Source organism: Mustela nivalis, assembly GCF_964662115.1.
Source record: "Mustela nivalis genome assembly, chromosome: 2".
NCBI lineage: Eukaryota > Metazoa > Chordata > Mammalia > Carnivora > Mustelidae > Mustela > Mustela nivalis.
In genome coordinates this window covers 181,567,962-182,721,394 of record NC_139021.1, presented here as the reverse complement: position 1 = coordinate 182,721,394, position 1,153,433 = coordinate 181,567,962, and the positions used below count along the sequence as shown (strand labels likewise).

At 46.9% G+C, this 1,153,433-nt stretch overlaps 5 protein-coding genes, 1 long non-coding RNA gene and 1 pseudogene across 13 annotated transcripts; 3 read left to right on the top strand and 4 right to left on the bottom strand.

Moving 5' to 3' along the window:
* Positions 1-63,319: 63,319 nt before the first annotated feature.
* FOXI2 (forkhead box I2) lies at positions 63,320-65,409 on the bottom strand (the record flags this gene model as incomplete). The annotated part of the gene is made up of 2 exons (XM_082720243.1): positions 63,320-64,119; positions 64,851-65,409. 2 exons carry the CDS (start codon positions 65,407-65,409, stop codon positions 63,677-63,679), a joined length of 1,002 nt encoding a protein of 333 aa, XP_082576369.1. The 3' UTR covers positions 63,320-63,676.
* A 49,652-nt stretch (positions 65,410-115,061) lies between these two features.
* On the top strand, positions 115,062-116,265 carry LOC309860041 (SLA class II histocompatibility antigen, DQ haplotype D alpha chain pseudogene; annotated as a pseudogene). Its single transcript has one exon. The product of its transcript is annotated as an SLA class II histocompatibility antigen, DQ haplotype D alpha chain pseudogene (transcript).
* Positions 116,266-136,400: 20,135 nt separating this feature from the next.
* LOC309858805 lies at positions 136,401-138,731 on the bottom strand. Its single transcript, XR_014308343.1, has 3 exons — positions 138,424-138,731; positions 137,446-137,525; positions 136,401-136,760 (listed from the first exon to the last, which is right to left on the bottom strand). It is a non-coding gene; the product is annotated as an uncharacterized lncRNA (long non-coding RNA).
* A 62,901-nt stretch (positions 138,732-201,632) lies between these two features.
* On the bottom strand, positions 201,633-205,269 carry NPS (neuropeptide S; the record flags this gene model as incomplete). The annotated part of the gene is made up of 3 exons (XM_082720009.1): positions 201,633-201,812; positions 204,949-205,030; positions 205,142-205,269. 3 exons carry the CDS (start codon positions 205,267-205,269, stop codon positions 201,633-201,635), a joined length of 390 nt encoding a protein of 129 aa, XP_082576135.1.
* Positions 205,270-284,780: 79,511 nt separating this feature from the next.
* DOCK1 (dedicator of cytokinesis 1) lies at positions 284,781-774,410 on the bottom strand. Of its 4 annotated transcripts, none has more exons than XM_082721511.1 (52): positions 774,090-774,410; positions 719,282-719,365; positions 712,398-712,438; positions 709,598-709,653; positions 705,904-706,000; positions 703,414-703,562; positions 699,436-699,571; positions 698,382-698,539; positions 696,851-696,932; positions 696,304-696,439; positions 692,992-693,064; positions 689,710-689,789; positions 682,876-683,001; positions 678,067-678,191; positions 676,796-676,894; positions 675,767-675,839; positions 671,094-671,197; positions 670,546-670,729; positions 666,076-666,173; positions 661,505-661,594; positions 661,101-661,201; positions 656,479-656,613; positions 647,505-647,613; positions 608,969-609,039; positions 605,180-605,286; positions 587,195-587,322; positions 585,376-585,471; positions 470,306-470,407; positions 463,287-463,381; positions 383,483-383,561; positions 378,267-378,367; positions 369,137-369,195; positions 358,480-358,628; positions 347,859-347,944; positions 347,516-347,672; positions 340,643-340,683; positions 339,380-339,470; positions 336,240-336,359; positions 321,772-321,861; positions 320,896-321,000; positions 316,754-316,895; positions 316,541-316,619; positions 314,554-314,638; positions 311,556-311,642; positions 308,481-308,657; positions 307,399-307,482; positions 302,733-302,870; positions 296,604-296,749; positions 293,810-294,008; positions 291,551-291,704; positions 288,807-288,967; positions 284,781-285,914 (listed from the first exon to the last, which is right to left on the bottom strand). In XM_082721511.1, the coding sequence occupies exons 1-52, from the start codon at positions 774,133-774,135 to the stop codon at positions 285,819-285,821; spliced, it is 5,607 nt and encodes a 1,868-aa protein (XP_082577637.1). In that variant the 5' UTR covers positions 774,136-774,410; the 3' UTR covers positions 284,781-285,818. The 4 variants fall into 4 exon arrangements, with proteins under 4 accessions (XP_082577637.1, XP_082577636.1, XP_082577638.1 ...); XM_082721510.1 differs by having other exon boundaries at positions 689,710-689,852; positions 774,090-774,398; XM_082721512.1 differs by lacking the exons at positions 709,598-709,653; positions 712,398-712,438 and having other exon boundaries at positions 689,710-689,852; positions 774,090-774,282.
* INSYN2A (inhibitory synaptic factor 2A) lies at positions 520,699-578,670 on the top strand. 3 transcript variants are annotated; one of them, XM_082721514.1, is made up of 4 exons: positions 520,701-521,402; positions 539,362-540,553; positions 560,742-560,813; positions 576,085-578,670. In XM_082721514.1, the coding sequence occupies exons 2-4, from the start codon at positions 539,367-539,369 to the stop codon at positions 576,266-576,268; spliced, it is 1,443 nt and encodes a 480-aa protein (XP_082577640.1). In that variant the 5' UTR covers positions 520,701-521,402; positions 539,362-539,366; the 3' UTR covers positions 576,269-578,670. The 3 variants fall into 3 exon arrangements, with proteins under 3 accessions (XP_082577641.1, XP_082577640.1, XP_082577642.1); XM_082721515.1 differs by lacking the exon at positions 560,742-560,813 and having other exon boundaries at positions 520,699-521,402; XM_082721516.1 differs by lacking the exons at positions 560,742-560,813; positions 576,085-578,670 and adding an exon at positions 551,183-551,219.
* Positions 774,411-947,340: 172,930 nt separating the features above from the next.
* On the top strand, positions 947,341-1,150,160 carry LOC309859955 ((E2-independent) E3 ubiquitin-conjugating enzyme FATS). 2 transcript variants are annotated; one of them, XM_082721261.1, is made up of 10 exons: positions 947,341-948,118; positions 967,421-967,493; positions 1,081,369-1,081,460; positions 1,088,664-1,089,783; positions 1,127,047-1,127,337; positions 1,130,363-1,130,562; positions 1,132,647-1,132,824; positions 1,145,953-1,146,016; positions 1,149,028-1,149,127; positions 1,149,217-1,150,160. In XM_082721261.1, exons 1-10 carry the CDS (start codon positions 947,879-947,881, stop codon positions 1,149,253-1,149,255), a joined length of 2,397 nt encoding a protein of 798 aa, XP_082577387.1. In that variant the 5' UTR covers positions 947,341-947,878; the 3' UTR covers positions 1,149,256-1,150,160. The 2 variants fall into 2 exon arrangements, with proteins under 2 accessions (XP_082577387.1, XP_082577388.1); XM_082721262.1 differs by lacking the exon at positions 1,127,047-1,127,337 and having other exon boundaries at positions 947,344-948,118.
* The last annotated feature ends 3,273 nt before the right edge of the window (positions 1,150,161-1,153,433 follow it).

Sequence of the window (1,153,433 nt, the reverse complement as noted above, 5' to 3'; positions counted from 1 at the left end):
ATCCAGCTAGGCTATCATTGAAAATAGAAGGAGAGATTAAAAGCTTCCAGGACAAACAACAACTGAAAGAATTTGCAAATACCAAACCAGCTCTACAGGAAATATTGAAAGGGGTCCTCTAAGCAAAGAGAGAGCCTACAAGTGGTAGATCAGAAAGGAACAGAGACCATATACAATAACAGTCACCTTACAGGCAATACAATGGCACTAAATTCATATCTCTCAATAGTTACCCTGAATGTGAATGGGCTAAATGCCCCTGTCAAAAGACACAGGGTATCAGAATGGATAAAAAAACAAAACCCATCTATATGTTGCCTCCAAGAAACTCATTTTAAGCCCGAAGACACCTCCAGATTTAAAGTGAGGGGGTGGAAAAGAATTTACCATGCTAATGGACATCAGAAGAAAGCAGGAGTGGCAATCCTTATATCAGATCAATTAGATTTTAAGCCAAAGACTATAATAAGAGATGAGGAAGGACACTATATCATACTCAAAGGGTCTGTCCAACAAGAAGATTTAACAATTTTAAATATCTATGCCCCCAATGTGGGAGCAGCCAACTATATAAACCAATTAATAACAAAATCAAAGAAACACATCAACAACAATACAATAATAGTAGGGGACTTTAACACTCCCCTCACTGAAATGGACAGGTCATCCAAGCAAAAGATCAGCAAGGAAATAAAGGCCTTAAACGACACACTGGACCAGATGGACATCACAGATATATTCAGAACATTTCATCCCAAAGCAACAGAATACACATTCTTCTCTAGTGCACATGGAACATTCTCCAGAATAGATCACATCCTCGGTCCTAAATCAGGAATCAACCGGTATCAAAAGATTGGGATCATTCCCTGCATATTTTCAGACCACAATGCTCTAAAGCTAGAACTCAACCACAAAAGGAAGTTTGGAAAGAACCCAAATACATGGAGACTAAACAGCATCCTTCTAAAGAATGAATGGGTCAACTGGGAAATTAAAGAAGAATTGAAAAAAATCATGGAAACAAATGATAATGAAAATACAACGGTTCAAAATCTGTGGGACACAATAAAGGCAGTCCTGAGAGGAAAATATATAGCGGTACAAGCCTTTCTCAAGAAACAAGAAAGGTCTCAGGTACACAACCTAACCCTACACCTAAAGGAGCTGGAGAAAGAACAAGAAAGAAACCCTAAGCCCAGCAGGAGAAGAGAAATCATAAAGATCAGAGCAGAAATCAATGAAATAGAAACCAAAAAAACAATAGAAAAAATCAACGAAAGTAGGAGCTGGTTCTTTGAAAGAATTAATAAAATTGATAAACCCCTGGCCCGACTTATCAAAAAGAAAAGAGAAAGGACCCAAATAAATAAAATCATGAATGAAAGAGGAGAGATCACAACTAACACCAAAGAAATACAAACTATTATAAGAACATACTATGAGCAACTCTACGGCAATAAATTTGACAATCGGGAAAAAATGGATGCATTCCTAGAAACATATAAACTACCACAACTGAACCAGGAAGAAATAGAAAGCCTGAACAGACCCATAACCAGTAAGGAGATTGAAACAGTTATTAAAAATCTCCAAACAAACAAAAGCCCAGGGCCAGACGGCTTCCCGGGGGAATTCTACCAAACATTTAAAGAAGAACTAATTCCTATTTTCCTGAAACTGTTCCAAAAAATAGAAATGGAAGGAAAACTTCCAAACTCATTTTATGAGGCCAGCATCACCTTGATCCCAAAACCAGACAAGGATCCCACCAAAAAAGAGAGCTATAGACCGATATCCTTGATGAACACAGATGCGAAAATACTCAACAAAATACTAGCCAATAGGATTCAACAGTACATTAAAAAGATTATTCACCACGACCAAGTGGGATTTATTCCAGGGCTGCAAGGTTGGTTCAACATCCGCAAATCAGTCAATGTGATACAACACATCAATAAAAGAAAGAACAAGAACCATATGATACTTTCAATAGATGCTGAAAAAGCATTTGACAAAGTACAGCATCCCTTCCTGATCAAAACTCTTCAAAGTGTAGGGATAGAGGGCACATACCTCAATATCATCAAAGCCATCTATGAAAAACCCACCGCAAATATCATTTTCAATGGAGAAAAACTTAAAGCTTTTCCACTAAGGTCAGGAACACGGCAGGGATGTCCATTATCACCACTGCTATTCAACATAGTACTAGAGGTCCTAGCCTCAGCAATCAGACAACAAAAGGAAATTAAAGGCATCCAAATCGGCAAAGAAGAAGTCAAATTATCACTCTTCGCAGATGATATGATACTATATGTGGAAAACCCAAAAGACTCCACTCCAAAACTGCTAGAACTTATACAGGAATTCAGTAAAGTGTCAGGATATAAAATCAATGCACAGAAATCAGTTGCATTTCTCTACACCAACAGCAAGACAGAAGAAAGAGATATTAAGGAGTCAATCCCATTTACAATTGCATCCAAAACCATAAGATACCTAGGAATAAACCTAACCAAAGAGACACAGAATCTATACTCAGAAAACTATAAAGTACTCATGAAAGAAATTGAGGAAGACACAAAGAAATGGAAAAATGTTCCATGCTCCTGGATTGGAAGAATAAATATTGTGAAAATGTCTATGCTACCTAAAGCAATCTACACATTTAATGCAATTCCTATCAAAGTACCATCCATCTTTTTCAAAGAAATGGAACAAATAATGCTAAAATTTATATGGAACCAGAAAAGACCTCGAATAGCCAAAGGGATATTGAAAAAGAAAGCCAACGTTGGTGGCATCACAATTCCGGACTTCAAGCTCTATTACAAAGCTGTCATCATCAAGACAGCATGGTACTGGCACAAAAACAGACACATAGATCAATGGAACAGAATAGAGAGCCCAGAAATAGACCCTCAAATCTATGGTCAACTCATCTTCGACAAAGCAGGAAAGAATGTCCAATGGAAAAAAGACAGCCTCTTCAATAAATGGTGCTGGGAAAATTGGACAGCCACATGTAGAAAAATGAAATTGGACCATTTCCTTACACCACACACAAAAATAGACTCAAAATGGATGAAGGACCTCAATGTGCGAAAGGAATCCATCAAAATCCTTGAGGAGAACACAGGCAGCAACCTCTTCGACCTCTGCCGCAGCAACATCTTCCTAGGAACAACGCAAAAGGCAAGGGAAGCAAGGGCAAAAATGAACTATTGGGATTTCATCAAGATCAAAAGCTTTTGCACAGCAAAGGAAACAGTTAACAAAATCAAAAGACAACTGACAGAATGGGAGAAGATATTTGCAAACGACAGATCAGATAAAGGACTAGTGTCCAGAATCTATAAAGAACTTAGCAAACTCAACACCCAAAGAACAAATAATCCAATCAAGAAATGGGCAGAGGACATGAACAGACATTTCTGCAAAGAAGACATCCAGATGGCCAACAGACACATGAAAAAGTGCTCCATATCACTCGGCATCAGGGAAATACAAATCAAAACCACAATGAGATATCACCTCACACCAGTCAGAATGGCTAAAATCAACAAGTCAGGAAATGACAGATGCTGGCGAGGATGTGGAGAAAGGGGAACCCTCCTACACTGTTGGTGGGAATGCAAGCTGGTGCAGCCACTCTGGAAAACAGCATGGAGGTTCCTCAGAATGTTGAAAATAGAACTGCCCTATGACCCAGCAATTGCACTATTGGGTATTTACCCTAAAGATTCAAATGTAGTGATCCAAAGGGGCACATGCACCCGAATGTTTATAGCAGCAATGTCCACAATAGCCAAACTATGGAAAGAACCTAGATGTCCATCCACAGATGAATGGATCAAGAAGATGTGGTATATATACACAATGGAATACTATGCAGCCATCAAAAGAAATGAAATCTTGCCATTTGCGACAACATGGATGGAACTAGAGCGTATCATGCTTAGCGAAATAAGTCAAGCAGAGAAAGACAACTATCATATGATCTCCCTGATATGAGGAAGTGGTGATGCAACATGGAGGCTTAAGTGGGTAGGAGAAGAATAAATGAAACAAGATGGGATTGGGAGGGAGACAAACCATAAGTGACTCTTAATCTCACAAAACAAACTGAGGGTTGCTGGGGGGAGGGGGTTGGGAGAAGGGGGTAGGATTATGGACATTGGGGAGGGTATGTGCTTTGGTGAGTGCTGTGAAGTGTGTAAACCTGGTGATTCACAGACCTGTACCCCTGGGGATAAAAATATATGTTTATAAAAAATAAAAAGTTAAAAAAAAAAAAAAAAGAATATCATAGTTAAGCTATCCTAAGAGAAAGGTCTACGAAGCGAACATTTACAACTCCATGCTCTCCTGAGTAAAGACCGCTTTGCTGAGACGGGATGTTAATAAGACCATTGAGCAGAACCCAGTGACAGCTTTTTTTTTTTCCCCCCAGACCAAGGCCCGGTTGTTAGCGCTGTGAAATTGATACGAACACTTTGGGGCTGAGAACCTGTGGAATGGGTTTTTAAAATGTTATAAAACAAGAGCAGACGCTACCCAGAGTAGCTGCTGCTGCCCAGACTGCGGTGCTGTGAGGGGAGCTGGGGGGGGGGGGTGGCCCCCGCGAGGGCGGAAGGCGGCGCGCTGGCCCACACTCCGCTGTGTAACAGGGCGGACGGGTTTTACACGGTGTCAACTTTTGACAACCCCGGTGGTCCCTTGAGTCCTCTGTTTTCCTCAACACACACCCAGACAACTGCCTCACGGGACGCTCAGCTCCGGGGACTGGAGTGCACTTCTCTCATCGCACGAAGCCGTCCTGTCCACCGTCTGGGTGCGTCCTGCTCTCCCCGCCCCGATGGCTGCTGTGTCGCTCGCCAGCACGGAGGGCACGAAAACGCCCTCCTCAGACGCCCCCCGTGGGGGGCCTGTGCTCCAGGGAAAAAGGTCCAGCGAAAGAGACATGTCTTTCCTTAAAAGGGAGACCACAGGCCGGCGTCCGAGGACCTACGGGCTGCGTAATTCCAGCAGGACAACTTCCTCAGCCTTTCCCCACTGCTGTCTTGAGGAGTTGACAAGCTTGTTAGCAAAGGAAAAGTAGACAAATGAGACCGTTTCCGGCTCCTTCGTGGCGCGTCTCCTTCATCAGAAGCCCGTCACCAGCAGCCTGCCTCCGGTCCGCCGTGCCTCTGTCCCCGGCCGGAACCCGCCCCGCCAGCCTGCAGAAGCGAGGAGGAATGGGCCGTCTCGTCCAGGTTTCTCCCAATTAAATGCACGTCCATGATCTGTAAACTGTGTCGCACGTCCGGGAAGGAAATCGTCGCCGCTGCATCTCGGCCTTTCCCTAGGCCCCCAGACGAGGCGCGGAGGGAGGTCCGCCAGCTAAGGAGGCAGAATATTTCCCTGTGCACAGAACTGCTTGGTGTCCTTCTGGGGCACTAACAGCCAGGGGAGCCCGGCGAGAGTCCCCAGGAGCGTGGAGTGCAATGGTGGTGAAAAATTAGCCTAAATTACTGAAAAGACACATTTTTGTCATCTGTCAGGTGACACTTCAAATGGATTTACTTTATTATCTGTCTCTTAAAGTTCGGTGCTTTAAAACGGAGACGAGGTGTTGAACACCGGAGAGAAAAAGGGCTCCAGGGTCCTGTCTCCAGTCTGCGTGAGGGCCGACGCCACGACGTCTTCACACACGTGTCCCTCCTGCCTGTTTCTGGTCTCCTAGGGTAGTGGCAGCTTTGAGCATTCTGAAGGTGCCTCTGCTGTCACTCTCTGCACAGCCAGCGGGACGTGCGTGCATGCGTGTGCATGTGTGTGTGTGTGTGTGTGTGTGTGTGTCTCTGCAGAATCTTTACTGGTGGAGGAGCTGAGACCTGGAGGGCGGCTTCATCAAAAGCAGCAGCTTTTGTGAGCATCTGCATCGCCTGACCCCAACGGCAGGCGGACGGTGGACAGAGCCTTGGAGCCGTCCAGCCAGCAAAACCGACAGGAAATCCTGAGGTTGTTTCTAGCAGAAGTTTGTGGGTGCGTTCATTGTTTTAGAGCAGGATTTCTTTTTTTTTTTTTTAAGATTTTATTTATTTATTTGACAGACAGAGATCACAAGTAGGCAAAGCAGCAGGCAGAGAGAGGGGGGAAGCAGGCTCCCCGCTGAGCAGAGATCCCAATGTGGGGCTCGATCCCAGGACCCTGAGATCATGACCTGAGCCAAAGGCAGAGGCTTTAACCCATTGAGCCACCCAGGCGCCCTGTAGAGCAGAATTTCTAAGCCTGAGCACAGCTGACGTTTTGGGTCTGAGGATTCTTTGCAGGCGCGACTGTCCTGTGTCACAGGTTGTTTCCGTGCATCCCTGAGCGGATACTCACTCGGTGCCAGGAGCGTTCCCTTGCCACCTAAGTCATGGTGACCAAAGACATGTCTAGTTATTGCCCCATGTCCCTGAAGGACAAACTCACCCCGAGTGCAGTCCACGTGTGGAGATCTGTGTGTGTGCGTGTGCGTGTGCGCATGTGTGCATGGGCTACCTGTGACGGGAGTTACACAGCCGCACGCATACCCCAGACACTCCTCCGTGGGGTCGGTTCCAAGCCACTTGGTACTTGTCCAAGGGACAGTGGTTCTCAGGACAGTTTCTCCTTTCCTGTTTACCTGACAAAACAGGTGGACAGCTGGTGTCTTGAGAAAGATTAATCAGCTCCATCTTGAGGAAGCTCCGTTCACTTTGCCTTCAGGGTTCTGCCTTCTGCCCTTTCAGTCCCTCTCCTGGACCCCCACCTGGTCCAGGAACCTCTGGGACAATGGCGACAGGAGCGCTGACTTCGGAAGATACATGAGCTCAAGGGGCTCCGTGGGCTGTTCCCAGGACTCCGCACCTGGGCCCCCCGCCTCGGCCCTAACCCACCTGGCCAGTTTCCCGTAGCCCCTGACACCGCTTTCCTGATTGATGAGGGAGAGTTTGCCTCAGGGCACAGCTGCCGCCTTCACATCCTGCATTCCTCGGGGACGAGGCCAGTGGCCTTCTCTGCAGACCCAACGAGGAAGGCTCCAGGCCACCATTTTTCAGGCTCCTGGCCCCAAGAGCCACGTGCACTCTGACTCCTGAGGGCTGTTACCACGAGTTATAAAGCTGTGAAAGGTCAGCCCTGGACAGGGAAACTGAGCCCAGGATTCAGTCAGGACTGGACCGCGCCGGGAGCGCAGGCAGCCTCGCCGTGGTAGGTGGCCTGTTCCGTCTCCCTGTGACCTCCACACAGCCCGAGACCGGCGCTGTCTACAGGTGAAAAAAGGCACATGGAGGGTTCCCCTTGGCCTTCCCTCCCTGCCGTGTCTTCTTTGAGGATCAGACCCCAGAACAGAGCGGAGTGAGCCGTCTGTCCGGGCCTTGAAGATGGAACTTCACATCGTGCAGACGGGGGGCGGGTGTGAGGGAAGGCGTGAGAGGGCCCAGAGGCATCTCCACAGGCTTTTCTCGTCGGTCCATGCAGCGCTGAGCGGCGAGTCATAGACTTCTTGTCTACCAGGCATTGTGCCAGGCACCAGGATGCGGGGCCGCAGGGATCAGGAGCTTGGGGTGCGTGGGTAGACCATCAGCTCCGCGGCTGCCCGACGCTGGGCCCCTTGTGGAGGTGGGAAGACAGAGAGCACCGGCCCCTCTCTCAGGAGCCCTCCCACAGGGAGACCGGGCCTCCCACACACAGCCTGGAAGGTAACTCAGAGCCATAACCCTGGCAACGTCAGCCCCCTGGCCCTTCCTGGACGAGCTCGGCGGGGGCTCTGGGCCCGGTGGGTAGAGACCCAGGTCTCTCTGTGCTCCCCGGGGGAGGGCCCTGCAGGGCAGCTCTGGCCTTGCTGAGGAATGCAAGTAGCTGTTTAAAGAAAGAATTACTAGTCTAAGTACCAGCGGGAGTATGCATGGGTACAGGTGCTGTAAATCTATAAATCATGAAGATTTTCTCCTTATCCCTGCTCCCCGGCGGCGGCTGATGTCTGGGTCTCATCTAAGGCAGTGCCTTGGTCAGGGGACAGAGGACAGTGGGAATGGGACATCTTAAGCAGCTCACATGGAAAGTCTTTTGCCTCTGAAGGCCTTGGCCAGCCCAAAGCTTGGGCAGCAGTGTTGCCCAACTGAGCAAAAAAAGGTACAGCAGACCAAATTAAATTTGCATTTCAGATAAGTAATAGGTAAGACATATTTAGACTAAAAATCCTTTGTTTTTATAAAACATTCAAATTTAACCAGGCAGCCTGCCTTTCATGTGCACCCTCACCAGGAACCTGGCCTCAGCTCAGAGGGAAGCCCCCAATTTCACCCTGGGGGGATAGTTGAGGGCCCCGGCTACAGCCTGGGAGACGGGGGTCCAGCTCAGCCTCATTGTAACCTGCTGCCAGGAGCTAGAATGGGCCACTTCACCTCTTGGTTTCTGCTTTTGGACAAGGAGCACTTGCTTGAGCCATCTCCAAAATTATCTGCCCACAATTTAATTTCCCTTTGCTTTTTGATGAATCATCCATTTTATTAAAGCCTATACAGCTCGATATAAAGCAAGACCTTCAATGAAGCTGCCAAGTGTTTGGATCCAACATCATTTTTCCCCCAAACTGTGTTCTTTAGGACAACAGCAAGTTAAACAAAATGAAATCTATTTTCTTCCCAAACACTGCATTAAGAATTTACCAAGAGGAAACTGAAACTGTTCTATAACACTTTTTCCAAGGAAAACTGCTTGTCGACAGTAAGGATGCTGGCAAACCTCACATGCATATGCCACCCAGAGTAGACATGTAGTGAATTGCTGTTATTAACGGTATTATTTGTAAGATATCACTGTACTCTGGAATACAGTTGGGTGACCCTGGCCTGCCGTCCTGCCTCTAAGAAAGGTCATTTCTTTCTTTCTTACCTGAATCAGCCAGTGTTTTGACCAACGTGGAGCTGGTCAATATGTTTACTATGTTTAATAGATGAGATTTCGGTCTGTAAAATGTGGCAACCTTGGTCGTTGTCATTTAGGGAAAGGAGCGTCCAGGCTTCTTGCAGCCCCAAATAAGAAGAAAGAACCTATGGACACAGAGCGGGATTTCCCAGGAGCCAGATTCATCCAAACCAACACTTTCTTGGCCTGTGTGTTGAGCTCAGTAATTGTCAAGCTTAAAACCCAAGGCATTTGTTGGGACCCCTGGGTGACTCAGTGGGTTAAGCCTCAGCTCCGGTCCTGGTCTCAGGTCATGGTCTCAGGGTCCTGGAATCTGCTCAGCAAGGAGCCTGCTCCCCCCGCCCCACCCCTGCCCCTCGCTGCCTGCCTCTCTGCCTGCTTGCGATCTGTCAAATGAATAGATAAAATCTTAAAAAAAAAAAAAAGGATTTGTGAGGACAACAGCAACAAAAACCTAAGACATTTGTGTATGTTTCTAAGATTATCTCAATTATGCTAATATCAACATTTATATTCATTTATAGCTGAACTATACATTACAAAACCAGAAAGGCCCTATTCCCTCTCTAATGGGTTCAAACAAGCAAATGAATCACAAATGGGCCTTTTATACAGGGAGTTGCCTTGGAGAAAGCACTAGGCATGCCGCGTCCCTCATTCCACAGGTGGAAACCAAACCTGACTTCTCACCCCTCCCCGTCGCCCTCGCCCCCCAACCTGGGCCTCACCCCTCTCCCACATTTGCCTTCTCTTGCCTCTTCTCCGTGCAGCAGCCACAGGGAGACAGACCTCTCACGTGCAAGCGGATCCTGCCTGTCCTCTTTCCTCACGACACCGGACACTCTCACACTTCTTAGGAGAAGTTTCTTTACTAATGCCCTTGGGCCCCATCACAGAGTCGGGCCCATCACTTCTCCCTGCCAGCTTGTGCTGTAGCCTTCCTTGCACTTTGAGCCCCCGTTACGGTGCTCTTTGAATCCTTGTATCCTCCCTCGGTCCTCTACCCCAGGACCTTAGCAGATGCTGTGTAATGACCAAGAAGCTCTTCTCTTCCTCCTTCCTTATGTGTATCAGTTTCCTTGGACAGCGTAACACAGTATCAGTGACTGAGCAGCTTAAACAACAGAAATCTATCTCTCCATCGTTCGGAAGGTTAGAAGTCCGAGAGTAAGTTGTCAGTAGGATTGGCTTTTTCCGAAGCCTCTCTCAGTTTGTAGATGGCTGCCTTCTCCCTGTGTCTTCCTACGGTCACCCCTCTGTATGTGTCTGTGTCCTGAACTCCTCTTCTTTAAAGACACCGTCCATGATGGGCTCAAGTCCATCCCCATGACCTAATTTTAACTTAATTACCTCATTCGATGTGAGATCGAAATACAGTCACATTTCTCAGGAAGTGAGGGTTAGGACTTGAAGATACGGATTTGGATTTGATGGGGAGGGGAAAAATCCAGTCCATCATATGTCAGAGCGTCATGTAAACTGCACTGAGCTTCAGACCTCAGTGCACCCCAAGGAGGGCAGATGCCCACTTGGAGGCACCCAGAGCACCAAGCTTCTGTCCTTCAAGGCACTTCGCAGGTGCGATATTTGTGGAGTGGGATTATGTGACCGGGGGCTCTCCCCTTAGACTGTATCCCCTCATGGGAAGACATCACATGAGTTTCCCTGTTTGATCAATCTTTTGGTGACAGTTGCCTGCACACGGTAGGCATCTAATAAACTGTTGAATGATTTCCTGAATTTCTTCCCAGCAGGAAGGGCAGACCGGACCTGACTCCTGATCTTCTCCCGGGACACAGGCTGCTCCCTGGCTTTATCCTACAAAAGAAAATTAGTGTGCCCATTTGTTTGTCATGACCCAAGACCTGGAGCAGATCAAGACTCGTTCAGTGCATGTGGGCTCTGACAGAGCTGGGATGTTCGTCCACACATTTATTCAACCATGGTTTAGTGGGGGCCCATTTTGCTCCCAAGGATTTTCCTGATAGATCAGTGACTGTCAAACTTGAAGGAAGCCGAAACAACAAAGCTTGCTCACTTAAAAAAAGAAAAAAGAAAAGAAAAGAAAACAAACAAAAAAACAAAAAGAAAAAAAAAAAGAAAGAGTATTTGTCATGGGTTGAACTGTATCCCCTGAGGAAAAGATGTTGAAGTCCCCGCTCCGGACCTCAAAATGTTACCGTATTTGGAAATGGTTATTACAGGTGTGATTAGTGGAGATGACATCCTGCTGGAGTAGGGTAGACCCCCTACCCCAGTATGACCAGTGTCCTTCTAGGATGGCTACGTGAAGACAGGACGCACACAGGGAGGATGCTGTGCGATCGTGCAGGCAGAATCTGGCATTCACCCTGGCAACCCCCAGAATGCCGGCCTTTGCCAGCGCCAGAAGCTAGGAAGAGGCAAGGAAGGATTCCCCTACAGACTCCAGAGGGAGCACAGCCCTGCCTGCACCTTGATTTCAGACTTTTAGCAGCCAGAGCTGTGAGGCCAGCCATATCTGTTATTTTAAGCCATCCAGTTTGTTGTCCTTTTTCGTAGGCCTTAGGAAATGAATATGGTCTTTAATGAGAATGCATTTATTTATTTATTCTTAAAGATTTTATTTTTGTTTCTTAGAGAGGAAGAGAAAGCATGAGTGTAGAGGGGTCGAGAGGGAGGGTGAGAGGCAGGAGGGAGAGAGTTCTCAGCAACCCCACGCCGAAAGTTAGCCCAATGCGGGGCTCCATCCCATAACCCTGCAATCACGACCTGAGATCAAGAGTCGGACACTCAGCCGACTGAGCCAACCAGGCCCCTTGACATTTATTTATTACAAAGTCAAATAATTAGAAAAAAATTGATATTTTGGTAAACACCAACGGGTTAAAATTTGGTGTTGATAAAGGAGTATGCACTTTGTGAACATCACAGTATTTAAAGTGTCAAAATGTACTTTCAAGATATTTGACTACAGTTGCATAGTATCTAACAGGCACTTAATCTAGGCAAGTTATATGGACCGTAACTACATGGGTTCAGTCAAAAACCATTTTAGGAGAGAAGGATAGTGCGAGTAATGCCTCTTGCCAAGGCTCTTCCCATATGTGTCCTCCAGAGTGTGGGCAGTGAGACAGCCGAGGGACCTGCAGGGCTCTCACTGGGACAGAGCTGTAGGATTCTGGTCTCTGAACCTGCGGATGCACTGTTGTTTGATGTGGCACAATGAACATAAGGCACTGCTCAGGCATCCATCCAGCCCTCTGTCCCCCTTCTAGGGGAATTTAAAAATGCCAAATTACTTCAGAAATATGGTATATTAGTATCCAGTGTGGCAACTCCTCAAGGGATGTTGAGAGGAATGTTTTAGGCTAACCTTGTCCAGAATTTTCTTTTAACTTGGTACATATCAATTATTGACCTCATATTTAGCAACTTAAATCTCAATAAATACTTATTACTTCACACTGTGTCTATGGGGCAGGAATTTGCCCATTGTTTGCTGGATGGCTCCAGCCTGGGGTCTCTCCTGAGGCTGCAGTCAAGATTTGTAGAGACTGACAGAGATCTCATGGATTGACAGGGGCCTGTAGTCACCTTTCTAGGTTTGGAGGAGCTGCTTCCAAGATGGCGCCCTCACATGGCTGTTGGCACAAAACCTCAGGTCCTCACCTCCTGAAATTCTCCATAGGGCTGCTTGAGTGTCCTCACAATATGGCAGTTGTCTTTCCCGGTGTGAGTGATACAACAGAGAGTACAAAGAAAGTCCGTTGGACCCACAACTATATGGTCAACTAACCCCCAACAAGAATATCCAATGGAAAGGGGCACCTTGGTGGCTCAGTGGGTTAAAGCCTCTGCCTTCAGCTCAGGTCATGATCCCAGTGTCCTGGGAACGAGCCCCACATCAGGCTCTCTGCTCAGCGGGGAGCCAGCTTCCTCCTCTCTCTGCCTGCTTCTCTGCCTACTTGTGATCTCTGTCTGTCAAATAAATAAATAAAAATCTTAAAAAAAAAAAAAAAAGAATACCAGTGGAAAAAAGACAGTCTCTTCAAAAAATGATACTGGGAAAACTGGACAGCAACATGCAGAAGAATGAACCTGGACCACTTTCTTACACCATTCACAAAAATACATTTGAAATGGATAAAGACCTCAATTTGAGACAGGAAACCATCCAAAATCCTGTGGAAAACACAGGCAGCAACCTCTGTAACTCTGGCCACAGCAACATCTTACTAGACACATCTTCAGAGGCAAGGGAAACAAAAGCAAAAATGAACAACAGGAGCTTCATCAAGATAAAAAACATCTGCACAGCAAAGGAAATGATCAACAAAACTAAAAGGCAGCCTGTGGAATAAGAGAAGATATTTGCAAATAACATACATGATAAAGGGTTAGTATCCAAAATCTATAAAGAACTTAACAAAGTCAACACCCAAAAACCAAATAACCCATTTAAGCAATGGGCAGAAGACACGAATAGACATTTTTCCAAAGAAGGCAAACAGATGGCTAACAGACACATGAAAATATGGTCAATATCATTCATCATCAAGGAAATTCAAATCAAAACCAAGATGAGATACCACCTCACATCTGTCAGAATGGTTAAAATTAACAACACAAGAAACAGCTGATGTTGGTGAAGATGTAGAGAAAGGGGAACTATTGGTGGGAATGCAAACTAGTGTAGCCACTCTGGGAAACTGTATGGAGGTTCCTCAGAAAGTTAAAAATAGAGCTACCCTGTGGTCTAGCCATTGTACTACTAGGTATTTATCCAGAGGATACAAAAATAGAGATTCAGAAGGGTTTGTGCACCCTGATATTTACAGCAGCATTATCAACTCTAGCCAAATATGGAAGGAGCCTAAATGTCCATGTACTGATGAATGGATAAAGAAGATGTGGAATAGATAGATAGATAGATATGCATACAATGGAATATTACTCAGCCATCAAAAGGAATGAAATCTTGCCATTTGCAGTGAGGTAGATGGAGCTAGAGAGTATTACGTTAAGTGAAATAAATCAGAGAAAGACAAACATCATTATGATTTCACTCATATGTAGAATGTAAAAAACAAAATGGATGAACATGTGGGAAGGGAAAAAGGGAAGAGAGAGAGGGAAGAAAACCCTAAAAGACTCTTAACAATAGAGAACAAACGGAGGGTTTGATGGAGGAAGATGGGTGGGGAGTGGACTGGAGGGGGCTGGGTCCTCAGGAGGCATCTATGATGAGCCCTGGGTGTTGTATGTAAGTGATGAATCACTGAATTCTACTTCTGAAACCAATATGGCACTGTATATTAGCTAACTAGAATTTAAATAAAAATCTGAAACAAAAACAACAAAAAAAGAAAGTTCGTCATGACTTTCATAACCTAGTCACATCCACTGGTCCATTCATTAGAAGCCAGTCACTGGGTCCAGCCCACACTCAAGAAAAGTGTTAGTCTCCAATCCTTGAGGAGGGAAATGTTACCAACCTTGTGGGCATAGTTTAAAACCATCACAGGGGTAAAAAGATTCTTAAGCTAAAGAAATAAAGCTCAAACTAATGGGGTTTTGGTCTTCACCCAGAGAGAGGATGCAATGGTTTTCAGGTGGGCTTCCCAGCCTCTTTGGGAGACAAGGTGCTTTGGGGGTCCTGGAGGGGTGTCTCTGGAAACCCTGGAGTCCTCCACATCTTGGCTTGGGTGCCTGGGATGTAAGCTGACCCCCCGCTGAGGACACTCAACAGCAGCCACAGGGCTCAAGGCAGTGGTACTGACGGGAAGGACCAGGCTGTAAACACCTGGAATCCCCTCCCTTCAGGCTCTGAAGAGCACGTGACAGGGGAAGGGGTCCCCAGATTCCTCGATGTATGTGGGAAACGAAATTTTGAGGGCAGCTAGTGCTTGAGAGAGAGAGAAAGGGAACAGGACATTACCGAGCCCAGGCCTGCGGACGAAGTCACGAGAGGCCAAGGGAGGACGGTGGAGATGAAGCTGGGGTTCAGGGCCCTCAGACACTCCTGAGGAGAGCCCAGTCTGAAGCGGATGTGCTCAGGGTGGGTGGGAGAGGGAAGGTGGGAGAAGGTGTCTCAAAGGGCCTGAGGAAGATGGTATGAAGTTCTGATCCTGCATTCTTTTTATTTTTTTAAGATTGTATTAGTTTATTTGATAAATGAGAGAGTGAACACAAGCGGGAGTGGGAGAGGGAGAAGCAGGCTTCCCACTGGGCAAGGAGCCCAATGCAGAGCTCGATCCCGGGACCCCGGGATCATGACCGGAGCTGAAGGCAGACGTCCAATGATGGAGCCACCCAGGTGGCCCCTGATCCTGCATTCTTTCCCAAGCCTCAGCAATTCTGTGTCCACCAGGCCTAAGTTGGTCTGCAAAGCCCCCCCCCCCAGCGGAAGTTCTGGGGGCCCCTTCCAGGTGCCACTGCGGGGATTATTATATCACCGTTTTACAGACAAGGAAACAAAGGCACCAAAAGCCATGTAGCTCAACTCAAAGATCAATTTCTCAATCTGACCACCTTCGATTAGGAGTGGCGTCCCAGTCAGGGCGCGCCTGGGCAGCTCAGTCGGTTAAGTGTCCAACTCTTGGTTTGGGTTCAGGCCATGATCTCAGGGTTGTGAGATCAAGCTCTGCATCGGGCTGCACACTCAGGGCAGATTCTGCTTCAGAGTCTCTCTCCGTCTCCCTTTCCTCCCACTGGTGCTCTATCTCTCTCTCTTTCTCTCTCTAAAATAAATAAATAAACTTTAAAAAAGTTCCTGTCTCCTGCCGTGTGACAGGCTCTCCTATGCCCAGGCAGAGGGAAATACCTAGACGGGGCTGTGTGACCTCTGTGCTATGAGACGGGCCTTGTGGTTCTGAGCCCCACTGCTGCCCCAGCCACGTGGCTCTGGGGGGTGATGGATAGTATTAAGGAAATGGATGAACAAACAAATGAATGAATGAATGATGCACTGAGCCAGGCTTAGATGTTGCATTTCTGCACAGCAGACAATGAGCCCTGGGGACACACCTCCACATCCCTCCCCGCAGTGGAAGACAGCCCTGGCCTCCGCCATCTGGATGTGCCGGCTGGGCCACCATCAAAGCAGAGATGGATGTTGCTTTGGAGAACTGGGGGTCTTGGGTGAGAGAAGCTCTCAGACTGAAAAGAAACAGGTTAATTCCTATCAAACCCTTCCTGTCGAGTGGGGCAGTGTGGACATTCCAGCCTGAGACAGCCGGAGGGGTCAGCGTTGTCCCCCACCTCTCTGCTCGCCTCTCCTCCTGCCCCATCCTCAGCTCTCCCGGGCCTCACACAGCAGGCACCCCCACGTCTGCTGCCTGGACACACGACCACAGCTTTGCCAAAACCACGCTGGCTACGGGGTGCCATTCAAAGGTCATGAATCGCATGTCACGCATCTGTCCACGATGGAACATTTCGATAAAACACACATCTTGGTATTGCTCATGAGACAGCAAAATTGCTTCATGTGATTGCTTCATTCCTTAATGATGTACGTGGTAAATCTAACATATTTTGAGTTATTTTTTTCTGTAATAATCATTTATCGTAGAAGACCCCATCATAAATTGTTGAGTGTGTGTGTGTAAAATTCACGATTCACTTGTGAATTTAAGTAATGCTTACATTTTTACTGCCAATTCCAATTGCTTCTGCCTCAGCAGGGCAAGTGTCCTTGAATTTGAACTTAAGCCACAACCGGGAATGACAGCAGCTCCAGGAGTGTTGTCCGTTTTGGCCTCACTGTCAATAGAACACAAATGATGGAAAAGTCTTGAAGTAAAATACAATCTTTGCTTTTCCCGAAAAGAAGGTATTTCCATACAAGTGTAATACACTTGTGGATTACATATATATTAAAGTCATTTTGCCGCTCATCGAAATATTGCTAACCCCTCAACAGAGTACCCAGAGATGGATAACTAAATTCAGTTATGACCCGTAGTTTGTTGGTTTTCAGCCATAAACAACTATAACTCCCCATGTATTTTTCTATTTCATCATCATGAAGATAAATTTATCATAACAGGAGGATAGAACACGTTTTATTTAACAACTTGTTATCTTGACATATCCCTTTAAAGGCGAGCAGGCCTTCACCTGTATTCTTGCCCTGGGCCCCAGGGCTCTCACTTCCACTACAAGCCTCTCTGGCCCTGCTGATTCCATTACCCTCTCCACCCCTATAGGCTCTGGAAAGTTCTGGCTCCCCACTCCTGCTCGTTGCTGGATCCTCAGCCTCCTTGGTGGTCCCTTCAGCCCACCGACACCTCCGAACCCCTTCCTTCCTTCCTTAAATCTGTTTGCGGGCTCTACCTGCTTCTTTCCAGAACCTTGAGGGATACTCCTGATGTGTTCACTCCCTCCTCAGGTGTTGTTTTGGTCTTTCCAACACGCTTCGTTTTCTTCGTAACACGGACTCCCTCTTGACAGCAAAGGATCCACACTGTTATGCTTGTTTCTTGCCCTGGACTGGGAGGTCTCTAAGGTTAGAGGCTTTGATTTGTTCTCTGCTAGAGCCCCAGGGCTAAACACAGTGCTAGGCACACAGTAGGTGCTCAGGGAATATTTGTTAAGATTGAATGACCTTCATTGGAAGTAACATCTACAAGAACGGGGTGACTCTACAAGACTCCAAACACTGGCCCAGGGCATGCTTCTGTACAGTAGTCAGTGAGGGGTGAGAGACGAGGACATATTTCCAAAGGACCTAGACTCCCACCAGAAGCCATTGACAAGGCTGAGATGACATCCAAGATGGCGTCCAAGGTGCCACTCAATGCCCGGCTCATGGCGGGCATTCAATCTCCGTGAGCTCCCTGGGCATCCCTTAGTTAAGAAACAGGTGGGACTTCTGAAGACTCCTTCCCACCCGAATTAGTCTCTGTTAGATCCACTACTTTAAGATGAGGGGCAGAACGTCAAAATTGGCAAGGTTATAAATAGGCTAAGAGGAAGATTATAACCTTAAATGGTGAGAAATACTTTGTGGACCACGAGTGCTCAATGTGACAATTAAAATGAGAATTGCCTGATGTTAGACTCACCCAGATCCTGAGGCTTGTTTCCTTTTTTTTTTTTTTCCCTCCTTCTCATAATGAGCTGCCACGGGCTGTGATATACAATCACACAGCAATTATTGGGAAGCCGCAGCCCCGTAAGCACAGTGTTCATTAGCTGAAGGGATTCTGCAAAAGAATGGATTAGGTTGTGTGAGGGTCGGGCTGGGTGCGCGAGGAACCCCCTGATCTCTGTCATTCAAAGGAGAGTGAGGTTGGCAGCCCCAACGGGGGAAATCGCTCCTTGGCCAAGTCGGGTGACAGGGACACACTTCACGGCTGTCAGGGCCGGCATGGAGAATGAATGAGTGTTGTCAAAAGGTGTCAGGAGGTAATTAGTAGCCCCTCGGCTGTCTGTAAACAAACATTTTTGATGCATGCCAGGAAGAGAGGAAGTTATTTTGGTGATCAATTTTGCACTCTCAGGAAGCGGAATGTAATTACGGGGTCTGATCTACAGTCCTCATCCTGCCAGCCCAGAGTGCGGGCGGAACGGGCTCCCTCCCGAGCTGGCGGCTCTCCGCGGGTGGGGGCTTGCTGCTGCCTCTCCCTCCATCTCCCACGGCCAGTCGCCCCCTCCCTTTGTACTGTTTTAAGGACCATTTTATTTTTGTTTCTGAAGTTTGAAAAGTGGCTGCCAAGATGCATATCTGAGTTGATCAACCTTTATGGAGCACCTACTATAGCCCATCATCCACAGCCACGCAGGGGCTGCAAAGACAGAGCAGGATGGAGGCTCGGCGGCCAACCTCTTGGAGCTTCCGGGGGAGTAGGGAAGGTGGCTTAGACTCAGCAAGAGACACAAAGGTTAATGGCAACAAAACAAAAATGGTTTACATTGATTTAGTGGCAGGCACTAGATCAGCAAATAACAAATACAAAATCAAAGTAATGATGAGATCTCATTAGTACCCACAGAACACTACAAAGTAGATACTGTGATTGTCACCACTTGAGAAAAGGGGAAACTGGGTCTGGGCAGTAGGCCACTTGCTCCCTGTTCCTCTCTCTCTGTTCAGTCTGTTTCCTAGGCCCTGAGTCCACACGGCCTTCTAAACCTGACACAAAGCGAAAGCATGTGTGGGTGCAAACCATTCACAGGAGGGGAGAACACCAGTGTGGCCAGGGTGTGACCGTCCTGACCCATGGGCTCCAGTTATGGGATTGGGCCCCCCCTTCTGGTTGCCTGTGTCTGTTCTGCTCACCTCAGGGACCGGAGTCTGTCAGAGGAAAGATACACCCGAGCCACACGGGGATCTGAGAAATTGTTTCAGCAATAAGGCTTTAACCTTCCCAGCTTATGCTCACCTAAAGTTTGGGGGGCATTTAACCTTCTGGCTAGTGCCTCTTTCCTCCCCTCGTCTTAGCAGTCCAATATGTCCCAGTGGCATCCAGCTTCCAGATCGGAGGTATTCTGTTTGCAAAAGCTTCCACAATCCTACGCCCGTCCACATTCAAACGGCCCACAGCAACAGCTCTCCTATTTCCTGTGTCCACTTTGCCTGTCGGACTGGGGCTCTAATGCAAGCCCACCGTGATATGCATGGAACTGCAAACAGAGGGGACAGCTCTCTAGACGCAGAGGACCCAGAAGACTTGCAAGGTCTGTGTGGGAACAAAGGGTTGCAAGGGAACCCAAAGGATTTTCTTTTCCGAAGATACTTGCGGGCACCTTCCTGGGGCTATTGTCTTTGCACCAGAAGGTGGAACTGAACCCAAGACTCGGCGGGCCCCTGGCTGATGGACACCTGAGAAGTCCTGCCGTCTCAGTGATCAAGGAAGTGAGGTGTGTCTGAGAGCCTAGGGTCTGGAATGCTCCTAGCGTTTATGTGAACTGACCACTTATCATGCGGGAACATGTGGGAAGGGCTCTTTATGAAGATTGAATTTCTCAAAGGAAAACAGCTGCTTCGCACCCCCTGTCCCAGGAGGTTTGGTGACAAGAAACTTCAAAAAGTTAGCGTTATTTTCAGCACATAAAGGCTGTGTTTCCTGACCGTATGCCAGCCGCCCTCCCCCCCACCAAATTCAGTAATAAAATGGTTTGCCCCAAAACCTTATTTGAAAAAAAAAAAAAAAAAGTCTTTTAAATGGTCAGTAGGGAACGGTTAGGATTCGCTTACAGAAACTCTGCTTCCTGGGGGTGACTGAAAGCTGGTTTCGCCTCTGGGAGGCATGCCGGGGCGCCGGGAAAGCAGAAACACAGGCCAGGGGCCAGAGGTCAACCAGACAGGCTTGTCAGCCTGGCGTTTCACATGGAAAGGACTCTGGGCTGGAGTCCGGGGCCCCCCTTCCTCCTTCCCCTGTCCCTGCCTTCTCTTCTTCCTCTCCGCTTCTCTTCTTTTCCCTCTTTCCCTCCTTCCTTCCTGCCTAATAATGGTCAGGCTCAAGAATCTTCCAGCAGAGGTCACACTTGCCTTTGTGATGATGGAAGGTTTTTTGTTTTTTTAAATCTTAGCGAACAGAACTGATTGTTCTGGGCTTTACATTTCATCAGTGTTTGCAGAGATGCCACAATGGCAAGCAGCCATGGAGAGGTGCGGGAGACACCCTCGGAGCCACCAAGCTGCCCGTCAGCTGAGCATCACATATCATGACAGAGAAAATGGAAGCCAAACTGCCACTGTCCTCGTGCCTGGCACGGGTCCCTCACGCTGCCATTTGTATCTGTGACTCGTGATGGTGGCCCCTGAATATTAGCCCTTCCCTTATCATGGACCATGAGGATCATGGGGGTTTCCTTATCAAAACCTCACCTGTCCACAGACCGCAGGGGGTTTGTGAACCCCCCAGGATAATTGCTGCCTGGTTGTGGCAGAATTCTGCAGAAGGGTCTAGACTCAGCAGCAGCGACCCAGGCGCTTCTAGTGGGTGGGATCGTGCAAGCACCGTGCGTATGGTGAGAGGGGCTTCAGGGAGGAAGGACAAGGTCCCGGCAGGGCTTGGGGAGGTGGGTAGGAATCGGACTGGCAGAGGGGGAGAGGAAAAATATTATTCAGGAAGAATCTAAGCAGTTTGTTGGAGAAATCAAGTAGGATGTCTTCTCTGGGAAATAGTCCACTGGCTTCCAACACTAAATACAGCCTAGAGAGCTAAGATTCACTGAGTGCCTCCTAAATCCACCTCTCTGAGCTAAGTGTTTTCCCCCACATGTCTCATGTTGGTTCTATAGTTAGGGAAAACAAGGTTAAAATAGTCGGCCCAAGACTGTGTGGCTTCTAAGAAGTAGAGCCTACCCTCAAACCCAGATGTCCGACTGACCAGACTGAACTTGTAGCTGTTGCCCTATGGAATCTCCCTCATGACACAACCAGGCTCACAACCCAGTCTCTAACTTCACTGTAGGTGGTAGGCATGGCCCGTGTCTTATGTGCATAAGACAGGGCAACGTTACTTCATGGTCAGCTCCATTAACACCTAGTTCCTTTCATGTCTCACGCAATGCACACACACAACTACCAACATTAACCATTTAAAATGAGCTAGAGATGAGCTTTCTAGAGTTAGGTCCTTGTGCACTTGGCTGGCAAAGATGTGACGTCACATGTCTACAAACTGAAGGTCCCGGGGCCTGGGGCACCAATAACCGCTCTGCTCTGTGCTCCTTCCCCATTTCTTCGTTCCGCAAAAGGTCCAGCAGCTCCCGATGGGATTTTCCATCCCATCGCACCAAGGAGACATGGGATGATAAAGAAGGAATGGCCCATTTTGAGTTTATCGTTGTGTACGTTGTGTACGGTCGAGTTTCATTCTTCTACATATAGCTATCCAGTTTTTCCAGCACCATTTATTGAAGAGACTGTCTTTTTTCCACTGTATATTTTTTTCCTGTTTTGTTGAAGATTATTTGACCATAGAGTTGAAGGTCTATATCTGGGCTCTCTACTCTGTTCCACTGGTCTATGTGTCTGTTTTTATGCCAGTATCATGCTGTCTTGGTGATCACAGCTTTGTAGTAAAGCTTGAAATCAGGTAACGTGATGCCCCCAGTTTTGTTTTTGTTTTTCAACATTTCCTTAGTGATTCAGGGCCTCTTCTGATTCCATGATTCCATACAAATTATAGGATTATTTGCTCCAGCTCTTTGAAAAATACCAGTGGAATTTTGATCAGAATGGCATTAAAAGTATAGATTATTCTAGGCAGTAGAGACATTTTAACAATGTTTATTCTTCCAATCCAAGAGCATGGAATGGTCTTCCATCTTTTTGTGTCTTCTTCAATCTCTTTCATGAGTGTTCTGTAGTTCCTCGAGTACAGATCCTTTATCTCTTTGGTTAGGTTTATTTTGGTATAAATCATAAATCATTATGGTATAATGGTATAAATATAATGGTATAATGGTATAAATGGTATAAATCATGAGTGTTCTGTAGTTCCTCGAGTACAGATCCTTGTACAGAACAGGTAGTACAGAACCTACCTCTTTGGTTAGGTTTATTATGGTATAAATCATAAATCATTATGGTATAAATCATTATGGTATAAACCATTATGGTATAAATCATAAATCAATCACCAGGTATCTTATGGTTCTTGGTGCTATAGTAAATGGAATCGATTCTCTAATTTCCCTTTCTGTATTTTCATTGTTAGTGTATAAGAAAGCCACTGATATCTATACATTGACTTTGTATCCTGCCACGTTACTGAATTGCTGTATGAGTTCTAGTAGTTTGAGGGAGGAGTCTTTTGGGTTTTCCATATAAAGAATCATGTCATCTGCAAAGAGAGAAAGTTTGACTTCTTCATTGCCAACTTGGATACCTTTTATTTCTCTTTGTTGTCTGATCACTGTTGCTAAGACTTCTAATACTATCTTGAAAAAGAGTGGTGAGAGTGGATAAAAGACCTCAATGTGAGACAGGAATCCATCAGAATCCTAGAGGAGAACATAAGCAGTAATCTCTTCGATATCAGCCACAGCAACTTCTTTCAGGATATGTCTCCAAAGGCAAAGAAAACAAAAGTGAAAATGAACTTTTAGGACTTCATCAAGATCAAAAGCTTCTGCACAGCAAAGGAAACAGCAAAACAAAGAGGCAACCCACGGAATGGGAGAAGATATTTGCAAATGACAGTACAGACAAAAGGTTGATATCCAGGATCTATAAAGAACTCCTCAAACTCAACACACACAAAACAATCATATCAAAAAATGGGCAGAAGATATGAACAGACACGTCTCCAATGAAGACATACAAATGGCTATCAGACACATGAAAAAATGTTCATCATCACTAGCCATCAGGTAGATTCAAATTAAAACCACATTGAGATACCACCTTACACCAGTGAGAATGGCCAAAATTAGCAAGACAGGAAACAACATGTGTTGGAGAGGATGTGAAGAAAGGGGAACCCTCTTACACTGTTGGTGGGAATGCAAGTTGGTGCAGCCACTTTGGAGAACAGGGTATTTACCCCAAAGATACAGATGTAGTGAAAAGAAGGACCATATGTACCCCAATGTTTATAGCAGCAATGGCTACGGTCACCAAACTGTGGAAAGAACCAAGACGCCCTTCAACAGACGAATGGATAAGGAAGATGTGGTCCATATACACTATGGAGTATTATGCCTCCATCAGAAAGGATGAATCCCCAACTTTTGTAGCAACATGGATGGGACTGGAAGAGATTATGCTGAGTGAAATAAGTCAAGCAGAGAGAGTCAAGTATATGGTTTCACTTATTTGTGGAGCATAACAAATAACATGGAGGACAAGGGGCGATGGAAAGGAGAAGGGAGTTGGGGGAAAATGGAAGGGGAGGTGAACCATGAGAGACTATGGACTCTGAAAAACAATCTGAGGGTTTTAAAGGGGCGGGGGTGGGAGGTTGGGGGAACCAGGTGGTGGGTATTATAGAGGGCACGGATTGCATGGAGTACTGGTTGTGGTGCAAAAACAATGAATAGTGTTATGCTGAAAAGAAATAAAAAATTCTAAAAAAAAAAAAAAAAGGAAGGAATGGCCCTTAGCTATTCGTTGGCAGGATGGGAGGAGAGTGTAGTGGCGACACAGAAAATTCTACGAGCTGCCTAAGTTGTGAAGCCCAGGGCCCGGTTTCCACCAGGACCCCACAGAGATTTCTGAGGCAACTCACAGTGTCTCCCCTGTTACCACAGCACATGGAATCAGGCTCACAGCAGATCTGAGAGAGGGCTCATCCCAGAGAGCTGCTGTGACAGAAGCATGCACGTCACCGTAAGTGAAGATACAGACGTGGTGCCTTGAGAGGCCCTTGCAATGTGCCTACAAGTCAAGAGGCCCAGACAGAGTACACAGCAACGAGCCCTCTGCCGCTGGGGTGAGGCTTAGCCCTGGTCCTCTGAGAAAAAAACAGATTTTCCCTCAGAACCTGCTGTCACCTTCACACCACCCCACATAAAGGGACTCTGAGTGAAACACGCAGGGTTCTCAGTGAGAGCTGCCTGGAGCCTTATTAGTAAATACAGATCCTTCTGTCCTCACCCCTGAATCCTTAAATAAGAACTTCGGAAGTATTTCTATTTTTACCTAGGGAATCTCCATTTAACTATAAAAATCAAGATTCTGGTGCCCATAATGGGCAAAGAGGAAAAAATAAATAAATAAAAATAAAACAAAATTCTTCTGCTGTGAGTCTGTCCTAATGGGGCCCATGTGTGTCTGAGAAACCAGACAGACCCTGCGGACATGATTGAATGGATATGTCTAATCTGTGGGTTTTATGCCTTGTGCACATTTTATGGAACAAATCGCTGTCTGGTCTCGGGAAAGAGCAAAGATGAGGAAGGTGGTTGAAAAGAGGATGTGAACATTTTTTCATGTGTCTGTTGGCCATTTGGATGTCTTCTTTGGAGAGGTGTCTGTTTATGTCTTCTGCCCACTTTTTGACTGGATTATTTGTTTTTTTGGGTGTTGAGTTTGAGGAGTTCTTTATAGATCTTGGATACTAACCCTTTGTCTATAGTGTCATTTCCAAATATCTTCTCCCATTCCGTGGGTTGCTTCTTAGTTTTGCTGACTGTTTCCTTTGCTGTGCAGAAGTTTTTACCTTGATGGGGTCCCAAAACTTCATTTTTGCTTTTGTTTCCCTTGACTTTAGAGATGGGTCTTGAAAGAATTTGCTGTGACTGATGTCAAAGAGGCTACTGCTTATGTTCTCCTCTAGGATTTTGATGATTCCTGTCTCACATTGAGGTACATTGAGGTTTTTTATCCCTTCTGAGTTGATCTTTGTGTATGGTGTAAAAGAATGGTCCAGTTTCATTCTTCTGCATGTGGCTGTCCAATTTTCCCAGCACCATCTGTTGAAGAGAATGTCTTTTTTTCATTGGACATTCTTTCTTGCTTTGTTGAAGATTAGTTGACCATAGAGTTGAGAATCAATTTCTGGGATCTCTATGCTGTTCCACTGATGTTGGTGGGAATGCAAACTGGTACAGCCATTCTGGAAAACAGTATCCTGTTTCCTCAAGACATTAAAAACAGGGCTACCCTATGACCCAGCAATTGCACTTCTAGGTATTTACCCTAAAGATATAGATGTAGTGAAAAGAAGGGGCATGTGCACCCCAACGTTCATAGCAACATTGTCTACAATAGCCAAACTGTGGAAGGAGCCGAGATGTCCTTCAACAGAGAGATGGATAAAAAAGATGTGGTCCACACATACAATGGAATATTACTCAGCCATCAGAAAGGAGAAATAACCACCATTTGCATCAACATGGATGGAACTGGAGGGGATGATGCTGAGTGAAATAAGTCAAGCAGAGGAAGACAATTCTCAAGTGGTTTCACTCATATGTGGAACATAAGGAATAACACAGAGGACCAGAGGGGAGGGGAGGGAAAACTGAATGGGAGACAAACCATGAGAGACTCTGGATTCTGGAAAACAAACTGAGAGTTACAGAAGGGAAAGGATGCGAGGGTGAGGGAGCCGGGCGTCGGGGATTAAGAAGAACACGTACCGTGATGAGCACTGGCTGTTACACACAACTAACCAAACACTGGACACTACATCAGAAACTAATGATGTGCTATATGTTGGTTAACCAAACATAGTAAAAAAAAAAAAAAAGGAAAAAAGAATTTTAAAAAAGTATTCAGTGATTCATAAAGTAAGATAAAGGATTTTTTGCATATGTGAAAAAAAAAAAAAGAAAGGAGAGTGTGAGTAGACGTGTTTGGAAAATTATTATCTTGGCCAGTCATGATCAGCGGGAAGTAGAACTCAAGCAAAGATGTCAACTCTACAAAGTTCCCGCCTGTGACGGACATTTAGCTAACGTTTGCTGAATAAATGAATAAGTGAATGAATGAGTAAATGAATGAACAAAAATTAGACTTTAATCCTACATTTAAGGATCTAGTAGCTAATGCCTACCCTCCATTATAGACCCTATGTAAACAGACCCTATACATACGGGTTGGCTAGTAAATACGGCAATCCTGAGCAAAGTCTGAAATACGGAATAGAAGGAGAGACGGGTTGGTACCCTGAACACGGAGCTCCCATGCAGCCCCTTTGTGCGGAGCGTGTCCAGTGAACCAAACCTCAGACTCAAAGTGCCCAGACCCTTTGGAATCCTTCATTTAAATCGCTGTGAAGTGGGCGCGGCAGTTCTTCTGGAACAGTCGAGAACCCCTCTTCACCAGGAGCGGCTTGAGGAGGCTAAGTCTTCCGTGTTAATCTCCGTGGGATGCCAGGTCACTTTCCAGGGACGTCATCTGTGCTGGAGTCCCTGACCAAATGTGTGAACACTCCCTAAAACCTCATGGCGTCCCCCAACCTCTCTCCCTAAATCCTGGGAACCACACTGCGTTCCCAGCCGGTCATCTCTCCCGGGATTGTTTCATTTTATTGTGATGAACACATCCAAGACCTTTTTGTTAAATGAGAGTTTGTTGACTTCCTGAGCTTCCGTTCATGGTTTTTCAGAGTAAAGTTTAGGGAACGTTGAGACTCAGTTCTTTTGCACAGAAACCCTGCTCCTGCTAGATCACCCTTGGTCTCAGGGCTCAGATCTCATCGCCCCTGCGTCCTGCTAAGACATTTGAGAGCTGAGGGCCTGGGGCATAAGAAGCGAGACAGGAGAAGGCTGGGGTTTAAACTTAGATTTTATGTCACTCTGCTGTCGGGAGGTCACGGCTACACCTTCCTGAGCTTTTCGGTCCCCACAGCCGGGTGCATATGATGCAGAAAGTGTTAAAGGATTTCTGCTGTGTGCTTACAGAGTCATTACACGGATCTTGGGAGAACCAAGAAATTGACTTTTATCTTCTTTCTTATCCTTCTTCCATCAGTGAAAACCTGGGATGACGGTGTAGGCAGGTAGAACTAGCCCCAGGAAGAGCAAAGACACAGGACAAAGATCTGGATGTGCTCGTTCTGAATTAGCTTTATCCACCGACGCTTCCAGAAAAAGACCAGGGCAGAAAAGGGCTCCTTTCCCAGTCATTTGTAAGAGTCCAGTCACACACTAACTTACTCTATACCTTCTTCCTCCTTTGTATGGACTATTTCAGACTTCTCCAGATTGCATGGGGAGTAACGGCCACACCACACTGTTTGCTCCACAATTTAACCCTTGAAGGTTTTGCTCAGTAACTGATGCCATTGAGGTAAAAAACTATTTTTTTTCCTCATCATTTGCTCCTGAGATAATACAGTCTTTTCAGAGCAGAGGGGCATTTCTTCACTTCACAGAAAATCTGCTTCTCCTTCTCCCTCTGGCTCTCGCACGGCTCTTGCTCTCTCTCTCTCTAAAGAGAGAGCAAGAGAGAGAGGGAGAGGGAAAGAGAAGCACCTTCCCTCATGCAGTGAGCTCGTACACTGACGGTAGTAACTGGAACAGTGACCATAAGCTAGGATACTGGTCCAGTCATCTTAATGCCATACCCGTCTTAGACACTAGCACAGAAGGCACAAGGAAGTCCAAGATAAAACAAGACCCTCATCCTCTGTGGGGCTGGCAGTCAGTGCGGTGGGCAGGGGGCTCGGGTCTCAGAATCAATAACTATAGGGCAGCCTGGGAACTATTTTAACTGTGACAAGACACAGACTCCTCTAGGGATACAGAGGAGAGGGGACCAGCCCTGCTAGGCTCGGGGTCAGGGAAGGCTTTCAGAGGTGATGAAACTGAAGCTGGTCGTGAGGGATGGGCGGGCACTCATCAGCGGAGAAGGCCGTCCAGGCAGCGGGAACATCAAACAGGAAGGCATAGGGTTGTGCAAGAGCAGGGCTGGCATCAGAACCACAAGTCATCGCACAAGGTCAGTGTCAAGTCCGGATGGGAAGGTGCTTTGGACAAAGCCACAAGCTGACAGGGCCCGTGGGAATGACTTGCATGCCCTGAGGAGCCTTGGGGAGCTGGGGTTGACACCCACACCCATCCCCCTCCTCCAGAGTGAAGGTTGTCTCACTCAGGCTGCCTGTGGCTCAGTGCAGGGACCTGGAAGTCTGCGCTGCATGCGTACCGATGGCCGGACATACCTCGTCTTCCCTAGGATCCTGGTCTTGGTTCCCCACATCAGAGAACCAGACTCGCAGCTGCTCTGGAATCAGGTCCCTTTGTCCAAAGAAGAGCGCTGCACACCAGCTCTTCAGGGCATCAAGCAGCCTGCTGGGCTCCTGGCTAATTGCTGTGGTATTTATCATCACAATAGAGGGATGGGCTCCATCTGAAGATCAGACTGGGCTCTGCAGCTGGGGAAGTGTGCTCAGCTCCTGCCCAGGTCGGCACATCATTGTCCGCTGTGTCACTGGCAGACGGAGCTAATTGGGAGCTGGCAGCCGGGTCAGCTTTGCTGGCCCCGAGAAACCACCGGGTCCCTGCAGTAATTTCACATGAGCGCAAAAGGGCAGTGTGGGGTGGTTTTCATCTTCTCTGCAAAACAACAGAGCTCTTTGAATTTGTCTTGGGCAAGAGCAGAGGGTGTGCAAAGAAGCTGCCATAAATGTGACAGGCAGACCTCCCTGTGGCGTCCTTCCTGTGCTCCCGGCTGTGCCTGGACGGGGACGGTTAGGTACAGAAACACATTCTCTCCTTCCCTCTGCTCCTGCCTCCCTTTGTGATTGCACCATCCCCCGAGGCGAGGCGCTCAGTTAGACACAGCAGGGAAGCACCCCAGCACCCCTGGGCTCCTCTCTTTCTAGAAAAACCAAAGGTACCTTTACAGTCCCTTAGCACAAGCCTAACTACAAGTAACTAAGCTAGTTGGGGCGGGGGGACGCGGGGAGGCTTGTTTACACTATTTGGAGAGCACAGGTTTCATGGTTATACTTTTAAAAAAATGAATCTTTGTAAAAGCTTAGAGAGTTGGGGCCTCTGGGTGGCACAGTCAATTAGGTGTCTGACTCTTGGTTTCAGCTCAGGTCATGATCTCAGGGTTGTGAGATCGAGGACCAAGTGGGGCACCGCGCTCTCTGCAAGGTGTGCTTAAGATTCTCTCCCTACCTCACCCTCTGCGCCATCCTCCTCTTCTAAAATAAACAAACAAACAAACAAATAAATAAATCAATCTTAAAAAAAAAAACCCGAGAGTTTATTAAAAAGCACACGGAGGATTAACAAGTCCACAAACACTGGCTCAAAAAGGCAGAGCTGCTTAGCAGGGAGCGTGTGTGAAAGGGGCAGGTGGCATTTTTAACCTGTGCGTGGAGAATTGCCAATGCGGGTAGTGGTACCGATGTCCCAAATCAGCCAACCATCTCTAGACCATTTGCTGAGGGCAGAATGTGGCATCATGGCTTAGGATTAAAATGAAAAGAAAGGAAGTATCCCTACTCAGTACCAGTAGGAGAATAAGCCTTTCTACAGCTGCATGTTCAAGTCCAAACAATTAATACTAAGCGAATAACAGAGAGCAGTGTGGGTCATGCCGTGGGCAGTGTCTAGAAGGGAGTTCTGACCGGGACTGGCCCCTGGAGACCCAGGATTCTCTGGTTACCGCGAGACAAGTAGACCCTGCAGGTAAGAAAGGCTCAGAGTCTGCGGGGGAAGGTTCCAGGGTCCTGCTAAGGAGTTTGCTGAGGGCAAGCGGAGTCTGGCCAAGCAGGGGCCACATGGCCAGTGATGAGAAGAGCTCATCCCAGAGGGACAGCAACAAGTCCACAGCCTCACATCGAACCCGGGCTCTGACAAGGCTGTCCATTCCTGCATGTTCTTCCTATCGGCTGGAATTTAGAATAACGGATTCCCAGCTCTGTCTCTCTCAAACAACCATAAGACAGCAACAGTGAGGACCTCATCTCATTAACTGTGGTCCCCTTGCTGCCCCCAGCCTCAGTCTACTACTGCATTTGGTCCCCTAGGTATCTGGGAAGGAAGCCATCGGAGTTTCTACAATGAAAATCTCTTTCTGACTCTTTGACTAACCCAGTGTTTCGAGCTCAATCTCTGGAAAATGAGGTCCTACCTACACCCACCTGCGGTGACCTTGGGAAGCACCCTCTTGTTTCTCTTGTTTTTGTCCTACAGTATTGACAGTCAACAGTGAGGAGAGTTGTCCCAGCTGTTTAGAATGTCAGTGAAGGCAGGTGTCTCAGTGTTATTTTGGCCAGTGTAAAAACAATATTTACTGTAAATCATTCGGGTTGCTTCATATCTTCTAAACCCATTTGAAAAGGAAATCGGGATCTCTGCCGGATTGCAAGAATTATGTCCCAGAAAAGCGACTGTGTGGGCCCAGCTCTTCTTTGTCCCAAGAGCTCCTGGCATACAGTTGGAAGAAAAGTAAGTCTATAGAGATCCCGACTCCAATGTCATTACAGGGAATCCCAGGGGCTGCGTAGCCCCACACTCTAGTTTCCAGACAAACACTCCAACGAAGAAGGGAAAGCATGTGGACCTGCCTCTTCATCATATTAGAGTTCCCACCGAGGGAGGGAACGGGACGGATTTCAGAAGAGCTGTTTTGTTTCTGCCCTGGCAACGAGACAATGCATTGGTGTTTACCAGACTGCAGGCTGTGTCAGAAACTCACGTGGTGTTACCATGGCAACCAGAGGCCGCAGGCATCTCTCTGCAACACCACCTTGGCTTTGCCTGAACCATTTCCCAAAGTGTCTGGGGAGTCCTTTCCCAGCGGACATTTCAACCTGACACTGAACCTACAGAGCACCTGCTGGAGAACTCATGCAGAGTATGCACGAGATTCAAGAATACTCAGACTAGGGAATTTTGCCCAAATGAACCTCCCCAACTCCCCCCACGGCCCCCCACAAAAACACCCACACGTGTGCACACACACACAAAATAATGGTCAGTCAACTGAAAGTTGACTGGAAGTCTGACTTAGCAGCTGGCAAGAAAAAAAAAAAAAAAGGTCAGGGAGTTCTCCACTGAGAAGCCATGAGTTTGGCCCAGGAAAACAAGGACTCATTTGTCATACATCCTACGATGAAGTAAATTTTTTAAAAGATTTTATTTATTTGAGAGAGAGAGAATGAGAGAGAGAGAGAGCATGCACAAGGCATGATAGGGGCAGAGGGAGAGGAAGAAGCTGAGCAGAGAGCCTGACCCGGGGCTTGCTTCCCAAGACCCCGAGATCATGACCTGAGCCAAAGACAGACGTTTAACCAAATGAGCCAACCAGGTGCCCCTAGATGAAGTCAATCTTAAGAAAAGTCCAAGACCAAGCACAAGTCCTGAAGCCTCTGCCACAGCATGCCAAAACCCCTGAGGAAAAACAGGAGCAGCTAGAAGACAAAAGAAAGAGTTTCTAGGCAAATTGTGCACAGATGATAGGTTAATTCTTCATGGAAGTGCTGGTCGTTAAGAAGACATGGCGTAAAGAAACAACAAATGTTGGAGAGGTTGTGGAGCAAGAGGAACCCTCTCAAACTATCGGTGGGAATGCAAGGTGATACAATCACTTTTGGAGGTTCCTGCAAAAGTTAAAAATAGAGCTACCCTATGACCCTGCAATTGTACTAGTGGGTATCTACCACAAAGATACAGATGTCGTGAAAAGAAGGGCCACATGTACCCCAATGTTCATATCAGCAATGGCCACAATCGCCAAACCATGGAAAAGGCCCAGATGTCCGTCAACAGATGAATGGGTAAAGAAGATGTGGTCCATATACACAATGGAATATGACGCCGCCATCAGAAAGGATGAACACCCAACTTCTGCATCAACATGGATGGAAGTGGAGATGACGCTGAGTGAAATAAGTCAAGAGAAAGACAATTATCATACGGTTTCACTTATTTGTGGAACATAAGGAACAGCACGGAGGACATTAGGAAAAGGAAAGGAAAAATGGGGGGGTGGTGATCAGAGGGGGAGTGAACCATGAGAGACTATGGACTCTGGGAAACAAACTGAGGGTTTCAGAGGGGAGGGGGCGGGGGGTGGATTGACCCGGTGATGGGTATTAAGGGGGCCATGGATTGCAAGGAGCACTGGGTATTATACGCAGACAATGAGTCATGGAACACTGCATCGAAATCTAATGATGTACTTGCTGTACGGTGATTAACATTTAAAAAAATAAAAAGAAAGACATGGCCTAGGCTACATACAGCGTGTGTGAAGTATTAATTCTGTGACTTGGTAGAAGTTACATGACCTCTCTGAGCCTCAGGTATTTTATTGGAAAACTGTGGTTTATAATTTTAACCCCTGCAGACATCTGGGAGGATTGAGTGCCGTGGCATGTGTGATCACTGTGTTCCTGGCCCTGACACAGGCCAAGTGCTCAGTGACCTCCCCGGCTTTCTCGTGCACCGCTTACTGGGCATTGCTGAGTGATGTGGACACTCTGCTGCATGTGCTTCAGGTCGTACCTCAAGGAGGTGGGAACCCAGTGGGGAAGGGCGGTGAAGAGGTATTCATCTAGCGGGGATGTGGTATGACCAGTGTGAAAGCAGAGCATAGACAAGAAGAGACAAGAGACAGAGAATAGACACGCTGGACACGCCTGCCGGAAGAGCTGGGTGAGGCTCCAGAGAAGGTGGCCCCCACACGATGTCCTGCAAAGCGTACAGGGGTTTACCAGAAGGAGGCACGACTGGAAGGACATCCCTAGTCAGAACGGCGCCGGAGCAGAGGGCGGGGCTTCTCGGTGCACGAGGGGTGCTGCAGGTGGCGGGACAGGTTCCCACCCCGGGCCATCCCCCCAAAGCCTCCTGGACAGCCCCCTGGTCACTGTGTGGGTTGCGGGTAGGGAGGGGTGGAGGGTGGTCAGGGACCACAGGCTGTCCTGAGACTATGAGTGCGGTTTGTCCAAAAAAAAATCAACATACACCAACCACTTGCTTCTTTTTAAAATAATAGTTTGGGTAAGATAGAATCCACATACCATACAATACACTCATTTAAAGCATGCAGTTCCATGGCTTGTCGAAGCCTCACAGAGTTGTCCAAGCATCACCATTGTCAAGTTTAGGACATCTAGTCTCCTCAAAAGGAAACTCCTGTTCTCATTGGCAGTGACTTCCCGTGACCTTCCAACCTCCAGCTGTAGGCGGCCACTAACCTACTTTCCTTCTTCATGAATCTGCCTCGTCTAGATAGTTCACGTACATGGAATCATACAATAAGTGGTCTTTTGTGCTGGGCTTTTGTCACTCCCACCATGTAACTGCTGGAGCGCGTATCACTATGTTATTCCTGTGTATGGCTGGGTTAGATTCTATCGTATGGACATACCACATTTATGCATCCGTTAGTCAGCTGGTGAATACTGGGTTATTTGGACCTTTTGGTTATTCTGAATAACATTGTTGTAGGTATTCATGTACACGTTTTTATGTGAACACATGTTTTCGTGTCTCCTGGTTGTGGAACTAGGATAGAGTTTCTGGGTCATAGAGTAACTCTGTTTCACCATTTCAGGATCTGTCATGCTGTTTCCCAAACTGGATGTTCCATGGTACATCCCCACTCCCAGCATGCAGGTTCTGTTTTTTACCCCATCCTTCCCCATCCGTACGAGGATTCTTTTTATATTTTAGCTCGCCGGGGGGATGGGGGGGCTAAATGGCATCTCCTTGTGGTTCTGATTTACTTTTTCCTGATAGCTAACGACTCCAAGCATCTTTTCATGTGTTTACTGGACATTTGTACATCTTCCACAAAGACATGTTTATTCAGATCCTTTGCCCATTTTTCACTGGGCTGTCTTTTTAGCGTTGAGCCTCAAGTGTTCTTTATATAACCCAGACACAAGTTCCTTATCAGATATATGGTTTGCAAAACTCTTCTCCCGTTCTGCGGGTTCCTTTCATCCTTTAATGGTGTCCTTTGAAGCAAAAAAGTCTTTTGTTTTGATGACGTCTAATTTATCTATTTGTTCTTTTGTTGCTTGCTTGTGTTTTTGAAATCTAATTATAAACGGCTTTGAAATTTCAGATTATTCAGCCCTCTGCATACTTCTGATGTACATGGGTAACTGACCATATTGTCTGGGAGAGAAAAAAGTGCTCAGAGAATGTTAGCTATAGTAATGGACATGATAGGGCCGCCTGGGTGGCTCAGTGGGTAAATAAGCCTCTGCCTTTGGCTCAGGTCATGGTCTCAGGGTCCTGGGATCGAGCCCCACATTGGGCTCTCTGCTCAGCAGGGAGCCTGCTTCCTCCTCTCTCTCTGCCTGCTGCTCTGCCTACTTGTGATCTCTGTCTGTCAAATAAATAGATAAAATATTTTAAAAGTAATGGACATGATAATAATATAATAATGGAGCCAACAGTATTCATTAATGACAATTATAATTACTATACAGTATTAAACAAATTACTCAACTTTCAGGACTGTAGTTTTTCTATCTAGAAACAAATAAGTAAAGAGAAAGGACCTTCCAGTTTGAGTGTGGGTTATGTGTTAGGCACTGTCCCAGGTACTTAAAAGATAGATGAGAATCATGAGGCTCAGAGACATTAAGCAACCTGCTCAAGGTCACACAGTAAATTGTGGAACTGGAATAAATTTGAATCCAAAGGGATTGGCTCCAATATCTGTGCTTTTCCTGCCATCAGTGTGATGCATCATCATACAGCAAAAAATGTCATAAGGACAATTTCATTATAATATAAATTACTATACCAACAACACAGAGGATCAAGTGGTTTGGTTAAAAACTGAGAACAAAACAGTCAAACACAGAGCCTGAAAATGGGAGGTTATGGAGTTTTCTTCTTGGTCTTTGCAAGCTGAGACTTGACGGGATGCTATTTGATTAATGATATGAGATTCACTTATAAATTTAAATCCCAGAAACAGGCAGTCTAGAGGGGCAGCCAGCCAAGGTGGTAGGGAGGATGCAGGGAGGTTCAGATGCGAATTGCACGACATCAGGGGTGGAAATACCCCCAAAGTGTCCAAGTCTTCTGGTACCCCATTTTGCAGAAGACCTGGCTGGGGGGCAGACAAGGGGGACTCTCCTGGACCCCTCTGTCTCTGACATCAACTTGGCAATCTCTCCACAAGGAATTTATTCTGAGAAGCCATTGCAGTAGTCCCCAGAATAAAAAAAAAAATACATTATTTTGAAGCACTGATTGAAATTGCATATTGGCAGGAATCGAGTGCTGGAGGACCGTGAGTTTGATTGATTATGAGAGATAGTCTCTTTTTGAGATGACGCAATCACCATTTATTTTGCTGCTGATGCCGCTCTGTCAGCGGGGTTGGAAAGTGTGAAGTACTTGCACAGCTTGAACAGTAAGAACATTCATATGAAGTGATTGATTCCCTCTCCATCTTGGGGCACTTTGTGTTCTGAGTGATAAGGAAATATTGAAGGCCCCACAGCCTCCTCCAAAGGCTCTTTGTCAGGGCGACACAGGCAATCCCTCCATGGCCTTGAGTTCCAGCCTTGCTGCTCTGTCACTGTCCAGGGTGCCTGCCTGTCCTCCCCTGCCAAGCCAGAGGGGGAGAAAGAGTGTAGACTCCTGGGACTGCCAGACAGATAACGCCACCAGGGGCTGGCGTTCCTGTACTAGAGGGTGGAGGTCTGTTGGGCTGGGCTGGGGCAACCTTCCCAGGCGAACCCTCCATGGAGGGATGCACCAAGTTCCCTGAGCCTCCTGCACCATCTCCCGGCTTCACTGAGGCGTGAGCCAACAGCAGAGTTTTGCTTTTCACGTTTCGTTTCTTGTTGAGTTCATAAACTTCCCTGTGCTTCTGGGGAAGCTGCCAACTTCTCTAGCGGAACAACCTGCCTCAGCGATTTTGAGTGTGATTTTAGCCTTTGGACAGAATCCCCAAGAAGAAAAAGTTCCCAGGGCTGCCTTTTCCTTCTGAGAAACAGCAGCAGTTTCTCTGCAAAATCCACTTCAGGTAAAACAAAACGAAACAAAGCAAAAACAAAACAAAAATAACCACAGAAGCCTGAAAGACCAATGAATGCCTGTCCCAAGTCCCCAGCTTTCCAGAAGCCACATCCAGGGCATTTACGGAAGGGCACTGGGTGGTTTCCTGATGTGCTGAAACAGCCTTGGGCCTAGAGGTCCAACATGGGGTGGGTGGAAGGCACGGCCTCCTGCCCGCTTGCAGGCAAGGATGTCCTAACCCAAGCCCTCCTTCCACCGGGCAAAGGGAACAGCAGGAGTGTGTCATCCTTGGGCACTTTCCAGTGGGAAGGCTCTGCACTGCCCCCTGGATGACGTGGTTCCCCCAGTCCCTGATGGGGGCCCACTATCATCCCACTCCTTCCATTTCTTCATAGCACTATGTTTAAAGCAGACATATCTGGTGCCATAATTCAAGACACTTCTTAATCATTGATTATTTTATCAAACAGTTGACATCTTTCAGAGATGAAGGAAACTCATAAATAATACTGTCTGGTTCTCTCCGTTTTAGTTTAAGACCCAGAGAAGTCGACTTTGGGTCTGGCTATACAGCTAGTGGGTGGCAGCTATCTCCTGAGCCCCACGCAGGGCCTGCTAAACCAAGACAGACTGTCTCCATGTTAGATTTTAGTGACTGGTGGAAGTGTGTTTGGGGAGTGGAACGACACATGGTTTGGTCAGAGTGGAGTGCTATCAAAGAGGTCGAAAATTCAGGGCCAGAAGAGAGAAGGCCCTATCATGTCCATTACTATAGCTAACATTTCTAGAATGAGTCTTCTAGAAACTTCTTCACTCCCAGACCTAGAGGTAGAGCATCTACAGCTTCAGTTATGATTAAAGGAAAATATAAGCAAGGAAGACTTAGCTTACGTTGAAGAGATGCATGGCTTAGCTGACCTAGGTGTGTTTCCCCCTTCCTCATGACCTTGAGTCACACAATCACTAAAATGATCAAAGACCCTTCCTGGGTAGGATTTGTGAATCTTAAATCATAAAATGAGTGTGTGGCTTTAAGGTCTGAGGCATTGCCACTGCTTTGGCCTTTTTTAGGGGCACACGAGTCATAGTTTGTGTCTAATTCTCCTCCCGCTCTGACATTTTCTAGAGCAAGGATGTAGATGAGGAGCGTCCCTCACCTTATGTCACCTTTTCGCACTGTGGATTCGGTATGAAAGTTTAAGAAAGAGCAAATATCCACAGCAAAGTATGGAAATGTTCTCGGGAGGAAGGATGTCCAATATCTTTGACTTATAGAGAACATTGGCTGTGACAGCAAGAAACTTTACCTCTTTGTCCTGCAGGTGCCCTAAAACAGGCTCAGCCAGGGGAGAAAGCCAATAAATGCCATCAAAAAGTGAAAGCTCGAAGTCCTTCAAAGACAAAAGTACTCCTCATTCTTGGCATAAGTGCCTATGGGCATCAAGTTTCAGTTGAAAAGTATCAGTAAATAGCATTTTCTTTGTAGGTAAATACTGGCTCAGATGGTTGACAACAACAGCTGGCTTACTCTGGCTGTATGCAAATTGCTAATGGAAGAGCAAGCCCAGGGCTCTGCATGGTCAAACAGGGCTAGCATCCCTAGGCAGAGCTAGCCCAGAGGGGGCGCTCACGCTGTGTGTGTGTGTGTGTGTGTGTGTGTGTGTGTGTGTGTGTGTTTAGTTGGGAAGGGGAAGTAGAGTTCAAGTTATTGTTTCCCTGGAAGATGAGGAGGGCCTTCCTCCCCTGCCCCTTCTGTGCCTCTCCTTTCTTCCTCCCCACATCCCTTCATCAAGCACTACGCAGTATCTCTCCGGGCCAGGCATAAAATGAGAACTGCACCATCTTCTCTTTGCCAGAACAAGTTGGATCCAACCCTGAGTGGTATAACAGCAGGATTTGCATGTCACTGCTTGCCACCAACGCTCTAGACACCAAGCAGAGTGCTTCATGGGTTAGACACTCACCAAACATTTGAGGAAGGACGTGAATTTTTGAGCCCATCATTTGCTTGAAGATACAATGGAGGGTAGAATAAGCACTTTTGTTGTGACCCCGCATCACAGAGGAAGTAAGGCAGAGTTTGGGTGTAAACGGACAATGTCTTCATCACTTGTCTCCCCTCTCTGCTTCCCAGGCAGAAAAAAGATGAGGAAGACAAGAAACAAAAGCAAAAAGATAGCACACAATCTGAATGGATGCCTTTTACCTCAATTTTAAGATTTTCTAGATCTTTACCAAACTACTTCTGATCATATTTCATTGCTGGGAACTTAGTTATAGGGCTACCACGTTTCCATGGGATGATGGGAAATTTAGGTTTCTTTTTTCTCTTTAACCAGGTATATTGCCAGTACCCTCTCACAGAATAATATCGAGACCTTGTAGATAAAGAAAGAAGAGAGACTATTTATTATGAAGGCAATTAACTATCTCCTTTTCAAAATAAAACATTTAATTGATGAACATAGGAGAATGAAGCTCTATCACCACTATACTCAAAGTATATAACCCACTGAAATAGAACTTTGGGGATTTTCGTTTTAATTCAAATATACATGCAAACAAGGTTTCCAACCAGTTGAGTAGTATTGCTGGCATTTTTAAAAGGAGATCTTGACTTTAAAAACAAGTTAGAATTTTAGAAGTTCTTCAAATGCACGATGCACGTGCTTTATGTCTAAGATTTATTACATTCCATGTGACCTCTTGTTAGAAAATTATTAAAGAAAAGAAATCTGTAGCAGAATACTGTCGGTTAAAATAGTCCCTAAAGTTTTAAATCCAAAACTTCAGCCCAAAGGTGGAGTGTTGTGGCAATGAGTATATGTAACTATTGGAAGAGAAGTTCTCTTCCTGTTTGTGTCTTGGCTGCATAATTTTTATTTTAAAATTTGTGCTTACAGGGATTTGTATGTATCATATAAAAGCCCTGACATAAATTCTCCATTTAGCCATCAGCTATTATTTAGACTTGGAAATTACAAAATAGCATAAAAGACTATAATACGATGTTTTAAACAACTCATATTTGCTTTTCTTTCAGCTATCCTGAGTAATTGGTTTTCTTGTGCAGTAAACTCATTCTGATGACACGCTGTGTTTAAAACTCAACTAGCATGCACTGTAGGCCTGTTCTGGGATGGGCACATGCTGGGTTCTGGGAATATGAAGGTGACCAAAGGAATACCCTGCTTTGGAAGAGCCGGTCGTGATGTAGGCAGTAATGCAATGGCAGGAAGGCTCTGATAGTGGGTGGTGTGGCATTGCGCAGAAAGTCTCCATAGGATTCCAGGAGCATCCAGAAAGATGCTAGTAACTCTGCCTTCTTCCCAGGAAGATTGTCCCCAGTGATCCTTCATAGCCTGCCTTGCTATGCTTAATCATCATGTGTGGGTTCTTTCCTGGCTCTTTGGCTAAAGCTAATCACACCAGAAATTGGTGCATGAGCAGGAGGAAACCATCCATGGAGGTTTCCTACAGTGCTCAAAGCTTTCCTTTGAGAAGTCGCATGAGAGGGAGGAGGGTAGATGGTGGTTAACATAGAGGTAGGTAGAGGAGTAAGGTGGTCTGAAGTTAGAAGTCTTATTCATCTGGCTGTGACCCTTATGAATGTATGCATGGCCTAACTGGCAAATAACCTTGAAAATGCTTATACCCTTGGGCAAGTCAATCTCTAACTCTCAGTATCTTCATCTGTACCACGGGTGAGGGTAATGCTTTTCTCAGAGAGTTGTTGCAAGGATTCAGTAATGTCATAGCATTACAGTGTGTATCACAGCTTCTGGCTTGTAGAAAGGGCCAAGTAAAGGATAACCTGCCTTCAACAGGGATGCTCATGGGATAGGAGAAGATGGGCCATATGAGCTCCTGTGATGTCCAGTGATGCCAAGTGACTCACTGGTTGGGATATGTGCTGAGCCTGATGTACATTTTTGTCCTGGATATGAAAGAATTTGGAAGGGATGAATAGCTGAAAAGGACGTAGAATATTTTCCACCTTGTCCGTGTTCCTATAATATATTGCAACAAAATTCTATTTAGTGTTATTTTTGAATCAGGAAAGGAATGCACAGATTAGTTTTAAACAACTAAAATCATGTCAAATGGGAAGAATATGTAACACAATAAAAAATTTATGATTGAAAAGAATTACTTAGAAGTCTTTTACAACAATAAAGGTACATTGTATAATAAGGCTATAACTGCCATAATTCTTTATATACCACATAATATTATTAGCATCACTGTGCATAAAATATATAATAATAAGAGCACCACTATGCATAAAATGTAAACTCCAAGAAATAAAAGAAAAAAGTGGACAGAAACATAATAGCAGTGGGAGTTTACTCTAATTTCTAACAGCCTAACACAGACCTAGAAGACAAAAAACAATAGGTGATATGGACAACATTAAAAACATAATGGATACCATTACCTAATACATATATCAAACTTTATTCCATTCTACCCATGAATACATCTGTTTTGTCCAGTGCTTATGGTACCCCGTAAACAAGTATTGACTATATCTTAAGCTACAAATAACATCTCAATAAACTCCTTCCAAAATGTAAAATGGATTTAGACTCTCTGAGATAATGAAATATACCTGTAATCTTTTAACAGGAAGCTTTAAAACTTTAGGAAGCAATAATAAATAATAATAAAATAACTAAAACTTCAGGAAAATTTCTCAGTTTCCATTACTGGCAGAGAAATAAAGTGGTCATGTGAATCTCTGCAGATAACAACATAAAAAATGGGTGAAATAAAATAACCAACTATTTAAAGATGCTGGAAAGCATCCAAAAGCAAACTGAAGCTAGAGAAGTTTAATTTCAAAAGACTGCAAATAGAAGAGATAAACATTGTAGCTCACTGGAACAAGGGTGCTCCTCCACCCCAAGGCTATGGCTGCAAGAAATGGTGGTTAGATAAAATATGATCTTACTTCCAGGGATCAGAGTTCAGAGCTGGCTGGGAAAGCAGCTGAAAATTGAAAGTGGAAATTATGGCAATATGAGAACTCCGATAGTGTAGACCCAAACCCTGGCTCACAGTTGAACACACAGATGTAGGGCAAAGGTCCTTGAAGGAAAATAAGGGGACAAAGGAAAATAGATTTTTGAGAGATTTGCTATTCAAAACAGTTCAGTGAGTTTGGTGCTTTTTTTTTTTTTTTTTTTTTTTTTAAACAGCGTGCCTTCTCCAACCATGAGAATATTGAATGGCAGAAAACTGGAGCTCAAAGAGCTTAAGGTGTCAGACTATAGAACTCAAATCCAGGAGAGTCGCTGAAAATTAGAGAATTTCTAAAAGCAAAGAAAACACAGAGAGGTTGGCCCTCCCAGGTTCTTGGCTGACCACATTTCAGAGGCACAGGGGAGAACTATAGGGAACCAACCTGTGAAAGGAGCAGAGAGCACCGTAAGAACAGATACCAGAAGTCTCCCGATAGTAGGAGATAAGATTTGCAGCTTGAATCCAGACAAAAGGCCAATAATCCTCAGAAGAATATGACAGAATTCAGAGCCATTACCACACATCATTTACATGGCCCAGTTTTTTAAGCAAAAATTACTAGACGTGCAAAGAAACAGGAAAGTGTGACCCATACTCTGGAAGAAAAACAGTCAATACAAATAAACGGCAAGCAGAATCATTTGTTAGATTTAGCAGAAAAGACTTTAAAGCAGCTATTATAAGTATGCTCAAAGAATTAGAAGAAAAATGTTCAAATACGGGGGGAAAATATGTTACCAATGAATGGATCTAGAATCTCGATACAAAAATGAAAGTAACAGGAAATATAGGAGGGGCACCTGTGTAGTTCAGTCGGTTAAGTGTCCAGTCTTCAGCCCAGGTCTTGATCCCAGGGTCCTGGCACTGCACTCCAAGATGGTCTTCAGAACAGGGAGCCTGCTTCTCTCTCTCCTTCCTTTCTTCCCTGTTCATGCTCTTTCTCTCTCTCCCTTGCTCTCTCTCTCTCTGTGTCTCTCTCTCAATAAATAAATAAAATCTTTTAAAAAAGAGAAAATATTTGATCTAAAAAGTTTGATACTGAAATAAAACTTTCCTAGCTGACTGCATTATCCCTTTGGAGATAGCAGAAGAATTAGTAAACTGGGCAATGAATCAGTTAAAATGATGTAATCTGACCAGAAGAGAAAATAATAAGTAGAGATATTGACAGAACCATAGAGACCTGTGTGAAATATTTAGGGGCCTAACATATGTATAATTGGAATCACAGGAAAGGAGAGAGAGAAAGGGGGCAGGAAAAAGAAAATCTTTTTGAAGAAAGAATGGTCTGATCTTGGAACAAAATAATATTTTACAAATTCAAGGGTCTAATAGACCCCAGGAAGGATAAACCCAAAGAAATTGCTCTTAACCATGGCATGGACAAATTGCCAAAAGACAAAGATAGAGGGACAATCTTGAAAGCATCCAGAAATTAAGAAACACATCATGTGCAGAAAGACAATGGCTGACTTCTCATTCAAAGTCATGGAAACTAAAGATCAGAATAGCCTATTCAAAGTATTAATAATAATAATAATAATAATAAAACACTGTCAATTAAGAATTTGATATCCATTGAAGTTATCCTTCAAAAAAGAAGGCAAGATTAAAAAATTTTCAGTTAAACAAGAACAGCAAATCCATCAAAAATAGACATGTTAACAACAAAAACAACAACAAATGCCAAAGAATGTTTTTCAGGGTGAAGGAAAAGAGCACAGACAACTTGGATTTACTAGAGGAATAGAAAGTACCAGAAATGTTAAATATACGGGCATATATAAATATTATTCATGTGCTTTTTTTCTTAACTTTCTTAACAGATATGTGACTTCTTAAAGTAAGCGTGATAATACTGCATTGAGGGGTTTTTCACATGTTTAGATGGACTCTGTAACAGTCTCACTGAGAATGTATGTGGAGATGAACAAAAATATACAGTTTCCAGTTTCCTATATTTTACCTGAACTAAGTCAATAGTAATTGTAAATAGCTTGATATAAGTTTAAGATGTATGTGGTAATCCTTAGAGCAACCAATAAAACATAATGCAAAGAGATAGTTATAAAGCCACAAGAGGAATAAAAACAGATTATTAAAATATCAGATTAACACACATCCACACACGTACTCACACACATCCACACCTACCAGGGAGGGGGAACAAAGAAGAGATGGAAAATAAAGAGAGGAAACTAAAAAATAGATCAGAAAATGGAGATCTTAAAATATTATCAGTAATTAAATTCAAATGGATTAAACACTCCTCAAAATGCAGGTTAACAATTCAAGAACCAACTGTATAACATACGTATTACAAGATATATACTGTGAGAAAAACCATGAGAGACTCTTAACCCTAGGAAACAAACGGAGGGCTGTTGGAGGGCTGGCAGCAGCGAGCGGATAGGGTAATTGTGTGATGGACATTAAGAAGGGCATGTGCTGTGATGAGCACTGAGTGTTAAAAGCAACTGATCAATTATTGAACACTACATCTGAAACTAGGGATGTCCTACATGTTGGCTCACTGAATTTAAATAATTTTTTTTTAAGATTTATTTATTTATTTATTTGACAGAAGGAAAGAGACATCACAAGTAGGCAGAGAAGCAGGCAGCGGTGGGGGGGAACTCAGGCCCCCTGCCGAGCAGAGAGTCTGATGCGGGGCTCAATCCCAGGACCCTGAGATCAAGACCTGAGCCAAAGGCAGAGGCTTCACCCACTTGAGCCACCCAGGTACCCCTTGAATGACTTTTTATAAAAGGTATATGCTTTGAGTACATTCAGTACAGACTAAGAGTTAAACACTAAATAGAGATGTTCTATAAAAACTTTCAGCAGAAGTGTCTACATTAATATCACACAAAACAGATTTGAAGACAAATAGTACTCTGAAGGAGGATATTTTGTACATCAAGACAATATAAGCTTATTATTTTGGATCTTGCAAAAACTTCCCTTTGTGACATTAAACTTTTTCCATACTGATTCTGGATTTTGAGTTTTTCCCACTTAACCTGTACCTAACTGTGTAGACAAAAATCACTCATTTATTTTGTCTCGTACATATAAGGTTTCATTTTTTACATGTACATCTCTTATTCATTTTCACAAACATTTAAACACATCCAGTACTCGTGAGATATTATTGCCTCAGATGTACCAAAGGTCTTAGATCTGTGTAACTGAATCAAACTGATACTTGACAGTTAAGAATGACTATATATTCAGTTGATTCTCTTGTGCATTTAACTGGTCAATAATCAGCATGAAATTTTGAGGGCATAAAAGGAAAATTCTGCAAACACGTTCTCTTTTCACCATCAAAAGGGTGGGAAATTTCACAAGCATGAAATACCCCGGGCCCCTCACAGCTTTCTGCTTGGGTTACTTTCAAGTCAGCGGGAAGCCGCAGGGGCATGGTTTGGACATGGATCACTTCTGGAAGAGACAGAGCTGTGGCTCTGGTTCCCAGCATGACCACGGTCATCGTATCCCTCCTTGTTATTAGGAGCTCTTAGAGGGTCTCTGGTAACTCTCTCGCCAGGTGATGAGTGGCTCCATGCTAAGCGCAGCCCGAAAGCATGAAGACGGGTCAGGCTATAGGCTGGTAATAAGCCGGGCAGACACACCAGTAGGGGGTGAGGAAGCTCTACGGGCTTCCCATGCCTGCCTTTGCGCTGCTCTAATTTATTGATGGCATTAGCCAGATCCTGGTTAAGTTTCTCATTTTCTCGAGTTCGTATTTTTGTCTTTTCAGAGAACACTTTTTCCAGGATTAGAATACTGGCATATATGTGACACATACCTCTTTGATCTGTCTTTGGCCTTTCTCGTCTCGCAAGTCAAGATTGACGGCTGTGTTGTGTCTTTTGATAACTAGGAGGAATTCGATATTTGCTGTTATTGTCGAGCACTATGTATAGGTAGTACATATAAGCCTGTTTGTAATGCACATGCAAATACTAATACATGTGTAATCGTACATATGAGCCACAGCTCCTGGGCTTTGCAAGCGCTGGGGCATGGGAGGAGCTTGAGGTGTGGTTGGTGCGGGGCTAAGAGAAAGCATATCCTCCCGTTACTACAGGGCTTTAGCAGACCAGCACACAGACGTCTACTCTAGTGATTAAACTGGAAGCTGACGGTGGTTCGTCTTCGGGAAGTGGACCTCCCAAGCGGTGAGAAGGGCCCAGGAGTTGTCCTCCGGCTTAGATCAAAGACCTTGTGTGGTCTCATCACTGCTAAAGGGTCAGGTAGGGACAAGCCAGGGAGACCGTCAGCCTCGACTTCCCCACATGAAAATTAGTGATAAAAATAATCTGTCTCCCCTAGAGGTTGGTGGGGCTCCGATGGGTCATTGATGAGCCAGAGGCAACCGGGTTAGTGCTCGTGGGAAGACTCAAGCCAGACTATTTGGGGTCCGAGCCCAGCTCTACACTTAGGGCTTGTGTTATTTTGGGCAAGTTATTTAACTCTCTTTGTGCCTCAGTATCATCATCTGTAAAGAATCAATAACCCTTGCTGCATAAGGTGTGAGGATTCCACGAATTAGTAAAAAACGCAAAGACGGATAGATAGACAGACAGACAGGTAGATAGATACAGAGAACAAGGTACGGCACCTAGTATGTTAGTTACAACAATTACAAATGGAGGAATTTTCAGACATGGTTGGGAATCACAGGATGATGTCCCTACACTGTGTCTCTGCCAGGTGCCATGCACTTTCCAGGCCCTTTGTGCACAATTCCCCATTCAGTCCCCACAGAAAGCCTGCCAGGTAGCAGGTCCTTTACCATGGGGGAGCGAGAAGCCAGGAAGCTCATGAACTGAACAATTGCCCAAAGTCATCCTGATGGCAAACATAGAGCCAATATTAGAAGTGTCCACTCTACCATGATTGTCTCCAAAAGCAAGGAAGCACCTGCTTCCACACAGTCCCCTCCTCACCACATCAGTCCCTCTCATTACCATAAGCAACCACTCCTTTGCTAGTTAGCCTTCCGGTCGAGTCCCAGCTCTGCTGAGGTTGTGGCCCCTGCCTACTCTTCTAGCCTCTTCATGCTGCCCCAAGCTTGGTGCTGTGTCAAACAGGCTTTTGACTTCCCTAAAACAGGCCAACTTCTTTCTTGCCTCCAAGCCTGTGTTTGCCCCCGCTGCCTGAACTACTCATATTCTTGCTCCACCTTCAGCTGTTTGTTTGTTTGTTTGTTTGAAGTAGGCCCCACACCCAGTGTGGATCCCTCCTCACCACATCAGTCCCTCTCATTACCATAAGCAACCACTCCTTTGCTAGTTAGCCTTCTGGTCGAGTCCCAGCTCTGCTGAGGTTGTGGCCCCTGCCTACTCTTCTAGCCTCTTCATGCTGCCCCAAGCTTGGTGCTGTGTCAAACAGGCCTTTGACTTCCCTGAAACAGGCCAACTTCTTTCTTGCCTCCAAGCCTGTGTTTGCCCCCGCTGCCTGAACTACTCATATTCTTGCTCCACCTTCAGCTGTTTGTTTGTTTGTTTGTTTGTTTGAAGTAGGCCCCACACCCAGTGTGGATCCCAACACAGGGCTTGAACTCACGACCCCAAGATCAAGACCTGAGCTGGGATCACGAGTCGGACGTGCAGCGGACTGAGCCACCCAGGTCCCCCCCCCCCACTGCTTTTTATTTAAACAAAATGATGAGTCACAATGAAACACAGTCAAAAGGCCTGGAAAACCACCTCAAGGACCCAAACTGATTCTGTGTGTTAGGGGGCTGTGCTGAAAAGTATCCCTCCTTCTGCAAGAGAAAACTAGAAAAGGAGACAGAATTGCCATCACTCAGCGGGCTGAACTCGGAAAGTGTTTATCTGACTAATCAGGTTGGAGCAATCGACATGAGGGTAACCGTGGCTGTTCGGTGTTCATTATCATTAATTAGAGATCCTCTTCTGTGTTTCTTGACATTCAGCGCATGGCAGAAATGGGTCCCTGAAATGTCAAATTATTTTACTGCAGACTCTGCTTTAATTTCTCAGGAATAGAACCTTCCAAGCAAAGGCTTATGTTAACTCTAAAGTTGAAAACTCTGAACTAGAAAACAGGAGATTCTGGATGAGCAGACAGTGTCCTTGGCCAAGATTAGCACACTTTTCCTAAAAAGAGCCGAGTCGTCAATATTTGAGGCTTTTCCAGCCAGAGTCTCTGCCCCACATTCTTCTTCATTTTTGTTCGCTTGCTTGTTTGTTTGCTAGGATTTGTGTCCAACCATCTAGAAACTTGAACGTCACTCTTAGCTCAGGGCTATACAGAAGAAGGCCACAGCTCCGGTTGGGCTCCTGTGGTATCCCCAGGTTACACTCTGATGGAAAATGCAAGCATGTCCCCACCTTCAAGGAGCAGTGAGGACTGTGTTGAGTCATCTGCAAGAGGAAGTCAGGGCTGTGAAGATAAAGAACAGGTTAAACCCGGGAGGGCTTCCTGGAGGATGTGAATGCTTATGGAGTGAGTGGTGTTGTGAGGATGACCACAGCAGGCACACTAGCAAGAGAGTTCAGGCAGAAAAAGCTGTGTGTGCAAAGGGGGTGAGGCAGGAGAGAAATGGACAGAGCAGGCCCAGCACAGCTGCATGGCTGGACCCTATACGCTGAGGCGTGTGTGTGTGTGGCCTGAGGAAAGATAGAGAACTGTAGGAGATGTCAGCAAACTGGGTTTAAAAGGAAGAAGAAGCTGCTGAAAGGGTCCAGCCAGGTGCCAGGAGTCATGAGCCTGGGACTGCACACGTGGGTGGCTGGAGGGAGGCAGGGGAAGGCCACAGAGGACAGAGGGTGAGCCTTGCACTTTCTACTGACCTTGAAGTTTACCAGCCCCTCTTAGGAAAATTAGAGACCAGTCAGGATGTCTGGGAGGTGGTGCCGTCCCAAGCCCTCTCCTTGTAAGAGGACTGTTTGGGGAGGGGGGACCTTCCAAAGAGGAATCAGGCACCCTCTCTTCCCTCTCGACTTACAGATGGAAAGCAAGTTTCTGTTAATACAAAGGGAGTGACCAGGGCATCCTCTGGGGTCCAGGTGCTCTTAGCAGGAACACTTCACAGTGAGACACTCTCTCTACCAAGGCTCCTTTGTCCTGCACCATACCTGGGTCTTGAGAATGAGAAGATGAATCGGCCAACTTTGTCTCCAGGGGGTTGACAATCCCGTTCGGGAGACCCGTAGGCAATGTTGTCAACCCACAAGAAAAAATAAAATAAGGTTAAGAGCTGGGATGAGGCAGAGAGCCCTTGGGAAGAAGAGAAAGATGGGTTGATGGGAAAGCAACTTCCCAAAGGCCTTGGTGCTTGAAGCCAGAAAGGCTTTATTGCTTATTCTAGTGGAACTTGAGTTCTGGGCAGTTTCTGTTTTCTGGTGCCCCCAGGGTATTTCCAGAGGTGAATGAGGTGACCTGTTTTGGGAACCCAAACTTGGCCGCAGCGTGCATCATGAGTTGGTAAGAAAAGTGGCTGCTGGGGCAGCGAATCCACCAAACGTGAGTTGGTATCTTAGTCACCTTGATTCATTCCGTTACCTGGCCATCTGCTTGCACCTGAAACGCGAGGTGGCTGAGTGACCGAGTCTTCCCTTTCTTGCTCTACTCCATGCCACACAGCCTCTGTCCTGAGTGCTGCGGTCATTAGCCAGGCCCGGGCTTCAGAGACGAGAGTAGTTCAGTGATAATGACTCACATTCATTACTGAGAGATAGTAATGATTCAAGGGAAAATAATGACAAATTTCGCTTTCCCTCGAACAAGGAACTTTGTGCCAAAGTGGTGTTTGATGGTGCTTGAAAGAAAGCCGGAGGTCATTAAGAATCTTCTCCCAGTTTTGTGTTCTCAGGATAGAACTTTTAAAGGATCCGTTAGATTTATAATGAATGAAATGCACAGCTTCTGGATCTTACATGAAATGTGTGGGAATGAGCTTGATTCAGCTGAACCTTCCTCTGATGATGCTTTTCGGAAATGTGTCCTCTCCAAAGCTGTAGGGTTGTCAGTAGGAGGCCGACCGAACGGGATACAGGAGCAGGGCAGAGTCAATGGCTTCACAGTCTGTACTCCCTAGAGGGCCATCGGCACCCTTTCTGGGAGAACAAAGACCCCGGAGAGAGGTAAATTTTATGGAAGACTATATGGCTGGATAAACTAGGGCCTCCCTGTCACTTCACCCAATAGTCCCTACAGGTGGTGGGCCCGGGCTCTTATAGGAAACACTGTTTTCAGTCCCATTGTTAGAATGAAATAGCCCTATTTGTAAACTCCAGTGAGGTTGAAAACAGTGCGGCCTTGACCCACAGAGCCTTCAGCTGGGAAGGGAAAAGAAATCAAACTTTCTGACTCCAACTTTCTGGGGCCTCGTCTGGTGGAGGGAAATTGGGCTGGGGACAAGAGAGGAGCCCCCTCCCACCCGAGCTGGACCCCATCATACCCTGTCCCCAGCACACGGCAGCCCCATCGGACCGCTCCTCTGGGTACGTGTCATCACTGTTTAGAAAGGCAAGGAGATGCGGAAGGCTGATTTTCAGCCAGTGCAGCAGAAGAACGCTATCCTAAGTATTTCATATAAATTCAGCTTAAAAGAGGTTTTTGTAGTTACGGGCTCTTTATTTCCACTGTTTATCAGACTATCTATAAGTAAGAGCTGAGGCCATTCTTCAGAGAGATGACATTGGGAGAGGGAGTTTCTGAAAGTATTTTCATTTTTACTACTTTTTATCCCTTCCAATTTCAAGAGAACAATAAAGCTTGGTCATATAGGTAATCCAATCAGGTCTTTCACTTTAAACCTGTACAAGCTTGAAGTTCAACATTATGATGATTTTCAGAAAATATCTGGAACCAGTAGGATGCATTTAGGAAAGAGATTTTGCCTAGAAAATATCCCTTCAGAAGCTGTGTTGCCTGTCAGCTCTGAATTACTTCTTCTAATATTCAGTGCTTTAAGGGGGCTTCAATCTGGGTCATGGTGAAGCCACCCAAGGCCCAAGTGGGGAGATGTAACAAAAAAGCAAACAAAAAACCACAATGGAACTGTATTTACCCAGCATCTGCCTGTTGACCCATTATTTATGCAAAACCATGGGCCGAATAAACACACCTGTGAATATTGTCTAGACCCGGTTGAAATTGAAGTAAAATTTTTTAAAAAATGAGTGACATTGGACTGAAAATATTAATTCTCCAGAGAGGTTGTCATGTTGCCAGTAACAGGCTTCTTTGGTGAAGAAAGAATTCTAGCTCTGGACCCGGAATGAAAAGATCCAAGCCGTTTGACAGGGACAGAGAACATACAGTGATGAGTCAGAAACATCGCAGCCTAAGAATAAAAAGTGGGCAGGGGATGGCAGGTAAGGTAAATACAAAATAAACCCTTCTAGCATCTTCTGGACGCCAGGGACAAAGCCGCATGCTGGCTGGCAGAGAAACACAAGTTCTAGGATTTTTTTTTTTTTCCAAGAAGGAGAAGACCAAGTGGGGATACAAATCTGTTCACAATGAAGTCTCAGTACAGTGAGACAGGTACATGAGAGACGAAGGGAGTCCCTAGGAAGTGAGTGCGTCCCACTGATGGCAGAAGGGGGCCCAGACAAGGCGACCTGTGATGAGTCACTAGGAAGTGAGTGCGTCCCACTGATGGCAGAAGGGGGCCCAGACAAGGTGACCTGTGCTGTGAACATACTGCCACCATAAGACTTTGGGGGATATTCATTACCTTTTGTGCATGTCACATATCACAGAGATGCTCTTCAGCTAGACTCACATGCTTCAAGCTTCTGGCTGTCTTCCCAGAGACCACAGTGTAGACATTAGAGAGCTTTCCATTAGATAAATATTTTCATGGAAGAGGTGTTTTGTTTTGTTTTGTTTTGTTTTGTTTTGTTTTTTGGAAGCCACAGAAAGTGTCTGTGTGAAAATGCAGAAAAACAGAACCACTGATTGAAATCTGAACTGAGTGACTCCTTCACCAAGGATCTAGAATAAGTAGGATTCTTGTCATCTCGGTTAAAAAGACCAGGCACAGCATATTTCCAGAGACCGCAACCAGAGCTTAGACCCCAGAGTGTGGTCTCCTTGGAGTCACAGCAAAGACATGAGACCCAAGATTCACATAGAATAAAATTCTAGGGGCACCTGGGTGGCTCAGTGGGTTAAGCCTCTGCCTTCAGCTCAGGTCATGAACTCAGGGTCCTGGGATCAAACCCCGCATCAGGCTCTCTGCTCAACAGGGAGCCTGCTTCCCTCTTTGCCTACTTGTGATCTCTGTCTAATAAATAAAATCTTAAAAAAAAAAAATCTGAGGGTTTTGAAGGGGTGGGAGGTTGGGGGAACCAGGTGGTGGGTGTTAGAGAGGGCACGGATTGCATGGAGCACTGGGTATGGTGCAAAAACAATGAATACTGTTATGCTGAAAAGAAAAAAATAATAATAAAATTCTAGCTCCATTAAGCCCTTTCCTTGAGAAGTTCTCCAGAGTGGTTAACCTGGCTTCTTCTCCCACTGGGTCTAGTATCAGTGCCATCTGAAACTTGATTTCTGGTGGTGGTGGTGGTGGTGGTGGTTTTTTAATCAAAACTATGACTGGGGCGCCTGGGTGGCTCAGTGGGTTAAGCCGCTGCCTTCGGCTCAGGTCATGATCTCAGGGTCATGGGATCGAGTCCCGCATCGGGCTCTCTGCTCGGCAGGGAGCCTGCTTCCCTCTCTCTCTCTCTGCCTGCCTCTCCGACTACTTGTGATTTCTCTCTGTCAAATAAATAAATAAAATCTTAAAAAAAAAAGAAAGAAAGAAAGAAAAGAAAACTATGACTAATGCCACGTCCTATTTCAGTCCCCTGCTACACTCCTCTGTTCACCTAATGGAATGTCAGTGATAGAGGTCATACCTTCATCCTCGCACTCTCTACATCTGTTTGCTGTTTCCATACTCCCAGGACCTTGCTCACCTAGTTTCTGCTACCAGAGGTGCTTCCCACTCAGCTCACGTGGAGACTCTATTCAACCGTCCAGCGCCCTCATAATGAAGCTTCCTCATAATGAAGCTTTCTTGGGCCATGCATAGCCATGGAGTTGGATATCACCCCATCTCCCAAGTTAGGACCCTCCTTGATTTACTGACTCCCTTTCCCAACTCACCTACAAGCTGCCTTCATAGCATTTATGCTGAGCACCCAGTCATTGTTTGCTGAGAGAAGAAATACACAGACCTGTTCACAATTTTGATAAACTTTATTCAAGCTCCTCCAGTACAATAACATCAATTCAGTCAGAAAGTCATTAATCTGCCTGGTCCCCCCGCCCCACACAACTACTTAAAAAATAACGTGACTCCAGCTTAATTAACCAGAAGCTGCTGTCTATTGTTTTATGAGGCGTGTCTGACTCAATCTGAAAACACATTAATGGAGAGTTTGTTTATCCCACTATTTTCTTCCTCAACGAATACTCAGGGCTCCTTCAAGTTGAATCTTAAACATTTAAGTCAAATAATTTACTCAAGAAATGAAAACAAGCAAAATGAGCCAAGCAAACATTGAAAGATGCATGGGATTCTGTTTACTTCTCCTAAAACTACATGATGGGTTAGCACAACATTTGACTGTTTACCTAGCGTGTGTCCAGTGAGGCTATGATGAGAATGACAAGTGAGAAGTGGACAAGTGTCCTGGAAATCTGCCAGGACACCTCCAGGCCTGCATGAAGAAAAAGTCCGTGAGAAGGGCAGATTCTTCCATTCTATAGTAGCAGCATCTGTGCAATAAAAATCTTAAATCAAACATTCCAATTTTCATAGAGGTGCTTGGTGCTGAAACTACTATTCACTCCTTATTGTGCATTGCAAGCTTGTAAGACAGTAAGAGGTAGATGAGGGATAAATGCTCTTTAAAAAAAAAAAAGCCACATCCTTTCCAGGGGAAGAGAGAAAAATATTTGAAAATATGAATAACTATCCCTTAGGGTGGGTAGGCTACCTTTTCCACGGTACCTTAGCGTAACAAAATGGCGGACTGAGTTGAGAAACTGGGCATCTAGGCATAGCACTGCATGAACCACAACTCCCACTTTGAACAAACCACGGCTGGAAGCACACTGAACTCCGTGGGTGAATGCTGGAAGACAGAAAACGGCTTCTGGAAGGACAACGGTGAGAAAGATTCTGAAGATGAGTCAAGACGGAGAAGATAAGAGCCCCACGATTACCGATGTCTGCTGTAGAAGGAAGGAAAGGAGCAACAGGTACAATGTATTAGCCATCCCCGGGAGAATGACCTCAAGGGTCTTTCAGGCTCTAAAATGCTTGCATTTGTAACACTACTTTAAACCAATGTCACTTTAAGGTTTTCATTGGAAAAAATTTGTTGAAGATCCTTGACATAGGGTTTTAGGTTTTAGGTGGGGCCTCAATGTTTTTGCCCCCACTACTCGATGCCAGGATTCAGATCTGAGTAAGGAACCTGTTTCTGCCTTCATCTGGAATCCTGTTGATAGTCCTCAAAACTTTTAGGAACACTTGCTCATCTCCTTTTGTTATTGCTCCTATAGTCTCCAGCACCTTCCCTTTTAAGACCATTTCCTCCTTAACTTCTTCACTCCCTCTTTATTTTTGACCTCTCAACAGGTTGACTTCCCCTTTTGCTTCTCAGAGAAAATAGAGACTCCCATGGGAACTGCACCCTCTCCCCCACCCCCAGCCCCTTCCCTGGGGCCTCAAAGGAGAACATGGCCTTTGTCCCCTCTGGTTCAACCCTTCCCCACTTCTAAGCAGCCTCCTGCTTCCTCTCTCTGCTCTCCCCTCTCTGGCCTCTAATTTTCCCTTTGCTCTGCCTAGTGACCCTTTATCTTATGCATCTGAACAGACTCCCTCTAAACGCCAAGCAAAATTAAAACCAATTTGACCTCCTGCTGCCCTCTCCTCTTTGGGGTCAGTACTTGAAGTGGCTGTCCACACCCTCTGACCTCTCACTGCTGCCTCGCTTTCCAGTCCTCCCAAAGTGTCTGGTACCTGTCTCAGGGCTGAAACTCTTGTCTCTAAAATGATTTCTGCTTGGAACACCCTGGACTTGAGGTGCGTGGAGGTCATCTACATGCAGATGTCCATGAGGCAGATGGACATGCTTGGAGTTCAGGAATGATGTCTAGTGTGAAGAAGCCGACTCAGGCACCACGTGACCTGTCAGGAGTCAGTGATGCCATAATCATCGGCCAGGGAGGTCTCAGGGAGCAGCTGGCATGAAGGCCTGTAGGACCAGTCCTCCCAGTGCAATCAGAACTTCTGGGTAATGCGGTAGAAGGGACTGGAGCACCCAAATTTCCCAGGACCGCTTAGTGAGCACTTCCTTTTCCTTTTCTTCTTGATCTGCCTTGCTAAAATTTGGCCAATTTATTTACTTTTGTGAAGAACCCACCTGTGGGGCACCTGGGTGGCTCAGTCAGTTAAGCATTTGCCTTCAGCTCAGGTCATGATCCTGGGGTCCTGGGATCAAGCCCAGCATTAGCCGCCCTGCTCAGCGGGGAGCCTGCTTCTCCCTCTGCCTGCCACTCTCCCTGCTTATGCTCTCTCTTTGGGTCAAATAAATAAATAAATAAAATCTTTATTAAATAAGTACATAAAATAACCTAAGAATAAAGAACCCACACTTGGGTTTGCTGATTATCTCTATTGTTTTGTTATCCTTTTCATTAATCCGTGCTTACCTTTTGAGTTTCTTCCTTCTTGCTTGTTTCTTTAACATACTTCCTCTTTGCCAGTTACTTTCTTTTATTGGACATGTAACCCAATCATTTTTTCTAAAGATTTTATTTATTTATTCGACAGGGAAAGAGTGAGAGTGCACAAGCATAGGGAGTGGCAGAGGGAGGGGAGAAGCTGGCTCCCCACTGAGCAGGAGCTCTGGATCCCAGGACCCCAGGATCAGGAGCTGAGCTGAAGGCAAATACTTAACTGACTGAGTAACCCATAACTTAATTATTTTTATAGCCCTTGTTTTTCTAAATAAATTCATCAAAAATATATAATGCTAAATATTTACCTTAGCAACCATCTCTCAAGCATTTTTATAATTGTTCATTTCAATTTCCTTTTTAACCCATGAACATTTTTAAGAATTTTAAGAATTTATTTTAATATCCAGACATTTTCTTAATGATCTTTTATTGTTGGTTTCTAATTTAATTGCCTCATGGCCAGAGAACATGGTCTATGTCACGAACTTCTTCCATCATTGTTCAAATTCCCCCTGAGATCTAGCTTGTGGTTAATTTACAAAATAACACTTGCGTAAAATGCATACCATCATTTTTAGCATATGGTTCTAATTATCTCTGTTATATCAGGTTGAGTAATTTCAATGTTCTAGTCCACAATGTTGCTAACCTGTGTGTGTATGTGTCTGCTTGAGCTAGGTAGAAGTGGATTCAGATCGCTTACTCTGAATTTGTCAAATGTGTCTTTTTCTGTCAGTTTTTCTTTACTAAATTATGAGAAAATATTGTATGTTGTTTATATTCCTTGTATATTCTTGATGTGAATTTATTACTATGTAGACTTGTTCTTTACCCATATCAATATGTTTTTACCTAAATTCTATTTTGTATTAATATTACTATTCCAGTTTTTCTTGGTTAGAATGGGACGGCTGTGTCTCTCTTTCTTCACTTTTAATTTTCCTTGAGGTTTATTCTAGATATATTTCTAATCAGCATCAGTAAAAATAAACTCAGTCCTCTGTCCCTATTAGAGTAGTTTAGCCATTTGCATTTCTTATAATTGATCACGATTTGGGCTTATTTCTACATTTTATTTTGTGCTCACACTTGATTCTTACTAATCTCCTTTCCTATTATCTAATAAATTAGGTGTCAACAACTCTCTTCTGGAAAGGATATATTTTTGATACTTCTATAATAGGAGAGAAAACCAATTTCTACAAATTTTTTATGATATTCAAATTATAAAACATAATTATACTAGAACAAAATTAAAGATGTATGCTAATAGTCTTAAGTGAGTTTATTTTTTGTCTGGATATTTCCTGGGCACATTTTTCAGCAGCTGCACCAGATACAGTTTAATTATTTTATCATGAATTAATGGCTTTCCTTACCTATCTGACAAATGAGATACTCAGAAACTTACCATGACAGCAGCCTCGTGTTCATCTTATTTTTGTGAGGAAATTTTGCTGTGCCAATATGCCTGTTGGCAATTGTCTGATTCTTCTGAGCATCGCTGTCCTGAATAAGGAAGTGCTTAGTCTGATAATTCTGATGCAGCGTTGTGTGTCCTTAGCACGGGTATGTTGTTACTGTGTAAGACACACAATGCCTCGCCATAAAACTCAATACCAAATAATCCACACTACCGTGTCTTCAAATTACAACATTTTTTTGTATTACAACACAAATTACAACACTCTTTTTTTCTTTTGATATAATGGGTATGCCACTGGTGATGGGGAAAAAAAGTCTAGGAATGTCAACGTATGTAATTCTCAAGAGGCAGCACGGGGGCTGTCACCAGGACTGACAGTGTGAGGCCGTGTTGGTGGTGATCACGTCCAATGCAGCTGGGGTCTGCGAGGAGTGTCAGTGCAGCGCCAACACTGCGTGGGCAGCACGTAAACAAATGGGCATGTTGTGTTCAGTACATCTGTATTTATGGGCACTGAAATTGTAATTTCATGTAATTTTCACATGTCATGAAATAGCCTTCCTTTGTGTTTTTCTTTAACCAATGGGGAAAAAATGCTCTTAGCCTCTGGGCCACACAAAAACAGGTGGTAGGTCATATATGATAAATAATTTGGAATTTCTTACTGTAATTCATTTTTCCTTTCCATCCTATCTGGAAGCTATAGATCATATCTCTATTCATTTAGTGATTTCCCTTAATTTTAAAAATCACATCTAATAAATTATATTTTATAATACAGAGGAGTAAGTCCTACTTAGTTATTTAAAAGCGCATGCCTACTGAGTTGTGTTTCTTACAAGAAATTCAAAAGTTGGTCATGTTTCTGTTTTTTAAAATCATTTTCACTGAATTTTATATATATACACATATTAATTAATTAATTTATTTATAATAAAGTCTATAGTTGTCATATTTCTGTCCTGTGCCTGATCTCTCACAGGAATGGGACACAATGGATTCAGTTCTCAAGAGCTGAGCTTGAGAACCAAAGACACCGAGTTTCTCTGCCCCATCTGTCTGTTATAGGAAAGGCTATGTAGGTTATGGGAAGGTGGACTAGGGGGGTCACACATGTGTGGCTTTCAACTTTGGTCTCTGGCCCACTTTAGACAAATCACTGTACCTCTCCAACCCTAAGTTCTCTCATTTGTAAAGCGTAGTTAACAGTAACTCCCCTGCGAATGAGCTTTTAGTAGACATGGTGTCCGTGAAGCCCCTGCTCACGAAGGCCCATTCGCACGTCACCACCATGACCTTCACTGGTGCCCCAGCCGGTGCACCTCAGCTGGGTTCATTTCAACTGCAGGACTCTGCACTTCTACATTCAAAAGCCCATCTCTGTGCACTCTTATGGAGAGTTCACTTAGTCTCTAAGTGTGGTATCATTTATAATGGTCAGCTCTAGACTTAATGTGTCTATTTCACAATGGCCACCGCACCGTGTCTGCTTTGGTGAAAGCCTGGTCCAGCAGGTGGGGAGCTCGACAATCTGTCTCAGCAGAGGCTCATCTTTCTACACTTGCTTATGCTGACAGTCCTTTCGACTAAGGATGCCCCATTAAGCCATCAAGGGAGCTTTGAGGTTGCTGTATGAATGAGCCCATGCGAAATCTGAGCCAAAGAGTGGGGTCCCTCCTGAGAGGTCAGAAGAATGTGGTAACATCCATCTTGTAGTTGCTTGAAAATGGATGGCCTTTTCCTGTTATAAATCTCATTTTAATTTTGTGCCTGAGATAAATGCATCAATATGGTTATGTGTACCAACAGACTCCTACACTCACACCCTGGAAATAAATATTCCTGACAATGATGAATAAGAAACCTTGTTAATAAAAAAGTGTTATTGATGTGGATTCTTATATTTTGTAGGTCTCTTATACATCTTTCATTCATTATAGATACCAACCAGGGTGCAGCAGAAAAAATGAAAGGAGTAGTAATTGACTCCCCCAAATGTTGGGGGGCAATAAATCTCTGAAGAATTGCATAAAGGTGTTAAAAAGTCCAAACTTCTTGCTCATAGAATATGCTGTGGGGATGTAGCATACACCATCGTGACTGTAGTTGATAATACTGTCCTGTGTATTAGAAACTTGCTGAGAGAATAGATCCTTAAAGGTCTCATCACAAGAGAAAAATGTTAATCATGTGAGTTGATGGATGGAACCAGACTTACTGTGTTGATCATTTCTCAAGATACACAAATATTGAATTATCACATTGCACACCTGAAACTAATATAATTGTATGTCAGTTATATCTCAAGAAAAGAATTGAATAACAAATGATCATTTAAAGTTTTTCTTTCCTTCCTCTTTGTACAATTTCTTTCTTATGCTGTTCTGTGGAATGTGACCAAATGTTTGGAATAATCCCCAATTAAAATATATGATGGGATTTATTATTTTTAGCGGGAATTTAAAAATTTAAAAAAAAATCAGAGGAAGGGCTGTAAATGGAGCAATGAAGCAGTCGTGTCCCACTCAGGATTCCAAAAACAGCATAGAGAATCCAGCACCATACTTTTCAAGAATCCTGAAACAGAAACCTTTCATGAAAGTATTAATTCTACTCACTCCTGAAGTCCATCTCCCCCTACACTGACCTGCCCTCAGGCTTCCCGGAGTAAAATGGACCCAGCAAAGCAAAGTCCAGTCAAAGGAGCAGGTGGTTTGGTTCAGGTGCAGAAGTTAATGTATGCCTTAGGCAGAGCCAAACCGCTGGTGCGTGCACGTGTGGGGGCCAGTCACAGTGATGGATTGTTGCAATGGATTGGTGGGGGGAGGCAGGCAGACTCCTGAACACTTGCAGAAGTAGACAGTGAAAATTATCTATTGCACACACAGGCTTTACCTCGCCCTGTCTTTCAGTCTTGTTAAACCCAGACCCTGGGGAAAGAACCCAGAAATATGACACAATTCCTGTACCCAGATTCTTCCTGCCACCTTGAGGGCTAAGCCTAATTCTGGACAAGGGGACTTTGCTCTAGGGAGAGCAGAGGTGGAAGGGAAGAGTGGCCTGGAAAATGCCCGGGCATCACTGGCATTTATGGAGTCAACCTTCTGGTAAAGGACTAGGTGGTGAACCTCTCATCAAGGTGTGGCCACTGAGTGTCGGCTTCATTGTCTGGAACAACATTGGGGTGTTCTGATGGCTTTTGTGATCCAAGTGTGGAGCTCACGTGGGCTCACCAGACCTTACTGGTGTCTGAATTCCCCTACCCACTGTCCCCCTGCTCCACGCCTCCAGTGTAAGTCATTCTGCATAAGGACAGTTATCCCCAGGGTTCTGTGCCAGTCATTTGTGTATCTGGAGGGTTCAGAAAAAGACCTGACCTTACGTATGGCAGAATCTGGCCCGTCATAGGGGACAGTGATGGTGGGGATGGGGGTTCTTCTGTTGAGATGGAGTGCATGGAAAGCTTAAGGTACAACTACACCCACTCACATACTCATTTGCTCATTCCTTCATTCATTTATTCATTTAACCGCTACCACCTGGGTGTCTACTCTAGGGATATGACTGTAGATTAAAGCAGGAAGGATGCCCCCCCCCACACACAAAGGACTACAGCCAGGAGCAAGGACTGGTGGAGATGCAGACCATCCAGCAGCTGCAAAAACAGAACAGAGGGACACCTAACTTTGACTTTGAATGCCAGGGAAAGACTCTTGAAAAGTGAGATCTTTCTGGAACCTGAAGGATGGGGTGGGAAGCGGAGAAGTCAGGGGCAGCAGGCATGGCTTTTCTCTTGAGGATCCTAGCCATGGCGTGGCACTATGATGTGTGTGTGTGTGTGTGTGTGTGTGTGTGCGCGCGCGTGCATGGACGCGTGCAGTTCTTTGGGTATGAAAATGTACTTCTGAGTGCGGGCCATAGGAAGACTGCATGTCCATCCAGAATCCTTTCTAGCTCTCATTACATCAGCTTCTGGAGAACACAGACCACTGGCTCAGCTTTTCTATCAGCACAATGGCAATGAACTTCAGTTTCCCGCTTCACTGAAGAGTTATAATAATTACTGTAATGTTATTTCCTCCAATGAAAAACGCTGCTTGGATGGAAGTGGATACACTTAGGAAATTAAAGACTGAAAGTTGAACATTTATATCCCAGGGCAACATGACTAAAATATAAAACTTCTGTCCATCATAAATAAACGTACTCAATGTTTAATCAATATGTGAACCTTAAACCCGTATCTTGAAATCCAGTGCTCACCTTTTAGAATACTAGTTACTCCACTTTGAAAAAATACTTTTAACATATTTTAGGGTTTTCATCATGGATTATTCTTTGCCTGGGGATTCCTCTTCACCCATGACTAACATGTTTCTAGAGGAGATTACAATTTATTTTATTATCATGTTCTTGGGTTTTCAATGACCTGAAAATTTCCACTACTGTTCAGCAATGGAAAGAATTCTAATAACCTGCTATCCTGGCAATTTCAGTTGTCTTTCCCTTCTGAAATTGAAGACACATTGTTTCTATATTTGCAACTACTTAGCACCAAAATGTTTACTCAGAGGAAGAGCAGAATATTCCAATGGCATACCATCCTTTCCTATCACATCACACAGAAACACTTGTTTCATCAAGGCTTACAGTTTTGGAATTTTCCATAGGCTTCCTTAAAGACTGAAGGGGCGGAGAGTCAGAGAAGATGGGGCCTGAGAGCTGTGATAGGACTCCAAGTCCCCAGGAAAGGGGGTTCTCCCGGCCTCCTGGCAGCAGTTCCCCATCTGAGGAAGAGGCGTTGGCCCTTCAGTGCCTCATGGACAGCTTGCTTTAGAACCATGGTCAAGTTCATTGACTCCTGACCAAAGAAAGGATTTAATTATAAACTGACTACAAGCATTTTTGTTTGGTTTATTTATTGTGATTTCAGTACACACTTTCCTTTTTTGGAGAAAGCATCTCTTTGGGGATTAAATAAGTGGCTCCCAAGCTGACAGGCCAGGGCCCAGACAGGGCATTTGGGCTGCCCCTCCTCACCCCCCACTCCTGCTGTGAAAAGACATCCAGATGCCTGGACTGTCACCAAGGAGAGGAGAGATGGATTCTGATTTCTGAATGCCCCACAGGACTAGAACTATTTGTAATGATGCATTTTTCATGAAGCTTCCATCGATTTGGTTCTGACCTATTAATCGTATAAAGCTTGAATACAGATGAACAATTTCAAACACAAAAAACTGATTTAGAGTCAAAAACACCAAAAACTGGAAAATGTTTTTGAAAAGTTTTTTTTTCTCATTTTTAACAGAAAACTCTTGTTGGAAGGAAAAGGCCAGCTCTGCACCAATGTCTAGCAGTCACGCCACTAGGTAAGATACACAGTGCTTGCCTACGGATTTGTCAGCCGACTTTCTGGAAGTTCCATTGATTGTCAAATTACACATTGTATTTTCCCAAAGCTGTCAAAGTTTTTTTCTTTTTAATTCCCTCTAAGTTTCCGGCAGACTCAGAGTCTCTGGTGGGGAGGCAGAGACTATGGCCGGGACTCTTCTCGTGTATAAAATAACACACACATTCCAGTTCCATATACTGCTGTTTCTTTTCATCATTATAGTTTATTAAAATAGGCTCAAGATAAAATTCTTTTACTTATAGGGTAAGGATTCTCTTTCTCTTTTCTGGCCTTCTTTAATCATATTACATTTGGGGAGTGTTTCTCCAAAAAAGATTTGCCCTTGGCTGTCAGTCAGCCTGGGCCTGGGCAGCACGGTAAGCGCCGACAGAACCAGCCGCTGCTTACCTTCTTCCAGCGGGCCGGCGGCAGCCAGATGTCCTGAGATGCTGAGAAGTGAGCAGGATTGTGGCTGCGGCCAGGAAGGCTCAGTGACATAAGCCCCAGGATCCAAACTGGTTTGTCCTATTCTTGGACAACTCTTGGTTGTCCTATTCATGTCCCCAGTCTCTGACCTCTTCTCTCCCTACCCACCTCACACACACACACACACACACACACACACCACTATTCATCAGGACCACTGGGGGTCAGCTCTGAGGACCAGATGCAAGGGCAGCCTCCTTCCCAGCACAGCAACAATGCTGGTATTCTGAATTAGGCATGGAGAACTGCAGTGAGTGGAGGCAGGGGTGCTTGCTCATCATCACTGCTCCACTCCAGGAGTTAACCCCTTTGGCCCTGCGCTGCTCCAGGGAAGGCACCTCTCCGGAGTCCTTGGGTGCAGGGAAAGAGGGTGAGCCCACCAAGCACCCTGAAATGACTGGTACCCCTAAGCCACCAGAGTCATGGAGAGGGCCTAAGTTTTTTGTGCCAGGGCCAAACTTCCTCCTCCTAGTGGCTGTGGGTGCCAAAGAGAACCTTCTGGGTAAATACAAACTAGGAGAGTGCGCTTCACTGAGGCAGGAGGCTGCGGTTCCCCTCTGTGTACAGGGGCAGCCCGGGCCCAAACTGGGGGATAAGGAGCGAGAGCACACTGGGTATGAGTGTGAGTGGGGTGGGAAGCAAACCGGAGCCCATCCTGTGACTCTGGGGTGCCAGGCAGTGCTCCTGTGGTCCCAGGTCCAGGCACCCGGTCCTAGGGCAAAGTCAGAAAGAGCCAGGCACCAGTAGAGAAAGGAGCTGCTATCCCCTGGCCTCTGACAGCCCTACGCAGCAGGTGCAGCCACAAGGGAGCCCCTCCTTCACCATCCCAGTCCCAGGAGTCCCAGATCCCCCTCAAAGCTACACTGCCCATGAGGGTGAAGAGAAGCTACCTGCCCCCCCACACACACCCCCGCTCGGGCTTCCCTAGAGCCCTAAGGGAAGACCCCAAGCCTCCAGGTGAACCAGGCTGGGCTGGAGGAGGAAATGGACCCCTGATAGCACCCAGGCGGCGCTCCCACAACACCTAGAAGTCTCTTTACAGTGGCCCAGGCTCCTCTCCAAAAAGCAGGAGCTGGGTGCCAGCCTGTTGCCCCTTGAAGGTGGATCCGGCCAGAGCACGGGTGGAGGCTCAGAGGAAGTAGAAGCCTTGGCACAGGGAGCAGCCACAGTCTCCATCTGAATGGTCGCTGGGATGAGGCATGACGCGCCGGCCCCTGGGAGGCTAAGATGCGCTCAGCTGTCTGCGCTCCTTCTGCGACACCCACTCTGCAGCGGCGGGAATCCGGGCTTGAGCTCAGCACCGCGGCGCAGCACTTGGGACAATCCCCGCCTCCCCCTTAGACTTCGGTCCCCTCCCGACTGTAGACGAAGTGGCCCACGCGGAAGCCGGTGGCCGCTGTCTGATGGCCGGTGCTGAAGCCGGGCGCGGGGCCTGGGGCTTGCGACCCGTGGGCGGCGACGGGCGTCGGTCTCCCGAAAGGAAAGTCTCCCGCCAGGCCCGCGGGGAAGGTACCGAGGCCGCCAGCCAGGGCCCCCATGGCCGAGGCGAAACTGGAGAAGCAGGCGGCAGCGTCGGGCCCGGGCGGGGACGGCGGGGCCTGCAGGTCCGGGGAGGCCGCGCCGAGGGGCTCCAGCTCCGGTGCCGCGGCTCCTCCCGGGCTCCCGGCTCCCGAGGGAGCAGCGGCGCTCGGCTCTCCTCTCCGCCTCCTCTTCCGTCGGAAGTTCCCGTTGTCGAACATCTTCTCGCAGTTTGGGTCCAGGGTCCAGTAATTGCCTTTACCTGAGCAGGAAGAGAGGACTCAGTTCAGAAAGTCTGACCGACCATGGTGGGAACGTGACGAACCCAGGTCAACTTCAGGATTTCCCCACCAGCCCCACGAGTCCTCACCCCCACCCTGAACCTTGAGTTTTGTGCAGGGCAGGGCCTCCACAGGCCGACTGGGAAGAATGTGGGCATCCCAGAAAGGCCGGGGAAGGGCAACAACCAAGAATACCGAGCCCCTCTAAGCGCAAGGCCAGGGAGAAAGCGTATGGGGTGCACGGCCCCCTGGACTGTGGCAGTCCCTCTGCCGATGGAGCGGCGCGGACCAGCCTTGGGCTCTGTGTTGTCTCCCGCGCTTCACGAAGCGGCATCTCACTGGCTTTACCAATTCCTTGGCGAGGCACTGTCCTCCCTGTTTTACAGCAAGACACTGAAGCCCAGAGAAGGAGCCCCAAAGTCGCCCAGTTGACCAACTCTCCTGGTTCTTCCTCCCCAGGAGCGCACAGAGATTTCGAGACTCACAGAGTCACAGACTTGAAGTCAGGGTCTGCGGGTCCCGGGGTCTTCTCTGGCCCTGGCTGCTGCCAAGCACGACTCTCCTCCTCCCCGTCCTCCCGCCTCAGTACCCCTAGCTGTGCCGTGTCTGAGGGACTGAGTTGTCCCAGGCCGCCCCAGTCCTAGAGTGCCAGCAGCGGGGCTGAGGGAAGAAGCGGAGTCCTGGACGGGGCATCCGCGCGCGCCCTTTTCACCTGGGTCATCCTCCTCGCGGGGCACCTTCTTGAAGCAGTCATTGAGCGACAGGTTGTGGCGGATGGAGTTCTGCCAGCCCGCTTTGCTGCGCTTGTAGAAGGGGAAGTTGCCGGCCACGTACTGGTAGATCTGGCTGAGCGTCAGCTTCCGCAGCGGCGCGCTCTGGATGGCCATGGCGATGAGCGCCGAGTACGAGTAAGGCGGCCGCACCAGCCGCAGCAGCTCCTGCTGGCCCGACAGGCTCAGCCACGCCAGGTCGGCGCCCGCCAGGCTGCCCGGGGCGCCGAGGAGGGGGCCGGGGGCCGCGTAGCCAGAGGCCGCGTAGGGCTGCGCGGACCCAGGGCAGGGCGCATAGGGCGCGGGGCTGAGAGCCGGCGCGTTCAGCCACAGGCGCTGGCCGGCGCCCGCGGCGCCCAGATCCCCGCGCCCGTAGCCCACCGGGTGCGCGGCTGCCCGGGCCTGGCTGTGCGGGGCCCGGCAGACACCCGAGCCGTCGCAGTACGAGGCCATGTTCAGTCGTTCCCGGGCCTGGCCGGGAGGCTGGGGGCCGAAGCTCATGGGAGCCCCATCAATCGTGGCCGCCAGCAGCTCCCGGGTGCCGCCCGCCGGGCCCCGCCCTGCGCCCTTTAAATGCCGTCGGGGCCCTCGCCCGGGTGAGTGTGGGTTACCAGCCCCCTCCCCGACAGCGTCGTTAGAGTGCTGTCTGGGTCCCCGCCCCGACGTCAGCTTTCCGCCCCGCCCCGGTCCGGACTAGATCCTGACACGCAGCCCCGGTGACTCCCCTACTCTGTGCCGCCTGTGCCAGAGACCAGAATCCCCGGGAATCTCACCTATCCCGGCCTCATCTGGCCTCTAGGGCCCCGAAGTCCTGGCTGTCATGGACCCTCGCGCAGGTACCAGGTCTCCCGCAGGCCCCAGTGAAGGCACAACACCCAAGTTCGCCCATGGGGGACCCTGCCCTTGCGGAATCTCTCATCACCCCGGGGCCGGGGCCGCTGTGTGGTTGGGGCCACTGGGAGGGGAGCAGAGGGCCGCTGCGCTGGGCAAGGAGTCTCCCTGAAGCTCACGGATGTCGATGGGCTGGGGCCACTCGGTGAAGGATGCGAGCGCCCGCCAGGCCTGACTGGGCCAAGACAGTGGCACTGGAGTCATACGGAGTCCCCGCGCAATTAATGCGCTAAGGTGGGCCACACCCCTGAGAAAGCCGAGATGCTGGAAGCTCGGGACACCTCAGCTGTCCAGGGAAGCCTCTTTTTTCCCCAAACCCTGTCTGGCATGTTCGGGCAGTGGCCTCCTACACGGAGTGCAGGATTAGCAAAACCCTCCACTGCCTTTACTGAACTCCCAAAACACTGGGCTTCTTTGTGCCCCTGATTCCCTGCTCTGGAGCCATTCTCCTGGCTCCCCCAAGCTCGCTGATCTCCTGGGCTGCATCTCCCCCTACCTCCAGGTCCCCCTGTCTCCAGGCTTCCTGCCTCCCTAATCCCCACCAGCTCTGCGGGGGCTCCCCCCCCCCCATCCAGCGCCCCGACCCCATGTGCCTGGCTCCCCAACCTGGGTGCCTGGGAAGAACGCCAGCCCCCAGGACTCAGGGTTCTTGCCACCTGCCAGCGCGCACACGGAGAAGTGAAAATTCTCTGGTGATCAGGTTTCCCAGATAGTAGAAGGGGCCCATCACTCTGAAATGCAGCGCCTGCTGAAATAGAGCCAGTCTCACTGAAATTGGTTTCGCCCTGGGTCTGTGGATCCTCAAAGCAAATACATTTAAATGCATTTAACAAACCAAAGTTTCAATCCCACTGCCAGCCTCCTTCTCCACTTAAGGAGGAGGGCGGTGGATCTGGGCTAAGGATGGGGCAGAGGGAAAGGTTTGGACTTTGGAATTAAGGGTCCCGGCTTGTGTCAGCCGTTTACTGTCGGGATGGGCTTAAGGCCTCTCAAATCCTAATTTCAAATTTTCTGTACAACTGATTTGTGGAACAATTTAACAAAGAGCAGAAGACAGAGTCCCTCCATTGCAACACAGGGTTCTCCTTAGAAGTAACTGCCCTTACCCCTGGGGATAAAAAATATATGTTTATAATAAATAGCAATGTGAAATCTGGACTGTGAAATCTGGACATTAGCAAAAAAAAAAAAAAAAGTTCTCACACAAGGAAACAAATTTGTAACTATGTATGGAGATGGATGTTAACTAGATTTTTTTATGGTAATCATTCTGCAAAATATACAAATATAAAATTATTATATTTTACACCTAAAAAAAAAAAAGTAACTGCCTTTAAGAAGTAGGGGGTGATCTCAAGGTGACTCAGGGTGTTCTAGACTTCTAGAGGGTAGAAGCCAGCCCCTCAGCTGTTCTGTACCCACCTGTCCTCTCCCGCTCCCCCAGAGATTTCTGACTGTTGTCAGAGGAGTACAGGTAGTGAGGATCTCAGGTGCCTTCCAGAAGCTTCCCAGGCTTGTTGCTGCAGGGACAGCTGGGGGCGGCGGGATGGGTGTTCTCAGTGTGGAAAACACTACCTGCTTCCTCTTGCTCGCATCACAAACAGCAGCCAGACCCATCTGCCCACTGGCAATTCTCAGTGCTTCCTCACAATTTTAAACATGTGCATTCTGGGTGGCTGTGAAAAGCTTTTTGGTAACAGCATCTTTATTTATTTTTTTTTAAGATTTTATTTATTTATTTGACACAGAGAGAGAGATCACGAGTAGGGGGTGAGGCAGGCAGAGAGAGAGGGGGAAGCAGACTCCTTGCTGAGCAGAGAGCCCGATGCGGAGCTTGATCTCAGTACCCTGAGATCATGACCTGAGCCGAAAGCAGAGGCTTAACCCACTGAGCCACCCAGGCGCCCCAGTAACAGCATCTTTTTTTTTTTTTTTTAAGATTTTATTTATTTATTTGACAGACAGAGATCACAAGTAGGCAGCGAGGCAGGCAGAGAGAGAGAGAGAGAGAGAGAGAGGAGAAAGCAGGCTCCCCGCTGAGCAGAAAGCCTGATGCGGGGCTCGATCCCAGGACCCTGGGATCGTGACCTGAGCTGAAGGCAGAGGCTTTAACCCACTGAGCCACCCAGGAGCCCCCGGTAACAGCATCTTTAAAGAGAAAACGTCTTCCCATCTGCGAATATGGTTGCAAGCATGACTCAGATGTGTTCCTGATAAAGCAAACTGTCTTGGCTCATGTCCGCGCCGCTTCCCCTCCGCAACAATACTTAGTTTGGTGAGAGTCTAAGTAGGTTTCCACATGGACATTTTGAAAAGACTGCCAGTTAGGAGACAGCTTTCCAGAAACCAGGCTTTGCGAGGCTAGGACAGTGCAGAAGCCACCCAGCTTGGTCTTGACCTGAACCATAGGAGTCATGGAGAAAAAGCATCAGACTCAGCAGCACAGCCATGTGCGTGGGGCAGGGGGGTGGTTTCCAGCGCAGCCTGTATCCAGAGGACCTCTAGCCCTTCTTCCCTTTGTTCTAGCAGTACGTGTGGATGTGTAGTTTCTGCAGAGTCCAGAAGCTTCTGCTCCTCCCTAGGGAGGGGTGCTGGGAGGGGGGTAGATTGCCCAAGGCACTGCGTGTAGGAGACACTTGTCTTGGTGGAGTAACATTGCGATTAAGGAGGAAGCATTAAGGTTATCACGGTGAGCTGTGTGGCTGTGATAATAAAATCAGAGACACTGAATTTTAAAGAACATCTTGGCTCATCTCTTACAATGAAAAGGAATAAAAAAAAGATGATCATTCTTTCCAAATCCCCTTTAATTTTAATAGCCTTTCTTTCTGTTAATATTGTAATTCTTTAACACTTGTGAGTTTCAGGACTTCTAAGAAAATCAGATGAAGCTTCATGTAATTTCTTTCAATTTTGCTTTTATAAAAAGCATTACGGTTTGCGCAGGAAGGCCCATATTTTAATCATTGTTCCTGGCTTTCTGAGCCCAGTGTCCATCTTCCTTCCCTACTGTAATAGTTTCCCATCTTTCAACAGATTGGACCCATAAAATGAGTATCTAGTAGATGGAGTACAGTCATTTGCGGGAAGAAATGCTTTAACATTTGAGTCAGAGTTGGATGGAACTCTGATGAGAATTTTTCGAAAAGGGGAAAAAAAAAACCCAAAAAACTCATGGGGATGAAATAACACGGAAAAAGACTCCATCTTCAGAGTACCTGGCTCCCCTTGCGCCCTCAGCCCTTCCCCAGGTTTCCCAACAGAGCTGCACCCCTTCCTCAAACCCTTGCCCCTTCCCCTTTATTCTCAAAAATGACCCCACTGCCTGCTGTGAGGATGGGTCTCCCCAACCTTTTCCACCAAACGTCTGAGCTTCCCCACAGCTGCACCCGCACCTTGTTTTCCTTCCTCTGGTCATCATGGGAGAGGAGTCCCTCTTTGTCACACTGGTCTCTGGGTGAGGGAGGTAGGACTGGGACCAGGTGGGGCACAAGGGCCACCCGATGTGCACCATTTAAGGAGGCACCCCCTGGCAGGGCCCCGAGTGAGAGGTGCAGTGCTCCCAGTTCTTGTGCCCACACTTCTCCCAAGGGCCTCCCTCTGTGGCCCTCCCCCTCCCCCGCCGCCCTGCTGATTACAGGTCTTGAAGTCTCCCCCCCCCCCCCGGGGTCCCTCTCCAGACGCTGCTCCCTCTGTTTCCTTCCCTCCTGCCTCTGCTGGCGCTTGCTCTGTCTTCCCCTTGGAAAACACAGTCAGCCCAAAGCCCAAGCCCTGCTCTGGGATGTCTCTGGTGTCTGCTGTCTCCAAGGACATCACTGGATGGTGATGACTCTCTCTCCTCCTCGCCTGACCCTCAACAGCCCTTGATGCCTTCCAGATCCACACCCCTTCCTTTCCGTATTTTTCAGCTCTGTTTTCTGATTTATCTCCCCTTTCCTGGGTTCTTCTCAAGCTCTAGGTTGGCCTGCCCCCCCCCCCAGGGCTCTGTTTCAGGACCCCTTTCTCCATGCCCTGTGGGTTTAAGTATCAGCCAGTAACTCATGGTTTCTTAGACTCAGCGTGATTGACGCTGGGCTGGATAAGTCTTCGTCGCCCTGTGTCTTGTAGGATGATTAGCGGTGTCCCGATGTCTGGCTCCTAGGTGCTGGCCGTACCCCTCTGGTGTGACAACTAAATGCCTCCTAAGCATTGCCAACGGTTCCCTGTCAGGCCAAACCACTTCCAGTAGAGAACTCCTGAATTCCCTAAAGAGTCTGTCATTTTTGTCAGCCGTTTGGATGTCCTCTTCTCTAACTCAACATGCCCCAACTGAATTCGTCATCCTTCACACAAGAACAATGACAGCAACCTCTAGCAGCTGAGAGTGGCCCCAGGCTGACAGCCGTCAAGGAAGCAGGAACCCCAGTCCTCTAACCATCAGGAACTGAGTCCTGTCAGTAACAGCCGTTACCTTAGAAGAGGGCAGGGCGCCAGAGACAGTAGCCAACACTTTGATTTAACCTCAACAGAATACCCAGCTATGCTTTCCAGACACCTGGCCTACAGAATCATGAGCCAGTGAAGGGGCATTGCTTTAAGCTGCTAAGGGGTGGTAATTTGTCACACAGCAACAGCCGGCTTAAAACAAAGGCCGACAGGGTCACGTCATTCCAGTTCAGTGACCCCCACTCTTTGCAGTGAGAAGGAGGTTCCCACGTCTCACGGAGTCTGGCCCTGCCCCTGTGCCCTTACTGCTCATTATCTCTTGTGTAGGACTCTAAGAAAGGCACATCCACTGATTTTCAAGGCTGATCGGCAGGACCCACCCAGGGTGAAAATGTCTACCTAACTTTTTTTAAACATTTGAAAGTGGAGGGAACTCAAGCTTTCGGTCCTTGAATGGACCACGTACGGCATCCACAACAACTGTCCTTGACTTTTGCAGCTCTCACGTTGCAAAGAAGGTCCCATGTTCTAGAATGACATATGGACTTCCAGTTTCTCACTCTAGAAAAGGTCAGGCCAGGGGCCACTGTGGCCAAGAGCTCTGGCGGCGCTGAACCCAACCTTGGCCTCACGCCACAGACCTTAGGTCAGTGATTCCACCTCTGACTTCCATGTTTCCCCCACCTGTGAGGTGCTTTGACATATTAGGTTTCTTGATTAATACGAGAACTGAAATTTGCTTTAAACCTTTTTTACTGAGAAAAGAGACTAGAACATCATCAGGGTTCAGCAGATGCCAAAACATTTTTTTGGAGAACGTAGAGGGTGAGAGATTACCTACAGATACATCTGAATCCAGATGTGGGCTTTAGTCCCAAACACACTGTCTGTTAGCCTCCTCCAAGCCTCGGTTTCTCCATCTGCAAAATGAAACCAATCATGCCCATCTCATAGTTATGACAAAGACTCCCTGAGTTGATACATGTAGAATATGCATGAGTGAGTGATTGCTATCGAACCTCTGTTGGCATTCTCTCTTTCAATTAATCAATCATCCACTGGTCTAGAGAATGAATCTTACATGTAGCATTTGTCTCCCGCTATAAGTTAAATACTCACATAATGTTCTTTCTATTCCTGACAGATAACTGAGGAAAGGCTTTATTTACTAGATGTTTTTCTCCTCCTTTTTTTCTTTTACTAAGGAAAAACCTGACCATACTTAAATATAATATTTAAATAGATGACATCTCACTGATTTTTCAACTCTTAAATTTTGTATATATTTTTTAAAGATTTTATTTATTTATTTGACAGAGAGAGATCACAAGTAGGCAGAGAGGCAGGCAGAGAGAGAGGAGGAAGCAGGCTCCCTGCTGAGCAGAGAGCCGGATGCGGGACTCGATCCCAGGACCCTGAGATCATGACCTGAGCCGAAGGCAGCGGCTTGACCCACTGAGCCACCCAGGCGCTCCAAATTTTGTATATTTTAACTTTCATTCTCACCCAGATCAAATGTTGAGTTCTAGTCTGTAAGTTCTGGCTGCATGTGCTTCATCTCTGTGCATGTGAGTATTTTGTCATTGAAGCCTTTAAATATAAATTGTAAACCTTTTGATTCTCTGCTCTTAAATGTGTTAGCATCCATCTTTTAAAAAAAGACATCATCTTAGGCACCATCTCATAATCACAACAAACAAACTGGCAGTAATTCTATAATGTTATCTAATATACACTTCATATCAGAATTTCTCCAATTTTTCCTAAATAACTTTTTAGCCTTTTTCTTTCCAAATCAGAATCCAATGTATCTATGAGAGCTTTCCTGTATTGGTCATGTCCCTTTAGTTTATTTTATTCTAGAACATTCCCTACCTTCTGCTTCCTGCCCCAAAGTTTTATTTAAGGCACTGACTTGTGGGAGGTCCCACAATCTGGATTCATCTGCTTGTCTCCTCTGGTAATGGTAACCTTGTTAACGTATCCCCCACACTTCTTTTATGCTGGAAGTTAGGTTTCAAGATTGATATGGATTCTGGTTAAGTTGTTTCACCCCATCGTATTGGCAGGCACACGACACCAGGTTGGTCCCCTCCCACTAAGTGTGGTCACTGGGTTAAGGGAGTGAGAGCTAGATCTCCCCATTGTAAAGGCAATTAGGAATTAATCCATGGTATGATGCTTGAATACAATTAAAAAAAAACCCACACAGCAATTGTGCTAATAGGTATCCATCCAAAAGATACAATCATAGTGACTCAAAGGGGCACTTGTATGCTGATAGTCATAGCAATGTCCACTATAGCCCAAATATAGAAAGAGTCCAGATGGCTGTTGACTGATGAATGGATAAAGAAGATGTGGTGTATATATACACGGGAATATTACTCGGCCATCAAAAAGAATGAAATCTTGCCATTTGCAGTGATGTGGATGGAACTGGGGGTATTATGCTAAATGAAATAAGTCAGAGAAAGACAACTACCTTTTGATTTTACTCGTATGTGACATTTAAAAAACAAAACAGAGGAACACAGGGGAAGGGAAGGAAAAATAAAATAAAAACAGAGAGGGAGACAAACCGTAAGAAACTCTTAATTATGGGAAATAAACTGAAGGTTGCTGGAGGGGAGGTGGGTGGGAGGGGGTAATTGGGTGAGGAGTATTAAGAAGGGCATGTGACATAATGAGCACTGGCTCTTATATGCGACTGATGAACCACTAAATTCTACCCCTGAAACGAATAATGCAGTATGTGTTAACTAAATTGAGTTTAAGTAAAAAATTAAAAACAGAAACAAAAATTCAGTCCCCCAAGGAAAAGGATCCCTAGGTAGGAATATCCATTGATCTTATTTTCTGTTGGTGGTGTCTGCCTGAATCAGTCTCCTGAGGGTTACAACCTGGAAATTTCCTAATTCCATCACTCCATTAACATTCATTAATAGCTTCCATCTTTCTGTAAAATAGACCTGTCATCAATTGAACTGTAATTCCTATTAAAAAGACATCCATCCCCATGATTCTTTCCCCTTTCGGATCCATTTTAAGAGTAAGGTGTTGGTAAAACAGTCATCCTAATTGGAAACAATAAGTTTAATAAGAGAAGGTTTTTTTGAGTATCACTATGGAGTCAGGAATTTTTCATGTACTTAATGTTTTAATAAATTCTCATTATTTTTGTGATGTCTTATCTTGCACATCACCTGGCACAAAACACGTCTATTTGTGTCGTTAGGGAGGTAGATAATGGTGCTTTTTTTTCCTGTATTAGGATTTTTTTCCTAATAACTTTTTTAAAAATAATGAGTGCACCTTGTCTTCATTGTCACCCATAAACAGACCACAAACTCCAGGAAGCTGAGTTAAGAGACTGCAGTCACCCTCTTTGTGACTATGTGATGGCTTTGTGTGTCCATCATCCCTCTTGGGAGTGTCTCCGTCCCTAATTATGTGACTGTAATGCCATCTAGTGGGAAGTTAGAATCTACTTCCTCAAGTAGACCTGTTTGATGAGAAAAATCCCACACGTGTGTCACATACCAGGTAGCTTGAGTTCCATTACTTCCAAGGAACTTAAGCTTAAGCAGTGAAACAGATAAGAGGAAAATAATATTCATAGTTTTTTGAGGATATAATCTTTCTTCAGGAAAGATACTCTGCAAAGTGGACAAGTTGTTCTTATCATGAAGTTTTCTTTGATATGTAAATTTTTTAGAAATCAACTCATTTGACCCTTTTTGACTAGTTTCAGAGGTAGAATTGGATGGTTCATCAGTTGCCTATAGCACCCAGGGCTCAGTCCATCACGTCCCTCCTCAGCCCCCTCACGGTCCCTCCCTGCCCGTCACCCAGTTACCCCAACCCTCCACCTCCCCTCCAGCAACCCTCAGTTTGTCTCCTAGAGTCCAGCCTTTCTCAGGGTTTGACTCCCTTTCAATTTTCATCTTATGTTTCCTTCCTTGTATTTTTAAAATTTGAATTAAAAATTATAATGCCAATTTTCATGATAATTCCATTGATTTTTTTTTCAACAAAATGCTATTAAATACACAGGACTTAGTAATAGGTGTAGAAATTTTATTTCAGAGAAAGATCTCCTGAAGTTAAACACCGGGAATATCCCCTTGATTTAGAAAGAAAAAAAAGAAGAAGAAGAATGTATTTGAAATGAATTTAAAGTTTCACTGATTATTCGAGAAAGTGCACCCAGTTCCTAGTTGGAGGCAGGAAGTGTTTGGGGGCCAGTAGACCCGAGTGTCCACCCATGACAGGTGATCTCAGCTGGGCAGAGCCTCCACCCAAGCTTTGCATGTGAATGATCAAGTCTGTAAAAGCGAGATCTGCTTTTTACAGCTCTTAACTCGCCAACTGTATGAGCATCTAAATCCTATTTTTATTAGGAAATGTGTACGGTAATATGCATGTAATAGACCAGGATAGAGGTTAGGATGCTCTTGACCCCTTGCTTGCTGCTGCCCAGATGCGATTCTGGCTACATCCTATAATGACAAAACGTCCAAAATCGTTTTATTTTTCAATTTCTTATCATTTGTTTTCCTCAAGTTTAAGTGATGTCCCCTGATTCCTGACCACTTTGGTTCAGTCTTGAATTGGGCCAGCGCAGGCAGACAGAAGGGGTCGGGCTCCTGGCCCCTTCTCACCAGGGAGGCAGGTGGAGATGATGCGGAGCGCGCAGGGGATGGGCAGGTATCTCCAGCCGTCTGGTCTGCGTAGGTGCCACAGAGAGAAGGTTGCTGCCGCTCCAGAAGTAGAAGAGGTGGTTTTCCAGATCTTACTGCGGCCCAGACTGCCTCTAACTGTTCTGTCCTGACACAGAGCACGGGCCAGGAATGCTCGAGCCAGGAACCAGACGGCCACGGGAGCCCACACCTTGCCTAAGTGGCAAGGAAATTAGCACTTAGGAGCATGGACCCTGGAGGTAGGCAGTCCTGGCTTACAATCCACTTCTTTGCTCTGTCCCTTTGCCTAAGTTAGCAAACCTCTCTGAGTCTCATTATCCCAGTGGATAACCTATGTAGTAATACGATCTGCTTCTCTGGGTCATGGAGGGTAAGCGAGGTAATGCATACAAAACACCTGTTTATTGCTCAATACATCATTATTAAAGAGTAACAGTTATAAATATCAAGATAATTGTATATTAATATATTAATAATGTAGCAATCACATTTTATGTTTTATCTTATATGTTGATACATGTTATAGAACAAAATTATATTAATACTTTATATAACATAAAATATATATTACTTAGATATTTAATAACATATTAAATTAGATTAAAATATTGAATTAAAAGTTCAGTATATCGTTTAATGCTAACCTGTTAAATTTTATGTATTGGTTTACTTATTTACTTAATTGGTTTTCTGGGAAAGCTGGCTGAAGGAAATGATGTTCCTATTTCTACATGATGATTGCCTCTAAATTGGTTCTTAGCTTTTGCCAACTCCACACGTCAGTTAGATGAGTCTGACTTCTTCCTCTTGCTGCATTTTCCAGGGATTTTTCAGGGGTTACCCCCTTGGAGTTTGCTTGTTTATAGTATTTTTTAAAAATTTTTGGATTGTGGACAGCACTGAATATGGGCATATCTACCAAGACGGTCTGGTCCTTTGACCCACAAAGCCTACAGATTCCAGAATGCCTATGAGGAGAAAACTTGTCTTAAGAACATTAAGATACTGCTTGGTCTTTTCTACTATTCTCAAGTAAACTGTGTTTTCAAACTACATAACTGAATGGAGAACAGAAGCCTATCAGGTCCTAAGTGTGTCTTAGGTCTGTTTATAATGTATCTATGAATTAAAATAAAGATGACTGCATATTAAAAAAAAAACTTTTGGATTCCTGCGATTTTGTTAATTTTGTATGTTTGGGGGATGCTTGCTGGAGCAGATCAGGACCCTCAGATCATACCCTCTGATCTCCGTGGACTTCACCTGAAGGTTCCCTTTGTGCCCACATTGGCTCAAGCATTGTCTATGATGGTCTGAAATTGATGGAAAGGGCACTGCATTCAAAGGAAATGAACTCTTTGCCATGCCAGGCACTGTCTTCTTCCCAGCCGATGGCTAAGCATTTGCTCAGTTTCCGTCAGATTCTCCCAGGGCCTGATGGAAAAGAAGTAATTTTCTCAGCATTTGATGACTATCCCCTGTGTCTTCAGTTACCTTTGGAAAGCTACCCACAGAACAGCAGCTCTGCAGACATGGAGGCAAATACCCAACATCTGTTTAGTTTGGTTACACATCTGTAGAGAATTGCATTAAGGAAAAATGAAACCCATCTAATTACAAGATGATAATTAGCTGTGGGTCTCTGCAGGCCCAGTGGAGCAGGGCACCAGTTCAAGGTTGGCCCATGCACCTTGAGGCATCACTGGGTTGGTGGCCTCCATGCACCTCCACAGTTCGCAAAGGATGGGTCAAGGAGCCGGACTTCGCCCACCCAGTCTAGCGGCTTCTGTCTACTTCAGTGGCGTTTCTGAGGGAAGACCCCGGGCCAGGGAAGCAGACAGATCACCAGCCCTGCGCCCTGGACATGTTCCTCAAACTTCCCCAAACCTTAGATTGCTCTATCCATAAAACATGCCTTATCTCAGAGAGGTTTTATGAGGGATTTAAAAAAATGTTGTAGAAGTATTTGCAATGTGCTATGCAAGATTACAGTGGTCTTTTTTTTTTTTTTCTCTGCAGAAAACACTTTGTCGAGAACCAAATAGATACACTTTTTAAGAAGAGGTTATGTTCAATGAAGACTTTACAAGCCAGAAATATCTTCTTACCACTTATTTTTGAAAGAATTATTTTTAAAATGAATTCTAACCCATTGGTCTAGTTATCCTTACCTATCAGTGTGGTTATAATGATTGGGGCTGGATTTAAAAATAACACGTATTGAACACAGTGCGGGGTGTCGAGATATCGTCTGCTGCAGCTCCTCATGCTTCTGTCTTTCCAGACGTCTCTGTGCCCTTTGGTTCCGCTAGGACAGACGCCTTCGGAAGCAGCGCTCCCAGCAGACACGGGCTTCCCATGGACTTCTGGCAACGTAAGGTTGTATCTGGCAGGTGCACAAAGGAGCCGCTCTGTTCCAGACAGTGCCTCCAGCCGAGACGCAGCCATAGGTCAAGGGTGGGAATGGGAAACTATGGGAAGCCGCCAGCTTTGGCAGGTGAGCTGATTTCATTCCACAGAGGTGACCGCCCACAGACGGTGGCTCCTGGAGTCCTGCTCAGGAGGGCAGAGATGGTGGACTGCAGGCTGAAGCAGTGGCTCACCATTGGCTCCAGCAGGAAGTGGCAACTTTCTGTGTCACTTTCACAATACCTTTATCCCATAGTTTCATCACCAGATTCCCTGCGTGAAATCTTCCCTGCTTGTAATACCCAAAGTAACGTCTGTTTTCTTAATTGGGCACTGATACGCCACAGGTGAATTCGGAGCTATTTATTGGATTATTGGGATCCTTTTAATGGTATGATTCAGAATCTGTGCTATCAGCAAAAAAATTATAACTTGTCATATCTACATGTGCTTTGGATCACGCCGAACACCCTTACAGAAGTGATGTCCTTTGAAATTTTCCAGGGATCCAAGAGGTAGGAAAAGTAGATCACCGTTATGCAAGTGAGAGCACAAAAATCAGGCAGAGGTGGTTCAGGAAAGTATGACCGTAAATCTCCTGACTGAAGGTTGACTCATCTGTCAGAGGCAGATGTGCAAACGCCCAGCACGGGTACAGACATTGCTCCTGGAGAAAGCTCTCCTGGAAGGAGAAAGTGACTTCCCCAGGTTCAAATTTACCTCTCTCCTCCACCTTTGATTGCACAATACCCTTCTGGATCATTTCTTCTTCCTCAAGGCGTGTCCACGATTATCCTTTCAACACGGCGTCACCCGCATGAACATGTGTGGGGCAAGGTTATGCCAGTTCCTGTGATTTTTTTTCCCTTGGCCACACTTCATAGTTTCCTAAATTCCCAGAAGAACGTGTATTAATGCTTCGTCAACCAGGATTTAATCAACACCTAAACTGTATGCCAGGATCTGTGTTAATTTGTGCAGGCATGACACTGTCTAGAGGGATGAACACCAGTAAGGAAGGACCGAGGCAAGCATCTAAGTGCAGAGCAGGACACAGAAGGAGAGAATATTGCAAAGAGGCCATATTGGTTCCCTGTGGAGACATGCCTTTGGCAGGGTTGGGAAGGCAAGAAAGTGTGTGCTAGGAAGGAGGCATGGAAGGAGCAAAGGCTCAAAGACAGAGCAAGCTGGAACAAAACTTTAGAGCAGGTAAGGGCAGCTAAGCTTTTTAAAATGATATGTGTATGCAGTATTTCCTCCACTAAACCAGGAAATTTTTTAAAATTTTTTTAAATTTACTTTTATTTCTTCAGTGTTCCAAGATTCATTGTTTATGCACCACATCCAGTGCTCCACGCAATACGTGCCCTCCTGAATACCCACCACCAGGCTCATACGTCCCCCCCTCCCCCTCCCTTCCAAAACCCTCAGTTTGTTTTTCAGCGTCCACAGTGTCTCATGGCTCGTCTCCCCCTCCAATTTGCCCCAATTCACTTTTCCTTTCCTTCTCCTAATGTCCTCCTTGTTATTCCTTTGCCCCACAAGTAAGTGAAGCCATATGATGATTGACTTTCTCTGCTTGACTTATTTCACCCAGCAGAATGTCCTCCAGTCCTATCCATGTTGATACAAATGTTTGGTATTCATCCTTTCTGATGGCTCAGTAATATTCCATTGTACAAGTGGACCACAGCTTCATTATCCATCTGTCTGTTGAAGGGCATCTTGGCTCTTTCCACAGTTTGGCAATTGTGGCCACTGCTGCTATGAACATTGGGGTACAGATGGCCCTTCTTTTCAGTACATCTGTATCTTCTGGGTAAATACCCAGTAGTGCAGTTGCACGGTCATGGGGTAGCTCTATTTTTAATTTCTTAAGGAATCTCTAAACTGTTTTCCAAGGTGGCCAGGAATTTTAGAATGTACCCGAATTTAACAGAGGGTACACATGCCTCTTAATGGATCAAATATATCAAGACTTCTTCTCTAGTTCAATTTTGTGTGTGTATGTGCGAATGTTATTGATTATTTCTACAGAAAGTAAGCCAAGTGTACAAATTGACAAATTTTCATAGTGAATTAGGTTACAGCCCATTAGAGAACTGCAGGCGGCCTCTGTCCTCCTAACCATGGGAGGATTTCTATGCTGATTTCTATGGTGGTTTCTAACATGGATGAGTTGTGCCTGGTTTTGAACTATACACGAGTACAATCATTACTATGTGCTGTTTCTTGTCTAGATCTTTCATTCAACATTTCTTTTGGTGAAATTCAGCTATATTGTTGCAAGCACTTACAGTGCCTTTTTTTTTTCTGTAATACATTCTGTTGTGTGATCATTTTATCCATCATATAGGATCATCTTGAATCTTCTTCCACTATGGTTTGTAAGTAATCAAGTTATTAACCCTGCTAAGCATTAACTTTTCCAGGCATTAAATTTGGGGTAAGTTGACTGTGACTACCTCATAGCACTTTAACACCAAACATGTTAACTCATATATGTTAACTATAAGCGGATATTTGTACTGTCTCTAGTATTGTGGTTATTAGATATAGTGCTGCTATGAATATCCCACACACATCTTTTGTTCAAGATACATATGACTTTCTGGGAGTAGAAATACCTACTCATAGTGTATGTATACATTTAGATTTATTACACACAGATAATTTTCTAAAGAGGTTACACCATTCTCCACGCCACACCTGCATCATTGTTCTGCTCTGGTCCTCACTAACCTTTTAGGTGTCCAACTTATTCATCTTATGGACTCAGTACACTTTGAGTGGGTGGTAAGTGTAAGGTTTTGGTCTTCTGGATTTGTAATAGATAGGTCCATAAACAAAGTATCTTGCCCTGAGCCCTAATAGGATTAGCAGTGGGCTTTGTTTTGTGAGATGCCACTGAATTTTCAAATCGCTGACATGTTCTTCACTGAGAGCTCATATTTCCGAAACCAGAGCTTCTTTTTATAGCCTAACACAGCTCTATACTCTGACACAGACCCAAAATCCAAGTTCTAAGGGGGAAAATGTTTCAACATAAATGAGAGAACAAGAACTTGAGCGAAAGTGAAATGTAAGACCTGAAAGTCTAGCCGTCCATGTCTTCCAGACATGACTCACTGCGGATGCCATTTTGACATGAAGAAAAGAAAGGTTTGAGCACATTTTGGAGACTTCAGATTGCACAGGGATAATGCAATATGGTGGTTACAAACCAGACTGAGTTTGGAATTCATTAGTCTTGAATCTTCTTCCACTATGGTTTGTAAGTAATCAAGTTATTAACCTTGCTAAGCATTAACTTTTCCAGGCATTAAATTTGGGGTAAGTTGACTGTGACTACCTCATAGCACTTTAAACACCAAACATGTTAACTCATATAAAAGCATTTAACTCAGTAAATGGGCACTCAGTAAGCTTTCAGTGTTTGTTAGCTTAAGGACATTTTCCTTTTGTTGGATTACTAAGATATTTCGATATCTATTTTTTAAATTCTGATACTGTACTTAAATATGTCACTTTTTATCCTGTATTTTGTTTTTGCTATTAAAGCAATGGTCATGATGCTAAATGGGTGAAAGCAAAAGAGAGAGACCTCCTTTCCCGCCCCCCTTCCCTACTCCACAGAGGTGACCACTTTTGGTGCTCATTCTGAAGTTTCCTCCGTAATTCGAAAGTACATGCTAGTGCTCATTTTCTTTTTTTAATTAATATTTTAATCAAAGTAATTCAAAGAACTTATAGCAAGAACTTATTTACTTTCCTATCTCCCTACCTATTCTGCTCCATAGAAGTAATAATTTTTAAACTCTATTGGCTGGTTTTTAAATTTTTACAAGCACATTTAAATAATATGCAGATATTGTTATGGCCCGACGCATCAATTTTTAGCTTTACCAATTGGTTTCATTTGAAAAGAGATGAGATTTTGGTTCACTTATACCTAATCCTCCCACACAGTCTCTGAGTTTAGCATCTTAACTTTTATTTAAATTCATTCTCAGTATTTTATCTATTTTACTTCTGTAACTATCATTCACTGCTGATCGAGCGGAATGGTGTGATTACGTTTTCCTTTACATAAAATGTTATTTTTCCAGGAGTTAATGATTGCCTCAGTTTTTAAAATTTGCACTGTTTTCCTTGAACTTCCAAGTCTTTCCTTACCTTTAATATGTTCTACAAGGCATATAAGTACAATTCTTTACAAAGTCTAACTTGTCTGATGATAAATTACCTAGTTTTGTATATATGTCTGAGAAATCATCTTTCTGAAGTTGGTTTTTTTTTTCATTAAAAAAAAAAGTTTTATTGAGGTATAATCAACATGCAAGAAACTGCCCAGAAAATCAATCATTCGTATTTTTGACATACGAATGTCTATACGTTTTGACTTACACGTACACTTGTGAATCCATCACTGCCATCAAGATAATGAACGTAACACTTACCCCTTCTCCGGAATGAAGTTCTTCTTTTAATTAGTTTCTCTAGACCAGACTTCCTGCTCTCTGTTTTCCTGTGGACTTTCCTTTGCAATTATCCAAGGGAATTTCTTTTCCCTCTTTCTTTCCTTCTTGGGCCTCCTGCTTTCTGGGTCTCATATATATCTTTTTCTTGGACGACATACCTCTTTTAAGGTAGAGCACTTCTTATTGTTTCACAAGAAAGGGTGATTGGGAAGTGCATGTTTTTGAGAATTTTATACATTGAAATTTCTACCTTCACTTTAGTTAGCGGTCTATCAGGGTATAGATACATAGGTTGGAAAATTTTTTTACACAGAATTTTGAATAATTTTTCCATTATACCCCAGCTTCAAAAGCTGCTGAGAAGTACAAAGTTATTTAAATTCTTGATTCCTGGGTTACGGTCTATTTTTTCCTCCTCAGAAGTGTTTCAGGTCTTCCCCTGCACATCCTAGAGTGCTCCATTATTTTCTTATCTTCTCTGTCCTATGAATCCTCTGTTCTTATTCTACTTTCTGAGATAAATCCTTGGCTTTATGTTCCAATTGTTCTATATTTGCTTTGTTTTAGTTTTCATGGATATTTTCAACAATTTTTTAACCAGAATACTTCCTTATTTTTTGCCTTTTCCTTGTTACAGCTTCTTTTTGTTTCATGGTTGCAAAATTCTCTCTTACATCTTTTAGGATATTAGCTATAATTATTTTGAAATTATCTGTTGTCTCTCTTTCCTTTGAGCTCATTTACACTTTTTTATGTTTTAATAATTTAGAGCTTTATCTTCATGTTGGATCCTATCATTAAAGGTTCGGTGATTCTTGGCTAATAATTCATATTGAGAAGTGAGGCAATAAAACCGTTTGTAGCTCATGTCTGTGTGCACGGATGCACACACGTGCAAAACCAAGGCAACTTTGGAGTTGACTGCTGAATGCCAAATCAGAAAATAGCACAGAGGCAAATTTCTTAGAGAGATGCCCGTGCACTCTGCCTGAATACAGAGCCTGTTTGTGGTATTGTGGGCCTGGGAGATGGAAGGACTCCTGCCTCACTGTTCATCTTGTAGAATTTCACTCAATCTCCCTGTTTGGGTAAGACATTTTACTTCCATCTCCCTCTGTGCTTGATGCTCTGGAGTCTGAGACCCTCTGGTTTAGTTGCTTGAAAAATCAAATGTTCTTTCTTTTACGGGCATAGGGTCTCAGAAAAACTGGATAGGACCAGGAGGTGCAATTACTCTTTTATGTGGATTTTCAAGCCATTCCTCTATCTTTAGTCCTCTGCGGCAACCCTGCCTTCCTCAGTAATTGGTACTTTCAGTACTCAGGATGTACTGACTGGCTCCTGATAACATGATGAGTCTGATATTTTGTAAGGATCAGCGAAGTTCGCTAATTACCATGAAACCAAAAGTCCTTAATGCCTTTGGGGACTCCATTCTCAGCAGTTACTCTACCCCATCCTTGACTTAATCACCTGCCCCTCCATCCCTGTCTATCTAAGCTTTAAACCCTATGAGAAGTTACAGTATTGACCAAGCAACTGCTGAAACCAGATCTTCTGGCCTGTTCCTGTACAATCGTGGCTCTAACATTAGATCAAGACCCACCTGAGTTAGGACCCAAAGATCATTTTACCACACAATGATTTTGTGTGGGAACCGACAGATGTATAGACCTGAGTGTCTGTAACCTTCTGTGGGGGGTGGTATAGCTCCCAGACACTTGGGGTCACCGAGGAGGAAGTGGGTGGAAAAAGAATCCCTCTTGTGCTTTAAAGAAAGAGTCTCTGTCTAATTCTGTGGCAGGATACAGCAGTGTGTAGGTACCAGAACACGTCCTTATTTCAAATAAGCAGCTGACACAGCCTTCCCAGCACTTAATAGCCCAGTTGGACACTTTTGTGAAGTTATTACAGCATTTGTCCCTCTCGGGGAGCCCTATCCCCCAACCCCCAGCACAGGCGAGCCAGCCTCCAGTAACTTAATCTGTAAGACACCTTAATTGACAATACAGAAGACAGGAGAACGGAAGGCTTGAACACAGACACCGTTAAATCACTCACACTAAGAATCTCTTTGTTGGTGAGCTGACGTCCCAGATGGCAGGACTCTTCAACAATTAATCACACAAGGGGGAAAAATCATTAGGACCTTATTAAGGCAAAGCAAGATGGATACAAAAATTCTTTCAAGAAGTTACCTGGGGTCCAGAATCTGCCTTGAAGGAATCATGGTTTTATTTTCCAAGTCCCTTCCTATAAAAGCAGAAGTACTCAAGTTACTAAACACGAAAGACAGCCCCAGCCTGGAATGAACAACCCAAACCACCTTTGAACTTCGGCAGTATTAACTTCCTACCCCGGGCATGACTAATTCTGCCAGTAGCTTCAGCAGCCGGAACCTCCCCAACAGACCTCCATCCTCTGAAGAAGGCAGCAGCAACAATGGTTTAGTTGACACCAGCGCCTTTTCTCAGACAAAGGTCATGGGCTTAGTCTTTGCCGAAGCAAGGTGAGTGTACCTTATTTGGCTCTTTAGAAAACAGGGGCTTCCTGGAAAAAGCGAACAGCCGTATCATGTGTCCTATCCAGTGACTGATTGAAGAGCTGTCAAAAACCAGACTGAATCCTTCTGGTTCTGATTTTATCTGAGGCATGATTGAAAAGCGCTTATGTTACCAGATGGAGGGTAGCAGCCCTGAAATTCTGGGTAGTATCCCATCCCTTGAGAGTGGGACAGATCCTACCTGTCCTCCACTGCCTTGTGGATGTGCGAAACCAAGGTAATTTTTTTTTTAACCAACAAGCTCTTTATTTATTTATGGACTGTTGTTTCTGCCCACTGTGTTTCAAAGAAGGGTCCATAAATATCGTAAAATTCTTTTAAATAATGAGTTACATTTTTAAGCAGAAAGAAAAGATATAAAAAATTGTCTCATAGTAATTTTCCTGGTGACTAAATGTATGGGGAATTACAGTGCATGATGTAGTCAGAATGCATTTTGTGGGTTTAAAGACGTGTTAAAATATGTTTGCTCGTGGACTAGTCACATTGGATAAAATGATTTTTAAAGACACCTATGATAATTCTCAGTGTAAGAGGTTGTTGCTATTTCTTCTTGGATAAGTCATCGGAGAGCAATTTAAATCGAGCTGGTAGAAATTTACTCTTTCCCAAAACTGTGGTTTTAATAATGTCTTGTATGTGTTTCTAAAGTGGAATGGCTTTTCATTCTTGATTGATTTACATGCTGTTAGTGGCTCCTTTGGAAAAGAAATAAAACGTCTCAAACTGTGGGCGCTCTACCCTCCTCCATGGAAGGTTCAGAGAAAAACAGCAAGTAGAGACATCTATATTAATGTGTACATTCAAAATGAACAGACAAGTCTAATTTTAGGCCTATCAACCTTGATAGGTCCTTTTAATCATTTGGATTTGAACAGATATGCAAATACGGGAATCAGAGGTAAAGAACTCACAATTTAGAAGTCACATCAGTGCTAAAATTGCTTGAGAGGTACATAGATTTGTAATTCGTTCATTACACTCTGATTCCAGAAATCTGCAGTTCTATTAAGAACGGAAGCCAGAAATCATCTATAATGTGCAAATCCATATGAATGGCATGCTTATCGGTAATTGTCACATCTGAGAAGCCACAGATGTCCCCTACGCAGCTTCCTAGACTCGCCTGTGAATAGAGTGGCCCCCACTTTTAGGCACAGGGAAAACGAGAGCTGATCAATGCGTGAAGCCCCATAGCATCCTTCTACAAAAGTATTTGGTACACGAGGTGGGTCTTTTAGAAAACGCAGTAACAGGGATCTTAAAGTTTGAACTTCTATCTATCATTTTTCTCATTTCCAGGTCAGAATCAGTCGGATAGTTTATACCAGTTCGGGAATAATCGAGTTCAACGATGATGCCGACAGAGGCGGGGGAAGACCAACATGCACATTCTGCAGGAAGCCAAAGAAGCTCCGGTTCACCAGGCGTGTGGAACATTAAGGTCAGGACAACAAAGCGTGGAGCCAGGTGAGCCCTACTTTATTTTCTGGTTGAAGCAGGACACTGTGTGGCTGTCTAGAGTCCAGACGCATTTTCTTGCATCACGGCCTCTCTCGGAGCTCCTCATGCCCAGGATAGGGCGTCCTACAACTCATCTGTCTTCCTGGCCCGTGAGCCACTGTGCGATCAATTTCTCTGCGAAGGAGGCTCGTGAAATTTTTCAGAGGTAAGTCTCACTCCGTGAAACATCACGTGGTGAGGCGTTGTGATCAATGTTCAGTCGAAGACAGGAATTAAAATATACAACCAAGGCCCGTCGTGGCGGGAGAGACGCTTCTGGAATGTTGGTGCAAGGCAGACACAAAGCAGGCCCAGCGGGGCTGCTAATGGTCCTGGCCATCCTCGTCCTGTGGCTTCTATGAAATGACTTCAGGCTTCATTTGACACATCCTGCCCCTCACTCCTCCCACCCCACTGCACCCAGCCGGCCCTGCTGCTGTGAACACTCCCCATTAGCGCAGACTTCTAGCTGGGCTCGAATTCTCCGGCAATCGGGCTTGAGCTCACCGGGCAGGAAGGCTCAACCACCCACACAGGAGCAGAGCAGACGGCTGCCCAGGAGCATGTTCTGTGTTGGCTCCAAGTTCCAGGACAAAGAGGTGCTTCCTCCCCCCACCCCGCAGGACCTTTAAAAATAGGAGAGCTGTAGGAGGGGCTGGCGGGCGCTTGGAACACACCTTCAGATTCCGGGGGGTCTCCCCAGTTCGTCCTCTGCCTAGTCACAGAGAACCGTGGACAGTCCTCCAGTGTTTCAGTACTCGCCCCGGCCCGCCGCAGGGGCACGCCTATCCGTTTGGGGTCCGTTTTTCCTCGTGTTTTATAAATAATGCTGTGATATGGGGCAAGATGGAAACAGGAGAGCAGCAAAGCACTCTTTGAAGGGAATACAGAGGCACAGAGGTCTTGCTTTAAAAGCCAGAACCTGAAAGTACCCAAGGGACAGATCAACACCGTCTGTTCTAGAGTTTCTCCGGCGCCCTCTGCATGGTTTCCCAGGAAGCCCTGGGTGCGGGCTCTTGCTGCCCCTCCAAGTGGCCACGGTTGGGGCGTTCCTGTGGCACGGACCGGCTTTCTCTGCCCCCGGTTTACAGCATTCGCCCGTGGAAGCTAGAATGGGGTCATTTCTGGCAAGTCCTCTCATTCACGGCCGGCTGACACTTGCTTTCTCTCTTCCTTGTCCTCACTTTCCTGTTCCCTCCCGGGGCGCACGCACACGGAGTTGTGCTTTCCACGGCGGGCGTCTGGCGCTAGTACTCGTTTCTGCGTACAACCCAACGGTCTAATCTGATGTGCCCTCAACAGGTGCCTCTCACCGTTTGGAAGGGTGGGCAGGCTGCCCTGTTCCCAGTGGACACCCTTCAGACTGTTGAATACTTTCTGTGACGTGCAGGTGAATAGGTGTATGGACGGTGGCCTAAACCATCATTTATGGGACTCTTGTAGTCTACCGTTTTAGGAAATAATGAAAAGTATTCTATATATTAGTATTATATTAGTATTTCAAATTTGATGGGTCAATAATTTGCATTCCATTTTGGAGATAAGCTTTTTTTTAAAAGATAAGGAGATCTATGTGCAAGTAGTAGCTACCACCATCACTTGTCTTCTGAGCCTCTACCTTGTACTTCAGTAATATTGGCATGTTGGTAAGTTAGGGTTCAGTTGTATTTTTAAAAAGCTAAGTAACATACTTCTTAGTGAAAAAATCAAAAGAAATCATGAAGTGCCAATTTTAAAAGCAGTAGTAAGATAAAACTAAAAATATGTGCACATCTATTTATAAAGACACATACATGTGTATAAAACATGCATATGCATAGACATACATTTGCATATACATAAATATATTTGTGCACATATAGCTTTTATTTTTTTATTTTTTTAAAGATTTATTTACTTATTTGACAGACAGAGATCACAAGTAGGCAGAGAGGCAGGCAGAGAGAGAGAGGGGGAAGCAAGTTCCTTGCTGAGCAGAGAGCCCGATGCGGGCTTGATCCCAGGACCCTGAGATCATGACCTGAGGTGAAGGCAGAGGCTTTAACCCACTGAGCCATCCAGGCACCCCTGAGCACATATTGTTTTTAACAAAATATTTCTATTACTTGACATTTCGGTTTCCTGATTTCATAGGGTTTCAGTCATCAGTCGCCTTTGCAAGAGTGGATTGGTTTCTTACTATACTCCTATGGGTTTATTACGTTTTATTTACTGCTACTGAAACCCAGACTTATTTTTCTCTTGGGGCTGAGTTTGAATATAAACTGAAAATATTAACTATCGACAGGAAAAATGGTGCTCAACCCCCTCAGATTTCGTATATACTTTTATTTATTTTGTTTGATCTTGAATTCCTTTTAACTCTCATGTTTTCACTCATCCTATCAAGAAGTAGATTTCACTTAAAAATAAAATTTCTCTGAATGTTTCTAGCTAATTTAGCTGTGTCATTCCCAGCCTCCGGGTTATGCTGTCTAGTGGGAATGCTTCTGCATCTGACTAAATGTCAGCAAACAAACTAACATCTTACGCTGGAATGAAATACAGCCTCCTAAAATGTGTTCAAAGCTCAATATTACCTTTAAGTCTGTAATCTCTTAAAAATGCTTTTACTCTATGTTTCTAATTTCTAGCACATTTTCATTTGATTTATAAGTTTTAGAGCCTTTGTCGTATTCACTTACTTAGCGAATGAATTTATTATGGCTACATTGAATTGTTTTCAATTGAACTTTGACAATGATCATTTATTATGACTGAAATATACTCAGATCTGTACTTTTATAATATTAGAATTATTTTTGTTACACCTAAAAAATAGGCTTGAGAAACTTAATCCATGTTATTTATAAGGGAAGGCAATTGGCTGAAGACTCCAAAATAGTGCTCTTCTCTCCAAAAGGGTCATCATCATCTTTCCCTGGCAGAAAGTTCTGAGAGGAGTATCTGTAGCCCACGGGAGTGGGGTGTGGGGTAGGGGAGAGAGGATGGGGACGTGCGTTGCCCCACGAGCATGGTCAGCAGAAAGCAGTCACATGATGCAACCAGACAACCTTAGTGGCCATAATTAAACTGAGGAAGTGAGAATAATGTTCAGAGAAGTGCACTATTAAAGTATAACACACTTAAAGTAATTACTCCTCAAGAGTAGCCTTAATAGAGGTTAACGTGTTAAGTGAGGTCCCGAAAAGGAACATACTTTGATGATGAAAAGGAGAAGAATGCACAAGGGAGCAGTAGACTAACAGAAGGATTGCACTCAAAAGGTAACTCATTATCCGAAAGTCCCCGCTCATAATGGCTCTGCTTTCCCACATTTCAGATATCCGGGGTCAGCTACAGTTTGGAACCAGATGACCCTCCTTCTGAAATATCAGCAGAAGGTCAGTAGAAGCCTCACCCTGTCCCACAGTGCCAGCGTCATTCACCCTCTTCATCTCATCATGTAGACATTTTATCATCTCATATCATCACAAGAAAAAGGTAAGTACAGTATAATAAGATATTCTGGAAGATAGAGAGACCACCTTCACATAACTTATTATATGTATTGTTATAATTTTTTTGTAAACATCTTACTTCCCTTAAATAATAAGTTAGATTATATCATAGGTATGTATGCGTAGGAAAGAACTTAGCATATATAGGGCTTGGTACCATACAGTTTCAAACATCCACTGGGGATCTTGGAACACCTCCCCAGTGGATAAGGGAGGACTACTGTATAATATAGGTAAACACTTCAAATAAATGGGGAAAAGGAAGAATATTTACTAAAAAGTATAACTAAACGGTAGACTGGAATTTAGAAAGAAAACAAAATAAGGAGTTAAGAGAGAAGGGGAGAGAGATTTCTGTTTACTTCTTACATCGTGATCACCTCTAAACAGATTGAAGAGTAAGCTAAATAAAATAAAATAAAGCCATAAAAGACAAAAAAAACTTACACATGAATTTATTTATAATCTCATAATGCAGAAATCCTTTTAAAATGGCACAGAACTCAAAAGCCATAAACGAAAATTGAGAGATTTTCTTACTTATAAAATTAAAATTTCAGTATAAATAAAATATCTTAAGCAAAGTCAAAAGACAAGTGACAAACTAGGAAGAAACATTTGTGACCCATATGGCAAATCATAGGCTAATTTCCTTAATTTACGAAAGGTCATAAAACCAATGAAAGAAAGACAGAAAACCCAACAGAAAATCAAGCAAAGGGAATAAACATGGAGTTCATGGCAAAGAAAGTCTACCGACTAATTAACTTAAGAATATCTTATGCATAACTAAAGAAATGTAAGTAAAATTAATATACAATATTTTAAAATCTGTGTGTTAAAAATTTTACAGTATCCAGTACTAGTCTAAGTGTGAAACCTAAAACCCCAGTTACTTATGGTCAGAACATAGAATATAAAATATAAAATATAAAAACATCAACACTCTTCAAAGAAAACAAAGAGCTCTCTTTGACTATTTTGAAATTTAAAATTTAAAATTTAACATTTTTTAAAATTTAAAAATATGAACCAGAATTTCTGCTTGGGGTAAGAAATTCTGGTAGGATAGCTGGTTTTAGACCCAATCCACATAAAATAATTATAAAATATTTTTAAGTAACTATTTGAGTATATTAGAAAGTGTTCAAAAGAAGTCAGAAAATGGAGGGGGTTGAATGTGAAAGTGAAAGAAATGCATTGAATGAGATTTACTTTTATGCAGCCTTTTGCTTGAGGGCACTCATCTTCTTCACCATGTGAGGTAGCTAGACATGAAACAAAACCCCACAGATTCACTGCCTGAATGTTCAAAACATAGAGTTTGGGCTTACAAGGGTCGCTGAAAATGTAAGAGAGGATCTCCAGAAATAGAGAGGGGCACAGAGGGAAGAGACGCAAAATCTGAACATAAAATCTACTCAAATGCTTGACGGATTCCTGAACTACATATACTTGGGGGAAGACACCAAGAGACCTGACAGCAACAAATGAAAGACTGAAAGAAATGAGTGGGAATTTTAGCTTCTGCCCACCCCAGGACAGGGTCCGGAGTTTAATCTATCCAAGTTTATTGCATGCTGGGAAAACCATCAACGATTTCAAAGAAACATAACAAAATCCAAGGTTTCCACATTGTTCAACATAAATTAAAGAATCACTGTAGAGAGGAAGGAACAGGAAAATGTTACAATCAAGAGGAAAGAAAGACAATAGAAATTGATCCTCTTGTGTGACTTAAGTGTTGAAATTAGTTTATAGGAATCTAAAAGCAGTTACTATAGATATGTTCAAGGACTCAAAGGAAAATGAAACATTGTGACTATACAGATAGGGAATCTTGGGAGAGAGATGGCAACTTAAAAAAGGACAAAGTTGTAATTTTGGAACTGAAAATAATACTACCCCAAATATAAAATTCACAGAAAAGACTTCACAGCAAATTAGAGACAGCAGAAAAAGAATCACTAAACCTGAAGATAAATGAAGAGAAATTATCAAAGCTAAAGAATAAAAAGAAAAAAAAAAGATTAGAAAAACAATTAACCTGGGGGGCACAGTTGGTTGAACATTTGACTCTTGGTTTCAGCTCAAGTTGTGATGTCAGAGTGATGAGACTGAGCCCCAACTCAGGCTCCACACTCAGCATGGAGTCTGCTTGAGATTCTCTCTCCCTCTCCTTCTGTCCCTCCCATTCATCCTCTCTCTCTCTAAAATACATAAATAAATCTTGAAAAAGAAAAAGAGAGAAATTTTAAAAATTAACAGACTCTCAGTGACCTTTGGGACTATCAAATAATCTAATCGACCTGTAATTGAAGTTCCAAAGAAGAGAGAAAATAAAGCAAAAAGTATTTGAAGAAATAAAGGCTAGTATTTCTTAAATTGGTAAAATCTTAAGCCTATAGATCCAAGAAGATCAACAAATGCCCAGAAGGATACATACAAAGAAAAAATTGTCTAAGTACATCATAGTTAAATTGAAGAAAACCAATATAAAGGGAAAATATTGAAAGCAAAGGAAAAAATGTTTTTGCAAGAGAACAATAATATAAAAACCAGCTAACTTTTTATCAGTATCAATAGAGGCAAAGAGATAATCGGATATTTTTAAGTATCAAAAATTATCAGTCCAGAATTCTGTGAAAATATTCTTCAAAAGGAAAACAAAATAAAGATGTATTTAGATACATGAAAATTGGAAGAATTTTTCACCTTCCAAACAGCAATATAAGAAATATTAAAAGAAATTCTTCAGGTTGAAGGAAATATGAAAAGGAATGAAAAGCACTGGAAATGGTGAATATGGGGGTAATTTTTTTTTAATTATTTGAGAGAGAGAGAAAGGTAACAAGAGGGAGCATAAGCAGGCAGGAGAGGGAGAACCAGGCTCTCTGCTGAGCATGGAGTGCCATGTGGGGCTCAATGCCAAGACCCCAAGGTGACGACATGAGCACACAACCTTCTGAGCTGTCCAGGTGCCCCTCTTCTTAACTTCTTTAACTTCTTTAAAACACATGATGGATTAAAATATTAATTACAACACTGTGTTGTGTAGTTTCTAGTAGAGTTGGATGCAATATTATATATATATATATATATATATATATATATATATATATATATATATATAATGACAATAGCACAAGGGATGAGAGATCCTGGGCAGGCTGTCTCTGAATACACATCATTACAAATAATAGGGCTTAAAGGAAAGAAGTCCCCTTCTCATGCCAGGCCATCAAAGCTTGGTAAACAGGGTTTGGGAAGAAACCTAGCCTCCATTGGGCTCCTTATTCCGACAAAATTGTCCCCTGTACAAGCTGCCCAACCGTACACAGAGATCCTGGAGGAACTTATAGAAGCCTAGAAGATGGAAATGACTCTGATCAAGAATTTTTTTTTATTTTGGGGAGTTTATTTTTTATTATTTATTTTTATTTATTTTTAATTTTTTTTTTTAGCTCTGATTTGTACCTGCCCCCTCAGTCACTTGGTAGTTATGGGATTTGAAGCAAAATACTTAAAAGCTCCTTCTTAACTAAAAGAAGAGAAAGTCTAAATATGACTTGTGTGGAGTTAGGATCACTGGGTTTCCTGTTGCTTTTCTCTTCTGGTGAAAATGCCTGTAAGCATTTACCCCTTCATGTCTTTTTTTTTTTTTTTTTTTTTAGTAACAATTTTATTGAGATATTATTCATGTATAATTCACCCATTTTAAGTGTGCAATTCAGTGGTTTTTAGTAAATGCAGGATTGCACAACCATTGTCATCATTGATTCAAGAACATCCTCACCACCCCCAAAAGAAACCCTGTACCCTTTAGCAATCACTTCATAAGTTCTCAGCCCGACCCCTAGCCCTGAATAACCACTAGTTTACTCTAGATCTCTATTTGCTTATTCTGGATGATGCCTAATATAAAGAAAATCATAAAATATGTGGGCTTTTCTGACTGGCTTCTTACACTTAACATACCATTTTCAAGGTTGGTCCCTGTTGTGACAGGAATCAGTACTTCATCCCTTTTTATTGTCAGTTAATAGTCCATTGAATGGATATACCACAATTATTTATCCATCCATAAGTTGATGGGCATTTGGTTCCTTTCCACATTTTGCATCACTTAAATAATGTGGCTATACATATTCATGTACAAGGACTTTGTGTGGACATGCTTTATTTCTCTTGTTTAACTATCGGGGGATCTCCAGACTGTTCTTCAAAGAGGCTGCACCATTTTACACTCCCAGTCCAGTGTACACGGGTTCCAATTTCTCCACATCCTTGCCAATACTTGTCTTATCTGTTTTTTTTTATTCTAGCCATCCTAGGGGGTATGTGGTTTTGATTTGTATCTCCCAAATAACTAATGATGTTGACCATAGTCTTATGTGCTGATTGGTCACCTATCTTCTTTGGAGAAATATCTATTCTGATCCTTTGGCTGTTTTTAAAAAGGATTCTCTTTTTGTTGAGTTGTGAGAGTTCTTTATATACTCTACCTATTTAAAGACCTCTTGCAGGCAGGTGTATTTACTAGATAGTATAATAAGGAAAAGTAACATTTTTTTGAATTCTATCATCTATCAATCAATCATTTATTTAGTCTATATACCTATGTGAAAATGTAGGTATGAATGCACATGCATATATCTCAACAAAACAATGAGCAATATTTAAAAATTGGAACTTAGGGATTACATTTTGTCAAATGATCGCCTGGGATATTGCCAGCAATTGAGTTCTTGGTTCCCAGCCAGAGACACCTTTTTTTCTCTTTTGTGTGATCTAGGGCTAGGACTCTGCAGATTTGTCTAGCCTGCTAGTCCCTGTTGGGAATTTCTCCCATGTGGTACTAGAGGGAGGCAGCAAACCTACAGGATACAGAAGAGACTGTTCCCTCTGACCATCTGCATTGTTTTGTTCTAGGAAGAGTTGATTCCTGTCTTCAGTTTTCCCAACATCTAGACACTCAGCCTCATCATGCTTCAATCAGGGACACCTGCCCTGCCAAAAAAGCAGTGACTTCCTCTCAAAGGTCCCAGCTCCAAAAGGACCCTCCTCCAAACTTCTAAGCCTTGACAATTCCAACAGCTTCCATTTGTTCCCCAAGCCCTAGATTTCAGTATTTATTTTCTTCCCTTTTCATTTCTATAATACTTAACAATCCTTGTGTTAAATTCTCTTGCTAATATACCTGGGATGTTTCCTGCCTCCTGACCAGACCCTAGCTGATAGGTAGGCCATCTGAATAGTGGGCTGAATTTTCTGTTTTCATTTCAGTCCTCAGTCTGTTTCTCCTGTTTTTGTGGACACCAAGGAGACAAGGTGTCTTCCTACTCCTCTTGATTTAGTGAACAAGCGAGGAAGGAGTGAATCAATGTGAACTAGGGAGTTAGGAACAGAACAGCCACCCCTGAACGACTCTGTGGATGGTCCCTGACTTTCAAGGATTTGGAATTCAGAAACCTCCCAGTCCAGAAGTGGTGTGAAGGGACTCTTTGGGACCTGATTAGAATGAGATGTGTGGCCCTCTGCAACAGTGGGCCATCTTGATGCATGGGGGTTGGACTAAAAATAAAAAATAGAAACAGATGATCTGATTCTGTTGCACATTCCCACCTCCTGGATTCCTCTCCCATCTGACCCCCCACCTTTACTTGCCATGAGCCCCCTTTGAATTAGCTTTCAGACTGCCACTGGCGGTCTTCTAAACTGCAGTTCTGATCATGTTATTCTCCTCCTTGGGACTTGTAAGTTGCTTCTGTTGACATTTAAGACAAAACCACAAAGCGTGCTGTATCCTCAAGGCTCTGCTGGTTGGCTCCTAACAGCCACTGTGACTGTGATTTTGTCTCCAGCTCTTCTTGCTCCCTTCCCAAGCCCCAAATATATTGGCAACCTCCAGCTCCTTAAAGAAAGTCAGCAGTCTTTCCACCTGTGAAGGCCATTTGCCCAGGATGTTCCTGCTCCAAGATTTACCTACTCAGTCCTACTCTTTCTTCAGTTCTGTTTAAAAGTCACTCCTTAGGGAGCCTGGGTGGCTCAGTCAGTTAAGCAGATGACTCTTGATTTCAGCTCAGGTCGTGATCTCAGGGTCCTGGGATTGAACCCGTCGTCGGTTCTGCACTCTGCAGGGAGTCTTTAGATTTGTGTATTTATTTATTTACTCTTTAAGATTTGTGTATTTATTTATTTGACAGAGATCACAAGTAGGCAGAGAGGCAGGCAGAGAGTGAGAGAGGAAGGGAAGCAGGCTCCCCCCTGAGCAGAGAGCCCGATGTGGGACTCAATCCCAGGGCTCTGGGATCATGACCTGAGCCAAGAGCAGAGGCTTTTGGTGCCTCCCTGAGCCCTCCAGGCACCCCTACACAAATCTTCTTAAAAAATCACTCCTCAGAGCAGTCTTCGCTGATCGTCTTCAGAAAACAGTCCCCCTGCTATCCTCATAGCACCTGTCCTTCTCCTGGATAATCTTTATTATAATTTATAACCAGGTATTTATCTGGGTGATCATCATTCGTGTAGTTTCAGTCTCCCAAAGGAAGTCTATCCTCCTGCGGTGGGAGGCATGGTAGATATTGAATGAGTGAATGAACAAATGAATGTATGCATGAACAGATGAGTGCACGAGGTAGATTTAGACCCCTTGGAAAAATCTAGAAGCGGCCCATCTGCCCAGCACTGCCAGGTTTTAGGAACTGATCAAGTCTCAATGGTTTGAGTGTGGACAGAAATGGGTCTATAGGCTTCACTCTCCCTGTGGCTCTGAACATTCCGCCCCATTGTCAGTCTGGTGGCTTCTGGTGCTTGATTTCTCCAAGCAAAGTGATGAATTCATGTCATGGCCTTGATGTGTCCTTTCTGAGAAAACTAGCAATCAGTTTGTTTCCTGATTACCTTTATCCCCCATGAATAATTATCAATGCTATTATTAGATCTAAAAAGTGACTAATAAACAACTCTCTTGAAAAACCTCTTATGTTACATAGAAAGATCCTCAAGGCCCTGTTGACATTAGGTTGGCAAGCCTAGGAGCACTTCATTGATCTTCTTTCAGGATTGGAGAAGGAACTGGGTCTTTAAAAGGGGTTTCTAAGACGTTGGTCCTACAAGGTTTGTTAGTGATAAATTCTGATATCTGAAATAGGGGGCATTGGACACATGCTAGACAAGGGGCCCAACACTTTGCAGGTGATTCCTCCTTTAATCTGTATAATAACCTAACAGGCTGTCAATGACACCATCATTGCCTCTTTGTAGGTGAGGACATATGCTGAGTGGAGCTAGACAGTTTGCTGCAGGGTGTGCGGAAAATAAATGGTTGAGCTAGCCAGGTCAAGCATAATCCAGACCACCCTCTCAAAAGCAATCTTAGTTGTTGGCCTTGAGATAGAGTTCCATTCCCTGATAATATGGAAACCCATAAAAAATCCAGACATGATCTTAAGGCTCAATAAGGCGATGTCCATGACCTCCCTTCGATCACATTTCAAAATGTGGGCTGTTGAAGAAGAGTCTGGACCACACCTGCATCTCCTGCAGTAAAGACCCCCACATGTTCTCATGAGATGTGCACACAAGACCCTTACTTTTGGCTCAATAGGGGAAATAATCATTTTCATCAGCATTACTCCTTACAAAGTGTTTAAATGACATAACATTAAAAATGCAATTCTTTTCTTAGATTTTTGTGTTTTATAATCTATTGCTACAGGAGACCATGAAACCTTAATCAAATTAGGTCACTGCTTACAAAGGGGGGAAATGTGAAAATCAAGTAGACTTCTGTATTTAGAGAGGCATGAATTTTGGTGATGGTACAATTAATGAAATGCTCTGGAAACTAATTTCAGCATCAGGGAAGGCAGATTAATTCTTTTCAGCATTGTGAGGACATTAGGGAGTCAAGGAGCCTCAGAGCTTAAAGCGACATTAGAGATAATGTTGCCCAATATGCTCATTTTGCTGATGAAGAACCAAGCGGGGTGATTCACACTCGCACACCTGATTGTCTCTTTGACACATAGCTCTTCTGCAGATGGCCAATTCTAATTTTTATCAAGTAACAATGGAATAAAAATGGCCGAACAGGAGAAAATTGTCTTGAATTAAATTTCACTTAGCTCATAGCCTGTGTTCAATACAGCTTTCCCTTAAAGTGAAAGGATCCTGGGTTAGTGCTTTTATTATGACTAAAGCATCTGGCAAGATTTTTATACTGTTTTTGGAAGCATTTTTTTCAGAAGCAACCATGTACCCCTTATCCCGACCATCCAGCAATGCGTTGAAGGCAGATATATATCAGAGAAGCCAAAGCAAGCGGATCTGAAAAGGCACAAGAGAAATAAATCATTTTTTGCCCAAATGCTACTGATAACTTCAGTAGATAAAATTTATACAACAGCATTTTTATTTGCAAGAGAGCCACAAAGTCATTTATATGTTTTTTTCAAGAAAAAAGAATCTTCAGAAAAAAGCTGATTGAATATATTACATACGTTGAAGTTAATATTTAGAAACTTGTTATTTTCTGTATTTAAAAATAATCGCCTCCCCTACCATCGTTTAGAATGACTCATGGGCACAGATAAACACATTAAGTTGTGGGGTGTGGGGGTTTTTGTTTGTTTGTTTTACTGTATATCATACTGATCAGCACTCTAAATGCAAAACTAGGTATACAGAAGTTCCAAAGCTGAATTCCACTCCTCTCATTAGAGTTTTTAGTGCTGAAAAAAAAAAAAATGTTCTCATTTGATGTCACATTTAATTTGAAGCATTTTTCGGCTTCATTTTCAATTCCTTGTCAGAGCTATGCATTACAGAGTCATTTAAAACAGACCTGAGCTGGGCAGTGACCAAATAAATTCATTCCAAGGAAAGAAGATCTATTGTGCTGTGTATTTTGGAATTTATACCTTTTAGCCCATATTTTACCACACGCTGCCTAACTAGTAACAAGCCCCAAGATGTATTGTACTCTTGGGCATTTTTTGAAGGGAAAAAAGTCAAGGACATTACTTGCCAGAAAAATGTTTTTACATGAGGCAGAATACATTGGTGCGGTTCCCTGGAACCTTCCTCTTCATTAACAGCCTCCCCTAAAAGCACTTGGCAAGAGTGGTGCCCCCTACCTTCTTGCTGCCTCTCTCAGCGCCCGGGATGAATGCCAGGGCTGTGGGTCGTATGTAATAGCTCCGGGGACACGAGCTACCTTCATGAAGAACTGAAATGCTGGATAGAGGAACTCGCACAGAAGGGCTTTCAGGCTCCATTTCTCCCATATCAAGCTGCCTCAAACCTGCATACAGCAAATGAATTCTAGGAGAGAAAAAACTCAATTTTCAGGCCCATTGAATCTCTGGCCTCTTTGTGAGACCCAATGGTCCTGCCAGAGAGCTTCTTGACAGGCTGGGGGAGTTTGGGTGCATATGGGGGTCTCTTGTACAGTGGATAGTCATTAGGTTCAGGAAGGGTTCCTGGTCGTCTTCATGAGCAGTGTTCTGTCACTGACAACTTGGGGAGCTTTCAAAATGATTAAGACATCTCAACAAATGCCAAACAGAGAGAGGAAGAGAAACCCAAATTTAATACATTTGAATTTTAGCAAGCTGATGGATAAGAACAAGTGGAACTGAGCGGTGGTTTAGGCCATAGAGTGTTGGATCAGGAGGAGCTCTGGAAAGTACCGAAGGCTTCTACCCTATTTCATGAGAGAGCAAATGGGTTCCTGCGTAGGGAAATGATGAAGGTTACATAGCAAGCTTGCCTTTTTTATTATATACTAACTTTGTTCAACACTGAGTATAAAGGCTTGGACCTTTTCCGAGTGGTAGGGACACGATGTATTACATCCAGTCCTGGAGGCACAAGGATAGGAGTCACACTCTTGAGCCTGGCACAGAAAACGAAGGAATGAGTTGGGCCGATAGAGGTATACCTCGGAGATACTGTGGGTTAAGTTCCAGAATACCATGATGTCACAATAAAGCAAGCTGAATGACTGTTGGCTTCCCGGTGAATGTAAAAGTTATATTTACAATTGATTATAGTCTACCCTGTGGCATAGGGTTATGTCTAAAAAAACAATATACATCCGTGAATTTGAAAATACCTTATTATTTAAAAATGCCAACTACTAGGGCACCTAGGTGGCTCAGTGGGTTAAGCATCTGACTCTGGATTTTAGCTCAGATCATGAGCTCACGGTCCCGAGATCCAGCCCAGATTCGGCCCCCACGCTCGACGGGGAGTCGGCTTGGGATTCTCTCGCCCTTCCTCGCCGTCGGCCTCTCCCTACCACTGCCATGCTCTCGCTCGCTCTCTCTCTCAAATAAATATATAAAACTTTGAAAAATGCTAACCATCATCTGAGCTTTCAATCATAATCATGGACCAATCACAGGTCACTATAACAACTAAAATAATCATGAAAAAGTTTCAAAATGAAAAAATGTTGAAAATTGCTGAAATGCGACACGCACGTGAGAGAAGATGGGCTGACAGACTTGCCCAGCGCGGGGATGCCACACGCCTTCGACTGATAAAGAATGCAGGACTCGCGAAGCGCTGCGAGGCCAGGCGACTCTTGATCTCATGTCACCAAGGAGCAGAGAGGGTGGTGAGGGTTTGAGCAAAAGGAGGTGCTCACACTTTCTCCGAGAAGGGCAGCTGCCCCCAGGCCCAGGCGTCAGGGCCCCGTCGGAGAGCGGGGCCAGCGTGTGCGCTTCCTCCTGCACAAAAGAAGCCAGAAGACCAGAGGCATGTGTCAGAGTCTAAATTTTAAAGATGTCAGTAACTAATTTGATTTTGGAATTTGGTGAAAGTCGACCGAAAGGCATCCGCAGGCTAAGTTCCGCTCATGAGCTATAGCTTAAGACTCTGGTGGAGAGGCTGATTGGAACTTCAGTTCCAGAAGCAGCCGGCCTGTGGACCGAGGAACTTCTCAGGCACAGAGATCTTCATCTTCTTGGTTTACCAGCGGCTGCAAGTCAAGTGTCGAGACATGAGTCACAGCTTCTTGGCACCAAGAAGAGCTTTGCTCTGCTGTTCTTGAAGCCAAGGGAGTCTGAGCTGAGGCCTCTAAGGAAACGTCCCTACCACGCGGGCATCGCTTAGCCCAGAGGGTCTCCATTCACCCGTGCTGGGTGATCTGGGCAGACCTCCATCCCCAGGGCTGGATGCAGAGTTGGGGTCTAGTGGGGACCAGCGCTCCGGGCTAGTGCTCTGCTGGTTGCCTCCTCGCTTCCAGTGTCCCTGGGGATCCTTATGCTTTCACATTAAAATGTTTCTGCATTCTACTGACAAAAAACATAGTGGGTTAGCCTGCTTCCAAGGAGAAAGGGAACATTCTGTCTGTTTCCTTTGACTCCCAAATAAGAAGATGCCACAGGGTTTTTAAATTATCAAAGATACTTTCACGTTGTACAGATTCGCAATTATTTTTCCCACCCTCCAGACAAAAATAAACAAAACAATAAATGCCAAATCAGTCGCATTCAGTTATCGAGGCGCGAACTCCACTGTTCATCATCTTTGCCCGCTTCTCCTGTGCTTTTCCCTTTCTCTCCCCTACATGGGTTTTACCTTGTAAGCCGCTTCATTTTCCAGTCATTCTGCCTTGCGTGGCTTGACATGATGTTCAATAGCCCTTGCCATTGGGAACTTTCCTCGGTTTCGAACCCGAGAGCGCTCTTCAATGGTGCCATAAGCCCTTGCTCACTTCTGCAGAGGGGCGGAAGCGGTGTTGAGAGCCCCGGGATTTAGTTCCTCCTGTGCTGCCAGCCAACCCCACGCCTCTAGGAAATTCCTCAGCCTCTCTGGGACCCGTCTGCTCTGCATAAGAGGTGGGAAGGAATGTGTCTGGTGATGAGCTGATCCCAGCCAGGAGGCAGGAAATACAACTGCGAGAGCGAACCGTACGAGGCCCTCGGATTCGTGCCTGGAGCAGATATTTTCTCATGAAAAGCCGCTGGAAAAGCAAGTCAGGAGACACACGTGGTGAGAGCCCAGAAGCACAATTTAATCTAGGAGATGCAGAATATGATATTAAATGTTTTATAAATATGCCTTTTCAACTCAATTCCAGCCTGGCCGCTCTGGTTAATTTTCCCGTCCTCATCCGTTCGACTTCCGTGGGGAGCCGGCCGCACGTTCCATTTCTCGTGTTACTTTTACCAGAACAGTTTACGTCGTCCTTAAAGGAAACTTCAAATGGATAAAAATTTCCCCAATTCAAGTAACATACCATAACTCCAAAGCAATTATCTTATTTCTGTCTTTACTAAGAAGATTTATCCATGTATAAAACTCAATGTAGAGAGGTGAAATCATGATAAAAATTTTATGTTTGATTTATTGGGTCACCACTCCCCAAACAAAATACCTTTTATTCTTTCTCTACAGTTTTATGAATTTTCATGTCTGCAAAATATCTCCTCAGTTATTTCCTTAGAGTTAATACACCGTTAACTCCTGAGACCTTCCCCCGCGGGTGTGCCCATGCCTGGCTACAAACTCTGAGAGAGTGAAACCAAGTCCGATTTACTGTTTGTGACTCGGGGCTCAGTGCAGGAGACAAAAAACACTGGGGATAGTTTAAGCAGAGGGAGATTTAGTACAGGGAAGCAGGCGTTTTCACACCTGACACAAAGGCTCACAGAGGAGGAATTAGAGAATGCCACAGGAACTCCTGCTTTCAAGACACTGAGCTCGGACGGTGACTGCCGCCCCCACGTCTTAAGCTCCATGTCTCCATGGCCTGACATGACGAGGGGAACAGCCCCAGAGCAGAATCAAGCATGGCTTCGGCCTTCCTTCTCTTTTCCATGTCTCACCTGAGTGCATCGCGCGTTGAACTGCTGGGTCCTCGTCGGCATGCCCAGCCCTGGCTGCCAGGCAGTCTGGGAGAGGAAAGCTCTTCCCCCCGCGGGGCCTGCAGTGAAGAGAGGCAGGCTGGGAAGAAGTGGCCCCAGCTTCCCCTCAGACCCTGTTGCACCCCTAGCCGGCACGTTCCCAGTACCAAGACTCGTGCCTGGCACGGGCAAGGGCTCTTACTCGGTTCTGAATGGATGTATTAGTAGCTAGACCTCCTCTTGGAAGGTGTGTGTGGCTTTCCTAGGAGACAGGTGTGAAACAATCTACAATAAGAATAAAAAGCCAAACGAAATAATCTCTCAAGGCTGTACAGCAGAAGTAGCAATTCTCCAACCAGAAAGGCTGAGAAGGACTTTATTAATCATTTATTATTAATCAATTATTATTAATCATACGGAATATGAAAAGATACTTAGAAGTGACCTCGACAGACGTATTTATTGGTGGGGCTGCTTTCCTCTCCCCAAAGTGGCATAAAAGCAAAATGCAAACAGCAGACCAGACAGTTGCTGATATGTTTTGTTCTCTCTTGCCCCCACGGATGTCTTCTGGGAAACCACTGTGCATTCCAGTTCCTTCTGGGGGGATTCAGTCCCACCGATGTGAACTATGAGGTGACTTAGGATGACCAAAGCATTGCCTAGGCTTTGCTGCTGTGACACGCATGGGACACAGGACTATTAGGCGATCTTGGGCCAGGAAACTTCCCTTCTGTTCCTTTGTTATGGGGGGGGGGGGTGGCTGCCAAGGTGAAGGAGGCTGCTGGATTTAGGGAAAGCTGAGAGAAATGTCTTAACCTCCCAGCTTACAGAATCTTTGGGGATGGACACCTCTCTAACATTGACCTCCGGTGGGACATTGCTGGGGAGACACCAATGTAAGTGACCAATTCTAGCAGTCTTCCAGTGAAAGGCTGTGATGGGTTACTCGAGTCTGTCATCAGTGGAGGAAGCAATATTGGTTAGGGACTTAGCACACCCAGCGGAACTGAGCAGCTGGAGCAACATAAGAAAATGTCTCGTGGCAAGAAATCTCAATTTATCTGTGGAGGTACTTGGTTCAATAGGGTTTTTAATTGGGCTAAAAAGAACACTGTGTAAAATTCACCACTTTACCAATTTTTAAGTGTACTTACAGCAGTGTTAACCATGTGTGCATTGGTAAGCCACAAATCTCTAGAACTTCATCTTGTAAAACAAACTCCACACCCATTGAAGACCAACTCCTTACTTCTCCCTCAACCCAGCTCCTGGGAACCGTATTTCAGTTTCCGCTTCTGGGAGTTTGACCTCTTTTAACATGAGTAGCTAAATTGCTTTCCAAAAAGACTGTACCAGTTTATAATGCCATTGCACGGGTAGATCTCTTCCTTTTTGGTTTTTACAATCTATTTGTGTTCCAGGCTTTGAACCATCCTTGATTTCCTGGAATAAATCTTGCTTCATCAAGAAGAATTATTCTTTGAATGCATGCTTTAATGTCCTTAATCAGAACTACACAGTGGCTCACTTCCTTTGTCATTATTTTTGCCATGATCGCCTTTAGCATCCGCAACCATTAACACTCTATTGTGTTAGCAGAAGAGCGGGGGTTCTCCAAGTCTTCGGGGTCGTGTTGCAGGGGAGGGTCCGAATCCATGGATCCTTGTGTATCCGTTCCCTGATTTTCTCAATCTCTGCTTTATTCAGAAACTGCATGTGACCTGGAGCAGGACCAGCCATGGGAAAAATTGGAGTGAGATTGGTTGACAGCTGAGAAGAGAGGGACAGGAGGTTGAGGCTGCTGGGGTTCGAGGGGAGGTAAGGAAGCTGGGGTTCAAGGGGAGGTAAGGAAGCTGGAAGGGAAGCAGTAGTTTCTACGAACAACACCAGAGCACCATCTCACAGTCTGTAGGATTAGAGTGTCTCTGTCAGATAAACCAAAGCATCAAAGAGTAGCTCCATGTTTATCCTGAGTAAACTCACATAGAGCATTCTCTGTGGCCACTAACCCAAAGCACCCTCCGAGAGGTCAGCCATTCTGGCTTCTTTTCCTTAGAACCCTTAACAACTTGATCCTCTGGGCTCACATGCAGGAAGGGGTCTGTTTTGTGTGTGCTTGGAAGTAGAGATGGAGGCCTGCAGAGAAACCACACAGACCAGCTCCACCCACAGAAGCACTCAGAACTGTTAGACCATATGCTTCCTTCTTTACTACTGAACCTTATGTGCAATGCTTCCTTCATGGCCAGTATACGCCTAATTCAGGGCCAAATGGAGATGAATGTCTCTACCCTCGTAGATGTCACCTAAAGAACTCACCTTCACCACCAGAGCAATTATGTCCCTGGAGGACAATTTGTAGGGTGGACTTTTCACTTACCTGATGTGATGCTTCTACTATTCTTCCACTAACTGCACTGAGGATGAAATGTTATGTTTTAATTAGTTCTTATATATACGTGAATCCAATTAGCAACATTTCCACATGAGCACGATGCGTGGATTTCTGCTAATGAGGTACACATGAGCACACAGAGCGAGTCGAGATGATCGATGGCCCCACCCATGTGGCAAATAAAACATTTGATGAGCAATCTTCTGTTTTTAATAACATGAAACATTTTGAAGGAAGAGAAACAGAGAGGAGAGTAAATCTATTTTTATAGAGCAGGAGGAGCAGTGAAGTACCCTGTGAGAAGGCCAAGTATGTGTTCAATAAGATGATCATTATAGGTGATTTCAATTATTCCAGAGTCATTGGAAAATCTCTAAGGTATCCTGCACCACAGCTTTCCTAAGACAGACATGCAGAAAAGAGCTTGGCCATGGTGTGATTCAGAAACTCCCCAGAGCAAAATTCCACATTCCTCACCACCAACCAAGATGGTGCCTACAAATTAGAATTAGCCAAGACACCAAGGTCAAAGAGGGCTGCAGATTTGTTACAAAGATGACAGGAGGTTTAATTTAAAACTGGCATTGCTCTCTGCTCCTGGGAAAGTGCCTTGCTGGCTGATTTTAGACTTGGTGGAAGCCTTCCAATCGCCTTCCACGTTATCCAGGCTCTTCCTGGAGCCTGGCTTGCATAAGTGGGGCCATCTTGAGTAATACATCACCGGTGTGTCCTGTGTAGGTTATTACACTAATATATCATTAAAGCAACAATTTGCTTTCGTGATGGATGGCATAATAGGCCCTGGGAGGCACAATTCACTCAATGATGAACTGCCCTCTTTCTGATATATACTCACAAAACTGTTCACTGGGTCCTTTTTGAAGGCGAAAGGACAGACTTCAGAGTGGGTTTTGTTTCAAGAAGGGCGACCGACGCTCTTTACAGTGGAGTGGTCCTTGTAGATCTACCCAGAAGATGATTTGTGCTTTAATTGTCAGGTGGATAAAAGGACACAAGCCCATAAATCTAGCATGTCACTAGATGCTAAAAAGCCAAGGTCTTGGGGAAGTTGAAGTTTTAAAGGGAGGAACCTCTTCAGGACATGTGTGTCTCAACCATTGGGGCAGCAGTGGATTATCTTTCATTGTCAATGAGTGCGTTGCTCTTGGTATCCTATAGGTTGTTCTGAGGGCTATAGCTGCCCTGTTTTCTAATAGATTAGGTCCACTCTTGGGTAAGTAGGATATCCCTAATAGTGAGACTCTCCCAATCCTAAGTAGAAGTTGATTTCTGCCTTTCGATCTGAGGATTACAGGCAGATCCAGCTGAGTGCAGGAAGAGGGGCCCCATAGCCTACATGAGCATCCTTCACATCTGGTAAATGTTTGCTATTCATTAACAAATGAACTAGTGGGATTTAACATACCAGCTAATGAGATTTCCTCAAATCTATGCATGATTTTTTTTTAAGCTAGTAGTGTAAGACCAACCCCGGGGGGCATCTTTTTAACTGCCTTTGAATATTGCTCTAGTTTAAAAGTATTTCAGGGAATAGCTATAATGAAATGTATTAATATGTTGACCTGTACATTTCGAATCATCACTAAAATGATTAAGAACGGTGGTGGCCTCGTATTATTAGAGTGTTTTAGATTCTGAAAAATATTCACATGACTGTTCAGGCCTTCAGGAGCTCCTCACATCGACGTGTCACATAGGTGGGCAAGTGTTAGGATTCCCCCTTTACAAAAAAGGGAACAGATATGTAAGGGGTTAAGGACTTTGTCCTTAAGGTCAGAGCCAAGGTTGGACACATACCTGTGAGGCAGAACGTCCTACCTACCTCTGTCATGGTCTGTGTCTTCACGCCATGAATCACTTCCATGTCCCTGCAACCCAGAACATTCCTTTGAAGGACGGTTCCCGGGAAGCCCGGAGCAGCACTGTCAGTCATGTGTAGAGGTATTTAGCTGGAGCTACTTGAGTTATTTCAGCTGAAACTGACATTTCTGAAGTGAAGTAACCGGTAACCTCAACGGACCTAGAGAACCTCCACGTTGCCAAACGCACCATCAGAGCGAAACACCTGTCGATCTAAAATCCATGTTGAATCCAACTGGAAAAATACTCTTTTTCACTTAGAAATATCCTTGATATTCCTGGAGCCTGGGTGACTCTGTTGGTTAAGCGTCTGCCTTCGGCTCAGGTCCTGATGCCAGGGTCTTGGGAGCGCGCCCCGCGTCGGGCTCCCGGCTCATTCTCCCCTCCCTCTGCTGCTCCCCCTGCTTGTGTTCTCTCTTGCTCTCTCTCTCTCTGTGTCAAATGAGCAAAATCTTTCTTAAAAAATTGTTTTTAAAGAAATGTTCTTGAAACTCGACAGGCTAACCCAGTCTCATTCTCAGCCCCTTATGGAGAAATAAGGCCCAACTCTCACCCTGTGGTTCTGCTTCTGTTTAAAGAAGGGTGTGTTCCAGGTGGACTGTCCTCCCCTTGCTCTGTGTCTCTGCCTGGGGCTGTGGGCCCTTGCTGGGCATTGCCGCCCAGGTACGCTGTTCCTGCTGGCCCACCGCTCCAGCATCTCAGCACATCTGGGAATCTACCCACCGGAGGTGAGACAGTCCCCCTACAACACGACAGTCTAATGTCACCCCAGCTACGTCCTGAGTCCCATGTTGACCAGGGTGAGCTGACTGGCAGGCCCCACATCTGCTTGTGCCTCCTTGTCTCCTGTCTCGGGCACACTGGCTCTTTGGAATGGGAGGTTCAAAGTCAAGGCCCACAAAGGCCTTGGAAGCCCCACAGCCTGGAACACGTGACTTTCTCAGGAATGACTGTGGACACCAAAGTTTGGTGCAGGTGGTCATTTAACTGACGGCCCAACTCCAGTTCTTTAACATGCGATATCAAAGTATCACATGTCCGTAGCCCAAAGGTACAGAATGTTCATGAACTGGAGGGCGAAAGGCCCCTGCCTCTCCACCTCCTCCAGCCCAGTCCCATTTCCCAGAGATGAGCTCTTGTAATAGTTTCTGTTCTGGTTCTTTCCAGAGTTACCCTCATCACCTTAGATAACACGCGTATACCTCTGCTTCCTGATACATCGACTTCAAATATTTTGTCTATTAGATTTCTGTAAGTTCTTTGGTTATTCTATAATGGTTATACCAGAGATCATACGTCAGTTATTCATTTGTTACAATCCGCCCACGTTTGGCGCTTTTAACACTTTGTGGACAGTGCAGTAGCCCTGGGGCTTTCGAGCTCGCTCCTTCTTACCCCACCCCTTGTGTTTGTCGTCATCTGCTCTCCTTCTGCGTATGCTCTAAATGCCATGTGACGTCGAAAGCTGCTTTACGCAGGCAATATTATTTTAATTTACCCCGTGCTTACCTTTCCAAAGCTCCCCTTACATTCCCCGGTGCTTTGGCTCCAACAGCGTCATTTTCCCTCAGCCTGGAGAATTGTCTAGTGTCACCGGTAGTGTAGTTCTGTGAGTGATGGTTTTTATTGGTCCAAAAATGTCTTTATTTTGCCCTCATTTCCCCTTTAATTCATTAAACTTCTTCTTTTGTCTTTTAAAAAATTGTTACTTATATACATTTATGTGCATACATCTTAACTGTATAGCTTGGCATATTTTTTAATATATGAGCCTGATCCAAAATAAAATATAGAATATTTATAGTACTCCAAATTGTTTCCTCAATGGTCCTCCAGGTTGCTAGTTCACCAAAAGACACCAAGACAAGTGTTTGGTTTTGAACCTCCTGGAAAGGAGTCCCATGTCCTTTTATGTCTGACTTTCTCCTCTCATAATTATCAACGTGGATTCTCTCCCCGTTGTTGCCTGGACCTATAGGTCCTTCTTTCTCATGACTATGTGGAATTCTATTGTGTGGATATTTATTTATTTATCCATTTACTCTTGATGAACATTTAGCCAATTTCCAGTTTTTAGCTATGATGAATGCTGTGGCTGTACACGTTTCTTTAAGTCTTTTCCCCATTTTTTTAATTGGGATTTTTTTGTTTGCTTGTTTGTTTGTAAGAGCTCTTTGTATATTCAGAATGAAAATTCAGTGTCAGAGATCTGAACTGAAAATATCGTCTCTCAAGGTATGCGTTCTGCTCTTCTAATAGCACCCTTTGATGAATAATATTTCTTAATTCTCATGTTAGTACTTTTGCATTCTGTTTAAGAAATCTTTACCATATTCCTCTATGTGTTCTTCTAGAAGCTTAATTGCTTTACCTCTCGTATTAAGTTTATGATACATCTTGCATTAATTTTACATATGGCGCATGCCTTTCTACATGGCTATCCAACTGGCATTTTTTCCCTGCCTTTCCATAACAGATGTATGTGGATTTGGATATGGACACAAATCTGCTTCTGGACTCTGCTCTCTCCCATCATATGGGACAGAACTTTGTCTGCCTTGCACTGGTATTGTAGTTGTAATGTTTATTAGGTTTTGTATCTGTGCTATACTAAAAAAATTTTTTTTTTAATTTATTTATTGACAGAGAGAAATCACAAGTAGATGGAGAGGCAGGCAGAGAGAGAGAGAGAGAGAGGGAAGCAGGCTCCCTGCTGAGCAGAGAGCCCGATGCGGGACTCGATCCCAGGACCCCGAGATCATGACCTGAGCCGAAGGCAGCGGCTTAACCCACTGAGCCACCCAGGCGCCCCAATACTAAAAAAATTTTTGAGTAAAGTTAATATTTTCTCTTCTATAAATACTTGGAATTGTTCACCAGTAAAGCCATCTAGACCTGAAGTTTTCTTTTCAGAAAGTTTTTTAAATTAGGAATCCAATGTACTTGTTATACGTAAGATTGTTTGGTTTTCTGTGTTTTCTTTTGTGAGTTTTGGTAAGTGTTATTTCATGAAATCCATACACTTCATCAAAGTTTTCAAACTTATTGGTATAAATTTTTTATATTTTAAACATCCATAGCATCCTTTATGACATCTTTTTTTATTTTTGTTTCTGATACTGAAAACTTGTTTTCTCTCTTTTTTCCTCAGATGAAACTCACTTGAGATTTGCAAACTTGTTAAAAGAAACAGCTTTTGACTTTGTCGATGTTCTGTGTTGTGCATTTGATTTCTATTTTATTAATTTTCATGCTGATTTTTATTATTTTTTCCCTCTATTTTCTTTGGGCTTAATTTACTGCATTTCTAGCTTCTTGAGAAGACAGTTTATGTTATTTATCATTGTCCTCTTTCTTTTCTGTCGTGTACCTTTGTAGCTAAAACTTTTTCTCTGAACAGTTTTAACTATATTCTACACATTTTGATAGATTATATTTTCATTGCAATTTAGTTCAAAATATTTTCCAGTTTCCATTGGAACTTCTCTTTGACCAATGGACAACCCAGAATTAGAGTGCTTTGTTTTCAACTCTTTGGAGATTTTTGTAGTTATCTTTCAGTTACAAATTTGATAATATCAGCTTAGTAGAGCTCTAGATCTTCCAGATTCCCGCCAAGCTTTTGTATTCTTAGTCATTTCTATTTCCAGCTACTCTAGTGGATGTCCATAATATCTTATTGAGGCTTTTATTTTAATTTCTCCACTGACTACGAATGTTGAGCATCTTTTTATGTGCTTACTGACCATTTATATATCTTCTGTGAGACGTGTCTATTTAAATGTTTTGCCCATATTTTAATTGAGTTGTTTTTTAATTATTAAATTGTAAGAGTCATTTTTATATTATATAATATATATATTATACAGTCACTTTACCAGATGTGTGTTTTGCAAATATTTTCTTATTCTGTGACTTGTCTTTTCATTTTCCTAATATCATATTTTGAAGAATGGAATCTTTTCATTTTTTTTTTATTTTGAGACAGAAAGAATGAGAGGGGGTGAGGCAGAGGGAGAAGCAGATTCCCCGCTGAGCAGGGAGCCAGATGTGGGGCCCGATCCCAGGACCCTGGGATCATGACCTGAACAGAAGACAGACACTTAACTGACTGAGCCACCCAGGCGCTCCTCTTTTCATTTTCATGACACCCAATTTACCTAAATTTTTTTTAATGATTGTTGCATTTTGATGTATTTACTCCCTGGTCACAAATTTTATAGTTGTAGCTGCTATGTTTAGATCTGTGATGCAATTCAAGTTAATATTGTGAATGTGTGAAGAAAGAATGGAGGTTCATATTTTTGCATGTGGATATACCCAATTGTTTCAGTGCTGTTTAAAAAAAATTATCCTTTTCACATTGAATTTCTTGGGAACTTGTATCAAAAATTAATTGGATATATACCCATGGGTCTATTTATAGACCCTACATTCTTCCATGCTGGTCTCATCCCATAGTGATTTCAGTTTGTTTTGATTACTGTAGCTTTATAGTAAATCTTAGGATAAGATTCTCCAATTTTGTCCTTTTACAAAATTATCTTAGCTATTCTAGGTCCCCTACATTTTGATATAAATTCTAAAATCAGTTGTTCATGTGGCATCACATTTCATAGATTGTTGAATTCAAATTATGAATATTTTATTTAGCATTTACCAATCTCCACAAATGAGTTATATTGATCTGATTTTTTTCTAAAATCAGGGTTTAGTATTAAAAAGTTATGCTGGCTGCATAATAAAGGAATTGATCTATCCTCCTTATTTCTGATAGAATTTGTGTAATACTAGCATAATATTTTTATTAAATGTTTAATGTAATTCATCAGTGAATTCATCTCAGCTTAATATTCAACAAGACCAAAGCTTGAAAAGATCCTTCTACCTGGAAATTAAGAGGCCATCTATAAAACAATTATTGAGTGGAAATGCAATACAATCAGAAAGTTCAGAATGTGAAAAATAATGAAAACACTGTGTATCAGTTTATATGGAACACATCTGAAGTGGTGATAAGTGAGGGACAGGCGACGCTAAGTAGGGAGAGACAGGTAGGGGGTTTTGTAACCAGGCTCTCGGGAACCCCAGATGTGGAGAAATATTATAGACGAGATATTAACCAGAGAGAAGGGAACATAACAAATCCACCCTGTTTGTTCTAAATGCAGGTGAGATATTTTCCTAATATTTACAAATCCACTTTGTCTTAAACGTTATAGACAAAATATTAACAAGTTCCATAGTCAGTTTTCTATAAAAGACCAACCATAAAAATCCCTCAGTCACAACTCCGTTGGGACCCATCTCACTCTAGTTCCCTGATTTTTCTTAACTTAAGTATTTCTTCTCCAATTGTTGTTTTTTGTAGTATCATTTGCCTCCCACATAGCACTGACATGATTCAAAATGAGCTTATTCTATTTTCTCCTTCACCCTTCCCTTTGTCCTCACTTTTAGTTACATTATTTTTATTTCATCCAAACATATAACATGTGGATATTATCTGCCCACCTTTGTTTTGGTCTTACATCTATGGTTGAATATTCCCAGTTAGTGCTCCTGCTGCTTCTCCCCTGTCTTCTCGTGGTAGGAGAAAACCCATTCTCTAGTACATTTCTCAGGAAAGACCAATGGGTACAGAATTCCCCCCATTCTTGCCTGTTTGAAATTGGGGTTTTCTTTTCTGGGCTTTTCTTCAGCATTTGAAGGACATACTCAAATTCCTGGCTCATAATTTCTTTCCTCATGTTTCTTAAAAATGCTGCTCAATTTTGCTTGGCTTTACACACTTTCTGGAAGTCCTGTGCTACTTGAATTCTTTTGCCCTCATAAATAATTTGATCTTTCTGTTTGAAGACTCTTTGAATGTTTTTCTTTACCTTTAAAATATCTAATCATTTCCCTTAGCTATGGATCAGAGTCCACCATTCTGGGTGAGTTCTCACAGGTGCCCAGGGAGCTCTTTCATTATGTAGACTCGGGCTTTTTCTCCTTTCAGAGAGTTGAACTGAATTATAGTTTTAAATATTAGTTCTGGTTCCTTATCTGCTGTCTAACTTTAGGGGCACCAATTATACATATATGAGATCGTTTTTACCTAGCTTCCGTTTGAACCACTTTTCCTCCTAACATTTCTCCTCCTCCTCTTCCTCTTTTATTCTCATTTTCTCCCTCTGTTATACTTCAGTTTTCCTCTATGCTTGTCATCACATTTTTATTCAACTATTTTCTCTCTTGGGTACCACAGAATGGAGCTGTCATTTCTGACTGATTTATCTGTGTCTTGAATTTTTTTTCTAAGTTTACTCCATTCTTGTTTTACATCCTTTTTAATTAAATTTTTAAAAAATTCTGTTTCATGGTGGTTTTCCATATTCCCCAAATGCTTATTTAATAAAATTTAATTCAGTTTAGGGCCTTTTCTTACATTTTTTTCTCTGTTTTATTGTTGTTTGGGATAGAGAGGAATATTATTACCAGCTGAAATCCTGTGATTTTTAAAAATTTTTTTGTTTTCTTCTTGTGAGAGTTTTCAGAGGAAGGTTTCCTATGTTTCAGTCCTTTTTGCACACAGAAGTTTGGAAGGATTACAAGAGCAGGTTTCTTTTCTTTCTTTCTTTCTTTTTTTAATATGTTCTACAGCGTCTTCAATGGCTGGCTTCTTTTTGGAAGGAGGGTGTGCACACTTGGATTTTATTTTTATTTTATTCCGTCATGCAGAACCCCAAATTTCCTCCCTTGTTCCCTGTCTTCCATTATCACCCAGTCTCCAGAGTCTCTTTCTTGTCATCATTTTCCTTCAGAAACATTACTTTTCAAACTGGCCATACAAATCTAGGCAGTGTTCTTATCTACAAGGATTCTTTTCCAGGATATTCACACTTACTGTGAACTTGCTACTTCTGAGGATAATTTATCTCAGCCCCTTTGTTCTTTCCTGTGCAGCTTTTTTTTTTCTTTCTTTCCCCAGAACCTTTGCCTATTCTCTGGCAAAGGTTTGTAGTAAACGTTTGAAAAATCAGTCTGCTGGATCTTGATGTTTCTTTTTCTCACTAATTAGAAGTATTCAGTGTTCTGCATTTTTTTTTGTTTTTTTTTTGTTTTTTTTGTTTTTTTTTTTTTTTTTTGTGGGGGAGTTTCCAGACAGCATGGGATTTATGTGATTTAATTTGGTTTTCTTTTTTTTTTTTTTTAAGATTTTATTTATTTATTTGACAGAGAGAAATCACAAGTAGACTGAGAGGCAGGCAGAGAGAGAGAGAGGGAAACAGGCTCCCTGCTGAGCAGAGAGCCCGATGCAGGACTCGATCCCAGGACCCTGAGATCATGACCTGAGCCGAAGGCAGCGGCTTAACCCACTGAGCCACCCAGGCGCCCTAATTTGGTTTTCTTGAGGACTGGTAAAGTTTGTGGTGAATGTGTGGAGATCTCATATTTAAGTATGGCTTAAATATGGCTGCCTTGGTACCTGGGTACCAGGAAATCCCCTCAATGCTGTTTTAATTCATATTTGTCCCTTTTTCATCTTTGTCTCTTCATGCATGCTCATTAAATAAGGGAAAATTATATTTATAGAATAAGTAGAAAAACATTTCTTCAAAATTTGATTTGTTGTTTTTGTTAAGACTAAATTAACATGTAGTATATGTTCAATTGTCAATAAAATTGAAATAGCCATCCATATTGTGTATGCTTCTATTGAAAAACTCAAAATCACAAATTTAGTTAAAATTTATTTCCTGACCTTTGAAAAACTGGACAATGTATGAATCCTGTCTGAAATAGCTAAACCACATCTCAACATGGGATTCTTAAATAGAGAATTCATCATGCTTTCTAGAGATAGGGAGCAGCAAGGGAACCAAAGAGGATTAAAGAGGTTTAAACTATACAATCTGCAGGATTTAACCTTGTTGAGATTTCTTTAGTGTTACATGTTCATAAATAATTTCATAACAGTGATTAGAAGTTTGTTTATACAAAATAATTATATTGCATAATGAGTTTTCCTGTTAGGCAGATAATAAAAACAATGGGGATGTGTTTTGGAGAAAATGCTGAAGTTTATTAAAGATATAAATTATGGATTCAACAATTGCAAAATAATAAGTTTGAACCATATTGTTTATGTACTCAAGTAATTATTCTCCTATTTTCTTCTAATATCCTGTTGTTATTAGAAATTTTTCACCCTATTAATCTTCCTTGACTTTTTCCCAGAGTGTAATATTACTATTAAACACACACATATTTTTACATCCACACAGACATTCACACACAAACACGCACCTTATGAGAATAATTATGAGCATGGGTCGTAATGGTAGTAAAACGAAACACAGTAGAGATAACAAGCATATCTTCCTAACAGTGTCTTAACCTATGTTTTAGCTTTACCATTAAAACACTGTGAATAAGGAAAATTTAATGTGGAAGGAAGTCCTTGTCCATGTAAAATATATGACTAGAAGTCGGAGTGATAGTGATAGTGTGAGACTTTGAGCCTGGCATGAATTCATGGTAAAGAGATTTTGGTTCTTACCACTGCTCTGCAACTCAGAAGGGCCACTGAGGAGACCACATTGAGAAAAGGATTACCCTAAGCAGAGTTCTGATTCTGGGGACTCTTGCCCTGACCACCATGATGAGCCCTGGTGGCAGTGAAGACATTGTGGCTGACCATGTCGATTCCTATAACATAGACGTCTACCAGTCCTATGGTCCCTCTGGCCAGTCCACTCAAGAATTTGATGGAGATGAGGAATTCTATGTGGACTTGGAGAAGAAGGAAACTGTCTGGCGGCTGCCTGTGTTTAGTACATTTGCAAGTTTTGACCCACAAGGTGCACTGAGAAACTTGGCAATAGCAAAACAAAACTTGAACATCCTGACTAAACGCTCCAACTATACCACTGCTACCAATGAGGTTCCTGAGGTGACAGTGTTTCCCAAGTCTCCTGTGAGTCTGGGTCAGCCCAACACCCTCATCTGTCTTGTGGACAACATCTTTCCTCCTGTGATCAATGTCACGTGGTTGAAGAACAGGCACTCAGTCACAGAAGGTGTTTCTGAAACCAGATTCCTTGCCAGGAAGGATCATTCCTTCCTAAAGTTCAGTTACCTCACCTTCCTCTCTTCTGCTGATGATATTTATGATTGCAAGGTGGAGCACTGAGGCCTGGATGAACCACTTCTGAAACACTGGGAACCTGAAATTCCAGCCCCTATGTCAGAGCTGACAGAAACCATGGTCTGTGCCCTGGGGTTGTCTGTGGGCCTTGTGGGCATTGTGGTGGGCACCGTCTTCATTATCCAAGGCCTGCGCTCAAGTGGTGCTTCCAGACATCAAGGACCCTTGTGAGCCGCACCCTAGAAAGGAAGGAGCAGCGCATGCTCACTGACCAGAGCAGGAGAGTGAACTTGATAGGTGACCTAGCACTATTGCCTGGCTGAGTTCGTCATATTCCTTCTCTGTCCAACGTTGCCCCTCTCACCTCTTCTCTAGGATTTAAGGTCCAGCTACATCCTCTGAGAGCTCACATATCCTTTGGAATTCTGTGCCTTGAATGTCTGATTTTTTTTTTTTCTTTTCTCAGTTTTTACTTACTGTGAGATCTCTGGGATATTCCACCCAGTTACCTGATTCTTTGTAACCCTGATCCAGAACTCCCATGGAAATAATAAATTTCCCTTTATGAAGTCTTCTAATAAAATTTTCCTTTCTTTCATCTCAGAAAAAAAAAAAAGATTTTGAACAACATCTGGCAACAGGAAGGTTTATGTCACAACCATGAAGAAATCTTGATTAAATGGATCTTCCTTATGGACCTTCGTAATTCCTTCTGACAGGTCTGATTCAAATTACTTTAATGTCACCCATGGAAGAAGGTTAAGCTTATTGACAAAAAGTCACTATCGGTGTGTGACATTTATTCTCTAACCATGAATAATCAAGTGTTGACTACAGATCAGTTCACTTTCCATTAAATCACACTTTCTTCTGAAATATTGAGACTATGTGTGACAAAAGTGGATAGAAAGAGAATGTTTAATTGCAAAAACTTTCTGTGATGCTTTAATGTCATAAAGATGCATTTATGTGCAGTCTAAACGAGCCACCTACAACCTGTTAATTACACAACACAAGTATTATCATCTCCCCTTCAATATATGGGGAACCTAAGCTAGCATGACTTTCTAAAATCAGCTGCCCTGCAAAGATAACTAGGACTAGAACAGAAGTCTTCTGTCTCTCCTCATTCAGTGTCCTCTCAACCACAGATGGTCTTCAACTTGCCATGGTTTGACTTAGGGATTTTCCATGTTATAATGGTATGAAAATGATGCATATCAGTAGAAACTACAGTTCAAATTTTGAATCTGGATCTTTTCCCAGACTAGCGCAATGCAGAGAGTCCTCCCTACAGTGCTGGCCTGAGCAGCTATGGCCTTCAGTCTGCCAGTGATCACGAGGGTCAGCAACCTTTGAAAAGTGTTGTTTTCACTTTCCATACACCATCCAATAGTTATTATTCAACACTTTAATATACATAGGCTTTGTGAATGATTTTTCCCAACTGTAGGCTAGTGCACATGTTCTGAGTACCTTCAAAGTAGGCGAGGTTGAGCTATGACGTTTGGCAGGTGAGGTGTACTCTGTGCATTTTCAACTTAAGGTGGGTTTATTGGTTTGTGACCTTATCGTATAATGAGGAAGATCTGTATACTCTTCCACTTAATTGCTTGCAAATTGATTCAACATTCTCTATTAGATTGTATTTAGGAAGCTAGGATTAAAGCTTTACTCTCAACCGAGGCATCTTTATTGACTTAGACTTTAAATTGTTTCTACTTCATAGAAAGTTTTGGGAAATGGATGAAGATAAGGAAAAAAAGAATGAAGGAATGGAATCAATTATTGATCACGCAGTTATGGATGAGACATTTAATACACAAACCCAGCATGGCTGTCTGGGTCTTCCCCTGCCTTTTCTGATGAAGATGTTTCCATGCTTCATCAATAGAGCAGAAGCCCTTGTTACCCTGGGTCTCTAAAACCATGCATGCCTAATCATTTTTCAGTCCACAGAGGGATGGCAATTTCCTAGGAAGCCTTCGATGTCTGAAGTCATTGGGTGCATTTCTTTCCAAACTGTTTTTTGAGCCAAATTCCACCTCTGCTCATAAGTCTTAATCAGATCAATATGAACCCAATGCTCACACTTTCTGACACATTCATCTAAATCATTTTTTCCTTTTTTCTAGTATGGAAAATCCATCCTAAGACATGGGTAAAGTATATCTTTCCACGTCAAAATAGGGCACACAGCAAGTTATATTATTTTTTTTTGTCATGTGTAATAGACACTTATTATTTTCACCCAGGGAAGAGTCAGATTTGATTCCCGTAAAGGAAGGGTCAGTAATAAGAACTTTATGAGTTTCAAATCCCTAGTCAGACTTCTTTAAGTAAGGTCAATGCTTAAAGATCTGGTCCTGAGGGCTGAAACCCAGCATGTGGGAGCACATGTGCGTGCACACTCCCACCCAGTACATGACCGAATGAGGACGAAAAGATTCTCATACCATTAGACAAATTCGGTGTTACTCAGCATTTTTGTACTTACTTACACAATTATTTGGGCTGTAAAGTCACCATTTCAAAGAAATTATTCAGAGAGGTAAAGTTATAGGATGCTCTTCTTCTTTTTTTTTTTTTTTTTTACTGTACTGGGAACTGTGAAGTGGAAGTTAAGACCCAATTTTTGATTCATAGCTTACCCACAGGAATATATTTCAGACAGATATGTGACACATGGTGTAACCTCTGATTTATTAGAATCCGCTTTATGCATTTTTCAGAGATAGTAATTTGGTATCTGAAAGTCCCAGGCCAAATACTCTAGGTCACATTATTGCTTGCTGTGTGATAATGACAGCCACAATTAATATTTTTAAAAATTGGTCTCTTTGGGACGTTTTTAAATAATATTTTGATCTAAGTTTATAAATATAAAAATTCTGTTTTTTCTACTAGTCTGGCAATGAGAATAAATCAGGTGCAGAAACATTTCTTTGATGCTTGCTGCATGCTTATCTTGCAAAAGATATATATGCTTCTTGATAAACATTAAGTTTACTTTTCTGGAATGGTAGAGCTTTCCATCTGTTCTTAGATCATAAAATAGCTTTGTCAACATTCTAAGTAGTTACCCAGGCTAAAACTGAATCACCAAAATTCCAGAATTTTGGCTGAAATTCTTCTAATCAGAGAAATTCATTTCCTGGGGGTTGGACATAGGCATTATGATATATGTAAGAAGTGAAAACTGGTTAGAAAACAGTAAGCAGTAGACCTTTGTGCTCCAACGGTTTGGAAGATCTGGACACTTCCTGAGGCCCTTTGCTACCCTTTTCTGATTTTAATTTTAATCATTTTAATTTTCATAATCCTTTATCTTAATTCACTTTCTTGAATGTAAGGTCTAGCCATGCTTTTTTTTTTTCCTTTGGCCTCTCTTATAGACGGTTATACATTTGGTTGGAATACATCCGACCTCAACATCTTCCACTTGCCATCACTAGACTTAGATCATGCTCCTGAAGTTAGGGACTTCAAACCTTGGTTTTTCCGAGGTCAGTTTTAGTTTTCATCTTCCCTGAATTCGGAGTCCTGGCTTCCAGTGTAAGGACATCTCTCAAGCTGTGCAAACCTACCTTCAGGTGTCCTGAGGAAGCCTCACATCTCCCCCTCCTGCTCCTGGCCTCCTACCCTGGGGACTCAGTGTTGGCCCAGCAGTCCAAGGGTCACAGGCTGGGAGCTGTGGCCCTAACTTCTGAGGTGTTTGGCTCATTTGTTCTGAAATAGGAAATTTGAAAACTAGCCAACCTCCTAAAATACTTTTAATTCAACACCTTTTGGCTTTCATCATATGTATGCCAGCTGCAAATAGGTGAAATTTCCAGAATTTTGTTTTACACTGAGAATCAAAGTAGTCTATCATTCTATGTAACGCGTTTGATGGACTGTGAGGCTACAGGGATTTGATACCCACCATCAACTATTTACAAAATACACAACCTAACCTTTAACAGTCAGAAATTTTACATTTTCTTTCTTTTTTTTTTCCTATTTGAACTTGCATTTCTATGACCCTTCTGATACAGAATTTTCTCTAAGCCTTTACATTCATTCTATGACTGAAAGTCTGTTATTGATCAATTTAGTGCTTCTTAGAGAAAAACAAAAATGTATATATACTTATATCTAAATTTTTAAAATCCTTTTTATGGTCCTAAAACTGTGTTTAAAAATTTATCCTGTCTGAAGCTACTATTAAAAGTACTATTAATATGAATTGATCAACACAGCATAACAGTATGTCATCTCGTAAGTCAGAGTTAAACACATATAAAAGGTTATGGGAAACAAGTCTTTTGGTAAGATGGGTAGGGAGTTTTACAGTTGGTTTAAATATACATAAATGAATATGGTTGAGGATGAGGTTTTAGAAGTGAGGCAGAGCTCAACATCTATTTAAAAATGGATGTGAATACTGAGCGAGCTTGTTGACTTAAGTAAACAGGTAAGGGGGGTCATGACAGTAATGTATTGGAATGTTTCTGAGTTATATGCCAAACATCTTCGTGACCTGAAGTTTAAAAGAATCTCTTAGCTGCCAACTCTGTTAGTTTCTCCTTCAGCTTTGTTAAAAAGCAACGGTGTCAGAAACACCTGAATTGAACAAGGACTTTATACCTACTCCTTAGCCTTGTTCCTGTTCCCACAGCGACCCAGATATTTTCCGTTGCCCCTTTGTGTAGAGCTGGCTTTGAGCACCAGAGCAATACACCATGGTAAGTGATATGACTTTTTTTTTTTTTCTGTGAAAGAGAGTAGGTGGTTCCACACGGCCAGTTTTAGGAAAAGGTAAGTATGACATCGCTGTTGGCTGCTCAGTCCAAAGTCCCTGTCAGAAGATGGAGGAGACAAAGCAATATGGCGGGTGTCAGGAGAAACCAGGGTGTCAGCAGAAGTCCTGGGTTTGGGGTGAGGAGAGGCTAGTGACACAAACCTGTGGTCCAAACTTTGTGCTCTCACCCTACAAATACGGGGAGTTAACACTCATGGGGGACAGAATGCTCCCACATTTGACCCCAGCTGGGTGGTTGTGGAACACTTTCCTAGGGCTCCCCAGGAGAATGGAACACTGTCATTCACTGCAGTGGCCAGCACAGTAAGTCACCCTTATTCCCTGGCCCCCCTCAGTCCTTTACTCTTGCTTCTTGGGATTGCTTTCCAAGTAAGCCGCCTGCATGAAAGCCTTTGTCTCAGGCTCTGTTTCTGGGAAATTCTAGGCCAAGCTAGAACTCTGCTGAAAAGAGGGAACATTTGGATTTGACCATGAATCGCCCAACTTTATAGCCTGTATGTTTCACCACAGCAAGAGTAAAGGTGAGAATACCTGGCAGACCCTCATGAGGACCCACATCAAGGAGATGGATGGAGGGTCCCAGAGGCAAGAGATAAGAGTGATATATACTCACTAACTGTCCCTCCACTCGACATCTTAGTACACAGATGGTCTAGGTAGGAGACTTGTCATTTTTTAAAGCACCTTAGTGTTCTCTTTTTAAGAATAGTATCTGTTCCCATCTTGACTTTCAGTTCCCTGTGATAAATTTTCATTCTACTCCCTTCGATCAGAATCTCTCCTTAGAAGACAAAGAGGAGCTACCTGGGACCTAGATCCCCATCACACCACCAGCACTAAAAGGCTGACCGGTTTTCTTCATGCTCATCTTTTTGCTCTCTTTGTCATTCTAAAAGCTCTTAGTTGACCTTAACGTTGAGTAGGACCCAGGCTTTCCTTCAATTCTTTGCCGTTCCTTCTATCTTAGCCCAAGTGTCACCTTATTGAAACAACTCTGACCACCCCATTTAAAATTACAACCCACACCCTCCCTCTGTTCCCAGTTCTTCTTCAAAAAATATATTTATAGCACTTATCACCTTCTAACACACTAAAACTTGTTTACCATGTCTGTGGTTTATTTCAGTTTCCACAGGACAAGGGACTTTCACTCTTGGTTCACTAGTGTCTGTCCAGCAACTAGAACAGAGCCTGACACGCGGTAAGTGCTCAATAAACACTGATTGAATAAGTTGTAAACAGCGCAGCATATTCCTTGGTAAATGAAAGAAGGTTTAACTTTCAGCGTGCGTGTCGGAATAGTCTCTGGACTGAAGCTCAGTCAAAGCACTCACTCCAATCAAGGAAAAGGCCCTGATTGAATTAATCACTTACCTTGAGAATAAAACCTTGAAGAGGTGCACAGGTAATATTATTTTATAACTGCTCACTATCAGGAAGTGTGGGCTGTTGGCCCCCTTCCCAGTCCAAAATTAAAGGTGCCAAAAAAGAAAGAGGAAACTATATGGTTTCAGAAAAGGAAAATAAAGCCCCTGAGGCCTCCTGGGGACTCAGATGGAGGTGGGACCTGGTTGGGGAGAAAATACTGGGGAAGCTGAGCGGAAGCAGATGGTGGGCGGGGCTAGGGGAGGGACCATGCTGTCCATGGCCTCTCATCCCGTTGCTGTGTCACACTCCCCTTCACAAACAAATATATTATATATATAAAAGATATATATATGATTATATGTAGTATATGATTATATATTATATAGCATATATAAAAGATGTCCCAGGAAAAAAAGTCAAGGAGAAAATACATGCAAAAATAATGAGTAAAAATTTCCTAGAAATAGTGATCTCAGATCACAAAGGCTCATCAAAAGCCAACTGTAAATAAGGAAAAACCGCACACACATGTAATTTAAGACCATCTGAGATGAACATAAAATTCCAAAGGCTTTTAGGTAGGAAGCGCTGATCTCCCACAGGATACTTTGACTCTGGATTCCCCAACGGTAGTCCTGGAAGCAGGAACATATTTCCTATTCAGCTAAATTATAATTTCTGTGTGAGGGCATCGCAAATATATTCTGAGGCACATAAGGGTCAGAAAGCTTATCTATCCAAGATTTTCTTTGAACTTTCTTGAAGGAGGTACTCCAGTAAGAAGACAAGTAAATCCAGAAGCATGCCATGGTAGATAAGGGTGAATAAATAACCAGCTAAAAGAAAAAGAAATAACTAGATAAAAACGATTGGGGTTTTAAAATCGAGAGAAAACTAGGAAGGAAGGAAGGAAGGAAGGACGGACGGACGGAAGGAAACCCTTCGTAAACAAAAATCTGGAAGACATTAAATTTCAAAAATGCTTTCATTGAGTTGATTTCAGATATTAGAGATGATGAACTTCATTGAAATTTCTGATTTCTTTAAAAGCATCTACAGAAGGCAATTTCTCTGCGCTCTCGACCTAAGTTTAATGTTTTAGCCTGAACACTCAGGCAGAGCTCTTGGGTGTCAGTCAAGGACGTGGAAACTCGCTGGTACCCAGTGAACGCTCACGTCTTGGTTCCTGCAGAGGTGATGGGAAGGGGAGTGTTAAACGGATTAGAGCAGGGGAAGGGTCTATCAAAATCTGAATGTGTGTTCACGGTGATAAGTCGGGGCACGGCTGGCTATGGGCAGGCTGGTCTGACAGTGCAGCTTCCTCAACTCATTTCATTTCCACCATTAGCACCACCTGGGAACTTGTGCATGGATTTGGTTCAAACACCTCTGTGGAAAAGGGGTTCCTGTGGGTGCTCGGTGGAGATGGTTTATGGGAGTAATTAACAGGCTCTTTGTCAAAGCTAATGAAGTCTCTTCAGTCATAGAAAATGTGACTGCCACATCGGTCTAGAACTTGACAGGCTAGCACACCAGGCTCTCAGCAATCTGGGGCTTAGTCTGGACTGGCCGGGTAGACTGGGGGCAAGCTGTTTGCCAGTCCAGGTCTAAGCTTACACACCTGCTTAATGAGGGCATTGAATGGTAGAACTCTCTGACCCCTTCTAGCCCAGATCTTCTGGGGCTCCTCAAATTGTGGATGAGATTTGGGGTTAGACTGCATTGAATAGGAGCATATTGAATTTGGCTGAGGTGACAGAAATAAGATTTCCCACCCCTGAGGTACCCTATGAACTCAACTAATAATAGCTCTCGGTCATTAAACACCTGCTAAGGACTCTGTCTTGCCATTCATCGTTCCATTTAATGTCAGCCACAGCTTTGCAAAGCACATGGGCTGCCTTCCCACTTCTCGAAGGGGAATTCTAAGGTTTTGAATAGGACTACAGGTGCCGAGAGTCAGAAAAGGATGTCAACCCAAGGCAATGAAAAAGGCCTTGCTTTTCCTCTTCCAAGTAGCTTGTCTTTTCCCCCTACCTGGCAGAGGCTACCTACTGCTGTGTAGAAAATCACCTAAAAACTCAATAGCTTATCTTTCTGTATAATTCAAGAGTAGGTCAGTGGATTGTTTTGGCTTGGGGTCCCTCACGTGGTTCAACTGGATGTTGGCCAGGTCTGCAGTCACCAAAAGGCTTGACTGGGCTGGGGGATCTGCGTCCAAGAAGGTACATCCCCATGGCCAGCAAGATGGCGCTGGACTGGTAGATCTCAGCCCCTCTGTACATGGACCCCTCCAAGGGCTGCTGAGGGCTTTCGCTGCATGACCTTCCACTCCCCTCAAAATAAAAAGAAATATAAAAAGAAAAGAAAAATAAAAGAGCAGGCAGATGGTGGGCTATTTTAATGACTTACCTTTGGAAAAGACATAGTACCACTCCCCACCATATTCTACTCCTTAGATGGGAGGTACTAGGTCTGGTCCACATTCAAGGGAAGAGAAATCAGACTCCAGCATTTGAAGGGAGGAGTAGCAAAGCCTTTTAGAAATTATTCAATATGTTTTTCTAATATTTTTTAAACTGTGGTTTAAAAGACTATACAATTTGCCACTTTAGTCATTTTTAAGTGTGAACCTCAGTAAGTGTTAAATATATTCATATTATCAGGCAACAGATCTCCAGAACTGTTTCAACTTGCAAAACCGAAACTCTATACTGTGTACACATTTTGAAAGCAGCATGGGTGAACCAGGCTAACGAAAACTAAAAGGCAGAAGGCAGCCTTCTGGTTCATTCACCTAGATAACTCCAGGGCCACCACAGCACACGGTCATGGGAAGAACTCAGAAAACATTTGCTAAATGATTAATGAGAACCAGACAGAAGGGGTGAGACGCAGCAGCTGTGTCCTGTGTGAAATGCACATTGTGCTCCCTGCTTCTCTGCCCCAGGGTCCCGCAAGGTGCCTGCATAGTATTTTGTAGACATTTGCAGCATTAAAATAGAGAACTAGGACCGGGAGGGATTCCTGACCACTTGAATGGTTTGGTCTTGAATTTTTTTTCAAAAAACAGTTATGGGGGCACCTGGATGGCTGTCCATTAAGCATCTGCCTTTCACCCAGATCAGGCTCCCAGGGGCCTGGGATGGAGCCTCCAACCAGACTCCTTGTTCAGCAGGGAGCCTGCATCTCCCTCCCCTGCTTGTGCCTGTGCTCGCTCTCTTTCCCTCTCAGACAAATAAATAAAATCTTAAAAGAACAGTTGTAAACAATATTTTAAAATGTCTGGGAAAAAAAAGGGCAAATCTTGCTTCAAACATAAGTTCAAATTGTAAGATGTTACAGTTTCCGACTTGACATCTAGGGCTTTAGGGCACATGATAATGTTGGTTTGTTTCTTTTCTTTTCTTTTCTTTTTTGCCACATTCTATATATCTACCTCTAAACAAAATTTAGATTCAAAGCTGCAGTTTTAGACAATAGCTATATTTTTCAGATAATCAAAACAGGAACCAGAGATCAGTGAATATAACTGGCATAAAATGGATAGCCTCTCATAAGTGAATTTCACAGAAATATTTTGTATATATTCTGTCTTTGTGATTCAGATTTATTTCTGTGTCTTATTCGATCACATTTTGAAGGTAATCTTTCTATCTACTATAAGGCAGATTTATATCTGAAGAAGTGGGACATTTTTTCACAAGGTCCACTTACTAGATTGTAATTTCTCTCTATCTATAGAAAGAAAAATTTTAAAGGAATTTTCTTTAAAGATTTTATTTATATATTTGGCAGAAAGAGGGAGAGAGGGAACAGAACCAGGGGGAGAGGCGGGTGGAAGGAAAGGGAGAAGCAGATCTCCGTGGACCAGGAAGCCCGATGCAGGATCGGTCCCCGCACCCTGAGATTATGACCTGAGCCGCAGGCAGGCGCTTAACAAACTAAGCCACCCAGGCACCTCCCCAAAGAAATTTTTTAGTCGTTTTCAAGTACTTATCAAAACCTCTCTCTCTCTCTCACTGACTTATCTATCTATTTATATATTGAAAATATTTTCAGTTTATAGGTATAACTTCATAATCTGGGTATTTTTTTTTAAATTTGCAGCTGACTGTTGGGTCTGTAACCAAAGGAACAAGACTGATACAAAGCGAAGGTCAAGCAAAGCTTTATTTCACGCCAAGCATTGAGAATCAAACTGACCATCAAACCCACTGGCTGGGGCCACCTCTTACAGAGAGGCGACCCCTCCCTGCCTCACAGACTAACTTTTATAGAGCAAAGGCCCTGTGGTTAGGCCTGGCCACACACAGGTGGCCAATGAGATTGTAACACACAGAGAAAGCTACACAGTCATGCTAGGTCACACGCGGGGGGGGGGGGGCTAATTGAATTACAGTTTACCCTATAGTAGATATTTGAACAAGCCTATCCCCTTGGTCAGAACTGGCGCCCAAAAGGCGGGACCCACACTCCTTGGTAGCGAGGGAGACAGTATGCGCCCCACTGATTGGATGTCTCCACCTGGCCTGCCCCGCCCTTGTATTTGGGCTTTGTTACCTGGGACTAGTTTCCTGGACTTGCTTTTAAGTAAGTTCCCTGGGGTTGGGGGGGGGGGGTCAGTTTAAGTTTTATTGCATAAACAACAAAACCACTGTTTAACTGGATGGAATCGCTCTGGCTAAATAGGCCCTCACACTGACCATAAATTAAATTTTACTTAAATCATTTCAAACCTGCCTATTTCATATACTTGTAATTGGTAAGTCTTATCAGTGAGAATCACTGTCTTTAACAAAAATAAGTGGACCAAACATTCTTTATAAGCACATTTGAATAAACTCTCAGCATCAGCTCCACAATATTCATAAGTAGTCACATGCACGAACATTCACATCATGAAAAATAAAGCACAGCCTCCAGATCTTAAAGTTCCTGATGAGTTGAGCATTTCAGAGCATCTCACAATAGCGGTGCCCAGTATGTTAACAATTCCAGGGAAAATGACAGGTTCTGGATTTAGGAATACCAGCAGACTGCTGAGGCCTGCTTCTGCCCTGGAATAAGTGGTATCGTAATTATTTCTCATGCACAAAGTCCCCAACCTCGTATTTCAAAACACGTTCTAAAGAGCATTCAACAAGAAAAGCAAATAAACTAGGGGATTACTAAAAACTCTGTAAGTGGTACTAAAATAGAGTCCCATAAGCATTCAACACAGCAAGCCGGTTGTTGTGTAATAAATAGAAAATCCTGAACAAGAAGTGGGGTGTGTTTTGACAGGGCGAGCATGGTGATGCACCAAAGAAAAGTAACATAAAAGAGAAGGTTCTAAAAATGTGAAGCACCAGCAGTTCCCCAGGGATATACTTCCTCCTGACATTGTCCTTAAGTTTTTAAAAAATTAGAGAAAATGGTGGGTTCGGGTTTGCTTTAGGTCAGCTTTTTTTTTTTTTTTTCTCTTTCCCATTCTCTATTTCTTTCCTGAAAAACAAAACAAAACAAATATATATATATATATATATTTATATAGTAATATAAATCTCTATCTTTATTACAAGTATAATCACTTTGAATTGAAAGTTGAAAATAGAGAAAACCATCCAAGGTCCTAGGATTCTAACAAAATAATCTAATCCCACTTTGATATATTTTTATCACTTCTCTTTGTTGCCTAGACTGAAACACACACACACACACACACACACACACACGCACACATGCAGACTCACACACATAGAGTTAACTATAAATTTTCAAGGCTGCGTGTTTATCCACTCTTCCCACATTGTCCAACACAAGTTATTTTTAGTTCTCTTAAATTCTAAGTAATGCTGTGTTATATATCTTTATGAATACATCCCCCCATGTTTAAAATTGCTACCTTCAAAGAGCAGAATTACTGGATTAAAGATTTAATACCCATTACCAAACTGCTTCCAAAGGAGTTGCACCATTTCACACTGTCACCTACAAAGTGTGAGTCTTCCTGTGTCACCTCGCCCTTGCCAGCCGAGTGATATTAAGATTTCCCCTTATTCTAATGAATTGAAATGGAGCCCATTCATCTAGCCAACTTTTTAATTACCTCCTGGGGAGAGTGATGCCAGAGAAGCAGTCCCTGTCCTGGAGGGACTTCTTATCTAGTGGCAAGATGGCTGCAGGGGAATTCAGATGCAAGGCTCCCTTCACGCCAAGGGCAGTCTTCCTGAGCCTTCCGGGCGAGGCACGATGCTCTGCCTTGTTGTCTCCCTCAAGGCTGCCTTTCTGCTGAAAGGTCGATCAGCTTGTAGGATTTTTCCACTGTTCCCACATCTCTGGGGGAGGAAGGGAGAAGGAGCACCAGGCCCTGCGGTTAAGCGTGGACATGGATTTTCCTGGTCTTGTTCTTTGGCAAAGTTCTGACCAGTGCAGCTTCCTAGGGATGCTGCATCCTTAGGGGAGACCAGACAAAGAGCATGCCCGGCCCTCTCCAAACTACGCATTCACTTTTTGAGAATAATATTTGATGAGGTGCCTGCTTCTTTTTCCAGGTGCCAGAGTGTTTCTTTCCTGCTTCTCCAGAATTCTTCTGGATCAAAGGTGAAGGGCAGTGTTGCATAAGCATTAAGATCATGGCCTTGGGTTTCTCATCTGTAATGTGGATGCAGCGATCCTGTCCACCTGACAGGTGTGTGATGAGGGATCCAGGTCAGACACATGTGACTTGTAGCCTAGCATTGTCCCTTCCTTCCGCCCACTCCCCTCCGAGGATTTTGATTTATTTGAGCTCAGCGATGTTGAGGATGGCAGTCTTAGAGAGGCACGGCGGCAGTGGGTCTCTCCTGCAGTATTGGCAGAGACCAGGTCCCCGAGCTTGGACAGCTAACTAGCAGTTCTATAAGCTGGTGCTTTCCACTGAGAAACTTCACATCATGAGCAGGAGCACACAACCCTAGGAACCGGCAGCAGATCAAACAAAGAAACCAGAAGGCTTGGTGAAGAATTTTTTTTTTTTTTTTGCTTTTTAAGGCTTGGTGAAGAATTTGATCAAAGAGAAGCAGAAGTAAAGAACCATGTCCTCAATTAAGAAAAATCTAATTATATGCAGGTTGACAATAGCCACCATGTTCTAGACAAAATTAATTAGAAAATTATCACATTTTTGAAGAAGATAATCAAAGGAAACATCCTAGAAGCATCTTGGATAAATAAGGCATGTTGCTCCTAGGGACAGAAAACTCAGTTGGTCTGAGACTTCCCTGAAAAACCACAGACCAGAAAACAAAGGATCACTGTCCATAGGGGGCAAGTATTGTTAAGGTCAAATTTTATACCCAGTCAGCTGCACATTTTGATCATGTGCAGAAATAATACAAGGATGTCCTCACCTGGGCAGGGTCTGAGACATGGTCTTTAAAAAACTCATGTTGACATACACACTCCTTCTAATGAAGAGATATGTCCTCATTAAATGTTCCATGTTGGGTATGTCATTAGAAAACAGACAGCAAGAGGTAAGCCAATTAGACAGCCACATGTGATACCTGAGACCATGGTTCTAAAAAGACCACAAATATAAATAAATATTCTGAAACCAGAGAGTTATACTGTACACTAATGCATACACTAATAATAATAATTATGGCCTCAAACCAAGAATATGCATAGTTCTCCCTTTTACCTAGGGCAAGGAGAAATGAAAAGAAATCAATTAATTCTTGACATTGTACCTAGAGAAATGCAGGTTTAAATATTTTGGAGAATGCATAAAGGCACATGTTATTTAGTTTAAAACAACAACAACAAATGGAGAAAATTTAACCAAATATAGTTGGCCCAGGCTGAAAAATAAAATGAAGTAAAAAAGCATAAAATGAAACCATGTATAAAACGGGGTGAGAGAAGCCAGTGGAAGTGCTCAGTTGTGGCAAGAGGCAGAGCTCTTTAATTCATGATTACTGAACAGTGTTCTGTTGATTGGCTGTTTCAGAAACTGGTATTCTCTGCTAAAATGCAGACTCCTAGGCCCCACATGGTCTGTGCTGAAGTAGGGTCTGCAGCAGAGAGAATAAGATTTTGTAGTTGAGTGAATTCCTCATGAATTTCCAAGAGTTGGGCTTGGATTTAAGAAAATCCAGAAGCACACTGGCCAAAGACACATCTGAGGTAACAATACAGTGGAACGTTAGAAATGAACAGATGAGTAAAGAATTAGGAAAGTATAATCATAGAAAGGAACAGCCACATCAATCTCAAACATAGCAGAATTTTCTCTATTAAAGTATAATCAACATATGATGTTCTATTGATTTCAGGTGTAGACCATACCGACTCAACATTTCCATATATTACTCAGTGCTCACCACTCATAATGTAGTCACCATAAAACATTATTACATGATTGACTATACTCCCTCCCTATGCTACAAACACAGTAGAGTTAAGGCCAAAATGATTAAGTAAGAAAAAAGGAATTTGATATTGATAAAAGGTATCATTCCCAAAGAATAAAATAATTAATGAACTATGTTGAATTAACCATATATGCACATAAAACAAGATATTGAGAAATTATGAGGGCCCTTAGATTTTCCCTTTTTCTCTCCTCCTTTCCAGCATTCTTTCTATCCTTAAACTAATAAGCAATCACAAAAATTAGGAGCATATAATATATAATAAAAATAAACAAATCATCAATTCAGTAATACCCAGAAAGCAAAAATTATTATTACTTTTAAATTTTTATTTACTTATTTTAGAGAGAGAGAATGTGTGAGGGTGAATGAGGGTGGGGGCACATCAGGAGAGGGAGAGAGAATCTCAAGCAGACTCCTCTATGAGCAAGAAGCCCCAAGCAGGGCTCCGTCCCACGACCCTGAGATCACGACCTAGAGTGAAACCAGGAATCAGATGCTTAACATATTGAGCCACTCAGGGGTCCCAAAGCAAAAATTATTGTCCGCAGCATCTAACCATGTTATAATTAAAATAGAAAATACTAGAAGATAATTTTAGCTAGCATCTTTACATTTTTTTCATTGTAATTTTTTTAGTCTAGTTGACACAGTGTCACCTTAGTTTCAGGTATACAACCTAGTGATGCAACATTTCTACACATTAGTCTATGCTCACCACAAGTGTCGCTACCTTCTGTCACTGTACAGTACTATTACAATATCATTGACTATATTCTCTGTGCTGTACCTTTTATTCCTGTGCATTATTCACTCCATAACTGGAAAGTTGGATCTCCTACCATCCCCTTCAACAATTTTTCCATCTCCCCTTCCCTCACCCTTCTGACAAGCACCAGTTTGTTCTCTGTATTTCTGGGTCTGATTCTTTAACTAGTATCTGTTAAATGTCTATAATATAGCCAGGTAGTAGGTTATCTCTATCATACTTCTCATTTCCATCCTGTCTCTAAGTTTACCAGGAAACAAATATTATATTTACTTAATAGATTAAGAAATTGTCAATCAGAAATCTTACAGAATGTGTCCAAGATCCCTAAGAATAAGAGTGAGAACTTAAAGCTGGGTTGGCCTGAGTTCTTTCTCTCATCACTACAGCTCATCCATCCATTAATTCAACACATATTTCTTGAGCAACTACAGTGCCAGCCATACTTCTCCATGCTGGAGTCTAGGTAAACAAAACTCATGTGAACTTGCCTCATGGCTTTTACAAGACAGTAAGGAAGACAAACAAAAAATATATATAATTAAAATTTGTGATACAGGCTAAGAGCAAAAATAACTAGAGGAATACATTTTTAGACCCAGTGAGCAAGGAAGACCTCTCTGTTGAGGTGACTTCAAAAGGAAAGCTGGAAGGACAAGAAGTCAGCCGTGCAGACAGCTGGGCAAAGAGCATTCTTACATGGGGCACAGTGTATGGAAGTGCTCTGGCATTGAGAGGGAGTTTGTTGTTGCAGCTGAAAGACCAGCGCTGAGTTGTGAGCAAGAGAGGGAGGGATGGCCACTGAGCTTTGAGAGTGGACAGGATCTCAGTCTGCAGAGATCTGCTGCTCTGTTAAGGTGTTGGATTTCATTTCAATAAATTTGGGAGACTTTGGGGGATCTTAAGCAGGGGTATAACATCCAGTTGTGGTCCTAGCTGCCAACTGGAGAATTGTTAGGAGGAGAGGTGGGGATAATAATTAGAAATTTATTAAAGTAGTCCAGATGGGAAGGAATGGTTCTGTGGATGGGATAATAGGAGTAGAAACAGAGGAAAAAATCAATGCAGCCAAGATATATGTTGGGGGTGGAATTCAAAAGAATTGATGTTCCATTGAATGTGAAGAGGGATGAAGAAGGTGCCAAAAGGCTCTCAGGTTCCTGCCTGAGCAATCAGATGAATGGTGGTACCATATTCTGAAATAAGAATGTACTATTGTTTTCTAGATATATGTATATGTGTCTGTCCCAGTCCAAAGAAACTTGGGCTTTTAAAAATAGTACAGATACCCAGTAGTGCAACTGCTGGGTCATAGGGTAGCTCCATTTTTATCTTTTTCAGGAAACTCCACTCTGTTTTCCAAAGTAGCTGTACCACCTTGCTTTCCCACCAACACTGTAGAAGGGTTCCCCTTTCTCCACAACCTCTCCAACATTCACTGTTTCTTGTCTTGTCAGTTTTTGCCATTCTAACTGATGTAAGGTGGTATCTCAACGTGGCTTTGATTTGAATTTCCCTGACGGCTAGTGATGATGAACATTTTTTTTTATGTGTCTCTTGGTCATTTGTATCTCTTCTATAGCGAAGTGTCTCTTCATGTCTTCTGCGTATTTTTTGACATGAATTATTGATTTTGGGGTGTTGAGTTTGAGAAGTTCTTTATAGATCTGGGATACCAGCCCTTTATCTGTAGTGTCATTTCCCAATACATTCTTCCATTCCATGGACTGTCTCCTTGTTTTGTTGACTGTTTCCTTTGCTATGCAGAAGATTTTTATCTTAAAGTCCTAGAAGTTAATTTTTGCTTTTGTTTCCTTTATCTTTGGAGATGCATTTTGAAAGAAGTTGCTGTGCCTGATGCTGAAGATGTTACTGCCTATGTTGTCCTCTAAGATTTTGATGGATTTCTGGCTCACATTGAGGTCTTTCATCCTTTCAGAGTTTATCTTTGTGTATGGTAAAAGAGAAGAGTTTAATTCTTCTGTATATAGCAGTCCAATTTCCAAGCACCATTTATTAAAAAGACTGTCCTTTTTTCCATTGGATATTTTTTTTCCTGCTTTGTCGAAGATTAGTTGACTGTAGAGTTTATGGTCCATATCTCAGCCCTCTATTCTGTTCTATTGATCCATGTGTTTATGTGCCAGTACCATGCTGTCTTGGTGATCAAAGCTCTGTAATATAGCTTGAAATCAGGCAACATGACCCCAAAGATATAGATGTAGTGAAAAGAATCACATGTGCCCCAATGTTCATAGCAGCAATGTTCACAATAACCAAAGTATGGAAGGAGCCAAGATGCCCTTCAACAGATGAATGGATAAAGAAGATATGGTCCATATATACAGTGGAATATTACTCAGCCATCAGAAAGGATGAATACCAAACATTTGTATCAACATGGATGGAACTGGAGGAGATTATGCTAAGTGAAATAAGTCAAACAGAGAAGACAATAAACGTGTTTTCACTTATTTGCAGAACATAGGGAATAGCATGGAGGTCATTAGGAGAAGAAGGGGGAAATGAAGAGGGAGAAATCAGAGGGGGGTGAACCATGAGAGAATATGGACTCCAGGAATCAAACTGAGTGTTTTGGTGGGGAGGGAGTGGGGGGATGGGTGAGCCTGGTGAAGGGTGTTGAGGAGGGCACGGATTGCATGGAGCATTGGGTGTTATACACAATGCATCATGGAACACTGCATCAAAAACCTAATGATGCATGGTATGGTGACAAACATAATTAAAATTACTAAACAGTGATGGCAAATAATATGCTATATGTATTTTACCACAATAAAAACTTTAATACAATAAAATATAGTACAGAGCAATAAGAAGAAATAAGTTAATAAGCCACAAAAAGGTGTGAATGAATCCTAAGTTCATTTTGCTTAGTGAAGGAAGTTAGTCTGAAAAGGCTACACACTATATGATACCAATTATATGACATTCCGGAAAAGGCAAAACTGGGACATAGTACTGAGATCAGGAATTGCTAGGAGTTTAGGGGGTAGAGGGGGAAGGTTGGGTGGATGAAGCACCACAGGGTGGTGAAGTGATTCTGCATGACACTGTAAAGCATTTGTCATGTTATTATATATTTGTCAAAACCCGTAGAACTTTATAGAATATGAATGCCAAATTTTCATTTAAAAAATAAACCACTTAGGATATCAGAGAATCCCAGGATGGAATGTAGAATGTGATAAATGAATCTAATTATACACAAATATATGAAACAATCTCACTGAAGGGGACCAAAGTTGGAAATGTTACTGTAAGAGTACAAGACAAAAGAAATTGTACGCAAGTCTTGCATGCTGGTTGATTAGGTTGCTACCCAGGAAAGTACATGTTAACAATGCTGACTGCAGACAGTGGGAGCAGGTTTCTCGCTGTGGCTTTCAAGTTCAGGGATCTTTTCTTCTCTAGTCTAACCCCTTGACGATCTCTTCCAGTGCATTTCTCATTTCAGGTAATGTTTTCTATCTCTGACGTTTGATCTGGGTCTTTTGATATTTTCCACCCTCCGTGTTGTGTTCATGTTTCCTCCACCTTCTGGAACCAAGAGGGAATGTTTACAACAGCTGTTTTAACATCAATGTTTACTAATTCTATCATCTTTGTCATTTTGCATCTGTTACTGCTCACCAATTTTTGTTCTGGTTATGACTGCATTTTCTTGCTTCTTTGCATGCATGGTGATTTTTAGCTGGATGCCCATTCAGCTAAATTTTATGTTGTTAGGTGCTGATTTTTGTTTTATTTCTATATGCATATTTTGGCTTTGTTCTGGGATACAGTTAAGTGACATGAAATCAATCTGATACTTTTGAGACTTGCTTTAAAAAGAAGCATGTCATAATGATAAAGGGTTAACTCATCAAGACGACATAATGGGAGCAATATACCATGTTCATGGGCCAAAAGATTCAATATTAATATGTGAGTTTCCTTCAAACTTATCTCTAATGCAAGGCAGTACTAATTTTTTTTAAAGAAATGGACAAGCGAATTCCAAAATTAACCAAAAAAAATTTATAAAGCAAAACCAAATTGAGGAACATACTACACCTGATATCAAAATTTGCTCTAAAGTTATAGTAAATAAGACAGTGTGGCATTAGCAAAAGATAGACATTTAGATCAGTGGAACAGAAGAGAGAGTTCAGAAAATAAACACATAAAAATTTGCCAAGGCAATTCAACAAGGGAAAAGATAATCCTTTTGATGTATAATACCAGAACAATTAGATTGCCATAAGCAAAGAGACAAAGTTCTTTTATATCATATAATAAAAAGTAACAAAAATAGATATAATTGTACCTTGAGTAATAAAGCTTCTGGAATAAAATATTTTAAAGAATTCTCAGTGATCTTTGCTTAGGGAACATTTCTTCACTAGGACACAAAAACCACCAACTTTTAAAAGATGTGTGATTTAGATTTTACTGGAATTTAAAATGTTTGGTCTTGAAAAGACACTTAAGAAAATGAAAACAGAAGTTTTAGGTTGGGAGAAACTATTTGCAAAACATGAATCAGAATATATAAAGAATTTTTTTTAAAGATTCTATTTATTTATTTGACTGACAAAGATCACAAGTAGGCAGAGAAGCAGGCAGAGAGAGAGGGAGAAGCAGGCTCCCCACTGAGCAGAGAGCCCCATACGGGGCTTGATCCCAGGACCCTGAGATCATGACCTGAGCCAAAGGCAGAGGCTTAACCACTGAACCACCCAGGCACCCCATGTATAAAGAATTCTTATGATACAGTGATTAGAAAATAAACAATCCAAATAAAAAAAAAAAAAGAATTGGACACTTTACCAAAGAAGATATTTGAAAGGCATATTAGTACACAAAAGGATGCTCAATCACATTAGTATTAGGGAACTGCAAACTAAAACTATGATGAAATATGACTATATACCTACAAGAATAGATAAAATGTAAAAAGCCTGAAATTACAGTGTTTGTGAGGATGTGGAGAAATGTAGCTCTTGCATATTGCTGGTAGAAATGCAAAATGGTACAAACACTTCTGGAAGGGGCTGGACAATTCTTTATATGGTGAACATGTACAAAGTGTATGATCCTGCCATTCTTCCACTCTTACTTATTTACCTAAAAGAAATTAAAACATATGTCCACACAAATATATATGCATAAGAGCCAAGAACTATAGAAAACCCAAATGTCCATCAACTGTTTAATAAAACTGACCTAAAAACAAGAACCAAAGCATGTCTATACAAAATGTCTAAAAAAAAAAAAAATGAAAACATTAAAGAGGAAATATTAGAGGTGATTTGAGTTTCTTGCCTAAACACCAAACTTCATGGATTTACACCAAAGTCGTTATTTTAAGAAACATAAAATTAACTTATTTTCAAGTAAATTTATTTTATCAGGCTAATGTACAGTAGGTGACTTCATTAATTAGAAGACATTTTAATTAGCCCATCAAGTTGGTATGTAAATGAATTCATGAAAACACGGTTCTCTTGAGTGGTTTAAATGATGCCTCTAATCTTATTTATATTCTTAGTTTGCCTTGCAAGCTCTTCATTACAGAGGTAAAATTCAAGTGATCACACATTGAGAATGGAAACATCTGAGTTAATGAGGTTTTCTTAGATCTCACTTTTAGATTATGTTCTTCGTGGCTTCTTAAAAGAGGAATTTGTTGCAAAGTTGCCCCTGGAGCCTGGCAGATCCACTGGGCCCCATTCTTAGTTCTGGAATCACATGCCTTTTTTCTGTTTCAAGTAAAACCATTTTTTAAATTTAAAAACAATTAGTTAACATTAGTGTATTCTTAGCTTCCGGGGTAGAGTTCAGTGACTCGTTAGTTATATACAACACCCCGTGTCGGTACACCGCACGCCGTCCTTCACGCCCATCTGCCAGTTACCCCACCGCCCACCTCCCCAACAATTCCATTTATTTCCTAGAGTTCATCTCCCTCTCTGATTTCATCTTACTTTATTCCTCCTTCCCTTTCCCTACGTTCATCTGCTTTGTTTCTTAAATTCCAATATGAGTGAAATCATAGGACATTTGCCTTTATAGGACTGGCTCATTTCACTTAGCATAATACCCTTTAATTCCACCCACATCATTGCAAATGGCAAGGTTTCATTCATTTTGATGGCCAAGTCATAGTCCACTGCATATACCTACACCACATCTTCTTTATCCGCTCATCAGTCAGTGGTTGTCTGGACTCTTCCCACAGTTTGGCTATGGTGGACATGGCTGTCATAAACATTGGGGTGTATGTGCCCCTTCGAATCACTGTTTGTGTCCTTTGGATAAATACCCAGTAGTGCAGTTGCTGCATCATAGGGTAGCTTGACTTTTAACCTTCTGAGGACCCTCCAGACTGTTTCCCAGAGTGGCCACTCCAGTTCACATTCTCACCAACAGTGAGAGAAGACTGACCTTTCTCATGTTCCTTTGCCAGGTGTATGATCAAGGCTTCACCTGCAGAAAACATCAATTTGCTTGTTTTCTTTTTAGAGCTAAAAATTGTATGGTATAAAGAATAAAACATAAAACCACATTTGGGTAATTTTTCACCACTAAAGTAGGCTAAGTCATTTGCCCACGGTTAGAGCACTAGTCAGTGGAGCAGCCAGAATTGAAACCACTATGATTGGCCTCCTGTACTGAGAGGCCCCATCACTGGTCTCCTCTGTCCTGCAACTCTGTCACCAACCCGTGCTCTCTGGCCCACTGAGAACAGAAAAGGGAAGGCAGAGATGAAACTTCCTCTGTTTTCAGGGGAAGAAAAATGTCATTTGTGGTTAGACATGGACGTTGCCCAGAATTCCTTGGATCACCTTTTCACTCTGCCTCCTGGGATGCTCACACCAGGGCTGGGGAGGACAGACATTTGCTGACACCCTGCTCTGTGTCAAGTGTCTGTATACTTCTAGAGCTAGGAGGCAGCTAGCTGGGTCTAGACCCACTCTCCCCCCACCCGCCAGCAGCTGGTCTCCCAACACACACCCACACCTTCCTCTGCGCTTTGTTTTTTTTTTTTTTTAAGGTTTTATTTATTTATTTGACAGAGATGACAAGCAGGCAGAGAGGCAGGCAGAGAGAGAGGAGGAAGCAGGCTCCCTGCTGAGCAGAGAGCCCGATGCGGGGCTCGATCCCAGGACCCTGGGATCATGACCTGAGCCGAAGGCAGCGGCTTAACCCACTGAGCCACCCAGGCGCCCCTTCCTCTGCGCTTTGATGCCTCCCACCAGACCACCAGCTCAACCCATTCAACGGTGGGCACAAGTGAGTGACCCCGACTCCACTAGCCATCCTGTGGACTTAGGGGCAGAAGGCAGCTGTGAACTCTGAGCCTGGGAAGACAGGTGTAAGTCCTGGACATTCTCATCCCCTTGGGGTCCCCAGGGGTCTCACTGCACATTTGATGGCTGGGTCTGCATACTTCCTCCCTGTTTGCCTGCTGATTTCCTTCTGTGCTGCAAGCTGGGCAATCCACGGTCCTCCAGGCCCTTCTTGTTCATCCCTGGTAGACTGAAAGATGACCTCCCAAAGATATCCACATCGTATCCCCACAATCTGTGACTGTCCCTTAAAAGGCAAAAGATGTGATTAAATGAAGCATGGCGAGATGCGGAATTGATCCTGGGTTATCTGCAGTGAGCTCTAAACGCCGCCGTATGTACCCCTGGGAGGCAGAGGGAGTTTCCACACACTAGGAAGTGGGGAAGAGCAGTGAGATCACAGAAGCAGAATTTGGAATGTTGCAGCCACCAGCTGAGAAGGACGAGAAACTGGAAGAGGCAAGGAATGAATTCCCTCCTAGAGCTTTAGGAGGGAGCAGTCTTGCTAACATCTTGATTCTGGACTTCTGGCTTCCAGAACCATGAGGGAGCAAGATTCTGTTGTTTTCAGTCACCGACATCATAGTTCTTGGCGACTGCTGCCCCACAACCCAAATTCAAGGCCCGAGGAGTTTGGGTTATGACGATCCCTCTGACTGGACAGGGAGCATCTCTGCTTCTCAGACTAGTGCGGGGCCTGACGGTTCTGGGCTCCTCAGACATGCACCATCACCATAATCAAAGGCTCAAGACCTCCAGGCTGCTCTTCTGAGAATAAGTCTTCCCCGTCTCAGTCCTGGCTGAAGGGCCCCGCACCTGCACTGCAGACAGCCCAGCTCCCTATCGGGCTCAGAGGCGAGCAGGAGCGCTGTGGCTGGCTTCCCCTTTGCAGCTATCTTAACTCACACCTTAGGTCCAAAACTCGCAATATGAGCCCTAGGAGTGCCATACCCCCAGCTCTCCTTTGAGGTTAGTTTCTCTCCCAAAGGCAGTGAGCACCTGCACTGTGTGTAAGAAATATCCTAGAAGCCGTGAAAAACCTTGAGTACGGCAAAGTCCCTGATTTCGAGGAACTCCCACCCTAGAAGAGGGCACAGACTAGGTAGCAAATAATTAAACAACAGAAGCCCAGTTCAGTCACACTGAAGCTGCAAATTATTTGGGTCATGTCCTTGGAAAATCCAAGGGCTAAATGCTCTTTAGGCGTTAGGAAAACAAAGTCATGGAGCCTCGCCTTTTTCTTTTTGATGCAGCCTGGCCTGCTTGGCTCCTTTCCAGCTGTCCCCAGGGCTCTGGAGTGACCTACTGCTGGCCAAGCCTACCTGCCCCTGCAGCCTTTGCCCACACAAAAGAGAACGGGCCTCTCCAGGAGGGCTCTGGCCGGCCTGCTCTGGTCATGTGCCCATCTCCCGACCAGTCACCGTGGCTCAGAGGGCTCTGGGTGCCAGTCTGGGTGAGATGCTCAGTCCTGGGACCAAGGAGGGGGCCCAGCCTGTCGCCAGGCAAAGGGGTTGAACTGACTTCAAAGAACCCCGGGGGCCGGGGGGCGGGGGGCGGCAGGGTGTCACGCCCCACGGAGGGGACGCTGAGCGGAACCACCTGTCTACCACGTGGTTCTTCCTTGCACTACCCTGCGTCGTTGTCCTGGGGGACAACGCAGGAGGGAACGAAGGACAAAAGGCCTGGCCGCATGGGCCACTCAGGGCGGTTCACCGTCCCTTTGGGGACGGCCACGCGTCTGGGCGTGCGGAGAGGGCGCCATCGCGGGCTCGGAGCTCATTCCGCGCGGACTCTCGCGTGTGTCCCGGTCCGGGGAGGGATGGCGGCTCCCGGGGCTTCTCCCACCCCGCCCCAGGCCCTGACCCTCGGCCCCGTTGGAGGGTGAATTCTAAGGGCCGGGGCAACAGCAAGGTGCTGGGTCTTTCAGGTCGCCTATGCGGTTGCTCAAGGCCCTTCCGACCTGGCCCTAGTTGAGGGGGACCCGACGGTGGACGTGTTTCAGGAACAGAAGCGCGGCCGCCCAGCCACGCAGCACGGGTCATGTGGGCCGGCTGGCTCCGCGGGGCCTGGGCCGCTCCCGCAGCTCGTCCGCGAAGTCGCCGCGTCCGCGCGCCCTGACCTGAAGTCCCCAGGCGGCAGCTGCGCGGTGCACAGCTGGCGGCGCCCGTGCTGCGGAGCCGGAGCATCCTTGACGCGCGCACCAGCAGCCTCTGCCAGGGCTCCCGAGAGCAGATTGGACCCCGCGAAGGGGGGCAGACTCCAAAGCTATAATTTGAGCCAGGATCTCGTTACACTTACATGCAGCTGTTGCTTTCAGAAATACAATGTATTTCCCCCCTTCTAAATAGGCTCTGTTCATCTCAACTGCTTCATTTACTGCCTTTTTCTGCAAAACTTTGGCAGTGGGGTATAATAATGTCACTGTTGAACTCTCTGCGGTTAACAAGCTCCTTTTTGCGGCAGTCTTTTGAGGCTCCACGCACTTTTGAAGAAAGCCATGTTTCCCCTTTCTGTGGTTTTGTCAATCACAATTTCCTTTCTAATAGCATTTCATCTTTCTTTGCGTGGTGTAAGATCCCCGGTGTAAACAGGATAGAACGACCTGCTGCGTAGTCGCTGGATGACTCTGTAACGGGGCCAGCTCTGTTCATTAGCATGGTGTTGAGAAGAAGCGAAAGCACTTCCAAGCTTAAGTGCTGCCATCTGAGAGAGGGAGACCACTCTAGTTTTGCTCTGGGTTTTCTTGTGTTGGTTACTGTGAATTAATTCAAATAATTATCTCTTGTACGAAAAAAGGAACATTTCTAGTGTCTGACCTCTGAAGTGGTTGCAATGTGTTGTTTTTCTTTAGCAAATAGATCCATCCTATTCCGTGAGTGCTTGTCCAGCACCTACCCTGTACAAGTCTCCATGTCCCACTGTTGGGGGATTCAAAGATGACTTGATCCCCCCATGGCTTGCAAGGAGCTTGCTGCCCAGTGAGAAAGGCAGGAAGACAGCTACCCCAAAGCAAAGCCAAGCACTCGGAGGGTTATCGACTACAGACAGCTGCTGCTGCCCCACAGACTGGGGCATTAGGGGACGTGCCATGGCGAGGGATGGTGTTATCTGGGCCTCAAAGAGGGAGCAGGATTTAGAGGGGCAGAGAAGGGAATGCTGGTTCAGCAGCATCAAGTTGCTGGTGTTTTCGAACAAAGGTAAGTGGTCAGCTGCACACAGGGAATAATGGTAGGACACGGATGTGATTATTCAAACTGGGTTGGGAGAACCTGACACAGCAGTTCAGGAGACCAGACATTTTCCAAAAGACAGTGGGATGCTGCCATGCTCATTTCGGCTTCATTATCCCTTTTGGAAGAATTGATCCACTGTGTCCTTTACTGGAGGTCCTCATTTTTAGGAGATGATGTTGATAAATTTTGGAGTGAAGTCTGATGATGTCTGAAATTTATTCCCAAGTAGTCCAACAAAAACTGTTACACGCCGAGAGAGAGACACACACACAACGAGACAAGGCATCAACAAATGTCAAATCCAGGGACAAACCCAGGGGAAGGGTATGTGGGTGTTCATTTTACTGTTTTCGCTTTTCTAGAAGTTTGCTAGTTCTAGAGACTAGTTGGTAATACCTGCCCAGCTCTGCAGCTATCCTGGGTCTTGGGATTTAGCTCTCCTAGCAAACACTCTGCTCTAACTAATGATCCCCACTCTACTACCTACGAGCCAAGGGGCCCCAGCAAGGCACTGAAGCCACCTGCCCACGGGTTTCAGCATCTGTTTAACAAATGCAATGGGAGGGTCTGCTGGCCCACGTGGCGCTGTGGAAGATTAAGGAGAGAGCCAGCATCTGAGGCATTTGATGTGGAGCCTGACCCATGTAATGGCTCAGAAAATGACTTGATTATCATAACCACTGATACTATGTTAAGCTTTCTGCTTAAACCTTGCCGAGTCCTATTTCTGCCTAGCGCAAGTGATCACTCCTCCAGGCTCAGGGGGCTTGCTGACAGCTCTGCAGATGCCCTGTTCTCCCAGAGGGCTGAATGGTCACACAGCATCCTGCAGTAGAAAATAACAGCATTATCAACAATAGCCAAACTATCGGGAGAGTTCAGTTGTCCAACGACAGACAAATGGATAAAGACAATGTGGTTGGTATATGTACACCATGGGGTCTCACTCCGCCATCAAAAAGAGTGAAATCTTGCCTTTTGCAACAACATGGATGGAACTAGAGAGTATTGTGCTAGGTGAAATAAGTTGGAGCAAGACAAATACCCTATGATCTGGCTTATACGTGGGATTTAAGAAAACAGATGAACATACGGGAAAAGAAAAAAGGAAAAGAGATGGAAAGAAGCCATGGGAGACTGTTAGTGACGGAGAACAAACTGAGGGTCGCCGGACAGAGGTGGACGGGGGAGGGCCTGGATGGGTGGCGCGCGTTAAGGAGGCACTTGTTACGATAGGCGCCGGGTGTTGTATGTGAGTGAGAAATCACTGGATTCTACTCCAGAAACCAAAACTGCACTGTATGTCAACTACCTAAAATGTAAATTGGAAAAAAAAAAAAAAAAACACTCTGTAGGACCCAATTTGTATATCGTAAGGACCTCTCAAATTATACTGGGAGCAGAGTTTGAATATTCAGATTAAATGTTACTATCTTCAACGGGATAATCATTTGATTAAAAAATTTTTTTAATTCAAGGAAGAGATGGAACAGTACTGTTCTCTCAGCTGTACCAACAACACCACTGTCCTTCTCAGGTTTTATGCTCTATACAAATGAAACATTTTGGTGTGACAATAAATTTTCACCAACGGGACATAAGTGATTTGAAGACAGCGAGAAAAGCTTAAACATCACTTTTCCCTGGAGTATTCTGGTCTTCTCTCTGCACTTGTCCCAGTAAAAATGGCTTTACACAGAAACAAGAGGCCTCCTGCCCTTTACAGAGCAAATTCAAGAGCGCTCGCTCAACTAATTACGAGCAAACTTAAAAATTTGGCAAATATGAATAATTGAACTTGAATGTTGGTGACTGTGAATGCCCATACACGTGTACATATGCCTGAGGGACTGAGCAAAATAAAACGAGAGTGACTTAGTGCCTACGTTAGCATTTGCGTGGCTGCATTGCCCCATGAGAACGGAGCTCATGCTCTGCAGGTACTGCGTGATGGCAGTAGCCAACCAACATGCTTCGGTGCAGCTGCACATGGGGTCTGGACCTCCACAGGCTCTTACTCATTTTCTCTAGGTCAAATAAATTTTAGTCTTAGGACAGTTTTAGATTTATAGAAAAACTGGGAAGACGGGACAGGCAGTTACCATATACCTCGGATCCGTGTCCCTGATGAGTAACGTCTCACAGAATTCTGGTCCATTTGTTATGGTTAACCAACCAATATTGATATATTACTATTAACTTATTTCCCTACCTTATTCAGATTTCCTTTGGTTTCACCTAACGTCTTTTTTCCATTCCAGGCTCCCACAGGATGTTTAATTGTCTTGTCTCCTCGGGCTTGTCTTGAGTGCAGCAGCTCCCTCAGATGTCCCTTGTTTTTGATGACCTTGACAGTTTTGAGAACTCCACGTCTTGTTATGGCTTCACTTTTCAGACTTCCTATAAGCAGTAGCCTTCAACATCGCTAAACATTGTTAAAAGTGCTTTAATAGCCTTTGCAAAGGACATGTAATATCATGTCAGAGCAACTGCGATAGTTACACTTTGAAAATGTGCTTGTGGTTAATAATAGATTAGAACGTTTTATGCAAACTGCTTCTTGGTAATTAGATATTTGAGATGTTTTGTAGAACCCCAATTTTTATTTTATTTAAAATTACAATTTACTCCAATTACAAACATAATCCAGTTATATAGGATCGGTTGGGTAGCTATTATACATTGTGGGCATAATTACAACTATCCTGTATGTATGCCCCCCTCATTCTGTAAAAATATAACAATTGCCAGAAAGCCATAGTTGGAGGGAAATTCTCCGAGGCAAGAGCTGATCTGTCTCTTTGCTTCCAAGTCACAAAACCCCAAACCCCAATGCCTATGTCAAAGGCTTTTTGCCCTAAACCCAGATCTTAGGTCTTTGGCAATCAATCCACAGGTCTGATTCTTCCAATTATTTAAAAATATATTCTGAGCAGTTTCCTGGACCAAGCACTTGGCACGGGTAGGACAAATACCTGTCTATGCCCTCACAAGTCAGTCTGGCCAAGGAAGTGGACTTGCAGCAGATAAATCACTCAGGACTTGGCCCCCCATATGTTGGGGGAGTCTCCAATCTTTCTTTTTCCTTCTCTGGTATTTCTGATGCTAACCTGTCACTCACGGGTTGGTCTGTCTGAGTACATGCTGCATTGCTCAGATCCCTGCCCATGGCTCTCCTCGGCCCACCTGGTCATGGATCAGCCGCATTTATGTCCATCTTGCTGCTCAGTTTTGCAAGCAGTTTTCCCACCTGCCCACCTTGTTGACCAAGCCCCACTGCCTGGCCTGCGATGAGCCACCAGATTGCATTAGTGGCAGATTAGACACTGCAGAAGAAAGAGTGGGGGAAGACATGGTGATCAAAACTATCCAAAATAAAACAGAGCAAAGAAGTCTGCAAAATTCAATAATCAGTGAGCTACTGGAAATTTTCAAGTGCCATATTATATATGTGTAATTGGAGTCTGCAAAGAAGAATAGAAAGAGGGGGAGACAGAAAAAAACATTTGAAGAAATAATGGCCAATCTTTAAAAAATTTCCAACAAAGTAGATTGCAGAGCAAAGAACATTATTAGAAATAAAGTTATTTCATAATGATATAGGGATTACTTCATCAAGAGTATATAAGTCTTAAACATTTATGTACCTAATAAGAGAGTTTCAAAATATATGAAGCAAAAACTGACAGAACTAGGAAGAGAAGTAGAAAAAATCAAACTTGTCAGAGATTTCAACTTTCCTTTCCAATCACTACAAGAACAAAGAGAGAGAAAATCAGTAAGGAAATCTAAAATTAATTTTGATATCAATATAGCCAATTCAGCTTTCTTTTAATCAGTATAAATAAATATACCTTTTACTACCCTAAGCCTTTTAACCTATTCCTGTCTTTATATTTAAAGTAGATATGCAGCAGAGTTGAAGAAAGTATATTATCATAGAGACTGTTATCAACCAAATTGACATAATCAAAAATTTTAGAATACTGCACCCAACATTAACAGAACACACATCCTTTACAAGGACACACAGAAAGTTTACCAACATTAAGCAAATTCTGAGATATTAAAAAAAAAAAAGTCTTAATACATGTTAAGGGATTCAGTTTATGCAAACTATATTATTTTACTACAGTGGTATTAAATATATTCTAAATATTTGGAAACTAAATAACATTTCCTCAAATAACCAATGGATTCAAGAAGAAATTTAAAAAATAGAAAGTATTTTAAAATAGTATTTTAAAAATAAAAACATAGTATTTTGAAACTATCTGGAAATACAACATGCAAAGATTTGTGGAATGCAGCCAATGCCACAATTTGAGGGAAACTTGTAGTCCTGAATGTCTACATTAGAAGAGAGCAGAAGAAAATAAATAATGCAGATCAGAGTGGAAGCCAATGAAATATAAAATAGGAAATCGAAAGAGGAAATCAATGAACCCAAAAGCTGGTTATTCACGAAAATTAATAAAATTGATAAATGCCTAGCCATGTTGATCAGGGAAAAAAAAAAAAAAGCTGACAAAAATTACCAACAGCAGGCTTGAAATAAATGGCACCACAACATATTTTACAGATATTAAAAAAAAAAAGGGAAACAGTATAAACAACTTTATGCCAGTACATTTAACAAATGAGATGAAATGGATAAATTTCTTGAAAGGTATAAAAATTATCAAAGCCCACTAAGAAAGAAGTCATATTTGTAGTTATTTGTAGTTAAAAATCTGCCAGAGAAATACCATATATTTCACTTACATATGGAATCTAAAAAACCAAAACAAATAAACAAACATATTTAAAAAGGAGAAATAGACACCATAAATACAGAGTATAAACTGGTTGCCAGAGGGAAAATGGGTGGAGGTTGGAAAAAGTGGGTGAAGGAGGTGGGGGATACAGGCTTTCAGTTATGGAGTAAGTCATGGGAATTATGGTATAGTGTCAATGGAATCGCAGTAGTGTCGTATAGCGATGGTGATAATTGTGGAGAGCATAGTACAACTTAGAGAGTGGTGAATCACTCTGTTGTACGCCCAAAACTAATGCAACATTATGTGTCGACTATGCTTCAATTAAACATTTTTTAAAAAATAAAGGACCAAATGACATCAGTGATGATCAACAAATCATTTCAGGAAAATATAATACGAATTTTATAAAACTGTTCCAGAAAATTATGTAGGAAATACTAATCCCTAATTTGTTCTATGAATTTAGCTTTTCCATGCAGCCAAAACTATACTACGAAAAGAAAATGATACACTAATACCTCTAATGAACACATATGCAAAAAAATAAAGTATATTGAGAAGGTGGAGTTTTTATCCCAGAAATGCAATATTGAGTTAACAATGAAAAATCAACTAATGTAATTCAATACATTATCATACTATTAAAAAAAAACCACCATATGATTATCTCAGTAGATGCAGAAACAGTATGTGACAAAAATCTAACACGTATTCCTTTTTTAAAAAATTCTCAATAGTCTAGGAAAAGAAGGAACTTCCTCAATCTGATAAACGATACTTAATAGTGGAAGAAAGAACTCACCACTTTTATTCAACATTGTTCTGGAAGTTCTAGTCAGTGCAAGAATAAATGGATGTGATCTAAATTGGAAACAAAGATGTAAAAATTATCCTTAATTATGAACAACATGATCATCTATGTACATAATGCTATAGAATACTGTAATTGGCAAGTGAGTTTTGTAAGATTACAGGATACAATTAGTCTACAAAATGCACATTGTATAAAATGTATATTAAATAATTAATATATGGGGTACAGATTAATCTTAAAAATTGATTGTAATGTTAATAAGAAACCATGATAAATAGACATTTTAAAATAGTATTTTAAAAACAAAAACATAGTATTTTGAAACCATCTGGAAATACAACATGCTAAGATTTGTGGAATGCAACATTTTTCCCTCGTTCTAGTCTTCTTTGCAGACTCTAATTACACATATATAATAGGGCACTTGAAAATTACCAGGATAGGTAACCAACAACAGCATCAAAGGCATGAAATACCGAGGAATAAATCTGACACAAGAGTTCAAGACCCTCACACTGAAAGCCGTAAAAGTGGAGGACATTAGAGACCCACATAGCAGAGAGATGCACCTCAACCATGGCTGGAGAACTCAGTATCATCAAGTTGTAACTCCTCCAAACCAATCTGTAGATTCAACACGATCCCCGCTGAAATTCTAGCAGGCATTTTTGGGGGGGTAGAAATTGAAAAGTTTATTCTAAAATTATATGGAAATTGCAAAAGCCCTAGCATAGACAAAACCACAACTGGATGATTAGCATTCACAGCTGCTTTATTTGTAACATCCCCAAACCTGAACTCAGCGTTCGGAAGATGGATGGGGAGACAGACAACAGCTTAACCACACAGTGGAATACTACTGAGCAATATAGAAGGATGGTCTACGGGTACATACAGCAAAGTGGATGAATCTCAAAGGAATTATGCTGAGTGACAGAGGCCACATACCAAAGAGTGAATACTGTATGATGCCATTCGTGTAAAATTCTAGAAAATGAACACATTTTGTCGTGACAGGAAGTAGATCAGAGTTGTCTGAAGACAGGAGGGAGACACTAAGGACAAAGAAGGCGGATGGGATTACAGGAAAACCCAAGGAAACTTTTGAGGGTCAGGACATGTTCTACTTTGTGTTGATGGTCTCATGGGTGTCGTGTAGGAAGATCAAGCCGTATCAGGTTGTAAATTTGAGTAGGTGCAATTGACGGTATATAAGTTATACTCCACCAAAGACATAAAAAATGCCACCTGCGTTTATGCTGTGCCCAGTAGTGCCTATGCTTTAAAAATTACATCACCTCTAGGTACAAATCATGTAAAGAGATGCTTTTGCAATGTTTATCCTGGTGCTTATTAATAAATGGGCAATTAAGTAAGTTCTGGTCCATATTTGTCTTGAAATATTATGCAGCTTTTTTAAAAGATTGAGCTGAATCTCCAGCAGCTGGTAGCTAATGTACCAAGTGTGTTGCTAAGTGAGAAAACCAAAATGCAGATGTGTGCATGCAAATTTGTTCTCCTTTTGTGAAATAATGACCAAGCTCATGTCACATGACTCTGTGTGTTGCAGGGGCAGGCGTATTGCTAATATCGGTTTCAAGTTCCAGAAAGAGGGAGAGGAGGGAAAAGCAAAGATAAACAAAAATAAAGTCTACAATTTTTTAAAAGAGGCTCAACTTAGTTTGAATACTAACCCACATAAATTTTAAAATATGAAGTAATCGGGAAAATTTGCATGACAATACTTGAAGATATTAGGGCACGATGCGCGGGGATTTTTAGCTGTGGAAATAGTCTCAGATTTTTTTCAGTATTCCTTATAGCTTAGAGACACATAATGACATTTCTGAAATGGTGCAATCCTGGAATATAATTCAAGGATTTGGAAAGGGGTTGGGAGAGACAGAGCAGGCTTGGGAACACATTGATAATTACTGAAGCTGGGTGATGGGGTTAGGGAGCTTCTCGAATACTATATTGGTTCATTTGTTTCACAATAAAATGATTAAAAGCTGCCATTTCTGGTCTGACACATAAGGAGCCTGGAAGTTGTTACATCTATTCTCACCACAAGAAGGAAGCTGAACAAAGTATTCCTGAATCCATCAGAGACCCAAGGTCACGGGACAAACTGCTGCCCCCGAAACTGGAGAGAAAGACAGGCGGACGCTGAGAATCACAGCTTCCTGGCACTGACGCTCAGGAGGGGACACATGGCTGGAACCAGGCGGAGTAAGAAAACCTACATTGTGATGGTCAAATCACAGGCCACGGAGGCTCCAGGGACACAGACTTCAAGATTAAAAATTCCTGCGGGACCCAATTGTAGGGGAGTCCTGCACTTGTAGGAATTTTACCTCTAGGAACCCTACCATGTTCTCAGGGTGTACATCAGAGAATAAAACAAACAAACAAACAAAAACAAAAAACCCACTGCTGGCTGGGGTAAGGGAAAAGCAATCATCCTGAAAATGAACTTTGAGAGCATTCTACTGCCCTCAAGCAGAGCCTGAAGACCTTGGGGTTCACCCCAGCTTCACCGGCCTAGGGGAAGGGAAATACCGGACTCTGGCCCCTTGTAGTCTTCCTGCTCCCGCAGAAGAGGGGAGAGCAGAACGAAACCGAGCAGCACTTGTGGGGACAGGGACTCGCAAAAGACCGAGACCCACGCACGGACCGCGGGACTTCCTGCCCCATACCTCACCACCGCACCCCGGGCTGCTCCCAAGCACGGGGCCTCCCAGCGGGAAGAACCGCGCATCTCAGCCCTCCCTGGAGAAGAGATCTCTAGAGAATCCCGAAGACCCAGGGGGACAAGAACGGACACCAAAGGGAAGTAGCCGGTGACACCTGCCGCAAAGGCCGGCTGCGAGGCCCAACACCTGACAAGATCCACGGGAGCCTCACGCCAGAGGGCCCCTGCCTCGCCTCCTCGCCCCCAGGACAGTCTGTCTGCCTTTCAACAAAAAGACTGAAAGCGACCTAAACGGCACAGAAGCGAGAGGAGGCACACTAAAAGCGTACACGGGCATGGACGGGCATGGACGCAGAGCCCCATGCGTCTCCCGGGTTCGCAGCTCCCACCCGGTGCCAGCCTCCTTCCCGTCCTGACGCCAGCCCTCCTCTGCTGCAAACGCAGCCTCTCTCCTTCCCTCCCCGGGCCCCGTAGGTCCGGAAATCCGAGCACGACTCCTCCCCTGGACACCCTCCCCGAAATCTGGCTGTACTCGCCAGCCGCAAAGGCTCGGCGCACACGACTCCTTCTTGGGGGTCCCCTCTTATCCACCTCAGCCCGCCCGACCCAGCCAGAAGGGTCTGCTTCAGCCGAGACCCTCGGTCCTTTCCTGCCTCTCCCATCCGCATCCCACGCTCCAAGTGTGCTTCAGGCGAGGGTGCCCGAGGGAGGGCCACACTCTCACCTGAGGTGACCTTGGACACACCACTTACTTGCCCTAAGTCGCACTCACTTCAAAATGGAAAAAAAAAAAAAAACTCTCCTAGTTATCATTACCTCAGGATTGCTGGGTCAGGTCCTCTGTGAAGAACGTACCAACCCATACACAGATGTATTCACAGCGAGTGTGCTCCTGGAGAAATCTTGAATCTTTAATTCCTTTTCCATGCATTTGTCTTTGTCCTCAAGCTCTTTCCAGGGAGAGCCCCGCTGTTGCTTTCTTTGTGGGCACCGAGCAACTTGTCCTGTAAGGTGGGCTTCACCAGGGCCCAGTGAATGCCTCCCAGGACCAAGCACAGGTACCACTTCTGCAGCTGGGGACCACGGGCGTGCGATCCTGTCCCTGTCTGAGCAGCGACGTTTGTCATCACGTACTGTGGGTGGAAGTCTCTGCGAACAAAATCCATCGCGGTCACTGACGTACCATCTCGTTGTTTCCTCCAGTGTTTCGTGTTGCTTTCCAAGCAAAGCAGTATGAAGGGGCTTTTCTATTTTTTAAATCCACGTATGAAGTGAAAATCTTATCTGTAATTGCACCACGTTTTGCTGATTTATCCGGTTCTTCCAGGTCGGTTGCTGGTGGTGCGCCTGGGGCGAATCCTGAGAGTATGAACAGAGAAGCCCAAGCTCTCAACGCATCAGAATTTCAAAAGGTGCTGCTATCCAGGGACGCCTAATAGAATTTCCTAAATTTACTGTATTTGAGCAAAGTAAGCGGCACGTTTCATATTCGCCTGCTTCAAAGTGTGAGAAAGAACTCTGATTTTTCTTTGTAATCTTTACCTTTGTAACCTGAGTGCCATCGGCCTTGTCAGCCCGAATTTTACTTCCAGCCCTTCAGCTTGCCGGCACTGAATGGCCCTTTAAGACAAACTTTAAAAGGGATGGATCAGCTGAGGCGTATTTTGCTAACCGCTACTCAGCAGTAAAAAGGAATGCGCTTTTGATATGGGGAGCAGCATGGGTGCATCTCGAAACTGCTGTGTGGCAGAAAAGAAGCCACCGGCAACGATGTCTATGATTCCACTTATGTGAATTTTTAAAAAGGGCAAGACTAATCTATAGGAGTAAAGTTCCGACTAGCGGCTGGCTAGGAGGTGGTGGTTCCTCACTGTGAAGGCACAAGAGAACTTTCTGGAGTGATGGACTGGGAATTAGTGATGGTTACGATGGGGCGTATACACATCTGAAATATTAACCAGCAACACGCTTAAAATTTAAGAATTTGTCTGTATGCAAACTATAACTTAACCAAGTGCTACTAAGCAAGCCCTGTGGGACGACCTCTGCTTCTGGAAAGATGAGGTAGACATACGTTCTCTCCTGCTCCCACTACGTACAACTGGACGTCCCTTGTATGAAGCAAACATAAGGAAATTCTAAAACATGGGACAAAGAAAGCAGACTAGTCAAGGACCGTGGGACCCTGAAACAACAGAGTGGGCCCTTCCTTGGGTGTAGGCCTGAGGGTGTCCTAGGCCTGGAGCCGAAGAAAGGGACAACTTGGACCTCGCGTTTGTCGCTGGCAGGAACGCAAAGTGCTACGATTGTTCTAGGAAACAGCTTGGCAGCTTCTTAAAAAAAAGAAAAATAAATATTTAAATGCTACACAGCCCAGCGAGGTGCTCCGGTGCGTTAATCTCAGAGAAATGAGGATGATTGTTCACACAGATCCACATGTTTATGACGGCTCCATTCACAGTAACCAAAATGGAAGCCCGTCCACGCGTTCTTCAACAGGTGAATTGTTGAATAATCCGTGGCCCATGCACGGACCCACAGACCCACGTGGGCCCTGGACGAGTACTCAGCAGTTCTAAGAGCCTAACTATTGGCATATGCAGCAATCTGGTTAACATCCAGAGAATTATGCTGTGGGGGGTGAAAAGCCCATCCAAAACGCTTACGTACTGTATGATTTCATTTATAGAACAGTCTTGAGATGACAAAATTCTAGAAATGGAGACAAGGTAAGTGTTTGCCAGGGGTTAGGGAGGCCATGGCTATAAAGAGAAGGCGAGTGAGGAGAAGGGTCCTTGCCAATATGGACGCATTTTTCATCTGGCTCCATCAATGTCGACGTCCTGGTTGTGACACTGGATCTCATGATACTGTTTTAAAAGATTCCACCACTGGAGGAAACTGTGTAAAAGATCTGGAGTATCTTTCTGTGTTATTTCTCAAAACCACGTGCAGGGGCGCCTGGGTGGCTCAGTGGGTTAAAGCCTCTACCTTCGGCTCAAGGTCATGATCTCAGGATCCAGGGATGGAGACCTGCATCAGGCTCTCTGCTCTGCAGGGAGCCTGCTTCCTCCTCTCTCTCTCTGCCTGTCTCTCTGCCTACTTGTGATATGTCTGTCAAATAAATAAATAAAAATCTTTAAAAAAAGAAACCACATGTGAATCCATAGTTATCTCAAGATAAAGATTTTAGTTAAATGCTCAAAACTCAAGGCAGAGCAGGGTTTGATTGGGAAAGGGCCCGAGGGAGCTCCATGGGGTGGTGGCCCTGGGGACATGCATCATTGGTAGGGATCTGTGCTAGACAGGTTTCTGCATGTTCAAGACACAGCAAATGGTCACTTAGGATCTCTGCGTGTCATTGTATGTCAATTTCACATTAAAAAAAGAATTACGTGGAAGTGCCTAACCTACCGTCCCTGCAGGCTGCAGATGGGCGGGAAAGCCGGCATCCTTCTGGGGAAGCCTATGGAAGGGCAGGGGCTCCGCTGGTCTTGGCTGCAATGTAGCCGCTGCATTCTCAGTCCTCAGTGCTAACTCCTTCTCTCACATCTTCGTCTTGCTGGCTCCCTCCCCACACCGAAGTGCTTGGCTCCAACCTCTCCCCTTCCACTCAGCTCTGCGTGACTGACTTCCAGCCAATCAACTGAAAGTTGGATGCTAGGCTTCCTTAGCCTTAAAAGTCTCTGAACCACGTCTGACCCTTCCCACCCCCAACCTCCACTGGTGGCTTCTCTTCTGGCTCCTGGGAGCTGCCAAGGCAGCACTGGGAGAACCTCCACCCCTCCTCTCCCCTGCCACCCCAGGCCTGCTGAGAACGTAGAACCAGGAGGTACAAGCGCCCGGGGAGGACCACCCTGATGAGCTCTTTCCAGAGCCTCAGGCCTCCAGCCGCTGGTGGTAGGAGGAGGATGCAGCTCGCAAGGGCATAGGTTATCTTTGAAACAAAACAAAGAAACAAGAGCATAATCTCCTCCAGTTCCATCCAAGCAGACAAAGTCAATTATCATATGGTTTCAATCATTTGTAGAGCATAAAGATGAGCATGGAGGACATTAGGAGAAGGAAGGGGACAATGAAGGGAGGGAATCACAGGGGGAGACGACCATGAGAGACTCTGGATTCCGAGAAACAAACTGAGGGTTTTAGAGGGGAGAAGGTGGGGGGATGGGTGAGCCTGGTGGTGGGTATTAAGGAGGTCAGGGATTGCATGGAGCACTGGGTGTTATGTGCAAACAATGAATCATAGAACACTGCATCAAAAACTAATGATCTGTATGGTGACAAACGTAACAATAATAAAAAAAATAATAAAATAAAAAATAAAAATAAATTTAAAAAAACACAAAATTCACCTTCTGCAAAATTGTGTGCTGTGGTAGGTGTTGTGATGGTCCCCAGAGATGACCGCACCTCAACCCCCCAGAACCTAAGGAATATGTTAGGTTACTCAGCGTGACCATGAGGGATTAAGGCTGCAGTTGGAATTAAGGTTCCTAATCAGCTGACCTGGAGATGGAGAAATTTCCCTGAATTCTCCAGGAAGGCCCCCTGTAATCAGAAGGCTTCTTACATGTGGCAGAAGGAGACAGAAATCGGTAGTAAGGGGCCGTGGGGTAGTAAGAAAGCGGGAGCTGGGACAGACACCGGGGCGGCTTTGAAGATGGAAGAAGCAGCCCCAAGCCATGGAACATGGATGTCTCTAGAAGCCAGAAAAGCAAGGGAATGGGTTCTCGGCTAGACCTTCCAGAAGGAACACAGCCGGGCAGACCCCTTCCTGTTGGCCTAGTGAGATGCTGTCCCAGATCGATCCTACAGGAGACAGGCGGGAAGATGCGTGAGTGCCTACAGCGGCTGCGCAGGAGGTATACAGGGTTGACTACTGTTTGCGTGAGGCCTGAGCGGGAGGGAGCACAGAGAAGAAAGGATGTCCAAACCTTTGCAATAGAGTGGTTTGCTTTAACATTCTTGTCGTAACTTTTAACAGTCTTCTCTATCTGTGAAGCAGATCAGCCTCAACAGGGTTTTAATGACCTTTTTCTTAAGAGACTTACTACAGTCCAGCAAGGTCTGTTTTTCTCTGACCAGCCATTTCTCTCCGAGAGAGGAAGAGAAAGAATGAGGGACAGAGGGAAAAAAACACTGAAACTTTGTAGCTCCTGTATTTCGGCTGTATTGGGTTAAATGAAACATTCAGTTCAAATTACCCTCATGTCCTCCGTTTTTACCTTTTTAAATGTGACCATTAGAAAACTGAAAAGTATACATGTGCCTCCCCTTTAGGTTTCCATTGGACATCATTGCTTTACAGAAACGATTGCTAAGTTGTTTTTGTATGAAAGGTACTCAGAGAATGCAGCCAGATATGCAGGAGAATATATTGTCTTCTGTAGATTTTGTAATGTTTGCAGATTTTCAGCTTCTTAAAATTTGTAATTTGTTGCAATATATATCATTTTAAATAAACGTTTACTTGCATACCTACTTATGTATTTATGAGACTACATTCTTCTCGAAGAAGTACCCCAAATTGTATACATTTCTTGTCCTATCAAACCTGGATCTGCCCCGGAAACCAGGCACCATTCTTCACAGAAGGCGTGGGGAGCCTTCGGGAGCCCAGGGCTCAGTTCTGGGAAGTGAAAAGATCTTTCAAGGTATTGTTTTCAATTTGCTCTCTGGAGGTTCAAAGTAAGTGGAGGGTGGGGGCGCTGAGAGGGGTGGAGGGATGCTGGGGAGGGGCAGCCTGGCAAGGAGGGGGAGGGGTGCGCTACGTTCCTGAGGCCAACAGAGAGCCACACCTGCGCTTCCTTCGCAGGTCACCCCTGCAGCCTCCAGTCCTTCCTCTTCATCAGCGGTGATGTTGAAGAATAGGAAAGTATGGGTTAAGAAAATTCAGTTTATGCAAATGGAGCGAGAACAGAGCCCCTCTGGAAAGAAAGGAAAATGTTATCATAGAAAGGGCTGAGCAAATCTGTGGGCAGTAGTCGTGAGGAGGCCAGTCAGACACACCTCATTTGTGAATCTAAGTTTATTCTGCAGGACGCAATTGGAAATTTTCCAGTAACTGAATTTAAAGACCATGCAGAGCTAGAATTAAGAGAGCCAGGAGACACCAAATCAGAGCTTTTCTCAGACTTGAAGCCGAAACACCCCAGGTTTGGGGCTGTGCCTCGGCCCACTGAGGGTAGGAAGTGAGATACTACAAAAACTGACAGGAAAAGTGAGCTCAGGCATTCCTGGCCTGTTAATTCATCCAGCGGCAGAGTGTAGAGTACACTACTGTGTGTCGTAAGTGTAGGGAGCACAGCGTGTCGTGTGTGTACATAATACACTGTGTAGTAAGCATATTAGTTATATGTATGTAGCACAGTGTGTGGCATGTATAGCTGACACAGCATGTAGTGTGTATGTGGCACCGTGTGTTATGTGTGCATGTAGCACAATACATAGTATGTATCTATAGTACAGCGTGTAGTAAGTGTATATACAGCACAGGGTGTAGTAAGTGAATATACAGGACCGTGTGCAGTTAGTGTATATAGCATAGAGTGTAGTAAGTGTATACAGCACAGGGTGTAGTATGTGTATATAGAACAGCATGTAGTAAGTGTATATACAGCACAGTGCATGGTATGCATACACAGCACAGCATGTAGGAAGTATATAGCATAATGCACTGTATGTATATATAGTACTGCATGTAGTAAGTGTGTACGTAGCACCATGTATAGTGTGTGCACATTGCACACTGCATTGTATATGCATATAACATGGTGCATACTCTGCGTGTACGGCACAGTGTGGGCTAAGTGTAGAAGACATAGTCCGCAGTAATGTATACACCACAGCGTACAGTATTCTTTCCAAAGCCTGGAGGAATGGAAGGAGAAGGGATGGGCAGCTTTATGACAGATCAGTGATGTCTCCAGTTTGTGGAGAGAGGGCTCGGAACACTCGGTCACCGGCGTTGATATAGGGCTCAGTCCACAGGAGCGTCCAGTTAGTGACACGTCATCGGCACCCAGCTGCAGTCACCGCCCTTGACCCCTGGTAATGACCTCTCAGTCACTGAACACTACCTGGCTCCAAACGCGAGTGTGCTTTAAAAATGGTTAATGACTGGGGTGCCTGGGTGGCTCAGTGGGTTAAGCCTCCACCTTTGGCTCAGGTCATGATCTCAGGGTCCTGGGATCGAGCGCCGCATTGGGCTCTTTGCTCAGCGGGGAGCCTGCTTCCCTCTCTCTCTCTCTGCCTGCTGCTTTGCCTACTTGTGATCTGTCTGTCAAATAAATAAATAAAATCTTTTAAAAAGATGGTTAATGACGACCGACAAACAGCAGCACAGATGAAGTTATCCGGTGGTCGTGTATAAACAGGGCTTTATTGCCTTTAAGGTGACGAGAGCGTGACGAATGAACACTGGATTCACAAGTCACTGTGGAGGAGAGCCGACGTTCGAGGCAGTTTCCTAACTGTAGGGAATTCACCCACAGTCTGCAGTGACACACAGCGGTGGTGGGTAGTTTTACTGACCAGTGGTCCTGAGGGCATTCGAGCGGGCACGCCAGACCGTTATATCTGGTATATTAGAAGGAAGATTCAGGACCCAGAGGGGCTCATTACAGGGTAGACAAAGAGAAGTAAGTTCACTCTACTTGACGTGAGTCAGGAGATTGATAAGCAATATGCATTTGGGGATTAGGCTGAATGATTGATTTTATCTTTCTAAAAGTCATGTTTTTAGAGAACATCTGCATTGGAAATGTCCTTGGTTGCAGTATTTCATATCTCCAGTAAAGAAATGGCACACCTGGGCTTGGGTGATCAGGCTGGGCGGGATGAGGGTCTGAGGCATGCAGAGAGCAGGATGGAATCAAGGTGCGGACCCGAGAGGACTGCAGAAGCCCCTCCACCTTGGGTGCCTCTGGGCTGTCACATCCCCTCCAATCTGCCCTCATGGGTCCCATTCTCAAGAATAGGGGGTCTTTTGAAACCCCAAGAGCTTGTAATTATTTGAGTTTTTTGGTAAGCATATTACTTTTAAAATGTATTTTACATGTTGAACATTTCGCTTTTAATCATATTATTGACTTTACCCAAATTAATTGCAATACAATTGAATGTTATTTATAACACATCTGACGTTTTTCCATTTAGCACGAAGTGAACACTCTTTAGTTTACTTTCAATTAATTTTATAAGAAAAGCATGATGTGGTCAAGATAAATTTTGAAATTGCATATAGTGTCATGTTTGGGTTTGGGACTGAAAGTCTCCATTGAAACATGGGCTGATTGTTAACTCCGTGTGATGAATGAGCTGTTCTGACCTTCCCACCTGAACATGGAGTGGAGAAATTGGGAGCCCCTCCCCCCATCTGCGGCAGTGGAAATTCCGGCCACCCAGCCCTGGCCTTCAACCCTACCAAATCCTTTATTTATTTATTTATTTATAAGATTTTATTTATTTATTTCAGAGAGAGAGAGAGCACAAGCCGGGGCAGAGGCAGAGGGCGAAAAAGAAGCACACTCCCCACTGAGCAGGGAGCCCAATGCGGGGCTTGATCCCAGCACCTGGAGACCATGACCTGAGCTGAAGGCAGATGTTCAATCATCTGAGCCACCCAAGTGCCCCCACCAAATCCTTTATATATATCCTTTATGTCAATCCTGCAGTATTGAAATTCTGGCCTGATTACTTCTTTATTGTGTGGAGCTAACCGTGCATTACAGAATGTTCTAGAGTCTCTCTGGTCTCCACCCACAAGAGGCCAATAACACTTCCCACACCTAGGTTGTTACCACCGGAAATGTCTCCAGGCATTGCCAACACTCCATGGGGGCCAAATGTCCCTGGTTGAAGACCACTGTCTTATCTCATCACCACATGTGCTCTCCAGTTGTCCCCCAAATTGTGACCCATTGAGACCCCTAATGTGGGAGAGAAGTCATTTTCAGAAGTTATCTAAGTACAAACATGTGAAAATTTTAAAAATCATTCATTTGAAAGTTTCCCCAAAATATTTTCAAATCTAATGAACAGGTGTTTACTTAACCCTTACCTTTTGCAAAGCAGTCACTGACCTAGTCTAGTTTTCTCTTCCGACAGAGTTTTCAAGCTCTCCCCATGTGCCTTAATCAAACAAACAATTTCTGAGGCCACAGACAGCCTTTGAGAAGAGTATCTCGTTTTGTCTCCAAATACCTCAAGTCTTACTTTGTAAAATCATTCTTTCTACAAGGAGGGAAGGAATCAGAGCTACCAAGACAGTCTAACTCCACTTTGTATTCAAACCGACATTATAAACATCGGATTTTGCAAAGTTTGGAGAGATTTTGCCACACAAATTTCCAATGAAGTTGCATGGCTATAAATCTCAGAGAAGTGTGACATATACAGGAATCGCTCACACATCCTTCCTTTGTGCCCTGTGAGTATCACCCCAGACAGTGAGTAAAGGGCATGTGGCTAACGATGCAGTAAGCATTCTCAAACAGCCCTTAGACTGAATTGTCACACACAGATGGGACACTAGAGGCATCATCTAACTAACAAGACCAAGAAAGAAAATGTCACTTGCTTTAAAATAACCTACAAATTCAGCTGGCCTTCCTTTATGTAATCATAAGTATTAAAATAAAAGCCTTTGTTAACAATTTTTTCTGAAAACAAGTCAGGAATTTTGGAAGTTATAACTTCCGGGATGCCTAAGTAGTTCAGTCCATTAAGCGTCTGACTCTTGGTTTTTGGCTCAGGTCATGATCTCATGGGTTGTGAGATCAAGCCCCGCATCAGGCTCCACGCTCAATAGCGAGTCTGCTCAAAGATGCTCTCCCTCTGCCCCTCCCTGACTCTCTCTCTTTCTCTCTCCCTCTCTTCCTCCCTCTCTAAAATAAATACATAATTCTTTAAATTTTTTTAAAAATAGGAAAGCACATGTTCATCATTAAATCTGCAGAATCAGGAACGGACCAGTTCATGGAAACACTTAGTGCACGAATACCTTCAAACTTGAGCTTTCCCCATAAGCAAATAGTTCTGGAAATGTCTTCTTTTAAGTGGTTGCTTAGCTGGATCTTTTTTTCTGACCATGTTTTCCAAGCCTGCTTCAGAGCGAGGTTTTCCTTGGGCTATTTAAAACCAACTTAGCCATGCCATGAAGACTAATTTTGTTTCTCGCCGCTTCTGCCTATCCTTCCATCCACCCACCGCCCCCCACCGCCCACCTACCCACTTTATCCCTCCACTCATTGATCTATCTCGTTACTCATGAGGAATTAGTTGAGTGGCTTCTCTATGCCTTCGTGTGATTTCTCTATGCCAGGCACTAATCTATTTCCCTAGAGATTCAGGGATGGGAGAGATCTGGTCCTATGCTCACAGACCTTGCAGACTTAGTGAAGGACTGGGTGTGCCTACATGGACTTCTTAAGACCACTCGTGCTGTCTCTTCTAGTAGAATTAGATAAATGCATCCAGTGAGTGTGGTTTCTGTGGAACCGGGTAATTTAAGATCTCCTCTGATGTTACATTTGGAAGGGGCTATCTACACTCAACCATAATTAGACCCCCACCATCCTCTTAGCTTAAGTTAGCAGCAGTGGTAATAATAGGAAGTGATTTCTTCTAGACTCAACCCCTAAACCTCATTGGCTGCTGTGCCACTTGCCATGTCCTCTTGACCCACTCAATGTGGTTCAAGAATCTGCCATTTCAGGATTGCCACTTACTTTCGCTGAGTTCCAATGGCTTACTCAAGAGGAATCAAATTTGGCAAAGGGAAGAAAGTATTAGTATTTATTTTCAAAATCCAATTTAACTTTCTAGTCTAGAAGTAGCTCAAACCAAACAATGCAACCAATTAAAAGAAGATCTTTATTCTCAAAAAGCTCATCAGAGTTTATAGGACTTGAAAACCTAAATCAATGTGAAGACAATTTATCTCGGGCAATTTAGTGATTTAACTAGTTCCCAAAGCATTTTCTGACTTTCTAGCAATTAGCATCTCCTTAAACAGTTGGTGAAGTTGCCCAGGTAACCACATCCTTACCAGGACTTGATTATTAATATTATTACGATGATTATTACTATTTTGTAACTTGGCAAATTAGATTGGAAAAGAAATACATGCTCATTAATGTTTTATATACATTTTTTCTTATAAGAAGTCTTTTTTTTCCCATTGGTTTATTGCCTATTTATATTTCTTTATCAATTAGTTGCCTATTCGAGTTCTTTTCCTATTTTTATTTTGGGCTCTTTGATATTTCTTGTAATGTGGAGTTTGGTTGTTGTGGCTGTTGTTGTTACACACTTTTGAGAGTTTCCCTCACTGAATTCCTACCCTCCTGACTCTGGCCCCCATACCTCCTTCACCCACACTCTTCCCCACCCCAGGGAGGACAGCCCCGTCTTTCCAATGGCTCAGTGAAAGTAACCCAGTGTTTTGTCATCTGTAATGTTACCAGTACCCTTTCTACGTTTATCTTAATGAAAACCCATACTTATTATAAATAAATTTAAAAAGACACGCACTGCAGACCATCCTCCACCCACTCGAGAGGATACCCCAGCCATCACCACTGCCCCCCTCCTAATCATCAGATCTCTGAGCCGTTCTGGAAACACAGACACCAATACCCCAGACTTTCTCTCAGAAAACAAAGGAACAGGAACACCTGGGTGGCTCAGTCTGTTAATCGTCTAACTCCTGGTTTCAGTTTAGGTCATGATCTCAGGGTCCTGAGATGGAGCCCCAGGTTGAGCTCCCCGCTTGGCATGGACCCTGCTTGGGATTCTCCCTTCCTCTGCCCCTCCCCGCACCCTCCGCCTCATGCACTCTCTCTCTTTCTCTCAATAAATAAACAAATACATAAAAATTATAAGAATTTAAAAAAGAAAACAAACAAAAGAGCCCAAGCAGCAACAAGAACAATAATAATAATAAACCTTTCTCTTCTGTAACACCATCTGATGCATTCCCTGGGCTTTGGGGAACGCTGCCAGTCTTTAGGATGCCGAGATCCCTGGAGGATAAGAAGGACAAGGCACAGGCCATCTTGAGACCAACCTCAGTAAGAGAGGCTAAGGCACAAGAATGTTTTTGTCTTTATATTTTTCATAGTTTCAGCAACAGGAATTTTAAGTCCCCTTCACACGAAAAGATGGCACTAAAAAGGCATGGCTGTTTTGCAGTCTGTGTCTGTCCAGAGATACCCAAACTCCTCTCAGGGGCCCCCTGGGCCAGGAATCAAGGGGACTGGGAGTTGAGTCTCAGTGGGTGGGAAATGCACTGACCACCCCCACAAGGCTCTCAGGGAGCAGCTCAGAGCATCCAGGGTATCAGCGTGTGACCAATTCCTCATGTTAAAAATCAATTAAAGGGGCTTCTAAAGGTATAATTAATCGTAAGTTCTTGGTTAATCATTATTCATGTCATGGGATGATTTCAGTTGCCTCAAAACAGATGGGCAGAGCACAAACTTCTGTTTTAAGACTCAGTTTTCTAAAGTGAGTTGAGCTTTCTGAACTCTGCTGACTGGCGTGAACCCATCACCCTTTGCTGCATACAAATCTGGACAGAGAACTTCTTGGCGCATTGACAGTCATTAAAAAGGTACCCGACAGATGGCCCGATTGGTTCGCGTTAGAAATAGATGGTGTTTGGAAAGGTTCTCACTGTGCGTCAGTGACTTACCAATCTGAACTCCAGGAGGGGAGACGGAGGCTTCTAGATGCTGAATGTGCTTTGCCTGCTCTGCAGGGAGCATAGGAAGGAGGAGCCCAGCAGTCAGCTTGTTCCACCTGCTGGGGCTTAACACATGCCTGACACACCGTAGATGCTGCATACCTGTTTAGAACCGGGCTTCTCCCCAGCCGGTGATTGCTTCGTTAAGGTGGGGAGTCTCAGTCTTGTACTTGCACTTGAGTGCATGACGCAGCTCACAGAGAAGTGGGATCAAGCTCGTGCCCAGAGAATCCCAAACTGCCCTTGGGTCCAGATCCTTCCACCGCTGACCTCTGTGCTGTCTACTGCACGACGCGCTGCTCCTTGATTCCAGCTCCCTCACTGCGTGTTCTATAGTGGCGTTGGTCCTTCTGAAGTTCACAGACGTCTTTGACCCACTATTTCTTAGGAGAGGAGCGTGTCCCTGCTTGTTCCCCTTCCCATGGGCTTAGTGTGTTTCCTACTGGCAAAGGGAAATGTGTGGCTCAGGGACCATCTGGAACTGAAAGCTGAGGTGTGGGGAGCAGTGAGATCCCTGGTGAGCTGAAGATGAGCTGCTGTTGAATTCAATACATGCCCTTGGCCCTGTGGATCCTGTGGGCCTCCCTGTAAACATTGTTTACAAAACAAAACAAAAAACAACCACCAGCAAAAAAAGTCACTTAAGTAAGGGTCAGCCACAGAGAGTTTCCCTGATGACATAAATGTACTAAAAAACGATGGATTTTATGAGCTCCTGTCATTCCTCATTTGGCATTTTAAGATGTAATAATTTTTTTTTACAAATTTCTTCCCTTTTATAGGTTTTTTTTTTCTTTTACTGTCGCTGGAGGTTTGTTCTGGGGAGTAAAGACATGTCCTTGGTGCAAAATCTTGAATTGAAAGCCATTTTTCAAGTGAATGTGTCCCTTCCTGAACCAGTGTTTGATTACAGAAAATAAAATCGGCCCACACAAGCCACTTTCACTGCCTGCCATTGTTGTGTTGATTCAAGCGTTTTGTTTATCAAAATGCAACTTTGCCTGGTTCAAGCTGCAGTGAATTCTCTGACAACAAGGACTGCAAACTGGCTTTTGCTGCAGTGGTGCCATTCTTCATTTGCTCGCTTAAAACATGATAATTTAAAAATTATATTTTCAATCGGGAACTTGAAACATTTTGTTTTCAAAATAGGAAGTTAGAAGCCTCAGCTTGAAATGAGTGAACACATGCTAGATAATGGAGACATTCAGAGTCCTCTGGCCTCGCTGAAGATTGAAACAAACATCCCTTTGTCTCTGGTGATTCCGATCTTGAACTTGACATGGCAGAAGCTGCTCCCAGCCCAGCCAGCCATCAGAAGTCAGTGGCACCAGCTGACATAGAAGGCACTGTACTCTTAGAAAGTTATTCCAGAGATGAATTTTATGATGGTGGCAAACAAGCATGCTTACCTCTAATCGTCTCCTGTTTGGGAGAACAGAACAATTAATTACTTGAGGTCAGGATCATGACAGGGTATTTGAGAACAAACCTGCGAGCTTTGAGGAAAATCTAAGGTCATTTTGCATCTAGAAAGAGCCTGACCAGAAACAATGAAAGCAAAGTACAAGTACCTAAAACTTACAAAAAAAAGTTGCTTGGCTCTTCCACCAAGCTTGGTCTCAGAAATCCCTTGAATGTGGCATTCACATACCAGGAGAAAAGTCGGTGAAGCCCTAAAAGATTAGTCTGATGAATTCTAGTCTGGAACCAATACAAGCAATTTTGTTGGAAAACCTGCCCTTTTCAAATGGCATGACAAGAATGCATTTTATTCCCATTAAAAGTCACCCTTTGCTCAAATAAATGGTTAAGAGACTGAGCTTCCTTCAATTTGCTACCTTGCTGTTGATTGGTCGCCGGATACCTACCTGGATTTCCTATGCTTGTGATGGCGATACCTGTTAACAAGAGCCAGGTCCCACAAAGCAGCTGATGGTTGAATCTCGTACAGAAATTTTCAACGTGTGAATATCTTTTTAGTAATTGCTGGATAGACTAAGGAAAAAAACTGTACCTTTGGATGCACCAATGGGGCTAAAACGAAGGCTGATGTTATAGTTTGGGTTCCCGAAGCCCCCACCGAGGTGCAGATATCTGGGAAAGGGGTTTATTAAGAAGGAGTCCCAGAAAATCTGACAAAGGAGGAGGAGGAGGGGGAGGTGGGACCAGGAAGGCAAAGAGTCAAGTGAAGCTGGGCAGCAGGCAGAGTTTCCGGAAGTGCACCTTTGCACCCCTCCCCGCCCCAGGGGGAGCAGGGGACCGGGTAGGTCACATCTCTTCGTGGAAAGACAGCTGAGCTCTAATGTGCAAGGATGCAGATCCCCATGCCCTGTTCTTCCCTTCCTGTGCATGGGCCATTTCCAGCTCCAGCCGCCGGCGACAGCCATCCAACAAAGTGATGTAGGCGCTGCCAGTGAAGAGTGGGAACAAGCGCGCAGGAGAACAGCAGACGATCAAGCTGTGCCCATTGCTGGTGCACACCTGTAGTGCATCAAGCACACATCCCTTCAGAGAGCCTGTCCTTTCTTTTTTGCATGTTTATGGCAGGCTCCAAGTTGTCCAGCCAGTATCTACAGCCCCGTGCTCCCCACTGATGGAACTCTTTGAGGTCCAGCACATGGTGTCTGACTCAATGCACACATTTCTAGACTCCTTGCAGCAGCAAGTGGCTGATGTGATGCTCCTTCGATGCTTCCCCTTGTTTTCTTCCTTCTGCTCGATGCCAGGCTGCAGGGACCATCTTGGGACCAGAGATGGCAAGTGTGATGAAGAGGACGCCGTGAGTGCAGTGGAGCGCAAGCATGGAGATGGCAATGGCCTGCACCTCGGGGACACCTGAGCCAGCCCTAGGTGGCCACCTCCTAACTTCCTATGCTGAGGCTGAACGATAGCCCAAGCTAAGTCTTCCTGGTCAGAGGGTTATTTGCAGCCGAAACTGTTCCTAGTGAATGAAGCATTAAATGCAGGGGAAAAGATACACCAGTTGAAGCAGACAGTGGTTTATTGTTTGTTTCTAGTCAGATTTTAATAAAAATAGGAAGTGCCTCTGAATGTTTGTCCTCCTGCCCCAGGGACACAGCTGAGTCAGAGGGAAGCAGGCCCTGGTCAGGGTTCCCAACTCAAGGTCAAACAGGTTTTTTCCTTCCACAGAGGAAGAGCAATAGACATCACGTGCATAAGGGGAATGAATTCATTGTTCATCCAAACGATAAAGAGTGGCTCACAGATCTGGTATATTTCAGCAGATGTTTAACATTCTTAATCAACAATTGCAAGGCAAAATGGAATCTGTTTATTGCACATGACAAGATTGTTGAAATGAAGAGAAGCTCGGGACGGATGAAGACAATTGATCATGAGGATGATTAATCATTGGGAGCTGACGGCTCATTTACATGTGAGGAGATTTACTGCATTTGCAGCAAAATAAAGTACATCATTAACCCTCTTTCCTCACTGAGAAATAGTCGTGGTGACCATGCAAAGGACCGACCAGGGTGCATTCCGTGTGTTCAGTCCCCAGAGCTCCCCAACGTCGACGTCGTGATGGCAGCAGGCACGATTGCCAGCTTTCTCCATCAAGTTCTGAGCTCCAGAAGGGAGGAGACATCTCAGTTCTTTGTCTTATCCCTTTCCTTGGCCACACAATGAACTTGCAAATATCACGGATGCGTAATCCCAGAGAGGGCCAGCGGCTCCTTCAGTCTGCCACCTGCACAAAGAGTTAGCCTCCCAGTCGGCGCTCCCGGAGAGTCCCACGGAGAGATCTTGGGGCGAGTCCACGGAGAGTCCCACAGAGAGTTCTCAGGGGGAGTCCACGGAGAGTCCCACGGAGAGTTCTCGGGGACAGTTCCCGGACAGCCCCACCAACGAGAGCCGGCACTGCCTATGACGACTTCCTGCGTGGCGTTGAGAGCATCTTTCGTCAGAATGAGTCTCCCAGTGGTGATGGAAAATGATCAACACTGACAGCATTCGTATTCACGCATTAGGTCAGCCTGGGTCCTTGAAATATCGCCCTAATGAGTCAGGAGATAAAAGATGCTGGATACAGAATCTGATGGGCAGGGACAGCTTTTTGCAATTCAGTCCAGTTTGGGGAAATTGGCAGACACGCTACACCAACATGTCATCTTCTGCTAAAGAACGAAGCTGGAAGGAAATCTTTGGTTCCTTCACGGTATATTTAAACTATTATTTTTCATGTTAAATAAACACTGAATCAGAACATAGGATTAACTTGTGATTGAATGGAAACACGAAATTTCTAAGGGTGGAGAACAACTGGGAAGGACAAAAAAATCAAAAGGAGTTTATGTTTTTTCCCATCTAATAAGCCCTATGGTAGAGAGAATGAACTAGTATCCCCAAGGGTGTATGGTAAAGTGCAAAGAGGTCTTACAGGCATAAAGTTGTCCTTCAAGTCTAATAGTTCTGAAAAACTTGCATTTTCCAAAAAAAAAAAAATCACATTTTCTATTTATTAACCTTCTTTTAGTCTATGAAAGGGAAAATATTAACATAAATATTCTGAAGAAACAGGAGTTAGATAAAGTCTCATTAAAATTTGTTATATGGCATTAAATTCTAGTACTGAGGAGTGGCAACTAAATGCCCTATTTATCCAAAAGTCTCCTCAAACAAATGAACCCCTAGAAGAATGGACCCTTGGCTCTTCATCTTAAGTCCGTAGACTTCATCAGTTAAAATTCCAAGTGCTTGGTCATTTCCCATGTGTGTACCACGGAGTCTAACATTTCTGAGTAGCATCTACTCTTCACATAATCTTTACTCTTGTGTACTTTTGTTTATAAGGCAGAGAAGCTCAGTGCAGAAATAATACTCTTCAAAAGACTGTGCTGAGTAACTGGACATCTACCTCCTGAGCAGTAAACACTGATTCATACCTCGTACTATAGACAAAAAATTAACTATGTGAGTAGTTCTAAACATAAAAATCTAAAATTTTAAAACTGTTAGAAGAGGGGTGCCTGGGTGGCTCAGTGGGTTAGGCATCTGCCTTTGGCTTGGGTCATGATCCCAGGGTCCTGGGATGGAGCCCCATGTCGGACTCCCTGCTCGGTAGGGAGTCGGCTTCTCCCTGCTTATGTTTGCTCTCTCTCTGTCTCAAATAAATAAATAAAATCTTTTAAAAATAAACCAAAAAATAAAAACCGTCAGAAGAAATATCAGCAGAGAATCTTTGTGACCTTGATCACACTTTATTTCATTTTCTCACATCATCACAAGGGGAGGGCTGAGTAGGAGAATGAGGGATTTGGGGAGAGAGATACCACAGTCACATCACTTTCATTACAGTATAGTTGGTCATTCTGTTAGTTATTGTTGCTTCATTTATAAATTAAATTGTATGAAGTGTGCATGTATAAGAAAACATCATATGTTTCAGGTTTGGTACTATCTGCAGGAAATGCATCCCCTGAGGATGAGAGGGGCTACAGTACTAAAAAATATAATAATAATAAGAAGAAGAAGGCAAGACACACACTGGGAAGACATGTTTGCAAAACACATACTGGATGAAGTACCTGTACCCAGACTATCTAAAGAACACTCAACATTCAATATTAAGAAAACAACCCCATCGACAAAAGTTTTGAAGAGACACTCAGGCACCTAACCAAAGAAGATGGATGATAGTAAGAATTTGAAAAGAGGGCCAGCACCATCAATGATTAAGAAAATGACAATTAAAATTATAGGATCTATATCATACCTGTTAGGACAGCCTTAAAAAAAGGACAAAACCAAACACTGAATAGAGTACATAGCAACTGAAACTCTCATACAACTCAGGGGAACAGACACCAGTGCAAACGCTTGGAAAAGCAGTTTGGTAGCTTTTAATAAAGTCAAACACACTCTTACTCTTCGACCCAGCAATCCCGCTTCAGTATATCTACCTAAAAGAAATTTAGTGGACAAAAACCTATACCCAACTCTTTATAGCAGCTTAATTCATCATTGTCCCAAACTGGAAACAGCTCAAACATCCATCAGCTGGTAAATGGATGAAAAAAACTGCTCATCCACATGATGGAAAGCTGCTCGGTGACCCGCAGGAGCACACTGCTGACCCTTGCAAGGGGAAGCGTCACTCCCAGGAGCATAGTGTTAATTGAAAAAAGTCAAACTCAACAGGCAATGTACCATGTGAGTCCATCTATATGAAATTCTGGAAAAGGCAAATCCTTGGGAACAGAAATTAGATCAGTGGTTTCCAGGGAGAAGTGGACGGAGGTCATGATGGAAATCCTCTGTATCTTGAAACTACCACCAAAGTAGCTTCCTTACTATAGAAGTTTGCTACAATCTATAGAACTATACACCTAGAAAGAGTGAATTTTACTCAATGTCAATTCTGCCACAGAAAGTCTGTGGGGTGAGGGAAGAATGAGACATGATAACCAAGTGTGATGTGTGATCTCAACAGGAAGCTGATCCAAAGTATAAACAAACAAGCCCACCACATTTTCAAGACCCATGACATTATTGGAAGAGTTGGGGGGAAAAAATCAGTGAACAGCATATTGGTTAATGTTATTGTGTAAGTGGTAAATTTCTCGGACATGGCAAAGGCAGCATTACTGTGTAAGAGAAAGTCCTCTCTATGGAGACACAGGCTGAAGTGTTTATGAGTGAGTGAAATATCGTGACTTCTGCAAGTCACTTTCCAAAGCTCCAGACTATTCAGAGGAAAGCTTCTGTGGGGGGAGGGGAGGTGGTGAGAGGGGGAAATGAACAAAATGTTCACAACCAGTGAATCTAAGAGAAATGGCAGTTTTATCATTCTATTTTTCTGTAGATTTGCAATTTTTCAAACAAAAAGTTGGCCCAGAAAGCGTTAATTCCTTTTTTATACAATGGTGAACTTTGAAGAAGTTTATTCAAATAAAATAATTGAAACTATACACAAAGTTGTAAGGAAAATATACTCCACACTCTAAAGTTCATAAAACTGAAACGTTACAAAGTGCGGAGATGTCCAGCACCGCAAGACCCGACTCAGACCGACGCTCAATACATTTTTATTTTCAAAAATGATCATTGGTATCAAAGGTCAATGGGTAAATAAATTACAGGATAACGTAATGCAGTGCTATGCAAACATTAAATGTGTTTTCTAAATATATAATGAAATGGAAAATGCTTATGCTGTGTTAAATTAAAAAATCAAGTTACAAAACCTATATATATATGAAGCTATTTTCTAAAAACATATTTAAAAAAAAAAAAACATGGAGAGAAACCCTGGAAGGAAATAAACTACAAAGTTAAAGGAGGTTGTCTTTGGCAATGGGATTTATTTTTGTTTATATTTTGTCCTTTTTTCCGATTTTCTACACTGAGCATATTCTTTTTTTTTCCCTCTGGAACATCTGAAAATGTGTTTGAGTTTAACATTGCAGTGCATTGGAAAGGAAACAAAGTGTATCCAGGAAAATCTCTCAAAACAAGTATCCATAGGTTATTTGACAATAGCGGTGAGACAATAGTAACACTGAATGAGTTCAGAACATGCTAGATGGACTGACTGATTCACAAGCGATGACCTAATCATGGCAAACTCTCTGGATTTAAAGTGAGTTGTTCACTAAGAAATCATTTTAAAATATGCCTTAATAACATTATAGTACTTTCTAATTGTGCATTACTCTTACAACATCAAAATAGAATGAAATAAAACCTTGCATCAGATGAAGTAGGAGAAATCCAGTTGTTCTGTCTTCCAGAGTTTGCATGTCAACTCCCTTGACCCCCACCCATCAAGTTCTACTCTCAGCTGACGAAGGGGCATCCAAGAAGAGCCCCTTTCCAATTGACTTCCACCACTAGATTCATCTTTGCCAGTTGAGTAACGTTCAAATCGTGATGAGAACGTTCTTCTTAAAATCGTATGGTTTGGGGCACCTGGGTGGCTCAGTCATTAAGTGTTTGCCTTCGGCTCAGGTCATGATCTCAGGGTCCTGGGATTGAGCCCCACATCAGGCTCTCTGCTCAGCTGGAAGCCTGCTTCCCCCTCTCCCTCTGCCTGCCTCTCTGCCTACTTGTGATTTCTCTCTGTTAAATAAATGAATGAAATCTTCTTAAAAGAAGAAAAAAGAAGAAGGAGGAAAAAGAAGACATCATTGGGATACCCGGTGGCTCAGTCATTAAGTGTTTGCCTTCGGCTCAGGTCATGATCTCAGGGTCCTGGGATTGAGCCCCACATCGGGCTCCTTGCTCAGTGGGAAGCCTGCTTCTCCCTCTCCCACTTCCCCCTGCTTGTGTTCTCTCTCCCACTGTCTCTCTCTGTCAAATAAATAAACAAAATCTTAAAAAAAGAACAAAGAAAAAAGAAATCATATGGCTTGAGGGAGTGAGCACAAAACAGGAGAAAAACTGTGAAAAGGCCAGGTGGGAAAATGTGTGAGAATGTAGAGCTGTTTGTCAAAATCTTCCAGCCAGAGGCGGCCCTGGTACCAGGATCCTGTCCCTCCTGATCAAGTCTGAGTCATCAGGTAGACGACCGTAGGCCTTGGATTTCTGGAAAAAGTCCCATTTGTGCAGCTGAGGTTAGCACACCTCCTGGAGGGGGAGCTTGGCAGAAGCACCTAAGGCAGTGTGAGGTGAGTAAGCCCGGTAAGATGCTGCTTCTGATTTCCTCAACCTCTGAGGTTGTGTGAAGAGGGTAATGAAATGGAGGCCGAGAGCACCCATTCGGGGGAAATTGCTCTTTGGGGAATTAGTGGGGGATGTATGCGTTGGGGCTTCCTCTAGGTGAAGGATTTGATTCCTGGACTGGAAAAAGAGCCCCAGCAGCCCAGACTCAGTCCCAGCAGAGTCAGGACCGTCAAGTGTGTCCTTCTGCATATGGGACAGTGTGCGAGGAGAGCCTGAGTCTTGTGGCAGAAAGGACCCGGGATACATGTGGAAGACCTGGGACATTTAATAACTGAGCACCAGTTCTTGCTAAAATCAGGACCATGAATTCCTTTGGGCCTTGAAATCATTAAAACATCAGGTTGATCGGGTATTAAAAGATAAGGTAGACTGTAGTTCAGCAAGAATTTTTCAAACATAAGAATTTTTTTTTTTAATTTTCTCCTAAAACTCCCAAGCCGCATTTTCTGAATAAAAATGTTCAAATAAACATTTTTGAATAAAAATTATTTTTCTCTGCCTTATTTCTGGGGACCACTATGAGGGCCAGAGGGCACTAAAAGTATTTGCCTTGCACCTTTTTTTACATTAACTCTACCACGGAATGCACGTGCCATCAGGCATTTATAATATCCTGAAATGGGCACTTGTCCCTCTGTTACATAAGAGTGTTGCATAAATACTTTCATGCCTGTGAACTCAATTGAGTTAAGTATTAAGTATAAAGAGTTCTACAAAACCACGCAGTTAATAAATGATGTTGCAGCTTAATGCCGGTGCTTAGGAACCTTTGAGAGCTTTTATCTTCATATTTTAAATTCTTAATGATTCCTCCCCCTTTCTTAGTAAAGCCTGTTGGAGAAATGAATCTTTTTGTCCTGGAAATCCTTAACATTTTCCTCATTAGCTGGAAGGAAAGGGACCCCAGTGAATGCCAGCTCCTCCCTCTCTCTCTCTCTCTCTCTCTCTCTCTTTCTCTCTCTCTCTCTGGCTTCTGACTTTTCAATTGAAAAAACTGGAATTAAATGTCAGTGTGAAAATTCAGTTGATATGATCATGTTGTAAAGGTGGGGCATCGAGGGCGCCTGGGTGGCTCAGTGGGTTAAGCCGCTGCCTTCGGCTCAGGTCATGATCTCAGGGTCCTGGGATCGAGGCCCGCATCGGGCTCTCTGCTCAGCAGGGAGCCTGCTTCCCTCTCTCTCTCTCTGCCTGCATCTCCGTCTACTTGTGATTTCTCTCTGTCAAATAAATAAATAAAATCTTTAAAAAAAAAAAAAAAGTGGGGCATCGACATGTTCTCCCCTACTTAGCTCTTACTATAGTGAGCACACACGCACATGTGCGCACACACACACACACACACAATTGTAGTTGTGGGAAACCTCAGAACTTAAAAAAAGCTGAAGTCCCCTAGATAGCATTCCGTCCAACAACTTCATTCTACATGTCAGAAAACTGAAGTCCAAAGAGGGCAAGTAAACCATTCAAGGTTACCATCAGGTTCTAGGTAGCCTTGAGGTCACTGCCTAGGCTTCTTGTCCTCTGTCCTGCCATGTGGTATGCAGGAAGCAGGAACTCGTGAGTTTGAATATCAGCCTGCTGCTTGCCCACTGTGTAAACTTTCACAGATCACTTTCCTTCTTTTTCAAGCCCATTTCCTGTCCTCAAAGCAGGGCTGGTATCACCCACCCCACCAGTGGAGAGGTGTTAGAAGGGGTGATGTACTTTCGAGCTCTTACAGTGCCCCACTGGAAGCAGATCCTAGAAATATTAGAGTTATTACCTAGCTCTTGTCTTTTGGGTCCCATGATGGTGATGCCACCCTGAGTGTGGAGGCCATGCAGCCAACACTTCCAGGCATCCAGTGTGTCTTCCTTGGGCACATTTCCTGCCCCACACTTAGTAAAAAGGGATTTTGTAATGCAACGAGTTTGTGTAACACTACACATATTGCAACTCCAGTTAATTCTGCAGATCCTGAAATGATTGGACTTCATCCACCACCATCTTGGTGAATGAGGGCAGATAGGAAAACCCCAGAGGTTGTTGTAACAGTTAAAATCAAACCAAACCCAAGAAACAGAGCAAAAACCACTTCCATGGCTGACATTCTCCAACATGGGCACCTCAGATCACCCCCACCCCATTCTATAGTCACTGTGGCTGAGGAGTTCCTGCCTCCTCTTCACACACTCCCTCTGTTCCCAGCCCCCGTGGGTGAATCCTATCACCCTCCAGTGATCCTGGCTAAAATGGGAGCACTACATCAGAGGGGGCTCCCAACGTGATGTTCTTCACTCCCTTTCCCGGAGCACTTCCTGACCTTGAAAATCCAACTCTACCCTCTCTGAAGAAGAGCCTGAAATGGGCCTGGCACATGGAACATGTTCATTACGTGCTCTGTGATCTGTGTCAAAGGCTCCCAGCTCTCCTTGGTAGAGGATGTTTTCAAACAAAGTAACGGGCACAGCCCCTGATCCTGGTGCCACATTTGACTTCAACAAATGCATGTAAGTACTGAAGGGATCCCTCCGATTTTATAAAATTCGATCAGGTCTTGAGTTCTGTTTCACGCTTACCAGATGTATCTGTTCTGGATTTTTCTCTTCTCTCCCTGTTTTGTGTCCTAACATTTAAAGAAATTGTAGGTCACTAAAAGATGTCCTACTGTCCAAATAAGTTCTTCAGAGCATATCATGCACAAATGCAGAGATAAAGCTGGACTACTGTTCTGGAGAATGAAGGACCACCCACCAAGCTTTGAGGTGTTTTGAGGCTACTGGAGGACATTAGCTGTGATGGTCAGGACCCTAACCCAGGTTCTCCCTGCTTCTATGGAAGTGAGGACAACTGTCCCGTGAACTAGATGAAATGCATTGTGTGATCCACCCTCCAGAAATCACGAGATGCGACAATCCTGTCTGCAAACTGTCAGTGCCCTATAGAATGATTCCCACTGTTGCTGGGGGAACAGGCCTTTTCAGAGCAGTTTACCCTGGAATTGATTGAAGAATGACAGGCATTATGAGATGCTACTAATTTTTATGAAAAGAAGAAAAATTACCTTTACTAGAAATTGTGATCCTGTTTTAAATGAAGGGAACATGACTTGCTTATTTCACTCAATAAAAAGAGTAGACAAAACCATTTATTAACCAGATGGTGGCAGTGTTTTCATTAAGAAAAGATGAAGTGTTATTATGCACACTTCTGATCCATTTTATCAAACGATTAAGAGGACAGATTTTTGGGTCCTTCTTACTAAAATGCTTAAAATTCCAACCAAACAATGAGAAGCAGAGTCTCAGGGGGTTCCTGATAATTATTGGTAGTTTCTACCACTAGGAAATTACATAGATTATACGAGGCAAAATTAAAATGTTTGGCACTTTTTCTGTTGCTACCCCTTTGTTAAGGTTTATAGAAATGGACTACAGTACTGCTTGGCTGGGGTAACCAGATTGACTGGTTTACCAGTTGACTTGAGTTACATGGCTAAGATGCATTTTTGACAACTTTAAACATTTCTCTTTTTCATGTTCTATCAAAGAGGAGGAGAGAGTTGTGTTCTGCTTTCTTCTCTAAAATTACCCAATGAATCCTTTGCTCCTCCACTCCCTGCAGACAGCACCACTGAGTCATACGTCACAGACAAGCAAGAGCACCCGAGTTTTATTTCTGTAACACAACCAGGTGACAAACAAGCCAGCATCCTTGCCAACATTTAAATTCCATTATGCCAAAAAGGATTGCCAATCAGGTCTGGGAATAACGTTGTCCTCCTACGGAAAGGCACCAAAAATATCCGCAACCTTGACCTCTCCATCTGGGAATATGATGTTTCTCCTCCAAGGGACTAAATCCTCCCACCCGTACGTGCTGCCGGCACCATCTGCACCGTCTCCATCTGGGAATCAGATCCTAAACCCACACAGATGTACTCAAAGCCAGTGCCTATACCCAGCAGACTCCCTGACCCCTGGGCCCAGTAGGAAATATTGAGCAGCAGAGAACAATTTGTCAATCTCTATTGTGCTTCCTCATCTAGGATCCTTGCTCCTGTGCTTTCTTACTCTCCCTGGGACCAGAACTGAGTTATTTTGTGTTGAGAGTTTTATTTCCAAAGGTCTATTTTTCTAATTGGCATTGTATTTAGGATGATCTTTGCTAATGGGTATTCTAAAGCTCCTGTGCTCTCCCCTGTAGCCATAAAATGCAAAGGCCTCCATACTGATGGAGGATTGGGGTCACCTGCCGAGTTGCAGAGCAGATTATAGGAAGATGAACTTGGCAGCCTTGGATGTACAGTTTTCAGTCCGTGAAAAAGATTGTGTGTAAGTGAAATGCACTTTGCTGATTTAAATAAAAAGGAGTGCGGAGCCCACTCCAATAATAAAGATGCCATGGCCAAGAGCAAATGGGCCTTGAACAACTTTCTCTCGGGTGGTTACTCCAATCTTCGCACTGTTCAATCTGGCATAAGCTTGCAAAGATGACTAAATAAGTCTAATGTTTATAACAAAGGCTGTCACAAAGAGCTTTGGGGTAAGACCATCTGAAGATCTGAGAACCCAGTATCGTGCAGGATTCACAAAATGGTCACCAGGGAGGAGAAACTTTCCAAATGTCCTTGAAGGCAACCTTGGTTTTCCTCATTGAGAATGATATTCGCTGTGGGCTTTTCGTAGATGGCTTTTATGCTATTGAGGTATGTTCCTTCTATCTCTACACTGTGGAGAGTTTTAATCAGGAAAGGATGCTGTATATTGTCAAATACTTTTTCTGCACCAATTGAGAGGATCATATGGTTCTTGTCCTTCCTTTTATTAATGTGATATATCACATTGATTGACTTGCAAATGTTGAGCCACCCTTGCAGCCCCAGAATAAATCCCACTTGGGTGTGGTTAATAATCCTTTTAATATACTGTTGGATCCTATTGGCTAGTATCTTGGTGAGAATTTTGGCATCCATGTTCATCGAAGATATCAGTCTGTAATTCTTCTTTTTGATGCGGTCTTTGAGCTTTTCCTCTAAGGTCAGGAACATGACAAGGATGCCCACTCTCACCACTGTTGTTCAACATAGTACTAGAAGTCCTAGCCTCAGCAATCAGATGACAAAAAGAAATGAAAGGCATTCAAATTGGCAAAGAAGAAGTCAAATTCTCACTCTTCACATATGACATGATACTTTACATGGAAAACCCAAAAGACTCCACCCCAAAATTGCTAGAACTCATATAGCAATTCAGCAACATGGCAGGATACAAAATCAATTCACAGAAATCAATTGTATCTCTATACACTAGCAATGAAACAGAAGAAAGAGAAATTAAGGAGTCAATCCCATCTACAATTGTACCCAAAACTGTAAGATACCTAGGAATAAACCTAACCAAATGGGTAAAGGATCTGTACTCTAAAAACTACAGAACACTTATGAAAGAAACTGAGGAAGACACAAAGAAATGGAAAAACAGTCCGTGCTTATGGATTAGAAGAATAGATATTGTTAAAATATATATGCTACCGAGAGCAATCTATACACTCAAAGCAATCTCTATCAAAATACCTTTGACATTTTTCACAGAGCTGGAACAAATAATCCCAAAATTTTTATGGAACCAGAAAAGACCCCAAAGAGCCAGGAAAAGAAAGCCAAAGCTGGTGGCATCACAATGCCAGACTTCAAGCTCTATTACAAAGCTGTAATCATCAAGACAGTATGGAACTGGCACACAAAAAAGACACATAGATTAATGGTACAGAATAGAGAGCGCAGAAATGGACCCTCAACTCTGTGGTCAACTAATCTTTGACAAAGCAGAAAAAAATATCCAATGGAAAAAAGACAGTCTCTTCAATAAATGGTGCTGGGGAAATTGGACAGCCACATGTAGAAGAATGAAACTGGACCGTTTTCTTACACCATACAAAAAGATAAACTAAAATGGATGAAAGACCCAAATGTGAGACAGGAATCCATCAAACTCCTAGAGGAAAACAGATGCAGCAACCTCTTTGACCACAGCTGCAGCAACTTCTTGATAGACACGTCTCCAAAGGCATGTGAAACAAAAGCAAAAATGAACTATTGGGACTTCATCAAGATGAAAATCTACTGCACAGCAAAGAAAACAGTCAACAAAACTAAAAGGCAACCTAGGAAATGGGAGAATAAATTTGCAAATCACATATCAGATAAAGGGCTAGTATCCATGATCTCTAAAAAACTTCTCAAACTCAACACCCACCCCTCAAAAAAATCCAGTCAAGAAATGGGCAGAAGACACAAACAGACATGTCTCCAAAAAGACATACAAATGGCCAATGAACACATGAAAGAATGCTTCATATCACTTGGCATCAGGGAAATACAAATTAAAACCACAATGAGATACCACCTCATGCCAGTCAGAATGGCTAAAATTAACAAAACAGGAAACAACAAATGTTGAGAAGGATGTGGACAAAGGGGAGCCCTCTTACACTGTTGGTGAGAATGCAAGCTGGTGCAGCCACTCTGGAAAAATATGGAGGTTCCTGAAGAAGTTAAAAATAGAGCTGCCCTATGACCCAGCAACTGCGCTACTTGATATTTACCCCAAAGATACAAATGCAGTGATCCAAAGGGGCACCTGCACCCCAATGTTCATAGCAGAAAAGTACATAATAGACAGGCTGTGGAAAGAGCTGAGATGTCCATCGACAGATGAATGGATAAAGAAGATGTGAGGTTATATATACATATATATATGCCATCAGAAAAGGTGAATACTTACCATTTAAATCGACACAAATGGAACTGGCGGGTATTATGCTGAGTGAAGTAAGTCAACCAGAGAAAGACAATTATCATATGGTTTCACTCATATGTGGAATATAAGAAACAGCACAGAGGGGGGAAAAGAAACAGCACAGAGAATCATAGGGGAAGGGAGGGAAAACTGAATGGGAGGTCATCAGAGAGGGAGAAAAACCATGAGATACTTTTAATTATAGGAAACAAGCTGAGGGTTGCTGGAGGGGAGGTGGGTGGGGTGTGGCAAGTGGGTGGTGGGCATTAAGAAGGGCATGTGATGTGATGAGCACTGGGTGTTAAATGCAACTGAAAAATTATTGAACACTACATCTGAAACCAATGATCTACTCTATGTTGGCTAATTGAATTACATGACCAAAAAGGAAAAAAAAAAAAAAAAGAAACTGACCTTGGCCAATGATCCAAAATGCTCATGTCCTCATGGATGCTCGTGCCTGAAGGACATTTAGCATCTTTCCTAGAAATGGTGGTAATTGAGTCTTAGCTTCCAACCATTGACTGGGAGGTCTGGAAGCCTGAAGAGCAGATTAGCTGTTTTCAAATGCTTTAAGGGTCATCAGATCCAAAAAAGGAGCTGATGTCAAACGGTGATTGATTCTACCTCAGTGCAAGGAAGAGCTGTCTAATAATTCACTCTGCTCCCCAGAAATTACACTAGTGAGAACACTCCTACTTGTGGAGTTCAAATGATTCAGAGTCCTAGATTCAACTCAGCTTACCTACTTACCAGTTGGATGACCAGTTGGAGGTTTTTTAACTCCTCTGGTCCTGCTCATCCTTCTTCTTCTTCTTCGTCTTTGTCTTCGTCTTCTTTTTTTAAGGAATTATTTATTTATTTGACAGAGAAAGGGAGCACAAGCAAGGGGGAGCAGGAAAGGGAGAATTGCCCGATGCAGGGCTCAATCTCAGGACCTTGAGATCTTGGCCCGAAGTCAAAGGCGGACACTTAACTAACTAAGCCTCCCAGGTGCCCCTGCTCATCCTACTTCTTAGAGTTGTTCTTCTGGCCACATAAAAGAATGCGTGTGTTGGGTCCCCAGTGGAACTATAGATGATACTGCTTGAAGGGGTCATCTTTTTTCAGATGAAGTAGAGCCAGTGGCTACCAAGATTGATGATGAAGCAATTCTTAGGGTAATAAAAGTTGCATTTGTTGAACACCTGGTACACCAGATCTGCACTGCTTTTTTACAGGACCTCAGATAATCCTTTAGGAACCTTTGAAAGAACATTGTAATCCTTATCTCATAGGTAAGGAAATTGCGGCTTGGAGATGTGATGTAAATTGCCCAAATGAATGACAGAGCTGAAATTTGAAACCAAGTCCAAGGGGCCTTTTCACTGCCCTTCCACTTAGCTGCCCCTAGTCTCTCAAATGCCCCTTTTAGTCAAGCAAGAGGGTTGATACCCAGTGATTCTGACAGCATGTCTTGCAATGCAAAATGGGAGGCTGGTACAAAGTGTGCCTTGTTACAAATCTCCTCCCATGGAGGTCAAATGACATCCAGGAGGTCAGCATCGGTTTCAAGGTTGTTTGCCTTTTGTTATTCTACAGAAGTGCCTTGCTCCTCTGTTCCACACAGCAGCCAAACCTGCAAGTGCATAAAGCGAGAGAAGATCAAAGGGTTATCTTCACAAATCTGTTCTAAATAGCTGTAAAGTTCTCCTTCAATCTGGACTGTAAATTCAACAAACATAGCTGTGATCTCCCGAGCGTACCATGGAAGTGTGAACAGCTGGGCAAAGGCAACATTGGTGTTAATTGACTCACCTCAGACATGTCTATCTTAGCCCAGCCTATATTGGGAGAATTTTCCTGTGATAGTCATTTGGTTTGTTAATGAATGGTTATAGTCAGTTCAAGCGTGCGCTAAAACCTACAACTAATGTTGTGAAGAAAGGAGAGCAAATGAGCCAACACAAGGTAGACCAATTTTGGCATTCTGAAAACTCTGCCACCTGAGGTCCAGAGCCCTGCATACCAACAAGTTCATATATGAACCAAAGTGTCGTCTCTCCAGAGAAAAGAATCCACAAGGCTCTTCTCCTTTATTCCTTGCCCTTTTCTTCATTCTTTTTCCTTCCCGCCCTCCCTTCCTTCCTTCCTTCCTTCTTTCTCTTCTTCCTCTTCTTCCTTCCTCCCTCTATCTCTCTCTTCCTTTCTTTTTTTCTTTCCATTAGTGTTTAGTTTTGCCAAACTCAAACAGGTGTATACATAAAAGAGTCACTAGTCAACACATGTCCTTATAAAAGCAGTAACCCCCTGTGTCACTGCTATTTCCCCCTTTCCAGAGGCAACCCCTTTCAACACCTTCCGCTTATTATTTTGATGTTCATCTCCATATCTCTAAATACAATCTTGTATTCTTCATTTCTCAGTTTTAGGTATTATGAAGTTAAGTCACAATTTTGGTGAGATCAATCTTTGTTGTTTTCATCTTAGGACTGTGTAGCACCGTTCCCAGGTAAGTCGTGTAGTTACCCAAGCTTGGATTTGCTTTCTTGCACAATTTTTGTTTTCCCGGAGTTCACATTTCATCTCCCCAATGTGCCTGATTTTCTATACACTTTTCATTAATCCCACCAAGAAAGCTTCATAGTGATATAATCTCTCAAGACATTCAGACACATCGGGATTGTTGTCATTTTAAACTTCCAGATGAAGCCTCTCCCAGAGACTTCTGACTTTTTCCATCTGGAGGAGCTGCCCTGTATGCCTACACACAGCTGTCTCCCGGCTCTCCCTTCCCTGTCCCTATCAGGGCTCCCTTCATTTATCTTCTTTCTTTATCACCGTCTTTTATCCTGTGTTCCACTTCCTTGGTCTATACTCTCTTCCAGTGAGAAGTACATCTTACTCTAGTGTCCTGAGACTGAACATATAAGGAGTACATTTCTGAGACCTACTCCTCTCAAAATACCTTTCTTTTCCTCTCATAATTTTTTGCTATATTAGTTAGGTATAGAATTGTCTGTAGGAAACCATTTTCTTTTAGAATTATAAAAATCGTACTTCTTTGGCTTTTAGCAATTGGCTAGTGTCCTTGAGTAGCCTGAAGCCTTTCTGATTCTGGATCCTTCACAGTGACCTTTTGTTCTCTCTCTTGTTCATCGAATCATAGGATCTTTTTTGTCCTGAATGTTCCAAAATGTCATCATGTGTGCTTTGGTGAGGTTTCTTTATAACTCTTGTACTCCATGCTTGATGTGTTTTTTTTTTTTTTTTTCCAAGCCTTAAAATTGAGTCCTTCTATTATGGGAAATTTTCTTGAATTATTTCATTTATCATTTCTTTTTCTTTGTTCTTTCTTTTGGGGACAATCAGTATTTAATATTGACTCTACTGGAGTGCTCCTCTAATTCCTTTCTCTTATGTTACATTTCCTCCTCATTTGGTTCCGCATTCTCAAATTCTTTCTCAACTTCTTTTCAAACCTTTCCATTGACTTGTGATCTCCACAGCTGTGGTATTGTTCCTGATAATTTTTTCTTCTACTGTTGCTCCTTGAATGTTCCTTTCTATACCATCCTGTTCTTGTTTTGTGGTTTCATTATACCCCCTTATCTATGTAATAATATCACTGGCAGTTTGGTTGTTGTTTTGGTTTGCTTTGGTTTTTGATATTGTTGTTTTCTATACTTGTATAGTTTTACTTCCTTTTTTCCAATCTAGAAACCCTCTTTTTTAAAATTTATTTATTTTTTTAAGCGTAACAGTATTCATTGTTTTTGCACCACACCCAGTGCTCCATGCAATCTGTGCCTTCTCTAATACCCACCACCTGGTTCCCCCAAACTCCCACCCCACACCCCTTCAAAACCCTCCAATTGTTTTTCAGAGTCCATAGTCTCTCATGGTTCACCTCCCCTTCCAACTTCCCTTAATTCCCTTCTCCTCTCCATCTCCCCTTGTCCTCCATGCTATTTGTTATGCTCCACAAATAAGTGAAACCATATGATAATTGACTCTCTCTGCTTGACTTATTTCACTCAGCATAATCTCTTCCAGTCCTGTCCATGTTGCTACAAAAGTTGGATATTCATCCTTTCTGATGGAAGCATAATACTCCCTAGTGTATATGGACCACATCTTCTTCATCCCTTCGTCCGTTGAAGGGCATCTTGGTTCTTTCCACAGTTTGGCGACCGTGGCCATTGCTGCTATAAACATTGGGGTACATATGGTCCTTCTTTTCACTACATCTGTATCTTTGGGGTAAATACCCAGTAGTGCAATTGCAGGGTCATAGGGAAGCTCTATTTTTAATTTCTTGAGCAATCTCCACACTGTAGAAACTCTCTTTTTTATCACTGTCAGAGAATAAATTTCCAGTCTTGGACCATGCAGGATGCAGATGAGAAGTGGCCACCTAAAATGAAAGAGAAAATCTTGATCTGGAGGTCTGATTGTTTCTTCAACAGACTTCTGGAAATCCTCTTACTCTAACCTACTTTCAGAGATATCCAGTGCTACCAATCATTAGGCCTTTTGAGATTTATGTAGTGTAAGTCAGCTTAATTCTAAATTTTTCCCACTGCCATACTAAAATTAATTTTTCTGGGGTCTACTAGGTTATTTTTCCTTTTCTGTATTCTTTCTATCTTCCCAAATTTGGTTGTTATTGTTTTCTTTCTCATTCTCCTTAGTCTTATGGGTTTATGCCTATTTTTAAAACCCTTTGTTGTGATTTCAGTGCAGATGCTGGAGGATATAAACATAGACATATGTGTTCCATCTTCCATGTTTAACTGGAATGTCAATGAACATTTCTCTGCTAAAGATTTTGAAAATCAATGTCACCAGAAATCCCTTTCTTATGTCTACCTCAAATATCACATACTAATGTCTAACTCATTTTCTCTTGTCTGATTTTCCATGAAGATAAAAGACAGCTAATCAATGTCTTCCTTGCTTACACTGTCAAGTACTCTATTAAGCGACTATCAAACATAAATGGAAGTGACTCTTCCTTTTCATTAAGAATCATCTTAGTTTCTGGGGCACCTGGGTGGCTTAGTTGGTTGAACATCTGACTTTTGATTTCAGCTCAGGTGATGGTCTTAGGGTTGTGAGATGGAGCCCTATGTCAGGGTCCATGCTGGACACGGAGCCTGCTTAGGATTCTCTCTCTCCCTCCGACTCTCCCCTGCACCCCCACCAAAAAAAAAAAAAAAAAAAAGAGTCATCTTAATTTTTAATTTGCACTTAAGTGCACTTTATGATGCATTGTGATTCCTCAGCTCTTTTTTTTTTTTAGCTCTCTTTATTCTAGCTAGTCATTTCTTAAAATAAAGCAAAGTATAGGTAAGTAAATAATTTATTCATTAACTTAACAAGTGGAGTGAGTGTGATTTTTCCAGTCACTGTGATTAGTGCAAGGATTGCAACAGGAAATAAGAAAAATGTATCTTGTCCCAAGGGTGTCACATCCCATTGCATAAACCCTGGTGGTCATTTTCTAAACTGATAATTGAAATCTGACATCCTAATGTTCTCCTGACTGACTATTTCTCAAATGTGTTCATGGTAACTTGGAATTCTTTTCTGAGGTTTTCTTCTTCAGTGTAACAATCCCAGTAATATCTCAAAAAAATCAAACACACAGACACAAAACTAAATAATCATTTTAGATGACATTTTGCCCGGGAGATGGGATTAGATTTCAGTTCCCTTCGACTCATAATGGGAACATCGCTGGTCTTCTGAGCAAGATGGTTATCTGTTATATGTGACACAGAAATGCCACTTAACTAATCTTATCTTTTTTCCCAGATCCTAATGGGGGCATCATGGAAAAGTAAGGACTCCATTTCCTTCTATTCTTTTATGATACGCAATTTTTTAACTTGAACATTTTATATTTCAGTATATTTAGATTTGCCTATCATTAAAAACTATGCTAAAACATTTACATATTTATAAGAACCATGTTTGGGACATGATTATTATAAGGACATAAAATAAACTTCAAGAATATGGTGTATGAAACAACTGCTGCATTTTGGTATCAGGCTGGAACACTGGCATAAAACTTGCACCTCACCAGATATAAGAGAACCATACCAAAACTTAGAAATAAATGTGCACCTCTGAAGGCTTTGTGGACATATTTAGTTTAAAAAAGTTACCTGGGCATTTCCTAATCACCCCCACAGAAGTGGCTACCCATGCCAAATGGGCTCATTGTTGTACATGGCCAGGAATCCAGGAAAAACCATATTCTCTGAGGCAAGCAACACTGAGTGCTTCCTCTTCTGTCTGAAGCACTCTGAGTTCTCCAGAAAAACAGATCCAATAAGATATATGTATGGAAATTTATTATAGGAATTGGCTTACACAGTTATAGAAGCTGAAAAGTTCCACAATCTCCCAGGAAAGCCAGTGGTATGATGCAGTCCGATTCAAAAAGCCTGAGAACCAGGACCTCTGATGTCTGAAGCCAGGAAACATGGACATCCTAGTTCAAGAAGAGAGAGAGTTCACCTTTCCATCACTTTTTTTTTTTTTTTCCTATTTGGACACTCAGCATTTGGATGATCCCTGCCCATATTGATGAGGACAGACTGCTCCACTGGGGCTACTGATTCAAATGCTAATTTCTTCCAAAAATACCCGTACAGACACACCCAGAAATAATGTTTTACCAGCTATCTGTGCATGGCTGAACTTGTCGAGATAATATAACATTAACTGTCACACATTCTTTTTCCAGGGAAGGGTGGAATGTCTGTGTCCAAGGAAGAGCTACGAAAGCCAGCTGATCTAAGGGGATGGTGGAGGTGGCATTGTCACATCTTATCACTCAGCTCACCTGTCCTATTCCAAAAAGCTGAGGGGAGGTGCTTATACATCAAGAATGACCAATCTTGATGACCAAGTTTAGTCTACATAGTATCAAAGCAACTGGTTGATTTAATTTTTTTTTCCTACTGATTTGTCCTGACATTTTTGATGTTTTATAGACCTGATGGAAGACTCAGAGAAATGCTGTCTTGGAATGAAAGGCCAATAGACAGTCTACCTTCTGGTGCACTCCCATGGGATTGTCTTCCCTGAATGGCTCCCTTCTAAGAAGGGCGCTCCACATCATTGCTTCATGGTTGTGACTCATCAATGAGGTTCATACAAGCGGTTCACACCTGAAGTTCAACATGATATCACATACCACAGTCATACAAAGGGGTTTAACTCTTGGTTGTAGTCAGTGGGTCCAGGAGGGGACCTCTCAGGCTGAAGCTGTTAGATGAGCTCAAGGTAACCCCACGTCCAATTCTGTGAGGAACGCATTTCCACAGAGTGAGAGAAGATTGAAGCCTGCATGGAGAATGAGGACAGCTGCCCAGACAGGCACCTTCACTGAGGCTCCAGCCACATTCCTTCCTCCGTATCCTGACACACTCCTTTATTCCTGAAGCTCATTTGGGTTGGGTTCTTGTTCAAAAAGGCTCTCAACCAACCCTCCCCCTGCAGCCCACCAAATGCCATTTGGTGCTCCTCAGAAGCAGGTGTTACTGATTTCCTGTGGTTCTTCCTGCCTCCCGTACATGAAGCCAAAACTCTGGAGAGGCCCGTGCGCCTCTTCCATTGGTGTTGCTCTTTCTAAACACTCACTTAACACAGTGTTTCAACTTAGAGTGAAAAATGGGAGAAGAAAAGGAAAAAGAGAGTCTGCTGGGATCAAAGTTGCTTTGAAATGCACAGAACACATCTCTCTGAGCCAGCCACAGTGAAGAAATCCAACTGCCATGAGGGGTCACTCCACGCTCAGAGGGGAAGCCTCTTCCTCTGTTTGCAAGAAAATCTCTATTTGAAGCAAGGAGCCAACTGAGGCTGATTTGTCACATTTCTTTCTCCACTGGTTTACTTGCTTACTTACTTGGCTACTGTAATATTTCAGGAAGCCTCCTACTTAGTGGCAGCTGCTTGGAGACAGGGAATGCCTCTTCTTCTCCTGCTCTCCCTCCTTCTTTGATTTCTATGTAGTGGAAGAGGTACACAGCAGACCCTTGTATATTAATAGATTACCAAGTGCCTTCCTTCACCAAGGATCTGATTACCTTGCAATAAGCCAAATGTTTTTCCTGGTGCCCAGTAATGTGAAAAATTTCTTATATGATTATGTCTATATCCCAAGACACCAGAATTATTATGTTTCCGTGTGTTTTGTAGTAGTGGCTTTTCCTGTGCCCCAAACCAATTAAGTTACAGCCAAAACATAACAAAAACAAAAAACCCAAACCCACAAAAAATACCTAACACACAGCTCAGAGGGCTGGGCCTATAGTTTCACAAGGGCTAGAATTTTGGATTTGATACTGACAAAGAAATGCTGTAAGTGTCAGCAGGATTGGAGTTAATAATAGTACAATATAAGCTTAGTTTTCTTTGTGTAAATATTTTCTCAAACTTGAGTGCCATCCTAAAATTAAATGTGGAAAGCAAAACTTATGCACATAACTTAAGCAAAGAAAATTTAGCTGAAAGTAAATAGACATCCCACACAGCCACTCTACCATAAGAATTCAAAACCCTTATGGCTTTTTACAATATGCAGTCTAAATGTTATAATTACTTTTCTTTTCAGAAACTGGATACCTTACTATGGAGGAGAGGAGGGAGGGGAGAGCAAAATTAACTTTTCAAACCTGTTTTTCTTAATTCTTGGTGTATTCTATTCCATCTGTCCCAGATTCTTCACCAAGCAGGAGATTTTCTTTTCTTTCATTACATCAAATTATATCCTGGAGACTCAAGAGCTTTTAGCAACATTTTTTCAGCATAGTAAACATAGCCAGATGAAGGGGTTTTCTAACAGTAAATGATTCTCCAAGCCATAGATTTAAAATATATATATTATTTATTATATTATTATTTATAATTGTATGTTATAATTGTTAATATATTCTATAATTATAATTAATGTATTGATATAATTATATATTATTTATTCTTTTTAAATCATATTTATATACCTATAGCTTTATAAAAACAAATACGGTTTATATATAGATATGTATATAGTTATTACAAGGTAACATTAATCAGCAAGATCGTGGCAAATGAAGTCTTATGACTTAGACCTAGAAGGAGCTCCAAGTAAAACGTGCCCCTTACCGTGCAGGGGCCTACTGTGGATCCCGGAGTGTCCTCTTGGGCTGTGCTTATGTGGGAAGCAGAGGGAAGGAAAAGCAGAGTAGTGACTACAGACAGCAAGGGAGGGCGGTTGCAAGACACTTAGCATCACAGCTGTGCAGCAGACCCACATGACCCTCTAATTTGTTGGTGCAGTGTTTGTAGAGTGACTGAGCCGTTTGGCTTGAATGACATAAAACACAATGTGTGTGTAAGAAATTGCATGTCTTGTTGTAGTTTATCCTGACCCTTGGGTGTGATGCTTGAAGTGTGCTATGCAGAACACATCTCTCCATCATGGGCAGACAGGCAAGGTCATGGACTCTGGTATCAGGGGGATAAACTGCAGTATATCACAAGAAGATGGATAGCTAGGTCCCCCGAAAGACAGACCTAACTGAGTTTTGATGTCAATGATGACAACAGTGGTGGCGCTGATGGCAGTGGTGCCATGTTGAGTATGATGCTGGGACTAAAGGCATTTTCTGAGTACTTGCTGAACATCAGGTATGGTACTGGGCATTTATAGGTATTACCTCATTTAATCTTCATAAAACCCTATAAAATTGTTACTGTTACCAAGGATGTTTTGCAGATTAGGGAACTAAATCATAGAGAAATAAGTAATGTGGCGCCTACCAGTTAGTCAATGCCAAGGCAGGATTGCCAACTGGGGTCTTGAAGCAGAGCCCATGACCCTGACAGGGAGTGGATGGAATCCAGTACATTCTAATCCCACCCAATGGTGCCCATTGATCTGAGGCCAGGAGCCCAGGGAGAGCTGCCTGTCCACACTCGACTTGGAACGATATGGCTGTTTCTATCCCATAACTGAGGTACGGTGTACTTTAACCATCATCTTGCAAATGTCTGTCCCTCCTACCAGGTACTACGTTCTGCTCCTGAAATGGTCACCTTCGAGACATTACAAATGAAATAATGATTTAACCTTCGAAAGTTCTTCTAAAATATTGGATGTACCTTTAAAATTAATTAGTTTTACAAGTTACTAATGGAAGTATAACATCGGTTGGAATGCTGGCCCATTGCAAAGTCCTTCTGTGAACTGGACACTTCCAGGGCATCTGACCAACCCACTCCATGTGCTTAGCAGTAAGCTCATGGAACCTGCCCTCAAAATCTAACATGCTAATATCCTCTGTAAATCGGAAAACAAGACAGTGCTAAGCATGAGAACCCCAGAGTTAGAATACTCAAAAAGTACAGATTGGTAATGAGCTGTTTATCCTGGGCTTATTCCTATGGGTCTCAGTTTCATCAACCATAAAATGGAAATTCCGGTATCTTTCCTACTATGTCAATTCAGATATTGATGTGAACTCTCTCTGTGGAAAAAAAGGGAAAAAAAGAGAAAAAAAGAAAAACTCATCCAAAAGGAAGTCATTGGATTTTATGGTTCCAACCACGTGAAACCAAAGACATTTTAAAATCTCTACCTCCTCTTCCCGCTCCTCCTTCATGTCACCCTTTCTCATTTCGTTGGCAGGAATTTATAACAGAAGATGCCCCTGCCTTCACTGTTCCTCACTGCTCCCAATTTGCACACGGCAGACAGTAAGTGCACACGCGAGATGGGGCGTCATTCAGAGCTTTCTCATATCCACCGTGGCCCTGGGAGTGTTTTAGCCGTTCACTCTGAAGCTGAGGGAAGGGAGTCTCCTACCTAAGAAGAAGATAACTTTATATTAATTTTGCTTGTTGAAAGCTTTCTGTAATACTTCTAGTGAAACGGCACCCTGAGGCAGGTTCCTCGGGCAAATGAAATGCTGTGACCAAGTTATTAGAGAACATCAAAGTTTTTTAGTAGAAACCAAGACCTGAGAGGAAGGGCTGACATCTTACGTCAGCAGAAACGAAGAACGACTTCCTTCAGTGACGTCCAAGCCACAGAGGTGTACACCGTGGGACAGAAGTGCTGGTTGGCAAGCTGCAGAAAACTCAGCTCAAAGCTGTTTAAATAAAAGGCGATTTTATTGGTTCACATCAAGGGAAGGGTTAGGGTGGATATGTCTTCAGGCTTGACAGACTCCAGGGCCCCAGCCCTTGCCTTCAGAGCCAGGCCTTTCCCCACATCCCCATATCACTTAGCGTCATGTCATCATGGAAAGATGGCTGCAAACAGCACAGCTCTAAGGCCATGGAGGAAAGAGAACTGTCCCTCCAGGCAGGTTCAACAAAGTGTGATGCTTCATCTGCTGATTCCTGCGGTCATTCCTGAAGAGGAGCTAAGTGGCCTGACTGGTCACCCCACTGGGACTACAGGGTCCAACGTAAGTGAGTGTGAGGCCCCAAAACACAACCTTCCATTACCGATATCAGAAGGGGAAATGGATACTCAGGTGGCAACCAACCAGTGTCCACACACGCACGTGGAGAAAGCTTAAGGACCTCATGGCCACGTCACTGCATGACACGTCCTTGACTTTGGAAGTGAAGTCCAAATGCTGCTCTTTGTGGTTAAAACTCAGGCATTCTCCTGTCCCTATGGAAAAGTCCATTTTACCAGCTCTGTCTCTACCCATATTCCCAGCATTCTCAAATGTCAACTCTTGAAAACCGAAGAAGTTACCAATAGAGAGAAGTTAATCTTTTTCTTTTTTTCTCTGCAGAGATGTATGCTCCCTCCACAGGACAGCATTTATGTTATCATGACCCTGGTCTGAAGAGTTTGGGTGGGGATTCACATTAAGCCAGGGCCTGGAGCTGTGCTGAGTAACTGTTTAAACCGCACGTGGTGGTCAAGGGGGCATCCTGGAACAACCTTTCTGAGCACAAAGAAAAGATCTACCCCAAAGATGTTTTCCAACTTTTGAGCTCTGAGAAGCAAAATTCTAGTTCTTTTCCTATTTCCAGTAATCAATGATCCATTGCACTCTGCTACCCAATCAAGAAAATGTTGCAGGGAGAATGCCTGGCATTTGCGTCTGGTTTTTATAACTTCTTTTTAGCAGACAAGGAGCTAAGATTGAAGCCTCACTGCTTCCATCTTGGACAAATAGTGGCCCATGTTGAAAATCTGGGTTAGCTCTCCAAAAACCAGTGCAGTGCAGAGTACAGAGAAAATAGAGCCAAGACGCTCAGAGCCAGAAAGAACACAATTTAAACTATGTCACAGATGAGGAAACTGATGTGGTGCAACTGCCTGGTCAAGGATCTGCAGCTAATTTGATGAATAAACAAGGTTAAAAAGGCAATCCTCAACCTATCTGGGAGGACACCGGAGCACTCACACGTAAAGCACCCAGTCAATGGAAACAGGGCTTGGAGTCAAGCACAGCTGGCTGAACCCTTGGCTCCTCTGTGTTCTCGCTGGTGACCTTGGGGAATTCAATGAATCACTCTATGCCTCACTGAGATAATACTACTGATGCCCTCGTTCTGTTGTGAGCATTAAGAGATAACTTAGGCTACATGACTAACAACATATTTGCCATCATAAGCCCTCAAAATGCATGATTAGTCTGAAATTTTATTTTTTTAAAAAAGGAAAAGAGAGTGGAAATAAATATCCCAAAACAGCCATTTTTGGAAATCAAAGAAGCCAGGGAATTTTCTTCACATTCTTAGAGGGTAGGAAGGACAAAAGATACAAAGTAGAGAAAGATAGTAGAATGAGATTAAAATAGATTGGGTCGGCCTAAATAAAAATAGAGAAAGAAACGGTATTATTGCAGAAATTGAAAATGTTTTAGGCGCTCCCACGATCAGAATCAATCCTTCAGAAACCTGCTTAACAGTTGGGACAGAATGTGGCTTAGCATTCGGGACAGAATCCACCTCCACCGCTGCTCCCAGTGCCGCGGGGTGTGCATCTGCATGCAGCCCACCAGGATGAGACCCTCCCGCTCCTCCCACCACTTCCAGGCTCAGAGGAAGCCTCACATGATGGGACAGGGAATGCAGTCTCCTTGGCAGCTGCCTGGGGCTTCAGGGCAAAACAGATGAGGAGGACGGAGGAGTGAGCACCCTGCTGGACAAACTTCAGTGAAAAGGAGCAAGCAGACAAATTTGACCGAAGCCTTGGTAGACCCATGACTTGCACCTCCCCCTCCTCTCCAATGACCTGTTCCAAGACCCAATGGCTCCTGTCACCGCAGATACCAGCCATGTTTTCTGATGCATTAGGAGCAGCTCGTGGTGCACAACTTTGTGTTTGCTTTTCCTCCTTCTTTCCCTCACCTCTGTTTGGCTTTCATCCTTATTGTCCTGAGGTTGCTCTCCAAACAAGGGGTTGCCATGAAGTTTTGCCCATTTTCTGTGTCCTGGGGAATTCAGACTAAAACAGTGATCAAAATGTGATTGGCATTGGAGACGATGTGGGTACTGGGTTCTACAAGCTGGAGAATAAACAAGTGGAATTGAACAATATAAAAATGTAAGAAAAGAGAACTTTCAAAGAAACACCATAACCCAGAAAGTTAATAGAGAATATAAATATGGAGATTTATCCTGGTAACACTTCTGAACTTTGAAGAAACTGGAAGACTTATAAATGTTCAATAAGAAATAGGTAATTTACCAGTAAAAAAATTAAAGACTGGCTAGGACTTACCAACAACATAGGACTCCAGGAGAAAATGGAGCTATCAAATGTTTACAAAATCTTGACAGAAAAAAAAAAATGCTAACCTCAAAACGCTATACCCAAAACACTGTTCCTTGTACAAGAAGTCAGCAGAAGGACATTCTTGATATGCAAAGAGGATTGAAATGCCTTTATGAAAATACACCTGAGTATATAATCTGACTCAGCAAGAGACAAGGTCCTGGATCAAAGATTTAAATAAAACCTTAAAACCTTTTATTGTCTTGGAATGAGAACATTTTCTTTCCTGTGACCTAATAGCCAGAAACTGTGAAGGAGAAAAATGAAAGATATTTGGAAGCTAAAAAAATAAAATAAAATAAAACAAAAATGTAATTATGAAATATGACAAAAATGCTTAATATCCTATTACATAAGGAAGTTTTAACATCAGTAAGAAAAGAAATCCAACTGAAAATGGACCAAGTACCTGATAAGGCAATTTATAAAAGATATTCCACAAAGCATGTGTGTAGAGATGCAGACAGACAGACACGTAAATGTTTATCCTTACCAGTAATGGAAAAATGAGCAGTGCAATTTTAAATAGCGTATCATTGCTCTTTACCTATCATGCCAGCAAAATTAAAGAAGACAATGTCCAGTGTTGCCGCAATGATATAAGTGTTCTGGAGGACAATCTATCCATATATGTGTAAATTTCAAATGTGTATATCTCTTGCATGGCTTTCCCGCTTCTAGCAATTTGTCATTATAAAGCAATTGGCCAATTGTGTAGAAGCATAAATTGTAGCATTTTTCCCCATTAGCACAATATTGAATGATCTAAATGTCCATTAATAAGAAATGAGATGGTTTATCTAATTGTGATATATACACACAATTGAATACTATAGAGACATTAAACGCAATGGTATATTTTATCATTCACAGACATGGAAAACTGTTCGTGCATACTCTGGAATTGGAAAAACAGATTTCGGACCTGGAATTGCATGATTACATTTATGTAAAACTGCGTGTGCACATTTTCATCCACATCACTTAAGCATCTGAAAACGCTGAGGGGTTATGAGATTAGGATTATATTTTTAGCTTCTTTGTCCTTTTTTCTTACAATTTCTGAATGCCCAATTTTTTAGTTTATAGTAAGATAAATTAAAATGTCTTTACTCAAAAGAAACACTTAAAGGGTACCTGGGTGGCTCAGTGGATTAAGGATCCAAGTCTTAGTTTCGGCTCAGGTCATGATCTCAGGGTCCTGAGATGGAGCCCTGCATCAGGCTCCAGGCTCAGTGTGGAGTCTACTTGTCCCTCTCCCTCTGCTCTTCCCTGCCCTCCTAACAAATAAGTCAGAAATCTTAAAAAAAAAAAAAAAAGTTCATGCCAATAGATTTTTACTTTTAATCAATAGTGTGGAATTCCTGTGAAGTTTCCGCCTTGGTTGCATCAATGTTGTAGAAATGAATAGAACATCCAAATTAGAACAAGCAGGCTACTGGTTCAGAGCTTGCTATAGAAAGGGATTCAGCCACCACCATTTGCATTTGACAGAGACTCACAAGGAGGCAAAGGAGGAGGAAAGCTTTAGTGTGGGGAAAGGGATGGCTTCGGTGTGCTGGAGGCTGGGGAAGCTGGAGGCACCTAACCAGAAATGGGGCGTCCTATGTAATTGGTTTGGGAGTATATTTGCCTTTCTCTGCTGGCTTGGAGTTGGAAGTTGGGAGAGGGGGAATAGAGAAACTGGAGGTTGTTGATCAAGTCCTGAGTATTTTGGAGCAACTGCTGCAAGGTTGGCTTTCTAGGCTGGTTGCTGCTGAGGTTGCCTTGTTATATACGGTCTGGCCATTGTTGTCTGTGTATTCGTTCTCTCAGTGTACTTCCATAAATATACATTATTTCGCCACACTATTTCTAAAGAATATAGGAAATTTTCCCTGTACTCAGTCATACAAACATCTGTATTAGCTTAGCAGTATATTTGGAATGACAGCCAACCTATTGTTCCATCACTGACAAACAATAGCTGCTTCCAATTCTTTGTAAAGTGAGTTTTACACCCACTTTTTAAGAAAGATTTACTTATTTGCAGGGCAGAGGCAGAGGGAGAGAGTCTTAAGCAGACTCTGTGCACTGAGTGCAGAGCCAGATGCAAGGCTTGATCTCACAAGCCTGAGATCATAACCTGAGCTGAAACCAAGAGTTGGACGCTCGACCGACTGAGCCACCCAAGTGCCCCCACACTCAATTTTCTAAGCACTGTTAAACTGGAATGTTCATCCTTCTGCTGCAGCTGGCTACTATTTATGGACCATTCACCAGGTTGAGCACTGTGTTAGGTCATCACATGTACTGTTTCACTTATCTTTTACTACCACTCTACTGGGATACCACTATGAGTTCCATTTTACAGATAAGGAAACTGAGGTTTGGGGAAGTCCAGGATCCTGGCCACAGTCACAGCTTCTTAAGTGGCATGCTTTGGGGCTCACATGTGTCTAAATCCAAAGCCTGTTCTTATACATCTCAAGCATCATGAGACACTTGGAACTGACTGGCCACATGTCTGGGTCATCAAAGCCCCGAGGAATTCAGAAAGAGGATGCAGGGCACCAATATTGAGTTGCAGCTCTTGTTCCTTAAAGGCTATATAAAAAAAAAACCTAAACTCATAATTCTTTTATGTACCTGGAGGACTTCCATCATGGTGGCAGGAAGCAGGATTCTCACTAACGTCACCATTTGGCAGTGACTATAATTCAGTTTGATAATTACTAACCTGCTTGCTCAAGGATCCGAGAAGTCCCATCACGGATAGGAGGACAAGAGTGACAAACCTCCTTTAAGCTGTCCTCTCCAGTAAAACCTTTAACACTTTTGCTGTTGTAGATGGAGAAACATGGTCTCTCCGTCATTTGCAGCGAGGTTCCTTTACGATGTTCTGTCCTTGTTTACCAAGTGCATAGGCAGCACCTTTGTAATTTAAAAATTTTCTACTTGAACTGGATCCAGTCATTTTCTAATAGCTTCTTGGTTCTCTCCTTTGGGAAAACATTTCTCCATGGCAAACATGTCTTGGAAATTTCAGATATATCTTCATTTTCACTCACCGAGTCTTTCTTCCTTGTTTATTTACTTACTCAACGTAATATCCTTCCCATAGTCCTGCTGCGGCCAGGTTTTCTTGACCCAGCTGTGCCATTCAAAATGCCTGAAATCCCCCAGGAAATGGCATCTTTCTTAAGTCTAACTGGTCAGATTCTGAAGTGGGCAGGTGCTCCATCTCAGGAGGAAGGCCACCCAGGTTTGTATCTTGGCTCTATTGCTCACAAGTCATGTGACCTTGGACAGGTTACTTAGCCTCTCTCCACCTAAAGCCTTATCTGGAAAATGGGATTAAGAAGAGCACCTACATCAGAGGCATTTTACTGTATTTTTAAATTTGTTATAAGAATCAAATGAGATCATACATGCAAACCCTTTAGCCAATGCCCGGCATATAGTAGGACACCAATAGTGTAATCTTCACTATGTGTTTAAGCCTTAAAATAAATCCAAATTATCCAAATTATTCCAAGATTGTTTCATAGGACATGAATGTGCAGGTCAATCACACGGGGGAGAGAAGAAGCTCGGCTGAGGTGCACAAACTTGAGGATGCAGTACCTCACAGACATTTCCTTCCAGAGGTTGCCCACATTGAGTGAGTCACATTTGATATGGTTCCTCCTCCTTCTTAGGGCTCTAATCTAGAGATAGATGCTTATCTCCCATAGCCAGGGTAGTCACCCATAACTTCTATGGTAGACATACTCTGAAGTAGCCCCATGATTCCCACTTCCTGGTGTTCACACTCCTGTGTCAACCCAACCCCATGAGTGTAGACAGGACATATGGCTTACTTCAGGCCAATAGAATACAACAAAGATAATGGGATGTCAATTTCATCATTATATTACACAAAACTCCAATGCGAATTTTCTGGAAGATTCTCCCCATGGCCAGCTTTGATGAAGCTAGAAGCCATGGTGGGGAAGCCACCTGGCAAAGAATTGTTAGCAGTCTCTATGAACCGAGGGTCTTCTCCCTCCAACAACCAGCAAGAATTTGAGGTACTCAGGTCTTCAGCCACAAAGACCAGAATTCTGCCAACAATTTTATAAACATGGAAGTAGATCCTTCCCTGTTTGAGCCTTGAGACTTGGCCACAGCCCCAGGTGACCCATGAATTGCACTCTTGTAAGACCCTGAATTAGGGGACTCGGTTAAGTTGTATCTGCACTCCTGTCTCTAGAACATAACAAATGTGTGTTGTTTTCAGTCACTACATTTCTGATAATTTGTTATGTAGCAATAGAAAACAAATACACTGTATTACTCAGTGTTCTTCAGAGAAACAGAACCAATAGGGTATACATGGAGAAGGAGGGAAAGAAGAGAGAGACAGAGAGTGATTATGAGAGATTATTATAAGCAACTGGCTCATGCAATTATGAAGGCTGCAAAGTCAGGATTCAGGAAAGCCAATAATACAGTCCCAGCCTGAGTCTGAACACCTAAGAAGCAGGAGAGCTCATGGTGCAAGTTCTAGTCTGATCTGAGTCTGAGAGCAGAAGACTCAGATGTCCCAGCTCAAAGACAGTGAGGCAGACAGAGAGAGAGAGAATTCTTTTCTTACTCAGCTTTATATTCTAATCAGGGTTTCAACAGATTAGATGAAGTCCATCTACTGTGGGGAGAGCAACCTGCTTTACTTAGTGTGAGGATTCAAATGCTAATCTCATCCAGAAACACTCTCACAGACACTCCCAGAAGTAATGTTTAGCCAAGTGTCTAGGCACCCCACCGCCCAGTGAAGTTGGCTCATAAAATTAACAATTACATATACCTTCTCTGATTTCTCTTTTCCTTTTCTCCCATTCAGTGTCTAACATTACTCTCTGGGCAATGCAAACCTGCCACGTAGCAGGTATTTGACCTTGATCCTCCATGAGAAAGATCACAGTCAGTCTAAGCATCAGTTTCCTTGTCTGTATATGGGGATAACATCCCAGTGTCTTCCCACAGGGCTATGGAGGGTGTAAATGGGACAGTATAGGGAAATTTTTTGGCACAAAGCCCCAAACCTGGTTAGTGGGAGTTGAGTGTAACTGCAGTGGAGTCTGTGTGTAACCACACATTGAGTCCCACTTAGTAAAGATCTTGTTCGATGTGATTTTTTGCGAGTTTGTTTGAACTAGCGCTTTCACAGTTGATGGGCAGAGGTCCGCCAGGAAGGTAAAAAGCCAAAAGGTCCAGGCTCAATGTCAACAGCACACCGTGGAAGGCAGCGCTCAGAAACAGAAGGCTCGGCAGCTGGGCAGTGCCTGCCGGACCTGGTGTGGGTCTCTGTCATCCCACGCAGAGACATCCTGCACCTGCATGGCTGCGTCCACCACGGTTTGTGCTCCAGGAGAGAGAGCCTGCCAGCTGTCTCACCTTTTGTAGGGCAAGCAGGAGAATGGATTTGTTAGCCAGGGAGAAACAGACTGAACTGGAGTGTCAGCTGCTCAGGAAAGCTTCACACCCTGGAAGGGGGGGGGGGTCACTGAAAGCGGGCCCAGCATCATAAAAAAGAGGCGTCATGGGCCACACAGTTAATCGCAGGCAGCTCAGAAGAGCTGTCAGGCCACCCAGAAAACAATCTTTCCTCCACAGAGAGGAACTAAAGCAATAATTTTCCATTGACAGTGAAACCCACCTCTACCTTAACACGGGAGTCCACATGAATATTAGCAGAGAGAAATGAGTCCAGAGGGGAGGGGCAGAGAGCAGCCACCTGGATATTCGTTTTTTGCTGTTATTGTCTGACAGGCAAAAAACAGTTGAGAGTATTGAGTGTAGAAATGGGACTTTAAGTCAAAATGCTATATTCTGGGTCTTACTATATGTGGGAAATGAAATCTAATTGTTTTCAGATTTTCCTTCCCTAAAATATTGCTCCTTCCTGGGAATGCTCAAAAATGAATGAGTGTTCGGAGTGGAAATTTTGTAACAAACATCCTTGTTTGGTTTTTAATGCTTCTGCATTAGAAATAAATTGCCAGGAGAAAGAAAAAGAGGTGAGGGTCCCAAACTTCATGTGTGTGAGTTGAAATCTCTATTCTTGTATTTCTTTGCTTGGGTTTTCTACCCACAGATTCACACACCCATGCGTCACTCCCTCAAAATTTGGGATGCTTCTATGGAATTCTCGGTCAGTGTTTCTAAGAACAATATGCTCCTCGCTCTTAAATAGGGACTCCCGTGGAATTTCTCCTTCAAGCCAAGTTTTGGTCGATGGAATGAGAATCAGATCTCTCACCAAGATTCTTTCAGCACCTTGGAGAGTGACAACCCTCCCTTCCCAGGGTCCTTACCCAGCCACAGGCTCCAGTCCACAGTGTGATTATTTCCCAGGGTAGGGTTGTGGAACAGGCAGGAAAGGAAGAGAATCTGAGTTCCTGGGTGTCAATCACAGAAGGAATTACTGCTGCTGTTACTGAGACTTACTAGGCATGCATTTTATTTCTCATGCTTACAAATTAATGATGGCTAAAGGATATATTTGATAATGTCATTTCTCTGCTCAAAACTCTTGAGTGGCTTCCCACACCATTCAGAGGAATGCAAGAATTCGGATTAGACTCTGTATAAATCCCCTACCCGTCTGGTTCCATCCTTTCCACCCTCTCCCTGATCACTCCACTGTAGAAATTTTGGAATTCTTGCTACTCATTTTCAGCAACACCTTCCCTGACAACACTATCTAAAATTATACCAAGATTCTTACCCCTTCACCTCCCTTTCCCCATTCCTGCTCTTTCTCCTTATCATTTATCATGATCTAACAAAACTATCATCTTTTCTCCAACTCCCCTCCCACTTTAATAAAAAATCAATAAGAGCAGGAATTTGGTTTGTTTCCTTAATGATTGCCTTCCTATTGCCTACAGCACTCTCCCTGGAATATACAAGGTGCTCAGTAAATATTGCTCAAGTGACTAAATCAACAAATGATTAAGTAAATAGACAATCCTATAAGGGCAAGGATACTAGCCCTATTTCATAGGTGCTGAAACTTGGGCTCAGAAAGATTCTAGAAGCTCAGGCAAGGTCATGCAACTGAGCAAATGCTGTTCTGGAATCCAAACAGGTCCATGTGGCCTAGGGGTCTGTGGCACCATGCCTTCCCAGTCCTGCTTTGTATGCACCTTCTCCATATCAGCCTCTTCCCCTCAGGTGCCCATGGACATCTTGAGTTCTTTTCCTTCCCCTTCAAAAAAAAATCTCTCCAGATAAGAAATGAAACTTAAACGAGTTAAGGTACTGTTGACAGAAACTAACTCACACCATTCCTTTTCCCTGGAGATGTGTGCATTCTGAGGGCTTCCAAAGCCTTGCCAGAGGCAGTTGGCTCCAAAGGTGAAATTCAGCCCTCCATCAACAGCCCTTGGGGACAAGGGAAGGGCAGCCAGTCATTAATATCTGGTGACCAGTCCATCTCCACCTCCTGTCATTTAAGGTCGTTCTCATGTAAACTGGGGAGCAGGTGGGCTCAGGGCCCTGCTAAGTGTCGGGTGTCCTAGTATCAAGGATTGAATGGTTGATGGGATCCGATGATTGAACTGGTGTGGAGGATTGAATACAGCCCCCTGGCTCCTTCATTTCTACACTGGCTTAGGGTTCCCTTTCCCCAGCTTGACATGGGGTATAGCTTTTGGTCACCTCTCCAATGACAACTATCCAAACACGACTTGTAAGTACTTCTCACCTTAAACACTTTATTCCTAAAATTTTAGCAAGAGGTACAATTTCTCATCAGAAAGTAAATTTCCCTACTTCCAGCTTTTCCTTTGATACAGTTTTTAGAATGCTACTACTTTTCCATGGGCCTTTTTCCCCCTTAGGTTAGAATGGTATTTTAGATCCAGAAGGAGGAAAAGAATTTTTCCAATTATGTTTTTAGTGTTTTATTACTCCAACCAATCCATATAAATGCAAATAGAAAATCAGGAAGACTCTTTTGCAACAATTATCTCTTCCCTACACAAGATGCACAATCGACATCGCACTTACCATGAGCATATCAATGCAGTAACTATTTTTCAACTATGCAGGAGTAAATAACACCTATTGGGCTAGCTAATTAGCCTCCCTGCCAATAACGCTAGGCAGATTAAAAAAAAAAAAAAAAAGACACTAGATTCCTTGACAGTCTGCTGTCAGACTTTCCAGCTTAATGGGAGTCCTTTGCATCTCATCCATTAGGCCTCATGGTGCCGCAGATCCAGTGAGCAGACAGGACACAACTAACAGATAAATTCCTTTGCCACATTTCCAGATGTTCCTAAAGAAGTTTGGTCATCGAGGCTAGGGAGAGTGGAGCTATGGCTGGCCTCCTGGTTAGACTTCTAAAGATGTCCCCATAGGAACAAAGGCCTGGACCACAGGGAGAGAAAGAGAAAGGACATGAGGGTCCCTAGTCCATTTTAAAGTGTGTGAGGGGGCGCCTGGGTGGCTCAGTGGGTTAAGCCGCTGCCTTCGGCTCAGGTCGTGATCTCAGGGTCCTGGGATCGAGTCCCGCATCGGGCTCTCTGCTCAGCAGGGAGCCTGCTTCCCTCTCTCTCTCTGCCTGCCTCTCCGACTACTTGTGATTTCTCTCTGTCAAATAAATAAATAAAATCTTTAAAAAAAAATAAATAAAGTGTGTGAGGACTTTTTCACCCCATCTGCGTCTATACACATAGAGCGTAGTAGAAAATAATGATTTTCTCGGTCAGAATGTCCTTACTGTGTTGCAGAATCAGACATGCACATACACATTTATTGAAGTTAGGCCTTTGGAGAAATAACCCATCAACCAGGGTTGCATTATCTTTTAAAAGGAGTAATGTCAGGGGACAAGTGGGTGGCTCAGTTGGTGAAGCATCCTACTCTTGATCTCAGCACTGATCTTGATCTTGGGGACACGGGTTCAAGCCCCATGTTGGGCTCCATGCTGGGCGTGGAGCTTACTTTAAAAAAAGAAGAAAAGTAATGCCAGGGGTTTCTGTGGAAGGAAAGTCCAGGTGTTTTGTGGAGAGGAAAGGAGTGGGGCATTAATCAGCACAATTTGGGCAAACCGGCTTCCAAAGCTCTCCCCCACACCATAGGGCAACCAGCAGTCCCTTTGTTGTCATTATTGTTACTGGCGGTGTTTCTGTGTTTTAAGATAAAAGGAATCAACAAACTTCCAAGACAAAACAAAAATCCATGTGCAAGTATATTTGTTGGAAAGAACAAGAGTTTACTCCCAGAGGGCACAGGTGATGTTTGTTTCTCTATCAATCAACTGGTGGAGGAAAATACAGTGGTGGCATGAATTTTAACTTTGGCTAATCTCACAAGACTCTCTTAGAAACTGAAATAGCACATCCCAAAAGAATTGGCCCTGCTGAGTCATTTCAGAGCACTGTACTTAAAAGAAAGAGAAATCAGTACTGTGAGAGTACGTATTACAGGCAAGAAAGAAATCATACCATTGTCATTACAGTAAAAAATGTTCATACTTTCTGGCCAATTTAAGATCAAAGCAAATGTGTCCATCCTTAGCCAGGGAAGTTGCTAACTAATAACATAAATAGTTTATTCTCTTGCAGGGGAAGTTTGAGGCAGGTTTACATTTTGTTTAAAAAAGCTCAATTTACTCTGTACCAGCTCAGAGTGAAATGATATTTAAGCATTGAGAGCACACCAATACTTAATGATAAAGATATAACTGACTTTTGGCACATTAGTCACACTCTACAAATTCCCAGAGTCCTTTGCACACTTATTCATGAGTTTGCTCTTCGAAAGGAAGTTTTTTTCATCCCTGTGCCAACTCCATTGCGAAAGGACCTTTTCATAAACGTCTTCTCTAAAATGGGCTTTAGAAAATCTAGTCGCTCTCTCCTGTCCATCCTGGTTGGGCAGCTGTTCAACAGGATGAGAAAGTAATCAGATTTTCCAGACACCTGGCAATTCAGTTGGGGGAGGAAGGAGAAAAAACAGGTTTAAGGTGAAAAGTTATTTCGGTTGTAACAATTTTTTAAAAATCTTAAGGGCTATAAATACAATGTCTCCAAACTTTGTGAGGGAGGAATTACGCTAGAACACAACATATACTTTATGTAAACATAAAGTGTTATTCAGAGCTATCTACTCTCTTGTCTAATCTTTATACCACTTATGTAATTGTCATCCTTTGGGATTTGCATCATACACCATACATAGTTCTCTTGTTGCTTTTACTTTATAAAGAATCTTTCAAGTGGCACTAATCAGTCCTGAGAGGTCTTCAAAAATTCACTAAGAAAAACAGCCCATGATAACCAGATTTTCGGTTCCATTTGGAAACACCTTCCCTCTGAGATCTGTCTGCAGCCATTTACCCAGCTTCTCCAGAAGGCTGTCTTGCTACTTGAAAAATATCATCTTCATCTTTTGACTTTGATTCAGTTCTTTATCAGTGATGTGAAGGTCTGGATGGTATAGGGGTACTTAGTCTTGAAAGAAGCGCATGTCTGGAATCAGAGCTCAAAATGACCATCAAGTATATTTTCCATATGAAGAAACCAAGTAGAGAGCAAAGGGCCTTGTCCCAAGAAACTGGGCTGGCTGTTCCAAGAAGTGGGCCCAACCCAGAGATCAAGTAAGAATTTTCAACACTTGTCCTATGTCCCCTCCTTTGTGGTTTCAGAGGAAGTACATGCTGATGAGTTACAACTGCAAGTTCCGGCGATAAAAGAACAAAGATTTATCAATGATCTTCTTTGTGGTAAATCCTTTATGGGCATCATCTCATTTTACTCCCTAGAAAGTTCTCTGTATGAAGTGGTATTATCATTTCCTCAGTTTTAAGAGAGGAAATTAAATGGCTCCCAGGTGGGGCGCCTGGATGGCTCAGTTGGTCATAATTCCAGGGTCCTGGGATCGAGCACTCCCTCCCACTGCCCCCGCCCAGGATCCCTGCTCAGCGGGGGGGGGCTGCTTGTCCTTTGTCCTCTGCCCCTCCTCCTGCCTGTGCTCTGTCTCTTGCTTTCTCTCTCTCTCTCTCTTTCAAATGAATAAATAAAATATTTTTTAAAAATGGCTTGTAGGTGAAGCACGGGTTTGAGTGGAATCACACGACTCCAAGCCCATTTCTCAACCACATGAGAGCAATAAAAGAAAAAGGGGCTGAATGGTTTCATTATAAGGAAAGAAACATACTCCAGAGTAAAAATTACACATTTTCCTTTCCTGGTGCAGGGACACAAGTGTGGCTTCAGGTTACTTTGGAAGTTGAAATAGGGACAGAGTGAAAAAAAAATGTTCTCTGAGATGCTTCACCCCATGTCTGGGTAGGTTACTGAAGGTTCCAGCAGTCAGAGTGCCCAAGCAAATCACTCTTACTGGCCTCTGGGAAAAAAAAGATGGGCAACTTTCTTTTTTTCTTTTTTTTGGACCTGGAAACAGTCAAACAGAGTTTCAGAAATATTGGTCATGGGAAACCAATAAAAAAACTCTTATTTGAACGCCCACTATGTGTTTCTCCCTGTGTTAATGGAGGAAATCTAAGCATGATATAATGCCATCTATTTTAAATCCCCAACAAGGAGGACCCTATGAGTCATTCAGGAAGGGAAGCATTCCAGTTCTTTCCAGAAATACTCATGATACCACCTTTGTATTGCAAAAGAAATGCATCATTTCTGGTTATAAGATGCTGAAAACATCCCTAAAAAGATTCTGATGTATTTTGCTGATCATTGAAGGGAGTCCTTGCCAGAGCTGAGTTGTTAACAGAATAATATGGTATACGTGCCTCCTTGATGTACTTTGTGAAGTACAACAAATATTTCAAGAACCAATAGATCTTTTGTTTGTAATTACTCACCTTGAACAGTCAAATTGATACCATTGCTACATGAAGTAATTGTAATGAGAATGAAATTACCACATGCTAAAATAGAAGTATGGAAAATGCATGGAGAAAGGAAGCATTTCATTTATGGACAAGCAGATTTGTAAGTACATTTTGAAAGTACATTCTTAATTTTTAAAAAAAAGTTGCTCACAAATGCCTCTTGTTCAACAGAAATGTCATGAACAAACCTTCAGGAAAAGAATAGAAAGTAATTACGAAGACACTTGAGAAAATATACCAATTTATGGGTTGTGACTCATCGACTTGATCAATATGGTTTGTGTCTTATAGAATCAATGACTCAATTAGTGTTGAATGCTCATAGGACTAAATCAGGAAAAAAAGAAACTAACTTAAGTAAACAAAAGTAGAAAGATGACAGATGCAAAGATTAGTAAAAAGACCAATTATATGAACAGCTAGATCATTATGTTTAGACATATATCTGTTATTTAGGATATATGTAACATCTCATTATCCTAAAAGTAGTTCCATGAATTACATTGTCTCAGTAATTATAGTATGCCAGGTTAAGTTTCAGTGAATACTGACAGTATTATTATCATATTATCAGTGACAAAAAAATTTTTTAATTTTAAACAAAGTATTGACATTAAAACAACTGAAATATCATGTAGAAATAGTATTAAAAATTCCAGAGAAAGACGCTCATTTTCTGAATCTTTTGAACAGCTGAGTGATTAATGTTAGACAATCAATATTTTTGAATAAACATATGAATTAGTATTGTATGTGGTATTTCACTGATATGACATTTTATCTATAGTCTGTATCTGAAAAAGTTACCATTTTTATAAAATTGGTAAACTCACTATTTTAAAAAACTGATCCATTGTATTTGTAATTTGGCTCCAATGGCTAAATGTTCACTTTGATCATGAGTGAACACATGGAATAAATAATTTTTCATGGACAAAACTACATTTTACATTGAAATGAATGCTTTTTTATGTAGGAGCCAACTTCCAAATAATTCGAAACAAATTTTAATAAGTCTGGCATTATTTTTGTCACATAAATGCTTCTTTTTACTAATTTCATGACTCTACTTATTTTTTTTCATTGCAAGCTCTAATAATAAGAGAAATTACTCTTCTGTCACATATTCCTTGCAATTACTTTGAACTTAAACACTTATAAGCCATTGAGTCAAACATGAAAAACGGAGGCAAAACTCTTACCTTAGAAGGTGTAACAGGATAACACCAAAACATATGCATTGTAGAAATCAATAGAAGTAGAGTAAAGCTGAATTTTAATGAGCTATATGGTAGGGAGAGAAAAACCCCTAAGATCAGTATCTTTTAGGCAAGTATAAGTAAAAAAGCATATATGAACTCAACAGTTTTCTTTGTGGAAAAAAGGCAGTCTTACCTAATCATTTTGGATTTTCCAAAATTTCTGCAGGCCAGTGGTTTTATTGCCAAATTCCTCACACTTACTGTCAGATCCTCCGTGGGTGACCCTTTTATACCAGAAAAGTTCAGGAGTAAAAATGTCATCACGTCTCATCATATGTGACTAATTGGTTCTTTTTTTGTTCTCGTTAAGTTTGAAAAGGACAATAACGCACAGGCATTGTCAGTGAACTACCAAGGATCGACTTCATTTAAAGTTTGCCATTTAAAATGTCCTTCAAAAGCATTGTCTTCTAAACTGTGTCACTGTGACACACATAGCTAGAGGTCTCAAAAGAAACCACAAGTTTGTTTTGCTTAGAGTTTAAAACTTGAGAGGGACGACTTTATTTCTTTGAAGGTCCCAGCATCATGTTCCAGAGACTAACACAAAATACTTACAAGAATAAAGAATATCTACCCTCACAATGCTCAGAGATTATTTAAGTTTTCCACAATGAATTTCCCTTCTTTAGGACTTCTGAGGTGAAAGAAGGGAAAAAAGTATCATGTCCCTTTGTCACTGGTCACTCAGATAAAGGAAGGGTACTGCATCTACCCCTTTCTATGTGCAGACCCAGAGTTCCAGCCCCAGCGTTCTGAAAAAGCTTCCTGCCATGGCCTCCTTTTTCTCTCCAGGGCATAGAGTTTCTCTAGGAAGCCTTTGCTGTCCTTGCAAACCAATGGGCATCCACATTAATAAATTGATTCAGGAGCACTAAGTGTGAACAGATGTTGCTGAAGCTTACAATGGAGAAAAACATCAAGGGAGGTGCCTTCTGCTTGGATAACTAGTGTTTCTGAGATGGAGCCAGCATTTTTTGAATACAAAGCAACCAAGGGAAATCCTTGCTTCCTCAAGATCAGCACCTTTTGGAGGACAAAGCTGCCCTGTGTCTGGGACATTTGTTACCTATTTGTCAGTGCTACATCCCTTTCTTTAGGGAACTGCTGCTCGGTATGATTCTCATGTAGTTGTCAATCAGATAGTCACCCTTTGTCTACCACGAGGAAAAGCAGGTGACCCAGATTCTCAAGAGAATAAAGATCACAGGGATTAATGCTGAGTTGGGACCCAGGGTATGTGATCCAACATATATATCAAAGTCTTTTGTGGGATATCACATGGAGGTTGCAAGATATAAAGTTTTAAGAACACCAAAAACTGAACAGACATATTTCCTTTTGGTGTCTCTTTAAAACCAGCTAAAATAAACACATAAGAACAAAAAGAATGGGAGAGAAGATGACAGCAAGTGTTGTTTTGACTGATGAGCAATTGACCAAGTAGATCCTGAGAAAGTTTCTTATTAGAATAGTTTAGTAATACACCATCAACAGTCTTAAGTCTTCGTGGGACCAGTTACTTTTGGATGTGGTGAAGGTGGCGCTAAAAAGAAGAGGACCAGCTGGAAGTTTAAGACATGACTCAAATCAATCCCACATCCCCTCTCCACTTCCCATGTCCAAACAACTTCTGCTCCAGCAGAGGACTATAGGTCCACGCTATGGAAACACTTAAGCAGAATATCCCCGACTCAGGCAACCAGGTGTAGTGCTACTAAAAGGTTACATTTCTGAAAACAAAGGTTGAACAAGTATTATACTCAGTGCTGAGACCGATGGGTCTCCTCCTTGGCACAGCTCCCACACACTGCTAGACGGGTCTTTATCCTCAAGACAAGTGATTGGAACACCTTCTCTGAGGAATCTACCCAGCCCAAGGTGATAAACCTAGAGATACAGACATTTTTGCATAAAAACAGACCAGGCAAGTGAAACCCACTAAAGTTCAGGGCTGATAGTACCCACTAAAACACAAACAAAATTTATGGATATTTTTAATTGTTTTGTATTCCTAATGTAAACAAAACAACTCATAGATGCAACTGAAAGGAGTGCAGTATATTTATAAAGGCAGAATTGGTTAAAGTGAAGAAAATGGGAGGGAAGTCCATAGCAGCAGTGTTTCATCCTGTAAGACAGAAACCAACCAACAGGAAGTGAAAGTAACTTGAAAGAGAAAGGAGAGAATGCAAGAGAAGAAAACTTAAAAAAAAAAAAAACTAATATTCTCCCAGAGAGAAGAGAAGATATTGTGTCTATAAAATAAGAAAAGAAAGCTATGTAAGGCAAATCATTTAGGGACAAATAGGAGTTCATGAAAATTAAAACTATAAAAAAAACTCAGTGGAAGTATTGAAAGATAGGGTTGCATAAATCTCTCTCAGACATTACAGAATAAAGGTTAAGGAGAAAATTTAAGATAATTAAAGAATAGTATCCATCCAGTAGTTCCAACATATAAATAGTAGGAATTCTAGAAAAGAAAATGAAAAAAAAATGAGAGGAGAGAGAATCATCAATAAAGAAATTCAAGAACGTTTTCTGTAACAGAAGATACTGACTTAGGGGAAGGAAGGGACTATCAAGTGACTTGTGCTACAGATACATTTGACCCATACTAAGCCACATAATCATACAATTTCAGCAAATTGCATCCTGCAAACTTCTAAATTATCTACAAAGATTCGGACACCAGAAATATTTCGTAATTCTCAAAAATAACATTGAGAGCTTGGAGGAGAATAGAGCAATGCCTTCAAAATTCTGAAGTGAAATGATACCCAATCTAGAATTTATTCCCAACAAAACTATCCCTTCAGTGAAAGGCTATAATAAACATTTTCAGATATATAAGATCTCCAAATTATATTTCCCCCACATCCTTTGTCAGGAAGCATTTCAGAATATGCTCCACAAAAAATAAGCAGATGTACCTATAAAGAAGAGAATGTGAGAGATACATGTAACAGGACATCAACACAGAAAACAAAGCAAGAAAATTCACAGAATGACAGTAAGAAGAGATCCCCAGTGAGATCTGCACACCAGGCTTGAAGGGCAAAAAGTCCGGATTGGTGTGTTCTAAATGATTCTGGAAGAGATTTCTGTAAGAAAATGAAAGCCATCAAATATCTGCATATCTTGAGAGGAGAATTAAACAACCAGAGAATTTGGGGTTGACTTAATGACAAATCTACATAAAAGTAAAGAAAAAGAAAAAGAAAAAGAAAAGCAAAAGTACAGAAAAAGCCATTTGTTCCAATTAAACAAAGTTGTGTAAGAAACAAAAGTCATCACAGCTAACTACTTGACTCAGCAGAGAGTATCATTTGCATACTTATAGTAATGTAATTATTGAACAATGATCTAACCAATGGGTAATTTCACTAAATTGGGAGCTAGATGTTGGAAAGGGTGTATTTCTGTAGTATGGTGAATTGTCTAATTTGTACAGACAAAATTCATACTATACTACTGGAAAATAAAAAATCAAAAAAGATCATGTTATTGAGAGATAAATAGAAAGACAATCAGCCAAAAAGTTTGAAAGTGATGACTCTGAGATCAGGAATGGAACAGGAGGCAGAAAGTGTTGTTTTCACAGAAGTGCCCCTTAGAGCTAGTTGATCCTTTAAATCAGGTGCATGTGATAAAACTGGGACGAAGGTAAGTTTAAAAAATTATGTGGTTATAGGCCAGATATATCTGGAGATGCCATAGAACATATTTACTGGGATGTATAAAAAGCTTGGCTGATAAGGAGACCTATGCCAGAAGTCAGAGGAAACAAAGAGGGAGAAAGGACAGACATTGAGAGAGACAGATGTAGAGAGAGGAAAAAACAGAGATAGAGACTGACTGGTATTGTTAAACTTCCGGATCCATGCTTGAAACTAATTTCTCTCCTCTGACACCCCATTCATATAAGCTAAATCCCCCTTTTCCACAGACTATTTCACAAAAAAAGTTTAACCACCACACCTGAGGATGTGTTTGCTTACTAAGCACTGACTGTGCTCTGAAGAGTGCACCACTCTTCCCCTGGGTCCGTTCAGGAAGTCTCCATCACTATTCTAAGAAAGCACTGTTACTGTTCGAGCCTCAGTTGAAGAGACTGAGTCTCGTGGTGGTTAAACATAACCCTGTTTGTGAAGGGAACAGTTCAGTTTTCATTCCAGTCCTGTGTGACTTTAGAGACCACACTTCAAACAGTATGCCAGAGTCCCCTCTCATGGACCTAGAACATAGATCATCTACTCAGATCTGTAGGAGACAGCATTTACAATGTTCAAAAACCCCTCCCTCATCAACCAGCACACACACACACAAACACACACACACACATGCATGCACATGCCCTTGAAGTTTAATCTTCTGTGTCTTTGAAGCAAGATGTTAATGGGACTGTCTTGATACTACTTCCCCATCCCACCACTTGACAATTCTTAATGCTTTCATGCCCATCCCCAACCCCAGCTCATGACCTGGTTCTTCCTCTAGACATGGCAGCCGTTAGCTGGTTGTCTCTTGTTACCCTACTTTTCCAGAGCAGAGAAACCCTCCATAATTTTAAGGTCCACATTCCCCTTTGCATCCTCAGAGATCCTTGAAGACCACCATCTGAGATTTTGCACTCACCTCAATGGCATCATTTGGACGCTTAAACATATACTGCCTTAAATGGCTTTAAAATGTTTCTCTTTTTTCCAGTGTTTGCTTGGTCTCCTGGGAACTCCTTCTTGGGAGCTTCACATTTCTAAAGATATTGCTGAGTGTATTGCTGGTTGAAATGATTCTTTTTTTGTTGTTGAAATAATTTTTTCTTTGTTGAAATAATTCCATATCACTTGGAATTAGTTCAGTATAGGAGATCCAGAGACATAAGCAAATCTGAAAATCTTGGAGTCCCTCAAGGTCTAGTTCTCAGGTAGAACAGACTCCCCAGGGAGTTTAATATCAACATGCTCTCCAGAAGTCCAGCTCAAAAGATCACCCGGCAATACTGCCTGGCACCATGATTGGGGGAGGGAACTCTCTTCCCACACAGGTAGCCGGCCAAAGAGCAGTCACCTCTCATACATGGTAACCAAAATTATAGAGCAGGGAGCTTTTAAATTGGTGTTCAACTGGGGCCTATATCCCCAGGAAAAACTTCTGCCTTCAAAAGTGGCTTGCACAACAGGAACCATCCCAGCAAACAGTGTTTCACTGGAGAACTGTTCCATCCACCATCTCCTCATTGGATATCTGTATTCTGGTCACCTGCTCTGCCCTAGGACCAGGAGACACAGAGTGAAGAAGACAGCTCCAGCTCTTGTCTTTGTCGAACTGTCAGCTAAAGCTCCATCAGCAGGATTCTCATTTGCATTTCAAGCTTATTAAAAATAAGATCTAGGCGGCAAGCAGGTGGACAAAACCTAGGACGGGACACGACTGAGGCTCAGATCATGTAAACAGCTCTGACTTCTTTGTTTTTTTAAAAAAGATTGTATTTATTTATTTGAGAGAGAGAAAGAGAGCATGAGCGGAGGTGGGAGGAGGAGGGAGAGAGAAAATCTCAAGCAGACTCCACGCCAAACATGGAGCTGGATGTGGGGCTCGATCTCACTACCCTGAGACCATGACACTTAACCGACTGAGCCACCCAGGCACTCTAGAACGGCTCTGACTTCTGAGGAAGGGCCAAAGCTCTACCTTCTCAGTTTCCTTTCCAAACTATTGGTCAAGGCATGACTTCCTGTGAACCAGAAGCAGAGCCTTTTGCACTTAATTTGAGTTTAGGAACAAAATGTTAGAATCCACAGCATTATCACCAATGTCTGTAAATGTCTAGTGCAAAACTCTTATTTCAACTGGGTTCTGATTATAGAGAGCAGGTAGAATGCCAAGTACAGGCAACCTGAGTATGTTCGGTGGCTTCTGGGCACAGAATGGAGTGAGAAATGGGAATGGAGTCAGATTTCTGCCTGGCATTGGCTTACCAGAGTTTTTGCCTGGAACTGGACCGTCTCGGTGGCCAGGCCTGTAGTCAGATGTCTATGACAAATACTTATGGTGCAGTTAGAACATTTGAAGACCTATTGTCAATCCCTAAAGGGCGGGTTAGCACTCGACTCGGCCTTGGAATTTAATGGACTTCCCAGTGAAAGTTTACCTCTCATTTGTCACAAGGTAACTGTCTTAGAGACTCCCATGCCCTTCTCACAAATGTCTTCTTGACATCAGCGTAAAAGCCAGAGAGAGAGGGAACAAATTCTTTTTGACTTTTGCTTCTCCTTGGTCACCCCTAACGTTGGGTGACACTTTCTGAATCATGCTTCAGAAGTTCAAGCACATCAAGTCAGATAGAACTTGGACTGAAAAGATCAAAGAAGGCCTCTTTTTTTTTTACAATTTTCAGAGCTTCCTGTTACAACGCAGGGAAACTTCCCACAAACACGAACTTTTTTGCTATTGGGTTTAGCTCCTTGCTAAGCCTGCGATGTGGAACTGTGTTCAAATGATGTTAAGGAGACACATCACCAGTTGGAAACAACTATTAGCTCAGTAATGTAAGATTCTGGTGTCTTCAAAAAAATTCTGCAGTTGATTCCATTGCTTGTGCATTATGACACACATTAAGGCCTCCATCTTTCAGAGTATATGAAAAAATCAGTTTCAGTTTACTGCTTCTTAATTCATAGAATAGTTATACCCTCTGAAAGCATAATTATACTCTGAAAGTAGAATGTGGCTGAGTGAATTTTCTGGTATTATATTAGAGTAGGAGAAATAAAGGCTTGTGCAGGGCTTAGGTTAACTTATTGAAATAAATCATTGCTCTCATTCATGGTTCCTCCTAAAATGCTTCTATAGTTTTTATATGTGAATTTAGAGAGGGCCTAGTGCTTAAAATTTTGTTTTCATTTATTTGACAGAGATTACAAGTAGGCAGAAAGGCAGGCAGAGAGAGTGGGGGAAGCAGGCTCCCTGCTGAGTGGAGAGCCTAATGCAGGGCTTGATCCCAAAACCCTGAGATCATGACCTGACCCAAAGGCAGAGGCTTAACCCACTGAGCCACCCAGGTGCCCCTAGAGTGGGCCTAGTTCTTAAGATCCAGGTTCTATGGAAAGAAAAGAAAATCCAGAAGGTGATGGTGGACTGTAAAAAAAACACAAGCAACTCGCCTTGACTGTTCAGAGCCTGGTTTTGCAGCACTGGCAATATTGGCATTTGGGGCTGACGATCCTTGGTTGTTGGAAGCTGCCCTGGACCTTGCAGGATGGTTAGCAGGATCCCTGGCCTCTACTCAGTAGATAACAGTAATACCACCACCCTACCTGTGACCACCAAAAATGTCTGTGGATAGGACCAAATGTCCTGGGGTAGGGAAACAAAATCACTCCCTGTTGAGAACCACTGTTAAGAAATAAAGAAGGTCTAAGCTCTTTCTTTGTTCTGCTGGCGGCAGACATTTGGGGCAGGAATACGCTTTACAATAAAGGTATCACAGATAATTGGCGGCATATTCTTCTTTCTTGGTGATGCATAAAATAGCAGTGTATCTTCTAATTGACAGGGTCTTCAACTTAATGAGATAGAGTTATTTTTAGAAACTGTCAAAAACAGTATTTGAGGTAAATGACATATTTTACATGTTGATTTAGATAATTAGTAATAAAATATGCTACTCGTTTTTTTCCCACTAACATATGTTCTTAATCACAAACTTCTGCACATGGTTCTATTTTTCTTACACTTTGTTTTCATTTTAATAATTCTGTGAATTTTTTAAGGAGGCAGCTGTTATATTAGACATAGTTTCCCCATATCATGAATGGCATTTTATTTGGCAAGCCCATTAATCACTGATGTGCTCTTTACAGGATACTACATAGGTACCCAATGAGTAGCAGTTGGAAATAGCCTTTCTAAGGAACGACCAAGAGAGAGGGAAAACCTGTTATAAAGCACTGAGCTCTGCCAGAGGCTGGGCAGCCTCCTGAAAGCATTTTCGGGAATGTTCTTTGCAGCCAGTCAATGTTTCATTGATAGATTCATCAAAGAATCCGTAGAGTGCACTATATGCCGGGGACCGTGTGAGGCTCTGGGGTGCAGTAATTAGAAAAAGTCACAGAGGAGTCAGCGAAGAGAGAAATGGGAACTCCAAAGTCGGGATGGGGTGGTAAAAGCATGCAGAGCTCTGTCTTGATGGCGAGGAAGGGACAGAAAGGCAGGTGTCCCGGTAGGACAGGGAAGGAGCCACAGTCACTAGAGGAAAACACGACCCACCAGTGACTCAGTCCAGGTACTGCAGAAACCCCTTTCCGAACATAGAGCAGGATCCCTGCTGCATAGGGCGTGCCCTGGACTTGATCCATAGAGGCCAGTAGAGGCCTGGAAGCAGGAGTGATGGCCCAATCCTATCTGCGCTTGAGAAGAATGGCCTGGCTGCCAGAAGCAAGCAGAAAAGGAGGGTCTGCCCCCTTCCGTGGGCTGTGGTTGGAGTCCAGAAGAGAAGACGGGCCCAGGGGGGTGGCAGTGGAGGTGGAGCTGACCTGGCTTCTAGCTGGACGAGCGGAGTGGGGAGCTATCACCAGCTTTCGCACCAGCTCAAATGGCCACACAGAAATACAGCACCTCCAGAATGCCGCTCCCCTCGAGCCCGGCTGCTGCCTCCCGCCTTCCCGCTCCAGAGAACCTCCCCAACCATGTGAGGTTTCCAGTCTGTGTTCTTGCCACATCCTCACTTGGGGTCCTCCTCCCCACCAATCAGCTCAGAGTCCACCATCGTCAGAATCACACCCCTAAAAGTGCTTCTCTCTCCCTCCAACAAACACGACTGGCAAAACTTCAAACTTGGGCAAACCTATCTGTGATCTTCCTTCAGATTAAAGGAAAACTTGACAATCATGTCTCCTGGTCTTGTGCAAAAATTCGTGACCACAAATCCCTAGTGATTTCCGCTCTCCCCGGTAAGCATACAGTCCCTCATAAGTAGGCCCATCCTCTCGGGAGATGAAAGGGGGGTTTCATACCCTCTCATCTAACCCTCCTATGGTCCCACTGTACACCAGCCCCCACTCCCCACCAACCCGGACACGCAAATCTGAGCTCACAGCTTTGCCTCTTACATTGTTGAGAAAGCTGAAGCCATGAGTCACATGCTTTGTCATCTTCTCACCACGAAACGTATCAACCCACTCATTTCTGTTCCCCACACAGCCTCTGCCGGGTTGTTGTGGATGAGAGTCCCTGCCCCCAGGAGGGGTCAAGTCCCCCAGGTCCCCCAAGGACTTTGTGACGATGGTTATCTCCCCAACCCTTGTGTTCTCTCTCTCTCTCTCTCTCTCAGTCTCTCAGAGATTCCTGCCACCAGCTCACAGACATGTCATTAGAATTTTATAATAAAACATCTGGATGTTTATTTTTAAATAGCCCACAGGCTGATACTTCCACCACGACCCTCTCTGTGAAGATCACCAAAGATCTTTTCAAACATGTGGTCACCTCTCTGCCCCTGTGTCCTCTGTTCTCTGTCAGCAGCACTGGACGCAGATTACTAGCCCCTTCCCCTCCTGAAGCCCTTTCTCCTCTCACCAGCCATGACATCCCACTCCCCTGGTTTTCCCCTCTCTCGCTGATAATTCCTTTGCCACCTCTTTCCAGCTCTCCCTCCTCCCATCAGACTGTGACTGTTCCGAGTGCCCAGGCTCCATCCTGCTCCCCTTCTCATCTCTCCCTCCACACCCTTGTAGAGTCCGGACGTTTGCCCCCAGTCCCCAGTTTGTGTCTCCTTCTCTGACACTCCCTCGGGTGCCGTATGGACGAAGCCAACGTTGGACGCAGCCTGCGATGAGCCTGCAGCCTGCTCTCACCATTCACTATTTGCTCCCACAATCTTTGCCATACAATTGCCAGAGTGACCAGTGACAACCTCGGCACGGCACTGTCTCCCATTGCACAGAGAATGAGTCCACGCTATTGTTCCTCGCCTAAAAGCCCTACTCAGCAGGTGCTGGCCTCCCAGGGGGCGGGAGATGAAAGGTGTCGACTTCCGGGTATCACAATGACTTTCAAGTGTTATCTGCACTTAGTGCTCAAAACCCGGACTCAGTCCTCCACAGTGAGGATCCGACCTGGCCGAAGTGTCAGCGTGTCTTACCCCGAGAAATGATGCACACCATCTGAACTCAGCCCACCTCCCAGATTCATTCACCCTCTCCTCCCAACCGCGCCGGCCTGCTCTCTCCCCCTTGAACCTGGAACACCTCTGTCTACCTGGGATGTAATCCCCTCTGAGTCCAGGCGCTTGGCTCCACCTGCATTAGACTTGGTTTAATGTCCCTTCTGCAGCGAGACTTCGCTGAGCCCCCACCAAAGCACCCGGGAAGCCTCCACTTTGTTCCTTTTGTTTGCCTTTGGTACCCTGTCCCAACCCCCCAGCAACAGGATGTATACTGCCGTGTTTCCTGCTCCACCATCCCCACAAAGAACAGGAAGGACTCGGTAATTATTTGTGGAATGGCTGAGCAAGTGAATGAATGAGGAAATAAAGAAAATGAGCTGCTACGCTGCAAAAGGATTATGGTGAGAGAGAAGCCCAGTTGGCTCAATTGGTAAAGCATCTGACTCTTGATCCCAAGGTCTTGAGTTTAAATCCCACATTGGGTGTAGAACCACTTAAAAAAAAAAAAAAAGTGAGGATTATGGAAAAGGTTATTTTACAAGGAAAATAACCTGTTTTATTCTGGGAAAAGGCTGTGTTTATTCAACAAAGACTTTATAACCCCCTCCCCGGGCCATGTCCTGTTCTCATCAATCACAGGGTGGGCTGTGGGGGAAATGAACTATATGTGCACCAAGGGTGTCTTCTTCCTGCTTTTCCTGCCTGATGTCCCACCAGTCCCCCAACCCCCACACTCCCTCCCAGACTGGGGTGGGCGGGGTTGCGGGCAAACGCAAGATTGATGGCACTGCCTGTCAGTGGGGAAAGCCTGGGAGATAGCAGTGTACACTAAGGTGTGGCAGACCCCGTCCCCTCATCACCTGTGCAGGAGAAAGGACAGACACTGGGAGCTGCACCAAGGATGCCAAGAGTGCTTGGCTTCCTCACTTGGAAATTAGCAATGGCTGCCTAAGAGTCTTGAGAGATGTCCGAGGGTCCCCATAAAGATGGTCCTAGCATGGCTGACCGGACGTCACACAGCAGGGTGTCATGGCCAAGTGGAGCCAGGAGAAGCTGATGGATTGAGTGCAGCTCTGGCTTTGACGAAGAGAAGACAGAACCAATTGGAAGAGCAGAAATGAGGAGGCAGAGGAGGAAGGGCAGGAGAAAAGTCAGAGGAGGAAACCGCCGTCGCCTTGCTCAGTGGCGGTGGCAACTGCAGGGAAGCCAACTGGAGAGGAAACTCTGGAAGCTGGGAAGATACTGCCACTACAACAAATGGCCATCTCTTCCTTCCAACTCTCTCCCTTCCCCACCCCCTCCCAGAGGAGACCAGGCTAAGGTGATCTCCGGGAAAGAGAACAAGGTGCCCCATGGGCCTTCACACTGCCACCCTCTGCACCGGCTGCATTCGTAGAGGGGACCCAGAGACTCTGTATGGGCTCTGCTGTGGTCATCTTGGGTCCCTCTCATGATGCTCCAACCAAGGTGTGACACCCGCACAATGGTGCCCAGAGGAGATTAGAGTCTTCAAAGAGATGACCACCAGCCTGGGACCCAGCCCTGCCTCTTCTTCCCACTCCCCTCCTTCACCCGGCAGAGGTCACTTCCCAGACAGTCTCACCAAGTATCATCAAGAGGAAAGCAAATTCAAAGAAAAAGAACAGCCTTTGCCCAGCTGCTGAGGTCCCACCTGCTCCCATCGTGGGGCTGGAGCAGGGACTCACACTCCCCATAGAACTTTGGAAGGGCTCCCCAATAAGGTCTTAAAGGGGAAAAATCCTCAGACCCTCCAGGCTCTGAGGGGAGAACTTGCTGGATTTGCCTAGAGCAGGCTTTTCCCTGTAGGCAGCCCTCTAGGACCCAGACATTCCCATAAACCTTATCTCTTGGATGAAGCCGCTGAATATGTTCTTAATCTTGACCCTCCCTGCATCTGCTCCCCCAGAAGGTTCAGACCTCTCATCCATGGATTCTGATTCTGCTCTCTAGCTTTTATGAGCACCATAGTTATTGTCCAACTATGTACCCATTTAAACTTTACAGTCTTTTATTAGGGTTGTATTCATTGGCAAATAAATACGAGGCCCTTGAAAGTTTATCCACGGGAAGCTTCCACGCTGGCCTACAAAACGATCGCCGTCTCCCAGCTCAACGGATTCCGCACCATCATCTCTAAAAGACGGAGCCTTTTGAGCCACAGATGCCTAAAAAGGGTGAAGATAAATTTCCACCTAACCAAAATGCTTGTTGTTTCTGGCATTTTTTTTTTTTACCATATTTTATTTAGAAATCAGAAGCTATCAATGAATATTAAGTATGCTTCGATTTTCTGCAAAAAGGAATGCTAACCTGGTTATAAATATGAAACCCACACTACACACAGTGTGAGTGCGGGGCGGGGGGCTTCTCGCCCACATGCCCCTGCTGCTGTGGTGTCGCTCCCTCGCCTGTTCAGGCTAATTATTTAACTACGGTTGCCTGTGAACATTTCAAAGGCTTCCAACTCATATTCTTGCCGTACAGTTAGTCATAGACAGTACAATTCCCTCCTGAACTAATGAAAGGTTCTGAGCCCGCTGAAAGCATCTCACCTACTCTATGTGTCATTTGTCCTTCTCTTGTCAGAAGTTTAGTGGAGAAACCTTTGTAATCGGGGTCAGATGCTGGCCAGAAGGAAAAATGTAACACCTGAGTAGTGGGGGTGTGTGGGAGGAAGGAAGGGAGACGAGGAAGATTCAGGCAAGGATCTACTTCATCAGAAAAATCTAATCAAGCCGGACAGCCAAGCCGGAGCACATGACCTCCCAACGTGAGGCCAGGAGAAGCACCTCAGCTCCCGGGGCACCGGGAAAAGTCTTATGTGCCTGGCATGGGGGTGGTGGGGGTACCTGCTCATCTTCATCCCCTGCCCCCTCCTTCTGCGGGCTGAGGAGCTGTCACTGTGATCTGCACATTCACTTTTCCAGGACCATTCCATCCTTAGGACAACTTTGTAGATACAGATGGGGCAGGCGAGCCACCGAGTGGCGGGTGAGGATAACCCCAGCCTCCGATTTTCTCTGCCTGGTGGTTTCGGTCCTTTCAGGGCCACACCCAGATCTGTAAGGTAGGAGGAGGGTCTGGAAATGTGTGAAACTTTTCATTTCAACATACCTGCTCCATAAGGATCTCCTTCTGTTTAAAGGGCCACCTTCAGGCGGGCTGCTGGGCTGAGGACTCCGTGTCTGGGATTTCTCCCGCTGCCTCCTGCCCTGTCACGGAAGCATCTGGGTAAGGTGGGAACCACCTGGTGGCAGCTGGGACGGAGGGTCCCGCAGGCGACTGAGACTACAAGGGCTGACTGCTCTCCGGGTCCTCCCCTGGAGCAGCAGAAACTTCTAGATCTCTCCATCTCCACCCGATGACCTGGAGGAATTGTCTCAGGCTCTCTTTCTGGCTTGGAAAACAGAGCAGCACTTCCTGTGCTCCCAGCGTCTTCCCCAACAAAGTCCTTCCAGAAACTAAGCAGAGAGGTCGGACTTCTCTGCCTGTTTTTCACTCTCTCTCCCAGAGCTCTTGTGACTGACCTGCCCTCACCCAGTTCGCACGGGGGAGAGGGTGAGGGGAGAGCTGACATCTTCCTCTCGCCTGCTTCCTTTCCTGGAGGAACAGAAAATGGTTTCTTTTACCTCTACTTTCTGAATTGCAAGCAACGCCCCCAAACGTGACCATGTTCCTTCTCCGGTGGACACGGGGTTCCCCTGCCCAGCAGAAGAGCACAAAGGAAGTGGATCTGACAGCTGGCGCAGGGCGTCCTTTGGTTTCCTTTATTTAACTTTCATAAGATAAATACCAGTAGCTCTAGGTTGAAGAGACGAGGGAAAGCCCTCTAACGGGGAGCCTGCGGCCCTTCCTGTGCACGGGAGGAACCAATGAGTGGGGCAAGGGGCCCTGAAAGGGGGTCACATCGCCAAGGTCCTTTAGAGCCTGCGTCCGTGGCCAGCGAGTAGTTTATGTGCAAAGAACACATGAGGAAGTATTAAGGCTCTTTGCTGTTGGCAAGGATAGATTTTGGACTTCATCTTGATCGAGTTGGCCTCAAGATGGGAAGAGTAAAAGAAAGCCCCTGTGGTCAGAGGATTTGATGTAGAATTGCTGGGCCTTGAAGGACTTAAAGTCATCAGACCCAAAGTCGTTTTAGTATTTGCCTATTGCATCCTCTCGTAAATGTCTGGGTGGATCGTCCAGAACCGGCAGGATGGAGAAAGGGCGGACTACATTCTGGGGATTTCTAAGTGGGACCCTGAGTGCCAGAGGCGAGCCCGGTGGATCCTGCTACGACGGTCCCTGGCCCCCAGGGACAGCCCCTGCTGAGCAACGGGAGCTAGGGGGACCTTCCTGCTGTCAACGTCAACCCCAGATTTGAATAGCACAAAAAAATCTGGTCTTGTAAGCATTATGAGGACTTATGAACTCTACTTCTTTGGGCATTATTTTACTTATCTTCAACCAGAGCCTATTAAAGATTTGCCCAGTTCCGCCTAGAGCATGACCGTGTCTCCACGGCAGACCACTCATTTCCCTTACATTCACACATGATGCTCTGAAGGAGGGTGGGGGGTCTGCAGGCAGAAAATAGGACAATCGTGCAGTGTTTCGAATGTGACATACGAGGCCTCTTCTCGGCAGCCGCCAGAGAAGCGGAAGGACTGTCTCTGCCAACACGGATCACCACTCACCAGCCGCTCGCCGGGATTCGAAAGGAAGCAGCTACTTGAGAAAGATGTCAGCGTTACGAAAAAGACACCTGTCAAAGATGAAACCTCATTTCACTTTAGAATAAAGAGCTCCTTTGGATTCTCAGCTGAGCGTATGATAAACACGTAATTTCTCCTCGCAGCCGCAAGAACGAATTCCCAGTAATACTGTGAAAACGCGAAGTTGCAAGAACCGGAGGAACATATTTCTTAACTTCCAGCTCGAACGGCTACTACCACACCTTTCTCTGGGTACCTACTGTGTGTCACGTCTGTGCCAGGCAGTCATCACAGCCCGGGAGGCAGGTGTGGTCCCCGTGCCGCAAGGGAGCGCCTGAGGTCCTGCCCCGTTGGGGCTCTATGGTTGTGAGACACTGATGGGGGCTCAGGGTAATTCAGAGCCCGAGGGAGATGCATGGAATTCAAGGAGGAGCTGAACGAGGGTGCCTGGGGCAGGGCCGAGGCAGACCCAGCATCCAGCTCGCAGGAACTCGTGGTCTGCTACGGGACGGGGGAGACTGCTTGATGACGTTGCCCTGGAGCAAGACCCCCACAAGAGGAGGTTGGAATAATCCGGCTGGGTCAGAAAACCTCCCTCTACTGGGCTCAGGGTACGGGAGAATTTGTGCACCAGAACCATCTGGAAAGCAAGCAGGGCCCTTCTCCAGAAGTGGAGCCCTGGAATGTCTGGTCCCCAGCGACACAGAGACAGACTCAGGGGAGGCTGGGCAGTCCCCGGATATAGGGCCCTGAGAACAGACGGGATGGATCCCAGGCCTCCCACATCCTAGCTCTGTGACCTTACACAAGTGGCCTAACCTCTCTGCACCTCTGATTTCTCCCCCGCAGCATGGAGCTAACAATAAATCCCAATCACTGCCTCAATCCCAGTCTCACTCAGGGTGAGATGTGTCGATGTACGCGAGCTTAGAACAGGGCCTGGTACTGCCATGGAGTTTGTTCCTGCTCTTATGACCTGGCCCAAGATCCAGGACCCAGCACATGGCTGCAGAGCCCAGAGCAAGGTGAAATTTTGGGGATCTTTTTTCAAAGAGCAGTAGGTGTTGCCAGGCAGCAGCAGAACAGCAGGGCAGCCAGCACGGGCCCTCCTGAGCCCCGGGCCCCGCGGGACTGAGCAGATGCACTGCGTGGACCACACGGGGGCCCACCATGGCACTCCGAGGCTGCTGCACCGTCACCCCGGCTCACCTCTCCAGTCGCTCTATCTTCTCATGCTTAAGATCTGTCTCTGGGAAATAGCTGGGTTTTCTTAGGAGCTCAGGAATTAGCAAATGTCAGAGAGGCAGAGCAGGAAGATGACATTTTCCCTCTCTTTGGCAGGAGGTGAACTGGCCAATCAGAACAATGGAGAACAGACGGCAGTGAGGGTCTTGGAACTGGAACTAGCCACCTCGCATCTCAGAGGTCTGCGGCTCTGGGGAGATAGCTATGGTGGCAGAGTCAGACCTCGATAATGGAAAGAAGGCAGGTGCGAAGAAGAAAGGCCAGAAGGAGCTCAGAACCATGCCATCTCCAGGTGACATGGTTAAGAAGTGACTGGCTGGGGAGAGCTGCCGGTGATGCTGTGAATGCCAGCCGGGGTCCGGGAGCCCGGGAGCCGAGGCCCTGCATCCTATCACCGTCCACAGAGCCTCCTCCCAGAGAAAGCAGCTGCCCGTGTTGAGGAGCCTTGTCTGGGTCTGAGCCCCTGGCCCGTGTGCTCTCTTGTTGGAGGCTGTTAGACAGTTGCTGGGAGGGGAAGGTGTTTCACATCTCAGCCTCCTTTGACTCTGCTTTGCCAGCATCTTCCTCTTGACCCTGGATAGCCACATTTTGTCTGCCTTCCTGATTTGGGACAACACGTTGGAAGGCAGGGGAGAACCCACGCATGTCTTTCTCTCTCCCACAGCCCGAATCCACCGTTTTCCAAGAAAGAAAAATCAAAGCAGCTCTCTTCTGATGCTCGGTTCTGGTTCTCATCGGCTAAGCTCCCTGGTGGCCACAGCACCCTCTTTTCCCTGCTGTCTTCCCTGATCCCCACCTGATATGTGGAGGCTTTGCAAACCAGGAGTCAGTTCTCGGCTCAGCAGCTCTCCTGTCCTACTTCGCTGATTCTGCACCCGAAGCTTCCAACGAGCTTTTGAAGGCCAGCACCGCGTGAGCAAAGGGTGACGTGCCAGGACCTGACACTGCAGACATCAGCCAGGAGCTGTCCCTGCACAAGGGTGCAAACCTGGCTGTGCTACCGCATATGGGCAACACTTAAGAGAATCCGTCTGAAGCAGGACCCCATTGCGCCTTTCTGGGGCCCGAGGCACTTTTGCCTTCATGAACCCCTTCATCTAAAAAGAAATATAATGATTCCTTTTAAAGAAATATTAAAAGTTACATTTTATGGCTGTATTTGTATATAGACAAATAGAATCCAGACTGGCTTACATTCTTCTGATTTTTAAAAGAAATTAAAACATTTTAGGGGGACCCTGAAGTTATTGTGGGCTGCCCAGCCACTGGCCTTGCTGGGCCTCTTGGATGAAGTGTCCGGTCGTAGTTGGTTCCCGAGGGAGAGGTTGGTCAGCGCTCACACCCTTGCTGGTCTTTCTCTTTTCCCTGGCGCTGCTTCCCCACAGGTCTCGGTGGGAGTCTCGGTGGGAGCCATCCCAGCCCACACTTGCTGCCGCTGACCGAGATGTCCCAAGCGCATGACCCACATTGCTTGCCCGCATGCGGGTCTATCTTCCCATCCGTCTGAGAACCCCGTGAGACCAACAGCCACTGCTTATCCAGTGACCCGTCCCAATACCTACCTGGCCCGGTAATAAAGGACATAAAACAAACACTGAATGCTTGTCAGTTTCATCCATTCATTCGTTCACAAATAACCCATCATGATCATTGACGTCTGCAGGCATGTTTGTAACCCCAAAGCAACTACTTGAAAAAAAAAAAAAAAAAAAAAAACCCTAAACCTTACTTCCAAATTCGGGAGGATAAGAAAAATGATTCCTTTGCACTTCCGTGCTGTTCTCACCCATTTTGCCTTGGATGGTGATGACTTTCAAAAAGAGGAAAAGTCATTCAGAACCGGGCCTGTGAATTCAGTAGGGGACCAAAACAAGCACTACTATTAGGGTAAAAAAGAAGTGAAGCATGGCTGGGAAGCCACAGAATGATTTTCTGGAGTTTCAATACTGTGGCTCTGAACACCAAATCAAACAATTGTTTGAGCAATCACAGAATCCCTGGAAGACATGAGCAGACTCACAAAACAATGATTTTGAGAAGGGATGGCATGCTCTTGAACGCTTCCATTTGGGGTTATATTAAAAACCACACTCTCATCCCATTGTAATCATGCCTCGTTACAGCTCTGAAATGTGGCACGTGCAGGGGATGGGCTAGCTCTTCAAAAGCCGGACGTGCTTCTCAGAGTTAACTGAATCAACCAAATTGCAGTTTATGCAAACACAGCGGCAATCACCAATAAGGACCTGAGACCTCTCTGACTTCTTATTTCTGTAGTAAAGTGGGAACTGATCACTCGCACACACACAAACACACACGCACTTCACAAGGCTTCGGTATCACAAGCTCTGGCGCCTGGCGGGCAGGAGGTCTTCCCGGGGGCGCGGCAGTCCGGCCGCTGTTGGTCCCGCAATGACTGTGTCTTTACTCCAGGTCAGCAACTGGCTGTAACTGAGACTTTCCGCTCTTTCCTCCGCGATAGCTATTTGACATGCTCAAGTCTTATTTCCACGTTGGAGTGCTAATTCATGACTTCACAGAACTGCCGTATTACTTTCTTCTGTGCGTGACCCCATTTTCCAAGGACCAGCCTGAGGTGCGAGGTGCATACAGTCGGGCTACCTGAAAACCACCCTGGGCTCCGGTCTCCGGAAAGCCTGGCTGCCTGGGAATACCGTGGCTCCTACCAACTCCCTCTCCCCCAAACGTTGGCAACGTGCAACAGGAAGCAGCAACCCCCAAAAGATGCAAGGAACCTTCTCGGGCATTTCACTTGGCTTCTTCCTGGCGGGGCCGATTCTCCTGCTGTCATTTCATCTGCCCTGGGTGAACAGTGAGAAAATACTGAGAGCGCTTGTCTTCTCAGGGGGACCCTGTGCTTGATGGGGGAAACCATTGATGGGGAAACCATTGATGGGGGAAACCATTGATGAGCGAAACCATTGATGGGGGAAACCATTGATGGGGGAAACCATTGATGGGGAAAACCATTGATGGGGGAAACCACTGATGGGGGAAACCAGCCGCCCACCGCCCCTCCAGCCAGCCTCCTCTGTTCTACCCAGAGGACATATGAGCCTTGGTGCTCTGCTGCTCGCTTGGTGGGATGGTGTCACTCATTCCTCGATTCTGGTTTATGCGCTCAATCTCCTTCCTCTCCCGGAGGAACGTTCTGCGCCGCCAACCAGTGTTTTAGGTGTTTGTGTTGCGCTGCAGAGTAGGAAAGCAGTGAGACAGGGACAGGGAGAGGTAGTGGAGAAGCATGTGCGGGGAGAGATGCCAGGGCCTGGGGCGGGTGAGGCAAGTGGCTGAACGAAGGAGGCACTGGAGAAATGTCTCCACATGCCGTCCGTCACCATTCACAGGAGTGGAAAGTACAAGCAAGGAATCTGGGTGAACTCGAAATTGCTTTCTGAGCTGATGCTTGATCCTCTGCAATCAGGCTCTGGGGATTATGGCTTCAAGAGTGCACCCTATTTCCATGCTCAGGTGTCTTTGTCTCCTTGGGTCTTAACCCCAAGCCTTGCTGAACCCAAGTTCTGCCAAATGTCTGCACCTGTCTTAGCCTCATTGTCTTCCTTTGACACAGCTGCCCTGCACATGCCCATGACCTTCCATCTGGACCCTGAGATCTGCTGCTACACTCGCCCTTTCTTTTCTTTTTTTTTTTTAAAGATTTTATTTATTTATTTGAGAGAGAGACAGTGAGAGAGAACATGAGCGAGGAGAAGGTCAGAGGGAGAAGCAGACTCCCCATGGAGCTGGGAGCCCGATGTGGGACTCGATCCCGGGACTCCAAGATCATGACCTGAGCCGAAGGCAGTCGTCGAACCAACTGAGCCACCCAGGCGCCCCTACACTCGCCCTTTCTTGATGTAGGTGATCTTCCAGGGTGATCTCCCAAAGTCATGGAGTAAGCCACTCACGTCCATGTTTTAAGACTACTTTCTCCTCACTGGCTTGAGGGTCATGTGAAAATCCTTCCCATGGCCAATAGGTTCCTTCACCCTGGGCTCACCCACTTTCCAACCTCATCCTATGACCCTCCTGCACACCCCCACCCCCTTCCCAGCCACCCCTTTCTCCGGGTGTCCTGCTGCCATCCTTTCCTGTCCTGAGAGGGGCACAAGTTGTCCTTTACTGAAAATCACAGCTTTGTCTTGGTTGAAAATTTGTTGTCCAGATGGCCCTCTATTTCTCCGTCACCTCTGCTGACTCCATGCCTGCGTGTCCTCAAGATGTTTGCTCCTCTGGCTCGTCCTGGCCTTTCTTGGTCCCAGCTGTAGCTTCCCACCAGGGGACCGTGTGCCTTCCCAAAGCTGGACCTGGGACCCACACACTGATGGCCTCAGAAGTGTACCCAAAGCCCACACTCCCTTCGGAGTCACAGGCTTATGTTTCAAACTATGTTTTTGGCATATTTACAAGAATATCTCTGGGACACCTTAATTTACTGTGTTCAAAACTGAACTTTGGCTTTCTTCCCGCTCTGTGGTCTCTCTCTCATTGTAAACAAACCACCCAGTTGTTCATGCTTAAAATGTGAAAGTTATTCTCTTCCCATCCAACTCAATTCACCAACAAGTCCTGGTCATTGAACGCCAGGATAGAGCTGATGCTTGTCTCTGACCAAGACTCTACTGGATCGCTGTAAAGTGCTCTGACCTAGAATGTCTGTAGCACTCACCATCGTCCTGTCTCTGCCTCGGTGTCCTCCTCGAAAACCCTCCAACCTTTCCACCCCTGAGCCTTTACACATACACTTGTCTCCCTCAGAAACACCTTTACTTCCCTCTCCATAAGCCTGGTTTCTCCCATCCTTTAGAGAAGCATAAGTATGATTTCTTTGAACATGCTTTCCCTGAATTCCCCCTCTGAAGGGCTCTCAGACACCCCCTCCATTCCTTTATAGATCTTACAGCAGTTTCTAATTTTTTTTTCATTGACCTGAGTTTCACCTGACTGCCCCCATGTAACTCATAAGTCCACAGTGACAGAAATTATATCCTCTTTATATGCCTGGGTATCCCCAGAACAATCAAAATAGTATTCAACAAACATCTATTAAACAAATGCATTGGGGTACCACTCACGTCTATAAAATGATGGGTGTATTCATCAGCTTGGGCTAGGCTGCGGTAACAAATAGACCTAAATATGGGCCTCGGATCAAACACAACAGAGTTTGCTAATGCCGTCCCCCATGGAGGGGTTCCTGGTCAGTGGGTAGCTCTTCTCCATGGGGTGGTAAAGGGGTCAAGTCTCTTTCCATCCCAGAACTCCAAAGTCCTCTAGAGCCTCATCATTGTATTCAGCGGGCAAAAGAGGAAACATGACCAGAGGAGCCATTCGCCACTTGGAAGTCGGGGTCCTGAACTGGATTCATCGTGCACTCTTATAGTGCAGTCAGGAGGCTGCAGGTGGGCTGGGAGAGGAAGTGGGTTTGCATGAAGAACAGCCATCTCTGCCCCAGGGTGAGTTGTAGGTTTTTACTTCAAGAGATGATGTCTAGGCTCGAAGAAACCAAGGCGAATGTTGGGTACAACTCAGAACCACCCGGAATGGCTTGGGACAGTGCTTCTTTAAAGTTGGCCTTTTGACTATTGTCCCGAAATTCCTCTCTCTTGTTGTATCTTAAAAAAAAAAAAAAAAAAAAATCTGTGGTTGAACAGTTAATGAGTAGCATTAGTTCTAAAGTTCTTCTCTGCCCCTAGAAACTTCAGCTCTGCTTGCTTTCTGCTTCCCCTTATTTTTATACTCCTCCAACCGTTCCCAATTGGAATTTTAAATACAGGTAATTGAAACTATATCTTGTAGCTGGGAAATACGAGGAAGGCTGTCCATCTGTTGGCCAAGAAGGTAGGTACTATTTACCTCTCCATTGAATCTGCCTCCTATAATTTGGGTTGCAGATGGCACCATCTGTTCCCAAAGTCCAGGTATCTACAGCAGCTGACCAAGACGGTAATACCCTTCCCCGGGCTGGGTTCCAGCCACCCCACCCTCTGCCCAGCCGCCAGCCTCTCCGTCCCATCTGCGAGAAAGGTGGAGGAGAGACGTCTGTGACCCCGGGTCAGCTCTGCCGGGACAGCCCCTAGCACCCGCCGCAAAGAGGACGGATCCTGCCCCTGACCAAATCCACAAGTCCAGGAGGGAGGAGGCTGAGCGATCGCCCTGAACCTGGTGAGCTTGGAGATATTTCTGTTGCCCAGGAAACAGCTCCCTTTGTGTCCTGGGATCGGCAAAGACATATTCTATACATTTTCCTCTCAATGATATTCTCAGCTTGCCGACGTGCAGCATATTGAGCAAACCCTGACATTTGATAAAACTTGGATGGCAATCCGCTAAATCTGATTAACCCTTTTTAGAGTTAACTGTCATTTCCTGACACCCACAGCAGTGCTAAAAAGCTTTAGGCACGAGCGCAACTCATTTCAAGAGCTGATACAACATCTTGGTTATGGACCCGCCTCTCTCACTCTCCGGCTTGAATTGGGTGGGGGTGGGGTGGCGGGAAGAGGGTTTTAAACCATCTGGTGTATCCTTAGTAGACCAGAAAGAACCTATGAAATAAGACAGCTGGTTAGTAGTCACTCCAAAGAAAGGTTGGGGGGAATTAAACTCCATCGATTCATTTAGCTGAGTCATCTGTGAATGATGGTTAAATATGGAAGGATCATTAAGAAGAGAATTTCCTCATTGAAATTTGTATGATAGTCGATTCATTCTTAACCACAACATGGTTAAGAAGTTGGGATCATTATTTCAGCTAAATCCAGAATCACAATTGCCATTTTATCAGCATCCCGGTTCCACATACTCAACTCAAAAGTATGTAATAAAAAACTCTATTAGTATGTACATAAATTTTCAGTGGTTGTTTCCCCAAATTACTAACTGCTAGTGCCTCTGCCTAATTTAGAGACGTTATCCTAGAAAATTAACCTGTTCACAACTACTTCAACGCCAGACTTAGAGAACAGCTATTTGCGCATGTCTTAAACCCCGAGAGGAGAGGCTTCTAACTTGTGGAGGGCAGAATAAAAGGAACCCAAGTAGGATGGGGAGGAATCAGCAAGAGGACACAAGCAACAGTGATCAAGGTGGGTTCACTTATGTGCCTGGGGCGCTCTGCAGGGAAGGGGAAAGAGACAGCAGACAAGGCTGCTCTCCTAGGGGCTTAATAACATAGAGTAAGAAATCCTGGCTCTATTTAAGTGAGTATTTCGATATTCTGAGAGCGATGAAGCACTTGTCTACAAAAGCCCCACTATATGCCAAGCACTACTGCATGGTGCTAGGGACTCAAAGAAGTCTGTATCCTAATTTCTGTCCTCAAATGTTTCTAATACAGTTAGAGGGAGGCATACACAAAGAAAATGCGTGGTTCGAGTTGCATAGACACGCTAGCAGGATGGCATAGGAATGGGACATGGACAATGCCACTGCTCCCTTCCCTACTGTCCCCGGCAGGCGTCACTAATTGATCATAGTACTCCTTTTGTCTGAACTGAGATGGAGCCTCAGTTTTTCCCGGCATGGACCTCTAGGCAACCATTGATCAGTGCCAGGGGCCCTATATAAGGACACCCATGTGTCCTCCCTGGTACAGATGGCCTGTGCTGGGGAGGAGAAGGAGGTGCCTCCATGGATGGGTTCATATCTGCTGACACTGCGGATACCAGTCTGCCCACCTTGTCAGAGATGAGCCAGAAATTACAGACAACGGTCGACGTCCTTAGGAATAAAATATTTGAGTACGGAAGATTTACCATGACTCTTCTGGATAAGCTCAGATTCTCTGACATTAAGCTGGGGAGGTCTCAGGTGTGTTTCCCTCTTGGGGAGAGATGAGGTCACCTGTTCTAAGCCATTTAGTGGGGGCTAAAATGTGGGGGTCCTACCTGAGTCCCCATAAATAATTCCCAAGATGGGCAGAAAGTATAGTCTTGCCTGGAAGGGCCATCTTCATTGCCATGTCAAGCACCCCAGTCTTACCACTTGGCTGAGATAAAGCATGTTTGGGACAGAAACTAAACCTGCAAGGTAAGACGGACATGGGGGTGCTTGACCCTGAAAAGCAGATGACGTAGCAGGAATAACTTACTGTTACTCTTATGATGCGGAGACCAGAGCCCAAGAATTGCTGGGTAATGGGTCCTTGAGATGGACAGATGGTTGTCTTCAGAGCAGAGTTTTGAAGAAAGGAAATAATTTATTCATTCATTTGTTCAACAAATATCTCCTGTGTGTCTGCCACAGACAGACCACAATCGCAGGAAAATAGATTGGGGTTCACTCGTGGGGTTTATGGCGCACTCAAAAGAGATGGCATTCCTCATCCTACCCCACAAACGCTGACAGACTGGGTAATATCTTGACACATTACTGTACTGGTTTCTTATTTCTGCTGTAACAAATCATCACAAAAGTAGTGGTTTAAGACAAATCAAATTTATTAGCTTCAAGTTCTGGAGGCCACAGGTCCAAAATGAGTCTTACTGGGCTAAAATTAAGGCATCAGCAGAATGGGAAAGAAGGGAATGCTGTCATTTGACACAATATGGGCGGACCTTGACTGCATTATGCCAAGTGCTGTAAGTCAGAGAAAGACAAACACTGTACGGTATCGCTTCTATGGAGAATCTAAAAAAGCCAAACTCAGAAAGACACAGTAGTACCAAGGCGGGGGGGGGGCGGGGGGAGGAGCGTTGTTTAAGGTACAAATTTGTGAGGCCCCTGGGTGGTTCAGTCCGTAAGCATCTGCCTTCCTCTCAGGTCTTGATCCCTGGGTCCTGGGACTCAAGCCCCGTGTTGGGCCCCCTGCTCAGCGGGAAGTCTGCTTCTCCCTCTCCTACTCCCTGTGCTTACGTTCCCTCTTTTGCTGTGTATCTCTCTGTCAAATAAATAAATAAGTAATAAATTCTTTTTTTTAAAAAAAATAAAAGGATACATACTTATCACCAGTAGATAAGTAAGTGCTGGACAGCAAGTCCACAGCACAGTGATGAGAGTCAACACTGCTCTATTCTAAACCTGGGAGCTCTGAATTGCCATCTCCATGAAAAAGAAATGATATTTATGGGATGTGATAGAGGTGTTAGCAAACACTATAGGGGTAATTATATTGCAGTAAGTAAATAGATCAAAACAACACATCATGTATCTTAAGCTTACACAATGTTTTACGTCAGTTGTATCTCAATAAACACAAATACATAAAGAATAAAGCACACTTCATTGCCTTTCAAAGGGTTGTGCTCCTTCTGGAGTCTAGAGAGGATCTATTTCCCTGCCTTGTCCTCTTCCAAAGCCACCTGAATTCCTTAGATCCTGGCCCTTTCTTCCACTGGCAAGGTTCATTACTCCCAACTACTGTTTCTTTTGTCACATCTTTTCCTGAGTCTGACCCTCCTGTCTCTCCTTTACAAGGACCCTGTGGTTACATTGGGCCCACCCAGATAGACCAAGATAATATTCCCATCTCAAGATACCTAGCTTAATCACATCTGCCCTGTCCCTTTTGCCATCCAGGGTGACATCCCTGTCTCAGAGAGAAGGTTGTGCTCATCTTTGGTGGCCATTATTCAGCCTAATATAATAGTCATCTGTTTTTCCTCTGAATTCCTTTTACTCCTTCCGTCCCCTTCAACATTCTAGCAGCAAGAAGGGCTTTCTCCAGGAACTCCCTGCCCCCACTCGGAGCAGCCATGGGATGATGACCTCAAAAGCTCTGGTGTTCATTGCAAGGGCCAGGCTCCTGGGAGAGAAAAGCTGATTTGAATTCTAAAAACCTCCATGTGGAAAATCAAAGCTGAAGTCTGAAGGATGAGGGCAAAAATGAATCCGTATAAAATAGATTAGAAAGAAGACTCACTGGTTTCTGTCCAGAAGGTGGAGAAAGCTTTGTCCACCTGATCACGAGAGAGACTAGAGTCAACTGGTGTGAATTTAGGAACCATGGGTCCCTAAGTGGTCTGCAGCCCTGACTTCCCACTAAGATCAAAACTCCAGAAGGGGGAGCGGTGTGACCATTGGGTCTCCAGGGCACTGGGGGCGGCCCTCAGGCTCCTGCAGGCTCAGGGCAGCCAGCTGTGCCCGTGGGCTCTCCCAGCTCTCCTGTCCTCCCCGGCTCTGCAGGTCTGTGTACCCTTCAGTGGGGTAGGAAGGCATCTGAGACATCCTTGTTTTCTTCCAGATGGGAGCAGAAGGCCCTGAAAAGGAACTAATGGGTCCCAAGTTTAGGGACAAGAAGAGGGTGAGCCTTTAAGAGCAGCCACTGATACCAAGGACTGGACAAGAGCAAAGATGAAGGCAGCCCAGGTCCCAGGTGCCACCTCTGGTTCCAAGTGACACAAGAGCTCCTTCCTCCATGCCCATGGCATCTGGGTTGCAAGCCGAGAGAGTGGGGCATGGAGAAGGAAGGAGACAATCCTGAGTTGCTTAGGCATCAGCCCCATTTTGGCCATATCTCAAGCAAGAGGCAACCAGTTACCTTTACTGGGGCTAAGGGAAAGTGAGGGAGGCAGGTGGCTGGGTTACAGAAAACACCTAAACCACAGGTGCGAAAACCACAATTCTTATAAATTGCACTGAGTGTTCAGGAGAGATCCTGGTCTACACGGGTCCACAGAGGGTCCCCCGAGAGGAGGGATGTGGGATCCGAGACTGGAGTCTTCCATGTGGTTTTGTAATCACAGTTCTTTACATAGCTCTGAAGAGAACAGCTGGCCAGGACCACGTTGGGGAGCCCGGGAAGAGGGGGATGGACCCAGAGTTGGGGATTCAGGTTTAATTTCCCTCAGTCCTGGTGATGGGAAGCCCCACCTAGACCTCAGCAAGCCACCATCTATTCCCTGCTTCGGACATCACTGCGCCAGCTTTGGGGCGAAGGGCCGGTTCCGAAAGTTTCCACATAAACCTTGTACATCTTCCTCAGCATCAATCTGCCTCCAAGATGGGCTCGACAACAACGAAGTATTTAGTTAGAAAATAATCTCAGTGTTTTCTTAAGAATAAAATCAAGCATACAACAAGTTTGAACAAAAGCAAGAAATGGAAAAGTGAAATGTCCAAATGAATAACCACCGTCTAACGCAAGAACTGTCTATAGTTACTTGTCCAGAAAGGAGTTTGTGGAACCATGAAAAATTATGTCTTGGGGCACCTGGGTGGCTCAGTCAGTTAAGCACCTGACCCTTGATTTTGGCTCAGGTCATGATCTCAGGTGTGGAGTCCCATATCCAGCCTGGCGTCCAGCTTCCTGCTCAGTGAGGAGCTTGCTTCCTTCTCTTCTTCTCCCTCTGCCCCTCCCCCCCCCCCAAAACTCACTCTCTCTCTCTCAAATAAATAAATAAAATATTAAAAAATAAATAAATAAAAAGTATGTCACACACTTCCTGACATTTTATTATTAAGTAATTCAACTTGTATCTCTTAAAAATATGAATTATCACAGATGAGAGTATGACTGATAATTTCCTGACCTTGTCCAATGTTCAGTTTATGTTCGTATTTAATCTATGGTCTCCAAATACCTTTTACAGCCAGTCTGTTTTCTAACTTAATCCCATCAAGTTGCATGTACTGCATGTAGCTGTTATGTCTCCAAATTAAAAGTCTTGTTTCCAATGACGTTGACTCTGAAAAAACAAGCCCAATTGTCTTGAAGAATGCCCCATGTTCCGGATTTATTTGTTTTCTTGAATTGTGGCTTAATTTGTTCCTTATCTATGGTTTATCAAGCTTTCATAATTCACATTTTTAAAAGGGGGATATTTTTAAAAATCTACAGAATTAATATAGGATTGTGATAAGACGGATAAGAAGTCACGCTGAGCCAGAGAATCGTGTTAAGCGCATCGCACGTGCTGTCTTATGGAGTCCTCGAAGCAACCTACAACAAAGACATCCTGACACTCTCATTATATCCATTTTGCAAATGAAGACACTAGCTTTTGAAGAGGTTAGTCATTTTCTCAAGGCTGCAGATAGGTGGTTGCACCTGAATTTTTACTCTTTCTATCTCCAAAGTCCAAGGAGCTCTCAAGCCAGTGTGCCCCACCAGACCCCAGGCTTTTGCAGGATGAGGTCATGTTTCGTCCTCTCTAGACTCCCCGCTTATGGAACGGTACTTTTGCGCCAGCACAGACCCAGAAACGTGAATACTGGGTGGAGCAAGCCCTCTGTCATAGTCTGTAACGATGACTGGCGCATGCGACACATATTTCTTGAATGAATGAATGAATGAATGACCGACCATCTTTGGAGCATTAACTCAGCCTTTGTGCTTTATGAAAACACCAGATTTAGGACCAGTTTTAACACCTGGTCATTGCAGATTGTCCTTCAGGAGGTCTTGTCTATCCTATGAGCTGCAGCATGGAGCTGGTTCTAATCTTGTGATCCTTTTGCAAACATCACAAGACTCTCAAACAATGTATCACAAAGAAGAGAGTAGCTTTGATGCTTAAACCTGTCACAGATTCCCACTTACTAAAACATTTTCTCAGTAAGATTTGCCTCCCACTGTCCCTTACAATCTTGGCACTTTAGAAGCTGACTAGGAAGAATGAGGACAAGTCGATCCTCCTGCAGCTGGAGCATTTGTAAAAGGAGTGTTGACAAGAAAATAATTCTCCCCTAAGTCTCAGAGGACAGAGGTAGAGGGCACCCACGCAGCAATCATGAACCTCTCTCTGCCTTCCTGATTGGATGATAGGAAGCGGGTGCTTTGGAATTCAGCAGGATGGAGACTCTAAGCTCACGGTGACTTACAGCAATGAGTCGACGCTGCTCATAATTAGAGATGCACATAGACATCAAACAGTGTGTATTTTCAAGACATAGTAAAACATTTCATGTACTTTTTTTTCCTCCTGAGGATACCAGAAAGGAAAGAAATGCACAGATACTCTTAAGGTTCCTGGATCACTATTTCTCCACCAGGATGCTATACGGAGAAGTTGATGTCTGATTTATCGGTGCTTCCCAGTAAAGACTCACAAGTTGTCTGCTTGGTGTGGGCTTTCAGGTGCTTGATAAAGGTTCTTGGGAGAAATCAAGGTATAAAGACTGATTTAGCAAGGACTCACGTAGACCACTCGATTTCATCTACTGTGTTTGGTTTTTCAAAGGAGAAATCTAGATCCATGCTCATTTTTTTTATCCTGAAGGCAATCTCTCCATGGGTAACAAAGCAAGCCCTGTTAACATTCAGAAAATTATTTAGAGTTGTGGAACTTATAAAAAAAAAAAAAAAAAAAAAGCTCTCCTTTCTGGTCTTCTCTCCTAGACATTCTGACTCAGCAAATCTGGAACTTTGCTCAGAAATCTCCACTTTCATTTTATTTTTCTAAAAGATGATTTATTATTTATTTATTTACTTATTTGAGAACGAGCGAGTGAGCAGGGGGGAGAGGCAGAGGGAGAGGGAGAAACACACTCCCTGTTGAGCCGGGAGCCCAACTTGTGACTCAATCCCAGGACCCTGAGATTATGACCTGAGCCAAAAGCAGATGCTTAACCAGCTGAGCCACCCAGGTGCCCCATAGAAATCTCCACCTTTAAATATCTTTTGGGATGGTTCTGAGCAAGCCCATTCTGGGAACCACAAATTTGTGACTATTCAAAGCCAGCAGCAAAGCCTACTTTGAAGGAGGAGTAAATCATTGCAAGATAATAGATCATCTCAGAGGGGGAGTCAAGCAGTTCAAGGCTTTTGGTCTTGGCTGCACAGTCCAGTCCCTTGGGAGAGCTTTTTAAAAACATGATGCTTTGCCTTCTTTCCAGACCACTTAAGTCAGAATCCCTGCGGTGGGACTTAGGCATCATTATTTTTTGAGGGCTTCCCTGGAAGATTCTAGAGCAGCCCAGGTTGAGGATGACTGAGTTAAATAAAACTCTGTTCAAATTCATGTCAGTTGGCCCCACTTGCTTGTCAGTTACCTTAATAAGAGTCTATACTTTGCTAAGTACACAGTCACACTCTGAATTTTGCAGGGCTGATTTTACAAACTCTATCTTTCAGGTGAAGAGAGTGATGCTCAGAAAGGTGGTGCATGAGTTAGCAGAGCTGCACACTATGGGACCAGCTGGCGGGCTTACAGCCCCAAGTCCGTGGTCTTTCCATTGCACCACGTGGTCTGCACCATGTTTAAAACTTTACCGCTGAGTTTGACCTCTTTCGGGTTAGAGGTTATTTGATGATGGTCTTTTAAAGACGATGTGAGTCTCTCAGCTTGACTTTGAGTGGCAGATAATTGTCCAGGGACAGGGGGGAGAACACACCCTCCTAGAAGACAGCCAGCCAAGGATGGACTGATTCTCTGTGATGCTCAAAATTTACATCTTATTAAACTATGATATAAAAAGAAAAAAAAACTTCAAAGACAAGCAGTTAAGGGAATCAAAAGTTTTCAAGGAAAAGACTAAATGACTCAGGGAAAGAGAGAACGAAAACAAGATAATATATATATTTAGGATCAGGCTTTCTAATTTACTGCAATCTGTAGTACTCTGAATCTGACTACATTGGGTATAATTATTTCTGTCTAAATAATTTTGCAGACTTGCAGCATAATAACTCAAGATCACAAATAAGAATCAACTGTGCTGTGCTCACCACACAGCAATAATTATGCTCTTGAGTTGGTACAGCTCCTTACAGCTTGGTGCAAAGTAATTATGTTTTTTCTTGGTGCAAAGCATATTAACCTGTGGAAATTACAAACCATGAAGTCTAAGAAAGGTCTGTGTTTCTAGTGGGAAAATACCAAATTTGTCCTACTAAATATTCCAGTCTAAGTGAATTAGCTGGTGCTGTGAAGCCTCCCTCAAGGAAAGTACTGGTCAGTTCGTCAGCTTCCCACATGGCTAGAGAGCACTGTCATTGGAGAAAATATGAAAACAGCTGTTCCCATGCCCAACAAAGATAGAAATGTGAATTTATTGTGGAAATGGCACCAGAGTACTTGAGACCTATCTTGGGTGATACGATGGTCCAGTCATTCATTTGCATGGCTGTATATTCTAGTCTATGAATGTAGAATAATTAATCAGTTGGTGGCTACCTCTGGGGAGTGGTGAACACTGCTATGGGTTTGTGCCATGTGTTTGAAGGGGAATACCCAGTGGGCTTCTACTGTGTTTGTGATACTTTACTTCTTAACCTGGATGGTGACTATATGATGATATGTGTTATATCATTCTCCATGTTTTTGTTCATCTGAAATAATTTGTAATTACTGTGATGGCTAATTTTATGTGTCAATTTGACTGGGCTAAGGGATGTCCAGATAGCTAGTAAAACACTATTTCTGGGGTGTTTGTAGAAGATATTAGCATTTGAATTGGTGAACTGAGTAAAGCAGATGGCTCCCCCCAATGTGGGTGGACCCCGTCCAATCTGTTGAGGCCCCAAATAGAACAAATAGGCGGAGGAAGGGTGAGTGTGCACTCTCTCTGCATGAGCTGAGATATCCATCTTCTCCTGCCCTTGATGCTTCTGGTTCTCGGGCTTTCAGGCTGACACTGAGACAACAGCAACCTCCTGTTCTCAGGCCTTTGGACCCAGATGGAATTCCAGCACTGGCTTTCTTGGGTCCCTGGCTTGCAGATGGCAGATAGTGGGACTTCTCAGCTTCCATAACCATGTGAGCCAATTCCTACAATAAATCTCTTCATAGACATGTGTGTGCCTATGTGTGTATGAATCTCCTAATGGTTCTGTTTCTCTGAAGAACCTTAATACTATTTCTTTTATAAAAAGAACAAACACAATTCAGGGAAGATGGCAGAAGGTATATTTTTTGGATTTTCCAGAATCTGTATGGAGATAAAGATAGAACAACTACATTGCAGGTCAAAATTCAAGGACAAAATACATAATAAAACTAGACAGTAAGATATTCCTGCAAACCCCAAAGTGTAAGCAAGAAAAGAAAAATCTCCTAAAGCCATCAGACTTTTGGTGCTAGTGTAAAAGAAAGCAGAAGAACAAGAAGCGCTCAAAATAGTTAACATATTTATTGAGAAGCAACACATGTCCATCCAAGAACAGCAGCTAGAAGATGGAGGGATTTTGACTGTTCTAGTAATGAGTGAGACCCAGACTGAAGTGAAGAAGATTTAAAGGGTCTGACAATGTCCAGGCCCCATGAACTCTTAAAACTGACCCTTGGTGCTTCCACCTAGGACAGGGCTCCAAGTTAAGAAGATCCTATTAGAATTGTCATCAAAACTGAGGAGGAAAGGAGTCCCAGAACATTAGAAATAGAAAGTAAGATAAAGTGTAGGTGGAGGGGGCACCTGCTTAGTCTTTAAGTGGCTGCCTTTGGCTCAGGTCATGATCTCAGGGTCCTGGGATCAAGCCCCACATCAGGGTCCCTGCTCAACAGGAAGCCTGCTTCTCCCTCTCCCACTCCCCCTGCTTGTGTTCCCCCTCTATGTATCTCTCTGTGTCAAATAAATAAATAAAATCTTTTTTAAAAAAAAGTGTAGGTGGAGGAAACAGAGCCAGAAAAGTATTAGAAGGCGAGCAACCCTATTTTGAACGTCATATCTAAACAGCAGAAGGAGTTCTGTGAAGCTCAAAAGGCTATATTTAAACCAATCTTCTTTCTAAAAGTTCAGGAAAACTAATGTCATATGTGTACATAAAACTACAAATGAGGCACCTGGGTGGCTCAGTGGATTAAGCCTCTGCCTTCAGCTCAGGTCATGATGTCAGGGTCTTGGGATCAAGCCCTGCATTGGGCTCTCTGCTTGGCAGGGAGCCTGCTTCCCCCCTCTCTCTGCCTGCTGCTCTTCCTGCTTGTAATCTCTCTCTCTCTTTGTCAAATAAATAAATAAAATCTTTAAACACACACAAAAGACAATCATGATCAAACCCCATATGAAGTTACAATAAGGAAAAATAGATTATGGAGCAGAATAACATCCCAACCAACAATGAAAACACTCCCAAAATTTGTATTAAGAGCGAAGAAAAACTATTTCAAAAGTAAATAAAAGATATTTTTAAAAACAACACAAGACACAAAAGAACAATATAAATCAGAATTAGATAAACTCAGAATGAGGTTAACAGGGCTTGAAAACAATGAAAAATAAGAATTTAAAAATATCTTGGAGAGGAGGATTAAATTGGAAAGAATGCAAGCATAAATGAGCATAAGTAATGTCTTAATAAAAAAAGTAAGTGCAAATAAACAAGATATGAAAAAAAGAGATTTTTAAAAGATGCAAGAGAGCACAAAAAGTATTGAAGATGGGCAAAGAAGGTCCAACATGCAGATCATGGCAATATCTGAAGGAAAATGCTACATGAAGAATGAAGAATAAATAAGACAAACTTGAATGCAAGGAAGGCTTCGTGAAATAAAGAAAAAGATATGAAACTACATATTGAAGCAAGACAACATTAACATAGAACAACCAGTAAAAAAGACACATCCTAGCAAATTACTATATTTATTAAAATAAAAAGTGTGAAAAAAATTAAAAGTGTGAAAAAATACACTTTGGCAAAAAGAAAATGGCTTTATATGGAAAATAAAATTGAGCTATTATCAGAAATTTTCCAGCACTGTTTTTGTGGCAGAAAATGAAGCACATTTAAGACATTTAAGGAAATATTAATTTGAGCCAGGATTTCATAACCAGCAAAGCTTATTTTCAAGAATCAAAAGCATGGACAAATGGTTATCAAGATAAAAGAACTCAGATAATAATGTTCACATGAGATCTTCCTAAGGAGTCTAGTAGAAAACAAACTTTATACTGTCAAAATGATCAGAGAAGCATGAGCATGAGAACTGGCAGTGAGCGTTACACACATAGTCACTTGTAGAAACATGAATAAATGAGCTAAAAGGGAATGTAATTGATAAATGACCGGAAGAAATGGCTAGAGTAAAAGCATAATGAAAGAATTAAGATGTTTGCAATAATCATAGTTGGTGGTGGTAGCATTAGAACTGTCATCAAGAGATGCTAGTGTGTCTACATGGGCTGAACAAATCAATAATTATGGAGTAGTCTATTTTTATTATCCCTTGCATTCTGTGGAACCAAGATTTTTAGTGCAAAAAAAAAGATAGAGAGAGAGAGAGAGAGATTCAGATACAATATATCTGAGGGCAAATTAAACCTCCATAGCCTTGAAGATAATTTGGAAATGTAAGTATGAATTTATGTGTTGTTGTTTCTTTATTTTGGGGGAGAAATACATAGATCTCCTAACTCTGTCCTTTCTGACATCCAACAGCAATGATCATTCCAAGAACACAGATTGTGGTCTTGAAATTTTTCTCAGTGAAAGAAACCATGGTTAGAGAAATGACTGGTTTCGGGCCTGGACTAGAATATGTATAAGATGAATCTAGGACATGTTGTAATACCAGATAGCAAGGAAGCCCCTAAGACTACTTTCTACTACTGACCACATATGAGACAATTAGAGTGAACTTCAATAAGAATAAGAATGGTAGTGTTTACAAACATGTTTAAATCCAGGAACCAATGACAGGGACTAATTCATTGTCTTGGATAGGAAAAACAGGTAAAAGAATCAAGCATTTCCTCTCCTTTTCCTGTAAGAATTATGCCACTGACTGATCAAATAGCAGGTGAAAGAAGTATATCCTTATTAAATTATTCCAGAGAATACATGCAATGAAATGATAGAGTCAGGACAACCTCCACGGAATGAATGGATCAATGGATTGAGAATCGTGGTTGCTCATAAACCAGACCCTCCTAATGAAAGAATAAAACCTGTGATCTTGCAAAGACATCCAACCTGAGTCTGAACCACCGCTGGGATCTGGGTGCCAAATTCCAGGAGATACAGAAGTTGACAATGTTAAACCACATTGTCAACAGGCACCCAGCAAAGCCCAACCTATGGGAAACTATAGGACAAAGGGTCACATAAATTAGAAGGAAAAAAAAAGATGTTGATTACCTAAAACTTTAAAAATAGATATTATTTTCAAATATGGGCAAGATTAAACTGTAATAGCAAAACAACACTTGAGTGATAAAAACACAGAAACCTCCAAGGATGTGGCTGTTCCAGAAGTAAGAGGGTCTATGATCGGACTGGGGCATGTGGAAAGATTTCTAAGGTGGCTGGCCAAGTTCTATTTCCTGACTGAGGCAATGGTTGAAGACTATTTGCATTAAAATAATACACTAAGCTATTCAATCAATCAATAAATGCTAAGAAGAAAGAAAGTTTGCCAGGTTCCTGATTAAAACCCTCAGGATTGAAATCACACCCCCGGCCCTCATTAGCTATTTTGCTTGGGCAAGTCACTTAGCCTTGCTGAGACTTACTTTTTCTCATCATCAAAATGGAGTTGAACTTGCAGTGTAGCAATTAAAAAAAAAAAAAACTGCTCCTACCTCCATATTTTTGTCAAGATGGAATAAAATATGATAACATAAGTAAATTTCACTCAGCCTCGCTGACTAGCACTAAGATCTTGGGAAATGATCTTGAAATATGAATATGGATCTCGAACATCTAGAGGCAGCTTTACTTTGGAAATAGTTCTGGATTTGCCAGTCATCCCCTTCATAACCCAGAGGAGAAAAATCCCTTGTAAGATGGGAATCATAATACCTGAGCCCAGGTGACTCTGACACCTGAGAGAAAGGGTGGGCGTGGACACCTGGTGAATGGTCATTTCCACCACAGAAAGCCAGCTGCTTGTCATCGAGGCATGTCCTCAAGGCATGTGCTGACTAATGGCAGGTGGGAGGAGCAGCTCCATCCCAGGGCCCTTTAGTCTATGCAACATTTAAAAAGTCATGCTTTTGTTTAATAGGAGCCTCCCTGAGTGATTGCTATGATTCAGGTAACAGTTCTAGGCCATTTCCATGGATCATTGCATAAGCAACAGCACAGTTACCCTTCTTGTAAACACAGAGAGGTTGGGTCACAAGCTGGAGATGGGGGAGGGGGTGGAAGCAGGACTCACAACCCAGGCTGGCTGGCCACACAACTCAGCGTTCCCTACTCCAAGGCCTCACTGAAGAGTGTAGATGAAAGAGAAAAGCATCAAAATCATCATCCTGCCTGCCCTCCCACCCCAAGAGTCTTGTTGACTCTTCCGGCCTTCTGCTCCCTTTTGAATCTTCATGTGGGTCGTCACCAACTCTTGTGGGCACCTTCCCCCATGGTGTTTCAACATCATGGGCTGCAATGTAAACCCAGATGGACTATTCACGACATTTTTATTGGAAAATGGCCACTCACATCTACTATTTCTCTTTAAAAGTAGAAGGAAATAGCCCGAGGGTAAAGGTTTAGATTTGGGGGGTTAATTAACTGGAGGTTAACATCCTGTCTCCATTGGCCCTCCTGGTGGCTCACTTGGTTAAGCATCCAGCTCTTGATTTCTGCTCAGGTCATGATCTCAAGATCATGGGATTGAGAACCCCCATAAGATTCCATGCCTGTGCTTGGAGTCTGCTCTAGATTATATCTCTCCTTCTCTCTTTGCCCCTACTTCTGCTTGAATGCACTCTCTCTCTCTCCCTCTCTAATGAAATAAATAGGATGTGAAGGTGATCTGGCTGTGACACCTGTCATCCCATTGACCACCAGCATTGTTTTGGCTGATCTAGCTGGATGGGCGGGTGTCCCCTACCTTGCTCATGTCTTCATGTACATCCATCTAGAAGCTGCGGGCCTAGTGGAAGAGGACAATCTTCCCTGATAGAGGAGGACCGTTCTTCAGTCAAGGGCATAGAAGCAGCTGTTCTCCTTGCTAAAACTTCCAAACAAGCTCCCAAATGAAATAAATAAGATCTTTAAAATCCCATCTGCATCCAGTGCTAGCTAGATGGCCTTGGGCATGTCCCCTAGCCTCTCTCCTTGTGCCTCAATTCCCCCACTAGCAACAATGGAATAGCATGGACTACTTACAAAGTCTCTGGGAGGATGAAAATAAGGTGTTTAACACAGCCACAGGCTCATAGTGCTTAGTAATAAAAGGTACATACTAAGTTACCATTTTGTTATTGGAATGAGGTCCAGGTTGGGAAATATGACCTGCCTTGCCTTTCAAACCCCTGTCCAAAATGTTGTAAAGAGAGGTCTGTTCTTTAGCATGTAAGCTTCATATTTTATTTTATATTTAAAACTCATATGATTTTTATTTATTTATTTTTCATACAATTTCTTAAAATCACCTTTATCCTGGTTTTATTGGAAAAGTTTCCAGTGTTCACACTAGCTGGATACTAGCTTTTGGCCTTATATTGTAGACTGTGGACACTGAAAAGCAATCTGAGGGTTTTGGAGGGGCAGGGGGTTGGAGGTTGGGTGAAGCTGGTGGTGGTATTATGGAGGACACTTATTGCATGGAGCACTGGGTGTGGTGCATAAACAATAAATTCTGAAACACTGAAATGAAATTTAAAAAATAAATAAAAATTAAAAAAAAAAGAAAGACCTGCTATCAACTCAGTTCATTAAGATTTTTTTATCTTGACAAGACTTAATGTGAATTTTCTTAATATATATATTTTATCACCCATCAAAGTCATTTGATCATTCTTCTTTGATCAATGAGTATCGTGAATTATATTAACAGATGTCCTGATGTCAAACTATCCATGCATTCCTTGGGGGAACACATTTGGTAGTAGTATATTTAAGCTTTTATAATATGTTGCTGTGATCTATTGCTACTATTTGGTTTTAAACTTACTGCATCGGGGGGACCTGGGTGGCTCAGTGGGTTAAGCCGCTGCCTTCGGCTCAGGTCATGATCTCAGAGTCCTGGGATTGAGTCCCGCATCAGGCTCTCTGCTCAGCATGGAGCCTGCTTCCTCCTCTCTCTCTCTCTGCCTGCCTCTCTGCCTACTTGTGATCTCTCTCTGTCAAATAAATAAATAAAATCTTTAAATTTACTGCATCGGTATTCATACATACAATTGCCATGAGTCTTTGTGGTAATGCTATATGTGTCAAGTTCTATCATCTATGTTATTCTGGTTTCAATAAATAATTAAGATTATGTGTACTTGGAAGTTTTTACAGAATTTGTCTCTGAAACTTATTGACAATCTTGTTTCTTTTATGGAAATCTGTCTTCTTTGATGTTTTGTGTCTTTGTATGTGTTCCTTATTGCAGCATTGTGCTGAAATGAGCACCAATGTAGCATCTTAAAACAACATCCATCCACTATCTCACAGTTCTGTCCACCAAAAGTCCACACGGGCTCTACCTGGTCTTTTGTTAGGGCTGCACAAAGCTGCGACCAAGGTGTCACCCGGCCTGGGCTCTTAACTGGAAACTCTAGGGAAGAAACTTCTTCCAAGAATATTCAGGTTGTCAGAAGAATTCAGCCCTTTGTGGTTGTAGGACTGTTGTCCACATTTCCTCACTGGCTGTCAGTGGACGTCAGCTGCATTCCTTATCATGTGGCCCTTCCATCTCCAAATCAGCAACAGTATGCTGTGTCCTTCTCACGCTTCAAATCTTTATGAGTTTCTCTCCCACCACCAGCTGGAGGAAGTTTTCGGTTTTAAGGGTTCAGGTGACCAGATAAAGTCCACCCACATGATCTCCTAGTGTAGGGTTAGCTATGGTGTATAACAAGCATGGCAGTGAGACTTCAACATAGTCACAGATTCCAAGTATTAGAATAGAACATCTTTGGGAGGCCATTCTAGATATTCTACCACAATCTCCTAGAGATTAATTATCAAGTTTGGCAATTAATGTTTTCCCAAACAAGTCATCCATTATTCCATCGAGGCATTTAATTATATTTTCTGCCCTAATTTTTTTCCATTTCTTTTTTGATTTTTTTTTATTTATGTCTTGTGTCCTTTTCTATTACTTATGTTAGCTATAATCTCTCCCACTGCAAAGAACCATCTCTTGAAGTAATTTATTAGTTCTACACTCTTCTATTTATAATACATTAATTTCTACATTTATCTTTATTAACATTTTAATTTCCTTTTGTCTTACTGTTTGTTTTTACACTTCACTAGTTATATAATAATTTATTTTCAGCCTTTCCTGTTCATAACGTGTATTTAAAGCTATAAATTTGTTCATCCTTTAACTACTTGTAAGTTTTGGTATATAATTCTTTACCTGCTATAATGTCCCAGGTCATTTTGGTTATAATTGCCTCTTACACTTGGGTTTAAGAGAGTTTTTAAATACTGAAGTGAGAAATGTTGCTCTCTTAATACTTAGTTTTACTTAATTTGCATCAGCATTTGCATTATGTATAATTTCTACTTTCTTGTAAATTTCTTTTGTTACATTGCTGTTTAATTCTTTCAGAAGTTACCTATAATGTTAATATGTCTAAACCTTGACTTCCTTATCACATTTGCTTGATTTATCATCTTTCCAAGAGTCTATGGAACAATGAAGAACCCACATGATTTACACCTCTCCCACCTCCTCTACACCCTCGACCTTCTGATGCTTGGATTGTTCTACATTTCAAGATTTACAATATTTACTTTGTTTTCTACACATAATTACCACATTGACATAGATTCAATGCTCACCACAATTTTTTTCATTTTGCTGGATTTTGTCATGTCACATTTTAAATAAAGGCTCAAATATTCCCTATGTCCTTGTGAACTTGATTTTTATTCCCTTTTGTCTGACACTCACACAATTTATCATTAAATTTCTGGGCATCTGTCTCAAGTTTTCATTCTGTATCCATTCTTCTGTATCTGTTCTCCTTCTTCTGCACCTGTTTCATTCTGTACCTGTTCTTTCCAGGTTCATATGCAGGAATCCCATCATCACAGGGAAGTTTTCTTCTGTTGTATCTTTGGATGTGTTTTCAGTTCCATTTCATTGTTTCCCCTTCTCAAAGGATGCCATTTTTATAGTGTGCATCTCCTCTCATCTCCTCTATCTTCCATTTGTGATATGTTCTATATGACTTTTAAACTCTGTTCTTTTCCATTTTATTGCCTCAATTTTCTCCTTCAAGCCAATCTCAATTTTCTCTATATTCATTCTAATTTGGCATGGATTTCTGCAATTGATTTTTCTTCTCCATTTCTTTCCCAAGCTTTTCCAGGTCAGTCTTCATCTCCTTTTGTTTTATCATCTGCTTTTGAGTTTTTGTAGCTCATTTAGGTGTGTTTGTTTCAGAGTGATTGTACCATCTTTTGTTTGTTATCGTAGAGAAGTGTTTGCCCACAAATATCTGCCATCCCATGGTGTAATTCTTCAGTTGTGTATTTCGGACCTACATTTGCTTTAATATGTTCTTTGTATCATTTTATTTTGCACTTTTACTTCTGAGATCCATGCCTATTCCTTTGTGGTTGCTATTCATCTCTAAGTGAGTCCATTCAAGACCAGCCACGTGCTCAAATACAGCGTGGAGGGTGGGCCAGGAGAGTGAATAGGACAAACTGAAGAACACTGTCCTCTCCACTGGGTAATCTGCCCTCAAGACCCATGTTTCCCCAGATGAGCAGGAGATTTGCCTGGCTCACAGAGAAGCCAGGGTAGAGCAGGTCTTTCTGGTGGTGACTTAATGGTTATGTCTTTTCTGCCAATGAAATCAACAGCTGCAGAGCTGATCAGCACCAACTGTCTTTCTTAATACCTTATACTTAACACAATCAATTTTCTTGCAGAGATGCTGTGTCTGCATGAGTCCTGCTTCAGTACTTCCTCCCCTGGAACTGTATAATGTCACAACATTCTCAGGGATGCTCCGCCAGAACCCATGATTCCACAGTTTGGCCACTTGGTCCTGCAGAACCTGATTCACGGTGCAACATCTGCAGAGCCTCTGCACTTTCTTGGCACCTACACAGCATTCTCCTGCGGCTCAACTAGCAGGCACACAGGTGTGTGCTTCCAGAAGCAACGCTTGCATCCTGGCAAAAAGAAAGCCTTCTCACTGGAAATCCACTCATTTTACAAAGAATGAAGGCAACACTTCCAAAAACATTGTTTCAAAGCCTAGAATTAACAGGTGAGGCTCTGAGTACTGAAACACAAAATGACATCTGGACGTTTGCCGGTGTTTGTCATTGATGATAAACTGAGTAGGAGTATTAGCACTTTATGTTCTTCCTGAGGGTTTCCACTTCTATTATTTCCTGTGAGCCAAGGAAATTGGACCATACTATCTAATAAAAATTCTGCTGCCCGCATAGCTTCCCATGCAGTTACACGGAAACAGGAGAGTCCTGATAAGACAACTCGGCTGTGATGACAATATGTCTGATTTCAACTTTCCTTGTGTTAATTGGAGAACTTTCCTGACACATGGCATAATGAAGGTGGATGTGATGGATGCAGTCAATGATTACATGTCAGAGGCATTATCAGGAATGCTTAATGTCTAGATCTATTTCCAACTAATGACCAAGATGGTCTTAGGAAATTAGTGAGAGCTAGACACGGGGTCAGGCTACTGCACAGTGATGAAATTGATGTAGTGTGGAAATAAAAAAAAATCTATTGGCAAAAATTAAAAAGTGTGACTCCAGCAGACAGGAAGGATGCTGGCGGAACGCATGGGAGTCAGAAGAGTTCAGCTCTTGTGAACCACTTTCATCGACAGAAATAGAACAAACAGAGAAGCAAGGGCTTCTCAGAAAGGCTGTGATTTGTTTACCCAAATAGCAATACAAACACAGTCATGAAAACAAGGGCTCATTATAGAGAGGATTTTGCAAGAAATCAAACAAGTATGGAACAACATTAAGAAATGGTCGCATTCTCTCTGAAATGGGCTTCAGTTCTGGAATTTGATTGAGGAAGATTGGAGCATTGACCCCTCTCTTCCACTCTGTCATGGGATTATATGCAGACACAGTCAGAGCCATTTCAGTCAGTCCCCTCTGGCTATCAGAAAAATATTCTTCCCCTGTGCATTCTTTTGGCCTTAGCCATGTGAGTTGGACTGATGGAGCCGATGGACTGTTGGCTGGTTTGACATGAGTAGAAGCCACGACTGTGCAGCACAGTTGGCCCTGGTCCCTTGTACTCCTGCCATTTCCATGCAATGTCATGCCCCAGGTAGCTGCTGGTTCAAGGACAAACCCTCTAAGAAGACCTGAACCTGACCCCTAGCTGGGAGCCATGGCCAGTCAACCCACCAGTGAGAGAGCTGACCAGCCAGGCCTCGAGTAGATTCACCCCACTGCTCATGTCAAAGCTTGTTTTTTCAATTGAAACTGAGTAAAACTTAAATCTCTGACACACAATCTAATGTGGTTTGCCTTTCCCAGTGGCTTTACGTTTTGTAAAAATTCAAAATTCCAATTTTATAAAAAGATTTAGAACTTTGAATGATTTATATCTATATTCATATCACTCTTCTTAAATTGTGATAAAATACACATCGCATAAAATTTACCATTTTAATCACTTCTCGGTGTGCACCTCGGGGGCAGGAAGTGTAGTCTCACTGTTGTGCATCGATCACTAACCATCTCTAGAACTCTTCATGTGGCAGAACTGGAAGTCTGCGTCCATGAAACCACGCCCCCTTCTCCCCTCCCCCAGCTCCCGACAGCCACCACTGCTTGCTGTCTCTGTGAATCGACCAGTAGAAACATCTCATATACGTAGAATCACACAGTATCTGATTTTGTGATGGGTTTATTTTCCTTTGTATCATGTCCTTGAGGTCCACCCAGGCCGCAACCGGCATCAGAACTTCCTTCCTTTCCAAGGCTGAGTAAGAGTCCAATGTCGGGATCTGCCGTCTTGTGTTTATCCATTTGTCTGGATGGACACTTGGGCTCCATCCACCTCTCGGCTCTTGTGAATGACACTGCGAACGTGGTCATGCACACACCCACATATCTCTTCACAACCCTTCTTTCGATTCCTGTGCGTATATACCAAGAAGTGGAAAGCGGCGATCATATGGTAATTCTCCTTAAATATTTTGAGGAACAACCATACTGTTTTCTGTACTTCAAAGACTCTTAGAACAGTTGACTATTGGAGGCAGAAATGCCCGTGTGGAGCCAGGGCAGGCCCCGCGCATTTTAAATGAGGAAACTGAGTCTTCAGAGGGTGGGACACGTGCACACGCTGACCCAGCAAACATCTGTGTTACCGGCAGGCAGCCTTGTTAATGCCAGGTTTGCTAGAAATCTGGAACATTCAGCTCAGCAGATGCTCCTCTCGTTCCCCAGAGGGAGCTGCCTTCCTCAGTGCCGCGGCCGCGCTGTTCCCTGTGAGCTGGCCTCTCCTTGTTTTGATGTCTGTCTTTTTGGATGTGACAAGGGCCACCATGCATTTATCATCTCCTTTGACTCTGCAGTGATTTACGTAATTCCTAAATGCTTGCTTGACACTCACTGGAGAGTCACACAAAATGTCACCTCTGAATCCCAGTCCGCCATCCCCAGCCCTGAGTCCACCAGCATTCGGACCCCGCCGCAGGCTGCCACAGGGCTCTCTGTAGCCCCTCATGCGCCTGACCTCCCGAGCCACAGACAGGACATACCGGAGCCTTCCCTCTTCCCAACCTCCCTGCCTAGCCTCTCCTCTGACTCCGTCCCTGCTCTCTGGTCATTGTTCCCCCTTCCTGGAGGCCTTCTGTTACTCTGTGTCCTTGTCCATCAGCTTTGCCTGTTTCTCTACAACCACTGACGGTCCCGTGCCCATCCCCCCAGTTTCAACCGTGAACTCCATTCCTCTCTCTGACACCCACAGGCCCTGCCCCTGACATGTCTTCTGAGCTCCAGGGCCACCCTTCTGTGGCCTCACCCGGATTCCCACAGGGAGAGCCTTCGGTCCTTCACCCTCACTATCTTCTGTCCCCCCCCCCCCCATCCTGAGCTCCGTATTTCGGCAATGGCCTTGCCATCTTCCTCATCAGATCGCCTGTCTCCGTAACACCTGCGAGTGCACTAGGACAGTCGGTCGGTGGCTCCCAAGGCCGCGCCTTCCTTCCCCTGCAGCTGCCCTGCATTTGCTCAGGCATCTGCTGTCTTCCTGCGTCTGACTCCTCCTGCACACGCCCACCCGGTGAAATCTCCGGAACACCGTGTAGACTATGCCAACCCTCTGCTCAAATAAACCAGCCGGTATTTGAGTCTTATGACCCAGGCAGACCCCTGAGGAAGGCCCCACACTCTCCCTCACCAGGTCTGCCCTCACCCAGCTGCTGGCAGGAAGGGGACGACCGGGAGCCCTGGGTTCAGCCGTCACTTGGAGCGCCCCTGAAGGAAGCGCACACACACCCCGAATCCTTTCCCTGTCATAAAAAAGGTGCCGGTGTTTTCTGGTTTAAAAAAGAGATCTTAGAACGTCTTCCATCTCGGCTCAGACACCTGCCCTGCTTCCCTCCTCTGACGGTCCCGCGGTGAGCGCCTCTTGCCCCCCCCACCCCAGCTCCCTAACAAGATGCTTCTGTCCTGCTTTTGACCCGAAATTTCACGCGAGGAGCGAGGAGACGGCAAATGTCCCCACCCCTGAATTCCCTCTTTCCTTGCTGCGGACACGTCTGCCGACCCTGCAGCCCAGACACCGGCCGGCACGGGGCTCTTCGCTGTGCTGCCTGTCCCCTTGCCCGCTGTACCCGCTGTTCAGGCCCCACGGGGTGCTCCGGCGGGGTCACGGGAAGAGGCTGCTGCAGCCGCCTCGCGGCTTAGCCGAGAGCCAGACGGTGTCCTCTCTGGAAATGTCGCCTCGGTGCTCAGCGAGCGTGAAAAGGTGAAGTGCGGGCTCAGCCGCAGCACCGAGGGTCCCACCAGCCCAAGCTCACAGAGGACAGAAGGAGGGTCTCCTCAAAACCACCATGACCCTGCTGTGCGCCTGGGGACCCCAAGCCACTCGCCGAGATTCTGCAGCCCGCAGGCGCCACAGGTCTGGGCAGCCAACGAGCCTCTCCAAGCAGACAAGACGGATCTTCGAGAGGGGAAGCCCGTTGGGGAGAGAAGGACACATTCCAGAGGCTGCGGGTGATCACGGGGCACCGGCTGTGCCCGTGCCGGACCCAGCTCTGGATCCCCGGAGCCCCGGGCCACAGCAGAACAGTCAGACCCCCACAGCTGGGACTCTGCGGCGGAGAGGGGAGCCACCTCCGGCCACGGCCCCCGTGTGTGCTTCTGGGACACATGCAGGCCCGGCCCCTGACTCGCCTGCGCCATGAAAAAACAAGTGAGCTCCTGGGTCTGCTGCAGAGAGCAGGCGGGGGTGCAGGACGTCCGCCTGCCGGGAAGGGCGCAGGCAGCTCGGGTCGCCCGGCTCATGTCCCGGGGCTCCAGAGTGGGCTCGGAGCACAGCCGTGACCGTGCATCCGGAAGCAGCTATTGACAGAGGTGACCCGGCCAGACCGTTCCTCGTGGCAGGCTCCCGCGGTAGGAGAGGAGCCCGCGAGGCACAAACAGGGACAGCAGAGTCGAGGAAGGGTCGGGTCACTCCACGGAGCACATGTTACCCACTCACCGGGGAGCCAAACGGAGCTTGGCCCGGACAGGAATCGGGGCCATCAGGCTGCCAGGGCCACGGCGAGCGCAAGCCGCCCCGGGGACACGGGCTGGGGAGGGCAGAGCGGCCCGGCGGGGGCCCAAGTAGTCAAGGTCGAGCCAGGGAAGGAGAGCGAGCCTCTGGATCATGTGGGGGTCTGCTCGAAACCCGAGAGCGGCGTGCAAGGACCAAAGGATGGGGACAGAAGCAGCAGCAGTGGGGTCCTGGCGGATCAAAGGCCCTAGATGGACAGTCGCCACCACAAACACAAAACAAGGAGGGACGCCTGCCACTGGGACCCTAAAGAGGGCACCCCCCACAGAGGATCTTTAGGGCAGTGAAGGTATCCCCAGGGACCCTGTAAGGGCTGATACGTGATGAATGGATCTGTCGAAACCCACAGGGCGCACCACACACAGAAGGACCTAGAGCCAACGACGGCTGTGAGTGGCTGAGAACAGGCCGCGCGGTTCGCCCGCCGTGAGCAACGCTCCAGACCCGAGCAAGGTGGCGGTTACAGGGACAACTTCGGGGAGGGGAGGAAATTCTCTATACTGTTGGCTTAAATTTAAAGTAAACCCCAAACTGCTCCGAGGAATAAAGTCTAGGGGTGCCAGGCTGGCTCAGTTCCTTGTGTCTGCCTGCAGCTCAGTTCTCATGATCTTAGGGTCCTGGGATCGGGGTTCCCCGCTCAGCGGGGAATCTGCTTCTTCCTCTGCCCCTCCCCATCATGTTCTCTTTCTCTCTCTCTCAAATAAATAAATAAAATCTTTTTTTTTTTAAAAGGAAAGAAAGTCTATTAATTAAGGAAGAGGACCTAATTGATCTCCCGCATACAGCTGTTAAATGTGACAGGCGATGAGGACATAGAAGCCATGTCCCCACCCAGTGACCCCGGGTCATCCCACAGTTCTAGGGGAGCCTCACGCACCACATCGTACTAGGAAACCTGCCCCATGTTTGACACGAGCTTACCTCGGCTTCCTCCTTTGTGGCTTCTGCAAAGATTTCGCGTTTGCATGTCCCTGCATGCAAACAGGCCTTGGTGAAGGCCTCCGTTCACCTGGCGTTCATATTGTTGTGGGTTAGACGACACACAAACAAGGAGGTCTTTCTCAAAATAGTGGCGCCAGCTTTTCCATCTGCTGGAGCTCTTCCCCCAAATCACGCGCAGTTCCTCCCACCGAGTGTCTTGGGAAAACAGCACCTTACCGTGGAACTTTTCGTTTGGAATCATGAACAAGACTAAATAGCAATTTAGCAACATTCTAGAACTTTCATGATGTTAGATCTGTAGTCAGCTCAGAAACACATGCAGAGAAGACCTGGCATGCTCCGAATTTGCTGCAAACCACTGAGGAGAATGAAAAGCCTGTCTTCCGTCACTGACGACTTCTTTTCAGTGGCTGTCTCCAAGAAGCAGTTTTATTTCTGGTAACCCACGGGTGTGGTTAAATTCACGGCTTTGGTTTTGTGCGTCTGAGCTTAGACTGCTCTGCAGTTTTTCTTTGTCCTTCACCTTGGACCCGCTGGGGGTTGTGGTGCTGATGAGACACAGCTCTGGCAGAGGGAACATGGTCGGAGCCTGACAGTAAGATGCTCCACTTCCCTCAGAGCCCTGGGGAGGAGACAAGGTTCTTCAGTGATGTGCTAAGATACACTTGGAGCTGCCCAGGACCCCCCCACCCCGCCCCCCGCCGGGAAATCAGAGAACCACAGCCTCTGCGCACAGGTTCAGGGTTGGAAGGGACAGAAGTAGGACATTAACATCCCACACACGCGCCCACCACCCACAGAGGGTGTCAGCGGTCACGTTGGGTCTTGGACCCTCCCGTTGGCTTCCTCTTGAGTGGGATGGGTTAGGGCTCTGGGTGGAGGGCTGTCAAAACAGCTCTAACTTCCCAGTGCTGGATCAGCACAAAAGAAATCAGAGCCTAAGCAAATGCTGAGACTTGCAATGAGTATGGTTATGACGGATATAATGGTAGAGATGGTTCCCGAGGGAACGGTGGTGAGAACAGGGCGTGTCTGTGCGTGCAGAGAAGCGCACAAATACGTGACCTCTATGGCCGGACGTGGCCCTGGGGTCCTGGTGACAGTCGTTAGAACGGCATCTGTGTATATGTATCTATATCCATTGACTCCTGCGAATGGCAAGGATGTTGATTCAAATACATGAGAACCCTGAGAAGCTCCTGAGGGGCTCGGGGGACGACAGGAGACGGCGTCGGAGTCAGGGATGAGGACGGCAAAGCTGGGGGAATGCAAAGAAGCAGAATCGTCTCTTGAAAACTTGCTAAAGAAAACGGCTGCTCCCGAAGGCCACGGGGCGGGCACAGGGACCAGGCCCTCTGGAAAAGAGGTGGAGAGGACAGAAGACCCTGGAGGCCAGAGGCCAGCTTTTCCGGGAATAGTGTCAGAAACGTGATGCATATGTGGATAAAGATGAGAAGCAAAAAGCATACATATCTAGCAAAAGAGAAGAGCAAGAGAGTACACGTAGCCCATCAAAAGGGCAAGCGTGAGGCCCCCAAACATTAAAGTGAGCAAAGGATGGTCCATACATGAGCTGACTTGCATTCATTTAACACATAAGAACAATCCTTACAAAATACTTAGCAAGTGCCAGATGCTAGAGTCCTGAGAGCTTTTCATGCGATCCTTGCGATGGGAGCTGTGACCGTCACCCCATTCTATAAATTGGGAAACAGAGGCATAAAGGGAGTCAATAAATCGTTCGAACTGGACAGGGGGTGACCGTGGGCGCTGCGATTCCAGCCCCGGGTCTCGGCCCGCCCTGCATCCTCACGCTCGGCCACCACAGGGTGAATCATAGCCCTATGCCAGGAGCTCAGCGCAACGTCATTCTCACCATAATTATTACGCCCTTTTTTATTATTTTGTTCGAGCAATTATAGAAATAGTTATGCAGTACGGAGATAAAGAAGAGTGCCCACCACCAATATGCCCTGCCCTGGTCTGGGGGACCTGTGACTATGTGAGGTTAATGACATGGGGTACGCAGGCTGCAGGGGAATTAAGACTGCTCATCAGCTGACCTTAAAATAGGGAAATTAGGGGCGCCTGGGGGGCTCAGTTGGGTAAGTGACAGCCTTCAGCTCAGGTCATGATCCTGGAGTCCCAGGATCAAGTTGCCCGTCGTGAAACCTGCTCCGCCGGGGGTCTGCTTCTCCCTTTGACTCTACCCCATCTCATGCTCGTTCTCTCTCTCTCAAATAAATAAATAAAGTCTTTTTAAAAATCGAGAAATCAGCTTGGATTATTTGGGAGTACTGGATGTGATCACAACAGTCCTTAAAAGGGGAGACAGCGTCAGAAAAACCTTCACTCCTCCTCCCGTAGCTCCCCGTCACTGTCCCACACCTACCGCACTCCACCCTTCTGACCTCAGACGGGGGTGGGGAGTCTCCCCTCACCAAGCAATTCTCTGCAACAACACCTGAGGGGCTGCAGTTCAACTCAATTCTGACGCAACTGGAGTTAGCCCAGGCCGCACAGGTGAAGGGCTCGGTCCCCCAGGGCGGCCCCACTGAAGACACCAACGGGAGGTCCATGTCCTCTGCTTACCCACAGCTGCTGGCAGACATGGCGACGGATCAGACGTCCTCATGACCCGCCCTCAAGTTCAATTAATTTGCTAAATTGGCTCCCAGAACTCGAAGGAATGGTTTATTAATTGCCGGTTTATTATAAAACGGAGAGGACCCAGGAGCAGCCGGATGGAGGAGTTGCAGAGACTGTGGGAACTCTCTGCATGGGGGGGGGGGGCACTGGGCTGGGGGAGGGTGTGGAGCGCCCATGCCCCCTCTGGGCCTCTCCCAGGGCCTCCGTGTGTGCATCAGTCCAGAAACTCTGCATCCTGCGCTCCGGTGAGTTTTGTTTGTTTTTACTGAAGGCTTCCTCACCTAAGCATGAGCGGTCAGTGACTCACTCTCCGCTTCTTCCCTTCCCGGAGGATGGGGGTAGGGCTGAAGGCTCCGAGCTTCTCATCAAGATGCGGTCTTTCTGGTGTCCAGCCCCCAACCCGAGGCTATCCACCAAGAGTCACTGGGATAGAGCAAAAGACACTCTCGTCATCCAGAAAATTCCAAGGGACTTAGGAGCTCTGTGTCAGGAACCCGGTCAAAGACCAAACACTAGAACAAAAGATGCTCCTCGTGCTCTTAGCACTAGGAAATTATGAAGATGCCCAGCATCTCTGCCAGAAATGGGGGAGGGGAAGCACAGAGACCAATACATGTATTTTCTATTCTTTCATAGAAGCAGCAGAGGAGATCAGAGAAATTCTTTGAGAAAAACTTGGCCTGTGTTTCTGGCTTGGAAGATGGAGGAAAGGGCCCAAGGAGCGCAGGAAACCTCCATGAGCCGGAGCCACCCAGGATGCAGATTGTCCCCAGCACCCCTGCTGACTCCTTGATTTTGGCCTGGTGGGGCTTCGAGCCTACAGGTCCATCAGATAATAAATGTGTTTTATTGAATTTTTTGTTTTTATGCCTCTAGGTTGGTGGCACCTTGTTACTGCCTCGGTCAAAAACGAGTAGACGAGACGTGACATTGACCCAACACACATTCACGAGCACTCGGCCTGCGGCCGGCGCGCGCGGACCTTCTTACCCCAGCCCTACAGCAACCCGAGGGGCGGGCACCTTTCCTCACCCTATCTTCAAGGTGCAGGAATTGAGTCATAAGCAGGTTATCATTGAAAGTAAAGAGGTGTCAGGACCAGAATCTGAAGGTGGCTTTAGAGAGCCTACCTGTTTCCCACCAGGGGTTTGCAGTTAGAGAGAAGGAAAAGCTGGGAAGGCCTACAGCCATCTCGGAGGCTCCGACATTTCCTGGCAGTGAGACTCGTGGACAAGAGGAAGAGAGTGTGTGGACAAGCCCAGCACCCCATCAGGTGAGCCCTGGACCCTGGTTCCTGGTTCCCAAGGCCCTTCTCTTACCTGGCATCTTGTCTTGCTGCCTGATATTTGCAGAGGCCCACAGGCTTACAGCACATCGTCCGTCCTCCAAATCAGTCTTCGACCTGCATCTCTTAGCTCAGCAGGATTTCACTAGGTCACCTCCAATGGCGTGCTGCTGTGGAATCAGGATACCGGGGTTCCAGCTCTTGGTCTGCGCATGTGACCATAGTCAGCGTGCACACCCCTTCCTGGGCCTCAGCTGTTACTCCAGGTCCGGGACTGGTCTGTGCAGCCCGCGGAGCTGCATGAAGTCCTAGGCCTGCATCTTTCCAGAAAGCTTTGCCTCTGTCGTTGCAGTGATACGCAATGATGAAATAATATTCTCTTCTTCTAGTGAAGTCACAACAGTGATTCCACGTGAGAGAGAGTTTAAAATTGGATTATTTTGCCCCAATTCTTTTCCTATGAAAATTTTGAAACTAGTGAGATCATAAGCATGCAGTTAAAACATGGAACCGAATTCCCGTTGGAATCCACCCAGAGGCTCCTTCTCTGTGAATGTGGCTCTACGCGAGAGAATGACTTGTTATCCGAAACTAGTAGGGGAAATCATGCACCTGCAGGGGGGAGAGCAGCCATCGTAAAAATAAGTCATCCGCTTTCTCGTTTCTGTAGACGCCGCAGTCACTGGACAATGATGAAGAAGCGTAGTTCCGAGGGGGCAGGACAGTGGAGTACTGCAGTGGGAAGGGGGACAGAAGCAGGGGGGTGGGCGAGGAAGGAAGAACTGCAGCAGCCCTCACGACCCTCACGAGATGTCCAGGAATCTGCTGTGGGAACGGTGGGGAAGGAAATGCCACCTCCAGCCCCTGTTTGATCTAACGAATAGAACATGCCTGGAATTTAGATGATTATCAATAGCACTTACTTCAACAGACATTAATTGTGAGTCTACTGTGTGCCAGAACATAGATACAGAGATGGCCATGCCCTCGAAGAGCTCCCTTCTCAGTGGAGAGATAAAATAAACTGTGTACAGACAAGAGCAGAACATTAGGAATCCCATCACTGCCATTTCTTTTATTAAGAGGTCAAATGGGAAAACCATATGGTCATCTATGGGATGCCAAGAAGACATTTAATAAAATTGCACATCTGCTTCTAATAAAAATTCTAAGTAGTTGGAGAGCAGACATAAATTTTTTTAATTAAGAGTATCTACTAGAAACATGGACCAGGATATCATACTAATAATAAATCATTGGACATTCCCATTAAAGTCAGAGCGGTAGATGGTTGTAATGGCCACACATTTGCCCCACCCCTGTGTGCACACTCCTTTGTGGTGTTGCTTTGCCTCTTGTCCCATAAGTGGTGGAGTCTCTGGCCCAACCTCTTGATATGGGCTGGCCTTATGATGTGTTTTGACAAAGGAACGTGCTGGAAGTGACTTGAAGTGAGTCCAGACCTAGGACCTTGGAGACCTTGTAGTTCCTGCTCATGCCCCCTGGGGGGTGCTGCTCTGAGAACACCATGTGTTCTGTAGGTGAGAACACCAGTCTCACCTACAGGAGCTTGTGAGGCTATATGGAGCGGAGTTGAGCTGTCTCAGCCGACGGCTAGCACAACCATTCGATATGTGAATGGACCATCTTAGGCTACTCTGTCTCGATAGAGCTACAAATGACCACAGCCCCATCAAGGATCCTGGGTGAGACTAGCAAGGGATAGTCCAGTTAAGCCAGACCAACTGACTGACCCACAGCACAGCAAACAAATAAAAACAGGAACTAGTCTAAGCCACCAGGTATTGGGATAATTTGCTCTGTGTATTACTTTGCTAGAGCTGCCATTAAAAAAAAAAAAAAAAGAGGACCCATACTTTGGCTTAAACATAAACAACTGAAGTATATTGTCTCTCAGTTCTGGAAACCAGAAGTCTGAAGTCAAAGTGTCAATAGGGTTGATTCTCACTGAGGACTGGGAGGGAAGGGTCTATCTCAGGCTTTTCTGCTTGGCTTATGGTGGCCGTCTTCATGTTCACATCCCTTTCTCCATGTATGTCTACTTCTAAATTTCCCCTTTTCATAAGGACATTAGTCATATTAGATTAGTGTTCACTCTAATGACCTCATTTTAATTCAATGATCTCTGTAAAGACCCTATTTCCAGTAAAGGCCACATTCTGAAGGACTGGGAGTTAGGACATCAACATATGAATGGGGGACACACTGTTCAAATTGTAACATTACACAACAATAAATGACTTCTATAATTGGGAGCAAGAACAGTGCTATCATTCAGCTTTTGTTCTGAAGGCTCTAACCATGTCTAAGTCAAGACAAAGAAGCAAAATCTTTAAATATTGGAAAGTAAAAGACAAGATTATTCTCTGAAATAAAAATTTCAAAGACAAAAATATTGTCACTGGAACATTATCTCATTTTCTACATAGAAAATCAAAGAGCATTAACTGAAACACCATCAAAACCAAAAAGGGCACTCCTTTAGATTCCTGCATACACATTAATATATTTTCCAAAACAGCTTCCCTTGATATCAGTAATAACCAATTTGAATATATAATTTTAAAGACTGCATATGCAGGAAGACTCACATATGCTTTATTAACAATAGCCTCTAAATAGAAACAACTCAATTGTCCATCCACTATTGAATGTCTAAAGAGTGGCGCTGTGATACAATGGTGAACATGTGTGGCAAACATTTATATATAAAAATATATACATTAAGAACATAAAACTCATAAACCTATACTTAATACAGAAGCATTCATTTTATTGTTTTTAAATTATTTAAATACAATTATTATCACATTATAATTATTACAAAATTATAATTATATTTTATATTATTTATTATAATTATACTACACTATAATTAATACAAAATTTAATTTAAATTTAAATTACTTAAATAAAATCACTTAAAAATCCTAATTTTATTCAAGGGACAAACCTAAAATAAAAGAGGACATTAAAATGTCAAAAGAAAATTTAGGAGAATATTCTTATAACCTTATGGTAAAAAATAATTTAAATTTCATGACAGTTAAGCAAAGGCATAATTAAAAGATTAAAAGTTTATGTTCTATAAAACATTTCAAGCAATTTTTATATCCAAAGGTGTCATCAAAGAGAGTTTAAAAATAAGCAACAAACCTGGAAAGATTGCAACATAGTTGGGTGGTGACCTGGTTTATCAGTGAATGTGATGTGATCAGTGGTCTATGAGATTACTGTCTTCCCTTCCTCAGATAAGGCTGCGGAATGAGGAGAAAGATGTATATGCTATCAGTTCTCAAACCTTTTAGTCTCAGAAGCTCTTTACACTCTAAAAATCTATTGAGGAACAAATAGCTTTTGTAAAAAATGAGTTATATCTACCCGTATTTACTATATTAGAAACCAAAACTAAGAATGCTTCTAAGTGTTGATAATACATTTTAAAAGAAGAATAATAAAGCCATTATCTGTTAACATAAACAAATTACTTTATAAAAACTAGCCATGTTTTTCAAAACAAGAGGGTAATGAGAAGAGTACATTTCCCTGGATCTCTTTACTGTCTGACTTCCCAGAAGACAGCTGGATTGCTTCTACAGGAGCTGTGTGGTCATATGTTGGTTGACCTCCCAAAGACTTGCAATCCAAGGAAAGAACAATAGTGAACAGTGTTTTCACATAATGGTGGATATTCTTGCACATGACACTAAAACTCAAAAGAGTTATAGGTGCTTAAAGTTAGTAACCATGAAGAAGCAGAAACCCATCAATGCACCAATGACCTTTTTCTACCCCCACTAAATTAAACACTTTGGTTCATTTGTTACTTTCAATGGGTTTTTTAAAACCCACGTGTGATTTTGTATCATCAAGCATTGATCATCTGCGAAAATGTTGGTTCACTGGGTTATGCAGATCTTCCAAATGCTGGAACATTTAAACAATATTAAAAAATTATATTTGTCAAAAATCACCACCAGCCTCGTCAGTGAAGTCCTTAAGCCCCGGGAAGCTGTCAAGCCCATGGTGGCTGCTGTGAGTGTTCCAAAATTCCGATATTCACTTGAAAGTTAGAATTTTATCACTGGTAAAAAAAGAAAAAAAAAAAAAAACACTGTCAGTCGCTTTTGTCAAAATGACAGGCTCACTTTGTTCATTTTTGAGAAAATGTCTAGCAAATACCCCAGTCTGAATTGCCGCAGCATGTCTGTCCGTCATCCTTTGAAGTCAAAGAACACCGCTCATTCGGCTCAAAACAGAAAGCATCACAGACGTGCTGTTCTTCCAGTCAGAGCAGATACCAGGGGAGGGGGCCGAAGTGATGGTGCTCATTCCCCAGAATGTGAAAGAGACACACATCGGGTCGAGCTGTAATCAAATTAATAGTTTTTGTTGTTTCATCAAGGGCATTCTTTGGTGAATCCAGCTTTTCTTCTGTTAGTTGGGCGTGCACAGAAGGACCGCGAGCGAGGCCCCCTGCTGCCCTTTGCTTGCATTCCCCCCCCCGCCGAGGCTCGAGCTGCTTACCCACCACCACCTCCAGCACCATTCGGCCGTGCCAGCGCGGTGAAAGAGAGAAAGGAAATCTTTGCATAATTCTGAAAACAGTTCTGACCTCACGGATCACCAGTAGGAGTGTCAGGGACCCTAGAGGTCTATACTCGAAGAGCCTGTGCTGGGCTACTCCACGGAAATAAGCAGAAGTTTCTTCCAAGATGGACGGTCAGGAATGTCAATCTCAACATCTTTGAGACAGTGGAAAATTGAAATCATCTGCATGTTCCTAAGGAGGACACCGTTTACATGTTGGTGCACCTGTGCAATCAAACAGAACAGAGGTCGGGCGTCGGGGGAACCAGACAAGAGACAGAGATCTGCCCCCTGGAGGGTTGCTGGGAAGTGGGTTCTGGAACATCTGTAAGAACATGGAGGAAGCAAGACTAAGCAGATGCTCTTGCAAAAGAGGTATCCGTTCATCTTCCCTTCCAGAGGCACCGAAGGGCCTGGGCAACCAGGTCTTCCCGCCCTGTCATCTCGGGGCTCAGTCTCCGGAGTGGGCGGGACCAGGACAGCGGAGTCCCTCAAGCCAAGGCAGTGCTTAGTCAGGCCCTGCAGGGCTGGGAGCCGAGGGCCCGCAGCTCTCCAGGCAGCCGGGGAACGAGCGTCCTGTTTCTGAAGGAGGTTTTGGGCCACGCAGCCCGGCAGGAACTGGAGGCTCTCACAAGAGACGTGGCCTTCCTGTAAGGTCTAACGTGAAAAGCTGGTTTTGATGCAAGGAAAAGTTCTAAACTAAACCCACTTTTTGGTGCTAAAAAATAAAAAGAGAGTTTTGGGGCACCCAGGTGGCTCAGTGGGTTAAGCGTGTGCCTTCAGCTCAGGTCATGATCCCGGGGTCCCTGGCTGGAGCCCCACATGGGTTTCCTGCTCAGTGGGGGGCCTGCTTCTCCCTCTGTCTCTTACCCTGCTCTTGTGCGCTCGCTCGCTCTCTCTCTCTCTCTGAAATAAATTTAAAAAAAATTTTTTAAATAAAAGTAAATCAAAGGAGAGTTTATATAGAAAGCCCTAGAAACTATTTCCAGTAATTACCTGTGATGCTGGCATTTAAGGGGAATTTCTTCTTTAGAAACTCCTGGAACGTTCTAATGTTTAAATGAATATACACTATTTTTAGAACCACACGAAACAAGACAACCTAAGGAGAGGAGCTCTCCATCGGCCACAGTCTCTTGAACCAGATGGAGCACTGCACGTGAACGGCCCAGCCAAGACTTCATACAGACGAAAACCTCACCCCGGGCGGCTGAGGGACTCATCCAGGTCCTGCAGAAGGATTCTGGGTCCCCCGGGTCTGGAACCCTGTCCTCCTGATTCCCTCACCCTGAAAGCGATACAAACCAAGAGCTGAAGCTCGCCCCCGGAGGAAGCCTGGGAACAAGAGGAGGCGGCCCGGGGAGGACACGTGGTTCAGCGGAGGGGATGTGGCCAGAGATGTGGACAGGACCTTCTCCGCAGGGGAAGAGCCCAGGCAGAGGCTCAGAGGCCAGCAGCGGGAGGAGGGGCTCCAGGGAATGAGGCGCAGATCCAATGGGCAGTAGAAATGAGGAAGGAGCAGGTGGGCGAAGGCTGGCGTGGTGGCCCAGGCAAGCCCGTGCTGCCTCAAAGGCTTGTGCCGTGGAGCAGGACAAGCAGGGGGGCCGCCAGCAGCTTGAGGGAGCGATCCTTTCCTTCCGGGAGGGAAGCTGCACTCCAGGAAGATCAATCTGGCAGCTTAGTTTATCCAAGGAGACAGACGAGAAGCACAAATACGGAGACAGGAAATAAGTGAAAATATTCATTAATGGGTTTCAAGAACAAAAATAGAGTCCTTAAAAATGAAGGGTCCTAGAACCGCTTAGTGAGACGGACGTGCCCCACGCAGCTGGGGACGCTCAACCCTGGGTGCCATCATGGCGGTGGCGTTCCGGACCCTCCACAGAAAGTATCTGGTCATGAACTGATTCCCTCCTTCACTGCACCCTACTTCCCGAGGATTGACTAGGTACCAGGCTGGTGTTTGGTTGTGTACAAGGTCTGATTAAACCTCACCCCTGAAGCACATCTGTGCTGCCCACAGAGGCAATCTGAGAATCGGGCAGCATGGGACAACGCTGAAAAGTGCTGTCATGAATTTTGAGAAGCCTCCGGAATTGTGTGACGGCCATCCTGGGAACACAAAGAAGTCACCTTCATGAAATTATTTTGCCAAGAGATTCGTGCCAGAAAGTTTAGGACCTAAATCTTATGTATGCTTCAGCAGTGGGAGTGACAGAGCTGTGTGGAGGCCACGGGCTCGGGTGATGTCCCTGGCGTGGCTCAGCACCCAGGACAGCCGGGGCGGGGGGGGGGGGGACAGGCCAGAAGACCTGTGCAAGGACACAGATGCTGGGCACGGGGCATTGCCAGCTGCTCCAAGGAGGTGACACGGGGCAGACTTCGAGTCAGCCCTCGGCTGGTAGCACCAACCATAAGCTCTCTGTCCAATGACACATCTTATCCCTTTCTAGAAAACGCACTCAAGTCCATCGCTATGCACAGACCCCTACCCTGGGCTGGGCCAGGCACAGGGGACTCGCAGAGAACAGTCCCCATTCTCAAGGAGCTCAGACCGACATATCCAGAAGCCCCACATCGAACAAGCCCCAGCCCAAGCCCGGAGCTGACAGGTGTGTGACGGGGGCTAAGACAGAGAAAGACGATGAGTCCGAAGGTGACCGTGGGCCTCCAGAGACTCCGGGCATTCCAGCTGAGCCCTTGGTCGCTAAGGGTGATTGCAAGTGAGGGGAGGTGTTGAGGGAGGCTTTCTGAAATAGGAGATGATTTTCCCTTTTCTCGAGCATGAAATTGTTTTAACACCGCTCCCTAAGAATGTGTGACCTTGCATTTCGATAGCCCCTCTGCCTCTCTGTGCGGTGAGCAGTGCGTCTTGAATGCCTGCGCCGGTGGAAGAGTTTTCCGAAAACACTGTTTTTATCATGTCACTCCTAGTTCAAAATCCTGCAGTGACTCTGCATTTACATTTTTTTCAAATCCATGGAACAGAGAGACATTCTCAGTAAAATGTGGGGGAGTCCTGCTTTCGGAGGAGCTCCCCTAAGAGCGTTCTGGGAATTACAGAGAGAGACGGACGCCGTTAGAACCCGGAGGCGCCCCTGGGAGCGCTCCGGCAAGGAGCTCGTCCACTGGAGGAGGCAGGGCCACCTCCCGGGTTGGGTGGTCTAGGCCAAGGTGTCCCCAGAATCTGGAGGGGCCGATGATCAGAGAAAGAGAGTGAGTTAGTTTCATTTAAGGGGTCTTTGTCAAAGAGGGGACCCGGAGGTGCAGAGAGGGTGAAGGGGAGTCTGGCCGCCGTGGGGACGGAGACCAACAGCAACAGGAGAAGGTCTCCCATCAGAGAAGACTTTGCACTTCCTAAGAGCCGGGGGAGGACTGACGAGGAAGAGTCCCGTGGGGTCCTATGGACCTGAGCTCAGGAAAGTGGGGCTCTCTTGGGGGGCAACGGCATGCTGAGCAGGGAAACCAGCTTCCCCGGGAATCACAAACACCTCGTTCTTCCTCATTCCTTGTCCCACCCCAGGTGCCATCTTGGAGGCAGCAGCAAAGTACCATCACGTGTGGATCTCCATGCTGGGGACACGGTGGGGCAAGTGCAGACACGGTCGCTGTCTTCACAGGTTGTATCGTCTCTAGCGAGGCTCAGCAAACAGCCACCCACCCACCTCCTGTCCTTGTAAACAGTGCTCTTGGCACATGGCCATGTGTCTTTATTTCTGCATGGTCTGTGGCTGCTGCAGGTGGCAGGTGGCAGAACTTGTGACAGAGGACACATGGCCCACAGAGCCTGGGGTGATGACACTCAGGGGATGTTTGCCAATCCAGCCCCTGTCTGAGCAAATGTCTGGTACAATACGGCCTACAGGTGCCCCAGGGCCTCTCGGGGAGTCTGTCCGTGTTCTAGGAGGTAGGTGACACGGAGCGCCTAGCACGGTTCTTGTCATGGAGTCAGAGTCCGGTAAACCACAGCTACTGATGATGACGACGAGGAGGAGGGCAGGTGTGCAGGAAGCTGAAGGAGCGCTGGGATGGCAGCTGTGGGCGACCTCAGGGAAGGCTTCCTGGAAGAAGGGGTGTGGAAGATGTTATCTGACGAGTCAGCTGCTGTTACCAGGCGAGGTGCGCCCCGGGCTGTCACACGTATCCCCGGCATGTGTGAAACCAACGCAGCACGGCTGCAGAGGTGCGTGTGAGACACGATGCTGGGAGGGTCGGCCAGACCCGGGAGACATGTGACTTGTGGGGTCGTCCTGAGACCCCTAGGAACTCAACAAGGGTTTCCTGGAGGAGGCGCCATAAGCAGGCTAGTGTTTAAGAAATAATTGCTCTGGTTGCAGCGTAAAGAATGCGTCAAAAAGAGGAGTGCGGAGAGTGGGGACCAGACAGCAGGCCCTGGGGGTCCCCAGCGGGGAGAGGGGTGGTGCGGCCAAGGCCAGCGGCAGCGGGGGCGGAGCTCCGAGGGGTGCGGGCTCCAGAGGAGCTTGGATGGAGCGACTTGGGCTTGAGGGAGAGGGACACGTCAAGGACGAGCCCCCGGGGCCTGGCCCGGCTTCTGGGTGGTGTTTTGCCCTCGGGGTTTCTGGGCAGGAGGCAAGGCAGGCAAGGAGACGTAGAGTCCACGGGGAGAGCCCCGTCGGCCGCCAGGGAGCAGGAGACACAGGCACCAGGAACGGAGGGGACAGCCGCAGAGGCGCCCGGAGGAGGAGCGGGCAGGCTTTCAGGGGCAAGAAGCGACGGGGAAGGGGCAGGACGTGGGGGCGGGAGGCCAGACCCCCCTTCAACGCCAGAAGGTAAAGAGGAGCATCAGTTACTGAGTCAGAGATTGGCTGCGTGGAAGGAGGGGGACACCGGGTCAATCCCTTGCCCCCGGGAAGGGGACTGGCGAGAAAACCCCCACCTCAACCTCCGGAAACCCGACAGCCTCCTAAGGGGCCGGAGGGCGACGGAGCGAGCCCTCCCCGCGCGGCCCGCGCCAGCCAGGACCCGGGGGGAGGACGGAGACGCAGCCCCGGCCGCGCAGCACAGCGCGGGGCACTCCCGTCCGACGTCCGACGGGGCGCGCAGGTGGCGCCGGCCTGGGCGGCAGGACGCGGGCGCCGGGAGCTCGGGAGCACGTCTGAGCCACAGACACACGTGCGAGGAGCCACGAGCCTGGACCTGGGACGGGCAGGGGAAGACCCCACAAAGGACCCCAAGAGGGGCCGTCAGGGCGGTGGGGAGACAGTCAGGAGACCAAGGAGAAGATGCTTCTGAGAGGGAAAAGTACTGTGCCGGGCGGTGGTAAGAGAAGAAACCAGCAGAGACTCGCCACAGCCCCCCAGCACGGCAGAGCACCCCCGGGGACCTCAGCCCTGGGACTGTCCCTGGCCGGGGAGGGAAAAACGCACCAGCGCTGGGTGGCAGGGGGAGGTAAGGGAGAACAGGTGTCAGGGCGGTTCGGTCTCGAAGGGGGAAGAAGCAGAACCGCATGGCAGTGGGAGGGGCTTTCTGGTGCGGGAGCCTGGGGCTCCCAGGGCCGGTGCAGAGTCAGAACAGGCTCCCGGATTCGCTGGGGAGCGGGGCAAGTCAGGGCAGCCCTAATGGACCCCCATTTCCCTGGCCCAGCGAACTCTGTGGGTTTCCGTCCCAATAAAGCCCTGGAACCTCACATAAAGGATATTTGAACATTTTTTGGTCCAGCTCCTTTTTTCTGTGCTGAGGGGAGCGGGGGGAACAAGGGGCTTCCCTGCTTGCGCCACGGAGGAAGTGGAAGCGAAGAGGGAGCTGGTGTGCACAGCCTCGCAGAGAGCGGGAGGTCACGGGCTATGAAACACAGGAGACTTCCCAGGGATGCCAGTCGCTTGTGCGTAATACGGCCTCAGGAAAATTCTTTGGCCCCTTCAGGTTCTGACCTGACTTCATTCACTAACTGAAGATCGCCATATCCCTCCATAATGTCACGGTGACCGTTCCACGGGATGGTGAAGGTCAAACGCCAAGACACGACGGGCACATAGTCGGTGCACAATACGTTAGTGCTTCTCCCCACTCCCGTATGTTTCTCTGACCTCTCCCATCAACAAAGAAGACTTGAAACCTGCAAGGTCAAAGGGGATGACCTGAGTATCGTGGTAGGGGAAAAGGTAGAGAAGAGTTCACCTTCCTTCTAAGGCCACAGGGCACCCAAGTGTCCCCGAGGAGGGGTGTTCTAACCCGCAGCCAGCCGAGCCGGTGGGTGGAAATCTTTAATGATGTAGGGGAACTAAAGAAAAGTGCTTTACCAGATAGTGTTTCAGCTGGTATTTAAAATAAAAACAGAATAAACCTTTTTGACAGGTCATTCAACCCTTATTTAATGTTGGTTTTAATTAGTTCAGGCTCTAGCTCCCTAAATTTTCAGAGGAAAAAATGAAACCATGCCAGCTAAAAAAAAACATCTAGCTACTAGCAAGCAATTGAAGAGGGTAGGGGAGAGGACATTCTATTTTTTTTTTTTTTTCCAGCATCTCTTAACTGTTCTTTTTCCACAGGAATTATGTAATTGTCAACAGATTTGTTACAAATTTATGAACCATTTTAACCTCTTTCAGTTGCATGGGGAACACTTCCTGGTGTAAGAATTTGAAGACATTGTTCAAAGCAGATTCTCACGTAGCTGCCCCCCCCCCCCGCCGCCGGCCTCCCTGCGGGGACCCCACGGAACTTCGGAACTTCGAAAGAACCATCATTCGTATCTGTAAGTGGGAGCATAGTATGTAGGACGTTTGTAAGTCATCTTCCTAATACATTAAGTAGAATGAAGCACCATGAGATTAGTCATACCTATTGACCCATGAAAGTGAAAGAAATGATGTGACCACATTAGGGAAAAAAAGGAGAGTAAATAAAGTTCTCTTGATGGATACATTTTTTTAAACACTTTACAGTCTATCATTGGTCAAAACACTCCCCAATTACTATTGGTTCATCTCCTGTGCTTAACCACAATTCACCTCTGCATTCAGTAGAGGGCATCGCTACAACCATTATGAACTACTAGAAGACAGAATACGTGTCCAATAAGCCGATGACACTGTCCCCTTCGGACAGTGATCCCCGTGAGAGGGCTCGAAAACAGAAGACGAGGATTATATACCCCACAATGGCTTTATTACACAATAAGGTAAGTTGAAACATTTCCTGTCCCTCATAAATGTCATCATCTCTCATAGGAGCATCGAGGATGGGAAATAGAATGTGATCATTTAGCCAAAGCGTTGCCCTTTTTCTTCTGCAGGACGAAAGCTCTCAGGTCAAGTTCCTAAGCAATGGTCAGCTACTTTCCGAGTACAGCGCCCCTGATTAGGCTTTCGGTCCCTGGCAGAGTTGATCCCAGCATTCAGGGAGTCAACAAGGTATCAGCAGCCTTTCAGCACCTTGGTCGTGGGCTGTTTTGCAAATTAAAGCTGTCTCCAGGGCCATCTGGGTGGCTCGGTGGGTTAAGTGTCCGATTCTTGATTTCGGCGTCTGTCCGCCTCCCAGGACTGTGAAGATCGAACCCCATGTCGAGCTCCGTACTTAACGGGAGTCTGCTTGAGATTTTCTCTCTCCGTCTCCCTCTGCCCCCTTCTCTAAATTAATTAATTAACTGACTAATTAAATAAATCTTTAAAAAATAATCTCAGAAGGAAACTCTGAATTTTAAAAATCCTAAATGATGAGGAGTGTAAAGAAGGCAGATTACAACCTCAGCTGTTCCTAATAAAAGTAAAATGTAACATAAAAAGAATCACCCTCATGTAACATTTGGGAATACGGTAAATATTCTTTCTTAGAAAATGTCTTGCCTATGCCATATGGTACCCGCATATAACACGTGGAATGACAATTAGTGCCAGTAGGTAAGCATTGGGTAAATAGTTGCAAACGGAATGCTCTGAGGATTTTAAATCTCCTGTGTACCCTAGACCTTCTCAGGGAGAGCCGCTCACCGGCACTGCCACCTGTAGGGCCGGGTAGTTTGCACGGGCCACGGGTGTCTTCTTAACCTCCAACTGTCAGACTGGATTGAGAATAATGAAGCTTGACAAGACTGAAGTTGGAAAAAGGTTCATAACAACGTGTCTGGGACAAGGGCTGAATTTTAACACAAAAGATAATACTGTGCATTGATTGAAAAGGTAGCTGATCTGTGTTCTTCTAGAAAACAGGACACTGCGCAGAGAAAATGCGTACCCAACTGACACTAGAGTAGCTGGCTTTGGAAATGATATGATTCAATAAATGCTTACTGCTGTATGTATGAGAATAATACATTGTTCAAAAGATGCTTACCCCTCTGTGCTGAGCACAGTGTTGATGCCGGGGAGGGCAGGGAGAGCCGCCTGCATGGTGACAGGGACGGGGTCGACAGGGGATCCGGGAGAGCCGTCTCGGGCCGCCGCACCAGGAAAAGCTTTGTAGAGGAGATTACTTATGGTTCTGTCTCTGGAAAACTGAGACTACGATTAAATATATAAATTATATATATAATATACACTGTATATATATATAATATATATACATATGTGTATATATACATACATAGATGTATACACTATTAACCTTGTTACTGGTTTTATATACTTAAATTTATATACATGTATGTATATCTAAATATATAAAACAATATGCAAATATAGAAAACTTGGTACACGCTAGATAATATACACTATTTCAAAATATCCATGGGGCAGCTCCGTGATGGTATTTTGATCGGGATGGCATTGGATATGTAGACTGCTTTGGGTAGCATAGACATTGTACCTCATGGAATTTAAGAAGCAAAACAAATGAACATAGCAGAAAGGAAGGAAAAATAAAATAAGATGAAAATTGAGAGGGACGCCAACCCCAAGAGATGCTGAACTCCAGGAAACAAGCAGACTGCGGGTTGCTGGATGGGAGAGGGGTGGCGGGATGTGGTGAGCACTGGGTGGTGCACACAACGCATGAATCACTGGCCTCTACCTATGAAACAAATAAAAAAAAATCTGTGGGCCATGTACAAAAATGAAAATATTCTAAGAAGTAAAGAATGCTTAGGTCACCTTCTCAGATCACAGTGTAATAAATTACAAATGTGTAATAAAAAAATCAACCATTTAAAAGCAAAATCTATCAGTCCTTTAGCTAATACTTGAGACAACAGGATATCAGAATTGCAATTACTGGATGTTTATGTAATAATGACAATGGGAACTCTAAAGGTAAAAACCTTAGTCATATGCTCATCAGCTTACTATTATTAAGTCACAAAACTTTAAATACACTTAGCATTCAACTAAAGAACTGAACGGGGAGGCCTGAGGAAAACATAGTGGAGAAATGGAATAAGATAAAAGCCAAAGAACAGAGCTGGAATATATTAAAAAAAAAAAAGAAAAAAAGACATTGATGGGTTTAAGCAATGTTTCTCTAAAAAACAGTAAAACAGGCAAACCTCTAAAAAAATGTAGCCAGGGGAAATGATTGACAACAGAAGCACATCATTCTGAATGACAAAGGGATATACAGTGAGTCTAATAGATTTTAAGGTAAAATATAACTCTAAGATAAGACATTTTATTTTTTTTTAAAGATTTTTATTTATTTATTTGATAGACAGAGACCACAAGTAGGCAGAGAGGCAGGCAGAGAGGGGGGGGGGGAAGCAGGCTCCCCGCTGAGCAGAGAGCCCGATGTGGGGCTCGATCCCAGGACGCTGAGATCCTGACCTGAGCTGAAGGCAGAGGCTTAACCCACTGAGCCACCAAGGTGCCCCTAAGATAAGACATTTTAAAACTTAAATTAAATGGTTGATGTTTTAGGAAAACACAAATAAACACAAACCGTTTTTAAAGGAAGTTGAAATAATTTTTAAATCTATCAAGGAACCACTAAAAAGTCAAAAATCCAAATAAGCCGAAGGGGACATCTAAAATCTATCAACGATCTACTTACAAAATTTAAAAAACAGAGCAATAAAGCCTCTTGCAACAAATGGATTTTTGAGGGACTTCTATTGAATTCCCAAGAAACAGATAATTTTGATGTGCTTTTCACCATCCAGAGGGCTGGAAAGTGTTCCAATTTAATTTTCCAGCATAACAGAGCTACATTAGTTACCCACTACTGCTTCATCAATTAGCCCAAGACTTAGGGGCTTTATACAACAAACACTTCTTATCTCACAGTTTCTGCGCGTCAGGAATTCAAAAGCAACTTGGGTGGGTGGTTCTGGGGCTTGGTCCCTCTGAGGCTGCAGCCAAGACGCTGGGGGGGCTCCAGCCTCTGAAGCCTTCCCAGGTGCCCGGAGCCCCCCGCCCCCCCCCCATTCAAGATGGTCTTTGCTTTTCTGCCTCTTTTTTGGTGGCCTAGCTCACCACGTAGGGCTCTCCAGAGAGCTTCTTGAGTGTGTTCATGACAGGGCCGATGGTTTCCAGAAAGAGTGATGTCAGAGAATAAGGAGGCGGTCGCAGTGACTTGTCTGATGTAGGCTCAGAAGCCACAACCTGTCCATCCCGCCTCACCGCAGTCCTTCAACGGGAGTCCCTGCCCACGTTCGGGGGAAAGGGAACGAAGTCTTACAGCTCGAAGGAAGGTGCATCAAAGGGTTCATGGACGTACTGTAAAACCAACATCGTCTGTCTTCCAGCCCCAAGTTATTTACATTCCCCCTACGTGCAAATACCCTCACCCCATCCCTAAATGCTTCCCCGAAGCCCATTTCCCTCGGGCATTAGCTCTCAGTCCAGACTGTTGTCTTCTGAGTTGGGTTCAGACCCCATAAGTCTCCTCTCATGCAGCTCCTTAGGACAGCTCCTCCAGGACCCTTCCTGTTCTTGGACACTTGTGAACTTGGGACCTGGACAGAGAAGAGCTATCTGGCCCTCACACGCCCAACATCTAGAAATGCGATGGCAACACTGCTATGGACACTTGTTCAAAAGGGGGACAGGGAAGGCTCAGAGAAGTCAGCACACCCATTCTGAAATCCAGCCAGGAAAATGCTGGGAGTTTTTTAAATTAGGACTCAGTCCTACTACTGTCTGGGCTCTTGGCTCTATCCTCTGGGCTCTTGGCTCTGCTTTCTGACTCATCCTTTCTTTTTCTATAAAAGGCAACCATGTTTGCCATCACAAACTTTTCTCAGCTTGCTTTGTGCCCGTGGAACGTCGGGGGTCCCACCGCCTCTTTGTCTTTTGTATTGTCCCCACCCCTTCCAGTCCCAGTTGGTGTTATTCTGGCCAATCGCCTCCCCTCCTTTTTTTTCCCCTGAAGTTTGTAGTTCTCTTACAAATCTTATCGTAGATTTAGTCCATTAAACAAAAGCTGTCGTCATAAATACCTTGGAGATAAACCTGGCTCTCCTTGAGCTTCTGCTAAGGGAAAACTCCCTTAAGATTCTTGTTTATTAAGATTCTGTTTCTTAATTGACTAAATAATTCTCTGAGCCACCACATTCCACCCTTCCAAGGTCGACCCAAGGACACTCGGCAATACCCTCGGCTTCATCTTGAGGCCGTGCTTTCCCGTGAGCGCTCTGAATTTGACCTTTACTTGGCAACCATTTCTTAATTCCAGCATCATCTGCCATCTGGAGAGACTAAGAAGTTTTGAAAACATGAAATCTTAGCTCCTTTCACGTTTATGATCTTTCTTTAGGTTATTTTCCCTCGCTCCTACTTGAGTATGAACAGCAGGAAGAAACCGGACCGCGTCTGTCATCACTTGGCACCACTGGCTGCCTCCTCCAGTTCAGTATTCTGCTTCCGACGTGAGCTCAGGCGGCAGCGCCCCGGCACAGCACTCTCTGGGGCGCTCACAGTTCTATGATCTTCTACTGCCCCGTAACAGGGATCCCTGCTCCTCTGGCGTCCATGACATTGGCCTCACTTTCCGCGAGGCGCTCCCCCATCGGCGGCCACCACGCTTCCACAAGCAGCCCCGCCAAGGCTTTCGCAGCTCTCGCTAAACTCTCCTCAGAACCTTTCAGCTTCTGCCCGCTGTCTAGTTCCGAAGCCGCGCTGACCTTCTCAGCGTTCCTTATGACAGTCCTCTACCCTTGGAACCAAATTCTGGATCAGCAGTGTTTCAGTCAGAGAAGGGACCACTAGAACGTACATAAAGCGACTTGACTCTACTGGTTGGGAAGCCTGGTCCAACGGTCCCAGTAAGACCCTGCTTCCCCGGCTGCTGGTGGAGCCTGAGGTCCGCCGTGGGGGTGGTTGGGAAGAGCAAATGGGTATAAAGTGGAGAACAGCAAAGAGGAACTTGAGTCCGTGACAGACTAGTGCCCTCGTCAGGCTTCCTGCCTCGTCTCTTCCTTTGGGGGAAGCTGGGACCCTGCATCACAAACGTAACCCACCACACGGCTGACCCGGGAGTCACAGGAGCTGAGGAGGGTTCCAGGGACGGTAGAGAAGCTGTGGGTCCGGCCGCTGCCCCGTGCCAAGGAGGTGAGTCAGCAGATACGTAACGATGTGTGTGAGCCACGCATGGAAGCCCCTGCCTGACCTTCCAAGTGAGCGCGCGTGCACACACACACACACACACACACACACGGGTGCTGTGTCATTGCCACCTTCCAAATCTTCATTGCCATCTTCCAAAAATATCTCGTGGCTTATCTTAGCTCAAAGCATACAAGGAAAAGACTTTTGGGAAGCCTACTTCAACCTAGCCAAGTTGTACTCTAAAGTACAACCAAGCCACCAAGCCCTAACACCAACGAAGTGTGAAACCAACAGGACACAGTTCTCCAGCACAAGACGGTAAACAAACCTCGCTTATAAAGACAAAATTAAAAATTCCTGCTACAATATTGCCACACGGAATCTGCAAGGGCATTAAATGAATATTGATGCTACTCCATGACCGAGGAAGGTGTACGCAGGAGCGAAACGGTGATTCAATATTAGAAAACTAATGAACATCTTTTTCCCCAACAAATTGACTCCATTATCTCAAAATTGATTTTGAAAAATAAATGAGTGAGAATACATTCGGAAGGCTAAGTTAGCAGTAAGAGCCAAGAAAAGAGGTTAAGAGAATTGCAGTGAGAGGGCCCCCACTGTAAGATCTCTAAAAAGATGGATCTTTTTTTCTTCATTCAGCAGCCATCAGGCATGCCTTGGGCAATACTGAAACTGAGCTACAACATCATTCTGGAACCGAGGTGGAGAGAGTAGCGAGACGTTTGATGCTTTCTGGAACCCAAGGTAGAGACTTGGAAGCCATCAAGCTCTGGCGCTATGGAACGGGCTGTCCATCGTGTTTCATTCCATCCGTGTCTACCACGAGCAATGGCTCCTGCGGACGCAGCTGCTCCCCCTCTCGCCCCTCCCCGCCCCCTCCCCTCCCCCTCGCCCTGCTTCCCCCTCCCCCTTCTCCATCCCAGCATCTCCACCGGCCTTCCCAGGGCCCTTCCGGCGGGCAGGCCCCCTCACAGCCCTGCGCGTCCAGCCCCACACCCCTCAACCAGCGAGTGCCGTGTGTGCGTCTTCATTTCTTACCTTCTAGAAATGAGTCTATGTTCTTTTTCAGAATTCCGTTCTTGGTTCATTTTACAATGAACGAATCACCGTATCGGAACGAGCCAGGGAGCTGCGCGCAGCCGCGCCGCGGGCGTGAGGGGTCCCCACGGCCTCCCCTCACCGGTCCTGCCACGACCAGACTGGCTTTGCTTGATCCAGACTCACGGCGCGTGCCGACGTCCAGGAGCGCATCGGCAGCCCGAATCTGCTGCTCTTTAAGACCAGTTGATGAGCGCAGAAGGATGTCGGGAATTATCGAACCACTGTATTTTACCCTAAAATAAACACGACACTGTAGATCACTTATTCCTGAATTTAAAAAAGGGGAGGAACCCCCCTGGTTCTGTAAGTGCCCTGGGCTCAGGGAGGGGGAGGGGGTTAGAAAGAAGCACCACTGGCATCTCGCCGGCCCCAGACCGGGGTATGGGGGTCCTGGCGGCAAGGCGCCCCCTGGGTCGTTTGTCGATGGGGAACGAGCAGGACAGTTTTGAGTCCCGGTTGTATTAACGCAGAGCAGAGAGGAGAGCAGGAGGTTCTTCCCCAGCGGCCTTTCATGTGGTCCTTTGACTGGAGCCTGCGTTTCTCCTCTGCTCATGATCTCTGTTTCGGGGGAAGCCGTCCTCCTCTCCGACGTCTTCCACCGGGAAGGATGAAGGATCCGTCCAGCCACCTGTGCATCACTCGGACCAGGTACCCATTCCGGGCGGGCCGCCAGGCGCCGGGGAGCTATAAAGACAGACCAGCCCCTGGCCCGCCCTGCGAAGTGCAGCCCACCCTGGGAAGCCAAACCCAGGCAACTTTGTGCCCCCCCCCCCCCCGCCCCCGTGCCCTCATCACAGAGCGACACTCACTCTGGAGCAACCAAACCTGTTTTCACTGACAAGAGCTACCCAGGGCTTAGGCCCCTACCAGCATCCCTGGAGATTAGGTCTAATAATGCCATCTGAGGACACACTTGCAGACTTCCTAAGATCCCTGCTTTTGTGTTGGACCGACGGTGCCTGAATGACCAGGCAAATCTCGGGGGCGGTGAGGGAAGGCTGGTTTGGGTTCGGAGACCATGGGAGGTTGGGAAGACTTTGCCGCTTGTGGAGCTGGGCTGGTGCCTCCGTGCCAGGATCTCCAGTCTGCGGGGGCCGTTCTCTGGGCGGAGTCCTCCCGGGGCGGGGCTTTCCATGCAGGTTTCCAAACCACCGCCGAGGAGCTTTCTGACTCGGGGCCCGGCCTCCTGAAGGCCTGCTCTATGCCCAGACTACGATGGATCTGCCCGGGGCCCCGCAGGAGACCTTCAAAGGGAAACAGGGGTCAGTGCACACAAGCCCAAACAACGGGGATGTGATGCCTCCCGACTGGCCATGGCCAGGATGGCTGTCACCGGGACCGTCAGGGACACACTCCCCCAGCGGCTCTCTCCTGCCTGCTCTGAGCCTCCGGCTCTCCTCTCATCTGCTCAGGCCTGAAGCAAGATCCCCTCCAGCCAGCATGTTCTAGGATGGGCAGAGACAGAACCAGAGCTGGACCTTAACTCCGTTTGTTACATGAAAAGTCTCGAGACCGTGAAGGCCAGAGTATTTCCCTGGACACATGGATTGGAAAATGAATTTCTGCAAGACCCAAAACAGAAGAGCGGACTCTCGGGCCAGTCTGTCCCTCCCGCTTGGTAAGACTCACATAAACTGTTACAGCAGGGCAGGGCTCCATACAGACATATTTTAGGTTCTAGAATTCATTACTAAGGAGCTTAACAGTTTATTATAGGAAGTTCAGCAAGATAGGCTTGCTGGAGGTTTCCAAAGTCGATATGCTCAGGAGAGAGGTCTATATTAAAGATTATGTGTTCTAGAGGTTTTTTTTTTTTTTTTCCTGTTATTACTCCTGACTCAGATTTCTGCTGGCTTCTTTTTTTTTTTTTTTTTTTTTTTTCTAGAAACCTAGTGCAGTGGCTTAACTCATTCAGCGGTTACTAGCTGTGCGCTTACTGTATAAAGGGCTGGGAACGAAGAGCTACAGGGAGCCCAAGAAAGCTGAAGGAATGGAAAGCCAGAGGAAGCTCAGGCAGACTTTAAACAAGAGTGCAGCAGGGGCGAGACGGGCATCCAGGTGCAGGGTGGGCCGGGGACCAGGCTCCGTCTGAATCGCATTTGAAAGGGAGTCAGGGGTGTGGAGTGACGGGCACAGGATAGGAAGGCATGCTGGGTAGGGAGGGACGGCCTGAACCGGGGTGGGAGGAGGCTGTGTAGACATGCAGGGGTGGGGGGACACGCATGAGCCCAAGCCCTGAGCCGGGATCCTCATCTTCCATCCGGAACACAACAGCCGTGCCACTTGGGGCCCTGCTCTGTGCTCTGGGGCTATCCAGCTCTGTGACCACCTGCCGGTTTCAGAAGGGAGGCTGACTCAGTCCCTGGGAAAACCGAAGGCCTGACAGCTAGCTGGCCCCGCAGACAGGTGCAGGAGCTCCAAAGCCGCTTCAGGTTGCCGGCTGGCACGCCGCTCCGTGCTGGTCGCGGGCCGCGCCTGCCCCTCATCTGGCTTGGCTGGCCTCCATCCTCTGTACTTTCCCCTGTCTTGGTGGGTCGGGGCCCCAGCCAGTGACTGTCCTCTGCCCGGGGGGTCGGGGCCCCAGCCAGTGACTGTCCTCTGCCCGGGGGGTCGGGGCCCCAGCCAGTGACTGTCCTCTGCCCGGGGGGTCGGGGCCCCAGCCAGTGACTGTCCTCTGCCCGGGGGGTCGGGGCCCCAGCCAGTGACTGTCCTCTGCCCGGGGGGTCGGGGCCCCAGCCAGTGACTGTCCTCTGCCCGGGGGGTCGGGGCCCCAGCCAGTGACTGTCCTCTGCCCGGGGGGTCGGGGCCCCAGCCAGTGACTGTCCTCTGCCCGGTGGGTCGGGGCCCCAGCCAGTGACTGTCCTCTGCCCGGTGGGTCGGGGCCCCAGCCAGTGACTGTCCTCTGCCCGGTGGGTCGGGGCCCCAGCCAGTGACTGTCCTCTGCCCGGGGGGTCGGGGCCCCAGCCAGTGACTGTCCTCTGCCCGGTGGGTCGGGGCCCCAGCCAGTGACTGTCCTCTGCCCGGTGGGTCGGGGCCCCAGCCAGTGACTGTCCTCTGCCCGGTGGGTCGGGGCCCCAGCCAGTGACTGTCCTCTGCCTGGGGGGTCGGGGCCCCAGCCAGTGACTGTCCTCTGCCTGGGGGGTCGGGGCCCCAGCCAGTGACTGTCCTCTGCCTGGGGGGTCGGGGCCCCAGCCAGTGACTGTCCTCTGCATTTACTCCCTCATTCAGCGGGTGCACCGCCTCTGTTTTAATCCAGGTCCCTCCCTCTGCCCCCCAGAAGCCGAGCCCGAGAGAGCGAGTTTGTTCCGGGAAGCGGTCTGTGCGCACAGGGGACGTGGAGGCGCCGACCCTCACCTGCCCAGCCTCGGCCGCAAGCGAGCGGAAGCCGGCGGGTCACCCCTGCCGCGTCGGGCACCGGGAGCGGGCTGCTCTCCTCCCGTCGGAACGGCGGACGATACAAGGCCTCCTTCTGTGACGCCGCTGGAGGGGCCCAGCCCTGGAAGCAGCAGGGAGCACGGCTGAACTCCCCCCCCACTGGGTCCTACTTGGGTTTAGAACATCAGTGTCACCTCCTGAAAACAACGTGGGGTGGGGGATACACTGGGGGGTGGGCAGAGCGCAGGGTCCAGCGTGAAGCTGGTGAGCTCTGGATCGGAATGCCGGGCCTGCACCTCCCTTCCTCTCCCGTGACATGGATACAATCTTGTCTGATAATGTAGACAAAGTGTCTAATGTGCCAAGAAACGTACAGTAGGCGCTCCACAGACGGCCTTTCTACCCTAATAACTATCTGTGATCAGGGATTCCTAAAGCATCCTGGGCACATGCGGGAACACACACACACACACACATACACACACTCCCAAATGCCCCAGGTCCCAGTACAGGAGCGGACGCAGCGTTTCCCAGGAGCGAAGCCGGGAGAGCCGTGATCTACTGGGTCTTCAGCTATTACCCAAAGCCCCTGCGTCTCCCCGTCGTCTTCATTTACAAAGGAAGTGGAGTGGAGACGGAGGAACATTCCAGAAACATTCTGTCTACTCTGTGCAGGGGGCACAAGCCCCCCACCGGCCACACCCCTGGGCGGAGGCGTAACGGGAGCTGCTGGGGCAGGTGTCGCTCTGGAGTCGAGGGACACTAACTCGAGGCAAACTTCTGGTCTCTTGATGCATCGTGGGGGACGTGTGTGCCCCGAGCTGAACACTACCAGCACGCTGGCACATAAATGGGAACCGTAGCCACATCCCAGTGAAAAATAGGATTAAATGAGAGGGAAGACCCCAGTGGTTTCCCACTATTCTATGAACGCACAGATGCCAACGATGCTGTGCTGGAGTCACCAAGATGATTTGGGGAAAATCATGGATATAAGACTCAGTGCCTTCAGGACGAGGGGTCTGGGCTGCCCCAGACCCAGAGACACCTTGTCTACCAGCCTGTGCAAGTGTGGGCTGGCAGCGTCCCCGTGAGAGCCTTGCTTCATCTCAGACGACAGAAGACCTGCAGCCGAGCCCCTCTTCCTGCGAAGGCAGGTGCACTCCCTGCCTCCCGGCGTCCGAGAACGGACCCCTGGCCGCACAGCTGCGTGGTGACCAGTCACTTTCAATCATGTGGCCCCGTCACTTAACGCTCTTTGTCAGGCAGAAATCAGAGCAGTGGAGGCAAGGCAATTCTAAGAGGAAAATTGTTTCTTTAGTGCGACTGTTTCTTTAGTGTGCGTGTTGGGGGGCACCGCTGAGTTGGGTTGGGTTGAGGAGAGAGAGTGACAGGGCTGGGGACAGAGTATTCTCAAACTGTGTTGTGGGGGCTTTCAAAAAACTTACCTGTTGCTCCCCCTTCCCTTAAATTCAGTGGTTTTCTGCAAGTCTGCTGGTTTCGGTTCTGTTTTTCTATCCAAATCTTATCTCTTTGAATCCACTTTCCCCAAAGACTGGCTCACCGAGGCCCTTGGCCACAGATGAAGACCAGTCCAGGATGTGCCCCCTTCCGCCCGCAAAGGGAAGCCACGTGGGCAAGACCTACACCCACACTCAAGTCTTCTCGGTGTCAACAGGGTTATCCACGAGAGGTGATGTGAGATGACTGCTTTCCAAATTATCAGCAGGTAATAGCTTGGAGTAATTACTATGTACACAGTTTGCTAAGGTACCGTAGCATGAACAATCCTGCGATGCCAGTTCCTGATGGCACCGTTGTGGGAAAAGCCCCCGCAGCTCCGCGGGCCATTCCGTCACACTCTGTGCAGAGAAAACTATAGCGGCCCAAGAAAGCAGCACGACTGGCTCCCGAGTCTGGGGACTGAGTCGTGCTCAACATCTGTTTGGGAAGGTTTGGAGCCTTACTAAGAATGTAAGATGTGCCTCCTGCACTGTCCATTTCTAATCCAAAGTGAGTTTTTTAAAAATGTTCCCAGACAGCGAGCCCGCCGTGTGAGGTTGGTCCACCGCCTGACCGTCCTGTGCTCCTGCCCAGGGCTCCGCACCTGCCAGGCTCGCAGAAAGTGTCCCAACAAGTGAAGAATCTCAAAACTAGGTTTTGAGTCCTGGGAGCTCTAAGGGTCCTTACTGAGCCCCAATTCTAGGATTCACTTTCTACTTTTGCAAAGTTTGAGTCTGTGCCACTTGTAGGGCCCCCAGTTCCTTTTCACCTGACAGTAGTGCTCCCCAGGCGCGGGGGCAGGACCACAAGCAGGCGTCATAGAGGCGGTCCTCCCCGGCACTGCACGTTCGAAGGTTCCAGGCTGCCTTGCAGTGGAAGGGGCTCTGGATGTCCCGTTCCAGCTCTGCTGGCCCGTCTCTAACCCTGAGCTGCCGTGCGCGGGCCTGGGATGGTCCCCAGACCACTCCAGGTCCTCCATCGTTCCAGGCGAGCTGTCTCTTGTCCCAGAAAGGAGGCGAGAACCATCCACGCCTCCCGTCTCCACGGTTTCTCCTGGGACATCCTCCCCTGAGGTGGCGTTATCCAAAGGGTGTTCAGAGGAGGAAAAGCTGCAGCCACCAGCCTCTTCTACCCACGGAGCCTTCTCTGGGGCTCGTGAAACACAGGAGGCAGCAGCCTCTTCAGGAGAATGTGGTTTTCCTTTGTACAGGAGAATATTCATTTCCCTACCGATTCTGCAAAGCTGAGGGAAGGTTCCAATGCTGCTTTTCCATTATAATTGCTTCACTTTCCAAAATCCACTTTTCATGTGAAAGAGCTTTTGGAGGCAGTGAAAGCCCATGGAGGTCGTCTGTGCTCCCTGCGGAGAAACCCCAAATATGCAGGAGCTTAAAAATAACCGTGCCTTCTGCAGGTAGCTCCTTTTTCGATAGTCAGTGCCCTCCACTCCAACGCAAGTGTTCCTAATGCTAAATTAACTGTTAACAAGGATTTTTAAATAGGTATAATTTATGCTAATTCAGAAATATTCCTTTCCCAAACTGCTTATTTTTACCCCCAATTACTGCACTTCTGCATTAGGAGCCGAGGACTCGGGCTTTCAGAGCGGCTTCTAGACGTCTGGCCATTTCCACGTGGTGGTTTCCGCACAGCCTGCTGCCGTGTCCTGCGGATATGCCCCGTCACGATCTCGGTGGGACAAGGGACGCCACCAGCCCTGGCCGACGTTAAGGTCATCTCTCAAGGTCAGGGCAGCTCGGGAGAAAGCTGTCTGCTCCTGCCTGATCTGGCTTCACGGGGAGGGAGTGGCTCAGGTTTGCTTGTGGACACCCCTCCTCGGAGCCTCTCTCTCTCCCTGTTCACCCCCAGTGAAAGCATCACGGACTCTGCCGCTGCGGCAAACCCAAAGCCCACCGCCACGGTGAGGTGTGGCCAACTGCTTCACCTAAGGGAGTACATTTCGGGAGAGCCCGCAGCCACACCTTCCAGCTGCCGTCAGTCCTTCGCAGGGACGGTGCCCCCCTTGGCCCTCACCCTGGGGAAAGCAGGTCACGGGTCCCTCCTGCTGCATTTGGGTCCAGGACTCGCCAGCCCCTCCCCCAGCTCTGGCCCCAGCACAGATGCCTGCCTTAGGGCTCAACTGTTCCGGAAGGAAGGGAAGGGGAACGAAGAGAAAGGAGCGGAGCGTTACTTTTGGAGCCACGGCATTTATGGAAGATCCGAAGGACTCCGCCCCCACATAGTCTGTGACGAGGAGCGCGTCTACTTGGTAAGACAAGATGACAGGAGGGTACCAGGACGCAAGACGGTCCTGCTGCTTCTTGTGGCTTGCGACGCTGCCTGAAGCCAACAAGGGCAAGCGGCGCCACGGCCCCAAGACCCTTTCCTGGAAGAGCAGCTGAGGGCTGTTCGGACACCACCGACCAGGAGAGGTCTGATGAGGGGCCCCTTCACAGGCCGGTCCCCCGGGGATATGGGATCCAAGTGTCCTGGAGCACTCACAGCCCAGGCCACCGCAGTCCAGGATGTGCTCTGGAGTGGCTGGCAAGTCCACGTAAACACACCGCAGCCCTGCTCACACCGCCCACATCAGCTTCCGTCAGCCATGCTCCGCCCCACTCCCCGCCCCACTCTCCGTGCTCCCCCACGCTCCCCGTGCTCCCTGTGCTCCCTACGCCATCACGCTCCCCGTGTTCTTCATGCTCCATCACCAGGCACCACTGCGCCTGACAAAGAACAGGGCCTGTCGCTGTGAACACCATCTAAATGGATACAAAGTGGCACGCCCAGTTAAGAGAAGTAAGAGAAGGGAAAACAGTAAAGGAAATCCAGCACTTTCCAATACTGAAAATAAACACGAGTAGCAACAGCTAGAGGGGTGGCCACAGGTGGGCAGAACTACAGGACACCGGGGGATGCAGGAACGCTGGCCCGGGGCCGGGGAGAAGGATGGGGCTCCTGCCGGGGCCGGAGAGGCAGCGAGGCCGCCGCAGGACTACAGGACGCGCCGGGGAGACGTCAGACGCTGCGAAGGTAGTGCAGAGACCGTGCGGCGGAAGCAGGGCTGCTGTCGGAGGCCGTTTCCAGCACCAGCTCCGAAGCCGACCTGCGAAGGGTTGGGCAGCGCTGGCCCCCGGGAGCCCAGGAGAGGCTGGGACTCACTGGGACAGGCTGGGATTCGGAGGGAGAAGGCAGAACTCCACTGCATGGCCTAGAACGGGCACCCGGCCCTGCTGCTGGGCCACAGGGAAGGTCACGCCACAGCCTCACAGTGGCTTCACAGAGAAGGTACGTTCTGTGCAGAGTTCAAACAGGGAGAAACTTGGCTTTCCAAAGTCACCTCCTACAGATAAAATGGCCCTAGAAGATGAAAGACAGTGGGGTGGGGTGGAGAGGGGAACCAGAGAGACAGACACCGAGAAAGAGAGTTAGAGAGAGGGCCCTCAGGCAGCCTCAGTGCCAGACCCGTGGAGGAAGCCATTGGGACACGCCAGCCCCAGGACACAAAGGACAATGTGAGCAGTCGTCGTTGTTATCGTGAACTGCAGAGGCCGAGTGCTTCTCTGCGATCTCTACCCTGGGCATCTGTCCGGGTATTTCCCCTCTCCCGCTACCGCTGTCAGTTCGAACACCGCTTGTCTAGAGGACGTTTGCCGTGCTCCACCTCTTGTCTCTTGTGCGACCATTTTTGCTCTGAATAGGTCCCAATACTCTTGTATCATGGCTCCTCATGGAAACTGAGCCAACAGGAGAAACGGACACACAGAGCCGGAGGGATTCAGTTAAAGGAATTGGTTCGCGTGACTCTAGAGACCGGCAAATCCAGCATTCCTAGCCCAGTCTGGAAACTCAGGCCAGGTTTCCACACTGCAGTCTGGAGGCTGAATTTCTTCTCCAGGAAACCTCAGTTCTTGCCCTTAAGGATTTCAACTGATTGGGCGAGGCCCACCCACATTACTGAGAGTGATTCCCTTTACTTCAAGTCAACTATAGATGTGAACCACATTCACCAAGTATCTCCAACACAACAGCTAGATTAGCATCTGACTCACAGATGCTATAGCTCGGTCAAGTTGACATGTAATAGTAATGTCACAAGCCTTTTGGTGGGGGCTGAAATGAACCCACCAGCGTTAGCAAAAAGAGCTTTGCTGTGCATCACACAGCACACAGTCCCTGCTCTCCTCTCGGGCCCCGGCTGCTGGGTTTAGGCCATCGCAGGACGTGGATGGAGCATGGGTTTCTCTGTACTGGTGGAAGACAAAAGCCTCATTTGGCTTTATCGGGTGCAAAGGGTTATTGACCCATCAGGTTCCCTGTTGGGTTTTTCGGAGGCATCACCAACTAAACATTAGATGTTTAATTCAGAGGGGGCAGATTAAAAAAAAAAATAACAAAATGTAAAGTCCTAAAAAAGACCTTAAAAAGTACACAAAATGCTAAAAAGTAATCAGAGATAGAAGGAAAACATGAGAGCTAAAATCCATGACGTCAGCCAAAACTTCGGGGACGCGGACCAGAGCACCCGACCGCGCAGAAGAATCGGAGTGAAGAAACCTGTGAGACGTGAAACGATCAGATCTTTGGCAGAAAGAATGATCTTAACATTGATTAAAAATGAATTTCTTTAAATACTAGCGAGCACTCTTCAAGCACCACGGGTGGCTTTTAAAAAGGAAAAAAGACTTGTATACTTGTAAAATACAGCTCATGCGCTATCTTCTTTTAATAAAGATTTGAGAAAAAAATGTATTAAACTGGGTAGTTAAAAATAAAATGAAGTTAAGTAAGGTGAAATCAAGATGGATTTGTAATAGACTAGAGAGCATTTTGGAAGGCTGGCGAGTAAAACCAAAATGTAGCTTGATGTGTGAGAGCTAAATTTGGCTTTGAGCTTCCTGGCACCCAAAGCAAAAACAGAACCTAAGATCCCCACCATTCCTGTGTTAGAGCATGCATTCTCAATGAGGCCATATTACCTCTAAGGGGGTGGAAACCAGTGCTTAAGGGACCAAAAAACTTGTTTGGCTCATGTAAAAAGCAGAGATACACACAAAGTACGTAAATACACACACAGCACATCTGTATGGTCAAAATTTCTTAATGGGGAAATGATTAGGAAGAAAATGTCTAAAAATGCTCCTTGGAAGTTAATGAGGAAAGAAAGGTTGAAAAGCATCATCCAGGAAGACTTTCAGGAGGAGGCCGCATGGGGAGACAACTGGAACCAGAGACCATTCTCAAAGAAAAAGAACCATTTTTTTTTTTTTTTTTTTTTTGGTAGGGCCAGGAACTACTTTTACAATTTGGGGCAACAGCTTCTGCAGTGTGCGATGCTGGCTACTGCACAAGGACCCACCGCCAGGGGCTGGACTCTCTCCTCCTCTTGTCTCCCAGGTCAGGACGCCTAATGCACTTCTTTTAGGATCTCCGATGGTGTGTGGTTTCCAGTACACTCAAGGGAGGAGGAATATTTATCTCAGTTGAAGAGTAAGAATTCACAAAGGAAAAAATTCTATATTCACTTGAGTCTCACACTTCCTCGGGGTTGATGGGATATTTACAGCAAAGACGAATAAACTGGGTTGGGCGAGGGAGAGATCGAGTAGGAGAGAAGAATCCTGAGTCTCCTGGGTTCTGCGGCAGGTTCCCTGGAGGTCTGGTTAACGGGGCCGGGGAGCGCATTCTTGTGGTGGCAACAGGGACACATCTGGAAGGAACAGGCAAGTGAGCTTTACACGGAAAAGAGCACCCCGTCGCCTTGTTTCTCACCACTGAAGATCCAGAGAGCTCTGGAGTCTGATGCCGAATGACGCATCGCATCAAACAAAACCTGCTCTCAGGTCAGCCGCTGAAAGGCTGTAAGGGGCAGAAATGATGTGCAGCCGGAGCTGGGTCGGGCTCAGGGGGGGAAGCGTCAGCAAGCTGGGCTCCGCTCCGCTCCCTCTGTAGGGACACACAGACACAGGAGGGACAGACGGGGTGCTGTCAGTCAGGGTGGGGCCACAAGTGAGCGACAACAGAGGCAGTTAAGAAACATGCACACATCTGTAAAGGTGAGCTCTTTAAATCACAAATCTAATTTAAATTAAATTAAGTTTAAATCACAAAGCTCTTTAAGAAAGAAAAACACAACAATGCCATTTGGAGATACATTGTATCACACCAAGGGATAAAAACATAGTGTTCAGACACTGCTTCTTTTTAACTGGCTTTTTATTTTTTGCTGTCAATGAATAACATCTGAGCCTACTAGGAGAGTAGCATGATTATAGTGGATAAAAAAATATAGATGACAGAATAAAAATATTAGGTCATACAAAGTTAGTTGTTTTGTTTTTTTAAATCATTGTCCACCAACACTGTCAGGACTTCAGCGCTTAGGGGGAAAAAAATCAACAAAACTTAATTTGTGTTTTTTTACACTTCCAGCAGTTAAAAATTAAGAACACGTAGGGAGAATCACGTGTGGAAGCCTATCACAATGGCCGGAACTAAGAACCACCATATATACAAACTTCTGTACAGACTGAGAACAGGAAGAACTCATCAATTAAAGCCACCTGTGTGCTATGGACCTTTTCTTTTTAAAAAGAAAGAAAATGGACTTCCTATACTTGTATTCCCTCTTCCTCTTGATCCGGTATTTCTACTGGTGTTTCCACTCCATAAATTAGTAACTGTTCAGTAGCTGAGAAATAATCCTATTTTAAATTATACCAAAGGAAATCAGGAAACTGTCCCCCTCCTCCAAAGGGCTGACCTTAAACGCCCCATAACAGGTTGAAGATACACTTGACCACAAAATCCCACCCGCAGGACCAGGGCTGAGTCAACACCCTCCGGGGACCAGCCTGGGGGCGGCCCTGGGAGAAATGAGCACTCACTCACTACATGGTCTCACAGGGGACCGCCTCGCCCCTCGTACTGCGCCAAACCCGGGTCAACCGTGTTCCCTGCTCGTGTCACGTGGCACAGACAGAGGGCTTCGGGCAAGACTTGGGCTCTCTCCAGACAGACACGGTCAGAAGCCGCCAGTTTCGATAAGCGCAACAGGACGGTCCAGACCTACATCCACGCCGCTCCCCGATGCAGAAGGCCGCTCACGCCACAGCGGGAAAGAGGCTCCTCTGCAGGACGAGCGACCCCACCACGTGTCCGACACCACGGGCCCCACGAGGTAAAGAGCAGACGCGGGAGAAGACGCGGAGGGAGAGGAGGGCGGGCCCGAGGCCTTCACTGCACGATGCCCGAGTCCACCGACGTCTGCTTGCGCGTCGTCTTTGGCGGGGGCGGCGGCGGGGTTTTGCTGGGCAGCGGAGGGGGCAGGTGCTGGAAGACAGACAGACGGCAGGGGCGGCGTTAGTGAGGCGCTCTGGGTGGGGCCCAGCGGCGGAGTCAGGGCGGCCACGGAAAGTTACTCCGCACCCTCGGGGGGCTGAGGGGACGGCCCTCTCCGTGGGCCCTGCGGCCGGACAGCTGGTGGGGACAGGCCTTTCTGGCATCTCCAATCAGCTGCTTTTTGCAAAGCGCATCAGCCGTCTGTCTGCATGGACCTGAGAAGGGACACCGCTGCTCTTTGCCTGGCGGCTTTTATTCCAGGGCCTTTCAGTCCCCGGCGCCCCTGGAAACGGACTGGTTTCAGAACTGGGCAGTTTAAATGGTGAAGAGACAGGGGATCCCAGGATCAGAGCTACCCAGCCCCCCCCCCCCCCCCGTGGCCTGGCGCTGTCCCAGCCAAGTGCCCTTTCATGAGGATCCATGGGCCTTGGCTCGTGCCCCCCGACGATGTTCCTCAACTGTACAGGGAAAAGCGGTCCGGGACAGGCTCTCCAGGGGTGGGTGAGAAGCCCTCCCTTTGCTCTTGGAACTGGATAAGCTTCCCGAGAGAGTTCCAGCTGGGTACCTGTGGCCACTAGCCAGGAGACCCCTTTAAAGGCACTTTTCCATCCAGTCTCTTCCCAAACTGCAAACTGAGGGGAAGAGCAGCGTAGGGGGTGGCTGAACTATTCAAGGGGGAAACACACCCTCTACAGAGCGCACACAGCTGGGTCTCACTGGGACTATTTACCAAAAAAAGGTAGCTCGTCAGGACACCTGGTAGCTCAGTCAGTTAGGGGTCTGACTCTTGATTTCAGCTCAGATCATGAACTCAGGGTGGTGAGATCGAGCCCTGCATCAGGCTCTGTGCTCCGTGGGGAGTCTGCCTGGGATTCTCCCTCTCCCTCTGCACCCCCCCCCCCAACTCTCTGTCTCTCTGGAAAAGAAAAAAGAAAAGGCAGTGGCTGTGCTTGGTCCACGGGCCACCATTTGCCCTTGGAGTCCTGCAAAGGATTCGACAGTTGCCAAGGTGATGGGAAGACCTCCTGCTTCATGGACCTGTCCGGGCGTCAGTGACTGAGGGCAGCCAGCCGCACCCTCCCCCAGTCAGGCTCCTGCCCCGTGGGAGATGCTCTGTAAATACACGTGGGCCGAACACGTAAGCGAGTGAGTCAACGTGGGGAGAAAATGAAGCCTTGAATGAGCGGACGAAGAAAACATGACAGATGGGACACAGGCAGAGTGAACCAGAGGGAGATTGCAGAACACTGTCACCTAAGCGAGGGGGGTCTTGTGGCAGCGTCTCTCGGCGGAGGCTCATGTGTAATGCAACGTGAGGGACGAAGTCTCAAGGACAGAATGGCGACACCGCAGTTTCTCTGCTAGTGACCGAATTTCCTCCCAATTCCCAGACAGGGAACTACTGAGATGACCCCATGCCTAACACACAGAAGAGAATAAATAGGGACATGCACAGCTGAGGCACGGACATTGAAACGTGATAAAAAATGAAGTAGCAAACAGACTCTTGAGTTTTCTCAAGGTCGGTCAGAACGGTTAAAAACAGAAGCAAACACCTATTTCGAGATGTGATGAAATGGTCGCTTCTGTACGCGTGCAAGCCACCACGGGGGTCGGAGCGAGTCGGGTGAACCCAGCCAGACGCGGGCACAATGCTGGAGATGCCCCTGTGCCAGGCAGGAGGACAGCGGATTTGTTGCAATGAAGCAAAGTGACAGGTCAGATTGTTGCTTGTAAGAGTCACTGGGAAAGAAATGACAGCTTAAAGTGGCGACAACCAGAGACAGGGTTGACCACAAGCCCGAGGCCGATCAATGACAGCGACAGGAGGTATCGATCATCCCCCGAAGGCAGATGAGCGATCGTTCCCCTACAACAGCCCGCAAGGCCTGCTCAGAGGGGGACGCCCTGGAAACACCACCGCCCCCAACGGATTAAGACCCACGAATCCACAGGCGTGTCACTGGAACTCACTCTCGTGCTGCAGGGGAATCAAGACACACACAGCAACGAGACTTGGGTAATTAATCTAATTGAAATCACAACCATTTCTAAGGGGAGCCAAGGCTCGCACATGTTCCTTCCTGACCCAGCAGCACGTGGCATCAGTCCCTTCGAATGATGGAGAGAAGGCACTGGAGATGAGAACACGTTGCCCCTGCACTGATCTGTAACAAAATAGATCGGGTCATATTTCCAAGTTCAGAATTTTCAGTTCAGTGGTGTAGAGAGACCCAGGAGACAGTCCTGCTTTTCCAATTAAATAAAGGTATGAAAACAAAGGTGTGATCGGTTAACTAAGCTGTTAGGAAAACAACACCCCAAACAATCAATGTTCTCACTCGACTCCCTGGGCCTCTCTCCTTCTAACTTAGAGTTAAAAGTCAGCGGGAAAGGCCAGACTCCTGTTTTCTGTGGTTGATCGAACCATCGCAGCCTCCTGCAGAGCCATCAGGGAGGAACGTGGCCCCATCTCCAGGGCCAGTTCCCCATCATGGCATCTCTGAGGACAGAGGGCTGATCTGAAAGGTCTCAGAAGGTCAGCATCCCTTCAGCATCCAAGATGAAGCCCCCTGCTGGTGTGTGTCTTTATATAAGAGGAAGAATGAAATACATGTACCGTCAGCAAATCCCCGCTCTCTCCTGCCCCACTCGCAAGAGCAGATAATAAACTTGCAGAACACCCCATGAAAAGTACCCATAGGAAGAAAGAAAGAAGAGTCCATAGGATTTATATTGGTATTTAGGTTTTTGACCTCTTTTGTCAAAATCAAACGTGGGCCGGCCCAACGCAAGCACGCTAACATCGGGAAGGAGGGATTCCTATTGGGTGGAGGAGGGAACAGTTTTAAAACCCACATTTCGGGTTCCCAGCTGACTTACCCTCTGGTGAGGAGGAGGGGGCGGGGGTGTGGGTGAGCCGATCAAATCCTGGTTTTCCACCAAGTTCCCATAATCTGCCATGCTGCCTTTGAGAGGAAGGGGCGGTGGGACCTCGGCCGTGTCCATCCCGGTCATGCTGCTCACGCCGTTCAACTCCAAACCTGGAAAACCGGACGGATTTAGAATCAAACTGGGCCACTAGGCCCGAGTGCCCACACGGCTGCTTCACCTTCTCTCAGGAGAGGCAGGGGAGGCTGATGGAGAAGGTGAGCTGGGAGGGGTAGAGCAGGGGAAGGGTCGGATCCTTTCCTAAAGGAATGTTCTAGAATGAGAATACTAAGCGCCATGAAGACATGTAAAACCCGAGTTTAAAGGAGGCATCAATCCATTGTAAACCCAGCCATGTCAAGCCAGGGCCCCTCCTGACCCCTCCTTAAGCCTCTGTGCCGTGGTGGCATCTAAACAGCAGGGGGTCACAAGGACTGTCTACACTGGCGGTTTCAGAGCCGAACCAGTGTCCTGTGGCTGTTACTGGGAGGGCTGCAGGAAGGGAAAGCTAGCGACGCAGCAGCTGGCCAGTCATCCAGCCTTCAAGTCTCTCCCGACACGGAAACCCACAACGGTCTGGAAGACCGTTATAGCGGTCACGGGCACGGCGGCTATTACTTTTCCAGAAGCTGAGGGGGACGTACAATTGATTTTTAAAGCCAACTGAAAAAACAGCCGGTTTCAAATGGAAGTAAAATCATTAAGATAGGATACTCTCAACCTTTGTGGAGACTTGGAAAAACAAATGTGTTTTTCTTTTATATTAGAGGTAAATGGACATTTTTACTGATGGGTCTCTTGAAGGTTTTCCCACCCACCCACTGGATGAAAAATCCTTCTTTAGGGGAAAGAATTTCCGGGGGAGCTGTGGGCTTCTGAGGGAGGCTCGCCGGTGAAGCCAAGGCAGCGAGCCAGAACACATCCAATGGGACGACCGCCCTCACCACTTCTCGCTTGCGTATTTGTGAAACTTCACAGAACCTACAGTTTGCCATTTTAGCCGTAATTCATTATATAAATTGGAGGCATTGATTACATTCAGTGTTGGGCAACCATCACCCATTTCTAAACTTTCTTATCACCCCGAATGCACAGTCTGTCCCCAGAGAGCAACACCCCTCCCAGCCTGATACCTCTAATCTACCATCTCTACGAATTTGCCTGATTTAGATATTTCACATAAGTGGAATCCTAGCAAACTTGTCCTTTTGCTTCTGGTGTATTTCACTGAACGTAATGTGTTTGGGCTCGCTCATGATGGAGGTCTGTTCCTTTTTATGCCTGAGTACTACTCCACCGTGTGGCTAACTGTCTTTGGATGCACGTCTCGTTTATTCATCCATTGGGTGATGAACACTCGGGATGTTTCCACCTTCTGTTTCTGTGAAGAACGCAGCTGTGAACGTTCATATACAATGAGTCCTTGTTTTTAATTCTTTGGGGTATAGACTTGGAGTGGCTTTGCTGGGGCCTGTGGTGATCCTAGGTCTAATGTCAAGACACCGCCAACTGTTTCCCAGCTGCAGTGCAGCTTGTTTTTTAATTATTAAAGGAGATAATAAAATATTTTCAGAAGCAGCTTCTGGGGCAATAGTGTAAGGATATGAGGATAGAACACACAGAGCCTATCTGCTTCCCAGCGGCCGGGAAGCTGTCCCTCAGTTGGGCTTGTCCGCAGCTGCAGTGCCGGCCCCCACCTGACGGTCTCCAGAACGGCCACCGCTCCCTTCAGCAAGAAGAAAACCAGGTGCAAAGGACAATAGTCCCTGCCTTCCAGACCCTCTGCACAGGGCAGAGGAAGGAAGGCAGGTTCTCCCGAGGAGGAAGGTGGCCCGCACTCCTGCACACCTTCCCCTTGCCAAGACCTCTCCTCTCTGGCAGGCCTGGATTTAGCGGTGAAAAGCTGATTACCACTGGTAGTAGGTTGAACTGTGTCCCTCCAAAATTCATGTCCACCCAGAACCCCAGAATGTGACCTGATTTGAATATAGGCTCTTTGCAGATGAAATGAATTAAGGATCCCAAGATGAAATCATCTTTGACTTATGGTGGGTCCTAAAGCCAAGGTCTGGTGTCCTTGTATGAAGAGCCGAGCACCGGGGAGAGCAGGCCACACGAAGGGAGGCAGAGACTGGAAGCTGAGGAACGCTGAGGACTGTCAGAAGCTACCAACAGCAAGAAAGGCATGAAACAGAGTCTTTCTTTGAGCCTCTGGAAGCAACCCTATTATTTTGATTTCTGATTTCTGGCCCCCACAAGGGTGAGGGAATAAATCTCTGTCACTTTAACCAACAAGTATAGGGTAATAAGTCACGGCAACCCTAGAAATTGGGAGAAACTAGAAAAATTAGTTATGTGCTTAGCTCTTCAGAATAGCCTGGAAATGCTTTTCACTTCACGTTCCACCTCAACGCAGGAATGCCCAAGACCCTCCTGCGGCTCGTACCCCATGATACAAAGAGGGAGGCCGTCCGTGCACCGCTCGTGCCCACAGGGAGGTTCTGAGAGCTCACTTCTCCACCCCGGGAACGTGGGAAGACTGGTCTGCCGAAGCCCGAGGGGACTCCCTGGACCCAGGTGCCTGTGCAAACTCCCTCTGTATGACCGGGAGGAGGCGAGCCTAACTGGAAGCCTATGGGCAGGGAGGGGTCCCAGAGCAAAGTCGCGAATTCCAAGGTGGAGAATGTTCCACTCACTCGACTGCAAACTGAAGCTGAGCTTGGCCCTTGGCGTGACCGGAGGGGGCACCGGCTGTGGGGATGGTGACGACGGGGAGACTGAGAAACGTCGTTCGCTTCCAGTGACGCTGATCACCTGGCTCTTCGGTCTCTGGGGCCGCAGGGGGCTTATCTACGGCGGAGGAAAGAGCACAGTCAGGGTCTGCCATGGCTTTGTTTCCCCCCACGACTCACGGGTTGAAGTCCTCACCCTCAGCAGCTGTGACTGTGACCTTACCTGGAAACAGGTCCTCTGCAGATGCGGCCATTAGGGTGGGCCCCTAACCCAACAGGACTGGTGTCCTTATGAAAAGGGGGAATTTGGACACAGACACATGCACTCAGGGAGAACGCCAGGTGAGTGTGAAGGCAGCGATCAGGGTGATGCCTCCATGAGCCAAGGTATACCGGATATTGCTGGACCTGGGCGGGGCAGGGCGGCCTGGACAGGACGAATGTGCACGAGGACTGGTGACAGTCCTATCCCCCGAGGCACATTCTGATGACTCAGTACATCAAAGGATGCTTTCTCGGTGTGAAGCAAACTGCCCCGGAGCCCCCCCCCCCGCCCCCCGTGTCCTGCCGCAGGCTCTGAGTCTGAGCAGAAGGTCACAAGACTGGTGATGAGGCCAATCAAGCAGGAAACTGAGCCCAGCCCCCCGAGTGACAGAGGTATAGCTTCGAGGGCCAGTGTGGGGCAGAAAGCCAAGGCCACCCTGGCGGGCCCAGGGAGCGCTAGTCGGTGCTGGCTTTGCCCCTGGGAATGGGGCTGCTGCTTCCACTCCAGCAAACCTGCCTCTGATCTGCCCACCTGCTCTGTCCTGCGGCCCCTGGCTGGTCCCAGGCACGAGGAGGCTGGCCTAGGAAACTCCAGGTCCTACCCCCAGTGCTACAGACCTCGCTGACCCCTGTCTTCCAGAGGACAAGTCCCTCTGGAGAGAGAGAGGTAGCTGGGCTGGACCGAGCACAGTGAGTCTGCCCCCAGCCAGAGGTCGGGCTTCCTGTCCCCGGGGCCACCATGGCTGTGGTTATTCTGAGAGTCATGAGAGGCTGACAGGGGACCGGGTTCAGTGCGCTGACCCTCGGCCGTTTCTATGCACTTGCCGAGGACACGGCAGGCTTACTTTGGCTGAACTCACCCCATTTCTGCTAGTGTCCCTGCAAGCCAACAGGGCCAAAGAGGGAGGGACAGACCCTGTGTGGAATGGCCAAGTGCCTGGCCTGACCTTTGACCCCTTTTCACACAATTTAACTATGACCAGCTCTCCCATGAGGCTCAACTTCCCTCAGGCCCTTGGTCTTAGCAGCTTAAAAGGCAGCTTAACTGAAGAACCATGAGAGGACATGTGGCGTGTCCCGCCCCCGGTAAATATCCTGAGCTGCTGTTAACTCCCCCACCCAGTTCTGATGTTCTACACTTGAGATCTCTATCCTGAGCTCCAGAGATGGCAACCTCGGCTAGTGTCAGCAAGGTCACCGGCACCCCAGCTTTCCAGACTAGTGGACAGAGAACACTGGGGGGTTCACCAGGAACCATCTGGCTCTCCATCCGGCTGCCGGAGGCCCAGCGCCTGGGCATGAACACTGGCCTCTGGCCAGTCCCCTCCCCATGCTCTGACGCCCTCGGCCACACTCACACAGCAGTCCGAGCTGTGTCTGAAGGCCTCAGAAGGGCATTTGCCTTCTTGAAGGCCATGTTGTGGCACCCGAATCGGCCTTCTGCCCTCAGACAGCCAAGCAGCATGTGCCTGCCGGTCTGACTGGCACGCAGTCTAGAGAGCCTAGAACCAGCGGAGCCCCTTTGGGATGGGGATGATTGCTAAGGCAGAACCTTCCAGAGAAGCTCAGCTCCTCTCTGAGCCTCTGGGGCCCCACAGCATTGTGTGATACAAGGGGAGGGTCGAGGGAGACCTCAGCTTTGCAAAGTGACTGGTTGACAGAAAATTCAGTGAAATCCAATTGACAGCCTCATTGGCTAAATGTGGAGCAGAGGTAGGTCCCAGAAGCCACCGCGGAATGGGGACAAATTACTGTCTCGGGGGCGCCTGGGTGGCTCGGTGGGTTAAAGCCTCTGCCTTCGGCTCAGGTCATGATCTCAGGGTCCTGGGATTGAGCCCCGCATCGGGCTCTCTGCTCAGCAGGGAGTCTGCTTCCTCCTCTCTCTGACTACCTCTCTGCCTAACTGTGATCTCTGTCTGTCAAATAAATAAATAAAATCTTTAAAAAAAAAAAAATTACCGTCTCAGAAAGAATCACGGCCTCAGACTGCTGCACGGCAACATCGGTGGGTTTAAATTCCTTATCGAACATCTCCTGATGTTTGCTGTTCCTTTTCTCCTTCTTCTTGTCCTTCTTCTCCTTCTCTGGGTCGTCCTTGTCCAGCTTGTCCTGGGACCTACAGTGCATTTTCTTTGGCAGGAGAGGCTCCAGAGCAAACCTAGAAGAAACGGTTCCTTCAACCACTCAGGACTTCGGAGGAGGAGAACAGTAGCTTCTCACCTGCAGAGGAATGTGAGCGCGCTCCCCGGGACGCGAAGCGCTGACTGGGAACGTCGCTACAGGAAAGGAATGATTTATAAAGAGAGGCCAAGGGGGAATTAAGATACATATTAACCAGCTGTAACAGAGAGACTGTGCAACCCGACAAGATCGAACTGGAAAGAAACAGAGACAAAGTGGAAAGAAGCAGAACATGTACAGGAGGACCGGGGAGATGTGAAGTCTGAGGAGCAGACAGGACACAATGACATAAAGAGATGATCGCAGATGTCTGATGGGAGGAAGGCATTTGGGGTATGTTTCAAAAGGGGCGCCCTCGCTTACAGAGATTCATACTAAAATATCCCAACTGCAGTAAGAATAGGCAGATGCTAATGCAAAGAAATTTCTGGTATCTCGATTCTGACCAAGTTCCCACAGCCGGCTCAAGATTATAGGTACGTCAGCTGCTTCAATTTGAAAGCCCTTTGGATGACTCGGGGAGAAGCTAGCAGATTCCTGCTCACAGGTACATGAGAGGCCCTCAGTTTTTCAGCTGAGCACCAAGCTAGAAGACCTGGGGTTTGGCTCTGCCACCTACTGGGGAGTCTCGCCATGCCCTAAGCCCTGTGGGCTGGACGTCCCCAGTCTCAAGACAAAGAAAAGACACCACTGCCCTTGGGCCTACTAATGCCAACTGGCTGGTCTAAAACCATGTTAATGGTTCTACTGAGTAGGCGGGCCTTGGACTAGCTTCTAGGGCATGTGTCAAAGCTGACCACGCACACACTTCCACATGCAATTGTGGTTTGCTATTTTAACACAAGACTGGGGCAGCCAGGGATGAGGGGAGGTCCATCCTATTTCTGTCCTAGTAAGCCACCAGGAGAGAGAAGAAATGACAGTCTGAGGTTGAAGTTACAGCTTCTGCTGCAGGAAGGAGTTAGGAGAGAGGGTCAACATGGATAATGGTATGAAAATATCTCAGAAACTTCATAAACTTCCAGTTATACAATAAACAAGGCACAGGAAGGAGGAGCAGAACATATAGGATATAGTCAATAAAAACAGAATAATCCTCAAGATTTTATTCTAGGTTTCGTATAACTTGAGACAATTAACATGGTGGGGGATAAGATCAGTGGACATCTTTCATCTCGGGCGGAACAGCTGTAAACATCCTGATGGGTGCGCAAAGAGCCAAGAGAAAGGCAGGTTACGTTTAAAATTTTTCACATTATGAGAAGCACCTGTGGACAGGATGAACCTTTATTCTGCATGTAACCTGTGCCATTTGGGACCGAAGTCTCATTTTCTCCACATTAATTACACAGCTAAGGGTGGTAACCCTAGAACGAACAAAAATCTGGAGTCTAATAAAGATGCCTTCCAGTTCAAGGTTAAACAACGCCTCCTGGGAGAAGGAGGCGCGTATTCAGTTCACACGTGAGATGCACCACACCTCTATCTACAAGCGCTAGATCCATTTCCACCGTCACCCCTACGTTCCTGGAAATGTAAAAACCTTTTCATAACTAGCTTGGGGATTTTCTTGGGGAAAAGTTGAATTAAATTTCTTTAGCAATCTTGCTCTAAGTGACAAGCACACATGATTTAAATACTTCTAAATTGAGAATTTCCATATGGATTTGGCTTTGTAAGTAGCAGACACTGATAAAAATTACTATTCAGAAAAAAAAAGTGGGTTTAGTTTTCAATCCTCCGCTGGGCACACCGGTCATCGGCAAAAAAGGGCACATAGATTTGAGCTGTTCCTTGGGGCGCTCTGGAAGTGTGTGTCTGCGTGTGGCCAAGACCGGGAGCCTGCAGGTTTGGTAAGGCAGTGGACGGAAACCCAAATGGGGCTGTACACACACACCACTGTGCAAATTCACCAGTAAAATAATAAGCAGTTGTTCTCTGGGGTTTAAACGGCAGGACACATTTTTCCTTTTTATTTAATAAAAATAAACAACATGTTTGTTACTCAAAACCCCCCAAAAATTATTGATGTTTTTTAACACTCAAAGTTAATACAAGAGACACAGTGGGAGCTCAACCAAAATTAACTAGTCTATTAGCTTCTTGTTTCGCTCTGAGGTCACTTTGTGCTGTTGGGGGCTCAGCAGCAAAACCGGGGTCTCCAGAGAAGTCTTGGGGAAGGAAGGCAGCCTTGCCGGCCCTCGATGCTGACAGTGTGAGACAGTTCTGCGCTGCCCTGACACCAGGGAAATGAGCAGGAGAGGAAAAGTACAAGTACACAGCCAGCAAGGAATGTAGACACTCCTTCTAGAACTTCCAGAACAGAACTAAATCAACACTCACTGCAGTGTTTTAAAATCTGATGGAAACCTTACCCAAAGAGTATTTTCTCAAAAACTCACAAGACCCTGAAAGTCATCGTGGGCACGAGTTGCCACGTCTTGGAGGGTTTTCGTTTCAAAGATGGTTTCGATTTTAAGAAAAATCCTCCGCTGTGATCAGACAAACCCACAGTCCCGGAGGCTGCTCACGGGACCCTCTATGCCCCCTCCCTGCTGCTGGGAGGACTCACCCATCAGAGCCCGGCCTGGAAGGGGTGCTGTCCGACGACAGGGAAGACACGGAGGCCACCGACAGAGGCCGGGATGAAGAAGGCATTGTGAAGGATCGGACCATGGACCGGGGACGGCTGCCTCTTCTGTCATCCAGACTTGAGGGCTGACAGTGAGAGAGAGAGTGAGTGAGTGAGAGAGAGAGAGAGGCTTGTTTGATGCTCTTTGCCAAAAGACTTCTGGCCCCTGTGGTCAGACCCTTGGGACCAAGTGGTCTTAGCAACCGAGCTTCTAGACCAAAACCGTCCACACCTGGATGAGCAGTGCATACTCTCATCCAGAGTGAAAGATGAAAATGACGATTATTTCAGGGTTTTCTGAAATCTTACCTGATATTGTGAAAAATATAGTAACCTCCCTATTTTTCTAAAATTTTAAATGCACCTTTTTTTTAACCAACACTACAATCCATCAACCCGTCTGAGAGCCATCGTAGAATGTACTGACCAGAAAATGTACAGAGTCGCATCTGGAGGAAAGAAATCTGTGGAGTAGCATCTATATTAAAGAGACTGTTAGGACCCTTAGATGAACCCTGCGCCTCTCTGCACGTTGACAAACCACACAGATCACCGAGTCACGCGTCTGACTCTAGTACAAAGTAAGATACTCCTGCCGCTTATTTAAAGGCAGATTTGCTCCCCTGCCAGTACAGCGGGGCCGAGGAAGCCACGGCTGGGCCCACTCAAGCTCCTCCTCCCAGCCAGGCCGTGAACTAGAGATGCATTCTGGAGAAAAATGGCCTCTGGATGGAATTTTCCATCCTCTCTTTGAAGTAGGATTTCTATCACCCAAACACGACTCACTGCGCTATAGCTCATGTCACTATTTAATTACCTGGAAAACGCTAGCGTCCCTGTGCCCCAAGGCCAGCTGCTGCAGAGGCTCCTTCCTTTGACCTGAGGAAGGAGGGCCCTTCCTCTCTATGCGGCTTTGACCTCCCCACCGCCCTGCCCCACAGCTCCGAAGCCAGTTCCTCGGGCCGTCACTGGTAGAAGACGGGCTTAGGACCGCAGCTGATGATACACTGAACACAACTTCCGCATCTGAAAAGTGGGCCCGTTTCTTCAAGAGGTGTTTCGCATGTGAACTACAACTTGATCTGTTCGCTCTCTTGTTAGGAGTAGAAGGGTCACCACCACAAAAGAACAGTTTAAAGCAGGAGCTGGTAAACTCGTTCTGTGAATGGCCAGACGGGTTTTAGGCTCTCCACCCCCCGACCCCGCTCATCCATCAGAGCACGAAAGCAGCCAGAGACGACACAGAGAGGAGCGAGCAGGGCTGCGTTCGGATCAAACCTGAGCTACAAAAAGGGCAGCGGGCCCCGGTTTGCCAAGCCCCAGTGCAGAGCCACGTGTCGCTGGAGTCTGCCCGCGCAGAGGGGAGGTCTTGGGTTTGGCACCAGGGACGGCGCCATCGCACCCCTTCAAGGCGACGTCCATTGTCACTAACTGGCCTTGTGAGGAAACCAGAAAGGAAATGAAGTACAACTTAGTCCGAATCGGGGACACGTTTCTTGTACAAAATCTAGCAACTCAAGGTCCACAGGAGGCTCTTCTCAGGCTGAGACACATGACGAGTCATGGAGAAGGCCTGGTTCTCGGACACGTGGCTCCCCGCCACCACCCCTGCACCCCGGGACGGTCCGTGTCCCACTGCTCCCAACACGGTCAGGCCAGAGGCCTGCCTGCTGCTCTAGGCCCGGCTGACCGCCGCATCCCCCGGGGCCCCGCCTGGCCACCGCTCTTTTCTGCATCTCGGTGCGATTTGACCCTCTTCATGGTTTGACTGAGACCCGCGGGCAGCCTCTGCCTCTCGAAGCCCACACTGTCCCCTACGATTTCCTCCACAGCAGCAGCGTCTGAGGGCGGCTCACGGGGAGGGGGCGGAATCCGAGCAGCCGCCTGCCAACCCTGGGGGGCCGCCTTCCCGCCCCTCCCCTGCAACAGCCTTGGGTTTCATTTCCACGGAGCCCCCCTGGACTGGAGGCAGGGGTGGGGGGCGGCGGCAGGAGGGGAGCAGAAGGGCAGAAAGCCAGCGGAGTCAGGCTCAGGTGATTTCTGCGGCTGGGAGGATGCTGCCTCCACAGCCCGTGGTCTGTCGGCCACAGGGAGCCTCGCATTCAAGGAAATGCAGCTGAGCGTACAGAGAAGAAGCGTGACTGTCCGCCATCCGGGTGCCGTGAGCCCCGCTCCGGGCCTGATGGTTTCTGTCTTTCTGGTGAAATGCCGCTCCCAGCTATGTAGGTGCGCAGGGCAGAGGAGGGAGCCAGCCATGGACCAGGAGGGGGCGACGGCCAGGAAGAACCACCTCAGTCCAGGAAGAGCCTTGAACATCCTCCCTCTGACCACAAAGGGCTGGTGATGTCTCTGGAGAAGCAAACTGCAGTTCTGGCGGATCTATCTGTAGAACAAGGGGGGGTGGTGGCAGGAGCAGGGTTCTGGCCAAAAGGGACAGAAGCCGCTGTTGGGTCCCGCACTTCCAGGGCGCCCACTGGGCCATTTGTCTCACAATTCCGTCTTGACTGAGTAGAGCCTCTAAACATTGAAGAACTGGGACTTTTTCCCCCTTCTGAAGCAATCGGAGTTTCTCCCAGCCCTGACAGGTGTAGCCCCAGCGTCATGACAGGAGTCATCTGGTGGCCCCGTATCCCGGCACCAGGTCTGGCAGGGGTGGGGGTGGGGCAGTGACAACTAGGCTAGAATTTGAGCTCTGGGACCGACGATGTGACCTGGCACCACGCGTGGAAGGAACGAACCACTCTGGGCCGCGGCTTTCTCCAGAGCACGCAGGGGTGAATCCTCCCGCCTCGAGAGGACGGTGTGAGGGCGAGATGGGAGGAAGCAGCCGGAACCCCGGGGCCTTGGCACACTCCTCGGGTAGCTTGTCCCTGCTGTTGCCATTATCACGGCCTGAAGCAAACACTCATTTTGCTTTTTACAAGAAGCGAGCCCCACCCTGCCCAAAAGGCTCTGAGGTGTTTTGTGTCCTTTTCTTCCAACTGTGCCCAAATGCCCCCCCCCCTGGCCCCCACACCTGCCTACTGCCCAGAGACAGGGGCGGGTGGGCAGGGCTGAATTTCGTTGAGGCGACCAGTGTTTTACTGGGTAGGGTAAGAAGCAGGCACGTTGCTTTTCTGGAAGACACAGGCGCTGGTGCTGAATGCAGGAGGTGCTCATGGCCCTTTCCTCAGGGACCTCGGGGTCTGCACTCTTCACTCCCTATGCATCTGGAAAAGCTGGGCTGTGCGTGAGCTTTTGTCCAGGGAGCTGTGGCCCCCTAGAGCCCCAGCACAGGCAGGGAGAAGGCCAGCGGGGAGGGAGCCGGGCTATGGTGAAGCCGGCTATGGATTAAGAAGTCAGAGGGTGTCCAAGTCTTCTGTTTCTATCTATGGCTTTGGCTGGATCAGAAAAATTGACAAAATGGTTTATGTCTTTTCTATGGGGTTTTTATTTTTAAATCCATTTTTTTTTTTTAAAAACAGGATGGTACTACATTGCTTTTCCAAGTATTCTGAGATGCTTGCAAGTTTTCAGAGTAGATAAGACAGGAAAGGCTCATACCAGACTGCTTTTTATTTGCCGCATTTCTCAGAACCTGACAAGGGCATCTGTCTGTCTCTATCTGCTCGAGGGAAGCGGGCTCCCAGGACGGAGGACCCAGGAAGGCAGCTCCAACCAACAAAGCATCCAAGGGGAGGAAATACACCCTTAATTCTACTCCTCAATCCCAGTAAGCCTGACCAGCCCCTAGCTGGGCAGGGGTGCGGGGCTGTGCTGGCTGCCCCCACAGAGAGGCGGGCAGTTTGGGGGACATGACCAAGTCCCACAATGTGGAGGACACTGCTCACCTCCGGCCAAAGATGGCTGCATAGGAACAGGGGAAACCTGTCCATGAGGAGGGGGACACCCCAACACCCTGCCTCCTGGCCTGGCCTTCCGTCTCCCCTGGGCCCAGCAGCAAGCCCGCACAGACGTGACGCATCCCGGCAGAGAACAGAACAGGAAGGACATGTGGTGAGCCAGACAGGTGTCTGTCACTTTGAAATATAAATTACATGAGCGGTAAAAGGGAAGACTTTCACTTAGGAGGCAAACTCTGAGATCTCACAAGTGTTTGTTTCTTAGAAGACTTAAGAGCTGTGTTAGACTTGGGAAGAGATGCAGGATGAGGAGCTACGAAATTCTGGCCCCTCGACTCCGACCGCGATGAGTCACAAGCCCTGAGGCCATAAAGCCCTACTTAAGGGTTCTGGCCGGCATGAGGGCACCCAGTCCGAAGCCTGTTCAGCTCCTGCTGGGCTGGCTGCCCTGGGTCCCCATGCACTGAGTTTTCAGACCAGAGCCCGAAGGTTGCACTCTCTTGGCTTTGTCAGGTTCACACTCTGCTGGGGACACACGGGCGTGGGCGGGTAGGCTGCGCCAGCATGGAGTGGGCTCAGAGCCCAATAGCCCCGCTCTGGGGGCTTCTCAGCCTCTTACCAGCCTCCAACCACATGAGCAAGAAAAAGGAAACCTCTGCCGTGTCACTTGAGTGGTGGCTAGAAGCAAAGACTTGGAGTCAGACCAGCAGGCTTCAAACTCCATCAGTGGCCGCAGTGGCCACTGTTACTGTGTGACCGCATGCCCCCCTTCTCCCCATCTGTCAAATGACAATGACCGCGGTGCCTCATTCATAGTGTTAAGTGGATGAAGCCAGTTCGTACTTGTGAAGCACATGGAAAGGTCCCTGGCACATGGTGAGTCTGAACGAGTGTCTGCTGAGTGAGCCACGTGTGTGGGGAAAAGAAGTGAGTTCAACAGGAAGAGCAACAGAGAGCTGCTGGCAGACGGATGGAATTGGGCCGAAAAAGAACCCAAAATGGTGCCCTACATTGGACACCTGGTCCTTTCGGAAGGAGAGAAGAGTGCCGTGCGATGTGAGCAGCGGAGTGCCTTCGACAGCACGCCTTTCGTTGGCAGGGAGGTGGAGACCACGTGCGCCCTCACCCCCTTCATGCCAAGGGCTGGGCTTCTAGATCGGAAGCCTTGCTGCCTCTTTGTGTCACACTGTTGCTTCCCTCTGAATATCACGGAAAGCAGGCCTTGCACCATCTGCTGTGCCGGACATCTCCAGAGTCCAGGGATGGCCAAGTTCGGACCCACCAAGGCCCCCAGAGACCACTGTGTGGCGTTCTGGTTTCCGGGGCTCGGCCTCGCCCCCAGGTGGCTTTGACGCGTGGCTCGCAACAGCATCTCAAGCCTGCCACAGGCTCTCACTGCCGGCCAGTCTGCATCACTGCCTATCACAAGCCACTCTAATCATGAGCTTGAACCCAGCTGCAAACTTGAAACTTCTACAAACTCCTAGCAAAAGCCCAGTTCTGCCCTTCATCCAGAGCAAAGCTTCCTGCCCCACACTGCCATTCCAGGCTCTTGGAGGCTGGGCACCTTTCCAGCTTCTCCTGTGAATTCTCTTCCATCCAAGGCACGGCTATGTCTGCACGGTGTCGGGCCTGCCATTCGATTTCCAGTCTCCAGGCCTTTCTCCTCACCTCCTCCCCTGACTGTGTCCAGCTTACCTTTCTTGGCTCAGACCCGTAACCACACCTTTAAGACTTAAAGTCTTTGATGACAATTTCAGTAATCCCAGCAACTCTCTCCAACGACTTTGACTTTGGACTGGACAAAGGCCCCAGCTCTGCCTCAGGACATGAGTACTGTTGCATGTGTGTTCCCTACCCCTCTGTGTGTGGGGTATGGCTGTAGGAGTGGCCTCCACGACCAGCCAAAGTTGAGGCCCATGGGCCTCTGGGCAGTTTTGCTGTGGCCCCACCACACTGAGGACAGACTGTGTCCGAGGCAGGCGAGCAGGGCGCTTGGTGATCAGGAACACTCATGAAGGCTTACTCACCCTGACATTTCCAGTTATTGAAAGGAGGTTGCTGGCTTACTGGCAGACAGACTTCCGAGGGGGCCGAGGTCCTTCGAATCCTACTTCCCCAGCAGGCATCACGTATACCTCTTACTCACCCTGCCTGTGAGCCCGACACAGTTGGACAATGTGACGCAAAGACGCCCACCTGCCCTTCTGCAGGGCTCCCCACTTACCATGGTGCGGACGCCATATTGCTTTTCCACTTTCTCCTTCAGCTGTTTGAAACAGGCTTCCATTCTCTCATGAAATGGCCTCAGTGCTTCAGTGACTTTGTCTCCATGAATCCTGATCCCTTCAGCCAAAAACGGAATCTGAAAAACGTAGCAGTCAACACTCCTTATTTCCTGGTTAATGGCCTAGAGAGAGGCGTGCACACCAGGCAGAAAGTGGCGCTGTGTGCAAAATGCAACTGTTTTGTTTCCAAATCAAACCGTGAATCAAAGTCATCAGCAGGCACATTACCCCCAAAGACCAAAATGCTCAAATTAAAATCCTTTGTGTTTTAAATTGGACACGTTCAGCGCAGTGCTGGGCACACAATGGCCACTCGGTGACTATGCCTGACTCCCATTGGCCGACCAACCCCAGAATAAACTCATCTGTGCCTTCCACGTGAATCTGGAAAGAACTGCAGTTTGAATCTGTTTAGCTGTAACTTGGTCTATTAGCAAAGGGTCATGGCACAGCGCAAAGATTTTTTTAGTTCAGAATATCACCTTTGTAGGCAATTGAGAACCCTATTCTAAAACTTAAAAAAAATCTAATTATATGTGATCTATAGTCCTGAAGGATCTTCTTATTTGGAAAGGAAAACCAAATCTATTCTTCCTTAAAACTAAAAATAATCGCTTCCCTGCCAACACTGCTGTCACAAATATCTGTGCCAACACTTCACTCCCAAGCGCAGAGATGTAGCTGACCTTTAAAAGCGTCGCAGGGAGACATTTTCATTCCCCAGCCCCGGAGGCCCTCTAGAATCACTGCTGTTGGGGGGTGGGGAGGGCTCTCAGGAGGGCTTCTCTCCCCAGGCTCTGCTTTCCCCCAATGCGTGGACCAGGAGTTAGACATTCCTCAATGCAATCAAGCTAAGAGGCTTCCTCTTAATAATTTATAATTAAATCAACATCCTGATTAAAAACAGATTTCCCTAATATGACAGAACACCTACCTAAATAAGCAGATTTATTAGGAAGCAGGATAATAGTACACAATTGAATTTCATGTGAACAAATCTGAGAACTCTTATCAAGATGAATCAATGCATAAAATGTATTTGGTTGCCGTGTGGAGCAGGTGCTATTTATTGCCTGTTGTGGTCTCCGGGGAAAGACAGAAGAAGTCAGAGCCCCCATGTCACAGCCCGCCCGGCAGCCCACCCAGCCTGCCCTGGGGCTGCACGGGCTCAAAGCTTGTTTCGCTGACAGTCGGGCCTCCCCACCAGGGTTCGGGCCAGGCGTCCCCTTCTGGCCGGTGACCGCCAAGAGCACGGTGGGCGTACAGGTGAGCTTTCACGATGGAGAAGACGTTCTGACATTCCACGTGAATTACTCCTACAGATGGCAGCTTCCCCGGAGCTCGCCGCAGTGTGGTCAGGTTCCACACTAGAAAATGCTCACAGTAATCCTTATGCTTCCCGAGTTCCGCCTCGGGGCATGGCACAGGCAGGCGGGAGACAACTTTTGGTGGGATGGCAGATGTGTTGGATCTCTCTGGGTGCGGAGTCGAGGATGGGGGTGCTGTCTCAAGGTGAAAGCCCAGCCACTTGAGTTCCTACAAGCATTTTTGTGTAGAATCAACCAAATACGTAAAATGCAGTCTAAATGTCTCTGCATTTTGTTGTTGTTTTCTTGTTGGTTTGATTAAAAGCCTTAATGGGCCAGGCGCGCTGACCTACCAGAAGCTACCGGCTGGACTAAAGTGAAGACCGTTTGGTTTCGGTCCCTGGGGCTGTGTGAGCGGCAGCCTGGCAGGCAACATCTAGAGGGAACGAGCACTGACCACTTCCGCAGGTCCCTGACGCTGTCAGATACAACCTTCTTCTGGCCTCTGTTCTGTGTCCGACTGGGGCTAAGCCCCGGCTCTGCGTAAAAACATGCTCTGCGCAAATACTCTAACATACTGGGTGCTTAACATACAAACATGGGGCATGGAATGAGGCCTGAAGCGATCTCCGGGGACCCTGTAATTTGGTGGGTTCCAAGCTGGATGAGCATCAGCATCTCCTGGGCTGGTTCCCGAACCCCACCTCTGGAGTCCTGGTTTGCTCTGGAGTAGATCCCAGGAATCTCCATTTCTTAAAAGTCTCCCAGAGCCCAGAGTGGGGAGAGGAGAAAAGACATCCCCAAAGTAACACCTTGGGTTGTTCAAAATGAGCACACAGCCTGCTCTCCTGAGACGCCCTTCTGAACAGCAGTGCTGCATGTGAAGTCTGCCCCTGTGTGTCCCCTGCACTCACTCACAGCCCACCAGCGCACGGCACATCAGGGAGCAGAGCTCAGTGCTCCAAGAGCACCACCCCTGCAGGGCAATGGCTGAGCCCCTTATCAGTTGGGGATGCGGCGTGAGTCCGGTCTTTTGTCTTTGTCGTCTCGAAAGAGATGTAGGTGCACAACACAGCGGTGGTGTATGGTCTGTATGGACTCATCTTCGGGCCTTGGCAGGGATGCTCAGTAAAACGGCTGCATCTGGGGAAGGGCAGAGCTGTGCCTTTGAGGAAGGGGCTGGAGCCCACTCTGACCTGGCATCAGCTGTAAACATAGAGGAAGGCCCCACACGCCTGCAGCCACTGGCTCCCAGCTGGGAGAAGCGGGTCAGCATCGTCCTGGTTTAGGGATGTCAAGAGCAGAGCCAAGAGCTGCCTGGGATTTAACAACCTGCCTTCACAACCAGTTTCAGTACCAAGATGTGCTTATTGCTTATCAGTGATGGAAACTCTGCCAGTGAGTCTTTGGGATTCCCCAGAGAAAGACTCACTCTGCCCTGATGGAGCTTCCAGAAAAAAACCAAACCAAACAAACTCACAAACGAAAACATTAAGACAGCATCCTGATAACCCCAAACTTCTTATTTTTAATGACTGCATGACTCAATCAGTGATACTAAAATATGGGTTTCCAAACATTTGCAAATGAAAGCGAAATCACAGGTAATGTTTTGAATATGCATTTTCCATCACCCTTTGATTTAATGAAGTTGCTAGAAAATGAATTCTTTTTTTCAGCTTTCCTGTGAGCTGCTTTAAAATTCATCCTTTAATATAGTTATTAGGGGTGATGACATAGTGCTGACATAAAGTTCTCTCTGGGGAACAAATTATTTTCCTCTGTAGGACTTGAAACTCTTAAAATCCAATTTGCTGTAAAAGCTTACAAGAAAAAAAAAAAATCAATACAACTTTTGCAGACCAAACTAGTTTTTGTGTGGCAATGATGTTATAGCCTTCAATGCAGTTTGAATTTTGTACCTTTTGGTTTCTACATCTAAAATGGAATCACTCGGACTTTTAAACTCTCTTTTTGGAAACAGAGGGAGACCGTCCACATGAGGCTTATATTCCACGCAGAGAACCGTCCTTGGCCGGTCAGGTCGCCGGAGCCAGCCCCACCCCTGGGTTCGTTATCACAGGGTAATTCTACTGCAAACAAATGTCTAGTGATTTGTGGCCAAGTCACACCCATGAGGACAGCCATTGTGAAAAACAAAACAAAAAGAAACTAGAAACTGACAAGTGCTGACAAGGGGGTGAGAGGAACGTGGCTCCTCGAAAGATTGACAAGTAGAATCATGGTTTGATCCAGAAATGCCACTTCTGGGAATACACCCCAAAGAACAGAAAGCAGGAAAATGAACAGACTCGTGTGTGGCCATGTTCACGGCCAAACAGCAGAAGGAGCCCGAGTGTCCACAGGCGGATGAACGGAAGAACCGAATGTGGCCTGTCCACGCAAGGGAGTGTTATTCAGCCCCACAAGGACGGAGATTCTGACTCAGGCTACAACACGGATGAACCCCGAAGACTGTACTCAGTGAAACAAGCCAGTCCCCAGAGCCGTATGACTTTACCGTAAGAGTCCGCAAACGTGAAGCACCTGGAACCATCAAGTTCATGGAGACAGACAGAGGAAGAGTGGTTTGCAGGGGCGGAGAATGGAGAATCAGTGCAGAGGGTTTTGGCGAGGTGGGAAAGTTCAGGAGACGGACAGAGGGGATGGTCGCACAACAGTGTGAATGTGCTTAATGTCGCCCGACTGTACTGCAAACTGGTCAAGGTGTTACCTTGTATGTTCTGTTTATTACCGTGACGTCGTCCTAACAGCAGGCCCCTCTAAGGTGAGACTCAGCGACCTCAGGAGCACGAGCACAGAAGCACCATTATATGCAGAATTACAGCTGGGAAAACACGATGTGGACGCCCCCAGCCCCGGCTACCACCAGGGAGAACGTGAGCGGCGGGCGCTCTACAGTGGCCCGCTGTCACCTCCCACATGGGCAGCACCGGCCCGAGTGCCCTTCCCGGGACAGGCAGGAGCCAAGCTCTCGAACACATCACAGCTCTCAGCTTCCCTCTGAAGTTCTGTCCATACCAGACAGAGTCTTCCAGTAGAGACAGACCAGGCTCACTGGTAAGTGAGGATGCTCTGTGTGTTCAACCTCATGATGTAGCCTAGGAGTCTAGTTAATATATCTGGGGGTGGGTTATCTGGGGACACATGTGGCTCCGCGCACTGTGGCGCATGTCCCAGGCCTCTGTGCTGGCTGGCGTGTGTGCTGAGGCGGCCCAGGAGGACGTGGGTCTGGCCTCTGCGCTCCAGCCCTGCAGGGCGGCCGCCCCACACTTACCTGCCATGCGATGAGGTCCTTGAGCTTCTCGATCTTCTCATGGGCCTCTGGGTGCTCCTGCAGGTACCGCTCTGTGAAGAAGGCCTGGTGGGGACAGGAAGGGCCACTCGGTACACCGCTTCCCGGTCCCAACTCTGCACCCTGGCTGTGCACCAGAGCCGGGGAGAGAGCCAGGCCCACCCTGTGTGTGTCAAACAGACGCACCGCCGGGGACGGACCCTCCCCAGCACTCCGGGCTAAACGTCTGCTTGGGCCCAACACCACAGATGTTGAGACATTGAACGGGCAGCCAGGAGGGGCATTTCGGGTGGCATCTCTGTCCTCGGAACCCAAGCTGACCTGGATGCTCAGCCGGCTGGGAGGCAGCTCCCCAGCGCCCTGACTCCTGCCCTGCCCCCCACCCCGGGCTGGTCCTCCACCTCCGGCTGCTTACAACCAAGAGCCGTCTCTAGGTCCAGGGCAATGACTCCTCGCGGCCTGCTCTCTGCCTCAGTTCTTACTCTGTCTGGACAAGGGCTCAGCAAACTTTTCTGAGAAGGGCCTCAATGCCGCCCCTTTCCATCAGGAAAACAGTCACAGACACTAAGTAGTGAATGGCCGCGGCCAAGTCCGAACTTGATGTCAAACACAGAGAGCAGACTGTAGTGCCGACCGCTGGTCTAGACCACACTCCACATCCTTCAACTTCTGCCCATTCCCACTGAGAGGCTTTCCAGGGAGCCCAGCCGGCCTTCTGCCGTGTACCCGCCATGCCTACCTATCCCACACATTCTAAGCCTTTCGTCTCTCACTAAAACCGTGTCTCTTGGCCTTTCGTGATCCTAGGACTCTTGAGAGCCCCCCGAGGGCAGCCCCGCAGAGCTCCGTCAGCCCAGCCTGGGAGGACAACACCCAGGGGAGTCATGCCCGGGGTCGGGCCTTGACCTTCCGCAGCCAGCAGGGGTCACCTCTAGGGGGTCCCCAGCCTTGGCTCAGTCACGGCTGAGATTGGCCAGAGAGACCAGCACAGCTTCTGGGCTGGGAGGTATATTTCTGGAGACATCTGTCCCGGGACAGGGCTGGACTTCACGCATGTCACATGCCTTCTCATAATTCGCGAAGCCTCCCATGACGGCAGGGTCCACGATGCCATTCAGGAGCATGGAGAGGGGGTTGATCGGGAGGCTGGGGTCATCGAGGTGCTGCTGCACCATGCTGTTCATCTTGTCATTGGTCAGCTGCATGGTCTCGATGGCGTTCTCCAGGGGGCTGATCTCCACCTGCGGGGAAGGAAGAGGATGGGACCCCAGGCCGGCTGCTGCGTCCACCCCGCCAGGGTCTCCTGCTGTGTCTCTGGCCCGTGAGGTCCTGCCAGAGGACGAGCACTCCCAAGGGGGGCCAGGCTGCCTATTCCTCCATCACACCTTTCTTCCCGGGGTGGGGGCGGTTTTGGGGTTGTCTGTTATCACCCAACAAGAGCAGCTGGGTATCTCTGCATCACTGTGCATTGCCAGTAGGCAGGGGCCTCGCACACAAATTCCGAAACGATAATACAAGGCGGGCTGGCTCTGAGGGTGTGTGTGTGTGTGTGTGTGTGTGTTGTGTGCCTGTACACACGTGCACATGTGTAAGTATGTGCGCATACACATGTGGTCTGCTTCTTTTAAAATGGGTAAGATTTTGGGCACCTGGGAGGCTCAGTCGGTGAACCATCTGCCTTCGGTTCGGGTGAGGATCCCAGGGCGCTGGGATCGAGTCCCGCATCAGGCTCCCTTGCTCGGTGGGGAGTCTGCTTCTCCCTCCCTCGGCCATTCCCCTCACCTCCACCCTGCTTGTGTTTGCTAGCTCCGTCAAATAAATAAAATCTTACAAAAAGAAGGGTAAGATTTTAAGGAATTCTGAGCCATCTGTCACTGTCCCTGAGGCAGGAGGCCTTGGCACTTTGTAATCCTCTGGTACCTGTTTGGTCAGGGAAGGGGGTTGGGCCCTGCCCTGATCTCCAGAGTAGACCATGTACTCTCTTAGGAAGGAAGAGCTCCGCTGCCCCAGGGGGAGCACGTCACCATTTCCAATGGTACCTCACAGGCCTCATCAGAACACCGGCCACCGGTCAGCGGGACACTTCGTGCAGGAGGCAGGGGACCACTGTCCATCCTGCAACTGCCCTCCTGTGTCTGGGGGCCCAACAGCTCCCTGCAAGGCCCAGCAGAGCATGTCTCTCTGGCTCAGCCCTAAGGTGCCACGAAAACATGGCTGGATTTAAAACAACAGCAGTCCCTGCCCCCCAGGCCTCCTCTAAGAGATGCTCAGCTGGCCACAAAGCCACATCCAGGGGTCACCTCAACACAGGAGCATTTTGGTCCTCCTGAAGGAGGTAGGAGGCATCCCTACCCGTGCCTGGAAGCCCAGGGTATCTGTAGCAAGGGACAAAGAGAGCACGGGGAACAGGGACCTGAGAACAGACAGCTCTGCTCACGGCAGGTCCCACATTGCAGAGCGACACTTGGAAGTCACAGAGGAGGAAAACACCCACTGCACTTGTCCCGTGCAGCCTGGGAGCTGAGGGACAGGCCGTCCCGTACAGAAAGGTGGCTTCCGGTCGGCCCCGCGTCCTCACTGCGTGTAGTCCAAGCAGGACTGTGGCTCCCAGGTGGGCCCACGTGGGCCCTGGCGGGCTCAGAGCCTGGAACGCAGCATCCCAGGCACAGGCCTTCGCCAATCGCACACCCCAGGGCAGGACTCCGTTCTGACTGACCCTGACCCTAACCCTGACCCCGTTTGCCTCAAGCAAGAATAGTTTCCTCTATTCATTCAGCGGGACGGCTGGCGCCACCCCCTGGACATCCCCAGCGGATTGTCCTGGGGGCATGCACAAGGCAAGGGCGGTGGGATGGGTATCAAGAGCAGCTCTTCGTTATGTGCTCTGGGATTACTCAGCTTCCGGCCTCTTAGTTTGTTAAAAATGGCAAACAGCGCAGGTGGCAGAACCACATCTTTACAGAAGTCAGGACTCACCCTCTCCACCTTGAGCTCTTAAGCTCCTTCCTCTCGAAATCTGGCTGGCTCACAAAATCCCGGATTACTGAGGGCTTTGGGAAGAGGCTCATTAGGAAGCTTAGTGCCTATTTACGCCAAGTGTCCCCTACTCCGCCCTCTCACGTGCTACATCACCAGCTCTAAATGGTGCCAGCAAAAACTTGCCACCGCCACATACCTTCTGAGCCCTCCAGGCATCTGGGCTGCCTGGGTGTTGGGGGGGGGGCACAGAGTGGGCACTCCCTGAGCACAAAATCCAAGTGCCCAGGGCAGGGACAGGTAGAGAGACCCAGGGCTTCAGAGAAGCAGGAGGGGGCACCTGGGATGGGGGGGGGGCGGATGTGGCCTTGAGCTCAGATGGGCATGGATGACAGAAAAAGAGAGGAAACAGAAACAGGGCTGGGAAGAGAGGTTCCAGCCAGGTTGAACTGAGCAGGGAGTTTTGAGGAGACTCACTATAAACTCCAGGGGGGGCCACCAGCCCTCTGGATAAGATCCTGCTGGCTGAACACAAAAGGCATTGAGATACGTGAATTCAAATACATATTTCAATCAGATCTCTTTATCCCACTCTCTGATACTTCTGTGTATTCAGTAAGAATCTGCCGCCCAACTCTGGTTCACGGAGATGGAACTGTCCCAGGGCTCACCACTGAGGCAAAGCAAAGTTTAGCTAATGAGATGCGAGTCATTATTTCTTTAAAAAAGTGCCAGTGAGGGGTATATTCTCAAGTTATTTTTACTTGAAATAAGCAATTGCTATTAATCAAGTCGTTTGTCATGTAAATGGCAATAAAACCATCAGGAAGAAAGATCTTAAAAAGTGTATGTAAATTGGAACTTGTCTTAAACTTTTCATTTAGTTAACAGAAAGAGCTGTCAAAACAGCACAGCAATGACTAGATTTAAATATTTTGTAAGAAGAAAGAAAATCTTAATGCTGGTTTTCTCGTCAGCTAGCACTGGTCGTGATTACACAGCATTTCTACAACAATGTTTGTGGACCTGCACAGTCGATGGCCCGGGGAACGTGCAGGGTGACGACGGGCTCAGCCTCATCTGGCCTGGGGTCTCCATGTGCCCACCGCACCCTGTAACAGAGGGCAACGCACAATCCCTCCTGGGAGGGGGGGTATCCTTACCATGAAGACAGATTTGACCTCAAACCACCTTAAAATTCCAGGTAACTTGTACGCCGTGGTGTATATGGTTCTCTCGATCCACATGTTCTGCAAAGGAAACACACACGGTACTGGTCAGAAGGACCTCAGCAGGTGGACAGTGTTGGCCCTCATGGGGACTGACCACTCTTTGTGAGGCATGTCCTCCCAAGGGACGGGTCTCCCTGCAAGGAATCGCACGTGGCCCTTTTGCGTGCCTTTTCGCCTGTGAGTCGGACAGTCACACGAGGCACAGCAATGTCCCCTGCTTTGGCTGGCCGGTGGCGCCGGCCTCCCTGGCATTTGGCAAGAAACCCCAGCTGGAGAGCCAGGGAGGACTCTGTACGCCAGAACAAGGGACGTTCCCTCTGAGCAAAGGAATTTTTTGAAGAGGCTCCCATGTTGGCCTGACTTCGGGTTCAACAGAAACCCACAGGAAGGGTGCTAAGGAAATCCGGGTTTCATGTAAGTGACCGCTCACGCCAGATACCGACCAGTCAGTACGCTGGGCTTCAGTGGGTTTCCTGCACAACTGATCTCTATTCACATCAGAAAATAAAGATGTGGACAAATCACCCACCCCCTGGAGACGGTAACTTAAACCTTTCAGTAACTGTTGTTCAAGACTTCTGACTAAGCACTAGAAAGGCACGTAGATGCGTATTTTCCATAAGATACCATTTTATAATCCAGAGTCTTCATAGAACAGTACATTATGTGTGGCAGGAAACTGCTGCAAGCCAACGAGCATCACCCCCCTGTGCCTCTTCCAGGCTGCAGAAACCCGCAGTGAGCTAACCAGCGGGAACCTTTCGCCCACCTGGGAGCCCATGGTCTGCTTCCGGCCACCCTCTCCCTGTCCTGGGTCATAACTGGGCCATGCAGGTGTGTTGGGAGGGGTCCAGCCACAGTGGGCTGACATCAGCCAGTCCAGGGGGCTGCACTGGATCTTAGAGAAGCATCGTTCCCCCACCTGTGAGGCTCTAGAGGGGAGAAGGAAGGGGACCTAGGAGAAGGCTCCCCTGGGCGCTTGCCCGAGGCAACAGCAGTGTGACATTTCAGAGCACCTGCAGGGTCTCCCCAGAGGCTGACACAGCCCAGCTGGGGCCCTGGGCTCCACCAAGGGCTTTCTGGACAACTGGCATGGGCTAACCCAGAGCTCTCTGTCTCCCACCTCCTCGGCCACTCTTGGGGCCCAGGGTTTCATCCCCTGCTGCGCAGCCACGGAGAGCGCTCAGCCTGGCAGGGGGCCTGCCCAGCGTCCCGCCCGCAGAGCCAGGCCTCCCGCAACAGGGCCGAGCCCCGCTTCTCACTGCTGCAAAAAGCCCCACGCTTATCTGGAAGCTTTAGGCTTTGTCAGGCGTGTGAAGGACTAAATCCCGTGGCTTCAGAAAGCCTCATCCAAGTGCGAGGGCCTAATAGGGCCATTAGGGGATTTCAGGGCCATTTGGAAGAAGCACGAGGCTTAGTGAAACCCCAGATGTCAGGGGTCTCGGTTATTCTTGGCTCTCCCCCAACTGGCTGCACCCCGTCAGCAATTTGCCTGACCTCCGTGCGTCTCTTTCTCTACGGTATGACCGTATACAGCGCAGCCGCTGGAGGCGAGACGTGTGGGGGAAATTCAGGAACTGCCTGTAAGTCCCACAGTCCAGAGATGTACATAAACGGTCATGTTGTGGCCACAAGGGCCCCACCAGAGATTGCTCAGAAAGCTGCCCCCTTGGGGCTGATGTCTTGTCCCCTCCCTCACTATTAGTGACAACAGCGCAGTGACCAGTTACTGAGTGCAGGATCCTGGGACGCTGGCATCAACCAAGAAATTGGGTCTTCGTTTTGAGATCAGCAGTGTGGGAAGCGGGAATGACTGGGGTTCTCGGAATACGAGCTCGTCGTAGACACCAGGCCACGGCTCGGGCAGGAAGGGCCTGTGACTGGAGCTTCTCAGGCCTCACCCTGAGGATGGGAAGACTGCAGGAAAGGGAGGGCTTTAGGGGGAGGCTGGATAGAAGCATCGCGGCTGGCAGTGCCCCAAACTTCACTCTGGGTCAGGTCACCTTTGACCTTCTGCGCCCCTAGACACCTCCGAATGACAGGCAAGGGGACGCAGTCCCCAGCAGAGCTGCTGGCCCTCCTTGGAAGTCCCTGCAGCGAATGGGTCATGGAAATAAGGGCCCACCTAGCGATTCCCGAGGAGGAATCGCAGGCCAGAAGGAGGGGAAATGTTGACGTGTTAAAGAACTCCGCTTTATTGCAAAGAATATTCTTTGCAAATGGAAACCATTAAACCAAGTGTATGCGTATTTTTTTAAAAGCTGCAAAAATTTCTGTTACTATTTCTATGACTAATGCAGGGGACAAGATGTGATGACCTTTTTGGTTGGTTGGCACAGCTGGGGAGGTACTACGTTATCTAATGGGCAGAGGGACAGGGAAACCGCTCGATGTCTTCTGAGGCACAGGGTGGCTCCGTCACAGAGAATGACTGGGCCCACGACTCTGTGGCACCCAGGAGCCCCTGGGCCTCAAGACTCAGGAAAACTCAGGTGCTGAATAGGAGTGTCTGTCCGGGTCTCTGCTCCGCTCACCTCCAACTGCTTGCCATCAGCAAAAGCCAGAGTGCTCAGGCCCCTTTGCCTATTCGTATTAGAGATACCAGCAGGGTGCTCGGGGGGTCCAGGGCCCAGAGGGAGACAACTCAGAGAAGCCGAGGAGGGAAGCGAGGATGCAGGAGCATAAGCAGCAGACTCCAAGCACTCGTCCCCTCTGCTAGCAATGTACGTAAGGCCTTAACGACATCGTCCGTGAGACGGTCATCCTTTCGCTACAGTTGAAGGGCTTAGGATTTGGAATTCGGATTTCTGCACACAAAGCACAAAGGCATCTAATACTGCCCTGTGGTGGCCTCTGAGGCCATTTTCCACAGGCAGGGGCGGTGGTGGTGGAGGGAGCCCTTTAGGGGTTTTTTGGTTGTTTTCTTTACCGCGAATTCATTGTCTGGGTTTTTCTCTCCCTTGCGTATCGGCCGAGAATATTCAAACCGCTGGACTTCATTCACCCTGTAAAAACTGTACAGAGACAGATAAAGTGTTAGACATTTAATAACCCCCAAAGCAGCCGATATGCTTTTAAGACGTGGGGTCTGGCCTCCTTATAGGTCCCTGCATCCCTGAGAGCGTCCCCAACCCTGACCCTGAGCAGTCGCTGTGGCTTTCTCTCCCCGCCAGCCTCGGAAGAGAGATGTTGGCAGGTGGAAAAATTGCCTTGAGTTTTTGCCTCTTCCCTGTCCCTGCAAACCCTCAGGGGAGAGGAGATGCTGAGTAGGAGGGAGGCGGGCACACACGGAGAAAAGGTGAAGCGAAGCAGAGCGGAAACGGGCCTGGGTCCCCCACGCCTGTGTTTCCTCCTTCAAAATCCCATTTACTCTATTAGTTTAACTGAGTGATTCAATGATTAAATAAGTTATTAAAATAATTTAATAATTTTTATTAATTTTTTAAAAAATTATGTTTCTATTTTTTTTTACTGTAAAGAATCCAGCTTTACTTATAATACTTTTCCTAAGAATTATTTTTCATTCTATAACACTTCCCATGGATTAAATGAGCTACTAACTGATACATTTATTTTTTTAATTTTTTTAAATTTCTTTCCAGTGTACCAGAATTCATTGTTTATGCATCACACCCAGTGTTCCATGTAATCTGTGCCCTCCATAATACCCACCACCAGGCTCCCCGATCCCCCCACCCCCCTCCCCTCCAAAACCCTCAGATTGTTTCTCAGAGTCCACAGTCTCTCATGGTTCATCTCCCCCTCCAGTTTCCCCCAACTCCCTTCTCCTCTGCATCTCTCCATGTCCTCTGTGTTATTTCTTATGCTCCACAAACATGTTTCTTATTTTTAAAAAGACCTTATATACCTTCGTTTCAGCTCTACCAAAGGTAGAGTCTGCAACCAAAAGGACAGCACGCATGACAAGTGTGTCCTTTCTTTCCCTGGGGAAGGGCTGGGTGGCACACGTGTGCCAGAGGCAGACATCCCTCGTCAGCACTGAGACGTCGGCCACCTCCCCACGTCCCAGCGAACAGCCGAGCATCAGCTACGATTCGCTATTGGCTTTAATGTCTCTCTCCGAAATACACTGCTGCAAAACTTGTGGCAGCCATCGTTCATCCATAAACAGATAAACATCGGTAAACAGAGTCCTGGCTGACCTGCCGCCACGGCTGAGATACAAGGTTAAAGAAAGGAGAGGGAATGTGCAGGAAGAACACAGCCCCCCACACTTCAGGATACGAACTGAGCAGATTCTGAGCATTATCAGGCCACCAAAGAGGTTAATTTCTTAACCAGAACATGGATCGCATAGAAAGAAAAGTCGGAACATCAACGGAACATCTCAAGCAGGGGGTCTCTACAGCACTGCTAGGTCAGGGGCAACTCACCAGAGAGGCATAAACCCTCAAATTCAGACAGCCAGCGAGTGGGTCTAACCATCAGCCCCATCACCCCACATTACATAATTGTGGGGTTGCAGGGATCTGGGGCTTCTCCACCCAGAAAAGCAAATGCCCCAATCCCTTGTCCTGCCTTACAGCACGCAAACACTCTGGCCCTCCCCAGGCGTGTGGACTCGGAAGTGCTGGGTTGGGACTGGGCTGGAGCCCCACTAAGCTCTGCGGGGACCACCGCCCCCACCCCCGGCCCCCTGGCAGGGCATAAGGAGACCAGAGTTTCCCTTTGGTCCTCCCGAGTTTTCCTTGTCTCCCCACGTCAGGAAAGGAACGTCTTGTACCCACCGGCAACACACACTAACCTCTTCCCTCACTGTTCGGATGCTAGAAAGAATTTGCTTCCCTTGCATCTGGAAAGCAAATCAAAGGCTACAATCCACGTCTGGAGGGTGAAATTCTTAGCGCCCAGCCCTTCTCCGGCCTCCCGGCGGGTGGCAGACACAGGGTGCTTACCTTACAATCTGCTCTGACACAGGCCTGTGAAATTTCGGGGGCAGATCGAGTTTGGGCTTTACGGTGAAGCACTGGATATCTGAGGGCAAAGGGGGTTAAGGACCAGCGGGCGGGGTGCGCGTCGGCCGCGACGGGGCCCCCAGGCCCACCCAGCCACCCAGGCGCACGGCGCGGTGGCCGCGTCCCATTCCGCAGGCTTGTCGGAAAGGATACACTGGCCAGGAGAGTTCTTAATGTCGTCGCCTGGTGGGGACGTGGTCTTCATTTTCTCGGCGTTGGGGAACTGGGTTAACAGCCGCGCTTCGAAATCTTCCCGGCGCTCGTACTCCTTCCCTCGGTAAATGAAAACTTTCCCCTGGAAACAATGACATTCATCAAATACCAGCGGGGAAGGCCAGGACCCACGCACGCGCCAACGCACTGATCTTCGAAATATGCTTTCTTTTTCCTTTTTTTAAGCCGCTGATTGAAGAACAGCTTGTAAGTGCACCAGCCTTGTTAATCAGCACCGCGCCGGCCGCGCACAGCAGTCGCCGGTGTCGAAGCAGCACCGAAGGCCACACGCCCGACGGCCGCGGCTGCGCTTCCGTGCGACAGCGGCGCTCGGCTAGAACCACGGGGGACCGAGGGGGCCATCGGGGCCCGCCTTCGGGGGGGCATGAGGCGGGCGGAAAGGGTCAAGGCACGAGGGCAAGTGGGTCTTTGCGGGTAGGCCCCGATGCGCTAGCCTTCGTCTCCCGAGAGGAAGTGAGACTCCGTGAGTCCGAGGTGGGGCTCACCGCTCAGAGCCCGAGCACGACCTTCTGCGGCGTCTCAGAGGACGCAGCCAAGGGCAGAGCCGAACCAGGGAATGGGGTTGAGAGCAGAGGAGAGAGGGGTGAGGACCGGCGGCCTCCCTGGTGGTGAGAAACCAGAGGGCGATGGCAGCACTTCCCTCGCCGCACGGCCGCCTCGTGTGAAGAATTACCCACTGATGAGTGGGGGGCAGAGTGTCAGAGATCTCCTTCGAACGGCTGGCTTTAGTCCATCTCCCATGAAACTCTGTCACCTCCATAAATTCCGAGCTGGAGAGCCCAAGTGGGGGTGCTTTTTGAGGGCAAGGTGTCCCTGGGGTGGGTGTTAGGCAGGCGAGTGTTCTTCCTCACACAGGCTGCCCTGTCGAGGCCATTTCTGTCTGGGTGTGACACGGTCCCTCAGGAAATGTAGCTCTAGGGAATTTTCTGCTTCTAGGACGTAGCAGGTCTCTGTACCTTCAGAGAGTCTACGGTGTGTCCTGAGTTGTCGACTGAGTCACGGAAAGGTGGCAATGGGTAGTGTGACGCCCCCCGAGCCTATACCTCCTGTCTCCCAACGCCCTGCCCGGCCCACCTGTCTGATCCTGAAGGAAAACTGTAACAAGGAAAAGATGCCACAGGACCCGAGAAATGGAAGGCTGGGGCTGACGCTTTTCCTCACAGGATCTGTTATTTCAACCAGGGGACCCTGAGCCGGAGCGCCTAGGCTGGCTGGCTGCGAGTCAGGTGCGGCCTTATCCTCTGTCATGACCCCGGCCGGACGCCCGAGAGGAGAGACAGACAGCCAGACAGGAGAGCATTCTGCTGCACGTTCTTTCCCTCGTCTCCTGGAGACGACGTGCAAAGTCACATTAAAGTTTGTCTAATTAATGAACTTTTAAAAGCTAAAGAGAGATCCTACGGCACTCAGTTTATTTCCTTCCTTAGCCCTGACTTATCTGAGTCCTTATAAATCACTAAAGAAGGAACAGTTTAAGAATTGAATATTTTTTTTCACTTTGTGTTCAGGTATGTCTTAAAGTACCCATTATGGAAGAAAAATGTTCTCTGTCCCGAAAAAATAATGTCAAGCAGAAACCAAAGTAATACGTAGTCTTAATTAGATATACAAACACAGTGTGGGCATCTTTTAAGGCCATATAAAGCCAAACATTTCAGAAATCCAGAAAGATTTAATGTATAACAGGCTACTACGAACTTGCATGCATCTATTACTCCCTACACTGGAAGAAAGACACAATAATAAAATGTATATAAAGGCTTTAACAGAAAAACACTAGTGAGTTACAGATGAAAACAGCACTAACATTTTCTAGAAATGTCAATTATTGTGCATTCTGAAGCAGTCCCTTCAAACATGAAAATAAGGGAGAAAGGTACATACAGTCAGATATTTATTGCTTGTAAGAGCCATAAATATTAACATGAAGGAAAAAAAAAACCCAAAAAACAAAACCAAAGAAACAACCTAATGAGACCAACTCTCAAAGAAAAACAAAGCAAAAGGGACAGCCAATTCTCAGAGGCATTAAACAGCCAAACATTTCACCTGCTTTTTTGTAACTGCTAATGTCATTGTCAGACTGACCCCTGACCGGTGATCTGTGAAGCATCGTAAATATATTGCTATAGTCCCATGCAATTATTCAGGTGCAGCAGGGAACTGGGTAATCAGTTCAATATTAATCAAGCCCGTTAAACTCTTCATTCGCACTTCGCATTTTGTCCTTTGGACGGGGGAGGTGACCCAGTGCGGTCCCTGGAGCACACATCGTGTGTGCCCGCCCCGCACACACCAGGCGTCTCTTTGCTCGGGGACTGCAAAGTGCCCACCCCACCCCCAGCAAGTCAAGAAGCCAAGGCAGAGCCAGTCAATGGCCTTAAGCCACAGCGCTATCCCTGGAGGGCCACATACGTGCTGGAACGCCTCGGCACAGCAGAGGTCAGCTGTGGTTTAGGGTCGGTCCCTCTGTTTCTTACAGACACAAATGGGAATGCACCCACAGATGCATACACATTAATTAAAGGCTTTAACAACATCGACTCCAAGCTCCTACTATAGCTGGGTTTTTTATATAAAATAGAATTGATTTCAAAAATCTTCCCTGATTTGGGGAACATTTATAACTTAATTTATAATGCAATGTCTTTTAGTTATTCTTTGGTAAGAAGACTGCTCCAGAATCTGGGCTTCTGACCGACCGCTGTCTTAGGTGTGTCCTGGCTCAAGGAGAGAGGGCTGACCAGCAGCGACAGGGCGGGGCCCATGCCCCAGTCACGCAGGACCCCGAGAGAGTGCACAAACCAACAGGTCACTTTTCGGAGCAGACCAGGCCTGCAAGGCTCACTGGTTGTCTGATAAACAACATCAGGCCCTCAGCAAGGAAGTCCTTCCTGTTTGTGGCACCACGGAGGATCTTACCCTATCGGGGACTTCCATGTGATCAGAGCCACTAGAGCCAAAGGGACACACTCTGGGACGAGAAAAACCTCCTGACCAGATCTAACTGCCCCAGACAGCCGTGTTCCAGGCAAGAGACCGCCTTCCCGGAAACCAGAGGAATCACGCATGGTCTCCCAGCATGAGAGAAAACCATGTGTCTTAAAAAAAATATCGTAAGGAGTGATAAGAAATCATGACCCACTGGTCAATGGCACCACGAGAAACAATTCTATTAGTAGGTCAAGAAGTATTTATTTACACAACTTCTCCTCCGGCCTCGTGAGTGCCAGGGAAGGGGCATCCGGCGGACAGTCACAGTGTGTCTTCAATCGTGTGTCAAATGACACACACCTGTCCAAGGGAGGGAGCCTGACCCAGAGTCCCCAGCAACGCGGCCATGGAAATCCACTTGCAATTGCTCATATAATTAAAAATATACATGTTCATGGCAATATCATTCACAGTAGCCAAAACAACCCAAGCGTTCACTGAAGGACAGACGGACAAGTAAAATATGGTAAAACTGTGCGGTGGAATATTACTCAGCCATAAAAAGGAGGGGGAAAGCGACACGTGCTCCAACACGGATAACCTGAAAACACCAAGCCGAGGGAGACGGACCAGACACAAAAGGACGAGCACTGTATGATTTCACTTTATGAGCTACTGATAACAGGCCAATTCCTAGAGACATAAAGGAGCAGGGTGTTGCCAGGGGCTGGAAAGTGGGGTAATGCAGACTTACTGTTTAACTCGCTATGGAATTTCCCTTTGGAGAGATGAAAAAGTTTGCAGACGGATGACCGCACAGCAGTGTACGGAACCATCACTTCAAACTGGTAAGATGGTAAATTTTATGTTATCTGTACTTTATCACAATTAAGAAAAAAACACACATAAATCCCCAGTTATGTTTAGGAGAAATCAGATGGAAGGTTTATATGCAAAGAAAATATTATCAGACCTTCTTTCACCCCCTAAGCCCAGCACAGAGCTGTTAAGAGCACGGATTCAGGCTCTGACCCACAAATGCAAAGTCCAAATCGTTTCTCAGACTGGGAAGGGGCTCTCGAGCCGGGGAGCAACCCTGGCTCAGATTCAACAGAATCAACATTTACCCGAAGGAATGTGGGGAATCCTTGTCCATAGTAGCCGACAGCAAAGTAGTCTGGTTTCGGTCTTATCACTTTCACGATGTTTTCATAAAACTGAGCCTGCTTTTTCTGAAAGGAAGAAAGAAAACGCAGGTTTTAACAGCATTCAGTTTCTTCTAGAATCTTCCAGTGGGCCGTTCAAGCTTTGGCAATTCCAGTTGGGTGGGAGGGTGAAGATGTGGGAGGCTCAGCCCGGGACACAGGCATCTGGTCACCTTGCCATGTGGCCTTGACAGAATCTGTCACTCACCCCCAGTGTTTAGCAGAGAAATCTGACCAGAAGAGCCGAATTCAGTAACCGGTAGGATCTATCTATGTTTCTGATAACCAAAGAGGTGCCACAGAAATGTTCTTTTCTTATAATTAAATGGCTAGTCTTCAGGATTTAAAAAACTGGTATCAATTAAATACTGGGATACATTAAAGAAGAATTTAAAAGGGCAGAATTCTGGTCTAAATTAATGGCAGAAGGGTCTAGGCTCCTCTCCCACCCCCACCAGCCTCATGGACGGGGTCAGTTTTAACCCAGCAGCAACTCTCAGCGTCTCTCGGGCCGCCAAGAGCAGTGCACGCATGGAGCCGGCAGTTGCTGACATAGAAAAGCTCAGAAAAATCGTGGAGTCTGGCTTCCAAAGCACTGCTGGGAATATAAGTGAGTACTTGTGGGCCAGAATCAGCCAGCAAATACATCAAGACCATCCTCCTAGACAAAATGGAGGACCGTGGCCACAGCTGCAGAAGACCTGGAGAGAATCTCTGAGTTAGAATGGAAAGGGAAATCCCAAAAAAACAAGCACAGATCACCCGTGTTCGTTTAACTATAAAGAAAAGTGGGCTTACCAGCAACTCACTGAGCTGTTCGTAATCAAACATCTCGTTTTCATACTGTTCGGCAAGTTCCTTACCAAGAGCAATGGCCTCCTCCCACATCTGTGAGGAAAAAGAAAGAAAAAGGAGAAAGAGAAACCCAACGCGGAATCATGCAGTCAAAGAATGAAAGACTAAAATACAACTGTTCGTCATTTAACAATCTGGAAACACGCTGGCCGAATCTGAAACCACCACAGGAATAATGTCACAAAAATACAAGCATTTTCTAGAGCCTACAGTCCTTTGGCTCATGACCAGACGTCAGTGACTAAACGGGTCCACTACTGGCTGGTCAGTCATGCTGGCCTCTGCCCAGGGTCCGAGCAGTCTGCCCACCAGGTCTGGCCCACTCTGTCCTCTCTCCGGCTGCCAGGCACGGCTGCTGAAGCCCGCTGGTCAGAGCAGCAGGGGAGCCAGCGGAAGGAGCCACCGTACAGGAGAAGCTACAAGGAGCCTGGTTTTGCTCCTTTCCCCAGTTGTCCCATTAAACAAATGCTGGACTGTCAGAAAGAAGAGGATGTATTTCAGCTCTAAATGGAAGCTCACAAGGAGTTGCTTTGTGTTAACTCTGAAAGAGGGAACTTTCTGGGGTATTAGTTTGAAAGAGGATTTCCAATCAGGTAACTGACTTATTAGAAAGCTGATAAATTTTGACATACAGAATACTTTGCTGATGCATACAGTTAAGACCTGAATTTCCCTTATTTTTCTTGGGGAAAATTAAGTGGTTTACTCAAGAAGAATAGGTCACATATGGAGGAACCATCTCCTCCAGGAAGGCTTTCTGGGTGCCAACTCTCATGCCCTCTCGATGACCCAGCATCCCCTGACTTCCAACCTTCTGGTTATGTAGAGAAACTGAAGTGCTTCTCTGTCATTCCTTCTCAGAGACCGCAACCCCCTTGAGGAGCTGAGCGTTAGTGGAAACCACTGGACCACAGCCGAGGGTCTGCTCAAGAATGTTTATCAAAAGAACTGAAGCTTGCTGACTTCGAACCAGGAAAGCATGGCACCATCCCCCACATGTCCCCCACATGTCCCCCACATGACCCCCACATGTCCGCAGCCAGGAACCATCCGTTTCCCTACGGCCACTATTCCCACAAGATGGCAGTGCTCAAGTCAGGACAAGTGACTCCGAACTTGCTCTCTGTCCAGCAAGTCCCCTGCCTTGTCAGGTGGGACTTCATTATACCCATTTTGCAGATAAGGAGGTTGGGGATCAGACAGATCAGTAAGTTGCCCAAGGGCACAGAGAGGTATACCTGGCCCAACCGGATCTTCTTCCAAAGTTCTTGCTTTTGATGGCTGTCATAGTTTGGGCTGCTATATATAATAAAGCACTGTAGATGGGGCGGCTTAAACAGCAGACATTTATTTCTCACAGTTCTAGAAGCTGGAACGTCCAAGATCAAGGTGCAGGCAGATTCGGTTCTTGGTGTGGGCTCTCGTCTTGACTTGTGGGCCAGCACCTTCTCACCGTGTGCTCCAAGGGCCTTAAGCGAGCTCTCTTCTTCTTCGTAGAAGAGCAGGCACCCCATCATGGCGCCAAGCCTACTCATGACCCAATATGAACATAATCACGTCCCAAAGTTCCATCTCCGAATACTATTAGGTGGTAGATCAACAGGTGAATTTGGTGGTTCGGCGTGGGGAGGGAGGAACACAAACATTCAGCCTGTAACGACGATGATGTCAGAGTATTTCCAGCTTCTCCCACCCCCTCCTACTGGGATGGGTTTGAGAGGATACTAGGCTAACCATGAACCCCAGGCTCCTGCTGAGAAACAAGCTGCTGGGCCCCTTCCTGGCACATCCTTGTTGCTAAGGACTCCTCTGCTGGTTGGTCTTTGCTTCTTAGGAGAATGACCATTGTGGGCCTTACCTATTAATAAACAGCCCAATAGATTTAAAATACTCTTTAGAGCCACTACTTAAATAAACCATCTGCTATTTTTTAGGAGGAAAAAAGCTATTCTGGAATAAGAGTTACACTTTAATACTCTGCAAGACAAAATAAAAATAAGCCCAGGGTAGAGAAAGATTTCTGAGATGGGACCAGTGCCCAGGGAAGAGAAAGTGGCCAAGGTGCCCTTCCTGGGTCCGTGCACCTGTTCCCCTCCCTAAAGTCATCAAGTCTCCATCCCGCTGGAGCGTTCAGAGCTGCCCTGCATTCTCTGTTTTAATCTGCAGCCTCAGATCCTCCTGGGTCCTCTGCCGGAGCCCAAACTCACATTTCTAGGAAGGAGAAGCCTCTCGCACTTTGTATTTCTTTAAAGCTCCAGTGACCAATTCCTCCCTTAGAGTCTTTCCATTTCAAAGAAAACATTACCTTTACTTGTGATTCTCTGTCAAGAGAATTTTGTTTAAGTTTTGTGCAAGCAAACACATACTCTATTAGCTGCCTAGAATGTTTGGGCATCTAATTTATTACCGAGTAAAAGCTTAATCTGTTTTTATTCTAAAAGACAGATGAGATGCTTTAGATACATATCAAAAGTAATTGTTTTTAAAAGAAATGTTAGTCTTGAGTAAATATCTTATCCGACTCACCCTAAGGTGACACGATTGTGCTTTCTATCAGATTCTCTATAAATACACCTTCTCTCCACTCCCTCCCCCGCCCAGGGCCTTAAAGGATTCTGCATTAGGGAGATTTTAATTGGATAGGGCTCGAAGGAGCGGGGGCAATTCCTATTTCCGATATGAACACCCTGAAAGATGCTTCAGTGCCAGGGAGAAGACAGATTCCATGCGATCAAGACCGAGATGACCTCCAGGAAAGAATTGCTTTGACCTGTGGGTTTGAACGTCCTGCCTCAGCTTCTGGGCTAGGCAATGAGGTTTACCATAGCCCTGAATGAAATAGCACCAGATCCTCACAGGGGCCTGTTTTCTGATTAAAATCCTTAACCCACTTCACCGCGTCTTGACATCGCGGGTTACTCGCAGCGCAGAGCACTGTCCCACCAGCTCTTGCCGTCAGAGGGTCTTGGCTTCTTCAGGCTTGAGAGAACCATCTTGTCCCCACCATTCTGAACCTCCCAGTTTCTGGAAGTCCCATTTCTTCACGTTTCATGAATATAATTTTTTTTCCTTTCTTTTTTTTAAAAAAGATTTATTTGAGAGAGAGAGAGAGAGAGAGCGCGCACAAGTGGGAGGGGCAGGGAGAGAGAATCTCAAGCAGACACCAGGCTCCTTGCGGGCCTTGATCTCATGACCCTGAGATCATGACCTGAGCCAAAACCAAGAGGTGGATGTTCAACCAAATGAGCTACCTGGCGCCCGAAACTCTTTTTTTTTTCTTCCTCTGATGAAACTCTTCCCTTAATTCCCAGACAGCAGTGGCTGTAGAGAACAGAACAGCTACAGATTTCCTATGGAGAACGACTCAGTTGATGGTGAGCCACTCGGGCAGAACAACACTGACCTCCCTGGACCAAGGAGCTGCGGCAGACGAGAGAGAAGACGCCGGCCGGGACAACCGTCCATTTCTGAGAATTCGGGCTGGTGCTGCCTCGCTGGACCGCGCGGACAACGCTACTTTAATTCACTTACTAGTCTAAGTGACTCACTGGTGAAGACGCTTTTTGTTTTGTTTTGTTTTCAGATTTTATTTGTTTATTTATTTATTTGAGAAAGAGAAAAAGCACATGAGCAGAGGCAGAGGGAGGGAGAAGCAGACTCCTTGATAAGCACGGAGCCGACGTGGGCCTTGATTCTGGGACCGTGGGCGTGGGATCATGACCCGGGCCAAAGGCAGATGCTTAACCAACTGAGCCCCCTAGGAGTCCCCAGTGAAGACGTGTTATGGGATGCCAGGTTTCAGCCGTTCCTCTGCAAGTCAGCTGTTTCTCCAGGCAATTGTTGGGGGAAGACTCCTATTCAGCAACCTCTGGATTTCCCATCCCATGTAGGTCTCTCATGTCTGAATGGATGAAGGTGCTATGGCCTGGAAGAATCCAGAACTCCAGCTGAGGTCCCGCAGCACAGAGGGAAGCGAGGCGGCCCAGAAACAGATTTAGGTCTTGTCCAGTAAGCAGGTCCAGGAGCCTGTGCGTCAGTCTCTTTCCAGTCCCTCTAGCAGGAGGGGAGGGAGTCCCCAGAGAAAATGTGTCATGAGAAGGGTCACGTGACTCCAAGGGCTGCGGCTCAGCTGAAAAAACAGAGACCCTACAGGCCTCACCCTCTCTCTAGGCCCCTTGCTTTCTTGAGCCAAGCCCTATCCTGGGTCCTGGTGTTTTTACCTGGTGTCGGCTGATCAAATCAAGGGAGCCACATTTTTCCTAAGACATTTCTCAGGGACAGGGTCAGGCTCCCCCTTCCCAGTCCAGCAGGTGCACTGTCTCTGTGGTCTGCAGCTCAGAGCTGCCCGATCGGGCAGTCATAATATTGTCCTCCTCTTGAGGGGGCAGAGGCAGAGTTAGCACCTGAGAAAGCTGGTCAGATGGGGCAGGAAGCCAGGGGGACTGGGACTTGGGCTGGGCTCAGGGAGCCTTGAGGACAAGGTTCTCAAACCACATCAACAATAAACCCTGCCCCTCTGAGCAGTCAGGTACTCAAGGAATCACTGCCCATCTAAGCCACGGTCATGAACCTGGCCTGTTTCTCCCCGAAGGGGAGACCTGTCGGAACAGGAAACTATCTGCTCAGCTTTTAATGCCCTGAAAGGAAAAGCGAGGAAGGAAAGATATCTTTATAACATAGAGGTTTTGCGGTTTTTCTTCTGGCCAGGACATCTGCAGTCCTGCAAGAGAAAAGCCTACGTCAGGCAGCAAAGAAGGGACGCTGCTTCGTTCCGCGGGGAGTTACTGGGCATCTATGATGGGAGCAGGCTCCAGAGAACAGGGAGAGGGACAGAAGTGAGGACAGAGAGCTCTTCGAGGAACAGTGCGGGAAGGAGGAGACGAACAGTGGCTGGAGAGAGGAGTCAGAAAGAGAGAGAACTTCTTAAGTTGGGAGAAACAAGGGCACGGATGTAGGCAAATATGTATTATTAGCCTACAGAGAGCAAAACATGGACAGACAGGCTGGCCTGACGTCCAGGGACAGGCGAGGGGCTCCGGGGCACAGGGTAGGGGCGTGGAGAGCCCATCCCTCCAAAAGGACGGAAGCAGAGCATGCAGGGACAGAGACCAGTGGGGGAAGCCACACCAGGGATGTGTGGACGGTGACGGGGCATCACAGAGCCGGGGAACTGCTTGCTGGAGAGTCAACTACTTGGAAAAGAGAGTGAACATGTGCCAGGAATGGAGCCTTGTCCCTCCGAATGGCTTTAACTGCCTCGTGGGAAGTCAAACCTCACTGGGCTTAGCTGGAGCGCCCCTTCCGACTGCGTAGCCACGTGAGGATACCGACCCTCGCTCTGCCTCAGGCTGCTGGGCTGTGCCGGGCGCCCTGGCTCCTCCAGCATTTGCTCTTCTGACATCGGCCCATTTAAGAGGCACTCCGTGATCAGCTGACTTCAAGTCTCTGGAGACGTCACCTCCCTTTTGTGATCCCTGCTGCCGGCCACTTTGCCTGGGGCCCCCGCATCCCAGGCCTGCACAGCTGCTCTGGCCTCCCCGCAGGTCTCCACCCCCCACGCCCCCAGCAACACCGCCCTCCTCTGCTGGGCAAGAGGAAAAGGAAGTCACGGCTGCGTCTTCTCATGTGATCTCAAGGGCTCCTTGTGCCTGATGCAGTAAATCCAATCCTCAGGAGACGTACGAGGCCAAGGGCTAAGTGGCTCTCAAGTCTCCCACATCCGTGTGTCTTGGGACCCCTCACCCCCCCAGCCTGTAGACACATTCCTTGGCATCCCCAGAAAAGCAAGATGGCCCGGGAGCCCTCCGTGAGCTAGCACGACTCCCACTCCTTACCATTTCTGCTTCTCCCAGCCATCGCCAGGCAAACTTTATCTCCTTCCTCAGGAGCCAATCTGTGTGTCACCTCCTCCAGGAAGGCTTTCCTTTCTCCCTAAAAGAAGCAGTCACTCCCACACCTGTTAGACTGGTACACCCAGAACCCACCAGCATGACGGACCAGAGGAAGGTTTTACGTATCTGCTTGCACACAAGCCCGGGGGTGGACTAGCCCCCCTGGAGGCAGGCCTCCGTCATTCCAGCCCTGGCCATGGAACACCTGTTAGGGACCCTGAAGACCGTGGGGAGTAGTGTGGTTACAGACTCTAAGCACTGATTTTGCTCATGCTTTGATAAAAAGACAAATTTATTCCTTTTTTATAGGAGCAAATAAGTATCAATGTGATCTCTGGGAACACATTAGCAGGTCAGATTCTCCCTAACTGAACAGATGCTGGCAAATACCCAGACGCCCAAACATCTGGGGATGCTGAGAGCAACCCAGGAAGACGGTGTCTCTGCCTGTGCCTGAATTCCCGCAATCGCCGCCGCGCTTTAAATGGGAAACTCATAGGATGGGAAAACTTCACCCCAAAGACTTAGAGAAGAAATGGAATCATTTCACCAAATGCAGACACTGGCTCCCCAAATCCCTATTTTTAGTTCACAGGAAGACGCGCGATGCCTCATTTTTGACTTGGGCACAAGGCAAAGTGCGAACTTTGTCGAGGCGAGGTTATTTTAAGGGAAAAGGAAACGGAGCTGCGGCTGGAAGCCGAGTCGGAGCCTCGCCCCGCACGCCGGCCAGCAGTCCTGCTCCCTCTCCGGGCGCCGTCGGGCTGCTTCCCAGTTTCCGAGGCTTAACGCGGCTTACTGCGGACTCCCGCACTCCGACGCGCTCTCCTGATAGCGCGGCTGCTATTTTTGCCTCATCCTCCATAGAGAAGCCTGGTAATTTTCAGCAAAGCACTTGGATTAAGGGCTTTATTGAAAATTACTAGGCCTCAACCAAACACAATAAGGCAGACAATGCAGCGCGTGTTCGGGAAAGAACACCCGTCTGCCAGGATGAAACCCGACAGCAGGCTTTCAGGGGGACGCTCAAACGGGTGGTAAGAACAGAATGGAGAAGGAGCGAGGAGTGGTTATTAGCCCAGGAAGGAAGAACTGTAAGAGAATGAAAGGGGCAACAGATGGAAATGACGTTTTCTGGAGACAGAGAAAAAGATGAAAAGCCCAAGAGCTTGGCTGAAAGACAGTCAAAACTTTTTAAAACGATAGAAAGGCAAAAATAGAAGAATGACTTCGTGTGGAAGAAACACGGAAAGATAACAGGACATAATTCAAAAGCCGGAGTGTCCGGTATTAAGCAGCAGAAAATCCATTCAGCGTTCCAGTGTTCAGAGCACAAAGGCAGAGAAAGTTTTAATATACTCCAAGCCTGGTCCCTTGTCCTCCGCTGTCCCTGCAGCCCCTGGGACGCCTTCCACGGGCGCCCACTCCTTCACTGCCCGCCAAGGTGTTTGAGGAACGTCCCTGCCTTGGATTCTGTCCCTGTGTCCCTTGGGAAGATGAATAAATTTAACAGTGCAAATGAGCTCTGGAATGCGTAAAGTTTCCATACATTAAGGACATAATGAAGACTTTCTTAATTACACACGGATCCGGCCACATGGTGACAGCCTGCATCGATGAAGCTTTAACTGAGTCATACTTTTGCCAGACTTAGGCCCTACTGAGTTTCCATTTTAGAATTTCGTGATCCCCAGCCTTTAAATCCAACGATGCCGTGAGGTCCCCTTACCCGGATATATGTTTTTAAATCAGAGCTGTAATGTTTTCTCCTTAAGATGAAATAAATGTGAGATCACACCAAATGCTTGTGATTTAAATGATCCTGCATCCCGCGATCGCGCAGATCACGGCGTTGGGGATGGAACCTGGGTCAGCAATGAAATCCGAGGGCGTGGCCCACCCCGGACGCCCTCCCGGTCCTGCTCACTCACTGAGGAGCCCCCGCAGCCATCCTGACCGAGAACTGCCATTTCTAGAAGATGCACAGAATCCAGGAAGGAAAAGCGGCTCAGGTTTTGCAAGATTATCTTTGTCTGATCTGTAGGCTCTGCAGTGAACGTGGTGCTGGAGAACCAGCAAGCACCAGGCTTGGGAAAGGGGGCTGGGGAAGCGTTCCCAGCCCCCCCCCCCCCCCGAGCTCACACACTGCAGAAGTGAGCTCAGGGATCTGCCCCCTTAGATCTCTCAGGGACTCAAGAGTCTGGGCCAGGAAGCAAGACCACACAGAGGAGACAAACATGCCCCACAGAAGGCACTTTGTGGTAGGTCTGAGTGACGGTGCCCTCCCGAGTCTTTGCTCAAGTGCTGGCTGGAAGGTGCTCCACTCAGTAAAGGACGAGCCAGAATGGCAGCGCTGATGCTGGTGGAGCTGCGCCTGTGTCAGGGTAGGGGTGGGGGGAGGGGGAGGGGAACTCCCTGCACTTCCCATTCAATTCTGTTGTGAACCCGAAACTGCTCTCAAAAGTAAAGCTTACTAAAAACGTTTTTCACCCGAGTGTCCAGTTTCTATGAAGACCCGGTCTCCCTGAGAGGGACACAGAAGCTCAAGGAGCTTCAGCCAAAGCAGGGCCTGGTGACTGAGGTGGTCCCTGGACCTGCTCCCTTGTCATTACCAGGAGCTGCTTAGAAATATGCAGCCTCGGGCCCCACCCAAGACCTACTGAATCCCAGTCTGCACTTTACCAAGATCCCCAGGCGCTCAGGGGGCTGAAAAGAATGAGATATTCAAAGCATGGAGACAGGAGACATAGAAATAGTTCTAAGGCCAGGGCAAAGGGTGCCTAGGAGACATCTTCATGGATGATGGGGGCAGGGAGGGTCCAACATGGAGAGAGCGTGGGAACACAACAGCAGGTGACAAGGGACCTTCCACACCCAGGGAAGACCATGGCAAGTCCAGGCGGTTGGGAATCAAAGAGCATCTGACCTTTTCTCGACAAAGGCCAGATGTTGTGGGTAGAGAGAGGCTTGAAGGAGGAGGTGGGGGACCCCAGGGGCATGGGAATCTTTGAAGTGCTTCAAGCCATGCTAGATACTGTGGCCACACACTTTACTGTATGTTTCATGAAGTGTGGTGGCCCCTGGGGAAGAGTGGCAGGGAGAGGGGGGCAGGCCCCTGGGACTAGACGCCGGGAAGAGAGAGCTCATGCAAAGAGGACTGTGGATGAGCTGGCTCTAGAAGGACCTTCTCTGTCCAAAGACTGGAAGTGCTCAGCGGGGCCTCAGGTAGGATCCTGGCCCAGCCAGTGCAGGTATCAGAGTGCTTCGGTCAGGGGCTGTCATTCCCAAAGGCACTTAAATATGCAAATCACAATGAGAGAACGTGACTCCTCCTTCAGAGCTTGGAACCTGAGAATGAGATTATAACTGATTTTGGCCAAAGCAGGAAAGAGAACAACATACCTGAGGGGCATAATGCTCCATTTTAAAAATAAAATAAAATGAGCACCAGAAAGCTGCCTCTTGCTCCAACAAAGCTATGTTGGTTTTTCTTGGTTTCTCATGGTTTATCTTCATTCACAGCTCTGTTTCTGCCTCTTTCCTTTCCTAACATTTGCCCCGTGTTTTCCCTTCCAAGAATCCTCTGCCATAAAGGAGTCTCTGACTCACGCATCCCCTCAAATTTCCTGACGTGAATAACTCCCAGACTCCTGACAGGTTTTTTTCCCCCCAAATTGTAGAAAAGACATTGGGTCACAAGAAAAAAAAAATCTAATTTTGATGCTAGTTATCATGCTTTCCCTTTCCGTTCTGACATAAGTTCTATTATTTCTTGGCTTTGGTCCCCATGTTCTAATTCTCTTAGATACTGTCTAGTTTTTCAAATATCCACTCAGCACGAGTGCCAACAGGCAGAGAAGCAGTCCCAGCTGCCTGAGACGGCCCCGGAGGGTGAAGGACGAACCCTCCCTTCACACCAGCACGTGGACGGATGTGCCAGCAGGACCAGGGTCTAGACACTCAGAGTCTTTGGCTCAGATCAGCACCATCCGATAGAAACATGATGCACAGGAAGTATGTCATGTCCATTACTAGTAGCCACATTTTAAAAAGTGGAATTCATTTTAGTAAAATTTACCTACAACATTACCATTCTGGCACATAATCAGAACACAGAAATTAGTGAGATACTTGATGCTAGCATGAGTCGCTCTAGTGGCCGCAAGAACGTACATGGACTGGATATCTGCCCTTCCCTTATCCCCTCAGAGTTCTGGAGGCTGCATGCCCAAGACCAAGCCCGCGGCTGGATGGTTTCTTGGGAGGCCTCTGTCCTTGGCGTGTACAGGCACCTCTTCTCACTCTGCCCTCACAGGGTCCTTACGGTGTGTCTGTGTCCTAATCTCTTCTTAGAAGTGCACGGGTCTGATTGGATCAGGGCCCATCCCAGTGACCTCACTTTGCTTTGTCAACTCTTTCATAGACAGAGGTCCTCGAGATTAGGACTTGACCATGTGAATTGCTGGCACAAACAGCTCAGCTCTGAACAATGTTCTCTATTTTACACTCAGTCTTAAAAATCCCGTGTGTATTAGATGCTGACAGCCCGTCTTGGTTTGGACTGGCCACACTTCAGATGCCAATGACTATGTTCAGGTGCCAATGACCACATGCCCCTTGTGACTCTAGGATCAGAATGCTCAGGTTACAGTCCCACAGCACTACCTAAGCACCAGCTTCCGCAGGGCACCTGCTCAGGGGTCCCCCGCATTAACTGAGGCCCTTCTCAAGTTCCCATTGCCGAGAACACTTGCCATCCATCACCCAAGAGCCACTGTGAGATAGGCTCCCCCCAAGATGACTGCAATCTGGAAACAGAGACGTGTACATCGAGGCTCTCCCAAAATCAGCTTTGGTGATCTGCAGCAATGAGCACAGCCACTTGTCTTACTCCACTGTGTTCCGAAAAGGCACAGAGGACGTTCTTTGTCTCAAGTCCTGCACAGACCTGCACCTGGCAGGGACACCCATGTCCACATGAAAGTGATCTGGCACAAAATGCCCAAATCAGATCCCCTCTGTGACCTCCTACCTCCCTCCCTCCCCGGCTGGGCAGTTTCCAGGGTCCAAGGCACAGGGAACAGGAGCCCACTTTCTCCTGCTGTGCATGCCATGCCCAGCCCTGCCCTGATGGAAGAAGGAAATTGACCTATGGAGAAATGGCGATCAAAGCCCAACACCAGGTTCTGTGAGATCTCTCCATTTTCACAAGTCCGGTTGTGCGGAGCTGTACTATATATCTGTGTGTATATCACCTTTTCTAAAACATACACCTACTGGGGTAATCTCCATGGGCCCTGAAAGGCCCCCGTTAGAAGCCCGACTCACATGTCTACTTCTACGTCCTCAGAGGGGGAGGTGCTTCACGTCTGCCCCTCCTTCTGGGAACTTCCATCCCCGGGGCCCACTGTGGTCCTGTGACTTGCTTTAGCCAATGGCATGAGCAGAAACACATGGGTCATTTCTGGACAAGGGTGTGCAAGGCCCGGACTTGCAACTCACCGTCCCTTCATGGCTGTGTTTCTTTGTAGTGAAACCTGTGCCCTTCTGGGCTCTGGGACAGCAGGACAGACATGTGGCATGAGTGAGAAACACCCCTGGGTGGCCCAGAGCCACTGAGACTTTGGGTGGCTGAAACTCTAGCATATTCCTACCCACCGGGACTGACGGAGGCGATGAGTAATTGCTTCCTTCTGTTCTCTTCTTCCCAGGAAATGTCATGCTTGTTGACGTCAGACTAAGTTTTTGTGCCTTGAAGCTAATCACTCGGGTACTTCAGATCTCATCTGATGAACTTTCTCCCTCACCTGTGCTCACTCTCCAAGTGAGCTTCCGACAAATGAGAGGGCTTTGGTTCTCTGACACTCTGGTGGAAAAGTAACAAATCCTCAGAAAGTGCTTTTCAATCTGTTTTGCCAAGACAAGTCTAAAAGCTACTGTGGAGACAACCCTCGTACACTGTGATTAACAAGCACTGTCTTCCGGACTCCAGGAAAGCCAACTGGTCACTTTCCCATAACCATCTCCGTGTCTCCTTCGAAAACAGGACCACACGAGAGCGCTCCCTCTGCCTGCTTCTCTTTCTGCATCTAATCTTTTGTCCCTTGAGCTTTTTCAAAACCAGGATGTCTCAACCTTGGTAATACTGACATTTTGGGCTGGAGAATTCTTTGTCGTACGACTGTCTGTACGTCCCAGGATGCTCAGCAGTTCCCTGACCTTCATCCACCAGGGCGAGGGCTGTCTTCTCTCCCAGTCACGCCAACCTCAAATGTCTCCGGGAGGGTCCCGGTTGAGAACCACTCTACTCTAAACTGAGCATATTCTTTTCTTTCCCCTTTCCATACGAGCCTGCCTTTGCTAAAAATGAAAAGGACTCTGTTCTTTGATTTATTATTTATTGCAGGCCACGGACCTGCGATAAATGAGCATTTCCCACTGTCAGGAGTCACTCTTAACTGCTGAGTATCCATTCACTTTTACTGGTTTCTCCAACAAAAGCCCACCGGGTTACATGCCAATCATTTTGAGAATTAGACACACGGTGGGAAGAAAATGTGCGGCTATGTTCTTGGCACGGACGGCCTACTGATAGAGCTGCTGACAACCTACACGCACAAACTTACCGCTGCAAACTGTAGAGTGCTGTGGAGGAGGAGAGACACCGTGGGGTCAGAGGAGAGATGACATTCAAGCTGAGATGAGAAGAAAACAGCCAAGAGCAGGAGAGGCAGAAGCCACCGGGCAGAGGCAGGCCGGGCTGGTGTGTGTGAGCCCCCCCACATTTGGGTGACGTGGCCAGAATACAGGGTGTGAGGGAGGGAATAGGGGTGACAGGAGGAAGTCTCAGGGCCGACGCTGTCAGAGGAGGCATCGAAACTGTGAGAGCCCAGAATGGTCATGAGCAAAGGCACACATTCCTTCAGCCCCGATGACATTCGGCTCCCCCAGGTCCCTCTCCTGCTCTGCCCACTCCAAGGCAAGGCCAGGAGACAGGAAGCCAGGACGTCATCAGGGTAAGGAATGGCTGAATCAGCCTCATTTCTTCTAGGACTTTGCTGAGAAACAGGGTTCCCCCAGCTGAACTAATACAATTTTAGTAATCAGCCTTAATTACGAAAGCATCTCGTTGCCACGAAGAAATATATTCCGTTCCACTGCAGGACTAGGCGTAATCCAACAGAACATTTCCAAGTGGCCTCTGGGCGATCTCCATGCTATTCCGAATAGTTTGATTTTTGTCTATGTGAAGGACAGTAGGGAATGAATACAACACACATTATCTTTTCAGCAGGGTTTGGTCTATATCGACAGCCACGAAAAGAGGTGGCCATCATCCTTTTGTGCTCTAAGTGCTGTTGTGGGTAGAACTGTATGTGTCCTGCCTCCCCCCGCTCCCTCCCTCCAAACATAGGTTGAAGTCTTAATCCCTGGTTTCTGTGAATGTGACCTTATTTGGAAATAGGGCCCTTGGATGTGATCAGTGAAGAGGAGGTCACACTGGACTGGGTGGTAAATCCAAAGACTAGTGGGCCTGGAAGAGGGTAATCTGGACACGGCGACACATACAGGGTGGGTGCCATGTGCTGTCGGAGGCGGAGCTTGGGACGCTGAGGGTGGCTAGCAGCCCCAGGAACTAAGAGGAAGTCACGGAACAGATTCTCCCTTATGTCATCCTCACACAGAGAGCACGGCCCTGCCAACACATTTGCGTCAGACTGAGAGCCTCCAGGACGGTGACAGAACCCACTGCTGTCATTTAAGGCCACTCAGTTGGTAGTGTTTTCCTATAGGAGCCCTAGGAGACACACATGGTACCTCCATGGAGTCTCTGGTTACCTTCCCCCGAGTGAGGAAAGAAAAGCAGGTAACCAAGAGGAGTTCAGAATCCTAAGGAAGTCCCAGAATGAGCTCCAAAGTCCCTTTGGTGGCAGATTTTCAAAACTTCCAAAGTTCAGGTACCTTTTTCTCTCCCCCAAATAGTTACGGCTTATGTGAATCACAAACTACGCTAATGAGATCTGTTACTGGCTGGAAAAAATGATGGCATGTTTCCTTTTCACAGAAGTCCAAGAAATAAATAATTTGTGGGAGCCACTTAATCTAGAATCCACCAAAACGGAGCACTATGGGTCTTACCACAGGATTCATTTTTCAGCGCTCACAGAAAAACACAAACTGTGAAAGGAATCCATTCGTTCTACGTGCCCAGAAGCTTTTCCAAATCAAGGTTCCAGACACAGTGCTCTCCGGCAGGACAAGCAAAACACTTGTGCTTTTTAGTCCTTACTTGCAGAGCCCCTGCAAAGGGAAGAACTGCAGGGTTTTGGGCTAGGATTTCTACTTAGAAGTCCCAGCAGGTGGACCATGCATAAAACCTTCCAATGCACAGTCTGTGACAAGTGTCCGATTCCACAAACATCCTATGTTACAAGACATGTGCTGTAGGAAGGTACACATAAAAAGGAAAGCAGAGGGAAAAAAAAAAGTCTTTTTTTTTTTTTTTTTTTTTTTTTTTACCTTGCCTTTGTCGAAGTAGTGGATGATTTCCTGGTAGAGCTGTTCCTTCAGCTGGCCCTGTGTCGTCGCCTGGTACCCGTCCCGCTGGGTGAGGTGGGCCGCACACACGTCCTCCGACCACTGAGGCCAAAGCAAAGCACAAGACAGGTCAGGCGAGGGTGTGTCCAGTGCCACCCCTGGCCCACTGTTGGTCAGAATGCACCACGGCGAGGCCCCCATGCCCTGCACGTACACAGGCCATGGTCCCAGGGACACTCGGGGCTGCTGGGACCTGGAAATGAGTGCAGAACCTCTGTGCAGAAGCCCACGAGGAAGGAAAGACAAGAGGGAGGCAAAGCTGGGCCTCGATTCATACAGAAGAGAAACCCAGCAGTTTCTGGAAATCACAGAACCGTCCTCTTGCTGATAGCGCCTTGTAACTCCTGAGGTGAATCACGAGCTGGGCGATTTAGGGCTGTCTCGGGTGAGGCATCCCGGGGGGCTGCCCTCCATCTGGAGATGCTCAACATTTTAGTCAACAGCAGAGAAGACACTCGGATCTCACATAGCAGTCGTACCTTTAGGCTTCGCCTTAAAAATCAGACTCGTGTATCCTGACTACAACCAGTCGCTACAAATCATTAATTATGGGATTCTCGCGGCCTAGCTAGAGTCCTGCCTTCGTGGGGGATAAACGTAAAATTTTAGGGGAGTCTACTGTGTAACTACAATAAAATAAATAAGGTTCTGATGTCGAATAACTTCCTTGCATTTTAAAATCACTTAAAAAATATTGAGCAGGGAAGTAAAAATCCCTCTCCCCCTCCCACTTATACACTCACATGATTTCACTTGATTACTAGGGCTCAAGGCTAACGGTTTTACTGCTCTTGTTTTTTTTTTTTTTTTTTTTTTTTTTTTTAAAGATTATATTTATTTATTTGACAGAGAGAAATCACAAGTAGGCAGAGAGGCAGGCAGAGAGAGAGAGAGGAGGAAGCAGGCTCCCTGCTGAGCAGAGCGCCCGATGCAGGACTCGATCCCAGGACCCTGAGATCATGACCTGAGCGAAGGCAGCGGCTTAACCCACTGAGCCACCCAGGCGCCCATTACTGCTCTTGTTTTTGACAAAATAACCAAAAAAGATTATATTTGAGAATGTTTTGTTAATGAACAAGAATATATCTGTCACGCTGAAGAACACTTTTCATAGCAATACAAATAATGCCTTTCGTAAGTTGATTAACCAGCATGAGTTCACGCTGACTGAAATTATCAAAACGTATTTAGGGAACACTGTGAAACGTCATGGTGTAAAAGATATGGAGAGAAATTACAGAGCATCCGCCACTTATCTGGAAAATCCAGAGTCCCAGTAGAAAAGATAATGCATCTGGGCCTGTAGTTTGGGATGTGAAATGCCCTCGTGTGATCTATGACAAACCCATGTGTGCTCAACAGACGTTTATGTACTATGAGAGAGGAGGCTGAGTGAGCATTTTGTCAATCCCATTTCAATCCTGGTAAAAAGAAATACCTTCGTCTTTGCAAAAATGCCTTGTTATTGAAATTTGGGGTCCTCAGAAATGAAAACCATTAGAATTCCTAGTGGTACGGCTGGTGTCAGGTATGCCAAGGGAAATCTTTATCGTCCTAATCGCATTCCTTGTGAGAGCTTTATGTGTTGTGAAGCCAAAGGGGGTCTATTGATGCCTACTGATGAAGACCCCAGATGGAGCCTTCTCCTCTTTTCTTTGTCATGGACCCTTTTGTTTTCAAGCAAAGGTAAATGCCCACACTCCAGTGTCTCCATAGCAGCCTGTGTAGATTTGTAGCATCAAGAGATGCTGGAGATTTTGGGGTTGGTCCAAAGGCTGGAAGATTCTTGGGAGTTTCACTCCCAATACAGTATCCTCCTGATGGCTTCTCATCATTCACAGACATTGCTTAATGCCCGTTTTAAAGTAATCTTTCCTGGTTTTCTTTCATTCCGTTTTTGGTGCTCAAAGGCTGTCCTGATTTTGAAAACAGGATTCCTTGAACGAGCGGTCTTTCTGTTGGGTCACTCAACTAAATTCTAATTCTCCTAATTGTTCTTGTCTATCTACTTTATAATTTTTCATTTTTTTCCAAGGATGTGATAGGAAGGATGATCTAATGATCACCTGAAGTTTTAAAATGTAAAACTCGAGGTTGTATAGCATTTCCTTCATCCATTCACTCGTCCATCCATCTTCCCACCTTCCCACCTACCTAGACATTTGGATAAATCTATTTACCCACCCACTCATCTGTCCATCGATGTTTGTCCATCCATCTACCCACCCATACTTCCATCCGTCCACCCATCCACCTACCCACCCACCTTCTCATTCTTAGCCAACCAATCAACCATCCAACCAGTCATCTATCTATCCACCCACCCACCCACCCACCCACACTTTCATTCTTCAATCCAACCAACTAGTCAACCATCCATGCATCATCCATCCATTCATCATCCACCCATCCCATTATTTACTGAGGGTCTACTCTATGATTAGCTGGGCGAGAAGGATATGAGGGAAGAGCATGAATATATTATTGAAAACCAACCAACCAACCAACCAACGACCAATGTCAAAAGATATGTGCATAACAAAAGAATCACTGGAACTGAAAGTTGTCATGCCAGACCTGTGCTCAGGAGCAACACTCCAGGAGAATCAGGCGGGAGGTCTCACGTGAACTGATGGACCAATACAGTATCTCAGTGTGAACTCTTCTCTAAGGTAATCAGGGATACATTTCATCTTATCTCTTAACTGTCCACCTCAGAAATTCCTTCTTACTGACAGCACCCTTCTCTACTACTGTGTCCTGCTGGCATGAAGAAGGACCTACAGAATCTCTAACTCAATGACAGCAAACACCCCAACGATGGGTGTTTATGATGCTTAGTGATAATTCGTTCTAACATCTTGTTAAATCTGCATTCAGTAGGGCCAAGTCTGTCATCAAAGTGCCTTCTAAATATCTTTGTTTATGTCACTGCATTTAGCCAAAATCCATAAGAACTTAAATTATAGGTTTATTAAAATTTATCATGGAAAAATAAAATTTTAAATCATCTCAGAATTTATAATAACAGAATCATGAAAGTATGTAGCAATTTCTGTTACCTTCAGAAGTTTTGCGTGGAGAAGCAAGGTGTAGGCCGCCTCCGTGTAGTTGTCACACTCTCTGTGTAGGTCACACAGCTTATACAGGTATCTGAGATGACAAAACAGAGTGATCGTCTAAGATGTCAACAAATCATTTGTGTTGAAGATTGCAAGAGTTAAACTCTACCTTCAACAGTAAACTGTATCTACATTTTCTCTTCACAGAGTTCACAATTCCCAATGCCCTGAACACTTTTGGTGCAGAAAGCACTAAGGAAAACCAGTAAGAGTAATATACAATAGCATTTTGTAAAAAAATTTTAAGTGCTCCTTTTTCAGGTTGAAAATGAAGACAGCCCAAGAATGCAGAATTGTACTTCAAGGGTCTCTCTTTCCTTTTCATCTTACATGTGAAATGAGATCACGAAGTCTGATTGTAATTTCTTACGTTTCTATTGACTACAAAGGCACCCCCTCCCGAAATCCATAAAAACACAAATCCATAAAAATAAAGAGCTCCAATGATCACACTGAATGTGATCAAAAAATTTCTCTGCCATAAAGTTATAAAATTGCTTTTTAATATAGAGTAAACTACATTTTAGATAAAAGAATCTGGCTGCTTTTGCAGAAGTTTATTAAGTTTATTTGGTATATTTTAATAAAGGAGAAACTAAAAACATTCTTAGAAATCAAGTTAGAAGAGCATGCTTGATATAGTAAACACATCATTAAACATTAAGCCACATGAACATAATCTTATTCTCTTCTAAGTTATCATCTTGCTAAATATTGACACTGGCCCCTCGAAATGACCAAGAGAGGGGATCCATCCCAGCCAACCCCCTCTAGAGAAAAAGGCAAACGAAGGAGGGAAATCCAGCAGGAAATATAAAACATCAGAGTATACCATCAGTTAAAAGAATAGACTGAAAAAATATACTATTGTCTATTTATGATATAATTAAAACTGATTTCTCATTTGATCATATGGTTTACTGTAAAACGTGAAAATTGTGCTCTTATCTCTTTTTAAAAGGGCCACATGAGTCAGTCAAGAGATACCAAAACCCTGTGAAATAGTATTTAGCTAAATATGACCCCCGAAATGTCAGCACTGGCATCTGCACAGGAGTCAGGATACACCAAATTCAACCTCCAGGATTCATGACTCCTACAAGATAAACCCCTGTAATCATACAACAGTTGTTAGCACGCACTTGACAAACAGCAATTATCATAAACCTGCAGAGGGTACGGACAAGCGGGATGCCGACATACCTTATGTACATTTCTTCTCTTTCAATTTCTTTGTAGAAATTCTGAAAAATCAAACCACAACACTGTTTTAAGAAACCTGTTCTACAAAAGGTGTCACATAAGCACTAAACACTCAAGGTTCTTCCACTGGTGTCAAGCACAGCCAAAGGGACCGGGCTCTTTGGTTTAGAACCATAAATTCACATAAAGTACAAAGATGTCTTACATTGGTCTTCAATTTTTGGGGGGCGGGGGGTGATGCTTATGATTCCACTTCCTACACTGAAAGGACTGAAACCTAGTCTTTAGCTAAATAAAGGTATTACCCCAAAGATATGATGCCTTAGACATTAGAAAGTCATTAGAAAATGAAAAATACATGAAAGATCCCATATCTGGGAGTATCACTAACAAGACTTAAACCATGCTGGGCCCAGACTTGGCTAGAGCCACGAGAGGGCAATGTGGTATTCTAGACCCGAGGTGGCCAATACAGTAGCCATGCTACCTGTATGCGATGTAAAGTAAATTTAATTAAAATTAAATAGAGTTAGGGCTGGCTGGGTGGCTCAGTTGGTTAAGCATCTGACTCTTGGGCTCAGGTCATGATTTCAGGGTCAGGGGATCAAGCCCCGAGTCAGGCTCCTTCCTTGGCAGGGCATCTACATCTACCTGAGATTCTCTGATTTTCTCTCTCCCTGTGCCCCTCCCCACTGCTCTCTTTCTTTCTCTCTTAAATAAATAAATAAATAAATAAATCTTTTAAAAAAAATTAAATAAAGTTAAACATTTGCTTCCCCTGGGAAGCCCTCTGGCCCTGGACTCTTGTTTATTGGGAGATTTTTTATTACTCCTTCAATTTCTTTGCTAGTTATGGGTCTGTTCAGATTTTCTATTTCTTTTCGTTTCAGTCATGGTAGTTTATATATTTCTAGGAAGTTATCTGTTTCTTCCAGGTTGTCTAATTTGTTGGCATACGACTGCTCATAGTATTCTCTTTTCATTGTTTGCATTTCTGCAGTGTTGATTGTGATCTCTCCTCTTTCTTTCATGACTTATTTACTCTGTCCTTTATCTTTTCTTTTTGATAAGTCTGGCTAGGGCTTTATTAATCTGTTAATTCTTTCAAAGAAGCAGCTCCCAGTTTCGTTGATCTGTTCTACTGGATATTTTTTTTTTAATTTCTACATAATTGATTTCTGCTTTAATCTTTATTATTTCCCTTCTTCTGCTGGACTTAGGCTTTGTTTGCTGTTCTTTTTCCAGCTCCTTTAGTTATAAGGTTAGGCTGTGTATTTGAGACTTTTCTTCCTTCCTAAGGAAGGCCTGTATTGCTATATACTTCCCTCTTAGGGCTGCCTTTGCTGCATCCCAAAGGTTTTGGACTGTCGTGTTTTCATTTTAAGGTGCTTCCATGCTCCCTCTGTTATGTTTGCCAAACCCTGAGGACTCAGTAACCCTGTGGGGCTACTGTTACTGTACCAAATGGTACAGAGAGAGAACATTTCCATCATCACAGAAATTTCTATTGGACACTGCTGTTCCAGACAGACCAACCTTGCAAGCCACAGTAAAGAAACCAGTTGGCCTTGGAAGCACATTCTGTATTTCAATGCTTATTGATGAAAAATATTAATTAGCAGGTTATAAGCAATGGGCTATTTCCACATACTGTAAAATATCTTCTGGGTGACCAAGAAAATTTCTTTCTACCTTTTATTCTTGGGGCACCTGGGTGGCTCAGTCAGTTAAGTGTATGCCTTCAGCTCAGGTCATGATCTCAGGGTCCTGGAATCGAGCCCCACATTGGGTTCCCTGCTCAGCAGGAAGTTTGCTTCTCCTACCCTCTCAGCCCCTCCTGCTGGTTGTGCTCTCTCTCTCAAATAAATAAATTAAATATATTTTTTAAAAAGAAAAAAAAATTCTATCTCTTAATGTAAACATCTCCATAAACATTTTAAAATTTTTTTAAAGGTTTAAATCTTTTTTAAGATTTGGGGCCCCAAAAAGGCGCAGAACACTCACCTAACCAGGCCCAAGGGAGGGCAGGCACCATCACAGCCACTGTCAGTGTGAAATTTAGCACCTGAATACAATGTGAGGACTCTAGGATTAGGCCCCAAGATCATAGTCCATATCACCATTATAAAGGACTCCAATTAATCCTTAAGATGGAATAAGTTGTTTAATTTCATGAGCAAAAAAAGAGACCCTGTTTCTGAAATTAATCTCTCTGAAAAAAAGTGATAAATAAATATAGAAAGTAAGAGGGGGCACCTTTAGAAAAATGCTCCAAGATTTTCCTATTTTGCTGCATCTGAGATTTCAATGTCCTCTGGTTCATATGCTATGGCTCAGTAATGAGGATATTTTCAGCCGACAACTCAGAGGGACGTAACAAAGAGAATCCGCATCAAAGGGAGAGGATGAGCCCTTCACTTCCAGCTCTAACTCACCAGTATTTACAAGCTACGATTTTATACTATCCTATTTTGCACTGGTATTTTTAATCTTTCCCCAAGCTTTTGATCATTCTCCTTTACAATTTCACAATGGGCATATCAGGTGACCTTTATTCCTCTCTCACGGATATGGAAATGTCTTCTATTTCCTGCCTGTGCTTAGTTCTGTTCCCTTCCTAGGACTTCAAAACCTCTCTACAACTGAAGGACGCTCATCTCAAACCCCAGTTTCTATATAAAACTGTGGGTTTCTTACGTAAAAGGTCACATTGCTCCGGCGCTCCACTTCTGGGCCCTGCAGCAGCACCCCCTCCCCCCTCCCCTCTCCCCATCATTCCCGCTTCTCAGGTCCCCTCTGCACTGGTGCTGGGTCTGGGCCAGGTTCCAGCTCTGTGGATCATTGTGGATCTCTGCAACCCTTTCAGGACTAGACCTCCAGTGCTAATGCACCATGACACACCCATCTTCCAGAACTTACACATTTGCTTTATACTCCAGTTCTGTGTTCCTTCATGAGGACAACAAATGCTGAGATTTTTAGAATTCTCGTGACAGCCAGCTTAATTACCTTTCTAAAGGGGCCACGAGAAAAGTAACTTATATCTAAAAAATAACAAGGAGTCTATCGTGTCTGAGAGAGGGCTGTCTTGATGACTGTGTAGAATAGTGGTGACACACAACGGAATTACCAACCAGTCATGAAAGACTGCACGACTCTAAGGGGACAACAAAACTCTACTTCATTACAAATGCACATTCTGTCCAGGGGCAACCGTGATCTAGTGTAATACAGATGTGCTTCAGGGATGGGTACGGGTAGCGGACTCCGGTCCCTGCACAGAGTGACTGCTCATCAATTATTTTTAAAAAATTTTGTTTAAATGCAAGGAACAGTAACACATTAATGAACCCACACAAGTTAGAATGTTCCATTGATTCCATTAAAAAAAAAAAAAGCACTGGTTCTAAAGGAAATTTGGCAATGGGCTTAAAGAGCATCAATAAATCCTATGTTCTTGATTCTATTTATTATTTTTTTATTCTATTTTTTAACTTTAGGATTTCCAGGTTAGTAATAAACAGAGTGCATTTTATATATCACTAATGTATGCTTAGACATCTATTTTCATCTAGAGATGGATATACATATTCATAATTTGTTTCATAAGGAAAGTACCAAGAGAAAAGGTGAAAATGGACTAGGAGATAAAAATATATTTATGTTTCTACTTATGTGACTAAACATGAGCTGGGTAGTGACTATTAAGAGACAGAACATTGGTCTGTAAAAACCCGGGAAGGCCTTGTGATAGGTTGGGACCCATCTTATGATCCCTAGGAAAAGGCTAAGAATAGAACACCTGACTCTTCCTTGAATGATTCAGGGTGTTACAAGTTCAGAGAGGTTAATGATGTCAGGTGTGCTTCTTGGTTAGAGCCTGGCTAGTGCTGACTGCAGCAACAGGTAGGTACTGCGTGAGGCTCCGTATGGCAGAGGAACACAGGTTAACATCAGAAACTGTGACTGCAGGTGGCATTTCGAGAGCTGATTTTCTGCCCCTGGGTTCTGATGATAAAAGGCCACATTCCGAGTACATCTCCACTAGGTTTCACATCCTGGTGAGCATGAGAGATCTTGCTTAAAATTAAAAAAAAAAAATAGTATTCTCAATCATCAAAGTTGGAAAGTGAAGAAACGTACTAATAATTCTTCCCTCTGGACACAAATCAGCTTCTTCGATCCCCTTAAAAATCCTAGTGAGCACTAGAAAAGTATGTCCATAGTAGGAAATTATTTTTAAAAGGTTTCCATTTCTCTCAAACAGGAAAATATTGATTTCTATTTCATGTTAATCATTTTGTCATTATAAAAGCAAATTTCTCTGAACAGCTGTTAGAATGCAGGAAGACAATGAAGCAAGGGTCAGGGCATTCCTGAGCAAAAGACTGGGGCCCTCACCCAACTAGCCTCCAGGTGACTATAAAAGCAAACTTAGCAGTAGGCCAGATCTCAGGGACAGAAGCCAGAAGCACATAATACTCACAGTTGCCTAAGACCCTTATGACATCCACGTACTTATTTAGATCTTTCAAGCTCACTGATTCCTTCCTTGGCTCTGGCCAGTCTATCAATGAGACCAAAGAAAGGGGCACCTGGGTGGCTCAGGCATTAAGCATTCTGCCTTCAGCTCAGGTCATGATCCGAGGTCCTGGGATCGAGCCCTCTGTCGGACTCCCTTCTTGGTGGGAGGCCTGTTTCTCCCTCTCCCACTCCCCCTGTTTGTATTCCCTCTCTCCCTGTCTTGCCTCTCTATCAACAAACAAACAAACAAATAAATAAATAAGGTCTTTAAAAAACAAGAAGAGACCAGAGACATTCTTTATTCCATTACTGTGTTCTGGATTTCTAGCATTTCTTTTTGGTTCTTTCTTAGAGTTTCCATCTTTTTGCTTGCATTACTTCAACATTTTTGCATAAGGTCCACTTTTTCCATTAGAGCTCTTCACATACTAATCATAGTTCTTTTAAATTCCCAGGCTTAAAATTCCAAAACTTGGGCCATATCCGAGCCTAGCTCTGATGATTGCTCTCTCTTTTCAAACTGTGTTTTCTGCCTTTAGTATGCCTTGTAATTTCAGGTTGCCAGCAGACACAGTGCACTAGGTAAGAGGCATCTAAGCTAGTCCTGGCCCTAGGGATGGTTTCTGTTCCACTAAGCTGTCATTCACTGGATTCTCTTGCCTCTCCAGTCTGGGGGGCAGCAGTTTTCCCTGCAGATCTGAAAGACAGAACTAAGAAGATTTGTTGATTTTTGGTTTTTCAGCTTTTTTCTTATGGTGAAGAGTCCAAGCTCCTTTTAAACCGGAAACCAGAAGTCCTCCATATTTGGATGTTTAGGGAAAAGAAAACTTGCTACAGATGGTATTTATCATTAGTGAGAACTGGCTGCCTATCCACAGAAGGCAGGGGCTGAGGTGGCCGATGAGCCTTCAGTTTCCAGTTTCTCACGCAAAGTACAAATTCAGTATTGACAATAAACTGGATGGAAGGTGGAAATATGTTTTTAAACCTATCACATCTCTGGTGGTTTTCTAAAGAATGAAGGATGGGTCATATTCTTCTTGGCACAAAAGTCCACTTCCACAAGCTCAAAGTGCCTACAAGTCCATTCCAATGGAGGTGGACAGTATGAAGTGAGGGCAGAACATCCACATGTCATCTAACGACCAGATGGTGATATACAAGCTCCTGAGAAGTGAAGTAGGCAGCCCGAAGCAGGAATATGCTTTCTCACATTCTTGCCTGGGGACAGGCAGGGGCAATAAAAACAAACCCTCTCAGGGCCAAGAGTCTGCTTTTCTGGCTCCTTCTGGGAGTGACAGAGGAGGATGAGGCAGAGAGGGGCAGAGAGCTCTGGAGGGAGATATAGGAGTCACGTGGTTCCTGACAGTGACGAGGCTGGCCAACCGCTCCCTGCCGCTGAGCTTGTCATCAAGCTTCCTGAAAGTGCACTGCCCCGAGCTCTGCACCACCGCTAAGCCAGGAAGGGGGTGTCTGTAGGACCTGGCCATGTCACAGTGATAGCAGGTGTACAAGAGGACTGTGGATGGCAGCGGCCACACTTACCCGAGCCCCCGCTCTTCAAGAGGCCATGAGTTAGTTCCTCGAGGCTGCTGTAGCAAATCATCATAATCCTGGTGGCTTAAAATGATATATATTCTCTCACAGTTCTGGAGGCCAGAGTTGGAAATCCAGGCATCACCAGGGCCATGCTCCCTCTAAAGGCTCCAGGCAAGAATCCCACCAGCCACTCCTCACTTTTGGGGACTCCAAGAGCCCCTTGGCTGGTAATTATATCACTGCAGTCTCTACCTGTACCTTCATGTGGTCTTCTGTGCATCTCCTTTTGTCTCTTATAAGGATGCTTGTTATTGGATTTAGGGTCCCAACTGGACAGTAATTCAGGACAATCTCATCTTGTGACCCTTAACTAAATCACATCTGTAAGGAGGCTTTTGGCCCAAGTACGGTCACAGGTTCTGAGGATTGGGAGCTGGACCCATCTCATGGGGGCCACCACTCAACCCACAACAGGACATGTTTGCAATCTCCTAATGACGAAGCCCTAGACACCTGTCATCAACGAGGGTGCTACCTGGCAACAAAACAGTTTGGCTGATCATTCTCAGCCCCAGGAAGAACCACCTGGAAACCCCCAGGGGTGATGATTCTGCAGACTTGTTTACAGTGGAGCAGCAGGACTCATCTTCATTTGCCTTTCCCCACAGCAGACGAGGAAATGAGCGAAGGAGGCGGAGTTCCCCCCACAAAACGCTCCGAGGCCAGCTGCCATGAGGCCTTTGAACTTTCTGGTCCAGTTTCTGGCTCCCTGTGAAGACTGGAAATTTAATGAACTCGCATTTCACTCACCAGCACGTTGACAGTGCAGCTCATGCGATTTTCTTTGTTCTCATCATGCATGATGGTTCTGTAATCCAGGAGTCTTTCCATCAGGCGCACAACGAGTTTGACGAAAGTTTCTCCTGTTTTGGCGAGGTATTTGTGCTTCCTGCAGTGCTCCAAGAGGCTGAAAAATAATTATGCACACCTTGTTAATCACGCTCAGAAAAGGAAAGTTGACTGAGGTGCAATTTAAAATATTTTCCATTATTAACACATTTTAATTATTTCTGGGCTACAAAGTTCATTGTAGTCTAATTACAGTCTCTCTGTCTCTGTTCTGACATAAATCCTACTGTTAATCAACACTTACATTTTATCAAATAACACTTTGTACTGTTCATCTCCTCGGCCTCCTTCCACTTCATGATCCAGCTTGGTGATGATCTCATTTTCAAACTATAATTAAACACAGGAAGTGTAAATAATTAGCATGGTGGATATTTCCTTTTAAAACTGAGCATCAGTAGTACGTGAATCGGTGAGAGATCGTCATCAGATAGTTAGTTACCCTAAGCCTTTGAAGCCTGACTTCATTGAAGAGTTGCCATCCTGGAGCCCTGGAGATGTCTGACGATCCCCTGTCACGGGGGGACCCTTTCATTTCCTCCCCTGGTTAACTGAGTTAATAAACATGCATATTCTGATAGCAGGAGCAAGAACTAAAGAAAGACAGACGAGGGAACCACAGGAAAAACAACCAAGGAGCAGTAGGAAACAGCGTCTCAAACTTCATCTCTGCGAACAAGTAACATTGAAAATAGCTCAGTGGTTCCTGGAAAGGAACAGATGGCATTTCACTTGCCAGCAGAGTTCCCTGCAATCGCAAAACATCCAAGAGGCCACTTCACTGCCATTCCTTGATGGATCTAAGGAAACAGCTCACTTTGGTTGAAAAAAAAAGGTCACAAAACACAGGAGGGACAAAGTCTCTAAAAGACCAGCAGACGTCTCAAGAAGGTCCATCTGCAGGCCTTCTTGAACACCCCAAAGCTTCTGATCAAAATTCCAGAGCACAGCTGTGGGCAAGGATCCCCAGAACTGTCTCTTGGACCCAAACTCTGTCTCTTGGAGTTTTTAGGAAAACTCTAAATTCTGGAGAGGTACAAATCTCCAGGCTGTTTTCACAGGGGTCATGAACCTTGGGCTGACCAGGCCAGAAGTAACTACCTCACTAATGACAGATCTGAGCCCATCCTTGCTGCTCAGTCCCCTACCCTTGGCAGAGTTCAGGCCCACTCCTATGGGATTCTCCACAGTTTATCTCCATGTTGCAGGGGCCCCGAAATTACCCACTGACTTGGGTCAGGGAGGAAGGAAGCCTAGGAGAAAGTTAGTTCCCACAGAGTGGGAAAATCCACACCAAACTCAAAGAAGGCAAGTTTAGGAGGAATTGAGGGAAACAGCTAAATTCAGGATTCAGAAAGCAAGAACACTCTGTATGTAGGCAGGGGTCTCTAGAAGCCCCTTAGTTTTATTTTTTAAAGATTTTAGGTGGGTATTGTGGAGGGCACGTATTACACAGAGCTGGGTGTGGTGCATAAACAATGAATTCTGGAACACTGAAAAGAAATTTTAAAAGAATAAAAATTTTTACAAAATGATTTGAGGTGTTTATTTGAGAGAGAGCATGCACGAGCAGGGGGAAGTGGGGAAGGGCCAAGGAAAAGGAAGCAGCAGACTCGCCGCCAAGCAGGGAGCCCAACATGGGGCTCAGTCCCAGGACCCTAGGATCATGACCTGAGCTGACGGGAGACACTTAACCCACTGAGCCACCTATGTGCCCCTAGGATCCCCTTAAAATACATGCTCAGGCAATGCCTTCCCAGGGAAGAATCTCCAAGTCTCCCATGGATACTAGGATCCTGTAGTTATTTAAGCTGTGCAACAGAAAGAATTTCCATCTCTCTGGGTCTCTTCTAGAACAGTCTGTGGTGGTGTTTAACGGCATGAAGGTGTGATGTGCACAAGGACCTTTGGGGGATCCGTAATGCATTGGAGCCGGGGAGGGCTTCACAGGTCAGCAGGGGCACAGTGCCGCAGGTTGCTAAGACACAGCCTGGGCTCTTGGCCACGCAAGCCAAGGGCTGGACACACTCATATGACGATGGCTGGCAACAGGGGCTGCAGGCATCTGGTCTGCGCTGGGCACTCGGGGTGCTGTTGCCACTCTGGGGGGCAGCTGACTGTGGCCTTTGTGAGGCAGAAGGCAAGGGGTCTGGGGAGACTCACATAGGCACAGGGCTGCCTGACCTTGATCGGGACTTGCTGCCTGCAGCTACAATTTTATCACAGTGCAGATGAAGTGGAGGCTTAAACGGGACTCAAGAGGTGTATTGATTCCTGCTTGACATCAAGGACTCGGCCACATCACGGAGCCCAGACCTCGGTGCATATCCTGCGGTTCTCTCCTTGATCTTCCCTGCTGTCTCCTCCCCAAGTAAACACCCTCTGTTTGATTCTGTTTGGCCTGAAAGGTTCAGGGATTTTAGGAACATTAGATAAAAAGGCAGCTCTAGTGAAGAAGAAAAAAGCTTGTTTTATTGTTTTTACCTGAAGCCTCATGATAACGACTCTCCTGTAAAATAACCACCTTTTGATACTAACCCACTAGTACACTGTTCTATTCAGCCAAGAGTTCTGCAAAAGGTGGGCCTTTTGGGAATCAACTATGAGGCAGATCAGCTGCCATTAGCCCAAACACCGATGCTTCAGGCCAGTCCCATTTCCCGGAGGGGACCATGATGGGACACCACAGAGATTTTGGAGAATGCTGGTTCTTCAAGACAAATAATTGAGGTACAAAATAAGGCTCAACTTCATTAAAACACACGACTGCAGGGACGCCTGGGTGGCTCAGTTGGTTAAGCAGCTGCCTTAGGCTCAGGTCATGATCCCAGCGTCCTGGGATCGAGTCCCACATCGGGCTCCTTGCTCCGCAGGGAGCCTGCTTCTCCCTCTAACTCTGCCTTCCACTCTGTCTGCCTGTGCTCACTCTCGCTCGCTCTCTCTCTGACAAATAAAATCTTAAAAAAAAAAAAAAAAAAAAAACACGACTGCATGCCGCACATGTTTAATGAGCATACAATGAGGAAGGCACAGAGAATGCAGAAAAACGGGCTTTATCCTAACGTGGACCAACACATGCAGGCATTTCCACTCTTCATCCCTAGTTAAACGGGTGTATTGGAACTTGGAGTCTACTTTATGGAAATGGCATGTCTTCTCTGCTTCCATGTAAACGTAGCTGTCACAAACCAAGGCACTAAGGAAACACCAGCTCTTTAAGTGTGCTGCTTATCAGATTTGACTGATGAATTTAATGTTTCCTAAAATGAGCGGATGAATGATAAGTAAATCAGAAGAACACAGCTGATTCTAATTTTACTAACCTCTAAACCAAGTAATTTGCACAAACACCTGGCAACCCTATTCTGTTTATCAGCAAGGATTCAATACCCCAGGATCTGCAGCCAGCCTCTCATTCCAGGGTCTGCATTGTTTTTTACAGAATATACCGGAATCAATTTGTGAGTGTGCTGCGAACCGTGATCATCATCAGAACTCAACGATCCTGTCCAAATAAACGAGAGAAAGTCCATTTGCTGATTGAGCAGAGCTGGTTTTATTAAAAAGTTTGTTGATTATAGGACTCAAATGCACACTGTCTAACGTGCAGCAGGGTTCTCGACGTTTAGGTTAAAATTAGCAAGGGTTTACTGCGTTGCTTAAAAGGTGGCAGAGGCTCACTCACGTGATAAGCAAAATCATTACAGTTCTTCTCTTTTCAGAAATCACCAGTAGCACTACAAAAATGTCCACAGGTGTCCAACTTAAAATACCAACCAGAGCATCCCTAAGCATCTGATACCATTGGCCTTCCAAGAATATGGAACAGAGTCCACGTGTAAGTGGAGGGCTTTCTGGAAGGCTGCTGTGAAGCCAAATGTGGCAGAGCAGGGGGCTACGCTCACAGGGGTATTGACAGCGTTGTTAATTCAATTAACTTTGAAAGTGATGACTGCTTTCGATGCTCAACGCTCCAGTTATCCACAGGTTATTGGCTCCGATTTGAGGGATCATAGGGTGAAAGAGCTCAGTAGTGGATAATCCAAAAGCCAAGTCTACTTGATTGAGAATGTTTCATTTTTCTTGGGAGCCAGACTGACCATTCGCGGCCTAATGCGCTTATAAATGTTTAGAACCAGGCCTGCATTTTCCAGGCATCCAGGAACACATTTATAAAAGAGATCAGAGCTTACGTCAGAGCAAGGAAGGGAGCGGGATGGACCCAGATGGAAGGGTTTGCACAGATGGCTCACCACATCGATAGAGTGCTCGGAGGTTATCAAGAATGGGGTGAAATCGAACATCTAGGCACAGGGTCTTCTACATGCATTCGCAGAAGTGCTTCTTGACTTTCATACAAATAAGCTTTAGTGAAAGTGCTCTTCATCCAACTCTGCTCTGCCTTCTCCTGTTGTTCACGAAAACGTGCTCACAGGTGCCGCGGGGGAAGGTTATGATTCGTGAGCACGCCCTGGTCTCAGAGAGCTCCAACAAATCAGATTCTCAATTTCTGACCTTCCAGAAGGAACCGGGCCAATCCATTAGGGCTGCAGAGCCATGTCCCTTCTCATTAGTGTGGGCAGGAGGGGCGGGCAGGAGAACATCACTGAATCGTACCTGTGGGGAAAGCAGGGCCGAGGGACAAAGGAGCCAGCATGCTGGGCAGGGAGCAGCCTGGCATGCCCACACTCTCAGGGCTCTGTGTTCATGTGACATCTTAGAAGCCACTGAGTCCCCCCAGCCTGTCACAGCCTTTAATCCCTGCGCTCAGACACACGAATATTTTTATGTATATTGCATTCCTCTTGCTTAACCGCTCTGTAAACTTAATTACACAGTTAATCTCCCACACGCCATATCTCACATTCTAAAATCCCCACATCCTTCCAAATCCAACAAGAAGGCTATTCACTGACCTTGAAGCTTCTGCCTAGAGCCCAAGAGCCCCAAGGCTGGGGAACTGTCCACTGCCTGGTTGGCTGGGAATGGCTCAGACAGGTACAGCCGCTCCCCATGTCCACACCCTACACACACACTGACAAGTGACTTTTGGGCGGTATTCAACGACCCTGGACTCCAGGAACATGCTCTTAGAGTGCGTCCTGTTTGATTTGGCTAAAAGACATACAGAAGTGTGGGCATCTCTCTGCTGGAGGGCTTGTAAGAACAGAATTCAAGGTAATCAGAACTCTTAAACTCAAGGGCTTTCATTTCCATGATCTCTCAAAGACTCTTAGGTCTGGGATTCAATGAAATAAAAGCCTAGTTCTTGTGCTGTACGTTCCCTTTCAGGGTCCAAAACAATAAAATCAAGTAGTATTTTGAAATCGAAAGCAAAAATAAGCCAACAAACAAAATCCCAAAGAATTAAAGAATAAGCAGGATAAAATCACCACCAAAATCACATCCACAGGCTAGTACAAACTATCCTGCTCGCCCTCCAAGTGGCAGAAGCTGCCAACATCCTCTTAGGTCACTCAAGAGTTCCCAGCATGGGCCGTAGAAAGAGATTATTGAAACAGCACCTCAAAAACATCGAAGATGCCAAGATTACTCATGTTCTAATAGTGTTACAACGAAACAGGAATTTCCGGAAGTTGTGGAGCATTTTACTGACCGTCACAAAGATGACAGAAAATAGCTCCATGATTGAAAATATGATTTTGCTGTAGGGACTTTTCCATTCCATTTTTATTAATGGTATACAGCCCGGACGGTCACTGGCCACATTTCCCAGCTGTTAGTTCTGTTTTTCCCAAAGACATAACAAATGGAATTCTTTAAAAAGGTGCCAGGAGGGAACTTAAAAGTATGTTTTGTTTTGTTTTTTATGAAGCAAAATCCAGTGAGGCTGAGACTTGGAGCATTGCTGGTCTTGAAGGGGGATGTTGGTGAGCCAGGGGAGAGGTCAGTTTCAGGCCCGTGAAGGTTGGTCTCGCAGTAATGTGGTCCAGCGGGTGCACACGGACGATGCAAGGGACCCAAAGATGGCGCTGCCTCCAGACCTTGACACATTAGCAGAGCAGATCCTGAAGTCGTCCCATGTCGGAGCTTTTCTTTGAAAAAAGTCAAATCCAGGACTGGGGTCAGCCAGGGGGCGGGTGGGCATGGGGGACAGGGAACCCCCTGTCGGGATGACTTGAGAAGGGGGCAAGTGGCAAGGAGAGAGACCAGAAAATGCATCCTCCAGGGCTAATGGGCAGAGGAGGAGCAGGAGAGGGGGACCACGGAGGAGAACGGATGTGGCATCCATAGCATAAAAGATTCTTAGGAAGGGCGAGAAGAGCCAGGAACTGCTGTGAGCTGGCCTTCGCAGGGCTTCTTCAGCACCTGTGAAGGTCTGCCCAGCACAAACAGTATCAAGGAGACAAAAGGCACTGCCCGAGGCCCTGGAAAGCATGTCCCAGACCAGCAGGAGGATAAAGCACCTGAAAGGTAACTCCATGCGTCCCCATCCCACAGCCAGGTGAACCCATCCAGTGGCTGGACCCGGGAGAGGCAGGGACAACGACAGGGACACGTCTCTTTTGGATGAAGAGTCATGCTCTTTCTTGGAGAAGTAGAGGAAAGAAGTAGACTTTTGGGGAAATGTATGTGTAAGAACATTCTAATGCAAGTCCTCCACTGCAGCAGAAGACCACAGGAGCTGCAGCTCTGGGGAACTGGAGAAAAGCGCATCTGGAACGCAGGCTTTGGCCGGATGCAGTCTTATCTTGAGTAAAACGGCAGGTCCTTCTGCGTCCAGAGGGTTCACTGTCGACTCCAGCGGGAAGAGCACACTACCCCCGCAGACAGAATGCACACCTCACCGAGGACAGCCCATTAACAGACCCACTCAGAAAGACACAGCACACTTAAAAAAAATAAATAAATAAGCAACAAAACAGGTTCAAAACACGTATGTTCTGTAAAAACGAAAAACCCTAATGTCTTCCCACACTTCATTAGGTTTGCGCATCTGCTCTAAAAGTGAAGCCAATTTAAGCCCTTGTTGATGTGACTAATAAGGTTAGGTAATTGGATTGGTGGCGGATTAGTGACACAGCCGCCAGCCAGCCCCAACCGGGAAGCTCCTGGGATGGAGGCGGGGCTGCCTGTGCTCCGCTGTTCTGTGCACGCGCCCCCTTGTGGCAAGAGCCCGACACCCCCAGCAAGGCCAGAGGGCACACCTAGTGCCTCAGGAAGAGGAGGCGCCCCAAGGAGATGAGGGATGACCTGAGACTGGGAAAGAGTTTGACAAGATAGAAGAAGTCAAGAGACAGATGCTGGGGTCCGGAACAGGCCTGGGCGAGGGCCCAAGAGAAGCTGCTGCCGTGCTGGAGATGAGACAGAGGAAGGACGCACGAGTCACCGCAACCCACCCGGAGGCCAGAAGACCAAACAAAGACAAGACGACTGTAACCTGCACCCTCAAACCAAATGAGGAGGAGCCTGACAAAAATGGGGATGACAGGGGAGCAGGTCTAGGAAGGATGATACTGTGTGTGACACCGGGCCCGGGAGGCCGAGAGAGATCAAGAGAAAAAATAAATGGAGGCATCACAAGAGAAAAGGAGACTGGTCTTTCCCCAGTTCCTAAGATGGGGTTAATAGAGCAGAGAGATTTTATTGATTTTTTTTTTCCTCTCACAAGTTTGTTTTTCTGCTTTTAAAAACCTTTGGCCTTGGGGCGCCTGGGTGGCTCAGTGGGTTAAATGTCTGCCTTCGGCTCAGGTCATGATCCCAGGTCCTGGGATCGAGCCCAGCATCAGGCTTTCTGCTCAGCGGGGAGCCTGCTTCTCCCTCTGCCTCTTCCTCTCTCTCTCTTTCTCTCTCTCTATTGCTCATGAATAAAACAAATAAATAAAATGTTAAAAAACAAAACAAAACAAAATGTTGGCATGTCCTACCCTTTGTCTTTGAATGTACGAGTAGATGACAACACAGATGAATGAATAGTCGATGACCACTGACCAAAAAAATCCAAGAAGCGGACCACCCTCAGCCTGGTGGCAGGATCTGGGGACCTGTGTCTTCAGGTTGATGCTTTTATTCACATATATCCTAGCGGTACATGTTTTAGGGACGTGAAACTGTTTGTGGAATAGAATTAAATGTGCAGAACTACTTCTTGGTATCACACAGACAGTTCGGCTTTCTGGAATGAGGTCTCCTGATACGAGACCGTTTTTGAACCCACCACTGGGGGCAGCGTTGAGAACAGAGGGAGAAACACCAGGACTCTCCTTCATCAACTTCCTGCCCTTTAGGGAGGAGCCAGAGACCTGCGAGTTGGAGAAAATGAATCCCTGCCACCTGCGACTATGTGAGATGTTTTAAAGCTGCAGCAATAAGAACCACAAGAATGGAAGGGAGAAGAGGAACAACTCAGAAGCCAAATTCTCCTTCATGCCCTGGTCCTTGTTCCAACTGCTCCTGACCTTAGTTTGGCCCCAAAGTTGGCTTTGAAGAATTACAAATGACGCAGTGTTTTAAAGGCCTTTGATCTTAGTTTTCTGGGCTCATAACACTTACCATATAAACACAGTTTTCTCCTTTATCTGATTCTTTTTTTTTTAAAGATTTATTTCTTTATTTGAGAGAGTGAGAGCACAAGAGAGCGTGGGCGTGCAAGCACAGGTGGGGGTTGGGAAGGGGGCAGAGGGACAGGGACAGGGAGAGACTCCTTGACAGACTCCTCACTCAGTGTGGAGCCCAGCGCAGGGCTCAGTTTCACAATCCTGACAGCACGACCTAAGCGGAAATCCAGAGTTGGATGCTTAATAGACTGAGCCATCTGGGTGCTCCTACCTGATTCTTTAATAGCATTTTTTCATAAGGTCCTTCTTTGGGGCTTAATTCATATAAAATTCAAAAAGTCAGATGTATTTTCAGACTAGGAAAAGGCGTTTTAAACTCCAAATCCTACTTCTGGTAGGTTGGCAATGAGCTGGACCATGACGTAGGGCCAGTGGCAGTGGAGATGGGTCAAATCTTACGGCAACAACGCCCACAAAAAAACTGGCGATGTCAAAACTTACAAAAATATTTTGAATTGGCAATTCCATTTCTGAGAATGCATACGAGGAAAACTTTCCAAAGAAAGTCAAGCTATATACATGCACGTGTTCACTGCACATTTACTCACAGTAGTGAGACGTGCAAGCCACCTAAATGCTCAGCAAGAGGGATGGGTACGAGAAGATTACCCATTTCATTTTATGAAATGTTATGCCATCATAAAAATCATGGTTACCACATTGTAATCAAGAAAGATGTCTGTGATAGATTGCCAAACAAAGAGAACCCCCAAAATTTGGACAATGTTTACAACATTACATTACATGTGTACAAAGACTGATTGCAGAGGAATAAAAATAGCTGTTCTTTTAAAACAATCTCTTTAATTTTTATAGATAAATAAGTGCAAGGAAGCCCTCTTCCCTTACGCAAATAAAGAGAGAGAGAACCAAAGAAAGGGGGTAAGAAGCAAAGGGAGGGAGGGAAGGAGGTGGCGGGTGGGCGGGGGGTTCTCACGGGTCTGCTTTATTCCCTTTTCACACAACATCCCTTTGGAGTTGGTTCCATTCTGTACCAACGTTACGGCCTGAATCGAAGACCAAGGACGTCTGGTCATCTGCTGGAGAACCAGGTGGTCCCGGGAGTCACGGTTTCCTGACCTCGGTGGGGGCAAACCCAACTGTTTCTCACAGAGCAGAGGTTCTTTTAGCTTTGATCTGTTTCTGGCTCTAGAAAATACCAAAATTATTCTTCCTGGCTACCACCTTCATGCCACAATAATGAGGACCGACCAGTGGAAATCTATAAACAATGCACAATCGAAGAACCAAACAGCATTAAGGGGAGAAGGAACATCTACTCTTTAAATAAGAGATCCAGGTGGCTCAGTGGGTTAAGCCGCTGCCTTCGGCTCGGGTCATGATCTCAGGGTCCTGGGATCGAGCCCCGCGTCAGGCTCTCTGCTCAGCGGGGAGTCTGCTTCCCCTCCTCTCTCTCTCTCTCTGCCTGCCTCTCTGCCTACTTGTGATCTCTGCCAAATAAATAAAATCTTAAAAATAAATAAATAAATAAATAAATAAGAGATCCCACAACAATCATGCTATTCTAGGGCAGTTTTGGTTTCCTTCCAATATAGGAGTTTTTTCCTTAATATTTCTCAAAAATCCATGTGAAATGGATACTCACGTACTTGAATTATTATAATACTTAAGCAAAGGTTGCTTTCAGTAGGGAGGACCCACTACCACTTGGCTCTTCTCGTGCATGTGAGTGTGTTACCCGACAGCGAATATGTAAACACATACTTCTCTTCATGGAATCCAGGGAAGATTTATTTAATCTTCCAACATAAATATTCAGATTTTGTCTTTCCTATTGATACCATATGTTCTGAGCACGGCACACGGACTTTCTTCGAGGAACTCTTATCAGTTCTGCTGCACAGGTAAAGACCAAGACCCAGGTGAGAGAGGAAAAGCAAAGACTTTTTTGACTTGAAAATAACACACGTTGGCAAGAAGCAGCCAGTCTGACAGAGTGTGGTAACATCTGGTTAAACATCTGGAGGGTACGTACCAAGGGGGAAGAGACTTTTATCCAGGGTTGAATGTGTAGTAAATCTAGTTAAAATAAGTAAAAGCTAATAATAATTGGAAATATTTCTCCCTAAAGAAGAGGACAAAGGATGATAGGCTTCTTCAAAAAGGGAAGGCCTAGGGTTTTTCTCTTTTAAACTGTAGGGAATTGGGTTTTCATGTTCAACATCTTTATCTCCAGAGCCACTTAAAAAGCCTTTTTCAAGGTTTTCAGCCTTGTGTGACTTCTCCCCAAGTCCCTTACCGCACACCTACTATGTATGCCCTTACCATCTGGAAGCTTCGCGTCGAATGGAATTCACACTGCATCATGTCGAAGAAGATAGGGATGGTGGCTTTGCGCAGTTCTGTCTCAGGAATTAGCGTCATTTCTAATATCGGGCCGACCATTTCTGGAATGAACTTTATCTTGTGTTGACCTTAAATACAGAAAGGCATTATTCAGAATTTTTTCTTTTTAAAGGATTTTCAATGAGCTTTGATGGACCAAACTGAACACAGATCAGTTGGACTTTGAAAGCTGAGACATTAGAACATGCAACCATTCCTCATCCAGAAGACTTTTCAATGTGTTCAGCTTTGACTTTGAAAGCTGAGACATTAGAACATGCAACCATTTTGCATCCAGAAGACTTTTCAATGTGTTCAGCTTTTAGCATAGGAAGTGGACTGCAGTAGCTCCTTGGTGGCTCAGTCAGTTAAGTGTCTGACTCTTGATTTCAGCTCAGGTCGTGATCTCAGGGTCCTGGGACGGAGTCCCACATCAGGCTCGGTCCTCAGCATGGAGTCTGCTTGTCCTTCTTCCCCGACTCCTCCCCCGCTCACTTTCTCTCTTTCTCTCTCTCAAATAAACAAATAAAATCTTAAAATAGAAAAAACAAGTGGACTGTGTTTGAAATGTTGTAAAGGAAGCTATTAAAATATCCATCCAGTGTAAGATCTGTAGTCGTGACTTACGTGTTACATAAGATAAATGCTATTTCACAATCAGACAACTTTATCACAAAAATCAAGGACATCAGTGGGGACTCTACAGCAGGGCTGGGAGACAGCATACCTGGGATCTCAGTGGTGCCATTTTGTTATTAACAGTCACAACTTATCCAGAGTTAATCTATCTTACTCATCTTTCTGCACAATCAGAAAAGAGAATGGATCCTCTAAAGAATTTAGTTTAGTTTTTTTTTAGTTACTCAGCTAATAAGGATTCCTGTAAAGGAAGCCATAAAATAAATCTGGCTATAATAAATAGCCACACTTAACAAAGTTCATAACCCTCCTAATAAACTTAAATTAATAGATTTCTAAAATTTACATTAAGTGGACACATATATAAAATGTAACCTCCAATAAGGAATCTGAATAAAATGAAAATCTTATTTTCAACTTTTACTAAATATGTGGTATTTGGACTAAGGCTATAAAAACGGGATTCTCATCACTTCCTCAAATGCTTAATGTCTCTGATAGGCATGTAACTGTGGCAAAGCATTCTCTTAAAAATGCTATTATACTCAGTCTCTCAGGTGACACTTGTCTTGTATTATGCCGAAAAGATGTCAGAGCCAGTGTTTCAGAAAACAGATGATAGTGACACCAAGTCGTTCATCAATACAATTTGAGTGTCATGGAGTACTCGGTCTGTCGCTGACAGCTTTTACTGTTCCAAGCTGGCAGTGACATTTAGAAATGGCAGGAGCAAGTGGTCGTAGATGCAAGGATTGGAAAAATAGGCTCTAAGAATGACAGTTTTCTAATTTTCAATTATTGACTTTCCTGCCCTTTAGTACGGGAACCCGGCCAGGGGTCAGTGCTGAGCTCTACCTATAGTGATAACCCCGGGGATTTAACCTCTGCGAACAAATGGTCCTCACGGTGAGCAAGGCTTGGGTGTTCTCCAGGAATCATCTTTACTTTCTTGTTTTTCCTCTCTCTCTCTCTCTCTCTCTCTTTTTTTTTTTGCATTTGCATTATGGATTTCCCCTGGAGCATATCTTGCTCAAATTTAATGATGAACTCAGGTTTGAAATCAATGAGGATCAAGGTGACTCTTGCAGTGTAGACTTCAAGAAAAAGAGGATTCACTTTTTTTTCCCCCTTTGAGCCAAAGGAAGAACAAGGTAATTATCAGATCACTGTAGGAACGCTTTACCTCGGGTCACCTTGCCAATCCCCTAGTTACAACTCCCAGATTCTTTAAAACCCACCAAGCGTCTCTCTCTGCTAGTTACAAAACATGGCGCCGACCCTTTCCGTCTGGACACCGGGCCATGCTCTCTCTGGTGGGGGAAGGTCTCACCCAGCAGCCTCTCCCTGGGTGAGAGATGATCTCAGCAAACACGGGGGTCCAAAAATCCGGGACACTAAACCCAGTCTTACCCCAGGAAAATCTCCAGGTACACACAGGTAGACTGAGCAAAAATGTCCACTATCCAGGCAAACTGAGGACCATCGATGCAGGCTTTAAGGAAAGCACCTATTTGTCCAGTCCCCAGCATCAACCATGAAGGGAACCCCCAGTTGAAAACTATTCCAGACAAACCCAGCCAATCGGGATCTTGCCGCAGGCACGCTGGCTCTGGGGGCACCGGCCCCGCCGGCTGGCCCACCGTGTGTAATAAACAAATCGGAAGTGGAGGCGGCGTGGGCCGAGGGGAAAGCAGGTGCTCCGGCACTGCTTCCCAGAGCAGCTTTGATAAATAACTGAAAAGCTCGGGAAGGAGGCACATCCCTCCTTCCCCCTCCTTTCTCTGGGAGAGAGTGTACTTTTGATTTCTCCTTTCAGACTCAACATGTGACAGGTTTGGGAGGGGAGAAACACACGCTCTGTCCCACGGGGCAACGCCATGTTTGCAGTCCTTGCTATGAAGCTCTGCTCGGAGGGGAGATCCGAGACGTTCATCTCAATGTACCACACATATGACTGCAAGGACTCAGGGAAGAAACAGTCTCATGGAGCATTCGGCTTGTTAAAATCAAAAACAAATGGAGACCAGCGTCAAACATTCTCCGAGCGGACAAAACCAGTTCAGTCCTACAAGCAAAACTTCGTTTAGCTGATTTTGCAAGGCTAACTTGACCTGAGGTGTTTCGTGCTTCTGCCTCTGGAAATCATAGACATATACATACACAAACACAAACAAAAACAAAACATTTTCCAATGACTGACATGAGATAACCACGAACCAATTCCCCCTCATTTAAGAGAATTCTAAAATTATAACTGATCACTAATATTATAACCAATAAACAGTCCATGTTTTCTCACGACAAAAGCTGCTTCCTAACATATACCTCTGAGCCTCCCCCCACGTACTGGTCTGAGGGCTCTCGGCCTGCTAACTGTCTCCTTGGTGTGTGCACAATAAACCTTTACTGATACTACTTCGGTGACTCCCTCATTTTGCTTCTGTGATTGGTGACCTTTTCAAAGGCTCAAGGCCCCATCGTGCGATAGGTGACTAATTTTAAGATGATAAATATACCTGACTTCCATTTTTATTTTGTTGGCAGAGCTGGCTAGATCAAGCTGCCAATATGTTCCCAAACCTGAGCCCATTAGAAAAAAAAGGCTGTGTAGAAAATAGGTTGTGTACATTCTGGGGAACTGAGACGTGCTGTCATAAACTTCTAGAGCGGGGGCCTTGGCAGTGACACTTGGGGCAGGCTCCAACACCTGAGTTCGCAGTAGGAAAGAGCCAGGCAGCCTGACGTGACCCCATGGAACCGTTCTTAGCTCTTCTGATGGGCTGCTCGGGGCAGATCCTTTGGGCAACTGATACTTTTGATTATGTTTTTAATTTTCCCAAAATAATGCAATTATTTTACAAGCAAGGAAAGCAATCATGTTGGTTGATGGTTATTTCTTGCTGTTACCAGATTCCTACCCTTCACTGACCAAGGCCATGATACATTTGACCTTTTGGCAGCCTCTCAGGCCAGAGTCAAGGTTCCTGGCTGAAAAGCGGCAGAACGCAGATCTTCCGCTTTCATCACCGTATTCAAATCAGCCACCGCCAGGATGCAACGGGACATTTGCTCTCCTAACTGCATCCTTTACCTTGCAAATCAGAAGATCTCCTGCTTGACTCAGCCTGTTTGGAGCATAATGACAGATAATGTCAAGGGAACCAACTGCTCTAAAACAGCTTTAAAGACCCGATTTCCACCTAAGGGGGCGTCCTCAGAAGGTCGAACCTTTCTCAGAGCCTGAAAGTGGTGTCACAAAGCAGCTCACACTACCCTGGGCCCTTTATACCTTCCTTCACGACAACCCTGGAGATGGGGCCAGTTGCAAATGGTGGCCAGTCTCAGGGACCCGAGAGATGACTAGGAACAAAATTTTTATAAGAAGAAAGAAAAGTCAGAAAGGCAGCTGCATCCATCAGTCAGGCCAGTCATGGCTTGAGCTGAGTTCTGGAGCCTTCCATTGCCAGGCAGTGACCCTTCGGTGACCCTCACAAAAGGGAAGGTCCTGGGGAGCACTAAAGGGCCAGGGTGGGTGGAGTTGGGGAAAAAATTATTTATCAAGCAAGAAAAAAGCAGTTTATTTATCTTTTTCCTTTCTTTTTCTTTTCTTTTCTATTTTTTTTAAGATTTTTTTAATTTATTTTTGTTTGAGCAGGGGGAGGGGCAGAGGGAAAGCAGACTCCCCGCTGAGCAGGGAGCTGGATGCCTGACTCAATCCGAGGACCCTGGGATCATGACCTGAGCTGAAGGCAGATGCTTCACCTTTCTGGGTGGATGTCTCTAGTTATCCTAAATGATGCACCAGGTATCAAGCCATTTCCTTAAGTACTGTCATTGGAAATCATACCTAAAATTCTCTTTTGGGGGGAAACACACAACTTACAGTGTGTAGTTGGGAAATGAAACTGAACAATTCACAAGAGGGTGATGCCCCTCTCTTGGGAAGGGTGAGTGTGTTGAGAGACGGCCCGGAGGCTCACATGCAGGGGCGGGGAGGCAGGTAAGCCTCCAGCACCTGCCAGGTGGTTGCTGGCAGCTAGGAGAGCCCTGGATTCCCTCTCGGCCAGCAGACAGCGATTCCTTCCATGCCACTCTCTAAACGTCCCTTGTTCTGTGCTCTCTACTGGGGCTGCGCCTGGTCCCTTGCTTACATTGAGTTCCGCAGGGCAAATGACAAATGCATCTGTCAGAACATGATCAATTAAAATGAATCATGGATGGCCCTCCTCCCTGTTCTAGAAGCCTTGGCATTTCATTATTGAGATCATCATACATATCTAAGGAATTATGGAGCGTCAGGATTGGAAGGCTCTTGAAAACTTCGGTCCAACCTCTCTATCTTACAGCTTAGAAAACAGATGGAAGCCCAGAAAGACTGGGTCATGGGGGAGGCCACACGGCCAGGTAGAGGCAAGGCAGGAAGAAATCTGTGGTAGGATTCAAGTCTTCACTTGGAGCCAGGGCTCCTCCTCTCTTCCCGGGGAAGGGGGGTGGGGTGAAGGGGGGGCGGTTGGCAGGAAGATCCAGGACAGGACAAGGCCTGGGAAGGCACAGTTTGGGAGATGCAGGAAGCCCTTGGACAGCCTGGAGCTGTAACTCAGCTTCTGGGCATTGAAGCTGCTGCAGGAAAGTCCCTTCCAATGACCCAGCAAAGAGTTTCCTTAAGGGGTGCTCAAGTGCCCGAGGCCCGAACAGCTTGCCGGCTGCAGGTTCCAAGCAGATGGAGCCATTCCGACGGGCTCATCAGCAGCTCCTGAGAGCTTTTGTGCTGGAATCTGATCCCTGGGAACTCACTTTAAACCAGGCTTCTTAATTTCTATGTTATTAGCATTATCCATAGGATATCGTATAGCTTTTTCCCCAAGGCCTTTTGCATTTATTTTTCGTGTAACACCCATTTGATAAAGACTCCATCCTTCATATAGACAGGTGGACAAAGGATATTTGGAAATTCTAACTTTTCCTACAGAAGTGAGAGGGCCTGCCTTTACACATGTTTGCTGACATCCGGGGACTCAAGAAGGATGAGCCAGCAACCCCCTGTGAGGAAATCTGGCTCAGGCTGAAAACAAGGGGCCATGAACTTGCTGACTGCAAAGCTGGACTACAGGCGAGGTCCCCAAACCCTGACCCCGTCTGCTCGGAAAGACCTCGGGAGAGCGATGGAGTCCAGGTCCCCACCTTCAGGGAAAAAACCATCATGTTCCATGTTTATCATCCTGCTGCATTCTTCCCAAGGAACAGAGATATGTCAGGGGATCTTTCTGGCTAAGGTCTCTAGCCACGGCACAGATAGCGGGAGTCGATTCAAGAACGGAGCAATGTGGGATGCAACTGAGCTGCTCCAGGCTTGGAGGAACAAATTTAACCCGGGCGCTATGGGGAAACTAGAGGGAGAGGTGCACAGACACCTGCCTCCTTGGAGAGGAGAAGAGAGTCACTGGGGAGAGCAGGGAGGGGTGGCCTCTGCAGCCGTTTCCGGCTTCATGGGCCAAAGTAAACAAAACGAACATTTCATATGGGAAATACCATGGAAGTGACAGGACCCTCCACGGGACCCTCCGTGAGGCTGAAGAAAGGCACCTGGATGCCTCGGCACCAAGCCAGCTGACAGTGGAGAACAGGTGCTGGGAAGAGTTTCATCTCCCAGCAACTGGAAATAGAACCACCACATGATCCAAACTAGAAAACTCCTAGAGTTTTCATCTAGGAGAGAGGCGGGTCCATTGAGGACCCATTCAAGATGGTGATAGGATGCCCAATTAGCAGTTCTTTATTCCTTACCTAACTGAATTACATGGCATAGTGACTAACATTTTAACAGCGAATCCCATGTTATTTTCATTAATAAAATTTTACTGGGGCTCCTCCGTGGGTCAGTTGGTTAAGCGTCTGCCTTTAGCTCAGGTCATGATCCTGGGGTCCTGGGATCGAGCTCCGCATCAGGCTCCCTACTCGGCGGGGAGTATCTTTCTCCCTCTCTGACACCCCCACCCCGTTCATGCTCTCGCTCACTCTTTCCCTCTCAAATGAGTAAATTTAAAAAATCTTTGAAAACTGTTTTATTATATTCTTTTTTCTTTTTATTGTTTACCCTCAGAAGAACACTTAAGATGAGATCTACCCTCTTAACAAATTTTTAAATGCAGGACACAGTATTGTTAACTCTGGGTGTTATGTTGTATAGCAGATCTCTAGAATGTTTTCATCTTGCATAACTGACAGTTTGTACCTTTGACCAAAACCTCCCCGTTGCGTCCGGCTCCCCTCAGCCCTGCCTCTGGCCACCATCATTCTACTCACGGCTTCTGAGAGGATAACTCTTCAGAAACTCATGTAAGTGGAATGTTTTTGCATTTGGCAAGATTTCGTTTTTACTAAAAAAATAAAGCTGAATAAAATTCCATTGAAGATGCACATGCCACATTTTCTTTATCCATTCAGCCGTCGCTGGGCACTTAGGTTATTTCCATTTCTCGGCTATTGTGAATAATGCTGCCATGAACACGAGTGTGCAAATACCTCATCAAGATCCTGATTTCAATCCATTTGGATGTACCCCCAGAAGGGAGACGGCTGGACCATATGGTAGTTCTATTTTTAACTTTTGAGAAACCTCCATGCTGTTTGCCACACTCCCACCAACCCTGTGCAAGTGTTCAAACTTCTGTAAATCCTGGCTGACACTTGTTATCTTCGGCTTTTTTCATAATAGCCATCCTAACAGGTGTGAGGGGACATCTCATTGGGGTTTTGATTTGCATTTCCTTGATGGTCAGTGATGTTGTGTACCTTTTCATACCTACTGGTCATTTGCATTTTTCCCTTGGAGAAATGTCAGTTCAAGTCCTTGGTCCGTTTTTAAATTGGTGGTTTTTTTTTTTTTGCTATTAAGTTGTAAGTTTTCCCAATACATTTTGGAAACTAACCCTTTAGCAGAACTATGGTTTGCAACTGTTCTCTCTCATTCCACAGAGAGTCTTTCATTTTGCTGATCGCTGCTTTTACTGTGCAGGAGCTTTTGAGTTTGACGTAGTCCTGCTTGTCTATTTTTGCTTTTGCTGTCATTTCCGAGAAATCATCACCAAGACCAGTATCAAGAAGCTTTTCTCCTACGGTTTCTTTTAGAGTTTTAAGGTTTGGAGTCTGTGTTTAAGTTTTTAGTCCACTATGAGTTGGTTTTGGGGTATGATGTTAGCCAACGGTCCAGCTTCTTCCCTTTGCATGTGGACACCCAGTTTTCCCAACACCATTTACCAAAGTGGTGACCCTTTCCCCACTGTGTATTCTCAGGTCTCTTGTCTAAGGTCAGGGGACTGCTTACGTGCGGGTTTAGGTCTGGGCTCTCTTTCCTGTCCTGTTGGTCTCTGTGTCTGCCTAGAATACTAGAGTATTCTGACTCCTGCAGCTTCGTCACATATTCTGAAGTCAGGAGGTATGATGCCTCCACTTTTGTTCTTTGTCAGGACTGCTTTGGTGACTTAGGGTCTTTTGTGGTTCCATATGAGTTTAGGAATCTTATTTTTTAATGTCTGTGAAAAACACCATTGGAATTTTGATGGAGATAGCATTGAGTCTACAGACTGCTTGGGGTAATATGGACATTTTAACACTATCAAGTCTTACAATCTACAAAGATGAGGTGTCTTTAGATTTATTTGTTTCTTCCTTCATTTCTGTCATTGACTTTTTGTTTGTACTTTTCACTGTTTAGGTCTTTCACCTCCTTGTTTTAAGTTTACTTTTAGTATTTTGTTCATTTTGACACTACTGGAAATGGGATTATTTTCTTAATTTCCTTTCCAGATAGTTGTTAGTACATAGAAATGCAACTGGTTTTCCTATGCTCATTTTGTATCCTGCAAGTTTTCTTAATCTGTTAGTTCTAATAGCATTTTTGATAGAGGCTTTAGAGTTTTCTATATAAACGATTATGCCTTCTATAAACAGATAATTTCACTTCTTCCTTTGTGATCTCGATGGATTTTATTGCTTTTTCTTGCCTAATAGCTTTGGCTGGGACTTCCCGTACTATGCTGAATAGGAACAAGAGAGTGGGCCCCCTTGTGTTCCAGATCTAACAGGAAAAGCTTTCAGTTCTTCACTCCTGAGTATCTTAGGTGTGGGGTTGTCCTATGTGGCCTTTGTCATGTTAAGGTACATTACTTCCACACCCAGTTTGTTGAGTTTCTAACATGAAAGGGTATTAAATTTCATCAAATGCTTTTTCTGTGTCTATTGAAATAATCATAAGACTTTTATACTCCAATCTGTAAATGCAGTGTATCACTTTTGTTAGCGTGTGTATGCAGAACCATCCTCGTATCCCAAGGAAAAATCCCACTTGATCATGGGGTATGATCCCATTGATGTGCTGCAGAACTTAGTTTGCTAGTATTTTCTGGTGGATTTTTACATCTATGTTCATGACAGACAGTGGCCTATAGTTTCCTTTTCTTGTAGTGTCTTTATCTGGCTTCATTATCAGGGTAAAGCTTGCCTCATAAAATGCGTTGGGAAGTGTTCCCTTCTCTTCGATGTTCTGAAAGAGTCTGAGAAGGACTGGCATTAGTTCTTTAAATGTTGGGTAGAATTCATCACTGAAGCTATCCGGTCCTAGGCTTTTCTTTGTTGATAAGTTTTCGATTGCTGATTACAAGTCATCCCTCTGTTCAGATTTTCTGTCTCTTCATAATCCAGTCTTGGTAGGCTGCATGTTTCTAGGAATTTGTCCATTTCCTCAAGGTTGACTGATGAATAATCATTCATAGTAGCCTCTTTTGACCCTTTTTATTCTGTGGTATTGATTGTAATGGTTCTGCTTCCATTTCTGATTTTATTTACTTATGTCTCCTCTATTCTTAGTTAATCTAGCTAAAGGTTGGTCAATTTTGTTTATCTTTTCAAAAAACGAACTCTAGTTGTGTTGAATTTTCTATTGATTTTTTTCATTCTCGATTTCATTTATTTCTGCTTTAAACTTTATTATTTTCCTCCCTTTGCTGACTTTAGGCTTTGTGCTTTTTATAGTTCCTGGAGGTGTAAGGTTAGATTGTTTATATTTACTGATCAAGGCAACATTATAGACCAAATGGACCTAACAGACACCTAGAACATTCCACTTAGAAGCAAAAGAATCACGGTTTTCTCAAGGGCACACGAAGTGTCCCTCAGATATGTCACATCTTAGGTCATAAAACATTTCTTAACAAATTTAAGGAGACTGAAGTCATACCAACAACCATGGAATAAAATCAGAAATCAAAAACAAAAGGAAAACTAGAAAATTCACAAACAGAGGAAATTAAAAAGCCTGTTCCTGAATAACCAATGGGTCAAAGACATCAAATGGGAAATCAGAAAATACCTTGAGACAAATGAAAATGAAAACAAAATCTACGAAAATTCCCGAGATGCAGCAAAAGCAGTAGTAAGAGGGAAGTTTGTAGTGACACACACCTACATTAATTTCTCATCTGAGCACAAGGAGCCCCTAGTGTGTTCTCAGTGTGCGAGCATGTCCTACTGTCACCACCGGGTGGCAGTGTACCTACACACCGCATCCGGTTTGGAGCAGGCCAAAAAAAAAACCCCTTTGAGGGTAAAATGTGATCAACTGAATTCAGTAAGCAGTGGGATGAGCCACCCGGTCACCTGCTCTGATGCCTGGACGCGGGGTGAATGTTAGTGAGGCCCGGAAGCAAGAAATTTCAAGGCAGAGCCATGTTCACCTGACAGAGGGACACTCTTACTGATTTTTCCATTTGCCCCACGGTTCAGAGTTTCTTCCTATGTCTTACTTACCGAAAACAACTACTGCAAAGGTAGCAATTGCCCTCTGAGATAGAGACGCAATCCAGACTTTCAAGACTCCCCGGCACTGACAGCCAGGGCCGATGTCTTTCCTCACCAGTTTCGGGAGAGTCACCGCGGTTCCCCAGAAATCCCAGCTACTCACCGAGGTTGTACCACATGTCTCTGATTTCGAAGCCGATCTGCCTCCTCATATCTCCATACCTGGGAACCGAGGACAAGGGAAATGCTGAGTCACTCTTTTGAGCATTTGGAAATCAGACTTCGATTATTTTTAAGTGAAACGAAAGTCTCCCAGCACGGAGACAAACAAAGAGAGGATCAAAGCTTCTCTTGCCACCAAAGGGAAATGAAGGAGGAAGAATCCAGCCAAGGGAGTCTCACCTACCCATCCCCACCCCCCACCCCCCACCCTGCAGGGAACTTGGGCGAAGTCGTGGAGGGTAAGGAAGGCATTTTCCTTCTTCAGTCTCTAATGGCAAGAGGACGACCTGGGTCCCTAGCCTGAGGGGAAGCTTGTTTTCAGAGCCTGCTCTCAGCATCTGAACCCTGCAGACACCAAAAGACATCCTCCAGCCCCGCTCACAAAACCAGCTCTCACAGGTTACAATTAAGCCCCAGAGTGGACAATCAGAGCAGGGAAGGCCTCTTTCAAATACCTCCCACCCTTCCTTAGCACTTTCCGTGTAAGGAAGTGCTCTGCACCAAAAGATGTCAACAAACATTCCTGTTTTTGTTTATCAGGGAAAAGAAATGTTAATTTTCCTCCCACCGGGTCAGCAGAGGAGGTGTGCCTTTCGTGAGTAAACACAATTTGATGCTTCAGAAGATAAACGTTTATTAGTTTGTGAGCAATTTCACTTTTCCTTTATTGCCTAAGGAAGGAACTGATTATATTAAAAATAATAATTTGCGCAATTATCGTACAGGATTACAGTTTAGCAGCTGCTAGGTCATCAAGCTGCTCTGTTCGTCCTCACGTCAGCTCACATGGAAAGGGAAGCGGCTGTTCACAGATGACCTGGTTGGGGCTCTCGAGGCAAAACGCCTCCTGGTCAACCCACAGCCGTCCAGGGCTGCCACCGTAGAGGAGTCTCCAGGGCCCTACGCACCCAGCTGTCACTTTCGGCAGGAGAGGTCTGCGGACCTCCTGCTCTCCATCCGAGGAGTGCCGACGTGGGTGACAGAGGGAGGGTCTGGGGAATGCAGCCATCGCAGCGCCCCAGGGAGGAGATGCCTGTCCACTGTCAGCAAAGCTACTGGACCCAGCCAAGGGGTGACAGGAGAGCAGGCTCCACTGTCCAACTGGCACCCCACATGGCCCACAGTCCATACGATCGAAGCCCCCTTCAGTTGTACACCCTTCCTGGCCCTGGGGGTCCAGTTTCCCGACTCCCATGTGGCTCATGCATAAATGACAGAGGCCCCCAGCGGCCGCTACAGCCCGGGGCCGGGAGAGGATACAGCCCACAGGCTCCTGGCAACCACCAGGGAGACACACGGCGCAGCACAGAGCCACGCTCACACCCAGTGCTGGTGCTCGCCATGTAGGTGGGCGAGTCGTGCCTCGGCGGAGTGGGCATGTGCTGAGCCAGGGGAGCTCCAGGTCACAGGCCTGACCCCCAGGGCCTGCCAGCACATGTTCAGACCCCAGCCTACGGAGCCGGAGCCGGAGCAGAGCCAACCTGAGCACCGCCCCTACCCCGCCCCCGGCCAATGGAGGTGGTGCGAGCTGGTCACAGCAGCTGGCCTGCCACAGACTGACTCAAGCTTTAAATACTCTTCCAACGGCTGAGTGATTCCTTCTGGTTCTGGAATAATCTCTCACAAAAAAGAAGGATGGCTAAAATGCTAGGTGGTTTGGGTCACTGCGGAGTGACCCAATGTCTGGTGTCCTGCAGTGATGTGTCATCTCCCCGGAGCTGGGGTGGACACCTGGAGACCAGGAGGCCCACGTGGAGAGGGAAGCCTCAGCACTCCTGCCTCTCCCTGGACACCCTCTCTCCTTGTGGGGTTGGCAGAGGAGGACATGCTCGTGGATGTCCGATGCACATTTCCCAGTGACACTATTCTGTCCTGGATGTGGACAATGACACGTCCTCACAGGATTGGAGGACGGGGGATGGGCGATCAACAAAGACCTGACAGCACAGCCCTCGCTAGGTCCAGGCCTGCTGTAGCAAGGGGCTAAAATGCTGTTTTCATACTCAAATAAGACAAAGGTACTCAGAGCCAGAACAAAGGTAACAAGGGGAACAAGGCGCTGGAAGGTGAGGGGCAGGGCTGACTCTCTGGCAGAGAGACTGATCTTTTCTTTAGTTTTTATAAGAAGGCAGCTTTGATGAATCTATACGCATCTCGGCGTAATCCCCCAATCCAGTTATGGCTGCCACCAGACCTCAAGAGGGACTCCCGAACCGTTCATACCTTCCTCCTGGGGAGGAGAAAGCAGCCGTGATGCGGAGTGCGGGGACCCGGGCTCCTTACACAGCCACGGGCTCCCAGGGCTGGTGGCAGCCTTACGGAGCACAGCCAAGTTCAACTCTGACAACTGACATTTGAGGAGGGAATGGAAGCGGTTCCAGAGGGAGAAGCCCAAGGACCTGGCCGAGTTACAGGCAAGGAGAGAAGAAAGAGAACCCGATCTTCAGACCTCAAGGTCCGTGCTCAGCCCCATGGCACACATCTCGAAGCCTGGCAAGTCCGGACCTCCATGACGCCACGGCACAGCGCTGTGTCACATCTCTCAAAGGGCCCTGGTCTCATCTGACTCAGGTAACAAGACTACCGGGTGAGCAGAGAGAAGCTGCTGAGGCCCTCTTTCCACTGAGGAAGCAGATTCCCAGAGCTGAACCACTGCGCCTGACCCCACAAGGCTACAGCAGCAGAAGCAGAGTCACCTGGCGCGTCCCATCACGCCCCACCCACCACACACACAAGTCAGAGCGCGCCTGAAGGCTGCCAAGGGGGCCGCTGAGGAGGCAAGCTTCCCACAGCCAAAGCTGTAGTCCACATCCAGCCCCGGAACTCTGGGCTAAAATAGCATATGAATCTGGTCTCTGGGGCCTTATCTCAGCTCCTGGTTTTATGAATCTTCATCCCAAAAAGCAGAAAACCCATGTCCACCACAGATAGCTCAGGCCTGGGGATAAGCCTTGACCTGCGCCTAAATCTAAGCACTCTGGGCCAGTGACCTGGCCGCTCTGACCTTCAGTCTCCTCATCTGTAGTACTGGAATAATGATGTATGATGTTCCATCTCCCCAAGTTTCTGAGAATGAGAGACATGACGTCCTTGTATGTTCTAGAGAGCACTCAAGCCAGGCTAGCTGCTTCCTTTAAAAGCCCAGACGAGACTTCATCACAGGAACCCCCTCGTGGTTACAATGGTCATTTACATTGATTCATTCAGGGAACATAACTCACTGATGCACTGATTACTGAATACTCACTGGAGGCCAGGCTCAGAGCTATTATGGGAAAAGTAATATAACATGGAGAACAAAGTCCACAGACCTTCGGGCTCTAGTAGCATGGTAGCAGACATTAAACAAATAATCGCACTAGAACAACACACACAAATGTACATACAGTAGTCCTTCGAAGTCTGTGATCATGGCCCTTTAGGAAAAATAGGAGTGAGAGTGTAACAGTGGGCCCAGACTTCCGTGCAGTTCCCTGGGACAACTGACCCTCAGATATGAAGAAGGAAAGACAGAATCCAGGCATTCTGGGCAGATGGACCAGCAGGTGCAAAGGCCCTGTGGCAGGGACAGGTTAGGTAAGTATATGGACCAAAGGACGATGTATGGCTAGAAGACAGAGAGCCTGCTCCTTCCCTTTAAGAGACCAAGGGTGATACAGTGTGACCAAAGGCCACAGAGGCAGCTTTTTAAAGATTCATTTTCCAACTATTTTTGAAATAAGAAGTAGGTTTTACTTCACTAAGTAGTGCACATATAAATATCTGTGTAGGACTGTTTTATGAAATAACACTTAACCGTACTATCTTCAGTAAATTTGGATGCTTTCTTACATTTTATTTCACTGAAAAAAAAAAATCTGTTGGGCATGACTGTTGTGGGTTGAACTATGTCCTCCACAATATCATGTTCAAGTCTGAAACCCTGGGACCTGTGAAGGGGACCTCATCTGGAAATAGGAACTTTGCAGGTGTTACCAGGTTAAGGTGACATCATACTGGACTGCAGATGTCAGAGGGGAGTTAAGTCCAAGGACTGGCGTCCTCATAAGGGGAGAGATATTTGGAGACATGGGAAGAAGGCCACGAGAAGACGGAGGTCGAGTGTGGAGCCAAGGAGTGCCAAGGCCTGGGCACAACCACCAGCAGTGAGAGGCACAGAGCATGTTCTCTCTCTGAGCCTCCAGAAGGAACCACCTCTGCCCACACCTTGATTTGGACTCCTGGCCCCTGACCCGGGAGACAATAAACTTCCGTAGGTCTTAGCTGTCCAGGCTCTGTTAACTTTGAGGGCAGATGACTTAGGGAACAAATACAAACACCCATTAAGCTGCCATCATGGCCCAAGGAAGGGTCGAGGGGCAGAGCTGAAGCGCGCCATCTGACGGAGGGAGGATGGAATGAGAAGCCCGAAGACCAAGGCGTGAGGGGCTCCCCCACTGCAAGGTCTAACGGAGGGTCAGGAACCTGACGAGGGAACAGAGACACCAGAAAGGAGGAGGAAAATCTCCATGGGGTTCTGCAGAGAAAGGAAAGAGGAAGATCGTGTGGGGAGTAGGTGGAGGCTGAAGAAGGCGGACAGACACAGAGGTTGCTGGAGGGACATGGTGAGGCAAGATGTGCTGGGTTGAATGGCAAGTCCCTGGGGGGAGGTGAGAGGAGGTGGGACCCCATCTGTGACCCAGGGAATCAAGTTTACTACACACAGGGCTTGGATGTGCCACGGTGCCCTGCACCGTCCAAGGTTTACCATGTGGACAGAGCACATGGGACACCTCCCTTGGCCAGGGACTTGGCACAGGTCACTGTTCATTAAATCTGTCTCCCTGGGCCCCCTGCTAATTCTGGTTTAGAGTGGAGTTATTGTGAATAATTGGAGACTCTTAACCAATGAGCATAAACACAAACTCTACTTTCTAAACCCTTCCTTATTATAATCTGGGGTCCCCAATCCCAGCTTCAGATCAGCCCACACTGCAAGGTGGGGCTTTTTGCAGCTTTGTTTGGGTTTCCCTAAAAGCAATGTCTTTAGTTTGACCTAACACACGACCATCTCAGAACCCCGTGCTCAGGAAGATGGAGATCTTGGTGTATATGGAATTTCAACCTGGTCGCAAAACCTGTCCTCTCAGAGGGTGTGACTCCTGCACGAAAAAACACATAGAAATAAGTAAATAAAGATGAGATACAGCGTGGAGACCAACCGAGGAGACGGTCTTTGTGGAGAGCGCTCTCCGCACACAGCTTCAAATGCATGGACCTGGGGTTGGCCTTCAAACTTGACTCTCGGGCTGAAAATTTTAAGTGAGCCTTTTATGCTGAGATATGTCGGATGCCCGGTGCCTGAACCCCTTTCTCTTCCAGAACGAAGTCTGGTCCTGAACACAGAAGGCTGTTTGCAGTCACGGGTCACATTGTCCCACACGAGGACACACATGTCCTGCATACTAACGTGGTCAAGCTGGCTGCTGATGAACAGCCAACTTTTTTCTATCTGAATCATATTCCCTAAGTCCCCGTAATGTCAGAGGCTGGGGGTGGGGTGGGGGTGGGGGATGGGGTGAGGAGAAATAATGATCAGTTTTCTCATGCCTGTGACACCTCTATCCTTTGCTGGGAGTCACTAGCACCAAGGGTGTCTGAAGGCTGAGTCAGTTACATTTTCTTATTATAGACTTTGATTCCTGGTGGTTATTTATTTTGTGGTTCATTGGAAAATCTCATACTCAGTTTGGGTTTGATATAACCAGTTCTCTGCATGGTCTGGCCCATTATTTTATGCTACTCGCATACACATTGGGGAAAGTCTCTGGAATGAATATCCTAATTATCTCCCCAACTAGGTCATCAGGAGGGCAGAGAGCTTCACGTGAGGGAAGGAGCAGGTAGATCTTCTGACCCTGGGATTTCCTGTTGTCTGGGGCCCCATGCCGTCAGCCAGGCAGACAGGAGCAGACGGTAGCTTGGCGGAGGGGAAGAGAAGGCAGGCTTGAGTGTGAAGGGTGTGAGGGCAGCGGAGCTCCTCACTGAAGCCCTCACTCAGAGATGCATTTAGTTGACTTCAGGAACCCTAGAGCAGCAGACTGGCCCAAAGGGAGGCAGCCAGAGGCTCCTGAAGGGGGGTGGCATCCTTCTGCCTTCAGAGCTCACGGGTTTCCCCTCTAGAAAGAGAGAGCCAGGTGAATTACCGGGTGTGCCCTGGGTCAGCACCGGGCCCTTTGCTGAGACCCGTGAGGTCGATTCCCAGATCGCTGGGCCTCCCACTCTGCCCCAAGCCAGCAGGGTCTAGCCACTCACTCACACTTCAACAATCCAGCGCATCACTCTGCTCGTGAAGCAGGCCATGGCCTTGGGGGCTTGACGTCCCCTTTGAGGATTGGCTGTCCGTGGGCCCGTGGCTCAGCCAGCCAACCTGGTAACCTCCCTGTTCCTACCCCACCCAGTCTGGAAGCCTCTCTCACCAGAGGCCTTGGGGCACCCCCGTCCACTCCCAAACGTGCATGTGCAGGCTGTCAAGGCGCCCGCTGGGCCCTGACACTCCACATGATCACCAACTGCCCGAGACTGTGAACTTCTCGCCTTGGCGTCCCGAGCACCAGGACCCCGAGCACGGACGGGACAGGCACACGATCCGAGACTGTGAACCTCTCGCCTTGGCGTCCCGAGCACCAGGACCCCGAGCACGGACGGGACAGGTACACGATCCCTTTTCACTAGAACCACTGGAAGCAGATTAAAACCTTTCTAGGCACTGGGGAAATTGAACCATGTGGGTAGGATGACTTCAAATATGTCTTATGTAGCTTTTGGTATTTAGAACTAAAACGGCACATTGATTATAAAGTGTTTAAGGTAGAGACAGAGGCATGATGAGTACAAGAAGCACAGGTGAACCGGCCACATGTGAGGCACACGGCCTCCCAGCCCACAGGCGCTTGTCTCCGACAGAGAACACTTCTGCCTGGTGGCCCATCACGGCCACACACCGAGCCTAGGTCCCTGGGAGAGGGCCCCTCAGGGTGTATAAGGGGCTGAGGCCGTCCTGCCAGAGTCTTGCAAAGACAATTTCTAAAACGCTTGGGTTCCCCACTCCCCCTTGGGGAAATCCAAGAGAAAATTTCAAAGGGAAAATCCGCAGTCTCTCCTTGCCACGGTTATGAGGAAGAGAAGACTCAAAGCTCCATTTGGAAGCCCTGCATCTCTGGAAGGGAGACACCAGCTGGCCGTGTTTCATTTTCCTTGGCTTTGAACCCTTTGAAGGCACAGGGCTATGTGGGAAGCAAGTGTTTTCTTTGGCAGTTGAGGACCCTGTGTGGACAATGCATGTATGACGTGGCTTTAGCTTAGGCTGTTAACATCCGCAGGCCAAAAGGAGGCCCAGCACAGAGACACCCGGCCCTGGCCTGAAGAAAGCTCGGAATCAATGGTTTTACTCTAAAAACCTCACAGGAGATGCAGCTCTTTTAAGACAGATTTCTGGTTTAAATTCTCTTGTCCTACAGGCATCTTGAAGGGTTGGCCACGCTGTGCGCTTGGCAGAGAATGGGTTGTGCTGCCGGCTGGAGCTGGGTCTGGATTCCAACCTCACCGCACAGCGACCCCCGCACACACGAAATCCACCTGCCACGTCCTAGCTGTCATTCCACGGGACTGGATAACAAGGCGTCCCCGGTGCCCGGGGCTGGCTGTGAGTAAGCTGTTTGGTGCTCAGAGCGTGTGAGTTATCTCTGCCTCTACTATGGAAATTTCCACCATGAGCACATCGAAACAAGGGCAGAGACAGCCACCAGGTACCATCCCTAACTTCACATGAGCCCTGAGAAGATGTAAATCTGGCAAAGTGGAAGCTTCCCGACGGAGCCAGTCCCCAGAAGGTGCCACCTGGCGTCTGTCTCTAGAGCCAGGGCTGGCAGTCAGACCCCACGTGGTCTGCGTGTAGGCAGAGCCCGCCTTCCCAGCAGTGACCAGTGGGTGAACATCTTGGTTCAGAACTGCCTGGGTTAGAATGACTGGGCGTGTAGCACCGGCCATGTGACTTATTCAAACATGTTTCACCTTCCTTTCTGGAAAGTTAAAGATGAAAAGGGAATCCAATGAACAACTTCTGTTCTGGTTTTAATGATGATATATGAAAACTGCACTCGGAGCGCTTAGAAAGTCACTGGCGTACAAGTTCAATAAATATTTGCTGACATAATTCTCACTTTGAAGGGATGACGTGCTATTGGTGAGGCCAGCAAGTGAGAGACGTGCTCAAAGAGCAGGAGGGGCGCTGAGCCGTGCTTTTGCCATCTTCTGAGACTCCCTCTGGAGTCTCCAATGTCAGGGAGGGACAAAGTCTTAGAAAAGTCAATGTAAGGCAGAGGAATTATGAAACAACACATAGGATCCGGTGACACGGAGACATGGGAGCAGCAAGAGAACTCTGTCAAGTATTTATGAAAGGGGTGCTCAGAGAGAGAAGTTAGGGAAACTGAGGCAGAGAGGTGGCAAGACCCTCCAGGGCACCCAAGGCCAGAAAGCATGGCAGGATTCAGAACTGAAGGACCAAGGCAGCGACGCAGGGCTCCTGAGAGGTGAGGATCACCCAAGAACTAGTTTAGCCGTTTGGATCTCCCACCTCGAGCAGGACCTGGGTAACCTCAAAGGAGGAGACCCTGGGCAGCTCTCACTCTAACGGCGTTCTTCAACAATCTCAACTGTGCCAACCGCTTGCACGAGATGCTTCCTTTCTCGAAGGATCATTGCACAGCAGACAATAAAGAAAAGCACATGGGGAAAGACATCAGGACGGTGCAGAGCAGAAGTGATTATCTCCTGAAACTCCCATTCTGGGTGGTGCTAGCGGTGGTGAGTGACAATGACTAGAACTCACCAGAATGAACCCTGCAGTTTTAGATCTTGATCTGTGGGCTAGAAAAGGCAGCACCAGAGTCGGGATTTGGAACCGACCTTTCAGGACACGAGGATTACATCTCCAGGTGCACACCCAGCTGGTTTAGACCTGACCCAGAAATGATGCTAACAGACTGGCAGGCTCCTACCCGCGATTTCAGGGCTGGACGCAGACTTACTTGTTAAGGATTTTGGCTCTCTTCGCACTTGAAAAATTCTCCAGTTGCAAGGACTCCTGAGTGAGGAAAGCAACAGCCAGGTGGAAGTAATTGTTCCAAAGCTGAAAACCAGAAAAGGGGAAATGCTGAGTGCCGGATAGCTTACTAGCGGGTCTCAGAATGCTCGGAGGCGTTCCTCATCTTCCTGCACACTCTTCTGAAATGTTTAGAAATCCACACCCACTCTAGGCAGGTGGTGAGCCAGCCGGCCACGGTGTGGTTCACGGCCATGTGTGGGCACCGAGGTCCCAGTGCGCGTGCTCAAATCCTAGCTCTGCCACCTCCTCGGGCAACTAATCTAATCTCCTGGGGCCTTGGTTTCCTGAGAGGTAAAAGGGGAGTCTCACAGGGTCCGTCTCCTGGGGTTGCCAGAGGGTCACAGGTGTGAACAGGGGAGAGGCTTCGGCGGGGGGCATGGGAGGCTGCGGAGCAAGCAGTAAGGACAAGATAATGTTGTTTCCTGTTACCGGGGCATCGTGGAGCCCCTTTCTTACTAGTATATAGATTTCTATAATTTACGACTTTTTCGGGTACCAAAAATGTCCATAAACACTAGATAACTAAGAAAGTGAGTTGGAAAAACTTTGAACATTTTATATTTCAAAGACTTACAGGTGATACATGGCTTAACAGATGATTTACTATGAAATGATTTTTTTAAAAAGATTTTATTTATTTATTTGACACAGATCACAAGTAGGAAATCACCAAATAGGCAGAGAGGCAGGCAGAGAGAAAGGAAGGGAAGTATGCTCCCTGCCAAGCAGAGAGCCCGATGCGGGGCTCGATCCCAGGACCCTGGGATCATGACTGAGTTGAAGGCAGCGGCTTTAACCCACTGAGCCACCCAGAAGCCCCTGAAATAATTTTGTTATAAAGCTCTGACCTGTGGAAGCTCAGTCTACTTGAACACAGTAACCTAGATTTACTGTCTTAACAGTGTCATTATGGGGGCGCCTGGGTGGCTCAGTCAGTTGACTCTTGTTAAGGGCTCAGGTCGTGATCTCAGGGAACTGAGATCGAGCCCTGCGTCGGGCTCCCTGCTCACAGGGAGTCTGCTTGAGATTCTCCCCTTAGCTCTCTGCCCCTCCCCGCTAAAATTAATTAATAGCATCATCATGTGTGGATTCTTAAAGTCATGGAACTAATAGCCCTGGTTGGATCAGTGCTTAAGACCAGGTCAAGAACATCATGACTCAGGAAGAATTCTCGGATCACAAACAGTGATGATTTGGACATACTCCTGGCCTTTACACGTAATTCCTACACCCACCAAGCTTGTTCCAGACGACAGTCTGGGGCGGGGTGGGGGGGCTTCCACCTGCTCCCAGGAGGGAAAGAGCCTGGACAGAGCTCCCATCACACGTCCAAGCTCGAAAGGCTTCCACAATCTTTAGAAGAAACCTGGGGGTGTGGGTTTTCTCGTTTACCAAAGAGGAAAAATATTTATTATATCAAATGAGACAGTTGCAAAAGGCTATGTAAAAATAAACAGTAGCGACTCTATTTTTGGTCACCTGTGAAGTAAGTGGGATTTTAGAGCCTAGTTGTAAGAATGTGTGGTCTTCCATTTACCTAACACTTTTCATGCACGGGGCACTTTCTTCAGTAGCACAGCAGCTCGTTTGATTGCTGCAGAATTATCCAAGTAAGTGCGGGGCCCCTGCTTCCTGGATGCGGTGCAGAGACTCGCACAAAGCCATGGGTTAAACGTGACGGACAGTCTCGAGTGGGGTGTCCCGGGATGGAGCCCATGTGGGGCTTCCTGCTCAGCAGGGAGTCTGCTTCTTTCTCTCTCTCCCTCTCCCCTTCCCCTGCTCGTGCTGTCTTGTGAACTTTCTCTCTTAAAAAATTAAAAATCTTTAAAAAACAAAAAGGTCGTAAAAAAATCACATAAAAATACAAGCCAAAAAACAGCATGTCCTGCGTAATTTGAGGTATGCCAAGCTGTGACTGGGGTGTCCGACCTTGAACAGGGTCTGAGCACTGGGCGGTAGTAATAATGTGAGCTTGGTGTGGGTCCTTTTACAGTAGTTATGCAGGAGAAAGTTCCTGTTTGTAGGAAATACGCATTATAACACTGGGGGGTATTGGATGAGGGTCCTTTGTGCTGTATTGCCAGGAACGGGAGGCAGGCTGGGCTGGAGCTCGGGGACACCGAAGGGGAAGCAGGTGGCAGCCCTCAGGGTTGATGAGTTCAGGGAGAAGGAGGCGTCAGTGGACAGAACTGTGCGGTGAACACAACGGTGTAAGAACATAGCAGCGTGCCCGTCGGAGCCCGTCGGAGCCCCAGCTCCCCGGAGCTCACACTGAAGGCCGCTGCCGCCGTACGACACCCAAGCCCTCCACCTGAGGGTGGGCAGGGGCGGCTGCTGCTGGCTGGAATGGCAGGCCCAATGTACTTCACGCTCCCCAATGGCCAAGGTGCTATGTTGGCCCATAGAACACTGGGCCACCAAGGTGTGTACGCGTGAGGGAAGCAGCCTCGGGTCCTTCCTCAGGAAACCGTGCACAAGAGCAGCGACAACAGACACGCTGGGGAAAAGGAGCCCAGACTCACAGCAGCCACTCTTCCGAAGCACGACAATCTACCCAGCGAGGACGGCGTGAGGCTCATAGGGGTAAAATGGAAAACCCTAATGAAGGACACAAAAAGACGACCTAAATACTCCTGTATGGGATGGGAAAAAAGGAATACTGCGAAGTACTCCCCCTCATCCTGGGTCAGTTCCCCTTCATTCATTTGTAAACTCAATGGCTTCCCAATAAGTAAATGCAGCGTTTTGAAAAAGTAAGGATAACAAGCTGCTCTTGCATTTCGTATGGAAAAACGAAATACAAAAGGGGTGCCTGGGTGGTTCAGTTGGTTAAGGGTCTGTCTTCAGCTCAGGTCATGATCTCAGGGTCCTGGGATCGAGCCCCATGTTGGGCTCCGGGGAGCCTGGTGCTCTCTCTGCCTCTGCCAGCCACGCCCCCTGCTTGTGCACTCTCTCTGTCAAATAAACAAATAAAATCTTAAAAAAAAAAAAAAAGGAAAGGATAGGAAATACAAAAGAGAAACCAAGATGGTTTTGCAATGGCAAACTAATGGGGAAGTCCTGGCTCTACTAACAGGGTATGTAAAACCAGAAGGTAATAACGCAGGGAATTGAATGGATGCACACGCGCACACACACACACACACACACGCAATTGTGTTTTTTACGGTGGTGTTTTAAATCACCGTTTTTACAGTGGCGTTTTAAATCTATTCATGAAATGATATGGGGAAAAGTGAAGTTTAAACTCTTAGCTCTAACACTAACAAAAAAATTCCAGGTAAATTAATCGTCAGGAAGTTTTTTTAAAAAAGGCAGAATTATAAAGTATAGTTAGCACATACTAACTATGTAAAAAAAGTTACCTTTATAACGCTGAGGCAAAGAAGGATTTCCCAAGCAAAACATAAAACCAAAGCGGCATTAAAAGAAATAACAGAATCGACTGCAGAAAAATTAAAAATTTCTATATGATAAGCCTAAACCCATGACTAGGCTGTATTACAAATTTCAACTTAGAAAAAAGAAAGACAAATAGCCCAATAGAAAAATGAGTATAGGGAAAGATCAGTCAGTTCACAGTAGAAATCACACAGACAGTAAGTATTCTCAGCCTAAGTAGCAATCAGAGAAATTCCAACAAAAATAAGAAACAACAATTTTAAAGAAATTGGTCCTGGAGATGGTTTTAGAGAGTGGCTGCTCTCAAAGAAGGTTGATGGGATTGTAAATTGCTACAGAGGATAATGTATCAGTGTCCATTCACGTACACTTTCTTACCACTCCACCTGGCAGCTACCCTTCCAGGAGCCCGTTCACAGCAATGCAGCACAGAGAGGCATTGCCTGCAGCAGGGACAACCCGGCACGGTGTGGAGGTCCTCCGTGCAGGAGGGCCTGCGCAAACACTTGTACATATCCATCGCTAAGTGTGACGGAACAGAGCAAAAAGTACAGAATATAATCCGATTAGCGTTAAAAGCCAAAAGAAAGCACGCACAGGTCTGGATGAATGCTTAACTAGGTATCAGGAAGCGCCCACAGTTAGTTAAAAGTCACTCCGCAGAGGGGAAAAGGGCGAGGAGGGGTCTTTCATATTTCACCTGATGTGCTGGTTTTCAGTGCCTGAATATTTTACAATGAGCATAGACCTGTATTTTAGGATGTGGGAAAATAAGCATTAAGCAGAGAAAATGATACAATCCTTAATATTGTAAAAAATAAAAATAGTAACACTTTAGATCTACAGTTCTTGATACATTAATATACACTTATATTCCACAGTGTAGATAGAACAGACATTTACCATTTAAAAATTATTAAGGAAATACAGGCATGGGTTCCATCTCAATGAAGAGTCCTGCCCAGGGAAACTAGTACCATTTACATCTGGATTTTTTTTTTTTTTTAATTAACAAACTTTAGTAGACTGCGTAATTAAAAAAAAATCATTATTAGCAGATAGATCATTATTATACACCCAGAGTGCAATGAAACTGAAAGTCACAAACTCCAGATGTGGTAAATCATGCCAGGCAACATCAATCCTTATCATTCACACACACACACACACACACACACACACACACAACACAGCCTCCCTCTCCCTCCCCCGCCTCTCCCGGCAAGCACTGAAGAAACAGGGCCCAAACCCATAGATGGGCTGACGCAACCCAGAGCCACGTGGGAGAGGGTCTGGGGGAGGGTCTGTTCAAGGAAAGGCCACTGCAGGTAGCACCCACAGAGAACCCAGTTCTCAAAGCCAGTAGACCTCAGGGATGCAAACCCGCTTGGCCCTGTCTGCAGAGCACCCCCTCCCGACGTGTGGACAGTATGGGTCTGAGTCAGCCTCTCTGCTACAACACACGTGGGTGGCCTGTCTGCTCACTCCCTACATGTCACTCTGATTCCTACTTTTGCTCTGAAACCGCTCCATCTCCCTCCTTGCTAATCGAGCAAATACTCCAAAGGCATAATTTTCAGTCCTCGGGTTCCAATAGTACATCTTGTAAATTCCATTTCCATACCTTGCATGGGAAACCAATTAAGTTCGGGGATTAGAAATCCAAGATATTGGCTCCGACCAGCAATTTGTTTTAGCATATTTCCCAACAAAGGGCACGTCTACCTCTTCTCTTACCTGTAGCTCAAAGTTGGCTTGATCCAGAAATTTTTTGTTCAGCATATCTGCATACTGATTAATCGCTCGCAGGAAGACTCTGAAAAGATCAAGAGAAAATTACATAATTACACACTTAGGCTCGGCACCTCTGTCAGCTTGGCATTTCAATGAGACACAGCCCGCGTCTGTCTGGAAAGTGAGCGCTCGAAGTCCTGTGAAAAGCTATGAGGTTGTGCCAATAAAAAGCCCAGAGAATTATACGCATATGTGCTCCAAATTGATCAAGGAAATCAGCACATGCAGAATAAAAGAAACAGACCAAAATGCTAGCATCTGAAAGTAACATATGAAAAATAGCACTAAAAAAAAAAAAAACCCAATTTTTTTTTTTAAAAGAAAGGAAAAGGTGATAATTAAAGCCTCCTGTCAAGTCACCATGTCTTCATGGAACATTATTAAACTGGTCTTTGCTTTGCAGGCTTTTTACAGGTAAGCATTTGAAAGTGCTGTGATACACCATCTATCAGGTGTGGCATGGTCTGGTGACTACCTGGAGGTACAGCTTACTTCGGTGTTATTCATCCTCTGATCCACATGTTGATTTTGGTAACTAACGACTTGTTAAAAAAAAATAAAAAAGCTATGGTAGATGCATAAGCGATTTGACAAGAAGGTTAGCAGGAATTTCAATGCATTGATCCACTGATAACGGACAATTTTAAGCACCCAGAGCAAACTATTACATCCTTTAATACCTGGACTTTTGCTTGTCTGTGTTGACGGGTTACAGATGACCCCGGAGGTCTAAGCCTTCCCCCAGCTTGTGCGACCTGCAGATTACTTTTATTGTCCCTGAGTGCTCACAATAATATAGCTCCGTCCAGATACTCCTTTTTAAAGGACCCTTCTCCCTCTGCACAAAGGCAGGATGCATGGAGAATTAGCATTAGGTCACAGATAATAAACTTAATTACACTTCCTCTGTTTAGGCAGCAGGAAGCAGCCAGAGAGTGGAAGAAAAATCTAGGTTACTTCCCAGGAACCAGCGCTCTCCGAAAGCACGTTTTCTTTAGCTATGCATGCCTGGAGAAGCTCCCCGTGCCAGACTGTCCCTGAGTCCCTTGAAGGCCAGGCACCTGGGAGGAGGAAGAAAGGGGCTTTCTGCCTGGGGCTTTAAGGAGGTCTCTATCCCCCACCTCCTGCCCAGCACTTCAGCGTCTCACATACTCAGACAACTCCAAGAAAGGAGGTTTACAGACAGCATCTCATTAACGGACTGATCGGTTGGATCCAGGGCCCAAACAGGTGTGACAAAAGGGCCGGGACGGAGTCTGCCATTGCAGCTGCTGAAGAAAACTGTGGTCAGACTTACCAGAATTCTTCCCTGGGGACATTAAATAGAACCGAAAAGGAGGCATCCGTGTTTTAAGTGACTCTGAGTGGAGGGGTGTGGGGATCCTGGCCTTGTCCATTAGTCAGGGGCACAGAAGGGACAGCAGCATCTCACAGCCAGAGGGTTGCCAGAAAATATGACTACAGGTGGCCTAGTTAAATTGAAAAGCAGCTCTTACAGCTGAAATTTGGGATTTATTGGGAAAAACTGAACACAGGGCACTAAGGGTGTCTTGATGAATTAACAGAGGACCAGGATAAAAATCACTCAAGTTAGGATGGGTCTTGTATCTAGAGTATACCCAGCAAGCCTCATCAGCCCTCCAGGCCTGGGCTGGGGTCTCCTGGGCCAGGGTTAGCCCTCAGAAGCACAAGATGCAAGCCTGAAGAGAAAATGGTCTGCCTTGTCCATCTGACTCCCAGCAATTATGCTCTGAGAGCATCTGGGGGTGACTCGCACAGGCATTAACCCCAGCAGCCAGTGTCAGTGGAGTGGGACCACTCCCTGTCGTTAGAGAGGGGCTCTCACGCAGCACAAAACCCTGGGCTACTGACCACCTTGTAATTTTTCCTTCAGTTTTAGAACTCAGCTGTTGACTAGAGTCCCCCGGGGTCCTTCCAAGCTTGAAGGAAGACCCTCCCGCCAGCCCTCTGGGACAATAAAGGTAAGTTCACTAGAACATGCGTAATTATTACATGGCAATGATTCTGCCTCAAGACAGCACCCAGACAACTGCAATGTGCTCCTTCTAATTAAGCTCTGGAACAATTTCAGTCAGTTAAATAAAGGTATTTCTCAAAATGACTTTAAAAAAAAATAAGCCGTGCTGAAATAATACGAAGGCCAAATAAAAACTTTGTAATGAACCGACAGCTGAGAAAGTACGGGGCTGAGAGATTCTGTAACTTAGATTCACTCTAAGTTTTTTAAAGGGCAAGGACAAGAAGCAACTAACACAGAGTGAGAGTTGTAGCAGGACAACTAAAGGGAAGACCAAATGAAAACAGTCATTAGCGCCATCAACAAGGGCGAGCTGCTCAGGCTCTGCCTCGAGGCCCACAGAACCAGGCGGGACCCATAAATTATGTACACCCCAGAGCCCAGACATGATGGGATCAAAAGCTGAGCCACGCCAAGGCCCTCTGACGATGAACCATTGACCCAACTAGGGAAAAAGAAACATGAACAGGGGTTAACTTTTACATAAGAACATCTATTATCTGCTGCAATTCATAGGTTATTTCTCATAAATGTCAAACTAGAGAGAAGAAATAAGAAAATCACATGAGAAGCTTATGCATAAAAATCTGCTGTCAGTCACACAGAGGAAGATGGAGAGGATTGCGAGCTAAGCTGAGCGACTGGACAGCGGGACACCTTCCCAGTCTGCAAGAGGAGCTCAGGCGGGTTCCACATGGCTCAAGATCAAATCCTTTAGTCAAGAGGCAATGAGAGGGGGCAATGTGAATGGGCTGGCTCTGCGGTCCTGGTGACGGCTAGAGCTGGGCTCAGGGACAGGGAGGCCCTCCAAATGGTTCCCAAATAGTCCTGTCTGCTTATTCATTCCTGTGCCTGTGATGCTAAGTCAGAATCCACCACGGTTTCATAAGTCCCCGAGGTGTCTGTCATAGGAAAGGATGGATGGATGGATGGATGCATGGATGGACAGACGGACAGATAGATGGTGGATGGATGGACAGACGGATGGATGGATGGATGGACAGATGAATGATGGATGGACAGACAGATTGATGGATAGATGGATGTGTGGTTCAGAAGATCAGACTCTAACCCAAATCAGAGGGCACAGAGAGGTTAGAATAGTCAGTAGCCCCTGATATCCATGAGTAGATTGTCCACTGTGGGGTTCTGCTGTTTTGAGTTTCTCATTAACCAAATTTCTCATTAGACACTTGGCATTTATCAGTGGGCACTGCTCCCTCTTCTCCTCTCCACCTCCCAAGCTAGTCCCCTCATCTTCCTCTCCACCTCCCAGAGCAGGTCCTGATTCTCTTCTCCACTTCTCAAGCTAGTCCTACATTTCATCTTTCTCTCCACCTCCAGAGCTGGTCCTCTCTTTCTTCTCTGCACACCTAGAACTGGTCCTCCCTTCGCCTCTCCACCACTGGAACTTGTTCCTGACGACAGGAACCTTGTCATTTATATATCAGGATCCCCTAGAGCATTTTAAAGGACCCCTTCAGCACCATGAATATTCTCAAGTGTTCTGATCTAAGAAACCTTTGGTCTCTACCCACACTAACAGATCTCTCAGAGCCTGTGGCGTTTCCAGGACTGGCACCAGCCAAATACAACAAAACAAAAACAAATAAGCACGCCTGAGCCCGCCCTAGTGCAGAGAGAATCCACCCTCCCCACTCAATATTACTGTACACAAGCACAGGACACAAGGAGGAGAGGCCATGCATAATGTTCCTCATGTCCGAGCTTCCAAGAACACGGCCGTGAGACGCTGCAGGGGGTAGAGACTGCGGGCAATGGAAGGCGGAAAAGGTACAGACCGGCATTGCTTCTACTCTGCCAGAAAAGTGAGGTGCTCGGGGGAAGAAGATTCATAAGTCCGTGTGCCAAACAAGTTATGTCTATTCCCAGCCGGGAGGATTAAGTAATTTCTGAAAACAAAGCTAATGGTGTGAGAATGAAATGCTTCCATGGAGGCTGTCCCATGTGGTCAAATGATTAAGAAAAAGTGTGAGCCTGTACTTAATAGAGTTATTTTCAATCATTTTTAATCTTTGAATGGCTTTATTTATAACCTAAAATCTTGGAAGATGAAACCAAACCTACAAATAAATAATGTAGAGCGAAACACAGGCAAATTATGTCATCTCGAAAAGACTTAAAGAGCCATAAGGTCTAGATGCACTTTTCTCTAAGACACTCAAATTACTCAAAGCAAATGACTGCAAATTTTATTTTTAATGGCCGCAAGGAAAGGACTTGATCTCACGCTTCTTGGTAACTGATTCCCGTCTCCCCAAAGTCAGAGTCATCCCCTTTACCGATCTTGTTACAATGTTCCCATTTTCAATCATTTAGGGGTCAGTGTGAGATGGAGTTTGTTCCCAAACCTCATACAACTAAAACAAACAGGAAGTTTTCCTGACTTCCTTCTCTTCTATGTGGACACTTAAACACAGTGAGCTCCCACTAGAAATAAAATGCCTACTGTAATTCCTAACGGTGTCAGATATGAGCTGGATTCTTGTCCACACACACAACCAATTACAGTCTGGATTCACTTCTTTCTATCCATTATCTATCATCTATCTGTTATCTCTTGCTCACTCTTTTTCCCTCCCTATCAATCAATCTACCCATCTCTTCACATCCGTGTAAACATTTAGCTATGAGACCTTCAGAAAAGTCTTTCTAGCCATCTCTCATCTACCTGTCAATCATCTATCTATCTACTGATCTATCTTCTTCATGTCCATGTAAACATTTTGCTCCAAGACCCTCAGAAAGTGACTCATGTCCTTGAGATTCTCCTATTTTCAACCAGCAAAGGAAGTACTAACTGAGATACCTCTGAACTGTGAACTTTGAATGTAAGGGTTTTGTTGGTTTTTTTTTTTTTTTTTAAACGTAGAGATTAAAGGTAACACAGAGCTATCACCACATAGTCTAAAGTCATTTTAACACCATGACCTCCACCAACACTTTACAGAATGTTAAGTGGCATTTGGCAGACTGGAGAAGACATGCCATGGAGCTCTACACTTCGATACCCATCTTGGGAGACCAGCTGGGTGTGTGGAGCTCAGTGGCAGGAGGCACCTGCGGGGATCCAAGCCCCTCAAACATGAGCATTTCACCAGAAAAGTCCTGCAGTCCTTGCGTCTGGGGCCACATCCTGCTCTGTCCTTGCACCGAAAGGGCCTCGGAAGCCGCGTGGGCTCCAATGGGGGCCCTGCCCGATAAGCTGCCTATTGGAAAGCAGTGTGTGCCGAGCAATAAAAGTATCAGAGTCCTAAATAATTATGTGTTAATTGAGTGGAGAGGGCTTAGCAAGTGGAACATAATCAGGAACCAATTTAACTATTACAAGTTCCTGGCACAATTACAGTCGCTAAAATGACTTCATCATGATGGAGCCTCGGGCTTCTCGAGCATCACTGTTACCCGGTGTTTGCTGCCAATAAAACTGGAAGATGAGGTGCCTCGTTACGACACCGGGAAAAACAGCAAGAAAGCAAGCCAGTGAACTTCCAGTGGAACCCAAAACCCTGCTCTCAGGCAGTGAACCTGCGGGGTATTTCATTCCTTTCCTAAACTCACTTTAAGTTCCGTAATTAGATCGTACAGTTCACCATGAGGGCATTTAAACACCTCTGGCATTAAGACAAGAGATGCTCTGGGGGCGGGGGGGGAAGCACCTTTTAACAAAATGTTTTCCCGAAACAAATGGAAGAAAGGAAAAAAATTTAAAGTGACTAAATATGCCTTTAAATGATTTCCACAGAATTCAGGAATGCTGGGAAGGAGGGAGGACTTGGGGGCATGTGATAAGCAGATGCAGAGAACATCACTTCAGCCGGCCGGCACAGCGAGAGAAGGACCGGGTCATCGCCACTGACCGGCCCGTGAGCACAGCCACACACCGCAGAGGCTTCGGTCTAGGCCGGGACCAAATGGGATCAGCCGCTTCCTCCATCGGGAGCCAGACGGGCAGTGAAGACCACACGTGCACAAGAAGTGGCGTCCTAGCAAGACCCTGGGATCGCACGTGAGCCGCGGAACATGGAAGGCGGCCTGGCTGGGACCTCGGCTCACATGTGTGATCTGGGAGATGGTGGGAAGACCAATGTCAAGAGAGCCTCCAGGGAAGAGGCTGGAAGGATCGGCGGGGGTCGGACTGCGGGAGGCTGGGAAGGTTGGGGTGCAGCCCACGGCAGTGACTTCAAGCAGGGAAAGAGCAGTAAAGTCCAAAGAGGCAGGTGCCATGGTCTCCCCAACACACTGGAGGTGTTTCCTTTTGTCGAGATGGCCTGATTCGTTTTTCCTTTCAGGCTTTAGCATCCGTCAAACTCTGAACTAAAGTCCAAAGTGCTATGAACCATCACGCTGGCCAGCCCTGGTGGAAGCAGGCTCAGCTCGCGGGATGCAGGGGCTCCCAGGGAGTGGCCGCTCAGGGCTGAGGCCACATCACCCCTGCTGTGTGGGTTCCCAGGGCAGACATCCGTGGCACGGGGTCCCCGTCCCACCACTCTGGGGACATACTCTGTGTCCAGGTCCCACCAAAACAGGACTATGGCTAAGGAGCTACTACCACAGTGGGCTGCAGGTGAGAAGCCCTGATGGTGGCGGAGACCCACCCAGCTCGGTCATGCCCGGCCACCCATCACCTCTGCGGCTTTGCTGGTGAGCACCCACCGAGTGCCTTGTATATTCCTAGTGACTTCTGTCACTTCGTAAAAACTGTGCCAGTTAATGCACCCAAGTCCGGCGGGGTATGAATTACCTCGTATTTTACCCAAAAGGCTCCAAGAGGCAAAAGCACATGGCCCCAGAAGGGCATGGCAGGCTCAGCCAAGCCCAGGACCGGCGCCCACACTGCACAGCCTTCCTCAGGAAGCCCAGCCGGCGTGGTCAGCAGAATACAAATAAATCCAGAAATTATTTTGCTTTTACAATATATTCCAGAAAATTCCAGGCACGTACAACAGTAGACCCCATAAGGAACTCACGTCCCCCTCCCTGGGCTTCAATGATTATCACCTTCTGAGCATTTCGTCTTTCTCCCATCCAAACCCTTTCATGTTATTGTTATTATTAGTGTTTCCTTAAGGGCCTAAAACGTTAGAGAGTGGCTGTAGATTCACAGCAAAATGGAGCGTAGAGGTCAGAGGTTCCCGGATGTCCCCTGCCTGCCCTGGTCAGCGTCCTGCACTGCACTGGGGCTACACAGCCTTCTCTGGACGAATGCACATGGTCACAGTTACGCCCCAAGTCCGTGGTCGGTGGGAGGGCACACTCCTGTGAAGAACCTGCGGGTTTGGAGACACATGTGACAACGGAAACGCAGGATCCCGGTGCCCTGCTGAGGGCTACACCGCCCGGGACACCCTCGGAGCCGCGCTCTCCCACCCTTCCTCCCACTGAGCCTCTGACCACCGCGCGTCCTTCTGCTGTCTCCACCGCTCTGCCTTTTCCAGGATATTCTATAGTTGGCGTGATACAGTATGTAGCCTTTTCAGATTGCTTATGTGATCATGATAGTATTTCCTAAGTCCCCTCTTGCCAGGTTTCAGACCTCCGATGCTTAAGGCACTTTACAGTAAGGGTGTGCGACACTCTCTCTCATGAGGCTCCCTTCTTACACACCATGGCCGCGGAGAGGGCTGGCCTTCCGAAGGGTTTCGGGGCCATTCCCAGCATCAGGGCACACGGTGCCCCATGCTGCTACCTAGAGCTCAGACACATCCCTGCCACTAATGAGCTGCGTGGTTTTGAGCAGGTCACTCTGCCCCTAGAGCCTCAGTCTTCACCTATGTAAAATGGGCTGTTGACAGCAAGGACACGAGGCTTTCACAGAGTCCTGTGTCCGCAGCCCAGCAGGTGTCCCGTGATTGGCACCAAAGCCCTCGTAACTCGTACAGTGCGGCTCTCTCTACATCGAGACCGGCTGGATGCACATCGCACTTGAGCTAATTCTCACCGAGCTCACTGGCTGGAATTCTGTTTCTTACACTGCCTACAATCCCCACCCTGTCCCAGGCTTCAGAGCAGCAAACTAAGCCCCACAGCCTGTTTTTGCACATAAGGTTCTTTTAATAAAAGAAAATTTTTAAAAACCCTGGTAAAATGCGTATGACATAAATTTACCATCTTAACCATTTGTAAGTGGACACTTCATTGCCATCGAGCCCATTCACACTGCCGTGGAACCATCACGTCCAGAACCTTCCTCCTCCCCAACAGAAGCTCTGAACCCAAGAAGCAACAACTCCCCGCGCTCCCCTCCCTCAGCCCTGGCAACCGCCGTTCTACTTCCTTTGTCCAGAGTCAGAATGATCTAGGCACCGCAAACAGGACTTGTCCTGTTGTCACCGGCTTATTTCAGTGAGCACAGGGTCTTCTGGGTGCATCCGTGCTGCCGCATGTCCGAATGTCCTTCCTTTAAAGACTGAAGAACATTCCATGCTACGAATGGCCCACATTTCATTTCTCTGCTCAACCGCAGACGGACACTTGGGTGGCGTCCCTCTCTCGGCTACCGTGAATCATGCTGTGGAGAGCACGGGTGCACAGGTGTGTTCACGTCCCTGCTTTCCGTTCTCTGGGGTGTATTCCCACAAGTGGACTTGCCAGACCCTGTGGGAATTCTATTATCGACGTTCTGAGGAGCCATGACACGGTCTTCCCCAGCGGCCGCACGACCTGCTGTTTCACCTACAACCCCCAAGGATGCCGATGTTTCCACATCCTCAGCCACGCTTGTCAGCTTTTGCTTCTGGTCATGGTAGCCACCCTCCTAAGTGTTTGGTGCTATAAAAAAAGTATTATTAGAACACAGCCACACCCACTCATTTAGGGATTTTCTGTGGCTATTTCCTACAGGAGCAGTGTTGAGCAGCAGTGCCTGCCACGTTACCTGGCTCTTGAGGGAACATTCTGCCATCCCTTGGAAGCTGTGATTCTATTCTGATCATCCTTTACAGGGTTTTGGAGAATTTTTTGCCTGTAGACGGTTGGGAATGGGGCTCACACCTGGTTCTCGGTCATCAGAAAAGACGACGTGTTGATCAAAAAGGCCCCAGACAACCCCCTTGAATGTTTACTTGGGAGGAGGTTGCTTCAAGCTCCAAAGCAGTTTGGGATACAAGGGATTTAGAATCCAAAGCAGGCAGGGCCTTGCCACTTACATCTCTAGGGCACCAAGCATGTCTCAACCAGCAGTCTTAGCTCAGGGGCAAGTTTTAAAAATTCAGAAAGCCATCCTTTCCCTCTGCTCTCTCACTTCCTCCTCCTTTTTACCATCCTCTTCCTCCCAACCCTCCTGGCTTCCCTTTGTCCACATCACAAGATAAAGTGTTGATGGATTTAGGAACACCATGGGCACAGGAAAAATTTCCCAAGACCATGGGAACCACGGGTGGACCTGCCGCACGGGCGAGAGGCGGGCAAGAGCACAGAGCAAGCAGAGCACGGGGTCACCGCTGCCCCGTCCTTTGGGCCGAGGCCCACGCAGTCTACGTAAGGCTGTGCGGAAGAGCACCTGTCACCGCAGTATTTTCTGAGTTCCAAATATGGGATTGGGAAGGGGAGGGCAGGCGTGGGGCATTGAAGTTTCTGTTTGGTGATGAAACATTCTGGAAATAAGCCCTGGTGATGGTTGCACAACATTGTGAATGTAATTAATGCCAATGAACTATACCTGTATAAACGGTTAAAATGGGGAATTTTAAGTCACATATATTTTACCACAGAAAAGAAAGAAAACATGAGAAGGAAAGGAACGAGACATTTCCAGAAACTGCAGCAGTGGGGACCATGATTTCTCCGTCTATAACTCTACCATCAGTGTGATTCGGCTCCACAATTTCACATACACATAAACACACACACACCCGCACACACGCATGCACGCACGTGTTTTTAGAAACAAGAAACTCTGGCCTCTGCTTCTCAAAGAATAAGATTGTTCAGATCTGTTCTGGGAGCAGATGGGCCGTTAATAAATAAGCATAAACATAAGTAAACAGAAATAATAATGGCAATAACCATCCACCCAAAGTCCTTTATGGCCCCGTATGTCACTTCTCACTTGACTCCACACACGACAGTGGTCACAGACATGGTGTGTCCCAGATCTACTGTGAGCCCACTGATGGCCCATCTGTGCTGAATCTTTATTCCCTGTAGCACCAAGCAATGTATCTTGTATAAAATAAAATACAGTATAACTGAATCCATCTAGCGAGCCCAGGGAAAAATTAAGTGGTCGGAGGCCTTGAGCCAACTATAGGGTTCAAGGCAGAAATTCTAAAGAGAATCTAGGATAATTACAAAGGGGAATGCTTTCCAGTTATTTCATGCTTGGAATATCCCAGCCATGCTGAGGAATTTATTCTGGTTCGTTTTCGAGACTTGCTAAAGGGCACTGCCATCATTTAGCAAATGAATGTAATTTGCTTTAGGCTCGCGTATTACAGGCTAAAAACTGGGTCACCATTTTTTGCCCTGTTGGGGGCCTAGGTGCTCACGAATGTTCTGAAAGTGACTACCTGGCAGTGGGTGAGGTTTTACACGTTTCCCCATCTTTGCTGGTGTTTGGCTACTTTGTACTTCTACTCACTCCTGGTTTAGTTTCCTTCTCAAGAGGCCAGCTAGGCCTCTCCCTGTGGTGTATCCCCATGGAGAAAAGCACGAGGTGGGCAGTGGAGAGAAGCAGGAGTCTTGAGATCTGTGCCCAAGTCATGTTTCCCACGTACAGTCTGTGCAACCTTGGGCAAGTAAACAAAGGACTCTGAACTTGCTTTTCCTGGTGGGTAGGAGAGACTAGAGGGAGACCGTGTTTGTCAAGGGCCTGGGCCGCACTAGCTGTTTAGTGACTGATCGGCAGCTACTCTGGGGAATATGAGAATGATACTAGAGATGAAGGCCTCGACTTCTCCTCTCTTATTGGTTTCAGAAGAGGCATCCAAAGGAAGGTACAGGAAAAATTAGGAGACCAATGTTCATGAATGTTCAGCTGTTGACAAGATGTTAGAAAAAGAGAAAATGTTACAACTGAGAGATTCTAGTTCTTTGATTCTATTGTGGCTCAGAATTCTCACCACTCAGCTGTTGAGTGTATGGTGATTTCCTCAACCATCTTTGTCGACGGAGAGCAGCTCCGAGACTTTGATGGAAGGGGTTAACTTCCCCAGATGGATGGAGATGGGTGACCTGGTGAAGTCTGTGCTCAGATCCTGAGACCGTTTTCTAAACGGTACCAGAGACAGGTGTCACCGCTGGACTGTAGCTCACCCCTGGCTCCCAGCGCAATAGGAGTCTCTATGGGGAAGGCCACCATCTTAGAAGGTTTTCCTCTATGCGTAACAAATGGCCACAAACCTGGTGGCTTAACACAATGCCCAGTAATTATCTCACTGTTCTGTGGGTCAGAATTCCCTGGAAGGTCAGCAGGGTTTTCTGCTAAAGCTCACAGAGGGCCCAGGTGAAGGTGTGGACCAGGCTGCGTTCTGATCCACGGCTCCTGTCTCCCCAGCTCATCCAGGTTGCAGGCAGAAGCCATCCTTGTGGTCTGAGGTCCCTGTGCGTGCGAGCTCCTTGTCTCCTCGCTGACTCTCAGCTGCGATCCACTGTCTGCTCTTGAGGGGCTGCCTGCATTCCTTCTCCCACGGTCCCTCCATCTTCAAATCAGCAAAGGCATGTGGTGTGCTTCTCCTGCTTCAAATTCCTTGCTTCTTTCTTTTACTGCAAGCCAGAGAAACTCTTTCTTTTCAAAGAGCTCTCATGATTACACAAGGCCCTCCTGGATAACTCCTATCTAAGGCTAATTATTACTGTTCGTGATACCTGCAGGACCCTTTGTCCATAACAAAACCATAGGACGGACAAGGTGTGCTATTCATGGCTCCACCCACACCGACATCCTCGAAGGAGGAGGGCCCTGGAGACCCTCACTGATCCCGTAGGGCCACAAACCTCAGAATCAGACTGGTTTTCCTGGGCCCTACTCCTACTTTCTTGCAGCCTGAGACTAAGCCCAGAAGGACAGGCTGTCATCACGTAATTCTTGCCTTCGGTGGCCCCTGTGCTGTTCTGAGTATTTGTGACAAGGTGAAAGACTTATAGGGAAGGGGAGGGTAGAAGACAGAGCTAGAAATACAAACCTGAACCAGGTCTTGTGAGAATGAAGTGCAGTTTCAGGAGGCCACTTGTCTGCAATCCACTGAGTGACACTTTCTATTAACAGGTATAACCTTATTCGAAGCTCGTGATGTCATCTGATGCCAAGCTCATCTGTTCACTGGATTCAGTGTAGCAACTCAGATTGCGAAGGGCTCAAGAACCGAATAATGATTTTCTTCCCCATACAGTCCCTAATATGCACCTAAATAGTCCCTCACATTTACATAATTCCTCTGATCCACATGAAAGAGACGAGGCTGTCTCTTTACTGAGCGGAGTATGGTCCTGCACACTAAATAATGAAACCACATCTTCCATACCTGTGCTATAACCCCCAACAGGGACATATAAAATTGAACAGTATCCTACCCAACGTTCAACAGCACTCTATCTCGGAGATGGGCAAATTATAGCCTCTGGGCCAAGTCTGGCCTGCTGCCTGTTTCTGCAAATAAAGTTTTATTAGTACACAGCCACACGCATTTGTTTATATGCTGCAACACAGAAGGCATAGCCCACCAAGACGAGAATGTGGTCCATTACTCAGTCAAATAATATTCAAGGAGAACAGGTATTACTACCTAGTCCTACCTCTAACAACAGTTTCTCTAATTAACCCTTCCCTACTTTTTAAATTAAAATCAATTCCTTTCACTACTAAGGCCATTTGATCTGGTTTATTCTTTCCTGGATTGAAAAGTCAGCATTTCCAAGACCTTGGCCGAAATTACTTCCCCACAACAGAAGCCCCAGAGTGACAACTGGGCCTCGTTCGGTGTTGGGGGCAGCTGAGCACGCACAGCCAGCAGGGGCAAGGGAATGAAGAGCCTGAGAAGAAATCTAGGCTCTACCACTGACCAGCTCTGGAGACCTTGAGCGGGTTTCTGCATTTCCCGCTTCTGTGAAATGGGTATTAAGAGTTCATTTACTGGTTTGGTGGTAAAGACTCAGTGAGATGAAATGTGTGCAGCATCTAGAACAGCTCCTGCAAATGGTGAGCACCAAGGGTTAGGAGGCCTGCGAATCACTCTCAAGTACTTCTACAGCGAGCACAAGCTTTAGGGATACAGTGTAGTCATCAGCTGGCCTAGCCCTCCATAGGAAAACCACTTTCCACAGGAGTGCTTTGGCTCTCCTTATTTGATCAAAAGCAGAAACACAAGAATATTAATGGTTAGAAATTACTCTTTTTGAAATTTGGGCCTTTTTTTTTTTTTCAAAGATTTGATTTACTTGACACAGAGAGAGAAAGACCACAAGTAGGCAGAGAGAGGAGGAAGCAAGCAGCCCGCTGAGCAGAGTCCGATGAGGGGCTCGATCCCAGGACCCTGAGATCATGATCTGAGCTGAAGGCAGAGGCTTTAGCCCACTGAGCCACCCAGGTGCCCCAAATTTGGGCCTTCTTAATGAGTGTAATGGGTAACAGAAATGGGCTCTCCCACTTGAAACCAATGCCATGTAAGGTATGTGGACAAACTGAAATATGTTAGAGCCTCTCCCCTACGGTTCTAAGAAGCCTGGACTCAAGGGACAGGGCCTAAAGCTGGAGCCTGTGCTCTAGTTCCTGTCACTGGTTTGAGGACACTAGTGGCCGGATGATGACTACAAGCTTCAGTGAATTTTGCTTCCAGAATACTTGCTCAGCACTGAAAATTACAGGGAACTGGGGCTTCATGATTGTACCAGCTGGTGAAGAACTGTCTTTTAACTGTCTGTGTGGCTGCCTTTGGCCTGAGACTTGCCTTCATTTTAAGCTGGTAGCAAAGAGAACAGGTAACTTTCCCATTTTTAATGAGGAATGACTAAGAATATCGAAAGAAAAAGAAAAAGTAAAAACCCAAAACAGCACTAAGGCTCGCCTTGGGTCAGTTCCTAACAGTGTGGCTTGGCCCCTTGCAGAGGTATGTCTTGGGGCTGGACTGGACTTGAGCTGCCACATCTGTAAAATGGGCTATGCACGGGACAAGAGGCGCACACATCACCTCAGCTGGGGGCCAGACAGGTGCATCTTCTCAAGCTGCCCCTTAGGAAATCAACCTTCCGGGCACTTCTGAATTCTAATATTGGCGTGCTGCTTAGTGAATGCCCAATTAAGGGCAATATGAGATGACAGGCAGATGACAGGGCCGCCTCCCGTTTCCCAGGAGATGCGGCTGGTGCTAGCTTGTCAACTGAATCTGAGATGGGTTATTTCTGCTCAGCCCGTCCCGTTGTCATTTCAGAGTCATGGGCTGAAGGCATCAGAAGGCGAATTCCCTTCCCACAAGGGTCTACTCTCAGCCTCTACATTACACTTCTCGATGGCCTTGAGGGCCTTTCTTTTCGGCTGTTTCCAGATCCCGTGACAACACAGGATGAAGCTCTGGACCCCTCCCGCCTCCTCAAGAACCAAGAAGCAGCTTCATGCGAGCAGCTCCCTTCACCTCTGCTGCAACACCTAGCCTTGGAGGGACTGCTAGGAAGTCAGACGTGCAGTGGCTGACTTCACAATTGACCTTGACACCACCGAGCAGCAAGGGAAACAGTGGACATGGGCTGAGGGCTGAAGTGCACAGGAGGGGAAGAACAGGCTCCTGCTCACCCGGCACAAGGACGAAAGTGGACGCATCAAGCAACGCTGGCAGGGGCCTGGCAGGTGAGGGGCACCCCCGCGCCCCCGTTTGCTCTCTGCGTCGGACAGGTGGCATTCGAAGGGTGCAGGAGGCTGGCTCTGGCTGCCCAGCGGGAAGGCACAGAGCAGCCGGCAAAAACCAAGTTGCTGCCCGTCCTTGTCCCCAGGCAAGGCACGCCGGCTACAAGGTGTGAGGGTGGCGGCAGGTGTCCAGATCCAGGGACCCTCACCCAGAAGCCCCCTGAAATCTGACTGAGCTGCCTGGGGTCACCACAGGAGCACCTTCTATAGATCACAAAGTGGGTGAGGGAAGATACGTCAGGAAAACCAGTGCACGCAGCTGCCTTCGCGTGTGCATATTGGGCTGAAAGGAACTACGGGCACATCGCTCCAGCCCCAAGCACCCGTGGACAGGAAACCCCCACTGCAGGGGACCTTGTGGGGAGGCCAGGGAAGCGGGTGAGGGGCAAGAGCGCTCATGGCAGCGGACACCTCGGGCATCGTCACACTCATTTGGCAGAGTGGCTTCAGACCAAGGCCATGCCTCTAGTCTTCCCAGGACGCAGGAGTGGCCCATCACATGAAGCAGCAGCACACGGCCTAGCCCTGGGTGCAGCCGCTGCTGTCCAGGTGAGCTGTATGTGGGGTGCGCTGCCCAGCTCCAGAAGGCTATCAGGAAAGCCTGCGTGGACACCATGTTACCCCCACCCCCCATACCGTTTACGCCCACAGGCTTGGAGCAAAGGGACTTAGGAAAGTGGGATCTTCTACCTATGGAAGTGCCTGCTGTTCACCCTGTAAGTTTAGTGTTCCATTGGATTAGTCTCTGGGGTTCCTGGGGCTGTGACATGGGGTGACCCGGTGACATGTGGAGCACCCAGAATATGAGACGTGGGCTGTGAGCGCACCACGGAAGCCCTCATCAAGGGCTGGAGCATGGGCTCTAACAGACCCTTCCCTGGGGCCATGGGCAGGACACTGCCAATGGGAACAGAGGGCCCCAGGGGGCCAGGGAGCTCCACAGAGAGGAGCAGAGCCTTTTCCAGAACTGGGGGGACAGCAGAATAAACACCGAGTGGTCCCACCTGCCCAAGGTGTTAAGAACCATTAGAACTGCAACGAGCCTAATGACTTTTTACACTGAGGTAAAGAAAATCTTTATGAACTGCCACTTACAACAAAGTTCACCAATGTCAAGTTACAACAAGGGGACTCTGCAGCCCTCCAGCTTTGTGCTGATTTTCTTCTCGGGGTCACAGATAGCCAGCACCTGGAATCCCAGACCCCTGCCTGACCCAGCTTGGAAAGAGGGAAGGCCAAGGACAGGGAGAGCCAAGCCGACGGGTGACCGACAGAAGGAGACCAGAAGGAGTCCCGGCACTTCGTGTGTTTTTAAGTAGGAAATTCAAATATAATATTGCCGAGTGTCCACATTACTATCAGCGGCTTCAAACAACCCAAATGCACGATCTTACAGCTCTGGTGGCTGGACATCCAGAACGGGTCTCCCTGGGCTAAAGTTCAAGGGTGAGAAGAGAGGCACGCTTTCTGGAGGCTCTAGAGAAGGCTCCAGAGGCTTCCATCTTTTTGCCTTTCCTGGCTTCTCACATCCATCTGCATCTGTAATGAACAGCCCCTCGCCAAGTAGCACGACGCAGTCCCAGGATCCAGGGGTGAGGATCCGGGCACCTCCAGGGAACTTATATTCTGCCTCCCGCACTGATAATCAAAGGACCTGGCAACCACAACACCTGCATTGATCCAGTGTATCAATACGGCGTATCGCTCCTGCTGCCGCCACCTGCATTACTTCCCAAGGCTGGTATTTTTCACTCTCCCTTCCATGGGAACGGTCCTATCTCCCAGAAGCCAGAATCCACATGGAAGCCACTTTCTGGGCCCTTCATCCCACCTCCTACATAATAGGTCCCCGGTTAATATCAGAATTATTGATTGATTATTGATTTTTTTAAAGATTAATCATTGTTGACAGCATGTAAATAACTGTGTCTGTTATTGACACGGTGTGTTACACGCTAAACGGTTCAGACCAGGGATCAGCAACCTTGTTCAGTTGAGAGCAAACAGTAAATAAGTTAGGCTTTGTGGGCCATATGGTCTCGACTGCAATTATCTGAATCTGCTGTTTTAGCAAAAAGAACCAAAGGCAAAAATCAAATGAGCAGGGAAATGGCTAGGTGCCAATAAAACTTTATTTATGGACACTGAAATCTGACCTCCATATAATTTGTGTGTGTCATGAAATAGCATTCTTCCTTTGACTTTTTGTTTTCAACCATTTGAAAATGTAACAACTAAGCTTGAGAGTCGCAAACAACCACCACCACCGGGGGCAGGACCACTCTGGCCCAGAGATGATGCTTTGCCAACCCATGGCTTAGAAAATGATGTTTGGGCCCACTGCCCGCTGTCCCGCTCTCACCCACTCATTCCTTATCAGGACTGAGCGCCCACACTGTGCCGGGCCGGAGCGGGTCCAGAAGGGGTGATGGGCTGGATGTGGGGTCGGGGAGCACGATGACACGGGGCACCAAGACAAAGGTGGGCGCCATGTCCGCGGTGTTTAGGGAGGTGCGCACTGCTCTCAGAGGGCCCCTGCAGGAGTGAGACCCTGGCTTCAGGCTTTGGTCCCCCAAATGTCAGCAAGGCCTGAGATCAGAGAAAAGGTCAAAGGGGGGATGTATATTTGGAACAGGATATGAGCCCACATATAAACCAATCCTGGAGGACAGATGAGCGTCCAAGGAAGAGAGATGTGAGAATAAGCAGAAAAGAAAGAAAGAAAGAAAGGCAGGCAGGCCAAGCATAGAGACTTGGGGAACCCCAGCAGTTGTTCTGGGCAGAAGAGGAAGAACTTGTGAGGGAGGCGCATGTGTGAGGCATGTGAGGAGGCGAGAGAGGACCGAAGAGGCTGGGCGGGCAGGGAGAGGAGGGAGGGAGGGACGAGGAGAGGCGAGAGGGGAGGGGAGAGCAGGGGAGACAGGTGACAAGGGGAAGGGCTGGGCGGGAGGGGACAGAGGGAGAGGAAAAGAGGGGAGAGGTTCCTACTGGCGGGGCCTGGGGCTGACTCACTTGCACCCCAGCAGGGGCAGCTCCACGAACAGTCCCAGAACTACTGAATGCCCAAAGGCACTGGGGAGGCCAGAGTTTGCACCTGGCACCTGACATCTTTGTTCTCCTCCCTTTGGCTGAGCAGCCCGTGTACGTCCTGATGTCGGACTCCTCACCCCTGCTGCTCACACCCTCCACCTTGAGCAACGTCCTCATTTGGCCTCTGGGTCAGGCCCCGAGCCCCACTCACGGCTCTGACCTTGTTTCCCGTCCTTCATCCGGCTCCATGGTGTCCGGTTTGATGCTATCAAACCCCATGGGATCGCAGCCACGTGGCCGCGCAGGAGGGAGCCTTGAGCATCTCGCACACTTACACAACCGTGCTCTGGCTGCACCAGCCCCTGTGTGTCCACAGCCCCAGCCTTCCCAGCCAGCCTTCTGGAAAGGCCCGAAATAGATTTAAAAAAAAAAAAAAAAACAAACAAAAAACCCACGAACTCCACATCTGCCTCTGCTCTTCCTGCCAGATTCCCTCCCTCTCTCTCTCTCTCTCTCCCTCTCTCTCTCTGTTTAAATGACCCCTTTATTTCTTCCCTGCACTTCTCCTAATCCTATGTCTCTGTGCTAAAGAGGGGAGGAGGTCCGTCAAAGTGCGGGTCTGCAGGGGCAGGAACCCTCTGGCTCAGCAGATGGCTACCGGGAGGCAGAAGCAGACGGGAGCGGACGAGGAACTGGGCGCACGGGCAAGGCGCGGAAGGATGCTGGCTGTTGGCTCGTCGACTCTTGAACAAAAGGCCCGACTCCACCGCCTGTAAAACAGGAATGACGGTGGCTCCACCTCGTGGGTTTGACTTCAGATTAAATGAGACCCGAGACAAGGGGACAGGCTGGTACCCTCACTTCCCCTTCGCTGAGGAGCCCCCAGAGCTGGGAGGAGAGGAGCAACACCAAGGGCGGAGAGGAAGCAAGCAAGCCATGGTGCCAAGATGAAAGTCTGTCTGCTCCCAAGTCCATGTTCCTTAGACATAATTAATAAAGCTGTGCAGACCCAAGGCTCTGCTCCGGAGAGCCTGGTGGTGGTGATCTGAAGGCCGCCTGCCACCCGACCAGGATTACAGGGACCCAAGCATTGCTGGGGCTGAAGGGGACGGGAGGGAGGATCCCTTCGTTCTGCCGAGCCGTGTCACATTCAGCAACACGACAGTTTCATTTTCCACGCCACTCCACTTTTTACCACCGAACTGCGGCCTGGCGACGGTACGCATTGACTCTGCTATTAGTGGAAGCAACTGGGTGATCATGGGCTAATGATCGTCTACCTTCTTAACGCTGAGTGACTTATTCCCCATAAACACACACACAAAGTGCTCCGGGAAGCTCCTGCCGGCCGAACACACACAAGTTGCGCTTCTTAATTGAAAATATAATCTGTATTGCGGAGATTAAAATATATTGGATTCATTTTGGCTCTATTCTTCCCTATTGTCCCACATACATTTTCTTTATGCTACACAATCAAATTAGTTCCCCTACTACGGAAATTATTTCCACACAATAAATCAATTTTATGGTGAAGCTATGACTGAATGTCCTATTTAAAGGAAAAGCAAATCAGGGATGGAAACAATTTTCTTACTGATGTGATCAGCGTTCGCGCCACATGCTGTTGGCGATCTCTGGCAGTTTTATCCCTTTTCGTTTCTTAGTTCCCCTTCCCTCCCCTCCGTCGTCCTTGGGGAAGCTTCAGTTCTGTGGGTGGAGAGGAGGCAGGTGGGCGCAAGCCCGAGAGGGGAACCCCTGGCAAGGCCGCACAGCACCCCAGTCCCTGGTGGAGGAGGGTCCGTTCCCTCCCTCCCGCGAAGCAATTCCCGACCTCCCTGCGGGAGCCCCACAGCCACCAAGCGCTCAGCCCCGGCCGTGTCTGCTTCCCTGTCATCGACACTGCGCGGTCTCGTCGTCCGCTTGCTAGGGGATCGTCTGAGCCCTTGCCCAACAGCAGGCCACCTCCACGAAGGGAACATTCAGCATTAGATGCCCATGTCTACAAAGGGCCAGGCACAAACATAGGTATGTAGTCACACCTTCTCAACTGTGACGAGGCCACCATCTTGAGTCCAAAGCTCGGTAAGTTTCATCCCAGCTGGAAGGTGTAGGGAGGGAAGGTGTTTATGGAAGGCGGCCTTGGGGCTTGCTCTGTGACCTCAACTCGTAGGCTGAACACAGTGCTAGGCCCCACTGACCTTTATTCAGTGCTTCCCATTTGCAGGGACTTCGCAAATGCTGTTCCCTCTCCCTGCAGGGCTTCCGCTTCCTGCCTTGAAACTCCTGGCCAGCAGCTTCCAGGCTTCCGTTTCGAGCCTTCACAGACCCACTCGTCCCTCATGACACACTGCACAGATCCATGTGCCTCCCAGTGGAGTGCGAGGGTCGCGTCTGCCAGTCTAGGTTTTCTCCTTTGGCAGTCTGAGCAATGTCCCGCAACTCCCCTGGGATTCTCGGCTCCCTGACAGCAGACTCCACATCTGCTTTCGCTCACATTTACCCCCCAGCAGCTAGCACACCGCATGGCCCTTAGCAGGCATGCAGTGAACCCTCGAACGGAACAAGAATAAACATGCATTGCCATGAAAATGATCCCTAAGCTCGTTCACTTGATCCGAAAGTGGTTGCACGGAGCACGTCACTTTCCAGTTGTGTCCTTATATACATTTCTACATTAAGGTGGGAAAAGGGAAGGCAAGTAACCGTTGAGCAGGGTCTGTGGCCCAGTCATGCGGCACACAAGACACTCTGTTGCCTTCAGTCTACTGGCTCCAAGTCCACTTGAGCACAGCCGAGGCCGAGCGGAGTGGGGCTGGAATAGCAGCATGTTCCCCTCAAAGTGACCGCTGAGCCCATCCCAGCAAGGTGGACACTTTGGGGTGTCGACGGAAGAACTCTCAGGGTCCTCCGGTAACACACAAAGCAGGAAAGGTGCCCCCAGTTGCATGTGAGCCCCGAATATGCAGGCAAGTTCCAAAGTTTGCAAGGCTCAGTGCAAGATTTCCAAGGCCCGCCAAATTCATTCCCTCCACTGACCGAACCCCGAACCCTGTGAGATGGCTCCAGGAAGCCGCAGCACGAGGAGACGCTCGAGAATGACCTTCCTGGAAGGACCAATGAGGGGATCAGATCTAGAACCCACAGCGCCTGCTCCGGCCACATGTGCGCTCAGGATGGCTCCGTCCATTCCTTAATCATTCGTCACGGCAGGTGATCAGAGGAGCTGTGCCCTGTGTGTGCAGCAGGACACCTGGGTCCGGGGTTGGATGTTTGAGAACATCTCTGTGAACACGGCAAGCAACTCACGAGTGGGAAGTCTGCATGACTTCAACAAATCAAAAGATGCCACGTTATATGAAATTTTCGAGGAAAAAAAAACCAACACCGTTTTAATGCTTCTGTTTTTGTAAAAGGCTGTAGTGGATGAAGCCTTTCTCTCCTGGCCAAAACGCGGACACACAGAGAGCTCAGAAAAAGAGCAGGGTTGTTTTTAACTTGGGATTCTTGACTAAGAACTCGGCGCGTGTTACTGCACCCGTACCCACAGGCTTATACAAAAATACACATTTAATGAGGTCACAGAGTTAAGACTGAAATGGCTGAAACACATAGTGTGGGCCCAGAAAAACTGTCAGCAAAGTCTCAAAATAGCTTTACTAAGGTCTGTCAAATGTTGGGAAATCATCCAGGAAAGGATACAAGAATGTACACAGAAGCATCGGCTCATTTTAGCTAATGACAGCAGTGAACAAGATGGAAGTGCAACGCTTCCTTATCTAAGGGGAATTTCTATGCTCCATGCTGATGTGTTTCTCATGGCCTAGCTGGGGGTGGGCAGGGTCTTTGCTCTTGGTCAGGGGGCCGTGCAGCTGGAGGGGAGCTATTCCCAAGTCCTTCCGCCCGTGAGCCGCACAGGTGCACGGGAGCAGGGCTGGGGCAGGGGTGAGCTGCGGGCGGAGAGCAGCTCCCCACTTCTGCTTTGGCTTCTCTGAAGGATGATGCTATGTCCCAGGCTCACCCTCAGTTATCTTGTTACCATTGTCCTTTGAAGCTAAAAGTCATCCTTCTCCGTTCAAATCACCCATAGTCCAAAAAAAAAGGCCCGAGGTGTCACAAAAATAATAACACAGACACAGTACTTCCAAATATGAAAAAGAGATAAGAAAGGAAGCAAAGCTTTTTGGTTTTAATGCTCTATTCAAAATGAACCAAAGAACAAAACCAAACAGAACACAAATGGTTTTTCCTTTCTCTCAACATGATGCGGAGTTCCAAACCAAGAATCCCATAGTGCCTCCCACCTTCTAACCAGTATCGTGGGGTCCTACCGTGGCATCAGCAGAGTCTGTCATTCGCCTCTCCCCCGAATTCTTAGTAAGAGGGTTCATTCTAATGATCTCGTTCTAACTTCAATTATCATTATAAAGGCCTTATGTCCAAATACTGTCACATTCTGGAGGTACTGGGGATGAGGATTTCAACCAAGGAATTCAGGAGGAGAGTACATAATTCATCCCATAACAGGTTCATTCCCGAGGACCCTTCCACATCTATTTTTAGAGACTATGGACAGGTTTCCCCTGCTATACCTATGTGTATGTTATTTTTCCTTGCCAACATTCCACACCAACTTACTCCATTCCTCTCATGGAGGGGAGGGCAGCTCTCTGCTGTGCCATCCGGATAACCCCAGGAGGTGTATGGGAAAAGGAGCTGGCCCAGGACCAGCCAGGGGGGACCAGGGGACTTGCATCTTGGCTGGCACCGCTCACATCCTATGTTGTCACTGTTTCACAACCACAACTGTCTACACTGTTTACCTATGTTCATCTGCCCATCTGAACAGCAAGTGTTTTGAAGGTAGAGCCCAACTAGGCCATCTCTGAATCCCCAGCACACAAAGCAGAGACACAACACATGTTTTGTAAACACCACACAGCCCTACAGTGTGTGTGCTCGTAAATGCCGGTGCTGAGCCCGGTGGCCAGTCCTAGGAGGGGGAGCTGGGCTGGGGCTCACACATAAAGGAGCTTCCACATGAGACAGACAGACAGACAAGATTCCTGCCCCCACAGCCATTCCTAAAAGGAACTTGGGGAGACTGTGAATACCAGCCTCTCTCATGCTTCTGTGGCCCAGGTGGGCTCTTCTCAGTTTGAGAGCAAGGGCATTTAGTCACATCGTGATTCCTAGTTTTCAACAGAAACCTAACAGAGACCACAACACGGATTCAAAATTCCTTACAGAGATGGCAGCTTTGGAGCCAGAGAACATTCAAAATAAGTCACAACTGAACGAAACCCATTTAGAACGGAAGTTGCTAAAGTAATTTTGGACTTTCCCCAAGACCAATGTGATGCTCATCTCCCAAATTACCAGGTAATGGGCACCTGGGGGGCTCAGTCAGTTGAGCGACTGCCTTCGGCTCAGGTCATGATACTGGAGTCCTGGGATCTGGTCCTGCATCGGGCTCCCTGCTCAGCAAGGGCTCTGCTTCTCCCTCAGACCCTTCTCCACCTCGCTGTCCTCTCTCATTCTCTCCCTCAAATGAATAAACAAAATCTTGAAGGAAGGAAGGAAGGAAGGAAGGAAGGAAAGAAGAAAGAAAGAAAGAAAGAAAGAAAGAAAGAAAGAAAGAAAGAAAGAAAGAAAGAAAGAAAGAAAGAAAGAAATTAGAAGGTAGGGACACCTGGGAAGCTTAGTCAGTTGAACATCTGCCTGCAGCTCAGTCATGAACCCAGGGTCCTGAGACTGAGTCCCGCCTTGGGCTCTCTGCTCGGCAGCGGGCCTGCTTCTCCTCCTGCCTGCCACCCCCCTTGCTTGTGCTCTCTCTCTGACAGATAAATAAATAAAATAAAATTTTTTAAAAAAGAAAGAAATTAGCAAGTAAAGCTTACCCACAGCTCGCCCAGAACCCACTCCAAGGAAGCATCGTTTATTTCCAAGTGGCTGTTGGCTTTGGCCCTTTGTTATTCTTTTTTTCCCTTTCTTTACCTCAACATGAGAAAAATGGTGAATCAAAGCAAACACACACACGTCCCCACAATCTCACCAACTCTACACCCTCCCACTCCAAAGGAAAGAATTTCTGTGGCCTGCCCTGTCTTGTTTTTAGGTTCCGCTAAATAGTAGAACAGTACATCAGTACAATAGCCCAGGTCCCTGAAGGAGTCTCGGGTCACAAGCAGACTCATCAGCCACAGAATAAAACAGGTGCATGCAAGATGCTCTCAAGTCAAGAAAAATGTTTCCAGTTTCAGTATCTGTGGGCATGAAAAGTTGTTCCTTAAAGGGTGCAAGGCTCCAAAAACTACCACATAAAATCTGTTGCACACAGAAAGTCTTCACCAAACAAATCAACTGCATACATCACAGGGAGCTGCTATACAAAAATCACACACACACACACACACACACACACACACACACACACCCGGATCGAGCGCAAGCATGTGCAAAGTCAGAACTGCACAGTGGGAGCCCCTGGGAGCTGAGTCCCTGGAGTGGCCAGGCAGGCCATTCCAGTCTAGATTGGGTCCCTCTGCCCGCAGGTGAATGGTCTCAAGAAGGAGCGCCGGCCGGCATCTCCGGAGGGAAGCTAGAGCGCAGCGGGGTCCAGAGAGCTGGGTGCGGAGGGGGAAGGGAGGCGAGAGACGGAGCAGTGGAGGCTGGACAGGACGGAGGCGGGGCGTGCATCGAGACCTCTGGAGGGGTATGACTAGGTCCTAAGCAAACTCACAACAATATCAGACAAGGAGAAATGAGCTCATTGACTCAAGGAGGAGATACTCCATTTGACAACGTCTCTGGACACGTATCAGGGATTTCGGAAACATCGTTGGTCACTATCTCAACTCCAAAAAAAAAATCAGACATGAGCAGTCAATAGATGACTGTCCTGTTCGGCCGTTTGGGGTGTGGTGGCCTTCTGGGGCTAGCACTGCCAGCAAGCTCCACGGGGAGAAGGACAGGGACCCGCGGGGCAGCTCCGTCCCCACCCATCCCTGCGTCTGACCCTGGGACACACTCCTTAGCACCCCAGAGAGTCCTGATCTGTAAAAAGAACACAGCCTGAGGCGTTGCATGAGGATTATAATGGGAAGCCAATATATTTAAATAAAAAAACAAAACAAAACACGCCTCATGCCATAAGGATGTCTACTATAAAAATGGGGGACAGGGAATTAAACAAGCATTGGTGAGCACTTGTAGAAAAACTGCAATCTCTTTGCACCACTGGTGGGGATGTAAATGTCACAGGTGCTACGAAAAACACAGGGGCTGTTCCTCAAAAACTTAAAAACAGAATGACCATTCCACTTTTCAGCAATCTCCCTTCTGGGGATACACCTTCTGGGGAAGGTGTATCTTATATACCTTATAAAGCGTATCTGGGGATAAACTTCTGGGGATATATATACCTCTCAAAATTAAACAGCAGGCTCACAAACGGTATTGGCACACTCCTGTTCACAGCGGCATTATTCACGACAGACCAAATACGCAAGCAACCCAAGGGTCCATCCACGGCGGTCTGGTTAGACAGAACAGGGTCTATCCGCACAATGGACTATGATTCAGGCTCCAAGAGGAAGGAAATGCCGAACCCTGCTCCAATATGCTTCAAGCTGGGGACAGTACAACACTCCGCCAAACGAGCCGGCCACAGGACAGACGCTGCAGGATTCCACTTACATGAGATTCCAAGAGTAGCTGAATTCATAGAAAATGAAAGTAGGATGGTGGATACCAGGGGCTCGGGAGTTCAGAAGAAAATGGGGAATTAGTGTTTAATGGAGAAAAAGTTTCAGTTTTATAAGATAAAAAAAGCTTCGGCACAACAATGCTAATATTCTTCACACGAGTGAACTGTACACTTAAAAATGTTTCAGATGGGGCATGTTGTGTTCTAGGTACTATATCACAATTAAAAATTTATTTTTTTTAATTAAAAAACACACAGTTGGGGGCACCTGGGTGGCTCAGTCAGTTAAGCGTCTGACTCTTGATTTTGGCTCAGGTCGTGATCTTGGGGTCGTGAGATCCAACCCTGGGTCGCCCCACGCTGGGCACGGAGCCTGCTTGGGATTCACTCTCCCCCTCCCTCTTGTTTCCTCTCTCTCTTAAACAGCAAAAACAAAAAACACGGAGTCAACGTGCTTAGGATACAGGAAAGGCTCAGCACCTTCCTTTGTTCTTCTCAGCCATGGATTTTGGGGTAGAACCAAAAGGCCGGTGACGGCCGACCTCCACTGGCTCTCTCTCTAGGCGAGTGAACAGCAGGTGAACTGGCGTCTTTTTCTGCACTGTGAAATTAGGAAAGCGTTGTCTGCTGCGGGTACCAGAGGCACCAGGCAAGATTAAACAAGATTGCGCACTTATCACAAATGCAAAACGGCAAGACCCGTCCAGAGATCCAGAGAAAACCAAGACCATCTCATCTAGAGGGACTAAAATGAGGCCCGGGGACCCCAAGGACAGGAGCAAGGCTGACTCAGGCCTGAGGGAGATTGGAAGGCGATACTTTAAATCCCTCAAGTAAATTCTGGGCTGCTCTGTGATAGGCAGGGAACCCTGTTTCCCTTCACTGGGGAGGACACAGGACGGAACGGACCTCACTGGAGGGGCGCAGGAAGCCTGTCTCCGGGAGGAAGGGCAAACCCGCTGGACAGTGTGCCGACCGCAGGAGGAGGGTGCTCCCTGCTGCCCACATGTGCACAGGGAGGGTGCCCTGAACAGGATGACAGCAGCTGGCTTGCCATCAGCACAGGAAGGTTAGGAGCGCACCGTTCCCACTGTGGCCTCGAGCAGCGTGGCCTTCAAAGCACCTGGGAACCTGCTGGAAAGGCAGGAGTGCAAGGCCCCTTCCTAGATCTTCTTGATTTGAATCTGCACTTTAGTAAGATCTCCAGGGGAGTGCTGTGCACAAGAAATTCTGGGAAGAGCGGGGGAGAGGGCTTCCTGGTTCACTCTTATGCCCATTCCGCTGTATCTGTGACCACAAGAAATAAAACGTACTCTAGGAGCACTATGTCCAAGCTTGACTCGAACAGCGTGTTGTTCTGAATCACGCTCGTTTCAGATTAATTTTCTGCCATTGGCTCTGCTTGTCCCTTTATTTCTCTTCGTCCGATTGCCATCTAATAAGACAGAACAGGAGATAAATCAGCCTCCTAGTTTGGGGCATTAAGAGATTGTAGTGATGTGTTCTAGCAGCCCACTGGAGTTTATTTTCTTCTATTTCATGACAACTGAGGCATTAAATAGTCTTAAATCATCACGCTGTCCCTTGCCTGCTCTGTGACCACTCCTGCGGCTTTAGAAATCCAATATGAGAAACCATTCTTTACAGCAGCGCCCATAGCTGCAAGCAAAGCAATTTAGAGAACACTTTTATGAGAACAGTTTCTACATACTCTGCTTCTGTTACAAATTACTCCCTCGCTTTGACAACACTTACAAAATATGCAGTTTAAGTAATACAAATAGGTTATCAAATTTCCGGGATGTAAACAGTCGGAAAAGTTGCTCCTTACCAAACCAACTAGCTCGACTATTTAGCAACGAGCTCAACTATTTACTTGCCATCCAGCTGTTCAGCTAATTTAGCACTCGGTTACCGAGGACAGCGTCATACCCATTTTCTTCGTTTCCCAGGGCGCCTGCTTAACGCAGCGAGGGCTGCTCCAATCTTCTGGACGTTAGCCAGAAGGTTAGTTAGTGGGGGCGTGTGGGATGCGAGGTGCAATGGGCTCCCATTCATAGAACGTCCCAAAACCTAGTCCTCGATTTTAATTATCACCAGGAATGCAATCAGAAATACAAAACACGGAATTCCTTTGATCTAGAACATAAGATGTGAAAGGAGTTTTTCTACGTTGTGAGCTATCTTGGTGATTAAAAAGTGCTAACACGGAGAATTAAGGAAGTTCTCCATGAGATTGGTCCCAACAAGCCTAAGAAATGCTCAGAGAACCAGAGAAACATGGTTGCAGCTGCATCCTTATTAAGATGATGCAAATAATCCCAAACTGAGATCAAAGAGAGAGTGGGCTCAGTACCCCAGGTCACCTCCACCGAGCCCAAAGAAGCAAGAGGCAGGATCCCACGGCACAGAGGTGGCTGGCTAGCTGCCAGGCACACAGCCGGGTCCCAGTCTGGGACCGAAATACTCTCGAGGATTAACAAAAGTAAATGTAAGCTCACAGTGCTGTCAGGCCAGGACAGAGTCAAGTGCGGTTTTAATTTCCACAAACCACAAAGCCAATAGGACTGGATCAAGAAACACGATCTGAGCCTCCTCCCGTGGGACAGCTAGAAACACAGCCATCTCATCTACCACGTCGACGGGACAACTCCAGCCACTTCCCCCACGGATTTCTTCCTGCTTCAAAAGGCAGTCCTAAATGGAACCAGCCCAGCAGGAGGGTGTCCCGTCACCACACAGGGGCCATTACCGAGACAACCAGAGGGCTACCTGCCCAGCCCCGGCCCCTCACCACAGAGCCTCACCTGGGCTGTGACAACTCTGGGGAGAACAGGTGGCAGAAGAGGAAAGAGCTCCTGGGAAGAGCAGCTCCCAAGCAAAGACAAAGCTGGCAGGAGACAAAGAGACAGAGAGGTCTGGACAGCAGGATGTCCCAGGGACGGTGGCATTTGTATCACCAGGTGCTCGATACTCAAGGGTGGGGAGGGCATGCATCACTGAAGCGGGTGACAACCGAGATGGGCCAGCAACTTGATAGTGGAAGTGATCCGAACAGTACCAGGCTCCGAGTACAGCCTTGCCCAGGAGAAGATGCCCCCCCGCCAGGAGGGCAGGATGCCCCTGCCAGGAGCCTCAGAGGTGTCAGGCTTCCGCTTCTGTCCCAGGCCAGGGCTGGGGAAGGGCCACCCGATGCCCACCACCCACCGAGGCTCTGGGAAGGGCACGGCAGCCTGCGACAGCAAGGCACATCTGTCTCCCGACGAGACAACTGGTAGCCAGGACACTGTGCGCTGAACACCAGAATATCCTTTGGGGACTTGGTTTCTAGTTTTAGAGACGAAATGAAGATCTAAGTCCTCTCACAGAGAGGAGGGTGGGAGGCGAGAGTGGACAGTCCCGCTGAGGAAGAACAGACCCTGAAAAGGTACAATGGAGAACGGCAACACTGCCACTGGTGCCAAGGACCTCGCGGCCCGATGTGTGTGTCCAAGGGAGGAGCTTCGTCTGCCTTTCATCAAATGATGGAACAGTCAACACGAGGCTGAAATGTTTCAATAAAGTAAGGCAGGGCCAGAGGCACCTTCAAACCGATGCGCATGGTACAGTGGGCCCTCACCCTCCTCACCCACTTTCAAAGCAATATACCGAACTTACCAAATTACCACTACAAAAACCAAATGAAAACATTTTCTTATAAATGGATCCTACTTTTAATCCTAAAACAGTTCCAAATTATTGTCAGCGTATTACATCTTTTCAATTATGGCTAATTTAACTGTTATACTTTGCATATAATACATGTAAATATTTTTCTTAATTCTTATCCAGAGAGAGATTACAGCAAAATTCCTTTTAAGAAATCAAGACATTCAGATTCTGAAACTTCAATTTTAATGCCCCCCACTGCTTCACTTTTGGTTTAATTTCATAATAACTAAAAATCCAGTACATAGAGATAAATTTTAAAGCCCCCCAAACAGTTATCCACACTTCCCATAATATAGTCAGTATAAACAAAACACATTTCCCTGATAAATTCCTAAGACCATAAAATGTCAAAGTCAGAGAAAGTAGGCCCTATACTGAATGTGGGAAAAATCTCTACAAGAAAGAAAAAAGTCCTCATTCCCATCAACACAAAATGTTTTCCAACACTCCAAAGAGCCCCTATGATACAACATTTCGCTTCTATAGGCAGTTATAAAGCAGGGTTCTATTATTATTATTATTATTAATTATTCATTGTGAAGTACAGTTGACATACCATGTTAGCTTAATTTTGGGTGTACAATACACTGGTTCGACACTCCCGTACATTACTCAGTGCCCTCCCATCCCCGCCGCAAGCGTAGTCACCGTCTGTCCTCAGACAACATTATTACAATATCACCGACAATATTCCCTCTGCTGTGCTTTTCCTCCCCATGAGTTATTTATTTTATAATAAATATCGATTTTGCCCACCCTGCACCCTCCTCCCCTCTGGCAACCACCGGTTTGCTCTCTGTACTTCAGAGACCGTTTGTTTGTTTCTCATACGCTTGTTCACTTGTTTGTGAACCAGGTTGTAGATGAACATCTTCAGATGATTTGCTGCTCCCGAATGTGCGGACCAGAGACGCTGCTGCAGAACCAAACACCGAGAGTCTGCTGAGATGAGTGAGTGAACATGGAGACATGTCCCTAAGAAGTTCCCGTGTTTCTCACAAGCACTTTTGAGGTTTTTCAAATTCATACACCAACTCGAAATCAAACAGATGGCTAAAATACACTTGAGCTAAACACAAAAATCATTCAACCTCCAATTACCTTGATTTCCATACACAGACCAGGGTTGAAGCCATCTGGTCAGCCGGGTCCTGTGAAGGTCACGCGCCTGCTCTAGGATGCCCGTGAACAGATGAAATGAACATGGTCTGGGAAAACCCACCTCTGAAACTGACTAGCAAACTTGCACCTTCATACAGAGGTGCCACAGCGAACCCACATCTCAATTTTGGTCATAAACGTCCTCCCTCCAGATTCTTTCTGATAGCAAACAGACTGTCAATCTCATGGAAGATTGTGTTCCTGAGGACCACTGCTGAGGCTTACACAGGGTCACCGCTACTCCCTGTTTGTCCCCAGGAGCTCCTTGACTTGTCTCCCTGAGGGCACATCTCATTCTCTGCACTGTGGGACCAGATGGCCATCCTGCCTCCTAAACTGTATGTCTCAAGGGCCCTGGTCATACAGATAGATTGTGGGTGCTCGCCTCAGGACCTCACACAAGGAAACGCATGTATTGGACACTTAAGTCCAGTAGAAATCCTCCAGAACTATTTTCAGGGAAACAAGTTCCCGAGTTCACGGATGCTTTGTGGAGCCTCGGTAAAATATGCTGATCAGTCTCCATGGCACCCTAACCACTGAAGCCAGAGCCTCCTTTCTAGACATCCGGGCTCTTCTGTCTGCACGCACCCACCGAGGCTCACAGTCCCAAGGTGAGACGGGCAATTAAATACAATAGGAAGTGATGTAGTAAGAGAGCCCACAAGAAGAACCAATGTGGAAAACAAAACTGAATCTTTTAGAAAGATTATCAAGGTAAACAGCTTTACAAATTTGGCAAATTTAGGTGGGGGTGGGGAGGAGACAAGTGGAAAAACGAGAAAATGTGAAAATCTACTAACTCCACGTGAAAGGAATCTTACATGAAAGTTAATCAGCGGAACGACATTAAAAGCAGGCATTAGCCCTACATAACAAAATTAGCCAAAAAAAAAAAAGAGAAAAGTGAAAACGTTTTTTTCTAAGATGTATTTAATCATTTATTTGAGATAGAACACAGGAGAGATGGAGCAGGGAACCCCTAAGCAGGGCCCGATCCCAAAGATCCTGAGGTCAGGGCCTGAGCTGAAGTCAAATGCTTAAGAGACTGAGCTGTTCAGGTGCCCACAAAATCCTCCACTTTCTCAATGAATCACCTAACTTCTTGTTTAACCACACTGCAGAAGACCCCCTCCTAGTCTGGAAGGCTTTAAAATTTAACTGAAGGTCACGAGTGGGCATAAGAAACTTCAGGAAAAGGCACGATGCTTTTCTCTCTGGTATAAATGCAAAAATACAGTAGAATGTTCCCCATCACAAAAGAGGAGATTTATTTTCTGAAGTCCCACTGAGATGGTCTCAGGTCACCAGCCTATGAGAAACAAGTTGCTGGGGCAGAAAACCTCATAGAACAGCACGGCTGGGATTCATTCACGAACGTGGAAAAACCTTCCCTCTGCCTAGTCTCTAGTCTCTATTCCTAATTCTCTAGAGCCCCTTGGGCCCATCTGGGCCTCTGCATCCAGAGAGGCTGGGAGACACATGTGATCCTCTCCACTTTGCAAATGCTGTTCCTTTACCCTATGCCCTTCCCATTCTCAAATACTCCGAGCCTCAACAAACTGTTAAAAAATCTTATAAGGACAATCCCCAAAATAGCCTCCTCGTTGAACTCCTGGCAATGGCAGCCTGGGCCGGAGTGAACACTTCTAATGAGGAAGGCACACTGCACTTTTCAATGCCTTGAGATTGTCTGACACTCTCTTTCTCATCCTCCATTAAAAATTGTTTAAGCCCCAGCCAAACCCAGAAAACGTCAGTAACCGTTTGTTGAGTAGTAAGACTTTTAAATCAAGTGCCAACAGACAGACTCTCTCATTGACCAAACTTTAGGCAGGCTCTCCCGGGCCCCCTTCTCAATAAGGCCTTGACTTTCACCCCCGACCTTACTTATTGAGACTAGAGACCTGATGCTCCTCCCCAAGGAGGATGTAGGAGCACCTGGCTCCTTCAGCAGGATTCGTGTTAAGGTGCAACATGCCCAACTCTTAGTAATTTTCCATCCACGGACCCCCACACCAGCTCCCTGACCACACCTCCCGCTGTTCATGTCCTATTCAGAGCTGAGCCGGATCCCCCTGACGCCCATCACAATAGCCCTGAATAAAGTCAGTCATACTCACCCTCTTAACAAGGGTCGGGATAATTTTTTTTTTAAACAATGTAGAGTGTTTTTGTTTATTCCAAACTTAAACACGGGATTTAATCATGCTACATTTTGGTTAAAAAAAAAAAAAAATTACAATGGTGTTCAAAGGAGCTAGAAATTTAAAGAACAATGCAGCTTTTCTAGTGACCTCGAACCTGCCTTTTCACCCGCACACAAAGCTGGCACCAGAGGGACAGTATCCTATCAAATCTCCCATCCTCAAATTAACTTGAACTCTGGAGAGCAGGCACAGCCTTCCTGCAGGGGCAGGCAGAGCTAACAGAGAATGACAGGACAGGCCCACAGTTCCCTCAGAGAGGGGCTCCGGCCTTCTGGGAACCGCCTCCGGGCGCCCACCCTTCAGCTCAGTGCCAGGCGTCTCTTCAGTGACCCCTGAGCCGTGCCTCCACCCAGCCGCCGTCCCTCCTCCCTCGCAGGCGGGTGCAGAAAGGGCAAGTGCCCTGGGGCCCCGGTGAGCAAGCAGAGGTCAAGGCTCATCTGAAATGCTCCAGGGCAGCCTGAGAGAAGGACACACAGACAGTGGACAACAGCTGGGCAAGAACGGGGTCTGGGTCGGCATTCGAGGCTCTGCCCTGCGGCAAAGGGACAGGGATTCTGAAGCCTGGCACTGAAAACAGCCCAGAAGGAAAGAGGCCCAAGAGACCATCACCAACCAGAAACAGAGAGGTCAGGTGGCGGTGGGCTCCTGGTGTTCCTTCAGGTCCAAGGATCCTCGAGTCACTGACTCGGTATAAAACCCTGCTCGGGACACATTCAGGTTTTTTCTGTTTTTTGGCCAATACCGAAACCTGACATGCATATTCATGGGTGACCTCAGAGCCTTAAGAAATAATCATCCAGCACTGATGAAAATTATTATTCCAGACTACAAAAGTGTGGCTGTTTTGCAAACAGCCGTCTTTCTCTTAGCCCTGCAAAAGAAAAAGCTGTTAATACTCATTAAAGTTAGTTTTACAAACTCTTATTTGTTAAATCAACCAAACATTTGGGTCATTTTGCTAGAATCAATACATGTGGCTAGAAGCTCAAACAAAGAAAGCAAAATTTACTTTTCAAAGCTTTTGTTGAATCACGCCAGTGTGTGAAACCACCTAGGAGAAACTCAGTCATTAACCCTCTGATCTAGAACAAAGCCTGCACACCGCAGAGCAGGAACCGAGGCCCTGGGCATGCCCGCAAGTGGACTTCAGCTTCTCACCATAAAGGGAGAAAGAATCAAGCCCCACCCTCCCCTCCTTGATCTTGGCTTATTTTACAGAGACTCCCCGGCTCAGATGGGTATTGTCGAGGCTAAGACAGAAACGTCGGCTCCTCTTCCCAGGGGAGGTATGATTCCGACATCTCTCCGACAGTTTGAGGATTTGAGCGAGGCTGGGAGATAAGGGAAAGCTGGATCTGCTGGCAGACTGCCATCAGTGGGTGCGCCCAGCCTGGCTTCGTGGGCAGGGGCCGAAAGCGGCTGTCAGAGCCTTCCACGCCACCAGGAAGAAGGAATGAACACATTTAATCACAAACACAAAGTAAAGGAAGCCAGGTGGTCCCCAGGGAGGACAGGCAGGCCAGCCTGGAGAAGAAAAGGGAGAAATTCCAGAGCAGTCATGACAAGTGTGCAGACCGAAGGCCCCCCAAAATGAGCATTCACAAAAAACTCAAAGCAGATAGATAAGGAATCGCAGGGCCTGTGAAGGAAAAGGGAAAACACACGGGAATATCATCCCTGGCCCCAGCGAGGTGGGTAAAATGCACAGCATGAAGGCAGGGGGCATCCCTTCTCTGTTCTGAGGCCGAATGACCAGCCTCCCCACCACCCCCCAGCATGCGGTCCCTAATGCTCTACACATCTCCCCAGGTCCTGATCACCTTGCCTGGGGCCCTACATTCTAGAACATACTAATCTTTACTACTTGGGCTCAGTGGCTCATTTCCTATTTGGTTTTCTCCAGGTAGTTCGGGAAAGAGAATTATCTGGAAAGCACAGGCCAGTGGGGTCAGGTGCGGAAAGGAGCAGGAGGAGTGAGAGGCCTTCTGGTGTCATCTCTCAACGGGTTCGCCCCTGTCACCTCTATCCTGCCATTCCCAAAGCTGAGGTGGAGCAGGTCTCCCCAGCTGGTGGCTGAGGTGGAGCAGGTCTCCCCCGCTGGTGGCTGCCACTGAAGGAGGGTACCAGCTCCCTCCCGGGGCTGCTGGCAGCCTGTGGGGTGTTCCTGGAGGGAAGCAGAGCTTACTGTGCCTCTGGAGGCCGCCAACCACCCTTCCCTTCCATGGTTCCCACAGTCTTCTCTGGGCACATGATTAATATGGGGGAACCAGAGTCAGCTCCCAAAGACCAGGATGCGCCAAGAAAGGACACAGAGTTGGGGTGCCTGGGTGGCTCAGTGGGTTAAGCCTCTGCCTTCAGCTCAGGTCATGATGTCAGGGCTCTGGGACCGAGCCCCATGTCTGGCCCTCCACTCAGCAGGGAGCCTGCTTCCTCTTCTCTTTCTGCCTGCCTCTCTGCCTACTTGCGATTTCTCTCTCTGTCAAATAAATAAATAAAATCTTCAAAAATTTAAAAAAAAAAAGGACATAGAGTCTGGGATACAGCACACCACAAAGACACTTTTCTTTTCTTTTTTTAAGATTTTATTTATTTATTTGACAGAGATCACAAGTAGGCAGAGAGACAGGCAGAGAGAGAGGGAAGCAGGCTCCCCGCTCAGCAGAGAGCCCGATGCAGGGCTCGATCCCAGGACCCTGGGATCATGACCTGAGCTGAAGGCAGAGGCTTTAACCCACTGAGCCACCCAGGCGCCCTGACACTTTTCTTTTCTTAAAACCCTATCTCCAGGGGCACCTGGGTGGCTCAGTGTGATCTGTCTGTCAAATAAATAAATAAAATCTTAAAACAAAAAAACAAAACCCCTATCTCCAGAAAGGCAGAGGAAAAGAGCCAGGAGGTTAAGCCTGAGGTGAGGATGGGGAGTGAGAGCTGAGCCAAACTGACCAAGTCCTCCCTTCCAGAGGGGCCAGAAAGGTTCAGTTAGGCGAGACTAGGACTCAACCAGACGTGCCAACAGTGACGTTCTCAGGTCCCAGGACTGCAGCAGCAAAGGACTACACACGGGTGGCAAAAGACGAGGAACTTTCCCCTCACACGGGCAAGAATCGAGGTGTCCGCTGCAACAGGCTCCCTCTGTAGCCTGTGTGCGAGACTCTGTTCCTTGCCTTTCCCTTAGTTTCTCTCTGGTATAGCTGACATTCCTTGTGGATACGTCACTCGGACCTCTGTCCTCACTGTCATGTTGAGTCACAATGTGTGTCTGTGTCTGGCCCTGCTTTCTCTTCTTATAAGGACACCAATCATTGGATTTGGGTTCACCCTACTTCACCATGACCTCATCTTGATGTGACTACGACTGCAAAGACTCTAGTTCCATATAATCTCATTTCCACGGGCACCCGGGTTTAGGAACTCTACCTGTCTTCTGAGGGACATACTTCACCATAAAACAGGCACCCCGGCCGGCGGTTTCACACCTCCTCTGAACACCTCCGAATCACATGAGGCAGGTAGATTTTCTCTTATCTCACCAGTGGGGCCTTCACGTCCCTTCCGCAATCAAAATGCAGGAAAGGTCGTACAAATGTGCCCAGTGGATTTTCAAAAGTGATGCTCTTCTGACTGTAGCCTTGGGCCTCGTGATATAAACCCAGATAAGTTTGCAAGGTGTTTCTCTTGAAATCAACCAATAGCCGTTTTTATGCGCCTTATTAGGTGTGACAAGCAGCAGCTCGGAGCAGACCGTCAGCCTCCACACTCTGCGGAAGCAGACAGCAATCTCAGCTGTGAGACAATTTATGGCCCAGTTGGGGAAGAGAGAATGCTGAGGGGAAATGCTTTCTGGTTGACAATGGTCAAAGCAATTGCATGGTTCACTCAAGGAGAACTGAAGGATACTCCAGTAAATTTGAAAAGAAAGGAAAACTCCCTATTAACTCAACCATGAGAGGTAATTTAATGAAAAGATTTCATTTCAGTTAATGAATGATTTATTGAAAATGCAAACAAACTCACCCTCTGCTACAATTATCACTCGAATTTAAAAACAGAGGATCACCATCTAATTAGTCACAGTTCTAAATTAACCCTAAACAAAGGAATTCATCTGTGAAACATTTGATTGGCTTACCTGTGATTGTTGACATTAATTGCCATATAGATATTATTTGTGTGGTATTAGGTTTTAGGGTCATAGAACATGGTATCACAAAGTACGCACGAGCAATCACGGATTAAAGTGCTCGTACCTAGGATCCAATCTGATCTTAATCACAAGTTTTCAAATTCACATTGATTCACAATTAATGGATTATTTTCACTACAGATGGATTATTACCCATGGTAGGAATAATATTGTTTTTACAATAGGAGGTTTGGTGGGGTTAATTAAGTAGTGTCAGCTTCCCCTCCAGAAAATATCAACAAAACCTTAAAAGGAGCCCTGTCCTGCCCAGGCAGTGGAGAAGAAGGTACCTGACGGGCTATGAGTGGTGAACTTCAGCACGATGCCCGTGGCCATCAGCGCTTTCCTAGAGAACAAACTCCCTCACTTCCTTCCTCACGAAGCTGTCATAGTAAGGGACTCCCAAGCCAAAGGCATGAGAGAGTCTGGCTTACGTTTCCAACATTCCAAGATTCTCAAATGTAACTGCAAGAGTTACTAAAATTTGAAACTGCTGATCAGGGAGGGACATAGAGTCAGAGGCACGCTGCCTCTCTGAGGAATATCATTCTGCTGCCTAATTGCAAAACCTGGAGAAGAACAGGCCCATCAAATGCTTCCTTCCCTGGGGTACGCTGCACAATGCCAGGAGGGTCCTCCTTCCGTTCTCCACACCCATCTGTCCTTGCTGTCCCATTCCGTGAAGATGGCCCCCATGACCGTGTCCTAAGTCTCCTAACCCTCTGACCGCAGCACGAGGTCTCATTGTTCTCGTGACCCTTCACCTCTCTACTGCCCATGGGGACAAGGTCCTCTGGACACCACTTGCTTTGAGCCTCAGACCTGTGCTTCTGTGTCCTCCTGGCCAGCCCATCCTACCAGAGGCTTCGCAAACCAAGCAAACCCCACATCAAACCTGCGATGGCCTTCTGCCCTTGGAGCCCACTTAGCTCTGGTCGTAGCTCCAACCTTGCGTTCCATCAGCCCTTCCTTGCCTTCCACATCTGGGCAGCTGCTGACACAACAGACTCCCAGCCCTTGTGTACACTCCCCAGCCACTGGTGTCCTGCAAGCTGTGACGAGCTGCTGCGTCCTCTCCACTGGTCGCCGTGTCCCCATGGACACCCTCACCTGATGTCACAGCAAGTGTGCCAGAGGCCCTGCCCCAGTCCTTCTCCGGGTGAAAAACAGGGACGACTCCACCTCAAGCCACTGACGGGACACAGCTCGTTCCCACACCACAAGGCAGACACATTTCTCCAGGGCACTTTTCCGGAAGGCTCTCTCTCCCTCACCGTGCCCCCAAGAGTCAAGCCTTGAGGGCCGGCTCCTTTGCACATATCAATCCCGACCCAGAGCGGAGTATCTCATCTTCTCCGTGTATGAGCGCCACACAAAGGCCACCTCGGCTGCCCTCACTCTTCCTGCCCTCAGCACTCTGTCCTGCAGTGGGCTGTGCACAGGCCTGGGCCTTCCGAGGGACCTGGGTTTTTAGGTGCTCAGCACTGAGGCAGAGGAGCCGAGACTCATCAGTACAGCAACCACTTTGTCGAATCAGAGTGGAGGGTGAGTGTACACAGGGCGAGGACAACCTCAGCTCCTGCAAACGGACCTCAGCGGCAACGACACAGAGAACAGCAGGTTTCTCATCCGCCTGCTGTGACAGCCGGGCAAAGAGACAAAAGCACACTCAACTGCTGGATCATTTATTTTGTAAATCAGAGCACACTTGACCTGTGTCAGGGCCGCAGGGCACCAACGTGCCCAGAACAGGCCTGTGTGCTCAGGTGCTAGGAGGAGCGTGGGAACCTAACGGGAACCCGCAGGTGTGGCTGCCTGGCTCAGGGAAGGTTCTCGCTGCGGGCCCCACATCTCCCTCTTCTTCGGCTTTCCCTTGTAAGTAACCCTTGCAAGCAAGAAACCTGCAAACTTTCAGCGGTTTGCAAAGGTCCGTGTGAAAAGTGATCGGCTAGTCTGTTCCTCTAAGGGAACCGGGGCTGCACGGCCATCGTGAGCCAGGGAATAGGGAGGAGATCCACTTCTCTGACGCAGAGTCAGGATTCTCGAGTGAGAAGGGCCCTCAGACGTGTACAGCTGTACATCTGCTCATTTCAGAGATGAGCAAGAAAGCTAGAACGCTCGGGAAGGTTGCTCAGAGACGCACCTCCATGGGCCAAAGAGCAGAGCGGCAGGATCTGCCGGGTTTGGAGATTCCAAAGGGGCCGCGCGCAAGAGGCAGAGACACAGGTCACAAGCTGGGTGAGCTTGGAGCGCGGCCGGAGGCCAGGGAGACGGGAGTGCCTTTCTCTGGGGGCACACTGAGGAGGAGGCCCTGCTCTCTCGGCTCCTCCGGGAAGAGACTGGGAGGCCGCTATTTCCATTCGAGTTCTCCAGAGCACTACGGAAAGCGCTCAGGGAACAAAAACTCCAAGAGGGAACCCCAGCAGATTGCTTAGCAGGGGACCTGGCAAGGGCAGTGCAATTCCGCCGCAGGCAAAGACACTTGAGAATCACAACAGGCCAGAAGATCAGCAAAAACATCCAGCCAAGACCAAGCTCACTGACCAAGAAGAGCAAAATTCAAGAGGAGGGGAAAGCAAAGCATGGAATTCATGGCTTTCTCCCCACGATTCCCTAGTCGTGCAAAGTTAAATTTTTCTAATTTTATTTTTTTCTTATTCTCATTTATTAAACTTTTCCTCTTTCCTCGTTTAACGTTTTTAAACTAGTTTATCATAACAATGCCTTTCTTAAAGAAAAACATTTTTTTTAAAGATTTTATTTATTTATTTGACAGACAGAGTTCAAAGTAGGCAGAGAGGCAGGCAGAGAGAGAGGAGGAAGCAGGCTCCCCACTGAGCAGAGAGCCCGATGTGGGACTCGATCCCAGAACGTTGGGATCATGACCTGAGCCAAAGGCAGAGGCCTTAACCCACTGAGCCACCCAGGTGCCCCAAGAAAAACATTTTTAAAACTTCAACATTATAGTCATACTTTATCCTTCATTGTATCTAACCTTATTTTTTGCATACATACAGGGTTTTTTCTTCTAAAAACTTTTTGGAATATAGTGTTTTTTTTTTTTTTTTTAAGATTTTATTTATTTATTTGTCAGAGAGAGAGACAGCAAGCACAGGCAGACAGAGTGGCAGGCAGAGTCAGAGGGAGAAGCAGGCTCCCCGCAGAGCAAGGATCCCGATGTGGGACTCGATCCCAGGACGCTGGGATCATGACCTGAGCCGAAGGCAGCCGCTTAACCAACTGAGCCACCCAGGCGTCCCGAATATAGTGTTTTTAATAGAACAAAATATACCATAAATCTAGCACAAGCTTTCTTCTAGTCTCCCGCCTGAGCAAATTCTCTCCATTGATAATATGTCAGATCTAGAGTTCAGAATAACGATTCTCAAGGTGATAGCTGGCCTTAAAAAAGGCATGGAAGATATTAGGGAAACCCTATCTGGAGAAATGAAAGCCCTTTCTGGAGAAATAAAAGAATTAAAATCTAACCAAACTAAAATAAAAAAACTATTAATGAGGAGCAATTAAAAATGGAGGCTCTTACTGCCAGAATAAATGAGGCAGAAGAGAGAATTAGTGATATAGAAGACCAAATGATGGAGAATACAGAAGCTGAGCAAAAGAAGGACAAACAACCACTGGAACACGAAGGGAGAATTCGAGAGGTAAGTGATACCATAAGACGAACAATATTAGAATACTTGGGATTCCAGAAGGGGAAGAAAGAGAGAGGGGGGCAGAAGGTATATTAGAGCAAATTATAGCAGAGAATTTCCCTAACATGGCAAAGGGAACAAGCATCAAAATCTAGGAGGCACAGAGAACCCCCATCAAAATCAATAAAAACAGGTTCATAGCCTATCATCTAATAATAAAACTTGTAAGTCCTAGTGACAAAGAGAAAATCCTAAAAGCAGCTGAGGACAAGAAGTCTGTAACATACAATGGTAAAAATATTAGATTGGCAGCAGACGTATTCACAGAGACCTGGCAGGCCAGAAAAAACAGGCATGATATATTCAGAGCACTAAATGAGAAATACATGCAGCCAAGAATACTATATCCAGCTAAGCTACCATTGAAAATAAAAGGAGAGATAAAAAGCTTCCAGGACAAACAAAAAGTAAAAGAATTTGTAAACACCAAACCAGCCCTACAGGAAATACTGAAAGGGGACTTCTAAGCAAAGAGAGAACCTAAAAGTAGTAGACCAGAAAGGAACAGAGACAATACAATGGCAATACAATGGCACTAAATTATTCTCTTTCAATAGTTACCCTGAATGTAAGTGGGCTAAATGCCCCAATCGAAAGATACAGGGTATCTGAATGGATAAAAAAACAAAACCCATCAATATGCTGTCTACAAGAAACTCATTTTGGACCAAAAGACACCTCCAGATTTGAGGGGGTAGAAAACAACTTGCCAAGCTAATGGACATGAAAAGAAAGTTGAGGTGGCAATCCTTATATCAGATCAATTAGATTTTAAGCCAAAAAATATAATAAGAGATGAGGAAGGACACTATATCATACTCAAAGGGTCTGTCTAACAAGAAGATCTAACCATTTTAAATATCTATGTCCCTAACGTGGGAGCAGCCAACTATATAAACCAATTAATAACAAAATCAAAGAAACATACTGACAATAATACAATAATAGTAGGGGACTTGAACAACCCCTCACTGAAGTGGACAGCTCATCCAAGCAAAAGATCAACAGGGAAATAAAGGCCTTAAATGACACTACTGGACCAGATGGACATCACAGATATATTCAGAATATTCATTCAGAACATTCCATCCCAAAGCAACAGAAGATATATTCAGAACATTCATTCAGAACATTCCATCCCAAAGCAACAGAATACACATTCTTCTCTAGTGCACGTGGATCTATTCTCCAGAATAGATCACATCCTGGGCCACAAATCAGGTCTCAACCGGTACCAAAATATTGGGATCATTCCCTGCATATTTTCAGACCACACTGCTCTGAATCTACAACTCAATCACAAGAGGAAAGTTGGAAAGAACCCAAATACATGGAGACTAAAGAGCATCCTACTAAAGAATGAATGGGTCAACCAGGAAATTAAAGAAGAGTTTAAAAAATTTATGGAAACAAATGATAATGAAAACACAATGGTTCAAACTCTGTGGGACACAGGAAAGGCAGTCCTGAGAGGAAACTATATAGCAATACAAGCCTTTCTCAAGAAACAAAAAAGGTCTCAAATACACAACCTAACCCTACACCTAAAAGAGCTGGAGAAAGAACAGCAAAGAAAGCCTAAACCCAACAGGAGAAGAGAAATAATAAAGATCAGAGCAAAAATCAATGAAATAGAAACCAAAAAAAAAAAAAAAAAAAAGTAGAACAAATCAATGAAACTAGGAGCTGGTTCTTTGAAAGAATTAGTAAGATTGATAAACCCCTGGCCAGACATATCAAAAAGAAAAAGACAAAGGACCCAAATAAATAAAATCATAAATGAAAGAGGAGAGATCATAACCAACACCAAAGAAATACAAACAACTATAAGAACATATTATGAGCAACTATATGCCAGCAAATTTGACAATCTGGAAGAAATGGATGCATTCCTAGAAACTTATAAACTATCAAAACTGAACCAGGAAGAATCATAAAATGTGAAAAGACCCATATCTAGTAAGGAGATTGAAGCAGTCATCAAAAATCTCCCAACAAACAAGAGCCCGGGCCGAACAGCTTCCCAGGGGAATTCTATCAAACATTTAAAGAAGAATTAATACCTATTCTCCTGAAACTGTTCCAAAAAATAGAAATGGAAGGAAAACTTCCAAACTCATTTTATGAGGCCAGCATCACCTTGATCCCAAAACCAGACAAGGATCCCATCAAAAAAGGGAATTACAGACCAATATCCTTGATGAACACAGATGCAAAAATTCTCACCATAATACTAGCTAATAAGATCCAACAGTACATTAAAAGGATTATTCACCACGACCAAGGGGGATTTATTCCAGGGCTGCAAGGTTGGTTAAAATATGCAAATCAATCCATATGATATAACACATTAATAAAAGAAAGAATAAGAGCCATATGATACTCTCAATAGATGCTGAAAAAGCATTTGACAACGTACAGCATCCCTTCCCGATCAAAACTCTTCAAAGTGTAGGGACAGAAGGTACATACCTCAATATCATCAAAGCCATCTATGAAAAACCCACAGTGAATATCATTCTCAATGGAGAAAAACTGAGAGCTTTTCCACTAAGGTCAGGAACATGGCAGGGATGTCCATTATCATCACTGCTATTCAACATAGTACTAGAACACCTAGCCTTAGAAATCAAACAACAAATTAAAGGCATCTAAACGGCAAAGAAGAAGTCAAACTATCACTCTTTGCAGATGATATGATACTTTATGTGAAAAACCCAAAAGACTCCACTCCAAAATTGCTAGAACTTGTACAGGAATTCAGTAAAGTGTCAGGATATAAAATCAATTCACAGAAATCAGTTGCACTTCTATACACTAACAAGACAGAAGAAAGAGAAACTAAGGTGTCAATCCCATTTACAATTGCACCTGAAACCATAAGATACCTAGGAATAAACCTGAAACAAGAGGTAAAGAATCTGTACTCAGAAAACAATAAAGAATTCATGAAAGAAATTGAGGAAGACACAAAGAAATGGAAAAACGTTCCATGCTCATGGACTGGAAGAATAAATACTGTGAAAATGTCTATGCTATCTAAAGCAATCTACAAGTTTAATGCAATCCCTATCAAAATACCATCTTTTTTTTTTTCCCCCAAAGAAATGGAACAAATAATCCTAAAACTTATATGGAACCAGAAAAGACCCCGAATAGCCAGAGGAATGTTGAAAAAGAAAGCCAAAGTTGGTGGAATCAGAACTCCAGACTTCAAGCTCTATTACAAAGTTGTTATCATCAAGACAGTATGGTAATGGCACAAAGACAGACCCAGAGATCAATGAAACAGAACAGAGAGCCCAGAAACAGACCCTCAATTCTACAGTCAACTGATCTTTGACAAAGCAGGAAAGAATGTCCAATGGAAAAAAAAGAGTCTCTTCAACAAATGGCATTGGGAAAATTGGACAGCCACATGCAGAAGAATGGAACTAGACAATTCCCTTACACCACACACAAAAATAGACTCAAAATGGATGAAAGACCTCAATGTGAGAAAGGAATCCATTAAAATCCTTGTGGAAAACACAGGCAGCAACCTCTTTGACCTCAGCTGCAGCAACCTCTTCCTAGGAATATCGCCAACGGCAAGGGAAGCAAGGGCAAAAATGAACTATTGGGACTTCATCAAGATCAAAAGCTTTGCACAGCAAAGGAAACAGTCAACAAAACCAAAAGACAAGTGACAGAATGGGAGAAGATATTTGCAAATGACATATCAGATAAAGGGCTAGTATCCAAAATATATAAAGAGCTTATCAAACCCAACACCCAAACAAATAAGCCAATCAAGAAACGGGCAGAGGACATGAACAGACATGTCTGCAACGAAGACATCCAGATGGCCAAAAGACACATGAAAAAGTGTTCCACATCACTCGGCATCAGGGAAATACAAATCAAAACCACAATGAGATACCACCTCACACCAGAATGGCTAAAATTAGCAAGTCAGGAATTGACAGATGCTGGGGAAGATGCGGAGAAAGGGGAACCCTCCTACACTGTTGGTGGGAATGCAAGCTGGTGCAGCCACTCTAAAGAACAGCATGGAGGTTCCTCAAAATGTTGAAAACAGAGCTACCCTATGACCCAGCAATTGCACTACTGGGTATTTACCCTAAAGTTATAAATGTAATGATCCGAAAAGGCACATGCACCTAAATGTTTATAGCAGCAATGTCCACAAGAGCCAAACTATGGAAAGAATCTAGATGTCCATCAACAGATGAATGGATGAAGAAGATGTGGTGTGTACACACACACACACACACACACACACACACACACACACAGGAATAGTATGCAGCCATCAAAAGAAATGAAATCTTGCCATTTGCAACGACATGGATGGAACTAGAGGGTATTATGCTGAGCTAAATAAGTCTACCAGAGAAAGACAATTATCATATGATCTCCCTGATATGAGGAATTTGAGAGGCAAAGTGGGGGGGGTTTGGGGGGGAAAAATGAAACAAGATAGAATTGGGAGGGAGACAAACCATAAGAGACTCTTAATCTTACAAAACAAATTGAGGGTTGCCAGGGGGAGGGGGATAGGGAGATGTTGGTAGGGTTATGGACATTGGGGAGGGTATGTGCTGTGGTGAGTGCTGTGAATTGTGTAAGCCTGATGGTTCACAGACCTATACCCCTGAGGTTAATAATACATTATATGTTTAAAAAAAAAATGGAAGAAAGTAAAAGAAATTTGCCCAGAACCATAGGGCATGCTGTAAGGAAGCCAGAACCTGTCCCTTCTAATCAGGACCCCTGTATTTAACTTAAAAGACCAATTATCAATATCCAATGGAGAAGGGGTAAGTATTGTTCACAAACCTGGTTTAGGTTTCTTATATTGTCAAGACCTTAGTTACACCTATAACTGTTTTTAGGAACAAAAAGAATATATTATAACCATCTGATTTTGGAATTAGGAACCCTGAGCCTCCATTAGCACACACCTGTGGGCTGCGTTTGTTAAAAAGGCTCCTCTCCCCAGCCCAGCCCCAAATTCCCCCTATCATAGTTCTGTCATCCTTATTCAATAACAGGACAATTCACATAGGCTACAAACCTTGGGAGGTGAAAGACCTGTACTCTGAAAACTGTGAAACACTGATGAAAGAAACTGAAGGTGACATGAATAAGTAGAAAGGGATTCCATGCTCATGGATCGGAAGAATCAGTATTGTTCAAATACCCGAAAGCAATGTACAGGTTTAATCCAGACCTTATCAAAGTACCAACATTTGACAGAGAACTAGAACAAACAATCCTAAAATTTGCATGGAACCAAAGAAGACCCAGAATAGCCAAAACAGTCTTGAAAAAGAAAAACAAAGCTGGAGGCCTCACAACTCCAGGTTTCAAGTTATACTATAAAGTTGCAGTAATCAAATCAGTACGGTATTGGCACAAAAACAGACCCACAGATCAAGGGAACAAAAGAGACAACCCAGAAATAAACCCATGTTTATATGGTCAATTCATTTGAACAATACTGGTTCTTCCTGTGTTGGGAAAACTGGACAGCTATATGAGAAAGAAGGAGACTGGACTGTTGGCTTACACCACACAAAAAGATATATTCAAAATGGATTAAGGACCTATACGTGAGACTTAAAACTATAAAAATCCTAGATGACAGCACAGGCAGCAATTTCTCCAACATTGGCCATAGCAACTTTTTTCCCAAGTATTTCTCCTGAGGCAAGGGAAACAAAAGCAAAAATAAATTCTTGAGACTTCATCAAAACAAAAAGCTTCTTCAAAGCAGAAGAAACAACAAAACTAAAAGACAACCTATGGAATGGGAGAAGAAACTTACAAATGATGTATCTGATAAAGGATTAATATCCAAAATATGTAAAGAACTTATACTACTCAACACCCAAAAACAAATAATCCAATTAAAAATGGGCAGAAGACATGAACAGACGTTTCTCCAAAGAAGACATACCGATGGCCAAGAGACACATGAAAAGATGCTCAACATCACCGATCCCCTGAGAAACACAAATCAAAACAATGAGATATCACTTCACACCTGTCAAAATGGCTAAAATCAGGACACAAGAAACAAGAGGTGTTGGCAAAGATGTAGAGACAAAGGCACCCTCGTGCACTGCTGGTGGGAATGGAAACTGATGCGCCACTGTAGCCTCCCTGAGAACTGAGGCGGCTCGGTGTTTGAATGCTTGAGGTAGACCAGGTGACCACAAAGTTCTAGGGGCAAGTCAGAGGTTAAGAGTCTGGCAGAGGAGGGGATCTTCTCACTGGGTTATTTTAGTAAACAAAGAACCCTCCTATTTCTGCTGGTTTCCTTTACTTCATGTAGTCATTCCACAAGTATATCCTGGGTGCCACCTCCGTGCCAGGTCTTATGCAGTATTTAAGGGCAATCTGGTCACAGAATCTGTGCCAGGTTCAGAGGAGCTGAGCACCTGTCTCATTAGGCAGGCTAATAACCTTCCCCTCTCCCACCTTCCCGCCCTGGACTCAACCCTCCCAGCACTGTCAGCAGGTTGAAGAAGACAACCTGCCCATCATGAGGGTGGAGAGGGTGAGAAGTGCGCCTTGGTGAAGGACCTATGTCCACATCAGCAACCAAGCCACTGCTCCCCCCACTGACACTGGCCCACACACTGGGTCTGGGCTGGGTGCACGGAAGGAGGAAGGGAGCGACACATGAAACTCGGCCCTGGCCCTTCAGTATCCAGACACAGGACCTACCCCATAGGTCTGGGAGAGCCACAGCCACCAGCGGGCCAGCAGCATCCTCTCTTCAGAGGGAGGCATTCTTTCCCTCTCGCCTGTACTAATGTCTCCTTGCAACGGCCCCTCCCACCAAGTCTACGCTTCCCTAGAGTCTCCTGACCCAGGCAGCCGTCAGCCCTTCTCATGGTGCTGTGGGGAAGGTCTCCGGGCATCCCACAGGGGTCTCTCTGGCACTGTCCTGCTGCACACCCCCTCTCGTGGTCCTGCCGAGTTCCTGGTCAGCGGGTTTGGCGGGGCACTGCCGGGGACCTTGTTTGGTTTCTCCCCAGAGGCTTTCACAGTACAAACTGCAGGCTGGGACTTCCCACCCGGTAGTCAGTGTCCCCGACGATGAGGCGGCACAGGAGCAGCCAAGACAGGCTCTGAGGTCTGTCCGCCAGCGTCAGTGCACGGCTGGTCGGCTGTCACCTCGCATCAGCGGCAGGTTTTCCTTGGGGAGGGCAAAACCTAATGCCCACTGCTGTGGGTAAGCAACGTGAAGCACAAGGTTCCCTCTCAAATCAAGGTGGCCAACAGTACTCCCGACGGGCAGGAAACGGAGGCACATACACCTTTAATCCAGTGACGGGTGCGAGCGCACAGGAAGCTGACCCGACAGAGCCTCCGAAAACAAGTAAGGCCCTAATGTCACCCCCTGGATCGTCCATTACCAACTTCCTTTTTTGGCCAACGTTGTCCCACTGTTAACTTGAAGGCCTGTGACACACACTGGTCGCCCTTCTTTCTTGTGAAGACACTAAGAGACCAAAAACACAGTTTCACACTTCCAGGTCCCATGAAGCAACGCGGAAGGGCTCTGCAGCAGAGGCAGCCAGTGACCCACCTGCAGCAGTGAGGGTCCCCCCTCAACACCCTGGAAAAGTCCCCTGAGTCCCCGAGGTCACAGAGCCAGGGAGGACTCACAGCTGCCTTCCTAGGGGCTGGCATTAGGGGTACAGAGAGCCCACAGGGTCTGGAAATATCCCATCTCGGGTGACACAGGTTCCCCAGCAAACATTTTACAGAGGCTTTAAAAAGAAAGAGAGAGAGAAACGGACCTGGAATTGTCATATTGAAAATGCACATAGTGAAAACTGTCCAAAATCAGAGTGGTCTATAAGAAATGCTGTCAGAGGCCAACCGTGACAGCTCAGGCAAATCGATGAAATGTATCTGGAGGCACTTGGGACACAAAGACTTTCCAAGAATCCGCGGGAGCTCGTGTCCTTGTGAAGCCACAGATCCTTGCTCCGGAGAGGTACCCAGGGGCAGAGCCTAACAGCTCAGGTCCATGAGGACACTGAGGGGACAGTGGGAGCCCGCAGAGAGTCCAGGCCCACCAACTTCCTCACACAGACACTCCTGCTGCCAGCGACCCCTTATTTCATTATTTATGGCCTGCATTTCACTCCACTTGTCTTGTGATTGGAAGTATCGTCTGTCCCTGGGTTCTACTGAGCCAGGCTTTTCCTAAACCATATACACCCAGCACAACAGCAGAGCAGGGAGGCTGAGCCCTGCCTCTTGAAAAAGGAGAAGAACAGATACCAGGCAACTGTGGCTCGGCTGCCGAGCCCTGTCTGACCTAGACTAAGCCCGCACCCCTCGGTTCTCCTAGGAATCAACTGCGAGTCCTTCTGGCTTACAACGATCCCCCCATCTCCAGCACCTGGCTGATTCCTGGGCTGTGAAGGAGGCATCTGACCCTCCCAGGGGATTCGGAGTTCCACTCGGGATTTCTAGAACTGAAACAACGGTCACGTATGACCTCTGAGCACAGGAGCTGTGGGGGCAGGGCTGAGCACGGCCAGTGGCCATACCGCCTGCCCACCATGAGGACGACAGGACAAGGCAAGAAGGAACGCGGCTGACGAGCACTCGGGGAGAGAAAGACAACATCCAAGCTGCTGGTTCTGATTAGCTCTAGATGCCCCTCTACATGCCGCCTACGTCTGCCTCAGCAATCCTTCCAGTAAATCCCTGTCATACCTAAGCTGCTCTGAGCCTGCGTCCTGATCCTTGTAACCAAGAGTCTTGAGTAGCACCAAACATTCCAAGGAGAAGACACCTGTTAGCTTCGCAATCTCTTCCCTAAACCAGCAGCCACCAGGTCCTGGGTATGTGCCCATGGTTGAAGCAGAAGGAGAGACAAAGTCTCAGTTGGGCCCTCCATCCCCAAGGCTCAGCAACCTTAGAATCCTGACTTCCAGGTTCTTACAAACCAAGCACGCAATTGCCATATGACTCAGCTACCCTTCAGGCACTGACCCCACTTCACAAATGGCCATAGCAGCTTTATCATTATAGCCCCGAGGCTGACCATGACCCAGATATACCTTGCAGGTTACAAGTGCGTTACAGCCATGACATGCAAGAGTGCTTAGCAATCAAAGGAAAATATAACAATACATCCAACAATCCGGATGGCTCTCAAGGGAATCAGGCCAAGTGAGAGTGTCCACTCTTGGAGGGTATGCACTGTATGACCCCATCTACAGAACACTGTCAGGTGGAAACCGTAGGGAGGAGGAAGAGACTGGAGTTTGCCGGGCGGAGGGCACCTGTACGTGAGGCGGAACGGCAGAGAACTAAATACACACTCACACACACACAAACCGAGGAGCTCCGGCAAAACTGTCAAAATCTCAACAAAGCCCATGAACTGCATCAACATCCAGTTTCTTGGTTGTGACACAGCCTCATCCTGTAAGATGTTACCAAGGGGAGAAATCGGGCGAAGGTAAGTGCATCTCTTTGCAGTATTTCTTAATGCTGCAGGGAAATCTGTAATTATCTGAGAGTAACAAGCTAAAGAAATGCAGTCAAAACTCTTTCTACTCCGGAGTACTCTGACCCTCATCGTGTATATCACAGGAAGGGGGTTTGATCATACTCTCTAAATAAACACACTATGAAAACCACAGGAAATGACCAAAAAAAAGTAAGTCCTATCTGAAGTAACGTCATTCAGATCCAATTAATTCTATATATTTTTCACATGTGATCTCTGGCATTAATTTATAAAATCCAGGCATGCAAGAAATCAAGATGCAACCACAGACCAAGACCCCTTTCCCCACAAAAAAAGGCAATAGAAACAGACCCACCAACAGTATTTAAGTGATTAAAAGAATGGATGAACCATTTTGTTTTTCATCAGCTAAAATAACAAAATGGAAATTCCGTAACAGAAATTTGGGACATAATACATAGGTTTCCCAGCATAACACAAGGCAGAAATGAAAGTAATCTAAACATGTCTTGTTAGTATATTTGATACACATAATTATAAAACATAGTAAAGGGGTAACCAATAAAAAAAGATCAAAATAAAGTGAAATTATCCTAAGTAGTATCAAAGTTATCAAATTGATGACTTTAGCCACATAGGGTAATCACTTCAAGTATGTGCAAAACGAAATAATTCAACTGTTTATTTCTTGTGGGACACATCTCCTCCAAGAAACTAATCACAATGTTAGCAATAATATTGACATTTCTATTCTGAAACTATTTTACAAACTTATATGTGTGTGTGATAAATAAATGTTATATGCTATTATTTTATATGATACACTATGTGTTGTAAATTGTATATTATTCACACATACACCTATAAATACACAAAGATATGGACAAAGGAAAAAGTAATTACGCTAGCATAATTAGGAACAAAGATTTTCAGTGGAAGAAAAAGAAATGTACAAATAAACACTCAAAAAGAAAAGCAGGAATTTCATAATCCTAAAATGGAATAGGAAATATCAGTCGGAATTCATGGTGTTGCTTTTTCTATTGGAAATGCATTTCCCAGTCCTGCCAACTGAAAGGCTTGGAAGCAATGACAAACGAGTCACACTGAGTACCCTTGTGGCCCATCTTCTGATCTCTAAACACCACGTCCCAGGAAAAGCACCTACAGTCTGCTGGCTGATTCCAGATATGAGGCAAGTAACGTACCATATCAGCCGGGGAAATTCTATCCTATCAGAGAGCCAAGCCAGCACCTAGGAGGATAAGTTCAGCCATGGTTTGGGATGTTACAGTTGAGTGACGGGCTGTAACGGGGCGTCCTTATACTATTCTCATTTTGCATACATGCAGAAGCTTCCGTAATATAAAGTTCAAAATGAACAAGCAAACACACTGGGACGAAAACCCCACTGGAGGAAGAGACACATCCCCTTCCAAGCAGCGACAAGACTCAACAGAAACAACAAAAGCCAAAGGACCGCAGAATTATCTTCAAGTCACTGAAAAAAAGGAACAGGCAGTCGAACATTCTTTACCTAGAATAATCTTCAGAAATAAAGTCAAACTGAAGACATGTTTAGACAAATAATTAAGGAATGCAAAATCAGCAGATTAAAGTGTTCTTTGAGCAAGGGGGAAAAAGTTCCAGAGGGGAAGTAAGGGGTTATGTGAAGGGACCATTTAATTACCACGGCAAGGGAGTCAGGTGGAGCTCTACACTAGAAGCTATCTGAAGGAAGGCAGGAAAAGGAGAACGAGAGAAAGGTGAGTGGACAGCTGAGTCCAGGGAGGCACGCTGATGTCTGAGTGGCCTGGGATGCCCACCAGAAAAGGCACATGCCAGGACACCGCACAGGGACCATCAGAGGACACCTGCCCTGGCACATGACAGATGACGTGAGAGGGAGGGCCGCCTTGAGGCTCCCGGAGCCCCAGCCCATCAAATCAGCTCAGTGAGTCATCTGCTCAGACAGCTCCACTGAGGCCAGAGGAAGGACTTTCAGGTAACCTCTGGCTACAAAGCCACGTTTTCCCCAGGCTGGAAAGCACTGTGGTGGGGTTGTAGAAGCATGTGGAAGAGCATCCTCAGAGGTCCACACCCTCCAGCCTGTCCCAGCAGCAGTTTATAAAGACCAAGATCCCAAGGACAGCTTGACCTTGTAGTCTAACTGTACCCTCACCAAGTGAGCATGCCTGCCTCACCCCCAGAGCCCAGCCCCCTGCAGATGGGACAGATGGCATCTGGGGTCCTCGCCATGGAGTCCCTGTCTCGCCTCCACACTGACAGGGCGCAGGGTGGGGAACCCCCACCACCAAAGCCAGGAAAGAGGAAACAAATTAATAAACCAGAAAGTTCTGTGTAAAATGGTCAGCAAGGTCATTAGTGAGTGACGAGCCATTTTACTTTTTATCTTCCAAGACTTTCCATGATAAACATGGATCTCCTTGACAAAATAAAATACACAAAGCAGGAAATTCAGCGCCATAAAATGTGCCTGTTTCACACTCAGCTCGAATACAAATCCAATCAGAACTTGAAAATAGTTACTTTTGAGAGGCGATTAGACAACATCATTTTATTTTACTTTACCTGTTTTTAGACAATGTGACTTTAAATCTCATTTGGTAGAACAATAGTTAAGAATAATAAAGAAGAAACAGAGAAAGAAGGGTAAGAGAGCTTCTAAAGATGCCGGATATTAAAAAATGCCTTTACAGTAATAATCAAAATAATGTGGTCCTAAGCCAAGAATAGAAGATGGTATCGCTGAAGCAACAGATCGCCCAAAAATGACCAATAATGTTACCTAAAAAATTTAATAGAGGGCACCTGAGTGGCTCAGTGGGTTAAGCCATTGCCTTTGGCTCAGGTCATGATCCAGAGTCCTGGGAACAAGTCCCGTGTTGGGCTTCCCCTGCTCTGCAAGAAGCCTGCTTCTCCCTCTCCCTTGGCCTGCTGCTCCCACTGCTTGTGCTCTCTCTCTCTCTGTCAAATAAATAAATAAAATCTTAAAAAAAAATTAATTGAAAGATCATTTTTAAACTATAGAAGATTATTTAATAAATGGTGTGGTAATCACTATTTGCAACTTCAAAATCAATTCATATACATTTAGCACAGAGCCAAATTCGAGATTAAACTAAAAATGTAAATATAAAATAATAAACCCTAGAATTGAATATCCAAATTTGCGGACGGAGGGTGCCAAAGTAGAGAAATGATAAAGAGACAGATGGAAAGATGTGAAAAGTTAGTATCTGTATGTACAGTCATATAAACATATTATGCATTAACATATATATATACACATATATTATACACACACACACAACCAAATGAGATGGCAAACAACATAGAATGAAGCATTCATGAAAAATTAAATGGGTTCATATGAGCACGGTCTAAAAATGCTAATAAAAATTCTTATGTAAAACACACTGAAACCCGATACATAAATATGCAAAAGATGAACAGTTTATAGAACAGAAATTACAGTTAGAAAGAAAATGGATAGAAACTATTATCCTGCAAAAAAGGGAAAAATACACTTCTAAACAAAATGAGGCAACTATTTACCTGTTAAATTAACAAAAGTTTCATTTTGAAGATAACACTGAATTCTGGCAAGGGCACAATAAAATCGTAAAAATCCTCTTGGAAAGCAACTTGACAAAATGCATCAGGCCCCAGTAATCCCATTTCTGGGAATGCATCCTAGGAAATAATCCAAAATACAGAAACCATATGCATGGAGACACTCACCACAATGTTCTCTGTAACAGATACAACTTGAGAGCAGCCTGAAAGTACACAACATGAGAGAATATGCTGGCAAATCACTGGCCTGATTTGCATGCAGCCAGTAAGAAAGTTGCTGACGACGGGTCTGTGGCGAGATGGGAAATCCTTGTGATAGACTGGTGCGTAACAAAATGCAGGGCACAGATGATATTTATACTACGACTGCAAGAGAGTAAAATAAACATGCATAAAGATCCACAGGAATCCAAACCGGGAGGAGCTGCGGTGGTCACGGGAGTCTCACTCCTTTCCAGGTGGGCAGAGGATGGCTTTTTCCCTTCCGTAATCGAACGAATACAATGATGGGAAAGGAGCACTCTTCCATGCTCCTTGCCCTAGGAGATTGCCCTGGGAGACAGCATGCCTTCTGGAGCCTTCTGTGAAGTCCATGCTGAGAAATCAGGTCAAGGCTACACAGCAGGGCTAGGTGCATGCTAAGGGCTTTGTCCCCATCTTGCCAGCTTGCTTGGCTATGAAGTTGACTTCCCTCCCTCGCCTGCCCTGGTACTCGAAGTGATTACCTCCTGTGACCCAGGAGCCAGCGGTTCCCTGCAGGAGTGTGGCCTTGAGAACACAGCTGGCGGAGGCAAACTGCTGAGTCACTACTCCGTGCAGCCACGCTCCAGGGGCACAGCTCTGCAAGTGGCCTTCAAGGTCCACTTCTGCAGAGGACAGAGGACAGCAGAGGACACCGCGGGCCACTGCAGACCCAGTGACACTCGGTCCCCCCCAGATCCCCCACAACGCCCTGCTCACCTACTACCCTTGGAGCTCATGGGCCACATCGTCTGTTAGGAGAACTCCACTCCTGTCTTTAATCTCATGTGGCAGGAGGAAAGCAAACAGAGAAGTCACAGACAACCCACAGGCTGCGTGGGTTTGCCTCTTTCACGGGGATACAGTATCCCTCTGCAGAGACCGCCTTTCCTTGCTGTTTCTTTTATAAAAGTCGGCTACGAAGAAATGACCACTGTATGTTACCAAAAGAGAGTCTGCTCTCAGGACTCAGCGTAAGCCCAGAACCACCTGAGTAAAGACAGCACAGAGCCAGTCACAGATGAGCTGCTGCTGAAGGAGCCCGGGGAAAATGGCCAAGAGCAGAGAGGAGAGGGAAACTCTGGTGGGACAGTGTGGTACGGAAATCAAAAGGTCGAGGGCCACCGCCTTGTGGGCTTACCCTGGCTTCTTTAAATTCATCTCGGCAACAGAATCCTGACCGCTGTCCACTCTGGGCAGACCCCATCAGGTGGCTGAAGGCTCAAGGATTCTAGGCCCAACTCAGTTAGAGGCCGGCTGCTCACGGATCTCCTGCACAGCACAAGGGGGCTGGCTCTGCTCTTGCAGCCACTCTCTGGGATGGAACCACCTGCCAGAAGGCCCCGCCTGTCCCTCAGCTGCATAGACACCACCAGCTCCATGGAGGGACCAGGGAGCGCTGGGCAAGTCACATCAGTCTGCACCTTCGGCTTCTCTCCCATAAAGAGGACACAACGAAGTAGGAAGAGGAAAGAGGCCCTGAGAGTTTCCATGTTTAACACAAAGGCCCAGAAACTTTGAGCCTTCTGGAAGATTCTGTGACCCTGTACGCTTAAAGCCCTGAAGAATGGGACATCACTGAAAGATGAAACAACGGCTGTATTTTCAGGCATATGTGATGTAGCTGATTCAAGGAATCAGAATCATGGCTAATAAAGGCCGTCCCAGGACCACGATCATGAACTACCAACCTTTTCCCAAAGCTGTGCAAAAGGGTAGCAGCCATTCAACCTCATTCTCCCAACAGGATCTCGGAATCAGGTAGGTTTTGAAAAATAATCTGTACACTTAAAATGGGCCAACTGCCCTAAGCGTAGACTAAAGCTCCATAACCCTGATGAAAGAAAACAGTCCGTCAAAGAGAACCAGCTCAGATTCATTTGCTATAATGATGGTGCAGTGAGCACTGACCGACGACTTTCCCCTTCAGAAGTGGGGATACCTGCCTCTTCCCCCTAGGTTTTCCTCCCAGAAACGTGCAATCTGCCCCCATAAAAAAGAAAGAAAGAAGATCAAAAACCACCAAATCATTAATTATCCTTTTTATGTACATAAAATTTCACATACTGTAACCATCTCTGAAGATAATACTGTCTTTTTGCTGGATAAAAGTCTTACAATAGCCAAAGCCATTGAGTCTTTCCTAATTTGGGAGTGCTTTTTGGAGGGGGGATTGCTTTTTGTTTTTTGTGGGGTTTTTTTTTGCCGATGTGATGATGTGTAAGATGTAACAGGTACGGGAAAGTCTACAGCTGATTAAAATTTAGTTGATTAGAAAGTGACTCAGCAAGCCAGAGGAGACAGCTCTTTCCCTGAGTGCAACACCCACTGAGGATCCAATTGTCTATGATTTGTACAGAAGGACAAAATTCAGTCGGTGCCCCCATAAATCTTGTAGAGAACTTCGTCCAGCACAAAACATACACATCTCCCTACGCACACTTTGTGGTGGGAAGGAGAAAAGAGGAAAGGACACTGTGTGGAAACCAACTGTGCTTTCCAGGAGAACGCCGAGTACCTAGCCGGTGTCAAGCCCTATTCTAAGATTCACATATCAGGACAAACAAGAAAAACTGTGCCCCTTTCGGCAGGCAAAATAATAGCTCCCACCCCGCAAGGTCTGCCACACTCTGCAGAAGCTGGGAACACGGGTTATGTGACATGTGCGGGGATCGGAAGGTTGCAGGTGGAATGAAGGAGCTGTTCCTCTGACCCTGAGATGGTCGATCCACGCGGGCCCAGTAGAATCACAACAGTCTTCCCAAGTGGGAGAGGGAGGCAGGGGGTCAATGTCAGACTGCCACAGCGTGAGCAGATCAACTGGCCATGGCTGTCTTTGATGAGGCAAGGGGACCATGCACCACGAAAGGCGAGCAGGCCCCCAAAACTGAAAAAGGCAAGAAAACAGACTCTCCCTAGGAGCTTCCAGAAAAGACTACAGCCCTGCTGACAAGTGATTTTAGCACAGGAGACCATTTCGGACTCCTGAGCCCCAGAACTGCGAGATCATGGCAGTGCTGTGAGCCACTCTGCTTGCGGTCACTTGCTGCAGCAGCCATGGGCCGCCAGGACACAGGCCCTCCCACGTGAGAAACCTCTCAGTGGCTCCTGTGGAAACGTTCATCCTGAGATGGCCATTCAGGAATCCTGTGATCTGGCCTGAGAGCCTCTCTCCATGGCCCTGGCCTGCTAAATCCCATGGCCTCTCTGCTCCGCCATCCTGGGTGACCAGGTGATCCCCTAACAAAGGCCCTGGCGTAGCCCTCTGTCTGTGCACACTCTGTGCCCTCAAGGTACACGGATCCCACCCACCCACCCCCGCCCCCACACACTTTCTGCCAAGCAAATCCTACTTTCCCTTTAAAATAGACACCCAGCTCTTTGTGATGAGAATGTGTGAGGGCTGGACGAGGCTGGGGTGACTCTGCTAGACTCTGACCGCCACAGGCTCTCTGGTCCCCTCTCAGCGATGCCAGCGGAGCTGAGTCACGAGGCAAGGAGGAGCCGGGACCCGAACGTGTGCCTCCCAGGGGCCCCACGAGCAAGATGAGCACTGGCTATACCGATTCCCAAGGACCAGCACGATTCCTGGCAAATGACGAAAGAAGACTCCTAATCCTTTCTGGAATGATGTGTCCTCGTATGTTCCTCCAGGAGGGGTGAGAACCATCCTATTACAAATTCTTCCAGCGAAGGTGGGCTTTATGTCAAAGCCTGGGTGCTTACGCACGCTAAACCATGTATCATTCTCTCAACAAGCCACAGAATTACTCGAGACGGTTACAATTTGCTGTACCATGGCTCAATGAGCTGATCCCTCTCTCTTGCTAACTTTCTACCAATTATGACTTTGGCAAAGCATTTTAGGAATGCCGCAGCTTTATGAATTTGCTTCTTGAAGGACATTAAACAAATCGGCTTTTCAATTTAAAAATAAAACTGGATCAGTGTGGCAAAACCCTTGGGCCCCCCTTCCCAGCCACACTGGAAACAGAGAGACAAAGTCTCCAGCACAAACCAAACAAGGAAGCCAGGGCAGTTATTGAAAACAAATACTCACTAAATGGAAATATATTAAATAAGGCTGCACTGTAAATTCCAGCAGAGTAACTTCCTAAACTAAACAGTGTCGGTGATTCGCTAACTCAAGGAATAAAATGAGGACCGTGACCCTGATCTGATCTTTGTCTCCTCTGCACCATTTTGCAACTGGAAAAGTTGCAAATAGTCTGGATTTTCCCATCGAGGAGCGAAGAAACCAGGAAGGCAACCTTGACTCGACACGAACAGGGTCACCTCTCAGCAGGTGTTGGAGAAGCCCGGCGCTCTGGATTCCGGCTCTGGGCCCCAGCTTCCCTGGCCGTCATGTGTTCTCGCAGTTCCCGATCTACACCCTGAATGCCTCTATGTCCGAGCGCTTGGGAGAATACTGAACAAATTGCCAGACTCGTCCGCAGCAGTTGTCAAGGCTGAGTGGGTCCCCTGCATTTTGGCCTTCCATTTCCCAAGGGCCCGAAAGCCGTCTCAATGGCGGGTGAGGATGTGCTCGGTGAAGTGTGTGGTGTTTTTGTCCGTGTGCTCAACATAAAGAGAGATATTCACTATTAGGGCATTTTATTCAAATAATGAAGGTTTCTCCCTTTTTAAAAAATAAAACACAATACGTGTAATTCATTTTGAAACTACCAAAATTTCTAAACCAATGAATGTGTTCTCCAAGCAGGACATCTGACCCAACTGTGAGGTCACTTTTCTACAATTTGGTGATGGGCAGTATTCCGTGGGGAAAGCCCCTGCTGTGATAAATGACAAACGGTGAGTCAAACAGACCCTCCCTCAGTCCCAAGCTCTGCGCAGGCCCGAGGAAAGATCCTCTCCTAGGCCAGCTCAGGCTCTCCTGAACTCTGCCCTCCACGGACCCTGTCTTTCCAGCTTCTGTGTTCATCTCCACATTGATCTCCAGCGAGAACCCTGCTAGGTCGGTTTAGCCCGCATCACCCATCCTTGACATGGGATGGGGCGTCTCTCCCCGTCATCCCCCACCTGAGGTCTGACCACGCTGGCCGCCCTCCCTGGGAAACCCCTTAGGTCAGTTTAGCTAGGATCTCCCCTTACCCACGATGTTTCTTCGGTGGTCTTCCATCCACGGACCCCCAGGCTCTGTGGCTCTAAACCCCACTTGCCCGGGCTGCGTTCAGAGTGGAGCCCCGTCTCTCTCCTCCTCTGTAAAACCTGCTGGACCGATCTTTGACGAGTCTCACAAAGAATTTCTTTACTTTAGGGTCCCAAACCTGTGCTTACTAGCTGACAGAGGACATTCGTGGAGTAGGTTCTCCGTCCAAACAACCGTGGGAAGTCTCGTCCAACAATCCTGGACAATCGCACGCATTTACAACCCGGTTTACCCCCAATAAGAGAAAAGAAGGTACAAGAGAGGTGAAAAGTCACGAGACTAAAAAATTAAGAGCTTTGGGGCCAGGCAAACCTGGGTCTGAATTTGGTCTTCTCTGACTGTTCAGCCCAGAGACCTCGTGTGAACCCCTAAATCAGTATCAAACTCCCTTGCAAAACAAGGACCATATGACCGGCCTTCTGCAACTGAGAGGATTAAACACAATGATGTACATATGGCGTGTAGCTCAGACGAAGGCTTGATAAAGATTAGAGATAATGATTTTCGTCATCCTTGATAATAATTCCTGTGAAATACACCTGGAATTCTAAGAAACAATCTGGGCCTTTCCAAGCTGTCTCAAATATCATGAAAGCTACTTTATTGTGAAATAAGTACATGCATACAGATTTATACCCTTCTGCAGGAGACACTACATGGGAAAAGTATTAATTAAATATGACCCAGGAACAACAGATTCATCAATTCATCAAATACTGCCTGGGAACCCAGATGTTCCCTCCAGCAGGTGGCGGGCCCCATGCTGGGGTTTCTAGCGGCTCATCCCTCAAGAGTCCATCTCGGAACTCATTTCTTAGTGAGGGACTTATTTCTGCCCCCATCATCTTAGAAACAGCAAACATTCTGTTTGTCTTACAGAAGGAAACTTCCTCTTTTGGTAAAAAAATGCCAAGAGCATTTCATGAGTTTGCTGAGTGATTCCCTTTCGACAAGTTAGAGCACACGCCCTCTGCTCTCTCCACGGCCCCCCACCCAAACCCTCCCCTGCCAGCTCACAGCCTGGGCGGTGCTTTCTCCACGCGACCCCAGTCACCCTGTCCTCAGGCACCGCGCTCTCCCACCCATGACCACGTGATCAGCTCGTGTTTCCACGAATGCTGAGGTTCAATACTCAGGGCCAGGGAAGAACATAAACCTTTAAAGTTAAATCAACCTTCCTTTATAACTTTCTGAACTCAGTTTGCTCGATCTCTGTCACCCTCACGTAATTCTCCCCAGGACGGGATGAGGGCTATTCAGGAGATAAATAAGAACAAAACCCACCGGTCCCCTGACTTCTGGTTCTGCTTCCTTTAATACTTTTCTCTCAGCTCTTCATAAAACTGGGTCTCGCTTCCCAAGGATCCAACCCGCCACATCAGAGCTCAGTGAACGGCTGGCGAGTGAGAGCGAACACCACCGGCCGTGTCGCCGGCAGGACTTCGACTAATGCCAGTTTATGTATGTTGTGTCTCTGCGTGGAGCGGTCCAGCACGGTCTAGAGAGCAAGCCTCTGTTTTCACGTCCTGGACTGCAGAGACACCCGTAAACAAAAATGCCCACACACGGCACTCACCAAGGAGGATCTAACTTCTTTAACAGAGTTGTTGGGCTTTTTTTAAAAAATCCGTACAACAACCACACCACGGGTTCCGTTCAGGAGCTCCCCAGGGATGGCACCAGGTACGGTCGGCAGCTAAGAGGAAAGCACACGTAGCACGTCTCCACCCGCTTGGATATGATCTTCACCTGGCTTCTGCCCATTAAACCCATCAGAATAACCGCCTGGTTTATGTTATATAAAATGATAAAATAGGGCTATGAAAGGAAAGTTGACTTTTATGTGAAAATGAAGTTGAAGCTTTGAAAAGAGTAGAAAGATGACTCATTATAAAAATCGCTGCCCCATCAGGTGGGCACGACACACCTGGGGAAGCCCGGGCAAGCCGAAAACGGCGCGGCTGCGGTCCAAGCAGGCTTCCCTTCCGCAGTCTGAAGGCAGGAGAACCTCTCACCAGGGGAGCTCTCTGCGGGAAGAGGACGCGAGAGGCTCCTGAGGAGACCCTCCTTCCTTGACCAGAGTAAAGCCCCACGAGGAGCACAGCCGGTCACAGGAATGCGGGCCGACCGCCGCTAAGCTGAGTGCAGGGCTCTATGCGTCTTGTTTTCAATGCCTCACTACCCGACCCCATTTCTCCATCAACCACCAACTATGCTATGATGGAATTGGCTAAGCTGCAGGACTGAAACTACAACTGGGGTCGAGTTCAGAGGCCATCAGATCACTGGTGCTCACGAGTTGTGTCTACAGTGCCATCTTTTCTACCACGGAAACCGACTGGGATCCCAGGGCGCTGGCTCCCACCCAGCATCATGGCAGCTGTGACAGGATTCCCTCCGTCATGGCCGCCCAGCCGGCATCAGGCTTCAGCTGGGCCAAGAGAGCGGACGCCTCTGTAGAAACATCCTTGGTAAAACACATCTAGGCCATCAGCCTTCCAAACTTGGCACACGTCGACCGGCTGCCCATGGGCACCAGGGACCTTGGTCTCCTGTTGGGGAGGAACCAGGAAGGTGAAGGCAGAGCCAGGAAATGGCCCAGAACACTTACCGTGTGATTTCTATAGTCCCTTCAAGCCTTTTGCCATGGAGATGCAGGGACAGCAGGGGCCTCATGGAGACCAAAGAGTAATTGGGGTCACAGAGGAAGAATTTGATTCTCAAAATGTTTGCGGCATCCAAGCCTTCCCCTGCACAGAGCTGTATACTCTATAACAAACAAAGGACTGAAGGACAGCACGGCTGGGACCTGCAATGTCAGGCCAGAGTAGGTCCTGCTTTTGTTGTCCTTACGGAGTGGAGGTGAGGAAGACGGGGGCCTGGGACGCAAGCAGAGGAACAAAGCAGCAGCAGAGGGAAGCGGTCACGGAAGGCTCCTGACTGAGCATCGCAGAACTCACTGCCAAGGGAGCGGAAGGCGGTGGGAGGGTCAAGGCACCTGCAAACACTGTTTTAAGGCTGCCCCATTCCCAGAGACTGAAGTCCTCAGCTGAGCCCAAAAGAGGAGACACACACAGGCTCAGAGAGTCCACACTCCAGACGCCAGGAGGCCCCCGAGAATGGGACCGCTACAGAATGGCGGTGGCCCAGTGCCGCTTCCCAGGGGCTCCGGGCCAGCATCCCACTCCAGCCTCGCCGGTGGCCACGCAGCCATGGTGCAGGTGTGTGGGGAGAAGCTGGAGGAGGGCTATTTTGGGAGACTGGACGGTTTGGATGGCTAATAGGGTTCGCTGAAGCTTAAAAGACAAGATCCATCTAGAAATGTTCACAGAAGGATGATTTCATAGGAGTTATTTAAAGCAGTGTATCCTTTTAGACGCGTCTGCTTATGAGGCCTCTCCTGGGCTTACATAAGAGGGCGGCACGAGCTACAGGGACCTCACTCATGCTCAGTGCCCAGGAGTGTGCCCCAGCAGGACCAGGATGCGGATGGTGGATTTGCGCGGTCACGATGCAGGGCATTTAACTTTTGTTCCCTAAACACTGTCTTGTTCATGCTTTAGGGAGAAAACAGGAAGCAACTACACAGAGTTTTCCTCATCACCCATCCCCCACATCTAACCCCATGCTGACATCTCTACCCACAGGGCCCTGGCTCCTGTCCCAGCGGACCAGCTGTCCTTGTTCCCATCAACGGCCAGCCCTGCCCTTCCAGACCTTCCACTCTGGACCTCACGGCTCCCGCTAGCCTCCTCGGGGACCCTGACTGTGTCTCTCCAACACGCCCCAAATCCACAGCCACAAGAGGAACGTCCCATCCCCTCCAGGCACCACGCCTCTGAGCCAGGCATGTCAAAACCCCGGATGGGGTGCCCGCTTCTTCACACCCCACTCTCAGTATGACCCCTGCAGGCTGCTGAGCCCCTTGCCAGGCCAAGGGTGCTGCTCTGGCCCACACTGCCAGGGACCCGGGGGGCAGAAACCAGGGGCAGCTTCCCTGTAACACCATTTCCCATCCCTGACGTTTCTCCTGATGCCAGCAATTGCTTTGCTGACTTATCTGCAACTGGTAGGCCCCTAAAAATGAGGGTGACCCTGAACTTCACCTGGTCCGCTTCTCTTCTCCAATCTCTGTCCCTCTCCAGCTGGCCTCACAGTCACCATCTAGATGCCAGTGGTACCCCACACCAGACCTTCTAACATTACTTTTCTTCTCAACTTTGGGCTGACATTTCCACTTGCTCCCTAACCTGTCCCACCCGCCACCCCCCAGATACCTCATAACTCACAGGGCCACGCATTTCCCATGGGGGCAGCATCTCCCCCAAGGGGGTGGAAACTGGTTCTCGGAGCAGAAGCAGGAGGAGCAGAACGCTGTAGGCATTATATTGGCCTGCGCCCCTCCAAAGCATACCCTCCCCTACTAACGCTTATTTCTTAGCATTTAATGCCCCTTAATTAAATGTAAATCTAATCTAATCCTTCTCCTTAGAAGAGTGATAATGAAAAACAGGCTGAGAACTACGGAGCTGCCGGGACAGAGCAAGTGCGCCCACCCGCAATCCCGAGTCTCTCACTGGAACGCCACCAATCCGTGGCTCCAGCCAAAAACCCGGGACTTTTCCCCGATTCTTCCTTTTTCTTCCCTCCCTGCATATAACCTGTAATAGTCCGCTTGACCTGCCTCCGAAATAGGCCCCAAATCTTCCATTTCTTTCTTTCCCCAAACACCGCCTGAGCCCTGGCCAAACCTCTCCCGCTCCATTACTCCACGGGCTCTCACCCGGCTCTCCAGTTCAGTTTCCGCCTGTGCTCTGTGCTCTCAACGGCAGACCGAATAGTTATGTGGAAACACAGGTCAGTGATGTCACTTTTCTGTTTTAAAGTGGCCAACACTGGGGCACCTGGGTGAGGCGGTCAGTTAAATGTCAGACTCTTGATTTCCGCTCAGGCCATGATCTCGGGGTCCTGGGTTGGAGCCCCGTGCCAGGCTCCACGCCCAGCAGGGAATCTGCTGGAGACCCTCTCTTCCTCTCCCTCTCTCCAAAAGCCCACCCACCTCTCCCTCAAATAAATAAAAATAAAGTGTTCACCAACTTTCCACCTCAAAATAAACCCCTGCTATGACAGTAAACTGGCCTTCCTTCTGCTCCTTTGACCCAAGAGCTTTGTGGTGCCTGCTCTCCCTGGAACATTCTGCCATCTACTTATCATTCAGAGCCAAGCTTGGCTGCCATTCCCCTGGGAGCCCTTCCCCGAGGGCCAGATCTCAGGCATCCTCCCCACCCCCACCCCCCCACCCCCAGTCTGTCATAGCCGTGGACTCCAATCCTCAAGCAATCCTCACCACCTGAGACGTGCCAACTTGCTGCTTTTCTTTTTTCTTTAATTCGAAATAAATGTCATTCTAGAATAGCTGTAGCTTTATAGAAACGGTGTGCAGAGTTCTGGGATACGCTCCTCACTCAGTTTTCCTGGTTGCTGTGGTACATTGGTCTCCGTCAAGAAGCAACACTGCCTCATTGCCTTTTTTTTTTTTTTTTTAAGATTTATTTATTTATTTATTTGCGAGAGAGAGCGAGCATGCATGCATGGTGGGGAAGGGGGAGAGAGAGAGAATCTCAAGCAGACTCCCTGCTGAGCACAGAGCCCAATTCAGGGCTCGATCTCATGACCCTGAGATCATGACCTGAGCTGAAATCAAGGGTTGCATGCTCCCCTGCCTTACTAAGCTATTAATCAAAACCTCACGCCTTACTCAGATTTCACAGGTTTCCTCCTAATGTCCTTCTCCGGTCCCAGGATCTCCCCTAGGACACTATGTCATTTGTAATCTTCATGTCTTCTCAGGCTCCTTTGTCTGTGACAGTTTCTTAGACTTTTCTCTGTCTTTGATGACCTTGATAGTTTTGAGAAGCTGGTCAGGTACCCTGTAGAAGGTCCCTCAATCTGGGTTTGTCTTAAGTTTTTCTCATGGTTAGACTCAGGCTTACTAATTCTCTTGTCAGTTTCTTTCTGGTCCGTCCTTCCCAAATACCCTGAACTCTGAAATGCCCGGAGCTACTGGAGGCTGGGTCTGCTCTGCCGTGTTCCTTCTATGTTCCTGGAGCCAGAACCATACCTTTCCCCCAATAAACTATCAATCAATAGGCATTGACCCAGGAGCAAGAATATATGCACCTATCACAATCCATGCGGCATGAAAGTGAAGTGAAATTGTCTCTCGTTACAGAGCACCACACAAAACTGTACATCCACCTGTGGCTGAGGACGTCATACTGCGTTAAAGATGTTCGAACGTAGTTAAGACAAAAGCTTCATCTCTTGTTTATTTGTAACATCTTTCTGTCTTCTCTTACAGCGAGGACCAGTGTGCTTTCGGAGAAGTCTTTATTCTTACAGACATCAAATTCTTTGCTTTGTCCCTTATGATACAGTGTGTCTGTTGCAGGCCAGTTTTCGGGTTTATAACATCTGAAATGCTCATTGCAAAACATTATTTTCTCTACTTCAGGAATAAGGAAGCTGAAACTCCAGAATTAATGGGAGTCACCTGAGAGTCAACATGCCTTCTCTGCGAGCCTAGACCACAAGCCTGGGGCTGATCCCGCCACGTGTTCCGAGTCCGCTCACTACTTCTGGGCTTCCCCACCCCCAGCAGCCCTGCCGCGGAGGAGGTGCACTGTTCTCTGAAACATGATATGTATCAAGCATCGCGGATGGAGGAAAGGTGCACAAAACCCAAGGGAAAAACACCAGGTGAGAGTCCAGGGAAGGTATGAAAACAACGAAGTCTGGTATGGAGAGGTCCCAGCAACTGGAGAGCACGAGCAACAGGAGGACAACAGGGAGGAGCCGGAGGAAGAGCGGTGAGCTGTGGCTGGGCGGAGAGAATACAGCGGAGGAGGCGGCCATCCAACGGCCGATGTTCATGGAAAGAAAACAAAGGTCACCCCAAGCCATTTATGGAAAGTATAATTTCAAGAAGTAGCTTGCCAATTATAAGGGCCGAGGATTGGCAAACTGGAAAGTTTCATGCTATTTTCATCCCTTATTTGTTCTGTCTGTGGAGGATTTCCAGAGACACCTTTAGGTCCCCCTTTACCCCCTACACCCATTCGATAACAAGTGTGTGTGTGTGTGTGTGTGTGTGTGTGTGTGTGTGTAGCTCTGTGTTAGGGAGAAGACCTGTCCTTGAATAGCTCCACGCAAAGCAGAAACTGCTTTCCAAGAAGATGAATCGAGAAATCCAAAGGGAATTACTTGAAAGAAACAACGACCCAAGAAAAGTGAAAATCAGCAATGAGGCAGCGCAGGATCTGTCTGTGTGAGAGAGATGTCAGGAATTCAACACCCTCACCATAGGACCTCAAGATGTTCTCTTGCTACCTAGGGGGCTCGATGCCACATCACCACAAGCTTCCTACAGCACCCTAACACAATCAAAAATCGAATAACTAAATTTAGCAAATATTTTCTTTTTATGAGCAGCAGAAATATCAAGACGACTAACAGAGAGAAAAGGAAGCAAATCCCTGCCACGGCCGGGCTACAGGACAGTGTAACACCCTGCTGTTTCATTTCCCCTTTGTCACAACAATACAATGTGACCAAGGGTACAGAGTTCTGTCCCAAACCTTCTGGCCTCAGACACGCCCTCACTCTGGGAGTCTGGGACCCTGATTTGCCCCTCACAGAACAAATCAGAACCGGTCCCCCCCAAACACAAGGAGTTCTCCTTAAGTCTAAACTCAAGACTTGTGACTGGTCTCAAAGCAACCACTGCAAAATCTGCCTTGAACTTCACCATCGGGGGGTCCTACCCAGTCATCCTACATAGCTGGTCTCCCAAGTAGCTGAAGGAACCAGACCTTTCTTCCTCTTTGTCACACCCAGAACCCCGAAATGCTCCAGCCCTGTGGCCTCACTGGCCCAGTCTTGGGCACACTTGCCATCGTGTGTTCAGAGGGCATGTTACACAGCAGACCCTAGCACACCAACGTGAAGATTGCAGCTCCCCAACTACAGGAGCATTGTACAGCCACAGGGGACCCTATCCCGCGCCCTCCAGAAAAGGGTTTTGGCTCTGACTCCCCGCAGCTCTGTAAATGCAACAGGAGCAGCTAGGAGGGGCATTCTCTGGGCAAAGCTACCCGGGCTGGGCAGGGAGACAGGTGCTGCCCCATGAGGACCCCACAGCCTGAAGCACAGAAAGCCAGCTCTCCCCTGGGGACCCCTATCAGCAGGAGTCTGGCTTCCTTGGAACAGCATTGTCTAGGGAGGAGAGAACTCAGGTTCAAGGTCACCAACACTGCAGGCAAGAGGAGGCTGGGGCAATTAGAGAACGTATTCACCCTGGGAAATGTGCCACAAGGATTGCAGAGAGCTGTCTCCTGTGCCCACCACCAGGACCAGACTCAAGGCCAAAGTGAAGGCCGATACCCTCTCTGGTCAGTGGCACTGACTGTGCACAGGACTTAAAATACAAAGTGGTTCCAGTCCCCACAGGCACGGTGGGGTCGGGCTCTGCCAGGGCAGGAACACACTGAACCACAGAAGTTTACCGCTTGCAGTTCCCACGTTGGGCTGATCTCCGTCCACTAACTGGGATCACCGGCTCTGCAGAGCTGGAGGCAGACCGCTCCGCATGCAGCCCCTCCTGCAAGGGCAGCTCAACTGACAATGGGAAGGAAGAGCCCAGGGCCTCAGGAGACACTTGCTGTCCAGGTTCCCAAAGCTGGACCTCGGCACTCCCCGCATGAGGAAATAATACAGTAGTGAAAATCCTGGGCATGGGGAGGTCACTCCCTCCAGCACGTGGGAAATGGTAGTCTTTGCTGGACACTTGGCATCCACCAGCATGAATCTGCATCTTCCCGAATGTTCTTCACGCAAAGGCGTCCCCGGGAACTCTTTCCCGAGGCCACCCAACTTGCAGGGTGTGCTGAAAACAACACACACCCCGTGCTAAGGCAGGCACGCTTCCCCATCTACAAAGTGAGCTCCTTGTATGGTTGGTCCTGACTGACCAGGTGACCACAGGGAAGAACACATGAAGAAGGTCTGTACCACTTCTTCACATCTGCTGTGGAGCACGTCTTCTGTCATGTAAAACAAAACCAAACAACTCCTGCTCGGCCTCCGAGGATGACATTAAGAAATTTCCTGAGCAATTTGTGTCTAGGATTTGGCTCAGGTCATGATCTCGGGGTCCTGGGATCGAGCCCCACATTGGGCTCCCTGCTCAGTGTGGAGCCAGCTTCTCCTTGTGCCACTGTGCCCCCCACTTGTGCTCTTTCTTTCTTGCAAAAGTAAATAAATAAAATCTTTAAAAAAAAAAAAAAAGAAATTAGTATCAGGGAAAAGTGGGAGAAAGTCTGACCCTTTCTGATCAGGCCGCATGAATGATGGCATCACACCAGCCCTCACTGGGCTCACCTGGCGAGGCCTGGGGGCAGAGCAGGTGCCTCACAGCGTGCTGAGTTCCCATGGGGTTGCCTCCGGTCCACTTTTCAGTGATGCCCATCTTACCATATAGTTACTTTTAGGCGTCATGCTGTATGTTTGGTTTCCTTAAACTGGAAAACCACCCCAAATACATATATATAGGCAAAATATAAATAACAAGTGGGGAACTCCCTTTCTCTCGCATTTTTCTCAGTATTAGAAACTCACTTCATAAGGCACCACACATTTGGAGACCTCAGGGTCCAACAGAGAACACCCAACTGTCTGGACAAACACCACTCGGAAAAGCCGGGCCCCCCTTAAGTGACATACAGACTGTGTTTACCTCCAGGGTGTCATGAAACGAAAACACACCATTCTTTTTAAATCAAGCTTACGTCTTAGGTTTAATATCAAAAATAAAGAAATCTGTCCAATATTCAGCTTGACTCCGATTTCCCATGTCCCAATCATCTGTAGGTAAATGGCTAATTGAAAATACTGTCCCCACAGTAAGTTATAGAGTCAGACGGGAACTGAGATGGTCATTTACTTTAGTTGAGCAACAACACTCTGTCTGAAGAATCAAATCAGATTTCTGACCACTTAATCCCTCGAGGCTGGGGGAAGTAGCACAGGGACCACTTCCACATGGCAGGGACCAGAGCTGGGTGGGGAGGACCCTCCCAGGCTGCCACCGGTCCAATGCCTCCGCTATCCATAGCACTGCAGGTACTGGAAGTTTAAGCAAACCGAACTGGGGACTATTTATAATTCAGCCTCGATCAAAGGAGCACAGCGTAACAAAACACTCACCCATCTTTCCAAAACACATCGCATCCCAGTCCATTACAGGGGAGGCACTCACTCTGACCATTTAGGGTTTTCTAGTTCTTGCAGGAAACCTCAGTGATTTTCCCCTGAACGCGATGCATCAGGAGAGAAGACAGGCTGTCAAGAATAATCACAGAAAAGGAGAGACAGAGGGGCTTCCTCTAACCGACTCTCCCCAACCTCTGCTCCCAAGCAGCCCCGTGTTCCTGCTGTAAGGAAAACGTATCAGGCAGAATGGGGGGAAAATCGTTCCTGCTATGAAAAATAGATTGCATGCTAAGAAAAATGTCAAGTGCTAAAAAGCTGCCCAGACTGCCAGACAGCTAACGCACCCCTTCCTCTGCTGGGCACGGTTAATATTTATATTCTCAAATAGTCACCCTTAGCACTGCCTTTCCCTTCCCCGGGTCCTCTGTATCCGTGACATGGAGTTGCGGGGCACTGGGTCTTGAGCGCAGAGAAAGAATCGGAGCATCTCTGATGTGGCAACGTGGGAAAAGGCTTTCAGTCCAGGCTTTTGTTTTTGAACCATTAGAATCCAGTGAACTGAAAAGACCAAGCTGTCAGCGTTCATTTTCTTCCTAAATCAACCAAACTGTAGAATAACACGAAATATTTCACTTTACAATATAATTTGTATCTTCAATTTACTTGCAGCTCTGGGTATTTGACAGGTACAGTGTTAAGTTAAAAGCCCTCCTGCGAAGTCTCGGTGGAAAGGGCAACAGGAAACAGCAGACAGCACGCTCCTGGTGGATACCAGATGCTGGCAAGTCAGGACAAATGCGCATCCACCACCTCCCCACCCCCACCCCGCCCCACCTCTGTGGTCAGTGTCAGATGACCTTCAATTAAGGCAATTCATTAAGAGATCGTCAAGATAGTAAGAAGCATTCTTTTGTTCACTGGATACCTCTACCTGTAATTATTTCTTTGTGGACCCGAATATAAAACAGGTAACTGCATTTTATTCCAGGGAAAGCAAGGCTACAAAAATATGTCATGTACTTTATCGGTTGACTTCGTAATTAAAAAACGAAAAAAACCCAGAACACATTTCCCACTGACATTCTTTCAGTCGGGTAGTTACTGTCTGTTGAGCACCTGCTCTGTACCAGGCAGGATCACTGGGCACAGACCAGCCACCAGAATGACAAGAAGGGATTTTCCCCCACACGGCATCAAAGGCCATGAATTCCATGAAGACAGAGAAGGGACATGGAAAACCCTCTTCTATGAGCAGACACGTATAGAAGATGCCACAATCCTGCTGACGTCGCTCATCATCAGGGAAACACACATCAGGTGACAGTGAAGTATCCCCTTCCACCGGTTAGGATGGTTATTGTCAAAAATAGAAGAGAGCAACGTTGGTGAGATTTTGGAGAAAAGGACACTTGAGTACTATGGCTGGAGCAGCCATTGTGGAAAAGAGTACAGAGCCTCCTCCGAAAAATTAAAAATAGCATCAGCATCCAATGCAGACAGTCTCCTTCCAAGTGTATTTCCACAGGAAACAAAAGCACTATCTTGAAATGCTATCTGCACCCCCACATCTGTTGCCGGGTTATTGACAAAGACTAAGGCACAGAAACAACCTAAGCACTCGTCCATCAGTGGGTAAATAAAGAGTATGTGACGCAGACAGAGAAAACGGAATACAATTCAGCCAGAAGGAAGAACGAAATCTTGCCATTTGTGTCAACACGGAGGGTCCTTGAGGATGTTAAGCTGAGTGGGACAAGTCAGACAGAGAAAGACAAATAGTTAAGTGATCTCACAGATCTATGAGCTCTTATATATTTATCTAGAATTTATACATGAATATATTTTATATATCATATATTATTAATTAATATAATTATGTATGATATGTAATGTTTTCTAAAACGCACACACACAAACTCGCCCAGAAGAGATACTGGCTAATATTTCGTGCACGTGTCCTCTGTACCAGGTCCGAGTAGGCGCAGCCTGGGATCTGCATTCGGGTCAGTGTGACTCTAATCTCCACCCCTCCGCACTCCCACCCGCAGGTGAGCCCGGGCCACGCCCACAGGTCTTCACTGTGAAGCTGGGGCACCTGCCTGGGCATCTCAGAGAAAACTACCTCCGGTTCACAGGCGCATCCTTGGCAGGTGAAAGGTCAGTCCTGGCCTCTTCAGGCAATGGCCTCTAGTGTTTACTGTAAGGGACACTGTCATGGCTGGGGTCAGGCAACAGGGAGGGGGTGCTGAGAGACGTGGAAATAAAGAGAAGAAGATCACGGAAACAAATCACGGATGATTGCATTAATTACTTCCTGTCACTGAAATACTGTTTCCTTCCATCCAGAAAAGAGGGTTATCACGGGCATTTCTGAGTCGAATGATTCTTTGAAGGGGGCCGTCCTATACAGGGAAGGACGTTTAGCGGCATGTCTGGGGTCCATGCACGAGATGCCAGCAGCCTGCCTTCCCCCAGCTGTGACAACAAAAACGTGCCTGGACGTGGCCATGTTCCATGGCGGGGGCTGGGGGAGAATAACAAAATCCCCCTGGTTGAGACCCACGAGAAAGGGACCAAGACCACACCAGCAACCCAGCAGGCATTCAACTCGCCTTGGCCGTCTCCTCCTCCTCCCATCCGAGCCTAAAAATGAAAGCACCCCAGCCCAGGGTCTTACAGGGCACACGATTTCTTCCAAGTCCCAGGAGCGCTGGAGGTAAACATTTAGGACGGAAGAATCTGGAGAATGACCTTAATAAAGTGTATTTCCTCCTTTTTGATTTGTGCATGGAGGGAAGTTTCATGCATCAAACAGAGAGCTCACTTGGCTTCATTTCTCATAAACTGAAGTACGTCCTCCAGGATTAAGAGCCCGCAGACGGCCTCATCAACACCAGCCACGAGCTCACAGCAAGGTGTGCGTCCGCTCTGAGAATTCTTAAACAGACTTTGCCCTTTCAAAACTTTCCTCTGAAGCAAGTTTCCCTAAGTAAGAGTCCTGGCTGAGAGCTCTTCATCACTGCGTTCCCCTGAGAGTAGCATGAGTTCTCATGTCTGAATTAAATAAAGAGGCGATCTGAATAAAATCCAACTGGATGAAAGATCCAAGTTCCGTGCAATAAATTGGTTACACAGACTGGGGAAGATCTGAAATTATTTGTTTTAATTTCAGGCCCAGTTTAATTATTAAGCACAGAGCAAAAGCATGCATGTCACAGAAAAAATATACGGAAAACATTAAAATAATTTATGAAAAGACCACAAAAAACAAAGGGAACTCCCAACGGTAGCCACGTACCATGCAGATAGGGTCCTTTTCCCGCTGGGGGACCCGGGGTGCCATTACTAGATGTGATTTGGTATCTGTCTTGAAATCCCAGTGCTTAAAGTGGCCAACCCAGTCCCAGAGAAATGCCTCGTGTGTTTCTCCAGGAGACTTGCCTCTAGCTCAGCTCTAGCCTGGTTTGGTCCAACCCGCAGGCGTGTGCCTCAGTGTCTGCAGACTGATGTCTGAGCAGCAAAACATCTCAGGTTAGGCCAATTTCTTTGGAGAGCAAAAAGGTTCAAAGACGGATATTATTAAGTGTGTGAGCCGGGTAAAACGTGGGCATGCTGAGCTCTGGGGAAATTTTCATTCCAGAATGCTTTCATTATACTGACTTTGAATTCCTAGTTCTTTCCTGAGAAACAATATTTATTTTTTTTTTCCTGTGGTCCTAAGTAAGTCGTGTTGTGACAATGTTTATGTCAACAGCCACTGTACACAGTTTCAAAGGGAAAAATGATTCTTAGGTGTGCTTAAAATCTTCAAGCCACTGGATATGCAAAACCTCAGTAGGAAGCCAGTAAGTTGAAAAAATAAATTAAATTAAAAGTAACAACATCAACTAAGACCCCAGGCTTCAAGGGAAAGATTTGAAATAATCCAAGAGTCTCTGGAGCCCCAAACGTTTTCTGTCCGTGCTTTCAACCTGCACAAAGATTTTAGCCACATGCCCTTCCATGGGTGAGGTGTTTCCTGAGGAGGAGGTCCAACAGGAAAACACGGTCCTCCCAAATGCTACCATTATCGGCTGCCTGATGGCAGAGCCCCTGCAGCAGCTTCCCAGCGAGTGGGGACCCCCCACCTCTCTTTCTTTCATCCCTGGGCAAATGGCACATTTTCTGTGCTCTGAGCCCAAGGTATATGCTAGCAAGGACAAAAATTCTTCCACAACACTGGAACCAAATGGCGATGTCCCTGCAAACAGCCTTCCCGGCAAATTTGCTTTCTGACCATTATCATGATTTACCCTTAAGAAGCCTGGCATCTTAAAGGTAGAATACCTTTCTAAGGCTTAAGGCCCTTTCTTGTCCTGACTACACGCCAAATTAATCTTGGCAGAAACATCCAGGAGCTTGCCATCTTGGACTCCGACACATCTGATGGATACTGCTGCTGAGTGGGGGAAATGTGCTCTATTTAAAAGGAGAGAAATGGCTCCTTTATAAAACTATGCATGGGAGATTTACTGCACACGAGGAGCCACAGGTGATTAGGATGATGTGAATACGCACTGTGCACGTTAGGTTGGTGGAAACACAATGTGCTGTGTTAATGGACTGAGGCAAACACATTCTGGTCCTAAGATGCCTGACTCACCGGGGAGAGAAGGAGGAACAGAAGGGGGCACATCCAAACGCACTAACACTATAGCCAAAAGAAAGGGGATCAAAAAGGCAGACGGGACAAACATCAGCCCGCACTGTCCTGGGACAGTCTGCACGTGGCCGTGCTCAAAAACCCTGACCTAGACCCATGGGCTCAATGGCAATGGTGATCTCACAAATTTCAAATAGAGACACAATTTCAAGGTTTCTAAGGACAAAAGTAAGATTAACTTGATTCTAGATAAAATAAAACCAGACCATCGTGTCTGACTGATGGTCTTCAATGTTGAAGTGGTCAACAACGAGACAAGACTGTATTTGGCAAGTCAGCAAAATGCACTGAATTTGATAAGGCAGTGTTCCAGGTAGGTCCAATTATGATCGGACTCTGTCATGGCCAATATATGCCACGTGGCAAGATTCTAAGCATTTTAAAATTGAAACGATGATCTCTCCCGTCTTCCACGGGCAGAATTCTGAGTTCTCGTCTGATTCCTTAACTGCGATGTCCTCTTGCTCCACGTGTCACTGAAGGATCTACACCACCCATTGTCAGTCTCTGCTGACAAACTACAAGGAACTTTTTTTATCATCCAGTGAGAATTCTGAAACCTGTTCTATTTTCCTTTTTGCTTTGTCTTCCAGGCAGCTTTGAGTCTCTTGGCTTCTAGAGAGTTTCGTGTTTTCTCTATGGTTTTCCATGTTCTATTTTATATTCAGGATCTATGAATCATTACTTGTAAAACAGACCAAGCCCTATATGAAAGTGTGTAGGATATAAACCACAAATCATAAATGGGCCCCAGCTTAACGTGTACAAAAGCAGAAAGTACCAGACCCCAAATGTGTGCTAATATAGAGGGACACTCAAAAATTATTGATAATCACCATTGCAAGCTTTGAGTGATCTGAGGAAGTAAAACTGGTGGTTTCATTTATTTTTTTTTTTTATCCTGAGAGAGGGACACATGCAACAAAGCCTACTGAGAATCCAATTCAGGGTAGCTGAATTTTTTAAAAAATTCTGTTGCAAAACAAAATGGTTGACAAATGCAGAAAGGGTTTGGGTCCATGTCACACACACAGCATGAGTTAGGAAGTCTAATGTTAAAAATCTGAAAATTAAACTCTGTATTGCCCCTTTCTTCCCCCAATGTACACTGTAGAAGTGCCTTTCTCAGGTGAAATTATGGCAGTTAACAAGAAAAGCTTTCTTCAAGGTGAAAAAGGAATTCAGTCAAACTAGCGAGTAGACTCATTGACTCCCTGATCACTCCTACGCCTCACAATTCTAGTCTGGGATTTTTAGTGTACAGACACACTACTGGGATGAATTCAAGTCCTAAGAATAAAAGAAAGACACAGAAACTCAACCAAGTGGCCACGCTTGTACCAAGAACCAGAGAGAACTGCAGGAGACCCACAGCACGAGTCTTCAGTATTAGACTCCACGCGCACACCGTGAAGCATAAATCTGGGAAAGTTGGCTACTAGGAGTTCAAGGATGGATATTAGCACTTAAAGGCTAACACAGAAGGTCTCTGCTTCTAGTACAGCATCAGATCTTACAAGGAGACTTAGCCTTTGCTTCCCTCGGGAAAGATTATGAAGCATTTCTGGGAGATAACACGCAAGCACACTTCTACGAGACGTGAACTGTGCTCATCTTAAATGTCATCTTACCATCTGGCACTGCTGTATCCAAGAGCAGAGCTATGATGTCAGGCCATCATCACTCGGTTGTTACCCTGAACATAGCAACCAAGTAACCTCTGTCCTTGGGACAGTCACTGGATCCTCTAACTTTGGTTCCTGATTTACGAGTGATTGCTCCAGAACTGATGGGCGCCATCTTCAATGACACTGGGCGAGCCCCCGGTATTGAGGGATGATGGAACACTTGCAGACACAGAGCTGAACAAGCAGCAAACACGGAAGAGACCACGGAGGCGGAATCTGTCAATTTCTAAGCTGCGGATGGTAAAACTGCATGTCCAGCTGTGCCATTAAACTTAAATACAGGCTTGTGGAAGCTTCTGGGAATTACTGCTTATCCTGCGGAAGCAAGGAGGTCTCTGACCCATGCCGGGAAGAGGAAGAGCACAGCAGTCTGGTGACATGGAAGGTATCAAGCTATGAAGTTATAGATAAAAAAAAAAAAAAACAAATAGGTAATAGCACAGAGACAATGCCATATGGCATCTATATAATTTCTAGGAAATTACTTCATTACAATAGTCGTGAGCTTCTGTTCTAGAAGTTTACAGCAGGACTCCCTCCATTGCGGCGATCAGTGATATCCTCTTCAACAAGCACCGTTTCACGGCGAAGAAAGCCGAGCACAGAACATTTTGACTTCTGTGCTTCACAGTCACTCAGGTAAGCAGGAGTCTCCCAGGAAAGGTGCACTCGAAGGACACCGGGGTTAAAAACGACACTCTCTCTGAGGCACGGGAGACATATCCCAGGTAGCAAGGTGGTTTAGAGGGAGGGCTCTGGATGTAAAGTCTGGCCCTATCCCTTCCCAGCAGTGTGTCTTCTGGCAAGTTACCAAACCTTCAGGCTCCAACCTCCCCATCTGTAGGATGGGCATAAAGCCCCAGCTGTCTCAGAGTGCTGCTGCGGCCATGTGGGCATGAATCCTGGGCTATCCCCACGGCAGCGCCTGGCACACGGAAAGCCTGTCAAATGCTCATGTGCAACCCTCGGATGCAAACACAGGACACATCGCAAGGAATGACCGCCTCCCATGAAAAACGAAATAAGCTCTTCATTCGGAAGCGGACATGTAAGCAAGAACGTTCAAGAGAACTGAAGGGCCACACACCCAGGTGTCTTCCCAAACCCAACCGATTCAGCTTCTAAAAACCAGTACTGTTCACTCAACAGAGCGGGCCACAGTGGGATTCCCGAACGAAGCCTACACTCACTGCTGCACAAACACTGACCTACATGCATCCTTTGTGGCTCACTCCTCTGCACTCCATGTTGGCGTGGGAACCTGTTACTATAGCATGTGTTGACTGTGACAGGAACCTGCGTGGCTCAGAGCCTTGCACAGCCAGAATCTCTGCAAACCCAAGACCTCTCGCTTGGTACCAGCACTCGCCCAGGCACACAGACACAGGGACACACGTACACGCACAAACACTGCTCAGCCTTAGAAAGTTCTACCAGAGGAAGCACTCTCAGCTGGATGGCTCAGCCCCAGAGTGCTAGGATTTTAGATGAGACAGTTCTGTACCACATTTTATGTGTGACATAAACCACAGGGAGTTTAAATTCACAGTGTGTCCCTCATCAAGATGTCCCTTGGTGCTGCAGCCTCTGGGCACCCCAAACAAGAGGAGAGCATGCACGCCCGGCTCCAGACTTGAATTCCATTATCACCTACACCAGACTTCATCCTCAAAGTGGCCGTCACAGCCTTTGCAATGAGGAAACAGCAGACATGGCTTCTCCTTCGTAGAGGTTCCCTGCCCCCAGACAAGAACGCTCCTCCCTGCAATGAGATGCAAAGGCTTGGCTCCCAGATGCCACCGCACACCGGGTGTCTCTGTCCCGCAGCTGGGCCCCGCAGACGTGCGCCAGTGAGCTGGGACACAGGGACAGGAGTGGCTTGATGTGCAGGTAACACGTGATTCTGGAGACCACAGGTTAAGCCATCTTCTCACCGCAGAAACAACAGAACACGTCGGGAGCAGCTGGACAGAATATCCAGGGAAGGAGGCTCTGAGCACAGAGCTCCACACTTTGAACTAGAGGCCGCGTGGCTTTCAGCCACACTGCGGTTCTGGGGTGATGGGAAGACGCTCAGACACGTCAGGGTGGCAGCAGAAGGCCAAGGATGAACTAGAAGGGAGAGGGAATGAGGCGATCATCGTGGTAAAAATGAAAACAGACTCTCGCTCGTCATCAAATAGCACCACTCCATAGAGTGCGGCTGTACCATCCGGACAGTTTACCCCGTGGGAGCCTGGGATTAGAGGCGCCAAGTCAAACTTAGAGGTGTGAATCGCATCTGACCTTTGAGGGAGCAGCGCCCCCTCAAGCCCCATGCCAGGGTGCGGAACGGATGGGCTGGGCACCAGGCCGCAGCGGCCACTCTGTCTGAGAGATGCAGGTGCCATTCTCGTTCGCGGTCACCAGGAAGAGAAGAGAGACCACACTCTGCACCAGGGCCTGCCTTCAGTTCTGGTCAGCACGAAGACCAGGTCAACAGTCTCTTGAATGATGCCATTGTTTGTCGCATCGGGAAAAATGCGAATCCAGACCACAATGAAACACACGGTACATCTCTCCCCAGGGCTAAAATGAGAAACAGTGACCCTGGCAGATGTTGGCGGGGATGCAGAAAAGCAGGCTGATTATCACCCGGCCGGCGAGACCGAAACACGGCACAGCCGCACTCAGGCAGTTTTTATAGACCTAAACGAGGAGCGGGCACAGAACCCTGCAGACCTACCCCAGGGGGTATATGCCAAGGAAATGAACTTATGCTCACATAAAACTCCATATGCCAATGTTCGTGGAGGCTTTATTCGTCATAGCCCCAAACTGGAAAGAGCCCAACTGTCCTTCGGCAGGTGAATGGTTAAACAATCCATACCACGGAACGGTGCCCCGCAATCCAAAGGAACAAACGACCCTGTGCCCGGCAACCTGAATGCATCTCTAGGGGATGAAGGAGAATGAAAAAAGCCAATCCTGGAATGTTACATTTGGTATAATTCCATTTACACATCACAGTTGAGATGCCAAAATTTTAGGAGTGGAAAAAAAATTAGTGGGTACCCGGTTTTCGAGAGGGTAGAGCTGGAGGGGCGAGGTGGACGTGTGTGACATGGACAGCGAGAAGGACCCACGTGTCAGCAGATTCAAGAAAAGGCGCCATGGCCAAGCATAAGCACAGCAGGAAGATCTGTGGGACCCCCATGAAATCTCTCATCGCTGAGCCCCTCGCTGCAGCAAGGAGTTCTAGTTTTGCAAAATGTTATCACTAAGGGAACCTGGGTGAAGTATACACAGATCTCTCTGTATTTCTTTTTATAACCGCAATGCCTACGAATCTACAATTATCTCCATGAAAAATGCAATAAGGAAGGAGGGGAAGAAAGGAGGTCAATGGTCATTTCTTCCAGGAATCACATGTGACTGAGAACCCAAGGACTGTTACTGGTGCTTAGAGAAATTATAGAACACAAGCACTGGAAAGTTAACCAACAGCCTTCACAGGGAAATGATAAACAAGGCATGAGATTAATATTTAATAAGTACAAAGAAAATGCTCACTTTTTAAAGCTGAAATAGGAGAAATGCAAACACCTTTCAAAAACATAGACAGAGGAGAATCACCTGGGCTAATAAACACGTGGTTAAAGTAAGATGGCAAACTGTACCCTGGCCAGAGGCTGCTGCAAACTGTACCCTGGCCAGAGGCTGCTGCACACCAAGGCTAAGGGGGCTAGGGCTCGGCTCTGTGTTTCCCCAGAAGGCAGAGCCCCGAGTTGGCTTAAGGAAATCACCCACTCTCCAGGTCTGCTTCTCCAAACAACTGTTTGCATCACAGAACGGGGAGGATGTGTTCCTCACAGGAGAGCCCCCGTGGTATCCAGGCAACACCACTGCTCCCAGCAGACGTGAATCAGACACCTTGGAAGAGGTGGGAGCTTTCCCCTCCATACTCACTTATTCTGCATCATGTTCATTATCACCCAGTCAAAAGGGTAGACGTTCTTCCCAATGAGGTTCTTAAACATGATGAATGTTTCCATCAGGAAATCCTGAAATAAAAAAAAAAAAAAAAAAAAAAATAGAACATTGCAACAGCCCACCAAGAGAAAGGAGAAAACCAATCCCCTCTTGAATAATTACAGTATAAATGACCTCATTTTTTTTAGCGGAATGAAAACATTCTAAAAAGTAATGAAGATGTATTTCACAGGAGCTTTTTGCTTTCTGTTTGCCGGGGTACCTCCTGCCTGCGATAACTTTCGCAGGGATATTTTCAGAAACGGGACCTGGGCGGCTCTCTGTCATAGTCATAAAGAGGAGCTCTCCAGGTTACAAATACTGCATTCTTTCTGCTTATAGGAAACGTGCATTTTGCAAACATCACATGCAGGATTTACTCAAAACATATTTTTCATTATGAACAGGGCCCAGCAGGTTTAATACGGGGTAGTTATACCATTCCTTTTTCTTATGTAATTTACAAGCCAAAGGCTCAGGTGGGAACTCCTGACCATCTGCAGCAGCTCAGTTCATCATAACCATCGGAGCACGTGGTCATGTGGCCACTTTCAGATGGCAGCTGCAACCCCACAGCCTACTCAGTGACGCTGATGCCAACCTTGGGCACGATCCTCTCTACCATACGGGTCATTCCCTGCCGTGCTGTGCTGTTCGTGGCGTCCCAAAGGGGTATCCGTGTCGGAGGGGCTCCAGCCTGGGCCTGTCAGAATCTGGAGAATTTCTTGAACCTGCAGGCCGGCCCTTGTTCTGAGCTGACCAGCACAGAACTAGCACGTATCCTGAAAAGCACACCTCTCCAGGAGTCTGCAAGCTCCCTCCAGTGCAGCGTGGACGGTGGGGAAAGCCACAGAGAATTCACTTAGAAAAATGAGGCCATGGTCAGAGATTACCAAATGAGTGGCTATTTCTCATTTATTTAATCTATGGAATCATAATTAGGTGCACTGGCTGTGAAGCCCACGGTGGTGTACAGAATTTAAGCAGCCAAGAAAGCAACTCTCAGCAAAGTCGTAAACAAGTGCTTCTCGCAAAAAGGCACCAGCTAAATTTGATAGCATCGGTGAGCTGCTGGGCCAAGTCAAATCCTTTCTTTGCAACCGAACTAGCCATGCCGGATTCTGGCAAGTGATGCCTACTGTGTGCACCCTACCATGAATAAAATAGTGAGCAACCGTGATCCCCTTTTGACAGTAGAGGCCCCCAGTCAAGGAGAAGATGAGCACCTGGGCCTCTTCGAGAGAGAGAGAAGTCACCCCCGTCCTCCAGACTCTGCTTGCACGAGCTCTGACCACAAAGCCCTGAGTTCACGCTGGGCAGGTTGCTCCGGGGGCCCTGGACACAACGAATGGGGCGTCTCTCCCAAGGCTAATAACAGCAATTTATATTTCCCCACTTAAGTTTCCCCACTTTGTCAAGAGTTTCACATTTTAATGACCAGGTTGCATATTTGGCCGGCTGAGTGCCACCATTTAGCCACATCTCTATTTGCATAAAATTGCTTTCTTGCTGATCACTCCTCAAAGCCCAATAATTGAGATACAGGGTCTGGGTTTTATTATTCTGGAAGAGAAGCACATTTTCCCCAACTCCCTTATTTTTTTTTTCCTAGGAAACACAGTCCCATACTTCATTAGTATGGCTCAGCTGTTAAATTTTGGTACTTTGCTGATCAGGCAAAATGCTGCATATTGTGGAGGATGAGGTTTTGCAAGGCGTCCTTGTCCGTCTGCAGAATTTACTAGCCATGGTGATGGTCCTCTCCATGGCCGATGAGGCTTAGCAGACGATTACACTGCTATCTCAAGTCAACAAGGGGACACAGAGGACTAAAATAAGATCTTTGGTGAAAATTTCCTCTTTCAGTGCCAATCCATTCCCGCTGCCTTTTTCAGTTTGATTATTCACAGGATGCCCCATATAATAAGTGGGCAGCTCTAACAACAGCCGTCAGTCCACAGCCACAATCTTCTTGTCACGAATCTATCTGCTTCTGACCATTCCCATCCGCACCCACTGAACAAATGGTCATCTTCTCTCACCCAGACTGTTGAGGGGAATCCTGGCCTCCCTACCCAAGTCCACTCTTGTCCCTCATGATCCCTCCCCTTGACCCAGAGTGGCCTTTTCAAATTACAAATCTGGCCACGGCACCAACACTTCCCAACCTTCCACTTCACCCACATGCCCGGAGGCTTCCCAATGTTCTTAAAGACAAAGCATCTTGATACTCGAAGGAAATCCTGCTATGCCAAAGGAGAACGTGTTTCAGACAAGGACCCTCAGTAGAGGATCATTAGATGAAGAACGGGCAGGAGACTGGTCACTGGCCAACGCTGTGGGGATGCTGAAGCATAAGCTAAAGATCACGTGACAGTTGTGAAGGGCTAGGAGTCTTCACAATGGGGAGGTCAGGCTGGTGCCCACTCTCAACCAAGTGATCAAACTCACGGTCAGGTCATGGAGAGTTCGGCATCCCCACCCTCCCAGTGGGCAAAACGGGGAGCACATCCCCCCAGCTCTGAAGCTCTCCTGCCGAAAGGATGAATCTGAACTTCAGGCCAAGCTTCCAGTGTGCAGGACGTATGGAGGGACCATACCACGGGACATACGGTCCCACGGAGGGACCATATTTCAGCATACCATACGTATGCCGAAAACCATACAAAGCAGCATGAAGAAAGACAAGACAGGGTGAGGGAACTGTTCTAGAAAAAAGAGATGAAGGAGGCACAAGCAAATGCAATGAGGGAATCTGTATGGGATCCTGGACTGAGGAAGCCCCTCATGAAAGACAAGAAAGACTGGGAAGAATGGAGAAAATCTGAGTATGCATGCTTCTGTGTGTGACATTCTGGAACGGCAGTGAGGCTGTTGGGGGAGGTCCTCATTCGTGAGAGAGGCTCGCGGACCCACTATGGCAGAGGCACCATCCTCACACACTTACGGGAACCAAAGTGCTCGTGCCTGGTGCATTTGGGAGGCAAGAATCATAGCGTTCATGGTGCTATTCTTTCAGGCTCTCTGCACAGTTGAAGTTTTGCGTGACCAACAGGGGAGAGAGTACAGCTAGAATTGCAGGAATGCTCCTGAGATCCGGGGACCACAGCAACGTCGCCCTTCAGTCTGGATCCCGGGCTATAGATCTGTAAGACGTTAGCACTGGGGAAAGCAGGTAGAATTTTACTTTGTACAGCCACATGTGATGCCACAATTATCTCAAAAAGGTTACTCAAAAAAGACAAAGGCCTGGAAAAATAATTATAAAACAAAGAGGAACAAATAAATGGTGTAGGAAGTTGAAAACAAGCGAAGAACACAGCGTTTCTCAGCATGGTGTACAGGGTCCTGTGTGGTCGGACGGCCCTGTGGAGGCTCACCTCAGCCCTGGTCCTCTCACTGCCCCTTCGCCCCACCCCCACGCCCCGCCCCCGCACAGCCTCCTGAGCAAGACAGCGGCCCTCCCGCTCCCCGACCTGCAGGGCTCAGCCTTCTACTCCTCAGTGCTCCACGATTCTCCTTCGCAAAGCCTTCCTGCCCAGCGGACTCCGTCCAGTCCGGCTACTTCAGGAGGTCACTGTGCTGCAGCACGGCCAGCGGGGGTGGGGCGGGAGGACGCCCCGATTAGAGGGGATGTTGCCGCAGACTACAGGGCCCCGAGAGCAGGCCTGTCTGCTTTGCCTGCTTCGTCCACTGTGCGACCATCAGGTTGACGCTCAACAGGTCACGGGGGGAATTCACTGAGAAAGGCTTCTGCGCTCCCCAGACTCACCATCTAGTGAAGAGTTCCTCCACTATAGCTTCGTTTTACAAGGAAAAGGTCCCAAGAAATAAACATTCCGCACAAGGCTCCCCGGCCACTGAGGACGCTCAGGTCGCCGTGTGGTCGCCCTCCATGTGGAGCTCAAGGCTCAGTCATAAGCGGAGGGTCTCGCAGACACATGGACAGCTGCCTGCCAACATCCTGGATTTCCTAAGCCCCACGAGCATCCTCACTCACCGCGGCCCCGGTGGGAGATGTCAGGACCACCTCAGGACAGGCTGATGGCTGAGTGGGACACACAGGGTAAGGAACAATGAGCAAAGGGTGTGTGTCTACCTGGCGAGACGGGAACAGCTGTCAGGTCATGGTCCTGGGAACGGGTGGGACTGACACTGAATGAAGGCACAGGGCATTCCAGAGACAGAAACCTGCTGGCTCACCGGCCTACTCCCTAGGCTTCCCTAGGTAAGAACCCAGAAGTGGAGAGGCCACGGGACAGGCGGGGCTGCTTGGGGACACACAGTCACTGTGAGTCCATGGCGGAAGCCAGAAGGCCATGGCCCTCGAGTTTTGCATTCACACAACATTTATTTTTTTTATTTTTATTATTTATTTATTTATTTATTTGGCACAGAGAGAGAGAGAGAGAGACACACACACTGCGAGAGAGGGAGCACAAGCAGAGGGAGTGGGAGAGGGAGAAGCAGACTTCCCACTGAGCAGAGAGCCAGAGAGCCCGGCGCAGGGCTCAATCCCAGGACCCTGAGTTCATCACCTGAGCTGAAGGCAGATGCTTAACAACTGAGCCACCCAGGCACCCCTTCACTTGACATTTAACCGGCAAGCATTACTTCTACCTGCACTGTCCTCAGTTAGGGCACTGTTCATTCGGTCACTCAACAGACATTTCTGAAGGGCCACCCAGTGGCAATCTGGGACATGTGGCAAGGCAGCCGTCTTCCCTGGAAGGTCCAGGGTGCTCCTCATCACCTCTGATCTTACAACGGACACAGAGCAAGTTCTCTACTTGTGTTCCTGATGGTGCAGCTGGACAGGTAAGAGCCAGCCGCCCATCCTTCCACTCAACATCTCCACTGCACAGGAACAGAATAGTCCCATGAGGCACACCACACTGGAAATCAGTCTGTCCCAAGAATATGGACCCGTACATGTCCATTGTTTTTCTTTTCTAGATCATTCTGCCTCACACCGTGCTCCCTCCACTCACTGGCCTGGAGTCCCAGGGCCATTTGAGAGACCGTAAAAGTAACAGCGCTGACCCCGTGACTTAGGCATTGACAGTGACTGCAGTTTTGTATGGGGATCACTCATCCAACCAAACAAGGGCTCAATTTGAAAACCTGAAGCAGCACCAGTTACGAGGACGTGGTCCCAAGAATATGGTCTAGGCTGTTTTCAGATCGCAGTACTAACTTTCAATTACTGAACACAAAATGATCTCTCCTTTTTGTGGGCAGTTGTCAAAGTTGAAAAACGAATACTTTCTATGTACAGTTAACAGATAGGAACACACTTCACAAAGGTTCTGACAGATCAACAACAATAAACATGTCTACAGTCCTTGCAATAGGAATTTATGATATCCAAACCACAAATGCCATTTTATACTGGAAATCAAATCGTCTGCACATAATTGATTTTCTGAACTGCTGTGTCTAAAGGAAAAAAAAAAAAAATCCCTCGGGAAATCAGGACCACAACATGTAGTAAATATCTGGTCATCTTCTCTGAGCAAGGAGAGAGGGCACCACTCGGAATTCAGCAAATTATAGTCATTTTTAAAAACCACTCTGTAGAATCACGTTTCTCGAGGCACTAGAGCTTCCCTACCAACGACACCTCTTAATGGTTCAGATGAAATATTTTTCACGGTTTGCATGTGTGGATTTGGATCATAGGACTATTCTGATAAAGGACAAATGATTAATCGCAGCCCTAAGTATCCAGGACGGGTAATGCTTCTCATTCTGAAAACTGTATTCTTCAGCATGGAATGCCATCTAGGAAACTAGATGTAGGTTTGGCTGTAACTCCCTTTGACTGACCCAAACGGGGATGAAGGATACCGTTCAGATTCAGTGATGGCACGGAACGTCCCCGTATCACATGATTTCACTATACCATGACAGCCGAGGAGGGACAGGACCAAAGGTAATGCAGATCACATACCTGAGCAATCCGTCCTTTAAGCTAAAGAACTAAACACCAAGAGACACAAACACATGTATATTCTTTCTCCTTCACTTTCATTTAAGGAAAATTGCTATGATTTTAAGGTGCAGACCCATTTTTGTCTCCTTAGAAATTTAAAAACATGCATGCAACACACTCAGAGTGGCAACAATTAATAAGGCTGTTTTTCATTAGAAATAATCCTTTGGAAAATAATCATCACATGCATTCTTCTTCTCCTCCCTTAGTAAAGTAGATATAATGATGTAAAGTGTCACCAACCTTGTTCTAGAAACACTAGTGGCATTTGCTAGATCCACTAGGAATCTAGGGGTCTCAGAAATGAAATCTGTGTTACCAGAGTTTAGGTCACCATCTAGCCGAGAATTCTGCCAACGAGTGTGGTGGCAGCTTCACGGAAGACATCTACCGTCCGGCCACAGGATTTCAGGTCGTTAGGGAGGTGCTTCTGAAGCAAGAACTTCCCCTCTATTATGCTTGTCCTAATTAAGCCGTATCATAGTTGCATTGAGGAAGACTGAAGAATTATTTGGAGAAATGCTGATGAGCTCCCATGATTAGAGCTAATTAATACAAGAGTATGATTTACAGCTGAAAAGACTCTCTGCCTTCTGCTATTGAGAAGCCAATCAATACGTGAACAGGAGTTACTAGAACACTCTCCATGGGTAGGGTCTCCACATCTCCAGTGACCCCAGAGCATAAGGAAGCCCTTTCTGGGCTGACATGCTGAGTTACTCCCAAATTCAGTGTTAAGAATAAGCCTGTGTGTTGGAACCCTCGTCTTCTTAAAAACGCAGCTTCCTTTTTGCCAGGTGGCTTCTCAAACCAACTGGAGCCAAGTCCCCACACAAATTTATACTTAAATCAGTCCCCATACGCAAAGTCATACTTAAAATGGAAACACCGACAACAGTGTCTTGCCTATAACCCTGGCCCCCAAACATACTCCTATGAAAAGGGCCAAATTCACACTCACCACAACGTCAGTCCTCATTTTTCCAAAAGTCTTGATCAAATGGGCATAATGGTAATCTTCCATTTGCCGTAAAATCGCTGTCATACAAGCCACGAAGTTTCCCTGTAAAGGAATGAGAAGAATCAGTTAGATGGGGAGAGAACACCACTCCCAGGAAACATCGGTATCCACTAAGATTCTGTCGTGGAAAGGGTCAGGGGCGTGGGCAGGGGGTCCCCAAGCTCCAGCCCCCTGGCTGGATGGCTGGCATTACGAGGACCAGGCCCTCCGACTTCACCATCTTGGGCTTTGCTACACCTCCTTCTCTCGAACTGCATTAAATGCTTCCTGAGGCTGGAAAGACAAGCTCTAAATATGTTTTGCATTAAATATGCAAAAATTAGAGACAAGATTGAAAGCACCGCCGCTCCTGTTTGTTGCTCCACGGAAAGTCGCTGCTCTTGTTACTGGGCGGACCGCGTGTGCAGCCCTTCCTCTCGGGCCGTGGCAAAGAGAGTACTTTTATTTCTCAAACTCTGCCTGTGTCCCCCTTGGCCAATTTGGAGGCAATCACCACCGATTCCACAATGACTTATGGTCCAATTCTCGTCCACAAGAAGAATGTGAAGAGGCAGGCAGGCTCATCAGAATGCAAAGTGGGCGAGAGAAGGGTTTCTCCTGCAGAAAAGGAAGAGGAAGAGGGAACACAGAAACCAACCAACAGAATCAAGACTTCGAGAAAACAGCAAGACCAAAGCAGCTAATGAAGAGGCAGCCGGTATGTGTGCAATCGTGGGTATACACGGGTCTGTGCACACAGGCAGGTATGTGTGTGTGCATGTGTGTGTACGTACATGTGCATGTGTGTGCACTGAAGGGGACTGAGCTTGTGGGTCGGTGGGACACGGGACACACGGGACATATATTTTCTCCCACTAAACCAATACAAGTATGGTCCAGTTGTAGAATGAGACACACGTTCAGGCCTATCCCCAGTTTTGCCCTCTTTAATGAGATCCCAGACCGCATTCCTTTAGGAACCCCCACTCCTACAAGCAGCACAACCGATACCCCCAGGTCTACTACATGTACCAAAACACACACTTGACAGTGAACGGGACAGCCCACTCTATGCCCCAATCCCCTGTATTCCTCTAACACACAGGTATGCTTCCAAATGAGTCCCCAAATTGTACATGACACAAATTGAACAAATACAAGTATGAACTAGGGGACATTCTGTTTGCCCAGAAATGTAAAATTACTTGTGAATGATGACAATTGCCTAGACTCAGATTCCGAGACAGAGTTCAAAAGAAGAGATAAAGGGCGCCTGGGTTGAGGCCTCTGCCTGCGGCTCAGGTCATGGTCCCGGGGTCCTGGGATTGAGTCCCGCATCGGGCTCTCTGCTTGGCTCTCTGCTTCCCCACCCCCCCTGCCTGCCTCTCTGCCTACTTGTGATCTCTGTGAAATAAATAAGTAAAATCTTCAAAAACAGCAACAAGAAAAAACAAAAGAAAAGATGAAGAATGCTTCTCTTCTGCTGGAGGAAGGATTTGTAAAATGGCACGATGTCTTTGAAGATGAACTTTTGAAATATGTAAATATTTGGCATTCCCAAGAGCTCAGGAGAACCTGCCTTTGTCTCTCTACTCTTAACAAGATGCTAGCTACTCTTGGATAAGGGTCTTCATGATATTATGTGTCAATCAACCACCATGTGTCAAGGGCTGTGCTGAGGCCTCATTCAAACCCACCACTGACTTTCTTCTTGACCCATTTTACAGGCAGTAAGACTGAGGCTGAGCGCCACGCACCCCCCTGCCATGAGTTAGCGGCAAAGGTGGGCACGGCCCTAGTGTTGCCGTTGGCAAGGTGGGAGCCTAGCAGCAGAGCTCAAGTCTTTCCTCTTGTCCAGATATACATTTTAATGCTTTTTCTAAGAAATATGAGGCCACTGCTAATGGCCAACGTGAGATGGAGACTCACGTTCTGCAGGCATCAGAGAAAGCTGTAGGAGGATGAGAAGAGGGTGTCACCAGGCACCCCCAGTTTCCTCCTGAAGCAGCCTTCTATGGCTGGGCTCCTCCTCCAGAGACCAGAGCTTTTCCGGAGCAAGAAGGGGCCTGAACCAGCCGAGATGCACCTGGCAGGGGCTCAAGTTATCTCACTGTAGGTCAGAACAGTTGAAAAATGGGGGCTTCCACATTAGAATCACTAAAATCCCAAAGCCAGCTTTGGGTAATTCAATGCAGAATACCCCAGTACTTAATGTTAATATCAAGTCGGAAGAAGGAAAGCGAGGCCCCAGAGCAGGTTTGAGAACGCCAAGAGCAGGAGCGCGAGCAGCACCAGGGAGCAAAAGCGGCGCATCGGGGGCCCGGGCAGGTCCTCGAGCCGGTAGTACAGAGATACTCGATGGAGAAAGCAGACTGCCCCAGAATGCTGCGAACTTCCTGCAAGGCCAAGGCTGGGCTAGCTGGCACAATGCATAAAATGAATAAGTCAGGAGAACGCAGCACTCTCAAGGCCAGCCAACGGCCTCTTTATAGTGATGAGGACCAATCGGGAGGCCGCCAAGGGAGGGAGACAGAGGCAGGGCGATACCATGAGTTAGAGGTCAAAAGGCCAGGAAGCCCAAAGGTGCTATTTTACTTCACCTACAGAAGTATTCCAGAACATGTGTACTATTCAGACTTTCTTCCTTAGAGGAAGCAAATCTTGCTATTTTGTTCTCTGTACTAGGCTGAAGCTTTGGACCCCAGCAGGAACAGGGTAACATGCCTGTTGAAATTCATAGCAATGCTCCCCCTTACCTTTGGAATGGAGGCCCACACACGGGGTGCCCATATTTCCAGAGGGAAGGGATGTGGGGACCATGAGGCTTTACGCTCTCATGAACCTAGCAGAACTCGTCTGTAGAGCGGACATGGGTGGGGAAGGAGGGTTTGGTTCTGGGGACGGACCCAGGGGGTGCTTACCGAAGCTGTATTTGAACCCAGTCCATGCCCAAGAAGCAGCAATGAAGGAGAACTGTGAAAAAACTTTCATGCTGCAGGCTCAAAAGAAAACTACTCTCCTATGCTTTTTAATTGATTTATTTGAAATGCATTTAGAAGTCTTAGGAAGCTTTTGCTTTTGAACAATGGGGGGTTGGCAGGTAGGCTGGTGAGGACTGTACAGAACTCGTCCTGAAATCTGAGCATGGGGACCAGGGTCCCGCCCCAGCGGCGGAGTAAACACAAGGAAATAAATAAGGATCAGACATATTCCTTACAGTTCAAAGCAATGCAAAGCAGGAGCAGAGAAGTCAGGATTCAGTTGCAGAAAATTTAAAAATCAGGACACAGAATGCTAATAAAAAAAAAAAAATGTGAACTTCATTAGTAATCACAGATGAAAATGATTTATCATTATTTGCCTGCCAAAAGAGCAAAGGAGTATTTAAGTGAGGATCCTGTTAGCAAGGGGGCAGGGCACAAGCACTCTTACACACTGCTGGTGGGAGCATAAATTGCTATAACCTTTTTAAAAAGCGATTTGGCAACAGCTTTGAAAAGTCTTAGAAAAAAAATACTCATTTCCTTGGTAATTCTACTGCTAACAATCCACCTAAGGAAGTTAATTCAAAATATGAAATTTTATGCCTAAAGATGTCTGTCGCATTGCTGAAAATATGTGCATCATGTTGAAAAACAAGCAACTGTGTTGAACAATATGATGTTTTGTAGGATGGCGGGATAAGCCATAGGGTGCCCAGTTCATTCGGAATCTCAGGTGGACAACAGAAAAATAGGTATGTCCCAAATACCGTGCTGGAAAATACTGCATGGAATACCTTACACAAAGCCAGCCCTGTATCATTTAGCGGAAGCTCAGGTTGAACCGGGTCCCCTGTATTGCTATTGGCTAAATCAGGCAACCCTCCCCCAGAGCGTGATCAAGGAACGTGGTGCAACCATGAAAACATTAAACGTTAACATGCAAATCTGAAATATTTTAATAAAATGAGAAAATGCTCGAGGAGCAAGCACAGAGATCACTACATAAGCCATATTTCAGCGGGATAAAGGATACAGCACAAGAAAGAAAAGAGATAAAGGAACAACAAGGAAGAGAACGAAGGGAAAGAAATAGGCACCAGGGGTTGGAGGGAAAAACTAAATTATTTTTTTAAACTGGAAATGTTAGTATTTTAGAAGATGGTCCTGAGAGAAAAAGATGTCATCTGGTAGCAGGAACCAACTGTCCCTGTTCCCGAGTTCCGTGTTTCCGGCTCCCCTAGCCTCAAAAATCTCAGCTGCGGGCCACCTTGTCCATGTGTCGGTGCTCCTGTGTCAAAGCTGCTTGGGCTCCCAGGGCACCAGGCAGACAGACAGGCAGGAGTGGGAACAGGAAAACTACCAACAGGCAGAAGCAAACCCTTCCCTTGGAGGTGGGGACATTTTGCAAATCAATCTATGACGTCACCGCGGGTTACAGAAGCAAAAGATTTTTGAAAAGGACACATTTGGGAGAACGGGAATCAAGGGCGAGACCTACCCTAGAAACAGTATCTTTGTCTGCTTTGCCTCGTGTAAGGGCTAAGGGTGAGTGCGTGAATGGGAAGGAGAAACCGCAAGGATTCGAACGCCTGGCCCGGAGCAGTCCTGCAAGTGTACGCCTCCTCTCTGTACTAAGACGCAGGGTAGCCACGCGACGTGAAGGTGCCGTACGAAACTGCCCTTGGTGGTTCCATCGACGAGACAAAAATGGTACTCGTGACCCTGGAGCTCACACTTGGCACACAGCCCGCCTCTTCTCCTTGGGCACATGGTACAGGCAGAAATTTTAACTCTCTTCAAAGTGCTCCAAATGGCAAGCAGCCCCAAGTGCAGGGGGAGGGGGGAATCCAGGTCTGAAGGACCAGAGAATCCCACTGAAGTCTGGGATTATGCTTCTTGACTTCTAGGGATGGCTTATTAAAAGATTTTGAACACATTTTCACCGAGGTAAGCACTCTAAAGAGAAACTCTCATTTAGATGTTGAAGTTTCAGGTGTGGTGATGGAAACAGACCTCATGATCATCACTAGAGACGAAAGAAAAAGGAACCCTCGACAGGTGGGAACAGCGCTCAGTGGCACCAGGCAAGGATCGTGGTCCAGGTGCGAAGATGGAAGCCTTGGCAAAATGATTTTCATTTGGGGGGGGGCATTCAAACCAAAGAACCAATACTGTAAAGCTACATTATGAGCACGGAAAGTAGAGAAAGGGAAGGAACGGAGAGCAGGGTCTGTCATTCCAAAGCCAGGCAAGACTTGGATGGATGAGTTCTTGTTACAGCGAAGGGGAAGCTCTAGGGCTCCTGAAGGCTTTCTGTATTCAGAAAGGGAAAGCCACAAGGGAAATGTATAAGGGTGCTATTTTGCTAGGAGGAAATTTAAAATAGAATAGGGAGTCCAAAATGTTAACAACAAAACATTTTGAGGAATACCTCAAAATGTTCCCTGGCCCAAAGATTCCTCCAAAGTCTCTGTAGAGATGTTTATGAGAATATACCTCAGGGCTTCTGCATGAAGAATTAAAAATAATCCAAACACACCTCACCTTTGTTTCCTCACATTAAGCAGACAACAGAGAACACCGTTTACTTCACAAACCCACAAGGATGAAGAGACTGAGGAAAGACACAACTAAAGACAAGAGAATTCTGGAAGCTGACAAGGGAAGCATGAATGGTTATCAAGCACCCCAGATGCAGGAAGGGGATAATCCTCTAACAGGAAACTGCTGATTCCAGGCACAGAACCCTAGGAAGACTCAGAAAGCGAAGGCTACATTATGAGGTGGAAATCAACGGTGCCAATGTGCCCACTCCCAGCACGTCCGCGGAGGGGATGCTCCCACTCACCCCCAGGCAGGCGACCACATGTTGATTCCCGGCAAGGTGGGGGGGGTGCCTGACAAAGTCAGAGAGAAATGGCGGCAGGAGCCACCTGGCTGAAAGTACTAGTTACAGGCAACCAAACACTGTATGTCCCCCACTCTCATTCCGCCCAGCTCCCGGCAAAGCAGCAAGGACAGAAGAACCCCTTCCACCGGTCTCAGACCCACATCAAACTGGAACAAGGGACGAGAAGAATCCTCTTTGGAGAAACTGAACAGCCCAAGGGAGCATATGCACTGTCTGCCCACAGAGGTTCAGCCCACCCAGGCTCACTGCCCCTCCAACCTCCATGCACATGTGAGAAACAGAAAGTCTGATCGAGACCACGTGGCCTCATGAGTGAAGTTAAACAAGCATGAGTAAGAGAAACCCAAACGAATGAGCAAAAACAGACCCAGAGGAAAGAAAAAAACTGGGGATATATAAGAGAATTCAAAGATCTATACTAATTACTATAAATAGATTAGATAGATTATATCCATAAAACAAGAACATAATGTTATAAAAAATAGGAACAAAGACCAAGAACAGATTCTGGAATATTCAAACTACAATAGCAGAAATAAACAGTTTAACCAAACATGGGGAGGTAAAACAAAATCCTCCAAAGAGTGAAACAAAACGACGCACCCACATACAGACTAAGAACATCAGAGAATCCATTCAAGAGATTCAGTATCAGGTAGCTTGATCGCTTGGGTGTCCAACTCTTGATTTGGGCTCTGCTCCTGCGATCTTGGGGTCATGGGGTCGAGGCCTGCCTGGGGCTCCGAACTTAGCACACAGAGTCTGGTGTCCCTCTCCCTGTTCCTCCCCCCACTTTCGTTCATTCTTTCTCTTTCTCTCAAATAAATAACATCTAAAAACAACAACAAATGCTCAGTATCTGATAGGCAAGGATTCCAGAAAGAAAAAACACAGAAAATGGAGAGACAAAAGCTGTTTTTAAAAAATGATAGGATATCCACATAAAAACTATTTGAATAAACGAGTTCAGCTGATTGCAGGATACAGGATCAAAATATAAAAAACAACGGCCTTTCTATCCACTAGCAATGAACAACCCAAGAATGAAATTCAGAAAATAACTCTATTTATAATAAGATCAAAAAAAATACTTAATGGAAGTATACCCCATGTTCATGGATTGAAAGACTTAATATTGCTATGATAGCGGCATCCCCCAAATTAGCGTAGAGATTCCATGCACTCCCTATCCAAATCCCGGCCAGCAGCGCTGTAGAAACAGACCAGCCAATCACTGAGGACAACCACAGACTGCATGATTCCATTGCTAGAAAACATCCAGAATAGGTAAACCTATAAAGGCAGAAAGGAATTAGTGATGGGCAAGAGTTCAAGGTTGGGGGTAAATGGGAAGTGACTGCTCATGGGTTCTTATTTCTTTTGGGGATGATGACAATAATCTAAAGTTGATTATGGTAATAAACAACTCTGTGATTACACTAAACACTTAAACTGTTCACCTGAAATAGATGAATTTTAGAGTATGTGAATTATATCTCGATAAAGCTGTCAAAAACTTAAAGACAGAAAATAATTCAATGAGATAATTATTCTCAAATAGCATGCACTGAGCATCAAGGATGACCAAGACTCTTCCTTATGAAAGTTCACAATACTAGGGATAAAACAATGATTCTAAAACATTAAAGAGAAAAGGAAAGGGAAGAATTGCCCTGATCAACCACGGAAATGTACTACTCAGATGTAAAATAATAGTAAATACTTCGAAAAATATTTCCAAATTCTATGATCCTTGTGAAGTTGTTCTTTCTCCTTAGATTTTTTGAAATACACAGATGACAGTTCTTCCCTGTTGCTTTAAATTTTCTCACTTATGTGTTTCCATGTCATATGAAACATCTTAACCCTTTCAGGACTGGAGGGGAACTACAGAGAAGAAATTAACATTGAAAATGCAGAGGTGGAACATGCTGCAAAATGAAAGGAAAAGCAGGCCATGAAAAATACATCAGAAGCACAAGTCACTGCTGTACTTGTATAAAGGTATTTCATACGTTGTTAATTAAATATTTGATGAAACATAAGATATAACTGAAAGACCCAATCAGGTTCTATTGTTAAAATGAAGGTCCTCAGAAAAATGAGTATTCATTCACAACATTTGAACTTAGTGCACTTTCCCAGAAAGACAATCCATAGTAAAACGGAGGACTGTGCTACGTTTCTTTTCTCATTTCAAGAGCAATTCAGTCTCACGAAGTCTTTATCCAATGTATGGGCATCTTTTTATTAATTTAGTTTCCAAAACATTGTAATTTCTTATTTTATGAAGGACCATAAAGTGAGGAATGTTGGTAAAAAGAAACTACACGAAATTAAAAATGGAATGGTTGAGAGACTACACTAATGTCATCCATTAGCTTTCTTCAACTCCTAGTAACAAAATTACACCTGTATCTTAAATTTAAATTGAGTGCCTGGTTGAGTTCATAGAGTACTGGTATTTCATATTATCACAGACACTGTAAGGAAAGAAATCTAATTTTAAAAAACAAAATCAATTTCAATTTTACAATGGCAGTAATTGTAGGAAGATGTTTATAGGCCAAACATTCCAAAAGGAACTATCTGGATCTTAAGTTACCCGTACAATTATCTGCTACTTATTCAATGCAATAAATTAAACACATATTCACATTTGTTACAGAGGACAAAAATAAATCACAATAAAATTCTACATATACAATTATACTTTAGGATTCAATGAGGAATATATACTTTGTATACAACTTCTTAATATAACCCATTTGTTGCTAACACAAGTCAGGGAGTAAAGCAGAAAATTTTGTATTTATTTTCATAAACTCGGCAATCAGATAATATTAAAGTCTTACAAAGCGTAGGATTTTCCAAATCTTCTCCCATGAAATACAGCATCTTTAAACACACTGTAGTAGAAATAAGGATAATTCAGACATAATAAAATTTTACCACTGAAGGATCAATATGCCTACATATTTCCTTTAATTGACTTCTGTCCATAAATGAGACTATCATCATCCTACTTACAGATTACAGTTGAAACTTCCTGGAATAAGATGAAATTCCTCTTCATGAATCACAAAGGATATTATCCTCAATATTATTTAAATTGGTTGGATGTGTGGATTTCCTCTTTAGCAAACTATGTGCCATACCAAGTGTTATAAAAATTAAGTTCATGAATCATAAGGAGAGAAGATATATTTTGAAATATGAGATTATATAATAGAAAAATCTCAGTTATAACATTATTTCTAATATCTATTACGCATAAATACACACACACACACATATATATACACATAATGAGCAGATATGTGCTCAAACACTACACATCCCAACACAGCACTCACAGTTTGTCTGCTTATGACTCTATGCCCCCAAAGGTATATATGGAAGCTAAATGCCCCTGATACTTATTTTAAAAGTTTCCTGCTGTGGGGAAGTGTGACTCAAGTCGGGTGTATCCAAGAGGAATTCTGCAGAGCAATGTACCTGTCTAGCAGATGTATAAAGGAAAACACACCCCACCGGCGCTACATCCTGACCTGTCTTCACCTCACCACAGTCCTGAGGAAATCAAAGTTTCCTGAGATTCTCAGGAAATGGGGTCACTTGGAATGCACCAGGAGAAACTGAGGGAATAAGGCCAAAATGATGAGAAGATTCCAAATGGAGCAGAGTAATAACAAGTGCAACACTCAATGACCATTAAAGCGTGAGTGTGTGTTGGCAGATGGGGTTCCTGGGGGGAAGGTCAGAGGGGACTAGAAAGAGCCCCGCCCAGACCAGCACACATGGGGCCAGAGACAAAACCTTCTTCCACACCAGGGTAACCAAGTCTTCAAGAGGACACAGAAGGATGATTGACGAGGCTCCCTTGGCCACAGGTGGGGCAATCGGGACACTGCGTTTCAAAAAGAAGAGTAGGAGAGAAGGGTTATAAACACTAAATTTTGAAAACATGAATCTAAACTGATAACCTGATAAAGAAGTAAGGGGAGTGGGAGATGAGAAGGAGGGGCAAAGCTCTTCTTTAGAGAATAAGAAAAAACACAGATGGATAAAAGATTTCAGACAGAAGAATAGAAGAATTCGAAGACTGCCACTTTCTACCCCAAAAGGACTGGTTGATTCCAGCCAAGGTGTGCTTTGGGCACTGAAACTCACAGGTTGAGGTTACAGAAAAGGAAGACAGCTGCTCACTTGGAAAGTACTGTATCCTGCCCACAGGTTCTTCTGTGTCTCCTAGTATGTTGGCACATGAAGGACACATGATCACCCGGGTAGTGTTTTGTGCCAAAAACATTTGCTCATGAGGAAATGCAGACACCTGGCAAGACAACTGACCTAGGACTTCAAAAGAATCAATGAGGAAATTTCAATTGGGTCACGTATTACATTTTAATAAGGGATCATGGTTAATTTTAATAGATGTCATAATCTTAGATTATGTAGCAGAATCATCCTTAGGAAATACATGAAACAAGGGTGACCAGTCATGACGTCTGTGTCGAACTCTTGGTCTAGTAAATAACAAGTTTACAAGACACACATACACAACTCCACCAAGGAAGAAGGGCAGAGATAATGCATTTGGGTAAAATGTCCATAAAGGGTGAATCTAGTTGATGAGACTACTGGTTTTAATTATCATTTTTCCCCCAATTTCTTTATCTAAGAAAAACTTTCAAAATAAAAAACTGAGGGAATACAGAGTCTACCCACAGTCTAGTAGAGAAGACACACATGACAATTAATTAAGACACAATGTCACAAATACGAGAAAAGGGAGTTATTACAGACTGACAAGGGAATTCTAAGGAGGAAGTGTTTCTTTTCCAATCCCAGGAACTATTACTCAATATAATAACAGGAACACAAGCAATGATTTAGCTATTTTAAGATATGCTTGGGGAGGGGAGACCGGAGAAGTGAAGAGCTTTAAGTAACCCAAATTCAGGAATATTCACTTGGGAAAATGTTTGAGGAGCTGAAGTATAACCAAATAGGGGTGTACGGTTTTTGCATATAAAGAGCCACCACATGCGTTCTTCGTGAATGCCGGGATGGCTACACATGTGTGTTCTTGCCCTACAGCGAAAGCACAAAGGGAAGAGCAGAAACATCCTGTTTCCCCACCAAATAGGGATCTTCGTACCACTCAGACTCCTTCTGACGTTTCACAGTCTCATTCTCTTTATGGTAAGAGTCACACAGCTGTGTCACAGAAGAGTAGTTCAGCAGTCAAATTTCCAGAGGCATTTTACAATCACCACCGGACCGAGACCAAGAATACCATGCAAAGCAGAACAGACTTTTTCATGTCTCCGAGCCTCAGTTTACTCATCTGCACAATGGCAACAATGATTTAAAATCCAGGCTTCCTGAAAGGTTTAACTCGATCACATACGAAAGGATATTAGCATAGTCGTTGGCTACGTAATGAGTGACGGCTCTCATGGTGGCGGAGACAGTGATGACGAAGAATAAAATACAAAAAAACACACAGAAGATTATTTTAAAGCCACTAAGTTTATATACGAAAACTCACAACATATTCAAGACAGAACCAAAGAGGACCTTAGAAAAAAGGGAAGAGATATATTCGTGATCTGGAAGAATCAGCCTAGTAGAGATGCCACCAACGATCTACTGTTACAAAACACCAGCAGGTGTTTACCGTAGGAATCAAAGATCTAATTCCAAACTTTACACAGAAAAACCAGGGACAGGAAACTGCCAAAGACAGACTGAACCAAGTCTACCAGATTTTAAGATTTATTATAGAACTACCAGCATCAAAGGAGCAGTTGCGCTGGTAAAACAGGCCGTCCATAAAATGAACTGACCACGCGCCGGGCTCATGGATTCGCAAAACAAGTGCCCAAAGAACTCCATGAGAAAGTACAGCATTTTCAACAAGTGGTACTTCCAAAAGGTACAATGAGACAGGAAGGGAGGGAAGGAAGGCTGATGCGTACCCTACACCACACACAAAAATCCACTCAGAATAGATCATAGTCGGAAATGCTAAAGTTACGACAACAAAACTACAGGAAAACACAGGAGAAAACCTTCATGAGCTTGGGTTAGGCGAGTTTTTCTCAGGATGCAAAGAGCTTAAAACAAAAGGGAAAAACAGGGTAAATTGGACTTCTTCAAATTAAAAACACTGGTTTTATGAATGACTTTGCAAAGAGAATAAAAAGGCAAACAGTGGAACTGGATAGTTGCAAACTGCATATCCGACAGAAGGCTCATACCCAGTGGATATAAAAACTCTGAAAACTCAATAATAAAAGCAACCCATCAAAAACTAGGCAAAAAAGAAAACATTTATAAAGATACTTCACCAAAAAAGAGAAACAAATGGCAAAGACACACAAGAAAACACAATCGGTGTCACTCGTCAATAGGGTAATGCAAATTAAAGCCACAAGGAAATGCCAGGACACAACTATTAGAATGGCTAAAGTCTAAGGGAAAAAAAAAAAAAAACAAAAGGCAGAAAGATGCAGGGCAAGTGAAATTCTCCTGAATTGCTGGTCTGAAGGCAAAATGATACAGCTATTCTAGAAAACGCTGCAGCAGTTTCCTACACGGTTAATCATATACTTCCTTGATGAGAAGATAAATCCATCCTGCTTCTAAGTATTTACCTGAGAGAAATGAAAATACAGGTCCCTACAAAGACCTCTACACAAATTTTATAGACAGTTCTATTCCTAACTCCCCTCAGGGAGACACCCAACCCACCCCCTGTCAGTAGATGGGTGAACAAATTGTGCTACGTACATAGGATAGAACAGCGCTGAGCATGACAGTGACAGAGGGGGAAAAGGGCTCCAGATGGGCACTAGGGACTGTTGGAGGTGAACGGGAATCCTCCAACCCGTGCAATGGGTCCTGCAGATGCCAAATGTAGATACTGTGAAAATGCAGAACTGAAAAGTAGGGATGTTACTGTATGACCCTGAAGACGCACATAAAGAAGAAAATTTGAGCGTCATAAAATTCCCTGTACAGGAAATGTAACTAATCCTGATATTATAAAGGATTCTTTCTTGCTCTTACACATAGGGAAACAGGCTAGGTTTAATAAAAGCAGGACCACACTTTAATTATTGTCACTTCCAAATGGCTTTGTTATGCGGTGGTGCTAGCCCAATCATTACCCGCGTCTTTCCTATTGTTCCGGAGTAGCCGTGCCAATTTATTCTTGCCCATGAACATTACAGCCACGTGACTTGATCTGAAACGGGTCCCAGTGGGATTTAACTTGAGATTCCACAGAATTTTTTAATTAATCGAGGAGGCTCAGGATATCAGCCTTCTCATTTCCACAAACACAATGTGTATCCATTTGTTCGAGTCTATTTTTAGGCCATTCAAGCATATTTTGCGGTTTCGTCACACGGATCGTAAACAGCCCTTGTCACTGCTGTTCCTACTGGGAGGGGCGCCTTCTTTAAAACCTCTTGAATTTTCTATCTTTATTTGTATATTTGGGAAATGACTGAATTTAACGTGTATAGTTTGTGATTGAACTTAACAGAATTTAGTTACTACCCCAATAGTTTTGGTTATTAGGAGGGTGGGGGAAGGATGGGCTCTAAAGAAATAAAATCTGTCAATAACTGTGTACTACTGCCAGTGCTGCGCTTCTGTTTCTTTTTTTTTTTTTTTTTTTTTTTTTTTAGATTATTTATTTACTTATTTGACAGAGAGAGATGACAAGCAGGCAGAGAGGCAGGCAGAGAGAGAGAGAGGGAAGCAGGCTCCCTGCTGAGCAGAGAGCCCGATGCGGGGCTCGATCCCAGGACCCTGGGATCATGACCTGAGCTGAAGGCAGCGGCTTAACCCACTGAGCCACCCAGGTGCCCCTGCGCTTCTGTTTCTTATTCCTGTGTCTAGATTCATGACGCAGTGCATCACCACCAAGGCAACGTCAGGTTGTACTAATGACTCCTGACGTCTTTGTTTTCTTAGAGATTTTGGCCGGCATGCTCAAAGGGTCTGATTTTTTATTTCTACATTTCTGCTGAGGGAGGTGTAACGGGCCATAACACGGTAGAAGCTGGAGGTGCGCGATGAGTTGATCTGACACACTTTACACTCTTGCAGTACGATTATGACTGTACCATGAGGAGCACCTCTACCAGGCCACAAAGTCACCACTTCTTGTATGCAGTGGGACCGTTTAAGATCTCGTCTCTTGAATATTAGCTGAGGACAGAACTTGTGTATCATGTTAAGGAAGTCTTCCTAACTTAGAGATCACTACAACAAGACGGAGGAGGCTAAACAAATGTGGTTCCGGGCATTACTGCGAGAGGCTTATCATTGAGGAGCGAACAGATCAGTAACAAACTGAGCACAGGGAAGGGAGGGAAAATAAAACAAAGTGATAAGAGAGGGACACAAACCGTAAGAGATTCTTATCACAGGAAACAAACTGAGGGTTGCTGGACAGGAGTGGGGTAGGAGGATGGGGGAGTGAGTGATGGGCATTAAGGAGGGCCCGCGATGCAATGCGCACTGGGTGTTACGTAAGACTGATGAACCACCGACTTCTACCTCTGAAACTCACAATATACTACAGCTTAATTCATTGAATTTCAATTAAAAAATAAATTAAAACAATGTTAAAAAATTAAGCATCCAAAAAAGCACATAGGTATGCTTGTAACTTCTTACTAATGGGTAAAAATAGGACTGCCTAGGAAACATAAATATGTAAGACAAGCTATAATAAAACAAAACTTAGAACAGTAACACTTTTAACAAATCTCATTTCCTAGGAGGGGAACGGAGCCACATTATTAATTCATTCATTTAGCAGGCACTCCCAGAGGCCTGCTGTATGTGCGGCGCACTCTGGAGCTCGCCCAAAGCTCACACTCTGCTGGACAGAGTTCGCTGACAGGGAGCCTAGCAGCAGCGCAACAGAAACTTCACTGATCAGAGTCGGGGTGAACGAGCATGTTAACAACGGAGACCCTGGAGCCTGGAGTAAGGTGACGTCACACACTGGACAAGCACACACTGCTTGTCCAGCAAATTTTGTAAAAACAAAATAAAAAACCCTTCTTGGAGGGCACCTGGATGGCTCCGTGGGTTAAGCCTCTCCTCAGGTCATGATCTGAGGGTCCTGGGATTGAGCCCCGCATCAGGCTCTTTGCTCCCCAGGGAGCCTCTTCACCCTCTCTCTGCCTGCCTCTCTGCCTACTTCTTTAACAGTGATCTCTCTCTGTTGAATAAATAAAATCTTTAAACAACAAAAAACAAAAAAAGTCTTAAAAAAAAAAAAAAAGAGCCCTCTTGGATGTCTGCTCGGTGAAAACAGTCAAGGAAATATCAATTAAAATATGTAGCAATTACCCAGAGTTAAGTAAATGGTTTTCATATTTCCTATTTATTTCTACATAGACATAATGAGAATACTAGAAGAAGTCACTGCACTAATCTGATTAAAATTTAGAGTCGCATTTTATAATTACTAAATTACTTAGCTTTGATCATAACAGTGACCATCATGATTTTAAATTAGAGAGTACAAAACATTGGTTTACCGAGATTAATCCCCTTAAACAAAATTCATATATTTTTAAGATTGATGGTTTTTTTAAAAGATTTCATTTATTTATTTATTTAACAGAGAGCGAGAAATCACAAGTAGGCAGAGAGAGAGGGGGAAGGAGGCTCCCCGCTGAGCCAAGAGCCTGATGTGGGACTCGATCCCAGGATCCTGAGATCATGACCTGAGCCGAAGGCAGAGGCTTAACCCACTGAGCCACCCAGGTGCCCCCAGATTAATGTTTTACCTTATGACAATCATGGGACATCACTGTTACTCGCCAAGCACATAAAATTAAAAAAGAAACCATCACAAATCAAATTGGTTTCCCATTACCTGAACCCAAAACTTGAACCACAAGTCACATAGAGAAGATGCAAATTGGAAGTCACTTTCCAACAGATGCTCCATCAAGATTTCTTTATTTTTTTATTAATCTTGCGTAGGCAAGATCTTAACAGCATGTAGTGGAAGGTAAACCCACAAAGTGGTACTATAGTGACTAATTTTAATTATTTTCCAGAATCATTACTGGTTTGCGAAATTCAGTATGTTTTTCAGAAGCTAATTATCTGGCTACACAGTTAAAAGTTTGCGAAATGGAATGCTCCGAGTTCCTGTCTAAACAAAAAGCAGCCAGGATAATGAAGCCACTTGTTTTGAATTTAAGTCAACGGTTGAGGCGTCAGGAAGAGGGAAAAGCGGGAATCTAGGCGGATCAATTAAAAAGAAGCACAGCCAACAGGAGGCATTCGTTGGAGAGAATCACAAACCTCAAGCAGGACTACATGCAAATTCTGGTAAGGCAATCACCATTATTTGGGATAAAACCGTTACCAGACTTAAAAAGCAAAACGGCACTATTAATGCGGAGGAAGGTTCCGGCCTCCCAGACCACCCCTGAGTTGCTCCAACCCTCAACAACTCCAGCTCTATTGCAGGCGGAAGTGTGGCCCCCCAAATCCGTATGTCGAAGTCCCAATCCTCACCACCCTCGGAACACGACTATTTGGAAAGAGGGCCTTAAAGGAGGTAATGAAGGCTACATGAGGTCACGGAGATGGACGGGGAATCCAGTCATTATGAGAAGAGAAGATGCAGGCAGAGCCACGCAGAGGGGGAGATGTGTAAGGAAGCCAGAAGGCAAGGATGCAGTCCTTAGAAGAGGCATCAAAGCCTCGATCCAAGATTTCTGGATTTCCCCCAGAAAGGTGGGAAAATGAGTTTCTGTAGGGTAGGCCACTCACTGGATGGTATTGGATAGGGCAGCACTAGCAACCTCCCTCATTACTGAAGCCGCACTTCCCTGGGGTCCTAGAACCTTTACCAGCTCCCTCCCCCTGCAGACACTGCCTGCCCCTGCCCTTGGCAAAAGGCTCCTCAGCTAGAAGAACACCTGACTCCCTCCGTCCCCTTCCTCCTGCTCAGCTTCAAGGCCTCCTTTCCGAAGAGCTAAGCCTACAGCATCCCACTTCAAGCATCAGCCTCACTGTGCACACTGTCGCACCTGACTCCCATATCCTGCCCATCTCAGGAACATTGTAAGATGCCACCGGCTTATCATCATTGTCTAGCCACTCTCCTCCTTAGGACGTAAACTCTGCAAGGACAGGGATCGTTGTCTGGCCACCAACAGACCTCTCTCGTTTCTAGAAAAGAACAACGAATCCATGTATGCATTCGGTTGTCATTTTCTTAAGAATTAATGTCTAAAGTCTGAGAAAAGAACAAGGCCTAATACAAATGCTAGAAGGGAAAACTGTACCGTCTGGCAAAAGTTATGACTTGAAATAAGAAGGGACCGATTCTAGCAGTGGACAGAAGAATGGACTTTTCATGACGTTACCCACTGTTTTCTAATCCTTTTAAAGATCCCTAAACTGGGCACTTGGGTGGCTTAGTAGGTTAAGTGTCTGCCTTCGGCTCGTGTCATGATCCCAGGGTCCTGGGATCGAGTCCCATGTAGTGAGGCTCCCTGCTCAGCAGGGAGTCTGCTTCTCCCTCTGCCTTCTGCTCCCCCTGCTTGTGCTCTCCCTCTCTGTCAAATAAATGAAGTCTTAAAAAAAATTCCTAAACTGATAGCTAACAGGTACCAATAGAAAGAAACTCATGTACAAAAGCAATTTTTACAATAACCTCAAAATGCATAAACTGAGACAAGGGTGCTTCTAGAATTGCACTGAATGCATGTTTTCCACACATCTCCATGCTAGGGTTTGCCAAGAGGGCACCTGAATGCTAGAATCTACCTTCATAGATTCCCAGGTATTCCCAGGTGTTCTCCTTCCTCTCAAGTGTGCACTCCTGCCATTTTATCGTTTTCAAAGCAAATTAAAGCCTGCTCAGGAAAAAGGAATCACCGGATGAGTCTTAAAGAAAACTGCTCGCTCACTGAATGGAAATTGCATTAATAATGACAATCCGATATGCTGGTGAATTTGTGCAATTTTGTATGTACGGCAAAAGCACAGGGCTCTGTAGTAAGACAAAAGTATGGTCTGCGAGTATATTTACTAGACACTAACGAGGTTCTGCTCCAGCATCCAAGTGAAGCCGGTGGCTTCTCTCCCAGGCAAAGCTTCCCCTCGGGGCTCAGCCACATCGGATCATGATAAGCCTCCATCAAAACACACGGCAAAGACTAAGACCAGAAGGCAGGCGCTGGTGCCCACCCAGCCATCACAGTGCAGCCCTGTAACCCAGGAAAAGTGAGGAAGCAGAAAGCCTCATTTTGCTGAAGGGCTTCTCTTGCCTTTCAGAGAACCTCAAGCCCAGTGCCCTGTGCTGGTTGCTGCCCGGCAGTTGAGAAACAAAGGGAGTCTTTCCCTGGCCCCCACGGGACTCGGACAGAGCGAACGGGACCCAGACACAACTTTCTGGAGGGTTTCCTCGGCACACTGCATCTGGATGGATCAGGACACAGGGAGGTCGTGCAGCCAAATGACTCAATCCCCCTCACTCTACCACCTGAGAGCATCATCTTCCCCTAAGGAAAGTAGGCAAGGGCAAATGTGGCTTGTTTCAAAATATCAAAATTATCTCCATATTGCTAACACTTTTGTGATTTTGCCAGATGGACAATCTACTTGATTACTAACATCAGTGATGAGTCAGGCCGTAAAATTTCAAGCTAAGGGTTATGAAGGTAATGGGGAAGAAACAGCCAGAGCTCAGAAAAATTTAATATGGCCGGCTTTAGAAAAGGCTCAAAAAGTCCTCCCTAATCACATCGCCATGGGTGGGATCACTGAGAATCCATTCTCAGACCAGCCTGAGAGTCGCTCTGAGATGTGGCTTCCACAGCTGACTCGGTCTGAGCCACAATGAAAACCCGCGTCCATGCCCCAATATTAGGGGCCGGAGTCGAAGGCAGTGTCGTTCTGACTCCCGCCAGCCTTGGTGTGACCACGAGGTCCTTCCCACCTGGAGCGGAGAGGCCCCGGGCAGAGCGGAACAGCACTGTGGCTTCAGCTCTCTCTCCGCACTACCTTCCGCTTACAACTAGCATGATCTCAGCTTTTTGCAAACAGAGGGCAACATTTCGGGTCCAGGAAGAACAGGGTCCTTTGCATAGAATCCGTGCAAAGTGTTCAGACCGTCCTCTGCAGCCAGACATTTTGGTCAAGGGCTGCTAGCAGGTGGCTCAGAATGAAGACAGCAGGGGACCTGAGAGGCCAGCTCACACCCATTTCGTGTCCCTCTCCTGCAAGTCGGACGGGTGCTCAGGACACACAGAGGACACAGAGCACAGGCATTAGGAGCACTGCTTACAAAATGTGTTGCCCAGAAATGGTGCCAACTATGCCCAGAGCTCCGGGAGCCACCGCCGCCAGAGGCTCCCAAGTCCAGCCTCGCCTCCCCCTGCCCCAGGGCTCTCACTGACGGCCAGCTCTCTCCATCTGTCTCACGCTGCCCTGTCCCTGACGCAGGGTGTCCAGACCAGAAGCTCTGGAGCAGAAGGACCAAGGACGAGAAGAGGCCGAGCCAAAGCTGGCGAACGAAGAGGAACGGTGGGAGATCAGTCCAGGCGTGTCCTTCAGGGCCTGCTGCCGAGCCCCAGCGTGGGTCGACAGCACCGGGGACGGCCACCTGGGGAGCTTGCTGGAACCGGGTCCTCAGGATGGTCTGCCCGCTGCTGCCAGCAAGCCCGCGTGTCATCTTTGCTGCAGGCCAGGACCTGTGCTGGGGCTTGGATCATGAGTGACAATAAACCAATGAAGTATCTGCCCATGTCCAGTGAGAAACGACCAGTGGAGGAGCCACGTCTGCAGGGCGACATGAGTGCTGCAGGGGAACGGAACAGGGGCCACCTAGCCGGGAGGAGGCACGGATAGGGGCGGACAAATTCAGTCTGGGAAGAGGTGCTGCGCAACTGCAGTGGGGAAGGCCGCAGGATCCCGAAATCTGGGAGCCCAACAGGACTCCTTATGGTAGGTGGTCAGAGAGGCAGAAAGAGGGGGCGAAGAAAAGCCCATGGACACCAGGAACGCGATGCAGTGCGCTATGCAGAGCTAGAAGGCCAATGCGCCGGGCTGGCAGCATTTACCAGTCCTGTTCTTATATGCAAGGCTTCATTAGAAGCCAGGAAATAATGGGGGGAGGAGCACTGCTTCTTTTTATTTGCCTTTCAAGCCTCCTATGTCTACAGAGTAGTGTCCAGTGGACACTAGTCCAGCCCACAAACACAACCAACACGATAGGGAAAGAAAGTTGCCTATTATGGAAACTTTGAAACACCAACAACTTGGATGTTCACTGGGAAATGAGCATATTCCATTAACTATTTTGTATGTGGCTTGGTGTTTACACGCTCTTCCACACAAATGCCATTCCCCTTCTGACAAAGACAGAGTGAAAAGGGGGTTCTGGACGATGTAGCCAACAGTTAGAACTCATAAGGCCGATGCCATGAAAAGGCACAAGTGATTAAGCCCTGCCTTTGGTGGTTGCAGTGTGGAAGGACACGAGGCAGAGAAGACTGTCAACAAGAGAAGGCTTAGGGGCACTCTGTGGTCATTTCTCTTGATTCTAAAAGGAAAAAACAATGATCAGAGACAATGTCAAGATGAGAAGGCAGAGGGCACACGAGCTGCTCCCTGTGTCCCCTGGGGATGCACCTGTAGGTGCCCTTCCTCGCCTACAGCTTGGATGGAGCAAGGCGGAGGGCGCTGTGCTTGACTGAGTACAACTTCCTCCTTGCCTGTCATTGCCAATAAAACATTCAATTATAAAAAAAAAAAAATGTCAGTTTAGTACTTAGAAAATTCAATTACAAGGGACCTGCTAACAAATCACAATTCATGTTCTCCTTCCCAGTAATTATTTTTTATATTTTGACGTATAATAACATATGGGTTCCAAATCTCTCTAATTCAGATTTTCTGGCAAAGAGAGAATGATTATTAGTGAGAAATGTGAATTTCAGCATATATTTTGTAAACATAATTTTACGTGTGTAGTAACCTACTCAACATTCGATTGCCAAAGTAGACGGTGATTTTTCTGATACCTACTTCCAGTCCAATGGTTATGTACAGCTTTTTCCTTCTTTCTCCTATTAACATATTTGGATTCATTAAAACATATATAAACTATCTACTACTTTGAGTTTAAAAGAATGTTTATTATATATACTCCTCCCTGCCCTTCTTGAGACTCCTGCTTCAAATCTTCATTTTTATATGAAATTATTTATTTCAAATAATATAAGGCAAGGTAAAAAGTATATATATATGTCTTTAAATATATATATAATATATATAATAAAGTACATAATATAATAAATATATAATAAAATAAATAATATATACTAGATTTATAATTATATATAATAAAATACATATGTAATATATATAATATATATCCCCTCTTTCTGCTTCTCTGACCACCTACCATACATTACTATTGCTTAATCGTCTTTCTCCTCCTGAAAAGCATGATCCAAAGTTATCTTTGTATGTAATAAAACAGGGAATCTTTTCTTAATAAATAATTGATGGCTTGTAGAAACAAAACAAAAATGAACAAAAACTTGATTTTTCTAGGGACAGAAAGTAAATACATGAATTTTTAAGAAGGAGCATATAAGCCCAAAGCCCAAACCATGGTTATATACACATACCCCAAAAAACATCAATATCTTACTGTTGTTGTGAGTCTCCAACTCCTTTTGATAAGCAAAGTAGCGGAAAACAACCCACAGCAAGGACCCTCTCCACGGTCACACTAACTCATTCCCCCTTCTATAGCTGCTCCACACTGTCTCACTGGCCCCTGCACCACTGGGGGGACCACGAAGCAGAGCTCCCCTGACCTTCACCTCCAGGGAGGTGTCCGGGGCTCCTTGCAACACGGAGCGGGGAGCGAACGAGGATGGACCGATGCTTTAGAGACACAGACATCACTCCCAACGGAGCGAAGCACTCATTAGAGCTCGATTCAGACGCTCATCCTCCATCGGTTCCTCGGTGGAGAATATTATTAGTATTCTACTCAAGAAGTAGGAATTGAAGGTATATTAGCAAAATAAAATAAGTAGGCTCAAAAAATGGTGAGTTAAGTAACATTTTATTAAACTAAAGGGCATTTCAAAACAATAAGTGCACAAAATTTTATAGTTCACTTGTTTCTGTACATATTTCTAAGCTATTTTTATTCAAAATCTCCTCAAAAGGTACTGATTTGTGTTGTTTATAAAATAAAAACAATGAAACATCGACTTGAACTCAGAGTGGATGGGAGGGTTGACTGCTGAGTTGGGACATGGATCCGACAGTGACAGGAGATGCCAACGCCAGGCAAGGGATACCAGTGAACACTCTGTAGGATCTTGGCAACTCATCCATAAATCTAACTATTCCAAATTATAAAGCTATTAAAAAATCAAACAAACAAAACAAACAAACAAAAAAAAAAAAAAAAACACACAGGAGAAATGCTATATCCCCGAAAGGGGGGGGATCTGTCTTTCTAGAAAAACTGTAAAATTCATCTAATGAGGACAACTGTTTGTGATATAAAGATTTTTTTTGTACTTATGTAAAGCTGTCTAATCAAAGAGCCTGAACAAAAAGAACCCTGCATGAGTCAGCTACTGCCGCCCAGTGAGGTCCATCCTGCTCATAATGTGACACGCTCTGATTTGAGCTTTTTTTAATACTTGGACACAACAAAGGAATTGAGGCTTCAAGAGAGGCATCTGAATCTCACCAAGCCCAGATTTGTGGGTGTGCTACATGCTTCTTGCTAGGAGCTGATCATAAAAGAAGGTAACCTACGTTGATGGATGGGGTGTCTCGAAGACGGGGTGTATTTTTCAGAGGTAGGGGGACGCTAATGACAAAAAGGTGATTTAGTAAGCCAATTATGCAATTACTTCCCAGCCGGCTATTTGTAAGCACAAATCCTGATTAAAAATGAATGCTGGCAATCTCAGCATGTAGAGAGTTGGAGGTCTGGACCCTCCGTGTGGTTCCAGGAAGCTCAGATACAGCAAACACCCCTCTCCATGCCCAGGTCCAAGACTACAGAGACAACACCACCAGATGATGCTACTGAAACCGCATCCTGACGGAATGTCACGGAACTAAAGAGCCTCAGCCAGATGCTCACGTGTTAAGACCGCGCACCCAACAGGCCCATCTACACCCGGCATGGCACTTCAGTCTTCTCCGAGAGAGGACGATGCCTCTGCTGCGCTTCAGAACGGAAAATGCTGAATGAATGCCCAAGATGCAGAATGTCCTCCCAAATGTTTAACTTCCATGTTTTTTCATTAAAATAGCACTAAGCTCTATATATTAAATTAAGGAAATGACTGAAGGAGACCGAGTAATGGAAAGATAAGCCATAATGCTTCACGTTCCACACTCTAGATCACCATTTTGAGACACATTCTGACTCGAGGCACTGCCCAAGGTGCCACTTCCTAAGACGGACTGACGAATGTGCCAGGAAGCCCTCTGGAAGCGACCACGTGCCACAGAGGCCACGTTCACTCAGTCCTTCCATGTCACACTGGCTCCTCAAAGAAGGGGGCATGTGAGCTCAAGGGTGGACAGCCTTGCTGGGCATCTCCATTTTCAACCATGTACCTGGTGGGAGCACTGAAGCAGAGTCCAAGAATGGGAACAGTCCTGCAGAGAAGCTAAGAGGGTGCTGGCTGGTCATGCAAGGCACAAGGGAGAACCTCTACGCGGCTCTGATCTGACAACCACATGGCAGCTCAAAGCAGGGAGGAACCAAACACAATACAAATGTGCCTTTCATGGGAACTTACCTATGCGTTATCAGTATGTTTGCCTGAACCTGGCCACTAAGGGCTGCCATTACCAAATGCCACACGGTGGGAGCTTAGAGAGCAGAAATTTACTTTGTCAGTTCAAAAGGCTGGATCCAAGATCAAGGGCTCAGCAGAGCTCTTCTCTCCTGAGGCTTCCATCCTGGGCTGGCCAGGGTCACCCCTGCGGCCTCTTCACACAGTTCCTGGAGCCCCTGCTCCCCTTCTTCTGTGTCCTCCAGACACCAGTCAGATTAGATTACAACCCAAATGAATGGCTTAACTTAATTACCTCTTTAAAGACCTGCTCTCCAAATCAGGTTGCCTCCTGAGGAGCTGAGGTTTGACACTTGACATGTGCATTTCGGGGAAGACACAGACAGGCCTTTTTCCTGCATGTGGGTCCAGGGCATGAAACACCGGCTCATCTCTGTCTCTTAAATCCTAACCCCGATACATTTTCTACAGTTTTCAGTTCCATGACAAAACTTGATGACATATGAAAAACAAGCTGAATATCAAATTTTCCTTGGTTCTTAAAATTTTCCCCAACCTCTGACAGTGGTCTCACTGCACCCAACTCAACAACTGTTCAGCAACGGACTTTTCTTGGCCTTTCCGTAGCTTGTGGAAAAGAAAATATCTTCCGATGACAGGTAACAAAGCTAAGTAATTTTAACAGGGAAGGCGCTATCACAACAGGTTTGGAGACAAACACCGGTGACACTTGACAAACATGCACGTCAAAGCAGGGAGCTCAGCTCACCTCACAGTGGTGGCAGCCTACTGCTCTGAGTCCACGGGCAGCACCAAGCAAGGCATGGCGCGCACTCACCGCACCAAGGACAGGGCATGTAAGAGAGGATGTTTGGGGACTGGGTTTACGAATATCCAAAAGAAAATAGCTCAAAACAGACATAAAGACAAAAGGGGGGAAAAAAGCAAATTCCTAAAAGGTGGAGGACAGAGTGCCACATCCCCATCTCCCTTGTGCTTCTCCGAATCCCCACCCCCACAGGCCCCTGTGGCTGTGCTAGGGGGCTCCTCTGCTCAGCTGTCCCCACCCCCAGACTCCTCCCTCTGCTGCTAAGGCTGCCAAAGAAAATGCAGGAATGCAGGACACCCTGCTGGATGTTAATTTCAGATAAAGAGCAAATTACTTTTAATGTATACTTCATGCAATATGCGAGACATATTTATACTTTAAAAATTCGTTGCTTATCTGAAATTCAAATTTAACAGCATGTCCTGTATTTTCATTTGCTGAATGTGGCAGCCGCACCTGTGACTTGCTGTTGCCCAGTCGAGTCAAAGCTGCTCTGATGCACACTTCCCTGAGCCTCTCTGTTCTCCACTGTCTCCCCACTACCTCCTCCTGTCTGCTCAGTCTGGGTGTTCCCCAAGGCCCCTTTCTGAGCTTCTGCTCATTCTCTCCGGGCAAACTGTAAACTTTTGTACATTCAAGTATGATGTCTATGGAGAAAGACAACTGCTCATTGCCCAGGAAGATATAAGGAAGGCCATTCGAGGACCCAAGAGAGGGAAGATCTTTAACCAGATGAAATCTTTGAACTGTTTTTCCTACAATTTATCCCTACTACTCTTGGTATTTATTCTGTGCCCAAGGCTGAGCGAGAGGCTAAGGATCCTGAAACATGAGGGCCCAGTCTCAGTATGTGGGAATCTCAATCCATAAGGGAGAAGACAGCGTGACCACTGGACGGTGCTGCACGAGGGCAGGTCAGAATGGAAAGGGCCAGCCTACACCTGCCATGGGTGGGGGCTAGGGCGCGGTGAGCATCACAGAGCATGTGGGCTGGGGACAGAGGTGCCACAACCTGTAGGGCTGGGCTTTGCACACTGCACTTGTCACTGAATGGGATTTCACGTCCAGAAAAGCTGTCAAAATCAGCTTCATTATCCAGAGTGGTCAAATCCACAGAGACAGAGGGAAGAATGGTGCCAGGAGGGGAGAAGGGAGACCTATTAATTAATAGGTAGTAAGAGTTTCAGTTTGGGAGGATAAAATGAAGTCTGCAGATGGACAGAAGTGAAGGTTGCACAAACATGTGCATGTACTCAATGCCATTGAGCAGTGCACTTAAAAAAGGTTAAGGGGCGGGGCGCCTGGGTTGCTCAGTCAGTTAAGTGAGTGACCGACTCTGTATTTCAGCTCAGATCACGAACTCAGGGTCCGAGATCAAGCCTCACGCCACACTCTGCGACGATGGGCATGGACGCTATTTAAGATTCTCTGAATCCCTCTCCTTCTGCCCTTACCCACTCACCACCACCATGCTCTTGCTCAAAACAAACAAACAAACAAACAAACAAAAAGGTGGGTGGTGGTAAAATTTTGTTATGTATATTTGACCACAATTAATATTTTCTTAATTTTTAAAAAATCAGCCTTGGGGCGCCTGGGTGGCTCAGTGGGTTATGCCTCTGCCTCTGGCTCAGGTCATAATCTCAGGGTCCTGGGATCGACCCCCGCATCAGGGTCTCTGCTCAGCAGGAGCCTGCTTCCCTTCCTCTCTCTCTGCCTGCTTGTGATCTCTCTCTCCGCCAAATAAATAAATTAAATCTTTAAGAAAAAAAAAATCAACCTTGACATGATCTAGCACTCCACTGACTTGACCTCGCACCCCTATAAGGACCAAATGGCCCAGGAGGGGAACAACTAACATGACGGAGGTAGAAGTCAGCAAAAAGCTAAGTAAGTGGCCGTGAAACAGCAGTCAGCTTCACCAAAATCTTTGCTTCCTTAGGGCTGGTCTGAACGGAAAATGCATCTTCATGTTCAAGCTTGTTAGGGCCTGCGGAGTGTTCCCGCAAGTCTAGTACAACCACAGTGAATGAATGCTTTCTGCTTTCCCCCTTGATCTGTTTTCACCTAAAATAAAAACTCCAGGACAAATCCATAGGCCCGGTTCTGAATTTGCAGAATTAAGCAAACAACATCCTGTAAGTTGGACCATAATAACACAGTTGTCGTTCACCTGGAAAATAACAGCAGGACATCAGAAGGGAAATTTTAATATGGCACAGACTACGCTTACCAGCGGTACAGACGACAGAAACGTGTGAACTTTGGCAAAACACAGCTTTACCTCAGTGCAAACTGCAGGAGGTCATGCCACGAGAGCGCCGCTGGCTGGAGAATGGGGAGAAGCGTGAGCAGCACAAGTCTGGGCAGGAGACTGAACCACAGAGGGCCCCGATACCGTCTGTCCTAGTCACACGCCGGCAAGCTATGCCAGGCACCTATTTTTCTCGTTTAAAGAAGATTCTCGTACCTTCTACCTCCAGCCAAAACACAAAAATAAAAACAAAAATAGACTCCTAAATACTGAGAACTAACTGGTGGGGGTGTGTGTGTGTGTAGGGGGGTGTGAAACAGCTGAAGGGGATTCAGAGATAGAAACTTGCAGTTATAAAATAAGTAAGTCATGAGGACGAAAAGCAGAGCATAGGGAATAGAGTCAATGATACCACAGTAGCGTCGGATGGACAGGTGGTGGCCAGACTTCTGTGCCGAGTACTGCGCGACGTACAGAAGTGTCCCCTCGCTGCGAATGCCCCGGAAATCAATGTAACACCATACATCAACGGGACTTCGATTAAACTAAGGCAGGACAAATAAAGAGAGTCCTCCAGCTCAAAATGTTATGACTCGATGAGTCCACTGTGAACCGATGTTATGCGCCGGGCTCTACCATTAGCGATGCCTGAAGAACAGAAGCAGATTGTCCTTGGACACGACGAGATTGTCAGTCCTGCGGTCTTATGCACGCAACGGCATGTGACGTCAAATGATGCCTCTTAAATTTCTCAAAAGGAAAACCCCAAGTATCTTGATGGAGATTCTCTCAGATTAATGAAAGTATTTCTATTCCACGGCTTTTAACTCTCATAAAAATCTTCCCCATAGGGCATTTTCTCCTCAGATCAAGGCCACCAGAGTGCAAGAGAACTTCACTCTTCAATATGCAAAAGCCTATCTGAGCTGCCCAGACTGCCTGTGTGTCGACATTCCACGTCCGAAGCGTGACCTTGCCATTATTTCCTTGAAGATCTCCAAACAGACAAGAAACTATTAGGTGAACTTAAAACGTATTAAGTAGAAATATTTTTAAATTTAATTTTTTCAGTGCTCCAAGAGTCATTGTTTATGCACCACAACCAGTAAAAATACGTCTTTGCTTTTTCTTTTTCTTTTTTTTTTTTTTTTGAGAAGACGACAAGAACTCTGCCGGAGCTCAGAATCCCCCTAGAAGGACAATACACCCCAGACGGTATATACACACAGTAGGCGTCTCATCATTTTGGCTTCTGGCAAATCAGCATATTATCACTTTATGAGAATTATAATCCACACATGGTGTAACTAATGAAATAAAACCCAGCAGGAAACGGCCTAGACCGCTTACACTATGCAGTTTCACAGAAGTAATGTGCAGAATCCAATTAAAAAACCAGTTTTCATCTCTTAAAGCTGGAAATCAAGGACAAAGTTGAGGCCCCGCAAAAGAAGAAGGTGTTAGCAGGGATCCCATTAGCAGACGCTCATTCTAGGAGCATGTCCCTGAGATGCAGGTCTCTGGAAGTTTTCTCGCTTTAACTGCCCGTGCCCCTTCCCTCACTTGGTTATACACGACGTCCACAAGGGCAGGAACAGGGTTACAGTGCAGGACTGAAGGCTCAGAACGGAGAATGTAGGCACTTGGCAGCACCTTATAAATATGGTGGACGAGTGGATGAACAAATCTCACCTCTAACCATCCCCGCCTCTACAGCACCTGGCAAGCGGACAGACGGAGCGAAGAGCAGAAACAATGGTCAGTGTCCAACCTTCCTTGGACCTCACCAGACCAGAGCTATAGGACCAACCACGCCAGAACACCAAACCCTTCCCCTTGCACAGACTCAATGATGGAAAGGCTACAACGCTGCCAGCTAGGGGGAGCCCACTGCCCTGGGAGAAGACGGTTTTCCCTCCCAATGACTACAAGGCTTTCCTCCTTCCAGAGCAGTTCAAATCCCCACCCCACCCCACCCCCATTCCTGGGAGAGCTCTTCCAGGGACAACAGCAGGCTTCTGGCCTCTGTCTGACTGCAGCTATGAAAACATTGCTCTGAAGGCCAGAACTCTTGCAAAGGCAGGGAAGAATTAATTTATGAAATTAACGAACCAGAATCCCACTACCAGTAAAACCCTGCTTTCGTGTAAGGCCCAATCTGGGTGCCCACGGTGGTATTTGGGACCTCGACGGTTGGCAGAATGGAATGTGGATGGTTACCACAAGGACAGGTGATGGAGTCAAACATGTGTGTAGAAACGCCAGCCCCTGCCCGTTTACAGAGATCTGTAAGCAGCTTACAGCCAGCGCAACACACGGTTCATGACCATGATCAACAATAATATTTGATCTACAAATAAGCACTTAAATGCTTTCGATTTACAGATCCCATCTCATTGTTAGCTTTTAAGCTTTGCACTCTCGACTTGTTTTCCTGTTTCACTCGTCCGATCTCTCACGTTGACATCTTTAAGTATTCCTTTCAACTGCTTTTGACTCAGCAAACTGCTTGTGGGAGCAGGTCCTAAGGAAACAAACGTAAACGGAGAAATGTTTGAGGTAGAAAGAAGGTCAAGGCAGCATTCCTTATCCCTGGTAATAACTGAAATCTTTCAGAGTTATAAAATAGTGAAGAAAAATAAGGAACTCTCTTTTAGGCTGATAAAATTTACAAAGCGATGTTTGGAAGGCAAAGCAATCACAGGGAACCAAGAGCCAGCGGTAGGATGTTCCGTGTGAACACAGCGAGGGCCTCCAGCAGAGGCGGGGAAGAAGGATGCAGAACGTGGCAGTCTGCATGGAAGGCCAAGGTTCATGCAGTGAGAGAGGGATAAGAAATGAGAGAAACTGAAAGAGAACATTAACAGAGTGACCAGGATGGTGGCAGGCACACCGCACAATGCCATAAAAAAGACAGGGAGCGAAAGCGCTCAGAGAGGTGGAAGAACTAAGGACTGAAGGTCGTCAGTAAGGGACTGTGGTGTATTTAACACACACAGGCACACATTTTGGTAGCATAATTCCAGTAACTGCATAAATCACGTAACATAAGCACATTATTTAATCTCTTTGAGTTATCAACGTGTTCATGTATATAAATCTAGGGTGACTGTACTACCCACTAGTGTTGTCTTAAAAATGTCTGATACCTAATAAATTGTCAAACGTGTGCATCGGCAACAAGGAAAAGGTAACCCAGTGTCCACGAGAGACTCCGAGAAGGACGACTGTGCTCAGGGCAGCAGATGCGGCTGTAAGGATTCTGTCAGCGTCCCCAAGGCAGAATCGTTCCCCACGCGAGAGGGGAGAAGGCTGCAGGTGTGGCTAGAAATGGAGGCAGCAGCTGGACGTTCTCTAGGAGCCACTGAAGGCTGATGGGCCAGGAACGAACAGGCCAGGCTGACCTGGGCTAAGGGAAGCACGCTGGCAGTGTGAGGGCAGGAGAGTTCGCAGCTCGAGCAAGACAGGGGAGAGGACGCGAGAGACGTGGGGATCGGGAAGGCGGCAAGTGCCGAAAACGTCAGGGAATAGAAGCAAGGATCAAGCGTGACTGGCTTTGAATGGGAGAGGACGCTCTTGTCTCCGATTCAGGAGAGACCTGTGGACGGGACTGCAGTGACAGGCATGCCATTCTCAAATGACAAGAGCAAGGAAAGGAGCCCGCGGCCACTCCCGTCGGACGGCTCGGACGCAGTGTGTGGCGGAAGGACGACCTCTGGGCGGGGGCTCGAGGCGGCTGGCCATGGCATCTGCGAGGCAGCTGGTGGCAGACACGGCCAGCTGCCGGAACAGCAAACAGAACTGACCGAAGTCCTGTATCACAAACCTCTGTACCCTGCAGTGCCACGAGCAGAGCAGAGCTCACGGACTGACGGGCGTGGGCCGACCTCCCAAACGCAAGGGTCGTGGGCCCGGTTCCCAAGGCAGGATCGTGAGGCTGTGCTCTTTTTTGTTTTTTTTAAATTTATTTATTTATTTGACAGGCAGAGATCACAAGTAGGCAGAGAGGCAGGCAGAGAGAGAGGAGAAAGCAGGCTCCCCGTGGAGCAGAGAGCCCGATGTGGGGCTCCATCCCAGAACCCTGGGATCATGACCTAAGCCAAAGGCCAAGGCTTTAAACCACCCAGGCACCCCGGAGGCTGTGCTCTTAACTGAAGAGAAAGCATGCCAGTTCCAAGAGCACGTCTCCACCGCAGGGGACATGCACCTGCTCCAGGGGGAGCACAAAGTCACAGCCTCACCCAAGCCCTATGTTACATTAGCAAGTTGACTTTTTTTTCCTTAATGTTTCAAAGCTTCACTAATTTTGAAAAGTAAGGAGAAAAGACGAGCCTTCTGCCCCCAGAGGAGCGTACGGGGCGACACGCCCCCGTTCCCCAGCTGCGAGGCGCTGCGGCAGACAGGGGGGAGGCATGTGATTAGGAAGGCATCGAGAAATTCTCAACGATCAACAGCAGCCATTTGCTCAGGCATAAGCATGAATTTTAGCCTCTTCATTCTCCAAAAGGCGGAACAGGGAGGCTGCCCAGCCCAGACACTGCCACACATGGTCATAAAGACTAACTCTAGGGTGGTGGCTCCTGGGACACACTGACTTAGAAAGAACAACAGATTCCCACTAAGTTGCAGGTGATTTTCCCTTTCAAAGCTGTCAATGCTTCTGAAGACAACTGACCTCTCTTGTGTTCGTCTCTGCACAGCGAGTATCTGTGCCATTGCAATGCCTTGTTTCTTTCCTTCTGGACCAGGCATTCATTCCATGTGAAGTTTGACAGAAAAACTCACAGAAGGTACTTCCAAACTTGAGGACTTCAGAGACCACATAATGAATGACACCTTCCCGTACAGGTTCCGATAAGTGACTCACCAGTGACACTACAGGGGAGCTTATGTTCCTAGTTTTCCCTCATGCAGCCCAAGGACCTGGCAGATGACACAGCTTCTAGAAAACTGTTCATTCGTGACTCTCACAACCAGTCCCTTCCCTGACTCCCAGGTGCCAAGGATTCTGTGATGTCAATTCCTGTGAGTGAACCTTTCTGGGACAGTTCAGATACACTGACTGAGAAACGACAGCCCTAAGAGCTTCCACATCAGATGGAAAGGGGCAATCGCCAATTCAACGCAGAAACACAGCCGACCATGCAGAGCCACAATGGGACAGACAGTGGTTCCTTCAGGCCAAAGGGACAGGGCAATACAGGCCAATACATGGGCTCTCACTGCCCATGGCATGTAGATGTTTCTAGGGATTTGTATGTTTGTTTGTTTGAATCTGCAACAGATAACCAAAAGAGTTGGCTTTGACAAGTTCGAAAATGTCTGTAAGTTATCTCCTGTGTGGGTAGGGTTTTTCTGCCTTTTCTTCTTTAGCTCTGCATAATTTATCCCAAAATCAACCTTGTGGAAGCATATTTTAAGACCCTGAATGTGCCTGAGTTACAAAAAGTGCCCATCAGCCAAAGAGCATTACCAAAGCCATCCTGTCTATTTTAGGGTCTAAAAAAACAAGGCAGAGTCATTTGTCCACAATCCATCATTGTTCATCCCTGCGAGCAGGAACTCAAGACCAATAGGGCACAGATGTGCACGGAGGCTTCTGTGCTACACGGTCTGCGTCAGGGGCCCTGAGCTTCTGGGGGGGCCGTGAGCTAGAGACAGCAGGAGGGGGCTCAGGTTCAGGCCATTAATATGTCCTCGTGACACAGAACGGCACAGGCACACACTTAATACATATAATTCTGGATTGGAAAAAGAGAATGAGGAGTGGCAGAATCCCAGAGGCAGAGAGTAAATGCCACCGTTACGGCACAGATTAGATCTGGGAGCCCAAGAAACACCGGGACTCCTTGACTATGTATGCATTTGCCTTAAAGAGAAACTGAGCCCCTTTCCACTCTGGGGTCTGTAACCTAGAGGAACGCTGGCACAGCAATGCCAGGACACGGCCAGAGGGATGGTCTTCACAACACGGTTCCAAGGACACACACGGACACCACCCACATGTCCGTGCGGTAGGAAGGATAACCCGGCCGTGATGTCATCCTCCGCCTGGAACTGTAATCTGTAAAGAAAAGGAAGGAACCACAGCCGAACCCGCCGACGTGGACAGATCCCAAAACCATATCGTCATGGGAAAATGTGTGTTCTATGGAAAATGTGTCGATGGAAAGCTCATAGAGGCAAAAGAGAAGAAAATACTGTGAAGGACTATGTAAATACGTGAGGAGACAATGCAGAAGAACAAGGAGGCGAGTAACCCAGAAGCTGACGAAAGACGACACCAGAAAAAAAGGAGGCATTTGGTTGAGGGACAAGAACATCTTAGGATCTTGAGCTTGAGGCGATACACGGCCCATTTTATTACGTTTTAACCTGTACACACTCGTACGGCAGTGCTGAATCACGACGTAGTACACCGGAATGAATATAACACCGTACGTTAACTAACAGAATCAAATAAACAAACCGTACACACTTGTATTTATTCTCTCGTGTGCACAACAAATATCGATTTAGAAGGAAGGAAGAATGCTGTTGAGCACTGACAGTGAGGCGGGAAAAGGCAGAGTGCTCTGCAGTAGGAAAGCTCCAGGATCTACATGCAGTGTGCAAAAATGGAGCATCGTTCCCCAAAGTGTATCCCCTGGAACATGCCCTGGCATGCTTCACCAAAATACGTAAAGAAAGAGCTCCTGGGGAAGGAGAGTCAGGAAAACGTTGCAATGCTGAGCTCTAGCTCAGCCTTTATAAATTCACAACATACGTTCAGCTATGAAAGTTTCTGCAAATGCTGCTGTCAGGAAACATTTTTATTTGGTTCAGCTTGGTATTACACAATCTTATTGACCAGTCCATTAAGTGGAACTGATCACGATCGCTCAGAAAATGTTTGACAACACCCCCACATAAGATTCCAAATCATATACGTTGTACCCTAGCCTAGAGTAGACAAGAGTACCTTATGAAGCATACATCGGATCGTTCCTAGGAATGCTCTAGATCTATCACCTTTTGAAGCACTAGAAAATATCATGTGATTGCTTTGAATAAAAAGAAAAATTATCTGTTGTTTTCTTTATCTAGGATCCTACTGCTGCTGGGGAGGCTACCCCAAAACAACTTATCTTGTAAGCAGTATGTTAAAATCACTAATTCCACCAGGAAGAACAAACATGAATGTATTTGCAGCAAAGGTAATTAGTACTAATACATTTGTTCTGAAAAATTAGGGAAGGAATGATAGCCTTCAGTTCATTACAGATGAGAAATGTTTAAAGAATATCCTGGTGGAATAAACAGAACACTCAGGCCCCTATCTACAGACTGCAGGAACGTGCATGTTTATTGTCAAATGTAAAAAAGCAACTTGACAAATCTTAACACACTCTTACCACTAGATCCAGCAATTGTGGTCCTTGGTATTTACCCAAAGTGGATGAAAACTTATACCCAAACAGAAGCCTGTACATAGATGTTTACAAGAGTTTTGCTCATTGTGGCCAAAACTTAGAAGCAACCAAGACGTCCTTCAGTAGAAGGATGTATAAATAGTTACACCCAGACAATGGAGTGTTACTCAGCACGAAATAGAAATGAGCTATCACACCAAATGAAGTAGAAACCCTAAATTCATATTACTAAGTGAAAGAAGACAATCTGAAAAGGTCACGTACATGACATTTTGGAAAAGGCAAAACTCTGGAGACCATGAAAAGATCAGTAGTTGCCAGGGACTGTTGGGGACAGATGAGCAGGGGAGGACACATAGGACTTTTAGGGCAATGACACTATTCTGTATGATTTTACAATGGTGGATGTGCGTGATTATACATTCGTTCAAACCCACAGAATTTCCAACACCAAGAGCGGACCCTCAACTGTGACCTTCGGGTGATGACGCCACGTCAGTGTGGGCTCATCAGCGTTAACAGATGGACCGCTCTGGAGGGGGTGCTGACTGTCGGGGAGGCTGGGCATGTGTGGGGACAGGACATCCATGGAAATCTCTGTGCTTCCCCCCGTTTTGCTGTGAGCCTAAAACTGTTCTAAAAAACTCCTCAAAAAATGCAGAGTAATGGGAATATGTTGATTCCACTTTATAAACACAAAACAAAGAAAACACCACTCTCCCACTCTCGGTAATAATCTGAGATTATATATATGTAAATAAAAATGTTGTCTAAGTACTCATGAACAAGAAGACAGGTGTGGAAAGATAATACGCCAGGCTGTCTGGATGGGATGGGGGAGTGGGCAGAGAATCTGATTTCATGCATCCTTTCATTGTGTGGTTATCACACATTATAAAATGCACATACTACAGCTAAAAGTAAATATATATATTTGAGAGAGAGATTTCTAAGTGAAAACACTTCTCCAAAGTTAAATTTAAGAAGTAGACATCAGGGGTACCTGGGTGGCTCAGTGGGTTAAGCCTCTGCCTTCAGCTTGGGTCATGATCTCGGGGTCCTGGGATGGAGCCCCACATCAGGCTCTCTGCTCAGCTGGAAGCCTGCTTCCCCCTCTCCCTCTGCCTGCCTCTCTGCCTACTTGTGATTTCTCTCTGTTAAATAAATGAATGAAATCTTCTTAAAAGAAGAAAAAAGAAGAAGGAGGAAAAAGAAGACATCATTGGGATACCCGGTGGCTCAGTCAGTTAAGGGGCTGCCTTTGGCTCAGGTCATGATCCCACCGTGCTTGGGATGGAGTCCCACATCGGGCTCCTTGCTCAGCAGGGAACCTGCTTCTTTCTCTGCCTCTGCCTGCCACTCTGCCTGCCTGTACTCTCGCTCACTCGCTCTCTCTCTCTCTCTGACAAATACATAAATAAAATCTTTATAAAGCAGTAGACATCATCATTTTGTTTCAGAAATTCCACATATGAATAAAATCATATGGTATTTCTCTTCCTCTGAGTTATTTCACTTAGCCTAATACATAAGAGACTATTAACTCTAGGGAACAAGCTGGGGCCGCCGGAGGGGAGGCGGTCGGAGGATGGAGGAGCCGGGTGATGGCATTCAGGAGCCTTTGACACAGGCAGCACTGGGCGTTATTTGCAACTGATGAATCACTACATTCTACCCCCGAAACTAATACTATACCATATGTGAAGTGACTTGAATTTAAATAAAATCTTGAAAGGGAAAAAGAAAAACAAAGAAGCAGAACATCCTCATGGAACAGAGATGGCAGGGACTCAGCCTGGAAGTGAACGTGATCCTCTCTGTCGTTCTGGGGACAGCACAGGGGGGAGGGAACGAAGAATAGCTGGCAGGACAGCTCACCGATGAGGTCGTCCGTCCTTAGCAGGGGCGCTGCCATTGCGGTCAGGCACCTTACAGACTCGATAAACTCCTCCTTCGGCAAGAAAAAAAAGTCTGCACAAATTCATACAGGACACGAGAGCTTCTGAGTGACTGTGCTTCAGGGAAGCCCCACAGGGAACGGCTTAACTCAGCCAGGTGATCAGAAAGCACAAAGGGGTGACCGGTCTAGGACGTGAGGGTTCTTGGAAGCAAGGGGCCTGGTCCTCCTTAGTCAGCTCGGGCCTGAATCGAAAGTTTCTAACAGTCAAGTCTTTCTACGTTTTAACAGAATTCCATCTGGATTTCTAACACATGCTTTCATAGCCCCTCAAGCACACACTTTTCTTGAAAAGTGACCAGGGTCATCACATAGCAGCCCTGCATATGTCTGCCTGTAAAGAAACTGTTCATGTGAGTTCAAAGACCAAACTGAGTGTGGCGGCGCCGGGTGGCTCAAGCATTAAGTGTCTGCCTTCAGCTCACGTCCTGATCCCAGGGGCCTGGGATCGAGCCCCATGGGTGTCCCTGCTCCGTGGGTGGCCTGCTTCTCCTCCTGCTCCCCTGCTGTGCTCCTGCTCTCACTATCTCTCTGCCAAATAAATAAATAAAATCAAGAAAGGAAGGAAGGAAGGAAGGAAACAAAGAAAGAAACAAAGAAAGAGTGGGGGGGAAAGGAGAGGAGAAGGACCCGAGTGAGGAAAGGGTGAGTCTCCCGGCCACTGTGTGCGTCTCAGGGCACATCCCAGGGAGGACTCAGGGCCCCATGCAGGGGTGGCTGGCAAGTAGAGCCCCCCAACGCCCTGTGACACCACTTTCCTGGGCCACCAGCTACCTGCATTACTTTTGAATATGTTTTAACAGAAATCATGGTGTTGGAACTTCTCTTATTTGACCCAGATGTAATTCCCACTAGGAAACTACATCTACTAGGAAAAAAAAAAAAAAATCCATGTATTAAAAATTCAATAATAAAAGTTGTAAAATGTCAGAAACAAATAAGATAATAATAAAAGTGTCCTCTAAGGAGGACCAGACGCTGGTCAGAGCGTATCTCGAGACCCCGAATTCACAAGGAAGGGGAGGCAGTCCCTCTGCCCGCCTCTGTAAAGACAGCACATGGGAGACTCAGATGATGGTTTCCTAAGGTCAGCAAATGAGGCTTCGGAGCCCCCTGCCAGGAGCGTGTCTCCTCTTAAAGCAAGCGATACCACCTGCCTGTAACCCTAGACTATTAACCCACTGAGTAAATGAAGAGAAATGCCCCACCCAACCGAGGAGACACACAAACCCCTTCCGTCCAGCAAGGCGCACTTGGCCTTCCCCTGCTGCCCTTCCTGCAAAGGGTGTGCAGGGCTCAGCAGCCTAGCCCTGAGGAGAGACGCCGAGAGGGGCCGACTGGCACGAATCTAAGTCATAAAGCCCTCCTCACACTCAGAAATCAGCCACAAGAGTCATCAGAGCTTTTAGTCCACTCTATAAAAAAATAAAAAATAGTAATGCCTAGGACAATGAGGCAGAGGGAGAGAATTTGCATTAGCATTTCAACTTCATGTACCCAGGAATCCTTGGGGAAGAAAACAAAGAGAGAGACCAGCAGAGGTCATCCTGCTTCCAAGCTCAACCAGCTCAGCTCCTGCGGGGACGGGCAGAGCCAAGAGCTCGCTGGGCCCCACAGATTCCAGATTTCGGGGCCTGCGCCATTAGCTTCTCGAGGTGCCCAGTGACAGACAGCAGAAAGAGGAGGAGGGAAAAGCAGCAGCCTAACTTGGCTCCTGGTAGTTTGCTCGTCTGGATTCCGGGGCTCAACCGGAGAGTTATTTGGCTGTAATCACAGAAACCCCTCCTGACTGTATTATCATCCAGTTACACAGGGTCTCAGGCACGGTCCCTTTACAGCAGCGCTAAGGCCTCCCGTGTCACCTCCCTGGAGCTCCACGGCAACCGTGGGAGCCATTTGCAGAGCCGAGCAGGGGCCGTTCTTCCTGGGACGAGCACTGGGGCCCTGTTCCGGGCCCTGACGGGGCCCACAGCACGTGCTGATGGCAGCAGAGCAGAGTCTTTATGCTAGCTTCTACAGGTAATGGGACGGTAACCACCAAATTTAAGACTTCATAAAAAATTTCATTCTCGCTGTGAGGGAACCAAGAAACAGAGATAGAAATCTTCTCTCTTTTTTTTCCCCCCGATTGAAAACCTAACAGTAAGACTGGCATAGCAGGATGATGTGTCCAAGGGGCGCCGGGGAGGGACTGAGGACGGCCACCGGCCCATGCAGTGGCCAAGCTTGCAGTTCCCAAGCCAAGTCCTCTTGTCCTTGGAAAACAGCAGGGCAGATGTGGAAACTACTAGGGCGAACTCCAATCAAAATGACATGTCTCAGGTGAAGTCAGGTGCTCAGGGGCTGTGCTGCCTGGGAGTACACGGGGACCCAAGTCGGCGGACACGCCCACTCCCGAGGCTTGCTATGACCCTGGGGTCTCGGCAAAGTTCCCTCAGGAAATTCTACGTGTAAGACTTAATCACCCAGTTTGGGGACATATTTGTTTGGACGACTCATCTGACGGAGCACTCACTGGCAGGAATCACTTTCTTGCATTTATACTTCTTCCAGTTTCCAGATCCATCATTTAAAAATGCAAGGCAGCTCTGACCAAGGGAAGAAGGAAGGATGGGTTTGGTGAGCCCGCGAAGCCCTCCAGCTCCACTAGGGCACTGCAGGACGTGCCTGGTCATGCTGTCAGTTCTGACAAGGGGATGACACGTGCCTTCGACCTCGCGTCCAGAAGCCACCAGGGAAGCGAAGGCCATGCAGAGGCCACCCGATCCCCAGTTCCGCTCTCCTCAAAGCTTCAACCTTCCCTTGCTCTTTTCTCCAACCTACAGAAAATCCTAAGTGAGATCTTCCCATGCAAAGTGACCTCTGATTTTTTTCTTTTATAAAATCCAAACCAAGCCCTAAAACACACGCATCCACACACACATACACACCTATTTGTCCCCAAATCGAAAGACAACTTCACCCTTCTCCTACCTTCTGTGAGTTCAACATCCTGACGCGTTGGTTCTCAAAGCCACTATGCATTGTCGGCTGGCGCAGAGTATAAAACCAAAGATTGCCTCTGGATATTCAAGGGAATTTCAGTGCTTCCGAGAGTTATGCAGTGAGAAGATAAATTTTCAAATACTTCCTTCAGTTAAACACACTTGAGAGAAAAGAAGGTAGGCCAGGCTTCTCGTTGCTAGGTAAGCACGTGGCGCCACCAAAGAGAAACTGTACTAAAGACCAGGAGGCAGATTCTAGCACCGCGCACAAGGAACTAATTTTAATCAACACAGGAGCCCCACAGTCCCCATGACAGGCTACACAAAAACACTGTACATGAAAGTCAGAAGTTTGATCTTATGTCTCTGGAGAATTTGCAAAGCCCTAACAGATACAGAATTAACAAAAATGAAAGTCGGGAGGAACATATAACAAAGTTTATGGAATTAAACGATCACCATGTCACATCTTTGGCAAGTTGAGAGACATATAGGCCATGGGATCATTGCTCCCTAATGATACTCAAATCTGAAGAATTAAATACAACATTAATAAATGATATCTGACTGATGATTGATCCTTCCTTTGGTGAGAAAATTCACATTAAGCTAGTAAGCATTCTTCAAATGGGTACCAAAGAACAATTATAGAAACTTAACTATTTATCTCAATTGCTTGGAAGTTCTCAAAACAAAAACAAAACAAAACAAAACAAAACAAAAATACATCAGTCAGCATAAAAGCTCTAGTATGAAAAGCCTACAGCAAAGATATTTCATTTGGTCTCATGAAGCACTTAAATAAATCAGCCAGAGATGAAAATCCAATATTAACTGTCCAGCATTGTCTCGTCTTGACTTACACAATGTTCTCTCAGGGGGAGTATGGGAAGGAAAAAAGCCCCCAGCATACATGGCTTCCCATTGAAGAGACAACTGCATTCAAGTTCCAGTAACTAGAGTTATGTCAAACCCAGAAAAGCAAAATTCTTCTAGCACACAATGACAAAGATGTTGCCATCCCCAGTTTTAGTTTTTTTCTGTTTTTCCAAAAAGGTGCATCTCAAATACACACGAATAGTTCCATCACCATACTCTTCACCAAAAGTAATCCTTCATAGAATATACTGATCTAATTCTGCTCAGATCTCAAATAAGGCAGGTTTCTAAGAATCCAGCATATACAAGAAGCAAAAGGGAATAAACAGTTTCCTGTGATGAATCAAATGCTTTATAAATTCATCCTTAAAAACTGGGGTCTAGGGACGCCTGGGTGACTCAGTGGGTTAGAGCCTCTGCCTTCGGCTCAGGTCATGGTCCCAGGGTCCTGGGATCAAGCCCCGCGTCGGGCTCTCTGCTCCTCGGGGAGCCTGCTTCCTCCTCTCTCTGCCTGCCTCTCTGCCTACCTGTGATCTCTGTCTGTCAAAGAAATAAATAGAATCTTTAAAAAAAAACAAACCAAAAACAAAAAACTGGGGTCTATGCATGGAATCAAAATTCTTACAAAGGTGACTTATGGTATAAATCAGGGAAAAGCAAACTACAGCATGGGGCAAATCTGGCCCACTCCCTGGTTTTACAAATAAAGTTTTATTGGAACTCACCCGTATTCACAGTTTACATATTTTCTATGGCTACTTCCTGCTTCAATAGCAGAGATGAGTTTTCACAAGAGATAGTATGACTCACAAAGCTGAAAACACTTATTATGTAACTCTCCAAGAAAAAGTTGATAACCACTGCTATAAACTATTCTTCCCATCAACAATTAGGCAGTAAAGTCAGTTGTCTATGAAGGCAATCCCAAAATAAGATACTCATCCACGTTCTCAACGTGTCCAAGAACAAATGCTAATCTGTTGTCCTGCGAAAAGGGAGACAGTAATTCCAGGCCTCCCAAAAGGGACACTGGCTCATGCAGGTGTAAGTAAAAAACGAACTAGGCCAAAATATGGTTTTTGCCTCAGTGGAAGTTGAATTGTTATCTGATACTTCTAGAGACTACTTTTAATTCTCCACAACTTCTGGTGATTTCTAAGGAAGATTCCTGGCTTACTTCATCACATTTGTTGACCTCCCTGTGCTTCTTTCTTCATCTGACAAATGGTGCTGATAACAGTACTTAGGTTTACAGAGATTTTAGGATGATTAAGGTGCTGATTCATGTAAAGCTCTACAATCATGAGCAGCAGAGAAGAACCAATTGGCATAAACTCAAGTTAGCTCAATGAAGACTGGAGAATGAGAGTAGTAGTGTTTTTCTATTTCCACATGAAGGTCCCGAGTGTAATAACAGTTATGGAGGAAAGAGTGTACCTAAAACCAGCCTGCACTTCATGGAGAATAAGACCTGAGATGCCAAGGCTTGCCTTTTACCCAGAAAAAATTAGCATACATTCTGAAGAAAGTATTTAATAAGCAAGGAGTCGGCAGTTGAACCTTGAACAATGTGGGGATGGGGGGCAGTGATGTCCATGCAGAGGGAAGTCTGCGTGGAACTTCCGACCTCCAGAAAACTCACTTACCAAGGACCTGCCATTGACTGGAAGCCTGACCAAAAACAAGAAACAACCAATTAACACATATTTTATATGTTGTATATATTAAATGATGTATTCTTACAGTAAAATAAATTAGAGGAAAGAAAGTGTTAAAAGAAATCAGAAGAGAAAATTAGAGTATGGTATTTATATAAAAGACATTCACATCTAAGTGGACCCATGCAGCTCAAACCCGTGTCGTCCAAGGGTCTGCTATAGTTAGATTAGGGAAAGCAGAGCGTTGGCAATCATAAAAATGAAGAGACAGCGTCAAACTGGACGAGATCTGTAGAAGAACTAAGAAGAGCACGTCAGTAAGTTCCAATTTACTGCAACTTTGACAAGAGGTATCGGCAAGGAATCTTCCACGATTCCTTCACACAGCTATACAACCAGCCCTCCAGTTTACATAGCACATGAACGGATCATGTGTTAGAGCTTCCTAACACTGCTGGGGGGGGGGGGGGGCTGAACACAAGAGAAAAATGTCTAAAGCTCCAAGCATGGAGCCTGGCCCTGTGGCAGACACGTTGGCTTCTTTGTTGTTTGAGCTCTGGTTCTTACTGAGGAAATGCCGCCCAGACTTAGAAGGGGACTTTAGGGAAATTAGCCCATGTCCTGCTTTGCCCTAGTCACGCCCAGACCATCCTCCTCATGGAACACGTGCAGGAACCCAGCACAAGCAATGTCAGATACTGCCTAGCATACACGAGCCTTGCTACATGCGTATATGCAAGAAAACACCAAAGATCACACTTGCTGAAAGAGATGCAATGCTACACAGTCACGAAGCAAATAATTTTCAGAAGACAGAAACCCTGTAAGCGCATAACAGGCAGTGGGTCTTTGCAAGGAGCATTATACAAAATGAGCACTTGTAAAAGGGCAACCTCACAGTGCACCTGTGGCCAAGCCCTTCTCTCATACGAGGGGTTTATTTAAAGTGAGCTGCACCCATGAATGAATAACTTCAAAAATACTGGATCTTTCTGTATATAAGTGTAGAGATTATGCAAACTTGTCAAGAAATAAAGAACAGGCAAGTCTACAGGAGATCCTTGCGTTTTACATGGTATAGAAATATTATTTCTGCTTTAGCAGGGGTTGTTTAAATTTCACGGCGAAGACCAGCCACGTTTCAACGCTTGTCATACGCCTCACACCTTAAGCTGATTTCACTTCGGCAACGTTTTAAAATGTCCTTTCAGTACTAACAAGGTATGTACTCCCATCAAGAAAGCAAGAAGTCAAAAAAGAACTCTGTATGAACCTAAAGTACGAGAGGAAATCATTTCTTTGGCAAGCCACATGCTCTAAGGCGTGGGCACTGGGCTCAGACCACTTCCACAACCAGGAGGGGGTACCCTATTTTCTTATGAGAAGCTGTCCAGAATGTCGGATGGAATCCCTTCCCTTTGCCCACAGCGGTGGAGCCTGCACATGGAATCCCCGGGGCTGAGCCCCAGAGCCTGAACCAGAGAGCCAGAGCCCTTATTCCTTGTCCTTGCAGGAGTTGGAAGCAGAGAAAGCTCCAGAAGTGAAAATGTTCATTAACACCCAGGGACCAAAAAGGAAAGAGCCAGTAACTTATGAACCCACAGGTGAAGCTGTTGGCTCTTTACTATTTTCATGGTGTGAATGAATCACAAGTCTTATTTTAAGGGACTCGGAAGTATCATCAGCAAATTCATGTGACAATATTTACTCTGCTGGGAAGGGGGGGGAAGGCACCATTAAAATGAATTTCTTCACTTACATACTTGGATTCAGGGAGCAAAATAAATCATCAATAAATTTTACCTTCTACTGGAACTTGAGGGCACAAAGCTCACAGCCCAAGACATCCTAATAAAAGGGTAATTTTACATTTGCTTATGCTGCTCAAATGGAGCAGAGCAACCCACATTGGAACAGGCACAGAGATCTCACGCGCAAGATGGGCCGAGGGAAGACAGATCCTATGGAAGGACAGCGTGCTGAACTGTGGCCAAAAGTGGCCTCTTTGGTCCTCACCTATCCCGGCTTCTGGAACCCTCACTTATGGCTTAACTGTCTTACCCCAGGTGAACTTTTCAATATTCACCAAATTCAGGTTCAGGCTCAGGCTGAGAATACACATAAAGTGAATTGAGATTTCCTTTAAATTTTATACTAACTGATTTTTCTGCTGATGCTGTTTCATCTCACTGGTGACAATCTTCAAATTCACATCTCAAACTTATTCTTTAAAGAAACACTTATTTTCAAGTTTCTTCTTTTAATCCACCAAAACAACCAAACAATGAGCACAAGTGGGAAAAAGTTTTCCGTGATTTGCCTCCTTCACTTGAAAGCAACACGTGCTCTGGGACATCGAGATGCTTCCACCTTCTGACTCTGGGAGGCCTGGGGACCGCTCGGAGTTCTCCTTCCAGGGCAGGGAAAGAACCTGTCTTGGAGCGGTGTTCGCTGGGACACCAAGATCGGGGAGAACCATGACATCTTCACCTCTGACCACAGAACACTGACCAATGCGCACTAGGTTTGTGTTTAAGAAAGACTGCTGAGCAACATTTAAAACCAAAACGTCTTCCTTTTCTTGAAATCCCAGAGACAGTTATGACTGGGCAAGAACTGTGTTAAAATGTGTTTTTGATGCGTGCTTTAACATTGGTTAAAGGAACACTAGGGTTCAGGAATGGCAACCTAGAAGTGAGTATGTAAGGCACCACGCGCATTTAGAGCCCCCCAAAGTTCCAGAATGTGCCAAACCACAAATTAGGCAAATAGGAAACAGGAGATCTGCAACTCTACAGTGCAGCGGAATTAAAGTAGCGACTTATTTAATCCTTTGAGAACCCAATGATACAAGGAAAAGAACTATTTTTTTAAAAGAACATATAGAATTGAAAAGCCATACACGACCTTAGAAGTCATCAAACGTAACTGGAGATTTTTAAACAATTCTGTACTCTTCTCATTTGGAATGTGGCATTTAAAAGCAAAATGCCTGCTTTCCAATAGATGGTAGCTTGCTACCATGTCATCCATGATCCACAGCCCTGAGCAATACACCTGAAGTCAGGTGCTGAGACCACCAATGGGTTGGGCAAAGTCCACAAAGACCACAGTAAGACTATGTCACCATCACTGGTGCCCAAAGAACCTGAAATGGTCTTTGGGGTAAATATGGGACAGACACATACAGCGATGGACAGCTGTTGTCATTCAATGAAGAAAATGCGTCATGATCTCGAGATTCTACTGGACGAGCATACAGTGCTATCCAAACGTGCCACGGTGATGGCACACCGCTGCTCCAAGGACAGCTTTGACTTCGAAGTGTGACTGATACAGGGATAAGAGGAGGTAGAGCTAGTAAAGTTAAAAGATGACCGGCTCAAAGACACTCTTTAGTCAGCCTGGGCGTGTTATCTGCTTGAGGGGACAGTGGTCTTGGCAGTTAACATTTCGAGCCAGTATCTCACCCATGAGAAAGCCCCACTAATACCACAAGAGCCCAGAAGGGAGGGTTCCAGTGTGGACACGCCATGACATCTGAGGAGCAGGCGGTCCTTTCGAGTAACACTAAATGGTAACGTGTGCTCTTGAACGCTACTCAAGTTCGCATCACAACGATGAGCCCGAGCAGGCAGCTGCATTGCGGCACCCAGCAGAACTGAACTGGGATCTAGGCCTCCTCACTTCCGAACTGCGTGACCTTGGAGAAATCACCTAACGTCTCTGGTCTTCATCTATGAGAACAATTTAACACTATCCAGTTCAGGGTGTTCCGGTGAGGAGAAAAGGAGGTGCCGAGCAGAATCCGGGCACCTCCCGTTCTGTACGCACAAAACCAAAGTGGCCGGCCACCTTCAGACAGGCTCTGTGGCAGGACAGGAGTGGAACAGGAGAGGTTCGTTTTCTATTCCCTCCCCTCTCTCCCTCCTGCCTTCAGATCTAGGAAAGCTTGGGGGTCAATGGAAGGCATTCAGAAACCCCCAGGGTACACAGCCCACAGGGGGCGCTGTGCAAAACCTCAGGCCTCCCCTCGGAGCTCTCCTCCACCAGCATAGGCCTTGCAAGCACCGGGCAGAGGGCCGTGGAAGGGCTGTCCACGGTTGACACCAGCAGAGTAGATTAGCAGAGCAGACACTGAAATCTGAAAGCAATTTTTATCCCTTCTTGACCTAATTCTGGTCCAAGGTATGGTTCTCCGGCCTGGCACACAACCTGCTGTGCGGCAGGCTCAGAGAGACACGGGTGTTACCAAGAAGGGACTCAGAAAAGCCCCTTAGTCTTCTCCTCCTGCGGGGGAGGTCCGCTCCCCAACAGGTCAGACTTGGACAATGGAAAAGCCCCCACTCACAAGACGAAGGTCAGCAAAACAGTCTCCCTGCTTCTCTCTCAACGTAGCCACCTGAAGGCAGGGAGGGACAGTTACTGACTTAGTGGGGGGCCAAAGCCTTTGAAAGCCTTTGGGTTCCATCAGAGCCCTACTCAAAAGGGGCTGAAGGGTAGAAAGGGGCCAGCCAGAAGCGCAGGGTCCCTCTTCAACTGTCTCCTCATGTTGCTGTCCCTGTGGTAGGATGTAGTAAAGGAAACCTAGAGCCACCTTTGTTCTCTTGAAAAAGAAAACCATTGCACTGCCCACAGATACATCAGATTCACAATGATGCATAATAGAAAACGAGGGATTTCAACTATTCTGTGCGATGTTCAGTTTTTCCAAACCAAATTGTATTCCAGGCCAATAAACCATCTCTGGTCGCTTATCAGGAAGGAAAAGAAATTCGGGGTGGGGAGCGTCCCAGGAGCACAGGCCAGCATTTCAGAAACATAGCTCTGCTTCCCACCAGGAGGAAACACAGCTTTGTTGCCAGGACAAAGGCAGAGCCACAGGCATGGGGTTACACACAGAGGGAGACTCTTTTGCTCAGAAAGTCAGTCCAGAAAGGGGAGCATCAATGCTTGAGCAGAACAGGACAAAGGAAATGATTCAGAAGGCCTCCTCTCAGGTCTTCCAGGCAAAAGATGAGGTCTGGCTAAAGCCCCTTTGCAGGATGTCTTGTTCTTGAAAGAGAAAACAGAAGCATTTGGGTTTTACTGATGTCTCCCCTCCAGGTTCAGGCTAGTCGAGTTGCCTCTCCTTTTGCAGCGGTGGCGTACAGCTGATCTGCGACCACCACTTCGGGGCTGGAGGACAGAACCTGCCATCACAGACACCGGCTCACCTGACAGTCACTCAGGACAATAAAGCACAAGGTTGGAACATCCTTTCCAGAGGGAACCCCACCACGGCTGTGCGCAACAGTCGAGCAGATGATGCTCGCGGCAGCCTCTCAAAGACGGAGGTCCCAGTACTTAGCTAGACAAGGCCCTGACATCAGCAGGGCCTGTGCAGGCGACCTGTTTTCTCTTACCTTGGGATGTGGAGAGAAAGCAGCTTTGACGATTCTATGAATTAGCAATATAGCAAGCCAACTTCACTGACCATAAGCCGGTCCCATCAAAGGGAAGATTACTAGGGGGCACGTGTGTCGATGCTGCAAAGACAGCGCGTCTGCCCAGAGAGAAAGGACGCGTACTCGAAGTCTCAGTGAATTGATCCGTATGAATATGGTGTGTGACCACCTAGTTCAAGACACAGATAATCCACACCACAAGAGGCAGTGTGGCCCAGGCCAAAGACAACCCCCACCTGACATTGGACTTTTTTGCATTCTTGCAACGTCACTGAAATGAAATCCTAGGACTACGACGTGTACTTGGGTGCCTGGCTGCTTCTGCATAACGTTTGTGAAGTTATTCGCCTTGACCCGGTCCTTTCCCCTGCTGGGTGGGACCCTGCTGCAGGAGTAAACCCAGAAAAACGGTATCCCTTCTACAACTGATAAATCCTGGAGTTCTTTCCAGTTTGGAACTCAGGTGGTCAGAACTGTTATGAACATCCTTGTCTGTCTCTGACTGGTACATTCTCGTCTTTTTAAAGGTGGAAACTGGGACTTCATAACTTAACTCAACAAGAGGGTGGGCATCCAGCAAATCTCTGTGAGACACCTGCACGCCAAGAAGAAGGCAAGAGAGGAGAGCTTTGGCTATTTTCTTAGTCATCTCTCTCGTACTTTCTCATCTCTTTAATTCTTAGGGCCTTCTGCTTTCAGGAAATCCCACTTTAAAAGTAGCTATTTCTCCTTTTGGAAGTCCATCTTTTTCAGCAAAAATCTGAATCAAAACCAATTTTACCTAATTGACTCCTACAATGAATCAACTCTCTACCAACTGTAACTCTTTTTCTGCGGAAACTGAACATAATGATTCATCCTAGCCCCTAAAAACATGCATGTGTCTCATCTGTAAAAGACACTAATTATAATGCAGGGGGGAGTGTGCAGGCAGGAAGACGGCATTCATGAGTCCCCGGTCTCCCAGGCCAGCCCCTCGCAGTGTCTGCTTTCAAGGTGAGAACAGGATGGACACAAGGACTCATCAGCCTCACGCATGTGGAACCTCCCTCCATAGGCAAAGTTACAGTGAAACATGTTTTCAACAGTATTTACACTTGTGATGTGAAGACCTGCAAGGTAAACATGGTAGACAAAAGATGACTTACTTCAAAACAGAGGGAGGATACCAGTGACGTGGATAACTGAAAAACAACCAGGAGTCTAGGAGACAACCAGACCCCTAGAGATAGTCTTGACCATACTAAGAAGTTCATTAAGTTCTCGTCTTCCTGTAAGTGGGTTTTCTAACCTGCCACTTACAGTTTTTCTTCCTACAATCACACATCATGGGGATCTCAATAACACTGTCCCTGAAGCCATTTTCTTGGCAGCTCACACGGCCCCCCAGGGCTCTGCTCCGTCCTGCGGTGCATGGTTTTATGTTTATCTGTTTTTACTCAGGGCCCCTAGAAATGTGGCTGTCCATTACCACCGGCACAATTTCAGTATTTCCTGGCAGTCTTATTTACAGTGACATGTTTAAGGGATGGAAGGCAGATTTCGATTTTATGGATTAGCAATAAAGCAAGATTTACAGAAAGCTGGAGAAATACTGGGCATGCAGTGGCAATGGCACATCCCCAGGGGAATTGTCTTGGAGCGATCCATGACGGTGATCCCTTCCACGTGGCATCAAATGTCCCCAAGTCCGACACATTCCCAACATCAGGTCGCTTCCAGGCAGAACAGGGAGTTGTAGGTCTTCAGGCTACGCACGCATCTGCTGCTACATGTCTCCAGCCAGCTCTCACCAGCACCGTGGGCCAGCCAGAGAAGAAAACAGGCTAAAAACTACACTCCAGAATCTGGAGTAAGAAAAGGAGTGAGTAGACAGAGTTTGGAGACCCAGGTTCAGGACTCCCTTCCTGGGCATATCTGGATGCCAGAGGACTGCAGACTTGTATCCATAAGGAGGCTAAGAGGTCAAAGGGGAAGGAGGCGGTTTCAGGAACATTTGGACACGATGCCCCAAGTACCACATAAAGACAAATAAAGCATTACATATAACGAAATTTATAAAGAACAGACACTGTATTACGCACCCTGCTAGACTGAGTTGAGCCCAGTGAACAAGGAACTAGAAATGGCTGGGTCCTGGGCACGGGGCTGGTGCTGCCGCAGGGACTGGGGGGGTGGGTGTGGAGATGGGTGCAGGTGTGTGCATCTGCCGCTCTGCCTGAAGATGTGGTAATGGTACTTTTCCTCTTGTCCTCCCATTTCATCCCCCAAAGCCACTGCCCTTGGATCTACCATTCCTCTGCCCTTTCTTGGGAATTATTCACACTACCAAGTGAGGTCACTTCCAAGAATGTTCAAGAAGAGTGAACTTCAAGCTACAATCCTGAGAAAACTTGGGGAGCTGGGAGACCTGTGGCCAGCTGGCTGCTTGGTCCCAGGCGCAGGCACCAGGGTCTGCCAGAATCAGGGAGGCCAGTGGCCCAGTCGCTTTGAGCTCAGAAGACACACTACCCATTGGTGGACTGGGTGGATTTGCCGAGTGGGTGGGGAAGAGCTCCTTGGGCATCCTAGATCTGTTCCTCCCCAAGTGAGCTCAACTCTGCTCTGTGACAAAAAGGACATACCCTGTGGCGGCTGCAGGCAGGTGGTATGTGTAACAGGGAGGGAGGGGGCGTCTTGATGAGGAGCAGTGGCAGCGTCAGCTCTGGAGTGTTCCTAATGGCCTTGGGCCACCGACCCAGGAGGTGGGGGAGGAAACTCCCACCTCTATCCTCACTACACACAGCGGGCGGGCCTGTCAGTCTCCACTTAGAAATGCTGACCCTGGCTGGACTCCACAGGAAAACACGACCCTGACCCTGGCCTCCCCTAGGCAGCAATCCGCAGGTGAGGGGACAGACGTCTACGGCCCCCCGAGCTCCAGGATTTCAGAGCTACGCCGGGCTAGGCCCACGGGCAAGCAGGCAGCCATCACTCGGCGACCCCGGCGACCCCTCCCTAGAGAAAAACGCCAGGTCCCCCGCCCTCCAGCTGCTCCAGAGGCGGCTGGAGGGCAGACTCAACAAGTTCCCGGGCCGCGCAGCGCCGCCTGCAGCCCAGAAACCCTGAGGACGCGCCGCGGTGGAGCCCCGCGCGCAGGCGGCAGCCGCCGGCGGCTCCTTCCACCTCCTCCTCCAGCTCGGGCTCGGACGTCGGCGGGCGGGGGCTCCCCGCTCCCTCCCGCTCCACTCCCTCCAGATCGCCCACCCCGCGCACGCGGCCCGCGGGGCCCCGCGCCGCCCCCGCCCCCGCCCCGCGGGGCCCGGGGCTCCGCCCGCCTCGGTGCCAGCCGGGCGCACAGGCGGCGGGCGCGCGGCTCCGGCGCCCTCTCCTCCGGCCGCCCGGCTCCGCGGAGTAGCGGGGACCCGGGGGCGGCTGCAAGGACTTCCCTCCCGCTCCCTCCCCCACTCCGCCCCCGCCTCCCGGCCCCGGCTCCGAGATCTCGCCGAAGACAATTGCAGTAAATGAGGACATCGGAGGAGCACGGAGCCGGGTGGCTGTGGCTGGCTCCGCCGCGCCGCCAGCGAGCGAACGCGCGGGCGTCCCCGGAGCCGGCCGAGCCGCTGCCTCCCCGTGCGCGTCGCTGAGCCGGGCCGGACGCGAGCTGCGGCGCGGGGGCCGGCCGGGCCGGGCGGGCCGGGCCGGCGGCGGTGGAGGGGGCGGGCGGCGGGCGCGCAGCCGGCCAAGTCCCCGGAGCCGAGCCTTCCTCCGCGCGAGCCCGGCGAGCCTCGCCGCGGATGCCCTGCCCGGAGTGCTCCGTGCCGCGCCAGGCTTGCCCAGGTCCGCGGCGAGACATGCCCGAGCCAGGCGCTGCACCGACCTCGACTTATCTGTAAGCAGCCGAAGGTAAGCGTAGCCCCGCGTGCCCTCCTCCCGCGCCCGGGCGCCCGCTGCACTTGGCCGCAGGCAGAGCACCGCTCGGACGGGCGCCGACCCCGGTCGGGCGCTCCCGCTCGCCCCCAAAGAGGCTTCGTCCGGGACTCGGCGGCTCCCGGGGCCAGGACGCGCCGGTGCAGCCAGGAGCGGACCGGGCGGCGAGCGAGGTTATGCAACTGCATCTGGCGCGGCCGGGTCGCCGAGGGGCGTCTGGCAACTTTGGCGACGACGGCCTGGGAGCGGTGGGGCTGCATGTCTACGCTGTCGGTTCTAGACAAACGCCACAGCCTCGTGAGCGCCCGAGAACCCTAGCCAGGCAGAACTGGGGGATCGCGGGCGGCCGAGTCTCTGGAACGTTTCGAGGTGTTTAAGTATTTTACAAACTAGAGCGAACTGGCAAGCGCGGCTGATTAACTTCGGGGGGGGGGATATGTCCGAGCAGAGGGGCCCTGACGCCTGCCGCGAAGGAGAGGCGCGAGCAGGAGCGAAGGCAGATGCCCACGTGAAATACCCATTTCCTCCCGTGGCGCCGGGCTCTCTTGGGTCGGCACTTTCCCGGGGCTGCGGGCCGGGGTCGGCGTCCGCGGGGCTTCGGGGCGCATGGCGTCCCGTTCCCGTGTCAGCCCGGGACAGGCGTGGGAAACCAACCAGCGCTGCAGAGGGAGCAAGCGAGCTTGCTGGAGGGCGAGGGCAGGAGGGAGGAGGATGCCCCGGGCCCGGCCCGTGGCCGGGGCGGCGCCTGGAGCCCAAAGTCAAGAGCAAGAGTCTGCATCTTGCTGGTTCATGCTCAGGGTTCCAGCATCGCTGGGATAAAGAACCTGTCCCTGTGACCTCAGCATTCTAATCCCCAGAAACAAGCCACAGGGAGATGGAGCTAGTGATAAGGGGATGCCAGGAGTGGGGGAGGAGAGGCGCCTCTGGAGTCAACGGGGGAGAGAATCAGTGCATTTGGCTCATCTACAGAGCAGGACTTCCACGCTGACCCCTTTCCCTGCAGGTCTGTGCCTGGGGGCTGCAAGGCCGGTTGGGCCCCAGAGCCAGAGGCGGCAATGAGGCAGTTTCATTTGACCTTGTCTGCTTAGGCGCTTACGTTCTGCAGAAGCATGTCGAGGTGCACTGGCCAGCGTGGGAACTTCGGGGTGGCCCTGCCTTGGCTCAGAAGCCACGCTGTCATTCCCCAGGACTACAGCTCAGACTGGCAGAGGGTCGGGGTCCGTGCACTTGGATGTCTTCCCTTGGACGGACTTGCTAGGGGTTACCTTTCCATTTGCCAGTGGGGGCCTGTCAAGGTTACAGCGATGGGGACTTGATTGAAAAATACCACCCGAATCACCTGACCTGGGCCATTCCCAGCCAGCTGTACACATGTGAAAACGCTCTTCCGTGATTAAGGTTATGCTAGAGATGAAGCAGAAAGTAGCCACCATTTCACTTTGCGGAGGTGGAAAGCGCGGTCTGTACTATTCACTGTGCTATTTATTGCATTCATATCCTGTTGAATGTTACTTTCCAAAGAAAAGTTCATATTTATCTTTGCCATTTTTTTTTACAAGAAGGATTAGCAAATGGGCACAAGCAGCTCAAAGGGAAAATGGAAGCCCTGCCATCGGCATGCCTCACCAGATATTAATAATTTACTACCCATGTTTACTACTTACATTAGATGGCACTGCTCCTCGTGATGGTTTTATTAGAGGCGCATTTGGATAAAAAATGTCTAGCACAGCTATCACTAATTGCATGATTTTGCATAAATTAGGTTAGCACAGAGAGTTTGTGCTTTTCTTCACTAAATTCATCGTTTCCTTAAAGAGAGAAGGATGCTGTTTAATTTCTTTAGCTAAAGGAAAGACCTCTACTTTGAGACAGGATGCCCTTGAAACTCAAATTATATGCCTTTCAACTTACTACAGTTGTCAGGACTTCATCTTTTTTTCTTGTGATGGAGACCTGGAGCTTTTACTTATATCAGGCCCATTACCCTATTGAGAAGCACAACTGCTGGTTAAGAAACCGGCTAATAAGGGAAAAGCTGGAAAGCTCCATGTTTGCACAAAGAGCTGTCAAGAAGCCCAATGGAAAGTTGGATATTATCATCGCCCCCCCCCCCGTTTACTTGGGGGCTTCTCTGTTTCACCACAATTATTTTCTCCATGGCAGCATAGAGAATTTTTGTCATGTTTCTCCCTCTATAGAGAAAAAAAGAAAAAAAAATTTAAATAAGCACATAAGTGAAAGGCTTGTGCACGAAAGGCACCAGTCGAGCAGGAAGACTCCTACACACTGAAATAAGCAGTCAGAAAATACAAATGATTCTCAGAACTAACACAGCTGATCACAGCCGAGCAGCTGGACAGATGTGCTCACTTAGCTAGACATTTGTATTCTCCTGGCTGTCCTAACCCGTGGCTGTCTCACTTAGAGCAACAGCTACGAACTCTCTTGTATGAGGAGCAGATTAGTTACTGTTGGGGACAGGCTGCTTCTCGGGGACTAATGATAAAGAAATCACAGCTACACCACAGAGCGAGTCTGCGGACCAGCATCCAGGTAGGAAGGCAGAGGCAGGGTCAGTGGGATGTTTTATTCTGAGTCTCTGGACCAGCCCATCAGACAGCCGGGCAGGTGGCGTCCAGTCTGCTGCTTAACCAGTCAGGGCCTCACCAGAAACAGCACTCCTGCTTGAGGTAAACCACAGCCATCTGGGGAAAGTCAGGTTATTAGGGCCTCCCCAGACAAAACCAGCAGCTGTATTTTAAACAATTCCTTCATAAACGTGAAGAACCCTTCCCCACCGTGATTCCACCGAGACCTTCGTTTCCAGCCCAAAATTAGCTGACATAATTTATGAGGCAGATCCTTTTCAGTCTCCTCACATATTTGATTTTAATATTTCATAACATTATGGAGTGACTTCAATATTTTAAAGGAAAATTTAATATGATTGATATTACATGACAACACTTTTATTACCATGAAATTCACATACAAACATTTGGATAAGTCTTTCTCCAATATGTGAGCTAACCTAGAATGTGGAGGTAGCAAAACGTCATAATTTTTAAGCCACTTATGTTAGAAGTTAATATATCTTCTATATGAAGGGCAGGCTAGAGGATTGGTACCAAGTTGTGGGGCCCTTGCCAGGATTCCTACAATCAAGTTGTGGAGAGAGCATCTCATGACAAACAGTAAGCCACAGGAAGCATAGGTCCAAACCTCAGGACCACGTACAATAATGTATCCACCTCAGATCCAGAAGCGCTGAGGTGTCTTCAAGCAACCAAGAACCCTACCTCTCCAAGCACAAGAAACCATAACTTCAGAGACAGCTCCTGGTTGCAAATACAATTCCTGATAGAAATCCGTAGTAGCTTCCTCTACCTTAAGTCATCAGTGTGGGTGTGAGTCAGACGCACTTCAGCGATCATTCAGAACACAATGGATAAGTCAAGGGGCTTGGGAGGTATACAAACATATTATCAAGAGACAAACCACTGGTCTAAATAAAAACAAAACACATTAACCTGAAGGCTCTATGTCTCTCTGCTAAGTGTATACTTCCCTCTCTCATTGGGACACTGAAAAAAATTAACTTGAATACAGAAAAGCAGGTATTAGGGAAAGAAGGAAGCATGTTTCCCAAGTATAAACCGTTTTTGCCAATACCGTATTTCAGAGGGATTTGGAAAGAACTATCTCCCAGGCATTACTCATCAATGTTGCTTTTATAGAGCATGGATCAGATTATCCAAAGTACATATATCCCCAGGACTCTCTCTACCACGTCATCTTGCTGTTAGGGAAGTTTGAGCACGGAAAGATCAGAGAGGGATCACGTGGGCACAGCGTATGTTCCCCTGAGTTACGCTAATAGAGCCATAACAGGGGCAAGGAAATTTTTTAGAAATCATCACACCATGGCAAAATGCTAATCAAAGTTTATGTTGCAGTTATTATGGAAAATTCCAATTCAATCCTTAATAATCTAGCCTTGGGCATAAGATGAAATGCAGTAAACCACAGCCTACAAGAGACATGAGGAGGGGGCTGTGGGCTACCACAAATGAAAGTGGCTCTCTCCTCAGAAGTCCGGAGGGAAAGACGAGGGAGGGGAGGCTCGTGGTCTGGGGCCTCCTGCCAGCGGCCCTGCTGAGGAATCACCATGGAGATATATCACAGTCACCTTCAACCTTCATGGAACTGACCAGTCTTTCTTCATGTTTCTAGGTCATTCCAGTGGTGATGTGGGTCCCTCCACCCTGGTTTTCCCAGGAAGTATCCTCGTGTGACAATTTCTCATTTCTCTGTCCTTTGCACATGTCCTTTGTGGTTAGACTAAAGTCCTCAAATCATCCATAATTCACTTTCATAGTAAGTGACTTTCATGTCCTGGGAAATGTAGTGGAACTATAAAATCTGGGTTCTGAACGTGGGCAAACACGGGAAAGACAGACTGACATGAAGATGATTTTGTCGACAAAGGACTGCCGGTTCATGGAAATGTACTGAACACAAGCAGCAGTGGCCAAGGCAGCGTGTGAGTGTCTGAAACCAAGTGACAAGTCCTCAAGAACCTCCAGGCCAGGAGGACGAGATGGGAAGTAGAATCAGGGGAGGAGACAGTACTCTTGGAGGTTCCCAAGAGAAAGCAATGCCCTGCCTGGGATGAAGGCTAAGACCGGACTCCTGAGCCCAGTACAGGCAAATCCTAGAGCTAACACCCAGTCACCGGGCACTGAGAGCAAGAGATTGGTATGGGGAGAATGAGAAGTGACGCTGGGAAAAGGTGGAGGAACAGGGATCAGAGAGTGAAGAACCAGTCTGAGGAAGAACCAGCAGGACAAGAGGGGCCTCTGTTCACTGACTGTGGGCGACCACTGAGTACTTGGAACAATAACATACATGTCCAGAAGACGGAGTCTTGCTAGCTCAAGATGAACCAGAGAGCTGGAACTGGAGACCAGTTGAGAGGGTTTAACAGGTGACAATTAATTGGTATCATGGGTGACTGGTGGCACTAGAGATGGGAGCAGCTGTGAGAGAAACATCCCACGTGGCCAATCTTTGTAACATGGCAATATGAAGAAGGGATTAAAGATGGCGGCGACATGGTGGTGGGTGATCCAGATGGAAAGAGAGAAGTCAGGGAACCAAGCAGGTTTTGGGGAAAAAATAGGCTTACCATTAGAAAGTTGAGTTTGAGTTTCCAACAAGAAATACTATTTTAAAAAATACTATAATAGTAAAATTATTAAAAATTTTTCATCATCTTTTACTTCTTAGAACATGAGGAATACTTTCAAAGAAGAGAACAATGGACCAAAGGATTCAATACGGAAAGACATTCTTACAGAACTAAGAGTAGTAGTGTCTAATAACAGATGCTTAATAAATATTTAACAAAGCTATCAGATAGTCAACAATTTTGTTAGAAATTTGGGGACTCCATATTGGACAACAATTTTTTTCTTCCACTTCAACTTGTAACTTTCTTGTAGTCGTAATTAAGAGGAAACACCTAAGAAGGTGGTTAAAGGAAGCCTGCTTCTAGAAATGGACAATCCTTACGTGTGGCCACATGGTGGTGATTAAAGAAAAAGGTATCAAAGATTTGGGTTCTTCTACCACCAAACTCAGCCTTAGAGTTTTCCTTGGTAAAAACTCACTTGGGTAGAAGTTGAGTCTCTAAGGAAAGAATGTGTTTAAGTTCAATGGCCTAGTATTTGAGTAAAAGAAACAAATGAGAAATGAGAGAGTCTAACTTGCCTCAATCAGACAGATCCAATGCTCTTATACCCCAAATGCTGACATTTTTGGTTAGAAGGAATTTTCAGTAGAGCTTTTACCAAAATACTGGAGGGCCCAATGGGTCAAGCCCAGATGGCCAGACAACGTCCGTCTGCTTCTCAGCATTGACCTCCCAACTCAGTCTGACATCATGACATCAACTTCATTGATCTCCGGGGCAGGTTCCTCGATTTATCACTTCTGTTCATCAGAACGGCACTGGTGCATAAAGACTTGCTCTTTGTCTTTTTCCCTTGTGGGAATCACATGACACCAACGACCAGTGTCCTGTTAATTGTGCTGATGAGACTCTCACGGCTCAGAGCAGCATGGACAAGAATCACTCCCCAGAACAGGGCATGCCACATGCAACGGTAGAGAATTTGAAATTTAAAAAATGCTGAAAAGGACAAGTTCCTCAAATTTCCAACCATATTTTTCACCTGCCTTCTCTGGTCATTGAAGAGCCCAACGGTAACTGCATTTCTTCCTCCCTCCCTCACTGGGTGTGTTTGCTTTAATGGTAGGCGTCAGCGCCGTGGCTTCACAGAACTGGTTTCCAGCCTGAAGGTGCTTGGTTCTGGTGATTTATGTTTGTCTCCATAAATGACATTCACTCTGCTTCAAGTGTATCACCCTTTTCTTTATCGTGTCTGTGAGATTTGCTAATGTTCCAAAGATACCCAGGGAGAGGCTGAATGGTGGAATTCACCACGTGTTGGGGATGCTGGACCGCTGAAAAGATCACCGGGTCTTACGGGGCAGGAGGGTGGCGCACGCGGCCCCACGGCGCAGGGTCAGCAGCTGATTAGTGCGGGATGGACTGTCGTCCAGGGCTCCACACCTAACGATCATTATCTTCTACATCAAGGCACCAGTTCTAAATCTAGACTTGAAGACCCAGTGAGAATGACCAAGGGCATGCCCAGCTTTAAGTAAAAGCCTAGGATGACTGTCTTCTCTTCATTGGCCATTCAAGGTTGAAACTACCAGCTGGTTTTCAAGCATGTTTCTGTCTGGGAACAAATGGTATCTAGTGACATGCACACACAGGATGTGCTTCCATGTAAGCGTGCTTGTCCCTGTCGGCATCCCCTCCCTCTGCAGCAGCAGCACCACCAGGACCACACACAGAGGGTTTCAAGGCAGCCACCTGCTGCGCCCTGGTCACAGAGGGGAGTGGGAGAGCAGCGTCCAAGCGAAGCTGCCTGCAGGTGCACTCCCCGCTCAGCCAGGCGCTGTCTGTGTGTCTGTGTGTCTATGTGGTCCTGGGCACAGATTCACCTGTCGGTGGCTCGAATTCCACTCCTTTATCAAAAATGGCACCATCTCCTCGACAGGGTATTTGGAAAATCCGATGCGAAAACACACATGGAGTGGGAGGTGGCACCGAAGCTAAGCCGAGCACCACAGAAGGATCAGCTCTTTACCTTCCTTCCCCCAGACTGTATAATGAGGTCTGGACTCTGGGCTAAGTCCAGGGACGGCTAGAACCAAAAATCAGACAGTCGGTGTCTACACTGCCGTTCCCAAGGATCATGAGCCTGCACAGCCGGGAACTGCTATGTTCAGAGAAGCCTACAGAGTGTGACAGTGCCCAACTGGTCATCTTGCGTGTCCACCCACCCCCACTCACCATCTGATAAAATCCGACATGGAAAACCCAAAAGTAAATCATCCTCTGAAAAGAACGGCAATATACTAGTAACTGATCTCAAACCCCCGGTCGATGGTTCGGAAGAGCTGCCAGCAGGAAGGGACAGAACTCGAGATATTTTGCATCCCAAAGCAGAAACATGCAAAGAACAAAGGTGAGAAGATGCCGTACTGTTCCTGCTCTTCCTGCGGTTAACCTGCCAGGGGACAATGTATTTGGACTCTGCCATCCAATAATTGGTCCACATGGCAAAAAACATAAAGAAACAAAACACCTGTATTTTGTACCCTGACAATGGTCACTAACTGTCCCTCTGTAGAATGAGAATCCATCCCCACTGCTGCCCCAGTGGCAGCGTGGCACACTGTGGGCCACGGCCCGGCCAGTGGGGGCGATCAGCCCAACACCTGGCTAAGCTGCAGGTTCGCTGCAGACCACATGGAAGGGGCGGCGCTCCTTGCTCCCCTGGGACATCACTGGGTTTTTTTCCCTTCATTTGGTAAAGGCTTGTGGGAACCTTCACGTCCCACATGTTGCTCTGTGCTCTAGCCACACAGCAGGAAAGAGAAGAGAATAACGGGTGCCTAGTGGTTCTTCACAGATGAATTAATACATTGACCTCTGCCATCCTGTTTGCAGGCCTCCATCCCCAGAAATTCTGACTGACCTGGACTGGGGTGGGGCCTCATCTATGTTTTCTGGAAAGCCAGGCTCAGGAGTAGAGTCCTTCAGGAAGATCCTATCTCCTTGTTCATGTGGGAACAGTCTCCCTCCAGAGCCTCTTCTACATAACTGGAAATGCTTTGAAAAAAACAACAAAACAAAGAAACCAAAACTTGTAAACGGTTCCACTTCTTTAACACCTGTGCTCCCGCCTACAGCTTCAAGGAGGCCAAAGCCTAGAGGGGTCACTTCAGGTTTTGGAAAACTTAGGTTTTCCTTTTGAAAAGTACTCTGAGGGTGCTGATGTGCGCAGAGACTTGCTTCCTGATCAGCAGTCCTGCTCACTTGCCACGCTGCCAACTTCTCTTATGAACCTGCACAGTCCATTCCGTCGGCCTTTCACTCCCTTTTCCACATCCCTTGTGAAGGAAGAGGCCATCTGATCCAAAGAGGTACTGGACAGATGAAAAAGTAGAAGGAGAATACAGAAAGATAAACTGAAGATGGGGTTATTCATGAAATAACTTGCCCTTACCGAGTCGGGGGGTTCCTAGGGCAGGAGGCCATGTGATGTGCTGCCTCAGAGGCCTGGGCAAGCCTGAGGAGCTGTCCGGCTCTGATCTGGCTGGGACGAGAAGGGGCAGCTCCAAGAGCCCTTAGAGAATCCAAAAGCTGACAGCAGAGGCTCTCAGTAAACAGCAAGCAGACGTGATGCGGTGTATTGCAACTCACTTGCCCGAGGACCACGCTTCCTCCCCCATGTCTGTCTGTCTCCACGGTTATCACCTGCCCTGCCCGTTCCCCTGCTGCCCTCTAGCTCTTCCTACTTCTCCCTTCCCCTTCCCCTTCCTCTCGATGTTCATTGCGAACAAGACATAATGGAGAATTCTACATATTGATCTTATTTATTGAGTATAATTTTAGATAGGAGGTACTCAATTCCAAGTAAGGAGAAATGAAAGTTACTGATTTTGTTCAAAGGCGCTGAGCCTAACACCCCCTCGAAAGTAGCTGGACTCCCTGGGGTGCTCAGGACCCTCCATGCACCCCCTCCCCCACACTTCTCTCCTCCCCACAACCCTGCCCATCAATGGCTCCTTCTCGACAGCCAACACCAGAGTCCAGTGAGAAGGCGAGATGAGCGAAGACTCCAGACTTTAAACTGTTTTTGTCATCCCAAGCACTGAAGTTTTTCAGTTAAGTTCTTCATGAGATTTGCCCCACCTCATCCCACTCTGGAGCACAGAGCTAGATAACATAAGACCTGAAAGACTGTACTCCCCAGCAAGTCCTGTTTGCTAGAACACAGAGGTAATCGAAAGGCCCCGCAGCACCACATGATTAAACATACAGATGGCCTTGAGCAACGTGGGCCTGAACTGTGCGAGTGGGTTTTTATAGGCAAGTGGGTTTTTTCAGTCCAGTACTGTAAATGTATTTTTTCTTCCTTATAATTTTCTTAATACCATTTTCTTTACTCCAGCCTGCATTATTTTAAGAATATAGTATATAATATATATAACATACAAAATGTGTTCATCGACAATATCAGTAAGGCTTCTGGTCAACAGAAGGCAATGAATAGTTAAGTTCTGAGGCAGTTAAAAGTTAAAAAATTTTTTAAAAAGTTACAAGTCAAAAAACACCTTTTTGACTATGCAGGGTTTAGCGTCCTTAAGCCTCATGGTGTTCATGGGTCAACGGTATATAGCATTTCTGAACCATACATTCAATTTTGTGAATGTCTGGGTCATCTCTATCTCTTCCATGAGCATAGAAGAAAAGTTTAAGGTAATCCCATACAACACTCAAACTCAAATAGTTATGCAAAGATTCACAAGATCAGAATCTCTGCGCATGGTTTTACTTACTAACCTCAGAAAACCATAGCCTTCTCCCTTCCATTCATCTAATTCCCACCCAGATTTCACAAAACAGCCACATTCCCCCTGATCTGAAGATCCAGCTTACACAGAAAGAATCCTTAGAAGCCACCAATACATCTCAAGCCTTCTATAAAACAATGGGTAAGGCCCTGCCTGTGAGGACACTGTGATGTAGATCATTATATTCTTTCATCAATTAGCAAGTTTCAAAGCTGACCCAGTTCAGGAGAAAGGAGGTGCATCAAGGGACCTCAACTACAATCACTTACATTTGTGTATGGAGAGAACTGACGCACATCAAAGAAGACTGATTCATGCATTAGGCCTGCTCTTCCAAGTCCCCCAGGGAGGTACCCTGCGCTCTGCCTTTCAGAGATGCATGTCTTTCCCCAGCACCTGATATGGTCCCGGGTCACCCCAGACACGCACGTGCTCTTCTTCATGTCAGTGAAGGCAGCAGGAGGACTGAAGCAGAGAAGATAGAAGTAGAACTGAACGATCACAGAGGCCACCCAGGGAGAGGAGGCTAGGGCCACAGTCCTAGAACATGGACCATGGGAATTGAAGACCCAAAGCAGGGACAGGCCATGGCATGTTCTAGAGACTGAAACCTGGATGAGCAGGACCTGGAGGATGGGGGGTGTAAGAATGCCAAGGTCAGGGTAGGAGCAGTAGGAACAGAAAGGAAGAAGCCAAGAGGTAAATCAATAATGAGGAAAAACAAAAATCAGTAAGACCTTCAGAAGACTGGCTTTGATGAGTTAAACTAGAGAATGAATCAGAAAGAGCACTGCCAGCACCCACTAGGGAGCCCTCACAATAGAAAGCGAGGAACTCTCCACCATCCTAAATTGGGGCATGGGTCTTTGGACCCCACTGCAAGCCAAGTTCAGTCCTGCATGTAACACTGAGTGCCCTTGCTCCATGCATCCAACGGGAGCATAGAAGCTATGTTTCTGGGTTAAGTATAGTCCACCTCAGGGTCGTAGGTCATGGCCCAAGGCCTCTTGTTAGGATTCTGTACCTAGGCTCCTGGGGCCATAATTTTTCTACGTTTTGCTGTCTACTTATAAATAGAAGCTGATTATAAGAAATGTTCATTTCTCCCCATCTTTCTTGGCTTAGCTACCTCTGTAGTAAACTCAAGACCTTGTAAGCCCTATAGTTTGGCTAGACCAAGGAAACACGGGAGATGCACTATAGTGAAAAATACAAGGGGGGGGGGTCTGTTCTGATTGTAATGGATGGGCACTCACATAGTCTTGCCAGAAAGACAGAACTGCATCTTCAACTCGAAGTCACTGCAACTGCAGCGACTGGTTGATTCCACGCAGAAATCCTGCCCTGGGTACCCTGAGATTCGACTTCAAGAAACATCAGGAAAAACACATACTTTTCTGACATAGTTATTTTTTTGGAAAAATCAACACTGTAAATTTAGCTCAAGGATATAGCATGAGTGAAAACATGCTGTTTAGTAAAAAACATATGGATTTGTTACAATCAGTAAAACAAAACAATCCCAAAGTTCATTTTGCAATGTGCATGTTTTCACTCAAGATTCCCATAAATTCTAAGAAAGGGGGGCCACCTCTTCCACATCATACCAACTCCAGTTTCCTAGCATTGGGCTCCAAACTACCAGCCAGTTGTTTTAATTACCTAGAGCCATCCAGGCAATAGAGCAGGAGGGACATCCGGCTACAGTAATCTCTACCCATCTATGAGCTACATTCAAACGAGAGCTCTTACATTGAACATCTTTTCGAGCTGTCCTGCCTCCTGGGGAGAAGAGAGGAGCAGGGAAATTAGCATGTATAGCATGGATGGTTGACGGCCCCTCGTTAGATGGTTCCCCACTCATCGGAGACAGGCCAGTGTGAGTGTGGGACAACAGTGATTTACGCGGTGTGGCTGGAGTCCTCGGCGACAGGTTTTCTCTCGGTGACAGTGTGTTTTCTGAATTCGTGGGCATGGACGGGGGACCTCCCGCCTAGAGTGGTTTTCCTTCGGCCTCAAGCCTGCATACAAACTCTGCGAGTTCCCCTTTTCCCTCCTTCTGACCGGATGCCCATCCGGTCCTAATGACAGAGGCCTGTGTGCGATCTTCCACAAGGGACCGGGCTGCGACCCGGCCGTTTCCTCACACACAGCCTCCTTCCTCCGTGACCCCTCCCGCAGGGATGTGTGTTTTCACTTCATGACCCCATTCCAGCCCTCCTGAATCAGTGACCTTTGAAGAAGTGAACAAACGTCTGGAAAAATATCATTTCAGTGTATTAAAGAAAATTAAATGGGATAATGAATCTAACTAAAGCACCGTCCAAAATCTATAGCAGTTAGCTGTGCCCCGAGGAAGGGAGGCCTTCCACTTTGGAAGAATCAATCAGTGCCTATAAAATAGGACTAGAGTTAACTATTTCACAACACAACGGAGTTCAGTTAACGGCCGAAACACTGTCTTCCCTTCCTTTCCCTCCAGGAAGTTGAGTGTTAAAAGAAGGGGAGGTTCTCGGTCCCCCTCCCCCCGTCCTGACCAGCCTAATGCTCAGGCATTCCCTCAGCATATGGAATAAAATGCTGACCCAATTAATCTTGAATTCCAGCCAGCATCTGTGACTCCAAGGTGTCTCAACAGCGGGAAAGCCACTAGAAAAACCAGTAGTAACACACAGTCCCCTTCCAGAGTCATCGGATTGCTTGGCCAGCTCTTTTGCTCTCTGCCCAGAAGGATGGGACACCAGGGCGTCTTGGCGAGACCAGTGCACTCACCAGCCCTCACGGTCAAGTCGGCTGCCCCGTGCCCGGCATCATCACCTCACCGGGGCCAAACCAGAAACCTCGCAATTTAGGAACAGAGCTCATCGAGTGGAGAGTCTCCTGTCAGCTCTGGGGATCCCAGTTTAGTTCAGAAACTAAACGCGGAGGATACGCCAAATCCATTTTCCATCTAATTAAAACAGAGGGCAGACCTCCTCCCAGCCGCAAGTTCGCTCATGTACTGACATATCTTCAGCGGAACACCCCTTCTCCTAGGCAGTCCGTGCACACATATGTACACACATGTACACGCAGACACCATCTACGTACATACCACACACGCAAACACCGTCAATGCTCCGAAATTCATTTTCTTTCTTTATTCAAAACATCCTCAAAACAATAAAAGATGACCTTTGGGAGATGGCATGTACCCAAATCTAATCATTTCTGGGTTTTTCTTCTTTTGATCCGAGTGTTTATACTTTTGAGCGGCCCGATCCTGTCATCCTGCTTCAGGAGTGGCCTGACATTGCCCTGCCTTTTTTTTTTTTTTGAATTGGCAAACAGTAATACTGCAGCGCCCCCAACCAAAACTGGAAAACAGAAGGGAAGACGGATCTCCCAGAACGCATGATCTTAATACCACAATGATGACCGTGTTGGTTCATTTTCCAGAACGCTCGATCTTAATACCACAATGATGACCGTGTTGGTTCATTTTCTTCCAGTACAATTTGGGAGAACACTTTCTTTCACTTAACATGAGTTCATAAGTGTTTTTCTACGATCCTAAATAATCTTTATAATTATCACTTTAATGGCCACACTGAGTGGATGTACGTCATTATTTACTTAACCGTTTACCTATTGTTAGGCTTTTAGTAGCTCCCGCTTTTCACTCCTTTAAGCTGGAAAGAACATTTTTATATAAGCTGTTAATTTAAAGCAGCATGCAGAGAGGACTCTCCATCACTAATCTAAAAATACAGGGTTTATATACTTACAACTCACATTTGATTATGCACTTTAATTGGAGGGTAATTAAGACATTTGCATTCCGAACAGCTCCTCGACACCAGCTCTCCCTGAGCCAGACGGGCTCCACCGTGACTCGCCAGAGTCACCTCAAGATGGCACAGTCCGATGAATTCCAAAACACAATTCTCATATGAAAAATAAACTTTATGAACTCCTGCTGCTTCAGAGCCAAGAGATTAACTCCAAGAACCAGAGCCCATGGTCCTCGGAGGTGACAGGGCCAAGGCAAGCCGTCACTGAAAATGCCACTGTGGCTTCCTGAGGGGTCCAGCACTCCCGACAGACCTCACCACATCTGTGCCCAAGGCCAGGTGTGTTCCTGGGACCAACCTGGAGGGGCTGTGCACAACCTGGACCCAGAAACCTCGAGAGAAACAGGCCAAGGAGATTGCTCAGATGATTCCCAAACATCGGATGCTTTGAGAAATTCAATGCAGGGCACTGCGTCCGGGCTACAGGTTTCCTTGGGCAGGGCAGGGGCTTGGTGCAGGCAGGGGTCCTCCTCCAGCTGCTTGACTCCCAACAAATTACAAAAAAAAAAGACCTGCAGCCTCCATTCCTCGATCTGCAGCTTGAGGGTGGTAAGAGCGTCTCCTCGTGAGGCTATTCTGAGGGTCAAGGAGGAAATCCAAGTGCAGCGCCAAGGATGCTGACATTTGGGGAGGAAAAGAAGTACATACGACTGCACGCCGACATCACGCTGTGGCGTACGCACACTCATTTGCTGAATGAATGTGTAAAGGGATGAGGGATGACTAGCCCCTCCCCACCCCAATAAACAGTAAATGAACACGCTGGACAGGTATAGCCCCATAACATGACAGGAGTTCTTAATGTCCAGGAAAAAGCCACTCTGAAGCTTTAGAAAATGACACCCAGCCATCAAAGGAGCACCGATCTCCATCTGAAGTCCAAGTAAACCAACTACAAGGACCCTGTGACAACCTTCTTATCCGTGGCATGAGGACAATTCCATTTCTACTACTTGCAAAACAAATACATCAGCAAACCACCCTGAGAAAAAAAATCCTCTAAGTATCACCATCATTTTTACTAATAAGAAAATGATTTTTATAAACTTAGTAACTCCATGTAAAATAGAGAAGAGCTTAGAATTGGCTTTATTATTATTATTTTGCCACTGGCAATTAATTTTTTTGATTTGTTTTATTAGTTTGATGGTTGGGTCCAAGATTCAGAATATCTTTCCAAACCAGCAGACTGATGTAAGAAAATTATTTCAGTGCAGTTCCTGGCAAATCGCAATGATGAATAGCATGGTAGGACAAACTTATTCAGACACACATTTTTCAGGAATGGCAGGGAAAAGGCTGAAAAATTACTAGTAAATTGCTTTTTGTAAAAATGCTCTCCCTTTCAAATTTTCCCTGGTAGGAAGGTCTTCTGCAGAATGATGGCACAATATAGTCTGGCACAGCTGGACAACAAAGGCAGTTCAAGAATGACATTGAGAGAGGAGGGTTAGGATTTAATTCTCTCATTATACCCCCACGGCCCCCAGACCTACCCCACACCAGGTCGTTTTGTGTGCATCATTTTAACCCGTTGGGATAAATGTCTGTAAAAGATACGTACTATCCGTTCTTACCGGCGTGCTGGATCCCACCCACTCTGCAGAGTCTCGCCCTCCCAGCACGGAGCCAGGAGATGCTATGGCTCTGGTCTGTTCGTTTTCTTCTCCAGTCTCTCCAAAGCTGCCCAGTAGTTCTGCTTCCAACTTACAAAGGCCTGCAGCTATCCTCAGCACCCAGTAAAGCTCTAAAAGTCAAAGAAGACTTATTCTCTGTCTTCCCCAGACGACCTACAAGAGCGACCACTCGGGTAATTCTTCTGTCCGAGGCCACACAGAGGCAACAGTGGCATGAGGACGTGGCTTCCTCCGGGCTCAGCACAGAGCTGGGGTGGCTCTGGAGGAGCCCTTCAAAGCAGCCACCTTCCAGACCAGCCATGCATGTCCCCAGGTGCCCGGACAGTGCCATCTGTTCCCAGACGTTTGCTCTGCTCTCCCAGGCCTTCCCTTTCAGGGACACACTCCAGCCACCCAAGATGAAAGGTCTAGTTTGGTGGTTCTTCCCCGGGGATGGCTGTGCCCCCTCACCCCCCACGGCCATCTGGCAATGTCTAGAGACTTTTCTAGCTGGCACACTGGGAGGGCGCTCCTTAGGTCTAATGGGTAGAAACTGGGATGCTGCTAAACATTTCTACATGCACAGGAGGGTAAGCGGTCAACCGGCCTAAAATGCCAGAAGTGGCCAGGCTCTCTGACCGAAACCAAACTCCACAGAGCTGATTTCTGTGGCCCTCCAGCAGAGTTGCCAGTTCATTGTCAGGGCATAAGTGATGAAATAATTCCATCTTCTCTAAGTCTTTTGTTCAAGAGCTCAGGTGGGGACCTGTAAAGTGCCAGCGCCATGCTGGCCCGTGATGAGAGACCAGGCTCATGGGGTCCCCAGACTGCACAGAGAGGAAGTTCTAGAATGCACTCTCACATGGGGGCTTGGGGCTTCTCCCCACTTTTTTCCTTCATCGGACCACCACGCCCAATGGCCTGCAGTTCTAACGCAGTAAGAACTAAGGCCATGGGGACGTGTCCTGCCTGTCTGTTAGACAACGGACACTGAGACAGCAGGAACTCCGAGATCAGGGACAGCAGGATGCAGCTCCTGCCTGTACGTCCTACTTGCTGTAGGACGTTAATAAGTAACATCACCTCTCTGAACCCCACTTCGCTCCTTCAGATGGGCGGTATGGCCCTGAAGGTGGTAGGCACAGCCCTCACATAGCAGTGAAGCTCCCGATGGCCTACACGCTCACTGCCTTCTGGAGCGGCCGCCACCAGCCACCCAGTTCCTTGTGGGATTTCTGGAGAAGCGCTCCTGGGGGTCTCTGTGCTGGCCCACAGCTCCTCCCCGGACAACCCGAAGGGACTGGGCAGTGCAGCCTGGGCCTGTTCTTTTCCACTAGCTTATGTCTGTGACCTTGCCTCTGGACATGGTGCTCCAACGCCAGGTTCCTGCATACCCCAGTCCATCCCATCGGACTACTTTCTTCTCAAACGCTAACTCACAAGCAACGTAACTCTATTTTCTTCCTTTAAGTTCAGCCCGCAAGAAAATTCTTCCACGTGCAATGAGCAGCTGTGAATCTGCCTGATAAAGTAAAGGCATTTACCCCACTGGTATTCCCCAGAGGGATCATCGGCCACCTGCACCTTTTTAGATGCATTTAATAATTCAGCCCAAGATGAATTTGCATGATTAACATAAAGCCTTGTGATTTTATTTTCTTTCAGGATTTAAATACTCAAACCACCACCATTGTTTTCACAGAGGTTGTGATCAAAACACAAAACTTGATCTAGAATGAGTAATTTCTTTTTTCTTTTTTTTAAGTATTTTCAAATACCACTCTCCACAGAACGCAAAGAAAAGAGGTATAGATGCAGGGAAACCCATGTTCTTTCTAGGGCTAGCGTTAACCCAGTAGAAGTAAGCCGCATCACAAGATTAACCCCTTCAGGTCGTCCCATGGAGCAGGAGGCCCCGCTGTCCCATGACCTCCACAACGGCTAAGACAAATACATTTATGTCAGTCCTTCATGAAGGGCTCTCCACATTTATCTGATCAGGACCTAGAGTCTCCAATAAGAAAACAGCAATTCTCTTGGATTCCAATAATAGATTAATCACGTCACCCAAAAACTAGTAAGAACCCAAACCGAGTAAGATGCATTTGGAAAACCATCTGCCTCTGAAGTGAGGAAGTGTATGTGAAATGATAATCTGCAAAGCGGAAGAGGCAGCGTCGCTGGGCTTCTTGATGAAGATAGTGGAACAGGTTTGTCTAACGGGGAAACATGCATCACTCTCAAAAGAAATGAATATATCCCACATGGAAAAGCAAGTAGGCTTTAATATCAGAGAAGCATTTCAAGCTATGCCTGCCAGCAATTCTCCGCCTGTCTGATTTTCCTTAACATAAAGGCCAACCTCACCTGTTTAAAAATAATTAGGAAGCAGGCAGTAATAGTGTTTGCTCAGTCTGTGCTGCCCGTGTATTCATGTGTGTGTTTCTATTGCACTGACGCCTGTGTTGGTGTTTCTGAACGCAGGAATCATGGTCAGTAAGGAAAGCGGCAAATGCGTACTCACGACATCGGAGAGTGACGTGGAGCCTGCCGCCTGCCTGGCCCTGGAGATGAAGTACGCGCTGGACCCCAACCGGCAGATCAAGAAACGGAATAAAGCCCTCCAGGTGCGGTTTAAGGACATCTGCGAGGCACAGAACGAGCAGAGGGACCCGCAGCTCTCGGCGGGGCAGCCGGGCGAGAAGCGCGAGGCCAAGCCCGTGTCCTACAGGGCCGCCTACCGCAAATACATGACTGTGCCCGCCCGGAGGTCCATCCCCAATGTCACCAAGAGCACAGGCGTGCAGACCTCGCCGGACCTAAAGAAGTGTTACCAGACCTTCCCGCTGGACCGCAAAAAAGGGAACCTCAAAAGCATTCCTGCTGCAGATGCTTTTAAGAATCAAAACAATGGGTTTCCGTCGGACACGAAGGAGAAGCGCGAGGAAGGCCTGGAGGAGGAGGCCCGGCCGTGGGGTGCCGGCCGGGTACACAAGACGGCAGCCTTGGTTTTCCACTCCGACGAACACGTGAACGCCCTGGACCAGCCTGCCGGGGTCAACTGTGCAGAGCCGTGCAGAAACCCTGATGTGCACAGCTGCCGAGATGAGCCACTCCAGAACTCCGCCCGGCCTCCCTCCCAGGAGCCCGATTACCAGCTGCACGGGAGAGCAAAGCACGACAGGGCAACACCAGACCCCGAGGCAGCTGCTCTGTCGGCCCACGGGACAGTGTTTAAAACCGAGGTGGCCACCGTTTACGCACCTGCCCCCAGCGCGAAGGCCCCCGAGGCTGCCTTGTCAAACTCTGCCGCCACGAGCGAACAGCCCCTCTGCCCGGCAGCCGACCAGGAGCGGAGGAGAGCCCCGCGTCTCAACGGGCTCCAGGGCCCCCAGGGCCCCGCGGCGGCCTGCTCACCCCCGATGCAGTGCCTGTCCCCCGAATGTAGCAAGCAGCCCCCCCAGACTCGAGCCCCGCCGGGGGAGGAGAACCAGCCTTGCCCCTCGGCCGCCGCGGTGGGCGAGGAATGCCGACAGATCGTGCCCCGCACGGAAGTTGTCGATCTGAAAGCACAGCTGCAAGTGATGGAGGACCTGATCAGCTCCAGCCAGGAAACCATCAAAGTGCTCCTGGGGGTCATTCAGGAGCTGGAGAAAGGAGAGGCCCATCGGGAAGGGTATGTATGCCCATGTTTCTCATGAAGCTCTGTGGGCTCACCACCCCCAGGGTCCCTCTGTAGCCTGTAATGCCCCAGATCCCTCTCGAGACTGGTGCCAGCATTTCTGGGAGCAGGTGACAATCTGAGGGCAGGCCAAGTTCAAAGGGGTCCCGGGTTGCTTTATGAGGGCTGGGCGTCACTGCATGCTCACCATAAAGACTCACGTGATGCTTAGTATTCATCTGTCTGGCCTGAAATTCAAACCCTATACCTCTGCTTTGAATGCATGAATTGACGGCTCTTAACTCTGTATGTCTTAGAACGAAAAGTTCATGCTAGGGAGGCAGTGCAACAGGTGCGCCAGCCCAAAATATCCAAGAAACTACTCGCCTCTTAGGAGTCGTATTAGGGAAGAAAAAAGAAAGAATTGAAATGACATTGTGCAAAGCAGATGCTGACTTGGTTTTATTAAATCATTAGAATAACATTGATATTCAGGACTATACAAGGCTTCACACAATAGAGGATATGTTTCTGGGTCCCGCTATGGAGCTCCTAGAAGCAATGCCTGCCCTCAGGCAAGGCCTCTCCGTGTGTGATTAGGAGACATGCCTTTCCTCCTGAGTGTCTCGTGTGCAGCTGGGCTACAGAAGGAATCATACCCAGTAGGCAGCCAGAACCATCCAGCCTTGATAACAGAGCGCTAAACTTTGTTTCCCATCTTTTGAACTTGAAATTGTGCAGTGGCAAATTTAAAAGTAAATGACCTAACGGAGGGATGCTAGCCTAGAGCCCCTCAGCTAGGAAGGCTCATGGGGGCCTGGCAGTGTGCTTCGCTGAAAACAAAGTGCCAGCACTGCTCTAGTTCCAAGCTTCTCAAAACCGTGCCCACAGCTGACTGGCCCTCGTCTCGACTGCCAGGTTTTCTGCTTCCCATTTCTCCTTGACACTGTCTGGATTCCCTGCCACCCCTGATCCAGAGGTGGGATCTGAGGGAGGGCCTTGCTGCCTCATGGGGTCAGTTCCCCATCCTGGGGGCCCTACCCCTTGTTAAGTGAGCTAGCAGCCAGTGTGAACGGAAGCCAAGAAATGCATCATCAGGGCAGCAAATCACCAGGAACCAGCAGTTTTCTCAAGAGGATTTCTGTGGTTCAGTTATACAGTGTTTGTGTATTGCAAACAAGGGAGAGGAGACAGTTTCTACTGCCCAAGGCAGCAGGTGAGGCTTACGTGGGCCGTGGCTCCAGAGGCAAAGTGCCTGGTGCAGGCTCTGGCCCTGGTTTCTGTTTCTCCAGCACAGTGTAGGTGGCCCATCTACAAGGGAGATGATCCCTAATGCCTCCAGCCCCCCGGACAGAGCACAGTTTCCACTCGATGGTATTCAGCTGCTGGCCAATGAGGGGTAACCTAACATTACAGAATGTTTTCAAAAGGCCTCTTTCAGTCTTGGGTGTCCATTTCCATTTTCATCCCATTTCAATCATTTATTAGACTTGAATATGTACACATCCCAAAGCAACATACTCAGGTGGGTGTACACAGGATTGGCAGATCAGGAGACCACACCACACAGAATTCTAAGGCCAAATAGGGACCTGATTGCTGACTTCAGTACAGCTCGTAGTGACTGAAATCAGACAGCAACATAGAAAGATATCAACATTACTTGCTGGGGAAAAAAGTGACCAAATGGGATAAAGCCAAATGCATATGCTAGAGGACTGTGTGTGCTCACCGGGCCGGTGCCAAACGAAAACCCTGCCGAGGCGGCTGAACACCCGCGAACACCCAGGAAAGGAGAACCAGGGTGAGCTGTAGGCTCCGTACGCTATTCGAGCGAGTGTAGAGATCTGTTTTCAATGGGAGCTTCTAGGTTCTCTGCGGCCCTGCCAGGGGACACACTGCTTCTGCACTTTCTGAGACACCTTGAGGTGGAAATTCTGACTCTGAGGACACGGGACAAGGGCTACACCCCTCTGTGCCCCACTGCTTCATCTCTAAGTTGGAGATCATCACTCAGCCTGCAGATGGAGGGGGATGATGATGTGGGGTGACTTTCCAATGCAGTGCCAGGTGCATCTGAATGGGTTAAGATCTGTGGTGGCATGAGTATTAATTAGTCGGGTTGGTCAAAGACGGTGGGGTTTGGGGAACACTTAGCAGCCCACATCTGAGTCCAGTGTGATGAATGTACCCTCCACACTCCCAGCACACAGGCTGCCATCAGTATTCTTCCTACAACCCCGGAGCTTCTCGGTCCAGTGCAGTACCCACCAGCCACAAAGGGCTACTGAAATTCAGATTCAGATGAATTACAATTGTAATTTCAGTTCTTCAGCCATACAGGGGGTATAGCTCAGTGGTAGAGCATTTGACTGCAGTTCTTCAGCCATACAGACAACATCTCAGGTGCCTGAGAGCCATATGTAATGACTGGTTACTGCACAGAACACAGAGCACTGCCATCCTCACAAGAAGGCCTTCAGCCTGGTCTTCCCAAAACAGGGCACAGTGCCTGGCTACTAACTGTGTGAGGACTGAGCAGCACTGATCAAGGCAAGAGATGACTTTAAAATCAATCCCTAGCTCAGCTGCTGCCTGCGCAGTACAAGCTCGCGGCAGAAAGGTCCATATTCCACAGCCGTTCCAGAACCTTCCTTCCCACCTGTCTCTGAGCCCTCTGGACTCAGATCACAGTGAGTCAAGCGGTTTCAAATCCCAAGGCCACCCTGAAGGTCGCCCCTCTTGCCAGTGCCTAAGGCCATTAATTTTGCCAAAACTCCTATTTCCACCACTCTTGTCTATGTCAGAATGTGAGGGGACAGCAGCCTCGCAGCTGCACACAGAAGGGCTAAGCTCTTTCTCCGTCCTTCTCCTGGGTGCCTGACGCCATCACAGAGCAGAGGGTGAAAGACAGGTGTGCTGGTACCTCTTTATCAAGGGGGGATGGGGATGAATAGCATTTGCTGATTTCCATGGTGTAAATATTGCTACCCTGGCCACCTTCATCCAGCTCACAAAACCCTGAAACTTTACCATTTTGCTCCTCCGAGCACCAGACCGTGCCCCTGATGGGCATGACCCAGGAGGGTCACTCTAGAGGAAGGCTTACTTCATGTACCTTATGTGAGCCAGGGAATGAGGTGTTTGTTCTCTTTGCATCTCACAGTAAAAGAACAGGAAAACCCACTCTACTTTTACAGATTATTATACAGTCATTATGTAACATGACAAAGAATTTCATGACCAAGTTAAAAAGATCAGCAGAGCTTTCCTTGGAAAATATTCTAGAGTTTAAAAAGCCATCAACAGTAGAGAATGTGCAGGCGCTGGATAAAAATTTATGGCCTCACCTTCCACCCTCCATTAAGCACAGAGATCCTGCTCTGTCAAGAATTCACCTGCGCTTGGGGTGGGGGTGGGGGTTTCCCAGTGGGGACAGGCATCTCATGTGCATTGTGGAGCCCACGACTTCGAATCGCAGTGACAGATGCTGCCTCTACACCCACATCGCACAGTGAGGCCACGGGCTTGCTACGGTGTGGGAGAGGAGGACAGAGCCAGGGAAGGCAACACTCCTGGACCGTGGCGAGGCTCCATGGGCCAACTTACGTTTCTTGAACTACACTGAAGGTATAAACTTTTTTGTGGGACTTCCCTTCACTAGTGAGTTTGTACAAACTGCATATCGCGTCTGTCAGACGAGCCCGCTGAAGTCGTTCCTCTGTGCACAGGAATTCCTGGGTCACCAACCCTAACCCCGTGCAGGAGCTTCCCAGTTATTTTTCACGTGATTCATTCATCTCACTTATATCGATTTCCAAAAAGCCTCAGCAGAGTGTTCTCAGCGTAGGGAAGTTACTGGATCTCAGAGAGCCCCAATTTCATCTTGTACCAGACAAGGCTACCAAAAGCTTAAAGACAATGTCTGCAAAACTACTAGCAGAAAACAGCACACAGCGGGCACCGAGGAAAGGCCATGTCCTAGTATGAGCATTTCAGAGGACGCATTCCGTAAAGGAGGTAGCTGTGCAAAAAGTATTCAAAATCACGCCTTTCAGTCCCTTATAAAAACATTCAGGCAGTTCACAAACATCGCTCGCTTTATGCAGGGAGGGCAGCATTTGGTCACTGCTGGTATGAACACCTGCTTACTTCAGAGCTCTCAGCATTATGCTTGTCTCTTTCCGGGAAGTTCAGGGTCACACAGGCTGCCTCACTAGGCCACTAATGTAGTCGCTGACGGCTGGGAACCAGGCGAACAGGGAACTGCATTAAAAAACCCCACTGCTTCGTGTAACAGCCGTAATTCCCCAGAGCAGCCAGGGGTGGCCGGGCAGGAGACCCTCTGACGCACTGGCTGCAGGTTCTAAGTGTGCACTCGCCAGCGACTGCGACGGGCGCTGCACGAGGAGATGGTTATTTACTTCCAGGACTGCACTCCAACACTCTGAGTGTCTTCGTGCGTTTGGGGGTCAAGTGACAGCCTAATGAGAATCGGCAATGCAGAGAAGACCCGAAAACTACATGAGCAGCTTTCCATGAGCTATCGTGCGTGACGGCAGGATCTGCTGTTGCCCGGAGTCAAGTAGCCTCTTTGGCCGGTCACATCTCTCCCCGTGTCAAAGGGGTGTTACCTGCCGGCGTGGCTGCTGGGAGAGGCAGGGAGAGAGGAGGACCTGGGCCATTCTGGGCTGTCAAATGTGATGGATGGGCAGAGATGAAACCTGGAAGCCAGAGGCTTTGCAGCTGTACTGACTGAGAGCAAATGTGAGACCATCAGTTAAAAGCAGCGAAGCCTCAACAGCCCAAGGACCCCAGCAGCTTGCAGGCAGGCTATGAACCCGGTGATCTGGTCTCCCGCTCCTCCCTGCTATGGCTCCCGGGGTCCTGTCCAGCTGGTTCAACCTCCCCAAGAAAGAGTATTTCTCCGCGATGTGAGGTCCAGGGCACATGGGACTAGCAAAGAAAAATAAGCCAAGGGAATCCCCCCTCGATCAGGGGCCCTTTGAGGACAGTGCTCACAGTGACTTTGAAGACAAAAGAGGTAGGAATAAAGAGCTGAGGGCAGCAACAAGTCCATGCAAACCCAGCAAGGAGTCCTGTGTTGTTGGCCCAGCTTTGCTTTCCTTTTAATCACTAAAGCAAGGGGGCTGGGCACACAGCAGGTGAAGGTATGTGCAGACACTCACATCTAGGGGGGGAAAAAATCAGCCTTTTGGGATCTATGGTTATTTGAAGACTTCAGCGTCACCTTTCGACCTGGCAGATGTTGGCACACTTTATCTATAAAAGGCCAGATAGTAAATATTTTTGGATTTGAAGGCCACACCGTCTCTCTTCCAACAATTCAGCTCTGCCACTGTATCATGAAAGGAGCCATGGACAGTATGTGCACAGAAGAGAATGGCTCTCCTCTGTTCCCACAGAACTGCGCACAGAAAAGCCAAGGAGCCAGATCTGGGCCACAGGCAGGGTATGCTGACTTGTGCCACACGATCTTGTGAACGGGACCACATTTGCTCAACGGAAACCCGGGTCAGAGGATGGGTGCGGGACCATCCTGGGTGCGGGACCGCCAGACAGAGGGACCATTCATGTGCCTGTTCAGAAGGCCTCTAACAAGAGTCTCCTGTGTGTTGAGCCCTGTGCCAGGCAAGGAGGGGCTACAAGTCACATGAGCTCAGGTCCCCCTCTGAAGCGTTCCCAGGTCACTGACGATCAGTTTGGCCAAGCCTCCACCTGACTGTTCATCCTCAGCCCACACAAACTTTGGCCTCCTGCCTGCAAACTCCACGTGTGTTACCCACAGCTATGTAATTTGTACATATAATACATATATGACGGCGACAGCAGGTCTTGAAAACATGAGAAAGGTTTCACTTTCCCACCAGCACAAAGAAGAGGTCGTCACAGCACAGAATTGTGGGCCATGACTTGCTCTCACCCAGATACTGATGCCCCATGGACAGAAATGATACCCGTGTTTCATCTTCTATGACCCTGTATTGACAGATCACTCGGAATCGGACACCGTTCAGAAGGGCCCATCAGGGAAGCAGAAATCTCTCCAAAGTTTCCTTCACCACCTATGCCCTCAGAGCACAAACACTGCAACGCAATTACAGAGGAAGCGCAAAGGGACAGTTGAAGTCCCAGAGCAGAAAGACCCCCATGGAAACCCATGCCCTGCTGCGTCGGCAGCCAGGCCTCGAACACGGGAATCACCAAGGTCTCCGTGGGAGCTTCTGATGGAATTTCCCAGAGCCCACCTGCTAGAGCAGAGGGAGAAGCTGGGCACAGGAAGGCAGGCCCGTGTCAGTGTCCAGAGCACGCTCTGGAGGGATGCTGGGCTTGTTGTGGCCAGAACCCACCCACTGACCGAGATGGAAGTTTTCCACCTGCTTAGCTGGCATGGCCCCGTTTTGAAGAGGGGAGGTGGGTTGCGTTAGCGGTTCTGCACACAGCACTTTGGGTCTCTTCTGGGACGAAGGCCGTGTGCAGACTTCCCAGGCGTCTGGCACGATGCAGCACCGAAACGGAGGAGACTGTGAGCAGCAAAGGGAAAGCAGCGCCCAGCACGGAGATCAGGAGCGAAAAGGTCCTCGTTCCTGCCAAGGCCCTCCCGGCCCTCTCTGCGCTCCCTATCTCAACAGGATGAAAATGTCAGCACTTCATTTCCTAATCTTCTTGATAAATCAGTTTCTGTGTCTCTGCACATTTGTCGTCACTCAAACGTTCCAGCCGGCCGGCCGAGGTCTGCCTCCTGCTCACTTCGTTGTGCCATTTCCCAGGAGTGAGATCCAGGAGCGGAGCCGAGCGGAGCGACCGGGGCCCTGCAGTCAGCCGGTCCTGAGCGGGCAACTTTGCTCGGCCTCTCTCTCCCCTAGCTGTGCTTAGGCAAGGTGATTAACCTCTCCGAACTTCAGCTTCCGACTCGGTAAGGGAGCACTGAGCATACCGGCCTCATGGGTTTCTCAAACACAGAGGACAAGGCTCTCAGCCAAGGGCTGTCTTTGGTCTCAGCAACCCTCCTTCCAGGTTACTTTGTGACTGAGAAGGAGCCTTCCAGGTTCTCAGTGTGGGGAGGTGAAGCAAGGGGCAGGCCTAAACCTTTCAAGTGAGAGATCCTCCTGCTTTCTGATAAAGGCTGGTTTGGTTCTGAAAGCTACAAGGCAGGGGGATTACAAAGGGCGACATTAGCTCCATGTTCGTTTTCAGAGACGCGCATAGGCCAGGCAGATCCGGCGTCGTGGGCAAGGCAGACTGCGGAGTCAGGAAACATGTTCCCCGGCTCCTCCGGCCGGGCCTCTCCCAGCTCCCTGTTCCCCTAAGAAAGAAGGACAGTCCAGGGGACACAGGGGACCTCGCAGCTCCCTTCTGCTCTAAGAACAATTGCTCCAGAGAGGCCTCCCAACAGGGGGACTTCAGCCACTGCCTTATATAAAAGTTGACAGAGAGAGACACAGAATCAAGCAACAGAGCCCTGTCTGCGGGCGGCCTTCAGTAAGTGCGTCCAGGGATCCCGCCGCCGTGTTTTCTGTCTACTGACTCTAGACTTCTCGTCTCTTCACCTGCAACACCGGCTTGAACTGGCGTCTATCCTTCTCGGCGGCCATCCTTTGAACAGATTTCAGAAATACCTTTCCATTTTCTTTTTCTGCTGCAACCAATGGCTTTTATGTACTTGGGATCAAATATTCAAGTTTAAACCCTTACGTGTAAGTTTTGTTTTGTGATTCTGCAATGGAGGCACAGTTCACGCACCATCCAGCATTCTCTTCCCTTAACGCACAGGACCACAGTGAGTCTTTTGTACAGCTTATATTTACAGAACTTTATAAACACTTTTTTTTTTTAAAGTTCTTCAAAAATAATAAGCTTTTCCACGCTTAATGTGAAAAATGGAGCAAATACATTTGTAAGAATATAAAACACATTCCAAATTCTTGCTCTGGGCTTCATGTGGGTATCACACCTACTTGAAAATGTAATTTAAATAATCTTCCTGTGCAGAATGACAAAACAGATTTCAAATATCTCCCTGGCCTTTTAAGTTGGTAGGTGAATGAATGCCTCACCACAGACTTCCTAGGCAATCCAGGCCCGCATTTGCAGATAAAATGAGCAGTTCAAGGCATGACATGAACATTTATGGATTTGTATCCCAGAATTCGGGTTTATTTTTTTTTTTAAGAGATGAAATACATGTTCTCGCTTTCAAATCCAATACAAATTCTCCTAGGCTCTGCAAAAACGGCTTGAGCTCTGTTGCCCACTGGATCTGTGGAAGAGTTCAGGGAAGTGGGCACTACACCCACGATGCCCATCTATTTTGAGCACCTCCAATAGGCAAACATTCTGCACGGTTTCACAGAATGCTCAAAATAACACTGAAGGTAGGGATTCTCTGCACCAGAAACGTAAAGCCTGGCTCTGCATGGTGACATCCCCAAGGTCAGAAGGCTCTGAGGAATGGCAAAGGCAGACTTCCCAGCCCGATCTCTACTGGGCCCAAGTGCCCACCATCTCACCCTCGAAGAATGGCAAACCTGCTGTATCCACACAGAATTAAAAAGCAAGCATGTTCATTGCTACTGCACATCTGGATTTTTCCTTTAACTTGAAGGGACTAAGGGGTTCTTGTGTCCAGAGCTGGTGAGATCTTTACAAACTTATTTTCTGAAGAAAGCAGAAAGCACCTTTTAAAGGGATCCCAGTACTAAGACATGTTTTCAAGGATTCGTAATCAGTAAGAGGAATGTCCCCTGTGAGGTAATTTAGGAAAAAAAAATAAATCAGAACCATTGATCTTGAAGTTCAGGGACCTGAGTGGCAAGCACAAAATCTATCCATAGGCAACATCCCTGGAGAGGACTCTTCAAGGCCTTCAGGTACCATCTGTCACATCAGTGGCTCAGTGAGTGACTGCTGGGTGCCGGGGACCCCACTGGCTCTGCTTTCCTCAAATACATGGCTAAATTCACGTGAACCACAAGTTGGAGGAAAAAGTTTTCAATGCAACAAAAACAAGCATGCATGTATTCTAAAGGTCACATCTGAAAGGACATTTATGAGAGTCGAGGTCCTGGGCACCAAAAATGGAGTCAGTTTTTTCTCTCGACATCTCATTGGTTAGGGCACTAAACTATCTGCCCAGATCAAAGCCTCATAATTGGACCTCAAGAATCTTATAAATGATGACACCAGAAGTTAAAGATTTTATCTTCAACTGCAAGAGCTCTGAAGCGATTGTTTAAAAAACAAAGCAGCACAAGGTCAGACTTTCAAGACAATGCAGATGCTTCACAAACAGTAAGTTCTGATTCAAAATTAACTGTTCTAAAAAAATAAAAATAAAAAACAGATCAAAAGAAACCGTACATCAAACATGAAGGGCTCCATGGATATTTATGATCAGAAGTACCAGCAAATGCACACAAATGCTTTCAGATTAAAACCTCTGGAAGTCAGACTCTATGGAAGAGAACTAGCATGGCAGAGCACGGCAAGCCAGAACGAGTTCTGCTTTAGGACAACATACCCAGATCCCTATTCTCATTCTAGCTCGGTAGCCACTGCCACCATAATTCATTTTCATCAATATTCAATAAATTATCGCTTAAGCTTTATCTGTCTTCCAGGAAAACAAGTTAATCAACTCAGCCTCAGCTCAGCCCTAAAAAGTTGTTTTCCTTATTAAAAGCTACTCCTGGTGCCCTTTGGGGTGAAGAACTTGTTTGTCATCATGGTTACCGTTTTGCAACTTAGGAATGTAACAAGGCTTTGCCCTCTCTGTAACATAACCAGGCAGTCCACGCACAAAATAATAATTACTATCTTCCCCAGTTTCTACCTATGATGATTTTATATCATGGAAATATGATGATAAGACTCTAAAGAGAGAAGGCCTGCCCTAATAATAGTGTTTATCTCTTTGTCTCTCTCTGTCCAAGTCTGCGTGTATTTCTGACAGTAATAATAATGGATATGCAATAATAATAATAGTAATAATAGTAATATATTCCTAGTTCTTTGTCACGCAGGGCTCTGTGTAAAGGGAAGTGAGCAGGAAGATGAAGCAGAGCCTTAGGGAGAGGAGGGAGGCCCTGCGGGAGGTGCAGCAGAGCGCCAAGGGAGAAGCAAGGGACACCAGCTGGCCCCCAGGGTCTCCTGCGTGCTTAAAGCGTCACGCCGGCTGCCATGAGCCTCCACTAGCCACCACTCTGTTTCTCTTTAGAAGGAGAAAAAGCATTGCAAGCTTCCCTAAAAGCCACAGCCTCCTGAGAATTATAGGGTCACCACACTGGGGGAGCTGCTTGGCCAGTAAACTTGAATTTGTCAACACCATGTAAAGAAAGCACCTGCATTCATTATTAATCAGGTGCTTGTTTCTCACGGAAATTCCGTCACTAGGACTGCTTCTGAGATAAAGAAGAGACACTTCCCGGGGATGAGGAGGGGCTGGCGGAGCAGCGGGCTGAGCCATTTATTTTAATATCTGGGTGTGGGAAGCAGAAGCTGACTGACCTTTTCCACTTGTTGGGAAATTTAAGATGGGATAATGTTAATACTTTGAGACAGATGTTCTCACCTGATCCAGCTGGAAACATCACAAAGCTGACCGTCCTATTTTCATTTTGGAAGCACAGGGTATGAGGTCAGTTAACCCAGCAGGAGCTCATCCAGATTCTTCATTCATTCATTCCCTTATTGCCTCATTTTCTCATTCATTATCCAACGTGAGCCCTGAACGTTCATCAGGGACAGACAGACAAAAATATCTGCCCCCGTGGTGCTGACATTATGGGGGGGGGGGAGCTGAAAGCAAAATAATGACTAAAATGTATGGCACGTTCCATCTGATAAATCCTGTGGAAAGGCTGAAAGCAGAGAGGCACAGTACTCACTTTCCAAGAGTCACGCAAGAAACAGGTTATTTACGATGGACACCTCAAGCCCTCTGCTCCACGGAAAGTGCTTGTGAATTCAGAGCCAGGACTGGGCAGATAAATCTGGGGCCACCAAGATACTCTCAGTCACGTGGGACAGAAACACCTCATCACACCATCAAAATCCACTGAAAAACGGCTGCAAAAGAGCCACCAGCACAGTGCTGGGAACCTGCCAGCAGCCTATGAGGGAACAGAGCATCTGGGCCAGAACAAGGACGTGCGTTTGAATGAGCGCAGAAACTGTCCCCAGAAATAGATCTACATCTCTCCTAGGTCAGCAAAGAAGCAGCTCCTTCCTATTGGAAACATATGTCCTCTAGATGCTCGGTGTCTTGCGGGCAAGGACTGTTTTAGTCACCCAAGCAACTTCTCCCTGGAACAGGCCCAGCGCCAGGCTGACGCCGAGGAAGAGCTCCATGAGCTGTGACCATGCAACCAGGCTGCAGGCCGGCTTGCTGTCTGGGCGCATCTGTGGCCAAACCCGTTAAGGTCTCACAACCGGAAGATGAAGCAGAAATAAGCAGGATTCGGTCACTAGGATGTGTTTACTAAGATGACACGGGGCTCGCATGGGGAGCTGCTCCTTCAAGGATCAACGTCTCCACTCCCAGCTCTGGGGAACAGGCTGTGAACAACGTTGAGAACTTTACCCTGTGGAATCTGAGAAACAAGAAAGAGGCCCACAGGAGAAGAAGAAAAAAAAAAAAAAAACCCACAAGACGTAATCGACAGGAAGACAAACCACAAGAGACTCTTAACCATAGGAAAGAAACTGGGGGCTGCTGGAGGGGCAGGGCTAGGAGATGGGGTGACGGGCACGAAGGAGGGCACAGGACGGAATGAGCACTGGGTGTGGTACATGAGACTCATCAATCACTGACCTCCACCTCTGAAACGAGTAATAATACATTATATGTTAATTGAATCTGAAAAAATAAAGAGATCAACTTATACATATTTATTAACTTAAAAGTGTTTATACTTACTAGCTGTAATTTTGATTAAGGGAGAAAACATTTCATCAGTTGAAAGTACAGAAAGGCAATATTTATATATAAATAAATACCCCTATTTAAACAGTAAAAGATATTTCAAAGTAGCAAGAAGGAAGGAAGAAGGAAGGAAGGGAAGGAAAGACAGAGAAGGAGAGGAGAGGAGAGGAGCGAAGGAAGGACGGGGGAGGAAGGAAGAAATGAAGGTGGAGACAAATGGGAAGAAAGAATCACCCCATCTATGTGCTGTGCTATAAAAACATCATTTCTTAGTAATCTGTCTGACCACAGCACACTTTCCAACAAGCCAAAATGGTGTTGGGGTTCCCAGGCTCCAGGGACTTGGTAGCTATCCTGCCACTCCACTAGAGAGTGCTACATAATCTAACCATCAGCTTAATAATAGGAGATCGCTTCTCCCTTCTAGCGTGAAACTCCAAAAATAGATCTCCTTTAGGGGAGTCAGCCGGGACAACTCTATTTTTTACACAAGGGACGCTTGGAACATACACATTCGTATTCTGGAGGATCACATGAGTGTGTGTGGAAAAGAAGAGTTTGATGTAATTCAATGTCAACGAGACCTCTTTTCTCCAAAAAGAAGCCCTAGATGAACAGAGGAAACCAGTAGTGTAATGGGATTGGCCTTATTGCCAGAACTAGTATCTACAAGCAAAAGAGCAGAAGAAGAGAGAAATCACGGTAATATAATAACTAATGACTGCTGGTTAAAATTCTCAAAATACAAATAATTTGGTGATTATGCCATATTCAAGATACTGAACAGAAGGCATGGATATGGGTCTTCCTGAGTTTTATTTAAACCAGGTTAAGAGCCACTAAATTTCACCAGATCTGAGATCAATCCAACCCTCATAGATCTGCTGAATCCAAGTTACCTTCCCAGTTAATTTGGTTACTTGTCTTCCGCTCATCACGGCACGTAGCCAGTTTTTATGGCCACCCTCCTGTGACTGGCATGCAGGTCATCGGCGGGGGACACAGAGGACACTATGCTGCGTACCAAGACAACATCGACTGGCAGATATTGTGGCAGAGGAATGGAACTTGGAGGTGCCTGAAGGCACCTGGGGCACAGTTGACTGTGCCACTCCTCTGAAACCCAGGAAGGCTTCCAACCAGTCAGCCCTCTCAGACACCCGGAAGGCAAGGGAAAACGGGTTCCACAAAGACCTGGGGCAATTGATTTTGCATTCTTTAAAACACCACTCACTTTCTAAAAGACACAAAATGCTTAGCCAGCGGGGCGTCCCAGGCCACTGATGATCAGAGGACTGCTCAGCCTAACATAGCAAGATGGCCACTGGCTAACAGACAGCTCCTCTCAGCTTCTGGGGAAGAGGGAACAGGTCATACCATTGCTCGTTGAAGCCAGCACTGCCTCTTTTTCATCAACGGACGACCTTGGGAGTTGGGTTTGGAAAATCAACTTCAAGTTCTTTTAACACTAAATTAAATTGGATGTTCCCCAAATTCTGGCATTTAGTAGCTTAGATGCAAAACAGAGATACAGTTCAGTTTGCATGGACATACAGGGAAAGTCTAAATTCACTTTCATTATGAACAGCTAATATGCGAAGTAACTGTACTTTCAGAGTATAATCTGGCAAATTCCTAGGGAGAACTCAGCCTTAGGAGTAAGCCAAAACCACTGCTAGGGGTGGTCTTAAAACATAGTAGGGGGTCACTGAAAACAGCTGCCTTTGACTACTTTTTGAAGTTTAGTTTCTCCCAACAATAGTTGTGGTATCACTTTATGCCTCTAATTAAAGTCACTTTGAGACTATTAAATGAAAAAGCCTTTTAAGATGCTGACATAAGTGATGGCTCAGTTATCATGAAGGGGACAGCTGGAGCGCAAACCTGGGCTAAAATGTGGTAGAAAAAACACTTCTTGGCATCCAGTGAGAAAGCCAAAAGAACAAGAAGGATCAAAACAAGAATAAATTAAGCAAGTGCATAAAATCATCACTGATGGTAGAGAGCATGCCATTTTCTCTTCTACAGCAACCACCATCTCTAGCTAAGGCCCTAATACAGACCTCGGAGCTAAGTCCACGTGACCAATCAGATACTCTAGGTGATGCGCGTGTCTTGAAGACCGCAATTAAAGGACCATGCCCTGGGCTTAGCATCACCTAAGACACCATCTGTTTGCACGACAGAAATTCTGAACTTATTGAAAATCACCTGCCATTGAAAAGACCAGCAGTGCAGACCAGGGTCTCATGCACGGTGTGCCAATGCGGGACTCCAGGGGACAGGCCCACAGCACGCTGCGCGCCAATGCACTTGCAACATTAGTTCAGAGAATGCTTTTCTGAAGTCAAAAACCACCTATAGTCACCCAGGAATGAAAGAAGGAAATTTTCAACTGGGAAATTAAGATCTTAAGGAGAAAATTGGGTTGTGGGATGTGGCAGGAGGAACAGCATGGAGAGAGTCAATCCAATAATCTGGTGCTAGTAGTTTTGGCTAAATACTATAGGATTAATTTCTACTTGCCAACCATTCTTCTCCGAGATGGAGAAGGACTTTGCTGGACTTTGCTTCCGATAACAGGCACAGTGAGAGGTTTTGTTTTGTGTTCCTTTCCTGACCTTTTAACCAAACAATTAATTTTGGGGACAGGGGGTGTTGGGAGGGGGTCGGAGTTGTTTGTCCTGCCTCTCAGGCCTTATCTTCAAGGTCTCAGAGACACTGAGCAGCTTGGGTATGTGGCCAGGAAGAAAGCTTTCAGTGACCTTTCTGTGACATTTCTCAGCACCTTTTCCTACCACCTGGGGCCTTGCTATCTTAGATCGCCCTGGGACGCATTCTCAAGAAAGCAGATGCTGTCTGTCAGCGACACCCCTGCTCTTCAGCCACTGCCCCCCAGGGCAGAGCTCAGGCTGACACCGCAGTCATCCTTCCTTCCGCATCCCCACATCTTTGTTATAAAAGCTCGGCCATGTGCCTTAACTTCTTTGTTGCCGTTGTTGTTGATTCTACTTTCCATCACCTCTTGTTGTTGCTCTGCTACTGGAATGACCAAAGACTTGCAAACCCCAGATTCAGCACCATTCTTCTCCTTTTTATATAAGCAAACGAAAGTATACATTTGAAAAGGATAACTAAAAATGGAAGCAGATTACTGCAGAAGCCTGGGGTACTGGAGAAACTGGTGAACTGCACCCAGAGGTAACCTGGAGAATTCTAGGCCACTCCAAAAAGGAGGTCCCAGTGTTGTGTTTGGATGGGGGTGCCCCAACTAGAGTTCCACACTGTCTTCTATAAAGGACGCTCATCTTGCTTTCTGTAGAGTAGAGCAAGGTCTTATAAAGAAATCCACAAAACAGAGGTGGAAATGGCTCCACACCTGGACTGTACCAGAACCACGTAAATTTCACTTGTCCTCACCCCTCTGTCTGGACAAATCCAGAGCAACACTTCCCTCCTCCATTGTTTTCACAACGTCCATGCTCTTTACATCCCTATTCATCTCATTAACTCGTGTCTAGTCCCCTTTAGCTTTCAGTGAAGCCCTCCAAGATCATAAATGTCAAAAGGGCATCAAGCAAGGAGAGGCTGCAGATTCTGGAGTCCGTTCCTCAGTCAGAACTGTGTTCTAGAGTGATGGGAGCAAGAGAATCAAGGGAACAGAAAAAGGTCTGAAGCGAATGCAATAGGTTGGTGCTGTTCTTGGTGCTGAATATCATGTTCTTTCCTAGTCTCAGACATTGCTAAGAGCAGAGAATACTGGCCAATGGCAACTAACTGCAGTGGACAATAGTGAGTGCTACAAAGATCAGTGTATTTTTTTTAAAAAAAAAAAAGGTAGTTACAATGAGCATGCCTATCATAGGGTACAAAGGGGCTCCTACTGGGAAAAAAAGTGGGACCAGAGCTTTTCACAATGTATACTTTTCACTTGCTTTTTGTACTTGGTAGGAATTCTTTCATCAGATTTGTCTATTACTGAACTTCAATACGAGAACCCAAGGAGTGGACTGTATTAGCTGGTCACATTACTGTTAACCAAATACTCTGTGTACTGGGCACTCTGACAGACAGAGAATTATAAACCCATAAAAGGTATAACTCCTCAAAACAAAAAGAAAGAGAGCTTTACAAAGATAGTAAGTAACTTGCAAAACGGAAAACTTAAAATTTTTGATCAAGACATTCTTCCTCTGCAGCTTTTACATCAATAATCTTAGCTCTCTCTTCTCCAAACGTAGAGTCACCGAAGATCTCTAGCCCTGCTGTCACTAGAGAAGTATCTGGTCCAGCAGTTCAAAGAGTCTGGACTGCTCCTCTCCATGGCAGTGGGAATTATAATCATTCCAAGTATTGGTTTTATGACTTGCTTCCAAGTGAGAAGGAAAAATTAGGGAAATTCCATAACAGCACTTTGTGTTCCCTGCCCTATAGAAAGAATTTATCGGTTTCATCTATATTTAGAGAACACATTCATTCAGATGCTGTAACACAATTATTAATGTGACCATAAAATTATCAGTGAAGCCAAACCCTACAGCTTGAAAGCTCCAAGGACAATTAGATGGATTATCAAAGCAGTAAGCACAGTGGATTACACGGCTTAAGCCCTCTACTGAAAACACCCTCATGCTTAATAAAATTTTTGCAGGCATACCTTGATTGACGTTAGCTGCTGGAGGCGGCCCATGACTTAACCACATGACACAAGAGCAACACTTTCAATTTTATTCACAAATGAATTTGCCACTGACCTCTCCTTCTATAAACTGCCTTCATGGACTCCAAACACTTGAATTCTTTAAACAAAAGAAAGGTCCTTTAAAAAAAAAATCTCAGGAACATAAGGGTTTTTTTCTAAGAAAAGTTCATGGCAATGAGATCCTGAAAATACCTCGCAGACACAGGGGAAATAGGACTGACTGCCTGTTTCTCTTTTAAATTAGCTAACAACCAGTGCGCACAGATATGTCTCCATACAAAGCAGGCACGATGACTCATTTGCTTCTTATCAATAGACATCAGCCAAACCATCCTGTATCTCAGGACTGAGTAAATTGGGTTTTGTTGTAAATAAAAAGCAAGAGAATGGAAATTGGATGAAAGTGATGTTGAGGCATGGGTCAGAGAAAGTCAAAAAGTGTTTTCCACGTCTCTGTTTCATCCAAGTATACGACAAAGTCTAGAGTGGCTTTCCCATTAAATTTAAAATAATGTCCAAGGTGTTTCCCATTTTACATGATCTAATCTCATCTCCTCCCCAGTTCCTATATGCAACGTCTGTTCTAGCCACACTGGCCTTTTTCTCTGTCAGGCGAACGTACCAGTATCATTCCCACTGCAGGATGTTCACGGGTGACGGTCCCCTTGCTTGCACCACTCAACCCTGGGTCTTCAGATGACTCCTTCTTTATTATCATCAAGGTCCCACCTCAGAATCCATGTCCTCAGTGTGCTAGCAAGCTAAAGCCACCTCTTCACAGCCATTAACACATGTTATCATGTGTTAATCATCCATACATCCATCCATGCGTTCACCCACTGCCTGCCTGCCTTGGCCACTCTACTGCAAGCCTTGTGAGGACAAGGACTTTGTCTTTTTCAAAAATGTCTCCTTGGTAGCCAACTAATCTAACACCAAATAAGCACTTAATAACTATTTGCTTACTGACTGTAACAGTGTTTTTAAAAAATGTGTGTGTGCTTAAGAAGGGGATAAGAGTAGAGTCCTTTCAGAAAATGCTTTAAGAAAGCATAACCGAAAAATGCCAAGGTCCTGGAAGAGAGTCCTCAAGTGCATTTCTGATACCTGAAGCCCTTGTCCTGGCATTGCTGGACTCACTGACTATCCCAAGCTGCCAATTACTCGGAATGCAGAACACCCTTCCCAAGGTAGAAGGAAGGCATCACAGAGAATCGATCAGCAGCCTGGGGTCTAAGAATAATGAGATCCTGGACGTGAAATGTTACTCTATTTTCCTTTTTAAAACGAGGATACCATAATTAATTTGAGGGCCCAAGGCTCTAATGTGAGACACTTGGGAATTGTACAATACTGAGCAATTAAGGGGTGCTGGTGTTGATGAGGCTTGATCAGAATTTTTCCTGGGGTCTAAGACAGGAAGGTTCTACAAGCTTGGAATTCGTATTTTCCTTAGAACCCAGAAAGACTGCCCCTCAGATGAGGGCTAAGAAATGTCCCTGATTCTGCCTGCTTTCTTTTAAAAGCCTCACCTCTGCCATGTGCCTAGCTCCTATAAACAGCCACCCTGGCTGGTGGTTAGCATATGCTCGTGCAACACAAAAGCAGAACAGTACCTCAACTGCACCCCAATCTAAGAGTGTGACAACACGTTCCACATCACCTGTGTCACTGCTAGGACATGGGCTCAAGTGTTGCACAATATTGTACGGAATGACCTCAGTGAGACATGACCTTAGGGCAAGCGCTAGCAGAATATGGTTAATGGAGAAAGTCCCTTTATATACACATCAGGCATGGAAGAATGGAGAAGGTTGACATCATGACACGGGGGAACCCTGGAATGGGTCTGACTGATCTGGAGCCAGGTGGGAAGGTTCATGAGGAATATACGGGTGGGGTCTGTCAAAAGGAAAAGCCTAAGTAAGAAAGTGGCCATGTCCGGGGAGGAGGAGGGAGAGCTTGTGATGCACACAGGCTCTCGACTGCTCCTCTCTACAGACTAAGCCAAGGGGAGAGTAGAACACCAAACACACAGAGCCAAGGAGCCCCACAAAAAGTGAGTCTGGATAAAGGTCAGCACCCATGCAGCCACACCACCATTTCAGGCCTTGCCCAAATGCACTGCGGTCACAGGCAATGATCAGCAGCACTTTGGGGCAGAATACGGCCACTTGATTAATAAGTAAAATACACAGAATTCAAAGGGCAAGTCCCCAGTTTACCAAAGCTCACTGAGACAACATGACATTGAGTGGGAAATCTTTTAGTCAAACGTTTATGTAACACAAAATACAGAGAGGAAAACAAAAGTCATTTTCAATTCAAAATCCACGATACACACAGAGCAGTTTACATAGCAAAAGTGATAAAAATATTGACTATCGATGTTGACGGAAAACCTTCTGTGCATACTCTTCCCACGTTGAGTGATTCTATGAACGTAAATTTACCCCCTAAGTATATATAAGCCAATTTAGATGGAAGCTTTTCTTCTGTCACAAATTTAACAGGCTGTGGTTATCATGTTTGCCCCCTGGGTACCAAGGAATATTCGGAAAAACTACACCTGGCTGTTAAAAATATCAGAGAAGAAAGGTCAGCTGAAGTTATTACAAGAAATGGCAGGAAAGCACTGCTAATGCCAATTCCTTGAGGTGACCGGGCCAAGAAATAGTCAAGGCCTGGTCAAGAAAATCCTGCTTATCAACCTTTGAGTCAACCTTCCACAGTACGCTCCCAAAAAATACTCTAATTTTTTTTTTTTTAAGAGGACTAGAGTTACCAATCTGGCCACACACACCCCCCAAAAACACAAAACTGTGTGGCCTCATTGGGCAGACAGATCTCACAGATGATCCAGGCAGACAAGAGCAGTGGAAGGCAAGACAGCAGAACCGGATACTCTACCACAAGACTGAGTAAACTGCTTTCTCTCTGAAGCCAGAGAATAAATGGAATCTGGAAACCAAGAAGCAGAATGGAAGATGCCACATAGATACTTAGGAAAAACTGTTCACAATTTTTTTACTCTCAAAATCCTTATGGACGTTGTAATTTAAATCTCATTAATTTACAGTTTCCAAATATTGTTATTCTTTCTTCTTTCTTTCCCAACCATTTAAAATGGAAACTCCATTCTTAGCGTGCTGGGCAAAATCAGACCGAGGATTGCAGACTTGTACTCCAGCAGGCCAAGAGGCCGTGGGGCAAAGTGAAGCCATGCAGTCCGCATATCGGGCACTGGTTTTCCCTCCATGTTTCTTTCAAATGCTGTAAACATAAAGCCGCATTGAAACACCCCCAATTCTCTTTTAGCAAAATCAGATTATCTCCTTCACCCAGTAGCTTATGTTCACATTCTGGATTTATTTTAGCTATCATCTTAGCTATAGACGTTGCAGTGGTTTTGTATGATAAATGCAGACAGGAGCCAAATGGGAAACACACAGGAATCAGTTTCCATTACCATGACAAGCAATGGCATTGGGAAAGCTCTGTAACAGCCAGTGACCACCAGCCACCACTTGTAATGCTCTCCTGTTCTTATCTTGTAGGCTTTCATATCGGACGGGGCAAGACACAGCTAATTGTGACACATGCAGGAACAGTGCATGTATTATCTATAGGTATGTGAACCTCCTCCTCCCACTTTTCTATTATGAGTGACAAATGATGTTTACCCACGAATTTAAGAATCATCGGGGGCCATGCTGGGATGATTATATCAGACACAAAGTAAAGGGCCTTACTTGACCATAACTCTCAGCTCCTTCTAAATACTCAACCCCAGGTGTACAATCCCAGGATGAGGGAGAGCTTGAAGTCACTTATCCTGCAAATACATCTTGGTGGTTTCAAAACTTGGTGTAAGTTTGATGGTTGCTCCCTTAGAATCGCCCGCCGCGAGCACTGTACTGTGTGTTCGCACAAGACCAGAAAGTGGACCCCTGCAGATGGTATAAATCAAAGACTGTAAACCACACTGGATGTGCCAGGCATACTGTGGGAGAACCCAGGCTGCTCGCACCAATATGCCATTAATTTCCTTAGGAACTCACAAAGATCGTGGCCCTGGCATCCCTTGGGACATCATCCCTTCTGGAATCCGTACCGCTGTTCATCACGTTTTTTTAATTTAAAGTTTGTTTAGGATATTCACAACAACAAGAAGAGAGCAGAAACTTTCAACGGGGAAAATCTATGTTAGGCTTCTCAGGGAAATTTAGAATTTTCGGATGTCGTCACAACCTTCCGGGAGGTTATTCTCGGTTTTCTTTTCGGAAATCTAATTTTTGCAAACAAGATGCGAGAGTAGTAAGAGGTGTTACGATATAGTTCAGTGTTGAAACTAAAGCCTACAGGACAATTTTAGTGGACTTACCAAATTATCCAAAACAATTCTCACTGCACAGTTATGAATCCTGTCCCTCCTCCGCTCCACACCCCCACCGCAAATACACCCTCTACAAAGTTCTTCAAAGTCATCATCCTTTCATCAAAAAGGAGGAGACAGGGAGATCGTGTAAATGTCTTCCATGTAGCAAAAAGCTTGAATCCACACCCTCCTGGGCCCATCACACATCTCCAGCCAAGGCAGAACATCCCACATGGGACTCAGACTCTTTAAAAGCAGACTTGAGTCACATGGTAACCTTCTCTGGGGCCAGGCAGGAGAACCCAAAGGCAGACACAAGCAGCGGGTGTCAGCCTAGCACTTCCTTACTCCAGACGTTCACAAAGGGCAATTTGGCCTGAAAGGGGACATCTGGCAAGGTCCGAAGGGAGACGTTTTCAGCTGCCACAATGAGAGAGGTGCCCAGGCATTGAGTAGGTACAGGCCAGGGATGCCACTAACATCCTATAAAGCAGAGGCCAGCCCCGCAACAAGAATCATTGAATTCATCGAGGTTGACAAAGCCGGCCCTGCTAGAACCATCGCCAGGTTAAGGTCTCTAAAAGCATGCCAAGCTGCCTGATTGTCCTCCCACTTTTAACAAAGAAGAGGTGGAAAGCAAGCCCCCCGGCAAATTTTGTTTGTCAGGAACTCCCACAAATGGCAAATTACCTCCTCAGAGACCATGCCTTTGCAGGGAGGTTTGGTTCGAGGGAATATTTTCACTACAATCACACTGTGGAAGAGAATTTAGAATCAACAGTGAAGGGATGTAACTCAGCCATTTTCCCTTCGCTAATGTGAGTCATTAGGAAAAGAAGCGAGGAGTGTCGAGCGCCCGGCATCTAGCCTCACTGTCCGGCCTCTGTTAGGTTGGGAGCTAGGGTTCACCCAGTCTCTGGGTACAGCAGAGCAGGAGTGAGCAAGCTTTCCAGAGAAGGTTCAGAGTGAGCCTGACGAGCGCAAACCCTTTAACAGTTTGTGGGTGATGGAAAAAAGAATTTATTAGGGCACTCTCCAGTGTAACTGAAGTAATTTAAGTAAATTTAGCTCTAAATCCAGAAGTAACTTACATTAAAAGTGATATGAAAAGTGATTTAACAAGCCCGTGAAGGACAGAAATTTGTCTTCTTCAGGAATTAGCTTGGAGTGGTTGCTATTTAGAATTGGCTCAACCAGCATTCTGCACGAATCCCCGTACACCAGCTACTGGCCCACTTTCTGAAAGAACCGTGAGTGTCTCAGCATCACAGGAAATTGCCAAAATTAACCAAGACTCACCAGTGAGAGGGACTGGGCAACTGGGATCACTATGGTTACCTCCTACAAAATGGGGGAAACACCCTTCCACTCACAGAGACCTTTATCATCAGGGATGTGACCCCAGGGATGGCTAGGCCCTGGGGTGCTTCTTCAGGGGCACATGACAGGACCCTCCAGAGCCGGCACACCCCCTCCCTGAGCCCTCCCTCTAAAAGAGCCAAGCATCCCTGGAGAGGTGGTGCTACAAAAACTGGAATGTTAGCTTGCTTTTTGGGGAAAGTGTCTTAAAATCTCTCCCTTCAGAGTGAGAGCAACACCAATTCCCCAGCCCCCGAACTTGTGCTGCAAACACATTATTTTAGGAGGTCTCAGGAGCAACAGTTCAGCTGGACCCCCACAGTGTCGGGACCACCAGCTGCTAGTATGCAGCTCAGTGCCCCTACCTAGGTGAACACACACAGCTCACCAGGCTCCCAATCTTTCCAATCTTCCTCTCATTTTACATTAGAAATCATGGCAATTTAACTGTTGCTAACCTGTACAAGGTTACAGGTCACAAGGTTACACACAGGTCACAAAAGAAAAATGTGACACTGTGTTCCCTGGTTACTGAGGCTGGACCAGAGTTCTCCAAGCTCCAGCTCCGTGGATGCTAAGACAAGTAAAGCTCACTGCTAGTCAGCTAACCCAAACCCAGTCAAAAGGGAACTCATGCACTTAACCTGTTAACTGAATCTGAATCGTATAAATTGAGATCTTCCGTGTGGCTGATTTAAAGGTATGCTAGGCTTTTGAGGGGGGCAGCCCTGATGCCTTCTGTGAACGTGGGCCCCATGCTCGAGCTCCTAGTGATTACCCATGAACCACCATGTGAGGGATCTGAGTTCACAGCACTTCTAGATCCTGATCTGCCCCTAGCTTTTCCACACTTGCTATCTGGCCACTCCCTACTCTGTCCAAAGCAGGTAACTCACAGAAGGAATTCTCTCTTGCCCAAGTGCTATTACACTGGTTTATGCAACATTCAAACGAATCACATCATTCGGATGCGGGGTACAAATGGCATGAATTTGTACATTCGCAACACAACATCCTCTCGGTGAGCACACAGCTGCAGAGGACAACCAGAGGGCTGTGGATCATTCACCAGGAGTGACAGCTTGTGTGGGCATCAGTAACGTCCCGGGGGATGCACATGGTGACTAACCCCGGACAGCCGTTAAGGGGGCTCCCATCACACTGTCTGAATACCAAAGACTAATAGAACAGGACAAAAGGTAATTGGTCTGGTTCCTGGGAGCCTCGCATCTCTCTGGGTCTTTCATGATGGCTGGCCATTGTGGACACACCTAACTTCCCCATGGTAGGATTCCCTTTTATCAAAAGAGAAAGGCCAGCACAGGGGAATTCGGCCAGGTGACTTCTCGGTTTCAGGTCAGCCCTAGGATTTGATCCTCAAAGGCCAAATGCTTCATGAAGAATAGAGGTTTCTTTGGTAGAAAAGCACTCAGAACTCAGTCCTTTTGCAGAACAAATCACCTGTTTCGGGGCCTGCAGCAAGGCACGTGGGCAGCCCCGGCATCTCAGAAGTGAGCCAAAGAAAGTGTCCAGATTTCAGAGGCTTTATGACTTAGGTCCGTGTCTTCTCACCAAAGAAACGTGCAAGCAAGTCCTCCTTCAGTTCCCGCATACAACTCTACAGAGGGAGGGTCCTATCACCAAGGGTGAGTTAGCTCAAGATCATGGTCCTTGGTTCCAAACATGGCTCTGGCCCCCAAGCCCTCGGACACCAGAGCCTGCGTCCTGGACCTCAGCACGATCCCGAGGAGTCCCCGTACCACCATCACAGCCGCTGTCCTTGTCTTCCCCGCGGGATGCCTCAAGTACCTCGGGACTGAACAGGTTAAAGGAGTTTCAAAAAATAAAGAAATTTTAAATCCCAAAACACTGCGCATATCCCAGAAACTGGGAGCACGTAAGAGGCCATCAGAGCTGCCGCACCAACATGCTGCAGTTCGTCATACTTGTTCGCTGGCGGAGAGAGCCCTGGAGCTCAATGAATGTGACCTCGCCTTGCAGGTATACAGTGATTTTCACTCGAAACCCAATTACCCTCTCTGAGCAGCATAAGAATCCACCGTGTTTCCAGTAATGCTTGGCCCAGGGAGATGTAAAGGGTGCCATGTTCAAGGCCTGGTTTCCTGTGGTTTGACCAACACAGTCCTGTAATAAATGTGTACCTTGGCCAGGGGCGGCGGTACCGATTTCTCGTTAAAAAAATAAGTCTGTCATGGAAATATACAGCACTTGGAAGAAACACTAAAAGGACAAAAGGTCTTGAAGCAATTTCGGGGAACAAGTCTGCCAGCACCAGAAGCCAGAGGTTGGCAACATCCGCCTACCCAAGCCAGGCACCCCAGAGGTTCGGCCGCACCCCCACTCTGGCTCTTTGGCAGAGTGTCCCCGTGAGGCAGCACGGAGGGATCAGAGAGGGCCCTTCCAGCTCTCAAAGCTCGTTGACTGGGTGATTTACAAGTGATTCAGTGCAGCAGTGAGTCTGAGCTTCCACAGAAAGTAGACACGGTGGGAAAAGCAAGGAAAGGCACAAGGCATTCCTCAACCAAGGACCGTCATTCCTGCATCGGCAAATCGATTTATACAACCGTTCCTGGGCAACAAACTGATTGCCTGCTCCCTCGTCCACTGAAACCTCAAACCTCAAAAGTAGTATTTCCCATAACCGGGAATTTGGAGGTGCTTGACGGGATTCCATTGTTTCCCCAAGACGACATCCCTTGGATTGTGATGTGGACCGACTGGGAAATTCTAATGAAGACCATCTCAGCATGAAGAAAAGATGAAGAGAGATCCAACTTTCAGTTTTCTGTAGTAAAACTTCCCTGGCTAATCATCCGTATTTCCTGCCACAATACTCTGTAATTATTTTAGACAGTGTTTTATGGATAAATTACTAATGGAATGTTTGCTCATAAGCAGCTAAGATCCTTTGCGCCCAGCCCGTCTGGGTTAATTCTCTTGTCAGACGAATCTGATGAGTCATGGTTCTGATGACTCACCTTTGTTCAGATTGTGGTTCAGAAAGGAACAATGAAATATACGATTTCCCTCCTTTACTGAAGTGGTTAATTTGTAAAATAACACCACCACAAAATGGCTTGAATTCAGATTCGTGCATTTTTATGAAAATAGCATGTGCTAACCTTGGTTCAAAGGCTTGTGGGAATGAAAGCAAGGTCTGAAAGGCAATAATGATGCCGATTCAGATTCACTAAATAGAATCTTCACCAGAATTTTAAATTCTCCTGTAAGTGTTCGAATGCGAGAATGTGAGAAGGGCTGAGGCTGCTGTTCCCCCAGGACAATACTGCCCATACCTGCTCCTTTTCGATACATCAAGGCCACCACACACCTGGCCTCCAGGGCACTAATTACATAGTGGACCAGTAATGGGGCATTTTCTGGATGGACAGAAATGCGGAGGGCCTGCTTTGTTTTCAAAACCACTGAGGGAGGGACCCTGCAGAAGACCATGTTGTCTGTGTCCTATTTTTGTCATTTGATGGGATCCACTGATGGTCAAGCACGGGCAGGATTTCCAACACCCACTCTGGACGAAATACCCGAGTCCCCTTCCATGTGGTGCTTATATGCATTTCGACAGCACGCACTTCCAGCGGGACTCCTAGGAAATGACGGGCTTTGCCCCAGGCACCGGGAGATGGGAAGGAGTCTATAATGGGGTTGAAGAGAACCCTGCATACACCCCCTACACGAAGACTGTACTAAAACAGAGCTCTGACGCAAAGTGTGCCACAGACACAAGGACAAAAGACAGAGAAGGAGAAACTGAAGGAAGCAGGGATGCTTGACCTGTGACGGGGCCGACTCCCAGGAGGCAGGACCGTCTTGGAAGGACAGCATGCTGGGGAGGGTTCAGATGTGTGCTCTAGAGCCCAGTCCCCACGCTAGACAGTCGGAAACCAGATAGGAACTAGGCAGAGAAACAGCCAGAGCTTGCCCAAGAGTAGATGGAGAGGCCTCCCTGCACGTGTACAGTCATCTCTATAGCAGCTGGAAACTTTCTAGTACTTGCGATCTCTGAGTGTTCATCCAGTAGGAAGTTCCTTAATTCTGCACCTCCGTTTCCCAAATGACTGGAAGATTTCAGGGAAGATGAGTCAGTGAACCTTCTATGAGATGGAAGGAGGAATTCCCAGAATAAACAGGTGGCATCTTCTCAGACCGGCCTTGGCAATTCATATCATCACCAAGAAAAGCACAAAATATAAGGACACAAAGATGCCAGATAAAATCGTGCATGGAAACTTTAGCTAGCGATTCCAGGGTACGGCGCTAGCCGCAGAGAGCTGTTGCAGGGGACGCGGAATCAGCACAGCCACCAGGACCGAAAGCCTCCTGACTAATGAAGTCTTATTGTTAAGAGAGGTAATTGCATTTGTATGCAGAAATGGTGCCAAGTCTAGCCTGTCCAGAGCCCACTTGGAGCGGGATCTCTGCAGCCTTTGTCATTTAGTGATTATCTCTTAGTGGAAGTGCTCTTTCCAGTCCTGCTCTAATTACCGCCACTTGTGCATATTAAGTTCTTTAACAACATGAACTGATGTGGAGGAAATTAGCCTTTTGTCTAATATTTAGTGCTCCGTTCCTAGTATTTACCATGAACGACGGCCTGCGAGGAAGATGACAGCAAGGAGTCGAGGGACGACACCTTACATGGTGGTTCTGGCATAAGGAAGCATTGTTTTAATAAAGTAAATTAAAAGCCAGAACAAAAGATTAAACAGACCTCACACTTCTCCTTGAAAATTCCCAAAGCCAACAACCAAAGTTTTTTTTTTTATTCCATTAGAACTTTATAAACATATTATTTCTTTTTCCCTAATATATAAGGATTTAGGCTTCTGTAACAGTAACACCTCTGTTCTAACATAGAACTCTGGGTGCTGGAAAACTGAAACTGATTCCTCATCTCAACATATTGTTTGTAAAGCAATTAGTTAAAATACGTTTAGCAGAGAAAGGTTTATTACACTGATGACCCTCCTCTTCACTTTCGGTTACGCCCAGAGTAGTATTTAAGGATGCATTCATCGATGTCCAAAACCATTGAGAGGAGGCTGTACTGTCACTATCATGAGAAAATGAATGTGACTTGTTATTACATGAACACAGATTTTGGGTTTTTAGGGGCTAGATGCAGGACTTGGTCCCTACCACAATGCCCTGAGTTAGAGCATTTGAAATTCCACAGGAAATGTGGTGACTAGACAAGATTGCTAGATTGCTAGGACCACAAGATTGCTAGGACCACCCGAAGGACTCTCCTGTCTGCCATTTTGGAAAAAGTTCCTTTTTTTTTTTTTTTAAGATTTCATTTATTTGAGAGAGAGAGCAAGCGAGAGAACGCAGAAGCACCCAAGCAGGGGGAGGGACAGAGGCTGAGGGAGAAGCAAACTCCCCACAGAGCAGGGAGCCCAACATGGGACTCGATCCTAGGACCCTGCGATCATGATTTGAGCTGAAGGCAGACTCTTAATTGACTGAACCACCCAGACGACTTGAACAAACTCCTCTTTTACACATAGCATCCCTGGGGGAAGAGTGGGGAGCTTGGGGTTTGGATAGTCACTGGTGACACCAGAAGACATGTACGAGAAGTTAATGGTTTTCTGGTCTGTACGATGAGACTCTCACTGCTTTCCTTTAGTGGCACTGACATTCCTCAGCTCAGACTGGAATAGAAGGAGAGCTCCTTGGAGCATCTAGAACTTGAGACCTGGGTTGGTGGCTCAGGGGATCAGTTGCTTTGCATACCACCCCCAGCACTGTGACCCCAGGAAGCCACTGCCTCACTAGGCAGACAAGTGCCCATCCTCAAAAGGGTAAGAACAAATGAAGTGATGGCCAAGGTGTTGGCCAACTCTCAGTAACCTTACATGTTCTACCCCGGTACCTGGCAGGCTCACTATAACCAATTTTGGAGAGTTGTGTGTTTTCTCCTTTTAACTGTTGTTACAATGTGCTTCCTACCAAAAATTTAAAACAACAACACCAAAAAAAAAAAAAAAAAGAAGAAAGAAAGAAAGAAAGAAACCTCATCCTCTTCAGTGAGGCCAAGGACAGCAGCATCAGGGCAGGCTACATGTAGTTAAGTACAGTGTCCCTGTGATTACAGTGTATGATCTCTGTGGCTTGCTAGGAGTATGCCATAAGATATGCTTAATAGACATGTGACAGTCTTGTCAGTGATCTGGTCCCTTTCCTACTTGGTAAATTATTATGGGTGGAAGTTATAAATAGAGCTGAAGTCTTTCCACTTTGACTTCTCTGTGGCAACATTTATGGGAAGCTAACATGTGGTTCCTTGATCTTGGTACATGTGGCCAGCCCATAAACTCAGGCACTTGGATGAGGCCTGGGTGCCAGCCCAGTGTTTGTACTGTAGAGGAACTCAAGGATCAGATGTAGATCGAGGATGGAGTTCAGCCAAGCATCAAAGGAAGAGGACTGTTCTCCAATATGGCCAGGATGAATAATCGCTCAGAAAGTCAGTAACAATAGCTTTGGCTACCAGAGTGTAATGATAGCTAGGATATAGGCTGATGTTTTGGTTTTTATAACTGTAATCATAATTTCCTTGGAACAGAATACCAGGCAAGGGGGACAGATCTTATAGTTTGGGTATAATATTATTGAATACTCATCCATATCTGGAATTTTACATCTTATAGATATTCTATGAACTTGAATTATGCACCTACTATGTGAAATAGTGGTGAGAGAAGGATCCAAAGTTATGATGAATCCATTTTATGTTCAAAGTGTTAAAAGCTGATAATACAAATTTTAGTATTTGAAACAACTGGAATGGGAGCCACAGATAATACAAGGATATTAACACATAGGCACATTTTACAACATACCTTCATTTTGATGACAAATTTCAAATATAAGATAAAAAATAGACCAGCAGCATTCTGCAGAGATTAGAAGTGAGGGGATTTGGGTTCAGTTCATCCATTTATTTCAATTCAGTAATAAAGCATGTTCTGAGCCTGACATTGTACTAAATGCACCTTGAACATAAGATGAATTAAATAGGGTCCGTCCCTCAATGAGTTCACAGTCATGAGAAAAACAGCTACAATCCAGTATGGGACAGACTTGCTCTAGTAAAGATGCGGAGACAAGCATGCTCGAGGGGCAACCTGTTCTGGGGGATTTCTGGATAGGACGAAGAGTGGGCAGATGTGATTATTCTGGAAAGTCCACAGAAAGAAGAGGCGACTTGTAGCTAGGCTGAAGGATAGCAGGACTTTACCAAGGAGTCTTGGGATTTCTGAAGGTGACCCCGGAAGGTAATTGGGAAACGGGTTAGGGAGGGAAGAGAGGGGGAGGGAAGAGAAGGAAAGGCAGAGAGGGCTGGAGAGAGGGAGAGCATGAAGGGGGAGGAGAGAGGGCATAAACGGAGGGGAGACAGAGGAGGGAGAGAGGGAGAAGGCAAGTCCACTGTTGGTTGTTTCCGTGGTCAACGGGAAAACTTCTCCAAGTTTCAACAAGGGTAGTGGAAGGGGCCCAAGAGGAAGGATGCTGGAGCCTCCTGAGGGCAGATCCACTGACCCAGATGGTGGGACTAGAGGAGCTTGAGGCCAAGGTGCACGGTGTGGCCTCCTGGATGAATGCTGGCCGTACACTGTCTGGAAGGACAGAGCAGCAGGCTGAAGGAAAGACCTGATTTAGGACAAGCTGGATGTATGGTGCCCCTCAGATATTCAAGTGGAGCCGCATTTGGGAGAGTATGATGGCTATTTGGGGTCTTGGTTCTTTAACTACCTGGAGTCAGGGCCAGCGACATGTACATAAACCAAGACCCAAGAGGAAGAGACTTGCCTAAATTCATCCAGCTTGCAAGGGCGACAGCAAGCCTGAAACTCAGAGCCTAACCTCAAGCTCCCTCTGGACAGTGCTGGAGTTGTCCATGGTGCTGACATGCACCGGGCCAGATTTGCGCCCTAGACAAAAAGCACTGCACTTTGGGGAACACAGTGTGTCCCATCCAGATCTATACAGCAAGCACCATCACATGCCCCAACGCGCTGCACTTCCCTGCACTCGAGGTTGTACCACAGAACCCCCACGTGGGGTGAGAGCGCATCTCCACCACTGTTTCACGACCCAGCAAGCTCAGGTCCCCATAGGTGAGATGATTTATCCATAGTGGCAGAGCGTGAGTCAGTCAGAGCCACAGACAGCACCAGGGGAACTCGATGATCTAATTCAGGGAGAATTAAAAACAGATGCTACTGCTCTTCAGTCTACGGAGCCCACTGACATTGCCGAGGCCAGAGAAATCCAAGATTTCCAATTTTCCTCCACTCCAGAAAACACAAGCGCTTGGGAGCCAAACTCACTTGCCTTTAACTCCTAACGGCTACACACAGAGGACTGAAGAAAGGGATGTTTTAACTACATTCCCCTTAAATTAACTTGAGGAGTTGGCGACAGTGTGCTAAAGAAACTGTGGCGAGGTCCAAGTATTTATAGGAGCTGCAGACGAGCAGAGCTCTGACTGAAGCTACGAGCACACTCCTCTGCAAAAGCACAGGGAGCGGGGGAAGAGGTGTTACTACAAAGCTGAGCAGAGTCTCCGGGAAGGGAACAAAGCTTGCGTTGCCAGCTGATGGAGCAGCCTGAGATTTAGGACAGATACTTATTTCTTTGGAAATGTACAGAATAATAATTTTGCAAGAAAAGTGCCCATACTTAAAACTCCCACTGTTAAGAGGAAAAAGACTAACCAAAGAAATGGAATCTACAGCTTTAATCATTCATCGCAGTTGAGTCACATGGAGTACGGAAAATGGCTTTGCAGTAGCACCGCGGCCGCCTTCAGGTCACGTGACGGTCTCAATGCACAGCTTTGGTCACATGGTTCAGTTGTCTGACAGAGAAGGGGAGGCAAGCAGGGGAAGGAGAGATGTGGAATGTAACAGGAGCTCCTGGGGACTTGGACTTAGGTCTTAGGTCTTAGGTCTCGTCCACAGTCCCAGTACGTCTGGGCACCGAGTCTCACCCGGCACAAGCTGCAGCCTGTGTTCTGTTCAGAGAGTACCAAGCACGGGTAAGCCCGGCCTGGCTCCAGCCCCTTCACATTCATGCTTCAGAACTCAAGCACCAGGACTTTTTCCCGATTGCTTTCCTTCTGACAAACAGCATTCAGCATGATGGGAGTCTCCCCAGGACAGTGCCTCACGGACACCAGACCCTGCCTGCAACCCCAGCAGCCTCCCACCTTGTGTGGCTGCGGGGCACACAGGCCCCGGAGGATCCAGGGAGCTGTTTAAAGCCCCACCAGAGTCTGAAAGGACTAAGAGGACTAAGCCCAGACTTGGAATACAAACATTCGCATCTGCTCATTCCATCAGGGGTAAGTCTCTGAGCTCGGACCGCTCTGGGGAAGCAGGCCCAAACCGCATGGTAGAGGCGGGTCACCTTTGACAGAATGGAAGACGCCACCGGGGCCTCCTACTCGACCCAGGCCTTCCTCCAGCACACAGGAAGGATAAAATGCTACTCCCAAGTTCCCACGAGCAGAGCACGGGAACAGCTGGCCACTTGTGAGCCCCCTACTGACCCCATCCATCCTTACTGTAGACTCTCCCAGAAAAAGGGAAGTCGAAGTGCAGGGAACAAGTTCCAAAAAGATCCCTGTGTGTTTTGCAATGTTTCACCCTCTTCTTTGATTAAGTTCTGAAAGAATGGAGCCGGGCCAGATTCCACCTGGAGTGAGCCCACCAACTTCTTTCAAAAGAAGCCCCGTTTGACTGGGTCAAGGAGTGGGCTCCCGGGGTGGGAGGAAAGGGGGGCACAAGCCACAGCGCTGATGCAAACCGACCAACCGGGGCAACTCGGACTAAAGCCAAAGGGAATCTGTCTTTTATGGCTCTGTGCTCGTTTGTTTAATTCAGTGACTAGTACACAGACAACCGTCAGGATCCAGGTCTCGCTGTAGGTGCTGGTAATGGGGACGGGACAGCATCCCCAGTGCTGGCACCTGCATCTGGGGGATGGAGGCAAGATAATACAGAAACAAGTAAGCAGTTATCGGTGGTGAGGGCAGAGAAGGAGAAAAGAAAATGGTGGAGGGTGATCTGTCAGAAGATGGTAGAGGATGAGGAGGTCACGTGTACCTGGGGGACAAAGGAATGGCCAGCCATGCCAGGAGCAAGGACAGGTGTTTCGGGCAGGGAGAAAGTAAAAGCCATAAAGACCGCAGCAATGGTGGCCACTCCCACACCATACCATCTGCCAGTCAGCACACAGGGCCCCGTCCCCACACCTGGTGTCACTCAGGTGTCCGTGCTCGAGCCCAGAGTGAGAGCAGTGGCTCTTGCCCAGGCAGCCTCCCACAGGCACAGTCTGGGAGTCTCACAGGGACAGGGGTCTGTGCACAGAGTCCTAGTGCCCTGTGTCCACGGAGGGTTACCGTCCAGGACCTCTGTTCTAGCGAGGACAGCAGGTGCTGCTTTCCTCTGGTCATCTCCGAAGACTCAATGGACCTTTGCTCTGTGTGAGCCAGAGCTGACCAGACGACTGACCTTCAGACGCTGCCCTCTCCAGGGAGTTGTCTGCTTCAGATCAACCTGGTGACTTGGTGTGTTCCTTCCACAATGACAGAAGGCCCCCAGAGGACAACAGTGTACACAGCGATACGCATCATGTGTCTGCTAGCCAGGGCACACCGTTCCGCAGGCAGATGCCCTAATCCTCATGAGTGACAGGAGGGGAGGGAGGGGCATGGCTCAAGGTCACTGCCAGCCCCACCAGGGGCATTTCCCGAGGGCATCAGTGGCCACACACACTCCCTCTGTAACGAAGCCTGCTCCCGCTCCTGAGGGCAGCGTCTCAGTACTGGGGGGAGGGCAAACAGGGATCAGCTCGACAGACAGAGTCGAGTCATTCTGTTAACAAGAACTCAGATTCGATTACTCTGTGATTACATGGTTCCGCGGTGTGATAAATTGGTTAATAACAGGGTTCCCAATGTAGCGGCTTAATGGGAATTCAGTAATTACAGGTACCCGGAATCATACTGTTAGCCTAGGAAAGGCGAGCACCCGCCTGCCAATCTAATAACTCAAAACCTATCTGGGACCGTTGACACGGTTATGATCTGGAGAGCGTGCTTCCAGTATTAACATGCACCTGCTAAAATGACCCCTTTGTACCTAACATACCAGGTTGGATACCACAGGATCTCCCACACTCAACTGCACGGTCCTCTTTTTCCTTGTGAAAGGCCCAAGCTGAAGACTTCTCCCATGGGTATCTTTGTCACTGCTCGCTCTGGTTCCCATGATAAAATGAGGCATCATCAGATAATAAGGATTACATAAGATCTGAATTGCAGCTTAAGAGTTTAGGACATGTTTACACTGACTTTTCTTTGCGGGGCAGGGGGAGGTTGGAAATCCTCACCATAATTCAGGGAGACTGTCAGGCGGGTACTTGGGGAAGCCCACGTGGCCCTTGCAGCAACAAGAGGAAAAGGCAGGATGCTGGTCCTTGTTCCTCCTATGGCAGCGCATCACTGCGCTCACGGTTCGCAAGGGCAGCTGCACGCCCGCCCTGCCGGGGAACCGTGCCTCCAGCATCACGTGCTCTAGATTAGCAAGGCACGAGCGCACGAGGTTTCATTCTGCCTCCTATAAACTGCAGCGTAACTCAAAAGGGCCATCTGAAATGAAGGGAAAAAAAAAATAATTCTTGTTTTGGGAGCAGGGGTTAACTAGCTATAAACTTCTCTGACAATATTTTTAATTTTTCCAGTACTATTATAGTAGTCTTCGACGGTAAGAAAAATGGAACAGTGGATTTAAAACATAAAATGGTCCATTAGATGGGTCTTGAACTTGTTTTTAAAAGTCTGGATAATACAGCTTTGCTGTTTTGTCTTTCCAAAATGTCAAAATTTGGCTAGGATTAATGGTTCTCTAAATCAATAGGATTTCATGTTTATAAATGGTTTATGGCTCTACTGGATATAAAATGTTATGAGCTCATGTATTATCATCATTGCTGAGCCTTTACTGAAATCTACTGACATTTAGTCGGCCTCCAGACCAGATGTGGAAGGAGCCCAGGGCGGAATTCTCCAGAGGCCTGGAGCGATGCGATGCCCACGTTCAAAGAGTCGGGGTACATGGGCAGTGATAAGGGAGGCAAGGCTCATCACCACTGGGGCCATCACAGAAGAGTGTCACTGGACCAGGGCGTCCGATCCCCAAGCCCCAGGGGAACCCTAGAAGTTAGTCCGTTAGAGGATTAACAATGGGCTTCCCAAAGCCATGAGGGGAAGGAAGGGCCCCAGGCAGGCCACAGTATTCTGTGGAGAAATTTCCTAAGAAAATAATTTCTTGAATCCTGCCATGGTAACAGAAACATCGTCACTACTGCCAAAGGTACCTCATGGCTACACGTCCGCACACTTCGGCTTAAGCAATGTAATCGCAATTTTAGGTTATTTTCACTGCCAGAAAAACTTCCCTTGATCACCACTCAGTGACACTCAATGGGGCTAACCCCATAAACACTCCATTTCCCCCGAGGCTGGATAGCGTGGTGCCTATCGCATTGGCAGGCAATGAGATTTCGTAAGGAGAATGGAAGCCAAGGTCATGTCATGCCACCAACTGAGGTGAGATCCACGGATTTCTCTGATCTTGTGAACAGGTGCACGAGCCCAGGGCTCTCACACTGCTGCTCTGTTTGAGCGGGGAAGGCCCCCCAACACTCACACTTCCGATTCCCCATTCATTCCATGAAGCACGTGTGTGGTATACGGACAAGCCAGAAAAGGTTATTTGGATGACACCTTTCTCATTACAACACACACAGGCCATACTCTGACACCATTCATAAAACTGAGTGCATTCATGAAACTTCAAAGGCTCATCACAAAAGCAAGGAAGTGATTTTCGAAGAAAATGAACCTATTTGAGACAGCTCCCAGTGACACAGAACTAAAATAGATCAGAACTGACTGCTCACTACAGAGCCATGAAATTACATAATAAACATTAACATATGCAAACTGGTCATCACCCTGGTTATGATGTCATCACATTTTGTTGTCACTAAGGGGGATCTTTACATATGAAAGCTCAAGCACTAAGTTCTCCCCTCTCTCCTCTTCCCAGTGTGGAGCTGGACTTTAAGCAGCAAGAAGACAAGCTCCAGCCGGTTCTGAAGAAACTCCATCCTTTTGAGGAGACTCAGGTCGCACCTTCGCCTTACTCTCAGGAGCCCTACTCCGCGACTCCCAAGCAAAAATCCAAACCCGAATCTAAAAAGCACGGAAGATGGAAACTCTGGTTTCTTTAAAACTCATGGCGTGTGGAGTCTAAAGGCCGTCTTTAAAACCCAATGGAGTATGGTAAATCCTTTTCCAAAACAAACAGGATCGAGTGAGCTGCAGCGGCCTCTCGGGCGCCTCCCACTTCCCACCCTGCTTACCGAAAAGGCCTTTGTCCCGACAGGTAGTGACCAGAGCAAGGTAGTAGACGTCACACCTTGCGGGCTGTTCTCTGCCGCTCACAGATGTGGGATGTAAACTCTGAAATGAAGCTTATGTAGTCAGAGGGTAAGAAAAACGCTATGCCCCCACCGCCCCCCCCAGATCGGCAAGTGTTACATTATCAGCCTGCGAGACGGTGGGCTGTCACTCTGTACACAGCTAAAACTCATCATTATTTTCTAGCCTTTCCTTATTCTTTTTCTTTTTTCTTTTCTTTTCTTTTCTTTTTTTTTAATGAGAAGACAAAGCAAGCCTTATGTTTGCAAAAGACTTCATTTTTATGTTTAGTTTTGCAAATAAGCAGGGGGCAAGTGCCATTTTCAGCACATCAAATTCTGGAGAAAGCACAATTTTTTTAAGTGGTCGGAGACCAGTAAATAATCTCTAAAATGTGACTATATGTATATTTGCCTTCACGTGCTGTAGCGCTAAGCCAAGTGACCCCATCTCAGTGCCACACTGTCACCTCAGACTTAGCATTCTCTTCATCTCCAGACCTGCGACATGTTTACTGCTCATTTTCCAAATGGCCAGCAGCCAGGAGTCCCCCAAAGTCTAGGACATGCCTTTACTCACTGAAGTTGACAGGGTCAGAGCTATTGGACACTAAGCTTTCTTAGATCTCATTTTTAATCTTTTGGTACCCAAAGGCCAAATGATAAATTCTGGCAAGAATTTGAAAATACACATAGCGATACACAATAGATAACGCCGTCACCAATAAATCATAGGTGTTCTCTGCCGCCGGGAAGTGTTTCTGTGGATAAGTCTTTGAGACCTTGTTCATCACCAAAAACGCAGCCAGACTGTTTTTATACAATCCATTCTGCTCTGTCACCACCGTGGAAGACCGGACCATCTCAAAGAGAAGCCGCGTGTTTAGTTTAGCTGCCGCCAGCAAACTTAATGTCACCTACATCCAACCTATTAGTCAGTTGTACTCAATGACATACCTAGGGGAAAGCTGTGAATCAAATGTTTTTAGGTATTTTTTAAATAAACAGTGACACTTAGAGTTCTCTTTTGATTACACATTGCAATATAAATCTTAGTTCCTTTATTTTTCCACTCATTCTTTTGCACCTTTGCAATTATCTTTTTATAGAAATCAAAAGCCCCTTGTCTACGAATGACTTGGTCTGTCCATTTTCTGCTTTTCATGATAGGAAGTAGGGAATCTTATTTTGCCTTTTTTTTGTACAAGTAAAACTTTGAATAGTTTGTGAACATACCAGAAAACCTAGTCTTCAAGTTTCTGTCCAAAAGTTTCACATCTAACCTCATGCTGACATGGACACGTCATTGATTAGATGCCAAAAGGATGTCTACCTGCATTTTTCCCATTGGAGCTATTTCTTGCCATGCGTCTTCCTCCTCGCTCAATATCAAATCTATTTTAGTTCTAAGTGTTTCGATTCTACAAGGACCTAGTGATCAGCCATCAGACCCAGAATTGATCAAATGAAGAGTGTATTCTGTAAGCATTCTTTGGGGGTTACTCACACTATCCTGCAGATGTATCCTTTAATTAAAAAGAAAAACACACATCTTTTCTGGAAACACTATGTGAGCATAGAAATCCTTGAATTATCAGTAAACAGAATTGAGAAATGTTTTTGTGCAAGGAAAGGGACACATTGATCCCGTACCATGAAGGAAGTGCAATTGTTTCATGTAGACAAAAATTTAAAAAAAAATGTGTTTCATGTATTTTATACTGTTTTTAACTAAAAGTTATAAAAATGTTTGCAAGTTATATCCCCTTGTGTTTTAAGAATCCCGACGATCTTGGTGAATTGAAATAAGGATGTTAGCAGCTTTCTAATTAGTGCTATAAATCTGTCTCAACAAGAGGGCATCCTAGTAAACAGAATGACATCACCGTTTAAAAGCAGTCTAGATCAAAGAAAAAAAATTCAAAGTCAAAAAGGAAACTGAAGATAAACTAATTCCTATTTAAAACTAAAACTATCTTCAGAATAGAAAAAAAATTTTTCAAAATCATTTCATAGTTTAATTGCAATGTGTCATGAACAGACGCCTATTCTTCTCTTAGAAAGATTTAAGTAAAAACTTTGATACAAAACCAAGGTAAAAAGTACAGTGTTCCCTCATATGTACATGTATACATGGCATTACGTATAGAAGTTAAATTATTATACTTGTCACTAAGTTCTTTATTAATTTTTAAATAAAAAATCAAAGGTCATGTTTTGTGTGGCTCTTAAACTTATTTCATTGTCTTGATAATTTGGGAAAATAGAAGTAATCTAAGAAAGTAATAATAAAGAAAGGATACTGGGGGTAAAGAGAACTCCATGCAGTGTTCAGGAGAGCAGATAGATGATGGTCAGGCAGCTGCCGGCTCCCCTGGCCCGGCTGGAGAGGACAGGGCTGAAACGCAGCTCAGACTGTGCTTGCCAGACCCCGGGCCCCGGCAGGAGCATCAGCCACCAGGAGGACTGGGCACAGAGCCCCACACCGGCTCACAGCAGGATATGGCTAACTTGTGTCATTTATAAAGAACCTCAGAGAGACAAGTGAACACATCAGTATTTCCAAGCCAAATCCTCTAACGGCTCCATGGAGACGGTGTCTCTCTAAATCAGCCACCAGACAGGTCCCCAGCCCCAGGGGATTGGTCTCCTCATTTTTGTCTGGGGGAGAAGGGAGGGTGAGTGAAAGATCCACACCCCAGCTGGGCTGAGTACCCCATCCCTCCAGCAGAGATCAACCCAATACTCATGCCCTATCCCAAGGGAGAGATCCGCCTGGAAGCCTGGGAGCCGAGAGGTCTCACACCCTTTCTGGCTGTCTGCACTAACAGAGTCGGCCTGCCAGGATGCTGGGACCACTGAGGCTGAGACAGAGGCTCTGCGGCCTCACACGCTCACCAGGGAAAAGAAGAGATGGGTGTAACCCGTGTGCAGGGTAGAGAGGAAGACCCAGGGTGCCAGCCTGGGGCATCTGGGGAAAAAAGACTCCAGGTCCCATTCCCTCCTCTGAGCCACCTACAGGTGTTGGCTCTACAACCAACAGGCAAAGGGCTTTCTGCCTCGTGGGTACTTTCCGAGTGACTGGTTTGTGACCGCCTCCAAGGAGGGATCCCAGGGTCTCTGCATCTGCTCCTTGGATCTCAGGCCCGCCCCCAATCACAGCAGAGTGTACATAGGGAGGAAATCAAGGTGTGGGCAAACCTTTCTAATTTGCAAAGGGTACAGGAAGTGGGCAGGGCTGCCGAGGTGTCCGTTGCTGGGGAGACGGTGGTCACAGTCTATCCGCCAGCACTAGCTGCCTCAGACAGTACCCACGAGCCTGGCCGATGACGCAGGGACTATGGTAGCCCGGCAGAACTGAGGTACGCAATCCTGGGTTACAACTCAGAAAAGAAATCAGAGTGCCGGCTTTGTGCCTCTGGAGAAGAGAGAACCAGGTCAGAAGCGTACCCATCCGTGCCACCTTTACAAAGCCCGCCACCACCCGACTGACCCTTCCAGAGCATTTTTATCAGCAAGTAAAATTTGACTTAATTACTAAGTAAGGCCATTCTGTCAGCGCAGTGTCACCCAAAGATCACAGCATCTGCTTTCCCTACTGAAATACGTCCTTTTATCTAGAAAAACTCTCTCCCTGACACATCTGGCATGAGATACATGTGCGACCAATTTATTCACTGCAGGAGCTACAGGACTCCGAGAGCGCGTTCCATGTTGTGAATCGGCGTCAACGAGTCGTGCTGTCGCAGGCAGCATATGTTTTGGCCGATTGAGAAGGGCATGTGAGGGCAGCATATCGCCTTCTAAGTAGCGCGATAATTCACTGAAGAAACCTTTGGGGTTTACTATGAATATGCACGAACTACCCAGACTACTTTCCTCAGGCAGTGACAGGAGTTTTCTCCCTCTGCGGTGAATCCACAGTCAGGGACCAACCTTGAGAAAACACCAGAAATGTGAAAAAAGCAGAAAGAATTGCGGTACTGATACCAAGTAAAATGAATATATACAGAGCCATAGGAGCTCGCATGCACGCGCATGTCAGGCTATGCTTTTCTAAAAGCCACGAGTCTTCAAGGTAGATTTATTGGCAAACATACCGTTTAAAAAGACACATCTTATGACGCTTATATAGAAAAGGGAGACATTTCGAACTTTTATAACATATTACTTTCTTTTGCAAATAAAAATTAAGAACAGAATTTTTTAAAAAGCACAGTCGTATCTCAACTCCTTTAGAGCAAACATCACAAAAATGAACGTTCATGCATGGGGACAAAATACATCTTGGTGAAAATACAGAGTCAGGAATCTTGGTAAAAGGGCTCTCTTCACTGGGAGGCCAGTTCTAGAACACTCTTTTCCAAGTGAAGAAACATGTCAGCTCCTTAAAAGTTACCGAGGCCCAAAGAAAGCATCACCAACAGCGTCTCCCCCACCAGCGATGCAGACCTCACAATAAACCGCACCCCGGCCCATCTGTGTCGCCCTCAGTTGGCGCTCGAGGCGGAGACAGAACGAATTCCATCACAGGAGTGTGGTGAACAGGTGTGCCAGTCACAAGACCAAGGAGACAACGCAGGCACCATTTCCCCCTTTCCTAAGGCCTCCTGGTGCATCTTGTAAGGAAATCAGTCCTTAGAAAAGGCCCACAGTTTCATTTTAGTGAATTAGCAATTGCCAGTCTTCTGGTGGGTATCCAGGCCATAGAAAAATCTTTAAAAGTCTTTCTCACTCGATTACACTTTTAAAGGACCATTAGCAGCATGTAAATCGGATCGCTGGGAAGCAGCAGCAGCACCCTAATACCACAGGAGGAGGCACAGCCCGCGGATGGCTCTGTTGGTCTTCCCTCAGCCCAGCTGTGTACAAGTGCTGCATCCCGGCAAAGACAGACGCGAGCGGGGGAGGGGCAGGAGGGCTACAGCTCACCCCGCAGAAGACAGGTCAGGCCGCCTGTCCACAAACAAGAACGCCTAATCCGGCCCAGCTCAGAACCATAGACCACAATGAGGAACGCCTCCAGACCCTGAGGGCCTCAGAAACTTCAAAAAGGGAATAAAAAAATAAAATCTGAAATTGGACAATACAAAACTAAGCATGTTATTCAATGATTCCACAGTTTGAGACCCCAGTGGAATAAAGATAAAATGGCATCTTGATTCTGTGGCAAGGTCATTACAAGGTTACCAGGTCAGGGCCTGTTTCAGGGATCTATAAGATCTACACTTCTGTACTTTGCCAGATGCAATTTTGTTAAAAAAGTATGATACTTAGGAGTATGGCACATTTTTATCCTATGCATGAGATGCATTCTAATAGCTCACTCTCACACAGAATGCTGAAAGGTATAAAATGAACTAAAACAAACAATACACAATCAACTGTACAGTGTTTAGGAAACACCACAGCACAGACACAGATGAAAGAAAAGGCTCAGGGCACCCGAGGAGCTCAGTCGGTTAAGCGTCTGCCTTTGGCTCGGGTCATGATCTCAGGGTCCTGGGACTGAGTCCCCACTGGATCCCTGCCTGCTCAGTGGAGAGTCTGAGTGTCCCTCTGCCCCTCCCCTGCCCCTGCTCTCTCTCTCTCTCAAATAAGTAATTTTTAAAAAATTTAAAAAGACTCACACTATATATCACAGATTCTCCCGTGATGGACAAGTCCCTCATTTCTCAATTCCATACATAAACAGGTGGGAAAACCGACAGCCCACAACAGCACTCCCAACTGACAACATTCTGATGGAAACAGAGGCCACATCCCGGGTATCATTGTTGACAACATCGTGGAATAAATCATTACATGAAGTATAACTATTCAACACTTTTTTAATCACTTTAATTTTTAAATCCACGTGCAGTGATGACTTGGAATCCTCAAGCTGACTCATCGTTACAGCATTTCCATTCCATTTATGCAAAAATGAGTAGCGAACACATAGGGACAGAAATCCCCATGTTAAACTGGAGTATTACAGCGTACCCACAACAGGTCTGGAAACCACTCTCTGCTCTTTTCTACTCTAAAAGGTCCATTGATTGAGTTTTTGATCCATTCTGTCATGGATATTTCTCTCTCCACATCTTCGTCTAATCTAAACTCATAGAACAACAACAGTGACATTGAGAAGCTGACGCATCAATCTGCACCTGAGCAGATCGGGAAAGCAAGGTCAGGCACACAGAGTTAAGACAGCGTTTCCGACTTCCCACTCTGTGGACATCACAAGGGCTCATGGTTCGTTGAGGACTTGAAGATTCTTCTGAAGAACTTATTTTCAAAGGTAATCATCCCTAGTGAAAACATCTTGAGGCGGCTGTCGCTCAGTGAATAATGATCGCTTTTTCAGAATTTATTTTTTCTTTTGAGATTCTTTCCATGACGTCCTCGTTTTACAAAAGGAATCTCTGGACTCCTTTTACAGATATTGAAGATGTTGGAATTGGGAGGAGTCAGCTTAGGGCCTACTTCCCCTTCCTGCTTCTAGAAATGTCTGTTGGAGAAAGTCAGGACGGTGGCGGATGGGCCCGGACATGGGTGGTTGGCCCTGCACCCCTGTTCCCAGACGGGGCCTTGAACCCCTGCCAACTGGTCCACAGGAACAGGTCCCCAGCTGGGGTGAGACTGAGTGTGGGTTCTCACTGTCATCCCTCCTTCTTCAAACACGCATGGGCTCTTCGTCAGGAACTCCTGAGGGGTTTTCTGAGCCCTTAGATAAAGGGGCACCGAACCCTCCCTTGAACCTCCAGGAGATCCTAGTGTCCTAGTGTTTGGCCCATGGAAATGACTTAAAGGTGCTAAATGGAAAGACGTGCACTTGTTTCACTGGACAGCTGCCTCCTTACCTAGGATGAAGACCCGGGAGCGATTCACAGTCCCGCTTGACACCTCCCGGATGCCACTGAGATGAGTGCCCCAAGTATCAAACTTGCAGAAAAGACTAGGAGAACCAGTGCCAGCACCAAGCCAGAGGGCCAAACCACAATTCCCATGCCAGCTATGACATCTAGACCCATTTCTTATGTCTCTGTAGGACACTTTCTGCAGTCCCATAAGCACAGTCAAGTTGAAAGTTAAATGAGAATGCTCCCACTCCTCACATGGCAGCCAGCACAGACTCTGCGTGTCGGTAACGTGCTGCTGCTATGATCACCGCGAGGGCCACCATGCCCGAGATGAGAACTTTCCCAAGGCAACCAAGACCACATGGTCTGAGAGAAGACATCACACTCCACCTGCTCTGTTCAACCTTTGCTAGATCCATTGATTCAAATCACCTTGCAATCTATCCATATTCTAGGCACCACCCAAACTTGTCCTCCTTGAGTACAGAAAAACGTGAGCTCCTCTCCTCCTCCTCATCCCAGCTTAACTGCTTGCCAGCAGAGGATGGCCCAAGTGAACACCCTGCTAGGGTCAGGGCCCAAGCCCCGGAACTATCTCCTCAGCTCACTGGCCTGAAAATTGGCCACCACCCCCATCTGCCCATCACTTACTCCCTGCCCCCCACAGTGCCATGTCACCCCCACCTCTGTACTCCAACTCATTCCGACAGTTCCGCCAGATAAACTTGGTTCAACTTCAAACCACACATCATCCATCTCACCACAGGGCCCCTCAGAGGTCCACAACGTGAGAGTGTTCCAAGGACACCCATGGCACAACCCCAGGAAGGCGTGAGGACCCACCCTGGGGGGTGACCCTGCAGCGACCTCACATCTTACTCCACGGGACTCCGTCTCCAACCACCTATTCAAAGGTGTTACAATTGCAGGAAAAAAACCACGATAAGGTAGACAAGTCTACTACTGCAGAATAGTGGAAAAGTCCACTGCAAATAAAGCCAACTTACAGGGAAATATTTGATTTCCTTATTTATAAATGTGATCGTCCAAACCTAAATGAGACATACCTTAAAAAGGAAAATCTGAACACAACACATGTTGACATTCTGAAGCATAAGGTAGGTTATTTCACTGGATGGAAACATACTAAGGCAGCAGTTGTCCCACTTCTGTGCTACCCATCTGTGATTTCACCAAAACCACATCCTTTACTCCTGCCAGCCACAGAAACCAAACAGTCCAATGCTACCTGTGTTCCTGCCTTGCTGCCTGAACAGTCCTATATGTCCCCTTACTTAACCCCCTCCCAGGATGAGCAGAGGGAACTATGGTCACACAAGGAAGACCAATGTATCTGGTCTGGTTTCCAGTGAAAACTCTGTAACTGGATGTGTTGCTCCCGGATTCGAAAAAAAAAATTTTTCTTTTTAAAATGCCATCAACCGAATTTAGTGAAATGGTAACGGGTACTAGAAATGAGGGGAAATAAAAGGACCTACATGTGCATCTTTTGCCTAAAAAACCAAACTTAAAAGTAATGGCTGGGAAGGAGAATGGTAAATTCGGGGGGAGAGGGGGAGACCATAATACAAAGCTTGAAAAACTGGCTAAATGATTGGTAAAACTTTCTGTTGAAGTGAAGCATCTACAGTATCTGAGAACAGACAATAAAATAGCTGGTTTGGAGCACCTCAATTACTTTTTAAGGTCCTTCATAAAATTTTATTAATGGCTCCTTAAATGTACATACATAGAAAGAAACAGCCAGAAGAATAAAGACTTAAAGAAAATACATATCCTTCGCTGGAAGTAAATTACGAGTCAACTAGAATCAGAAATTTCTGTCTCCAAAATGTTAGGTTGCTGACCCTTCAACTCTGACACTTGGTTCCAGAACCATGGAAAATCAACCTATTTTATAGATCAGACTATAAATAAATGTACATCAGCTGCTTGCTACAATGCAGTAAAATAAAGGCAGCCGGAAGAGGAGGTGGACGACAGTGACATGCCTGAGAAAGACGGCCTTGGCCACCACTGCACACCCAAGCACACTTCACTGAGACTTACGATGAGCTCGGAATCCCGCCCCATGGAAATGACGGTTCGGTTCACTGTCCGGAGAAGCTTCTCCATGATTATCTGGACATGCCTCTGAGTTGGCCCCTAGAGGAAGACACACCAGTAAAAACCAACACCCAAGACAATCATTAGCATGCAAGCCCTGGCGATTGTCACTGAATCCATTTATCCTGGAAAAAATAAATCAATTATAACCCTTAACAAGATGAAGAATGGCCCTTGTCAAAGGCAAAAGCCTTCACAAAGAAAACACAAGGCATCTTATTAATTATAGACCATTAGTGGTAATTTGTTATATAATCATAGTAATTTAATTTAAGCAAACCTTAAAAATAAAACCAATCTGTGTAAATAATATAATGTTTATGATCCCTAATTAGCCCACCAATTAGTTTTTTAGAGATACTTGTCCATCTGTAAATGGGAAGCAAGACTAAATAACCTGGGGAAGGACCGCTGGGAACACAGCACCTGTATTCTAGCACACTATCTAGGACTCAGACGCCCCCAACTTTTTTCCATCAGTAAGAATTTGCCCTGTATTTTGTATGGGACAGGATTCTTGATTATTCTTCTTGAACTTGGAACTTGTTTACGTATGTCCTCCAGGTGCTCACACACAAGGCCAGGAGAGGTACCACCTCCACGATGAGGACGGGCCACACAGCTCCTGTACTCCCAACCTTCTCCCCTTCGAGAAAAGGGCAGGCCCTGGAGTGGGGCCACCAGAGGCTAGCTGTTGGACGAAGGTGTCTACAACCTTGCAAAACAGCTCCCTGGAAGAGCTGGCGGGGCCACCATTGCTATGAAGTGATGTAATCTCACCTCTTCCTTCAACAGCACTAGACAGGCTCTGGAGCATGAGCCCATGCAGGAAGGAAGTGGGCAGGACAGGTACATGTGTGTGTTGACCAGGAAGGTATACAGAGGTCATGTGGGGGAGAGCAAAGATTAAGCCCTGCTGACCTTAAAAACCTGGCCCATCTGTCTCCTGCTGGAGGCCCAGATGGATGGGCAAGGACCTGTATGCCTTTCCAGACACACCCAGAGACTCAGTGAGTTCCTAAGTGTGTGCGTGGGTGCACAGCCACAGATGTGTACGCTGGAGGGGTTGGGGGGTATGTTGGGGACGGGAAGCCACAGAGTCCGATTTTCCACATGCACCTGCACCAACTTCTGATTAAGAAAAAAGCTCAGGGAACTAAGCATATAATTTACAAATTCAAAAGGAAACACCATTTAAAAAGAAAAAAAGTGCTATCTAAAAAAGCACAGGAGGAAATTACTTGTTAGGAGAGGAATGTGGGAACAGAGGCAGAGAGCCATTCTCAAAACTCTCAGAAGCATCAATGACTTAAAAAACAAAAACAAAAAATAAAACAAAACAAAAAGAAACCCAAATCTCAGTGCCTGCATTATTCTAAACTAAGAAATGGCAAAAAGAATATAGATAACTAGCCTCCATTTGTTTATTTCTAATTTTTAATATCAAAGCCATTTTCTGACCTTAAAGATTAAAACACGTCTTGGGGAGGCATTCACCCAAGAAGTCACGGGAAAAACTTGAAAGATTTTTAACTTGGAAGAATACACATTTTCACGTTAGTATCACACTTTATAAATAAATACACACGATTAAAGGATACCACTCAACGGAGAGAAAGGCTAACCCTTAAAAGTAAGGTCATTCCTTCTGAAATAAATTCAAAGCACCTTTGTGCAGTGAGGCGGGGGCTCACGTTGATGCTAAGGGACCCCTCCCGCCGGGCCCCCAGAGGGAGCCTGGGCAAACGTAGCCATTACTCACCACGTCCTTCCTGTAGAGAACCTCCAGGATGGTGCTGAGCAGCTGGCAACAGGCCTCCAGGTCTTCCTGTCTCTCCAGATGGTACTTGAGCTGATCTGTCATCATGGGAAGCAGGATCTCTCTGCAGTCTGCAGGGGACACCGGGCTGCCAGTCAGCAGGAGACCCACCAAGACGCAACTCTATTTGCTAGAAGCTTGTTTTTCTAGCATGTTACATTATTTCCAAGCATGTTACATTTACTTTCTTCCAAATGTGAAACTGACATCTGGAGGGGGTCAGATGGCTGGATGGGAGGAAATCACTTATCTTGCTCTATAAACACTTTACACACAAGCCCGTGTGCACACATCTATGTGTGGGACCTTGTAATTACACAAGAATAATCCACAAACATACATAAACACATTGACACATGCATCCCCTAGAGTTCAGAGAGATAAACACAAAAGCACCTGTTGGGAGTTCTGACTAGTTTTCTGTGCTGAGCTATAAATTCACTGATTTACAACTTTAAAAGAAATACTAGTTGCAACAAACATTATTTGAATGGCAGCTACTCTTGTTTTTTTTCCCAAGAGGACCAAAGCATGGTTTCCTTCTGCTCCCATATGCCTCATAAATGCAGGTTTCTGAGCTCAGCGGGGTCATAACCAACAAAATTCTGCGCCTGATCTTTGCTCACTCAGGGACAGCTTTCTGCTAGGCTCCCACCTACAGACAGTTTGCAGAGGGCAGAGGACTCAGATTCTGAAGAGGCTGGCGGTTAAAGTTCTCCCTTCTGAACAAAGACATCTTGAGCAGCTCACGTTAGCTGTCTGAGTCTGACATGGACACACGGCACGAGCTAGTCACAGGCTTGGAATACAATGTACTCCTACAAGATTAAGTGCGAAGGACCGGGCCTAGTTAGTTGCTTAGGACAAGGGACTGGCTCTTAGGACATGAGAGATACAGATGAGGAGCCACAGGCTCTCTCTGGCTTCCAGACTCCTGTGCTAACGTGCGGGCTCGTGAAAGGAGCTCTGGGGGGCAAGCACTGAGTGTGCAGATGAGGGTCAGGGAGGCCTCCTTCAGAGGGGCAATACCCTCACCTGCTGGCAAGAGGAATAATAACTTCTCACATGGGGCAGGCAACCGAAGAAAGGGAAAACTGTACACAAAGTCAGGGTGGCAGGTGCACAGAACACATTCTAGAGGAAGGGAGAAGAGGGACAGGATAAAAGGCCCGACAGGCAGTTGGAAACCAGCATGAACATGAAGGCAGAGGTGAAGGGAAGCTGAGAAATGGAACATGCTGGCGGGGAAGAGATAGGAGCAGATTTAAGGGCTAGAGACCCTCTGGGACAGAGCATGAGAAGGACAGTGGGGACAGAGGAGGCAGAGAAACCTGGTAGGTCCTAGGATCATCCAGGCAAGAAAAAGCAGAGCCCTGACCTCCTGTGGAGGGGTAAGTCTGAAAGAGGCTTTGAACAAGACCACTGAAGGCAGGCTAGACAGTGCTTGGTGAGGGAAGGTGGCAGATAAAGGAGTGTCCAACCCAGTGCCCAGCACCCTGGTCATACACGTGTCATCCAAGAAGCCATGTGATGCCACCCAAGGAGAGGAAAGTGGGAAAACAAATCTATTTTACAAAGAGAAGGGTTCAGTTTGTACAAGTTGAGTTTGAGTTGCCTGATGGACACCCTGGTTGCCTCTACAAGGCAAATGGAGACAGGGTTCTAGATGTTATCTCTGGCTTAGAAAGGAAGAATCACCAGCTTTTAGGCAGTAATGAAATCCTAGAAGACTATCAAAGGGAAAATGAAGAATGAGCAGGAAACCCGGACCAGCCTCAGGAAGGAAGTACTAGAAGGAGGCGCAGGACACGAAGGAGGAGAGGGCAGGGATGCGGAGGAGCCAGAGACAAGTGACATCCCCAAAGGAGGAGAGTGGTCAACGTGGCCAAATACAGCAACAAGAACAGGCGCATGTTCCAGAATAGGATGAGGCGGTTAGAGGCCCATGGGCCCCCTGAGGCAGCTTCCAGCAGTGGCTGAGCGGGGATGAAAAATGGGAATAAGGGGGGGGCACCTGGGGGCTCAGTCGTTAAGCATCTGCCTTCAGCTTCGGTCATGATCTCAGGGTCCTGGGATTGAGCACCGCATCGGTCTCCCTCCTCAGCGGGGAGCCTGTTTGTCCCTCTCCCTCTCCCCCCTGCTGTGTTCCCTCTCTCGCTGTGTCTCTCTCTGTCAAATAAATAAAATTTTTATTTTAAAAAAATGACAATAAGAGATAAAGACACAACTCCCAGGAGAACAGCTGTGTGATGAAGGGACACTGGGATGTAAGGACCAAGGAACATCCAGGTTCTCATTTGTTTTTTCGAGAGAAGCAGAGCAAAAAATGTTCGGAAAATGAAAGAAAAATAAGGAAACAAACACAAGGAGATTAAAGACAAAATGTAATTACTAATTGTCTCTTCCAGTTGGGAAATCCCATTTAAATCCAGTATCATCCTCCCCCCACCATGAGCAAGTATCTTCTCGCCACGCAAGCTCTGCTGGTGAAACCAGCCCAGCCACTGCTGTTCCCTTTAAAATGCAGAGCACGAGACAGAAGATGGCAGAGCTCTGAAACATTAGATATACTTAGCTTGTTTTTAGGATTTTACATTTTAGGGCTTACGTTAATGACACATAAAAACATGTTTTGCACTATTGTTTCCTGAGGTTTTTTAGTAAGAAAAAACAAAGCCTGCAATGCTGAAATGGTTCTTGCAAGTACGTGAGACCCACTTAGCGAGACTTCCACAAGCACTACACGGTAATGTAGGCCCAAGGGTGCAGGTGCAAGCCACGAGAAGGAAGACAGAGCACACACCCTTCTGTTCCACCGACTTCAGGGAACCGCATGTGGGAAGCTCAGGCTAAGGTTTTTCCAAATCCCATACTAAGTCCCCTGAAAAGGATGAATAGCAGCTACATTTTTCCAGAGAGTTTCGTCCAATGATTACATGATTTCACTTGTTGACAATTAGAGTAGTCAATACTTCATGCACAAGGGACTGACGTGCTCTGCATCTTCTGGACAGAGGCCCAGTTCACCCTGCTGGCTGTAATGTCGGGAAACACCGGAGGCCAGGGAGTGGGACACGGAGCACGTGGAGAGACGCTATCCTCTGTGTTCACCAACGTCAGGGGCCCTCACAAGATTCCCTTACGTTCTCAGCCAACCCTCCCTGTGATGCCAACGGGGAAGTCAGACTCCCAGAGAGAGCATCTCCCCAAATACCACAGCCCTGTAAACTCATGAGGGGAAGTGCTCCAAAGAGCCAAGGCCTACAGTCAGTGCAGGAGCAGGTGTCAGAGAGCGGCCGGAGACTAAGCCCGTCCAAGGGAAACGCCGCAAGAAAATGACCGATGGCAGTGAAGCCAGCCTGAAAATGCATCGGTTCCAAATGCTGACCCACCGAACACACGAATAGCATAAGCACCCCACGCGTCTTTCTTACAGAATCTCAACACTCATAAACGAGATCTGCCCTCAGTAGCTCTTGACACGCTGACCTGAACCACAATACCGCATCCAGTGTAACGACTACGCACCAACCTCCTTGAACCCAACAGGCTGGGAAGGTTTTCTGGCAAACCCGTCTGGGTCCAGCCCTGCTTGCATCCATCCTCATGGCCCTTGGTAAGACATCTCTAAGACGATGGTCTTCGTTCTCTTTTGCCAAAACACATCACCTAGCTTTACCACCTCCACCAGGGGGCCAAGCTCCTTGGTCGCCCCGTCCGCTGGTTCATCCCTACCACTGCCCCCATCTTGAAGGCAAGTCAGATTTCCAAGACATCTCAGAGGGAGAAGTTGGAGCCACAAAGCCCTGGACCCTCACAACATGATAAAGGAGAATGAATGACTGTCAGCTAGGTCTAACAAGCGTAGGAGGAACCCAACAGAGGTGGAAGGCCAATCCAGGTTAGAAGGAGGATGGTGTCCGTGAGCAGTATCAGAAAACCAGAGGAGCGCAGTTCTGGACTCAGAGATGGCAGCGATGTCCCTGTAGGCACCGAGACCAAGATGCCCTGGCCGAAATCCATCTCCTACCAACCATTATCTGTCATGCTGGACCGGCAGTTGTTGACGTCCCCGTTCTCAGAGGTAATTGAGTGTGTTAGTGTCATTTGTCAGAATTACTCCAGGGTGAAGAAGTGACGGCTGCCCCATTCATCCTCGGCAGGAGATGCTGTCAGCCCTCTTCCGCTACACGGTGGGAACGCCCACCTTCTCCCCGAGCCAGGGGTCTGCTAGGGAGCTGCACCTGTTCGTTATCCACTTCTCTTGATGAGAAATGACAAAACTTTTTATAAACTTTGCTGCCATTTTGTCACATGGAAAGACATTTCATTCTCTTAGTCCCCTGAGAACATAAAAACCATGATCGCAAGGGACCCAACCACAAGCTAGATGTTTCCAGTAACCATGGAAGAATGTAGCTCATCTGTCTTTTTTTTTTTTAATATTTAAAAAATATATATATATATTTTATTTATTTATTTGACAGAAGAAATCACAAGTAGGCACAGGCAGGCAGAGAGAGAGGGGGAAGCAGGCTCCCCGCTGAGCAGAGAGCCCGATGCGGGGCTCGATCCCAGGACCCTGAGATCATGACCCGAGTGGAAGGCAGAGGCTTAACCCACTGAGCCACCCAGGTGCCCCTCATTTGTCCTTTGTCATCCTCCTCACCCACAGCTGGTGGCGGGAAAGTGGGAAAAGGGGAGCAGCAGCACCCTTCACTGGAAGGATGAGAGAAGCCAGTGTCGGCAGGACTTCATGAAAGCAGCCTGACACCCCGGTGTCAAGGATCACCATCTTCCAGCTCCAGAGTGGAGTTCTGGAGACGGGCAGCCAAGGTGTGCAGGCTTTCCTCAAAGACCACACTGAACTCACCAGGCATCTCATGCAGGTCTTTGAGGACAGAGGGTCACAGGGTAGCAGCACACCTCAGAAATATGTGCCAGGCCCACAGGAAGAAAGGCAATGCCCCAGAGACCTGGAGAAGCCAAGGGGACCAAAGCTGGAGACTGGCCAATCAGCACATCTTGTTGGTGACCCGTGATCTGCAAGACCCAGCATGGCCCACGGCCAGACTGGGGCAGAAGGGCCCCAGGCACCCAATGTGGGGACCACCGTAAATGACCACCGGTTCTACCATCCTTGCTGGGATGCAGTCTTAATGAGAGCAGAGGGCTTCCTCTCACCCAAGAAAACTGGACGCCACACGTACACTAAGACCTGACTGTGCCTGTGTGTACTGCCTGTTAGCAGGACAGCTGTTACCCATGTCCCTCGTTCTTGGTCTGGAAACACCAGCGTTCAGGTCCTGACTGGCGGGAAGGAGGGACCTGCGGTCAGAGCCACCGTGCCCAGTGCCCCATCCTTGAAAGATTTCAGAGGGAAGACGGCACCATAACAAGATCTCTCCCCCATTGCCAGTGACCCGGTTTCACAAAATGGTGTCCAAGGCAGCCAGGACGGGAGTGTGCAAGTACATGTGCACATGAGGACACACGTGTGAGAGCTGATGTGGGCGATCTGCCATTCCAGGTGATCTCATCAGATCAAGTGAGAGGTGTGCGGCAAAAAGCCGGTCTGCCTCCCCGTGCCATCCCAGCTTCTCAGCCGACCCCAACAGGGCCCAAGGGACAGAGGATCCCCGAGCTCAACTATCCAAGGCATCTCTTACTCCACATGTCAGTGACTTCCAGCTTCTTCCAGAAGTGGGAGGCACAAGGCCTAAGTGACTCACAAGTCTCAAATTGTACCATCAGGTCAAGACAAAAAATGCAGAGCACAAAGGAAAGTACACCACACACACTCAACACAAACACACATACATAAATCTACCACACACACTGTCACACAGCACACCACACTCACACCACACACACTGCATACACTCCTACCATGAACACCACACATTCCTACCACACACCACACCACACACACTTCCTTCTACCACAAACACACATATAAACCACAGTCATATAACACATTTACACAACACACATACACCACATTCACTCACACCACACCACACATTCACACCACTCACTACACACACACCACGCATACTCACACATTACATGCACACACAGCAAACACATGTTCATGCATGCAATGAAAAATTTTAAAGCGTCAGATGCAGTCTCTCACAGCCAAGAAAGAAGAATCTCCTGTCATATTCTGAACATCCCAACTCGGTGTCCTAAATACCCTTCCCCATGAACACAGTGACATTTCTCTACCATGACTGATGCCAACAGCCCAATTAGGTTCAAGACAGATGGCCTGGGAAACTGACAATCCCCCTCAAAAGCAAACAAACAAACCTTTGAATTTTAACAGAGAACACATTTTAATCAACTGCCCACACATAACCATTGGAAAATAGCTACACTAAATATTTGACTGGAAGCCTAGGAACCTGGGTCACTCTTCAATTTTGGGAAAGGCTTTACTCTCATTAACATTCAGTTTACTCACACACATTAGGAAAAGATAAAACGCACCCTGCTTACTCTTTGCTTTGGATCTTGGGCAAGTTTCCTCTACTCTCAAAGCCTTAATTTTTTAATCTGCAAAATGGGGCTGCGTACATATCTCTGAGGTTCACTGTGACAATCAGATGGTATATTGTGTGCATCTGGCAAATAGGAGTGTTCGATAAATGAGAGCTGCCAATAACAGGAACAAAACAGTATCATGGCGTAAAGTCAGCCTTTCCAACAAAAAGTACATAAAGGCGAATGCCTCAGAGCTACACTACCTAACAGAGTGCCTAACAGTGCACACTTGAAATACAGCTGGTGCCAAGAAGGAATGAAATTCAAATTTAGTTAATTTTTAAGTAATTAAAACATAAATGTAAAAAATGATACATTGCTTATCAGAAACATTAGTATGGAAGACTGGAACAACTTCAGGATGGGAATTTACTTTTCAGTAGTAAATTCTATGAAATGTTCAAAACACAGATTAAGTATCTGTGATGAAAATTAAGCATCCACACTGAGACGTGCAATTGGTGTCAAAAACACACTGGCTTTCAGAGACGCAGTGTGGAAAAAAATGAATGGAAACCAGGTCATTAGTAATACTTAGATCAAAGTCATGTTGAGATGATATTTTAGATAAATCATTAAAATTAATTTCAGCGATTGCTTTGCTTTTTGTTTTTTTTTTCTACTATAGCCTCTAGAAAGTCATAAATTGCATATGTGGCTCACACTGTATTTGTGTTGGACAGCCTGGTCTCCGAGGATGCTAGGAAGCAGATGTTCAAGACCTCCTGTGTGATTTCTCATTTTAATGAACTCGTGTTCATTACTGGAAGGAGAATGAAGGCCACCGCAGATCTCTCCTATCAGATCTCTCTTCACATGGATGTGACCACAGGGCTTGGAAGCGCCCGACAGTCTGAGTTAGGTAGAGATAGAAACCCCAGGGAAGGCAGAACTAGCTGACACAGTTCTCCTGATTTCCCCACCAGACAAGGGAAATGCAGGAAGCCCGGTGGACCCAGACTCCACACAAATCGGCTGTGGGGATCAGAGGTCCCAGCCACCCTTCCAGAACCCCCCTCCCAGTGTGATCTGCTATGATTACAGACAGCAATAATTCAACATCTGTTCATCCTCAGCTGTGCAGGCTGAAGCCATGATGATTAATGCTCTGGTAATGGGCACGAAGTAAAAAATATTAATCTTTATAAAAGGTATTCAACAGGCATCATCAGCTTATAAATGTCCAAGTAGAATATCCGTCTATAACCCCATTACGGCTCTACATTAAAGCAAGATGCAAATATGAGAATGAATTTGTCCATTTAAAACATTCATTTTATGAACACTGAGTAATGCGCTGCTTAATTTTTAGTTTGGTCACATTAAACAAATGATCCATAAAGTGCATTTAATAACCTTGAGCCTGTTACATTGAACCGAGACCCAGATTAACACTTTTAATGAGAATTAAACAGTAGGAACTATATAAATGGGGGATGCTGGTTACTCATTCATTATAGACACTCGTCTGATTTTTCAACTACCTAAGAACTCTGTACTCACGATTCAGTTTATTCTAATCATTTTCTCCCTCAAGTCCTCAAACAACAGAAATGTAGGAAATGGAGTCAGCAGTGGAAGCGATCACAGGAGCCATCTACTTATGTCCAGATTGACAGATGGGGGTGCCAGGAGCCAGAGAGAAGGGACATCCAGGGATTGTGCCACTAAGCAGCTGACCCAGAATTAGGTGCCTGATTCTGAAGCCATAACTCCTTAGATTAAATGACACATGCATGTAACCACATGTGGTTCTGGCTTCTTTAAAAGTCAGATGCATATTACATTTTTCCAAGGATCATCTTAATGTAACAAGTCATAATCATTGGTAGTACCAAGAGAATCAATACAAACTGAGGAATCCTAGGTAAATCATTTTTCATTTTTGGATTCCCTCTTTCATTTTTCCTCTTTGTCTGTGAAATGAAGTAAATACAACTGTCCTCACCATGTTTCTACTCCTACCATCCGGTTAACACCTTCATAAATAGTTTGGTCAGAAGCTCCTCGGTGCCACTCAGCTAAGTGCTGAAATTATCAGAAATAAGATAACCTGCATGTCAGTTTTGAGGTATCCAAAGTCATGGAATTTTAATTGAGAGGATGACATTAAAATTAGAAGAATCCACTGGGTGCCTGGGTGGCACAGTTGACTGAGCATCCGACTCTTGGCATCCGCTCCAACCATGATCTCAGGATCGTGAGATCGAGCCCCATGTCAGCTCCATGCTCATGGAGTCTGCTTGAGATTCTCTTCTACCTCTCCCTCTGCTGCTCATGTACTCTCTCTGTGTCTGTCTGTCTCTCTCACTCAAATAAATAAAATCTTTAAAACACAAGACATTAAATGAATCTTGGAAATCGGAAGGAGAATGTGTAAATGAATCTTGGAAATCGGAAGGAGAATGTGGTAGCATAGAGACTGTATAGCAATGGGAAAAAACGCTGATCAAAGGTATCTTCTGGATGAAGCCACTGAACCCAGCACAATACATGTCGTCTTTTTGGAAGAAAGAATGGAGAAGGAGATATTTCTTAACTGCTCGGTTAATAATAGGAATTAGACATTCGTTGGTATTATAGTAATAATTTTTCAGAAGAAAGAAATGAACAAACAACCAATGGAGAAAAATCAGTAGAGTCCCATTTACAAGCAGATGAAAAGACTAGATGAAAAAATTAGAAACAGTCAGGTAAAGTCCTGGGGAATACTATGTGGGACATGCCAGTCGGGCCAGGAAACTAGTCGCTAGATGGATGGAAGTGAATTAAAGGGGTGGTTTAGTAAGTTCAGAAGGAATTCTACAGGTATGCCAGTCCTTAGGCAGAATCTCACCAAGTGCAGGATAAGAAAATAAAGATACAATGTACAGAGCTGAGGTGTGGTATGCATTCTTTTAACCAGGAAAGGGAGGGAAGACAGGAACCTAAGTCTTGGCCACTGTACTCCAGCACACACAGTGTTTTGTTACTACACATATTTGTTCAGCCCCCTTGATATAACTGCCATCTGTCACTCAATATATTACTACAAACTCTACAGCTCATTCTAGTCTTGCTTGTTTAAAAATGCACAGGGCCATACTGAAATCTGAGGAGTGCTGCTTCAAGGCCAGTATCTCTGTCAAACTTCTACCTTATTCACTCCATGGAAAAGACTAGAGATGCTTAGCGTCATCGCCACATCTGTTGCAACTAAGTGGAGTTTCTGAGCTGAAAATTGAAGTGGAGTTTCTTGAATCTGATCAAGATTTTCATAAATGTTTTCTCATGGTGATAGATTCTTTGTAATTACACTGGCTTCCAAGACTGAGTCAACTGGCTAAGATAAAAACAAAAAACCCAGAAACAACAACAACAATAAAAACAACAAGCCTACAAACTCCCGTTTGCCCTGACAATGAAATGTATACAGTAAAAACAGTGTCGAAACCCTATAGTCCAGTCCACTCTATCTTCAGAGATGGTCTGTGCACTCAGAAAAGGATTTATTCAACAGAAAAAGAATGGGGTCTTCGAGGAGAACCTGGGAGAAAGCAGACTGACCTGGGGCTCCTCCAATGGTCCCAGGCAAGATACTGTAGATAACACATCATGTAGGTACAGAGCTAGTCTCATACAGCTTGGAAGGAATCATGAACTGGGGCGACACACAGACTTGCTGTCCTGATGCCCCGTGTGAGCATGAACAGATACAGGACGAGAGAGGTAAGCTCTTCTAAGGCTGCTCTTCTTGCACCCAACATCAAGCAACAGGGATAGGAGGTCACCCAGAGGTGGGTACAGAACAAAAGGTTAACTATACTAAAGACTATAATAAAGGTGGACCAAACACATGCTGAGGAACTACTACCAATTTGATCACAGATAAGAGTCCCCCCGCCACACACACACACACACACACACACACACACACACACACAAAGGAAAAAAGTATGAAAACTCCCTAAGCACAACCCTGCATTTTGGCTTATTTATTTTTGCATAGTTTGTTTACATTTATTTATGTGTTTGTTTATCCACATATTTCTATTTTACCTTGTTCCATATGGCACTGGAAGTGAATTCAGTATTCGGAATGTATTACTCATACAGTAAATGTGAAACAGTTTAAGAACAGAGTGGGTGACGGGTTTCTAAGAAGACAACTCCTTAATCAGCACCAGAGTGGTGGACAGCTCCCTGCTTGGGATTTTGCTTACAAATTAGTAGGACCTGTTGCCTAACTCCTGGGCCCTTATCTGTAAATTAAGAGAATTACTCTTTTCCAATTATACAGTTTTAAGCTGATGGCTCTGAAGCCTCTCAAAGGAATCAACTTGCTAACCAACGGTCCTGAGCACATGCTAGGTGCTCAACAAATTATAATGGAATGGAAATAGATATAATTAAGAAACCGAAATTGAGTTCACCCTCCTAGACTCAATAAGCCCTTTCTAAAAGACTGCACTGTTTTAACAGATTGTCTTTTCAAACACTCATATAATGAATGATATAGAGTGATATATACAATGAGGTATGAAAAAGGCACAGTACCTTACAGATAAAGATTAAAATTGTCTCAGAAACAGAAGAGGAGAAAATGATTTCACATTCCACCATTATATCAAGAACCGATCTTTGTGGTTCAAACTAAGTAACATTCCTTATAAGTCATCAGCACGACTACCTAATTAAAGTATCCCGGAATGCTAGATGGATGATACATTATGTGACTATGTCACACGAAGGCCCCAAACCTCAATTTTTCTTTCTGTACAATATCCCTCAAGTTAACAAAATTACTATACAGTAGCTCTGGGTTTAAGATCCCTTCAAAAAAGAGAAATAGCTCTCCATTTTCCACAGCAGAGAAGCTCAAGAGATTTTTATTTTGATCTGTTTATGAATCGAAGCATTAAGAAGGTATATTGCATTATAAATCTGTATTAAATATATAGCTATTCTTTCCGCAATTTAAAGCAAAAGAAGTTGACTGAATGATTTTAAGAAATATAAATTATATTTATATATTTTATATATTATATTTATAAATAAAAATATTTGAAGTAAATATATTTATAATATCATATATTAATCACAACAAAAGTAGTCTGGAAATCTGACTTCAATATTTCCTAATAACTAGTCTCATTGATATCTGAGCCTTTGCCCTCAGATTTCAAAGGGCTGCTGTAACTAATGTTTCTACCATTAAAAAGGAGAGTTTCACTCTGCTTGATAACTGGAAGAATCATTCACCTTGAAAATAAGAATGAGGAAAATAATTCAAGCTCTCTAGGCCTATATCTTGAAGAAGCTCTCTATTGTTCAAAAATGGAACACAAATGAAGTTTTATGAGGTTGACGAACACTGTCTAAAAGGAGCTTTTTTGCTATATTGAAAGAAAGTCATGGGAATGGCCAGGAAATGAGGGAATGGCACACATCCCATTCCTACTCACTGCTAGATTACAACTGTCAGGGGGAAAAAAAAAAACCAAAAATGAAAAACAGACAAAGGGGTGCCGATGAATAGTGAGCTTAGAACAACGTAATCCACCAAGAGTATTAAACTACTGTCAAGACTATAAAGAGATTATCTTGCCACCAAGTCTTCAAATCTTCACTCTTCAAATCTTATACTACCTTCCAAAACCCAAAAAATTTAAGACACAATGGTAAGAACGTAGTAAGCTCTAAAGAAAATCTGTCAGTTGGTTTGGTCATTTTCAATATGGGAATATGGAAAGGTCAGTTCCTGAAAGACAAAGAAATGATACAGTGTTAACTGGAATGAACTTTTCCAAAGGTCTCCGGTTCAGACCCATGGTGAAAAGAGCCCATGTGGGTGAAAACGTGTGTTCCAGAGGCTCGCTCATCTTAACTCAAGGGGATCTTCCAAGTATGTCCAATGCTCTTGACTAATGTGAAAGTTAATGCTATTTCAGGTTGATTCCTTTTTACCCCAATTGCTGTTAACACTAACGCAAAACATTTTTTGTGGGCATAAATCCTAAACCTTGGTGTCCCAGTGTTTATTTTAATTTAATTACATTGAAACTTTTCATTTCTATAATAGGATTTAAGCTTTAATTTTCACAGCTTTTGTCAGATATGTGGGCAACAATATAATCACAGGGGAACAAAGCTACAAATGCACAAATTATGAAGCTCTGACCTTTCTGTCTCTTTGTATCTTGCTTTGAAAATCTGCTCACTCCATACCACAGATGATATGCAAGAGGCATCTTTTTGTGAAGCACATAATCTATTTAACCAGCTTTCAAGTAGTCAAGTCACATCCAGAGACAACGCTGGGAAGCCATTACCACCCATTCATTGGCTCTCGTGAACAGCTTGCTAAGGAGCCAGATGCCCTTGGCCTCCATGCGGGAGCAGAAGCAGGAACATCCAAGGGGGAGTGGAAGCACCAGCCCAGGGACCAGCCCCTCTGCACACCCTCCCTTTCCTGAAACAAATCATTCACTCTTTGAACACCACCATACTCGCAAAAAACCATCCCAATGACAATCTGGGGTGACTGGGATTTGTTTCAAAATAGCTGGAGGAAGAGCACAGAGATTAAAAACAAGACCAACCAGGACTCAATACCTTCGGAAGCTCAGTGAGGAGTCCGCACGCATGTTATTACACTCTTCTTCCCATTTTTCTCTGATTAAAACTTTTGATCATTTTAACAAAATCTACCTTGAATCCAGAGGTAGAACTGAACTGTCCTCCTCCCCCAGCTCACATTTCCACAAACTGAGGAAGAACTAAATCAGGGGCAAAAAGATGACTCTGATCTTACAGAACCGCTCACAGATGACCCTCCACAGCTCAAATCCCTCACTGAGTCTCCGTTTTCCATCTCTCCTTCCTCCTCAAAGACAACTCCTTCCTCCTCCATGACCAATCCAGTCAGCGCCGAACATAAGAGTGACGGCCAGGCTCCCTGCGCAAACACAGAAACTCTCCTCGCTCAATCCACCGAACCGCGTCTGTATGCAGCTGATCCGGCTTCCTTCTCTGTGCTGCATCCTGACAGAAGAAATGCCGGGCGTGGACATCCATGACTAATTTTGTTCATGCAGACATTGTGGCCCTGTCTGACGCCAGGCACTGTCCTAAAAGCAGCGATCAAGCAGGAACAACGTGAACAAGGCGGCCAGGCTCGGGGATCTCCCATTCGAGGGAGAGACCACAGATCTCTGCAAGCCGAAAGGAGAAAGGACACCACGATTTCACCTGCTGGGGAGTGGCAGGAGCAGGCCTAGGGCAGAGCGGCGGGGGCTGTTCTGAACCGGATGAGCAGAGCACCTCCAGAGGACGTTCCCTGGAATGCTTTTCTTTATTTGATCCAGGTCTACTGACTTTCAGCTCTTATTTCCAAAATGTAGGATGTAGGTAACAAGAACAGGGCAGGTGAGGAAGCTGAAGCCAGGAGGGTAACTTGTCGAAGGTCACTGAGTGAGTGGGGGCTAGAGGCAGGATTTGAACCCAGGCAGAGTAATGGTAAAGCCCAGCACTCAGCCCCACTGTGTACGCCCCACCCTCATCACAGAGAGGCTTTCTGAAATGCAGAGCTCCTCATTAACGAGGAAGTAAAATCATTTGTAGGAGAAATGATGCAAACAAGTCATTCTTTTTTTTTTTTTTAAACAAATCAAAGTTAAAGGAGAGGGCCACGTGCTCAGAGTCAAAGATGACGGCGCTGACAGTCAACAGCACGCTGCAGGCAGTGAAGTTTCCAGGGGCTGGCACGCTGGCTTTATGGGCAAACTGTGTAGCGAACACCACCGTGGCCACTGGGTCCACCCCAGCTGCAGAAAAACCTTCTCATACGTGGGAGAGATCTCTCTATTACGAGCTGTCCCTCCCCCGCACAGAAGTCAGGACATGTCCACTGCCACTCTTGCGACAACTGTAAGGCAGGGTACGTCCCAGGAGTTGCCGAGAGCCCTGACGCCACTCGCAGCCAACGGTGGGGGGGACAGCTCTGTGAAGAGCTCCCACTCCCCTTCCACTGGGTGGTGGCTGCAGAAGCAGGAGTCGCAAGGCCCTGATCCAGAAGGATCATGGCAGCTGGGACACCTGTGCATGGACAGTGACAGTGACAGCAGCTCTGGTGTCCACACCCACTAGGGCCAAACACCCCTCTCTGCCAAAACACACATCTCCTGCCCCAGCCTCGCGAGCTCTGCTCTGTTTCCATGTCCTTCAGAGGCTGTGGATGCAGTCAGGAAAACACGGCTGAAACCCCAGGGCACCTCAGCCTCAGCCCCCTGGGACCCATGCCTGGCAAAAGAAGGCCTCTCTGCCGAGAAGCAATTCCAGTGTCCGTATTCACGGCCAGCCATGCTGCTCGCAGATCAGCCTGTCACCCACACTGAAGGGAGACCCTTCAAACGATGGGCTGTATTTGATACTGCGGGGAGGAGCAAAGCAATGTTTGAGAGTGAAGCAATTCAGTGAGTCCCTTCCATGAGTGAGGCAACCCACATGCTGGTGAGCAAAGACAGGGCCTGGAGCCCTCACTGAGGAACCTGGAGGAGCCACACTGCCATGCACCTGGACCACATTCCCGAGAAAATGTTTACTTCAGGCTAGCAGCATCGGTGGCTTATGCAGCTAACTCTGGTTCTATCAGGTTCTAGAACTCTGGACATGTGAGGCCGTAGGCTGTCTGGCTCCACTGGGATCAGGAAGAGTACACGGACCAGGACCATTGTTACAAATCAGCAAGAAACGGAACAAAGCAGGAAAATCAGGGCCATCATATCTCCTCAGAAAATACTGTGGCTTCAACGATTTATACCAAACGTGGCAGGGAATATTTCGCAACAGTAATGACATCCGCGTGCGAACAAACCAGTGGGAAGGCTTCCACAGATTGGTCTTTCCTGACAAGGAGGGAAGATGGCTGCAGGCTGCCTGGAAGGAGCAGAGAGCCTGCAGGTGAGAAAAATCAGGGCTGTCTTCGTGATCCCTTCCCCGAGAGATTCCCAACACTCAAAACCTGGGTAAACCTGGGTGCGGGGGTGGGGGAGCCCTCTTCCACACTGGACATTGGACAATGTACTCTGAAACACTTCCAGACTGCCCATGAGCATCTGGAAATGAGTCTAGACTGCCAGCGCTGGCTTAAGGCTACTGACTGGGCAGCTGGGGGGCTGCTTCCAAGACACTGAGGCTTCTGGTGAATGGTGGCTCTTGGGCCACACGATCAGTCTCGATTCGCATTATACCACATGACCTCCTTTTCCATATTGGGTGCAGCTTGCAATGAAAACTAAATCCCTAACTTTGTACTTAAAAAGATTCTAAGTTAATAATTAACAGCATGCTGCAAAAACTTCCCAAACAGGACTTGCGGCTGTCTTTGATAAAAGACTTAGAGAACGAGAATGAAAACAGAAACAGGGCACAGTAAAGAAGAAGAAAAACACAATCACCATATACCCAGGCTGACAAAATTACCAAAAATAAATAGGAAGAGTCCCTTCCAGCTTTCTACTAGCAAAGGGAATGAAGTTAAGTTTCAATACAGGAAAAGATACCCTTGAAATACACTTTCTTAATTAACATATGATATATTATTAGCCCCAGGGGAACAGTCTGTGAATCATCAGGCTTACACACTTCACAGCACCCACCACAGCACATACCCTCACCAATATCCATAACCCAGCCACCCTATCTCTACTCCCCCACCCTCGAGAAACCCTCAGCTGGTTGAAATGTATTCTCTGAAGAAGTCCTATTTTAAATGCTTTAACTGAACCATTTATGTTTTAAGTCCTTACTCAAAGACAGCTAAATGATTGTGGCACAAAGTTCGGCAACAGTAATTATGCAATACAGGGAAGAAGGTCTCCCCTACAGCAACCGTCAGTAAAAGTCAAGTGCAAATAATCCACTGACGGTTGTTATTAATTGATTAACTGTTCATTCAGTGAAGTGGTTTAAGTCAGAGGTGGTAGTCGCCGTGTGTGTCTCTGGGGTTGGATGGTTAGGAGAAGGGACATCAATAACCTACCTAACAAAATCCAAACAGAAAACTTCCAGGGGACTTTACTTGTTTGGGTATAAAATATCATCAATATGGAAAGAAACAATGAAGAAGAAGTCCCCACCTATCACCACATAAACATGTCCTCTTGCACCCCATGTTTTTTCACCAAACTTTAGAAGATACCAGGAGAACTTGTGAATAATTCAAGACCCAGCCCTCCAACGAGACCCTGAAATATGGACAATCCAGATTGTTAGGTAAGGGAGATTCATGTGCTTTGAATCACAACCAAGGGCAATGGAGCGGACTTCCATTTAGGCAAGTGAACAATGGGCTTGTGGCCCAGAGAGAGGGGTTTGGAAGGGACGCGGAAACCCAGTTATTTCTTGGTCTGCTGACTTCTCTCAAAAAGAAACACACCCACTCAAATGAAGTCTTAACCTTTTCTCTTAACAGAAGCCTTAGCTGTACGTGTTAGACTCCAGGGTAGTGATAAAGTTCAATCAAGAAATCAGGCTAAAACCAGCAGGAGAGCACAGGGTCCAGGAGCCCAGACGGTACAAAGGACTAATGTGTCCATAAACTGAGTTCTCGGTGCAGCCAGGAGCTCAGTAGGAAATCCCCAGCCAGGCTGCTCTGCCCTTGAAACACCACACATGGAGACCAAAAAAAAAAAAAAAACCGAATCCAACAGCCAAATTTCTGGACACAAATAGAAGAGCAGAAACCCGTGCTTCTCAGTCAGAATGTCACTCAACGGTCCCCACATCTGCCTCCGCTAAATGAGAAAGGTTGTGGAATTATGCAAAGGTTTTAAGCTTTCAATAAAACTGCTTGACAAGTGTAAAATATTAATTCAATCTGTCCAAATAGAAAGAAAATGATTAATAAAAAGGGTAGGGAGATAATGTGAGGAAATAGAAGGTGTTCCTTAGGATAAATGAGTTGAGGAATCATTAAAATTCTTATTACTTTGAGCAGGGCTTGAGGAAACCCTGTCAAAGAATGCAAAGTTCAGGTAAATTTAAAGAAAACTTGACATTTTTCTTTGCAATCATCTGAATGGAAGCAGGTGATTGCCTCCTCAGGATAGACAATCATACATCTTAAAGGCTACAATGTACGCTGATTGTCGTAGGGCTTTGGTGTACACCTAAATTACCAACTACAAGGTTTTCCCCTTCATCCTTCAATGATCTATTACTCCACCATATGTCAATTACCATTCTCTTGTAGGGGCTAAATCTTCCTGTCTTGTAATGGAGCTGTTTTAATTGGCTACAACCTCCACTCCTGTTGGCATGAAGGAGAGAATTCAGAAGGGACAGGCCTATAGACAATGAATAACGTGACATCCTCGCGATACTCGGGGTTCCACTCACCGTGCTGTGTGAAGAGGTCACTGTGAATGATTTCAATCAAGCAATACAGCTTCTGAATGGTCAGCAAACCCATGGGAACATTTAGGATGAAATCAGTGAACATTTTGCTGTAATGAAAAACACAAGTGAAAAGAGTTTAGGGATATACAGCAAAATGATCTACTGTGTTCAAGACCAGATCAAAATGTAAGGTCATTAAATGGTGATTAAGTTCTACCAGAACACTGGAGATGGCCCATTATCCAAAATGGGCCAAAATCTCATTCAACAAAATGATACTTTAAATGTTATTTTTCACTTCACACCCACTCAAACGGCTATAATCCAAACAAAAGACCACCCTAGGATTTAAAGAAACTGAAACCCTCCTACCATGCTGATGGGAATGTAAATTGGTGCAGCCACTTTGGGAAACTGCTGGGTATTTCCTGAAAATGTTAAACTCAGTTACCATGTGATCCAGCATTTACACTCCCAGGTATATATACCCAAGAGAAACAAAAATACATCTCCAACACACAGTCTGGTAGATGAATCCCAGGAACATTAGTCTTCATATTCTGTGGGGGGAAGACCCAGATATCTGTCGCCTGAGCAGCCGATAAACAAGATATACCATTTCCATAAAATTCATCCGTATCAAGGAATGAAGTTCTGAAGCATGCTAACAACACGGTGAACCTTGAAAACATAATGCCAAGGAAGAGGAGCCAGACAAAGAGGCTACATATTATATAATTTCATTCATATAACATGCCTGGAAAAGGCAGCGCTATACATACAAAAAGAGCCAGGGAGGGGACAGAAAATGACTACTCAGAGCACCAGCATCTTATGGGGATCAAAATGCCCACAATTAAACCATGATGACGGGCACACAGCTCATTTAATTACACACTCTACGCTTGGGGAACTTTATATATGTGAATTATTCTCACTTGAGTGTTTTTTTTCAACTTTACTTTTACAAACAGTCAATAAAACTATAAAGGAGTCTCAGAAGAAGGGTTCTTGTTGGCAACAAAGAAAAGCCTTTCACCGATCCTATCAGCAAGGCTCTGTAAAAGAGTAATTCCAAGTACCCACAAAGTTTGGGAAGACAGACACCAACATGCTTTGGCAAAAGGTTGCTTTGACCTTTAGAGGGCAACTGGATCATATTTATGACAAATCATTTGGGGCACCTGGGTGGCTCAGTCAGTTAAGGGTCTGCCTTTGGCTTAGGTCATGATCTTAGGGTCCTGGGATGGAGCCCCACCTCTGGCTCCCTGCTCAGTGGGGAGTCTGCTTCTCCCTCTCCCTCTGCTCCTGCTCTCTCTCTCTCTCTCTCCAATCAATAAATAAAATATTTTTTTAAATCCTTTAAGAAAATACAAAGAAAAAAAAAAAGGCAGAGAACATAAGACCTTGTAATCCCACATCACTCACTGTTCAAGCTAATGATATAAATAAGGGCAAGATACTACAATGAAGCTACAAAAGAATTTATCCTAGCACACTGCATAAGAAAAACCGAACCAAGCCTAACACCCCTATTGCACGGAGGCCTGTCCGCTGTAATCCAAAAGCCGTGTTGGCCTGGAAGCAGGACCACTGAGCAGCTCAGTTCTCAAGGACGAAGTGAGCTAATAACAGAACCCAATGTTACACCATTGTTGCAAAGATTAACTGAACAATACATGGAAAGTGCTTCGCGTGGAGCCTCTTTTATATGGAGAAAGCACGTGATCAATGTGAGTGCCTAGTAAATAAATGATGGGGCCAGCATCGGATCGAACACCATGGAAGTTACTAAAAGACTCCACAATGTAGGAAAATAAGAGGTCTTGTGTGCAGAAGCTGATTATAAAATAAAGAATATGACCGTGTTGAATTTTTTAGGGGAATACGTCTGCACACATGCATGTGTATACGTGTGTACAAACCAGATCCTTCTAGTTGTTTTTAGTCAGTGGAATTAAGTTTGATTTATTCTCCTCTGTTTCATCAAAATATCAATCAACTTTCTAAAAAGGAAAAAATACGTACATAATTTACAAGGACATTAAAAAAAAAAAAATAGTAGTTAAGGTGGCTCGGTGGGTTAAGCAATCGACTCTTGGTTTTGGCTCAGGTCATGATCTCCTGGGTCGTGCGAGTGAGTGTCAGGCTCTGCGCTCAGTGGGGAGTCTGGGAGGTCCTCTCCCTCTGTCCCTCCCCGCACTAGCCACATGCACACACTCTTTCTAACAAATAAAGTAATCTTTAAAAAAAAAAAAAAAGTTATCGAAGACAAGGAGTTGAAACAGCATACAGACATGCCTAAAGGGACAAGGAGTCAAGGGCTGACTACACTGGCCCTGGAGAAAAGGGTCTTCCTTGACTCTCCAAGCACAGGCACCAGAACCCACCAGGAACACTGATGCTGCCCCACTAACCAGTTAGTCTGATCCCTGGGACCCTTAAGGATAGGCCCAGAGTATGGCCCATCCAACCACAGCTTCCCCAACTTGCTCTGTTCTCCAAACCTGAAGCTCTCAAACAAGAACCTTCACCAAAAGCTCCTGGAAGGTTCATTAAAACCAACCAGCTGGGCCCCATCCCCCATTCCTAACTCAGAAGATCTGAGAAAGGGCCTCAGATTCAGCATTTTCTAACAAGACCTCAGGGGCTACTGATGACTTCTACGGCAGCCACAATGCAGGGGCAGGCCCACTCCGAAGACCCAGGGCAGACTTGGGTCTGCTGCTCCCGATGGGCCGATTCACATCTCCTGTTCTCATTTAGGGCATGCGAAGCCGTCCCCCGCATTGTTAGTGCCTACGAACAGAAAATAATGTGTCCATGCAGGACACTAAATCCTCAGGCACATCAGAAACCTGGTGATTCATGGAGAAGAGGACCACCGCCCCCTCCCCCCAAATGCTCCTCCTTCCCCTCCCAGGCATGAGCAACCTATAGTGGACATAAAGAACAGGAGGGATGAGCATTTCTTAGTCAGCTTAACCACTCAGGGGACACATGGACCTTTACTAATATTTAGATGGGCTTTCTGGCTGCTAAAAATGGTGCCATCCCCTGCAGGTAGTTTATGGTGTTAAATGCTAAATCAAAGTCAAAATCAAAAGCAGACAAGGGCTATGCTTTACATGTCTGGGGTTAAACAGGCTGCACATGCCCGTGGTGCTCAACCATCTTGTGAAATACAAGCCCCTACAGATTACACAAGTAGGACTGGGCTCGCCAACCAGGCAGCAAAAACAGGTGCAAAAGGAAGGATTTGGTCCCCAGCCTCTGTCCTTGGTCTGAAAGCCCAACAACCAGCTTCCTTGGCATTTGTTGTGGTTTTGTTATTATCTTAGGTGACAACTCCTGACTATTCTGCTTACAGTCCATCAGCCGGTAGCACAGAAGAACAGCCATGCATGCTGGGGGGCAAGGGAGGGGAGTGAATAGTCAGTCTCCAGTGTCAGATATTTTAGGTGTTAAAAACAAAACAAAAACCCAACCACCACATAGTGAAATTCAATCCTGAAAGAAAACAAAATGCCAAATTTGTAAGATCTACCCATTGGGCTATAAGCAACCCTCTAAAGAAAATACTGTGTTGATAGATGATGTCTTTTCCATATAAAGTCATAATTAGGGAAGTGTCAGAGACACCACAACCAGCATGAGTTTGTTCTAGAACAATCCAGGGCACTGATGTCTGCCAACATGAGACTGAGCCCGAGCCTCTTGTGACCTCTCTGCACGGGAAGGAGGCAGACCACGGGATGTGGGAAGCCCGCCCCCCGAGTGCTTTCTTACCTGAGCTCTTTGGGATCGAACACCAATTTTACATCGTTGACAATAGTCGGCAAGTACTTCAACGCCGCCCCCTGCAAACCAAGAGCAAAGAATGCTGAGCCTCCTGCACTCTGGCAAGTGTTAATACAAATCTGTAATTCCTAGGAAGTACCGCAGACATAGCTAGAAGAGAAGGATCACTTTTTAGATGAGACAATGGAATCACCAAACACAACAAAAACAGAGCAAAGAAAGAACCTCTGGGCCACAAACAATGGTGATGTTACTGGTCACCTTGACACATAATGATTTAACAGCCCAACAGTTGGTGCCTGTTGACAGAATGCCTACATTGCACTAAGTTTCCATGTGATTTTCTCCTTAACCCTAATGAAGCAATGGCAGAGGAAGATCTGTGTCCCTCAAAAGAATTCCCTACTGTCCAAGTCACTGCAGTTCCCCCATATTCAATATCTAAAACGACTGTCTTTGTTCCACTCCAACACTGGTTTCTGTACACCCATGCATCCCTTCACTAGGAGTCTGTTTTTTTCTTTAGTAACTTTCTCTCTTCTATTCCTATTTTGTATCTTCCAGAAAACCCACGATCTCAAAAACCAAGAGTGATGGTGAGCACGACAGCTCCTACTACACGCTGTGTGCTGCGCTAGGGACCCTTGTGCATTCTCTCCTTTATTCCACCAGACCTCTGGTGGGGAGCCGGCTGCTGGACAGCAGGGGAACGGCCGATGGAGATGGTAAGTGCCCTGGTCACACTGCGAGCACTGAACAGGGAGAGCATCAAAACTCAGTTCAGTGGGCAGCCTGAGTCCCACCCCTCAGCCACGCCCTGATGGGAAAAGTTCGTGTTTTCAGTGTTCTGACGATGCTGGGCCCCCCTCGATCTGTGACTCTACACAACTTCTTGTACCAGGCTGGGCTCCACCTCCCAGAATAACGTGGGGGAAATAACGCTCATACCAAGAACATCCAGAGGTTGCATTAAAGTTCAAAATCAAGCTGAAAACATAACACTTTGAATGCTGGAAAATACTATACTTACTGCATATATAATTGTTAGCATTATTTTCTGAATGCAAAAAGGTAGTGTTTAATAAAAAATATATATATCAAAATGGAGTCATTTTTGCTTAACTCCATGTCAGCAAACCAAGGCTTCATACCTAAAGAAACTCCAGTTGCAGTCTCTCTCCGGAATATAAGATCAGACTACTCAATCTGGAGCGGCGCCTGGGTGGCCCAGTCAGGTTAAGCATCTGCCTTCATGATGGTCATGATCCCAGGGTCCTAGGATCCAGCTCTGTGTCCGGCTCAAAAGGGAACCTGCTTCTCCCTCTCCCTCTGCCCCTCCCCATGCTTGTGTGCTCTCGCTCTCTCTCTCTCTCTCTCTCTCTCTCTGTGTCAAATAAATAAATAATATCTTTAAAAAAAAAAAAAAAAAACATTCAATCTGGAACTCCCTGGTCAGCACCAGTGAGGTAATTCACCTGACAGCCCCTTCCATCCCTCCAAGACAGAAGAGGTGGCCTGTTCTTTCCTTGTCCCTGCCCCCTTCTGCCTATAAAAGTCTCATTTTACCCAGCTCTTCAGAGCTCCTTTCTGCTTGCTGGACGGGATGCTGTCCTATTCACTTTGAATCATCTATAATCACTGAATCTTTCGAATTGAATCATTTTGAATCACTGAATAAGGACAATTGGATCTTCAAATTTACTCAGTTGAATTTTGGTTTTTGACAGGAAAAGCCCACTTTAATATACAGAACATATATGATTGGTCAACTGATTTGCAACAAAGGAAATGAAATGGGTTCCATACCTCACACCCTATACAAAAACTAAGTTAAGCGGATCATAAATCTTAAACATAAAACTTAAAACTACACAACTTCTAGAAGATATTTGTAATGGACTAAGCAACGATTTCTTAGGACACCAAAAGCACAATTTGTAAAAGAAAAAAAAAATCCATAAATGATAGTTCATCAAAATAAAAACTGCTCTTTAAAACTCACTGGTAAGATAATAAAAAATGAGTCTCCCACCCAGAGAAAGTAATTGCAAAGCACGTATCTGATCGAGATTTGTATCCAGCATATCCAATGAACACTTAAAACACAATAATGAGAAAATAGTCTTCCCCCTGCAATAGGCCAAAGCTTTGAAAAGACACTTTGCCAAAGAAGATATATGGATGGCAAATAAGCATTTGAAGAGTTGCCCAGCAGCTTTAGTCACCAGGGAAATGCAAATTAAAACCACAGTGAAGTATCACTAACACCTATTAGAATTGCAAAAAAAAAAAAAAAAAAAAGACCTGACAGTATCAAGTGGGGCTGCTGGACTGAATGCAAAACAAGGTCAGCAACCACAGAAAAGCACAAGACAGCTTCTCAGGAAGTCAGATGCACACTCCCCATACAGCCCAGCGACTGCACCCCAGAGTCCTGACCAGCTGAAACGCAAAACTTAACGCTCACAGAAAACCCTGCATGCAAGGGTTTCCGTAGCTTTATCTGTAATCAGGCGAAACTAGAAACTGCTCGAAAGTCCCTCAAGAGGTAATTCCATACAATGTAACATACTCGGTATTAGAGATGATTCCATACAATGTAGCATACTCAGAATTAGAGGTGATTCCATACTATGCAGCATACTCCGTATTAAAAAAAAGAAAAACCCAGGTTCCTGTTACACCCCACACGGATGAATCTCAGATGCCCTGTGAGACAGAAACCAGGACAAACTCAAAAGGCTCCACACCATGTGGGTCCATCTTTCAAACACTCTGGAAAAGGCAAAGCAGTAGGGTGGCGCGGTGGGTGGGCTTGTGTGCATTGGGGGAAAGAGGAATGCCAGGGCCATAACTCGACCGTAGGACTCGGTGCAAACCGGACCTTCAAGGTCAAAATGAATAAAGCTCTATCACCTGGGGAGCCAGGCACGGAAAAGGCCCAAGAGAATGTTCTTGAATCTCAACACTGATGCCTGAAAAAAGAGCTAAGTGGTTGATTCCAGTCACCTCAAAAGAGTCCAAGTTTCCTAATTTGTAGCTTGGGAATACTCTGTCTACACCTGAGACTCTTCTGGATCCTCTACTCCATGGACACAACACATCCTCAGGAAAGCATGAGAAAGTTCTGCTATCCCCTTTCACAGATGACAAAGTAGAGGCACACAGGGAAGGCGTGTATCCAGATTCATAGTACTGGGATCTGGAGTGAGGCTGAGAACGTCCACGGGGAGCATGAAGCCAGCACAAGACTCCTCACCACCTCCTCTGTGCTTCATGGTCTTGATGAGAAGGGGCAGGAAAGCAGGGCTCTGCACTGCACAATCACCAAGGCTTCTTTTCTACGTCTTGACCCTGTCCTTCAATGCCAGCCAGATCAAGGGATCCCAACTTCATCCTCTGAGATTCACCTTTGGAACACACCGAGTTATCGCAGGTTACCTCCATTCAGATGCAGACAAACAAGACAGACATTATGGGCTGCCCTGGGGCGCCCAGGTACTGCATTAACCAGGCACACTGAGCACCAGGCCAGGGTCAGGGCTCCCTAGGGCTTCTGCCCAACCAGAGGTCAGAGCAATGTCCACTAAAAGGGGCATGTGCCCACTGCGACTCCAAAATGCTGTCTCACACAGAAGTCTGCCTAACAGACCGAGACCCTAGGGCCAGTACCTCTTACAGTTCTGGGGTTTCAGAGAGAACAGAGATAACCACGCACCTGCCATTGAGCCCAGGTTAAATAACCAAGGATGGAAAGAGGGCACAAAGAGAACGGGAGCAGCAGGCTCGAACCCCGTGGACCTGGTGTCCCTCCCTGTTCACGGCCCCCCTTCATGATTCTCCTCAAGCCTGAGAGCCCACCCCCCCCCAGCCCATCTTACCTCCTACTTCCCAGAAAAACAAAATCCACCAGGAGAGAGCAGAGACTCCAGAAGTGCCACACCTCTGTGCGCCACCCAGGCTGAGAGGGAGCACCCACCGCACAAAGGGACGGAATCCTGTGCCTGGGCTCAGCGCAGACCCTCCGCGCCCTCTGTCACACACACACACCGCCCCCCCACCCCGGCCCAGTCCCTCCAGGTTACTCGGTCCTCACACCACCTGGCTCCTTCCCTCGGCAGATGAGCCCGGTCTCTTGAAGCAACGTCTGGGGGGGGCCCCAGGGACCTCGTCCCACCAGCAACAGCAGCTGGACTGTGGGCTGGCAGGGTGCCCGCTGTCCAGAACGCTCCCCGCTCGGCCCTCTGTAGCCCCTCTTCAGCCCCACCGTCTCCATTCCTGCCAAGGCCACCAGCCTCTTCCTAGGCGACCCCTCGCCCACCTGCCTGGCCTTCCTCCCCACTCACTCCTCCCCAGCTTTCCACGCTGGGGCCTGTCGCCACTGCCCCTTAAAGCTGGGTGTCCCTGGGGTCCCATGCCAGACTTCTCTCCTTCCTCCACTCACTCCTCAGGGACCCCACCTTCCTTCTGCGCGTCACACCCACACACTGGTCGCTGCGCCTCTGTGTACAGCTGTCCCACTTGCCACAGGCCGGCCGCTCCCTTACCTTCCCGGGACACCTCCGCTCAGGGCGCCACACGGCTGAGTCCCCAGGTCACAGCCCCCTCGGATGCCCCCTCTGCTTCACAACCACTCCGGACCAATCACAAAGCACGGCAGAGCCTCCCCACTACCTGCCCAGGGTTCTAGCCCCTTCTCCACTCCTACAGTCTGTACAACCTAGAGACTAGTCCTCTGTCCCTGTCCGGCACTCCCGCCGCAGCCTACCGACTGACCCCCCCGCCTTCACGTGGAGGAGCCCCTCAAGCTCACGCCTCAGGCTGAAGCCAGAGTAGCTTTCCTGAGACCACAGCTTATCTAGACACTTGGATGGCACCACCCAACAATTCGGGCACCAGCCCAACAAGCGAGCACCCTTGGAGGCTCGGGCCCCTCTTCCCTGGTGTCTCTGCTCAGCAACCTCCACCTGCCAGTGCAGGACCCTCTCCAACCCAAGGAGGAGCCTCTTCCCACCAGCAGACCAGGGTATGAGTGCTCCCTCTTCCTGGACCCCTGCTTCCCTGCCCATCACTCCCTCCGCTGCCCCAAAACACTCAAAGTTAACCCCCGGTTACTCGGTTACTCCTCAGTCCTTTTCTTCAAGATACACGGATTCCGGGCTGGGCATCTAAAGTGACTCCAGCTCTGGGCTGGAAGAGAGGGTTGGTGTCTGTGTCCCCCAGCCCAGAGCCCCTGAGGTATGGCACAGCTATTCCTTCTCTCTGGGCTCCCTCAAGCTGTGCCGAGTCTCTTAGACACAGCGGAAACCCCACGACAGCCAGACCGACAGAGCTCTATATAAAATCACCTCTTCATTCCCAAGAAACACTGCACCTGTTTGCTGCAGGCCCCCAGAACTCCCCCTCCTCAGCCAAGAGAAACAACTCTATCCTCTCCAGTCTGATGAGCCGGACAGAAGAGGCACAGACGCTGATGTCCACGCCACCCCGAGCTCAGACCTTCCTGACTGAAAAACTAGCTCTGCCCGTTCCTAATATTGGTTATTTGTCAAGAACTTCAAGTGTTTTGGTTTCCGCTCATGCTTGCAGCAAAAGGCTTCATTTTCTCTGTGGACTCAGGGGCTGCTTCACTCAATTCAGGTCTCCTGCAAGGAGCAGCTGGTGCAGGAGCTTCCCCAGACGTGCAGCACAGGCCAGACAGAGCAGGGGCTTCGGCAGGGACGGGAGACGGTGCTGGCTGCAATCTCATGGGCAGAAAGACCCCTCGCGGACAGGACGTCCCGGATGCCGGCAAGAGAACCCACGCCGGCATGACGCAGGGGGGGAAGCGCCGTACCTGGGACACGGGCGCACGTCCCAGAGCCACGCTGTGGGCACACGAAGCTCTGGCCCGTCCTGGCAGTGGTTCTCATTGGTAAAACCTGCTGTTTACCCACACCGGCGTCCAGAGACCGCCAGCAGCATGGAAGGCTGCTGTGTGTGTGCCGCTCGACATGTCCTCCCGAACATGGGTGTTCGACCCACAGCAGCCACTGCTGCCACCCGTCGTGCGGCAGGAGAGCCCAGGATGTGTGCAAACGCTGGCACAGAAACCCTCTTGAACAGGCACAACTCTCAACCGGGACTCCACCATGTACGGTGGGAATTTTATGAAGTCCTATGCAAAGAGGTAAACAGCAAGGAGCAGAGTGATTTGCTTATCACTGAATTCAGGGATGCATTTGAGGTTTTCTTTTCTTTTTTCTTTTCTAGTTCTATTTTTATTATCTTTTTAAAATTTGGTTCATTATTGAAACAAAATCTTGCTCGGAGTGTGTGGGGCCAGCCGGCCAGCAGCCCCTGCCCACAGCACCTTGGCAAGGCTCCATATACCAGGATGGCAATCACTAACCAGCTCCCTGGGCTGTGGCCTGGGGACCGGGAGTGGGAAGGGCGCAAGGCCTGCAGGACGCATCAGGAGTCAGAGCTGAGGGGCGCCTGGGTGGCTCCTCAGCTCTAACTAAGGAGAGCTGAGCTTTTGACTCTTGGTTTCGGCTCAGGTTGTGATCTCAGGGTCGTGAGATCGAGCCCGGTGCCGGGCTCCGTGCTCAGCGCTGTGTCCGCCCGAGCTTCTCTCCTCCTCTCCCTCTGCCCCACTCCGCACTCGCGCATGCGCTCTCTCTAAATAAACTGCCACATAGCCTGTGAGGGCACCTCCTTTCTGACACGGCCTAGCCAGAAAGAGAACAGCACAACATAGGGATTCAGATGACTTCACTGTGTTTAGCTTTGTTTATTCATCTCCTCTTTTCTAAAACATAACTGTCCTTATCGAATCAATGTTTGCTTTCTCAGAAAGTTATTTCTTCAGGTTTGACTTTAAAACTAAGCAAATTAATGAAATGGCTCTTTAAATCCTAGCTTGCTTTTCTCTTTGAACTTGGCAAAGCTTTCATCTGCCCACCTGAGGACGGACCAGTTCATTTCTATGCACTCGGGCCTCCAGGCAATGGACACGTGTGCACTGACATGATGGGGTCACATGCCTGAGTCCCCTGCACACCCCAGCACATGAAGCTTTAGGGAAAACTGAAATCACCCCCCAATACAACAGGGCTCCCGACCACTGAACACTAACTGAAAGCCAATGAGTGGTGAAGACACCAGAAACAAAATTAGAAAGAACCACCGCCGATGGTAAAGCTGTTTCTATTTCTACTAAAAGAGAGGCGAGTTGCCAAGGGCCCCTCCTACACGTGAGTCCATTGCCTAATATCCCGGCAATCAAGAACCCAGGAAATCCAGCCACAGCAGCTCCAGGTGGGGTAAGGTCAGACCTGAATCAAACAGACCAGAGGCATCTTAAAACCACAGTTTTAGAAGGAAAAAAAAATAATAATAAACCCATAGAAAGGATTATGAAGTGGCAGGAAATGCTAAAAGTTTTCTAACCACTGAAATAGTTCAGGTTGAGGAAGTTAAATAAATTGTATACTCTCTTCTGAGCAAATGTAATCATCATGCAGCTCGTGAGAATGCCAGCTTAATCCAAGCCGTAAAACAACACAGAAAGTGCACCTTCTACCCAGTATCGGTTTAATGTTGTAAGTGTCTCTCTGGCTAAAACTGTTACTACTGATGATGATTAATAGACACTATTTTAGGGTAAAGTTCAGGCTACATTATTCAGTATAATTATTTTAATTAAATCCATTAGCATATCTTTATATAAGATTACAAGAGCTATCGGTGATACAAAATAAGTTTTCCTTGAATAATGTATGAAGCAATTATTAATTTACATATTTCTCAAGAAAACGCATATTAAAATGATTCCATTTGGATGTTTTGAGCTCAAATATATATGGCCCACGTATTCTCCCTCCAGACCTCAGTGCTGCATCTTTGGAAGATTTGGGGCATGGCCAAACCGCCTCTGAAGAGCCAGGGCATTCTGATACAGGAAAGTGGGGCCAGACCAGTTCGGCCAATGGGAGCCCCTACACCTGAGCTTGTGCCTTTCGGGGGAAACGGAAGAAACGGGCAAGATGGCTGGACAGAAACACAGAGCACTCTGGAGAGAGTCACCCCCCTATAGGAATTGCTAGATTCCAGAACAACAAACATGAGGACAGTGATTGCTTCCATTCCTTACACCCTATTATTAAAAAAGACTACCTACATCTAATGTATCCTAAATCTAAAAATAACTCTTGTTTTATAAATCGAGCTTCCCTTAAGCAGACACTGGTCTTTAAAATAGCATTCCCCACCATACTACTAATGCTGGTTCATTTAACTCCACCTGACAACTTAGCAGTTGAAAGAAATCATTCCTAGGAGTAATTTCATGTTTAATTATCACGAAATCCAACCCTCCCCCCAAAAAAAGAAAGAAAGAAAGAAGCACATGTTTACTAAAATTCTTCAATAAATCCAAGATAAGCTCCTACACTTAAAAATCCATTTATTGCCAACAATATATGGGAAAGTCCATGTTATGGCCAACAATTCTATAGATGCACTAATGATTAAAGCAAATCAAAACCACAATGAGCTACCATCCTATATCTGTTAAGATAGCTGGCAGGAAAGAAGGGAGGAAGGGGTGTTGGCAAAGACATGAAGAAACCGGAGCCCTTGTCCACTGTTGATGGGAATCGAAACAGGTACAGCCACTAAGCAAAACAGTATGGAGGATCCTCACAAATTAGAAGCAGAATTATCATATGATCCCACAATCCCATGTCTGGAAATATAAGCACAAAAGCAACAGAAGCAGGATCGTGAAGAGAGAGAGGCAAACCCATGTTCACAGTTGCACTGTTCATAACAGCCAAGTGAAAAACCACCCCATGTCCATCGATGGGTGGACGAAGAAAGAAAAAGGCAGTGGATACACACAGGGAGCGGAATTCAGCCCTAAGAAAGAAGGATATTCTGACATATCCTGTAGCACAGATGATCCTTGACGACGTAATGCTCAGTGAAATATGCCAGTCACAAAAAGATACATTCTGCATGATTCCACTTATCCAAGATATCTGAGGTTGTTACATTCACAGAGACAGAAAGCAGAACAGTGGCTGCCAGGGGCTGGGGGCTTTGGGAAATGGGATGCTGTCATCTAATGAGGACAGAGTTTAAGTTGTGCAAGAGAAAAAGTTCCAGAATGTTCCACAGCAGTATAAACACAGTTAACACTATTAAACTGTAAAAACTGTTTAAGGAACGTTCTATTATGCAGCTTCTACCACAGTTAAAGACACACAGGTAAAAGAAACAGCAATCCATCATGCCTTCCTTGGAGAGTACCAGCATCAGGTAGAGGGTCTCACCTGGGCGGGAGGGCTCTACTGTAGCAGAGTTGTACCACTGTCTCCTGCACATTAAACGTCAGAAATAACCTCTGTGCACACAACACCCACACACTGTCACTGCCACAAGCAAACAAGGCCTGGATGTTCCCAAACGGGCCCTGGACAAGAACCTTCCCAGCCATGCAGTTGTGTCACAAACAGGCCCCCAGCAGTCCGCAGAAGCCCTCGGCCTCTGCGTCAGCCTGGCCTGACCTGGGCCACAGGGTCTACTCGGGCCACAAGAAGCCAGACTAACGAACAATGACGAGTATCTCTGTGCCCAGGTATGAAAACGCGGTTGGGGGAGCTCCGGCTCTGCTATGGGCTACCTCCTCTCTCAATGGTAAGGCACACTGTTCCAACGAGCGCCTGGGGCCTGCACCTGTTTCATCCCTCGTTCCCCACTGCTGGGCACACAGGACACTAGAGGGCATTTGGTCAAGAAAGGAATGACTTATAAAACAATAAAGAAGCAGGTTGGAGCCGCCGTGACTCGAGGAGTGAGGACAGAGCACAGGTGCCACAGATGCGGGGCAAAGCAGCCCAACCTGGCAGCAGAAAGTGCAAGGCAAGAGAATGAGAAAGGGACAGATTAAGGAACCACGACACACGCGAGGATAAACCCTCTTCTTTGGAGACACGATGCTCTCCTTAACCTCTGAAGATCCATTTGCCAGGAATTAAGTCACGCTAAAAAGGGTTATTAACCATAATCTAGGCAAGAACAAATCTGAATTAAATGCCTGAACTTTTATTTTGTCACATTTTACCAGCACAGTCGTGTAGCCGAGGAGGCTCGGGGAGATGGGGAGAAGGGGAGCGAGCGATCCTCTGAACGGGCCTCCACAGCAACAAATTGGCGAAAACTGGCTACCGGTCTGGACAGCTGCCAAGAGCAAAGCATTTTCTAAAAGTCACCTGAAATTCAGAAGTGAACATACAGAAAAATGGTCCAGTTCAGAAGCATCTTAAGGGCCTGAACTGCAGTGAAGTGCTTTTGAAAACAGCAACTAGAGAACGCAACACCTCACGCTTGTGTCTTCCTCGTGGTCCGAACAACCTCACAAAACAGAGCCTGTGAGCACCGGGTGGGAGAAATGCCCCTGCAGGGCAGGGATCGCGAAGATGCAGGAGGAGGGTGGGGGCAGCACAGGCAGGCCAACCCCAGCCACTTCCCCCTGCCCCCCTCGCTCAGCCCACATCAACCCGGAGCCAAAGCCCTGGAGATGAAGATCAAGGTGGGAGACACCCAACAGGCAGAGGCGGCCGAGCAGGGTGAAGAAAGGTCCCCTCAGAGAGAAGCAGCGAAAGCAAAAGGCGGAGTCTCCAAGGAGGCCAAGGAGCAGCTGTCCCACTCTGACCCCAAGCCCAAGCCACGTGCCCAGAAGCTGCCCAGCATCCCATACACAAACCCACCCATGGCGGCCAGAACTGTGTTTTCCTCCAAAATGTATTCACGTCCTAACCCCAGGTGCCCGTGAATACAAACTTAACTGGAAAGAAGGTCTTTGCAGATGAAATTCAGAAGAGGTCATACGGGACGACGGCGGGCCTTGAATCCAGTGCCGGTGGCGTTATAGTCAAGAAGGAGGGGGGGAGACGGGGCACAGAGGCACACACGTGTGAGGCAGAGGCAGCGTGCAAGCCGGAACAAACACGGATTTTGCTGTATTAGGAATGCTGTATTTGACATAAAATACTCCTGGAAAAGTCACATATCTGTAATGGTTTCTAAAAATCTCAAGATGGATTTGCCATCCCAGGACTCTGACCCTAAGTGTTCTTCTCTTCCTGCTCCACAGCCCGCCCTCCTGCTCAGGGGACACCACAGCATGAGCGCGGATCCCTCGAAGCTTGACTCAGGGAAGACCCTCCATATCTGAAAATATAATGCCCAGCCCCTCAACTGCCCTACAGAGAAAGGGCACAGAAACTTGAAGGTGCAACTCAGGAGTCCGTGCAAAGAAAGCAACAAAAAGAATGTTTATTCTTCAATCAATTAAAGGGAATAGTTACCGGACCCCATGGTTCCACTCCTAGGTCTGTCCCCAAACAACGGAAAGCAGGTGTTCAGAGAAAAACTCGTACACAAACATTCACAGCGGCACTAGTGAAAGCCTCAGAAAAGGGACACAACTTGATGTCCATCAACTGAGGAACGGACACAGAAACTGTCCCATATGGAATAGGGTGCCCAAATAACGGAACAGGAGTTCCCATAAAACAGAAGGAAATACCGAGACAACACAGATCTGCAACACAGATGAGCCCTGAGAACACGCTGGGAAGTCAGACAGTGAGGCCACGTACTCTATGCCGTCATGTACATGACAAGACGGGCAAACTCACGGAAACAGAAAACAGGTGACTGACACCAGGGGCCATGGGAGGGAGTCCTAGGCAGTGAAAATAATGGGAACAGGGCCTCCTTTCGGGATGACAAAAATATTTTCGAACCAGTGGGGGTGACAGTTGCATTATACTGGGAATGTACCAAATGGCCACTTTAAAATGGCGGAGACGGTGAATTCTATGGATGTAGATGCCACCACAAAAGTTTAATTAACTTCAAAAATAATGACCTGCCCTCAACTACAAAGGGCACTTTTCATTAAAATAATCACAGGACTGTTCTTAGCAACTCAGAATCACTGTCATTCGTGCTGTAACGCGTGTGACTGCCCCACATGATGGTTTCTAGCGGTGACAGACCAACACCTTGGAAACAGCATGGCGCCTCCAGCGATTTCTAAAATGAGGCATGAAATTAGTCATCATAATAATGATCCCAATGTCATGGGTTCACTGGGACAGCTACGCCTTGCCTCAAGCAAGCCACTCTCAGTGCCAATGTTTTAATTAAGCAAGATGTAATACCAACTACCACAGCAGAAATCCAAGGAAACCAGAAAAAAAAGAGCTATCCCAGTGTCATCCCAGTGTCTCCAATGCCCATCACTGTCCCAAGCGTCTCCCCGAAACACTCTTTCATATGGTTCTCGAGCTCTATCTCTCAGTTCTGCCTCAGCAAACACTTACTATACAGCTCAGAGGATTTAAAATATGAACATCCAAATTCATAACTTTCGGAAAAATGTACTCAGAGAATGGGTAATTTTTTTAAATGTTGCCAAAATAAAGAAAAGCCTTCAGTTAAGGTGATTAAAAATACTTCTGTGGGTCAGATCTTCTTCTCCAAAGGAAAAGCTGGTCAGGAAAACTAATTATCAGGGAACCCAGACACCAGCATCCGGCAAAATCTATCACACCCACCCCCCCAGCATGCCCCCTGACCCCACAGATCCTACGCCTGCAAAGGCAGAAGCTGGCCTGGGGTTGAGACCCTGGGGCAGCTGCTCCTGAGTGGGGTTTCCTATCCTTTTGTCCTAGATGCCAGGGTCTGAAACCTCCATTATCCTGTGGTCCCCCAAAGAAGGATGCAGGAAGGCACAGGGGAGGCGGACAGAGCAAAAGAATGGAAGGAACCCAGGGAACAGGCTCGGGGGAGAAACCCACGGAGACTGCACAGATGACCTAGGACAACAAAGAAAATGGCAGCAGGGATGAGTCTCCAGGGAGGCCAAGGACCAGGGACTCCATCAAGGTCTGGCCACGTGGGGAAGGCCCCCTTCACGGGGTGGCAACCAAATCAGGTGGTGAGAAAGGTTAGCGCCTTCGGGAAGTACAGGCAGCTTACTGTGTTTGTACCGAGGCAGGAGTCTGCTGGGGAAACCCCAAAGCCCACAGACCAGGCAGCTTCTAGAAGCCCGAGGTCAAGGTGGTGGTGGGTTGCTTCCTTCTGAGTCTTCTTCTCTCGGCTTGTAGATGGCTCCTTCTCACTGGGTCCACAGATGGCCTCTCCTCTGTCCTCACCTCTTCTTACCAAGACACCAGTCAGACTGGATCAGTGTCCTCTCTAATGACCTCATGCAGACTTAATTACCTCTCTAAAAGCCTTACCTCCAAATACAATCACATTCTGGGGGACTCGGGGGAGGGCAACCTATGAACCTGGGAGATGAACTTCAACACCTAACACAGCCGTTCCCACGTCTCCCTCTTTCAAGCAAGCGCATTTATTCATAAAGAAGATGTTTGTCTTCTATTTGATGGCATTCTCATTGTTACAAATTACCGCAAGGTCGATAACTAAAAAGGGGTCCTTTGAAAGGCAAGAAAAAGTAGGGAAAGTTCAAAATCTGCTAACAAAACCTCTTTCCAAAGTTCCTTCTCCAAACATCCCCATGCTCAGCCACAGAGAACATGGGCTCCCGTCAGGACAGCACACAGACACCTTACTGACCTGCCTACTGGCAGGGGCTCCCGTCAGGACAGCACACAGACACCTTACTGACCTGCCTACTGGCAGGGGCTCCCGTCAGGACAGCACACAGACACCTTACTGACCTGTCTACTGGCAGGGACTCGTCCCCACGATGCCGAGCATCAGCACTGGGTGACTGAAACCCACGGTTTTGAGATGTAAGACTCCGCATCCTGAGGGCAGAGACCTCGCTCATGCTCAGGACTGTACCCGAAACACCATGCCCAGCACCTGACAGGCAGGAAAGGTCCACAAACATTTGTAGAACGAATCGTAAACGGCGATCGCATCGGGTGTTTCGTGTGGGTCTCGGTGGCTGCTACAGAAGGACAGAATGAAGCCCAGAGCCTGCCAAGAGCGAGTTACAATTCAGGAGAGCTACAGGTGTCCATGTACAAGGAGCAAGTCAAGGTACTTGGGTGTGGGACCAAATGGAGTGGCTCTTGTTCTGCGGCGACACACAGGGCAGGCCCGTCACAGATAAGGAGATCCCTGACCAGGGAAGATGGCCTCTGTGCGCACCCACGCTCCGCGCGCTGTGCTCCCCTCATCGGCTTCCCTCCGCCCTCCACACCAGCTCACAGAGCTCAGGAGCGGAGACTGGCTTCCTTCGACGCCCACCCCCTCTTACACCCACAGGCCACCTCCACACATGGGGGGGACACGGCTTCCAGGCAGAGGTTCTTCCTTCCTGTTCCACAGTCCTCTGCCATCCACACCTCCACTCCTCCTGGGCACAGAGGGGTGCTCTGCCTCCCGTGTGGCCCTCGAAGCCTCAAAGTGCTCCCGGTGGGGACAGCTGCCACAAGCCTACAGAGAAGTTGAGCTGGCCGCTGAGGGACTCCAGGGATGGCAACCCCAAGAGGCCCAAGTCTGGCTTCTTTCCCTGACACATGGGACCGTCCATGGCCACAAACAAGGGTTTTCTTTTTCTTTTTTAATAAAAGTTCTGAGGAGCAGTGCGTGGCCCACGTGGCAGACGGTGGATTCTCAGCCCCCGTCAGGCCTAAGTGCCCGGAGAGCGCACCGCAGGCAAACGTGACGAGAGTCACCGAAGAGGCAACATAAATTCATTTAAATTGACTTCTCCCAAAACCTGGCTTCATTTATGTAGTTCCAGTAACTCGAAAAGGAATAAAATGTACCTTTCATGTCTCCTTTCCTCAATACAGCTCAAATAAATGGTGCGCTAGTTGGAAAGTGCCATCCTCATAGCACGTTCAGATGCAAGAACAGAAATGATTGATTAATTTCAATGAAAACAAGGATGAAGACAGAAAACCAGGGCAAATAAAAACACAACGTTGCGGTTCTACTGCGCACATAAATGGTCGCCAACTTAATAGTTTTTAATAATTTCTGACAAGTCTGTTTAAGACAGACATGAGAGTGAAGACCCTGTTTGCAATCGGGGCGGAAGTGGTCTTTTGCTCCAGAGCACAGCGCTGCTCCCACAGTGGACTGAAGGACAGAGCAAATGTCAGAGGAAATGACAGCAAACAGCACCATAATAAGCGAAAAGGACAAAAGCACCAACTTCCAATTTATAAATGGTTTGTTAGTTGAAGACTCTGCAATGCGCCTGAACATATGACAAAGAAAAACCTGAGGCACTTCATGGCAAAAGTGGTTATCAAGTGAAATAAAATTTGGAATAAATTTTATAATTACACTTGTAATTGCCACCATCCAACTAGAAAGCCACCTAGTTTCCACTCTGCATTTGTCAAGGACGATTCAGAGTCCATCTAAGAAAACTCTGAAATTACGAAAGCCAACAGCAAGAAAATAATTCTACTTGTTGGGAAATAAATGCTGTGATCATTCAAGAATATTCAGTAATTTAGCTCAGGATCTGGGCAAGTCTAGAATTTGACAAACACAACAGTGTATTAAAAAACAAAGCTATGGAGAAAGAGCTCAGATTAAACACTATTACACTGATGTTAACTAACTGAAATTCAAGTAAAAACAAACAAATGGTGCTGGGAAAACTGGACAGCTATATGTAGAAAAATGAAACTCGACCATTCTCTTACACCGTACACAAAGATAAACTCAAAATGGATAAAAGACCTCAACGTGAGACAGGAATCCATCAGAATCCTAGAGGGGAACATAGGCAGTAATCTCTTCAATATCAGCCACAGCAACTTCTTTCAAGAGATGTCTCCAAGGGCAAAGGAAACTAAAGCGAAAATGAACTTTTGGGACTTCATCAAAATCAAAAGCTTCTGCACAGCAAAGAGACAGTCAACAAAACAAAGAGGCAACCCACGGAATGGGAGAAGATATTTGCAAATGACAGTACAGACAAAAGGTTGATATCCAGGATCTATAAAGAACTCCTCAAACTCAACACACACAAAACAGACAATCATATCAAAAAATGGGCAGAAGATATGAACAGACACGTCTCCAATGAAGACATACAAATGGCTATCAGACACATGAAAAAATGTTCATCATCACTAGCCCTCAGGGAGATTCAAATTAAAACCATGTTGAGATACCACCTTACACCAGTTAGAATGGCCAAAATTAGCAAGACAGGAAACAACATGTGTTGGAGGGGATGTGGAGAAAGGGGAACCCTCTTCCACTGTTGGTGGGAATGCAAGTTGGTGCAGCCTCTTTGGAAAACAGTGTGCAGATTCCTCAAGAAATTAAAAACAGAACTTCCCTATGACCCTGCAATTGCACTACGGGGTATTTACCCCAAAGATACAGATGTCGTGAAAAGAGTCATGAGTCCTAATTACCTGTGTGCAACATGGGGTGCTCGATCACAGATTCCCCACAGTTTTATCACTGGACTGTGATAAAATAAGAAAAATGGAGGAAAAGAAATAATTTTATAACAGCCAGAGGTTTCAAAATTTTAGACCTGTTCCCGATCATGAGATTGACCTCCTTTCCCTCTAAGAAGGTCAGGAGGTTCTTAAATAAAACCACAGTGCTGACAAATGGCAGTTTCTATCATTATTTATCACCAAAAGACGGATGACATCATTCTCCCCATGACAAGAACATAACCTCAGCTTACAGAACCCCCTCGCACGCTCTGACCACTAACAGGTCTCCATGCCTAAAAGAGTGCCTGGCAAGTACACATGGGCTAAAATGTATCTCATGAATACAACTGGCCTGTGATCATCTGCTGAAGGTTATGGAAGTGGATCCAGGAAGCCCACAGTACAGATGGCGAAGGTGTAGGAAGGGTTCTTAACCTCCCTTTCTTCCCCCTCCCTTCCCAGACTCTAGGCCCAAGGCTTCTCTCCATGCTGCAGAGGCCAGGGATTGAGGGTGTAAGAATTAGGTCAGGGCGACAATCCAGAGACTGGAATAAAGGATGATGAACAAACCAGGAATCAAAAGGCAGTGGATTCTAGTCTGGCATCCCAGCTTGGGCTAAGGAGGTCTCTGCCTCTCTCGGGCTGCCCTGGGTTCACTCATCTCCAGGACTACTGAGGTAGGACGCCCCGGATCAACCCTCTTTCTCAGAAGCAATGCCCTATCGAGCACTGCCCTACCCTCTGCCGGCCTTTGTAAGATTCTGTATCCCCATGCTGAGGGTACCAGGGAGGACCAGGACCATCCCTGGGAGGACCAGGACCATCCCTGGGGCACATGTACTTGGCGAAGAATCTACTGCAGTGTTTAAGCTCTACCCTCAAATATGGAAATCCTTGTGGAAACTCACTGAACGACAGAGCAACGTAATGCTTTGCTGAGACAGTATCCTGTTTTCTGTCCTCACCGGCATGACCTAGGAAACGGTGGTATCGCCACCCACCCTTCCATGTCAGGAAGGCAGCCCTGAAACACTGCACCCGTGGGGGCCTCAGCAACACTTCTGCTTCCTTTCGGGCTCCCAGAAGTTGGTGCTGGATGCCGAGAGGACAGCCTCAACCCCATTACTGCTCAGAGGCCCATCTAGGGAGAGGGTCTTCTACACCATGATTCAACTTAATGTCATGCCATGCTAGTGAGAGAATCACTGTCAACCAGATGTCTATGCTTAACAAAAATAAAACAGGAGAGAATTCTAATGAGGCAACCAGACGCCGCTGGAACCCAAGTGTGATGGAGAATGTACACATACTTGGGTTACGACAGCTTCGTGTATCTTCCAATCGCAATGTGCAACAATCAATTGCCAACGAAGAACTAATTAACTGCAAGTCATGAAACATCCACAGTATGGCCAGGAGATGATTAGAGGAAGGATTTAAGGATAAAGAAAGTTAAAAAAAGTAGCATTCTTTAGTCACCCAATGACGAGACGACATTAAGTAATAAGGTTTAGAAAGATTCAGTTTCAGAATACTAATATTTTAGGGGCAATACAATAAAAGAGAAAAGTATAAATATCGGCTAAATCTAAAATCTCATCATTCCTCCGATGTCAAGAGCCAACAAGCCAATACTGTGATCAGAAGACATCTATCAATTTTGACCATGAGATTAACAAAGCGCAACAAAATGGTTGCCGAGAATATATTTTCTCTCCTGTATCACGACATAGTTAAGGGACAGAAAAATTACTCCGTTCTAAAGCTTTGAAAAGCTTCTTAAAGATGTTAAGTAACTTTTAGTGGGTTTTTCTTTTTCTTCTATGTATCACAGGTATTTGTTTGGAAGATTAAGAAATCACCTTAGGAAAAACAGAAAACAGAACTCACTAATCATCTTCCATTTAGCCTTTTATATGAGTAAATAGGGAAATCATTTATAATCACATCCATTATAAAGAATTCAAATTATTCCACTCTGTTTTATTATCTATCAACAGGAAGCAGTTTTCCTCACCAGGACGTTCAGTTAGTGAGTTTCCTGTATGATTAACTCCTATTTTAATAGCCAATGCAGTGAAGTCAACAGTGCAACCCCACGGCAGCACAGGGAGGTGAGAAGGCGCACAGCCGGCCGTGCAGGGACGAAGGCCCACGGAGGACTGGCACTGCCCAGGCAGCTGGGAGGCGGCCCAGATAGGCAAGCACCAGGTGCTTTACCTCTCCGTGAATGCCGGTGGCAGGTACATTTTCAGAGTACTTTTCCCATCTCTCATTCACGTATTATTTGTTCCTAAGGTGCTGCCGACCATGGCACGCTAGGCCAAGCACTCAACAGCCAAAATACTAGATTTGCTGGTGAAGCCAACACACCTGCTCGCCGCGGTTCAGTAACATTAGAGAGGCCTGAGCAGAGGACTCTGCAGACAGAAGAGGCACAGGACACCAAGGCAAGCTGGAACAAGCAGCTCGCACACTGAGTTTCAGAGCAGCCTGGCAGGTCCCCCGGAGAGAGGAGGAACACATGTTCCAGGCAGAGGCATTTGCGTGCAAAGACAGGAAGACAGGAAAGCGCAACAGGCAGGAAATGAGCAGAACTTTCCGGGATAATATGTGGAAATAAGAGGGAGCAAAGCGAAAGCAAGGGAGGAGGCAGCTGACAGGTGTTTGGGGCCAATCAGCAGGGGATACGCATGGGGCCAAGGGGACAGAAGCCCAGGGCAAGTTCCGGTTCCTTGTCACTTCTTCTCCCACTTAAGCCTCGATGTGTCCCCTCCCCTGCAAGCAGACCCAGGCAGACACCAACCCCCACCCCCAGCCCCAGAAGGGCCAGGATGACTTATTGTGTCCACACCTGGAGAAGGAGAAAAGGAATGTGAGAAAGACAGGCTCTTGTGCCTGGGTGAGAACTGGCACTTGGTGGGAAAGCTCCTCCTCTAGTTCCTACAATTACCCCTCCACTGGCCTGAGGCACCAGCAGCCCCTCCCGGTCATGGAGAGGAGAGTAACTAAACAGCAAAACCCCGTGGCTTAGAGGAAGTTCGCAGTAGAAGCCAAAGGGAAGAGAGATGGGGGCCCTCGTCACCCTCGCTGGAGTCAGCTGCGTTCGTGTGAAGACGCGCCCCGTGGATGAGCATCAGGGCTGGCCGAAGGCTCCTGGGGGTCAGGAGATGCTCAGACTCTGGGCTGTGGTGTGAGGAGAGACAACGCACTCACAGGCTGCACTGGTAAACCTCAATAAACTTGATCTTAAAACAACCCACAGGGACCCTGATTCTGCTTGTCCACAGCAGAGCAGAGCTGAAGAGACTGTGGAAAATTCAGAACCAAGACCCAGGCATTCCTTCCCAGGCTTGGACTGTGGCTGCTGCAGTGGCTGTCGAGGGCGGGTGGCAACCACAATCGGCTCCATGTCACAGCACAGAGACCTACTGGAAAAGAGATGTGGGGAAAAGACCGGAGTGAAGTCAGGCAGAGACGGAAACCATGCTGACCCCTTGGGTTTGGTCTGATGCATGGAGAGCACCCAGGGGCAAGCCCCTCAGACCTGGGGACCACGAAGCATCAAGAAGGATGAAATGTCATTATCTACTCAAGGTAGAAGTCTCAAATGAACAAAAACGCCCCACCCTTAGGGTCCGCACAAGTACAAACCAGTGAGCAAGCACTGTCACATGCACGGATTAAAAAACCACCCAGAAGGTGAGTATCCACTAAGAGTTACATAGCTGGGAAACCATGATATCTCCTAATCAAAGGAAATATAAATGGATGGGTTGGGTTTTAATTCTCTGAAAATAGTATTTATTTGCCAAAACATAACACCATGGGTTCAAGAACATTTCAAAAAGAGATGACATATTTAATTCATAGAGATAGCAAAACCTCATTTAACTACCTTGGGGGGTGTCACAAAGGGTTGAGAGTGAGCTCACAGCAGACTCGGAGGAGGTTATGAAACAATTAGGAGCTAATGAATAGATACTGGAAAGGAGAGGCAAAATTGCAGGCTGGCTAACTCTATCCTTGCTCATGACAAGTAAAAAACCAAAGGTGTCATTTAAAAAATATTAAATTATGGGGTAGGAAACTCCAGATTCCAACACAGAATAAATAAAACCGATTTTTAATAGCCTGGCATTAATGACAGGCTGGTAGAGACAGACAGTGTCCACTGTGATGCACAATTGTACGTACTTCCAGGAAGAAGGTACATGCTCAGCTCTGAGACCCAGCAGCCAGAGATGCCCGCAAAAACTCAAAGGACTAAGAGCAACCCCAGCATCTCCAGAAGGAACGGCATCCACCAGGTCCAATGGAAAGAGGCTGCAGAGAAGAGAACCTCAGGGTAGCTGGAGTTAAAGTAAGCATAACTATAATACAAAAGCAATCACCAATCAAACCCTGGGGTGGGCGTGGGGGAGATTAGTAGAACATCAATGAAGTGAGAGCGATAAATTTTCAAAAGATGAAATGCTGTCACTTTCTAGTTTTCAAAGGAAATTAGCAACCCAGCTTAGCATGGTTATTGACAAGAACTCAGAATTTCTGGGCTGGGAGCGGGAGAGGAGGGGACTGGGAATTCATCACCTCTAAACTCCTTGGAAGGGACCTAGTGGAAACAAGACTTGGGAATGCCTCCGAAGAGGTTATCCTCTCTTGAAGTATAAGCCGTGCCAGCAATGACTTAACCCAACTTACGCTGCGTATCTGCCTGGCAAAGCCTCATTTTCCTAACCAGAGAGGTGACTGGCAGCCCAGCCACTATAATAATTATCCCAAATTATAAATAAGTGGGGGTGTAAATGAGACTATGCTCTACTGAACTTAACACAGTGTCAAAAAAAAAAAAAAATGAACTAGAGAAAAGATTTGAAATATCACACAGCTGGCATGCTAATTTTGGGAGCTACAATTAGTTTAAAACACAAAGACACATCCCTCTTAGAGGACGGACTACTGCATTACACACACAACAGATTTCTTTTAAAATCCGTCTCTGTGCACACTTCGAAAAAATTACTTTTAGGAAGAATTGCAAGCAAATGGCATTTTGTCCTTTTCAGTCTATGCAAGGTTTGCTTTGCTGTTCACTGTTTTCAAGAGGTGACCATTTCATTTCGGAAGAGCCAATCACAGAGCGTCAACACAGAGACCCTCAGAATACAGTCTCACCCTGTCCTTTCTTTTATAGGCAGGAACAAGCAGACTCAGTTGAAGTAGAAAAGTTTCTGTCTGGACGAACTGGGATTCAGAGACTCAGATTCCAGAGAGAAGAACAGAAGAGGAGCCCCGGAGAAGCCAAAGCCCAGGCACCGGGGGCAGGCACATTTTACACCTTGATGGAGAGATGTACACATGACGTACGCATCTGACAATACGGAGGATACCGTGCGCATCACATTTGGGCATTTTGATGTCTATGAGTTATCCCTCGGTCTAAAATTCAGCTTTTTGATAAAGGGATCATAAAAAAAAATGTTTAAAGTAAGTATATTAAATACTTCAAATAAAGGAGGAAGGTTGTCAGCTCCAGATAAAGGCACCAATGTGCTGCTTACAACATGTTGTCCTCGAACAAAGGAACGAGGACATGTTGAAAACAAAGGAAAGAGATACTCCATGAGAACAAACAGGAGCACACAGACATGGGTGACCGAAGTCAGTCAGAAGTCCCCAAGCTCTTCATGCCCCGATAATCCTGCTTGCACACATTTTCTAGCTGAGACTGTGAGGAAGGGACTTGTCCAGGGTCTCCCATACCCTGGACCAGTGCTCCTTGCACCCTGCGGAGGAGGCTTGGCGAAGAGCGACTAGAATCACACAAGTGAAGGGAAGCCAAAGCAGGGGACGGAGCCCGTCTTCACATCAGTGACTCCGGACACATCATATCCTCCAGAGAAGAGGATGGACCCCTTGGAAAGTGGTCGCTCTTTTCTACAAATAACTTTCACAAATGCAGCACACCACTTCTAACACCTCACCAGCTGATCGGGGCCTCCTGTGTGGAAATAGGTGCTGGGCCCACACACCCCCCAGAACATCAGGAGTCCCTGGCAGGGCCCTCACTGGCCAGGCACCCTGGGAAGGCTCCTTGTGACAGCCACAAAGCTCCAAAAGGGGACTTGCCTGATTCCAGGAAAACTTTTTTCAATTAAAAACATATTTTACTTAAAAATGTAAATGAAAATAGTTATCCCATGATAAAAATAAAAGAACTAATAAAGAACCTCATAAGATAAAATTTTTAAGAACTCATGTAATTTTCATATTGAGGGATCCCTGGGGGAAAGTCCGGTTCCCTCACCCCCACGCCACCCCAATCCCAACTTGGATTTCTTTCCTGGGAGATCCTGTCCTTTTCTAAAAATGTAATTTTAGATTCAGAAAATAAACCCATATGTCAGTTTTTAGTGAGTCAGTCCAGGATCTCAGATATTACATCTGACGATCAGAACACACTGTGCTCCCCTTCTCAGCTCTGAGGACACAGGGTAGGACCAAGAAAGCCCCCACCCCATGCTTCCTGCTGCTGATGCAAATCTCCACGACAGCCCTTGGGTTCCGGTCTTCCAAAAAAACCAGTCAACTCCTGCGACCCCCACTCTCTCCTTTTCTTTCTCCCTGTCTCGCCCATCCCTGGATCTCACCTCATCTCCACTCCCTCTCACCCCTCAGAGCTCAGAGCCAGTCCTCTCTGCTTCCAACAACACTGCTCTAAGGATTTCAGGCCACCTGCCACTTTCTACAGGTCCTTGTCTTACCTGCAATCTCTCATTCAGATGCCCCAAGATGTCATGATGCACAACCTCATCTGTTACCTGTTTTGGGAACCAAACACCTGCTTTCCCCTCTTGCAGACAGAAGGCGACACCTTTCTCTATACATTCCTGATGGCCTCGGGCCAGTATGACGCACGGCTGGTACCAAACAAGCACATAAAACACTAAGAAGTCACAGAATCCAATCCACATTATCTTGTACACAATGTGAAAAGTACAAATATATAAAAATGCAAAACCTGACAATAACAACCACAAAGATTTCACCATCTGCAGCAGACCCGGACAGTGGGGCCCCTGTGGGACTCAGCCGATAAAGCATCGGCCTTCAGTTCAGATCACGATCCCAGGGTCCCAGGACTGAACCCTACATCAGGCTCCCTGCTCAGCGGGCAGCTGCTTCTCCCTCTGCCCCTCCCCACAGCTCATGCTCTCTCCTGTCTCTCTCTCTCAGATAAATAAAATCTCTAAAAATAAATAATGCAAAGCAGAGCTGGGCAAGCACTTAAGGTTCCTTTCTTGGTAAGAACTTAATGAACATCAGCCAAACTAACTGCACAAATATCTAAGTGACCACTTTCTTTTTCAAGAAGAGAGTCCTTCTGGCCACTCCCACAGAACCATCAGGTCCCTACCCACTGTGAACACACCGGCTTCAGGCCCCTGCCTACTTCCAGAAGGCCAGGAGGAAAGTGCCCGAGGCAATGGAGAAGTTCTACACACCAAGAGAAACAAGCAGGAGAAATCCCCACTTGGAAATGCCACCAGGAAGAACGAACAAAGGAGCAGGCGCTGGAAGAAGGTGAGACAGGAGGCTAGTGGGCAGAGGGCAAAGGGGAACCAGGGGCCAGCCCAGAGACGAGCCCCGGTGTTACGTGGACCAGACCCAAGAAGCAAGTGCGCGCCCAGGGCAGAAAGAGGACGAGGAAGAGTGGGAAGGCGTCTGGGGCACTGGAGCAGTAAAGAGAACCTGGGAGACTTCAAAGTGGCGTCTGCGGCCCCTGCAAACCTCCCCCGCCCCAGACCTGCAGAGTTCCATCAGAAGGGACTCTGCCTGTGGTCTTGAAGTCCAAGGTTTCTGCTGAGGTGGACACCAGGACCCCTGCTTTCTGGCTCCTTGCTTTGCCTTCCTGCATCTTTGCTGCTCATTCTGGTTGAGCTTTCTGGTGTCACTGGGTGTCGGGTAGCTCTCAATGTACCATCATTTCATTGGATACTGAGGGGACCCAACACCAAGCTTCTGTGTGTCAATAAGGAGGTATTACCTATGCACATGGAATGGAATTCATACATAAGCTGTGGGGACACAAAGTAGAAAACAACACTTGCCATGTATCTATCATTGGCTTGTTAAAACATTGTCTATAATCCATCTAGGACTAGAAAGAATTCAGAAATGATCATGACCAAACAGCTGACAGTGAATGATCTGAGTGGTAGATTCATGTGTTATTTTACTGAACTTCATTCTTTTTTGTTCCCTGTCTTTGAGAAGCCATCAAAATAAAGAAATGAAAATTTCATTTAAAAATAGTCCTCCTACAGTTTTTGTTGGCTCAAGATGCTGTGATAGAAGAGGTTTTGATAATGAACCACTAAGAACACTCAACACCCACATTAGCTTGCTACCACGCACGGCTGCCCACTGCTCTGAGGGTAGCTCTGGCTGCAGCCGTAAGGTGGGACACTAAGTCCCTCACACTCACATACTAGACACCCGCAAAGGGTAAATGTAATCGTATCACCTGGCACAAACCTACATGCTGCTGAGCCAGCAGTTTGTGGCCATGCCCGCTATGAGGATTTGATAAAATGTGGCGGCAGAACGGAGAAGTGGCCAACTGGTCGACCTTGTAAAGCAACAAGGTCACTTCCAGGGATAACAGATCCACAAAGCTACTCCTCTGCAGAATGCACTGATGGGAACGTGTGAGCAGAGAAGGGACCTACCACGGAACAATCACAAGAAGACTGGCGTGACAAACAGCAGTAGTAATAGTATTTTCTTCCATCTTCATATAAAATGAATCATTTAAAAGGCAAACAATGAAAAGACTTGGCAAACACCTCATTTCTCAGACACAGCAACTCTTGAGTGGTGACCACACAAAATGTGTAATGTCACAATGATACGAAACGTTACGAAAATATCATTTCCAAAATTTAATTACGCATTTGTTATGTTTCACCTAATCAAACGATGAGGACTGCTGTTCTTCCTTAATCATTAAACTAGAGAGAAGAGAATTTATGCTGAAAAAAAAAATAGTGTCTCTAGGAATCAGTCACCATATCTAAAGGTTACACAGGCAAGAATAAAACCTGCTTTGTTTTAATAACATGCACCTTTTATGGCTTTTTCCCCTTTACCTCTTCCCTAATTCAATGTACCATATTGAATGCATAGGATTTCCCAAGGGAAAAATAATTCTACTTGAATTATAAAAGTGTCACATTCACAGTTCATAGAGAATAATACTGCTCAGCTTCTCATCAAAATTATACTGCCTAGCACAGGATTCTAAATAAAGCCGGTGTAATGTACAAACTTATTACCTGACTCAGGATGTCACGGGAAAAGCAGTGGGTTGAGGGATGGAAAGCCTCCCTCCCAGGACCCACCCAGCTCCTGCGTAAGTTACTCAGACAGCTCTGGATGTCACTGTCTCACTCCCCAGCTCACCAATCCCCCAGTGTTAACTACTTGAAGGCTTTTGAAATTTAGCTTCACATAAAGTCCATGACTCCATCAATACACATATAAAAATAATTCATTCCACCATAAACTTCTGCACAACAGTTAGAAGGAAATTTCTAATTATTCACTATAATGCAGCTGCTCATTTTCTAAGCACACCTAAGACGTAGTCCTTTTTCACACTTGCTTGTGCGACAGCTCTAGCCAACATGTTTCTCAGTAAATTTCTTCCTGGGCTTATTTAAGGTCTGGTCTCTTCTTGGGCCTCAGCTTGGGCTACTTGGCATGCCAGCCAGAACACCAATCCTACTTGAAGGCATTAAATACTTTTCCATCAGCCAGTGGACAGGGCCAGAGAAGAGCTGTGGGGCCCATCTCACAAAGTTACAAATTCGCACTGGCTTCAGCTACATGTACAAACGGCTCGCGCGCCCTCCTCCGTGCCCCGGCCCTTCGAGCTCCCTCCCCGTGATCTCTGCATCACCAAGCTGCTATTTCTCTTTTCAACTTCCTTGAGTCTATTCCTACCAGAAATGGTTACTCCTTTACATCCAGGAGGTTGATGAGCGTTTGTTCTGAAGGTCGTTACGGACCTAAAGAGACCGATGGATCTCCATGCCCTCTCGGTTTATAAACAGTAAAAAAATACAAGCCCCTGATTACTGGTGGCCATTCTCTCCACGAACAGATAACTGAGCCAAGAGAGGAGATCTTCTACCCCCTGGTCACAGTCGTGCCTGTCTAACACCTTGGATGCCCCAGTTCCAAGAATCAATTATTCTACTTCCTTCTGGACCTAATTTGAGTGGGGTGTCAGCAATCGGATTACTGCAGCTTTCCAGTAAGACCTGAAATCAAGTAGTCCAGAGTTCTGCCGCTGTTCTAATTCCACATCGAGCTGATTATTCTAGGTCCTCTGACTCTCCACACAAACTTCAGAATCAACGTGTCAATACCCACAAAGGTATTTGCTGAGATCCTGACTCAGATGACAACGCGTGTACAGGTCAGGTGGGGAAGAACGGGTGTCCTAACAATGTTGAGTTCTTTTATCCATACACTGGAGTATCTCCCCATTTATCTCTTGCTTGAGATTTATGAAATTTGCAATCAAAAGAAGCCTCATTCCACAGAAACTCAAAATATAAAAATCAATCCCCAAGACCGACAGCAAATGTACTTGTACACAACACTGCACCAGGGAGTTGCACGCGAGCACTTACAGATGCCCCATCTTCAGTTCCCTTGTGAAGGTCTTGTTTTAGGTGGGTTGGGCGGTTTTTTAAAACCATTTTAAATGTCATCCTTCTTAGAGATAAATCTCTGGAAAGGGGCTTCACGGGGCAGCCGTAGCTGGATCCCAGAGAAGAGCCAGTGAACATGGGACACAAGTGTTTCTATCAACAACTCAGCTTCTAAAATGCAGACTTTTTACATGATTATGCTTTCTGCCCATCCCTCGGGAGAGCTTTTCCGTTATTACTTCTAATGGACACCACGGTGGCACTGGGAGGATCAGAGAGAGGGCGTGCATCCAAAGGCTCTGACAAGGAAAAAAACCACACAAATACAAGGCATGAGGATTATTTCACGCTCCACAATCCGGCTGGACAAAAGCAGCAGATAAATTCCCTCCAAACCATATGGGAGCCTGGGCTTGGTACCCCCTCGCACTGTGTTACATAACCAAGCATCCAGCAGTGACAGGCTCTGCATCTGCACAAACACCAACAGCCCGTCGGCCTGCAGCACCACTGAGCAGACTCCGGCGACGGGTGGAAATGGGAAGCTGCTCAGCAAGAAAGGAAATGAGAGCCTGGTCCTAAAAGACCGCAGTACACTCAGAAATGGCATGTGGACGTCCGTGAAGCTATCCAGAAGGTGCCTGGGAAGTAAATAAAGACGGGTCAGCACCCAACAGCTGCATGGAGCCAGGTTTCCTCTGACAGTGAGAAGAGTAGCTCACACAGCAATTCCCGGAAAGAAGTTTCCAGCAGAGTCTTGGAAGAGGCCCATGCTCAAAGTCCATACGTTCTACAACCCTCCCCTGCTCCGAGAGACATCTCCAGCACGCCTGCTTAAGCCAAAGACTTCGTAGGCGATTACGACGCCTCCCTTGGTCTCCCTCCTACATCAGATCAACCACCATGGCCGGCAAATTATTCCACAGGTCCCCATCTCCTCGAAACTCGTGACCAGTACTGCAGCCCAACGGATCTTGTCCAAGGACAATGCTGCTGTCCCAAGCCCAGGAGGCACTGGCAGGACGCCCGGGGACACTGCCGGTTCTCCATGCTCCCATGTGCAGATGGCAGGGATGCTGTGAACCATCCTGTACTGCACAAGACAGCCCCAGGACCAAGAATTGTTGGCCCCAAAGGTCAACAGTGCTGAGGTGGAGAGCTCTGCTCTGGCCCCAGAACCACGGCCCCTCACCTGGGTTCCATTAACAGCCTCTCACCCCACGGCTTCCTCCCTCGGATGCTCTAATCCATCCTGCAGACGGCAGCCAGATCTGATCTGACCGAACCCTCCCCGGGGACCTGCTGAGTGGCTTCCAGGGATCCTCCCCAGGCCCACAGCATTCTGCCCCATATGCCCAGAGCTGCCTCTCTCCTCTCTCCTCACAGTCCTGGCCTTCTCGCTGTCACCCTATCCAGCCACAACCACCGATCATCTTGGGATTCTGTGACAGCAACAAATACCTTCTTGTCTGCTGCCTCTACCTGGGGCCTCCCCACTTCACACTTTAACCAGCTCCTCCTTGGAACCTTCCCTGAACCCCCAAATTATTTCCAATCCCCACCTCCTGATATACCTTGTCATCCTCTCCCTTACTTGTCCTTAAGAGGACTTGTTATAATCTAAAGTGAGAAGCTTATGCCTACGATTTGCTTAAAATCATGTATTGCCATCTGTAACTCTATGCTTATGGGTATGGCTACTTGGTTAATTTCTGGCTCATTCTTAAATGCAATCACCATGAGAACAAAAGCCCTGTCTCTGCTATTTGTGCCCAGTGTCCAGAACAGAGAATGAACATATTATTAAGTGCATTTTAAAAATGTACGACCAGGGTGCCTGGGTGGCTCAGTTGCTTAAGCAGCTGCCTTCAGCTCAGGGTCCTGGGATCAAGTCCTGCATCAGGCTCCCTGCTAAGCAGGGAGCCTACTTCTCCCTCTCCCTCTCCGCTTGCCAGTACACGGTCTCTCTCTCTGACAAATAAATTAGAATTTCTTTAAAATATTTTTAAATGTAAAATAATGAAACACACATATACACACATATGACCAAGGGATTAAGTGGGAGCCCTCAAGCGGTCAGAGGCCTGCTCACAGCCAGAGGGACACTGAAGAAACTGGCACTGTGAGGGAGGAAGGCGGCCTGCATGACCTCATGCCCAGGAGTGGAAGGCCGGGGAACCCGAGGCAGAAAGCACAGATGTGGAAGGTAGGTGAGGGAGTGACCTCCAGAAGGCCAAGGTCAGGGGCAGAGAGAAGGAATTCACTGGAGCCACAAATTTAAAGGAGCGCTTTTTCCCCAGTGAGCATCCTGTCGAAGGCCAAGACAGAGGGGATGGCGAGGAAATCCCTGGAATTCTGCAGTCCCAAATTAAAGGCTTGTCCTCTGATACAGGTCGGGACAGTGGGATGCCCAGCATGAAGGAAGCCTGCCACAGAATTTTTTAAAAAGATAAATGCCAACAGCTACTTGTCGACAGAATGATTCATCGCAGGGTTAAAATGCGAAAATCAAACTCCTGGTATCCAACAATGTAAAAATTAATACAAAGAAAAATCACTTGATTAACTAACTGAATGCACATCAATTCAGGTGCCTGTCCTGAATGGGCACTGAGCCACGGCAGTCGTAATTATGACTGCTCGTGAATACGGGAAGACGCCTGTGATATAATGGCAAAGAAGCAGGAAACCAAATGGCATGTGTGTTGGAACCATCAAAATCTGCATTCCCATGCACCACAACTGGTGGAAAACCAATACGGATGGTTTGATGGCTCAAGGACAGTGGCAGAAAGAAACCACTTTCATTTCTGCTACTGTTACAATGAGCCCTGTTCTACCAAGGGGGGTGAAGAGGGGCTCAAGGAGGCACGTGTATCCATACAGATGTCTTGCCCGTGTCCCAAGCATCCCAGGGGAGCACCCAAGAAGTGTGTGCATTGGGGCCAGAAGAGATTCCAGAAATCCAAAGCTAGGCAAATGTTACAAACTATCAGTCTGGCAGAAGCCAGAAGTGTGGTGTCTGATGTGTTCAAATCCGTCGGCCAGACAGTGGAACTCTCTGCAGAGCCTGGAGACCACAGACCAGAAAGCAGTAAGAGGAAACTGGAAGCATTTTGAGCTGATGGTTTACTAAGAGACAGTCATAAAATACTTCATTCACCTTTCTGGGGTTTTGTTTTTACTGCTGCTTCTTTTTTTACTTGAGTCATGACTTGACCTCCAAGCATCTCTTCACCTGTTTATAGGAAGAAGTTATACCATCAGAATAATCCAGAACATCAGACAGATGAGGGGTGGAAGCCCAGGTGAAGCCAGCCCTGAAGGGAAACCTGTCCAGGCTCGGACTCCCGTGCCTCCCCTCCTGCTGGTGCTCACACAGCGGCCAGAATGTTCTGTATGCTAGGTCAACCCTGGCCACTGGTCACCCAGGGACCAACACGAGCAGAATTAACATGAAAACTCCTGGGTCCCCTTCTCCAAACTACTGAGTAAGAATCTCCATTTTGACAAGACCTCACACTGAGGTCTGGGCCCCGGGCCCCGTGCGCTGCCCCTCCAGCTCTTCCTGAACCGCTGGTCTGGGTGCCGCTGGCATCCCTGTAGAGTCTACACTGACTTCCGCTGTGATGAACTATGTCCCAGAAAAAGATCTGTTCAAACCCTAACCCCTAGTACCTGTGAGAGTGACCTCATTTAGAAAGAGTCTCTGCAGACAGATTCAAGTTAACACAAGGTCATACAAGAACAGGGTAGGCCTCAAATTCAATAGGACCACTGTCCCTAGAAGAAGAAAGACACAAAAACTCAGACACACAGGGGAACCCAGTGTGAAGAGAGAGACAGAGACAGGAGTGAGGTGTCCACAGGCCAAGAGTCCTTGGAGAAGGACAAGAAGCCCGGAGAAAGGCATGCAACAGACCCCAGAGCATGGCTACGTCTGTATGCTTATACGCCCCCCAAACTGCTATGTCAAACCTGCACACCCCAGCGCGACGGCGACAGGAGCTGGGACCTGTGGGGAGTGGCTGGGGTCAGATGCAGTCACGATGGTGGGGCCCGTGAGAGGGTAAATGCCCTAATAAGGATCAAAAGAACCTGCTTCCTGCCTCTGCTCTCCTCCATGTGAGGGAAAAGCAGTCTATGATATTCTGTGGTAATGGCTCAAACAGATGAAGACAAGCACCCGGAAGGAACAGGAGAGAATACATTTGTCTTAGGAGCCCCCTCGGAAATCCCTTGGTCCAGCTGTCCCAAGAGATGGACTCTTCCCCCAGGCTTGGCTTGGCCTGTCCCCACAGCTGCTGAGTCCTGGCCCTCCCTCTCCTCCTGTGTCAGTACGAGAACTCTCGGGGAGGCCTGGCCTGGCTTCTCCGGAGCTGCAGACCCTCAGCGACTGGATGTTCTAATCCAACAGGACTTCCCCTAGAGCAGACAGCATAACCGGGAAGGTCACCATCCAAACCACCCTCCCCCCGCCCCGGTCCTTGTGGGTGACGAGAGACAGATAAGCAACATCCTGCCTCACATCTCTGCTGCTCTTGGGTTATCACCACAGTCCACAGCCATTCCCAACCTCAGAACAAGAACGAAGAAACATTTCATTGTTTACTGTTAGTATACCTTCCTGGCTCAAATGCTACCGATCTCTTTAAGGTACCTCTTCTGGTCCCTCCCTCTCCCTGCCTGGTTCCCTCAGGGCCCAGAATCATCTGGGTGTAAGGAGCTGGACGGCAGAGCTCTCATCTTCACACCTGGCATGGCCACTGAGCCGGTACCGACAGAAGAGGTGGCTTCTATGGACAGAATGGCTCTGCAACCCCATGACCCTGCACCCGAGAGGCTGGGTCCCACGAGGCGGGCAGTGAAGTGCAAGCACGGGGAGAACCCGGGCTCCAGGGGAAACCAAGGCCAGGTGGTGGCACAGGATACAACAGTGCAGAGAGGGGCACACGGAGCCATAATTCGGGGGCACGTCAGAGCACTCGGAACTCTGGCTGCCTCCCAGGAAACCAGACGGAAACAGCCAGGGCTGTGCCACCAGAGAGCCAGCCAGGGAGGCTTCCTAAAGCTCTGTTTATCAAGACGAAAACCAGAAACAATCCAAGTTCCCAAACACAGAAAAGTGGTTCAAGCAGTGAGGACATAACCAGGAGGTCACATGCAACCTTAAGAAACATGTTCTTGAAAAATACTTCAGGATACAGGGAAATACATATGGAAATACACACACACGTACATATATGTCAATATGCATGCATGTACATATCCTATACAGCACATATCCCCACAGACATCTGATGACATGAAGGAGAAAAAACCTGCCATTATAAAGACAAACACACTAACAGGGTAACTAATTCATGGGAGATGAATGGTAAATGAGCCTTCTTTTTCTTATCAATGTTTGGCATTTTCCACTTTTCTAACAAGATCACAATTACATTTAAAAATGAGGGCAAGGGCACAAGAAACGCCGCTTTGTTTAGGAGAAGCGGTAATTTCCATCCTCACGAAATCTCGCCATCTCGCACACAGCACTAGAAGCAGAAACCGGGAGGGCTCAGAAGGCAGGGGCGGAGTGGGGAGAAGCCAGTTCTGTAACTGAACCCTGGAAGGTCCGGACGTCCCTGTGAGCCTCACATCCTCATCTGCAAGAAGAACCGATGATTTGGGATCCTTATTTGCCATCATCCCTAATACACCAACACAGCTTTTCCTGAGGTCACAAAACTCTGAGTTCTCAAATTTGTGACAGGCAGTGTGGACCCCTAGTGCTAGCTTAGAAATGATAGAAAGCGACAAAATCCTCTGATAAAGAACAAGCTGTATGGCAAGTGAGTGCTGTTCATTTCAAGTCAGGATACAGTTCTTAAGGGAATGAAACAGTGCTTCTCAGAGGACAAAACTCACCCAAAATGGCATTTACCACAATCACGGTACAACTTACTCCCAACACAGAGCTTTCCAGAGAAGCCCAGATAGACCAGCACCACGAATGGTAAGAAGCAAGCCCACACCCGGGGCAGCCCCGGGAAGGAAGACAAGGCCTCCCGCATCTGTGCGCCGACCTCAGCTTGGGGGCCTCGAATTCAATCACTCTTCCCTCCTGGCCAATCCATTCTCCGCAAGGGAAAGTCACCAAGCCACAGTGGCCCGAGTCTTTATAAGTCAATGGGAGGCACAGAAAATGAACCATATTCTCATACTAAACTGAAGGAGAAACAGTAGAAAAAAACCTGAAGAATGATAAAGAGCAAGGCTTTTAAATGTCGGGTGAGATACACTAGACGTTCAGGAAAAAAATTTAGTGCCTGTTGACCCGCAATTTGTTTTTCGTTTTTGTTTCTGTGAAATATGTTAGTTCCGAACAGACTGAAGGACATTAAAATAGAAAATGCTGGAGGGTATCATACGGAATAAAGGTAAGAACCTTTCCATGAAACATCTTCCAGCTTTTTATTTTTTTTTAAGATTTTTTTATTTTTTTGACAGAGATCACAAGTAGATGGAAAGGCAGAGAGAGAGAGAGAGAAAAGCAGGCTCCCTGCTGAGCAGAGAACACCATGCGCGACTCGATCCCAGGACCCTGAGATCATGACCTGAGCCGAAGGCAGCGGGCTTAACCCACTGAGCCACCCAGGCGCCCACATCTTTCAGCTTTATACACACACACACACACACACACACACCAAGAATCTATTCCTTAATGTGGATCTTGGTCAAAGATTCCCTCTACACAAAGTTCTAGAATTCCCCCTAGACACACCAGTAGACCATGCCTAGGAGGCAGGGTGGTCTTTTCTAGGATCCTTCCATACAGTTAATATTGCAATATTTTGGAATTGAGTAAATCTGCAATGTGTGTATTAACTCTGATCGTAAAACCCCAACCACCCCAAATCTAGCCCAGCAATCACAACTGGTTAAGAAAGAGAAAAACCCACAGCCAACACAGTGGGACCATGACCAAGATCTGTCTGGTCCTCCTAGAAGCCTCCTTGACCAGCCCCATCAGACTCCCTTTACTCCCTTCAAATGTACCCAATTGCAAGGTATTTGGTCAAAGTTGTTTTTGTTTGCTTGTTCATTCGTTTGTTTGGTTTTTTTGTTGGGGGGGTGGGTAGAGAGGGAAAGGAAGGAGAATTTAAAGCAGGTCCCACACAGGGCTTGATCTCAGGACCCTGTGTGGAAATCAAGAGTTGAACTCTCAACTAACTAAGCCACCCAGGCACCCCTGGTCAAAGTATTTTTTTTTTAAGATATTTTTTTTTTAAGATTTTATTTATTTATCAGAGAGAGAGAGGGGGAGAGAGCGAGCACAGGCAGAAAGAATGGCAGGCAGAGGCAGAGGGAGAAGCAGGCTCCCTGCTGAGCAAGGAGCCCGATGTGGGACTCGATCCCAGGATGCTGGGATCATGACCTGAGCCGAAGGCAGCTGCTTAACCAACTGAGCCACCCAGGCGCCCCTGGTCGAAGTATTTTTAATTGCTTTATGCATGAACATACCACATGCCTACTTGATGGAAAGGTCCACCAGAAATGATATTTATGCCTTGACAGCCCCAAAGCATCAGACACAGTGCTGCTGTCCGCCAGTGTGGACGACAGGTATGAGCCATTTCTAAATACAGTCAGATGGCTGGTACTTAACACTGCTCTCCAGGGGAGTTGAAGAGAAAAGAATGTGGCTCTAGAATTTAAGCTAGGCTTAAATCACCACTCCATTCCCATGCTAGTCATATGGCCTTGGGCAAGCTAGTTCCCATCTCTGGCTGTCTGCATGTGAAAGCAAGGAGACTACCTAAGAGTTTTATCGTAAGGATCAAATAATCTGATACACATAAAGCACTTAGGACAGAAAGTGATCAATGCGTATCAGCTGTTGCTATTCTAGCACGTGGAGCTCATGATTCTATCAACCCCTGGAATTAATTCAGGGAGGCTTCCCTACATCCAGATGTTTTGTGTTCTCTAAGGAAGACACTCTACTTACTTCAGCCTCTAAGGAATTAAAGGCGAGGAGGGTTGGTTGGGCTGGCTATGAATGCTTCTGAAATGCAGAAACTGCAATCTGATCCATCTCTCCAGGCAGCTGGAAAACATCACAGCTTTCGGAGAAGAAGGAGACCACCAGCAGATGTGAGTTTTAGGAAAACACTGAAATACAGTCAGGAAATAAGAAAGGACAGGTACAGCACTGAGGGCAGAGAAAGTAGAGTTAAGAAACTCTCTGCACAATTTTATCAAGAAGAACTGGGGCCATGAGCAAACACATACGTGTGTATCACAGCCGGAGAACAAACGGAAGAGAAGTCAGTGGAAGGAATGGCCACATCTGGCTTTGGAGAGGGCACATCTGAGTGTCAATGCATCAAACGTGGGAGAGAGATGGACCACGATCACACAGTGGAGAGCAGAGGACAGGACCAGGGGGCACTGGCCACGGTACAAGGACCCACTCGTGGGATGGGAAGGAGAGAGAGAAGTGTGACAACAGAGAAGGATCCCACAAGCACGTGCTGAGTGTTGAGAAAGTCTGGGCGTGACTACAGACAAACTGAAAGGGCAATGTGATACACAGACAGAAGATTCTAGACTGAGAGGATGGGTAAGGGACTAATCAAAACCCCAGAGGCAGGAGTGGGCAGGGGAGACTCCGCACCGTGGAAGGCTATGTTCAGTATTCTGATGGGGACTGAGAAAGGAAAGGTGATGTCAGACAGATCGTAAAGGATCTTCTCGGCAAAGCAAACAGACTAGCATCATTTGCTAAAGGTGCTGGCAGGGGGGTGGTGATAAGCTCAGGCTTGAGAAGTTGCCAGAAATAGCTGGTAAGGTAAATTCACGAAGGAATCTAAAGATAAAAAAAGAAAGATAAATTTAAATATTAAAAAAATATCTTTTTGAGTAAAATGGTACAGTTGCTGTGGAAAATATGGTAATTCATCAAAAAATTAAACATGGTATTACCATATGACCCAGCCTTTCCACATCTGATATATACCCTACATATCAGTAACAAGGTAACAAGTAAAAGCAAACACTTGAACAATTATCTGCAAACTTAGGTTCACAGCATTACTCACAATGGCCAAAAGGTGTAAACAGTCCCGAGGTTGGGGGCATTCACTAAGGGACAGTAAAGCAGCACAAAGATCAGAAACAGGTGGACTCCCCAGAGAAGGATCCAGAAGTGCTCCAGGCAGAGAAGGGAGAGAGAGAACAGTGCACACAGCCCTGCAGGCTCCTCGCCCACGTCACAAAAACATACCCCCTTTGTGTGTGTGCTCCCATACACTCAGCGACCCAGGAACAATGTCTGGTACTGAGTCAAACAGAAGGCAGCCACAATGACAATGACATTGATGCCATCTTCATTCTGCAGTTAATTATTCCCCCCAACTCCTCTGGCCTCTTTCTCCCTGAAGGCATAACGTGCCTGGGCTGACCCTCGGCGGCCAGGGCGATAGAAGGAGCGGCTGCAGCTCTGGGAAGGTGACTGCAGGAGGCCGGCTCTGGGGACAGAGCAGGCACACCCCCACTCCCCGTCCCGTCAGCTCACCCCACATCGTGCCAGGAAGACACGACAGCATGCGGACTTCCTAGTCACAGATGAGGGCACACAGATCCTCTCAAATATCAAAACAGCCACAAAAAATCAAAAAGGGCCACCCTTTGGGGAACAACACGTAACCCTATGAAATGCCACGGTCTTTTTTGTATCTTCTCTCTAGAAGATGATTCATAACTGTTATTTCCATTTCCGCAGAGCAAAGCCTGGAGGATGAGAACAACGCAAAAACCAGGGACCTGGGATAGGAGTCTTTAAATCTCACCCGGACAGAGAGCACCTGTTGTGTAAAAACAAGGTACAAAATTAGCCGCAGGGGAGGCAACGTTTGAACCAACACTCTGCCACCAGCCGGTCTTGCAGACATAAAGTCTTCATCACGCATGAACATCCCTGATTTCACTCCCATCTTACGAGAAAACACCCACTGAAGGAAGGTCTTGCAAGACTCCACTCACTGAATAATCCGACACACAGGGAGGTGGGCAGACAAGAGTCAAGCCCAGCCAAATTTAGTAACGTAAGAGTATATTTAGAAATCTAAAAATTACGTCTGGGCTCAAACTTCCTGTAATTTTTATCTATTCTTACAACCGCCGCGCCTGTTTTTCTGAAATGACACAGGATGTAGTAGTAAGTGTCCTGAACACGTTGCTAATTTTAACCCTAAGACAATAAGGAAGCTTGAGGCATAGCAAGTTGCCAAAATGGTTAGCCTAAAACTTCAACATACGCACCACGTCCCTTTGCCTGTAGATCACCAGTTTTTGTACAAGAAGTTCACATCAAGATCAAGCAAGTCCATGGAAGAATCAGCAGCTCTGTGGACAGCCGCACCACCTTGAGATGGAAGGCCCCGTGCACTCCACCCAGGGCTGGTTGTAACAGTGGCCCTGGTCACAGCAACTGTGGGACACACCTGACACACACACGTCTTTGCTCCAAATGGAATGGTAATCACTTTCCAAAACATTTTCAAGACAACAGCCGGAACGATGTTTTCTGAATTACGCATTAAAAGAGCATTAAGGGAAGAGAGTAACAGCAGCAGCAGCTACAGTGAACAGTCGCATGAAAGCCGCCAAGTGAATCCCTCAGAAGATTCCTGGCCTCTAAGGGCACCAGCCTGGGCGGCGGCCCGCACACCACACCTCTGTCCACAGTCAGTCAGCCCCATGGAAACGGCCAGAACGGGGGAAGCCGGAGAGCGGGCTGGCCGCCTTGTGCTCCCGCCTCCCAGCACCTCCACACCACAGACCGACGACCTCTCGTGAGGTCCTTCCACGGGGCGACAGGGTGAGAACAAGTCACTCGAGGTGGTAAACACGGAGGGGATCCTGGACCGCTCGCTCTTCTGGGCAAGCGTGCGGGACCAAGACGGAGCGGCGATCCAGCACCGTAGCCTGAGGTCCGACTGATGCCCGAGGCGCCCACAGCCTCAGCATCCCCACCTCTTCCCAGCCCCCGAGACACCCCGACAAGTGACACGCGAACATTTTTATCAACCTCTTCACGTTTTTATCAATTCAGAACACGTACTTGCTGCGGAGCAAAGAGAGGGCGGGAGGCCTGAAGCCACCGCCAGAGGGAAAACAGCATCTCAGGACACGGGGGGCAGGATGCACTCGCCGCCAAAGCCACCCCTGAGCCGCCCCGCGAGCTCCGGCTCTGCGGGAGGAAGAGCCCCTGCTTCTCACATGCCCAGTGGGGAGCCCGGCAGCTCCCAGCGGGCGTGAGGATGGCCGCTCCCGCCGCACCCCAGGGCCTACCTTCACCCTGACGGTCTGGTCCGACACGCTGCTCATCATGTCGCTGATGGATCTGAACAGCTGCAGCAGGGACTCCATGAAGTCGGCCTCCCCTTTGTCTTCATACAGTCTGCAAAGGAGCACAGGACGCTCGATGGGGCCTGGTGGACAGGGCCTCAGGCCTGTTTGCCCCGCATCACAGCCCTGCAAGCTGCTGCTGGGGCGGCAACTGAGAACACGAGAGAAAATACACCATATCCATGGAACACAGGAGGCAGCTCAGAAACGGGGCTCATCGGGGCCACGTGGGTAGGGGACTGGGGCCTCAGGCAGAAGAAGCTGGTTTTTCACCGTACCATTTATGTGCTTTTCTCACGGTAACATACTACATTTTCTAAATCTGCAAACCGGAAATGTATAGAAAGGGAGGGAAGGAGAGAAAGAGGAAGGAAGACCAGAGGAAGGAGAAGCAGAGAAATTCAGCTTTAATTTTAGCCCACGGAGATTACACCGTCAATATTTTGGTGTATTTTCTGCCAGTGTTTTTTTAAACCCACAATGTCACGTAATTAACATAAATTTAATTTCCTGAATTTAACACCATCTTGTAACCATTTGAAAATGATATTATAATAGTAAACTCAAAATTACTTTATTTCAGAGTAATGATGCTATACAATTCATTCATCACAGAATTGCTGGTAAAGGGAAAACTGTCACGAGGTGGAGCATATTCAATAAATGGGTAATAAGGAAGTTATATATTGGTTACACACAGACAAATACATGTTGCAGATTATAAATAAGTTTCACATATAAATTATTTATTAGCAGTTACTTCAAGTTGCTGTGTTACTAAAAAGCAACGCATTTGCATTTTAAAATGCTGCAACGCAGATGGTTTCTTAATATAGACTAGCTTTCTGCCTAATTAAAGTATACCATACCTGAAAACTTGTGTACAATACAAAATTTTGTAAACTAAGTGATAATTAATTACCCTAGAGGTCATCTTATATTTAAATGAGTTCCACTGTAAAGCAACAAATTCGATCGAAAATGGGAACCTGTGACCTAGTGTATCCATTTTATAAAGGATTTTATTCGATAGGAGTTTGTTTAAAAGGTCCATAGCCTACAATCATGAACTCCTGCTTGCAGGGAACATGAAGCAACAGAGCCATGTTTTACAGACCGGTCCAAACACTTGGGGAGGCTTCAAGCACACAGTCACTCTCGTCCTCAGGACATCTGCCAATCTTAGAGCCTCATGGGGGTAGGAGACTAAAAATCTCTGTAGAGTGGGCTTTCTATCAGTCTCCAAAGATAATGAATGGTAATGAATTAGAAAATGCCAGGGAGATGGGTCCCACATGACAGAGCAGATTCTCCACTGAAAACTCTGGGGAACCAGGAACCAACCAAATGTAGACCAAAGCCTGCGAAGGCTACACACAGCCTTGTTAAAGTAAAAGGCCAGTCCCATGTCCTGCCTAGAAGGGGAAAGGATGATCATCTCTGAAAGAAGAGACCATCATCTGGAGCTACATTTAAGTAAAAATTAACTAAAAATAGAACAGACCACGTGACCAAACGAGAAAGAAAAAAAGACAACAGGAACAGAACGACAGACAGGTGATCAAGATACTGTAGCTAGCTAGCAAAAATGTCAACATAAATTACTATATTTTAAAGCAGGAAAAAAATGGAGAAAATAAAAAGATGGAAATATGAAAAAATTGATAGAGAAAAAAAAAGATGAGAAGTTTAGTAGAGAAATAAATCTACAAAAAAAAAATCAAATGAAAACTTTAGAACTAGAAACTATAATATCTAAAATTAAGAATTCATTATGTGGGTTAAATTGAGATCAGATCAAGTAAAAGGTAGAATTAGTGAAGTGGAAGATGATCAACATGAAAATAAGCACAGAGGGAGAAAATAGACAAAAGAGTGTTAGAGATATGTAGGGTATAATGAAGGGTCTAATACATATATGACTGAAGTTCCAGAAGAGACACAGGTGGACAAATATGACATCAGAATAGATAATGACAATAAATTTGCCAAAATGAATAGAGAAAAATCAATCCAAAGTTCAAGATGCTCTGAAAATCCAATGTAGGATAAAAAAAAGTAAAAGCATTCCTATAAAATCCATAGTAAAACTGCTCATAACCACAGAAACAACATATTGTAAGCACATCTAGAGGAAAAACAAACAAACAAAACACACCGTCACCTTCAAAGACATAACAAAAAGTCTGAAAGCTGATTTCTCACCAGAAAAGATGAAAAGGAAGAGAAAAGAGCACAGTATCTGAAAGAACTAACTGCCAAACTATAATTCGGTATTAAATAAAAATTTTCCTTCAAAACAAGGAGGAGGGGCGCCTGGGTGGCACAGTGGGTTAAGCCACTGCCTTCGGCTCGGGTCATGATCTCAGGGTCCTGGGATCGAGCCCCACATTGGGCTCTCTGCTCAGCAGGGAGCCTGCTTCCCTCTCTCTCTCTGCCTGCCTCTCTGCCTGCTTGTCATCTCTCTCTGTAAAATAAATAAATAAAATCTTTAAAAAAAAAAACAAACCCCAAGGAGGAAATAAATGATTTTCATACAAACCCTATAGCAGTCTTTTATTAAAAGAAATTCTACAAGGAGTTTTTTGGGGGGGGACGTCGGAGGGGGCAGTGCAGAAGGAAACTAACCTCATAGATAAACATGAAATTGAAAGAAAACTCAAAATATGATAATAAATAAAAAATTTATTGAATTAATACTTACTATACAAAATAGTAATAGTTGTGTCTTATGAGGCATAAAATATAGGTATCTTGAAATGCAAAACAATAATAATTTTAAAAAGGAGATTTCATGTGGAAATAGAGTGCTCTGTTCCAGCCATGTCTAGTGTTATCAGGGGAGTGGCAAGAGTAATGATTTTAATTATTCTGTAAGAATTCCAACACACATGTTGTCACATGTAGGAAAATCATTAAAAGAACAGTAGAAGAACAGATCACTAACAGATCAAAAGAGGAGAAAACGAGACCAGAAAAAGCCCATCACGCTTTCTACAAAAGAACGCAAAGAAGGAGAAAAAGGAGATCGTACTACAGACAGATAAAAAAGAAAATGAACAGAAAATAAGTCTAAACCCATCACATCCAAACAGACTATATCCCAAGTTAAAAGGACTTTTAGACTGGATGAAATAAAGATACAGCTATGTGTTATGCGTAAGAGAAACAGCTTAAATATAAAGACACAGAAAGGTTAAAAGCAAAAAAGAGAACAGATATTGCATGCAAACATTAACCAAAAGATAAAGGGCAAGTTTTCAGATTGATGAAAGGGTACAGGCATCCCTCAGAGACACTGTAAGTTCCGTTTCCAGGTAACTGCAATAAAATGAGTATGGCAATAAAGAGAGTCAAATTAATTTTCTGGTTTCCCAGTGCATATGAAAACTATGTTTACATTATAGTGCAGTCTATTAAATGTGTAACAGCATTTTGTCTTTTAAAAAAAGTACATACTTTAATTTAAAAAAATACTTTATTGCTAAGAAGTGTTAATAATCATCTGGGGTTTCACCCACTGATAATCACTGATCACAGAGCACCATAACAAATATAGTAACAAGGGAAAAGTTGGAAATATTGCAAGAATTACCTGAGCATGACACAGAGATACGAAGCACAAAAATGCTTTTGGAAAAATGGCACCAAAAGGCTTGCTTGATGCAGGGGTGCCGCAACTGTTGGATTTATAAAAACCACAGTATATGCAAAGAGCAATAAAGTGAGTTTGCCTATAAATCCACAAGCAAGAGATCCAATTCTAAATCCGTATGCCCCCAGTAACAGTTTCAAAATCTATAAGGTATAAGTAGTGAGTACATGCTATCTAAATTTCTACCAAGAATCCCTCAAAGATTAAAACTGAGCAGTTTCTCTGTTGACAATCAACATATTTAAAACACAGAAATGACTAGTATTTTACAGCATTCCCACTGATGCATCCTTCTGTAATGAAAGGGAGGCCTCTAGAGTCTCACCTCTTGGTTTTATCCAATAAACCCAACAGCCACTTGTTTGACCCACCTTCAGATAGAAGAAGGGCTGAGCAGAGAACTCCAAGAGCTATCAGTAGGTTAACTAGATGAGTTAGAGCTAGTTATCGCTCCTTGCTCCATTTACACATTAAAAGTATTCATTATCAGGGAATGTCAAGACTGTTGTCTATTAGCTACATTCTATTTCTGTGACCCAGGAAATGACAGCAGAATGACAGATCTGCAACAAGTTATTCATGATCAATAACTAATTATGCACACCGGATGACAGGCAAAGCTTCCACAAAGCACCGGGAAGACAGAAGAAGAACACAGCAATAACTAGCTTTAGTAATTTGCTTCAGAAGGTCCGAAGCAGGATGTGTCTGTTTTTTGGCTTTCCACTTAATGTGATCCACCCACACAGAAAACACAGACAAACAAAAACCAGTGGAGAAGTGCCCCTGGCTGTCAGGAATCTTTCTGTGGGTTCTGAACCAAATGTCTTTGGGCCAGAGTTTTAAAATTGCTGTTCTCACTTCAAAACAAAATGAGCCTTCTGAACAAAACAAAAAGTATGGATTTGCATAGTGAGAAAAATAGTGGGATAAGCATCCATACATACATCTCCAATGTTTCACCTCTTTGTTCGTTGGAAGAATAATGACTGTCAATTACCCGGGAACTTTACAAAGTACTACATTACCTGAAAACACAGCAGACCATTTTGAGAGAAGAAAAATAAAGAACCTCTAACGTTTATTCCAACTGCAAAGAGGAAAACACTCTTGTCAACTCCAGCTATGAGCACCATGGTCTTCCTCCGAAGCTAATACATGTGGCACAGGTAAGAAAACGGGACCCTCATCTGCTTCCTCCCCAGCTCTGCGAGCACCACACGAGAGGTGCTGCCAGGAACTTCTCATGGAGCAAACACACGGGACGCCTGGGTAGGACACAGGACTGCGTTCTCTTTCAGAAGCCGATACGAAAGAGGAATATTATTTCATCTAGAATTCATGCCTTTGATGATCACAGAAGAAAAGCTGCTGAAATCTGGGGCCATGGCGAGTGGGGGTAAGCAGAATGAGATCCTACTCAAGTTTTCAGCCCTGTGGTCCGTGATTTGAAGGCCATGATTTTTTCCTTCCCACAGAATCCGAGTTCTCAGTTTTGGAGTACAGATTTAAATGCAGGAAATAGTATCTTATCTACATAATGTGGCTGCAACTGTGTTCTAAGTTTTGAAGAGAACATATGTTCCTCTCTGCCCTCAGGAACCAAAACCAAAGAAGACAGCCAAGATACACATTTAGGAAGCAATTAGGAAAAAACTAAGGCCAATAAACTATTAACGTCGGGGATACAGTCAGGGCTCCCAAGCTCATTAAGTCCCTTACGTGGGAGAAGCAAGGGCCAAGGGAGGAAGGGCAGGAGGGAAGGACCTGGTCATCGAAATCTCCGTGTTCACTACAGTATTCGGATGAGGTCAGGAAAGCCCGGACAAGGGCCTTGGAAGCCTTGGGAAGTCTCACTGCCTTTTGGCAACTGCTGCTACTCGCCTCATGACCTCTCTCCCCTTCTGTCCTGGACAGTGTCAGCTCATGACAAACAAGTCATCCCAGCAAAGAGACCCCCGTCGTGATCAGGCCACGGCTCCCGCAAAGGCCACTCCAGATCAAAGGCAGGCAGCAGGATGAAGATCTGTCCCAACATGCAACCCAGCGCCAAAACAAAGGCATTCTTCAGGACATCAAACATAAAACACTTCCCTGGGTCACAGGCCAGGATCTGCTGAGCTTCTGTGCAGCACAGAAGACTGAACCACATTTTTGGGTCACACAGGGCTCCAGAGACTTAAAGCCAAGGAGATACTAGTGACAGGAGTCTCAGAGACCGACCCCAAACTAACAGCGAGAAAAGCTCTCAGGGGCCTAATTAAGTAGGACTTCAGAACCCAGAGTAAGCTAGGGGCGTTTTGAGCTGTCAGGCAAGAGAAATTCAGGTTAAAAGCATAAGGAAGAGAATGTTAATCACCTATCCAATTTATATTCCTCCCGGTCGCCTTTACTATAAGAACTCTAATTTTGTTGAAAGCATCAATAAGTCCATCTAAAACTCCTTACCAATCTCCCTTGCATCTAGGGTGGTCATGTGACATAGTTTGGAGATGACACTTTGTAGGCATTGGGAAAGTTCTTTAAAAGGAGAGGAAGGGGCGCCTGGGTGGCTCAGTGGTTAAAGCCTCTGCCTTCGGCTCAGGTCATGGTCCCAGGGTCCTGGGATCGAGCCCCGCATCGGGCTCTCTGCTCAGCAGGGAGCCTGCTTCCTCCCTCTCTCTCTCTGCCTGCCTCTCTGCCTGCCTATGATCTCTGTCTGTCAAATAAATATAAAAAAATCTTTAAAAAAAAAAAAAAAAAAAGGAGAGGAACCGGAAGGCTGTTTACACCATACCTTCCCCTCTCTGCTGCTTGGAATGCAGTCCTGATGAAAGGCAGGGCAGGAACCAGCGTGGGGCCGGAAGACACAGAGACAGACCCTAAGCATGCGGGAGAGGAAGGGCAACTCCGGAGCCAAGCGCATGGGGACACCCGGGCCCAAGTGCATCAACCCTGGAATCTTTCTCTGGGCTCCACGTTAGATATACGGTGAGGAGAAGTGAAGCTCATCACATTAAGCCATGTTAAGTCGGGCTTTCCTGTAACAGCAGCCAATCACATTCCTAACCTCTGTAAGATTGATCAAATTCAACAATTTACGGACCATGGTTCTAAGATATCACACCATTTGTACTTAGAGATTGAAAGAGATTAAGAGAAAGAAACAACTTCGCCACTGGTCCACTTGGATGACCCCAGTCTTTTCTAGCCACATTATTTCATATAAGATTAAAGAATTTACCACAATAACAGCAACATAGATTATCAATGCACATTTCTTTTGAATCCTAATCCCCAAATGAGAAGGGAAGTCAGCAGTGTGCTCAAGAAGAAAATGAGCATCATCAAACTCCTGACTCAATGTCATATTGACTATACATTGTACAAGATTAAGATTCTTTCAAACAAAACATGACAAAATCCATACATATTACCCAACTACACTGCTCTTTCAAGTTCATGCTCTTACCTTAGTGTACATTTTGGTTTAGAGCAATTAATGATTTAAAATTAGTGGGGAAATCCACAAAAGCAAGATAGAGGGTACCAAGAAGTTCATTTTCATAGAATTAACTTTATTAGAAAAAAAAATAAAATCCAGGAAAACAAAACCTACATTACTTTGTCATCTTTCACAACTAGCAGTGGGAAAATCATTAATGGCTTTGACCCTAAAGAAAAGAGAAAGCTGAGGGGCACCTGGGTGGCTCAGCCTTAGCCAGCATCTGCCTTTGGCACAGGTCATGACCCCAGGGTCCTGGGATCAAGCCCTGCATCAGGCTCCCTGCTCAGTGGCGCATTTTCTCTCTCTCTCTCTCTCTCTCTCTCTCTCTCTGTGTGAAATAAGTAAATAAAATCTTAAAGAAAAAAAATAAAAAGAGACTACAGCGAGATTCACACCTACCCCCATAGTCAGCAAAATGAAGTATCACGGCTTCCAGGCCTTCCCCAGGAATGACAGCACGATGACCTCAAACTGGCGTCTGCATACAATCAAGTGGCAGCGCAGAGACTGCTGTCTACATCGTATCAACTCCACGGAGAACACAAGCACAATGATCCTTAACCAGCAACATAAGGGCTGTAACCGCTGATCACCACTGTCATCAGTGTGGGTCCTACCCTGTGTAGGACTTCTCCAGATCTACACACAGTCAATAACTTGCTCCTCTGGGGTTTTTCTGCACCAGTGTATGCACAAGATTGGATTCTGAATACCCTCCCTTTCTCCTGGGCCCTTCTAAAGAAGGCCACCTAGGCCAACAAAGATAGAGGGCAGATGAAGAGCGAGGGACTGATTTGGGTCTACACTGGTTCAAAGACTAGTTTTTGCTCACAAATTTCAAGAGCACTGTGCTTTTAAAAGGCGATGTGTGTCCTCTAAGTTACAGGAATGTCATTTTGTGAAACTTCACCTCTGTGTGTAGAACTCACGACAAGAACATCAGCCTTGAATAATAGTGTGAACCAACACCACTCACAGCATGACACCCAAAGCAGCTGACCTCCCAAAGAAACACGCAGAGAAAGTCACCGCAACACTCAACACTCAACACTATCCTGCTTCCACATGTCGCCGGGCATACAGTTACATACCATGGGCCACCTGGAGTTCTGCTTTTCGCACAGATATTTGGAAAAATATTAATGTTCTCCAGAAAATAACAAAGTCATCAGCACCCCAATCCACTTTAAAGTTCAAAAACAATGCATAAATTCAGCCAGAGAAGATGAGAAAAAAGTCACTGAGATGAATAGTCAACTCCACACGTGACCCCATCGCTCCAGAAACAAAATAGCATTCTGGTTGCAGGAAAGAAAGAGAGGAAGTCCCACAGCCTTCCCAAGGGAGGCAATTTAACTTGGTTTTGGCCTTTCGTTGTTGTTGCTCGTTTTGATTGCTCTTTGGAGGCTTTTGTTCCACAGGAAGATAAACTGAAAAGAACGTCAGAATCCTTGTGCACACCCTGCAAGACCGCTGACCAACATGGAATACTTTCCAGGGTCAGTGCACTACTCACACGCACGAACTCCAGACGTGGGAACAGAACTCGCGGCTCCAGCTTGTGCCTGCCTTTCACAGACGGGCGGCAGTCACCCGAAGAGAGGGAAGCCCAGCGCGGGACGGCCATCTCCTACGGCCCTGTCACACTAGACAGCAAATCCAGGGAGGAAAAAGGAGAGAAAGGGAGGGAAGGAGGAAGGAAGACAGACAAGGGAAAGGAAGAAAGGAAAAGATCTCCCAAAATCCCCTAGGAGGGCTGAACAGACGACACTTACTGATTGAACAGGACCCTAGAGCGTACGATGAACTTGAAGATGTACTCCAAAGCCTTCATGGCTCTGTACAGCTGGTCGCTTACTCCTGGCTTCTCGGCATTGTCCACGTAGTTCCTTAACACTTTTGTCAGCTTCCTAATCACAGCGGAATCACAAATTAATTAGTAAGTTCAGAAGATTATAGTATCTCAATTCTTTTTTTTTTTTAAAGATTTTATTTATTTGACAGAGAGATCACAAGTAGGCAGAGAGGCAGGCAGAGAGAGAGGGGAAGCAGGCTTCCCTGTTGAGCAGAGAGCCCGATGCAGGGCTCGATCCCAGGACCCTGAGATCGTGACCCGAGCCAAAGGCGGAGGCTCAACCCACTGAGCCACCCAGGCGCCCCCAGTATCTCAGTTCTTAACTGGGACAGAAATACACAAGTGCGCTATTGTTATTTTGGTTCACCCTTGTCAGTAGACGTGTATTTATAAAATCTATTCAAAACAGAAGAAAAGTGAGCCATAAAAAACACTCAGGAGTGAGATGTGAACATTGAAAAACTGCTTTTCTAAGTTTTGGATGTTTTTCTAAGCATTTAGATGTATTATATAATTTAACTGTCACAATAACATAATAAGACAAGTACTATTTTGGAGTATAATAATAATAATTGGGCATACGAACAGGTATATTTTCCCTAATTTACAAGTCAAGAAGCCCAGGGTTGAGGAGATGAACTACCTTTCCCAACACTAAATAAACCTGAAGACATTTTCTTCATCGCCATATATATTTTTGCAATGCTTTTTCCAACATCGAGCATGCATTTTTTTCCCAATGATAGAGGCAGCAGTGACGATAATCAATTTTTAATTCTGCCCAGACGTCTACATTTTCTACTATTACTGGCCCATAAACTAATAATCGTTGTTCACTGTTCATGAGGCTGACCCCCAAGCTGTGCTTCTACATCATAAAAGAACAGCTAAATTAACTTCCGTGGAGTTTCGGGGCCTAATGTATCGGTCTGCACTCTAATTCTCCAAAAATTAGCCATATATGTGCAGCCTATAGGACAACCACCAACAAGATTAGCCCATTAACCAAACTGCTCTGACCCCCAACTGTTCATGTCATCAACAAGAACTCACTGCGGCTTTTTAAATATTCATTATACTCATAAAAACAACCTGCTAGGGCACGGCCAGCACCTCCAGCTAGGCTGTGAGCCCGTCCGTAACAGAGTGTGAGTGGAGACTGTTACAAGATGCCCATAGGAGCTGCTGTAACGTGCATGGAGGAGAACCTCTGAACAGTCCTGAACATAACCCCTGTCTGGATAAATCACAACAAAGAGCTTTCCAGGTGACCAAGTGCACGAGAATTCATTTGTAACACTCATCAGGTTGCAGAACCCCCGCAAAGAAGCCTGAGTCTGAGAGGAGCAGCCCCCTGCAAGGTGTGGGGAAGAAGCAGGGCCAGAGAGGCCCTCTCCACAGATTCCCTCAGGTCCCATGCCGGGACAGGGAGCTCAAAACACATGTCTTCTGGTGGTTCTCAAGGCACAGAACACCTAAACTCCTGCCGTAAAACCTGCTTCACCTGATTTAACTTATTTTCTCAAGCTTCTTGACCAGACACCTTTTCTTATTAAAGCCATGGATGGTCCAAGAAACATATACTCCATAAAACACATCTTTGGAATTTTCCCAACAGATTAATCAAAAACAAATAAATAGATAGATGATAGATACATAGACAGATGGATAGACAGACAGACGGATGGACAGACAGAAGGGACAGAGGGAGGGATGGGTACGGATCTGGGAAGAGAATGACGAAGATCCGGAAAATAAATAAGGAAGTCCAACGACCCATACCCCTGTGAGCCAGACCATCTGCAATGGCAGAAAGATCAAGGCCCTGGCGCTGGCTGAGAGGGGCAGACGGAATGGGGCATCAGGTAGGAGGAGGCAAGACCTGCACCACCTCCAGGAAAAGTAGTTCTATGGACAAAAAGGAGCCTGCCCCTGCTGGTTTTCTGGAAGAACAGTCCCCGTAGCAGATGCCTCCCTCTCTTCTTGCCAGGACCAGCGCCTGCTGAGGCTCCAGCACCCTGACTTCCTGTGCAGGGAGGTCCCCGGAGTGCTGGCAGGTAAGAGCTACAGCCCAGGTTCCTTTCAGTTCTTCTCTTAGAATCCTTTCTGGAGAAAGTCAGATCTCAACATCACGCAAGGAAAGACATAAGTAACTATCTCAGAGAGAGTCCAACCTACATCTGTGCCTGCCGAGGCTTCTAGAGAGGCAGCGGCAGGGAGACCCTCTGTGATGATCCTTACTACCAGGGCGTCCCCCGGCCCAGCAATGACCACGAGCACTCCATTAACGCAGAGACAACCTTCCATGATTCGGTTAGAGCCGTGTGAATCAGAGTTATCTCCTTGGTATTTTAAAGCTTAAAAACTCAGATTCACACTGCCAAGGAGCCACTTGGAGCTGCTACTTTATCAAAACATGATAAGGATATTTTGCAAAATGAATCTCCTTTCCTGCAGATCACAGGGGCTGAATGGGAGGGTACCGAGTCTCGGCTCAGTGCCATCCTGTCTTAAAGACAGAGCGGGACTCTGTTTCTTCCATTCAGTAACTTGCCGGAGACTCCCTGATATTCACTTCGCCACCTATGACAACGGCACAGAGAAAGCAGTGCCAACAGAAGGTCTGGAAGGCAGCATGGCAGGCTTAGTCACTGTGCGGACTCTCTGAAACTCTAATACGGAAGCTAATCTGAGAAGAGCCGTGTGGCCACATCTCAATAAAGACACAGATAGAACGTGACTCAGAGAGAGATCATGGCCCATGAGGAGCCGCTTACAGGTCACTTCAGGAGTCCCTGCTTGGTCACCACAGCAAGATGGCGCCACCTGGTCCGCCCTCCCCAAGGTCTGAAAGGAACTGGCCAAAGTACGGTCACACTGGACATCTCCACAAAGAGAACAAATTGCTTGAAACAAACATTTATCAGCAAGCACAAAGGACCAGTGGCAGCTTGTTCTTTGTGCATGCGGACGTGGCAGCTCTCTGCCCACTCAGCCACTCAAGGCACACATGAAAAAAGCCCAGGACGGGATGACCGATGTCCCACAGATAGGTAGCATCAGACCTCTGACCTAGAGTTCACGGCTGCGTACATGCAAAGAAACAGATTCTGACTTAAATACGGTCAAGGCACACGCAAGTTTTGACTCAAGCCACTGGCACTAAAGAGAACCACTTCTAGTGATTCTCAGGGGAGAGATATTCTTAAAGAAATTATTTACTTCTGTTTTTCACTGCAACATACACACAATTCAAAGTTGGAATAAATGCCAATAAACCCCACCATGAGAGAGGCAGAGGAACTCATCCTAATCATTCTAGTAATAATGAAACATAACAATGGCTTCAGCTTTCTAAGTGCCAAGGATTACTCCAAATACGTAATGTGTAATAACTCATTAAAAGTCTCAAGAAACCGTAAGATTGTGCCCGTTTTACTGAGGTGAAGGCTGAGGGCCAGAGAGGTTCAGAAATTTAAACTTGTAAGCGACAGAGTTACAGGTGAAGCCAGGTTCCCGGACAGTGCTGGTCTACACCAGGTGAGCCGCCTCATAGGCCTGGACGTACCGCATTTGCTCTGGCTGCAGAGAGATGCCCAGGTATGGGGTTGTGGGGGCAGGTTCAGAGCAGCTGGCTGGGCAGTCAGAATATACGTTAGTTACAGCTGAAGCATCTAGAATAAAAAGGAAGGCCCTCTTTAAAGAGCAAAAAAATAGGGGGCGCCTCGGTGGCTCAGTCAGTAAGCATCTGCCTTTGGCTCAGGTCATGATCCCAGGGTCCTGGGACGGAGCCCTGCATCGGGATTCCTGCTCGGCAGGAAGCCTGTTTCTCCTTATCTCTCTTCCCCTGTTTGTGTTCCCTCTCTCACTGTGTCTCTCTCTGTCAAATAAATAAATAAAATCTTTAAAAATAAAAAAACAAAAAAGTTTTAAAAAGAGGGGCGCCTGGGTGGCTCAGTGGGTTGGGCCTCTGCCTTCAGCTCGGGTCATGATCTCACGGTCCTGGGATCGAGCCCCGCATCGGGTTCTCTGCTCAGTGGGGAAGCCTGCTTTCCCCTTCTCTCTCTGCCTGCTTGTGATCTCTTTCTTTGTCAAATAAATAAATAAAATCTTTAAAAAAGAATTTTTTTTAAAGAACAAAAAGATACACAAAGAGGTAAAAAGCTGAATTTTATTCACACTAAACAACCAATAATCTCAAAGCAGGAACACATCTATTTATTCATTTGCCAAAAGCTGGTTCGGAGGTTGCCATGAGGCACAGACCAGTCTCATCGAGCATAAACTGAAAATTTCAAAGTCAAATGGAAGGTAGAGAGGAAAACAAGAATCTATTCCAAATGGTAGGATTTCTCACGTATCTTCTTTCAACAAGATCTCTAGGCCTGTTACCAGGGGAACAACGATAAACATTATCCCAGTAAATTCAGAGTTGGAGGCAGGGGCACATACCCAACCACAGACAAAAGTACATGAAAAAGGCACTTAGTAACAAACTCACCAAACAAAGCATTGGTTTTGAAACAACAAAAAGGAACTTACGTGTAGGCCAGCGTTGCGCTGAAGTGTTTCTTGATGTAGGTTTCCAGAACAGGATTAAAATGCTGAAATTTTCTGTCAGCAATTAGTCCAATGATAAATACCTGTTGGTCAAATCAACACATGCATTAGTAAAATAAGGCAGGCCGCATCTGAATCAGCGGCACTGCTGCGCGTCCGTGAACTAAAACGTTTTTGGACGGTCCCTCTTTCTACCTCAGAAACAACCTTAGCTGAGCTACACTGTCCTGCTGAAAACAACCGCCTCACAACCCAACTGCTTTGACTGGATTTACAACAGAAAACACTTCCAAGGTGACCGGGAGGGATGCCCTCCCCCAGCCTCACAGGCTGGAGCATGAAAAGCTCCTCCCCACCTGAGCAGATGAAACGCAGAAGCCTCTTACCAGAGCATCAAACACAAGCGTGTCAAACGTCTCACTCTCAGAGTTCTCCATCATGATGTTGAAGAGGGCGTCCAAGGTGTCCTGGAGGAACTAGAAACACACAAAATGTCAGCAGACAGAGTCAACTCACCTCACTTTCCCCCAACCTAGAGTAATTACCCTCTTCGGCCATACTCCAAACACCCACCTTTCCCAAATGTCACCAATGAAGCCACACACTTCAGGGGCTCTTCCCAGCCATGCGATGCACAAGACAAAAACGGAGATGAATGAACTCAGAACAAAGGCATGGCACCGTGCGCCAAGCAGAGGAGGATGGGTAACAGGGAACCGCCCTGTGGTCCCCTCCCTATAAGACTTTCCCAACCGTTTTCCAGGTCTTCACCAGTCCGGGGACAAAGAGCTCAACAGCAGCTCTCGGAGGACCGGCTCTGCCTCATCCCAAGCTCTTTCAAGTGTAGGACCTGAGCCAAGGAGTAGGCAGAAGCCGCACAGAGACAAACATCCAGCTGAGTATAATGAAGGACCTTCCACAGACCCAGATGCCCACAGACGGAAGAGGCAAGGGACTCTGAAACTGGGGCACCCGGCAGAACACTAGGAAGCATGTTTTATTCAAGAGGAATTTACTAATTCCTTTTATAGCCCTACTATAATTCACCAAACAAACATTAGGGCCCAAAACGACAAACCATCATGAATTAATTAAAGAACGAGATAAAAATCAGGAGACGCCAAAGTTATATCACACTAGAAACTGGCTTCCAATCCTATCTCCATCTTCTCCTGGAAGAAGTGTAAGACAGACCACGAAAGACTATCTTGAAGGTAACCAGTTCCCCATTAGTGGGGGAGTTCAAGAATAGGCAGAAGGCCACATGACAGAATCCTGGACATAAAAGAGTATAAAGTATAGATATGTCACCATGAGTCATCAGGGACATGCAAACCCAATCCACAGTGAGATGTGACTTCACACCCACTGAAAAAGCATTCATCAGGACTTGAGCAGTACAGTCAGTGTACTACACTGATGCAGTGTAATGTACTCCACAGATGTGGAGGAACTGGAGCCCTTGCACATCACTGGTGGAAATGTAAAATAGTACAACAGTTTCGAACACAGGGTGACAGATCCTCAAAGGGTTAAATGTACGTTTGCCGCACAAGCAATCATTCGTAAGTATGTATCCAAATGAACAGAAAACAGACGTCACACAAAAACCTGTACACAAATATTCAAGGCAGCTTGACTCATAAATGTCAAAATGTGGCAAACACCCAAATGCCCACCAGCTGATAAATGGGAGAACGAATCCATACATCGGAATATTTGTTATGCGGCCACAGAAAGGGATGACGTTCTAACATGTGGCATGTTACACTCTGAAATATACTAACTGAAAGAAGCCAGTCGCAAAAGGCTACAGATTGTATAATTCTCAATTTATATAAAATAATAAAATGTCATCTGAGAAGCCAAATCCATAGAGACAGAAAGCAGATACAATGGCAGGGACAGGACTGAGTCAGTGCCCACGGGTTACAGGGTTGCTTTCTCTTGTGATGGAAATGTTCTGGAACCAGACAGTAGAGATGGTGGCACCAACTCCTGAGCATACTGCCACCATGGAAATTAAGTGCACTTCGTTGTGTGTGAATTCTATCTCCATGAAGCTGTTATGCAAAACAAAAGAACAGGCTAGAGGGTCCCACAGCAATGGTGTCAAAGGAATGGCTGAATGGGTTCTTCCCAGAAGGCTCAGCCCATGCACACAACACAGAACCACAGGGGCCCTCAGGTCCTCACAGTGGGTCTCCAATGGTTAGAGCACTCAGACTGGGGAACCAAATCACCGGGACCTGCTCCCGAAACCAGCGCTTGCCCCATAGTTCCACCTCGGGCTATGAAACTTTGTGTAACTCCAAACCCAGTGCCAAGACCTCCCTCAGGAAGAGGAACATACTCCCAAACCCAGTTAGAGATCTCAGACCCACCAGAGCATAAAAACCTCATTATGTTCTTTTTCCTTTTCAGTTTTAATTTAAACCATCTCTAGGGCTTGAACTCACAACCCCAAGATCGAGAGCCACATGCTCTTCTGACCAGCCAGCCAGATACCCCAAAGCCTCATTCACCTCTGCTACCCACCCACCACCTATTTTATACCAGAAAGTGCCACATACAAGCACCAGGAGAATGAAATTCACCCCGACATTCTGGTCTGGATATCAGCCTTCCTCCAGCCCACAGTTACTGGGGCCCACACCACCTCATGACTTTTGTATTATCTCCTAGCATCTTCAGTTTGTAAAACCTTTGCAAAGGTCAAACCTTTACACCATCTGGTAACTGCCCTGTGTTACCGCCATTGGGCTCGCCAGGTGCCAAGCTTTGGCTCGTCTTGGTTCACACACAGAGTCCCTGCAGTCAACTACCCCGCCAGCCAGACAAAGGTCATAATCAGTAGCCCAGAAACATGGCCATAGTGAGAAGCCGCCTGCACTAGGCTGTGCAGCCCCAGACGCACAGAGATGCCAGGGTCCCCAAGGAGGGCCCGCACCCAGACCCACGAACACACTCCTGTTGACACCTGCCCTCTCCCGATGGCTAGCCACTGGAGGCCCAAAATAATCACCATTTTCATTTTCCACCAAGATGGGCACCTGTATCTTTTACTAAATAAGCCAATACTACTCTTAACGCATCAAGTCATCTCTCCCCTACCAGTTATAAATGGATGTAGGGGTTGGAGGGGGCCTTGGAGGAGCATAAGAAGTTCAGTCAGTGATGTCCCCAGAGGAAAAGGAACCCCATGAGCGCTGGGAAGCCCTCCAGCCCTGCCTCCCATTAACATCCGTGTGGCCTTAGGTCCTCTCACCTCTCTGGGCCAACAGGATACAAAAGATGCCCCAGCAATGGACAGACAGGTTATCCAGACCTGCTGGTACCAGTGCACACGGGAGGGAGGGGGATGGTGAAAGCCATCTCCTGGGCTGAACAACAGGGTTTGATAATAGAGTAGGTAAGGGGAGTGCAGGACAACAGTAAGACAAGATGGTTCTAGATCTTCTCCTTACGTGTAACAATAGGCCAACAGAAATACAGCTAATTCCTGATGTGATACAGGGATTTAAAAATGAGAAAGGACAAAATCTCATTAACCATGTATCTTCTAAAGTTACATTAACTTATTCACCCAGTTTCCATCTGAATCAGGGAAGTTACAGAACCCAGGAAGTTTAAAATGCAATTAACATTGTCCAAGCCAGAGGTAGCAGACAAGAACCTAAAAAGATGATTAAAATTAGAAGATTAGCAAGGAGATGTTTGAATGGTTATACAATGAATCTCAGAAAGTGGTGCAACCAAATTAATTTATACTGAAGTTAACCACATTGCTGCTTAATTAAGGCCATTCTAAGTAATTAATTTTTACAGAGATAAGGCAGTCTCCTGCAGTTACTCTCGTGGAGGGCGAAGGACCGAGCCAGGGATGGAAAGACCTGGCTATAGACACCTCGTTAACAGAACACCGCAAGTGTGGACCCACTTATCGTCTGCAGGCCAAATGGGGCCTCCTGAAACTGGAAATGGGTTTCCTAATAGAAAAGGAAAAGCCTGGACATCTAGGTGGTATGGTTGGAGGAGTGTCTGACTCTTGGTTTCAGCTCAGGTCATGATCTCAGGATCAGGGGATCGAGACACATGTCAGGCTCCACGCTCAGTTCAGACTCTGCTTGAGATTTTTTTTGTCCCTCTCTTTCTGCCCATCCCACTCATGGCCTCTCGCTCTCACTCTCTCTCTATCCCTCTAAAATAAATAAATAAATCTTTAAAAAAACAAGGAGACGTCATCAGAGCCAATGAGAGGCAAGAACAGCCTAGTATCAGAAGCAGCGATTCCCTAAAGAAGAATTACGTAACTGGGTCTCTCCAAGGGATCTCGGGTCACTCCAGTCTGATCTGACACTCTTCCAGAGCCTGCTCTGGGTAAGGCTAAGAAATGAGTCCAAGATCACAAGGGGGACAAAAACAGTCAAGAGAGGACTCCCAGGGCTGTGATCCTCATGCCACACCACCCATCTCTCCAGGTCAACCACAGAAGTTCTAGGTGATTCATGAGCCAGGACTAATAATAATGAGGATGGTAATAATGCTGATAAGATGATAATAATAGGGCTGAATGCTAGGGCCCCCATGTGCCAGATCCAGACTACAGGTTTCATGAACCTCCAAACAACCCTATGAGAAGGCATTACCATGGTCTCCTTTACATAGCAAGAGGAAAGAAGCCTGGAACAGATTATTTCACCTTTGTCCGTCCCACAGGGAGGACCCACTAGAAGAAGGGCCAGAACCCAAGACTAGGTTGACCCCAGAGCCCATCACCGGGAAGCCAGATGGCCCTCCCAATCGGAATCCAAGCCGGAGCCTGTCCACTTCTAGGTCCATGTTCACGTCCGATCAAGGGATTATAGCCAGGAGCCCACGCCACCGTGGAGGCAGTGCCTAGGTCTGCTCCCACGGGGAAGAGAAACGGAGCAAGGGCCCCCACCGCGTGTGTTACCTTCACCACCTCGCCGCCGTCCACCTTCATCAGCTGTCTCAAGTTCTGCTGCAGCAGGCTGGTGTTGGAACGCCACTTCAAGAGCCCCAGCAGGTCCACTGAAAGCACAGAACCAAGATCAGTTCCTCAGCAGCTTTGTCTCCCCTCATCATGGAGCAGGCGAGGGTTTTGACAGAATGTTGAAAAAGAAAAATCCACCCTATCTGGAAACATTTGTCTGCTCCATACTTCATTTCTTTCTAGAACATACCTGACACCTAGCATGGCTGAATTCATTATTTCCAACGACATTTCCTGTGAAATGATTTCCACACTGAAGCTTAACAATGTATTTGGAGGGCACCTCGATACTCAGGCGGTTGGGTGGCCAACTGTTGACTTTGGCTCCCGTCATGATCTCAAGGTCCTGGGATCAAGCCCCACAGCAGGCTCCATGCTCAGTGGGGAGTCTACTTGAGATTTTCTCTCTCTCTTTCCCTCCCCCCGCCCCTCCCCACACTTATAAGTCTCCTATCTCTCTCTCTCAAATAAATAGATATATCATTTTTTTTAAGATTTTATTTATTTATTTGACAGAGACACAGTGAGAGAACGAACACAAGCAGGGGGAGTGGGAGAGGGAGAAGCAGGCTTTCCGCCGAGCAGACAGCCCGATGCAGGGCTCGATCCCAGAATCCCAGGATCATGACCTGAGCCGAAGGCAGATGCCCAATGACTGAGCCACCCAGGTGCCCCAGATAAATCGTTTTTAAAACGCATTCAGGAGCTTAAAGAAAAAGGGCTCGCCTCTCCAATCTGCAAGGAGGTAGACTCAGCCCAGCAGAGGGTCTGGAGGAAGGCTGTTCACCCACAAAGCACAGCCGTGAAATCTTCCACCAAATGGCTTTTTCCCGCTTGAGAACAAGGCTTTTTTTTTTTTTTTTTTTAAATTAAATAACATAAAGTAAAAATGTACCTTCAGGTACAGAAACAGCAAGGTCATAGGGAGGCTGAACCACAGGGCAACTGCTGCCCTCAGTCTGGCCTGGCCTTCCAAGGCTGCTCGTTTCTTAGGGCTGAATGTGTGTTCTCTTTGTTTTCTAACAGAAAAACCATAGGCTGAATGGATGGATTTTTACAGGCTAAATGCTAAAGACAATGTCCAGAAATGACTTCGTTTAAGGCAGCAAGATGTTCTTGAAGGCATGAAGACAGAACACACAGCATCACTAGGAAAGAACATGGGCCTACACAATCTTCCCTGGAAGTTATACTCATATGCCATTATGTGAAAAAAACACAATTAGCAAAGTATATCCAATTAACCATTTATGCTCATTGGGCACAAACTTCAGCTGCACAAAGTACCTCCATTAAAAAAAAAAAAAAAACCACAACCTAATTAATACTGGAAAGAAAAATACCATTTTGGCAATAGGTAGCATTTCAGGGAACACGACACACCTAGTAAGGACGGAACCACGCAAAAGGCATTATTCATGTGATGAGCACCCAAACATTTGTTCTCCTTTCTTTGTCCTTACTCCAAAGTACATCTGGCAAGGGGACCCGTGGAAACAGAGAGAACAGGAGCTGAACCACCGTGTAAGAGACTCAAACACCCGCTGGGCCACTCCGCCATCAGGGGACCCCAGACAAGGGACCCCCCCTCAGCTTACCTATCTGTACAGTGAGTGCGGTGTTGCCAGAGTCAGGGCTGGTACCAGAACTAAAAGGTGTGGCCTGATAAATGTGCTAGGCAAGATGGACAGCAAGAAGACGGACCACAGCAGCCGTCCATCAACAAGATGATCAGGAAGTGAAAAATTTTAACCATTCATGGTGAAAGTGAAGATGTTTTCATTTCTAAATGAAAATACACCTGTTTTCTTCCTTCCTAAAGGAAAGTAGTGACAAAGGCCACATCCTGCCTAGACCTGCTCTTGGTCCCAAGGTGAAGGCAGATTTCCAGCCCATAAGAGTTGTTTATTTATCTGGTTTTTAAGGGCAACTAGCTAATAATCTGGATTCCATTCATGCAGTTAGTGGCACTTTAGGTATGAGGGAGGCTGAGCCTGACCTCTGTACGGCAAACCGGAGAAAATGAAAAGCTGGCAAATGAACAGTGGGAGAGGGCCTCTGAGGAGGGGCAGTGTGTTTTAAGAAGACAGAACTCGATCAACCCTCCAGCTACCTGGTCAGACCAGCGGTCCCCGACCCAGCCCTCATTCCAGGGAGCCACCGTGGTTTGGCCCATGGCCATTCTGTGTTTTGTGACTTCTCACTAATTACATAGGAAGCTCATTGAAGAGAGAAATCACATCCTATACTTCTCCTTTTATACCCCAAAGCATCCAGTAATGCTGAGAACAGAGATGTTTAATACAAACCTCAATGAATAATTCAGCCACCACTTTTCCCTAAGTAACGGAACTTCGCAGGAACAAATCACGGACGCAGAAAAATGACTCCCAGAATGAGAATCTGAGACTCGCTGCTCAGATGCCAAGTGGGGCAGCTCCATCTTGCAACACCACCTGCCACGCCACCATCCCAAAAAGGAGAATCACTGGCAGGTGTGCAACGAGAGCCGAAAGAGGTCCCCTTGACTCTGCGGGCAGCATTACCCTGGAATCTCCTTGTTGCCCAGCAACAGCCGCTGCAGAGAGCAGGGCCCCCGCGCCCTCAGTTCCAGGGAGGGAATTACCCTGTGACTGATGACAGCCAGGGAGCTGGGAGGTATGAGGAGGAGTTGGCCTCACACCCCTGGGAGATTTCTGCTTCTTAATACCTTGGGAGATTTCTGGTTCCCAGTCCCCTTCTCCAGCAATACGCAGGTTAAGAAGGATTCTGTGTGTGGGCCTCCCAACCTAACTGCTCTTTGGAACACTGTTCTGGTGGGGAAAACATGTTCAAGTTCCAAATAACAACTTCCAAACGTACTTCTGGAGCGGTGACCCAAGCCTAAGATGAGTGACTTCCTACGTAGTGAAAACGGCATAACACGGCAGCTCTCATTCGTCTGGCAGGTGATGAAAAGCCGCGTGCCACACATGTGGGGTAGTGACTCACCAGTGAAGCGGCCATTGCCCTGAGTTTAATGAGGCCCTGGACAGTGCAGCAGTCAGGCTAGGGAGGGAATTCGCAGGACCATATCCAGAGAGGAACATTTGACCAGTGGGGCACCCTTTCCATAATGCAGTCCCAAGCCAGCAACTGCTTTGCTGACCACATGCTCCTGGGCACAAAAGCTGCACACTCCCAGTGCATTCTGCACCCCTCCCCACACTTGCACAGAGCTTGATGCCCAGGTAAGGGTTTACATTTGCTTACGGAGATCACTGCACACCACCAGCTGGGAGAATTCATAACACTTCGGGCAAACTGTGATGATGAAAGTAACATTAGAGAGACACATCCAAATGGCCTTCCTGCATTTGAGTGACGTGCTCCCCCACACGGCTGACTCACAAGACAAGTGGTGAGGAGGCACAGTCTGTAAAGCCAGCAGAACAGCAGGGAGACAGTAGGCATGGACAGCAGCAATACCCAGCCCGCTCTCCACTCCAGTACCATGGCTTTCTGATGATGGGGTCCCTTCGTTGCACGTTTATCCGGTTAGAGTCCAAACAATGAATGTGCCTCGGACAAATCCGAGACTACTGCCAAGATTTACAGACAATCCCCAGGGACACAATTCAAGATACCAACCAACATTTATAATCAAAATCCATATTGGGTGGTGAAGAGGAAAAAATTGGATTTTCCAGCTGAGTTTCGAGAGAGGATGCAATCCCTCTGCATGGCCGTGATCCGGCCACACATGGGGGACAGAATCTGTAAATGGAGGAAGTGTGCAGAGGGAGCCCTGCTGCAGCCAGACAGCGCCCGGGGACCAAGGCGTGCCCCAGGCCACCAAGCCGGCCTTTCGAAGTAAAGCTAACTGGTTACTCTCTGGGCGAGTAACTGGGAGATGGAAAGGTACACATGCAGAGCAGGTAGCTCAGATCCTCTGGCGTTGTAATCCCCACACCCTCACGAAGCCCTCTAAGGCAGATGTCACACCCGCATGTGTGCGGAGACGAGGTGAGTGAGGTTCAGTTTCCAGGCTCCATTCAAGTTCGCTTCCAGGGTGAGCACACGGCAAGTGCTCCACACCCGGTCTTTGATCGGACTCCAAACACACCCGGTCTTTGATTGGACTCCAAAACCCGTGGGTTTTCCCTTACATCATGCTACCTTCCTGTGGCCAAAAATCTTTACTGAAAGCAAACCCAAAAGGTTATCTCTCTGTAAGATTAACGCCCAGACCAAAATTATAGTACATTTTCAGGTGCAGCGGTGCCACGCCCCCTTGGTCCATGGACATTGGTGCCGGCCAATACCAGCACATGGAGGACGCTGGGAGCGGAGAGTGGGCTGGGAGCCCAAAAAGGATGTGGTTGAGGGAGGAAAAGTGCAGGGTGAACACGGGGCCATCCACAGACTCACCGTTCTGGGTAAGTTTGGTGGAGCACACGAGAGTTGAGATCTGGAAGGAGTCTTTGCTGATCGTGCAGTTCCCAAGACTCTGCATGCTCCTGCCGGTGGCCGAGTGCGCCTTTTCCTCGAGCTCTGCTTTCGTGGACGGCAGGCTCAGGTACGTGGCGGCGTCCTCCAGCTTCTTCGCCTCCGCCTGGGGGTTTAATCACGGGCACGTGGGAAGCAAGTCACAGTCGACGACCCCTGCTTCTGTTCTATCCGTCACTGTCCTTCATCCTTTTATCCACGTTTGCTCTTATCACTTCCAAAACTGTTCATTTTAACGGCTGCCCTTATTGGTGTAGGTTCATTCATTTTAACATTTATTGCACATCCTGTTCTCTCATTAGGGACAGCAAAAGGGCTGGTCATTGGAGATGTGCATGCAGGTAAGTGAAACCAGAGAGCAGCTTTCTCACACACACAGGAAACGTCAGCTCAGCCCAGGAGTCCCCGAGGGGAGGACGGAGTAGGAGAGGGCTCCACCCCAGCAGTACAGCACCAAGCAAGCAGCATACCTTGTAGACGATGAGATCGTGCTCCCCGTCCCTCAGCGTGGTCCCGTCGTATCTCATCAGCTTTACAAAGGCTAGTGCGAATATTTTCTCAGATTTATCCTTGGCTGCAAGAGAAATCCATCATCATTGTCCACCGCCGTCATGGCAATATCACATAAAAAACTACAAGGGCTACTCTTTACAAAAACATGACAAAACTGCACTGAATTAAAGGAAATAGAAATGGAAAAATGGGAGTGTGTTCACTAGGAGGAAGACTCCTCCTAATGGGACCAGTGGTGCTCCAATTAACCTGTAAATTCCAAGTAACTCCAATTAGAACCTCAAAGAAGAGATTCCTCATGGAACATGCAAGCGGATTCCCACGGTCACGAGCCGTGGAAGAAGCTCAAGAGCACAAAGGATGGGGAGGCAGGAGGTCTGCGAACCAGGAAACCAGCAGTGTCTGGGAAATGACAACAAAGACCACAGCAAGGCTTAATACCGGGACGGCGTCCGGAAACACAGTGCAAAAGGCAGTGCAATAGGGACTGGCCATTCCCTGAGAAAACTGGCTATCAGTATGGAAAAACAGAACAGACTCCTACCCCATGACATCCACTACGATAAATTCAGGCGGAGGGAATGCATGAATGAGAAATTTTGTTCTTTGGCAAGAACGCTCCCCCAGATACCTGCGTGTGGGTGAGACTCATTCCTTCCCTTCATTCAAGTTCTGGCTGACAGATGCCCTGCTCCGAGGTAACCAGACCATCTCACGCAGTAAATCATAACCCGGGCACACTCTCTCCCCTCCCCCGATGTATTCTTCTTCTCAACTGCTATGGACTGAATTGTGTCCCTCCCCAGTCTGGCCTAGAACCCTAAGCACCCCCCACGTGCAGCCTATAGGAAAGAGCTCAAGGTTAGTGAGGCCTTAAAGGGGGAGCACCAACCCCACAGAATCAGTGCCCTTCGAGAAAAGAGAGCGAGACAGCAGAGCTCTCCTCCTCTGTGGGTTCACAAGCTGGACGAGCAACAGGGCCTGCCGTCTATGAGATACTCGGTAAGCATCCGTTCTAGCTGGGGAGACACCAACAAACTGGCCCTTTAGCTTGGTGACAGTGACACATGAGAGGGGCATGGTGGAACAGGGATGAATGTCTAGATGGTTGGACGAGGTCTCCGAGGAGATGGACAACATGTGAGCTGGTGCATAAACCTTCCCAGAAGAGACACGGCCAAAGGCAGAGTCCCTGAGAGGCCCTGCGCTTGGCCCTTGGGGACAGAGAGCCAGGTGGCTGGTGAGCAGCGGGGGGCGAGTGGGCCAGGGCCAGAGCAGGAGGCAGATAAGGCGGAATCCGAAGAAGCAGATTCTGAACAGGTTCTGCAAGATGGCCACGGAGTGTGGCACGGAAACATTGGGTTCCAGGGCTATCATCATTAAAATTATACACCCTACGTTCTCTTTCAGAGATGACAAGAGCGGGCGCCTGGCAGGCTCACTCAGCTGAGCCTCTGCCTTCCGCTCAGGTCATGATCCCCTGGGTTCGAGCCCCATGTAGGCTCCACTCTCAGTACAGAGTCTGCTCCTCCCTCTCTCTCTGCCCCTCCCTGACCTCTCTCTCTCTCAAATAATAAAATCTTAAAAGAGAGAGAGACAGACAGACAGAGGTCAACAAAGGAGCACACCCACCCACCCTGAGCCAGGAGATCAAAATATCTACCCCGAGTCACCACCACTGCCAAAGATGACGTGTCTTGTCCATCTCTGCAGTCCTGGTGTCCATGAGTACCCGGCACGTAGCAGGTGCTCAATAAATTCTGGCTAATTAGAAAGAGAAAGGAATGACTGACCTACCGAAACAAAGGCAGGAATGAAGACAAAAAATTTTTACTCTAGGAATAAAAATAGCAGTAACAACTTTGTAAAAGGACACAGAAAACGTGAACTACCATAATGTTCAGGTAAGAAGGAAGAGATCTCTGTGCGAGCAGCCATGGTTCAGGACACATGAGCACCCCCGTCAGCACACGGGTTCCCCTGATCTTACTAGTAAGTAGGACAAAGTAACACTGTGCACCTTTGATTCATGTCCTATACCCTGATCTTGAGGCCACAGGCAAGACTGACTACATGCTCACTGGCACCACCGGGAGGAAACAATTTTGCAGGACACCAGGGGCACAGGAGGCAGGGCCGCCCCACCCAGCCAGGCCCCCTGAGAGCCCGAAACTCAGCTCCCGGCCGGCCGGACCCAGTGCTGCACACCAGCTCGAGTTCGGGAGGAACAGGAGCGGACGCACCTGAAGTGCTCACAGGCTGCTGGAGTGTTTGTCACATCAGCACCGGACTTCCCGCCCCCCCGGAACGGATCCCAGCCTGAGAAGCCCCATCACTGGTTCCCTGTGCTCACCGTGTCTCCCTTTAGGGGGAAAAAAAAAAAGCTCACTGCAGGGGTTCGGGAGGCCACACTGGCCCGTTTCTGACCCTGCGGGTGTGCGCTCAGGCAGGCTGAGGAAGCCCTGAGGGCTGTCAGCGCTCCCACGGTGGCCGGCTCAGAACAGAGTCAGCCTCACACTCCCGGTGTTCCACATGGTTCCAAAACCCCACAAGCCACAGCTAAGGAGCCTCATTAATTATGCAAATGTGTGGTGGCGTGTCGGGGGACAGCACCTTGTCTGTAACAAGTACTTAAAACTGACTAGGAAAAACAAGAATTTTGAAAATTAAAATGCTACAGAGGAATCCCTCTGCCCTAATGTAATTTATTAACCAGAGAACAAGCTCATTGTAAAGGGCGAGTGTGCCTTTTAAGACAAGCTTCTGTGGATTCTAGAACTCTCTCCTTGCCCGCCAGTGCTCCCACCTTCTTCCCTGCGGCCTGCTCCCACTCCCGGCCGCTCTACCCGGCCCCCTGCTCCCTGCTTTGGGCAAGGAATGACCTCCCCTGAGCGGCCCCCATGACGGACCCCGCTCCGGTGACCCCGCGCCCCTGTCTACCGCTCCATGATCCTCCCGGGCTGACCTCACAACTCATCTCAAACTAAAGTGTGCAAAGAGGATCTTCTCTGTGAGGTGTAGACAGCAGGCGCTAAACTAAGACCAGAGGACATTAAGTGGCCTTGCCATGCCCCCGAGGTGTGGGAGTGGACACTCATGCACACAGACCGGGTTTGAACCCGAGCTCCCCCACTGACAAACTGGGTGACTTTGGGGACTGAGCTGGGTCTGTGAGCCACAAGTTCCTCCACCAGAAGTGCAGAGCAATGACCACAGTGAGGGCCCACGGGGCTGTCATGGGTGAGAACAGATCCAAACAGCACAGTAAGAGCACACGAATGTTAGCTCATGTTTGAGTCACTGTTCCTACCCCACGGTTCTGGGCACCGAGGAGGGCCATGCACAACCAGCAGACCCCGGGCCGCCACCTGGCGGGCTGGTTCCGGCCGTCAGGCAAGTCCACCGTGGCTGGGGACCACTTCCCACGCTGCCCAGCCCTCGCCACCCTGCTTTTTCCCGTCTCCCTGAACCCCAACCCCTCATGAGCTAGGGCCCTGCTCTGCTGAAACCCCGGGAAGGGACAGGAGATGGCATGATGCCCCAGATCCACCTGCCCCGTCCCCCCAACAGCCGTCTTCAGGCTGAGATGCGTGCTCTGCACACAACACCCTGCAGACCACAGGAACATGCTTCCCCAGAGCTTCTCAACAACAGCGGGGTCCAGGTCAAGCAGGCCCCCTTCCAGAAACAGCATGAAGGATGGACATATTACCACAAAGAAGTGGCTTCTGAGGGCCCACCCCCTCCTCTATGCCAAACATCGTGCCATGGGTCCCGTAGCCTCCGTCCCACTTCGTCAAGACCCCCAGGCACTTATCCTCCAGATGAAGCATCTCCAGAGAGCCAGGGCAGAGGACCCCCCCCTTCCTCAAGTGGTCCCCACCCAAGTGATAAACACAGCCCCAAACCACCCTTCCCCTCAAAGCAACAGCAACACAATGCAGCCCATCTTGCTGGGCATTACTGTCCCAAATCTTAGCTCACTGCCCTGGGGGTACAGACCACAAAGGGCAAGGAGGGATACAGCTGTCTGTCGTGATGTCTAACTGTCTAGTACAGGGCTTTGTCCTTAGCAGACAAGAATGAACATGAGAGGGGAACCGCAGTCACTGATAAAGAACTCTTCTGGAAGGGCAGGGATCCGAACCCCAGCTCTTCCCCTCTTCTCAGCATCAGTCACAACTACACCAACATCTCCCACTGGAGAAGTACAGTCTGAAGCCAGGCGTGGGGGCTACCCGCAAACACAAAACAGATACCGAGGCTTTCCGTTCTGACGCAAACAGCATTAGGAGCTGATTTCTGAAATCTACTTGTATTTCAGTGACTTTCTGGATGAATGGAACAGCCTTAGAAAGTCACGTGGAAGAGAAGAAACAGAAAGGAAGAACAGGAGTAGCAGCAGGAAAAAGTCGAGAAGAAAATGAAGATCTCCTGTAAGCGTTGCAATGAAAAAGAATTAGTAACACCTTCCAGACACAAGTCAACATGGAAATGAGCTAAAGGATTAAAACTGCATCTATTAGGATCACCTAGTTCTGGATCCAGAACAAGTGACAAGTGTAGCCGACGGAGCTTTGCCCAGTTTCCCCTTGCAAACAACACGGGCTAAAATCAAAGGATTACTCACAGTCCTGGGATGACCTGTGGCGGAAGGTAAACCGAAGGTGACTGCGGTTGACGTCCTCAATGGGAATGGCCACCTGTGCAATGGAAAAAGAAGCTTTCAGCACCTGTGCCGTATCTTCTCGCATTAATGGTTTTGTTCAAGTGGAGATACTGTGCGACTGCGCACTTCCTCCCTGCAGGGACGAAAATACGGTATGCCTAATCCCAATGGGACTTTCCCGAAGGCAAAATGCTTTTGGAAAATTTAAACAAGACAATGTTGTAAGGGATGCCAAACCGATTCTGCAAGACAACAGAAAATTTCATAAATGTTCATGTCCTCACTGTTAAAGTCTATCTTTTACAAGTTGCCATATTCCCAGTAGCCCTTATTGGAGGTGTCCACAGTCCTTCCACAGCTCAGGGACCTGCCCTAGGGCAGCAGGAAGAAAGCCTTCCTGTTGTGACGAGCAGTCAAAGCAGACAGACCCCATGCATGCTGCCTTTAACCAATGACTGTCCCCAATTCTCCCAGCTACCATCTGTCTTCTAAGGCCAACCCCAGGCTGGGTTTCCCAACGTTCAAGCCCTTGGCACGGGGCTGTGGTGTGCTACGGCGGGTTGCCGTGCTGACGTCAGCGAGCTGCGTCGGGAGAGCAGTGTCACCTCGTGGACGGGGACCCATCTCCCCAGAGACGTCCTCCATACACTGTCACCTCTATTTTTTCCCATTTGGTGTAAAGACAGCGTGCCACACACCTAACAGACCCGGGAAGAGAGAGATAACAGCGATCTTTAAAGGACTTTGTCATTTGTCTCCATGAAAGTCCTATTTTTATGTCCAAAAGGAGATGGGAGTAAATGTATTCCAAGAAATGCCGGCATGGTTCCTTAGCAACCTTGAACGACTTTGTGGGGAGAGCTCCTCTGCCGGCTCAGGGTGCCCGCTGGCGAGCAGCCCCGGGCGGGGTGGGAGCCGGGGACTTCCTTGGGATACAAATGAGCATTTCATAATCAACCCCATGGGATAAAATGACCATGTAAATGATACCTTAACCGTCTCAAACCAACGTGGCTGTTTTACTTGGTAGTAAATCACGGACTTGTACTCTGAAATCGCTTCATCACCAGCACCCGGGAAAATCACATGCTTTAAAAGAAGGCATAAAGAGTTCACATCAGACCTCATAGAGCTTGACACTGCATCCATCTCCCCACCTCCCGCCCCCATTAGATGAGCTAAGCAGAGCGCTACAGGAATGCCAATAAACCCCATCACAAATGGAATATGCTCCCAGCAATGGAAGGACAGATCCATCTGGAGCCGCCGCGGCCAGCGTACAGTCTCGCTCGCAGACATTCCCGCATCTTGATGGCTATCAGTATAGGAACGCTACTGTCCTCCGTCCTTCTGACCCTCACCCCTAACAGCCTTCACATTCGGATCGGCAGGAAGCTGCCGGCTTCACTCAGCAGGTCCAGGATGAAGAGCGAGAGGCGAGAAAGAGATGGCAACGCTCCTTCCCATTCTACCAGCCGTAAACTGACCACTCGGCTCCAGCAGAAGCTATACCGATAAAGCCCAAGTGGCAAGGGCAACACCACCCGGCAGTGACCCTGGACATGGGCCACCCACACAGAAAGGACGCCACCCTCACCTCCTGGCACAGCTGAGCCTCAGGTGCACACACGGGGCATTGCTCTCAGACACGTGAGCCCAGAGGAGCCCAGTCCGCTCCCCAGGATCCAGAGGGGTATCTGGCAGGGACACCTGCTCTGGCGTGGCCTCCAGTCGTCAGAGGAGGTCACCATCCCTGAGCATCGCCCAGCACACCGAGTCCTGCAGGCCACCATGGTAACCACCACCACCCAGGAGAGCACGAGGTCAGAGGCCCAGATTCAAAACCCAGTTCCAACTCCCACTTAACTCTCTGACCCTGGACAAGACTTCCCCGGGCCTCAGTTTCCCTATCTCTCAGATGGTGATAATAACTGTGTCTGAACTTCTCGTGTGACCACTAGGCCTCTGAGGCTTAGGTCTATGTTGGCAAGTGAGGCCCTGTGAAAGGACCGTGAAAGAGGGGGTCTCTCGAGGTAGGGGTCTCTCAAAGCAGGGGTCTCTCAAGGTAGGCGGCAGCCAAGACCCCAAGGACGCCAGCCCTTTATGGTGAGCTGGAGAAAGGGGAAGAGAATCAACTCTCATCCCCAGAAACGGGATCAAGCAGCCTTAGCTATGTCTTTTCCTATTCGGCAGCAGAGCCAAGAAAACACTTGGAAAATAAAGTTTCAACACCACAGATAAAGCTTTGCAACAATAAATACCTCCAGCCGTTTTCCGTCTTCATCGTAAACAGACACTGTAACCTCCACATTCTTTGCTGTGGTTTTGCTTCCTTTATCAAAATCTCCTTGAACTAATGTTACATAGATATCATTTCGAACATCACCTGGGGGAGAAATTATACCTTTAAAACCAATCCATTATTCATAATATAAGGGGGAATTCTGCAACACTGTTGAAATTGCTACCAATCCTAGCAGAGAATTATACTGTATATATAATTACAAAATATTTTCTACAAAACAGTCTCAGCATTTAAACACATGACAAAAGCAGTTTTCAGCATCGTCATCGTAGATCACAAGGAGGAGGAGAAACTTCAAGGCCCTGAATTATCAGCACGGTCCTTCACCTCAGTGGACAGTGCATGCCCACCGCAATGCGAATGCCGCCGATGGGTTTGCAGTGACCATCCCCTCTCCGGTGTCCATGGCCCAGCGTGACCCCCATCACCATCGCATGGTCGCATGGTGGACCACGGGCTGTGTTCTCGGTATATGGGTCACCCGAGATCATCACACCATCAGTGGCACACGTCAGATGACAACGAGTAATACTGGCTTCCTCTACATTATTCCAAGGACTTGAACAAGAAGCTGATCGAGAATCAGAGCCACAAGCCAAGGTTCTGAGTTGATGTCTGGGATCAGGGACTGACTAGGAGCAGGTCAAGTGAGAAGTTTCTCTCCTTCTGGTGGGCCACTGTCAGGATCAGAACAGACCTGTGTGTTTTAAAGTGAGATTGGCCATAAACTGTGAAAACAAAAACAAAACCCATACACAACAAACAAACTCAACATGCTTCTTCCTACTGAGAGCCTATGAGGCCCCTGGTAATGGTCTGACTGGGAAAACTTAGCAAGCTTCATTAGCCGCATGATTTAGAGCAAGCACCACTACCCAGTGCTTCTCCCTCTGCTGTGTGTCTGGTCACGTCCCATGTGGACCCACCTGTCCTCCCACAGGAGACGTGAGGAACCGGCCCATCAAAAGAAGCAAATGGCCCACTATGGCCAAGAACAAGTCCCCTTGCATTCTTGTTTTCTTCCTTTCTTTTTTTCTGCTCTATTCTGGCTTTTAATGTCTCCAGCTATTAAATTAAGCCTTCATTTAAAAGTCATTATTATAATAATCCCAGTGGGTTGTTTCCACAGCCACAGACGCTGCTGGGAGAGGGAGTGCGGCTGTAGTCAATAATACTGACTCTGCGAGAAGCAAAGAGTGATGGAGCCCAGGCTAGGCGCAGAAGGCAAAGCTGCCAGGCCAACACCTGCCACCAAGCCCTGAGCGGCTGCGGACACGTCACTGGACCCCCCACACCACCCGCCGCTGAGCAGAAGATAAAGCCGGGTACATCTGCAGGACCCCTCGGCCTGCACATTCTACCAAAGCACAAAACCTGTCATCAAAAAGGGCTACAAGAGCTTAAAGGCCTCATCAGCCAGACGGCCATGACACGCTGGGGCAGCGAGGTGGTGAACCCCAGGGTCTCACTCTCCTACTGGCCTAGACATCCAGACGCAGGGCCGGCCCAGAAGTGAGACCCTTTTTATGGCAGATGAGCCCCACAGATGCACACTCACAAGAGTGCCCTCAGTGGAGGCCTGCAGGGCCCCAAGGTTCTCACTCTGCGGAGGAAGGAATCGCAGGCAGGCGTGGGTGGACTCACACCCCCTCTGCCTCATGCAGGCCTCCCGCCACCTTCTGGGCTCAGGGGAAAACTCTGTTCCCCACCAGGATCCTTCAGAAAACCTGCAGATTTCCAGTGGCTCACAGAAAGTCAGAAAAGCTGGCAGAAACACACAGGTGACACAGCAGGCTCTCCCACTGTGCGAAGGAGATGCACATCTCTGTAAAACACATCTCCATGGGGCACTTGGGTGGCTCAGTCATTGAGCATCTGCCTTCGGCTCAGGTTATGATCCCAGAGTCCTGGGATCGAGCCCCGCGCTGGGCTCCCTGCTCAGTGGGGAACTGGCTTCTCTCTCTCTCACTCCCTCTGCTTGTGTTCCCTTTCTCACTGTGTCTCTATCAAATAAATAAAATTTTATAAGGAAAGAAAGAAAGAAAAACATCTCCATAAGACAGGACAAGATGGGAACAATGCACAGGTCCTACCAAGCTAAAGGCCAGGGACCTGAGTGAAAACACCCCTGGGTCTCAATCTCTCTCTTTCCCAAGGGTACCATGCGGTACCCACAGCCTGTCGACGATTCCCTGGCCATAGAGAACATGGTGGCTCCCTCTAGCTAGATTCCCACACTACAGGAACCCCAACTCCCAACTCAGTACACAGAACCCACTGAACAACAGGCAGCTACAAGGCTTCTGCAGGAATCTATGAGGAGATTATTTTAGAGGTCTAGAGTTACCTTTTAGGTTGGTCAGTTATAAAGGGAAATATGACCAGTACAAGCTAGAAGTTTCCCGGGCCTCTCTTTGAACATGAGGCCGTCCCAGACCACCCAAGACGAATGCCCAATGTCATCCTAATCTATAAATTTCATTTCAATTCCACATGCAAGCAATGCATCCACTAAGAGCTCCAAATTAATTTGCTGTGCACAGACTTCACTCCTGCCCGCTGAAGGTACCCCTCGGTTTCACAGCGAGCTGGAGCTCATGCTTTCCTCCTGTATGGGGAAGCTGCTACACACCAGCCGCTGTATGGGGAAGCTGCTACACACCAGCCTCTGTATGGGGAAGCTGCTACACACCAGCCTCTGTATGGGGAAGCTGCTACACACCAGCCTCTGTATGGGGAAGCTGCTACACACCAGCCTAACCAATCTGAGATGACCTTTACATCAGCTCACCAGCCAGAGAACACAATGACCCACAACAGCCTCGAGACATCGAGGAAGCAGAAGGAACACACCCCCACCTACCCTACACTACACAAACCAGTAGCTCTGACAGGGCACACAGTGAGCGGACAGCTCTTCCTGCAATGTGCAGCAGGGCCCTTAAAGGGACACCACGGGGAATCCTTGAATGTGCGGTGGTGTGGCCCCATTTCTACTGCTCATTAGTTGTGTAACTTTAGGCTATGGCTTAATTTCAATTGCAATTAGTTCAACACCAACGTGTAGACTTCCATGAGCATTATCAGCAAACCAAAAAGTATCCCACAGATATAAAGGATAAATATTCACGGGCTTGCCCAGGATCTCGTGAGGATCAAATCAGATTATTAATATGAATGTTATTTGGAAACTGAAAAGTATTATGTAAATATGAGATTAATCTTTACACGGAATTCCATTATTGGTTTAAGAAGCTTAACATCCATTACCGAGTCTGAGCAGTACTAATAAGTAACAGGAACTGAGCAGATTTCAGGTGTCAACGTTCACTTGCTGCCCCTCCTTTCTTGTTTTTGGTCAGGTGTCTACCCAGACACGCGTCTGGTGTCCCTGTCTCCCTCCTACAACCCCTTCTGCTGGGAGGCACGGACCTCTAGGTGGCTGATGTGCACACCCCACTGCCCAGCCCATCGCTGTCCAGGGGCCACGGGGCAGGGTCCTGAGCAGACCAGGCTGCAGGACGCCCAGGCTCCCTGCTGGGCAACAGTGGGTCCAAAGCACACTATCTCCTTTAGGACACTGGGGTCTGGAAAGAACATGGAAGCCAGCAGAGCCCTTACCCAGACGACAAAGTCAATACGCACAGGAGACAACGCAGCAGAGGCTACTATGGAGAAAGGGAGCCCGGCTGTCCATCGCTCAGGGACATAAGCCAGTGATTATGCTTAGGGCTCAGCCATTTGAGCTGGAATTGTGTTTTTGTGACTTTACCCACTACAGCATCCCAACTCCGCCCCGCCCTACGGGTAGGAATTATCAATACTCTCTTCAGAGCAGCAGAGCACAGCTGAGCAAGGTTGGGGAGGAGCCCTGGCACAGCTCCAAACAGAGGCCAGACTCCAGGTCCCGCATTTTCACCTCTGGGCTGAAGGTGAAGTTTGAGGCTAGGGACCACAGCGGTGAAGAGACATTTAACCCACAACCGACCCTGAGGGTCTGGAACCTAGTAGGGTCCATTTACCTAAACTGTGCCCCTTAACTTTGAACACGTTCTAGATGATTCCAAAGAAGTTACAGGACATTCACTATGAACCTACGTTACCATCACCAAACTGCTGCCTTCATCCTACAGTGAACCAACCACCACGACTGATCCACTGAGCACAACCTAAAGTGAAGCCCACAGGGCCCTTGAAAGGGCCCCATGCTCCACTGTCCTTCGTTACATTTGAGATTCCCTGACCCAGCTCCCGTAGCCTGGCAGCCAGGGTTGTTGGAATGTCTCACTCCCATTCTTCCTTTTCACCAGATGATATGGGGCAGAGATAACCTGAAAGGCTTCTAGATTAAGGGTAACAGAGGCTTTGCTTACGGGAATGATGATGTTTATTCCAGCTGGTGGTGGAAACCCACCTCAGGTTCTCAGGGCTGGGTTTCTGAAAACATCCATTCCCTCGCTTATCCTTATACAATGCCACCAAAAGTCACTCCCACCAGCAGGTTAAGACAAACAAGAGAAGTCACCGCCCCCTGCAGCCCAAACCCAGGTGGTCAGCTCTCAGACTGGCCTCAGCTCCTGCCTGCAGGGATGAACTACGACCATGCCGGGGTTCACACATCACCTCCCACCAGCTCAACTCTCTGCTTGCCAGAGCTCCCCCAGGACACCATCCCCATACTGCACCTTGCAGCCAGCTGTACAAGCTCCCCGAACGCCATCCACATCCATATCACACCCAGAGCGCAAAAGGAATCAGTTCTTACCAGGCATGATTATCTCCGGAAACCCCGTCTTCCGAGCCACTGCTGTGGTCCTGTCCACTAAGTGAGGAAACTCTTTTCTAATCTGATGGATATCTCCAGGAAGTAATTTCAGTGTTACCCACAAACCTAGAAAAACAATGGACACATGAGTCATGTTTTATCTTCTATATTTTTGAAAGATTATTTCAGAAAACCTTTTCAGGAAAACCTCAGCAAATGAGCAACTGGTAATTCACAAGTCAACAAGTCAACATCTTTGGAGAAAACATGGGTGCAAGAGAAAGAGAGGGGCTAGGGAAAGATAGCTGGCACAGGGGAATCCCCTGCATCTGACTAGCGGGGATAACAAACCCTACCCTGGAGAGGCCCCGTGCCCTGGCGAAGGCACAAGAGCAGCAGCAATGCACAGCACCTGCCCTGAACCAATGACTCTTTTCATAGGCACTGAAGATAAATCAGGAAGAAGCGTTTTTCTAGGAGTGATTAAGAAAACTCTCCTTTTCCATTGTCCCCAGAAGGAGGACAGCACAAATTGAAGTTCAGGAGGTAAATGCACAGCTTCCCTAACCCAGGGAGTTTCACAGACTCTCCAGAAGGTGGGGAGCACGGTGCTGGGCTGCGAGCCACCAGCCAGTCAGCTCCCGCACAGCCAAGGAAGCCTGGTCCCTCTGTGGCATGACATCACAGTGAAGGAGAACTAATGCTCTGCCCCCCACTTGGCTCTTCCCTCCAAGGAGGGCAATTGAAGACTCCAGAACCCCAAGCTAGACGGGAAGGCTGCTGCGCAGAGAACACGGTGAACTTGCTGCCAGCTGTGAGCTGAGGCTATCTGCCAACCTCTCCCTCTACCATGCGAAGCGAGAGTTGCATTTTGTGGAAAATACTGCTGTGCAGCCAGCACACAGGAAGTAAAAAGAGGGAATACAGCAGGCACTTTCTAACAAAATCAAAGGCGGGAGACAAATCAGGTGCATGGCTCTCTCAGCCATTCAAAAGACAGAGCCTCGCTTCCAGGTGGGAAGGGAGGTTGTCGCTGTCAGCTGACACATCCGGGTCTCCATCCCTGGGACCTTGGAGGCCTGGCCTGCTAGCTCTCTGGTCACTCGGCCCTGCAGGACCCTAAGTGCCCATAAGAATACAAAGGCATTTGCTCTCATTAACACTACTAGTGTGTGTGTGTTTATCTGTCTGTCCAGCCCATTCCTCCCCTAGGATGCATGTTTCCAGGGAGCACACTGCCTTCAGTAGAAGGCCAACGGGAGAACTGTACACTCTGTCCACCAACGTGCATTCCAAGTAGACCTGGGAGACACCTGATGATCCCACACGGGAGATCACCTGAGGCTGCTGCTGTCCAGAGTCGTTCTGCTTGATGAAACCCCAAACCTCACACCCTTTTTCTCGAGCTTCCTGTCTCTTATCAGCCGGCCCAAAAAATCCCTCCTCTGCTAAGACCTACATCACTTGTGGTGAAAACCCACAGTCATGATGACATTTTTTTCTCTGCCAGGTGGTGAAGCCTTCTCCTCCTGCCATCTAGACAATCCCTCTGATCTACTCAGAAGTGTCGGTAAGCACCTACTGTGTGCCTGACACACACTGGGCACAGCAGACACAGAGCAAACATTCACTGTATCCTCACCAGGGACTCAGCTTCTGTCCCACGAGTAAAATACCCACGGGCTCAGTGAAATATGCAATGGCCAAGAGCTTTGTAAGGAAAAGTCCAGGGCACCTGGAGAGTATATCCCCAAGATGGGGATCCTGAGGGTCACCGAGGCTCTCCCGAAGGGAGACATCACAAGAGATCAGGAGATGAGTTGACCCTAAGCAAGGAGCATGCAGACCTGTGCCTACCCGGGTGCTGGAAGACCTGAGCCGCAGGGGGAGACGCATGAGAGGAGGCTCGGAAGGCAGCAGGGTCCCAACCCTGCAGGGCCCAATCAGCCATGGTGGGAACTGCTCCATCTGAAGGAGTGGGGAGGCTGGAAAGACAAGCAAGTACCAAGACCCCACTTGACAGTACTCTGGGGATCGTGGGAGTTCGTGAGCAGGTGGGAGGGGGGATAGTTCAGAGCCAAGTGAGGATCCCAGCAGAGAAGCCACTGCAGGAACCCAGGCAACACCATGGAGGTGGGGGTGGAGAGGCCTTTGTGGAGATCAAACCAGAACTTGACGAAGGAGGGGTGGCCACAGGGTAGGGCCATGGGCACAACCAATAGCAGGTGCCAGAGATACCCATCCCTGAACCAGAAAACCCTACACCCCGGCCACGTCCTGAAGGCCTCAGGTGATCTCCCGTGTGGGATCATCAGATGTCTCCCAGATCTACTTGGAATGCACGTTGGTGGACAGAGTGTACAGTTCTCCCGTTGGCCTTCTACTGAAGGCAGAGTGCTGAGCTGAGTGGTGGTGAATGGTCCCTGCTCCCTGGAAACATGCATCCTAGGGGAGGAAGGTGAGAGCACAAGCAAGGATAGAAAGAAGAGGGCCCTGAACTCCACACTAAATTCCCAACATTAAAGCTCACACAGGACATCAGAGGCCAGAGATAATGGAAAGCCCAGAGGGGTGGCACAGTGTGGCCACAGGCACAAAATGCAGCCCAGAGAACAGGGCACCAGGGCAGTGTCCTGGCACAGAGCAGCCGGTGTTACCGCAGACCTCAGCAAGGGCACCCTGCTAAGGCTGGAAGTTGGGGGGGGGGGGGCAATGCTGATGGGAGAAGGACAAAGGAGAAACAGAAAATCAAGGTCAGAGGGAGGAGGCATAAGCCTCTCTGTTGAGAAACTGGGAGAGAAAAGAGGCAAAAACAAAAACACATGTGTTATCTAAGGTAGACTGTTTCATGCGTGGTATTTTCCTTTCCTTTCATAGTTTTTCCTTTGTTTCTTTTCAGAATCTAAAATTCCAAATCATAAGAGGGAGGGTTTGAAGGAAGAGGAAAGAAGCATAACCAATAAAGAGACGTCCCTAAGACGATGTCAGGGTGCGACACCAGAACAGGGGCCCGTGTCTCATGGCTCAGAATGTGCACTGCAGGGGCACCTGGCGGGCTCAGTCAGTTGAGCATTTGCCTTAGGATCAGGTCATGATCTCAGGGGTCCTGGGACTGAGCCCCACACCAGGCTCCCTGCTCAGTGGGAAGGCTGCCTTCTCCCTCTCCTGCCTACTCATGCTCTCTCTCACACTATTTCTGTAAGTCTGTCTCTGAAATAAATCTGTAAAAAAAAAAAAACGTGCCCTGCCACAAGGCCCCGGAAAGAAAGCCAAGTGGGAGCTAAGCCCTACCCACACTCTTGCTCCCCAAGCTGTGTACCCAGGCACTGCCTGCATCTCCCTACTCACCCAGATGACGGGCACTCTTTTTCTAATTCCCAAAAAAGCACCACAGGCTGGTGACGCTCTGGACCTGCAGGAGCGGTCCCTTGAAGGGCCAGGCACTGAACCCATGGCTGTGTCCTCTGGCAGAGCAGAGCCATGTGAAAGGGACACCCGTGGAAATGCAAGGGGAAATTATCAGAGGAGGTGACACAATCACATGGGATCCCTTCTGGGGACACCAGGGTGCTACGGACAGGCTCTCAAATCTCACACAAGTCCCCAAAAACCTGCCAAAGCAATGAATGTCCCCAGAATGAATGGGACTCAAAGACATTTCACAAGGCCCTGTAGGACGGGGTACAGTGATCACCTACAGAGGTCAGAGACAGAGAAATGTTTAAGAACACCTCGCAAAACTCCCGCCGCCTTTCCAACACCTTTTCTTTCTCACAAATACCAGCTTGCTCAACCATCTTAGTTCATAAACGAAGTAACTTAATGACACAATTCAATTTGTTATAACACGATTTAAGCACGGAGATTAAGTTCTCCTGATTACATTGGGTTTAAAACACTTTCCTCAAAGGAGAAAATGAGGCCAATTTCCAAAGAAAAAGTGCACTCTAGGTTGACTTTTGCTTAACCAGAGTAGCTACAAACCAAAGAGATTAGCATACATTCTCTGGCAAACAATAGGAACGGAGGTCCAGGTCCGGGTGTGTCTGCAGTCTCGCTGTCCACGTTAAACACCCAACACCTCTGGGGTCAGGGTTCAGGATAATTTGGGCTAAACATAAAAAATGTCAATTGTGACAAATAAACATGCGGACGTCAACCTAAAATGGGCAAAGCCTAGAGAGGAGCTCAGAACAGATGAGCATGGGAAGCTCCCGCCCACCTCCCATCCCTTGTGCTGCCCGGACTCCACTGCAGCCCGACCGGCAGGCAGACATCACCAGGGGCAGCGCGGGTCACCACTGGTGAAAACACGGAGCTCCAGGGGGCAAACCTACACGGCTCACAGCTCTCTCTCTCTCTCTCTCTCTCTCTCGGGTCTCCCTGCTACACACAAAAGCAGGCTTGCCAGTGAGCCCCAAGAGACACATTCACTTTAGCTTCAAGGACAATCTAAAAACCAGCCAGCAACATTGCCCGGGGGCACCTCAGTTCAAGAAGGCACCTGGGGTCCCCTTGAAAAAACAATGTTCTTGTCTCTCAGTTCTCACTGTGACCTGGAAACACCCCTCCTCCTGGACTTCAAGAAACTGAGCCCCCCGTTCTCAGCTCTGGGGACACAAGTTTGTACCCCGACACCCATGAGCCTGGTTGTGGGTCCTCCTGCTGGCCTGACACCAACCTCCACTTCTCCTGTGTAACTCTGGGACAGTGTTTCTCAGAATCTGATGGCTCTGCAAGAGAAATTCAATCCAGTGGAAGCCTGGGGTCTGGGGGCAGGTGCTCCGAGGCTGAGGCTGGCTCCAATCAAAACAGCTTTAATTGGCTCTCCCTATGGTTTTTAATTAAAGTGCAAATCAGAGAGCTGGTAATTGATGAGAAGGTGGGTCCTGGTCAGCTTAAACCACTCTGTCAACAGAGGCCACAGTTCATTAATGCTTTAGTTAGGGTTTTTGTTTTCTTGTTGTTTATCAGGGAGGGGGCTGGCTGGTTCACACCAGAGAAAGCCAAAGGCTTCTCCCTCCTCCAGAACGTTCTTCAAACTCAATTCATACTCTCCTTTATAACAATGAGAGATGAGGCAAGAGAATCATTTCTTAAAAAGCTAGTGACATAAGATAACTCGACATGAAAGAGGTCTAGCCACTTAAGCTCCACTGAGTTTCTGATAAGTCTGCATCTAACCGAGGACCAAAGAATGGGTTCTCCCACTGCTGCTGAGAGCAGCCTTAGGTAGGAGAAGTTCTGAAGGTGACTTGCCCTAGAGCTGGAGGCGAGGACTCCAGAAACAGCTGTTTTCTGGCAGCGGTCCTGGCCAACCCGAGTGCCAACTGTCACCAGCCCCGGGTGATTGATTCATTGCCTCTGCCAACAGGTCAGCTGCTGGGAAACCTGTCAGCGTGGGATTAAAAACGATGAGTGCGAGACGGTGGAGTCAGGAGGAAAAATCCCTTCCATTACAAAAGCGAAGAGAGATTCATCTCCAAAACAAAGCCACAGCTTTGGGGGGGAGGAAGGAGAGGCCCAGGAAACCATGTGCTGGGACCAAGCATGTGACAAGGGCATGGAAGAGAGAACCAAGGGTGCACGCAGAGCTGGGCTGTGTCCAGTGCCTCCACATTTCTCTGAGCAGCAAAGATGGAGTAACAACCGATGGACAGTGACTGTATTCTCTAGTAAAATCCTTTATGTGCTTTCAGAAATGGCTGGGAGCAGAGGGCAGAGCTGGAGAAGACTCAGGAAGGCAAATTACTTGCTTCCAGGTCTCATCAACTCTGGACTCTTTGCAAACATGTCATTGTGTCCCACTCAGCCTTCCCCCACTCATCCAAGGGTTGGCTCTCAGCTATGCTCACAAGCGGGACCAGCAATAAAACCTCCATACATTGTACATCCATTGTCCATGTAGATCATGACCCAACACTGCCCATTTCACCATCACCACCAGCAGCATCACCACTACCACCACCACCCTCGTTCTCATCATTAACGTCATCATCATCATCACCATCCTCATCACCAACATCATCACCACCACAAGCACCATGACCAAAATCATCACTATCACCATCACCAACAATATCACGACCATCCTCAACACCAACATCATCAGAACATCAGAACCACAAGCACCATCGCCAACATCATCACTATCACCATCACCAACAATATCATGACCATCCTCAACACCAACATCTTCAGAACCACGAGCACCATCACCACCATCATCACTACCATCACCATCACCATCATATCATCACCATCCTCATCACCAACATCATCACCACCACGAGCATCATCGCCAACATCATCACTATCATCACCATCACCACCATCTTCATGACCATCCTCAACACCAACATCATCAGAACCATCAGCACCATGATCAACATCATCACTAACATCACCATTATCACCACCATCATCACAATCCTCATCACCAACGTCATCAGAACCACAAGCACCATCACCATCACCACCATCTTCATCACCATCCTCATCACCAATGTCATCAGAACCACGGGCACCATCACCACCATCATCGCTATCATCACGATCACCACCATCTTCATCACCATCCTCATCACCAACATCATCAGAACCATGAGCACCATTGCCAACATCATCACTATCATCACCATCACCACCACCATCATCACCAATCACGTCACCAACATCATCACCACCAGGAGCACCATCACCACCATCAGCAGCAGCATCCTCATCATCATCACCACCATCATGATCATCAAACTAAAATGCAAACCATACAGCATTATCCCAAGTTCATGTAATAAGTGAACATTTGTAGCAATAAAACAACAGAATACATACCCTGGCCCTTGTGGTTGACTTCTTTGGCAGCAATGACTTTGTTTATAACAGTCTGAAGGAAGTCATTCTCCCCTGCCACCCTGGGTGAAAAACGGGATGACATGTTCAGCGGCTTGTGTCGAATGGCGTCGTCCAACGCGAGCCTGGAGGGCACGGGACGACCAAGACCACAGGAGACAAAGGGGCACAGAGACCCAGAGGTCACGGTAACAAGGGAACACAAGAGATCATCGTCACCGAATGCGAGAGAGTCATCATGAATCAACGCACGACAAAGGACAGGATAGGTGACAAGAGAGACAGGGAAGAGCATTGATCAGGAAAATGCTGAACCACACAAAAGAAGTAAAGCAAACGAGGTCGACCCTATCCCCAGACATAAACATGCACCAAGCCTCCACTCCCTTTCTACCAGATAATAAAAAAGGGCACTTATCTGAAAATAATGTGGTTGGACAACATTTAATTGCAAGGAATGTTTAGATCTGTTTCTTCAATTTCAGTAATTCCTGACCATGGATGGCATAGGTCAAGGGGCAGGTGGTGCAAAGGGAAAAGCAAAATCAAGACCAAAAAAAAAAAAAGATCCCTACAACTTAATTGCTTGGGGAACTTGGGTGACGACCAACCACTCTGCTCCATCGACCTATGTTACCCAATGTGGCCTCTGATAATTAAGTATGAGAAGAATGGCACAGTCTTTGGAGAACACAAGTACCCTCTCTGAAATGTCAAACTGTGACCCAATTATGAATGTAAACCATCAACATTTGGCGGTCCCGTGGACCATGAGTTGTTCATAGAAGCCACACTAAAACCAACAGGTAAGTACAAACAGGCACCACGTGCAAAGAGAAATACCACGTAGCACAGCAAACACAGCATGCAATGAGAGCAAGAAAATGGACATCAAGTGCCTAACGCTTAAAATCATTTCCAGAACCAAGGCCAAGTGTTATTAATCATGTGAGCCCACATTACTCAAGAGAGCTGAGGACTGCTTTCATTTACTTCACCAAGTTAAAAAAGACAGAAAGAAAAAGATATGCACTGTGTTTCCTTCCCTAAAACTTATCCTGTGATATAATAAATCAATTTTAATGGAGCAAAAAACGGTTTCATTAGCATGGCATTTCCCAAAGAACTGGTTTCATTGCTTATTTTGCTATTAAAATCATGCTGCTCTTTTGTTTCAAGCACTGGAAATATTAATCTGTGTATTAGTCTTCTTTTAATGGAGCAAGGAGTCACAAATTACAGTAAGAGTTGAACGTGTAACAGTATTTTTTAAGATGGGAGTTTGCTATAAGACAGAAAAAGATGGCGGCAATATGCTAGCTCAGATGGCTCCTAACAGGTCCCACTGAAATTTAAACTAGGGGATCTAAAACTAATAACTCTCCGAACTTTTCAAACAATAACCCACAGTTCCTTTTTTTTCTTTGACTTTTCCCAGAAGATACTAGCAGGCAACAGGTAATTTCAACTCAGTGGTACATCAGGGCATCAGGAAACTCTGAGGTCTAATAGATAAAACAGCATTCAAATCAGCACTGGGCTACATTATTTCTCATGGGCAAAAGAAGCAACTTAATATTATCATTTTTTAAGGGTATATTTTATTTATTACCTCAATATCTGCCCATGTTCGAAGATGATGTTTCCCTTGTTTACTGAGGAAACTTCCAGATCGTGCAGAACTGGTAACTATCCTTGTAACTATCTTCACTGGGTGGGATTACAAGGACGTACTATCCAACAGGATGTTCTGCAATGATGGGAATGCTCCAGATCCGCAATGATAAATACGGTAGCCACCAGCTACCTGTGGTACTGAACACTTTAAATGGGACTAGTGTAAATGAAGAACTAAGTATTTACTTTTATTCAATCTTCACTAATTTAAATAGCCACATGTAGCTCATGATTACCATACTGGACAGAAGGTTACCATATTGGGCAGAAGAGCAACTCTAACAGAATAAAGCCACAAAACACCTGTGTCTCCAGTTCTGTGTAGCGAGACACCCATTTCATGCTCACTAATGCAGCGTTTTCAGTTAGTCTCATGTTGGGAAGATCACAAAAATTTCCACTGAGCAGACTGTGGAATTTCCTAGACTAGACTAGAATTTCCTTCTGACTAGACCACCTGCCAGTGAAGAAAACCACTCTAATCCCATCTTAAACACGTGGTTCTCCAGCCTGGGGCTGAGCGCGGGGATCCCCCATGCAAGAATGGGTGGTACAAAGAGGAGCCTCGCTCACAGCTCCAGCCCGCCTTACCCCCGGGAGACGCGCTCAGCCACACGCTGGGGATCACCAGCCTCCAGGCCTCCTTGGCCAACACCTGAACACAAGGTACAGGTCCTAAAATAAATTTTTTTCCAAGCATGGAACCACTTAAGTAAAAGCAGAAATGGGAAGAGGCAGAAGGCGGAGCATTCTAAACAGGTCATGCCAACACGCCTTAGGGTCACCTCTTCTAAGACTTCCCTCCCCCAGGAGGAACTGTCTCTTCTGATTATCTTAAACCACTCTAAACCCCTTCCTCTCCATGGCGTCTGAGATGGAGAAGTGCCCAGTGAAATGGCTGCGGACTGTTACATAGGTACTCTCTCACCTTACTCTCCAAGGAAATAACCGATTCTTTTGACCATTTCCATGGGATCTACCTTCCAATCAGAGAATCAATTTAACAAATCTCCTCTAAATGTTTTCCAAGCTTCCCGCACCTCTCCACACGCTAAGCTTCCGAACTAGATAAACCCTAAGAGTGGCGAGCACAGACCCAGTCCACTCGAAGCAACCAGAGACAGAAAATCAGCAGCATGATTATTTGCTTCCAGCATTCTTTCTCGCCTTACAAAACAATTCATAATTATTTTGTTCAGTTTTCTATTTTAAAAGGAGCCACCTCCCGTGATGAATTTGAATGTACTGTATTTTGAGTACATGAATAGCTACTAGAAAACATCCATGATGCAGAGAAACACGCATGCTCACAGAAGGGTATTTCTGCGTGTCCCATGTAATATAAGGTGACTCCCCTGAAACACACAGAAAACGTCTCCATGCAAGACCATTAAGCAACTGTAACCCAAGATTCCTGGGGCTACAAAATGCCATGTATGACAGCAGTGATTCCAAAAATTCTTCATTATTAGAAAAGAAGCAATCTCTATTGGTGCTGAACTTATAAACTTAGTTTCCAAGAGAATTACTACAAACACATGTTCTCCATGTTCTATCCCGTCGATGCTCTGACGGCTCCATACTTACGGCTGAAAGGGAATGAAGTGCTGCTTGTCTTCGTCGTCGACTTTCCCATTTATGATATCTGTTACATCCATCACTGGGGACAAGAAAAGAACACTGTTTTGTATAAGTGCTATAATCAGAGAAAACAAACAAAAAGGAACAGCAGATTGTCTTCTGACCAACAATAGCATAAACCGTGCAGCGGCAATATTTTTTTTTTTTAAATAGCTGAGTTTACAGCACTTCCATGTTCAAAAGAAAAATGAAGTTATATGAAAATGCTGGCCCAATGGGGTTCAAACAGCAGAGTTCCACTTAGCACACTCCTTTGCCTGGGGGCACCTGGGTGGCTCAGTCCATTAAGCATCTGACGTTGGCTCAGGCCATGATCCCGGGGTCCTGGGATCAAGCCCATGTCACACTCCCTGCTCAACTGGGAGCCTGTTTCTCCCTCTTCCTCTGCCTGTCTCTCCTCCACTTGTGCACTCTCTCTCTCTCTGATAAATAAAATCTTTTCTTTATTTTAAAATAATTTTAAAAATAAATCCATTCATTCATTCATTCATTCCTTTGCTTAGGATACAAGAGACACTTTAGAGCTGCACTGCCCAGCAGTATGTCCTGTGATGAGATGTTCTGGAACCACAGGCATCTGAAATGTGGTGGTAGGACGGAATTTTTCCTTTGATTTCATTCTTCTACATAACAACCGCCCATAGCCAGGGCCGACCACACTGCCTGGCCCAGCTCTGGGGCATCTGAAAGTTCTCACATTGCCCCAAGTGACATCATGATAGTAAAGTCACTGCCATCCACCAACCCACTGCACGCCCCCATCTGTGGACACTCTTCCAAGAGGCACCAGACAAGCGATTCCTCACCATCACCTCCCGCACAACTGAGGAAATTCAGGCTCAAGGACACAATTGGATGACCTTGCCCCAAGTCAGAGAGCCAGAAAATCTCTGCTGGTCAAGCTCTGACCGACACAGCCAGAGACCCCAAGAAGAACAGTCCTGGACAGTCACCCTCTCTCTACTTGATCACCACCCCTGACCCCAGAGAGGTGGGCAGCAGGCCTGCTTCTCTCTTCATGGTGCCTTCCTTGGTGTCCACAGCCATTAACTTCAAATGCGGACAATTTCCATTTCTACCACCCGACCCCCAGAAATGGGGAGGGCTCTAGAGGACCAGAAGAGGGGCAATGCCTGTTCCTAGCTGGTCCAGTGGAGCCCAGGGAGCCCCTGGGTATGCTCCCAGGCAGAACACAGCCCCACGTCCTCTGCTATACCAGTGTTCCTCCCAGAGCAAAGAGCCTATGCGTGTGCTGAGAGATGCAGGTCGCAGAAGCACACACGAACTGGAACATCCAGTTGCGGCTGCTCTGCAGTGTGTAGCCTGGACCGCAGTCTCCACCTCCCAGAAGACGCTCCCTGCTTGAAGCCTTCTTAGAGGCAAGCCATCGGCTCTAGGTGCACCTATTGTTGGATGCTCCCGTGACCAAGACCACACTTCTAGCACCAGCCTGGAACTCTGGGCCATGACACGAGGCATCTGAGCCTCGGACACCACCTGCTGCCCGTAAGCCACGGTGGCCCGCCTGCCTATGTGTCTGCACACCTCTCCCCTCCATCGCAGAGCTGATCCCGCCAGCTGAGTGTGTCCCCTGGTCAAACACGCCCAGTGTCTGCCTTGGGAACACATCAGGAACCCAGCCAAGTCTCGCAGGAAAGCAGCGAGGAAGCAAGGATGGTGACTGGCATCCAGGCAGGAGAAGGCAGCCTTCATCCCCTATGTCCTGGAAGGGACCCCCTCCCAAGCCCAGAGGTGAAGGCCGTGACAATATGGACAGATTTCGTGGGGTGTCTCCCTCACGGCCACTTGCAGCATGCTGGCCCGCACCACGAAAGATCTTGCTCTGGCTGGGAGTCCGGCACAAGCCCAGCTACACGGAATCTGAATGACATATGTCTTAACGATGCTTTTTGCTTTCTTGTACTTTTTATATCCCTGCCGTTACAGCATATAAAGAGAGAAATGTGACATGATATTTCCATAGAAGGCTTCCAGAGAACCATGGGCTTAAAGGTCCACGACACATTCATCTGGGCTCTGTCGACATAAACACGCATAAGTTATTCTGGATAAAACCTCAGTAAGTTCCTATATGGGAATGGGAATTGCACCAAAATGGGCAGAAGCTGATTACCAAAAAGGTGACCCACCTTCTGAGGTGGGGAGCGAACAGCCAGTGGGAGAACACCCTGAGTAGGTCACAGGTGCTCCCGACTTCAGGACGGCCCCACCGGCATGCTCCGCGCCGCACGCAACACAAGGAGGAAGGAGTGTGATGGCAGCGGCCTGCTGTCCGCTGTCTACTTCAAGATAACTGTGTCCTCCTCACGGCAGGGCCCACAGTGGCTCACAGGTGATGCTGGTTAAAGCAGCAATTCTAATTTAACTGGCAGGCTGTGGGGGCTGGGCAAGAATACATTTTTCAATAGTTCTCCAAACCAGGTACAGTTAGCGTCAAGAATCACTGCATTAAAGTATCTATCTTTCACACCAAAAACATGTAGCTGTCTTCACCCTCCCCCAGCAAGCTGGGGACACCTCACCTTCCTCCAGCAGAATGGGGACACCTTCACCTTCCCCCGGCAGACGGGGGACACTCTCACCTTCCCCCAGCAGACAGGGGGGACACCTTCACCTTCCCCCAAGCAGACTGGGGGGACACTCTCACCTTCCCCCAGCAGACCAGGGGGGACACCTTCACCTTCCCCCAAGCAGACCAGGGACACTCTCACCTTCCCCCCAGCAGACTGTGGGGACACTCTCACCTTCCCCCAGCAGATGTGACTCCTCTCTCCCTTTCCCTGAGCTGTTAGCGAAATAACAGAACACAAGCATGGAGGCCAGACGACACCTATTTCAAGATAACCATGTCCTCCTCGCGATCTGCTCTCCTTCTACCTCTTCATCACTTGGACTCTGCAGTGCAAATTCCCTCCTAAATCAACCGATCCCCAAGTCCAGAAACTCTGAAAGCATCCAGTGGCTGGCTTTCCTCCAGGCTGAGAATGTGGGTCAGGGTCTCCCTCAGGAGATGGGATCTGCTTGAAAACCAAATATATGATTTACATCTGAAACTTGCAGACTGAAGCCTCCTGAGCTGCACGTCCACAGAAACCACAAAGAAAAGAAGACTTTTTTCTTCTAACAGAAGAGTTGATAAATCAGAGCAGCCTGCTGTCCAGCATTCAGCTGCAGCAGCCGACTCACAGTGAAAGTGAAGATCCTGAAACTCTCGGGAAAAGGAGAGGGGGGCATTACCGGCCACTCCGAAAGGCCGCCGCAAGCCTGAGGTCAGTTTCCTGGTGTTGTTGTCCCTCAGCTCCATGCGACCCACTCGAACGATTTGACAAACAAAACTGATTTTGTCCCTTTTCAGGTCTTTGCTTCCGAGGTCCTAGAAATATTAATTTCCATAAATTATTTTAGAGAACCATTACTCAGTGCAGGTTCAATTGAAACAGACAGTAAAAAGATGGATTGAGATGCTCTTCTCGGACCACTTTTTAGCATCTTAATAAGTTACTCACATAACAAAAAGGAACTGAGTAACAACAGTCCATTAATGTTAAGCAAACTTCGGATACAAGTTTAAGAGAGTGCTGGGGTAGATCTCTGCCACGGGGATTCACAGGGAAGCCAGAGGCCCAGAACAGCTCTGGGAAGGCATTTTGTCATTACTGAATTCCCATGGACTGCAGGCATCCCAAGGACCCATGCTCCAGCAGGGAGGAAGACAGAGGGAGGTCGTTCAAAATAATCATTAGGATGGTGGATGATTCAAATGAACTGCTTTGGGTGTACTTACAGTAAAGACAGCTCGCAAATTATGTAATCTGTCTATATCTTTAGGCAATCCTGAACTGGACCAGCGAACCAGGTAGTTTTCACTTGAAAACAAAAGAAATAAAAGCGAATTCATTTTCCAAATACAATACGGCACTAAACAGACACCCACACTGATTTATGATTACCATCACGGAGGTCCACGATGCAGGAGACTGCATGAGCTCAAAAATGTCACCATGCCACACAGAGCAGCTCTTCCATTAACATGTAAGTCATCTCCCACACAAGGTAGCAGTTGCGAAGGGTCAGTACAAAACCCTTGAGGGGTTGTCATTTGGGATGTCTAGGGTTACAACTGCAGTGGAACTATTTGCAAAAGGCATTTCAAAGTTCATTATTTTAAGAGCATTACTGGTTTATTTAGACCGATTATAATCCAAAATTCAGCATTCATTCATTTACAGCATAAAAAAACACTGCACGACTAGTTCATAGCCTATAACAAACAACTATGCTAAATAACTAAATTGAATCCTAATAAGAAATGAAGTCCATATCAGAAATGAGGATGAAATTCATCCATTTATTCTGTTTTCTGTCACATACTAACTCTTCAATTTTTGAATAATACAGGGGTGCCTGGGTGACTTGTTGGTTAAGCACCCGACTCTTGATTTTGGCTTAGGTCAAGATCTCAAGGTCATGAGATCGAGCCCTGTATCAGGCTATGCCCTAGGAGTGGAGTCTGCCTAAGATCCATTCTCTCTCTTTCTCTCTCTTCCCTTCCCCACCCTCACACGCATGTGCACGCTTTCTCTCTTTAAAAAAAAAATGTGAATAATATAAATGAAGAAGTTTCCGTTTTAAATGCATACACATACAACACGTCACACATAATCTAAACCGTCATTTTTCCATATGGACAAAGTGAAAGTTATACTGAGAGACAAAAGCTAGAACTAGGAAAAGAGACCATATTACAAGTGACAGGAACAGCAGAGACAAGATTTATAATATTTACATTTATACTATTTTTTCAACAAATTGTTCACCATATATTAAGTGAGAGCACTGTAGCAGGCACTGGTCAAGATGCTACTTTCCAGCCAATCGTGTTGCAGAAATAACAACGGGCCAAAGGTCCAAAAATACAACTTACAAAAAACTAAAAGCTTAAAAGATTAAGACAAGAATGATACTCCTTTGGGAGAGAGGGGGCGGTCTGGAAACATAGAACCCTATAAGGACAATGCAGGAAGCAATCAGTTCAATCTTCAGTTGCCAGGTCCCTGAAACATCACAAGACCCAACTACGTTCAAATACCCACATGCGGGCAGGGAAGAAGAGAGGGGACGCTGGCCCAGAGCCCAAGCCCTGCCATTACGAAGTCCCAAAACAGCACTGGCTTCAGCTGCTGGGGGAAGCCCGGCCAGCGGACGACCCCCCGTGCTATCTTTGAGAGCAACAAGTAGGGCGGTTCCAGTGCCGTTCTCCTAACACGAACCCACTAACCAGAGAGGAAAGCCTGCGGCAGGGACGCATCACTGACCTGATGAATTTGGACTCCACAGGGTCATAAAGAGACATGAGCACCTCGGCATCTTCCCCGATTTTACAAACCACATTTTTGAGGTTGACAAACAAGGCCAGAGAAGGGGTGGCAGCAAACTTCGCTTGTCTGTTAATATCTACGTTCTGCTTTTGGGACTAAGTAGAAATAAAACAGAAAGTGGAAATTAGCAATACCCTCGCTTTCTTTATTCTCCCTCACTTTCTTTACCATCAACCCTCGCTTTATTTTCGACAGAAGAAGAAACTATGTGCAACCGGTTGGCCTAACACAGCAAAGCCACAAGTCACTTCCTTGCCCCACTTCAAGTTCTCAACACATGCACACACCCAAAGGAGAAGTAATTACACCCTCTGCAAAGGTCAAAATCCCATCAGAGTTTGTCCTGAGTCCTGTCCTCAGGTACCCGAGGGTCTCCTCAATCAATCACAATGGCGTTTGCAAGCATACTTGCTTAATTTTCGTTTCTGCATCCGGCTAAATCCTCCAAGGACATTTCTGTCTTATTCACTGTTATGTCCTCAGGAGGAGGCACACAGCAGGTGCTCAATGAAGACTCGCTGAATGAATGGCTGACTCAATCAGCTGATTTCTGAATAGCTGCTAGAGAGAAGATCCCGTGACAGACCAGAAAGAATGAAGACCAGTGAGACATGTGCTCCCTGACCTCATCAAGCTTAGAGTATGTCACTCCGTGGGCTCCTATCAAAGAGGAAATGCAGAATCGAGTCCTGTTTCCCACAGTATGAGAACACGAAGTCAATGTCATTAAGACCCTGCCTCCTGAGACAGAGCAAGTGCTTTACAACCCTCCCCCCACCAAAGGATGAAACTCTTTCTGGTCATCAGCAGCATGTTTTGACCTGGGTTCCTTTCCATTCATCACTGCATGAAGTGTGCGGTTCAGTTGTGCTTCTGGGGGATTTTCTAGTGCAAATTCTGGGCTTCACTGGCATTTTATTACTGTTGAAAGCAGTTACGGAGGAAAGGTACTCCAGACGTAAACGGGCACATTCTGGAGAATAGAACTTACCTTTTCTTCCTGCAATCTTTCCTCCACTTGTTTAGAAGCTATTTCATGAGCTCTAAAGAGACTAATCGTGCTAGTTAGTTCTGGATCCAAAATGTTCCCGTCTTCATCTCTCACCACCAAGTCCAGGTCGAGAATTCTACAACAAGAAGCATCCAGAACTTCATGGACACAAACCAAGGGCGTTGAAGTGTGGGTTACTAAGTACTACGTGCACAGCGTGGACAGTTTGAAGCATACACCTGCTGTGTATATTCAGGGGAGGGGTGGGATATATAGCATGTACAGACGGAGTGTCTATATGTGTGTAGTCATTCCTCATATATATGTATATATGCAATGATATACAAACCCACATGCCCAAATACTTAAAACTGGTCGTTGTGACTGTCCCATCATCACTAAGCTAGGGAGAAGAGGGAGGAAGAGCCGGAGCAGAGGTATATTCTATTCTGGTCAGTTTTATCACACAGCTTTCCTTGTACGTACAGCCAGTTCTAATCCCCAAATAATCCCACCAGAAGATCTTCCGTAAAGACATTCTATTATGTTTCAATACCAAACATGTGGAAGTTACCCACAATAACATTAAGCAACTTTCTGGCCAGATGGCTAGACATAGTAGCCAACTTAAAACACGAGCAGCATCTGTCTAATAAGTCTGTCCATCTATATCTGGAAATGTCTTTTGGGCAACATTCTGTTCCCCAAATTCAAGAAAACTGTTAGGTGATTTTTAGCACAGTTTTCATTTAAAGAATAAACAAAGACCATTATGTAAAGAAACAAACCAGGAGCTGTGCTATGTGATGTGTTATGGTTTTCTTTTTAATAAGATATGAGGCTCTTAACCACAGATGCCTTATAGTTTGCCTTTGGGATTTTCTTCCTGTGATTAACAAGTCTATAGAAGCAGGAACTTTTCGAGCTTTTTTTAAGCATATAGCAATGTAAAGAGTCTGCTGAAGGAAAGATAAATTTCAATTAAGTAACACCTTTAACAGTTACAGTTTTAGGAGGGAAGTTGACTTGGTAATAATGACTCCAACGAGAAAAATTCATCTCTGACCTCTCTTCTCTGAAAGTCACACACCTTAACACTGGATAGGAGTCTGGTACCATGTCAGGCAGGATCATTCTGCTAGCTATGCTGGGCCACTGCACCATTTGGAAAGCCATCACAAAGACCTTGTTTTTCCCTGTAAATATCTACTGAGTAAATCCACTGATGGTGAAGCAGAACCAACTGGGCCTGTCAGCAACAAGAGGGTAAACAGGCTTTTAAACAAAGAGTCAGAGGCTTTTTGCTCTGCATGAAAACAGCCTCAGTAGTTGCAGTGATTGTGGGGTGCCTCAAGAGGAAGAGAAAAACATTTTTAAAAAAGAAAAAAATAAATTTGGGCTCTCATCAGTTGTCTCTGCAACATGTTCCACTAACGAGGAAAAGCCCCTCTCCCAAATATTACAGCTCATCCAAACCATAAACCTGCCCCTGGGCGGAGTCAGCGCTGGTATGGGTAGGGCCAATGCTAATGAGACGGGGAGAGAATCCTTCCCTGCATGGGCGGAGCCAGTGCTGGTGTAGGCAGGATCAATGCTAGTATGGGTGGAGTCAATGCTAATGAGGTAGGGAGAGAATCCTTTCCTGTATGGGCGGAGCCAGTGCTGGCCTAGGCCTATCTACAAAGCACCTGGCTTTAGGAGGAGGGGCCACAGAGAAACAGGCTCCCTAAGGAGCAGAGAGGCCCAGGCTATGTACCAGCCTGCTGTATACCTCTTTTTTTTTTCTTTTTTAAAGATTTTATTTATTGATTTGACAGACAGAGAGGCAGGCAGAGAGAGAAGCAGGCTCCCTGCTGAGCGGAGAGCCCAATGCGGGGCTCGATCCCCGAGTCCTGGGATCATGACCTGAGGTGAAGGCAGCGGCTTTAACCCACTGAGCCACCCAGGCGCCCCCTGCTGCATACATCTTGCCATGTGCTCCTCCTCTCACTCCTGCCATGACAGGTGGTCAGATCATTTCACAGAAGCAGTAACCTAAGCTCAGGGAACCATCTAGAAGAACCCAGAGCCTGGATTCTGAGCCAGAACACTCTCATGGCCGCATCTAGGCTCCTTCCAGAATGCCACATGGAAAATGGTACAGGAAGTGGCCTGTCAGGGGTCTTCTTCATGCCAATCATTCTGTGTATTTTGCAGCAACGGGTACTCACATGGCTCTGATTTACCGTGAACTTCTACTATCACAGTAGAACTTAGCAGAGCAAGAGGTCAAAAACAGTCCTAATAAGGACTGTATTGCCGATCAAAGTAGTAAATTGTGTTTTGAAACACTTCCTTTCTTAACTAGATTATTCCATGACATGATGTACTTTGGTTCTTCCCACAGCCAAATTAAGCAGGTGGTTTCTGAACATAAGTTTAAAATACAATATTCCAACAGAAAACAGAATCAAAGCACCAAAAGTTTGTTGTTGTTCTTCGTCGTTTTCTTATTTAAGCAGGTCCTCATGAAATGGTTTTCCCTGCAACAATATCTAATATCCTACACACAGCTTTAGTGGGGCAAGGGGGTAGGGGAGAAACACCTTCTCCTGTTGGTCTTTTAATCCAAATACTACATCTAAGTAATAATGTTTTTTTAGAAACTTTTCACACTTGAAAGGATGAAGTACTAGAAAACAACATTATGTTATAATTCTACCCAGGGCAACTTTCAGCTAAACAGCTGGGGGCAAACTTCTCCCAGTCTCTGAGCACACAGTCCTAATATGTAAAATGAGAGGTTCTGACTCTCCCAGAAGTTCCCCAATCTGCAATCCAGCATGGTCCAACCCTATTTTTAAAAACTGCGATTTCCAGCCAGCATTCCACATCTTAGAAATCAAAATCTTCAGGAGTAGGTCCCACAATTTTATATTTTGAAAGCTCGGAGGAGTGATTCTGATAGAGACCAGCATCTGGCAATCCTATGACCAGATCATTTTTAAACGCCTCTTGCAGCTCTGACATTATAGGAATAACTAGAGAGTTATCCCGTGGGAAAGGGCAGGGCCTCACTCAGATCACAGATGAGGCAGTTCGATCCTGCTCAGCATCAGGAAGGCTTGCGAACACTGGCACGCCCAGTGGGCGCTGTAGAGAAGGGAGTGCACCACCTCCATTCAAGCAGAGCTGAGTGGAGGCCCACTGTAGACAGGAACTTTTGCAAAAAACATCCTTACACAAAGCACAATTGGTTGTTGTTTATCTGAGATGCAGATTTCGCTGGCTGTATCTGGGTTTGCCAAACCTGGAGCCCCTGGCCCGGTGTTAAGTTTCAAGGTGATCTCTGACGTCCCTTCCAACTCTTAGAACTTAGGGTTCCACAAAGCAACCCAGTGCTTGTTATTGCACAAAGTATCCCTAGGTCTGAACTCCAAGTCAAGAACTGTGAGCAGAGGGGCACCTGGGTGGCTCAGTGGGTTAAGCCTCTGCCTTCAGCTCAGGTCATGATCTCAGGGTCCTGGGATCGAGTCCCGCATCAGGCTCTCTGCTAAGCAGGGAGCCTGCTTCCTCCTGCTTCCTCCTCTCTCTCTCTCTCTCTCTCTGCCTACCTCTCTGCCTACTTGTGATCTCTTTCTGTCAAATAAAATAAATAAAATCTTTTAAAAAAAAAAAAAAGAACTGTGAGCAGAAAACAAAAGAAGTTCCTTGTCAGGGAAAATCAGAGCCATGCCACCTATGGCAGAGTGAAAACGACAGGCCACCCCAGCCCCAGCTTCTTGCAGATCACTACAGGTTTCGACAATGTCTCTGAAAACTCCTGATTTCTAGAATCCAACAGAAAATAACCCATCCTTTCAAAAATGAAAACTCGCCCTTATTGTGATGTCAGAAATTTTTTTTATGATAAAATAGGATTTCAGCCTCCGCAAGGCTTACGGTAATGTTATTAGATTGGATAATTTAAGCATGAAATCATCTTTCAAATAAACAAACCTGTTTCCATAATCAATTTTGGCAGTGACCTTCTTCTTCAGTTCTTTGAGCTCATCCTGCGGCAGAGTTCCAGAAAGAATCTGCGACCGCCACTCAATGAGGTCGTAGATCATGTGCCGCACGCTTCGGAACATCTCCCTGTTGTCTTGCTGCAGGGGGGACAAAAGCTGTGCGTGAAGCTCTTGGTAGAAACAAGCACTGCGGATGGTTTTCCAAATGCACGTGCAGCACAGACTTTACGTGATGGGATTCAATCAATGTCAAAAGCATGAAACAGGAACACATGATATGGAGTCTGCTTCTCATCAGGCACTCACAGATCAAAAGGATAAGAAGTCATACATAATCCTCAATATTCCAGCCAACGTTCTGAGTATGCACCCCTGAATCGAGAAGTTAACCAGAGCAAGATCTCGACGTGGAGCTGCAAACTGAGCCCATGAACTAGTCTAGAAGTCCATGGCCCAAAGATTGGCTACCCAGGAACTCCCACATGTTCAGTGTGAGCCTGAAGATCTTGCCATGGAGTCTTCAATATTTGAAGACTGTGCCCTGTGCCACGCTCAGCACACCAAGCAAGTGACCACCTGGGCCTGACATCAGGCGAGTTAGAGGGAACAGCATCACATGGAACCACACGTACCAGGGTTCGCTCAGCGCACACAAGTGGTCCTGCAAGGAGTAAAACCTTAATTTACAAGCTCCTGGGGCATTTACGTCAAAAGGAAAGTGATAAAAATGTGAATTTTTATCACTTTCTACATTATTTTGAAGGTGTTGATGGTACCAAAAGAAAAAAAAAAAAGAAGGCAACAGTTTTGCAACAGCCAACAGAGCAGAATTCATCGAGGAAATTGGGGACTGCCCAACCTCCTAAAAGAAGCCAGTGGTTCCTTCCACAAAAAGAAATCTAGGAAACACTTAATTTGATAAAATTCTAAACAGGGTCCCTATAAATATTAAAATGTGGCCACTGCTACTTTTTAAAATGACTTCTGCTCTACATCTCTGAACCTCTCATCCCACTATTTCTAGCATGTGAACTTCTTTTAGCGATTTCTATGATCCCCACCCCAGTAGATTATCCTGCACCCCACAAACTCCTCTTCCCAGCATTGTCCTAGTGTTCATTTCTTAAATAATAACTAAATGGCCAAAAATAATGGTTTATTCCACATTAGGCTTATCTCCTCTTAATAATTCATTTTTCCTAAAGCCTTGTCAAATATCTAAACTCCATAATATTCTGCTAACTTGTCTACAACCACAGAGCACAGCAAAAAAACAATTCATAGACAAGTACTATAAGGAATTTCTTCTAGCTTTGTACAAATCCAACAATGTAAGTCCACAAGAGGGAAACCCTCATTTCTAAAAAGGAAACCAAGGTAACGGCCGGGCATGCCTATCCAGGGTGGGAAGGCTAGAGCCATGCCCACTAACGGATCACTCAGCATCAGCCCTGTTTGTTTTGCTGCCATATTTTTGTTTAAAAATTGCTAAGTTGAACATGAAAGACCGACTACAAAATTGCTCAGATTTACACAAAACATTCATGGCTAACTTTACGCTTTTCGGTTTTTGAGAACATTTGATGACCAATTACTGCAACTGCTTATTACTGTGCATTTACAAGAAACCACTGTATAATCAAAAACAACAAGCCTGCCCAGAGAGCAGCTGTGGGACTTTTGCAAGTTTTCTGTGTTCCCAAGAAATCGATGCACTGACTTCTCTCCAGAGCCCTTGCTTTGTGCTGACAACATTAGCATATGAGAAATCAACACTCTGAATAGAAATACAGGCTTAACAAAAGGTAATCTTCTGCAAATATGAATTTATGTGCAAAGAAATGCCCCGAGGGAATAGGAAATGGAAGATGTCAGAGTCTCAACCTCCCTGCGTTAATAAGGCTTCTCCCATGATTGGGAGAACCGGACAGTTGTACGTGAAGCCAGAATGCACACAACTTCCCCACCTCTGTAACAGGCACGCTTAGGTCTGGAAGACTACGTAGTCTTACTCAAACGATAAGACACAGGAAATGGCCAAAAAATAAATAAATAAATAAATAAACAGCAATTGTTCTCTACTGCATCCATAAATAAGCACCCATTACAGCTTAAAAGCAGATTTTAGTTTTCATGATCAAAATATAAACCCTGCAGCCTGCCTACTCCTGTCTTCCAAAGGGCTCGAGGAGCCAGTTTCCCGTTCTGCACCAGCAGGCGGAAATCCTCGGCCCTTCCCTGTACCGGTGCTTTGTCACAGTGAGCGTGCCTGCAGCCCAACGCAAAGCAGGTCCGAGAGGACAAACAGCCCCCCAGGGTGGCCAGAATAATGGGCTCTCTTCGCCCTGAACATGACTCAGTCCCAGAAGTTCTGCTTTTGAGGTTCCCAGGGAAAGGAAAAAAAATCCCACCGGTATAGCAAGGTCCAAAAAGACCATTCTCTGTTTTTAAGCTTAGATTCAACATCCCGTGTTCTCACCACATAGAGCTGCCTCCAAATGGTGGACCACTCGCGGAGTGTCGTGGTGACTTCCTGTATGAGCGGGAGCTCGCCCGGGATGACCGTTTCATGCTGCCTAAGGGAAAAGAGGAGAGCACAGCCACGTTCACGGCTTCATTACAGTCTGCAAGTTGTACTTGTAAATCCCAAATCTAGCCCACAGAATTAAATATTTAAACAAACGGAGAGAAAATATACAAACAAGACTGTGTCCACACATATGAACACACACACCTCTAAGAACAAGAGGGCACATCTGTACACAGCTCAAGTGTGTTCACACATTACCTACGTGTAAAGGCGTCCACCTCGCACGTCAAGGTGAGGCGGAGGCGGAAAATAATATCCCATTAGAAGTCTTCAGAGCACCAGGGTCTGAGAGCACATTCCTAATACGTGCGCCCATCTATCTTACAGACACCATCAATTATAGCCAGTCTGTGCCGCGTTAAGATGCAGGCTCGGGTTAAGACGATTTTTACATTTCCATCATGCATCAAACTCATTGTCTGATAATACATGAAGCAGTCACCCTGGTGAGACACAAAGAAGGCCTCGGCTCTGTCCGATGTCCGGAGGTGCTCCATCTGATCCCAGCACTCGGTGACCCTCTCCCTTTCCCTGCACCCCGAAACGGCAACCCTGAACTGATTATTAACTTGCTATCGCTTTGTGCCTTTTTTTTTAAATCCTGTCAGCCATTGTCTTCCCACTGTCACAGGCCCTGGAAGGGAAGGCTCAGAATGCAAGGGATAAAAATATATGTTTATAAAAAATAAAAAGTTAAAAAAAAAAAAAAAGAATGCTTGGGACTGAGGGAGAGACGGAAGGGAGGCCCAGGAAACCGGGCGTCCAGAACAGACCATACGCCCACCACATGGAACGTGCCGGGATTCTGCGCTAGCCCCCCCCGCTCCTGCTCTGGCCACAGCCCATCTTGGTGAGCGGGACCCTCACTTGGGCTCACATTGGGGTTTAGGCCTGGATGACCAGCTGATGGTGGAGACTCCCACAGGCAGAGATAGTGGAGTCCCGGGAGAAAAGGCCAGGCTCTGTGGACGGGTGCGGCAGCCTGCGCCTCTGGAGCGGCAGTGGCGAGCCGTCCGCGGTGTGCGGGGCCACACCCCACAAAACTACTTTCAGGAATTCCCCTCTGATGGGACGTCTTCAGTGTCTATCCCAGAAAGTGGCTGTTAGCACAGCCCTGCCAAGCCTGTCTCTGCTGTTCCCAGGAAGGATGCTGATGAAAATGTGGTTCATCCCACTCTGCGATGCCATCCTTAGAAGGCCTCGGGGGGCAGATTTCCCTTCTCTCACAGGATGAGCAGGTGTGGCAATAACTGGGAAACTTCTGTCCTCCAGATCCTGAACTTCGTGTTGAGTCCACTGGGCTCTTGCACTCACTCTCCAAAACTTGGAACTCCATCAGACGACCCTGTTTCCCCCACACAGAGAAGGCCCCACTGCTCACACTGTGTCCTGGTCTCAGTTCTGGATCCTTCTCACTTTCTCCCTCTCTGTAGGTCTGATCTGTCCCTGGAAGGAATATGCCAACTGGCTCTTATGTATCAGACCTGGCTTCACTATATTACCATCTCGTAAGCACCTCATTACCTGCAAGGGGTCAGCAGCGTACAAAGCCAACAGCAGCTGCCTCATAGCGTTGTTTGTAAGACCTAGAGAAAGAACATCACGCGGGGCGTGGAAGGATGGGCAGGACACAGCAGACGCTCAGCCAACGAGGGTGGCCCCTTAGTCACTTGCCTCTAAATGATCAAGCTAGGCATTAAGGGACAGTCAGGGCTGGAGGCCCCGATCTAAACATCACCCACAGAGAGGAAACACAACAACATGGGCCATGTCAAACAGAGGGGCAACACAGGGCTAGGAGAAGGACAAGGAGGGTGCCCTGGGAGTAGTGGGCAGCAGGGAAATAGGCTAGGAGGCAAGAGAAACAGGGTACGAAAGCATCAGAATAAACAAGGGGCTTCGGTGAAGGTGCTAGCCACCAGTGTCCCACATTGCAGGAAAGCACCAGAAGAGCAGCCCTGAGAAGATACTGGAAGCTCCGACAGGAGGAGACATTGGTCAGCCATGGGAGCATGGGAGAGAGGACAAATGGGAACAGCCTTGGTTATGGGAGAAAAGGTAGAGAATCAGTGGCAGCCAGCACACGGGAAGGACGTGAGAGTCAAGGGGACACAGAAAGAAAAAAACCCGGCAAGAGAGATGGAGTAATGACCTTGGAGAGCAAGCAGGCAGGTTGGGGGTTTGGATGACAGAGCACCCTGCCCTGGAAAGGAGGAAGGACCATGGGGAGGGGAGGTCGAGGTCCCCAGATCTCCGGCGGAAAGGAGGAGCGCTGAGACCACCTGTCAAGTCTGAAGGCAGGAGGGTCTTTACAAGGAGGGAGGCAGAAAGCAGCTGAGCGTGGGTGGGAGTAGCAGGACCAGAGGAGAGGCAGGACCAGAGTAGCAGCATGAGGAGAAAACACAGGGAGCCCCAAAGCATAGGCAGAGAAACTGTTCCTTAACTGCTTCTGTCCCCGGTGCACCGTTCAGTCACTCAACCTAGGGCATCTCCCACGAGCCCCAGGAACGGGAGGCAGTGTGTCTGTCTATGTGGGTGTGACTCTACTCACTGAGAATCAAAATAATCTCTCATTCACATTACTAGTATGCTTCGTATTACATTCTCTATGTGTTCTTTTGTATACTCACAGTGCTCTCTTATAAAAATTAATCACAGACAGATGTAAAATACGTTCAATGCATACTTTGTTCCATTATTTCTACAACAAGAGTCAAAACTTTGCTTTTTTTTTCTTTCCCTTTAAAACTCTGCACACAAACTATTTTATCGCTATAAAAAAATACCGTATTACGGGTCATCCCCATCTATGCCTCTAAGTTTTTTTCTTCATTTTAATCACCCATCACGCAACTACAGAACCCGAGCAAGTCCTTTTCATATGTTAAAAGTACAGTGCTTGGAAAGGCAATTTTGTAATCAGCCGAAGAGATGTCATTATGCAGTAATCATATGATTAGTAATTTTATAATTTACATATTTAACTGAGGGTAAAGATGTAGAAGAGACAAAAAAGGAAAACATTTTAATGCTCCTTCTTCCAAGTTCACACCTGGCTATTCATTTGCCATTCCTGTCTAATGGGTTCTCGTTCTATAAAAGTCCTTTTAATGATCTTATACATCAGTTTTATGACCTCTAAGAAACATACATCACAATTACACAAAATGTAAATTCACACACGTCCCAATTTACCAACTGTTGCTTCACCCTAAACTCCAATGGTGTCATAGCGTTCAAAGTTTTCCAGAAAAATGGACTCAGAGCTGGGAGGCTGGAGCCTCTACCCAGTGGGACTGCTCACAGAGAAGCACAGAGCACTGGGCCAATGCTACCCAAAACCAGCTTCAGGTCTGAGAAGCACGAGTGCAGGTGCAGTGCAGACTTGAGACTTTTCAAAGGTCCAAAGCCATGTTGTACACACATCTCTATCCCAAGCCCCCTTTCTCGATTCAGAACTCCTGTCCCATCACGGTCACTCACACCCACATCCAATCCCCTAACAGGCCCTGCCATATGGACCAGCAGCAAAGTCAAATACAATCACCATGTTTCTTCATTTCAACATTAAAACCAGACTCACCCTTTTCCTTCAACTATGGCTTCTTTAAGATGAATATATGAAGCAGGAAATATACCCTTTGGGGGGGAAAAAAACAGTAATTTCATTACCAACTTGAATACCAACCGAAAATCAAAAACCACCCCGACAAGGTGAGGGTAGGGATGGCTGGATCGCTCTTAATTCTGCAAGGTGTACGCTAAGTCTCACAGACAACAGAGTGGGGCCAACAGGAAGTATGAGCTCAACCTGCTCGCGTTTCACGGAGACTACAGATGTCTCGGAAGAAAACAGAAGCGATCTGTGTGCCAGGAAAAAAGTGCACAGGACTGGCCTGTGTCTTCCCCACTGGATGCACCTCAGGTCCTCTGATGCCCTTGACTCAGGCAGCTCCAAAGCCAAAGGATGCCTAAAAACAATCTGATGATGGTCTCTGACAGTTCCTTCTTTCCGGAAAAGCTAAAATGGCCATGGAAAGTTGATTTCCACCACTTATCACCACGTATGCATGGAGGACTATTTGCCTGACCCACAGATTCATATCAACCTTCCAAAAGAGGGGCCATGTGAGAAAATACAGGAAATGGGCAAATTTCGCCCAATCCACACAACTACCAGACACCGGTTTCACAGCTCTTGGCATCCCCCAAAGGCAGCATGCGTGGGGGCTGGGGGCTTAGCAGTACAGTGTGCGAGGGAGAGTTTCTCAAGCGCAAATTCAGTATCGGGTGCGGACGGCAAAGTGCTAGGGGCTTTAATCAAGACTTGCTGTCCTGCTTCCTAAGCAAACAAAGAGCCCCCTCTCTGCAGTGAGGCAGAAACGAGGACCTGAAAGTGGGTAGTGGGCAAGAGGCGCTGGGATCCGGGGCTGCCCAGCACAGCCGGAGGGCTTCCCGTGTGAGATTTAGTGCGTGCAGTGAAAATCTACTCTGCGGCACTGGTGGTTTCCAGGCACCTGTTGTGTGAAAGGAGCTTCTGACCGCGTTTCCCTGGCATCTGGCCCCAAAGGATTTACACAGGAGGACCAGAAACCACAGCTACTAATCTGTCTGGAAGGAGCATGGACACCCCAGATTCACGCTCCTCCTGCATACACAGAAAGCTGGAATTTCCCATAAAGAATTACCGCAGAGACAGGAGGGAGCGGTCAGGCAGAAGACAAACAGCTGAGCAAGGAAGCGGACTCAGGGGCCCCGAGGCTGGGAGCTCCACAGGGTCCCAGGTGTTCCGGACATTCCCAAGTCCCAGGATGCCTCCAGGAGCACAGGTAATGTCAAGGTGTGCGCACAGGTGGAGAGGGAAGAGGATAAACAAGGCAGCCTCACCCGTGTCCACAAGCAAAGACAGCCCTCCATCTCAGTCAACCTGCTCGCAGGCACCATGAAGCCACAGAAGGAGGAGTGGAAAGCAGAGAGGCGACACACGCAGAAGTATGAAATGAGCAACCACTCCAGCCGGGGTCATTCACACTAGCCCAGACAAACTCCATTTGTGTGAATACCTACACAAAGGATGGGTCCTGGGAGTTTGCGTGACTGGGGGCCAAGTGCCTTCTCTGCACTGCATGCAGGGGCCAACTAAGAAACCGTAGTATCTTTTTTTTTTAAAGATTATTTATTTATTTATTTGACAGAGAGAGAAATCACAAGTAGATAGAGAGGCAGGCAGGGAGAGAGAGAGAGGGAAGCAGGCTCCCTGCCGAGCAGAGAGCCCGATGCGGGGCTCGATCCCAGGACCCTGAGATCATGACCCGAGCCGAAGGCAGCGGCTTAACCCACAAGCCACCGAGGCACCCGAAACCATAGTATCTTTAAAGGCTTCACAAATGCCTGGTCTTCCAATGAGGATTTCAGAAGAAAAAAATGTGGCTCGAGCTGGGCCCTTCACAAATGACAGCTACAAAGGACAAACAGCTCCCACCTGTCCAGCAGGGCCCAGCTGTAGGGCTTCTGGGGGAAGCTGGGCAGGCAGGACCTGTGCTTCAGCCGCCGGACCTCGGAGGCCTTAAGTTACAGGCTCAGGACCACATGAGGAGTCCAGCCCAGTAAGGAGATCATGAGAGGCAGAGTTAAGAAACAGAAATAAAACGAACCCTCTGTCAAGCTATCGTCGATATTAAAGTGTGTGAGTTAATGTGGACAGAGCCTAATCACAGCTCAGAATGGACATTATTTCAAAATCACAGAATAAAACCGGAGGGCTGTAATTAGGTTTTGCAAAGCTAAGAACAGAAAAGCCACAACAGAACCGTGTCAGGGAGTGTCCGCCACAAGGATTGAGGCATAATTGCAGGTCCTGGCTTCAGAAGTTCAAAGAACCTCGCATGCAAAAGGCCCTGGAAAGCAGAGTCTTTCTTTTGCAAGCAAGTCAGGCAGTTTAAAATAGTTCTGCGCAAAGGGAAAACAAGCACGTAGGAACTTTGCAAATCTGTGGTCATCAAGGATAACGTAAGACTGAAAATCGTAAGTGGTATTTTTTTTTTCTGAAGTCATTATCCCCAGGGTCCTTCTCTCCCACCTCCCGAGCTTAAATAGGATGTGACATTCTACCATGAAAAGAGGACTGTGCCTTTCATGATGACAGATCAGGACTGAGCCACAGCCCAGCAGTCCCACCACGGATGCAGAGCTGGTGTTTTTGTGCCCACATACTGTTCAAAAGAAAACAATTCAAGGTAGCCCACGTGTCAGCCCACACATTTGTTAAGTTCAGAGAAAGAGATATATACAGAAAACTCGAAGACACAAATGGGATAGGATTGATTTCCTCTCTTGGTGTGATGAATGAATGGAAATGCAGAGGTTTAGAAAAAAGGACTTACCTTCTTGGACTTTTTTCTTAAGGTATAACCTCTGTACCACCCTAAACAAATACAAAGTTGCAACAGTTAGAAGGAGCAGACACCCCAGGACCCTCATGATATCTTCCTGTCTTGGAGAATTCATCAGTTTGTCACCAGAATTCAATAATCCTAACACTGTGAAAATACACTAGAAGGTTCCAGAGAGTTGCATCTCAAATCGTCCTGGCTAGTGACCTTCCTGAACACCCCACCAGCCCATTCATCTCCGTCTGCTGCTGGCGAACTTAAAGCCGCCACCTTAAAGTTAGGCCACACCGTCCCAGGAAGAAACATCCTTTTGACCACTCACCCCGGAGAAGGCTCCTTGGGTATCCGTTTCCCTATCTGTCCCTCTAACTGACTTGAATCGGGGTCACTGCCAAATGCACATACCAGCATCCCCAGATCATCAGGAACTGCTCCAAGACAGAGGACCCATTGAGCGCTAACTTCCTCCCTCCTCAATCCGGAGACGCCATGCCCCAGAGCAGCCATAATCTCACAAAGTGTGTCTGTGGCAAAGCCTCAGCCCCCCACAGGAAGCACCAGACCGAGGACCACGGCCGACCTCGCCCTGGGGGTGCGACTAGACTCAAGTTCCCAGTTGCCTCCTTGAGGGGAGGAAGCTGAAGACGGGCCCGCGACAACGGCTGGCATGAAGGGAGTGCTACGTGGAACAGGCCGAAGGGTGGCAGAGCAGCTCTGACCACACCCCTGGCACCTCCCCTCCAGCCCACAGCTGAGGGCAAAAACATCCTTGCAGGTGCCCTGGGGGTGCACAGCCGGTCACCAGCGTCCCGACATCCCCACGACATCCCCACAACAGCCAACGACCACTGTGGAGCTGTCCTCACCCCCAACGTTTTCAAGTCACTCTGGCCACCTTGCTCAGGGAAAGTGGATCCAAAGCTCAAATTCTAACTCTGCCCACGAGAGAAAAGACGTGGTCAGAGAATTACAGAAGCGCGCAGAGTGTAGGTTGGGTAAATTCCTGGAGAATGACCAAATATTAGACTCTCACATGGTATCAGAAAGTCAAAGCTCGGAAGCGAGCGATGTCTGAGTGAGCTCAAAATAGTGCCCCAAGGACAGCACCTTCTTAAACAGCAATCATGTTATCAACCAGAGGCGAGAACGGTCACAGACCAGAAAGGGATGGGGTGGAAATGAGCAAAGTCCTCAAGGGATTACTAACAGATGCTCCTCAAGCATTCAGAACAGGAGACGGACATTCCCAGGATCCCTGCAAAGGATTTGCTAAGACTGAGTGGTGACCGCAGGGCTCTCTTGACAAAGGGGCCCGGCAGATGGACCGGGGGCACTGCAGACTCGAGTGTCTGGAGCTCAGTCGCACGTGTGGAGGATTATCTCCGTAGAGCTGCACTGTCTGCTTCGCTGGCTCCTGCACCCGGCCCAGAATCCGTGCCCATCCAGGGCAGCGTTCCCAGGCAGTTAAAGGGAGAAAGAGGGGAGGTCTATGCAGTCACCGGCTTACATCTAGAGCCAAATAAAGGCTGTATTTATTCAGTTCTAAGGACGGTCTTCCATGCTGTCATTACAACCTTCCCACGTCTTCATTATTAACACGCCCCTTCGTTCCTGAAACTGACAAGGGATCAATGTCCTAGAACATAAAAGGTAATACTGCCCGATGACAAGCCAGGACGATTTGAGATGCAACCACGTGAAAAAGAGCCATACTTACCAACAGTGTATAGAAGGAGCCCAAGGACTTACCCACATATGAAGAGATTGCTCAAACTTAAAGATAATCAGATACAATTTAACTGAACAAACTTCAGTGGTTAAAAACTGTAATGCCCCAGGATATAGGCAGCCCCGGGTGCTGGGGAGGACAGGAGCCTGCAGCAACTGAACGGGAGCAGCCATCCCTGCTTATCCCAAGTATCCGTCCCCCCAGCCTGCAACCAGCATCTGTCCCCACAGTATCTGTCCCCGCATCCTGGGAACGCATCCCTGGGAACGACGTGTGCACATCTTCCTGTGCACAGGGCACGGCTGCAGGATCCCATGGCCGTGTGATGTGAGGGTTAGGGTTAGCACATGGAGGAGAGCAGAGTGCCCGGAACTGGGAGGGCTGTCAGTAAAACACGGGGAGTGTGCACACAGCAGTGGGAACCGTGAACTAAACATACACTAAAAATAAACAGAAGTGCCTCTTAGAGGACAGCACTGAATAAAATAGTAAGAAACAGAACGAGAGCAAGAGCTACACCCACGTTCATATACATGAAAACTACATGCACGCCAAACACTACCAGAACACAGGCAAACACAAAAATCCACTTCAGACACAGTAAAAGGGTTTTCAATGGGAAGAGGGAGAAGAAAGGGGTGAGCCGTGGGGATAAAAGATAGGGAGTCTTGTCTTTTTTTTTTTTAATGTTATAATAATAGATGGAGTTTCTTTTTTAACTGCCTTCCTAGGAAAAATGAAAACCTACTGCTTCCCTCCCCAAGATCATCTGCATACGTTACTTCTTTCAGCTCATACACTCATGCCGGAGACTGCACTAGACAGAGCAAAATACAGAAAGAGGTAAGACTTCATTTTTGCCCTCCATGAGCTCACAAATGGGAAGACCCCCTAAGACAAGCAGGGGCCCAGCCATGTTACAGGACAGACTTTAGCATGAAGGAGAGAGGAATCCCTGCACAGGTTTCTTGCAGGGGAGGGAGGGGCTGTAAGGGAATGCAGGCCTGGATGCTCTTAGGGGAAGGAGCAAGACAGGGTGAGGCTAGGGGCAGGAGGGTCCATGGTCTGTAGCAGCAACGGGCTGATTAACTCCTCCCAGGCAGGGCTCATGAGTAATCTCCACGGAGTCAACCAACCTAAGAGACAGGGAGGTATGAGCAAGACACAGCCCTGAAACTCAGGGAGCACACAGTCCAGCACAGGAAAACGGCAACCAACCAAGTCAGCGAGTCCCATACAGTGTCCACAGCAGAAAAACAGGGAGGAACACACATACACACTTAAGTCCAGGGACAGTGCCACGAGGGAACAGTATCAGGCAGAGCAAAGGAGGTGGGGGGCAGGCAGGAAGGAGTGCCTGCCCAGACAGGTGTGCTTAGGTTTAGTCTTCGAGGAGGGCTCACTGTTAGCCAGATGGAGGAGGGAGGGGTCACGACGGAGGAGGCAGAGCAGCAGGTGCACTCACTGTGCCCTGTGAAACCATCAGCAGCAAGGCCAAGACATGCATGAGGAAGAAGCTGGAGTTTCCTTCAGGATTGACAGGTGAAGACCACATCACCACGGTCCTGGGATCAGCCCAGTTTACAAGGAGCTGCCTGAAGATGGACAGGACATTCCCTTCTGTCAGGAGGACAGTGGCCTATGCTCTGAATGGCAAGAGAGCCAAATTCCAGAAGCGACCAGTCATGTCCTGATGGACAGCATCCACACACACAACGGGCCTTCTGGAGAAAGAACCAGCAGGTGCTCTCTGTGGAACACGCTGCAGGCACCGCAGGTGCAGACTCGGTCCCGCGGCTGGAGGCTCCGGGAGCAGCATGTCCAGCACTCTCAGAAGACAGTACCCACCGCCACATCAGTTTTCCGCAGGCCAAGCCCAGGTGGCCGGTCACCTGCGACAAGGTACGAAGGATGCTCGCTGAGTGGAGGCTGGGCTGGGGGGCTCCCAGGTCTAAGAAATGAGAACCTCACCACTGTGACTGCCTTTTCCCATCTGTCACAGGTTCACCTCAAACTAGACAGTGAAGTCCTCACTCTACCTGTGAATGTGACCTTATTTGGAAATAAGGTCGTCTCCACAGACAATCGGGTTAAAATGAGTTAGTTACAGTGGGCCAAAAACCAAAATGACTGGTGTCCTTGTATAAAGGGGAAGCAACCAGAGACACACACAGGAAGGCTGCCACACAAAGACAAAGGCAGAAACCAGAGTGCCCCATCTACAACCCAAACACCACCAATGACTATTGGCAAACACCAGAAGGAACGGCTTCGCCCCCATAGCCCAGCTGACACCTTGATCTCATATCACAGCTCCCAGAAGTGGGAGACAATACACCCCTGCCAGTTAAGCCACTCAGCGCCGTCCTTTGTTATAAACCATGGTCCTTAGTTGCAAAGGCCCCAGGAAACCTCACCCTGTCTCACGTGACCTTCAGTTGACATATGCTGACAGTACAAGAGGGAAGTAAGGTATATTTTGGAAGAAAATACATTATTACCCTCTAAAAACTGGAATACATTCAGTTCCAGTGTAGTGGTTTAATCAAAAGAATGATTCCCTAATCTTTGCACCCTGCCTGCTCCATGACGTCCAGTGTCCAGCGCCCAGAGGGCAGCATGGAAAGGAGCAGACAGCAGGCCCCGCACGTCCTCAGCCCCTCGACAATCGCCCTTTAAACATGGGATCTTGGCTCGCTCTCCTGTGGCTGAGTCTGGACACTGCTTAAAACTGGGGATATGCCCTCAATGACCTCTCCAAGCTCCTTCTACCCCCACAGCGACCTGTACCCTGCTTTTCCTGTGTCCTCTGCTCCAGGCCTTCACAAGCCTGAGAGAGAGAAAAATTAACCATAACTTAAAGGTAAATTTTTTCTTTGAACTTTACTATAAAGAGCCATCATCTAGAATTTATATTCTCTGCAGAAAGCCAAGTAATATCCTGAAAAGGATCACAAAGAAAAAGAAAATTAAATTTGACAAACAGAAATACATTTTCTTAGAGGAATTGTAGGAGGGGAGAGGAGGAAAGAAAAAAAATGCCAAACACGAGTATGATCTGTGAAACTAAAATAGAACAAAAGGAAAGAGCAGAAAAACAATTATTCCATTCTTATTTCATGAATAAAGACACCAAGTTTCCCAAAGTCAAAACTGCTTCCCCAAAAGCATTTCTCTGATCAGATTCTGATTAAAACCAAAATGATAGTTGTCAAGGAAAAGGAATTTGTTTTGTGTTAAAGGGTCTTTATAAAGACTGGAATATTTTAATCAGAATCTTGAAGACTGACTAGCCCTGAAACAAAATGCTCACTGAAGAAGACTTAACCATCATGCTGGCTACCCAATTTGTTTTTAAGTCAAACGTACAGACAGCAAGGATTGCTGGTGATAAGATGCCACTGTTTAAAGAGAACATTCTTCTTGGGAAGCAGAGAACAAGAGGTGGCAGTCCCCACATACCCAGGCTGACCGGAAATTGCTATCTATTCAGGAATGACGTCATCCCCCAGTGTTTATTAACCAGGATTTCCACTTCAACAGAGCAGGGGCAAACCTAAAGAAGATGTAAGAGCTTTTTTCCCTTCAGATCAGTAAAGTGTCTGAGATGAGAAGTTTGATCCTTAACCTCTGCTTAATTTCTCCGTGTCTCCTCTCAAACACTGGCAGAATATACTGAGAGCAGATAAGGCAATCCAACTGTCAGCTACAAAAATTGAAAACAAGCAGAAGGCACCCATCACAACTACTCATTCACTTAAGAACAGGGTCTGTTCTCACAGAGCTACAGCTGCTTCCAGGCATACGCCACTAATGCTGATTTTTTTTTTCCCCCAGTGGGAAGATTTTAGGGTTAAAGAGGCAAAGGGACCGGAATTCTAAGTCCTCATACACCACAAGGGAAATACGGGACAGAGCCATGGGTGTCTGATAGGTTCCTACTTGCCTGTGGTTCTGGGAGGGGCCCTGGGGCAAGCTGCAGCCCACCCAGTGCCCAGAGGCTCACATCCACTTCACTCTTATGCAAATTCCACAGCCTGAGCCTGAGGGCCAGTTCGCAGATCTCTGTGGGTTCACTGTGGGCCCGCTGCAGTCTCCTCTCCAACCCCCAGCTCCTACGGGAAGGATTGAGCTAAACCCACTCTGAAAGCAATTCTTCTATTGAAACGATCCATTTTAATCAGTTCTTTTCATTCATCTGCTATATGGGAGTCACCCCTTCAAGCAGGAAGTAAAGCCACCAACGCTAATTACACAATTCTACAAAGTTTCCAAATCTGAGGAGTCTCAGAAAGCAAGCCCATCACGGCTTCCCTTCTGCGCCGCAATAACCACAGAATAAAAGGAAGGGGGGGGTCGCTCCAGTGATACCCAAAACACTAAATATAAAAACCAATTGTGTGGGACATCTGGGTGGCTCAGTGGGTTAAGAGGCTGCTTTTACCTCAGGTCATGACCTTGAGTCCCACATCAGGCTCCCTGCTCAGGGAGGAGTCTACTTCTCCCTCTCCTTCTGCCCTCCCCGCCTTGTGCTCTCTGTCTCTCTGTCTCTCTCTCTCTAATTAATAACTAAAATCTTTAAAAAGAAACCCGACTGTATGAAAATCCAAGGACACTGAGAAACTACTATTATGATAGTATTTTCTGGATTTCTAATCTATTGGATAATGTCTGTTTCACTGGCCCACATCCTACAGCTGGGTCAAATAAAAAGTTTTAGTTCCTTTCCTAACAAATCTAAGTGAAAACATAGGAAGTCTCACCACTCACATCAAACACATCAAAACGATGACTTGAACATGGAAATATCTTAAATGTACTTTTTTTTTTCATAGTTTTTCAAGCAGTCAGTTATTCACAGTCAAGATTCACATACATTTGCAACGAAGGAACCAACGTGTTCTGTTGCTTTTAATGAAAATAGCGATTTCTACAGAAAACTGTAGAGGCGAAAAACTGGAATTTTTAGTTCTAATTTCATGTTAATCAACTATTATTTAAATAATGAGAAGCCTCCCGGCTGCCCTCACTGGAAAAGGCATCCACCGCCTGCAAGAAGACGGATCAGATGGACATATTCTGAAACACTGAGAAGGTGACCTAACTGCCCAAAACAGTAAGGGAAAGACACCAGCAGTATACGCACCTTCATATGTTTCCAAGATGTGCACAGTGTCTCCTATTTGTAAAGAAAGTTCATCCGCTCCCCTGGCATCGTAGTTATAAAACGCTGCAAAGGAGAGAGAAAGAGGTAAGGAGACATGAGTAGAGGTAAAGTGACTTTGCTGGCTTGTTTCTACCTGTTTTTAATGGTGAACTAGAGGCAGTGTCTGCTTGGATCAGCCCCTCTGATATCCACAAAGGTAGCCTTCTCTTTCAAGAGACAAATACAAAGCGTCGTCGACCAGAAGAAACTCGGAACACCATATGAAGGTGACTTCATCTTTTTAGTGTGGTCCTGAAGAGCACTAGTGACCAATGCTGTGTGGGACTGGCACAAAAGTAAACACGCAGACCAAGAACATAAACCGGAAACAAACCCACGCTTACATGGTCAGCACCGATGCCGTGACGTCCCGCGTTTTAACCATCTTAAGTGTCCAATGTGGGGGCAGCGACATTCAGAATGTTGGGAAACCGTCACTGTGATCACCTTCCACACTATTTTCAACCTTTAAACAGCAACTTGGTACCCACAGACCAGTTACCCCCATTCCCTCCCTGCAGCCCCTGGAGACTTTGAGTCCTTCCGTCCCTATGGACGGGACTGCTCTACTTGCCTCACAGAAGCACACCAAACAATACTACACTTTTCCTGCCTGGTTTCTTCAACATGATGCTTTAAGGTGCTGCCCCATGTATCAGAACTTCATTCCTTTTTACGGCTGAATAATGTTTATAATAGGAAGAAAACTGATACTGTTCACAGTTTAATTATCACTTCATATACTGAAGTGATAGATTTTTTTAATTAAATAATTACTTTCTATGAATCAATTATATATGGGCTGAATATTTTTTTTAATTTGAAAAGATATACATACCCCTATGTTTACTGCAGCATTATTTATAATAGGCAAGTTATGGGACCAGCCCAAGTGTCCATCAACAGATGAGTACACAAAAATCTGATATATATACACTATGGACCACCACCCAACCGTAAAAAAAGAATGAGATACTGGTGGGCTGAATGTCTTTGGAAATTTTTAAAATTATCATATAACCAAAATTATCATATAATTAAAAAATAAAATCAAAATAATCATATAATTAAAGCTGATATTAAGCCAAAAAGCTACATTATAGTCAAATGGCAAAAATATGTCCAACATTAAGAAATTCTTAAAACTAGCATACTCAACACATCTCTGAAATCCCTAATGTGTGTTCTGACATAAAACAGTTCCTTATTCCTTTCAGATAAGCACCTAAAACACTCATACCATTAAATGCCAAGCACACTCTTGCTCACGCGTGATGAGATGAAGGTAACAGCCACAGTGGGAAAAGGGCATTAGAATGTGTTTAATATGCAAAAAACACTGCTGGCACCTGGGTGGCTCAGTCAGTTAAGCAGATGCCTTCAGCTCAGGGTCCTGGGTTCAAACCCCACACTGGGCTCCCTGCTCAGCGGGGAGCCTGCTTCTCCCTCTCCCTCTGCCTGTCACACCCCCTGCTTATACTCTCTCTCTCTGTCAAATAAGTCAATAAAATCTTTTTTAAAAATGGATTAAGAAGGGCACCTGGGTGGCTCAGTGGGTTAAACCGCTGCCTTCGGCTCAGGTCATGATCTCAGGGTCCTGGGATCGAGCCCCGCATCGGGCTCTCTGCTCAGCAGGGAGCCTGCTTCCTCCTCTCTCTCTCTCTGCCTGCCTCTCTGCCTACTTGTGATCTCTGTCAAATAAATAAATAAAATCTTTAAAAAAAAAAAATGGATTAAGAATCTACATGTGAGACTTGAAACCATAAAACTCCTAGACAGGAGCATAGGCAGCCATTTCTCTAACATCAAACTTGTTTCTAGATATGTCTCCTCAGGGATGAGAAATAGAAGCAAATATGAACTACTGGGACTGTAGCAAAAACAGACACAGACCAAAAAAAAAAAAAAAAAAAACACCTTTTGGGGCACCTGGGTGGGTCAGTGGGTTAAGCCTCTGCCTTTGGCTCAGGTCATGCTCATGAGCCCCACATCAGGCTCTCTGCTCAGCAGGGAGCCTGCTTCCCCCTTTCCCCCTGCCTGCCTCTCTGCCTACTGGTGATCTCTCTCTCTCTCTCTCTGTCAAATAAATAAATAAATCTTAAAAAAAAAAAAAACACCTTTTATACAAGGAAAGAAATCATCAATGAAACAAAAAGACAAATACTGAACAGGAGAAAATATTTGCAAATGATATCCTCTGGTAAGAGGATCGTATCCGAAACATACAACACACTTCTACAACTCAACACCAAAAAAAAAATCCAATTAAAAAGTGGGCAGACAACTTGAATAGATATTTTTTTCCAAAGAGGACACACAGATGGCCAACAGACAGATGAAAAGATGCTGAACATCACTCATCATCAGGGAAATGCAAAACAGAACCACAATAAAACATCCCCTTCCACCAGTCGGAATGGCTAGAATCAAAAAGACAAGACGTAACACGTGCCGGCGAGGATGTAGAGAAAAGGGAACCTTGCACACTCTTGGTGGCAATGAAAATTGCATCCACTGTGGAAAACAGTGTGGAGGGTCCTCGAAAACTTTAAAGTATAAACATCATACGATTCAGCAATTCCACTACTGGGTAGAAAATGAAAATACTAATTCAAAAGAATATATGCACTCCTGTGTTCACTGCAGCTACAAGAGCCATGATACGGAAGCAGCGCAAGTGTCCATCAGCAGATGAATGGCTAGAGACAGGCTCTAAGGACACCATAGAATACTGCGCGTCCATAAAGAGAGGAAGATCTTGCCATGGGCAACAACACGGATGGACCTAGAGGGCACCATTATCCTAAGTGAAATAAGTCAGACAAAGACAAATACCCTAAGATTCCACTTCTATGTGGAATCTAAAAAAACAAATGAACAAAGAAACGAACTAAAAAACTGACAAAAACAGAACAAAGCAGTGGTTGCCAGAGAGGAGCTGAATGTGGGACGGTTGAAACAGGTGTAATTAGGAGGTACAAACTTCCAATCACTACAAAAGAAATGAAGAGAAGAGAAAAGAAGACAGAAATACAGTGCTACAGTGATAATCCTCCTTCCCAAAGGATCCTACTTGAAAACATAGCAGACTAAATGTAAAAGTCATGGTCCATTTCTCATCCATCCATCCCGAACACTCTGCCAGACCAGGCTAGTCACAAAGGGTCCTTCACTGTGTCCTTCTCTAAAATTCTCCTGGATCGTAGCGTGTGCAAACTCCTCGAGCAAGTATGGTAGGTCTGCCACCACCCGACCACCTCACCTCGCCTTCTCCAACCACACACAGTATGGACTCCAGGAGGGCCCCTGTCCCTGCTTCTCCCTGAACAGCAGAAGCCAGCCTGTCCCATACCTGTGTGGACCAACCAACCCTCCCCTCCATCCAGAGGGTCTTCCCAACAGCTGCACCTCTTCAAAAAGCCAACCCCTCCTCCAACCCCTCCTCTCAACCCATCTCCAAACATCCCCATCACGGCATATCGCCTGCTGTCCACTCCATACCTGAGCTACCGTGGCTGGGAAGGTGCTGTAGGCCCAGGCAGCCTCCCTGGTTTTCACGTCCATGGTCCCTGCGGCCAAACGAAATACGCAGGGTCCCACCTCTAGCCCTGAGGATCCAAGGGACCTCCAGCAAATGACGTGTCTTTTCCACATTCAGCTTTCCCCACAAAATAAGGCTCTTGATATTTACACCTTGTAGGACCACGTGTGCATTCTGTCTCGAAGACAACCATGCCACTGACGGATCTGGGGATTTGAACACTGGGTGTCCTGCACTGAACATTTAGTAAATGATAAAGCCTCTTACTGTGGTTGGGAGTATTTTGTTTTCACTGCAATAAAGATGTCCATCCCTACCAGAATCCTTTTTTAAAAACCAAAGCGAGCAAACAAACACATGTTCACAAAAATCCTAAAACATCAAAAACCATATACAAGCAGAAAATTCCATTTTCATAGTTATTTTTCCTCTATTTCCACCAAAATTCATAAAATTTCAATGTCCTCAAACTGACATAAATGGTTATTAATAGTTATTAAGTTTATTTAGCATTTTATGGTAGTGTTTAACAAGAAATAACTGCATTAGGCAAAGGAAGCCCGGAGCATATGCCAGCCTTTCCTGGTTCAGCAAATAAGCCTTTAGGAGCCATAAATGCGTTTCTCACAGTTCTTAACAGCATCCTGCCAGCATGCCTATTCTGTTAGAGACATGCCTAAAATAAACACATCAAAAATAATAAAATAAAATGAACACTCCACTATAAACACATTCAGGCCCATACGAATCTGTAAGGCACACATGCAAAAATCTTTAAGTACCGGCCCCCTCCCAAGGAAGGAGGCAGACAAAAGCAGTTGTGGGAAACGGAACTTCAAATTCAAATTTAGCTATGAATAAGCCGTAAAGACCCCTGACTTTACAGATGAAGGGGGAAAGAGCCTCTGAGGGCTCATGCCTGTGGTCCCAAGACTAGGCAGAGGGAGGACCACCACAGTGGCTGTCTAGCCCCTGGCCCTTTGTTGATAATATCACAGCCTAAACAAGCCCCTATTTAAAAGCAAACTGCAAGATCAATTGTATAAGATTATTGGCCAAAGGAATGGGAAGGAAGGGGAAGTGTGAAAGAATGACTGCCTCCCCCAAAGACCGTCCCCATCCAAGCCCTGCGAGGCCCGAACCCTGGGAGGTGTTACCTTACCTGGCAAAGGGGGCCCCTGCAGGGGTGTCACAGGTAAGGACCTCAAATGGGGATGCTAATTCCACATTGCCCAGGTGGGACCAGTACAATCAGAAGGGTCCACAGGAGGGGAGCAGGAGGGCCCCAGTCAGATGTGACGCAGCCTGGCTGCAATGACTCAAGGAAGGAGCCACAGGTGGAAAACAGGTGGTCCCCAGGCAACCAGAAAAGGCGAGAAAGTGGAATCCCCCACCCACATCTCCCACCAGGCCCCCCAGAAGGAACATAGCCCACACCTTGATTTTGGGAATTTGGACCTCCAGAGCTATAATACAAATACATGTTGTTTTAAGCTTCTGACTCTGTGGTGATGCATTACAACAGCCATGGGAAACGGGGGGGGGGGGGGGGGGGGCGGGGTATGCAGAAGACAACGCAAAAGCAGTGTTTTGTGGTTAATTTATTCACTGCTGAAGGCAGCTGGAGCAGAGGTCCCAACGAACCATATCAGAACCTGACCAGTCCTCAGCTGAGGTTCCCCAATTCTTGGGTGATAGAGAAATGAACACAATGCAATGAATTTTCCTTAAACCCAGAAGTATTCAAGGTAAGAGACTATTCCGAATTCTGGTTATTTGACCTTTAAAGCCGCCCCTCTTTGGATAGTGGGAACAGGACGAGAAAGAGCAGAAACGTCTTCTTAAGAGGATGATGACAGATGACCTCTGGGTTTTAAAATGTCTTCGCTTGACAGAAGCACAAAGATGGCAGCCTCTTTGCGACTTGCCCATTTGTCTTCTTTATTTTTCTGATCTGCTAAGATCTGGGAATAAGTCCACAGAGGATATGGTCATCCCGTGTCCAATGACATCTCTGGATTCACCTCCATCTGGCTGGTGGGCTGTATGCTTCATACATTCCTCCTCCTCAGACCCATTTGCCTTTTTTAACAGCCTGGCTAAAGCGGCGTCACTGCGTGTACACGCACATTCAGCTGAATTTCTCGGTCCTGGACTGTAGAGCCCAGTGTAGCAGATCGCCATGCTGCTTGTGGGAAATAAGCATGTGAAATGAGAAAGATGCAGAGATGAACTCAGCACGGACATTCTTTCCCAGAATGCTGGGTTTTGTTTCTTTTTTTTTTTCTCTTTCTGGAAGAGTCGGTAGCACCCCAGGGTGAGTAAGCACATGGACCTTTTTTCTCCCCAAAATAAAAACAAACACGCTGGTCTGTGCCTCACGTAGCTTCTATGCATCAGCAATGTGGAATGGCAACGTCACCACCTCTGCTCAATCTCCTAATCACCCTAAAAATGGCTGCCTGGGGATGTAAAGAAAGAAACGTGGCTTGAAAATGAAAGAAGAGGGCTTCCCCGGTTACTCATACCATCCACAATACTAAACGCAATGACGCTGTAGATGAAGCTGCTACTGACGAGGACGGTACAATTCTGGGACACCTTGGATGGTGGTCACCATCATCATGGCGATGGTGACAACAGCAGTGAGGACAGTGCTGGTGGTGATACTGGTGATGACAGTGACGATGGTGGTGATGGTGAGGACAGTGGCAGTGGTGATGACGGGGACTGTGGTGGTGGTGATGCGGATGGGGGTAGGATGGTGATCATGGCAATGGTGGTGATAGTGGCAGTGGTGATGACAGAACGGTAGTAATGACGATGAGGGCGGGAAGACTAGTAACGACAGTGAAAATGATGGTAATGAGGTGGTGGTGCTGGTGCTGGTGCTGGTGGGGCGATGGTGACAGTGATGGTGGGGATACTGGTGACGGGCTTGTAGTGATGGGAGCAGTGATGGTGGTGCTGGTGATGGCGGTGAGGATGATCGTGCTGATGGTGCCAGTGACAGTGGAGATGGCAGTGATGACAGTAATGTTGGCGGTAGTGATGGTGATGCCGGTGATGACAGTGGCCATGACGGTGGTGGCCGTGGCAGCAATGCTAATGATGCTGGCTGACATTTACAGATTACATTCTGGGCCAGGCAGCAGGCAAAGAACTTCATATATTCACACTAATTTAAACCTCACAACAGTCCTGTGAGGTGGGTACAGAATTTTTTCCATCTCCTTCAACAGAGTTTATAGCAGCCTAGAGTCTGCCATGTCTGAGCAGCCCCTGGAGGGTGGTACAGGGTCACGGCCAGCCTGAAGGAAGGGTCTCAATGCCAACACCTTGCACAGAACCTTCCTCAATCCTTAGCCAGTGTCATCCACAGCCCTTCCTGGGCCTCAGATGGCTCTCCCGGTAGCTCCTCTGAAAATCGTAACATGCAGCCTGGAGTTCCCTGACAGGCAAACAGCCTGCGCACTTCTGAAGTCCCCCAATATCTAAAGCACCCCGCGGACTGTTTCAACTTCCCTTTTTTTTTTTTTTAAATTTTATTTATTTATTTGACAGACAGAGATCACAAGTAGGCAGAGAGGCAGACAGAGAGAGAGAGGATAAAGCAGGCTCCCTGCTAAGCAGAAAGCTCAACGTGGGGCTTGATCCCAGGACCCTGAAATCATGACCTGAGCCAAAGGCAGAGGCTTTAATCCACTGAGCCACCCAGGCACCCCGGATTTCTCATTCCTTACAAAGAACTCAAGTTCGGGTTACTCCAGGAATTTACGGTTGGTGTAACTCCCAAAAACCAATCAAGGTAACTCACCAACGTTAACAGAGTAGATGGGGAAGTCATAGGATCATCCCAGATGGCACAGAAAGAGCATTTGAGGAAATATAATTCCTGCTCAGGGAAAAACAAAAAAAAAAAAAACACCTGACTACTCTGACGTGAGGAAAAAAGCCACTACCACCACCCATCAGGCGAAAACACGGAACCCAATGCAGGAGTTCTGACCTGCTCAAGGTGACCCAGGGGGCCGATAACAGCCCTGGGACCCCAGAGGGTCCCTTCCAGACTGTCTCCATCACCCCACGCTGCCTCACCCAAGCCTTTCCCACCTCTCTCTGCAATGAACAACAACATCTCACCTGACCTCCTCATAGAAGCTCTCTTTTCTTCCATCCCCAATTACCCTCCAGAAATCTTGCTCCCACACACCGGCCCATCTCCCTCGGCTGTGTCAATAATGCGTCAAGTCTCCAGCAGAGCACCCACAGCTCTGAGGGATGGGACCCGAACCCATCTTTCCCATCTCGTCTCCCCCCACACGCCTCCAGCTGCCCCACACACACCACAGGCCTTCCAAGAGCTGCTCTGCCTGTGGAAATGCCTAACTCCCTCCACTTCTGAAGGCCCCTCGCCTACAAGGCCATTTCTCTTTTCACATCCTTCTCCAGAGCCTTCCTGAACTCTGACTTTCTCCACTGACCAAAAAAAGGTACGTGCATACCTAAATTCATTGCGTGCTCCACAACTTTTTCCTATAAACTATCTGACATCCCAAGGCCTTGCAAAAGTGCTTATCTAAGAATCTATCTCTCCCTCCAGACCAGATTTCCTTGAGGAAGTAAACATTTATTAATCATTGGATTTCCCATAGTAGTTAATATCATGCCTCACAGGCAACTCAATAAAAATTCACAGAATTAAACCAGATCAGCGAGTACTCCTTCCTGTGTGGTCTGCCACAGAGTGAGAGCAAAAAGGATAGCATATGTTCCCCTTCTTCAAAATGACCCTGCCCCCCCGCAGAAAGATCTAGGAGCTGACACATATTCAATCAGTAAGAAAGAGAGACAGCATTAGCTTTCCTGTCTCTGCTTTGGATCTTTTCCATCTAATGAGTAACTCACCATCAGCGCTCAGATTCAAAGTCTCCTTAAAACATGGAAGGTATGGGCTTGACCACACATTACTTCTAAAATCAGCTCAGCTCTTTCTATCCCACACAGTGCCCCTTGAAATATGACTTCAGGATTTCAAGTAGCAATTTAAAAGTTAATTAATTCTTTTAAAAAGTCAATTTGTGAAAATTAATTGCTCTGTTTTTTATCTCATTCCCTTTGTCTTGCCTTCAGTTGGAGAAAAATGTTCAAAAGCATGCATCTTCTCAGGGCTAGGGGGAATGCAAACCATAACCTTAAGGGGACCTGGGCAAGGGCCCTGTCTGTGCCTGGTACAGGGCTTCATTCTAAGAGTCTACCCATCTGCTGTCTAGTCCATGCCAGAAACATACACTTGGTATTTCCCAAGACACTAGAGGGCTCCTGCTCTGGGCTAGAGCTGAGCTGGTCCTGGGGTTTGAGAGATGTGCTGGGCCCAGTGCAGCCTCTGGAAGCAGTTACCCTACAGCCTGGTCCTCCAAGAGCAACCCTTTCACACATTGGACCCAATCAGAAAAACCAGTGCAGAAAGAACCAGAACGTTTGAGATAGAGACAGAGACAGAGATATCCTTTGAACTTCACTCTGGACAGACACCAGCCCTGCACCCCCAATCTGTACTGGAGCTGAGGGCTGGGTTTCCTAAATTCTGTCTTCAAAAAGAGACTGGCAGCCATGCCATGAATAGCTTCTCTGGCCAGTAAGCCAGTCCTTCCCCCTCACCGTTTTGCAGGCTTACCACTCAGGCAAGGTGAGAGTGTCCCAGAGCCCTGAGCCATACTGAATCAGAGCACTGCTTTGCCGGTAGTCTCATTTCTCCCAAGCAGCTGAACGTCCCTGGCACACAACAGGACCTTTAAAATGGATGGGTGGATAGATGCGTGGAAAGAAGGGAGGCGGGGAGAAGGCATGGAGGAAGGAAAGATGAAAATAGATGAAAGACCTAACCACAAAAACTACAACTATAAAACTCTTAGGAGAAAACATAGGCGAGAAACTTCATAGCCTTGGACTTCACAATGATTTCAAAATCAAAGGCAATAAAACACAAAACAGATGTTGGACTGGATCACAACTTTAAATGTTGGGTCACCAAAGGAAACACCAACAGAGTGAAAAGGCAGGACCACAGAATGGGAGAAAATGTGTGCAAATCCTGTCTCTGATAAGGAATTGATCATCAAAATACTGAAGGAGTTCCCATAATTCAACAACCACAATGAAAATCAAACAATAGAATTTTAAAAATAGGCGAAGGACCTGAACAGACCTTTCTCCAAAGAAAATACAACAGTGACCAAGAGGCACACGGAAAGATGCTCCACATCACCACGACACAGCCCTTCACACTCGCTGGATGACCGGTCTTAGAAAACAAGAAAACAACGGGTATTGGCAAAGCTGCAGAGAAACTGGAAACCTTGTACACTGCTGGTGGGGCTGTGAATGGGTACAGCCATTGTCAAGAGTCTAGCTGTTCCTTGAAAATGTAAACTCAGAAGTACCCTATGGCCCAGCAATTACACTTTTTCGGGACCCGAAAGCAGAAACTCAAAGAGAGAATGTGTACGGCCATGTCCACGGCAGCACTATTCTCAACACCTACGATGTGGAACCAACCCAAGTGTCCACCCAGGGATGAATGGATAAGCAAAACTCCATATAATCGAGTATCATTCCATCTTAAAAAGGATGGAAGATCTGACACCTGCTGTCATGGGGATGAAACCTGAGGACATGATACTAAGGACGTGATGAAATAAGCCGGATGCAACAGGACAGATGTGGCATCATTCCACCAACATGAGGTTCCTACGGTTGTCAAATTAACAGAAAGGAGAATGGTGGGTTTCCAGGGATTGGGGGGAGAAGGGGGATGGGACATTAGTGTTGAATGGATAGGGCTTAAGTTGCGGAAGACGGGAAAGTTCTAGGGATGGATGGAGGTGGTGGAAGTTGCACAATAATGTGAATGTACTTAATCCCCCAGAACTGCAGACCAAAAAATGGTTAAACTGGTACATCCATGTTGTGCATATTTTATCATGATAATTTTAAAGGATGTAAGGAAAAAAAGGAAAGGCTGCTAGAGAGAATGAGGAAGTTTCCTAGCGGATTTCGGATTTCGCATCTCCCATTCCCCAGAGCTCTGAAATACTCAGCAGCTCCACCTACAAGCTCCCTGGGGTGGGGCCTCTTCCCTCCCTTACCTCGGTCCACACGGGAGGTTCACACCAGAAGGGGAAGCAAGAAGAAATTAGAGGTGATAGGCTCAAGATCAAAGAACAGCTACAGGTACGTATGACAGAGAGAGAGAAAGAGAGGAAACAAAACACCCACATTTCTAAAAAGGAGACCACTTTCAAAGTTTCAAAGTCACAGTGTTCTTTCTTTCGGGTTCCTATCTTGCTTTCTTAGGAACAGAGATGGTTTCGCAGCCAATCAAATCCCCGAAGGCAGGATTCCCTGCAATGTCTGAATATCAGAATCAAGGAACTCATCTAAATAATTACAAGAAGGAGCAGGGGCACGGCACGGCACGATAAAGGACCAGTTGTTTGCTATTCAGGATTTCTTCTTGCCTTCTGGATGGAGACAGGTGGGAGGGATGGTGAAGGTAAGAGTGTGAGAAGAAACATACAAAAGAGCCTTTGCTCAAATTCTAATGCAAATGACAGACACAATTCAAAGATATTTTAATATCTTTCTCCAGAATGAAATGTCACTGCGCGCCTCACCCACAGCGAGCCAGGGACCGACTGCCTGGCTTCCATCTGGCCCCAAAGGTCACAGAGTCCACAGCACGTGGCTTTCCGAAGAAAGACACTGGCTTATGGAGGGGTGTTGGCGTTCCTGCTTCTCTCTGACAGGAAAAATCAGAGTCCACTTCTCAACATTTTGTCTTTCATAAACGCGGTGCCAGGAGAGGAAGCCAACGACTTCGTCACTGACAGTCTTTCTGGATCTGCCCACAAGTAAGAAAAGGCTTAGATGACCTGAAAATTATTTATTTTTGTGTTTCATTTTGCCCAGCAGCAAAGAAGGGTAGAGACAAGATAGGGGGAAAGTTTTCATCTCTTGCATCATCCATCTTTTAGGCAGAAAGGTTACTGCTGCTTAGGAAATACATACAACAGAAATAGTTCGGCTGTTATCCCCCAGCCGTGGGGACTTGACAGGACCCCATGGGCCTGGGCAGACCCCACCACGGGCCACCCCAGAAGGCCCCCTGCAAAGGGCACAAGATGGACCCAATGGACTCCACAGCCGGGACTGGTCCCAGGAAGAGTCCCAATGGAGACCATGCACAGCCAGGACCCCTCCAGCGTCTGACTGGATGCAGGGCTTAGTTCCTGTGCTACCAACCCCGCCAGACTTGCACTCCTCCCCACACCAGTCCAGCAAATTCCACCCAAAGGGCACCCTGAAAATCCACCCAAGGAATCAGGGCTTGAGGCGGAGTCCCCAACCACAGCAGATGCAATGGGGGAAAAAAAAAAAAGGAGAAGAAATGGGCTAAGACCAATTTCTCTGTGATCCTAAACGAGAAGGGTGCTTTGTTAAGTTCCTGAATTCCTCTTCCTGGGCTTTAGCAGAAAGATCTCAGGTGATTTCTTCCATAGAATGATGCCACTTCTTACGTTTTCACAACATTCAGTCTAATATTACTAGCGACAAATAAAGAAAGGGAAGGACATAGAGAACATTCCAGAATGCTAACTCTTTTTTCTTAAAAAAATATATGTACATATGTGTGTAAATATATATTTCATGTGTATTTATAAACATATATAAGAATATATGTTTATATGTTACTTCATATTATATATGAAAATCACAAAGCTAGCAATTGCCCTGGGAGAAGCCTTTGTCATTATGCAAATGTAAGCAGAGGTGTTCCCAAGGAACTGAACCACAGGCACCCATATGCCCCCCAACTCCCACATCAGGTCTTTATCTAAAGGTTGACTCTGTCTGAAACGCCCTTTGTCCCCTGCTCACAGGGCTAGGCCCTGCAGCTCACCCATACCTCGGGAAGTTTTCCTGTCACTTCCATCCTCGCAGGGGTTAAGGGAGCGGGCACCGAGCTCCACAGCTCCGCCTTCCCACCCTGACAAAGTGCCAGCAGAGACCTGCCCATTCGCTACTCATGCTGGATGCACTCACCACATCACAGGTGCCCAACACCGCTCAAAGAGAGCCGTGAAGCTTCCCATTCTGCAAACAGTCCTTCTAGAACACCGGAGGCCAGCTCCTCCCTTTAGCTCGCTGCTCCCAAGCCTCCTCTCACACCCATCCTGCCTCTTTTCCACCTTTGCCTCCAAGCTTAACAGTGCTGGGCACCCAGCACGGCACAAATGTGGACTGAGTCACTTAACAAATCAACACAGGGACTTGAACCTGAAATCCCCAGGAAAACGCTGCAGTTGTGTTTTCACTGACGTCACATTAGGAACTGAAGACCAGATGAGGGTCTCAGTTAGCGAACCAACTTCCTATCCCTGCATTTCGATGGCCAAACCAGGGAGGCATGTCCTGGAGGTCCAACCGTGTGCCCAGAAACAAAGCACAGTTTCACTTGGACAAATGGTGTGGAAGGTCCCATCCAGACAGCTGCACACGCTCAGCCTCGCCGGCGAACCCCACGACCATGACGGGCTCCAAGGGGCAGCAGAGACTGAGCAGGTCACCCTGGGCTCTGAGCGGGGTTCTGCCTGGGAGAGATGCTGCCTGGCACCCCCTGGAGGCTCTCCCTTTCCCTGACCACTCCCTGGTGACCCTCCACAAAGAGAGATCTCAGCGGGGAGCTGAGCTGCACCCACCCAAGAATGAGAACCCACTAAAATCAGGATGAAGTCACTGGGGTCACGTAGGATGTACTGCAATGCACGGACACTGGCCCCCAAATTTCTGGAGAACAACCAACTACCTGCTCTTCCTAACAGGGCCCTCAGCCTCAAACAGCGTCAGCTCCATACTCCCCATCTCCCTGTCTTGTAAGTCAAGACAGCCTCATCACCCGCGATGGGCTTCTGCAGAGACACGGAAAAATGCACTGTGCCAAAGGTCAAAAGACAAAGCCCTACCTGTGGTCCCCACAAGCGTTCCTTCCCTTCAACCTACCCTTTGGAAGCCACAGGGGTTTAAAGCTTCGGGTAAAGGAAACAATAACCCTGTGTGCTGCATGAACACAGAGGCATCCAGTATCTCTGGGTACAGAAAAAAACGAATGCAGTGCCCACTTAGCAAAGGAGAATGCGCTCACCTGCCTGCGCTCGGAGCCCCGTTCCAACGAGCGGGGTAAAATGCGCCATCTTAGGTCATCACTTCAATGAGTGTAAGGTCGTTCTACACCCCTCATCAACCCAACGTAAGAGTTCCAGAAAGTACTCCTGCACCCCTCTCCAGGCCATTTCCCTCCCACAACACCAGGTTCTGGTTTGTCTCACCATAGCTCAATCCTGTCCACTCTTGGATCTCATGGAATCCAAACGTACCAACGCGTGCGGTCAGCTCTTGGCTGTAAGAGCCATTCTATCACATGTATGTCGTTATCCCGCCTTCTCTGGCTCAGCATTTCCAGAGGGACACACAGGGCCCCTCACAGGTCTGTTCTTTCTGGGGGTGTACAGCCTTCCGCTGTATCAACACATCCCAACACACCATCTGATCCGAGGACAGACGTTTGCGGGATTTATTTCCCGTGTATAGAGCTGCTCATTAGAGGCTGCACCGAACCTTCTCCCATGAATGTTTCCACCAGGGGGAATTTCTGCCTTGCTCTGAGAAGCAGCATGTAGCAGAAGCACCTAGCAACCCCGGAGCAGGCCAAAGGCCCAGCGGGTGCGGGCCGGCTCGGGGTGCGGGCACCCCTCCACGCCGGATCTCCCAGGGAAGCCGTGCTCCGCACCAGGGAAACATTTGGTTCCTCTGCAGCTTGTTGCAATTCCTCCTCCTGAGTGTTACATGACTTAGCTTTGATAAAATACAAAATTGAAGATTAAAAAACAATCAGTCGCTCTTGGAGAAAAAACAATAAAGCCGAGCACACATGGGGTTGTTCGCAAAGAAACCTCAGCAGGCACTGCTGGAGGGGAGCCCCCGGCAGCCCCAGGTTTCCAGACATGTGCTCCAGGGACAAGCCATCACCCCCACGCCGGTAGAGGGGTCTTTCAGAGGACAAGGCCCTCTGCCTCCGCTGTGCTCCGACCTGACCCTCCCACACCTCGGACCCTCCCACAGCCAGTCCGCACACAGCCCCCTTTCACAGGTGAGAGCAGGGAGACACGTGAGAGAAGGGGCCCCGGCAACACCTCCCGACCCAGGACCCCGGCCCCAGGGCACGCCACCCCCACCGCCCAGTTGCATAGGCCATCTCCAAGGCCTGCTGGCCCCTCGATGCAACAGGTCACACTCTCTGGCCCTCTACAGACCAGTCAGCCATCTCCTCTGGGCAGGGCACTCACACTCCAGCGTGGAAACACAGGCCCAATGCCAAACCCCAGCTCAAGCCCTTGGGCAAGTAACACACAATCTATGAGGCTCCTTTTCTCCCTCTGTGGAAAGGGCTGATGGCAGACAAAGGAGCAGCCCTCAGTGCACCTGACACCACGCATGGGAAAGCCACCCAGCCAAGGCCAGCCCTGAGCACGTGCACAGTAAATGTCAGCTCTGTGTTGGAAACGGTTCAAGCGCAGAGTGAGAATCTGCTTTCCGCAGGCCGCCGTGCACACGGAGAGTGAACGCAGTGCTCTTTCGCCATCTTCCAGGAGGCATCCCCGCCACCCCTCCTCCCTGCTCCCTGCCCTCCTCTTCTGAGGCCCGCTCCTCTCACTGCCTGAGCCGGCCCGGGACAGGGTCCAGTCATTTCTGCAAGAGCAAACAGAGGGAAGATGCTTACGGCCGCCAGGGCCTCAGCACAAGCTGCGATTGCAGGGAACCAAGTTCAGAATCAGCATGTGCTTCTCCTCCTGGAGCAGTCCCCGCCTTCCAGAAACCCCCATAAAGCACTGCCCTCCGGAAGGAAGGGGAAAGCTGCTCCGATGTGTTTGTACCCTGCGGAGGCTAACTGCTAACGAGCCACGCCTCGGCCAGGCCACCCAGACACAGCCCTCTTGTTCCAGGAGAAGAGAAGCAACACCGGACAGCGGCGGCTTGGCCCGGACGCGCCACTGGGGAGAAAGGGACACTTCCACACTTGCAGGGGGGAAGCGGGGAAATGGGAAGGGAGCCCGTCCCACCATGGCCTTTAAGGAGGGAGCCGCCATCCTGACATGGCCAGAACTGGGCCACCCGCCTGTCACGTCTGTTTCACGAGGCGCGTGGGCACGTGTGATCCCGACGCCTCCTCCGGCGCCCCGTCTGAACCATCTGGTGGGCCGCGCAGGTTCCCAGAGGAGGCAAGACCAGTCTTTCCTCAGTTAAACACTTGATGAACCTGCCCTCCGCGGGCAGTGCCCAAAGAGGGGAAGACCGCATGGTAAGAGGTAAGAGGGGTGTTTGCAGCTGGGCTGCCCGTCGCAGAGCAGGCCACAGGCTCTGCCCACCAACACGGAGCATGGACACCCAGGCCTGAGCACAGATCTAAGATGAGGTGTCGAAAGTCCACCAGAGGCTTGCAGCCTCACGCTGCCTGCCTGTGTGCTCCTCCAACGCCACTCTGCCCAGACCCAGGCCAGCCAAGAAGGGCCTTCAGGCTTGACAGGACAAGACCTGCTCACCGCCCCCACCCCCGTGCCCTGCTGATGGGAATGTGAAGGGTACGGCTACTGCAGAAAGCAGCGTGGCGGTCCCATAAAACACATATAATTAATACACAGCCGGGCAATTCTTCCTCTGGGCCGATACCCAGAAGAACTGACAGCAGGAACTCAACCGGTATCTGGAGTCATGTTCATTGCAGCAGGACTCACAGCAGCAAGAAGGGGAAGCAAGCCAAGCTCCCGTGGGCAGATGAAGGCATCAACAAATGACGAGCCATCGTGTGACGGAATAGTATTCAGCCTTGAAAAGGAAGAAAATTTCCACTCAGGCTGCCACGTGGCTCAACCTTGAGGATCTTGTGTTAAGTGAGATAAGCCAATCACAAAAAGCAAATACCAGACAACCCCTCTCAGATGAGGTACTGGGAGAGTCAACCTCATACAGAATGGGGGGGTGCCGGGGGCAGGCGGAGGGCGCCGGGAGAGTTCAGGTTTCCTCGGGACAGTGTCAGTTTTGCAAGATGAAACAGTTCTAGAGAAGGATGGTGGTGATGGCTGCAAAGCCACGTGAATGTCCCTAATGCCATGAAATGGTACACCAAAAAATGACTAAAATGGCCAACTTTATGTTATGTGCATTTTGCCATAATAAAAAAAGGAAATAAAGAAGGAAAAAGCAGTTAAGTGCAGGGTCCTATGTGACCACGCAGGTCTCAGGCCCGTGACTCCAGCTCTGGCTTCTAGAAGCCTCTCTTTCTAGGCCGCCGCTACCCCATCTTGCAAGGGCAGTGTTTCTCCAGCAGAGCTACTGTGAGCCTGACGAGCTATGTTATATTTTAATAGTCATCTCAATTGACTATAAAAATACAGCATCACATAACAAAATTGCTTTTGCACCGTGGAAGAAATACTTAGCAAGAGATGAGAAATACTTAGCAAGAGGCTATAAAAACCTATTTGCTTGCTTATAGAGTTGCTGCTAAACAGGACAAAAGCAAAAGAGGATAAAGGGAAGGCAGAAGAGACTCTATCCCAGAAAATTCATCCAACAGTGTATCCGCCATAGACAGGAGCCACTCGGTATTTCTTCTAATGCACTAAGCAAACAATTGAAGATTTCTCAACCATTTCTTTGTTCCATTTTTACCTTTTAAAAGCCTGACACTGGAAAACACTGATTTCCCTACCATCCCCCGTTGTCCCATCTGAGTCGCACACAGCACGCTCGAGATAATGCTGCAGCTGACCACGGAGAAGCCACAAGAGCCTCTGACCCCAACACACGTAGAAACTATTTCCTGCACCAAACCAGTTTACTAGGAAAAATCCCAACCACAAACGAGGGATATTCTTTTCACACTGTTCCCTTGAAGCCCTTGCCACAAAGGCAGTGAGTGAGAAAGACCGGGGGCCTCACCGTCCCCACCGTCACCGACACCACCAATGACAACACACCACCACCGTGATCGGCATCAGCACTACCAGCACCGCTACCAACACCAGCAACACCACCGTCACCATCACCGCCATCCCCAAGGCCACAGTAATAATCACAGCTAGCTTTCCTTCTGCACTTCCTAAGACCAGACACCCCACTAAAGAACTCACGCACTGCCTCATTTTGCCCTATACCAGCCCCATGACGGGGGTCATAAGGGCTTCCGTTTCTGCGTAGAAAGCTCTGAGCCAGGAACAGGGGAAGGAGGCTGAGCTGCGGGAGCAGCCTGGGGCATCATGTGACCTCTGAGATGGCAGGGGAAGCCTCCCTGAATGCTCCAGGCCTCCCAAACAAAGAGGCTATGCTGCTGCTTCTCACAAACAAAGGCTTCAGAGTGCCTCCACCAGACCAGCTCCCCTGCACTTCGAAGGGGCTGTGACAATGGTCAACACTGTCACAGGCCTCCTATCCCTTACTCGAGAAAGCCCTTGAGACATCATGAAATAACAATTCCATTAATCCCATGAAGGGAAGCCCAGGCTAGAGGAGAAACTGCCTCTCCAGGTCACCTCAGGCCGAGCTCACCAGAGCCTCTATGACCATCAGTCAATCCAGCCCAGCCACAGAGCAGCCTGGACCACCGAAGATCCCAGCTACGCCCCGAGAGCAGGTGGAGACGAACAAGACAAGAATCCTCCACCCAAGACAGCTCACAGTCTCAACCAACCTCCCGCAGTCCGAAAAGCAGAGAGAGGTCTGATACAGAGACGCTGCCACTGGACTCCAACTGGAAGCCAGATCCCCAAAGGACAGAGAGCTGCGATGCCCTTCACGTGGGATGGCCACAGCCAGGTACGTCTCGAGGACAATCCAATGCAATCATCACAAAACCCTGCCGGGGAAGTAGGACAAGACCCATCATATAGGTCAAGAAATGAGACTTCGAGATTGAGGCTGCCTCAGAGTCCCAGGCCTTTGGAAGACAGGGAAGTTCAGGCTTGGGAGCCAGGCGTCCTAAGCCAACTGCTACAAAACACCCAGCCCGAATTCAAAAGGAGCCCTGCCCACCCCCCGTTCCCCCCCACCAGCAGCTGGACAGGCTCTTCCTCCCTGGCTCTTCTCCCTCTGGCACTCCCTAAATAGCTCCCATAAAACCAGGCGGAAAGATGTCAAAACAAAAGTCACACAAAATATCATCTAATATCACACAAGGACTATCACAAGCAAACCTTGTCACCAAGTCCTTTTTAGGTGAAATATTCTCTACTAATACTTTCCCACTGCAGATCTTTTCTGCATCCGTCAAACTCCTACATTTTCCTGTCTGACACAAATTTATTGTTCCTGCACGAAAAGGACATCCAATACGCCATGCTCCCAGAGCACGATCGCACAGAGAAATCCATCCATGTCCCAGCTCTGCCCTGCTCCTCTGAAGTACAGCAGGAGTTGTACCAGTGCCCTGGGAGAGAAGGGGCGTGCAAGGGTGGGTCCCATCATGGGATCACATCCCACGCTCAGGACCTGCTTCTGCATTTGGTAGGTTCTAACTTCACAAAAACACTTAGTGCCGAAGGGGCAAGTAGGAGCTAAAACCCTGCACCCCCACCCCCGCTTGCCAAGCAGCATGCCCACCCCAAGGAGGAGCCTTTCTATAATTTACAAAGGTACTGCATGGCTTAGGGGCATCTTAAAGCTCCCCTGTCCTTGCTTCTATATGAGCAAGGATACTTCTATATGAGCAGAGAAGTAAGGGTTTCTTAAGTTTATGGCCCCACGGCCCAGCACACTGCGTACTTGTTACCTACATCTTCAAGGACTAGGCAGGAAACAAGACACGGAGAAAGACCCACTCAGGTGGAACCCCTGAGTTAGGAAAGCCCTCTGTCCCCATCAGGACCTGCACTGCCGTCCGGTAAGGGTGGACAGGACCCAAATGGGTGCCCAGGGTCCCAGGGGCAAAGGCAAAAGGGTGGTTATAAAGGAAGAAAGATCCAAAATAGGCATGTACAGGGAGGAAGGCCTGGGTAAGAAGTTAATCTGAGCCCAGCTCGCCGGCCTGCTGGCAAACACACCGGGCTGGCCAGCCCTCCCTCCTGCGCCAGCACCACCTTGGGCGTCTGGGAGGGCAGGTGAGCTGACACGCGCCAGACCAGCATACATCCCCTGCCTTGAGAGGGCAGACAGGTGCAAGGGTCCCTTGTGAGGGATAGGATAGAAAATCACACCCAAAGGACCAGCGTTGCTCAGACACACCTGCAGGGATGGGAAGTTTGGGGTTAACTGTAGCTCAATAGCTGAATATACAAATCATGGGTTTTTTAAGAGGCTAAGATGCAGGGGAAACATGGCCTGAGGGCCCCACAGTCTTCCTGCACCACTGCTCCATCTGTGACCCCGCTGCAGAAAGGAAAGGTTCTAGTATACAGATCTCACTGTAGCCTTGAAGAGTTAATAATGTGCAAACCGAAACCATTCCACTGCACTTCAAGTAAAATGCATCATGTATGAATAATATCTCAATAAGGCCATTTAAAAACCACAGAGTGTGTGCGCAGTGGCCTTGTCCAGCAGTGGGTCCACGTCGCTCAGTGAGACTTTCCCAGCGGCTGTGAGATGTCCCGTAACTGGCCACGGAACCCTGTGAGCACGGCCGCACCGACACCGGGCCGCCTCCATCAGCATACCACCAGAGCTTCCAAGAAAACACAAACCACGAGTGGCAGAGCCCCAGGCTGCACCCAGGAGGGCTGCACAAACACAGGCCTCTCAGGACTAGAGAGGAAGATGAGGGACCCGGTGCACAGCCCAGCAAGGCGGGTTTAAAGAGTGTTTCACTCACACCCACATCTTCCCGGAGAACCCACGTTACCGTAATCCAAATTCGACCCGTACGTTGCTATTTAAGAATACAGCCAGGGGCGCCAGGGTGGGTCTGTCGGAGGACAGTCCGAGTCCTGGATGCTTTCAGCTCAGGTCATGATCTCAGGGTTGTGAGGTCGAGCCCCACATCAGGCTCCGAGTGGAGAGTACAGTCGGCTTGAGATTCTTTCTCTCCCTCTGCCCCTCCCCCACCGCTGTGCTCACACATTCTCTCTCTCTCTCTCTCTAAAATAAATAAAGTTTTAAATCTTACCCAAAAAATTACAGCCCCACCCCCCAAAAAAACCTTGCTTTCAAAATTGAACATTTCTTTTCATTTTTGATCATCCCTTTGACCCATCCTGGGAAGAACGTCCTTGGGGTTGGCCCAGATCTCTACATGAAGGGAAGAAGGACTTCACAGCACCTGAGCTTCTACCTCGTCTCCTCACACCCTTGCCTCGCCTTCCCCCAAGCACGCCTCCCTCAGGCACGCCGGGGGATGCTAGGGATGACCCGGAGCGTAACCCACAGCCAGTGACTCACTGATTCCAGAACACAGAGGCCAGGCTCCGTTCCTGGGGGGCATCAAATCCCAGACGCTCTTCCGACTGCAGAGCCCCCGGTGCGGTCAGGCTGAGGCTTCTCCCCCATCCTGTCCCTCGTCACTTCCCTCCAGCTTTCCCCTAAGAGCCCTCTCGGTCAACTACTTAACAAGGATCGGGTCTCAGACTTGGCTTCTTCAGCTACCAGTTTCGAAGTGGGAATACTCCCAACGAAGAGGCCAGTGCAACAAACTTCTCCAGACAAAATCTAACTTGTTCAGAGGCCCAAGGCAAGAGCACGTTAGAGAGAAGTGAGAGGGGGAGGGGAAAGGGGGAGAGGGAGGAGAGAGAGCTCGATTTTATAAAATAAACCCGGATAGGTCGTTTGTCTGAGGTCCCAGAACTTAGACGCAGCCCTTGTCAGGAAAGCAAAGCCTCAACCATCACTCGCCCAGCACCTCTCCAAATTCGCCATCCCATCGCCACAAGCCCAGCCACACACTGTACCGGGGACAATAACACACAACAATAAATTGTAAATGTGTATCAAGGACAGTTGGTGCAAAGCATCCGAGGCATTTTGTTTTGCTCACTCCATAGATCAGGAGTCAGCAACCACCGCCTACAGACCCATCTGGCCTGATGCCTCTTTTTTACAAATAAAGTTTTATTTATGTACAGCGTAGCACGACAGCCGAGTCTTTGCCCCAAAGTCCTCAAACCGTGACTCTGGGAATATGCTCCAGGACTCCTAGAACAAGCACAGCCATGGGCCCTGGGAAACACCCTACTGCATCCCCGGGGGCCGCGGAGTCCCGGAGCGCGCCCCCCGCTCCACCCCCGGGGTCCTGCCCGCGGCTCGTGACAGACGCGGCGCTCCTGAGCAAGGCTGGCCTTCACTTATGCTCAGGAAGGGTGACCCACTCCCACTTCCCGAACGTTAAACCCACTCGGTGTAAGACAGTTTATAAAAGAGACTGCATCCCATGAAGACTCCATTCCATTTTCTTTTTCCACAGGGGCGTCTCTCAGCCACAGCATCCGTGTGACTTAGGTCAGCATTCGCCTGCTCCTTGTCGAGAAAGGGACCCCAAGGGGGAACCAATACTTCCTGTCTAATCATCATGGTGTGGGGAGGGCATGTGCTAGGCACCCGTGACAGCCAGATGGGATGAGGTCACCAGGACATCTCAAGGCTGAGAACCCCAAACTCAAAGACTGGATGGACAGACTTCCAAAATGGCTACTACGATCCCCATCTCCCGGGGCTCGTGCCCTGGGTGTTCCCCGCCCTTTGAGTGTGGGCTCAACCTACTGATGCATGTCCAGCCAACAGAACCCAGCAGGTAATGGGACGCCACTTCCATGACGAGGTTCCATGAAGGACCCTGGCTGGTCTGTGTGTCTGCGTCGCTCTCAGAGCTTACTCATTTTGATAAAACCAATTGCCGTGCTAAGCCGCCCTAAGAAGGGACCCACATGGCAGGAAACTGCAGGTAAGAGCCACTGAGGGATCCTGCCAACAACCGTCCTGTGACCGTGGAAGCGGACCCTGTCCGGGCTGAACCCCGACATGAGCTCACTGGAACGCAGCCTCCCGACACACCGCGAGCTGGAAGACCCAGCAAGCCACATGCACATTCCTGACACGCAGGAACTGTGATATGACAAACACTCTTTTAAGCCACCAAGCTGGGTGTCATTTGTTACACGGCAGCTGATAACTAATACAGACAAACTGGCAAAGCTGGGATTTGTCCTCTGCTTTTGGCAGTCCAGCAGGTGCCCAGCTCGAGTTCCAAAGCAGCCCTGAACACACGCCCCCCTCCACCTCCTTGCTCAGGGCTCTCTCCCTCCCACAGCTGGACCTCTGACCCCAACCCGCCCACTCGGGCTCCAACCCCTCGCCACCAGGATCACAGACATCCCCGGCACCAGACACTCAAGGTGCGGAGGCACACACATCATACTCGGCCCTTCCAAACAAGGCTCACTGCTCATCGTTTAAAGCAGCAAGTCCTTCCGGAACGTCTGCCTCGAGCAAGTCCCGGTGTCCTGGTGGAGTCCACGCTTCCTCAGGACGACCCACCCACGACAGCAGCAGCACAATCCATGCCGTCCGCATGCCCCTCTCGCCGCTCCCCCCACAACAGTCACAACACTGCACTGCGGACCCGCCTCGTGCTCCTATGCAGCAACTTCTCCAGCACCTCTTGCTCCTGCCGTCACCCAGGCCACCACCATCTCGTAGCCGAGTCAACACCGGAGCTGCCTGACCTCCCACCCCGTCTCCTTCCTCCTCCTTGACCTTCAAACCAGCCATGGGATCTTTCCAGAACAGAATCAGATGAGGTTACTCTTCAGCTTGAAACCCTTTAATAACTACTCACCAACCTGAAAATAAACGCGGATCCCTCCGTAAAGCGCAGGAACCACCTGAGCTCTCCTGCCCACCCTGCAGTTTGCTCCGACCCCTCCCATCCTCAGATCGATCCAGACTGAACTTCAATGTCACAGGCATCTCGTGCCTCTGGGCCTTCAGATATATCTACATGACTCACACCTGCCTTTTTTCATCTCATTAACTCATACCTAATCTTCAAATCACCTACGCAGATGTCACTTCTTCCAGGAAGCCTTCCGCGACAGCCCCTTCTCCCTCCTACCCTCCACCACTCTGTGGCGTGCTTGTCTAGTTACTGGCCGTCCCTCGACATCCACCTCAGTCCAAACTGTATCCCACGGCCTAGCCCAGTGGCTGGCATACTGGAGGCATTATTTCCTGAATGCAAGCCTGTGGTATCCAAAATCCACTCATTGATTGCAAGCTTAAATAACATTTGGTAGATACTTTCATATGCTAACTCATTTAACCATCACCTGAGCCCTGTGCCAAGACCACTATTAGCATCTCAGTTCTGCAGAGAAAGAAACAGAGGCACGCACACACTGACCCTCCTGAGGTCACCCAGCTAGAAGTGGCAGGGCTGGGATTCGATCCTAGGCAGTCTGGCTCCAAGAGCGTGTGCTCCTGACCACAAAAAATTAGCCTTTCAAAGAAAGTAAGGCAGTAAGGTTCAAAGAAGGTCTTAAACTTTTGTTTGTTCATTTTAATGACCATTTCTAGATGAAAAAAGGAAGGGAAATCAATATTTTTTAGGATAGTAATTAAAATCACAAGTGCTCATGAAAAGCAAAAGAGCCTATACTGAGGTTGTGAAACATGTACTGTATTTAAGTATTTTCTGGAAAGAAATGCCTTGTAAATAAGTACCCAGCCAGAGGAACCATCAGCTATCCCTTCCTTCCCATTACAAGCTTCCCAAAAGGACAGAGCGTAGTTATCTCTTAATGAATTTGTGTAAGACTGAGTGTATTTACAGTAAAAACAAGCAGGATGGTATTTCTCTGCTTCGTCATAGGTCCCAGGTTCTCAGAGACGGCTGATCCCTGGAGGCCAGCTCATTCCATTAAGGCAACGTCCTGCTAATCAGAAATAAGGAGCAGATTCATCTATGACCCTTTGATGCTACTGTCCGAAGATCTTTCAAACACACTTCTACCGTAATATCAGGCAATCAGCTCCCCCAACGAATCCAGTGCGCAGTTTCAACTGGAAATAAAAAGTGATCTCACACCACTGAAAAACTACGGAGAAGAGACAGGCTGAGGTCACCTCTTCCTGTGCCCATTACTTACTTAGCCTGCAGGAGAACTGGGACAGTGAGCCAACATCACAGACACCAGCACACACCCAGAACCTCCTGGCCCTCAGCTCCTCCCCATGTGAGCTTACCATCCACATCCTAGAATACCCAAACAAAGCAGCTTCAAAGACATGCAGGCAAGAAAGAAAAGGTATTGGTGAGGTTGGGGAGAAAAAGGAACCCTTGTGAACCACTGGAAAGAATGTAAAATGTGCAGCTACTACAGAAAAGCGTACAGAGGTTCCCCAAAAAACTTAAAATCAAACAATCATATTTCCACTTAAGGGCATTTATCCAAAAAAAATGAAAACACTAACTCAAAAAGATACATACACCCTATGTCCACGGAAGCATTATTTAGAAGAGCTAAGATACGGAAGCAGCCCAAGTATCCATCGACAAATGAATGGATAAATTAAATGTGTAAATTATATATATTATAAATATAATATGCATATACATCATCATATACACATAAACATACAGAATGGAATATTAGTCATTTAAAAAGAATGAGAAAAGGGTGTCTGGGTGGCTCAGTGGGTTAAGCCTCTGCCTTTGCTCAGGTCATGATCTCAGGGTCCTGGGATGGAGCCCCACATTGGGCTCTCTGCTCAGCAGGGAGCCTGCTTCCCCACCACTCTCTCTCTGCCTGCCTCTCTGCCTACCTGTGATCTCTGTCTGTCAAATAAACAAGTAAAATCTTTAAAAAAAAAAAAAAAAAAGGAGAATAAGATCTTGCCATTTGCAACAACATGAGATAGACCTAGAGGGTTTTACATTAAGTGAAATAAGTCAGACAGAGAAAGCCAAATACCATGTGAGCTCACTTACATGTAGCATCTAAAAACCAAACAAGGGCACCTGGGTGCTCAGTCCATTGAGCCTCTGCCTTCGCCTCAGGTCCTAGGCAATCCTGAGGCCCCAGGCTCAAGCCCAGCAGTTCCCCCTCCCTCTGTCCTCTCCTCACCCTGCTCGAGCCTGCTCTCTAATAAATAAGTAAAATATTTTAAAAAACAACAATAAAAACAAACGAACAAACAAAACAGAAACAGATTCACAGATACACAGAACAATACGGTGGTTGCCAGAGGGGAAAGGAGCCAGGAGATGGGCAAAACGGAAGGGGATTAAAAGATATAAAATCCCAGTTCCGAAATAAATAAATCACAGAAATACAACGTACAGTATAGGGAATGTAGTTAATATAGTTAATAATAGCTAACAACTTTATAAGGTGACAGATGATTTATGGGGTGATCACTTCCTAACATATACAAATGTTGAATCGCTACACTGTACACCTGAAACTAATGCAATAGTGTATGTCAACGACAGGTCAATTAAAAAAAAAAAACAAAGATGTACAGAGAACCACAGGCAACAATATCTTCAGTATCTTGACATCCTACCTGCAAAGGCTGGGCGAGAAAGGAGAAAGTTTCCAGGAGAGAAATTAAACATTACTCAGAGAAAACCCACAAATTCTGTTTAACTATGACTTCACCAGATTTTTGTTGTTGGCTGATTGATGTGCTTTGTGTTTATGTTTTAAAGGATCCCTAGAGTCAAAACTGGCATCATGAAGTAGAAAAGTTCATCAGGACTTGGGTTTGTGCAATATATCCGCACGATGTAATCTCCTTCACCTGTTTCTTCGGGGAGGACTTCTTTATACAATACAGCATCTCCTTTCCTAACCAGAGAACACACACCATCCAACTTTCTCTTCCTCTTTGTCCACTGTATCTGGGTTATAGTGTCTCCAAACAGTATCTGCGTGGTTAAACTGCTACCACGCCCTCTCATCAGATCTCAGAGCAGATAATCAGTCAAGCAACACGGGGACTATCCTTCCAGACAATGACCCCACAGATTCCTCTGGACCAGCCAGTCCCTGAAATATTACGATGGAAAAATGTAAATGTACAACTGATAATTACTTTGGTTGTTTATCCATCTGTTTGCTTTCTCGTATATATGGTTTCACGATTACATTTAATCACCCTCAAAAGGATTATCTTGGTGAGTTCAGAGAGCAACATAATAGAGTCACCATAATTCAATAGACACTTTTGATTTCCCTGATAAGATAAAGAGTCAGCAATTACTGTTTGTTATCACAACTCCAGTTCTTGTCAATACCATTCAAATTTTACTTGATACCCTAATTAAACAAACCCTGGCCAACAACAAAAGTTGGCACTCTGAATTATTTGGAGTGACGAGTCTGTTTACTCAAATAGGTACTTGGAAAAATTATATCGAGTATGAAATGCCCCAGATTCCCTCTGTTATCTAATTTGGAAAATCACCCTGGTTTGAAAGAATGAGCAGAATGGTTGCCTGGACCTCCTCCTCCTAGGACGGGTTTATTCCAAATCATTCTCAAGCAACTTCCAACAAATTAACCAAAATGAAAAAGCAAAACAAGTCGCCGAGTCCTTAGATGCTCCCTGGTCTGCCCCCGCTCACACAAACCATGCTTAATTCACAACGTCCATTTCTTGGTGGTGACAGAAACTACAGAAATGTAGGCTCCTGTTGCCTCTAATTCAGACAAGGAGACTTTTCAAAGCTTAGAAAGACATTTGTGAGGAAACATAAATTGTCCCTTCTTTCTTCTCTCTCTTTTGCCCCTCCTCTGTCTTCACCTGGAAGATACGGCCACTCTAGCCCTGAACCTGTGCTAGCGCCAGCCAGGAGCTCCCTGACCCTAACCCCAACCCTAGCCTCTGGGCAAGACCCCCATGGGACACCGGGTCCAAATAAGGCCACCCCCCGTTCCCCAGGAGCAAGTACTTGTGGCCACCAGGAGAGGGATCCAAATACAGAGAAGCCTAATACTCTAAATTTTGGGTTTATCTGATACCAAACATTCAGGAAGAATGACAGCAGCTACACCAAAGCCAGCCAGGTCCCTGAGCTAGGCTATCATAGAACATTAATCTGGTAGCTTAAGGGCAAATTCTTACTCAATCAAGCCACAACCAATGAGAAAAAATTATAAGATAAATACATTTAAAATACACCAAATAGGGGCGCCTGGGTGGCTCAGGGGGTTAAGCCTCTGCCTTCAGCTCAGGTCATGATCTCAGGATCCTAGAATGGAGCCCTGCATCAGGCTCTCTGCTAGGCAAGGAGCCTGCTTCCCCCTCTCTCTGCTGCCTCTGCCTACTTGCGATCTCTGTCTGTCAAATAAATAAATAAAATCTTTAGAAAAATAATAATAATAAATTACACCACATAAAAATACTGATATCCTTTATCAGCATAGGAGACAGAGCTAAAGTAGTCAGGTATTTGTAAAAATAGAAAAATTTATCCAAAAATTCATAAGGAATCTCAAGGGACCCAGAAAAGCCAAAACAATCTGGAAAAAGAACAAAGATACAGGACTCACATTTCCTGATTTCAAAACTTACTACAAAGCTACAATAATCAAAACAGTGTGTTTGAGGTGCCTGGCTGGCTTACTTGGTAAAGCTTACAACTCTTGATCACAGGATCATGAGTTTGATCCCCACAATGGGCACAGAGATTACTAAACTAATAATAATAATAAGTTAATGATTTTTAAAAAAAAACACTGTGATTGGTAACCCCATAAAAACACATACACAGACCAAGGCAACAGAACAGAGAGCCCAGAAATAAACCCTCACGTGTAAGGCCAAGTAATGTTCCTTAAAGGAGCCAAGCCATTCAATGGGTAAACGACAGTCTTTTCAACAAATGCTGCTGAAACAAAGGGATACACATACACGAAACAATGAAGCTGGATCCTTACCTAACACCATACACAAAAACTAACTCTAAATGAATCAAAGTTCCACTAATTGCGGTAAAACACACCTAATGAAAAGTAAGCAAGCTGATATGCCAAGGAAAGTTTGAGGAATCCACTCGACCTGGCAGATTTACTCATTTTTCTTTGATTTTACACTAATGTTTTATTAATCTTTTTAAGTGGGAATCTTGCCCTTGCAGGAGAGAGTTTGAACGCGATCCTAATCTCTGGTAACCACATGTACCAAAGGTCTGTAAAATACATCTCCCAGTGACACCTGGCCCACCACCAGTGTTTACATTGCTGTAACTCCAAAATAGTTTTTTTTACATATTTTTCACGATTTTTACTTATCTATTTTAGAGAGAAAGAGGGAGATGGAGAGAGGGAGAAGCAGACTCCCCACTGAGCAAGGAGCCGGACATGAGGCTCAATCCAGGACCCTGGGACTATGACCTGAGCCAAAGGCAGACACTTAACCAACTAGGCCACCTGGGGAGCCCAGTTTTTCCATTTTAAATAGTTGGGAAATATCAAAATAAGACTATTTCATGACATGCAAAAATTACACAGAATTCAAATTTCGGTGTCCAGAAACAGTTTCGATGAAACACAGCACGCTCATACACAGACGCCTCATCTGCGGCTGCTCTGGGGCTAAAACAGGAGAAATGAGAGGCAGCATCAAGCCAAAAATACATACTTTCTGGCCTTTAGCAAAAAAAGTTCATTAACTCTTTTCTCTAACAGCCCCAACTGCAAATGCTCTGCAACACTGCTCCCACAAATTATCAAAAGGTTTCCAGAACTTTAAACATTTCCACTTCATTCATTCAACAAATATGGACCAAGCACCGGCCCCGTGCCAAGGACAGCAGCAGACACCAGGCATATAAAGAAGGGTGGGCTGACGCAGCCCCTGACCTCACGGAATTTCTGGTGCCACAGCAGAAATGGCGCAGTAACCAGATGGTCACAACACAGCCCGCCACTTGGACGCGAATGCACGGGGTGTTGTGGACAGCACATGGGAGGGGTACCTCAACCAGACAGCAGGCAAGGTTCCCAACCCTTGAAAGAGGATCAAAGAGAAATCAGGCAGAGAGAGGAATGGAAAGGGCAGAAGGAAGGGGGAAGTGCTGGTGAGGTAAGGAGGTTGAGAGAACAGGGACACCTTCGCTTAGTGACAGCTGCAAAGACACAGCTCAGCCTGGATGCAGAGCGGTGACGAGGCTTAACAGGGAAGCCACAGAAGCCAGGGCAAGCTCAGAAAAGCTCTGTTGACCCTTTAAAGCATCTCCCAGCAGGTCCTTCATCTATAAGGCAGCCAAAATTCCTCTGGAGACCACCCTGGTCCCCATCCACCATGGAGTGATTACGAGCTCCAGCTTCCTGCCCCCTCCAGTGGGCTGCACACGCCCACACACACTGAGCACTGTCTGGCTAAACCACGGGATCACGGATCAGAAACCAATGAAATGGATCAGTGTCACAACTGCTCTTCAAACCTCATGATGTTCTCAGTAGAAAATTCTAGATCAAAATCAGGGCTTCTGTAGCTATGAGGTTACAGTCCACATTCCAAAGGAAAAGTTGCATACTCCTCATAATCCTTCTTGTCACCCTAATGCCTGTAAGGGCTCCAGCAAGTAAAGACAAAAATTAAAAACAAACACCCAGGAGCGCCTGGGGGGCTCAGTGGGTTAGGCCTCTGCCTTCAGCTCAGGTCATGATCTCAGCGTCCTGGGATCAAGCCCTGTGTCGGGCTCTCTGCTCAGTGAAAAGCCAGCTTTTCTCTCTCTCTCTCTCTCTCTCTCTCTCGGCCTACTTGTGATCTCTGTCAAGTAAATTTAAAAAATCTTAAAAAAAAAAATCCATAAATTCCAAATAGACCATGGCCAGCCATGGTATCGAGCCACCTACAAGTCAACCCACAGCAGGTCGAGAAATAGATAAAGCTGACACCCATCTTTTGAGCAGAAATCAAAGCCCAAAAACCTGCAAAGTGGATTTAGAGAGGCTGCCCAGGCTTGCTCCAGTTCACTGCAACAGATCCGGTAATAGCAATTTTTTTAAGATAAAATTAAAACTCATCTTCAAGTATTTGCAGAATTTATCAGGTTTGGGTCCTAAGCACAAGAGTTCGATTAGGAGAAAGTGAATCAAGTGCACGGCTTCTTTTCGGAGGTGGAGGTGGGCAACGAGCCACTGAGGTATGGCAGGCTTCAGATTCAACGTGCCCGTGATGCTCAAGGTCACCACTGGGAATCTGCACCTGTCACATGAAGGCACTACGCTGACCCCCAACGTGGATGTCCAAAGTGCCAGTGACAAGGCAAGTAGCAGGCTGTCTGCGCTGAGTTCGGGGTAGTGAAAAGCTAAACTGCACTAAGATGAAAAGACAATATAAACGCGATTTACAAAATAAATAATGCCCTAGTGTTAAGAGTAAATAAAATAACTTCAAACTCCCATAGCTGAAGATTGCTGGAGAACTCCTGTCCTAGACACTCGAGCTGCTCCGCAGGGAACGTCTGGCACAAAACAGTCATCTCAGAGGGAAGCATGACGAATAAGCACATCATCGTTCAGAGTTGGATAAAGTCACTATATGTCTCTGCATCTCAGCCTCCTGTGCCCTCACACCCACGCAGAGCATCCCAATGGGAAGGGGTGCCTCCTCCACCCCTCTGAGGCTCAACCCAGGCCAGCGCGAGGACATGGAAGCCCTAACAACAGCCATGTGTAAAACTCACCAGGCTCAACGATCTTCACAGATCACTGTATCTAGAGCAATCCTTGAGACACCGAACTGAAGAGGCAGGAAGCAACCCTGCTCCACGGGACCTTGAGATCCTCTTCCTTGTCCCTCGGACAAGGCAAAAGAGAAATCCTTCCAAGAGGACACTGTCACTTCTGAGGCTCAGCCCTGCTGGTGGGAAGAGCTCTCCCGACAGGGAAGGCCTCAGCCACGAGATGCTGCTGCTGCTGCTGCTGCGGCTGGGCTCTACCATGTCACGGCACCAGCGAGGACCATTTTCATCAGCTAGACTGGTTCCCCCAAAATAAAGTCATGCTTCCACCCCTGCGAGAACCACCAATCTCGACACCATGTCCACCCAGCATCCATCCCAACTGGGGGACGTGGCTCCCAGCAGACAAGCACCTGGCATACACAGCAGCCTCCCGGGGGTCCAGGCTGCCACCCATCAGCGCTATGTTGCCAAGCTCCTAGACCATGGCCATTCCACTACTGTCTGCCTCCACCAGCCACAAATAGGCCTACAGGCTCCCTCAGTATCCATCCCAGTCAACCCACAGAGAACAGATTATCGGACAGGATGTTAGAGCTGGAGAACAAATGGAGAAAGGAGGGGCCAGTCGTGGTGATGCTACGCAGTGACCTCACTCCTAGGCACCCACTGTCATAAAAAGCTCCCCAAGACCAGCAGTAATTGAGCTGCATCCCGGGAGAAAGAAACTTAGAGATCTGACTCCATCCCCATCCCACCCCTGGACTTCTGAAGTCACATCCACTCCACACATCAAGGTGTGCACACATTCATGGTGGGTTCATGGTACCCCAGGGGACAGTGCACCCCCTATCCACCAGAAGAGCTTCCCAGTACTCAGCAGGGGTCTGGCTCCTTCAACCTGCATCCCTGGGCCACAGACCAGGCCTATCTGCTGCTTTCGGATAGACTTCGACGCCAGGAAAGGGCCATGAAGCCTCAGATCTCTCCCCAAACCTTCCAGCTGCAGGTCGCCCATCTGCTTCTCCAGGACAGACTGCGATGCAGCAAATTTTGCTTTTCTTGCAATCTTGTCCCCCTGGTGGTTGAGTTCACGGAGGCGGAATCTCCAGTCTCCCTGGGAGGCCGGTCTTGAAGGCCCCACTCTGTCATCTTGCAGTTTGTCAGGCAACTTGGGCCCTAACTGTAAGACCCCACATTTGGCCCGGCAGGTGTCCATCCAATGTTTTCAGCCTGTGGCCCTAGATGGTCCTGTCACTCAGCTCAGACTACCCTGGACCTGGTAGAACCCAAAAGGCAGGATCTCCAGAGAATCACTATGTATCCATCAATACTCTAAAAATGGGGCACCTGGGTGGCTCAGTGGGTTAAAGCCTCTGCCTTCGGCTCAGGTCATGATCTCAGGGTCCTGGGATCAAGCCCCGCATTGGGCTCTCTGCTCAGCGGGGAGCCTGCTTCCTCCTCTCTCTCTCTCTCTCTGCCTCTCTGTCTACTTGTGATCTCTGTCTATCAAATAAATAAGTAAAATCTTAAAAAAAAAAAAATACTCTAAATATGGTCATTCCAGCACCTAAGACTATGCCCACACTTTTCCTCTAACTTGTTAACCAAGAACTTAATGCCATTTTAAGACCTGACCATCCTTGCTACCTTTCTAATAACTTTCTGAAAAGGCGCACTGAGTCTGAGCCACCTTCAACAACAGGAATGCCAGTTACTGTGTCACAGGCACAGCACTGAGCACTTTCCATTCAGTCTCTCACTGAGTCCCTCACTGGCAAGGGAAGGCAGGGTCCGTGTCCACCATGAGCTGATAGATGAAAACACTTTGGTTTCTGGAGATGAGAGGAGTGTCTTACTCCACAGCCTGAATGCATGAACTCTGTGCTGTAACCACCTCCCACTTTAGACTGGCTTCCACCAAAAACATAGAAAAAGGGGGCCTGAGAGAACCACAGAGAAGCCAACCATGCCATTCAACAGATGAGGAACCAGAAGCAGGAGTGACCCATACCAGGCCAAGTTCCATGCTAGCTCTCCATGTTGGAGCCCGTAAGAGGCTTCCCATGAGGACACAGTGCTGTCCTTCACCCCACTCCCCCAGGGTCATCTGGGAATACACGGTCTAGATCTTATTTCTGAGGCGCTCCAATCCCTCTGGGGGTCACTGGGCCTTTCAGAGATTTTATTATCAGTTCTTGCCTGTCTCATCTTTGAAGCTATTGACAACCCTTCTCAAAATCCCTAGTTGGCTTCTTTAGCTGGTATGACTTCTGGGATGAAGGGTAATGATCTCTTGGGGCCCAGTCCTGCCCACTTTCACTTCACTAGAACCCAAGGAGCTGTTGCCTTCACTGGTCCCCCTAACATCCAGGAGCTACAACTGTCAGCCCAGCAAGTCAAGAGTTAGGGAAGCTCCACTCAGCAAAGGCTTCAGCAGGTATCAGATAAAGGAACTCACCTGGCACTGCTCTTTGCTGCCTGGACCTGTTCCCTAGTGTAGATTAGGAAAGTGCTGTCACTCGGGACCACATTCACCCCAAGAAATCAGGGCTCACCGAGGTTTGCAGCCTTCCACACATTCTACAGCCCTTGGTCAGATCAGTTTGTTTTGAGATGTTCGTTATTAGAAGCTGTTATAGGTGAAATTTCATACCCCAAAAGTTACATTCAACTATCTAACCCCTGGTACCTGTGAATGTGACCTTATTTGTAAAAAGGGTCTTTGCAGGGGCGCCTGGGTGCCTCGGTTGGGCAACCACCTTCAGCTAGGGTAGTGAACCCGGGGTCCTGGGATCGAGTCCTGCATCAGGCTTCCCCTGCTCTGAGGGGCGCCTGCTTCTCCTTCTCCCTCTGCCTGTCACTCCCCCTCTCTGCTTGCCCGCTCTAAGAAATAAATAAAATCTTTAAAAAAGGGGGGGGGTCTTTGCAGATGTCATCAAGTTAAGATTAGGGTGGTCCCTAATCTTATGACTGGTATCAGTGTTAAGTGGGAAGTCTGGACACAGAGACCCAGAGGCACAGAAAGCACAGCAATCAAAACCACCAGAGACTGGAATGTTGCTGCCAGGAGCCAAGGAAGGCCGAGGAATCTCAGAAGCCACCAGAAGCTAGAGAGGCAAAGAACAGATACTCCCTCTGAAGGAGGAACCAATCCCCAGCACCCTGATTTCAGACTTCCAGCTCCAGAACTGAGAAAATACACTTCACTTGTTTGAGGCCACCTGATTAGTGACTATGGCAGGAAGCTAAGACTAGAGCCACCACTAGTCAATCACGCTCAACATGAGGCAGGCAATGTCCATGTACTTGACACCCATTAGCTCACAACAGCCCTACCATGACCCTACAAGGCAGGCTCCTAATCACGCTGCCTGGAGGTGAGGACATCCAAGACTTGTAATTCACCCAGGATTTCTTACTAGAGACTGGTAAGGCCAGGGCACAGACCCCAGTCCTCCTCCATCTCATCCTCCCTCCTGCGACCCGAGTGCTGGCATCCCGGGCTGTGTGGCACGTGCCTCGTGTGGGAGGGTGGCTAACATCAGCAGACACTTCACTCTAAGCACCGGTATGGAACTCAGACCCACAGTTCCCCTCATCCCTCTCCCACATCATTTTTCCCCTGCAACTACTGAAAACCAGGACCACGCCACATCCTGGATGTCAGAGCCGCGGACTCCCAGGGCACCAGGCAGAGCGGGGCTCCTAGACTACCTGCACGTCTGGGGCTCCAGGGAGACCAGAGACCTCGTTCAGTGGCAGGTGTGCGGTCACTGGCCCAAGAGAACCCCAAACTCCAAAACTGACCTCCGGAGTCTGCTACTCTGTGATGTCAGCAGCGCGTCCCAGCAAGAGGATCCACCTTTATTGCCCAGCACACGTCCACTGTTCTGCCCAAGAACCGTGCAACGAAGTGAAACATGGAATCACCATATGGCCCCACAATTTCACTTCTAGGCCTGTCCCCAAACGAACCGAAACAGGTGTTTGAACAAATACTTGCCCATGAATGCCCAAAGCAGCACTATTCACAATACCCAAAATGTGGAAACAGCCCAAGCATCCATCGACAGCCGAGCGGATAAATAAATTGCGTATGTGTCCAGACAATGGAATATTATTCAGCCATAAAGAGGAGCGGAGAACTGACACAGGCTACATCGTGGAAGGACCTCAAAAGCGTTATGCTAAGTGAAAGGAGCCAGACGACAAAGGTCGCACACCGTCTGACTCCATCTATATGACCGATCAGAAGGGAAATCCACGAGAGCACAGGCTGGGTTCGCCAGGGCCGCCTCGGAGGGAGCAGGGACCGAGTGCTCGGCGGGCTGGGCGTTTCCTTCACAGGGACGTCAGTGCTCTGCGGCCACACGGAGGGGATGGCTGCACAAGGCTGTGAATGCACCAAACGCCACTGAACTCTCCACGTATCATGGCTGATTGCACATCACCTGAATGTCCCCTCAAGGCTGCAGTTTAGTAAGTCCTTCAACTGGTTCGTAAACTTACAACTGTACCAGCAAATGCCCCCCTGCCCCACCCTGCCCCCCAATCCTGCAACCGTCACCCCGAGAGGTACGTTTCCCCACCAGACTCTTGAATGTGAGGCCAATAAGGAACAACACACCCTGGGTGTCGACTTGTAATCCGTGGCAACACAGGGGGCAGCTACGAGTACTACCCACTACCACGGATTACGAATGAGCAAACCATGGCCTGGAGGGCGAGGCTAATTCTAAACACGTCACAACCTGCGGGGGTACCGCCAGGCCTCACCCCCTGCTCAGCGCAACCACAAACCATCCCTAACCCCTCGGGGATCCAGGCCAGGGACTATCCAGCCCGTAACAGGACCTGACAAGGAGTTGCAGAATCAATTCTGACACAAATAAACTTGCATGGATTTTCACCTGCACCTAATAGATGTATACGTGGCTGTAAACCCCGGCTCCTTCCACCTGCCCAGACAAGGGCAGCTTTCACGGTTAGCACTGCTTCTTCCCTGCGGTCCCCCTGGACAGAGATGCCATTCTCAAACAAGACCTATGAAAATGCCTCAAGAGATTAAATGCCCTCGGCCAAAGTTCTGAAAGTGACCTGATTAAATACTTAACCGTAATTCCAGTCTAGACTCAATCCATCAGCCCTTCTGGCTCCGGGCAACACTGCCTGTGCGGCGATTGTGCAAAATAACGCTTATAAATGGAAGCAAGAAAGCCCATTTCTCCTTCATTTCTGCTAAATTGGAAGTTGGAGACTTAATAATGCCGGCCAAGTTTACAAGTCAGGCTATGGGCTCTGCTGAGGCCCCCAGGGGACAGGGCCCAGCCGTCAGGCCAGGACACACAGCTCTCCAGAATTAATCAGGGCGGAGAGCCAGGTGCAGCCTGCCACAGAGCGGCGCGCACCAGAGAAATGGGTCTGCTGCTCCCTCACTCTTTCTCCACCCCTGACCCCCCACCAAAACCCGGAGGGCTCTGAATCCTTCGCCTCACTCAGGTTTTATATTCTGAATCCAGGGAACCTGTGCTCAGTTCATGTTTTATTCTTTTAGGTTCTCCAACAAGCCAATCATCTGAGCTCCAAACCTCAGGCACACGGCTCCCTCCGCTGAGAGCACTGCACCTGCCCCTCCTCCCCAGGGTATTTTCTGGAGGCCCTGCAGGGGTCTACAAGGGATCTTTGCTCTGAGCAGTTCCCAGACCAGACCATCTGGCCCCCGGGCAGGTAGCCCTCACCTGCAAGTCGGAGCACTCTCTCTGGGCCGGTCCCAAGCCTGCTTTCCCACCAGACTGTTGGCAACTCAAGGGCGCACACCAAAGTCTGCCCTGTTCTTCATGGGGTCCCCAACACCAAGGATGGTGTCAGCCACAGAGGCCTCTGTGACTCGGTATCCGCTGCAGGGAGGAGTGGAAGGAGTAACCCCCCGGCAGAGATTCTCTGGGAGGGCAAGAAGCCGTCGACTCCTACACAAACCCCAAGTCAACTGCACCGGAACTATCCCCATCGTACACTTCAGGGCCTGACCCCTCGGGGGATGGCAGTGAATTACGCATCTCCTATTCACCTCAAGCTCTGGTCCATGAACTCCACACCAAATCCAAACTGAAAGAAAGAACCAGACCCAAGAAAGACCAGCATCAGCTAACAGAATCACGTACCTGGCGCACGGTTACTGACCTCCGTCTCCAGACAGTTCTCAAACACGGTAGCACAAAAGTCACCGGCCATGACCTCTCTGCAGGACAGGAGACCACACCTCGTGCACGGAGACAGATCACGGGCGCAGGCTCTCAAGGGGGCCCCGACAAGCTCACCGTCTTCTCTCCCCACTGGCCCTCTGCACCTGCTCCCCAAGCGCATCTCTGCCCTAATTCTCTGTCTTCGGGCTGCCGTCACCAGGGACTGCAAACGTGGGGACTTAGGGCAATGAAAACTGCTTTCCTCACAGTGCTGAAGGCCAGAAATCCAAAACCAGGGTATGGGCAAGGCCACGCTCCCCCAAAGCCTCTAGGAGAGGAGCCCTTCCCCCCTCCTCCAGCTCCCAGCAGCCACAGGTGCCCCTGGGCCTGGCGGCAGCCTCGCTTCCACCTGCTGCCTCGGCCCTCGCAGGGCCTCCTGCTCCTGTGTCTCCTCCCTTCTCGGAAGGACAACAGTCAGGCCGACTTAAAGGCCTACTCTGATCCCGTGGGACCTCAGCGTATCTAACTGTACCTGCAGTAGCCCTAACTGTCCAAGAAGGTCACACTCTGAAGCACAGGAGCGCCGGCCTATCTTTGGCGGGGGCGGAGGCAGGAACCCAGCACATCTCCGTTTCCCGCGGGAAGTGTTTACTAAGTGATCCAGTCAAGTCATCGCTTGTCATCATAACTGTGCTTCCCTTGACGTTCCGATGTACAGGTATGCAAGTCCTCACCTGAAAATGCTGTTTTTCACTGCTTAGTTTTTTTTTTTTTCTTTTGCCTCCTTTTCCTGGATATCTAAATTCGGATTAAAGCTTATGAGTAATTTTGAACTTTGAGAACAAACATCAAGTAATTGATGTGGAAATCCAATGAGTCTCCTTAACGGCGCTCTAACCTTTTTGGAATGTTTTTAACGGAAGATGGAAGTAACTACACTTGGGTCGTTCTGTCACCAGGGACAGATTTTCAGGCTGACGCCAGTGTTCGCGTTCCAAGTACCACGTGGTGACGAGGTGCCAGGCACCACACTGCACACTACACGCGCCGCGCTCTTAGCTCTCCATGAAACGCCACAGGCGCCACACCGGCACCGGCTGCCACACAGCAGGCGCCACACCGGCACCGTCCGGACACAAGCGGTCACCACACCCGCACCGGCACCTGACACACTGCGGTCTCCACACCACAACCAGCCGGGCTAATTCCTCAGCCGCCCCTCCCACGCCCCCACACATCAGGGGTCACGGATGACTTTTTAACCTTTGACTTAAAGTCGCCACAGCGTTTTATTCCAGGCACAGAGGCGGACGCAGAGGCCGGCCTCCCCGCCGCACGGTGCACACCGCGGCGGCTTCCGGCCGAGCGTCAGCCCCGCCCCCGCCCCCCCCCCCCCGGCTGTCCGCGTGGAGCTGCAGACAGACAGACAGACAGACAGACGACGCTCGTCCGCACCCAGCAGCGGCGCCGGGAGGGAAGGTTCGTTCCTGGGCAAGCGTCCCCTCTCCTTGCCGGTCCGTGTATCCCCTCCCTCATCTCTCAGAAGGCAGAAACCAGAAGCTTCCATGATCTAGACGCGTCCCCAGAAAGGCTAACGAAACGACTGCACCCGGTCTCGGCGGGCGGCCACGCTTCGGGACAATCCGCAGAGCGGCCGCACACGCGTGCGGCGAGCGGCGGACCCGGGCGGGGAACCCCGACGCGGCTTCGGAATCAGAGGCCGCGCGGCGCCGCTCCGCCTCGAGTGTTACAGCTCCGTCCTCGGGAAGCACTGACGTCCGTCCTTCACGTGCGGACTGGATTCTCCGCCCGAAGGCTCCTCGCACGTTACCTGCCTCCGCGTCCCTCCGCGTCCCTCCGCGTCCCTCCGCGTCCCGGAGATGGAGGAGGGGAGGCGCGTCCCTCCGCGTCCCTCCGCGTCCCTCCGCGTCCCTCCGCGTCCCGGAGATGGAGGAGGGGAGGCGCGGGCAGAGGGTTCGGAGCCCTCGACCACATCTGGTCCCCACCGGCAACTGCTGGTCGCAGAAAGTGCAAAACGGAGATTTCATTTTCTGTTCCGCCGAAGCAACACGGTTGAAGAGGCAGGAACCCGAAGGAATTGGATTTCTGTTAAAGCATCTTTTTTTTTTTTTACCTTCCGCTCACCTTTCACTGCCCCTCCCCCACCCTGAGCATCTGGAGGGCCGCGGTGTTCACTAAAGCTCTGGACCGGGTGCCAGAGAGGGTCCCCTCTCTGCTCCCACCACCCCCAGCTCCACAGTCCGAAGAAGCAGGCGACTGAGTGGCCTTTAAGCCTGAAAAGCCTGTGGACGTCCCATTTCTCGATCCACACTCACACCGGAATACAGATGCACTTGGAAGGGCGGACAGTTCGGAACGGTACAGTCTTTAGAGCGCGCCTATGAGCTTCTGACGTCTTTCTACCTTTCGTACAGCTTGCCTCCTTTTCTAATTAGTACATAATTCGATGACAAAACAGCCATTATTCTAAAGTGAAAGGATCATGAAGACTAAGCCAGGGGCTGGCAAACCACGGCCCGCAGAGGAGATCAGGCCACAGCCTGGCTTGGTACTGCCCATCCACCAAGAAGGCTTTCCACCATTTTTTTTTTTAATGAGGCAAAACTCATGCAATTTAAAATTAAATGAACCACTTTAGACCGTATGATTTGGTTAAAGCAATTACTTAAAGAAATTTCGGTGCCTCAATCTCCTCTGTAAAATAGAGATCAAACGTAGCACTCCCTTTGCAGGAAAGTTGTAGAAGTCAAGTAAATGACAGTATAAATAAATAAAGTGTGCAGTTTGGTAGCATTTAGTACATTCACAACCTTGTGCAATCCCCAATGCTACGTTGTTCTAGGTCCAAAATACTTTCTTCTCTGGCCAAAGAACCCCCACCCCCATTATAGTAATCACTGCCATTCCCTCTTCCCCCAGCCCCCCGCAGCCCGTAATCTGCTTTCTGGTCTATGGATTTGCCTGTTCTGGACATTTCCTATACTGAGAGAATCCTGAGACTTATGTCCTTTAGTGACCGTCTTCTCTCACTCTGCCCAGTTGTCTAGGTTCATCCATGTTGGAATGTGTATCCGTGTTTCACTCATTTTTATGGCTCAAGAATCGGCCGTGGCACGGCTGCGCCGTATTTCATTCCCGCACTCATCTGCCGATGGAAACGTGGACAGTTCCCATGTCCCGAGAATGACAGAAACCACCACTCTGGACGTTTACGTACAAGTATTTGCTGGAACGTCTGTTTGCAGTTCTTCAGGGAACAGCCACAGGAGTGGAATCTCTGAGCGATACGGTAGTTGTGTGCTTAAAACTTTTTGAGGAACTGCCAAACTAGCTTCTTATTTTTACACTTCCGAGTGGTTCCATTGTTTGTTTGTCCTTAAGCAGACTCCATGCCCAATGTGGAGCCCAAACACCGGCTTGAACTTACGATCCTGAGATGAAGACCTGAGCTGAGATCAGGAGTCGAACGTTTAACCAACCGAGTGATCCAACCGCCCCGAGGGGTTTCATGTTTGTGGTTTTTTTTTTTTTTTTTTTTTTTTTTTGCAATGACCCCTTTATTAATAATAATTGCACTTAAGAACAAGGGTTTCCCTGGGTCCCGTGAACCCTCCGGAGATCCCCTGGCCCGCTCTCATTGGATTGGGGGCAGGGGACAGCTCCCCCTGCTGCCGGGGGGTTTATATACATAACCACACAGACCCCTCTGTTCTGCCTCCTGGCCAGCAAAACCTAAGGTATTTATCATCTGGACCTTGACAGAAAAAAGGCTACAGATCTCTGTTCTCAGGAAAAATGTCTGGCTGTTCCTTTCAGCTGCTCACGGCTCTGCAGGTACAAAGCACTTCAGTGTGTACGATCTACTTTGACTTCACTGCATCTCATCACCGTGGTGCAGGGCACAAGAGACCAGGGCAAGAGCTTCGCTTTACAGATGATCACAGGCCCCGAAAGCTGCTCAGAGCCTCCCTCGGGTTCCGCAGCCACCAGGACCCGGAGCTGGGACTCGCCCTGCCATCTTCCTTCAGAAACGGGTTTTCCTTCTCCACGCATCCACTCTCCACTCCTGCTCATCCAGTCCCTGCACTTGACCCCAACAGCTAGACTGAGAAGGCGTGTTATTGGAGCAACACATGCAGAAGGACTTGAGAAGCAGTCTGAGGACGGGAAACTTGGGGGCGTGGGGGAGGCAAGTTCTAGGAACAGCAAAGTCACAAAGGTGCTGGCAATGCCCGAAGGTGTGGTTGAGCTGCCCCTCACCAAGTTTGTATGCAGCACGGCACCCGGGGTCTCCTTTCCTTCAGGACAGAGCCTCTTCTTAGGCAGCCACCCTGAGTCCCCGGCGGGGGAGCTGTAAATCCATTTAACCCCAATCACACAATGGATTCCTGAACAATTCTGTCACTCGTCCCAGAAGGAGCCACACACCCAGAGATGTGACTCTCCAACAGGAGATATGCAGCTTTCAAGTTAGTTCCCAGTGCTTGGCTGAGATAAAATCCCTCTGTCCCTCTGCTTTCATCCAACAGGTGTGTTAGGGACCCTGTCAAGTGCAGGGAACAAAGAAGGGAACACAACTCAGCCCTTGTCCTCAAGGGCCCTCTGTCCAGCAGCGGCCAAGGGTAAGGTGGGAAGGAAGTATGTGAAAAAACTGCAGAGAGCAGCAAGGAGGCAGGCCCGCATTCAGCCTGGGGTGGGGGGTTGAGAGAGGTTTAGAAGTTGAGCTGAGCCTGGAGGTGGAAGGCAAATAAAGACTGTCTGCAGGCAGAGAGAAGAACATATGCAAAGGCCCAGTGGCACTGCCAGGACAGCAGCATTGACTGTATCAGAGTTTCGGTAAAGAAAGAGCCCCGGACATCACTGAGGCCAGCTGGACTGAGTGCCATCCATCCCTTTATGCTGCGGGATCCCCAGTATCAGCTCCCATCCTCACCTCTCCCTCCCCTTGGCCTCTCCAGGCTGATCCTCAAAGCAACACTCCCCAAGAACCAGCTGAAGAAACTTGGCAGCCTCGCCACAGTGCCTGGAGGACCAAGACGCATTCCTGCCTTTGAAAAATAGGCAGTAGAACACACATGACGTTAGAAGGACTTGAAAATAAATCTTGTGAAGTTAATAGAAGCACAGCAATTTGGAAGAAAAATAATCACATTTCCCTCCTGCTAAATCATTATTTGCCCCTGGAAAAGTCAATTATGTTAAAGAAAATAAGCTATTATTTTCGGGGGGGAAAAAGGAGCCTTGATAAGTGCCTTTATTCCAGCAAATACAACTCTAATGGCAAATGCCTTACTCCTGTATTTCTGGAGGTCTCAGGGTAGCTGGAAAGGTGTTGCTAAATTAGAATGTGGGGAGGGTCCAGAATTCCCCTGGCAAACTGCACATCTGTCCTAGAACCTGACCTCAAAACTGCCATTTGTGTTTCTCAGAAAGGAGAAGAAACAACAGCTGGCTCCTGACCACCTTCCCACAGCCAGCAAGCCTGGCCGGAGGCCGCCGGCTCCTCCCCTTCCTCCCTGCTTCCTCTGCTCCGGCCTCCCCAGCACACACCCCTCAGGCAGCGGTCCTGCAGGGTCCCAGCCTGCCTTCCCATGTATCAGGAGAACCTCTGCTTCCAGCCACACTATCAGGATGCCACAGCAGACAGCCAGGGGGTGTTGCCTCAGAGTCCAGCTTCACCCCTGCAAGCTTCACCCCTGCACTTCATATCAGCAGTTCCGGCAGGGGAGCCATCTTGCCCACAGGGGACATGTGGCAAGAGCTACAACTATGTAGGCTGTCACACTGAGGGAAGGGGAGCACTACTAAGATCTAGTGAGAGAGCAGGGATGCTGCTGAGACCCCAACAAGGCAAAGGAAAGCTCCCCACAACCAAAAATCACCCAACCCAGAATGTCAAGAGTACACAGGTCCCGAAACCCAAGTTTACAGGAATTAGCTCGTTTAACCATCAAGCAATTCTGCAAGGCAGCAACTGCTGTTATCCACGGTCGACGAGTGAGCCAACTGGGGCGCCAGGCAGTGCACAGTCCCCCGTGCACACATCCCAACCTGGACACCAGCCCTGGCTTTGACGGGGCACTGATGCGCCTGAGAATTCAGAGGAAGGAGGCGCTGAACCTCAAACAGGTTTACCTCACTTCCTGGGTTTACCACCAGCACCACTGGGTGGAGATGGGCCTCTCAGCCAGATCCAGGACCAGCTGCTCCAGGCCCCTGGCGGCGCCCCTCTGCCGAGAGCTCAACCTCCCATCCACACGTCGGCATCAGGAGAGTGTGGCTAAGGAGATCAGGAAGAGAAAACCACAGAGCTGTGAGCTCTGGGGGAAGACAGGCTTCTCCCCAACCCTGACTCCCCTCGCCCCCCACTCTCTCTACCACCCCCCATCTCTCCTTCTGCCCTGGGGACTCAAGGCCATTCATGCTGGGCCCTCAGCCTTCACACACACACTTGTCCCCACTGCCCGGGCTGGGAAGAGGGGCAATCTTCCAGAAGGGGTCAGGAGGCAGAGAGAATAAGGCCTGCAATGCTGGGGCGCCAGGCACAGGTCCTAAGAGCTAAGACAGGAATGGGCCGATTACAGACTGGGACCCAGGACCAGCCCGGCCCCTGACTGGACAGGACCGTAGCAGGGAATGAGGCCAGAGGGCTATGAAGGACATTTTTTTTAAAAGGTTTCCAAGCAGGCAGCAGCCCCCACAGTCTGAAAACTGATCTGGGAACCTGAGAGCCCAGGATCGACAAGCACTGAATGTTCTGGTTTGCCACGAAAAACACCAAACCCATCCCTGTCCCTGCAATCTCCCAAAGCTAAAAAAAAAAAAAAAACCAACCTAGTTTTTGGTAATTCACTGAGTGGCAAAACCTAAACGGGCCCGGAAAGCAGGCGGGTCACTTCCCTCGCATCACAGGAGACCGTACGGCGCCCCCGCAGCCTCACCAGTGCGTCCGACTGCGGGGACGTCCCCAGACCTGCGGGGCTCTGCGGCACACACGTGAGCCTTCTGCACAGGTACCCTCTTCCTCTCCACGCCGAGACCAACCTGAATTCGGAAACACCACTAGCCCCAAGGATTCCACATAAGGCACTGCTGCCCGTACCATGATCTACATCCCTAGAGGGCGACTCTGGATCCCCCACATCTAAGAACAATGGGGGCGAGCAAACCAGAGGGAAGGGGGGAAGGCACAGTCTTATTTGACCAATAATTCCTCTGTGGCTTGTATCACTGCGCTGCTCCTCAAGGAAGCGGGGACGCACTCACCTTCACCACTACCCATCACGCACGCCGGTTCAACCGCTCGGCTTAGGGCTTACTCACAAGGCTCTGTGGCTCACACTGTTAATCAGCGACTAGACAACGGGTCGGGTAATAAAACAAAAGTTACAAAACCTTAGGAAAAGTAATGTTCACTCTGCCTCATTGCCCCTTTCCAATGAGAAAGAAAGTTTCACCAGAAACCATGTATTTTCTCCAGAACAGGCTGACAACAATACTACAAAGTAGTACTTTCTCCTTCTGAAAGAGGAAGTACTAGAAAGTAGTACTTCTCCTTCCGCAAGCTCTACCACATGCATTCTCTTGCTAGCTCCTCCCCGCACTGGTGGCAAAGAGGTAGATGGAGGCCACTACTGCCCCATCTCCAAGGGCCTGAGGCTGGGGAGGGTAGATAAGGCAGAAGCGTGGCGCCCGGGCCTGGATTCCAGGCATTTTGACTCCCAGTCCAAGTGCTCTTGACCCTATACCACAATAGCCCCCCAACCTAGCTGTAAGTTACGATAGCTGTGACTGATTTACCTTCATAGCATTTTTTCAGCACATGCTTAGTCATAAAGTGTTATTTCCGAACAGTGAGATTCCATTCTAATACACAAACACCAACACTCAGACACAAAGCCACGGTTCTAAAGAGCAGGCTTTAGTTCACCACCTCCTGAGGCCAGAAGGATTCCAAAGCCGCAGGAATGGATCTGGGGGTGCTGTGTATGCCTCAGGATGGTGAGACTAGGAACCGCCTGACAAACGTGAAGGTGACTCATTTAGAAGGCAGTCTCGCCTAGGCTCACAGGTCCGCCCCAACCCCCTAGAGCACTCACAGGGCCAGGTCTACAGTGAAGGACATCCTGGAATCTACAGGACAGAAGGAGCAGAAAACAGGCCAAGGAAAAAGGCAGCACCTGTTCTGACTCGCATCTCTTCAGATCTTTGTCAGGATCTGGACATCTGTTCTGCCGAGCGACTCTCACGACAAGATGGCGTGACAACTTACAATCTCTGTGTTCGATGCCAATAACGCTGAAGGGCCTAACTCCTCCTGATTAATAGAAAGCAGGTGTCGACAACAGGGACCTATTAGAGACAGCCCCAGCACACACCTCTTCTCGCAGAGCGCACAGCTAGACTCTACTTCCAAGCCCCTGGTGCTCTTAGCTTGGGCCAGACATTGAGCTCTGGGATGGGCACACATCCAGCCCCAGCCGGGGAGAAAAGCTCCTGTGAAAGGTCCTCCGTGTCTTGCTTTCCCCATCCACAAGCTCAAAGGCAAGGAGCCCAAGAGCCTAGTGGAGGGCACGGCCACAGGAAGGAGCCTGAGTCCCCACATGACTAGAGGCAGTGGAGCCCCCGTGCCCCCTCCCCACCAGCCACTTGGACATAAACAAATAACAAACTTTCGGGGCACCTGGGTGGTTCAGTCAGTTAAGCGGCTGCCTTCGGCTTGGGTCATGATTCCAGGGTCCTGGGATCGAGCCCCATGTTGGGCTCCCCGCTCAGCAGGGGTCCTGCGTCTCGCTCTCCCTCTGCTGATCCCCTGTTCTCGCTCGCAAATAAATAAAATCTTTAAAACAAACAAACAACAAACTTTCATTGTACGAAGCCTAGGAAATCTTGAGGCTCTTTGTCACAGCAGCCACCCAACCCTGATTCAGAAATCACAAGAGTTAATTTACATACAAAAGTGGACCTAACAAATCTAAGTCTGTTAAACAAAATCACTCAAGATGGCCCACAAAATATGTACCGTGCTCCGAACAAAACGCGGCAGCAAACTGCACCTGTGAAGAGCAACTTCAGCCGGACAAGGAGTCCAAGTGACATTTTTGGGAAGAGATTAATCCACAGGAGCTTTACTGGGCTCCCTTCCCCTGGTCCCTTCAGGAGCTCTGGGGATCGACCTGACTGGACCGCAAAGCCAACGCTGAAATTCTAGGGAAGCCATCAAACCTCACTCCCCGTCTTGGACCCTCCCTTACAACAAGTAGGGGCTGCAGAGACAATGGGGCCCACTTGGCTTCAGTCACACAGTCAGAGGGGCCGAGGGGAGCATGAAAGACACAGCTACCGAGCACAGACCGGGGCCAGGTTTGTGCTGGCTTATCTCTCTCTTGATCCCTGGAAATGCCCGAAGAGGATGGTACCATCATCCATTTACAAAGGAGAAACGGCTTACAGTAAATAACCCACCCAAGGTCACCCAGCTGGCAAGAGAGGAAGCAGAGATCCAAAGCTGCACCTCCAAGCCCCCATCTGCGTGCCATCTTTTGGCACGTACCCCTCACAGAAAGAACACCTTTTTCTCCTCAAAGCACCCAAATGAAAAGTTAACGAGCTGACAGACATCTGTCTAGGGTGAAACGACCTGGTTTTTAGAAGCAGAGTGCCTGGGTTTAGAGAGTTCAGCATCTCCGGAGCATGTGGAGCCGTGGATGGCTGCCGGGTGGCCTGCTACCACTGTGCTTCTGAGCCATCATCAGGAAGCATGGGGCCATTTATATGTCACAGGCCAGCACCTGCCCTCTCCGCATTAGCTCCCAAAACTAAAACACTCCCGTGAGTGCCCAGGGCCTCTGCAGACTGCAGGAGGGTTGGAAGAGCCAGCTTCACGGCCTACAGAGTAGAGAGAAGCCCCTAGAGCTGTGCACTTGGCCCAACAGTGACTGTGCAATGTTGGTACCAAAGGCGGTCCTTGCCATCACTGGACAACTGGCCTTCTGAAACCACAGGGAGCCTGGCCACCCTACCCACACACCAATACTACAAGTGGAAGGAACTGGAAACACAGCCAAGCTAGAAGTCTCCGCCTCCTAATGCCACAGGCACGTGAGTACAGCTAAGCCAAGTGTGCCGGCAAAGAGCTGTTCCCCAGCTGCGCCCACCATGTGAATGGTCACACTTACAACATGTTCAACTTCCTGTTCGGGTCTCAAACCCCCTGACTGTGTCACCCCGTCACTAACTTGAATATAAGCAATCTCCAGGGCTGAACACAGACACTAACGTGATTCCTTAAATTAGATTCTGAGAGCCTTGTCAGGGAGAGGGGGGGCGGACGCTGCAAGCTCCCACCTTTCACGCTCCCAGGCATGCCCAAGGAACTGGGAACCCACGACCTTGCAAAAAAATAATCATTCAGATGGTAGCCACCAAAAGCACACAAAAACTGAGGGAATCCTACTTGTGATAATCATGTTATGGCTTGTGCCCCTCAAAATTCAAACACTGAAGTTCTGGCCCCCACCGTAATTCAGAATGTATACGGAGACAGGGTTTTGAAAGAGAGGATGAAGGAAATGACATCGTGACGGCGGCCCAAATCCAGTAACAGAAGGTGAGGACACAAACACCGCGGAGGAAGACCTTGTAAGGAGGTGAGAACGCAGCCAACCAGCCAGCAAGCAGGTGGCCTCAGAAGGAACCAACCCGGGACACCTGGGTGGCTCAGTCGGTTAAGCGGTTGCCTTCAGCTCAGGTCATGATCCCAGCGTCCTGGGATCGAGTCCCACATCGGGCTCCTTGCTCAAGAGGGAGCCTGCTTCTCCCTCTGCCTCTGCCTGCCTCTCTGTCTGCCTGTGCTCACTCTCTCTGACAAATAAATAAATAAAATCCTTAAAAAAAAAAAAAGGAACCAGCCCTGCCAACACCTTGATCTTGGACTTCCAGCCTCCAGAACTGAGAAAATAAATTCCTGCAGTTAAGCCCCTCCGAGTGGACTTGTTAAGGCAGCAAACTAATGCACATACTTCACATGTTGACTTGAGGGAGGGTCCCAAAGCACTCCCCACCTGATTAATGAAAGCTAACTCAGGCACTGCTGATTATATAGGGCAGCTAAGTTGCTACTGACATAACAATGTTTCCAAAGCGCCTTCACCATCCTTTAGCTCCCGTGAACCTCCCATCAGCAGATCTTGTACACAAGGCCAAGCATCATCCTCCATTTTGAACCTGTGGAACCAGCCTAGAGAGGCTCAAAGACTTGCCCCAGATCACATCAATGAAGAGTGGCCACACCAGGACTAAAACTCAGATTCTGACCCCTCCCTGGATCCCCTCCTTAGGGCTCACCTCTCAGAAGACCGTACCAAGAAACTGGGGAGGAGTCTGAACCTGGAGCCCCGCCGTCAGCCAGTGGTAGAGGGCACGGCTTGCCTCCACACTGCTGGACAGCGCTACCGGCCTTCCACGCCGCGATCTCCTCTTCCAGCTGTTCTCAAGACTCGAACACATTCAACACCTGCACAGCTCGGTGGCCTCAGTGCAGCCCCTGCTGCACCCGTCAGCCACCTTCCCGCGCACTGCGGCTCACACAGCTGCCCAGAGGCTCGTGTCTCAAATGACACCAAGATATCCTTCAAGGAGGAGCTGCAAAGAGGGAAATGCAAACCCAAACCGAAACGACCTACCACCACACTCCGCGAGACTGGCTAAAATAGGCAAGAGGGACAAGAAAGGCTGGCAAGGGGAACCCAGATCACACATCTGTGGCTGGTGGGAATGTAAAAATGGTGCAGTTACTCCGGAGCAGTTTGGCAGTTTCTTAAAAATCCAAACACACAACTACATACAACTCAGCAACGGCCCTCCTGGGCATGTATCCCAGACAACGGAGACTTGTGTTCACGCACAAACCTGTGCATAAATGTTCACAGTAGCTTTACTCACAACAGCCAAAACCCAGACATCCTTCGTCAGGTGAATGGTTGATCCCTCTGGGTACCTCCAGGCCACAGACCACCACCCAGCAAAGAAAAGGAACCACCCCCCATACACACAAGGACCTGATAAATCTCCAGAGAACTACACGACCTGATAAAAATCAATCCAAAGAGGTCTCGTACTATATGATTCCATTCATGGAACATTCTTGCAATGATGAAACTATAGAAACAGAGATTACTAGTTGCCAGGGATTATGCGGGAAGGAGGAAGGAGGTGGGTGTGGCTACAAAAGGACAAGAGGAGGAGCCTCGGGGGTGATGGCACTACGCTGTGCCTGGACAGCGTCCACGCCAGCATCCCGGCTCTGTGCGGTACTGCGGTCTGGCGGGAGGTCGCCTTGGGGGAGACCGGCAATGGCTATGTGGAGTCTCTCTGAATTAGCTGTTACAAACATATGTGTTTAGGACTATCTGAAAACACAAAGTTAAAGAAAAAATAAAAACGAGGAGGAAGGAAGAATGGGAGGAAGAACGGGAACGAGCGGGAACCACTCACAACCCAAGACAATCACGATAAGATGCAATATTCTAGGAAAACATTGGCACAACAATAAATTTAAAATTTTTATAATGTTTTCAAAGTCAAATAAGGTTTGTAGAAAAATAATATGCCCTAATTTGGTTTTTCTGCAACTCCAGTGAATGAAAATGTCCGCATTTCTATTTACTTACAATCAAATCTAATTTTTCTTCTCCAAAGTAGCAGCTTGCTTGCTACTCTAGATAACAAAAGAGATCTTTCTGCAACTCCCACACTCCCAAATTTATTTGGATATTACACTACTCCTAGCACTTATCATCACTCAGAACTAATCTAAATACACACAAGTCATGCTCCCCTATACCAAGCAAATGAGACTTTCTCCCAACAGAGGGGCAAAACACACCATTAAGAAATCACCTTTTGGAGAAAAGTATTCTTGCAGCAACTGTGCCTGTCAAGTGCAAACACAAAATCACTTGTCACCACACTTCTGAACCGCACTTTATTAAATAAATACTAATAAAAGCAACGCTCCATCGAGTGCCGAGCTGATCTCAAGCACGACGCCCCCTGCTCTGCCAACATTATCTCAATGCATCGTCCTTGGTCTTCGTGGTAGCCAGGCTTAGCTCTGCCTTCCAGATGGGGAAACCGAGGCTCAGGAAGCTGAGTAATTTCCCTACAGCCCACATAAGGAGTAAGAGCCGGGAGTTAAAGGTGCCCACAGCACCAACACCCGCATCCCGCATCCCATTTGAGCTCTCCACAGAGAACGCCAGAATAAAGCACCCAACTCGGGTCCGCTGGTGTTTACCCTCCACCCCAAAACAAAGCTGAAGGCCAGCGAGAGCACCTTACTCTCCCAAACGGCTCTCTGCACCACCTGTTCCGTTTCTCTGGCCGCCTTAACAAATGGCCGCATCCTGAGCAGCTTCAAACGGTCCACAGGGATAATCTCACAGTTCCCCAGGTCAGACACTCAGCGGCTCTGGGTCTCAAAGTCCAGCTGCTGGCCAGCTGGGCTCTCGTGGGGAGCCCAGGAAGGGCTCTGTTTCCAGGCTCATTGGGAGTCCTGGCAGAACCCAGTTGTGCCTATAGGACTAAGGTTCCTGTTCCCTAGCTGGGTGCAGCTGCCCTGAGCTCCCTGGGCTTTCTCTGGTCCTTGTAAGGGGGCTCCTACAACTCAGGGCCAGCAACTGTGCCTGGGACGCTGCCCAGGCTCAGAACCTCTGACTCTACTCTTCTGTTAGCAGCCAGAGAAAGTTCTCTGCTTTGAGGGCCCGTGGTAGATCATCTCTCCTAAGTCCCATTACATTAACCACATCCTGAAAGCCCTTTCTACCATGTCACATAACGTATTTACAGGTTCTGGGGATTAGGGCATGGACATTTTGGGAAGGAGGCCACTACTCCACCTCTCACACCAATGAGAGAGGTGACCACACCATCCTCAGGTGTGACTCCAGAACACACTGCATCTTTTCACCTCATCTTAGGAGCAGGATCCATCATCATTTTATCGGCACTGAGACCCCAGCTTCTGGCCAGCTGGGGGATGAGGGAGAAGTTTACCCCGTCCGAGCCCTCCCTGTGCCAGGTAGCTCAAAACTCATCCCTGGGTTAAATAACCAAATCCATAAACACTGAGTCACCCCATTCAACCCCAGGGGGAGACATTAACAGGCTGGTAAATTCCCGGGGGGGGGGCAACCCCAACCCCAACCCCACTGGAATAAACGGGGCGGAGATGAGGGGATGAGCACTTCCTGCTTTGCTGAGGAAGCAACAGATCAGCTGTTGACTCCTTTCCCCCACGTACAAAATAAATAAATAAGTGAAGTGTCTCATTTACAAACAATGCTTCTAACAGATTCCAAGTACTTTCAAACAATGAGCTGTGATTCATGTTTCCAAATGAGATGGAGTTTTATCATTTTCTTTCCCCTCGTGATTCATTCATCCCGCCAAGTCAGTAGTCGGAGTGGAAGCAAGGCCCACCCACGACCCGCCACAGCCCTCCAGGGAAACACAGCTCTGTTGTTAGGCTCCCCCAAAAAACGCTGTGGTTGGTAAGGGGCATGGCCAGTAATTTTCCCTTGGGCGGAAACAGCCCATTAGCCAATGGGCAAAAATCCCTGCCCCCCAGCACTTCTGTCTTCCGTTCGGGAGACCCTCCAGTGCCAACTCCTAGAACAGTGGAGAGCTTGGGCTGACCCGGATGTGAGCATCCTCGCCTTCCCTTGTGCCCAGAATCCATGGGCCTGCCACTGATGCCGTTCGAGCTGTGCTGTCCCCTCCCTTCCACCCCATTCTGTAGCCTCAGCTCCACCCTAGTGAAACCAAGCAGAGCAGAAACTCTCTCCTCCACCTGACGGCCATTCACACTGTTCTAGAACTGCCTGGCAAAACCATCGGGCACATGGTTCTTTGGAAACTTCCTAACAGACTGTTCTTAAAACCACAGCATTAGCCGAAGGTGTGATGCTGGAAGTCACCATAGCGAGTGGTGTGTGTGTGACGTAATAGGGAGGGACACAGCCATGTACTTGCCCCCAGTCACCTCCCCAGCAAGGAGACCCCCTCACTGTGTCATGAATGCTCCCTCTGGTCTTCTCTAGAGAGCAAGTCAACAAGTGCCACACGTAGTGTCCTCACTGACACCATCAGGTCACAGGTCATGCTGGGAGCCAACAAGAGGCATCAATGTATCTTAAAACTCCCTGCTCCAAAGAGAGCCCCCTCCCGGCCTCCTGGCTCTCAGGGGCATGGTGTAAACTCCAGAGCCAGGCTTCCAGTCCCAGATGTAGCACATACTAGTGGTATGAATGATGTATTTTCTCTCCACCTCTGTCAATGGGAGTGACAGGACTCCCATCCCACAGGACTGGGAGGGGGGAGGCAAGCCCTCAGCCAGCACTAGAGCTGCACCCTCCCTCCTCTCCCCAGAGCTGGCTGTGCTTCTGCTCCTCCGCTGGCTTCTGCTCCTCCGCTGGCTTCTGCTCCTCCGCTGACTTCAGGCCTCTCCCTCCGGCCTCTCCAGAGTGCTCCAGGCCCCCCTTCATCTGCCCCTATTGTGTTCCAGTCCTCAGCTCACTTCTCACACACACACCCCAGCAGGCTCTCCACAGCCCCGACCCTTACTGTCACACTGAATCAGTGCCAACACTGAACGTGCACCCCACACCTCCCCCACGTGCTGCAGAAGCATGGCGACTTTTCTATCGGGATGGCCGGGATGAGACCATACGGAGGCACCTAGGGTGCTGCTTACACACTGGGGTCCCGCACCCTGTCACTGACCTCCACGCCCATGTCTAGGCCTCCCTTCCTCATCTCAGAAATGGGGCGGGAAGAGAGCTCAGTCAGAGCAGTCCTGGAGCAAGAAGCGCCCCACACATGGGCGAACAAGAGGAGTGTGGGCCCCAGAGGACCTACGACTGTCCTAAGACTGACTCTTTCCCAAGCAGCTCCACTGTCACACCACAGACATCTAGAAGAGAGAAGCCACTGGAATCACAAAAAAGGAAGAACCTGAGGGCTAGGGCGCCCCCCAAGGCTTGCCCAAGTTCAGAGGGCCAGCTCTGGAGGTGACCTGCGGTGGGGACACAGACATGGCACCGCAAAAGCTCAGGGACCCTGGGGGAGGGGGGGCGGCTGCCGCGGTGGGAGCAGAAGTCCCAGGAGGAGGAGCCCTGAGAGGGCACAACCCGGCGGCAGAGGAGAGGCCAAGGTCACAAAGTCCTTACAAGTCAGGCAAAGTCTAGCCTGGGTGACGGAGGTGATAAAGGAGCAGGAGGACAGTCAGACGGAAAACGGGGACGGTCCAGGATCCGGGATCCCGGAGAGCAGCCACGGCCCCGACAGCGGTGGACAAGAAAGGCCGGACCCCAGACCCTGACAGGCGGGCTGCAAATCCCCGCTGCGGAGGAGAGCAGGGCAGGGCGCGGCGAGGGCTGCGGTCCGTTGGTTCGGCCATCAGGAAAGCCTCGCTCTCTGGAATGCGTACTCGCTGGGTCCGAAATGTAAACGTGCAACCCGACTCGCCCCGCTCCCCTCAGGAAACGACAAAGAGCGGCGGAGCCAAAACAGTCCCGCCCTCCGCAGCCCGCTCCCGGAGCCCGGGGACGCGGGAGCCCGAGGACGCCGGAGCCCGGGGACGCGGGAGCCCGAGGACGCCGGAGCGCTCGACCCCGAACCGCTCCGCTCCCGGGGTCCCGCGCGGGCCAGGCCCGGGCCACCAAGGCGCGGGCAGGACGCCCAGCCCGCCCAGGTCGCGCGCGCCACTTCCCACCGGGAGAGAGCACAACTCTTCTTCGCTCGGGTCCCCGCAACGTGCAACTGCGCGCCCGGGAAGCTCCAGCGCCCGCACGCAACTGCACGCGAAAGCAGAAAGCCGCGGCCCAACAGCGACCGCGGGCCGGCCCGGCCCGTCCCCCCCACAGCCCCACGCAGACTTCGGCCGCGAGCAGGATGGGGTCTGAGCTCGGGCGGCCCGGGAGGCTGGAGGACTCCGCCACCGGGTGTCCGGCCGGGAGCTGGGGGCGGGGGGGGAGACCCCTCGGGAAGTGACACGGCCCGCCCCCGCCCCCGCGTGTCCCCGGCCCCGCTCGCGCGCGCTCCGGAGGGGGCGCCGGGCACTCGGGCCGCGGCCGGGCCGGCGGCAACAGGCTCCGGCGCCCCCGCCCGCCGCGCCCCGCCCGGGCCGGCCCCGCCGCCCCTCCGGAGCGCGCGCCGCGGAGAGGTCGTGCCGGCCCGGCGCCGCGTGGGGCGCGCGGAGCTCACCCACGCCGTATTTCTCCTCTCTCTTGGTGGGCACCCAGCGCGTCATGGCGCCGCCGCGAGAGCCGCCGCCGCCGCCGCCGCCCGGGCAGGAAACTCCGCGCCTAGGCCGCCATTTTCCATTCCTGGCGAGCCGCGACAGGATGGGGAGGAAAAAGTTTGCGGCGGAGGCGGTGTCATGTGGGACGGGGCGGGCGGAGCGTCGCGGGCCGGATGGGAAAGGCCGGGAGCGCCGGCGAGAGGCGGGCCGGCCCCGGGCCTGTGAGCGCGGCCCCTGCGTCGGGCACCGCGCGCCGCAGCCTGGGACTCCCGCGCCCCGCCCGCGGGACGACCCCCCGCCCCGCCCCCGGTGTCCCACGACGAGAGCGGGGCGCCCTGGGCGGAGTGGGGCGAGGGGGACTCTGAGATTTATGAAGCTTGGGGTTTGCCCAGCACGGGGCTCCGGCCGCGGACTCGGGGTCCGCCTCGATGCGGGGAGTCCCGGAGCGGAGCAGACCCGGAGGTTCCCTGCCTGCCCGAGCACGTGGTCCCTCCCCCAAGGAGACGGACTTTAACTGAGCACCTACTCACCGCCTGGCCACGCCAGCCAGACTGGGGCCGCGGAGGTGCCGGGTAGAGTACCCACAGGTGGACTGGGGTTCGCTCTCCGTGCTTGGGCGGGGACGCCCGGGGCGGGGGCGAAGGGGTGGTGAAGTGCCGATCACGGAGTGCTTCCTGGGGAGGTGACCTCTCTCTCTTGAGTGTTGAGTGAGGGCGGTTCCCCCGGGGGAAGCCGGGAGGGAGAGGCAAGAAAAGCCTCGCCGAGGCCCAGAGACTTCATTCATCCTCCTTGGGCTCGCAGAAACTTCTGCTAGTTCAGTAGGACTCAGTGTGAGGGAGGGGAAGAGAGGAAGTGGGGAGAGGAGCCAGCTGGGGAAGGAAGGCTCAGGCCAGACGGGGAGAAGATGCGCAGGGACTCTTTGGAACGTGGTCTTCGCCCTCTAGGTGAGTTCTCAGACCCTCAGGGTTTCCACACCAGCAAACACGGGCACTTAGAATTCTCCAAGGAAAAACTGAACACACACACATAGATGTATTCTTACCATCATGAGGTTAAAACCAAGAAAAGGAGGAAGGAGAAATCTCAGAATGCTCAGTAAGTGGAGTTAATTCAGAATAATATTAAGTGGCGGTCCTCTGTCATGCCCCCCAGAAGTGACAATGGCAGTAGGCCTGGGAACCTTCAAGGACTGGAGGAAGGCAGGTTAAAAAAAAAAAAAAAAAAAAAAAAAGATGAAAGTCTCCATTGGCTTGGAAGGGCACTGGGTGGCAGAGCTGGGAAGGGAGCTAGTAGGGCCTGGAGAACTCCAGGTGGGCTCCCATTCTGTATAGAGAATGCCCTTGCCTGCCATTGGGGCCACTCTGAGCCAGAGAAGTCTCAGCATCCCACCTAGAATGCAGATTAAATACACTTCAGAATGCTCTAGGAGCCTTTCTGGGTTGGAGAACCTGCTAAGAGCAAGAGGATAAGGTGTGTGTGTGACTCCAGAGTTCATGGGTATCAACCACAGCTTCCTAGAAAGTTATAGGCCTTATTCTACCAATAAGGATCTTCGGTCCCGCAGAGGACCTAGGCTCCAATCCCATGTGGCCTCATGCACGCACTTAAACTCTTCTATGGAAATTAGAAACCGTAGGGGCTCAGACCCTGAGCCCATGGCCTGGTGACTCTGACCACTTGAAAGAGAAGCTACTGTGAAGGGGCTATGCAGGAGCAGGAGGGTGTCCTAAGACAGGTGACATGGTGGCCTGGCTCCTCCAGGTCAGGAAGGGCTTCCCTGAGAAAGCAATGTGAGCCCAATCTTTAATGACAAGCAGAAACCAGCTAGGCGAACTGCTGAGGGAGCAGCACGTACAAAGGCCCTGGGGTGGAACATAACACATATCCCTGAAGGAACTGAAAGACTAACGCATAGGGGAAAATGAGAAAGGGACACAAAATGAGCCCGCAGAAGAAGGGTCTTGCCAGGAATTCTGATTCTGCAAAGAAAATCTGGCAAACAAATTTTGGTGATACTTACCTTCTCTTTTATGCTCAATTTCAATTCTGCGTACACATTGGGGAAGATGGGTGTTGTAGTGAAAGACCAGGGGCTGTGAAAAGACTCAGTGAAAGACTCAGGAGGCCTGGGCTAGCCCCTGCCACAGTGTGGCCCTTCTTCTTCCATTTCTGGTCATTATAATGTTCTGAGCCTTAGGGTTCTGGTCTTCCTACATATAAAGGAGGGGTCATGGTCCCAAGCTCATGAGGCTCTCCTGAAGATCGCAGGAGAATGTGTAACTCTGCTTGACTTCCTCCTGTAATGCTGCCCCCAGATTCTTCATCTGATAGAAGAAGGTTCACATTTTCTAGAACAGCGGCCACTTGCAGTCTGATAAAGGTGACCCACTGAATATATAGATAAATACATATTTATGCGTTTTTATAAGACTGTCACATAAATGATTTTCTAAATCAGAACTTTAAAACTCCAGATGGACTCTGGACCATGTGTTTGAGACAGAGGCTGTGGTCCCATTCTTGCAAAGTGTGCCCGAGCTTGGCCAAGATACTGTACATGTGGCCACAGTTCATGCAGCTCTGAGGTTTGTCAGCGTTCCGTGGCTGATTCCAGCAGTGGTCTCATCTTGTGGTTCTAAATCAAGTCCATGGCCCTGGATCCTTGCCCTGTGGTTACATGAGCTTGGGACTGACTACATCTCCAGTTCCAGGAGCCCTGTTGGCATTTTTAACTCCTGAGTCTACATGCCTCGGCCACGGATCTCCGCCACACCCACCAGGCCTGGTGCAGGACTTAGGTCTCTGCTGTGCTTGTAGGTGTGATCACCCAGGAAATTCACACCATGGAGTTCCTAGATGTCCCCTCCTAAGCATCTCGTCCTAGTGACCTCCTCAACATGTGGGAGAAGCAAGATGGAGCCATGAAATGTCATCATCTACATAACAGTTTTGAATTTCGAAAAGTAAATTAAAACGATTTTTAATTTGAAAATAGTTTTCCATATTTACAATACAAATCCAGGAGGTATATTCTTGCCCCGTGGAGATGCCAGAAGGCACAGTGATTAAGGGGAGATATTTATTTGCAGCAGGCAATACAGATGAAAACAGGACCTAGATATGGAGGGTTGATTCTTCAACAAGGGGCTTGACCACAGGCTGCTTGTCACTTGAAAGGGGAGGCCATGGTCTTGCATTGGAGGCTGCTAGTTGCTGCCCCTTTGAACCAGTGGCAGATATCCACAGCATTTTAGATGACCAGGCATGAGGTCACCACAGTGCACAAGGTGGCATAGCACAGAAAAGGTGTATCCAAGACTTTACATCTAAACTTCAGTTTACAGAGACGATCAAACAACAAGTTAAATGATGTGACAAGAAATACAGACCTAGACAGAAGGTGGGACCTTCTGTAGGACGCTGGTCTGGTGTCATCAACAAGAAAGTATTACAGGGGAAAAACATGGGTAGATAAGAAAGAACCATTCTAGATTTTGAAAGACTTAAGAAATATGACATTCAAGGCACCTAGATGGCTCAGTTGGTGAAGCCTCTGCCTTCAGCTCAAGTCATGATCCCTTTGTCCTGGGATCAGATCCCGCATAGGGCTCCCTGCTCAGCAGGGGGTCTGCTTCTTCTTCGGCCTCTTTCCATCCCTCCCCCTTGCGCTCTCTCTCTCTCTCTCTCTCCCAAATAATAAATAACATCTTTAAAAAATATATACTGCAAAAAAGATGAAATTGTTCAATCTAGGTGATAGGTCGATGAGTGTTTCACCTCTACTTTTTTATATGTTCGAAATTTTTTAGAAAATAAAGTCAGTGGGGAAAAGGAAGGGCTTGAGATTTAAAACCCGACTTGAGAAATAATAGCCTGGACTGGCCTCATTGGGACAGCTCAGCCTCCGCCTCGCCTCCCAGGGGTGCTGCTCAGCATTCTCTGTGAAGATTATGGAGACAGACCCTGGGTGTTAAACTTCAACCAGCTCCGCAGAGCAAATATGTTTAGTAGAGGATGCTGGCTGCTGCTCCAGTGTGACTTGTGGGCAAATGTAACTATGAGTATAAATGCACACCAAGCAGTCCTTCCCACACTGAGTACACAAAGAAATGAGCTCTAGAGCTGGGGGCCAGGACACCTGCCAGAGATGTAGTGTCCTGACATCCAAGGAGCCCTAGATCTGGGTGACAAGGCAGCCAAGGCCTTGCCCTTGGAGGCTGGATGCTCTCATGGTAACCCCAACCATGAACCTCAGAGGAACAAATGGTTTTCAGGCGCCATATGTTAGGCAGTGCCAGACTATGATCCCTGATAGAAGGGAAATGAATGGAGAGTGTCGTCGCACAGTTGTCCGGCTGGCTTTCTAGAGGTGGTTTTGGGATGGAAGCCCAGGTAGGGGACTCACCCAAGCCTTGAGTCTCCCTCATTGGAAACAAAAACTGGAATTCAGAGAAGCCACGACTGCTAGGACGTGAGGGTCAGAGTACCCAGGAGGATGGGGCTGTCCACACAGAGAGAGAGAGAATCCCAAAGATCTGCAAAAAGGGCTGCCTTGGGTCTCTGAATACTACACATGTGTGGATTAAAGCTTCATGAAACTGTCTGTGAAAAGAAGACCAGAAAGTAGCAGGCCCCAGATAATTCCCAGAGCTCACAGAATAGTGAGTGCTCCCTCCAGGCAATGTGCAAAGAGCTCATAATATAGAGTGGGACAAGTACAGTCCTCCAAAGGATCACACCCTTGTAGTGGGGCTCCATCAGCCCTAAACTAAAGGCTGCTCTAGGCCATGATGAAGCTGAAAAACAAGCTCAAGAGAATGAAACTGAGCCAAAGTAACTTAATATCGCCAGCACAAAGTCCAATGCTGTCTAAAAGAATACAACAAAACCCAGCACCCAACAATGTAAAGGGGCATGATATCTGGCATCCTACCAAAGGTGACCAGGCATGCAAACATGCAGGAAAATATGACCCATAAGCAGGGGAAAATATCCATCTGTAGAAACAGATGCAGATACAAAAACCTTAAGGCAGTATTATCAGTATGTTCCATGTACCCAAAAATGTAAGGGAAAACACAAAAAATACTGACAAAAAAAAAACCGAGACCATAAAGTCAAAGTAAATGCCCAGAAATGGGAGCTATTACAGTCATGGTGGGATTGGTGGTGGATATCGCTAAGGTACCGTGTTCTATCTGGGATTCTCTAAGTGTCTTCCTTTAAACTCATTCAGATGAGATCCCTCCTGTCTCGGTTCTGCACATGCTCACTGCTGTGGGCATGGGACATGGGCATCTTGGCCATGTAAAGAGTGGTCAGGAGTTACGGTGGGCATTTGTTGAGTTTGTCTGCCCCCCTCTTCCTATGGACAGCACCATCCTGGTTGTCCTTTGAAAACCCACTGTTATGCACTGAACTGTGCCCCCCAAAGTTCATATGTTGAATCCCTAACCCCCAGTACCTCAGAAGACGACTATATTTGGATATAGGGCCTTTAAAAAGGTGACTGAGTCTTCAACAAGTGACGCCAGGAAAAACTGAACCACCACATGCTAAAGAATGAAACTGGATCATTTTCTTATACCATACACAAAAATAAACTCAAAATAGATTAAAGACCTAAATGTGAGACCTGAAACCATGAAACTCCTAGAAGAAAATGTAAGCAGTAATTTCTCTGACATCGCCTTTAGCAACGTTTTTCTAGATATGTCTCCCGAGGCAAGGAAAACAAAAGCAAAATTAAACTATTGGGACTACACTGAAATAAAAAGCCTTTGCACAGCAAAGGAAAACATCAACAAAACAAAAAGGCAAGCTATGGAGTGGGAGAAGATATTTGCAAATGATCTATCCAATAAGGGGTTAATATCCAAAATATATAAAGAACTTGTACAATTCAACCACAAAAAAAAACAACAACAACAACAACAAAAAATAATTCCATTACTGGGGACGCCTGGGTGGCTCAGTTGGTTGGACGACTGCCTTCGGCTCGGGTCATGATCCTGGAGTCCCGGGATCGAGTCCCGCATCGGGCTCCCAGCTCCATGGGGAGTCTGCTTCTCTCTCTGACCTTCTCCTCGTTCATGCTCTCTCTCACTGTCTCTCTCTCAAGTAAATAAATAAAATCTTAAAAAATAATAATAATAATAATAATTCCATTACTGATAGGCAGAGGACCAGAATAGACTTTTTTTTTTTTTTTTTTGCAGAAAAGACATGCAGATGAAGAGCAAACACATGAAAAGAAGCTCCACATCATTCCCACTAGGAAAATGCAAATTAAAACCACAACAAGATGCCACCTCCCACCTGTCGGAAGGGCTAAAATCAAAAAGACAAGAAATAACAAGTGGCAGCAAGGATGTGGAGAAAAGGAACCCTCGTGCACAGTTGGTGGGAATGCAGACTGGTGCAGCCACTGTGGAAGACATGTGGAAGTTCCTCAGAAAGTTAAAAATAGAATTACCTGGGTGCCTGGGTGGGGGGCTCAGTGGGTTAAGCTCTGCATTCAACTCAGGTCATGATCTCAGGGTCCTGGGATTGAGCCTCACATTGGGCTCTCTGCTCGGCGGGGAGCCTGCTTCCCCCCACCCTCTCTCTCTGCCTGCCTCTCTGCCTACCTGTGAGCTCTCTATCTCTCTCTCTGACAAATAAATAAATAAATAAAATCTTTACAAAAAAAAAAAAAAAAAGAATGAAATCTTGCCATTTGCAACAACAAGGATGGGTCTAGAGAGTGTAATGCTAACGAAAATAAGTCAGGGAAAGACAAGTACCATATGATTTCACTCATACATGGAATTTAAGAAACAAAAGAGGGTCGCCTAGCCGGTGCAGTCAGTAGAGCATGTGTCTCTTGATCTCGGATTTGTACATTTGAGCCCTGCATTGAGTGTAGAGATTACTTGAAAATAAAAATCTTAAAAAAGAAAAAAAAAAAAACGAGAGAGAGCCAAACAAAAGACAAACTCTTAAGTGCGGAGAACAAACTGGTGATTGCCAGAAGGCAAGTAGGCAGGGGGTGAGTAAAATACATGAAGGAGATCAAGGGCGCAAGTGATCGAGATGAGAACTGAGAAATGTATAGAACCGTTGAATCATTATACTGTACCCCTACAACGAGTAGAACGCTGTGCGCTAACCATGCCTCCATCATTCGATCAACCGATGACTGAGTTAAATGAGGCCATTGGGGATGGTCCCCACCGCAGCCTGACTGGTGTCTTTACGGGAGGAGGAGACCTGAACACACACATGGACATCAGGGACGCATGTGCACAGGGGAAGGCCGTGAAAATGGCCATGAAGAGAGGCCTCAGGGAGAGCCCGACCTGCCGACAGCCTGACCTCAGATTTGGAGCTTCTAGAAATGTGAGAATAAATGTCCCCTCCCTGGCTTGTGGCAGTCCCCTGCATGGCAGCTGCCAAGGCTTCCCACTGAACTGCTGGTCACACAGAGTCACTGGGAAAGCCAGGGACAGGATGTGAGCCACAGCCCTGAAGGCCAGACCTGCTTCAGGGCCTTGATCTTGCCTCCTGATGTTCCAATGGCAGAGGCAGCATCTTCCCGTCTGAGAGCGTCACAGCTTGATCCCTTGGCCCAGACATACCTCCTCAGATGCCATGGGAAGTCTAGGTGAGTGCCAACCTACAGAAGTACAGAAGGCTCACTGCAGGGGCCCCAGGGATGTCAGTCCGGGCACACAGGCGCGTGCGCACGCGCACACACACATACACACACACACACACACACACACACACACACTCCTGCCTCCAGAGACTTAGCAAGAGAAGGAAGGAAAGAAGGAAGAGAAGGAAGAAAGGGAAATGTGTATTCCCTGGAGGAATCAGAGAGAATGGACAAAGACGTGACGATCTGGGAAGAAGGGGAGATAGAAAGGTAACATGTCATTCTGGGCAGAAGGGAGCAACATGAGAAGTAAATGCAGGCAGGGAAGCTGCACCGTGCCTGGGACTGGAGGATGGGGGTTGGGTGAACAGCACAGGTGGGAAGGGCTGCACCTGCCGAGCCAAGGGGTCAGCACGATCCAAACGTGTGCCCTAGGACACTCACTCTGGTGGCAGAGGAGCACATGGATGGGGAGAGGAGGAACTGGGTCTAGAGAACTAGTTAAAAGGAAAGGGGGGTGGTGATGAGTTTGGGAAATCTTTTAGAGTTTTGACATTCACAAATTAAACACATTCACAAATTAAACAACCAATTTACTAAGAATGTTCCCACCAATGCGCCAAGAGCATTTATTCCTTATGATAACCCATGCGTTATGTGCTGTGGTTATTCCCATTTTATAGAAGAAGAAACTGAGGCTCCTAAAGGTTCTCGAGAACTTGCTCAGGGTTCACAGCTAGAAAGCAGTAGACTCAAGACTAAACCCAATCATTCCGACGTCAGGCCCTAGACGTCTAGCCAGCCACGTGACCCGCTGTGGCAGCCAAGCTGCCTTTTCTTTCCTCAAGTGCAGAGGCAGCTGCAGCCAGGCCCTTAGACTTCTAGTCCTCAGGGACCGGTGCTCCTGCTAGGTCCTAGCACCCCGAAGGTACACAATGAAGCCAATGGATGCCCACGGCCCGAGCCACATAAGGGCCACCTGGACCGCTAGGCCAAGTGGACACCGCTGTCCTCTTGGAAGTAGTTAGACAGTTGTATGCGTCTTTAGAGCGAAAGTCAAACTGCCTGAAGAGGCAGGGCCCGGTGTCCCAGTGCCACGACTGGATGGAGGTCCAGGCCCTGCAGGGACGGCCTGCTGGCTCTTTTTGGTCCCACTTGGCCTGGGCCCGGGACAACATTGCTGGGGCTGCCTCTGCACCCAGACCGTACCTCCCAGCTCACCACCCACCCACGGGCTCACCGCAGCCCACCTGCCCCCCCACCCCCACCTCATCCCGGCCCACCGTGAGCACAGTGCTAACCAGATGCTCTCAGGGTCCACACCGCTCTCCACCCGGCCCCGGCCACACCTGCTCTCTCCAGGTCCCTGGACACACACAGCCTGCTCTGCCCTTGAGCACGGATAGAGTTGCCCGAAATCAGCCTTCTTCAGCCAGTGTGGCATCTCTGCACCTTCCTCTTTCTGGCGGGGACTCACGGCATCCCAGCCCAGGGTCAGAGGTCAGCCGGGGGCCTGAGGTCAGAGGGCCACCCTACAGGCAGTTGGTCCTTCCCTCTCAGTAACACTCACAGAAGCCCTTTCCTCCCAGATCCTGTAGTTATTAGGTGTCTTCCCCGAGGGCTGGGAGGGAGCCTTCTGTCTGGGGAGCGCCGCCCCTGGGGCTAACAGCAGTCAGATGAGAGGAATCGTAACACAAACAGACAGCCCTCATTGAGCTCACAGAATATCTCACTCAATTACAGCCTCTCATTGGCAGATAACTATGGAAGCATTCTGAAGCATTCTGATCACTGTGAGTGTGCAATAAATGTTCGCTGCTATTGGGCCTACTGTTGTGCCTGAGGGGGGCCACAATTGGTTAAGCGGCTGGCACTTGGTTTTGGCTCAGGTCTGATCTCAGGGTCCTGAGATCAGGCCCTGCCTTGGGCCGCACACTCAGCACAGAATCAGCTTCAGCTTCTCTCTCCTTCTCTCCTCCTGCTCACGTGCTGCACTCTATCTCTATCAAATAAATAGATAAATCTGGGGGAAAAATGTTAGCTACTGTTCTTAATCGATGTTTGCTGAATCAATGAGTGAGTGAATACATGGGCAACTTGGGCTCCCTGCTGCGTGCTGCAGGAGTCACAGTGTACACTGTCCGAGCGCTCCTAGCTCGTGTCTGGGGCCTGCGGGCCAGCTGATCTGGCTTCTGCAAGGGTGCAGCTGAGTGACAGTGGAGACAGGACCCATCCCAGTGAAACTTTTCTTGAGCCTGCACAAGCCTGCTGAAGCTCAGCGCCATGGAGGGCCCGGTCCCAGACCTTCTGGGGAGAGGACAAGCCTACGACCCGTTAACACGTTCAGCAGCAAGTACTCTTGGCTCCTGGGCCTTGGGGCAAGCTCTGCGGAGCCCCCAGGGGAGGAGAATTCAGAAGCACAGTGGGTAGGAACCTCTGAGCCACGGCCATAGCCAGAGGCGGGCAGGCACACAAACCCTCTCCCTTGGCCGTCATCCAAGCACCAAGACCACAGACAATGAGGAAGTGGCCTCTGGGCCAAGCCAGCTGTGTCAGAGGCCCAGTGGGGGGATCTGGAGCACAGGGGGCTCAGCCTAGGGCAGGAAGTATGCATGGTATACCCACTCCCTGCAAGGCACAGTGCATGTCCTGGGGACCCAGCCATGGCCAAGAGATGTCCCCACTCCCCAAAACCTCAGTCTGGAGGACACAGATCAGGAAACAGCTCCAGAGAAAGGTGTAAGTGGCAAGAAAGGACAGAAACCGGGGCCACAGGTTCTAAAAATCACAGCAACTCCTGCCACACTGAGGAGTTTGGCCACACCCAGCCCTGCTTGTGCTCTCGTTTGCTTAATTTTTTTTTTTTTTTTAATGAGAAAGCAAGCGAGCAAAGTGCGGGGCGGGCAGAGCGGAACAAGCAGACTTATCAGTGAGCACAGAGCCCGATGTGGGGTTCAATCTCACAACCCTGAAATCATGTCCTGAGCCAAAACCAAGCCCAACCTAGTGAGCCACCCAAGCGCCCTGCTTAATTTTTTTAAATCACGAAAATGTAACATTAAAAAATATATAAGATGTTTTTGAAAAGGGGAACCAGTATTACTTACTGTAAGTAGAAAGCAACTAAAAATAAAGGCCTAACTACCTTGAGAAAGACGTGTTCATTTCTGTGCCCACTTCGAATCCCCTCCTGTCCCACACTCTGGGACACTCTGCCCCCCCTGCAACCCCGCTGCCCCCCGTCCCGCTGAGAGGAGGCAGGGCTGGGGGTACGGGGGACAGGGGAAGGTTTTCCAGGAGCAGGGCTTAACTCGTGAGTTAGGGAGAGGAATCTGCTAGCAAGGGGAGCAGAGGGCACAGGGGCAGTAGGAAGCCGCTGGGGGCGAGTGCGTGTGTGCGTGTTTGCTACAAGAGCCCACCATCTAGAAGCCCCGGCAGGGAACTGTCCTAGTGTATGTGGCCTGCTGTAGCAGAATACCACAGACAGAGTGACTTACAAACAACAGACACTGTTCTCAAAGTTCTGGAGGCTGGAAGTCCAAGATCAAGGTGTTGACAGACATGGTGAAGGCCTGTTCCCCGGTTCATAGCATGGTGTCGGTGTGTCCTCAGAGGGCAGGAGAGGTGCAGGAGCTCTCGACCACCTCTTTGTAAGGACACTCGTCCCACTAATCACCTCCTAAAGGTCCCATCTCCTAAAACCATCCCGTTGGGCACTAAGATTTCACACATGAATGGGGTGGGGGGTGGTAGAGAAACATTCAGACCCCAGCAGGAATGTTCACGGGGCGGGGGCGGGGCATGTGGAATTGTGCTCCTTCAAGGCCTGGGTCAGGAGCAGGTGCATGCACTGGAGTTTTCAGCAGGGAGTGGTATGCCTGGTAAGATGGGAGTTCAAAAGCCACGCTGCTGGCTTGGAGATCAAGGCCAAGCAGGGCAGCCTGCGTCTGGAGAAGAAGGGTTTGCTCGAGGCTGAGGCTGTAGGCTGCCCACTGCTGGGCCTGCTCAGCAGGCCCTTCGGTTCTTCTTGGTAAACAGAAGATGGCCAAGACCATGCTGTACCCCAGGGCAAGCTTGCAACTCTAGATGTGGGGGGAGGAAAAAGTCCTGAAGAGAGAGTTGCTCCCCCTGGCCCTCCTGGCCCCTAGCTGACCTGCCCCCGCCACCCCCCCCCCCCGGCTGCGGGTTGTCCTGGAAAGAACCCAGCGTCCCAGACAGGACAGGAGGGAGCCCGGTAAGATGTGCCCGTGGCAGGAGTTTGGTTTGAGTTCTTTCTGCACCGACCACACTCCGCTTGAACTTGGCGATGCAGAGCCCCTCCCCCTCCCCCGCCACTGCTACCACCACCACCTCGAGACCACTGGTGGACACATGGGTATCTTCCAGGGTTTATCTGCCTGGTTTTTTATCAGGTTATAGAAAATTAAAGCTTCAGGCTATTTGAATTTAATTTAAGAAGTGATATGCATGGCATTCCTACTGTGGGTGAGCGTGGATTTCAAGGAGATCTTCGTTTTCTGAAGTTCATTCCTTTTTATTTATTCATTTTTTTAATCAGCAGAATGAAATAGTTTTAAGAAACAGGTGCTCTTGGTATATTTTAGGCATCCTTGATTTTCTCCTTTTCTTTCCTCAAGTGCAGAGAGTCGCGGAGAAATTCTGCTGGAACAGCACCACTTGAATGGGATCTCCTAGGGCTATAAAATCTGTAGCTCGGGGCTCCCCCACTGCTTGTGAAAGAAACTAAAGAAGGAGGTGATTCTGGCAGAGGAGCTGCGGGGGCAGGGGTGTCCCCCCTCCTGCTCTCCGTGCCACCCAGCCGACAGGGCCACAGAGTCCGCGGGGGGCCCTTGACAGGGCAGGAGGGCAGCTAGCATGCCTGGGGCTGAGAGCTCACAGGTACTGAGCACTCGGTGGCATGGCTGTTGTTTGAGACTTGGACCTGGGTTGTTCTATGAGGGGTTCTTGCATTCTCTGTTAGGGGCGGCATGGGGGCCCTCCCTGCACATGCTCCTCGCGGGGGCTCTGAGGGCTGGAAGCAGGGGCTGCAGGCAGTCAAGAGCCAGGCGACCTTACCTGCAGCAGCTGTGAGTGTTGGCAGCCCTGGGGTGAACACCTGCCTTTCCCTCCAACCCGCCCCCACCCAGACTGGGGACAATGACCCACTAGCCTAATGACCCACTTAGGAGGCCTAAGATGTTGACTTCCCCTTTCTGTGTAGATCAGGGAGAGAAGGGAGGTCCTCCAGGTTGAGAAGAGACCCAGGGTGGGCAGGGACCCCAGCCCTAGGCGCCCTGCTCTCCAGCACTTGGGAGCCTGCTCCCAACAGCCTGCTGGGCCCTGACATGGTGATGGTGACACTGAAGGCCAGGTGCCACCGCTTATCTTCTGGTCCCCGGAACACTCTGGGAGTCGGGTGGTCGTCTACACATTCAGATACGCAAGCGGCAAGGACTTCTGCTCTGATGAGGTTTACGGTTTAAGTCAAGGACGACAAAGAATCCAGCAAGCAAATAAATGAGGTGGATGACGGGCTTCCAGGAAAGCCTCTGGAAGGGGATGACCATTGAGCTAAGAGCTGAGTTCTCCCCCCCCCCAAAATCTGGAGGCAGAGTATATAGAATTGAGGGAACAGCAAGTACAAAAGTCCTGAGGCGGGAGTGTGCCTGGTGGATGCTGGGCTCCGAAAGACCATGGAGTGTGACTCTGAGGGGAGACGGTAGACGGTGCGGAGGGCCAGATGGTAGAGTTCAGCTTTCAGCTGCTTGTTACTTTATGTTTTTGTCAGCGCAACATACGCCCCCTGCCCAGGGCAGAAACCGTGCCCTAAAATTACTCAGTATTATGTACGATCATTTATTTATCTGAGTGTTGTAGTGTACATTATATGCCTAATATAGTACAAATATTTACTACCGTGTTCTATCACTCACGAGGACCTCTGCCGTGCCAGGCTTCTGCTGGAGGCTGGCAGCTGGGAATGACGGAGACCTTTTCTGCTCGAGCTCTCTCGAGAACCCGGCACCCCAGGCTTTGTGAGGGCCATTGTAAAGGTAAAGTCCCACTTTCTAGAAGCCTTTACAGAGATCATATTTAACGTTCATAACCACACTGCTAGTAGCTAGGGAATGACTGCACTGGCAGGCGAGGTTACGTGACTAGGTTCCCCCCAGTTTATGCCTTGATGAGTTTAGGGGAGTACAGCTGCAGAAAGGTCTATGGACAAGGCGGACCATCATGCCTTCCTGCTGGTTCCCTGTCCTGTGAATAATCAATGCTCGGGGGAAGTTTTTACTTCATCAATGGGTTTATTGGGTCAACGTTCAAGCCCAGTATCCCAAGAACCCTCGGTGTATTTGCTAAGTGACTGATTCCGGAAGCTTATAAACAAGGTGCACAGGGAAGTATCCAGCCTAAGGGCATGAGAGGGAGGCTTCGAGGGAGCCAAGGTGTCCCTGGGATGCAATCTATTCTTCTAGCTTCCTAGATCCATTCGTTAGGTCGAGGCAGGGAGCCCTTGGCTAGCTCAAGCTCAAATGGGCACTGGGCATGGATGACCTTAAGTGCCCAAACTGGGCCATACTTTTCTAAAATAATTACAGAATCTCAGTCTGTCCCTCATCCACTCTCAAGCAGATAATAGAGAAGTACGTTTTTGTTCTATTGAAGAAACGTGGCTTAATTCTGTAATGAAAGCGAGAGTTGTATGGGTGAATTTCTCTATTCTGCAGTCTAGAAAAGCCATTCTAAGCCTTGTGAAACCAAGCAAGAAGAAAATTCTGTGTTCATTCAGATGCTAGGTACAAGTTCCTGGAGAGGTTTTAAATGCTTCTTTGTTTTATTGAAACAGTTATTTCATAATGTATAGAGAAGAACACAAGACAAATCAGGTTTCAGCTTTCAGAAAGAAAATCATCCTCATGGGACACGCGTTTGTTTTTGCTTTTTAAAATCCTTTTATTGCATAATAAATCACAAATATAAAAAACTTCACAAATCAAATATCTGGCTAAATCATGTGAATTATTTTGAGGCAAACCCATCAGGTTACGAAACAGAACTTCACCAGCCCACCCCAGAAGCCCCATCCAATTACAAGAGCCTGTCCGGACCACAACCCTTCCTGTGGCCCCATACACAACCGTGATGCAGACTGTCACATAGTAACTTTCCTGTGCTTTTTTAAATGCATCTTTATCACCCAAATATGCATCCCTATCGACGATTAAAGGGAAACTTCCTCTCACACAACACTTCTGACACCAAATGTGCAGATTTTCTACACCAAGCAATTCTCCATTTCTTTGATTCTACCTGGGAGCAGGGGACTACAGTTTAATTCATTTCTGACCCTAACTACCCAGTGTTAGTACTAACCGCACTGGTTAAGGGCTCAGTCCCACTACAGTGACTCCTAACTTCCAATGCTGATTGCAAGGAGTGAGTCCCCAGGTCACGTACACTTCCATTTGATTTAGCTATAACTTAACTAATTTGCTCTATCGACTCACAGAGTTTGGGGACACACTTTATTTACTGTTACCTGTTTATTAAAAAGGGTTTAGTAGAAGATAGAAATGAGCAGCCAGATGAAGAGGTACAGAGAGCGAGGTCTGGTAGGGTCCCAAACACAGGAGCTTCTGACCCCCTGGTATTTGGAATGTACCATCCTCCTAGCACATGGATGTCTTTACCAACCCAGAAGCTCTCCAGACCCCATCATTTAGGGATTTTGTGGAGGTTCTCCTGTGTAAGTCTGATGGATTAAATCCTTGGCCACAGTGATTGACTCCATCTCTACCCCTCCTGTCCCCTCTGGAGATTTGGTGGGAGTGGGCAGGGGTCGGGATGGAAGGGGGCTGGTGGGGGTTAAAATTTCAACACTAATCCCAGGGCTCGTTCCCCTGGCAACCAGCCCCCTATCAACTAACTAGAGAACCTCAAGCCCAATGTCATCTCATTAGCATACCAAAGACACACCTAGGACTCCGGAGATTCCAGAGGTCTTAGAAGCTCTATGCCCAGAATGGGCAGAGACCAGATTCATATTTCATATTATGTCACAACTATTGTCTTATAATATAAGCGTTTATCTTTTGGGAACCTGGCTGGCTCAGCCAATGGAGCATGCAACACTTTTTTTTTTTTAAGATTTTTTAAAAATTTTATTTATTTGACACACAGAGAGAGATCACAAGTAGGCAGAGAGACAGACAGAGAGAGGGGGAAGCAAGCTCCTTGCTGAACAGGGAGCCCAATGTGGGGCTCAATCCCAGGACCCTGAGATCATGACCTGAGCTGAAAGCGGAGGCTAAACACACTGAGCTACCCAGGCACCGCAGAGGAGCACGCAACTCTTGATCTTGGAGGCATGAACTTGAGTCCCACGTTGGGTGTAGAGCTTACTTAAAAAAATATTTCTCTTTCAAGCCTCTTTTAATCTCTTGGTTCCTTTTCCATCCTTTTGTTTTCTTACACTTTAATCTGTTGGGGGACCTTTGACCTGTAAAATTTCCCACAGTCTGTCCTTTGCTGACTGCACACTTAGGTATAGTTTAACACGTGTTTTGTCCTTGTGTTTCCTGAAAATTCGCAGCTGGCTTCAGAGACTGGATCAGATTCAGGTTAGCTCCCTTTGGCCAGATTATAGGCACTTAATTCGCTGTCTCTTTTTCTTTGTCCCTTAGCAGGCTTTGATGCTTCATATCTTTATCTGTTATTGGAGATTGCTAAATAGTGATGTTCTAATTCTACCATTTCATTTTTCGTTTCTGAGCTGGAACACAATTTTTTTTTAATATTTTATTTATTTATTTGACAGAGAGAAATCACAAGTAGATGGAGAGTCAGGCAGAGAGAGAGGAAGGGAAGCAGGCTCCCTGCTGAGCAGAGATCCCGATGCGGGACTCGATCCCAGGACCCTGAGATCATGACCTGAGCCCAAGGCAGCGGCTTAACCCACTGAGCCACCCAGGCACCCTGGAACACAATTTTAAAGAGACGCTTCCCTTCATCTACTGCTTGGTTCCCAGTGGGATGATTCATGTAAAAAAGGGAGAATAAGGCTTGACTCTTCTGTAGTCACCTGTTTTCAAGATCATGACTTCTCTCCCTTGCAATCTTCCAAATGCAATCCTTTTTCAGTAGTAACTTTTGAAGCTGAAGACTTAAACACCTCGGGGTGGGGATATTTCACCCAATGGCAATTGTCAGCATTATTGAAGCTCATTGTCCCATCTTTGGTTTGAGGGAGGCATTTCACATTGCCTCCTGGGTCCTTTTGACATGACCATGGTTGACTGTGATAGCCTCCATCTGGTGTTAAAAGATATTTTAGGTCATCTCTATGTTTTCTGCTGGTTCCAGTCATTTCTCTAAGAAGCACTAGTTTCTTTCAGTGAGAAACTATTTTAGATGACAATTTGAACTCAGAGATGCTCTCTCCTATCAAATTAGTTCTCATTTCTCAGCCTTTTCAGCAATGTATATTTCATATAGGAAGCAACAATTTTAATTTTTTTCTTTTTGTTTAAAATATTTTTCTGGTTTTATCGACATATAATTGACAGGTATTACTGTATGAGTTTAAGGTGTACAGAATAAAGGTGTGATTAACACATGTCATGATTGATCACCACAATACACATCATCTCATACAAACATAATAAAAAGACATGAAAAAAAAATCTCTTGTGATGAGAACTCTTAGGATTGACTCCCTTAACACCTTTCCTACATATCATGCACCAGTGGTAACTACAGTCATCAAACTGTTCATCTCTGGTACTTATAACTGGAAGTTTATGGCTTTTGATCATACAAATGTCTATTCATATGTAGATATGTACATGTGTATATATTATACATGAAAAAAATGTTCCCAAATTCACATTGATTTCCCACTCAGATTTAAGACTCCAGAGCTTTGATAAAACTTCTCCTATAGGGCACCTGGGTGGCTCAGTGGGTTAAGTCTCTGCCTTCAGCTCAGGTCATGATCTCAGGGTCCTGGGATCGAGCCCTGCATCAGGCTGTCTGCTCAGCGGCGAGCATGCTTCCCCCCCCCCCCCGTCTCTGCCTGCCTCTCTGCCTACTTGTGATCTCTTGTCTGTCAAATAAATAAATAAAATCTTTGAAACAAACAAACAAACAAAAAGCTTCTCCTGTAGTTCTATTCTAATATGTCTGTACCTTTTCTTCAATACCAAGATTCCTGGTTGTTAAGGACACAGGGATGATAGAATTAATATAGCTCATAACCACATATTTGTTCTCTCCTATATTGAGGACACAGCAGCCTGTGAATAAAGTACCAATATTACCACAGACACATTTAAAATCTTTTTAAAGTGAATGTTCACCATATTCTCTTTTCCCCTAGTTAGAAAAACAGTTGTCTTTATGTGCATTGTCACAGCACGCTGTCGTGACTTACACAGACCTCTTGCTCATCATCCCGGCTAATCTACAAATAACCGTATATTCCATACTCACCACCTAGCCTTCTGGCTGATGACTGAGCCTCCCTGGATTTCTTGCTTGTCCACAGTAATTTGTGTTTATATTTGAGAGTCAGCTTTGCTGGATATAAAATCCTTGACTTACAGTACCTTGAGTTTCTTAAATACGAGCTCCATTTTCTTCTGGCAGGAAGAATTCCAGTGAAAAAGTCTGAAGGTGATCTTATTTCCTTTTCCTTACCAGTCCCAGGTCCTTTTTTCTAAAAGCCCAAAGTGGGTTTTTCGGTTTTTATTTTTCAAACTCAGTAATTTTACTAAACAGTATCTTGGTGTTAGTTATTCTAACTCAGTAGTCTCAGGTGTGCGTTATGCTTTTTCAATATGGACTCCCATAGTCTTTTTTAATTTCTGGGAATTTTTCTTGAGTTATGTTTTTAATATTTTTATTCCCTTGCCTCTATTATCTTCTTAATAGACTCCTACTAGCAATGTGTTTAATCTTCTTTGCCTATTTTCAATACTTGTTATTTTTTTCTCAAAACTTCTTAAAATTTTCTTTTAAAAAAATATTTATTTATTCATTACTCTAAAGAGAGAGTGAGAGCATGAGGGTGAGCTGGGGAGGGGCAGAGGGATAGGAAGAATCTCCAGCAGACTCCAGGCTAAGTGCAGAGCCCAAGGTGGGGTTCTGTCTCACAACCTCATGATCATGACCTCAGCCAAAATCAAGAGTTGAACACCCAACCAACTCAACCACCGAGGTGTCACTTTTTAGTTTCTATCTGATTTAAAATTCTTCTTTTTTCAATCAGCTATTTCTTCTCAGGCATGATTTTTGTCTATTCACTACTGTGTTTCTTCTAATTTAGACTTCATTTTTTAAAAAAGATTTTACTTATTTATTTGACAGACAGAGATCTCAAGTCGGCAGACAGGCAGGTGAGGGGGGGCAGGCTCCCCACTGAGCAGAGAGCCAGATGTGGGGCTGGGTCCCAGGACCCTGGGATCATGACCTGAGTCTAAGGCAGAGGCTTTAACCCACTGAGCCACCTAGGCAGCCCCCTAGACTTCATTTTGATACAAACTTTCTTTGACTTTGAATTGTTTTGAGTTCTGTTACCTCATTTCTGAGTTTTCCTAAATGTTGTTTACCCATATGTTGTATCATTTTAGTTTATTTTGAGATAATAGGTTAATTCTGATCTGTTCTGTTGCCACATCTTTCTGGCATGCTTTGATGATCTGTACGGATGTTTATTCTGCTTCTTACTCTCTTATAGTCATTTCATATGGGGTTTGACCTCGATATTTTCTGTTACGCTTTTTTTTTTTTTTTTAACATGGAATGCTTCGCAGATTTGCGTGTCTTCCTTGCGCAGGGGCCATGCTAATCTTCTCTGTATCATTCCAATTTTAGTATATGTGCTGCTAAAATGAGCAAGTCTGTCACTTGTTTTTAAGTGGAATTAGTTCTTCTGAACTTTCCAAAGCAGCATTCAGAAGAGCTTTTCTAACTCCCAGAACGCCCCTCTCTGTTGTTTTGTGTATTGTTCAAACCTACGGCGCCTTGCTTTCTGGGAAAACTTTCCTGGGCCCGTCACCTTCCCCACTGTGGTCTGGGTCTTCTCTTACCTATGTCTCTATTGCTCCTGCCCTGGACAATTTTGATTCATTTTCTGAGGTTTTTCCTCTGTGTGTGTCCTGTTTTAGAAGCCAATCCTGGCAGGGCCATTTGGAGCTTTCAAAGAGCCGGAGCCTCTACAGCCTCTTCTGACCTTCTTCCCCCCAAGGACCTTTGCAGTCACTCGCTGTTGGGAGGGGCAAAACCTCTCCGGGTTTCAAATGCTGTTCTTGAAATTCCCCTGTCCCTTTGCTTTCTGATGGCTTTGAATCATGGTCCACTTCTTTCATCACAGTACTTCAGCTACAAGTGGAAGATCCCAGAAATTGTGTCACTGCCATGTGCTCTCACAGTTGGAGGAAAAACAAAGATTATACGCTAGATGCTCAGGCGTAAGCCAAGAGTGTTTGGCAACTGAATTTTCTCTAAAAATTAATGGTTTGTAATGTGGTTCAATAAATACTGTAGATAAATAGCAGGTTGACTGTCTCTGTAATTACATCATGAGCCAAAGGGAGTGTGAAGTGTTTGTTTGAGTATTGTATCTTCATTTGGAAAATTTTGACTTGACTGTAATTTAGGCACAATTAATTTATTTTTAGTTTTCCTTAATATCAATAATAAATATTTAATTCTAAGGTATTAATTGAGTAAAAAGACAACATCTTAAATCTTACATCGGTCTGTTGATCTCTATATTAAAATAGAAATGAACTGAAAGATGATTTTAAATATCGCTACCTTATTAAGGGCTGGTTTAGGTTGAAAAATTAATCTTTTTTTTTTTAAAGATTTCCTATTATTTTAATTGACAGAGAGAGGGAGAGAGAGTGGGAGGGGCAGAGGGAGAGGCAGACTCCCTGCTGGGCAGGGAGCCTGATACGAGCCTCCATCCCAGGACCCCGGGATCATGACTCGAGACACGAAGGCAGACACTTAACCAACTGAGCCACCTAGGTGCCCCAAAAAATTAATCTCTAAAATGAACTGAAAATTCATAATCTGTGGCAAGTGGGGAAAATCAGATTGTGAATCATTTATAGTTCATGGTAAATGAAAACATTGGGGAAAAAAGAACAGTCTTTTTCATGGAGTATCTTTCCTCTTCTTGGGCTTGAATTCCTGGGCTGAATGTTCCGGGACCACGAGCCCAGGGCAGGGGCTTGAACAGAGGTCACTGGGAGACTGTTCCTCTAGGGGACTAAAAAAGAATTGAGTATAGGACAGTCATTTGTGGAGCAAGTTATGTGAGTGTGACTGTGTGGCTAGAGGGCTCTGGGACTTCTCAGCTACAGCACAGTCCGTGCGGACACCCCTGAGCTCATGGGCACCTGCAGACCATTCTCAGCACCCTGGCATCTCCCCACCGTAGACTCCGCTTTCGCTCTCGTCCTCTCTGCTTGAAGGCTTTCTTTGACACTTAAGGCATGCCTGGAGGTGTGCTGGGTAGTGAATAAACAATGGAGAACGAATCGGCGGGAATATGCTCTACTGAGCTTTCTTCCCACGGATCTGACAGCCCCTGGCGGAGAACGGAGCACTGTGGCGCTAGTGAACGGGCACTGACTTTTCTCCCTTCCTTGGTTCATTTTTCTCAGGTCCTCCCTTGTGCTTCCTCCTGGGATCACCATCCAAAAAACTATCTTCATTCAAGTCTTTGTCATGGTATCTGCTTTCGGGAGCTCCAAACTATGACATCAACTAATTTTGGTATTGTTTCCAAAAGTCTTAAACCTGATCCCTTATGTCCATTCTGAGGAAGAGGGGCCAGAGATGGGCAGGCAGAAAGCAAAAAAAAAAAAAAAAAAAAGGGTCCATTCAAATGCAACTTTCTTTTCTCCTTTCTTTTTTAGAGAGAGAGAGGGAGAGAGAAGATGCACAAGCAAGGAGGGGGAGGGGAGAAGAGAGAGGGAAAGAGAAATCCCAAGCAGGCTGCATGCTCGGCACAGAGCCCGAGGCAGGGCTCGATCTCACGACCCCTGAGATCACGACCTGAGCCAAAATCAAGAGTCGGAGATTATACTGACTGAGCCACCCAGGTGCCCCCAAATGCAAGTTTCTGCTGAGTGCGGCCCCACCTTACAGTGGAGACAAGGGCATTGGCTGGCAGAGTCCCCTGGCTTTGGGCTTAGACTCATCAAACCAGCAGCCTTTGCTGGACTCTGTGTCCCCAGTGCACCTCACTTGGCAGTGTGACTGCCCTTGCAGGGCTCCCTTCAGAGGGAGCATACACAGATCTGTAGATGTGAGTTACGGGCTACTAAGCATTTTATTTCTTAGGTTGTTCTGATCTATACATTCGCTTTATGGAAATTTTGCTCACAGGAATGTGTTCCTACGTTTCATCATCCCTGGAGTCAGTTTCTGGACCTGCGTCACTGATGTCTGGTGCCCGGTGCATGGAGGGCTCTGCCAGGACATGCCGGGTTCGTGCCGCTGCCACACGTGGTGGGCGCAGTTAGCGGCTTCGTCGGTGACATCTCTGGCTTATCTTCCCTATTGCAGCGGGAACTCTGCGATGTCGGGGATTTGCGGGTCCCGAGGATGGAGATTCTGCCTGCCACTCCTGCAGAGGGAAGCCCACGCTCTCCATGCTGCTGCAAGCGGATGCCTGCTCCTGGGATCTGTGCTGAGTTTTTACTTTATTTTTTTAGAGAAGAAGGTCGTGGGGGGCAGAGAGAGCATCTGAAGTAGACTCCATGCCCAGCACCGAGCCGGATATGGGGTTCTATCTCACAACCCTGAGATCATGACCTGAGCCAAAAGGAAGAGTAGGACACTCAACTGACTGAGCCCCCCAGGTGCCCCTGTATTTGTACTTTATTATTTTTTAAAACATTTTATTTATTTGATAGAAAGAGAGAGAGAGTAAGCATGGGCAGGGGGTAGGGGGCAGAGGGAGAGGGAGAAGCAGACTCCCCATTAAGAAAGGAGCCCAGCGTGGGACTGGATCCCAGGACTCTGGGATCAGGACGTGAGCTAGAGGCAGACGCTTAACAACTGAGCCCCACAGGCGCCCTGGATTTGTACTTTGGAACAGAGGCGGAGGCTACAGTGGGAAGGCTGGATTGAAGATGCCCGTCTTTAGATGAGGAGTCTGGGCCGTGAAGCGGGTGAGTCCGCCAGGTGAGAAGCGCTGAGGGCCTGGCCCCAGGCAGGGAGGAAGGATAGGCGTTGGTAGAACAGATGGCAGATAAGATAAGAGACCACAAAAAAGCTAGATCTCCGGCTGTTGGATGGATCCTTAGGCACGATTCACAGGGTGGGTAAGTGGGGTGACTCCATTCAACCCGCAAGTTTAAGTCATAGAATGAACATCTAGAACACAGTAATATTGAGAAGTTGCTTATCAGAACTTAATACAACATGAATCATGCTATTTTCCTCAGGCTTTAAGACACATATTATAAAATGCACTGAGATCTTAAAATCAGGAGAGCCTGGGTGGCTCAGTCAGTTAAATGTCCAACTCTCTATCTTGACTCAGGTCTTGATCTCAGGTGCTGAGTTCGAGCCCCGTGTTGGGTTCCATGCTGGACATGGAGCCTACTTAAAAAAAAAGATTTTAGGGCACCTGGGTGGCTCAGTGGGTTAAGCTGCTGCCTTCGGCTCAGGTCATGATCTCAGGGTCCTGGGATTGAGTCCCGCATCGGGCTCTCTGCTTAGCAGGGAGCCTGCTTCCTTCTCTCTCTCTGCCTGCCTCCCAGTGTACTTGTAATTTCTCTTTGTCAAATAAATAAATAAAATCTCAAAAAAAAAAAAGATTTTAGGGGGAAGATTTTATATGTTTATTTATTTGAGAGAGAGAGAGAGAGAGAGAGAGTATGAGCGGGGAGGAGGGCCGAGGCAGAGGGAGAAGCAGACTTTCCTCGGGGCAGGGAGCCCAGACCGTGGGGCTTGATCCCAGGATACTGAGATCATGACCCGAGCCAAAGGCAAATACTTAGCCAACTGAACCACCCAGGAGCCATCCCTTCTCCCTACAAAGATTTTAAGATGAAAGTCTATAGCTATATGTCACATGGCATCCCAGAGTGTCACATGTGCCAAAAGGCAAAACTTACTGCTGGCTGGGGCGGGAGGAGGGTGTGCAAATCCTGCATATTTTCATTTAATAGAGCTTAATCCTTCTTATTATGCTCCCTTTTTTTCACATCCATGTGATCCAGACTGGGGCCACCATGGAAGAATCCGCCACTATGACCACTCTATGACCTGGAGCCTTCTGGAGCACGGACCCTCCCCCATTCTCTCCTTTGGTCTAACTGACCCCCCCTTAAGGACGCCCTGGACCTAAGGTTCTGCTGCTCTGGAAATTGGACTAAGAGTGGGTGTTCACCATCCTTCATGGTGATAAATCAGGTTTTCCCCAAGGTGGGTGGCACCGCAAGTTACTATCTCGAGGCAGCCCAGGACACGCTTCTGCCGTCCGTGCTTCCTCTTCCTAGAGCATTTCTTGTCAAGCTGGACGTCTTGGCCTTTTCTTCAGTCATGTGGCCCCTTCCACCTTCAAGATCTTTTTGCATATACCTCCCTCTAACAAACAACATCCAAAGACTTTGCCCATTTGAATAGTAATAGCATTAAGTTTTGACTTTGCCCAGCTGTGGGCCACTCTGGCTTCCAGGTTATCATCCAACAGAGGTTCACAAAGCCTTTCTTGTGCTGGTGCATTTTTTTTTTTTTAAACATCTAAACTTAAGAGCTATACTTTTGGCTTCAAAGAAGCTTTCTTCCTGAAATATAATCCTGACATGTAATTACAGAAAAATGACAGATCAGGATCCAAATCCCAGTGAAAGAAAACCCAGACAGTTGGCCCACAGCACGATTATAAAGCTATTACTCACCGCACAGCACCAAGGGGCCAGCTCCCAGGGTCAAGGGTGAGAGGAGAAGTAACACTTCCTTGACATTCTGAGACTGCGGAAGGTACAATGGGCCCGGGTCTTCTCTGCCATTTCCGGTGTCATTGATTTGCCATCAAGCTCAGGTTGACCGTAATGTCAGATGTGCTCATTGCAATGATGAGATTGATTTCGAGGAGGACCTAGAAAGAGGTGTCCTTGTCTGGACTTGCGGGGTTGACTTTCATTTATTTTTGGTCTTTGGCAATTAGAAGAGCAGTGATCTCATTGGTCTCGTAGGTGGTTTAACTCTCAGTGGACTCTTGGGGATGCCCATTTGTGAAAGAAACTGCACAGCCTGCTTCCCCTCTCTTTCGATCAATTCAAACACCTGTTCAATCTTAACCCCGCAAGTGCTTCTCACAACCACCATGCTCAGTCACAGCCCCAAGCGTGGGCCTGACGGTGTTGAGGGATGGGGGACAGACAATAAACAAACGCATAAAAGCCAGAAAACAAGCACATGGGTTAAGGGCTCTGTGGGGAGTTACAACAGGGGGAGGTAAGAGAGACCAGGAGGACCTTTAGATGTGCCAGCTGGGGGTGCACATTCCGAGGAGAGGGACTGGGGAGAACCAAGAGCTAGCCGGAAGGGTGGGCTTGGTGAGTTTGAGGAACAGGCAGAGCTGTGTGCCTGGCAAAGTGTGCACAGTGGACAACAGAGCAGATCTAGCTGAGAGGGAGACAGGGATGGGTTTTACTCTGAACGTGGCAGCCAGCCTTGCGTGTTTAGGCTGAGAGTAGACAGATCTAATATTTTTTTAAGAATTTGCCAGCTGTTCTACTGTGAGTAGACTAAGGAGGGTCCAAGGCAGAAAGCCCCCTGGAAGGTGCTAAAGATCTCTGGGGATCAGGGTGTCCTGGTTCGCCCTGGTAGCGGGGCTATGGCAGGAGCCAGTAATGGGCTGCAAGTGGTGAGTGAATGAGGAACAGAGGGGACCCCCGTGGGAATTCCCAGATGTTTGGCTTGAAAATCTGGGGGTGGGGTGGGGCGGGTTATGGAGCTGGAGGGGATGCAGGAAGGTACCAGCTGTGGGTAAGGGAAGAAAACCAAGGATTCTGCTTGCCCTGGTAAGTCTGAGATAATTCCTAGGCATCTGAGTGCCATGCCATTAGGCAGTGGGATCTAGGGATCTGGAACTCCTGGAGGAGGTGAGAGCAGGAGATATGGGGGGTGGAAGAGAGGGATGTCGAACACCCAGCACGGAGAGCCTGGAGACAAGATGGCGTTACCCGGGAGAATGTGCGGGAAGAAAGAGGAAGGCGGCCCAGCGCAGACCTGGCTATTCTGTCAGGCTCAGAAGGAGGAGAAGGTGGCAAAGGGAGCTGGGAAGGAGCACCCAAAAGATCAGGAGGGAAGCTCGGAGACAGGGGCTCCCAGAAGGTGGAGGAAGGTGGTGCTTCAGCAGGAAGGAGCAGAGAAGCTGGTGAGCACACAAAAGAGAGCCCATTGCGCCGCGATGGATCTCCTGCCTGACCTCGATACCAGTACCACGGCTGGTGTTGTGAGGTCTGTTTGCGGTGAGGTCAGGAATGGGAGAGAGAGCAGAGACATTTATTTCAAAGGCAGGTTTGCAGGATGAGAGGGAAGAAAGTGATGGAGCCGGGAAAGGGTGTGGGAGCCCAGCCCTTCCTGTAACCTCAGGGCTGGGGGCCAGAGCCCTGGGACTCTCACTGAATTGGGAGGAGACCCCCACCCTGCGCCCAGTCAGTGGATGTGGCTTCTAGACACCAGGAGCAGAGTGGGGGGCAGGAAGGAGGCGTGGCCATGGGCTCAGTGGTGGGATTGGATGGTTGAAGGGAGACGTTTCAAGCATCCCAGGAAGGTCACCTGATTCCAGTACAAGACCGCCCAGCCGGGGCACAAGCTTTTGCAGATTTCTGTCTGCAGGGTCCCCATGACTTGTTTCCATGTTACTTCTGGTGATCCAGCTCCTTCCAGAGCCACTGAGCTCCCAGCTCACGAGGGAACAGAAGTGGCTCATTTGGGTGGTTCACCGTGGGTTACAAGAAGGAGGAAGCTGTTGGTCTGTGCACCTCCCAGGGAGCCCGGTGTTCAGCTGGAAGGTGTTCCTCGTAGGCAACATGGGGTGAAGGCTCTGCCCACCGCACACATCCCGGCACTGGCCACACAGGAAAAATGACCCCCGGGAGCCAGATGACAGAATCCCCTCATAGTGGCAGGGCTCCAAGTTCTTCAGGAATGCCAGGGTCCCTGAGTCTAAAGATCCCTCATGTCTTCCTATATCCATTTGCCTCTTGAAGCTGCTTCACTGTCTTCTAAGGAACTCTGCCAATTCTGTCCCACCCCCTTCTCTAGTTTCTTGCTTCTCTTTCTTTCTTTTTGCTATCATGACGCATGCTACCCTTTGGTGGGGCCCAGTTTCTTGTTTATGTGCTCCAATTCTAGAGCACTGAATGAAGCTGGATGACCCAGCGGCATCTGGAGGGACTCAAAGAGTTAATGGGTTTTCTCTAGGAGCCCTATGCTGTTGTGAGTCATTTATGACTGCCTTCCCCGGGGTTTTGGAGGGGAAGAGGCAGGGACTAGTTGCTGGGGCTTTGGAGCAGACCTGTGAGGGCTCCTCCATGTCCGTTCCTCATAGTGGGATGCTTGGCAAGTAGCTTAACCTTTCTCAGACAGGGCCTCTGAATATGTTGCACAGGCTCCACACTGCACAACTCTAGATGGCTCCATTCATATAGAAGTCCGCATGAATAGCATCCTATGGGTGTGTTGTGTACAACACCCACAGCCCACAGGCAGCAGCCTGGACTGTCTCCTTCTCTGTAAAACAGCTGATGACCACATAGTAGAGTCCTTGGGGGAATAATGAATTCCACACTCCTGGTCTGTTGCAGGGCACAGGGTGTTGGCTGAACATGTGGCAATATTGTGTAAGACTGGATGTCAAAAGGCAGGGCAGTGGCCTTTGTCTTTGGACAGGTTTATGTTTTAGTTTAAAAGACAAGATCAGCCCCTTAAAAACAACCACTGGGAGGGGTGTGACCCTGGGATGGACATAGTGAGCATCTTGGCCATGTCCCCTCCCCCCTTTACTGCGCCAGGGCAGACTAGCTGGAGTCCCAGCACCAGCAACCAGCACAAGCTCTTCCCTCACAGCTCCTGAGGATTCTGTTTGCCCATCGAACTGTCTATCACCTGTGCGCAGGTCAGAAGGGCCAGAGAATTAAAGCCCTGGGGAGCATATTTAGTAGATGAATGCTGGGAGTTGACACCTAAATGCCCCAGCTGCCTTGTCCTCACTGGGATGGCCCAGAGGCAGGCATTCCACACTGGCTCTCGGTTTCCCTGGCAGGATGAAGCACCTTCCTCCCACGGGGAAGCTGGCTCAAGAAGGCAGGACCCCTGTCTCGTTCCCCACCCTCTGATTAATACTCCCATTTCTCCCTGTCTCATTCCCCACTCCCCTGCCAGCGGACGTGGCACTTCCCAAGCAGCTCCTGGCATTCCAGTTCTGGCCTCAAGGTTGGCTTCCAGGTGCATCCAAACCAAAGGGCCCCTCTCCACTGTGCTCCACAGGCAACCCCATCACCTCCCGACGCAGGGCTTCCTGCAACGTTGCAGCAGACAGACCCGTCATGGCCCCTGCAAAGGTGCGCCCCTTGCAGGCTGAACCCATGTCTTTCTCGAGGCTGGAGCCCCAGGACCCGGCATAGCGCGTGGCCCGAGGAAGCCCAACAACAAACGTACCGAGTGTGGTATGGGCTCCTCTCACGTGGCACATCTCCAGGGCGAAAATGATCGGAGTGAACGGCGTTCTCCCACTGCCTGCTGGGGAACGTGCGCCATCTTTCCCACGGCACGTTCTACCAAGGGATCATTAAAAATTAAGTCTGCAATTTCAGGCAGATTTCATTACAGATTCTGAAGAAGGGGCAGGTGGAGGATCCTTGCCGAGGAGCCGCCTCCTCCTTTTCTCTGAGGATGTGGATGTCCACGAATCGCCAGATCGGGACACCCCCTACATGCAGCCAAGGTCTTGCTGGAGTGAGTGTGGGTGAACCCCAGGGGCGGAAGCCCGCCTTCCCTGCTGGCACAGCTGCTCCCTGCCACTGGGGCATTCTCTGGGAGACAGGTGGCCTCGTGGCCTGGAACGCACTGTCTCGGGGTAGGGGCCGTCTCTGTGGCCACTTTCTCTATAGCTCTATTATTGAAATACCAACCTACCCTCTGATTAATATGAACGCTTGGCACCTGGATGGCAGTTTAGTCCCAGCTTCTGACCATCTGCCTGCGATCACTGGCAGGTCTTCAACCTGTGTTTTCACAGCGACCCAGCGCCGGGGTCTCAGCTCTTTATCTTGATGTATGAGGGTGCGGACCGGCCTCCCCGTGTTTGTCCCTACCCAGGCATCACACAGGTCCTCGAGCAGGTTCCCTGACCGCTCAGCGCCTCCATTTCCTTAACAGGAGAGTGGAGATAATGGAACACACTGTAGGGAGTTACCGCAGGACCAAAGGAGAGAGTCCATTGAAAACTGCATCACCCGGGGCTCACCACGGAGCCAATGGACGTTATCACTGTTGTTGCTGTCGACGAAGCCAATCAGTTGTGTGCAGGCATTGCTGTTTGCTTTCGGACCCCTGTCACAGTCTTGCATGAATCGTTCCGGACCATCTGGGTGACCTTGGCCCCGAGACACGTTTTCAATCAGCTCCCATCCCTTCACCCAGTTCCCACTGATGGCCTCTCTCCTCCCAAATCTTGGGGTTTACCCTTCACCCATCTGAGGGCACCTGCCCCAGACAGCTGGTTCCTCTTTACATCCCTACCAAGGCCAGGGCTGACTGTGGGGGCAGGGGAGGCAGCATAAGGACGGGGGAACTATGAAAACCTGCAGACGTGGGTTGAGACCCAAGTACAGCTCAATATGGGGCCCAAAGCATAAGCACTAAGAGCAGCAAACCGCTTGGGAGGTAGAAGAACGACCCAGGGAGGGCCCGTGGCCCAGCCCCCTCCTTCCTCCACAGCTGCCTTTGTGCCTGGATCCCCAACCCAGCCCCGTAATTAACATTAGCCATGGCCTGCCTCCAGTCCATCCTTCACCTAGATGCACCTTCAAGCTTCTTCAGTAGACACTTTTATCACCGCGGCTGACATCCCTGACACCCCCGGTCATATGCTCCTGCAATATTTATAGGCTTGTGGATTGCAGATCCCGATAAGGGGAGGAGGGCTGGGGAGGTGCATTGGATGCCAACAATGCAAAGTTGAGCTGGGCAGGGCTCTGCTCTTGTTAATGTCTCTGTAAATCATCCAATTGCTTTGGGATGCTCAATATTTTCTTATTCATCTCCATTTTTCAAGGGGAAAGTGTTCAATCTGTCAGGCCAATTCTTCATAAATGACTTGTCAGTTGTACTGGCATCAGGTTGAATCTCTGCGGACCTGTGGTCATATCAAAGAGCTAGGCAGGCTTGACATGTCATGGTAACATCCTACTTAGGGTCCTAATTGATCAGCAAATACCGGCTGAGCCCTGGTCATGGGCGCAACCGCTTAGGGGCCATGGCTACAGAGACCAAAGGAATCCGGCCATCCTTTTCTTAAAAGGTCCCTCATTTACTGAAGGAAACACCTCAGTAAGTAATGACGTGGTGACCGTTCCCCTGCATCACTGGAAGTGTGTCCAGAAGACCTTATAGATCTGGGTGGGAGTGAATCGCCCATGTGGGGGCTCAAGGAAGACTCTGCAAGAGCACGGGCTTTTTTTTTTTTTTTTAATTGTGGTTAAAATACACTTGCCATGAAAATTACCATTTTAGGCATTTTTGAGTGTACAGGTCAGTGTCGTTACATATATTCACATTGTTGTACAATGAAGCAGTCCACAGAGCCTGTGGATCTTCCTATGCTGCACCCATGAAACACTAACTCACCATTCTCCCCTGCCCCCAGTCCACGGCAACCATTCCAAACCTTCTGTCTCTGTGGATGTGATGACCTTGGGGATCTCATATACGTGGAACCACATGCTATTGGTCTTTACTGGCTGGCTTATTTCACTTAGCATAGTATCTTCAAAGTTCATTCACTGCTATAAACATGAGTGCAAAAAAAAAATTTTTTTTAAAGATTTTATTTATCCATTGGAGAGAGAGAGCAGGCAAGTGTGAGTGGGGGATGGAGAGGCCGAGGGGGAGGGAGAAGCTGACTCTCCACTGAGCAGGGGGCCCGATGTGGGACTCGATCCCAGGACTGTGGGATCACCACCTGAGCTGAAGGCAGATGCTTTACCGACTGAGCCACCCAGGCTCCCCTAAAATCAGTCTTGAAGAAGTAAGATTTCCCTGGCATAACGGGGGAGGCAGAGACCAGGTCATGCTGAGCATATGCAAAGGCCTCAGATCGTGACAACACGGTGGCTCTGGGATGCCGTGGGCTGTCTGTGCTGCTGGGGTCCAGGCAGGTTGAATAGAATAAGGTGACCTAAGGCTGGAAGCTGAGTGAGCTGGGATCACAGCAGGTCCACATGCTAGAGAAAGGGCCCTTAGCCACAAGATATCACATTGTGGAAGTTGTAATTCGATGTCGTCTTGCTCAGGAGTGGAATACATTAAAAGTTTTCTGGATCTCAGTGGAGCACAGAAAAGTAATAATTTCTAGAGGTCCTGCTCACCAGTCACTAGCCAAGTGCACTCTCTGGTGGGCTGCTTATAAAGCTGGTCTAAAGCTAAAGGAGGATTCAACCCCAAATCCCACTCTATTGTTGGCAAAATTTAACGTCGCCACTCAGTCCTAAGGATTGCCGTGAACTGAGATCCAGTCTAATTCTAAGAGCTCCGTGGTCTTGGATGGGCTAGTTGACCCCCCACCCCTCCCCAGATCTCACTGTTCTTATTTGTTACATGAATGGTATGGAGGACTTTTAAGAACCCTTAAAGCTTCCAGAAGTCTATGCATTTGTAAATTCTGCTAATGTTGGTGCTGAGTATGCTGCTCGGCTCCCCACAGCCCTGCAAGGATAGGATTCTACAAATCATTGACCTTAGACAAATTGCTTAATCTCCTTCTGTCTTTGTCTGAATCATCACCTGTAAAAAGAGGTGTTAGAAATAATACCTGCCATTTTTCCTGCAGGTCATTGGGAACAGATGAAAGGAAGCGTTTAGAATCCGATATTACTGTCCCTTTCACAGTTTATCTCATCAGGGAGTTTTTCCCACCTCTCAGATACCCATATTCCATGCATATAATTTCTCTGAGCTCTTTTATCACAAGTTTCTGATCTTCCTCTGTGCGTGTACTTCCTGCCTTCCTTCCTTCCTTCCTTCCTTTCTTTTTTTTTTTTTTTTTTGTGGGGGAGGGAGGAATAGACTCCCCCACTGAGCAGGGAGCCCAATGTGGGACTCTTGGTCCCAGGGCCCCACGATCATGACCTGAGCTGAAGGCAGAGGCTTGATTGAATGAGCTACTCAGGCACGCCTTTTCCTCTGGTTCTAACACCCTCCTTGACTTGTTTGCAGGATAAGGTCTTCATGATTCATCAGGGAGGGGCCTCTGTGCCTGAACCGAGGTGAGGTCAGGAACAGGTCAGTGAGGCTCATTCTACTGCCAGCCACATACACGGGCGTGGCCACAGACCCTGGCCTGGCCACAACAGGCTCGCGCCATCTTTGGGACACACCCCACCTTCCCTGACTTATCTGCGCTCAAGTGTGTCCCTCCTGGTGAGATGCCTTCCCACCTGGGGCCACCAGAAGCCCTTTCCATCCTTCACATTTTTAGATAAAATTTTCCTCCCTTGCCACCCCTCCCACCCCCAACAAGACCAACCTGACCATCCAGGAAGATATTTTTCTCTCTCCTTTTAGGGAGGATCATTGGTGTTTTGTCTTCTCCTTGTTTACCAACCTGCGTGGCCTCCACTCTGTCTTAGGCGAGTTCTGAGAAACAGGTCCTATGAAGGAGATTTGTGTGCAGGAAATTTTTGGGCAGAATCCTTCTTAGATGGTGGAGGGAGACATAGCAGAGGAAGCAGAATTTGGCAACGGAAGGCGCTGACTGGTCCGACAGTGACACCGGCCTCTGTCTACCACATGGAGAGCTGGAGCTGGGTGACCCCCTCCACTTGACCTTCACACCCCATCACTCATCACAGACTGGCCATTGGATGCGGCTGTCCCCAGGTGGGATGCAGCATCTTTGCCTGGTGACTGCCTTTGTGATACCTGGAGACTCGGCTGAGAGCCACCATCTGCCAACTCCCAGCACTTGGGAGAAAGAGGGACTCGGTTCTGAAGCGGGCCTGGAGGGTGGCCGTCTCTGCCACAGTCTCTGGCCTCAGCCACGGGCGGGGAGGGAGCAGGTCTGCGTGCGCATTTGTCTACGTAGCTCAAGTGGAGGCCGCCAGGTGGGGGGCCCTTGGTGAATAGCTGTTACATGAGTGAATAAATCCACAAATGAACAGCCTCGAGCAGCTGAGCTGCAGTCGTCATTTTGTATTTTTATTTGCAAATAATTTTTTTAGTTCCATTGTTTTTGTTCTCTTTTTATTGTTTTAACTTATTTATTTATTTCTAAAAAGATTTTATTTATTTGAGAGAGAGAGTGAGAGAGCATGAGAAGGGAGAAAGTCAGAGGAAGAAGCAGACTCCCCATGAAGCTGGGAGCCCGATGCGGGACTCGATTCCAGGACTCTGGGATCATGACCTGAGCTGAAGGCAGTCTCCCAACCAACTGAGCCACCCAGGCGCCCTTTGTTCTCTTTTTAAAATTAATGTGAACAGTTAACTCGAGGTCTTCGCTAGTCTCTCCGCCTAGAACTTCCTGTGACAGTCCTGGGAGGAGTCCTAATTTTTATTATGATGGTGAAGTATACACAACATAAAATACTCCTTTAACTGTTTGACCGGTCCAGTTAAGAGGCTTTAATCAGGTTCACGTTGTTGTCCGGCTGTGCCCACTGCTCCTGGACAGAACATTCTCACCCCCGTTGACACTCTGCACCCACTGAACAATCACTCCTCCTTTTCTCATTCTCCCAGCTCCTGGGAGCTCCTCCGTTCTACTCTTCGTCTCCGTACCTTTGCGTGTTTCGGGCACAATGTATAAGGGGGATCGTATCATATTTATTCTCCTGTGCCTGGTTTATATGTTACTCAGCACAATGTTTTTAAGGTCCAACCTTGTTGTGGCCTGTGTCAGAATTTCATTCCTGTTTAAGGCCAACTAATATTCTGTTGTATGGATGGACCACATTTTGCTAATCTGTTCATCTGTCAAAGGACATTGAGTTGTCCCTTGCAAGCATTTGGCTATTGCGAATCATGCTATGGACCCTGGATGCGAGACTCTGAGTCCTTGTGTTCGATCGTTTGGGGTATATGCTTAGATCCATTTTTAAACAGAAGATCTTTTTCCTTCTTTTCCAGACGTGAAATATTCAGCCTGAGGGAATTAAAGCCTTCCATTGTATATTTGAGGGTTGTTTTTTTTTTTTATGGGACATATTAGTGGGGCAAGAAATCCTTTTGGAAATAAGGTCTCTGCTTCATGCCTTCCGCCTGAAGAAACAACAATTGGCTTAACACCACACCAGGTTCATAATAATGGCAAATTTGAATCATATGTGTTTATGTTCTTTGGAGGTGGGGCATCTAGACCTCTCATCAGATCTTCATCTTCGAAGCCGATGATCACTTGCCTCTCATCAGATCTTCATCTTCGAAGCCGATGATCACTTGAGTCTTTCCAACATCACATCTTTCGGATGCCGACTCTTCTACCTTCCTCTTCCACTTAAAAGACACTTAGGACCGCAGTGGGAACACCCGGATCATCCAGAATCATCTCCCTATTTTACAGTCAGCTGATTAACAGCCTTAATTCCATTTGCAACCTTAATTCCCTTTTGCCATGAAACATAATGCATTTATAGGAGCTGGGCATTCAGACGTGGACATCCTTGGGGGGTCCTAGGGCTTCTATAAGGAAGTACCACACACTGGGTGGCTTAAAACAACAGGAATTTATTCTCTCACAGTTCTAGAGACCAGAGGGTGTCCCATGGCTATGCGCCCTCTGAAGGTTCTAGGGAAGAATCCTTTCCTGCTTCTTCCAATTTGGGGTGGCTACACCGGTCTTTGGTGCTCCTTGCTTATAGCTCTGTCACTTCAAACTTGGCCAGCATCTTCACATGGCTACCCTCTCTCCTGTGTCCTTTCTTCTTATCTTAAGGACACCAGTCACTGGAGTTAAAGACCATTCTGACCCAGTACGATCCTGTCTTGATTTCATCTGCCGAGAACCTATTGCCAAAGAATCTCATTCTGAGTTTCAGGGTAGACATGGATTTTGGGGGAAACATCATTTAATTCATGACAGGGGGCCATTATTCTGCCTGCCACAGACCTGAGAGAGGCCCCAAGTTCAGAATGATCTTATTAAGATCATCCCACCCCTGGGGCTCAACACCACCCACTGATGAATTTGAGGGAAACCCTAAGAGGCTCACATGCCCCTGATAAGACCACACTCCCAGCTACCATCACGAGCTGCCCATCTTATCTCAATAAAATGCCCAGGAGACTAGCTTAAGAAAGCATCTGTAATTAGAACTGGATTTTTTTGCTCTGTAGCTGTATGCAGACTTCAGTAGCCACATAAATAATCAGCGGACAGCTTGGCCTCGTGGTTCTGTACCTCCTCCTTCTCACCTTATCCACTCCCTCCCCTGCCCACACCCTTGCCATACCCTTGAGTCCTGGTTCTCAGTTCTGACAGCAGAATTGTTGGGAGAGCTTTTACAATGAACGGATGCTGGCACCTCATCCCCAGAGGTTCTGATCAATAATCTATGGAGGATCCGGGTGTTGATATTGTCAAAACTCTCTCGAGCTGCTTCTGCTGCACACCCAGGTTCCAGAGCCACTGCCTGGCCCACTCGCTGGAGCTCATATATATACACATACCTATCTATCTATCTATATAAATATATACACACACACATACAAACATATTTTAAACATATTTAAAATATATTTATTTTTAAATGTCCCTTAATTTTGCCACTGGGTAGGATTTTTTCAGAAATGTTAAATTTTGATGCGTAGCTCTTCTGGATTGTGATATCCCCTTTCCCCACCCATTTCTAGCTCACTTCCTGCAGCACCTCCAATACCCACCAGGATTGTCCAATGGTCACCAACCAAAGTCCTTATTCCCTTTGTTACATGGCTGAGATCCATGGGCCACTGTTACCCTCCCAGTCTTGTGTATACCCTTGTTGGAGGGTGTGAGCACAAGAATGACACGATTTGTTGTAAAATTCTAAAGGTCATTCCAGTTTCTGCATGGGAAACTGAGGGTAAGGCCGGACCAGCAATAGGGAAACCAGTAAGCCAGGTAACTTGGAGGTCCCTGCAGGAAAGAGGGGGCAGTGTGAGGAGTGTTATAGGAAGGAAGGGGTCATCTAGGGATATGTGGGAAAGTGGCACCATCAGGACTGACTGGTGGACCAAATGTTTGTTTTGTGGGAAAGAATGGAATCAGGATAAAGATGTGCTTTTTGCCTGAGCCTTTGGGTTTACTGTGCCATTTGCTGGTCTGAGAATAGTATGTTGGACAGGAGAAAGCAGAGGGACCTGGAGTGCAGGCTTGGACATGTCAAGTTGGAGAAGCTTATTAGAATCCAAAGGGAATTTTCTAAGTTTGCAAGCTCAGAGGAGAGGCAGGACTGGGAATATGGATTTGGGCCTCATCAGAGGACCAAATGAGGTCACCCCAGAAGTCAGTAAAGATAAAGACTTATGTCCTGAGCTACTTGATGGACAAGAGGAAGGGCAGGATTGAGTTGGAGAGACTGAGAAGGAGCCAAATAAAGGGAAATCTAGGGAAAGCCAAAAAATCCTGGCATCCTAAAAGCTAAAGAAGAAGTTCCACGAAGGAGAGAATAATCAGTTGATCAAATGTCGCAGAGACCTCAGGGCACAGCAGGACTGAGACTTGACCACTGGATGGGGAGCCATGGAGATCACAGGTGAGCTGGCCGGAGCAGGACACCTGTGAAATAAGGGTCCAGCTGGAGTTGGTTCTGGGAGAAAGACGGAAGGTGTTGGCAGGATATTGATCTCCCGAAGATGTCCATGTGTGAGAGTTTGTGACCTTACATGGCAACAGGTGCCATTCCAGATATCATTAAGTAAAGCATTTTGAGATGAGGAAATTACCCCAGATGATGTGGGTGGACCCAATGTAATTACAAGGTCCTTATAAGGGGGAGACAGAAGGGTCAGCCAGAGAGAGATTTGAACACGAGTCATTGCTGGCTTTGAAGATGGAAGCAAGGACCAGGAACCAAGGAATGCGAGCAGCCTGCTGAAGCTGGAAAAGGGAAGGCAATGGATTCCTCCCCGGAGCCTTCATAGCGACGCAGCCCTGACAGCTTGGCTTTCACCCATGAAAACCCAGTTTGGACTTCCGACCTACAGAACTGAATGATAATAAATTGGTGTTGCTTTAAGGCTCTGAGTCTGCAGGAATTCTCTGGAGCAGGCACAGAAAGGGGGTGTAAGAGGTCTGCCAGCCTGTTTGCATGGTGTTGGGGGTGACCCGGAATCAAGAGGGGTTGGGGGATGCAGGAGAGGAAGGGGGCTCTAAGAGCACCTTCCTGGGGGAGAAGGGAGGTTAGGCTCCGGTGCCCGAGCGGAAGGGCTGAACTTCGCCTGCTCTGGCACCTTCTGCTCGCTCAGTGGAGCACAGAGGGCAGGTCCCGGCTGAGATGAAGAGGAAGAAAAGGAGGAAGAAAGGGGAAATTAGAAAATGATAATTTACAGAACTTAAGATGGACTTCTCCTCCACAATGAGGTGCACAGCAGTTTACCTGTAAGAATGTGTCCGACAATATTGTGTAAAATAGTAAAAAACTGGCAACAGCCATCATTGCTGACGGAAGGTTGTTCATTGAAGAAATATGTTGTATCCATGATGGATTATGCCACAGCCATGATAAACCATGCTTTTGAAGACCACTTCGTTAAATAGGAAAATGAACTATCTTGTTCAGTGAGAGTGGTTACCGTAAAGTAAGTACAGAAGGGGACTGAGTTTGTGGAACTAGTGCATGTAAACATACGTGTTAACAAAGACTAAGGGAAATACACGAACATTTAAATAACAACTATATCCAGGTCAGGGAATTACAGATATTTTAATTTACTCTTTGTATTTGTCTTCATTTTTATATTAAGTAAAAATTATTTTTAGAAGGCACCTATGTGTGTGGGAAAGGGAAAGGGAAAAAGTCAGAAAGGTCACGTTGGTCAGTTAGCCACTAGGGACCCAGTATGTGTATTGTCCACTGATGGAAACAACCCAAGAAGAAGGCTTTACATTTATACATGACTGATGAGGAGATGAAGGCTCAAAAAGTCCAGGAACCCAATGCCACCTGTAATAAGAAGCATGTTTTAGAATCAGTTTCAGTTTTTCTGGTCTATGGCATCACATTTGCTCACGTGCCCAGAGTTCGGCCAACCATCTCAAGGGCCACTGACCTAAGACAGGCCACCTCTATGCCTTGGGGTCCTGCCCTTTGGTGAACGAAGGGAAGTTTCTCCTGAATGTTAAGGGCAGACACTGGCCTGCCCCACCCCTTTGCCCCAAACTGGACACTCACATTATGGCAAAAACATTGCAATGGAAAACACACACACACACACACACACACACACACACACACACACACACACGTGCAAATGAAATTAAAGATAGTCAGAGGTAAAACCATACCCGGTCTGGAATGTTCCACTCTGGGAAAGGGATTCTGTCCCAATGATAGTTGGGATCTCCTATGGGTTCAGTTGTGTCTTCCCCACCCATCACCTGCCACCAAAAAAGATACACTGAAGTCCTGTTACCTGGGAATATGACTTATTTTGGAAAAAGGATCTTTACAGATGTCATTAAGTTGAGATGAAAGTATATGAATTAGGGTAGTCTCAAAACAAATTTCTAGTGTCCTTAGAAGAAAAGAGAAATTTGTACAGAGACTCAGAGGGAGCCATAGCTGGAAGAATGCCTTGTGAGGGTGGCCGGGGGAGGCAGAGATGGGATCGTGTCAAAAGCCAGGGACACGGAGCATGTCCAGAAGCCACCAGAAGCTGGAAGGGAGGCATGGCATAGTTTCTCCCTCTGACCACTCAAGAAGATGCTGACCTTGCCAACACCTTGATTTTAAACTGCTGGCCTCCAGAGAGAATCGTTCTGTTGTTTGAAGCCACCAGTCTGCAGTCCTGGGTCAGGGTGGCTCTTGGAAACAAATGCAGGGTCATATGGGAGAGACCCAGGGCTGGGCCTGTCAGGGTCGGCAGGAGCCTGTGGGCTGGGATTGCTTCTGAGTAAGAAGCGTCTTGTTGCCAGGGGAGTCTACCCAGGCTCTCACTATGTGTGCAAGGCCCCGTGCCTGTTCTCTGCCTAGGGGGACTCTGCGGATGGTACAAGGGCAGGAGCTCAGCCCCGAGCCTGGGGACTGGAACTTGGGACAATGGCAGTAGATACATGGTGAGATCACTTGGCCTGACTTTGTGGTAACCAAGGAAGGGTGGGGCCACTTGGCAGAGTTGGAGGAACGGGACAGGAGTCAGCATCCTGCCTTTAGCCTGATGCCTTTGTCAGTGAGGCAGGAATGCCCTTTATTATAGTGGTGGTTTGGGGAACCCTTTCTAAGCCAATGAATCTGTTGGTCAGGTAAGCTCAGGTACATCATAGCTGATGAACATGTAGACTTAAAAAAAAAATTTTACTTATTTATTTGACAGAGAGAGAGAGAGAGCACAAAAGCAGGGGGAGCAGCAGATAGCAGGAGAGGGAGAAGCAGATTCCCCGATGGGCAGGGATCCTGACGCAGGGCTCCATCCCAGGACCCTGGGATCATGTTCTGGGCGGAAGGCAGTATATGTAGGCCTTTTTTTTTTTTTTTTTTTTTTTAATTCATTGGACAGACAGAGATCACAAGTCGGCAGAGAAGCAGGCAGAGAGAGGAGGAAGCAGGCTCCCTGCTGAGCAGAGAGCCCGATGAGGGGCTCGATCCCAGGACCCTGGGATCATGACCCGAGCTGAAGGCAGAGGCCTAACCCACTGAGCCACCCAGGTGCCCCCATGTAGGCCTTTTTAAGTGCTAGTCTAGAGCTGCACATCTGATTTGGTAGTCACTAACCCCTGCAGCCAATTAAATCTTTAAAATTTGTATTCTCAATTCATATATAATAAATTCACTAAATGCAATACAGTATTTTTCATGTATGTTTCCTTTGCTTTGACAATTACATAAAGTCATATAACCAAGTCAAGACCCAGAAGAGGTCGTTCACTTTCAAATATCTGCTTGGGCTGTTCTTTTGGGGTCAACCTTCTCCCAACTCCGAATCCCTGGTAACCACTGACCTATTTTATACTTCTATAATTTTTCCTTTTAGAATTTAAATTAATTAAAATGAAACAAAATAAAAGGTCAGTTGGTCAGTTGCCCCCGCCACATTTCCATGTACTCAATAATAACGTGCAGCTACTAGCTACCATTTTGGACAGTGCACATAGAGAATATTCCCATCATTCCAGAAGATTCTACTGGGCAATACCAGTAAAGGTCCATTTATTCAGTGGTTCTTATATGTCTGGGGGTCATATTCCTTCTATCAACCCTTTTCCTAGAAAAGGCACAGGATGCGGACATACAGAAAATAATCTGGTGCCAATTTTCAGGGCATCCATCGATCCTTTTAAGCCCCTTCCTATGGGTTAGGACTACCGAATTTCATGTATACTTGGAAATCTAAAAGCATTTTCCTCAAGCCTAGTGTCGGCTTTGTGTCTTCAAGTTAGAAATCAGACCAAAGCATTGTCTCGTAAACTTGCTGTTTTCTCTTTAATATGCTAGGCTGACAGGCAATTATTCATGGAGATTACTCTGCACAGTGTTTGCCTGCTGTTCTGCCTGCTCTTGGTTGCAGGAATGAGCTTTTGGAAATCATCATTATTAGTAAATATGAATCGGGGGTGTTTGAAACGACTTAATGGAAGTTTAGCTTCTCGCACATGAAATCTTCTTTGTTAAAATGTAATGGTAAAATAATTTCGGAATAAGCTTAGATGTTGAAAAGGTAGGTTGTTCCTTGAAGCAGTGTTCTTGGTAATTATCTCCCAGATCAATTTCCTTCTGAAAGTTATTTCCTTCCATCTCACAATTTAGGGGGAGAAATGGTCTTAGCTTTACTGATGCTGTCTTGTTCACAATTTCTGTTTGACGTTGGCTCCGGCTCAGCTCCCCGAAAGACTTGGGGAAGCCTTTCTTTATTACTCTCCATCCACCCTACGCTTATAAAATGCCCCATGCAAATGGGACAGGACCTGGCTTAATCGGTGCTCAAATACAGACAGATTCTGAACCACTGCAGCCTTATTATCAGAGGAAAACGTTTTATTTCCTTCTGGGGCCTCTAGGTCCCATGCCATCTGGATAACAGTGACGCAAATACCCATTCTGTGCCTATCCTTAGATTTCTGCAAGTGGTCCTCAGGTCACCTTCTTAGGAGGAAGTCAGACCAGAATTCTTGCTTTCCTGCCTTAAAGAATTTTCCTTCCAGATTCTGCCTCTTGTGGTTGTTTTTATTTCCACCTTATGGTGAGCCCAGCTGTGACCCTACAGCCCTTCCTCTGGATTCACCACCCACCTTCCAACTACTACGAATATAGGCTGCTTCCCCGTGGTAGAATTTTCTCTGAAAGTTTATGGGTCACAGGGAGGATTTACTTTCCTGGGTCAGGTCCCGCGGTGCTTGAGGACACACTGGGGCCCTGCTTCTGCCTCTTCCTGACTCTTCTCTTCTCCCCCCTCTTTCTGTCCTTCCTTCTCCTCTCTTCCTCAGAGGTGTGACGAGGTATCGCTAACGGGTATTTCTAATACAGAGCAGCTTGGGACTGTCTTTGGTGTCTTTGGCTCTTGCCAGCACCGACGTCCTGGGAACCTCGTTTCTACTCCTTATTCGTCAGGCCTTGGGGGTTGCAAACAACAGAAACCCAACTCAAATTAGCCTCGGGCAGGGGGAAAAAGAGTATTCTCTTGATTCACAAAACCCAAGGGGGAAATAACAGGGGAGGCTGACCTAGAGGCTTGGAGCAAAGTTTTCTCCATATTCATCCTCTCTGCCTCCCAGCTCCTGGGATTCTTGTGAAACAGCTTTCTTCAGATGTTGGAGACATAACTTCAGGCACCATGGAGCCCCACTAGTCTCTACAAAGAAACAGCACCCTCAGATAGAACACTCTGGGCAAAGCTCTGATAGGCCTGCCCCGGGTTACACCCCCAACTCTAGACCAGTCACAGTGGATAGGGGCAGGGGACAGGAGACGGCAACCTGGACTGGGTGCCCTCCCCTGCAATTAGGAAGCAGATTCCAGATCCAGGGGCAGGGTAGGGAATGCCAGGGGGATGAACGTGGCAGCCGATGCATACAGCAGGCCGCTCACTGGGGGGCTTTCCCCTGCTAAGAACCCTGGACAAGCAACTGGGCCTTAAAGATTTTGACATGTCACAGGTCCCACGACTCACCCACAAGAGACATGGGGCCAGGGCCAGATACCCCCCATTTCTCCCCCCAGCAAGGGTCTGGGCAATCCAGGCAGCAAGAATGTTTTGGAAGCCTAGACATTATGTACGCTCTGCAAGAAGCACTTTTAGTTCAACGAAGAGCTCTCTGGAAGGTATTTTAGAGAGATCACCTCCCTTGTCCCGCGTCCTCCGCTCAGACTCCTCCTAAAACGGCCTGGGCTGACAGCCAGTCGTTGTCCCCTGAATCATGTCCAGGAGGTGAAGCTATAGCCTCTCCGCAGTTAGGATTTAACAACCTTAAGCATCTGGAAATCCTTCCTTATTTTCCGACCGAAATCCTTCCTGATGCAATTGCAAGTCATTTCCTCTCTGTGCTCAGGAAAGGGAAACCAGATGGTCACTTTCCCACATGAAATAACTTTTAATAAACTTGCCAGAATTAGTGACCCATCGTGTAGTCGGTTTCTTCCCCGGGTGAAATTGTCCCAATTCCATCAGCTGAATTCCTCTTTGGTCTTATTTTCTGACTCCTAAATTACCTGAGCTTCTTTTCTCCAGAAGAGACTCAAGTTCTTGCAGTTATTCAATGTGTGTTGATGTGTGGGATAGTATTAAACACTAGTTAAGTGGGAAAGAATCAGCAAAGAAGTTTCCAGGGATCAATAAGCCCAATTCCAGAGCAGGGCGGGTGGTGGTCTTGAGGCGATGTTCTGAGTACTCCAAACCTTGGTAGCTACACAGTCTCTGCATACCCAACTGAATATATATTTTTAAAGATTTATTTATTTTTTCATGATCGAGAGGGAGAGAGAGGCAGAGGGAGAAGCAGGGTCCATGCTGAGTCGGGAGCCCGATGTGGGACTCGATCCCATGACCCTGGGATCATGACCTGAGCCGAAGTCAGACTCTTAACCATGACTGAACCACCAAGGTGCCCCTCAACTGGCCATCTTTAAAGGCCATGATAGTTGCCTACTCAGTGCTTATTCGTTTCTATGTTATTTATGAGAGATTTTTTGGGTCAGCTCTAAATCATTTGTTGGAATGCAATTGGTTTTGCTGGGCCTAAAGCGAGGGCATGTTTCATGGGGTGGTTCTAGGCTATTAGCATGAGCAGGGTTCGAGGAGTCATTTCATGTTCTGCGGGGTAGAGTTAGTGACCATCCCAGACGCAAAACCGAAATTGGCATAAATCGTCTTCCTGGTTGTTAGAAGGCCCCAGGATCCAACTCACAAACCCTGGAGACAAAGAAAGATGCACCCAGGGGCAGGAACATGGGATGAAACCCTCTAGCTTGCTGGTGAGATCATGGATCCCAGAGTGAGGGCAGACCGAGGAGTTATGCTCTCTGTAGATGTAGAAATCTACCTGCATCCCTGGGTGTGTGCATGTGTGCATGTGAGTGTGTGCACGTGTGTGTGCGCGCGCGCACGCACATATTTAAGAGCTGAATGAATGAATAGGCGAATGAGTGAATGAATGCATTGAAGGTGGTTCTGATTGCTAAGGGGTCCTTTTCTTTTTTTTTTAATAATTGGAAGTTTGTGTCTTGGGACTCTCATTTGATACCTACCCCCCACCTCTGGCAATCATCAATCTGTCCTCCGTATCACTGAGCTTGGTACTTTTTAGGGTAAGATTCTACACCGAAGTGAGATCATATGGTATTTGTCTTTCTCTGACTTATTTTACGCAGCATAATGCCTCAAGCCTCTTTCATGGTGTTGCGAAGAGTGAGATTTTATTCTTTTTCATAACCAAGTAATATACCTTCGTGTGTGCTCTATGTATGTGTTTGTATACAGACAATTTCTTTATCCATTCATCCATCCGTGGACACTTTAGGCTGTTTCCATGTCTCAGCATTATAAATAATGCTGCACTGAGCACAGGACCCCAAACAGAGTGTTTTTGTTTTCCTCAGATTTATATCCAGAAATAGGATGTTGGATCATATGATAGTCTTATTTTTAATTTTTTGAGGACCATCCATACTGTTTTGTATAAAGGCTGCACCAATTTACGTCCCTACCAATGGTGCACAAGAGTTTAGGGGATTTTTTTTTTTTTTTTAATTAGAGTTCAAGTTTGCTTTCCTTCTTGGTTTTGTTCTTCTGGGGACACATGGGTGGACTCTGCCTGTCCCTCAATGTGATTCAGGAACTCTACTGCTGTGTGGGCTGTGCACTATACAGCTCCAGAAGGGCCGTTTACATCATTCCTTATGTTGAAGGGGGTCTCCTGCAGTTGTTCAGTATGCAACCTGCATGCTGTCCATGACAGCCCCATCAGTCTCAAGCCCCATAGACCGCATCAAATAATTTTACCCATCTGTGAATGGACTCATTGCCACCAACTACATGAATGGTGGATAGATGCAGGGGAGTGTTTTTCTGAGTGTAATATATAAAACACAAATTTTGACATAGTTCTGTTAAGTTTCTGTTGATATTTGTAGACATCTACTGCCTCATAAACTTTGTTTTCAATTATGTATGCTCACAAGCTGTTCCAGTTTTGATATATTTAGGAAAAGTTCAGTCACATTTTCAGAATTGTAATGATTCCCCATAAAACATCTGATTCTGAAAATTTGTATCTATACAGTACAAATAACATAATGGTAAGCAAATCATGCTACATAGTACCTTCCTTTATGCTGTAGTTAAAGTTATTATAGCTTTCCAAACAGTTAGCTTTTCAAAATCATAAATAAAGATCCTTGGGTAATGGCTATTTTAAAAAAATGCATAACGTGGAGAATCAGGATCTACTCATCTTTCCAATACCCACTGTATTTCTTCCCAGTCCACTTTCTTCAATAATATTTGTATGAAGTTAGAATTAAAAAAATGCTCTCGGGGGCACCTGGGGTATCAGTCGGTTAAGTATCTGATTCAAGTATCAGCTCAGGTCTCAAGGTCTCAAACTCCATGTTGGGCTCCACGCTGGGCATGAAGCCTATGTTAAAACAAACAAACAAACACACAAACAAAAAAGCTCTCTTACCTACGGGTCTAGTTCACCTGGAAAAGGTGGGCAGATCTGGGGTGGACTCACCGTACAAAGGCTTAGCTGGGAGATCTGTGCATCACTGTGGACCCCCGTACGATCAGCCAAAGCAATATGGGCTTTGGTTTATCTAAAGCAGTGTGGTTAAGGATGAGTGATTAAGGAAGGTTTGACACGACTAGGGCCTTGCGCTCTAATGATCTTTGAAAAGTTAGTGTTAGAGAAGATCTCTATCCTGAGGGATAAGAGGAGGAGGATGAAGAGTCACGATGGAGAAGAGCGGCGGGAGAATGCCGGCGGGTGGGTGCGCGAGGCTGGTCCCAGAGTCTCCCTCAGCTCATCTGCTCCGAATGGCCAGCCGTGGTCCTGACGGGCTGCAGGAGCAGCAGAGGCCTCTGGGATGGTGAAAGTGGGCTCTCCCTCAAGCGTTCATTTGTGTCTTCATTTGTCCATAGATCCATACATTCGTCTAATTGCTTTACCACCAACAATTTGTCCAGAATCTCTTTCAAAATAAGACAGGTTTGAAATCAGGCGGAGAGGCAGGTAGCAGGGGTGGTACCCAGTCCTGCCCCAGATGCTATTGGGGAAGGTACATCCGGCATAAAACCTGTCGGCAAGATGCGGACACTCAGCGGGAAGGTGAGACAGAGGAGGACAGAGATGCTGAGCCACAAGGTTGAAAGGAACCTTCCTAAACGGAGAATAGAAGACATGAGGGGGGTCTCAGCTGGGGCAGTCTAGCTTCCGGCTGGAAGGGTGGGGTGGTTTTTTCCCAGCTCTAATCTTTTTTGCAAGGCCTTCAAAACCTGCATCTCTAAGCACCTCACTCCTATGTTTGGAAACCATCAGTGGCTCCCTATTACCCACAGAATGAAGTGTAAGAGCCTTCACAGTGCACTCAAGGGTGTTTAAAAGAGACAACCTTCTCCCGTTGTGGACTGACCTCAGAGACAACCCTCTCCCATTGTGGACTGACCTCACACCCTCCCCCGTTGTGGACTGACCTCACACCCTCTCCCTCCCACCGTTTACTTCCCCACCGCACGGTCTCACTAGCCTTACCATCTCAGTGGAGGGATGGTGATGTGGTGGGTCTGCACCGGGAGTCTGGGGAGCCAGAGGGTCCGAGAAGAAGACAGAGAGCCAAGTCATCCAGATGACATAGCCCCTGGTGTCCTGTGGGGCAGGAGAGGAGAGGTCACCAGAGACGAGTGTACAGGAAGGTGGGGTTTGGGGAGAGAGATTCAGTGACCTGGACCATGTACGTGGCCACTGGTCAAAGCACGTTTGATTGCTGGATTTCAGAAATAGCAATGGATCAAAGGAAATGTGCCTTGGAAATTGGGGGTTGATGGATTCCTGTGCCTTTAGAAACTAAATGGTACTGTGATAACATTTTTGTCATATCTTTGGGAACTCCAGTGACTAATGTTCAATAAGCGATTTAAAAGGGGATTTTGTCCCCATGACAGCAATGCTTTAGGTGCTGTTAAATAAAATCTTAATGATTTTTATACAAAAACGAAACATTATAGGAAGTATGTGAATATTCGCTGGTTTCCCTGAGCAGACAGCGCAGAGGACATGTCCACGTGGGGAGCACATTAGTGGTAATGACCACATGCCGTCGACACTTCTAACAGGACTCCTGAAAAACCCTTCCTACATACACTTCTATGTACAATTATCACCAGTTACAAAATCTCTAAAGTGAAGTCACACCACGGCACAGTGAGAAACTCAGGCGGTCCCTCCCCTGTGACTACAGTGGCTTTGCTCTTGGGCCTAGCACTTGGGACTTCCTGCCCAACCGCCTTCCCTTTCCCCAGCACCGGCACTGTCTAGAGACCCTCCTCATCCTCCAGCCCTGGCTACCCCCTAACCCCCCACTACCGGGATCCCCACCCAGAGCCGAATCCAGCACTCGTCATGCCTTAAGTGAGGATGCATTCTAATGAGATGAAAACACCTAAATACTTCTTAGAAGACCGTGTATAAATTAGTTATTGATTTTAAAGCGCCTTGGCAATGTAATGTGGAAAGCAGCGCAGCATACAAGCCTGAATAATTAATGAGAGAAGCAGAGGTAAGAGCTCGCACCCCATTCCTCCACCGACCCTGTTATCTGGAAACTCAGTCCTCAGTCCCTGGAAAGGGGGGTTGCCAGGGGGCTCGGGGCCTTGGACTGCCCTACGGCACAGACCCGGCAGTCCCCCAAGAATGGGAAAGCCTCCTGGCCACATGGATGTCACCAGAACCCTCTTTTTTAGGAAAACCAAAATGATCATCTAAGCCAGCTGTGTGTATAGAAGTGACTAGAGATCCCCCTTTCTTAGAATGAAAGAGCCTTATGGTTTCTTTATACAATAAAAGTATTACATGCTCACGGTAGAAAATCTGGTTAGTATGGAGAAGCAAAGGAGAATAAGCATCTTTTTTAAAAAAAATAAAATGAATGTATTTATTTTTGTATTTTTAAAATTATGTATTTTTTTAAATTTCTTTTCAGTGTTCCAGAATTCATTGTTTAGAGTAAGCATCTTAAACTCGTCATCCAAAGATAGCTTTCTTGCTGCTTTCTTCTGGTATCATATTAGAATTGTGATTTTTTAAAGAAATGCATTTGCTGTAATAGTCTTCATATAACATGGCACAGACTACTTTGTTTCCTGTTGCTATTAGATCATAAACAATTTTTCATGTTATTATAAGTGCTGTATAAACATCATTTCAAATGTAACTTAATGCACTACAGTTCTGTTCTTTCCGTAACCATCTCTCGGTTGTTGGACACGTAAGTTACAGGTCATTTGTTTTGGGCAATAACAAGCCAGGCAATAAGCAGAATCGGTGGATGATGTGCTGAAGAAATTCGCCAGTAACCCGCGGCAGGAAAGGCTCCTTCTCTTCTCAGCCTCCAGGGGGCGCGGCACCCGAGCCGGGATGGTCTTCCAGAGGCCTGATGACAGATTACAACCTGGCTTCAGAGGTCAAATATTAATCCCCGTGCCTCCTGATGCCATAGAGGAGAGCTCACAAGCATTCATCCATTCATCCGTCCGTCCGTCCGGCCGTCCATCCGTCCATCCGTCCATTCCACAATGATCGTGCTCATCTACGCACGAAGTCATGTAAAGCACTGAGGGCGTGTGGCCGAGTGCAGGGAGGAAGGCTGGTCACCCAGGGCCACGCTGGCCTCCAGCCAGTCTCAGGGACAGGGTCGCTGGAAGCTCCTGGGGAGGGGGCCTGGCGTCCCTCCAGCAACAGGTAGTGCAGGGGGCAGGTGGTCAGAACATCCCCTCCCAGGCTTGTTTGGAGATTAGACCAACGCGGACGGTGGCAAATGGGCCCGTGCGTGTGGTTGATGCATAATGCTGTCACTCCAAGGTGTAATTAAAGAGATGTATGCTAATTTTTAACTTGGTTAAGGGATATTAACTCAGACAAATGAACCTCTCCTTTCCCAATAATTAGATATCCAAACAAACACACACTTTTCTCCCCAATTAAATGAATGGAAACTTTAAACTATGGAGCCCGATTTCAGTATGCCCTATTTGTTACTGGTTTCCACTCCACTGCTTTCTTTAACTTCACAAAAGCAAATGACACTATAAAGAAGCATAATAAAATCATAACAGCAAAAATATCCTTTTGATTTTTGCAGGACATAAAATGCTCATTCACAATTGGGGAAAAAAAGACACTGTGTTCAACTAAAATGTCACGTTGTTTCCAAGAGAATATAGTTTAAAGGGCTTAAGAGATGGTGGCATCCAGGTGGCACATTTCAAAATTATATTTAATTTAAAGCAGTAATGCCTATCCCTTTTGTATACAAAGGACAGATCATATCAAGCAAAGTTGATTGCTTTTTTAAATTAAATTATGAAATTGGGGGTGCCTGGGTGGCTCAGTGGGTTAAAGCCTCTGCCTTCGGCTCAGGTCATGATCCCAGAGCTCTGAGATCTAGCCCCACATCAGGCTCTCTGCTCAGCAGGGAGCCTGCTTCTCTCTCTTTCTGACCACCTCTCTGTCTACTTGTGATCTCTATTAAATAAATAAATAAAATCGTTAAAAAAAAAAAATAAATAATGAAATTAGTGGAAGAAGCAATGCTTTTAGGAAGTATGAGGACAAATCCCTTTTCTTTTCCTGCTGATAGCAGGTAGCTGGCTGGTCACGGCGAGGCAGACTCCAAACAGGAGGAGAGACCTTCTCCTGGTCCCCCTGTTTTGGGTTCAAGAGAAATTCCAACTCTGGAGTCACTGAGCTCGGCCCTGGTCACCCTCTGCTGTCCAGGACACAGCATGGGACTTCGTGTGCCATGAAGCCCTAGTGAACCTAGTGGACTAGTGAACCTACTTAAGTATACACAAAATGAGGAGGTATTAAAAACAAAAAAAAAGGTGTGTTTACCAGCAGTGCCCATGGACTCCTGGCGGTGAGCATCCATGTGGGGAGCCGACTTGGAGCTGTAGTGGGAACCTGCTCTGAGTTAGAATGAGGGTTGCGACCCACGCTCTTGGAGGAAACCCTACTTGCAAGCAGAGCCCCTAAAGAACAAGCCCCATGGCCCTCATTCCTGGGGCGCAGAGTCCACCTGCGGTTAGTATCTGAATTCACACAGCAGAGGCCCTACCTGGTAAACACCATCATGCCCTCTGGGAGGCTGGCTGCAGTGATGGGGGGTGTGCGGGGTCCTGCTGGTGCTCCAGCAGGGCGGGAAAGCCAGCACACTGGCTGGTGCAAGTCATTTTGGCCCGGAGAGCAGAGGCGCACCTGGAAGCAAGGTGGGCGGAGATGGGGCTGCCGCAGAAGCAGAAACACTGAGTGGCCTGAACTTGGACGCCGGGTCCTCCGAGGGGTTCCAGTTCTCTTGGGACCCTGAGAGCCCCTGCCCACTGCAGTGGGTGACTACAGCCCAGGAGGTTTTTTGGGTCAAGCCGGAAGGCCAACGATGAGTCCCCCAAGGAGGGGACCTGACAGTGTGATGACAAGTCACATCGTAGATTTGGAGTTGGGCCAGGGGAGGGGGTTCATGACTGTGGCCGACTCAGGGCTTCCTTCCTGCGCCCAGGCGTGGAGGCTGCACGAGATCACCCCAACACCGGTAATGCAACCCTAAACCAACCCAAGCACAAAGCATCTTTCACAAAAGAGATAGGGACCCTATTATTCCCGCTTCACCAACGAGGCTCCCAGAGATGAAGAGCCGTGTCTGCGGTCACGCAACCATCCTGCCCGGGCACGCAAGCCTTCAGCAACGGCGACAGGGCAGGGAGAGAAGGACTTGGGGGCTGGGAGACGCTCACGCAGGAGCTATGGTGTGGTCTCTGTGGTCTCTCTGCCCTTTGGTTACTTTGCTGGTGTCTCTCTCCTCTAGGTAGTGCTGGGCATTGACAAGGGCGCACCAGCATAACAAGAAGCACAGCGTCGCCCTCGAGGGAACCGGCAGGCAGACCTGGGAGTGTTCCTGAATCCCAGTCACAGTCTGTGACTCTGGGCACTCTGTCCACTAGTGCGCTCCTTGCTTGCCCTGTGGGAGCAAAGCCGCCACCCCCAGAGTGCCCTGAGGACCAAACGTTCCGGGCAGGCAGCAGCTGCCCGGGAAAGCACCTCCTCGTGGATAAATTTGCTTGTTCTGTCCGTGAGGCCAGCAGGGATAGTGTCTGTTTCCCCGCGGAGATGCCGTGAGGACGGGGTCAGGTTTTGCATTCCTCTGTTTAGCCTGGCTCAGGCTGGTGCCACCCTGGCCTTGAGACTTAGGTGGAGCCCAATCTCCTATTCCACATCCAGGCTATTTTTGCCATTTCCAAGGGGCTGTGGGGTTCCTGCACTTGCCAGGCGCCCCGCCCCCTTCCTGCCTCTCCTTCTGCAACACTCATGAAAGGCAGATCTACCCAAGGTCTGCCAGGGATGAGAGAGTTGCCAGCACGATGGGAACAGCACAGTGTGGACACGAAGACTCTGTCCTTCAGAGCCTGCTGACCACGGTGCCCTGGACACAGCCCATTAGCCTCCCTCCTCTGTCCTCCTGGCTCGTGCCCCCTCGGTCTCATCTCCGATCTGCTCTTCTGCAGCTTGGCAATTTCTCTGTTCTGCTGCCTCTTGCTAAATCCGCGATCACAAACTGGTGGCCTCCAGGCCAGATATGTTCAGCTCACAGGTGTGCTTTGCTTGGACCATAGCATTTAAAAATTTTCGATACAGAGACCAATATTTAACACTTGGTGCACTGCCAAAATTTTAGTTTCTTTTGAAAATTTGGACAATTGGGCAAAATGGGGACCTCTTTCTGGGTGAATCAGTCTGTCCCTTGAAGGGGAGGTCCATGCTGTCCAGTTGGCCAGAGTCCTGCCACCCCTACCACCTTAGAGCAGCCAGCTGGAGAAGTCCCGTGAAGGCTGACCCCTGCAGTCACCTGGCACAGCCCAGCAGGTTCATCAAACTGTCCCCTGAGCCAAGGCAAGTGCTGGCGGCAGCTACGTTGGTGTCTGCTTGCCATCCCTCCATCCGTCATCTAGCTGTCCAACTATCATCTTCCTATAGATCCATCATCTCTCTCTCTCTCCATTTTTTAAAAAAATGTCTACTTCATTTGTGCCTGTAGTCCTAAGAGGAGTCCTGGGATGGAGTGGGTATTCAAGAAATATTTGTCAAACCAATTAGCAAATACAGGATAATGATGCAGGTAAGGTTCAGAGACGCTGAATTACCAGGCTGTCATTGGGCTCACAGTGGGGAGAGCCAGACCCATTCGGCCTCTTCAGGGGCTCCTTGGCTCTCTCCCCTCTGGGTTAGGGCTTGTCCTGGCCATGGTAGCCCATGTCTTCACTTGCCCTGCTTTCTGACCTGTCCCAGGTAGCTGCTGGGTGTGTTTGTGTGGCTTCCTGGTGGCCACTGTGTTGGCACCTCACCAGCCACAAAGCCCCTGCAGTTGGGACACCATGGAGAGACCCCACTCACCTCTGGAGAGTCTATATCCCCACCCACGTTTAATAAATGGGGGCCTCTTTCCTGATTGAAGCATCCCGATCTTCCCTCAACTCGGCTTTCATTGGCTTAATTAACTAATTAAGTAGGCTCCACGCCTGACATGGGCTTGAATTCACAACCCTGAGATCAAGAGTCACATATTCTGCCGACTGAGCCAGCCAGGTGCCCCTCCATTAGCTGTGACAACAATGGTAACCACTGCTGTTTATTGGTCACTTACTAAGGCACAGACTTTGGGTCTTCTCGTTTCCCCTTGGCAGCAGCCCTCTGAAGCAGGTGCTAGGAAGAGGTTAAGTGGGTGGGTTAATGCCACACAGACAGACACCCAGCTAGGACTTGACCTGAACCTTGTACTTGTCCTCTAGATGAGGTCAGACTGTGGCCCATGAGCTAAATCCAGCTTGTTGCCTGTTTCCTGTTTTTTTTTGGTATGGCTCACACGATAAGAACTTTTTACATTTTTAGATGGTTGGGAAAAAAAATCAAAAGAGGGATAATATTTTGTAATACATGAAAACTATACGAAATTCAAATTCAAATGCAGTGTCCATAAATATGGTTTTGTTGGAATGTGGCCATGCATGTTGGCTTACATACTATCTATGGCTTGTTTTAAGCAACACGGGCAGAGTTACGAAGTTGCACAACTGAGATTGTGGCTCAAAAAGTCTAAAATATTAGCCATTTGGCCCTTTATAGAAAACGCTTGGGTGGCTCAGTCTTTAAGCATCTGCCTTCGGCTCAGGTCATGATCTCAGGGTCCTGGGATGGAGCCCCTCATTGGGCTCCCTGCTCAGCAGGAAGCCCGTCTCTCCCTCTCCCACTCTTCCTGCTTGTGTGTGTGTGTCTCTCTCTCTCTCTCTGTGTGTGTCAAATAAATGAATATAATCTTTTTAAAAGGAGAAAGAAAAAGCCCGTCCATTCCTCTACATGGAGACCTCCACATCCAGGGTCCAGGGGCTAAACCCATCAGGACCAAGTAATTTCCAGAGAGGAGCTGTGAATCCGGAGAGTGTGGGGCGAGTGGGCTGTGCTCAGTTTGGGCTTTGGGGGTGAGGGAATTTGGGTGTGAAGGTGGGGGGCAGGGCTGGGGAGGGCTTGGGGGGGTATCACAGCAGAAGCAGGTGTTGTGTGTCTCATTACCTGTCCTTGACCAACAGCCTTCTGTCAAACCACCAGCATCCATTGGCCGAGACCAAGCTGTAGCGGGACCACGGAGGCAGGACCATCGCCGCCTTGCTCTCAGGACACGGGGTCAGGGTGCCTCTCAAGGAAGGGCCGCAGCGGTCACCGTGTCTTGACCGGTGCAGTCAGCTCTGGGCATGCGCAGCAACTCGTCACCTGGGAGGGAGCCACACCCTCTCTTTCCCGCGGCAAACACCTGTGCCTGCGCACGCGCACATCACCCTATCGGAACCATCTGGCCACAGAATGAGTTGAGTCCCAGGGACCGAAAGTGCCTTAAATATCACGCAGTACGGTGCTTTTTGAACTTCAGCGTGCGCACGAACCACCTGGACAGTCTTGTTAAACTGTGGGTGTGAATCAATAGGCCTGGGGTGGGTCTGAGCGTCTGCATTTCTAACAGGCCCCCAGGTGCTGCTGGGGCTGCGGACCCCCCCACCCCCACCCCCACCCCAAGCCGCGGGGCTCTAGTGCTGGGATCTCCCCGTGGGGTTTCGGGACCGGCAGCAGCAGCTGGGACTCGTTAGGGCTCAGATCAGAATCTCCGTGGGGTCCGACCCCGCCGTCAGCAATGAGTGCGTGCCCCTGGTGCTTCGGCTGGGTCGGCTGTTCTAGTCCTTTCTGCGAGGCTTCTTCCGCTGCCCGGAATCTCCTCCCGTCTGTGCAGAAGGCAGCTGGGCTTCCTGCCATCACCCGAGAGCATCATTAACTATCATCCACACCTGAATCCCTGAAGCCTCTCACCGGGAGCAGGTGACCTGCGGGCACCCTCGGGAGAAGCAGCCGGATTATAAACCAATGTCTACAATCTGGAGCCTCTGCCCCGGTAATTTTCCATTCGGGGGCTCATTTTTGAAACTGCTACTTGCTCTCTCTGTCTACATTAGCTTAGTACGCAGGGCTTTGTGAGTCCCCAAAAAGGGGTCACGTGGGGCGCGCTAGGACACCAGCCAGACTCTTTGAGGTACACCCACTCGGGGGCCCCTAGAAGCATTTCATAAGCAGGAGCCTTAGATTTTAAGTCGCGCCGTCCCAAACCTGCTCTCCTAATTTCATGATAATCTCTTCGAGCATTTTTCTGTGATGCAGCAATAAGAGGGAAACATAATTTTATCTTTAATAAAAGCTCAAGTTACATGTTTTGTTGAGTAGAAAATTATTGCAGAGATAACGTGTTAGTTTTTCTAGGAACCTAGCTGAAAAGCCTTATTCTATAGAGTGAGAAAGTTAACCTAAACCCACTGAAGTTTATGTGTACTGCTGATTCCTATTAGAAGAAGAGCAAATTTTTATCTTCACATAGGTTTTAATTTGTAAAAATGCCCTTGCATTAGCATGTGGAGCTCTGGGGTTCTGGAGCCCTTATTTTGACTTTTGGCTCATAAATAAATGAAGCTTTAAAAATGTTGAGAGTAATGCTCAAATAGAATGTAGTTAGATCTCATAGTGACTCTAATTGTGATTACAATTATATGACTGTAATGATACAAAAGACACATTATCTTTATAATTTATGACCCTCCTGGACCCAACGCAACTTCTTAAAAATGCAACATTTCAGTACCATCTGGGAGAATTGCCCAACAAAATTATGTATAAACAAAGTTCTTTATTGACTCGCTGAGATCCAAGTGGAATCAATTATACATTATTGTTGTCTTTGCCGGCACCGCAAAGTGTAAGATCGCTAAACACACACATTCCATAAATCACCCAAGTGTAATTTCCCAAGGGGCTACATTTTATGTGGAAAGAAAACATTGCTGGTGTTTTCTGTTCAGACTTTCTGATCGTATTCAGAGGGCGAGTCTATCCATTTTCCTTGAGATCCCCAGTGTTTTGGGAGGTTCACTAAACTTGGCATTGAACTCTGCTCTGGAAGTTTCAGGTCCCTGGAGCCGGTGGTGGGCATGTGGAGAAGGGGAGGTCCTTTCAGGTGATTGTAGGGAAAGCCACGGTCATTCAATTCTATTATTTTCACTTACAGTGGAGAGTCAACTTCAAAATTCTGAGAAGTCCATATTTTGCAGTATAAGTGAGAGATTGTACTCAGCTCTATGTCACTGAAGGGAAAAAATCATTTGATTTCATAAATGTGGCAAAAAAAAAAAAAAAACCCAAACCCCTCACACCCTGGGGGCCTAGAAAATGTACCATATTGTTCTGTGGATGATTGTTTCCGAGCTCACGAGGGAAGATCCTCTGAAATGCACGGGGTACCTACATTTAAGATAGGGGGGCGGTACTCCTCTCAAAGGAAGGAATGGTACCAGGGAGGAAGACGGACGTGCGCGTTGACTGATGTTTGTGTCGATTAGAGGAACAACACTGTTGTGGACAGAAGAGGAACTCTGGCCTTTCACAGAAAGTGCCTGTGGTTGGTTTGTCGTCACAGAGTCAAGGAGTTGGTTGATCTAACGTGGCCCTTCCACCTGCTCAGGCTGGGTCGAGACTAGGACAGGAGCTGGCTTTGTCGGCGTCCTTCTGCTCCTCTTCTTTGATACGCTCATCCCATCGACATTCCCGAACGTCCACCCTGAGCCTGCCACTGGGCTGTTACTGTCAACCTCAGCTGGGCAGGCAGTCGGGCAACGGTCACCAGTGTGGTGGCCTCACCATGAGAGGAACACAGGGGCGGGGACGTGTTTCATGAACATGACCCAGATGCTTGAGGAGCCAGCTGGGCAGGGTGGGAGGAGGGAAGTGGATGAGGCTTGAGGCAGGTGCCAGCAGGTGAGGGGCCAGAAGGAAACCTTAGAGGACTGAGTGGGTCTGAGGTGACAGAAGAACTCTGAGAAGCAGAGCCTATGGAGATTGGTGGGAACAGGTCAAGAAAGGCCTTCAGAGCCCTTGTGAAGAGTCTGTCATTTTGCTGAGGGTATGGGGGCCACTGCAGACTTATTTCAAGTGGGAGCAGAGACAAGTCAGATCAGTAACCCAGAATGCTCCTTCTGGTGGGAGCATGGTGGGAGGGGCCAGTTAGGAAATGGGCATGACTCTCCAAGAGGAGAGGATGATGGCTTGAGCAGGGTGGGGGCAGGTCCGATAGAAGATTCCAGGCATGCAAGTACATGTTTGTGATGTTTGACTTCAATGAAACCCTCACCTGCAGACTTGCTCTTTGCAGGGATTGGGTCAGTCCTGGCGCCTTCCTCTGCCCAGTGCCAACCATCCTTCACCCTTCCTTCGTGAACCTGCTTCCCTCACCTGCAGGGGTTTTTCACCCTGCAGACTGGGTCCCCCTGTTTTTTTGCTATAAGATGTACTTTCACATCCTCAAGGTAACCTTCTGGCCTTCAGTACTCTCCTTGCTCCCTCTCTAGGGATGCAGACAAGGACCCTGTTCTCGAGGTCCTGGGAGGGGAAGAGGAAAGGCCTGCCGTCTTTAAGGCCATGAATGTCCACAAATGTTCATTGGCTCCTAGAAAGCACTCAGTAACTGCTTGCTATTATGTTTATCACGTGCATTTATCAATAACAATACTGTTGGGCCTATAAGAGGTGCCCAATACACATTTGCTGAATATTTGAGCATTACTTAAATGAAAGTAATTGTTATAAATTGTGGCTTAATTATTTACTGTGGGACCAGGAAGTGTTTCAGTTAAGGATTTTCCTCCTAGCAAACTACTATGTCCCAGTTAAAGTCGTTCATCTCTTTCTAGCTTGTCAAATGAGACAATTATAGGAAATCATGGATCCTAGATTCTCTGCTTTTTGAGTCGGTGAAGCTGACACCCGATGAAGGATGTTCTCTTTCTCTCTCTTCTTTGTGCCATGGGGAGGACCTCTAGATAATGAAGCCATTCTCTGATATTGAGAAATTCTCCAGGCTAAGAAAGGCTTTGCAAGGAGCAGGAAATCCGGCTGCCAGAAACTCCTTCGCTTATGACAAGCTGATACTATGTTCTCAACTTTTCTCAAGTGTCACTGTGAGAAATGCTCCCAAGAAGAAGGTCTCTGTTCTTTCCAAGATGGCCCCCAACAGATCGTTCATTAGAAAATTGCTGGTCTCCTGTGTGCGTCACCATGGCATATTCCCCTGAGCATAAAGGTTCTTTCCTAAAGAAACTTTCAGCTTCCCCTTACTAAATATATAAATTGTGGTTTTCCCTTGTGACCAGATATCCAGGAAGCTCAGAGCTATGTTTCGGGGCACCAATGCAATAGTGCGGTAACAATCATTATTACCAACATTGTGTTTCTCTCATCTCAGCAAGCACTTTTGCATACACTTCCTTACTGGGTTCTCACAACATCACTGCAAGGGTGATACTAGCATTACCCCCACTTTACAGAGGAGAAATAGAGGCTGAGATGAATTTATGGAGCCATCTACCATCCCTCAGCTGGTGAATGATAATGCTGACCGAGGATCTTGGAATAATTCTCTCCTTTCTCTGCTTGTTTCTTTATGCTGGTAGCTCCAGACACACCAGGGCAGGGTGATGTGTCCTTAATGACGAAGAACAGAAGATGAAAAATTAAATTCAGTCTATTCTGAGCAATAATAGGAACTCTGCCTGGAAGTATTGTTTACAATAGACACTGAAATCCTTAAAACCAATATATATTTGTGTAAACACAGCTCCTACTAAAGATTTATTTGTTCTTTGCAAAGACTGTTACTAAAAGTTAGTAACTCTGAGTAATTCTTATTGCATTTAAACTGTGTATTAGGAGATCCAGACTGAATAGACTGGGGCAGCCTAAGTGTTTACTCCATGTTCTGGGGGAGATGTGCATCAAGTTCCATTCGACTGGGAGTCATAGAGGTCCTCCTACGTACTGGGCTGAGCAGGAAACACGAGATGAATAATGCAGGGTCCATCGTATGCCTCGTACAACTTAAGCAGGTAACCAGAGAAATCCCAGCTTGCCACCAGGGGAGGCAGCTAGGAGGGCTGCTCATGGTGCGGAGGGAGAGGGAGTGAGGGCTTCTCATGGCTCATCCCACCAAACCCTCATGGGAGCTCTTCCAAGTGGGAGTTGATGCCTCTGTTTTACAGATGGCGGATCTTAGGAGCTTATCCACGATCATATCGTGAATGGAAAGCAGAGCCGGGATTCGAAATCTGGTGGGAGACACAAGCGCTTTCCAGGACACCATGAACCTCCCCACACCCTCTGGTTTCGCTGAGAGAGGTACCAGATGCCATATGTGTGGAAAGGCAGGTAGGGGCAGAGCTGGGGAGCGTGGGAGGTAGGGGCTTGGGAGTGCGGCAGTCTCTCTGGGGAGGGATATGTGGGCCGTGAGGGTTATGTGGAAGGAGGATTGGCTTTCAACAGACTTGGTGGGGTGGCATTTTTGCAGAAAAAACAAAAGAATTAAAGACATAGGGACAGGAAAGCATGGGACACTGCAAGGGAGTGGTTTGTGATAAAAGGAAATGAGGCTCACCAGTGGTTCTGTACTCTGCGGTAGAGCTGAGCGTGCCCATATTGGATCTGCATCCTGGCTCTGGCATTAGTAATTGCTGGGACTGGGTGGGAAAAGCTGTTCAGAGAAGCACTGTGCCCAGTACCTACCTAGCACCCAGGGAGCCTCTAGTGAACAGCAACCATGTGGTACTAGACATGTGTTAAGAAATGGAAAGCATTTTGGGGTATTGGAGGACAGGGAAGTACATGACCTGTGCTGTTGAGGTCCTCAGTTTCAGGAACCTGTTGGCTGTGACCATTGAGAGAGCTAAACTTACTTTTCTAAACTATTAATCCATTTTATTTTTTCTTAGGAGGCTTCCTTCTTGTCCACTGTGAGTGAGAGCTGGCTACTCACATAGCAGCTCAGTAAAAAAATGGAAAATGATCTTTAAATTCTTTATGATTGTTACCTCAAAACTGGTACATTTCTTAATCTTTCAAAAAAAAAAGTGGGCAGAAATTGTGGGGTTTTCTTTTTTTTTTTTTTATCGTTTTGTATGTTCACTTATGTAAAGAGATCACCTATTACAATCATGATGGTCTTGGACTTGAACCAAATACCCGAGCTTCCCCTCACATCTGTTGGGACATCGCTGTTCTAGGACGGTCTCTAGGAATGCTCATGCCTTCGCGGAGGCCCGGGCTCCACTTGTAATGATTATAAGCGGCCGTTACGATGTGCTCCTTCCTCCCAGGGGTTTATTTAATTTTATAATATTAAGGGAAAGGGGAAGGAAAGGGCCATAACTCATTATTCTAAGAAAGTTTTTTCCTTTGCGTTTGGGTCTTTGTGCCTCTGCAGATCTGTTTAGGTACCATTGTGAATCCTGGCGAGAGCAGACCTTGGTTTATAACTGTACTCATTATGATTTATTGCGTGTTTCCGGTGTTTCCTGAGCACGGAGCCTTGGGCTGAGGGCTGTCCGTGCTGCAGGAAGTGTGACAAAGTTCCGAGTGCTGAGGTTGTGTGGCCTGGTGTTCAAATCTCTGTCCCTCTGCACTCGTCCTGCACGAACCCTTACGTGGAGCCGTAAACGACACGGCATCGCCTGCCTGCTAGCTTCCACTGAGCGGTTCCCCTGTGCCAGTCATGGGCTAAAGCCTCCTACACATTCTTCATTTATTTTTTTTTAACACCTCTATCAAGTATGTGACATTATTATTCCCATTTTATAGAAGATAACGGGCTTACATGAGGTCACAGAGCTCAGTTAGCATTTGTCCTCTAGCATTTCAGATCAAGCTCTGGCGGACAGAGCACAGCTATTTGAGTTAATGAATGAGTCAAGTTTCCTTCAGAAAAATCTATATTTTTGATTCTTCAAAGAGAAGCCCCATAGGCACATTTGAAAGTCATGAGATCAGCTGGATTTCAGAAAGCTCCAAAGCGGCCTTCCATTCTTTGTACCCGTTAGTGAAGACGATATTTTAAAAACGGTGTTACCATTCATGGAAGGATCGCCACTCGATTGATATTGAATGGGAAAGCGAATAATGCAGGCACTCCCTCACGGAGGAGCAGACCATCCCTTACGGAACACTGCTTGTCATGACTTGGATTCACGCACGTCACCAGGAAATCATGCCCCACACACCCCCACCACACGTTCTAAGGTCTGACTGACCTTATCAAGAACTCAGGCTGCACCAAGGATTTATCACTGAGGAGCAAGGGAGGATGGTGTCTCGTCAGAATGGAGGGGGGTGCCTGGGTGGCTCAGTGGGTTAAGCTGCTGCCTTCGGCTCAGGTCATGATCTCAGGGTCCTGGGATCAAGTCCCACATCGGGCTCTCTGCTCAGCGGAGAGCCTGCTTCCCTTCCTCTCTCTCTGCCTGCCTCTCTGCCTGCTTGTGATCTCTCTCTGTCAAATAAATAAATAAAATCTTAAAAAAAAAAAAAAAGAATGGAGGGAGGCAGTTGAGGGGGTGGTGGACAAAGTGAAAGCTGGGAGCTAAAAAGAACCAGCTGGAAGAAACCCAGCATCAGCACAGGGCCGGGCCCGGGAGGCCACTCAGAAATCCTGGAAAGGTGATGAGCAAAGCGGTTGGATTTCAGAGACTGTAGAAGGAGACTGCATTTCAGAAAAGGAAAGCCCATGCATCTGGAGGAGGAAGGTTCCAGAATGAATGTGGGGCTTTGTGGTCTACCTACACCCTCCTCTGACAGAAGCACAGGCAGCTGGAGGCTCCCATAGCTGAAGGGTGCCTGTTTACCTTCTGACCTGGCCTCAGCCTTGTCTCCTGACTCCTGTGGCTGCATTGATGGCCTGGACCTAGGGGCTCCAGAGAGCCACCTTCCCAGCAGCCGGTAGGTCTCCTGGGGGCCCGTCCACACTGCTCCTCTCCTGCTCACTCCATTTCCCCGTCCCCCAGGGCAGAAAGAAGGGCAGGTGGGGTTGCTCCCCAAAGCCTCAGGGCCTTGGTCTGAGCACTTCTGGTAGAACCCAAGACTTTTTTTTTTAATAGCTCTACTGCAATTTAATTCACACGCCACACAGCTCATGCATTCAAAGCCCTTGTATAATTCAGGTGCTGTCAGTGTATGTCCCTTGTGCTGCGCTCGCCAGAGTCCGTTTAGATCACTCCCGTCACCCAACAAAGAAACCTCCACACCATTTGCTGTCACCCTCCCCTGCAGTCCCCTCACCCCACCCCAGCCCCTGGCAACCATGAATATGTCTTCTGTCTCTTTGGATTTGCCTGTTCCGGAACTTTCTTATGAATGGGATCATATGGCATGTGATCTTTTGGGTCTGGTTTCTTTCGCTCAGCATGCTGTTTTCGAGGTTCCCCCATGTTGTAGCATATTAGTGTTTTCTTCCATTTTTTGGCTAAATAATGTTCCAACCCATGGATAGGTCACATTTTGCGTGTTCATTTATCAACCGATGGATATCCGCACCATTTCCACTTTTCGACGATTAGAAGGCTGCTAATTCATGGCCAAGGTTTTGTGTGGGCATATGTTTTCATTTCTCTATAGTGTAATCCTAGGAGTGGGCTTGCCGGATCATAGTAGGTGCATTTTAAGCCCATTTTCCGATATTTCCTATTTTCCAATAATATAGCTTTGCCATTCTGGGGTGCCTGGCTGGCTCAGTCGGAAGAGCATAGGACTCTTTTTGTTTGCTTGTTTTAGACAGAGTGAATGTGTGTGCACGCTCCGAGGCAGGGTGGACAGGGCTGGGAGAGAGAGAATCTCAAGCAGGCTCCACGTCTAGCACAGAGCGTGACAGGAGGCTCCAGCTCACAACCCTGAGGTCATGACCTGAGCCGAAGTCAAGAGTCAGAGAGTTGCCCACCTGAGCCAGCCAGGCGCCCCAGAGCCCGCGACTCTTGATCTCGGGGTCGAGAGTGGGAGCCCCACATTAGGTGTAGAGATTACTTCACTAAAAACTTAAAATAGTTGTACCATTTTCCATTCACACTGATATTTTGCTTGTTTAAAAAAAAATCCCTACTGGCACTGTCAACACTTAATGAGCAGGGCTGCAGCAGGTCATGTAGATATTTGAAGGTTGAATCACAGGCCGGAAGAGCAAGGTTCTCAGCCCAGCTCTGCTCTAACTGCCTCTGGGACTTGGGGAGATTCCTTAAATCCCTGAGTTCCTGTGGCCTTATTCATTATCCTTAATCAATGGGTTTGTTCTGGAATATTCTGTAAAGTTTTCAAGCTTAACTCATTATGACAAAATCCACTCCATTAAAAAAAATTATTAACATAGAACATAAATCAAGTACTAACAAAACAAAAAAAAAAGAAGTTTGTAATGAGACGCCTCCTTTCTACCCTGATTCTAGTCCCCTACCTCCACAGTAACCATTCTGTTACGGATGTACTTTCCTGTACATCCTTCTGGAATATGTCACATGTGTGGCTATCTATATATAGGAGGCCATTTTATATATTCCAGAATATGCAAACATGATATATTTTATATAATCTCATATATACATGTATATCTCTTAGTTATTTACATGTATATCTTTTTTACTGAAGGATGATTCTAGTCTAAAAATGACGTCTGCTTCACTTTTCTTCAGTCAATAATATATTTGGGTGATCTCTGCACCGCCTTCCATTTTATGTGGGTTTCATAATTTATTTAGCCATTCTCCTATTGATAAAGTGATGTCTAGTTTTGTTTTAATTACTTCCGCGCTTGCGTGACTATCCCTCCGCATTCATCCTGCAGCTGTGGGTGTCCCCGCAGGCCGGCTTCCGGAGCCGATTCTGCATGAGTAGGCTGTCCTCTGTGCTTGCTGTCCTCTCCAGGCAGGCTCAGCAGAGCTTGTAGACACACGGCTTAGTGCTTCGGGTCCCACAAAAGCTGTGCATGGGCAGGGAGGGAGGGTGGAAGGCCATCTCAGGAAAGCCGCCCTCATCCGCTCGTGTCCCTTCTCCCCGCCTCGTCCACCGCAGGCGGGGATCACCCAGTCCCCGCAACCGCCAAAGTCAGCCCATCATCTGCTCTGTTCCACTGTGGTCATTGCTGGTCAGGCCCAGTGGGTGATAATTTATGACCCAAAAGCTTCTGAGGCTCCTTCCTTAAATTGGATTGGAATTAGGTTATTCCCTAGAGGCTGATTGGAGGCTGTGATATTCAATGACCACATATCCCCAAGGGGCTAATATGCGCCCAGTGGTGCATTCAACTCTGTGATGGGTAAAAAGATGAATGATTTTAGGGGGGGATAGGTCTTCAGCTTCAGAAATCTTGACTGGTGTGCTAGTAGGGGAAATATGAGAATCTATGCCAGTGAAAAGTTACATCATGATGGCCAATGCCTAGTGTTTAGCCAATAAGTGGGTGACCATATGGACTGACTTAGGTGATGTTATAAGGGCTGTGAGAAGGTTACTGCCCAACAAGCACCCTAGCAGAGAGGAGGAGGAGATGAGCAGAAGGCCCTCTGCACAAAGAAAGCTTTCAGTACCATTCCGGATTGCTTATTATAGGATGCAGTTAAAGTGATGGGCTGAGCAAGGGCTTTTTCCTGTCTCCATTTGAATCTGTCCATTTTGCTTCCTATGGTTTAAGCTTCGTTTTTAAGTGCTTACATTTTCTAGGGTCGTTATGGCTTTTTGATGAATGGCTCCTTTGTTATTTTTTGTTTTTTTAAGATTTTATTTATTTGATGGACGGAGGGAGGGAGAGAGAGAGAGAGAGAGAACAAGCAGGCAGAGGGGGAGGGAGAAGCAGGCTCCCTGCTGAGCAGAGAGCCAGACATGGGGCTCGACCCCAGGACCCTGGGATCATGACCTGAGCTGAAGACAGATGCTTAACCAACTGAGCCACCCAAGAGTCCCTGATTCCTTTGCTATTTTGAAATATCTCTCTTTGTCTCTAGTTACTCTTCTTGATTTGAAGTCTGCCATCAGTAGAGCTCTACCAGTTTTCTTTCTTTTTTTTTTTTTTAAAGATTTTATTTATTGGTTTGACAGAGAGAGATCACAAGTAGGCAGAGAGGCAGGAAGAGAGAAAGGGGAAGCAGGCTCCCTGAGCAGGGAGTCCAATGCGGGGCTTGATCCCAGGACCCTGAGATCATGACCAGAGCCGAAGGCAGAGGCTTAACCCACGGAGCCCCCCAGGCGCCCCTCTAGCAGCTTCCTAGTGTGTACGATTATGCCTGGAGTTCTTTCCCATCATTTTACTTTTAATCTGTGTGTTTTTATATTTAAAGTTGGTCTCTTGTAAAATACTGTGGAGTCTTGCTTTGAGATCCAGTCCAACAGTCTGCCTCTTAATTAGAGCACCTAATTAATTTGTGTTTAAGGTGCTAATTGATATTGTTGATTTAAATCTACAATAGCTATTTATTGATTCTGTTCTTCACACTTTTGTTCATCTTTTCCATCTATTTTTGGTGTGTGTGTTTATAGAGTGCTTGTTAATATTCTACCTCCTTTTTAAAAGATTTTATTTGAGAGAGAGAATGAGACAGAGAGAGCAAGAGCTGAGGGAGGAACAGGGAGAGAGACAAGCTGCCTCATGGACTGTGCGCAGAGCCTGACTCAAGGCTCCATCTCAGGACCCTGAGATCATGACCTGAGCCTCAATCAAGAATCAGAGGCTTGTGTGTCTGGGTGGCTCCATGGATTAAGCCTGTGTCTTCTGCTCAGGTCATGATCTTAGGGTCCTGGGATTGAGATCTGCATTGGACTCTCTGCTCAACAGGGAGTCTGCTTCCCCCCACCCCACCTGCCTCTCTGCCTAATTGTGATCTCTTCTCTGTCAAATAAGTAAATAAAATCTTAAAAAAAAAAAAAATAAAAGAGTCAGAGGCTTAACTGACTGAGCCACTCAGGCACCCTATTCTATCTCCTTCTACTGGCTTTTTTTTTTTTTAAGAGCTTATTTAATTTGACAGAGAGAGAGAGAGAGAGAGAGAGAGATCACAAGCAGGCAGAGAGGCAGGCAGAGAGAGGGGGAAGAGGCTTCCCATCAAACAGAGAGCCTGCTGTGGGGCTTGATCCCAGGATCCCATGACCTGAGCCAAAGGCAGATGCCTAACCCACTAAGCCACCCAGGCGCCCCCTTCCATTGGCTGTTTAGCTTCTCCTTTACCTAGAAAACTGTTGTGCATTTTGTTGTGCTGGTGGTGGTAGGAAATACCATGTGCAATGTTAACTTACCACACTGCTTCGGATGCAATGGAAGAATCCCGACACAGTACCATTATATAACAGTATTAATCTTCCATTTACTGTGATAATCTGATCATTTATTTTACCTCTACCTTAAAAATCCCACAATACATTATTTTAATTTTGCTATAAACAGTAAATTAACTCTTAAATAACTTAAGAAAAATAAAAAAGGAGTCTCTTATATTTACCCATGTAATTACTACCTCTTGTAGTCTGTATTCTTCCCTGAAGTTCTGAATTTCTGTCTGGCTTCCTATCTCTTCAGTCTGATAAAAAGTTCTTTAGTATTTCTTATAGGTATGGTATTGACAAGCTGTCTCAAGTTTTCTTTGTCTGAAAAGGTCTTTAACCTTTATTTTAGAAGGATCTTCCCACTGGACATAGAATTTTAGTTTGAGAGATTTTTTTTCCCTCTCAGATCTTTATTTTTATTTTATTAAATGACTTTATTTATTTATTTATTTGACAGAGAAAGAGAGAGAGGGAGCGAGAGAGAGAATGAATGCAGGGGGGAAGGGAGAGGGACAGGTCGACTCCCCGATGAACGAGGATCCTGACTGGGGCTCCATTCACGACTCTGAGATCATGACCTGAGCCGAAATCCAGAGCAGGGGCTGAAGGGACTGAGCCACCCGGACGCCCGGTTCCTCTCAGCTCTTTAAAGATGTTCCGGCGTATTCTGGCCTCCGTTATTTCTGAAAAGCTTCATTGTTATCATTATTCCCTTGAATATAATATGTCTTCTCTTTGCCTTCTGTTCAGATTAAAAAAGAATTCATTTATGGTTTTCAGTAGTTTAAGATTTTAAGTGCCATTTTCTTTGTATTCACCGTGTTTGGGATTCACTGCATTTCGTGGATTGGCAAATTGCTGTTTTTGACCAAACCTGGAAAAATTTCAGTGACTATTTCTCCAGATTTTTTTCTGCCTCCTTCTCTGCTTCCTCATCTTCAGGGACTCCAGCCACGGATACGCCAGGCTGCGCGGGAGTGACCCACAGGCCACTGATGTCCTGGTTGTTTCACGCAGCTTTGCTCTCTGTGTGTTTTAGGTTCAATGATTTTATTCACCATATTTGAATTTTACTGACATATGTATATATTATATACACATACACACACTGTTATGTCCTGTTTATGTATATAAAAATCCTGTTTATATGTATATAAAATATAAATTATATATAAACATTTATCACAGCTTTTTGGGGGCCCTTTTCTGCTAATTTCAAACTGAGGTTTTTTTTTTTGGTTTGTTTTGTTTTTTTAAAGATTTTATTTATTTATCTGACAGAGAGAGACACAGTGAATGAAAGAGAGAAGGCAAGCAGGGGAGTGGGAACAGGAGAAGCAGGCTCCGCACTGCGCAGGCAGCCCGATGCAGGGCTCAATCCCAGCACTCTGGGATCGTGACCTGAGCCCAAGGCAGACACCCAATGACTGAGCCACCCAGGTGCCCCCCAGACTGAGTTTTTGTGCTGTTTCCAGTCAGTAATTTTTTTTCTTTTGACCGTGAGCCATATTTCTTGAATCTTCTCATGTCTACTAAATTTCTTTTAAAGACTTACTTATTTGAGAAAGAGAGCATGTGCGCGCGCACACACACAAACACACACACAAACACACACACACACACACACACACACGCACGCGCGCACTTGCACATGAACGGAGGGAGGGGCAGGGAGCGGAGAGAGAGCATCTCAAGCAGGCTCCCGGCTGAGCGCAGAGCGCGGCGAGATCTGAGACCAGGAGCTGATCTAAAATCACTAGCTGGAGTTCGCTTCACCGACTGAGCTACCCAGGCACCCTACAAGGTTGACTAAATTTTTATTAACATTGGATGCTGTGATTTACATGTTGCGGAGAGGCTCAGAAGGGTGCTGGCTTGGGATGGCTGGGGGGCTCAGTGAGTTAAGCGGTGCCTTCAGCTCGGGTCACGATCCCAGGGTCCTGGGATCGAGTCCCTCCTCCGGCTCCCTGCTCCAGTCTGCTTCTGCCTCTGCCCCGCCTCCCACTCGATTTCTCTCTCCCCCCACCTCAAATAATACATAAAAATCTGAAAAAAAAAAAAAAGTAAAGAAAAGAAGGGGGCTGGCTTTTGTGACAGCAAGGGTGAGATTTCTGACAGACCATCTAGAAGGTGTACAGGCTTGATCTTAGATTTTGTTAGGGCAGGTTGTTCCAGTTTTGCCTTTAATCTTCGGGCAAGTCTCTCAGTCCTGGGATAAGGACTTTACGGTCAAGGGGTGGTCTTTCTGGGGTGACAGTGGGCAACCAGGTGATTACAAAGTCCTCCTAACTTGGTAACTCGAATTCCAAACTCTCTCCCTGTGGGACGGTGGCGGCTGAAATCTCTGCGCGGCTCGTTAGCCTCCTGCCATTCCTCTCAATGTGGCATCTCACGGCCGGGGCAGTTCAGGGCCATTCAGTGATTTGGGGTGGGGGTGGGGGAGATGAGTCTCAGAGGCGGGGCTCCTTTTTTGTACCTCTCTCCTTTATTTTCTCCTTAATTTGTAGTCACCCCGGCAGCCCCCAATTTCTCCTCTGATTCCTTCTGCCGACAGGACCGCGCCTTCCCTTGAGATCTACGTGACCCTCACCACGGAGCAGAGTGTTCTCGAAGGAAAAGCAATTAAGCAAAGATTACACCTAGCCATTCCTTTCTTCCAAGGGTTGAATTACCTCCCATTTCTGCTAGAATTTGGTTGTGCTCTAATGCCCTCAAACATTATTTTTTAAAGACTTTGTCCAGAGTTCATAGTTCCTATAACCAGGTTTGACAGGAGCGGTTCTGTTCTACAGAAAGGTGGAGCTCTTACGAGTTCATGGCTTTGCTTTTCGCATTTTGTTTTGCCCCTACTATGCTTCCGAACAATGATTTTGGCTGTTTTCAATATGTTTGAATGATTCAATGTTTTCGTTGTCCTTAGGTTAATTTGCTTATCTTCTTCTGCTGCCTTGTAATGTCTGTTTTGAATCTTTGTACCTCTTTTTGGATCTCTCTCTCTTTTTAAAAGATTTTATTTATTTATTTGACAGAGAGATCATGAGTAGGCAGAGGCAGACAGAGAGGGGGAAGCAGAGTAGAAAGCCTGATGTGGGGCTCGATCCCAGGACCCTGGGATCATGACGTGCCAAAGGCAGAGGCTTTAACCCACTGAGCCACCCAGGTGCCCCTGGATCTCTTTTATTAGAGAATCAGGTCGCCTATTGTCCTAGACCATCTGAACTGTTGTTACAAAATACCATAAACTAGGTGGCTTATACAACACACATGTATTTCTCACGGTTCTGGAGGCTGGGAATCCAAGATCACGGCAGGCGTTTTCAGTGAGGGTAAGAACGCACTTTCTGGATCATTCCCCCATGTCCTCTCCCCCGTGTCCTCACGTGGTGGAAGGAACACCCGGGAGCATTAATTCCCCTTGGGAGGACTCCACCTTCTTGACTCGAGCCTGTCACAAAGGCCCTACCTGCTAATAGCCTTATTTTAGGGATTAGATCTCAACATGGGAATTTGGGGGGAGAGACATAAATATGTGGTTCACTGCAGCTGTGATATGTTTGAGATGAAGGAGAAGTAATGTTTAAATTGTCAGCAACCAGAAAGCCAGCAGAGTTTTATAAAATCCTTGGTATTAGCCTCTGTTTTCTGACCTGGTTATGGCTTCCTCCCCTTCATCTTGCCCTCTGTTTGGATGCTGTCTCCGATAATGAAAGGGGTGACTTGTCATACTTTCCCCTTTACTGACCTCCTCTGACCATTGATCTGCTTGCTTCCTGCATAAGTCTGCCCTATTCACAGATCTAATTGAAAGCCGATGACTAGAGTAACCCTTCACGGCCGTGACACTATTATGGACATTGTGAATAGCTTAAGATCTAAGGACCCGTCTTCTCTCTTGGCAGTTTCTCTCTCCTAGACCACACTTCACATCGCTGACCAGGTGTGCGTTCTCTTATACTTTGGGGTTCTCTTCCTGGCTCTTTGAGAATGATGTTTTCCTGTGGTTTGGGGTGGCATTGGAAGGCATGAGAGAAGCAGGTCTACTCATGTATCTTTAATCAGAAAGCGACCAGGACTCCTAATTCTAAGGAGTGGAAAATTACTCAGCAAGAACACCGACCTCCTGGATTTTCCATGGTCCCAGTGTGCGGCGCTCAGTCACACGGTGCCAAGCAAAGTGACGACCGCCCATTCTGGTAATGTTCCAGGATGTTTTAAGAAATGAACATGGTCATGTATTCCATATTTTCTCTTAAATATTATTGTATCTTTTTTTAAACCATGAAGGTATCACAACAAAAATGTTTCTGGGTCGGGGCACCTGGATGGCTCAGTGGGTTAAGCGTCTGCCTTCAACTCAGGTCATAACCCCGGGGTCCTGGGATCGAGCCCCGCCTCGGGCTCCCTGCTCAGTGGGGTCTGCTTCTCTCTCTCCATCTTCCTGTTGTTCCCCCTGCTTGTGAGCTCTTTCTCTCTGTGTCAAAAATAAAATAAATCTTAAAAAACATGTTTCTGGGGTGCCTAGAGGGGCTTAGTCAGCTGGATGTGTGATTTTGGTCTTGGCTCAGGTCATGATCTCATGGGTCGTGAGAATGAGCCCTGAGTGGGCCTCCGCACTCTTCCCCTGCTCGTGTTCTCTCTCTTTCTCTCTCTCTCAAATTAATCTTTAAGAAAACTTTCTTTCTTTCTCTTGGTATTAGTTCTGTTGTGTCCAAAAGTTAAGTACAGGTTGAAGACAGTCCATGAGCTCAAAGGATGCTCTCCAGGTGGGTTTGGGTAGTCTTGACGTGTGAGTCCGTTTCAGAAGTTAGAGTGATCGGTGTGGCACAGTCCGATGTGGAGTGTTTTGTGTTATCAGAAGAGAAAGGGAGACTTCAAACAGTTCAACCAAAGCTTAGCTGTCACAGAAAGCAGAAGGAGAGACTGGCCTGGAAGGCAAGAAGGACCAGACCTCAGAGACGTGTCCCGATCGTCTCTTGTCTGCTCCCCCTCCCCCACAGCCAGCGAGGGGCCCTCCACCTGCTCCTGGGCTGTGTGCATTGTCACGATAGTGTGGGGACCACGGTGGGGGATGGCAGCTTCCCATCCTACTCTGCCTCCTGTGTGGTGACTGACCTCCTCCAGCGGGGGTGGGGGGGAGCGCTCTTTGCCTGAGGGTTTGCTTGCCCCGATGTGTTTGCCAAACCAGAATGCCAGCTTTGTCGCCGGAATGTGGATTCCCTGACAGTTTTTAAACTTTGTGTCCATTGTTTGAACATTTAATGAAAGGAAGTTCACTTTCCTGGACAATCTGTGCTATCAGGTGAGTGCCTGGACGTTCAGGGCAGGGCTTCACAGGGTGATGTAGGACCAGTGGGTGGAGAAGACCCCAGGGGGGCAGGAGGATTGAGTTCCCCACGGCAGGGCTCGAGCCTGTGGAGAAGGAGGAGCGGAAGTTGGGCGGAATGATAGGAGCAATCCTGCCGATGTTGCCAGGCGCTGGGTGTGCGAGAGAGTGGGAAGGTCTGGAGACCCACGACCCACGGGAACAGGAAGGGAGCGGGTGGGTGCCACTGTTCATGGACGTGCCATTGGGTGGGTGCCACTGTTCATGGACGTGCCATTGCTGGGGCACCACCCTCAGAGACAGCGCTGCCTGTGTGTGTGTGTGAGTGTGTGTGTGTGTGTGTGTATGTGTGTGAAGAATGAAAACCATCCATGAAAGACCACATCTCCTGACCTAAACTTAAATTCTAGCTTTCATGTTGCAAAATTCCAAACGGACAGAGTGAACAGAACTGTGCCCGTCTCCAGTTCCAGCAATTATGATCATTTCTCCCCAGTTTCTTCTCGTTACTGGTTCCCCTCACTCTCCCTCACCGCACTCTCCTCTTACTTATTTTAACAGTTTTCTTTTGAGGTAAAATTTACAAACTCTGCAGCACGCAAATCTTCACTGTGGGATTTGACCAAGGGATGTACCCGTGATGCCAGTGTGCCTGCCTGTCGTGATGTAGACTACTTCCGTCTGCCCGGAAAACTCCCTCAGGTCCGTTTCCAGTCAGTTCCTCCCCTGCCCCAGAGACAGCTGCGCTCTGATTTATTTTCCACTTTAAATGACTTTTGCCTGTTTTACAACTTCTTAAAAATGGACTCATGTATGCACTCTCTTGTACCTAGCTTCTCTGTCACCATAATTTAGGACAGATTCACCCACATTATTGTATGTCAGTAGTTTGTTCTTTTTTATTGACGAATAGTATCTCATTATATGAATAAACCACCATAATACATAATTAATAATTTAACCAATATACACACAATAATCTTGTTTATTAAATTATTACATTTAGAATTATTATATGATATAATAATTATTAATAACATTACTGTATTATATAACTATATATAACAACATAACATGTAATTATATTACCCACGAATTACAACATATTATATGTTATAATAGCCATGTATTCTATATTTATACTTGTAATTACATATAATCATATTACATGCTATGTTGTATAGTAATATATAATGATACATATGTTTATTTTTATTTTTATTTTTTTTTAAGATTTTATTTATTTATTTGACAGAGAGAGATCACAAGTAGGCAGAGAGGCAGGCAGAGAGAGAGGAGGAAGCAGGCTCCCCGCTGAGCAGAGAGCCCGATGCGGGACTCGATCCCAGGACCCTGAGATCACGACCTGAGCCGAAGGCAGCGGCTTAACCCACTGAGCCACCCAGGTGCCCCCATATGTTTATTTTTGATTTGTTAATATTTTGTTAAGAATTCTTGCCCCTATGTCTGTGAGGGAAATTATACTATAAATTTCTTTCCTCACAATGTTTTTGTTAAGGTTCAGAGTCAAAGTTATGCTCATCTTATTTTTTTTATGCTCATCTTATTAAGTGAGTTAGAAAGTGTACCTTATTTTTGTATCTTCTGAAAGAGCAGATACCAATACAATTGGTATTATTTCATCCTTAATGTTTGACAGACTTCACCAGCGAGAACATCTGGGTTACATTTTCTTTTTGCTGCATTTCTTTTAAAAATTTTTTATTTTATTTATTTAAGGCAGAGAGAATGAGTGGGAGGGGGGGAAGGAGCAGAGAGAGAGGAAGAGCAAGAAGCAGACTCCCCACTGAGCAGGGAGCCCAGTGTGGGACTCGATCCCGGGACCCTGGTATCACGACCTGAGCCAAAGGCAGCCCCTTAAACAACTGAGCCACCCAGATGCCCCTGCTGAATTTTTTTAGGAACAGATTTAATTTTCAGGACTAGATAAATGTGAATCACATTTTATATTTTATGTAATTTCAGTTTTAATCAATTGTGTTTTTCAAGGACTTTTTCTATTTCTTTTAAGCTGTTAAATTTATCGCCATAATCTGTTCACAACTGCTTGTCCTTTTGATGTTTGTAGGAGTCACAGTGACATCACTGTTCTTGTTCTTCCTACTCAGGATTGTTTCTCTTTTTTTCTATCCTTATTCTTACTAGGGACTTATGAACCTGATTTATCTATTCTAAGAATCACCTTTTGTCATTTAAAATTTCCTCCATTGTTTTCTCTTTTATTGGATTTTACTTTTCACTTCATTATGTCCTTCCTCTACTTCCTCTGGGTTTAGTCATCTTTTCTCTAGATATGTGAGGGAAAACTTAAATCTTGGCATAGGTGTTTTGGTTTATTATCTGATTAGTAGTTTATTTAGAAGTTTATTGTTTTATTTCCAATACTTGGGACTTCTCTGCATATCCTATTGATGTGTAGTTTATTTTCATTTTGGCGGGATACATACTCTCTAAGATTTCCATCTTTTTTCTTAACACTTACTGAGACTTGTTTTATGCCCAATGTATGGCCTATGTCATGAGCGTTCCACCTACATCTAAAAAGAAGGCACGTATTGTATGGAGCACTGGGTGTGGTGCATAAACAATGAATCTTGGAACACTGGAAAAAAATAAAATTAAGTTAAAAAAAAGAATGCATGTCTTGTAGCTATGAGCTGCAGTGTTCTGTAAATATCTATTAGCTTAGGGGTTTTATAGTGTCATTCAGTTCTTCTTTGTCATTGCTAATTTTTTCTAATTATTTTGTTCATTACTTAGAGAGAGGGGTATTAAAATCTGCATCTCTGTGGTTTCGTGTATTCTACTTTGTTTCTATTAGTTTTTGCCTCACGTATTTTGAAGCTCTATTATTAAGGACACAGTTATAAATATGTTATGCCTCCCTGCTATGTTGACTTTTTTTTTTATCATTATAAAAGGCTCTGCTCTATCTTCAGTAATGCTTTTTGCCTTAAAATCTATTTTGCTGGATATTAATGCAGCCATTCTAGTTTTGTTATGATTAGTGTTTGCATGGTATATCCTTTTTCTTCTTTTCATTTTCAACCTATTTGTATCTTTTTGAAATGTTAACTGTATCCTTTGTGGACAGCATATATTGAGATCTCAAATTTTTAAAATCCAATCTGAAAATCTCTGTTTCTGGATTAGAGTTTTAAATCCACTTAATAATCAATTTGGTATCAATTTAATAATTACTGATAGAGTTGGATGTAGGTGTGAATTTTGCTATTGTTTTCTGATTGTCTCATTTGTCTTTTGTTTCTCTGTTTCTCCTTTCTTTTCTTTTTTTAAATTTTTTTTATTAACATATAATGTATTATTAGCTCCAGGAGTATGGGTCTGTGAATTGCCAGGTGTACACACTTCACAGCACTCACCATAGCACGTACCTTCCTCGACGTCCATCACCCAGTCACCCTCTCTGTTTCTCCTTTCTCATCTTCTAGTGAGTTAGTACAATATTCCCTTTGGTTCTCTAGGCTTTTCCTCTACTTTATTTGATATATTTATTTTTAAATCCTATCTCCTTTTAAAAAAATATTTATTTGAGAGAGAGAGCATGAGAGAGAGAGACATGAGCAGGCAGGAGGGGTCGAGGGAGAAGCAGGCTCCCCACTGAGCCAGGAACCCAACGTGGGGCTTGATCCCAGGACCCTGGAATCATGATCTGAGCTAAAGGCAGACACTTAACTGACTGAGCCACCCAGGTGCCCCTGTTATCTCTATTTTAATTATTTTTTTTAGTGGTTCCTGTAAGCATTACATTATGTGTCTTTAACTTATCAACTTAGGCTTAATATTTTACTGCTTTCCATATAATATAGGAACATTACAACAGTATCTTAGTGGTGTGAATCTGCTCTGTGTTGCTGGAAGCTGTAACTTACATTTCCCTTTAAAAAGTCATGCAGTAAGGTATGTTATTTTTCTTTGGTATAGTTTCATGAGTTTTGACCATGTGTGTCTTTCTGTTATCAGTATTACAATCAGGATTCAGAAGAGTTCCATTATCCCTCAAATGCCCTAATGCTATCCTTCCCCAGGGATACCTTCCCTCCCCTGGCTTTCCTGGCAACCACTGATCTGTTTTCCATAGCTATAGCTTTGTCTTTTTGAGAATGTCAGAGAAATGGAATTGTACGTTAGCTTTTGAAGCTAGCTTCTCTCACTCAGTATGTCTCTGCCATCCATCTAAGCTGTTCCACGAATCAATAATTTGTTCCTTTTCTTCTTTTTCATTGCGGAGTGATAGTCTATTGTATGGATATACCAAACATTATTTATTGGTTCACCTCTTGGACAGTATCTGAACTGTTTCCAGCTTTTGGTTACCACAAAGAAAGCCATTATGAATGTTTGCATATAGGTTTTGATGTAAACTCAAGTTTTCATTTTTTCTAGGACAAAAACCCAGGGATGGGATTGCTGGGTCATAGGGTAAATGCATATTTAACATTATAACAGATTGACTCTCTGCTTTCCAAAGTGGCCATATCATTTTGTATTCCTATCGTCAATGTATCTGAATTTGAGTTGTTTTGTATCTTCGCCAGCCTTTGGTATTATCAGCATTAAAAAAAAAATTCTGTTATACTAACAGGCCTGTTATGGTATTTTATCATGATTTTAATTTACATTTCCCCAGTGGCTAATGATGCTAGATATCTGTTCATGTGCTTATTTGGCATCCTCATATAGTCTCTGGTGAAGTGTCTGTTCAAAAATTTTCCCCTTTGACTAATTGGGTTGTTTGCTTTCTTATTGTTGAGTTTTGAGAGCTCTTTATATATTCTGGATTCAAGTCCTTTATCAAATACGTGATTTGTGACTATTTTTTTCCAGTTTATAGCTTGTCTTTTTATTCTCTTGATAGTATCTTTGCATGAGCACCAGTCTTAAATTTTTAATGAAATCCAATTTGTTAACTTTTTTTACATTTCTTTGTGGATTCCTGCCAAATTACAGTTGCTCAGGGTTGTAAGGACCTCCAATTCGACCATCTGCTCCTGTCCCATCTATTGGGGTTTTTAAAAATAATTTTTTAAAAAGATTTTATTTATTTATTTGACAGACAGAGATCACAAGTAGGCAGAGAGAGAGAGAGAGAGAGAGAGGAGGAAGCAGGCTCTCCGCCGAGCAGGGAGCCCGATTCGAGACTCAATCCCAGGACCCTGAGATCATGACCTGAGCTGAAGGAAGAGGCTTTAACCCCCTGAGCCACCCAGGTGCTCCGCATCTATTGGGTTTTAACAGATCATGATTTGGGTTACTTCTAGGAAATCTGTCTAATGCAGGCTTTAGTGGTTTTTCTCTAAAAAGTGTTACCATCTGTTTGTATTTTCATCTCTGACTATTTTGAGTTAATCTTTATGTAGGTCAAGTTTTATTTTTTTGCACATGGATGACAATTGTTCTAACAACATTTGTAGGAACATCCTTCTTTTTTTAAAAAAATGTAAATCTCTCTCTCTAAATAGGATATTATAACTCAGTAAAGATATAGGGAGTACACAGTAAAAAAGTACATCTCTTTCACTATACTATGCTAGTTACCTCCCTAGGGAAAACACCTGTTACATATTTCTAGTGGACTCTCCCTGTGAAATAGTGTGCATCTGTCAGTATGAGGATATATATCTCCAGCACATTTTACCTACTCTTCATGGTCTTACATATTTTTTTAAAGATTTAATTAATTTATTTGACACACAGAGAGATAGCATAAGCAAGGGAACAGCAGGAAGGAGAGGGAGAAGCAGGCTCCCTACCGAGCAGGGGGCCTGGATGTGGGGCTTGATCCCAGGACCCTGGATCATGACCTGAGCCAAAGGCAGATGCCTCACTGACTGAGCCCTCCAGGAGCCCCTGGTCTTGCATCTTTCACTAAATAATAGTTGTCCTGGAGAACATTCTGTATCAACACAGGAACGGCCTCTTTCTTTTAAGTAGCTTTATAATATTCCACTGTACTAATGCCTTCATTTATTTGGCCAGTTTGTGCCGAGGCATTCTTCTGACATTTGGATTCATTGGCTGTTCAGCTGTGTCCTTCTAATGATCTCACTCTCCAGAGTGTCGGGTCCCATGAAAGTCCAAAGCACTAGATGACACCCCTCCGTTTAGAAAGAATGGCACACCATGGCAGGGCTGTTCTTCTTTCAACGAAGAAGAAAGAAACTTTCTGCGAGTGCAAAAGAATTATCTTCAAATAAAACTTAGATAGAAATACATCAGGAACGTCCCTCACAATGAGACTTCCCCCCAAGAACAGGGAGGCAGTGACTGTCACAGCACAGCCTAACAATGGGATTAAATGGTCTCATTTCTTTTCACAAAGTGTCCTGCCACAGAAGCTATTTCTGACAAAGGCTTCTGTTTCTATCTTCCGGCTGTAAGCGCTGCTCACATGTCAAGCAGACCTATAAACGTGGACATAGAGACCTTCTTAAAGTCGCAGATTTACCTCTTCTGCCAAGGCTGCTGGAGGGGGCGGGTGCAGAAAACAACAGGACCGTGGCAGTCTGAGCCCCCGGAGGCGCCCAAACCTCGCTTGCTCTGGCCGAGGCTGGCTATTTCGACGATTTGCCCAGATGTGGGAAATATATAATCACATTAAGAAAATAGGATGCAATTTGGGCACTCTGTCATCGTACCCCAGGCCACAAGAACCCGGGACTAATATTTAAAATTAGAGGAAAGACACTGATGTCAAGAACAGAAGGCAAAATCCCTCTTCATCACCTGGGCATTGTGGTTCTAGGGCAGGAAAGGTTAATTAATAATGTCTCGTAATTATTATCACTCTGTGACTGAACTCTGAGGAGGCATTTTTTTCCCCTGAATTCAAAAGACTTGTCTCAGTATATTTAAATCATCTGAGCTAAGAGCTTCATAAAGATGAACAAGCATTGTCTTCTGTTTAAACTGTGCCATAATTTTTATTTATTTATTCATATTTAATTTTTAATATTTTTAGAGAGAGAATGGAGAGAGGCCAAGGGAGAGAGAGAATCTTAAGCAGGCTCCATGACCAGCAGGAGCCCAACATGTGGCTTGACCTCATGACCCTGAGATCATGACCTGAGCCAAAATCAGGACTTGGATACTTAAACACCTGAGCCACCCAGGTGCCCCCATGCTGTAGTTATTGAGTTTAGATCCTACCATGTGAGTGACAAAAGCTTCTAGAGGGAAGGTTTTTGCTTTGAGTAAGCTGGCTGGGCACTGGCTCTCTGTTAAGCTCATGGAAGTCAGCTATGGTGGAATGCAAATCCTTGTGTTTATGACCTGAGAACTCTTTCCGCTAAATGGAAATGATGATATTAGTACAGTAACACAATTACCCCATTTGGTTCTGGGAGCACATAGAGAATTGGTCCCTAACGTGTTTTAATTGCTCATGTTACTTTATGGAATTTTTAAGAGTCTGCAGTAGTTACACACATTTCTTCCTGCACAGAGAAGCTTTTCTACGATTTTCTGCCATCACCATGCCCTGCTTATTTGACTACTGCTTGGGGCATACTGTTGGTCTCCTCTAAGTTCTTTGTTCTTCTGATAATGTGAAATGTTCTCTTCTGAAACGTGGTTAGAGGCAGCAACAAAGGTTCCAGACGCCGTGGGTGCGGAAAGCAGTTACCATCTATTACGCACTTACTACATGCCAGGCTTTGTTCTGAGCACAATAATAAGAAATCAACATTTGCTAACACCTATTGAGCACTTGCTATGTGCTAAACACTGTTCTAAATGCTTTACATAACATTATCCTTTAATCCTCATGAAAACGCTGTGAAGTGTGGTTTATTTTTATCCTCATTTTCTAGACAAGGAGGGCAGAGAAGTTAAGTAAATGCCTGGATAATTCAGTTCATTAGCAATGGAGAATGGAAGCGAACCCAAGTTCTGAAGCTCAGGACCCCAGCCACTCTGGGGACCGACCTTCTAGATGGTGGAAGTATGTTGGCACAAAGATGTTGCCTAGGCCTTTCCTTGGGCAGGCCCCTGGGCTGGCATGTGGACCTGCCAGGTGTGGGCTGCCGTGCCAGCCAATATGGAGCTTGGTGGACTCATTCATTCCTTCGACAGGTAATTGTTGAGCTCTATGCCCATCTGGGACGTTAAACACATAATCATTTGCTGTAAAAGCTAAGCCATAGACAGTACTACAGACTGGCTGCTGTGGGAGTTAGAAGGAGATAACTGGCTTCAGTGGCTTTGAGGGTGCAAGAAAGACCATGTGAGTTGAGAAGAGCCCTGCAGGACGTATTAGATGAGGACATTCAAGGAGGGGAAGGAGGGGGTTCTATGTAAAGGGAGTGATGGTCACAACCAAGCCACTTGAATACTCTGGGCCTTCGTTCCTTTTTATGAAAATCACAAGCAGAATGAGAAACCTAAATATGATGACCTCCAAGGTCACTTCCATCTTTGAAATTCTGTGATTCTCTTGACCTAAGCCTCATGGGCACTGAGTAATGAACATGACAGTATACGCAGGAATTCAACAAGAAATATATTTAATTGTATCTTAGCTCCAGTCACCCTGGAAAGTCATCTGCCCGCTCTTGTTTGCTAGGAGAGGGCTCTCAAACGTTTTCTTTTCATGGAGCACCGCCCCCCCCCCAAGGCTTTAATTCCTTTGCTCTCTTGCACACCCGCAGAACCTTCCTTAAAATACCATCCTTCTGCCTGGCAGATCAATTAATGTCTTCAAATCTCCATTAAATGATCCACATATTAGACTGTCATTGTGACTAATGAATTAATGGACATTTAAACATATTTAGTCCTCTTAATTAATCAATTAACAATAAGCCTTTGTTGCATATCTATTAGGTGTGGAGAACCATGCTAATAATAGGGAATACAACAGTGAGAAAATTGATTCCCGCTCCTGGTGCCTTGGGGTTTCTACCCTATGTTACAGCATTATCGTGGAATCAGAACTTAGATGCCCACCCTGGCTCCGCCACTGAGAAGCTGTGTGACTCTGAGCCAGTCACTTAGCCCCTCTGTGTACCCTTTTCCTCCCAGGTAAATGGAGGATACTAATAGTACTGACTTCATAGGCTTGTTAAGAGGATTCAATAGTTCTTAGTAAAGGCTTGGGATAGACTTGACGGAAGAGGGTATGAAGTAAATAAACTGCTTAATGGATAGCTACGTGCTTTCTCTGCATGTCAGCACAGGATGTCTTAGTGTCCTTCCGAGTATCACTGAAGTTGTACCTTTTGCTCGGTGCGAAACTTCTGCAGGGAGAGGGCTGCTCGTTGAATCAACTCCTGCATTGCTTTTCCAGGCAGGCTGAAATCATGACAGGCATAGATACGACGCTGTGCCATTTTTGACATTTTGCTCTCTAATCCAGCCCAAACTTCCACTTTCTGACCAAGAACCATCATTTCTTAGATGTTTTACTTCCCTCACCAGTGCCAGTTTTCCTTCTGGTGTCATTTTGCTCAAAGGAACAATATTAAAAAAGGATGACTTTTGGAGAGCTGCTCCTGAAAGAAGAAAGCTTTGTGGGTGGAAGAATCCCAGGCTCAGGGCGCAGGTGCTCAGTGCGTCTAAGCTCCAGGGAGATTAGCCAGTGTTCTGGGCAGAGGAGATAGGGCGAGGGCCTGGAGCGGAAGACGCCATGCATGTGCACCTGCCACCCTGGGCGGACGGAAGTAGGCGTGCCGCTGGATCTTAGAGAGGTCTGCGAAGGTGTGCTGTACCATCAGGGCAGTGGAGGGCCGGAGGAAGTCTATAGGGCTTGTGAAGTATAGCCTTTAACCCTGCCCCCAAAGAGGTCCAGCCTTGTTCTCAACTTCTGGGAACAGCTGCTTTGTTTTCCTGGGGGCCTTGGGCCAACCAGGATCCTGACAGTTTGAGGTAGGATGGGGACTTTCGGTTACATGGTATCGGTTGACCTCTGGAGGGGCTGGTGACCCCTCAGCCCCAACAGCGATCAAGCATGTCTACATTATGGTGCCCCATAAAAACCTGGGCACCAAGACTGCGGTGGGCATCCCTCATTGGCAACATTCCAGGCCTGCTCTCACACGTCGATGCTGGGAGAGCAGTGCTGGCCCTGAGTCCACAGGGGAGGACGTTGGAAGCTCTGCATTTGCTATTTTCCTGGATTCTGCCCATTAACCTCTTCCCTTGGCTGATTTTAATTTGCATCCTCTCCTTATCGTAAACCATAACCACAAGTAGAAGTTTTCAGGGAGTCCTGTGAGTCATTCTAGCAAGTTATTAGACCTGAAGTTGGTTTTGGGAGCTCCCTCCACTGAACTTGCAGTTGGTGTCGAAGTGAGAGTAGACTGTGAACCCTCCAACTTTGCAGTTGGCTCATCTTTGCAGGAGTGGTTAAAATTTTTCATGGGCGACATTCTCAAAAATAACATTTAATGATTATAAGTGTAATAATATTCATTATTAAAATTATAGAAAATTTAATATATGTAAAAGTGAAAATCACCCATGGGCACTGTTCTCTCTCGCAGGCATGCATGTAAGTGCACACATACAGAGATTATTAGATATTTTGTTCTGTTAGCCCAGGTACCAGGCTCATTTCCCAAGACTTTCTTGGGACATGCCATCCCAGGGCAGCAGCAGGGAGGAAGAGGAAAGGAAGCAGAGATGGAAAAGCCCAAACAACAGGGAATGCCTTACTGAGTTATCGGAAGCTTCACGAGATACCAGAGCAGCCTGTCTTCCACATCTCAGAACAGGCTGTTGGGTTTAGAAAGGAGAGCTGCCTATCTGAGGGCTCCTTCTCCTGCGCCTCACAGGGCAAATTTTGCCCCATGGGACATCACCTTCCTCCCATTTCTGTGCTTCGTGCTATCAGCATTTACCTGTAGAGGTAAAGGAGAGAGCCTGTCCCACCCTGGGGCTCAGGGCCAGCCCATGCCAGTTTTTGATGAGGACCTGGCTGCTAGAGCAATGGGGCCTGAGTCCAAGCTCACACCCAGCCTTGGCTGGGGAGACTGAGGCAGGCAGGCTCAGGTCATGGTGGCAGCAACCACGGCCCCAGGTGTGTGTGTGATCAGGGGAGCAAGTAAACTGGGTCCATTACAGGATAATGTATTATTTTCTCATTAGATGATATGCCATTATTATTAAACAAATATTTGACTCGAGCATACACATAATTTTTAAATGGCTGTATAGTTTCTTACTGGCTATAAATTATGTATTAATGCTCGATTGCTAGGCATTTATATTGTGGCCAAGTTTTTGGTGTTCAGTCAGTGTTCTGATGAATATCATTAGATGTATTTTCTTGGACCACATTTCCTTGGGATATGTTTCTAGAAATAGAAAAGTTATGTCAGAGAGGAAAATTGTGCTTTCTTAGTTACATAAATGAAGTTTCTGAGTCTTGGACTCTTGAATGTGTGTCTTGTGGAGGCCTGGTTGAAGGCACAGAAGTGGCTCCTACTGACGGCTGAGGGTGGGTGTTGGGTAGGGATGAGTCAGTGGTGGCGATCGGAAGGTAGACAAATGCATTTGTGAATGGCGAGCACACGAAAGCTGAAAGTAAAACCAAACCAAGATTTGTGTGCTGGCTCAGAAAACCATGTGAGAGGGAAATCTGAAAATCTGTGACCCTTCTTCTTGTGCCGTGAATACACTCCTACATCCTCCCCCTACCATTCTCAGTCACAGGACATCTTCCAGAACTTTCCTCCCCCAAGATCTCATTCTGGGAAAGACTTTGCATACAAAGCACATTTATCAAATAGCAGGTCAGTGTTACTGCAATGACGTGCTCTGAAACCAACCAAGGCAATTTTAAAAATGAGTATTTTAATGAGCATCTGTGGCCTTAGCCAGAGAAGCGCATAGGAAACAGAGACGAGAACCCTGTTGCTACCTTGTCAGACTCCACCCCAGTGGGAACCCCTACATGGGAAGCAAGGGCACCCAAAAGTGCTTGTGGCTTTGCAACTGGTGGCATTATGGAGCCTGGCTTCTTGGAGCTGCCCTGGCTGGTTTCCTTTCTTAACAGTAACAGGCCGTTCTGCTCTGTCCACTGCTCAGCAGGGCAAGATGTCTGGGCCCGGCCAGTGACATTTACCTTGGGTGCTAGAGTGATGTCATGGCACACTTGGGTCATGTTAGCTGGCATTAGCTTCCATGGGCTGAGTGCTGCATGGTCACTGTGCTCCCAACCCTCCTTTTATTCCTCTTGGGAGGAAAGCCAGCTTTTGTAGAATTGTAAACTCAGCTCTGAGAGGTGACGCAGGCTGTGTGGTCATCGCAGAAATACAAGGATCAGAAGCCAGGTAGGCAGACGCCATCCGATTTCCAGTGGGCTGAAATGTGGGTAGAGTCAGGGAGGGCTCCGTGGAGGAGGTGAGTGGAGGTGTGAGAGGTTGGTTAGACTTTCCCAGGTAATCAAGGAGAAAGCGGAAGACTGAGTGGGCATGAATGAAGCTGGAGTTGGCAGTGTTGGATAGACATGAATCTGGACTTAGGTTTGGGGGAACTTGGCTTTAAAGGATCACTGGCATAAGGGTGGGGGAGGGGTACCGGGATAAGAACACTTCACTGGTAGGGGGAGAAAGCAGAGCAGGAGATGAGAGACTGTGGATGCGGAGAAACAATCTGGGGGTTTCAGAGAGGAGGAGGGTGGGGGAGGGGGTAACAGGGTGATGGCCATTGAGGAGGGCACCTGCTGTGATGAGCACTGGGTGTTATACTTAACTAATGAATCACTGAACGCTACATCAAAAACGAATTATGTACTGTACAGTGGCTAACTGAACATAAAAACAAGATAACTGGTTGCTAGAGATTTGAAAAAGAATCGGTAATATTTGATCATTCTTAATGTTCCTGCAAATAGAAAATTAAGGGACTTCGGAGAAAGGTTCTTAAAAAGAAAAAGAAAATAAAAAGAACACTCTTTTTGTGTGAGATGCACAATCTCCCAAAGATCCCCCCATAGGCAAAGCTTTTCTTTTCAGAGGGCGCGGTAAACAGGCTGGAGGAACAGGCGTGGGGGAGCGAGGGGAGAGGCTAGCAGGATGGTGGAGCAGGGAGTGTTTTTCCTTGAGGTCGGCTGATTCTCAGCACGTCCCCGCAGTAGCTGTTCCTTGTTCCAATGCTCCGGGACAAACCCAAGAGCCTGGGGAAAGGGAGAGCCTCATGGGAGTTTGGTCAAGTCCCATTAGCGGTGTTTTGTCCAGATTGGACCAGGAGGACAAGTAGTTCAGCCAATGACTTAGAAGACAAAGAATGGGAATGTGCTGGGAAGAGGTCAGCCTTGGCTTTATTGTAGGTAACAGGGGGTCATCGGGGAATTGTGAATGTTTATTTTTTAATTATTATTTTTTAAAAGATTCTACTTCATTAGAGAGCGAGTGAGCACACAAGCAGGGGGGGAAGAGGCAGAGGGAGAGGGCGAAGACTCGCTGAGTGGGGAGCCCGGCTACGTGGGGCTGGATCCCAGGATCCGGAGATCGTGACCGGAGCTGAAGGCAGCCGCCCCACCAGCCACCCGGTGCCCCATGAATTGTGAAAAACAAAAACAAACAAACAAAAAAAAAACCCAAAACAAAACCACCAAAAACCAAACTTTTTTTTTAAGATTTTTATTTGACAGACAGAGATCTCAGATAGGCAGACAGGCAGGCAGAGGGAAAGAGGAGGAAGCAGGCTCCCCACCAAGCAGAGAACCCGATGTGGGACTCGATCCCGGGACCCTGAGATCATGACCTGGGCTGAAGGCAGAGGCTTAACCCACTGAGCCACCCAGGTGCCCCTGAATTGTGAAAATCGGTAAGGGGAGCCCTCCCTCCAGGGCAGCGTGGGGCTGGCAGGGGAGCGCTCACGCCCCACCTCTGGTCCTCAGCTGCAAATCCAAGCGGAAGAGAGGGACCTTGTCCGTGGACACAAGGAGAGGGAGGCTTCCTTCCCGCCCCGAAACAGCCCAGCCAATGAGAGAGGCTCACGACGCAGCCAGTGAGAAGCCCCGTGGGCGAACCCCCGCTTTGCTCCCGGGACTGGTTTCGGGGACACCCTCCCGACCACTCTTCGCCCGCTTTGCGCTAGGGTCTCCCTGCGCGTGGCCCGTTCCAGGCTGCAACTCTCTGCGCTTGCCGAGTAAGTCCGCTCGCCGCTCAGAGGAGCCGCCGTCTCACTGCGGAGGCCGGAGTCTTACCAAGCCCCATGGGGAAGGTTCTGTGCTGGAAGCCGCTCCCCTAGTGCAAAAGGGTCGAAGGGGGCAGGACGTGGCCATCCCCGCCGCTGAGCAGAGCGCCGTGCTCGGGAACATTCCACGGTGAGCAGACGCAGGGGGAGCCGCGGAGGGCGGCCGCGGAAGGGCAGGCCGTGCGCCGGGGCTGGAGGGCTTAGGCCACCCCGCCCCAGGCGAGCGGCGGAGCCTCGGTGGGCGCCGTGGCCTTGCTGTCCTTGTCACCCGCGCACGTGCCTTCGACGGCTGCACCCCTGTGAGCTCCCAGAGAAGAGGTCCCAGCGGCGGGTCCCAGGCCCCGCATTCTCCGAGAGCAGAGCGGGCAGGCACCGCCGGGAACCGGGGGCCGCCGGCAGGTGCTCCGCGTCCGGCCCGGGACAACGTGCCGGGCCTTGGGGTCGGCCGCTTCCCCAGCGCGAGGCTCAAGGCTTGGAAGCCGCTTTGCTTGGGGGCACGGAGCAAAGTAAGGACTGGGACGGAAGCGCGGGAGTGCGTAGATGGGATCGTCTTCTCGGCGCTCGCAGAGGCCTCCCACCAGCGGGTTAGGGCACTGGACGGTGAAGATCCGACCGGCAGCTGCGGGCTTGGGCACGAATCAGGTGGAGGCGCTCGGTCCGCTCGGTAAGTTGCAGCTTTCAATTAGAAGCATGTGCTTAACTATAATGTAGTCTCACCGGCTGGTCTCTGCCTAGAAAGATCCATTTAATGATCTTTGCTTAAAACCTACAGGGTGCAAATAGAAGCATCTGTGGAGGAAGACTACTGAAAAAATCCCAAGTTTGGGGCAGAAAACGGGTTTCCTTTCTTTTTGGTTAACCAAGAACTCTTTCAGGGGTGCTTTTGGGTGCAAGATGGCTGAGAACGTGGTTGTGAGTTTTCTAGAATGCCTCAGGTTGCCTCTGGAGCGGAGTCTCGGGACACAATAGCTGGTGGTGGTGGTAGCTGGCACTGTGGGGTCCGTGGTTGTTGGAGATCCTGCTTCCAGCCTTGCAAAAGGTCTTGCCTGTTCAGCCCTGGGGGGCTTCCTGGGACATGGCAGGGAGGGCCCAACCCCCTCCCTGATCTGTTGAGTTCCAACTCCAGAGATGTTGTGCCAAGCTCTGAAACTTTCCTTTCATCATCAGACAAGCCTTACATTCAATATAGGACCGTATTCTGACTTCCTGTAACTCTGTAGAGGAGGCCTGTGTGTTCCCCAAAGTTTACAGATGCCACAGAAGTATAAACTCTGTGAACGGGAGGGATTTTCGTCTCTCATTCACTTGTCTATCCTTAGCAGCCGCAAATACCCGCACGGGTAGTTAACGCGCCTGAGAGCAGAGCCAGAGTTTAGACCCGTCCTTCCTTTCTCTTTCTGTTCCTATGTGACTGTCACGAACATCTCCCCCTTCTGCAGGAGTGGCTGTGTGGCTGGGTTAGATGCATTCCACCACCCCCCCCACCCCCGGCAGATGCTATGACTGAGAAGAACCGCACGTAAAGTGCGGACCCAGTGGGAATGATTCTGCTCCGGGTTTTGGACGGGCTCTCTTGCACAGCTGGCCCTGGAGGCTGGAGACGTTACTTCCTCACTTTCCCGGTGGTGACCCGACACTTGTGGCCCATCCTGACGACCCAGGTAACGCAGAAAGTCTGCTCCCGACCGGAGCCCACCTGGTACCTGGCAAGGGTCCTGGATGAGCCTGGGGTGCATGGGTGCGCGTGCCACACGTGGCAGCTCCCGGCTTTTCTGTGCCCCTTTGGCCTGGACAGTGCCAGGCTGGCAGGTGGTGGAGGATGTAAGACTCAGGGGAAGGGGGAGCCATGTGTTTGGGGCAGAGTCCTGTCCTGGGTCCGGAAATGTGTCCCGACTGGTGGAATCCCTGAGGCCTTGGCACTGCCCCCTCTCTGGAGCGGAGAGCAGCTAAGCAGTTGGGGGTTGGGTGTGCAGCGTTCACTGGGCTGTAAGTGCCCAGCTCATTACCTGACCGAATTCAGAGGAGAGGGAAAGAGTCTTCACCGGGAGAGTCAGGTGACTGGAAACCCAAGTGTTTTGCTTCCTGATGATACTCAGTAAGAGGCCAGGCTCAGGCGTGCGGCCACACGGGGCCCCCCATAGGGCCGTATGGACAGCATCCTATCCCAGCGCTAGAGCTGCCCTGTCACCCTGACTTCTTGAGACAGCAGAGTGAAAGAGATGGGAAGGGTGCGCTTCCTCGCCTGTGTCCCGAGCACTTCGGGCTCCTGGAACACGCCCTCTACAGCACGACTCAGGTCTTCAGAACCATCCACATGGGGCTATGTGTTTAGTGGGGCTCGCTTTGGAACACTTACTCAACAAGGGGAAACCTCCTTGGGGGGTCGGGAGCACACACTTGGGAGCCCGGCAGCTCTGGTTATAGTCCTACCTTTGCCATCAACATCCCTGCCCCGCCATCCGCCCGTAGTGAGGTAGGGGTAATACCAATTCCTCCCTTAAGGGTCTTGTGGGGATAACATGAGACCAGGCATAAAAGATGCTTTGCTCCGTGGCTGGCACATAGTAAGCACTCAAGAAGTGCTGTCTGTTATTTTTATTTATTTATTTTTTTTGGAAAATAATGGTGTTAAGCAATGTCATCTACCAATGACCTCTAAAGCTTCCATTATCATGAGTCATGAAGTTTTCAGACGTTGGGTTTCATAAGATCTCTCCAACTCTTACACTCTGTGGTTCACTTAGAGTGTGCTCGGTTCTGAAAACCACCTTTGCGTTTGTCAAGCATTTTAGGAGTGTGGAATTCCTTAGCTCCTTGTTCTTTGGGAAAAGCTAGCGCCACACCCATGCCTCCCCAGCTTCTTGGAAGCCCAGAGATTTTTGAAGTTACATGGGAAGAGCTCCACTGGCTTTGCTGTCGTACCTATAGACCCAGAAGAGGCACATGCTGCTTGCTTACCACGCTGTGTGCCTATGGCATACAACTAATATTTAATCTTTCACTACTTGATTTCTTTTGGCATTTTTAAGCATCTCATTCCTTGTGACTTTATCTGTGGTTGGGATTATTTTTCCCAGATGCTTTACCTGGCATTTATCCAGCTGGAATCTCATTTTCTTATTTTCTGACTCTGTTTATAATCTCCTTAGGGCCATGTTTCTTATTTGTCTTTCTTCCCTGGTGTTCTTCAAACTGCCCGATTTAGTTATAAGGATGCCATACATCAGCAGCACAGCATTTGAACTTCCATTTGCCTGGCTCTGTGTGGATTAAGCCCGCATGCAGGGCTGGATTTTCCTGCTCTGATTTCGTATTTTAAAAAATAAGCCACTCATTCTGTTAAGATATTATCCCCAGCCCATCTGAGTCTTGAATAGTTTCGTATGTATCTGAATCTTGCCTGTAATTGGATGTAGCCCAGAATCAAGTTGTATCAATCAATGATATTGTTATGATGGACATACTGGTACACTTTGAATTATTATTTTTTTTTCAAATGGGTGCCTGGATTTCAGAATTCTATGATTCCTTCAACTTTGACCTCTGCTTCCTATCCCTTTGACTTTTTTAAAAATCAACTTTTATAATAACAGTTTTAGATTACCGAAATTTGGGGGGCACCTGGGTGGCTCAGTCATTTACCTGTCCGACGCTTGGCCTCAGCTCAGTTCTTGATCTCAGGGTCCCAAGTTCAAGCCCTGTGTGGAGCCTACTTAAAAAAACAGTAAATGAATAGATTCACAGAATTAGTACCAAATAGTACAGACAGTTCCCAAATGCCCATATCAGTACCCTCTGTTGTTGATATCTTAGATTAATACAACATGTTTGTCACAATAATGCACCAGTGTTGCTATATTATTCTTGGTTAAAGTTCATTGTTTATTAGATTTCCTTAGTTTTTACCTGATGTCCTTCTTTCTGCTCCAGGATTCCATCTATGATCCCACATCACACTCAGTTGTTCTCTTTCCTTAGGCTCCTCTTGGCTGTAACAGTTTCTCAGATTTTCCTTGTTTTTGATGACCTTGACAGTTTTTAAGGAGTACTGGTCCTATATTTCTGAGAATGTCCTTTAATTGGGATTTGTCGATGTTTTTCTTATGATTTTAATGGGTTACGGGTTGTGGGGAAGAAGACAGCAGAGGTGAAGTGCTGTTCTAATCACGTCCTATCAAGGGTACATACTATCAATAGGACTTGATATTGATCTTGACCACCTGGCTGAGGTCATTCTGTGTATCTCCATAGTTTGCCTTTTCCAGAATATAACTGAATTGGAATCACATAGAATGTAGCCTTTTCAGATTGGCTTGTCTCACTTAGCAATATGCATTTAGGATTAATTCATGTCTTTTCTTGATCTGATGGCTCTGAATAGTATTCCGTTCTATGGCTATCCCATGATTTGTTTATACCTTCACCTATTGGTGGGCATTTTGGTTACTTCCAGTTTTTGGCAATTCTGAATGAAGCAGTCCTAACTGTGTGTCCACAGTTTTGTGTGTGTGTGTGTGTGTGTGTGTGTGTGTGAGAGAGAGAGAGAGAGAGAGAGAGAGAACATAGGTTTTCAGATTATTTTGGTAAATACTTAAGAATTCAATTGTTAGGGGCACCTGGGTGGCTCAGTGAGTTAAGCCGCTGCCTTCGGCTCAGGTCATGATCTCAGGGTCCTGGGATCGAGTCCCGAATCGGGCTCTCTGCTCAGCAGGGAGCCTGCTTCCCCCTCTCTCTCTCTCTACCTGCCTCTCCATCTACTTGTGATTTCTCTCTGTCAAATAAATAAATAAAAAACCTTAAAAAAAAAAGAATGCAATTGTTAGATCTTACGGCAAGATAGTGTTTAGTTTGTAAGAAACTGCCTTCTAAAGGAGCTGCATCATTTTGCATTTCCAACGGCAATGAGTAGGAGTTACTGTTGTTCTGAATTCTTCCCAGCAGTTGGTATTGTCAGAATTTTTGGGATGTTAGCCATTCAGATAGGTGTGCACTGGTATCCCGTTGTTGTTTTACCTTACAATTCCCTAAAGAGAGATGACATTGAGCACTTTTTTATACGCTTATTTGCCATCTGTCTATATAATTTTTGTTGTGGTGTCTGTTCAAATCTTTGGCCCATTTTTAAATTGGGCTGTATGTTTTCTTACTGCTGAGTCTCACAGTTCTTTGTATATTTGGATTCAAATCCTTTATCATATATGGATTTTGAAAATATTTCCTTCTACTCTGTGGCTTGATCTTTTCACTCTCTTAACAGTGTCTTCTGCAGAGCATGTTTTAGTTATAATAAAGGCCAACTTAGCAGTTTTTTTTCCTTCGTGGATCATTCCCCTGGTAGTGTATTTAAAAACTCAGCACCAAACCCAAAGTCTTGTAGATTTTCTCCAGTGTGTTCTTCAAGAAGTTGTATTAGTTTTGCATTTTGTGTTTAGGTCCATGATCCATTTTTAGTTAATATTTGTGTAAAATGTAAGGTCTGTGTCTGGGTTATTATTTTTGTATATAGTACTATTGTTGGAAAGGCTATTTTTTCCCCACTGACTTGTTTTTGCTTCTTTGTCAAGGAGCAGTTGCTGTACTTGTGTGGGTCTCTCTCTGAGCTTTTTATTTTGTTCTACTGATCATAGTGCCTATTCTCTCACCAATATCATGCTGTCTTGATTACTGTAGCCCTGTAGTCACTCTTGAAATCAGCTACTGTGACCCTTTGAGCTTTGTGCTCCTTCAGTATTGTGTATGCTACTCTAGGTCTTTTGCTTTATTTCTGTGAACTTCAGAATTATCAAGATCTACAAAATAGCTTGCTAATATTTTAGTTGTGATTAAGTCAAATCTATACAACACATTGGAAAGAATTCACATTTTAACAGTATTGAGTCTTCCATTCCATGAATGTGGAATCTCTCTCTCTTTATACAGATCTTTGATTTTTGTCAGTGTTCTGGATTTTCCACATGTCACTCCTACATTTATTTTGTCAGATTTTTACCTGCATATTTCATTTTTTGCATGAGATTGTAAGTTACTTCCTTCTTCATCTCAAATTCTGATTGTTTTTGCTGTTATAAGGAGAGCAATTGACTTTGGTCTATGAACCTTATAATGTTATTATACTCTCTTACTAGTTCAAGAGTTATTTTCTGTTTTTTTAAAATTGTTTTGCATTTTCTATTAAGAACAAAGAAGTTTTCTTTCTTCCTTTCCAATCTGCATACCTTTTACTTCCCTTTCTTATTTCATTTTGTCAGTTTACATTTATAGTCTGATGTTGAGTAGGAACGGTGGTAGAGAATGTCCTTGTCTTGTTTGTGGTTTAGAGAGAAATTGTTCAGTTTCACACCATTCCGTATGATATTAACTTATATAGTCTTTTTTAGATGTTCTTTACCAGATTAAGGAACTTTCCTTCTATTCCTAGTTTGCTGAGGTTTTGTTTTTTTTTTTTAATCATGAATATGTGTTGGATTTTGTCAGATACTTTTTGGTGTCAATTAATAAGACAATGTGATTTTTCTTTAGTTTTTTATGTGGTGAATTACATTGATTGAATTTCAAATGTGGAACCATCTTTGCATTCCTGGGATAAATCCCACTGGGTTGTGGAATTTATGCATTGTTGGATCTGATTTTCTTGTTTTTTTTTTTGAGGATTTTTGAGTCTCTATTTAAGAAAGATACTGGTCTGTAATATTCCTTCCTTGTAATGTCTTTATTTGATTTTGTTCTTAAAGTAATGCTGACCTCGTAAAATGAATTAGAAAAGGTTTCCACTGCTTTTATTTTCTGGAAGATATTGTGGAGAAGTGGCATTATTTCTTACTTAGGGCAAAGTTCACCCATGAAACTGTGTGGATCTAGTGCTTCTTTCTTGAAAGGGTATTAATTAATTGAATTAATTCAATTAAGGGCATTATTAATTTAATTTTTAAAAAAGACATGTGGCTACTCAGCTTGTCTGTATCTCCTTGTTTGAGTTTGTTTTTTACAAGGGATTATCATATTTTACCTAAATTATCAAATTTGTGGGCATAGAGTTGTTTGTATCTTCCTTTGTTGTAATATTCATGTTGATAATATAAAATATCCACATAATAGAATATCATGAGATATTCATGATATTGACAATTTGTGTTTTCTCTTTTTTTCCTTTGTTAGCTTGCCTAGAGTTTTATCAATTTTATTGATCTTTGGCTTACAGATTTTTCTTTTATTTTTCTGTTTTCAATTTTATTGATTTCTGCTCTAATTTTTATTATTTCTTTTCCTTTCCTCCTCTAGGATTAATTTGCTCTTCCTTCTCTAGTTTTTAACGATGAATGTTTAGATGGATTATTGAAATTATTGTTTTCTTCTTTTTTAAGAAGTGCAATTCAATGCTGTATATATTCCTCTAAGCATTGATTTCACTATATCCCACAAATCTTGATAGGTTGTATTTTCAGTTTAGTTTAAAATATTTACATTTCTCTTGATACTTCCTCTGGGACCCATGTATTATTTAGAAGAATATTGCTTAAATTTCAAAGTTTTGAGAATTTCCTGCTATATCCAAGTTAGTTTAATTCCTTTGCGGTCTGTGATTTTTTTATTCTTTTAAATCTATTAACATGTGTTTGGTGGCCCAGAAGGTGGTCCTCTAGGCATTATTTATTTATTTATATTTGTTTATTTTTTGAGAGAGAAAAAGAGCGTGCATGTTGGAGGGAAGGGAGAGGGAGAGAGAGAAAATCTTAAGCTGGCTCCCTGCTGAGCTCGTAGCCCAACTCAAGGCTTGATCTCATGGCCCTGAGATGACCCGAGCAGAAATCAAGAGTTAGAGACTTAACCAACTGAGCCACCCAGGGGTCCCTCCTCTGGATATTTTAATTATACATTTGTTACATCTTTTTAAATTGTGCTATCACTCTTAAGATATTCTACTTATCTCATTCTGCATGTTTTAGTTTGGAAAGCTTCTATTGACCTATTATTAAGCTCACTGATTCTTTACTTGGCCATATCCATTCTGGAGATGAACCCATCAAAGACATTATTCATTTGTTACAATTTTTGATTTCTTGCATTTCCTTTTACTTTTTCTTAGAATTTCTATTTCTCTGCTTACATTTCCCATCTGCCGCTTGTATATTGTTCATTTTTTTCCCCATTAGAACACTCAAACATTAATGATAATTATTTTATATTCTGTATCTGGTAACTCTAACAGCTGCATTATACCGGAGTTTGGTTCTATACTTACTTTTTGTCTTTCAGACTGTGTTTTGTTGTTGCTATTGTTTTACCTTGATTTTTAAGATAAAAGTGAACCATTTTAAAGCGTAGAGCTCCCTGGCATTCCATGCACCCACAGTGTCGTGCAGCCATTGCTGGGCATGGAGAGGGTGGGCACGTGCAGGGTGCATGAGAAGGTGACATAAACGAGGCAGGAGTCTGCGGGTGGGCTTGGCACTGCATCTCCAGGCCCAGCAGAACCCAGCATAGGGCGGGAACCAACTGAGTCTTGAGTAGATAAATGGAAAGAAGCAACATGTTTGCTTTTTTGTTTTTTTTCCTGATATTTGGCTAACCTTTTTCAAGACTAGAGTGATGAACCTTGTGACTTAGCCTAGGGGTGTCTCAAACTTGATCAAGCATCAGAGTCCTTGGAATTATTAAAACTGATTGCACATGTCTGGACTGGATTCTGAGATTTTCTTCTTCTTCTTTTTTCATTCTTTCTCTTTTTAAAAATTAACATATAATGCATTATTTGTTTCAGGGGTACAGGTCTGTGATTCATCAGTCTTACACAATTCATAGCGCTCACCATAGCACGTGCCCTCCCCAGCACCCCTCACTTTGTTTCCTGACACTAAGAGTCTCTTACGGTTTGTCTCCCTCTCTGGTTTCATCCCGTTTGATTTTTTCCTCTCTTCCCCTATGATCCTCTGCCTTGTATCTCAAATTCCTTATATCAGTGAGATCATATGATAATTGCCTTTCTCTAATTGACTTATTTTGCTCAGCACAGTACCCTCTAGTTCCATTCATGCCATTGCCAATGGCAAGATTTCGTTTTTTGATGGCTGCATAGTATTCCATTGTATATATAGACCACATCTTCTTTATCCGTTCATCTGTTGATGGATATCTAGGTTTTTTTCATAGTTTGACTATTGTGGACATGGCTGCTATGAACACTGGCGTGCTCTAACCACTGCCCAGGCACTACTCATGCTGCATACACTGGGACCACCTTTGGCCTGGCTCTCAGCCCATTCTCTGGCTTTGTGCTGAATGCCCTTCAGAGTTGGGTGGTTTCCTGGGTACAGCAGCTGCCCCATGTCTAGTCACCAGGCTTTCCCAGGTGCATGTGCCCTGCAGTTGGAGTGGCAACAGAATTAAGCATGTGTCCCCCCCCCCCCTTAGGCTGCAGTGGATTTCTTACACCCTAGGAGAGGTTATTAAAACCATAAATATAAGTGGCTGGCACCCTGCTGGGGTGTACACTGCGAATCCGAGGTCTTCCCAAGATCAGGGCGGTGTAAAGTCGGAGGATGACATCTGTGAGGCTGTTCCTCTCTCCACGCCCCGAAAGGACCAGCAAAAGGAATTTCACTCCATGAACTTGGGAAGCTGCATTGTTGTAAGAAGCAGCCTGGAGTCAGTGCGTCACGTTTTTACCCCTCTTCTCTCAAAAATCTCCCTCAGCAGCGGGTGTGTCGCTTAGGTGGTCGGTCCCAGCGTTTTGGCATCAGCCTCTCTTCCCCGTGACAGGGACCTGGACACGGCATCTCATCTTGAAGAGTCTTCTGGGTGAAAAGTTCCACTTCCCAGAAGGGATTATTCAAATCAGGTGCAGCTGTGATCACAGACAGCCGAGAGCGGCGGACCCTGGAGAGCGGGGCGTGAGCTGGCGGCCGTGGCGGGAGCCCTCCATGGCTCTTTGCCCCCCGCGCATACGCCGTCGGGGCTTGGAAGACTTAATATTTGAGAACAGTGCTGGTAGTTCCATCAGGCTTGTTCTGGGTAAGAGGCTAAAATATCACATGTGCTGGCGAGAGGAATTCAGACCAGGAGCACAAGTCACTGGGACTGAAAATGCGTTCAGAAGATCGGAGCAGCCCCCTCCGTCCGTTAGGGCCGTTCCACCAAACGTGGGCCGTGGGAGCTTTGTTCCCATTGTCGCCGCGTGACTGTTCCACAGCTGCGATCCTCAGTGTGTTCACGATGGTCTTGTAAACGGTGAAAACCTTCACGCCCTAAGATCTTATGCTCCAAAGAAGCAATTACAATTTCTAACGTATATTTTATTAACCTCAAAAATGGAATATGTGACCTGTTTGACAGGTCAGTGAGTTTTGATAAACACGTGCACACATGAACCAAACTTGCTCCTGGCTCCGGCTGGGTGCTGGCTTCCGCCCCCCACCTCCCCCGCCGTGGCGGTCTAGACACGATTCCACAGGCTATGCAGAGGAATCCGGGGGTGGGGCTGACTGGGACCACTGGTTTTCTGTGATAAAGGACTTCCCATGGAGTTCCAGGATACCTTCCGTGTCCCAGACTCCCCTCCCCACCTGCAACCCGGAGTCCCCCGAAGTGTCTAGCAGTGGGTGACAGTCATGTTTCTATCTGGGAGGCTAGATCAGGCCCACAGTCGCGTAGGGTCTAAAAGTCACTTCATCTTTCTCAAGAGCCTGCGGGACTCTGGATTCCAAGTGCTTTTTGGAAGATTGAGATTCACCCGAACCCCTCTTCCCAGGCCCCAAAATTTCAGTTCGCTCTAAAAGCTTTAAAACACAACAGCTCTTCTCTGCAGGATTGAAAATCATTTTATGTTTGAGTCAGGTCCGGAAACTTGTCCTGTTTTAGAAAGTGAGTGACTCTTCTCGTCCCCACCCTGAGCTGTTAAATTTATTGCTTCTCTTTTCCTGTAGGTGTAAGGAATTAGCATACAGCTCTCTCCTAATTGCTTGATTCTAATTAATCGCCTTTGTGTGTCTGAGTGCTATCTTTTATGTTTGAAGGAATGACAGTGGAAATAAATGGGGCGGCTGCTTGGGATTAAAAAAAAAAAAACATAAAACTTTCCTCGATGCTGGGAGGATCCAGCAGTACCCTCAGTGCCCATCACCGCAGACAGTCACTGATGGCTTGGGTTTCTATACTTAGAAAACTCCCTGTGACTGGCTGTCTCGTACGCTGTCAGACTGCCCTATCCAAAATGGAACCCAGCAGCTCTGTGTGGCAGTAGGCGCTGGAAATGAGGCTGCTCCCGGTGGAGCTGGGCTGTAAGTGTGAAATACACTCAGGGCTTGAAAGACTTAGTGGGAAAAGAATATAAAAATAGGTCATTAAGATGGTGTATATCGATTACATGCTGTAAGAATAATGCTTTGGATATGACGGGTGAAATACAGTATACCGTTAAAATTAACTTTACCTGTTTCTTTTTCTTTTTTCTTTTTTTTAAGATTTTATTTATTTATTTATTTGTCAGAGAGAGAGAGAGAGAATACAAGCAGGCAGAGCAGCAGGCAGAGGCAGAGAGAGAAGCAGGCTCCTGCTGAGCAAGGAGCCTGATGCGGGACTCTATCCCAGGACCCTGAGATCATGACCTGACCCGAAGGCAGTAGTTTAACCAACTGAGCCACCCAGGCGTCTCTCTTTTTATTTTTAATTGTGGCTACTCAAAATTTACAATTATATGACTGAGATCACTTCCGTTGGACAGGGATGGTCTAGACCATTCAGGTTTAGGTCAATTCAAGCAAGGATATATACTCTTCCTGGGGCTTTCTCACATTCTGGTTGTCCACTGCGTAGGAGAGCTTCCCTGACATGACAGTTGATACGAAACTCTTTTTAACACCCAGCCTATCATGCTGTTTGAAGAGTTCTAGCATTTTACAAAAGACTTCTGGGAATTTTCTAGTGCAGAAAGAATACAATTGATTATAGTGTTAGCTCGACCTTGTACATGTCTAAGAGGGACTTTGGTAGTCAGTCATGAGTTTGACTGAATGAGCTGCATGTCTGTTTATTGAAGGCAACAGGTTGCGTCTCTGCTTTATGAAAGTAAAAACCTGAATTTGATTCGCTCGTTGTAATAACTTTTTTTTAAAAGATTTTATTTATTTGACAGAGAGAGATCACAATTAGAGAGAGAGAGGAGGAAGCAGGCTCCCCACCTAGCAGAGAGCCCGATGTGGGACTCGATCCCAGGACCTTGAGATCATGACCTGAGCCGAAGGCAGAGTCTTAACCCACTGAGCCACCCAGGCAGACCGTAATAACATTTTTTGAAATACATATTTAGTACTTGGGAAAAACTGGCCAAGGTTCCAAAATGTAGAAGACCTACATTAGAAAAGACAATGAGATTAAGATCATGGAAGTATTAATGTTGAAATAAGAAAGTATTAAGGGAGTTCTGATTGTAATTTATAAAATCAGTGCGTTCTGTATGTAGTGTAATTGCGATAGCAAACCTCTCCAAGGGTTTCATCATAGGACATTAGCTCCCTTGAAGTACTTCCCTTCTAGAGGCTGTGAAACTACTTCTGTGAGTTCCCCAGTGGTTTTTAGATTTAACAAATAGAAATACAGGACACCCTGTTAACTGTGAGTATCAGATAAACCATGAATCATCTTTCGTGTCAGTATGTTCCGTGTAGCATTTGGGTTTTGCTCTTACTGAAAGTGATTTGTTGTTAATCTGAAATGAAGAATGTCAGGGAGCTCCCCCTGATCTGTCACCCTGGTCTCCTATAGTTTGGGGCTCTGCTGCCTCTGCCCCTGGCAACACTGTCCCCTCGAGTGAGGTCCCAAGCAGGGCGTAGCTGTGAATGCTCCGTGGGGCCCCAGGGAGGAAGGCTGGGGTAGCCTGAATCATGTCACCAGGTGTGGTGCTGCCTTGTTCCCTGGACCCCATGAGTATGTTATCCTACATGCCACAATGGACTTTGCTAATGTGATTAAGATCATGGCCATGGGGAGCTTCCCCTGGAAAGCCTGAGTGGCCTCAGCATACTCACCGGGGACCTCAGAAAGGAAAGTGAGAAGGTCAGAGTCAGAAAAGCAGACGTGAGGATGGAAATGAGCTTGTCGTGATGCAGCCGTGAACCAAGGGATGCTGGCGCCCTCCAGAAGGTAGGAGAGGTGGGGAAACTGAGCCTCTGGAAGAAGCACCAGCCTTGGTTTCAGCTCCCGAAGGCCCATTTTCGACTTCTGACCTGTGGAAATGGAAGAATGGCTTTACCTTGTTTCAGCCTACTAAGCCTGTGATCATTTGTTACAGCAGCAAAAGGAAACCAATACCAGGGATGAGCTGGCATTCTCCTTGGCTCCTCGGGGCCCAGACAGCACAGCAAAGACCAAGTTTTGGCTTTTAGGAAAATAGTAATGGTGGGTCCGTGATCATAGGAGGTGAAAGAATCTCTGCAGTACAGAGAGCCCTCTCCCGACCCTCTCCTTCCCTGGGTTCAAAGCTTATGTCTGCCTTGTCACTGGTGCACAGCCACAACTAACTGGCCCCAGACCCCGAGGCTAAGAGGATATTTTCCCCTTTTACCCTGGTAAGGATAGAAAGTCCATCTAGGTTGATTTCATCAGGATCATTGATTGGCCTTACCACCAGCCATGAGCCAGGAGTACCTTCTCCAAGCCAGAGTACTAGGTCATTTTTAAAAAAAATTATTAATTAATTAATTAATTAATTAGACAGAGATCACCAGTAGGCAGAGAGGCAGGCAGAGAGGGGAGGGGGAAGCAGGCTCCCTGCTCAGCCCTCCCAATGCAGGGCTCAATTCCAGGACCCTGGGATCATGACCTGAGCCGAAGGCAGAGGCTTTAACCCACTGAGCCACCCAGGTGCCCCCCAGAGTACCAGGTCTTGAATCCTACCTGCCCTCCAGGCTGGGCTGGCTGAGGTGAGCCCCCTGTTCTTCTGAGCCTCTCTTGGAGGGTGGTGATGTATAGGGCTGCACGTCCTTCCTGCAGGCCTTGACACCCCATCCAGGCCTCCCCAAACAGTATGTGGTGGGTGTACTCCCGCCACTCTGTAAGAAAGCGCAAGAATGTACGGATAAAGGGCAGGTAAAATCCTTACTTAGGAAAGAAGCATTTTTCCATCACTAACACCCTTCAGAGTCAGCAGCTCTGTCTGTCCACAAAAAAATAACATCCTCTTGGAGGACCATGCAGGGGGGCATGGTATAGCCAGAGCCACGTTTTCTCAAATCCTTTACCGGTGGAGTCTTTTTGCTTTGCAAATACTGAAGGCTCTTGGCTGGTTTCCCTTCAAGTAAGGCACAGACTACATCAATATGCAAATTCAAGCAACTCCCGCTTAGAAAGGAAGCTGCTCACAAATGTGCATAAGTTTTCCTGATTTCTCTTCATCTGGGTTCAGAAAACTTGAGTGACTCATCTCACATCAGGCTGCCAGGCTGTGCAGTTCTGGAGTGAAATGCACTTGGTTGTGGTCTTCCAGATCCTAGAGGGAGGACTCCTCCAGAAGCCAGGCGAAGTGGTTTTGGAATTGACAGGCGGGTAAGCCCTGGGTTTACGGAGCAGGGACCTTGGCCTCAGCTGTGAGTGACAAGTGTGTATGACTGGTGGTTAATTATGTGGTTTCGCTACTCCAGTGGGTGCATTTTCCCAATATTTTCGCCTTTTTACAGACATTTCTTGATTTCTTGCTAAAGAGGGAAATAATTGCTTTTAAGCCAGGCTGCCTATGGGTTGGTACGTGACACAGCTGATGCTTAGAAAACACATTTGAAGTGGATGACGGTTGAGAGGGAAGGCAGGGGGAGGAGTGAGTATGTTGTAAGATTTCCGGTGTGTGGCTGGGGAAGAGGAGAGAGGGGAACGCAGAGCCCCGGGGACTCGTAACTCCCGCAAAGATGCCACCAGTGGCCATTGCTCCGGTGTCTTCTGCAGAGCATTCCCGAGAATTGGGAACACTGGCAGTCTGACCGTCTTGTAGTCTAGTCTGTACTGAGAAAGGAGAGGAGAAAACACCCAACAGAGGAGGCGCACTTTCATTGTTTGTCCTTTATGTGCATGGCCCCAAGGAAAGCCTTTTGGGGGCAGGTTTGGAGTTGGGGATGTCACTGAGAAGCTCTGTTGAGAGTCATGCTGGATCTTCTAAATCAGGAAATAATAAGTATGGGAAAAAAATTCCAGGGCAAAACATTTTCTTTTGGAAAATTAATGGTAATATTAAAAAAAGAGACTTTCATATTTTTTAAATGATTCTGTTGATTGATTGATTGATTGGGGGAGCGGGAGGAGAAGACTATGTATGTACCGAGCACAGAGCCAGACTTGGGGCTCAGTCCCATGACCCTGAGATCATGATCTGAGCCAAAATCAAGAGTCAGAGGCTTAACCGAGTCACCCAAGCGCTCCCCAAAAAGAGACTATTTATTTAGTTATATTTAAATTCAGTTGAATTAACATATAGTGCATTATTGGTTTCAGGGGTAGAATTTAGTGGTTCATCAGTTGCATGTGACACCCAGCGCTCATCAAATGACCTCCTGAATGTCCATCCCTTAGTTACCCTGTTCCCTGCCCCACTGCCTTTCCAGCAAATCCGCAGTTTGTTTCCTGTGGAGACTGGTAAATGCAGGGGATCCCCAAGGGCCACCCAGAAGTCCACTCGTGTTCCCTCTTACAGCCCATTCACAACTGCAGTGAGTCTCTGGGTGCGTTCAGCTTTTGTCTCTGTCAGACCCATGGTCTCTCTGCTCCGTGCCGAACTGCCCCTTTCCTAGCTTTCTGCACAGGAGGCACTTGAAGGGAAGTTAGGGGGCTGGCACTGATTGGTAGCTCACAGTTAAGTGCTAACTGTTCTGTTCTTTGTTTTAAAGACGTGTTTATTTATTTTTTTATTTTGAGAGAGCAAGAGAGCAAGTGCAAGCAGGGGGAGGCACAGAGGCGGAGAGAGGGAGAGACTGAGAAACCCTAGCAGACTTCCCATTGAGCCCTGTATGGGGCTCTATCTTATGACCTACGAAATCATGACTGGAGCTGAAACCAAGAGTCAGACACTCAACCCACTGAGCCATCAGCGCCCCAACCACTATGTTCTTAAAAGCTTCAGGGACCTACTGTTTCAACCTCTCTGTCTCCTCTCCTTGGCCCCCTCAGCTTGACACATATTTTGTTGTCTTGTTTCCAGCCCAGTGGACAGTGAGTCTCCCTCAGTGGAGCATGGGGGTATCTTCCTAAATAAACAGAACAACCAATGTCCCTAAAAGAACGTTCCCATTAAGGTAATTTTAAAAGCCTCTCTATAAAAATAAATACCGATATCTGCACTTTAAAATCAGATATAACAAACTACATTTTTTGGTAACACATGTGAAAATTCAACCTTATGTTAAGGTTAGTAAAAAATTAATATTATTTCTATAATTGAAATAATGGATTAAAGAGATTCAATGAGAAAGTGCTGTAGTGCACCAGATTATCTTATTATCTTCGTTAAATATTTCCTGCGAAAGCAGTAATTACTGTAGTCAAACCATCAAAGCCAAAATGAACCACAAGACAAATATTGTAGTTAAACCCTCCAGTTCCTCCAGCGTAGGCAAAAAATACAGGTTTCTGAGTTCTTCTAATTAACAGAGGAGTTCGTTCTTAGGTGAGATGGAAATATGATCCTTCCCCAAGATACTCCATTTAAGAAACTCTCAAGTTGTGGATGTAAACTATTTATGGTCATGTAATATCATTTTCTAAAAGGGAATTAGAAACGTACTTCAGAAAACCAGCAGCCAGCGGCATGATTTGCAGTAAGGAACTGCTACCCTGGAGTATTTGTCAGCCTACTTATTAACATATATGCCAGAGACATTTGCATATTATAATTTTTAATTGGTCTGGTAATTCCACATGTAAAGTTTCAGTTGAAAATTTTCATGGGAAATTCAACTTCCTGTTCTTCGGGATAGAAGAAAAAAATTCTGAAAATGCCTTCAGAGACTGGCTTACAAAAGAGAAAAGTGTCTTGTGTCATCTTTCCTAGCACAGGTGAGACTTTCTCCGGGAGAGGAAGCGTTCCCCTCTCTGTCTAGCAAGTGACATTGACTTGTGGTGTCTCAATGATGGAGCCACTTTCTTGGCATTTCTAGGTCTTCTGCTCTTCTGACCTCAGGGGCCCCAGGCCAAGATCAGTCATGTAATTTGTGGGACTTCTTATTCAAAAATTAGTAATTGCAAGATGGCTCTGGGAGAGCCCGAGAGTAAGTTCAGGGCTCCCTATGGCAGCCTGGGTCACACCCCCTTGAAGCCGGCACACTGAGATCTTGTTTGGCTCTCTCTACCCTGTCAACCTGTTCAGACTTGCCAAATCTACTTTAACTCCCCAAATCTTCTAATTCAACTCTGGAAACAAAATCCTCTCTTCTCCTGGCCATGAAAGCAGTACCCCCCAATCTTTCGGGGAATTGAGACATCAGGCGTTGTTCTCCTTGTATTTGGTTCAGTTTCTGTCAATCACTACTAATTCAGTATTCAGGTGGCATTTCTTTCTTTGGGCATGTTGTGGTTCACAAACATAAACCCTTATGTAGCATTGTTCTGTTATTCCGTACGAATCTCGCATTATTACTCTTTAATGAAGTTGCAAAATGAATGTGTGGTTGCCAACTAAGCCCGTCCATCTAGATGATTGGGAATAGAAACCTCAAGTCTAGGGGCAGAGTTCTGAACATTTCAAGAGGATGAACATATCAGGAGGCAGCAAGGTTCATTTCAAAGGAGGTATTGAATCCACTCCTGGGGAATTTATTTTAACAAATGCATTTATCACAGCAAAGAACTATGGCATGCTACTGAGGGAGGGATGCTGTGTGGCCTTCATCAAGCAGCAAGACACAGCCTGCTCCCTAAAGGAATTCATGATCTAGTGGAGAGAGTGGGCATGTAAGCCCCTGGTTCTGAGAAAGGCAGCAGAAAAGCACATTCCGGGAAGCTTTCCTGGCAGGTGGATTGCAGCTGGGCTCAGATGATTTTGCCAAGTAGAGATGGGAGGTGGGGAAAGGGCTCCAGGAAGAGGAACCTGAGTGAACAAAGGCCCAGAACAGAGAAAGCCCAGGCCGTGCTTGGCCAGTGGAAGATACTCTGGTTATGAGGGAAAGTGCAGTAGGTACAAGGGAGGAGGTGGAGGAAGTAAAGCTGCCAGTGTTGGCCAGGACGAGCCAGAAAGGGACTTAAATGCCACACTGAGCGCATTCAGCTCTACAGAGAGCAAGGTGAGAGGTGGCTGTGAGAGCCGGAGGCTTTTAAATTTGGAGTTGAAAAAAAAAATAATCTCTCTCTCTTTTTTTAAATTTATTTTCAGCATAACAGTATTCATTATTTTTGCACCACACCCAGTTCTCCAGGCAATCTGTGCCCTCTCTAACACCCACCACCTGGTTCCCCCAACCTCCTACCCCCTGCCGCTTCAAACCCCTCAGATTGTTTTTCAGAGTCCATAGTCTCTCATGGTTCACCTCCCCTTCCAATTTCCCCCAACTCCCTTCTCCTCTCTAACACCCCTTGTCCTCCATGCTATTTGTTATGCTCCACAAATAAGTGAAACCATATGATAATTGACTCTCTCTGCTTGACTTATTTCACTCAGCATAATCTCTTCCAGTCCCGTCCATGTTGCTACAAAAGTTGGGTATTCATCCTTTCTGATGGAGGCATCATACTCCATAGTGTATGTGGATCACATTTTCCTTATCCATTTGTCCGTTGAAGGGCATCTTGGTTCTTTTCACAGTTTGGCGACCATGGCCAAGGATGCCGACTCTCACCACTCTTGTTCAACATATTATTAGAAGTCCTAGCAACAGCAATCAGACAACAAAGAGAAATAAAAGGTATCCAAATTGGCAATGAAGAAGTCAGACTCTCTCTCTTCACAGATGACATGATTCTTTATATGGAAAACCCAAAAGACTCCACCCCCAAACTACTAGAACTCATACAGTAATTCAGTAACGTGGCAGGATACAAAGTCAATGTACAGAAATCAGTGGCTTTCTTATACACTAACAATGAAAATACAGAAAGGGAAATTAGAGAATTGATTCCATTTACTATAGCACCAAGAACCATAAGATACCTGGGAATAAACCTAACCAAAGAGGTAAAGGATCTGTACTCGAGGAACTACAGAACACTCATGAAAGAAATTGAAGAAGACACAAAAAGATGGAAGACCATTCCATGCTCTTGGATTGGAAGAATAAACATTGTTAAAATGTCTATACTGCCTAGAGCAATCTATACTTTTAATGCCATTCCGATCAAAATTCCACTGGTACTCTTCAAAGAGCTGGATCAAATAATCCAAAAATTTGTATTGAATCAGAAGAGACCCCAAATCACTAAGGAAATGTTGAAAAACAAAAACAAAACTGGGGGCATCACGTTACCTGATTTCAAGCTTTACTACCAAGCTGTGGTCACCAAGACAGCATGGTACTGGCATAAAAACAGACACATAAACCAGTGGAACAGAGTAGAGAGCCCAAATATGGACCCTCAACTCTATGGTCAAATAATCTTCGGCAAAACAGGAAAAAATATACAGTGGAAAAAAGACAGTCTCTTCAATAAATGGTGCTGGGAAAACTGGACAGCTATATGTAGAAGAATGAAACTCGACCATTCTCTTACACTGTACACAAAGATAAACTCAAAATGGATGAAAGACCTCAACATGAGACAGGAATCCATCAGAATCCTAGAGGAGAACATAGGCAGTATTCTCTTCGATATCAGCCACAGCAACTTCTTTCAAGAGATGTCTCCAAAGGCAACAGAAACAAAAGCGAAGATGAACTTTTGGGACTTCATCAAAATCAAAAGCTTCTGCACAACAAAGGAAACAGTTAAGAAAACAAAGAGGCAACCCACGGAATGGGAGAAGATATTTGCAAATGACAGTACAGACAAAAGGTTGATATCCAGGATCTATAAAGAACTCCTCAAACTCAACACACACAAAACAGATAATCATGTCAAAAATGGGCAGAAGATAGGAACAGACACGTCTCCAATGAAGACATACAAATGACTATCAGGCACATGAAAAAATGTTCATCATCACTAGCCATCAGGGAGATTCAAATTAAAACCAAATTGAGATACCACCTTACACCAGTTAGAATGACCAAAATTAGCAAGACAGGAAACAACATGTGTTGGAGGGGATGTGGAGAAAGGGGAACCCTCTTCCTCTGTTGGTGGGAATGTAAGTTGGTGCAGCCTCTTTGGAGAATAGTGGGGAGATTCCTCAAGAAATTACAAATAGAGCTTCTCTTTGACCCTGCAATTGCACTATTGGGTATTTACCCCAAAGATACAGATGCAGTGAAAAAAGAAAAAGTCTTAGGGAGACCTGCTGGGCACCTGGGTCAGGAAGAAGAGGTGGGAAGCACGGGGCTGAGCGGCAGGAAGGCTAGTGTCCTGAGCAAAGGTGGCAGCAGAAAGAATGGGGGAGAGGAGTTAATAGGGCTGGTAAGGAATAGGAGGGAGCACTCAAGAGGGATGCCAAGGTTTTGAGTCTGGATGACCGGAATAATGTTGGCCCAAATGTTGAATTACAGAAGTTTGAAGTAGGAGGTAGTCTGAGGAGGAAAGTGAAGATTTGGTTGGGCCTGGAGTGAGCATGGGTGTCTGCTGGGACATTGAGGTGCGGACACCCCATAGACGGTGACAACGTGGACCTAGAACCTGGGAGAGGGAGGCTCCGGGGTCACAGGGAGGGGTGAGCTGCAGGTTGGTGGACAAGGTTAAGGAAAGAAGACGTGGGGAGATGGGAAAGACTTGTGCCAAGAGATGGGTCTTCACTTAGGAGGTATGGGGTGGGGGACAGAAGAGATGGAGAGAAGAAAACACTTCTGCTTGGAAGACCACATGATAGGAGAAAGTATTTTCTGCTCAGCGAGGTCTAAGGACTTCTGTGGCTCGGAGCTAGTAGAAAACAACCCGTGTGAGCTGGAGAGCCGCAGTGGAACAGGGAGTAAGTGCAGGTGGGAAAAGATGCTGGCGAGGAGGCCAGGTCTACGGGAATGGTTGTTTGAGTCAATGCTCTTCTCTTTGCCATACAGAGGCCACAGACGTGATCTCTGGGGGATGTGGGTTAGATTAACGGGTGCTGCCATGGTAAGACTTTGCAGCGTATGGCTCTGTCCAACCATCAGACCTACCTGGTGAGGCCATCAGTCCCGGGGATGGCGGAAGACCAGCATCACTTTGGGGGAAGTCGGGGATTGCATCCCGTCTGGAGAATGGACAAATTTCCTTAATCCATTTTGCTTTCTTTTTGCTCTGATGCTTGATGTCTCTATAACCACTGCCCTGGCATCTAAATATGGATGATATTTTTTGTGTATTGGAGACTGTTTTATGTTCATAGTTCTTCCCCATGTATTTGCTCCTCATTGCAACCAGCGGTCAGGGTAATTACTGGTTTCTACTGGTCTGACCAGCAAGCCTCATCTTGGAGACTGGGTGACTGACCGTGGTCACACAGTGACTGAGCTGGGGCCGGGAGGGGACTCTATAACATGACATGTGGGATTAGACTTTCCCAGCAGTCACTTGACATCTCTGCGATGCTCTGCTTTGAGATGGCAGAATCTAGGCCTTCGGTGTGAAGGTAGGGTTTGGGGTCATGCCTGTAGCAGCCCTGCTGAGTATGGTCTCTTACTGATTACTCCAAAGAGTGGGGCTTCTGCTTCTGGAGGTGTTCCGGTCCTGATGATGTTGGGCAGGTTTTGTGGTGGTCTACACGATGGTAATCATACACAGGGTCATGGGAATGGACCATCGGATGCAAGAAGCCCCAACAAATACGGGGAAGGCAAAGCAGAGGGTGGTTGGGAAGAGGGAGATAAATTGTGCCAGATGTGTACTTAGCATTACAATAGGGGCAGTGCCGAGGAGTAAATCCAATTTATTTTTCTGATAAATAACTGCTCTTTTGTCATCCAGCGGTGATATCAGGTTCCCTTCATGCCTCCACTTCTTTATAAAGAATCCATTAGTCTTGCATGAATCTTCAATTATCCCGCTACACAGTCTGCAGGAAGCAAAGTTATTGCAGCTGATGGAAAATCTCCTTTTTACTCTTCTATTTAGACAGGGATCAGACCTAGAACACTAATAATCTTTTCTAACATCACATGAAATATTGAAGAAAAATTTTTATGGATTTTCTGTACAATCAACACTTTGATGCCTGTGTGCAGGATCCATCCCTTTCCATTTACTCATTCCAGAAACTTCTGTAGAGTACCTACCATGTACCAGGAATTGGGATAAATCCTGGGTACTTTGACCCATTTGACAAGGGGTTTTTCTACCTTGTTGAGGAGATTGGACACGTTCAGGGCTATCAACCCTAACAAGAAGAGCCTTACTAATAATACCATGGTCAAGTTGCCTTTACTGAGGACAAGCCTACCAAAGAGCTTAGACGTTTTAAATTTTTAATTAAAAAAAATTTAAAATAATTACAAAGTTATGGAGAAGTTGCAAGTGGAATAAAAGAACGTATTTTTCCTGGGCGATTTGAGAATGAGATGCTGAGTTGATATTCAACTTCCCTGAATACTTCAGGGAATTTTTTATAGAGAAGGCAGCATTTGACCTCTAGCTTGAAAAATGAAAACACTTTGGATATCTGGGGTGGGCAAAAGCATATTGCAGAGGGAGGGATTAGTTTGACCAAAGCCAAGTACCTGGAGTATTACAAAGCGCACATGAAATCATGAAAAACAAGATCAGATTATGCGTCACTTAAGACTCTTGTTCGGAAATGACGAGATCCAATGCCAGTCAGCTAAAGATCAAAGAAACCTATTGCTGGGGCGCCTGGGTGGCTCAGTCGTGAAGTGTATGTCTTTGGCTCAGGTCATGGTCCCGGGGTCCTGGGATTGAGCCCCACATCAGGCTCCCTGCTCAGCGGGAAGCTTGCTTCTCCCTCTCCCACTCCCCCAGCTTGTGTTCCGTCTCTTGCTGTGTCTCTCTCTGTGAAATAAATAAATGAAATCTTAAAACAACAAAAAAAGGAAACCTATTGTTTCACTTAAGGGAAAAGTCAAGAATACCTTTAGACCTGGCTCAAAAAACAACAACAAAAACCCTGTTTCTCCACATCTCGTCACTTGGCTTCATTGATGGACTTCATCCCAGACAGGCTTGCTTTTTATGATTACAAAAGGGCTGCACCATCTCCAGACCTCACATTTTTCAGGAGAAAATAGTGTGTCTTTCCTAGGACACCTGGAAAAAGTCTCATTGCCCCTGACCAGTTATGTGCACATCCTGAACCAAGCGGGTGTCACAGGGAATGTGGTGACCCACTGACTGACTTAGATCTTGTTCTTGGGCTTCACCATGGGAGCTTATCCTCTGCGATGAGGCCAGGTCTCCAACAACAAGGAGTGAGAGGTGGTTTTCTAGAGGGAAGTAAAGGTATGGCTGGACAGGAAAGTAGAATAGACTCCAGGAGTTCATGGCCAAAAGCCTAGAGGTCTATAACAGGATATGCTCACTCAGGACATCCATCACCTTTGATGTCTGCTCTGAGTGGTGGTGGTGGTGGTGGCAGTGGTGGCGATGACCAGGATAATTTGTTCTGTGCTAGACATTGTCCCAGTGCCACTTACTCACACAAACTAATTTTTTACATTTACCCAGCGTAATGCTGGGTATACACTGGCCACTCATTAAAACCTACTGATTTCCCCACTGTTGGGAAAGACACAGCCCTGAGGGCAGAGTGGCCATATAGGGAACCAGCCATTTCTGGGGTGTGTGATGCTCCCACGGCTTAAAATGTTTGGAGCTCAAAAACAGGCAGCTCTTGACCATAATGCCTATATACAATTCAGGATGCAGGGGATTTGGATGAGTCCTGCAGGGTAGGACTCTTCTGTTAAATAGGCGTTCACTGAACTACAGAAATTGGAATTATTAACTTTGATGACCTCAGTTAACAAGTCCAAGGACAAACTTGTTCATTACCTTATTGGTATTAACTGGGAGTGAGTTGCTATTATGTCAGATTAGATGCTGAGGAGAAGCCCGGGAGTGCAAAGAAGAGGCTGCTAGCTAATTTTGATATTGTGGACAGCAGGGGATCAATAGGCAAAAGCTGTCAATGAGGAGGAATTAAAGAATTATAAAATGGTGTTTGTATAATGGTAACTACTTTTACAAAAATAATTCCTAATTTCCAAAAGATAAAGGACAGAAAGAAAAAACCAAAGAGAACACATACTGGAAGACTATTATATGTAATTCTGTTTGTGTATAGGTGTGTATACATGTGTGTAAATATACAAATACACAATATGAAGATGAGACAGAATTTGTTGATTATAATAAAAATGGGTTAACCTATTAAAAGAAAGATTTACAGACCTGGCTACCAAAGGAAAATCCCAACACTATGCCCATATAAGAGACACTCCTAAAAAAGATCTAGGGAGGTTAACAGTTAAGGAATGGACAGATGTATACTATGCAAAATCATGCATAAATAAAGAGAAAGATAAAAATGCCAGAAAGAAGACTTGGTATCTGGCGAGGTGGAATTCAGATCAGAAAGCATTATAGAAGACCAAGAAGACAGTTTATGGTGTCAAGGCTTCAGTTCATAATGCAGATACCATACTTACTAGTATCTGGGCTCCCAGTAACACAGCAACAGTGTTATAATTCAGAATCTAGGAAACACTCAAAGAGAAGTCATCAAACATGTTAATATTAGACTTAACTCCTTTCTCTTGATTAAAAGTCTACCATGTGGACAAAGACTTAGTAAGAACATAGAAGCCCTAACCAGCATGAGCAATAAGCTAAATCTTATGTATGATCTAAAGAACAAGGTAAGGGAAAACACCTTATTTTATTTTATTTTTTTAAAAAAGATTTATTTATTTGATAGAACAAGAGAGGGAGAGGAGCAGGCCGTGGGAGGGGGAGAAGTAAGCCCAACTCAGGGCTTGATCCCTTGACTCTGGGTTCATGACCTGAGCCAAAGGCAGATGCCTAACTGACTGAACCACCTAGGCACCTCTATTTTATTTTTTTTTAAAGACTTTATTTATTTAGAGAGCATTCCCATGTGGGGGAGGGGCAGAGGGAGAGAGAGAATCCTTCCAAGAGAGACTCCCACCAAGCATGGAGCCTAACACTGATTTGATCCTACAACCCAAAACCGTTGTAGGATCTGACTCAACTGATTGAGCCACCCAGGCACCCCAAGAACCCTTCTTTTATTTATTTATTTGTTTGTTTATTTATTTATCATGTAATTTTATTTTATTTTTTCAGTGTTCCAAGATTCATTGTTTATGCAGCATACCCAGTGCTCCATGCACTAAGTGCCCTCCTTAATACCCACCACTGGGTTTACCCATCCCCCAACCCCCTCCCCTCCAAAACCCTCAGTTTATTTCTCAGAGTCCACAGTTTCTCACGGTTTGTCTCCCCCTCCCAACACGATTTCCCCCAACACCCTTCTCTGTTCCATCCCCCATGTCCTCCGTGTTATTCCTTATGCTCCACAAGTAAGTGAAACCATAAGATAATTGACTTTCTCTGCTTGACTGACTTCACTCAGCATAATCTTCTCTAGTCCCCTCCATGTTGTACAAAAGTTGGATATTCATCCTTTCTGATGGAGGCATAATACTCCATAGTATATATGGACCACATCTTCCTTATCCATTCGTCCATTGAAGGGTACCTTGGCTCTTTCCACAGTTTGGCAGTTGTGGCCATTGCTGCTATGAACATTGGGGTACAGATGGCCCTTCTTTTCACTACATCTGTATCTTTAGGGTAAATACCCAGTAGTGTAATTGCAGGGTCATGGGGTAGTTCTATTTTTATTTTTTTTTAAGGATTTCATTTTATTTATGACAGAGATAATGAGAGAGGGAACACAGGTGCAGGAGAGCTGGAGAGGGAGAAATAGGCTCCTTACTGGGCAGGGAGCCTGATGGGGTTTGATCCCAGGATGCTGGGATTATGACCTGAGCCTAAGTCTGACTCCTAGCAACTGAGCCACCCAGTTGCCCCTCTATTTTTAATTTTTTGAGGAACCTCCACACTGTTTTCCAAAGTGGCTGCACCAACTTGCATTCCTACCACATCCTCTTTCTCCACATCCTCTCCAACATTCGTTGTTTCCTGTCTTGTTAATCTTTGCTATTCTAACTGGGGTAAGATGGTATCTCAATGTGGTTTTGATTTGAGTTTCCCTGATGGCTAGCGATGATGAACATTTTTTCATTTGTCTGCTAGCCATTTGTATGTCTTCTTTGGAGAAGAGACACCTTTTAAAGTAGATTTGTACATTAAGAGAATTGAAAGCATTAAGAAAATCTTATCCCACAAGAAAGATCTCAATGAATTTAGAGGAATAGAAATAATACAATGAGATTCTCTGACCACAAGCCGGAAATTGATAACATTAACAAACAAGAACATCCTTCCACAACAAGCTCTAGTAAGAAAAGCTAAAATCAGAGAGCGGGGCTACACCAGACTAAAGGAGTTCTGCACAGCAATTGAAACAGAATTGAAACAGAGAATATTTGCAAATCATATATCTGATAAGGTGTTAATAAACAAAATAAATAAAGAACTAAAAAAAAAAGGGTGCCTGGGTGGCTCAGTGGGTGAAACAGCTGCCTTCCACTCAGGTCATGATCTCAGGGTCCTGGGATCGAGCCCCGCATCGGGCTCTCTGCTCAGCAGGGAGTCTGCTTCCCTTCCTGTCTCTCTGCCTGCCTCTCTGCCTACTTGTGATCTCTCTCTGTCAAATAAATAAATAAAATCTTAAAAAAAAAAGAACTAAAAAAAAAAAAACCATAAAAAAAATCCACCACCACCACCAAAAGAAAAACCAAAAATTCCTCTGTTAAACAACTCTTGGGTCAAAGGAAAAATGCAAACTTCTTAAAAGTCAGTACAGGTTGGGCCACCTGGGTGGCTCAGTTGGTTGGGCTACTGCCTTCGGCTTGGGTCATGATCCCAGAATCCCAGGATCAAGTATCACATCATGCTCCCAGCTCCATGGGGAGTCTGCTTCTCCCTCTGAACTTCTCCCCTCTCATGCTCTCTCTCTCTTTCAAATAAATAAATAAAATATTAAAAAAAATAGTACAGGTTAAAATATGACCCATCAGAACCTAAGGGATACAGTGAAAATAGTTACCAGTGAATAGCTTGTTAACATTAAATTCATATGGCAATAGTAATTAAAAAGAAATAAGCACCAATGCAAAAAGCTAGAAAAAGAGATATATAGCAAACTAAAAGGGAGGGAAGTTTTGATAACAAACCATAGAGAAGTCAGTACACCAAGAAATAGAAAAGCAGGGGGCTGCCTGGATGACTCAGTTGCTTAAGCGTCTGACTCTTGATCTCATTCAGATCAGGTCTTTATCTCAGAGTCATGAGTTCAGTCCCTGTACTAGTCTCTACGTTGAGCAGGGACCTACTTAAAAAAAAAAAAAAAGAAATAGAAAATGCAGTAGAGATCATAAGGAAATTGAAAAGTGGGGTTCTTTAGGTAAAAACCAATAAAATGGACAGGCCATTGCTAATCAACTTAAGACTTGGAGAAAGAAACTTAAGAGTAGAGAAAGCAGAAATTCACAACTTAGGAGTGACAAAGAGTGAAACTCACAAAAAAAAATCATGAATAGTTTTTACAACTCTTTGGGAATAAATATGAAACCCTAAATAAAATAGAAAAATTTTTAGAAAAATACAACTTACTGAAATTGGACCTAGTAAAGACATTAAGTCTGAACAGATTGATTACCACAGAAGAAATAGAAAAATAAAGAATTGCCTCCCCAAGTAACGTCAGTGTAACATGTACCTTGCAAGTTCATATAATCCCAATACCTCCCTAACTATTCTAGAGGGTAAAAAATGAAGAAAACTTTGTTATAAAGTGAGTCTGTCATTAATCCTCAAATGTGAAAAGATTTCATTGAAAAATAAAACTTCTGATTTGATCTGGCTTATAAATATTGATGATAAATTTTAAATAAAAGTTATACACAACTAATGAATCATTGAACACTGCAAAAACTAATGATGAACACGCATCAAAAACTAATGATGTACTATGTGTTGGCTAATTGAATTTAAGTTAAAAAAGGTTATTCAAAAGAACCCAATAGCATATTAAAAGAATGATGCATTAGGAGTAGGTGAGATTCATTCCAGAATGCAAGGATGGTCCAATATTAGGAGATATATTGACATGCCATACTGGTCATAGTATGGGGCTAAGTCACATGGCCATCTGCATAGATATGGAAGAGGCACTTGACAAGACTCCGCACCTGCAGTAGTCTGCTACAGGTGTCACCACAAGAACACCACAGTCTGGGTGGCATAAATGATGGATATTTATCTTCTCACAATTACGGATGCTGGAAGTCAAGTCCAAGGTCAAGATGCTGGCAGAGGGGGTTTCTTCTGAGGCCTCTCCCCTTGGCTTGCACAGTCACCTCCTTGCTGTCTCATGTTGTCTTTCCTGTGTGTGTGTGCACTTCCAGTGTCTCTTGGTGTGTCCAAATTTCCGCTTCTTACAAGGACAAGTGTCAGATTGGATTAGGACTCATCCCAATGGCTTCATTTTAACTTCTCACCTTGCTAGAGGTTTTTTCTCCAGATATGGTGACATTCTGATGTCTTTTACTGCTTCATTATATGAATCTTGGGGGCCACAATTCATCCCATAGCAACACTCACTCCCTTTATCAACACTTCCCCCCGTGCTGATACAGGAATTGATGGATGCTTTCACCACAGGTAAAACATCCTCAGAGCAAAGTTAGCTCATTACTTAATGGGAAAACACGTGGGAATTTGCTGCCAGGAGCTGGGACAAGAAATAATGTCCACTCTCTTTGTTGCTGTCTAATATTGCATTATTAGCCAATACAACCAGACACAGTAAAGCACTTACAGAGTAGATATTAGAAAAGAATAGAAAAATATTTCTAGTTATAGATAATATGGTTATGTGACAACCCAGGGAATCAAGGAGAAGCTGTTATCATAAGAAACTTTGGGAAATTAACAAGTGATAACATCAACACACAAATCAGTAGATGCCCTATATATAAACAAAGACCAGCTCAGATAATGGAAGACAAGACTGCATTTACAACAGCAAGAAAGACAGTGCAACGTGTAGGTATAAATCTGGAGAGAAATGTCTAAGACCTATGTGGAAAATGGAAACACCCCTAGATGATACAAAGGGGCCATGAGCAAATGGGAAAATCGCTGATGTTTCGAATGGGAAACAAACAAACAAACAAACTCATTTTCACAAATATGTCAATTCCTTCCAGGCCAATTTGTAAGGTAAATGCTGTCTCAGAAAAAATCAGTCATTATTTTTTAAACTGGACCTAGGTAAGTCTCTTGTGAAGTTTATTTAGAAGAACAAGCAAGTAACATTCACTAGGAGAAGCGGCAAAAGGTGAGTTACAGAGGCGACGAGCAGAAGTTAAACACACTATGAAGTTTCTAGAATCAAAATATTAAGAGATGATCTAAAGCCTCTGTAACTAGAGTGGAACTGACACATGCATAGACCAATGGAACAGAGTAAAAAAATCTGGAAATAGACCCACCAGCACATGGAAATGCAGGGCTTGATTGAGTTGGGATCTTACGCCAGATTCTTCAAGGAGGACATATTTATTTATGCTTTGGTCAGAAGAGTTTGCAGTTATGGAGTGTCTTAGGTTGGATATTGTTCCCCCAAATTTGTGTCCTTCCCCGAACTTCAGAGTGGGATGTTATTGAGAAATAGTCACATGAGTAGAATTCATGTAATTCGTTGAGCTGAGATCACATGGAGTAGGTGGACCCTTAACTGAATGTGACTGGTATCCTGATATGAAGAAATACAGACACACATAGGAGAAAACGCAATGTGACAATGGAGGCCAAGACTGGGTGACATGTCCGCAAATCAGGGAACCCAAGGATGGCCAGCAACCACCAGAAGCGGGAAGAGGCAAGGAAGCGTTCTTCCCTCAAGCCTTTGGAGAAAGTGTGGCCCTGATAGCACTTCGATTTCAGGTTTGTTGCTTCCAGAATGGTGGGAGACCAGGTGTCTGTGGTTCCAGGTCACTCAGTGTGGGGTGCCTTGTTACATGTGGCAGCCCCAGGACAGGAATGCACAGGGCATTGAGACAGACAGCCTGCTCCATGGGAGCTGGGACTTGCTAGCCAGTGGGGACCTTGGGAGGCAAGGAGTTAGGGGCATAAACACTCTGATCTTACTCCCTTCCCCTGTGCTGGTTGGAGCTACTCAGGATGGTGACCATCACCACAGGGACATGAAATCTGGTCAGTGGCAACTGAGATGCTGTGTGGGACATACACACGGGGTCTTGAAGACTTAGAAAAAAGATTATAAAATATTTCATTAATAATTTTGTAATATTGCAAATTGACATGGTAAAGCTTTAGATATGCTGTGCTAAATAAGATATATTATTCAAATGAATTCTGGCCATTTATTTTTACTTGTGAAAATGTGGCTACCAGCAAAATTGAAATCACATGTGGCTCACGTTGGTGGCTTGGCTTCCGTTTCTGTTGGACAGCAGTGCCGAGAAAGGTGGAGAGCAGGCCGTTCTGCTGAGATGTTCCATTGGGCCAGCTTCCTAGGCCCAGGATAGGGAGGCTGGGCACGGAACGAGATGGCTTTGAAGAGACAAATACGAGTTATTGAACACAAGCTCCTACTATGTCCCGGGAATCATTTAAAGGCTGGGGAATAAAGCAGCAGAAAGTCCAGATGAGAGGTGGCATTGCCTTAGAGTGGGAGCCATGGGGATGGGGAGGAAAGGACCGATTTAAGAAGTATCTAGAAGGTAGAACTGATGATGCTTGGAAATCCGACTGGGGGGGAGAGGGAAGCCAGGTTTGTAGATGGAATGAATAAGTGTTGGTGCCATTTTCTGAGCCTGGAATAGCTACACGGAGTGAGTTTGGTGCGCGAGCAGAGAGACGCTTGCTGTTTTGGAAATGATGAGTTTGTTTGTGAAGCCTGGTTGAATGTATAGAACCGGAGCTTAGGGAGAAAGAGGGGCTAGAGATTCTGATTTGGGAATTATCAGCAGTGGCTACAAACCGTTGCAACGTTAATGCCTCTGACATTAGTTACGTGAGACACAGACACTGTAGCCTCAAACCACCCCGTTCTACCTTTTTAGTTGAAGGAACACTTTTTTAATAATCACAAAATTTCACTGTCTAAAGATACTCTGAGATTATTTATAGAACAACGAAATCACATAGCATATTTATGATTATATAATTATCTATAATAACATCTCACAAATCTTGGCAAGAGGCATCTGAAGGGTTCATATTTGTACCATTACACATTGTCCTAAATCTGGGCCCTGGGAAATTATGGGCCAAAGATGCTGTCGATGCTAATAGGCATCTCATTATATAGCAAACCAAATAGCTTGCAAGAAATTAAAGTGATAATGATGAAGTCAAATGAATAAAGGTTTCTAATTAAAATGGAATAATCGCAGCAAGTACTAACCACAACAACTCAGGGCAGTGTTGACAATGCATTAATGACAAAGCATTATCCCTGAAAATTCCAAGGGCTTATTTGCACAGGAAGTAGGAGAGAGGCAATACTGTCAGGCAAAATCCTCAGTAAATTCTAATACAGAGCTGATTTTCGTTTAAGAACTCCAAATTTAGAAACACATTTCATGGGTAACTCTCACTCCTATAAAAATAAAAGACTTTGAAACTATGCGCCATTTGCCTATTAGAAAAGAAAGTGATTTGTATAAAGCCATTTGCACTTTAGTATTTTCAACCTGCCCCATCCCCTTCTGAGGGGGACCCTGGTGTTTGGTATCTTGGTTTCTGCTGTGATCATCTGCGTCGTGAGTGAAGGAAGGAGGAAAGCTAGATTGGTTATGCAAGAAAAGAGGGGAGAGATTTGTGGAGGAAAGATGGATCTCTAAGGCCAAGATGGGTGAGGGGTTTTTGGAGGAGGGTGAGGAAAAACTAGAGAAAGGGGGAAGATTCTCGGGAGGGTACAGTGGGGCCCAGAGGGGGATGGCTTTGAAGGAATTCAAATTGTCCGACACAGAGCCATGCAAAATTGTTCACTCTTTTGGCTCATGTTTGAGAAGCTTCACTAGCAAGCGAAATGGCTTGTCATGTCTTGGCTGTTGTCTTGGTTCTATTGCATTTTTACTGGGGTAACCAGAAGGGATTTCACAGCCTCTCAGGGACAGGTTGTGAAAACCTGCTGTGGGTGGTGGTTGGCTGGCTGTGAGTTGATGAGATGGCTCAGGGTCAGGACGGAGCATAGAGTTCTTCTGGTCTGCACACCCTCTGCCCATGGATCCTAGAGGACCACTTTCAATGGCTCTTAGATGTGGCATCTTTGGGAAGATCATTGTTCTCTCTGTGCCTTGATCAAAGTTCTTCGATATATAACTTCTAGTGTGTTACACTGACTCAGAAAAGGGAAGCCCATTTGGCATGAAATCTCTAAGTCTACCAACTTGTTTTCAGGGTCTCAACTTCTTCAAGAACTCAGCTTCGTGAGAGCTAGAACCTTGGTCTTGAAACCTGTGTGAGAACCAGCATCCCTGTATCTTTAGTGGTGGCAGGGCTAGTCGGGCTGAGTGTGGCATTGGTGTGTCTCAGATACTCCTAGCAATTGTTGTGAACTCTGAAGAACTTTTGTTAATTTGGGTTGTGTCTGTTGAGATGATCCACATTAGAACTTAACTGAGACATTAGAAATTACTTATTAATTAATTAATTAAAAATAAGAATAGACCCATTATATGTTAACATAAATAACATTGAAAAGAATTGCATCTCCCAAGAAAAAAGCAATGAGAAGAGTGGCATTGTTTTATATTTTTGGAAATCTCTTTAATGTCTGGCTTCCTAGAAGTCAGTGACATTCTCACATCTCCTTCTTCATGAAACATCTTGGGAGCATAGGAGGAAAACCTGGCCTCATACAGGTGTGTATTTTGAAAAAGGATGGGTTTTCTAATAGCCTTTTCAAGTAATTGTGGATATTCTTCTTCTATACAATATCAAATCTTGAAGGTAGTTTCTCAAAAGCTAGCTGCAGTGGAACATGGAATGATATCAATGAACTTTTCATTCTCTGTTATAATAAAGTCCACTTTTCTGTCTTGTACTTTAAAGGGATCTTTTACCTATGCATGATTTCATAACATTGTGCACTGGTTGCTTGGAAAATGTTGGCTCACCTCGTTAGCTCTGTTGAACATTGATGTATTTCATTAGCTGCTATCAAGAATTACATGTTAATATCAGCACCAATCACATCAGGAAAGTGTTTAAATATATTGAAAGACTCTCCAGCTTATGGTGGCATAGGCAAGTTTTCCAAAATGTAATTTTCACTTGAAAGCTTGAATGTTATTATTGGCAACAAATAGTATCCATTGCTTTCCTTGATGTGACAGACTCATTTCCTTCACCCGGGAGAAAATGCTGCCAGTTACTCAACTTTGAACGACCATAGTTTGTTAGAATTTCTTTCAAGCAGAAACAGTATTCATGAAAAACTGGCTAATTCTGGGTGTGACTCAAATAATTGCTCCAGAACTTTTATTGGAGACAACCATCCTACAGGATGCCACAGAATTACTCTACGCGCAGGTCCCAGTTTGTCCCCATGGGGACCCATTTTAGATGTCTCTACCGGTTCTTACAGGTAGAGCCAAAAGTAATAATTTTTACTGCTTCACATTTTGGGGTGAAACTGGCTTGTTTTGTCTCTGAGTGCTGATGGTCACAAACACGGTGAACATGCTCTGGGTGGTGGCATTTGGTGCCACTCCTCACCGGTCGCTGACACACCAGTATGTTTTACTACTATTGTTGGCACCATCGGTGCAAGTGTCAATACAGACGAGAAGGCAAATGACCTCTTCGTGGTACTTTGCAAATTGTCTTGATCTCACGGACTCTCTGAAAGAGCCTGGACATGCTTTGGATCCACAGACCCCACTGGGCGAGCTGTTGGTAAGGTCGGTCTTCGTTATTCATGGATTCCGTATTGTGGGTTCATCTGCTTCCTGAGGTTTGCCCCCAGCCGGCACTCACCGCGTGTTTGGAGCTGTTTGTGGGCAAGCACATGCATGCAGTAGCTTAAATTGGAGTAGCTCAAAGCGCACCTTCCCAGCTGGGTCGGAGCAAGGTGACACTCTGCCTTCTCGTTTTGGCACTCATACCGTAAGCAAGTGTCCTTTATGCAGTTAACTTAGTTCCACTTTTTTAGCTTTAGTTTTGTACTTTTTGTTGGTAATTTCATCATTTAAAATGGCCCACAAGGGTAGTGCTGGAGTGTAGTCTAGGGTTTCTGAGCCCAGGAAGGCTGTGATGTGCTTTTTGGAGAAAATATGTATGTTAGATGATAAGCTTTGTTCAGGCATGAATTATAGCGCTGTTGGCCAGGAGCTCAATGTTAGTGAGTTAACAAAATAGATTAAATAAGGTGTCTTTAAACAGAAACACACATAAAGCAAGGTTATATATTGATTGGTTAATGAAAATGTTGCAACCAAAGAGACCAGGTACTTATTTGTGATTTAAAATAAAATTAATGGGCACAATGTTCATGATCTTTACTCCTTGAGATACTTTGGATGGACTTGAGCAAGTAGGGTTGTTTAAAATAAGAATTCTCTGACTTTGAAGTAATCTGTAAGAGTTTTTAAAGACCTGTTGAGGTTCTGCTGGTTTTAGAATGAGGGCTAAGAAGAGTAGAGAGACTGAGGAAGGGAAAGTAGAGAACACGCATGATTATTCCTATCAGATTCTTCACATTTTTTGATTCCATCCTTAGAGACAAGAGGCCAGCCTTATTGCAACATCTGTGATTTAGAAATGTCCCTTGTTTCCTGCATTCTCCTCAAATTGCGTGAAGCATCTAAGACAATGTGTGGAATTACGCCATGCTTTAGTGACACTTGCCGTGGAGGGACCACACCGTGACATAAGCCGTGGCGCCCATGGTCTCGTTTGCTTGGACAATGACCTCGTGGAGTGGGATTTCTTCTTCCCATTTCACAAATAAGAGAACTGAGGAGCAAACTGTGGAAGCTCAATGACTTGCCCTGTGTCCCTCAACCGGCATATGACCAAGCAGGGTCCCACACCCAGCTTCTCTGACCCCCAAGTCTGCGTTCTTCCAATGGGCATGCTGTTCCTCTTCACGGCTGGGCATTTTTCCAACAGATCTGCCGAAGCCACCAGAACTTACACAGCCAGTTGCCTTGTCTAAGGTGCTGGTGCTGGGTATGACACGCAGGAGCCAGACCTGCACCTCCTAGTCACTCCCATTTCTACACGCTGGTTGCTCACTTTCAATTTCAGACCCGTTTCCTCTGGGCCTCCAGTTCCCGAGCGCCCTCTGCGGAATGGGGTTGCCTTTGTCTGGGGTGGGGCCAATTAGGGAAGTCAGCCATTGGGCAGTGCGGGAAAAAACAACCACCACCAGAGGGCACTGTGACCCTTAGCGGTCGCGACCTGGAGGACAAATGGCCCCAGCCACGTTCCCAGCAGAGGAAGGTGATTTCTCTGAGATTTACATTCTATTTTGGCTCAGACAGTGCCTCATGAGGATAAATCACAGTGGTTGCTGCACGTTATAGAACCCTTATGTGCCTGCTGGTATATTGCAGTTGAAAGAAAACGGGCCACTTTGACGCATTTTCCCTTCCACCTAACAATGATGGATGAACATGGCTGAGGCTGCTTTATCCCAAAGCACAGATGTATTCAGTGGCGCTCTTTAGAACCCAGCATTCAATTGACTCCAACACTAAAATATAATGAGTGGTGTCAGAGAAAGGTCAGCAGATTGCTTGGGATCAGAAGCGAAATCCTAGGCCGTCCTGGCCCTTGTTGATTTTAGTTAAATGCCACGTTGAGGTGCCAGTCAGAAGCTCAGTCAGCTAGAAGGGGAGTTAGAGCTCAGGATGGGGAAAGCAGAGATTCCTCTTTGTAATGGGAACTACAGTTACTTCTCATTTCAAGCAGCCCCTATGTACCTGGCTTACGTTCTTCTGGCCAAGTAGAGACTGTGACGTGTAAAAATATAATCTGACTTGAACATTATGGAAGGGAAGAGAGGCATGGGGTAATGGGCCAGTGCGTTTACAGTTTGGTCCATTGGTTTTCACAGACTGTGCACGGGCAGCATCTCAGAGGAAGGAAATCCTTGGCAGGGACAGGACACAAGGTGACTGAAGCTGGCCAGCGCTGTGTCACTGTCCATCCAAGAAGGAAGGCAATGCTCTTGGGCAGCCTCCACACTCCCCGCTGTGGCCTCGTACTCTTCCTGGTCTACAGGCAGGGGGTTGCCCCAGACAGGGCACCCTCACCCTGTGGCCTCTGCCTGGGCTCTGCCACCCCCTTCTCTAGGAACATCCTTAGGCTGGTTCTCAGCAGATTGTGTAATAAATGCTCCGTCCCATGGCTCACCCAGGCTCCAGTCAAGATGCTGGCCCGGCAGCATGGAATGACCTTCCAAGGAGATCTGCATTTTAATAGGAGATTAAGGATTTTTAAAAATTACACAATTAGTCCATTCTAATAAAAGAATGAAAATCTCCTTCATCAGCTGTATTCTCCAGGTATATTCACTCTTCATAGTCTGTGTACCTCTAGAACTTTTTCTGTTTACATGGAAACATCTATCATACCCCGGTACATAATCTTTTCCTTTGTTAACAAAGTTGTGTCTGGATGCTCTACAGGGATCCCCCAGTAACCAATCAGGCACGGGTACCCATCCAGGTGACACCAGCAGCTGCCGTGTTTAAGGTAGCTGCTGCACAGAGCTCCACAGCATGGGCGTGTCGTAGTCTATGGACCGATGTTTTTTTCCCGTGGGCTTTTGGAAGGTCCCCAATTTTTTGCCATTATAAACAAGACTGTAGTGAACATCTTCTCACAAACAGCCTTGACTGCATGGCGTCGCTCTTACTAGGTCTCACAGAAACAGTCCCAGTTTATTTCAGTAAAGGAATTTTGAAGAGGAAAAGTTTTAATGCCGAGAAAAATGACTATGAGGCAGTGAGATTGGGGTTGCTGAGCGCCTAGACTGGGGGAGGCCGGTCCTGCTGGTGAGGGAGGCGTTGAGGGGCTGCTCATCCTGTCTAGGCCTAGAGGAAGGGCGTCTGTTCCACCATGATGATGGACTCCACAGTGTGCTCCCTTTGTTTATGACGGAAAACATTACACATCCACACACACATCATCTAGCGCCTTGATTGGAAAAGATTCATTAGGAACAAAAGCAGCATCGAAATCCCCCTTCCTGGGGCTCCTGGGGGGCTCAGCCAGTTAAACATCTGACTTCAGCTCAGGTCATGATCTCAGGGTCCTGGGATGGAGCAGAGCGTGCGGCTCTCTGCTCACCGGGGAGTCTGCGCGTCCCACTCCCTTTCCCCTTCCCCCTACTGGAGCTCACTCTCTCTCACACACATAAATAAAAATAAATAAGTAAAATTCCCCTTCCCATGTTTGTAGAACTCAGATTCTATACAAGGAAGTAGTAGCAAGGTAGGGAGAATTGCTCACCCCCACTGATGTGGAAAAGGTCAGTTCTTCTAGAGAAGGATAATATTTCTGTCCTTCCTTGGTCCTGTCTCTTGCACACAGCCACCCCACCCCCGAGACTTGTACACACACATACTCTTTTTAAAAAATTATTTTATTTTATTTTATTTTTTCAGTGTTCCAAGATTCATTATTTATGTACCACACCCTGTGCTCCATGCAAAGTATGTGCCCTCCTTAATACCCACCACCAGGCTCACCCAACCTTCCACCCCCCTCCCCTCCAAAACCCTCAGTCTCTCATGCTTCGTCTCCACCTTTGATTTACCCCAATTCACTTTTCCTTTTCTTTTCCTGATGTCCTCCATACACTCTTGTTCCGTCATTTCAAATCAACCATGATACTTTTCAAACCACACTTTGCTCTTGTGAATTTCTACAAAACACGCACTCCTCTTCTTTAAAACAGCCGCCTATTTTCTTTCCTCTTCTGGTAAACAATCAGCATCCAGAATCCTACCTCATCCCTAATAAAAGGCCCAAGGGATGTCACATTTCTGCATTTTTTTAATTGTAAGAACTGCTGATGCTACACTTCTGGTGAACAAAAATGGCTTTCCAAGATGGCACCTCCCAATGGCATGACACCAACAGGAAAAGTTGAATAGAGAGCAGTCAGTTTAAATCGTGTCTGGCGAAGACTGATGAATATATCAATGAAACCATTGATGGGACGCCTGCTCAGGGCCACACAAGGTGACGTGCTGGCTGGGCAGGGATGAAGACTGTCTGTGTCCTCAAGCAGACAGACCACTGTGGTACAACACATTCCTCTAGCTGCGTGGTGCCCACCCAGTCTCCCTCGCACGTGCCTTCACCTGTACAGACAGTGCCATTGTAGATGGCGCTTGTCTTTGCATCTGGCGAGAATGTCTCCCGGTGCGGGGCCAGGCAGAATGTTGACTAGACCCCAGCTGCCTGCTCCAGCGGAATCACTGCATACCTGGGCTGAGGGAAAAATTAACGGTGTGTGAGAACCACCTAGTCAGGCTATTGTCAGGTGGGCACAGACGAGCAAGGACTAACCAGGAAGTCAAGTTGAGTGGTCGCTGGCCTCTGGCGGCCTCCGGGCTTGGCTGCTTCTCACAGTGTTCACCCATATGTGACAAACCCCAGGCCACTTGCGTACGAACCTCCCAGGACAACTTGTTAAACGTGCAGATTACCGGGCCCGACCCACGGGGCTTCTGATTCGATGGGTCTGGAGTGGAGTCTAGCCATCCATATCTTGAACGACATCTCAGGTCATGCTTATTAAGGTGGCATGCGGTAGAGGTGTCCTGCGTCAGCAACCAACCCAGGGGCTGCTTGTGACCTCCATGTTCTTCGTCCCTAAATTGCCAAAGAATATAATAGAGTTTGACTTCGTTACCATGTTAAAAAATCAGGATTTTGTCTTCCTGGAGTCTGGAAGTGGGGGAGGGGTGGAAAGTGACTGAGAGACAGTCAGAGTGCGCCCAGGGACCCCTCCGTGCTCAGGACTGGAAAGCCCCGGGCTCTGGGGGGGCCACAGTGGAATATTAGGATTGACTGAAAGTCTGGACCAGAGCAGTTGGCTCCATGGATGGCTAGGAAAATCATTCTCTGAAGAAGCTGGGACAGAGGACATCTAGGCCACAGACAGCAGGACGGAGGCACAGAGCTGCACATCAGGGATTATGTGAAAGTCTGCATCCGGAGCCTGGACAGCCAGCTCCCACACTCTGCCTTTTCTCCAGAATGTCGTAGTCAGGATGTGTCCCCAGAGGGGTCCCTGGAAGATTCTACTCCAGGGACATAGGAAGAGCTCTGGAGAAAAGCCCCTGATCCCCTGGGCTGAAGTCCATCATCCAACAATCCCAACCCCCAGGCAGAGCTTTTTCAGGCCTTCCTCTTGTATGAACAAAGAGCCAAGGATGACCAGAGCTTGAGGAGGAAATCCTGCCCCAGGAAAGTGAGAGAAATAAGCAAGTAGAAGAAAGAAATCCCAAGGAAATGTGATTGTAGCAAATAATTTCCAAGTTTATTTATTATTTTCAGAGAGATTGGAGGACACAGTGCGTCCAGAAACCCAGAGCAGGATGCTGACGGCCAAGAAACCATCAGGGAAATAGAATGAGCTCTTGGAAATTGAAAATGTAGTCGCCATCAATAAGCTTGGAGGAATTGGACAATATAGGTCCAGGGAATATCAGAAAGTAGACGATTACTAAGAAACGATGATGGAAAATATGAGAAGGTGGGAGAGGAGAGGGGGAGTCTCGGAGTCTGAGATCTGACTGGTGGGAATTCCAGGAAACAAGAAGAGAGGATGTGGAGAGAAGGAGTTACTGAAAATCCAACTCAGGGGATTGACGAGGTGGCTCAGTCATTAAGTGTCTGACTTTGGCTCAGGTCGTGATCCCAGGGTCCTGGGATCGAGCCCCGCATCGGGCTCCCTGCTCAGCGGGAAGCCTGCTTTCCCTCTCCCACTACCTCTGCTTGTGCTCCTGCTCTTGCGGTGTCTCTCTCTCTCTCTCTTTCTCTCTCTCTCTCTCTCTCTCTCTTGCGCGCGCGCGCGCTGTCAAATAAATAAATAAAATCTTAAAAAAAAAAAAAAAAGGAAATCCAGCTTAAGAAACAAGTGTGAAGGACACAAACCGCTCTACTGAAAGCAGAAGCAAAACAAATAATGAGGAAGGTAGTATCATTAGTCATAAAACCTGATATTCTTTGGCTGTGCGCTCAGTGCCAAGCCCTGTTCTGAGGGCTCTGATGTATTGACTGGTTAATGTGCACCCCACTTACAAGAAGGGTGCTCACGTCTGTTTGACGGAGGCACACTCTTAAGTTACATGCCCCAGATGGCGCGGTTCATAAATGGCATCATGGGGTTTTAGACACAGGTGTTCTGGTATCTGCTTTTGTCACCATAACGTGTCACAGCACCATGCATGAAGAGAAAACCCTAAAGGTTGCAAAAAGAGAGAAGTAGGACACAGCCGAAGGCATGTGAATCGGAGAGTATGGGTTTATCTAACGCAACCCTGGAAATGGGAAGACCATGGCGAGATGCTTTCAAAATTGTGAAGGAAAATGGTTGTCAAGGCAGAAATCTCTACCAGCCAAATTTCTCAAGCAAGTGGAAGAGTAGAAAGCAGACATTTCCAACAGATGAGACCTCAAACCATTTACCTCTCAAGCAGCATTTTTAAGAAGCTCCTGGAACTGTGTTCCAACAGAACAACCATCAGGAAAAACATGGAATCCAGCAAACAGGGAACCCAGCTCAGGAGGGGGCCTGGGAGTGCCTGGGCTGGGGGAGGGGGAGACAGAGGCTCTGGGCGGGGCGGGGGGTGGTGAGCTAAAAAATCCTCAACCTCTGTGAATGGAGGAAATCAATAGGTAACTAAACTAACAAAGAACTGAATAGGCATATTTTTCAGTAATATAGAAGAAAATACCGGAAGAAATAAGGAGTTAAAAGTGTTACTTACTGAATGGGCCTAGTGCTTAGAGGGGTCAGGACAAGGAGGCGCTGTTGTTATGTGCCTTTGCTTTGTTTAAATTTTTCTTTTCTTTTGATTTTTTTTTTAAGATTTTATATTATTTTGTTTTGAGGGAGAGAGAGAATGCATGGGCACATGAGTGGGGGGCAGGGCAGAGGGATCGCAAGCAGGCTCCACGTTCAGCACAGAGCCCAACGCTGAGCTCCATCTTACAACCCCTGAGATCATAACCTGAGCTGACATCCAGAGTCGGGCGCTTCACTGGCTAAGCCACCCAGGGGCCCCTTTTCTTTCGATGTTTTCGTGCAGTTTTAGGTTCACAGCAAAATTAAGCAGAAGGTCCAGAGGTTTCCTCTTTACCTTCCCTTCTCACAAAGGCACAGCTTCCTCCACGATCTGTGTCCCCCAGCACTGGGTACATATGTTACAACTGGCGAAGATGTGTGGACCCATCGTCATCACCCGTGGCCCATGAGTGGCACCAGGCTTCCCTCTGGGCGTCGTGCACTCTGAGGTGAGGACCCACGTTTACTGATGTGTGTCCACTGCGCGTCGTGCATTCTGAGGTGAGACACACATCAGTACACCAACATGTACTGATGTGTGTCTACCGCGCGTCGTGCATTCTGAGGTGTGGACCAACATGTACTGATGTGTGTCCACTGCGACAGTATCCTACTGAGTAGCTTCGCCTCCAGGCGGAGCCTCCATGCTCCTGCCTAGCCCTCTCCCACCCCTGACCCCCGACAACCAATCTCTTCACGTTTCCATAGTTTTTCAGTCTTTGATTTTTCTAATGATATACATGCATTAACTTGATTGAGAAAAATTCAACAACTTTCACCTTAAAAAAAAAACAGTAAATCTTTTGAAAACCCAGTAAATTCTGGCAGCTCGGTGCATACGGCTTTGGATGGAGCTCCACAGCAGTGAATCCTTTCGGATAGGATTTTCCCTTCCAAGTTTGCTGTCATCCCAAACAGGTCAGTTTCCCTCATTTCTTTACTTCTGTTCCGTGTAGGTTTCAAGTGTGTGCCTTAGAGTTGAGTCGAGACTCTCCTTTCATAGCCTGCTCAGCCATCAGCCTGCTAGGAGTCGATATGCAGAAGGGTCATTACCCAGAGGGACAGGTTCTCAGGTGCCATGGCTGAGGCTGACACTGGCAGTTCCCTTGTACTGGAGTCCCGTTCAGTACCCCAGAATAGCTTCTTGCTGAGTCACACTGTTTTTAGAAAGACCCGAGCCGTAGATTACGTAAGTGGGATTAACACTGATTTAGTGAAATCCCACATTGAGAGGCTCGTCTTTCAGGCGAATGCATTCAAGCCCAATACCTTAAGTGGGGGTTGTCTCCACTGAGCAGATGGCAGATGGCCCATCCGTTCTGCTTCCAGGAGCTTCTCCTACAGCAAATCCACCAGGATGACAAGGACAAAATCGTCTAGCCGGAATGTTGTCAGTAGGAATTATGAAAAGTGTATTTCATGCCCCCAGGAGTCGACACTCTGATTTTAGTGAAGTGCCACACAGATCTTTGATCTTTCGGTGTGTTGTTTAAAGGACGATTGTCATTCTCATAAGAGGAACAAGAACTCATGGAGCCCTAGATCAAGGCGGTCCTGGCATTCAGAAAGAGCAGTAGGGATTCCTTTTTGTTAAGACAGAGGGAAAGACAGAGAATGTTTGCACAAAAGAGCAGCTGTTGCAGAAGCCAGTTCAGTGTGTGGGAGTCTCCCTCTGGAGAGGTCTCAGGTTAGGAGCTGGTAGGTTAATTTCTCCTTTCAGATCCCTTGTCAATAACGCCAAGAAGGCTTCAGGCTAGAGGCAACTTTGATGGACCTTCCAAAGCTGCGAGCCCTTCTTTTAGTAAGTCGGCTGCAACCAGCCATTCCACCTGGACATGAGTTTCATTTTAGAAAATGTCAAGAACAGGAACCACTATGGGAAAGACTTTTAAAAGCTGGTGATGGGAACCCACAGCCCTGGGCATCCCAGTAGTGAGTCAGCGAGTGCAAGTCTCCCTGGTACCCCAAGAAATGCCTTCCACCAATACGCTCAGGAAATACTAACAAATGACAAAGTACAGCCAAAAGGTTTGTCAAACTCAATATATTTTAAATAAACTTTTCTGCAATTATATCATGTCACTGGCTTAGTATTTGAGATAGTGGCTGATCACATCGACTTGGGGAAAATTTTCAGCTGCTGCTACACAGGAAATTTCCCCACTTTTGAGCCACGCATCCCCAGAGTTGTAGATGTGATCGTTCCTCAACTTCAGCTTTGCCTTGGATGTTTGGGAGCTGCTAATCATCACTCTTCTTCTGACTTTCTCTAACCTCCTGACTCTCCTTACAGAAGCCAGCCTGGGAGACAAAAGTTATGGTTTAGCCACACAGTGAGTGATTTACTAAAATTAGTTCACTTCTGTTCTGAAGTGCTGGTAAGGAATTTGTTGGGAGATGAAATAAACAGATGTGTATGATATTAACCTCATATGTCACGTCCTGTGTAATGAGCTGTGGGACGAGGAAGACTATAGCATTGCTCAAAACCTGGGAAGAGCTCACGCTACTGAGTTCTCTTTCATTTGGGTTTGTTTTCTCTATAAATCGATGCTAAGTATGAAACGTTTCTCAGGCACTGATCAGGTCAGAGGTAGCAGAGTGGGTGAGGGACATCCCGACTGAAACCCTGCCCCCCCCCATTATTCAGTATTTTCCAGTTTTTTTTCTGTGGGACATCCACATCAGCATTACCTGTAGACTGTGTTAAATATTTAGACTGTGGTGCCCACCTCCTGTCCCCAGACCAGATAAAGGAGTATTCTGGGGCAGAACTGGGATATTTCTTCTGTAATGCATACATAGCGAATGTAGCAAACACCCAGATGCTTCTCAAACATGTTAAAGTTTGGGAATCCTTGGATACGTCTGAAGGTTCTATGTGGTGTGATGCTGTACGTTGTGGGAATGATAAAGAACTAATAGCAAGTTCAAAGTATTCAGTGTCCAGTCTGGTGGACAGAGACATGGGGTCAACATGTCACCAAAGGCTGAATGATTGGAACCCTCAGACGTTTAAATGGTGAAAAACATGTATTTGTTTCTACTGAATGCCTCATGTTTCAGCTTCACCTCAATTGACATAAAATGAGTTATTTAATCTACTTCAAACCCAATTTTGTTTTTCTCATTAAAGAAGGCAGTGGTGGAAACAGTTGAATTTTAATCCTCACCTTCATTTAGTATGAAGGCCAAGGACAAGAGGGTCACTTTAAAAGATGAACATTTTGCTAAAGTGTAGATAATTTAAACGCAAATGCACAGCAGCCTTTTGAGAAGAGAAACTCAGGTATGAGCCAAGAGTTCAATGGGGAAATGGATGAAATTGGAAGATAAGCAAAGCAATGAAGTGAAACTGTCAGAATGATGGGAACTACTCCGAGTTCTACCGCCTTTTCCTGCTCCTCCCGCTGTCTCACTCTCCACCAACCTGCAATTCTTCTCTGAACCCACTGGCATTTTGGAAAATAGACGTTTTGGAAGGGGGGGAGAATGAGATGCAAGGAGGGAAGTATGGGAGAAATGAATAGGGAGAAAAAGAGGCACGTGTCTGTGGGGCACAAAGCTCATGTCTCCAAAAAAGTGAATGGGAGTTAAGTGGTCAAAAATCCTTGGGCTGCGGTCCTTCTGGTCCCCAAGTACTGCGGACATGGTATGGCCTGAAGTCTCTTCACTATGAATTATTACCTGCTTTGTCCATGTTGGGCTGTTCTGCTTTAAGAACAAATTGGATGAGTAAAAATCCTCTGCTCAGGGTGAAAGAAAATGCATTTCTGGGGCATCTGAGTTCGTAGACAGCTTCAGTGACTTACCGGGTAACCCATGGAAACTTTGTTCATGAGTAGACTTCTGTGCTTTTGCTTGATAGGTTCTTGCCTTTCCTTTTGATTTATGTATTCTTTCTCTGCAGAAAATAACAAATACTTGAATATTGATCATACATGTAGTAAGTACGAGAGTCAATATAAGGAATCTTCCCTTACTTGATGGAGGCACTAACAAAATTTTGGGAGCAGTGGTGATAATGATTAGCCAAGGCCATTTGGGAAAATAAATATGCTTTGCCTATTTTTTTTTTAAATAAACATGTTGTTTAGCAGGGATTTCAGGAAAATGTATGTAATTAGTAGTTACAACAAGCTTAAGACCATTATTTTTAATAATAGATCTATACAACTACAACTCTTTTACTTAACCAATGAATACAAGTAGTAATTGCTCTTGCTGGAATGTCATCATGATTTTGTCAAGTACATTATTAACCTTCATGACAGCATGGGAAGTGATTATCATTCTAACCATTTTTGCAGATGAGAATATGAGTAATAGAGGTTAAATGACTTGACTGTTGAAGAAGAAAGCTTGTTTTACCAATCTAAAGACTTTTTCTATCACACCTGTCACATTTCTTGAAAGAAAATCATTAGAATCCAGTATGGGGGTGGGGGTACCTGGCGGGATCAGTCAGAAGAGCATGTGACTCTTGATCCTGGGGTTGTGAGTTCAAGCCCTGGGTGGGGTGTAGAGATTACTTAAAAATAAAATCTTAAAAAATCCAGTACAGGGAAGTTTGTTATTTTTATCAAGCTATTATGGCTGAAACAATTGTCTTAGGGAAACTTTAAAATGCACTAATGCATGTGTTTATTGCATATCATTGATTTCATCTTGCTATCTGCTGTCTAATATTGAGAAAACCCAGTGAAAATCTAGGTCAGAAGAAACATCTACATCTTTTTGAATATTAATCCACTGAGATCCTTACCTAATCGAGGGAAAACACATAATGAAGTGTGCCTGATCTTTTTCCTTTCTTTTCCATAATGAGCTTTCATGATTCCTTAAAATAGAAGATAAATGTCTCTTAGATTGAATGTGTAGATAATGGTGTGTGTAATAGGGTATCATTGGGGACCCAGGACAAGTTTGATTTCCCAAGAAGAAAGACATCATTGTCCAGGTCTAATTCCGTCCATTTCTCATGCTACATTACTAGCCTGAGAAGATAGACATTTTCAAGTTAATGGTCTCGTACCCTAAATTGGGATTCAATATGGCAGTCACTTTGTTGATGCTAAGTATCAGCAGTGAGTCCTGGCCAGTAAGGGCTTAAGAGTGTGGAGGGCACGTGAAGCCAAACACATAGAGTCCAACTGGGTGCTGGCTACCAGGTGTGTGGTTTGGAGCTTCTCTGCAAGTGGAACACTTCACAAGGGGGTTCTTTCATTCCTTCTCAAGCTCTGGTCTCTTCCAGGGCTCTATGCTTCCATTCAAGGCACTGACACCCTCTGCACCATGCGTTGTTCATTTCTTATCCCCAGACACCTGTGTGGTGTCTGACATGAAGTCAGCACTGAGGCATGTCTGCTAATAAATGGTCACATCCCTGCCACCTCCTGCTCCTTTGTCCCTAAAGCCTCCTGTGTGTACTCACATACTCTTGGTGCTGCCAGTAGCTTTAGATATCCCACTGTCCTGCCCTCTCTGTGCCTACTGAGTTCAGGCTTGTATTAACTCTCACTTGAACTTAACCATTCCAGAGCATAGTTGAGGACCTATTGTTTGCTAGGCAGTTTCTAGACACTCAGATGTCCAGGTATAGTAATGCTCAAGTTCAAATCACAGCAGCATCATGACAGATGATGTTGCTTTCCTGAAACTGACGTACTGGTGTTAGGTTGCCCGGTAAAAAGGTGCATTTTCATATTTTTCTGTTTGTTGTCTAAATGATCTTTAGAAAATGTTTTCCATTGATCCCAGCGGGCCTCTTCGCACCCTACCCTGAGACTAGAGACATGGATAGCGTGTTCAAAGGCTGATGGAAATGGTCCTGCAGACAGAGGAGCAAGAGATCATGATTTATGTGACCAGCCCCATTCTAGTCACGCCACAGTGAGCAGCCCAGGAGGCCCCACCTGGTCTCCCTACTTCTGGAGTTTTGCTTTCTCACCTGTTCTTCACATTGCTGGTGGATGACCCTTCCTGGAGCCCAGCTCTGATTACATCACTGCCTCTTTTGCTCAGAAGTCATTGGCGGTCTCACTTCTAACCAAATCAAGTCCTCATGTCTTGGTCAGCAGTCACGGTGCTGTCATCTCTGTCCCAGTGGAGCTTTCTGTGGAATGCGGTGGGTTTGTGAACGTGTCCAAGTTGTGTCTGTTCATGGTTCAGAGCCACGTATCATCTTCCACAAATCCCTGTCCTTTACCCTGTGTCCAAGCCACTCTGAGCTTATTTCTGTCCTAGGAAGCCAGGGGACAAGTCTTCCGTGGTCTCAGCTCCTGGTTTGACATCTTTTCACATGGTGCCTCCTTGGGTGTTGGGGTCCCCAAATGCCACATCCTATTCTATGTTCTGGAGCCCCTCTGCTGGCTGTTAACAGCTTTCTCACATTGCATCTGTTATGTGGGCCCCAAGCTGTAGGTGTAGTTTTGTCCTCCTTTATCTGGACCACTCCACTTCCTCCATGGCTTGCCCAGTCTTGCATTCATCTCAGAGTATTAACAGCGGAGCATAGCATCCATAGGACAACATGGTGCTATGCTCGTTGCTTCACGCATTATATAATTAGTCTGTGAAGAGCGTCCAAGGAAGGTGCTTTAAATGGAGGAGATCCTTGCCCAAGGTGAAACATTTGGTGAGCAGCAGAGCTGGGATTGAACCTGGGTGGGGAGCTTTCACCATGCCATACGGTCAGGTCTTGGTTGTAGACTTCCTAGATGAACGACTGAATGAATGAATGGTGCAAAGGATACCTGATTGGGAAATGGAGAGTGTTTGATGAAAATCATCATCTGTCCTAGGAAACAGCAAAAGATATGCCTTCTAATGCACGGAGAAGCTCCCGTGTAACGTTTTGGTGGCATGGCAGTAATGCTGTGGTGGGTGAGAGCTGCTGAAATGAGACAGAGGTCACGGGGCTGGGTTCTAAGGTGCTAATAGCTCACATTACAAATGTATATTCTTGCCCACTTGTATAGATCATTGAGTATTCTAACCCCAATATTCTGTAGAATTAAACACTATCCGGAAATTATTTCTTGTCCTCTTGGATGCAGCATCTTCATTTTGAAAGAATCAATAGCCTTAAAATGAATTTTTAAAAAGACCTTTTTAAAAGTCAGTGTTATTTCAAAAGGGGAAGGTGTCCTGTCTTTCACCTGCAGATAAATAAATACAATCTGTGGTTCTCTGTGTTTCATCCTTCCAGACTACAAGTTATCAAATGCTTAAATATTTAAAGCCTCAAATTAACTTCAAGATAACACTAAAATGCACCAATGTCCTTTACCCTGATAAGAAGAGCAACGAATGATTTTAAATTAATGCCAAGTGCACATGCTCGGAATATGTTAAGAAAACCCTGTAATTTGTATGCCTGGCTGAGCCTATGCTTGCTCTCTGCAATCAAGGAGGGCTGGTTGATGCTTATTTAACAATACTGGTGACAGACGGCATGGTAGCTTCCAAGCACAGGCAGGCAACGGGAGCAGGTGGGCTGCAGCTCTGGCCACCCAGCCCAGCGGCCCTCGAAGTCCCTTGTTGTGTCATCCCCAGCATTGTGCCCCATGCCGTGTGGTTAGCAGTAAGGACCTGTACTCTGTCCAAGTTGGTTCTCACCAGCATCCTGGGGCGGGGGGCAGGAGATGGATTACTAATTACCTTTTTGCAAGTTAGGAAGCTGAGGCACAGGACCTTTGAATTGCTTACCAGAGTTGAGTGCTATTTGTTACTTCTGTCCTGTGGGATTTTTGGAGGTCAAGTTGATATTGTCTTTCAGAATTAAAATATGCACAGACTTTGACCATGCAGTTGCTTCTTAGATCTTATCCTGTATATACTGACATGGGAAGGTCTTGCAGGCATATTACGAAGAGGAAAACAAAAGGCAACAAATAATATAATGTTTACATAAAAAAGAATTCTATGTATTTCCACGTGTAGAGATTTATGTTTGCAAGTGCTAAGGAAACAGATTGTCAGCAGTGTTTACATCTGGGGAGGAGTGTGGCGGGGAGTGTTTCAGGGGAATTTACCTCTATAATAATATTCTTTCCACTGTTAGCAGAGGGAGTAGACGGCTGGGGCTTTAGTGTTAGTAGCCTCGTTGTGGGAATTCTCGGTTTTTTGATAGCATGAATGCTGCAGCCGAAAATAAAAAAAAAAGCTTAGTATATCTGAGCTTTGTGCTACTCTGCCATCCCTCATGCTTCAGAAACGGCCCTAGAGGAAGCAAGCACACGTGTGGGTTTGTATATCTTCAAAGGATCGTGAGAGCTACTTGATGCCTGGTATTTAACCCAAAAGTCTGCAACTATCTCAGGTGTCCCTGTTCAGAGTCGGATGAAACCTTGTACTTCTTTTTTCCCCCTAGTGCTCATTATAGTTGAAACCAGCTAGATTTCCTAGTGTGTAATTATTTCCTAAGTGCCTGTTTTATCCTTTGGACTGTGAGCTTCTTAGGTGAGGACGATGACTGACTGACTGACTGGCAGAAGGGATGAATGACGGAGATCTTGCCATTCGTTCCGCCGTTCAGTGTTAGTTTCTGGAGCTGCCATGGCATCCCAACATGAAAGTTTATTAAACTTTTAAGGGAAGGGAAGGTGAGAACAGAAAGGAAAGGAGCTCTCTAGAGTGAGACGGGTCCCCAGTGAGTTGTCACTGAGTGCTTTTCTGGTTGGTCTTTTATAGAAAACTGGCCAGGGAACTTGGGTAAATATCTTGTCTACAACATTTAAGACAGAAGGCGGATTTGTAAATATATTTTTTTAAAGATTTTATTTATTTATTTGACAGAGAGAGATCACAAGTAGAGAGAGAGAGAGGGAAGCAGGCTCCCTGCTGAGCAGAGAGCCCGATGTGGGACCCGATCCCAGGACACTGAGATCATGACCTGAGCCGAAGTCAGCGGCTTAACCCACTGAGCCACCCAGGCGCCCCCGGCTTTGTAAATATTACCAAAATATCTCATCTATATTTAAATAAATAGGGTGGGTTTGTTATGTTCCCTTCTCTCTGGTTAATACCTGGTCTGTAACATTTCCTCTGGATCTGGGATTTCTGTGAGCCTAGTTGTGCAGCCTTCTGTTTGAGCCTGGTCATGTAGTCCCCTACCTGTCTCTACCTAGCCTTGCCTGTCCTTTACTCAAGCTGACCCCACAGTTGGCTGAAGTGTGGCAGGAGAAGGAAGCTTGGGCTTCGGGCTGTGAGGCAAAGCAGTCTGCCTCAATACCAGATATCGAGGAGTGAGTGAAGATTTACCAGATACCAGTAGGTGATGCCCTCCAGGTGTGGGCAAAGAGCCTGTCTTCCTGCTCCCTGCAGATTCCAGTGAGAAAGAAGCCTTGCTGCAGAGAGCAAATGGATTTGCCACGGTGCTGGGGAGTGAGGTCAAGGGCACCAATGGGCCAGTGCAGGACTGGGGGGTTGTGGCTCTGGTTCCAGACTCCAGCAGCTCTTTCAGCCCAAGCACCTCTAACAAGTCCCCTGTTCGGTTGTCATAAAAATAAATAATAATTACCATGAGCAACAGCAAGAGCCCATAAGGGCTTAGGTGGCAGCCATTCTGCTAAGTGCATTATTTTGTGCATTATTTTATTTAAATATCAGTAAATGGTGTGATTTGGCTTCCTCTTGCTCACATCAAATGCATGATGGGATCATTTTTTTTTAAATGAGATATAATTGACACAGAACAGTAAGTTTAAGGTATACAACCTGTTGATTTGATACCTACTGCAATATGATGACCACCATATTGTTAACTAACATCTCCATCCTGTCACGTAACTGTCACTTCTTTTTTGTGATGGGAACATTTGCGATCTGGTCACTTAGCAACCTTGAAGTGTGTGATGCAGCACTGTTGACTATAAGCACTGTACTCTACATCAAATCTTCCCAACTTCTTCATCTTCTAGTTACAAGTTTGTGTCCTTGGGCAACATCTCCCCAGCTGCCCCTGTTTTCAGCCCCTGGTGACCACTCTGTTTCTACTCTGTGTCTATGAATTTCACTCTCTGAGATTCCACACATAAGTGATGACATGCATTGTCTTTCTTTGTCTGACTTATTTGACTTGGCAATGCCCTCAAGCTTCATCCGTGTTGTTGCACTGGCAGGATTTTATTCTTTCTCATGACTGAGTAATACTCCTCGGTGTGTGTGTGCATTTCACATCTTCTCTATCCATTTGTCCAGTGTTGGATGCTTAGGTTGTTTCTGCATCTTGGCTACGGTGAATCGGCTGCAGTGAATATGGGAAGGAGATGCCTTTTCAATATCTTGTTTTCATTCCCTTTAAGTACCTACTGAGAAGTGGAATTGTTGGATTGTGTGGTAATTCTAATTTTAATTTTTCGAGGTGCCTCTGTACAGTTTTCCCAAGTGACTGAACCAGTTTACATTCCTGCTAACAGTGCACCACCTTCCCTGTCTCCACCTCCTCACCAACCCTTGCCATCTCTTGTCTTTTTGAGGATAATTGTTCTGATAGGTGCAGCACCTCCCTGTCGTTTTGATTTACATTTCCCTGATGATTAGTGCTGTTGAAGGCCTCTTCACGTACCTGTTGATCATCTGGAGTCATGCTTGATTTTCCTTTTACTCAGAGTCCTGACCTGATCCTGGGGCATCTGGGTGGGTGTCTCCTGGGTTTGAGGCCTGCATCAGGCTCCATGCTCATTGAGGAGTCTGCTTGATAGCGTCTCTCCCTCCGCCCCTCACCCCCTCTCTCAAATAAATAAATCTTAAAAGAATGAAATGAAATGAATTGAAATGAAAGAATCCTGATCTGGTCCATTAGCATGTTCTGTCAGCTTTAACTTCAGAATATATTCCCCTTTGGACTATTTCTCATTCTCTTCCCCATTGTTACTTGTATCTTTTGCCAAGAACTCTGTAATGATACCCTAGTTGCTTTCTTATTCCCAGTCTCTTCCCCTTTCTTGTGTTCCCATCCATTCATTGCACAGCAGCCAAAGCCATTTTTCAAAGCATATAAAATTCATTGTGTCATTCCTTTGTTTAGCCCTACCCCACACTCTCTCCCCAACAGCATATCCTGTAATATTTCTTATATGTCAATTAGGACACGTTGATTGTGTTGTTCACATCATGTATACAGGGTCCTCATTACAGTTTCTTTTTCTTTTCTTCCCCTACAATCTTTAAGAGCAATGAATGGAAATTTTCCACTATAAGTTTAGATTTATCTACTTCTCTTTTAGCTTTTTACATTTACATTTTTTCTTTATATGTTTTGACAGTATGTTATTGAGTGCATATATATTTAGAATTGTGACTTGTTTGCCATTATGAAATGTGTCATGGGTTTCAGGACTTAAAGTTTGTTTTGATACAAAGAGATATTTAATATAGTATACTCCATCATCTTTCTTCTGGTTATTGTTTGTATGACTTATCTTTTCCCAACTTTTCTCTTTCAGCCTTCCTACTTATATTTTACTCGTGGCTCTTGTAAACAGCAGAGTTATTTTTTAATATATATTTATTTATTTTTAAAAGATTTTATTTATTTTTATTTGAGAGAGTGAGAGAGAGCATGAGAGGGCAGAAGGTCAGAGGGAGAAGCAGACTCCCCATGGAGCTGGGAGCCTGATGTGGGGCTTGATCTTGGGACTCTGGGATCAAGACCTAAGCCAAGGGCAATGCTCAACCAGTAACTGAGCCATCCAGATGCCCCAGAGTTATTTTTTAAAAATTCTTCCTAACAAACTTGTCTTTTAATTGAAAATTTTATTCATTTATGTTTAATTTAATTATTGAATTTTGGGTTTGTAACTATCATTTTATATTTATACTAACATAAACAAAGCCCACATGTTATATATCCCTTTTCTCACCTTTCTTGTCCTCTTTTGGATTAATAAAATATTCTTTATCATTTCATTTTTCCTCCTATTAATTATACATTCTTCTGTTCTTTTAGTAGTTATCTTAAAGATTCCAACATGAGTCTCATCTTATTCCTATCTAAAACAGATTTTTAAGTTTACTATTTCTCCAGTAGTGGTAGAAACTTAGAACACCTTGGCTCCAATTACCCCCTTCATCTTTTGCACTAGTGATTGTCATATAACATTACACATTTAAAAAAAATTTTTTTAAAGATTTTATTTATTCATTTGAGAGAGAGAATGAGTAGGGAGAGACAGAGGGAGAGGGACAAGCAGGTTTCTGCTGAATTCAGAGCCCAATGTGGGGCTCAATTCTGGGACTCCAGGATCACTACCTGAGCCGAAGGCAGATGTTTAACCAACTGAGTCACCCAGCTGCCCCTACACATATTTTTTAAAAGATTTATTTATTTTTATTTTTGTTTAATTTAATTTAATTTTTTTTTCAGTGTTCCAAAATTCATTGTTTATGCACCACACCTAGTGTTCCATGAAGTACATGCCCTCCATAATACCTACCACCAGGCTCACCCAACCTCCCCCACCAAACCCTCAGTTTGTTCTCAGAGTCCACAGGCTCTCATGGTTTATCTCCCCCTCTGATTCCCCTGCCCAAAATCACTTCTCCACTCTATCTCCCCATGTCATCCATGTTATTCCTTGGCTCCACAAGTAAGTGAAACCATATGATAATTGACTCTCTCTGCTTGACTTATTTCATTCAGCATAATCTCTTCCAGTCCCATCCATGTTGATACAAAAGTTGGGTATTCATCCTTTCTGTTGGAGGCATAATACTCCCAAGTATATATGGACCATATCTTCTTTATCCATTTGTTTGTTGAAGGGCATCTCGGTTCTTTCCACAGTTTGATGACCATGGTCATTGCTGCTGTGAACACTGGGGTACAGATGGCCCTTCTTTTCACTACATCTGTATCTTTGGGGTAAAAACCCAGTAGTGCAATTGTAGGGTCATAGGATAGCTCTGTTTTTAGTTTCTCTTCTTCTTTTTTTTTTTTTTTTTAAGATTTTATTTGTTTATTAGAGAGAGAGAGATCACAAGTAGACAGAGAGGCAGGCAGAGGGGGGGGGGAAGCAGGCTCCTGCTGAACAGAGAGACCAATGCGGGGCTTGATCCCAGGACTCTGGGATCATGACCTGAGCCAAAGGCAGAGGCTTAACCCACTGAGCCACTGAGCCACCTGTTTTTAGTTTCTTAAGGAATCTCCACACTGTTTTCCAAAGTGGCTGTACCAACTTGCATTCCCACCAGCAGTATAAGAGGGTTCCCCTTTCTGTACATCCTCTCCAACATTCTTTGTTTCCTGTCTTGTTAATCTTTGCCATTAAGGTGGTATCTCAATGTGGTTTTGATTTGAATCTCCCTGATGGCTAATGATGATAAACATTTTTTCATGTATTTGTTAGCTATTTGTATGTCTTCTTTGGAGTAGTGTCTGTTCATGTCTTCTGCCCATTTTTTGACATGATTATCTGTTTTGTGTGTGTTGAGTTTGAGGGGTTCTTTATAGATCCTGGATATCAGCCCTTTGTAGTGCCAGTTGTGAATATCTTCTCCCATTCTGTGGATTGCCTCCTTGTTTTGTTGATTGTTTCCTTTGCTGTGCAGAAGATTTTGATCTTGATGAAGTGCCCAGAGTTCATTTCTGCTTTTGTTTCCTTTGCCTTTGGAGAAATATCTTGAAAGAAGTTGACTTGGAAGCTAAAGACCACCCTGCTTAAGAATGTTTGGATCAACCGGGAAATCAAAGAAGAACTTAAACAATTCATGGAAACCAATGAGAAAGAAGACACTTTGGTCCAAAACCTATGGGATATGGCAAAGGCGGTCCTAAGGGGGAAATACATAGCCATCGAAGCCTCCCTAAACAAATTTTGAAAAATCCAGAATACACCAACTCTCTTTACACCTTAAAGAACTGGAGAATCAACAACAAATTAAGTCAACCCCACATATAAGAAGGGAAGTAATCAAGATTAGAGCAGAAATCAATGAGATAGAAACTAGAGATACAGTAGAACACATCATCGAAAATAGAAGCTGGTTTTTTGAAAGACTCAATAAGCTCAATAAACTTGGCCAAAGTAATCCAAAAGAAAAGAGAGAGGACCCAAATTAATAAAATTATGAATGAAAAGGGAAAGATCAGGACTAACACCAAGGAAACAGAAACAATCATCAGAAATTATTATCAACAGTTATATGCCAATAAGTTAAGCAACCTAGATGAAATGGATGCATTCCTGGAAACCTATAAACTTTCAAAACTGAATCAGGAAGAAACTGACAACCTGAATAGACCAATATTGTAAGATTGAAGCAGTGATCAAAACCTCCCCAAAAATAAGAGCCCAGGACCAGATGGACTCCCTGGAGAATTCAGCCAAACATTCAAAGAAGAAGTAATACCTATTCTCCTGAAGCTGTTCAAAAGATAGAAACAGAAGGAAATCTTCCAGACATTTTTTTATGAAGCCAGCATTACCCTGATCCCCAAACCAAGCAAAGACCTGATGAATATCGATGCCAAGATTCTCAACAAGATCCTAGCTAATAGGATCCAACAGTACATTAAAAACATTCTCCACCATGACCAGGTGGGATTTATCCATGGGATGCAAATGTGGTTCAACATTTGCAAATCAATGCAGTAGAACAAATCAATAAGAGAAGAGAGAAGAACCACATTGTCCTCCCAATTGATGCAGAAAAAGCATTTGACAAAATCCAGCATCCATTCCTGATTAAAACCCTTCAAAGTATAGGGATAGCTTCATAAAATCTATCTACAAAAAAACCATAGTGAATATTATCCTCAATGGGGAAAAGCTGACAGACTTCCCTTTGAGATTAGGAACATGACAAGGATGCCCACTCTCACCACTCTTGTTCAGCATAGTACTAGAAGTCCTAGCAACAGCAATCAGACAACGAAGAGGAATAAAAGGTATTCAAATTGGCAGTGAAGAAGCCAAACTCTCCCTCTACATAGTTGACATGATACTTTAGATGGAAAACCTAAAAGACTTCATGCCCAAACTACTAGAACTCATGTAGCAATTCAATAATGTAGCAGGATACAAAAATCAATGTGCAGAAATCAGTTGCTTTCTTATACATTAACAATGAAAATATAGAAAGGGAAATTAGAGAATCAGTTCCATTTACTATAGCACCAAGAACCATAAAATACTCGGGAAAAAACCTAACCAAAGATCTGTACTCAAGGAACTACAGAACACTCATGAAATGAACTGAAGAAGACACAAAAAGATGGAAGACCATTCCATGCTCATGGATCGGAAGAATAAACATCGTTCAGATGTCTATACTGCCTAGAGCAATCTATACTTTCAATGACATCCCAATCAAAATTCCATCAGCATTTTTCAAAGAGCTGGAGCAAATAATCCTAAAATTTGTATGAAACCAGAAGAGACCCCCGAATTGCTAAGGAAATGTTGAAAAAGAAAAAAAAAACTGGGGGCATCACGTTGTCTGATTTCAAGCTTTGCTACAAAGCTATGATCACCAAGACAGTATGGTACTGCCATAAAAACAGACACATAGACCAGTGGAACAGAGTAGAGAGCCCAGATAAGATTTATTTTAGAAACACAGAAAGAGAGAGAGAAAGTACACACATAAGTGGAAGGGGCAAAGGGAGAGAGAATCTCAAGCAGACCCTGAGCCTGACACGGGGCTCGATCTCACGATCCTGAACTTACAACCACAGCTGAAACAGTCAGGCCCTTAACCAACTGAGCCACCCAGGCACCTCTACACTTCTTTTTATTCTTCATATGTTTTGAAACCCACAAGAAATCACTATAGTTGTTTTGTACACTGCATTTTCAGTCAGCATTTATATTTGTCTGCATGCTTACCTTTTCCAGTTTTCTTGGTGTGCCTTTGCAATTGTATGTTTCTGGAAATCATTGTCCTTCTGCCTGAAGGAATCTCTTTAATACTGCTTTAAGTGACGTTCGTCAGGTTTTATTTGTCTGAAAACTTTATTATTTCACCTTTGTCTTTGAAGGAATTTTTCCCTCTGAGTTTTAAATTTTAGATTGGCAGTATTTTCTTACAGAATATTAAATATTTTTTATTGGCACTAGAATCCATGGTTTCTGTTTGTACCTCAGCTATTAATTTTTCTCTTGGTCTTTTGAACAAAAATTGTTTACCCTTCTCAATTGTTTGAATGATGTTCTCTGTATCTTTGATTTTTATTACTGTTATCATGATATGCCTTATTCGAAGTTTTTTAATATTTATGTAGGACATCTTGGATACTGGAGTTGATATCTTTCATCACTTTTAAAAATTACTCTGCCACTCTGATTTCAGCTCTTGCTTCTCTCACATGTTTTTTTTCTCCTCTCCTTCTAGGCCACTAATCATATGCATAATTAGATATTTTGATTGTGACCAACCCACATACTTAAATGTGTCTTTCTGTTTATATTCTGTCTCTGTTTCCTTTCCGTGCTTTAGTTTGGACATGTTCTGTTGATCTGTCTTCTAGTATAGGTCAACAATGTTGTATTCTGTCATGTTTAATCCAACTAACAAGTTTGTAATTTCAAACACCATCCATGTCAGTTGAAGAATGTCCATTTATTTTCTCATAGGCTATAGTTCAGTGTAAAAATGATCTATCTTATCATGCCTGGTATCCATTTTTATTATCATAAGCTTGTTAGTTAGGGTTATTTTATAGAGTTTGTCAGCTGATTTCAGCGTCTAGGTCCTTGTGGGTATGATTCTCTTGTTGAGGTTTTCTGAAGAGTTTTTTCCCCTCTTGCTATATGATCATGTGATTCTGTCTTTTGAACTAGTAATTTTTCAATTTAGAGCACCCAAGTGGTTTTGTTTTCCTCTGGATAGAAGTTAACCCTTTTCTCTGCTGGGAACATAGAGCAGTGACTGGGTACCCCAGTGTAGTCAGGGTCTGTTGGAGTTGACGATGGGTTGTAGCGTTAGTAAGACTCAGGAAAGTTCTGAGCGCAAAATCCTTGTCTCATGGAACTGTGCTTCTCAGAAGTTTCCATCGAAATACCTGGTTTGCATTCTGCTTAGCTCCAAAATTCAGTGAATGTTCTAAGGAACCAGGCCCACATTCTTGAGAACGCCCAGAGGCATGCCAGAACTCTGCTGGGGATTTTTTTTTTGTCTCCCTTGCAGGGGTCCTCTACCTCGTTTTTCACTGGTATTACACAAGATGTTTAGCCTCCTCTTTGTACTCAGAACTGGGACACATCCCACAGTAACAGCAGCCAGTGATGGAAAGCTTTTGTCTCAAATTCTTCCTTTTCTAGAATCTGTTTCGAATTCTCATTGTCCTAGCAGCTTGCTCCTGCTTCAATCCCTTCCAAGGGATGCGGTGGACATGGAATGAGCCTCACACTCCTAGAGTTTCAAGGAGCCCATGTGACCAAGAGCCCAGCAGCTGACCTCTAAGACCCATCGCTGTTTCCATACCAAAGCTGTACTCTCCAGTGGCTACTCTTAGCCAGCAATGCAGGCTACCAAGGCAGATGCATTCCTGGGAGGCACAAGACAGCTCTGCCTCAAGACTTTGGCTTGATGGCCCGCTGAGGGCTTGGCCCAGCTTTCCTCTGCGTGCTCCATAGCCTGGGCTGTGTCCTTCTCTCTCTTCTTCCCTCACTTGCCTCTCCTTGCATCACAGTCCGATGACTCTTCCCGCCTTTTCCCAGCTCCCCCGGATTTCCTCGTAGAAAGCATCTTTTCCTAATGAAGTCATTCCACAGTCTCATCTGGTACCTTCCTTTAGGAGGACTTGGACTCACCCAGGTCTTTTCTGGGTTTTATCAGCTTGTGGCTATTCTGCGAGCAAGCATAGGTCAGTCACCATTTACCCCAGCCCATTTGAAAGCTGGTGTGTCAACAGTATTTTGACTTATTCATCTGTGTCTTTTTTGAAAATCAGAGTTTTTTTCTACTCACTCTAAATGTGTGGTCTTTAGGGGAGGGCTGGTAAGGTTAGTTTAGCCAAAATACAAGGTAAGGAAGAGAGGCAATTGTATTTTACTTCAGAAGTTGAAGTATAGATAGAAGAGAAGATGTGGAGAATTACCTAAGGAATCCGTGTCCTTGCTCTAGAGGAGAAAAGCTCTTTCCCTGGGTGGTACCAAGGACCTCCCTCCTCTTATTTGCTTGACATAAGATCAACTCCACTCCCCAGTTTAGAGGGTACCCTGCAAACAAGGGAGAAGCCTTAGTTGATTGGACTTACCTTGAACAATCTAAAGTCCAATTCCTGCCACTGGTGAATAGAATTTTAGAAATAAAGTTCAAGTGTGAAAAAACAATATTAACTGACAGAACCACCCAGGGATCCCTCTCGGGAAATTTGTCTTTCTGCCTGTTTTCCCACTGAACAGAAGCCCCTTAAAGGCAGGAGCCCACCTGGGTCCTGCCCAGCTGGACTCAAAGAGCTCCTCAGCCTTCACCATCGAGTCTGGCCATTCTGTGTGGGAGTCAAGCCAGAGTTTTGAACCAGAATCACACATTTGGACTCAATATTTGGGTCCGTAACTGTTCCCTTAGGATCTGGAGGATCTGGTTCTCTCTTTGTCAGAAGGCCTGGCTTTGTTTATGCCAACAGTCATGCATGGGGTCTTTATCTAGGCTGTGCCCAGAGCACAGGAGAAGTGAAGATGAGCAGGTCTCTATTTTAAAAGGGTTTACTTCCGTGGAGAGCCAGAGAGGTAAATGTTAGTAAGAAAGCTCAGCCAGCATGGTAACAGGATGTGCTCTTGGTTCCAAGGCAGCTCAGTGGAGGGAGCTACCCCTTCAGCCAGGGGAAACCTGGGTGGACTTCTTAGAGGAGAGGCCATCTGAGCTGGCCCTTGATAGCTGAATGGAATTCTCCCAGCTAGATATGGGCACAGGTGGAGAGGAGAATTGGAGGAGAGAAGAACGTGTACGAGGGGACAGGAGGGCTTTGTTTCAGGAGTGCTGAGCCCCTGCGGCTGCTGGAGCCTCTCATGTGAGCCTGGATGTCTGAATCTGAATTGCCCGATGCTGGGGGTGGATTTCTGGCTCATGTTTTCAAGTGTCAGATAAAAGATATTAACTTTGTTTCTGTAATTAAATAATTATGGTGTGATTGCAGCCTCCTTGATTTTAACTCCGTTCACACCTCTGCGTATTCCCAACATCTGGTTTATGAAGATAGTGTGTATTCAGGCTGTGTAGAGTGTCTGTCTGTGGGGAAGCCCTTGGAAGGTCAGGAGCTGCCTCAGGCAGGAGAGAGGGAAGTTCTCTGTGACCTTCAGAAACTCTGTTAACACTCTTGAGTGTGAAGACCCAGGAATAGCTCTGCATAATGCCGGGTCTCGGGGATCCCAACACAGCAGATGCTTCCAAATCTGAGGGGTTTGGCTGTGTTGAGCTAACTAGACTGGGCCCAGAGTAGCAGGAAATCATGGGGGACCCAGAAATTCCTGCCTGATCTCAGAAGTAAGGTCCTTCACTGCAGCACCCCAGAGCCCCAGGTTCCTAAGGGGAGAGAGCATTCCCTTGACAAGTGTATGAGGAGATGGACCTGCCAGCAGACATGGGGTGTGGGCAGCCCAGCGGGGGGTTTGAGGGAGAGCAGGGCAGATGACAGCCCTGGGCCAGGTCCTGCCACATACTGAGCATTGGCTGAGGGAGGCAGCCGGCAGGGGGCACCGGGGAAGCTGGGAACTTTAACTGGTACTGATTCAAGTACCTGGACACCCAGGGTTGACTTCTGGAGGAGTGGGATCAAAGGGGAAGGTCTCGGCCATCTGCTCTGTGAGCCTGGGTTGATTGAAGCAGGGGCGGAGCGAGTACAGTGCAGAAGGTCTCAGAAGGATCACCGAAGGAACACAAAGAAAGCCCCAGGCGCCGTCTCCATCCTCGGCTCTGTCTCATCTCCCCTCCCCTTTGCCCACTGGCCGTGGAATTAGTGCTCAGGACTGAGCTCAGGCTGTTCGCGTTTGCCCCTGCACTGTCTGAGAAAACTGTGTAACATTCCTGAGCCTGAGTTTCCTTCTGTGTGAAGGGGAGGAGGTAGTTCATAGGAGAAATAGCATGAACCAAGGTTTGAGTGTCATAGTCATTTATTCCGAGAAGGCTCTGCTACTCCTGTTTCTGCCATCTGTCCTCTAAGACAAGGGCCCACAGAGATGGGCTGAGCAGGTGGCTGTGGGTGCTGCAGAGGTGCTGGGAAGGTTAGAATGTTCTCCTGGTTTCCACACACCTTTTTCTGATGGTTTGCTTTGGGGTATTGCTGAGGAGGGAGCCAACAGATCTCCCCCTCGCTCTTTGCCTCGAGGTCAGCAGGGACAGGATGGCCAAGTATGGACGGGTACAATCCCATCCAGAGCGCATGTGCACCCTGAGCTCTGCTCACCCAGATTCTTTCCTCATCATTCCCCACCTTATACTCTGCCCCTCCAAATCCCCTGAAAGATGCTAAGACACTTTTTACGCTGGGCCTCTGCACCTGCTGGGATGTCCCCTACTCTCTGCTCACACTTCCGCCCTGTATCCCCAGGTCCCAGTCCAGCTAAGGCCAACATGGCCTTCCCCCCGCACCCTTTGTTAAGATTTTATTTATTTGACAAAGAGAGAGAAATCACAAGTAGGCAGGGAGGCAGGCAGAGAGAGAGAGGGGAGGAAGCAGACTCCCTGCGGAGCAGAGAGCCTGACGTGGGGCTCGATCCCAGGACCCTGGGATCATGACCTGAGCCAAAGGTGGAGACTTTAACCCACTGAGCCACCCGGCGCTCTGGCCTTTCCACTTTGATATCACCGCCTCCAGGAAGTCTTCCTTCTTGACACCCTCCCTCATGCCAGTTACAAAACCCTTTTCTGTGGCCACACTCTCTGGCCTTCCCCTTTTGATGCCTTTATCACACAGACTGGCCTTGCCAGTTTCTCTTTTGTTTCTCTCTTTAAAGCACAAACTCTCTCGGTAGGCTGTTAGGGCTCTTCTTTTTCTATTTATTGAAATACGCATAATAGCATTTAAAGCATTTTAAAGCATACAATCTTCGGCATGTAGGATATTTGTAGTGGTGTACAACCGTCATGTCTAGCCGCGGGATGTTTCCATCATCCCAAAAGGAAACTGCACACGTGACGCACGCACTCCCCACTTCTCCCACCACCTGCCCCAGCCCTTAACAGCCACCAGTCTACCTCCTGTCCATTCGGATTTGCCTATTCTGGACATTCCGCAGAAACTGGAGCATATGGTATGTGGCCTTTGGGGTCTGGCTTCCTTCACTCAGCGTATCACCAAGGTCCACCTGTGCTGTGGCCTGTATTGGGATTCGATTTCTTCTGATGGCCGGATAATTGTCCGTCGCTGGCATCCGTGTTATTGACCTGCTCCCCTGTTTGTGGGCATCCGGGTCGTTTCCACCTTGTGGCTCTGGTGACTAATGCTGATTCCTGTAGAAGGTTGTGCTTGAACACCTGTTTCCATTCTTTCGGGTGTGTTCGCAGGAGTAGAATTGCTGTGGCAAAGGGTCACTCTGTGTCTGATTTTGGGAGGAATTCTCGACTGCTTTCCACGCGGCCATGCCGTTTCACAGTCCTCTCAGCGATGGACCAGGGTCCCCGTTTCTGGACATCCCTGTCAATTCTTCTTATCCGCATGCTTTAAAGAAAATTATGGCTACCCTAATGGGGGGATGGACGTGTTCACAGTGGCATCCCCAGGTCCCAGGACACGGTCAGGCAAGTACCAGGACCTCAGGAAGGATTTGCCCAAGAAACAAATCATTGTTTCCCTCACTTGGTCTACGAAAAGCCACCTCATGCTCTGTCAGACTCTGAATTGTGGGGGTGACTTGGAGGACAGCCACCCTCCTCCCCTCTGTCCCACAGCACTCTGGAAGCCCACCCCCTGGTTCCCATGGGTGGGGATAGCTCTTACTGGGGTCTCCAGCCCAGGTGTCTCCTCTATTCTAGGTCCCGTCTTGCGGTCACCAAGCTGACATCCACCTGTCGGACGCGCGGTCTCACCCCTGTGCTGGTCTTTTGGTCTCTAATATGCCAACTGCTGGCAGAAGAGCTGTCCCGCGGTGCCTCGGCCAATGGCTGTCTGCTCTGTGTCCTCCTTGTTCTCTTAGCGGTGGCACACGTGTCCGTCCTCGCTCAGCCTCCCTGGGTCCTGTTCGTCCTCTTCAAATGCTGCTCACAAGAGGCAGGTCTTTGCCTTCAAGGGCTGCGATTTCATGTTAAATCATCTGGAAGCAGCGTGAATATTAATAGCTGTTATTGTAGAAACCAAGAACATGACACTGGTAGGTTTTTTCCTGTTTTTTGTTTGTTTGTTTTTGTTGTTGTTGTTGTTGTTGTTTGTTTTTGTCCATTTCTATTTCGGAGGCAGTCCTTACTGAGAGGCCCTCTTGGCACAGACCTATCACATTCCTGTCCACAGTGCCGGAGCTTGGGACCAGGTCCTGCAGCAGCGGTTCAGGTGTTTGTCTGTGAGCAGATGAAACTAACATCAGCTGGCATAAAACCAAGCATGGAATTTGCTGGAAGGGGGGCAGGGCGGCTCACAGACAATTAGAAAGCTGAAGAACCTGCCTCAGAGGGGCTGCGGTGCCCAGCTGGAGAGCAGAAACGAGTGGATGGTCTGTGCAGGGAGGTTCAGGGCCAGCGCTGGCTGCCGGGCAGTGGGGCTGGGAGCCTTGACCGGAGACCCACCGTCACACACCCTGGGTTGAAGGGGACGTCCGAAGGCCAAGTGTGGTGCTCCTGCAGCTGGAGGGATGGGACAGGCCGTCCTTGGCAGGTGTGACTGAGACTCAGAAATTCTTCAGCCTTTAGTGGGGAGCTCATGCAGCCGTCCCGCGTGACTTCTGTCAAGACATCCAGTGAGAGGACAGAAGGCTCATGATCCGGAGGTCTTCTGAGGTGGTCTCTGGATGCAGGCATCAGCGGGGCCTGGGGAGCTTGTGGACCCCGTGGAAGCAGGGGTAGGTGGGCTCAGAGAGAAGCCGGTGCGAGCCCCAGCATTTTCTGCAACCTTCGTCGGGACCCAGCGCGCCTGTCAAACTCTGTGATCTTGAGGCCAGCGCACGGGCTGTCCCCGGGCTGTGAGAATCACATCCCAGGAATCTTCACGTGTGAAGCAAAGCGCATCCAAAAACAAGGAGCCACGGAGGCTGGGAGGTGAGATGGGGGAGGGGAGGACCTGAACCAGGACCACGCGCTCCGCAAGTCGTCAGGCGGGCCTGGAGGGTACAGACACGTTTTTCTCCATTAGCGACAAAAGCTGAGAGTCCTGTGTCATTTTTGGACTGTAAGGAAAGTAAAGACTTCTTTTAATGGGTAATAAATAAATAATACATATCCTTTATGGAAGGCTTCATCTTTGCATTTTATCCTGGCAGCTCTGAAATGTAGATGCTTTCTAACCTGCTCCTCGGGCTATAGGTCAGGAAAGGGAGGCACAGAGACATCCCCAAACCTGCCCCCGGCCAGGCAGCTGGTGGCGACAGAGCTGGAGGGCGTCCAGAGAAGCCGGCAGCAGAGTCAGGCTCTTGACCTTGTGCTGCCCCCAATTTGTTGACGCAGAACTTTTCCAGATGGTGAAAGATCTGCTAATGTGGTCTATGGAGTCGTGTCTTTGTGTTTTTTTTGTTTTTTTTGTTTTTTTCAATTTCATTCTTTTAGGACACCACTGACTAAGGGCTAGGCCCTGGGGAGCGAGAGGTGGCCAAGACGCTGTCTTTGCCTTCAGATTGTCCGTTCTGGGGAGGGCTATCCCGAAACAAACCCACAGTGCTGAAGTAACAACACAACACATGAGTGCTTTCAGTCAGGGGCCCTTTCTGTGTGGCATGGAGCAGTGGGGAACAGGAGTGGAATCAAGGAAGGCTAGGGAGGAGGTGACCTTTGAGCTGGGCCTTGCTTAATGAATAGGAGATCGGCACATAGGTTGGGAGAGGAGTGGGGAGGTCCAGGGCCTGGCAGGCCCAGGGAAGGCAGGCCAGTGCCTGAAGCACAAGAACTCCAGGCCAGGTGGGTAAGTGGACATTGAATGGGGGGAGGGAGGTGTGAAATGGGGTGGTGGAGAGTTGGAGATGGAAGGGGTTGGATGCTGTCAAGCAGGCAAGGTATAAAGTCCTGCCTGCATTCCTAGGCAGCTTTCATTAGCCCGTGTGTACGTTTTCTATGATTACTGTAACAAATGACCACCACTTAAGTGATACATTTTATTAGCTTAAGTGATACATTTTATTATCTTAGAGTTTTGGATGTCCGAATCCAAAACAGGTTTTTCTCAGCTGTAGTGGGCAGGGCTGCCTTCCTTCTGGAGGCTCCGGGGAAGACGGTTTTTTTGCCTCTCCCAGCTTCTAGAAGCTGCCCTCATTCCTTGCCTCCTGACATCCTCCTCCATGTCCAAAGCCAGCAATGGTCATGGGACCTTGTCATGCTCCTCCTATCCACCTCTCTTCTACTTTTAAAGACTCCTGTGATATGTTTGGATCACCCAGTAATTTAGGACAAATTCTCTGTTTTAAGATTAGCTGATTAACAGCACTGATTCTATCTGCCACATTAATTCCCTCTGCCATGTAACTTAACATAGTCATGGGTGCTGGGGGGACCTGGGTGTGACTATCCCCAGGCCATCGCTCTGCTTACGATGTCCTATAATCACTGGGGCTTCTTAAACTGAGCAGTAACATATCGGAGTTTGAGAAGGATGATCTGGAAGTTTACAAGTATGCAAATAGGATCACGGATTTCCTTTTTCTGCCCCTCATGTTGCTCAAGACATCATTTGTTTTTTTATACTCTCATTTTAATGTCACTATATGACATTTGCAGAGAAATACGGAATGGCAAATCTAGATGTTTACACTGTGATGTTTACTTACCTGTGTTTTGTCCATATTTTATTTGTATTTTGCTTCAGTCCACAGAGGATTTGCTGTAACTTCCAAAAATGTAAGTAATAGAAGATGTTGGAATCAGTAGTGAGGGAAAACAGGTAAGGAGAATTTTAAGTAGAAAAAAATGAAGCTAGGGAGTTTGTTCATTGCTGACTGAGTTAGTTCATGAACTTGGCCCCACATGTCTTAGTCCACAAAGCAAGGAAAGAAACAGTCACCCTAGCAGGAAGATAAATGCAAGTGAGTTGTTCAGCAGATGCCCAGCCTTTTCAGTGGCTGAGAAGACTTTCTACTGCAGGCCCTCACAAGCAGTAGTGTTAGTTGTTGCAAACTTCATCCTTGGGAAAGCTCTCATGGACACTGTCATGACCTTTGTATGACCATCTGTTTCTCACAGTGTCCCTTAATGGAAGCAGATGACCATTACCAAAGTACCTGTCCGTGAGAGATACCACGAAGGGGATGGGGATGGGGGAGTGTTTCAGTTATCTCTTGCTGTATTAAAAGACCCCAAACTCAGCGACTTGACACAACAACCACACTTTATTATCTCTCCCAATATGGTGGGTTGATTGGGTTCACGTGGGCAGTGGCGATGCGTGTCTCCTCGGGCCAAGTCGTCTGTGAGCTTGGCTAGGGCCAGAACATCAACGTGGCTTCTTCACACGGTTGTTGGTGGTGCAGGCTCTCAGCTGGAGGCTCAGCTGGGCTGTTGACTAGGATGCCCGGGTTCTCAAAACATGGCACCTGGGTTCCCAGAGAACCATTCTAAGAGGGAAGGGGAAGCTGTAGACATCTTGGAATGTGTAGCGCTCTCAAGGCCCAGCCTTGGAAGTTGTATAAAGTCATTTCTGCCACCTTCTACTGGTCAACACAGACCCTTGGGCTGATCCAGCTTCCAGGGAATGGGAAGCCGACTTCACCTCTTGATGGGAGAAATAGCAAAGAGCAAGTGACTAAAACGATGGCCAGGTGTGGCAGTCCCTGATCACCTGACTCGATGTAGGAGTGAAACTCGGACAAGCTTGAGGAGTGGATGTTTCAGCCTCTCTTTCCAGCATTCCCCCCAAATCTCAGTTATGGAAAATGGTGCTCTTGCTGAAAGTCAGAGAACAGAGGGTCGCGTATGTATGTCGCAGGCAGGATGTGGAATACAGTGTGCTTTGTTGCCGATTGAAGGAGTTTTGGGGTTTCACAAAACCGATTGAAGGAGTTCTTGTGTTTCAAGAGCCAAGCAGTAGGATACTTTACTCCCTATCTGTGTTTGTCTACTCTTCATCCTGGATTTTAGTTTTGCTGGTCGCAAAATGCTGCTCATCTAACAAAACTGGGTCTAGTTAGTCCTAATAGGCCACGTGCTGTTGGTGGTCATTCTGCATGGTGTCAACTTGGCCAGGATGGGGCTAGGTTTCTCCGCACGCTGCTGTGTGATCCTGAGTTAGGGTTGGTCGAGGAACGTATGTGTGAGATTGGAAGGTTTCGGTGAGAAATCCAACTCTGCTTTTTGATGTTTGACTGCCTCCAGAGTCTAAGCCTCATCCCTGCCTTGTTCCTCTGCTCAGTGTCTGGGTGAGCGGAGGAGAAAGCCACGTGCTCCCTCCTTGTGGTGTTGGTGGGAGATTCGAGCCACAGAAGCCTTTGCCTGGGCTCTAGAGCCCCCCTCAAGCCCAAGTCGGCCTTCCTCTGGGTTCTCTCAGACCATGTCCGCCACCTCCCCCAGAGACCTCAGCGGTGTGAGTCCTCAGCCTCTCCACAGCCCCTTGGTGTGAACGGGGCCTCTCCAGTCTGGACATCTGAGCGAGCTCTGGGGGCGAAGGGTCCGTTCTGGCTGCCTTTGTTCTCTCTGCCCCTTTCCAGCTCTTTCCCCCGACTCCTGGCCTTGTTGGCGAGTAGCAACCCCCAGCAGAGGCGGCACCTTCCAGAGCTTCTCTGCTTGCTCTCCAGGCCTTTGTGGCTCTCTCCTGCAGCTGGCTGTGCCCGGATTCAGGGTGCTGGTGTGAGCACATGTCATCTCTTCTTTGCACGCGTGGACAGCGGAAGAAGCTCTGGTGTCTCCTCCTCTTCTAATGAGGACACTAATCCCATCACGGGGCTCTCCTCCCATGACCTCACCTCGACCTAATTACCTTCCAAAGGCCCTACCACCACACACCATCAATGGAGGGGGGGCTTCGACATATGAACGGGGGGGGGGCGGGCACAGACAGTCCATGACAGCTCTTCCCTTCCCAGGAGGGGAGATCTGAGACCCGTTGCTCTGTCACGGCCAAGCATGAAAGTCTCAGTTTAGTTTTTGTTTAACACCTTGAAATGCTGCATTCACATGGGACTGTCCTATATTTTAACTCTTGGTCACATCCCCAGCCTGGTAACATGTTGGTGGAATAGATTCAAAACAGCATAATTTGGGACTTCAAGGCAAGAGGAAAATCAATTCTGTATTGTGAAAAACAGAATAAACTCATTTCTTTCAGCATCTCGTGGAGCCTTCAGGCATTCATATTTACTCATTTTATCCACTTGTGATATCTCTCAGAGAGCAGCGTAATTAGCAATTCCAAATCACCAGTGGCCTTCTCCTGAGTGATTCGTTGTCTGCAGGTCATGAAAACACTGATATTCCTGTATCTGTTTGTTTCGCCCTGACTTATAAAAGCCCGAGCACTTTTTACAAAATTGGGAAAATAACATGAAAGTACGAAGAAGAAACTTAAATCCCTGATAACGTCACGGACAGATAACTACGGTTGCCTTCAGATTTCCCAGTGTGTTTGAAATTGGCACACCTTACTTTCTAAAAAAGCTGATTATTCAGAAACCCCAACATACACGTGAATTGTTGAATGTGAGAGAGAAAACGACCTTCGGGGATCTCTTGTCTCAGCGCCTAATTTTGCAGCGGGTAAACCGAGGCACCGACTCAGGCGTGTGCAGCTCTCTGGACGATGTTGTGTGTGTGGCACAGATTACACCACTTCCGTACTGTTTTCTCAGCATTATCAGACTCTTATATCATAGTAATCACTTCTCCTAATAGTGCCTTGTACTAAGATTAGAACATTTGCTCACGCACTGTCCCCAGTTCTCTGAGGCACCCTACCTTGTTGATTGTCCCCAGCAGCCAGTGTGAGCTGAATTAGGGAAGGATGTCTCTAGAACCCCCTCAGTCTCTTGCAGGGATCTCTTCATAAATCCCAAATTATGAAATGCATTGAGAAAATCGTACAGTCCTAGGATTCTCATTTTTTAACTTGTTTTTTTAAATAATTCTGAATGCACGGAAGGGTTGTGAAGACAAGAGAGGGTCCCCTTGACCCAAACGTCCTCCACGTTTGTCAAAACTAAGACATCAGCATCGGTACAATGCTATGATCTACGGGCTTCTCTGGGTCTCCTCAGACTTCCCACGGGGGTCCTCTTTCTGTCCTGGGGTCTCATCAAGAATCCCACATGGCACGGAGCCCTAATGTCTCCTCAGCCTCCTCCAACCTGCGACACTTCCTCAGTCTTCTCTTGACCTTCAGAATCGCCATTCTTCTGAGGAGTAACGATCTGTCACAGGTCTTGTAACGGGTCCCTCAGTTGGGGCTTCTCTGATGTTTTCTCTTCATCACAGTGATAGATTTGGGGGACGAGAGCCACAGAGGTGATGTGCCCTCCTTGTCACACAGCACGAGGAGGCATGTGACACCACGTGTCTCATCGTGGCTGGTGCTAACTAACCTTGACCTCCTGTGGAGGCGGCGTCCACCAGCGTGTCCACTCTGCCTCCGCCGTTGTCCTCACTTTCAGGACTGCATGGGTCAGGTAAAGCCGAGGCACAAAGGACCCATCTAAGGTCCTCCTCGCTGCCTCCCTTGGAGACGTGAGACCCTGAGTCGAGGTACAGCCTCGCGTCTCAGGGCTGGCTGCAGACCCCGGGGATTCCTCGGTCCTTCCTGAGAGAAGTGCTTCTCCCAGTGTGGTCCCCAGACCAGCAGCATCCATGTCATGGGGAACCTGTTGGAAATGCAAATTATTAGGCTCTACCCTTGACCTACAGATCGGAAACCCGGGGCGTCAGGGCCTGCCTTTTCACAAGCTCTCCAGGTAGTGCTGATGCACGGTGTGGAGAACTTTGTAGAGTTTCTGGTGTCTTTGTGGCCTGATCACAGGAGGTTTTCAGAACTTCTCAGGTGATTCCCACGTGCGGCCCAGTTGAAGACTGACAGCCGGAGCCCCGTGTAGACTCAGGGCCTGTGTCTCAGGCAAACTGCCTCCCGCAGGCGGCTCTTCAGCTGAATAATGGCTTTTTCTATTGTTTATGGCAGAGTTTTCTTCATCTCTCTAATCTGTATTATAAAAGAGTCAAAATGTAATTTCCCAGTTAGCTTCTATTTTACATGAAAAATGGCTAGTTTGAATCAGACAAAAGGAAAGACATCTTTCAAAGGGTAATGACCCCTGTTTATTCAAATGGCAGCTCTCCAGTTTCATTGCAAGAGGAGGGAACAATTCATTTTCCCTCAATTGGTTTTCTTCAGGGGAGCTTCCCCCCTGCAAAGGAATACTTCTGAGAACGGGGACAGCTATCCCCAGGGCCCTCTGGAGAGTCGATCACTTTGTTCATGGTGTGAGGGGGGATCAGGACCTTTGCACAAGCTTGGCCCGCAGACCTGAGATTCAGAGCAGACACTGGAGGAAGGCAGACACTGTGGCGATGTGCAAACCGCAGAGAGGAACATCGCCACTGGGCACTGGAAACTTCTGGTTGTCGGGAGCCTTTCGGCTTGTGGGTCAGGAAAATCCTCAGGCGTGGCGGCTGTTCTGCACATTGTAGGATGTTTGGTTGTGTCCCTGGTCTCTCCTCACCAGATGCCATGGCATGTCTTCCCAGCTGTGATAGCCACGAGTGTCTCCAGACATCACCAAAGTTTCCCCAGGGGTGGGAAGGACAAACTGGTTCCAGTCACGAGTGACTGGTCTCAGGAGACAGCGGTCATGGGGACTTGAACCAAGTTCCAGCCCCGAGGTCCAGCGGCCCCACCAGTGAGCTCCTCTGCTTCTTTGGGCCCCTCCTGGTCTGACCCTGGGGGTTCTGCCCCTGGAGCAGCCCCAGCTCCTGTTTTAGGCCCACCTGGCTCAGACTCTGTCTCTGCCTGTCTGACTCTGAATGTGGTGCTCACTGGCTGTGAACTCCTACCAGGTCACCTCTGACTGTGAGGGACAGCCAGACGGCCTCGCCGGTCTGTGAGTGGACTGTAATCTTCAGGCTTCTGGAGCGTGGAGGACACCAGACCCCCAGGTGTGGGGCCTCGAGGAGCTCCCCCGCTCTGCGCGATGCTCTTGCTCTCCCCACACGGCGGAGCGTGGTGCCGGGTCTGTGACGTTCCCTGACTGCAGGGCCGTGGTCCTGCCTGCTTCCCGAGGGACAGGTTTTTTCCACTGTTGTATAAATATTTGTGTTGCCTCTTTTCAAAGCCAGGTTCCTTTTATTAGATGCAGCAGATTAATGGGATAAAGCCTTCAGTGTTCCAAACTATTCAAAAAACCATATCCCTCTTTTGTGCTGGTCTCTAGCTTCCCCGGGGACTTGGTGCTGTGGGACCAATGGCCACTGGCCTCTGCCGGTTTATTGAGTCCAGAGAGCACACATCTTTCAGTGGGTTACATGGAGTATTTCATTCCTGCCCCTCAAGGCAAGTGCACATTTCCTCTTTTGGCTGTTCCACATCTGGAAGGAAGAAGACTCTCCCCAGTAGGGAATCCCGCCCTTCCTCTTCCCAGGAGACAGGCAGGCAGAGAAGTAGGGACGCTGAGGCCTGGCTTTGAACACCTCCTGCTTTAGCCTCAACGAGAAGCAGGAGCCCTCCCTGTTCACATCTGAAGGCTTTGAGGGACCGTCACCTGTCTGCAAACAGTGGGATTCTGGAGGGAGCCTCCCAAAGGTTGACTGCTCTGACGGGTTGATTGGAGCGGCTGGTGTGACTTCCACGTGCTCTTGAGGGCTGATGCTCAGGTCATGTGCGGGTGGAGTGAGAAGGGGGAGTGGCGTGGGGGCCCTTCAGGATCCGTCTACATTCTGTCTTCTCAGAAAGGTCAGGGCACACGGATTCGGGCATCGCCAAGCTCCATTTGCTTTAGGTGAGAGAGTCTGGCTTCTCACCTTATTTGGAGAACCAAAGGGAAGGGAAGACAGGGAAAAGAGGTGCTGAAACATTGACTCCAGCGCCCACAGGAGAAACCAGGGTAAGGAGCTCTTGTGCCCCCCTGTCCAGACTCAGAATGACAACAAATAGACCTGCTCCAGAGCTGTTTCTGGTCCACCCGCGGTGTCTGCCTGGGGGAATAATCGAGGATCCTGAGGCGGTGTCCTGGGTCAGTAGAACCTCTGCCTTGATTGACTCAAAGTTCTCAATAGGTCCTCAAAGAAAGAGGAAGAATGTGGCAGGTGGGACAGAAATCACCACAGAACTAAACAGATGCAATGAGTTTAAAGAGCGGTTGCAGAGTAGGACGCCCAAGTGAGTGAGGGCAAGTGTTGAGTTTAGGAGTCCCGGAGGACTTCACTTAAAGGTGAGATCTTATTTTCTACCTCGTGTGTCTGTAAGGGTAGTCCGCCGTGAGCGTGAGGGCCTCCGGAGTCTGTGATCATAATTCATTCCCCAGGGTCGCACCAATGGGCAGCCCTTTGATGTGCATGTTTGAGGAAGCAGAAGGTAGACGCCTTGGAGGGAAGAAACCATGTGCTCATCAGGCAGAGGAGGAAGGTCCCTGGGCTTGGCTGGTTCACCTCTGTGGGGTCTGTGTTGGGCCTTCATTGATCTACCCTTGGTCTGAGTGTGCATTGCAGGATGCTCCCTTCCAGGTTCCCTAAGTTCATGGGCTGCTCTACTTTGGGGCACATAGACAGGAGGCCGTGCGTGGAAGGAGGCCAGCCATTTGGCCAGGTGGTCTCTTTCCTAGGGATGTTTTCAAATCCGTGAAACAATTTGAAGTCCCCTCCCCAGATCCTGGCAGATAGTAAATAGCATCTTTAAAATGACTAGGAAGACTTGATACACGGTGAGGAAGGTCCTCTCAGAGTTTTCGTTTTGCTTTTGTTTTCTCCCAGACTGCAAGTGCAGGATTAGCACAGCCCTCCCGGGGCTGAACTCTGAGCCACATCCCAGCTGCACAGTGCGAACCCTCCCACCAGGCTCATGGGCGACGGGCGGGGCCTGTCCCTCAGATGCCTGGTAGGACCAGCCCCCACCGTGGCCCACTGGCTACTTGGCCATTAGCTATGATGATGGTGACAAAAGATGAGCCAGACGGTCATAACATCACTGGCTTGTGAGATTTTGTTTTGTTTCTCAGAGTTTCCAGAGCCTAAAGCTTCTGTGCTTGGTTTGATTAGACTTGAAATGCCAACTGTGTGTGTGTGTGTGTGTGTTACCATCTATTAAACACAAATTATTTCTAAATAATTATCAAAGCAAATGACTACAGGGGCTGGAAACGTAATGTGAATCATTCTTTATGGCTCCCCCAGTGCACAGGCTATAGAGTATCTTGTCTGAGTCTTGTGGCTTGAGAAGACTCTACTTGACTTACCTTCAGGCCCCTCTGATGACTCTTTTCCTCCGGGTCTTGGGCGGCTCCTGCCCTGTCTTTGGGCTGCCTGGTCCCTCTTAGGGAGTATCTCCCTCCCCTTGGTATCTGACCCTTGTGGCCCGCCTTTGGCAAAAATTTTCCTGACTCTTGATGTCTCTCTTAGGAATCCCCCCCTCCCCCCCGCTGAGCCCCGTTCGCTGCTCCTCCGCCGTAGTTCCCCCGTGTGTCGTGCTCAGGGGGGTTGGATCTCCCCCTGCTGCCGTGGTCGTGAACAAAGTCTTCCTTCCTGTAGTGACAAGCGTCAGAACAATCCTTCTCCAAGGCGAGGGAAGCAAACAGGCCCCTCATTTACTGAAAGAGAACCCGGGGCCCCTAGTGCTGAGCTCCCTGCGGTTGACACAGGACAGTACCGGTCACCCGGACTTTTTCTGGCTTTGAAGACTCTACAATCTGCCCTTAGCCCTTCAAGCCAGAAATCTGAGTTTCCTTACTTGATTTTTCTCCGTGTGCCCAGGAAACCCCATTAGAACTATGTAGGGGAGAAAGGGACCCATCACAGAAAGGACAGGGAGGGGAGAGGTTTGGAGGGTGGGCTCCGACTCAGGCAGGTTCCCGTCCACCTCTGGGTGGGGCTCTGCCCTGGTGAGTCAGGTCACTCCCTTTCTTGCCTCACTTGACCTTGCTGTCAAGGGCAGGGAAGTGTGCTGTCAGCCTCAGGTGGTTGTGAGCCACTGCTCTGCTTTACACACCCTGTGTGGTCCCAGGCACACCAGCACGCCCAGTGAATGGGTGTTCATTCATGTTGAGTGTGAACCATGCGTGCCGTTGGCATGTCACCATCCGACTGACGCTCAGCTACCTTTCTTCACGCTTCAGTGTGATCTCTGAGGTACCTCTCTTCAGCAATGAGAGAAGTTATTTTGAAAAGTTTTCCCAAAATTGGTTTTCATGAAGAAGAATGCGTAGTCACTACTGAGAGGAAAAGCAGTAAGCACTGTGATCTCATCGCACAGACAAACCACAGTTCATGTTTTGTCATGTTCCCTTCATCTGGTTTCTGTGTGTGTATAGCTTTGGTTTATGACTTATAATTTGATTTTTTTTTTTTTACTTAGATGTTCCAGTTTTTTTTTATATATATATATTATAATTAGGAACTTTTCTATTGAAAACAGAAGTCTGTTTCCTCATTTCAGATAATTTCCTTCAGATGTCACCTCAGGAAGGTCTTGCTTCAGACCTAGCTAGGTGGGTGGGGGCAGTTCTGTCTGGGATCCTTTTGTATCTTCTTCTGTCTCCTTCAGTTTTGGTACCTGTAACTTACTAATTGGCCTTAGTCAGTGCCATTTGCTTTGAGAGTGCTCACTTTTATTTTTAAAATCAATACTTACCTGCCAATTCCAGAGAGTTATCAGTCCAAATTTATTCTTGAATCTACAGAGATTTTTCTGAATCAGCTCCATGCACCGTACAAGTACATTTTTATTTTTCTAGCTCTAGATGTTCCATTTTAATATTTTATGTACCTGCGCATTTGCTGGAAACTCAGGAGGTGTGGCTTCCTTTGTGATAATGGTTTCTTCAAGATACTTTCCTCAACTCTCCTGGGAGTGGGAGACGTCTCTGGTTTTATGAGGAAAGAATATCTCTCTTGGACTCAAAGATGTCAGGTAACAAATTATATGTTCTGGGGCTTTCCTCCATTTTGGTCCCCACTGTTTGATAATTGTCAGGAGACACTTATAAGGGGAAATGGGGAGATTGATTGAAATTGATTGAGCTCCTCCTTTGTATCATTCTAGGCATTTCCCTGAGGTATTTAAAATTTAATCTTTGCCTGAGCCCTCTGTGGGAGACATTATCTTCCCACTTCCTTGGTAAGTAAGCTAAGCCTCCACGGTGTAGGCAACAGGGAAACCCACACGGAGAATCCAGTTGTTCCTGATTCCCGGGAAATCCTTACCCTCTGGCAGTTTGATTTTTTGATCCATCCTTCCATTCCTTGAGCCATTGTGCTCCTCTCTTTGTTGATGCTGGGGTAGGAGGGTTTGTGTCATTTGTAGCCCCAAGGAAACCTAACACACTGCCCTTGTTTAACCTTCCACTAGATGGTGACCTCATCAAGATTAGCTCCTGGGGCCCCGCTTAGTCTCTGATCTCCAGCAGAAGAAGGAAGGAGAATATTTGCGGAAACAGAAATAAGAATAGATTGGCTGAACGTTGAACAGAATATTTGAAATCGGGATTATCTTGCAAATTGGGGCCATATGGTTCTTTAATATAAAGTTAATTTCAACTTGAAAATTCTATTAGTTATAACCAAAGCATGAGTGCACTAAGCCTTGGACGTTCCCATCATGAGGACTTGGGCTTCTTCTCAGAAGATAATTGGCAGTGTGTCCCTGAAACCCTCTCTAGAGGCCATTCATGAAGAGCTGGTAAATTAGAAAGAGAGAAAAAAGGAGTCAGAGCTTGAGAAGCTGACTGCCTGGGAGAAGCCTCCGGTATTGAGGAAGAGGAGTTGATGAGAAGCCCCTAGATACTCAGGCTGCATCCTCCAAAGCATCCCAGCCAGCGTGACTGCTCGATTCCAGGATACAGAAGTCTACTCATGAGGGAGCAAGAGGGTGGGCTTTATGGTTAGAAATGTATTCCTTGGATCCTAAGTACAATAAGGACAGGCAAGCCTGAGTAGAGTGTCCTGGTATCTCTTTCATCTTTGTTGCTGGTCTGCTTTTCTCTGCTCTATGCAGGCCAGCTTCTCTGTGCATCCTCATGCACGTGGTTCTGTCTGGCCTAAAATGGTGGCACTCAATCCCATCACCTTCCTAGTGGGTCATGCCTAAGCAGTTGACTCTGTCTACTTGTCCCGGATCACAGGGCTTCTCTGGGGAAACCTAATTGGCTAAGCTTGAATAAAGCCCTCATCCCTTACCCTATCATTATCTGCAGCCAGTGGGATTATGTGACTTAAAGAGCTCTCTTTGGAGAGAAAAGCTGTCAGTCAGCTAGAATCTGCTGGAGAGAACGTAGCAAGAACAAACTTGGGAGTGACGGTGGCAGGTAATTAACACTACCATAAACATTCTTCACGGTAGAAAGCAACTCCAGTTTATTTAAAAGAAAATTCCAGGACCTTTTATGTGTTTCAAGAATTATACGATATTCTTGGTTTACAGTGGGTTTTCCAGGAAGACACCGGTGGTGTATGGTGCGGCCACCCTGAACTCCACCTGCAAGCCTGTTTTGTCTACAGTGGCTTGAGGGGCATCAGGGGGCAGTATTTTATGCAAATGCAGCTCCTTTTCACAAGGTTGTATATTTTTCTAATTTAACACATGTGAGTGTTCATGTAATCCTCGAAGGAAGTCGGGGAGGAGAGAACAGCAAGATAAATGAGACCAGGATAAACGAGTTGGGGACGAATAAGCTTCTGTTATGTTGGTTTGATTTCTTTCTACACAGTAACGTGATTGATAGAACAAAAGCAGGACAAGACAAGATAACATAAAAATGGGGCTTAAGCCTATTAATCAGATTAAAGATCACAGGGTAGGAAGCATCCTGTGACCACACTTGGCTGAGATCTAAGAAAACGTAGAAATGGCCTGCGTCCCCTAATAGACAGGCGAGATAGGAAGACAATGAGTGAGCTCTGGGGACCTTAGTGACAGTAACAGGGATGCCTGAAGTCCTGGCGCTCAGCCCCACCCCCGCTCCTAGTAGATACATGTGGTCTTGTCTTCCCTTCCTGTTGTCCTTTGTGTGCGGGCTTGGGTCCATCTGTAGCAAGCCGTGGTGCTGGAGTCGGAAGGGTCAGTGATGGCAGCGCGATGAAGGACGGCTCCTGAGAGAGGACGGAGCCCGGAAGCCGACGTCTCCCTCCTTGCTGGAAATAGTAAGAGGCTGAGTGAAATCCAAGGACGTTGTAGGCCATAAAATGCAATGGAACCAAATCAAAGATCATGCAGTTGGGATGCTTTTGAGTGCCAATAGTGAATTCAAACAGAGGTTAAACAGTGTCGTAACTCGTCTGTGTGTGAGGCTGGCAAGTCCAGCGTAAGGTGGGCTCTCAGGATACTTGGATTTGGCTGCTGCCTGCCATCAAGGATCTTGTTGCTTTCTGTGTGTCCTTGCTGGGTTCCCTGCCGTTAGCTTGTCGCCAGGGGAGAGATGGCCACAGGAGTTCCAGACTTCATGGCCGCCTCCTGTTCCATGCACAAGGAACGAGTGTCTCCCGGTGTGGTCAGATCAGGGATGAGCATCTCTCTTGGAAGCCTGAGAAATTCCTCCTCCCTCCAGGGTAGATTCGGGATTCACCCAAGATGGAAGATGGTCAGTGGCGGGGCCGGGGACACTCTCGAGGGCTAGCGGGAGGCTAGCAGGAGGTAGCCCCAGGCAGCGCCATCCACCTCATCCCAGAGGAGCATGTCACACGTTCCTTGAGAGTAGGGGCTCCAAGAAGATCAACCACAGTAGGACACCCAATGACAGGCTCTAATCCCGGTAGGGGGAGAGCCCATCCCATCACTTTGGGGCAAGTATGCAAGCCTGGTCCCAGGACCAGAGGTGGTAATGATGTGGCAATGGCTCTGCTAGGCTCAGCTGCCCACAGTTTTGCAGAGTGACAGGCAGGCCCTGGAGCAGCAGCAGAAGCCCCCAGAGAGAATAATGCGTGAAAGCTCCATGACTCCCCAGCAGAAAGGGGGGCGGGGATAGGGTCACTGTTCTTAAACCCTCCACTACCCTTCCTGGTTGGGTTTGGTGGTCTGGGGGCCACATCCCATTTGCCACTTGTGCTTGTCAGGACAGCGTGGATTATTTTCCTGCTCCCCCTTACCCCGCCTGAGGAAGAGAGGATTCCAATTTTGGGAAAGGTCTACGTGCCCTCTGCAGAGGTGCAAAAGCCCATCCTTGTAAGACAGTGGGCTCCAGGCAGCACCCAGTCAATCCGCCTCGCCGGGAAGGAATTTTTAGTGCACTCAGCATAGACACCCAATTTTTGTCTACAAGGTGTAATCATGCACTATATTGTACTAATATAGTACTTTATGGAACCAGTTCTGTGCAGATATTTCAAAAGATGAGTTAAAAGTAAGCACACCTGGAGTTGCCCTCTTGTCTTTCATCCCCGCTGTGGACCAGAGAATAGTATTTGCAGAGGTGCCTAGACCAGCTCGGGAGACTGCTGTCCCGGAACTGCCAGATTTCAACTGTCTCAAAAGAGGGGATTACTTTAAAAAAAAATTATTATTTTTAAAAAGATTATTTATTTGAGAGAGAGAGTGTGTGTGTGCACATGCAAGAGGGAACAAGGGTGGGCCAGAAGGGGAGAGAGAGGGAAAGACAGTCCAGCAGACTCCTGGCTGGGTGTGGAGTCCGACGTGGGGCTCCGTCTCACAACCCTGAGATCATGACCTGAGCCGAAGCCAAGATGCTCAACCGACTGAGCCACCCAGGCACCCCTAAAATTATTTTTAATTGCAGTAAAATGTATCTAACAAAACGTACTATCTTAAAACCCTTTTGAGGCGTACAGACCAGCAGCAGTAAGTCCGTTCCCCCCGGGGGCTGCAGTCACCTCCGGCCATCTCCAGGACCCTTCTCATTCTGCGAGGGCACCGTTAGGTAATAACTGCCCTCTCCCGCCTTCCCCAGCCCCTGGAAACCCCCTATCCACCTTCGTCTCTGTGAATCTGACTATCACAGGTACCTCAGGCAACTGGAATCCTAGCATGCTTTTTGTTTTGTATCCGACTCATTTCACTTGGCATCATGTCTCCGCGATTCATCCTTGTCATACCACGTGTCAGAACCTCATTCCTTTTTGTGGCTGAGTAATATTCCACCCCCATTTTGTTTGTCCGCTCAGCCATTGCCATACACCTGGGCTCTTTCTGCTCTTTGGCTGCTGTCAATAATGCTGCTGTGAACGTGGGTGCACAGAGACGTCTCTGAGACCCGGCTTTCCATTATTTCGGGCGCGTTCCTGGAAGTGGAGTTGCGGGGTCACATGGTAGTGGCATGTTCAATTTTTTGAGGGTCCACCATATTGTTTTCCATAGTGGTCGCACCATTTCACCTTCCCACCAGCGTGTGGGGATCAGGAGCCATGTTTTGCCTGACTTGGAATTCCTACTGCCAAGAGCTGTGCCTGCCATCGGGGCGTGGGGTGGTCAGAAGTCCCGGGCATGAGCCCACGCTTGAGCTCGAGGCTGTGAGGGGTGAGGCGGAGCAGGAGTGGGAGAGCCTGGACCCCGTCGTCAACGGGAGGCCCCAGGAAGAGCCGCCCAGTGGGACCTGGGCTTGGACGCTGAATGACGCCTTTTGCAATTAGGACACCCAGAGGGCTGCCAGTCCCTTCTTCAGACGACCCAGGCTAGAACTTTTAAAACTCTTAGCTCTTCCACTTGGCTGGCAGGATGAATTCTTCATGCAAAAAAACCAAAACTCTCAGAATTTCTATTTTCTTCTTTTCAAAGAGGGTACTGGCCTGGTCAGGGCCTGTATTCTGTGTTCATTTTGGTTCCCCAAGAGAAGGCTCTTCCCTTTGCTTAAAAATAGGGCTGTCATCCGACTTGAATTTTAACTGCAGGGTGAGGAACCCAGAGGGAAACCGAAGCCGGGTCAGAGAAAGCAGGCAGGAAACCTGAGGAGGGAGCCCTGTGGTCAGCCCACAGGGAGGAGCGATGGAACCCGAGGTCTGTTCCCCTTTGGTGAAGTGTCTGGCTGGGGACGTGGGCAGGGCAGAGAGCCACAGGGTGAGAGCCCGGGGGACTGTGAGACCAGAGAGTGCGGATTTGCACAGTGCGGTGGCCTGGCCTCGTCCCATGCAGGGTGCCAGGCACAGGAAGTGGGCAGGGGGGATAACATGCACTGGACAAATACCGGACAGATACTGGACAGACTGGTCCAGCGGGTTCCACTCTCCTGCCAGTGAGGGCGCTGTAATTCTTTAGTGCTCCTTGGCTCGTGGAGGCCTCTTTGGAGGCCTCTCAGACAGTCGCTGGTGGTGTCTGGGGGAGGTTGGCCCACCGGGTGATTCAGAGGGAGCACCGTTGAGGGAGATGATGCAGGTGTCCTTGTGGGTTTCCTAGCAGGGTGTGAGATCTCAAACGCAGTGTGGAAAGGGAGTCCTGTTCTAAAGAGATGGTACTTTGCTGCGTTATACCCAAACCTGTTAATAGTCCCCAGTAAGGAGACTCCTGTAATGGGAGAGCGGTTATCCACTCAACAAACATTTACTGTGCCCCGCCTTGTAGTAGGGATGGGTCTAGAAAAGCCTCAAGGTACCCATGCTTGCAAGATTTGGAGAAACAGTGGGAGAGAGGAGCTCCCCATTAGGGGGTCTGTGTTTTTGCTGGTGCCCAACAGTGAGGTCCAAACAGTGATGGCCAAACAGTGGTCCTCAGAGTCCAGAGCGCTCACCATTACACCATGGAACGGTAACAGTGGTCCTCAGGAGCGATGCCCAATACTGATGCCCCGTGATGCCCGACAGTGATGACCGCAGAGGCAGATGCTGCTCGGTCTGTATGTACCTTTCCCTTCATCTGTTTTTGAATAGCGGTAGATGGCCTTCTACTCCTTTGGCATGTGTTTAAAAATAACCCCTTGGGGTGTTTTGTTAGACAGGTTGGAATCAGGAAAACCTAGAGGTTGGCGTGCAGCAGCTTCTTCGTGATCTGCGGAGTGTTTGGCAGTCTTCATTGGGGTGCCCCGGGGGAAGACAGAGACCCTCAGGTGGGGCCCTGGAAGGTGCTCCTGGACTTCTGAGTCACCCCGGGTGCTTTTCATGATGGTGACTCATGGCAGTATCCTTAGACACAGGATTTATCCCTTATTCCTGTATGTGGCTCGTTTGTTACTGTGCTGTTGTGCGTAACAAATGTTAATTGGGATTCAGTTACAAGCGAGGCATTGAGCTAGATGTTTAGAAGGACCTTCTGTGTGGAGGTCCTTCTAAATGGAGATTCTGTACTGATCCCAGTGAGAGTATAATGAGCACTGCCAAAGAGTCTGGGCACTAGAGTTCAAAGTCCAGGGAGGGACTGGTCACTCAGCGAAGAGGTCCCTGAGCCATCTGGGGTGTGGTGAGGGGGCGCCATAGGTACGTTGGAGTTGGGCTCAGCCTGGGTTCTCCTGAGAGTAGAGTCTGGGAAACCACTTGCAGTGGCAGCCGACATGGACGGTGTACCCCAGGAATTAGAGCAAGTGAGAACCCGGGGTGAATGCAGCTGGGAAGCTGGAAAGGCCAGGTGAGGCGCGCTGGGAGGCCGGCCAGCCCCAGCAGCTCCCGCCGCACCGTGGGTCCTGCTGACGGAACTTGCAGAAGTGCATCTTAGGCCTGTCCCTGGGATCTGCCCAGCCCCAGGCCCTACCGGCCAGGTGGACCCGCTGACCGAGGGCCACATTTGGCTCACAGGTCAAAGTTTGCTGACCTCATATGCCTGGATGGACAGGTGAGATGCCTAGAAAATTCTTACATAAATATGAAGTGACTTAAAAGGCAGATTTTACTGGGCCCATTTTACTTTTAAAAAACACACAGAATCTTTGTGTGTGTGTGCACGTGTACGCATGCATGTACATACACAGACGGTCATGGATATAGAACCATTTTTTATCACGTTTGGGAAGTCAGTAATCGGCCCCTACTGGCTGTTGGTATCGGCGTTTGAAGATGACCCAGCCGGCCACATGCGTGGGGAGGGAGCCACCTTCATACGATTCAGTGGATTCTCCGGGGGCTCAAAGAAGGCCGCTCTTCTGCCTGGGCCAGGACCACCTAGGCTGGGACATGAGCCAGCCTGACTGCTGGGTGTGTAGGTAGAAAGCCATTGTCTTGAGATAAATGCCAAGTGAGGCCTGGGATCTGGGCCGCGTCTCCACAGGCGCCGGTCACTCTGCATTGAGCGTGGCAGTCTGGGTGCCCCCCAAGCCACCGTCTGCTCACTGCCCCACTGGCGAGGAGGGATCCAGGCTGAGCAGACCGGGAGGTTGGCGGATGCTACACCATGGGAGGCACTAGTTTTGCAGTTTCCTGTGGGGCTCGGGTATGTGACTGATAAATAGGGATTTGTTCAACCTGTCAATCTGTTTTCTTTCATTGAAAAATTAATCCATACCGGAAAGGAAACATGCTGGTGTGACAATGAAAGCATCTACGAGATGTGCACGTAGAGAAAGTGGAGCGTCTATGCTCAGGCCATAGCAGTAGACCTGCCACTTGCTGGCCCAGCCCCACCTGGCATCCCTGGTTCGTGGGAGGGCAGTGACTGGTGCCAACACTCCAGGGGTTCCTTCTGGGTTAAAACTGACCCGGGATGTTAATGGCAAGTTGAGTTTGATGTTTCCCTAAAATTTCAACCTAATGTTCACCCCTCCTTGCTTGCCAAACCATGGCTTTAGAACAAGGATAGTTTCTTAAAAAGTCATTGATTTTCTTTACTCAAAACCTGTTCACTCACTGGAGGGAAAATATGAAAATACCATTCATTGTCTTCAAATCGCACACTCCTTTCAGTGAGCTTGAAGGAGGGATATAGGATCTCTCCCTAAAGGTGTGTTGCTTTGGTCTTACAAGTGGCTTTGACTGTGTAATCAGAGTCGTTGCCGCGGAGCTGAAACCCCAGTGGGTGCCAAGTGAATGATGATCGATCACTTGCTGAGGGGGGAGGACCACGCGCCGTGGGGGTGAATTGACAACATTGTCTGGGCCCCCATCTCCAGTTTTCTCCTTGGTTTTGCCACTCCTTTTCGGAAAGCTGGCGGACGTATCAAATCATTGTAGTTTCCAGCGTTGTCTACAGAAGTAGAAAAAGAAGTTTTCCACTGATAGACAAGGAAGAGGCTTGCCGGTAAGAGAAGCAGCCGATACATTTTCAATCATACACCGAACAAATATTTATTGAGTGCCTGTGACTGACCACAGAAATGACTCCTTTTCCGTCACTATAACGAGTGCACTAGTCCAGCACAGCTGAATGACTTGCAGGGCAATGGCATTCATTGAGCAAACTTGCGTTCTCTTCCTAACTGGGTTAAAGGGTACAAGATCCCATAATCAGCCATTCTCAGCCTCCTGTATTGTCCTAGATCCCCAGCGGATGGGAAGAAAGAGGAGGACACATACATTGCATTAGTCCTATGTCCAACAGCCCTCTGAATTCCCCACTTCTGTTTTGAGAGGCTGATGGTTTAGTTCCACTTAAGGTGCGCACGGTGCCTTTGAGAAGAGAGAAAACTTCAGCTCCCACCTGATGAGTGAAGCACCCATAAATAAAAATGCTGTTTCTCCTCCACCCCCGAAAGGAAAACCAAATTATGAATTCAGAAATTCATAGTCATCCGGTTTTATTGTCGCCTAATGCTTTTTAGGTCTGTGCAGGCCCTGCAGAAAATCAACTCTGAAACTCTGCATAATTAGGACATCTTTCATAGTCGTAAATGCTAATCCCATTGGAGAACATATTAAGAATTCACAGGCGTGAATTTCTGGCATCAGGTACCTGCAGTTCCTTTTCTTTTTGAATAATTCATTATTTAAATACTTCACTGCGCATTCTGTGCAGCCCTGCGTGTTGTGTCAGGGGCAAGGGAGAAATAAGAGATTAATTTCACATATATTTCATCACTAAACACATTCAAGCCTCGTTTGTGTTGATGTGGTGTCATTGGATAGCAATTGCTGATGATGTTACGGTTTTCGTCAGCCACCTTAGGGACCAATTTGGGGAAATTAAATAGAATTTCTGCAGGACATTAATAAGGTCAGAGATCTAACTTTTATAGTTGACTGAGTGATTTGGTTTAAGGAAAAAAACAGTAAAGGATTCAGAAAGTTGTTTTCCGTGGAGTGATGATTATTTGTAATAAATATGGTTTCGGTTAGTGCTTCCCCGTTTTTGGCCTGTGATTTATGACCAAATGTGTGAACAGAAAGGGGAAAGGGTGACTTTGATCCAGACATGGGGGGGCGAGCAGCACACCCCTTACCCTTCAAGACTCCGTGCCCTATCATTTCCTTCACAGGGTCTCTGGAGGTCATCCTCAACTTGGTGCAAACCTTCCTCCTGGGGGGAGGGAGGTTTGTCCCCATCTGTCCCACTGCTGAGCAGCGAGCTCCTCGTGAAAATAGTGTGAGTTTCATCTGTTTGTCTCTGCTGCTGGCAATGCCTGGTACCCATGAGGACTTGGTTTGTGTTTGTTTAATACACAAATTAATTTTCAATGACTTTGCCCAAACTCTGTTGGTCGTAAGAGACAGAAACTCCATTCAAATATCTTAAACCTACAGGACAAAGTAGAAAGATACTAGAGTCTGTCTTTGGACCTATAGGTGGGAACGGGGCTCCGAGCCCTCAGGATGCTTCCAACCTCTGGCCTCTGCCTCACTCTGTGACCACTGCCCCCTCCACCAACAGTGACTGGCGTGCACCGTCCCGTGGCCTCCGCCCCCACTCTTGCTCAGTCCCAGGATGCGAGATCCTTCAGGATGGGCTCTGACTGGCCCTGTTCCAGCTGTGTGCACACCCCTGATCAAGCCAGGTGGGGTCAGAGACAAGGTGCTCTAATAAGACAGGCCAGCCTCCATAGGGTGGGGATTGGGGGAGAATTCACAGAACAGTGTTCCGTGTCCTTGGGTGGTACGGGCCCAGGAGATGGCATCCCAGTGTCCGATGCATTCTCTCTGATGGTAGACGCGACTGGCTTTCTGTCCTTGGGTGAGAATTAGCTCCGTGTGGATTTGTGCCTGGTACTTCCTCCTTCCGCTGGGTTTTGTTTTGTTTTGTTTCTATCTCACATGAAAACTTGCATTTGAATAGTTCTTAAAAAATAGATACTTCATAAACGTTTCACATGCCCTGACCACCTAGCATAGGGTTCATCCGCGTCTGCTCTGGCAGCGCCGTCTCCATGCTGCACCGGAATGCGTCAGGGAGGGCCCCAGACCCCCTTCTGGGCACCACTGCATGGTGGAGGGAGCCCTGGGATTCAGGTCTCCGGTGCCAGGCCAGTCCCTGTTTCCTCCGGCCCGTGTCCTGCCTTACTAAAGTAATGTGTCTGGGAGTTGACTACCTTGAGAGTGCTGGCCCTTTCAGGGTGACAGCGGTCGGTGGTTGCCAAGCGTGCGGTCAGCGCCAGGCTGTCCCAAGCCCTTTACATGTTCCAGTTCCTTCTATCTTTATAGAAACTCAAGGAGCAAGGTCCTGTTGTCATCCTCTCACACACACAGGGACACTGAGGCAGAGGGAGGTTTCAGTTCGCCCGAGGGGGCAGGGCCCACGCTGTAAGCACCTGAGGGAGCAGGGGCTTCCGGCTTTGAGACTGAGCTTGGGTGGTGACTAGACTGTGGGGTGGGGGGTGGGTGCTGCTGAGAACGAGGAGCGCTGGTTCCAAGGTTGGACGGCAGGCGTGAGCTGCACGGCCCTACCGCCCCCCTGCAATCCCCCCTCAGTGGCCCAGGCAAGAGGAGGCCTCCACCTGCAAAGGATCTGCTACCTTTCCTGGGGAGGCCTGTCCTGGGCAGGGAGCTGCTGGCTGCTCTGTCCACATACAACCTGGATCGACAGGCCCGACAGGGAGCAGCCGGGAGCTTGGTGGCAAAGGAACTGAAGGCTAAAGGGAGGGGCTTGTCTGTACTCACATGCCAGTTTGGGAGTCTGTCTCCCCAGCTATGCTCTTTCCTTCCCCCTGGGCCTCTGCTTCCTGCTTCGTGGGATGAGGGAACAGATCTTATCCTTCCAGGGCTAAGGACCAGGAATTCTGGAGACCTATGGAAGGTCACAGTACGGCTGTCTCTTGTGGCTGCAGTGGCTGCTTGGAGCCCAGATCCCGCCTGTGGCCTTGGGAGAGAGAAGAGCCACATACAGCCGTGGGGTCTTGGGAGTCTCCCCAGCCACTGCAGCTGACGCAGCCTGTGGCATATGGCTGTCCCCAGCAGCCAGCCAACAATTAGTCAACCACAGGGTGGAGGCTGGGGGAGGGAGGGGACACACTGGCTTCATGATGGCTCTGGTCCCAAGCCAGCCATGGGTTCGGGTCTCAGTGCAGTGGGATGGGCAGTTCCACCGGCCCTGCATTATACAGTGTCCTTCCGTGTGCTGTGCTGATAGGAAAGACCTTCTTTTCCACCCACCCTTCCTTCCTTCCTTCCTTCTTTCCTTCCTTCCTGGCTTGAAGGAACTGCTGCTTGGAGACAGGCATCAGCAGGAGCCGGTTCAAATGGTGACCATCTAGACCTAGGCAATGGCCTTCACAGCCCCCAAAGAGCCAAGTGGATACCCTCTTCTCTTGGTGTCCTTGTTTAATCTTACTTCTTTATTGCTCCAGTTTCTTCCCTGGCAGTCTTTATCACAGAGCTTCCAAATTGAAGATGGTGCCCCATGGTGTAACTCACTGGGGGGTGTCCAACATGGCTCTCGGGCTTCAATCCTGGGGGGCTGCTCTTCCCTTGGGAACCATGGTGCCATCTGTTGGGTCCTGACGATGTCCTTGACATCCTGGGAGAACCACAGGGAGAACAGACTGTATTTTGCTTAAGGAGCAGAAGCCCCACTTCACTGTGTGGGTCACAGCGAATGACTGTGGGTCTCATGTCCAAACGCCGGAATGAGAGTATTGGCCTCAGTTCTCTCTGAAGTCTCTCCCTCTCCCTTGTTTTTGTTCTCATCTTCAGCATTCCCATTGCCTCAAAAGGTGGAAGTTCAACATTCCCCGTCCAGGTCCTAGCTGCTGACTATAGCAGGAGGGGGTGTGGTTCTGGGCCAGGGGCTGTTGGCCTGTTTCAGGAAACAGATTTGGAGGCATTTCCTCATTTAGCAACCCCCCCCCACCTCCTCCCCATCTTTCGAGTGGGGCGGGGGCATCGTTCAAGGGGCTTCCTGCTGAGAGCCAAGAGGGAGTCATTTGCAGAGGAGAGTGCTGTGTGAGGACTCGGAACACAGCCACTGTGCCTGTCATCAGCTTTCTCCTGGCCCAGCCCTTGATCCCAGGCTTGTAATTTTCACCCTCTAAATTACTGGGTTAACAGATATGGTAGCAAAACGTGGAATGAAATGAATAGGAGCACATCATGCACCTGCATTTCCAAATGATTCACAAGCCAGTGATTCTCAGCATCGTGTCCATCCCTGTGACATTGTAGGTGTCAGGTGAACTGTGCAAAGTAGGTTGGGCAGAAGACACGCAACCATACCTTGAAAATGCTGCCTCTGTGATGTGTGACACATGGCTCTTTCTTTGCTATTTCACTCACCTGGCCCTCCTGATGTACCTGGGAGTGGCAGGTATGATTATTCCAATTTTCCTTGTGTAAGACTGAGGCTTAGCATGGTGACGGGACTTTGCATGGTTGTCTTGGGACCAGAGCCGTCACGAAGCCAGTGCGTCCCCCTCACCCCCGCCCTCTGGACACGGCGCTTCCTAACAGAGCCCTGCTTTCCATGCCTGCTTGCAGCCATCCCTCCTTTTGTGTCAGGCTCTCTTCTTCACTTGAATGTGTTTCTTATCTTCTCCAGGGCTGAGGTCACTCTTTGTGTCCGCGGGAGTCTGCACTCGCTCCTTTCAGCCTTGGCAAGAAAAAGCAGGAATTCTAAAAAGCAGCAGTGATCACTCCTGGCTCCTTTGTAGAGCCCAGTAAATAATTCATCTGGATTTGAGGGCTCTGACACTGAGAACGCATATTGAACCTCACGGTCACGGGCAAACTGCACGTGCAGAACTTGAATACAGCGGGAAGGAGAAATGGGCCTTTGAAATCAGAGACGACTTTGAGTGACCTGAGAACACAGGTAGAAGCACTGGAGGCGGATGGACAGCAGCCAGACAGAGTATTTTTAAGGCACGTAAAGGTCATTCCTGAGGTTTCCACATATACACATCCGTCCCGGTTGACAGCTGGGATCTGGGAAAAAACAGCTCTGGACTTGGAAACCACTAGGCGAGGTCCTAGCGAGGGCCCTTCCCAAGTCCCTCCTGCTGCACTCGATACCTGAATTCAACAAAGAAAATTGTGTCTGCCAGGCTCACTGGCTGAAGTCACAAGATTCCGAGTATCATGCAGCACTCCGGAATTCCTGCAAAAACTCGTCAGAAGGGGTCCACTGGCCGCCACACGGAAACGGCTGTGCCCCGGACTTTTCAGATCAAAACATTTAGCACCGAGTTAAAAAACCATGTGATGGTCATGGATTTCGTGAAGAGTAACTGCTTCCCCTCCCAGAGAAGAGCCAAAGTCTGCATCATCCGTGTGTATCAAGGCCTGAAGACAGCTGAGCAGACAGCTAGCCGCTATGAGGTATGGCCGAACCCGGGCAGGGAGCGGGGGCACACAACCTAATTCGGGGAGATGGAGCCGCTTCTCATCAGACACACCGTTCAGGTGTTGTCTCTGGTCCCGTGAATTAACCATCTGTTGGTCATGTTCCCCCAACAAATTTGGAAAGGACATTTTCATCTCTTCTCTCTGTTTTTGACATAGGGGATGGGGGAAGCCTGTCAGATGAATGTCATTTACACATGACACACATGTGCATTTGCAAACATTCAATAGTGACTGCCAAGTTAATTTGTAGCCACATTTAGGAACAGCAGTATGTTTCTTGCGAGTTAAATATTCCTAGCTCTGTAAGTTTGTAATCATCTGTCTTTAAAAACAAATTCCCATTTGTTTCCAGACGTGTTACGTAGAAAAATTATCTAGGACTTGCCTTGATCGAATTAAAATAAGTAGGCCTGTAAGAATGGGCTTTTCTTTTTTGCGAGTGAGTTCTAATTTTTAAACAGAAGCTACTTTGTGGTGGTGGTGGTGAACTTTGGAGTTTAGAATGTCAAAGTGAGATAAACATATCACTCAGACATATTTGTATGCTGTGGCTAGGCTTTGTCACCGAGCAGTTATCCTTCAGAGTAAACACACATGAAATCTGACCAGATCTTTGTCGTATATGGAATAAATTATGAATGTCATTGTAATTGAGTCCTGTATAGCTCACTTACCTATCTCTTTGGAAAAATGTAGCATGTAAATTACTAATGTTTTTGAAACGGTAACCTTTTTGAATGTTGATGCTGTTGGGAGAGGCTTCGGCTTGAATGCTGGCAGAGACTCCAGATCTTTTGTCCCCCACCCTGGGCTTCCTTATTCCAGGGCAATGCGAGAACCAGTTCTGCAGGGTTCAAGGCTGGCTTCTTCCAGTTCCAGCCCTGGGATTGTGAATTTCCATGTTCACAACAGAGATATAAAGGCCACAGAAATAAGGGTGTTAATTAAATTCAGTAATAATTGTTCATTAGTTCATTGCCCAATCAACCAGAGCAAAAGGTGTGCAATTAGAATATAATTGAAAGAAACCAGAGATATTATTATTCACAAGTAATTAATCGGATGGGACAGAATTTTATCATTGTATAATTTCCATTCAGGTTAGTTTTCGATCCTCCCGAGAGAGTAAAACTTGTTGAATTATACCATCTTGCATTTTACAGGAGTGTTCATGGCTCCAATTTAAACCTTAAATGACAAAGAGCAGCTCTTGTGTCCTCATTTTTTTAAATGAATAAAACTTCATTTATTCCCATAGCAACAGTGAAGATGGCAGTGTGGAAAAGTACATCTTTGCAGGAGAAAAAGCTTTAAGTATGCTGATAGTCACAGCTGTCCTTTTTTGGTGGCCCCTCCCCCACCCCTCAATTACCAGTTCTAGTCAACAAGTGGAAGTTGGGTGCCTGCTGCTTGATAGTAACTTGCAGTCTTAATTCTTACGTTAAAATGAGTCTGAGACCCTCCCATGGCTCTCAGGCCCTCAGCTGGGTGGTCCTCTTTGTCTGTGATTTGGGAAGTGGTCTAGACAGGGCCCACTTGGCTCAGGGGCAGGCCAAGTTGGAAAACCCAACATCTGCTTGTGCCTCCTATCCCTCTTACTTCTGAGCTCTGCTCTTTTAGAAGCAAACATTTTAAAATTTAAAATATTCTGTGTCCATTGAGTTGTCCATATTATTCCCACTGGGGCATGTCAGCCCCATTTAGATTAGGAATTCCAGGAAGAAGTTAACTTCCTGCTCAATTTCCAAGCTGAACTGATGATAGAGCCCAATTAACAGCCTCGGGGCCCTGTTCGACTTGGCCCCGGTGATACCTTCTCTCTCACTATCTCCAAGGCCATGGGTTAACCTGCCCGGGCTGTGACCATAGAGAACCTGATGGGTGAGAAATCAACAAGGTCGCGAAATGAACTCTCAATGCACAGAGGTACTAGTTAATGAAACTAGATGGTTCTCCAGTGAAAGTGGGTTTTGGAAATTTTGTTTCTGTAAAAACCTTATGAATTTCAAGTCCCTCCCAGGAGGACCTACAAATCTACTTGAGTTGAGTTTAATGTATAAAACCGGCATTTCTCTAATGTGGCGTTTGTCCTGGGCCCTGTTCACCGCTTGGAGATGCTGCTTCTCATCGGATGTGAGAGGTGATTTGGCCTAACTCTGTCCCAGGGGCGGTCCAACTGTACTCATTCCCTTAGCTGAATTGTCTTTTAGAAGAATGGCAGACCTTTAATGGGACACCAGGCCTGCTGTGTGCAATGTGAGTAGGATGGCAGAAGGCAACCAGGGCGCTGAAGATCCTTGCTTGCGAAGCCTTGATCCCTGCTGACCCCAAACTCTTAAAAACACAGTGAGCTAAGGGCCTTTCTCTCCCCTTGCGGGTAGATATCTGATAAACTTCAGACAGTAACATAGCTAGAACTGAGTAATGGGGCTGAGATCTGTTTGAGTTCTAGCCGCTGTCCACATTGCATACATGGCCACATCCCCAGGGTCCTTCTAAAGCCGAGCAGGGATGGTGTCGCCATTGCTCCATGGAGCAAAACCACGTGGAATTCAGAGATGTGCTTGCATCTTCCGGAGTGTGGATATGAGCCGGCACCTCCTGGTTGATTGCTGAGAACTTTCTGATGATGGGCACAGGCTGAGGCATGCAAGTCAAGTCTCACCCGCCTGTCTTCTCTTAGGGGATAGTTTCTCATACATTTCATCATTAGATGAGCCAGAGAAAGTTTCTGTATGTAATCATCACCTTTTAGCTGTGCTTTTTAACACTTTCCAGAACTTATATCATTTCTATCTCTCCTTCCTACTCATCCTTTTTTTCCCCCTCCCCTTTGGATTTGGCAGTGATGCTCTATTCTGGCTGACTGTAGGAATCATGGCAAACTGTTATTTTGTATTTTTTTGATATGCAAAAATTACACACATTTAATAAATACATTTTGTTGAGTTTGGTGTATGCCCTCACCCATGATACCATCCCCATAATCAAGGCGCTACACAGACCCATCACTTCTGAACATTTCCTGTGTTGTGTGCGTGTTACTTTTTTGTTTGTTTGTTTGGTAAGAATGCTCAACTGAGATCTGTTCTCTTAACATACTTTAAAGTGTGCAATCCCATGGTGTTAACTATGGGCACTTCTGTTGTACATCAGAGCTCTGGGTGTGTTAAACTCACATAACTGAAACTCTACACCCACTGAGTGTAGAGTTCCCCTTCCCCAGCCCCTGGCAACCACCGGTCTATTTTTTGCTTCTAAGATTTTGACTAGTTTAGCTACCTCGTGTCAGTGGAATCATGCACTGTTTGTCCTTTTATGCTAGGCTTATTTCACTGAATGGGATGTTTTCCAGTTTTCTCCATAAGGTCACAAATAACAGGAGTTTCTTCGTATTTAAGCCTGAATAATATTCACTGCATGTATATACTACATTTAAAAAAAATGTCAATGGACATTTGGGTTCTTCCCTTATGGTGAACTTTTAAAACCGACATATGCCTACAGCCCAGCGAAGGCCATTGTGACCCAGAGCGCATGTGTGGTTTTGTTGTATTCCTTTAAAGAGCATTGAACGTGGTCCTGGCATGAGGTGAAGTTACTTGAAAACAGTCTGATCCTTTTTGAGGCTGATTTTTTAGCACTTTAGGGTGTTAGTTCTTTGTAAATGAAGATCTTGGCCCCAGGTGATGTTTGGGAAAGTCGGGAGACCTGGTTGTGACAATGCGGGACACTTCAGGCACATACTGAGGAGAGGCCCAGGTACTGAAGACAGTACTCCTGGGCTCAGGGCAGGCTTCTGCCCCCACCGACAAAGAATTGCGCCACCTGAAATGTTCACAGTATGGAGGCTAAGAAGCCCTGGACAAGGGCTAACTTAGCCCCATTGTAGAGGCATGACCCTTGTGAGGGCTCTACTAAATGTCCCATGTATGTGAGATCTTTCCACCAGAGCCAGGGGAACATGAATTGTTTCCAGCTCTGGGCAAGGTCTCAGATGTGACTGACCTTCTACTTCCTTGTCGTTCTTTCTCTGGTCTTCTGCAGTGTTCTCTTAAGCATGCAAAAATCAGTATTCAGCTAAAGCCTGAGGGACCCGTTGCTGGTCGCTAGAACTCTCTTTCACCCCTCTTCAGTATTTAGCCCCAAATTGTAGCTGGCTCAGCTTCTCCAGTTCGTGATCTCTGCCTTCTCTGCTCAATGAGACACCAGGCTCTCTTGATCTTCCCCCTTATACTCTGCAGCCTGAAAACTGCCTTTTGGTGGGGACAATTATAGGGCTCCCTTCTCTCACGCCCCCTCCCTCCAGGATCGCAGACCCCCGTTGCTTTTCGTTTGGTTTCTGGACACCATGGCTTCCTAGCTTTCATCTGTCTGTCTCATCATAGCTGGAAGGAGAAGGAGCTCCCTGGGCAGGTTTGATGTCCCTCCAGGGTCAAGAGACAGCACTCTGGGCTTAGCAGAATGTTTTCCTGCTGTTGGAGTGAGCAAGTGCAAGAGGCAAAAGATGAAATAACCACTCTCGGGTCTCGGTGCTGCCCACTGGCCACATTCTTCCAGCTCCTCCCTGCCTGGGTCAGTGGGAGGCTGGACGTCAGAGGGCAGGGTTCTCAAGAGGTACAAGGGGGTCAGAGGACTGAAACAGGTTTTGTTGCCTCAGGAGGCACAGCTGGTGACTGAGGTCTCCAGATTAGCTGTACTCTGAGTGTTTTGTTGTGGGTGACCTTCAGCTCGACCCAGAACACTTGTAGTCTCTTGAGATCAATCTGACACTGTTACGGCCGGCGTCCATCAGCACGTTGGGCATAGGTGGGGGACCTGCGTCATCTTTCAGCCAGACCAAGGGAGGAGCTATGGCAGGTGAATGGTGGTGATGTGCCTAAGAGTGAGGGCGTTGGGTTGCATCTTTCTGGGGTGAGTGACCCCGGTTGTTAGGTGAGTGACCTTGGAAAATTTCTTGACCACTTTGAGCCTTAGTTTCCCCATCTGTGTTCATGTGAACCAGGATGGTATCTACCTCCTGGGTTTGGTGCAGGGATTAAGGGAGAGAATCTCTACAAAGGGCACAGCCGCAGGACTGGCAGAGGCAACATCTCATAAAAGTGGGTTGCTGCTGTTCAAGTTCCAGTATACCTTTTTCTGCCATCCCCAAGCCTGCCCTAATGCCGTGGCACAGAGACATGACCCCTGGGACCAGGCTAATTGTAACCCGGGCTTTAAGGATGCTGCTTCTGGACATGTAGTCCTGTTTAAATTGGTGCAAATATCTGTCTTCCTCCTTTCTCACACTCAGAGTGCCAAGGAACAGGGTCCTGTGACCGTCTATGCTCTTGGCTCCGGGTATTCTCCATTCCCCAAGCAACTCAGACATTAGTCAGCAAACTGGCCCTGAGCTGAATGCACGGTTCCCGGTTAGAACCCACCTAGTTCTTATGGTCAGCTGCAAAGTCCACCTTTGAGAAGGGACTGTTAAGAACATGAGTTTTTCCACATCTGGTTCCTGCCTGAGAAAGTCAGAGAGAAGGTAGGAAGTATTAACAGGACATTTTTTCCGTGTAAGACGCACCCTCCCTTGGAAGACTCACAAGGATATAAAGGAGCTTACCGCCCCAGGAAGGCGTGAATGGCCCTCACACTTCAGTGTCCTTTAGAATCCTCAGGAGGATGGTCTAGGAATGTAGAGCCCTGGGCTCTGGGAAGGGTGGGATCCAGAAATTTCTGTTTTTAACATGAAATCCAGGTCATTCTGATGCGGTTCTAAAACCCCGATCTGGAGCGTCCAGATGGGTATTTTTCAAAAGCATGAACCAAGGAGGAGATGGAAGTGAAGCCAGAATGACGGGCCTGTGTCGAGAAAGCCAGAGCCAAGGGGCATGGGGAGGGGGAGGGGCGGCACGGTCAGAGAGGAGAGTGGCTGGGCCACTGTGTGCCGGGAACGCTGAGCGATGGAGACGGAACAAAAGGGGCTCTTGTTCGATCCCTGAATTGCCTCATTGATCCTCACCACAGCTGTGTGAAGCACATGAGCCCTATTTTTCCAAAGAGAAAGTTCTGTGAGGCTCGATCCCTGGAGCAGGCTGCATGGGGACGAGGGAGCGGCGGAACGAGGGTCCGTCTCCGACATGTCCTCGTCTTGGGTGTGCTTCCGGCTGGTCTGGGGCCTGGGGAGACACGGGAGCAGCCCTGGTCCTGGCAGCAGCAACTGGGAGCCCAGGGCTGTTCAGGTTGGCTGTAGACAAAGCCATCTGTGCCAGGATCGGGCGGTGAGAGGCATGATACCCCTGTGCTGACTTGTCTCTCCGTCCGCTTCAGGAAGATTTCCTTCCCGTAGTTCTTGCACCAAGCGCCTCCTCCTGGTCCTTGGGTCCCACCTGGGTGCTCACTTCCCACCGTCGGTCCCACGTTGTCCTCCCTCTCCTGCGGAGCGGAAGGATTAAAGCTGACTTACAAGAAATCATCAAGGACCAACTCTGTGCCAGGAACTGCGCTAGGTGCTGGGGACACGGAGGTCCTAAAGGCAGGATTCCTGGCTCTGCTTGTCCTCCGGGGAGGGAGGCCGGCATCCCAGGGAGTGCCAAGTCAGGGCGTCGACACTGAGCTGTAGGCCGAGAAAACTTGGCAAGGCTGCACAGGGAAGGGGACATCTGGACATGTTTTTCATGGAAGGTTGGGAGTTTTCCGTGACTGGGAGGAAAGGTGGGAATATGGGATACACGTGGAGAAGGAGAAGGCATTCCAGGCAGAAGGACTGGCAACTCCTGGGGGGAGGAGTGAGAAAACCATACCTCAGTAGGACCCAGTGGTCTCTAGAATTGCAGCTAACACTTGCAGGGAACCATACCTGAAAGGAGGCAGCCAGGCAGAGAAGAAGTTTCAGAAATTGGGTCTATGGCTAAATATTCATTTGTACCATGAGGCCAGACACAGAACAGTGGACCAAGCAAGTACAGTTGCTGGAAAACAATAAGGTGAACAATTCTCGGAGCTCACTCAGGGCCATGCATCGTTTAAGTTGCTCACCATCCAGAATAGAAAGATCTCACTGAGTAGAGGGTAAATTCAGTAGAGATTCTAGAAGGGTCACGCCTTGGAAAGATGCTAAACAAGGTCTCGAGTAAAGGCTGCTCTAGATCCATCCCATAAGAATTTTAAAAACAATTCTTGAAAGAATCAGGTTCCTCCACAAGCCGTTTAATTGCCTGCCCAAACAATGTTCAACACTCTTTAAAGGATTACAGTGAAATTCAGCAAGCGATAATATAAAATTAAAAAATATCTAACATCCAGACCAAGTTCCCTAGACACTCAAAGGAACAGGAAGGGATGATTCTTAACCAGGAGAAATCATGATTAATAGAACCAGATTTATAAATACAGTGATGATGGAACTAAAAAGCAAGGTTTTTGAAAAAGCTGTTAGAAAACTATGGTTTTCTCTTTAGATTCAGGGGTTTAAGGGAAGATATTACCATGATGGGGAAAGATATGGTTGATATAAAAATGAACCAAATAGAACTTAGAAGAAAGAAAAAGACTCTCTGAGGGGGGAATTTTACAAGATGGGTTTAACAGGAGATGGGATGTTACGGAAGAGAAGGTCAGTGAAATTTCTAAATGGAAGAGAAAAAGAGGAAGAGGAGAGGAAGGGAAGGGGGAGGGGAGAGAGAGTCAGAGAGAGAACCGAACCTGAGTGACCTGCAGGACAACAATATCAACAGATCCAACATACATATAATTAGAATCTCAGAAAGTGGGGAGGGGAGGAGGGTAGAAAATGTTTTGGAGAAATAATAGCTGAAATTTTTCCGAATGTAATGGGACATAAGTCAGAGCATTGTTTGTCAAGTACACGTAAATAGCTTGGCCCAAGCTGTGTTAAATAGTATATATTTCCAGGTTTCCCAATGGTGGTCACTTGGTTATCAATCAGCATTCTCTGGTGCAAGGAATATGTTTGTTTCTTTGTGATCACACTGCATAATTAACTGAGGCAGTTTTTAAATTTCTTTATGGCTGAGATAATATCATTTTAGTGTAGGATTGTTTCAGCTCTGATGGACTAGGAGAAAAGGGGAAAGAAATCTGGCAGAGGCTCTCTGTATGATTTTTCTGTTCCTATAAAACAAATTATATAATTGGCTTAAGGTGACACCTATTTATTATTTCACAGTTTTATAGGTCAGAAATCCCGGTGTGGGGTAGCTGGCCCCTCTGCTGAAGTCTCCAGGCTGAGCCGAGGTGTCACATGAGGCTGTGAGGCTCGGGGCCCTTTTACAGCATCACTGGCGATTGTTCACACTCAGTTCCTTGTGGCTGGGGAATGGGTCCCCATTTTGTAGGTGGCCTTCAACTGGCACTCTCAGCTCCTGGAAACTGTCCTCAGGTCCTTGCCGCGTGACTCCAGTCATAGGCAGTTCGCAACATGTTTGCTTAATTTTTTCATGGCCAAAAGGACAATCTGCTGCTTTGAATCTCTCGGACTTAATTTGGAGAGACACCTGATTAAGCCAGGCCCACCTGGTATCATCTCCCTTTGATGAACTCAACATCAGCTGATTAGCATCCTTAATTATATAGGCAAAACCCTTCTGTCAGAGAATATAACTTAATTGTGGAAGTGAGAGCCCTCACGGGCTCTGCTCACACTGAAAGGAGAGAGAATGTATGGGGCATGTGCACTGAGGGGTGGGAAGCTAGGGAGCTGTCTTAGCATTCTCCTACACTATATTTAAATTTTTGTATCTGTGCAGAAAAGGAAATAGAAGGAGGCCTTGGAATTGTAAGCACATAGTTGGAACCTCTGTCTAGGAGGTCCAGAGGACAGGTGCCCTTAATTGCCTCTAGCTTACCACTATGCCCTCAGCACCAGGTGACCTTTAGGAGCATTGTGGGACGCATGTGTGAGTGGATGCATCCATGGATGAATATGATACACAAAAGTGTGAGATGTGTTTGAGATGAAAATCTGAAGCCGTTATGAGTGATGGTTGCTGACCTTGTGCACGCAAGGGATCTGCCTCTGATTCGATTCCATGCTTGTATCAGGCTCCCTCCAGACTCCCTCCAGCCTCCGTCATTTGCGGTGATCAACAGACAGACCTTGGCTTTAGGTAGCCCAAGTGAAGGTCCAAAATGGAGGTCCCTTGTTTCATTACCCTTTTCATTAATCAAATTCCAAATAGAGACATTATCTAATTTTCCCTCTGGGGTTCTAATTTATATCCCTTCTCCATCCAGGAAGGACTTCAAGACAGCTCCAAAAATAAGTACGTTGGAGAACATCCAGAGTTTAGGAATAATAATTTGTCAAGAGAAACAAATAGGGCTGAAGACAAATGGGGGAATTATTTTCTTAAAGCAGACAACAAATTGCTTGCCATTTTCTATTGAAGACAAGAAGCTTCTTCCCAGCAAAGCAGCCTGCAGCCAGCAGTGAGCTGGTCAGCCCCAAAGAGTTACTCTCTAACAGGACTCAGATCCTCTGATCCAGCCCTCTGGTCACACAGACTTTGTGAAACCCATGATTTTAGCTACAGAGGTGCTCAACTCCTCAGTAATGAGCTCCGGACACTGCTGGCTTCTAGGCACTTGGTTCTGGTTAGTGGCTTTGCTTTGCTCCCTGGAGTCGGAGGACACCTTCTGCGGTGATGGTGAGCTGGGCCCTGTGTGCCAGAGGGATCAGGTCGTGACTGATGGGTATGCAGAGAGGGCCCCAGGAGACGCAGTGTGCTCCCGTGGGCGTTGTTTGTTCCTCACCACTGACGTCCTGTTCAGGGAAGATGCCTCATTGTATCTCCAGGGCCCATGTGCTGCCATGCTAGCTACCAGACACCCAGGAAACAACAGTATGAAGACTTTCTGGGGAAGAGTTCCACAATAAATGGCCACTTTCTCAGTCTTGGCTATGTAGTTCGTGGGGCCCAGTGCCAAAGGAACATGTGGTCCTTACGTTAGGATGTCAGGGAGATATATAGTCATTCAAGGTACTGAAGTGTCTTTTTCCCTCCTTCCACTGTCTTCACTTGATTTGTCCTGGTGGTTTTTAATGTGTTCTTTAATGTTGGCTTAAGTAAAGAAAAATTAAGATCTTAAATTATTATCATGAATTTAACGGTCATCTTTATACTTCATAATGCCATTTTAGCACAAATATAAAAGCATTTAACTCATGTGGAATCACTAAGATGGTGGTTTTTATTGCATTAATCCCATACGTGCCAGTATGTATCTCATTCTCCCTAGAACAATGGAAACACTGCAAAAATCAACTCAAACTTTTATTTCATTCCATGATATAATCTCATTTTTTAAAAAAGATTTTATTTATTTATTTGACAGAGAGAGAGAGATCACAAGTAGGCAGAGAGGCAGGCAGAGAGAGAGGAGGAAGCAGGCTCCCTGCTGAGCAGAGAACCCGATGTGGGGCTCGATCCCAGGACCTTGAGACCATGACCTGAGCTGAAGGCAGAGGCTTAATCCACTGAGCCACCCAGGCACCCCCATGATATAACCTTATTTGACCAACACTCTGTAGCTTCAGTTTCTTGCTGGGCAAGGAAGGGCTGAGAGAAAAAGGGGCTAAGAGAGTCCTTCTCTCCGTCTCCTTCTGAGGTGTCGTGTGCAGCGCATGCGGGTGGCTAACGCAGATGCAACATGAGTAAGAGAGGCTGTGGTTGGGTTGCTCAGTCACACGTGTTCCTAGAAATCCACTGCCTTCTTTCTGCATTTGAAGTAAGTCTGTTTCCAGTAGGGAGCGTGGCCTCTTGGGGCTGTCATCATTCAGCTTATTCGATCCTAGATGTGATTTGCTTACCCTGTATTCCCTTCGAGTCTGTTGAACTTCCATGCATGGTAGGCTCATTAGAATCCCATGAGCGAGGGGCACCTGGGCGCTGCCTGTGACCGGAGCATCAGGGAAATCAGCAAGCACACACCCTGCACCTGTCTTCTGCCCACAGGTGTCCTCCGCTGTCCTCTGGGAGTCCACGTATGACACACAAGTTCAAAGATAAGATTATTTTAAAATCCAGAGTCCATAAATTGGACTTCATCAGCATGAAAACCTTGTGTGCATCAGAGGACATTACCAACACAGCGAAAGGAAGACCACCTACCTGGTGGGCGAACCTGGAGTGTATGAGGCTGAGTGAAAGAAGCCGTCGCAAAAAGACAAGTGTTGACTGACCCCACTTTCACGAAGTCGGTGGAGTAGTGAAATCCACAGAGACAGGAAGTACACTGGTGCTGCCAGAGGCTATGGGGGCAGGGAGAACGGGAAATGAGTGTTTAATGGTACAGGTTTGCAGTTTGTGGGGGTGGAAAGGTTCTGGAGACAGACGGTGGTGATGATCACGCAACATGATGAATGTACTTGGTTTTACTGAGTTATGCACTTAAAATGCTAAGTTTTATGCTACGTATATTTTACCACAATTAAAAGGAATTCAAGATGGCGACCTCAGACCTGCTAGTTCCTCTGAGTACACGCTACCCTGTGCTGCCTGCATCTCGCACCTGTGAAGCTGGTCCTGTGCTAACTTGTGTTTATAAATGCATAAGGTGGGGCGCCTGGGTGGCTCAGTTGGTTGAGTGACTGTCTTCGACTCAAGTCATGATCTTGGAGTCCCGGGATCAAGTCCTGCATGGGGTTCCCTGCTCAGCAGGGAGTCAGCTTCTCCCTCTGACCCTGCTCCTTCTCATGCTCTCTCTTAAAAAAAAATGCATAAGGATGCATAAGGTGATTCTCTTTCACTAGATGATGAGATCTCTGAGGTCAGGGTCCCTGTCTTATTTCTCTCAGTAACTCTGTGTTGAATTGAAACTCTAACCTCCACTGAAGCTTGTTCATGATACATTTAAAAACATGGAGCCTTATGTATAATTTACATACATTAATATTCATACATTTTATAAGTGTACCATTCATTTTGTTTTGACAAATGCATACAGTCATGTAACCAGCACCGAATCACGATATAGGGCATAGCCACGACCCAGAAAATTCCCTGGTGCCCTTTGTACTCAATACCTTCCCCCAGCTCTGCCTCCGGCAGCCACTGAACTGCTTTCTGCCACTTAACTTTTGCCAGGTCTGGCATGTCTTTAACTGAAATCATGCAGTATGCAGTTGCGTGTGTGTGTTTGTGTGTATGTGTGTGTGTGACTTGTAGTAAGTTTCCATTACAACTTTCGGCATCTTAATTAAATGGATCATGTTGTATTGGGACAGCAGAGAGGCGAGGGCTCAGGCCCTGATGCAGGTGCACGTAAAATTTTTATCTTAACTCTACCCTTTCTTAACTCTTACCCGGACTTTGCGTGAACTCTCATCTTCTCCAGGATTAATTGCTTCCTATACAAAGTGGAGTTAATAATAGTCCCCTGCCTTCATCCCGTGCATTTGCAGGGGTTGAAGAAAGTGGTGGACAGAAAGCGCTCAGGACAGAGCTGGGCTTATAGCAATAGCTCAGTAGCACTTAGCTGTTTATCATCCTATCATTGATGCCATCATGAACAAGAATCCCAGGCATGCCGGTTGCTCAACCCTAGCATGGCAATATCATGGTACCTTCCTTCTGGTGTTGCCATGGAGATTGCTTAATGCCTGTGAAGCATTTTGTACAGTGCCTGGCACAAGGTAAGCACTCTCTCGAGTCGCTGTGGATATCATTCTGTTCTGTAGCCATTAAGGACCCAATTCTGCTATTCCTCACTAAGTAAAAGTCATCACCTTCTCTAATTGTGAGATGGTGTGAAAGGGCCCCATTTAGACTGCTTTCTGCCGGTCTAGGTGAAAAACACTGTTGCAAACAGCAGCCACGGGTATGAGATAGTAAGGTCTTTCTCCCACAGGCCCAAGGGAGGAGCTCCACGTGAACAGGGGAGCCAAAGAACAGGAAATACCCTAGTCCCTTTTGTTTGTTTGTGTCTGTTCTATTGAAAGAAGAAAAATGGCAGCGATGGAGTTAAGAGTCAGAGGGTGGAGTGGGCAATCGAATCCTCCCGACTCCCTGAGGTGTTCAGAAGGGAAGTCGGGGTAGTGCTTAAGTAGTTTGGGGCTCTAACTGAGGGAGAGTAGTCAGAGACGGCAAACAGTTCCTGGGGAAAAAGGTTTCTACCTGGTACAAGAAATGGATTCGGCTTCTGGCCTCATCAGCTCACATTTTCGAGTAAGGAAAGAATGTTGCAAATGATAGGAAACATAATAGAACATGCTGAAAGGAATACTTAAGGAAGCAGGGGAAATCTACCTCTTTGATATACAAAATAGTTCAGCTCAATTTGACTTTGTGAGTGGGTAATTAACACGCCCATATTACGGCATTATCCCCCCCCCCCCCATGTTTGCATAGACATCTCCAACCAAGTGCCTCGCCATGGCTGTTCTCATTTATCCCTGCAAACAGACAGGGGCTGAAGTCACCCTAGCGGGAAAACGGAGAGTGAACTCTCCGTGGACCACTTCTCATTAGGCAGCTGGGGGAAGCTGCTTTCCAGGAGTCTCACAAGAGGAGGAATGATCAAAATAATGCATCTTCCTTACAGCCTGTTTTGCCTTATTTCCAAACCAGAACCCCACCACACACCACCCTTGACAGCAAAAGTGAAGGAGAAGCAAGGAGAGAGGGAGGCATCTTCCTGCAGATCCTAACAAGGGAACAGTCCCGCCATTTGCAATCAGATAAGGGATATTATCTCCATAATAAAAGGCAATTGAGAATCTAAATGAAAAATCTAAAGCTTTTCATGCTGATTTATTTTAGATTAGAAAAAGTTAAACCAGATGTAAACATGAAGAGATGAAGCATGAAGAGGGAGCCATGGCAGAATGATACATCTCAGTTTTGCGTTATGCTAGGTGCAGAGCGGTGTTAACCAGAAAATACACTGTTGATCCCTAAACTGCTCTGACGTTAATTACTGTTGCAGAAGAGAATTCCTAAGATTGAGTACAAACGTGCAGAGCTGGCAAAGATCAATCATGCATCCAGATTAGCAACGGAGAGTTTGTTCCAGCCCCCAAAGGCTGCGTTAACCTGGTGGCACTCGATGCTGGAACGTGCCCTGTACGGTGCTGTCTGCCTTCTAGTAAGATCGCCAACACTGGATGCTGAAAAGAAATGGCCCTGGTGTTTTTTGGAGCCCGACAATGTCTGCCATCATCTTAAAGAGAAGACCCAGCCAAAATCCACCCTTGGTCTTTGATCCTTGGGCTATAAACAGATTTGGCATCTCCCCTCTGTTTTCTCTGTAGACCCTGCTTGTGTCCAGCAGAGGCAGAGTGAAGAGGTATTGGAGGCAGGGTGCTGGGTAGACTAGAAGTTCCCGGCTGTTTCCTCTTTTCTCTTCTTTCCTTTCTCTTCATTTGGTCCCTATTTTACTTGCTCAGTGCTTTACAAAGCCCTGATCACCCCTACACACACACACACACACACACACACACACACACACATGCATGAACTACACACCCATGCACATGCACACCCACACCCACACACACGCATGAACTACACACCCATGCACATGCATACACACACACATGCACACACATGTGCTAACATGGGCAATGTTGAGAACAGTGTGTTCTAGTTGGAGAGGGTCCTGGCTCTGGCATTTCGTAGCTCTGTGACCTGAAGCAAATTACTGAATGTCTCCATGCTCCAGGGCCCATATCCATAAAATGCAAAGATACCAACGATCTCCTGGGAACTGGATGAGGGACTAGATATGGAAAACCTGAACCCAGGGATCGGCAAGTTTATTAAATGTCTGTTGTACCAACCCACAATTCTCCACCCAGAACTCTTGGGGCCAAATGTGATTCAACAGTGATTTCTTAATTTTATTTCTGCAGGTAACGCTGCACAACATTTCTAGCGGGATTTGAAGTAGCACCCTGTAATTAAGCTCACTGATGTTTTTGCAATAAAATGTATGAATATTCACACTAAGTGGAATAAATTAATATTATAAATAGCCTCAGGTTAGTTCAGGTAAGGTTTGGCTGTCAGATTAGTTTCCTACAAACTCAGAGAAGAAAAACCTCTCAGAGTTCAGAGCTTTATGAATTTCAGAATTGCAGAGAAGGGATTATGGATCCATATTGAGGACTCAGCTATCTCGAAGGGCGAATTGGTAAACAACAGAACCAGCAAAAACAATAGCATATTTGCTCATTAGGGCCCAGCTATTATGGCCGGACTTGGGAGGATCAAGGAGGAAAACATGAGAGCTGCCTTGGAAAGTGTGTCATCTTCTGTAAATGGATGGTTCTAGTATTACTGTATCCATGATGTTCAGCTCTCGCTGGTGCTCAGCTTCCAGCTCCTGATGGAATCCATAGATCCTTTTGTGGCCAGTGTCGTCCGTGTCCCCGTTGGTGTCAGACAGAGTTTCTGCTGGTAGTGGTGCTGGTAAGTCTGGACCCTGTAAGGATAGCAAGCGGTGAGGTGGCATGGAAGGAATGCCAGCCCAGGGGCCAGGAGGGCTGGTGCTGGGAGTCAGAGCCCCGTTTTCTTGTCTGTGGGCACTGAGGTCTCTCACACTCTCTGGATCTTTGTTTCTTTATGAAATAAGAAGTCTGCGTGTTCTGCCCACCTCTCAGGGGCTTTGGAGAGTCAAAAGGAGGGAATAAGTATAAAAGAGCTTTGCGAGCTGGAACATCCCTTATGAGTGTGAGGGGTCATGTTTCTTTTAACGTCCTTGACCCTCATCTCAGTGTGGTGTTCTCAAGGAGTGTTCTGATCGCCTCATTTCCAGTCTGGTCTCCTTCCACTTGCTTTACTTTAACTGAACATTAAGCACTCACTGGCCTTGTTCAAAAATCACTAAAACTTCCCCGTCACCTAGGAAATAATATCCAAGTTAGCATAGCATTCAAGGCTGCCCGTGACATGTTGTTATGGTCTGTAGCTGTGGAGACCGCGGCTCGGACCGTGAACACTGTTATCATGTTAATGGATGCATTAACACATGTGCTCTGACCTACGGAGCTATTCCCTGGTGTTGGATATTTCAGGAGCCTCTGACGCTTAGCCATTATGAGCCACGCTGCAAAAATGTCTTTGGGGATAGAGCTTTAACTGTGTGTGGGATGGGTAAAAACTCAAGGATTTTAAGCTGGGAGGGACATAACCAGCTTTGCTTTATGGAAACATGGCTGGTGATGAGGTGGAGGCCGGAGGCCGCTGGGCTGAGAATGGGGAGTTGCGTGGTCTGGGCCTTTAGGACGGGGGTGGGGTGGGGAGAGGGAGCTGGAGACCGAATGGAGAGGCATTTCAGGAAGATAACCAACTGGGGTTGTGGATACAGCCACGGAGCGGGCACTGAGGGGGCCACTGGAGAGCACAGTGAGAAGCGTTTCAGGGACACAGATCATAGCGGCTCCGTCTAGATTGTGGTAAACTGAGGACGGATGGGCAGTGAGGACATGGGACGGAGTCAGTGTGGCCACATCTCCTCCAAGACTTGCTGTGAGTGAGAAGGCGAAGGGAGGAAGGTCGCGTGTGTGAGAGGGAGGTTTGGGTTGGTTTGTTTTGTTTTGTTTTTGTGTTTTCGAGGGGAGAGCTGGGGGAGAGGGAGAGGAGAGAGTGAGAGAGAATCTTAAGCAGACCTACGCCTAGCCGTGAGTCCGACGGGGGGCTCGATCTCACAACCCTGAGATCATGACCTGAGTAAAAGTCAGGAATCAGAGGCTTAGCCGCCTGAGCTACCCAGGTGCCCCTGGTTTTGTTTTTGAGAAAGGTTTGGACATAGTTAGAAATGTGAGGAAGGCAGAGTTGAAGACCGAGGACAGGACGAGGATCCTTGAGGGGTGTGACCTCCAAGAAGACAGGAGAGCAGATTCTAAGGGGCGCTGCACAGAATTTATCCCGGAGAAGAGGCTTGCTTTCATTCGTTTGTTCCTTCCTTCCTTCCTTCTGCCATCCCTTTTTTTCCAGTAAATATTTATTGAGAGTTTACAATATATCTGGCCCATACTAGCAGCTAGGAATACATTGGCAAGCACGGCTAAATAATTTTATTCTAAGAGTGGTTAGTACCTAAGACAGAAGCAGACATCAATTATAGGTTCACATGAATTCATGTAGGTACGGTGCTTGCCGCAGGGGTTGGCCAAGCTACTCCTCGGCGCTAAGGGAGAGTCCTGGGGTGAGCCGCGGCTGGTGGGGGTGGGGCAGACCCAGGCTGGAACGAGGCGCTCTGGAGTCCGATTGTAGACTGGAAGCCCAAACCAAAGTTCTCGCCCACATGTACAAGGTACATGTGCTGAAGGACGGGCGTGCTTCTAAAATCTTAAAAAACAGGAAACTGGTTTTGAGATGGGTGTCTACAGATACTCCCATGATCAGGTCATGTGAGCCAAGATCCAGAAGAGGACCAAGGAAACAACATGCTTTGCAGCTGAAACAGCATGTGCAAAGGCCCTGTGGTCAGGGAGAGAGTTTGTATTCAAGGGGCCAAGGGAAGATCTTACAGAGTGTGTGTCTAGAGAGAGGTGTCTGGTAATGCCACAGAGATTCCCTAGTGTAGACCACACAAGGCCCTCTTGTTACTTTGTCCTTGGGGCAAATACTGTTGCTATTCTATAGGAAGCCAGTACAATGAACAACCAGCAGAAAGCAGAGTCAAAGCCAAGTCTTCTCAGGATGTCACTATTGGATTGAGACCTGTATTGATGACAGATTCCTGAATCCGCCGTCACTGGGAATTCTTGGATTGGTGGTACCCCGCTCCAGTGTACAGGGTCAGCCTATACTAGATGATTTCAGGTTTTGTGATGCAGAGGGCTGTGGGGCCTGGTCAGCTTGCTATCCGCTGGCAGTTGCTAGGACCCCAGAGAGAGAGGATGACTCTCGTTCCAAACCAGTGATGTTCAGTATTTGTTACTTGTTAGTTCACCGTGGGGTTGGGGCTCTCTACTAGGACTGTGTGGTCAATCAGAACTTGCTGGATAAAAATTAATCATGAGTTGTCATGTCCCAGGGTAATGAAGTTGCTGAATTTGATAGCATTATTTTAAAAAATGGACATAAATATCTTTCTTAAAAGAGCCAGACAAGGCAACAGCCTAGGAAATGGGAAGCTTAAAATCTTTGCTCAGCCAGAGGGGTCTTCGGCACATCTGTTCCCCCTTCTCCCAAGGTGGGTTCCAGACCCACCTGCTTGATCATGTTTAAAGCAACAGGGAGATGCTGCTTCTGCTGAATTGGGGATTTAAATCATTTCTCATCTTGGCCTCTAATGTTGCTGCACTTTTACTTCCTTCCTGGAAACTTTTCATGGGTTTCCGGTATTCCCTATGACACGTCCATTATAAGAACTCATAGTTCATGTTGCTCCTAGGCAACCACAGAGCAGAGAAGCCCAGGGAGTGGCAGAGAACCGTGCCTGAGTCCCCAGATCTTAGCCCCACCCTGCTCTGGGTCCCACCGCTTTTCTCTGTCCCCAGATCGGCTGCCCACCGGATGCTGGCGATGAGAAGGGCCAGCATGGGAAATGTACAGTGGAAAGCTTAACTCCGCTTGGGACTAAGAAGTTAACTGAGATTCAGAATGGGAGACGGTGCTTGCCGCAGGGGTTGGCCAAGCTACTCCTCGGCGCTAAGGGAGAGTCCTGGGGTGAGCCGCGGCTGGTGGGGGTGGGGCAGACCCAGGCTGGAACGAGGCGCTCTGGAGTCCGATTGTAGACTGGAAGCCCAAACCAAAGTTCTCGCCCACAGCCAGCTGCTTTCAGAATAAACGTACAAAACAAATCTTTGCCTTTTGGCAGAGAATGTCCGCATCATAATCATACTTGCAGAGAGCAGAACACTTTTGTATATATTAATCTTATTTTCATTGGGCCTTGAAGACTAATTCCTGAAATTTGATTGCTTGTGGTTAATCAATTCATCAATATTTATTGAATGTCCAATTTTAGCTCAACACCCATTCAGCATTATGATGGGAGAGAAAAGAAATATTAGATGTGGTCCTTTGCTCTACTGGCAAAATCCACGGCAAAATCCGCATTAGGTGATTATGGTTTTTCTCCCTCCCCTCCTCCTCCTTGTGCATTTTGAAATCGTCAGAAACCTACCCTTTATTCATTTGCAGAGTTAACACGGGAGAAAATGGAAATAAGTCTTCATTAAAACCCGAGTTCTTTCTTAGGAGATGGGAGAGATTCTAGAGACGTTTCTGGATGCTTTAAAAATAATAATGCACATTATTGAAGATTTTATATCTGGCAAATAAAAATATAAAACTGGGAAGGATTCTGTTTATCTTCCAGATCCACAGTCGGCTCTTCTCGTCCCCCAAAGATCATTCTGCTTGGGAAAGAAATGAAGGTCTTTCAAACGCAGGTAACGAGCTGGGCTTGACCGGGTGGCATTCCCATTCAAGCTTTTATTTGCTGTCTCTCTCTTTTATTTTTATTAATAACAAAATGTGCTTTGGAGCCTCATCTCTCCCCACCCCAAGATGATAGCTCAGTGGCTCTGACAAGATTTGAAGCTGATTTGAATTTCTAAACACCCAGGCTTTTAGGTTGGCCGTCTCTGAAAAAGCAAACAATGCAGAAGAAATATCGGTTGCCTCAGGTAGTGCGTTTGGGACCCAAGATTGCTGCAGACGGTGGGGGTTCGGGCCAACGTGGTGCAGGGTTCCGCCAGGAATGAGTAATGGGACAAATACGGAATATTCTCGCAACAGAGCAGCCACAATTTAAGTGTAAGCATCGTCTCTGCGCCTTCATAAATCATTTGTCGGGAAGCTTCAGTTCACAGCCCCTACATGGTTCCCACACCAGCGAGGTGGTTACAGTTCATAACTTTTATTAAGTTTGTTAATATAAGTGGTGTGGAAACAAGCTTGTTTTTCGCGTGTCCGTGAGAGGAATCAGATGGTAGTTTAGGTCCCATTTTCTGATGACACTGTAAAAAGACTGAGCTTAACAGAGTATTTCAATTCAGGGACTCCAGCAAAAACCAAGTTCTAAAAGCATGTTCTCATAGACCAAATTTTATTTTTCATCCTCATCTTATTAATTTGTAAATGTGGTAGGTGACTTGGTTTCTATGAAAAATATCCATGTGTACATGTGCATGCTCGTGTGTGTGTGTGTGTGTGTGTGTGTGTGTGATTATACACATGCATAGCTTCTCTCTTCCGTTACCCCTTACTGCCCGCCCATATCAAAGGTATCAGGGACCTGATAACTCTCCGTAATGGGCACAGTAAGCCCAAGACAAGGCTATGATTTGAAAGAAGCTTTCCTGGAGTTGATCCTTCCTGGAGCCCCAAAGCATGGTTTCTAGCTTATTCTTTAATAGTGTTAAAAATTTTGTTTGGACCCTTTGAAAACCGAGCCCAGAAATTGCTTGTGGTGAGAACATGAGTCCCCTGGCAGGTGTTTCTGGTGGCCTGATGGCAGGCTCGTGAAGCGGGTCTGCTTCACAGTGGGGGTTGGGGACGTTGAGAAGGATGTCGTATTTTCCTCAGAGCACTCAAGGTCGTGGAGAGAACAGTCTGTCCCGGGTGACCTAGGTGTGCACATGTCAGTCTGCTTTTCCTTAGGACGAGCTTAGCTCGAAATGGGCCTAACTGGGCGCTTCTGCGGTGGACGTCCCGCTCACGAGGTATTTAGCCGCTTAATGACTTAGAAACTTCACACGTGCTGGCCCAGGGGCCCCAGGTTAACGTCCGGGCTGCAGGGGAGGTGCCCAACATGCCCGGGCGAGGAGGCGAGGAGGAGATGCAGATGTTCGAGGAGATGCAGATGTTCGAGGAGATGCAGATGTTCGAGGAGATGCAGATGTTCCGGCTTCTCCCTCCTCCCTCCCTCCCTCTCCTCCCCGCTTCCCTTGCCTCGTTTCTTTCTTTTTCTTTCTTTCTTTTTACATCTGTATTTTCCAAGTTTTAATTGTAGAAAGATACTTAAAGGTTGTGATAACTCTCGGGCATTCTCGTATAGGAGACAAGCAGTTGTTAAAGAAAAAATCACTCATAACGCTGATTAAAGAGGGTGAAAGAGAGGGATCTAATTCAGGGAGATCACTACGTGGGGTCTTTGAGGAAGGAAGAGAGTCTGGCCCCGCCTTCGAATATAAGGAAAAGTAGGAATTCGCCGCCAAGGAGCAGGATGGGGGTCCATGGATGGAAAAAGTCTACAAGGTAAGGGGGGGCTCAGTTGGCTTGACAGGTGCGGGAGGAGGAACTTGATCAGATATCAGGGGTGGGGGATTTTTTTTTTTTAAACGAAACCAGCAGGATTCTTTCTAAAAGTGGACTAAATAGGCCAAGGACAGAGCCCAAGGGTGAGGCCTCGTCACATCGAGTTCTCGGAGAAGCCTGACGCTGGGTGGATCAAGGCAAGTGTCCGTCAGAGTCAGGCTCCTGCTTCCCCGGCTGGCCGACACTCCGGGGGGCCGTCCAGGCTCTGTGTGTCTGGCTGCAAGGCCATTCCCATCTGTTAAAGAAAAATGACCCTGTTAACTGGTCTCAAAATGACCAGACTTGGGAGCTACTGCAGGACAGAATCAACCCCAGTGGAGAACTGAGCTCAACTCTGAAGGCAGCCGGGGCAGTCCGGGGTCTGCCGCCGGTCGTTGTGGGGGACTCGGTGCCTACAACATTACCAGGGAGAGCTCGATCGGTGTCAGGGGTGGGGGAAAGTCCTTTAAACTGGCTCAGCGGGGTTCTCTCTAAATCTGGGCTCAGCAGCATTCTTTGCTAAAACTGGACTTGACAGGCCCCCGGAGGCTCAGAGGAGCCTGGCTCAAGTTAGGTCAAGGAGGTCACGTGGACACATTTCTTTTCTGAAAACTGGCCCGAGCAGCCACCTGTGCCCTCGGGGCTCTCTGTGGTCCAGTTTGGTGGCTCAGGGAAGAGCAGGAGTTTGCTTCGGGCATGAGAGTCCCTGCCCCACCGTCCTGAGAGGGGCCCGGCACAAGGTGAAACCTGGATCGGTCTTCTCTGTGGCCTTGGGGCCCCGAGAGAGCAGAGTTTTAGATCAAATTAGGTGTCACAAGGACTAGAAACACACACAAGAGAAACCACGGTTAGGAAACCAGTGAACGTAGTGGAAGGTGCTCCATCAGGTTGCAGAAAGCCCCAGAACCTAGGGGACTCCGTGGGCTCCGGCAGCGAGAATGTGTGGGCCCTCCCCTGGAGCTACCGGAATAGGGCTCGATGCCTCTTGCCTGCGCCTGCCGCTTGTGTCTGTCAAATCACCTTCTCAGGCTCTGTCCTGATTCAGTCACCTCAGGTCAGGAGCCAAGGTCAAATGTTAGAAACGTGGCTTCTGAGGATCTGATCCTCTGCGTACCTGGCTAGCAGGGCAGCTCTTCCAGAAGGAGCCCACGGGCCAGGCAGATGTCAGCTCCCAGAATCTCAAGTCTGGGAAGGGCCAGTGGGTCCTTTTGTCCAAGTTCTTCCCGATGTTGGAAGCCCTCCTACTCTTTCCCATGCAGAAGCGGGGTCGTCTCTGCAGAGGAGGCTGACCCCATACAACCCCACGGAAGAGGGGCTTACTTTCTGAAGGAGGCTCAGGATCTGCTCCCACTGCTAGAATTTTTAGAAAGCCTTTGAATTGTGTTGAGCTAAAATAAAATAAGTTATTTATTTGTTTTCAATCTGTACTGAGAAGCCAGAGAGGACTCAGTAAATACTGAGTTCCTAGAATGCACGACCTGACCCACGTTCTAGGACGTCTCCTCGGTGTGCCGGTCCAGGCAGGAGGTGATGAGGGTTTTGTCCAGTGCAGGAGCGGGGGTGTTGGATCACTGGCGCGCTGGGGAAGTGACAGAACATTTGCAGTAAGGGGAGGTTGAAAGATGTTTCCGGGCAGAGAGTGCTGGCATTCGTGGGGTAGGGAATTCAGGGTCCAGGAGGTTCATAGAGTCGGGGTGGGGTGCTCGTGGGGGGATCCTGAATTTGTGGGGTTTGCATCCTCTCCTCGTGAGAGGCCACCTGCCTTAGATGGCCAGGAAACATTTGGCAATTTCATGTTGTGATCTGAAGACGGGTTAGGGTTGAAGAGCCTGATGCGACCATTATTTCCAGGCAGGGTGTGAGAAGCCCTGAGAACAGCTGGGATTAATACAAACGAAATTGTGTGAGCGGGGTGGACAGAGGACGAAGCTTCAAAACCTGCGGAGCCCACGTGTGTGGGGTGGCGGCTGGGGGGTGGCGGCGGGGGACAGGGACGAGCAGCGCTGTCCTGGGACACACTGGTGTTGGGGGTTTGTTTTCTAAGGTGAGGTACTCCGTGCACGGCCGACTTTGTCCTCACTTCGCTTTGTCGCTTTGTCCTCACTTTATCTTTAGAGAAGTCTCTCTACTTGCTCAGGTCTAATTTTGCTCTCCGGTAACCGTGGTTCTGGGCGCCGCATCTCTACCGGCCACTCTAGCACTCAGCAGTGTGGGGGGTACGCCCCTGTTGCAGAAGCTTAGGTCAGGGGAGTATCTGGTGCAAACAGGGCTGAAGTGCTCATGCACGAAATAGGAAAGGAACATCGTCTCCGGAGTTTCCTGTTTGCTTCCTTCACCTGCACGCTGCAACTACCCACGGTTTCTGACATTGGAAATTCCAAGAGTGGGAAGGGCAGGGAGCCGAGTTTTTAATGGTAAAATCGTCCCATTGGCAAGACCTTTGGCATCTGGTTGGCCTGTGTGAAACTTCAGATTGCAGTGATTAATAGGATCCAAACACCAAAAGAGAACAAAAATGCAGGAGGGGCGACGGTGTCTGCCCAAACTCACATCTGTTTTCAAAATCGGAGGAAGGTAGGAAGTCGCTTTGAAATTTCCCTTCTGTATGTTATAAAAAGATTCCTTTCACTGGTTCCCCCATCACTGAGCTACCTGTCTGCAGACAAGGCTGCTTAATCTAAGGACTGAGCAACGGTTGAAGGTCCAGGTGCTTCTTTAAGCCATTGCTGGGGCATCCTTTACGGGAAATGTATGGAAGGGTAATTGATGAAGGTCACCGGGAAATTTTAATTACTAATTCACTTGGCTTAGGAAGGAAGGTGGGACAGCATAAAATTTTCTTCCTCCTGATCAATTAAGCCCGACCTTTATAACTGGCAGTTTTTAAAGGGTGGGTCTTTGATTGATGAGTGGGATGGAGTCATTATATTTCACTTAAAACTCGAGGGTCACTGTTTCTCTTTTCCAGCTTTTATAAGAGCAGTGATTTGCTCCCTTCATAACCATACCTTTTCACATTCATTAGCATCGAGTCAAACAGCTCCCGACACAACACATACCCTTGACTATCTCTCAAGGAAGGGTTGGTCTGTTACCCCTTAAAAACCACCTTGAGAGGTTGTGAGTTGTATTTTGTTTCTCTTTGCAATCTGTAATTGCAGTTTCTCTATGAACAAAGTCTAGCGAGGATACCATATTTATGTTTTACCTGAAAAATCTGGTTTTTATTCAGGCTCTAATTGTTGAGGCAGAAACATGTGTTTTTTGGTTTTTTTGTTTGTTTGTTTTGTTTTAAATGCAGGAGGCGTTTTGATCATGTTGTATCACCGTCTGCCTCATTCTTACAGATCCCTCCCGGCCTGTGAGGAGAAGTCATCTAGGGGACAGGGTCTAGGAGTAGCTTTAATCAGGGTAACTTCTCTGCTTAGAAATCACACCAGTTCTCAGAGGGCACAGCATTTGGTGCCACTCCACATCCAACCCTACACTTGCCCATCACTCTCCTTGCCTATGGGGACTCTTCTGAAACCACCTTCTAGATCTTTTGAGTGTGAACATCCTTCCTTTTGTCAGATGCGTTCCCTGATGCAACTAGCCCATCCTTGGTGCTTACGGCTTTGTTTGTCCCAGAATTAGAGTCCTTCCTGCATTGCCTTGTTTCCCTTGTAGATTTGTCTCATCAAGACTGTTGGTTTGGAGGGCAGGGGCCTTGTTTCACTCTATGTTCCCAAGGTCAGGGACCAGCACACACAAGTTCTTCCCTGGCTTGCACAGGATTCTTTGTCTGAAGGACCCATGTGGAGCCAGTTCTATCTCCAGGGACCTTCCTTGAGTTTCCCAGGAGAGCGTGCAGAGCAGCCTGGGAATTGGATCTTGTGACAGCAGTTGAGAGCCTGTGAAGGGAAGCAACTGCCTTTGGGTTTCTCTAAGACTCTTTCAAGTGCTTTTCCTGTTCTGCTACTCAGCCTCCCTCCACCGAGGTGGCTCCTACCTGGGCTGCTTGGTGCCCACTCTGCCCAGGGCCCAGGTGGGACAAGGCAGCATCGCTTCTCTGACCACCCACGAAGAAAGGACATTTATTCCTGTTTTTCTGCGAAAGAGGAAAGGGACACATTGGGGTCTGTTGTGCCGACTTGTGTAGAACATCATTGGGGCAAATAGAGACCACGTGGCTTTGTCACAGGGCTGTGTCACAGTTCCCTGCTTGCTCCGGATGGAGAACCATTATGCTCCAGCCCCTTCCTGAATTCTGCCTGCGGCCGCTGGGTCTTGGCCTCCGTTTTGTTGTGATCACCTGTACATCGTGCCGGAAGCAACTTTCCCCCGACATGAATTTCTGCCTCTGCCCCATCTTTACCCATCACCTGGTCGTAAGCCAACTTAGAAATGATTGGGGGCGCCTGGGGGGCTCAGTGGGTGAAGCCGCTGCCTTCGGCTCAGGCCATGATCTCAGGGTCCTGGGATCGAGTCCCGCATCGGGCTCTCCGCTCTGCGGGGATCCTGCTGGCCTCTCTCTCTCTCTCTCTGCCTGCCTCTCTGCCTGCTCGTGATCTCTGTCTGTCAAATAAAAACAAATCTTTAAAAAAAATAATTGGTAAAATAATGGGCTAAGCAAAGAGCTCGGCTGAAGATTTGCCCGTCTGGGTAGCTCTGTGCCAGAAAGACGTGCACCTGGCCAGAGTTCACGGTCTCCTCTCCAAGGCCTAGAAGCTTAGTCATTGCCTCTTGGGTACCGAGAAGCAAGAGGGGCTCGTCTAGAAGTGTGGGAATCCGCTGCTGGGGGAGACAGGGGGTACCGGTAGGGGTCCGTGAGGGCCGCTGTTTCTTATTCTCAGGAGGACGAGGAGGACCACTCATCATGTCCGTTCACCTTCCCCGAAGCATGTGAGGCCTTCTGCCTTGCCGTGGCTATCCGCGCGGGCCTCTGTGGGTATCAGTATTCTCACCTGAACCAAGGGACTGGGTCTGAGAGACAGGCGTCCAGCGTCCTGCTTCTGCTGGAAGGAGCACCTGTCGGTGAAAGGGCGACCAGAAGCCCGAGCCCCGTGGCTAAGCGGCAGCCCCACCCTCTCCAGCACGGAGACGAGATTGTACGGAAATCACGGGGTGGGGAACATGCTCTGCTCTAGCAACGGTGCCCGAGTGGAAGAGGGCGTCCGAGGGCTCCGTGGAACCTGAGCCAGAAACAGGTCTCTTGGCTCCCCCCAGGCCTGCAGCGGCGGAGTCTGTGGGTGTGGAGCCCAGGAAGCTGTCACTGGCATCTCATGAACCGCCACTGTGGGTCTTTGGGAGTTTGCTGTGTTTTTAAGAAATGAATGGGGTTGTCCTTCCTTCATGTGTAGGGGCCACTCAGCACGGAGCTCTTTGATAAGGGCTGTTTTAATTGCCTTGACTTTGTCCTGTGGGTCAGGGAGGGGTTCTGGTCCCTGTGTGTTGGCCGTGGCCGGGCACAACACCTGACCCCTGGCAGGTGACTCAGTGGCAGTTCATGGGTCACATACAGCTCATAGCCCTGGGGCCCAGCATGCCACCTGTCACCTGCAGGGCCACATGAGGCTTGTACTGCAGGACAAAGTGAACGAGTGCAGGCTTTGTACTGTTGTGGGGGGGGGTGACCCCTGCCTCCTGTGGGAGGCTGTAATAGGATTGTTTGAGTAATTCCATGAGTCGGAAGGGAAACGAAGCTACAGCTCAGGGACAAGCAGGAGCTGCTCCTGCTCCCCGTGATCAGGAGGGTTGTGTGGCCGGGCTCTTGTCTGTGGGAGCAGGGCTGGAAGGGGAATTTGCCACTTGGCCAGACGAAGCCTTCTTAGTTTCACCGGATGTCAAAACAGCACACAGTATGGGGTCTTAATTGTGGGCCTTACACCACGAGGGCCTGGCGTGGGGAGAGCCAAGATGTGGCGGACTGGGCAGAAGGACATGGTCTGGGAGCTGGGCTTAACACACCTGCTGGCGCAAGGAGGCAGAGAGAGAGCTTGGACTCAGCTTCTGAGAGTGTGGTGAGAGCCAGGTGTGGACTGTAGCTGGGCACGAGGTCAGAGTGGGGACATGCAGCTAGAGGACACAGTGTCCTCAGATGGAGGAGCACATCACGGTGCCTGGGAATGTAGGGCGGGGGCACGTGGAGAGAGAAATGGGCTGCATGGGACTCAGGGTAGGTCCTGCCCAGAGTGCCTAGGATCCCAGCATCAGGTAAGGAATCGGAGGCAAGCCAGGAACTCATTCCCCAGCAAGGCAGGAACCGAGGTTCTAGACTGGGTTCAGGTTGGGCACGAGATGCCATGGAGCTCTAATATCTCGCTAAGCTAAGACGGCTGTCCCATCTCGGTAATGGCACCGCCATCCATGTGGCTGCTCAAGCAGGAGACCTAAGAGTCTTTCTGCCCCTGCCACACCCCCATGTCCAGTCCATGACCACCTCTCTCTGATTTACCTCCTAATCATCTCTGAGACACAGCCCTGCTGCCGTGTTGGTCTGGACTGCTGCAGTCGTCCACGCTTTCTCTGTCTAGTCCGTACTCACGGCCAGCACGAGCTGGGGGGCCCTGCTTTTCCTCCTTTCAAGCCCTTCCACGTCCTTCAGTTGCTCATGAAGATGATTCTGTGGTCTGAGAGGCCCTGGGGGCACCAGTCCCTGAGCTCCCTCTTTCCCTCTCTCCCCATCTCTTCCACGCCGTTCTCCATGTGTGCCTCCTCCCTGGGGCCCTGTGCAAGCTGATCTCTTTGCTTCAACCAGGCTGCCTTTCCCCTTCCCCCTAAGCAACCGAGGCTACAGAGTCTCACACATACGTCCAAGGGAAGAATCCCTGATCTCACGACCAGTGCTACTCCAGGCACTTGGAGTCTCCCTTCCTCTTCCTCGCTGCGCGGGTGATGATCACGTGGTATTTGTTTGTACTTGATAAACACCCGCTCCCCCATCCAGACCGGGAGCTGCTCGGGAGCTTGGATTTTGCCTGCCAGCCCCTGTTACCAAGCTAGGAGTGCCGTAAGCAGCTGTTGGGGGGAATGAGCCAGGTGGGGGGAAGAAAGAGCTAAGTCACCTATGGAGCCTGGAGCGCCCTGGGGACGGGGGGTCAGGCACATCCCCGGGGCTGACTTAGAAGGACTTTAAGAGGACAGTCTGGGACACTGTGTACACGCCCCTTTCCGCCCTGTCTTCTTCCTCCTCTCCGAATTGGTGCGACGCTCCCTTCCAGCCTCGGGTTTCTGAGTCTCCTTCGTCAGACGTCACCCATCTCTCTCCTGGTGGAATCCCGTGCCTGCCGCAGAGCCCTGAGGCCGGGGGGCTGACCACGATTGTTGGTGGGATGTTCACCTGCCTTAAGTTAAAGCTCATCAGTTTCTACTTCCTTACTGTTACTTGTATGTCCAGAGCCCCCGAGAGAAAAAGAACATTTACAAAAATAACTGTCTAAGTCCCACACTCCTTCCAAAGGGTTGATGTCACTAGGGAAAGGTTGCAAATAAAAGGCCACCCCCACCCCCAGCTCCGTGGTCCCGGTCCCACGAGTGCTGCGTGTTGCCATGAAATTGTGTGAAATTCTGTGAATAGGGCTTGGAGAGAACGGACCTGCTGAAGAGCTGACGTGTTACAGGTCTTTTGTTTTTTTAATATTTTATTTATTTATTTGACAGAGAGAGATCACAAGTAGGCAGAGAGGCAGGCAGAGGGGGAGGGGAAGCAGGCTCCCCGCTGAGCAGAGAGACCAATGTTGGGACTCGATCCCAGGACCCTGAGATCATGACCTGGGCCGAAGGCAGAGGCTTTAACCCACGGAGCCACCCAGGCGCCCCATGAGCTGACGTGTTACAGGTTTGAGTAGCTTCGTGCCCAGCTGGCCATCTAAAGAAGAGATTCTTTAAAAGAAATAAGTACATAAATAAAGGCAGCCCAAATTGAAAGTGACGCGTGGAATTAAATGTGTTTTTGAAGCTTCTCATGTTATTGAACATAATGGTCATGTTAGTGTTCGGCTTTGCAGCACGAGAGGAGAATTTCTCTGGCAGCTGGACTGTGGCTGAGCGGAGGAAAGGGCCTCCCGAACAGAGCAACCCCATCTACCCCCACTGCCCGTTTGACCTCTTGGTACATGCAGTAAATACACCAGTGCTGGCCATAAGATGGTTCTTGCAAAGCACCTGCTTGGGAACACAGTGTCTCCCGACTCACTTCCTCCTCTCCTGCTTCCTGCCGGCGGTCTGTCTCTCTTTCCGGGTGCGGGTGCAGGCGGCCCCTCGCCCTCAGGGCCGGTGGTACTGGGCTGGGGGCGGGTGGTCCTTGCCCAGCTGAGAGGGAGCTCACAGTCAGAGGTGACAGCTGCTAGAAAAAGAAAATCAGCGCCGCTACCCCATTCCAGTTTCCAGGGGAGTGCAAAGACATGGTGTTTCCTGGTAAAAACTGCGTTTCTGTGTTGGAATAATTTGACAGGTAGGAGCTGGTTTCTACATTCAAAGAGGCCGTTGTTCTGGAAAAGGCCTCGGCTTCGTGTCATGTGCCTACCGTGGGCACAGGAGGAGACCTTATGTTTATGAAACCTCCTGGAACATTTCGGCCTTAGGCTGGCATCTGCCAGCGCCGCCTGACCTCTGTGCTGAGGAGCGAGCTCCCGAATCTTATTTTAAGAGCTTCCGAGGAGAACTTGCTGTTCTCCCCAAGCTACCTTGACCGCAGAGGGCTGAGTTGCCTTAAAGCGGCTCAGGCTATTTTTAAATGGAGCTCTTCCTTCAGATGGAACCTCGTGGGAAGCCAGTTTGGGAGACAGACCGAACAGAGGCACCCTGGCTGCGGGGGGTCCTGCCTGCCTCGGAGCAGGATTTGAAAACCACCCTCCGCAGGACTTGGGGGTGGGGTGGGGTGGGGGGGAGCGCACCGAGCATTTGGATACAGATTGATTGCTTCCTCTCTGAACGTGGAGGCTGCCCATCGTTAACCCGGAGCCCCGTGCAATGAGCAGGTTATCACCGTGGACAGGCCATTTCCACCCACAGCCCTCCCCCGTGTCTCTATCGATCGGCTGTCACGTTCCTAAATCCCGCCTCCTGGAGGGCGCAGCTCTGGGTGCCTCTGAGCGTCAGCGGCTGCTTCTGCAGGTGGAGGGCTGGCCCCTGGCCCCGCGAAGGGAGAAGGGGTGGGAGTGCGCCCTGGGTTTCAGCTGGAAGAGGGGATGTGGCCGAGAGTATAATGGGTCGATGCTTTTAAAATTCCCTTCCCTTTCCGGTATTAAATGGCTTTGCTCCTGGTTTCATTCAGTTCCTTCATGCCGGCCCTGGCGGGACTCCAGCCACTCACTCAGCTGCCAACGTGGCCCTCTCTAATGCCTTGCGTGTGCCCCGGGTGGATTTGTTCTTTTTATGGGACTGAGGAGACAGTCTCAGGCGGTGATTAAACATCGAGACTGTCAGCCTGCCGAGGGGGCCGAGCCTCGTTCCCGGACAGCTCTGGATGCAGGCAGGGCCGGGGTCAGGGCGTCGCTTCCAGAAAGCTGTGCCCTGCAATGGGATTGGGTAAGCGGTTTCCGAGCGCAGGTGTCTGAGGGTGAATTACAGTTGGGGTCAGAGGATGATGTCCCTGCCCTCGGGAACAGGATTGGAGTCAGCGTGGGGGTGGGGGCGAGACTCGAGGGCTTTGGGCGATCCCAGCTCCTTCCCTCTTCCCTGTTTGACATTGGACAACCTGACAGAGCTCTGTGAGACTCCGTTCCACCGTTTGTAATGGTGGAATAACACCTACTGTGCGTCATTATTTCAGGGAGCAGTCATCTTAGATAGAAAACACTAATCCCAACCATTTGGTAAAAGCTTCTTTTACTGTGGTGAGAAGACAACATAAGGTCTGCCCACGCGACAATGTGTTAAATGAACCCTGGCCGAGCACTGATGACGGATACGGGGTCGCACAGCCGATCTCTTGCGCGCACTGCTTAACCAAAACCTCGTGTCCACTGATCAGTAATTCCCCATCTTCCCCTCCCTGTCGCCCCTGGCCGTCACCACCCCTGGCTCTGATTCTAGGAATCCAGCCATCTCACACAGGTTACAGACGTGCAGTCGTGCAGGGTTTGTCTTTCGGGGACTGGCTCGCTTCACTCACCTGGTGTCCTCCAGGTCCATGCGCGTGGTGGCCTACGGTAGGATCTCCTTCCTGCTGAAGCTGAGGAGAGTCCCATCGCGCACATTTCCCACATGGTCTTTATCTGTTCATCTGCCGATGGGTGGGTCGTTGGGGCTGTTTCCACATCTCGACTTCTGTGAATGGTGCTGTGGGGACCATGGGGCTGTGAGTATAACTTCAAAATCCTGATTTCAGTTCCTCAGATAAATACCCAGAAGTGGGATTGCTGGATCCCAGGGTGGTTCTGATTTTTAACTTTTGGGGAAAAAATCCATACCATTTTCTGCGGTGGCCGCACAATTTTGCATTCCCAACAATGGGAGACAAGATTTCCAATTTCTCCACATCCTTGCCAGCATTTGTTACTTTTTTTTTTCTGCTAGCTTTTTTTTTTTTTTTAAATTAACATATAATGTATTATTTGGTTCAGGGAAACAGGTCTGTGAATCATCAGTCTTACACAATTCACAGCACTCCCCATAGCACATGCCCTCCCCAGTGTCCATGACCCAGCCACCCCGTCCCTCCTACTCCCAACCCCCAGCAACCCTCAGTTTGTTTTCTGAGATTAAGAGCCTGTTATGGTTAGTCTCCCTCCCCAGTCTCATACTGTTTAATTTTTTCCCCTCCCTGCCCCCAAGAGCCCCGTGTCCTGCCTCTCAAAATCCTCATATCAGAGAGACAACGGGGGTGAGTTTAGATCTCTCATTGTAGTTTTGATTTGCATTTCCCTGATGCTGAGTGACTAATGTTTGTTGTTGATATTTAAACGAGCATTGCAGACTCGCAATGCCTACCACTGCCAAAAATATACTGGTACTTACAGGTTATGCTCTTATATTCTTTCTGGAGCATTCTATTTGAGCTGTGTGTTGGAGGAGGAGAGAGAAGGTGAGGCTGGGGGCCATAAGAGCGGGGGAAGGGTGAGGTAAAACACAAGGATAGAAGGACAACCTGCCGGATGACCTGTGGGCTCACTCCAGGTCGGCCACAGCTGGACATCTCTATTCATAAGTGACCCCACAGTTGGTCGCCATGCTTAGCCTGTCCCATTGGCTTCCTTCTCCTTTATCCCCACAGCTTTATCCCAGACAGGGGGTGCTCTTCTCCTAGCTTATCCCAGAGCCTTGTGCCCTGTACATACCTTCCTTGGCCAGTAGCCCTGCAGTGACCAACTTTGTCCCTGTCCTAGGCCATCTGGGAAGGCCACCTCGAAGATGGGTCAGGCTATACCCCTGGCCTGTGCTTCTGCACCCTTCAGCAGGTGTCTGCAGACTTCGCTGCCCTGGGTGCTGCTCTGTCTCAGGCAGACACACTGTACCTTCCCCAGGGAGTCCCCTGGCAGTTTGTGGCGCGTCCTCCACCTTCTCTCCTGCAACGTATCCCGTCCAACAGCAAAATTCCGTGGGGGACCTCATGGGTCTCTGGGCAATTATTGGAAGATGATGGAAAATGCCTGCAGAGCTGCGACGTTGTACCTTCCCAGAAAGGTTTTATCATGTGGGTGACAGTAGTGAAGGCCACCTCTGGGTGTTGGCTGCCGGTCCTGGTGTCAGACCAGGCTCCATGGAGTTCCAGAAAGGCCAGTTTGTCAGAGAACCTAGAGGGAGAGGAGGTATAAACACCAGCAATAGGTTTCACATGTCCGTGACCATAGTCATGCCAAAAACATACCATCTCCAAGACTCATTGGCTCATAGAAGCATAAACATTTCTTTGGCTCTTAAAGCACTGGTTGACAATTCTGGCTCCTGGTTCTCGTCTTTGGCTTTGGTCTTGTCTGGGCCTGCTTATGTGGTGGGGGTCAGCAGGCTGTCCACAGGGAGGGTGGCTCAAGCAGGCTGCTTGGGAAAGCTCCCAAGGTGAAGGCCGCGGACAAGACAGAAACCGAAGCGCAGAAGAATGTCTTCAGGCCAAAGCAAGTCAAATGATGGAACTCAGAATCTAGAGGTGAGAACTTCAACTCTGAAAAGGGAGAGCTATGGGTTGCAGGGACTTGGAACTCTTAATGCCATCCATCTACCAATGATGCATGCGGCAGTCTAGCACTCTAGCATCCGTCTAGCAACGATGCTTCTAGCAACCAACAGTCAAGCAGTGCAGCATCCATCTACCAACGATGCATCTAGCAATGGGCATGGACAGGGTTTGTGCTCTTTTTTTTTTTTTTCCACTCCATGGCAAAGGTACTTTTCTGCCCATTCAATAGATAAGATTATTGCGATTCAAAGAAGTCTAGTTACATATGAGGTTGCTGAACTGTTCTTCCCTAAGATGGGGTTCTACTCTGAGTTTTGTGATGGGAGTTAATGCAGTGGGGCACATTCATGCTAAGTGCACCTGTGCCTGGCCCTTGGTGAATGCACGATGAATGCTGGCTGCCCACAGGTCTGGGGCCACACGTGTCTAGGGACCACACACATCACGTGTGTCATTGCAGCCCAGTGCCTGGCACAGGGTCTGGAACCCAATCAATAGCTGTTCAATAGATACATGACAACATGTAGAGTCTTGGGAAGGTAATATCTCCTGGTCAGTTGGCCAGATCTGGGTCTGAGTCTGATTAGTCATTGATTACCTATAGGACCGCTAGTTTTGGAGTCCAGGATACTTGATGTCTCTTGAAGGTCACCCTTGAAGGTTTCCAATCCCATCTCTTTCATGTGAATTTTGCCTGTTTATATGCCTTGGGATTCTGCTCCCTAGAATGTTGGCAATTCCAGCTCTGTTGGGGCCCCTGTAGCCACATAAACAAGGACAGTGTCTGGTCCCTCATGGACATCTGCCCCATCTGTACTTGCCACCAAGCAGTGGCTCAGTCCTTGGCCTGCGGCAGAAGCGCTACTTCGTGACGGTTTCATAATCTTCGTGCTTCTGTTTCTACATCTGCACCTCGGTCTTGGTACTTGTGCTACCTGTCTTCCATTTCAATCATTCACTGTTCAAAACCCTGCCATCCAGGAAGTTCAGAGATCTCAAAGGCCTGGAAGATAGAGATTGGATCAATCGGGATGGCCGTCCCCTTTACTGAGCACTCGGCATGTGCCAGGAACTGTGCTGGGCACGGGGTGTGCAATGTTGAACATGACACCAAGCAAACTTGCCCTCTTAAAATTTATATTCTAGAGGTTCAGGATGGACCAAAATCAAGTAGACAGACAAATAAGCAAAATTATTGCTTGATGCATAAACAATGAATCTTGGAAGACTGAAAAAATAAAAGAAAATAATTATAACAAGGAGTGGAGAGAGAAACACTGATGGGTGGCTGCTTCAGGTCTGGAAGGGTGGAAAGGAGTCTGCCATATGGGGAGCTGGGGTGGGGACTGTTTCAGGTCGAGGAAGCATGGTGTGCAAAGTTCCTAAGGGAGGGAGGAGCCTGACATGTTCAGGATGGGAAAAGGAAAGCTGGTGTGGTTTGATCATAGCAAAGAAGTAGGGGAGAGGAGACAAGGTGGGAGCGGTGATCAGGCAGAATCTGGACGGCTGGCCAGCCCGGTGGGTTTCTGGGTACCACGGACCCAACCAAAGGGTTGAGCCTTACGCGTCCTGAGTCATTTGGCTTTGTGAGAAGGCCACCTGCATGTGTGAGGGCAGATTCAGGTGTCATGGGGCCACAGGGAGGGTGAACTTGTGTGGGACATAGAGTGCAAGAGTGTCGAGTACAAAAATGGCAGGACCCCTGCCGGAGGCGTGGACGAGTGTCACAGGGGCAAGGAGCCTGAGGCTTCTTCCACTCCTTGATGGCAGGGGAGGGGGGCAGCCTTGAGTGCAGGAAGACAAGTTCAAGGCCCACAGCAGCTGTCTGGAGAAGGGAGCATGTGATGAGAGTGGTGGCCTGGGGGCGCTGGACGTGGCCACGCAGGGCTTGGAACAATGGAGTCTCCAGGTGGTGCCTAAGGGTTGGGGGTGGGTGGCAAGAGAAGGGAGGAATGGAGGATGCTGCCTCACCAGCGCCCCCTTTAATCCTCTCGTTCCTCCTTGGCGGTACTGTTGGTCACCCCAAGTCCAAACTGGGGAAGCGGGCCCTGGGCGGTCAGGAACCCGCCGTGATTCGGGACCACCTTCATGTCAGGGTTGAGCCCAGGCTGGCTGCATGCAAGCTGGCCGTCATCGCGTGCTCGCTGGGGCCACAGGGCTGGGGAGGCCGCTCACGGGGTTGTCCGCCTCAGACTAGACAAGCGTGGCACCTGTCAGATAGACGTGAGCAAAGGCTTTGCCCTTCCTTCTCTTCTTTGTCCTCGGCCTGTGTGCCTTCCTCCTGCCCACTCAGCATCCCAAACCCCAGGATCCCTCAGCTCCTTCTCAGAAGCCTGCCAGGCCACCTCGTCTGAGACAGTCACCTCTGCCTCCTCCTCGGCTTCCCCACCCCAGCGCCATCAGCCCTTGCCCAGGGCGACCACACTGGGGCCGCGCTGGGACCTCTGCATCTCAGCGTCTTAGACTCCGCACTCTGTGGGCATCCAGTCAGATTTTGTTGAATGAAGGTCTTTGACATAAAGGCAGAGTAGTGAACAGGTTATCTGCAGGGGGCCCGGGGAATTGGGGGCTCTTTGGCCAGTGTTCTTGTTACGAAAATGGGGGCAGTGTTAGTCCCTGCATAGCAGGGCCATTGAGGGCATTAAACAAGGTCATGTTGACACCCTCCATACCTAGTATAAAGTACACGCATGAGTGATTGCTCCTTTTACTATCTGCATTTGCAGAGGAAAGAGGCACAATTGTATGAAGGGAGTGTAAGATAGGACTCTGAGAAATATTTGCAAGTTAAAAGAGCTTGGTGAATGCAAAAGGAAGGCTCCCTAGCAGAGAGGTTCCTGGACCCCTGAGACCCCTCCCACAGCTGGCACTCCTCAAAGCTGGCACTGCCTGGCCCCAGCCCTGGACAGAGCTCCGCAGGGTGGGCGGCTCCTGTCTTTGCTGAATACAAAGTATGTGCATTTACTGATGGGAAAGTGTGTCCTAGCCACACTGAATACCAAGCACGCCGAGCCCTGTTATTTATAAGCCCATTTTTCTACAAATGGCTTCTCATCCCTTGTGAACATTGGGTTTTCTGATAAGTTTAACGAAAATTTTAAGTATGTGGAATGTAAAATTACTTTGAAAACTTTCCCCCTTTCAAGCCGTTGCATAAAGAAGGATCCCTTCAGATGTCTGCATCTGTCAGGCAGCTGGAAGCTGCCTCTCTTGCTCTTGCTGTTAACACCTACCATTTGTCTCTGTGCAGACTTTCCTTGATAACTGAGATATGTTGTGCGCAAAGCAGGGGTCTTGTTTGAGGATGCCGAACATGGTCTCTGGCCAGATGTTTCCCCTTCATTAGAGTGTGTCCATCAGACATCTTTGCTGGAGGGTGTCTGCTTCTGCCGTCCTATTAGCTGGGATAAGCTGGGCTTCTCCTTCCTGCACCGAAAAGATGAAATTAGCATTTAAGAAGCTGTCATTATAAAAGTTTTCACCCTTCACAATTAATGCAAGAAGAGGTCAATGATGGTGAATTAATGCTGCAGAAATCAGCCTTCATCATTCATGAGCAGTTGGGGCCCTAAATGCCATCCCCGAAGGCTGCCTCTGCCTTCTAATCTCAATGAGGGTGTAACGCTATGGAACGCTGGCCTGTGTGTGGAATCTTAATTTCTGTATCAGGAGCATCGCGGAGAACCCTGCTTAGACCGCAGTTTCTTCCACAAGGGCCACTCACAGGTCTCTCCGGGGGCCAGGGTGTGGCAAGTGGTAGGACAAATGTAAGAGACAGACGCTGCTACTTCTGCGGGTGAGGGTGGCCCATGGAAGGAGCTCAGTGTTTGTAAGGAAAGATCTAGTCACAGCCCAGCCCTCCCTACTGAACTGGGATCGCCAGTCGCACTCCGGTGAGGATACCCGAGAGTGAGCGGTGGGTAGGTAAGCCTGGTCTCAGAGGAGCTGCGGGGGCCGGAGGAAGGACAGGAAGGGGACAGTACACGGCCAAGGAGGCTCCCAGCGTAGCAGCGGCGACTGCCAACATTCGGAACTGTCCACTCGGCAGATCAGTCCCGAATTACTTATTATTGAGCGGTTGGTTCTCGGTGCTGAGAGGCAGGGGCTGATGAAACTCATCTTGAAGGCTGACCTCTAGCAAGATCAGCACCCCTCGCCTTGGCTCAGTGTTCCCAGTGATGGTCGAAACTCAAGCCAAGGGTGCATTTTGAGAGCTAGAAATCTCCACAAATAAGGAACAACTGAACGAGTGACAAAGCCTCCAATGACCCAACACCATCCTTTCCTTACCCCCAAAACACCCCCCCTCCCTCCTCCCTCCCTCCCTCCCACCCTCCCCCCTCCCCTTCTCCCCCCCTTCCTTCCTATCTTCCCTTCTTCCTTCTCTCCTTCTTTCTCTCCATCCTAACCTTCCATCCTGCCCCCACCCATCCCCACCCAGCATTGAATAGGCACCTACTTTGAGAAAGGCCTGAAAATACATAAACAAGTAAGATGCAGACCTTGGGCATCTGGAGACCCCAAGAATGTGAAAGCCAAAGAGATCTTTTAGGGACCCCCTTGCCTTATTTGACCAATGAAACACCCAAGCAAAGACTTGATGAATGACCCGATCAAGTTGGGCTGGGACCCAGGCTTCGAAAGTGCCCCAGAAGGAGTTCTCGTGCATCAGGCTGAGGAGCCTGTCTTTGTGACAAGAGCCCACCTAGGCTTTACAGACTGGGTAAAATTCCCTGCATTTTCCTGAGAGACAACTGCTAGTTTTCACAAGAACAGGCAGGCCCCCTCTTCAGAGAAAAGTAGCCCGGCATGCTCAGAAATATTCATGAGCCGATATATTCTTGTTGACATGAAACCAGGCTCTGCCGAGGAGCTGGAATCGGAGTTTCCTCTTCGCTGGGGGTGCTGAGAGGAACAAAAGTGCATGACCTTGGCCCCTTAGACATCTTCTGTCTTACCTGCAACTGTCAGGCACAGACGTAAACTCGCAGTGACTTTCCTCCAGTCGCGGGTGTCCCTCTGCTCCACGCCTCACCTTCTGTTGTTTAACTTGGAGCAGCCAGAATTCTGGAGCTTCCGTCTGGCTTCAGAACTGGAGGCATGACCCACACGGAGATGAGAAAGGGCTAGACTGCCTCACGGCTTTGATTGAGGCAGAACTCCCGGCGAATCCCAGGCCCTTGTGTGGCCATTCCACGAACACGGGCCACGGTGAGGTTTTTCTAATCATCCACGTGGGGCAGTAAACTGGAACTATTCCCCAGAACTTAAAGTAACTAGTTTATCTCCATTATTTATTTTTTTTTAAATCACTGCTCTTCTATGGCCAACCTGGTTTCATTGAGTTTTATTCCTGTTTAGCAAGATGGCCTTCGTCATGCCGCTGGGTGGGGATGTCCTTGCAGAGAGCCAGGGGAAAGCTTGGCGGTGTTGACAGCCCCAAGGACAGCTACCCTTTCACTTAGAAATCAAGGTTACGGACTCCCGGTGAGGCGGTTTTAAAGCCGGCCCCGTCTCTTTCATTGCGAGCACCAGCCCACCTGGGAAGCTGCAGCCGCCCCACTGATGTGGCTCAGTTATTGATCCCTGTGATTCAGTGTTTCTGCTCAAGGCATATCTCAGCAGTTTTAACGGATCAGCACAATAGTTCAAGGATCAATCATTATTTCTCCCTCCTGATCCATTTTAATTGTGATATCAAAGACGCAGTAATCCTTTCTTAAGTTGGAAGAATGTATCTAAAGCCAGGAGAAGATTTTATTAGCACAGGAATGAGCCTTTCCCATCACAAGATGGGACGCTTGATCAGTGCCTGACCGGACGCCAGGAATCCACACCCCTGAGCTTACCTGAAGCTGCTGTTCTCTGTGACTCAGCCAGCCAGGTGACCTCTTTCCCTCCTTCCTCACCAGGACCACGTGGATTCTGGGAGGCACATCTCAGAAGGATTTTCCTGGGCTGGGAGGGTTGGAAGGCAGAACGGACAAGGAGGATGAGGTTGAGGTCTGCTTTCCATGATAATCTGTCTTTGCAACAGAGGACAGTGCATTGTACACTGGGAAGAGAAGGAAGTCTGAGGCCTTTCCATGCTTTGAGAAGTAACCCAGCATTCCGTGGAAAGGCTCTGATCTCAAAACCACCCACTGTAGGAACTCAACATTGCAGTAAAAATTCTGGTGAACAATGTAAAGAAATTAAGCGGCTGAATTTCAGTTCTCAAGTTAAAGTTTGCATTGCCCACTCTCTACCTCATTTTGAGTCCTTGACATCTTCGGGGAAATTAAGGAGTTGCCCAAATAAGGTCAGACTATTGAAAAAAGGACTTACACTGTGTTGGCCTAGTACTGCTTCCCCCACACTCCTGCCCTCTGAATATCTCATCTTGCTCAGAATACTTGGAACCAGTCACATGTGGGATGGATGATAGAGGAGACACACAGCCCAACAGACCACTGGGTTCTGGGTCAGGTTTCCCAAATGGTATTCCAGTGTTTACCATTGACGTGGGATGTCAAATACTTATTGTATTTTATAAAAACATCACTTGATCAAGTCCTCTCGGGAAACAGGGGGTTACCAGGGTGAGGTGTTTTATTTAGGGTGCCAAGGGCATGTTTGTGCGGGTTCTAGAAGCCTGCTTGACCTTTGCATGATGGGCACCTTGTGGGACAAGTGTCAAAGGGAAGGTGGATGAGGAAGTGCTGCTCTGACCTCCCTAGACATTTCCTGAATTCCTGTTCTAGAAGGCTAGGCCCTGAGGCCACATGGGAAGGGGTAGAACAGTGTCTGCTTAAATGTAATCTCTTTACTCCCCATAAGGAAGAGTGTCTGGGGATTCTAGGGTCCCATCAGGCACCCTCCTCAGAACCTCTGCCTCTCTCTGTGTCAGCATGGCCATTGGGCCCTTGAGCTTGATTGAAGAGAAAACACTGCCAGCTCCTTGAGGGCAAAGGTAGAGTGGGTACTTGCCCATCTTTTGCTGCCCAAGGTCCTTTTCTGTCTCCTGCCAGCATGCAAAGTTCTTTCCAGGGGATATTTATTCCTACTGCACTCAGCCTTGTTGGAAATAAATATGGATGCCTGTTCCCCACTGTGGAAAGTCAAGTGATCCCTAGGCAGATTTCCTGTCAGGCTCTTCCTCTTCCTGCTCCAGACTTTCAGCATAAATCCTAAATGTGAGCCACCAGAAGCTCTTTCCTAAAATGTTGGCCCTGGAATGAGAACCATAGGGAGAAAAGAAACCATCACAGGTGATGTGACTTAAAGTTCTTACCTTAAATGCATGTGTGGCTATAAGACCAATCTTGACTCTCTGCTGTTTAGTTCCCAGGAGCCCTCTTTGTTCCTGCCCCGGTTCTCAGTCTTCTCAGCAATTCTGTGAGCTCCCCCAGTGGGATTGATTTAGGTTAGCCAGAGGCAGTTCCTGCTGGGAACTCTGAATGGAAAACAAAAAAGGACCCAGGTTTATTATCTTGTAATCATTTTTCAGTGCCCCCGCCAGGGAAATACCTAGTAAGACTTCAATACCTACTTGCTGAATTGACCAGTGATGTTCCTCATCTCTTTGTATCATGGGAGTAGACCTAAAAAGTGCAATGTTGGGGTTACTCATTAAACAAATACTTATTAGATAAACACTGTATTTTAGAAACCATTCTAGGGGCTGGGACTATAGCTACAAGCAATCAAAGACCTTGCCACACAATGCTCTCATCCTACTTGGGGGAGAGGGGGGCAGGCAAACAAAGATATAGATTGCCAGGTGGTGGTGTGCTCTGCAAAGAAATATAAACTGAAGGAAAGGGGTAGAATGGAGCTGTCCTGCCTTGTATAGATGGCCAGAGAAGACTTCTGGGAAAAAGGGATGTTTGAGAGACATAAAGGAAGGAAAGACATGAGGTATGAGAAATTTGGGAAAGGACAAAATTCCAAGTCTGGGATGTGTGGAGGGTGTTTGAGAACAGCACAGAGGCCAGTCAGGAGCTGATGAATGAGGGGACAGTGGGGGATGGCATCCCAAGGGAGAGGATGCTGAAGCCATGGTAACTCACGGTGAAGTCAGGAGCCCAGGGGAGGTTTTGAGTAGGGGAAGGCATGCTCTGACTTGGGTTTTAAAAGTATTACTCTAAGGTCCACAGTGACATCCAGCTGTGAGCTTATCTAAGAGCACATAGAGTTGCTGGTCAGGCGGGCATGGGGGCCTGAAGCCTTGGGCTGTGCTGTTTGCTCTAACTTCTGTGTCTCCCACAGAGGACAATTGCATAGTACATTTTGAAATCAAATTATGTGGTTAATATTTCATGTGAGCCTTTCCAGTATTGCTACTTAATTTGTGGCAATGCTAAGTATGTATGGAAATATGTGCTTGCACATGTAAATTAAATAATTTTATGTCAAGTAGCTATCTGAAGGGTTGTTGAGGTTCCTTTGCATAATGGGAGTGTGTGCACCTTTCTAACTAGAGCATGGTTAGCACTGTTGGAGCCAAGGACCATTGCTGCCTGCCAGGGCACTCTGGCCTCCTCCAGTAAAATCCTCCCTTGTCAGTCAGTCTTCTGGGGAAACAGACTGCTGGGTGGTAGCTATTTGGGGTGCTGAAATGATTGGAAAGGTCTTCCTTGAGCAGGGTGAGTTTGTCCGCCTCAGCACTGCTGATATTGGGGCAGATGATTCTCTGTGGTTGGGGCCATCCTGCTAGAAGGGTAGTTGCATCCTTGGCTTTTGCCTACCAGGTGTTAGCAGCACCTTCTCCCCCATCATGAAAACTAAAAATGTCCCTAGACATTGACTTCTATCCCCTAAAGGTAAAATGGCCCCAGTTGAGAACTGTGGTTAGACTTAAAAACAACAGGAAAAGGAATCTGGATTTTTTTTTTCTTGGTCACAGGAGGAGTTGGCTGAGCCCATTGATGGGCAGGAATGATAAAGGGTGGAAAGTAGAGTTTGGATCCTCTTTCTAAGCCTGATAAAATCATTCATCAGTTGAGCTAGAGAAGGTTGATATCCGTGGAGCTTATTTTAATTATTTTTTTTCACTCAACAATAAATCTGGTTACTGCTATTTCCCAGGGACTATGTAGGTTCAAGGGTGAAGTGGAAGTGAGTATAAGAACGAACCAGACACAATTCTGCAAATTCTAATATCTGAGGCAAAGTGATATTATAAGGAAAAATTGGGGGATTCTAGGAAGAAAATAGGGAGAAACACCCCAATAAGCCCATGGGGCAGAGAGATGGGGAGGATGTTTGCTAAACTGGGGGTCGGAAGGAACTGAATATAAGCCAATTAGGGGATGGAGATGGTACAGGGTGGCAGAAATGGTGGAAAACATGTTCAAGGCCAAGAAGCCAGAGTGTAGTTCATTCAGAGGACTGTAGGTAGCTCAGTATCATGGAAATGCAAAGTCATTGTAGAGTATGAGTAGATGGGTCTTGATGAGTTAAAGCAAAGAGAGAGAATTTGCTCTAGATTTTCCTACTTTTGTTACATTAACTGTATGGAGGAATTTTTATTAATATCAAGAATGAGTGAAATGGTTTCAGAAAAAAAATCTGTAAGATTGCCACACTGAAATAACTAAATTGGGGGCTCTTATTCATGACAGATGCCACTAAAAATAAATACACCATATGTCATCATTATCATCATAAACAATCAACAGTTATTAATTCCTTCCATGCACAAAGCACAGATGGCAACAATAGATAGGGGAGAATACTTGAAACAAATATGACTTCATTCACTCAGCAAATATTGATTGAGCACATGCTGGGTGCCTGCAGCGTGTTAACCCCTGAACATACACAGATAAATTCCACACCATCCCCGACCTAAAGGAGTACAAGTTTAAGACAAAAGACAGCTACTATTTTTGTCACCTAGAGAATGTGTCACACAAATTGAAAAGGAAAATATTAAGGCCTCACTAGGTCGATGCACAAAGGACAAAAAAGAAGGTGAAGCTAAAAAATATATAGAAGAATATCCAACCCCATTAAAATGTAAATTAATTCACAATGTGTATATTGAAACTGAACACTGCCCATGGTCATGTAAAGTAGTAAAACCCACTGGGAAGAAATAATTCAATAGAAAGAAAACAGCCATATTCTTGAAGATGTTCATTGTAGTATTATCTATCTTAAGAAAAATCAGGACCAACCTAAAAGCTCAATAGTAGGGAAAAGGTTGTATAAATTTTGTAATTTGCAATAGAAGTTATGAATAGGTTACAATAGTGCAAAACATGTAAAGCATTTTCTATCCTTCTGGAGGGCTGTTCTGCAAGAGGTCAGAAGGGACCTCATTCATTATAGGCACTCAATAAATATTAAGCATAATACCTGGCACAAATTAAAAAGCAATGACTAATTAAGCACATGACATAAAGGACAGGGGGCGCCTGGGTGGCTCAGTGGGTTAAAACCTCTGCCTTCAGCTCAGGTCGTGATCCGAGGGTCCTGGGATCGAGCCCCACATCGGGCTCTCTGCTCAGCAGGGAGCCTGCTTCCCTTCCTCTCTCTCTGCCTGCCTCTCTGCCTATCTGTGATCTCTGTCTGTCAAATAAATAAATAAAATCTTAAAAAAAAAAGGAAGAAATAAAGAACAGGCAGGGATGCATTAAATTTGTGTTAGCAGTGTGCTAAGTGAAATAGATCAGATGGAGAAGGACAAATACTATGATTTTATTTATATGTGGAATAAAACAACAACAAGCAAACTCATATGAGTTGAGATCAAACTTGTAAGTGCAAGGTTGGGGAGGGGAAGGCGGTGTGGAATTGGAAGAAGGGGGTCCAAAGGTACAAGATAGATAAGTACTAGTGATGTAATGAACAAGATGGCTATGGCCAACCTGGCTAAATGAAGCATAGGGATGTTGCTTAAGAGAGTAAATCCTAAGGGCTCTCATCACACAGAAAAAAAACCCCAATTTTTCTTTTCTTCCTTCTTTTCTTTGTATTATATCTATGTGAGAAGATGGATGTCTCCTGAACCTGTTGTGACCATTTCATGGGATATGTAAATCAAGTCATCGTGGTGTACGCCTTAGACTTACACAGTGATGTATGTCAATTACTTCTTGATAGAACTTGAAAGAATTTGTAATTGTTGAGTTCATTGAGAATATAGATTATTCCCCTCCTCCTATTTCCCGAAATTTACAAAATATCTATATGGGTTCTATAAGTTTAAAACCAAAGGAAATTAAAACAAATGATTAACAGTGAGTCTTTCCAGCATTTCCTCCCCCACAACCAGTCAAAAGAATCTGAATTTGCTGAATTGTTCTTCCCTCTGCCCCTTCCATCCTCCAGGGAGGGTCCCCTATCTTTTCTGACTTCTGTAATGGAAAACAGGGGAGTGGCCTGAGCTGGGGAGGAGGAAGGTGCTCAAGAAATACAAATAATGCTGTTGAATTATTTTAAAATTCCTTTAGTTTCAGCAAACTGTGTTCTTTTGATCAATACACTGTCCTGAGGATGAGTCACATGGGTGACATTTTTATAACATGAATTTTTAATGTGGTTTAATTTTTTTTATTAATTAAAGCAATAAAGCTAAAGTAGTCAAGACATTTAGAATTGGTAATGGGATAGAATACAGAGCCCAGACATAAACCCACCGTTGCCTGATGAGTGACAAAGGGGCCTCAGCAATGATGTGAGAAAGAACTTGTCCTGAAACATTTGGAAATATAGAAATTCCATCCCAGGTGGATTGTAAAAAACAAAAGAAGTAGGTTCTATTATTTTTTTCAGAGGTTTATTTATTTATTTGAGAGAGAGAGAGAATGGGAGTAGGAGGAGAAGCAGAAGGAGAGGGACAAGCAGACTCCAGGCTGAGCAGAGAGCCCGACGTGGGGCTTGATCCCAGGACCCTAGGATCATGACCTGAGCTGAAATCAGGAGTTGGACACTTAACCAACTGAGCCACCCAGGTGCCTCCAAACAAGTAGGTTTTAGTAGATAACACAAAAAAAATATTTTTAGGATTATGGGGTGGGTAAAACATAAAATGCTGACTATAAAGGAGAAGATTGCTCCATTGGATTATTTTAAAATTAAATTAAGGGCACCTGGGTGGCTCAGTTGGTTGAGTGACAACCTTCAGTTCTGGTTGTGATGTTGGAGTCCTGGGATTGAGTCACACATCGGGCTCCCTGCTCAGTGAGGAGTCTGCTTCTTCCTCTAACCTTCTGTGCTCTCATGCTCTCTCTCTCTCATTCTCTCTCTCACATAAATAAATTAAAACAATTAAAATAATACAATTAAATTAAAATTGACGATTGCTGCTCATCAAAAGACACTGTGTGAAGCAATAAAGAAGCACTCCAGAGAGAGGCAGAAGGTAATTATGATAGATGGATAGATTGATAGATCCACCTAAGAAAGGATTTGTGTCTAGTATCAAATATATAAAGGATTTCTATAAATTCCATAAGGAAAAACAAGACAATTTTTAAAAGGGCCAAAGACTTAAAAAGATCCTTCACAAAAGAGGAAATCCAATAGCCAAAAAATATGTGAAGAGGTTCTCAAGATCACTAGTTATCAGGGAATTGCAAATTAAAAGTGCAGTGAGGTATTACCCATCAGCATGGCTGAAATGAAGTAGACACAACCAAGTGTTGGTGAGGATGTGGAGCAGCAGGAATGCTCATGCATTTCTTATAGGAACATGGAATAGCTCAGCGACTTTGGAAAACTGAGTTGTCAGTACTTGAGTTGAGCACACTCAAACCCTATGGTTAAGTAACTCAACCCTTATGTGTATTCCCAACAGGAATGTATGCCTCTGTGTCTTGGCAGACATGTATAAAAATATTATTTGTAAAAGGCATTAGTGGGGAACAACCTAAATATTCATCAAGAGTGAATATGTTGTAGAAATCAAAAGGAGGAAACTACTGCCACACACTGAGAGACGGTGTACAATGTTGAGCAGAAGAAATCAAACACAATGGATTATATACTGTACACTTTTCTTTACATACCGCTTAAAACAGACAGAATGAATCTCTGGCTTTGACTGAAGTCAGAATGATTAACTTGGGGGTGGGTGAAGGGGCAAGGCATAAAGGAGGCTCATACTTTTAAACAATCAGAATGGTGATTCTGCAGATGTGTTAATTTTGTAAATCTTACCAAGCTATACATTTGTTCATTTTTGTATGTGTATGTCATACTTTCTTAAGAAGGAATTGAAATTGACCTATAGGAGGAAAGACTAGGTGCTCAATTGTTGTCTTCAGGCCAATACAGGATTGTATTTAAAACAAGGACAGGAAGTCTAGCTTATATCCCGGTAAGTGGAAAATCAAACAAATATAAGTTAAAGCAAAAGAGAATCTGGCCAGGCAGGAAGAAAGACTTGTGAAAAATAAGGCTGATCAAATACAAACATGGTTTGTGGGAAGATGGGAAGGGTTTGTCCTAGAATCTTCTAGAAGAAAACAAATGGTGTCCCAACACCAAGGAGATTCCATGTCACAGTCATGAACAAAGCTAGATAAAATAATTATTTCTTTGATTCTAAGATGTACATTTTGTCACATTTTAACATCTCTGAGATCTAGATGTGTCATGGAGTCCATGGCACTTGGCAGTTAATGGTAGTATCTGTCTCTTTAGGTCCAGAAAATAATGGTGCATCAATATAAGATTGTAAGATTGAAAGGCACCTTCAATTTGTTGAAATATGGTAATAAAACCCCTTCCAGCTTTAAGATTCCCATGTGAGCCTCATAGTGAGGGAGGTTTATTCCCTTAGGAAAGCATTTTTTATCCCTCCTGAGGGTTGTTCCACGAGAGGGTCAGAAGGGACATCATCCATTATGGGCACTCAATAAATATTAAGCATCAGCTGTGGCCCACAGCCAGCTCTGAATAAAAATTGGCATACGTTAACATTTATTGCTCATGGATTTTGTGACTGATGGTCTCTCTCTCTCTCTTTGTATAATCCACATTTGTAATGGCAAACCCCAAGGTAGAACAGAGGGAGAGCCCATGGTAGATGATACTTTCCTCTGCAGAGTTGGAGGCTGGGATGTGTGAGAGCAGCCTGTACGATACAGAGGTGCCCAGGACACAGGCAAAGACAAAAGTCTTGATATCAGAGCTTGTTGCCTTAGCAGGGATCTCAGAAGCCATTCCCATAAAAGAAGGGCAATGTTGGGGAGTGTTTCTCTGCAGGGAATGAATTGAGGGGCTTGTATATCAATGTGTGTCCATACCCAGAGACTGAATATCTGTCCATGACACATACACTTGTGAAGAAGACCGGCTCTGAGCTGGCAGAGTTTAAGAACCCAAGCCTTGCTGGCAGAAGAATCCAAACCAGTCGTCAGGAGTGGAAGGCACAGCATCTCTGTGTGGGTACGCAGATGGGTGGTGTTGTCTGGCTGAGGTGCTTGCTTTTGCCCATCGGCCAACAGAACATTCTTCTCACTTGCACCCCAGGGAAAGGAGTGGAGATCTTGTGTCACTCCCTGTTGGGGATCAAATTGGAAGCAATGCCCCAAGTCTCCTCATTTGGTGTGGGGTGTAGATGGATAGAGTGTTTTGGGGAAGTTCAAGAGGAGGCAGCTTATAGGAAATTAACCTAGCATACATCGAGGAATTTGTACTATTTGATTGCACTTTGTGTTTTTGACTCTCTCCTGCTTTGGGCTATCAGAAAGAGTAGATAGTTTCCATGGGGAGGAATTAAGTCATCTAGGTTTTCTCACAGCAGAGGATACCTGAAAGATTTAGTAGAACCACCATCTGGGGTTTAAGTCTCTCATCATCTTTCAAGCTTGATGAAATAGCTCTGGTTATAAAAGGGAGATGCAGGAAGCAAGGCACTGAGTCTCATCAGGGTTGCAGGCCCTGCTTGGCCGGGGCACTGAAGGTCATTGGATCAAGAAGGGGAGACTTGCTGTTATTTTTCTTCCTGCCCGAGATTTGGTTAGGAGGAGACAAGCAAAGAACAGAGATCAAAGGTTTTGCTCTTCCAGGGGCATGGATTGCCCCAAGATTGGCTTTAGCTGTGAATGGCCATTCATTTAAGGAGATGGATTGCACAGACTGCAGAGACAGAGCTCAAATACCTGAAAGCCCTGCCCTGCCCTCTAGAGTTAAGTTAGTGGATGAAGAGCCACCATGTTGCTGCTCAAGGGATTGATTCCAGAAGCTGCCAGGGGACTCACACCTTTGCTCTTTGGGCATAACCACAATGCCTCCCTGCCTCTTAAAATCCTCCCATGGCCCTGCTCCCCATTCACCTCCTACCCAAACAAATGCCACCTGCATGCAAGACTCTGGTAGATTCCACGGATGGGTGGGATTATATTAGAATGATTATGTGGTGTGTGTCTCCCCCACCGCCTATCCCTATGTTCATCCAAGATGGGGCCTGAAAACCTTTCTCCTAGGACAGCTAGACATGAGTCACCTACTGCCTGTGGAAAGAGGGTTGTTACAGAAATAGAAGCATAGATGGGGGCGAGTACTTGATGACTGAGTTCAGTAGCCATTGGTTTAAGTGTGAGGCAGATAGATTTGGGTGTACATTTGCACAGCTAGTTTATTCCACTCCCAGATTAGATAAAAGACTGACAGGCATGGGAGGAGGGCACGCTCAGATAAGAACACAAAATCAAGAGATGATCAGCTTCTGGCCTACCACACACATTAGAAGTGTGTGTCAGGGGGTTGCTGTGTATCAGTTCCCTGGCAGAAATGTGCTCAGTCATGCTCCGAAACACAGCTCAGCCCCATATCCAGCCATCCTGGAGGACAACCCTCTGTCCAGTGGTCTGGGACATTCGGAAGTCCCCTATCACTGATGCCAGTAAGGGTGGTAGTGCCTGATGGGAGGTCTCCAGCACTTGGCCAAGTTGGAATTAGATGGAGGGTGTTTGGAATTTCATGAAGTTATAACAGTGAGATATACATAGGCCTGAGCTTGACTCCACTTGGACTTTCATCGGACTCTATTCTTGTGATGTTTTCTCCCCTCTTATGATAAATATTATAGTGATCTGGGTAGAGACTCTATCTCTCCTGGTGGGATAGAGATTATATGCTATGAATCTTTGGAGCTTCACAATGCTTTAGACATCGTAGGTACTGTAAAAAAGATATTTGCAGAAAACTGAAGGAAATCTTAAGGAGATATGGTTAGAGAATAAAATATAAGTAAATTAAAAGTATGAGTCAAATCGGATCTTTGTATTTCAGATTTCATACTTTGTGGTCTTGCTTCAAGTGCATCTTCTCTCACAGATTATGGTTGTTGCTGATGTCCTATTATGAAATATTACCACGAAGTGTAGTAATTTGGCTTAGATACTATTTCCTTCTTCTCCGTGTTTCATTCAACAGAAGACATGACCTTTGCTGGTTTATGGCACTCATCTCATCTGGAGTAATTTGTTATGGATTGCTGAAGACATGACCCCCAGTGAATTGTGCTTCCCCATAGCCATGCCCTAGTGCTGCTCCTCCCATCTGACTGTGGGCTGAGCCCATGTGACTTGCTTTGGCCAAAAGGACATTAGCAGCTGGAAGACAAGCAGAAATTTGGAAAGCCCGTGTGAAGTGGGGTTCATCCCCCCTAGTTTCTGGGAAACTTTGTGCCTCTGTATGAAGAAGTGCCAGCTAGACAACTAGAGGAAAATGCTTGTGGAGAGTCTCCCAGGAGACCAGCTGAGAGGTGGACATGCTGGTGAGGCCCTTCTAGACCCTTGAGCCTCTGTTGGGCCAGCCTAGATAAGAAGCATCCTGTCCAACATGCAAAATCATGAGAAATAATAAATATGTTGTTGTTTAGGACACCCAGTTTTGTAGGACTTTGTGGTGCTATAAGTACCACCTGATACATGATTGAGCCTAAGAGTTGGCATAGAAAAAAGTATTTCTGTTGTTCTGTTCCACAGGTGATTTCAGATACTATCAAAGCATGTGAATATATTAAATAGAAGCTAATGCCATGTCTCTTTCTGGTTCTATGCTGCGCCTTCTAGAGGAATGATGGCCTTCAAGGTTACTGAGCAGTGATCCTCCCTACTGACTGATGGGCATCAAGTGTGAACCTTTACTAATGTTAGAAGGCTGAGTTGAGGATAGGAAACCATGGAGGAGTATCATATTGGGACCTACGTGATACAGCTGGTCTTCTATCCAAATCCCCCATGTCTACCCCACACGATAACCTCAGTTCCAACATGGGAAGGAAAGGGGTTGTCTGGAGTTAACACCTTAGCTTCAGGATTGAGCAGAAGGTGTTACAAGGCTCTCTGGACTTCTCTAACCCTGCATCCATTCCACAGAGACAAGTTATGTCTATCCTTGCCCTTGTCATGTTCTTGGAGGTTCTTGCCACATTTTGTGAATGTTTTTATTCCCTTTATGGTGAGCAGACACCTCAATTCTCATCCCACCCCAAGGACTTTCAGTCAGTCTTCCAATTTCTGGGGCCTCCTCTGTAGAGTGGGGATAAAAAGATACCACCTCCTCAAAAGTGGGCAGGTAGAGCTGTGGGAGTTCAGGGCAATGACCTCTACAGTCTCACAGCTTGTCTCTGTCCCTAAAAGATGTTAGATCGTAGCTGTTCTTGAACCTGCTCTACAACTACATTGACTTTGCCTGATACCTTGTGGCTGCTTTGGGGACCCATGACAGAAAGGAATGTGTGATGGCACCATAGGACCGGCCCGTGTATAATGGAGAACATACACTTTTAAGGAGAATCAGCTTCAGCAGAGCCCATAGTCTCCTTACCGCCCTTCAGGGAGCACAGGGCTGGGCTGCCCATTCACATTCACTGGACAAGTGGTGGGTGTCAGGCCATCACAGTTGGCAACTTCTCCCAGGGTACCACATATATTTGTTCAGATGTAAAACATTGAAAACCTTGGCTCAGCTATAAACTGGAGGCCCATTTCCAGAACGAAGGAGTTCCCCAGGAATCCTTCAGTCTTCACTTAAAGTTCACATAGGTTTGCTTTGTCTTGAGTGAGAAGTTCCTTGTTGCTTCTTTAAAACAAGACCTGGCAAGAACTAGTTTGCCTACAGTGATTTAAAGGGCGAGGAAAGTTCTGTGAACAATTTTGACTCTTAAATTGCTTTATATAGTTTTTCAGAACTGAATTAGTTATTGTGAACTTTTATATAAGTGGATTGAAATGATCACCTATAGCTTTGGTCCTTGGATTTCATTGAACTTGTGGCAAAGTATAGTATTATGGCTTTAGAGATAAGGCCAGTACCCATTGATTTATACTAATAGTAAGGAGCATTCGCCCGCCTTTCAAGGAATAATGAGTATACTCTTTGAATATTAATAGTCATAAAGATGGGTGAAATCCAGCATTTGGTATGCCTCACCAGATACCAGCCCCCAGAATTCCAGGCTGACTGCTTTAGTATGTAACACGCCATTTCTGCTTCGAGGGCAAGTTTTTCTCCTATGAGCCGCTTGGTTAACATTTTTAACATGCTGGAAGCTCAAAAGTGTTAATTGACTGCTAATTATTAATAGCACATATGCAGAAAATTCTTTGTTTTAGAAATGCATGAATTTGGCAATTCTTTAGAGAGGAGTTTTCAGAAAGGGATCATTTTAGATGTTAAATATTACTCATAGGAGGCATTGAGGTTTGGGGAGTTGGACTCTGAGGAATGCAAAGAATAGCTTGAGGTTGTTGAACTGACATGAAAACATAGTCATCCATCTGTAAGGTCTCAAGGTCGAAATCTCCATTTCTACACCAAAATACATACCCATCTCCCCTTTCCCTAGCATCACTGAGGATTCTGAGCACCTTTGGTTGACTGGCAAAATGGGAGTGTATGTCATGGGGTGCTTGAGAGAAGGGGGTCTTGAGACAAAGCCACTCTGATGAACATTTTTCACAGGGTGGTGATGTGTAGTGTCTTCTTTTGTCTTTCCTCTTTGTTGCGATCCCATAGAACTTTCTACAGTGATGGATATGTGCTGTATCTGCACTGGCCAATATAGCTGTTGAGAACTTGAAATGTGATCAGTGTGACTGAGCAACTGAATATTTAATTTCTTTTCATTTTAATTAATTTAAATTTGAATAGACACATATGGTTAGTGGTTATCGTATTGGACAGGACAGCTCTAGAGTATGCAGCATTCATGCTGTAGTGGAATTTGTCCAGACTCTCAGTGTGCCACTTGGGGCCACATCTACTCAGTGCCCTTGGAGCCTGGGTAGGACTCCAGAAATTGTGAGGTGCTGGGGAAGCACTTCTAGACTAGCCCCTTAAACATGATCATTTTAGTGAGAGGTCCAGAGAGCTGGTTGAAGCCCCATTTAACAAAAATCCTTTCCCTTGGAGTGTTTAAGACTTATAGAGCTATCATTTAAAAAAAAAAGAAAAGATAATAATATGTGTTGACAAGGGTGTGGAGAAACTGGAAGTCTCATCCACTGCTGGTGGGAATGTAAAATGGGGCAGTTGCTTTAGAAAACAGTCTAGCACTTTCTCAAGAGGTTAGACGTAATGTTACCATATGACCCAGCAGTCTTACACAAGAAAAATGGAAACCTATGTCCACATAAAACTTGTACACTGTTTATAGCAGCATGATTCGTAAGAGCCAAGAAGTTAGAACAACTCAGATGACCATCAGCTGATGAGTGGATCATGAAAATGTGGTATACCCATACAGGGGAATATTATGGGGCAATAAAAAGAAATGAAACACTGATACATATGACAGCATGGATACATCTTGAAAATACTAAGCTAAGTGAGAGAAGCCATTACAAATGAACACATACTGTGTGATTCCATTTATATGAAATGTCCAGGTAGATACAGTGGTTCCTAGGGCTGGGGGGCGAGAGGAAATAGGGAGTGACTGCCAGTGGGTGTGGGGTCTGTTCTGGAAGGGATGCGGAAGTTCTGGAATTGTGGGTATGGTTGAACAACTCTGTGACTGTACTAAAAGCAATTGATTTGTGCACTGAAATGGGTAAATTGTATGTGGTTTTCTGTGAATTATGTCTTAATCAAGTTGTTGCACTTAAACTATCATAAATTAGATGCAAATGGAAACAAAGAAAGAAAAACAGAACAAGTATAGAGACTCCCACCCCTCCCCCAGACACAAGAATGGTGCGGGGGCACATGTAGAATCCTCGGCGAGATTCCAGATGAGGCTTCCTCTGAGCTCTCCTCTCTGCTGCCTTGTTAGGGGTCTGGTTTTCATTTAATGACTGTGGGTGGGTAGAGGTTTGATTATATCTATGGATTAAAATAATGACTAGGAGAGACAATGAATTCCTAATCTAAAGTGTTTTGAAGCATTTGATTGAATATGTGGACAAAATTAAAATGGAAATTCATTTCTCATTCACTCCTCCAGCAAATATTTAGTAAGTACATACTGTGTGCCTGGGACACTTCTCAACCCCAGAGAACAGCAGTGAATAGGACAGAGGAGACTCCTGCCCTCCCAGTGAGCCATCTAAGCTCTAGGTGCTGGGTTGGAACCAGGCAAGTCCTTTGGTCAGGTCCAAATTGGAGACTGATGGCACACTCCATTTGAGTAATTTTAGAAGAGATTTAAAAGGGGCCATTTAAAACATATGAACAGGGGATGGTACAGAACCTCAGGACTTGTGTCAGCAGCTTCTCCCTGCTGGAAGTGGTGAGGTGAGGCTCAGTTACAGATGGTGGAGAGTGGGGGGCTGGGCAGGGAGGGAGGACCACCTGCAGGAACTGAGCTCAGCCCATAAATGGCCCAAAAGGAGGAGTCCGGGGAGTCAGGACCCCAACTTCCCTCCTTTCTACATCCCACCTGTGGTCCCTTTTGGATGAACCCAAGTGGAAGCCAGAAACAAGGGAACCCTGTTGGCGCAGTCCATGCAAGTCATCCTGCCAGGGTAGAGCACAGGTGGGGAAGGATGGAGTGGATCTGGAGAGGTGGATGGGAGATGTCAGGAAGAGGTGGGTACAAGGTTGAGAAAGATGAACTTCTAACCCACACACTTGTGATCTTTAGGACCCAGAGATGAAGCCAACGTATTTCTTGGCTTCTGAGAAGACTCCAAGTCAGGGTCCAATGGGAGCAGTCCTTGCTTCTCTTGGCGGAATGTGAACACCCTAGGGCTGGCGATCTTTGTCTCTTTTGTTTGCTACTGTTTCCTCAATTCCCAGATCAGTGTTGGCACTTAGTAGATGCTCTATGAGTGGTTATTGGGAAAACAGTAACAGCTAACACCCTCTGCGGGGGTACTAAGGGCTAGGTGCTACACTAAATTATTTACATACATTGTTTTGTTGTTACTCTCATTCTACGAATAAGGAAACTGAGGCACAAAGGATTAAATATCTTGCCCAAAGCCACACAACCTGTCCATGGCAGAGACATAATCTTTTAAGCTAGTAGTTCTTTAAGATTTTGGTTAGGACTCCTAGACCCTCTTCAAAATTATTTAGGAGACCTTTGGCTGATGTAAGCTATATCTATTTGTATTTATTGAATTAGAAATGAAAACTAAGAAGAGTTTACAACGTTAATTTTTGGGTTCATTTAATAGAGCAGTAATCTATCTATTACCTGTTGACATAATACCATTTTTTATTAAAAATACTATGTGGAAAACAAAAATCATATGCATTTTTGCACATTTCTGTCAAGTCTGGGTTATTAGAAAACAAGTCGATTTTCACATCTGCTTCCTGTGTAATAATCTGTTACAAATGTGTTGTTTGAATCAAAGTGCATGAGGAAAATGAGAGGTCATACCAATACACAGCTGGGAAAGGAGGGATATTTTAACAGTCTTTTCATGTAATTGCGGATTTTCGCCCTTGATACTATGTTGCAGCTTGTCAAGTGATAGTTTTCCGAAGGTCAGCTATAATGTGGAATGTGAAACCCTATCTGTGAACTTTTCTTACTTTGTTACTTTAAAACTTACTTGCTGACCTGGCACTTGAATGGGTCTTTCATCCATGTTTGATTCTGTAATATCATGCATGGGTGATCTGGAAAATTCTGATTCCTCAAGTTATGCAGATCTTCTAAATGTTGGCACATTTTGTCTTATATTAGAGAAAATGAATTCACTGGTGTCACCGTCAATGTTATTGGAAAAGTCTTTAATTACTGAGAAGATTTCAAGGTCAAGGCAGCATGACACAAGTTTTCAAAATTCTACTTCCACTTGGAAGTTCAAATTTTATCTTTGACAATGAAGACTATCCACTTGTTTTCCTTGAAGTAACAGGTTCTGTTTGTTCATTGAAAAAAAAAAAAAAAAAGTCTGCCAAACACTCACGTCTGAAGGACTATAGCTTGTGAGTCAGTGGTTCATTCAAGTTAAAATGGCATATCATGAAAACAATGGCTAGTTCCATTTGCAGCTACAACAATGAACAGTTGTACAAGTGCTGTTCCGTGGGACAACCCATGGACTATAGCCACAGTGAGTTTCTCTTTTTGTCGCACAGAATACTAAGAAGTGGGTCCCCAAGTATGGCTCTATGATGAAATCAGTCATTTCTCTGGTTTTATCAAAGACATACCAAAGGACAGTGGCATTTCTGTTTTGTTCCATACCATGAGTGTGCACTGGTGGAGAATACAAGACTGTTAGCAGAGTTTGGTGCTACTGCCTTGATTCATGGTAAAGAAGCAGCTGTTTTATCCACCATTACTCTGACCATCAGTGCAAATGTTAGCTTAGTAGGGGAAGGCAAATAGCATTTTTTAAGATTATAGAAACAATTTAAACTTGTGGAACTCTAAAAGGATCATGACGATCCCCATATTTTGAGAACTACGATTTTGAGCGATGCCTCCTTTTGAATAGCTCCTCCTTAAACCTTTAGGTCATTGCCTTGACTATTCTCATGCCTATTGTCCCAGATTCTCTTCTTCATCATACCATTGAATACGAGGTTTGGAAAATGAAATTCTGGACCCATATTGCTTCATCATGGAAATGCAGTTCTCCAGTATTTGTGCAAATAGTCCAGGATAAACACCCCAACCAAAACAGCTACATCGTAGAAATTTTTGAACCTGATTCAGTTAAGTTGTACAAACCTTACTTCCACTTCCATCCATTCCCTCACTCCCAGATTCTAAAAGGATATTATATTGCTGACCTGTCTCCTAACATTAGAACCCCTCAAAGTTCTTGGAAGTAATCTCTAGAGCAGGTGGAATGCCTAGACCTATTTGTTTCCCTGGTAGTAGGTTAGCTAATTTTACTTGCCAAGAAAGTTGATATTGGACAACCCACTCTAGGATAACCTTCAGAAGTGACAGAGATGAGCTGTAGTATCTTCTTGTTGTTCAAAGAGAAAAGAGAGATGAGATAGTCACAGGTCACGGCCAGTATGAGGCAGCCCACAGCCACTAGTAAGAACCAGAAGGACCAATGATGTTAAGGTAGTGGGCTATACTTGTTTTCTTCTCCAAGTGTTTTAAAACCAAACCAAAATCATTTATCATACTGATTATAACCTACAAGAGTGACATTATTCATTTTTTAATATCATTTTATGTCTCAAAGGACATTCTTTTAATCATAACATCAATACAATCCCTGATGAGTGTTCTCCTGTCTTGAAAGTTGCTTTATGTACTGTGGGCAGAACTCTTAGGAATCCGGGGGCCCCCTGGGCTCTGTCTTCACAGACTTTAACTTAAAACCGCATTGCCCTTGAAGAGCTACTCTGTAGTCTGAGCTGTTTCTTCTACTTAATTTCAAAGCTACTAATTTGGGTCTCAATAGTGGCCATCCTCTACTTCAATATATAGATGGAAATTTAGAGGTCTTTTTAATTTTATTTATTTATTTACTTATTTGATAGAATGAGAGAGCACAAGCAGGAAGAGGGAGGAGCAGGCTCCCCACTGAGCAGGGAGCCCAACGCGGGGCTTGATCCTTGGACCCCGGGATCATGACCTGAGCCAAAGGCAGATGCTTCACAGACTCAGCCACCCAGGTGCCCCTATAGATAGAATTTTAAAATTAAAGATCTTATTTATTTAAAGTCTTTTTAAAATATATGCTGCAATTGAACGTTACTTTATTATTATTATTTTAAGTTTTCCTCTGTACTCTATTGTAACTCTGTTTCTTAAGGATCCCCATTTTCTGGGTTTCTCTAACCCCAGGCCCTAGTAATTTTTGGCTCTGGGTCCAGAGGCAGCCGTGTCACCCCTGGCAGGATGCTCAGCAGGCTCCATCTCTAAGGGCAGGTGTTGTCGAGACACCAGCAGGAAACCAGGAGACCCGGAGGCCTCCTTTGCTCCTTGGCTAAATAAGGCTTTAGGGTTGAGTGCTCTTCGGGGCTGGGGGCTAGGGTACGGGTACAGCCCATCTTTTCCCTTCGCCTGGATGTCTTTCCAGGCCCATGGACACGGGCGGCTCCCAGCAGGGACCTGGGATCCCCATGGAATGGCTATTTTGCAGGGACATTGGGACCTTTCCAGAGTCTTCCACAGTCAACCCCCAGAGGGAACAGAGTCTCACCTTGTACCCCGCAGGGCTGGCCCTGCCCATCACCCCAGGCCCAGCGGCTGTGCTTTTCATCAGAGAGGCCTGAGCTCATGCCAGAGTCGGAGGGGAGAGGTCTGGAGTCAGAGAAATGCCTTCCTGCCTCTGCATCTCTGGTTTGGCACATCAAGGGCCATGCTCCTTAGACGGTGTTTACGCTCATCCATATTCATGACCCGTGGGCCCCCATTCTCTCTACGAGAATAAATATGAAGCCATTTTCCAGAATGAAGCAATTTTTCCCCCCATGTCTTAGTTATAAGGTTAAAAATGGCCATTAAGTGATTAGCGTGACTGAAGTCATGGAGCAACATTCATTTGAAAGTCGAGTTCTCTTTAATGTGCGCAATCGATTTCATTATCAAGTGTCCTTTACAGCCAGTTTCGCCTTTTTTTCCCGAGCTTTCCTGGTGTGGCACCAGATCAAAAGGGTACGCTGAAGGAAACATCTACATTTTATGCTGCGGCTACGTGACCAAATCCCAAGATCCATTAATGGAAAAATATGCATCCCTCTTGTGCCCTATTATGAAAATACGCCTTATCTTACCTGATTAAACTGTCAGCTCTTATTAAAATGGATTCATGTAGCTGAAGAAACTCAAGCTTGGTGGAACTTGCAGAGAAGTATAGATAAATTGTTACCTCAGCAAACTCTGAGTTTATTACCACAACTTCAGCCTTTCTGACCCTTCGGATGTTGAGCCATGTGGCAAAACCCCTTTGTCTCACTCTGTGGCTTCTGAGGAAAATTAAAAAAAAAAAAGAAAGAAAGAAAAAGCCCTAAATGAACTTTGCTTGTCTGTTGTCTGGGGAACCAGGGAAGACTCCACATCTGCATTTTGCATTTCTGTGTTTTATAGATTATCTTTCTTATCTTGAATAGTAGAGATGAGATTCTCCGTGAAGACTAGGGACTTTTTGTTCAAGCAATTTCTCTCTTTTAAAACAACTGCATATATACAGATTTTTTTTTTTCCTTTCAACTAAAGATCGAGTCTGAGAAAGGAAATAAAGGATCAAGACAGCCAAACACTCAGGCAAAAAAAAAAAAAAAAAAAAGTATTGGATAAATTACCTGAAGGCTTCCTTCTTCCCCTGTGAAAATGTGGCACTGGAATGGGCTCCCGGGTAACGCAGAAGGTCTGTGTTTTCTGTTGTGGCTCAGTTTTACTTAGATATCAAGGAATAATCAGGCAGAAGGTCAGGGCCAGGCTGCCACCAGGAGAGCTGGGAAAAGCCTGGTGGCTTCTCCGAAACTGCATTTCTGGAAAGAGCCGGGGTGGCTTCAGGAGGGGCGGGAATAAGAACGTGAGGGAACGGAGAACGTGGAGAGCCACGTTCAGGGACAAGGAGGGCAAGCATCTCTGCTCAAGCTCATCCAGTCTGATTTCATCTCATTTGTGAGTGTGTCTCCCCCGACTTTGAGTCAAAAGGACAGGGCGACCCTGGAGCATCTTCTGATGTCAGGCTTCGTGGATGGCCTTGCACCCTTCCCCCACATTCCTCTGCTTCTGGTTCCTTTCGGCATCCAGCAGGCGCTTCCCCCACATCCTGATAATGTGTGGATTCAACCGTGCTTCCGGCACTGCCTTTTAGGTCTGGAAACAGTATAAGATTTTTTTCCATAGCTAAAATACAGATGAATGAACTTAACCTTCACATTAACCTGGGAAGTAGGTGCAACTATTAGCCCCCTTTACAGTAAGGGAAACTGAGCCCTAGAGGGCTTAAGCAGCTCATCGAAGGTCACACAGCAAGTGGGGGCAGCCAGCAGTCAAACCCTGGGATATTGTCTTGTTCAACATGACAGACGGCATGGCTCATGCCCTGACTTCCACCGCAGGCTGGGGCGCTCCACTGTTTCTTCAGCGTGATGGCTGTAAAACCTCACCCCCTACCCTGGAACCTGCCATCTTCTGTGTAGTGTCCCTCTTGTCCCCTCACTGTGACCCTCTCCCCGATTTCCTACTCTGCATCACTCCTAACACCCATTGTTTGTTATTCTGAATTTTGAAAACCACCCTGGGGAAAGCTCCGTCTTTCTACAATGGAGTAAGTAGACCTTACCATATTTCCTCAAATCCAAGGTCCACCGTGGTAAGATGCGCCATTGTTTTATGTGTGACTAAGAAAGACCAAAAAAAGAAAACCAAAAACCTGTCAACTTAACTATGACACCATCCCTCGGAAGACACTTCCTGACTTTGGAGAGGTTCAGCTGCCTCCAGAAATTTGGGCTCATTTGCTTACACATAAGCATCTGAACCTTTATGTTGAAGGGCTCTGACACACCAGGAAGACAGTGATGGGCACAGCCCTTACCCTCAAGGGGCCAGATGCTCCTGGGACCTGGCTGTGTACCCCAGAGAGCGTGATGGAGCTGGAGGTCTGCAGCCCGACCACTCTAGGTTGAGACCCAGGGGTGGTGCCCCCTCACAGCTGCCTGAGCCTGAGGGGGCTTGCCCTGGCTCCGCCTCCCCAGGTGGGTAGGAGATGAGGTATTCTGAGACAAACACGGGGCAGGGAGCAGAGCAACGGCTCATCGCCATTTCCGTCAGTGTTTGTTGACTGTGCTCCCCGCAGTTTGCTCCCCAAGGTGGACGCTCAGGGCTTAAGGGAAGAGTTAGCCCAGCAGGTGCATACAGCACCTTCACTGTAGCCCCGAACCCAGGGAACACAGACTTGTATCGCGGCTAAAACGTCTGCCAGAATGTGATTCATCCGAAAGGCTCCTCCCGAAATGCGTGCAGATCGTCCAGGGGACATTGTTCCTGGAGCTAGGTCCGTGGGCCTCGTTCAGAAGAGCTCATCTGCTCTCCCGTTCAGGACGAGGCTGGCCGTGGGATGGACATTTGTATAGCAACCTGAAAAATAGTGTTTAGCAATGCATTTTCCTTCTGTGAAGTGCGTGCTCGTGTCTATTTCTCCTATAGGACATTTTGTGGCATTTGAAGTTGAAACATTTGAGGGAGAATTCAGTGTGGGAAAGTGGGCTGTTTTCCTGCTTCCTGAAAGCCCCCCAAGGCCATGCTCCCCACGTGGCGAGTGTGGTGTCCCCGCCTGGGCATCATCAGATGTCCTTGTCGTTCCTTAGGAGGGCAGTTTGCTGGCTCTGCTGGGTCCCCAAAGAGCGTCTGTGCGGTAGGAGCCTCAGAACACGTAACTTTTTTCAGCCTCTGAATCCTGGGGTATAACTAGAAAAGTCATTTTATTTTATTAAAATTAAAAAAAAATAAATCAGACGAGATAGTTGGTGCACACATGCACCAGAGGGGCAGGAGACTGGAGGAACTGGTTGGTTGAGGTCGGGCATCATATCGGATGCTTCGGCAAAGTGGAGATAAACGTAACACATCCCTGGCTTCACTGCCCCTTAATTAATGTAAGATGTCGATTTAAGCACAGACACGCGCATACACACTCTCTCTTTTAGTGTGTAGCTGGGCCTGCAGGACGTCTTGTAAATTTTCTGGTTTGAACAAAAAGGAGAATCTAGGTATCTTTCTTTTTTCTTGGTTTGCAATTCGGTGGGCGAGATGCGTTTTCTCCCATCGGGGTGAGGATGTGTTTCCTGCCTCTCCCAGTGCCTTCCGAGTCTCGGCGTGTGGTTGTCTTTGCTTTGGTGGTTGTGCGTTTGCTCATGAGCTTCTCGCTGCATCTGCCTTTTGTTCCCTGCGTGTGTCTTTCCTGCACACAGAGCAGGTTTCTGCACAAACCAGGGCTCAGTGAGTGTGTTTGTCCGAGGGCCACAGGAGGAGATAGTGGTGCTGCCCTTGGGAAGGTCTACGGCGTCTTCTCCATGGCGTCTCCTTGGGGAAGTGGGGTACCTGCAAAGCTCAGAAGGCTAGACTCAGCATGTCAGCTGTGGGGAAGCTGGCCACCTGCTGGGCCTCTCGGGCCAACTGGAGAGTCACCCAACTGCACACCCCCCCACACCCACACCGTGACTCCCACTAGCGGAGCCCGCTCTGTGCTTTTATCTAAATAATTTGACTGCAGTGGCCAAGGAGACAGTTCTTAGGGGAAGTGATTAGGCAGTTAACAACTTGGAGCTTTCAAAATATCTCATCTAAGGAATGGTGAAAAGAAAAGAAAGTGCTGTCCTCTTCCTCCTCCTGTGTTACACCTCCGTCCCAAAGCTTTGTTCTGAGAATGAAAACAAGAACATATTGCTTTCCTGGCTGGAGAACCCGAGCAAATGTTACCCTCCCAAGTCGCATTCCCTGGCTTGTCCTTTTAAAGGAGTATGAGTGTTTGTTGCATACTGAAGGAGAGAAAGCTCTTTAATGAATATTAACAATGGGAAAGGGATTAGTGCCCAATCCCCTATGATTCGTTTTTCGAATCCACCTCTAATTGTGCACAGCTATTCGTAGACCACTTAAAACCCTACAAAGCAGAGGGGACAACCAGAGGGTGGTGCTTCTCCCCGGAGTCTCAGAAGGGCATCCATAGGGGCTGTTCAGGCTCTGTCTCCTTATCTTTCCCTTAGGGCTGCCCTTTCATCCACTGACTGGCTCCAGGAGCTGCTTCCAGCCTTCCTTTCCAACAGTGGAACACCAGCGGGGCCCAGCATCCCATCTCTGTAGCACACAGAGTTCTGTTCCACGTGTAGGGGAGAGTTTTACCAGAAAGAGCAGAGATTGGGGAAGTGGGCAACAGGCTTAGGCAGAGGCCCACTGGCCCCAACAGACATGTCTTCATGCTTCCAAGTTATTGTCAACAAAATAGCAACTTGAAGTTTGCCAGTAGATACGTGTGAAGGTTTGTTTCAGAGATAGAGCAGCACCAATTATAGACAACCGAAGCCAGGAGATCCTTCATCATTTAATTAGAAGGAAGAGAGAGAGGAGAGCAGGGGGAGGGGAAGGGCGGGCGGGCGGGCGGGCAGGGATGAAGGCAGGAAGGAGGAAGAAAGGCAGGGGCAGAAGGAGAAACAGTAGGTTCCTGTTTTCATCCCCACTCCACACCCCAGTGCCAGAGCTGGGAACGCTCTCTGGTAAACTCATTAATTGCGCTCAGTTTTGACAGCCTGCTTCAATCAGTTCAGAAATGCCACCACTGAATAAGCCCATCCGTGAGCCGATAACTGCTTCCTTCCTAAAGATCAGCTCCCGCGCCAACTGCAAGGGAAATGGCGTGCTGACACAGTAGCTTAATTACAGGTCTGGCAGAGGAGGACCCAGGAAGCGTGTAGGAACCGAGGAGAGCGCAGGCAAGGGGCGTGAAGTCGTGCAGGTGTGATGGATGTTTAAATTGTAACCTGTTGGATGGCGCAGCTGGAGAACAAGGTGGGTTTTGTGCTAAGTATCCGCTTCCAATGGACTTGGGTTCGAAGGTATTAATTCCCCTATGGTCAGATTATAGGATATTTGGGAAAGAAAGATGTCAAGAGGATATTTGCTGTTTCTTTCTCTCTACCAAGAAAAGCACGCCAGATGGAATTATTCACCTGAGTTTATAGGCACCGCACAGAAGGGTCAAAGGTCAGCTCAGCTAGCTCCTCTCAGCGCTGGAGCTGCTGGAGAAGGGGCAGGAGTGACGAGTGCTCAGGGTCCTGGATGTGGGACTAGCTCTGCCACCGGTCGGTGATCGAAGACCCCAGCCAAGTCCTTGGAGATCTCTAAGGGTCTGGGCTGGTTTCCAAAATAGTAAGCCATGTTCTCCTCTCCTTCTTTCTCTGATGTGCTTCCGAGAGCTGCGGTTCAGAGGAAGGGCAAGTACTGTGGGTGCTCATGGGGCATCGGACCAGGTCCTTCATGATATTGAGGGAAGAGCAGAGAAGTGTGGGCTCCGTGCATTCACGGTGGAATAAAGACCATTGTTCCAGCTCAGCGTGGAGGGGAGAGTCATTCGTGCTATGATGTTCCTTGTCTTGTTTCAACATTTGTGACAATGACTCAGTTGACACAAGTAGTCACTGATCAGATTTGCAAGGAATGGCTTATGTGCTGGACGACGAAGCCAAAGGGAAAGGCAGAAGCTAAGACGATGGAGATTAAAAGGGTAAGTACCGCCGTTTCTCCAGACCCAGTTAGTCGTTACGTTGTGCTGGAATGTTCTCTTAAAACAAACGCACCTGCCTCTCCGTCGTCAGCACATAACCCCAGCCATGGTCATCGGGTGCTCCTAGCCAGTCTCTCCCCATCTTCCCCTGCCCCTTTCCAGTTAATCTCCTCCTGGTCGCCAGACCGTCTCTTTTTTTAAAAAAAGATTTTATTTATTTATTTGACAGAGAGAAATCACAAGTACACTGAGAGGCAGGCAGAGAGAGAGAGAAGGAAGCAGGCTCCCTGCTGAGCAGAGAGCCCGATGTGGGACTCGATCCCAGGACCCTGAGATCATGACCTGAGCCGAAGGCAGCGGCTTAACCCACTGAGCCACTCAGGCGCCCCGCCAGACCGTCTCTTAATGCACATCTGACCAAGCTAGTCAGCCCCATCCCTTTTCCGCAGAACCAGTCCAGGATCAGCGCTCCCCAAGGCTGTGTGGCATCCGGCGCCAGCCTCCTCCCAGCCTCCAGGCTGTTGTCTGGCCTCTCTTACCTTGGACACACTGTGTTCCCTCACCTGAGCTCCTGAGCACTTCAGCCCCACTGCCTAGAACACCCCCCGGCTCCCTTCTTTACTGAGTAATACTCCATTCCTCTCCATTGCGTGGATGGACCACGGCGGTGATGAATGCAGTTACAGACACTTTGATACTGGATCGTTGTGTGGACATATATTTTCTTTTGTGGGGGGTGAAGGGACTGAAATTTTCAGTTGTGTATTAAACCTTTGTGGTTTATCCTTAGAAGAAATTGCCTTTTTCCCAAAGTGAACTGCACCGCCTCACGCTCCCCGCAGCGATCCGTGAAAGTTCGGATTTTTCCACCCCCTCATCAACATTTGATATTGTCCGTATTTTTAGTGTGAACCATTGGCAGGTGTCTGGGGATATCTCATTGTGGTTTCACTGTACATTTCCCTGATAACTAAAGGTGTGGAGCACCTTTCCATGTGCTTGTCATTTATATCTTTTTTTTTAAAAAAAGGTTTCATGTAGTTATTTGAGAGAGAGCGTGAGCATGAACGGTGGGGAAGGGGAGGGGCAGAGGGACAGGGAGAAGCAGGTCCCCACTGAGCAGGAAGCCCAACATGGGGCTCGATCTGGGGACTCCAGGATCATGACCTGATCCGAAGGCAGGTGCTTAGCTGACTGAGCCACCCGGGTGCTCCTTATTTGTCATTTTTCTGTCTTTATTTAAGAAGAGTTTAAATGGAGTTGTTTTCTTATCAAGTTAGTTATAAAAGTTCTTTTTTTTTTTTCAAAGATTTACTTATTTGAGAGAGACAGCATGCATGAGGGGGGTGAGGAGCAGACGGGGAGGGAGGGGGGCGAACCCCTCTAGCGAGAATCCCCTCCCCCTAGGAGTAGTCGACTACTAGTGGTAGACGAGTAGACTCCGCACTGAATTCGGAGCCTGGCCCGAGGCTGATCTGACAACCCGAGATCATAGACCTGAGCGGAAGCCAAGAGTCGGACGCTTAACCCACTGAGCAACCCACTCACCCTGTGACAAAAGTTCCTTATATAATGCAGGGACGAGCCTTTTGCCAGATATAAACGATGCCAATATTTTCTTCCAGTCTGTGGCTTGCCTTTCCCTTTTCTTCATGGTGTCTTTTAAAGGCCAGATTTTAATTTGGATGAAGTCCCATTATCATTTTATTCTTTTATGGTCAGTATTTTTGGAGTTCTAAAAAATTTTTGCTACTGTAAGACATTGAGATTTTCTCTTATGTTTTATTCTGTACGTTCTATAGTTTTAGCTTTTATATTCAGATCTGTAATCCATTTCAAATTATTTTTTGTGTATGGTACAAAATAAGGGTTGAGGCTCATTTTTTTTTTTTATTCCCTATAAGGGGAGAGTCTGGTGGGTTATTTTCTAAATGGTATCGTCCAGTGAGCTTGACCACTCCCAGAGCTCAAGTTTTGGAGCCATGATGGGTTATGTGTCTGTGGAAAGGTAGGTCTGGGGGGTCTTGGATTGCCCCCATCCCAGCATGGCTTCTCCACTTTTATCCCTTCTTCGCTGGTCTTCTGCATAGAGTTTCATCTGAACAGATGGCTCCACCTCTGAAAAGTGTTAGAGATTAGTCTGTTCCCTAGGGTATGAGATGGGGAAGCTGGGCCTGGGAAAGGTTGTGGTTTGCCCAGGTGAGTCTGTGTCAGGCTGGAGCTGGAGGCTGGGTCTCCCCTGACCTGCACACCACCTCCCCTCCTCCCCTGTGCAGCCTCTGGTTGAGAGCTGCTGGAGATTCCACAAAAACCCTTATTCACAGTTTGCCTTTTTGGCATTTTAAACATCGAGAATGGGCAACCTATAAAGCTAAATAATTTAGATCCTCTTTTTCTGATGCTGTCACTTGCGGGGGAGATAAAAGATGGGTTTGTCGGGAGGGGTGGCAGCCATCCAAAGGCTATGCAAGCACATTCTGCGTCTCAGTGGAAGAGCCCATCTATCAATTGGTGTGGAGCAGAGGTCCGCTTCGTGGGTATCAATTAGAATTTTTTGGTCCACTTTGCGCAGTGCAGCCTGACATTCTAATGATCCGCTTGGGTTTCCAAAGACTCCGCGTTCTTGCAACCTAACTAATGACCACAAGTGCAGGTGGAAGCCCAGTAAGGGCCGAGTTCCGCGGTTCAAGAACAAGGCCAGAGAATTCCGGGAGCCCTTAACGAGGCCTTTTGGATGGCCGATGAGAACACGACCCATTCTCTTTGCGGCCCACTTTGACCCGGATCATCTTTCTCCCACCACTGAACCCACCATGGTCCCAGCATCAGGGACGGCCGTGTTGTCATATCTCTGCCTCACTATGCTCCCGGCTCAGGGGCATCTGGGACAGCAGGTCACTTTCTCCCTTCATGAACTCATTGCTGCCCTAGGCTTCAAGGCCACTCTGTCACCCGCAGCCCCTTTTCTTTCTCTGTCTTCTTCAAAGGCTCCTTTCCCTTGCTCAGACCCTGTATCTTGGTGTGCCCCTGAGCCGCATCCTCTTATCTACCTGCTTCATCTCCCCAGGTGATATCATCTTGCCCCATAGTTGGGATACCCTCTAGGGCTAATGATAGCCTCTCTCGGTCTTGGCCTCAGTCTGAACCTTCTCCCATGGCCCACCTCTGCCTACAGGGCTGCCCACTTACATCTCTTGGGTGGCACCTCTGTTGATCTTCCCTCCAGTCTTGCCCCCACACCCAGTCTGACCAATCTCAACAGGGAAACCATCTTCCACGGAGTGGCTCCGGCCTTCCTTCAAGGGATACAGTGGGCATTCTCTTTGGCCACATCCCACGGTGCATGCATCTGTAAGTCCTGCCAAACTGTCCTTCAGAAACAGATCTTGAACCACCACCACTTGGCACCATGTCTACTGCCTGTCCCCTTGGCAAACCCCGTCACTCTTTGCCTTGGCTACTGGAATATTCTCCCCATGAGACTGTCTCCTGCCTCTGCAGGAGCCAGTGTGAACTTTCTCAGTACAAACCTGATCACGTCTGTCCTCTGCCACCTGCGGGCTCTCCAGAGTCTTCCCATTGTGCTGAGAATACAGTCCAAGCCCTTGACCACGCTGGGAGGCCCCCGCCTACCTTGTGGAGTCCCTTTTCACCTCTCTGTTCACCACTCCCTGCCCCTGTGGGTCTGTGTTCTATCTCTTGAACATGGTGAGCTCTTCCTGACTGAGGACCTTTGCTCTGGTTGACCCTCTTGCCCAGGATGCTCTTACTCTGAACCAGCCGCCATCTCCTCTGTCACTTAGCTGCTCAGAGAGGACTTCCCCACCCCTACCTGCCACTCTCTGTCATCCTCTCCATGGCGCTGACCTGCACCTGATTTTACCCATTTGTGGGTTTGTTTATTGTCGCCTTCCCTGTGAATGTCACTGTCTGGAGGGCCCTGTGTCCACATCTGGTTCACTTCGTGGATGTGGCATGGAGAATGGTGGCCGGCCCGGATGAGGCGTTGACATGTGCTGCGGCTATAAAAGACTCAACAGTCCACTTGCAGCCCAGTCTTCCCAAGCTCCCTTCCCAGATGTGATCCTGGCACACATTTTCCTGCATTTCCTTCCAATCCTTTGGTGAACATTTACATATGTATGGATGTATTTATATTGGACACACACAGGATTTGTGTGTTTTGGGCTTCTTTTCTTTTCTTTTTTTTTAATGTAAATGAGATCTTTCCATTCATACTGTCCTGTAGCTTGGGCTTACCACCTACGAAGGTATGTAGAGGAAACATATCCACTTCAGCACGTAGAGACCTACTTCATTCTTGGTAGCGTCTGCTTCACTGTCCACAGTTAGGATACTGGCCAGCTATCAGTGATGAATGGGTTATTTCTGCTCTCGTGGTTCCAAAACTTCACCTGCATTTCCTTCCGGGGGTTCGTGCTACTTTTCAGCCTTCATTTTAGCTTTCCCCGGGTAAGCTCCTTCACACTATGGCCCTCCCTGCAGTCTTTCCTGGCCTCCCCATGCAGAATCAAGGCAGATGGTATCTTGCGCAGAATGCCAGGGATGTTATTTCTGGAACATAGTTATTGTAAAACCTCCTGGCCCAACACAGTGTTTGAGAACAAAAAAGGACTTTTTTGAAGACTATAGAGTAGCCGAGGATACAGTGTGTGGTAGGAAATAAGTATCTTGGAAATGACGTACATCTTAGAAAACACCATATTCCTGATGACGTTGAGCTACCCCTACCCTGTGATCTCTTCAGTCCCTTCTGAAACTCTGGTCTTGTTGTCACTTGCTCCTCCCTGGAAATACGTGTCTGGTCCACTTGGCAACTCATCTCCTGTGCAGACCGAGGGCTGGGCTGTGACATGTGCAATTCACAGTTGCAACTCACTAGGGCCCTTCCTTCCTTTAGCTTCTGTAGCCTTCACAGCTTCAGCCTGACTGCTTTTCAGAGCTCTGTGAGATGTTCGGGGCCTAAAAAAACCCCACATTTTAATGACTCCAAAATGTGAAAAGAAAGAGCATAAAGTTCCTAAGTGCTTGATTAAATGTCTACGAAATGTCACATGGTCTCAACTGATCAAGCAATCTCTTCCCAACTCTTAAGGTTCTCTAGCGCCTGACTCACAGAGGTCTTAGGACACCCGGGATCTTATCTATGCTCTAAAACACTAATTATCCAATAAAATATAAATGTGGCCAGGAATGGTGAGGCCTCCCTGATGTCACTCCTACTGTCATTGGACTGTGACAACCCAGCGGTCATAGCTTGATGGCTTCTGTCCTCCACAGGCATGCAACCTCACAGCTAACCCTTCCTCTCCCCTTACAGTGGCTTGAGTGGAGGGTGGAGAATTATAGAATCAGCTTTATAATCCTGTTGTTTCGATGGTGCCTCCTTTGTTCATCAACAAGGAGCCTTGTGGGGTCCCTTCCTACTGGCCTCTGAGAGCCCCTTCCCCTTAGACTTTTGTCTCAAGGCTTGGGGTGGGAGGTGGGGTAATGGGACCTTGCCCAGGAGCAGAATCGGAGGTTACAGGAGGAAGTACAGATTTTAAACTGAAGAACTTCCTCTCTGAGCCAGTGTTTTGATCCCTGCCTTGATGTTTTACCCTCTCCCCACTTCTATCCAGCAGCTCAGTCTCCAGAGTCACCCTCCGCGTCTGACACTCCCTCCTCTGGAACTCCCTCCTCTTAACTTTTGGGGGTTAGGCAGCCCAACTAAGAGAACAGCTCTATAGGCATTTCCCGAGCAGCTTGGGCCATGTAAGCACTGCAGGGAAGAAACAGATGCAAATGACCCTTTGGAAGGATGGGTCCGGCAGCAGTCACTGACCTGGTGTGTTCTATGCTCTGTTGGAAACAAAGCAAAAGGCAAAGAAAGGCATCTCCGGCAGCTCACAAAGGCAAAGGCTGAATTAACCCACGAAGGGACGGGATGTTGTGGCTGATTTTTCTCTCACCTGACCTCCCCTGTCAGCGCCTGGCCAGGCTTCTTTGCGGCCCTGCTCCACCAACACTTTCTTTTGCTTAATGAAAGCGAAGGTCTCAGGGCCCCACAGCGCGCAGCTGCTGGCCCAGGGATGCTAAAGGCTCCGGTTTCAAGACTGCTCCTCACTTCTCCTTCTTTCACTCTTCACGCCTGGCTATTGCTCTGGGAAGGCGGTTTCCGCGCTGTCAATATTAGGGTAGCAGAGCCGTCCCTGAGACAGGAGAGGCCTAATGTTAGACGATGTGCTGAAGGCAAAGGTCTGGAATGAGAGCCTGGAAGCACTTACCCTCAGAGATTGCCGTTCTTGTCTGAGAGGCTGGAAGAAAGTGAGTTGCTTCGGTCTTTAGGACAGAGAGAAGGGGCTCGTCTGCCCAGCCATCTTCACTGATTCCCTGTTGCTCGCAGCAGTGGGTCTCAGGTGTTAGAAAGCCTCAGAATTACTTGGGGGTTTTCTTAAAACTCAGCTGGCCCAGCCCCATGGTAGGGGTATCTGGAGGCAGGAGGAGGTCCCTTGAGAATTTGCATTGTAATCTAGTTCCTGGGTAGCAGTGCTGAAGCTGAGGCTGATGCTGTGGTCTGGGGACCCCGCTTGGACAGCCACAGGGACCAAGGACTTAGCTGGCACTGGACTCTCTCCCTTATCTGGCCCTAATATTCTTTTCCCAATGGTCCCCAACTCATACATCCTTTATTTCACTGGAATAAATGGAATGGAATTTTGGGATGCTCCCTGGTCTTTGTCCTTGCCCTAGGCATGCGGATCCGACCATTCCAACTTCCTTCCCTTCCTCCCTCTCTTTGACTCCTTCTCCCTGTCTTTCGCCTTCTCTTCTTCCTTCCTTCCCTGTTTCCTTCCCTCCCTCCCTCCCTTTCTTCCTTTTCCTCCAATGCTCAAATCCCACCTTCAAGATTAAAAGATCACTTTAATGCCTATTTTTGTTATCTTTGTCCTGAGCAGCTGGAGACTAGCGTCCCAATAGGGATCCTCCTATTTGCCTATAATGCCTATAATTGCCTATAATATTTGCCTGTTTGCCTGTAATGCCCCCAGTTTGGTGCCCCTTTTCCATCCTCCCAGCTGCTGGGAGAAATACCTTCCAGACGGAAATCCCATACCATGTGCTCCTCTGTAGCCTTCTCCAGAGGCTGTGTTGGCCATAGGCAACGTTTGCCATCCTGGGAGGGGTGTGTGATGTGTGTGTGTGTGTGTGTGTGTGTGTGTGTGTGCACCTGCAGGAGATGGGAGGGGGAGGGGACCCACCAAGGGAACTACCCAAACACACAACCATCATACTTTCTCAAGGACTGATGTGGATGGTCATGAAAATTGTGAAAAACTGTAAAAAAGGAAATAATATTCTAAAATCCAAAAAGCAAAATAAAATTCCAGAATTCTAAAAAGTAATAATAATCCTCAACCATCATTTCTGGGTTCTAGAACTATTAGCTACTCCCAAATCAGCTGGATTCTGAGAAGGGGCTGCGGGGGTCTCCTGTTCTATTACCACAAGGAGAGGGACAATACTTGGGGCAAACAAAAACCATGAATTTTCCTACAGGTGGACATGTCCAGGCAGCTTCGTGGGGGCATTTCCCACATAGCACAGAGCACAGCCACAGCCTGCACATGGCTCCATTCACGCTCCTGGCCTCACCTAGTAGTTGGAGACTTTCATTAGCTATGGCGGATGTGTCTACAGGTGCTGCTATTGCTGCCGGGGGTGCTGGGGGTGGGGGTGTCCCTTCCAGGTCAGAGCACTGCCCGCTTATCCAGTTAGGTTGATGATTTCCATTAGCCTATGAGGCACCGGGGAGGTGAGCAGCTGGACTGTCTTTCCTGAGAGAGTAGGGTGGGTGAGCCCTGAGAGCTGGAAGGGCTGGAAGAGTTGGAAGCGAGTCATTCGCAGGAACTCTGCCCAGAGGTGGTGAGTTTGGATGCAGAGCTGGTTTGAGGGCTCTGTCCTTCCAGGACTAGGACTTTGGCAGGGCACCGCTCCTTCCAAATGCTGAGAGAGACTGCCCACGGTGCCAGGCTTGAGCCTGAGCAGAATAATGCCAAGAAGTGATTATTTAAAAGAACAGAACTGATAATGTTCAGCCTCATAAATATGAAACAGAATGAAATTCAAGAATATAAATTCGATGCTTTTAAGCCTGAAAGGTAAAGTTGGATAAGGGATCTTTTAAACAACCCAGGATCTGTTTTCGATATCAAATCTCAAATAGAGGGAATGACTTTGAGGTTGAGAGATTTTTGAGCTCTTTGTATTAGAATTCATAATGATTTTTCCTCTCTAAATGTTTTAGAGATAAAGGAAAATTACCTTGAGAGTTAACGTGTAACTCTTGAGTTTTTGACTGAAAAACATTATTCCTGAAGCTAAAACATTTGTGCGTGTGCACACATGCATGCGAACACACACACACACACACACACACACACACACACACACATTGCCATGCTTTGGCAAAGTGGCCTATGGTGCCCAGCTGCAGAGCTGTCGTTCCCAGGTAGGGGTGATTTTGTCCCCAGGGACTATATGGCAATGATGTCTGGACACATCTTTGGTTCTTACAGTTGGGGGGGTAGCATCCTTGTGGGTAGAGGCCAGGGATGCCCAGGACAGTGCCCGCAACTGAGGGTGACCCAGCCCAAAATGTTGGTAGTGTCAGCCAAAGTTGGGAAACCCTCATGCAGAATGACGTTGAGCTGTTGGCGGGAAGAGTCTCTTGATCCGTGATTTTGCGGCCTCCCCACCACTTCCTCAGTGTGGCGCATGGTACATATTTTCACAATTTAAGTAGTCCAATACACCTTTTAATTCAAGACTTTTGGCTCACTGCTTGAGATCATGGGAGGTATCGTGGGATACTCTGGGTTATGCCATTTTTGTGATGTTTAGAAAACAGTTAAGAAATACTCATGCAGAGAAAATAAAGAGAACTGATTTGGAAGATACCCATCTCCTCATTCATTTCCATAATAAGTTGATATCTAGGTGCCCTCCCCTCTCCCATATGAATTGAGGGGCTTTGTCTTACTTGTAACTATGGAAATGAATATGGGATCTCGGGACACCTGCCCTGTAACCATTCTATAGCAGATCCTTCTCGCAGTGAATGCTGGTGTTGTGCGCATCCACACCCCGCCTTGTTTCACACACCTTCTATGTAGACCTAGTATGTGCCCTTATAGTTCATCAGAATTGTTGAAAAGGATGAAGAAAAAGGTGGTCGACCAGGGAAGCAGAGGAAGGTAGACAACTGCCTGCTTTGGATCAAACTAGACACTGTTGAGGGGTTGGGAGTTGGGGGGGGCGGGGGAAGAAGCCCTGTCCTTTGAAAGCATCCTTGATATACACCAGCACAGACCTGGGGAATTGGCCGGTGTTCTTAGTTGCAGACCACAAAGCCCCCTGCTGCTAGTTCAGGGGACGTATTAAGGGACATCCCTGGAGGGGCTCTGGCAGCAGGCCTTAGGCTTATTCCAGGAACTGGTTCCCAAGCCTCTGAAGAACAACCTGGCCGAGGAGATGCCCCTGACCCAGGATTATGTTGCCGGTACCACAGCCAGGAAGCTGCTGTGTCCCCAGGCTCCCTTCTGGGAGCCCACAGTCCCTGCCGCAACCAGAGGTTGGCACTACAGCTGCCAACCGCAGAATCACATTGCCCTCTGAGACTGGGATGCTGCTCTTGTGTCCCAGTAAGAAGCCCCAAGAGCTTCCACCAGTAGTGGTTTCTGAACCAAGGTCCTGCAGGGGTGCCTCTGATTGGTGGATCTCTGAGTCACATGCCTGCACCCCTAGTGGCAAAGTATGCTGGGAAATGTAGTTTTGTCTGTTTCTGTATAAAGATTCTATACTATGAGTTTAGGAGTCACAATGTGGGGAATTTTCCAAATTTGAAGGTGTTTATTGTATTTTATGCTGCTGCATGTGATAGCTGTCCACAAGTCCACAGCAAATGTGAGCTGCTGTTCAGTTTAAACCCTGGCCATCAGTTTTGTGCCTGTGATCCAACCATCCTATGAAAGAACAGAGGGCAAAGTCGGTCTGTAAGGAGGGCGAAGGGAAGAACTGTGGGTGACGTGATGAGGGAGCCCTGCAGAGAGACCTTGGGACCTCTGCAGGGTTTCATGGTGCAGACAGAAGGCTCTGGGGCAAGACAGGCTGGCAAAGGACGCCACACCATGTGATGGACCCCTAAGATCTCTCTTCTGGCAATCCCGACTCAGGGATGTGCTCCTAGGAAGAGGGCCAGCGGGTCTGTCTGTCTGTTCTCCCCTGGTACGCTCCTGCTGGTCAAATGAACTCTGGGGCAGGAATTCTCACTGTAAAAAGGCTTTTTCCTTTCAGTTCCTTTGAGTTTTTTAGAACAAAAGTCCCAGCATGAATGTTCCTGCTGGTCTTATTTTGCAGAAGGAGCTAAGTGAGACAGAGGAGGGAGAAAGTTGATCTAGTATGGTCCTAGCTATGCAGCAGCGGAGGATGGAGCCTGTATTCCCAGGGTTTTCACTCTGCAATGCAGCTAGTCTAAGTGGGTTATTTCGCAGCCAAGCTGTGAGTGAGTTCTTTGACTGGACACCTGAAGTTTTGCCTTGTTAGTGTAATTTATTTATTTATTTCTAAAAAAGCTTTATTTATTTATTTATTTGACAGAGAGAGAGAGAGAGATGGAGAGAGAGAGCGCGAGAGAGCGAGAGCACACAAGCAGGCAGAGAGAGAAGGGCAAGCAGACTCCCCGGTAAGCAGAGAGCCCGATGTGAGGTTTGATTCCAGGACCCTGAGATCGTGACCTGAGCCGAAGGCAGAGGCTTGACCCACTGAGGCACCCAGGTGTTCCTCCTTGTTAGTGTAATTTAATGCCTCTTGTAACAACTGTAAATGTTAGTCATGACTGTTGGAGAATTAGGATGGAGAATGTGGGAGAAAAAGGACAATAGAGCTAGCCCCTTATGGATGGGACAGAGCGGGGGTGGAAATCTGTCCAGAAACATGCACACGCACACACATGCACTCACACGTTCTTGTTTGTACCATGGGCAAGAAGAAAATTAACATCTTGTTTTAGGAGCCTCTTTCTTGCTCTGCTCTTCTCTTCTCTTTTCTTTCTTTCTTTCCTTCCTTCCTTCCATTTCACTATAGTGAGAGAAACCAACTTGAGTTAGCTTTTGGAAAACTAGGTTTATTAGAAAAGGCATAATATCTCTTAGGATCTAAAGACAAGTTACAAATCCAGGTCGCAGGAAGAGAGTTGGGGCATCCTGAGACTCTAGCTGAAAGAATTCAGGTAGGTATTCATTTCACTGCATCTCTCTCCCTCTCCTCTTACTTGGTAGCTTTTAGATCAGATTATGAATGCAGGCTAGCAGATGGATCAATACTCACCAATCAGGGGTCTATACCTAAGAAATCTTCCGTGGTCCAGGGGAGACATGCTGATACAACACCAAGATCCACAGACTCATGTTTGTGGGTAAAGATCATTCCTGGGTAGAATCATGAGTATGGGAGTCAGGCACGCGGGTTTGATTCTCTTTGGCTTCATATAAGAGATCTGTGATCGTCAATAAATGGTTTAGCCACTTAGCTTCCCCATCTGTAAAATGGAGTAATGATAACCCTGCCTTATGGGGTTGTCCTTGGGATAACTACATGTTTCTGCATGCAAATAACTGTTAACTACATCTTCCATATGAGTGCTTGGTAAGAACTGACTCTTTCCCCCATTATTTCACCAATGTATATTTATATGCAAAATATTTTGCAATAAAATGATGGTAGATTTCAATAAGAGACCACTCCTGGAAAACTTCACTTCCGTTGTTTTTGTCATTTCTAGCTACGAATAATATACATGCTATACTTTTTACAAGTTTCAAACAGTCTTTGCTTTGAGCACAGTTCAGTGAAATTGGCTTAGTGTAAAATTGCATCATGAAATACAGATGTGTGAAGCCCTTTCAGAATGAAATCTGCCAGAAACACCTGTATGCAAGTGGTTGATAAGACTGACCCGGTGGCATTGTCTCCTTAGAGAAAAGAATACTGGTATTCCCTCACTACCTGGGCAGTCAGCAATAAACACCTGCCAAGAGCAGAACTGACTCTTTTAAAAATTTTTTAATTCAAGTATACTATCTATATATAAAAATGCACATATCATAAGCATCCAGTTCCAGGCATTTTCACAAAACAAAACACATCTATCTAACCGGGGCTCGGATCAAGATGTAGAAACTGACCCACCCCCTGTAAGCTCCCTTGGGTCTCCTTCCTGGGATCAACACCCTGACCAGACGGTTGGCCTGTTCTGTGCCTTGTGCCAAGGGGTTTGCAGTACGTGCTTCGTGCGTCTGGCCTCCTTCATACGTTGTGTCTGTGAGTCATCCAAATCATTGCATGTTGTTGTGGTCCCTTATTCTCATTTCTGAGTAGAATTTCTTTGTGCAAATGTACAATTTACCGGTTCTGTTGTTGGGTATTTGAGTAATTTCCAGTTTGAGGCTATTACGGACATTCTTATACAGGTCTTTGGTGAAACATATGCAAGGATTTCTGTTGAGCATATACCCAGGAGTGAATGGGTGGCTCAGAGGACATGCCAAACAGTTTCAAAGAGTGATTTTACTAATGCACATTAGCAGCATCCCTGTGTGAGAATTCCAGTGGCTCCATGGCCTCTCCAACACGTGGCACCTTGCAGTTGTTTTCCGTTAGCCATTCTGATGGGTGTCTAATGGTTTTGATTAGTTTTCCTTGTTGATTAATGACGTGGAGCACAGTTCCCTTTGTTTATTAGCCATTAGGATATTTGCTTCTGTGGAAAGCCTGCTTAAGTCCTTTGCCCATCTTAAATTGGGACGTTTGTCTTTTTCTTACTAGTTTGTAGGAATTCTCTATGTATGCTGGACATGAATTCTTTGTTGGATGTATGTATTATAAATACCTTTTTCTACTCTGTGGATTCTATTTTCACCCTCTTACTGATGTTTTTTCATGAACAGTTCTTAATTGAATATGGCTCAATTTATTAATGCTTTATGCATTCTGAACACATTTTAAGTAATGCAGTTTTTTTTTTGACACTTTTTTGCCTACTCTGATGTCACAGAGATATTACTGCCTGCATTTTCTTCTAGAAGCTCTATTTATTTCTACCTTTCACATGAAGATCTTGACCATCTGGAATTGGTTATTGTATGTGGTGTGAGTTAGGGGTCCAGACTTGTCCTGTCTCCTTGGATATCCATTTGATCTGGTCCCTTTCATTGAAAGAACATCCTTTCACCACTACATTATGTAGCACAGCCGTCATATATCAGGTGATAGTCTGTTTCCAGACTCTTCATTTCCACTGGTTTGCCAATTCTTTTATCAGTATCACACTTTTTTTATTTTTGTAACTTTATGATGAGTCTTTATGTCTGATAATGTAAAATTTCCAGCTTTGTCCTTCAAGCTCACCTGGAATTTCCATATGAATTTTAGAATCAGCATGTCTATTTCTATAAAAAAAAATCTTGCTGGAATATTAATGGGATTATGATGAGTCTATGGGTCCTTTTAGGGAGAATAGACATCTTTGCAATAGAGGGTCTTCTATTCCATGGACATAGTATATCTCTCCATTTATTAGTGTCTACTCTATTTCAATAATCTTAGAAATTTTTAGTCCAGATGTCTTACACAGATTTTTGTTTAGATTTAGTCCTAGGATTTAAAAAGGGCTATTATACAGAACAGAATTTTAAAAAATTTGTTTTCTATTTCTTTGTTGATAGTAAATAAGAACAAGTCAAATTTTGTATCCTGCTCTCTTACACTCAGACACCTTACTACTTTCACTTATTAATTCTAATAGTTTAAAGAAATAGTAATTCTAATTGTTTTAAAAATTCTTTTGGGTTTCTAGTATATAAACATGTTTTACCACAAAATAATTAGAGCGTGTTCTTTTTTCTTTCTAATCCTCTGCATGTTATTTCTTTTTCTTGACTTATTTTACTAAGTTGGGCCTCCAGTACCATGTTAAATAAAGGTGATTGTAGGAGGCACATTTATTCATTCTGATCCTCAGAGGGAAAGCTTCTACTGTTTCACCATAAAGAATGAAACTTGCAGGGCCTTGGGTAACTCATTCAGTTAAGCATCCAGCTCCTGATTTCGGCTCAGGTCACAGTCTCAAGGTTGTGAGATTGAGACCCACATGAGGCTCTGTGCTGCGTGTGGGGCCTGCTTTAGATTTTCTCTCCCCCTGTCCCTCTGTCCCTTTCCCCCACCTGCTGTTCCTGTGTGCTCACTACTCACTCTCGAAAGAAAGAAAGAAAGGAAGAAAGAAAGAAGTTTCCTCTGGATTTTTTTATACCACTTGGCACATTATTTTTACATCTTCAAGATGTTTGTGTCATTTTTTCCTCTTTCTTTCCTTTTCTGATTTTGTATATTATGTAGATTGATTTATTAAATGTTCGGCTACACTTGCATTTCTGCAGCAGACTTCACTTGATCTTGATGTATCGTTCTTTTTACATATCATTGCCTTTGATTTGATAATATTTTGTTTAAGATTTTTACATCTATGTTCAAGAGAAAGATGGCTCTTTAATTTTCCTGTCTTGCAATATTCTTTTCAGGCTGTCATAGTTTTTATTTCTTTTTTTAAACTGCGTCTAAACATATTTCCATACGTTTAAGAGCCATTTCTAATTTTCTTTTTCCTGTGAACTACCCATTTATGTCCTTTGTCCATTTTTCTCTTTGGTTTTGAGCCCTGACTTATTGATCGTAGGGGCTCTCTATGCATTAAGGAAATTAATTTTTTGCCTACCAGATGAATGTTCAATATCTTCCTGCCAGTTTGTCATTTATCTTTTGACTTTGTTTGTAGTATATGATTTTGTCACCATGCAGCAGAACATTCTAATTTTTCATATAGTCCGAGTTTTCAGTTTTTCATGACTTTTGGATTTGCAGTCTAGCAAGAAGGGTGTTCATGCTCAGATTATTAAAATATTCCTCTTTTCATACTCGGAAGGCTTCATTTCTTACTGTTGAAGTCTTTGATTACTAGCATTTGTATGGAACAAGGAACATAATGCATTTTTGCGAAAACAAAAATATATATATAAAAAAAAATACTCGGACCTAAAAAACTAAAAAATAAGTTCTCCCAGAGCAGGACTGAGCCCGTTTTCTTCACGCTCCCATCCTCATGCGCTCTCCTTCCGTCAGGCAGAATTTGAACAAATCTTTCAAAATGGCAATCACCATTTATTAAGGGGTAGAAAGGCAATTTTTAAATTTAAAAAAAAATTTTATTAATGTATCATGCATTATTAGCCCCAGGGGTACAGGTCTGTGAGTCGCCAGGCTTACACAGTTCCCAGCACTCACCGTCGCACACACCCTCCCCAGGGTCCATCCCCCACCCACCCTCCCCCTGCCCCCTACTCCCTGGCAACCCTCAGTTTGTTTCGTGAGATTAAGAGTCTCTTATGGTTTGTCAGAAAGGCGGTATTTTTAATATCCTTCTTCTGTTCGTGAGATGCTTCCTAGGTGCTTCTGAGCAAACTTGGTGTTGGGTGCAGAAGGCAGGCTGGGAAACAGCAGAGCTTCCTGGGCCGAGCTACGGCTCTCTGGGGAATTCTGGAGGGGGTCGTTCTCCCTGAAACTCCTCAGAGCCGGGCGGGGGAGCAGGAGTCTGCACGACAGAGGGGCCCCTGGAAGAGCGGTCAAGGCAGGGGCAAACCAGGGCTCTGGGAGGCTTCTGAGAGCTCAGAGGTGGGCCAAAATGTAGTGTGAATGTGGGTATGTTTCTGGAGCTGAGGCTGTTGACAGAAGAGGCTGGGTGGAGGCCCACCTCACAAAGCCCATCCAGGTTATCTGGTCTACCACCTCCAGCAAGGTCTTCCTCTGAGGGCTGCAGGGGGGCTGGCTCTTCAGCCAGGAGCACGCAGGCCCGACGACTTGTGCTGCTGTGTGTGGCTGGTGCCTCCTCGTTTTGGTAGACAGAAGCTTGAAGTCTGGATTTATTTTTGCATCTGGTCTGAAGTCCCGTACCTCCACTCTGCAGCACGGTTCCTTTCAAGTCTCTGGTAGTGAAGGGTCCTGCTCAGCGTGGTGGGTGGGGTCTTGGCTGGGCTGCCGGGTGCTGGGTCCTGCCGTCTCAGGTCCCATCTCTCATCTCCATCCCAGGAGGCAGAGGCGGGGGCTCTCATTTTAAGCCAGGAAGAGAAATGGATACTTCCCTTATGTGGCTTAAATAGAATACTAAGAAGGGAGGGAGAGCCTGTTCATTATTCACAGGTTGCCTCCTACCTGGGCCTCCTCCCAGGTGGAGCCACAGGTGACTGCCCCACCCGGAGTCTCCGCAGCAGGGGCTATGGGACCAGTCCCTGTCCTTGGTGGCTCCTGGGCTCCAGGGCTCCATCCCAGCCAGCCCTCCTGCCCTCCTGAGAAAGCCCTCACCCTGGTGAGTCTCATCTGCCCCTTGGTTTGCGGGAAGTTGTGGGAGCCCCTGTCAGGGTGAAATGCAGGATTTCTGTGTCTAAAAAGTGGTCACTCACCCTCACTTCTACAAGAAGTCTCAAGGTCCCCAGAAGGATGTCGCCGGAGGGAGGCCGGTGCATCGCCCTCACCGGCTGCATCTTTGAATAGTGTTTCCCTTTCCCTTTCTGAGTCTGGCTTCTTTCGAAGCGACTGGCCCCACACCCAACGTTTATTTCCAGGACAACCCCCTGCAGGCAGGCCCATCTATTTTAATGGAAGTAGATGAAGTTGCTCACCAAGGATGAGTTTGTGTCAAGGGAAGGGAAGGGACAGAGCCCTGAAGCTGTGGTCTGTGGGTTCACCACTAGTCATAGGCACGAGAGGATGTTCCTAGAGTCTTGGTACAGATTCTGTTAGGGCTCAAATAGTCTTACTTTTCTTTCCTTTTATTTTTTTATTTTCTTAAAAAGTTTAATTACTTTAGAGAGAGAGAGAGTGTGCGCACGCGTGTACACGAAAGCATGAATGGGAGGGGCAGAAGGAGAGGGAGAGAGAGAATCTCAAGAAGACCCTCCTTCCTATTGATCGCAGAGACCCACTGCCCAGGCTTGATCACCTGACCCTGACCTGAGATCATGACCAAGAGTTGGACGCTTCGCCAACTGCACCACCCAGGCGTCCCACTTTTCTTTCCTCTCAAATGAGATCAGGTTCGTTTGTGAGACTGGAGAGAAATGGGAAGTGTGGAGAGGAGCACAGACGGGTCCGGTGACACGAAACATGCAGGACGGGCAGGGATCTCCCCGGAGACCTTGGGAGGAAGATGGTATCACGGGTTCACTTCTCATAGGAATGGGCATTCTTGTCGGGTTTCTCATTTCTTTTCAGTAAGATGCCTTTGGTGCAACTGTGAGAAATAGCACCCTTGAGAATGATTTTTACAACAGCTCACAAAACCCTTCCTGGGATTTCCATGAGATAAATCTCGGGAATATCAGTGCATACTTCCAAGTTTTCAGAAATTCAGTAAGAATCCTATATAGTCTCTAAATTTTCCTAATTAAGTTTTAAAGTAACTCCTTTTATTGCCTAAAAAAAAATCGTTGAGCCTTACATTATAGTACCATGAAACAGAACTGTGCTAACTGGGTAATAATATATTAACTTCCGGGGGTCCATTTCAATGCATTGGATTTCTGAATCTTAAAGCACAAGCAGGCATGGTGGGAAGTTCCAGGAGGAAGGGAAGGCAGTGCATAAAGTTCCCGGTGCTATTGAAAATGCACATAGCTCTCCCCTGATTGACACAAACCTTAATGAAGTCCCTGCCCTAAGGAGTTTCTGCGTCTGCAGGCATAAAGTATGCTGTGCCCGCGAATTAAAAGAAGGGAGATAATGCAGCATAAACCAGGGTCTGCAATAAAGTAGAATATGACTGGTGCTGAGCTCGCCCGGCAGGGTAACACCAGGAATCATGGAGAGCTTTCGCTTGAGTTAATTTTTAAAGAAATATTTCTTTTGGTTGCACGCTGTTGCCTCTGGTTCACAAGGGTTACTGTGAATCACTGAGCACAGTCATCACGCAATGCACTGGGTCACCGTCTCCAAAGAAGCATCACTTTCCTTCTGTTGGTTTCTTGCCTTTTTTTTTTTTTTCCTCTTAAAGCCTGAAGGTGGCACGTATCTGCTTTCTCTGTGGTTCAGAAATACATCAGGAGTTTTGGGGTTCCTCCTAAAATTGGATTTCATGAGCCAAGGGTTGATTTTTGTGGGGACAATGAGGAGACTGTCTATTGTAATGTTGTTTTGGTGAAGCGTTTCTGACACTTGGCCGTTAGGAGGGGTTGGCCACAGACACCCCCCAGGCTGCGCTGAGAAAGAAGCCTTCACACCCCCCATAAACTCCCCCTGCTTGCCGTTTCCCAAGACACACTCTTCTCTCTGCACACTCTGCCCTTTACGTCTAATTTTTCATATTTTCACGCCTCGTCTCGGACTCTTTGCAGGATGCATACGTGGTTCCTGCTCCTCTTGTGGTCCGTCGTGGTCTCATCGTTGCAATGATTCTCTTCAGGTCGGTTTGCATTAGGCTGTGGCATCCTCAGAGAAAGGACCAGAGTCTCTGTCCTGTCTGAAGTGGACACAAAGCATGGCACGGGTGGTGGGGGGTGCCCTTTCCAGGCTCTGAGGAACAGAGACATGTGCAAGTTCCTTCAGAGAAAGACAGTTTATTAAAAGAATTCCTGTTACAGGAGTGGAGGCAGGGACCTCACTGGGTCGCAGGAAGAGCTGTTGCCTTGTTTTGTATTTTTGTTTTGCATCTCGTATAGTCCTGAGGACACTTTCTCTTATTATTCCAGAACCGTAAGCATTCCTAGCCCTGCTCCTTCCCATGGCTGCCCGTTGGCTTCTGCGCCCCTGCAACCATGATTTTTCTCCTACACCGCTACTCCCAAGGTTAGAGGAGGTTCCTTGGTCCCCTCTGTGCCCCGCTACTACCACTACTACCACTACCACTACTACTACCACTACTACTACTACTACTGGACAGTTTTTTCTTCCCTCTTTGCAAAGCCTGGCTGTAATGAAGTGCCTGCCACTGGGTTGGCCACACAACCCGTTCCCAGCAGCCAGTAGCCGCAGCACCCATTATGCCTTCCAGTTTAGCGCCGCCCAACCCAGTCCTCCTCCTGCCAGTGGGCTGCTGTCTACCCTCTTCCATCTTCCTGAGCTCACCCCGCCCCCTCCCTTGCAGACAGCACGCCTCCTGTTGCCCTGGGAAACAGACACTGTGGGCTGCAAGACTGTCTCCCCCCTTCTATGCTCTGCCCTTTACCATCAGAATTCCAAGACTCCTGTCCCCTTGGATGTGTGCCCTGTAAGAGCCCCATATGTGTGGGCCAATCCTGCAAACGGGATGGAATATCGCTCCCATGATGAGGATACTGACCAGTTGAATCTGAGTGAATCAAAAGGAAGAGTGTCTAGATGGGCCTGGCCTAATCAGGTGAGTCCATAAAAGGGTTCCTTCCTTCTAACACGAGGAAGGACGTTTGTGATGACTTTGAATATGAAGGGGTGTTGTGGCGAGGAGTTGAGAGCAGCTCTTAGGAGATGAGAGTACCCCGCAGCCAACGGTGACCTCGGTCCTACCCCTGCAAGGAACCAGTACCTTTCTCTTCCAACCCGAGTGAGCATGGACGAGCGCCTCAGGCTCCCGAAGGGAACACAGCCCTGCCGATGGTGTGATTTCGGACTCGGGAGGCCTCGAGCACAGAGCGCAGTTGAGTTCTGCCCTACTTTCAACCTGGACAGCTGTGAGGTCCTAAGGGCTAAATTTGTGCTTGTCACACAGCCACCGAAAACTAGCACATTCTGTCTCTGCCTGGGGCAGCTTGCCCACCCCCGATCTATGGCCAAGCCTCCCTCTCTCTCCACCCCCCACCTTGTCAAGAGTGTCCTTGCTGGCCCTCTTCACACACCCGCTCGCATGCCACTCCTCTTTTCTCTCCTGGGCTGTCTCCATCAGCATACACACATCCGTCGCGTTTAAAAAATATTCTGTCTTGATCACACATCTCTCGCGTTTAAAAAATATTCTGTCTTGATCACACATCTCTCCCAAGATCCACTCCAGGCTCTGCTTCCCTTCGGGCTAATGTGCACACTGCCCCCAGCCTCACCCCTGCACCTGCTGTGGTCTGGGGTTTGCTCTTGGTGGCCCAGCAACACAGCCCCGCACTGCCCCGAGCCGTGTGACCTCTTAGCCCCGAAGGACAGGGCACCTCCCTCTTCGAGCTGAAAATGCCACTTTCTTGGGTCAGCTTCCCCCACCCACCAGCCACCGCTTGCGGACCGGCTTTGCTGGTCAGTCCCCTTTATCCAACCCAGGCCTGACCCTGCTCTGCTCCGTCGTCTCTCACACACTCCATGGACGTCACGTCCCCTTTGTGCCGAGGCTTCCAGCGCCATCTGTCACCCCCCACCCCCAGCCCAGCAGGCTTTCCGCTGGGCCACCCTCGCTCAGTTGCCCACTCTATGTCCCCCTTAGGGTGGGTAATGTGCATCTCGGTCTGCATGTGTCTGTGATGTCTCCCACCTTCAGTAGGGAATCTGGAGGTCATCCCGGCCCCCCCCCCCCCGCATGTGCTCCCTCGGGCTCTCCCTCCGTCGCTCCTCCTCTCTGTGCCCACTGAGTCCTCCCCACTGTCCAGCCAGCTCTTCAGAGACGCCAGCCCTGCTCTCACCCACCGGAGCTGTCCTGTATCCTGTACTTCAGCCCCTTGGGATTTCCATCCTGGAACTTTCGAAACTTAAAAGTAATTCTTAGGTTTTCCCCCATCCTTTTTTCTTTCCTTCTTGCCTCCTGAAGGGCATGGATTCAGTCCAATGTCATCGCTCTTCTATCTTAGCACAGAGCGCAACGCCTGACACACAGGGGCCCTCAATTAATATTAGTTGAATTAAAAAAAAATAATGAACAACATCAATTGTTGGCTTGCTATCTTTCAAGCACAGATACTCCATTTGATCCGCTCAGTAAGCCCGTCACGTACGTATTATGATCATGAATATTTAAAAGGTAAAGAAACCAGACCCAAGTGGGTAAAATAATCTCCCCGAGGTCATGCTTGTGTGAGTGCAGGAGCCGGCGTGGGAGCCTGGTTCTGGGCTGCCTGTCCGTCCTGCGTCCGGCTGACAGGGTCACCACTCGCAGGCTATTGAGGGAATGACTGATAATGACCACTGAGAAGTTTGATAAGACATAGAGACGCGAGAAGGGAAATGGACTTCGATGTGGATATTGAGCTGGTGGGAGGCGTGGAGGGGCGATACTCATCCTCACCAGCACCTTTGTCAAGGTCACGGCCGCAGTGTGGCGTCAGCCGCCCCTGTGTGCTGGATGGGGCTGTTGTCCGCAAGGCTGGATTTGCTCAGTTCCAAACAACAAGGGGAGCTGGGGGGACCAGTGTCTGGAGCTTTTAGGGAGGAATGTGACCACAGGGCCACATCAAAGGCTGCCGGGGCTCTGCTTCTCTCCGGAATGGAGAGTGCTTGTGCGGGGAGGGCTCCTTTCTCGTCCCTTTGTTTTCTGTTTCCAATTTGTCCAAATGACAAGGAGCTTTGAAGTGCCTTCAACGGGCCCAGTGCAGGGCCTGGGAGCCCTGAGTGGCGAGAAGTTTCCCCTTTCGCTGGAAACATGCTAGCTTTCCAGATGCTAATACAGAAAGACGTTTTTTATTTTTATTTTTATTTTTTTTTAGAAAGACATTTTTTTTTTAAAGCAGAGATTGGGGCTCCTACAAGGGCCCTGTTTTTAGGGAGAGTGACAGGAAATGGATTGATTTACTTAGTTTGGAAGATGTCTACATCTTTCGTATGTGTGTTTGTGTGGGTATGTGTGAAGACATATATATATATTTATATAAATATTTTACATTTTATGTATTTATATATTATATATACTATATGTTTATATAAATATATATTTTAAGCATATATATATATTTTAAACCTTGAGTCAAGAGTCTTATTTCTAAATTTATTATTGAGTCAACACAAAGATGTCTTTGCTTTGATATTGAATTGGGTGACTTGGTGGGGGGTGAGGGCAAGTGAAGGCCCCTTCACAGTCATGCCACACACAAGTGGGAGGCAGAGAAAAGGAAGAACAAAGCCAATCTGCGTGCCAGCGTGGGTGAGGGACGAGGCTGGCCATTCCTACGTGAGATGGGGGAGGTTGCTATGGTTTCCATCAGCTGACTCAGCTGACTTTTCCAGGCTGCAAAAGGCAGGCCCTGTCTTTCCAAATGTATCTAGAAGGTCTTTCAAGCAGAGTTGAGGGTGAGGGGCAGCTGGTGGTACACACCTAGATTGGGCAGCTTTCTGTGTCAGACCCTCCTGCCATGGGGCCGTTCTGGTCCATCCCCTCATTCTTCAGTGGGTAGTTACGTGGTTCGGGGTCAGGAATGTGGCCTCTGCTTTTGTCTCACATTCAGCCCCGGCTCTTTCTGCTGGGGCCGTTGACAGAATCACTTACACCGTGGGCAGTGGTGGTTCTCACCCCGTACCTGACTCACTGGGGGCCTTGGAGATGAGATGCAGTGACATTCTCAATTCTTGGCCTAGCCCCGCCCCTTAGCCAGTGCCTGGGGAGGTGGCTGTTGGGGGGTCATTATTCTTTTCCTGCTTCTTAACATTGTCTGTGGCTGACATGTTCTGAGACGTTGGGAGAGTCCCTTTTGGGACCACAGTGTGCTGAGCAAGGGTGGGGAGGTTCATTTGAACAACAAGGTCTGTGTATAGTGAGCGGGTTTGGCGGGTACCTGGGACAGAAGCCCTGGTGGGACTCAGTCTCCCTGCTGCCGGGACTAGCCTGGGGCCCTCTGAGAGCCAGGCTTCTTGCACACCGACGGTCTTAAGGTTGATTGTTGGCTTGTGATTGGGACGGAGGGAGGGACTCTGTCCCTGCTGCCGCCCCATGGAGGCCACACTTGCTGCCTGGGAGGCCTTGGCCTTTAGGACCCGCGTCTGGTCACCAATTTCTTGTTGGGCACAGGGTTGCTTACAAAGGCCAAACGACAGTAAACTGGTCAGTTTGGAAAGGGATGTCACTGCTGGCACTGGGTGACGTGTCTCCAGATTCCTTCTGGGTTGGGGCTCTGCAGACCCGGCGACTCAGAGCCCTGTCCTCACAGCCGCCGGAGCAGAGAGCCATGGGTCTCCACCACAGGGCTCCACCAGAGCCAGTGGGCCTCGTCTGGAGACAGTCTGGGTTGCCAGACCTAGGATGGATAGAGTGGGTGGGTGGAGGCCAGAGATGATGCTGGGTACCCCACAGAGTGTAGGAGGGCCCCCCACAGCGAAGGCTCTGGCCCAGAGGTCAGCAGTGCTGGGCTGGAGAAAGCCTGTTCTACGTTCTGCTCCTGGCTGGAGGGTAAGTCACGTGAAGGCAGGGACTGTGTCTGGCTGATCCTCAGCACGTGTCAGCAGAACGAATGATGCTGGTACGTATCCTAGTGTGTTTGCTGCGGCAGCGGCTTCTCTGCTCTGTGGACCAAATAGTGTCACTGCAGGCAAGTGCGCAAAGTCTGGGCTGAGTTTTTTCTGTTCTGCGCTCACAGATCGCTCAGCAATGCGGGCTCCCCTCCCCACAGCCCCCCTGCCGCACCCATTAAAGTGTCCTGAGCCACACGGACTCCTCACAGCAGTGCTCTAAGGAACTGGGATTGTCCGCCTTGTACAGATGGGGAAATGGGTTCAGGAGGTCGGAACTCTTCTGTCCACAGCTGGACATCTAGTGAGCGTGAAAACCTGCCTTTGGGCCTATGTGGCTCCCAGTCAAAATCCCGGTGAAGCCAAGGCAGGACTTTACCTGTGCTGCCTTGGCTGGTTTGACTGTTCATTTGGAGTGAAGGCTGGGGCCTCGGGGCCTGTACTGCCACAGGGTGGATGGTGGATATGGGGGTACGTGGAGGACATGCCATGGACCAGGGTCTGCCTCTCTGGCCACGTATGGCCATGTTGATGGCTGAGCGCCGGCATGTGGGGCAGTGCCCGGACAGGTGCAGTGGTCTACTGGGTCAGTCCTTCCCAACAACCGGGGAGAAGGAAGGCGTCACCCTGAGCTATGGCCTTGTCTCTTTGTGCGGTGCAAACACTCCCATCATGGTCAGTTTCAAAGCATCAACGTGATGCCACGGGACCTGGAGTCAGGAAGAGGTGCAGACGCTGCCTCTCACGTGTGCTCCGGCGCACCCCTGCACGTGGCCAGGAGGAGTGAGCTGCGTCAGACACCCGCCTCACTGGAGTCTCCGTTTCCACTAAGGGAGGAAATGCAGCCTCCCACTGGCAGATGGCATGACGTGCATTTGGTAGATTGCAGAAGGAGGGGTGCTCCTGCACTGCCCTGGGTGGGGGGCACCGGCAGCTCTGTTCCCTGGGTGTTACTGACGCTCACATGGGTTAGGGGGCTCTCCGCGGCAGGCTCTGGCCCCATTGGCTGTAACCACGCTCAGATTCCCATTAAAGCTGAAGGTGACTTCGCAGGGGAAGGGACAGCAACCACTGACAGCTCCTGCGAATGGCTCTCTGCCCCTTTGACAGGTGCGGCCGTGTGCATGTCAGCAAGGTCACTTGGCCCACCCAGGGTGGCACAGGCATTCCCGTCTGGTGTGTCTGGGGCTGTTCTGTCTCATGCAGAAACCAAAAGGGTTCTGTTGAGAAGACTGTCTCCCATGGTTCCAATCCTGGGTAACCCTTTGGGCTTCTGGAAGAAGAATGCACGGAGCATGAGTTAAAGGTGTCCCTCCCGAGAGCTCCCGGCTGTCCAGCTTTCCTACCATTGTGCTGGGGGCGGGGAAGGCAGTGGCCAGGCACACCCCTCAGAATCCAGCAAGCTGTGGCCAACAGAGCAAACAGTGGGGGGAAGGGCCTCCTTCCCTCCCTGCCTCTGGGCCCCCCAGGGCTGTGCTCTGGGCAGTGCTGGCAGAGTGGCCCTGCCCTCCCTGCAGCTTCTCCTGGGCAACCTGTCCTACTGAGAGGGGGCGAAGCCAGCCAGCACCGCCGCTGGGGGGCGCCTCTCTGGCTCTTCCCCTGCCAGGAACTCAAGCTGCCTCCCAGGCCTGAGGTCCTTCATGACTGTCCCTGATTGCTGGGACTTTCCAGGGCACAGCTTTCACCCTCCTCATTCAGCTCTCAGTGGGAGTTTCCTTCTCACTTAACTTCCAAATTTACACCTCTCTGGTCTCTTATCTGGAGGTGTTGATGGGTGCTTAGCGGGCCCCTGCGGGAGCCTGGGAGGGGGCCGGCTCCCCGCATCCTGCCCCGGCCTCTCCCCCTGCCCCGTCTCCCCCTGCTCTCCGCCGGCGACCAGGCATTGTTTCTCCCAGACTGTCCCTGTTTACTTTGCAGCTGCGGTTCCAGAAGGTGACATTTGTCAGTCACAGCAAGCCTCATTGCCCTGCACCCACTGGGCGGTTCTCCGCAGCGCAGAGCGGCAGAGCGCGAACGTTTGCCTTTCTGGTTTTCCTGCGGCACCACCGGCACTGCCCCCTGCCCCCTGCCCCCGGCCCCCATCCCAAGAGCACATTTTAATGAACCGGGCAGGGCAGCGTGGGGGAGTGCGATGCCGCAGGGTCACACCCCCGCTCCCTGGCCGGCCACTCTCTGCCCTTTCATCCCCGCACACCGCCCGGTGAGCTGGTCCAGCCTCACACGTGTTTGATGAGATCCGGTGAATTGTCGTCGGGGTTCCGTGAGCAGAAGCCGGCGGTGCTGCCGGTACGATTAATTAGAGGGTGAGGCCCGTATTTTGGAACCGGAGCAGGCTATGAATTATGTTCTTCGGGCACTTGTCATAGTCTTTCTTCCACATCTCCCATTTTTTTTTTCCCGGCCGTTCTGCTATCTTTGACTACATACATTGACTCAATTTTTGTCCACTCCTAACACGTCTTTGAGAGCAGCCAGGGTAAAACCCAGTAGATCACGCTGGTGTCCTAAATTATCAGCAGGAGTTTCATTTACTCCAGAGGGCTGGAGGGATGCATTTTCCATGCAGACTTTGGACCATGGGTACAGTCCTGGTACAGGACCCGTGGATACTATTCTAGAAAATTATACTGCCTGTGCCTTTAAGCTCTCTGAGCTAAGAGCTTTTTTTTTTTTTTTTTTTTTTTTTAATTCTTAAATGGTGGGGAAAAAAAAATAAAAGACAGATATTTTGCGGCATGTGAAAATGATACGAAACTCACATCTCAGTGTCCATAAAGTGTTAGCGGAACACAATGTTAGGTCCATTTGCTTTCACGTTGTCTGCGGCCCCAGGTCTGTAGTAGGGGCAGAGTTGAATGGTTATTCCAACGACTCTGTGGCCTGCAAAGCCTTTGATCTTTACTCTCTGGCCCTAAGCAGAAATCATTTGCTGGCCCAGGTATGGAAGAACAGGTGCCTCGGTGGGCCTGATCAAAGACCTGTTGTGCTGGTCTCTTATTCAGTAATAAGCTGCATTTTTGGTGTTGTCTGTGAGGTTACTCTGGTTTGAGACTCTGGTGCTCCAGGGTCACCGAAGGCCTTAGCAAGTCGGAGCCCAACATGGGAAGGCCACGTGACTGTGCCCATTAAAGCAAAGTTGAGAGGCCTCCAGCCAGGCATTGAGAGCACTGGCGGCTTATTATTTGCCATTTATCACTGTGCCTTGAACGTTCAGCAAAGTGAAAAATAGTTTGCCCATGAACTAAAGTGGAAAATTAATTTCAGTTTTCCTCCTGTTACACGTAAATGCAGAAATTAAAAATGAAGGCTCTGCTCACGGGCATGTTTTCATCTTGGGCCGAGTCTCCCCCACCTTGTCGGGGGGGCCCTTGCTTCTTTCATTCAGAGAGTAATTCTTACTGGCCAGTGAGGACTGTCCAGTGAGAAGGAAAAAGTGATCTTTTATGTGTGGCTTTTTTTTTTTTCTTTAAGATTTTATTTGTTTATTTGACAGAGACACAACAAGAGAGGAAACACAAGCTGGGGGAGTGAGAGAGGGAGAAGCGGGCTTCCCATTGAGCAGGGAGCCCGACACAGAGCTTGATCCCCAGGAACCCGGGATCATGATCTGAGCCGAAGACAGATGCTTAATGGCTGAGCCACCCAGGCGCCCCTGTGTGGCTTTCTTCAAGAATGTTTGGGAAAACAAATGGAGTGGTAGTGTAGAAATATGACATTTATTGTTAAGAGCAAATTCCGAAACTTGACCTTCAGGCAGCCTAACTTCATATAAGCTGCTGTCATGAGAAGATCAGAAAAGAACCAAGAACATTTTTCTTTTTTTTTTTTACGACTTTGTTTATTTATTTGAAAGACAGCAAGCATGAGTAGGGGAAGGGCAGAGAGAGGGAGAAACAGACATCCTACTGAGCGGGGAGCCTGGTACAGGATTTGATCCCAGGACCCCAGGATCATGACCTGAGCCAAAGGCAGATGCTTAACTGACTGACCCACCCAGGCACACTGAAAAGAACCAAGAACTTTACAATCCAAATATCATGTAGTTCTTCGGTTTCTTACTTCGCCTGGTTTGTCAAGTGGGGATAACACACGGCTGCGTTTCCCCTGAAACTGCCGAAGGTCTAATTTCAGTCAGATTCCCACCACTTATTTTGAGTATTACCAGGAGCTCTTAATAAACTCTAAGAAAAATATCTCTGACTTGCTTACTCAAGGAAATCAGCTCTAGATTATGCTGTTGGGTTAAATATCCTAACTTTGCCAGTTGGCATCAGGTAGGAGCACGGTAAGCCTTGTTGGTGGGTTGGGTGGTCGGTTGGTTTGTTTTCTTAAGCCAGTGGGCTGGTGCTGAGGTACAGAAGAGAGGATTCACTGCGCCTTGTGCCCACCTTCAGATCAGTCCCACCAGCCCTGACTGAGGGTGACGGTTACAAACTCCCAAGGTTCTGGGCAGAAGGCGGTGGTGGAGGGGACCTGCCGCCGTGCCAGGGTGGGCGGCGTTCCCTTGCTGCCCTCAGTTCTGTTCCCATGGCAAGTCTGAGCAGCATAGCGAGAGGCATGGTGCAAGCACAGGACGTTCCCATGTTGACTGAGCAGTGACAGTGGACAGTGATGGCCATTGGCAGAAGGGATATCAACTGTCCGTGTCCAAGCTTGGCCGTAGGGGGCCCGTTGATGTAGGGACAAAGCCTCGGGTGGATTCCACCCCTCCAGGATGGATACTCGTGATAATAGAGCATCGGGAAATGATGGAAATCTCTTTATTGGTTACTTAAAAAATTCAAGGAAGCAAATAAATCAGGAGTGATTTTTCAAAATATTTAGCAAGCGTTGGGCACAGGTGCTGATGTATAAGAATCAATGTGGTTGGAGAGTATGGGTCCAGGCGTACCACGGAGTAGGGGCCAGGTATCAGTGGCATTTATCATTTTTAGAAAAATCTCCAAATAAATGACCAAATAAAAGTATTTCTGGTGCAGACAGATGAATTTCAGTTATGTAGAAATTTCACTGTTCGAGAGGGCCACGTGTCCCGATAATGCAGGGTCTCTGTGGGCACGTGGCCCTCATGTACCCTCGGGTGTGGGTTGAGCTGGGTCCTGGGGAGTCAAGGTACAGGGCACAGCCCCGGGCGCCCGGCTCTGTGTGAGCAGGGATCAGTGTGGGCAGCTGGGGGAGAGGCGACAGGAAGGGCGCCAAGGGTCACGGGGTGGGGGACCCTGCTGGGACGGAGTGAGGGGTTAGAGAAGGTGGCCCGTGGTGGCTCAGAGGGCTAGTGGCCAGCACTGGCTGGGCAGGGAAAGGAGAGCAGAGAGCACAGACAGAAGAAACTGTAGGAAAAGTGAGGGGGTGTGCAGTCCGTCTGGAGAATTTCAACAGCAACTCATGGTGGATGTGGTGGGCGAGCGGCGGCGGGCCAGGTGGGCAGAGATCGCGTTACAAGGAGTCTCATACGTCATACTTCAACGTTTGGATTTCATCCCAAAGACAATGAGAAGTCGCTGAAGGATTTCTAAGGTGGAGGGGATGGTTTGATAAGGCTCAGGTTTCTGTTTTAGGAAGGTACTTCTGGCAATGAAACGGGGGGCAGGAGCCCAGTAATGCAGCTGGTAAAGTAATACAAGCACGAGAGGATGGAAACCTGACCGGGATATTATCAGTTGGGGATTAATAAAAGTGGATTGAACTCGGGCAGAGCAAGGAGAAGGCTAGGCAGACACATCACCGCAGACCAGGTTGAAAGGGGATGGGCTCCTGATATGAAAAAAAGCGGGTTAAGCGAGGCATCTGGGGGCGCTAGGAGAAGCAGACCCCAGGCCTGGCCATCGGCTGGGGGGTTGGAGGATGGTTCTAAGTTCCAACACCGCTGTTCCCCGCGAGAGAGCTTGGAAGAAGGAGAAGTCCCGTGGAGCTGCCTCCCGAGCTGATCTTTGTTCCTTGTCTGATGGTGAAAGCCAGGCCTGTTGGATGTAGGAAATCTGGAAAGAGAAAACCCAAAGTGAGGGGAGCAGCAAATCGGTTGGAACTACATGTGTCAACAGGGGCAAATCTCCAAATATTGAGCAAAAAAGCAAGTTCTGGCTTGATAGAACACTGTCCACATACATTCGACAACATTCGAAACAAAACCACACTTTGCTGAGGGAATCATACATTTGTAGGAGCCTACGTCCTGGGAAGGCTGCGCATCAGCAGTTTATCCGAGAAGGGGGTGTAACTGGGGAAAGATATAATTACAGAAAAGACATCAACTGTTTTGATAACATTTATTTCTTTAGCGGTCGTATGTCATTGTACAATTTATTATTCATCATACCCCTATGTGTCTGAAATATATCACAATTTTTTAAAGGCATCAAAAGCCCATCACCCCCGTCCATCCTTTTAATATATTCCTAGGAATAATACAGCACTCCTTTCTCTCTCTCTCTCTCTCAATCTCGTTTTTTTTTTTTTTTTAAAGATTTTATTTATTTGACAGAGTGAGAGAGCACAAGCTAGGAGAACAGTAGAGGGAGAGGGAGAATCAGGCTCCCTGCTCAGAGCTTGAACCCATAACCCTGGGATCATGACCTAAGCTGAAGGCAGATACTTAACCATCCGAGCCACGAGGTGCTCCCTGCACTCCTCTCCTATCCAGAGCCTCCACAGAGATGTCCAGGTGCTATGGCCCTGCCTGCCCACCTCAAGGTCAGGGTTTCTGGCTTGTGCACAGGTGCCCTGTCTGGGGTCACAGGTGGGGTGCACCAGTGCGCCCATCCATGGTATTTGACCATCTCGGCTTCTTCAGGATCTCTCGTGCTCTTCTTTTTAGATTACATGATAGGTTGAAGAGATGGGGTGTCTGAGTTGCCACAAGTGGTTAAGAATCCACAATCCATGATTCAGCCCACTGAGAATGACCTTGAAGACCACCTTTCCCCTTAAAGGGTTGTCCTGGCCCTGGGAGAGAAAACACACCGTCCGAGGGCCCAGTCCTGCCGTTAACAGCATGCCGCCGGTGCGTTGTGCTCAGCTGGTGTTCCGTAGACTGTCTTCTAAATTGGATTTCATTTTCAGGACCAGGGTGAAATGAAGAAATAATTTCACATACTGTACATTTATTGAAATCATATCAAAATAAGCAATGAAGGAAAATTTCTCTTGGTAATATAATTTCAAGGATCATTTCATGAGTTTGCAGCTAGGAAAATATTGAGGTGTGATAACCACGAGGAGAAACCGTCCTCGGTCTATTTAGAGCATAAACGAAGAAGATGGGGTCACCTGGTTCCCTCTGCTGAGTCCTTGCAAAGTGTCGCCTTCCTGTCCCTGCTTCCTCCATTTTGGTACGTCTTTGCTACCTGCAGTTGATTTTTTTTGGTTGTTTTTTGTTTGTAATCTTCCATATCACGAGTCAAGTATCATCTCTTTATCATGCTAGGGGACCTGAAATGATTATTATTGTCACTTTGGCCCGTGCATTGCTTTGACTAAGTGCCAGGCGGCCAGCTGGTTTTGATTATATCAGAAAGCAAAGATTCATTTATGATCCGATGCAGGCTGAGCCAGACATTTTTCACCAATTTGGGTTAACCTGAGGACGACTCACTTCACAAATTTACAGGCATTCACCAAAATTGTATAATTTCACAGGAGTTTTATGGCAGGTTAAAATGTGAAATTGACTCAGGCACAGGCAGAGTGATATCTTTGTGAAATGTAATCATTTCTCTCTAAGAGTGAGCAACTTCTGAAGTGAGCTAGCTGTTGAGGTAGAGAGAGACTCCTATCAGCCCGCTTCCCTCGCCGCCTGTCTGTGATGCTGATTTCACTGACGCTGACCCAAGTGTGAATTTGAAGGGTCTGATGAGCTTATTTTTAACAGCGTAGGATGCGACCGGTAAGCTAATGTGTCAGTCTCCTCCAGTTTCGTTTCTGCAAAGCTGCTGTTTGGCTACTGCTGAATTTTATATTTCATTTATCATTCGTCCTCTCCCTCCCATCCCCAAGCCCAACCTGTTTATCCTGTACACATTCAAGGTTAACTCAAAGTCGGGTAGTGAATTAGTAAGAAATGAAAGGCTGAGAGCTAGGTGGGACGGGCTGTCACCACCCCGGGACAGGCTGTCACCACCCCAAGCTTCCTTCTTTAATTTCTGGTTCTGAGGTGGAGTTCCAGGGTCTTGCACAGATGACGCCACTCGGGAGAGGTTGCTTCTCTTGTGTGGGACACAATCAGACTGTCTTCCCCGAAGGAAAGGGACAGTCAGCGGGAGATTTGCCAGTATTTTAAGACTCCCGAGGCAGGCAAGCACTGTGACCAGTGCTGCTGCTGTTCCCAGCTTCTTAGATGCCTCTGATAATCAGAGTCTGCTTCCCTGTCTTCATGCCTGCTTGATTGTGCCCCACGTTTTGCTGACTATCTCAGCGAGGTGCAATCAGCAGGAGTAGTCATTTACAATAAAGGTGTCTGACTTTCCTGCACACTTCGCGAGACGACAGGGAAAATGGAAGTAGTTCAAAATCTGCGATGTTAAAGCTTAAAACATACTGTATTGTTCCGGCAGTGTTTCTGAAGAAAACTGGTAGCAGGGAACGGGGCTGGGGAGGAATCTCTTATTATGACAGTAAATTAACAGTAATTTTATGTCAATACATTTTTGGGTGGTTACTATGTGTCTTGCACTGTACCGTGTGGAATTTCATCATTATGTTTAACGGGCTGTCACAGACACGGAGCAGAGCGCACAGAGGCTAGGTGTGCAGCGTGCTCTATTTTTACATGTGTGTCTGCTCCTATAACCACCGCCCGCCGCACGATAGAACACGTCCAGCAAGTCAGAATCTCCTTCACGTCCCCTCCACACCCACACATACCCCCTCCATACCTGCCTCGCCAAGCCACTATTCTGTCTTCCATTGCAATAGATTTCTTTTGTCTTGAACTTGATGGAAAGGGAGTCAGGCATCCTCTGCCTTGGTATCTGGCTTCTTTTGCTTGATAAATGTATGTCTGAGATTTATCCACACCCTAGTGTGTTTCAGTGTCTTCGTAGTGTTGCCTTTAACAGCTACATAGTGTTCTATTATATGAATGGACCAGTGTTTATTTATCTGCTCTATTGTTGGTAGACATTGGGTTGTTTCCAGTGTTTGGCTGTTACCAACAAATCTGCCACAAGCATTCCTGTCCGTGCCTCTAGTGGACATGTGACGTGTTCATCCATTTCTCTGTGATATATACCTAGAGGTGGAATGGTTGCCTGATAGGTCGGCATAGGATTTTGTTTATTTGTTTAGCTTTGTGGATAACATCCACCAGTTCTTCCAAGTGCCTCAATCGTTGATCCACATATTAGTCATAGGTGGGGGCTGTGGTCACTCCACCATCTGCATTAGCACTCGGTGCTGTCAAACATTTACATTTTAGCTTTCAGCGATGTTTTCCTAATTTAGTTGTTCTGATGACTGATGGTGTTGAGCACCTATTCATAGGTTTGCTATTCCTCCTTTTTGAAGTACCTTTTGACGAACGTACTAGAACGTGGATAAATCGCAGACAATGTCAAAGTTCCTTGCCCAATTTAAATAAAATTGTGTCTTCTGTCTTTTCCTTTTTGGTTTGTAGGAGCTCTTTATATATCTAGCACAGACACATGTGTATATAGACATCTTTTCTCCATCTGTGGCTTGATTTTTTCATTCGCTTAATGGTGTCTTTTAATGAAGTTCCTGATTTTTCTGAAGTCCAGTGTATCCATCTTTTCCTTTAAAATCAGAGTTTTTTGTACCTTTTTTTTTTTTGTTTTGGTTTGGTTTTTTGTACCTTTTTAAAGAAAATTTTGCCTGCCCCAAAGTCATGAAGGTATTCTCCTATGTTTTCTTCTTGAAGCATTATAGTTTGATCTTTCTTTTTTTGGCTTATAATTTATGTGGAATTGATTTGTGTTTATGGTGTGAAGCAGGGGTCAAGATTTGCTTGCTTCCCCTCCCCCAAACTGGTGTCCATTTGGCCTGAACCATTTGTTGGAAATATTTTCTTCCTTCTCGTACATGCAGTAGTATAGTATTCTCTTCCACACCTAGCTGTGCAACAAGAGTATAAGCCTTAGAACCTCACTCTCTCTGCCTTTGCAAACACATGCCACATTTCTTTTCATGCTGGGTAAATGGTCTGGAAAGTGGGCAGGGAATGCCACTTAATCAGCCTGCAGGGCTAGTGGATTGCGTCACATCTCAGATGAGTGTCCTTTACCACAGTGTCTCTTGGCAGGGGTCAGTCCAGACTCAGGTCAAAGAAGACCAGGAGATTTCTCAACACGGGAGAAGTGAACAATGGTGAGTCCTGAGGAAGAATCTGGATAACTGGGTTCCACCCTTACAAAGTGACATCTGGGTCGAGGACCAGTTGTGCAGGAAGACTTCCCGGACTAAACATGCCCAGTTCTACCGCAACTCTGTGTCCTCAGGTTTTATGAAGGAAGGTCCTGGACCAATGTAGAGATGTCAGGATGGACCCTTCCATCCTCTGGCTTTAACAGAGACAAAGGCAGACTGCGTTCAGTGCTGCCATCAGTACCCCGAGGAACTTGGAGGTAATCAAGGGGAGCCCTTCATTTAACAAATATTTACTGAGTGTGTACTGTGTGTTTCCAGGGACTGGCAGTGAGCAAAAGGGATGGGAGTCCCTATTCCCAAGGAGCTTATGTTCAGAGAAGAATAATATTATAAAGGTGCTTCAGGCAGATGTACTGAGAGCTGCTTTCCTTCAAAGATGAGTTGACCTCCAGCAAATTCCTTCCCTCCTCTGCCAAGCTTCTCCACTCTCAGACATTTGAGAACCCAGTATTTCCAGGCTGTAACCATAGGCATCTCTCAATCCCTTACCTATTTTCTAGTAATTTCCACCTTATCTCCACTTGATGTGCCTTGGAAGGGTGGTGGGTCCTCTCTTGTTCTAGTGGATGAATTCAGGTGTAGGCATTGCTGTTTGTGCTTATCCCACTGACCAAGTGACACACATCATCATTCTGGAGACCTTTTCAAAACCGCCTTCAGCAAGAGTACAAGCCTCTCCTTATTAATAAGGAAATCAGTTTTGGACTTAATTCTCAAATCCCTGGTTTCTCTTCTTCTGGGCCTTTCTCCAGTGGACATTATATCTAATGATCTCAAATGCGTTCTGTGGCCCAAGATAGGAATTTAGACAAGTTGTGCCCGGTGTAGGAATCTTATGCTCCTTGGATCTGCTGAGATACAGTAGGTTGCATTTAACAAGGTTGTTTCCATTCTCTTATTGATTTTCAGTTTTTCTGTCACTTTCCCCCCCCCCATCCCCCCTACAGTACTTTATTCCACGAATTCAGTCCAACATGCATTTATGATGTATTTACCGCATGGTAGATGTAATATGTACTGGAGGAAAAATGACTGAATAGGACTCAGTACTTTGTGCAAGGAGTTTTCAGCCTACTGCTGGAGGAACTCCTGTATCATGAACTATTGCACGAACAAAACGGAATAAACCTGCATAGAGGTGCTGATGGCAGTAGAAGCATTTACTAGTTATTAAGCATTTATCATGCATGAAACACTCCATTTGCATGTTGCAAATATTCTCTTTAACTTCAGGGCAACCCTTCAAAGTAGATTTAATTATCCCTCTTTTACGGAATTGAGGCTTGGAGGGGATGAATGACACACTCAGGGTTTTGCAGCTGGCATATGAAGATCAAAGACTTAAATCCAGGACCACCTGGCTGCAAGGCTGCTCTGCCCACCCCTTCCCGCCCCTGACCCCAAGAGGGAGAAAACAGAGGAGAACCAGATGAATTCTCATTTAAGGAAAGTCAGTGATATCGGAGATGTTTTTCATCGAAATTTTTTTTTTTTACTTGGAAATATTTGGAGGTGCTCACATAGTTTTAAGAAATAATACAGACATGCCATGTAGCTTTTACCCTACTTCCCCCGATAGTAACAGCTTACACAACTACAGCACCTGGGTGGCTCAGTCGTATAAGCCTCAGACTCTTGATCTCTGCTCAGGTCCTGATCTCAGGTCTCTATCTCAGAGTTATGGCCCCACATTGGGCTCCACGCTGGGTGTGAAGCATAGTTAAAAAAAAAAAAAAAGCAAAAAAACAAAACAAAACAAAAAGCAACCGACAGTGCAATCACAACTAGTATGATGAGGTTGATACAAGTCAGAACACAGAACATTCCCACCCGGTAAGGATGGGAGGACTTTTATAGCCCCGCCCACTTCCCTCTTGATCCCGCCCCTCCTTAATCCCTGGCACACACTTACCTGTTCTTCATTTCTGTCATCTTGTTGTGCCAAGAACGTTATATAAATGATATCAAACAGCATGCAGGGACTGGCTTGGGGACTGGCTTTTGCACTCAGCATAATTAACTCTTCAGAGACTCATTCAGGGCTTCCATGTGTAAATAGTTCATTCCTTTTTAATGCTGAGTAGTATCCCATGACATAGAAGTTCTACAATTTGCTTTACTGTTTGCTCATTGAAGAACATGTAGATTTTTCCCAGTTTAGGGGCCATTATAAATAAAGCTGCTGGAAACGTTCATGTACAGTCATTTGTGTGTGTGAACACACGTCTTCATTGTTCTGGGATGAGAGCCCAGGAGAGCAATGGCGTGTTGTTTGGTGCTTGCATGTCTGGCTTTTCAAAACACTGCCAAACTGTTTTCCAGAGTGGCTGCACCGTTTCCCATTCTCACCAGCTAACGTATGGGTGATGTAGCTTTTCTGTTTCCTTGCCAGCCTTTGGTGTTGTCCCTGTTTTTTCATTTTAGCCATTCCAATAGACAGAGAGGGATGTCTCACTGTGGTTTTCATTTGCATTTCTGTGATGGATAGTGAAGTGGAGCATCTTCTTGCATGCTTATTTGCCATCTGTATATGATCATTGGTGAAATATATCTTCATGCCTTTTGACCATTTTCTAATTGGATGTTTGTTTGTCTTACTGCTGAGTTTGACAGTTTTTTAAATATATTCTGGGTACTAGCCCTTTGTTGGATATGTGGTTTGCAAATGTTTTCTCTCATTCTGTAGCTTGCCTTTTCATCCTCTGAATAAGGTCTTTGCAGTGAAAAAAAATCTTAATTTTGATGGGGTCTGGTTGGTCAGTTTTTCCTTAATGGCTCATTCTTTTAGTTCAAGTCTAAGAAATCTTTGCCTAGCCCTAGATCCTACAGAGATCCTCTTACTTTGTTTTTCCTGTAGTACTTATAGTTCAAATTTTCCATTTAATTCATACCCCATTTTGAGTTAATTTTTATATAAGCTGTGGGACTTAGTTCAAGGATAATTTTTCAACCTTTTAGTGTCCAATTGCTTCTGCATCATTTGTTTTAAAAGATATCTTTCTTCCACTGAATTGCTTTTGCACCTTTATCAAAATCAGTTGGACATATCTGTGTGGGTCATTCTATTCGTTGTTACAGGTGTCCAACAATCTGCTAGGGCCACCTGGTCTTGATTATTGAAGGTGTATTATAAATCTTAAAATCAGGTAGATTGATCTCTGCCAGTTTATTCTCCCTTTAAAAAATAATTTTAGCTACTCCAGATCCTTTATATTTCCACATAAATTTTATGATCATTTTGTCCATATTTATAAAAAATCTTGCGAGAATTTTGATAGAAATTGTGTTAAACCTGCATATCATTTAGGGAGAACTCACGTCTTTACTATATTGAATCTTTCAATCCATGAACATGGGATGTCTCCCCATTTATTTATATTTTGATTCCTTTTGTTCATGCTGTGCCATTTTTAATGCACAAGTCCTGTGCATATTCTATTAGATTCCCACTTCGTATTTTATTTTTTGGAACAATTATAGTGCATGATATCATAATCGAACTTTTGACATCCATGTGTTCACTGGTACTGTATATAAATACAATTGATTTTTATCTGTTTATGTTGTCTCCTGCAGCCTTGTTGAACTTACGAGTTCTAGAAAATTTTTTGGAGACATTTGGGGGTATATTCCATGTAGACAGCGACATATCATATAAGAATAAGGACACTTTATTTCTTTCTTCCCAGTCTGGTTTTTGGAGTAGGGTAATACTAGCTTTATATAATAATGGGAAGTATTCTCTTTTCTGGATGGAATTGTGTAGAATTGATGCTAATTCTTCCTTAAATGTTTGGTAGAATTCTCAAGTGAAACCATCTGGGCCTGGGAATTTGGGGGAGCAGAGGGTTTTTAAAAAGATATTATTTATTTATTTGACACAGAGAGAGAGCAGAAGCAGGGGAGCAGCAGGCAGAGGGAAGAGCAGGCCCTCTTCTCAGCAGAGAGCCCAATGTGGGAATTGATCCTAGGGCCCTGAAATCATGACCTGAGCTGGAGGCAGATGCTTAACCCACTGAGCCACCCAGGCGCCGCAGGGGAGCAGAGATTTTAATTATATATTTCATCTTCTTGATTGCTATCAGGCTAGTCAAATTATATATTTCATATTGGGTGAGTTGTGGTAGTTTGTGTTTTTAGGGAATTGGTCTATTTTATCTCAGTTGTCAGATTTATGTGCATAGTTATTGGTAGTATTTACTTACTTCCTTTTTAATGTCTATAAGGTCTGTAGTGATATTCATTCCTGATATAGTAATCTGTTTCTTCTCTTTTTCCTTATTAGAAGTTTGTCAACTTTATTTATACTAGCTCTGTTCTATTGATTTTCTCTATTGTTTCTCTGTTTTTGATTTCATTGATTTCTGTTTCACCTTTATAATCCCCTCCTTCTGCCTCCTCTGGGATTACCTGGCTCTTCTGTTTCTAGCTGCTTGAGGTGGAAGCTTAGGTTGCCCATGTGAAACTTTGCCTCTTCTGCATTGTTTGCAGTTAGTATTAGACACGCATTGCTGGAACTATGTCTCACAAATGGTGGTACATTGTATTTTTGTTTTCATTCTGTTCACTTTTTTATTTCCTTTGAGATGTCCTCTTTGACTCATTGATTACTTAGAAGTACGTTGCTTAGTTTCCAAGTGTTTGGAGATTTTCCTATTATTGATTTCTCATCTGATTTCACCGTAGTCAAAAAACACTCTGTACGATTTCAACTCTTAAATCCATTGATGGTTGTGTTATGGTTCAGGATATGGTGTGTTCTGGTATGTTCCATAGCCACTTGGAAATAATGCATATTCTGCTGTAGTTGGGTGTGGTGTTTTATAAATGTTGATCAGATCCTGCTGGTTCATGGTGGTGGTAGGTTCTTCTCTGTCTGTACTGGTTTTGTGCCCATCTCTTCTATCAACAGCTGAGAAAACGGTGTTAAAATTCTCTAAGTATAATTTCAGATTTGTCTGATTAATCCTTTCAGTTCTATCCGTCTCCGCTTCCCATGTTTTCAACTCTGTTGTGCGAGACATGCTCAGTTCTGATTCCCATGTCTTCTTGGTAGACTGACTCTTTTACCATTATGTATTGTTCCTCTCTTGCCCTGGTAATTTCCTTTGCTCTGAAGTCTACTTTGTCTGATATTAATATAGCTACTCCTGCTTTCCTTTGATTAATGTTTCCATTCTTTTACTTTCAACCTGCCTATATTGCTGTATTTAAAGTGAGTTTTTTGTGATAGCAAATGGTTGGGTCATATTTTATAAACGAACATGTCTTCTCCTTTGTGTATTGAGACCACTTGCATTTAATGTAATTATAGATAAGTTGGGGCTTAAGTCAACCCTTTCATTTGTCGCATTCTGCTTTTTCTCTCCGTTTTTCATTTCTCTGTTCTCTAGTTTCTTTTCCTGCCTTCCCATGGCTTGCCTGAACAATTTTTATAATTTCATTATGATTTAATGATTATGTTTTTCAGTATATCTTTGTATAGATTTTTTACAGGTTATTCCAGGAGTGAGATAACAGATGTAAAACTCTTGGCATCACATTACATACATACATGATATATACACACATAACATAAATATATATCATGCATGTACTATAAATGTATGTACGACATCATGTATATATACTATTTACATAAGCATACACGAGATATAGACCATAATATACGTGCATGATATATAGAACACATCATATATTTATGTGTATATTTATGTATTTATACATCTCATGTATGTATGTAATGCAAAATGTACAAATTAAAAGACAAAAGCTTGTGGATTAGATTATAAATCGTGACCCAGCCATTTGTTAGCTCCATGAAACTCACTTTAAATACAGCAATCGAAGCAGGTTGAATGTAAAAGGATGGAAACAGGGGTGTCTGGGTGGCTCAGTCGGTTAAGCATCTGCCTTCAATTCAGGTCACGATCCCAGAGTCCTGGGATCGAGCCCCGCTTCTGGCTCCCTGCTCAGCGGGGAGCCTGCTTCTCCCACTCCCCCTACTTGTGTTCCCTCTCTTGTTGTCTCTCTCTGTCAAATAAAATCTTTTTTAAAAAAAAGAATGGAAACAGATATATCATACAAACATCAATTGAAGGAAAGCAGGAATAGTTATATTAATTATATATATAATAATACTTGAACTAGTATATATAAACAAGTATATATATATACTTGAACTAGCAAAATGATGACAAGAAACTCTGATATTATATATATATATATATATAATTTAAAAAATATATTAAAACTCTGATTTTATATATATATAAAATCTATTTTATATATATATATAACCTATTTTATATATATATATATATAAAATCAGAGTTTCTTGTCATCATTTTGCTAGTTCAAGTGAAGTACAGAAACTCTACCTCCCTGTACCTTCTTTTCCCTTCCCCCATTTATAGTACAGTGATTTAAAATACTTCCTTATGTACATTTAAAACCATAGACAGTGTTGTGATTTGGCTTCAATCATTAAACATAACTCACAAAATTCAGGAGGGGAAGAAAAGCTTTTCTATTTATCTATACTTTTGCTCATTGTGCTCTTGCTTCCTTCCTGATATTCCAGTTTTTTTCTTTTATCTCTTCCTTTCCATTTGGAGAGAACTACCTTTAGCATTCTCTTAGGGTAAATCTGCTGGCCACAGATTCTCCTAGTTTTTTCTTTTTTCTATCTGATTTCCCCTTCATTTCTGAATGATATTTTCCCAAGGTGTAGGATTCTGGGTTGAAATTTTTTCTTCTTTTCCTCCCCCTCCCCCTCCCCCTCCTCCTCCCCCTCCCCTTCCCCCTCCTCCTCTTCTTCTCCTTCTCCTTCTCCTTCTCCTTCTCCTTCTCCTTCTCCTTCTTCTTCTTCTTCTTCTTCTTCTTCTTCTTCTTCTTCTTTTTAAAGCAGTTGAGAAATATTGTATCATTTCTTCTGGCCTCTGTGGTTTCTGGAATTGCAGTAAATGTACTTGCCAAAGGGAGAAAGAGAGAGAGACAGTGCTATTTAAACATTGTGACAAGTTTCTGCCCCCAGGTTCCTCAGCCACCTTGGGATCCCAGGCAATGGAGAGATTCAGCTTGTAATAATCATAGCACATTGGTAAGAGTAAGTGGCTACTTTTAAAGGTTTCTTTATCAGTGACCATAAAGATTGAGGCACTGTTGTCATTCACTTGGCCAGGTGTAGAGGTCATGATGCCTTCCTTTACATAATAAAAGGTAAGAGACAAGAAATAAATTAAGTCCACAGAGACAGTTGAACCAGGAGTTGGGGTATTAAAAAACCCACCATAGCTAGTACATTTTGTACCCAAATGGTAGTTTATGGGAGATTTTTACTGTGCTCAATGTGATCTCGGGTCCCGTAGGTCCCGTGGGTTCTTGGAGGCGGGGGGGGGGGGTGCTGGCTCTGGATGAAAAAGGTCAGAGGGCTGGGGTATGACGAGGTGGAAGAAGGTAGAAATGTCGTCCTCCTCCTCCCTGATGTGGCGGGAGGGTGGGGGTGAAGGTATCTTGTGCTTGACTTCAGCTAGGCTGTGAGTCCCTTTCAGACAGAGGATAACAGGCACGATGTCTTTTAAATAATGGGTTGGCATTTATCTCTTCTAGAAATGAATGTAGTGTTTAGAAGTCATTTGCCCTTGTCAGATATGGGAAATCTAGCCTAGAAATTGTCTTCAAAATCCATCACCCTGCCAGTGCTGATCAGGAAGGAGGGAAAGATACTGAAATCACCAGACAATCAAAGGTCCTCTGCTCTTCTGGCCATGCCTGCTGTGGGATCAATAGGGCAAGGCAGGGGCATTCCACCGTCTGGGAAAGAATGGGTTTCAGAGGAGCTCTCCCAGGCCGTGCTTTATGCCATTATTCACTCCCCTCAGTCAGGGAAAATCAATTCTGCTCTCACGTCGCCTGGTGTCTCTGTACTTTCCCTTCCCTGATTCCATCATTCCCTTTACATTCATTTAAGATAATCTTTCTAAAAGCTCCACTGACAAAGGGGAGGTGCCAAATGTCACAAATTCTGTTGACTTTTCAGGGGGAAATGAAGATAAAACTCAGTGTGCTTTCTTGGGAGAGATGGGTCTTGTGATTTACTTTTGTTAAGCGAGGCGTATGTGCCGCCATGCACGGAATGACAGGGGTTATTCGAAATGATGACCCCCAGCAGGGGAATGTGGTATGGATAGAAGATTGGGGCGGACTCCTGGAGGCAGATGACTGACAGGCTGGGGATGGGAAATTGACTCACATCCAACAGAGGGTTTTGCTGGACCCAAAGAACAAAGCAGATTGTTTTCCTACGACATCCACAGCCACGGTCTATGAGCACCTTCGGATGCCCGGTTTCAGACCCGCCAGGGCAAGTGCAGGCCACTTGCTGGGGCCCCTGGGCTAGGTTCATCCCACAGATTTGGTTGGGCCCCAGAGGGTCTTGTTGTTTACTTTGAATATTTAAAAAGAAATGGGAGGTTTGAAAAAATTCAGGCATAGAGTTTCTCTTTAAAAACTGGGTTGGGCAACCTAGTCCTGTGCTTCCAAACGGCTGAAGTGAAGGGCTCTCAGCCCTGAGGGGAGGCCCTCGGGTTAGCCCAGCCCCACCCAGCCTGCCGTGTCCTGTTGGCCTGTCGTCTCTGGATGCTGGGTCAGGACCGAGGGGGAGAAGACCGGGGTGAGGCTCGAGGCAGCAACTCACTCAGTCCCACGGGGAAGGTCAAAGTGACACCAGGTTTTGGAGTGTCCTCTACCACTTTCATTTGAAAAAGGATTTTCCTGAAAGTAATAGCACTGCTAATGAAAATCAATTTTTCTTTCCAACAGTTTATTTTCTGGAGAACAAACACAGGGAATTCTTAAACATGTGTGCTAATGCTAGATAGCACAGGTGTGGAGAAATGAAATCTGTGGCCACCAGGGAAAACCATGTTCATGTTGGTCAGTATCAGGAAGTGGGTTCATAGCCAACTTTCAAACAGAGAGAATGGACCTACCCTGTGTGTGGTCAGCCTGCCCGCAGTGCTCCTGCTCTATTTCCCGCTGTACCTGGACCCGCAGCTGCCGGAGCCCTCATCACACCCTATGCTGTACAGTTGTGATCTACCTCCCCTTCCAGAATGTCAACCCCTTGACTGTCTAGAAACACCCCCCATTTACTGCATGCCGAAGACATGCCAGCTACGGCGCTGGGCTCCTTATCTGAATTAACTCCACATGTCTTCTCGGTGACCCTTTGAGCGTGTGTCGTATCCCCATTTTTCAGATGAAGGCACCAAAATGCGGGGACAATTTATTATTCACCTGCAGGAAGAGCTGGCAAGTTTGAATATTTACAGATTTGTTGAAGTGTGTCTAAGCAGTGTAGCACTTGAATGATTCAATTTTTATTGCAACTACTTTACGGAACTACATAGTATACATTACCGTGTAAATGACGTATTTGTACATTCTTATTGCTGTGCCGAGTTGTTTACACAAATCACATATATGTAATTTCTGGGTGATTTAAGGGATGTTCAAGGGCAATTTGAGACCAAATGGTGCTTCTGTTCTTTTTTTCTTGGAGGCTCTCAGTAAAACCAACAGCACCCATTTGCCAGATTTTTTTGCTTCATTTTTTCAAACAACTAAACATTAGTGAACGTACACATCTTTCTTGAGACACATGTGGAACTGAATTTCATTAGTGAAACTGATGGGTCACAAGGTATATACATTTTAAAGTTTGATAGATATTTCCAAATTTCCCTCCCCAGAATGCTCTACTGGTTTACGTTGGAGACAAATGTGTAGACAGAACCCACTTTCCCACACCCTAACACTGGATTTTTATAGATGTGTGTATGTATGTGTATGGGCGCGTTTGACAAACTAAGAAAAAGATAAAGTATCTTGCTTTAGCTAGGTGAAATCCACATGACAAAAAATTAACCATTTTGAAATGTACATGGCAGCAGCATTTGGGGCATTCGTGATGTTACACAACCAACACCCCTGTCCAGTTCCAAAGCATTTCATCACACCGACTGAACACCCTGGACCCCTTTAGCCACTTCCTACTCATGCCTCCCCCCACAGTTCCTAGCTACTGCTAATCTGCTTTTCATCTTTGTAGGCTGATCTATTCTGGACATTTCTTCTGAAGAGCATCAGATAATATACGGTCTTATGTGTCAGGCTTCTTTTGCCCAGCTTGATGTCTTTATAGTTCATGCATGTGGTGGCTTGTGTCATGGCCTCACTCCTTTTGCAGCGGAATCTTTTCCAGGGCATGTATGTGCATGCAGATACAACGCATGGTATGACATAGAACTGCTTGTGGATGCATTCATTTGTGGATGGACATTTGGGTTGTTTCCACCTTCTGACTGTTGTGACTAGGATTGATACAAACATTTGCGTACAAGTATTTGGCTTTTTTCAATTCTTTTGTGTATATGTATATACATGTATATACATATGCGTGTACATATATGACAATATGATCAAATGGGAATTATATTTAACTTTTTGAAGAACCATCAAGCTGTTTTCCATAGAAGCTGTACCATTTTGCATTCTCACTAGCCCATGCAGGAAAGTTTCTACTTCTTCCCATCCTCACCAGTACGTGTTACTTTCTGGGTTTTTGGGGGTGTGTTTGTCTTGTTTTGTTTTGTTTTATATTTGATTATAGCCATCTTTGTGGGTATAAAGTGGTGTCTTATTGTGGTTTTGATTTGCATTTCCCTCATGGGTGATAATGTTGAGATTCTTCTCATGTGCTTGTTGGCCATCGTGTAGCTTCTTTGGAGAAATAGCTATTCTACTTCTTTGGCCATTTTAAATTGGGTTGTTTGTCTTTTTGTTGATGAGTCGTAGAGTACTTTATATATGCAGGATTCTGGATTTATCAGATATATGATCTGCAAACATTTTGTTCCATTCTGTAGATTGTCTTTCTGCTTCCTTGATAATATCCTATAATGTATAAGGTATTATTTTATTTTATTAAATGTTGTTTTAATTTATACTTTCCAATTGCTCAAAAGCTCCAGAATCTTTTTAATGGGATATTATCCCATTGTATTTATTTTTCTGTGAAATCCATGTTCAAATCATTTACTTACTTTTATAAAGTATGTTCTTCTAATATCATCCTGGAAGTTACTTTTATATCCGGTGTATTTTTCCTTTTAATGATTTCTTTCAGTCTGTTGCTTGTCATTTAATTTTGCATGTAACAGCATTTGTCATATAAAAGTTACTCATTATTTCATACTTCAGTTGTTAATCTTTTACAGCCTCCAGGTATTTTGTCTTCTTTAAGAAGACTTCCAGTACTATACAAATTTTAATTCATTTTGTGAGTGGCTTTAAATAGGGCCATGAGATTATTTTATCCTTAAATGGGTTACCAATACCAATCCTATTCCCCTTGATAGGTAACGTCTCATTGATAGTAAACCCCGCAATGCATATGGGTGTCTTACTCTCTGTTCTATTTCATTGCTCTATCCATCTTTTCCTTAGCTGGGACCACACTGTCTGAATTGTAAGTTTGGCTACGTATTATGGCAATATCGCACTCTTATATTCTTATATTCTCAAAATTGACCTGAGTGCGCTTATGTATTCTCTCTCCCACATACATTTAGGAATCACGTTTTCAATTTTTTATTTAGTCTTTTACTTATTTATGGTCCGTTTTGGTTTTAGATTAAGTTTGGAATTTATAAATGAATTCGGGCGGAACTGACTTTACAATTTTGACTTCTTCATCCAGAGATGCGGCATGCTCCCCCGGCCACTTGGCCTTTCTTCTGTTTCCTCCAATATAACTTCATGATTTCCTTGGTGTAAGCATAGCAGATTTCTTGTTAGATGCATTCCAGGGTGTTTCATAATTTCCTTGCCATCTTTAATTTTTTTCTTCTGATGATTTGTAAATAATTTTTGCTGTTCTTTGTGAAAATAGTTGCTCTTGGAAGAAGGTTTTGATGGTTCTTTAACCACTCAGCTCTGCCAGTGGTTCTGACCATTACAGCTTAGACCCCAGGGTTCCCAGGTAGACCATCACATCGTCTGAAGTCACGAGAGTTTTGTCTCTTCCAGGCCAATTGGTCTCTTCCTTCCGGATCTTACTGTGTCGGCGGCACTCCTGTGATCTGGGGAATGCTGGCTTTGTTCCCAGCAACCAGGGTTTTCTTATTTGGGACTTCATATTTTATCACAAGAAATCTCATTATTTTTTTTTAAGTGCAAAAAACCAAGAAGTCCTCTGATGTGTTTAATAAGCATCAGCTGGGAAATTTTAATTTATAAGCTTTTCCAAATATAGTGGTTTAGACATTTTGCCCATTTTATAAAAACCACAAAATAAGCATTATATTTCTTTTGCTTCATGAAAACATTTTAATCAGATTTTGATATTTGATCATTTTATGTATGCCACATTTATGGAGTGAATTTATATCTGTAGCATTTGGCTGAAGGTTTGTGTGACTGAAGAATCACTAAGTGGCATTTATTTATATGATTTGGCCCTTTAAATAATGTGGTAGATGGAGATGGCTTCTTTGATGGGGAACCTTTGTCAGGTCATAAGATGCTACTGCAGAGACTCCCACTAACCATAAAGATATTTCCACACCTCCCCCCACCATGGGTTTAGTTTTCCTGAACATCGTGATCTTGCTTATGATACCAATTTGCCTTCACTTGCCTGCGGTGATTTTAGCCTCTCTTTGTCGTGGAGCAGAGCCCTACGTGGGTTTTTACTCTGTACACAGAAGTTTGCCTTCCCTGCTAAATGCATGTGTTGCAGACGTGAAAAAGACCTTGTTAAATGCCTCCTGCTTTGCCATTGTGGTGGGAAGGTCCCTCTGCACTGCCTTGCCCAGCGCTATGACTTCAAGTCCCCCCCAGGCTCATTCTCTCCAAGGCTCTTGAGACACAGAGGTTTAATAAACTTCAAAGCTAACTTTGCTCCAGGCTCAGCTTGCTGCAGCAGAAGTCTCTTGCCCATCAGCCAAGGACCAGTTCCTGGCTTGAGCTCAGTTGGCAAAATGCCTCCCATCGACATGTTAAATATTTCATAGCACCTTGGTTTTCGGGTTTCCCTGCCCTGGTTATCAGTCAGCTTTGCTGTTAGGTACTTCTGGGGGAAGCCCCTCACTGCGGGGTGAAGGAAGCCACCCCTAGAATGAGCAGAGGGAGACCAGCAAGGGGGTTAGGAGCGTGGTCTTTGGAGGACCTGACGTGACTGTGAATTCCAGCTCCTGCTCTTGGGAGCTGTGGGTGTCAAGTCACACCATCTTGCTGAGCCATGGTTTCCTTGGGTGCTAACCATGGTGAATCATACGTGGGGAGCTGTAGGGGAGGCTCCGTGAGAGAGGGAGTGACACCTGCAGCAACATATCACACGTGGGGAACGGCAGTGTGGGTTTTCTGCGCCCCCCAAAGGACTGCACATCGGGTGGCTTAGACAGCAGAAGCGTGTTGCTTCTCAGCTCTGGAGACCTGAAGTCCAAAATCACAGTGTCCTCCGCAGGGTTGGTTCCTTCTGAATCCATTCCGTCTTTCTCGTCCTCACTTCTGGGGGGATGCTGACCACCTCTGACGTTCCTTGTCTTGTTCGTGCATCACCCTCCCCCTTTGTCTTCGTCTGCACATGGCCTTCTCTCTGTGAGCGCATCTGTAAGGACACTCACCATATGGGATCAGGGCTCCCCCGCGAATGACCTCATTTCAGCCCAACCACCTTAGGACCTCCAACATGTGAATTTTGGGGAGACACAGTTTAACCCATGACCATATTCAATAAATCATTTTGATTTCAAGATTTCCAATACCAAATCGAAACCCAGAGAATTACCTCCAGCTGAGAGAGACTGCAGGTTCTCTGCTGGGCCATGCAATTTCTTGAGCATCCAGAGAACTCTTTAGACAGAAAAAAGTAAGTTCTGTTGAGCTGAGCTGCAGGAGACCTTAAGTGGGAAAGAATCTGAGGATCTTCATCTCGGAGGGAAACAACCGGGGAAGCTCAGGCGCGGGGCTCTTTTGCCCTCTGCATCGCTGTATGGGAAAGCCCCTTGGGTGGAAAGAGGGGTGCTCCCTTGCCTAGTGCTTTGCTTTGGCAGCTGCAGGCAAGACCTGTGTCCTGTTAAAGATGTTCAGTTGTCACAAGACCCAGGTAACTGGCAGGAGTTTGGGGGGGGGCGGGGTTGCTAGGCAACAGCTTCCTCCCTCTGTGGGGAGGCCACGAAGCATCTCATTCCCCTCGTCCAGATGTCTCTTCTTTGGTAAAGGCTGCACATGTAGAGAATCGATGATGTTTAAAGACTTTTTGGGGGGTGGTGGTGAAGGGGGGCTGCGTGTGTATATGTGATCAGTTAACAACATCTACACAGAAAGCCCTCGTGTTGGAGATGACATGGCTGACATTTCCTTTGCTGCTTCTTGGCTCTTTTTCTTATTGAATTATATACGAGCATCAGGGTTGTTTGACTGTTGGTCCTCAGCAGAAGTGGAAGTTAAGGATCAATGGACTGCCAAGTTTGGTGTGATATCAAGCCTCGCTCCTTCTTTACTTTCAAATTTCAAGTGCTAGTGATAAAAAAGCAATTACCTGTTATCTTTTGTTGGGAAAAAAGATAAGCACCAAACCCACTTACATTTCTCTTTATTTTTGTGCCCTGTGTTTGTTTAATTTTGGGCATTTGTATTCCAGCTTCTGAAGACTTGGCAGGGGAATGGTTGACTTGCCGAGTCCAGCCCTTGGAAGCTTTGTTTTAGGGGCAACACAAAGCCAGTGATGAAGGACCCCCAGCCTCCTTACCAGGTCTGACTTCTTGCTGTCGGATTTTCAGGGCAACTTTTGAATGGCAGACATTTTTATCAGACTCAGGGCGCTGAAAGTGTTCAAGGGTATTTTTGTCTGTAAAAACACACATACAGCTTTGTGCGTTGTTTTGTGGTGGACGGGCTCAGTATGGAGAGCACAGGTGGAAACTACTTCCTTGCAGCCAGGGCAGCTTGGTGGGGAAGCTTTGGCTTGGTGTCAGGCAGGACCGGCTTTGCATCCTTGCCACACTCAGGAAACGGGGGTGCTCTTCACTCTTTCCTGATCGTGGGTGGAATCGGGACTAGGGCAATGTGAGGGTCTCGGGCATGTTTGCCAGAGTGTGCTTACTGAGCCCTGCCTGAAACCACCACCACCCCAGGCGCCCCTCTCCCAAGTTCAAAGTAGTATCAAACCCTCTCATGCTTCTACAGGCAGAGGGTGTCCTGTGTGTTACAGCAGGACTGCTCATCCCAGATCAGAGACCTGGTTCTCATGTCAGGGCCCCCTGATGCCGTGGGCAGTACCACTGAAGAGGCCCCTTTCAGAACCCATAATATGCCAAGGGTGGGCTTCCTCCCAGCCACGTGCCTCCTGTACCCCAGATGGCTCTTTAGGGGCTGCACCTTTGTGCCAACCCAACAGGGAAAAAGAGTAGGAGTCAGGATTCTGCTCTACTTATCGCCTAATCGTGGTCCTTGAAGTGAGAGCTCAGATTGTCCTTGGAGAAGAGGAACCACGGGCAGGGATCATAGCATCCTACGGGGCGCGGGCACGAGCCGGTGGAGCCATTTGCTGTCCTTGCAGCTCATGTCCTTGCGGCGCGTGCTCCGGACACTCCAGGACAGTTGTGCTGCACACAGGGGTTGGTATAGAGCATTGTTTTCTGTGCCACGCTCCCGGACACAGAGGTTCTGAGGGAAAAGGCCTGACTGCGTAGGCAGAAAGTGGAGAGTGCTTGTCCGTTGAGCCTGGAAAAAAAAAAGAAAGAAAGAAAGAAAGAAAGAAAGAAAGAAAGAAAGGAAGGAAGGAAGGAAGGAAGGAAGGAAGGAAGAAAGAAAGAAAGAAAGAAAGAAAGAAGCCTGCTTTTAGTTCTAATGGCAAGATCCAAAACACATTAAGGGAAAATGAAAAAAAAAAAAAAAAAGATGTATAGGATCAGAATCCCTGCTGTGGGGGGTTTCTGTTGTAAATATCTTTCTCCCTGTTACCTTTCCACCCATGGACTTCCAACAATGCACATGATTATTCCAGGTCTGTAGACCACAACATCATGTTTTCCCATCTGGGTAGCGGGAATCTATTATGAATGTAGGGATATATTTGGAGATCTGTTTTAAAATTTCCTGCGCCTGAAATGAAAGTACATGGCTCTTCTCATGAGCGGGCGGGACCTCAGAGGCTTCAAGCGAGCCACCTGGGCATTAGGTCCTTCTCAGCAAGGTGGGAGAGGCTGGTTTCTGCTGCCATGGGAAGTCTGGAGCTGATGGGGGCAACTGGGACCCCACAGACACTGGCCAAAGGAGACAACTCTGTGCAGACCCTGCCAGGGTGTGGAAAAACAGTGTTGTGTCCCCAAAATATGCGTGCCAGGTGAATGGGAGCCTGCTGGGAGTTTCCAGATTTACCGGTTATGCCCCATTTCTGTCGCTTTGCTGAGGGAGGAGGGAAGCATAACCAGAAAACAACAGCAACAAATAAACTGGGAATTCACTCTAGGGATTTTGATATTTATCAGTAGAAAAAGAAAGGTTGTGTGGACCCCGTGGCATCATAATCTTTTCTTCCCTGGGGAGTGAGCAAGAGATGCGGGAAAGCTACCTCTGTAGGCATTGCTAAAGACCTGGATCTGCTTCTTGGATCTTGGTTTGTGACACCAGTGATATTCCCTTGAAAGGGGGGATCGTGTATCCCGAACACTGCAATAGCTTCCAGCCAGATCCAAAGGACTGGGAGATTAGGAGAGGAAAATGTCCTGTTACAACCATAAGAGCATGCACAGTGGGGAATGGAAAATGCAACACCCCATTTTCTCAGGCTTAGAAATTCTCTAGTGACAAACCCAGAGTAGCTGCAGCTCTGAAGGGAGGTGTTTGGAGTCCTGTATGGGAAGCACAGATTTTCAGATACCAAATGAACTGGGTTTTGCACAAGCAGGTAGACCTGGAATCTCACATAGATGGTAGGGGGCTCAGTGGGACAGGATGTGGACCCTGGGTGAATAATGAATAGGTCTTCCCCAAGGAAGCTGATCTCATAGGGCTAAGAAGGATACTCTCAGCCAACAGGGGCACCCTTACTCCAAGTAAGGGTGTAGGGAGGGAGAAACATCAGATGCCTCCTGTTCTCAAAGAATCCTTGCATTTTCTTCTCCCTTTTCTTTATTTGCAGATACACCTTGGGGGCCCTGGTCTAACCTAGTCCCAGCTCTTATGGGACTCTTAGCTCTCAGGGAAGGTGCCAGTGGACACACTGAACCAGGCCCACCCTTGCGGAACCAACACTTGCAATTCAGCCTAGTTGAGCGAACTTTTCATTTGCTTTTATACTCATTGGCAGCTGCCATTCTTAACCTCTGCCGTGGGCTGGGCACTTGCAGTAAGCAATTCCCTAAAGTGAGTGGGCACATATTCCCACACCACAGATGGGAAGTGGGCTGTGAGAGGTTAACTTTGCCAAAGTCAAAGTTGGTGTCAGGTCCTCCAATGTCTGAGTTCGTTTCTCATGACTCCCCAAGCGTGAGATTAGGCAGTGGGGATGCCAAGGGGGAGGCTTCTGTCCTTACGAGATCCATCCCACCTAGGAAGCAACTGCTGACCACGGCAATACGTTGGGGAGAATGCCCGGGAAACACCGAAGAGTAACTGATTTTTTTCCCCTAGGGGCAGATCTTCCAGAGGGAAATAGTTTGAGCTGGGCATTAAATGGTAAGACAGATTTTCCCTGAGTTGAAAGGGACTTACTCCAAAATGGCACTATTGCAAATCCTGCTGGGTTTAGCCATATAGTGGCAAGCACTCCCCCCCCCCCCCCGCAACCTTTATTAAAGAATGCTTGCTTTTTGCTCACTCTGCATATGAGTCCTGACTCCACTTATCGGGGTTTGATCTGGGGTCACTGTACTTTGATGGAGCCCAGTAAAGGCTCCAGGACCAAGGTCTGAGAGTTCCTGGGGATGAGGGAAATGCAGAGGCACCAGACAAAAAAGTAGTTGTGATACCAGCCACTCAGAGCCCAGCCTCCATGGTTTCTTGGATAGGAACACCTACAGTAGCGAGTAGCACCTGCTCTTCCAGGAGTGACAACCAGAGACTTCTGCAGGTAGTGCCAGATGTCCCTTGGGAGACAAAATTACTCCAGCTGAGAACCACTGATCCATGTTCATGAGGGATATTGGTCTATAATCTTTCTTTGTATATATATATTTTTGTAATGTCTTTGTCAGGTATTGCTGTTGATCTATGGTTGGTTATGCTGGTCGCCTCTAATTTCTCAAGAGTCTTGCAGTATTGGCATGACTTTTTTTCTTAAAGTCCATCTTTCCCATATATATCTACAGGCTGCCTGAGCTAAGACTTGGTTTTCTTCCATCTCATTCTATTCTTTGTTTTCAGGGAAGGCATCTGTGCCTGGAGTTTTCCTTATGAAAAGGTTTTTAATAATGACTGGATTCCTTTACTAGTTAAAGGACGCTTAAGAGTTTCTGTTTTATCTTGTGTCAATTTTGGTAAATTATACTTTTCTTAAGCAATTTGTACATCTTTTCTATGTTGTTGAATTTATTCTCATAAAATGTATTCATAGTATCTACTCATTATCCTTTTCTTCTTCTTCTTCTTCTTCTTTTTTTTTTTATTGTGTTCCTTATCCTTTTCATGCCTGAAATTTCAACACATTTCCTGACAGTGGCTGTTTGTAGGTGTTTCTAATGTTTCTCTTGATTGATTTTGTTTTCCCCTCAAAAAACCCAATTTTGACTGTTAAGTTTTTCATTTTTTTCTGTTGTTTAATTAATTTCTGCTCTTATTTTGATTTGCTTTTTGTCATATTAATGACTGCACTATAGTTTGTTTATTTTCACTGCTGGATTGTTGAATATCTCTCTGCTTATAAGTTCTATCTAAGTACATTTGGTTGTTTTCAGGTTTTTGCCATTAAAAACAATGATGCTATTGTCAGTCTTGTAAACCCTGGTGTCACTGAATAGGTTTCTTTTACATATATGCCATATTTCTTTTATCCTAAAATGTGTTTTTTTAATATTATAATACATCTGAAATCAGAATCTGTCTTCAAATTAGTGGCATCTTGGAATCTTTTTATTCTTTCTTGGTGATACAGAAAATAATGGTACATCTTATAATCAATACGTGAGACTTTGATGAAATACTGTAAATAAGAGCTAAACTGTTCATCTTCACCTTCACTAAGTGACTTTCATTGTGGTTTTACCAGCTGGTACTCATCAGCCATGTGCGGGAGTCGCTGTTGCCCCTTGCCTTTACTGATAACTAGTACTATTATTTTTTACCAGTTGGGTAGATATGATGTGATCACCTATTATAATTTTTATTTTCATTTCTCTATTTACTAATGAGGTTATTCAGCCTCATGAATAACCTCATGAATGAGGCTGAATAACCTCATTTCATATGGTGTTGAGTTGCTAGTCTTTCTCTAATTAATTTACAGAAGCTTTTAACTTTTTTATTTAAATTCAATTAGTCAACCTATAGAGTATCATTAGTTTCAGATATAGAAGTTTATTTAATTAGTTTTGATACTCTCTGTTTTGTGGGTTACAAATATCTTTTTCTAATTTGAGGTTGCTTCTTCTTTTTATCACAATGTTAATGGTCAGAAATTCTTAATTAAAGATACTTGAATTAATCAAACTTTATTTAGTAGTGTTTGTCTTGGGAACATTTTAAAAATAACATTTCTGACCTAAGATCATAAAGATATTAGTTATTTTATCTCTTAACAGTCTTTTTTTTTTAAGATTTTATTTATTTATTTGACAGAGAAATCACAAGTAGTCAGAGAGGCAGGCAGAGAGAGAGAGAGGGAAGCAGGCTTCCCGCTGAGCAGAGAGCCCGATGCGGGACTCGATCCCAGGACCCTGAGATCATGACCTGAGCCGAAGGCAGCGGCTTAACCCACTGAGCCACCCAGGCGCCCTCTTAACAGTCTTTTTAAAAAGATTTTATTTGTTTATTTTTTGATACAGAGGGAGAGAGACAGCTGGAGAGGGAACACAAGCAGGGGTGGTGGGAGAGGGAGAAGCTGGCTCCCTGCTGAGCCAGGAGCTCAATATGGGGTTTGGTAACAGGACCCTGGAATCATGACCTGAGCTAAAGGCAGATTCTTAATGCTTGAGCTACCAAGGCACCCCCAGATTTTGGATTTTTTTTTATTATTAACATATAATGTGTTGTTAGCCCCAGGGGTACAGGTCTGTGAATCATCAGGCTTATACATTCACAGCACTCACCATAGCACATACCCTCCCCAATATCCATAACCCAACCACCCTCTCTCTACTACCTCCCCCCAGCAACCCTCAGTTTGTTTCGTGAGATTAAGAGTCCCTTATGGTTTGTCTCCCTCACGATCCAATCTTGTTTCATTTTTTCCTTCCCTACCCTCCATGACTCCCAGTCCTCTCAAATTCCTCATATCAGTGAGATCATATGATAATTGTCTTTCTCCAATTTCTTATTTCACTCAGCCTAATACCCTTTAGTTCCATCCACATTGTTGCATATGGCAAGATTTCATTTCTTTTGATGGCTGCATAGTATTCCATTGTGTATATAGACCACATCTTCTTTATCCATTCATCTGTTGATAGGCATCTAGGTTCTTTCCATAGTTTGGTTATTGTGGACATTGCCACTATAAACATTGGAGTGTACGTGCCCCTTCGGATCACAACATTTGTATCTTTGGGGTAAATACCCAGCAGTGCAATTGCTGGGTCATAGAGTAGCTCTATTTTCAACTTTTTGAGGAAGCTCCATGCTGTTTTCCAGAGTGACTGCGCCAAGCTTGCCTTCCTACTTGATAACTAGTTGTCCCAGCATCATTTATTATGGTTTGCTTCTACCCATACCACCTCATTAGTTTTCACATTTCATAGATGGGAGTGTCTCTTTCTAGGTTCCTTATTCTTTTCCACTAAGAATTTTTTTGTTTCATCTGTTTGTTTATTTGTTTATTCCTATAGTTACGCATTGATGTTTTCTTTACATCTTTAAATTTTTATATCTGATAAAACATATTCCTCTCTCCTATTTGTGTGTCTGACTTTCTCTAAAAAGCAGCCCATTGATATCACTGTCCTCCTAGGTTTGGCATATCCCCTCACACACAAAGAGGCTGCGGTCATCTGGGCATCCTGAAGAATCTCACAGTAAGCCAGGCATCAACAGCTAGGCTATGCTAAAAGCCTCCCATCCCAGATGGAGGGAATGTCCTCTTAGAAGGACTCGAGTCGAACCTGCTGGATGAGGTTGGAATCCAGGAAACCATTTTGCAGATGAGGAAATCAAAATAAGGCAAGCAACTTGTTGGGTTCACGTGGCTAGTCCATGGTGAACCTGGCCTTGAGTACAGGCCTTCTGTGTGTTTCCCCTGACCTCCCAGCAGAGGAGGGTTTCCTGTGACCCTGCACCCATATTTGCTCAGGAAGGTTTTCCTTCCAATGCCCAAATGAACTCTCAGATGTTGCCCTTCATTTAGTTTCGGGTTCAGCCCCACTTGGCCCTACCCCACCTGTTTTTCAAGAAGCAAGAGCTTCTTGAAAGAGCTCTGGTGGCTCTTTCTGCCCAAGAATGCTTCTCATTTTCTTTGTTAGCTCATTTTTTAAGAAATGATCTGTTCTTAAGCTTCTAAATCTCCCTTAGGTGGTAAGTGTGTTATGCTTCTCTTTGCTCAGACACCTAGAAGTGCTAATTCTTGGTGTTTGCTCCTTTTTTCGTATTCCTAAGACCTGGTGGACCCACTGGTGGGTGTTTTCCTAGGCATCTCTCCTTCATGTCTTTGTGCAAGTATAGAGGAAGGAAAGGCCCTTCTGGAAAGCCGGCAGGAGAGCTGTAATTACTGAAACTAATGCTTCATCTCACTCTAAAGTTCAAGTTCATTAAGGAAACTTTATCTTGTCATTCTAGTTTCTGGTTTCTGATGAGCTGGTACTTATTTGGCAATCAAGAGTAAAAATGTTGAATTATAATAATAACTAGAATCATTAACTTTTGCTAAAATGTTAAGCTGCATATAAGCCCCTCAGAGGCAGAAATTTTCTATTTTGCTCATTGCTGTGACTTCAGGGCTGTACCTCTCCAGGTTGATGCTATAGAAATATTCACTGAATAAATAAATAAATCTGAGAATAGTATTGGGAGCTTCCTGTACACTAAGCCACGTCCACAGGGCTTTCAGTGTGTCTTCTTTCTCATTGCTCATTAACATTCCAGTGAAACAGACATCATGATCCCTGTTTTACAGTTGGGGAAGCCGAGGCAGAAAGAATTAGGTGACTTGTCTAAGTCAAAAACGTTTTTTGTTATTTATTTTTTATTGAAGTATAATTAAGAATATACAGTGTTATATTAGTTTCAGGTGTGCATATAATGATTCAACATTTAATTTTTTCAAGTTTTAATTTAAATTCCACTTAGTTAACATACAATGTACTATTAGTTTCAGGTGAGTCAACATTTCTATACATTACTATGTGCTCATCCTGGTGAATATACTCTTATTCCCCTTATTTTACCCCCTATCCACCCTCCCACTTCATCTCTGGCAACCACTTGTTTTCTGTATTTAAGAGTCTGGCTTTTTGTTTCTCCCTCGAAGTGACGCAGTTTTTACACGGTCAAGCTAAATTCAAGCTCTTCTCTGCAGGATACCAGAGAACATTCTCTTCGCCTCCATGTAGCGATGCCCCTCTCAGTGAAGGTACATGGACATGAGATGCTGTCTTATGGGAGTCTGTGAATCACTGTTGTTCCGTTCACTCATTTGTGGGGATGGGAGAAAGGGAGGCATCATTAAGCAACTTTGTCCTAGCATAGCTATAAAAAGACAAGTTTGCAATTGTGGCCGTTGCTGCTATGAACATTGGGGTACAGATGGCCCTTCTTTTCACTACGTCTGTATCTTTGGGGTTAACACCCAGTAGTGTGACTGTTACACTGAAATAAATAAAATTAAATTAAGATGTTAAAAAAAAAAAAAGACAAGTAACCCAATTTGAAAATAGACATTTCTCCAAAGAAAATATACAAACAGCCAATAATCACATGAAAAGGTATAAAATATTTTAGTCATTAGGAAAATGCAAATGAAAACAACAATGAGAAGGCACCACACCCCCACGGGGATGGCTCTAGTCAAAGGATGTGGGGGCGCCTGGTGGCTCAGTCAGTTGAGCATCTGACTTTGGCTCAGGTTATGATCTCAGGGTCCTGGGATGGAGCCCCGTGTTGGGCTCCCTGCTCACAGAAAACCTGCTTCTCCCTCTCCCTTTGCTCCTCCCCACTGCTAATGCACTTTCTGTCTCAAATATATAAAGAAAATCTTTAAGAAAAAAGTGGAGAGGAACTAGTCTTGGCAAAGATGAGGAAAGAGTGGAACCTTCCTACATTGCTAGTGGGAATTAAAGATGGTGCAGTTTAAACATGGAGTCACGGTAGGGCCCAGCAATTCTGCTTCTAGGTATACAACCATGGGATGGAAAACCTATATCCACATGAAACCTTGTGCGTAAATTTTCATAGTAGCATTTTTCATTAAAACATAAAGTGGAAACAATTCGAATGTCCGTCAGCTGGTGAACAGAGGTGCGGTATGTGCTGAGTCATTGGAGCGGGTTGCTATTCAGCCCTAGAAAGGAATGAGAGCCTCATGCATATAGGAAGTGTCCAGAATAAGCAAGTCCAGAGAAAGATTGGTGGTTTCCAGGGACTGGGGTGAAGAGGTGATGGGGAGTCATGGGTAGGGGGCGATGAGCGCGTCCTGGAATCAGATAATGGTGACGGGTGCATGGCTTTGTCAATATACAAAACCATCGACTTGTACATGGTAAAGGCTAAACTTCATGGTATGTGAGTTATAGCTCAATAAAGCGGTTATTTAAAAAAAAAAAAAATCAGCTGCAGAAAGGGAAGGTCAGTCCAGCCCGGGGTTGGGGGGCTGCAGTGGAAGACAGTGTGAGGGAGAGCCTGAGGTCAGGGATGTCTCCTAGGAGCAAGCCTGGCTCCCCCACTGCCGAGCTGGAGCTGCTCCCACAGGCCCTGCCGCTCACCCAGCCTCGGTTTCCTGTTTTTGCGAAGTGGCAGGTGTGGACAATGGGTAACCCTCCACGCTGAGGTGCCTCCACATTTCAGGGGGTGGTTTTCCTGGCTCTTGCCTGCGTTCAGGATCTGTTAGAACAGGAGGGACGAGTAGGGAACTTGGAACTCTGGATCTTCTCTCCATTAAACGAGCAACCAGGATAGCAGCGATGACGAGAACTCACCCCACTCAAAACCCGAAGCACACCCCATGAGCAGAGAGACCTTGTCTACCTGCCGCTCAGCTGTCGGAGGGGAGAGCTATGTAGGGAGGCCACCCAGACTCCCCCCGCCCCCAGAGCAGTCTGGGCGTTTCCTCCAATGTGGGGCTCCCAGACATGGGTCCAGGCCAGTGCCTCTGTCCCTGGTGCTGCCCGAGGCCCTTACTCCGGAGGTTTGCAAAAATGAGAGATGGGCAACTAGGTGCCCTTGGGGGCAGCACCATTCGTTTCTGGCCAGTGCACAGGGCAGCCTGGTTTCCTCTCTGTGGGCTCCCACTCCAGGCTCAAGATGGGCCCAGGCTGAGTCCGGCAGTTGGCAGTGAGGAAGAAGTTCGCCGGACCAGAGTCACATTGCTCCTCTGGGAGGCGAGGAAATCCAAGCTGACATCTTATGAAAATCCTTGTTTTGCTTGTTTGCATAACGAGCTGGAGCTGACAGGTTCTGTTGAGGAGAGCGTGGCTTTGGAGTGTGTGGCTTTGCAGCTTGGCCAGACGTAGCTCCAGGTTCTTTGGCAGGAGGCTTCCGAGACGGCCCATTTTTCTTCCTTGCCTGTTGGTTGCTCTCCAGGCCTGAACTCAAAGGAAATGGTTCATCCACACTCATCCATCCTACAGAAAGCTGCCTTGGTGGTGAGTCTACAGAGCAGGTCCTGTGGCAGCCTGGGTCACACCAGGGGGAGTGTGGGGGTCTCTTTCTGATCCTCTTGTCAGTACTAGGGTCCCATTTTTTTTTTTTTTTTTTTGCCACCACCTGTGAAGGCAGAAGGGACCCTCTGAAATCAAATCGCTCGGTGATTTTCAGTACCAGGTAATAATGACCCTTGTTCAGCAAGCTTGGTGTTCCTTGAAGCAGAGGGGCAGTGATGCTGTTTTCCATTCCACACACACACCTTCACATGTCCTCGACACCATGCAGCTGGCTGTCTTGGGACAGGGCCGCATGGCAGAACTAGATGGTGTCCCTGAGGTCATTCCACATGTCACAGACGGGGAAGCTGAGCCTGGAAGATGGGCTGACCTGCTCAAGGTCAGAGCTGAGTGGCCAGGGATCGGAGCCCAGTGTCCTTGCCGCCCGGCTGGACTCTGCCCTCCATGTCATGCTGTGTCCCTTTTAAAGCCAAAAGGAAGGAGGGAACACTGCATTGTTTCAGCCTCTTACACTGTTCCTTCGTGCTGCCCAGACCCAGGCCCGCTGCTTAGGTGAGCCTGCACATTCCCAGGGAGCCCAGCAGAACCGCTGCCCACCCCCCACTTCCAGGCCCTGGTTCTCTCTGCCTGGGCTGCACACCTCCACCCCACTCATGGAGTCATTGTTGAGAGGGGAGGCGTGTTCTCTCCCTTTCACACTGGAGCCCACATTGAAGGTATTTGGGTTTCATGACAGAGGATGCCTCTGCTTGCTTACTTTTGTTGAGGACTTAAAACAAGATCCCCACCCCCCCCCGTGTCTCTCCCCACTGTGCATGTGGGTACAAAAGGGGAAATGATAATTTTTTGAAGATAATTTTTTAAAAGGTTTTATTTACTATTGGGAGAGACCGAGAGAACATGAGTGGAGAGAAGGAGAAGCAGACTTCCCACTGATTAGAGAGCCCATTTCAAGGCTTGATCCAAGACCCTGAGATCATGACCTGAGCCAAAGGCAGACACTTAGCCAACTGAGCCACCCAGTCGCCCCTCCAAGATGCTTTTAAGAGGACAACTGAAATGATCTCTCCATGCATCTCTTTGCCCTAGCATCCCTTCAAAAAAGAACTCTAGTGTTTGCTAAGAAAAGATTAGGTAATAAGATACAAGAAATCAGAATGAAAGGCAGGTGACCTGCAGAAAGAATTGAAAGCAGGAACTCGAAGCAATATTTGTATGGCCATGTTCATGGCAGCATAATTGACAATTGTCGACATGTGCAAGCAACCTAATGTCCGCCAACACACGAACAAAGAAACAAAATGTGCTCTAGACATATGACGGAATATTACTCAGCCTTGAAGTGGAAGGAAATGTTGACACCAGCTACGGCTTGCAGGAACTGCAAGGACATGTTCAGTGAAACAAGCCAGGTGCCAATAGACAAATGTATATGATTTCATGTATGTTAGGTATCTACAGTAGTCGAATTTATACAGATGGAGAGTAGAATGGTTAGTTCCAAGGACTGGGGGATGGGGAATAGGGAATTCATTTTTTTTGTTTGTTAGATTTTTCATTTTTTTGTTTTTAAGATTTTTATTTATTTATTTGACAGAGAGAGAGAGAGAGAGAGAGAGAGAGAGAGATCACAAGTAGGCAGAGAGAGAGAGGCGAAGCAGGCTTTCCCCGGAGCAGAGAGCCCGACGCAGGACTCAATCCCAAGACCCTGAGACCACGACCCGAGCCGAAGGCAGAGGCTGAACCCTCTGAGCCACCCATGTGCCCCAGGAGTTCATTTTTTATGGGGCCAGAGTTTCAGCTGTACAAGATGAGAGAGCTCTGGAGCTGGATGCTGGTGGTGGTCGCACAACAGTGGGAATGTACTGTATGCCACAAACTGGACCCTACAAGTGGTTGAGATGGTCACTCTCTACTCTGTGTATGTCACACCAGTGCAGCAGTGAAAAAGAAGGCAGTCCGTAAGAGGAAATGATCAAATCCACACCACATCGAAAGAGGTCTAGTTTGGGGTCTCCTCCCACTGGGAGAGGAGCTTTTCAGAGACGGGGACTTCAGTGCCCTATCCATTTTTGTTACCCCCCACCGAACTCAGGCCCTCACAGATGTTGGGTTCTCATCAGACATTTGTGGCTCCGAGGTCATGGTGTGATTGTATGGATACCGTGCACACGGCTCACAGACAGGTGTGCACGCGTGATCGTACTTGGTGCCCAGTCCTCACGCTGTGCACCAGGGAGCCAGCCCCCACCCCAAGGGCCAGAGAGACAGTGCCTCAGATTCCAGGCATCTCAGAAATCAGCTACAAAATGGCTACAAAACCAGTGGGTAGAATTTGAAGACATCTTTATTACCTTAATTTTCTGAGATACGGCTTGTTCCCATTTCTACCTTTTCTACAGGTGCAGAGATCATTAATATTGCAAAGTCTTAGCTTGAGGCTCACTGAGTGGGTGACCCTTGCAGGTTATATAAATGAGGCACAGCTTCCTCACCTGTGAAACGGGGGTGATACTAGAACCCTCCTCCCAAGGCCTCTTTGAGCATTGAAGGAAATTACGCTGTATCCAACGTCGATTGTCTTACAGAGCGGGAAGAAGAAATTTTAGCCATTAAGATGTATTAGTGACATTGACCAGACTCAAAGCCCTTTGGGATTATCCAGTGAAATGTACATAGGTTTGGTGTTTATGAACAGGCTTACAGAGGTACTGTCCACTTCGGTAATGACCGGGCTTTCAGTGTCTTATCCCAGGGGATGAAACCACTTTCCTTATGAAACAGCATATTCCATTTGAAAGGCAATAACTTACGCAATTTATCATGACCCCCTTTGGCCTTGGCTGTTGCAAACACGCCCTTAAGTTGTGATGCATCACGCCAGTGTCATCTTTCGTCCAGGCCTTATGGGTCAGGAATTCTCCAGCTCATCACTTGCTTCTTTTATCAATTTTTACCTTTAAAAAAAAACAAAAACAAAAACAAAAACCCTGTTGCTAATTTTAAGCTACCTCAAATGTGGTCGGGCATAAATTATAAAACAATGTTCGTTATAATTTAGTGTCAAAGGTGTTTTATTAAATTGTTTGAAAACCAATTGTTCTTACAATAGCTTGCATGGTAAACAGACTGTCATATTGCCCAATATTCTAGATAATCTGGTTTGCAGAATTTGGTAACATATTCAAAGTGGGCTAAACAAATTAATATTGTGATAGTTTCTGAATGTATTTTCATACTTAGGGCAATTTTAAATAGTAAAAATGCGGCTTGGCAAGTATGCTTGGGCAAGCGTGATAAACCAGAATCGTTGAAACCAGGCAAAAAATCAAGTAGTGACACAGTGGGGAGGAAGAAGAGAAGTTGGTATCTCCCTGTAGGCAGGAGAGAGAATAGCTCTTTGTCTCGAATCTCAGTGCTCTGCAGAAACCTTTTAAATAATGGTCCTGGGAACTTTTCTGACTTGTCAGAGAAGCCTCAGATAGAAATATCAAAGTGATGACTGCTGCTGCTGCTGCTAAGGAGAAATGGAACCCAGAGGGGACTTCCTGCCCCCCGCCCCTGGTTGTCACGTAAACACTCTGGTGATGTCATCACAAGTAGAACACTTAGGTTCTTCAGCCCAGGGCTGACGGTGGGAGCCTGACTCATTCCAAGAGTACTTACAGATGTAAACTGTGATTTTTCCTCCTCCTCCTCCGTCTTCTTCTTCTTCTTCTTTTTTTTTTTTTAGCCAAAAACTTCCTTGTCATTAACGGACCTTTGGAACTGAGTCAAATGTCTTTGAAATGCCAGTGGAATATGATAAAACTGTCCGAGGAAGGTATGTTGTGATTTATTCCCCCGTAGATGTAACTCATATCAAAATATAAAATAATTAGTTCCCTTGGTCAACATTCCCGAAAAAGCGTCCTGGCCAGGTGCTGGACTAGGCACGGGAGGAAGGAGATGAATAGGGCGCCCCCTCCAGACCTCGGTCCGCCCAGGGAGACAGGCTTGTGAACAATAAGTTACAGCGTCGTAAAGACAGGCGGTGACGACAGCCCGTCAGGGGCACAGATACAGGTTGAATTGTGTTCCCCCAAAAGATATGTTGGAGTCCTCACCCCCAGTACCTGTGAATCTCACCAAGGAAATGGAGTCCTGGTAGATAGAGTCAAGATGAGGTCAGACTGGCTTAGGGTGGGCCTTAAATGCAGAGGCTGGTGCCCTTGTACAGGGGTATTTGCAGACACAGAGACATGTGACAATGGACACAGTTGTGAGAGTTCTGTTGCCATAAGCTAAGGGACACTAAGGACAGCTGGCAACCATCAGCAGCTTATGAGAGGTGAGGGGGGGTTCTCCCCTGGGTCCTTCAGAGACAGCATGGCCCTGCCAACACCTTTATTTCAGATTTCTGGCTTCCAGAACTGAGAGAGAATAAATTCCTATTGCTACCTTGTTTGTGATCATTAGTTATGGTAGATACGCCCTGGGAGAGGAGGACAGGCACCAGCACAGACTGGAGGGCCATGCTGGGTAGGGGCAGCCCTTTCTTAGCGGAGCGGCTCCCGAGCTGTACCCAGGGGTGAGGAGTGAGCTGCGCAGGACAATTGGAAAGGTGGCCCTGAGTTCAAAGAGTCACAGAAGCTGTCCAATCTGGGATGTGGCAGCAGGCTTGTTTTAAGGATTTTTAGCCTGGTCTCCGGGAGCCCCAGGAGCCCGTGCACACAAGCGCAGGTTTTTATGTGTATGTTTCCCAGGCCCTGTTCGGGGGTCGGGGTGGGGAAGGCAAGAGCGACATCCTTCCCTGAGATATTTCAACGGAACCACTAGGTCACAAACTGGGGATGTCAAGGGGATTTGGGGGAACCAGACATGAGATGGGGCTGGTGGGGTCACCAGCTTGACTGTGACCTTGCCGAGACCAGGCCGTACTGGGGAGAGTAAACAGATGGATTGAGCAGAGCCTATTTCCTGAGAGAGAACAGGCCATGGCTTTCTGCTGGACATTGGAGAAGAGAGAAAGGAGGGGCGTGGAAGGGGACACCTCAGTTTCTATTGTGGGTGACAGGACGATGGGGACCACTGGCCGAGATACAGGATGCAGGGCTGGAAGGGGGAGGGGTGGAAGAGTTCGGCGGTGGCAGCGACTTTGGGTGAGTCGGCTGCTTCCCTTTCAAACTAGCTGAGTTTGAGGCAGGTTCGAGCTGATGCTGACCGATGAGATCCGCATCCTTCCTTGGCATTGGTTTATAGATCAAGCAAAGGCCACAAATGTGTCTGAGGTTTGGCACCAGAGCCCAGAGGGGTAATAGGGGGGTCAAGAAGAGAACCCACAAAGGAAAGCCAGAAGGGAGGAAGATGGAGGACCCATCCTTCTAGAAGTCAAAGATGGAAAGATCTTCAGAGACACTGGGTAGCTCACAGGGTCCAGTCCCACAGAAGCACTAGTTCCGTTCAAATGAGATGAGTGATTCTGAGAAACATCTATTTTAAAATATCTTCAGAGGGTATTATGAGAGCATGGTGAGGGCTCTGAGCCAACTGTGGCTCCCGTAAGTCTAGAAATGAGGAAAGGCACTTACAGTCCCGGAAGTGGGCAACTGGCTGTGCCGTCTCTGTCCCCGATGCGTGACAGAGGAAGGCAGACTGGGTGCCCACTTAGCTGACGGACGGCTGGCGCCCCTCGGGTGCACGTGACTCTGATGGGGTGACCTGCAGGGCACTGTGCGATGGTGCCTGTGAGCCGTGTCCACAGTGACGACTCGAGCATCATTGGGGGCTGTGTGGGGACTGGAGGGGATCCCTCGCTCCCACCCTGTGCCTCACCCAGTGGGCCACAGGGCATTCTCCAATCTGCCATGTTTTCCTGCTCATAGACTTTTCCTTAAGCCACTCCCACTTCACGCTCTTTTGCCTCAGCTGGGTCTGTGTCACCTTCCCTCCACCCCACTTTCTCCTCTGTCCAAATGCACCCCATCCTACAGGGCCATTTCAAGTGTCCCCGTCCCAAACCCTGCCAGGGTCCCTCGGTGGGCGGGGCTCTCTCGGCGGCTGGCTGAGGCCGTGGGCGGAGAGCTGCTTCCGAGCTCCCTCGGCCCCAGTCCCCTGGGTGCTTCATCCATTCCTGCTCTGGGTTCCATGCCTGACGCACATCTTCCTCCAGAGAGGAAATCTGGATTCCAGGGGTTCCAGGGTTGTCAGGCCTCATGAGCGACCTGATGCTTGCGGTCTCTGGGAAGGGGCTGGGTGGCTTCGGATGAGTGTTTCAAGCTGATGGAGACAGACTCACGTACAGTCCCTCAAGCATCTCAGCAGAGAAAACCTCTCCAGACATGCTTACGTGCTGACTTGCTCCCTGGGGCCAGAGGACCAGAGCTCTGGGCACCAAACACAACTGATCTGTAAATCGGCAATGAATTGTTGGCTAATTGGGATGATTTTTAAGTTTATTTGAAAATAAAAGCATGCTGGCATCCTTGGTGGCTTCATTTTAATTGAAGCCATTGGTCAAAAGTCCACTTAGATCCTCTGGAAACGGTTTTCTAAAAGCCATGGGCTGGTTTGCATCAAAAGCATGTGGTTTTCTCCTGGGGCCTCAACGTCATCACTTGTAGAAGAGCTTGTTGGCCTAAGACCAGCAATATTCTTGGACCTGAGCTGCATCGAGTGTTCTGTAGGGCTTGCTAAAACACTGATGGCCAAGACCCACCTGAGTTACTATTCAGTAGATCTGTAGGTCAGCGGGGGGGCCCTGAGAAGTTTATTTCTAACAAGCTCATCCATGATGCAGAGACGGGTGGTCTAGTAGCCCCAGTTGGAAAGCCCTCACTCTTGAACAGCACTGTGAGATAGGACCCCATTGGGTTTCCAAGAAGCAGAGCCTGAGGCAGGGGTTGAAGGGCATGTGGGAGAGGGCACTGTCCAGGAAAGGATTGTGAGAGAATTAAGGAGCCCTGACAGGATCTCAGGTACAGTCTGGCCCTTGGGTTATACTTGGAGCATAAATAATAGAGCTTCCCTGGCTTTTGTACCCATTTTGTGCCCTTCTCTGGGCTGCTGGGGCTGTGATGACATACGCCTGCCTGGAGTATATTTGGCAGGTGCTCAGGGCTTGCCCACCCTCTGCCAGTTTCCTTTTAACCTGGACAATTTCTTGAGGCAGAGTGGACTTCATCTGCACCTGTGAGAGGTCAGGCCCAGAGCAGCTCCCACTGTGGAGAGGAGGAGGAGACCGTTCTGGACCCCTCCTGTCCTTGCGCCAGGAGGAGGACCAAGGCCAGGCCCGATCCATTCTGGTCAATGCGTTTCCTGTATTAGGGACAGGAATCATTTTCCCGTGAAACTGTTGCGTCCCAGCTACGGGAAAAGCCGAGACTGTTGCTCTGGTTCTTGCCGACCTGCTCCTAGTGTCCCTCTCGCCCCCGGTTTTACCTTCCTCAGAGACGCCAGTGCAGGTCACTTGAGGGTGGCGGCCTTTATCGATGCTGACCACTTACGTGGTCGGCTGGGAAGGCACCGGGTGGGGGGCCGTGTCCTCACCACATGCTGGGCGCTCTGCTTAGGTCTTGACATTCACCGTCTCATGATTTCTTTTCACCACCCTAGCAGACAGGTCTTGCTTCCTCTGACACGTGAGAACAGAAGGCCCTGGCCATTAAAGTAACGTACTCCAAGTTACTTAAATGGACCAAGTGGTTAGTGAAAGAGACGGATTTGAATCAAGGTCTTCCTTTCCAGATTCTATGCATTTAACCACACCGATATCTCACTTCCTCATATCTTTTGAGGTCGTTATGTCAGGTACCCTCCTGTATGGCTTTAGTCCTACCTCATTTTCACTCAAAACTCGGTTCATGGCTCTGAGTTACACGTTTACTGGTTTTGGAAATTCTCACAGATACTGAAAATTTTCTTTTAATGTTGCAATCATGTGGCTCATAAGTTTTTGTTTCCTTTCTTTCAATAAACAGCCCCTTGTAAGTGCTTACTCTTGTTTGCTACATAGACTTTATAGTTGTTGTTTTAAAGGCCCTACATTTCATCCAGTGCCTCTACCTCAGTCTCCCCAGGTGGTCTGCAATGGGCACCACAGTGGTGCCCCCAAATCTGTCCGTGTCCCCGGAATCGGTGGACATATCACCTTTCATGGCAAAAGGGACTTTGCAGATCAAAGAACCTTGAGATGGGACAACTCTCCGGGGTGATCCGTGGGCCCAGTCGAATCACAATGGTCTTAGGAGGAGGGAATATGGAGGTCAGAGAGAAGAGATGGCGGAAGCAGAGTTTGACGTGGGGCCAGGAGCCTAGGAAAGCCAGCTGTCCCTTGAAGCTGGAAAAGGCAAGGAAACAGATCTTCCTTAGAGCCTCCCAAAGAGTGCAGCCAGCTGAGACCTTGCCCTGAGCCCCATGAGATGTGCCCTGGGCCTCTGACCTCCAGAACTATAACCACCAACGTCTGTGGTGTTGAAGCCTTCAAGATGGTGACCACTGAGGCAGCAGCCACAGGCCACCAATGCACAGCCCCTGCTTTTCTGACCTTGGTGCCATTCCTCCTCCCCACGGGGGTGAGGCCACTTCCCTGGAGCTGTTGTTCACCCCGTGTCGTCGTGCGCTGGGTATCATGCTGAGGGCTAGTGAGTTAGGCCTGTTCGTCTTTTCTAGTCCCTCTATAAAGGTGGCTTCCTTGTCATCTCCACATCCCAGCAAGGAGCCAAGGGATGCTGAGGGACTGGCCCAAAGCGACAGCTGTCGCTAGAGATGCTGCAACTGAGTGTGGTCTGCCGCTAGTGACCCTCTGGGCCCGGGGTGGGAGGTGGTGTCACCTTGGTGATGCACACGAACAGTCACAAGCAGTGTGGTTTGTCAGGTATTAACCCCAGTTCGCTCCTTGGGCCACGGACTTTACCCACACGTGCCTCAGTGCCTTAGAGACAAGGCTGGGCAGGAGCAGTTCCCTGCATTTTGTGGCCGAAGAAACCCCGAGAGGATGAGTAACCCACGGACTGCATGTGAACTTGGGGCTGGGCTGGGCTGGGCTGCAGCCGGGGCCTCGCTGGCCCCTAGCCGGTGCTGACTTCCGAGTTCTTAGCACGATGCCACCTGACTGGAGCCAGGAGATTTCCATCTTCATCAGCTTTATTGTCAGCTCATCATGACATATCGACTCTGCACAAAATCCATGAGATCTTTCAGGTCTCGTATTGGCGCTTCATGGAAAGTAATCTGTGTCCATCATCTCGGATGCCGCCCGCTGTCAATCAGTAACGGGCAGAGGGAGAGGCACAGGCATACGTGCGGGGTGAAGCTGGTGGGGGCTCTGTCGTCACCCAAGGGCGAGGAGAGACAGGAGAAGCCTTTGGATGGGTCAAGAGGGACCCTTGACATTCCCACAAGCCATGTCCCGACTCCTTGCAAACCTGCCAAACATAAAAATACTATAGCCTATCAGTTCTTCCAGAAAATGCTTTGAATGATTATAAAATGCTTTAAATTGAGTTATTTGAATCTAGGTAAATTTCTAATGAATATTCTCATGAGTTGATGAAGACGGAACTCTAACTTAGGGATGTACTTCTTAAAGCTCCTTTTTTTTTTTTTTTTTTAAATCACCAGCACCAGCTGCTGGGGAACCAATCTTTGTAGGCTCTGGAAAATTCACTTTCCCCAAAATATCCATGTTATGAGGACGGCATTGTCACCAGGGCTCCAGAGAACGGGCCACACAGACTCTGCTCTCTGCCTTCCTGTGTTTGTACACATCCCTGCATTAGCAGCAGCAGGTTTCCAGGCGGATCATAAGGCTGCTGGGTTGTGGGTCCTAGCCAGTGCTCCATGAGGAATGCAAGGTGGGTTTGTTGGATCAAGGAGTCCACATCACCCATCGTTAGGAACTCGTGGGTAGTAGGGTGGGAACTGGAATCCAGGTTCATAATTCTTGGCCACCAGCTGTGTGCCCTTGGACCTGATGATATCCTGGGCATTCAGGGAGGCAGGTGTCTCTGTGGAGGGCTGTCCACAGGGTCTCACTTATCCCTGTAGTATGATCACAAAATTATCCCCAGCTGTTCCAAAGCAGCATCAATATCCATGTCCGGGCCACTCATGGCTCCTTCAAGTACTGTGGGATTAAGAGATTGGATGAAAGTTGGTCTTATGTTTCAGCCTTTCTTAATTCTAGTGGTGTCGGGAACCTCTTCGATGTGATTTTCTCTCCTGCTGGGATGAGGGAGAATGTGAGCAGTCCAAACTTGTTCAACTCTTACTAAATCTAGGAACATAAACAACTGTGTGGAAGAAGGAATCTTGCAGCTTAATTGTAAAATAATAATAAAATCAGAGAGCCCAAATCAGGGAGTGGAATGCATGAGGGAAATGTACGAGGATTCACCCCATACCTGAGTAGGTGACCTGAAACTTTATCGGAGAGTTATAGATTCCATTGTATCCTTTCTTATACTAAAAAGTAGCAATATTGTCTCCTTTTGTCTAGGATTACGGGACAAGCAGTACTGTACAAACAATCAGATTGCCCTTAAAAATCTTCAGTCTGATGTTACAGAGAAGAAATCTGACTTCACCGAGGTAACTTTTTTCTAACTTTTTCCTAACTTCTCAAGTAGTCAGCAAAATGCGGCCAACTATAAAACACAATCATTGGCCTGTTTATGATGTGTTTGCATTTTATTTTGTTTAGTCAAAACCGAATTAAGGCAGCAGAAAATCTAACCATCGATGACTAAGACTTGTTACATTAAAATATGCACTGTAAATTTAATTATTCTTTTAGAATCTTCATCAACAATTTGTAAATTTGCAGTATCGTACGGGAGTATGGTGATTGAATCTCAATTTTAAACTAAAATTAATCTGCTGGAGAGAGACAGAATGATGCCATGCAGCACTTGGAAGGTGAAGAAGAGATAATTGGAAATCTAACAAGCTAGTGTGCATTGTTGTAGCTGCGAAAAGCATCACTTGTCTGAAATAGGGAGAAAATTAGAGGTCATATTTATAAAAGGAAGAGTTTCTGATTCCAGAGAACAAAGCACTCTGTACGCAGGGGTTAGTATTGCCAATGCGTCCCACACCAGGTTCTGGCTAATTGACCGCCTCATTGCACCCCTCCCACAATGCCGGGAAGGACGTGTTATCATTATACCCATTTTGCAGGTGAGAAAAGTAAAGCAGTAGCTGCAGTAGTTGACTCGCCCTGAAGCTCCCAGCTCATTAGCTGTCAGGCTCCGGAGCTTCTGTTGTGGTTCTTCTTCTTCTTCTTAAGATTTTATTTATTTATTTATTTGAGAGCGCGCGTGAGAGAGGGAGGGCCAGCGGCAGAAGCGGGGGAATCCATCCCTCGACTCCAGGATCATGACCCGAGCCAAAGGCAGACCCTTAACCGACTGAGCCACCCAGTTGCCCCAGAGCTTCTATTCGTATCTTGCTCTAAAGGGCTGGTGTAGAGGAAGGCTCATTCCAGTTAACAGATTGTGAAATGTGGACTTTCTGCCTGAAGGAATCATCCAGGGGACAAATGGATAATCTGCTGCCATCTTCTATGATTCTGAGAGATTGTGGGATTAGAAGAGTCGATGCCTCATGACAGATAAAAGTGGCAAGGATATCTGTAAAAAATTGTCCCCCCAAAATGCTTGTCTTGGGTATTACCCTTTGATTTAGCTCTGCATTTAGTGAAGCCCAGAGACCCCAGGCCTGAACTCCCACACGTTGCCGAAAAGATGCTATTCTGGGTGTGAGATCTAGTCATCAATACTTAAGATATTTCTGTCAAGCCCTTTCGTTGCGGAAGCACCGAGCTCACTGTCTGAAGACGTAAAGATGCCCGGCTATGACTCATCTGTTTCCAGGGAGCAGGAGCCAGACTCTCAGGTCGCGGGGGGGGGGGGGGGAATGAGCAGGAGGAACAGTGGGCCCCTGAGAACCACCCCTGGAGGGAGGTACCCAGTTAAGAAGGGAACGATAATGATGAAGTTGATTGCTACTCTCTTTTTTAAGCTTTTATTTATTTATTTGAGAGAGAGAAGCGGACTCTCCGCTGAGCAGGCTCAGCCAAAGGCAGGTGCTTCACCACTGAGCCACCCAGGTGCCCCGGTTGCTGCTCTTTTTAAGAAAGATGCCAACTGAAGGTCTTTCCCACTTGTTTTTCACACTGAGCTGACAAGTTCCAGCATTTTCCTATTGATGTTAAAATTTGGTTATTAGTGATCTAGATCTTTGGGGCCATGCAGCTGGGTCTCTCGAACACACACACAGAGTCATTTTCTGTGACTGAATTAAATAACTCCCAGAAAGCACACCTTCTAAACTTCTGCTTTGGAATGATCTGGACCATCTACTTCGATCGTGTCAGTACTATGACTTTCAAATTTCCCTCCTAACTTTGAGCTTTTAAAGCTCGTCCCCGTGTGTGTGTTATAAGGATGCTGTAAGATGATGAAGCGCTCGGAACGGATGCCCTTCGTTTGTAACTGCCATAAATCTCCGCCTCTCCATGCAAGCCCATGCACGATTGATCACTTTTTCTTTCAAAACTCTTCGAAGCTGTAGAAATGATATGCAGGCTCTTCTTCAACCAAGTGATTATTTAAAAGGGATGAAATATGGAACAGGGTTTTCATCTTTGCAAAAACAAGGTTTAAATCTCCTGATAACAAAAGTAATGGCATCTCCACGTAGACACTTAGGAAAATATAGAAATATACAAGTAAGAAAATTTATATATATTTCATTCCCTTCTTTTTCCCATGCAATTTTTTTTACATAAAACTATAATGTTTATCAACTTTTACAGCTCTCTTTTATTACATAACATTCCATCACAAGCAATTTCCCATGGCATTTAAATTCTTTGTAATCTTTATTTTTAATTTCTACGGAATACGATGCAGTTGTGCCTACCATGATTTACTTGCCCGAACCCCTTTTAAAAGACATTTGGATTCTTTCCAGCTTTTCACTGTTGTGCATGACACTGCACTGAGTCCTTTGGTTTCTGGTAAGTGCATGGAAAGAGACAAAAGTTTCAGAACAGAGATGGAGAAAAGCTCCAATTCTTCCATCGGTCTCAAAACGGTCTTCCCCTAGTGCTACGTATCAGAGTGAACTCACACATTTGAAAGCACTCTTACATGCATGACGAAATGCCACTAGGTTGACAGATTGCTTAGTGGTGATGATGCTGCTGGACGGACTAAAAAGGAGTTAAGCATGCTTGCAGCTCGTGCGGTGGGGACTGGAGAGAGGATCGGGGCAGACAGGGGGCCAAGGAATCATCTGGCAAACATAGTTGTGGGCTGCAGAGTGACCACGGAAAAGGGAAGAATTGTCAAGTGGAGAAAAATATAGAGTTCAAAGCCACAGGTTGGATTAGATGCTTATCCTTTCGAGAAATAAATTGCTACAGAAATGGATGCGTCCTCATCCCAGTGGCTCAGGATCTGATTTCTCCGACCATCCGCCGCTTATCTCTTTCTTCCTTCAATTTATGAAATGGTGCCTTTATAGTAAAATACCTTAAGGCATAAATATAAAGTTAAAAACAGTCAATAAAATACATAAAACTAGGAAAGCAGTTACCAGACTCACACAATCATGTCTGAAACATTTAAAAAAAATCAATATCTTAAAGCGGCATTTATGAGAAAGAAAATGTACATAGGCGAGTGCTGTATGAGGATGGTCAGGAAATGGGCGATTTATTGCCACGGCGAGACAGAAAATCCCACACTTCATTTGACCTTCCTCTGACCTTGAATGTTCTACTTTAAATGCAAGATTATTTTCTTTTTAAATCAAATCTTCTATCAGCTAATCTTATTTTAGATAAAAGATACCTTTCTTCCCCCCCCCACCCCCCCAAAGCTGTGTTCAGTTAACCCAATAGAAAGAACAGATGGAGGGGCATCCTGAAATAGCTTCATTGGGAAAGATATTTGATGTGAAGAAAGTGATCTCTCTTTTTTTTTTAAAGTTGCCCAGCTTTAAAAGTAGCGGGCCAAGTCGGGGACATCAAACAGATCCTCTGTCTCTTCTCTTTCTTGGCGTCCCAGCCCCAGAAGAAGAGCAGGACACAAAGTGCTACATTGTAGCTTGCCGGGGACCATCCCCCGCTCCGGATGCATGTGTGGATGTCCTGGCGCCCAGCACCTCCGAGTGGGACTGTGTTCGGAGCCAGAATCTTTAAAGAGGTCACTCCGGTTAAATGAGGACATTAGGGTGGGCCTGATCCAGTATGACCGATGCCCTTACAAGAGGAGGACGTTAGGACATGGTCACACACTGAGGGAGAAAAATGTGAAACCACGGGGAGAAGGCTCAGAGGAAGCCAGTCCTGTCGGCTCCTTGATCTCCGACATCCGGCCTCCAGAACTGGGACAAAATAAAATGTCTGTTTTTAAGTCACCCAGACTGTGGCACTTTGTTCTGGCAGCCCAGAGTTTTAAGAGGTTGGAATTTATCTGTCATGATTTAATGGATTTTGATGAGAAAATAGGATCTGATTAACAGAACTTCCCCTACAGGAGTAGGATTCGTGTTTTGACGAGCAAAGCATACAGGGTTTCCTTTTTAATTTCTCTCAGTCTGTCGGTTGGGGCTTTTTCCAAAACCGAGTGTAAACATCTCAGGAAAAAAACCGCAGTGAAATGTAACCAGTAATCCCAGTCCTGACCATTTGGTTGCCTGCTTGGCGTTCTCTCCCATTTAACTCCGTGGGGCCAAGAACTTTCCTCCGTTTCCTGTAGTAGGAGCTCAATAGATCTGATGAGTTCATGGATAAATGGGTTGATCAGGACTCTGTGCTAGAATGACAGAATTTACATCTCGAAAGCTTCCGTTCATAATGACAAGATTTCAACGTCCTTGGGTATGGAACAGGCCATTTCCATTTGTGTAATTCAAATAAACACAAATGTGTTCATTGTAAGTACTCCCTCACTTACCCAGAGGTTTGAGTCCACCAGACATCCTCCGATTTCTGCTAAATCACAGAAAGAGTCATACCCTGCCGTGACGTATCAAGTCCATGTTTTGAGAGGTACTTTCGCGTCCTTCCTTGTTTCTGGTTTCCAGAACTTCCTGGTAAGGTGGGGGAGGCAAACAGACTTTCCTTCGGGACTGGGCTTCTACCTGCATCTCCTCCCTCAGGAACAGCTTCAGGACTGAGTTCAGATGGAACTCAATTCCCCAGCTTCAGACTTGAGTTCAGATTCACGTCCTTGTTGTTCTTCCTTTGTTTGCATGTGATGGACTCAAAGTCCGTTACACCAGCCAGGCTCAAGGCAAAGAGATGGTGGGTGAACCCCTATCGTATCCTTCTGGGCCTCTAGGGCCTCCGACACTGGCGCCTGAAACCGCCAATGGGGCCCCAGGGCGTCCCTCCGGCGTGTGCTCAGGGAGAGACTCCAGGAGGTCTGGGTCCTGGCCTGGCATTCCTTCTTCCCTATCTGCAGAAAATCACCTGGAACAGAGCTGCTTGGCCTTATCCCCAGAGATCCTGATTCACCCTAGGTCTAGAGGAGGGGAAGGAAGGGTCCAGAAATCTGCATTTTTAACCCTCCCTGCACCAGGTTTTTTTTACGCAAGTGGCCACTGGCCCAAACTTGGGGAAACATTACTATACAGTATAAAATAAGACCAACACAGCACACTTTCCAAGAGGAATATTTGCTTTTTCTTTCAAAGACCTGTGTCAGAGGAATTCCTACCAAGTGCAATTATGCACCTGGTAGGATACGCGGGCAAATTATTATCAGAACTAAATTTAACGAGTGAGGGACTGTGTACCGAGTCAAACTGCCTGGGGTAGATGCCAGGCGCCTTTCACTGTTCTCCTTTGTGAAGCACAGCCGTGGAGAGCCTCCTAGAAAGGAGAGGGAGGTGCCTCAGAAGCCCCTGGGGCTGCTTCACCTGCCTGCTATAATCACCCCGGAGGAGAAAACCGGATGCCTGGCCCCACCCCAGGGCTTCTGATGCCCTTGGTCGGGGCTGAGGTTCTACAAGCTCCCACGTTGTTAGTGTAATGAGACACGCTGAGGGGAGACGCTCCCATCTTGAAAGAGGGTTCAAGCAGAGCCTGGCACTCGCTAGCCACCTGGGAAAGGGTAGCCCGTGATAGTCAGATTTTTTTTATAAGACGAAGGGACATTTAAGACGACTCTCTTTCTTCTTCACCCATCTCTGGCTATCTTTTGAATTTGCAACTTCCCATGTACCTTAAAAATCTCACCGAGTGTCAGGTGATAGGGATTTTGATGAAAAACAGGAAAAAAAAAAAAAAAGGAAAAACTGAGAAGTTGACCACCTTCCCGTGGCTAGGGAGTCAGAATGCAGTGTGCCTTGGCTGCTAAGGTCCCATGGGCCGGCCGCCCATCACATGTCCAGGTGGAGGAAAGCATGACCTTAGTGGCATAAGTGAGTGCTAATCCTTCTCTGAAGAAAAATTTGTGCTTTCGCATCACATCTAAGGAAAAGAGAACGATTATCTCTTCTCAAACACAAGCCCTTCCCCTCTTTCGAAAGACCAGCAGCTGGAGGTTTTCAGAGTGGGCTCACTGGACCGCCTGCATCTGAATCACCGGATCTTGGTTAAAACGCAGAGTTTGGGGCCCCAGCCACAGGCCTACAGGATCAGAAGCCCTGGAGCCCCGGGAACCTGTAGTTGTTAACATTCCAGGTGGTTCTCGGGCCCATTATGGAGTGAGAATTCCTTCATCCTTGCCGAGCCTCAGTTAAGCCTCCAGGCTTCTCCTGAAGGCTCTGCTCCCGGTGGGGCTCCTGGTGGGGGTTGAGCTGTTCCCGGGTTATTTCCCGTCTTGTGCTGTTCCAGGAAAGAGTTTGTTTTAAGCAGGTAGAATACTGAGATTCAAAATGGGGGCCTGCTACCCTGGGAGCATTCTCCGTTCAGCCGCCCGTGTGGCTTCCTGCAGTGTCTTATACATACACGTACAAAAAACAAAACCAGGAGGAAACGACTCGTCCTCCCGGTGCTGACCTGGTCAGAGGCTTTATTAAAAGTCTCAGCACACTGTTTTGGACACACTAGCAGTTTACTGTTAGGACACAGATCTGCTGATAAGGGAGCATGGAACACCTCGATCCCTCTACTGGACAGAAGCCGTGGCTGTGCCCCTGAGCGTTGAAAGGCAAACCACATCTGTCCCGTCCAGCTGCTTCCTGATACTGATTCTCCTGGTCTCTGTGTTAATTTAGTCCAGCCTGGGTGTTTGATTGGCTGTGTGCCACTACCTGGGATTCGACCCCCACCGTGGCAGGCACGGGGAGCCACTGAACCCCACTGTGAATCAGCAAAGGTAGAGGATTGTGTTAGGGGGTTGGGGACGTAGGCAGAGAGGCCTTGGCTGACCTCACCACCAGTGCTATCTCATCTCCCACAGAAGCCCTTGTCCCAAGTCCCAGCCCTGCTCCAGAATTCCCCTACCCTCCCCCTTGAGGCTGTGGACCTGTTTTCAGGTGCTCCCAGGCCTGGTGAAGGTGATTATTGGAATCTGATGGCCCCCCTCGACACAAACATCGTTAAATAAACCGAGAATAGACACCCAGCCCAGAGAACCAATCCCTGGGTCAGAAGAATGATTCCAGGTGGATCCGGGTTTCCCGCCCTTCCGAGCGCGGAGGTGGAGTCAGCTGCGGGGCAGAAGGCCTGGGCGAGCACAGGGTTCTGGGACGTCCTCTTGGCCCTAGAAAGGGAGTGGGCTGCCTGCCTTGCGATAGGCCGTGTGCGTAACTGCCATCTTTTCCCGTTTGCAGGGGACTCTGGCATCGCAAAACACAGAAATGATCTCCTCCCTAGACATCTCACAGCTGATTGATAAGAGTAAATCAAAGGTGGACCGGGCCGCGCTGCTCGTGCCCTGCACCCCGGCTCTGCACGCGCATCCGGCCCGGCCGTCGCGGGGGAGCCGCCCCGGGGTCTGCATCGGCCGCGCGTTTGGCCTCCTCCCGGGCGGGCTGGGCACGCCGCCGCCGGCCGCGGGGCCAGGACCGGACACGGAGCCGCCGCGCAGCCCGAAGCCGGGCAGCGGCCCCCAGAGGGGCTTCGCGTCCATCACCATCACCGCCAGGCGCGTGGGCGCCCGGACCAGCCCCGCGGCGTGGGCGGCCGTGCGGGACCCGCGGTGCCCCGAGTGCGGGGCCCAGGGCGCTCCGCTCAGGGACGCCGCCGCGCCGGCTGGGGGTGCCGATCCGCGTGGGCACCAGGGACCGTTCGCCTGCGCGGATTTCTCCAGAAACGGCTCAGTGATGAGGCTGAGGGTGCCCGAGACGGACCCCCGGCTGTGCGGGGGTCCCCAGTACTGGATCGCCGATGTGGACAGCCGGGAGAGCAGCTTTCCTCCGGGCGCCGCGCGGTCGGGAGAGGGGCCGCTGGTGTTCAGCTCCTGCGTCCAGGTCAGGGTGACCCAGTCGTGCCCGAATTCCACTTACTATCTAGACCGGTCCCTCCCCGTCCCGGTGGAGCAGCCCCAGCTTGCGGGCCCCAAAATGCACAGGTCGGTCCTGTCGCTCAACCTCAAGTGCAGTTCACACGGACCGACAGCAGATGGCGCAGGCGGCCCGGCTAACGCGGGGCCCCGGAGCGGCGCCGGGGAGCCCGCAATCCCGGAGGGAAACCAGAGCCCTCTAGGCCCCCGCTGGAACCCAGGGCTGCAAGGAAGCTTCTTGCAGGAAATCCCGTCCTTGGAGCAGGTGCATCTGGGGCCCCGCACCTGTCCTTGGAGGGGCTCACGTCTGTTGGAAAAGCAAGGATTCTCAAGTGCGGCCGTTCACCAGGTCACTGGAAGAAAAGGGAGAGAAGACTACAGGACCACGACCGGTGGTGGGGGCGGCAGCCAACTGTCCATCCACATTCCCGGCTGGAGTTACACAGCAGGTGAGTGACAGTCTTGGGAAGTGGGGCCGCCAAATACAGACCCCCAGCCGGCAGGTCGTCTGGGCGAGTCCCCCCCCCCACCCCCCCCCGCCCCGCCAAGGTGGACGGTGAGTTTCTTCTGTATGACTTATTCCAAGAGGCCGTTCTCAGAAGCATCCTCTCTCTGCTCTGCTCTGAGTTGGCCATTGGCAGGTATAGATTCTGAGGGACCTTCCCTCAAGGTTTTGTTTCCAACAATAGCTCCAGATCCTGTAATGTCATGAGCAGGAAACTATGGCCCCACATGAAGTTCTTTTAGGCCCATATGACTCCAAAGTAGGGAGAAGAGGAAAAAGTGCTGTCCATGCCCAGAGGTTTCGTGTGTCTTGTCTGAACATCTGGGTGTCTGGAAGGGTCCACAGTCCTGCTCTGCTTTGCCTTTCCCTCCAACGGCTGGCATTTAGGGATCGCTCTTAGAAATATTGTGTAAATGGAGTTTACGGGTCTGGGGGGCGATGGTTCGTAATTATGGGAAATTTTCAAAAAGAGGCGAGTTGGCAGGGAGAGCCAAAAAGCAAAACAGCAGTTTTCTGGGGCGTCTGGGCTAGAATTTGTTGCTGTTTTTGTCATTGCCAGGACAAGGCAGACTTCCCAGGGTGAGCAGCCCTGGGCACCCTTTACCTTTCTTAGGAGACCAGGAAGAGGGAAGCAGGGCTGAACCTGAACCCAGGTTCCTTTCTCTGGATAAACTTCCAGTTTTCAGTTCTACTTTCTAGAAGAGACTGTGATTTATGAATTAGTGACTTTCCATTTGGGGAAATATTTAAAGATAATAGCAGTAAAACTGGAAATGCAGCATACGTACAGTAATTTCATAGTGTAATTTTTGTCCATTAAGGCATTATTAATTAATAAAAATGACTGTAAAACATTTTAAGCTATAATGTATGTAGAAATGGTCAGTGATGTAATTAATTTTAACAAGTATGTATATATTGAATGCGCAGAGATTTTTAAGGCAATTTGACATGGCTTTCAGGTTGATTAGACCATTGAAATGCCTCTGAGTCCTACAAGACTTAATGCAAAAAAGGAGGATGTGAGTCCTTATCAGTGTTGCAAAGATGGGCCTCAGTCTAGTATTTTTAAGAAATCGCTCAAGTCTGCCACTCTCTCTTCCTCACCGATGAACATTCTGGAAATGTACAACCGACATTGTTGTATGCCTACAACCCCCACCCCCACTGAAGCGTATCCGCATCTTCATGTTGGGTTCCATGGTGTGAAATAAACATTTGGATTTATGGCATTTTGACCAAAGGATCTTTAAAAATCACTAGAGTCGGGTCCCAAACATTGATTTCAGAGGAGAGGAACATGAGCAGAGAAAACCCCCACCCCACCCTAACTTATTTTGGCTTTGGTGCAGAGAATATACTTGATTTTGATTTTGTGGAATGACTGGCCATGTAACTGGTGTTCTTAGGCAGAGTACTGAATTCATTCTACTTCCCATGGGCCGACTTCCCTCAGAATCACTCCAGATCCCAAGGATTCCATGAGGAGGATTCGAGTGGTTCTGAATCGTGTGGGTCATTCTATCAGTTGAGGAAAGATATTCACCAAGGCCGGGCCACCTTTTTGAGAGTTGCTGATGCATGATTTTCTCGTGCCATTAGGGTGGACAAGACAACCCTAATTCTCGGAGCCTGTTTCCTCATCTGGGCGGCTAGAGAACCAGTGTGTTTGGTGTTCTCGAAGGTCCTCTCTAGCTTGAAGAAAGCTCTGCCCCATTTGCCTGAGGTGAATCTGTGAGCGAGAGTGTCCGTGTGACTGTGGGTCCTCAGTCGTCAAGCTCAAGACCATGGAAAGCTGGAACTCACCATTTTGGGCACACACCTCAGATGCGTTCGTACACACACACACTCACACAGCCCTCCCTGGACTTTCCAACCTTCTCACTCAGAAACTCATGGGCAATGAGATGTATTTCTTCCCGGTGACAAAAATGCCCTGTGTCCACACTACTGCATTCTTGCCTGAGATTTCTAAGCACGACTCCTGGGGTTTGACCACCACAGACTGTCCTGGGCTAACCTACCCAGCACTCCGAGGGTGAGCTTGCTGACCTTCCGTCCTGACACAGCACTCTAGCCTTATTGCAAGTATTTTCTGGAAGGGGCCGTGCTCATTAAAACTCTGAGGAGCTGTTTGTGTTTCCTGTCTGGCACTGGGATCTTGTGGGAGACATTCTTGACAGCCTCCTGTGGTTACACATGCTATTAGCCGTCGTCATATTTCATTGTTACTGAATCTGATTCTTTTTATCTGAAGGATCCCCAAATCCTGCATGAGCAGCAGCCTCTCTAGCCGCCTTGCTGACATTCAGCCCCAAGGGAGGTGCAGTCTGGAAGATTCTACAAACAGAGGCAAGGCAGTTTCAGTTCTAGTCATTAGGTCACCAGACAGGAAGTCCTATACATCGTATTCTGGAATGGACATGCACGCAGAACAGTTACTAAGATGAGGGAAGAGGGGAGACTTGCAAACAGTTGGTGCAGGGTAGATAGACCGTGTCTACCTCGGTCATGTCTACCGTGTCGCGTTCTAACGGACACACAGGGACCTGTTCTCTTTCTAGAGACTGAGCAATTGCTTTTTCCTTTGCCCTTCTCCTCAGTCCCCATAAGTTCATTCTTTGTGTCTCCACTCTGGGCACACCTCCCGCCAGCACCCACAAGACGGGCATTGTTCAGCTCCCTGGCCTGCTCCGAGGAAGTGTCACATTGTCTTCAGCACTCATCCTGCCAACGACCCCAGCAGCGATGGAGCAGGTCCCAGATGCCAGGCCCCGGCTGACGTCGGTCGTGTCCATCACTTGGAATCCTCCCTTCTGTAAAGACAGCATCATTATCCCTACTTTGCAGCTAAGACAAATGAGGCTTCAAGATGAAATGATCTCCTTGAGCCCACATGGCCATCCAGTGCCAGAGCCGAGAATGGTCCATGCCCTGGGCTCCGGCCATACCGTCTGAGTGATGGCTCTAAGCAGAGAAGTTCGATTGGTGGGGACTCTCTCGGGGGTGGACCCCTTCTCCATGGTCACCACAATGGGAATGTTTGAAGACCACTCGTGGATATATGGAGTAATAGTAGTCTCTGGTGGCCAGAATCTATCAGGAGAGTGATGTATACAGTGAATTTCTAATTAAATGTAATAAGCCACGTCCTTTAGTGTACAGTTAGGATTTATTGCTCAGAAATCCTTCCCAGCCTGAAATCCCATTCTTTGTGCTGTTCTGTGGGATGGGCAGTATTGGTCCAAGTCATTCTCTCTCTGCCGGGTGTTGTGTGCCTAAAACAGCATTGACTTTGATACATGACTTATTGCTGGTTTCATCTGGCATCTGTGGCCTAGATCTGAAGCTTTCCCCTATTTCCAAGACATCCATGGAAGTTCATTAGATGTTTTTAGAGAAGAGACTTACGAATGCACTTTTTTGATTTGCCCCAAACATTGATGTTCTGTGATGGGCTCTCTGTCTCCCTGTGCCCCGGCCAGCATTTGGGCTGCTGGTGGCCTTGGTCTGAGAAGTCTCCAGTGGAGCTTAGTATCACTGGGGATCAAAGGTATGCGTGGCTGGAGAGGACTCCCTGGAGAGGAGTGACGGGACCCCCTGCAGGTTCACGAAGTGACCACTGTGTCTGCCAGTGTTCTGATGCGCTAATCTAATGCAGGTTTAGTGAGGCAGCTTTATGTCCTGAAGAAAGACCTTCCATTGCTCAAGGGAAAATGACAGACTCTCTGCATACACATGCCTACCAGAACAATCTGCATTAGGCTCTGCTCCTTCAGAACTTCTTACTAGAGGAGCCAGAAGACATTTGAGGAGCCCTTATTTTACAAATAGGACTTTTCTTTAATGATCTAAAACTGAGGTCTGTGAGCTTTCTTTTTGGTAAAGAGCCTGATGGTTTCCATTGCAACTGCTCAACTCAAGCAGCCCCAGACAATGCATAAATCAGGGAGTGTGGACATGCTCTAATAAAACTTTATTCCCAAGAACAGGCAGTGGCCCGATTTGGCCGACTGGCTGAAACTGGCAGATTCTGAATCATTCATCCTCCAAAACAAACTTTACCCTGTTTGTCAGTCGCGCATGTGGGATCCTCTGGAAACCCAACTCTGAGGTGGAGGTTAACGGACATTTATTGGGGAGCAGTCTTGGCATCTGTATATAGGAAGAGAAAAAAAAAGCAGGAATAAGCAGAGGGAGAAGTACTCTGTAATGCAGGCGGGGGTTAGCAAGAAGTTTCTGAGGGAGAGGGTTTTAGAGCGATTCTTGAAGCACAAGTGGGGCAGCCTTCGTGTGCTAAAGCTTTGAATCGTGGCACTTCGGAGTGGTTGAGACAGTCCTTACATCTTACCCCACGTGGTAAGTGGGGCCATGAGGCTGGGAGGTGAACTTGGATCACAGTCATGGTCAGGATTAGGGGCTGAGAGACCAGAATAAGGATTTAAAACTTTATCCTAAGTGTAGCGCGATGCTGTGATGCAGCGTATGTAAGAAGATGGTCCTGCTTCTCAGAGGGTGAGAGATGGAAGCAGGTGAGGCCGTTGCTGTGGAGAACGTGAGGGCTGGACTGGAAGCTGGGGAGTGAGAAGTCCGATGGTGGAATTCGCAAGCCTCGGGGAGTTGGTGAGCTCGAGAGGAGGGAGGCAGAGTGGGGGCAAGGTGGACTCTAGATTTCTGACTAAAGCATCTAGAGGAGGGCTGTTTCGTGTATAGACTATTTCTTAAAGCAGATTTAGGTTCACAGCAAGTTTGAGAGAAAGGTACAGAGATTTCCCACGTATCTCACGTCCCACACACGCACAACCTCCTGCCTATGCACATCCCCACCCGAGCGGTTCATCTGACACAACCGGCGAACCTACGATGACATGTCATCATCACACGAAGTCCGTCGTTCACGTGAGGGTTCACTCTCGGTGCTGGGCATGCTGTGGGTTGGAACAAATGTGTAATGACACGTACCCGCTGCTGTCGTATCAGAGAAGAGTTTCACTGCTCTAAAAACCCTCTGTGTTCTGCCTGTTCATCTCTCCCTCCCACTAACCCCTGGCAACCACTGATCATTTTACGGTCACCATGGTTTTGCCATGTCTGGAATGTTCTGTAGTTGGGATCGTTCGCTATGTGGTCTTTTCACATCTTCTCCTTTCACTTAGCAATTTGCATTTAAGATTCCTCTTTGTTTTTTCTAGACTGGATAGCTCATTTGTCTTTAGCGCTGAGTAACAATACTCCATTGTCTGGACAGACCGGCCTTTCTCCGCTCACCTCCTCCTGAAGGACATCTTGGTGGCTTCTAAGTTGGGAGATTATGAATAAAGCTGCTATAAACATCTGGGCAGAGGTTTCTGTGTGGATATAAGTTTTCAGCTCCTTTGGGGAAGCACCAAGGAGTGTGTTTGCCAGATCACGTGGTCAGAGTATGTTTAGTTTTTGTTGGTTTGTTTGTTTACTTCTACAGAAAGCTTTCCCAGAGTATGTTTAGTTTTGTAAGAAGCTGCCGCGCTGTCTTCCAGGGTATGACTGTGCCATTTTGCTTTCCCACCAGCAAGCAAGGAGAGCTTTCATTGTTCCAGCGCTCACTAGCATTCGGTGTGGTCCGCCTTCTGGATCTGGGCCATTCTAATGGGTGCTAGGCGATATCTCACTCTTGTTTTACTTTGCAGTTCCCGGATGACATAGGCCACAGAGCATCCTTCCGCAGGCTTTATTTGCCCTCTGTGTCTTTCCTTTGGTGGGGTGCCTGTTAAGGTCTTGGCCCATTTTTTAATGGAGCTGTTTGTTTTCTTCTTGTCAAGCTTTAAGAGTTGTTTGTGTATTTTGGATAACAGGGGAGAAGAGTTTTATCCAGATGGGGAGGATGTGAAGACAAGCAGAGAAGACTCGAGTGCCACTATGAGGTTAGGGTACGTTTGAAGTGCAGTGGGACCTTCCAGCACAGTCGGCAAGCTGGAGGTTGGGCCCGTGAGTCTAGAGCTTAGGAGAATGTTCTAGGCTACAGGTGTGGTTGGGCGGCTTCTTCCTAGGGCCAGTGTTTTATGCTGCAGGAGAGTTTGAGAGTGTCTAGAGAAAGAGAGGGACAGGCACTAAAAAAGGTTGGGATGCAGATATTTGAGGTCTGGCAGGAGCAGCAACATTTCCGCTCCGTGGTGGTGCTCAGACCGCCCCCGATTTTCTGTGCTGGGGTCTTAGCGCCCCCTGAGCTGGGCCACGTGCTTCATGGCTTTCATCCCTTTACTGCTCCCTCAAGGGCATGAGGGGGAGGTAAACAGGTACAACAGGTAAATAGATTTGCCCCAGCCGCTGCTAGTTGTGGGGGAGGGGCAGGCTTCATGCTCACGCATCTGGCTGTGTCCCCCAGGCCTCCTGATGCCATATCCCAGACCACCGTTGTCACCGTTGCCCTCAGATTCCTTTGCTTCTGCTCTTGGTCATGGCCATCTCCTCTCCTGGACCCCAGGCTCAGAAGTCTGGGGCCTCTTTGAACTCCTTCCCTGTCCCTTGCTGCCCTATCCAGTCACTGGCAAAACCCAGAGTCTCCCTCAGCCGTCCGCTGTCCCTACATCCACACCCCCGACCCCGACCCAGGCCTGTGTTGCCTTCATGAACTTCTGTGCCCAGATAGATTTATTTTCCTGACCATAAAACTAATACATTATGGGCAACTGGGAATAGTAAAATACAGAATAAAAAGTTTAATAATCATGGTTGATACTTTGGTGTATTCGTTCCATTGTTTTTTATGCATTTATGTTTTTTCTTTTAAATAGTTGAGGTCCTGCTACATATGTGATTTCCCTGTGGGTCTCTGCCACTTAGCGGTATGTCATAAATATTTCCTGGTATTAACAGTACTTTACAAAGAACATATTATTGACTGAGATGGTGTGTTTTCTGGACATGCCATGGTTTATTTAACTATTTCTTCACGCTTGGCCCTTAAAGTTGTTACTGCTTTTTCACTTTTTGGACTAATATTAATGTGGATACTGGTGTGTAAGGCTTTGCTAGGTTATTTCCTTTTGGAAAAAAATCTTTTAACTGGCATTTCCAGATCAGAGCATATCAACCTTTTTAAGGTTCTTGGGGCATGGTGCCAAATTCAACTGCAGGAGAAGCCTCGTTGGAAGCTGCTTTTCTTAGCGAGGGCCCTTTCCATATGTGCTTGGCCAAGACTAGATACTGGTCTGCTAAGTTTTGCTAATTGCAGTTCAGCCTTGCGGTTTTAGCTGACGACTCTGCAATGGCTGATGGGTGTTCATTCCTGCTTCTCACCTTGACCTTGGCTGTGGCCGTCCCGGTGACCCCGCCCCTCCTGTCCTCCTCCTTTAGGTCTCAGCAGCTGGACATTTGGGGCCTGATCATGCTCTATTGCGGGGGGCTGTCTGCACACTAACGGGTGATTAGCAGCCCCCTGGCCTCTGTCTCCTTGGTGCCAATAGCCCCCCTCCCTGTTGTGACCAAACCAGTATCTCCAGACATTGGTTGGTCGGGGCACATCAGAACCCTTTGTGGCTGAGAGCCGTTGGCCCACACTGTGCCCACACTGTGCCCAGACCTTCAGCCCGTGGCGATCGTGGACCAGCCGCTCAGCTGTGCGCTCTTTGTTTACGGACTGAGACGCAGCCTCAGTGCCAGGTCCAGCTGGGTCTCTCAAGTGCTCAGCTCCTGGACTTTCACAGCCTGTTGATACGAGGGGTTTGCTCTATGGCCTGGACTATTTCCTTCCTCTAGATTGCATGGCCCTTGAGGTCAGGATCCAGGCCTGAGTCTTGGCACTGACCTCTCCAGGGTCAGCAGAGAGTCCCAGAGCACAGAGCCCTCACACAGGATGTGTGTGCTGGGTGGAGGGCAGTCATTTTGGTGACCCAACAAAGCCTTGCTGATGTCAGGGTCACTTAAAAGCCAGCTGCCTTGTCTTCCCTCAAACCACCTCTCCCCGTGGCCGTATCTAAAACCTCCCTGGCCAGGAAAGGGTGGGGAGCCATGTAAGATTCACTGTCCAGAGCAGATTGTAAAAAAGCGAAGTGAGAACTATTATAGTCCCACTTGGTTTTAAAATTTAGCAGGAAAAAGTTTCCAACTATCGTTTCTCTCCAAGAACTCAATAAGAGTAAGTATTATCATGGAACAACTCCTTTATTATCCTTTAGATAGCCAAATTTAATATTAAAAGAGAAAACATATGGACAGAGTTGCAAAAACATTTTGAAGGGTGTGTGTGTGTGTGCCTGTGCGTTTTCATCTATCTCTTGGTAAGTCTTGATAGGCTTTGATGTTTTCCCCATAATCTTGACTGTGATGTTCCCATCATCTCCTAGAATATATGATCACTAAAAATTGTTCAGGTCAGCTACCCCAATTGAATTTATGGAAAAAAAGTCCTCGAGTAATTCCCTTAGTTGAATGAGTGGCTTATGTCCTCTTGTTGTTTAGGAAGTGGTCATTCTACTGGGCCACTGGCTTAGGTTTGCCTAAGGGACCTGGGTTCAAGGGCTGCAGCAGGGTGATGGGATACATGATCTGATCTTTTAAATTAGGTGACGGCAAAGCCAGCCTCTCTACCTGTCTGAGAAATAGGGATCATCAGGGGACCTCGTGGAAGAAAGACCACAGGTGTGCTGAGACCCTCTGTGTTTCGGTTCAGGCTGTGCTCGCTGCCGACCTGTCACAAGGAGCGCTGAGCGTGGTGGGTGTGCGGCGGGAACTGACTATCTTCAGACCTTAGTGCCACCTGAGCTGTCTGTGGGAAATTCATGTGGACATGATCTTGGAAAAAGGAGTGGTCATAATGGTGAATTCTGTAAGGTAAAAAGGTCCAGAAATGGACGATCCTGAAAAAAAAGGAGAGAAAAATATGAGAAATGGGTGGTGTGCTTAACTCCTTCGGCTTCATGGGTTTTGCTATTTTCCCCATTATCTTAAGGCAGAAGCTCAGGTCTTTCCAAAAAATGTAAATGTATTTCCCATGTTACCACCTAACTTTGGAAGAAGGCGAGGTGAGTGCAGACGGGAGGACCAGCCTGGAAAGTCATCTTAAGCCGTGTTGCTTGTGCTAAATGCAGAAGCTGTTCCCACATGGTTACACGGGGTCTTTTATATCCTGGATTAGGTCAGAGCCCTGTGAGGGCGTCACTGTGGATGAAGCACCACGGTCCACACAGGGGGCATTCTGCTGAGCTCGTGTGGCTTAGGGGCTACGTCACAGTGTGGAGAACGTGTTCCCGGCCAGGGGAGGGCATCACACACCCCAGAGATACTTTTTCCAGATGCCTGCCCCGGACTATCTGCCGAAATCCAGTGTCTCCTGGGCTCTGAAGCTGGAGGGGAGGGAAGATAATTATCCCCGCACCCTCCTGTGTGCTCTCTGGGTCCCTAATGAGAAAAAAAAAAAGCAGATTACCAAGAGAAATGCAAGTCAGTTTATTGACATGCATACATGGGAAAATGTGTGGGAAGACTGACTCTGAACTGGGGCTGAAGGGTCCCAGCTTAGATGTAGACCTTCAACAAGAGCAATGGGTCTGTGAAGAAATGCCAGAACAAAAGAAAGCCAGCAGTTTGGGGCTTCCAGGGTCAGCAAAGCAGGGAGGAAACCACTGGCAGATAAAGGCTGACGTTTGTTATGTCGGTTCCTCTGGTGCTGTCTCCTGGCTGATGGGTTTAAAGTTGTTTCTGGTGATTAATTCTGTCCTTCCTGGTGGAGCAGGGAAGAGGGACACCTTTGTGTACATCTATGTCCTGCTTGTAGGCAAATAGGGAGAGGGCAGAGAGCTGTTCTTCTGTCTGTCTTAGTTGCTTTCAGCTCAAAATACTCCTCACGCAAAGTGACATATTTTGTGGTGGCATATATGCTTCTACCCTTCGGGAACAGTTCTGTCTGGAGGACAGCATGTCCCTTCTACTGGGCATCGTGATTCTCGGCTCTTAGGGCTAATGACCAAACTCTTCAAGTTTGAGGTTCCCCAAGGGGTCCTGAAGGGCAGATGCACAGCACAGGGGCTCTCTTTGCAAGAGCGGAGCCTTTGTCATGCCAGGTAGCGTGAGAACCCTTTTCCCCAAATGCCTGCCCTTGTCCACTCCCATTCTTGTGATAAGTGCCTCGTAGGAACTGAGAGTAAAACTCAGTCTGGGTGAGGACTATATAAACTGGCCTGTTAAGTGGTGGTTTTCTATAGACTCAGCTATAAAAATCCAGGTTTTCTTAATTAGCTGAAACATTGGGGATACAAGGCCTGCATCGTTTTGATCTTCTGTAGAACTGCCTTTGTCTTCATGGTGCTTTGCTGTGTTGTGTCATGTGCCTACATGACGGGTATGGATCAGTCATCGGGCGATGCTATTTATGGGGGCCCCATGAGGAATAACACCTGCACGTTCCCTGCTGCTAGAGCTCTGTGTCTTCTGAGTGGTTCTTACGTTTCAGGGCATTTGGTCCACACAGCCCCTGAGGTTTTCCCTCTTTGGGCAGAAGACTAAATGGAAGGCCTGAGCGTGCATTGCAAGGCTGGCATGTAGTCAGCAGATGAGAAGCTCTGGTGTTTTAAGAAGATAGAGGCTTATCCATTTTTTGCGTAAATATGGACTGTATTGCGGTGATTTTGATTGGATGGCCTGTGTAGATGGTGAAACTGACCTTGGGTTCCAGCCGCATCCTGTCCTGCACCCCCATACATACACACGTAAGACAGAGTAACCGGCTTCGGTTTAGAAGTGATCACAAAGGAGCTGTGAGGAGAGAGCCTCCCATCCCAGCCAGTAGCGTGGAGGAGACGTGGTCCTTAAAACGCACTGACCAGCCCAGGGTCGTACATTTGGGAGATGTCGCTTACCTAGACATCAGTGGGAATTCGTGCTGAGGTACTTGGTGTGGCAAAGCGCACCCTCACTGTCTCCATCCCAAGCCCTCTTTGGCTGTTGGTGTCCTTGGGAACTGGGTGGTTTCTCCCCACATCTCCCAGTGTCCATGTGAATGTTTAGAAAAGGCTGTAAATCTAACGTTTCCTCTTCAGTTCTTCTGCTGTTGTAATGTTTTCTTTCTCACTTATTTAAAAAAAAATGTGCACCAGAAAAGTTAAAATGTAGACAAGCAAAAAGAGGAAAATGAGCAGCCGTAGCCATGCTACCCATAGGCAACATCACTGAACGTTCTGTAGATATTTCCAAATAGATTACTTGGGTGCAACAGACTTTTTTTTTTCTTTATTCTGTTTTTCTAGTCTTTCCTTAACTGAAAGGGGACCATGTAAATCATCATTCTTGGAGGCTGCTCCTTCTCAGCAGTGGACTGTGAAGTTCATTTTCGTGTCCTGCAATAGTCCTGTTAACCATGTAATGGGTACCCAGGCTTTTGTTGGGTGGATTTACCTTGGTTTGTTGCTGCTATTGTTGTTTGGTTTTATTTATTTATTTTTTATTTTTTTAAAAAAGATTTTATTTATTTATTTGAGAGAGATCACAAGCAGGCAGAGAGGCAGGCAGAGAGAGAGGAGGAAGCAGGCTCCCTGCTGAGCAGAGAGCCCGATGCGGGGCTCAATCCCAGGACTCCGAGTTCATGACCTGAGCCAAAGGCAGTGGCTTAACCCGCTGAGCCACCCAGGTGCCCCTGTTGTTTGGTTTTAAAACCTTCTTGTTGAATAGATTGTTTCCATTTTTACATTTTTGTAACATGTTGATAAGTGTCCTTGTATAGACATCTCTGTGGGCACATCGTATCATTTCCTTAACCTTGATTCCTGAGAATTTCTGGGTCAAAGGATAGGCAGAATTTCAAGGTCCTCTGCAACAGGTGTATGAAGTGACACTAACAACACTTAAACGCCAGCTTCCCTGAATGTGCATGAACATTCAGTGCTGGCATTACAAAAATTTCCATGCCATTTTGATAAGTGAAAAATGATATTTATGATAATGCCTATTTTTTTATGTTGAACTTTTCCCATGTGACCTATCTATATTTTTGCTTTTGTTAATTGCCTGTATATTTTCTTTGTCCATTTCAGTCTTTTCTTTTTTGACTTTTTATTTTTGTTAAAATATCCTTTTTGTGTTTTTGAATGTCATTTATCCTAATTTTTTCTACTTTGAATTTTGAGAGAATTTAAATGACATAAGAGTTTCAAAGGTAATACAGAGGGTTCCTGGATAGCCCAAGTATCTAGCTTCTCCTTATGTTACTCTCCTTCATAACCACAGCACTTTTCTCCAAGATAGCCTTTCTCAACCTTGACACTGTAGCAGCACGTACTCCCCCACCCCCAGCTGTAAAGGGGAAATGTCTCTTGACGTCACATGTTCCCCAGGGAGGAAAATCACCCACAATTGAGATTCCCTGACCTAAACCAGGCAATCGATATCACTACAACGTGATTAAACTCCAGACTTCACTGCGATTTCAACAGTTTTTCCACTAATGTCCTTTTTCTGTTCCAGGATCTCATCCAGGGTACCACGTTGCATCTAGTCACCAAGTCTGTTTAATTTCTGACAGTCAGTAATTTTTATTATTTTCCTAAGCTCGTTCTCCAGCTCCTTTTTGTAAATCTATAATTCCTCTGGGTGGATATCCTCAGATGGTGGAAGCTTGGCGTCTCTTTTCCCTAAATGGTTTGCCAATGGTCTGTGGACTATTGATGAGGTAATCCATTACATCTCTACTGGCTGGAAATGTCGATCCTGTATCAAATTTATGTTTATATGAGGATTTCCCTGACTCATGCAGTTTCCTTCTAGAAATTTCCATGTCTTTCAAATAGTATGTGTCTCACAGTACCTGCTCTGTTGCTATGTAGGGATTTGAGAGGTGGGGAATCTTTTCAGATACTCCCAAGGGTAAAGTCCTGTTGACGTCTGAGGTGTCATGTCACTGCAGGGGTCGGGTGTGGAGGGGCTCTGGCTGCCATCATACTTTCTCAAATTTTGATTTTATATTTTAGAAAAAGCCCTCTCAGTTTGATCCCACACTTTGTTGTTTGCTTTTAATCAGCTATATGGAGGCTTAACTTACTTACCTTAAAGTACACACCTTTACATATGTGCCCATGTATCCGGCACCACAGTGGGATGCAGAATATTTCAGAAAAACATTTGGCTCCTTCCCAGTCAGTCTTCCCCCCTGCTCCTGTACCAGAAAACTGCCGATCTTCCCTTGGTCTCTGTTCTAGAATCTATATAAATGGAAGCAGATTGGGCTTTCTCTGTGGAAGGTTTCTTCCACTCAAACTAATGCTTTCAAAATTCTTCTACATGACGACATCTTTCTTGAATTTCCCTCCATGGTGTTTTGTAGTTTTCATGATAAAGATCTTTCATGTATTTTGTTAAATGCATCCCTACTTATTTCACATTCTGAATGCTCCCTAAAATGAATAATCGTGATTTTTAGACATTTTGTTTCCTTTCCTTTTTTTTTTTTTTGCTTGCACATAGACACACACACATTGTTTTTTGTCAGGTGACCTTGAATCCTGCAATGTCATTGGAAGCACTTAATAATTATAACAGTGTTTTTTGTAGATTTCCCAGGATTTTCTATGTATACAGTAGTATTATGTCTGATTAAAATTTTACTTACTATTTTCCCATCTTGATGTCTTTACTTTCTTTTCTCTTGCCTTAACGCACTAGGTTAAGACTTACCAGTAAAATGTGGAATGGCAGTAATGGGGGTGAGCATCCTGATTTATTTCCTCGTCAGCTGTAGGGGTTTAAAAATATAGATAGGAAGGTAGGTAGGTAGGTAGATTCTGTCTGCCAGTTTGAAAAAAATTCGTCCTATTCTGATTTTTTTCTCTCTTTTAAAAAAATTCTGATAAAAAATACTGAATAATAGTCCGCTGTATGGACGGACCCCATTTTGTTTTAGTCATCTGTCAATGGACACTTTGTTGTCCGTGGACCCACCTTCTGGCCATTGTTAATTACACTGCTGTGGACAGCGGTGTACAGATATTTCTCTGAGTTTCTTGTTTTTAACTCTTTTGGGTATATGCCAAGAGGTAGAATTGCTGAGTCATATATATTTCTGTGTTTAAATTTCTAAGAAACCACCATATCACTTTCCATAGCAGCTGTACCACTTTATATGTCCACTAGCAAAGCACAAGGCTTCCAGTTTCTCTAGATCCTTGTCCATAGTTGTCATTTTCTGATTTTTTTATAATAGCCATCCTAATGGGTATGCAGCAGTATCTTATTGTGTTTTTTTTCTTTTTAAGGTTTTATTTATTTGATAGAGAAAGAGAGAGAGAGAGCACAAGGTGGGGGAGTGTCAGGCAGGGGGAGAGGGAGAAGCAGGCTCCCCACCCAGCAGGGAGCTGGACCTGGGCTCAATCCCAGGACCTTGGGATCACGATCTGAGCCGAAGGGAGACACTTAACCCCTGAAGCCACCCAGGTGTTCTCATGGTGTTTTTGAGGTGCATTTCCTTAGTGATTTCCTAAGTGATGTTGAGCTTCTTCTCATATGCCTACCAGCTATTTGTAATGTCCCCTTTGGAGAAATGTCTATTTGAGTCTTCTGCCCATTTTTTTATTCTGCTTGTTTCATTGTTTCTATTCCTAATTTGATAAAAGCTTTTATTATTGTGGAATACTTATATGCTTTGTATGTACCTTTTAGAATAATAATAGGGTTTCTCTCCTTTATTTTGTAATGGGGGAATTATACAAAATTTCATGACAAATTATATGTTCTAGGTTCAACTCTAGTCATGATACATTTACCCTTTTAAAAATAAATGTATTGCTGCATTCTGTTTGCTAATATTTTTAGGAATTTTTTTTTATTTGTTCTCAAGGAATAGTGATGTGTCCTTTTTTGAAATGTTTTGGTTTGGTACCAGGAAAATACTAGTTTTATACATAGAACTGGGAAGTGTTTCCTCAAAGTGTTTGGTAGAAATCACCAGTGAAGTCATCTTGGCCTGAAGTTTTCTTTGTGGGAAAGCTTTAATTATGAATCCAATTTCTTTAATTCTTTGTAGGACGAGTCAGTGTTTCTACTACTTCTGGAGTCTGTTTGCTAATTTTGTATCCTTTGGGGAATTTGCCATTTCATCAAAGTTATTGAAATTATTGCCACAAAGTTGTTCATTGTATTTTGTTAGTATCCTTGGATCTGTAATGATGTTTCCTCATTTTTTCCTGGTACTCATAATTTGTGTTTTCTCTTTTGTCCCTATCAGTCTAGCTAGAGGTTTATCCATTTTACTGAAAATTTTCCAAGGATCTAGGGTTTGCTCCATTGATTCTTCTTGTTTATTGATTTTCTGTTACATGGATTTCTGCTTTTAGCTTTATTCTTTCTCTGCATCTGTTTACTTTTTCCTAAGTTTGCTCTTCTCCTGTTTACTTTTTTAGCCTAAGGGTGAGACTTTGATCAAATGTTCCTATCAAATATTTTCACATAATTATTTCAAGATATGAATTTCCTTCTAATTTTCATATACATTTTTCTCTTTAATCAGTTCAAAGTATTTTCTGCATATCCTCCACCAATATCACTTTGTTTTATGTGTCTTCATAATGGGATTTAATATCTAACATTTTTCCAGAATGTTATTGGCTATTCTTACTTAAATAGAAAATGTGGGCCACTTACAATTATTTTGTAATAATTGTAACTTTGTAATTATTTTGATTACTGGTATATGTGGATTTATTTCCATCATGTTGTTTAGTCTTTCTCTTTGTCCTACCTTTTCTTTTTATCTCTTTCATAACCTTGTAATGAATTAATTTTTTCTATTCTAATTTTTTTGTCTGCTATTTGGAGGCTAAGCTACTTTTTATTTCTATTATTTCATTCACCAGCTGCAAGTTGTAACGTGAATTTAACAAAGTTGAAAGTTAATATTTTAATCCTCTCTTTAGAATCTAAACTCCCACTACCCCCTCCTATTATTATGTTTTAGTTCTTTTTTTGTTTTTCAATTTAAATTCACTTAGCCAACATATAGTGCATCATTAGTTTTTGGTGTAGTGTTCAATGATTCACTCTTTGCATGTGACACCCAGTGTTTTAGGTCTATTACATGTTATAGTTCTACCTTCTTTTGTTTTGTGACTCCTACAGATCTGATGTTACTTTTACGCAGTGTTTGATTTACCTCATGGTTACCACTGCCTGGGCTCCCCTTTTCTTTTTGTATGCCCGATCTTTGCTGCTGATATCAATTTTCATCTTCTAAAATACATATTTGAGGTGTCCTTTTTGGTGGGACATCAAAATGGAGGGACTTTTGGTGATAAAATCTCCAAATTTGTCTGGGGTTGGGGAAGGTGGGAATTCTAAAAACACCTTTATTTCATCAGATTCTTGAATGAAAACTTTGTCAAAGGTATAGGCTTCTACGTTAACAATTATTTCTTCTCATCCTTTTGAAAATGTTATGCCCACACTTTGGGCTTCCAGTTGTAGAAGGCAGCTGTAGGTCTAGTTGTTGATCTCTGTATCTTTTTTTGTTTTCTTTTTAATTTTTAAAGATTTTCTGTTGGTTTGGGGATTATGCTTCACCATGATGATTTTGGATGTGAATTTCTTTTTTGTCATTTACAGGGTTGGTTGTGTTCATGAATCCGATGACTCTTTTTATCAGTTTGGGAAGTTTCTCAGCAGTTTCCTTGTTTCTTCTCCTTCATTTCCTCTGTTATCTCCTTTCAGGTCTGCTCAGATGAATTCTGTACTCCGTCCATCCTCTTCTCTCCTGCCCTGCCTTTCAGTTTCCATTTATTTGACTCTCTATGATGCATTCATTAAACATGCTTAGGCTAGTATTCCATTTCACTAGTTCTATTCTCAGCTCTATCTAAATTCCTCTGAGTCTTAAATTTCAATTAATGCATTTGTGTGTGTGTGTGTGTGATGCTTTAAAATTTTTTTTAAATCACTTTGGTCAGTTTAATAGTCTCTTATTCCTTACTGATAATTTTGATTAATTTTTTTATTCCTTCAAACATGTCAGTTATTTTATGTTCTCTATCTGATATTTCTAATATCTGAGTCATATAGAAGTCAGAATCTGTAGTTCAGCTTATCTGCTGGTTTTTGCTAATGGAGGTTGTTTGTTGCATATATTGTGATTTGGGGTTCGTAGATGGGTATTATGGTAACCGTGGTCACCATACATGGTTCCTCTTTGGTTACTGTGATTCCGAACACATGTCCTTCAGAACTTTATCTGTGGAAATTCTGCATCCTAGATTGGGGATACGTTTCTTCAGGGATTTTCATGTTTCTTTCAGGTGGGCTCAGATTATGCTAAAATTCCAACTTGTGGTTGTTCATCCTGGGCAGGTTGTGTGAATTTTGGCCCCAAGCCTGAGAGGGGATCAGCTTGGGATTATGTCTTGGTGTTTCATGCAGGACTTTCCACCCCAAATTCCCACAGTCTCTGTTTCCAGGTTTTGTCTGCTAGCTTGTTTGTCCTTAAATCCAAAGTTTTAGGTGACCAGAAATCAGCAATTGCCCTTAGGGAAGGTGGATTGGTCTCCAGTTTTCTTCTTGAGCTCTGAAGGGTTTCCATACTTTCCTGCAAGCTGAGCCATGTATATGTATTTGTGCTTATGTCCAAGGTTTTTAGTTGCTTTTTAGCATAAGGGTGTTTTGAGTATCTAGTTGCTGCAAGTAAAATATTTCACTCATTTTTTTTTTCATTAGAATTTTCTTAAGTTGGCCATCCATTAAAAAAAAAATTGGGATTTTGGGGTATGTTTAAAAATTAAATTTTTAGACTAATGGTCATCATTACAATACTAATTTTTAAAGCCTGTTTATCGTATGCCTCTTCATTTACACAAGGAGACTTAAGTGGTGCTTCTTTTAAGTTGTTTTTTTTTTTATGACCTGATTAGGCTTTATCTAACATCATTAGTTTTTCTCAAGCTATGAATCACAGTGACTTGTTTTCCATGTTATTAAAAATTCTCTGTAAACATATTAGTTTAATATTCAGATCATATAACTTTTTAACCATATTTCTCATGTTGGGCAGTTTGCTTGTTTCTTAATTTTTCACCCCTATAAATGATACTTAATACTTACTGTGTATCTTCATGTGTACATCTTTGGCCACACTTCTGCTTGTGTTCTTCAACTATATTCCTGGAGGGAGGATTGTTGGATAAAGTATTTGGACATTTTTAAGGCATTTGATACCATATTACCAGTTGTTTTACAAAATCTTGCCACAGCATGTAGCCATTGGCATTGCAGAACTGCTCTCCTTGTGTTCTCTTTAAAATTGAGTGCATATATATATATGCATATATATATATATATATATATATATATATATAAAGATTTTATTTATTTATTTGACAAAGAGAGACACAGTGAGAGAGGAAACACAAGCAGGGGGAGTGGGAGAGGAAAATGCAGGCTTCCTGCTGAGCAGGGAGCCTGATGCAGGGCTCGATTCCAGGACCCTGGGGCCATGACCTGCGCTGAAGGCAGACACCCAATGACTGAGCCACCCAGGTGCCTGAGTGCATATGTTTTTGTGCTTTGCTAATTTGATAGGTGAAAGAGTGTATCTTAGTCATGTTTAATTTCAAATGATGTAGGATAGTTTATTGGCCATGTATATGTCCTGCTTTGGAAACTGTCTTATATTCTACTTCCCCTTCAGCTCCTTGACCATTAGGGTTTTTCCTAGGAGTCTTTAAGGTACTAACTCTTTTATGTCACCAGGGACCATGATGATTAGCCTGTACCATTTGGGTCAGTGTAGAGTCACCCCTACATCATTTTGAACTTCCATTTTACAGTTCTACTACTATATTCTGACTTCTTCGTCTTTAGGGAATTGAAATTCTTGTGACAACACAAATAATGATGGGTTTTTAGAGAACAGGCATGTGTCTGAAAGACCTGAATGCAAAAATAACTCATTTCAAAGTTTTATTGAGAACAGAGTGTAGATGAATGACTGTGTTTGGTGCCATTGGTGGTATGGTGAAGGGAAAGAGAACTTTCTCTGTCTCAAGATGTTCACAGGCGAGAGGGAAAGAGAGGCATGAAAGAGGAGTCCGAGTCAGGCCCATGGGCTAATCCACACCCCGTGCTGAGCCGGCAGTGAGGGGGGGTGGATTTCCGAAGAGAGAACTAGCAAAGTTTCAGTGGCATCAGTGGGAGGGAGGTGGCATCCCAGGAGCTGGAAAGCAGCGCGCGGCAGACACAGACGTTCGGAAGATCTCAGAGAATGACGAATCGAACATGTGCTTCGATCCCTGAGGACTTGATGAGTTGCAAACAGGATATTAATGGAAAGAAGTCCAGGACCCCAGGTGGAGGGCTATCCACAGCAGGGATTTCAGGCCTCACTCTGGGGACACTGTGAAGCTCTCCCAGGCCGCAGGGAGTCACGTGGCAATACCTGCATCCGGTTGGAAGGGAAGACCTGTTTGTGGAGCTGATGTAAAAGTCTTCTTCTGAAGACGGCCTACCTACTACCCTAGGATTTTCTTATAAAAACATACCCGATCTCAGCTCACAAACTGAAGGCAGGCATGTGTTTGACCAAAGCACCGGTAAAGATCATCCCAGGCTCACCTCTGTGCTTGCAAATGAGCTTTCCACTTTCCTCCTGAGTGTTGATCAAGTCAGCACGCAGGCACTGAGTCCAGGATTAGTAGAGAAAGGATTGGAAGGAGGTTTTTAACATGATGTAATTGGATGTGAATCGTTAATTACATCATGAAAGTTAACGTACGAAAAACAGTCTCTCTGCAGCTGAGTTGAATTAGTTACTCAACCAAAGGAAATTAGACTACAAGTCAAAAGACTAGCAAAGACCAGAATGCTAAGTGTACTGCAGTGTCTTTCACTGGGGCTCCACCTGCTAGCCCCCAAATGCTCTTTAAAGTGCAGCCCCCACCTGTGCTCACCTTGTTCACAACCTGCCAGCCACATGCCCTAACAGGTTGGTGAATGGTCCTGCTTTTTTTGAAGAGTGATTGAATAACCGCTTCATTGGGATTTAATCCACATACCATAACTGTCCTGCATCGTGTTGTCTCAGCTAGCAATATCTTCCAGACTGTAACGTTAAAAGTAGTGGATTTCTGCACATCACATATTGCTAGGTATTATTCAGCGAGAATAATGGAACAGGTGCCGGGAACTAAAAAGTAAGAGAACCAAAATCAAAGTTGTTCCTTAATTCCTTTTCAGAAGAGAAACTGCCCTTTAAAATTTGAACTATTTTTCCCATAAGGAAGTGCTCATCTCCTGCTAATCTCAGACAGAACCTGACCATCTTCCTCTCCCCGGGGACACACCAGTACTTACTGTCTGGTCTCTGTGGCCCACAAAGCTGATCAGCTGCTTCCTTCCTGAAAATTGCCCTCACGTGGCTAGACTGGTGGTCTTGTCAGAAGTGGGAAATGTGTAATTCCACATCATGGGGAAAGCCAGAGTGATGTCTTCTAGCTCTTTAGGACGTTAATGATTTCAGTCAAGGTGGAATGGAGCTCTCTGCTTCTCTGTCTCCACTCTTCTTCCAGCCGGCTCTTGTCTAATTTTCTATCCACCCGTGCTTCTGCTAAGAAAGTACGCAGAAATCCTGAATTAGAATTGGTGAAGTGTGCCACTTGGTTTGTAAAAGTTTTGGACTAGAAATGGGCAGGAACTGTTGTCCATGATGACGTGGTTATAATGAGTTCTGTACATTTGAATCTAGCTAAAGTCCAGTTCCCGTCAGACAGGGACGCGCTCACGCCAGATTCCCTTTCAACCAAATGGATTTGCAGTGCCCGCCAGTAGAGTTGTCCAGGTAAGGACAAGCAAGGCTTCCAACACCTTCCTGAGTGGAGTGAATGATTCAAAAAAAAAAAGAAAGAAAGAAAAAGAAAAAGTTGTAAGCATGCAGAAATGGTTCTCTTCAGGAAATAGGCTTAGTCTCAAAACAATTTTCCTTTCCTTGAGGCCACTGGAATGGAAGGAACCCAGGTGCTTCTAGAATTACCTGGTTTTGTTACCATAAGAGTGAGGATGGAATTAACTGTCCTTGGCCTGAGGCATCTATCCTTTTGTCACAAATACCCCAACTTGGCCACTCTCTAGGGCCAAGAACTATGTGTCTGTTCACAATCTGTCCTTCATTCATAAGAATCTGGACTCTACAAGGTACCTAAACAATACTACTGAATTATTGAATTCTTGTTCCTACGTAAGAAACCATCAGAACTCCCCTGACAATGCTTCTGGGTGCAGCCCCTGTATCTCTTCATCATCCCCTCGTATTTGGTAGGCAAGTCTGTCTTCACTGGACTCCTCATGGACCATACGCCCTTACTGAAGACCTGAGCCATTACCTAAATGATGTGAGTCATGTGACAAAGGCTTAGTGATGGTGCGAGGTATCCTCTAGGTGTGTTAGGTGTTGCAGTAAGCAATGTGACGTCCCTGCCCTCAGGGACCTTACCTAGCGAGTGGTTAGAGACCAAGGCAAATAGATGATGCATCTGCATGAGAAATTCCCAGCGGAGAGAAGAGCTTTAGCAGAGCCCTGGAATCAGGTGGTGTGATTGGGTCATTGGCTTGGCTTGTTGGCTTCTTCAGATGGGGTGGTCTTAGCAGGCGTCTCTGAAGAAGGGATGTCTCAGTCAAGAGCTGTGTAATAAGAGCCTACTTTGTGGAGGTGGAGAGTCTGAGCACTTTAGACAGAAGGAACAGCTGGTCAGGAGCCCCTGATCTGACACAGAATGAAGATGGTTCATCTGAGAGACAAGACCAAGGCCAATGAGGGAGTGCAGGGGGGCCGGGGGCGGCCACATGAGCGCGAGAAGATAGGCAAGAGACAGATCATGTTGGGAGAGTTTGTGATTTATTTTAGGCGGGGTGAAAGCTGTTGGAGAGATTGAAGCAGAGGATTGTCATGATGTGACTTATGTTTTTTCCAAGATCTCAGGTGGAAGCAAGACAGTCAGGAGCGCAGGAGTCAACCTGAGCAGGAGCTGAACGGTTTTTGGTGTTACAGAGTTAACACAACTTGCTGCTGGACTCCTTATGGGGTGGGGGAGGGAGGGAGGGAAGGAAGGAAGGAAATGCCTAGGCTTGGGAGTAATGGACTCACTGAATTACGGGGAGTAATGGACTCACTGAATTACGGGGCAGCATGGCTGGCTTAGGGCCCACTTACGTTTCTTTTCAGATATATGAGACAGCTGACCGCTGTCTGGTCCCTGTTCTTTGGGGGGAGGCATCCATTGCCAGGCCCAGACTGGATGCATCTGTGGGTTCCCAAGCCCTGGACCAGACTGTCCGTGGAGGCGTGGCCGTGTTTCAAGATGGCTGCAAACAAGTGTTGGGAAAAACAAAACAAACAAAGGGTCCTGGATGGAAAACTAGAAATGTTCATGCCAGTAGAAGGCTGAGCAAAGGTAGCCAATTTTGGCTTATTAATTCTACACTTATGTGAGACAAGGCAGATCAGAAGTTTATTTTCAGTTGTTGTGATTTTGTGAGATTTTGAGATTGGACCCTGGCACAGTTGGTGTTAACGTTGTATTAGCATCGTCTCTTTAAATGTGTTAACTTGAAAAGGATGTTTTGAAGTGTTTACGTTTTGAAGTGTAATTTTGTTCTATCCAAGGGGTATTTTTTTTTCATCCTTGCCATATGTAATTACAAGTGAATAATGCAACTCATTAGGAAAACAAAATTCCCTATTGAGTAATTTCCTTTACAGCAGACTTTTCTGGAATATAGGTCTTCTGAGTGTGAACCACAATACAGGACTGTTCCACAGTCCATTAACTAACAAAGACCTGTCGGTGTCCTGGTCCTCAAAGTGAAGATGGGATGTAGTGTTCAAGGGATACAAAGAGCATTCATTAAACTGTGCTCACATAACACATTGAGCAGGATTTCAGATGATCTCGCATCCAAACTGATTTAAGGACAAGTAACCTCCCAGTCTTCTAACCAAGAAGGAACTGGACCTCTTGGACACTGAATTTCTCTGGTCCCTTTTTTGTTTGTGTTTCTACAGTCCCAAATAGAAACAATACATATGTTTCCCTTTTCCACATTTTATTTTTAGAAAAGCGGGAGAATGAAATGCCTTCAGTTCAGCCACATGAGTCCCATTAGCTTTAATGGGAGAAAGGCATCTTCACGAAGGAACAGAATCATCCAGAGTGTATAAATAACAGTGGGCCCGTGACCGCAGAGAGGCCTCACGACAGCGCACATCAGCTGTGTCCTCAGAGGCAGGTCCTGTCCAAGTCCAACCTTACTTGGGATGAGTTTGGACCGAACCATCAAGGTCCCTTGGGAGCTCAGCTCTCAGAGGCTCCGGACCCGGGCAGAGTGGGATCGGCCGTGCTTGTTGGGAAACCCCGTGCATCACTGATTCTCCGTGCTTTCTCCTCCTCAGTTCCAGGGCGTACCTGTGTGAGCCTAGAGTGGGTCCCTTTGTGACTAGACTTTTCTGAAAAATACCAAATATTTTTATGCAGCAGTTGACCTTGAACGACTGTTGTTGCCCCTCAGGGCCTGGGTCAGGTGGAGGTCTGGGCACAGATCTCACTGCATGTTCCTCTCCCCTTTCCCCACCCCAGTGTCGATGTTTGTATCCAGCTCAGTCTGGTTGAGTGGTCAGGGCACCAGGGAAAGGGAAAGGTTTAGAAGGGTCACGGGCTGGTCATGACCCTTCTACCTGTTTCTCATCTGAAGATCCCCAGAGGGTCTCAGATCTTCTCCAGTCCCTGCAGGTGGTGCCTGCACAGCATCTTCTCTGACCTGCTCCCCAGCAGAAGAGCTCCGGACATGGCATAAGGAGGGGAGGTGGCACGTTCAAGGGACAGACCAAGGCCAGTGGGTCTGGAGAGCAGAGTCCATCCCCAAGAGCCCTGCACACCCAAGAAGGTGGCTCAGTGTGCCCCATCAAAAGCTCATTGGTTATCCTGCCGTATAAAGGGACCACAAAGCATAACCCACATTGACCTTCCCTGGCCTTCTAGTGAGTTTGGCACAATAGGCAGGAAATAGCAGTCTGGGTATGGGGGTGGGACATGGGTCAAAGATTGAGCTGTCTTCCTGCCTCTTTCTGTGCCCTTGGGTGTATATTTCCCCCCTTGGATTTGAAATAAAGGACAAAGTCCATGCATATCCCTTTAAAGTTTGTGCCTTAGATGTGGGCCACCTTAGGGCCGGGTAACCAACAAAGGCTCCCCTTGCACTGTTTTCTGTGTAATTCTCCTTGAGTACGCACATTTCCCCGTCTCACCCTCACAAAGCAGAATGGTGCTCACTGTAGAGATGAGTGACTTAAGGCCAGATGGGCTGGGTCATCTGTGGAGTCACACAGTTCATGGGAGGCAGACCCAGGCTGGAGCAGATCACAGGTCTCTGGGGTGCATTCCAAATCCTTCCTGTCATTGGTATTCCAAAGGCCTGCCATCTCTCTGAAACGATACCGCCTTGCAAACTTGGCCAGCCTGGGAGAACTTAGGCCATGCCCTGCGGGACCATGCAGCTACCTTGTTAACAGAGCTGACCTTGGTGGGATTCTCAGCAGCTCATGAACCCATCTCCACTCACCAGCAGATTGCCGGAAACTGGAAACTGAGCTGAGATGCATCGGATGTTTTAATAAACACAGAGCAGGATTTTACAAACATGCTTATGCCCCTTCTGGGACATCAACAAATACAGACATTGAGAGGCACATTGCAGAGTTACTGAGAAGTGACTTTCAACTGTCTGAAGGCGGCAACCCTGGGAGGAAGGTTTTTCAAGTTCCCACAAATGACTGTTTTTAAAAACATTCAAGTTTAAACTAATTCTAGACTTTTCGGAATGGTGTGGATAGAATACAAAGAGTTTCCAAGCACCCCTCACCCTGCTTCCCCAAATGCTCACAAGATGTTGACCATGACCACTGAAAAAACGAATTTCTTAAATGAAGTCCCAGTGCACCCCATAGGCCCCTGCTTGAAAACCCACATTGTAAAGGGTCCTGTAGTTACTCTACAGCTTAACCTTAAAGACTTCTTGGAAAGCCATCAAGATGAGAAACTAAGATGGCTGAGAGTTTGTAGGAACTGCATAGAACTGTGGGAAAGGCAGTTTGCCTTCCTAAGAGAAGCTTTGGAAAGCCCGATGAGAGGTTTAAAAGCCCAATGAAAACCAATCAAACATCTTTTTTTTTTTTCCCTTACTCTTTTGAAATCAAGAATGAGTTGAATATCCTGACCAAAAAAAGAGGGGGACGCAGTGGTGTGAGGAAAGAAGACATGAATCCTAACACTAATTCAGTATGATTCACTGCCAGTGTTGCAAGTTTATGTAGAACAATGCTCAGCTGCTTTAGCTGAAGACTTGAAATGGTCAGAAGGAAGTTACTTACTTTGCTGGCCAACACGAGACAGCTAGAAAGAATGAAAGTGCATAGGGTCTCTCTCTTTCCTTCCCCCAGGCTTGTATATTAGACATCAGCTCAGAAAAATCTAGGCATTTGTAACAATTTTGCCTTTCCCACTTTGCTCTAAAATGATGATTTTTAATAAGACAATGATAAGTTTATTTTCACACACACACATATATCCGCCCCCTCTGTGGGCATAAGGAAGATGCTCACTAGCTACAAATCCTCCCTGTGGCTTTTAAAGACCAGTTAAGTGTATTTCCATTTTCTGTACCTAAGTGATCTCCCGGGGCAAGCCCATAAACTAAATATGTTTTGTTTCTTATGAATTACTCCCAGAGACGAGAAATAAATAACTCGGGAAATCCACATTAAATGGGAGTAATGGGAAAACAGCGTTTGTCTGGTGTGACACCACCTGTTTATTTCACTGGGCGATGGTGGTCACTCGGGAGGGAACAGGGGAGGGAAGGACGGGACGTGGAGACGCTTGGTACCTACGAGCTGAGCTGAAGGCAGAGAAAGCCAGCCGGCATCGGGGTCTGTCCACGAGTTGACTGCGGTCCGCCCGGCCCGGATTCAGGCTCTTTGTGTTGCTTGATTTATTCTTCGTTACTATTTTCGGGTGGCGTGTGCTGCTCTTCAGAGGCCCTGGGGAGCCTCTCCAATTCTGATTTTCAAAAATAGTTCTTCAAAGGGCACAGCGTTCTTAGAAGAAGACACACACAGGACCATGTGTTTCCGCTGAGTTTGGCTTGACATGATTGAGGTTTGTGCAAAGTCTGAGAAAACCAGAAAAATGATGTCAGCCAGGCAAGGAAGTGCCTCTGGCGGTCCCAAGAGCACTGGGAAGTAGAGCCCGGAGCCTTTTCCACGGGAATCCTCCAGCTCTGGAATTCCCTTCCCTTCCTGACATGGAACCCTTGGAGGTATTTATATCTTCCCCAAATGATGTTTCCAGATCTTGTCACGGAGACGAGTGTCTGACTGGGGTTGGAGGGAGAAACGGGACCGACTGGGCAAGGCAGGAAGCGGAGGTATTGTGTATCAGGCCAGCCTGTCTCCTTCCTGGCCCCAACCCCACTGAGGCAGCAAAGCAGGGATTCCTGACCGCCGGGGTCCTGGGAGCGCCCGTGGCCGTTGCCTGGGAGAACTGGAAAGCGTCTTGGGAAAAGGGGGATCCTGCCGGCAGAGCCCTCGGCCCTATTACAGGACCTCCAACCTCATACCCCAGACCTTCGGCCCAGGCTTTCAGCGTGTACGTTCGCCACTTCGCACTGGCTCTTTCACTCGCTTATTCACAACTCGGCACCGAGTCAATCCCTTTCTGGCTCGAGTCCAACGACTGCAGAGTGAAGGTTAAAGATTTGCTGCTTTCAGGACCCGATGATTCCCGGCTTCATCATAATGGTGTTAAATGAGTCCTAAGCAGGTTCAGGCAACTATTTTTAACTCCTTTTTTGTACAGCAGGGATGGTGTGGCTGGCCTATGTTTAAACTATGGCTGGAAAAGAGCAGTGCAAGCCGCCGTGGCTATCGTGCTGGTGCCGGAGGCAAGCATCGCCCCGCGGGGTTCTGTTTGTCCCCTGTGGTGCCAACGCTTAGCCTGCAAGTGCAGACGCTGTTGAGGGGTGCTCTAAAACGTAGGAACGTCGGGGCACCTGGGTGGCGCCGTGAGTTAAGTGTCTGACGCTTGGTTTCCGCTCAGGTCCTGGCGTCTGGCCCCACATCGGGCTCCGCGGTCAGCGGGGCGTCTGCTTGCGTTCTTTCTCTCCCTCTACTGCAGGTGCTCCCCCCCACCCTTCCTCCCTCTCTCTCAGACAAATAAATCTTTAATAAATGAATAAATAGAATAGAGGACTGTCAAGACCTGCCCGTGTGTGGACTGCCCAGGCGCTAACACCAGAGCTCTTGAAAGGGATTAAGCCCTAATCGAGTCGGAGGAGCCTTCGCCCGCTGGTTGAGCTGACGTCCCCCCACGCCCCCTTGGACTGCCTGGAAGCGTTCGTGTCTTTAGAGGTGCTTCGTGTTTTGCTGCCTTTGGCTTTCAGATTTTTTTTTTTTTCCTACATCACTTTGGCCACATTCACTAGCTGGAAGACCCTGCTGGCTCTGTCAGCTCCCGCACATCGGGTCCGCGCACTGTTTGGTTGGACTTCTCAGAACAGGTGCTCAGTTCAGCACTGGCATCAGGACCGGCTGTTTACGGGGCGCCTGGGTGACTCGGGTGGTTAAGCGTCTGCCTTCGGTGCAGATCGTGATCCTAGGGTCCTGGGATTCAGCCCCAAGTCCGGCTCCCTGCTCAGCGGAGAGCCTGCTCCTCCCTCTCCCTCTGCTGCTCCCTCTGCTTATGCTGTTTCTCATTATCTCTCTCATCAAATAAATAAAATATTTTTTTAAAAACCTGGCTCTTTGAGGGAGTGTTTGACCTGTGGTCTTTCCAAACACGAATCCAAGTGATGTCTGTGCATTCTACAGCAGGGCTCTTACTCCTTCCAGGCCCGAGATCTGTCCCTCTTGCCCTGGGCTTGGTTTCTCTCCTCTATCTGACAGGGGCAAATGGGCCAGTGTTAGCAGCAAGGTTTGGCCAGACTGTCTCATGAGCTCACTAGAGTGGTTTCCTAGTGGGGGAAGTTCTCGGCTGAAAGGCAGGTTCATATGTGGTTCCGCTGGGTATTGCCAAGGTTCCCATTTTGCTGGTCTTTGTGTTGAAAGTCTTCTTCTTTTAATAAACAAATTAAACCCATTTTCATTTATTGATAGGACATATTTGAGTCCATCTTCATCATAATTTTATAATTATTTGTATTTTGTTATTTTTGCTGAATTTCTTTTTCTCTAAGTTATACTCTTTGCTTTCTTATTTGTAATTTTCTGGGGGGATACTTAAGACGGTTTGTATCTTTGTTCTAGTGGTTACATTTGTACTTATGCTTATTAAATTTTCCTTGGTCCCTACTCTGAGAATAGTTGGGCAGGGGGGGGGGCGTGGAAAATCTGGGAAACCAGGAGGCTGACCGTGGTTTCATCTTTAAGATATTGTTTCATGTTCTTGTTCTTATGGGCACATGGCTGGACTGCATGTCCCCCACTCTGACATCACACTTTGGCTGATGAAAATCTGAGTGATTGGAGGGCTTGTGAGTAGAAGCCCTGATGGGCCAGTGCAGACTGTCTGCCTCAGCAGTCACACAGCATGTGTCAAGGTCCTGAGGACAGTGGTAGGCTGAGTCTGGTCATGGAACTTGTGCTGGACATGCCTGGGGATTGCTTCAGAGACAGATTCTGAGTCAGTAGGTCAGAGGCAGGGTCTGAGGCTCCGTGTCTATAGAGTTCCCAGGGGATGGCGTTCATTGACCACATTATTAGTGGTAAGGTGCTGAGCTGTAAAACATTGTCTTTGCTTTTTGTTTAACTAATCTAGTTGCTCTCAAAGTGTGGTTCCTGGAACAGCAGGCTCCGTATGATGGGAACTAAAAAATGCACATCTGGGCCCCAATCTGGACTTAGTGGGAAATCCGGGACCTGTGCCCCAGATTCTGGGTTTTAACAAAACTTCCATGTGATTCAGAGACGGGCTACCACGAACCCAGCCAATCAAGATTCATGCCGTGATAGATGGGCATTGTATCCTTTAGGACTTTTGCGTAGCTTTGAGTAACTAGATATCCATAAAGCTGTGGCTGGAAAATATAAGAGTTTATTTTTGTTGTAAAAGAAGTCCAGAGATGGGCAGTCTGGGGAAGACACAGCCGGCGGACAGTGTCATTGGGACTCCAGGCCTCTGGTTTCCTGCTCTACTTTCCTTCAGATCTGACCCCTTATTAAGTTCATAGGATGGTTGCTGGGACCCCAGCCCTCACACCCCCATCCCCAGTAAATACCAGCTGAACAGTCAGTCCTTCCTGAGACCTTATAGAAGTTCTCCCAAAGGAATTCTGCTATTAGGTCACTGGCCAGATCAATAGCCTAGGAGACCAAAATCTTTGTTTTAGCTGGACTCATGGCCATCTTGAACAAAATGAGGATCTTCTAAGAAAAAAGACAAAAACGGAGATTGTGTAGGGAGCCAGCCATGCCTGCATGGGGGTGGTGGGGACTTGAGGTGTCAGTGATGAAGAATGAACAGCCTGGAGGAAGTAGCATTCTGTGAGCTGGGGGAGTTAGCAGATGGAGTCAGAGAGCGGCAGGTTTCCATTTACCAATTCCGAAGAACAGCAGCTCTGGGTGCAGATACATTCCAGGTATGGAATGTGGTTGTGGGAGTGGGAGCTCGAGTGGGGGTGATGTCGTTGATTGTGGGAGTGGAGGTGACGGTCATTGGCACTAGGAGGGGCGTGGCAGTGGAGGTGATGGTCATGATCGTAGGAGGATGTTGTAGGGGAGGTGATCTCATCCATTAGTTGCTAGGGTAGAGGGCACAGTGGAAGTGATGTCATTGGTTATAGGAATGGGAGGGGAGGTGACAGTCAATAGTTGCAGCAGTGGTCCCTGGCTATAGGCGTGGTAGGTTCTAGTGGGGGTGATGTTGCTGGTTATAGGCACGGAGGTGACTTCACTGGCTGAAGGAGCAAGAGTGATGTCACTGGCTATAGACGTAGGGGTGACGGTCATTAGGTTGTAGGAAGGGGGCTGACATGGATGGTCCTTGGCACAAGGGCAGGAATTCTGTTGTTTTCACTCTTGTATCCCAAGTGCCCTATGACAGTGCCTGGCACATAGTCAGTGCTCAGTAAAGTGTTGTTGAAGATCAAGAGGTCAGGCATTTTCTTTGAGAGGCAGGAAAGACCAAAAGCAAACCTTGCTTTCCCACTTTCTGGAGTACTAAAACCTCAGATGAAGATAATGGGGTAAAACCTAGAAGCCCCGGGCCGTGTGTCTCACACACACGCGCACATACACACACACGTGTGCCCATGTGGACCTACACACACATGCACACACTAACACACACACGCAAACATGCACAGACATACCCAGCAGGTGTTTCACTCTGCAGGAACCTTGACTAAGATTCTCCTCTCTCGTTCCCTTTAACACCTGGCCGATGGGCTGGATTTTTTTTTTAAATCAATTTTTAATGTGCGGTATTACCTGCTTGGTCATTGTCGGAGCAGCGAGGAAAACCAAGAGGAGGAGGTGAGATGAAAGTCTGCCAGAATCATCAGGCAAAATGGGAAGAGTGGCCATCACCAGACATAACGCTCTCCCAACAACAGCATGTTAAGGAACCCGGCTTTGATGCATCACTGGTGGAAGCGGGGGATCCTGTCTTGTCATAAGTAATATCCGTAATGGAAGTGAAAGAAATAAAGGGAAAAGTGGATTAGTCCGCAGGAAATGGGCCCTTCTTCCCAGAGCAAATCACTGGGAGCATTTTTGAGTGACAGCTTGTCAATGATTTTAATTTTGTATATGCTTTCCTGTATTTCAAATTTAATTATTTATTGCCTTTGTAATTTGAAGAGAGTTTTTTTTTTTTTTTTAAAGAAAGTGCACCTTAATGAGAAAATTATCTTCCCGAATGCTTGCTTTGGGGAATGTTGGCATCAAGTTGTTTTTTGTTTTTGTTTTTGTTTTTTTAAGATTTATGTGTTCATTATTATAGAAAAAGAGAGCACAAGTGTGAGGGGCAGAGGGAGAGAGAATCCCATGCAGCCTCCACACAGAGCCTGGCGCAGGGCTCATCTAACACTAAAACCAAGAGTCCAATGTCCAACCCACTGTGCCTCCCAGGCACCCCTAGCATCAGGTTTTAAGAAGAAGCTTAAAATGTGCTTCTCCTGTACTTCAGGAAGAGAAGTCACATTTTGGGATCAAAGATTACGGACAGTGCAGTAACCTGGGACTGTCTTTCCCGAGGGTAAGATAGAAGGATCTGATCTGTCCCTGGACTTGTGTCTCTCGACCACCACTTGCAATGTGTTCACGGTAATCGCGTTACGGAAAACGGACGGGCATACGTGTGATGCGTGCACGGCCGTGCACGTGCGTTTTAGTTCTGCCTTCCAAATACTTTTTGTATATTCTAGGACTTTTGTTCATCAGCCTTAAGACCTCTAGGATTATGACATAGTTGGAAAAACAGCTCTATTTATCCAGTGTCCTTTCTCGACGGTCTCTGGGAGAGGACGGCTATCACTCATTTCTCTTCGCAGGAATTGCGTATATGAGCCTTCACCGTAAGGGAGAATTGTGTGCATTGCTTCCCACGTGGTATTTTGCAACTTGACCCTAGAACAATAGCAACGGAGAGACCGCATTTCCCCCTTGCTCTCTGAATACAGAGCTCTTCGGATCCCTGCACGGGTGTATTCGCGTCCTGACATCATCTAGACGTCTTAACAACATCACCACTCTCCCCTCCCCGCCGTGTGCCGACGTTCCAGAAAGGGAAGGCTCTTTTCGCAGATTTTTAGGGGAGAAATGGGGCTCTGGTGTCTGATGCCTATACCAGAAGAGCCCTGTTTACTGTCTAGGAAGGGCTGGCACGGGCAGGAAGTCTCATTTCCGGAAAGGGCTCGCTCCCCACTGTTTCCTCTGGCCCAGCTGCCTTGGGGCGCCCTTTCATCTTTACCCTCTGATTCCTGGGTTGCCTGCCTGTTCCCCTGGGGTCGATCATTTCTTCCCTTTTCTCTTCCCCAGGGCGGCAGCTCGAGCTCAGCGCCTGCTGTGTGTGGCTTGGTTCTGGGGCTGGCTGCCCCCATCCCTCTGCCCGGAGCTGTTTATCCCATTTGCTGCGGCCCCTCTCCTCTTCAGACTCCCTTCCTAGGCGCCACAGCTCCTCATAGAAACCGAGCAGAAATATGCTGAAACAATTATGGGCTGATTTTAAACAGAAGTCTGGACTGGGTGGGATGCAGGTCCCACGTGGAGACCCATTTTCACATGAGCTTTCACTGGCGGCCCAGAGGTCAAGCCTTGGCACGTAAAAAGGACAAAACCTCCACCGACCTTGCTCATTGCAAAACACTCTTCTCTTTTTCTCTCTCTCAGTGGTTCCTCGGTGGGCTGCCAATTGACGTTCTTTGATTTCGCCTTCTGCATATGGTACTTGGAGGTGGTTGGAGGTTCTCTCTCTCTTCTCTGAACGGAGCAGAGCCCTTGCTGAAGAAGTTCGGTGCCACTGAGCATCTGTGGTCCTGCATCTTCTCTCCCTGCATCAGCCTCCGTGTCCAGAAATGAGCATGCCTTGTGCAGAGAAGGCCCCGTCTTCCCCCTCGGCGGCAGCCTCCTGGCTCCCTGTGCCCAAACTGGGGACAGCGAAGTCCTGCCGGAAGCGAGGAGAATCTGCCGTTGACCCCAGGATGCCGCCGAGAGTGTTTTTCTGACTGACTGACACACAGTCCTGTCAAGCTCACTTCTTTGGTTTCCAGTGAGATGCGGGGCTTCCGGGATTTGCTGGAAGGGTTAGGTAAACTGTACAGAAAATGCAGACGTGAGGGCTTTAATAAGGTGGTGGCGGGAGAGGGCAGTCGGGACTGCAGGGCAAGTCGCATCACCCTCTTGGAGCTCCTCAGGCTCGCCCTGTAGTTTAGAGACTTGTATTTATATCGAGACCCAGAAACATTCAGTTACTCTAAGACCCGGTCATTTGTAAGATGGCCCAGCTTTCAAGGGGGAGACCCCCAGCAGGAACACTGAAACGTGGGAGGAAATAAATGTACGCCTTGGATTCCGGGAAGCCGGCTTTGTTCAGAAATGTCTCTCTGGCTCATTGGCTGGGTTCGGTCTGTTTTAAGAAGGCAGGAAGGTGCACAGAGGTAGCCCCCACCCTCCGGACCTTGCTAGGAGCTGAGTTCCATCTTCAACGCCGAAACACCTAGAACAAAATCTAAGCTAATCTGGGGATAAATGACTCTAAAATGTATTCTGCCGGTGACTCGCCCGCCTTGGGCTCTTCAGCACCCCCAGATGACCATCCTCTCTGGCTCATGCGTGGGTTTCCCTGTTTTGCTTTTGTTCCCCACCCCCTCCCCCCACCCTGCTCTCCCTTGGCGATTCACTGACAGACTTCCGCTGCTGGGCCGGTCCTTCTTAGCAACCATTGTGCATTTCCTAGCTTCTGTTTGAGCCGGGTGGTCACAGGCAGGACTGGAGGCCAGAGGGGGGATAATGGCCCACTAAGAACATACAAGATTAGAGGGGCACCTGGGTGGCTCGGTTGGTTAAGTGTCTGACTCTTGATTCCTGCTCAGGTCATGATCTCTGGGTCCCGGGGTGAAGCCAGTGTCAGGCTCTGTGCTGAGTGTGGAGCCTGCTTAAGATTCTCTCTCTCTCTGCCTCTCCCCTTCTTCCCCCACCCCTACTTGATATTCTCTCTCTCTCTCTCTCAAAGAAAAAAAAAAAAAAGAACATAAAAGATTAAAATATTATGCATTGCCTTGATATTTGGAAAGAATCAGTGAAATATCTTTTTCTATCAGATTGGTTCATTGTATTTTCTGGCCAATGGAGGTAAAGTGTCTTGGGGAAGGGGTGCCTTGTCCTCATTTTGTGTTAAGGACCTAGTGGCAGCCTCGCCTGGTCCAGGTCCATGGATCTTGGTTGGCTGAGATGCTGTGTGCGTCTCGGAGGTTTTCACTCCCTTCCCTGCCCTGTGCTTGGGTCAGCAGAGGCCACATCTCACCGCAGAGATGTGTCGCGCTGTCAAACACGGTGAGGGCAGGAACACAAAGTCCAGAGCAGCCCACTCCCTTGGCTCTCTTCCTGCTGGCCAGCCCGGCCTTCTCCCCAGACTGTGGTCAGCCCCTTGTGTTCCAGACTCATTTGTGGCTTACCTCTGTCTTTCCCAGAATCACGCCCCATCAGCTCTCAGGGAAGCTGTGGTCGAGCCCGCCTGCTGACTGATCTCCCTCCTCCCGGAAGCTTTTGAGTAACAGGTGCAATGACATCCTCACCTGAAAACAACTAGCTTTGAGCTTGCTCTTGGTCTTGGAAATCTGTTGTTTATGGATACTGACGTAGGTGGGAAAATTATATACAAGATACTCATTGGGCAGGATCTCTGATTGCTTTCTGTTCACCTCCCGGAGCATGGCACAGTTTTGGATAGGTGAGTTTGCTCAGTACTAGAGCTATAGAAGACCAACCCATAGGGTAATGCATTTTATTTTATGTAAGATTTTACTTATTTATTTGAGAGAAAGAGTGCGTGTGCACAAGCCAGGGGGAGGGGCGGAGGGAGAGAGAGAGAGTAGCAGATCCCTCTGCACAGGGAGCCCGATGCGGGGCTCGATCCCAGGACCCTGGGATCATGACCTGAGCCCCAGGCAGAGGCTTCACTGACTGAGATGCCCAGGATCCCCCAGGGTAATGCATTTGAGAAGAAGCAACAGAGGGAACCTTACTATTTCAAGGAAACCTGCAGTGCTACAGCTCTTCCAAATTCAGGCTTGGGAAGGAAGCTTTGAGTTTGAGTCCAAGAAAGAAATGCCTGTCAGAGGCGGCTGATTTACTCACGCTTCTCTTAAGGTGCTCAAGACGGGCAGAGCCGGCAGTGCAATGGGCCATCACTGGGATGATTGAGTTTCAAATTGGGGGCACAAATGGAGAACTTTCAGTCCAACCCACAAGCTTAATGGGGGAAGTGATGGGCACATTTTTGCTTTGCGAGGCCCACCTGAGGATAATTTCGTGGCTGATGGTTGTACTTTTCAGAATCCACAAAAGGAGATCTGATCAATAACTTGTCAGGGAGTCCTGCTTGGACCGAGTATCTTTCTCTTCTGGAGCACACCAACCACGTTCTACTTTCTGGGAGTCGTTTTAACTCTTCCACGACATGAGGGGACCCATCTGACCTTCACCGAAAGCGTCACCTAAGAGTTTCTATGAAACCAGATTGATGGGTACCTGATAGGTAGGGTCGTAGGTGTGTCTCCCTTAAAGAGCCCAACACCAGTGTGGGAGGAGCAGACTGGGACTGCCCCACTGTTCACTGATTTCATTTCTGATTCTTAAAAGAGAGCTTCTCATAAATCCAAGCAACATAGAAAGGAATAACTATTTTGAGACTTTTTGCTTATGGCATTTCATACTTAAACAGAATTGGCAGTTTCTGAAATAAAGGTTTAGAAAGATATTTTCTGTACAAATGAGCAAAGCCCAACCTTTACCGGAGGAGACCATATGTCCTCTCCAAATGACAGGACCAAAAATAACTGCCATTTTCGTAGTACCCCCAATGTGCTGGGACCCACTAGGTGCTTTCCTTCATTTTGTCTGTTTATAAGAACATGGAAAGCCGGCTTTACCCCCTGTGAATTCCCTTGCCCCAGATCCCCGAGCCAGGGAACACACTTGAGAGGGTCCTCTGTGTCCTCTGTTCTTCCCACTGCCCTGCACCGTATCGCCACTCTTAACCTGTTCTCATTGTTGGGGACACCAGGGCTCAGGGACAGAGGGGCTGGAGCAGTGCAGACAGTTGAGGTATTTTAAAACAAGTCCCCGTTCTGAACAATGCCAGGTGCCCGTAGGCTCATTCCCTTGTTGCACAGGACATCTGAGAATATATTGCAAGTATCTTCTAAGTGTCCTTATTTATTGCAGCGGTCCTTAGGAGTTTTTTTCTCCCCAGTTACCCAAGGAGGTTGGGGACACAAGCTCCTGGCAGCAGGGACCCTCCCCCATAGCGGGTATTAACATAGGAGATGATGCCTGGTGAAGAATCACTAACTTATTTAAAGTGAATAACCTTTAAACATTTATAGAGTATCCCCCCCCCAAAAAAAAACCCCAAGAGTATAAAAGAGGCAAACAGTGAGAAGGAAGTCCCTCCCTCCACCCCAGCGCCTAGTCCTGCACTGCCCTCGAGGTCCCGAGGTGTCTAGCACCTTCTGGATCCTTCCGGGGATGTCCTGAGTATATCAGCACTTAGCAGTGGAAGCAGACCTGATACACGGTCCTGAATTTTGCTTTGTTCACCTGATAACACATCCCTGAGAGTACTCCACATCTGCCCAAGAGCATTTGCCCTATTCTGTTCTTTTGCTGCGGAGCGTGGGAGCCCTAGGATCTCGTAGTCTCCCATGGATGGATGGGCAGCAGGTGCTTTCTAGACTCTTGGTAGGACAGTGGGGCAACAAGCAACATGTTGTATACATTTTCGATCCACTGCTTTATGAGAAATCTGCACCGTGACCTCGTAACTTAACTCCTACCTCTGTACTTGCCGTAGTACAGACCCTCCGTCAGAATTTCTGCGTTAATAATGATGGGTAACATTCATTAAGAGCTTACTGTGTATCAGGTGCTGTGCTAAACACCTTACACAGATCATTGTTGTTTCATATTGCCTCAATTTTAATTGATATGTTATTCTGTGAAAATTACATAAATTATATAAATGTGTTGCTACTTATATGAACACCTTATGAAAATAGACATAATAATAAATAAGTAATATTTAATGTGATTACCTCAGTTTTATAGATGGGACCAGATAACTTAGAAGTGGTAGAGGTAGGATTTGAACCCAGGCACTCTGGCCCCATAGTTGGTGTCTGACCCACCCACTCTCTTGCCTAGTGTTGAGAAAGTCATCTGAGTTTCTAAGGGCAGTGGCGAGCACAGTCTTTAGACCGGATGCATGAGAGTGGTGTATACAGTGGAGCTCCTCAGTGAGCTGGGGGAGGTCCGACCCGGTATGTGATCACGTGACGAATGCTGCCCAAGCCCATGAACGTTGCCCCCCACTCCCCTGCCATGGGTCAGGCCTTCTGGAGGAGTGCTACAGCCCATGTCCCATCTCCAGACGAGCAAGGTGTGCCAAAGTCAGGACCTTTGAGGTGCGCTCGTCAGATGTTTTGAGCACAACTCTTGTTTTATTTTTAGTAGAAGCAAAAGTATTTTCTGGAAGCAGTGAGAAGCAACAAGGAGAAGCACGTGGGACTTTGTCTGCTCCCCCAGTGGAACAGAAGCTGATTAAAGAGGTCCTTCCCGATGGGTATAGCTCTCCAAGCAACAGCTGTCAGTCTAGCAACTTCTCTGAGCCCTCAGAGAGTCAACAGCAAAGCTTCCTGAAGTCTGGAATCCCTTTATCTGGGTTTCTTTGCCCCTTACAAGATTTATGCACATCTCCACAGGAAGACAGTGATGTTCAGATAGAAAGAGAGATCCCCGCAGGTAAGGAGCGAGGGCGGTAGGGTGGAGGTGATTCCTCCTTGGTATTTATAGGGAAAATGGTCTGATGTCTTCCTGAGGCCTGGTTCCCACAAGCTTACCTCATAAAGCTGTCCCTTCTGGACCGCGTGAGTCATCAGCAAGCAGAACCTGCAGCATTCCGGGGTGGGTGAGTCCTCCCTCCCAGGCAGGGAGAAGATACCCCTGTGTGGCACCAGTTCAGTATCCACCATGGCCAAAAGGAAGGCCACTCCCAGCCACATGGCAGGCTCCCAGGCCTACCTGAGGAAGGTTTGAGATGCTGGTGTGGCTGCTCTGAGGTCAGGCTGCCCGTGGTCTTCTGTGCCTGACTAGCGAGGATCGCGGCTGAGAGCTGCAGGCCCCACCATGTCCTCCAGGCGGGTCCCAGTCTGAGCCTCACACCGAGGAAGGAACCAAGAACTCCAACCCAGCCATCCCTTCTCTAAGGCCAAGCCCCTGACCCCTACTAATATTGCAGTGAGCACCGATATATAAAAGACTATAGAGGTAGAAGAGAAAAGAGATCTGTGGTGCCCAGTTTTCAGGGAGAAAATTTAGATTTCCTGTCACTGAAGGCTTTCCCAAACAGCTACGGAGGAGGACAGAAAGAAACACACCAGGTTATAGATCTTTGGGATACAAAGGTTAAAATGGCTATGGTACTTGATAAAACTAATTTCATTTGGGAGCCAAGTCAATTTTTAGCTCTTCATCCGTTAGTACATTAAAGAAGCATTTATTAAACACCTACTATATACCTACCTACTGTGTGTCAGTGACCATGCTTGGTGCTCCCTGCCCGCCAATGCTGGAGACAGCAGGGCCATACCTGTGTCTGTGGAAAGCTGTTAGGAAGCCACAGGTGGCCACAGGGGTCCCAAGGCAGGGCCGGACAGAAATGCCCTCGAGGAAATGATTCTGAGTAGGGACTTGAAAGCTGACTAGGAGCTTATAAATCAGCCCTGAGAGCATGGAAGACTGAGTTGATAGACAGGGTACGACTGATTTGAGATCCAGGGTGGCCAAAGTCCTAGGAGGCTGGAGGGGGCTTAATGAGACTCGGAGGTCCTGTGGTCAAGTTGGAAAATCCTTAAAACCCGCTCAGGGGTGGACTAAAGGTGGGGCCGAGCCCTTGAGGGGCAGACCGCTAATTAGATTTGCTCTGAAGGAGACTCTGTCCTGGATGATGGGACGTGGGGTGGGACAGAAGGGAGAGGCTAAGGCCGGGGGCCGAGGCCCTGCCCAGGAGCACAGGCTGGAGGGGAGGCCGCAGTGGTGAGACTTTGAAGACACAAGGGAGCACTGAGGTGAGCACTGGTGGACACGGGTTTGCCTACACCGCCCTTGCGTTGGGGGCTCTGGTGGTGGAGTGCGGGAGGGAAAGGATGCGAGGCACCGTGGTGTCCCTGCGGTGGAGGTAGAGCAGAGGAAAGTCCACGGCAGGAACGGGGCACGGCATGGTCCGAGGTGTGTAGTTACCTCTGGCTGCAGGGGACTTGGGGGCGGGTATCTGGACCGGCTGCGTAGGCTGGAAGCAGGAGTTGGGGAGCAACAGGGACACCCTCCAGAAAGAGCAAGAGCAAATGCCTGCGGGAAGGAGAGAGAACGATCTGGGAACCTCTACGTCGTATGTTGTTGGGCCCCAGTGCAGGGCGATAGCTGGACATGGAACCGCCGCGGACAAGCTGCGGGACCACCGGGGCTGCCTGCGGGACCTGAGGGTCTCAGGGGACGGGGTGGACTCGTGTCAGAGCGAGGGCCGCTGGCTCAGGCCAGAGGGGCTCCAGGCACGGACGGCGGGTGCTCTAGCAGGGGCTTCGCATAAGAGATTCAGGGGACCACGGAGATGCAGCCCACGGGCCCGCAGGCCTCCTGAGGGCCCCTCTCCACTCCCGACAGAGCCCGCTCCTGGCAGGCTCCTGGGCTGCCCCCCTGGAGAGATGCACGGTGACTATGACGCGGTCCAGCCCTCGGAGGAGGACAGGCTTGCAGTGTCAAAACATCCCGTTATGACCCTCTTGTGTAAGCAGGGCCGCTGGGTGTGTGACGCGTGTTCTGCTGCGCAGACACACGGCAGGCGGGATGGAGCCTGCTTTGGGAAGAGGGGCACTTCCTAACGATTGGGGATTGGGGCTCAACCTGTCGGTCGGAGGACGCTGGGTCCAGGAATCAAAGGGGCTTTGTGGCAAGAGGAGGACATATGGGTGAAGAGTAAGATGCTGTTGAGTTTCAGGGCTGGGGGTGGGGGAGGCTGTGTTGGGTGACGGTGCGGAGGGAGGCAGGGGAGCTCACCTAGGGAGAGTGGGCCGGCCCAGATGGAAGGGACAGTGTGTTCCTGGCGGAGCAGCTGCTCACTAAGGGGTCAGTGAGTCTGTGTTAATCCATCCTTCCACACGCCAGAGGCCGCCCTGCCCAAAGTCCTGTTGATTCCATGCGCTCCCTGACCTTTTCCACAAGGGAAGGTCAGAATGGCATTGGGAAGTGGCCAGATCCAGCATTGAGAGAGAAAGTGAGAGAGAGCGAGCGAGCGAGAGAGAGATCATTCCGATTATACACGTAAAGCAGGGGTGGCCACTGGCAAATGAAGAGATGAATAACGGAGCACCGTCCTTCGGTCTTAGATCATCAGTGCAGCAAATGTAAGATAAATTAATATGTGGCCCCAAACAACTGAGCTGTAATAATTGTATAGAGCGCACGTAATAGGAAGCCAGGAGCAGAAAAGCTTCTTTTCATTGTGAACAAAGGCATTTTGAACCCTGGAAGCCGAGGGAATACGTTTGTGGTGCAAGTAGCCGGTCGCGAAGTCCAGCGGCCCACCGACATTCCTCCCCGTGACCAGGGGGTGGGGAGTCTATTGAGGCAGGATCTTATCGGCTTAACGGGGCCCATTAATAAGCCACGGGGGTTTCTATTTTCCAAATTGTCTTCTGTGTCTCATGGTACTGAGGAGCCAGGGGAAAACCTTGCCGCCCCTGTAAATGGAATTCTAAATCTTCTCTCCCAGGGGACTACCAGGGCTGTGACTTGGTTGTAAAAATAAAGGAATGCAGGAAGAGTGAGGAGCCCGAGCCAGCAGCCCCCAAGCCAGCAGCCCCCAAACCAGTGCCCCCGGAGCCGACGCCCCCTGAGCCACCAGAGACCCCCGGCCTGTCCGAAGACTGTTCTGAGGGTCCACGAACACCTGCAGGCTCCTTGACCTTGCAGGTAAGGCCCTCTGCACCCCAGCCGGACCCCCAGGGAGGGGGCGCCTCTCTGGGCAAGTCCACGTGGGCGTCATCTCGCCCTCACCTCGGAGCCTGGAGACTTAACTCCCTCCGTAATGGCTGTGTGACTCTGGGCAGGTCCCCCGACCTTTCTGGGCCTCTGTTTGACAGTGCGAGTGACGGAGAAATGATGTCTACTCCGGCTGGGTTAGAATGAGGATCCCGTGGTATCCGTAGTAACCGTGATCATAGCAGGGCCAGCATTTCTCGAGAAGTGACGGGTGACACTGGGCAGGTCACCTCATAGGCATCAGAGCCTTCTGCCCGCACCGCCCCACTCTGGGCCCCGGCCCCTACGATCCCCTCTTCGTGCGAGGATATTGAGTTTTGCAAAGATGAAGGAGGTTGCCCTCAATCACATGGCCATGAGCTCAAGGATATGAAATCTTTCACTTGGTGTCTGTTCCTGATCATAAAAGGAATATGTGCACATTCCTTAAAGTTCAGAATTACAGAGGTATATAAACGAGAAGAGCAGACAACCTCGAGAAAGCTCCAGCCAGCAGGATGTTGTATACTCAGGCGCACCGTCCAGGAAAGTCCCTGCAGGTGTGGACATGGTGCCATTGGTCGGTCCCTGCATCCTGGCGGTCCTCGGTCAGTCCCTGGTAAGAGACTCTTGATGCCCCCAAGGCAGCCACGCTGGGCCAGTAGGCTGTTCCCAGGGTCTCTGTGCAGCCCTAGCGTGTCTGGGACCAAGGGATGGTACCACGGAGACCAGGTGGCCAAGAAGACTCCTTTCCTGGCGCAGCTGCCGAGGCCACTTCCATGACACAGGTGGAGTCTGTGCTGCCCTCCCCACGGGAACTCTGAGCTCCCAAAGGGCTGGGCAAGGAGTGAGGCTGAGGAACAGGTCTGCCATGGTGGCGTATCCAGAGGCTTTGCTAAGCACCTACTATGTGCAGGGCTCAGGGCAGTGGAGGGAGGGATACAGAGTGGATGGGCCGTGGCCCACGCCGTCCAGGAGCTCACAGCCCAGCATGGCTGTCAGCGTACATGAATCCCTTGTACAGTGTGGTCTGTGAGGTACCACGAGGCTCAGGCTGAATGGGGAGCCCCGACAGAGCTCCCTGGGAGAGCTGGGATTCTCACTGATGGGTGTGACTCGGGTCTTACTCCAGGCAGTGGAATAACCCAAACAGAGGTTTTCAAGGAATGGCGAGTTAAGACCATAAGAGGCAGTGTGGAGAAAACATGGGCGTCGCTCAGATCCACCAAACCACTACAAGGCTTGGGTTTTGCATCCGTCAAATGGGGAGAAGTATATATGCTGTTCAGAATCTAGGTGGAGATTCCCAGAGATGAGGAATCCACGTAAGGCACGTAGCCCAGGGTCTGACACAGACTGGAATACCTCCGTGGTGGTTTCTCTTTGTCAGTGGACCAGAGTATGTGGCTTAGTGCAGGGGTTGGGGGGGTGTATATTGAGGGATGTGGCCGACGTGGAGGTCTGGCCATGGAGACCTCCCCTATAAAGCTTGGAGAACCAGTTTGCATAGGCAAAGCTACTTGGCCAGCTTATTCTCCCTGAGAATAGACACTCCTGTTAGTCAGCATGACAGTTTCTCCTGAACAGGCATGAATTTCATGCTAGCTGTGTGATCCGTGTCCGTGTGAGGCTTCCAGCCCCCAGCAGGAGCAGGTGACTCATGATGCCTTCATTCCCTCCCCACCCCATTTCTCTGGACTTTGGAGCTCAGGGCACTCAGAGTTCAGGCTGTTGGAAACCGAATGGATGGACAGTGAGGAAGGGATGGGTAGAAGTTCGCCTCCTCCCTGTCAGTGGCTAGGCAGTCACACTGCAGCAGGGCCCTTGGGGCTGGCTGGGACCACCGGCAGGACCTACATCATCATCAAGTCCGTCACAGTCTCCACAGGAGGCAGGGGCAGGAAATCTTGGGGTGCAGGTGCACTGTGGCCGCTCGTCCTTAAAGTTTGTGCTTTTGGTCAGTTTCTTGCAAATCAGAGGGATGCATTACTTGCCCGCATCACTTCTGTTAAAAACTATCTTCTTGCTGCCCTCAGGAAGCGCTGGAAGTCCGGAGACCCCAGTTCATTTCTCGTTCCCAAGAACGGCTGAAGAAGCTGGAACACATGGTGCAGCAGAGAAAAGCCCAGCGGAAGGAGAGCCTGGGGCAGAAGCAGAGTCTCTTTCCTGTCCGTGCCAACAAGAAGCAGTTCACCGTTCCCCACCCTCTTAGTGGTAAGCCACAGGGGGCTTGAGAGGGCAGGGGAGACTGGGTGGGGGGTGTCTGAGGGGCTGGGACCTTCACCCCCGGCAGTGGTACAGATACCACCCCTGACATGAGGCAGACTTGGGTCACACCGCGCATCCGGAACTCAGTATCCCAAAGCCTGCCCCAGAAGCCCGCCATTGTGGGAGCTTACCGAGGGCACTGAATTCTCTAGAACTAGCTTGGGACACAAATTTACCACCGTAGCTGGGAAAGAAGCCATACAAGTGTAGCAGCCAGGGTAGCAAGTTCAAATTCTTGGCTCCTGACAGACATTTGCAAGAGATCCCCTTTGCCCTTTATAGATTGCAAAACAGATCTCAGGGTGAGAGGTTGACTCCAGCTTGTCTGTATCAACATTCGTCATCTTGAAACCCCTTTCCTGCTGCGAGCTCAGAGTGTGGCCGGTCCGCTCTCCCAACACTGTGCAGCCAGGGTTGAGCTGACCCCGTGAGGGGCCGCACGCATGTGCTCACTCGACAGGGAGTACTGAGGAATCTTCTCCGGGCCGGGCACCAGGCCAGGAGCTGGGGATAGCACCGTGAGCCAGACTGGCCTTGGTCCTTTCTTCATGGAGCTTATAAACAGACTATTAAAGCAGCAAGAATAACAAGAAGAGATGAGAGCAAAAATGGGGACATGGGAGCGCATGCAGACGGGCTGCCAACCCAAATCTGAAAATCTGGAGGCCTGGGGAACCTCCCTTCTATTCCTTTGGATAGAGGAACAGGATCTTTCTTCCTAGGAAAATGTTCTCACCCCCAGGAGGTGAAATCATAGGTATAAATCAGAATAAAAGTCCTCTAGGGAAATACCCATATTCAATAAAATGCAGCTTAGCAAACATTACAGACATTGTAGGGGAGCCTGGGTGACAGAGGACAAAGGGTGTTGTTCCCGAATTCCTGCTCACTTCCTTGGCCCGTGGGCAGGCTGTCTCCTCATCCACCCGCGGTGCTGCAGGTCAGAAGACCTTGGGCCAGGGAGCATCCTTCTCGTGGTGCAGGATTTGTCAGGACGCTTGTTGTCCCCTCCCAGTGACATTGTCCAGTATGCTTAAAAAATTTTTTTTTAAAAAAAGGAAATCAACAAAATGAACACGCAAAGACTTTTCCTCTTTGAAAATGCATCTCACCAGCGTCTCGAGCTGCGTGGCAGATCCAGGCTCAGGTTGGGGTGTGTCTTCCTGGGGACTAAAGTCTCTTGCTCAACAACGTGCAGTCGGGTTCCGGTGCAGACTTTTCAAGTCACCACGAGGAACCATCGGTCACACGTGGGAGCCCCCCGGGGAACGTGGACATCTGCGCTTGTCCGGGGAAGGACTGTGAGGGTGCTTATGATGTGTGGGCCCCTGGGCCTTGACGTTTTGGAGGATCCTGCCTGTTAATAAATGGTTAACAAATGGGCTGTCAACAAACAAAACAATGCCGCTGTGGAGCGCCACGGCTCCACATATGAAAAATGGCATCTGATTAGCTTCCTTTTTAGTCTGATGCCTTTGTGTGGGAAGAAATGGGGACCCAGAGACACTCAGGAGCATCTTCTGGGTGGGACCGTTTCTCAGCGGCAGGTGCTGGGCTCTCCATCCCCCGGGCCAGCTGCCTTCCAGCTGTGCCCACGGTGGGTGCCGGGTACTCCAGGGTGGGTGCCGTGGTCCTCCCTAGGGCTGCTTTAGCAAGTGACCATAGGCCAGGAGGCTAAAATAATGGAAATTTATCCTTTCAGAGTCCAGAGGCCAAATATCCAAACTGAATATATCTAAATGGTTGGTTTTTTTCTGGAGGCTCGGAGGGAGAATTCGCACTCTGGCTGCGTTCTTGCTTCTGGTGGCTCCAGGTGGCTTCTGATGGCTCCTGGTGGCTTCTGGCAGCTTCTGGTGGTTTCTGGCAAGCCGTGGTGTTCCTTGGCTTCCAGATGCATCACTGCATTCTCCGTCTCCCCTTGTCTGCATGCCTTTGTTCAAATTTCCTCATCTTAGAAGGATACCAGTCACACGAGATCAGGGTCTAGCCTTATCCAGTGCGAACCATTCTAACTCACACACATCTGCCAAGACCCTGCTTCCCAGGGAGGTCTCCATCACAGGTTGGGTTGGGAGTAAGGACTTGAACTTGTCTTTTTGGGGAGACATATTTCTACCCACTACATTGTCCAACCATGGCATTTCCCCTAAACAGATCTTAAAAGTTCACATTCAGTGACATCTTTTAATGAAGTTGACTTTAAATGGACATCTTCAACTCATCTATAACAAAGTGTGATCAGACCTAGTCAGTACTTTTAAATAACCGAGGTACCTTTGTAGGTCCCCAATTCTGAGGTAGCCCCAGCAGCTAGGGTGCTGTGGGTGGGACTCTATGGCCACTCTGCCCATCCCTGCGGTATTTATGTGTTGATGAGAGCTTTATGCTTCTGTTTGTTTGTGTAGGTCAGTGAAATCAGACAACGTCTGGAGCCCGAGCCTTGTGTGAGCTGTGGCAAGGGAGAAGGGAGTGTTTAGGGCCCCATTAAACAAGTCTGCAGTACACATCTTGTCTTCAGCCTGTCTGCTGGCAAGATGATAAAAGCGAAATGCAGATGTTTTTCTTACATGCTAAATTAGTTAATAAATCATACATGTGAACGAGCTCTGGCCACAGTGTCAAGACGTCGGTCAGGAGGAAGATGGGGCTGCTTTCCGAGTGGGGCTAGCTGCCTCCCAACATAGGGGTCTGCCCAGCAGTCTCGTCTTCAGCTCAGGTGGGCACTCTGGTGGCCAACAAATGCCTCGTGGGGCGGGGGCTGCTGGGACAGCAGGCTCCCGCCCTGCAGGGACAAGGACAGCGAGGGCCATGGGGCCACCTCAGCTTCCTGTTGACTCATGAATTCTGAGCGGTTTTCAAGGCTCAGGGCAGGGACACGTGTGTACGTGTGTGCATGTGTGAGTTCACTGGGCTCCCTCTTTGTAGATGGGCATTTGCACGAACAACTGAGACTTTAGAGAGACTAGGAAGTAGCCTGATGAAGTTTCTGTCTACCCTACCTATGGTCTTGCCGCCTGTAGTTTGAATCCCCAAAGTCTGTACACAGGATGCTTCTCTTTCCTTGCCCGGAGCCACCCGGACCAACCTTGCGTGCCCATGGCAGTGACCTGGGAGCCTTCTTAGCAAGCCTTCCTTGCCTTAGCAAGCCTTTCTTGAGAACTCACTGTCAGGTACAGTCCCTGGTCTCATGGACTCCCCCGCCTCATGGGGAGGCTATTGCCAGGAAGACCCCCAGATCGCGCTGGGATGAAGCTGTGCGGGTGCATCGTGGGGCAGGGTGGGGGGAACGGGATGGGGGGGCGTGAGGGTGTCCGTTCAGCTTGGACTGAACTGCAGAGTGGGGGCCAGAGAGGGAGACAGAGGGGCCACAGATGAGCCCCCAAGGGCTAACAGGGATTGTGAATGCTGCTTCCAAATGTAACCTTATTCTGAGGTCAAGAGCCGAGGCAAGATTGGCTCCAGGCTGGCCCGGACGGGACGGGTTGACATCAGGCAGGATGTGGCAGATGTGACAGGTTTTGTGGTTGTGGAATCTGTAGAATGCGGCGGTGGCTGCTGACTTGTGGAGGACAGAGGGAAGAGAAGGAGAAGGAGGAGGAAGGAGCGGGAGCCAGGGAAGCGGAAGGAGAAAGGTCGGAGGCGGGCTTTGCTGGCCTTCTCTGAGGTCAAGGCCTCTGCAGTCTGACGGCCTGCCTCACGTCCGCACATGAGGGCTCTTCCTGCTCAGTCCACCATAGTCACTGGGCGGTAGGCAAGCCTTCCCCATCATCCCTGCACGGCTCCCGGGGTTCCAGGGGTTGGTCGTGTTTAAAGGCCGCCCTGACCTCGGAATTGGAATGCTTCAGAGTTAGGCCTTGCGTCTGCCTTACAGAATGAGTCTGGGCGGGGTGAACGGAAAGCATGGGGTACAGCACCCTCAGGTGCAGGGGTACAGACCTGCCGGGAGCAGATGGCTCAGAACCCCCGGGGGGTAGGCTGTCCTCGCTCTACCCCGCTGGCCGGTGTGTGGCTCTCATCTGCTCCCGCCGCCGCTCCCAGCCTTGCCCTCTTCATCATGGGGAGTCTGGCCCAGAGCCCCCCTGGCTTCCATCCCCACCCTGTGACCTGGACCCCTCCCATCCTGACTCTGCCCCCTCCCCCGGCCAGGTGGTCTCCTTAGATGTCCTTCCTTAAGTCAGGGTCCCTAAACCACCTGATAGAAGCCTTATCTGTCCTCCTTGTCTCTGCCCTAGAGAATCCTGCCTCAGCTCACTGGCCCAGCCTAAGTCCAGCCTCTTCTCTCATCTCCTGCTCCCAAGGCTGTTCCTTCTGCTTCCCGTAGGGCCTGACCTGGACCATGTGGTGTTGGGGGCTTCGCCTTTTCTGAATCGCAGCTGCTACCGCAGCCCGTCCAGAGCCCAGCGATGCTCCAACGCCGCCCTCTCCACTGTGCTTCTGCCTCAGCTCTTTCTTCTCTGCCTGAAGGGATCCTCCTCGTGGCCCACCCAGGTTGTCCCCCTAACTTGTGACTGTGTAGAAAACCCGTGAAGAATATCCCCTTCCTCCAGGAAGCTCTCCCTGATAATCCCATCCTGTGCCCTGCCCCCTCCTTCTTCCATCTGAGCGCTCCTTACCCTTGCATCTCTCTGGATCCCCAACCTTCTTAGCTTCTCCACTTTGGATTATGGTCAGGTGGGGAAGCCAGTCAAGTCTCCCCAGATTGTGAGTGCCGACGGGCACATGCCGCACTACGCCGCTCTGGGCAGCCCTGCTGCACGGCGCCGCAGACTGAAGTCATCTGAATTGCATTATCCACACTTCCCAAGGTGATCCAGGTCAGAGCCATTCAGATCACGGACCAGTAGAGGAACGGAATTCTCCTGAAGGCACTGCAGAAATCCTCCTCCAGCAGATCTGCCTTCAGACTGATGATCTTGGCTAGAGCGAGTATTGAAATGAATTTGCATTCCCAGAGCATCGAGCCAGAGAAGTGACCCAGCAGATAGGAGATGGCAGGGAAGTCATCGCAGTAATAGAAATGTGGTGTGCCTCAGCCGCATTGTCCCTATTATTGCCTGGTCTGATCTTGGGAATGTTTTCCCATAAAACATCTGAATAAATATTTGGAGGTAGTTCTCCCATTATTCCTCACAAAGGAATTTTTTAATGTGCTTATCAGATAAAAGTAATTGTAAATTTACTTCATCAGCCTGCAGAGAAAACAGCAGCATGATTTAGCTAAAAGACTGTTTCTCTGATTCAGAGTTATTTACACGTACACTGTTATGGTGTCCTTCACAGACTGATGATAAAGGTGTTGTGTTTTTTTCTAAGAAACATGGAAAGAAAAGACCAGTTTATGTCTGTTGATTCAAAGGACAGTGTTATTTCCATTTACAATCGTTCAAGGTGGCAGCAGGGATTACAGAGTGGTACAGGGAAAAATAACGTGATGGGAGATTCCTTCTCCCAGTTGCCTGGATTCTATTTTCCAAATGATCTCCCTTTTATCTCGCAATGCAGCTCAGTAGTAAACCTTGCAGTGACACTGAGGATATAAATCTACTTGGCAATGAGAAGGAAAGTTTATTCATCATCTATAAATCACCATGTTTTGTGGTTCTCTTAAAAATGCTGGCAAACCCTGGAACTGGAGCAAACAATGACTCTCATATCAATAGTTAATCTTTCAAATTTTCACTAACTGTTGCTGTTTTATGGTGAAGTGGGTGATTTCAGCCATTGTTAAAGTTCTTTTAAATGAGTAATTTAAACTTGCCATTTAACACCCACACATTTTTTCAAAAATATGGGGAAAATACACCACATTTTCTTTTTAGGATAGATTAAATCTTGTTCTCTAGCTGTACATAGTAACTTTGAAAACTGATGATTATAACTGTTAAAGGCACTGATAAGTTGTGCAACCAAGAAGGCTGCTTACATTCATTTGACTGTGTTTGCCCTAAGCTTTCTTGACCTTGGAATGATTTTATCCAATTCTTGAGAGTCCAGGTATTGGGGTTCCAATATTTCTTTGGAAATATTGCTGTAGGAATCTTTGCTTATGGAAATAGCTGCCATGCTTCGCTAAGGAAACCCCAAGCAGAGTTTAAGTCTGCCATTTCCCACAGAAACCTGGGACTATGGAACAGAGGTTTTACTCACCTTACTTGTATCCCTTTGGCCTAGAAGTGCCAGGAAGCAAGGGTTGAGGGTCCTGGGCCCCTCTGGGCAGTAGATTGGTGCCAACTTTCTGGTCTTTGGTTGGGTTTGCCTCATTGGAAGCTTGTCCATTGATAGGTCCATTGATAACAATGCCACCATGCTGTACCCCATACAAAGTCCATCAGAGGAAAGGAGCCAGTCACAGTTCCTTTGGAAAGTATGTCACAAATGGGACAGCATGAAATAATGGGAGAAGGAATGTCCTTGTCTATGCCAAGCACTTAGGTAGGAGCAATGCAGAGGAGAGGTGTGACTGATACAGCTCACTTTCCTTTGTGTCTTTGTGGCTTTTATGCGAGCTAGCAGAGAGGCTTGGATCCCTTCTTCCTTTGCTGGGTCTTTGAGGAGTAACCAGGTAATACAAGAAATACTAGCATTTGTTGTCTTTGGCCATAGAGATGGAGTGTGGATGGAAAGGAGCCAGGGGTATGGGGTGGGGGAGTGATGAGGAAGCAAAAAAAAAAAAAAAAAGAAGAAGAAGAAATCCCGCCCCTCATCCTCTAGGGGTTCCGTGCCACTTGGGAAGAGAGCTGGCCTGGCAGGTAGCTGAAAACCAAGCCTAGAATCACACAGGGAAAGACCTGACAGAGTGGGGAAGGAAGGGCTTGGGCAGCTGCTCTTGGTCTGATGGCAGGATAGAACCAGGGATTGTGTAAAGACTCCATTTCTCTCCAAAAATGTTGTTCATTGACCTGTGGGACTTGGGGACCTGGTTCCTCTAGCTGGGGTAGCTGAAGTGTCCGTTTCTGGGATCCGTTTGCCCCAATGGCACACCAAGGACTCTCCCATTATGAAGATCTATGGGGGGTGTCTCATGGGCTGCTAGTGTTCTTGACGGGCTGTTCTCACCACCAGCACCCCTGCCCCGGCCCTAAACTCAAGGACAACTCTCTGAGCAAGAGGTGAGCTCTCCATGGAGAGACCAAGTCACTTCCTGAACCAGGAGACTTCATACCTTGCTTCTCAAACTGAACATGCGAAGAGAGAAATCAATATCCCTGGGGACCTCTGGTTTAGTCTTCATTTCCTTTTTTTAATTTTTAAAAAATTTTAAAATTTATTAAATAGAATGAGTGGGGGTGTGGAGGGGAAGAGGGAGAGAGAAGCATTCTCTCCACTGAACAGGGAACCCGACGTGGGACTCAATCCCAGGACCCTGTGATCATGACCTGGGCCAAAGGCAAACACTTACTGGCTGAGCCACCCAGGCACCCTGTTCTTCATTTCTTCATGGTGCATGCCTTCACTGGAAGGCTCCGAGAGCCTCCCTGCATCTCTGCCATCAGCATCTCCCTTGTGTAGCTGGATGGTAATTGGCATGAGCATCCTTTTCACATCAATGTCAACATCTCTGCCGTGTCCCCCACCTTCCAGACCCCAGAGTTGGCTGCCCAGTAGGTGGAACTGTCATTCAGAGCAGGATTCCTCGGAAGCCTACAAGTGATCTGAGAAAAATGAGAACGTTTACCCAGCACAAGATTTTACCATCGTTAAGAGCACATCAGAGTCAGACAACCCAAGTCTTCCCACTTGCCTTCGTACAGGGCAGTGGGTACCGTTTCATTTCTGGAGAGCTAATGAGTCCAAGCTAGACCACTCTGCGCTTGCCCATGTCCAGCAAATTCATGGTCCCTCCAAAGCAGGCTGAATAGAAATCAGGTGCAAGTTACTGGATTTAACTCTTGGAAACTATGATGTAATTACTCTGATGACAGGATGGTCAGCTTCTCCCTGGCTCTGAATCTGGTATAATGAACAGTCTTGTGATCTCAGAATACACAGATACTGGGGTTCTTTTTTAGGGGAAAACCTTTAGAAACTTTCCCCCAAAACCCATGCCCCATCTCTGTTCATTTTGGGAGGCCTGGTCTTTAATAGAAGAGGCTGAGTGGTGTAGACTTGTTGACCCTCCAAAGTAGTTGGCTGTCTCCCTGCTGGATTCTGTCTAACAGGCATCTCTTGGTTTTGGTGTTTCTAAGGGCAGGGGGTAGGGGAAGTAAGCACTTGATGATTCTTCCAAGTGTTCAGGGTGACTGTGAGATTGAGCTTCTGGGAGGGCACTGTAGTTACAAATCCAGTGTAAACTTGATCATTGAGATGACTTGTTCAATAGGGAAAAGGAAGCTTTTGCAAGCAGAGCTGTAGATCGAGAGGGCTCTGTGAAGGGAGAAGAACCCGGGTCCCATAAACAAGCGATCCTACTGGTGTGTGGGTGACCCTTGCTGCCTCCTGGTGGCACCGACTGTGGAGGCCACGTGTGTGTGTGTGCGTGCACACACAGGAGGTGAGGGTCATTAGTAAACACCCATGTGTGTTTACTGAGATCAAGGGGGTCTCCAAACTCAGCCTTTGCTCAGCTGCTCGCCCACAACAGCCTCAGAGGCCCGAAAGGCTTGGTAGCTGGTTATTGGCTGACCTTGAAACAGGCAAGGGCTTAAGCGTGTCTGGCCTTGCCAAATTAAATTATCAACAGGCCCCGTGGCTTGGATACAATCATGAACCAGACACACAACAGATTTGGGGGGGAGAGGGAGAAGGATTTTCCAGAAATACAGAAATGGGCAATTTACCTCTGTAATTTTATTGAAAACACTGAAAGCCAACCCCAAACCTCCTCTATTTGAATGTGCATGAGAGGTAAATACAACCATGGTTCTCTTTGCTCTCTCTCAGTGAGTTGGAATAACAGCACTTCAAGGAAAATCCATAAAAGACCAAGAAGCAGGCTGGATATTTTTCTCACCACTTTAATTTCATAAAGGCAGAATTTCCTTCGAAGAGAATTGACAGGTGCAATTTGCTGTATTTCTGAACAAAGCACATGCAAGATGGTTTCCATTCCTTGAAACGATGCCCCAGTGTGTCCAGTTGCGTGTGTGTGTGCTTGGAGAACCATCTTTTGCTGCAGGCAGGTCCCAGGGGCCCTGCTGCATTTCGCCCCCAGGGACACCCTTCCTCCAGCCCACTGGCTCCTCCACCAGAGGGATGACCCCTCCCCCAGGAGCCCTCTACCCCATGCAGACTGTTGCTCCTGGCATCCAAAGGCCTTACTTATCTGGCTCCCACCCTGGGCTTTGAGTCCTTTGTCTTAGCAAGCTTTGTGTATCTACTGCAGAGCAACTAAGAGGCGAAAGCCTACCAGTCCTCAAATGAATGGTCCGTCCCGCTGCCTGGAAGTCATCCCGATCCTCTCCAACCCACAACTCGCTTTGCCCACAGGCAGTGTCGCTGAGGCTGGAGTCCCCCCACTTCACCCTCTGAACACTGCTGTCTCTAGGATCCCCCTGCCCGCCCCCCGATGCCTGATCTGCCTCTCCACGGACTATGTGCAGCTCCTCCACCCAAGTTTGTGTGTGAACAGCCGCTGGTCATCTTTTAACAACGCAGATCGGCTCTCCTGTTTAAAACCCCACATGGGCGCACCTGGGTGGCTCAGTGGGTTAAAGCCTCTGCCTTGAGCTCAGGTCATGATCTCAGGGTTTGGGATCGAGCCCCACATCGGGCTCTCTGCTCAGCGGGGAGCCTGCTTCTCCCCTCTCTCTCTGCCTGCCTCTCTGCCTACTTATGATCTCTCTCTCTCAGTGTCAAATAAATAAATGAAATCTTTAAAAACATTTAAAAAAAATAACATAAAATTCCACACGGCTCTCCATCTCTCTCGCTCTGAAGGAAAACTCCTTAATGGGCTTGCAGAGTTCCTTAAACAGGCTTACAGAACCCAGTTCAGGTGGCTCCCAGTCTTGGTGCCCAGTAGCATAGTCTAGACATTCTGGGTCACGTTTCCGGGGCCCGCACATGTGCATCGCGGTCAAGGTCCCCAAGCAGTTGTCAAGCGTACAAGCAGTTGTCAAGCGTACCTGGGTGGAGGACGTCGCTGTCTTTGATCTGGTGTCACCTGCTGGCCTGACTCCGCCTTGTGCCGCGTGCCCGCCTTCCCTCGTGCTGCAGCCCCCGCGGCCCTCGCTGGCCTCCCTTCTCCGCCCCCTGCCCCCAGATCCTCCCATACCTGGCCCCATGGTCATTTGGCTTGTGGTTTAAATATCTCCTCCCTCAAAGGGCCTTCCCAACCTTCCCAGTCCCCCTTTACTATGTGGCCGTGTTTCGGTTTCTTCAGAACACTTGCCTGATACGTGATAGCGATGGCCGGCTCTTTGATGATCTGATCCCCACCCCCTCCCCCCCGTAAGGAAGTTCATGGTGGCAGGATCTTATCTACTTTTCTTTCTTCTGTGCATTCTCTAATGAGCTGCTCATTAGATGCAGGAGGAAGGAGTATAAAAGAAAGAAACTGGGGGTCGGTCTCTTGGGAAGTGGACGGATGCCCGTCAGGGCCTCCAGATACAGATTCTGCAATACGAGTGGGGGGGCGTGGTCTGAGGTGAAGGGTGTGTGTGGACGGGGCTGGACTAACTCATGCTGAAATCCAGCTCTTCCACTCACTCTTGCGTTTTGTGAGCCTGAACAGGAAACAGCCCTTCGAGCTCAAGTCTCCCCAATCTTAAAATGCAAACAAATCATGCACATGTCCCAAGGTTGGTATGAAGATGGTGTAGGGAAACATCCCACAGATGCCAGGAGGATTGTTATAAGTAGTAACACAGACCCCTCAGGTCTGACATGCCATTCCTTCCCCGTAAGTGCCAGATAGGGTTCCGTGTGCTCTGAGGAGGTTGCGCACCATTGGCAAGACACTGCTTTACTTCAGACAGTTTCCTCCAGGAGGGTAAAACCACTGTCTCTCTTTCCTCCTCTCCAGAAAGGTCTCACTACTCATCAGATGGGTTTGGTGCTGTTACCAAAACTGGAAGCCAGCCACCAAGGAGCAAACACTTTCTGCGAGTGTGGGTGGAGCCCACCAGCTGTGGAGGGAGGACCTGGCCTCTTGCATGCGGACCAGCTTGCTTGGCACCTAATACGGGCTTTTGCGCCCCGAATTTAAATTTCTGCAGAGGCCCAGCAGGCCACGAAGAATTCAGAAAACAAAACAGTGGAGGTGCCAAGGAGCTTGCATTTGCTTTTGTTTCCTCTTGGAAATAAAACCAAAGCTTCATTGCCGTATCAGGGGCTCTAAAGAAAAAATCTTAAAAAAAAAAAAAAAAAAAAATCTAATGTCCCAGAGTAGACAACATACAATTGGATTAAGAGTTTTAAAATGTTACAAATATATTTCTTAAATGTTACAAACTATATTTGTAACATTTTTATTCCCTCGGAGCACCATTATCTCTCTGGGTTGGCGGTGCCCTGATTTTGAGTAGCTCCTGAGGAATGCTACTCCAGACATGAATCTGATTTTTTTTTTTTTTGGGGGTAAATGTCCTTTCTTCTTGCCTGAGTAGGAGTCTTCAGGCAGTCACAGAACTGCTTCCCCAAGACCTGGCTGCCTGAAGGCGGCATCCTGTTTCTTTGGGAAAGTCATCAAGATGTTTCTGAGGCTCTCCACGCTGGGCTGGCCCTAGTGGGAGTGAAAGCCAAGGGTGGGCACTGGGAGGCATCTTGGAAATCTTCACGGTGGTGTTGACTACTCCTTTCTCTCCTGCCTTTCCAAACACTGAGGACATTTCCCCTGAGCTGGGAAAATTCCATTAATTTTTTTTTTTTTTTTTTTTGTCCTCTCTCTTATTTCTCCTTTGAATCTGGTCTTTGAAGTTAAGTAATGGTCCCATTTTTTTTCTTTTATGTTAAATAATTAGGCAGAATACAAGTCAGCTGTTGTGATGTTTCCAGTGTGGAAATCGGTAGCTGTGTTTTGTTTCTCCAGAGAGAAGAAGTGTGTTTTATCCCTGTCTCTCCCCCGCCTTTGTGCATATTCGTGGATAATTCTGCAAGCCTGAGAAGCCTCGTGGGGCTCTGCTGGAGTGCTGAGTGAGGGCACAGGCTGGCGTGGAGAGATTAATGGAAGTACATGGGGTCTTCACTGGGGATCACAGGGAGTCCATGTCAACTCTGTGATGCTTCGCTAGGGTGCTGGCTTGTCTGTCTGCTTATGTGCATGGAAGAGGTGAACTGGTCAGTGTCCAGGTGTTCCAGAAAGTGTGGCAGCTTCTCAGATGTACTCCATGTGAAACGTAGCCCCAAGAGCTTTTTGTGTGACAGACTCTTGGCTGGTCTTATAGGGCCGAGAGCCATGAGGGAATTTGAGTTATTACAAAAGGGTATACACTATTTAAAAAAAAATACATATTATTTCTGAGTGTGCCATCTGTAAACATCATTGTGGTTACTAATGTGTCCTTTCACTGGAAAACGTTCCAGACTCATAGTGATTTTCAGTCATGCTATACTCTCAAGGGACACAAGACAGACATTAGTCCTGTGTTGCTGTCCATTGCATTTTCTGATTTGGATCGGGCTGGTCCCCCGTGAGAATGGATGTGGAGGTTGAGAGTCCCTGATGGAGGGTCCCAGTTGTAAACATCACCTCCTGCTCTCAAGTGGCTCTCGTGATAGCGGGGAGATGTCCTTATCCTCAGGCGCACCAGAAGTCTCGCGGGGAGATCTTCCACCTGACACCCAGGGACCTGCTCCCACGGTGACCGTGAAGCAGAGTTTGGTCACTGCCTTCTGCACACGATGACAGTTGCTGCCTGAAGCATGCAGAAGGGTCACTGTCTGCAAAGTATGTTAGATGTCAGCCTTGTACCTCTTGCCTGTGCTTAGACCTGTAATAGACCAATCTTGGTTGTCAGTTTCAATCTAAGTGTTTCTGATGTATGAGTGTCTACTGAGTCCTGCACCGTCAGTGGCAGGTTGGGCCTTAGACTAAGGATCAATAACAAAATGCGTACAAAGTCCGCTACAGTGTTTCTCTAGAAATGCGTGATATCCAAACCTTCCCAAATTAATCCTCTTTCTATTTCATTCCAGATAACTTGTTCAAACCCAAAGAAAGATACATTTCAGAGAAGGAGATGCACATGCGATCTAAAAGGTACTTGGTTATTGTGTGAGGTCGAAAAATGTGGGGAGGGGGTGGCTGCTGCATCCATTCGCCGTCCAGAGGGGTCACTATTCCCAGGTCCACCTCTAATGTCTGAGGTCCTCTTGGCTGTGAATGTGGAATGCTGGCTAAAAGAAGTTGTTCAGTTGCACCTCTGAATGTTAATGCCGTTCTTGGAAAAGCGTTAGGAAAGTGGCGGGTCTTGGATTCTGAGCCGACCCAGTAATTGGTCTCTAAGAGATCCCCAGACTCATAATGGGAAAGCTTCTGCACATTCTCATCGTCTCTGTGGGCAGGTGCTCCTTGTCACTGTGCACCTTTGAAGGTGATTTTATGAGGAGGAGCGAGATGGTTTCTTCTGAGGGCCCTGCCAGTGGCAGAGCCAATAGGAACGACTCCAAACTTGGAAGCCCGTGGCATGTGGGAGCCAGCAAGCCTTCCTGACGCTCCATCCCCGGCGGGCTTGGAGGCCTCGCTGCCCACAGACTCTCCCTGTTCTGCCTGGCTGGTTGCTAGTCTCGACTCCAACTAGTTCTCACCCACCTGATCACACAAAGGCGGCCATTCTTTCTGAGCCCTGGCCTCCTAACCAAAAGGTAATAACTCAGCGATGTTGGCCAAGTTCATGCAAGAAAATGTCATTAGTTTATAATAAAGTATCTAGCACTGGGAGGAACGGTAATAATTAAACCCAATTGATAGAACCCTTAGAGAAGCCACTGAAATGAGAAGAATATGTTTCTCCACAGTCCAGGCACAAAAATCTCTGCTTTTAGGATTGTTTCCATGATAATAGGCCAACTTTGATCATGGGCAAGGAGCCTCTTTGTAAGTCCAAGAGTGGAAGTGAGAAGGGGAGAGTCCCATTACTGATCTGATTCATGGCATTTTAATTGGGAGTTCTGAGGGGCCACTGGGTTTTCAGACTTGCTGTTTGAGATGTGCAGGGCTGTGTGTCCCTCATGCCGGAAGTATTCCTTTCTCAATTTAGCAAAAAATTTCAACTGGATTTTCCCTTTGCAGTCCGCAAACCCAACGTTGCTATTATGGAGACTGGCAGTTAAAGTACTAGATCTCAAAGCAGCATTCGGGGTCGACAGGATGGCCCCAGGTCTTTCCAGAAGCGGAATGAGAGGCTCAGGGAGGATGCGGGAGCTAGGTCACGGTGCGACCCCGGATGGAGTCCGTACTTGGTTTTCACTCTGCGTCCTGGGTGGGCTCTGACTCTGGCTCTCTCACTCACCCACAGTCATGCTGGAGCTTTCTTTTCTTCCGTATTCTTTGTTATTAGTTGTATGGTTGAATCACATTTTCATTTTAAATACTCAAACAGCAGAGATCAGGCTAAAGGCCCTCCTAGCTGATGGTCTCCCCTCCCCCACATTTCCCTGGGCCCGGTCCTTTCTCCAGAGACCCACAGTACTCAGCCTTCTGTGCATCCTTCCAGGACCTTCTGTCTGCCTGAAGATAGACTTACACCTGTACCTCAGCAGTTATCTGTTAATCATAAATGGGATCATACTATATATATTATTTTTCTGTAGCTTACTTTTATCGCATGAAAGATACAGATAATAGACCATTTTCCTCATTGGTTTTAACTATTTGCTGTGCAATGTATCCTAATTTATTTAGGAAGCCCCTGTAACAAAATACCACATCAGGAGCTCCAAGAGTGAGACCTGGGAATTTTTATCTTAAACTGCCCGTATATAGTTCAGACGGTCAGTGTCAGGAAGATGGTTTCTGTGCATCTGGGGATTTCCACTGTGGAGTTTTGGGACATTCAGCTCTCTTGCTGATTCCTTGTGGTCCTCTCCCTGGCCCTTCCTGGAATAGTGCCTAGATATGGCAAGTCTGTGTTCATGGATTCATTCAAACCATGGAACAAGTATCTCCCAGACACTTTATACTATGGGGTTAGGGGGCCGTGTTGCGTTGAGAGTCCACGGTTCGAGCCCCAGCCCACCATGAGTCAGCCTGGGGACTTTGCAAGAGCCTCCTGACCTCGCTGGGCCTCGCGCTCCTCAGTCACATTGTAGAGGACACTATGTGCCTCTTCCAGCTGCTGTGAGGGTTGACAACATTTATGCCTGGGGATTAGCCTCGTGCTCAGTAACCAAGAAAACGTCATCTGCTAACAATGTCATTTATATTTTTATACTTTGTTAATTATTATTTTAAAAGTAGAACCTATTAAACCAATTTTGTCTGGCTTTCGGATGTGGGCAAAAATGAAAAAAAAAAAATGAGTTTACCCACAGGCCATGTATACAGCAACCCCACAGCTCAGGCTACTGTTCCTCCACTGTGTCTGTGGACTCCGCCGAAATATCCTTCAGCATCTGGACACAAACAGTTTCTATTAAGAGGCAGGAAAGAAGAGTCCAGAAGAAGGTCTCTTTCTTGGGCCCTGCTTGTTACGTGAAAACTCCTAATTTTACACTAGGACAAGACCGTGATACCAACGTCTGAGATGTATCTGGAAGCAGTTTAATTAGGAAGGCAACAGGTTAAGAGGGAAACACACATTTACACGTGTGTTATCCCCGTAGAGTTCCTGCTACTTCCTCCATTTATTCGCTGCTCTTTTTCTAAGTTGTAGGAAGGCTTAAAAAAACATGTAGCAAAAAGGCGTCTGGGCAAGTTTACAGAGTGGGAAAGCAGTAGGCATGGAATCTCCCACTTGATGTGAGCAAGTCATTAATTTATCTCCAAGAGTGGAGGGGCAGGGAAGTGCCCACCCAGTAGACAACTGGCCTCTGAGCTTTGCTCTGGGGTGGGGAGGGGACCCCTGACTGTTGGCGCCGACCCAGCCTCAGCGGCCCGGCCTGGAGACTGTAAGGCAGCCCTGGGTCTTGCGTCTCACCGATCTGGGATGACCCGTCTGCGGCTGGTCTTGTCTTTGAAATGGAAGAGCCTGCTGACAAGACAGGACACAGACCCACCCCAGGCACCCGCTGTCTCGCTCCCCTTCAGAGTGTTTTCTGAATCTGTTTCAGAATCTATAATAACTTGCCGGAAGTGAAAAAGAAAAAAGAAGAACAAAAGAAAAGAGTGATCTTACAGAGTAACAGACTCCGTGCTGAAGTCTTCAAAAAGGTAATGGGCTGGCCGCCAGCAGGTGTGACGTGTGTGTGGCACGCAGATGCTGAACCTGACCTTGACGTGTCTGTCTCCTGCCTCCCTAGCAATTACTGGACCAGCTCCTTCAAAGGAACGCTGTCTAACCACAGGCTGCGCGGCTGACCCACTCCCGGGACCTGAGATGGCTTCAAACGCTGGGTTCACCATTAAACTTACCACTATCTTCATGATATGAAACACTTTCTTTACTTTTGATTTGTTTTTTTTTTTTTCATTGTTTTTTGTTTTTGTTTTGTAAAGGAAAACACAGCTCCTGAATTGCTTCACAAACCACACCGACACAGTAATCCTTGAGGAAACGGGCCAGCAAGCCACGGAGGGGTGACCCACGCGATGTAAATCACGAGGTCTAGTCCTCTCCGTTTTCCACGTTGGAATTTACCTTTTGCTTCTGATTCCCCCACCCGCTGCCACCATTTCCCCCGAGGCAGAAAAAAGGCCCAGATCCCAGGGGGTTATTTTCATTCGTCAGAGTTTGGGGACGTACATCTGCCCCTTTTTAAGTATCAATCCCAACTTCTGCCAGTTCTGCAAACTCCAGACTTTGGGTCAGCACCCAGTATGTTCAAAAAACCCTCTGGATGTGTGGGCCAAGGGATGCTAGAAGCTGACCTTGGAAGAAGGTGGGCACTCGGGCAGGAACGAGGGAACGTTCAGTCTGTGTGTCCGCAACCGGAGTGGGGAGAGCTGTCCTCACGACCCCACCCCGCTCTGAGAGCTTCTCTTCATTTAGAAAAAAGGGTCTATGTCCACAGAAGCTGTGAGGACGGGATTGGTGGGAACAAAAAAACTACAGGCGCCTCAGTGTTTTCTGCAAAGCCCCTCCTCCCAAGCCAAAAGCCGTGTGGCTGAACGTGGCCGGGGCCTCCCGCTCAGCCATGTGCTCTTCCAACTCCGATGACGTTCAGTGTTCATCAGTGTGGGTTTGGGAAGCAAAGAGCTAACTAGTTTTTATCAAAAATGGAAATAAATGCAATTATGACAAAAATGGAAGTTCCGCTCTGCTCTGTGTTCCGCACCGTGACTAAGGCAGCTGCTGTGGATGACAGTGAGAATGCCGTCCCGGCCCAGCGGGGCCTCGGAACCCTCTGCGGGCACCTCCTCACCACCACGACACCCAGGGCCAGAGCCCTGTGCGCCCCGATGCCCCGGAGAGCAGGTGTGAGAGAAGCAGGGAAACAGAAGGGCAAGGTTTAGGATCCTGAAGGCCTCCCGCTCACTAGGAATTGCCCCAGAATGAGAAGGAGGTTTGGGGGGGTTCAGCAGAAGCCCTGTTGACACCTCTGTCCCCATCCCGAGGCTGTCACTCACGTTCCCTCCTTCCAGTGCTGCATACGCCATCCCTTTTCTGGAACACCTTTTGTTTATGTGTCTACCTTTGAAAACTCAGCCTGCGGGTTCTCTCCTGACACCTTCCCCGCGGCCCTGTCCTCCAGGATGAGTCAGTGCCGTGCTCTTGGGGCACATGGTCTCAGATCCTGCCAGCTGGTGGTGATGGACAACGTGGTCCCCTGCAGACTCCAGATTCCGGTCTTGGCCGCATTGCTCCCCAGTCTGTGCCTGGAAGGCAAGGGTATCGGTCTGGATCCAATCAGGAGAGAGAAGCCGCATAGTAACTTGCCCTGGGAAGTGTGATGTACGTAATTATTTACCATACCGGGAGTGCACAAGAAGGGATTGGCTAGTGAGAAGGAGAGGGAACTCGAAAGCAAGCGGGTGTGGGCAGCACGGAGCAGCACGTGGGGAGCGTCCCGGGAGCCAAGATCCCACAGGATGGAGAGGGAACAGTTGTGGCTCAACAGGTGACCAGTGTTCCTGTGATCTCATTGAAAGCCCACCCTCTGGAATTTGCTGGAAGCCAGGTCTCTAGGATGCTTTGGGCCGGGGGCACATTATTTTGCTGCAGTACCACCCGAGGGGGCAAAGGGGCGCCCCCAACCCTTAGGAGCCTGCTGAGCAAACTGTCCCAGACCTAGGAAGAAGGGCCCTCTGTCCCACTGTGTCTGTTCCGTCTATCAGCAGAGCGTAGCCTTGTGTCGGCAAGCAGAGGGAACACATTTGGGGGCCTGGATCTGTTTCAACGGAGGAGGCAAGCAGGGCAGCTTTGCTAGGGCCAGATCATACCACCCAGCACTGGCCCAGCGGCTCCTTAGCCATGTCCCTGTTCCCTCCGCTGTACAAGGGAGACCATTCTAGCCCCTGCTCCCAAGGTTGCTATGGGAATGGAATCATCCGTGTGAATCTGGTGTTTGGAAGTGTGCCTGGCCCAAAGCAAGCACACCAGAGTGTTTCCTCTCACACAGACGCAGAAGCGGAGGCTGAAGTGTCTTCGGGAGCCCCTGGGCCCAGGGGCGTGAGTTGTCCATTCCCGTCATCCCTCAGCTCGGCCCTGAGAACACGCGCCAAAAAGACCATTGACCCTGTGGATGTTGCCGCAGAAAAATCTGTGCTACAAGCAGGATGCTCTGCGAACGTCGTCTTGCTCTTGCACTCTTCTCCCTCTTAGAAACAAATTCAACTGTGGTTGATGCTTTTACCCTGAAGGTTAATCCCAACTTTCTTGAACTTCCGAGATGGTATGCTGAATTTCTATTCAGATTTTTCATGCGCTCTTAAATTGTTTAAGTTGAATCTATCATATGCGTTCAGGCTAGTCTTTCTCAGGTAAAGATCCTGCCACACATTTTCTTATTTTTTCCTTTACTATCTTCAGAGAGTTTCAAAGCTGTTCCTAAACAATAATTTAAATTCAGGGCCCAACCACTTCTAGACTGTTCTGTGACGCTTTCTAAGAAGTGGGTTTATGTCACCTAGCAACTAGATATCTCAGAATTCCTGGATGTAGTCACCTTCCCAAAGTTGCCCACGAAGAGCTTACCCCCTTCGCAAAGCAGATGCCAAGTCCTAATGCTGATAAGTGACTTTAGATGCCCAGCATTTCTTTTATCTATTTATAAGGTTATAATAGAAATACAATAGTGTTATAATAAATATGGAAGAAAAGGCTTGAAACGTATATTTCTCTCAGGAAGTGGTGGCCCAGTTGCTGGATTCTCTTAAAATCAGACTTCAGGAAAGACTTCAATGATTTTGAAATTCTAACTAGAATCTACTTTTGTAACTTTAATAATCAAATTCACTCGGGAGCCGACTTCTCATCTGAGTGGGTTTGAGCTCCGGTGTTGGAAGGACTCTCCAGTGACAGGAGCAGAGAGCGGACGTTGCGGATTTGCCTTGGCCGCTCGTGAGCTCAGACCAAGCAACATTTGAAATCATTTGAGATGGGCAGCCGGTAACAGGACCGGCCTGTTTCACTGTGGTCTCCATGACTTCATGTCAAAGGAGAAATTCCTATTTTGGTATTTATCCTCTCTGCCAGCTGGTAATGGAATAATGGAAAAACAATTGCCTCGGTTTTCTTAGCCAGCACGGGTTGCCAACCAAACTTCCTGGAAGCTGTGTGCTCCCTGAGTGAGTCAGCAAATGCTTGCTCACATGAAACGAGGCTCTTTGAAAGAACTATTTGTGAAATACCAGTTGCTGGAGAGCGGTTGAAATGCCGTTGCTTAGGAAGTTCTCCCGTTTCAACGCCTGGCGTAGAGATTGTACGCTGTGGACCTGGCCTCTGCCTCTCAGATGACCAGCGGTCTGAGTAGGAGGCAGGCCAGATGCAGAAGGACGAGATGGTGTGACCGGCCTGCGGGAGGCCATCCGACAGTGGGGACCCAGGCCTTCTGGGTTAAGGGACTAAGAACGAGGTACAGAAATGACTCAGGGTGGCTTTATGTGAGAGCACTGCCATGCACGTTAAACGTGAAGGAAATGATCTGTGATGTGATTAAAATGAGTCTATCAGCAGTTGCTTGGATTCTGTGCTTTTTCATGCACACTTGAGAGGTGCCCACGAGGGCCATGCTGAATGGCAGCCTTGGGGAAGGTACCGGCCCCAAGCTGAACCGGCCCACACCAGGGACTCACATGCTGTGGCCAGCTCTCCAGGGTTTTCTCCTTGTCTGTCTGCCACAAGCTGCCAGGACGTCTCCCCACTCATCGGGAGAGCAGGCTGTCAGAAAACTCTGGGATTCCACGAGGGGCCCCCTTTCTCCTCGAAGTCGGGCTGCTCCTTGACGCAAATGTTTTCTCCACATGGAACCTAGCAACAACTTTGGCAGGTCTCCCCGAGAATCGAGGCTTTGTTTTTTTTTTTCAAGTCCGTCTGCTGCCTCAGGCACAGTTCTGATCCAGAGACCCCAAGAGACTG

Bases quoted from the DNA above. Each gene is read 5' to 3' on its own strand.
- INSYN2A (XM_082721514.1), top strand. From the start codon at position 539,367: ATGGTCAGTAAGGAAAGCGGCAAATGCGTACTCACGACATCGGAGAGT. The intron at 540,554-560,741 runs GTATGTATGCCC...CTTATCTTGTAG, and splicing joins GGAGAGGCCCATCGGGAAGG to GCTTTCATATCGGACGGGGC. The intron at 560,814-576,084 runs GTATGTGAACCT...TCCTCTTCCCAG, and splicing joins AGTGCATGTATTATCTATAG to TGTGGAGCTGGACTTTAAGC.
- DOCK1 (XM_082721510.1), bottom strand. From the start codon at position 774,135: ATGACGCGCTGGGTGCCCACCAAGAGAGAGGAGAAATACGGCGTGG. The intron at 699,572-703,413 runs GTTTGTTTATTT...TTCTTGTTGTAG, and splicing joins AAAATTGATTATGGAAACAG to AATTCTCGACCTGGACTTGG. The intron at 316,896-320,895 runs GTAAATGTTGAT...CATTGTTTCCAG, and splicing joins GATTCCCCACATTCCTTCGG to GGGAAAGTTTTCATTTACCG.
- LOC309859955 (XM_082721261.1), top strand. From the start codon at position 947,879: ATGCAGCACTCCGGAATTCCTGCAAAAACTCGTCAGAAGGGGTCCACT. The intron at 948,119-967,420 runs GTATGGCCGAAC...TTTATCTTCCAG, and splicing joins AGACAGCTAGCCGCTATGAG to ATCCACAGTCGGCTCTTCTC. The intron at 1,089,784-1,127,046 runs GTGAGTGACAGT...TTTTATTTTTAG, and splicing joins CGGCTGGAGTTACACAGCAG to TAGAAGCAAAAGTATTTTCT.